At 30.1% G+C, this 1146683-nt stretch overlaps 16 protein-coding genes and 3 long non-coding RNA genes across 20 annotated transcripts; 12 read left to right on the forward strand and 7 right to left on the reverse strand.

Moving 5' to 3' along the window:
- Nucleotides 1–88227: 88227 nt before the first annotated feature.
- LOC129915838 (uncharacterized) lies at nt 88228–90855 on the reverse strand. Its single transcript, XM_055995530.1, has 4 exons — nt 88982–90855; nt 88799–88923; nt 88495–88730; nt 88228–88410 (listed from the first exon to the last, which is right to left on the reverse strand). The coding sequence occupies exons 1-4, from the start codon at nt 89184–89186 to the stop codon at nt 88386–88388; spliced, it is 591 nt and encodes a 196-aa protein (XP_055851505.1). The 5' UTR covers nt 89187–90855; the 3' UTR covers nt 88228–88385.
- Nucleotides 90856–95099: 4244 nt separating this feature from the next.
- Nucleotides 95100–100364, forward strand: LOC129914964 (uncharacterized). Its single transcript, XM_055994416.1, has one exon. The coding sequence runs from the start codon at nt 95100–95102 to the stop codon at nt 100362–100364; it is 5265 nt and encodes a 1754-aa protein (XP_055850391.1).
- A 41170-nt stretch (nt 100365–141534) lies between these two features.
- LOC129915835 (uncharacterized) lies at nt 141535–201565 on the forward strand. The gene is made up of 4 exons (XM_055995527.1): nt 141535–142002; nt 179167–179309; nt 189230–189374; nt 201144–201565. Exons 1-4 carry the CDS (start codon nt 141713–141715, stop codon nt 201385–201387), a joined length of 822 nt encoding a protein of 273 aa, XP_055851502.1. The 5' UTR covers nt 141535–141712; the 3' UTR covers nt 201388–201565.
- Nucleotides 201566–244685: 43120 nt separating this feature from the next.
- Nucleotides 244686–246020, forward strand: LOC129914965 (transcription factor Adf-1-like). The gene is made up of 3 exons (XM_055994417.1): nt 244686–244943; nt 245069–245219; nt 245315–246020. Exons 1-3 carry the CDS (start codon nt 244808–244810, stop codon nt 246018–246020), a joined length of 993 nt encoding a protein of 330 aa, XP_055850392.1. The 5' UTR covers nt 244686–244807.
- A 5842-nt stretch (nt 246021–251862) lies between these two features.
- On the reverse strand, nt 251863–252345 carry LOC129914966 (sulfotransferase 1C2A-like). The gene is made up of 2 exons (XM_055994419.1): nt 252268–252345; nt 251863–252198 (listed from the first exon to the last, which is right to left on the reverse strand). Exons 1-2 carry the CDS (start codon nt 252343–252345, stop codon nt 251863–251865), a joined length of 414 nt encoding a protein of 137 aa, XP_055850394.1.
- Nucleotides 252346–256486: 4141 nt separating this feature from the next.
- LOC129915834 (serine protease snake-like) lies at nt 256487–259954 on the forward strand. Its single transcript, XM_055995526.1, has 8 exons — nt 256487–256630; nt 256706–256723; nt 256807–256862; nt 258669–258778; nt 259109–259282; nt 259338–259420; nt 259487–259644; nt 259709–259954. Exons 1-8 carry the CDS (start codon nt 256552–256554, stop codon nt 259892–259894), a joined length of 864 nt encoding a protein of 287 aa, XP_055851501.1. The 5' UTR covers nt 256487–256551; the 3' UTR covers nt 259895–259954.
- Nucleotides 259955–262846: 2892 nt separating this feature from the next.
- Nucleotides 262847–263297, forward strand: LOC129915843 (uncharacterized). The gene is made up of 3 exons (XR_008772376.1): nt 262847–262982; nt 263059–263135; nt 263188–263297. It is a non-coding gene; the product is annotated as an uncharacterized LOC129915843 (long non-coding RNA).
- Nucleotides 263298–263441: 144 nt separating this feature from the next.
- On the forward strand, nt 263442–267371 carry LOC129915842 (uncharacterized). Its single transcript, XR_008772375.1, has 5 exons — nt 263442–263613; nt 266401–266571; nt 266624–266706; nt 266878–267035; nt 267110–267371. It is a non-coding gene; the product is annotated as an uncharacterized LOC129915842 (long non-coding RNA).
- A 2221-nt stretch (nt 267372–269592) lies between these two features.
- On the forward strand, nt 269593–275567 carry LOC129915833 (serine protease snake-like). The gene is made up of 7 exons (XM_055995524.1): nt 269593–269924; nt 270003–270055; nt 270134–270243; nt 274615–274779; nt 274839–274921; nt 274990–275147; nt 275223–275567. Exons 1-7 carry the CDS (start codon nt 269765–269767, stop codon nt 275451–275453), a joined length of 960 nt encoding a protein of 319 aa, XP_055851499.1. The 5' UTR covers nt 269593–269764; the 3' UTR covers nt 275454–275567.
- Nucleotides 275568–280980: 5413 nt separating this feature from the next.
- LOC129915839 (serine protease snake-like) lies at nt 280981–281861 on the forward strand. The gene is made up of 4 exons (XM_055995531.1): nt 280981–281125; nt 281200–281285; nt 281344–281501; nt 281584–281861. Exons 3-4 carry the CDS (start codon nt 281349–281351, stop codon nt 281839–281841), a joined length of 411 nt encoding a protein of 136 aa, XP_055851506.1. The 5' UTR covers nt 280981–281125; nt 281200–281285; nt 281344–281348; the 3' UTR covers nt 281842–281861.
- Nucleotides 281862–284965: 3104 nt separating this feature from the next.
- On the reverse strand, nt 284966–286427 carry LOC129915837 (uncharacterized). The gene has a single exon (XM_055995529.1). The coding sequence runs from the start codon at nt 285994–285996 to the stop codon at nt 285337–285339; it is 660 nt and encodes a 219-aa protein (XP_055851504.1). The 5' UTR covers nt 285997–286427; the 3' UTR covers nt 284966–285336.
- Nucleotides 286428–288319: 1892 nt separating this feature from the next.
- On the forward strand, nt 288320–288730 carry LOC129915840 (mitochondrial import receptor subunit TOM7 homolog). Its single transcript, XM_055995532.1, has 2 exons — nt 288320–288554; nt 288615–288730. The coding sequence occupies exons 1-2, from the start codon at nt 288455–288457 to the stop codon at nt 288677–288679; spliced, it is 165 nt and encodes a 54-aa protein (XP_055851507.1). The 5' UTR covers nt 288320–288454; the 3' UTR covers nt 288680–288730.
- Nucleotides 288731–294356: 5626 nt separating this feature from the next.
- On the reverse strand, nt 294357–298596 carry LOC129914967 (uncharacterized). Its single transcript, XM_055994420.1, has 4 exons — nt 298389–298596; nt 298175–298296; nt 295151–295282; nt 294357–295065 (listed from the first exon to the last, which is right to left on the reverse strand). Exons 1-4 carry the CDS (start codon nt 298422–298424, stop codon nt 294357–294359), a joined length of 999 nt encoding a protein of 332 aa, XP_055850395.1. The 5' UTR covers nt 298425–298596.
- A 118448-nt stretch (nt 298597–417044) lies between these two features.
- On the forward strand, nt 417045–922159 carry LOC129915547 (uncharacterized). The gene is made up of 18 exons (XM_055995150.1): nt 417045–418317; nt 532457–533364; nt 847083–847316; nt 848382–848659; nt 848793–848842; nt 850195–850301; nt 864008–864085; nt 869263–869319; nt 872475–872529; nt 874177–874334; nt 886614–886777; nt 891715–891796; nt 914333–914533; nt 914998–915190; nt 915453–915595; nt 915698–915936; nt 916061–916182; nt 921315–922159. The coding sequence occupies exons 2-18, from the start codon at nt 533008–533010 to the stop codon at nt 921755–921757; spliced, it is 2961 nt and encodes a 986-aa protein (XP_055851125.1). The 5' UTR covers nt 417045–418317; nt 532457–533007; the 3' UTR covers nt 921758–922159.
- A 6464-nt stretch (nt 922160–928623) lies between these two features.
- On the reverse strand, nt 928624–929845 carry LOC129917218 (uncharacterized). Its single transcript, XR_008772610.1, has 3 exons — nt 929757–929845; nt 929536–929634; nt 928624–929146 (listed from the first exon to the last, which is right to left on the reverse strand). It is a non-coding gene; the product is annotated as an uncharacterized LOC129917218 (long non-coding RNA).
- Nucleotides 929846–974626: 44781 nt separating this feature from the next.
- LOC129914321 (carcinine transporter) lies at nt 974627–998759 on the forward strand. The gene is made up of 11 exons (XM_055993512.1): nt 974627–974742; nt 981509–981917; nt 981982–982103; nt 987866–988028; nt 994023–994199; nt 994591–994740; nt 996879–997103; nt 997657–997784; nt 997916–998002; nt 998069–998403; nt 998479–998759. Exons 2-11 carry the CDS (start codon nt 981646–981648, stop codon nt 998566–998568), a joined length of 1749 nt encoding a protein of 582 aa, XP_055849487.1. The 5' UTR covers nt 974627–974742; nt 981509–981645; the 3' UTR covers nt 998569–998759.
- Nucleotides 998760–1029264: 30505 nt separating this feature from the next.
- LOC129915607 (beta-alanine transporter-like) lies at nt 1029265–1038497 on the forward strand. 2 transcript variants are annotated; one of them, XM_055995224.1, is made up of 10 exons: nt 1029265–1029621; nt 1029702–1029820; nt 1029883–1030045; nt 1030326–1030502; nt 1030578–1030727; nt 1030800–1031024; nt 1037410–1037537; nt 1037749–1037835; nt 1037912–1038246; nt 1038321–1038497. In XM_055995224.1, exons 1-10 carry the CDS (start codon nt 1029359–1029361, stop codon nt 1038414–1038416), a joined length of 1743 nt encoding a protein of 580 aa, XP_055851199.1. In that variant the 5' UTR covers nt 1029265–1029358; the 3' UTR covers nt 1038417–1038497. The 2 variants fall into 2 exon arrangements, with proteins under 2 accessions (XP_055851199.1, XP_055851200.1); XM_055995225.1 differs by having other exon boundaries at nt 1029504–1029643.
- On the reverse strand, nt 1034079–1035259 carry LOC129915608 (uncharacterized). The gene is made up of 3 exons (XM_055995227.1): nt 1034763–1035259; nt 1034442–1034703; nt 1034079–1034372 (listed from the first exon to the last, which is right to left on the reverse strand). Exons 1-3 carry the CDS (start codon nt 1034976–1034978, stop codon nt 1034146–1034148), a joined length of 705 nt encoding a protein of 234 aa, XP_055851202.1. The 5' UTR covers nt 1034979–1035259; the 3' UTR covers nt 1034079–1034145.
- A 27301-nt stretch (nt 1038498–1065798) lies between the features above and the next one.
- On the reverse strand, nt 1065799–1120564 carry LOC129915750 (uncharacterized). Its single transcript, XM_055995412.1, has 8 exons — nt 1120475–1120564; nt 1108457–1108974; nt 1071092–1071328; nt 1070807–1070984; nt 1070432–1070535; nt 1066182–1066253; nt 1066061–1066094; nt 1065799–1066018 (listed from the first exon to the last, which is right to left on the reverse strand). Exons 2-8 carry the CDS (start codon nt 1108829–1108831, stop codon nt 1065915–1065917), a joined length of 1104 nt encoding a protein of 367 aa, XP_055851387.1. The 5' UTR covers nt 1108832–1108974; nt 1120475–1120564; the 3' UTR covers nt 1065799–1065914.
- Nucleotides 1120565–1146683: the final 26119 nt, after the last annotated feature.

Consider the following 1146683-nt stretch of genomic DNA (forward strand, 5'->3'; position numbering starts at 1 on the left):
ATTTTCTTGCCGGAGGAACAACTTCAATCTGAACCACATAAAAAGTTTTTTTTTTCGCATTTAATTAATTTATAAATCACCTTTTTTTGTCGCAAGATCAAGCGGAAGCTTGTTTTTAATTGAAAATCATTCATCAAAATATGTACATATTTTTTACTCAAATCATCACTATGTACCAAAAAAGAAAGAAACTTGCTTAGAGAACCAATACTTAGATAGATAATATAAAAATTAAACCATGTTCACTATGGTGTATACGTACTTTTTTCAAGTTTTTAGATAATGTTTATTTTAATGTATTTTTAAAGTTTAAAACCCCGCACACTACAGACTTTCTGTCGGCCGATAGTTAAGTCTAGTTGGGCTCCTAGTGTGCGAACAAGCAGCCGACTAAATAGTCGGTTAGATAGAAACTATTTTAGTTTAAAGGCAATTGTATAGCTAAACAAACTTTTTGTTCGATCAAACAAACTTTTTGATCGGCCTATACTTAATTGTTGTAGTGTGCACACTTTCATACATTTGAATACTGATTAAGAGACCGACAAAACTATCGGCCGATAGAAAGTTTGTAGTGTGCGCGAACTCTTAAACATACACAAAAATATGTTCAAGATAAAGACGTAATATATAACAACAACAAGACAAAACCTAGAGGATCATAATTTTGAACTAAATTACACATTTCTTTATAGTGGAGTAACTAAAGCTCAAAAATTGGCAATATTAGAGAACCCGGCCGAACAGCTTAGATTTTGATGATCTTTTTTTTCAAACGTCCGTAATTAAAAATACTTTAAAGTCTATAGATTTAAAATTGCCGGTGTTGCCGTTTTGATTTTTTAAATTTTAAAGATTTTTGTGAACAAAAACAAATTTTTTTCAAAAATTTTTCTTAAATTTCATAAATTAATTGATGCCAAAAGATTGTCTTGGAAATTCAAGGAAAAAAAAATATATGGAAGTGAGGGACAATCTTAAATAGTTCAAGCGATAGATGCAATTTTCTTATTAATTGACTTCAAACACAAAAAAACAAAATATTTGAACACAACGGCAACACCTACAATATTCAAATATACATTTTTTAAAAGCTTGAAGCTTAGTCATATATGTAAAATTAAAATTAAGTTAATTGAATGAACGGCTTTTGAAAGAATGGTAATTGAACTCAGATTTTTGAAAAAAAAAAATTATTGAAAAAAATGTAACATGTCGTTTTTTAAACGTAATATAAAATGCATTTATTTTCAAATTTTTTTGGTCGCATTTATTATGATTTCAAATTATAAAAGGAAATGTCAATATGTATTACGGTGTATGAAAAAAATTAAAAAGTATTTCATTTTCGAAGAACTTTTTGAAGTTATACTTCTTATGGGAGGGTGAGTATGAAAATTTACTTTTTGACAATAATGTCAAAGGGATTATGATATGACGCGATCACCCTGGGTAGCAGGGCTGTCGTTTCACCTTTAGAATAGGCAGTACTTTAGTATTTAAAAATGTTCGCCGCAGTACGGCAAACATAAAACACACAACACGTTGCAAGTTACATGTTTCATGTGACAAGTTGCATGTGGCAAGTTGTATGTGGCAAGTTGCGTGTGGCAAGTTGCATGTGGCAAGCTGCATGTGGCAAGTTGCATGTGGCAAGTTGCATGTGGCAAGTTGCATGTGGCAAGCTGCATGTGGCAAGCTGCATGTGGCAAGTTGCATGTGGCAAGTTGCATGTGGTAATTTGCATGTGGCAAGTTGCAAGGGTTGCAAAAAGCTCACATTTCAGTTCAGCTCAAATTTGAGCTAGGTACCATAGCTTAGCTCATTTGAGCTGAGCTGAAAGTGAGCGCCCCAACTTCCAACGCCTATATCTCGGAATTTTGAAGAAAATGAAAAAAAAATTTTAGATGCCAAAAGGTAGCGGGGACTCTAACCTACATTTGGGTACAACTCCCATCCCTGTAGGTCCACGCGTTCTCAAACCGGGAGAATTTAAAAGTAAAAAAAAAAAATAGGCACGATTCTGAAAAAATAGGCAAGATGTGGCGGTTTAACATGGAAGGCGATTTTTAAAAAATCTGACAATGTGCAAAGCGTAGGCCCATGACACAAGCTATCATTTGGCATCACTCCCAAAAATTGCTCTCAAGCGGTTTAGCTTCCAGGAGCGTTCAAAGATTCAGGGATTTTTCGAAAAAAAAATTTTACCCCAACTTTCAAACGCGATTTTCTCGGAATTTTGAAAAAAATCGAAAAACAGAAAGAATTATCAAAATTGGTTCACTAAGTCCAAAGTTATGCGGTAACAAACATAAAAAAAAAAAAAAAAAAAAAAAAAAAAAATACAGACGAATTGAATACCTCCTCCTTTTTGGAAGTCGGTAAAAAATCTGACAATGTGCAAAGCGTAGGCCCATGGCACAAGCTATCATTTGGCATCACTCCCAAAAATTGCTCTCAAACGGTTTAGCTTCCAGGAGCGTTCAAAGATTCGGGGATTTTTCGAAAAAAAAATTTACCCCAACTTTCAAACGCGATTTTCTCGGAATTTTGAAAAAAGTCGAAAAACCGGATTGTACTGACATTTTTTTTATGATAAAAAAAGAAATATTTTACTAAAAAAATAGAAATATATTTACTATTAAAAAAACCAAGAGAAAAGATCACGAAAAATTATCTGTTTTATTTATAAAAATATCCATGTGTTAAAATAATTCCATTAATAACTAGAACCAAACAGATAACCTGAGAGTTTTCCTAAGGGAGGAAAACTTCGATGTGGGCATGATCCAAGAACCCTGGGTAAATGGCCTTCAAGTGAGAGGCCTCCGAGACAGCCAATATGACCTTTTTTGTAAGCCCGTCAGTTCGAACCAAGGTAAGCCAAGAACATGTATTTTAGCTAAAAAACACTTAAAAGCTTTTTTGTGTCCCAATTTTAGCACCTCTGATTTAACAGTTATTAAATTAGAGGGTTCAAATACCGACAGCTTACTTTTGGCCTCGGCGTACATGGCACATGACCAGCAGTCACCGCCGGATGAGGTACGCAGACTGACATCTGAAGCCAATACATCAAAGACTAGCCTACTCATTGGGTGTGACGCAAATGCGCGGCATACACTATGGGGTAGTTCAGAAATCAACGAACGAGGTGAGTCATTATTTGATTATATTATTGAAAATAACCTAATTATTTGCAATAGAGGTACTACTCCAACCTTCACTTTCCCGAGTTCGGGTAACTATGAAGGGTGGGAGGATGTACTGGATCTTACTCTCATAAATAATTGCTCCGATTTGCAGGTTGAAAATTGGAGAGTTTCGCCCTTAAAATCTTTTTCAGATCATAGTTGGATCCTCTTCCAACTTAATTTTGAAACCAAAATCCCAACCCCCTATAGAAATCCCAAAAGAATTGACTGGAAGAAATTCAGTCAAATTTTTAGCGCAAAGCTACGCAGCATACCTAATCTGAGTACAGATACGGTTGCGGATCTTGAGTCAAATGTTTTGACCTTTGAAAGATCGATGATTACTGCCTTCAAGGCTTCGTGCCCGGTAAGACATAGTAGCAAAACTTTTCCTCCTTGGTGGAATGAAGACTTGTCTAATTTAAAGAAAATGACTAGAACAATCTTCAACATCTGCCATAAACACAAATTCTATCAACCCTATAAGGACTGTTTAAGAGTCTATAAGCATACTATAGCATCATCCAAAAGAGAAAGCTGGGAGGAATACTGCCATTCCATTGAAGATATAAAGGACTCCGCCAGGCTTAGCAAAGTTCTATCGAGGGAACATACCAATCCCTCATTCCTTAAAAAGCCTGACGGATCCTGGACTATATCTCCAGCTGAGTCCCTGGAACTACTGATGACTACTCATTTTCCAGGGTGTGAAGACAATACCTCTGAAGTGAACATAAATCCCACTTTGCTGTCAGTTACGGCAGAACAAGTTAACTCCCTGATAACAAGAGAAAATATAGCCTGGGCTATTAGCACCTTCTCTCCATATAAGTCTCCAGGCCCTGATGGTATTCTGCCTATCATGCTACAAAAGCAGCAAGAGATAGCAGTTACGTGGCTTGAAAAAATCTTTAAAGGCTGCCTTCTTCTTAACCATGTGCCCAAGTCGTGGAGACAAGTAAGCGTGGTTTTCATTCCCAAAGTGGGAAAAAGAGGGCATGAATCCGCGAAGGATTTCCGGCCAATCAGTTTAACATCTTTTCTACTCAAAACCTTGGAGAGAATTCTTGAAACCCATATTAGAGAGATCTTTAAAAGATGTCCTTTGGAGAGTTCGCAGCATGCTTACATGAGGGGCAAATCTACGGAAACAGCCCTCCATGAAGTCGTTCGAACAATTGAGAACTCGATCCATTTTAAAGAATATACCCTAGCTACCTTCTTAGATGTAGAAGGAGCTTTTAACAATGTCCTAACCGAATCTATTCTCGAGGCCCTAGTGACTTTTGAAGTAGAAGACTACATCAGAAGTTGGATTATTTCAATGCTAAAAGAGAGAAGAATTCAAGCAAGTTTAGGAAATTCACACTGTTATAAATGTGTCAACAGGGGTACGCCTCAGGGCGGCGTTCTTTCCCCCCTTTTATGGCTCCTTGTTATGAACAATATCCTCGTGAAGCTTGAGAGAAGTGGAGTGAAGGCAGTGGCATATGCGGATGATCTGGTTGTACTTGTATCAGGAAAATTTTTACCCGTGATCAGTGAGATCACTGACACGGCTTTGAGAAGAGTTAGCAACTGGGCTACAAGCTGTGGCCTAGGAGTTAATCAAAGTAAAACGGAACTGATGCTTTTTACAACTAAAACCAAAATCCCTGCCTTCCCTCTACCTCAGCTTAACGGCCAAATCTTATCACTTTCTTCTAGCGCAAAATATTTAGGTGTAATTTTGGACACTAAACTGAGCTGGAAGCTAAATATAGAAGAGCGGGTTAAGAAAGCGAGCATTGCTTTCTATGCCTGCAGTAAAACCTTTGGGAAAAAATGGGGCCTTAAATCAAAAATGATTCTATGGACTTACACAGCGGTTGTAAGACCCATTCTTACCTACGGCGCCATTGTTTGGTGGCCTGCTCTAAGTAAAGCATACAACATCAACAAACTTAAGAAAATCCAGAGAACGGCAAGCGTAGGGACGACTGGAGCCCTCCGGTCGTGCCCCACTGAGGCTCTAAACGTTCTCTTGCACCTTTTACCCATAGACCTTCATGTCAAATACCAGGTGTCTTGTAGCGTATTAAGGCTAAAAGAAACCGGCTGTTGGAAGGTAAAACCTTTTGGTCATAGTGACATAACTAATTTAGTACCATCAGATATGTTTCTGACCCCTACCGACTATCACACTCCTACCTTGAACACTGTAAGGAATTGTAAGGTCAGCTTCCCGTTGAGGACAGACTGGGAAGATGGAATTGTGACGAGAGACTTCGACACTTGTATTTTCACTGATGGCTCAAAAATGGACTGTGGGGTCGGTGCGGGTGACTATCATGAATCCCTTAATATTTCAAAATCCTTTCGACTTCCAAATTTTGCAAGCGTGTTTCAAGCAGAATTACTCGCAATTAGGGAAGCTTGCAAAGTACTAAGAATAAATTTAAATCAAACCCAGAATGTAGCTATACTAACAGATAGTCAGGCAGCTATAAAAGCAATCTCTTCAGTCATGACATCATCCAAACTGGTTCAGCAGTGCAGAGAGCAACTCTCAATACTGAGCGAAAGCCTCACAATCACTCTAGTCTGGATCCCAGGACATAGTGGTTTTGAGGGCAACGAAAAGGCAGATGAACTGGCCAGGCAAGGATCGGCCCTTCATGAGTCGCTAGCAGAAGCAGTTAACATTCCAATAGGAGTCATGAAGGGCAATATCTTCTCAAACTATTTAAAAAAAACAAATAATAGGTGGCATAGTTTAGATAGCTGCGTCATATCTAGGAAAATATGGCCCACTTATAATAAATCCAAAACCAATGATTTAATCTCCAGACCCAGAAAAGATATTAGCAGAATCGTTGCGGTGTGTACAGGACATTGGCCGATAGGGGAACATGCAGCAAAGTTGGGTATACCACACAATACTTGCTGTCGCAGCTGTTTGGACCAGCAAGAAAAAGAAACGGTCTTCCATTTTCTATGCCAATGTCCGGCCCTCGCTAGATATAGAGCACTTTCTCTGGGGAGTGAATTCTTTAATGACATAGATAACATATCAGAATCAAAGATCAAAGACTTGATCTCGTTCTTCAACTCAACAAAGTGGATTTAGGAGTTCCTAAACACTTGTTTTTCCTCTTAAAATCAATCTAAATTCTATCTTCTAATAAATCCATCATAGGTTCCATGAGTTTTGGTATCAAAACGGCGCATTCTGCGCTAATTGGGTCATCAAGCTCGTTTGCTTTGACCGCCATCTCTACCTACCTACCTAGAACCAAACATCTTAAGCTATGGTGTTTTATAAAAGTTTAAAATATCTTCATATTTCATTATACTTTCCAAATAAAAATCAATGTATCCTCTCACCCATCACAGCTATAAGATCACTTTACCTTAGCTCACCCAACAGCTCAGATCAGCTCAACCATCAGCTCAGCTCACTTTCAGCTCAAATGAGCTGAGCTATGGTACATAGCTTAAAAGTGAGCTAGCTCAAAATTTAAGCTGAGCTGTGAGCTGAGCTCAGCTCACTTTTGAGCTTTGTAGCAACCCTGCAAGTTCCATATTACAACATAAGTAAATTTCACAGAATAAATTGAAAACTACATGGACGCAAGGAGGATGAAAGAATTAATTTATTGTTCACTTGATAAAAATGTAAAAAAACGAAGTGTGGATTAATTAATTTAATAATAGAAATTAAAAATATCAAATGAAATTCATTTACACATACTGAATGAGAAGTATAACTTCAGTCGCGTGTACATGTGTACTAGGGTGTCTGTTATTTTAATAAAAGTTTTGAAAAAAAATTTTTTTTTTTAAGTTCAATATCTAAACATAAAATTATTTTTTATTCATTTAATAACCCTTACTGTTGAAAGTTTAATAGCAACAATTTAAAGTCATTTTAAATTTTTCTAATACCATTTTTTTTTTAATTCTGGGTTTGAGGACCATTTTTTCAAAAAGTCTTGATTAAATTTAGTGGATTTAAATTCAAGAGATAAGAATGAGCTTCTGGCTTTTTAAAAATGTATTTTAAAATATTGTAGGTGTTGCCGTTGTTTTCAAAATATTTTTTTTGTGTTTGAGGTCAGAATGTTAGAAAATTGCATTTATCGCTTAAACGATGGAAGACTGTCCCTTACAGCCTTTTATATATTTTCCTTAAATTACCTAGAGAATCTTTTGCTATCATTTGTTTTATGAAAATAAAGCAAAAAAAAAAAAATGGTTTTGTTAAAAAAAATTAATTTTAATTTTAAAAAACAATACGGCAACAACGGCAATTTTTAATCTATAGACTTTAAAGTATTTTTAATTACCTACGTTTGAAAAAAAAATCGTCAAAATCAGAGCTGTTCGGCCGGGTTCCCTAATAATTTGCTTTAGTTACTCTACTTTCTATTAGAATAGAAATCGATTAAATAAATTTTTACATTCCCTGTAAATTTTTTTGATTTAATATTTGTTATGTCAAACTCTTTCGAATTATGCAACAACTACTGTTGAATATAGAAGCGTAAATTTGTACACAAAAATAGGGATTTATTTCCGTCTCTAAAAATAATTTATAAAGTTAGGACAACATAATGAAAAATCATGAACGAAATCAATTTTAACAAAAAAAAAAAAATAGACAGACGATTGGCATTATACACCATTGAAAAAAAAAGAGGCTTACTCTTTCATTTAACTAAAATCACGGTTTAAATATGAAAGTTATATAGGTGAAATTCACATAAAAGCAGAAAAAATAACTATAGATACAAAATCGGTGATTTTAATCTGATGGTTTGGTATCCCACGTAAGCCATACAAATGCACAACTTTAAATGCAAAACAATAAACCTTAAATCCATAAAGATGACAGAAAAGCTTTAACAGTTCCATATGTCATGAAAAAACAATATAATGATGGAAAATAGTTTTGAAAATGGAAAATAAATGAATTTAGAAGGCTCATTTTTGGATCGGTACCAATGTGTCACAAGGATCGGTTATGATATGGGCTGCAATTTCTTTATAAATTACAGACGTTGACTTTGAGTTTTTTCAAACTGATATTGATAGAAGCTAACCATAGCGTTTCCAATATGAGTGACCAAACATCAGCTGGATATGTCGATGAAAACCTTAAAATACTAGTAAAATAGTACATTCTGGAGAATTAGTGATAAACCTTTTCATTTTCTAAAGAGTTTTGAGTTTGTTTACACAGAAAAAATTAAATAGAAATATGTATGTATAACATCGACTACATATTTCGTGTAGAAAGCCTTACAATTTAGGGTTGTAATAAATTCCAATTATCCTTTTTCAGCCTCATTGAATATCAGTTATAAACGAGACAGGTTTTGGGTGTCCTCTGTCTCATGGAATCTATTTTTTTGTTTTATTGTTATTTTTCCAAGCGATTTGTATTTTTTTTTTCTACGAGTAGACAGCCACCACTTGTTGTTTACATTAAATAGAAAAGAACTATGTTGTGGTTATGGTGATGATTTGAAAAGGTTGCAGAACGAATGAATAAATTATATAAAAATTGTTTACAGAATAGTTACGGATTTAACGACTTTAATGTAAGGATATAGTTTATATTAGCCGCGTTTTATTGGTAACTCAGTACTTAGCTCAGTAAAATTTTACACGGGAAACAACAACAAGAGATTGCTAAATAAATAAAATAAATAAAAAAAAAATGAATATTTTTTTCTAAACTTATACATTTTTGATCCTCAACAATAAGGATGATTAATAAATAAATAAAATTAATCAATTGTTGTTGTTTACAGCATAAAATGTTTACACAGTAAAGTACTAAGTACCAATAAAACACGGCAATTATTTATGATATAAAATCTACGTTCTATTGAAATAATAGAAAAATAAAAAAAAAAGATACTTATTAACTATCGCAATAAATATTCAACTAATCCAGTATGTTTAAGAAGATAAAACTGAACATTATCCGCGTATACCTAGATGAATAGAAACGTCTGTAAATACCATTGACAAGTCATTAATATAAATTCAAAAACAGAATAATTCTCATAACAGATCCTTTTGGTATCCCTAAGTTCATTCTATTGCGACTAGATCTTTTTTGTTTTACTCAGGTAAACTTTTTAAAAATCAACAGTTCTCTGAATAAAAAAAAAAAAAATATTTTGAAAAATAAATTGAAACCTGACAATCCTTGCTTGCTGGTTTATTTTAAACAGGAATATAGTAGAGTAACTAAAGCAAATTATTAGGGAACCCGGCCGAACAGCTCTGATTTTGACAATTTTTTTTTTAAACGTAGGTAATTAAAAATACTTTAAAGTCTATAGATTAAAAATTGCCGGTGTTGCCGTATTGTTTTTTAAAATTAAAATTAATTTTTTTTTAACAAAACCATTTTTTTTGCTTAAATTTCATAAAACAAATGATAGCAAAAGATTCTCTAGGTAATTTAAGGAAAATATATAGAAGGCAGTAAGGGACAATCTTCCATCGTTTAAGCGATAAATGCAATTTTCTAACATTCTGACCTCAAACACAAAAAAAATATTTTGAAAACAACGGCAACACCTACAATATTTTAAAATACATTTTTAAAAAGCCAGAAGCTCATCCTTATCTCTTAAATTTAAATCCACTAAATTTAATCAAGACTTTTTGAAAAAATGGTCCTCAAACTCAGAATTAAAAAAAAAAATGTTATTAGAAAAATTTAAAATGACTTTTTTCCAAACTTTTTCTAATAAAATATGAATTTATTTAAAAAAAAAGTTTTTGGCCATCAATATTATCAGTTGAATTTCGAAGCAAAAAAGGTAAAATATATCACACTTTTGAAAAACAAAATGAAAAATTATTTCAATTTCAAGGGTTTTTTTTTTATTAAAACTGAATTTTTGCATTGAAATAATTAATTTTCTCAAAGACTGTGGTAAATAGGAACTTTAAATTTTTACTATTTAACTTTCAACAGTAAGGGTTATTAAATGAATAAAAAATAATTTTATGTTTAGATGTTGAACTTTTAAAAAAAAATAAGTTACATTTTTTTTCAAAACTTTTATTAAAAAAAGTTCTTCGAAAATGAAATACTTTTTAATTTTTTTCATAAACCGTAATACATACTGACATTTCCTTTTATAATTTAAAATCATAATAAATGCGGCCAAAAAAATTTGAAAATAAATGCATTTTATATTACGACCAAGTTTAAAAACGACATGTTAAAATTTTTTTAATAATATTTTTTTTCAAAAATCTGAGTTCAATTACCATTCTTTCAAAAGCCGTTCATTCAATTAACTTAATTTTAATTTTACATATATGACTAAGCTTCTAGCTTTTAAAAAATGTATATTTGAATATTGTAGGTGTTGCCGTTGTGTTCAAATATTTTTTTTTGTGTTTGAAGTCAATTAAGAAGAAAATTTCATCTATCGCTTGAACTATGGAAGATTGTCCCTCACTCCCATATATTTTTTTTCCTTGAATTTCCTAGACAATCTTTTGGCATCAATTAATTTATGAAATTTAAGAAAAATTTTTGAAAAAAATTTGTTTTTGTTCACAAAAATCTTCAATTAAATTTAAAAAATCAAAACGGCAACAGCGGCAATTTTTAATCTATAGACTTTAAAGTATTTTTAATTACTGACGTTTGAAAAAAAAGATCATCAAAATCTAAGCTGTTCGGCCGGGTTTGGAACAAAAAAAAAAAAAAAAAAAACAGATGACAATTTTCCCAAAAAATCTAGGCACCTCTTTAAACCTGACAATGACAACCCTTTGAATCTGTTGCCGGTAACCCTATTTTTTTAAATCTTTGCATCATTTTCATAAAAAAAAAACAGATGAATGCAGAATCGAGCGGTTCCATACTGTACTATATTTAATTTGAAAGAACTAAAGCTACGTTCGTTTTAAAATAACACAATTTTAATCCTTCATATACATCAAATAAAATACTTAAACCAGCATGAATTTCAAAATTGGCTATATCTCTAGTGGAATTATTTGCAATGATCATAATTTTACTGAATTATTTGCAAAAGAACAGCACTTCACTTCAAATTCAATGAAGCTAAAAAAAGGATAATGAGAATGAATTTTATCCCTGCCGTCATTTAACATTAGCCTTGAACTCAAAATGTTAAATACACATCATTATTCTGTTAAAGTAAATAGAACTCAAAACTCTTGAACAAATGATTATGTTTAGGTACCATTTATTCTGAAGAATGTGTACCTGTAAGTATTTTTAGAATTTCATCCATTATAACCAACTGATGCTTATGGCATGTATATTTGGCATCATAATTACACTGGTTTACAGCCAAAATGGACACTCAATTCCACTATTTCTTTCTTACGTACTTTGACCTCAGGAACTCGGAAATCACTTTAAAAAAGAATACGATGGATACGTTTTCGAGATATGATTTTTCAAAGTTTTTTGTCGTTTTTTTTTTCGAGCATACTTATTATTCGTGCTATATCTTGAGTAATAAACAACTAATGTGAACAGAAAAACCGGTTCTTGAAAGCTGATGAAATAAGCAACAAACACTAGAATAATTTTTTCGGGTCACTATAAAAGTTTAAGTGCATTGTATCAAAACACTTAAAAAAAATCGACTTTTTAAAGGAAATTTTTGCAAAAAAAGAGTTTCTTACTGACATAAAAAATATAAATCTTGCGAATCCTCATAGTTTTATATTTTTTATGTGTAGTGCACTTTCTGACAAAGATAACAATATAATTTTCTTTAATATCTATGGATAAGTTATAAAGGATATGATAATTTTTGTAACGATCAATATTTTCGACTTTTTTTTGTTATTTTTTTTTGTGTTTTCGTCTATAAATTGAAAAGGAAGCCGAATATGAAAACTTTTATTAAGTAATTTTTTGTAGATAATTAAATTTCCTATCGATGTGTATACTTTTTTAAAACTAAAATATTGTAAAAAACTAATGAAAAACTATTCGAAAAAGAGAAAAACATGACATTTTTCGTGTTTTTTAATAAATAGTCTATTCTATTTTTATCCTTTAAGCATTTATAGATATTGAACATGTGACGGAGAAAAGAAAATACTTTATCTTTCAACATAATGGTCACAAAAAAAAAAAATTGGATTAAATATGGACTTTTAAAATCTACTGTTTTTGGTCTCTTTAAGCCATTTTTCTTTAACACATGTTTTAAAAAATGTTGATTAGCAGTGGTTTTTTTGTATGCATTCGTTATTTAAAATTACTTCCTTATCATTATAACCATAAAACCACTTAATGCAAACATATTTGCAAAACTTAGAAAATATTAAAACGAATAGTAAATCTTTTTTCATTTGAAACATTTTATAAAATTAGAAAATAGTTTCGGGATTAAGGGATAAACGATATCATATGAGATTGTGTTTTAGAAAATAGAGTATAAATTGATAAACATAAAAACATACAAAACTCCTAATTACAACTTGTAAAATGTGTTAAAGAAAAATGGCTTTCTGTTCAGATTAGTTGTTGATTACTCAAGATAAAGCCCGAATACTAAGTATGCTAGAAAAAAAAACGACACAAAACTTTGAAAAATCATATCTCGAAAACCTATCCATAAATATTTTTTTAGATAAAATTTTCGAGTTTTAATTTTTTTTGTAAACTAGTGTTATGTGAGGCTTAAAAATAATAAGTATTATTAAGTATCTTAAGTATTGAGATAAACTGTAGCATGGATTTATTCTGAATTAAAGTTTCACCTTAATGCCAAGGCTGTAAAATGGGTCAAAATGTCAATAGAAAGTTTTGGGAATTTATATTTGTCCGCAAAGCATCAATGTTGCTTTCTCTCCTTTCGGAGGCCAACTTAATTTACGAATAGTTGTCGTTGCTTTTGCTAAGTGCCTTTACGCCATTGTGTTAAAAAGCATATTTAAATTTTGCACTTTAGGAAAGCATTCCATTCAATTAACTAAATTTTAAAAGTTGTGAGGATAAAAATGCCCATGATGAGTACTTAGTGTCTGTCTATTTTGCAGTACGAGTACTTCCATAATGTTTCAATTCACAAAATATTGTGAGTTTTGTTTTATTGTTATAGTATATCACTAGGATATATACATCATAATCTTTAACCTTATCCTTATCTAAAAGTCGTTAAATCTTTATCTTTTAAGATTCTTGAATTCCTTTTGAAAAATGTATTTCTTCATTCTATGTGACCTTTTTAAATCATCACCATAACCACAGCATATTTCTTTTTTATTTAATTTAAAATTTATATAACAAGTGGTAGCTATGTGCTCCTAGAAAAAGTTCCAAAAATTTTACAATCGCTTTAAGAAATAATAATAAAACAAAAAAAAAAAAGATCCCATGGGATAAGGGACACACAAAAACTGTCTCGTTTATAACTGAAATTCAATGAGGCTGAAAAGGGATAATGGGAATTTATTACATCTCTACAATGTAAGGGTAAGCTTTCTTTACAAACTATGTAGTCGATGTTGAACATATTTGTATTTAATCCTACTGTGTAAACAAACTCAAAACTCTTAAACAAATGAAAAGTTTTATCACTTATTCTGCAGGATGTACTTTGTTACTAGTATTTTAAATTTTTCATCGACATATCCAGCTGATGCTTATGATTTGGTATTTATCCTTTGAGAATTTTATGTTGGAATATTAATCACGTTTGAAAAAGTTTGCAATTAGTTTTGAAGTAAGAAACTATAAGTCAACTTCTGCATATACAATGAAATTGCTAAACACTTCATTATTGATTCTGGTGACAATCCAAAAGCTTAAGAAGAAAGTACTTGCATTCATTTGAACCTTGTAAATTAATTTATTTTCCATTTTCAAAACAATTTTCCTTCATATGTCATTTTCTATGCCATAATGGAATTGTAAAACCTTTTATGTCAACTAAATGTATGCAAGGTTTTTTGTTTTGCATTTAAATGTTTGCATTTTCATTAAAATAAACTCAATATAAGAACTTTAAAAAAAAGTACGTATACACCACAGTGAACATTTTTTTTACTTGCGATATAGGTACTATAGGGTAAGTTAAGGGTTCTTAAAAAAAATCGAACTCGAGATAACAATTTTATATGACATTAGGATGACGGAGAATGCCAAAAAAGTGGGTCCGGCCATTCTGTCTGTCTGTCTGTCTGTATATTCCTCGAACTACAGCGTAAACAAGTGAAGTGATTTTCTTCAAACTTAGTAGTTAGCAGTTTTTGGGGATTCCTTAGAGGGGAAATTGAAATTTTGTTTGACCAAAACTAACGGTACCTGCTATATAACAGAAATAGAAAAGTTAATTTTTTTCAAAAACGTCTCTAACGATTTTGATTTAAATTTTTGTGAATAGTATTACTCGTTTTTATGCGTAAATTAATTATTTCTTCAAAATGGCATACAAAACTTTTTTCTTGAAAAATGTTAGAAATTTTGTAGGTACATATAAAAAATTATTTAAAAAAAAACGACTCAAACGATTTTCGAAATTTTTTTTTCTGAAAAAACCTTTTTATACAATTAATAAAATGGCATCCTTTTTTTTTTGTAAAACATCATTTAAAACGGTTTTTAATTAATTATAAAAACAGATTTTATTTTTTGACGTGATAACGTCTTATAAATCGATGAACCATGATAGCCACCACAAAAAAGTGACGCCATTTGCTCCCGTTCCACTCTTGCACTTTCGCGAGATTAAAAATTAAAAATAAACTATTAGAGATACAAAAATCTTCTATAACTTATTTGAAAGATAATAACCTAAAGTTAAATACATTTGAAGGATTTTTAAAAATTCCTTCATTTAATAGGGTAAACAGGGGTAAAGCGGAAAGATGAAATTTGGGCTAAAATCTAAACGCGAAGTTGTAGAGAGCTGATTTGTTTTGCTTTAGATAGATGAGATTAATTTAAGAATAACTGCATTTAAGAAAAAATTCTTAAAAGATTTTTAAACTAAGCTATAACGTTTTGTTTGAACATTGTACACGTGTTAGGGCTATGACAAAATGATGATTTTGGGTAGGGAACATTTTTTTGACAATTCTAAAGATTCCAGGTGAAAGATGAGAGAAAAAAAAATTAGAGGTCTCATACGGATTTTTTTCCATTATCTACTTTGCGTTTCGAAATATGAATTTTAAAAAAACACCTTGTTTTTAAGGAATATTTGTGGGTAGTTTTTGATTTTTAGCTTTTTTTTTTTGGAGCGTTCAAAAAATTTAAAACTTATAGGTAATGTAGGTTTTGGCTTTATGCATACACGTGCAAAAAAAATTGGAATCGTTTAGTGAGTTTTGACTGAATAACGGAAGAAACAAGTTTTTTAAAAAACACGTTTTTTGACCGTTTTTCACTGATTCAACATGATAATGATAGACCATGACCACGACTAAATGTGTGCGAAGTTTCAATCATTTTCGTAAACACAATTTTGAGATAACGGTAAAATAAAATTTTAGAATTTAACAGGTTATAACTTTTGACCAAAAGCAGATAGAAATTTTATTCCAACCCAAAAATCACATGTCATATCTTAACATAATTTTAAAATTCGTATCTCTAGTTTTTCGTAACTTTGGTTTCGCGTAACTTTGACGCTAGTAACTCTGTCGCCCATTACTCTGGTATTCGCAACTTCGTCGGTTTCCCGTTTGAAATAAGTAAACGCTTCAATTGACTCATTTTAAACAAAAGAACTTTACCTGTTTTCTGACGACGTTGTCACGTAAAATCATCGTCCGTATACCGGCTTTACAGACAACCTCTTTTTTTACACTACTTATGAAATTTCTTGAAAATATCAAATTTTAAATAGTTTCTAATTTTCTTGAATAAAAAGCTTTAACATTAGAGTTACTTTTAGCATAAAATCAAGTACGTGCGACCCCAGTCGTGCATTTTATTTATTTTTGCTCAACAGAATTTGGTTATCTAAGCAATAAATAATAAAAAATATGACTTTAAATAAAAACCAACCGTGGGCCCACCACATTAAAAAAATAACGCTCTGGTGGCAAAAAAAGTTGATTATTAAATTAGTTGAAATAGAAAACAAAAAACATTTTCCCTGTGTTTCAGGGGACTGCACTAAAGTTGTTCCTCCGGCAAGAAATGAAAATTTCGCGCTGTGTGCGGTAAAGTTTATGTGGTGTTTTTTTTTTTATTTATTTTTAACCGGAGAAGCACGATTCCCAGTTGTGAACTTAACTTTTTTTAGTGAAATTAATAATATATTTCTTGTTCATAAATAAAAATTGTTAAATTATGTTACTTTCTAAAGATTCAAAAATAAAGAGATAAAGAGTTAGACTGTACCTATCTACTTGAAAGAATATAAAATTTATAAAATATAATAACAACCATGGGACACACAGAAACTGTATCTATTACAAATAAAATTAAACGAGCCTCAAGAGGGATAATGGCACTTTATTTTATGCATCCCTTCATTTTTAGGATTAGCCTTGTTTAAGTTTGTTTGAGTGAACAAACTCAAGACTTTTAAATAAATGATTATATTTATTATTTGTCCTGCAGGTTGTAGTAAGGTATGGTTTTCTTTATATTTGTATAGATTTGCATCAATTTTATTAACTGATGCTTATCAGCTGAGAAAATTGAAAACGAAAAAGGTGTATTTTTCGAATTTTAAATAATAAAAAAACATATAGGACAAGAGATACTTTTTTTATTTCATTATTTTCAAATATTTTAGTATTTATAAACATCAATAATTAGTAGAGTAACTAAAGAAAATTATTAGGGAACCCGGCCGAACAGCTCTGATTTTGACGATTTTTTTTTTCAAACGTAGGTAATTGAAAATACTTTAAAGTCTATAGATTAAAAATTGCCGGTGTTGCCGTATTGTTTTTTAAAATTAAAATTAATTTTTTTTTAACAAAACCATTTTTTTTTTCTTAAATTTCTGAATTTTTAATTTCTTAAATTTTTATCTTGGTTACAATTCTTTTTGACGTGATTACGTCTTATAAATCGATGAACCATGGCAGGAACCACAAAAAAGTGACGCCATTTTCTAACGTTAAACTCTCGCACTTTCGCAGTGCGGCAAAAAATTTCAATTCAAAATGAAAAATAAACTATTAGAGATACAAAAATCTTCTATAGCTTATTTGAAAGATAATAACCTAAAGCTTAATCCAAATGAAGGATTTTTAAAAATTCCGTCATTTAATAGGGTAAACAGGGGTAAAACGGAAAGATGAAATTTGGGCTGGGTATAATCTAAACGCAAAGTCGTAGAGAATTAATTTTTTTTGTTATAGATAGATGAGACTAATTTAAGAATAACTGCATTTAAGAAAAAATTCAAAAAAAATTTGAAACTAAGCTATAACGTTTTGTTTGAACGTTGTACACGTGTTGGGGCTATGACAAAATGATGATTTTGGGTAAAGGAAATTTGTTTTGACAATTCTAAAGATGCCAGGTGAAAGATGAGGAAAACAAAAATTAGGAGTCTAATACGGATTTTTTTCCAACACTCTGCGTTTCGAAATATGAATTTTTGAAAAACACCTTATTTTTTAGGGGTATTTTCGGGTAATTTTTGATTTTTAGTTTTTTTTGGAGCTTATAGGACATGTAGGTTTTGGCTTAATGCATACGTGTGCAAAAAATTGAAGTTATTGATTGATTTTTGACTGAATGTTACCTTTCATTTGGTATATCACACATAACGGTAGATTTACTACAAGCTACACAATGTTAAATTAAGAAACTTGCGAAAAACCTTAAAACACCAGTGGAGATCTGTTGATAAATGAACGGCCACCAGTGTGGGAAGTACCGTAATCTCAATCTGGAATTTCGACATGGTTGACTTTAAAAAACTCTTACTCCTCTTGTAGGCATCTCAGGAATATGATTGAAGCGTCATATGTAAAGGTGAAACAATGAGCTTTCACGTGGTATAATTTTTTTTATAGGTTGTCATTGAAAAAAATTGATAAAATAGCGTGAGGACATAAAAATAAATGTTTTGTTTTGCTTTTTTTATGAAATTTGATCGAGTTCAAAAAATTCTAGCTCTTTTTGTAGATGTCTCATAGACCTGATCGATATATATGTTTTGAGCTAAGACAACTGGTGTTTTGAGTGTTTTCGTAAGTTTCTTGATTTAACATTGTGTAGCTTGTAGTTAGTCTACCGTTCCGTGTGATTTATTAAATGAAAGGTAATTGTATCAGAATGCTTAGTAAAGTTTAATCAAATTTCTTTGTGCTCTAAATCAAAAGTTATAACCTGTTGAATTCCAACATTTTATTTTACCGTTATCTCAAAATTGTGTTTTTAAAAATGTTTGAAATTTCGCACGCATATAGTCCTATAGTATTCTATCAACCCTTCATATACTTTATTTCTCTATCTGTTTAAGAAAAAAAGATAAAAATAAAAAACGATGAAAATCGGTTAAAAACGCTCAAAAAACCTGTTTTTTAAACTTATTTTTCCTGTTATTCAGTGAAAAATCATTTTAGAACTTCAATTTTGCACATGTATGCGAATAGCCCAGGCCTACATGTCCTATAAATTCGAGATTTGTTTAAAGCAAAAAAAAAAGCTAAAAATAAAAAACTACCCAAAAATACCCCTAAAAAATAGGTGTTTTTCAAAAATCATATTTCGAAGTGCAGTGTATTTAAAAAAAATCCGTATTAGACACCCAATTTTTTTTCCCCCATCTTTCATCTGACATCTTTAGAATTGTCAAAAAATATTTCCCCTTTCCATAATCATCATTTTGTCATAGCCCTAACACGTGTGCAACGTTTAAACAAAACGTTATAGCTTAGTTTCAAATTTTTTTAGAATTTTTTCTTAAATGCAGTTATTCTTAAATTAGTCTCATCTATCTATAACAAAAAAAATTAATTCTCTACGACTTTGCGTTTAGATTATACCTAGCCCAAATCTCATCTTTCCGTTTTACCCCTGTTTACCCTATTAAATGACGGAATTTTTAAAAATCCTTCATTTGGATTGAGCTTTAGGTTATTATCTTTCAAATAAGCTATAGAAGATTTTTATGTCTCTAATAGTTTATTTTTAATTCTGAATTTAAATTTTTTGCCGCACTGCGAAAGTGCGAGAGTGTAACGTTAGAAAATGGCGTCACTTTTTTGTGGTGGCTGCCATGGTTCATCGATTTATAAGACGTTATCACGTCAAAAGGAAAAAAAAATAAAAATAAAAATTTAACAGAAAATCCTTGTTTTATACAAAAATATTAAATTTTAATAAATCTTGTATTGAATTTAGTAATGTAATACAATGAAAGTATTAAATTTTAATAAAATTTCGTAGAAACTACCCCAACATTTTTAGCAGTTGTTCATCTTCTTCAACAATAATTCCTTCACAGCTCTCCTTCCTTAACATCTTCCATAATATTGTTTGATTTGTTTCAACTCCTCTCACTAATTTACCATTGATATCCACATCACTCACGACATTTACTTCCTCATTTCATTCTTCGATTTTCTGTCTGTCTGATCATCTTCAACTTTTCCTACTTTTATTTTAACAAAATCATTGCCTTCACTTCTAATAACAGGAACTTCAACAACATCATCACTAGCATGCATTTCCTACGACAACTCTTTCTCTTACGTTTTTATTTATCTGCTCATCTCTTTCAAATTCACAGTCCTAAAATACATTTGAAAGCAGCTGAGTAAGGAATTTAAGTAGTGTATATATTTTCTTTTCAAACTTTGATCCCAAAACTAGCTGTGACGACATAATCTACTTCAACTTTTCAACCAAACAAAACTCAAACTTGAGCAAGTACCTACCAACTAAAAGTTGACAACATTGAAAAGTGTATATCTAAATTTGACTACAGTTTGTATCCCATGTCAGAATGGTTGGTATATCCTTTATTATTTAAGAAAACTTTTGTACGTCTGTCACTTCGGTTGCTTGGTATTACCTTTGTCTATTCTTTTTAACTTTTCAAACTTTTCAATGCTTTCATTTGTATTTCCATTTATTTAGAAGAGTTCTTTTTTAATCCCTCTACACAAAAAAAAAAGGAAAACAAAATTGAGATTACAAATATTGACTATTGCCAAATTAATTTCCTGTGATTCCTATTCTTTTTAAGGTTTAATTTTATATGTGTTTTGTGTTAAATATCTTATTGCTTCTAATCAGTACTGTATTGATACCTTTCAAATTAAAAAATTTATTGATTTCAGTAAAACCTTTAACAAGTTGTCACATCTTTTGCCAAATTCTTTGTAAGATTGATTAAGTCTCATTTAATTGATATATCTTACTCTGAATTGGTTGCGATTAAAATAAGTAAAATATCAATTCTGAAATTCCACAAGGTAGCCATTTAGGTCCTATCCTTTTTATTTTGTTTATTAACGACTCACTATCTGTATTAAAACACTCCAACTGTCTCATTTACACCGACGATGTGACCATTTTCAAAATTGTTTCAAATACTCTTGACCTAACTATTAAAAACAGATCCATGTTCTCCTTTGTTGGAATTAAGTCTCGAACAAAAAGCACTGAAATAAAAAGCCACCATGGTTTAAAATTTGGTTGGAAATTTTTCATTTAATGAGCATTTTTAATGCGGTTTGCAAACTCGTCAAGAAAAGCAAACAAAATTTAATCGATTACAATAATTTAAAACTAAATCTTATAGATCTTGGTGCTTTTTACAAATCTGTGCTTTTAGTGAGTCTTAAGTACTTCTGTATATTTTCAACTTCTTCAATTGAAATGGTTAAAATAGTTTGAAGTAATTTAAAATGTTAGCACAAAGTAATGGAGAACAAAGAAGTAAAAGTCTCCACTAAAAGTTATCCTTGTGCGGAAAATATTTGGATTTGCTATAAAACCTAATAATGTGGTCGTCTTAAACTCAAAAACTGGTAAAATTAAATGTGGGTACCCACAACCTCCTCAATTCCTCATTCATGTGGAAAATAAAAAAGAAAATACCCGTTAAAGTAGAAAATTTAATTTTAAGTGTAGTCGGTTTTCCATGCCAACAATATTTTCCTTTTCTAGTCAAAAAATGCTCCTCTTTAAATGGTATTGTATCTGAGAACGGTGCTACATTAAAGCTTCTGTCTGCTTCAGAAGGTTACGTTTAGCATAGCGCAGACAAGAAATTTATTTAAGAGAAATTAAAAAAAGGAAAAATTCAAAAACTGTTGTAAAATGAATGAAATAAAAAAAAAAAAATTGTTTGATTGCCAAATTAATATCAAAGTCATTATTGTATTTTTACAAGGAAATTGTATCTTCTGGCATTGGTATATATCTTGAAATGGGATTTACGAGGAATTTAAGGATTCAGAATTTTTCCCACGAGTTAATTACCATTATCCCAAATTAAACAAATAAAAATCAAATTTTAAACAGGAAATTTTTCAAAAGAAATTTGAGTTTTAAGGAAAAGTTGAAAAAGGTACATTGTACTGGTAATTTATGGGAAAAGTTATAAGGACTTTGTATTTTTCAGGATAAAAAGTATTAAAAATTAATGTTTTTTTTTTGTGTTCTCTTGAAATCAGTAATTTATGTAAAACACCTCTTAGCCATTATTTTCATTAATGCCATGACTTTGGTTGTTGTTAAGGGACTTGTAATAAATAATCCTTCGGTTTAAAACGCGGCCCACACCGTTGTTTTATGGCTAAACATTTTCACCGCGTTTTGATAGATAATCCAATTATTCCGCTGTATAACAAAAATTTTGACTTAAAAATGGGTTTTTACAGCTGGTACAAATTACGTTCGGTATGCGGTTGAGCTTTACATTCATGCCTTCAAACTATCTCCATACAAACTGTCCTATATTAGTGTGACAAATTGGTGTGTTATTGGAAATGTTAACCAATGTTAACCAATCAGAACTACAAATATCAATTCATAACCTCAAAAATTGCTACATTTAGAAGGGTTTATGGTTTGAGAATTAAACCTACAAAACAAAAATATAAAATAAACACGTGTAAACACATGCAAATCCATTTTTATATTCTACCACTAATTAATTTTGTTCACATATATGTATTTTGACATCTTTTCATATTTTGTCTGATTGTGTGACGACACTGCTGAAAGCCTTTAAACAGCTTAATTGGGGCTGGCTTACTTTCTAAGGGAATGTAAGCTGGCATAAATTTTGAAAAAAAAACTTTCTCTCTTTGTTTTTGACGTGATAACATCTTATAAGCCGAAGAATACTGGCTTCAAGCACGAAAAAGTCTGACTCATGCTGACGTTCCAAATTTCCGTTAGCAGTTTGGTATTAGTACCTACATTGTAATATCATTTTAACTGATTAATTTATAATCAACGTTCAGTTAAAACTGTTAAAGATACAAAAAATCTAGATACTATAATTGGAAGGTTATATCCTAAACGCAAATACTAAGAAATGATTAAATCAATCATTAAATAGGGAAAATAGTTGTGAAATGGCATGATACAAAAAATTATTTTCTAAACGTTTAATCGTAAATAGTTGAATTTTTTAAACGACTGGTAAAATAAAAAAACATGTCAGAAAAGTTAAAATGGAAACGGTTTTTTAAAGCAATGCAAGTGGAGAACCTTTGACAAAGTGCATATTATTGGTAAAAATTTGTTTTTTTTTAGTTTCTTTTTTTTTTATGAAAAATTCTAGTTCTTTTTGTAGATGTTATGGAGACATGATTTGTAAAATCTAATATAATAGTAGGTTTTTATGGAAAAATATTGGCAAAATATTTTGCGAAGAAACAGAAAAGTTATTTTTTTCATTTTTTCATGAAAAATTTAGTGACTTCAAAAAATCATTTGTATACATTTTACAGAACAAAAGACATGAAAATGAATTTATTCACTAGAAAATAATATTATGGTTTAAGATGGTATAATTTTTTTGTAAACTTTTTTATATAAACAAAATAATAAAAGAAAAAAAAAAGTTATTATTATCGATTTTTTTGTAAAATTTTTCAAATTTTTCTACAAAACTTACAGATATGAACAAAGTTTTAATCATAAGTTCAAATATCATACTATGAAATGTCGTTATTATTATTATACAAAAAAGATAACAACAAAAATGTATATTTTCAATTAACTACTTTGTACTACCTATACAAAAAAAAGAACAATATTATTTTTTTTTGAAAAATTTCTTCGAATTTATTTCATATTTCCAAAAAAAGTTGATGAATGTTAAAATTTTTTCAAAACAAATTTTGGGTAGTTTATATGTTTAAGAGTCAAAATCATGGAGGTGGGAAATTTCGATGACCGAATTCTTAAAAAAATCAACTTTGTTTTATGATAAAAATTTCATGCTCAAATGTTCGCTTTAGCCATTATTTGTCGGTTCATGAACGGTCAGAGCACAAAAATGTATATTTTTCAATTTACCGTAAAACTCCAAAAATTAGTACCAGAAAAACGTTCCTCGAAATGGTGGTGATCTCTTCAAAACGGCTTTAGGGGTCTAGAAATAGAATCAATGTGAACGATATGTTATTATTTTATGATAGTATGTCTTAAATAAACCAAATATAACTTTATTTCTAGGGGCAGAGACCGATTTCTACAAAAAAAATGCTTTTATGCACTTCCGAAACACTTAGGCCATAAGTAGGGGAAGGTGGCCTAAAATGGCCCCCCTATAAGGAAAATGTCCCATATCTCGAAAAAAAGTAACAATCAAACTTAAATGCTATATATACTTTTCAAAGTTTAATATATTACTCTCACATTTTTTTGCTTTGCGAGTTAAAAAAATTCCAAAAAGTATTTAATTTTTTTAATTTTCAAGACGTCTACAAATTTCACTGATCAAATTTATCCGGGTAAAATGGCACACTGTCCAAAAATACGTGATTTTAAATAAAAAATCGAGTCAAAGGGCTCCTTTTCCATTTTCTTGGAACAAGCGTTGCTTAATCCCCCCAGATCTTTCTACGAGTCATTTAAAACCCTGTTCATGTTGCTTGCTCGTCTCCTTACTGTAGTTTTTGCAATTTCGAAAGTTTGGGATGCTTTTTTCCAGATTTTGGGCGGAATCAAAGACTTTCCTCAGTTCAGGACTTCCTCTCTGTAGATCTTTTATATTAAGCAACCATTTTTAGTATATAAAAATGAAAATGTGAAAGTAAGTATAAAATGGGATGTGAGAGTAGGTATGCCATTTTACCCGAGTACTAAGTAGGCCATTTTGCCCATTTTGTGTTTTTTGAATTTTAACTTTATACTGAAATATCTAAAATAGTTTAAAGCCAACTTATTTCAAAAAATTAATAAGAAATACTTCATGCATACATACATTAACTTCTTTTCCCAAAATACAATGTTTTTTATACTTTAACTTACTCTCATACTTTTTGTACATTGTCCAACATTTTGAACCGTATGTGAGTGCTGGACGCACAACTGCGGTGTAGAGCCTTCCTTTCAGCTTAGGGGGCATTTTTCGATCACAGAAGATAGCAGAATTTTCCCGCCACTTCATCCACCCTACGCTTACGCGATGATTGATATCGTCATCACAAGTACCTTCGTTATTTATCATAGACCCCAGATATTTAAACTTTTCACACTTGGGAAGCACTACACCATTCAAATAAATGTCAGGAATAGGCCTGTGTGGATCAGAAAATGATGACTTGAAGTTGCTAAAATTTCGTATATGTCGATTTCTCCAGATAAACTAAAGAATTGCGTTCATAAAACTTTTTATTTATGTTCGATTCTACGATTTCTAGCAAGGGTGCCATTTTAGGCCACTTTCCCCTAATTTTCTCTTTTGTTTTTTTTTTTTGGTAACTTTTTTGATAAAATTGTATATTACAGCTATACTTAAATAGGATACCGAGTAAAAATACCCAAAAAATGCCAAATTATGAGTGTAAGACTACATTATTTATTCAGATTTAAGAGCGTTCCCGGAAATTACGTTTCCGGAAATTACGTTTTGACCTTAATTTATATTTATTTTTTATGTCATAAAGTAAAAAGAAATATTTTTGAGATTATATTGTAGTGGCCTCGATTTTCGATCATAATTTCACCAAAAAAATTAAATTTCAATCTAAACATACCCCAAAACAAGCGCACAGTGGGGCAGAAATGGTGGTTTCGTGATTATTAATTATCACAAGTCAACAACGTTCTTGGTGCCGAGACTAGGATATACTTTTCTAAAGGTTTTTGGTGTGCTGAACCCGAATCTGAAGTCAAAAACATTCTATCAGCTCCCGTTTTTGAAATATTACCGTTAGAATTACCGTTATGCTTTTAATACAATTTATTACGGTTTCTGTAAGAACTATATTCCTTCTTTCAAGAATTTTTTAAATCTTTTCGATATCTTTTTTATTGTTCGAGATATCGTCAGTTTTATGGCTTATTATAATGTATCACAATTTCATCTCCTTTTTTGATAAATTAAGCTAAACACACCTATGTACTTCATTTTAAGATATCTCGCACAATAAAAAAGATATTGCAAAGATTTAAACGGGTCTTGAAAGAATAAAATAGTTCTTATCGAAACCGTTATGATTTATATTTTAAAAAAATTCTTCAACTTAAAGGCTTAACTACATACACCACTTTTTGAAAAAGTACAAAAGTGAAATTATTTTTTTTCTGGCTATCGCAATTTTTTTGTAAGAAAAAGAATACAAATTGTTTTTTAGACCAAAAAATAAGCTTTCTGCATCATTTGTTTTAATTTTCCATCCCGAAAAACTATACCTACAAAAATGTGTTTGAAAATTTTCACTTCTGTACTTTTTCTAAAACGCGAACTGCTAGGATATTTTTGATTTCGGATTCGAGTTCAGCACACCGGAAACCTTCAGAAGTTTTAAGGCATTTATTTCAGTTTGGTTTTTTTTATAATCTTTCTGTTTTATAGTTTTTTTTTTAAATACTTACTTTGAGAAATATTTCAAAATATCAAAAGATTACTCTTAAAAATGTAAATAAATGTAATGTAAACAAAATTTCAAATACCATTGTATCTTTTTATTTTCACATATATTCAATAAGCAAAAAAAGTTATGTAATTTGTAAACTCTTATAAATAGCAACATAAAATTTAGCAGGGGTTATACTATGTTTTCATTTCGAATACTTAAACAAAAGAATTAATTCGTATTTAAACATTTTTAAACGGTTTTTTGTTTCACAAATATTGCTAAATGATGTTTACAAAACCAACTTCGTGACTTAATCATTATTGCAATCAGAGACTATGCAAAAAGAGACTATGGACTGTTTTTCATAAATAAAAGCAATTTTTTTTGTTTAAATGACGCATATAAAATTCAAAAATAACTTAATCTCTTTTAAAACAATAACAAAAGTAAGAAAAAGTGGCTACCATTAATTTTTACGAAATAGAAATTATTTTTAAAATTTTTTTTTTCACTTTAATACCTTCAAAGCCGATTTCAAAAATTAAAAAAAAATATTTCAGGCAAACATTTAGCAAAGGTGTTTATACGGGCTAATAGAGTTTTTACTGATCAAGATTTCTCCATTTTTAGACCTGCTAAATATTTGCCTAAAAACTAAAAAACGATTTTTTAAGAATTCATTATTTTCTGATTCAATTTTTTAATAAAAGAATTTTTTTTTTTATTTTTTTTAAAGAAGAATATTAATTTACATACCTTCGTCTATGCGAGACATTTTTATTTTATTTTTTTTTCCCAAAAACTTTTGATTTTAAACAAAAAACAAAAGAACACCTTTTTTATCACTTATTAAAAACTGAACTTTTGCTCTTTAACACTCAACTTCAACCGCATGACTAATAATAAATTAAAGACTTTGAACAAAACAAATATGCCCATCTTATTAGTTTTACTGTTAAAAATAGAACACGTGATCTTTTTTCCCCAAAGCTTTAGTTTAAAAAATAACCTTTATATCACATCACTCTATGGGGCTGCCCCACTGTGAAGCGTTCCCTGAATGACGGTTAATTGATGTACGCTACTTAAAAATGAAACTAAAACTAGCTTGTAACATACATTTTATATATCCATACAAATGGGAAACCGACGAAGTTACGAATACCAGAGTTACGGGCGACAGAGTTACGGCCGTCAAAGTTACGTGAAACCGAAGTTACGAAAAACTAGAGTTACGAATTCTAAAGTTATGTTAAGCTATGAAATGTGATTTTTAGGTTGGCAACAATTGCGAGGAACGATATGGAATTATGTAAACTAGCCGACCCAGCCCTCGAAATTCGAGTGCCAATTTCTTTATTTTTTTTTTTATTTGCAACAATTTTGAACACAATAATACCAAAATAGTTTCTTTATTTTTTATAGTATTTGTTGTTGTTTTCTTACGATTAACTACACTTTTTACACAGGAATATATAATAGCTGTGTTTTTTTGTTTATCTATACAGATTTTGTGCAAAAAAACGACATCGAGATTTTTGAAATCCATGCAAACATTTGGCACCACTGTACATATACTTTGGCAGCTGTCTGTCAAAAATGTTGCTTTTGTTTTTTTTTATTTTAACTCCGAAGTGGGAAGGCCATTACATCCATGTTGGATGCAACATGCAAACAAAAATTTTCATATGGCCATGGCATCCATGTTGGATTCAAAAAAAAATTTTTTTCACAAAAAACCAAAAATTATCTGTATATTCTTAGCTACATTTTAAGACCATGACCATTAACATTAGTTGCGTCGTTCTTGTGTTATAAGCGTTTGAAGGTAGCCATATTGAATTTTTTTTCGATTTTTTAAAAATCAAATGTGAAAACTTTTTTATTTTTATTTCTAATTTTTCGAAAAAACTTTGGTAATTTTATATACATATCTGTTCAACAATCTTATCAGGATCCATTTAAGACTTTTATCCGAAAAGTGCATTGCGTATATCTCGAGATATTAACATTTCAATGCAACCATGTCAAACAAATTTTTGATTATTTTTTTCTATGAGAGTTTTTTTCAAACCTCGTTGTTGAACACAACAATTAAACTACCTTGGCACTACTGTTTTTATCGAGAGAAAGTAAAATCTGGATAATTATCTGGATTTTTCAAAAATCTATACAGATAAAGTTTTTGTTGTTCTTAACACGTAAATTGTTTTGATTTCAAAAATCTCGACGTCGTTTTTTTGCACAAAATCTATATAGATAAACAAAAAAACACACCTAATATACCTACTTTTTGATATATTTTAAGCCTGATTTAGATATTGTTGAACTACGTTTTAACTACGCTCAACTACGTAAAAAAAGTATCGAAAAAGAAAATGCAAAGTGTAATCTCCTTAAGGGCATTGTGTTTGCACCTTGCATTTCAATTCAATTCAACCTGTTTCATGTTCCATTCGTTCAAATTCCATCCGTCAATCATTCACCTCCACCAACTTCACTCAAATTTGTCATTCACACCATTTTTTTTTTTTTTTTTTCATTTAGCTTGTAGGAACATGAAAACAGACCGAGTTCTTTTTGCGATTGTGTATGTGTCCTTTGACAACAATTTTAACACGTACGTCAATCTGAAATCAAAACAACTTCTGCAAAATAAAACCAGAGATTCCTTTGATCAATAATTTTGTTTATTTTCTTCGGTAATATAAATTCAATTAAATCAAAATCAATAGGAAATTGCAGATATTATTAAGATCTGAGTGAAGATGAAGTAGAAAGTTAATTATTTTGGCCGTATGCTGTCGTTTTACAGAGACAAAATATCCTGAAGACAATCACGGGAAGAAAAGTCACAGTAATTTGACTTTTTCACAATATCTATGCCAGGAAAAAATATATTTTGATCGCAAATGGTTTTTTTTTTATTTATTTTATATTTTTCCACAATAAAAAAACGATATTCAATTAGAATTTACTCTTTATTTGAAGTTGGTGTTCTCAAATTAACAATACGAAGAAAACTTTCAGCTTGACGTTTGAGAATTGTCAAATCTTCCAGGAAAATTTTAATGAATGCGTTCAGACACTTAATAATGTTTAAAGATATGTTCACATTTATTAAAGGTGCGTTCAGGTGTAGATCTTCATAATATACAGTAGTAAAAAGGTAATCCGTGGTACTATGTGGTGATAAGCGACATTTTTTAATCAAACAAATCAATTCTTAAGGCATTACCACGACAACTGCGTCGCACAACAACGTTTTTTTTATGTTAAAACCATAACTACAATGACCTAAAAAGTGAAAAAGTGGGAAATTTACAAAATTAAATTTTTTTTTATTTCTTTCTAGCAATATTTGTTTTTTTTTTTAATTTTTGGAAAAAACTACCAAACGTTTTTTTTTTGAAACCAAAAAATAAGCTTTTTGCATCATTATTTTTTATTTTGTCGTCGTAAAAACTGTCATAAAATGAGTTTGAATCTATCACTTTTTGCAAAAAGTTGCCGTTGTAGTTATACTTTTAAAGCCTTGAGGCTTAACTACAATGACCTAAAAAGTGAAAAAGTGGGAAATTTACAAAAGTTAAAAAAAATTTATTTCTTTTCAAGCTCCATTTGTTTTTGGAAAAAACTACAAAAATTGTTTTTCAAACCAAAAAATAAGCTTTCTGCATCATTATTTTTAATTTTTTGGTCGAAAAAACTATCACAAAATGAGTTTGAAAATGTTGACTTATTGACTTTTTGCATTAAGTGGCTTTTAACTACATTGGCTCAAAAAGTGAAAAAGTACAAAAGTGACAATTTTCAAACGCATTTTTGTATGGTTCTTCGGGCTAGAAAATTAAAACAAAAAATGCGAAAACCATATTTTTTTTGTATAAAAACAATTTGTTAAAGGCATAACTACAATGGCCTAAAAAGTGAAAAAGTGGGAAATTTACAAAATTAAAAAATTTGTATTTCTTTCTAGCGCTATTTTTTTTTAGAAAAAAACCACAAAAATTGTTTTTTTAAACCAAAAAATAAGCTTTCTGCATCAATATTTTTAATTTTGTGATGGGAAAAACTGTCACAAAATGAGTTTGAAAATGTTCACTTTTTGACTTTTTGCAAAAAGTGGCCGTTGTAGGTATACCTTAACTCTTTTTTACAAAATCCCAGGTCAGAACTTTTATATTTTTTTGTGTAGCTGCCCTACTAACAATTTTGCTTCTATAATGCTTTAAAGAAGCAACAATTGCATCTGTAAAGCTTTATAGAACCAAAATTGTTTGTTGGGTGTGTAATCATTCTGTGAGGCGCGTACTATTACACGATGCCTCTTGAGTCAAGGACTCAAATTTGACATTTATCTTTTGAATTAAAATTTGTTGTTGTTGTATTGCACCAAGAAGCAAAAAGAAATGTGAGGGAATGTTGAAAAAAGAAAAAGTGGAAAAAGAAACATCAAAAAAGAGTCTCGGACTCACGACCCACGACTCTCCGGTCGGATAATTTTTTCTTTCATCTTTTTTCTCTTTTGCACTCATTATGTTTAAAAAGAGTCGCGCCTCTTGAGGCTTCATGTAATTGCTGACAAATTCTTATGTTCTTTCAAGAGAGAAAAGGAAGAAAATAGATTTCATTGGTATCAAAAGTGCTTACAAAAGTAATAGACTTGATTTTAATAGAATTCGATTTTAACAAAAAAATTCATGGTAATAAAACAAACATCTTACTTTCTAAACTTAGATAACTAAAACAATGAAAGTTAACCATAGTTTACGTGCGATCTTAAAACAACGCACCAATGTGAACCCACCTTAATGTTTTTTGATTTTCGCTGAATGCTTTCATTCATTCATTCAGTCATGAATGACATTTCATTCCAGTCGATTGGAAATTTTCCAATAGAATTCCAGTTGTTTTTGTTTTTTTATATTTTTTATCGAATTTTAATTTGTTTAATTTCGTTATTTCGGTTAATAAAAAGTAAAAAAAAATGTGATTCTGCACATCTACGCGTCATTCTCTTTCGTTCCGTGTATAATTTATGCCCCTTCGGTTTTTGGGGGCCCGGTAATTTGTACCACAAAAACTATGCTCGCCGTTTTATTATATGATACAAACAAGAGATTAACATTTTTCTCATTGGTCAGAACTAAATGAGTAAATCTTGTAAAATTTTGATTGGATAGCTATAGATATACATATATAATCCAGTTAAATAAGGGTTTAACCTCGGAATGAATGTTAGTAGAAATTTTTTTTGCTCAATATCTTCCTTTTGCCATTCTATAACATATCTCAAAAGTCTAGAAAAATCTCATGTCCGCTTGTCGCGATTTCAAGGTCATATCGCGAAATGGAGATTTTCAAAATTAGCAAAAATAGGCTATGGTAGTATATACACATATGATACATGATTTCAAGGTATTTTTTAATGCTGATTCCAAAAAATCTAAAATCAAGACAATATGACGTCTCTGGAAAAAGTTATACCTGTTTTTCATCTGTCAACTCATATTATTATAACAGTTGCAAACTTACTGCCGAAAAACCCTTAAAAGTTATGGTAGATGAACCAAATTTTGCATGAAGATTTTAGAATCCATCATTATTAAAAATCAAAACAATCCCTTACAAAAAATATATATACCTACGATATAATGGTATTTTTTGATGGAGGGGCAAATTTTAGGATATGCACTAAAGAAGATTCTTGTTCATCTTAGGAATAAGTGCAAATAGGCTAATTTTTTCATTTTAATCTTTGTTTGGATATTCTTTAACTACCCTCAAAAATCTAAAAAAATCTCATGTCCGCAAGTCCTAATTTTCTTGGTTTGAAAATAAGGTAAAGATTTTAAAAAATTAATAAGAAAAGTTTAAATTTATATATGTATACCAACATAAGCGACATGATTTAAAGGTATTTTTTAACACTAATTCCAACAAAACTCACAAACAAGTCAATATGACCATCCCTGAAAAGTAATGCACCTTATTCATGTTGATCTGACACAAATATCTGAAGTGTAGTTTTCCAATTTTTGTAAATCTGCACCTTATTTTCAAACCAAGAAAATTAGGACTTGCGGACATGAGATTTTTTTAGATTTTTGAGGGTAGTTAAAGAATATCCAAACAAAGATTAAAATGAAAAAATTAGCCTATTTGCACTTATTCCTAAGATGAACAAGAATCTTCTTTAGTGCATATCCTAAAATTTGCCCCTCCATCAAAAAATACCATTATATCGTAGGTATATATATTTTTTGTAAGGGATTGTTTTGATTTTTAATAATGATGGATTCTAAAATCTTCATGCAAAATTTGGTTCATCTACCATAACTTTTAAGGGTTTTTCGGCAGTAAGTTTGCAACTGTTATAATAATATGAGTTGACAGATGAAAAACAGGTATAACTTTTTCCAGAGACGTCATATTGTCTTGATTTTAGATTTTTTGGAATCAGCATTAAAAAATACCTTGAAATCATGTATCATATGTGTATATACTACCATAGCCTATTTTTGCTAATTTTGAAAATCTCCATTTCGCGATATGACCTTGAAATCGCGACAAGCGGACATGAGATTTTTCTAGACTTTTGAGATATGTTATAGAATGGCAAAAGGAAGATATTGAGCAAAAAAAATTTCTACTAACATTCATTCCGAGATTTACCCCTTTTTTCTCCTTATTTTACTGTATTAATATGGTTTTGTTTTTGTGAGAAGATCGCAAAAACTTTGAAATAGAAATAAAAACATAATATGTATACTTATGTAAGTTTGGGGGATATAATTGAATTTAACTTCTTATTTGTCCAACTAATATTGCAAATACGTATTTTTTTCTATTAATTAATATATTTATTCATAGCTTATTTTTTTAATACCCACTTTGTTATTATTTATATCAAAAAGCACCCCTTTTTTTACAGACATTATTTTGGTGTGGTGGGGTGGGGTTTTTGTTTGATTTTTAACTTATCCTGTGTCAAATAAATAAACAAGGAATGGAGTTGTTTTTTGCATAAAAAGATTAAACCACACCCATTTTCGTTAAAATCTATTAAAATAATCAATGAGAATCGATATTCTCTTATTTATGTTTCCATAATTCCATATCGTTCCTCGCAATTGTTGCCAGCCCAAAAATCACATGTCATAGCTTAACATAACTTTAGAATTCGTAACTCTAGTTTTTCTTAACTTCGGTTTCGCGTAACTTTGACGGCCGTAACTCTGTCGCGCGTAACTCTGTTATTCGTAACTCCGTTACCATTTCCATACAAATTGGTGTGGAATGATAAATCTATATAAAGTAAACTTTAAAAACTGCTTGCAGTAACCATTTTTAGATTATTATTAAAATGTTGATAATTTAAGAAATGTTGGTATATGCGTCATTTTTCTTGGGACAACTTTTATTAATATAGTATAAAAAATAACAAATCTTAAATTTTGTGTAAGAGATGTACTAATTTATAAAGAGTATTGTATATATATTATGTAGTGTTAAGAAAAGAAATACTCAAAAATAATTAGATTTTATGTGATTTTAAGGCATTTGACTTTCAGTTTTTGAGTTATGGACATGTCCGGGAACACTTTTTTTTTTTGGTATATTAGATGCAATAAAAAAGAAATGGAAACTTTTCAAACCCAAACAAATATATTCTTAGATGCGTGCCTACTATTTTAATTGGTAAATGAAAAAAAAAAGCTTTAAAAAATAATGTGATTTTGTTAAAAAAAAAATGCCTGGACATCAAATTTTCCACCTCTACATTACTAAAAAACGTCGCCACGAGTATTTTGCTAAAAACAGAAGCACTCTCAATGTTTTTGTTTTTATTTTATTTTTCATATTTCCTCTAATAAATAAACCCATGGAAATAGATACTACCTTTAATTTTACATTTCTAACTAAATTGGAAATGGTAGCAACCAGAAATTGTTTTGATTGCTATTAAAAATCTCAAAATAGAAACTAAACTTTTAATATGCGTATACATGAGTTTGTTGTAAACAGGACAACAGCACAGGATGGCTAAGTAAGGCTTGTTTTCACTAATTAATAGTCAAATAAACAAAAAAAAAAACAATTATAATGCTGAAAACAGTACATTTATAGAATTTTGTTTTCAATTTATAATAGTCCAAGCGGCGACCGTCGAGTTACTTAGCTCATAAGGTTAGAGGTTAAAATTAGTGTCAAATGAAAGATAAATTGATACTGAAAATAAAAAAATAGGGTTGCCACTTCTAAAATGGGAACTTCCATGTGGCAACCCTATTTGAAAGGAAAAATTGTCACATAACTAATACATTCATATCTTTGTTGTTTGGCCAGATAAAAACAAATTTGAAAAGCCAAACGAAAGCCAAAATAGTACAAAAAAAATAATAAAATAATATAAAGGACGTGACCCTACAAATGTGGCAACCCCATCCAAATGAAAACAACACTGACAAAAATCTTCTTTGAACAAAACAGTATAACTTTTTATGCACTAGAAAGCTAAACTAAACACCATATTTTAGATAATACTCTCTTCTATCTAAAAAATGTCGGGTGCCACCCCGCAAATGTAGACAAGTACTCGGCAACCCTACTCAAATGCTAAAAAACGCAGAAACCACTTGTTTTTTGGCCAAAGTGTATAATATTTGATAGAGTTAAAGGCTATAAAATACATCATGTATAGCTTAGACTCTCTTCTATCTAAAAATGTCGGGTGCCACCCCGCAAATGCAGACAAGTGCTCGGCAACCCTACTCAAATGCTAAAAAACCCAAAAATCACTTGTTTTTTGGCCAAAGTGTATAATATTTGATAGAGTTAAAGGCTATAAAATACATCATGTTTAGCTAAGACTCTCTTCTATCTAAAAAATGTCGGGTGCCACCCCGCAAATGTAGACAAGTACTCGGCAACCCTACTCAAATGCTAAAAAACCCAAAAATCACTTGTTTTTTGGCCAACGTGTATAATATTTGATAGAGTTAAAGGCTACAAAATACATCCTGTATAGCTTAGACTCTCTTCTATCTAAAAAATGTCGGGTGCCACCTCGCAAATGCAGACAAGTACTCGGCAACCCTACTCAAATGCTAAAAAACCCAAAAATCACTTGTTTTTTGGCCAAAGTGTATAATATTTGATAGAGTTAAAGGCTATAAAATACATCATGTTTAGCTAAGACTCTCTTCTATCTAAAAAATGTCGGGTGCCACCCCGCAAATGTAGACAAGTACTCGGCAACCCTACTCAAATGCTAAAAAACCCAAAAATCACTTGTTTTTTGGCCAAAGTGTATAATATTTGATAGAGTTAAAGGCTACAAAATACATCCTGTATAGCTTTGACTCTCTTCTATCTAAAAATGTCGGGTGCCACCCCGCAAATGCAGACAAGTGCTCGGCAACCCTACTCAAATGCTAAAAAACCCAAAAATCACTTGTTTTTTGGCCAAAGTGTATAATATTTGATAGAGTTAAAGGCTATAAAATACATCATGTTTAGCTAAGACTCTCTTCTATCTAAAAAATGTCGGGTGCCACCTCGCAAATGCAGACAAGTACTCGGCAACCCTACTCAAATGCTAAAAAACCCAAAAATCACTTGTTTTTTGGCCAAAGTGTATAATATTTGATAGAGTTAAAGGCTATAAAATACATCATGTTTAGCTAAGACTCTCTTCTATCTAAAAAATGTCAGGTGCCACCCCGCAAATGTAGACAAGTACTCGGCAACCCTACTCAAATGCTAAAAAACCCAAAAATCACTTGTTTTTTGGCCAAAGTGTATAATATTTGATAGAGTTAAAGGCTGTAAAATACATCCTGTTTAGCTTAGACTCTCTTCTATCTAAAAAATGTCGGGTGCCACCTCGCAAATGCAGACAAGTACTCGGCAACCCTACTCAAATGCTAAAAAACCCAAAAATCACTTGTTTTTTGGCCAAAGTGTATAATATTTGATAGAGTTAAAGGCTATAAAATACATCATGTATAGCTTAGACTCTCTTCTATCTAAAAATGTCGGGTGCCACCCCGCAAATGCAGACAAGTGCTCGGCAACCCTACTCAAATGCTAAAAAACCCAAAAATCACTTGTTTTTTGGCCAAAGTGTATAATATTTGATAGAGTTAAAGGCTGTAAAATACATCCTGTATAGCTTAGACTCTCTTCTATCTAAAACATGTCGGGTGCCACCTCGCAAATGCAGACAAGTACTCGGCAACCCTATCCAAATGCTAAAAAACGCAAAAATCACTTGTTTTTTGGCCAAAGTGTATAATATTGATAAAGGAATGCAAATCTAATCCCTGCTTATAAACTATTTTTTTCTTATTTTGATCACTTGAAGAACATATAACAATATTATCACCATATTTTTTTAACAATTTGTACTGTAAGTTGGTAGCTAAGTAATAATTAAAATCACTTTTTGTGAAGGAAGAATCGATTTCAAGAAGTGAAGATTTGTATTTTAAGTACAGATCTTGTAAATAGAATATTTTGTTCTCAATAAAAATATTTTGTTCAATAAAATATGTGAGTGAATCAAATGCCTCTTTATGGATGAGACGTAATGCATGCCACTTGGTTGATGATATTTTTTTTTCTATTTTTTTGTTATATTTGTTTTTTAACAAAGCCTTACAAGAGTGGTGATACAAGAAACTGTCACAGTTTCTCAATCTATCTATTAAATCGGAATCACCAACTAATTCCGCATACTGTTTTGTAGCTTCAATAACGTCTTTTGATGAGCATATTGATGTCGCAGAGTAATAGCTATTTTTTTTATATGTTTTACCACAAAAAATACATGGCTTTCTGGATTTTACCTGTGATTTCAGTACTGAACATTTTGTATTTTCATCATTGCACACATTTCTCACATCCAAGGCTAATGAAGATGGGGAAGACGCTCCTTCGACCTGTAAACGAAATTCATATTATACAATTGAATATTTGGAGAAATTTTAAATATTTTATGTGGAGTCTTATATAAAACAATATAACATACCTCATTCGTTGGAAGCGTACTATGACAGGAAGTGCTGAAATTTATTTCGTCATCATGTGACCCCAGATTCCGTGAACTGCAAGAGCTTTTCAAATCCTAGTCGGTAAAATATTATTTAACACAATTAGATTAACCAGAAATCCAAAAATTTTGATTAAAAAATAAACCTTACATGTTGGTGAATCACTGTAAATTTTTTAAAGCACTTTCTGTGATATCCAAGTTCTGAGAACTCTTTTGGAAGGCTAATATCCGAATATTTAAAGTTTTTTGATTTTCGAATTTTTAATATTAAAACACATTTCTCAAATTTAATCTTATCAAAATCGCGTGCATTATGTTTTTCACCACACAAGAAACATGGAAACATTTTCAAATTGATTTTTTGAATAATAACGAAAAATAATCACGGATATATTAATACTATTAGACCAGTGCCGATGCCTTCAAAAACATTAAAAAGTACAAAAAAATCATAGTAGGATGAAACCCATTGGAAAAGGAGGGGAATATGATAAGAATGAAAGGAAAAATAAATTACGGGCGAGCCGAGTTCGGGAAGTGGGTGGGTTGAATTTTTAATGGTAAAAAATGGTATATCTTGATTTCCGGCAAAACTACAAATCTTATAGAATAAAGTTGTATGGCAAAGTTGTAGGTAATAAAAAGATCTACAACTTTTGTATCCACATTTTTTTCACATAACCTCAAAATTTATGTGAAAAATTAAAAAAACCGAGTTTTTGGTTTTTTATTTTTATCTTTTTCAAAAACAAAAATTTTTCTACGAAATTTGGTGAAAACTTACCTTATTATGTTCCAAATACACAGTAATTTATTTGATTTAAAATATTAATTTGTTCACCTTATTTTGACTTAATACCAAAAAAACACCCTAATTTTCAATCGAAAAATCACGTGTCAAAATATCAGCTTTTTTTCAAAAAGTCGGTGGGCATTTCGTTCGTTAAAATGTTTTTTTTCTGATGGTGTAAAAAAAATTTTACATTAGTATACTATAGAACATGTTTTAGTAAAATTCAAAAAATGAAAAAAGCTTGAATTCGAAAAAAAATTTTATCATTGTTTACAATTTTGGCCTATTTATTCAAATTTACACTTTAATTACTCAAAAAACGTAAGATTAATCAATGTTACATGAAATCTTATGTTTTTTGAGTAATTAAAGTGTAAATTTGAATAAATAGGCCAAAATTGTAAAGAATGATAAAAATTTTTTTTGAATTCAAGCTTTTTTCATTTTTTCAATTTTACTAGAACATGTTCTATAGTATACTAATGTAAATTTTTTTTACACCATCAGAAAAAAGACATTTTAACGAACGAAATGCCCACCGACTTTTTGAAAAAAGCTGATATTTTGACACGTGAATTTTCGATTGAAAATTAGGGTGTTTTTTTGGTATTAAGTCAAAATAAGGTGAACAAATTAATATTTTAAATCAAATAAATTACAGTGTATTCGAGACATAACAAGGTAAGTTTTCACCAAATTTCGTAGAAAATTTTTTGTTTTTGAAAAAGATAAAAATAAAAAACCAAAAACTCGGTTTTTTGAATTTTTCACATAAATTTTGAGGTTATGTGAAAAAATTGTTGATACAAAAGTTGTAGATCTTTTTATTACCTACAACTTTGCCATACAACTTTTTTCTATAGGATTTGTAGTTTTTCCGGAAATCGAGATATACCATTTTTTACCATTAAAAACTCAACCCACCCGCTTCCCGAACTCGGCTCACCCGTAATTTATTTTTCCTTTAATTTTCATTATATTCACCTCCTTTTCCAATGGGTTTCATTCTACTATGATTTTTTTTGGTTTCAAAAATTATCGACCCTGTCTATATGTGAATTCTTAAAATTTATTTAAAACAAAATGCACACTTATAATTTTTAATACAATAAACAACTTGATTAGTTGCTTAGTTTTTTTTTTTTTATTTTATTAAGTGACTGCATTTTAAAAGCAAAGTAACTTTTTTTAAAATTAAATCAATCTACCGAACATTTAGCGGATCAAAGAGAATACAACCGAAATTTTTTAGATAGAAGAGAGTCTAAGCTATACATGATGTATTTTATAGCCTTTAACTCTATCAAATATTATACACTTTGGCCAAAAAACAAGTGATTTTTGGGTTTTTTAGCATTTGAGTAGGGTTGCCGAGTACTTGTCTGCATTTGCGAGGTGGCACCCGACATTTTTTAGATAGAAGAGAGTCTAAGCTAAACAGGATGTATTTTACAGCCTTTAACTCTATCAAATATTATACACTTTGGCCAAAAAACAAGTGATTTTTGGGTTTTTTAGCATTTGAGTAGGGTTGCCGAGTACTTGTCTACATTTGCGGGGTGGCACCTGACATTTTTTAGATAGAAGAGAGTCTTAGCTAAACATGATGTATTTTATAGCCTTTAACTCTATCAAATATTATACACTTTGGCCAAAAAACAAGTGATTTTTGGGTTTTTTAGCATTTGAGTAGGGTTGCCGAGTACTTGTCTGCATTTGCGAGGTGGCACCCGACATTTTTTAGATAGAAGAGAGTCTAAGCTAAACAGGATGTATTTTACAGCCTTTACCTCTATCAAATATTATACACTTTGGCCAAAAAACAAGTGATTTTTGGGTTTTTTAGCATTTGAGTAGGGTTGCCGAGTACTTGTCTACATTTGCGGGGTGGCACCTGACATTTTTTAGATAGAAGAGAGTCTTAGCTAAACATGATGTATTTTATAGCCTTTACCTCTATCAAATATTATACACTTTGGCCAAAAAACAAGTGATTTTTGGGTTTTTTAGCATTTGAGTAGGGTTGCCGAGTACTTGTCTGCATTTGCGAGGTGGCACCCGACATTTTTTAGATAGAAGAGAGTCTAAGCTAAACAGGATGTATTTTACAGCCTTTACCTCTATCAAATATTATACACTTTGGCCAAAAAACAAGTGATTTTTGGGTTTTTTAGCATTTGAGTAGGGTTGCCGAGTACTTGTCTACATTTGCGGGGTGGCACCTGACATTTTTTAGATAGAAGAGAGTCTTAGCTAAACATGATGTATTTTATAGCCTTTAACTCTATCAAATATTATACACTTTGGCCAAAAAACAAGTGATTTTTGGGTTTTTTAGCATTTGAGTAGGGTTGCCGAGTACTTGTCTGCACTTGCGAGGTGGCACCCGACATTTTTTAGATAGAAGAGAGTATTATCTAAAATATGGCGTATAGTTTAACTTTCTAGTGCATAAAAAGTTATACTGTTTTGTTCAAAGAAGATTTTTGTCAGTGTTGTATTCATTTGAATGGGGTTGCCACATTTGTAGGGTTACGTTCTTTATATTATTTTATTATTTTTTTTTAATATTTTGACTTTCGTTTGGCATTTAAAAAAAAACTTTTATCTGGCCAAATAACAAAGATATGAATGTATTAGTTATGTGACAATTTTTCCTTTCAAATAGGGTTGCCACATGGAAGTTCCCATTTTAGAAGTGGCAACCCTATTTTTTTATTTTCAGTATCAACTTATCTTTCATTTGACACCAATTTTAACCTCTAACCTTATGAGCTAAGTAACTCGACGGTCGCCTCTCCGACTAGTCCAAGCGGCGACCGTCGAGTTACTTAGCTCATAAGGTTAGAGGTTAAAATTAGTGTCAAATGAAAGATAAATTGATACTGAAAATAAAAAAATAGGGTTGCCACTTCTAAAATGGGAACTTCCATGTGGCAACCCTATTTGAAAGGAAAAATTGTCACATAACTAATACATTCATATCTTTGTTGTTTGGCCAGATAAAAACAAATTTGAAAAGCCAAACGAAAGCCAAAATAGTACAAAAAAAATAATAAAATAATATAAAGGACGTGACCCTACAAATGTGGCAACCCCATCCAAATGAAAACAACACTGACAAAAATCTTCTTTGAACAAAACAGTATAACTTTTTATGCACTAGAAAGCTAAACTAAACACCATATTTTAGATAATACTCTCTTCTATCTAAAAAATGTCGGGTGCCACCCCGCAAATGTAGACAAGTACTCGGCAACCCTACTCAAATGCTAAAAAACGCAGAAACCACTTGTTTTTTGGCCAAAGTGTATAATATTTGATAGAGTTAAAGGCTATAAAATACATCATGTATAGCTTAGACTCTCTTCTATCTAAAAATGTCGGGTGCCACCCCGCAAATGCAGACAAGTGCTCGGCAACCCTACTCAAATGCTAAAAAACCCAAAAATCACTTGTTTTTTGGCCAAAGTGTATAATATTTGATAGAGTTAAAGGCTATAAAATACATCATGTTTAGCTAAGACTCTCTTCTATCTAAAAAATGTCGGGTGCCACCCCGCAAATGTAGACAAGTACTCGGCAACCCTACTCAAATGCTAAAAAACCCAAAAATCACTTGTTTTTTGGCCAACGTGTATAATATTTGATAGAGTTAAAGGCTACAAAATACATCCTGTATAGCTTAGACTCTCTTCTATCTAAAAAATGTCGGGTGCCACCTCGCAAATGCAGACAAGTACTCGGCAACCCTACTCAAATGCTAAAAAACCCAAAAATCACTTGTTTTTTGGCCAAAGTGTATAATATTTGATAGAGTTAAAGGCTATAAAATACATCATGTTTAGCTAAGACTCTCTTCTATCTAAAAAATGTCGGGTGCCACCCCGCAAATGTAGACAAGTACTCGGCAACCCTACTCAAATGCTAAAAAACCCAAAAATCACTTGTTTTTTGGCCAAAGTGTATAATATTTGATAGAGTTAAAGGCTACAAAATACATCCTGTATAGCTTTGACTCTCTTCTATCTAAAAATGTCGGGTGCCACCCCGCAAATGCAGACAAGTGCTCGGCAACCCTACTCAAATGCTAAAAAACCCAAAAATCACTTGTTTTTTGGCCAAAGTGTATAATATTTGATAGAGTTAAAGGCTATAAAATACATCATGTTTAGCTAAGACTCTCTTCTATCTAAAAAATGTCGGGTGCCACCTCGCAAATGCAGACAAGTACTCGGCAACCCTACTCAAATGCTAAAAAACCCAAAAATCACTTGTTTTTTGGCCAAAGTGTATAATATTTGATAGAGTTAAAGGCTATAAAATACATCATGTTTAGCTAAGACTCTCTTCTATCTAAAAAATGTCAGGTGCCACCCCGCAAATGTAGACAAGTACTCGGCAACCCTACTCAAATGCTAAAAAACCCAAAAATCACTTGTTTTTTGGCCAAAGTGTATAATATTTGATAGAGTTAAAGGCTGTAAAATACATCCTGTTTAGCTTAGACTCTCTTCTATCTAAAAAATGTCGGGTGCCACCTCGCAAATGCAGACAAGTACTCGGCAACCCTACTCAAATGCTAAAAAACCCAAAAATCACTTGTTTTTTGGCCAAAGTGTATAATATTTGATAGAGTTAAAGGCTATAAAATACATCATGTATAGCTTAGACTCTCTTCTATCTAAAAATGTCGGGTGCCACCCCGCAAATGCAGACAAGTGCTCGGCAACCCTACTCAAATGCTAAAAAACCCAAAAATCACTTGTTTTTTGGCCAAAGTGTATAATATTTGATAGAGTTAAAGGCTGTAAAATACATCCTGTATAGCTTAGACTCTCTTCTATCTAAAACATGTCGGGTGCCACCTCGCAAATGCAGACAAGTACTCGGCAACCCTATCCAAATGCTAAAAAACGCAAAAATCACTTGTTTTTTGGCCAAAGTGTATAATATTGATAAAGGAATGCAAATCTAATCCCTGCTTATAAACTATTTTTTTCTTATTTTGATCACTTGAAGAACATATAACAATATTATCACCATATTTTTTTAACAATTTGTACTGTAAGTTGGTAGCTAAGTAATAATTAAAATCACTTTTTGTGAAGGAAGAATCGATTTCAAGAAGTGAAGATTTGTATTTTAAGTACAGATCTTGTAAATAGAATATTTTGTTCTCAATAAAAATATTTTGTTCAATAAAATATGTGAGTGAATCAAATGCCTCTTTATGGATGAGACGTAATGCATGCCACTTGGTTGATGATATTTTTTTTTCTATTTTTTTGTTATATTTGTTTTTTAACAAAGCCTTACAAGAGTGGTGATACAAGAAACTGTCACAGTTTCTCAATCTATCTATTAAATCGGAATCACCAACTAATTCCGCATACTGTTTTGTAGCTTCAATAACGTCTTTTGATGAGCATATTGATGTCGCAGAGTAATAGCTATTTTTTTTATATGTTTTACCACAAAAAATACATGGCTTTCTGGATTTTACCTGTGATTTCAGTACTGAACATTTTGTATTTTCATCATTGCACACATTTCTCACATCCAAGGCTAATGAAGATGGGGAAGACGCTCCTTCGACCTGTAAACGAAATTCATATTATACAATTGAATATTTGGAGAAATTTTAAATATTTTATGTGGAGTCTTATATAAAACAATATAACATACCTCATTCGTTGGAAGCGTACTATGACAGGAAGTGCTGAAATTTATTTCGTCATCATGTGACCCCAGATTCCGTGAACTGCAAGAGCTTTTCAAATCCTAGTCGGTAAAATATTATTTAACACAATTAGATTAACCAGAAATCCAAAAATTTTGATTAAAAAATAAACCTTACATGTTGGTGAATCACTGTAAATTTTTTAAAGCACTTTCTGTGATATCCAAGTTCTGAGAACTCTTTTGGAAGGCTAATATCCGAATATTTAAAGTTTTTTGATTTTCGAATTTTTAATATTAAAACACATTTCTCAAATTTAATCTTATCAAAATCGCGTGCATTATGTTTTTCACCACACAAGAAACATGGAAACATTTTCAAATTGATTTTTTGAATAATAACGAAAAATAATCACGGATATATTAATACTATTAGACCAGTGCCGATGCCTTCAAAAACATTAAAAAGTACAAAAAAATCATAGTAGGATGAAACCCATTGGAAAAGGAGGGGAATATGATAAGAATGAAAGGAAAAATAAATTACGGGCGAGCCGAGTTCGGGAAGTGGGTGGGTTGAATTTTTAATGGTAAAAAATGGTATATCTTGATTTCCGGCAAAACTACAAATCTTATAGAATAAAGTTGTATGGCAAAGTTGTAGGTAATAAAAAGATCTACAACTTTTGTATCCACATTTTTTTCACATAACCTCAAAATTTATGTGAAAAATTAAAAAAACCGAGTTTTTGGTTTTTTATTTTTATCTTTTTCAAAAACAAAAATTTTTCTACGAAATTTGGTGAAAACTTACCTTATTATGTTCCAAATACACAGTAATTTATTTGATTTAAAATATTAATTTGTTCACCTTATTTTGACTTAATACCAAAAAAACACCCTAATTTTCAATCGAAAAATCACGTGTCAAAATATCAGCTTTTTTTCAAAAAGTCGGTGGGCATTTCGTTCGTTAAAATGTTTTTTTTCTGATGGTGTAAAAAAAATTTTACATTAGTATACTATAGAACATGTTTTAGTAAAATTCAAAAAATGAAAAAAGCTTGAATTCGAAAAAAAATTTTATCATTGTTTACAATTTTGGCCTATTTATTCAAATTTACACTTTAATTACTCAAAAAACTTAAGATTAATCAATGTTACATGAAATCTTATGTTTTTTGAGTAATTAAAGTGTAAATTTGAATAAATAGGCCAAAATTGTAAAGAATGATAAAAATTTTTTTTGAATTCAAGCTTTTTTCATTTTTTCAATTTTACTAGAACATGTTCTATAGTATACTAATGTAAATTTTTTTTACACCATCAGAAAAAAGACATTTTAACGAACGAAATGCCCACCGACTTTTTGAAAAAAGCTGATATTTTGACACGTGAATTTTCGATTGAAAATTAGGGTGTTTTTTTGGTATTAAGTCAAAATAAGGTGAACAAATTAATATTTTAAATCAAATAAATTACAGTGTATTCGAGACATAACAAGGTAAGTTTTCACCAAATTTCGTAGAAAATTTTTTGTTTTTGAAAAAGATAAAAATAAAAAACCAAAAACTCGGTTTTTTGAATTTTTCACATAAATTTTGAGGTTATGTGAAAAAATTGTTGATACAAAAGTTGTAGATCTTTTTATTACCTACAACTTTGCCATACAACTTTTTTCTATAGGATTTGTAGTTTTTCCGGAAATCGAGATATACCATTTTTTACCATTAAAAACTCAACCCACCCGCTTCCCGAACTCGGCTCACCCGTAATTTATTTTTCCTTTAATTTTCATTATATTCACCTCCTTTTCCAATGGGTTTCATTCTACTATGATTTTTTTTGGTTTCAAAAATTATCGACCCTGTCTATATGTGAATTCTTAAAATTTATTTAAAACAAAATGCACACTTATAATTTTTAATACAATAAACAACTTGATTAGTTGCTTAGTTTTTTTTTTTTTATTTTATTAAGTGACTGCATTTTAAAAGCAAAGTAACTTTTTTTAAAATTAAATCAATCTACCGAACATTTAGCGGATCAAAGAGAATACAACCGAAATTTTTTAGATAGAAGAGAGTCTAAGCTATACATGATGTATTTTATAGCCTTTAACTCTATCAAATATTATACACTTTGGCCAAAAAACAAGTGATTTTTGGGTTTTTTAGCATTTGAGTAGGGTTGCCGAGTACTTGTCTGCATTTGCGAGGTGGCACCCGACATTTTTTAGATAGAAGAGAGTCTAAGCTAAACAGGATGTATTTTACAGCCTTTAACTCTATCAAATATTATACACTTTGGCCAAAAAACAAGTGATTTTTGGGTTTTTTAGCATTTGAGTAGGGTTGCCGAGTACTTGTCTACATTTGCGGGGTGGCACCTGACATTTTTTAGATAGAAGAGAGTCTTAGCTAAACATGATGTATTTTATAGCCTTTAACTCTATCAAATATTATACACTTTGGCCAAAAAACAAGTGATTTTTGGGTTTTTTAGCATTTGAGTAGGGTTGCCGAGTACTTGTCTGCATTTGCGAGGTGGCACCCGACATTTTTTAGATAGAAGAGAGTCTAAGCTAAACAGGATGTATTTTACAGCCTTTACCTCTATCAAATATTATACACTTTGGCCAAAAAACAAGTGATTTTTGGGTTTTTTAGCATTTGAGTAGGGTTGCCGAGTACTTGTCTACATTTGCGGGGTGGCACCTGACATTTTTTAGATAGAAGAGAGTCTTAGCTAAACATGATGTATTTTATAGCCTTTAACTCTATCAAATATTATACACTTTGGCCAAAAAACAAGTGATTTTTGGGTTTTTTTAGCATTTGAGTAGGGTTGCCGAGTACTTGTCTGCATTTGCGAGGTGGCACCCGACATTTTTTAGATAGAAGAGAGTCTAAGCTAAACAGGATGTATTTTACAGCCTTTACCTCTATCAAATATTATACACTTTGGCCAAAAAACAAGTGATTTTTGGGTTTTTTAGCATTTGAGTAGGGTTGCCGAGTACTTGTCTACATTTGCGGGGTGGCACCTGACATTTTTTAGATAGAAGAGAGTCTTAGCTAAACATGATGTATTTTATAGCCTTTAACTCTATCAAATATTATACACTTTGGCCAAAAAACAAGTGATTTTTGGGTTTTTTAGCATTTGAGTAGGGTTGCCGAGTACTTGTCTGCACTTGCGAGGTGGCACCCGACATTTTTTAGATAGAAGAGAGTATTATCTAAAATATGGCGTATAGTTTAACTTTCTAGTGCATAAAAAGTTATACTGTTTTGTTCAAAGAAGATTTTTGTCAGTGTTGTATTCATTTGAATGGGGTTGCCACATTTGTAGGGTTACGTTCTTTATATTATTTTATTATTTTTTTTTAATATTTTGACTTTCGTTTGGCATTTAAAAAAAAAACTTTTATCTGGCCAAATAACAAAGATATGAATGTATTAGTTATGTGACAATTTTTCCTTTCAAATAGGGTTGCCACATGGAAGTTCCCATTTTAGAAGTGGCAACCCTATTTTTTTATTTTCAGTATCAACTTATCTTTCATTTGACACCAATTTTAACCTCTAACCTTATGAGCTAAGTAACTCGACGGTCGCCTCTCCGACTATAAGTGGAAAAAAGCATTTGAAGTTGTTTTCCATTTAATTTTGATTGGTTTTTATTTATACACATTCAATTAAACAGAAATACAAAAAGCGAATAAGGATGGAAATTCAAAATGAGGCAAGAGCTTAGTGTAACTTCAATAAATGAAATTTTATATTTTTTGCCCTGAATTTATCATGAAATATTTTGTAACTTTCCATTTCTGATGAATTTTGCATTCGTAGAGAGTTGTTTTGATCTCGGTTTTAATTATGTTGAGTAACAGGAACTGAAAAAACATAGAATAAACTTGGCGGCCTACTATTAAATTATAATTAAATTAATAGAAAATATAATGTTGTATGTTGTCGAAGTTGGGTAAATGATGAAAAATTTTTGAACTTTGACAGCTTATAAATTCTAGGTGGTTTAACCGAGTTACATGTTTTATACATTGTTGAAAAGGTATATTTATCTCCTATCAGAAACTGTAAAAAACCCCTAACTCCAGATTTTGGGGGTGTTAGGGACTTTTTAAATACCGTTTCGTAATCAGTGCGACCAGCTTTACAAAACGTGATAAGTCTCCGCCATTTTGAGTGTTACACCGTGTTATTAAAATTGCTTTAATTTTGAAAATTTAAGTGAATGTTTAAAAATTATAAAAAGGATATGTGGAGTAGCAGAAGTTGCATTTTAAGTGAAAAATGTGTGAATAGAAATAATGTGTTATGCCCCTACCCCTATATTTTGGAGGAATTTAGAAAGTTTATAACATTTTAACTCTTCCGAGTATTGAATTTCTCCATATCTACCAATAATAACAACACATGATGGAGGATGACAGTGGCGTATTGAGGGGGGGATCAGGGGGCTTAAGCCCCCCCAAGCCTCCAAAATCATGTTACTATTTAGCTGATTTCGTTATAATCTACATGATTAACTGAAACTTCTTCGTAAATCGTAGAGATTTAGAGGCAGCTCAAATGATCGAGCCCCCTCCAAATTCTAAAATGGTTGTTTGTGTTTGTTTGAGTAAGTGCCTTAGTTGACGTTGAGGTTTGGGATTTTCAGGATTTTAGTCCAATTCAGAATTCTTCAAATAATTTGTTTGTTGTTTTTACGTCGAATTACATCACCGTTAAATTTTGCAAAGCTTCTTATGCAATCACTTCGTATTTTATTGTCTTGAGTATGTTACTTTTTTTCAAAAATAATATTTTTCTCAAAGGTATTGAAAATACAAATTTTTTATATCTCAATATCTTAGTGGTCAACATAACTAATGGTTTATTTAAGCAAATTCCAGTTTGTGCTTCTGATTTGTATTAAAAAAGGAACATATTATTAATTATTATCTAATTCATTTTTCTTTGAAAATTTGCAATAATATCGCCCATGTTCTGCATTTCACTTACATATTTCATATGTCTCGCAAAATGTGACTTATTTTTCTTATTTTTTCTTTTAAATTCTGCTTTTTTCCAATAAAGTTGCCAATAAAATTGTATCCATGTTTAAAGTAGCAGTAATTTAACTTTAGAAACAAAATAAAAATGGATGATCCTTAAGTTTTGACAGTTCGAAGCATTTTCGAAGTTTTCGAAATCGATCGAAGATCAATTTCACGTGAAATTAAAAAGTGATGCCAGTTCACTTTCGGTCGAATTGCGGAAAAAATGGGCATTTATACCCAAAAAAATTGATGAGTATAGCTCAAAAACTAGACGTGATAGGAATAAATCTGTAAACAGTTTTGAATTCAGCACATGAAAAAGTTCAAACGAAAAAGTGTTTTTTTTTTTAAAGATTACTAAACACCTTGCTGTTTGTGTAAAATGTTTGGGATACAAGAACTTGGAAAAATAGCAACTTTGAATGTGAAAGGAGCCAGTAGTACGAAGTTGTCATGAGCAGTAAAATGCTACTATACGACTTTCAGTACCGCAGCACAGCGCTTTTCTCTCGATCAAATATGAATAAAAAAAGAGACAAATTTGTAGTAGGGGAGAGTGGGGCTAAATGTAACAGGGGTAAGAATTAACAGCTAAAAAAAGCGATGTTCCTTTCAATATTAAGAAACGCGTAAAGGAGAAAAATGCTCAATTTTTGCATATCTACCGGCACATTTTCTTCAGATGAAGATTAGACGACAGGGTGAGAAGTTACACTAGTGGTGCCTAAAAAATGCATGTTTGTAACATTTTTTTTAAATTTTATTTTTGGTCTACCTCTTTACCCGAAAAAGATAGAGTGCTAAGTGTTTTTTTGTTATATGCAATTGTGTTTTGGCTCAAATTGCGTGTATACTGTATATGTTATGTCTATATCAGTTTCGCTTTTTTTTTAAATTGATTTTATGTGCCAAATTTCATGCTGGGGCTAGTTGTAACATTTATCCTGGGGAAAGTGGTACCATGTAAAAACCTACCTATACTGAAAAATTGTTTACCTAATATAATTAACAACCCTGAATATGAATGCTTGTAATTGAATTTGTATTTATTTTGAAATTGGAAACACATTTTTGAACCACCACTTGAATTCATAAAGCTTATAAAACAATTTATGAATTCGAATAACTTTTATTTAAGACTACTGTCAAATTTTCTCTGGAAATCTTGGATTTGCTCCACTTTTTACAAATTTGCACCAAAATTTCATGACTGAGGTTTGTTTTTATTGTTATTAATTAAAAATAAATAAATATAAACAAATAAAGGTATTTTTCTCTTATTTTTAGTTTTTGGTACAACCTACCCCGGTATGTGTTACACTTTGCCCCGTATGTGGGGTAAGTTGAAACAACACGATTTTTTTTTTTTGGAAGCTTTATTTTTCAACATTACCGTTATGTTTTGCTAAATTTTTATGATGGATCTTGGAGCTAAAACATGGGTCTTTAATTTAAAAAAGGTCTGGTTGACCCACTTTCAAATTTGTAGGAGAACCATCGATTTTAGAAAAAAGTGTTACATTTGGCCCCACTCTCCCCTACATTTACCTTATCAAAAATTTTTGAAACATTTTTTCAGCCCCCGGACCCCAAATTTTTTTCTGGAGGATGATTGGAATAGGTAATTGTAAATCCACAAGGACTCTGAACTTTATAAGCTTGTACCGCCACTTATTTATTTGATTTAAGAAACTTGTACGTTTTTTAAGACATATTTTATTATGGATTCAAGAGTTATTTTTAGTAATTTGGCTTTTCACAATATACAACATAAGTAAACATTCTTTGGTGACTTGCCCTTAATAGAAAAAGTGAATATTAATTGTATTTTCTTGTTTTCTCACTAACTAAACACAACATGTTCGACCGTCGACCCTTTGTAAGGCAATCCTCTGTTTTGGGTTTCAATTTATTAGACTCTTTATATTTTTTCCTCTATAAATATCCTCTTTCTATAAAATACAAGTCAAAGCAATTACCATAACTTTTACACAACCTACATGTATTAATAGAATAACAAATTTATTTGCTTTCCTTTTTATTTTTGGTTCGAAAAACAAGAACACTAAACAATGTTTAGTTGTTCAAACAAATAAATTTCTAATATACCCTTTTTAGTTGCATACGCCTAAATCTAGTCAATTTATTTTGTAAATTTTAGGTTTTTTGTTTACTTGCGAACATAGTTGAAGCAGAAAAAAATATTTACTTTGTGATTTTGCATATTGATTATGTTTTTGTCATCTCTCTGATGATGCCCCCTCATTCAAGAATACAAGTTATGAATACATAATGCATTTTACTGCTACATGTACTCGTGCATTTCCTTGGCCCTTGAAAAGTAATTTTGATTGCATACAACAATTTTTATTCAGGATATAGAATTTGCAAACAAAAAAAAAAAAAATCGAATTGGTAGAAAAAATAGATAAGATAATATGCTAGGGACCCAAATTCCAGTGGTTTTTCTCTTCATCTCTACAAGCTGAAATGAGAGGAAAATTACATAGTCTTTTTAATGGTGTAGTTCATTTTAAATTTATACCTTCTCTATAGTTTTGATGTAACAGAGTTTGGGGAAATACTGAAAAATTGAACAAGGGTCCTCGGATGTTGTAATGCCAATATTTTAATGCCTTTAGCATTAACTACAAATTAATCTCATTTAAAAATAAAATGCACGACTGGGTCGCACTTACATGCTCTTGTGTTAAAAACTGTTTAAAATAGTAAAGATTTTTAAAAATTAAGTTAAGATTATTTTAAATTTTATTGTATAAGCAATTTAATTATAACTTTCATACCAAACATTTTCTTACTTTTACAATTTTTTTTTTGTTTTTGGAAAATCGTTAGAGCCGTTTTTATAAAAATTGTTTTTTTTTTATATTTAAAAATTATGATAAAAAAAGGAAATAATAAAAATGTTTTTTTCAGAAAATCGATTTAAAAAAAAATTAATTTGGTTAAATACAAAAATAAATAATAAATAAATTGATGAACAATAGCAGCATCCACAAAAAAGTGACGCCATTTTCTCCCGTTGCACTTGAAATTTTTAGCAGTGCGGCAAAAATTTCAATTCAAAATTAAAAAAAAAAAACTATTAGAGATACAAAAATTTTCTATAGCTTATTTGAAAGATATTAACATAAAATTGAATACAAATGAAGGATTTTTACAAATTCCGTCATTTAATAAAATTGAAAAAAAGTGGCTATTTTCTAAAAGCGGCGTTGTAGAAAGTTGATTTATTTTAATTGATAGATAAATTTATTGTAAGGCTGACAAAAGTATTGACAAAATTCTAGAAAATTTAAAAACTAAGTTATAAATGTTTTTTTTTTTTAAACTAAAACATGAAGTAGACCTTTGACAAAGTAGTGATTATTTTTAGGGGATTTTTTTTTTGACAATTTTAAAAACTTCATTCGAAAGATAATAAAAAAAAAATTTAGGGGTCTATTACGGATTTTGAAATATGAATTTTTGAAAAACACCAACTTTTTTGTGGGGTATTTTTTTTATTTTTTTTTTTAATTTTTCGTAGCGTTAAAAAAATCTCAAACTTATAGAACATGCATGCATGCGCAATTTTAAAATGATTTTTGACTTCATCAATTTTGTAGTCATAATTTAAAGATAACGGTAAAATAATATTCTATTTTTCAACACGTTATTTCTTTTGATCGGATTTACTACAAGCTATACAATGTTAAATTAAAAAAAAACTTCAGAAATACCTCAAAGCACCTGTGGAGATCTGTTGTCATGACCAGCCACCAGTGTGGGAAGAACCGTATTCTCAGTTTGAAATTTCGACATGGTTGGCTTTAAAAAATTCTAACTTTTTTTGTAGGCATCATTAAAATATGATTGAAGCGTCATATGAAAGGTAAAATAATAAGTTTTTTTATAATATAAAATTTAATTTAGGTTGTTAAAGAAAAAAATTAATTTAATGTCGTGAGAAGATAAAAAAAATTGATATTTTCGCTTTTTTTGTTTAATGAAAACTGATTGGGTTCAAAAAATTCTAGCTATTTTGGTAGAAGTCGCACAGACATGGGCGGTATAAATATTTTAAGCTGAAATAATAGGCTTTCAGATGGTATAAAATTTATTATAAAAAAATGGATATACAAAAAAAATGGTTTTTGGGTGATGAGAAACTGAATTTTTTTCACTTTTTTCATATGATATGATTGTTTTTAATAAATTATTTTACTACTTTTTGCGCATTATAAAAATTTAAAAATGGTTTCATTTTTTGAAGAAATATTTGGCTTTTTAATGGTTTAATTTTTTTTTGTAAACTTCGCCTTGTTGGAAACAATTTTTTATGTCAAAATTATCGTTGGGATCCTTGACGCCTGGAGAAGCTTGTTGGTTGAGACTTGAGCTTGAGACCCAAATCAACAAAAGTGCACCGCACAGTGGTGCCTTTTGTATTTTTTGGCGTCAAAAATCATTACATTTTAATATTTTCAGTGTACCTACTAGATTTCGTGAAATGGACGTGCAAATGATTTTTGACGTCAAAAAACACGTGCACCGCTTCATGAGGTTGGTTGGCCTTTGTACATGTGCGTCGGAGTTTCTCATATATAGTGTTTATGAAGTAGTTCGACCTAGCTGAAACTTAAGACACTACCTTTGATTCCACCACTATCTTCAACTGTTAAGTCCTGCTAGTGCTTTGGTAGAAATATAATGAAGGTTGAACAAATAGCATAACCTAATCCTTTTCCATCTATGACCCCGTTTTTTAATTCCTCTGCAGGGTGACAGGTTGCACATGTGCTTGTCCATTATAATGATAATTTTATCTGTTAGCCTAAATAACCTATCATCAAGCAACTTTCATTTCTCATTCATTATGAACATTCACAGGGTTGGGCTTAAAAGGCAAATCTTTCTGTACTTGACAGCCCTCTAGCACTTTTATTTCCTGAAATACCATTGTGACCAAAAGCGAACACAGTGTAATTTTATACTGTTAACTTATAAAACTTTGCTAATGCAAATGGAACTCAGAAGTTTCATATTTAATTAAATATGAGAGAAAATGAAAATACCTAGCAAACTTGTTGCAATGAATTCGAGGAAAATAGATTTCAACCTCTTTTATAACAGTTGGTGGACAATATTGCAAAATAAAAGGAGATGATGTTATTTTTGCATGGTAAATGAAATATTGATTTTGGAAACTCGATATTCCCAAAAAATGTATTTTTTCTTGTTAAGAGATAAACTGAACTAGTACACATGAACCAGGTACATGGACCAGGAAGCATATAAAGTTACTTCCGAGTTTCTACTAACTGAAACTTTGAACCAATTGAATAATCGGAAAGTAATTTACAAATTTTTTTATGGATTGAAATTGAGGAAAAACAAAAGTTAGACAATTATCGTACTTAAATAGAAGGGATTTCCTAGAAAGATTGGAGAGCGTTTTTTCAACCTTACGCTTTCGCTTCGGAATCTTTTCATTAGTCATCTTCATTCGAATTCAAAAGCATCTATAGTTTGAGAATTTTAGAAAAAATAACATCTTTCTTCTTTGAAGTTGTCTTCTATACAATGTGTGTTAGATTTTCAGAAAATTCAGCAAGCAACTTGAATGATGTTGCTATCTATTTTTACTATTGGCCCGATGGCCACCCCTTAGTTTGGTTCCACATCAGGCATGGAAAAGTCAATACAATTGTATCGATTTCGATACAATTTGTCTAAATTCGATACAATTTTTTAATCTGTGTCTTAAAAATTCTTTTGCAATCTATAGGCTATTGATTATGTAGTTTAGAAAGGAACTAAGACGTTCACGAGTTTTTATTGCAGGAATCGTTCAATGGGTTATAAAAGAAGATAAAACCGCGGAGTGCTATTAAATGAGAGGGTGGAAACTGAAGATAGGGGTGCAAAAGCCCCCTTTTTGGTTTTTTCAATATACCTCGTAAACCAAGCAAAATTTTGATATATTGTCTATACAACTTTTTGTAGAGAATTAAATTTCCAATTGGAATAATGTTTTTTAAAAATTGAAAAAAAAATTTCCATACCAAAATAGTCGAAACAATCATAAAAAAAATATCAAAAAAATCGATTTTTTGAGTTTTTTTGCTTTTTTAGTTGTACATTTTTTTTGGGTTGAGATAGACATAAACATTGTTCTAAAGAAAAAAATAAGATTAAATTTCCTTCAAAATGCTGTACTCAATAAATTTTTTCATTGAAAATTGACCGAAGTATGGCCATTTTAATCTATCTTTTTTTCGTATTTTTAGTTTTACTTAAGTAAAACAGAAACATTTGAGGGGAAAGTACGATTACTTAAGCACCAAGAACTGATAATGAGATTTTGTAGAGGGGTTAAATACAATCATTGTTTACTATTGGAGGGAGGGTCAATGTCCCCCCGTTTTGGAGGGAGGGGCAATTTTCTAAAAAAAATACTTAAAATTAAAAAAAATTATTAAAAAACAACGGCAACACTTACAGTTTTGATTGATACTTTTTTCAAAAGCTAGAATTATAATCTTAATATTAATTTTAAAATGAAGTTATTTTAATCAATTCTTTTTGAAATACCCGATTTCAAAGTCAAAACTTGTAAAAAAAATGTTTAAAAAGCACATTGAGTACAATTTTCACAAAGACTGTGGACTTCAATACGACAAAGTAAACTGCCTTAATTGATTTCTTATCAAATCATGAAAATCATAATGTTCCTATGCCTTCTACTTTTTGAGAAAATTGAAAAATAGACAAAATACTTTCTTTATCGGAATCACTCGTTTATTTCAAAAAGAATTGATTAAAATAACTTAATTTTAAAATTAATATTAAGATTATAATTCTAGCTTTTGGAAAAAGTATCAATCAAAACTGTAAGTGTTGCCGTTGTTTTTTAATAATTTTTTTTAATTTTAAGTATTTTTTTTAGAAAATTGCCCCTCCCTCCAAAACGGGGGGACATTGACCCTCCCTCCCATAGTAAACAATGATTGTATTTAACCCCTCTACAAAGTCTCATTATCAGTTCTTGGTGCTTAAGTAATGTACTTTCCCCTCAAATGTTTCTGTTTTACTTAAGTAAAACTAAAAATGCGAAAAAAGATATATTAAAATGGCCATACTTCGGTCAATTTTCAATGAAAAAATTTTGTGAGTACAGCATTTTGAAGGAAATTTAATCTTCTTTTTTTCTTTGGAGCAATGTTTATGTCTATCTCAACCCAAAAAAAAATGTACAACTAAAAAAGCAAAAAAACTCAAAAAATCGATTTTTTTGATATTTTTTTTATGATTGTTTCGACTATTTTGGTATGGAAATTTTTTTTTCAATTTTTAAAAAACATTATTCCAATTGGAAATTTAATTCTCTACAAAAAGTTGTATAGACAATATATCAAAATTTTGCTTGGTTTACGAGGTATATTGAAAAAACCAAAAAGGGGGCTTTTGCACCCCTATCTTCAGTTTCCACCCTCTCATTTAATAGCACTCCGCGGTTTTATCTTCTTTTATAACCCATTGAACGATTCCTGCAATAAAAACCCGTGAACGTCTTAGTTCCTTATTACCCTGTTTTTTTCGACATAATCAATAGCCTACTAATATTTAAAAGAAAAGAAGAAATCGAAAGTATTTAAAACGAAAGATCTTTTTATTTAAGTTTTAATTTAGTTTCAGTTTTTTTTTAACCAAAATAAATGTTACAGTTCGAGTATAGTGACTTGTTTTTTTTTTTTTTAATATTAATAAAACTGATTGTAAACATTTTTTTTACATTCATCAGTAAATATTGAAAATGCTGTTCAAATTAGAGACTAATAAAGTCGAAATGCAAAACACTGAATTCACTCTGTTATATAAAAAAAAAACCGAAGCATCCAGCACCTCTGATAATAATGAAAGACCAAAATGAATGGGCAAGAAGCGACAAAGAGAAAGCAAACGTTTTTGCTAATTACCTAGAGGAAACGTTCAAACCATTCAATGGGTGAAAGTATAAATATGAATATAACGTCAAGTGAAAGCAAACAAAGAAATTAAGAAGCTAAAGTCAAAAAAAGCACCAGGATACGACTTAATTACTGCATAAATTCTTAAAATGCTCCCAGAGAAAGGTTAAATAAACCTCCTATATATAATGAATGCCACTCTAAGGTTAGAATATATATTTCAAACCAATGGAAAGTCCCAGAAGTAATAATGGTATTGAAACCTGGAAAACCATCTCACGAAAAGAAATCGTACAGGCCCATTTCACTTCTTCCTGTAGTGTCGAAGGTCTTTGAGAGAATATTTCTTCAGCGTCTTCAGCCAATAATAGAAGAAAGAGGTCTTATACCTGAACACCAGTTTGGTTTTAGAAGAAGAACTCGACGATTGATCAAGTGCATAGAATAACCGATGTCATTGAGAAAGCTCTTGAAGAATGTGTCTCAAGCTTTTGATAAAGTATGGCCTGAGGGTCTCAAATTCAAATTAAGACAAGTCCTACCTGAAGGACTCTTTACCATTCTTAGAGAATATCGCGTTAGACACGGAAATGATTACTCAGACTTTAGGGAAATAGTGGATGGGGTACCACAAGGTAGTGTTTTAGATCCCATTCTGTACCTTCTATTCACACGCGATATACCTCAAACTGAAAACACAATTGTAGCAACTTTTGCTGACGATACCGCAATACTTGCAGTAGGCAAAACAATTAACGAATCGACAAGTAAATTGCAAAATGCTCTTAATAATGTCAATGAATGGACCCAAACATGGCGAATAGCGCTTAACGAATTTAAGTCAGTCCACGTGGACTTTAAGTATAAGAAAATAAATAGACTACCTGTTATTATTAATACTACTCAGGTCCCATTTGCAAATGAGGCAAAATATCTCGGGATGACTCTCGACGCGAAATTAAAATGGAAACCGCATGTTAAAAATAAATGTGATCAGTTAAATATGAAATTAAGAGGAATGCACTGGTTGCTCGGACAACATTATTTTACATGCAAGTACTTAAGCCTGTCTGGACATATGGTATTAAACTCTGGGGTTGAACGCGCGATACAAATTTAAATAGATTACAAACTTGTGAAAATAAATTATTAAGATCATTTGTAAATGCGCCGTGGTATATAAGAAACGAAGATCTTCACAGGGATCTTGGAATTCCCACGGTTCTTCGCGAAGAAATAAAAACTTTTGCCCGAAAGCATAGAAAACGGTTAGTCGAACATACTAATAGAACAATACTAGAAATTCTCGACGACACAAACTTAGTACGACGTGTGCGAAGGACTAAACCTTCCGATTTGGTACAGTGAAATTTTTCAATTTAATTCCTTTATATTTCAAAATATCGGCATTGATTAATATAAATTTAAATGTTTATAGAATTTATTTGTTTAATTTCCTATAAAGTACTTATTTTTTGATAACAAAATTTGGACCATTTTTTTAATGATTTAATTTAAAAAAAAAATGTTATTTAGCTATTTCTAAATATCATTAGTAGGAACTTTCACCAGAAAGTTACCTACAACACGTAACTTAACTTCGAGAAAGATAAATTGCTAGATAGATAAGCTCCATCTGAACTTAGTTGCAATCGGGAGGAGGAGGTGGTTTTAGTGGTTAAGAGTCCCACATATCTATGAGCACGCGTTTTCCGGTCCTCATAGAATCTTTTGAAGATTTCAACACCTACCCACGGACAAAAAAAAAAAAAAAAAAAACTCTGTTATAAATTCAGAAAAGAAAATGAAAACAATTTTCAAGGTACAGCATTAAGTCCGAAGACCTGCAAACTTTTATATGGAAAAGGCATATTAGTGTAGATTAAATTTCATGAAAATCAGAGAAAACACGTTATTCTTTAGGTATGTATTTTCATAGAGTTTTGGTATTTATCGAATATTTAAGTTTGTAAAACTAATTTTAAGTTCAAAACGTAGCCATTACCTGAAAACCAAAATTGCACTTTTGGTCCCCACGATTTTGCATTTTTTTTTTAAATTTTTTAATACTTGTAGTCTTTTGTGAATATGTACTTTTTTCCATATTTATTCATACCGAAATTAAATAAAAATTTCTCTGTATACGCAAATAAAACATTTTGATTAAATTTTATATTAATTTCTCGTGTGAAAAATATATTTCAATACAATTGTATCCATTTCAGTACAATCCAAATTAAATTTTTCTGTACAATTTAAAAATGTAATTTTCCATCCCGGTCTCACACATTATGAAGACTTTTTAATGAGGATTTTTAACTCCATGAAGAAATATTTTTCACTCCCTGAAGTTCCTATACATCCTTTTAGTAAAATAGCTGTTGATCTGTAGTCGCATCGTTGATAATGCATACTATCAAGGGGCACGGTAGTGCCCAGCCAAGTTCTCTAGCAACTTTGGCACTACACCCTTATTTACAGGAAACAACTCAGGCCATTTTCGACCCCCCTCTAACTTCCACACCAAAGATGCTAGAATATTCAAACTCGCTACATTTATTGAGCTTGTCAAAACCAAACTCCTCACAAAATTTAAGCCTTTTACGATGAGTAGTTTCTGAGATATAGGGCTTCAAAAATCGCAAAAACCGTAACTGACTGACTGACTGACTCACTCACTCACTCACTCACTCACTGACAGATCATCAAAATTATGGAGAACCTCCCGTTAACGTAGAAACTTGAAATTTTACACGGTGATAGGGCTTGTGGTGTACACAAAGGGAAAAATTTGAGATTTTCAATTCAGGGGGCGTGGCATCCGCCCATTTCCGCTGAATTATCATCAAATATTATAGAGCACTTCTGATTATCGTAGAATCTTGAAATTTGGTAGAATGGTAGAGCTGGTAGTTTGTACAAGGGAAAAAATTTAAAATTTGAGAATTTCAGCCAGGGGGCGTGGCATCCGCCCATTTCCGCTGAATTTTCATAAAATATTATAGGTAGAGCACTTCTGATTATCGTAGAATCTTGAAATTTGGTGGAATGGTAGAACTGGTAGTTTATACAAAGAAAAAATTTTAAAATTTGAGAATTTCAGCCAGGGGGCGTGGTAACCGCCCATTTCCGCTGAATTATCATTAAATATTATAGAGCACTTCTGATTATTGTAGAATCTTGAAATTTGGTAGAACGGTAGAGCTGGTAGTTTATAAAAAGGAACAAATTTAAAATTTGAGAATTTCAGCCAGGGGGCGTGGCATCCGCCCATTTCCGCTGAATTTTCATAAAATATTATAGAGCACTTCTGATTATCGTAGAATCTTGAAATTTGGTGGAATGGTAGAACTGGTAGTTTATACAAAGAAAAAATTTTAAAATTTGAGAATTTCAGCCAGGGGGCGTGGTAACCGCCCATTTCCGCTGAATTATCATTAAATATTATAGAGCACTTCTGATTATTGTAGAATCTTGAAATTTGGTAGAACGGTAGAGCTGGTAGTTTATAAAAAGGAAAAAATTTAAAATTTGAGAATTTCAGCCAGGGGGCGTGGCAACCGCCCATTTCCGCTGAATTTTCATCATCTTCAATTCTACAGCCATACCTTGCAAAAAGTAGTGAAATCACAACAAAAACATTACTGTTAAAAAAAGAGCCAAGTTCTCCTATGTTGAAATTATGCTGGCACAAAAAGTACTGAGATGTAAAAGTGTACCAAGTTCTAAAGTTTGGGTTCAAATTCGTATCAATAAAATTTTGATTGTTTCCTTGGCAATTTTTGAAATAACTTTAAAAATCGGTAATGAAAAGAAAAATTGTCAAGAGAACAATCAAAATTTTATTGATACGAATTTGAACCCAAACTTTAGAACTTGGTACACTTTTACATCTCAGTACTTTTTGTGCCAGCATAATTTCAACATAGGAGAACTTGGCTCTTTTTTTAACAGTAATGTTTTTGTTGTGATAGAGAATTTCTTGAATGTTTTTGTTGATGTACTAACTCTGAAAAAAAAACTTCGAAACAATAATTTCTCGCACCCCTTCGAAGTCAATTTCGTCAATAGCATACACAACTATTTGTTAGTAGGTACACAGTTTTTTTTTTTTTTAAAGTGCAACTTTTTGCTAATTAATTATAATTATTACTTTATAGCTCACATTTTTTTTTTATAAAATAAAAATATTTAATATGGTATTATAACAACAATTAAAACTTAAATAAAATATTTAATTTTCAAAAAACCTGAAAACAAAAATCAAATTTACGTACAAACCCTAAACATTGAACTGTTATCAGCACCCTCTTGCGATTGAGATGGATGGCGCGCCACTTCAAATTTGACAACGTTAATGTTATATATAGATATGTCATATGTGGAACAAATTTAGCGGATGGCCTGACCGAATGTCGAAAAAAATATTTTTTGGATCACTCTACCGACCAGCTGATTCGGTCGTGTTCTATTTTTTTTTTTTCGAAAATGCTATTTTTTACGCCTGGGTTTCCTCGGGACTTGGATCTTCTAATTTAAACAAGCTTTCGTACTCCGGTTTTATGTTACTTTGTCTCAACTGCCGTTCATTTACTCTCATATTTTCGGTGCAACAATACCTTTAAATTTGGACTTAATTTTTCGTTCTTTCTTGCAGATTCTATAATACTCCTACACTTTAATTTTTTGTTCTGTGGCAAAACCTACTTAAAGTTTGGGAAGCATAGTCATCAAGCAAAAATTCTCTCTTAAATTGTTGGTCAAGTGATGTTAACTTGTATGAAAAAGTTATTATAAGCCGGTTCTGTTTTGGTGTTTGGGGGCTACAAATCCGGATTACTTTCATTGGTAGTTTTTGTTATGTTTGAAATAAATATTCTAATTGGTGTTGAGGTAAGCAAATTGTTCAAAAAGTCCTTTTTTAGAAGGATTAAAATGTAATTTGCAAATTAAAAAGCAAACTTTTAATCCAAAAATTATAGAGGAAGGTTATATAAACAAATGTATAATTTATTTGCATACAAATTTAAAGTGTTATATTAAATTAACCTCATGCTGATTAAAAATAAAATAATAATGTTTATCATATTGAAATCCGTATTCAAGGTTTATCTTTGTTCCAAAATTTCCTCCTACAATCCAAACTATAAGAAAACATTAAGAAGAGATATTTTGTTTTAAAATAAAGTTATTTTTAAATTTGTATGTTAAAGATCTTAAATTTCTATTGTGAACTCAATACAAACCGATGACCCAGTCAAGAATTTAACTCTGAAAGTGATATAGGGATTTTCTAAGACAGACAAATTCTAAGGAAAACTATTTATTATCAGATGCCGGAAGAATAAATGTTTACCAAATAGTATTGAATTATCACATTAAATTGGAATTATATGCCATTTCGGTTGAATTCACAATTATCTATTACTTTAGGGTGAACACGTTTATTGATTGATTTGCTAGGAGAGTTGTAGTTAAGGGTATTGGTATTGTTAAACAAAGTTAAGCCCTTTAAGGATTATTTTTTTTTTTTTGTTATTCTATTGGGGGGAGTTTATTCATACCAAAAGATGTACTCGTACAATGTATACACAAAAATAAAAAAAAAAAAAAAAAAATTGTCTAGGTAACTGTTGCTGTTGTTTTACCAGAGAAGGAGTTCGAATCGAAACCCTAGTAAATAAAATTCAATTGTGCAAAAGAAAATAATATTTGTTGTTAGCATAGATTGTCTTTGTTTTTTTTTTCATAGAAACAAAATTCTACTGAACTGAAAAACAATAATATTGTAAAACAGACAATCACTTTTCAAGCTGAATATAAATAGCCAACAGAGTTTTTGTTTCTATAATACATACATTTATCTATTTATCTGTATAATGTCCTTCCTTTTGTGTATCTTATTGTAATTAGAAAAAAAAAGCAATATTAGTATCCTTTAGGGTATATATACAAAACTGTTGAATCATTTAAACGAAGACCTATAAACTACTTGTTAACAAAGAAGATAAGGATTTTGAACTTTGGTCATTAATTTCGAATTTTTGTTAATTAAGTTCCGGTTCAAAGTAGCGTTAAAGGATGTGAACAAAGAAAGTTTAATGGACGGTCGTCAGGGCATAATTATGAGATATCATAATTAACTTGCAAACATATTCGGTATTTTTATGCACCTATGCATACATATGTATATGACAGCAACAAACTTTTAATTAATTTAGCTTCTCTTTGGTGAAAGAGCTGAGAGAAAGTTTTTGACGTGATAACGTCTTATAAATCGATGAACCATGGCAGCATCGACGAAAAAGTGACTCCATTTTCTCCCGTTCCACTTGAAATTTTTCGCAGTGCGGCAAAAATTTCAATTAAAAATAAACTATTAGAGATACAAAAATCTTCTATATCTTATTTGGAAGATAATAACCTAGAGTTGAATACATTTGAATGATTTAAAAAAAAAAAAATTCCGTCATTTAATAGGGTAAATAGGGATAAAACAAAATTGCAAAAAAGAAGCTATTTTCTAAATGCGACGCTGTAGAAAGTTGAATTTTTTTTTTTAATCCATAGATAAATTTATTGTAAGGCTTACAATATTATTGAAAAAATTCTAAAACATTTCAAAACCAAGTTATAAATGGTTTCTTAGAAACTAAAATATGAGGTAGACTTTTGAGGTAGGTTTTTTTTGACAATTTGAAGAAAAGTCATTCGAAAGATAATAAGAAAGAAAGTCAGGGTCTGATACGGGTTTTCTTTTAAGTCTCTGATTTTTCGTAGTGTTAAAGAAATTTCAAAATTATAGAACATAAAAGTCTATGAGCGTTTGCATGCATGCGCAAAATTTGGTATTTTAAAATGATTTTTGACCGAATAATGGGAAAAATATTTTTTTTTGTCCCAAGTTTTTTGACCGTTTTTAGCCGTTTTTTATTTTTGTCTTTTTTTTAACGGCAAAATAAAGTTCTATTTTTCAACGCGTTCCTCTTTTCATCTAGAGTGGATACAAATTTTATTTAACTTTATTGAGCAAGCTGATAGTATTACCATTCATTTGATATATCACACATGACGGTAAATTTACTAAAAGCTGAACAATGTTAAATTAAAAAAAACTTCAGAAATGGTAGGCTTTAAAAAATTCTAACTTCTTTTGTAGACATCGTAGAAATATGATTGAAGCCTCATATGAAAAGTGAAATAATAAGCTTTCTTCTGATTTAAAATTTGTGATAGAAAACCTTAGATGGATTGTTTCGAAAGCAATTAAGTAACTATCGAACTCAATTTGGAAAAAATCAGGATCAATTGTTAAAAGCCGTTTTTAAACAAAAGCAAACATTTGTTCCATCACAACTTCTTAACTACTAGTCATAAATTGACAAAAAATATATCGTTGGAAGTGTCGACACCCACTGGTTATAGCTTATGTGACATCATATACATATTTACTTAGCACCGTATACTGTTCATTCTTTGCCAAAAATGAAGAAGAAAATTTTACAAAAAATTGGAAATTCAATATAACGGTAACATAACCATCAACAATAGCTTGGTTGTTAAATAATGATTTTTTTGGTTGACAATCCTATTTTAACATAAACAGCTTATAAACATACAAATATGTTGTAAGCACTTCTTATTTCTTCTGATTTTTGGAAAAAAAAAAACAAAATCCAAAATCAATGAACGAAAAATGTTACCTCAAAGATAAAATGTGGAGGTTGCGATGTTGTTTATTTTTATATTGGCCAGACAAAATGAAGCAATAAGTTTTGTTTATGTGAAAATTCAAACCACATCAAATACAATAGACTAGACTCCGTGGTTTTTTTACGTCTTACCCACAAGTCGCAACCATTTCAATGTGAATTTAAAAGATATTTAATTATTAAAAAAAACGTCACAAAGAACCGCACCAACTAATCTATGAATTTGTAATGATTATGGCAAAATAATATCTCCTTTGTCTAGTCTTGTCTATTTTAAATAATAATGAGGGTTATTCATAAACACAGTTTAAGCTTCTTTTAGGAAAAAATTGCATTTCATCCTATTTGAATTACATTGGATAAAATATACCGCCAGGTATAAAGTGAATACTCCCCATTGTTAAAAACGGATTTTCATAGGTACTTTTAGGTTTTGTGTTTTTACTTTCCCTATTAAAATATAATTTCTATAATTTTATGTAAAGTATATCCCACAAGGTCATTTGATTTCAATAAATGTCATTTGTGGTTTTATGGTGGAATATCAGTTTTCAAACAAAATCGATAAAAAAACTGTGATTTTTTTCTCCATCCATCCATTGAATTTAATAGGATCAGTTTTTGTATACTTACCTACTATCCCACGTAAAATATTTATATTAATTTAATTTAATTGGTAAAGTTAGAAAAATTGCAACATTTTATAACTTATATTTTAATAATTAATTTTTAAAATTAAATCCTTCTCATATTTTTTACATATTATATTATGGACTTACATATGTACCTATATGGACTACTCGACTGACTCTTTATTGAATGAAATTAAATTATTCTTATTAACTGAATGTCCATTAGTTAGCTTTAAATATTTTATGTAACTATTCATTAGTTTGGTCCGCGTTTTTTTTTTTTTTTTTGTTACAAAACTACTTTTCTGTTTTGCTCAACCACATAAAGAATAAATCGCTTTTCTTCCTCATTCTAAGAGCTTTTTGAATAATTATACTCCTCTTTTACCGTTTTGTAAATTTTGAACGTGATTTTTTTTTTATCTTTATAAATCATTATCTCCGTGCCAAATTTTGGAAGATAGATGTTGTCTTAAATTTTAAAGATTTTCAACGTTCTCTTTGAGGCAAAGGCTAATCAAGATACCTGCTTTGACAATATTATTAGAGAGTTGCCTTATAGACCATATACATATAATATTATACATATAATAAATTGCCCGCTCAAAAAGAGTGGTGGGTGTAAAAAAGCGTGTTTTTTTATGATTTCTTTTAAAAGTAGGCCTCCTAAGGAAAAAAGTTAAATACAAAAGTTGTAGATGCCTACCTATAAAAATATCTACAACTTTTAAATTAGAACTACACTGAAACCCAAAGACAAAAAAAGTATAAAAAGTAAACAAAAATACAAAAAACAAAAAAAAAAAAAAAAATGTATTGATGTGACATTTAAAAATATAAATAGTTTGAAAAATTAGAAACTTTTTTGAACTTTTTTCACTTTGTGTTTCTACGTTTTGTTTTTACGTATCCTCAAAAATAATGATAAAAATGAAAAACTACGATTTGTTGCTTTTTTTATTTTTATCTTTTACAAAAACTAGCTGACCCGGCGGACTTCATTCCGCCATTTTTTGTATTTATTTTTAATTTTCGACTAATTAGTTAACATTTTAAATGAAAAAGGGAATCAAAACTTGAAAAGTTCGTAAAATCAGTTTAAAAATATTCACTTTTAAACTTTTAGCAAAAGTGGCTTATGAAAAATATGGCCTATGTTAAAAACGGCCAAAAAACTTGGGACAAAAAAACTTGTTTTTCCCGTTATTCGGTCAAAAATCATTTTAAAATTTAAAAATTTGTAAATGCTTGCGCTTATAAGCTTGAGATTTTTTGGAGGCTTATAAAAATTACAAAAAAAATTAAAAACTACTCAAAAATGTCCCTTAAAAATTAGTTGTTTTTCAAAAATTCAAATATCAAAATCCAGGGCCTTTGAAAAAAATCCGTATAAGACGCCTAAATTTTTTTCTTAGTATCTTTTCAATCGTGTAACTCAAGTTTCCGTAAAAAATTTTCCCTACCTTAAATAAGCCTTTTGTCGAAGTTCTACCACATGTTTTCACTGCACAAAAACCTTCACAACTTAGTTTTGAATTTTTTTAGAATTTTTGCAATACCTTTTTCAACCTTACAATAAATTTATCTATCAATTATAAAAAAAATTCAACTCTTTACAACTTACCGTTTAGAAAATAGACTCTATTTTCAACGTCGTGTTACCCCTATTTAACCTATAAAATCATTAATTTTTTAGTCTAAAACCTTCTACTCTTATTCCCCTTTGATTTAAAAAAAATAAGCAAAATAAATTAGCGAACGTACAAAAAACCAAACTTTAATATATATAAAAAGCAAAAAAAAAAACATGTAATTTTATTTTCTCACGCTTAAAATGTGTTATCAAATGAAAGGTAATATTATCAGGATGCTCAATAAAGATAAATAAAATTTTTATAAGCTCCAGATCAAAAGATGTAATATGTTGAAAAATAGAGTTTTATTTTACCGTTATTTCAAATTTATCATTACAAAATTAATTGAAACTTTGTACAAATATAGTCTTGCCCATTATCTATCTACACTGTAAATTTTATTCATTTATCTATTGAAGAAAAAAAGATAAAAATAAAAAACTGTTAAAAACGGACAAAAAACTTGGGACAAAAAAAAATTGTTTTTTTTTTCAAAATATAGGGCCTATGAAAAAAATCCGTTTTAGGCAACTAATTTTTTTTTTTTTTAATATCTTTTTCATGGTGTAACTCAAATTTCTGTTCAAAATTTGCGTACCTCTAATTAGTCTTTTGTCGAAGGTCTATGACTGCAAAAAAACCTTCACAACTTGGTTTTGAAATTTTTTTGAATTTTTTCAATATCTTTTTTAACTATTGAATAAATTTGTCTATCATTTAAAAAAAAGTCAACTCTTTACGACTTACCGTTTAGAAAATAGCCTCTTTTTTCAATGTCGTGTTACCCCTATTTACCCTATAAAATCTTAAATTTTTTTTTGCCTTAAACCTTCTCCTCTTATGCCTCTTTAATTTAAAAAAAAATTAAGAAAATAAGTCAGCAGGTGTGGCCGGTTAGCGAACGTACACAAAACCAAACTTTAATATATGTATATAATAGATTATTGGATTTTAACAAAACTTGGTTAAAACAAAACTTTTTTATGTTCTTAACTATTTTTTCAGCAAAATATGAATTTTTGTATTTTTGACGAATTCAATTTTAAAGAATAGACTTTTTCGAATTAAAAAAAGTTACCGAAAAAATAATTTAATTTTTGAAAAGTTTGGCATGCCGTGTTTTAGTTTAAATTTTAAACCTATTATTTAAGAATATGTACAAAATCTTTACTTTCATTTAAGGAGGAATTCGAAAAAATAAAAAATAAAACAAAAAACACATTTTTAAGGTAGATTTTTTTGTAAATGATAGTAATAGGTATTTGTCGGCCAGATTTTACTATTGAAACACAATATATTTATTTTAACATTATAAATTTGAAACTAGTATCAGAATTGTTCTTACGTTCATAGTTTTTGACATTTCGAAATTTGAACCTCCAAAAACACTATTTTTGTAATGTTTTGGGTAAGGAAACAATTTAAGAATTTATCAATTTATCAATTTATCAATTTATCAATTTAAGAAACATGACCATTTTTACTTGCGATATAGGTATCTACTACAGCGCAAGTTAAGGATTCGTAAAAATATCGAACTCGAGATAACAATCAGACATGACATAACGATGATTGAGAATGCGAAAAAATTTGATCCCGCAATTCTCTCTGTCTGTATGTCGGTCTGTCAGCCCAAACTTCTGGAGCGATTTTCTGCAAACTTTGTGGTTATGAGTTTAATAAGAATCCCTAGAGGCGAAATTGAAATTTTATTTTTGAAACCAAAAATAACGGTAGGTACTTAACATACGACTAAAACTGAAAAGATGGATTTTCTCAAGAACGGCGGCGCTTGCGATGTTGATTACAAAATAATACATTTTGGAATATAAGGTCCTACTTTTGAGAAAGAAAAAACAATTAACTATACCTTATAACCGTTTTCTTGGTTTCTGACTTTCTTTTAAACCACTTTACCAATTTAACAAAAAATCAATTTTGGATATTTAAAAATACATAAATAACAAATTATTTTTTTGAAGAAATATTTTTTAATAATGGATTAATGAAATTACTTAAAATTTTTTTTTAAAAATGTGAACAAATAACGGTCACCAGAAAATTTATCGAAAACAATTAATCGAATTACAATTCATCGAACACAATTGATCGAAAAAACAATTCACCGAACAACAATTCGTCGAATAACAATTCATCCAATAACAATACATCGAATGGAAATTTATCGAATACAATTGATCGAAAAAACAATTCACCGAACAACAATTCCTCGAATGACAATTCGTCGAATAACAATTCATCGAACAACAATTTATCGAATGACAATTCATCGAATGACAAATTCATCGAATAAATTATTAAAAATCATAGGTTCCCACCACAATGTCGTGCCATATCTTTTTGTAAAGCTAGTAACTTTTACTCTAATTTTGCATTTAAATAAAACCGTTTTATTGAATCTTTTTTCCAATTTTTTTTTTTTTCAAACACAAAATTTTGAGAAAAAACATTAAAACAAAAATTTCAAACTAATTTTTTTCAAAATTTTATGTAATTATAAGCTAATTTTGTTTTTAAAGGTAAATTTTAACATTTGTTTTTAAGGAAACAAAGAAAACCTGATGCAAAAATGTCTTGTCGTTTCCGAAAAATTAACTAAAAAAAAAAAAAACAACTTTTTTCTAAGAAATTTATTTGTTTTACGTGTTTGATTTAGTGTTCATTTCCTTTTATTTACGATAAGTTTTGATGCATTTTCCGAAAATTCTTCGAATGAAAATTCTTCGAAAGACAATTCCTCGAATGACAATTCGTCGAATAAATTATTAAAAATCATTGTTTGCCACCACAATGACGTGCCATACCTTTTTGTAAAGCTATTAACTTTCTCTTTTAATATGCATTTAAATAAAAATGTTTTAGGTAATTTAAAAAAAAATTTCAAAATATTTCTAAGTCCTAAATGTGAAAAATTGTTCTAAGTCCTGAAAAAAAATTTCTTAGTCCAAAAATATGAAAAAAATTTCTATTTCATATTTCACGACTTAATAAAATTTTTCACATATTAGGACTTAGAATAATTTTTTATATTTTGGACTTAGAATATTTTTTTTATATTTTGGACTTAGAAATACAGTAGTTCCTCGATAATGTGAACTAATTAAAACAAGGCGTTTTCGGATTTTAGAGGGATTCACATTACTGGGACTTTTTTCTATTCTCATTAAACCGATTTAAACAATATTTATAAACAATGAATGTAACACACAATATTTTTTTGAAGCTCGGTTTAAGCATTTTTTGAAAAAAAAATTTAAAAGTAATTACGAGTACCTATACGAGTACCTACACTCCATTTCAAAAACGTCTATATTTCTTAAGATTTAAGTTGACCAATAACAGTTGCTCATTATTCAAAATTATATAAAAAAAATTGGTGCACGAACAAGAAAAACACAAGCTTTTACAAAAGAAATTCACATTACAGAGTCTAAAATTTTTCAAAGTTCACATTATAGAGATGACAATGAAAATTTTTGGCGATTCACATTTTAGAGAAATTCGTATTATCGGTAATGCACATTATCGAGGGACTACTGTATTTTCAAAAATTTTAGTTTGAAAAAAAAAAATTCTTAAAACATTTTTATTTAAATGCAAAATAAAAGCAAAAGTTTTTTGTTTTCGACGAATTTTCCGCAACTCCAAATAACTTCTTCAAAACGACGAATTAATTATTTTTTGAAAAACTTTCGAAAATTGTGTATACATTACTTATATTTATATTATTTCATTTTACATAATTTTTTTTTGAAAAACGCAGCCAAAAATTTTTCAAAAAAAAAATTCTTAAAATTCTTCGTTTTATAAGAATTTTAAATGGAATACTTTAGTTTGAGATTGAAGGCGTTTAAAAAGTTATTTTCGTAATTTTAAAATCAATATATCAATAGAATTAAATTAAAATTATTTTCTTATGAAGTTTATAAAAAGCTTTAACAATCTAAGCCAAACTTACTATAAGATCAAGGTTAAAAGGATATTTCTAATATAAGGTATTGCAATTTCTTCAATTCAAAAATAGATTTCGATTAAATTTGTATAGTAATTCTTTAAAACCGCGTTTTTAATTTAAAAAATAAATCGGATAACAAAGATATGGCGTTGCCGTTTTTACTTAAGATTGACATAAAAAAAATATTCATTCAATTTTTAGTTCGAATTTTTCTTTTAATAACTTAATCCCAAAAGCTTTGGTTTCCAATAGTTATCTAAGTCTTCCAAACATTTTTCCATCCCAATGCGCCACAAGAATATATTTTCTTTTAAAAGTTTCTCTTATACTGGAATTGAATTATGGCCCTTGCTTTTTGTCACACATGTTATCGACAAAACGTGTAATCGATTAAAGTACCTATAGTTCAGGTGCGCTTCAGCAAAACAAATTTAAATTTTGATTTAAAATTCAACCTTTAGTTTTCTCTCTGCCATTATTAGTGTCATAGTCATGTCATGATTTTTCTCTTATTATTTTTTTTTTGTAAAAAAATTCCTTTTAGTAGGAAGGTGCCTCTTTTTTTTTTCTGCCTACGCTACGTGCAAAAAAAAGTTGAACTGAAAGTTATTAAATTGCTGGAGGTGCTTTTTACATTTCGTTTCAAATAAAATCCAGGTTTATGGTTTATTCAACCTGAAGGGATAAAGAGATGGAATTTAACAGTTAACACTCTATAATGAAACATCTGTGTGTAGGTAGAAAATATAAAAAGGTTGCTCGTGTCGGCTTAAAGAATTTTATATGATTATTTTGGATATATAATACCCCAATGTACACCTTTAGGGGTGGACAGAAAAAAAAACTGACCAACTGGTGATGGTCAATTTGTGAGAATTTAAACATAATTCTCCAATCGCACAACATCAAGGTTATAAAATTTGCCATTTGAATGCACGCAAAAAGCTTGTCTGGTCAGTAAAATTTTAGTAACATGGTTTCAAAATGATGATGGCGTTAAGTTTTATATTTGTTAAAAGGTTTCATGGTTATATACTTGACACGTATAGCCTTGAGCTCACTTTTAGCGAAATTGTGTTTTTTAAGTGTTGCAATATTGTGGCAACTTGTTCGGATTTTAAACTCAAACTGTTAAAATATTTTGTTGATTTTTGAGTTTATTGACGTCTGGTAACCCTTTTGGAGCCGAATTTTCATTGTTGACTCCTCGAGTCTACTTTTAAACCTAATGGATATGAAGTTCACATTTAAACTGATATAAATATCATGAATTATTAAATTTTACACAAATTCTAAAATCTAAACTATCTTCTTTAAACATAAAATACCATATCCTGCTTTTTGTATAAATTTTACATTTTAATCCTTCCATAATTCCAATTTTAATTAACTTTCCTGCCTCTAGGCTAAGGACTCCATACATGAAATGTACCTATATTGTAAACAACCCTTCAATTTTTAGCATGATAAAAGCTTTTGCTTTTAATGAAATCAGATTTTGTAGGATCACATGAACAATAGCTTATGGAGTTATGTTGAAAGTATAAATCCTTCTCATTGCAAAATCCTAAAAATCATTAGAATTTTCTTTATAAAAACAATTTAAAAAAGATTACTCAATTCCTTACACATTCTTGATAAATTTCATAATCTTCCTATATAAGTTGGAAACAAAAGATGCTATTCAATTGCTTTCTACATAACATCAAAGAATTTTACCCATCACCTGGATTTTGGTTTCATCAGATTTATTTTGTTTTTTAAGAAGCTTTTTTTCATAATATTTTTTTTTTTCGTAAAATTAACCAAGTATTAAATTGCATGATGAAATGCAATTTTGCAAGAAATTCAAAATGAAAGAAGATTGATATGGATTGAAACCATATCGAAAAAGTACTATTTCCTACTAAAACAAAACACCCTTTCAATCAAAATAGTTTTATGAACTCTTTAGATTCTTGGTTACTATTCAAAATGTACTGTTATTATGAAATTTCACTAGGGAACCATTTTTGTTATAAATTTTTGTCAATAAACGTCTTTTAATTTCCACTCCACATATTGAAAAAAACACCCTTTTTTCTAAAGATGCTTATTTGAAGTCTTTATTTTTGCTGCTAATTTTATTTATTTATTTATTTATTTATTTAATATCAATTAGAGTTTACAATCTCAAATAGACTAACGAAATTTTTGAAGTGAAAACTTCTTTAGTATCGTAGTGATTTGAAACAAGATGAAACGAAAACGCGACACGACTTCAACTTGTTATAACTTTTTTGTTTTAATAGATAGATAAATGAAATTTGTACCGTAGATAGGTAATTAAATAAATTATAATTGTACAAAATTTCAATTAATTTCATATTCAAAATTCGGAGATAACGGTAAAAAGATGTTCTTTTCCAACACACGTTATATCTTTTGATATAGTGCACATGCAAATTTGGTTTAACTTAAATACGCATGCTGATAACATAACCTTTCATTTGATATATCACACATAACGTTACGTGCTCTACAAGTTACACAATTTTAAATTGAAATCTCAGTCTGGAAATTCGACATGGTTGACTTAAAAAAATTCTAACTTCTCTTGTAGACATCTTTGAAATAAGATTTATACATCATTATACAAGGTGAAACAATAAGCTTTCACATGGTATAAAATTTTTTACAAGTTGTCAAACAAAAAATTTATTTAATAGCATGAGAACATAAAAATTAATGTTTTTTTTGCTTTTTGGATGAAATTTTATCGAGTTTAAAAAATTCTAGCTCTTTTTGTAGATGTCTCATAGACTTGATCGATATATATATTTTGAGCTAAGACAATAAGCTTTCAGATGGTGTAAATTTGTATAGGTTGTTAGGGAAAAAAATGGATTTAATAGTGTGAGAAGATAAAAATACGTGTTTTTTCGCTTTTTTTGATGGAAATTGATCAAGTTCAAAAATTTCTAGCTCTTTTTGTAGATGTCTCATACACCTGATTGATATATATATTTTTAGCTAAGACAATAAGCTTTCAGATGATATAAAATTTATTTAGGTTGTCATAAAAAAAACATGGATTTGAAGGTGATAGAATAAAAATAGGTAGATTTTTTCTATTTTTTTTTGCAAGAAAAATGATTTTTTAAGGTTTCACTTCTACCACGTGTGAATTGCACACATGATTTTTTTTTTAAAATTATACATAGAATCATTATAAAATTAAAGCTACACAAAAAAATAAAATTATATATTTACATTATTTAATTAGTTAAAAAATACAAATTTAACATATTTTTGAATGAGTTTCTACTCAAATGGAAATTAAAATCTATATTATTTGACACAATATTAATCTCCCTAACACTGCGAGTCATAGGTTCATTAAACGCATAATTTACTCTATGAACGTTTTCGCGGAATAAGGTTCGAATTCTTAGTTCTCTAGAAGGAGCGTAAAGATCTATCAGCGATAACAAATAAGGACAATCAATATGATATGATAAAATATCACTGACAAAATTTATAGCAAACATCTTACGGCGGTTTTCTAATGTCTGTATACCAATAAGCTGACATCTAACGTTATACGAAGGCATTTCAATGTTCCAGCCTAGTTTGTGTACTACAAATCTTGTAAATTTTTTTTGGACATTTTCTATTCTTGTAATATGAACATTGTAATGAGGATTCCACACTACGCAGCAATATTCCAGGACCGATCTAACATACGAAACATAAAGGGCTTTTAGAGTGTATGGGTCCCTAAGACCAAACGAATTACGAAAAATAAAACCCAACATAGAGTTGGCTTTGTTCACCATGAATTCTGTGTGAAGTACAAAGTTTAGCTTGTAATCAAAAATTACTCCAAGGTCTTTTTTAATAGAAACTCTTTCAAGGACATGATTATGCATATTGTAATCGTAAACGATAGGTAACAAACGACGAGTAAACGAAACACATTGACATTTGGATATGTTTAGGGCTAATTGGTTTATATTGCACCAGTTGATAAGATTTTTAACATCATTTTGGAGAAGCGTACAGTCTGTTAAATTTTTTACACGTCTAAAAAATTTTAAATCGTCCGCAAACATAAGACACGTTGAGTTAGTAAGGACATCAGGAAGGTCATTTATAAAAATAAGGAACAGCATTGGACCTAAATGACTCCCTTGTGGAACGCCGGAAGTTACAGAAAAGGGATGAGAGATAATCGAATCAATTGAAACCATCTGGCTGCGTCCTGTAAGATAAGCTGTCAGCCATTGAAGCATGTTGGAATGAAAACCTATGTTCTCTAATTTTTGTAATAAAATTTTATGATGCACCCTATCAAACGCCTTTGCAAAATCGGTGTAGATAACGTCCACTTGGTAACCCTTTTCTAATGAATTGAGAATACAATTCGTGAAAATGGTTAGGTTAGTGGAAGTTGATCTACCGGATACAAAGCCGTGTTGGTACGGGGATATCGTTTCTTTCAATATAAAATTCAATTTATCGCAAACAATTTTCTCAAATAATTTAGGAATTGAGGACAATTTACTTATGGGTCTGTAGTTTGTGATTTCCTGTTTTGGACCACATTTGTGAATAGGAGTAACGAAGGACGTTTTCCATTCTGGCAAAAATACACCATACTTTAACGAACTATTAAAGACAAAACACAAAACTCTAGATAGAGCGACGGAACATTTTTGAAGTTATACTTCTTATGGGAGGGTGGGTATGAAAATTTACTTTTTGACAAGAATGTCAAAGGGATTATGACGCGATCACCCTGGGTAGCAGGGCTGTCGTTTCACCTTTAGAGTAGGCAGTACTTTAGTATTTAAAAATGCAGTACGCCGCAGTACGGCAAACATAAAACACACAACACGTTGCAAGTAACATGTTTCATGTGGCAAGTTGCCTGTGGCAAGTTGCATGTGGCAAGTTACATGTGGCAAGTTGCATGTGGCAAGTTGCATGTGGTAATTTCCATGTGGCAAGTTGCCAGGGTTGCAAAAAGCTCACTTTTCAGCTCAGCTCACAGCTCAGCTCAAATTTGAGCTAGGTACCATAGCTTAGCTCATTTGAGCTGAGCTGAAAGTGAGCGCCCCAACTTCCAACGCCTATATCTCGGAATTTTGAATAAAATGAAAAAAAAATTTTTTGATGCCAAAAGGTAGCGGGGACTCTAACCTACATTTGGATACAACTCTCATCCCTGTAGGTCCACGCGTTCTCAAACCGGGAGAACTTAAAAGTAAAAAAAAATAGGCACGATTCTGAAAAAATAGGCATGATGTGGCGGTTTAACATGGAAGGCCATTTTTTAAAAATCTGAAAATGTGCAAAGCGTAGGCCCATGACAAAAGCTATCATTTGGCATCACTCCCAAAAATTGCTCTCAAGCGGTTTAGCTTTCAGGAGCGTTCAAAGATTCGGGGATTTTTCGAAAAAAAATTTTACCCCAACTTTCAAACGCGATTTTCTCGGAATTTTGAAAAAAATCGAAAAACCGGATTATACCACTATCGGCTAGCTGAGAATATAAGCTTTCATATGGCACCACTCCCCTGTCTCTAGATCAAAGCGTTCAGCTCCCAGAAGTTTTTTCGCGCCCCCAACTTCCAACGCCTATATCGCGGAATTTTGAAGAAAATGAAGATAAAATTTTTGATGCCAAAAGGTAGCGGGGACTCTAGCCTACATTTGGGTTCAACTCCCATCCCTGTACCCCAACTTTCAAACGTGATTTTCTCGGAATTTTGAAAAAAATCGAAAAACCGGATTGTACCGGAATTTTTTTTTATGATAAAAAAAGAAATATACCTATTACTAAAAAAATAGAAATATATTTACTATTAAAAAAACCAAGAGAAAAGATCACGAAAAATTATCTGTCTTATTTATAAAAATATCCATGTGTTAAAATAATTCCATTAATAACTAGAACCAAACATCTTAAGCTATGGTGTTTTATAAAAGTTTAAAATATCTTCATATTTCATTATTAGCTCAGGGAAATTAGTCAAAATATGGGCATGAAATCGCATTTTTCGCGGGACAAAATTTTTTTCATGAAATGTGTTCGGGTGGTTGTCCTTATCATAAAAGTCAATTTGTTGGGATAATTGGAGGTTGGGAACAGCCGCCATCTTGGAAAAGAGATTGGTATCGTTTTTATTGAATAGCTCCATTGTTATTCATTTTAACAAAAAATGACAAAGGTAAGACTTATTAACAATAAAATTATCTAAAAAATGATATACAAAACAATTCCGTGAGTTGATTAAATAAAATTTTATAGTTGGTCAAAGTGCGGGTTTGTATCGCAAGGTTGGGACAAAATGACATTTTTTCATATATCTGACGAACTTTCGATTTGTTTGGATAATTCTTCAAGAATGAATTGTAGAACTTATAATTACCTATAAAATGAGCCCACAATCGTTATTGTCACCATCGTATTGTAGAAGTAATCTAACTCCGAAACTCTCCATGTAAAAGTCAAAAGTAAGAAAAAAGCTGTTTTTTTGCTAGTAGGCCGAGAAAATTTTGGGAGTAGAGGTATAACCAAAATATAAGTACGCAGTTTTGCAGCCATACGCGTGTTAATGTCGATTTCGAAGGTCTGACAACTCTAATTTTGTGCTTTATACGGTTTTTGGGGGGTTAAATAACGTAAGTTTTCCAGATAATGTGAATGGGCTAAATGTATACTATTTGAAATTATAAATATACAAGCTGATGCTCTATTATTTTTCCTAAATCTGAACACCCCAATCTTGATGATGTGACCAATAGAACTATATACAAGCCGTTTATACGATTATGTTTTAGAAGCTTTTTTTGTTTAGATTTTTGTTTGTTTATTTGAATTGAAAAGCCTGATATGGTTAGTTAAAAAAGCTTATATCGTGAGTTCTATTAACCCCATAGCTATATACTTTCCAAATAAAAATCAATGTATCCTCTCACCCATCACAGCTCAGCTCAGCTTACTTTACCTTAGCTCACCCAACAGCTCAGCTCAACCATCAGCTCAGCTCAAATGAGCTGAGCTATGGTACATAGCTCAAAAGTGAGCTAGCTCAAAATTTGAGCTGAGCTGCGAGCTGAGCTCAGCTCACTTTTGAGCTTTATAGCAACCCTGCAAATTGCCTATTGCTACTACTAGTGCTGAATCATAAAATTACCATATCGCACATTTTATGCGCAATTCATTTACTTTCGTTAAGCATATACCGTACGTTCTGAACCGCACAACATGAGTAAATTTCACAGAATAAATTGAAAACTACATGGACGCAAGGAGGATGAAAGAATTAATTTATTGTTCACTTGATAAAAATGTAAAAAAACGAACTGTGGATTAATTAATTAAATAATAGATGTTAAAAATATCAAATGAAATTCATTTACATATACTGAATGAGAAGTATAACTTCAGTCGCGTGTACATGTGTACACACACTCTTTTTTTCAAAACAATAGGTGGAATTTCATCCGGACCAGAATTAATGTCTTCAGTTAGACCACATAGATCTAATTCCACATCCGATATGGTAACACTTAAATTACCTATGTTTAGACTATTTAGGGACTGGCAGAAAGAGGTGTTTGTGACATTACTAGAATCGATATAATTTGACTTAAAAAACTTAGCAAAGGCATCGCAAATTGATGGTAGACTTGTTAAAGTCGAACCTAAATATTGCATACTTTTAGGGAATCCATTTGATTTTTTTTTTATTTTTAATGAAACTCCAAAAACATTTACTATTGACTCTTAACTTGGATTCCATAGAGTAAATATAGTTTTTATATAAAAATTTATTTAGAACATTGAAATTCTTTTCTAATTCATCATAAATACTGCGCAAATTGGCATCAGAAGAACACTTTCGTAAACATTTGTATGCTTTATTCTTTTTATTGTTTAAATTAATTAATCGACCGTTATACCAAGGAGGCTTAGAAGCATTTTTCAATTTAGTTTTAGGAACGAATAGATCGATAGCCGTCTTAAGAGAACTAAGAAAATTGTTGTGAAAATTTGATAATTCACAAGATTGGATAAAAGTTGAAGGCAGTGCTAGATTATTATTGATATAACTCGCAATGTTACTGAAATTAGCTTTGGAGAAATTATATCTATATTGAAAAGGCATTTTTGGTTTGAAAAAGTTTAGTATTTTAAATTCAAAAATCAAAGCAATGTGATGTAAAGTGTTTGGAAATATTGGAAAAATAGAATTATTTACGAACAAATTTAAGTCTTTGTCTGCAAACAATAAATCGAGTGTTCTATTTAAACTATTTTTACAATTGTTCATTTGAATCAAATTAACAGTTAAAAGCGAATCAATAAATAAAGAATCACACTCATTATTTACATTAAAAGGAACTAGAAAACCTTCATCAGAGTCAAATACCCAATTTAAATTCGGCAAGTTAAAATCACCTACTAAAATGACATGCTGATTATTATTAAGCTTAGAAATATAATAAATACAGTTATTTATATGTTCTTTATACAAATCTATATGGCTCTTTGGCGGAATATAACTTACTATTAGAAAAATATCTTTTTTACAATTTAATGATTCCTTGATAATAATTTGATCAATGTCAAAAGATGAATTATTTGATGTTGGCAATGCTAATTCGGTACAGGCATATAAAAAGCGCACAGCAAGCAGCACCCCTCCTCCTCTTTCTAGTCCAGTGGATACAGAACATCTGTCTTTACGAAACACAGAGTATTGATGACTATTAAACATCTCTGCATTGTTGTGATTCTTGGTTAGCCATGTCTCGGTAAAAGCCATAGAGGAAGGAAGGGGGGTACGAGTCGGCTCTCTAGGTATTCCTTCCTCTATGATGACGATGGTGACGGTGGTGGTGATGGCTGAGACGGTGGCGATGGCGGTGGCGGCGGCGACGATAATAGCGGTGGTGTTGAAGGTGTGTATGAAGTAGCAGAAAGAGTCGATCTTAAGAATGGTGTGATGGGAGATAGCGATGATGACGAAGATAATGAAGGTGATAATGATGCCGACGATCATAGAGGAAGGAATACCTAGAGAGCCGACTCGTACCCCCCTTACCTAAAACACCCGCAAATTTAATTTCAGATAATCTCTCTTATTTTTCTCTTGTTTTCCTATCTGTGAATACGTGTGAAAAGTACAATTCGTTTAATACCTTCCTTTCACCAGTAGATGTCCTCACAAATTTTGAATTTAAACATGATTTTGGTTTGTACATGAACTTGAATAGCTCAAATAGCTCACTCCAGACACCCACCTTTCAATAAATTTGTACAGAAATAAAAAAAAAAGGTTCGTGTTTTGAATTTATTATATTATTTTTTTATGAATTTATTTCCTACTGAGCACTTAAATTGTTTTTAATTGTTTTGAGCTCAACTCCACAGTTGAATGTGTTGGTGCCATTTAAAATGCACGGGAAAACTACCACATATAAGCACTGTGGAGTTTTTTCTCTCATTGCAGCTTGTAGGGTGGAAGAGAAAAACCAACCGAAGTCGCGTCTCTAGGTATTCCTTCCTCTATGCCGACGATGGTGAAGTTGGTGTTTGGCAAATTATGGCTGATGTAAGAGACTCGGAGGCTCGGGTTGTATGGTTTGCGTTTTCTCTTTCCTGTCCAGAGTTAAAAAATATTTAACTTGAACATGAATGGGCCAGAGCGAAGAGTCCATGACTGTTGATAAATGTTCATGTGACACACTCAATTTAAATGTAACGAATTTAAGTTCAGAAACATTTGCATCCTTTTTTAATAACATAAAACATTTAAATGAATCTGTAGGAATGTTTGTTTTTGAAGATATGAATTTAACAATGTCATCGGGAGTAGTTGTGTTAGCAAAACGAGATAGATGAAGCCATTTTATTTTTGGTATAGCACTTAAATCTGTTGACGTATCGGTGCCAATAATTTTCATTTCTCTTTTCTTTTTTGGGGGGTTTTTTTTTTTACTCACAACAACAAACTCGGCGGTTTTAGAATCATTTTTATTTGAAGGTCCGGGATTATTATTATTTAATGAAGGGTCATTGATTGAGATAAATTCCATTTCTGAATTTTCAGTTAAATTGTTATTGACACCAGGCATATCACTATTTTCGCGATTTAAATCATTGCTATTGTCGATTTGACTTGGTGAAGAGTCAGACATGATTTTTTTCGCTAATTTGCGAGGTGGGGAATTCAACTGAGACACTTTAAAGGAAGAGAACTCTCTTTTGAGATCATTTAAACTCTCGGAAAGGTCATTAAAACTGTTAATAAACTGTTAAAGATTAATACTTTGACAAGAATTGCATTTCCAGAATAATCTTTTTTCGGCAATTATACCAAAATCGTTGTCACTTATATCGACACAATTTTTATGAAAAAAACGACCTCAGAAATATTCGCATTGTACGTATTTAACTTCTTTGGATCGTTTTATACTTTGGTCGCACTTAGCGCAAACTTTAGACATGGTGAAGATTAAATCAACCGACCTTGAGAGAAGTTAGTCTAAGACTAACTACTATATATCAAGTTATGCATTCGTACAAAAAAAAAAGTTGAGATAACATTTTTCCATGACATTACGATGGTAGACAATGCCAAAAAAGTGGGTCCCGGAAGTCCGTCTGTCTGTCTGTCTGTCTGTCTGTCTGTATAAGGAGCTACAGCCTAAACGGATGGACCGATTAATGTCAAACTTGGTATGTAGCGTTATTTGGCGACTCTCCAGAGGGGTTTTTGGAATTAATTTTTTTGGACCAAAAATAACGGTACTTGTCATATACTGATTTTAGTAAAATTGAAATATCTCAAAAACGGCTCCAACGATTTTGTTTAAAAAATTCAAATATTAGTTTTAAGCTGAGGTCTATATTTCAATGAAAATTTTTTTTTTCGAAAATCGTTATTAACGGTACCTGCCATAGAACCGTTTTTTTTCAAATTCGAATATCTCCGAAACTTCTTATTCGATTTCAACGAAACTTTTTGTGAAGAAGCATTTATATGATTTAAATATAAACCAAAAATTAAATTTCCAAAAAAATAATTTTTGGATTTTTAAAAAAATTTTGAACATTTTTTTTTGAAAAATCAAATTTTCGAAAACGGGACATTGAATTTTTTTGAAATTTTGTTTTTAGATGTTGATTAGTGATGTCTACAAAATGGCATTACAATTTTATTTTAAAACTTTTTTTCCAAAAAATTATTTATAAAAAATTGTTTTTTTAAAAAACGGCTCTAACGATTTTGAAAATTTTTTTTCTAAAAATGCACGTTAATATATCAATCAAAACTGCATACTTGTTTTGAAGGGCAATTTAATTTCTGATTTTATTTTATTTTTTTTTTTTTAACGAATTTTATTTTTTTTTTCCAAATTTCTATATAAAAAGTCTTAAAAATGTAAGCAACTTTAACTCCAAGAGCAAGTTCGTGCGACCCAGTCGTGCATTTTATTTTTTTAAATATTAGTCGAATTTCTTACAGTTTTAACTATTTGGCCTTACATTAGGTTTAAAATTATAGTTGAAATATTTAATGTATGTAAATAGCCAAAAATTCTAAAAAAAAGTACGACGAATATTAAAGAAAAATATTTAATGCACACATTTTCCATTGAATTTTTTTTAATGCAGACATTTTTTATTTGCATTTTTTTATTGCAATAAAACTTTTTTTTTAATGAAAAAATATTTTTTTTTGCCATTAAATATTTTTTTTTAATGCAAATATTTTTCAGTTGTAATATGTTTATTTTTTAATTTCAAATGCATTTTTTTAATTGATATTTTTACTTAGCTATTGCATTTAGTTGTACGCTGTACTAACTGTAAGAAGTTAGAAGGTGAAGGCAGTGAAATTTGTAAATCTTAAAATCAAGTCCCTTATTAAGTTTTAGAATATTAATTTGTATTTTTTCCTCTGAGTTATCACTTAAACCACTTAATTCCTTAGACGGGAAACATACAACTTTTAACGTTATACTTTTTCTTTTTAAAGGTCTTACCTATGATTGTTCCATAGTTTAGAGTCAAACCTCGGTTTTTTACCTATTTGACCCATTTTTTGCAAAAATTAAATTCTTAAAAGTTGTTCCTTAAAATATTCCAAATGCTTGAACAACTTAAATAATAATAATTAGTATTTTGCTTTTTAAGCTTTTATATATTTTTTACCTTTAAAAAAATTGTTCTAATAGATAATTGCTCCAAAAAAATTGAGTTCATAAAATTTTTATTTTTCGAAACTTTTTTCCTTGTTTTTTTTTTTTTTTTGCAAAATATTATTTTAAATTCGATTACAATCATACAAATGTACTGTATGTTGAGAGATATTTAGTTTTTTTTTACAATTAAGAGTGCTAATTGAAAATTCACTTTGAAAGTTCATGGTCATGTTTTTACTTTTTAAGAAAAATTCAAAAATTGTTCAAAGTGAAAATTAATTTAAAAAAAAATTGCTCTAATAAAAACCGAGAACTTGAGATTTAAACTAAAAAAAAACAATTTAGGCTACTTCTGTCCCACATTTTCCCCTGTTTTGGACATTTTAAAAATAAGAACAAGTTGATTCTTTTATTCTCTATAACGTATTAAAATCTTATCTATTTCGAGCATTTAACAATCCCCAAAAATTGCATAGCAAAATTATACCGCCTTACCATAAATTCGCTTATCAAAAATGCAAAAAAATATTTTATATCATACAAACAAAATTGTTCTCAATTCTCATCATAAAATAGTTCAAAATTTAGTTTTTAAAAATTCAGAAATAAAATACATAAAAATTTTGACGATGCAAAATTAGAACAATGCGGTACAAATATGGAACAATCTGGAGTAACTTTATAAAAATAACAATTTCAAATACCCAAATTCAAATTATGTACCAATTTTTTTTTTGTTTTTTTTATAATTTTTGAAAGCTTATGTGTGTAAATAAAAAATACTTACAAAAAAGTGCTATAATTCGAATTTATCAGTACCGCACCTCCGAACCTCATTGGTTTAAATATGTATTTAATATAGTTTGATGGATCCAGATTACCTATAATTATATTTTATTAAAATGCAATTTCAAATTAGCTAACCTGCTTCAAGGAAATCCTTATTCATATTTTATAAACTTAAGGTAGTCCTGCTGTTCTTACTTGTATAATAGTATAATAAAATCGTTTGCAATGTTAAGATAAAATAACGTAATCGGATTTATGTGTACAAGAGTAAAAACAAAAAAAAAAAAAAAAATGCATCTTATGTTTGTTTCTTGAATTCACAACATTATGGTAATTTAATAACTTTTTCCATAGAGAGCTGCACGAGTGTTGTGGGAGCATAAAAGCATTAGGTATTCTTATTGGAAATATGAAGATTGAGTGGCAGAACAAAACAATCTAATTAAGAGTCCTTATGCATTCTTGATATAAATTCCAAAATCTTATTATGAATTGGTTTGAAAGAAAGAGAAATGCAATTGCCTTCTTCACAAAACCAAAAGATGCAATATGAAAGTTTTTTTTTTTTTTCATGTTTCTAGATGCACAAGGACATTTTAGATGAATCTGATTTATTGCACGTGTCTGCACCGAGGATATTTTTCAAATTTCTCATTTGTCATGTCATGGTCTGACAAAACAAAAAAATCAATCTCGAGATAACAATCAGACATGACATTACAATGATAGAAAATGCACAAAAAGAAAGTTCAACAATTTCATCAATCAACACAGGAAGTCTTAATACAGGACAGAAAGAATTTGTTTCATCAGCATGTGATTTGCAATTGAATGATTTTTTATACAAAGACTAAAGAAAAATTCCTGGCACACAACTACACTACTCTAACAATAGCATTTTTCGAGGAAACTAACTTGGAGGCAGAGTTGTAAAAGGATGTGCAACAAAAGACCCTTAGCTATAAATACCTTTTATGAATATTTTTCCTACTTGAATTGGGAAATTTTGTCCGATACTCAGACAGTGAAATGTAAATATGTATTACTTCAAAGGACCTTTTAATTGTAATTCCAGAGTTTCTGTGTACTAAGTGAATTTTTTTGTGTAAGGCTTATTGCATTTTTTTTGTTGTATAAGTACCTTTATCGGGTCTGAAACTCGTGTACATCCTGGCATTTTATTTTAATTTTAACCCCAAAGGCATAATTTCCATTTTGAAAGAAACAAGACAGTTTTATTGAATAATAAAGTGTGTGAACAAAAGTTTCATGATCTACCGTAAGGATTCGGAGAAAAGGCACAATCTTATGTATATCGAATTGCTTGTTAAAAAGTAATTCGAAGCAAAACGAGGATGCTTGAGGTACTTTTCCCAACCATCAATTACTTAGATTGTCTTGTTGGAAAAAAAGTACATTTTATTGAAAAATGTTACCAGTGTGTGTGTGTAAAAAGCTATTAACAGTTTTTGAGTTTTTTTTTTGTGGTTTTTCAGTTCCATAAGCTTCACAATATTAGATTACTTTCTGGTTCATGATTTTAACCAAAACTTAAACCACTTTAATAAGCGGAAAGTACTTTACCTTCATACCAAACTTTCTTCTTTCTTAGAAGGTATTTCTGGTTTCTTGGAAAAAAAGGGGCTAGAGAAGTTTTGAATAATCTTCTTACAAGTAAAATACCCTGGGGATCTTTTAAACATCTCTAAATTATGAACGATGATGATAGTAGCTGTTATGAATGAGAGGATACAAATGTTCCTTAATTAAGTTATCTTCCGAACAAATGCTTGAGGATTAAGAAAAAAACCGAAATTCATTATCAAGTAACTTTATGGAAAAAAAAAGATATGATTTATTGTTATTTGTCTGACTTTTAGATTAAGATGATGAAATACTTTAACACAGGTTGATGAGACATTTATTAATGACAAAAAGGACTTCCCAAAGTTAAAAATTCCTTATATACGCTTTTAGCGTTTGTTTGCAAATTGGAATTTGAGGATTATTATTGTCATAAGCTAAATGAGATTGCACAGAATAAAAAAAAAAAAAAACAAAGAATTTAATGGTTCAGTGGCTTTATGGAAGTTTTATTTTGGTTCTTCTTCCTACGTAATGTCTGCAATTTTTGTTGGATTTTGCTACTTAATTTTCAGTATAATTTAAAAGTTATGCAACAACGTAAAACAACACAAGGTTGGGCGTCGTAATTTGTTTTTTTTTTGGACGAAAAAGAAAACATGTTCTTTTGTTTGTCTTTAGCAGTTGTTTTTGTTTTAATTCTATATATGTTTAAGGGATAATAACACTTTGTATAGACACAGAATAGGCAAATGTGAAAATTTTTAATGATGTGAAATTTTGTAAATGGCGGCGTAGTTCAGGATGATCGCAAAATCCTTCGGGCGACCAACTAACTCCTGCAGTTTTAAATGATTGGGCTGGAATTTTGTGTGGAGCTTAACAATACTATTCTCCAGTGAAGTACGTAGGATTTTTTTGGAATATTAAAATTTAACGATTTTATGGTCTTTTTTTCACCGTATTTTTTTTTTTTTTTTGGAATAAAATATTTTTTTGAAACTAATGCCATTTCTTTAAAAATCAATATTTCAAAAAATCCTACGTCTAGGAAATTACACAAAAATCATCTGTACCAAGTTTAATTGGAAACATTTTTTTACTTTGCTTAAAAATTTTGAGATGAACTTAATATCATTGTGTGGCCGACACGCACAGACCGACCGACACGATGCACGGACGGTATGATGAACTTTTTTGGACTTGAGACTTGAAAATGATGTTACATTCAGCATCATCGTATAGTGTTTGCGCAAAGAAGAATTACTCTGGTGTACACTCAGAGAAAAAATCCCATAAAATCAATAGGAAAACTATTGCTCCAATAGTTTTCTACTATTAAATTTGGTCAATGGGATTTGTACTATTATTTCAATGGTTTTCATACCATTATGTTTAGGCGATGTAAAATAATAGGTTCATACTATAAATTCAATGGTATATCCTTTAAAAGATTTCGAAATAAGAAATAAGAAATTTCGAAATTCGAAGTTTAAATAATTTCGAACACACACCTTAATGGTTTAATACTATTGAAACAAGAGTATGATACTATTGATATAATGGTATAAGACTATTAATTCAATGGTGGTATACTATTAATTGTATAGTACTTTACTATTAATTTAATAGTATCTTACCATTAATTTAATGGTGTAATACTATTCATTTTATTGTACTGTACTATTAATTTAATAGTATCTTACTATTAATTTAATGGTAGTATACTATTAATTAAATGGCAGTATACTATTAATTTAATAGTACTGTACTATTAATTTAATAGTACTGTACTATTAATATTATACTATCTTACCATTAATTTGTAATACTATTCATTGGATAGTACTGTACTACTGATTTAACAGTATCGTACCATTAATTTAAGGTAGTGTACTATTGAACTTTTATTAATATTCACTTAGCTTACCAGATGCCGAACTTATCCACAAATTGTTCAAAAAGAAACCTTATTAAATATGTAAACAGCAAAATTTGCAATTTTTTAAATTTCTTTTATTATAATTATATAACCATAACATTTTCTTAAATAATACTTTTAAATGTTAATTCATTTAATTAAATAAATATTATTTTATTAGTCTCAACACTTTTAAGATACTTGAATAAGATTAATTCAAATTACATAATTCAATTAAGTAGATTAAATTTTTTTCAGTCTAAAAACTTTTAAGTTATTTGGTAAGAAATGGATATGAATTGGTGGACTGTCGAAATACGTTATAGAGTGCCAAGACATTTGTTTTTTGTTTTACATTTTTAACTCTTTAAATTATGATAACAGCTTACACGAGCTTAAAAAAAGGAACTTAACAAATGAGGATAGAAAAAATTGAAATGGGCAAGGAAGCAGTAAGTCTTAAACAATGTTAATAAAAACAATTTAGTGTTGTTTTAAGCTATAAATAAGATTACTAATGTTCGCGTTAGTTGGCCCACAAAAATTGTAGAAAAAACTTTCAATAAATAAATAAAAGTTTTTGCCCTCTTTCGGATAATTGAAATTCATAACATGAAAAAGTTTGAATATAGAATCTAAACATTTAAGAAAACTATCAAATTTATAATAGATATCGTCATAAAAAGTGTAAAAATATTCCAAATCTGCTTATATTTACCTATGATTATAATAATTGGCTGAAGCGTAAGACTTCTGGACATGTATTTTTGCTTTAAACTCTCAATTTTAAATTTCGAATCTGCAACTGATGAGCTCATTAGGAAGCTTAATTCCTGGGCGTCTTTTATAGTTGGCTTCCATTTACTTTTTTTAGCATTTTGTTTGCCAACTGTAACCACAGATGGTTTCATAATTTGGTGAATAAGTGACGAGATTAAGAAGTCTCGAGAATCTGAAGAAAAGAAAAAAAGAAAATAATTTAAAAATGGTTATATATTTTTAATTGCTTTTAAAAACCGGCAAAATATAATTTTTACAGAAAAAATTATTATATACATATATTATTATATACCATGATCAGTCCCATGAACCTTTCTCCTTCACTTGTTTTTTTTTATAACGGGAACGATTTGTTTTATGAATGAAGGCGAGTTTGAAAAGTTGCGATTGATTGTTTGGTTTCAGGATATTATAGTCGATTTCAACCTGGAAGTATGTATTTTGGAAATAAAAATTTAATGTTAATATTTATTCAGATTTCCAAGTGAAATTATATGAATGATAACTTACAAGTGTATGTCCGAGTGATGCTTTTCTTCATCATAAAAGTTAAGTATGCTTTGACCCCTCTCTGTCTGGCTTAACAATTCTTTCAATGTGTTGTTGTCGAAAAAGATCGAATCATTTTCAAAAGATCGATGTGAAGATGAGGGTGAACTTATATTACTATGTACTGAACTGGAATTCGGTTCTAAGTAATTTGACTCAATCCAGTTCTTGCATGCCTCAGAAATATTTTTCGGTGGCTAATTAAAAAAAAAAAAAAATTAAGCTTCAAATCAAGTTATCATTCAAATATATTGTAGGTACATACATTCTTTCTCCAGAAATTCAAATGAAACTTAAATTTTGCCCTTGTGCCTAAGAGAGGAGCTGGAAATAACTCGTTTATTTCCGATTCAGTTGCAACCAAAAGGCTCTCCAAGTCGAAACCATTGTCTTCAATGCATGTGAAATGAGTTTATTTTTAAAAATTTGGGAATAGTTTTGAAGGTACCTGCCACACGCTTAAACACAATTTCGTCGAATCCAAATTTTTCGCAAATTAATTCCTTAAGTTCATTTTGCTCGCTTGCGTTGTTTTGCATTCCAAGAGATGATGCATCGAGAATAATGCTGCCCTCCACATGTATGGTTTGTTCATTTTCTAATTCGCATTCATTTTCCATAAGCAATAAATTGCCAAGTGCACAGGGATCCATAGCTTTTTATAAATAATAATAGAAAAGGGTTTTCAATCGAACACTTTCTTTTATACTAGCGGAAAAATGAAGAATTTTTTCATGTTTTTCATGTGGCTTTTTATCCGTCAATAATGGTCCTTAACAAATTTTTATAAAAAATCCTTAAAATTTGAGATCTTAAGATGGAAAAAAAATTGAGACAACTTGTGAACCCCCAATTTCAATGATTTTTTTATTTAGCTCACTACTATGCTCTGATCAATCTATAAAATTAAAAATGTCTGCACGCACGGACAATAATGAAACGAATGTGGAGAATTCCAACAGTAAAAAAAAAAAATATTACACATTTTAATCGGTTACCATTGAAGTTAATGATATATACTATTATATGTCTGAAGTTTTAATGATTTAACTTTAAGGTTAATGGTATATACTATTAAAATTGTTCACTAATGGTATTCGTACCATGAAAATATAACGGGACTCTGGCGGCGTCTGATATTATAGCATTTTAGATTATTGAAAAATTATTAGCAAAAAACATTGAAAAACCTTTTATTTTAAGACAATTTAAAGTAAGGAATACTACCTTACTTATTTTTGATTGAAATATGTAGTATACGTAGTTAAAATTTATATCACTTTTTTTTATTTAGCTCACTACTATGCTCTGATAAATTCTATAAGTTTTTGAAAAGGTCTGCACTCACGGACATTAACGAAACGAATGTGGAGAATTTCAAGAATTTTTAAAAAAATATTCCACATTTTAATCGGATACCATTGAAGTTGATGGTATATACTATTATAAGTCTGAAGTTTTAATGGTTTAACTTTAAGGTTAATGGTATATACTATTAAAATTGTTCACTAATGGTATTCATACCATGAAAATATAACGGGACTCTGGCGGCGTCTGATATTATAGCATTTTAGATTATTGAAAAATTATTAGCAAAAAACATTGCAAAATCTTTTATTTTAAGAAAATTTGAAATATTTTCGATTGAAATATGTATTACGTAGTTAAAATTTGTATCCCTTTTTTTGTATTTAGCTCACTAATATTTTACTTACCTTCCATTACTTACCTACGCAATTTGAGAAAAATTGTAATTTCATTAACATGAACTCCGACAATTAAAAACTCAATGCTTAAGCCCGTCAGCAAAGATAAATTGCGATTAATTTTCGAAAATATACTATTTTTTTATTAATTTTATATTTCATATTGATTGTATATATATGTATTACTTTTACTTGCTCTACCTATAGAAGTTATAGTCATAGAGCAAGTATTGCAACTGCAGTTTTTGAGATTTTATTTTCCGGAACTCTGCGATGAAATATATAGGCCCTTCGTTGACCTACATATGTCTTTTTCTTTTCAAAGGCAAATGAAACGGCTTGGAGGATTTAGTTGAGATTTAGTACAGGTGAAATTTTTGATAAGGTCTAGGATTTCTTTCTTAAATGTTCTCGAATTTAAGGGTCACCATACATCAAAAATGTTTTCTCAAAAACTGCTAAACGATTTGGATGAAATCCTGTGGGTGTTCTTAACTCTTTCAAATACACCTTGTTAAAAAAAATTTGATCAGAATCCGTCAGGTCGTTTTTGAGAAGAAAATGATCTGTTAAACTTCATGTGAACGTAATTCACCCACAAGCTTAGAAGCTTGAATCCGTCATGATGGAGACATTTCACAGTCATTCACCAAATTGCAACAGGTATGCGCGACCTTTCCGGCTTAGGTACTTAAATTGTGCCGACCAAGCGAATCTTATTCATCTTAACTTTATCTTTAATTCCTCATTCAAAATTTTAGTGGGCGCGATGACGGGAATTTCTTGTTTGGAATAATAAATATTAATAAAGGAAAATTATTAGAAAATGAAAATTCTTTCACTCGAAGGAATTTTGGATAATGAAAGCAAGTACGGGTTACAGAGTCGTGCATTTCCTTATTTACTTATAATTAAATCAAATGCTATTCCTAACTCGCTTATAACTTTGTTAATGATTGAAATATACATATATACATATAAAGTAATCTACTGTTAGTTACAGTAGTTTGTCGCCTTAATATCTCTTTTTCTTAAAAAAAATCTTCATATAAGTATAATTTTACTTCTATACATGATTTTTATTAATGTATAAACTCTGTCGTGTTACATTACATTCCTGGCAATCCTGAGATATTGGCAATTCTTTTTATTAGATTAATAATAATTCATAACATAATCAACAACGTGAATAATCCTATTAAATTTGTGTAGCTATGTTTAAATATTCAATATTAATAATATTTTTGAACTATAAATTTTAGTCTAAAATATTTATGAAACACTCAATATGACAATACTAAAATAAGAATGTATGTTTACGATCGAAGCCAATGGTACTGTACTATTAGTATATACGATTAAAACCAATAATACTTATCTTATTAAATCATGAAATATCTAATATAATCCACCATCAAAAAATACTTTTCGAAGTTCGAAAGAGTTAAAAGTACTGTACTATTAAAACTGTAGTATATACGATTAAAACGAATGGTACTTGTCTTATTAAATCATAAAAAATCTAACAGGATCCACCATTAAAAATTACTTTTCGAAGTTCGACAGAGTTAAAAGTACAGTACTATTAAAACTATAGTATATACGATTAAAACCAATGGTATTTGTCTTATTAAAACGAAAATTATCTAATGGGATACACCATTACAAATTATTTTTCGAATTCCAAGACAGTTAATAGTACGATACTATTAATACAATAGTAAATACCATAAGTTTAAATAGTATTTACTATTAAATCAATAGTTTTTGTCCTATAAATAATAATAGTTTCAAAACTATTAATACAATGGTACAAAATTATTGAAATACTATTAAAAAGAGTCTTTTTTCATTAATGGTAGTCCCATTACCGACTTATGGGATTTTTTTCTCTGAGTGTAGCCCAAATTGTTTACATTTTTTTATATTTTAAAAAGGATCACACTTTTGCTTTTATTTATTTATTTGGTCCAGAAAAGTAAAGAATACAAATTATTTTCGCTATTTTATTTATTTAGTCAAAATAACTTTGAAGACGACGTAAACATTTGTGGTGCACCGAATTTTTCATTCAAAATTAAATGGTGCGACCGTGGTGCAGTCGTAGAGTGGCGGAGGTGCACCGAATTTTGCATTCAAAATGAAATGATGTGGACGTGGTGCAGCGATAGTGCGGCGCGGTCAAAAAGTGGTGCGGACGTGGTGCAGCGGTTGGTGCGGCGGAATTCCATTTTTACTCCGGCAAATAATTTTATTTTTTATTTTTCTCCAAACTTGTATGTTGAAATTTTAAAAACATTGTTATCCTTTAAAAAGTTTTGTCTGTAAATTTTGAATAAAATCGATTCAGTCTTTAACGAAATATGTATACGCAAATAACCAACATTTTAGTAAAAAAAAAAAAGAAAAAAAAACTGCAATGCCATATCTCAACTCTCCGAATTAAAAAAGAAATAAAAACTTAGTAAATCAAATTTAATCGAAATCCTTAGAGCCGTTTTTGAGAAAATTGTAATAAGTTCTAAGCAAGATAATAAAAAACAACAAAACTAAAAAAAAAAAGAAAACCAAACTACCTACAAAAAAAAGTAGTCTGTATCAAATTTCAAGCAAATCAAAGTATTGACCTTGAACCGCAAAATAGTATAGAGCGTAAACATATTTATAAATAATTTTTTTTCTGAGCGTTGTAGTTTACCTCTAATTTTAATTAATTACTATATATGTTCACCTTTGTGGTTTCATTTACACAATATCTATTTGCAAAACAAAATGGCAGAATCAATGATGAAGAAAGACTAGACCATCAAAGCCAAAGGAAGACAAATAAATTACTAAACAAAAAATAAGAATCTCATTTGTCTATTTTTAGCAACAACTTTTCATTCACATTCAAACTATGTAGTTACCTAAAAAGTAATCGACACTCATAACAAAATAAAGAATAAAAAAAAAACAATCCATCTTTTGCTTGGAAAACCAAACATTTACTTGGGTTTCAAAAAAAATCCTCTTTTTTTAAATAAACAAAAGTTTCTTTATCTTTTTTTTTTTTTTTGTTTATGTGTACTTTCGTCAATAGAAAAACTCCCTTAAGTAAAAACACATTTCTAAGAAAGACGCCTTAAAGGACTTAAGTTTGTTTTACCCCCATCTTTGGTTGCAAACCAATCGATAAATTTATTATTCAGATGCTTAGAATAATTGTGAGTTCAACTGAAAAATGATTTTATTGAAATAAATTCTCATACCTAGATCAAAATTATCTAGAAAAAAATTCTGCTATCTCGAAAATCGGATTATAGGTACTCTTCAAAAAGTTTTTTGATATCACTTTTAGGTTTCTTCAAATCCTATCACAGAATGTTATTTTTTGAGATATTCTAATCTCAGAATATGTCACTTTTTTCATTTTGTTTTCTTTCTAAGAAATCCTACTTTAAGTTAAGAAATGGTCAGGTATGAGAGGGTTGTTCGAAAAACACACTCAAAAAAAAAAATATAGAAACCACATGTCCTTTCCATTATAGTCAAAAAGTCTATAAGAGAAAAAATCACATATGTAGCTCTCACGGTAAATCTAATCCTAAGAATTTTTTGACCGTAAATTCGTATGTAGGAGTTTCTAAAGCATATCGGTCAACAAAATTGAGTATGCTGTTGTCATGCTTGTGTTGTAGCAGTGTCCAATGCTACATTTCTTCTGGTCTGTTAGATTTATCTTTGGAGTAGATTATGTAAAAAAAAAAATGATATGGCAGAAAAAAAGATGTCCTCTGGCAATAGACTACAACAACACAAATCTATCCTAATACAGTGTTAAAAATTCTGTAGCAGTTTTTAATACAACCTATCAAAACAAAAATTTTATTAGTTTTTAATATTGCGATTTTATTACACAGTTTTTAAATATTTTTTTTTTTTTTATTAATTTCAAATACAAAAAATTAAAATGTATTAGTTTCAAATACAAACTATTAAAATGTATTCAAAAATATTGTTCTGTACTAAACAACCTAAATCTAACTTGCCTTAAAAATCATTCATTCAAATTTATCAAAATTATCAATTATAATTTTTATTCACAATTACCAAACATTACAAATCATACACTATGAATTCTTCTTAAAATTTAACTCAAATCAAAACTGTAACTTATTTTTTTGCTAACTTGAAATCTAATGTAAAACTCTTGTTTGTATTTGAAAGCACAGTAACTTAATTTTCGCTCTTCTTTTTGTGCGTATATTCGTTGCACCTGCAAGCATAAAATATTTCAAAGCATCTTCCCTTTTGAAGCGAACCACCAAACAGAGCAGACCTTTCTTGGAGCTGGTAACAATTATCGAATTAAATAAACATTTATATTACATATGAACTTATTATCGTTGCCTTTACATTCTGTGCATTTTGTATGGGAAGATTTTCTGCTCGGGCTTCGCTGTGAATCATCATCAATAAAATTACAGTCCACTATTCCTAAACATCAGAATGATCCTTCTAAGCCGAATTAAGTGAACAATTTCTTAATTTAAAGACAATCGTGTTTCTGAAATTCGTGAAATTAAAACTATAAAAAGTGTTAAAGACTACGTCGAATTACATATATATGTATGGATGAAATGATGTGATGTTTTTTATATATATGTAATCCGTAGCTCTATAATACTTGGTAGTGCTATTACATATATTTATTTAATTTTTTTTTGTGCTGTACCTACGATTTATCGAACATTGAATCAATAACGGTACAGTTTAATTAAAACTGTTTTGCACACGTTTCTGCATTAACATACGAACTCATACGAACATATTAATTTTTTTTGTTTGGTTTTAATCGAAAATTGAATTATAACTGCGATGGCAAGTGCATTAAAAGTTAAGTGCGGTAATGCAAAAGGGCGCTTAACTCGGGCGGCAGCATTTGCAGAAGCGATTGATGAATCTATAACAATCGAAATGCTTGAGATTCGGTTAAATAAACTCGAGACCACATGGTCTGAATATTCATCTCTTCATAACGAAATTCTTGAAAAAGCTGAAGATGAAGAAGTTAGTGAATTAGAATCTGAATTTTCGGAATACGAATTAAAATATTTTGTTTCAAATGCCGAGCTCGTTAAAGCCATTCGCGATAGGGAAAAAACTTCCACCAAACCAGTGGAAGTTCTTGATAATTCTTCTGCGTTTAATCGCTTAGCTGAGCAACAATCAGCCTTTCTCGAAAAAATTAATTCGTCTTCGCCATCGTCAAATAATTCCAATACTTCTAAATTTCCGACAATCGTTGTGCCACCATTCAGTGGATGTTATAAAGATTGGCCTTCGTTCAGGGACATATATCTGGGTTCAGTCGACACTAAGGTGAATCTTAGTCCGACCCATAAATTTCATTACTTGAAATCCTATCTGCGTGATGACGCAGCCAATCTTATAAAACATTTGAAAATAAATGACGCAAATTATTCGGAAGCTTGGGATCGCTTAGAAAGACGGTACGATCGAAGCCAATTGATAGTTCAATCTTTTATTGAAACTTTTTTGTCACTTCCTACTGCAAATAACTCTAATGTTCAAACTTTAAGAAAAATTTCTGACGGTGCCGATGAAGTTGTGCGTGGTCTTAGTGCGTTGGATAAGACAGGTCGTGACCCTTGGCTCATTTATTTATTGTTAAACAAACTTGATTCGGACACCAAGCAAGCTTGGGCAGAGAATATCGGTTCTCGGGAAGACGTTACTATAGTCGAATTACTAGACTTTTTAGAACTACGGTGCAATGCCTTTGAGGCTTGTCAATCACTTTCCAGTCGGTCGGGTTCATCGCGTACAAAGCAATCAAACAATATTCGAGCTCATCTTGCTGGGCCTTCAGACTCAATTTCGAAATCCAAATGCCCAATGTGTCAAGACAATCATGTCCTTACTCAGTGTACAAAATTCGTCGCGTTAGACATTGACTCTCGTCGAAGTTTTGCGAAGACAAACTCGCTTTGTTTTAATTGTCTTAAAGCTGGACATTCATCGCAAAAATGTTTTTCTACTTTTCGCTGTCGGGTGTGTAGATCACGCCACCATTCGTTGGTGCATCCTGATGATGCAGCAAATACAAATCAAGTTTCGTTAACGGGTTCTTCTAACCAAACTCAATCTTCGTCATCAACCTCCGCTCAATCCAACACCACCGAATCGCTCGTTAGTAATCATTCGCTTGATGTTAGTCGTCCTAAGAAAACTCTTTTACCAACTATCTTGGCTAGAATTCAAGACAATCAAGGAAATCTGATAGACTGTCGTGTTCTTTTAGATTCCGGGTCACAGTCTACATTCATTGTTGAATCTTTCGCTCAAAGACTCGGTTATCATCGTAAGCATTCAAGAATTCCTATCCTCGGTCTATCGTCGACTGAAGTTGGATATACAAAGGGCCTCATCTCACTAAATCTTCGTTCTCGTGTCAATTCTTCTCACTTATTCGTTGATGCCTTTATACTCGATAAATTAACTTCAAACTTACCAACCAAATTGATAGATGTTTCCTCCTGGTCTCATATTCAAAACCTCGACCTTGCTGATCCTACTTTCAATGTCGCCGCCCCAATCGATGTTCTTCTCGGTGGTGACAAACTTTGGAGCATTCTCAAAGATGGACAAATTCGAGGTCCCAATGGATGCCCAATCGCACAACGCACTTCGTTTGGATGGGTCATAACCGGACAATTTTTTGAACCAGAGGAATCGAACCATTTTATCTCATTTCACTCTTTACTCGATTTAAGTAATTTGATGCAACGTTTCTGGGAAGTTGAGGAGGTTTTCCCAGCAAACAGTTCTATCGTTTTCGACCAGGCCGAAGAACATTTTCAACTGACTTTCTCTGGATCTCCTGACAGGAAGTATGTTGTTCACCTTCCTTTTAAAACTCCAAATCCATCTTTCAAAAATACTCTTTCGCTCGCTGTTTCTCGCCTATTCGCAATGGAACGTCGGTTCGCTCAAAATTCGAAACTGAGAGACTTGTATTCTGATTTCATGCGGGAATATATCGGCTTAGGCCACATGATTCGAATTCCTCGTGACGAAATTAAGTGTTCTAACGGTAGATGTTTTTATCTACCACACCACGCGGTGCTAAAACCAGACAGTTCGTCTACTAAATTGCGTGTCGTTTTTGATGGCTCTGCCAAAGACTCCACTGGTAACTCGTTGAACAATGCATTGTTGATAGGCCCTCCTATTCAACGGGACTTAATAGGTGTTTGCTTGCGGTTTCGACAACATCCCTTCGTTTTTACTGCCGACGTCGTAAAAATGTTCCGTCAAATCTGGGTAGATGACTCCGATTGCGATTACCAACGCATTGTTTGGCGCGACTCTCCCTCAAAGGAAATCGAACATTTTCGGTTACGCACTGTAACATATGGTACAGCTTCCGCTCCGTTTTTGTCAGTTCGGGTTCTGAAGCAGCTTGCTGAGGACTATAAATCAGAATTCCCGAATGCAGCGCGTGTTCTACTGGAAGACGTATACGTGGATGACGTTATGACGGGAGCAAAGTCACCCAAAGACCTTATCGAATTGAAATCCGAATTAGTCACTCTTCTTTCCATGGCCAACCTTGAGCTGCGGAAATGGAGCTCCAATTGTTGGCCACTCCTAGCTTCTCTTCCTAAAGAGCAATGTGAATACTCTTTTTACGACACTGAACGTTCAAATTCGTATATTAAGGTGCTTGGAATGCATTGGAATCCATCAAACGATGAATATTCCTTTCGCATCTCGAAGTCTCTTCCAACCATTTCATTGACAAGGCGTTCGCTGTTGTCTGAAGTATCACGAATATTCGATCCGTTAGGACTGTTGGCACCCTCAGTTGTACTTTTCAAAATGCTCTTTCAGGAACTCTGGTCCTCGAAGTTAAAGTTGGGATGGGACGACCCGTTGCCTCCAGAGTTAGCTGATCGTTGGGATAAATATCGGAAGGAAATCTGGTTTTTTGAGCAAGTCCAAATACCTAGAAACTTGTTTACCTCTTCCTTCGATGACATTGAACTGCATGGCTTCTGCGATGCATCCACGCTCGCTTATGGTGCCGTCCTGTACACTCGCTGTAAAGTTGCTGAAGGAAAGTACAACATAACAATTGTCGCTGCCAAGACCAAAGTTGCTCCGTTAAAACCGGTGTCCATTCCACGTCTAGAGCTGTGTGGGGCCTTGCTGCTGACTCGCTTGTTAAGTCTTGTTAAATCGTCGTTTTCGTACAAATTCACAAACATAGTGGCTTGGTGCGATTCCGAGATCGTTTTACACTGGCTATCATCTCCTCCTCGTCGCTGGGTTACTTTCGTTGCCAACAGAACCGCTGCTATACTGGAAGTTACACCAAGAAGTTGCTGGCGCCATATTTCATCAGAGTCAAATCCAGCAGATTGTGCGTCGCGCGGTGTTATTCCGTCTAATCTCCCGAACCATCCCCTTTGGTGGACTGGCCCATCATGGTTGTGTCTGGAGGAAAATGCATGGCCTGAACAAAAATTCGTGACCTTACAACAAGAAAACAACGATATATTACTCGAGCAAAGACTATCTCCGCTCCAAGTGCTTCAAACCTCAGCGGAAAATTTTGATGTCATCGATCACATAATCAGCAAGACCTCGTCGTGGTTTCGAATGCAAAGAATACTCGCGTACGTCATTCGCTTTATATTCAATTATCTGTGTGAAAAATCTAAACCTAAACGTCAGCGTCGTACCTCGTATCTAACTCTTAAAGAAATTCATGTCGCCAAAACAACCATAATTAAATCGGTCCAACTAACATCATTCAGTGAAGATATTCGTACCCTAACACTCAAAAAAGAATTGCCCCTGAAATCCAAACTGCTCAAATATTCCCCATTTCTCGATAATAAAGGTCTGCTTAGAGTAGGAGGAAGAATTAAAAATGCCAATATATCTTTTAACATTAAACATCCTTATATTCTTCCAATTAATGACTTTTCTCATCTTATTATAGAAGATATTCATAAGAAAAACTTACATCCTGGAGTCTCCGCAACGTTCGCAATCGTTAGACAGCAGTACTGGATCCTGGGTTCTCGAAATCTCACCAGAAAGATTGTTTTCAAGTGCACTACATGCTTTAAATTGCGAAAAACAACTTCTTCGCAGCTAATGGGTGACTTACCATCGCAACGCGTATCACAAAGCCGTCCTTTTTCACACACTGGGTGTGACTATGCTGGGCCGCTTTGCATAAAGCTGTCCAGAGGTCGAAATCCAAAAACTTCAAAGGCATATATCTGTCTATTTGTGTGTATGGCTACGAAGGCTATACATTTGGAGCTAGTGAGTGATTTGACCTCTGACGCATTTCTCGCAGCTTTTCGTCGATTCGTTTCCCGGCGTGGACTTTGTTCGAATGTGTATTCGGATAATGGAACCAACTTCCAAGGTGCACGTCGGTGCTTGAACGAGATGCACAAGTTAGTCATATCAGAAGCATACAACGAGGCTGTTGCAACATCACTTGCGAAGGACAATGTAACCTGGAACTTTATCCCTCCATCGTCCCCTCACTTTGGTGGATTGTGGGAGGCTGGAGTAAAGTCGGTAAAGTGTCATTTGCGACGAGTAATTGGAGCATCCATCCTTACATTTGAAGAAATGTATACGGTGCTCACTCAAATTGAAGCTATCTTAAATTCTCGTCCTCTTTGTGTGATTTCAGATAATGACTTAAATCCATTAACACCCGCTCACTTTCTTATAGGTGAACCATTTACTGCTGTTCCAGAGCCAACAACGCTGTCCACGCCTTTGAATCGCTTGTCGCACTGGAACCATCTACAAAATATGGTACAAGGCTTCTGGAAACGGTGGCATGTGGAATATATCACCACCCTACAAGAACGATCGAAATGGAAGACGGCAACTCCGAATCTCAAACCAGGGGACCTGGTAATAATTAAAGAACCAAACCTTCCGCCAACTAAGTGGCTTCTTGGCAAAATCGAAGCAGCAACCCAAGGGACTGATGGCCGAGTACGAGTTGCTACTGTAAAGACGAACAGTGGAACATTTGTTCGTCCAATTACCAAACTTGCCCTACTACCCATATCCTGAAACTCGTTCCAGGGGGGCCGGGATGTTCTGTACTAAACAACCTAAATCTAACTTGCCTTAAAAATCATTCATTCAAATTTATCAAAATTATCAATTATAATTTTTATTCACAATTACCAAACATTACAAATCATACACTATGAATTCTTCTTAAAATTTAACTCAAATCAAAACTGTAACTTATTTTTTTGCTAACTTGAAATCTAATGTAAAACTCTTGTTTGTATTTGAAAGCACAGTAACTTAATTTTCGCTCTTCTTTTTGTGCGTATATTCGTTGCACCTGCAAGCATAAAATATTTCAAAGCATCTTCCCTTTTGAAGCGAACCACCAAACAGAGCAGACCTTTCTTGGAGCTGGTAACAATTATCGAATTAAATAAACATTTATATTACATATGAACTTATTATCGTTGCCTTTACATTCTGTGCATTTTGTATGGGAAGATTTTCTGCTCGGGCTTCGCTGTGAATCATCATCAATAAAATTACAGTCCACTATTCCTAAACAAATATTGAAATATAAAAAAAATTTGAATTAAAAACTAATTCCTTTGCAAGTAAATTATAACTTTATCTGGTTAAGAATTGAAATTAAATAATCGTCTTTTTTTTTTTTAATACCGAAAATCAAATTTTAATCAAACTGTATCAAAAACGTAAACGAAAATGGAAGCCATTTCATTTAGGGTTATCGCTACCAGAAAAAGTACCTATATAAAATATTTTGGTTCAGAAAAATGCAATAGGTAACATTTTTTCTGATAGAAAATAAACAATTAAAAATGTGAATTTGCACTATTTTGAAGGTGCTTTGAAAATTTTTATCTCTCGATCAACTGGTATTAAGAAATTTATTTTCTTATATTCTTATAGGAAATTGAACGCTCTACAAAAAAGGTCTTGCAAATTTCTTTCGTAAACATCACCGTTCAAAAGTTTTTAAAGCTTGAATTTTGACTATTTTATGGAAAACTTCGGTTTTCCTTAGGAATTTTATAACTCGTAAAAAAAAAAAAATTTTAAGAACTCCGCCATTATTTTATTTGTAGGAAATTAACTGCTCTACAAAAATGATCTTGTGTAATTTGTCGATTAAATTAAGCGTGATAAAGATATTCGTCGTCAAACTTCAATGCACGCAAATTTTAACAGTTTTTCATTAATAATTCGGAAAATTTTAATTGAGTCTATGTTTTTGGGGGAAATGTATACAAATTTGAGTTTCTGTCGTAAAAGTGAATATTGTAAAGAAGTTTTTTGTTCGTTTATAAATATAATAGGTATTTACTAACTTAAAATCCCGGTGGTGATATTTTTATTTTTTAAGTGTGTGTTATATTATAAATAAATTTCAAATACAGTTTTATTTATTATTCATTAATCTATAGTGGATAAGGATATTCGTTTCATTGGTGTACCTATGCAAACAATTTTAGAACGTAAGTTACAAACAATTAAAGAAGTTATGAGTGTTAAAGTTTTCAATTAAACAAAGTGCTTAAATATCGGTTGAACAAGTTATTGAATTGTGGAAAAAAAAAATCAGATTCCAACTACTAAAGCTCGAAATGCAGTCAAAAAGCTAATCCGTTATCATTCTCTTTGGTTGAAATTGCAAAAAAGCTTAAAAAAAAACATCATTACAAAACCTACATGAAAAGAGATTTCAAACTCAACTTGAGGAACTATTTGACATTTTAAATAAAAAGTCTTTTAATGGCCTTGATGACAATATTAAAAAATTGTACTTAAATCAAAAGCATTCTACACGAATAGAAGTTCTTTCTAATGAATCTAACTTATCTATCAATGTGATGGAATTAAACGAAAGCAGTATAAGTGTCTAGTACATTAAAATTACAAAATGTTTGTTGTTTATCCTTAATTATTTGAAATCGAGATAAAAATAAAAGAGGTTGTCTGTAAAGCCGGTTTACGAACGATGATTTTACATGATAACGTGTCGTCGTCAGAAAACAGGTTGTGTGCTTTTGTTTAAAATAAGTCAATTGAAGAGTTTACTTATTTCAAACAATCGTAATTTACAAGAAAACGCTAAAAAAAAATTCCTTTTTTATTTTCTCATTATATTAATTTTTTTATTTTAAAAGCTTACAAAAAAAATTATGCAATTTAAAAGCCAAGTATTACTTCTTAAGAATAAAACCATTTTTAAGTTTTTACAATGCGCAAAAAGTATAAAAATAATTTATTGAAAACAATCATTTTCATCAAAAAAAAGCAAAAAAACACATGAATTTTTATTTTCTCACGTCATTAATTCCATTTTTTTCCCTAACAACCTATAAAAAATTTTATACCATCTGAAAGCTTATTGTCTTAGCTCAAAATATATATATCGATCATGTTTTATGTTCTCACGCTTTGGAATCAATTTTTTTGTTTGAAAACCTATACCATGTGAAAGTTTATTATTTCACCTTTCATATGACCTATCAATCTCATTTCAAAGATGCCTACAAGAGAAGTTAGAATTTTTTAAAGTCAACTATGTCGAATTTCCAGATTGAGATTACGGTACTTCCGACACTGGTGGTGGTGGCTGTTCGGGGGGCAACAGATCTCCACTGGTGTTTTGAGGTTTTTCGCAAGTTTCTTGATTTAACATTGTGTAACTTGTAGTTAGTCTACCGTTATGTGTGATGTACCAAATGAAAGGTAATTGTATCAGGATGCTCATTAAAGTTTAATAAAATTTCTATCTGCTCTTGGTCAAAAGTTATAACCTGTTGAATTCTAAAATTTTATTTTACCGTTATCTCAAAATTGTGTTCACGAAAACGGTTGAAACTTCGCACATATTTATTCGTGGTCATGGTCTATCATTACTTCATATACTTTATTCCCGTATCTATTAAAGAAAAAAAGATAAAAATAAAAAACCATGAAAATCGGTTAAAAACGGTCAAAAAACGTGTTTTTAAAAACTTGTTTCTTCGGTTATTCAGTCAAAACTCACTAAACGATTCCAGTTTTTTGCACATGTATGCATAAGACCTACATTACCTATAAGTTTGAAATTTTTTGAACGCTAAAAAAAAAGCTAAAAGTCAAAAATTACCCAAACTTACCCCTAAAAAACCAGGTGTTATTCAAAAATTCATATTTCAAAACGCAGTGTTGGAAAAAAATCCGTATTAGATCCCTAATTTTTTTTCCTCATCTTTCAAGTGGCATCTTTAGAATTGTCAAAAAATAATTTCCTTTACCCAAAATCATCATTTCGTTATAGCCCCAACACGTGTACAACGTTCAAACAAAACGTTATAGCTTAGTTTCAAAATTAACTCTCTACAACCTCGCGATTAGATTTTAGCCCAAATTTCATCTTTCCGTTTTACCCCTTTTTACCCTATTTTTAAAAATCTTTCAAATATATTCAACTTTAGGTTATTATCTTTCAAATAAGCTCTAGAAGATTTTTGTATCCCTAATAGTTTATTTTTAATTTTGAATTTAAATTTTTTGCCGCACTGCGAAAGTGCGAGAGTGTAACGTTAGAAAATGGCGTCACTTTTTTGTGGTGGCTGCCATGGTTCATCGATTTATAAGACGTTATCACGTCAAAAAAAAAATATCTTTATCTTCTTTAATAAAATAGATATTCTTTTTCTAGATTTGAATAAACCGTCCTTCAGTCATGCAATTGATCCAAGTGAAGACTCTGAATCATCCTCTACATTTACATTAAGTGAAGTTTATAATTTAGGATATGACCTAGAGTATGAACCTGAACCTGAAATATCAACAAAACGATCAAAAATAAATGTACTAACTCCTGCAGTCATTTCTGCACTTGACAGAGCTAATGTCAGCAGTAGAAATGCAATGTTCATAATTCCTCCAATCCTATCAGCTGTTGGTATTAAAATGCAGATTTTTAAATAATAAGGAAAACCCGATTGGTTTTTAATAAGGTTTCCTTCTTGGATGAAAACCATAGAGAAATCTTATTGTTTTTGTTCTATTTTATGTAATCTATTTTTCTCTGTGTGATGAGTAATCACTTTCAGAAATGTTTTGTTTTATTTTAAAGAATTAAGAAAGAAAATACATAAAACGATAAAAAAATAATAAAAAAAGAAAGAAACATAATTATTACAATAAACTGAATTTTTTAATTTAGGAAAACGTCCATACAAAAAAATTTAATACAAAAAAAAAAATTAAATTTCAATAAATTTTGTATTAGACTTAAAAATGTAATTCATTCAGACCCGTTTGCTGAATCGAAACTTAAGCATTTAAGATCTACATAAATCCTAATGTGACAGTTTACGCAGAGGAAAAAGTAGAGAATAAGAGTTTATGTTCTACATACATAAATTATTGAAGTTTCGATTCAGCAAATGAACCTCAAAGTATTAATTTAAATAAAATTTTGTTGTTGCCTCATAAATGCAGGGGCGGATCCAGGATTTTTTTCTGGGGGGGGGGGGGGCACAAGGGACGGATTGGCAAAAAAAACAGCAATAACAGTTAGAAATAAAGTGAAGTATCATACGACTGACTAGCAAACAGAACATTTTAACGACCCACAGTGGTCTAAAACCTGGCCCAAAAATATTTAGGCACATTTCCCACATCAAATAGGTACCAAATGACCAAAAAGTTATTCGGAAGGAAAAATTTTCATTTTCTTGTTACAGTAAAAGCCACTTAAGTGCTTACCCACTCACCCCTGGATTAGGCGGGAGAAAACAAATATAAAAAATCAGAAAATACACGTACAATCCTGTGCTATATTAAAGTTAATAATCTATTCTTTATTTTATTTTTTGACTTAAGTTGTTTCATCAAATAGTTTTTGAGAAATTAAGTTTTAAAGATGAAATTTTGAAAAAAAAAAAAAATGTTTACGTTTTTTAATTGATTTTGTATAAAATTTTGCAATATTATGGACATAATTATACCATTAGTTAATGACCTAGTAGTTTTTAGTCAAATACTAAAGACTTCATTCTAATAAATATTAAAGTTCCTAAGAATAACAAAAAAACTGAATCATACTTTTTTGCCGGGAAACCCAGTTTTGTTTTTTTTTTATTTGCATTAACCTTCTGTAACCCAAGGTCGTAAATTTAAAAATTAATAAGTCAATCGATTGGCCTTTATCTTTAATAAAACACGTATATTTTTTAAAAATTCAATTAAGTCATTATTTACTTAGTTATTTCGATATTTAGGGAGTAAAAAAAAAGTTTAAATATACTATTTTTATATAAAAATGCAAAAATTCAAGCAAAAAACTATCTAATATTAATTTTTAGGCAATTTCCTAAAATCCAAAAATAAAACCCCGTGGGTTTACTAATAAAAACTATTTTTTTTCTGAATTTCTTAGTTTTCACACAAATTAGCTTATTTTCAAAAAAAGCCCAACTTTCAACATTAACTGTCAATTAAAAACTATTGGTGCTATTTATTAGAAATTTGAAGTACTATTTCGATAAAGCAAAACTTCAAGATTATATTAGAAGCTTCAAAAGAAAAAAAAAATAGTTTGTAGAGCTTTTATGCAATCTTTTTCGGTTTGTTACAGAAATGTCACATGCGGCTACAAGGGCTTAAATTGTTTTATATCTCAAGAATATTGTGTTCAAATTGTAGGTCTCTTGGAGCCAAATTGACCAAGTTATGAGTATTTTAATACTTCGCTTTTCTTTTGAAATTTGGAGCACTATTTTTTTTTTTACATATTTTTAAAGGTATCCCTGGAGAAATTTTCTCAACAAAATAATATTTATAAAAATCTATAAGTAAGGGTCGCTTTTGAGGAGTTTTTTTCAAGGGGTCTTTATTTTCGGGGTGCAAGCTTATGCAAACTTCTGAAATGTAAGTTTGTTTTACATACCCTGCAGTTCTATAATATAAAGTTTATGCAATGTTGTGGCGTGTTCCGCTATTTTAAAAACACTAATGTAAAAAAAAACAACGAGAAAAGTGCAAATTTTTTAACCCCTCCGTATGAAAAAATAGAGTTGCATATACAATAATTTTTTTTTTAGAATATCATTCAATGTCCTTCGATGTCCATATCAAAATTTTTCACCAAAATCACTTTGAAAATTCACTTTTTTTTAAAATCGAAAAAAAATTCGTGTGCACCCAACAAATAGCCGTTTATTTATTTGTGAGGTGGAATTTTTCATGGGAAAGGGATGCAACAAACAATAAAATTCGCATTTTCAGCCAGAAATAGACAAGAGTTTCACTCAATTTCTTTCTGTTATTATTCATATATTTTAAAAACTCTTAAAGTTTGATTTCCTTTAAGTATGAACTTTAAGTTCTGGGGGGGGGGGGGGCACGTGCCCCCGTGCCCCCCCCCCATGCATAAATGTAACCCAAATTTTCGTAGAATCTACACTACACCAACATTTTTAACCGTGTAGCAATGGATAACATTCAGGTTAAAATCGCAAAGGTGGTAAAAAAAAAGCCAAAATGTCCTTTTTCAAAATAAGTCCTCTAGAAAACAAATGTGCCCTGTTGAAATAAAAAAATTATAAAAACTTATGTTTTCTTTAATACAAAAAAAAAAAAATATTATCAGCAAAAGTATACTGCACCTATTTTCTAATCTCTTGCTGTACAAAATATCGACGAAATCAATCAATTTCATTGCTCATCGTCATTAGTCAATATTTCAAGAACAATCATAATAAAAGATGTACAATGCACAAATGAATTTTTCAGTTCAGCGAAGAATATCGGAAACTCATTGGCCAATAATTCAAAGAACCTCGATATACGAAATTGAAGTAAAAGTTTTTCTATAGAAATGAAAAGCCATCTCTATACTTAGTTTTTGAATAGAATTCACCGGAGCAACCTCTTTGACACTTTTACGGAACCCCACGCCACGGTTTGATGTCACATACACTCATCCTAAATGAGTTTTGATGCCTCCTGCTGGTTTACAAAGTTTCAAAACATTTCTTCAGGGCACCACCACACACACAAAATTTGATGCACATATCCTAACCATGAACTTTGCTTAATTAAGTTCTATACCCTCTTTCAAATCTAATCCCTGAATTTCGTATTGGAATTTTTTTTGTTTTTATTTCTGAATATCGAGGCTGTAGTGATGGAAATCATAAAATCGATGTTTCTATGGAAAATAGTGGTCAGTTTTTAAAGAGTTTTTTCTTTTTTTTTTTTTTTTATTTAAACTTTATTATTTCCAAGGATGTATGGTGGCATCATACATAAAAAAGTTTGATTGAATTTTAGTCATGAAGGGACGCAAGGTGTAATTTTATATCAGGAAATAAACTAGATAGTTAACTACTGTATTTCCGGTATTTGTTGTGGGGAGATAATTTTATAAGGAATTTTTTTTTATTAGTTATTATGGCTACGAATTAATACTCGAGGTATTTCCTAGTTTTTATATTTTAAGGGCGATATTTTGTAAAAGGACGATGTTTCTTTTTATTTATTGACGATGCTTTAGTCATTACATTTAAAATAATGTTCATATTACCTATGTACTTTTCTCCTATAACTCAAAAAGTGTAGAAGTGGGCAGTTTTATGTGATTTTTACAAAACCTTTTATAGTTTTTGTCCCAAAAACGTGTGGTTTGACCGCAATTTTGAAAATTTGGGTTTTTGTGATTTTCTCGGCTCTTGTTTATAGAAGAATGAATTTTGTGTCCTGTTTTGTAAAAATTCGTATTCTGGTATTTTTTTTAATTAATTAGTTTTTTTTTTGTACCTTTTAGTATAAAAAGTTATTGACAAAAAAATGTAAATTTTCATAGATAGTCGTTAATACAAAATTTGTTCTCGGTTTAGGTTCATCTGAGCAAAAAAGTTCTAACAATAGCTTTTGCACAACTCTTAATTTCCTATATTTTGGTACCTATATTAAGTTTCTTTTTACTCCCAAAACTGTTCTAGTATTTATAACTAGACGAATTTAGTATGTTGGAGCATTACAATGATAACACTGGTCAACAAAATAATCCTTTTTTTTTCGTCCCAAGAACCATAATATACTGTTCTGAAGGTTTTACGAGGTGCCGAAATTGAATTTGGAGCCAGAAAAATTTAATTGACCTCTGTTTTTGAAATCTTGCCGCTAGGACCATCTTCCAAAATTTTACATTTTTTCGTTAATAACTTTTTAAGCAGGAATGTTATAAAAAATTAGAAAATGAGTTTTTCTTTAAAACAAGACAAAGAAAAAAATGCATTCATAAAAAGCATTTTTTTAAATGAAGGCCAAACCACACGTTTTTGGGGAAAAACAAATTTATTTTTGTATGTTTGTCTCAATATGTGCCTTTTTATACAGGGTGTCCCACAGTCACCGCCCCAAACGAAAACCATGGATTCCTGAGGTCATTTTAAGTCGAAAAACTTATGAGGTAATTTTCTCGTTTTCGTCCCGTTTTCGAGTTACCACGGTTTTTATGATTTTTGTTCTCTTTTCCCTTATCTAGCTTTATCTTTGCCAAACTACGTTTGATTTGAAAAATTTTTTTTACAACCAATCAAGAATTTATTACAGTTTTAGTTTGTGTCAAAACTTTTTTTTCTGCGGACAACCGTTTCTCCACAATTTTGCATCAAACACAATTTTCTTCGTTTTTTAAGTTGTTTTTTACACTTTCATATCATTTAAGTCAAAAAAATACGTTAATGAGTATTAGTTTTTTGTGCTTTTTATTAAAGCCCAGTTTATTTTCATAAAAAAAAATAAGTTTTATTTCATAAAAAAGGCTACTGAAATTAATTAAAAAAAATAAACAAACTGAGTGAATTAAAAAAAAAAAATAATTTTTATTTAAATGAATTAAAAACTTTTTCTGAGCTATTGTGGTTAAGAAAAGAACAAATAAATAAAGCTCAGAAAAAGTTTTAATTCATTTAAATAAATTTTGTATTTAAAAATTATTTTTTTTTTAATTCACTCAGTTTGTTTATTTTTTTTAATTAATTTCAGTAGCCTTTTTTATGAAATAAAACTTATTTTTTTTTATGAAAATAAACTGGGCTTTAATAAAAAGCACAAAAAACTAATACTCATTAACGTATTTTTTTGACTTAAATGATATGAAAGTGTAAAAAACAACTTAAAAAACGAAGAAAATTGTGTTTGATGCAAAATTGTGGAGAAACGGTTGTCCGCAGAAAAAAAAGTTTTGACACAAACTAAAACTGTAATAAATTCTTGATTGGTTGTAAAAAAAATTTTTCAAATCAAACGTAGTTTGGCAAAGATAAAGCCAGATAAGGGAAAAGAGAACAAAAATCATAAAAACCGTGGTAACTCGAAAACGGGACGAAAACGAGAAAATTACCTCTTAAGTTTTTCGACTTAAAATGACCTCAGGAATCCATGGTTTTCGTTTGGGGCGGTGACTGTGGGACACCCTGTATATGAAATATCAAATTTAAATCCTTTCAAATGATTCCCTAACTCAGTGTCAATAATTTTGAAAAAAAATTTTAGCAGCATAAGGGTGGTGGAAAATGTCAAAAGTAGACAGAAAAGTAGTACCGAAAAAAGTTGAATACGAAAGTTATACATAATAAACCTCAAAATATAACCTCAAAAATATTGAGAAAAATGCACAAACACGACATTTTGGGTTTTTATTTTTATCGTATACATAAATTGTTGGATTTTAACAAAACCTGGTCAAAATGTACTTTGTTATATATATATTTGTCAAACTAGACTAAAATAAGGGGGTGAGGTTACATTAATTCCCAGCAAGCTGAAATTTGGTAGGATTGTTGGAAACACCATCATAAATTAAATCTAAAAAGTCCTCATTGATCCGAGACCTGGAAAAAAATTTACTTGGGGTCAAAATTCACAAAAGCTGGTTTTCAGCTTGCTGGGAATTAATGTAACCTTGGATGTCTAAATTGACCGGATCAATTTTAAATAATTTTTTAGAAAAATATTTTAGAAACAGTTTAATTTGCAAAAAATAGAGTATTTACAATCAAAAAAGTTACGGAAAAAATTTTTGATTTTTTTAAAGTTTGGAATGCAGTTATTTAAATTAAAACCTCTTATTTAAGACTATGTAGAAGAACTATAATCATAGAAAAAAATTGAAAAAAAAAACAAACACAAAAAAACTATCTTTAAGATCGAATTTTTAAGTAAATGAAAGTAATGAAAGTAAAGAAAGTAATGGCGAGAAATATTTTTTTTTCTTGAAACCAAATTATTCTTTTCTATAATGGCCTTTGATCTTATAAATTTGAATCTTGCAATTGAATGGTTCTAATGTGCCAAGTTTTTGAGATATCAATCTCAAGTAGCACAAAAGTCTAAAATACACCAAAATATTTGGTGTATTTTTTGCAGTTTCGTGATATACATTTTGAATATAAAAAATACACCATTTTCTCATATATAATAAACTCCGGTGGTAAAAAAAATATACCGATTTTTGGTTTATAAATGGCGCTAGTGGTATATTAAATGATCTGGTTTTTGATGAAAATTATCCCTTTGAAATTGAAAAATACACAATAAATCTAGGGATAAAATACACCATTTAAATTATTCTGATTTAAAATTTTAACCCAAAATTTATTTATTACTTCAATCAAACAGTTTGATGAATTCTAATTCACACCATTTCTTATGAAATAAATGAAAATTAATTTTTATTCACTTTCTTAATATTGCCATAAGAAACTAATGGTTAAATATTAAATTTTAGAAGAGTTCTTTTATAATAAAATATACCGAATCAAAAAAACCAAGAATGCGGGATAATAAGGTCGATAAATATACTATTATAGTAAAATAATTAATCGCTGTCTTCTTTTTTTAAATGGCGGCCATTGAAAAATATGTCGTCTCCCACTTATGAATTCTGGTGAATTTTATGTCCACAGGGTGTACTTCCTACACCAAAGAGAGTGTACAAAATATACCGTTTTGGTTGATTTCAGAATCGAATAATTTTATGCACCATTAATGGTATATTATAAAAACAACTGAATATCGATGTATTTTTTGCACGGAATCTTAAAATAATGTTGAAATTTTTTACAGAAAGACAGTGGTATAATTTTTATACCAATAATTTTGAGAAATACACCAAAGTTTTTCAATTTCCTCAATTTTACACCAAAATTAATGAATTTACACCAATTTATACACCAGTGTGCTACTTGAGAAAGTGAACTTCCAAAAACACTATTTTTGTGATGTCTTGGCATGGTAATATCTCAAAAACGTGATATGATAGAATTTTTCTGATTTGAGCTCAGCACATAAAAATAACCCTATTCGGCTAATAATTTGTTCAACTTTTGCCCTCTGAAAACCGGATTGGTACTGGTCTAAATATAATATTTCTTCAGCTTTGGATTTTTCTTTTTTATATCACAGAGTCCACAATAGTATAATGTTTTTAATGGTAATCCATACTAATAACAACAATTGTGAGCAATAAAATCGAAATAAGCTTCTTTGGAAATATAAAGCTTCCATATTATCGTCCATTGAGATCCAAAGTAGTTTATCTCAAATGAACAAAAAAAAAAAAAAAAAAAAAATAGTGCTATTGTATTACCAAAAGAAGATGATCCTAAGCTAATGGCACACGCGGTGAGGGTGGTGGATTTTTTATTGGTGTTATGTGACTTTACTTAAACCAGATTTGTTTCATGGGGATACATTATTTAATGTTTGTTTCATGTGACATTTCCTATGTGTATTAAGCTTTTGATAGCTAACCTTTAGATATTTTATGAATTTATATTTTTAAATTAAGCAAGTTGTTGTGTCAGTGATATAATATTTCACCTGGGGTAGTTTTACCTTGACGTGTGTTGTAATTAAGTCCCTTACTTATTTAACTTAAAAAAAATTCTACAATTATTTGAGTTTGTTAAATTTGACTCTTTGGGAAAATATATGTATATAATTTAATATTAGATTCAATAAGCTATTTACCCAACTAATTGCTAGGGTCACTGTGGTGTATGCGTAACTTTTTTTTTATTAATTAAATTAGATGACTAGACACGATAATTATGGGTCTGTCGATATACACACATACGAGCAGGGTTGTAAAAATATCAATCACAACAAAAATTATCGATTTTTAAAGTTATTTCAAAAATTGCCAAGTAAACAATCAAAATTTTATTGATACGAATTTGAACCCAAACTTTAGAACTTGGTACACTTTTACATCTCAGTACTTTTTGTGCCAGCATAATTTCAATATAAGAGAACTTGGCTCTTTTTTTAACAGTAATGTTTTTGTTGTGATTTCACTACTTTTTGCAAGGTATGGCTGTAGAATATAAAATCTCTATATTTGATGAAAATTCAGTGAAAATGGGTGGTTGCCACGCCCCCTGCCTGAAATTCTCAAACTTTAAATTTTTTCCTTTGTGTAAACTACCAGCTCCACCATTCTACCAAATTTCAAGATTCTACGACAATCAGAAGTGCTCTATAATATTTGATGAAAATTCAGCGGGAATGCCGGTTGCCACGCCCCCTGGCTGAAATTCTCAAATTTAAAATTTTTTCCTTTGTATAAACTACCAGCTCTACCATTCTACCAAATTTCAAGATTCTACGACAATCAAAAGTGCTCTATAATAATTTATGAAAACTCAGCGGAAATGGGCGGTTGCCACGCCCCCTGGCTGAAATTCTCAAGTTTTAAATTTTTTCCTTTGTATGAACTACCAGCTCTACTATTCTACCAAATTTCAAGATTCTAGACAATCAGAAGTGCTCTATAATAATTTATGAAAATTCAGCGGAAATGGGCGGTTGCCACGCCCCCTGGCTGAAATTCTCAAATTTTAAATTTTTTCCTTTGTATAAACTACCAACTCTACCATTCTACCAAATTTCAAGATTCTAAGATAATCAGAAGTGCTCTATAATATTTTATGTAAATTAAGCGGAAATGGGCGGTTGCCACGCCCCCTGGCTGAAATTCTCAAATTTTAAATTTTTTCCTTTGTATAAACTACCAGCTCTACCATTCTATAAAATTTCAAGATTCTACGACAATCAAAAGTGCTCTATAATAATTTATGAAAATTCAGCAGAAATGGGCGGTTGCCACGCCCCCTGAATTGAAAATCTCAAATTTTGATTTTTTCCTTTGTATACACCACAAGTCCTATCACCGTGTAAAATTTCAAGTTTCTACGATATCGGGAAGTTCTCCATAATTTTGATGATCTGTCAGTGAGTCAGTGAGTCAGTGAGACATTTACGGTTTTTGCGATTTTTGAAGCTATATATCTCAGAAACTACTCATCGTAGGAGGCTGAAATTTTGTGAGGAGTTTGGTTTTTACGAGCTCAACAAATGTAGTGAGTTTGAAATTTCTAGCATCTTTGGTGTGGAAGTTAGAGTGGGGTCGAAAATGGCCTGAGTTGTTTCCTGTAAATAAGGGTGTAGTGCCAAAGTTGCTAGAGAACTTGGCTGGGCACTACCGTGCCCCTTGATTTAAAAAAAATGCATTTAAAATTTAAAAAAAAAAAATATTTATTGCAAATAAAAAAAATTTGCATCGAAAATAAAATTTTTATTACAAATAAAAATATTTTCCACTGTAAAAGAAAATTGTATAGCAAATAAAAAATGTTGTGCATTGAAAAACAAACTCAATGTAGAGATGTGCATGAAATATTTTTTTTAATACTCTTCGAATTTCTTACAAATTTCACTTTTTGACCATACATAAACTTTTTCAAATTTGTATGAAATTCGACGAGTATTAAACAAAAAATATTGAATGCACACATTTTGCATTGAATTTTTTTTTTCAATGCAGAATATTTTTTTGAAAATTTCTAATAGAGAGCAAATGCATGAAATGCATGAGTATAATAAATTGTATGTTTGGAAAAAACTAGTGTTAAAATTTTGTATTTATTTAATTTTAATAAAAAGATATACCTTTATTTCAATTTTGCATTTTTTTTATTCATTCAATAAATTCACACTTGTTTTTTTTTTTTTTATTAAATTGATTAAATATGTGATATATGCAAACACTGATCGATCGATTGATGACGAATGACTTTTTATTCCCCTGAAAAACTTTGCATTTCCAAAGCCTTGGGGATCAATTTTACATTTCAATACGTAATCCCAGCCAAACATCGAGACAAAAGACTAAACATTAAAGTAATTTCTTAGGGGGATTATCAAAAACACATGATGCAGTGTTAGATTGATTGATTGTCGATTTGTTCAATACCTAAAGCAACAATTTGCTATATTGGAAATAACAGTACCTATTACTGTGTGTATATACAATACACAAAGGATACATTCATCAGCTTTTATGACCGACCTTTCAGAAAAATCCAGGAAGTTTTTCCCCTTTTTTTTTATTATCAAAGTCAAAGTTAAAATTGAAGAAAATAAAATTAAAAAAAAGGTAGCTTTTTATAACTTATATATGAAAGAACATTTTTCAGGAAGTTGTTTTTGAATAAGATTGATTGTAAACTATTGAAAAGTCCTTCTTTAGAATAGGAAAACCTATAGAAAAGATAGATAAGCGACAGAATTTTATCAAATTCTGTAGGTAGGTTCAAGGTATAACTTCTGTATTGTGTGTGCCAGTAGGAATATATTATTGAAAATCTTTTTTCAACTTGACTCTATGCATACAACCTTGTCTTTTCCAAGTAATTATAAGGATCAGTTCTAAGGAAATGACACTACGAAGGCAAAAATCGATTTTGAAAGGTAAATCAGCATTTTAAAAATTGAATAACCATATGTATTCTTAGAAATAAAGCCCTTACTGTAAAACATTCTTTTGAATATCATGTTGTTCAAAATCATTATCTAAAGGTATTGACACACAAGGTGGTTATGTATATTTAAGTATTTATATAAAGGTATCTCAGGTTAATTTTGAATGGTATTGATTTCTTGCCGGAAGGTATGGTTCAATACTAAAAGGGAATTATTGAACAATATACAAAGGCATACGTAAGTTAATGTGATTGTAAAGAAAAAGGTCTACAAACAACAATACTTGTGTTCGATTGCGATGTAAAGTTTATTATTACTAAGAAATTGGATCCATTTACGATAGAGAAATTAAGGAACATTCAAAGTTATGTTAACTAGAATTTTTTTTTTTTTTTTCAAAACGGGGGATACATTTTTTGATTGGGTATGAATCAACTTAATTTTTAAGGACCAAATTCGTTTGTTGAATTGACGTAAGTTAATAACAGTGATGTTAATGATAAATGGTCCCTCGAAAAGAGACAAATGCGTTTTTAAGACGTATTGAATAATTTCCAATAAAATGTGAATAAATATTTTCAAAAATTTCTCAACAACGTTGATTGACATTTATTTCTACTGGGTCACTTGGAAAAAATGATTAAGAAATTCAGAATAGAATGGAATACCCCAATCAAAGTGGTCTCGGGTAGTATCAGTGAAATCCAGAATCATCAATACTGCATCCAGAAAGGATTGTGAATCAAGAAGAGAGGCAAATACAAAACCTTAGAACGACCCCGAAAAAAAGGCTATCATGAATGCCAAGGGTCTATTTAGTCCAGTCGGGATGTACAAAAAATTAAGCTGATGTGGAAAAAAAATTAGATCGTGCAATTTTTTTTCATATGACGGTAGAGGGGTTCACTGAGAGCTTAAAACCAGTTTTTTTTTTCGGGAAAATCGACCTTCAGCCAAAGCCGCCATCTTGGATTTAAGGAAAAACAAGTTTTAGTGAATAACTCGGCCATTTTTGATTTTTGACAAAAATAATAAAGATAAAACTTGTAGAAAATTTTTTTTTCTATAACTTTTATCTTAATCATTTTTTCTATATGACCCATATTTTTCGAGTTAATTTGAAAAAAACTATAACCCTTACTCAGCTTAAACGTTATACCCTCTTTGAGTATAGATTTTAAGATCAACGCAATATGGAAGTGTTTTTATATGTCTACCCCTATGAAAAAAAACTGCACGATCTAATTTTTTCCATTTGAAATGTTTAATTCAACTGGGCTAGCTAATCGCCTTCTTGCAAAAAAATCATAAACATCAAATTGATGGTCATTATTTATTAACTATTATTCATCGATATCAAGGCCGTGTTTTAAAGTGCCTATAAAAGGCGCGCCTTTTAGTCAAGTTGGATAGTGATTAAATGATTTAAGATTAAGGTCGAAAACATTTTCTGTGCTTGGGGATTGAAATACTAAAGGGAAAGAAGAAGACATTTTTGGCGCATTAGTTGGTAATCACAATAGATATCGAGTTCTTAATAATTGAGTTCTACATAAGGGAACAACCAGGGGCGTACACTCCCTTGGGGCAAGCGGGGTGGTGCCCCGGGGCCCCCGACCGACCCTAGGGCCCCCACTGGAGACAATGCAGAGAAGGAAACTGTTAGCATAATTGAGTAAATTGAGGGAGACAAATTATGTCATTCAGTGTAATGTATAATGCATGTGGAGCCACACAATTTTAAAAAAAGTTAAACCAGGGGCCCAAAAAAAAAAAAAATAAACTGCTTTTTTAAAAGAAAAATTATAATTTTATCTTAGGGTCCCAAAAAATATTACTTGAAAAATCTTTGCCACCACAAATAATACATTAGGGGCCCCAAAAAAGCAAAAAAATATTATTTGAGGATCTTCAAAAGTGGTTCAAAACAATCAAATGGAAAATTAAATATAAATTCAGGGGCCCCAACATAAATACATCAGGGCCCAAAATAAAAACATTACGTTATTGGTGGCATTCCGAATATTACTTCAGAACAGAGGCCCCAATACCTATTAATTCTTGGGTCCAAAAAAATTATATTATATTTTAGGGGCCTCTAAGCACTTAGTTTTGAGGCTCTAAAAATAATTTTTCAGGGGCCCCAAAATAAAAAAATTATTATGTCTGATGATGGATAATAAAATATGTATTTATTACTTCAGAAAAGAGACCCCAAGAACTAATTCTAAGCTAAACAAATTTTTATTTTAGGGGTTTGTAAATATTTAATTTTGGGGGCCCCTAGTACAAGTGTTTTGGGGGCCCCTAGTACAAGTGTTTACTACTTTTATGAAAGACATTTTAAGTAAGTATAGCAAAGTGCATTACGAACATATTAAAACATTAAAATAAACCTAAAAATAAATAAGCCATACAAAAAAAAAAACGTATGGCGTATACGTAATTTTGTTTGTTACTAAGGGGCCCTCAAATATCAAAGGGGCCCCAAAATGTAGTCTTACCCCGGGGCCCCGGCGACTCAACGTACGCCACTGGGAACAACTCATGAGTCCTGGGCCCTATTTCATAAAACTACAAGACTAATAATTATTTGTGAATTTACTTGTAGCTTGTAAATTATCAGCAAATTTCTGTTTCATAAAGACTAATAACTACAAGTATCGTAGACTTGTAGCTACAAGTAAAATTTACAAGTGCGGCGAATATTTCTGTTTCATAAAAGTACCTATCTGAAAATTTTTTATTTGCGATAGACTTGTAACTACAAGCGATTTTTCTACAAGAGAAGAAAGACTTGTAAAAAAAAGTATGGTGTCTAACGTCGGGTCTTTTGGGCTTTGAATGTATTTCATACAAATAATGTTATATCACTTAAATAGAATTAAAATGTTAAAGCATTATAATCAAGAGTTCACAGCAATTTTTGGGTGTCATTGATAGAAAGAAATGTACTTGTTTTGTTGTTCCTTAATGAAGCGCTAATGTACTTTATTTGGTAGTTAAAGTTCAATAACAATTCAGTCTTTTTATTTGTTGTGATACCAAAAGTAGTTGGCAGTTGGCACTACAATTAATATATTTTTTTTCTAATTGTCAAAAAGACTTGACTTTGAAATCTTTATGTATTTATCTTTCTGCAATATTCACTCAAAATAGAAGCTTTCGATTGTAGGTATTTGCGGTTTAAAGGATAAAACAACTTGAACTTAACTTTTTAAAAGGTAAAGTAAGAAGGATTCAACGTTTTTATTGAATCTCAATAAATTAAAAATACTGCACTTGGATTCCTATATGCCCCCACTAAAGAGACTGCAACGCTTGCAGATCTCATGCATACAATTCAAAGATCCTTCCAAAAATACCAATAATTTTACAAAAATTATAGTGGCCTCTTAGTTTATTTTAATGTTTCGTAACTTCTAACATCCTTTCTTTTTATTTTTCTTATATTCCCTCTAAAACGCATACATCCCATATAAAATTGAGAGATATGGCATTGCAATTTTATTGATAATGCATTTATCGATTTTTATTAAATTTGGCGTACTACACTGAACCAAATTTCATCATTTTTAGTGTATATATTTTGGCAAAATTAGACAACAAAAAAATGGATTCTCAATTACTTAAAAATAATGCTTTGTTATTGCACTTGAATTTCCATATAACCTAAATATAGAGACTACAAGACTTGGACATCTGAAACATAAAATTTAAGATCTTTACAAAAACATAGTTTCATTAGTTTTTGAGTTACGTTGCACGGCGCACACTGGGGATTTTGCGGAAAAAAGTCCAAAATTTAAAGTTCCTCGGAGAATATTTCAATAGTTTTTCTAAATTCTAGAATAAAATCTGAATCAAAATCAGAAAGAATTACTAAAATCGGACTTGTAGTTTACTTTTTACAGCTTTGTAAAGGGACAAGTTGTTGAAAGTATAAAAAACGAAGTGAAAATACCCTCAAATTAAAGCTGTGTAATTTTTTTTAGCTTGAGCCGACTCATACACTTTTATTTTTCCGTAAAGAAGCCATCGTTTGTCTATTGTAAATCGAAGAAATTATTAATTTTAAAGATGTTAATTATTTTATATAATTATTTAAAGAAAAGAGAAAAAAATGGCTTGATTTTTTCATATTTTTGTATATATTATTTTAGCTACACTTACCTACAGTTAGAGACTATTAAAAACTTTTTCCTTATGAAATTCCCTTTCGATGAAGGCCAAATTTGGGTGCCACCAGGTGCCACTGCGTTTTTTATTGGCAATTGAAAACTTCATTTGGTCGCAAAAATCATTTTCTTAAAAATTACTTAAAATAACAAAAAAAAAAATATTAAAAATCAATGGTAAAACTTACAGTTATAAATGATACTTTTTTTAAAAGCCAAAATATTAGGCTTAATTTGAGCTTTTAAGTTAAGATCTTTAAGTGAATTGTTTTTAAAATAATCGATTTCAAAGTCAAAATTTTGAAAAAAAAAATAAAAAAAACATATCCAATACTATTTTTGACAAGGCTGGGGATTTGAATTCAATTTGAATGATAAAAAACACTGCCTTAATTAATTTATTACCAAACACTGAAAACCATATGTTTCTATGCCTTCTAGTTTTCGAGAAAATTGAAAAGTAAAAAATCTCCTTTTTGTCAGATTTTTGTTTTTTTGGCTGCAAGCTTGAAATTCTTATCCGAAAGACAAAAAGACAAATATAGAAAATAAAATTAATTCGTAACACATTTTTTTAACAAATCTATGTACTACAATAAAATTACATTTGATTTTTTGAACTTGGCTCAGAAAAATTAATTTTCGTTATATGTAACTGAAATGTATGTATATACCTATTGAAAACTATTCAAATTAAAAACGAGTGAAAAGGGATTATGCGTCTTATTATTATACATTTTATTAATATTGGGAATTTTAAGCATTTCATGCGAAGATCCAAGCAGAAATTGAAATTATAATTGAAAAATACAGATCATCTGACCCCTTCCTTTATTAAGAAGAATCAGAGTCATTTAATTGAGGAAAAAATGGCTCTCTTAAAAGAATAAACTTTTAAAAAATTTGTATAAAACATGAAAAAAGTGTTTTTTTTTTTTAAATAATTTTTAACTATAATTTGGGTTTTTTATTTTGCGTGGACGTGGACCTCGACAACAGTACCTACTATGAGTTATTCTTTTCTATTTAATGTATTTAAAATCGGTGAGGTGGTTCCAATAATACAAAAAAATTAAAAAAAAAAATGCTATAAGTAGGTACAAGTAAATTGAGAATCGGAATTCTTTATTACTTTCACAAATTTTTTTAAAAGGGCGTGGCAGTGGGCGGAAATGAATAATAATAATTTCTTACGACGAAAACTGTCATCCCTGAAAATTTCATCCAAATCTATTCAGTGGTTCAGTTTTTATTTAATTTTTTCCGCACTCCCATACAAATTTCCAAAGTGTGCGGCGCGGGAAAAATGCGTTTCGAGAAAATTGCGTTTAAGTTTTTCGTTACCTACTGCATTAGATTTGGAGGGCATGGGTATGAAGACTATCTAGGAACTTTTGATGATTCATATAACGCTAAGACCACTGAAAATAGTTTTTTAGATGGTAAAGAAATTTTTAAACAAAAAGTGCAAAAAGTACCCGAGAGATTTCCACCCCTTAACGCGGAAAAATAATGAAGATTAAGTTTGGTTTTTTATCCTTAAAGATTAATTTACTTATAGATAAATATTAAGTTCATTTACGAGTTTAAGCTTTTTTGAAGAGAGTTGCAATAGTTGTAATATTTAGTGCATCAATGTTTTAGTTCAAAGTAATTTCACATTTTGCAACTGTAATTCATCTTTAAAACTCTATTTCATTTCTTTTTTTTCAAGAACATAGATTTTTCTATAGTCTATTATTTAAACTAAATGTTAAGACCATAATCTACCGAAAACCAACCTTTAAAAATCAAGCTTTTAGCTTTTAAAGCCAATAATGTTCATTATATTTCTATTCACAAATATTCCTCATAATATTTCGTCTCTCGCTGCTGCTACAGAGGGTTCGAATATTTGTTTATTATTTGTTTATTTTTGTTACCCTAGTTACACTTGTAGTTTTTTTAGAAGCAAAATAGTTTGAATTCGCCAGACTACAAATAAATGAAAATTTTTATGAAACAGAAAACTACAACTCCATACTTTATTTGTGCTTGTAACTACAAGTCTACAAGTACAACACTAATAGTTTTATGAAATAGGGCCCTGGAAGCCTGGTACCTAGACACTATTCTCAAACGATAGAACAACCTACTATCAAACAAATAAATCGTGTGCTACCGCATTGAGGCACGCATCCAACATCTTCAAAGTGAATACTTTTCGGCAAGCAAGCGTTAGTTCTGAACATTTATGCTGATTGCGTCTCGTATTTTCTAAAACCTACAAGAAGTAACTCCATAATCGAAAAAAAAAAAAAATAATAGTTCGTATATTCCCCTTTATTCCATATCGTTTTTCCCCGATGACTGTGAGCCAGTTTCGTAGTGCTCCGGGAGTCCTTTTCTCATTCAAGGTTTTCGCCCATAAAAAGAGAGTGAACAAACATATACATTCAATTTTTTTTTAATTTTAAAAGCCTTAAAATTTTATCATTTCTATCTAAAGATCTAAAGTCCGCCCGACGAAGTCTTGCATTTATATTTAATGTAAATTTCTTCAAAGTTAAGTAATTTTTAACTTAATATCTTTCCAAGATTTGAAAGCCCTTCATATTTCTTTCGAATGCAAATCATGTCCTTTATATTACCTACTATATGTAATTACAATCAAACGCAAAACCATCTCTACCTGGATGAATATGTTTGTTTTTCCATTAAGTGGTTGTCAGAGGAGACTCAAAAACTCATTAAAATTCGTTCAAGAACTTCTCGAATGTGTGGTATAGTGTATAGAGTCGTTGTTGTGCAAAGTGAAAAGAAAATTCTTTCACATACAAAAAAAAAATAAAGAACAAAATTAAATAAAATTGCCTGTGTGTCAACATGCTGTAGGTTTTTTTAATGGATTGCTGAAATGCTGAAGCATATCTAATGACATTTTGATGAAATGCAGCGCTACAAAGGAAATTATGTTCTTGCAAAGAAAATTAAGTTTAAAAACTCAGAAATTAGAAAAAAGGTTGTTAGAAGTGTGATTCTAATTCGAAATGCATTGAGTTGCTTTTGAAACTTTTCTTAAATTAAAAACTGTTGCTAGGAAACTTAATTTAGACGTTGACTGTGTCATCTCATTCGGAAGGGATTTTCGGTATTCCATATATTTAATTGCATAACAACGTTCACGAAATGAATCATCATAATTCATATATGATACATGATTTTGAGATATGTCTTTAGGCAAAAAAAAAAGAAAAAACGAATCACAACAAAAACATTACTGTTAAAAAAGAGCCAAGTTCTATTATGTTGAAGTTATGCTAGCACAAAAAGTACTGAAAAGTTCTCTTGACAATTTTTCTTTAAATTACCGATTTTTAAAGCTATTTGAAAAATTGCCAAGTAAACAATCAACATTTTATGTATACAAATTTAAAGCCAAGCTTTAGAACTTGGTACACTTTTACATTTTAGTACTTTTTGTTCTAGCATAACTTCAACATAGGAGAACTTGGCTCCTTTTTTAACAGTAATGTTTTTGTTGTGATTTCACTACTTTTTGCAAGGTATTGCTCAGAGAAAATGGGCGGTTACCACGACCCTTGTCTAAAATTGTCAAGTTTTAAATTTTTTCTTTTGTATAAACTACCAGCTCTAACATTCTACCAAATTTCAAGGTTCTACGATAGTCAGAAGTGCTCTATAATATTTTATGAAAATTCAGCGGAAATGGGCGGATGCCACGCCCCCTGAATTGAAAACCTCAAGTTTTCGATTTTTTCCTTTGTATACACCACAAACCCTATCACCGTGTAAAATTTCAAGTTTCTACGATATCGGGAAGTTCTCCATAATTTTGATGATCTGTCAGTGAGTCAGTGAATCAGTGAGTCAGTTACGGTTTTTGCGATTTTTAAAGCCCTATATCTCAGAAACTACTCATTGTAGGAGGCTGAAATTTTGCGAGGTGTTTGGTTTTGACCAGCTCAACAAATGTAGCGAAATTTGAAATTTCTAGCATCCTTGGTGTGGAAGTTAGAGGGGGGTCGAAAATGGCCTGAGTTGTTTCCTGTAAATAAGGGTGAAGTGCCAAAGTTGCTAGAGAACTTGGCTGGGCACTACCGTGCCCCTTGATACCTACTATTTGAAAATAAATGAGAGGGTGATAAGATTTTGTATAAACATTTAAAATGGGATTTGGAATAAACATAATAACGTAAGTAAACTATATTGCTTTTGGGCTTCTGGACTCAGGAGAGTCCTTTGCATCACGCTTTTCTATCAGCATCTTCAATTTTCTGAGAATATCTATTTAAAGAGCTGGCAGCTGATTGCTTCATTTAGGTATATTATAATTTATAACTGATTCAAGAAGACCTGCAGTCAAACTTATAAAAAAAAAAAACAGTCGTGTTCCTGTTGGAGTGCAGTAATAAGGACAAATTTCCAAGAAAAGATACAGTAACGAAAAAGTTTTTTGTTTAAGAAATTATGGAACAAAACAAATTGTTAATAGGTACAACAATACATAGATCTTTCTTTCTTCCCAGATACAAAACAGTTTAAATCAATTGGGTTTAATTTTTGCATTCTATACTACTTTGGAAGAAGGCAAAATAGATATTATTGTGCTTCCTGGAAATTAAATTAAATGCAAGTCCTGTTTACACAGTACCTAGTTATTATATTTTTTTATTTTAAAAACAGAACAAAAAAAAGCTATGACTAAGTACCAATTTGTTTTGTTTTTGATTTGAGAAAAAAAAAACATATCTACATTCAAGCAGAAAAGGAGTGATGAGGAAAGTTAGAATTAACGGTTGTGATATAAAAAAGGGGCCGGGGTTGAAAAACCGTGGTTTTTACTATTTCTGACAAAAGTACCGAAAAGAACATATGTATTATAGTTTTGTATAGTTAAAAGATCTTCTGTTTTGGATTATTTCTTACATTAACTCAAGAATATTTTGAGAAAAAATTTCAAAAATTCATTTTTTTTTATATTTTTATCTCTTGCAAAAATAATTTTTTTTTTTTTTTTAATAAAAATTTTTAATTTTTCGAATAAGAAAAAAAATTAAAACATTTTGTATTTTAACGAACCTAGACCAAATACACAAGAATTTCAAAAAATACTGTATTTTCACCACAAAAACATATTAAAGCTTCGTTCAACGAACAATGGGATAGTTGTTTTTGATTAATTTTATTGCACTTATAAAGCACAGTGGTGCCTTAAGTGTTTTTGGCGCCAAAAATAATTTTCACCATTTTTATTTTCATAAAAAAATTGACTCTTTTGGAGTTGTCAACTATGTTTTAAAGTATCTAGATATTAAAAAAAAAAAAAAAGCATTAGAAAAATTAAAATGTTCAATCAACAAAATTTTTTTTTCTTCGTTGTACCATTAATATGCTTTTATGCAAGATTTTGTCTTCAAATTCGAAAAAAAAAAAACAAATCAATGACGTTTGAAATGAAATGTTTTTGAAATATGAGAACTTCAAGATAAGTTTTTATATTTGAAACGTGACGACATGAATTTTTTTATGTTCAAACTTTTGACTTTTGTACATAGGAAACATTGTTGATAGTAAACATTGTTGATAAATAAATTTATATTATATCGCACCCCCGGTGGAACAACGACGTAAGTGCAAATTTTGAATTTTCTGAGTTAAGTATGCCATAGTTCCAAGAAAAGGTATTTCCTTCCGATGAAACAAAGACCCAATTGAAAATGTTCTATTTGTATCCAGGGGGCAGAAATGTCTTTGGACCGTTACATTGTTTTCAAACGTGTTCAAAATGTTAAATCGCGTTTTCTGAAGAATCAACATTTTTGCACTTACGTCGTTGTACCACCGGAGGAGGTGCGATATGAACATTTTTGAAAAAAAAACGTGCTAATTTTTTTTTTTACTTTAAAAATCGTAGCTAACTCTTTCGAACCCAAGTTATGAAAATCAATATTAAAAAAATGTTTTTTCAGTATTATCGTGTCAAAAACATCATAACTAAGAAATATGAATAGGAGAATGTTATTTTCCAATATAATAAATAGCAAAGTTAATGTGTTACTCTCATGTTACATGTTAGTATCATGCATTGCCTATGACCACAAAAAATAAAATGCACGACTAGGTCGCACGAACTTGCTCTTAGAGTTCAAGTTGCTTAAGTTTTTAGGACTTTTTATATAGAAACTTGGGAAATGTAGGTATATAAAAAAAAGATCAAATAAAAAAAAATAAAATTCATTTTTCAAAAAAATAAAACAATATCTGAAATCAAATCGCCCCACAAAACAAGTACGCAGTTTTATTTGATATATTAAGGTGGATTTTTAGAAAAAAAATTTTTTAAATCGTTAGAGCCGTTTTTTAAAAAACTAATTTTTTTATAAATAATTTTTTGAAAAAAAAGTTTTAAAATAAAATTGGTATGCCATTTTGTAGAAATCACTAATCAGCATATATAAACAAAATTTCAAAAAAATCCAATGTCCCGTTTTCGAAAATTTGATTTTTCAAAAAAAAATTTCAAATTTTTTTTAAAAATCCAAAAATTATTTCTTTCAAAATTTTATTTTTGGCTTATATTTAAACTTTAAAGTATATAAATGCTTTTGTGTAAAAAATTTCGTTGAAATACAATAAGCAGTTTTACAGAAAATCCGATTTGAAAAAAGCGGTCCTATGGCAGGTACCGTTAATAATGATTTTCAAAAAAAATTTTTTTCTTCAAAAGATAGACCTTGTTTAAAAAATAAAATTTGAATTTTTTTTACAAAATCGTTGGAGCCGTTTTCGTGAAATTAAACTTTTCCGAAATTATTGTATGACAGGAACCGTTATTTTTGGTCCAAAAAAATTAATTCCAAAAACCCCTCTGGAGAGTCTCCAAAAACTGCTACATAGCAAGTTGGGAGTCAATCGGTCCATCCGTTTAGGCTCTAGTTCCTTATACAGACAGACAGACAGACAGACTGACAGACAGACGGACAGACGGACTTCCGGGACCCACTTCTTTTGGCATTCTCTATCATCGTAATGTCATGGAAAAATGTTATCTCAACTTTTTTTTTTTTGTACGAATGCATAACTTGATATATAGTACCTATATCGCAAGTAAAAAAGTCGGACAACTAAGAAAATAACTTTTTATGAAACAATAATGTATGCTACTTCTTCTAAGCCAAATAATAATTTTTATCGAAAAAACAATACCGAGCATGGCTAAAATTTAATATTTTAATTTAAAGTTTTAATAGTTCCTAAGGACAGAATTGAACGGAATTAAAATGGGACCACATTGCAGCAACCAGCTTTCCAATACAAAAATAATTATCAAAATTGGTTCACTCAGTCCAAAGTTATGAGGTAACAAACAAAAAATACAGACGAATTGAATACCTCCTTTCTTTTGGAAGTCGGTAAAAACAAAACACTTTCTGGATTAACCGTTTTTATATCTTTTTTCAAAATTTGCAAAAAAAAAATGTGATTTTCAGTCCCTTTTTCGATAAAAAAAAAATTAAATGTATGATATTTGACTAACTTTTTGTAATAATTACAGTAACAAGGTATTACTATCTTTCAATTAAGCCATCGAAACCTAAAAAAATATTTAATGGAATATTTTTTACGAATTTTTAAAAGTATGAGAGTAAACACGCTGGGTCCGAAAGGGTTAATCTTTTGGTATAATTTACATTTAAAATTTTAGTTACCTCGAATGTTTTTGACATACATATTTGAGCCATACGAATACAAAAAAAAAAAAAATCTAAATTTTTTTATAACTTCATCAAATTGCTTATTTCTATTATTTTTTACCTTTCCATTACAGAAATAGCAACAATTTTTTGTTTGCTATTGAATTTCTATTTATTATTTTATTGAATGTAGGTTATAAGCGTAAGTTTCATTTTATTTGATGTTATTTAATAAATAAGTGCATTGATAAACGGTTAGTGGGAGTAGGAGTGCAAATCCACATGAAAAAAAAAAAAATTCAAATTATTTTCAATCTGCATCGACAAAAAAAGAAATCATCCCAAAATAGCTTGAATTATTTGGTAAAATGGTTCATAATGGTCAATCATTTTACAACAAGTAATCCAGGTTTAAAAATAAATACGAAAAATATGAAAAGGTATAAATCACCTTTTCCCAAAATTTTATTGCGACTTAACAGAGCCATTACGCAGGGAATTGCAACTACGGTTCTTTTAAATGTCACCACCATCACCATTATCAAAGAAATTATTGACGTATATTGTTTGTCTTAGTCCTTACCACTCAAACAGACTTTTTAAGAGAAAACTACATGATACTAAGATGTTTGGACTTGTGGGTGGAATATAAAACACTTTGCTTTTCAAAAAAAATACTAAAGCTCCTTCTAATACTTTTGTTGAGACTCAAAGGTGCAATTTTGTAAAAGAGAGTCCTTTGGAATGGTCCAGATGTTATACGATTACATGTGTGTTCATGTGCCCAAAATGCCAGGCATTCAACCAGACTTTGAACACGGAGAAGGAATCTTGATGGTTTGGTGCAGAATTTAATATTATTTAATATTTATTTATTCGTATACCTAGTCTTACACAATAAGATAATTTATCTTTTAAATTAGTATAAGATTAATTAGTTAATAAATTGATGTATTAAAAAACATTACAAATTTAACAATTTAAATAAAAAATTATGAAAAGAGATGCAAATGCAGATAACATTATTAATTCATTATGTTGTATCATAGAAAAACTTTAAATTTAAATATGTTACTATTATTACAAAGAATTCATTGTTATAATACCTAAATATAAATTAAATCATATTATCAAAGTCGGTAAGGCAAAAAAGGTAAGAATTTCATCGTCAAAATGTCTCAAAATACTCTCTGAGTTTTATCCTGAAAAGGGAGGTACAGCCTATCATCCCAATAGATCGGGGAAGAGAGTTCCACAGACGTATAGCATTTACAAAAAATTGGCGTTCGGATACTAAGAAAATGTAACGGGTTGGCACAAGATTAAAAGATCTAAGAGAGCGCGTTTGATTGATCTTATTATAAAGGTACGGTGGCTGCTGTGATTGTATTACATTGTGAAGCAATGTCAAGGTTCTTAATTTGAAAAGGTTTTCTAATGTTATGCCGTAAATTGATTTAGAAAATTGAGAAATATGGTCATACTTCCTTAACCCATAAACATATCTTGCTACACTATTGTAAGCAACATTTAGCTTCCGTTTGTGTTCATAGTCACAATTGTTGAAAAGTTCGCAGCCATAAAGCATAATAGGGATAAGAAGAGTTTTTGCTAATACTAATCTTGCTTTTAATGGTGTAATTTTATGGTTAGTCCACAATAAACGAAGCCTTCCATAAACTTTCCCAATTGTTGATCTGATATGATCATTCCACGAAAGAGTTTTTGTAAAAATTATGCCTAAGTTTTTAGCTGAATCGACAAACTGAATTTCCTTATTATCTAGGTATATTTTAGGGTAGTAAGATGTATCAGCAGACTTTCTTGAAATGACCAAACATTTCGACTTAAGTGGGTTAACGCAAAGCCCATTTTTCTGGGACCAATTATGAACTCTGTCCAATTCCTCATTTACCTCAACTACTGCATTTTCAAGAAGACCAAGAGGAAAGCTTTTCCGTATCTGAACATCATCTGCGTACATATCTACGTCTGAATTCCGCAGGCACAAAGGTAAATCGTTTATGTACATAGAGAACAAAAGTGGGCCCAATATTGAGCCTTGTGGGACGCCACTCCTCAGCATGAGAAGTTCAGATACGGAGCCACTAGCCTCAACAGCCTGAGATCTGCAGTAAAGGTATGACTGAACTAACTTCGCAGAAGAAAAAGAGAAATTGAATTGATTTATCAGCTTGTTATATATGACGTTATGATTTACTGTGTCAAACGCCTTGGAAAAATCCAGAAGAATAAGAAAAGTTATGTTATCCTTTTCAACGGCTTGTATAATGTTTTCAACAACATTGATTAGAGTTGTGGTGCAGCTATGTTTGGGACGGAAACCAGATTGATTAATACATAACATGTTGTGGTTGTTTAAATATTTCTGTATCTGTGAATTCATTAACCTTTCCAGTACCTTTGAAAGAAATGGAAGGATGGCGATTGGTCTAAACTCGTTTTGATTTTTCGGAATTGGTATAATTTTAGCTTTTTTCCAGATAAAAGGAAAATCGCTCGACATAAAAATCGTGTTAAAGACATGCGTTATGTATTTAAGAACATATGGAAGAATGGCTTTCACAAAGACGGGATGGATTTCATCAAGTCCTACTGAGTTTGTTTTTATACTTATACAGTTCTCTAACACATCCGTTTCATCAACTGGTGTAAAGTTAAAACTGGGAGAGGAAAACATGTTGTTCTCGATCGGGGTACTGTTTGTTTCAGGAAAGACTTCTGGACCTAAATGAGAAGTAAACTGCCTGTTAAGCTCGTTGCAGTCGATAGCACCAGTTGTAATATTTTTTTGTTTTCCGATGCCAATATCCCGAAGATTTTTCCATAAATTATGTCTTGTTTGTGAGGGGTCTAGTCGAGGAGCAAAATAACGTCTCTTTGACTCACGTATCTCAGTTGTTACTTTATTTCTAAGCCTTTTAAAATCATTAAACAGCACACCCAGTCGAAAACGCTTCCAACTTTTATATGCTTGGTCACGGGCTTGTATTAAGTTCCTTATTCTATTATTAAACCAAGGTGTGTTTTTTGTTGTGAGATTTTTAGTAACAAGTGGAACGTGTAAGTCAAAGAGACTTTTAATATTACCTTGGATAAAATCCACCTGATCATCAACGGATGGCATACCATAAATCCGATACCATTCAATTCGCTTCAAATCTTCTTCCAGATTACTCATATTTATATGCTTAAAGTCACGGAAAGTTATAGATTTTTTTACTGCCAAAGGTTTACTTTGAAAAGTTAAACAAATTAGATCGTGACGAGAAAAACCAGGTATTGAAATTTGATCGAAATGGAGAGCTTTGTACAAATGACTGACGAAAAATACGTCAAGCAATGTACTACTATGATTGGTAAAATGCGTTGGTACAGGTGTATTTACCGGAAAAAGATTTAAAGTTTTCATGTTATTTGCAAATGACGAGTCTTCAAGCATATTGCTGTTGAAGTCACCAGCAACAATAATGTAGGGCGAAATGTAGGACAATTCATCCAAGACTCTTATAAGAAGAGAAGTGTCGATGTTTCGGTTTGGCCTATATACTGAACCTAGCAAAATTTTGTTTTGATTACATATTATTTCAATAAAAATAAAATCAATCTCACTCCCAAGTGGGGCTATGCGTATAAGTTTACAATTAAGTTCACTGCGAACGTAAATAGCAACTCCTCCACCAACTCTTCCAACCCTATCACACCTAAAAGGCTTATGAAAGCCGCTCAAAGAACAAAGATCATTGTTTTGGTTGCTTGATAACCACGTCTCTGAAACACAAATCACATCAACCATAGAACCTTCAAATAAAAACCTAAATTCATCAAGTTTAGGATATATGCTTTGTGCGTTTAAATGACAAATATGCAATCCAGTATGCCGACTACACATTACATTAACCATTGTACGTACTGTATGATTTGAACCTAAAACATCTGTTGAGTCTCTGTACTGTTGTTCGTTGAAATTAACCATTCTCAAAAATAAAGAATAGGAGATCCCAAATCAACCTCCTTTCATATAGAAAGTATAAACTGTAACACCCAGCCAGGAATAACAAAAATGCACAAGATGACGAATTTGACGATAAGCAGTATTTATAAAAGAAGAAAATTTGTAGAAAAAAAACAAACCGACTTTGAAATTGAAATGAAAAAAGAAAATAAAGAGAAAAGAAAGATAGCATAAATAAAAAATGTTTACGAAATAATACTATTGTAAAAAAAATGAAAATAAAAAAGTGGGGATGATCACGTTCTGTTGTCATCTGTAGGAGCATCATTTCTTGTAGTCTGTGACGTTGTGGCAAAAACGGCTAGGTCATCAGCTGTTTTGATTAACTTTGCATTATCATCTTTGGTTGCTTTTACATAGATGAAACCACGGAAAGTAAATGTTGATAACAGTTTATTCTCTCGTTTCAATTTAAGAGCGCTTTGAAGGAGAGCACGATTTTTTAGCGTTAGACACTCGTGGACATAAACAAAAGACCTGTTATTTGAGTTTTCATTCATGCCAAGATCTCGAAGGCAAAGCGGAGCTTTAGTTCTTTTTCGGTAGCTGGCGATCGATCTTAAAACTAAACTCTTATCATTCGGCGTGAAAAATTTAATTATGACTGGTGGTGCGTTCGAGTTTGTTTTTGTTTTAAGGCGGTAAATTGTTTTTATCATTGGCGGTTTAAGAGTTAAAGTGGCACAAAGCTGATTAAAGATGCATTGTAAATTTTCATTTACCATCGAAGGGACACCGTGTATGAGTGCGTCACACATTGTCTCCTTCAGTTGTTGTTTTTCATCGTTTGCCTCTATGTGAGCTTTTATTTCTTGTATCGCGTCGCCATGTTTTTGCAGTTGTTCTTTAAGTGATTTATTTTCGTCTTGTAATGTTTCGAACTCATTTTGTTTAGACTCTAACAATGTTACTCTTTTATTTATTCCATCAAGTGCGGTTTTTAACATTCCTACTTCGGTGTCGATTTTTTGCATGATTTTGTTTTCGGATTGAGTAATTTGTAATGCAATTTGTTCAAGTTTTCCTAGGACGGTGCTCTCATCATAAGAAACAGTACTGTTCAAGTTGGCCATCGTCGGTAATGATTGAGGCATTTGATTTTCTGAATGTATAAGTGGCTGATTGCGTGTGTGTATTAAAATTTTTTGAGACTGTTTTGACGTGGGAGATGGAGATTCAGCGAACTGTTCTCTGCTTCGTTTTGGAGGCATCAATTCTCTTAAATTGTTTATGTAGAGGTATGTATCTTGGGGGAAATTGGATTCAGCAAAGTGACACGTTTTTGCAATTAATGAAGGGGGCATTAATCAAATATATATACTTTGCCTTTTTTTTTTTGTATTATATTTTGGTTTTAACAAAAAACTGGCACAAAAAGCATTATAAAGTTCTTAAAATTTTAAACTGTTTATACATTGCAACTCATATTTGACTGTCAGTCCTTGGCGTGAAATTTAAAACTGCTTAAAACCAACCCGAAACTGCCACTCAGTAACACACGTCTGTTCAGTAACACATCACTTGATAATTTTTGAATTTTCATGTCAATGGAATGAAGTGGTACAACCTTTGACGATTAATTCTGAAATTGATACGTTTTCGTATTTGAACAAAATTCCAATTCCAGTGAATACCATGGACTTGAATTTTCCGTTGACTATAAGCATGTAAATTACGTATTTATGCATGACAAAGTTCTTATTTCTCTGATTGAACAAAACAAATGAAACCCAAAACATTCATTCGATCTCTGAGCGGAAACCAATTAAACCTTATCCCAGACAAAGGAGATTTGTTGAAAGTTTACCAAGAAATTGACAGTCTTCTTTGTGCAAAATCTTGAAATATTAAATAAAAATTCATTCAAAATATCATTTATGGTATTCATAACTGTATAAGGTTTATAATGTATGCGTATTTACGTACGTAACCAAGCTAATAATCTCATTACATATGGGACTTTATTTTGATTTTACAAAAGAACATGGTGTTAACTTTTACAAAGTAGGTACTTTGAAGGCTTTAAAATGATATTAAGCATTCCATTAAACATTTTTTAAAAGAAGTCTTCATTTCCGACGAGGCATTAAAAGAAAAGAAAAATATGATTAAGGCCGTGTGTGAATTGCGTTAAATAGTTAACACCATGTTAAATTTTTGTATGCGCACAGTCATAGACTACATGTTCTATAAGCTTGAGATTTTTTGAATGCTACAAAAAATTAAAAAAAAATAAAAACTCACCCAAAAATACCCCAAAATAAGTAGGTGTTTTTCAAAAATTCATATTTCGAAACGCAGAGACTTAAAAAAAATCCGTATCAGACCTTTAACTTTTTTTTTATTATCTTTCGAATGACGTTTTTCAAATTGTCAAAAAAAATTCCCTTAATCACTACTTTGTCAAAGGTCTACCTCATGTTTTAGTTTTAGAAAACCATTAATAGCTTGGTTTTGAAATTTTTTAGAATTTTTTCAATACCATTGTCAGTCTTACAATAAATTTATCTATTGATTAAAAAAAATTCAACTCTTTACATTGTCGCGTTTAGCCAATTTTTTGAAATTTTTTTTTACCCTTATTTACCCTATTAAAAGATAGAATTTTTTAAAATCCTTCATATGTATTTAACTTTAGGTTATTATCTTTCAAATAAGCTATAGAAGATTTTTGTATCTCTAATAGTTTATTTTTAATTTTGAATTGAAATTTTGGCCGCACTGCGAAACTGCGAGAGTGGAACGTTAGAAAATGGAGTCACTTTTTTGTGGTGGCTGCCATGGTTCATCGATTTATAAGACGTTATCACGTCAAAAAAAAAAAAAAAAACAAAACCATCTGCAAAAAAAAATTTAGCTCAAATTTAACCAGCCCCAGGCCAAAATTTTTTATTCACCTCAATAGTGTCAAAAATTTTACACGGTGTTATTTATTTAACGCAATTCACACACGGCCTAAACATTGTCTGTTCTCGGCTGGAAATTTAATAACGACTCAAAAGGATTTTTAAATTAGTATTAAATGAAATTCGAAGTTCAAGTTTATCGATGGAGACAAGACAATAATTATAATTGAATGCATGGTATAGGTTTGATGAAAAATCCATCGAGAAAAACTGCACGAATGGGTTGTACGAAATTGCTTCCTTAAGTCAAAATTTTGTAGGGTTGAAAAATAAATATTATAATTTGGCCAATATAAATAAAATTGTGGAGGTACCAATTAACTAAAATTTTCCAAAAAGATGGGGTTTAAAAAATAGCATTTTCATTCTGTTCCATAAACTTCTATAAAGACGATGTTTAAAAAACCACTTAACCTGAATTAGATGGCTTTTTTAACAAACACATTACTTGACCAATAGATATAGCAAATACCATTTTACAGATACTTAAAGCAAAATACTTTTAATAAAGTATGACTTTTCTTTTTTTAATATGCACCACCCCTAAGTATTAATAAAACATCAAGCTACAATGACAGGAGAGAGAAACGAAATTGATTTTTTAAAAGGTAAAAACTTAATTTACGTACTACCACAAAATGACTCAAAGCGGGATTGACATTGGCCTTTTTATAATGACATCAACCCCGCTACCAACATAATTAATTGCGATGCGGTCTTGAATGTGGTTTATAGCAAGGACTATCAGAGAGTTTATGCATTTGTAAAAATATAATCGATATGATACGTTTTTATCAATACTTAAAAAAAAAATGCCTTTAGAATGGTTCGGTGATTCGATTCATAATTTCGATAAAATAAACTGAGTTCTGAAAAATAAACAACTACGTAGTTTGAAGTACATTTTCATCGTGCTTGCACAAATTTTTTCTGTTTTTAATTTTTTTTTACCAGAAGCGTGGACGATCCTAACAATTTTGATTTAAACAAATAGGATTTGGCAAATAGGATTATAATTTCGAAATAAAAAAATGTATTTTTTAAAATTTATTTTCTTGCTATAGAATAATTTTCTTGCTTTCTGATCTTTTTCTTAACTTTTTTTGAATTTTTTGAAATATGTTAGTTTCAATTTTGTTGTTATGGAAACATAAATTTTTTTTAAAACATTTTTTTTAACAAAATAAAACTAATGGCATAGTTGGTTTGATTGGAATCGAAAAGAAATATTAAAAGAAATCTAAACAAATACCTAAAGTTTGGTATTAAAATTGCAAAAACATTTTGTTGAACAAAATATTTTGAATTTTTTTTTTTTTTGAAAATTTTTAGAGCTGCTTTTTTTAAATAGTTTTTTATAAATACAAATTTTCAAAGGTTTCAAAAAAAATTATGAATGCTGAAGAAATCATTTTTTGACATAATAATAAAAACCAAATTATAGATCAGTTTCCAATAAATTGATTTTCAAAAATTAACTTTGAAGTATTTTTAAAAAATTGAAAAATTTTAATTTTTGAAAAATTTCAATACTTCAGCTATTCGTTGAAATTAGTTTAGTCATTTAGGAGAAATTCAGAAATCATAATACATGATAAAAAAAATCATAGAAATATAATTTACTCAAAAAAGCTTCTAACAATTATTTTATAAAAATAAATTAATTTATTAGTTTAAAAAAAAAGGTCAGGTATCTTTTGGTGAAAACAGTTTTTTGTAATGATTTTTAATATTTCCGTTTTTTTTTATTTTATGAATTTCTACCAAACAACTCTTTCAATTTCAACGAAATATTGCATATAAAACGAGTATGTATTTGTATATTCCTTAAATATTAATCAAATATAAAAATTTTAAAAGTTTAATTTTTGACTTTAAAAAAAAATTTTAATTTTTTTTATAAAAATGCATACTTTTTTCTTAGATCAAATTCATTAAGAAGGATTTGTTTTCCTATTAAGAATGAATTTAATAAAAAAAAAATTTGTTTATATAAATACATTTACCAGTTTTGTTATAAAAAGTTTTTAGGTAAAATTTAAACAACTTGAATTCTAAGAAGAAATTTTCGCGCTCCAGTCGTGCATTTTCTTTTTCTTTTTATTATCACTTTAACCATCTCTGAGTCTGATGTCAGGAGCAGATGGTCTAACAAGAACTCACGTGATTTTCACTTTCTAATAGAACGGCAACTTGATATGTGGTAAATTCATATGTAGCCCCATTCCTCGAACTTTTTGCACAAATTATAAAGAAAAATTTCAAAATACACAAGGTGAACATTTTATTTCAGAAGTTTTCATGGATAATACCATTATACCTTTAAAATTCCTTTCAGATGTGGGCTTAAGTCTTCTTTTATGTGAGTTGAAAGAAACAAGGCATTTCCATCCATCACTTTTCTTTATTATCTTCACCAGGAAAAACTTTGTTTCTCTGAAATCGCAACAACAGTTAATGTATATGGAGCAAGCATAAAACTGAATGCAGAAGTATATAATAACAACAACTGTCTCTCTAACGGAGGAGGAGGATTTAGGATTAAGATGACTGCAACATTCTTCGTTCTTTCATTTTTATCTAAAAAGACAACACATTCCCTTTAAAAAGGACAATTTTTTTGTATCCCTATGAACTTTTGATTTTGTTATCTTTTTACTTTAGATGATAATATCAGATTTCAGCATCTAAGGCAAATTTTTTGCGGAGGGATCAAAAAATTTAAAAATCGTAATTAATTAAATTTTAATTTATTGCGGAAACCAAAAATTTAAGTTGGTTCTTTTTGAGTAATTGAATTTTTTACTCAAATGAGTCGGAATCAAGCGTTTTTTTATGTCAAGTTTGTTTATCTCATATAAATAAGAAAAAATTACATTTGTTCCATTTTGGTCGGCTCTTCCCATATAATTACCAAATTTGTTTAAATTAATTTAAATTATATGCCCAGTTTGAAAGAAAAAGTTCTTGATTTACTTATTAGAACTGCAATCCGACTCAACATTTTCATTTCGGTTTCAATGAAATAATAATTGTAAAATTCCAGTTTTTTAATTTCAAATGACAAAGAACGAACACTCAACAAAATACCATTTGGTTCAAATTTTTACAGAAGTGGCAGTCGAACACTGTGGCGTATGAGTAATTTATAATTAAAAATATAACTTTTATATTGAAATAAATAAATGTGCGACTGGGTCGCACGAACTTGCTCTTAGAATTCAAGTTGCTTAAATTTTTAAGACTATTTATATAAAAATTTGGGAAATGTAGGTATATAAAAACAAAACAAAACAAAAAAAAAAAATAAATGAATAAAAAACATAAAATTAGTTAAAAAAAAAAAAAATTAAACAACATTGCTTGAAGTCGATAAAATGAAGAAATCTTTAAGCTGGAATTAGTTGTGAAATTTTTTACAAAAAAAAAGATAAAGAATAGGATACAAAATAATTGAAAATAAAATGCACGACTGGGGTCGCACGTACTTGCTCTTTCAGTTCAAAGCACTTTTATGTTAGTCTACTTGTATGTTATAAGAGTTGCCTCTATATAAACTTTTAAGAAATTTGGTTTATGTAGAGGAAGAGCCGACATGGAAACTAAATTTTTGTTAAATAAATTTTTTTTTTTGTTATTTGACTTTTTTTTTAAACTAAAAATGCAGTTTTATTGCAATCAAAATTTTGTATGGGAGCTATACGTTCTAAGCGAGATATTAAAAAACAAAAAAAAAAAAGGCAACCTTGGAAATTACGAAAAAAACATCTATACCAAATTTCAAGAAAATCCGTTCACCCGTTTAGGCTGTATCTACTTGTATGGACGCACCGACACACAATGGGACCAAACGACCAAAACCATCTCAAAATTGGTTTTAACAAATGTGATCATTTCAAAAAAGTAATGATAATAGAAATGTGCGCAATTATTATAGCATACATTGTTTTTAATATATTTTGGATAAAAGTACTTAAAATGAGTCTTTTTCTTTCAATTTTTATTGTTTTTCGTCCTATTTTATTTAACAGTTTAAACTTAGTTTTCTCAGAAGTTTGTGAAGAAACCTTATAAGTGTTGTATATCAATAAAAAGGTCAGAATCTCTTCTTTATAAATCCGTTATTTGTTATTGAATATACCTTAAATTGATTGTTTAAAAAAAATAACAATTAATGGGAAGTAATTTGGCCAACTTTAATTTTCAATTGTAGATTTCTCCTTTGCCGACGACTGCCGATGTCGAGTTATGAATGAATTTAGAATCTGATATTACTCAAAATTAAGGAATAAAAATAAAATTTTGCGCATATTTGCGCCATTTTGATTAACGGTAAAAAATGTATAAAATAAAAATTTTCCAAAAATGTTTGAAAATATTTTTTTTTCTGTCATCTATAGGGTGTCTCAAAATTAATGATTCAAATGAAATATTCTGATAGGCTATTTAAAAAGCTCTTAAAATTTGGTAACTTGTCTATCCCAAATATTTACGGTTTTCGATTAAATGCACTTCTTGTGAAATTTCGAAAAATTCCTACTTTAAAACAGTATTTTGATAATTTATTCATTAATTTATTTTTGTTTTTTTACAAATCTGTCCCTAAAACAATAATTGACAATTAGGAACAATTGACAAATAAAAAAAAAATTATTTTGCTACAAATTAGTTTAAACCAAAGCCTATGTTTTTTATTGTTTTTTTTTTTTACTCTGAAAAACCTTGTTTTGTTGAATTCAAATTATAGTATCTTTCATCCTTACTTCAATTTCCGAATTTTTTATACTTTTTTTGAAAACTGTGATAACTAGGCAAGTTATAAAAATTATAAACCAGTTTCAAAATGTACAATTTATTTTTTAAGGTGTTGCTCTAAAAGAAAAGTAAGAAATTGAGTTTCATTAAAACTGCTAACTAATTTGTAGCGATATGGCGAACAAAATAAATAATGTTTTGATTAAAAATAATTGATTCATATTTACCAATGTCTTAGTGAACGTTTGTAAAAACAAAAATCACTTATGAACAGGGGAAGTAAAATACTGTTTCAAAGTAGGAATTTTTCGAAAGTTCACAAGAAGTGCATTTAATCGAAAATGGTAAGTATTTGAGATATGTATGTATTTTAAATTATTACTTTTGGGATCCCCTATAAAGGGAATTCCCAACAAGCTTGACATTCTGAACGGATTTCAAGTCCCATTTTATGCCGCAAATCAAAATCTGCAGATTTGATTTTATTTTATTTCATCCCATTTTTTCAAACTTTTATTTTTTTACGTTGTTTTAATTCTTATCTCAAGCTTTTGTTTTATTTAAAAAGTCTTCTTTATAAAATATAAATTATTTTCATATTCCATTTCGTTTTAATACATTTTCCTCTTTAACCCTTTTTTGTTGTTTGAGTTTTATAAAATACACAATAATTTTGATTTTATTTATTAAATTCTACCTACGATGAATTTTATATTATCTTTCATTCGTATGCTTTTTTTGAATTTATAATCTTTTAATTTTTGCTTTCTTATCAACATATTATATATATGATAACTTCACTTATATTTAACACAAATAACAACGACTTAAAATATAATTTTGTATATGAATCAAGCCATTAATTTTATTGACGAATTTGAGCTATTTTTCATAATTTCTGTTTTTGAAAATATTATAATAAATACATACATAATTTTTTTAGTTCTGATTTTTATTACATGTTGAAGCATATACATTGTAGTATATTTGTGCCAAATTTCAAAAAAAAATATTGAGAAACAAGAAAGTTATGGAATTTTGAGATGATTTACATCGTTTGGTCCCATAGTGCTACGCACAGACGCACCCACTTTTTTTAACTTCTCTATCATCATAATGTTAGTTTTGATTAAAACCTCGAATTTTTTTTTTGACACGAAACCAATACTTGCCCTATTGAGCAAGTAAAAAAATGGATTTTTTTTCTCCAATTACTTAATTTTTATTAAGGGGTTATATCTAGTTGTAAGTGCAAAAAAACCTTCTTTTTTGTGGATTTTTTGTGAAGAGGCATTTAATTATATAAACATAAAGAATACATATCCATATAGAAAATTTAATGTATTAAAATAATTCTATATGTATTTAAAAAAATATTGGGTTCCGTTATTTTTGTAGTAGATCTTCTAGACTACCTCCAAAAAAAAGGTGTCTGGCGGTGAGCAAGATATCTCTGATCCAAGTCACTTAAAATTAAAAAAACCAAAAGATTCATTTTCAGGATAGACGAATGCAGGTAATGAACGAAGGAACAATCAAAATTTTGATTTTTGACAAAATGGCGGCTTCCCAAAGAAAAAAATCGTTGTTTTTCACCAAAATTTACACTTTAAAGTGGCTTAAAAAATCGAATTATTGTCAAAAACCTTTTTCCTTCGTTCATTACCTGACAAAAGTATCTAAGAAAATTGTGTAAAAATTTCAAACCGATAACTCCAGCCGTTTCGGGCAAATTTTGCTCACCGCCAGACACCTTTTTTTTAGAGGTCGTCTAGAAGATCTACTACAAAAATAACGGTACCCAATATTTTTTTAAATACACAGCGAATTCTTTTAATATATTAAATTTGCTATATAGATATGTATTCTTTATGTTTATATAATTAAATGCCTCTTCACAAAAAATCCACAAAAAAGAAGGTTTTTTTTGCACTTACAACTAGATATAAACCCTTAAAAAATTTCAAATTTCGTTGAAATCGGTTAGGTCGTTAACTAGAAAGTCAAACATCAAGAAAACGAATTCGTCATAGGAACCGTTAATAAAGCTTCAAAAAAGCATCTTTTATGCCACATTGCATGTTTTTTTTTTATATCAAAATCGTTATCTTCGTATGTCAAGTACTGTTTATTTCGCTCTTAATAAAACATTTAATTTCTAGGGACTCATCAAAAAATCTTAACAACGAAATTAGTAGTAAATCGCTTCAGTAGATTTTGACATAAAAAGCTTCAGGAGCAAATACTTATGTGCGACCAAGTCGTGCATTTTATTTTTAATTGATGTTCAATTGCGAAAAATAACAAGTAAAACCATACATTTCCTACCACCTTTTTCTTTCGACTTCAAACAATGAAAACTGACTTGAAACTAAATAGGTATGCCAATCGAAACACGCAAACATCTATAACTTCTTTTTGAAATAAAGTTTCATAAACCCCCTCGATATGTCAACAAGTTAACCTTAAACTTGAAAACAAAGTAAATCATACAAGTTTGATTAATTTTTCACGAAAAGCACTTTACTTTCACTGTCGACAGTAATGTGTTTTGTTGCCACAACCAACGGGCTGTCAACAGTGATGCAGTAAATAAGTCATGTCTGTAGCTTTTTCGAAAAAAGCTTATTTATTCGAAATTCGTAAGGCAACTTTCCTCCATATTCAATATTGTAAACAAAACAACTCTCTTTTCGAAATTGTGTTTGAAAAAAAAAAAAAAACAAAGAGAAAAAGAATGTATCTTGCAACATTTAAGACAAAAGAACGGAAAATAAGCACGAGCATCCTTGTCAGGATATTGAATTGATAACAGCAATCCAGTTGCTCGTGATATTTCGTCCTGTTTGGATGTTTTAAAAAATTCTGTCCTTGTAAAATAAAGTCAAAACTTAACACAAAACCAAACCCACCGGTATTAACATGCTCTTTTGTGTCTTTTAAACCCAAAACAAGTTAAACCTTTATCTTCCAAAAATCTATACCATCTACCTTTGAGTATACCTTTACCGTTATGTCTCCTCTTAACCGACTAGTTCATGCAGTGATTATTTGTTCGATTGGCTTTCTAATGCCTTGTGCTGAATGTGAATATTTTATGTCCAATTTGACAACAACTCAGCAAAGTAGTAGCAGTAGCAGTGATAGTAGTGATAATGAATTCGATGTTACAACCGAAGTTAGATGCGGTGAAATACAAAAGATGACAGACGTTTGTTTCAAGGATTTACCACCCGAGTTAATGGAATTTTTGACGACGACGAAAATTGCAGTCAACAAGGATGAAATTGTCTCAAAGTGCACGTAAGGACAAATTTTGGTTTTGTTGTTGCGAAAATTACATTTAGAGTTGATGTTATTTGTGTGAAAAGCTGGATGGCAAAACTCTGAGTGCTGGTGCTTTTAAAAAGGTCCTTTTTGTTTGAAATGATTTTGGTTGACGAGAAAAGTGTATTCTTTGTTTTACGTTGAAATTGCTTGACTTAATTATTATTGCGAAGAATGTTGAAAGGATAATTAAACAAACAGCTTCTCGAAGGATTTCAATTAAAATAAAGTACTGGGTGCCTGTAGTATGTTTAGGTATGACCAAAGTGGATAAAACAAGCTAATGGCAAAGTTTGTATAGTTTCATTCAGACAAAATAGATGCAGTGTCTTTGGAAACTAATCATACAGCTATTTCTTTGATTCATCGTTAAAATTTAATTGAATCTTAGAAGATGATGTTGCTGGGTGGTATCATTTTCAAAAATTTTAGTAATTAAATTCACTTAATAGACTTGAGGAGGGAGCGATTTTCTGTCAATAAGAGACTGTAAACTTAAGAATTAATTATTTACTTAGTTCTATTTAAGTTAAAATATTACAACATGGTGGTGATGATACTCTGTCAATTTCTCTCAAAAGGTAGTGTCCTATGTGGTTTGTAGTAAAAGATAAACTTGAAGTGGATAAGCTTTTTAAATATAATCAATTTTTATTAATAAATCATAAAAATATGAAAATCTAAATAAAATTTCAAGAATAGTACGTATACGCCACAGTGAATACGATTTATTACCTTTTTTCATTGTTCGTATACAAATTTCCTTACATGGCTTAAAAATAGAACAATTAAATGGGATATCCAATCCATTCCTTAGAATACCTAATTGCAAAATAAATAAAATGCACAACTGGGGTCGCACGTACTTCCTCTTGCAGTTTAAAACACTTTTATGTTAGTTTACTTGTAGATTTTAAGATCTGCCTCTATATAAATTTAAAGAAATTTTTGTTGATGTTGGGGAAGAGCCGACATTTAGGGCAAAATTTTGTTAAATGAAAAAAAATATTTTTTATTTGACTTTTTTTTTCAAAATAATAAAAATGCAGTTTTATTGCGCTTTGAAAATTACGTTTGCAAAGTTTAATCAAAATCGTTAGAGCCGTTTTCGAGTTATTTGGTATAATTTGAAAAATTTGTAAAAAATTTTATGGGAGGTACACATTTTTTGACTTTTTTGCAACGTTTTATTGCAATAATAATAATAATAATAATAATTTTAACTATATGCCTGTAAGACCTAAAGTCTTTTAAATGCAACTGCACGGCACTAGTTAGAAGGAATAAAAAGATAGAATTTTTTTGTTTGTACAGTAAATTGAGAATAAGATGATTATTATCTCATATAGTCCCACGGGTGGCTTCCAAGCTGGGGGATTAAGAAAAGAATGCTGCCTGAGGTAGGGCTCGAACCCAACACCTTCAGGTAAGCAGTCAAGTACTACATCCACTGCACCATTGCCATCCGCAATTGCTTCGAATATTACGAGTGCAAAGTTTAATCAAAATCGTTGGAGCCGTTTTCGAGTTATTTGGTTTTGAATTGAAAAATTCGTATGGGAGGTACACTTTCTAAGCGAGATATAAAAAAAAAAAAAACAAACTTTCAGAATTCCATAAAAATCATCTGTACCAAATTTGAAGAAAATCCGTCCACCCGTTTAGGCTGTGGAAATGTGTACAGATGGACGCACAACCGCACAGACGCACGGACGGAAATGCGAGACCCACTTTTTCGGAGTTCTCCATCATCGTAATGTTGGTTTTGATTAAAACCTCAATTTTTTTTTTCGACACGAAACCAATACTTGCCCTATAGCTATAGAGCAAGTACCTAATAATTAACAGTCCGATGGGAGGGAATACTTGTCATATCATTTCCATAATAGTATTCATGGTCAAGTCAAGCAGACAATAAAATATATCCTTATGGTTTGGGGCTGTTTTTCGTAGTCACATGTTGATTCCTTGGTTCAAATCAACGAAAAATGCCAAAAACAAAAATTTACTTTAAACGTATCCATTGGAGAAAATCCACAATACACCCCAATAAAGGGCTAGAAAATTAAGTTTTTCAAACATTGAGCACCGATTTGAATTCTACCAAAAATGTGGATTTGCGTTAAAAATAAAATGAAAAACTGGGTTGCACGTACTTGCTCTAATGGCAAAAAAAATTAAAATTTTGTGTAAAAATAAGTATTTTTAAATTAATATTTTTTAATTACCTAATTTAAAAAAATTTAATATTACTAAAAACATAATATGAAATTTAGTATAAAAATAACAAAAACATCTTTTTGATGTTTTAACCTCTAGACTTAGTACCTATGCAATTTTATTTATTTTGTAACAAAGAATTTTTTAGAAAAAAAAAAACTGAAAATCAATAGAACCACTTTTTTAGATTTTTTTTTAAATGAAATTGTTTAGGTTCTATTATGCTATTAAAAAAAAATGTTAATTCACACATAAAAACAAAATTAAAAAACAATTCGCTAGTCCGTTTTCAAAAAAATAGATTTTTCAAAACAAAAAAAAAAACACTGATTTTTTGTTTAATCCAAAAAATGTTTTTTTTTAGTTTTAAAACGTTTTCTTAGTTCCGTGAATCTAGAAGTGAGACCAAAAAAATTTTAACCAAGCCACTTTTTCCGCATAATTGTCCCCCAAATTTTGTTTTGCCCACAGTTAAAAAAATTTAGAGCATATTCTTTTTTGTTAAACGCTCAAATTTAGAAATATGCGTTCAAAACCAATTGTAATCGTGTGTCCATCTCAAGTTTTTCTACAAAGTTAAGGAGATATTAAAAAAAAAAAACAATTTTATGCTAAAAAATTTAAAAGCCCTAAAATCTCTAAAAATTATTTCTTTTAGTGGCTTTAGGCTTCAATTCAAGATAGATACTTTTTCGGAATTCTCGAATGTATTGCCATGTCTGATTGTTATCTCAAGATCGATTTTTTTTGTTTTTTTTTCATATCATATCATCAATTAAAATGAGGGCAGAGTAGAAGAGATCACCAAGAAACTCGGAATGAGTGGACGAATATTATTCACGAAATATTTAAAACTTGTACAAAGTATCCCTAAGAGAGTTAATGGACTGGCTAATTTGAGTTTAAGTTCAGAAGAGTTAAGATTTTCTGTTGAATTTTCGTTTTTGTGCATTAAATTAATAATTTAAAAAATGAAATGCATGACTGGGACGCACTTCAAAAGTACCTCACAAGTTTTCTAGAATGGTCGTATAAATTCACGTAAATTAGCATGATAAAATACATAAAAATAGTTTGTCATATCGCCTAATTACTTGAACAAAAAATTTCTAGCTTTCTAGAAGTCCGGCTTTGCGTCTGTGCGTCCATCTGAACACATTTTCACACCCTAAACGGGTGGACGGATTTTCTTGAAATTGGTTACAGATGATTTTTATGAAATTTTGTATTTTTTTTTTTGGCTCTAACGATTTTAAATAAACTCTGCATTCAAATCAATTGCAATATAACTGCATTTATATTTTTTATCAGAAATGTCAAATAAAAAAAGAAAACTTTTGCAAGAGCGAGTACGTGCGACCCAGTCGTGCATTTTGTTATTATAGGTTTGGTATCCAAAAAGTCCTTTTCAGAGATTTTTTGGCTATCGAAAGCACAATTTTGTAAGGTAAGGTATAATTATTCAATGATAGAAACCTTAGGTGGAACAACATTCCAAATTGTGTGGCGGCAACAAAAACAATCTGGCCAACTTTAAATTAAAAACGCTCGAAAGAATTGTTATCTCTGAACAGACTGAACACAAATAAAGAGTATAAATTCGCTATGAAACTTCCTTATTCATTATTTATCTATTAAATATGGTGTTTAACCCTCCCCGAAATTTTTTTTCAGAAAATCAAATGATACCTATATTATAAGCATATACAAGTCTAATATGTGCAGCACTAAATGATTTGTTTTTGTATTTTAGTGATTTGATTACCTATATGAAAATCTCCCTTAAAATCACTACCAATTTTGCATCGTTGCAGAAGCTGTCGATGAAGTTTGTATAAAGGAAAACAAAAATTGTTTGGTCCATTACAAAGAGTTTTTATCTCTTTGACCATTTCCTTAAGCACTATGTTAACACCTTAAAATGCTCTTTTAAGAACCTTTTAAATACCACAAGTACTTATGCAGGGTTTTTTGGTGCCGAGACTAAACTATGCTTTTTCAAAGGGTTTCGGTGGCCGAACTCGAATCCAAAGACGGACTTTTTCGATCACATCTCGTTTTTGAAATATTACCCTTAAATCTATTTAACCCCTTGTAACCCAACATCGTAAATTTTAAAATTAATAATGTAAATTCATTATTTGCTTAGTTATTTCTAAATTTATGCAGTAAAAAAAAAAAGTTTAAATAATTTATTTTTGTATATAAATGCAAAAATTCAAACAAAAAGCTATCTAATATTTATTTTTAGGCGCATTCTTAAGATCCAAAAATAAAACCCCGTTAGTTTAGGCACGAAAAATATTTTTTCTGAATTTCGTAGTTTTTACATAAATTTGCTTGTTTTCCAAAAAAGCCGAACTTTCAACATTAACTGCCAATTAAAAACTATTGGTGCTATTTATTAGAAATATGGCGCATTATTTCGATAAAGCAATTCTTTAAGATTATGTAAGAAGCTTTAAAAGAATAAAAATATGTTTTTTACAGCTTTTGGGCGATCTTTTTCGGTTTGTTACAGAAATGTCACATGGGGCTACAAGGGGTTAAATCTTTCAGACATCTTTTCTACTGTCCGAGATATCTTCAGTTGCTTATTACCCACTTTTGTTCTATGTTAACCTTAAATCCAGTATGTAAGCGAAAATAAATGTATCGACTGTAGTTCTTCTCAATATTCTTGTTTTTTGATCCCCTTTAATAAAAAATAGTAGGGTGTTTTTAGGGTAGGGCATTTTTATATGGTGCGATTATACTTTTGCAAAGCACTGTATTTACAACATTTCGTTATTCTTTTATTTCAAATTATAAAATTAAACAATTTCAGTTTATTGTTAAATTTCAAAGTGAAGTATAACACTGGTCAACAAAATTAAACTTCCTTTTTGTTACAGAAACCAGGGTATACTCTTCTATAGGTTTGTTGTGTGCTGAGCTCGAAACCGAAGTCAGAAAAATTCGATCACATCACGTTTTTGAGATATTCCCGTTAGAAAATCGAAAATGCCGCTTTTTACCAGTTTTCAGGGTTATTTTTTAGCGTTTACTTATTTTTTTTTAAAATTGAATTTGTAACAGTTTCTAAAAGAATTAAGTTTTGTCTCTCTAAATCCGTTTAAATCTTTTAAATATCTATTTTCTTCCTCGAGAAATCATAACTTGAAATCAAAGTGTTTGGGGCATCTCATATTTATTTGCTTTTAATAGCAAATATCGAAAAGTTCTGTACCAATCGCTTTCAAATTTTGACACAATTTTTTTAGAAACTGTTACAAATTTAATTTAAAAAAAAAATAAGTAAACGCTAAAAAATAACTTTGAAAACTATTAAAAATCGGCATTTTCGATTTTCTAACGGGAATATCTCCAAAACGTGATGTGATAGAATTTTTCTGACTTCGGATTCGAACTCAGAATATAGAAAAGTATACCCTGGTTTCTGTAACAAAAACCTTGTTGACCAGTGTAATTAGCTCATGTCAAACAACTTGTATTATTTAAAATTTTGGTTTTTAAGTATTGCTAATTTCATTTAGAACTCAATAAATAGAATGTACCCGTCAATTTTCTGCTACAAAATTTCAGTGCAAGAAAAAGTCCATTTTTCAATGTTTTATATATTAAATTGTACGAAATAATTTTTTTTATAAAGCCTTAGAATGGTTAAAATTTGTTTCTTAAAAAAAATTTCTTTTTATATCAACCAACTTATCACTCTTTGTACCTACAAAACTAGAGATGCCGCTGAATATTCAGCCATTTTTAAATTCGTTTACCGTAAGCAGGGCTTTTTTAAACTTTTAACTACGAATTCCTCTCCTAAAAAATACTTAAAAAGGATATTGGCAAATTTTTCGCTTCTACACAGTTCAAATGACTATTTGATTTAGCGGGATTTAGAATCGACTGCAGTTACATATAGTTGATACAAAGTATTGTGATTTCTAAAAAAAAATTTGTTTGGTCTGAGCTAATACCCCCCCCCCCCCCCCCCCTCCCGAAATGAAATCCTAGCTACGGCTATGCCCACTGATGTAGACTAACGCCTCAAACAACGCGAATAGAATTCAACTAATGTTAACCTTCATGTTCATCTTTTTCATTAACATTAAACATTTTTTTTTTATTTTAATTTTTTTTCCATACGAACAAGTTTATATTAACATAAAACCACTTTAACCCGAATCAAAATATAAATTGATTTTTTTGAAAATAATATGTGCTGATTTGCTGAACCGCAGATGTTTCGCGGAAAATTACGCCACATGCTCATGTGGCTTTGGGTCGCGTCGGTGTGGTAGTGTTTTGGTTAGTAGTTTGGTAGTGATTTCATGGAATTGGGCAGTACGGCAGGAGCGAAATGGTTCAAGCCTTGTGGTGGTACTTCTGCCTTGTGTACGAGAACGATGTAGGTATCACGTTGCGGCTGTGGTTAGACGTGCAAGTAATTTTTGATTGTCTTTGCGGTTTTGGTTAAGAGAACAAGAAATATTAACAAAACAAAATCAAATCAAAATCTCAATCATTTTCTAAATTACTTACAAGCAAGCATCAAAAACATTTTTTGTTCTTATTCGAAATGAATAAATAATTATTGTAACTGTACACTGAGGGAAAAAACGTAACGTAAAATGTTCAACGTTGATTTAATGTTGAAAAAATTAACATGAAACTTCTTCAAAATAAAATTGAAACAACGTAAGAAATTTTTTTATTTTTGTTGGACTTCAGCTTTTGTTGCATTTTATCACAACTCAACAGTGAGATAGCAGGTTGGTTAAGCATTCGCCTAATAACCCAAGAGTTGTAGGTTCGATCCCCAGCGGGACCATTTTTTCTTTTTTTTTTTAAATAAATTGATGTTTTTTTTTTTAAGTTGAAACAACTTTGATTTAAAGATGTTTTATAACGATAAACCACTTTAAACTAACGATGTTCTACTTTGATTTTAAAATTTTCGTCTTCAACGCAAAATTATTCTGAAAAATAGTTGAATCAACGTGGTTTTCGTTGATTTTAAGTTGTTTTTTTTTCCCTCAGTGTATGTCTACAAAATATGAATAAGTTATTGTTATTGTTTTTTCTCATTGTTAATAATTCAAAAGGAAAACTCATTCTCACTCACTTGGTTACCTCCTTACCAAGAGAACAATTTTCGAATGGTTGTAGTCAAAAAGCTTCAAGCAGAAAATAATGAGAATGAAACAATAAAAATATGAGTAGGCGGTTTAACACAGGCATTTTTTTTAACAGGCTCTTTCAAATTCAAAAATCTGACAGGAATTGTTTTTCAAGGTTTTTCAATTACTGTGCCAATGTAAGTAGATTTAAGCTACAATGTGAACAGGCTAAATTTTCTCTCAAAATGACACACCGGAAAATATATACAAGGATTTTCCTAGGATTTTGAGTTCGGTATCATGAATGTGTATTTTCTTAATACTCCCTAATCAAATTTTTGTTATAATTTTTTGTACTCCCAAAAGTTGGTGTGAGGCATAATTATTCCACATGAATATTTTAGTATTCCCTTATCCCTTTAGGTATTTGTAATAAGTCCATCTTTTTTATATGACCTCGATTGATATAATCTTAAAACACATGTCCTTAATTGAAATTAATTAAAATTGTTTTTGTATAGACTTAAAGTCAATTATTAAGAAATATGTCATGTACAATAGCAAACTAATTATTCATTCTGAGAAGGAATGAGAAACGGTCCCGTGGGCTTTAATATCTCCATGATAATTAAATTTAAGCTTTTTTTTTTGTTGCTGGCACTTGAGATAATTTCACATCTATCGTCGTGCAATGGTTATGGGAATGTAATCCGATTACACTTATTGTCTAGCCGGTTGTTGTGTGTGGCATTTATCGAGGTTTTATCATAGGGAAATTGATGAATCAGAATACCTAACATATACTAAAGGGTCATTATATTATGTTATTTTAGCTTGATTTTTTTTTTGTAAAAACATTTTTATTGTTCTAATAACACTGGTCGGCAAAAAACTAAAAAAAGTCGGGAGCAAGAACTTTATAAGGTGATTTTGATTGACTTTAGTGTGCTGAATTCAAAACTGTTTCAGATTTTTTCTATCACGTCTAGTTTTTGAGCTATACTCATCACTATTTTCGCTATAAAGCTTCAAAAACTAATTTTTAATTGAGTTTTTTTTATGTTTAGTCAAAAATATATATTTTCCGTAATATGTTGCTCTTTATAAGTCCAAATCAGAAGACGAAAGATGGAATTTGATTCAAAAAACCATTCATTACTTTGAAAAAAATAATCAAGATTTTGAGATATCTATCATAAATTTCTTTTTTCAATATCTTTGAGAAAAAAAATTATTTTGAAAAAATATAAATACCTTTAGGACGTATTAATATGGCGTTTTGAGAGTGCATAAGTAGTTTTACAAAAAAAAAAAAAAACGGTGATGTAATTCGATGTCAAATGTACCCAAAAAAAATGCGTTTTTGACCTATTAATATTCAATTATTTCAAAAACATGACGTGCCAGTTTAATTTTGACTTCAGATTCGGACTCAGCACACAAAATTCTTGCTCTATATCCGTTGCAGACCAGTGTAATAGGTAACTTAGCAATGAAACAACGCAAGGCTTACCTCAATAAAAAAAATTGTCAATATGGAGAAACGTTAATATAAGTTACCGTCAAGTCTCAGAACAATAAGATATTTGGAGGGTTAATAAAAATGCTAGTAATGCAGTTTAAACAAAGAGATAAGGGGCAGTCTAATCTTTATGGCACATTTGTTTTTTAAAATTTTGTATCGAATGACACCCAAAAAAAAGCTTTGTTTGATTTAGAAGCGATGATGAAAGTTTTCTTTTTTCAATACAACAAATAACAAAAAATGGCACACCAATCATATTTGGCACTGTGTTTCATTTCTCACAAAAAAAAAAAAAACAAAAAAAAATCATGTGTACAATTCACACGGGCTAGAAGTGAAACCTTAAAAAATCATTTTTCTTGAAAAAAAAAAAAAATCGAAAAAGTCTAACTATTTTTTCTTCCATCACCTTTAAATCCATTTTTTTATATGACAACCTATAATAAATTTTATATCATATATAAATTCTATTTTTTATTCTCTTCCATCATGTCTGTTCGATATCTACACAAAGCTCTAAAATTTTTGAAGCCAATCAAATCAATTTTCATCCATAAGAGCAAGAAAATCAATCTTTTTTTCTCTTCTAACACCATTAAATCCATTTTTTTTTTGTATTACAACTTAATGTAAATTATATCATCTTAAAGCTTTTTATTTCACCTTTTATGTGACGCTTTAATCATATTTCTACGATGCCTACAAAAAAAAATGAGATTTTTTTAAAGCCAACCATGTCGAAATTTCAAACTGAGATTACGGTACTTCCTACACTGGTGGCTGGTAATCGGCTAAAGATCTCCACAGGTGTTTTAAGGTATTTTTCAAGTTTTTCAATTTAAGATTTTGTGACTACATCAAATCAAAGGTAATATTATCAGCATGAGTTCAAAAGTCAAATTAAATTTTTATGTGCTCCAAAAGATATAACGTGTTTAGAAAAAGAACATCTTTTCACCATTATCTCAGGACTTTGAACATGAAATTAATTGAAATTTTGTATAATTATAGTTTATTCTTTTACCTATCTACCGTATAAATCTCATCTAAATATCTATTAAAACAAAAAAGTTATAATCGATTGATTTTTCCTGTCGCTTTTTCGTTTCATCGTGTTTCAAATCACTACGATAATAAAGAAGTTTTCACTTCAAAAATTAAGAAATATAAATATCTAGAGTAAAAGGGTGTTTTTTTGAACTAACCCCAAAAAGTGTAAAATTTTTCTAATTTTTTGTTTAAGGACGATTATTTCGAATTTGATTTTTTGTACATCACTGTACATCAATTAATCGTCAATCCGGGAACGCTTGTTTTGTAATAACTATATTTATAATTCAAATTTTATTCTTTTGGTGATAATGATCAAAAATCGTTGTTTTGTAATCTCAAGAGTATTTCGTTTTACATTTAAAATAAAATAAAAAAAAATAAACAAAACAAAATTTAAAAAAATTAGTACTTTTCAGGACTCTGAACAAATATTATAGTTTTAGCAAGAATCCTGCGCAAGAATAACTGGAATATAAACACTTACCTATCACTTAAAAGCTGATTAAAATGCTAAAGTTTCTTACAAAATTCATAAAACAAAAAATTTAATAAGAAATGTAAAAATGGATTAAAAATTGTTTTTAAAACAACAACTAATTTTTAAATTAGTTTTTTTTTAAATAAAATACTTTAAATTTTGGTATATTACTCTGAAAAAATATTATTTGACACATTAAAACAGAATTCCTCCGAAATGCTTCTGAAAATTGACTTTTCAAAAAAAAAAATTTTATAAACTTTTTAAAAATCTAAACCCAGATGTTTTGAAAATTTTTAGACATTTTAATATTAGGGCGCTTCTTAAAAAAATTTTCGTTGAAATCGGCTTTTGAGAAAGTAAAAAATCAAGAAAACAGTTCTGTGGAGGTACCAAAAAAATTCTCTTATTTCAAAAGTAGGACAGTACAAGTATTTTTTAATCAAAGTCTTTGCAGCCGTTTTTGAGAAAAATGAGCTTTTCCAATTGAGATATATGGCTAGTACCGTCAGTTTTGTTCCGAAAAATAATTCCAATTTCCTTTCAAGGCAACTATTAAAAACTCTTAACTACCAAGTTTGAAGAAATCGCGTTATTTTTAAGACAATATTAATCAACACTTAAAAACGAAATCTCGAAAACATTCTCAACCCGTTTTCATAAAACTGATTTTAAAAAAAATTTAAATATTTAATAATAAATCCAAAAAAAATGTTTTTTAAAATGTTATAAGATTTTAATTAATATTATTAATTTTTTTTTGTTTCTTAGGGTACTCAAAGAGACAAATTCCTACAAATTTTGACAGTTCTCTCCAAGAAATTAATCGAGCCTTTGTTGTTAATATGTTTTCTATAATACAAAATATCTTTGTGTTATTTTCGATAAGAAAATCAAGTTTTCAAGTAATTGTAAAAAAAAAAAAAACATTTAATGGTGACCATTCATTTATGGGGTGGGCATGTTTTGACTGCCAAATCCAATTCATGGAATGTCTTTTCTTTACCAAAATAACAAAGCCACTTCCCTCGTCTTGTCTGTACTAATGAAAAGTCTTTGTGAGGGGTGAATTGTATATAAATTAATTTGTTTTGTTACGTTTTTTTTGCGTTAAATGCTTTTATTTGCATTTGACATTTACGCGTCTTTTATTCCCACCCAGAAAGCAGTTGAAATTTCTTTTCTTCTCAATGTATTTCTAAAAATAAAACACTTTAAAATATCAACAAATGTGTTATTGTGTGAGGATAATAAAACAAAGTAGGTACTTAAAATATATGTTTCTGTATGTAGGACAATAAACATATAAAAAAAAAAATAAAAGACGTAAGTGTAACCTTTAGGTCAGATTACCTTAATCCTGGGAAATTAACCTACATTTACTCTACGAATTTTCTACTTCTATGTTTTGATTTATTTGTTTTTGTTTTTTTAAGATTCTCCCTGTTTCTTCATGTAGAATTCAGGAGCGACATCACTTTTCATTTTTAAAGCTTCACAATAATGGAAAGTGTATTTTTTAAGGCTTTTAAATTTTAAATTGTGAGTAGATATAGGTATTGGACAATCTATGACAACTTGAAAATTGAAAGTGAATTGTACTTTTCTGTAAAGAGTGGAAATAATTGAATTTATAAGACTGTTTTTATTTAATTTCACTCAAATTAACATTAACAAGTGGACATTCAAACGTGAATAAGATGAAAGCAAATGCTTTTGAATTGGGGACGAGGTAGACATGAAGATCTCATACTGTTTTAATGCAAATGGGATGTTATGTAGAAATCAATAAATGGCTTTTCTAGGACAAGTATGTCTTTTTTGGGTTTGTTAAACCAAGCATGTTTTATTAAAACAAGTTGCATGAAAAATAAAAAAAAAAAAAACCAAAAAAGACATGCATGTCTTGACTAAACCCCTAGTCCTAGAAAAATGGTTTATACCTTTTTGAAAAGGTATCAAAAATTTTAACATTTAGTCTATATCTAAAAAAATGGCCTAATAAGTCAAGACATACCTAATTCAAATGAGAAAAAACTTTAACCCTCTTGAGACTTAAACTGAAAAAAAAAATAGGGGATTTTTTTTTTTATTATTTAGAAACTTTTTTTTTCACTTAGGAACTTGATTCAAAAATAACGTACTCCCTAATGTACATATATTATATCTACTTTTTTTTTAATGGAATGTGTCTAATCTTTTTTTTTAACGAATTCGAAAAAATTATCGATTTTGTTGATTTTTTATAGAATGTGAAATAATATAACTACTATAAACTGCGTCAAAACCTTCTTCATCTTCAATCAAATTTACCCTTTAAGAGTTTCATGATAAGAACAAATGTTTTCAACTCTTAACAATTTTAAATTTAAGATATTTCTTCAAACTCTTTAAAACAATATCATAAATAAATAACAATAAAAATAAAATGCACTACTGGGTCGCACGTACTTGCTCTTGTAGTTCACAGTATCTTTATCTTAAATATCTATTGGAAATTTAAGATTTTGTAGAAAAAAAAATCAAAAAAAAAAAAAAAATCAAAAGTTTAAAAATTAAATTAAAAATTTTTTTTTTTTTCAAAAATGTTTTTCAAAATATTTTTTTTTAACATTTTATACCTAATGATCTCTGTAAATTTTAAATAAAATAACTAATGCTTTGATAAAATATATGAACTTAAAAAATATGTCAATTTTCGAAAAACGGCAACGCCATATTTCCATTCTCCGCATTTTTTGAGAAAAACTAAAAACGCAGTTTTGTTGGAATAAATAAGAGTATTCCGCACACAAAATTTGATCAAAATCGTTAGAGCCGTTTTCGAGAAATTTGCAATACCTCGAAAACGTTATATGGGAGGTATCCGTTAAAATGGAGATATTAAAAAAATAAAAAAAACGTGTCTAGGGAATTACGTAAAAATCATCTGTACCAAGTTTCAAGCAAATCCATCCATCCGTTTAGGCCCTAGCTCGATGTACAGATGGACGCACAGACGCACACACGCACACACTCACACACGCACAGACGCACAGACCGACGGACGGCATGACGAAAACCACTTTTTTGATCTTCTCCATCATCGTAATGTTGGTTTTGATTAAAACCTCGATTTTTTTTTTCTACACGAAACCAATACTTGTCCTATACAGCAAGTAAAAATATCATAAATAAATAAATAACGATGTAAACTTGTAAGGATATTGAAATGAGAAAGAAAAACAGATAGCGTTCGGTTAGGAATTCCAAATTTGTGCAGTTCGTATTCGACTATAAAAAAAGAATCCCAGTTCTTGGCGGTACGACTAAAGCTTCACTTAAGAGTATAACAACGGGCATAACTTACTTTGCGGGTTCATTTCAGACAAGAGATTGTTAATGAACATGATAGGAGACAGAACGGACCCTTGGGGAACACCAACATTTATTTTTTGAACTTCAGGCTTAAAATCGTCAAAAACAACTTGAATTGAACGGTCAGAAAAATATAATCGCTAATTCACTAAAAAAGTAATACATCAACGCCAAGCTCGCAACAATATTAAAAGAGCTTAGTGCCAAACTTTGTCGAAAGCTTATGAATTATGGGACAACAATATTGCTTTCATCAAAACGATTCATTCTGTTTTTCTGTTAGATATGCCATCAAATTACCGACTGACCTGTTGGAACGAAAACTGCATTGACAGTCATTGAGAAGCTTTTTTTTAGATCAGGTCTTAAGGTCTTTTGGCGTTGTGTTATTCTCATCAACAAAATTGCAGATTCGCTTAATTGACTATATGTGCCGATGCCGACGATATCAGCTCACGCATTCATCACCCTGTCAAGAAAACAAATCGAGCTTTTGTAGGTACTGAAAAACTTGGTCCATGGTCATCCTAGCTGACTTTTTCGTATTCCCACACAGTTCTTTTGGAGTTTTTTTTTGACAGCGAGGGCAGTTTAAAAACCGCTGACATCACGAAATGGTCTGGTGTGCGTAGAAAAACACGATGATAAAAGTCAAATCTTTATGTGTATGTTTAGGTCGAAAATCCCTCTGGACGACAGCTTTTTCAATATTTTATTTTGAAAAACCGAAAGCATTTATTGAAATTTGGAAAAGTATATGATATTATTGACATTATGAAGTATTGATACAATTTTTTTGAATTAGAAAAAAAAAAAAAAACAAAATGGCGGCTCTACAGCTCTTTAAAGAATTTTATTTCCAATAAAATATATTTATACGCATTGCATGAACCTAAATTCAGTAAAAAAAAGAGGTTGTCTGTACGGACGACGATTTTACGTGATAACGTCATATAAAAACAGGCTGTGTGCTTTTGTTTGAAATGAGTCAATTAAAGCGTTTATTTATTTCAAACAATCATAATTTACAAGAAAAAGCTAAAAAAAAAAACCTTTTTTCTTTTCTCATTATATTAATTATTTTTAATTTTAAAAGCTTACAAAAAAAGCCAAATACTGCTTCTAAAGAATAAAACCATTTTTAAATTTTTACAATGTGAAAAAAATATTAAAATAATTTATTAAAAACAATCATTTCTTATGAAAAAAGTGAAAAAATCACTTCCATCACCCAAAAATCCATTTTTTCGATATAAGATCCTATAAAAAATTGTATGCCACCTGAAAGCTTATTACTTCAGCTCAAAATATGTATATCGATCATGTCTATTGGACATCTACAAAAAGAGTTAGAATTTTTAGAACACGATCAATTTTCATCAAAAAAAAGCAAAAAAAAGCATATCATTTTATTTTCTCACGCTATTGAATCAATTTTTTCAATGACAACCTATACAAAATATCATGTGAAAGCTCATTATATCACCTTTCAAATGACGTTTCAATCTTATTTCTGTGATGCCTAGACAAAAAGTTAGAATTTTTTAAAGCCAACCATGTCGACATTACAAACTGAGAATACGGTACTTCCCACACTGGTGGCTGGTCATGACAACAGATCTCCACAGGTGCTTTGAGGTATTTCTGAAGTTTTTTTTTAAATTTAACATTGTATAGCTTGTAGTAAATGAACCGTTATGTGTGATATATCAAATGAAAGTTAATATTATCAGCATGCCCAATAAAATTAAATCAAGTTTGTACTTGCTCTAAATCAAAAGATATAACCTGTTGAATAATAAAACTTTATTTTACCATTATCTCGAAATTGTGACAACAAAATTGATTAAAATTTTGCACAGATATAGTCCTATTTATTATCTATTTTACTATAAATATATTTCATTTATCTGTTAAAGAAAAAAAGATAAAAATAAAAAACGGTCAAAAAACTTGGGACAAAAAAATTGTTTTTCCCGTTATTCGGTCAAAAATCATTTTAAAATACCAAGTTTTTGCACATAAATGCGCACAGTCATACCTATAAGCTTGAGAAAAATTTAAAAAATTAAAAAATCACCCAAAAATACCCCAAAATAGGTGTTTTTCAAAAATTCATATTTCGAAACGCAGAGACTTAAAAAAAAATCCGTATTAGACCCTTTACTTTTTTTTTATTATCTTTCGAATGACTTTTTTCAAATTGTCAAAAAAAATTTCCCGTACCTATAATCACTACTTCCTCAAAGGTCTACTTCATGTTTTAGTTTTAGAAAATCATTTATTACTTGGTTTTGAAATTTTAAGATTTTTTGAAGTTATACTTCTTATGGGAGGGTGGGTATGAAAATTTACTTTTTGACAAGAATGTCAAAGGGATTATGACGCGATCACCCTGGGTAGCAGGGCTGTCGTTTCACCTTTAGAGTACGCAGTACTTAAGTATTTAAAAATGCAGTACGCCACAGTACGGCAAACATAAAACACACAACACGTTGCAAGTTACATATTTCATGTGGCAAGTTGCATGTGGCAAGTTGTATGTGGCAAGTTGCATGTGGCAAGTTGCATGTGGCAAGTTGTATGTCGCAAGTTGCATGTGGCAAGTTGCATGTGGCAAGTTGTATGTGGCAAGTTGCGTGTGGCAAGTTGCATGTGGCAAATTGCGTGTGGCAAGTTGCATGTTACATGTGGCAAGTTGCCAGGGTTGCAAAAAGCTAACATTTCAGCTCAGCTCACAGCTCAGCTCAAATTTGAGCTAGGTACCATAGCTTAGCTCATTTGAGCTGAGCTGAAAGTGAGCTGAGCTGAAAGTGAGCGCCCCAACTTCCAACGCCTATATCTCGGAATTTTGAAAAAAATGAAAAAAAATTTTTTGATGCCAAAAGGTAGCGGGGACTCTAACCTACATTTGGGTACAACTTCCATCCCTGTAGGTACACGCGTTCTCAAACCAGGAGAACTTAAAGGCAAAAAAAAAGTTAAGCCCGATTCTGAAAAAATAGGCATGATGTGGCGGTTTAACATGCAAAGCGATTTTTTAAAAATCTGACAATGTGCAAAGCGTAGGCCCATGACACAAGCTATCATTTGGCACCACTCCCAAAAATTGCTCTCAAGCGGTTTAGCTTCCAGGAGCGTTCAAAGATTCGGGGATTTTTCGAAAAAAAAATTTACCCCAACTTTCAAACACGATTTTCTCGGAATTTTGAAAAAAATCGAAAAACCGGATTATACCACTTTCGGGTAGCTGAGAATATAAGCTTTCATATGGCACCACTCCCCTGTCTCTAGATCAAAGCCTTCCAACGCCTATATCTCGGAATTTTGAAAAAAATGAAAAAAATTTTTTTGATGCCAAAAGGTAGCGGGGACTCTAACCTACATTTGGGTACAACTTCCATCCCTGTAGGTACACGCGTTCTCAAACCAGGAGAACTTAAAGGTAAAAAAAAAGTTAAGCCCGATTCTGAAAAAAAAGGCATGATGTGGCGGTTTAACATGGAAGGCGATTTTTTAAAAATCTGATAATGTGCAAAGCGTAGGCCCATGACACAAGCTATCATTTGGCACCACTCCCAAAAATTGCTCTCAAGCGGTTTAGCTTCCAGGAGCGTTCAAAGACTCGGGGATTTTTCGAAAAAAAAATTTACCCCAACTTTCAAACGCGATTTTCTCGGAATTTTGAAAAAAGTCGTAAAACCGGATTGTACCTGATTTTTTTTATGATTAAAAAAGAAATATTTATAGAAATATATTTACTATTAACCCTAGAAAGATAATCTACGTCTGTAAGACGTATGGCGTGTAAAGAACTGTTTTATCTAATTCAATTCAAATTTCTGGGTTTTTGTTAAATTGATTTGATTTATTATATCACTTCTTTAAAATAATCTAAGTAATGAGTTAAATAAATATGACAAAAAGTGTTAACATAAGACCAAAAATCTTTTTTAGAATCATACGTCTCTGAGACGTATATTATGATTATCTTTCTAGGGTTAAAAAAACCAAGAGAAAGATCACGAAAAATTATCTGTTTTATTTATAAAAATATCCATGTGTTAAAATAATTCCATTAATAACTAGAACCAAACATCTTGAGCTATGGTGTTTTATAAAAGTTTAAAATATCTTCATATTTCATTATACTTTCCAAATAAAAATCAATGTATCCTCTCACCCATAACAGATCAGCTCAGCTCACTTTACTTTAGCTCACCCAACAGCTCAGCTCAACCATCAGCTCAGCTGACTTGCAGCTCAGCTCAAATGAGCTGAGCTATGGTACATAGCTCAAAAGTCAGCTAGCTCAAAATTTGAGCTGAGCTGTGAGCTGAGCTCAGCTCACTTTTGAGCTTTGTAGCAACTCTGCAAGTTCCATATTGCTACTACTAGTGCTGAAGCACACACAATTCTCATAAAATAACCATATCGCACATTTTATGCTCAATTCATTTAGTTTCGTTAAGCGTATACCGTACGTTCTGAACCGCACAACATGTGTAAATTTCACAGAATAAATTGAAAACTACATGGACGCAAGGAGGATGAAAGAATTAATTTATTGTTCACTTGATAAAAATGTAAAAAAACGATGTGTGGATTAATTAATTTAATAATAGAAATTAAAAATATCAAATGAAATTCATTTACATATACTGAATGAGAAGTATAACTTCAGTCGCGTGTACATGTGTACACACACTCTTTTTTTTTTTTAAGTGACGCTATTTTCTAACGTTCCACTTGAAATTTTTAGCAGTGCGGCAAAAATTTCAATTCAAAATTAAAAATAAACTATTATAGATACTAAAATCTTCTATAGCTTATTTGAAAGATAATAACCTAAAGTTAAATACATTTGAAGGATTTCAAAAAATTAAATCTTTTAATTGGGTAAATAGGGGTAAAACAAAACTGCAAAAAATTTGTTATTTTCTAAACGCGACAATGTATAGAGTTGAATTTTTTTTTAATGGATAGATAAATTTATTGCAAGACTGATAATGGTATTGAAAAAAATTTTTTAAAAATTCAAAACTAAGTAATAAATCTTTGCCGCCGGGTACAAAGGGTTTAAGTCACAAAAATGAACTTTTCGGTTTTCGATGAAATAAGAATAATCTCTTTTTTCTCTTTTATTTGGTATAAGAAATATAAAGGACACTGGGCACTTTTGTATGGGACGTGGCCCATCGGTGTAACACATTGTGACAAACATCAAATGAAAGGTCTCGATGAGTGTATTGTTTTTTACAAGGTAGTTTCGCACACGACTTCAAAGTACAGAAAATCATATACTAACTCAAACATTTTTTGGTATTGCATTTCATAAATCCATAAAAACCGATAAATGCATTTTTTTTTTGAAAATTAGAGCAGTTGATGGATTAGTCCAACAAAACAAAGTTATTATAATGTTTTGGAATCAAGTCAATCGAGCATCTAGTCAAAATGTATGCTTTTCTGAGTTTTATTACATACATTTTTGAACATAAAATGCATCACTGCACTTTCCCTGCACGAGACACAGACTTTTGGCCATATAAAAAAAAAACAAACTAATCGAGACCTTTCATTTGAAGTATTTATCAATGTGTTACACAAATGAGCCACGTCCCATACAAAAGTGTTTTAAAAACCAAAAAATGCATTGCGTCATGGGTGAAAACTGGTGATGGAATAGCCCAATTGATCTCCCAACACAGTTATGTAATTTTTTTGAACCAAGTTAATCGAGTGTCTAGTCAAAATGTATACTTTTCTGAATTTTATTACATACATTTTTAGACATAAAATGCATCACTGCACTTTCTCTGCACGAGATACAGACTTGTGCCCATACAAAAAAATAGTACACTCATCGAGACCTTTCATTTGATGTATGTCTCAATGTGTTACACCAATGGGCCAAAATGCCCACTCTCCGTTAGAGCAACTCTTTTCTATAAAAATAAGACGATCAATGCTCAAAAATTCACCGATTAGCGCAACTTCGCATTTTCTGCCACTTTCATTTATGACTTAACCCCTTTGTACCCGGCGGCAAAGAAATGGTTTTCTAAAACTAAAACATGAGATAGACCTTTGACAAAGTAGTGATTATAGGTAAGAGAAATTTTTTTTGACAATTTGAAAAACGTCATTGAAAAGATAATAAAAAAAAATTAGGGGTCTAATACGGATTTTTTTTAAGTCTCTGCGTTTTGAAATATGAATTTTTGAAAAACAACTACTTATTTTGGGGAATTTTCGGGTGAGTTTTTATTTTTAAAATTTTTCGTAGTGTTCAAAAAATCTCAAACGTGCGCATACATGTACAAAAAATTGGTATTTTAAAATGAATTTTGACCGAATAACGGGATAAATAAGTTTTTTTGTTCCAAGTTTTTTGACAGTTTTTAACCGTTTTTTATCTTATATATCTTTTTTTCTTCAACACATAAATTAATGAAATTTATGTTGTAGATAGATAATAGGCGGGACTATATTTGTGCCAAATTTCAATCAATTTTGTATTCACAATTTTGAGATAATGGTAAAATAAAGTTCTATTTTTCAAACAGTTGTATCTTTTGATTTAGAGCAGATACAAATTTTAGCAGATACATTGATTTAACGTTATTGAGCATCCTGGTTATATTACCATTCATTTGATTTATCACACATAATTTTACATTCACTACAAGCTACACAATGTTAAATTAAAAAACTTGCGAAATACCTTAAAACACCTGTGGAGATCTGTTGATCATGAACATTGAACAGCCACAAGTGAGTGTGGGAAGTATAGTAATCTCACATGGTTGGCTTTAAAAAATTCTAATTTTTTTCTAGGCATCACAGAAATAAGATTGAAACGTCAAATGAAAGGTGAAATAATGAGCTTTCACATGACATAAAATTTTTTATAGGTTGCCATTGAAAAAAATTGATTCAATAGCGTGAGAAGATAAAATTATATGTTTTTTTGCCTTTTTTGATCAAAATTGATTGAGTTCAAAAAAATCTAGCTCTTTTTGTAGATGTCCAATAGACATGATCTATATATATATATTTTGAGCTAAAGCAATAAGCTTTTTCATAAGAAATTATTGTTTTTAATAAATTATTTTTATACTTTTTGCGCATTGTAAAAATTTAAAAATGGTTTTATTCTTTAGAAGAAATACTTGGCTTTTAAATGGCATAATTTTTTGTGTAAGCTTTAAAAATAAAAAAAAATAATATAATGAGAAAATAAAAAATGGTATTTTTTTAGCCTTTTCTTGTAAATTATGATTGTTTGAAATAAATAAACGCTTCCATTGACTCATTTTAAACAAAAGCACACAACCTGTTTTCTTACGACGTTATCACGTAAAATCATCGTCCGTAAACCGGCTTTACAGACAATCTCTTTTTTAAAGGTACATATGTATATGTTTTATTCTTATGACGAAATGTCTAATAGATAGTAGATAGATTTATACGTGTTTAATTTGGCATTTTTTTTTGTGTACATTTTGTGTGGACTAAAAAATGGTTCTCATAATTCACTCTCTGGGTCTTAGATTAAGTCGACTTTAAATACCAGTTAAACAGAAACACGTCTTATTAATATAAGGCATTTTACTTAACGTGTTATTAGAGATTGATTTTTTTAATGCCCATAAAATATACTGTACGGATGTCCGAAGTAGATTTTACGTAAGAGAACCTATTTTTTTTTTTATCTCTTACTGTACAAAATGTGGCTGTGATTCATTGCTCATCATGAAATATTCCAACAAAAAAACATACACAAAGTAGAAATGAATTTTTCAGCAAAGAATATCGTGTAGCCTCGTTGCCCAATTCATATAACCTGGATATGCAATACATACAAGCAAAAGTTTTTCTATGGAAACGGAAAGTCATCTCTTTGCTTAGTTTTATGAATAGAACAAGGAGGAACCTCTTTGAAGCTTCCACAGAACCCCCCGGATGGATGTTGTCATGTGACCACCTTTTTGCCAAACGCTGCTGGCTGGTTAACCACACACACTCATCCTAAATGAGTTTTTGGATGCCTCCTGCTGTTTTCAAAGTTTGAAAACATTCCTTCAGGGCACTAATGCCCATACAATATTTTGATACATTTCTAACCATGAACTTTTGCTTGATTAAGTTCTATTACCATTTCAAATCTAATACATACATTTTTGTATTGAAAAATTTTGTGGGTGATGAAAATCATACAAAATCGATATTTCTATGGAAAATAGTGGTCAGTTTTTTTAAGATATTTTTTTCTATTAAAACTTTTAAGTTTTCAAAGAATCCATTATGTAATCATCACACATAAAAAAGTTTGACTGGATTTTAGTATAACTTATTTCCGGTATGTGCTGTGGGGATTTCATTTTTAAAGGCATATAATATTTATATTTGCACATTATTCAACTAGGTTTTCGAGATGGACACCACGCAGCAGATGCAAAGAAGATTTACTTATTTCCTTAAGAACTTTGCTTTAAGGACAACATTTTGTAAAAGGATGGTATTGCCTTTTATTTCCATCATTGATGGTGATTGCGCGCGGTTAAATGTTGAAGTAGAATATTTATACTGCCCATAATCTCATAAAGGCAATAACTACAAAATTTTCGATTTTGATTTTTTTTGCATATTTGGAGTATAAGGACATTGTCTCTGATTTATTCTCATTTATTTTGTTAGCCTAGGTCTTTAAATAAATCAGAAAATTCCAAATAATTTTGAAATTTTTTTCATTTTTATATGCAAATTGCGGTATTGAATTTTGTGTTTTTTCCTCTATAACTCAGAAGTATGAAAAATGTAGTTAGGGCCTTTACGAGATTATGGGCAGTAATAGTCCTTCGCGAACATTTAAATGATTTTTTTTGATTGAAAAATTAAATTGTTTAGAGCAAAAGAAAACTCCTAACTTTTTAAGCATACTTTAAGCATTTATCTGCTGCTGCACGTGCTTACAACAAATGATTAAAAAATTGCGAAAAAAAGTAGCCAAAGCCATTACATGATACAACCAAACCCTTTCACAGAATAGAATTCCTTATTTTAATGATGATATGATGAGTAATGGAACGAAAGTGACCAGCAAAGAAAAATAATCGCAAAACAAACGCAGCAAAGAAAGAATATCGAGTTAACAGAAAAGAAAATACTGTGAGGATGAAAAAATGGTATAGTCCATTGTTATAAAGGCTTCTAGATTGCGAACCGATTCTGTCTATTCACTTTGACTTTGACAAATGCATTTTTAAATAAAACGCATAGCTGAGTCTTACGAACTTGATGAATTAAATTCGCTTATATGAACGGTTAATAATGATTTTTGAAAAAAAAAAAAAAAAAAAATCATCAAAAAATAGGCATTGTCGAAAAACTAGACTTGATTTTTTTTACAAAATCTTTAAAGAGGTTTTTGAGAAAACTTTCTTTTTATAAAATTAGTATATTACAGGTAGGTACCATTACTTTTAGTCTTAAAAATTATTAAATTTTGTCAGGATGGTAAGAATTAAATTATTATTATTAGATGTTTGTTTAGGTATCTCAAAAATAAAATGCACGACTGAGTCGCACGTATATAATGTACTTGGGTCTTATGATTAAACTTGCTTCGAATATTAAAGCTTTTTTCATAAAAGAATATATTTAATTTAATTTTATCACTCTGTTTTTATAAGAAATGTAAAAAACAGAATTAACAGTCGATTTTAAGATAACGAAAACACCTTTTTTCATGATTTTAATTAGGGATGTTGCGGATATTCGCATCCGCAAATGCGGAACATCCGCATCTAAAAATGCGGAACATCCGCATCTACAAATGCGGAACATCCGCATCTAAAAAAGTCTTAATTTTATAGACTGTTTTCACTAGAGCCCAAACTAGATAATTTCGCAAATTATCTCATTGCGAATTGTATAGGAAATTTTTAGAATTTGGAATTCGAACTGACCTTATTTGCGAAATTATCAAATTTGGGATGAAAACACTCTATTAATTTTTTGGGGTGCTGAATCCGAATCTCAGTCAGAAAATTGTTATTGGCCTCCGTTTTTGAAATATTACCGTTAGTAATAACGTCAAAAACGTCATTTTGGCTGTTTTCGAGGTTATGTTTTTATGTAAGGTAATTCATTAAGAATAAATTTGTAACGGTGTGCCTATAAGAACTGGTTTTATTCTTTCAAAAAATGTTTAAATCTTTCCAATTCCAACGGTAATATTTCAAAACCGGATGCCAATCAAATTTTTCTGACTTCAGATTCGGATTCAGCACCTCAAAAAATACTAGAAAAGTATATTTTGGTTCTTGTGGCAAAAAAAAAGTTAAATTTTGTTGACCATTGTTATTTTAATTCATTTATGTTAATTTTTTATATAAGATCTTAAACATCCGCATCCGCAACATCCTTAGTTTTAATCTTCAAATGAATTTTTTTATTAACTAATTTTTGTACATTTTTGAAAATTTGTTTATAAATGATATTGCCGATTCGAAGAAACGAATTTTGAAAGAAATACATTAACCAGTTTTAAAGAACTTGAGGTCATAATTTTTACTCTGGGAAGTCTTAATTCGTCATGAAGACCTTTTTGTTTCATAAAATCGCATTTTTAAATAAGAGTTTAGGTCATACTTCTTATTCTGTAAAGTCCTCATTCGTCATGAAGACTCTTTTGTTTTATAAATTCGCATTTTCAAAGGAGCCTTGAGGTCATACTTTTTTCTCCCTGAAGTCCTAATTCGTCATGAAGACCTTTTTGTTTCATAAACTCGCATTTTTAAAGAAGCCTTAAGGTCTTACTTCTTATTCTGTGAGGTCCTAATTCGCCATGAAGACCTTTTTTTCACTAACTCGCATTTTTAAGAAGCGTTTAGGTCATACTTCTTATTCTGTTAAGTCCGCATTCGTCATGAAGACCTTTTTGTTTCATAAAATCGAATTTTTAAAGAAGCCTTGAGGTCATACTTTTTACTCTGTCAAGTCTTTGTTTTATATATTCGCATTTTTAAAGAAGCCTTGAGGTCCTAATTTTTACTCTGCGAAGTCCTGATTCATCATGAAGACCTTTTTGTTTCATAAACTCGCATTTTTAAAGAAGAGTTTAGGTCATACTTCTTATTCTGTTAAGTCCGCATTCGTCATGAAGACTCTTTTGTTTTATAAATTCGCATTTTGAAAGGAGCCTTGAGGTCATACTTTTTTCTCCCTGAAGTCCTAATTCGTCATGAAGAACTTTTTGTTTCATAAACTCGCATTTTTAAAGAAGAGTTTAGGTCATACTTCTTATTCTGTTAAGTCCGCATTCGTCATGAAGACTTTTTTGTTTTATAAATTCGCATTTTTAAAGAAGCCTTGAAGTCATACTTTTAACTTTGTGAAGTCTTAACTCGTCATAAAGATTTTTTTGTTTTATATATTCGCATTTTTAAAGAAGCCTTGAGGTCATAATTTTTACTCTTTGAAGTCCTAATTCGTCAACAAGACCTTTTTGTTTTATAAACTCGCATTTTTAAAGAAGAGTTTAGGTCATACTTCTTATTCTGTGAAGTCCTCATTCGTCATGAAGACCTTTTTGTTTCATAAAATCGCATTTTTAAAGAAGAGTTTAGGTCATACTTCTTATTCTGTAAAGTCCTCATTCGTCATGAAGACTCTTTTGTTTTATAAATTCGCATTTTGAAAGGAGCCTTGAGGTCATACTTTTTTCTCCCTGAAGTCCTAATTCGTCATGAAGAACTTTTTGTTTCATAAACTCGCATTTTTAAAGAAGAGTTTAGGTCATACTTCTTATTCTGTTAAGTCCGCATTCGTCATGAAGACTTTTTTGTTTTATAAATTCGCATTTTTAAAGAAGCCTTGAAGTCATACTTTTTACTCTGTCAAGTCTTTGTTTTATATATTCGCATTTTTAAAGAAGCCTTGAGGTCCTAATTTTTACTCTGTGAAGTCCTGATTCATCATGAAGACCTTTTTGTTTCATAAAATCGCATTTTTAAATAAGCCTTGAGGTCATAATTTTTACTCTTTGAAGTCCTAATTCGTCATGAAGACCTTTTTGTTTCATAAACTCGCATTTTTAAAGAAGTTTAGGTCATACTTCTTATTCTGTTAAGTCCGCATTCGTCATGAAGACTCTTTTGTTTTATAAATTCGCATTTTGAAAGGAGCCTTGAGGTCATACTTTTTTAATCTGTGAAGTCCTAATTCGTCATGAAGACCTTTTTGTTTCATAAAATCGCATTTTTAAATAAGCCTTGAGGTCATAATTTTTACTCTTTGAAGTCCTAATTCGTCATGAAGACCTTTTCGTTTCATAAACTCGCATTTTTAAAGAAGAGTTTAGGTCATACTTCTTATTCTGTTAAGTCCGCATTCGTCATGAAGACTTTTTTGTTTTATAAATTCGCATTTTTAAAGAAGCCTTGAAGTCATACTTTTTACTCTGTCAAGTCTTTGTTTTATATATTCGCATTTTTAAAGAAGCCTTGAGGTCCTAATTTTTACTCTGTGAAGTCCTGATTCATCATGAAGACCTTTTTGTTTCATAAAATCGCATTTTTAAATAAGCCTTGAGGTCATAATTTTTACTCTTTGAAGTCCTAATTCGTCATGAAGACCTTTTTGTTTCATAAACTCGCATTTTTAAAGAAGTTTAGGTCATACTTCTTATTCTGTTAAGTCCGCATTCGTCATGAAGACTCTTTTGTTTTATAAATTCGCATTTTGAAAGGAGCCTTGAGGTCATACTTTTTTAATCTGTGAAGTCCTAATTCGTCATGAAGACCTTTTTGTTTCATAAAATCGCATTTTTAAATAAGCCTTGAGGTCATAATTTTTACTCTTTGAAGTCCTAATTCGTCATGAAGACCTTTTCGTTTCATAAACTCGCATTTTTAAAGAAGAGTTTAGGTCATACTTCTTATTCTGTTAAGTCCGCATTCGTCATGAAGACTTTTTTGTTTTATAAATTCGCATTTTTAAAGAAGCCTTGAAGTCATACTTTTTACTCTGTCAAGTCTTTGTTTTATATATTCGCATTTTTAAAGAAGCCTTGAGGTCCTAATTTTTACTCTGTGAAGTCCTGATTCATCATGAAGACCTTTTTGTTTCATAAAATCGCATTTTTAAATAAGCCTTGAGGTCATAATTTTTACTCTTTGAAGTCCTAATTCGTCATGAAGACCTTTTTGTTTCATAAACTCGCATTTTTAAAGAAGCCTTGCGGTCATACTTTTTATAAAAAAATTTAAAATATTTTTTAATAACTCAAATTTGACTTTTCGAAAATTTGTCTACATTTTTAAATTGAAGGTAGATGCTATATATTTTTTTTTCAAAAATTTTCATTGAAATTGGTCAAGTGGCTTACAAAAATTCAAAAATCGAGAAAACGGTTTAGACCAGGGTCGATAATTTTTGAAACCAAAAAAAATCATAGTAGAATGAAACCCATTGGAAAAGGAGGTGAATATGATGAAAATTAAAGGAAAAATAAATTACGGGCGAGCCGAGTTCGGGAAGTGGGTGGGTTGAGTTTTTAATGGTAAAAAATGGTATATCTCGATTTCCGGCAAAACTACAAATCCTATAGAAAAAAGTTGTATCGCAAAGTTGTAGGTAATAAAAAGATCTACAACTTTTGTATCAACAATTTTTCACATAACCTCAAAATTTATGTAAAAAATTCAAAAAACCGAGTTTTTGTTTTTTTATTTTTATCTTTTTCAAAAACAAAATTTTTTTTACGAAATTTGGTGAAAACCTACCTTATTATGTCTCAAATACACTGTAATTTATTTGATTTAAAATATTAATTTGTTCACCTTATTTTGACTTAATACCAAAAAAACACCCTAATTTTCAATCGAAAATTCACGTGTCAAAATATCAGCTTTTTTCAAAAAGTCGGTGGGCATTTCGTTCGTTAAAATGTCTATTTTCTGATGGTGTAAAAAAAATTTTACATTAGAATACTATAGAACATGTTCTAGTAAAATTCAAAAAATGAAAAAAGCTTGAATTCGAAAAATTTTTTTTATCATTGTTTACAATTTTGGCCTATTTATTCAAAATTACACTTTAATTACTCAAAAAACGTAAGATTAATCAATGTTACATGAAATCTTACGTTTTTTGAGTAATTAAAGTGTAATTTTGAATAAATAGGCCAAAATTGTAAACAATGATAAAAAAAATTTTTCGAATTCAAGCTTTTTTCATTTTTTGAATTTTACTAGAACATGTTCTATAGTATTCTAATGTAAAATTTTTTTTACACCATTAGAAAATAGACATTTTAACGAACGAAATGCCCACCGACTTTTTGAAAAAAGCTGATATTTTGACACGTGAATTTTCGATTGAAAATTAGGGTGTTTTTTTGGTATTAAGTCAAAATAAGGTGAACAAATTAATATTTTAAATCAAATAAATTACAGTGTATTTGAGACATAATAAGGTAGGTTTTCACCAAATTTCGTAAAAAAAATTTTGTTTTTGAAAAAGATAAAAATAAAAAAACAAAAACTCGGTTTTTTGAATTTTTCACATAAATTTTGAGGTTATGTGAAAAAATTGTTGATACAAAAGTTGTAGATCTATTTATAACCTACAACTTTGCGATACAACTTTTTCCTATAGGATTTGTAGTTTTGCCGGAAATCGAGATATACCACTTTTTACCATTAAAAACTCAACCCACCCACTTCCCGAACTCGGCTCGCCCGTAATTTATTTTTCCATTCATTCTTATCATATTCCCCTCCTTTTCCAATGGGTTTCATCCTACTATGATTTTTTTGTACTTTTTAATGTTTTTGAAGGCATCGGCACTGGTCTAGTTCTATGGTTCAAAAGTAGGAATTTATATATAGGTAGAGTTCGAGTTTTTTTAGTGTGCCAAAAAATAATTGCTTAAGAATGTTTGAAAATTTAAATTTATAAATTCTTAGATATACATACTAAAACTACAAGAATCTAAATAGCGTATTTAGTTTTGGTAAAAAGAACAAAAGACTTGACGAAAAACAAAAAAGTTATCCACTTTAAAGGGAATGTGTGATCCACCTTTTATGAAAGTGAAAGAAACAGAATAATGCAGACCTCTAAATACATTTTCCTCCTCCGTTATAGACATTTACTCGTATCTATAGCTTATCTACTGATATACATCCACATAAACTATTTTTTGCGATAGAAGGTGAGGTAGTTTAATAAAAAAAAAAAAATGCGTTGCTACTTCCTTCATAGCCACTTAAATAACAATATAAGCCACATCTAAAGGAATTTTATAGTAAAAGGTTGAAAGTTTTTCTATGGAATATTTTGAGATAAAGTTTGCACCTCGTGGACTTTGAAATGTATTTTTTTGCCACTAATGCCACATCAAGTTTGAGGAATGCAGATAAATATTTTTCACATCTAAAGTTTTCATTCTATTTGAGTGTAAAAATGCTGCGAGTATGATAACAGGAAAAAAACAATATGGTAGGGAAGAGTACTAGCTTAAAGTAACACTTTTTTGCTTTAACCGATGCTGCTTCTTTCGGAAATAAATCGTAAAAACTTTTTCAAATTGAAAAGTCATGTTTCACTTACAAAATCCATTAAAAGCAATCAACAAAACATGTGAGGAATATTGTCAAAATAGTAAATTATTCAAAATGGCGACTTATCAAATATAAGTAAGACATAACGCTTCATCTTAAAAAAATAAAAAAAAATATATTTCTGTATCAGAAGCGAACTACATTTTTAAATACTTCAACTTCAAGCACATCAAGTTGACAGACTCTCTAATTACGTTTTTTTAATACATTTTTTTCATTTTGAAATCAATTTTATAGTGGAGTAACTAAAGCTCAAAAAATGGCAATATTAGGGAACCCGGCCGAACAGCTTAGATTTTGATGATCTTTTTTTCCAAACGTAGGTAATTAAAAATACTTTAAAGTCTATCGATTAAAAATTGCCGGTGTTGGCGTTTTGATTTTTTAAATTTAATTGAAGATTTTTGTGAACATCGTTCAAGCGATAGATGCTATTTTCTTATTAATTGACTTCAAACACAAACAAAAATATTTGAACACAACGGCAACACCTACAATATTAAAATATACATTTTTAAAAAGCTAGAAGCTTAGTCATATTTGTAAAATTAAAATTAAGTTAATTGAATGAAGGGCTTTTGAAAGAATGGTAATTGAACTTAGATTTAAAAAAAAAAAAAAAATTATTGACAAAATTTTAACATGTCGTTTTTAAAACTTTTTTCGTATTATAAAATGCGTTTATTTTCAAATTTTTTGGCAACATTTATTATGATTTGAAATTATAAAAGGAAATGTCAAAATGTATTACGGTTTATGAAAAAAAATTAAAAAGTATTTCATTTTCGATGAAATTTTTAGAAGTTTCGATGATATTGAAGTAATTTTTATACTTTTTTTTTCAAAACTGAAATATATATTACCTTTTCCTCTTCAAAATTCAACTGATAATATTTAAGGCCAAAAAATTTTTTTTAAATCAATTCATATTTTACTACGAAAAAGTTTAAAAAAAGCCATTTAAAATTTTTTTATAACGTTTCTTTATTCCAAAATTTTGAGTTGAGGACTATTCTTTCAAAAACTCTTGATTAAATTTAGTGGATTTAAATTTTACAGAGAGAAATGAGATTCTGGCTTTTGAAAAACGTGTCTGGAAATATTGTAGGTGCTGCCGTTGTGTTCAAAATATTTTTTTGTGTTTGAAGTCAGTTTGTGAGAAAATTGCATTTATCGCTTAAACGATGGAAGATTGAATTAATTTTAATTTAAAAAAACAATACTGCAACACCGGCAATTTTTAATCTATAGACTTTAAAGTATTTTTAATTACCTACCTTTGAAAAAAAAAATCGTCAAAATCAGAGCTGTTCGGTCGGGTTCCCTAATAATTTGCTTTAGTTACTCTACTTTTAGTGATATACTTGCGCTACGAGGTACTTTTTATGAAAATCCAATGAGAATTGACTGACAAAATTTAATTGGCGAGCGAGATGATTATGACGTCACAGCAGAATTGTCAAAAAACTAATTGTTTTCTGTTTATCATGGCTGGGAGCTTATATCCAATCTCCTACTCCTCAACTCTGAGTTAGTTTGAGTGACGATGAAGAAATATGAAAAACTTTCTTTAATCTTGACGATTACTCGCAGTATTTTAACTCACAACTACACAAGCACCTTACTGTCAGCGCAAGATGAGTGTCAAGTCGAGAATGTTATAACTTTTAGGTATTTTCGAAATTGAAAAAAAGGACTTCAAGGGAAAAGTTTACTGACGAAGAAGAAGTGAAGGATTTGATAAAATATATTTTAGATTATTTGATAACACTTCTTGTTTAGTAAGACTTAAGGAAGAGTTGAGAAATAAAAATACGCTTCAACACTTTTGTTGTGGGAACTTTTTAACCACTATTTGTACTTGTAAGGTCTGGGGACCAGCTTGCATCAATTAGAAATAGTTTCTTGAACTTATTTAACTTGGGAATTTCTGCTATAAAATTAAGTTTGGTATGAAATTAACAATATTGTGTTTTTTTTTTTGTATTAAAAAAGTTTTGGGAGATTTTATAGTGGCATACAATTTAATTTTCTTCAATAAATTTCAATATGTAAAAATGCTATATATACTTAAATCAGTCAGGTTCAGCCTGAATTTAAAAAATAACGATTTTCAAAACATGATAATCGATATATCGCAAGTGGAGACAGATAGTGTTATAACTCAAAAAGTGTCGACTTTGAAATCGCAGCTGAAAAGCAGAAGTTTCGTTAGAAGTCTTAGTTATTTAAAACCATCAAGTCTGAGTGTTTTTTCGCGTCTTTTCTTTATTTTCAGTTCAGTTTTAAGTTTAGTTAATTTATTGATATACATAATTATAATTACACTGGTCGGCAAAAAACTAAAAAAAGTCGGGAGCAAGAACTTTATAAGGTGATTTTGATTGACTTTAGTGTGCTGAATTCAAAACTGTTTACAGATTTTTTCTATCACGTCTAGTTTTTGAGCTTACTCATCACTATTTTCGATATAAAGCTTCAAAAAATAATTTTTAATAGAGTTTTTTTTATGTTTAGTCATATATGTTGCTCTTTATAAGTCCAAATCAGAAGACGCAACATGGAATTTGATTCAAAAAATCATTCATTACTTTGAAAAAAATAGTCAAGATTTTGAGATATCTATCATTAATTTCTTTTTTCAATATCTTTGAGAAAAAAAATTATTTTGAAAAAATATAAATACCTTTACGACGTGTTAATATTGCGTTTTGAGATTGCATAAGTAGTTTTACAAAAAAAAATTAACGGTGATGTAATTCGATGTCAAATGTACCCAAAAAAACGCGTTTTTGACCTATTAATATTCAATTATTTCAAAAACGTGACGTGCCAGTGAAATTTTGACTTCAGATTCGGACTCATCACACAAAATTTCTCTCGAAAAGTAAGTTTGGTTCTTGCTCTATATCCGTTGCCGACCACTGTTATTAGTATAATTATTTTTTAACGAAAATCTGCAACAACTATGAAAATTTTCAAAAATTTATGTAGTGACTGAATTATATAGAAAATTATAAAAAAGAAATTTATGAAATTCTTTCATTCGTTGTTGTGGTGTTAGAAAACGGTAGCTGACGAAATTAAAAATATACTGAACGACAAAAATGTAATATTTTATGAACTATTTGGGATAGAATTTTTAGTGTAGAAATTTCAAAATTGCCTTTTGAAATTTCCAAACTTTCTATCCTATTACGCCAAAAATCCTTTTTTTTTTAAATGTTGCCTGTAAATTTTCAGCAGAGATATTAACATGATTGTATCAGGTATTTTTTTTATCCTAAAAAGTCAAATATTTCGCAACAGAAGATATCCTTAAATTAGGTATACTTCGGTGTTATTAAGAAAATTGCAAGAGGGTAATAATTCAAACTAAAATTGAAAACTTTTGGTATTTTCTGTCTGTGGCTGTGTGTGTGTGTATGTGTCTGTCTCTAGCTCTTAACAGTACTTTCCATATGAGCAAAATGAAAAATCTTGATTTTCTCAAAAAACAGCTCTAATGATTTTGATAAAAAAATACATATGCGGCAAGTAAGATCGTATTTTTTACATTAATAAAATATTTTTTAGATCGTCATTGACGGTACTTATACTATAAAACCGTTTTCATCATTTCTGAATTTCTCACAAACGACTTAACCCAACGAATGAACGAAATTTTTTTTTACAAAAACATCACTATATTAAAAAAAAAATATTTTCCGGTTAAAAGAAAAAGATTCAAATTTTTTTCTCGAAAAATCAATTTTTGGAAATTTTTCAATTGATTAGTGGAGTAACTAAAGCTCAAAAATTGGCAATATTAGGGAACCCGGCCGAACAGCTTAGATTTTGATGATCTTTTTTTTCAAACGTCGGTAATTAAAAATACTTTAAAGTCTATAGATTAAAAATTGCCGGTGTTGCCGTTTTGATTTTTTAAATTTAATTGAATATTTTTGTGAACAAAAACAAATTTTTTTTCAAAAATTTTTCTTAAATTTCATAAATTAATCGATGCCAAAAGATTGTCTAGGAAATTCAAGGAAAAAATATATATGGGAGTGAGGGATAGATGCAATTTTCTTATTAATTGACTTCAAACACAAAAAAAAATATTTGAACACAGCGGCAACACCTACAATATTCAAATATACATTTTTTAAAAGCTAGAAGCTTAGTCATGTATGTAAAATTAAAATTAAGTTAATTGAATCCTTAAATTACCTAGAGAATCTTTTGCTATCATTTCTGTTATAAAATTCAAGCAAAAAAAAAGGGTTTTGTTAAAAAAAAATTAATTTTAATTTTAAAAAACAATACGGCAACACCTGCAATTTTTAATCTATAGACTTTAAAATATTATTAATTACCTACGTTTGAAAAAAAAAATCGTCAAAATCAGAGCTGTTCGGCCGGGTTCCCTAATAATTTGCTTTAGTTACTCTACTAGATATTGTGTTTTTAATGGCTTACGAAATATTTTTTGAAAATTTTAATACAAAAAAAACTATTTGAATAATGAACAATAACGATGACTCTAACTTATTGATTTAATTTTAATAAATTAAAAATAAAAATAAAAATAAAAAACACCATTTAATTTGAGTCAACTAAATTTATTTATTTGTATGCATTTCGACCGATGTATCGGCCATCATCAGCAACACGACTTTGTAATATAGTTGTCACTTACATAAACAGAAAGCTTTAAAGAAAATAATTACATAAATTATACATGAAAGTTAAAGCAGTAAAGATATACATAATTGATTTTAAAAACAAAACATTAGACTAAATAGATCGACTATATTAAGCTTTTACAGAGTGAAGAGAAAACAATTTAACAACAATTAAACAAATATGACTCTATATTTCCATTGTCTGCATTCAGTGAGTTGTTGTCTTTTTGTATGTAAAAGCTTTCGATGGCGTCAAGCTTTCTACCATCTGCGACGCTTGCTAAAAGACGAACATCATTCAAAGTGATTGGCAAATGTTGTTCGTGTAATGCATGTGCTGCAATTGCCGATTTCTTTGAATCGTTGTTTTTAATGTAGTTCTGGTGCATGGTATAAAAAGACAAGGTATGATCATTAGAGCCGCCATCTTACAAAATGGGGTAATAAGGTTTTGACGTCTGGCATTTGGCAAAGTCAAAAGCAACAACAATTTCCAAGACAAATTTGTTTACAACAACAATTTCAATGGGCTGGGCTGTCAAAACACTAAGTAGCCATCTTTTTTTCTTTCATTTGACAGTTCTCGATACTGAGTTTTTTCTAATGATCATACCTTCTTTTTTTATACCATGGTTCTGGTGGTCTTTGAACCTAGTTGCCACTGATCTCTTAGTTTGGCCGTAGTACTTTCGTCCACACTTGCATTTAATTTCATAAACTCCAGATTTTTCCAAGTTGTCTTTCTTGTCTTTCACACTTGTCAGTTTGTTTTTAAGTTTGAATTTGTTAGAAAAAACGAAACACATTTTGTTGCGGTGGAAGACTGTTTTAAGACCATTTGTGATGTCTGGAGCGAAGGTCATGGACACTCGACTGAAATCAGCTGGTTGTGTTGATTTTTTCCTTGTGTAAAAGGTTGAGAGTTGTTGTTTATTATATTTGTTTGAATGTTGACGTATTATATTTTCAATTAGAGATGATCCATATCCATTAATGTATGCTGTGTTTGTTAGTTTACCATTATCTAACAAATATTATAAACAAGAATACACACATATATTAAACACAGCATACATTAATGGATATGGATCATCTCTAATTGAAAATATAATACATCAACATTCAAACAAATATAATAAACAACAACTCTCAACCTTTTACACAAGGAAAAAATCAACACAACCAGCTGATTTCAGTCGAGTGTCCATGACCTTCGCTCCAGACATCACAAATGGTCTTAAAACAGTCTTCCACCGCAACAAAATGTGTTTCGTTTTTTCTAACAAATTCAAACTTAAAAACAAACTGACAAGTGTGAAAGACAAGAAAGACAACTTGGAAAAATCTGGAGTTTATGAAATTAAATGCAAGTGTGGACGAAAGTACTACGGCCAAACTAAGAGATCCGATCAGTGGCAACTAGGTTCAAAGACCACCAGAACTACATTAAAAACAACGATTCAAAGAAATCGGCAATTGCAGCACATGCATTACACGAACAACATTTGCCAATCACTTTGAATGATGTTCGTCTTTTAGCAAGCGTCGCAGATGGTAGAAAGCTTGACGCCATCGAAAGCTTTTACATACAAAAAGACAACAACTCACTGAATGCAGACAATGGAAATATAGAGTCATATTTGTTTAATTGTTGTTAAATTGTTTTCTCTTCACTCTGTAAAAGCTTAATATAGTCGATCTATTTAGTCTAATGTTTTGTTTTTAAAATCAATTATGTATATCTTTACTGCTTTAACTTTCATGTATAATTTATGTAATTATTTTCTTTAAAGCTTTCTGTTTATGTAAGTGACAACTATATTACAAAGTCGTGTTGCTGATGATGGCCGATACATCGGTCGAAATGCATACAAATAAATAAATTTAGTTGACTCAAATTAAATGGTGTTTTTTATTTTTATTTTTATTTTTAATTTATTAAAATTGAATCAACAAAAAAAACTATTTAAAAAATATTCAAAACTATTTGAAGGGATTCTTTTGTAACCTTAAACCAAATTTTTATATACATTTTTAAGATTAGGTATTATTTTTAAATTTCTTAAACAAATTTTGTATAAGTTTTTAGAAAGCTTTAATATTGCAATCAACTTTTATCAACTTTCAGAGCAAGTACGTGCGACCTAGTCGTGAATTTTATTTTCATCGTAACTTTTAAATAATTTTAGTTTACATTTTTCAATCGAAGTACCTACAGTGTAATTTTAAGAACAATTATTTCTCAAGACTTCATATTAATTTTCCGTAAAACAATTCAAAACTGAAATTAATAAGCATATCTTATGTCTATATTATCAATACTACTGAAATTTTTTTGTTTCAGGATTTCACTTCACTTGAGAGGGATCCAAAGGATCGCATCGGTCAGAAAATGCAGAGGTTCCATTCAGCGGACATGCTTCCTTCTGACCATATTCGGCAGATGAGTTGGTATCGCTGCTCCTTTTTATTTTTCCAGATTCCACCGTAATTCTATCTTTCTTAATCACTGACGACTTTATGAAACTGGGTATGAGATACAGATAGTAGTAGATCTGAGTTTCATTGCCGATTATGATTTAAGTGATAATATTCCGGCATCCGGCTTTGTTTAATGAATATAGTATAGTATTCAACACTATAGCACATACCAAGTCAAGTTCTAGCTCTGTAATCCAATCTCCCATGGTGCTACAAAAATTAAAAAAAAAAAAAACATTGGGAAGGAAGTTTAAAGTGAATCGACCCATGAGATTAGATTTTCGCTATTTCTATGCAGACACATATAATATTGCAAGTCAGACTTTTTTCCCCATTCTCAATTATATTGTATATTCCATTTTTGATTGGTATCGGAGATTCGATATTTCTTTCTTCGCTCTAGGACATGAATTTTATTCTTATTTTATAATCTTTTTTAGAAATCAAATATATATATTTTTTTAACTGCCAACAATAGCTTTTGTGTGGGGAAAGTCGATACACAGAATATTTCTAATATAAAAATTGACATTGCGTATCCAATGAATTGCAAATCAAATAAAAAAAAAAAAGTTTATAAAACGAACATTTTTTCTATTTACAGAGTTTTTAAAAGAGGAATGGTATGCTTTGATCGTTATACGGAGCGATGTCTTTCCAAGAAAAATAATTTCTATTTACAAAATAATGTTGCTGGCGCAAGGAAATTTCTTAAGAAATTTTGTGACGATAGAAAATTTCAAACAGGTAAGCTCATAAATTAAATTTAACTTAATGCATTGTCATTAGAATTTAATTAAAAGGATAAAACCACAATATCCATACTTAATAAAAAAAAAATAATAAAAAGTAAGGTTGTGGTGTTATTTTTCGGAGAAAAGTATCCTTTTAAATACAAAAAAAAAAAAAGGGAAAAACAGTTGAGTTTTAGCATGTCGGAAATCGGAAAAGGGAAAGAAGATTTATGTTAAATATGAACTTGACGGAATTTCTTTTGGTAGGTACGTATTTCTGGTTGTTAAAATTGAAGGCAAAAAAGAGCATGCGATTAAAGAAAGATTATCTGTTTTAAACATGGCACTGTGATACTTCCTTCCAGGGAAATCCGTGAGATTAACTGCAGCAAACCGTGATACTTACCATAGAAACCTGTGATACTTACATGGGCAACCCTTGACATTTAAAAGGAAACCTCTGTTACTTAGCAGAAAAACCCTTAATATTTCCAGTATTACCCATGTCTTAATATGTACAATGGAAACCTGTGATACTTAACAGTAGAACTACTGACACCTTACGGGACAATTCGTGATATTTAACACGGCAGCATGTGATACTTGCAAGAGAAATTCGTAATGGCACTTACTGTTGCCATCTGTGAAGTTACCAAGTCAAGTTTTTATAATTATCAGCGATTACGCATGATCCTTTCTCGTGATACTTAACAAAGCAACCCGTGATTTTTACCAGAAAAACCCATTACATATTACTTGGGCAAATGTGATACGTTACAATGAAACTTCTCATATTCACCAGGGAAATTCGCTAAAAGCTGTGATATTTACCAGGGAAATCCATGATACTTAAAAAGGTAGCCTCTAAAACTTTTCACAATAACCTATAATACTTCCCATGGCAATTTTTGTAATTACTAGAGAAACCTGTGATACGTACCTACCAAGAAAAATGCAGGCATTAAACAGGTTAACTCGTGATAATTACCAAGAAATCCTGTGATACTTGTCAGAAAATTCCGTGATGCTTACCAAGACGACCTATTATACTTACTAAAGCAAGCTGTGATACTCACCAGTTTAACCCATGATACTTTCTTCGCCACCCGTGATACAAGCCAAGACAACCTTTGATCTTTATCAAAAAAAAAAAAAAACACATAAGATCTTACCAGGGCAACCTGTGATAGTTTTCAATGTAACCCCTGATACTCCTCAGGGAAACCAGCTTAAAGCTGTGATATTTACAAGGGAAATCCGTGATACTTTAAAAGGTAGCCTCTAATACATCCCATGGCAATCTTTATGCTTACTAGAGTCACTGTGATAAGTACCAAGTAAAATGCCGACAGTGATAATTAACAAAACAATCTGTGATACTTGTCAGAAAACTCCGTGATACTTACCAAGGCGACCTGTTATACTTAATAAAGCAAGCTGTGATACTAACCAGTCTAACCCATGATACTTTCGTGGCCACCCGTGATACTATCCAAGACAACCTGTGCTGTGATCCTTAGCAAAAAAGAAACACAAGATCTTACCGGGGCAACCTGTGATACTTTCCCATTTAACCTCTGATACTTTTCATTGTAACGTCTAATACACCGCAGGGAAACCTGCTGTAAGGTGTGATATTTACTAGGGAAATCTGTGATATTTACTGCAAAATGCGGAAAAAAGATGCTCACTTTCTTCAGCAACGGGACCATCTATTCCCAAGATTTAAAATGCATAATATTGAAGAATAACATGTTGGCTTCAATCGACACGTGCTGAGTTTTTTTGTTTGTTTTTTTTTTGTTCATTTTATTTTTCGAAATATTTTCTTTCAATCCATGAAACCAGAACAAAGATCAAATGTCGTAACTTTGAACTTGACATGATTTTATTGGAATTAAACTTCGTAAAATTGATTAACCTCATCTCTCTAAATCTATCAGGGTACTCGTGTATAGAAAATAAGTGAAACCACTGCCAGAGAAATATGATACCTTTTTTGACTAGCTGAGTGCATGCATTAAAAAAAAAATGCAAGAATTATACTTTCAAACAAAGAATTCAGAAACGATGATGATGTTCGAAATTTAATAGTTCACCTAAAATGAATGCCTTAGAACAAGATTCACTGCCTATTGGTTGTATAGAGACAGGGGCGGACTGGCCCACCGGGCAACCGGGAATTTTCCCGGTAGGCCCTCGGGCAAGAAGAAAATTTTTAAAAGCACTTGAAATTCTATTTTGTAAAAGAAAACTTTCTCATAAAATGCTCGGTTGTTAGTCAATATAAACATATTGTGGCCTCCTATAAATCTTTCGAGGTGCACAGAATTATTTTTGTGGCCCTTTTATTAAATGTAGGCCCCCTATAGATCTTTGAAGGCCCACCGAATTTTGTTTGTTGCCCTTTAGTCAATGTAGGCCCTCTTTCGATCTTTCAAGGTTCACAGAATTATGCTTGTGGCCCTTTTAGTAAATGTAGGCCCTCTATAGATCTTTGAAGGCCCACCGAATTTTGTTTGTTGCCCTTTCATTAAATGTAGACCCCCTATAGATCTTTGAAGGCCCACCGAATTTTGTTTGTTGCCCTTTCATTAAATGTAGGCTCCCTATAGATCTTTGAAGGCCCACCGAATATTGTTTGTGGCCCTTTAGTCAATGTAGGCCTTCTTTCGATCTTTCAAGGTTCACATAATTATGATTGTGGGCCTTTTAGTAAATGTAGGCCCCCTATAAATCTTTGAAGGCCCACCGAATTTTGTTTGTGGCCCTTTATTCAATGTAGGACCTCTTTCGATCTTTCAAGGTTCACAGAATTATGCTTGTGGCCGTTTTAGTAAATGTAGGCTCCCTATAGATCTTTGAAGGCCCACCGAATATTGTTTGTGGCCCTTTAGTCAATGTAGGCCTTCTTTCGATCTTTCAAGGTTCACATAATTATGATTGTGGGCCTTTTAGTAAATGTAGGCCCCCTATAGATCTTTGAAGGCCCACCGAATTTTGTTTGTTGCCCTTTAGTCAATGTAGGCCCTCTTTCGATCTTTCAAGGTTCACAGAATTATGCTTGTGGCCCTTTTAGTAAATGTAGGCCCTCTATAGATCTTTGAAGGCCCACCGAATTTTGTTTGTTGCCCTTTCATTAAATGTAGACCCCCTATAGATCTTTGAAGGCCCACCGAATTTTGTTTGTGGCCCTTTAGTCAATGTAGGCCTCCTATGGATCTTTTACAATAATAATTTGCCTTAGATACTCCACTTTAAAGTTCCTATCGATATGCATCCTTTTGAAATTTTTTTAATTAAAATATTGTTAAAAACTTATAGTTTCGTTAATAACTGTAATTGCTGCCGTTGTTTTTTAATAATTTTTTTTTATTTAAAGTATTTTTTTAGAAAATTGCCGTTCCCGCCTAAAAGGGGGCAGATAGACCCTCCCCCCTTTCCATAATAAACATTCACTGTATTAAGCGGCCCACAGACAAGACACTTTTGGAGGAAATTTAATCTCTTTTTTAGAGCAATATTTATGTCTTACTCAGCCCAAAAAAGAGATACGATCAAAATAACAAAAAAAAAATAAAAAAATTGAAATTTTTGATTTTCTTTAGTGTTTTTTTCGACTGTTTAGATACGCAAATTTTTTCCTGAATTTAAAAAAAAATATAATTCTTATAGGAAAAAAACATTATTCTTATAGGAAATTTAATTCTCTACAAAAAAGTTTTCAATGCGATACATAAAAATTTTGCTTTGTTTGCGAGATATATCGAGAACTTCAAAAATGGGGCTTTTGCACCCCTATCTTCAATTTTCACCCTCTCATTTAATAGCACTCCGCGGTTTTATGTTTAGAAAATAGTTTCGGGATTTAGGATAAACAATATCATATGAAATCATTTTTTTATAAAATAATGCTTTAAATTGATAAAAATATGCTACTTGTATTTGATGATGAGGATTCGAAAGATTTTGATTTTTTCTTTTAGTAAGAAATTTTTTTGTCAAAAATTTACTTTAAAAATCTTTTTATACATTGCTCTTAAGCATCTGGAGTGACACAAAAAATATTTTAGTGTTTGTTGCTTATTTATTCAGCTATCAGGGCCGGTTTTTCTGTTCAGATTGGTCGTTTATTACTCAAGATATTGCCCGAATGGGTACTAACTATGCTGAGAAAACACAACGACAAAAAACTGAGAAATTATGTCTCGAAAACGTATCCATCGTAATTTTTTGTAAAGTAATTTCCGAGACCCTTAGGTCAAAGCACGTAGGAAAATAAAATGCACGACTGGGTCGCACTTACTTGCTCTTGTAGTTAAAAGTATCTTTATTAGGGTGGGTCAAAAAAATCGAAATTTTTTTTTTTGATTTAGTACTCCGAAAAATCGATTGCTAGACCCCTCTAGAATATACACACCAAATATGAGCTCTTTATATTAATGGGAAGGTCCTCCGCTTTGCAATTTTCCATTTTTACATCAAGCTTCTACAAAAAAAAATATTTTTTTTATTAATTGACTTTTTAGCAAATTTCTTTTCATATTCTTGTAGGAAATTGAAAGCTCTACAAAAAAGACCATATACACTTTTTTCGTTTATCTAACCGTTGAATAGATATTTGAGGTCCAAAAATCGAGAAAATCTTTAAAAATTCGTTTTTTGTTCTTAATTTTGTAACAAATTGAAAAATTATAATGATCAAACGCGCAAGACATATTCTTGTTGGAAATTGATTGTTCCACAAAAAAGGTCTTATTAACTTTTTTCATTAATCTAACCATTCTAAAGATATTCGAGGTCAAAGTTAAAAAAAAATATAAAAACATTTTATATTTTTAAAAAATTTCTAATTCACTGAAACTTCATTATTTTCAAATTAGCAAGATATATTCTTGTAGGGGCTTAAACGTTCTACAAAAAATTCCTTGGAATGAAATTGATTGCTTTAACCGTTTAGAAGATGTTCGTATCCAAACCAATGCTCACTGATTTCAATAGTTTTCTTATGACCCGTATGCATTGCGATTTGTATACGAATATCTTCTAAACGGTTATAGCAATCAATTTCATTCCAAGGAATTTTTTGTAGAACGTTTAAGCCCCTACAAGAATATATCTTGCTAATTTGAAAATAATGAAGTTTCAGTGAATTAGAAATTTTTTAAAAATATAAAATGTTTTTATATTTTTTTTTAACTTTGACCTCGAATATCTTTAGAATGGTTAGATTAATGAAAAAAGTTAATAAGACCTTTTTTGTGGAACAATCAATTTCCAACAAGAATATGTCTTGCGCGTTTGATCATTATAATTTTTCAATTTGTTACAAAATTAAGAACAAAAAACGAATTTTTAAAGATTTTCTCGATTTTTGGACCTCAAATATCTATTCAACGGTTAGATAAACGAAAAAAGTGTATATGGTCTTTTTTGTAGAGCGTTCAATTTCCTACAAGAATATGAAAAGAAATTTGCTAAAAAGTCAATTAATAAAAAAATTATTTTTTTTTTGTAGAAGCTTGATGTAAAAATGGAAAATTGCAAAGCGGAGGACCTTCCCATTAATATAAAGAGCTCATATTTGGTGTGTATATTCTAGAGGGGTCTAGCAATCGATTTTTCGGAGTACCAAATCAAAAAAAAAAATTTCGATTTTTTTGACCCACCCTAATCTTTATCTTAAATATCTATTGGATATTTAAGATTTTGTTAAGTTCCGAGAAAAAAAAATTTAAAAAAATATAAAGTTAAAAAATTAAATTTAAAATACCTATAAACTTTTTTTAAATTTTGTTTTGCATTTTACACTTTAAAATGATAAGAAATATCTGTCTGTAGATTTTGATTTAAATTGGCTTATGCTTTTATGAAATATAGAAACCTAAAAAATATGACAATTTTTGCAAAAACGACAACGCCATATATCCGTTTTCCGAATTTTTTGAGAAAAACTAAAAATGCAGTTTAGTTAGAATCCAAAAGACTATTACGTACACAAAATTTCGAGAGCCATTTTCGAGAAAAATTCAATACCTCCAAAACGGTATATTGAAAAAAAAAACGGGTCTTTGGAACTAGGTAAAAATCATCTGTACCAAGTTTCAAGGAAATCCATCTACCATCTATCCGTTTACGCCCTAGCTCATAGGATAGACCGACGACGGACGGCATGACGAAACCCACTTTTTTGATCTTCTCCATTATGGTAATGTTGGTTTTGATTAAAACCTCAATTTTTTCTACACGAAACCAACACTTGCCCTATAGTAAAGTAAAAATAGTGGGATTGAGTGTCCATTCTGGTTGTAAACCAGTTCAATTAGAAGTGTTATAGTTTCAAAAGTTTGTGAAATATATTAAATAAAATACACTACTGGGGTCCCACGCACTTGCTCTTATGGTAAAAGTAACTCTGATGTTAAAGAACTTTACTGAACAAAATTAGGGAAAATTAAAATTTGATATTTTTAAGGAATTCTATAAGTAGTCAAAATAAATAAAATCTGTTTTTGTAATTAATTAAACACCGTTTTAAATGATCTTTTACACAAAACTAAGTACCTATGCTATCTGATATCTTCCATGAAAAGGATCTTTCAGAAAAAAATTTCGAAAATCGTTAAAGCCGTTTTGTAAAAAAATAATTTTTTAAAATTTTTCTAACATTTTTCAAAAAATATAGTTGGTATGCCATTTATTAGAAATAAAAAAAAGAAATTTCCATAAAATTTATCAACCCGTTTTCAAAAAATCGATTTTTCAAAAGACAGGTAGGTACCGTTAGTTTTGGCCCTAAAAAAAATTTCAATTTGTCCTCCAGGGAATCATCCAAAACTATTAACTACCAAGTTTGAAAAAAATCGCTCCATTAGTTTAGGCTATAACTCGCGGTACTTACAGACGGACAGACAGACCAGAATAGCGTGACCCACTTTTTTAGCATACTCTATCATCTTAATGTCATGTCTGATTGTTATTTCAAGTCCTATTATTTTTTCGAATCCTTAACTTGCCCTATAGTACCAATATCGCAAGTAAAAATGTCAATTTGTCCCCACCTTTGGAGACAAACTGGGACCAGTTATAAAATTGAATTTATTATAGCCACGGAATTCGTTAGAACATCATTTTTTAGATAATTTTATTGTGAATAAGACTGTTAAAATGAGTAAAAATGGAGCTATTAAATATAAATGGTACCAACCTCTTTTCCAAGATGGCGGCTGCTTTCGACATCCTACCATCCCAAAAACTTGACTTTTATGATAAGGACATTCACCCAAATACATTCCACGAAAAAAAATTTAGTCCTGCGAAAAATGCGATTTGATTTACTAATTTGCCTGGGCTATAGTATCATTCTAGAACGTTGTGTTGAGATCAAATAATAATAATAATAACATTCTACATTAGTCAAACAAATTAAGATAAAGATTTTTTCGATTTATATTTGTACATATTCTTGGAAGAGGTGGACATTTATGAAAAGTGACATTCGATATATTGATATATAAAGACCTTATATTAGATATATAAAGAATACATATTTTCTTTTGACTAAACTGAAAGTAACACCCACTTAACGTTTTAAAATGAATGTTATATAACTTAGCCCTGTACATTTTTTTTATTTTCAATCACTCAAATAAATTGATCCGCCTGTTCACAGATTATAGATCAATAAACGTGAAAAAACTTAAACAGTTTCTGCATATCAACTTTTCTTTTTAAAAATTTTAAAAGTGAATTATGTATTTGTGGCCCTTTTCCTTAAAGTCCCGGGAGGCCCTTTGACCCCCAGTCCGCCCCTGTATAGAGAAAGCAAATGGCTAGAGCTTATGGGGCATATGGACATGGACAACCACGCACTGCACGTGTTGAAAAAAGAGTGGGATACAATCATATTTGACCGGTTTGGATGTATGTGGGCATGTATGTTCCCCCATAACTTCTAAAATTGTAATCACAATTTGAAAAAGAAGGTATCGTTGAAAGGGTCCTGATTACCCGCTGGCTAAAGGCTATATTAAAATTTCTAATATGGCGTCCTCTAGAGTCCAATAGTCATGAACTCAAAATTTTGTTTTCAATTTCACAGTGGATGTGCATTTATCAAATTATATCCCCTAACCAATTTCAACCAAAAAACAATAAGTTCAAAAACGAAAACAATTATTATTTGTATCTATTCATCTCCATACGTACTACACATAAATATTCGAAAAACATCACGGGAAAAGTTTCATATTTGTATTTCAAATTTGAAATACTCTTGTCCCACAGTAAACTTATTTATTTCAAGTAAAACATAAACAGAGAACAATGATGCTTTCAGTGAATACAATCAATATGGATTTAGAAAGCCTTCTAATGTTTGGTCATGTTCACGTATTCACATTATAGCTTACATTATTCAGACTTTTGTGGGTAGATTAATAAAATTATGACAATGACGATACAGTACTCGAGCGTATGAATATCCGGTAGAAATATTTTTTCCTTGTAAAATTTATCATGTAAATAAAATACACGACTAGTACGAACTTAATTTTAGAGTTCTAGTTGCTTAAATTTTTGAAACTTTTTATAAAAAAATTTGGAAAAAAAATGTGTACGAGAAAAATAAAATGCACGACTGGGTCGCACGAACTTGCTCTTAGAGTCCAAGTTCCTAAAATTTTTAAGACTTTTTATATAGAAATTTGGGAAATGTAGTTACTTACATATATAAAAAAAAACATAAAATTCTGAAATTAAATTTCTCTCCAAAACAAGTATGCAGTTTTATTTGATATAGTAAGACGGATTTTTAGAAAAAAAATTTTCAAAATCGTTATATCCGTTTAAAAAAAAAAAACAAATTTTTTGGAAAAAAAGTTTTAAAATAAAATTGGTATGGCATTTTGTAAAAATCACTAATCAATATCTTAAACCAGAATTTCAAAAAAATTCAGTGTGCCGGTTTTGAAAATTTGATTTTTCAAAAAAAAACTCCAATTTTTTTTTTAAATCCAAAAATTTTTTTTTTTTATAATTTTATTTGTGATTTATATTAAAATTATATGAATGCTTTTGTATAAAAAATCAGTTGAAATTAAGTAAGAAGTTTGCCTGAAAATAAGATTTGAAAAAAAAAGACGGTTCTATGGCAAGTACCGTTAGTAATGATATTCAAGAAAAATTGTTTCCATCATAAGGAAGACCTAGCCAAAAAAATAATATTTGGATTTTTTTTAACAAAATCTTTGGAGCCGTTTTCGAGAAATTAAATTTTTCCCAAATTTTTATATGACAGGTACCGTTATTTTTTATCCGAAAAAATTAATTCCTAAAATCCCTCTGGCGGGTCTATAAAAAATGCTACATACCAAGTCTTAAGTCAATCAGTCCATCCGTTTAGACTGAAGTTCCTTATACAGCCAGACAAACGGACTTCCGGGACCTACTTTTTTTGCATTCTCTATCATCGTAATATCATGGAAAATTGTTATCTCAACTTTTTTTCTGTACGAATGCATAACTTGTTAAATGTATAGTACCTGTATCGCAAGTAAAAATTAAGTTAACGTAAAAAGTAAAAAAAAAATGTGATATAAATTTGAGCTCCACAAAAAAATTTACAATTCAATTCCTTTTATTAACTTGCTTTAAAAAAAATTCAAAATCGTTTCAAAAATCAAATAAAGTGTGCATGCCATTTTGAAGTAATCATTTATTAACATCTAAGACCAAAATTAAAAAAAAAAAAAAATCCAATCAATTTTGTCCTTAAATTGTTAAAACTAGTAAAAATTTTTAATGTTAAAAGTAGAAATTTCACCTGCATTATGTAGTTTGTATTGTACTTATATTTATAGAAAAATAAATGTATGTCGTCAAAAATTTACAAAGCTTTATCAATCAATCAATCCTTTTCTTATTTTATTTCAGAATATAACCGACACAAAGAGTGCTTTTCTCATATTCAAGAAGACTGGAAAAAATGTACAAAAGATTTTCAAAAAATTCTCACCGACGAATTACACGAACGAAGCCATCCAAAGAACATGACTAACAAATTTATGCAATTTTGCTGGTGAGAATTTATTTATACTGAGAGAAATTTTGAGTTCAAAATATGTTTTTTTTTTTTTGTTTAAGCCCTGATTTTTCAATCTTAATATTATAAAAAAAACTTTTATTCGTACCTTAACTGGGGTTTATCTGGCTTTCGTATTTTGAATGAATGAATGAATGAATGTGTTGTGGGGGAAAGTTGCACTGCGACCTTAAAGGTCTATTGTGCCCCCAAATTTGGCTGCAATTAACTACTTACAGTACAGTCTCCAGTTTGATACTTTTTAGGTATTTGATTAACTGGAGTATTTCTATCGACGGTAGATCTTTACTTGTTACCTGGTGCTGGCCCAGGTATCTGTGTCGATTGTGCATTAGTGCTTCACAGTTGCCCAGTATGTGTTCTGGCGTCTCTTCATTATTGTTGCAGAATCTACAGGTGGCACTGTCTGCCAGGCCAATGTTGTTGAGGTGTTTTCTCAGCTTGCAGTGGCCTGTAAGGATCCCTGTTACTATTCTCAGGTTGTTTCTACTCAGGTTAATGCAGGTTTTAAATCTTTTTTGGTTGTAATTCCCAAGTAGTGATTTCGCCTGTCTGAGTTTAGGAGTCTCTTTCCAAATTTTAGTTCGTTTGGCCTCCTCATCGGTTTTTATCATTTGTTTGATCGTGCTGTCTCCAATTCCGCAATATGGTTCTGGGCCCATAAGAGGTGCGGTTGCACCTGCTTTTGCTAAGGAGTCTGCTACTTCGTTCCCTTGTACTCCAACATGTCCGGGAACCCAGTACAGTGTTATTTTATTTGCCTTGCCAAGCTCGTTCAGCTTCTTCACACATTCCCATACGAGTTTGGAGTTGATGGCGTATGAGTTTATAGCTTTAAGTGCGGCCTGGCTATCAGACATGATGGCAATGTTTTGGTTTTTGTATTTTCTTTCGAGATTACGTTCTGCGCATTTATCTATAGCGTTGATTTCCGCTTGAAAAATGCTAGGAAACTGTCCCATTGGAATGGAAATTTTGGTTCTAGGCCCAAATATTCCTGCTCCAGTTCCATCAGCTGTTCTCGATCCATCAGTGTACCACTTGATGGCGTTTGCATTGAAAGTGTAGTTCGTGGATTCACTTACCCACTTTGCCTTGCTACTAAACTGTGTTTGAAAGTTTTTCTCAAAGTTGTATTTCTTGATCATGCAATCTCTTGGGATGTCAAGGAGGTTTTTAACTGTGGTGTTCGATATTGAGTCCCTTTCTTTGAGACCAATACTCTTGCCCGTACCAGTTCCCTCTTTTGCAAATCTCAAGATTGTTCCGTTAGCAGTACTACTTATTACTTCATGGAGTGGTGTTAAGTGGAGGATGACTTCCATTGCTGCTGTAGGGCAAGTTCTCATTGAGCCAGTAATGCATAAGCAGGCCAATCTTTGAACTTTGTTTAATGTCTTTTTAGTTGTAACTAGTTCGGTTCTTTTGTGCCAAACAACCGCACCGTAGGTGATAATGGGTCTCACCATCATGGTATACATCCACCTTAGGATATTTGGTTTGCACCCCCATGATTTATTTGCCAGTCTTCGGCATATCATAAGGGCTTTTGTGGCTTTCCCGACTGTTATTTCTAAGTGTTTATTCCAGAGGAGTTTACTGTCTAGTGTGATACCTAGATATTTTACCTCTCTCTTTAGTTCAATGACCTTACCAGCTAGCTGGATAGGTCTGATATGAGGCAAAAGCCGTTTCCTTGTGAATGGTACAATTGTAGTTTTTGCTGGGTTGATATTTAGCCCCACCGTTAAACACCATTTACTTGTAGCTGAAAGTCCTCTTTGGATGATATCGCAAAGGGTCTCCTCGAACTTCCCGTAGGCGGTTATTACAATATCGTCAGCAAAACCAAGACATCGAATACCCAGGGATGTAAGATGTTCCAGTAATTCATCCACTACAAGGCTCCACAGCAAGGGTGATAAAACCCCTCCCTGTGGACATCCTCTTGTTGTGATGATTTTCTGTGTTGTTACACCTGTAGTTGCCTCTGCCGTTCTTGTGCTCAACATTTTCTCTATCCATTTTGTAATGGTGGCCGGAACACACTTTCTTACAAGAGCCTTAGATACTGATTCATGAGAGGTGTTATCGAAGGCCCCCTCTATATCTAGGAAGGCGCATAGTGCAGTTTCTTTAACATTTAATGCTTTTTGTACGGTGTTCGTTAGTTCGTATAGAGCAGTTTCTGTTGACTTACCTGCCCTGTAGGCATGTTGGCGATTATTCAGAGGCATTTTTATGAGTACTTCTGATCTTATGAAGTTGTCAATTAATTTTTCCAATGTCTTCAGTAGGAAAGATGTTAAGCTTATTGGCCTGAATGACTTTGGATGGGTTGTATCCTTCTTTCCTATTTTGGGAATGAAAATTACTTTAGCTCTTCTCCACAGACTTGGTATATACCCAAGTGCTACGCTGCTTCGCAGAATGCTAATTAGCTGTGGCATTAATTCTTCTTTCCCTTTTTGTAGAAGTGCGGGAAAGATGCCATCCACTCCGGGTGACTTGAAGGGTTGAAAGGTATTTATTGCCCATTCAATCCTATTTCCTGAACAGATAGTTGAAGCTATCTTCCAGTCTTCACGATTAGGCATAGGAGGTATTCTCTCTATTTGGAGGCCTATCAGTGGAGAGCTTCCCGGAAAATGAGTGTTTAGTAACAGTGTTGACTTTTGCTCTTCGTTTTCAGTAAAACTGCCGTCCGGTTTACGCAGAGCTAGCGATTTTATAGTTTTTTCTTTTGCTAGTGCTTTATGCAGTCTTGCTGCAGCAGGAGTAGAGGAGATACTCTCACAGAAGGTCCTAAAACTGTTTCTTTTGACTCTTCTTATTTCTTTGCTGTAGTTAGTCAGTTCTGTCCTGTACTGATTCCACTCTCCGGTTCTTTTCGCCTCATTAAAGAGTTTTCTTACACTGGATCTTAGTTTTGACAGATTTTTGTTCCACCAAGGTGCATCTTTCTGTCTTTTCATGGGCTTTATAGGGCAACTGAGTTCGAACGCCTCATTTATTGCCCCACTGACCTCATTAACTATTTGCTCCAACTCATAGTGACTTGTTGTCGTTCTAGCTGGACCAATTTGTTCAAGGTTGCTCTTTAGAGCAGTTTTGTAGATATTCCAGTTCGTTTTTCTTGAATTTCTTCCAGAGGTATTCTCTGTTTGAAGGCCTTCAAGGTTAAACGTTATTATTCTATGATCAGACAGTGAGGGTTCGTTGGAAACTTTCCAATCCCTTATTAAGCTGCTTACATTCGGGGTTCCGAATGTCAAGTCTAACACTTCGTTTCTAGTTCTAGTTACAAAAGTTGGGGTATTCCCTACATTGAATGTATCTAGATTTTTTTCGATAATAAAATTTAAAAGGTACTCACCCCTTTGATTAATATCGGAACTACCCCACGTAGTATGGTGAGCGTTGGCGTCGCATCCAACCAACAACGGTAGTTTTTTATTGTTGCAGTAGTCAACCAGCTTCTGTACTTCAGCAGGCGGTATGTCGTCATCATCACCCGCAAAGTATGCTGCAGCTACAACCATCGTGCAGGGATTGTCCTCGATGTATATCTGGGCTTGTATTGGAACAAGGTCCCGCGTCATAAATTCTGAAAGACATATAAAATTTATATTATTTCTGATCATTATGCATGTTCTGGGCGAGGTGCTTCTCGTGTCCCATATTAAATTGGAGTCCTTACTTGTTAGGCCCCTTACTTGACCCCCGTTAATCCAGGGTTCTTGGATCAGCACTAACCCCAGGTTATCCGCCGTGAATTTCCTTGCTATGACAGCCGAAGCCGCTTTAGCATGGTGGACGTATTTTAATTTCCGAGAATTTATTTTTTCTTTATCATTTAAATATTATATAAAAATTACCTTTTGTTTCTTTATTCTAAAAAAAGAAAAAAGAAATCAAATTTACCCAAAATACTTTGACTATCAAAAGGGGAAGAAAATCCTTTGGTGCACGTGTCTCCATCAATGTTACCCAACCAACCTTTTATACCAAAGCCCAGGAATTTTGGGTTTAGTGCTTCACAATGCCAATCATTGTTATCTATTAAACTATGAAAATGTTAAATTTTTAAGATGTCATGAATTATTTTGTTCTTCTATTAAAAATATGCAATTATATATGATAAAGACGCGTAGCTAATACATATTAAAATCCTATTCCTCTCATTATGAGATTTCATTGGACTCGAGAGGACTCTTGGTCTGTTCAAGTATGAACTTTCTTCATTATTATTTGATGAAAAAGAAACGTAAGTAGATATTAACTTTGACATTTTTTTCTTGGAATGTTCTACTGGAGATAAATAAAATCCTTTGAACTGAATAGGATTTTATGGTGTTTTTCATTTTCTTCTTCTTATGTTAACACCCATTCAAGGTGTTATGACTTTTATATTACACACATGAGTGAGGATTAAAGGAAAAAATCTTTTCAAGCATTATTTGCCGTAAGGTCTTTACTAACATTTTGTACCAAATTTATTATTTTTGAAGTAAACTCCATAGTAGATACCTACTCGTATAAGCAATTCTGATTTAATTCCATATAAAATTATAGATACAAGAGAAAGAGATTTTCTGTTTTGTACATGTTTGGTTGCATTTTAAGGTACGAATATTCAAAAGCATGGTTAAATTTCTTTCTGAAACTATGACTACCATCTAAATATAAAAATTTCATGTCTGGATGGGAAGTTAAGTTCCAACAAAAGACCAAAAGTTGAACGAATTAATTTCCAGGAGAAGTCGAGAAGTTAAGAACCCAGCAACAGCAATGAAAACTCTGTACGACGTTACCTTTGGTAGTCAAAAGTAAACACAAATATCAGGGAAAATTCAAAACAGAACAACACAAAAAGCTAAAGCCAAAAAAAATTATGTCAATTTTGTTAAAAGTCGGGTCATTTCATTTACCAAAGACCGCAGGTTTTGAATGCAAAAAGGACAAAATCCTACAGCATTCGTTAGGTCTGCCTTGTCTTAAACTTTGTCCTAATATTAGAAGATATTGGATAAAACACAACATCCAAACAACTGAAGCAGATTTAGATTGTTGCTAAGCATGTCGAAAGGTCAAAATGCATCAATAACCTTTGAAAAGAAGGACTTACACTCCCCTTCAACTGAATAAGCACACAAATTTTCAAAGGTATTTTGTCCATTTTTTCCTAAGATTGATCTTTCATGTAACATTTGATGATGTTTACAGTTAGCTTACGATGTTGAGAAACCAAATCAGAAAGAATAATTCTCAAAGTACCGCTATTTTTTTTCGTGTTCTCTTACAAAGCGACCCATATGGAAAAATGCAGTTTTTTTTTGCGTCAACTGAATAGACACACGGTCTTTCAAGGTCAATATCTTCGTTGTTTATGAGAGTTTTGAGGTGTTTGGCATACCAAATCAAAGGTTGAAATGTTCTCAGTGCGATTTTATCATTTAATTAAAATTAAAAAAAAAAGTAGTAGATTAAAAGCTTTGAATACTGTCGACAGAGCTAAAATTAATTTGTTAACGGAACAAGTACTGACCGGGTCTGCTATAGCTACCAAAATTGATCGGAGTTTTAGTGTGTTGCCTATTCGTACCTCAAAAATAAAAGTTCGTACAGGAAAAATATGAATTAAGGTAAAAAACGGCAAAAATAGCAGTTAATCGACGAGAAATTTTGAGATCTGCCTCCAATTCATTTGACTCTGGGGCAAAAATCAAACAAAAAGCTGGTGTTTCTGCAAGTGTTTCAACACTCCGCAGAGTAATTAACAGCACGGATCATTTTAACACATTAAAAGTCCAAAAGAAACCAACTTTAAACAAGCAACAAAAAGGTATTCGTTAAGAATTTTCTAGACTCCAAATGAGCTGGAAAAATGAGTGACGCAAAGTGGTTTTTTTCATTTGAAAAAGTTCAAATTTGATGAAATCATAATTGAAGTCATCGGGGCCATCAAAATTGACCTTTTTCAAATGAAAAAATCCACTTTGCGTCACTCATTTTTCCAGCTCATTTGGAGTCTAGAAAATTCTTAACGAATACCTTTTTGTTGCTTGTTTAAAGTTGGTTTCTTTTGGACTTTTAATGTGTTAAAATGATCCGTGCTGTTAATTACTCTGCGGAGTGTTGAAACACTTGCAGAAACACCAGCTTTTTGTTTGATTTTTGCCCCAGAGTCAAATGAATTGGAGGCAGATCTCAAAATTTCTCGTCGATTAACTGCTATTTTTGCCGTTTTTTACCTTAATTCATATTTTTCCTGTACGAACTTTTATTTTTGAGGTACGAATAGGCAACACACTAAAACTCCGATCAATTTTGGTAGCTATAGCAGACCCGGTCAGTACTTGTTCCGTTAACAAATTAATTTTAGCTCTGTCGACAGTATTCAAAGCTTTTAATCTACTACTTTTTTTTTTAATTTTAATTAAATGATAAAATCGCACTGAGAACATTTCAACCTTTGATTTGGTATGCCAAACACCTCAAAACTCTCATAAACAACGAAGATATTGACCTTGAAAGACCGTGTGTCTATTCAGTTGACGCAAAAAAAAACTGCATTTTTCCATATGGGTCGCTTTGTAAGAGAACACGAAAAAAAATAGCGGTACTTTGAGAATTATTCTTTCTGATTTGGTTTCTCAACATCGTAAGCTAACTGTTAACATCATCAAATGTTACATGAAAGATCAATCTTAGGAAAAAATGGACAAAATACCTTTGAAAATTTGTGTGCTTATTCAGTTGAAGGGGAGTGTATTTAACATCAAACGTTTGTGAAATGGTTCATGTCAATCTCAAAGAGCCGATGGAATATAAATAATTTTTAATATTTAAAGATGATTACTCGTAAACAAGTATCTACACAAATTTGACATTTATCATTTTATTAGTGTTTAAAATAATTTCAATGTTTTTTTAAATGCTTTTAATTGAGAGCAAAGACAGCAAGGAATGTAGCAGAGTAAAACTAACAAATCATCAATTAAAGCATCATTTAACTGAATCCTTTCACAAACTTGTTGAATATTTAATTTTGATTCTATTAATTTTTGTCTCGTGTCAACAGCAACAGCAAATTAAATTACGACGAATAGCTACAATTATAACAGAAAAGTGTGAGAATTGGCAATCAACTCTTCGGTCATTATTTGTTTATGTATCCATGTTTCAGTAAACGCAATTAATGATGTTTTTTGATAGCCAAATACACAGAAAAAAAATAAAATGCTAAAAACAAATGAAGAGTCCAGGGGAAAAACAGCATAATTCCATTCCAACTCATTTCGAAAAAAAAACGCATTTTAAAATTTTGTTCTCTATACAACTCAGTACTAAAAGCACAAATTTTATTTATTTTTTCAGTAAGGCTTAAATTTTTGTTTTATAAAATTAAGGATCCCATTAGATAGTGCATAGTAAATAAATTTTTGGACATGTGCCGTTTTTCCCCTGGACCCTTCAAATGGAATTTATTTTTAAATTAAGCGGATTACTGCATGATTTTTTGCCAAGAAAATTGCCGTCTTAAAATTTGCGGACACATCTTCTAGATTTCTCGCACCTTAACAAATTAAATTAATCTTTTAGTTTTGTTAAATTTTTTAATTTAATTTAAATCAATTCATTCGTAACACACACACTCAAATTTTTTTTAAAGAAAACAAAAATCTTTCTAAAATGAAATGAATTTCACTTTGATTTTAACAGAATTTAAACGGATTCCATTTATATTTTTATAAGAAATCTTATTATTTTAAAAAGTTAAATTTAAGAAGAGCATCATCACTGTGAGCCTGAACAAGTTTAAGGTTGACCTAAAATGACGACAAAAACTAAAGATGAGGCTTTGTTCCTGAAGGCCTCAGCAATAATAATCCGTTTTTACCAAAATCGGATTAGCTTCCTTAGACTTAATTATAGTTTTTTAAATCAAGTTATTTTAATCAGTTGTTTTCGAAATAATCGATTTCAAAGTCAACAATTGTGAAAAAGAAGTTTAAAAAAAAAAATACATTGAATACTATTTTTGTGAAGACTTTGGGTTTCATTACGGGATAAATTGATAAAAGAAACTACCTCAATATATTCCTTATTAAATACTGAAAACCATATGTTTCTGTGCCTTCTAGTTTTTGAGAAAATTGAATTAGTAATAAAAATTAGTTTTTGTCGTCATTTTAGGTCAACCTTAAACTTGTTCAGGCTCACTGTGTGTATAGAAACAAGCACAGTTACAAATATTATAGAAATGGAAAATTTTGTTGCTATGGAGGAATTTGATACGAAGTGGGCGATCGTATAAATTGCCAAAGGACTCATATCCAAGCTATGAAAAAGCAGTTAAAAAAATCATTGAGAGCAGCGATAGGGTTGCCAACTTTTTTAAGAAGGAATAGAGTATATTTGATTTCAGAGATGAAAAAAAAGAGTACATATGAAAAAAGAAGAGTACCATTTATTTAAGGTCTTGAAAATGTATTTTTTTTAACTTCTTGCAGTATATAACAATATTTTTGTTATTTTTTAAATATGTGTATAACTCTAAACGTTCAAATTCAAAATTCATATAAATTAAGAGCTCATTTTTGATCAATTTCAATGAAGCCCTATTCCTCTTATCTCATCACTTCATATTCATGACCCAAAATACTCTCTCAGTGAATGCTGAAGTTGCAAGAACAGATAGTATATAGCTCACAATTTTTGCAGTTAACAATATAATTCATCGAAATAAAAAGAAATAAGAAGCTTAACCCCTTGTAACCCAACATCGTAAATTTTAAAATTAATAATGTAAATCGAAAGGGCTTTAGCTATAATAAAACACGTATTTTTTAAAAATTCAATAAATTTATTATTTGCTTAGTTATTTCGAAATTTACGCAGTAAAAAAAAAAGTTTAAATAATTTAATTTTGTATATAAATGCAAAAATTCAAACAAAAAGCTATCTAATATTTATTTTTAGGCGCATTCCTAAGATCCAAAAATAAAACCCCGTTAGTTTATGCACGAAAGTTATTTTTTCTGAATTTCGTAGTTTTTACATAAATTAGCTTGTTTTCCAAAAAAGCCGAACTTTCAACATTAACTGCCAATTAAAAACTATTGGTGCTATTTATTAGAAATATGGCGCATTATTTCGATAAAGCAATTCTTGAAGATTATGTAAGAAGCTTTAAAAGAATAAAAATATGTTTTTTACAGCTTTTGGGCGATCTTTTTCGGTTTGTTACAGAAATGTCACATGGGGCTACAAGGGGTTAACTCAAACATAAATACCTTGATTTTTTACAAGAAATAATCTAATGTTTTGAGGTCTTAAACAAAACAAAGTAAAATAGAGAACAAAATTAGAATTTAAAAAAAATTAAGCTAATATTTCTGAAAAAGTAAAAAAATCCTTTTTAAAAATTTTTCTTTAATTAATATTTAAAACGTTTTTTTGTAAAAAAAAAATCAAGGTATTAATATTCTATACATTTTTTTATTTCGATGAATTATATTGATAACAGCAAAAGTTACACCAGTTCAAACATTGGAAAATCAAGAAAAATAGCATCAGTTGCGATTAATTTTTTTTCTATTAAAAAAAAAAAAAACAAAGTTTAAGTTTTTGAAAAATCCTTTGATTCAATTTAATTACAAACTAGAATTTAAAAAAAAATTTAATTTTAAGTCCGACTAAGAAACAAACAAAACAAGCAGGTCATACTAAAACAACGACCAAAATTATAGTGTTTTGTAATCTCTAAATTACAATTGTTCAAATTTAGAAATTATAAGGTCGAATATTTTAAGCCTCGTTTTCCTTTTCATTCAATTATCTTTAGAAATATAAAAATTATCCACCAATTTGTAAATGTTAAGATGTTTATGTGGCGGTACACTTAGCCTTAAGTAAAAAAAAAGAGTATTTTGGCGTACTCTATCAGAGTTATAGACTATAGAGTACACATACGTGAAATAGAGTACAATACTCTTTTTTAGAGTACGGTTGGCAACCCTAAGCAGCGATGAAAAACTAATTAGATTTTTTAAAAGAAAATAACACATGTACAGAAACAGAATTACAATGAAGGACACAGACAATAAAAACCAAGTGGATTTTTAAATAAATTGACAACAAGAATGAAGGGGAAAAAGGATATATGAAATGGATGTGAAAAGTACCTTTTTAAATGGTTCTATTGATGAAGATGATTCGAAAGTACTAAGTTTTTTTAATTTAATTTTAATCAATGTACGGTCTAGACAAATCACTTATATGTACATTGGAACGAAAAATTTAATAATTTTTAAATTTTTATTTTTCTTCGTTTTTTTTTTAAGATGAAAATTCATATGTATTAAAATGAATTGAATGAATTTTAACAGAATTTAAGCGGATTCCACTTATTTTAAGCGGAAATCGTACTGTTTTATTATAGTGGAATTCAAAGTGGCCATCATCTTATTTTAATGTTTCATTTTTGTCTTTGTATAGGAAGGATTTAAAATTATATAGGGATATTGACCGCCCGTTCTATTTACAAATATACTTGGATTTTGACAAAACTCGGTGAAAAATTATATATATTTATGCACCTATTTCATTTACTTTAATTTTTCTTTTTCAGCAAAATATTAGTCTTTTGTTTCTTGAAGAATTTAATTTGCAAAAAAAAATAACCTTTCTTTTCAATCAAAAAAGTTACAGAACAAATTTTTATGATTGAAAAATTTTTTTAAGACTATGTAGAAAAACTACACTTTTATTTTTCATTCATTCGTTTTCATTCTGTATTTTCTTGAAATTGATATTTTTCTTTCTAAAAAAAAACATAGTGTTTTTGGAATATTAATTTAAATCCTATTCAAAACCAAAACTGTACTAAAAACGGAAAATATGCATTTTCGGATATTAACTAACCTCCTATCCAAAACCAAAATTGTGAAACCAAAAAAAATTAATAGAATTTTAACAACGAAATTTCAGAATAATAACGATCATTATGGAAATGTCCTTATGGCGTAAAATCATAATTATGGCCTTATTACCTTGTTTCTGTTTGTTGGTTGTTTATTATGTTCGGTTTAGCTATAAACCTGGCGCATTCGAGTTATAGTTTTATTTCAGTTCCTAGAATATTATGTTCAATATAAATATCTTTTGGCCTTTTAATATGGTTTCATGTTTGATATTTTTGTTTCTACATAATAGGAGAATGATTTTCATTAGCTGTTTTATATGTGATTTATCCTTCGATTTACTTATTGTTAAATCAACGTTGTTTCTGTTTAATTTTAAAATTCCCATGAAAACCTTTTTTGTTAATATTTAATTTTGACCGCCATTTCAAGGTTTTTAGAGTTAAATGTGAGTCAGTTAGTAGTATAGGGTTGTGTATAAGGCAACCAAGGCCTTGACATAAAAAAATTATCTAGCTCTCAATAAACACATTCTAAGCCATTTTGACATAAAACCACTATATTGTTAGTATTGCCGTAGCTTTTTTTATTATCAATTTTCTATTTAAAGGCAATTTTTTTTAGAAAATTTTTCCACCCACTTTAGCCTCAACCCAATATGCATTAAATATCATAATTTCTATACTATGACATTTTTTATTCTTCCATTTAAATATAAAAATTCATCTCATAATTATTTGTAGAAAATAGTACAATATTAATATTTTCATTATTCTTATGAATTTTCCTTTTCTTTTCTTTTTTAAATTTCTTACAGTGCTCGACATGCTTATGAGAATTGCATCTACAACAGTGCACGTTTTAAATGCTACAAGAATTCGGCAAAATTCGCTAGGGATACAGCAAAAATGCTTTCGGAGGAGAAACTTTTTACAAATTGCAGAAAATTTGAAAATTTACTATGTGCAGCTGTTGGACAGCATGGAAATCGATATGTACTTTTTCTTATGGTTGCTTCTCTGGTAGCAGTAATTTGGCGAAGTGATATACATTATAATTAATTAACATAATTAAGAAATTAAAAAAAAAAAATATAAATATAAACTTTTTACAATAATTAATTTAAGAAAGAAAGAAAATAAGGAAAATATAAATTTATTGTTGGATACAAATACTTTTTTTATGTGATAGTTAAAGTAAAGAATTGGTTTTCAATTAAAAGATAAAATTGAATAAATGTTTGTTTAAAACACACACACAAAATTATTGTGTTCATGGATTTTATTTTTTTAAAGAACAAATTTGAGGTTAATTTATTTATGGTAGAGTGACTCGCAAGGAACTGACAAATTTGACAGATGGTGCAAGTCGGTAGCTTACATAATTTAAAGAAGTCTGGAACTTCAGGTAAGTTTTTGACAACTTGTTCCTTCAAACCCAGTCAATGAATGCAAAAAAAACTGAGCGGACTAAGCGTTATAGTGAAAATCACATTTACATAGATAGCAGAGCATAGTGAAATTCAAAGCAACGAATGTATAGTTGAACTAACCAGGTAAGGTTCAGCCCTTCATATCTCCAAGACGGAAAGTGTCGATATTCTCATGTGAGTCATGAACGGCAAAATATATGAATAGCTACTATGAAGTTTGACAAACTGCATAATATCAAGGAAGATGTAGCCCAACCACAAATATAGATAATGTATAAGGAACTCTCGACTGAAAAGGTAAAGTATCTTAAGTCGACTTAAGATGTTTCGCGTTTTTACTTGCGATATAGGTACTATAGGGCAAGTTTAGGATTCGTAAAAAAAATCGAACTCGAGATAACAATTTTACATGACATTACGATGATGGAGAATGCCAAAAAAGTGGGTCCGGCAATTCTGTCTGTCTGTCCGTCTGTCTGTCTGTCTGTCTGTCTGTCTGTCTGTCTGTCTGTCTGTCTGTCTGTCTGTCTGTCTGTCTGTCTGTATGTACCTCGAGCTACAGCCTAAACTATTTGAGCGATTTTGTTCAAACTTGGTAGTTAACAGTTTTGGGTGATTCCCTAGAGGACAAATTGAAATTTTTTTGTACCTGTCATATAACGGAAATAGAAAAGTTAATTTATTTCAAAAACGGCTCTAACGATTTTGATTAAAATTTTTGAGTATAGTATTAGACATAAGAGCCAACTTTCGAAATAAAAAAAATATTTTTTTTACCGTTATTAACGGTACATGTCATAGAACGGTTTCTTTGATTTATGAATATCTCGTTCAAGACCAACCCGATTTCAACTAAAATTTTTATACAAAAGCATTTAGGTAAAGGTAATATTAAAATCTTAGAAAATTTTCAAAAAACTCATTTTTGGATTTTTAAAAAATATTTCAAAATTTTTTTTTGAAAAATCAATTTTTTGAAAACGGGTTTATGAAAAATTTTGAAAATTCGTTTTTATGCGTAAATAAATTATTTATTCAAAATGGCATACCAACTGTTTTTTTGAAAAATGTTAGAAAATTTTTATATATAAAAAATTATTTTTTTACAAAACGGCTCTAACGATTTTCGAAATTTTTTTTCTAAAAATTCCTTTTTATACAAGAAGTAAACTGGCATACTTGGTTTTTTGTGAAAGATCATTTAAAACGGTATTTAATTAATTATAAAAACAGATTTTTTTTTTAATTTCTTAATTTTTCTTAATTTTCTTGAATAAAAAGCTTTAACATTAGAGTAACTTTAAGCATAAGAGCAAGTACGTGCGACCCCAGTCGTGCATTTTATTTTTGTTGAACCTCAGTGCCATCCTAATGGCCTACAATTCTGTCTTATTGGCATCTTTCTATCTCACCCTTTTGCTTTTTTATGCACAAAAACAATTTAATTTTATGTTAAAAAAAAAAACACATATTAAAAACCTTAAGTAGACTTAAGATTATATTGGGTTAAGACTTTTTTTTTATTATTGTGAAATTTTAAATAATCTTATGTTGACTTAAGATATTTTCGTCCGTGCAAGCAGAAACAAAAACTCATCCTTAAGTTGACGTAAGATAAAAAGTGTGAAAAGGCAAATCATCTTATGTCAACTTAAGATTTTGGAAATTAGATAATATAAAATACAATTTATAGAAAACCCAAACTATCTGAAGTCATATTTTTCCTTATAACGGGAAAAAATATTAAAAAATATCTCTTGAAATAAATTTAATAAAAAAGATCATAAAATTTGACATCTAAATGTTTTATACAGTTAAATCTACACTTGAAAGAATTTTTCGGAGGCAGCTTTGAAGTGTTTTTTTTAGAGATGCCGGAACATTCGGCCACTATTCGGTATTCGGCCTATTTTTCTGGTATTCGGTATTCGGCCGAATAGTTTAACTATTCGGCCGAATACCGAATACCAAATGGAGAAGAAAAAAGACATAAAAACAAATAAAAACAAAAAATATTTTGAAAAAAGAAAAATCTGATAAAATAATTTTTCAATTTTCTCATAAACTAGAAGACATAGAAACATATAGTTTTCACTGTTCGATAAGGAATCAATTGAGGCAGTTTTGTGTGTAAACATTTTTTTTATTAAAATTCACAGTCTGGACAAAAATAGTATTAAATGAGTTTTTAAAATTTTGTTTTCGCCTATTTTTAACTTTGAAATCGATTATTTCAAAAACAATTGGTTATGTTATATTGATTTAAAAATTAGAATCAAATGTACAATTTTTCCTTTCGGAAATGGTATCATTTAGTACTGTAAGTGTTGCCGTTGTTTTTTAATAATTTTTTTTTATTTTGATAATTTTTTTTTAGAAAACTGCCCCTCCCACCTAAACGGGGGGAGATAGACCCCCCTCCCAAAGAAAAAAATGTTTGTACTGAGCTCCTCTATAAAAACCCGTTATCAAATCCTGGCGCCAAGGTTATCCTACTACGTGCCGAAACAACATTTTTGTTCTATACCTAAAAGTTCGAATTTCTGTATCTGGGTTGAAATCGAAAAATTTTTTTTTCTAAGCCAATTTTGGAGTGATTTTCATAAAAAATACCTCGATTGATTGGGAAATAGATATAGTTTATGAATATATTTTTTAAATAGCATGTTGTTTTGAAAACATATACTTTAAACTGATGCCGAAGTTGGGCAAATGACGAAAAAAATGGAATTTTTGAACTTTGACAGCTTATAAATTCTAAGTGGTTTAACCGAGTTACATGTTTTATACATTGTTGAAAAGGTATATTTATCTTCTATCAGAAACTGTAACAAAATCGAAAATGGGTAAAAAATTGTCGAAGCTAGAATTTTTTCAATGGGTGAAGGTCCAAAAAACCGTTTTTTGCCCGTAACTTCAGATTTTGGGGGTGTTAGGTGATTTTCAAATACCGTTTCGTATTCAGTGCGACTAGCTCTACAAAAAATGATAGGTCTCCGCCCGCGTATATTTTGAGTGTTACACCGTGTTATTATACCAAAATGTGTGTTTTATTAAAAAAATTTAATTTTAGCACTTAAAATCTACTAAAGGCAAGTTGTGGTGTTGTGAAAACTATTTGTTCCGCATTTGTTGGTAGTAAACGATTACGTTTATCTTCGTAGACTATTCCTAATTCAAAAAATAGTCTTTCACTGTAAACACTTGTCCCTGCAGAAGAAAGGTAGACTTTAGCAATTGAGGAGGTGATTTCTGAAACCAGCTATCTGACCTGAAGGTAGTTTTAAGTAAAATGCCAAAAACCTTTACTTCGTAATACAGAAGATATAGAGCAAAATAATCTTCTACAAATTTATTCTTTACGAAATTTTAATAAAATTAAAGTTTTCAAAATAAATATATCTCAAGTCTTTATATTGAAAATTCCTTGTTAAAAAGTCGGTATATCTGCTTTTGGAAGTACGAGTATAATTGCGTTATGTCTTCTTTTGGAAGTAAAACTATTAAAAAAATCTTCTTTTTCAGGTAAAATCACGATTTTTTTAAACAAAATTTGTAAATAAACCTTTATCAATATCAGTATTTTAGTTTATAACAAGAAACAAAAATACATTTTTATAAATGAAATTGAATTAAAATGCGTTTCTGGATCGCACGTACTTGCTCTTGTAATTTGTAGTGTCTATTTTGGTTATTTGAATAGCTCTATATTTCATTTTTCTAAATGATAAGAAATAACAGTCTGTAAATTTTGAAAAAAAAATTGGTACGAAATAAGCTAAAAAATAAGTCAATTTTCGCAAATAACCACAAGCATTATCCAAATTTTTGAGAAAAACTAAAAACACAGATTCTTAATATTATTTACTAAAACATTAAGTACACAAAATTTAATTAAAATCGTTAGACCGTTAAGGTCCTAGCACGCTGTACAGATGGACGAACGGAACTAAGTGATGACGAAAACCAGTTTTGTAACTCCTCCATCATCGTAATGAGGCATTTTATCATACGTCAAATTGATATTTTTTTTTACTGAAGAGGCATTATTGGAAAGAACATTTTGTGTAGGCCATTTTGGAAAAAATATTTGGTGTTCAATAGGCTGTTTTGGAAATAAAGTCGTTTTTTGACATTGAATAACTATCTCTGTGTGCTGCTAAGAAAATTATTTTTGATTGAATCAGACGCGCTTTAAAAAGACCTAAAAAATGACATGCATATCTCATTTTCCAATTTTTTTCCGATAGCTGGAAATCAGCTCCTCAAATGTTGTTAAAATATGAAATTTTGTAGTATTTGTTGACCACCACTTGTATGGATCCGCCGTTCGATCTTGGCGAACAGTCCTCATATATAATTCGATTTTAGATTTCTACCTTTGCAGTACTAGGTAGTGTGTTCAGACATTTATCTTAAAAGTAGTTCAGTTATTCAGTTATTCATCGTTACAATACGATGTTGTTGGGAATTTTTTAAGCTACATCTATTCTTGAAACAAATTATAAAATTTTTGAAACTACCAACGTTTTTTTCTGAGTGTCCTTGGCCGAATATTCGGTATTCGGCCGAGGAGCCTGGCAGAATATTCGGTATTCGGCCAAACCAATGTTCGCGGCATCTCTAGTTTTTTTACTCTACTGAAAAATCATCAAAATTGACATAAGATACTTTACCTTTTCAGTCGAGAACGAATGTCTAAATCAAGCGTAATAGATATAAATACAGGGAACAATTCGATAGGTTGGCTTATAAAAACCGGCCCTCTTCAATATGTTATATCATGGTTCTTAACTATTTTAAGCGCGAATTTTCGCGTTCCAACTTCTTATTTCAAAACAAATGAGCATATTAGAACGCATTCCAATTATAACTACATTCATTGTTAAGACATTTAAAAAATTTAAAAAAAAAGTGCGTATACACCGTAGTGAATTGAGAAGAAATTTAATAAGATTGATGTCCCAAAAAATTTAAATTTCTTTCTCGAGTAAAAAAATCACAACCTCCACAATGTCTAACTAATTTTGATGAATTAAATAGAACAATAAAACTGTTTATAAAAAAAAATTTCAAAACACAAAATGTATAGCTTAAAACGGTCTCCGAACTCTAAAAAACGGTGAAAAAATGTTGTACTTTGAGATTCAGCCCATAAAATCTACACAAAATTTGGTGCTTGAGCATTATTAAAAAAATATTTTCAAAAAGAACAAGTACTCCTCTGTTTAGAACTGTTAAAAAAATCTGAAATTTACCGAAAAATAGCTAAGGAAAAAATCGTTGAAATCTGAAAACATTGAAAAACGGGTTTTTGACCATAACTTCAAATTTTGAGGGTCTACGAAAAATTTCAAGTGCCGAAATCTGATGTACTCAGTAATACCTACAACCTCTGCTAGGTTAAATTCAAAGTAATTGACATGATTTTTATTTTGTAACACAGTGTAACTTAAGCCTATTACGCAGCTGAAGCGAAACGAAACATTTTGAAGTCTCCAAAGTCAACAGCGAACATGTTAACAGAAAAATACCATCGGGTATTATAGCAAAGGAAAAATAATAAAAATACAAATAAAAAAAAAATCAAGAAAAAAAACATCAGAAAATAAGTTTAAAAGCAAAAACAAAACAAAATTTAATTTCGTTCAAGATTTCGTCAGCGAAATATTGTATGGAAAGTTTCGTTTCGCTTCAGCTGCGTACTAGGCTCCTCGAAATTAGGCCCCAGGAAATAAGGCTCCAATAAAAAAATAAAATAAGGCCCCAAAAAATACACACAAAACAACAACAACGAAATTTCTCAAATTTTGGGGGCCTTGTTTCATTTTGTTTTTGGGGCATAGTTTCATTACGAAATAAGGCCCCCATGAAAATAACATATAGTAAATAACAGAATAGCTGAAAAAATCGCCCCATTTTTTCAGCTATTCTGTTATTTAATAATGCTTTTCAATGTTAAGATCGTGCTGCAAACTAATGCCTTTCCATGTTAAGACCGTGTAGTAAACCATCAGGGAGTAACAGAATAGCTTCAAGAAATCGCGCGATTTCTTGCAGCTATTCTGTTACTCCCTGATGGTTTGCAGTACTATGTTTACATTGGAAAGCATTAGAAAGTAATAGAATAGCTGAAAAATCGCGCGATTTTTTCAACTATTATGTTTCTTTCTAATGCTTTTCAATTTAAACATCGTGCTGCACTGCAAACTAATGCCTTTCAATGTAAAGATCGTGCAGAAAACCATCAGGGATCATTGAAAAAAGCATTAATAAGTAACAGAATAACCGATAAAAAAAAAACACAACAACAGTTTGAAACATCATTGAGGAACAATTTTAAAAGTTCCGTCCATAAAGATGGTTCTATTGGTTTGGGGTGATATTTCATTACCAAAAATAAATTAATTATGAAAAAGAAAAATTGGGGTTCAAAACAAGTTGGGGCCTTATTTCATTATTTCTTTTGGAGCCTTATTTCCTGGGGCCTAATTTCGCAGAGCCGCGTACTAGGCTTCAAGTCGAGACTCTCAAAATCATTTTTCTGTGGAGTTAACAGTCAGAAAGCACCATTGCACTCAAAGCCGACGATAAATTTAATTTAAGTACTTTTTACTTTATTTTTCCTTTTATTGTTTTAAAATTGAAATTTTCTAATTTTGTAAAAAAAAAAAAAAAACAAAATTGCCTAGAATGTTAAAAGTTCATAAAGGAACAATGTAAATTTAATTTAAAAAGTTATTTCAAAAGTTATTGCATTGAAAAAAAAAATTGTGTCTTAAATTGCAAAAACAAAACATTTGAAAAGGTTTTGACCTCCAGGCGAAGTATGCTATTTCATTTCTAACATACCAAAGAATTTTTAGAATTTGAAACTTTTTTAATATTTTTTTATATAGGTACAATTTTATATACAAATTTTCAAACATTTTCAAAAAAAAAAAAAAAAAACAAAAAAGTTGGAATACCATTCTTCAGAAATTATTATTCCTCAGATTAAAACAAAGTTTCAGAAAAAATTCATTGGACTGCTTAGAAATAATTGATTTTTCAAAAAAAAAATTTGGAAACATTTAAAAATGTAGGTACAAAAATATTTTTTTGAAAATTTTTCAAAACTTAACTTTTTCAGCTAGTCAACAAATCTCTTGGTTGAAATAGATACAATAGCTTAGGAGAAAGTAAGGAATCAAGAAAACGGTTCAATGACGGTTTACTAAATGGTTTAAAAAATATTTTTTTTTAATTCAATCAATTGTTATATTGGTCCTAAAAATAAAATTTCAACTTTATACTTCCAAAACTCATAAGAACCAAATTCGAACCAAATTGCTTCATTGGTTTAAGCTGTAGCTCGAGATAAAGACAGACAGTAGGGTAAAGTAGATAATTATATTTATGTTATGAACAGATGATTTTGTAATTTTGTGGTAACCAATTCGATTTCGTCTTTCACCACAAGACCCAGATTATCTGCATTTGATTCTAACCATCTTTATAGTGGATGTGTTTGTAGGATATATTTTTAATTTATGAACATATTTGCAGGTGTGGTTTAATTTGAATTGCTCTTAATTTCATGGCTTGAGCCATTTTTTTAAGTATTTATTTACTTTTACATACCTTAAATCCAAAAAAAAAAAAAAAAAACAAATTTTAAAATAATAGGTGTCTCTAGTTTTGTGTAGGCTGGCATACATATTTGTTTTGTCTATTTCAACTCATGGATGGCATCATACAAACAACAATCACGCCGGAAACATCGTGGCTCTTTAAAGTGTATACAATGAAATAACAATATTAATTTTGCTCATTTTATTTGTTTAATTTTTTGTCTCTCTTTTATAATTTATCCTATACGTTTCACAATTATTTGCTCAATTACAACGATGACCATGAAAACTGAAATAAAAATTTTATTTCATTTGATTTTGCTAATAATGAATATTAAAATATAATAAATCAATGAAATTGGTTTTATATACAAATTTTGTTCAAATATTGACCCCCCCCCCCATAATCATATTAAAAAAATAATATTTATCCCCAAGGTCACAGTTTTAAAAATAATTATTTGATTAAATTGTAATTTACTGCACACTATATTCTTTTTTATTTAATATTTGTTCATTTTCATGTCGATAAATTCAATTATAAGTCAGCAAAAGTTTCAAACGAAAAAAAAAAACAATCTGAATTAAAAAAAACAATCATGTTACAAAAAAATCATGCAAAAAAAATTAAGGCTGATGGCTAGAATAAAATATATTGTGAAATAATAAAAAAAAAAAAATGCACAGCCAAGTTGCACGTTCTCCAATCAATAAAAATTTGTTAAAAATCCAAGCAACTTGTTATGCCAGAACAACATCGAAAAACAATAGCACAAAAAGTAAAAAGAAGGTTCTAAATTTTTTTTTATTGAAAATCTAGCAGCTAAAAACATAACTAAACTAAACTAAAGCTAATTGGAAATACTGCCAGTGTGGCAAGTAATTCAACAACTTTAATTTTAAGTTTTTCTTTGTAAATGAGGAAAACGGAAATGATTTGAGATTTGTACTCCAAGATTTAAAAAGATTTCTCTATATTCTTAGCAAGGTAGCTTATTTTTTCACTACAAAAGGACAAATTTTACCGAAACCCATGTTTAACTCAAGTAGACAAAAGGAATCCGTAAACACCTAAAAATATTTTTGTTCAAAGAGTGTTTTCTTTTTATTGGTTGTGTTATATATATGAGAATATGAGAAAGGTTTGATAAAATATATTTTTAAAATGGTGTAAGGGTTCTATTTTTAAGAATGTCATGGTTAAAAGTGTGTCAATGGTTAAAAATTGACAATTCTAAAGATGCCAGGTGAAAGATGAAGGAAAAAAACATAAGGTGTCTGATACGGATTTTTTTCCAACACTCTGCGTTTCGAAATATGAATTTTTGAAAAACACCTTGTTTTTTAGGGGTATTTTTTTGTAATTTTTGATTTTTAGCTTTTTTTGGAGCGTTAAAAAAAATATCAAACTTATAGGACATGTAGGCATAGATGTGCAAAAACTTGGAATCGTTTAGTGAGTTTTGAAGGAAAAACGGAAGAAACAAGTTTAAAAAAAACACGTTTTTTGACAGTTTTTAACCGATTTTCAACGTTTTTTAGTTTTATCTTTTTTTCTTTAATAGATACAGGAATAAAATATATAAAGTAATGATAGACCATAACCACGACTGAATGTGTGCGAAGTTTCAATCATTTTCGTAAACACAATTTTGAGATAACAGTAAAATAAAATTTTAGAATTCAACAGGTTATAACTTTTGACCAAGAGCAGATAGAAATTTTATTAACATCCTAATTTTTTTATGAGCATTCTAATACAACTACCTTTCATTTGGTAAGTCACACATAACGGTAGACTAACTAAAAGCTACACAATGTTAAATCAAGAAACTTGCGAAAAACCTCAAAACACCAGTGGAGAAGTACCATAATCTCAGTCTGGAAATTCCACATGGTTGACTTTAAAAAATTCTAACTTCTCTTGTAGGCATCTTTGAAATGAGATTGATACGTCATATGAAAGGTGAAATAATAAGTTTTCACACGGTATATATTTTTTATAGGTTGTCAAACAAAAAAATTGATTCCATAGCCTGAGAACATAAAAATAAATGTTTTTTTTGCTTTTTTTAATTAAATTTGATCGAGTTCAAAAAATTCTAGCTTTTTTTGTAGATGTCTCATAGACCTGATCGATATATATATTTTGAGCTTTCAGATGGTATAAAATTTTTTACAGGTTGTTAGGGAAAAAAATGGAATTAATGACGTGAGAAGATAAAAATTCACGTTTTTTTTTTTGCTTCTTTTGATGAAAATGATTGTTTTCAATAAATTATTTTTATACTTTTTGCGCATTGTAAAAATTTAAAAATGGTTTTATTCTTAAGAAGAAATACTTGGCTTCTAAATTGCATAATTTTTTTTGTAAGCTTTTAAAATAATGATTGTTTGAAAAAAGTAAACGCTTCAATTGACTCATTTTAAACAAAAGCACACAACCTGTTTTCTGACGACGTTATCACGTAAAATCATCGTCCGTAAACCGGCTTTACAGACAACCTCTTTTTAATGTTTACTTTTAAACATAGTTGGCAAACATATTTATAACCTAAAATGTACTCATAAAAAAATCCATGACATAGCGAAAAAGTTTTTCAAACTCGAGATAACAATTTTACATGACATTCCGATGATGGAGAATGCCAAAATAGTGGGTCTGGCAATTCTGTCTGGTTGTACCTGCCATATAACTAAAATAAAAGAGTTAATTTTTTCAAAAACTGCTGTAACGATTTTGATTAAATTTTATGTGCCTGAGAGCCAACTTTTGAAATAAAAAAAAATTTTTTTTATCGTTATTAACGGTACCTGCTATAGAACAGTTTTTCAACGAAAATTTTTATGCAAACGGGATTATGTAAAGGTAATATTAAAATTTTAGAAAATTTTCTAAAAACACATTTTTGGATTTTTAAAAAATATTTCAATATTTTTTGAAAAATCAATTTTTTGAAAAGAAAGATTTTGAAACTTCGTTTTTATGTATAAATTAATAATTTCTTTAAAATGGCATACCAACTTTTTTTTTGAAAAATGTTAGAAAATTTTTTTATATATAACAAATTAATTTAAAAAAAAACGGCTCTAAAGATTTTCAAATTTTTTTTCTTAAAATTCTTTATTATTCAAGAAATAAAATGGCATACTTGTTTTTGTCTTGGAAACGGTCGTTAGTCAATTTTAAAAACGGATTTTTTTTTTTTTTCACTACTTATAAAATTTCATAAAAATATCAAATTTTAAATTTTCAGTAGGTAATTTTGTTCAATAAAAAGCTTTAACATTATTAGTAACTTTAACCATAAGAGCAAGTACGTGCGACCCCAGTCGTGTAATTTATTTAAACTGATTTTTAGCAATAATTCCTTATATGACCTTAGGAAACGTCGACAGGCTGCTGGACTGCACACACAGTGAATCTTTATAAAGGCACTATACTTTAACCACAAAAGGCGGTGGGTTATTTGCATGTACGTATTTAGATGCTAGCTATAAACAAATTAATATTTTCATATGTATAGGCACACTAAAATAACTTCATTTGCTTATAGACCCTAAACAAGGTAATTTCCGTTCCAATTTGGTTAACCAAACCAATATTACTTGACCAGTCATTACGTATCTGTCATTTTACTAATAACAGGATCATAATTTCCTGTACATAAAATGACATTGAACGAAAGCAATTATTGTTTCCATTAAAATTTATACCTGATGCATCTCACGTATAAATCTATTTACCTCAAATGAAAGATATAAAATTCAAATTTAAATAAACAGTTTTATCCGCAGTAAATCATTCTGAAAGGATGCCACATGCACAGCACAGTTATGAAGATACATATCTATGTTATACCTAATTATAGACACATTATTATTTATCTGTGGATTTATTATCCTTTGAAGTCATACATGCATTTCAATTAATATAGTATTGATATTGACCCTGGTTAAACATGCGGAAACACTCATGATTTTTGAATCAATTTTGGAACGTAAATATCGCCCATTCCCACACCTCTTTTAAAAATTTATTCGAATCGAGTCATAAAAAAATATGGGTTTCCATTCTAAGGAAACCAGGGTCATTGAATTTTATCAAACTCAAAGGCAAAACAAAAAAAATACAAACTTGATTTAAGTATTTCAAATATTGATTGAAATTTATTCCGAATAAATTTATTTACAATTAAAAACTCCAATGTGAGATAGAAAACAGACCAAATAATTTATTTGCTCTAAATTTACCACAAAAAGGTATTTAAGGGGAAAAATCAATTTCCTAAATTCTGCATAAATAAAGAGTAGTTATAAGTACATTTTACACATGAATTTACAATAAATCTATAATATACCTTCAGACATAAATAAATTATATGTGTTGTATATGTATATTCTACTATATATGTATAAACCAATGTGTGGTTCAGACGATTTTAAGTATTTCAACACAAATATGGATTCCTGGAAATATGTACATTTCAATGTTTTTCTGTCTATATTTCAGGAAGGTCTTTATTTAATTTCAATAAAGTTAGAATAAATGATTAAATATTTGTAATTCAAGCAAATATTTTTTTTCGATTTATTCTAATTAATTTTTAAAAGCATTAGTCTGTTTTTTTTTTTTTTTTCTAATAATGTTTTGCAAATTATTAATAGTGGAGTAACTAAAGCAAATTATTAGGGAACCCGCGGCCGAACAGCTCTGATTTTGATGATCTTTTTTTCAAACATCGGTGATTAAAAATACTTTAAAGTCTATAGGTTAAAAATTGCCGATGTTGCCGTATTGTTTTTCAATATTAAAATTAAATTCTGTTTGAACAAAACCATTTTTTTTTGCTTAAATTTCATAAAATAAATGATACCAAAAAATCTCTAGACAATTTAAGGAAAAAAATACATATGGAAGTAAAAGACAATCTTTCATCGTTTAAGCGATAAATGCAATTTTCTCACAAACTTACTTCAAACACAGAAAAAAATATTTTGAACACAACTGCAACACCTACAATACTAAAAACTACATTTTAAAAAAGCCAGAAGCTCATACCTATCTATAAAAGTTGAATCCACAAAATTTATTGAATAGTTTTTGAAAAAATGGTCCTTAAACTTAGAATTTTGAAAAAAAATGTTATTAAAAAAATTTAAATGAATTTTCTTCAAACTTTTTCGTAGTAAAATATGAATTTATTTTTAAAAATATTTTGGCCATGAAACAATTAATTAAATTAATAAAAAGGTAATATGTATGATAGTTTTGAAAAAAAAAATTAAAAATTACTCCAATTTCATTGGATTTTTCGATAAAAACTGAATTTTAGCATTGAAATAATTGATTTAATCAAAGACATTGGCAAATAAGAATTTTAAACTTTTGCTATTTTACTTTCAACAAAAAGGGCTATTCAATGAAGAAAAAATAACTTTATATTTAAATGTTGAACTTAAAAAAAAAAAATTAGTTAATTTTTTTTTTCAAAAATTCTATTAAAAAAAGTTCTTCGAAAATGAAATACTTTTTAATTTTGTTCATAAATTGTAATACATATTGACATTTTTGTTATAATTTCAAATGATATTAAAAAATGTGGCCTAAAAAATTTGGTAAAATTGCTTCTACATGAGAAAATTCTGAGCCTTCGAAAGCGATTTAGAGCTGTTAAAAATTTAAATTCTATGTACAATGTACATTTTACATAAAACCTTATGTGACAGTTCATGCAGAGAAATGTAATTAAAGAAGCCTTATTAAATTGGCCTAAAAAGTGAAAAACTACAAAAGTCAAAAATTTTCAAACTAATATTAAATTGAATATTATTCATCAAGTCCACAAAACATAAAAATTATGAATTTATTTTCATTATTTTAGTTTTCTCTATTATTGGAAATTAATATTGTTTATTTAGCCCTGATTTTTCAATCGTCAGTTAGACTATCAGAAGAATAAATGTCAATATAAAAAAAACTTTTATACCTGAGAATAAGCTCTATCTGAGGTTTATCTGACTATTGAAAAATTGGCCCTTAGTTTTATAAAATTTAGTCTATAGCTGAAATTATAATGTTCATTGAAAAAAAAGGAAAAAAAAGTACGTATAGTATACGTACCCTATTAGGGTGTCCCTTATTTTTTCAACTTGTTTTTTTTTTTGAACGCATACCCCCTAAATTTGTGCTCTTTGATGTTATGAACGTAACAAAAAAAATGGCGTCATTTGAAGTTCATTTGATGGACGCGACTTTCAATCAAAGCTTACAGTTTCAATGCATATGGAAATTTCGTTTTTTATTTATTTTTTGCATAGATAGATCGCATTTTTTGATTTTTATATGGAGTTTTTGTTTTTTTTTTTAACGCTTACCCTCTCATTTTCGTTTGTTGCTTAAGGTAACTCATGCACAAAAACAAAAAAAAAATAATTATATGAAAAAATTAATGTATTCGGTTTAAGATCTTTCGAAAGCTCATAGAGTTTTACAAGTTTTTTCACGCAATTGGGAACCGCTCTTGTTGGTATTCTTGCTTTTTCCCAAAATATTAAGCACTCACGAATAACGAGATTTGCACTTTCACTTAATGTTAGATTAACTTCGCGAATATTATAGAACAACACTTTTAGCACTTGACGTTTTGAAGGCAGTTTAGCACCTGTAATTTGATGGTGAATATTTAAAACCAATGAAACATTTTTTTGTTCACTTCTTTGCAACGGCATATTTAAACAAATTAAAAAAATACAAAATGCGATCTTTCAATGAAAAAAACAACACTTTTTTCCATAAGAATTGGAGTTGTAAGCTTTGGTAGAAAGTCGCGTCCATTAACTAAACTTCGAATGACGCCATTTTTTTTTTAACGGTCATTCATAAAATTACAGAGAACAGATTTAGGGGGTATGCGTTCAAATTAAAAAAAAAAAACAAAAACTCCATATAAAAATCAAAAAATGTGATCTATCTATGCAAAAAATAAATAAAAAACGAAATTTCCATATGCATTGAAACTGTAAGCTTTGATTGAAAGTCGCGTCCATCAAATGAACTTCAAATGACGCCATTTTTTTTTGTAACGTTCATAACATCAAAGAGAACAAATTTAGGGGGTATGCGTTCAAAAAAAAACAAGTTGAAAAAATAAGGGACACCCTAACGTATACGCCCAAGTGAACACATTTTTATAATGTACCTTAAACTCTTAGCTACTAATTTTTTAGATTTAAAATACACTTTACAATTTATTGTTTCCCTCATAAGCCATACTACTGGTTTAAAATTTATTAATTATTTCTTTAAACACTTATAATGGGGTGAAATCCATAACTTTACGTTTATTTACTATCAACTATCGACTATCGCGTAAGACAATTCCACTCCTATTGATTTTTTATTATTTTTGGAATGGTTTAGATGTTTAAAATTTAGTTTTAGAAGATATTCGTATCCAAATCGCAATGTATACGGGTCATAAGAAAACTATTGAAATCAATGGGCGTTTATCTTGTTAATTTGAAAATAATGAAGTTTCAGTGAATTGGAAAGTTTTTAAAAGTAAAAATTGTTTTTATAATTTTATAAATGCGCGTTTGATTATTATAATTATTCAATTTGTTACAAAATTAAGAACAAAAAACGAATTTTTAAAGATTTTCTCGATTTTTTTACCTCAAATATCTACTAAACGGTTAGATAATTGAAAAAAGTGTATAACACCTCTTTTGTATAGCGTTCAATTTTCTACAAGAATATGTAATAAAATTTGCTAAAAAGTCAATTAATAAAAAAATGATTTTTTTTTTAGTAGAAGCTTGATGTAAAAATGGACAATTGCGAAGCGGAGGACCTTCCCATTAATATAAAAGAGCTCATATTAGGTGTGTATATTGTAGAGGTGTCTAGCAATCGATTTTTCGGAGTACAAAAACGAAAAAACGAATTTCTTTTTTGACCCACCCTAATGTAGAATAATGTCAATAACATTGCTAGGGCAATCTACTTTTATCAATTTTACTTCAATAACTGCAAGTTATGGTCCATGTTAATCTTACTTAGAACTTGTCTTTAATATGCTATACTATAAGAGTTGGAGTATATGTTACTTTTAATTTTTTCCAACATAACTTTTTCGGAAATAAAAAAATTAAAAAACACAGGTTTTACGCCGATGTAACTCAGAAAGTATAGCTCGCATGAGGAAATGAGATATGGAAGAAAGTCGTTTCCGAGATATTGAGAGTAATGCGATTTTTAAAATAGCGGATGTCCCACAGAACAAAAAATTACGTAAACTGCGATGTATACTGAAAATAAATCCCTCTTAAAAACTGCATCAATTCCTAGGTGAAGTTTCTTTTTTTGTTATGTGCATTTTGTTTATAGGGTCTTATTGTGGTTTTTGGGGTGTTTCGTTGATTTTAGTGCTACGGAAAGCTTCAAAATCCTCATCCCTTCTTCATAGCTCGATACCAAAAGCTTTTTCTAGAAAAGATTAAATCAGTAGTTTGCGATTAGTTTAAATAGATTTGCTAAAAGTTTAAATAGTTTGCTTTAGTTAAATTATATTTGCTTTTGGGTTTAATTGATTTGCTTTTAGTTTAATTATATTTGCTAAAAGGTGAATTATATTTGTGAAAAGGTTAAATAATTTGTGTTTAGTTTAAATAAAAGTGCGAATGGTATATTTCTCAGAAAAAAAAAAATACATTTCATTTGACGTCAATATTGGATACTTTATGTGTTTTTTTTTTTGTATTCAGTATTTGGAATATATGCCACCATGTTAATTTGCCAATTGTAAAAAAATAAAAAAAAATTTAATGATATTCTTCAGAATACCTTTCGTGCTTTACTTTGAACATTAGTCAATTTTTTTACCACTATGCCCAAAAAAAGTAATATCTGTCCCTACAGTCACGCCCAAAAAGTTAAAATTAAAAAAAAGTCATTTAAATAAGCGCTTATGTTATATATGGTCCAATTTCACGGAGGTGGAAAATTTGTGCTCCAGGCATTTTTTTAAATAAAAAAAAAAAAAAAAATTATATTAAATCATTTACCGGTTTAACTAATTTGTATGCATTTAGAAATGTATAATGACCATCGATTATTTACACTTCCATTTCAAAATTTTGTTGGAAATACCCAACAAAAAATTCCCTAAAAATTTGAGCCCGTAAAATTAAGATTTAGCACTCGTCATCCGCGTTTGAAGATTTCTTACAAAATAGGTACACGTGGATCAAAGCTGGGTTTTATGGTTTTTCTAATAGTTCCTATGGCTATAACTGAACGAAATTGAAATGGGACCAGCCTTCCAATACAAAAAGAGTTATCAAAATTGGTTCACTCAGTCCAAAGTTATGAGGTAACAAACATAAAAAAACAAAAAATACAGGCGAATTGAATACCTCCTCCTTTTTGGAAGTCGGTAAAAAGGACAGAATTGAACGATCTATAAAAGGATTACTGTAACTTCCACCAGTAAGACAGGACAGGTTACGAAAGCTATTTTTGACGTGATAACGTCTTATAAATCGATGAACCATGGCAGCCACCACAAAAAAGTGACGCCATTTTCTCCCGTTCCACTCTCGCACTTTATTAAAAATAAACTATTATAGATACAAAAAATAAACTATTATAGATACAAAAATCTTCTATAGCTTATTTGAAAGATAATAACCTAAAGCTTAATACAAATGAAGGATTTTTAAAAATTCCGTCATTTAATAGGGTAAACAGGAGTAAAACGGAAAGATGAAATTTGGGCTAAAATCTAAACGCGAAGTCATAGAGAATTCATTTTTTTTTTGCTATAGATAGATTAGATTAATTTAAGAATAACTGCATTTAAGAAAAAATTCTAAAAAATTTTGAAACTAAGCTATAACGTTTTGTTTGAACGTTGTACACGTGTTGGGGCTATGACAAAATGATGATTTTGGGTAAAGGAAATTTTTTTTGACCATTCTAAAGATGCCAGGTGAAATATGGGGGAAAAAAAATTAGGTGTGGATTTTTTTCCAACACTCTGCGTTTCGAAATATGAATTTTTGAAAAACACCTTGTTTTTTGGGCTTATTTTTGGGTAATTTTTGATTTTAAGTTTTTTTTTCAGCGTTCAAAAAATCTCAAACTTATAGGACATGTAGCCTTATGTATACATGTGCAAAAAATTGGAATCGTTTAGTTAGTTTTGACTGTATAACGGATGAAACAAGTTCTTAAAAAAACACGTTTTTTGACCGTTTTTAACCGATTTTCATCGTGTTTTGTTTTTATCTTTTTTTCTTTATAGAAAATTTTAGAATTCAACAGGTTATAACTTTTGACCAAGAGCAGATAGAAATTTTATTAAACTTTTATGAGCATCCTGATACAATTACCTTTCATTTGGTATATCACACATAATGGTAGACTAACTACAAGCTACACAATGTTAAATCAAGAAACTTGCGTAAAACCTCAACACACCAGTGGAGATCTGTTGCCCCCCGAACAGCCACCAGTGTGTGTACCGTAATCTCAGTCTGGAAATTCGACATGGTTGACTTTTAAAAATTCTAACTTCTCTTGTAGGCATCTTTGAAATGAGATTGATACGTCATATGAAAGGTGAAATAATAAGCTTTCACATGGTATATATTTTTTTTATAGGTTGTCAAACAAAAAAATCGATTCCATAGCCTGAGAACATTAAAATAAATGTTTTTTTTTTTAATTTTTTTAATGAAATTTGATCGAGTTCAAAAAATTCTAACTCTTTTTGTAGATGTCTCATAGACCTGATCGATATATATATTTTGAGCTAAGACAATAAGCTTTCAGATGGTATAAAATTTTATAGGTTGTTAGGAAAAAAATGGAATTAATGACGTGAGAAGATAAAAATTCATGTTTTTTTTGCTTCTTTTGATGAAAATGATTGTTTTCAATAAATTATTATTTGTATACCTTTTGCGCATTGTAAAAATGGTTTTATTCTTAAGAAGAAATACTTGGCTTTTAAATTGCATAATTTTTTTTGTAAGCTTTTAAAATAAAAAAGATTATTATAATGAGAAAATAAAAAAGGTATTTTTTTTAGCTTTTTCTTGTAAATTATGATTGTTTGTAAACTCTTCAATTGACTAATTTTAAACAAAAGCACACAACCTGTTTTCTGACGATGTTATCACGTAAAATCATCGTCCGTAAACCGGCTTGTCTTTTTCGGTTTTATTTCGGTGTTATTTCAGAGATGATTTATTCTACATTTAAATTGTTTCTGACCCAGTTGTAGAACATTCAATTTCCTACTAAAAAAAAATTTTTGAATTAAATCACGGTTATTGATATTTATCGAGATAATAAGTTTAGTTCGCCAATATTTATATTTGAAGTCGATGGACAGATGAAAGATACGTTTCGACTTGAATAATATTTAACAAAAAACATCAACCTTATTAATCTTAATTAAAGAGTTAATTAAGATTAAAATTTAAAAATTAATTTCCACCATCACGTATTTTTTCTTTACCGCTGACGCTAATAATCTTAGAAATAATTATGAGATACTGGGAAAAGAAAAAATGATAATTTTTCTTGCGGTGTTAAATTCCAACGATCCCTAGGAATTAAAAAAAAAAAAAAAACTTGGTTTATTAAAGTCAGCGTCGTCTATTTATTCTAGCGAACCGACAGTGATTATTATTTAATGCAATGATGGTATATACTTTCTTGCTTCTAACGTACACATCCTTCTGCTTGCGCAGATAAATCAGCATAAATTAATGAGATTGCAAATTTTATTGGTTTCTCTTTCACGTTTTCATAGATGCTTTTACACTGCACCATCTACGTGATATTGTGGCTTGATAATTTTCATGATGCTACACAAAAAAAAAAAACAACAATATAAAAAATGTTCAGTTTTGTCGTAGATATTTGCTCCTTGAAGAATTAATGTCCTTATCGGGTTACCTTAACAAATGATGCAATGAACCAACATCGACTACATCGAGCTTCAAATTCTCAGAGTTGATTTTACTGGAGTGAATTTTAAGAAATTTCTATAAAGTTCTTAGAATTAAAAACACAACAAAAGGTACTTCGATTGTTATTTTCCCAGAAATGTGTTATTTTAGTTTGGTAATTTTGTTTTTGTTTTTTTTTTTTTTGGATCCTTAACCTACCCTTGCTGGATGGGTAAATTGCATTATTCCAAGTAAAACAAAAGCTATCATGCAAAAGAGGAGTGCTTTTTCCTCTGTTTTCTATAGTGAATGAGTAAATTAACAAGCTCATGCTTTGAAGTTAAATTAAAATACGTTTGCGGGTGTAAAATAGAGTGAAGGTTTTAGTATTGTGCTAGAAAATCTAATAATTGTTATTGTTTGCATTTCACCATGTCATTTATTTAGTTGAGTTTTCTTTTTCGTTTGTAATTACATTTTCAACAGCTGGTGTGTTGTATTTTCTATTAAATGAAAAAACTTGATACTGTGGAATTTAAGAACTATTTAATTTAGCAGAAAATAAAACTATGGTATTTTTGTATTTTTGAATCCTTATTAAGTGTGACTTAAAAAAAAGTAAATTAGTTCACGAGAAATGTTTCTTTGTCAAATGTAACTGATTGAAGTATTAAACGAATAGCATAATAAATGCTAATTACGTTCCGTAAGTAGGTTGAATCAATTATATTAGTTGTACGTAAACTTGTTGAGAAAACTCTAAATTTAAATAAAGACATAAAACAAATGCAACCTGCCATCATAATCACTGTGGTTGTGATTTATTTTGTATTGTAAGTTTCTGGTAAAAAAAAAAAATCACTCCAGTTTAAAGGGTAAAATCCATATTTTTATTAATATAATGTTGTAGAGTACACCAAATAGCTGGCTTTGGGTCAAATGAGACTCCGTGATCATTTTGCTCAGTAACACGAGTAATTGTCCGGTCAAAAAAGACATTCAACTCAGAAATAATTCGCAAAGAGCTGAAAATTGGTACAGAGCATTTAAATGTCGATTAAAGTAAAATGTCAAAAGTTCCATGTGTGCATAAAACGTTATTCAAGTTTAAATGTCAAAAATGTAAGTTTTTCATATATAACTTTGAAACAGGAGAAGCTATAAAATAAAATGCACGACTGAGTCGCACGAACTTACTTTTAGAGTTAAAGTTGCTTAAATTTTTAAGACTTTTTATATAGAAATTTGGGAAAAAAAAAAATAAAATTCATTTAAAAAAAAAAATAAAATAAAATCTGAAATTAAATTGCCCTCCAAAACAAGTATGCATTTTTGATTGATATATAAGATGCATTTTTAGAAAAAAAATTTATAAAATCGTTAGAGCCGTTTTTATAAATAATTTTTTGGAAAAAAAAGTTTTAAAATAAAATTGGTATGCCATTCTGTAGAAATCACTAATCAACATCTAAAAACGAAATTTCAAAAAAATTCGAAAATTTAATTTTTTCAAAAAAAAATTTTCAAAATTTATTTAAAAATCCAAAAATTATTTTTTTCAAAATTTTATTTTTAGCTTATATTTAAATTATATATGTAAATGCTTCTTCACAAAAAGTTTCGTTGAAATCGAATAAGAAGTTTCGGAGATAATTGGATTTGAAAAAAAAAAACGGTTCTATGACAGGTACCGTTAATAATGATTTTCAAAAAAAAATTGTTTCATTGAAAGATAGACCTTAGCTTTAAACTAACATTTGAATTTTTTAAACAAAATCGTTAAAGCCGTTTTCGAGATATTTCAATTTTACTAAAATCGGTATATGTATGACAAGTACCGTTATTTTTGGTCCGAAAAAATTAATTCCAAAAACCCCTCTGGAGAGTCGCCAAATAACGCTACATACCAAGTTTGACATTAATCGGTCCATCCGCTTAGGCTGTAGCTCCTTATACAGACAGACTGACAGACAGACAGACGGACTTCCGGGACCCACTTCTTTGCCATTGTCTACCATCGCAATGTCATGGAAAAATGTTATCTCAACTTTTTTTTGTACGAATGCATAACTTGATATATAATAGTACCTATATTGCAAGTAAAAAAGTATATGGATGACTTGTATGTTTTGTAATTCCCTAAAAAAATTATATGAACGTGGTTTTAAAATTTGTGTCAAATGTCGAAAATATCGGTTTTTTGTTTATTAATCTTAAACGATGAGTCCTACAGAAAAGTTGTTTTTGAAAAACTGGTAGATAATGCGCTCCTTTATACATTTTGTTAAGGTAGGTAATCTTTCAAAAAGAAAAAAAAATTTTTTTTGTATTTGGTCAAATTTTCAAAATTGTAAATGTTTGTACCTAGCTTCTAAAATATGAGTTTTTTTTGGAATTTTTTACCTAGAAGCCAGATTTTGTATGAAAAATGTTTTCGCTTTTTTTCCAAAAAAAAAAAAAACTAGCGCTATATCCGGGATCCAATAAAATTATGAGTTTTAATTATTTTATTTTAATTTAGTTATATGATTGTAATTTAAATTATTATTAAATTGGTGTTTTATTCAATGTTTCATAGCTAGAACATTGACTAGACAGTATGAAAAGTTTTTTACTTTCTCTGTTTTATTTTCAGGATGTTGGCTTTCTGTATTTTAGGTTTTCCGGATTTTGGATTTTCAGGATTTTGAATTTTTCGGGATTTTGGTTTTTGGGATTTTTGTATTTTTGAGATTCTGGTTTTTCATGATTTTCGGGATTCTGAATTTTCTGCGGATCAACAATTTTGGAATTTTATCCGTTTCCCCTTTTATGAAGGGTTGGAGGCCAAATTCCAAAAATCGAAATCCCGAAAATCCAAAACACTGAAAATCCAAAATTCGGAAAACACGAAATCCAAAATCTCGAAATCCCATAAGTCCCTTATTACAAAATCCCGAATGGGATCTTCTGACAGAAATATGAAATACAAAAATGATATAGCCTTTTGTAGTTGATTTATAAAAATCTTTACTACTGTTGGGGGGAAAACCTTTTTCCACACCAGGCTGACTTTTAGTCAATTATTTCTGGTCTCCTTTTATTACTTGGTATAAGCTAAATGGATGTGAGATGATTGTTGAAATTAATAAATTGATGTACCTATGTTGTATAAGTGTAGGACTCACACTCTTGCGTCAAAAAACATACCTAAAGTCATCATCTGCCGCATTATTCAATTTGAATCACGTCAACTTTAAATCTTTCGTCCTTGACTATAAGAAAAGTAAGAAAAAAAAAGCAGATTTAACAAAACATTACATCAATGTAAAATCAACCCACAATTGATATATGTTGTATAGTATAGGTAACGTTTACACATAAACCGTCAAAAACAGATTAAACCAAAAGCCAATCCGCAAATATATAATTCTCAATCAAACATAACATGCCTTTTTTTGTATTTGAAATAAATCAACATCAACTTCAAGTCACGTGCCAAGTTTATCCTCTTTCAAAAGGATCATCTCGTTTTTTTAACGACAGCGAAATAATATATTAAAACAAGAAAAATATATTTCAACAAAAGGAAATAAAAGCGAAAATTGTAGAAATGAAGAAAAGCAGTATCAGTTATCCTTATCAGACTTTAAGAAAAAAAGATATACGAAATACAATACAACAAAACGTTTTGGTATCATGGTATCCTTGAACCAGGTGAGCCATTTTCTCTAAAGACTTTATACCTACTCAATAGGTCAAGTATTGGTGTCAAAAAAAGTTTCAAACCAAAATTATAACATTAGATACGATGATGGAGAAGTCCAGAAAATTGATTTTCATCAAGACGTCCGGTCCGTGCGTCAGTACGTCGATTTTTAAATGATGCAAAAGCTAAAACTGATAGATGAACTTTCCTAAAATTTGTTACGATATATCTTTTAAAAACGTAAACCTCTTATTTAACAGATTTTAGCTATTGTAATTTTCTTAAAAACGGCTCCAACGATTTTAATTAAATTTGGTATACGTTACTAAAGGAGCAAGTACGTTCGACGACGGTTCGACCCAGACGTGCATTTTTTTTTTTTTTTTCTTAAAATCCATTTTCTAATAGGTATGCAATTTTCCTTGAAGCTTGAATGGAAGAAGAAATTTGAAAACATTTAAAGTAAAATGCATGAGTGGTTTGGTATGCTATTATCTACTTGCGTACCAAAGTAATTGTAAGGTATATGAAGAATTTAGAGTTGATAGGATTCTGGTCGATGTTCCTTCATGAGAGAGTAGAGACGATATGTAAATTAGGTATATGAAAGCATAATATTCAATATTGTTAGGTTTAGAAAATGCTGGAGAAATTTAGTGGTCTTCCAGTACTTAGACAAGATAATCTGCTTAATTTTCTTTTCTTTTTGTTCATTTGATATCCACCTATACTAAGGGAAAAAATAAATTGAAGTTGAAACATCGTTGTTTCAAAGATGAACTACTTTGATTTATGTGACTTTAAGATACGAAACCATCAAAAATTAATCTTTTTTCCACGTTGATTTTAAAATGTTCATCTTCAACGCAAAATCATTCCGAATAAAAGTTATAATTCCCCCCCCCCCCCGAAATTTTTTTTCAGAAAATCAAAAGATATATATACCTATATTATAAACAAATATAAGTCTAATATGTGCAGCACTAAATGGTTTGTTTTTGTATTTTAGTGATTTGATTACCTATCTGAAAATATCCCTTAAAGTCTCTACCAATTTTGTATCGTTAAAGAAGTCGATGAAGTTTTATAATGGAAAACAAAATTTTTTTGTACCATTACAAATTTTGGTAAGGGATTTTTCAAAAAACGAGTTTTTGTCTCTTTGACCATTTCCTTAAGCACCATGCTAACATCTTAAAATGCTCTTTAAAGAACCCTTTAAATACCACAAGTATTTATGCAAGGTTTTTGGTGCCCAGACTAAACTATACTTTTTCAAAGGGTTTCGGTGTGCCGAACTCGAATCCAAAGGCAGACATTAGTGTCCGACCGAAGGTCGATTTTCAGCCGAAGCCTAAGCCGAATTATTAGGCTGAAAGAAAATGTTCGGCCGAAGCCGAAGCCTTAGGTTGAAAAAAAGTCAAGAATTCTACTCCAAAATTCAAAATTTGAAATTTTGTTGGGCGGCTACTATGATGGCACACATTTGTTTTGAAATTTTTGAATACCTACCGAAGAGAAAATTGCAATCTTTTCTTAGATATTCAAAAATTTCAAAATTTGAAATTTTTTCCAGTGCCTAGTACGATGCTCGATATAATAAACAGAACCTTCGGCTTCGGCCAAAACTTCGGCCTAAAATAGCCGAAGCCGAACGTTTGGCCGAATGTTGTTTTTTGAGCGAATTCGGCCGAAGCCCAAGGCTGAATCCGAAGCTTCGGTCGGACACTAACAGACATACTCGACCACATCTCGTTTTTGAAATATTACCGTTAAATCTATTTAAATCTTTCCGACATCTTTTCTACTGTCCGAGATATCTTCAGCTGCTTGTTACCCACTTTTGTTCTATGTTAAGCTTAAATCCAGTATATAAGCGAAAATTAATGTATCCATTTATTCAGTATTGTAGTACCTACCTATGTACAACATTTAATAACGAAGAAAAATAACAAAAATAATAAAAAATTATTAAAATTATTTTTATTTTAAGTAGGCGAAAAGCTTTATAAATTTGGAATTGAGGTCACTTGAACTTTAAAATTGTATGTACAACATTTCGTTATTTTTTTGTTTCAAATACCTAATAAAATTGAACAATTTCAGTTTATTGTTAAATTTCAAAGTGAATTATAATTAGCTCATGCCAAACAACTTGGATTATTTAAAATTTTTGTTTTTAAGTACTGCCAATTTAATTTAGAACTCAATACATAAAATGTTTTATATATAAAATTGTGCGAAATAATTTTTTGTATAAAGCCTAAGAATGGTTAAAATTTGTTTCTTCACAAAAATTTTCTTGCTCGCTAACGTTCGCAATTTATATCAACCAACTTATTCGCTCTTCAACTTATTCGCTCTTTGTACCAATTTAAACTAGACATGCCGCTGAATATTCGGCCATTTTTCAATTCGTTTACGGTAAGCAGAACTATTTTAAACTTTTAACTACGAATACTTGAAAAGGATATTGACAAGTTTTTCGCTTTGACACAGTTCTAATGACCATTTGCTTTAGCACTATTAAGAATCGACTGCAGTTACATATAGTTGATACAAAGTATACCAAAAAAAATTTTTTTGGTCTGAAACTGAAACTTTGTAAAGAATAATTTGGCTTTAACCTGAAAAACAACACAGAAAATACTATTAAAGTTCAACAAATTCCTCTAATTAATATAAAGCACTTAACTTCAGATCAGGGATGTTGCGAATATTCGCATCCGCAAATGCGGAACTTCCGTATCCGCCTCCGCATCCGCAATAATCAATGCAGATTTTCATGCGGATGCAAAAAAGATGCGACAAGAAATAAGTTGGGTGGAGCCAACGAATGGCGCGTACTAGTGGGAGTCACACCGAGTAATACGTCACTGTTACTGATTTTTTAGGCAAAACACAGAAAAAATGCTAAAGTCTTAAATATAGTCCGTTTTCACAAGAGCCTTAAGTCGAATTTCAAATTGTATAGGAAATTTTTAGAATTTGGAACTCGAACTGACCTAATTTGCGAAATTATAAAATTTGGGGTGAAAACAGGCTATTAATAAAGATCTTTCTTTCCGGACAAAAAAAAATTGCCAGTAAAGAACTTAACGACAATTTCTACCTACTGGGGCTTAATTAACCATTATTAGAAATTTCTATTACGCCGCACCACCACCGCTGCACCACGAAATGGTGCGGACGTAGTGCGGCGAAATAAAACAAAACGTCCCCCTGAAAATGATTTGAACGCAAAAATATAAAAAGGTAATATTTGTGCGCATTTCACTGAAAAGGGAAAAAAACACAATTTTTGTTGTTTTTGTTGTTGTTGTTGTTGTTGAATAAAACTCTGAAAAGAATGATTTTTTATTGAGTGTTATTCACCAAAAATCATAAATGGTAAAAATACACCTTTTCAAAAATGTTCAGATGAGTTCAAAACTTAAATATGTGGTTGAATTTTGGACTAAAGTGCAATGGAAATACAATAAAAATGGCAAAAATGCAATTTTTTCAAATATGTATGTTCAGAACAGTTCAAAATTTAAATCTGTGGTTAAATTTTGAAAAGTGCAATGGTAATGCATTAAAAATGGAAAAAGTGCAATTTTTTTCAAATTTGTTCAAAATATGAAGTTCAAAACTTAAATCTGTGGTTTTTCAAAAATATTCAGAACAGTTCAAAATATAAATCCGTCTACGAAAGCTTTTTCGAACACTGATAGTAAATTCTTTTTGACTCCTTTCTAAGACTTTTTTCCATTTAAAGAGAAAGTTTAAGAGAAGCAAAAGAATTGGCCTTTAACTATATATATAATTATGAAACCACCATTGCAATTCCCACCCAACTGATTAAAGCTGTTTGAGAAGTCATGTTCCGGTATAAAATATGCCGTGGTACAAAACTTGTCAAAAACAAAAATCAGACTTTAAAGAGAACAAAAACTACGTTTCCACTTGGTTTATCCTTTTTATGTCCATCTCCATGTCCAATGTGGTAGCACAACCAAAATAAAGAAGGATTTTTAAAGATATAATAGAAAACTGCAAGAATCCACTTATTTAAATTAACAAATAAAAATGTGTATGTCACCTGTCATGTCATATCATCTGCAGTATAAAAGTCCATTAAAATGCTCCTTTAATAAGAATGCTATTATATAATTTTCTATAGACTGCAAACTGCAATGCAAGTGAAGTGTATATCTATTATATATATTAAAGTTTTGTTTTTTTGTACGTTCGCTAACTGGCCACACCGACTGACTTATTTTCTTAATTTTTTTTTTAAATCAAAGAGGCATAAGAGGAGAAGGTTTAAGGCAAAACTAAATTTAAGATTTTGTAGGGTAAATAGGGGTAACAAGACATTGAAAAAAGAGGCTATTTTTTAAACGGTAAGTCGTAAAGAGTTAACTTTTTTTTTAAATGATAGACAAATTTATTGAATAGTTAAAAAAGGTATTGAAAAAATTCAAAAAAATTTCAAAACCAAGTTGTGAAGGTTTTTTTGCAGTCATAGACCTTCGACAAAAGACTTATTACAGGTAAGCAAAATTTTGTACAGAAATTTGAGTTACACCATGAGAAAGATATTTAAAAAAAAATTAGGGGTTTAAAACGGATTTTTTTCATAGGCCCTGTATTTTTAAATAAAAATTTTTGAAAACAACCCAATTTTTAGGGACATTTTTGAGTAGTCTTCTATTTTTTTGGAATTTTTTAAAGTCTGCAAAAAATCTCAAACTAATAGAAAATATAGGTTTTAGTTATGCGCATGCCTAAGTATTTTGCATAGGCCACTTTTGCTAAAAGTTCAAAAGTTAACATTATTAAACTCATTTTATGAACTTTTCAAGTTTTGATCCTCTTTCTCATTTGAAAATTAACTAATTACAGAGTCGAAAATTAAAAAATAAATACAAGAAATGGCGGAACGAAGTCCGCCGGGTCAGCTAGTAATTTATAATTTTGATGAATATTTATTGTTCCATATTAATTAATATTAAATATTTATAGGAGCAAAAGAATTATAATAAACTGTGTGGGATTTTAAAATGTTCATTATCAATCATTCATTACGGTCAGTCTATGGGAAAAAATCTGAAAAGAAAGTTGACGTCAGTTTAGTTTTCTTAGGGCCAGTTGTACAAACGTGGTTCAGCCTCGGATCAGGAATTTAACTCGCCGATTTCGGTGGATTAGCAGTGGATCAACTTTGGTTCAAGGATGGATTTAGCTATTTCAACCTATATGGACCTACAACTAGTGCCAAAAATCAATTTTGCCACCGAATTCAGAAGATAAAAGTTGCTGAACCACGGATTAAATATTTGTACAACTGGCCCTTAATGCTTGCTCTTGTGGAGCGTTTGCCATTTTTAAAAAGGCTTTATCCTTAACGACTGCACAGAAAATTAGCTGAGACCTTTCTCATTGTAAATATAATTATTTTATTATTATCGACAGCTGTTTGTTGTCTTTTTTTTTAATACATGTAAACTCCTACTGCACTTAAGGATGCCGCTATGTACATCAAAAAGACAATTAAATTCTTCCTACCTACACCTTTTGTTGTTCAAAAGCAACACGCAAGGACATTAAATATGTACGCAACTCACAGGCAAAATATAATGAACTCCAAATATACATAGCGAAGGTTCAGATCAGAGAGTCTATTTTTAGGTTTCCGATGAATACACTGGTCAACAAAATTTAACTTTTTTTTGCCACAAGAACCAAAATATACTTTTCTAGTAGTTTTTGGGGTGCTTAATCTGAATCTGAAGTCAGAAAAATTTTATTGGCCTCCGTTTTTGAAATATAACCTTTGTATAATGCTAAAAATCGTCATTCTGGCTGTTCTATTTTTATGTGGGGTAATTCATTATAAACAAATTTGTAACGGTGATTATAAGAATATTTTTCTTTTAAAAACTGTTTAAATTTCCTTGATATCTCTTTTACTGCTCGAGAAATCTTAAGTTTCAGTTAATAAGCCAAAGAGAATCTAAACTTAATCTAAAGTTTAAGTCACTGGTCACAATCAGAAAAATTCTATTAGCCTCCATTCTTGAAATATTACCTTTATAAAAAAAAACTGTTTTTGCATTTTATAACGGTAATATTTCAAGAACGAAGGCTAATAGAATTTTTCTGATTGTGATTATGAAAATTTGTTTTTTGACAAGAATGTCAAAGAGATTATGACGCGATCGATATCTTCGAGACAATTGGGCAGCAGGGCTGTCGTTTCACCTTTAGAGTTGGTAGTACTTTAGTATTTAAAAATGCAGTACGCCGCAGTACGGTAAAAAAAGACACACAACACTTGGCAAGTTGCATGTTGCATGTCGCAAGTTGCATGTGGCATTAGGGCTGTAAAAGTAGCGACAAAATGAGTACCAGCATGTACAGTAGCGAGCAAAAAAAATGCAAACAATAAAAACATTTGCATTTTTTCGCTCGTCTAAAAACGCATATTAAGGTAGACTTTTGACCAAATAATGTATTTGGAGTAAAATATTGAACAAATTGACTCTGTTTAATGAAAATAAAACAGTTTCAATATGCCAAATTTGGTAACTTAGTTCTTGTTCAAAACTCTTTAAAAATTTTTCGTTTGCATTTTTTTTGCTCGCTACTGTATACGTTACTTTTGATTCTAGTACCCGCATCAATAATATCGTTACTCGTTACTTTCGTATGTTTCGCATTTTTCGCATATTTCGTATGTTTCATGTGTTTCGCATGTTTCGTTACTTTCGCATGCTTCGTGTGTTTCGTACATTTCGTATATTTCATGTATTTGATACGTTTCGTATGTTTCGTATTTGAAGTATGTTTCGTACATTGGTATAAGGGTGTAAATTTTTTTTTTTTTGAAAAAAAACCAAAAACAATTTTTATAATCTATGTATTATTTGCTGTATTTTCATGTAATAAGAGTTTAAAAATATCAATATTGAATTTTTTACGTTTTATATTTAATCAAACGTGGAAACTTTTTTCATTTTTTTCCAAATTTTTCGAAAAAAAACTTTGGTAATTTTTTGTTTATATTCGTTCAGTAATCTTATCACAATTCTTTAGAGACCTTTATTTCAAAAGTAAAACGCGCAGATCTCGAAATATTAACACTTCAATACAACCATGTCGAAAAATTTTTCATATATTTTTTCTATTGAGAGTGATTTTCAAACCTCGTTTACTCTGCTTTTTTTTGTGTTGAAAATTTTGCACCGAAAATAAACTAATTTTTTGAAAAACCAAAAAACTTTTGTACATTCTTAAGCTAAATGTGCCCTTAATAATGAAAAAGGACTAAGTCACTCCTAAAAATGGCATCAAATCTAGCCTAAAAATAATTATTATTTAAGGGGTATAGTTTATTTGAAAGCGAAACTGCAGTTAATGAACTTCTTTTTTGCTCCTCTAGTGATTTCATAAAAGAAATATAATTAAATCGTTATAAGAAAATTGTTATTTAAGTTTTTCTTCAAACAATGCAAAAAGTGACTTAGTCCATTTTCATAATCATGGCCACAAATATCAATACCATTAACACCAAGGCCATAAACAGATTGGTTGCGTCGTGGATAAACATATTTCGGCCAAATAGTGAAAATACAAAAACGTCTCTTTTGATATTTCTGTATAAATTATCGATAACACAATGATTATTGAACCTTGGCACTACTGTTTTAATCGAGACAAATGTAAACTCCAGATAATTATATGCAGTTAGCATTCTGACTATGGTTACGATACCGACACGAGATGCGAAATGCGACAAATTGAGTGTATCACTTCATTTCGTATCTCTTACATCGAATTTAGTATTGAAACTGAAATCGCGTCGTTACTCGTATGTTTCGTATCTCGTACGTTTCGTATGTTTCGTTAATTCAGTACCCAGTAACGAAACATACGAGTAACGATACTGTTTAGAAAGTAACGTTTCGTTACTCGTTACTTAAGTGAATACCAGCATTTTAGTAACGAATACATACGATTTGCTAAAGCTCTATGTGGCATGTGGCATGTGGCAAGAACCATAAGGCATAAATAGTGTGGCATATGGCAAGTTGCACGAGGCATGTTCCATTCAGTATGCAAAATGTGGCAAGTTGTATGTGGCAAGTAGCATGTGGCAAGTTGCATATGGCAAGTTGCAAGTGGCAAGTTGCACGTGGCAAGTTGCATGTGGCTAGTTGCATGTGGCAAGTTGGATGTCCCAAAATGCATGTGGCAAGTTGCATTTGGTAAGTTGCATGTGGCAAGTTGCATATGGCAAGTTGCATGTGGCAAGTTGCATTTGGCAAGTTGCATGTGGCAAGTTGCATGTGGCAAGTTGCGACAATACTCATAAATAAAAGGAAAAGAAATCAACATAGACTAAAACTAAACTTGTGTTGATATAAAGGAAATCAATCGTAGATAAAATTTAATTTTTTTTTCTCAAAAATTTAGCCCCGGAAATTGGTAAGAAGATCCTTAATTTCCAATTATAAAGATTTTTTCATGCATATCATATCATATCATATGCTGAAATATCAAATGAAATTCAATTAATATACTGAGTGAGAAGTATAACTTCAGTCGCGTGTACATATTGTGTACACAACACACACTCTTTTTTTTGTAGGTATATTTTGTATTGTACCTCTATGATTTTGTGAATCGAATCGTATATAAATTTATTTATCAACTAAAAAATTTTTATTCTCTTAACATTTTCTATTTTCTTGACACTTTTCTGTTAATTAAAATCGATAGGAAATATAAATTGTGCTTAACTATTAAAAAAAAAGAGGTTGTCTGTAAAGCCGGTTTACGGACGATGATTTTAAGTGATAACGTCGTCAGAAAACAGGTTGTGTGCTTTTGTTTAAAATGAGTCAATTGAAGCGTTTACTTATTTCAAACAATCATAATTTACAAGAAAAAGCTAAAAAAAATACCTTTTTTATTTTCTCATTATATTAATTTTTTTATTTTAAAAGCTTACAAAAAAAATTATGCAATTTAAAAGCCAAGTATTTCTTCTTAAGAATAAAACCATTTTTAAATTTTTACAATGAGCAAAAAGTATAAAAATAATTTATTGAAAACAATCATTTTCATCAAAAGAAGCAAAAAAAAAACATGAATTTTTATCTTCTCATGTCATTAATTCCATTTTTTTTCCCTAACACACTGTAAAAAATTTTATACCATCTGAAAGCTTATTGTCTTAGCTCAAAATATATATATCGATCAGGTCTATAAGACATCTACAAAAAAACTAGAATTTTTTGAACTCAATCAAATTTCATTAAAAATAGCAAAAAAAAACATTTATTTTTATGTTCTCAGGCTATGGAATCAATTTTTTTGTTTGACAACCTATAAACAATTTTTTAACCATGTGAAAGCTTACTATTTCACCTTTCATATGACGTATCAATCTCATTTCAAAGATGCCTACAAGAGAGGTTAGAATTTTTTAAAGTCAACCATGTCGAATTTCCAGACTGAGATTACTGTACTTCCCACACTACACTGGTGGCTGGTGTTTTGAGGTTTTTCGCAAGTTTCTTGATTTAACATTGTGTAGCTTGTAGTTAGTCTACCGTTATGTGTGATATACCAAATGAAAAGTAATTGTATCAGGATGCTCATAAAGGTTTAATAAAATTTCTATCTGCTCTTAGTCAAAAGTTATAACCTGTTGAATTCTAAAATTTTATTTTACCGTTATCTCAAAATTGTGTTTACGAAAATGAAACTTCGCACACATATAGTCGTAGTCATGGTCTATCATTACTCCATCTACTTTATTCCTGTATCTATTAAAGAAAAAAAGATAAAAATAAAAAACAATGAAAATCGGTTAAAAACGGTCAAAAAACGTGTGTTTCAAAAACTTGTTTCTTCCCTTATTCAGTCAAAACTCACTAAACGATTTGCACATGTATGCATAAGGCCAAAACCTACATGTCCTGTAAGTTTGAGATTTTTTGAACGCTGAAAAAAAAAGCTTAAAATCAAAAATTATCCAAAAATACCCCCAAAAAACAAGGTCTTTTTCAAAAATTCATATTTCGAAACGCAGAGTGTTGGAAAAAAATCCGTATTAGACGCCTAATTTTTTTTTTTCTCATCTTTCACCTCGCACCTTTAGAATTGTCAAAATTTCCCTACCAAAAATCATCATTTTGTCATAGCCCCAACACGTGTTTAACAATCAAACAAAACGTTATAGCTTAGTTTCAATTTTTTTTAGAATTTTTTCTTAAATGCGGTTTCTTTTAAATGATATCTAGCATAGAATTAATGGTTAATACCTTTTTTAATTATTCGAAAATACATACATACCTACATATATTATATTTTTTAATGGACAACAATTGAACCGTCAACACAGACACACGATATTTTTTATATTTTTATGACTGAAATAGCTACATGTGCTAACTGCACAGGTAAATTTAAAAAAAAGGTAGATTAAACAAAAATAGCTAAAAGAAATTGAATCACCATAGAACGGAATAAATCCATGTGACATGTGAGATGTGAGTGACAAAACTGATTGACAAAAACGAAATAGCTATCTGACATATTTTTCTTATTTTTTTTAACATTATTTTCCAGATGATAGGCAGGTAGATATATACATTAGGGCGTTCGTTATTTTTGAATCAAGTTCCTAAGTAGAAAAACTGTTTCTAAAAAATAATAAAAAAAAAAAAATCCTCTAATTTTTTCAGATTTTTATTTTGACACTAGATGGCGCCCCAAGAGGGTTAAAGTTTTTTATCATTTGAAATAGATATGTGTTGACTTATGAGGACATTTTTTTTTAGATATAGACTTCAATCAAAATGTTTTGATGAGGTGCTTATCTACAACGTTTTCAAAAAGGTACAAACCTTTTTTCTAGGACCGCGGTTTTAGTCGGGGCATGCATGGTTTTTTAGGTTTATCAAAGCAAGCATGTTTTATTAAAACAAGCAAATGAAATAGCATGAAAATTAAAATACAATCCAACAAAAACTTACATGTCCTGACTAAACCCCTGGTCCTAGAAAAATGGTTTATAAAAAACGTTTTGAAAACGTTGTTTAATGTAGATAAGATCCTCATCAAAACATTTTGATTAAAGACTATATCTAAAAAAAAATGGCCTCATAAGTCATATTTCAAATGATAAAAAACTTTAACCCTCTTAGGGCGACATCTAGTGTCAAAAAAAAATCTGAAAAATTGAGGATTTTTTTTATTATTTAGAAACAGTTTTTCCACTTAGGAACTTGATTCTCGAAAAAAAAAAAACCTAAATAACGAACGCCCTAATAGGACATAGGTGAAATATAAAAATCATATGAATTTGAGGAGAGAGAGCTTAATATATTTTATTTTCATCTGCTACCTATCAGTTTAAAAATCGTTGCCTTTATTACATTCTAAACAAGTCATTTTTAAAAATCCTGATTAAATTCTAACTTTAAATGAAAAAAAAGTAGAGCTTTAAATCATAACAAAAAATAAAAAAAAAAAGTAGTAGGTAGTGCAGGTAAAATAAGCATACAAAAATTGTTATCCTCGTGAAACTTGGCAAAAGCTTTATTTTGCAATAGGGTATGGATCAAACAAGAATTTTTGAATAGTTTTGCGTGAAAGGGTGTTTTTTTATCGTGGGTGATAGAGGGGATGGATAAAGAGGCGAAAAGTTTTGCAATATACCTTATCATTATGTTACATGTTTTAAAGCAATGTTTGCATTCTGAATCTAATTACACCAAAATCAAGTCAATAGATACAATAACTCTAATAAGAGTTATTGGCGAAGTCCATATGTTAAAAAAAAAACCTGATAGGTACACTGATAAAATTTTGGATTTGAGTTTTAGCAAATAAAATTAAAGTTGAAGGGTGTTTTTTTTTTTACGTGATAACGTAAAAAATGACGCCATTTTCTAACGTTCCACTTGAAATTTTTAGCAGTGCGGCAAAAATTTCAATTAAAAATTAAAAATAAACTATTAGAAATACAAAAATCTCTTCTATTAGTCCGGTCAATTTAGACATTCGAGGTTACATTAATTCCCAGCAAGCTGAAAATTGGTAGGATTGTTGTTAACACCATCATAAATTAAATCTAAAAAGTCCTCATCGATCCGAGGTCTGGAAAAAAATTTACGGGGGGTCAAAGGTCACAAGAACTGGTTTTTCACGATTTTCAGCAAAACGGTAAGTCTTATCAAAAAATTTTCAACGCAAGAATTGTAGACCAGATTATTATATATAAAAAGTGTCATGACACTTTTTTTCCTAAGACCCACCGTTTCTTAGGTATAACTATTCAAAAAGTTGAAGTTGATTTGTAATCGTCATAATCTGGCCTATTCTGAAAAAAACTCCTAACTGAAAAGTTCCTGAAATTTTATTATTTTTTGAGCTTGATTTTTTTTCTTCAATGGTTAAGAATACGGGGAAAGCAAAAAAAAATGGAAATTTTCGCCATTTTTTCCGATTGGGGCCCTTCTCCCGAAACCATTTCCCTAGGAATTTTTGTTTAGATTATGTCTGAATATATACAGGGTGTGCAATAGAAAATGGACAACCCTAAAACGGCTGATAGCTACACTTATGACTGTTCTAAAAAGAGATAGAAAAAAGTTCTATCGCAACCAGTTCATAAAATATTGGCTTTTTTTCGTTCAGTGTATTTTAAATTTTATCATCTTATGTTTTCGTTCACTACAACCACGAATGTATGAATTTTACTTATTTCTTTTTTTTATCATTTTCTACAATAATTGTATGAGTACATAAAAGCTTTAAAAACTGCAAAACTATTGCACATTTTTGTAAAAAAAATTTTGAAATCTGTTTTTTGATGCAAAATGTAAAAAAAGTATTTTATGAAAAATTTTAAACACCTGTGGTATAAAATAAATCTATAGAAACCTAAGTGGCCAACTTTCTTAAAAATATTCCCCTTAGACGAGAATATTTTTAAGAAAGTTGGCCACATAGGTTTCTATAGATTTATTTTATACCACAGGTGTTTAAAATTTTTCATAAAATACTTTTTTTACATTTTGCATCAAAAAACAGATTTCAAAATTTTTTTTACAAAAATGTGCAATAGTTTTGCAGTTTTTAAAGCTTTTATGTACTCATACAATTATTGTAGAAAATGATAAAAAAAAGAAATAAGTAAAATTCATACATTCGTGGTTGTAGTGAACGAAAACATAAGATGATAAAATTTAAAATACACTGAACGAAAAAAAGCCAATATTTTATGAACTGGTTGCGATAGAACTTTTTTCTATCTCTTTTTAGAACAGTCATAAGTGTAGCTATCAGCCGTTTTAGGGTTGTCCATTTTCTATTGCACACCCTGTATATATTCAGACATAATCTAAACAAAAATTCCTAGGGAAATGGTTTCGGGAGAAGGGCCCCAATCGGAAAAAATGGCGAAAATTTCCAATAAAATTCAATTCTTTCTTTTTATGCATTTTCTACAACACCTACAACAACTTCTATAAGGCCTTATTATAACATCCTACGCAACTAATCCGGTTTGTGCATTAGATAAACCCTCTGCAGGAAGACCTCCGTAAGGCCATTTTAAACTGTTTGTCGCAAGCTATTAGCATGTGGATTACCTGTGAAGGAAAGTCCTATGCAATTTCGCTAAAATGCGCCAAAACGATTTGCATAAGACCTGTCCTTCTTGTTATGAAAGCCAAAAAATACCTTGCATTGACTTTTATGAAAGCTAAATTGTTATGAAGCAATAAGTTTTCAGGGCCCTATTTCATAAAACTATTAGTGTTGTACTTGTAGACTTGTAGTTGCAAGCACAAATAAAGTATGGAGTTGTAATTTTCTGTTTATTTACTATCTTTCCTGTACTTAGACTATAGTTTTCAGATCAATAACTTTCGACTCATACATCGCATGACTTTCAAAAATATACCAAATTATTGGAAATTTGATGGTCTATAACTTTTACTGTTTAAAAAATTATGTAACTAATACTGGGAATGATATAATCTTAAAAAACAGAAAAAAAAACAACTTAAAACAACATAACCTCAAAACTATTGCACGCTGAGAAAATAATGTATTACAAAGAAAAAGATAATAAAATTTTCAATAACTTTGGTCTGACAACCATTTCTATAGGACCCATAGTTTTGGAGATATAGAGATATTCGCGTTATCCAACATGGCGGATTTCGCCAGAGGGGTGGCGCACAGTGCGGCGACTAGTGGAAAAAAATCAAAAAAAAAAATTGCCAAAAATGTGGAGCAAGTATACCAAATTCAAGGTAATTAGTCTGAGTGAATGAATCAACAGTTAATTTATAATAAAGTTCAATCTTCTGTCGTCAGAGATGCTCAGAAGATCAATAAAAAAAAAAAAATAATGAGAGTAAGATTTTTAGTTAACGGTCAAAAGAGCATTTGTTGAAGAAAAAAAGAAGATATGATATTTTTTTGCTAGATTCATATTCAGGAGAGAAAATATAATTATTCTAACTGCATTATTTTTTTTTGCATGTAAATTTATATTTTTTTTGAGAGTCCAAATCAAAGCTTCTTTGTGCGTGTTAAGTACTAACTTCGATAAGCTATATATTTTTGGAGGGGTCCGATGGGAAAAAAGTGTTTTTATTTAAAGAAAGTAAACAATTATACCTTTTAAAAAAAGTAAGTTTTTTTTGCAGAAGCCTGCTCTTTCTCTTGCAACAAGTGTTTTTTTACGAGTATTTTTTACATAATGTGTTCCGCTAGGGAGCTTTTTGATGCTTGTTTTTCCAACCCAACAGCCCGATTGCGTGGTGTTTTGCAGTTAATGAAGTCAAAACTAAATATGCAATCAAATTTAGAGCCTGAAAATCAAGAAATCTTAGCAAAACACTTGTTTTTTTATTTTTTCCCGAATTCCCATACATACAAGTTCCTGCATTGAATAATGTATACAAAAGTAGGCGTGGCAGGGGGCGAATAGGGTCGACACTATTTTGTATTTTTGAACTCGCCTAGATAATCAAATTTTTCTTCAATTGTATTCAAATTGTGCAAGCCGTTTTCTAGATATAAATATGCACACTCAGGAGTGGGCGTGGCAGGGGGCGTGGAAATTTCGATAAAGTTTGTAAAACGTGTTGTAATAACATTTAAAAACAATTTTTTTTCCAAACTCAACTTATTTTCAAAAATTTGATTTTTTTCCAACATCTCCATACAATCGACGCACTGTGTGGCGTCCCGAAAACCAGGACTTAAGCTTTTCTAATACCCCTCTTTCAGATTTGAAAAATTCAGCCGTCCTTTATTTCGTTCCACAAAATGCCTGTTTTTTTACTTACTTTCCTGTACTATTAACAATTTCTCAGTGTGCTTCAATAGTTTATAACTTAAAAAACAAAAATATTATGCTAAAAACAAAAATTAGTGCTTTGATCCACCCATTGGTATACGCAAACTGGATTTACATTTTGATGCTCAAATATGAAATCTGTGTTACGATCATGATAATCCGCAACAGTCCACCATATCAATAGCGGCTCCCACCTCCCAATAGGAGAAGTGTTCGCAATGGAATGTAAGCTACACCACAGTCGCCATATGATACAGATAATTTCAGGAGAGAGTTTAAAGCTGAAACACAATCACGCTTTGCCGTCGATTTTGACAACTGCCAAAAGTTCAACCATACGAAATCTGTATAACCTCCCACAATGACGCTTTTCTTACGTACGCTTCTTTGACAAACGTAAGGAAACGTAAGAAAGCGAGCAAAAGTTCAACCAGACTGAACTTTTGCTCGCTTTCTGACATTTATCAGACATAGTTACAGTCACCCACATTATTATTGCGCCAAATGTGAATAAAAAAAAATAAATTATTGCAAAACTAGGTGTCTTTTTTAATTTCTCTATATAGATTTTGCACAAAAAAACGACATAGAAATATTTTTAATCAAAATAATATACGTATTAGAAAAAAAAATAATTTAATGATGTTGTAGACTGAGTTTTATTGTTAAAAACAATTTATTTTGATTAGTTTTGTTTTTATAACTATAGGATTAAAGAATAAACAAATTTCTATGCATTTTTTAAACACATTAATATCCTTTTTCATTTTTCCACAATTAAATCAAGATAAAGACTTGGCACCATAATTTTGTGAGTGACTGTGTTTTTTTTTTATTTGACAGCACATTTTATGTTTCAATCAGTGCAGCTGAAGTCAAAGTGACAGAAGCGCGCTTTGAGGATTTCTCAACCTGCTTTAAAGAGTATTCAATATTATTCCGAGTAGATACCTGATAGTAAAAATAGAATATATATTTTTGTAGGAAATTCACAATCTAGAGTTTCATAGAGACCCATGTTTTTCCTATCGTTTTTTAAATTTCAGAAGTATAGTCTTTAATGGATTTTGAATAGTTTTGTTGAAAGTTGAAGAATATAACAAAGAAAATTATTTGCCCTATTTCCAAAAAAACACCCTTTCGCGTTAAATTTTTTAGATACTGCTTAGATTCCTGATCCCAGTAGTAGTGAAACATTTTTACAATCTTTTATCATGGTATCATTTTTGTCATTCTGATTTTTCCCTCTATCCGAGTAAAAATGGAACTCCGCCGCACGACGGCTTCACAACGTCCCACAGTGGGGCAGCCCCATAGAGTGATGTGATATAAAGGTTATTTTTTAAACTAAAGCTGTGGGGAAAAAAGATCACGTGTTCTATATTTATCAGTAAAACTGATAAGATGAGCATATTTGTTTTGTTCAGAGTCTTTAATTTATTATTAGTCATGAGGTTGAAGTTGAGTGTTAAAGAGCAAAAGTTCAATTTTTAATAAGTGATAAAAAAGGTGTTCTTTTGTTTTTTGTTTAAAATCAAAAGTTTTTGGAAAAAAAAAAATAAAATAAAAATGTTTCGCATAGACGAAGGTATGTAAATTACTATTCTTCTTTAAAAAAAAAATAAAAAAAAAATTTCTTACATTAAAAAATTGAATCAGAAAATAATGAATTCTTAAAAAATCGTTTTTTAGTTTTTTCTCAAAATCTTCTGTTTAGGCAAATATTTAGCAGGTCTAAAAATGGAGAAATCATGATCAGTAAAAACTCTATAACACCTTTGCTAAATGTTTGCCCATAAAATTTTTTTTTAATTTTTGAAATCGGCTTTGAAGAAATTAAAGTGAAAAAAAAAATTTAAAAAATAATTTCTATTTCGTAAAAATTAATGGTAGCCACTTTTTCTTACTTTTGTTATTGTTTTAAAAGAAATTTAGTTATTTTTGAATTTTATATGCGTCATTTAAACAAAAAAAATTGCTTTTATTTATGAGAAACAGTCCATAGTCTCTTTTTGCATAGTCTCTGATTGCAATAATGATTAAGTCACGAAGTTGGTTTCGTAAACATCATTTAGCAATATTTGTGAAACAAAAAACCGTTTAAAAATGTTAAAATACGAATTATTTCTTTTGTTTAAGTATTCGAAGTGAAAACATAGTATAACCCCTGCTAAATTTTATTTTGCTATTTATAGGAGTTTACAAATTACATAACTTTTTTTTGCTTATTGAATATATGTGAAAATAAAAAGATACAATGGTATTTGAAATTTTGTTTACATTACATTTATTTACATTTTTAAGAGTACCTAATCTTTTGATATTTTGAAATATTCCTCAAAGTAAGTATTTAAAAAAAAAAACTATAAAACAGAAAGATTATAAAAAAAACAAACTGAAATAAATGCCTTAAAACTTCTGAAGGTTTCCGGTGTGCTGAACTCGAATCCGAAGTCAAAAATATCCTAGCAGTTCTCGTTTTAGAAATATTTTTGTTAGAAAATGCAAAAAAACGTTTTTTTACTACTTTTGGTGTTATGCCTTAATTTGAAGAATTTTTTAAAAATATAAATCATAACGGTTTCTATAAGAACTATTTTATTCTTTCAAGACCCGTTTAAATCTTTGCAATATCTTTTTTATTGTGCGAGATATCTTAAAATGAAGTACATAAGTGTGTTTAGCTTAATTTATCAAAAAAGGAGATGAAAATGTGATACATTATAATAAGCCATAAAACTGACGATATCTCGAACAATAAAAAAGATATCGAAAAGATTTAAAAAATTCTTGAAAGAAGGAAAATAGTTCTTACAGAAACCGTAATAAATTGTATTAAAAAAAGCATAACCTCAAAAGTAGTAATTTTTGCAACTTCTAACGGTAATATTTCAAAAACGGGAGCTGATAGAATGTTTTTGACTTCAGATTCGGGTTCAGCACACCAAAAACCTTTAGAAAAGTATATCTTAGTCTCGGCACCAAGAACGTTGTTACTTAACGTTGATAATTAATATCACGAAACCACCATTTCTGCCCCACTGTGCGTCCGCACCATTTTAAAAATTTCTAAACCACCGCACCACGACTGCATCACGTCCGCACTATTTCATTTTGTATGAAAAATTAATATGGCCTGTTCTCTTTCACTACTATTTGTTTCCTTCTAAAATGTTATGACAGAAAAGAAGGAGAGTGATGAAAAACTAATATTTAAATTCTAATACAAACTTGAACTTAACTCCTTTTCAATCTCTATTTGCATTCTTAAAAACAAAACTAATTCCTCACCCACAGGTAACTTCTTAAATTTTTTTATTATTCACTTGTAAATAAAAAAATATATATATCTGAGAAGTAACACTTAATTAACCTAAAACAAGATTACGGCAACACTCCATCACCATGCATTTCATATATATCTATCTTTGTTTCTCACACGCAACAACCAACAGCTGTCACTGCAGTCAAAGTACCAACAAAGTATGAACAAACCACGGTTGCCACTCGCATAAAAAATTTCCTACCAAAGTTTCCAAAAAAACCTACCAATTCAAAGAAAAACCTACCCAACGAAAATTTTCGATTTTAAGAGAATAAATTCTTGTTTAAAAAAATAAAATGCACGACTGGGTCGCACGAACTTGCTCTTGGAGTTAAAGTTGCTTAAATTTTTAAGACTTTCTATATAGAAATTTGGAAAATAAAATAAAATTCGTTTAAAAAAATAAAATAAAATCTGAAATTAAATTGCCCTCCAAAACAAGTATGCAGTTTTGATTGATATATAAACGTGCATTTTTAAAAAAACAATTTTTTATAAATAATTTTTTGGAAAAAAACTTTTAAAATAAAATTGTAATGCCATTTTGTAGAAATCACTAATCAAGAATGTGAAGTTAGTGTCAACACAAAACAAGAAAATGGATGAGTTCAGACACCAACAATGAGGATACTGCGTTTACATACACTACTTAATATTATTACTCTCGGTTTAGATGGGCACATTTGTTTGGCACAAATATTTTGGGTAGATTTGACATAATTACAATTTTTTTTGTCAATTATTAAAAATAAAATTATTTTAGAGAAAGAACTTGGAAAAACCTACCAAATTGACTTCAAACCTACCAACCTACCCAAGGTAAAAAAACCTACCCAGTTTGGTAGGATCCTACCCACTCCGGCAACCGTGGAACAAACGACAACGACGACCGACGACGACGACCCAACTTGCTTCGTTCGTTCGTTCATCGCGTTCGTCCGTCCACAATCAACAACATAAAATTCAGTCATGCGCTGCGTTGTATTCGCGTCACAACGTTACGTCTATCTATCATAAAGAATTTTTATTGAACCATTTCGTGCGTTTCATTTTCTCACTTAAAAAAATAATCGAAAAATGGTCTTTGAAAGAGAATTGATTAGATTAGTGAAGCAGAAGAAATGTTTATTTCAAACAAAAGCTAGATCGGGGAGAGATAAGGAAGAACGCTTAAATGAATGGCAACGTGTAGCAAATGCGTTGCAAAAACCAGGTATTACTTTAGTTGACTACATTCATACAAACACATCTATCGACTATATTTCGTTCCGAATCTTATATGTATCTACAACAAGAATTGTGTGTTTTATTTTGTTGTTGTTGGTTTTTTGTTTTTAGTGGTTGAATGCAAACAGAGATGGCGAAGTTTACGAGACCGTTTCGTGAGAGAGAAAAAGAAAATAGATTTCGGTGACGCACCGCAAGATAGTGACCAACAATGGGAATACTATGAAATGATGAAATTTTTAATCCCCTCTGTGAAGCCCAGGTAACGTAATGTTTTTTTTTTTTTTGCTGTGTGCAAATAGGGTAGCATTTTGTATACATATTTGCTTTATGTTTTTTTTTTTATCTACCTAACAGAAAAAGTAGAATATCAAAAGTTCAAATAGAAGGCGCCAAAATATATTTGAATCAACAATTTAGTGGTAATTTTGCAAACATTAGCAATAGCCTTTATGATGATAGATCACCGTCAGTTGTCAATGCGAATCATTCATTTGATGAAATGTTCGATGATACAGAAACAACAACACTTCACGGATACAATGTTGAATCTCATCCGAATAATGAAACCGAAGAAGTGTCGATGGTGGACGATGAGGATTTTACAGACCAAAAACCATCATATGCTTTCAAACAAGAAGAAGACTTAAAAGATGATGAATTTGAAAGTTATAATAATTATCCAATGGTAAAAATATCCCAGTTAACTCCTTCTAGTCCAAATGAAAACCAAAGAATTTATTCAAAAACCTATGAAAATAGTGCATCTACTTCAAAACAATCAGAAGCAGTTACTACGACGATGACACCGGAAACGGCAACAACTTCTATTCCAGAGCCAACAGTTGCTTTTATGGAACTCATGAAAACAGTTACATCGGAAATCAATAAAGTTTTGGCTGAAGAGAAAGATGAAAATGATTTGTTTTTGGAGTGCATGGCAAAGAAAATGAATGAAAGGCTTAAAATTCATATGTATTACTGGTTGATATTTTTTTTAGGAAATTATAAATTTATTGAGAAGTGCACTAGTCAAGGCAAAATTAACGGTACCTTCTTGTGATGCTGCCAAAATGGAAAAGGTTGTTTTTCTAAACTAGTTAAAGAAAATAACGAAGAAAAAAAATAGTAAAAATTATTTTTAATAAAAAAAGAAAAGTTTAAAAAAAAATTATTCAATATTTGTATTTTTAATTAAATTTCCTATAATTTTAAATTCTCACAAAGATCCTTAAAATTCTGAGCAACTTTTACCTTAAAAGCAAGTTCGTACAACCCAGTCGTACATTCAAAATTTTTACTCATAAAAAGTAATAATAGGTACTTTCTTCTATAAATTCAAAAAAAAAAAAATTAAATATTTAGGTATAATGTCAACAGAATAAAATCTGAAAAAAAGTTGTGACGTGAGCTAAGTTTTAAAAATGGGTGTATTCTTAAAATAAAATCGAAAAAGTCATTGTTTAGTAAGAAATTAAATTGCATAATTTTGGCTTGGAGATCAAAAAAACAAGTTTTTATTATTATTCTTTATTAAAAATTTCTAATAAAATTATATATAAAACCGAAAAGAGAACTTGTTTATTGTAATCGGGTTGGGTTCGGTATCCCGATTTTCATAATCCTGTTTTTTTAAATTGCTGCCACTAATATCCGGATTTTTTTTTAATACTGTTGTTTTTTTTTAAACCCCGCTTTAAAAATCAAGTTTTTTATAATCCCTTTTACTAAACTCCCCTTTTTATAACCCCGCTTTTGGAATCAGCACCAGGTGTTTTATTTTAAAAATCACCGCGAGACCCACTTTTTCAGACTTCTCTATCATCGTAATGTTGGTTTTGATTAAAATCCAAATTTTTTTTCCACACGAAACCAATCCTTGCCCTATAGAGCAGGTAAAAAGAGTAAGCGGTTATCTATTCACAGATTTATGTCAGCTCTTCTCTCTACTATATGTAGTTTTCATACACATTTTTTTACAATTTTGACTACTTGACCTTACATTAGCTTTATTAAAAAAAATATTTACCTACCAAATTTTCCATTGAATTTTTTTTTCAATGCATTTTTTTTTTTAATTTTTTTTAAGATTTAAAACAGAAGACGCTTTAAATCAAATGGGAAATCTAACGGCATCATTGGAATTCTAGGAGTCAAAACTTCTTCGTTTTTGAATTTTCAACAGCAGTTTTAAATCTTTAAAAATATGTGGTATTGATTTAGAGAATCCCGTTCTTTCTCAATCCACAACATATTGATGAAAAAATCTACGACATAACAAAACAGCAACGGTAAATACACTATACTATACTCACTTTGCTTTAAGCGATTCTCGGAAATCACTTTTACCTCGGTAAAATCCTTTGATTAAAACTATAAGTTCTTTCAAAGTCGCACTTCAAAAGAAAACAGTTTTTATTTTGAAACTCTGTCTTAGTCAATATTTTTACTACTTACCACGATAAGTTCTTTGAATATTGTTGAAAAATATTTATTTTACTCAAAATCAGGCTTGAAACGATAATCATTATTTTGAAAGCCTGTCTTAATAAATTTGCTTACAAATTAAGCTTAGTTAAAATTTTTAAAAAGCGAGAGTGTTTTGTCTGTCGTACAAATTGACAGCTATGTAAAGATGGTAGAAAAAGTATAATTTTTTTTCATACAAACCATCTTCTTTTTAATACCATTTAAACAAAATAAAAATTACCAAAATCGGAGCAGCCAAACGCGAGTTTATCGGCCACACACATTTAACGAACTCTCTTTTATATATAAGAGATATTTTTTAATTCTTTGGAGAAAAATGAAAAGTTAGATTTTATAGTTTCGGATCAATGAAATCGTATTGTATGTACCTACATAATTTAAATGATAATTAAATGACAACCAGAATCCAAGAAATGTAAATATATCTAAAAAAAGATGTTTTAATAATTATATATAGTTCACAATTTACTCTAAAAAAAAGTTAAAGCCTAAGTTATAAGATTGAAAAATAAAATTGTGGGCAACATATCCATTGCTGCAAAAAAAATTAAAATTATACATTCATTCGTGTTGAAAGTCAACACGATTTCTCTAAGAAAAGTTATTGCCGATTAAAAACAAAGGGTGCTTGTTTTTTGACCTCAGCAGATAAAATACCGAAACCCATGTAAAAAATATGTCTCACAGATGAAACTCGGGATGATATTTTTAGATAACGCAAGGACAAAGGTTTCAAAAAGTTCTTAAAAATATTGTTGGTGAAAGGGTGTTTTTTTTTTATGGGTTGACTTATGTGTGAGAACGGTATCATAACAGCTGACTTAAAATGTATCAAGGGGGGAAATCCCTCTGGAAATTTTTATTTTTGCATTATATTTTTTTTGCCTTAAAAATTCATTTATCAACCGAAGAAACTATTTTCAGTGGTCTAAGCCTTAAATGAAACCTCAAAAGCCCCTAGGTAGTTTCAAAACCCATGCCTTCCGAACCTACCACAGTACGAAAACGAAAACTTTAAACGCTTTTTGCTCAAAACGCGTTTTGTTCCGCGCCGTGCAACGTAACTCAAAAACTAATGAAGCTATCGACTTGAAATAAATTGCAAATTACTCTTTAATTTATTGGCCATTGCATGAACCTAAAAGTTTAATAAAATTTTTACAATAAATATTTTTTTTAACAATTTTTTTATTAAAAAACATTGTGTTTTTTCGTTATTTTAGTCTCTTATTTTTATTTTACACTTTTTTTTACTAAATTTAGGCCATTCTTTTAAATTTGATGAAACTAAAATTTTAAAATCTGAAAAACAAAAATTTAAATTACAAGTGCATGAAGTCAATCAAATTATTAAACATGAAGAATTTGTTTGTAATTTTAAAACAGATAAAAAAGACTACAGTTATACTTATCATAACTTAATTGTTAATTCTTAAAATTAGATAAATATTATTTTGTTAAATAATCACTTTGTTTGTACTCAGTAATTTTTGCTTGTTTTTGATTCTTAATTAAAAATTAAAAATCAAAAATATAAAATTAAATTAAAATCAATCATATTCATAATATATAAATGTTGTAGCCGAAATAACAATTTGTATGTTATAACAAAATATATTATAATAGGTAATTTATTATTTTATTGTATATGTTAATAATATATTAAAAAACGCTTATTGTATTTAAATATTTTAGCCCTGAAGATGAGGTTACCTCGAAATATATTGGCAAATTAAAAAATAAAAATGGCGTTTTTATTGAAAATAAAAGGAAGTAATACAACCACAAAATATGTTATTCATATTGTTTTTTTTTTTATTTGAAATTTAAAGAACTGATATTTGACCTTACATCAGGTACATTTGACTATTTTTATTAAATTGATTTTTATTCCTAGAAGTTTGTCTTGCATCACTTAACTTCATACTGTTCATAATGAGGATTTCAAGAAAATAGGACAAGAAAAATTGCTTGCCAGTTGCCACTCTTCACATTTATGAAGAGCGTAATTGTGTGGATTAGAATCAAAACCCATTTTATCCACTTTCAGAGATTTCGAGTAAATCGAGAAAAACAAAATTAGAAAATCAAAAAATGTATGGATTTTGCTATTTTTTACATATATTAAAGTCTGATATCTTGGCCATAAAATAGAATTTGGGATTCAAACTTGGCCCACGTATGCATTAGAATAATAAGAACAAAACCTCATACCTAAGTCATTTTTTTTGAAAAGTGGATATAATGGGTTTTGATTTTGATCCACACAATTACGAACAAAATCATTTTAATGATGTATAAGTATAACGTCTCATGCAAAATTCTCTGAGAAAAAAAGTGCTAAAGTAGAAAAATAAGTAGAAGTGGATAAAAATAATATCAACGATAAAGATTGCTTTTGATTTGAATTACTGGAGTTATTCATAATCCGATACACAGGTTCACTCACGATTAAAATAAAATGCACGACTGGGTCGCACGAACTTGCTCTTAGGGTTCAAATTGCTAGAATTTTTAGGATTTTTTATATACAAATTTAGTTGTAATTATTGTATATAAAAACAAACATATTTTAAAATACACAAAAATTGATTTTCAAAGGAATAAAAAAACATCTGAAATAAAATTGCCATCCAAAACAAAATATGTAATTTTATTTTTACTAAGATTCATTTTTAGAAAAAAAAAATGTCAAAATCGCCATTGTTTTATAATGCTATAATTATTTTAACTATATGCCTTTAAGACCTAAGGTCTTTTAAATGCATACTGCACGGCACTAGTTAGAAGGAACAGAAAGAAAGATAGGAAAGAATTTTTTTCTTGGTACAGTGAATTGAGAATAATATGATTATTATCTCATATAATCCCACGGGTGGCTTCCAAGCTGGGGTGATAAAGAAAAGAATGCTGCCTGAGGTGGGGTTCGAAACCACACCTTCAGATTAGCGGTCAAGCACTACATCCACTGCGACATTGCACATTGCCAACCGCTACAGTAAAACCCGGATAAGTGCCTCTCGCTTAAGTGCCTAACCCGCATAAGTACCTTTGTTTTCTTAGAACCAAAATTTTAAGCATTTTTTCACATAAAATTGATCTTTTAAGTACCTTTCGCTTAACTACCTTCCCCGCTTAATTGCCTGGCTTTTCAAATTTTATAATTGAATTTACTTGCAAAAAATTCTTTTAAGTACACATTTGAAACAAATTTGAACTGTAAGAAAAACTTCGTTTCCTAAACCGCTTTAAAATTCTAAAATTCTACCATAGGTAGAAATTAGTTAGTTAGCTATTTTAAACATTCAAAGTAATTTTGTTTTGTGAAGATTATGTTTTTAGTAATCAAACATGTTCTTTTTATTATTAAATAAATATAGAGATAACTGCCTATGAGCACTTAAGCGGGTTCTTGTAAGTACCTTACCCGCTTTAGTGCCTATCAAAATGGGGCATTTAAGGTGAGGTACTTATCCGGGTTTTACTGTATTTATAAATATTTTTTTGGAAAAAAAGTTTTAAAATAAAATTAATATGCCATTTTGTAGAAATCAATAATCAACATGTAAAACCAAAATTTCAAAAAAAATTCAACGCCCGGTTTTGGAAAATTTGATTTTTCAAAAAAAAAATTTCAGATTTTTTTTTAAATCCAAAATTATTTTTTTCAAAATTTTATTTTTGGCTCTTAATAAAATTATATAAATGATTTTTTAACAAAAAATTTCGTTGAAATCGAATTGGTAGTTTCGGATAAAATCGGATTTAAAAAAAAAAACCGTTCTATGGCAGGTACCGTTAAAAAATGATTTTATAAAAAAAAACTTTTTTTCATTAAAAGATAGACTTTTTCTTAAAATTTTCATTTGAATTTTTTTAACTAAATCGTTGGAGCCGTTTTTGAGAAATTTAAACTTTACTAAAATCGGTATGTGACAAGTACCGTCATTTTTAGTCCAAAAACACACAAACACAGTTTTATAAGCGCCATCTAGCGTGGGGCGCCATCTAGCGTTAAAACAAAAATCTGTCAAAATGAAGGGATTTTTTTTTTAAATTTAGAAATAGATTTTCCACTTAAGAACTTTTTAAATTTGATTTATTTATTTATAAAGATAAAAATATTCTTTTTAGCACGTATTTAAAGTAAAATAATATTATTACGAATAAAATATCTCTTCAGAAGTAACTCCGTAGATTTCCAACTCTATCTATTACGCCTTTTCTAACAAAATTCGAACTAAGGATAAAAAATTAAAATGTAAAGGATAGTATAGTAAGTAATAAATTTGAAATAAGTAATCTTACTCAAGTTTTCCAGATGGATCATAGTAATTGATGAACTGTTTTATTTCGCTTACATGGTTGCACATATAATTAGCTAGAAAAATAAATGTGAAATAATATCGATTCTATTAAGCAAACATATCTTTCATCTTTTCAAATGACAACTGATCGAGAAGCTTCATCATTTGCTTTTCATCAACATTTCTCTCTAAAAATATGCTCATTCCCAAAATTACTAATCTTAAATCTTTCTTCATACGCTCAAAACTTGTAAAGAAAATATAAGGCTCATTTCTTATCTGCCAAAATTCAAGTGATTGTGGTCCAAAAGGAGCATTACGTATTTTATTATCATTCGCCAAATTCACAAATTCTTCTTTTGTACCTCTAAATACACCGAGATTACAAAGATGATAGTAGTAGGACAATATTGCATCCTTAGGGTTCCTTGTAACAAAAATGATCTTAAAAAAAAAAAAAACGAATGTTTTAGGATCAACTAATAATAACTAATTGGTAAAAAATCTTCATACTTTTGGTTTTACTGTCCATAATCCTTTAGGGAGCATATGAATTGGAAGGTGTGATTTTATGATTCGAGAAGATGGCATTTTATCAACTACATCAATTGAATTTGGCGAGTTTGGTAAAACTGTAGAAAGTCTAAATACATTTTTTTAAGAAAGTCGAACCAATCAAAAGTAGTTACAAATAAACTTACTCCAAAAATGGAACACGAACTTCTTGTTCAATTTTTTAAGCTGTTTCATAATCGAAATTATTTTGTAATAACCACACTAATTCCAGCATCCATGTTATTCCAAATATCATCTTTTTGAACTTCCAAGTCTTGAATTTGTTGCAGGTATTTTTTAGAAAAATTTTGTAAAATTGCAAATCTCTTACTGCAATCAAAATTGATTGGAAGATATTCAGTGTTTTTTGAAAACACTTTCATAACTTCCATTCCTTCTACAGGTACAAAGTTAAAACTTTCAGACATTTTTTTTTTGTACAAAATAGAAGGTAAATGTGCAAAAAAATCTGCAACTTGTTGGTAGGTTAAAAAAAAGTCAAATATTTTTAGCAAAGAAAGTAGTAGAGTTAAAGAAAACAAAACAAAAAGAAATATAGGTAGGTAGGTACAGCAAATATTGAACATAATTGTTTCTAGTCTTAGGATATTGGGAACAGTGGTATTAGCTCAGTAACATTGTTGATTTTGTGTGCAGAGAAAAATGTCTTGTGTCTTGAAGACTTGTTCATAATTTCATCCAATGAATACCCAAGCTATAATAGCTATAACCGATCAACGAAATTGGTCAATGAGTTGGCTCTCTAACGTAAAAATGATGTCAGAAACATAGCCTTATTTAGGGGGAGGGGGAGTTTATGGATTTAAAATTCACTCCCACTTTGAGCAATCTTAAACTTTATTTTTCAAATCTAGGGGAGAGTGGGGCACATTTGAACACAGCTTATAAAATTTTATGTCGTTTTCGATTGGAAGCGTCACATAACTTTCAACCGCACTAACTTATACTAACATACATGATTCATCATACCAGAAGCCACTTATTTAATATTAAAAGTGTTTCTAATTTTATTTTTACGCGCGATAAAGGTACTATCAAGTTATGCATTCGTACGAAAAAAAAGTTTAGATAACAATTTTCCGATGGACCATTGACATCAAACTTGGTATGTAGCATTGTTTGGAATTAATTTAAAAATTAATTTTCTTGGACCAAAAATAACGATTGCTGTCATATAAAAATTTCGGAAATTTCTCGAAAACGGCTCCAACGATTTTGTTAAAAAAAAACACGTAGTTTTTTAGCAAGGTCTAACTTATGATAAAAAGTTTTTTTTTTCGGAAATCATTATTAACGGTACCTGCTATAGAACCGTTTATAACGAATTTTGTTTTTTATACAGAAGCACTTATTTAATTTTAGGAATTCAAAATAAAATTAAAAAAAAAAAAATTTTTGGGATTTTTAAAAAAATTTTGAAAATTTTTTTTTTCAAATCTGATTTTCTGCCTAACTACTAATTCAATTCCAACGATTTTTTTTATACAGAAACACTTATTTAATTTAAATAGACATTCAAAATAAAATTAAAAAAAAATTATTTTGGGATTTAAAAAAAATATTTTGAAATTTTTTGTTTTTTTATCAAATTTTCGAAAACGGGATATTGATTTTTTTTTTCAAATTTTAGTTTTAGATGTTGACTAGTGATTTCTACAAAATTTTATACCAATTTTATTCTAAAATTCTTTTTCCAAAAAATTATATATACAAAATTAGTTTTTTTTAAAAACAGCTGAAAATTTTTTTTTCTAAAAATGCATCTTAATATATCAAATAAAACAATTTGATTTCAGATGTTGTTTTATTGCTTTGAAAAACGAATTTTATGTTTTTTTTTAGGGATTTTTTTTTATATATACATACATATCCCAAAGTTTTATATAAAAAGTCTTAAAAATTTAAGCAACTTGAACTATAACAGCAAGTTCGTGCAACCTAATCGTGCATTTTATATTTTGAATGGTTAAACAATTTATTTTACTTTGTTGGGTATTCTTTGAGAAATCTTTTGTCGTGTGCGTTTTTTTCAACAGCGAGTGCAGGGGCGTACACTCCCTTGGGGCAAGCGGGGCGGTGCCCCGGGGCCCCCGACCCAAAGGCCCCAAAATAAAAAAAATTATGTCTGATGATGGAAAATAAAATAATATTATGTATTTATTACTTCAGAACAGAGGCCCCAAGAACTATCAATTCTTAGCTAAAAAATTTTTATTTTAGGGGTCTCTAAGTATTTAATTTTGGGGGCCCCTAGTACAAGTGTTTACTACTTTTATGAGAGATATTTGAAGTGAGTATAGCAAAGTGCATTACGAACATATTAAAACATTAAAATAAACCTAAAAATAAATAAGCCATACAAAAAAAAACGTATGGCGTATACGTAATTTTTTTTTGTAACTAAGGGGCCCCAAAATTTAGTCTCACCCCGGGGCCCCGGCGACTCAACGTACGCCACTGAGCGAGTGTCTATATTACAAGTTAAATTTACTGGCTTATAAATACATCTTGAAAATGCCCATTAATTGGGCTTAAATATACATATTATCCTTAATTGTATTATTTGAATTCAATATACATACATATGTATTCATTGTATCTTCCATTGTTTTACAGAATTGTACCATTTCGAAAATATTATTTTGCTTTTTTTATTTCAAGCAGACATAAGTAGCTCAGAGACAAATTTCTAGGAACTAGCTACCTTCACGAACCAAAAAAAGTAAATTAACAATGTAGATTAAATATAATGTAAATAACAGAATATGGAAGGATGAGAATTAAGTTGAAAAGATAAATTAAATATTTTTTTTTTCTTTAATGAAAAACAATTCTCGAAAACTCTTTAAAGTTTTAACAAATTCTTTTCGCAGAATGTAGGTATCCTAAGGGCAACTTTTAAGAGTTTATTTCGTAAAAAATCATTTCATTAATAAGTCATGGCATGTATACGGTTTACTCTATAGATGAACTCCAAAAATGTTCAACTTAATGTTTATTTTTCGAAGTAAAATTCAATTTAAAAATTTTTGATTTTTAAATTTAATATTCTTAAATCTTTCAATTTTAGTCAGAAATTCAATTAATTTTAAATCGTATTATTCTTCATGTATATATTTTTTAACTTTCATACACATTAACACTTTTATATTAATTTAAGAGGGATAAAAGAGTTTTTGCTAATGGTTTAAATTCAATATAAAGCTTTTAACGTTTTTAAAGATGAAACACAAACAAATTTCCAGGAAAGCAAACGATAAAACTCGATAAAAAAAAACACTTTCAAGCACATCATAGAAGTACTCATATGTGATGTTGGAAAAAAAAATAATGAAATCAATAGAGAGTAGTCCTATATACTTGAAAACATAATCAAGGTATAAATGAATTTTGAAGATGAGTTCCACTTAAGTTGTGGTCTCTTTGATAAAAATAAAAAGAATAGCTAGTTGGAAGTACTTTGTGTGAAATTAATGGATTTATAGTTTAATAATTATGTTTTGGTACAACAGCAATTTACCCATTAGTCCAGTAATTTTAGGCTTTATCTACGGAAAAATTCCTACTGGGCTCGATTTTGGTATAGACCTTCGTTACGGCGTTGAGAAGTTATAGAGGTCAAAAGGTCACGAAAATCAGTTTTTCGCATATATCTCGTGACCTGTTGCTCGGAGGTCAATAGGGGGTCAATTGTCTATAGAAAATCTGTTCGTCATAAAATTATCTACAAATATTGCCTTATGCATTTTTCTGTAAATCCAACCGTTTTCGTGACCTTTTGACCTTTATAACTTCTAACGCGGACGCGATATCAATGTCGATTTTTCACATCTTCATAACAACGCCGTAACAAAAGTCCATACCAAAATCGAGTCCAGTAGGAATTTTTCCGCAGATTGGGGTAAAAAAAATGCCTAAAATTACTGGGCTACATACTTAAACTAAAATAAGCGATGTAATGAATGTTTTCATAATTTTCATTTTATTCTCACTTTTATGAATTAATCAGTTAAGAATTCATGGGAATAAAATATCTATACTTTTCAAAACCTCTTAACAGGTTTTAATTTAATTTAGTCTGGGCGAATTGTATTTTCTCACCTAGTTAACAGTGTTACATGCAAGCTCTCAGCAGTTATTATTGTGCTTTTGTTCAATGCATTAACACCTTTTTTTTACTACGGCTTTGAGAGTGAGAGTGAGAAATCGCCAACGACAACGATGTCAATTGCATTTCAAGCTTTGTTATTTATAATATCAGTTGTTGTTATTGATGGTCAATTGATGAATTCAACTTCAGGTAAACATTACCAAAGTAACATAAAAGAAATGAAATATTATAAATTTTTTTTTAATTTTCATTAAATACACGTAGAAGAGCCTTACATTCCCAGTAAGTTTGTTTTGATTATCTTTTACAAGAAATCAAAGTTTATTATGTCGATATAGATCATTGAAATAACTTTCTGTCATTAGTTGTGCAGCATATTGCGGGGGGTGAAAAGACAGATTCTGGAGAGTTCTCATTTATGGTAAGTAAACGAAAAACTTCATTTTTACTTGCAACGAAAATAAATTAAGGGTAGGTACTTGCCATATAACCAAAATGGAAATAGCTTGTTTTTCTCAAAAACGGCTCTATTAAAATAACGTCCTTTTGCAAAACAAAATAAAATGCACGACTAGGTCGCACGAACTTGCTCTTAGATTTCAAGGTGCATAAATATTTAAGGCTTTTTATATCGAAATTTGCGAAATGTAGGTATATAACAACAAAAAACAAAATGAAAAAACATATAATTCCAAAATTTGATTAAAAAAAATAAATAAAAAAATTATTTTTTCCTAAATTTTATTTCTGATTTATATCAAAATTATATAAATGCTTTTGTATAAAAAATTTCGTTGAAATCGAATTTGTATTTTGGCAGCAAATCAGATTTAAAAAAAATCTTCTATGGCAGGTAACGTTAGTAGTGATTTCCGAAAAAAAAAAATTTCATCATAAGATAGACCTCTGCAAAGTCTTCAAAAAATGCTACATACCAAGTTTGGAGTCAATCGGTCCATCCATTTAGGCTGTAGCTCCTTATATAGACAGACAGACAGAGAGACAGATGTACTTCCGGGAACCACTTTTTTTGCATTCCCTATCATCTTAATATTATGGAAAATTGTTATCTCAACTTTTTTTTGGACAAATGCATAACTTGTATCGCAAGTAAAAATATTTTTTAAGCCGTTATCGAAAAATTTTGTAAAAAAAAAACTTTTAATGTTTAGATAAATTTTCAAAAACATTGTTTATAGAATTTTTAAAAATTTTTCAATTTAAAAAAAAAATTAAATCAGTTTTTGAAAACGGGTTGATAATTTTTTTTTTTTGAAAATTTTATTTAAAAACTGTTTCTAGGTACAATTTTTAAGAAAAAAAAATCTAAAAATTTTTGTTATACAAGAAATTAAAGGCATTTTCAGTTTGAAAATTAGAACTATTCAAAAGGGTGTTTTTGTTATTTATAATCAATTTTTAATGTAGAATAATAAAATGAAATTATAATTTTTATTTTATTAATGCTATATAAAACTTTGGACATTCTAAGCAACTTTTACCATATAGAGCAAGTATAAAGATTTGAAAAATCGACATTGATATCGTGCCGGGGCGTTAAAAGTTATAGAGGTTAAAAGGTCACGAAAATCAGTTTTTCGCATATATCTCGCGACGTGTTGCTCGTAGGTCATTTTCGTGACCTTTTGACCTCTATAACTTCTAACGCCGGCACGATATAAATGTCGATTTTTCACATCTTCATTACAACGTCATAACGAAGGTGTATATCAAAATTCAGCCCAATAGGAATTTTTCCGCAGATAAAACCTAAAATTACTGGGCTATAATTCGATTTCAACGAAAAAAACTTTCGAAAACGGGACATTGATTTTTTTTAATTTTGGTTTAAGAAATTGATTAGTGATTTTCACAAAAAGGCATACCAATTTTATTTTAACAGTTTTTTTTTTCCAAAAAATTATTTATAAAAAATTATTTTTTTTTTTAAACGGCTCTAACGATTTTGAATATTTTTCTAAAAATGTATGTTAATTCAATTTGATTTCAGATGTTGTTTTATTCCTTTGAAAAACGATTTTATGTGTTTTTTTTTTTTATTTATTTATTTAATTTTTTTTTTTTTTTGTACACGTAGGTACCTACCTACAATAATTTTATTACATTTACTACATTTCTATATAAAAAGTCCTTAAAATTCTAGCAACTAGCAGTCGTGCATTTTATTTTCTTAATATGAGTTCTATTCTTTAAATATCTATTCAAGGTCGCTTTAGGATGGATAAATGATTCTGGAGAGTTAAAATTTAATGGAGGTGGTGTGGTGATAGGTGCGAAAATGATTCTAACGGCTGCTCATACTGTTTATATCAATGGGTAAATATTATTCTATGATAAATATGGTAAAAGTAAAGGTGCGGTATTTTTGTGTTAAAAAAAATATTTTTTAAACTGTTATGAAGATACCCGCCATAACACCGTTATTTCTGAATTTCTCGTTAAGAATAAAGCCGTGTTCAAAGTAATTTTAAATACGAAGCATTTTAGTAACTCAAATATTAAATTTTACAAAATTTTCAAAACACCAATTTTTCGATATTGCATAATTAATACATAGGTACTTTTTTTGTTGTTGAAAAATCTAAGAAATTTATTAGAGTCCGGTACATTTAAAATGCTGCGGATTTCATTAAAATTTAATTTCAGTAAGCTTCCTGACACAGTTTATATCGGAGGAAGTCCACTATCCGAAGTTAATGATCCATACATGAGTGTGTTCTCAACATATACGGTCCAGAATGCAACACTTTTCCCAAAATATAATCCAAATTATCCGGCATACTATGATATAGCGATACTTGAAGTAACAGAAACAATATGGTGTGTAATATTATTGAAGTATTTCCTATGTGTTGATGACCATGTATCTTTATAGGTTTCCATCAATCTGCTTATGGAAAAGTCCAAATCTGCCTACCGATATAGTCACAGCCATTGGATATGGTCTAACAGAATTCGGTAAATCGAAAACTCTTCATAATATTGACACAAAAAAAAAAAAAGTATCATTTAAAATGTATGTAGCTGGATCGGGATCTGAAAAACTGTTAAAAGTCGACTTGACCGTATTTCCAGCTGATTTCTGTGAGCCTTTTTTCAAGAGGCAAAGGAAATTCATATGGGGCATATCAGAAGCTCACATCTGTGCTGGTGATGAAACTGGAATAAAAGACACATGTCAAGTTAATTGCAATTGAATTTAATTAAAAAAAAAAAAAATGCTTGATTTTTCGTTATTCATTAAAGGGTGACTCTGGTGGACCAATTATGATTAACCATAAAAATCAAATGTTTGCTGTCGGTATAACATCTTTAGGACAAGCTTGCTATGGATTTCCACCAGCAATTTATACAAAAATTTATTCATATATTGGTTGGATAACTCAGGTATTGGAGAGTCGAGGAGAAGCTTTGGATCAATGCGTTACTTAAGTTTCGATTATGAAATAAGAATATCTAAAACCAATTTTAGCAGGGTTGTAAGAATCATTGTATTATCCATTACAAATTTCTAAACAAATATTTTTTGCAAAGAAAAAAACTTTCCATTGAAAAAAAAAATATTGTAGCTGAAAAATATTTGCATTAAAAAAAAAAATTTTTATTGCAACTGAAAAATATTTGTATCGAAAAAAAAATATTTATTGTAACTAAAAATATTTTGCATTAAAAAAAAGTAAAATTTTTATTGTAAATAAAAATATTTTGCAATGAAAAGAAAATTTTATTGCAAATAAAAAATGTTCTGCATTGAAAAAAATTCAATGCAAAGTGTGTGCATTAAATATTTTTTTTTTAATATTCGTCGAATTTCCCACAATTTTGAATATTTGACTATACATTAGGTTTAATGTTATAGTTGAAATAGCTAATATATGGTCAAATAGTCAAAATTGTAAGAAATTCAACGAATATTAAAAAAGAAATAACTAATGCACACATTTTGAATTTATTTTTTTTTTTTTATAATGCAGAAAATTTTTTATTTGCAATAAAATTTTCTTTTTTATGCAAAATACTTTTATTTCCAAAAAAAATTTTATTTTCAATGCAAGATATTTTTAGTTGCAATAAATATTTTTTTCAAGTGAAAACTTCTTTAGTATCGTAGTGATTTGAAACAAGATGAAACGAAAAAGCGACATGAAAAATCAATTGATCATAACTTTTTTGTTTTAATAGATAGCTAATTTATACAGTAGATAGGTAAATTAAATTATAATTGTGCAAAATTTCAATAAATTTCATACTAAAAATTCTGAGATAATGGTGAAAAGATGTTCTTTTTCTAAACACGTTATATCGTCGGCACAAAGCCAAAACCGCGAATCTGCATTTTTGGACATTTTCACTTTAATACGTCATTTAACTTGTTATCGGTCCCTCTATCCACTGCATCGACCCCAATCATCCATCTGTTGCCTAAAAGCCTAAAATATCAATTTCCGTAGCACGAGTTCCCATAAGATTGCATGCATTTCCAAAACTTTGAAGCCGTTTTTCTCAAAACTACAATTTTGCAGATTCGTGGTTTTGGCGTTGTGCCCACGATATCTTTTGATCTATAGCACATAACAAATTTATTTAACTTTAATACGCATGCTAATAATATTACCTTTCATTTGATATATCATAATGGTACGTGCTCTACAAGTAGTTATATAATCTTTAATTGCAAAACTTGAAAAATACCTACCTCAAAACACCTGTGAAGATCTAAGACCTAACCTAACCGTAATCTCAGTTTGAAAATTCGACGTGGTTGGCTTTAAAAAATTCTTACTTTTTTTTTGTAGGCATGGTAGAAATATGATTGAAGCGTCATATAAAAGGTGAAATAATAATGATATAAAATTTATTATAGTTTGTCATTTAAAAAATGGATTTAATGGCGTTAGAAGAGAAAAGAGATTGATTGTTTTGCTTTTTTTATGAAAACTAATTGAATTAAAGAAATTCTAGCTCTTTTTGTAGATGTTGTATAGACATGGTCGATATATGTAAATATTTTGAGCTGAAACAATAAGCTTTCAGATGGTTAAAGGTTTCACTTCAACCATGTTTGAATTGCACACATGATTTTTTTTTCAATGCAAATATTTTTCAGTTGCAATAAAAACATTTTTTCGTTGCAAATATTTTTTTTTATTTGCAATAATTTTTTTTTTTATTTCAAATGCATTTTTTTGTAATTGATATTTTTACAACCCTGAGTATTTATTAATATTTTTGAAAAGAAAAGTAAATAAATAAATTATTCAAAATTACAAAAATAAACTTCAAATGTATTTGACCCTGAGATGAAGTGTTATTTAATTTTTTTGTATAATTTCATTTAATTTTATTTTAAAATTTAATATTCTATTAATCCATGCAGTAGAGAAGTTTAACATTAAATTGATTTTTTGTTTGTTTTTGGAACAAGCTGAAAATAAATCATATCTAAATAAATTTCATGATATCAGTCTGGGGAAACATGAAAAATTTTGTTAAAATTTTTAATCGAATACTTTTTCTGTAAAAAAAGCTACATATGTTTTGTTTTTTAACAGTTGTGATAAAAGTAACATTTTTAATGATGTTTTCTATTTTAGATATTGTATTTGTTTCTTTTTTTGAACATAAATGATTTATAGATATTTTTAATGAAGTTTTTTTTTTTGTTTATAATTAAATTAAGTCCAGGTCTAGGATTCAAAATAATTTCGTGGATTTAACCTGTAATAGATTTGAAGCATTTAAAATGAAAAGGGATTAAGTGAGATTTAACATTTTCCGCATTTTTACTTTCTCTATAGGGCAAGTATTGGTTTCGTGTCTAAAAAAAACTCGAGGTTTGAATCAAAATTACGATAATGGAGATAGAAAAAAAAATAGTTTTCATCACGACTTCTCTCATGACAAAACTCAATGTTTAAATCAATTAGGATGAGAGTTGTACAGAAATAACTTTGTGTTTTTAAACTGCTTGAGTACATTGACAACTTTTTAAATGCATATTGATGAAGCATAGTCTTAATTATAAACTTGCTTCGGAATTTCAAATCAAAAGTTAAAAGTGTAAACAAACATATGGAATTCGTATTTAAAATTCCTAAAACAATTCCTCAAGTTGTTCCAAAAGATGCAGGTATCTTTGAAGTTTAAAAGTTCATACAGTGAATTTTCGCTGACAAAATACCGGTCCAGACTCCAGAGTCGAAATCTGAACAGGTTCATATTATTATGAATAGAATATTAAACAAAATCTTTGAGTCGAATTATTAAAAATAGTCATACAATTATTAAAAAACAGTCATCAAATTAGTATATCGTTGGATTTCACTAAAGTTTAAATACTCTTTTATCATGAGTTGCAAATCATTATTATTTGTTCTAATTCGATTTCAAGTTTTGTTGTTAACATTGTTTGGTAGTGATTGTCAAATATTAAACACAACTTCAGAAGTTAATAATACTTCACAAAGTTCATTTCCTAAATGTATCTGGATGCCAAACAATACAACACCTGGACTCGAAGGTAAGTTCAGGAGGATTCTTTGAATTTTATGAGGAAAAGTTTTAATTGAACTTATTTGGTTATTTTTTGTCTTAAGAAGACTATGAGGGTGATGATGATCAATATTATATCATTGGTGGAACAGAATCATATCTTGGAGAGTTTCCATTTATGGTAAAGTTATTTTGAAATAGAGAAAAAATGTTAAATTGGTTCTTTGTTTAAGGCTGCTCTAGGATGGATAAATGATACAGGAGGATTGAGTTTTCATGGAGGTGGAATGGTGATAAGTCCGAGAATGATCTTAACCGCTGCTCATTGTGTTTACAAAGATGGGTAAATATATGAAAATTTACTTTTATATAAAAAGTCTAGTTTTTTTGGACGAAACAGAAATTTGTAGGGTTTTTGAGCTATTAAATTTTCCGCTAAATTAAAGTAAGCAGACAAAATTACAAATTTGTAGCTTTTCAAATTCAGTCGAAAATAGTAAAATTATTATTTTTTATAGGTATGTCAAAAATTGAAGCAAACTAAATGCTAATTTGTTGCGCTCCTCCTGAAATTTATTATTTCAAGTCTAAAAAGCGGTTAACTCAGGCCAATGGAGACATTTTGAAAGAATAACTTATTTTTTCTTTTGCTAGTAATTGTAAGTTTTGAAAATAAAATTTTTAATGCAAACCCTAATTTTGTAGCTCAAAAATGTTTTAAAATATTAAAAAAAATTTTTTTGCAGTATGAGTACGGTGACCATCCGTCCCGGTTTACCCGGGACTGTCCCGTATTTCTATAGCTTGTCCCGGGTTTTTATTTAAGAAACCCGGGACGTATAAGTGTCCCGTATTTTGTAATTTGTACCGTGATTGTCCCGTATTTGCACATTCTCTGATTTTTGTATTCAATACTTTAAATACTTTGTACGGAAAACAAGAAAACAGTGGTTGGGAATTAAATTTTTTCTAATTTTTCGGATAAAGCAATAAACCTAGTACGCTGCTGAAGCAAAACGAACATTTTTCTAAGTGTAGTCAAAAAAACTGTTCCTGCAAGAAAAATTGCGTCGACAAATAAATGGGATCGGCAAACGATTGAAAACTCTCCATATTTTCTAGCACAGGTAAGAATCTCGTTACCTTGGCTGCGTATAGACCAGGGTCGATAATTTTTGAAACCAAAAAAAATCATAGTAGAATGAAACCCATTGGAAAAGGAGGTGAATATGATGAAAATTAAAGGAAAAATAAATTACGGGCGAGCCGAGTTCGGGAAGTGGGTGGGTTGAGTTTTTAATGGTAAAAAATGGTATATCTCGATTTCCGGCAAAACTACAAATCCTATAGAAAAAAGTTGTATGGCAAAGTTGTGGGTAATAAAAAGATCTACAACTTTTGTATCAACAATTTTTTCACATAACCTCAAAATTTATGTGAAAAATTCAAAAAACCGAGTTTTTGGTTTTTTATTTTTATCTTTTTCAAAAACAAAAATTTTTCTACGAAATTTGGTGAAAACTTACCTTATTATGTTCCAAGTACACTCTAATTTATTTGATTTAAAATATTAATTTGTTCACCTTATTTTGACTTTATACCAAAAAAACACCCTAATTTTCAATCGAAAATTCACGTGTCAAAATATCGTTCGTTAAAATGTTTTTTTTCTGATGGTGTAAAAAAAATTTTACATTAGTATACTATAGACCATGTTCTAGTAAAATTCAAAAAATGAAAAAAGCTTGAATTCGAAAAAAAATTTTTATCATTGTTTACAATTTTGGCCTATTTATTCAAATTTACACTTTAATTACTCAAAAAACGTAAGATTAATCAATGTTACATGAAATCTTACGTTTTTTGAGTAATTAAAGTGTAAATTTGAATAAATAGGCCAAAATTGTAAACAATGATAAAAAATTTTTTTCGAATTCAAGCTTTTTTCATTTTTTGAATTTTACTAGAACATGGTCTATAGTATACTAATGTAAATTTTTTTTTACACCATCAGAAAATAGACATTTTAACGAACGAAATGCCCACCGACTTTTTGAAAAAAGCTGATATTTTGACACGTGAATTTTCGATTGAAAATTAGGGTGCTTTTTTGGTATAAAGTCAAAATAAGGTGAACAAATTAATATTTTAAATCAAATAAATTACAGTGTACTTGGAACATAATAAGGTAAGTTTTCACCAAATTTCTTAGAAAAATTTTTGTTTTTGAAAAAGATAAAAATAAAAAACCAAAAACTCGGTTTTTTTAATTTTTCACATAAATTTTGAGGTTATGTGAAAAAATTGTTGATACAAAAGTTGTAGATCTTTTTATTACCTACAACTTTGCCATACAACTTTTTTCTATAGGATTTGTAGTTTTGCAGGAAATCGAGATATACCATTTTTTACCATTAAAAACTCAACCCACCCACTTCCCGAACTCGGCTCGCCCGTAATTTATTTTTCCTTTCATTCTTATCATATTCCCCTACTTTTCCAATGGGTTTCATCCTACTATGATTTTTTTGTACTTTTTAATGTTTTTGAAGGCATGGGCACTGGTCTATATTGTGCAACGAAAAGTAAAATTTTCGTTCACGATTTCATTGTGCTGGTTTTGTATGAAAATTTCGTTTCGCCTTTAGACTAGGCTTTAGTTTTTTTTTTTAATGTTCTTCAATTATTTAGTTCCAGCTGCTGTTTGTCAGGTTTCTACACCAGTTAAAATGTTTTCGAATAAAGAACAACATAGGGAAGAGTTAAGAACCCAGATAAGTTTAAAACTTTTAAGGACATGTTAAAAGTTTTGTTAAAGATCATACAATTTCAAAATCATTTGAAATAAAATTAAAATGTAAAAAAACAGCTCTCCCGATTTTGATTAAAAAAATATTTCTTAGAAGTTACCTATTAACAGACATTGTGATAAAACCATTTTCTTGATTTCTGATTTCATAAACTTCTTAAATAATTTCAACAAAAACGCTCCCATAAAAACGTTTAGGAAATCTTGATAGCAAAATAAGGAAAAATTATGAAAACTCACTTTAAAAAATTTAATTTTTTTTTTTTGAAAAATCAATATTTTCAAAACGATTCAATGAATTTTGTATCTGTCCCGGGTTTCGCTTCCAGAAATATGGTCCCCGTAAGTATGAGGTTTAGTCTTATTAATCTACTAAATCGAGGTTTTAAATTTCTGCAAACATTTTTTTTTTTTCTAATTTCGCATTTTCTTGAATTTTGAAAGCTGACTTTTGAGTGAATTACAAAATTTAGGGTTTGCATCAAAAATTTTGTTCTCAAAAGGTCCCATTACTGACAAAATAAAAAAAAAATATTCTAATGGGATGAAAACGTTCTGCTAGATGTGATGAAATTTTTTTACGGTTCCTTTATTATGTGATATTTATGATATATGTAATTTTTTTTTGCAATTTCAGAAAAGTTCCGGATATTATTTTTCTAGGAGGAAATCCTCTTTATGAAGCTTCATTTTCATTTTTGAATGTATTTTCTAATTACAAAGTAGTGAATGTGACGATTTTTCCGAAATACAGTTCGAAACTGGCATATGACGACATTGCAATATTCGAAATAAACGAACCTACATGGTGAATATTTTAACTGTAACTAACTGAATGGTTTTGTAAAAAGCTATTTTAGGTATCCACCTGTATGCTTATGGAGATGCAAACAATTTAAAGGCAAAGGTGCCACAGCCATTGGATATGGTCTAACAGAATTTGGTAATAGCAAAATCCAATTTATAAATTTAATTTTCTTTGGCCCAATTTATTTAACTCCATTTAAAAAAGGATATTTTGTAACTTGTATGGTTTTTGAAAGTTTCTTAATTTTTAAATGGAGCTTTAAATAAACCGGAGATATAAAAAATTAACGAACATTAAATTTTGTAGCTGGAGTTGGCTCCGAGCAGCTTTTAAAAGTCAACTTGACAATATTTTCATCTGAATACTGTGGCCCGTTTTTCAAGCGACAAAGAAAATTCAAGTTAGGACTTTCAGATGCTCATATTTGTGCTGGTGATAAAGATGGGAAAAAAGACACATGTCAGGTTGGTTCAAGTGCAATCTAATAATAAACTATGAATACTATTTTATTACTTCTAATTTAAATTCATATTTTAAGGGTGACTCTGGTGGTCCACTTCTTATTAAACAAAAGAATCAAATATTTGCAATCGGACTAACATCTTCCGGGCAAGCTTGTTCTGGACTCCCACCGGCGATTTATACAAAAATTCAACCGTACATAGAATGGATATCGAACGTGCTCGAGGAACGAGGAGAGTCCTTGCTAGACTGTGGGTGTGATACAAAGCATGAAGTCACAGAATGTTAAACATAAAATTAAAGATTAAATTGATTTTTTTATTAATTAGGAGCAACAAGCTGATGATAATTTCATTTCTTATTAATTCTCATGATATTTTTATATCTGTCTGGACAGACATGGAAACTTTTCTTACAATTTTTAATGTAATAATTTTTCTTCATAAAAAGCTGGTGTTGGTACTGATGCCGAAAATAATATTTTTTAATGGATAATTTCTGTTTTTAGATTCTTCACCAAAAATATATATATTTTTAATGATGTTTTTGTGTTTTTTATAATTATTTATTTATAGGGATTCCTAATAATTATGTAGATTAAGGCAATAATTAATTTAAAGTAGAAGGGATGAAACGACATTTGTCATTTCGTCGGCTTAGAGTGTAAACCTGCTGACTGCTAGCCCCACTGAAAAATTATTTAAAAAAATTATTAAAAATAAAAAAAGCTTTCAAATCATATCAAAATCTTTTTCATTTAGCAATGATTTTTCAATCGTCAACTATCAGAAGAATAAATGTCAATAAAAAAAAACTTTTCTTCCTAGGAATTAATTATCTGACTATTGAAAAATTGACCCTTAGTAGAATGGAATTTAAATTGCTTAAAAATAAAATTTAAAGTATGTTGGGATCGGGTCAAAATTCTGGCATCAAAATTCTGCTTTTTTAGCGAAAATTCTGTTTTTCGAAATTCTGTTTTTCAAAATTCTGCTTTTTAAAATTCTGCTTTTCAAAATTCTGCCAGAATTATATTTGAACAAACAAATTCTGACAATTCTGTTTTTTTTTTTTTTTTTATAGCATATGCACTGGCTAAAGAAAAATACACCTCATTAATGTAATTAAACATTGGTACTTTCCTAATTTTTTTTTTTTATTTAAGTGAAGCAAATAGTTTTTGAATTCCATACCTATACTGACTTTCTTTCAAATAAAATATGTAAACTAATTGGAACCGATGTTGTTTGATACAAAATATTCCTTTTCTTATTCAAATTTTTGAATATTCATCTTTATTTTTGATAAATTAATACATTTTTAATTATTTTCGGAAATGTTTTATATTAAAAACCTATTCTTAATATTTTGAAATTTATTCATTTATAAAACAAAAATTAATACGCATTTAAAAAAATGACAAATTTTCAAAGAGATGATTTTACAGAACTCTGCAATAAATTAAAAAAGGGTTTGGAAAATGTTAACAAGCGCGCGCTTTTAATTTATTGCAGAATTTTGAAAAGCAGAATTATGAAAAGCAGAATTTTGAAAAACAGAATTTTGAAAAAAGAATTTTGACCCCAACCCCACCCTAATGTATACAGAAAAAAAAAATAAAAAACTTTTTTGAGAGGCTTTTGGCTAATAAAAACTTAAATAATTTACGTTAAACAATCAACCTTTGTTTTTTATCTGTTGCATTCACCCTATCGAACCCGAGCTATGAAAATCAATATTAAAAAATGTTTTTTCTGTATTATCGTGTCAAAAACATCCCAACTAAGAAATATGAATAGCAAAAGGTTATGTTCCAAAATAATAAATAGCAAAACAAATGTGTTATTCTCATGTTACATGTAAGTAACATACACTGCCTACATATGACCCCCAAAAAAAGTCGGACAACTGAGAAAATAACTGTTTAAAAAACAATAATGTATGTTACTTCTTCTAAGCCAAAAAGCAAAACACTTTCTGGATTAACATTTTTTATATCTTTTTTTTTCAAAATTATGACCATATATAAAAAAAATATGGATTTCATTCCCTTTTTCGTTAAAAAACTAAATTAAAAGTATAATATTTGACTAACCTTTTGTACTAATCCAGTAACTAAGTATTATTATCTTTCAATTAAGCCATCGAAACCTAAAAAATTATTTGATGGAATATTTTTTACGAATTTTTAAAGATATGGTACACGAGAGTAAAGCTGGTACCGAAAGGGTTAAAGTTAATTTAGAACCCATTGCTCAGGTTTACTTTTAAAAAACGGCTCTTAGTTACTAAAACAACTTTTTTTAAATTGATTTGAGCTCCAAATGAAAAACGTTTGGAATTCAAACGTAACTTTCAAGTGATCTTCCTTTTCTTAGTTTAGATAAACTTTTGACAGCTTTGTTAACTCTGGAACCTACCATGTGTATCTTCAAAACCAAAGCGATCAATTTCTGACTATTTAAGTTGTCATTTAAATTACTCTTAAAAGTAACAGCTTAAAGCAAATTTTGAAAAGACTGTGCATATAGTTTCAGTATGAGATCATTACTGAAAAGATTCAGCTTCATACAGCGAATCTTCTCTGACAAAATACCGGTTCAAAGTTTAACTCTGAACAGGTTCTTATTATGAATAGAAGAATAAACAAAAATCTTTGAATCAAATTATTAAAAACAGTCATCAAATTGTTATCGTTGGATTCACTAAAGTTTAAGTACTCTTCTCTATCATGAGTTGCAAATCATTATTATTTGTGATAATTCGATTTCAAGTTTTGTTATTAACATTATTTTGTGGTGATTGTCAAACATTAAACACAACTTCAATATTTAATATTTCACATAGTTCATTGTACCCGATATCTTTGAACAATGATTATCAATCTCAAGGTAAGTACAGGAAGATTGTGTGAAATTAATGAGGAAAAGTTATAATTGAACTTATTTTATTTAAAAAAAAAAAAAAAGTATTTTATATCACCGGAGGAAAACCATCATACTATAGAGAGTTTCCATTTATGGTAAAATTGCTTTGAATTAAAGACAAATTTGTTTTCAAAACAAAGTGTTTTTTTTTTTTGTTTATTTAAAATTATAAGGCTGCTCTAGGATGGTTCAACGATACCGGAGGGTTAAATTATCATGGAGGTGGAATGGTGATAAGTCCGAGAATGATCTTAACCGCTGCGCATTGTGTTTACAAAAATGGGTAAATATAAAAATATCTACGTTATATTACAATGGATCAGATTTCAACACTGAAAGTGTTCTACAACTAGCTAGTTTGTAGATGAATTCAATTTCAATCATTAAAGTTTTACGCCAGGCAAGTTCTCAATCAGGGAAGCAGGGCCGGATTTAAGGGAGGGCAGCCGGAGCTACAGCTCAGGGCCCCCACAAAATAGGGGCCCCCACAATAGCAAACAAAAATCATATTCCAACTAGAAGATAAACACCGCGCATAAAAACCGCAAATAAAAAATAGTGCTTCACATTTTTGCTCAATGGGTGCAATTTTTGATTATTTTTTATTTGCGGATTGAGGATTTAATCCCCACTCTACAAATTTGACAGTTTTCATATTTTAGGCCAGTAGTAAGGTTATCTTAAACTGAGGTGAATTTGTGCCAGATTTTATTATATTTCGCAACACATTCTTTTCCCTTAAAGCCTGAACTACATCAAAACACAAATTGAAAAAAGTACAAAAAAGTTAACAAGATGCTGTTTCTTGTTCCCCCTAGTAACAAATTTGTATATCTCTTTCTCATTTTTTAAAAGTAGTCGAATCAAAAAGCTTGAACATAATCAAGCTTTCAATTTTCAAAAAGTTTTTAAAACTAATACATTCAAATAATATTTTATATCCTTTCCGTAAGGTAGCTCTTCGTTCACATAGTTCCTGTCATTTTGCGAAAAAAAAGATCTTTTGACAAACAATTTAAATTTCAAAAACAGTCGATTCCCTCTAAGTCGTACTTCCTTTAGGTCGAATTTTTCTCTAACTCGAACTTTTTCACCATTTTTTATGAAACTGCCTGCAGCAAAAAGATTAAATAGATTCCTTTTACTCGAAAATACGTCTATCTCGACAAAATTTTCGTGTCCTGTGAAAATTCGACTTAGAGAGTCGACTGTAATTTGTTCACTTTTACAGATTTGTTTTTTATTTGAAATTTCAAAACTTTAAAATTTCAAAGATCTTTTTTAGTTAATTTTTTGTCAGGTAAATATTTGTGATTTTTATATTATGAGCTTTGTTTACTTTTTGTACTTTTTTGACTTTGTGTTTTGATGTAGTTCAGGCTTAACATACCTACTTTAAGAAAACACTTAGTATTTTCAAAGAATTTGCAGTTAAAAAAATGATGCTACTATGTCAAAAATGCCCACTCTGATTAACCTGGAAACCTTAAAAGCAGAAACACAATAACGCTTTGCCAGACGCGTCATCGCGTTACGTTGAGAAATCCTCAAAGCGCGCTTCTGTCACTTTGACTTCGAACAGCTGATTGAAACATAAAATCTGCTGTCAAATAAAAAAAAAACACAGTCACTCACAAAATTATTGGGCCAAGTCTTTATCTTGATTTAATTGTGGAAATATGTAAAAGGATATTAATGTGTTTAAAAAATGCATAGAAATTTGTTTATTCTTTAATCCTACAGTTATAAAAACAAAAGCAATCAAAATAAATTGTTTTTTACCTGTAACCTGTAGCCTACAACATCATTAAATTATTTTTGTTTTTAATAAGTAAATTGTTTTGAGTTATAAAAACAAAAGCAATCAAAATAAATTGTTTTTTACCTGTAACCTGTAGCCTACAACATCATTAAATTATTTTTGTTTTTAATAAGTAAATTGTTTTGATTTAAAATATCTCGATGTCGTTTTTATGTGCAACATAAACATAAATTAAAAAACACACCTAGTTTTGCAATAATTTATTTTTTTTTATTCACATTCGGCGCAATAATTATGTGGGTGAGTGTAACTATGTCTGATAAATGTCAGAAAGCGAGGAAAAGTTCAGTCCGGTTGAACTTTTGTTAGCTTTCTTACGTTTCCTTACGTTTGTCAAAAAAAAGCGTACGTAGGAAAACCGTCATTGTGGGAGGTTACACAGATTTCGTATGGTTGAACTTTTGGCAGTTGTCAAAATCGACGGCAAAGCTTGATTGTGTTTCTGCTTTAAAACTGTGGAAAATACAACAGTATTCGTACTTGCACAAAGTAAACCCAAAAACTTACGGCTTTCTAAAAATAAGTTTATTTTAAGTAAAGAAAAAGGATTTACTTTATGGAAACTATAATATGGGTCTCTGATATAAAGGGTCTTACGCTATAAGGTAAGGAAAGTTTAAGGGTTGATTCTTGGGTTTCTTTGAAAAAAACTGTTCTACAGTATAACCCTCTATCTGCAAAGTTGATACCACTTAGCGATGATTTAATAAAACGGTTAATTTGGTATGCCTTAACTCATGCGTAAATTGAAATATTTTTGTTAATACTAATAGTAGAAACTTGGTAAAAATCTTTATTTATACACTAAGGGAAAAAACAACTTAAAATCAACGAAAACCACATAGATTCAACTATTTTTCGGAATGATTTGCGTTGAAGACGATAAAAATCAAAGTAGAACATCGTTAGTTTAAAGTGGTTTGCAATTATAAAATATCCTTAAATAAAAACTGTTTCAACTTTAAAATATTCATCAATTTAAATAAAAAAAAATCTAAAAATTCTCAGCCACAAGGTGAATGCTTTACCAACGTGCTATCTCACTATTGGAAATTAGGGTGATAAAATATAAGAAAAACTAAAGTCCGAAAAATTTAAAAATTTTCTTACGTTGTTTCAATTTTAATTTAAATATATATATTTTATGTAACTTGGAAAAACCTGCACTCGGTGCTATCTTAGAAAATAAGTTTTTTTTGCTTTTAAGCCTCATAAGGCTTATAGAAAAACATTGGTTTTTGTTGTTCAAGATAATTCTAATTTAACATGTAGTTACACGTTTTACAGTACCCCATTTTACAGTAGTTTTCTTCGATTCCATGTAAATTATTAAAAAAAAAAACGGGATTATTAAAAATATTTATTTTATCTGGTACCTACCTACATAAAACTAGTGGAGAGGGGCCCCACCTTTTGTTGCCCAGGGGCCCCCATACCTTAAAATCCGGCCCTGCAAGGAAGAGAAGGGAAGGCTAAAATTTACGCAAACTTAGTAGGTACCACAATTTTGTTGAGCAAATCGCTTTGTCAGTGTTGTAAATCTGTGATAAAAACATCTTTTTTCATGAAACCAATACTTAACCTTTAGAACAAGTAGGTACACAAACGTAATCTATAGTGCAACAGCAAGGTATTTTGTCTTGATTAAAATTATAGGCTCTGAATATGATTTTGAAATTCAAAAAGTGCAACTTTTGGGTATTGCGTTAGTACAATATTCCTAGGCCAATTTTACAACTCTTTTATCTTAAATTCCAAACTGAAGCTTAAACTATCTACTCTTGTGAATATTTAACTGTTTGTTATTTTTAAAGTAATTATTATAATGATGAAAAGAGAATCATGAAGAGAAGGTGGAATTTCTCTACCAAAATACCGGTTAAGAGTTCAAGTTCGATTAATGTTAACAAATTATATTGGATTTTTTACATTTTGTGCTTTATGGTTGTGTAGATACGAGTATAATCAAAAAGTTTGTATCGATTTTTTTAAGAACTTGGATATCAGTCTTCAGTCATTATATTGATATTGTTAGATCCACAAGGGTTTCTGTATTTCTATCATGATGTTTAAATCATTATTATCGATGTTGTTGATTGTATTTCAAGTTATTCTCTTAATATCGTTTGGAGTTGAATGTAATACGATTAATTCTAGTACAGCTTCAGGTACATATACATTTCACAGTTCAAAAAAAGCATCTTAGATGAAAATAATTTTAAAACTCAAACTTCAATGTATCATAACTTTATTTAGGGATGCTTTTTGAAAACACAGACCATGAAGGTGAGTCCTGGAAGATTGCGTGAAGATTTACTTTAATGACATTTTCAATTAATAGTCTTACCCGCTATCGCGGGAGGAACACAAACATTTATTGGGGAATTCCCATACATGGTAGGTTTAGAAATAAATCTGATTTTTTTTTTTTCTTAAGAAAATTAACCTTTTCTACTAATTTTAAATGCAAGGCTGCCTTAGGATGGTTAGACGATTCTAAAAAATTGACTTTTCATGGAGGTGGAATGGTGATAAGTCCGAAAATGATCTTAACAGCTGCTCATTGTGTTTTCAAAAATGGGTAATTATTCGAGCCTTTTAACAAATTTTATTTTTAGAAAGACGTAAGAATGTGAGTTTGTTTATCTGTTCCATCATAACGTCGGAAAAACTTATCATAATTTCGCAAATAAGTTATTGTTGGAAAGATTGGTTAGGTACTTGCAGAAAATATAAATGGGACAGACAAATATTGATTGTTAATTTAGATATTTTATTGTGATAGTCACACCTAACATCTTCATAGCTTTTAATAACAGTTTCTTATTTTAGCAAACTTCCCGACTCTGTTTTTATTGGAGGAGACCCACTTTCAAAAGTTACAGCAACCAATTTTTTTTCGATTTATGGAGTAGTAAATGTGACAGTTTTCCCAGAATACACTTCAAGTCTAGCATATGACGATATTGCAATATTGGAATTAAACGAACGCACATGGTAAATATTTCTACTTTCAACTGAAGCCTTAACTTCATATTATACCATATTTGATACAGGTATCCACCTGTTTGTTTATGGAACTGTGAAGATCTCAATACCGCCGATGCCACGGCTATTGGATATGGTCTAACAGAATTTGGTATACAAAAAATCCTTATCTAAATTTTTTTTTTCTTAAAATATTTCAATTTTGAAAATTTTTTTTAGCTGGAATGGGATCCGAAGAGTTATTAAAAGTTAATTTGACCATATTTTCGCCTGAATACTGTGAACCATTTTTTAAACGACAAAGAAAATTCAAATTAGGACTTTCAGATGCTCATATTTGTGCTGGTGATAAAGATGGAGTAAAAGACACGTGTCAGGTTGGTTAGGAGGCAATTTAATAGTAAACTGGAAATAACTTAATATTCTTTTTGTTTGGTATTCATTATTTTCAGGGTGACTCTGGTGGACCTCTTATTATTCAACAAAACGGTCAAAATTTTGCTATCGGAATAACATCTTCCGGACAAGCCTGTTCTGGATTTCCGCCAGCGATTTATACGAGAATCCAACCATACATAGAATGGATAACTAGTGTGCTTGAAGAACGAGGGGAGTCCTTAGTAGACTGTCCTTGTCCCATAAAGGATCAAAATATTAGGCATGACAGAAATAAAAATGATTAAATTTTTTAGTAGTTTGGATACAGTTTTTATACTATATTTATTAGGGTGGACCAAAAAAATCGAAATTCTTTTTTTTTTTTTATTTTGTTCTCCGAAAAATCGATTGCTAGACACCTCTAGAATATATACAACAAATTTGAGCTCTTTAAATTAATGGGAAGGTTCTCCGCTTCGCAATTTTCCAATTGTACATCAAGCTTCTACTGAAAAAAAAATCATTTATTTATAAATCGACTTTTTTGAAAATTTCTTTACATATTTGAGGTCAAAAAGTCGAGAAAATCTTTAAAAATTCGTTTTTTCTTCTTAATTTTGTAACACATTGAAAAATTATATTAGGTAATCAAACGCGCAAGACATATTCTTGCTCCACAAAAAAGGTCTTATTAATCTAACTATTCGAAAGATATTCGAGGTCGCAGTTAAAAAGAATTATAAAAACATTTTTTACTTTTCAAAATTTTCTAATTTACTGAAAATTCATTATTATCAAGTAGGTATCTACTTTAAAAATTTGTATGTCAAATGTCAGGAAGGTGTTTATTTTTACTTTTGATTTGATGCCAGCAAAATTCCTTATCTCAAACCAACACACCAAAATACAAGACTACAATTAAAAAGGGCTGCACCACATAGTGGTGCCTTTCATATTTTATGGTGTAAAAAATCATTTGAACAGTCTTAACGAAAATACGAGAAAGCTACCAAATTTTTTTTATTCAAAATGGCGCACAGTGTGTCGAGCCCATACAAAAGTTTATCATAAATACTTGCAGCTAAGTTTTTGGAGTTTTAATATCTTTTTTTGTGTTTTTATGGCAGGAATAGAAAAAAAAATTACAAATTAACAAATTAAACAACCTATTACTTTTTTTTTAGTATAATTTATGATATTAACATTATTGAAGAAGCCACTTGTGAGCAAAATTAATTTTTTTTTTTTATATATAAACAAAAATATACTTTTCGTAAGGTTTTTGGTATGCTGAACTCGAATCCTAACTCAGAAAAATTCTATCATATCACGTTTTTGAAATATTCCCGTTAGAAAATCTGAAATGTCGTTTTTTAACAGTTTTTGAGGTTATGTTCTTGAACGTGGTGATTTATTTTAAATAAATTTGTGACAGTTTCTAAAAGAACTAAATGTTTTCTTTTAAAGCCCGTTTAAATCTTTTCAATATCTTTTTTCTACCTTGAGAAATCTTAAGTTGAAGTCAACTTGTTTTGTTTATCTTCTCTATACAAAAAAATCGTATGTTTATTTGCGTTTCATAGCAAATCTCGAGTAGTTTTTTGTCAATCGCTTTCAAATTTTGAAATAACGTTTTATTTGCATTTTCGTAAATTCTTATATCGGCGAGGTTGGTAAATACGCTATAATACACAGTAGAGCGTGGCCGGGTCAAGTAATTATATTAAAAATCTAGTATGCAGAAAAATATAATTTTTTTCTTGTTGAAAACAATATTTAAAATATTTTTAATTACATAAACAGCTTTTTGTTACTTGTGTATGGCTAAAAATTATTAAAAACATCGATTTTTTCATTTTTGTGATCCCCTTGAAGATGTTTCTCAAAAAATGAATTATTTTGAGTACTTGACTCGTAGCACATAAATGTGAATATCTCTGGTAATCGCAAACAGAAGCAGACCAAACTTTGCCAATATTAAGTATAGGCCTATGGCAAAATAATATAAAAAAATTATCGATATGATTTAATAAGTATTTTTTTAAATTAAGTTTAAAAATTAATTTTTTTTTTTTTTGGCCATTTATCAAAGAAATTTTAATAACTCATATATAATTTTATAAATTTAATTTTTTTTTGTTATACGTTTTACAACAACACTCAAATAAACAAAATAACATTAACAAAATTTTTCAAACAATTACCAAACGTGAAATATATACTCTCAAAGATTCCCATAAATTCCTCAAAATATTTTCGATTTCCGAGGTACTCATGTTTCGGAGCTTATTTTGAATACATAACCTGGGTTATTTTGTAAGATAAATATGTTTTCATATGAGTTGACACTTCTAAATTATATTTTAATAGCAAAAATATTAATTTTTAACAAAAAAAAAAGTGATTTATCATAAGGGGACGACACACTGTGTGGCGGCTTTAAAATTAAGTCCTATGCGTTTAAGGTAGAAATTTAGCTTAATTAATCTAAAAAAAAAGCTGTTTTCTGATGAAAATTGATAGGGAAGTATAGTCAAAATTTCTGATAAAATTAAAAAATCCAATGAATAACTTAAAAACGGCTCTTGTTTTTAAATTGTTGAGACTCTGTTTTAAAATGTTGAGAGTTTTTTGAAGTGAAAACTTCTTTAGTATCGTAGTGATTTGAAACAAGATGAAACGAAAACGCGACACGACTTCAATTTGTTATAACTTTTTTGTTTTAATAGATAGATGAATGAAATTTGTACTGTAGATAGGTAATTAAATAAATTATAATTGTGCAAAATTTCAATTAATTTCATATTCAAAATTCGGAGATAATGGTAAAAAGATGTTCTTTTCCAACACACGTTATATCTTTTGATCTAGTGCACATACAAATTTGATTTAACTTTAATACGGATGCTAATAACATAACCTTTTATTTGATATATCACACATAACGATCCGTGCTCTACAAGTTACACAATCTTAAATTGAAAAAAATTTAAAAATACTTCAAAACACGTGTGGAGATCTGTTGGCGATGACCAGCTACCAGTGTCGGCAGTACCGTAATCTCAGTCTGGAAATTCGACATGGTTGACTTTAAAAAATTCTAACTTCTGTTGTAGACATCTTTGAAATAAGATTTATACATAATTATACAAGGTGAAACAATAAGCTTTCACATGGTATAAAATTTTTTATAGGTTTTCAAACAAAAAAATTGATTTAATAGCATGAGAACATAAAAATAAATGTTTTTTTTTGGTTTTTGGATGAAATTTCATCGAGTTTAAAAAATTCTAGCTCTTGTCTTTTTGTAGATGTCTCATATACCTGATCGAAATATATATTTTGAGCTAAGACAATAAGCTTTCAGATGGTGTAAAAATTTGTATAGGTTGTTAGGGAAAAAAAATGGATTTAATAGTGTGAGAAGATAAAAATACGTGTTTTTTCACTTTTTTTGATGGAAATTGATCGAGTTAAAAAAATTCTAGCTCTTTTTGTATATGTCTCATAGACCTGATTGATATATATATATTTTGAGCTCTTACAATAAGCTTTCAGATGGTATAACATTTTTTATAGGTTGTTGGGGAAAAAATGCATTTAATAGCGTGAGAAGATAAAATTACATGTTTTTTCGCTTTTTTTGATGAAAATGATTGTTTTCAATAAATTATTTATATACTTTTCATGCATTGTAAAAATTTAAGTATGGCTTAATTCTTTAGAAAACTTTGTAAGCTTTTTAATGGTCTATTTTTTTCAATAAAAATGATTTTTTAAGGTTTCACTTCTACCACGTGTGCATTGCACACATGATTTTTTTTTTTTTATTAAATACGAACAGTCATAAGGTCTATCTTTAAAAAATCGTTATTAACGGTACCTGCCATAAAACCACTTTTTCAAATCTGCCAAACCGCTTATTGTATTTCAACGAAATTTTTTATACAAAAGTACTTGAATATAATTTAGTCCAGTAATTTTAGGTTTTAACTTTCTTTCGTAACTTTGAACAAATTTATGTAGTTTGAATGACTACGTTATAATATAGTCCGAAAACGGTTGGATTTACAGAAAAATGCATAAGGCAATATTTGTAGATAATTTTATGACGAACAGATTTTTCATAGACCAGTATTGACATGAAATTTTTTGGAAATTTTGATTTTAGATGTTGATTAGTGATTTCTACAAAATGGCATACTAATTTTATTTTTCCAAAAAAATATTCATAAAAAATTACTTTTTAAAAAACCGCCCAACGATTTTGAAAATTTTTTCTAAAAATCCATCTCATATATCAAATAAAACTGCATACTTGTTTTGGAGGCCAATTTGATTTCAGATGTTGTTTTATTACCTTTAAAAACGAATTTTATGTTTAATTTTTTTTTTTTATATAATATACTACCTATCAACATTTCCCAAATTTGTATATAAAAAGTCTTAAACATTTAAGCAAGTTGAACTAATAATGCAAGTTCGTGCGACCCAGTCGTGCATTTTATTTTTAAAATGGTAGGTATACCTTTTATTTTTCTTTCTTTGAAAAATGTAAGAAATATTTTATGGGTAGGTGTATATTATTTTATTATATATTTGTTGTTTCTTATACCTAGTTCCTTTTTATACAAGAAATCAAATGCCGTAATTCGTTTTGTGGTCAAAATCATTTCGAACGATGTTAAACATTTCTTTTGAAATTATATTTCTCTGAAAAGCTTTAACATAAGAGCTATTTTTATCATAAGAGCAAGTACGTAAGACCTGAGTTGTGAGGTTTAATACTGAAACATAATATCTATAAACTTAAATTCGAAATTGAATCTTACTTGCTATGAATATTTAACTGCTCAGATATTAATACTAGTTAATTTGAAGTCATAAGTCTATGGTCACATTCAGCATGAGATCGTTAGAAAGAAAGATAGCTTCTTAAAAGGGGAACTCCTCTGCCAAAATACCGGTTAAAAGTTTAAATCTAAACAGGTTAAACAAATTATATTGGAATTATTTTCTAATTTTGTCTTTAAGTTAGTGTTTATCAACAAAACAAAATTAGCATTGAATTTATGTAGATATCACTGTTTAGTCATCCAATAGCTATTGTTCCATGCACTTCGACTTGATTGCTTCTATCATGAGTTACAAATCATTATTATCGCTGTTGATTAGATTTCAAATTCTTGCATTAATATTTTTTGATGTTGAATGCAACAATCTTTTTGATACAAATTCAAGTAGGTACTTAAAAATTACGAAGCATCTAAAAAGAAATTAATTCTTAGACCTTTTATGTTTCATAACTTTTTATAGAGAAAGGGGGACTTTTTGGAGATACAGACAATGATGGTAAGTCCAGGAATATTAATTTTTATTTTGATAAAACTTCTGTTGAATAACAGCAATACCCGGCGGTGGTATCGTGGGAGGGACGAGAACACGAATAGGAGAATTCACTTTTATGGTAGTTTATAGAATTTTTCCTACAAACTGTAATTATTTCTGCTAATTTACAATATCTACAAGGCTACTTTAGGATGGTTGGATGATTCTAAAAAATTGACCTTTCATGCAGGTGGAATGATAATAAGTCCGAAAATGATTCTAACCGCTGCCCATTGTGTATACAAAAATGGGTATGTGAATATCAAAAACTTTAATCAAAATACCGACTAACAAATGACTCAAAATACAATAGATACCGATAGGACGAGACCCATACAAATTTGTCCAATTTTGTTTAAGTTCCATTTTTGTTCCATTTTGATAGTCACAACTAATAATTTCTTTGATTTACAATTTTTAAGACGATTCCTCATTTCAGCAAACTACCAGACATTGTTTCTGTAGGAGGTACCTCTTTGTCAGGAATACTTCATATTCATGGGGTAGAGAATGTGACAATTTTCCCACAATACAATCCAAGGTTAGCATATGACGACATTGCAATATTGGAATTAGACCGAAATGTAAGGTAAATATTTCATATTTGAACTGAATTCTTGTGTTAAAAGATATGGTACCTACTTTATGTAAAACTTTGCAAAGTTATCCACCTGTTTGCCTATGGAACTGTAGCGAAGATCTTAATACCACCGATGCTACGGCAATTGGATATGGCCTAACAGAATTTGGTATAAACTAAATGAAATGATTTGAAATTTTACATTTGTGAAAATAAAAATCGTGTAGCTGGAATGGGATCGGAGCATCTGTTAAAAGTCAACTTGACCATATTTCCATCTGAATATTGTGCACCTTTTTTCAAACGACAAAGAAAATTCAAATCAGGACTTACAGATTCTCAAATCTGTGCTGGTGATAGAGATGGAAATAAAGACACATGTCAGGTTGGTATGAAGATGAAGACAATTCGATAGTTAACTGAGAATATGATTATAATTCTATTTGTTGTGTTTTCATTTTATTCAGGGTGACTCTGGTGGACCACTTCTTACTAAACATAACGGTCGAAATTTTGCTATCGGCGTAACATCTTCCGGGCAAGCCTGTTCCGGATTTCCACCAGCAATTTATACAAAAATTCAGCCATACTTAGGATGGATAAGAAAAGTGCTTGACGGACGAGGAGAGTCCTTACTAGAATGTGATTGCGACTTAAAGGATCAAAATTTTGCTGAGGGTGGACTTCTTGCAATGGCAATAGAAAAAATATTGGGATGGAAATGAAGAAATCAAATAAATTTCGATATCAGAATAAAACAAAAATATACTAAAAGGTACCTATACTCTTACAAGAAAAGTTTGTATAGAAATCAATTTTTTTTTTTTTTTTTTCGAAAAATTGAATTTTTTAACAATCATGTGGTTACATTTTTATAAGTAATAAATAACTTTCTTGAAGACTATATGAGTTCTTTAAATAAACGATATAGATTTTACTTGGTGCAGGTTTTCCCAAATATCATAATATCTAAAAGTTTTCTGGCAAACTTGTGAACTACATTTTTGTTCATAATTGTTTTCTTCATAAGAATAAATTTATAAAACACTATGTTTATAACACATTTATCGAAGAAAATCGGCCCCAAAGTCAAAAATTAGCATGGGTAAGAAAAATATAATTCCATTTAAAAATTAATATCTGAGCAATAAAAAAAGATAATAACATTTCTTAAAGAATAGCATTTCTCCTAAAAATCAAGGCATTAATGAAGTTTTTATCATAAGTATTAACGGAGTTATTAACATTCACATGAGTAAAGGCATTCCAAAGTAAGCGTTTTCTTAAATCATCGCTAAATGGTATCAACTTTGCAGATAGAGAGTTACTGTGGAACAATTTTTTTCTTAGAATATACCCAAGAATCATTCCTTAAAATCTTCTTATCTTCTTATCTCCCGGGACACCCTGTATAGAGAATATTTTCTTATACTCATATAATGTTGTTTTTTTTTATTAACAAACGTTTTCGAGAATTCTTCTCAGGTTTAAGCAAATTATAAATATTATTTTAAATTTACATAAAAATCAATTTATACAAATTTCTTAAATTTAAAAAAATTAAAGTAATTTTTTAAAAATATCAAATAAGAATGTATGAATTTTAATTTGGTTAATACAATTGTGCAAAATTTGTCTATTTGTAATTGTAGTATTAGAAAAATAAAATTTTGCAATGTGAATACCTACCCCTAATTTTTTCGACCTTCGTTCAGCAATTACAAAAATCCTAGCGTTGTCAATTTTAACTGAGAAAAAAAAATTTAAAAGATTACCAATGCCCTACCTGGTTATACCGTTGCCCTACCTTAAATTCAACTCTGGCTACGGGCCTGAACTAAACAAAAAGTCACAAAAATATGAATAAATTAATTTATTAGGTATATCAGACCTTAAAAAGCTTGTTACGCAAATTGTCTGAAAAAAGACCAAAGATTTAAATAAGTTGATTTATTGTCAACAGAAAACTTGTACCTTGGACTATAAATTAAAAAAAAAATACATAATTAAATGATATATAAAGAATATTTTCTTATACGCATATAATGTTGTTTATTTATTAACAAACGTTTTCGAGAATTCTACTCATCTTCAGTTTTAAGCAAATTATAAACATTATTTTAAATTTAAATTCATCTAAAAATCAATTTATTAAAATTTCTTAAAATTAAAAATTTAAAAAAAAAAAATATCAGAACATTATAAATCTATCCATTCTAAACAAATAAGCTAGCGCTAGCAGGTTTTCGGTTATTAAAACAAATAAATAACCCAAAATTCTTAAATGCATACAAAGAAATATAAAGATTTATCGTACAAATAATATAAATAAAAACAAATTATTTGCATTTTTGAAACCATTAACAACTAAAGACCTATTTGAGACAAAATTCTAAAACGCGCATCTATTCATTAATCTTATTTTGCAGGGGCGAACGCAGAAAAAAATTTCGGGGGGGTTTACAAAAATTAGTTTTCTATTTTTTGTATCAGACTAATGTCAGAAAAACTATTTGCGCATGTATTTTACTTTGAATTTATGAACACTTTTTCTGATTTGCGTCATTTGTGAAAATTTTTAAGTTGCAATTCAGCCTCTTCTCCAAAATTAACAATATTATTATCTTAATTCCATTCTTTAAGAAAAAAAAACTTTTTTTTAAACATTTCTGTCAATATTTACAAACTTATTATATTCAAGAAATTCACGGCTATTTTTGTTATTTTGACTTAAACTTTGAATTTCCAATTAATATTGTGACAGAATTGAGAAACAAAGAAAAGCTGTATCATCTTTTACGTCATGTTCCTTCTTTCATTAAGTTTAAATTCATTGCGCATGAGAATTTTTTCATTTGCACATTTGCGCTGCAAATATTTGCGTTTTACATTTATGAACACCTGACATTTGTCATTTGCATTAATGAAAGCTTTGCATTCGTCAGACTTGCGCAACCATGCATTTATGAAAGCGCCCTTAATCTTCATTATTTTTCAGCGTTATGGGTCGGAAATCCCTCGGGAACTTTTTGCACTTTTTGTTTAAAAAATTCTTTACCATCTAAAAAAATATTTTCAATGGTCTTAGCGTTTTATGAAGCATCAAAAGTTCCTAGATAGTCTTCAAATCCATGCTCTCCAAATCTAATGCAGTAGGTAATGAAAAATTCAAACGCATTTTTGTCGAAACGCATTTTTTCCGCGCCGTGCAACGTAACTCAAAAACTAATGAAACTATCGAAATTTAGTTCAAATTATTCGTTAATTCATTGCATTTATAAAATTAGATATTGGTATTTTTTGGAAAGATCTTTAAATTGTATGTGTCAGATGCCCAAAAGTCTTGTAGTCTCCATAGTTAGGTTACATGGAAATGTGCATTGTTCTTAAGTAATTTTGGCAAAAAACTAAAAATTAATGGCACCAAGATGAATCCTTCCTACCGATAATGCTTGATCATTTAACTTATATAACCTTATCTATAAAGCAAATTCAAAGAGCAAATGACCCAAAATTAGATTCCATATTTTTCTTTATTAGTCTTTCTTCTCTTATAAGAAATTGGCTTGTAGTTACAAGTCTACAATACTTGCAGTTATTAGCCTATTCGAATTCCTTATGAAACAGAAAGCTGATAATTTACAAGCTACAAGTAAATTCACAAATAATTATTAGTCTTGTACATAGTTTTATGAAATAGGGGCCTGATTTTTGGCTTACAGGTTTTTATTGGAGTGGTTCACAAATATGTTTTGTGAACCTTTTCCGTGCGTTTGGTTCGTTATAAGGGGTCAAAGGTAAAAAAAAGAGAAAAAAAGTGGATTCAAATTTTGAAAAATAATATATACATACAATCAACATTGTAACTTTCAATTAAATTATAATTACATTTATTTATAACACTAATTTATTACAAAGACTACTTATACATCAATTTAAAAAAAACTAATTACTTATAAATTATTATAATTAATTTAAAATCTATTAAAAAAAACTATGTTACCTAAAATTAAATGTTGCTATCGAAGTTTTTGAGCTTCTAAGCCAAATTAAGTTTATAAAATTACCGAGTTGTTAAGAGAAAGAAGAAACCTCAGCGAGGTTTCTTCTTCCTCTTAGCATATTTTTCATTTTCCAGCTAAATTATCAAGAATTCTAGAAAATCAGTCTTTAAAAAAAATTTAAATCTCTCCTTTTCTACATTTTATGTTTCCCTAGATTCATTTATTCTTAATATAACGTTTAATCAAATCTAATGGTCTCATAGACTTGCCACTGTGCGGTTCGACCACAAGAACTGGTTCGATTCTTTCACCGACGGCTTTTCTTTTGCCATTCAATAATTTTGAATTTGACTTAACGTCTGACAAACATCTAGAAATTCTAGATTTTTGAGGCATTACTGTTTTAATAACTGGCTTAGAATCTTGAGTCTTCCATGAATTCTTTATAACTTTCGATTCCAATACAAAAACTGGAGGCGGAACAATTTGTTCTTGTTTAACAACAATCAAAGGTTTCTCTTTGATTTCGGTTTTTATTGGATGATCCATGAATATGGCAGAGAAATCAAATGGATCTGTTGGATCTTTTTCAACTTTTGTGTGACATTTGAGTATTTCCGATTTGGCGGGTACTTCATTGATTTGTTGTAAGCTTTGCTCAAAGAATTCATCCAAAAAGACTGAGTTTTCTGATGGTTTGGAATTGGTTAAATCAGTTATTATAGATTTTCGTAGATAAGGAAACATACATTGGGAACTTTCACATTTGATAATTTGTTCATCTAAATTGATGTAGAAAGGTTTTAGATAGTTTGTTAAGCCAAATTGTAGGCAATCTTCGCACAAAGATCCAATTTGATGAACTGACGATGACATTTTTGGGAAATTTGCTGCGAAGGAAAGGGTTAATTGAATAGTTTTTTGTTTAAATATTTTATTTCTTACTTCATTTATAAATATAGACAATTTTTTCTAAGAATTTTAATTTATAAAGAGATTAAAAATAAATAATTGTTAAAATAAATAATATTTTTTTCTATTTATTTATGAAAAAAAAAATTGTGTTCTAAAAACACAAAATGTCAAGGACACGTCTAGTTGACAACTTGTACTAAATGGGCAGCATTCAGCAAATTTATTTGACGCAGCAGATTTTTAAGGCACTTAACACACTTAAAAATTTCTAATTGATTTTTTTTAAGGAACTACTTTCACTGAATAGCAAGAATTGTGCCATTTAATTTTTCGCCGTATAGGGTAGAGTTGCCTATTTTCGATCGTCTCCAGTTTCCGGTCACTTTTCGGAAAATCGTTATAACTAAGGATTTCGTAGGGTTTATTCCAAAATGGATAAACTACGCACACAATTAGGTTTTTTTAAACAATTTTTAACCATTTTCCGAAAATTTATTATTTTCAATAAATAATTTTTTCAAATGACATTTTATTAATTAAAACAAACTGCCGGTTTACTATGTTACAGAGATAGGTCTCCGTTTTTGACACAATGCAAATTTAAAATAATATTGAAACTCGGAAGGTTACCTTTATCCCAACTAAAGCCTTAACTACATTGGCTCAAAAAGTGAAAAAGTACAAAAGTGAAAATTTTCAAACGCATTTTTGTATGGCTTTTCGGGCTAGAAAATTAAGCGATGATGCATAAAGCTTATTTTTTAGTTAAAAAATCAATTTATAAACTCTTTCTTAACAAAAACTTGCGCTAGCGAGAAAAAAAATATTTTCACTTTTGTACTTTTTCAAAAATAGGTGAATGTAGTTAAGCCTTAACACAACAGCTTTTGTAAATTGAAGTTCTAACTTGTTTGCTTCTTCCTATACCTAATACATTGTAACGCCATATGTATGGATAGGGGTCGCTGCCTTCGTTTTTCAGTCTGAGTCCAGTTCCGAAGCTGTAAATACACACGCTTGTTGATGACAGGCATCAAATGAAAATAAAATGGAGGCATGCACTCATCGAAAAACTTAAAGAAACTAGAGCCCTCTATAAAAGCTTCACGGAACTAAGAGCACAAGCACTCTATTATATCCTCTAAGACAACATCTAATAAATAATGTTAAAAAAAAACTTCCGCAGAAAGCTTGTTTTTCGGATGAGCTTGGTTAATGAATTTATAGAAGCTTTACAGAAATTACCAAGTTTTGTATTTGATTTTTGGTTTTGATATTGAATAATCTAGCTCGGACACTTTTTGGTTTTGACATTGAATAATTTAGGTCGGACATTTTTTTGTTTTGACATTTCTGTTTTTTGAACTAATTAAGTTTTTGATTTCATTAGAATTAACTAGGATGGCCGAGTGGGTAGAGTCAGAGTGGTGGACTATCAACAAGCAGATACGAAGTTCGATTCCTGGGTGTGGTAAAAAAAAAATACTTTTGAAATTATTATTAATAGATATACCTACCAAAAACTAATGGAATGTTATATATAATTTCAGATTAGAAGATAAAATTTGTGATTTAAAACCAATGAAAAAAGAAAATTGTTTTTAGTTTTTGTAGTTGTTTTTTTTTTTTTTTTTAATTTCGATAAGACATGTATTAAAGAGCTATACAAGCCTTTCCGAAGCTAGGTGTGAAATTTAAAAGCTTTGGTAGAGCTTCGGTAAAGCTTCGTTTAAGTTTCTTATAGACCTTCTAAGAACATTCTTATAAAGGGTCAAACGCCTCGGGCTCAACCTGAAAACTTGGCAGCACTGTATATTGAATGTTCGGAAAACAGCCAGAAACAACAAAAATTTAGGGCCAGTTGTACATATATTATAATATAACATTTGTAAATTGCTCAGCCACGACTGCATTATTTGTTGTCCAGTTAAGACCGGTTGTAATAAAAAACAGACCTAATAGCCCTGTTTCATTGGAGGTGGTAGTTTACTCGTGAGTAGAAGTCTAGTACAACAACTACACATTCCTATCTCCTCAAGTAGAAGATAATGTGTTAATTCTAGTACTAGATCTACTCATGAGTAAACTACCACTACCACCTCCAATGGAACGGGACTAATGACTACATAAAATGAAAGGAATGTAAAATTTTCACTTTCAGATAGGTGTAATCTGTGCCTTAATCGAGATGGTAACAACATTCTTCCTGAACGGTGTCATTTATTTCAACTACAACCAACTTCATGTTAGTACTAAATCTTCTGTCATTCTATTTCCATTTCGTTTCTAGTATATCAACTGTCACTTTTATCAAAAATAATTTTTCAGACGTCAAATCACAACTCGTGTTTTGGAGTAGAAAATTTATATTTCGTTAATTTCTTGTATTTAAGAAGAAATAATTTGCATTTCTTGAATAATGGGTCTTTCGCCAGGAGCTAAGGAACGTTTAGAATCTGTTTTCGATGTCACCAAAACAGTATTCCATTGGGGATTCATTCCAATGGTTCTCTATTTAGGTAAGAATTTTGTGGAAGCAGTCATAGATAAGAAAACTTTACCTATTTTTTTCATTTAAGGTTTCCGAAAAGGAGCTGAACCTGGCATGCCCCCGCTTTCAATTTTAAGTCTTCTCTGGCAGTAAACTTAAAATTATCTTTAGTGTTAAACAAAAATAAATCCTACAAAAATGTTATGAGATTTTGTTTTTTTCTCTTTTTGTATTCTTCGCGGTCTTCTGTGTTGTGCTAACTTTGATTAGAATAATCAATATTTTGAAGGAAACTGAATGAATCAGTTTGAAGGATATTATTGAAAAGATTAAGAGTCTAATATTGAATAACTTTCTTAAGAAATTTTTAAAAATCCTTATATTGTGATGCAATATAAGTTTCCTGTTTGAAATTCTTATCCAGCTTTAAGATTTTGGAAAATTGTAGCAATCCATAAGTGGTATTTTAAAGATATGTTTACTTAATGTTAATTGGTTTTCTTGGCTTTTTACTGATTGATAATCAGGTTTCTATATAACATTTTTTATTGAAATTTTTCAAATTCATTAACCTTGTAAATGAATTCATAAAACCGAATAAAGTGAACAACTTCACTAATTTGCTCAGAACTTATTGTAGTTAAGACTCAATCCAATCAGCATAAATACACAAATCAGGTGTATACACAAAAGCTTTTTAAAATTAAATTGTTTAGAATTTGGCCTTCTGAAACCTAGTGTTACATTTGCTAGTTCGCATTCGGAACGGTTGCCTCTGTTTAGAAATTGTGTTTCCGGTGAAATTTTTAAAAAATTAACTTGTCCAATTATCGTAATATCACAATTCACAACTTATTAGTAAATAAACTAATTAGTACCTACATAAATACTAATTTTCTATAAGTGGGGCAGTCAATTTAATAGCCTGTTTAATGAGATAATTTCATAAATTAGGTCAGTTTAAATTTCAAATTAAATTTTTCTCTATACGATTTGACATTCGAAATGATATAATTTGCGAAACTAACTCATTTGGGCTCTAGTGAAAATAGGTGGTAATGCCTTTCTTTTGAATTTGAGAATACTTAATGTAGGTAGTAAAAAACTTACAAGTTAAGTTCAACAATGATCAAATTCATTAAAATAAGGGTAATTTCGTTACAAATCATAATTTCTGGATACACAAATTGTGAATTTAAACAAAATTCTGATTTCCTTATGGAGTGAAATGGATTTTGTAACTATTGACATTGCACAACCGAACTGGGGTACTATTAAGTTATTAAGGTTCTACAGGGTGGCTGATGAATATTGCTACATTAAGAAACTTAAACAGCATACCGGTCAAAATCATGAAGGTGGGAATTTCGAGGACAGAATTTTTAAAAAATCAACTTTGTTTTATGAGAAAAATTTCATGATCAAATGTTCGCTGTAGCCATAAGTTGTCGGCTCAAAAATGTTTATTTTTCAATTTACCGCAAATCACCAAAATTAGTACCTACTAGAAAACGCACATATAGGATATCCTATTAATTTTTATGAAAAGTCCTTTTACTTTATGTCACAGTATCATGATAAATTTCTCAAATGAGACAGGAGTGATCTTATTTTCAAGGTATGGAAAAAAATGTTTGTTGGAAGTTTTGGGGAGAGATTTGCTGAAGGCTGTCTGTCAACCCGCGAATCTTTTTGAGAAGAGTCATACATTTTTATTGAGTAAAATCAGCTTTACAACACGTACGGAGTTATTGAGCTCTCCTAGACATACGTTAAGTACCCAAAGATACTTGGCTGATATCCTCGAACAGCATGCGCTTCCAATTACCTCTAGATTTTGTCCACAGTTTAGTCTGATGCAAGATAATGCATGCTAGAGTGATTTGAGAATATCTTCAAAATCTAAATATGCCAACTTTGGATTTACCACACAGAAGTTTGGATTTAAATTCAATAGAAGACGTCTACGAAGTGTCGCAGAAATGCATTCGCGACCGAAGTCCACCTCCAAGCAATCTTGATCAACTGAAAACTGCAGTGAAAGAAGAGTTACAACAAAACCTTCAAAAGCTAATTCGTGGAATGAACAGAAGACTCCAAGTTATCATATGCGCACTAGAGAAGACAATACCAAGTATTGCATAAAATTATTGGAAAGAACTGTCACCTGCTTCCATTTAAAAAAAAAATTTTTCTTAAACAACAAAAATTATTTTAAAATCAGTTTTCAGACCTTGTATCCATAAAATTGGTTCATCTTTTTTTTGGTTGATAATACTTTTGCAGTTTAGCATTTTATCGACTTGCTAAACAATAAGTAAACACAAAAAAATACACCAAAGAATTTTAAAGCCATTTGAAATAAGATGATGGGCTATATCTAAAGAAGAAAAAAGTGTGCGTTAATTTTGAGCAGAAGTTTAGTATCAATGTGAATGATGTATCATTATATTAAGGCATTAGGTCTTTAATAAATCAAATATAACTTTATTTCTTGCTTCAGAAACCAATTTCTACAAAAAAATGCTTTTCATGCATGTCCGAAATACTTAATATTATTTATGTCACAAAGTAAAAAAGGATGTCACAAGATAAAATTTGAATCTAAAAATATACCCCAAAAACAAGCGATCCCGGAATGACGGTTAATTGATGTATGGCACTTATAAATGAAACTAAAATTAACTTTTGACATACATTTAATATATTTATCCATAAAAATAGGTGTGAATTGATAATAAAATGAAAACCATGGATTTCTGAGGTCATTTTAAGTCGAAAAACTTAAGAGGTAATTTTCTCGTTTTCGCCCCGTTTTGGAGTTACCACGGTTTTTATGATTTTTTCTCTTTTGTCCTTTAACTGGCCTTATCTTTACCAAACTACGTTTGATTTGAAAGATTTTTTTTGCAACCAATCTAGAATTTATTGCAATTTAAGTTTGTCTCAAAACTTTTTTTTCTGCGGACAACCATTTCTCCACAATTTTGCATCAAACACAACTTTCTTCGTTTTTTAAGTTGTTTTTTTACACTTTCATATCATTTAAGTCAAAAAAACACGTTAATGAGTATTAATTTTTTGTTCTTTTTATTAAACCCCAGTTTATTTTCATATGAACATGTACGGGAAGGCTTTTTTTTGGGTATAGATACTTGATGATGTAAAAAGAAATAAAAGCTTTTCTAACGGAAACGTATATGTTCATAGATGCATGGCTATATTATTTTAATTGGTGAATGCGAAAAAATCTTTAATTAAATGTTGTTTTGATTTAAAAAAAAATGCCTGGATATCAAATTTTCCATCTTCATGATTTTGACAAATACAGATCATACATATGCACTCTATGCAGTGGTGCATACGAAAATAGCAGTGATTACACAATTTATTTTAATTAAAAGGTAAATATTTTTAGGGTAGGTACCTATTGCTTTGCAAAAAAATTAATTTTTGGTTTTTGCTAGGTATAGGTGGTACTTCACTTATCACTGTCTTGCATAAGGCATTTACTGACGAAAAATCAAAAATGCTAAAGAAAAAAATCAAAAACTCTACTTATTTACAGCTTCGATTAAGTGGGCATAATCTAGCATAAAATATAATTGAGCACAGTTTTGACCTCGTGCACATTTTGAAGGATTTTCTGGCAACATTTGAGCTACTCGAAATGTTTATGGGGTTTATTCTGCTTTTATTATTGAGTGTTAAAAGGAAACAAATTCAAATTCTTGGGCAGATAATTTTGCTATCGACACAGTTGAAGTTTCCCCTGTGGCTGTGGGCCCTCGACTGGTAACTTTTTTCTTTGAAAACTTAGAAATTAAATTGATTATTTAAAACAATTATTATCAGACAAGTTCCAAGTAGTTTATATTGAAACTTATTCAGACTGAAATTTTAAAATTTTGTTTTCATTTTTCAACTAGAAAATTCTTGAAAATAACATACGAATTGCCATTAAAAAAAAAAAAACTAACATAATTTTTAACATAAATTTAACAGACTGCGGTTTTATGAATCTTTAATTCAGCACTATAGACCTTTTCCTGCACCATATACAGGCTTTATGGACACAAAAAAATATCTACAATCATCAAAACCTTTGCAGTGATATACACATCAGGCCACTATTTATGTTACACGGATATGGGACGAAACTCAACATTCTCCTTTGCATGTATTTCATTTCAAAAAAAATCGGAAAATTGAAAAATATTATTTTAGCCAATTGATTCACTGTGGCGTATGTGTAACATTTTTCACGCTTAGACATCTAAGATCTTTATGAGTATTTGATTTTGAAACTAGAACAATTATTGGTTTTGCCTTAGTAAGTTTTCCATTGAAAACTTATGGATAAGATTAAACAAAATACTGTCAGCCTAAATGTAATTTCAACTTAGCAATACATACAATACAAAAAAATTATATTCATTTATTATCGATCATCATGAAAAGTTGTAATCCTAAAGTTTTTTTTAAAGCCTTGAATATTTTTAACTACTATTTTCCTGTATTTTTATCTGCTAAAAACATTTCATTTTTATTATATAGATGTATAAAAAAACACACTTTTGTATTCAAACTTCTCTGACCAACAGAAAAAAACATCTTCAAGAAATGTAGTCACCTTCTTAAGAAAATCTTCACCCTCCAATAAAATATAACGACGCACTCTATCTATACCACGCTGTGATGTTGTGGTAATGTGTGCGGTCGTGAATTTATTAAAAGTTTTTGTTTCTCGATTTGATTTGTCGCATGACTTTTATTGCCATTGCATTTTGCTTTGCCAAAAATGTATTTTCTGCAATTTTTGTTTTTGCCCACTTATTTAACGATGGACGTTCCTAGACGTCTCTTGTTTTTTTGTTTTTATTTGAATTTCTAACCATTATAGTCTCCTTAACGATCGACAATTTGAATTTTTTTTCCATTTCATCGACTGTTGCGAACTAACTTCTATAGCTATCTATTATCCGACTGAGTTAAGTTTAAGTTTTTTCTGTTTTTGTTTTAAGGATATGAACCATGTCTTGACTTCTCCATAAGAGGGTGTAGACTTTAGTCGCCAAATCTTTTATCATTTTGTCTTTATTTTTTTCTTTATTTCTGGTGCTTGAAAAAGGAGTTTACTAAAGGAATTCATTTGTGAAATTTTAATGTGGTCAATGTGCTTATAGCATCAAGGACATTATTTTGAAAATCATGTGAAGAAGTAAGTTATGGAGTTCATGTTGTCTAAGTTCACGTGAATATAACAATAAAATTCTTTCGTATTATTTGGACCAAAACGCAAAACTCCAAATAACTTATCTTCAAAGGGATACATTTTCGAGCCCAAAATAAATTTCTATTTTTGTCAATCTTATAGTTAATCATTAAAGCTAACTTCGCACAAATTATTAAAGAAAAACACTAAGAAGCTTTGACACAAAATGCTTTTTGCACCTAATCTTACATGCCCCAGAAAGATACTCAAGAGATTTATGCCAAAACACCGACGACATTGACAAGAATTTTGCTTAGGTAAAATTAATATTTAATCAATAATTAAGAAAAGTGTCAACTTTTCTTAGAGATTGAGAACATCTAACTTCTTGAAACACATTTTATTAAGCCCTGATTTTTCAATCGTCAGTTAGACTATCAGAAGAACAAATGTCGATATAAAAAAAACTTTTATTCCTAGGAATAAGCTCTAACTGAGGTTTATCTGACTGTTGAAAAATTGGCACTAAAACAAACAAATAAATTAAGTAGCAAGGAACCCATACACACACACATTTTGGTCCTTAATTCTGTGAAGTTTCTATAGCATATAAAGTCAATTTATTCTTGTGTAGTAAGGGTCCATTGTCTCTGAATAGTAATTACTACTTGGTGAATTGGAACCGGAAGAGAACGAAGATTGTGATGATGAGGATGATGGTGATGATGGAGAGGGTAAGGGTAGACGTTGATAATGACGGTATGGGTAATGGTATCGGTCCTGATAATTATTAGCAGCCAGTGTCAATGTTCGATTTACATAAGCTGGATAGTATTCTGGTTCGGGGTCAGGTCTGTTGCTATATTCAATTTTCGTATTGCTGCCACTGCCGCCGCCTCCATTAAATGGTGTTTGGTTGTCTACATTGGTCGAGGCATCAGGATAGGGTTCACCTCGATTCAAATTTTGCTGCACAGGCTGAGGCAAAACATGTGAAATGGAATTTTGTTGCTCTCTGGAATTCATTTCCGCTAATTTACTGTTCCTGGTTCGGGCGACTCCGGCTGTCATTACCATGACTGTTGGATTCATCGTGTCCATGTGTTCTTTCAGACATCCTTGGAGAATGTTAAGGAAAAATAGAAATGAGAGTAGGGTTAGGGCTGTAATGGTCGATGATCCACCGGTTTTTCCAGATTTTCCTGTTGTATAAACTGGTTCAATGGTTTCGGCTACTGGTACATGATGTCCCGTTGGGGGATGGTAGTCATAACCTGCTGGTGCGCCGCCCCCATGACCACCACTAGAAACACCCACATGACCACTTTAGAAGAAGGTTATGAAATAAAAATTAAATAAAAAAAAAAAAAACAATTTATTATTGAGTATTAAATGATTTTGTAACATACCCATAACCGGATGTATGATGGTAGCCATGTTGGCCTCCTCCATAAGCTCCACTTGCACTTGTGCCAGTACCAACGTGTTTTATAATATGAGTGACAGATGGAACAGCGTGAATTGATCCTCGATTACCATAGCTGAAATAGAGAGTTAATAATTTTAAATAAATGGTAGCATTTGATAAAAATCACTCATTGAGATTTATTTGACTATGGAAGGTTATTATTATAAAAGTATAAAATTTTGTAACAAATAAGAAAATTCTTAATTCAATGAATTTTGGGACATGCAAGTTGTTATAGAGTGGATTTAAGGTAGAAGTAAATACGCATACTAAAACTCAAGTTCGTGCCTCAACTCTTTCGTTTCATAAGCAAATCACTAAAATTGAATTAATTGCAGTTTAAAATATCTTATTTTAATGTGCAGAACTAAATAAAAAAAGCTATTTACAAGAAAAAGATAGACTAAAATGGTTCCTTAAGGTAAGTAGGAAGTACATATACTACGAAATGTACTAAAAAACAATATTTTTTTTAGAGATCAATAGAATACGTTGATTTGATTCAAAATTAGTTGTGGTTCAAATATTGAAAGATCATATAAAAAACCTGTAGTCTGATAAGAGATACTAATGTTAGGAATAATTGATCTGACCAAAGCTTAAATAATGTGAGTTAAATTTCCGAAAAAAAAAAAAAAAAAAAAAAAAAAAAAAATCGGAAGACGGCAGAATGTTGTGAGCAGTTTTGTGTTTTTGAAAAATAGATAGAATATGTCTGCATACTTAAAAGTTTGATTATTTGGCTCAGCTTTTTTGCAAAATTACGTCAACACATTTATATGCAATTTTTAAATAATGTTGCGTACTAAAAATTTTCATAAGTGTTTTAATTTCCTTGTAAAAATAAATAGTAATCTGATTTTTTGCACAAGAAAATTTAACACTAATTTATGAAAATTTTTTGTTGCAACATTATTTAAACATTGCATTTAAAGGCGTTAACGAAATTTGCAAAAAATTGGTTGAGCCGTTTTTGAGAAATCTAGAAAAAAGTGTAATAAACGTAAATGGTACTAAAAAAATGAATTTTCTTTTCTACTTTTTTTTTGTGATTCAAGAATATAACAGTTTTTAATAATATCTTGCAACGAAATATTACTAAGAATAAGTTTTAGTATAATTGTGCAAAATTAGAACAATAAAGGAGATACATATATTGGAATAATCCAAATATCAGACGCAAAGTACAAGAATTTCACTTTGATACAGGATGAGTAAGGGATATACCTACATAGATAAAAATCTGTAAGAAATAAAAGAATTTTTTTTTTTTTTGTGACGATTGAGCGGATATCTTCATTAATTTTATGTTGAGGACCACTCTAGTGTTTTATGCTAAAAAAAGGTACACAACTTTGGAATTAATTTATTTGGACCAAAAAAACTGTACCTGTGATGTACTTATTTCGGAAAAGTTCAATTTTCTCAAAAACGGCTATAAAGATTTTGTTAAAAAATTTAAATGTTAGTTTTTAGACAAGATTTATCTTCTGATGAAAAAATTTTTTTTCGAAAATAATTATTTACGGTGTCTGCTATATAACCGTTTTTGTTTTTTTCTAATCTGATTTTCTGCCAAACAAGTAATTTTAATTCAACGAAATTATTTATACAAAAGCATTTGTATAATTTTATTATAAAACAGAAATAAAATTTTGAAAAAGTTATTTTGGAATAAACAAGTTTTCAAATCTTCGAAAACGGGACATTGTTTTTTTTTTTTTATTTTGGTTTTAGATGTTGATTTGTGGTTTCTACAAAATGGCATACCAATTTTGTTTTAAAACTTTTTTTTCAAAAAATTGTCTATAACGATTTTGAATTTTTTTTTCTAAAAATGCATCTTGATAAAACAAATCATGTAGTTTGATTTGTTTTATTAAGATGCGGATGCGGGATGTTGCGGATGTGGATTTTTGAAAGTTAACATCTGCAGATGCGGATGCAGATATTTATGATCTTATATAAAAATGTATATAAATGAATTAAAATAATGATACAGTTATAAATAACATTTTTATTATTTGTGTTTAGTGAGAGAAATTAAAAAGAGGTGCATTGGACTTAGTAAAAAGTAATACTGCCACCTTCTCTGCATCAAGTCGTTTACACAGAAGTTGGTTAATTAAGGCCGCGATACTAAATAACTGTTCCCTAGGAAAACTGCTTTTTGGAGTGGGTAGAAATTAAAGACTTCACTAGCACTGGCCCTTTTTTTCGGAAAGAAAAATCTCTATTAATAGCCCGTTTTCACAACAAATTTGATAATTTCGCAAATTAGGTCAGTTCGAATTCCAAATGCTAAAATTTGAAATTCGAAATGAGATAATTTGCGAAATTATCTAATTTGGGTTTTAGTGAAAACGGGCTATCAAATTAAGACTTTTGCATTTTTTCTGTGTTTTGCCTAAAAAAATCAGTCACCCAACTTCTTTCTTGTCGCATCCGCATCCGCGCGAAAATCCGCATTGATTATTATGGATGCGGAGACGGATGTCCCAATTCATGTGGATGTTCCGCATTTGCGGGTGCGGATGCGAATATTCGCAACATCTCTACTACATACTTGTTTTGGAGCTCAATTGACGATTTTTTTGTTTTTTTTTTGTTTTCATATAAATTTTTTAAATTTCTAATTCTCTAACATTTTAACAACTTTAACCCTAAGAGCAAGTTTGTGCGACTATTTTGTTGCACGGATAAGTATTTGATGAAAATTAAAAAAAAATATTAGTTTTAGAGCTTTGAATGTTCAAAATTGTTGTATGTCGTATTTCTATCGAAACAAACACACTAAACAATAAAATACCCTATACGTTCAATTAATTCATCATTTCCTTATCATAGTTAAAAAAATCATAGGAACAATCTTTACCTTTAATCGAATTTAGGTATGTAGCTATATTGTATAATCCCACGCTTATAATACAAAAATCAAGACTGAAAACAAAACAATTGCACTTACTGCGGACTCAAATAGAGATGATGTCCATACGGTGACTGATGATGACTTATTCCACCCGAAATCATTTCCGTCACAGATGGTTGATACTTTTGAAAGCTTGTTCCGTGATTGCCTGTTTTTATCTAATTTACAATGAAATTCTTTAGATTATACACAAAATTCCATCCGTCAAAACTATAGTCACAATATATAGCTCTTATAATATCCTGCTCACCAATCGAATAGCCTGAAGGACTTCAGAAAGTTTCATTATACGTTAACCCTATATATTCACACTACTAAAACACCATCCAGTTATACTCCTTCTCACTTTTCACACTAATAAATGCACCACATTTAAACCGCTAATTGCTCTATGTCCCGAAAATATACGTAGTACAATGTTAAGCGTTGCAGCTGAAACCAAGCAAATTTGACATAACGCTAGCTGACACTAACTGAGACTGACTGCCTAATGCATTTTCATGTTAACAGCGAGATGACAACTTGTGGTTGTGAATTTTGTGATGCGATGCACGGCGCGTATCTGTTTTTGCCGGTTAACACAAAATTGGGAACAAACTTTTGCACACCTGGATGGGCAAAAGAGTCACTAGCGTATACTCTGTGACGATGCATGGCATTGGCGCATCAAGCGCCCGCTGCCACACATTCTAGGAATTCATCAAACAACAATGACTTTGGATTATTGCGTCACCAGAGCGAGTAATTGTATGAATTAACACACATGTCAGTGTGAACAGATGAATATCAAAAATTTTGTTAAGGGAGTTTAGATGATGTTCAGTTAGATTTAGATTCCCATCGACACTTGACACTGCTGATAACATTCAGGTAATTTATCTTTTAAAGAGAAATTGGGTTTGTATACTTTGAGTCCTCTGACAAATGGATTGTCATGTTATCTGTCATCAAACTTTAAGCTTTCAAATAGTGTATTCATCAAGAACAAAGTTTAAGAAGAGTGAAAATCTGACAGAATAGCCAAAACTGTGATGTAATCAAAGAAACAAAAACTCACTTATTCGTCTGTTTAAATTTTTTAAATTAATATGTTATTGGTGGCTTAGTTTTGAGGTAGCGGGATTTTTCATCCTACATAGTATATCAAGATGTTTCTTTGTGTAGATAGTCCATATTATTTATTTAATTGATTATGTACTTGTATAATAAATTTCAAAACAGTTTTGGATTTAATTTATTGTCGTCTTTAAATTGCTTTGTCTAAGTTTTGTTTTCGTAGATTCGGGAAAATCTAGAAAACAGAAAACCCAAAATCCAGAAACTGAAAATTTAAAACTTCGAAACCCAATATAAAAAAATTAAAAATTCGCAAAATCATGGAAAACCTAAATCTCAAAAACCACAGATTCCGACGAATAAAATAGACTTTATCATTTTTTCTGTTTCAATTTTATTAACACGATTTATTGGGTATTCGTAATCTTGGTTTTCCAAATTGCTAGTTTTTCAGATTTTGGGTAATCGTAAATTCAGATTTTTGTGTCTTGTGTTTTCAAGCTTGTGAATTTTCAGGATTATGGGTTTTCTAGTTTCCGCGTTTCCAGAATTTTGGTTTAAAAGTAATATGTAAGTGGATGTTGGAATCTTAAAATTCCAGGATGCAGGATTTGAGAATTTTAGGTTTTCTGAAATCAGGGTTTTGTATCATTGGTTTCAGAGCTATGGTTTTCTAGAATAGAGGATTTTCTTGATTTTAACTTCTTTTTATACTCTCTTTAGATACTTACTTTTGGTTTAACGTGATTTTAAGTTTTCTGGACTTTGGGATTTATGGATTTAAGATTTGGGTTTTTCGATTTCGGGCTTAGTTTCATTTCACATTATTTAAATGCACTGAAAAATATCAGTTAAATCATTCAGCTTTTGGTGGGAGTTGTTTAAATAATTGATACAAATTAAGCTTTCTCATGATGATTATATGTATTTCGGAGCTTAAATCATCATATTGAAAAAGTTTAGAATTTTTCGTTTGACTTTCAGTTAAATGGTGTTAACGTGTCATGTGTCGACAAAATTGCTGCGTAAAATGGGTTACGTTGTCATAGATAGATTTCAGTTGATTTTATAAAGCAAATTAATATTGCACGAAACACCTTAAAATCGGTTAAATATTGACATTCTTACAGAGAGTGTGAATCTTGGACATCGAATTAACAATGTTCGATCATTGCAACGGTAGGGTATTTTTTATAAAAATTCGTTTAAACAAAAGTAGTTATACTGGTGAAATGTAAATACAAAAATTCAACACATCAATATTTTAATACATTGATTTTTTTTGAAAATCAATTTTTGAAAAACTGGACATTGATTATTTGTGCAAACTTAAGTTGTTGCTGCTGATTATTGCCAATACTATTTTCATTTTAATTTTTGTATTAAAAAAGTAATTTAAGAAAATATTTTTTAAACTCCAACGAACAAGATTTTGATTTTTGTTTCCTTAAATACATCTTAATAATAAAAGTCAAGTTCTTAATTTTTTTAAATTTTAAGTTAAAACTTATTTTTAAAGTTGATATTGTTTTTTTTTTTTTTTAAATGATTTTTTTTGTACATTAACGTTTAGGTACCAAATTTTAATTAAAAAAGTTTTAAGAATGTAAGCAACTTCAGCCATGATTGGTTTATAGCTTTTTAAAAATGGAAGGTCCAGAATACATCGGTTTCTTTTAAAACTGTGCAAGATTACAGACACAGAAGTGTAAAAGTGATGAATTTTACGGATCTTACTTGGGATTATTATTTTAGAAATTAAGGCTTTTCTTGATTTCTAATTTTCTGGAGTTGGTTCAAATTTTTCCAGATTTTTTGAAAGCACAGATATAGTCCTGTCTATTACCTATCTACAATATAAATTTCATTTATTTATCTGTTGAAGAAAAAAAGATAAAAATAAAAAACGGTTAAAAAAAATAAAAAAAGCTTGGGACAAAAAAACTAGTTTTTCCCGTTTTTCGGTCAAAAACCATTTTGAAATACCAATTTTTTGCTACAAAAAATCAAAAAAAAAAAAAATAAAAACTCACCCAAAAATACCCCAAAATAAGTAGGTGTTTTTCGAAAATTCATATTTCGAAACGAAGTGACTTAAAAAAAATCCGTATCAGACCCTTAACTTTTTTTTTATTATCTTTCGATTGATGTTTTTCAAATTGTCAAAAAAAATTCCTCTACCTATAATCACTACTTTGTCAAAGGTCTACCTCATGTTTTAGTTTAAAAAAACCATTTATAGCTTGGTTTTGAAATTTTTTAGAATTTTTTCAATACCATTGTCAGTCTTGCCATAAATTTATCTATTGCTTTAAAAAAAAATTCAACTCTTTACATTGTCGCGTTTAAAAAATAGCCAATTTTTTGAAATTTTGTTTTAATCTATTAAAATATGGAATTTTTTAAAATCCTTCAAATGTATTTAACTTTGGGTTATTACCTTTCAAATAAGCTATAAGATGTTTGTATCTCTAATAGTTTATTTTTATTTTTTGAATTGAAATTTTTGCCGCACTGATAAAAATTTCAAGTGGAACGTTAGAAAATGGGGTCACTTTTTCGTGGTGGCTGCCATGGTCCATCGATTTATAAGACGTTATCACGTCAAAAACTGCTTGACAAAAATGGTTGGGTAATCCAAATCAACCAAAAAGAGCATGTACTTTATCAAAGAATCATACCCAATCAATCAGATTTGCATTTGATATGACTTACCAGACCAAAACCATCCACCTACATTTCTGAATTTGGATATAGCGAATAGAGTAAAGGTAAACAAAAGTCCCCCGAAAGCCCTAAAAGAACCTCAGCATTTGTTCTCTTGTAACCGCAAACATTTACGCAAATTCACTCCCTAAGCTCGCAATACCTTTTAACCCACCATTAACTTAGAAGCGAACCTCTTTTGAAAAGACTTTTCGACATCATGCAAGAACTAATTTAAAATTTCCAAAAGGACATCAAACTGTTTCGTATCATTCTTTATAACTGCCCTTCCTTTTGCTGTCTGGTCACTTGAATAGTCTAGAAAGGAGGATACAAAATGCGTATTTGGACGCACCAAATACACTCCGCTTCAACTGAATAAGCACACAAATTTTCAAAGGTATTTTTTCCATTTTTTCCTAAGATTAAGCTTTCATGTATTATTTGATGATGTTTACAGTTAGTCTGCGATGTTGAGAAACCAAATCAGAAAGAATAATTCTCAAAGTACCGCTATTTTTTTTCGTGTTCTCTTACAAAGCGTCCCATATGGAAAAATGCAGTTTTTTTTTGCGTCAACTGAATAGACACACGGTCTTTCAAGGTCAATATCTTCGTTGTTTATGAGAGTTTTGAGGTGTTTGGCATACCAAATCAAAGGTTGAAATGTTCTCAGTGAGATTTTGTCATTTAATTCAAATTAAAAAAAAAGTAGTAGATTAAAAGCTTTGAATACTGTCGACAGAGCTAAAATTAATTTGTTAACGGAACAAGTACTGACCGGGTCTGCTATAGCTACCAAAATTGATCGGAGTTTTAGTGTGTTGCCTATTCGTACCTCAAAAATGAAAGTTCGTACAGCAAAAATATGAATTAAGGTAAAAAACGGCAAAAATAGCAGTTAATCGACGAGAAATTTTGAGATCTGCCTCCAATTCATTTGACTCTGGGGCAAAAATCAAACAAAAAGCTGGTGTTTCTGCAAGTGTTTCAACACTCCGCAGAGTAATTAACAGCACGGATCATTTTAACCCATTAAAAGTCCAAAAGAAACCAACTTTAAACAAGCAACAAAAAGGTATTCGTTTAAAATTTTCTAGACTCCATATGAGCTGGAAAAATGAGTGACTCAAAGTGGTTTTTTTCGTTTGAAAAAGGTCAATTTTGATGGATTCATAATTGAAGTCATCGGGGCCATCAAAATTGACCTTTTTCAAACGAAAAAAAACACTTTGAGTCACTCATTTTTCCAGCTCATATGGAGTCTAGAAAATTCTAAACGAATACCTTTTTGTTGCTTGTTTAAAGTTGGTTTTTTTCGGACTTTTAATGGGTTAAAATGATCCGTGCTGTTAATTACTCTGCGGAGTGTTGAAACACTTGCAGAAACACCAGCTTTTTTTTTATTTTTGCCCCAGAGTCAAATGAATTGGAGGCAGATCTCAAAATTTCTCGTCGATTAACTGCTATTTTTGCCGTTTTTTACCTTAATTCATATTTTTGCTGTACGAACTTTTATTTTTGAGGTACGAATAGGCAACACACTAAAACTCCGATCAATTTTGGTAGCTATAGCAGACCCGGTCAGTACTTGTTCCGTTAACAAATTAATTTTAGCTCTGTCGACAGTATTCAAAGCTTTTAATCTACTACTTTTTTTTTAATTTGAATTAAATGACAAAATCTCACTGAGAACATTTCAACCTTTGATTTGGTATGCCAAACACCTCAAAACTCTCATAAACAACGAAGATATTGACCTTGAAAGACCGTGTGTCTATTCAGTTGACGCAAAAAAAAACTGCATTTTTCCATATGGGACGCTTTGTAAGAGAACACGAAAAAAAATAGCGGTACTTTGAGAATTATTCTTTCTGATTTGGTTTCTCAACATCGCAGGCTAACTGTAAACATCATCAAAAAATACATGAAAGCTCAATCTTAGGAAAAAATGGACAAAATACCTTTGAAAATTTGTGTGCTTATTCAGTTGAAGCGGAGTGTAGAAATCCTTTTTTGTAACCTATTTGACTAGGTATTCCAAATGTGCGGTTGTCCTCAAGCTAGCACTTGAATTCATTTCCTGTCCCAATTTTAAATGCTAAAAGTCCCCATCCTTACCTTAGAATGTACAGAAAAGGCAGAGAATTGATTCAATGTGTCCTCACTCTTATCCTTTGCATGCGCTTTTAGCACCCCATTCCAAGTTCATTCGAAACACTAAACAAACAATACACCTGGTATATGAAACACATCCTGAACTATTCTATCTTGTTCAACGTTCAAACTGGCCAAGAGTCAAACAACATTAACTTAACGTCCATCCTGAAGAACACTCTTTTTGGTAATCTACACCACTTCCAAAAGCGATATGTTGCGTTAAACGTATAAGGGTAGGAAAAATGCCTCTATTTTTAGGTGATGTTCACGTTGATATCGGTGTCTTCGTCAGTTCTACTGCGTCTGATATAATAGAGGTCGTGGTTTTGATGCTGCTGTATAGTCTAGTTGTCGTTTATGTGGACAATTTTCTAGTTAGAAAGACGAAATTGTGTATTCTTGTAGGCTTAGTGACCGAGCACTTTCAAAAGGAATTCCAAAAGAACACACTTGATACGGAAAAGTCTACATCTGATTGATGAAATTTTCGGCCAAGTGTGTAAAGGTATGTTGCTTATAGGATGTCAGTTCATTGCAAATATAGATACAAAAGAATGAAATTCGAAAAGGTGACATTGGATTCTCATGAAATGCACATGCACCACGAACTTGCATGTCAAGGAGAATAATTAAAAATTCCTGGTTTGAGATGAATTGTATAGGAAAGTAAATTGGCTGGGGGTTTTATGACTATTAGATAATGGTTTTTTCTTGATAATCTTATCAGTTTAATTGATTTTCTTTGAAAAATGTATAACCTTTATTGTTTAAGACCTTACCTACTTTCATTACCGAATCTGCATTTGCGGTATTATGAAATTCATGCAGCAGTAAAAACAAAACCAATTTTCAATCATATCATGTTTGATGCTCAAATCCTTTTCAAATAGGTATTTTTAAATAGTTCAAAAACGGAAAACCGACAAAGTAATGAATACCAGAGTTATGTGCGTCAAAGTTATGAAAAATCGATGTTATGAAAAACCAGAGCTATTAATACCAAAGCTATGGAACGTGGTGTTTGGGTTGGTAACCATTGAGAGGAACGAAATACGAGGTGATACGAGGATTGGGTTGAGACTAAATAAAAAAAATCGTATAGGACGGGGATGTCTATTTCCTTCCGTTTTGCCGCGAGGGGAATTTTTCTGAAAAAATGACTGAATTTCGAAAAAAAAATTTGGAAATCAACGGTTACACTTACAATTACATGCTGCACCTTTTTGTTAAGCAAAAAATGTTCGTCTTTTATTAGACTAGTTTTTGAAAAAAATTAATTTTCAAAATAAAAATGTTAAAACAAAAATTGAAAAAAAATTTCGAAGTAATTTATTTCAAAATTTTATAAAAATAAGTACTTATTTAGTTATCAAAAATCAATGCTTTTATTTGTTTTTAAACAAAAACAGAAAACCGAATCCAAAAATCATTAACACTGGAAAAAGGTTTTGCCCGTGGCCTGGCTAGTGAATAAAGAAGAAGAAGATTGGTTTTATAATACAAATTCTATATACCTACTACAAAAATCAGTAAAGTAGAAGAATAATCACTATATTTAATTGGACTTGTTAAATTATTGATTTAATATAGCTTTTTATGGCCTTTAGTCCAAACAAAAATTTTCTTCTACATATATTCTTAGCCAGTTTTAATGATTAAAATCTTAATCTTGCTGGATATAGTTCACATTAGGTTTTTGTTTAAAAATCTATGTAAGTTGAGCTGAATATAAACAAAATTTACGTATTGACAAATGACAAGGTGTCTCACGATAAGTCAACTGATGATTTGGACTAAAGGCCATAAAAAGCTTTATTGGATCCAAAAATGTGTGGTCGCTGTCGAAAAAAAAAACAAAACTCCTTTTTTTTCAGGAAAGTCCCTTATTTTTTGTTTTTTGTGACTAAACTTGTTAGTAGATTCATAGACATTAGAGCCATAAGGCCCATTTTTAATGAAAAACAATAAAAAATATGAAATAAAAGAATTGATGATTTATATTTTGGTAAGAAGAAGAAATTTGTTACGATTTTCAAAAAAAAAAGTTACTCATACACCACAGTACCCCCATTTTAAAATGTTACCTAACTAATAATACAGTTATTTCTTTTGCTATAACTTTAACTTATAAAACGATATTGGCTAACCACGTAACTTATTTTTATTGAAATTACTTTGAAAACAACACAGATCAAATATATTGAAAATCGCATAGGTCGTTTTTGAGAATATATTAAAACATATTTCAAAACAGTTATATAAAACGTACTCGATCTAAAGACTAATTAAGAAAATTAAAATTGAAAATCTGCATAGAGTGTCCGACAGTCACCTTCAAAGGCAAAACATATAATGGGTTCCTGTTGTAATTTTGCAGTTTCCATTCATATAAAAAATGAAAAATTCCGATTTTTGAAAAACTAAAATTCTTAGAAAAGAAATAGATTACAAATCAAGCCTGCAAGTGCAATAAACCTTTGAATAACACAAAATTTCTAAAATCAGTCATATCTTGGCAAAGTTTGATTAAAAAAAAAAATTAAAAACTCATCATATTTAAAAATTATAAAAAAAAATTTTTGTTAATTTTTTTCTCTTTTTCAAAAATCAAAAAGAACGAGGGAAGGCACTTTCTGCTTGTATGACCTACATATAAACCTTCAAAGATAACAGATCTTTTTTAAGTCTTATTTAGTTATGTCCTAAATAAAGAAAAACGTATCAAATACAGAAATAGAAATAAAACCAATTGAACCAAATGTGTAACTTTTAACTTATTTTAACATTTATTTTGTAAGATTTACCGTTATTAAGTTATCACAAAAAATAATCTTTGAGATTTTGACCCAAGATGAAAAGTTTAACACACCTCCATCAAGTTCAAAAAAACTTTTTTAATATCAACATGCGTATGGCAAAAAGTAGACATGAATTTCTAACCCACAACACTTCTTTTAAGTGTAAAATTATGATATAGGTAGTATAAAAAGGTTAATTTTCATGGATTTTATATTTGAGTTCCATTAGCTTTTTCGAAGATTAAAGTATCACGTTTGGAGCCATATGCCTAGTATGAAATAAAAAAAAAAACTTCCACAAAAAAACATTTATATGAACTGTGCTCTCGTTCAACAAATTCAAACAAAATGCAAAAGCCTTGTAAACAGTATTCTCACCTCAAATGAACAAATGTTTGAATGTTTTATTTAATTACTAATTTTCCCCAGGCCCTGCCAACTTACACTCGTATAGTGAATTTATGTATTATAGTGTAAAACAGCCTTATTCGCTTTCGACTCAACATATTGTGTCATAATCAATTCAATCTGGTTCTGCAGGCATATATAACACCTATGCTAGGCAAAGCCATAGTGAAAAAGCTATGTATTATTTAATTATTTTTCTTTCTCATCCCCCCCCCCCTTCATCATTCAGTCACCCAACATCCTTAATATCCTGAATCCTGGATAATATGTAGTTAACGCCATCACCTGCGCGTAACATGCTTCAGGACTTTCATCTGAATTTTCCAAATCGAAAATAATTCGGGTAACTCTTCGCTTCGTTTGCCTCCTTCGCCCCTTCTTCATGTTTTTTTTTTTTTTTTTTTTTGGGTGGAAATAGGTATATTTTTGTGAGTAAAAGAGGATTTTGCTGCGACACGATGATGAAGATAATTCGTTTTTGGGTTTCGTGCGAGTTTCTTTTCCTCGTTTTTATTTTTTTTTTGTTTCTTTACCGTAAGACAGATGCCACAGTAGAACAACTTTTATATTATCTCTAACGGTACAATAGAATTGTTGGAGAGGAAGCAAACAGTAAAGAAGCGTGTGCTATTCCGTGTGTGACTATTACAAAAGGATTCATCTGTACGTGAGAGGAAATGCAAAGGACTTTTCTTCTTCTTTTTCTTCTTATTTTCTATCTATCAAAGCCCCACTTTTCTATCTTATATTTTGTATGTTGTTACGTTTCTTTGCCAAAAACTCATCACACAACAAAATAAAGAGGGAAAACAAAATAATATAAACGCAAAATTGTTTATCCTAAAAATTGTGTCTAGTTTTGTCACGAGTTGGTGGCATCAGAGAAAAGGAAGAACATGATAACTTCGACGACAACATAGACAGATTGTATAAGTATATAGTAAAACTGACATGACGGTGACAACGGCAACGACCGACAACAACGCTACCAGTGACTATACCACCTTCAACGTAACAAGGCATCAAAGTGTAAAAGCAGCCTAAAAATAACAACCTTGCAATGACGGTTATCTGGTTACGAATTGTCAAGTTGTGCCATACCTTCAATAAAAGTTCACACTCGCAACTCTCATGGTATTTTGTGAACTCGATATTGAATTTATTTTCATCGTCAGTGGAGTAAGGAAGGATTCACAATTGCTCACAGAACAGAATATTACACATCTCACTCTGTATAGCTAACACGTCATATTGTATGCTAGAGTTGCCATGGGCATTTCAGAATCCATATTTAATATGACGAGTTTTCATTAATCATAGTTTCTTCCGAACAAATTGTACAAATCATTCAACTCAAAAAATTCCTGCTTAGCTAATTATACGATAAATCATCCTGAAAAGCCCATTCGAGACAATTAAAAGGTAACTTTTCATCAAGAAAAAAAGAAAAAAAAATATAACTAACAAAAAGTCTTAAACTTCTAGTCTAACATTGTAATGACATCTTCATGATGATATGTGTTGTGATATGTTTGATTGATCCTGGATCATTCATCAGTACTAATAGCCTAAAGCGAATTGAATTTAAATTTTAACCATTTCGATTTTTCAGGGCTACATATTCTTGGCGGAAATGCACTAGGTCTCCAGGGTATCACTTTCATAATTGAGTGAATGTACTCATCCTTTCCGACATAGCAATTATAGTGGGTCTTTCACGTTTGCTCATGCAAGTCCCCGTCTCCATATTCAGATGTGTAAATAAAAGTCGGTTGCCTGAGTTTTCCGGCCATTTATTCAAGAATGCATTACATAATTCCAATTTTTCGGTAGGATCGCTAATAAAAACCTCAAGACCTAGTGATTAAAAGCCTTCGAAAAGAACCTGCAATTTTCTGATCTAACTATTGTTAAAAAAAGCGACATTTTTGGTATCTTCAATTCATTGAAGAAGGAACTAACTTTGCAAAAAAACCAGGACGGTATACATAGGTTAAATTTGAACTCCGATATGTGTTGCACTAACTATCAGGATGTCCGAAGAACGATACATATCAAAAATTTAATTTAAAAATAAAATTAAATTAGGAAATGGTAACATAGTTACGAATAACAGAGTTACGCGCGACAGAGTTACGGCCGTCAAAATTATGCGAAACCGAAGTTACGAAAAACTAGAGTTACGAATTCTAAAGTTATGTTAAGCTATGACATGTGATTTTTGGGTTGGCAACAATTGCGAAGAACGATATGGAATTATGGAAACATAAATATGAGAATATCGATACGTAGGTGCAATATTAGTTGGACAAATAAGAAGTTAATTTCAATTATGTCCCCCAAACTTACATAAGTATACTTATGTTTTTTTTTTTTTTCTATTTCAACGTTTTTGCTATCTTCTCACAAAAACAAAACCATATATCTTTACCTATCCAATCAAAATTTTACAAGATTAAATAACACCCATTTTCACTTTACTCATTTAGTTCTGACCAATGAGAACAATGTTAATCTCTTGTTTGTATTTCCATAATTCCATAATTTATCACCCTTATTTCCAACAGTCAGATAGCACATTGGTAAAGCATTCGCCTAGTGACCCAAGAGTTGTAGGTCCGATCCCTCAGTGGCTGCCAATGTTTTTTTTTTTTTTTTAATTGAAACAACTTTGATTTTAAGATGTTTTATAAAACAATTTAAACTAAAGATGTTCTACCTTGATCTTAAAATGTTCGTCTTCAACGCAAAATCATTCCGAATAATCATTTTTAGCAAAAAAACAGAACCGACTTCCATGGCTCAAAACTGGGTTTTATGATTTTTAAAATAGTTCCTATGGCTAAATGAAGATTAAATTGAAATGGGACCACAATGCAGCCACCAGCTTTCCAATACAAAAAGATTTATCAAAATTTGTTCACTCAGTCCAAAGTTATGCGGTAACAAACATAAAAAAAAAAAAAAAAAAAAAAATACAGACGAATTGAATACCTCCTCCTTTTTGGAAGTCGGTAAAAAAGAGTTGAATCGACTAGGTTTTCGTTGATTTTAATTTGTTTTTTCCCTCAGTGTATTAGCCACTGTGGCGTATACGTAACATTATTTGTAGAGAAAAACTTCAAAAGTAAATAGATTGAATAATTACAAATAAAAGTGACACCGCAGATTAATCATGCGCAAACGGTACCGTAAGAAGGATAAACTACATTATAGGGTTGCGCCTCAACTAATGATTTTTTAATACGCATTCAAAATCTAATCTATTTAATACACAAACCTCATCGGGTGCAACGACATAAAAAGCGTCCGATTTGCTTGTATTTGTAATTATTAAATGGTAAATGTAAGTTTCGTATCACTATCTACATCTTAGAGACAGAATCTCCGTTTCAAGGACCAAACCGTTGTAAATGGCAGTACTTTGTTTGGAGAATCGAATGCAAGTATCATGAAGGTTGAAAAGCTACCGCATCTTGTCTCAGGAAGGACGTTTCACGGGTTGAAAAAAAAAACCAAATTCAAAACGAGCAATTCAAGTCAACAAGACTTGTTGGCAACACCGGAAGCAATACGTCAGTTTTTGAATAAAACCAAATGCTTATGCATTCTACTTAACTTTTTCTTAGGGAAAATTTTTATTGGTGCGATGTGAACGTTTTATTGCCTTAGCAATGAGATGAGTACATACAGCATAGCTGTTTGCATATGAGTTGGATGATTTTTGATGCTAGAAAGTACACGGTGAAAATTTCAATGAAAAACTATAGTAAGCCTTCCGGTGGGTTTCTGAGATATGAGTGGATATGAAATTTCCAAAAACGAGACCCATGTACTGTAAATCTCCCAGAAAAAACATTTTAAGAACTGTCTTATAGAGATTCTAAGAACTCAATATTAGATATAGTTTACCAAGGAAAAGTACAAAAAAGCTTGATATCTCTTCTGAATTCATAAATGAAATCGATTGTTTTAACCAAAATCTGCTTAATTCATTTATGTTCCGGCAAATGTTGGAAACCAAAAAAAATTTGTTGAGTGCACAAAATACGCCATTTCGATTTAGAAAGCAGCTCTTCTCTCCTTTGATAGAATAGTGTGTAGGCCCATTAGTTTGAATAGAGATGATAGACTGTGATGAATAGTTTATAGTCATCGAAGCAGTAAGTATATACGAACTATACCAAGAGTGCCTCTTAAGCTTTGCACGCAGTTCAGTTGAATGGTTTTTGGTTTGTGATGTTATAAAAAAATAAAATTTACCATTTTCTTCGAATGGAAATTGAAGGAAATTTCAAATTGGGTATAGAGGAGTTCAGTTCTCAGATTGACAGACTTATGCGACTTGCGACGGCGGAGGTTAGTTTTTCAATTATTTCCTTTTGAAAAACGAATATATGAGATTCACAACCCATATGGGAAATTGTGTATACCCGAAGAACCTAGTCTTGTATAAAGAATATGTTAGGATAGGTATAGTAGGTATATATCAAATAAAAAATTGAATTGAATTTGAAAATGGTTTCCGGTTTATTTTATTGCAAGTGTGGATTTGAATTTTGACGTTGCGTATGTAATAATTTAAAGGATTAAATTTAATTTTATGACGAGGTAGATTTATATCAACAGTATGACAATGATGAAAAACTTTAATGAAAGTTCTAATGAATAATTAAAATATAATAATGCTTGACGTTAATAAGAAAATATAGGCACAAATAAAAAAAAAAATTTTTCCAACTAAGACAATTTCTTAAGCAGTTTTGATACCACAACAAAAACTTAAAAAAAGATTGTTTTTTTAGAACAAATCGCTGGAAATCACTAGACAATTTTGGGAGCGGGTCAAAATTCAGGTTTTCAAAATTCTGCTTAACTAACGGATATTCTATTTTTCAAAATTCTGTTTTTTTTTTCTATTCTTTCTTTCAAAATTCTGCTTTTTAAGATTCTATTTTTCAAAATTCTTCCAGCATATATTTGAAAAAAAAAAAAAAATCTGATAATTCAGTTTTTTATATAGCATATGAGCTTACTAACAAGGGCGTATACAGGTTTACTTCTTGGGAGGGGTCACGCTGAAATTTTTTTTTACTAAAGTATAGACTTGAAAATGTGCTTGTTAAATTACAAATATTTAATTTTGTTCGTTTCGTATTTTGAAACGAACAGTATCGGAGAATTACTAAACAAAAAAAGGTATGTGGTTCGTTTGCTTTATTTTAGCTTTAGCCTTGAGCCCAATTTCTTAGACCATCCTGTTCTAAAAATTAAACTGTATACTTCGATTTTCCGCTAGCCCAAAATCATGTTTAAAGATACATACTATGAAAATCTTCTTTATTAAATAAATGTGGTAACTTTTTAGTTGAAAGTCTTCCTAAGGCAAACGAATCACAAAGTTAAAAAAATAGCATTTCGAAAAAAAAATATTTTTTTAAATCTTATGCAAATTTTATTAGACTAGGGGGATAACATTTTTTATAATATCTTAAAATTCAATGCAGTTTGCATAACACCCAACTACAACCGACCCATGTTAAATATAATTTCCGATTTAAAAAACTATCTTTGGCGTAAAACATAATGCTAGTTTAAAGGTACCTATAGAAATTTTGGTAATTTTAAACGGTAATATTATTTTGAACAAAATGCTTTATATTACCTACTTATTTAGGATTTTACAAAATATGGGTCTGATTTCGTCAGCCTTCGGGTTACAAAATAACACACATTCAGTTATATTTATTAGATTTTCTTAAATTGGTTCTTAAAGATTAATTTTAATATTCTAAGCTTGCTGGAAAAATGTATTTAATTTGGCTGTACTCAAGGTTACTTAAATTCTTACCTATAATCGGTTTAGCATTGATGATTAACAAATCGATAGTTGTTTCAAAAGATATAGTACAAAATACTATTATATTTTTTAAGCAAACAAAATTCACAAATTCTTGGCTTTTTAAATAATTAAATAAGGAAGCGATTTCTTTTTGTGAATGTATTTGTGTCCAAGTGACCGATGAAAAACAAAAAATATACAAAACTTCATAGTAGGAACAAAACAACGTATATAACATTTGTTTGTTTTGTTCACTAAAAATGATTTATATTTCACAAATAAACAAAAATTGGCTCTGGTTCTTCATTTCTCTACACCGAAAAAAAAAAACCAATATCAATTTAACATTTTTTAAATATCAAATTAACATTTTTTAAATATCAGCCAAAAATGCTCTATAAAATGTGTTTTATTTTATTATCATTTTTTCATATCAAATTCTCATTCCAAATTATTGAAAAATATTAAATAAAAAATTCTTTATGTGTACTAATTTAAAAGCGCTTTGTGTTTTTTCGAAGTAAAATGTATGATTTACTGAGAAAATTTGATCGGCACTACGATTTTACTTCACATAGTTTGGGAGAAAATAACAAAACAATTATATCACCTATAATAGAAATAAAATGCACGACTGGGGTCGCACGAACTTGCTCTTAGAGTTAAAGTTGCTTAAATTTTTAAGAATTTTTATATAAAAATTTGGAAAAAAAAATAAAATTCGTTTTTTAAAAAAAATAAAATAATATCTGAAATTAAATTGCCCTCCAAAACAAGTATGCAGTTTTGATTGATATATTAACATTCATTTTTAGAAAAAAATTTTTCAAAATCGTTAGAGCCGTTTTTTAAAAAACTAATTTTTTATAAATAATTTTTTGGAAAAAAAGTTTAAAAATAAAATTGGTATGCCATTTTGTAGAAATCACTAATCAACATCTAAAAACAAAATTTCAAAAAAATTAAATATCCCGTTTTCGAAAATTTGATTTTTCAAAAAAAAATTTTCAAAATTTTTTTAAAAATCCAAAAATTATTTTTTTCAAAATTTTATTTTTGGCTTATATTTAAATTATATAAATGCTTCTTCACAAAAAGTTTCGTTGAAATCTAATAAGCAGTTTTTTAGATAATCGGATTTGAAAAAAACGGTTCTATGGCAGGTACCGTTAATAATGATTTTCAAAAAAAAATTTTTTCATTAGAAGATAGACCTTAACTTTAAACTAACATTTGAATTTTTTAAACAAAATCGTTAGAGCCGTTTTTGAGATATTTCAATTTTACTAAAATCGGTATATGACAAGTACCGTTATTTTTGGTCCAAAAAAATTAATTCCAAAAACCCCTCTGGAGAGTCGCCAAATAACGCTGCATACCAGGTTTGACATCAATCGGTCCATCCGTTTAGGCTGTAGCTCCTTATACAGACAGACAGACAGACTGACAGACAGACAGACAGACAGACAGACAGACGGACTTCCGGGACCCACTTTTTTGGCATTGTTTACCATCGTAATGTCATGGAAAAATGTTATCTCAACTTTTTTTTTTTTTACGAATGCATAACTTGATATATAGTACCTATATCGCAAGTAAAAATAATATTACCATTATTTTGTAAAGAATATTCCCTTTCAGTAATGTTTTGAAAAAAGAAAGAAAATTCTTAAAATAATAAAAATAATAAAAATGAAAAGGAAAGAAATAGGTTTCATTATATTAAACTAAAACGTAAAATCTAGTCAACATTGATATTTTAATTGTCAAAGTGAAATTTTCACTATCCACTTAAACTTAAAAAAATGTCAAAATGATATTTTAATTGTCAAAGTGAAATTTTCACTATCCCACCTGAAATTAAAAAATGTCAAAATGATATGATAAAATATCAAAATTGATATTTTAATTGTTGGACGACTTTTGTCACTGAAAAATGTTAATTTGATAGCTGTTATTATCAAATTTTTTTTTCGGTGTACAAAATTTTATTTTGGTTTGACGTTTTGTATTTGACAAAATTGAAGTGTTTGTGAAAATGTGTGTAAATACGTCTCGATATAAAAAGGATCGGTTCTTCGGGAAAAAAGTAGCGAATTTATTTTCATTGGAATTCATTTAACGAAAAAGTAGCGACTGCAAGTCGACTACAGATCGAATTTTTGGTTATTTAGAATTCGACGTATAATATTTTTTCTTTTGCACTATCAAGAACGTATTTTTTTCTAGGTGCCAAAGAAGAAAAACATTAATCGTACTGGCAAGCCACATGACCCCGTGACCCCCCCCCCCCCCTTGTATACGCCGTTGCTTACTAAACGAAAATACAATGTAATTCAACTTGAATTTTTTAAAACTTACATGTATAAGTAAATACATACAAAATATTACTTCAATTTTTTTAATACCTATTGGTGTTTTTTTGTAGATTCAAAACATTTTTAATTATTATTTTACCAAAAACTTTATCATTAAAGACTTCTTTTCTTAATATTTTCAAATACACTTAGGAGCAAAAAAATGGAATCAAACTGGGTTTTTTAAAAACGGTAATTGATCAGGATGTAGTTGACACACATGAATGTTAATGGTACCATTGAAAAGCTTGAAATAAAAGCTTTAAGTAAATGAACTTAAAAATCTGTTCACTTTATAAAGATCCAATCAACATAAATGAATCATGTTAGGAAAAAAGACTGAAATTGAAACAGAGTGTACCTCCTCTGGAAAATTTAACATTAAAAAAATGAAGTGCAATTTATTGACAGATAACGCTAATACTATCGTAAGGAAAAAAAGACTGCAATTTGAAACAGACTGTATCTGGAAAATTAACTTTAAAAAAAAAATTAAGTGCAATTTATTGGAAGATAGCGCTAATACTATCGTATGCATTTTTATATTTTCCCCAACAATTCAAAGTAAGAAATTCAAGCTTTAAAATGAGACCATGAGACTTTAAAGAAAAAATATTTTACCATTGGAATTTTTGTTTTTAATATAAGAATTTATTTGATTCCGTTTTTTTGCTCCTAAGTGTACTTATATTGATTTATCAAACAAAAATTGAAAATCAAAAAATTAACAAAATACATAAGTAATTATACGTAAAAAATACGTTGGGGAACTGTATGAGTTTTTTGAGGAATAACAATTCCCCATTTAAAATTTAAAATAATTTTTAATTAAATTTTTGCTACATAATCTGAAGAATTTAATAAAGAATTTAAATAATTTTTAATTTTAATTTTTTCTATATAATCTGAAGATGGGAATTGTTAATCCCGAAAACGTTAATTGTTTAAAATAAATTTGTATGAGTATGAGAAGTTTATCTTTCTTCTTCTTCTTCTTCTTCTTCTTCTTCTTCTTCTTCTTCTTCTTCTTCTTCTTCTTCTTCTTCTTCTTCTACTTCTTCTTCTTCTTCTTCTTCTTCTTCTTCTTCTTCTTCTTCTTCTTCTTCTTCTTCTTTTTAAAACAAAAAAAAAGTTAAAAAAAAAAAATAAATAGCTACATAAATTAAAAAAAAAAAACAAAATAAACACATAATAAACAAAAATCACAAATTTTCCAACTCTTGAACATTGTGTTTCAGTGTTGTAGTGAACTTTTAACAATATTTTGATTGATAAACGAAGTTTTCTTCTTGTTTTCTTTGAAAGGTTGATTCCAAGCCAATAATGGTGTTACGGGGTGTATGCGTGCTTTTTTTTTTAATTATTCCCACGCCTCTTTCCCCCCAGATACCGCACGCGCTGGGGTCCATTTTCACCGAGTACGAAGTCATTTGCGGATGATTATCGTATCGGCACTGTTTAGTGTTTTTTGAAGGTAAAAACAAATTAAAAAGAACTAAATAAGTAAAGAGAATGGTGATACGAATATCAAAGGAAGGTTCATGTTTCATGTTTAATTTTCAGAAAGTGTCAAAATTTTAAAACAAAAATGTTTTAATAGTCAAGAGTGTTGATAAAAAAATAATTCAATATACATATGTACATACAATTAGGTATAAAGACATTAAATGAGACAAGAATCAGTAAACATTGAACATAAATACAAAAAAAAAGTTTATGAGCGTGGTACACTGGTTTTTAGTATGATACTTTATTTATTTTTTTCACAAAAAAAAAAAACTCTTGCACTTGAAGTTGTTGGTAGTAGATTTATCAATCAAAAAATGAGATACAAGAAATATAAAGTAGGAAAATGAAGTTTAAAATTGATCATAAGTTTGATTATTTCGAAAAAAATGAGAATATAAAAATGGATTGATCCTAGAAATTAACCTCAAGCTTAGAACTCTACAGGTTACAGCTGGAAAGGTGTCCCAGAGGTTAGTTTTTGGTTTTTTTTTCGCTTATTGATTAAGATTCTTCATTTTTATAGCTCCACAAGATCTAGTGATGTGCACTTCGACTCTCTGGACAATATGTTTTTTTGAATAATGTTAAATCACGTCCAATCAATGTTTCTTCTGGCGTTACCCAAGGAAGCAACACAGGTCCTCTTCTATATTGTAAAATTTATTAGTGATATTTCTTCGCATATTGAGCTCTCTACTAAAATTTTGTTTAAAAATTAAAGAAAAGACAGAGATCTTGGGTTTTAATTATATTAAAAACAAAGGTTTGATCTTCATATTGACATTGTAGCTTAACTGAATTCTATTTTGGGTTTCATAACGAGGCAAACAAATTAACCGATCTATATAGCCCCAAGTCAATTTTCTTCCTTCCTATAAAAAATGAAAAATTCAAATAGGAATGGTGTTTTCGAGGAAGTATGATACTTTATTTATTCTTTTTTGAAAGAATTTCTCTGAAGTTTAACTTTTTACAAAATATTTAAAATATACCATGGTTCTAGTCTTCCTGTCCGACAGCCACAAGAACATTGTGTCTATAAGAAATATTATAGAAAAATGCCGTTGGTTTTCCTTAAAGTCTTTACATATTTTCCAAAAATAGACTTTTAATTAAGATAAACTCAAATGAACCTTTTCCCTTCATATAGTTTCGCATGTTGTTGTGTTATGATAAAATTAACAACAGTTCTTACTTAAACAAATCCACCCACCCACCCTTTTCCCTTTTATTTTTTTGGTCGTTTATTCAATATAAATGTACCTACATATATGAGTTAATTAACAGGTTTAAACAACAATACCCAATAAGAACTCCCGTTACGTGACCATTGGATTCAATTCGTACATAATCAAAGTGCTCCCCCAACTCCAAACCAAAATATAAACCTCCCCTCTCCCTTCATCATCAAAACTTCGAAGCATTTAACCCCAGTTTTACTTTTAATTGTGATTACAATTAAAACGAGTCATAGCAAGTATGAAGACAAAGGATACACTATACACAACACAAACACACTCACATAAAATATACCTATGTACGAGTATAGTGGAAAAAAAAAATCCAATACCTTTTTTCCGTACACGAGGAGAAGTCTTAATTCGTTTATTTTAGTTTTTTTTTTTTCTTCAGCTTTTTGCAAAACTGGAGTTTATCTTGATATAAATTCAAACGTGACTAGAATGTGTAAGTCCCCATTCTATCTGTCTAATCAGAGAGAGACCCCCACATGTCAGCCAAGTCACCCTTTTCTCGTCGTCGTCGGTCGTCCATGTTTGTTTTCTAGCTGTGCCTTAGCTTCTAAACTTCTAATGCACTCGTGCTCGGTCATTGCTTTAATACTTTAAGGGAGTGCCATCATAGAAGGAGCATCGCTGCTATCGTCCTTGAAACAAACCCAAGCAAATAAGACCTCAACAAAGGGAAGCGTTTTCCTTTTTTTTTTACTCCTGTTTTCATGTTTGCATTGTTGTTGTTGTTATTGCTGCAAAAAAAAAAGTTGCTCCACAAACACACATGATGAGGGAATGGTTTTTCAATTTTCCATAAAAAAGGATACCAAATGTCCTTACGCTCTTCTGAGTGTTGATATTTTCTTCTTCAAATTTTTTTTTTTATTTTGTAATGCGTGAGCCATGTCGACGCGTTGAATCCTCAAAAATGTGAGGAGGATAGAAAATTTCTTACTCATGCGATGGCAATTTGTGGGAGCTTTACTTATTTTGGTTGTTATTATTTTTTTTTTTTTTTTTTGGTATTGCCTTGTTGAGCGAGGATGACAGAAAAGGAAAATTAAAATTCTTAACATGTTACCATTTTTCTGTTCTCGTATTGTTGTAGAAAAAACCAAGAGAAAAGGATATACACAAAGGCACAACCAGAAACCCAGTTAAGCGTACTGAAATAAGTGCTGAATAGCTGAATGGGTTATACTCTTGCTTTGGGGAGCACGCATCTAAATAAAAGGGATGACAGGAATGGCTGTTAAAATAAATAATATAATAATATTTCTGCTTTGGTTGGAAATATGCAAATTGTTTCGCAATAAAAAAGGGTTTGTCATGGGGAATCGGGATATGTTCTTTTGCACACTGTTTTGGCGTTTTCAGATATATCTTTTGCTGCTTGCATATGCTGATAACTATAAGGTTTGAAACATAAATTACATTTTCGCTAGGTTTTAAGTAATAAATGATTTGAACTTACATGTCAAAATGAAAGAAATATTAAGCAAGCAAGATTCAAAGACTGCGAAGCTTTCGTGAAAAACAACACATGCTGAATAGCTGAATATAATTTCCTATACCTAGGCTTTTATTCCTAGAATAGGCTTTTATACAAGTAAATTGCAGAGCACAGTAATCAGACTGAATCAAGAGACGTTGTTTTGAAATATAAGCAGAATTTTTGGAAGTTTCCAATAGGTATACGAAGGGCGATGGGTTTAAGGTGCAAAACAGACTTCATAAAGGATAAGACTTTACGAAATAAAAAGTATTTTTCTTGACCTGAAAGAGTCACATCCTTCATTATAAAGACTTTATGTAGGATGTTTAAGGTTAACTTTGAGGTGCTAAAAGAAAAACTCTTTATAATGTCTATGAACTTGAGGAAGTTTAAAGCGTTACTTTGAGGAGCAAAAAAAAACTTCATGGAGAATGAGACTTCACGAAGAAGATGTATAAGAACTTCAGAAAGTTCAGAGCTTTACTTTGAGGAGCAAAAAGACTTCATTGCGGAGGAGACTTCATGAAATTAAAAGCCTTCATGATGTATATGAACGTTAGTTTCAGGCTTTACTTTAAAGAGCAAAAAGACTTCATAGAGGATTCAACTTGAAGTTAAAAATCGGGATCGGGTCAAAATTCTGGCTTCAAAATTCTGCTTTTCAAAATTCTGTTTTTTAACGAAAATTCTGTTTTTCAAAATTCTGCTTTTTTTCTATTCTGCTTTCCAAAATTCTGCTTTTTAAAATTCTGCTTTTCAAAATTCTGCTAGCATTATACTTGAACAAAAAAATTCTGCCAATTCTGTTTTTTTTTTTTATAGCATATGCGCTGACTAAAGAAAAATACACCTCATCAATGTAATTCAACATTGGTACTTTCCTAAATTTTTTTGTTTAAGTGTCGCAAATATTTTTCTAAAATGCATAGACTTACTTTCTTTCAAATAAAATCTATAACTTATTGGAACCGATGTTGTTTGATACAAGATATTCCTTTTCTTATTAAAATTTTTGAATATTCATCTTTATTTGACAAATTAAAAAAATTTAAATTATTTTCGGAAATGTTTAGTATTAAAAACCTTTTCTTAATATTTTCAAATTTATTCATTTATGAAACAAAAAATAATATACATTCAAAGAATGACAAATTATTCAAAGTAAGTAATCAAATAAGCAGATAATTTTTCAAGAAGATGATTTTACAGAATTTTGCAAAAAATTAAAAAAGGGTTTGGAAAATGTTAAAAAGCGTGCGCTTTTTAACATTTTTCAAACCCTTTTTTAATTTTTTGCAGAATTTTGAAAAACAGAATTATGAAAAGCAGAATTTTGAAAAACAGAATTTTGAAAAACAGAATTTTGAAAAGCAGAATTTTGAAAGCAGAATTTTGTAAAGCAGAATTTTGAAAGCAGAATTTTGACAAAAGAATTTTGACCCCGGCAGAATTTTGACCCCAACCCTTAAAAATCTTCTTAACCTCCATAAACTTCAGGAAGTTCAAAGGCTTTGAGGAGTAAAAAAACTTCATGGAGGATGAATGAACGAAATTAAAAACCTTCATAATGTTTAAGAACTTTAGGAAATACAAAACGTTACTTTGATGAGCACGAAATTAAAAGTCTTTATGATGTATATACACTTTTGCAAGTTTAAAGTGTTACTTTGAGTTGGGTAATAAATACTTTATGGAGAATATAAGACTTCAGCAAATTAATAGTATTTCATAAAGTCTAAGAACTTCAGGAAATTCAAAGCGTTTCTTTGGTGGGCAAAAAGACTTCATGTCAGATGAGACTTCACGAAATTAAAAGTTTTCATAATGTCTATGAACTTGAGGAAGTTCAAAGCGTTACTTTGAGGAGCAAAAAAACTTCATGGAGAATGAGACTTCACGAAATTAAAAACCTTCATAATGAATAAGAACTTCAGAAAGTTCAGAGCGTTACTTTGATTAGCAAAAAGACTTCATTGCGGGGGAGACTTCATGAAATTAAAAGCCTTCAGGCGTTACTTTAAAGAGCAAAAATACTTCATAGAGGATTCAACTTGAAGTTAAAAATCTTCATAACCTCTATGAACTTCAGGAAGTTTAAAGCGTTACTTTGAGGAGCAAAAAGGCTTCATTGAGGATGTGACTTCACGTTATTTTAAATCTTCATGATGTATAAGAACTTCAAGAAGTCTAAAGCGTCACATTGAGTAACAAAAAGACTTCATGGATTATGTGACTTCAGGAAATTAAAAGTCTTTATGATGTATGTGAACTTCAGGAAGTTAAAAGCTACAATTTGAAGACCAAAAATGCTTAATGGGGGATGATACTTCAGGAAACAAAAAGTCTTCATGCATTATGCAGCTCCTTTACCCTTAAGCATTTGATGTTTTTAAAAAATTTCAATACGTCCAAGTCAAATATTTTCGAAAAGAAAAAAAAAATACTTACTCAATTTGTAGCTCATCAATTTTGTATACATCTCGCCCAAATGACATCATGCTGTCATCATAAGAAACCATCAGGTCAATGATCTGTCCAAAAAAATAAAATAGTATTTTTTTTATGTGTATATATTTCTCCGCCAAATGATCTATGTGTATTTTATTTTCTCTTTTCCAATTTATCCTTAAGAAATACAAAAACAAACAAAATAGAAAAAAATACACAAGAACAGATCTCAAAGCTCTATATACCCTCATTAATCACTTGCATAAAACTGCTGCCAGTTTTGCAAACCGAAATCACTTTTAGTGCTTCTTGCTGTATTGCCAGTTTTGGATTGCAAAAGTGATTATCCTTAAACCGTTTGCAAAAAAAATTTTGTTTTTTTTTTTTTTGTATTCACCACCACCATTCTCTCTAACCACACTTATTCATTTAAGCAGGAAAAAGCTAATCCTTAGTTCCAGTTACTCACATTCCCAAAAAGCTAAACACGAAAAAATTAACAAAAAAAAAAAAAAAAAAAATACAGAAAAAAAAATGAACCAAGTTAACTAACAGAAAGAAAAGCATATTCTAACGAGAATGTGAATGCACCCTAAAGATGCACTTGAATTTTTATTTGTTTACTTCTCGTTTAAATTGAAGCTTTATACAGCTTCAGTTTTTTTTTACTTGTTTTGTTGTCATTGGGTGCGATGCTGGCAATGGCAAGCTGGTGTAAAGGCAGTAGCGGCCCAAAATGAATCTGAATGCAAGAAATTTCGAAGGATTTACGAAGGTAGATACTCATTTTTTTTCCAGCAGGATATTCATTAGGAAAGGGACCTACAATTTTTAGGCTCTTTCCCTTATCCCTACTATAAATTTTCATTGCATCAACAGCGAATAAAAACGAATGAAAAAAAAAACACACAAAAATACCCTGATGACGTTGCTGGTGCTGATTTTGATCCTTTGGGGGTACTCCAGGATAACACGATGATGGTATTCGAGAAAAAAAACACCTGCTTCAAGAATGCATACATTTTCGTTCGCATTCAACCCCCAAATGATTAGTGGAGTTTTTTTGCACACGAAGATACGACGAAGAGTGGTGGCAAGATGGCAGCTTCATCTGTTGACGATGTTGAACTAACACATACCTACAAACACACTCACACCCACATACATTTCTATCTATAAAAAACATGCATCGTTTCGAGTTGCTCCTTGTCTAATTAGAGCGCGCACTAAAGTTTCGCTGGGATTTGGCCTGTTTGCTTGGGTAAGAGGTCTCTTCCTTGTGATCCGTTAATTAAAAGTCATCGCCAAAGAAGCGAACAAAAAATTCTACCAAGGAAAAGGGATTTAATTTTTTTTTGTTGTTGTTAATTTTTTTTTTTTTTGTATATTTTTTGTCTTAAATCGAGCCTTGTCACCCTGTCATTTTTATCTTTGAAACTCAAGCCCATAGTGTACCTATATAGACTCTCCTTTCTTGTTGTTCAAAGTTGATTTCAAGCTCATTTTATCTGGGATGGGTCCCAACACAGTACCTATTCGTCATATACACATTTCGGTGCATAAATTATTCCAGCGGAAAAAAAATTAGATACAAAGGGAAAAACCCTAACCTTTTGGATAATGAAGGATCCACGAAGGTAGTATACCTACACGTAACGTCGTCGTTTGTAGCCCCCCGTGCATATACTAACACTCAAACCTTGAGTCATTGAATTGCCAAAAATAAACTAAACAAAAAAATTGTATGATTAAAAAATGCTTTGCAAAACTACACTTAGGTTGACAAAAACACATACAAAAAAAAAAAAAAATTGGATGAAAACGCTTTTTCAAAGGGACCCAAATGTAGGAATGTGCACACTATAAGGACCCCACGCCATTCTTTATGCTTTGATATACGAACATGAAAACAAAAAAAACAAAATTTTTTTTTAAGTGCTGATTTTTTGTTTTTGCCTGCTTTATATTTTATTTCTCCTATTTTCTTCATTGTTTATCATTCATCCTTGAAAAAATGAAAAAAAAAAAAAGAAAAAAAGTCCCCAAAAGCTCAAGTGGAAAATGCATCTTGTATACCTACGTGCGCGGGACAATCACCCCTGGGGAGAGTGTAAAAAGGATGTCGTCGTTGAAGCGCTCGGCCCCTTCCTTCATAACTAAAGTAATGAATTCTCGTCGGTTTTTGGTTTATTTAAGAGACATTTCTTTTATTAAGAAAGAAAATTAAAAAAAAAGAAATAAAAGAAAAAAATTGCAAAAAAAAAATTCATATATGAATATAGTATGTGTGCACCTTTATCCTTTTCTTTTGTTAATGACAGCACATATGGATGCAAGGAGCACTTTTGTTTTAAGACATTTTCAGATATGGATGGTAGTTATATATATAGTAGTAAATGCTTGAGAGCATTTTTATTTTACACTCATAATAGATTTATTTTAATTTTTTTTTTTGTTTTTTGCATACAAACATTCATATTATTCATATATGTATGAGTAAGATAAATGTACTATATGAAAATTTTGTATAAGGTTACTTCCTTTCATCCTCCCTCAGAAAAACAGAAAACAATACGGCAAAGAAAGTTACTTTGACCTCAATTTTTACACTGAAAGAAAATTAATGGAAACAATAAGTGTGTTCCTACTGTTAAACAGGGTGTCCCAAAAGTTAACGTCAAAACGAAAACGGTAGATAAGGTAGGTGGTGACAGTTATTAGAAAAATAATACAAAAAATCGCAGCCATAGGTATATTTTGTGAGCATTAGAAAAAAAAATCGAAAAAATGGTCACTTTGTGACGGTTTTTCATGTGCCGTGACTACAAATCTTAATTTTTCTCATTTTTTTTTTTCTTTTGCTACGGAACTTTGAATAACCCTGCTACCAAATGCATTCAAAAATTTTAACTCACCTGCATCAGTTTTAATGCAAATATTAATTTTTTGCCCAACTAAGTACTAAAAAATTTTACATGACTCTAATTAAATGAACCGTAGTGTAAAAAAAATACACTACGATCGATGATGTGTTCAATTTTCTTTTAAAAATGGTATAACATTGAGAATATTCCATATATAGCCGAGATAAAATTTATTTTCTTAAGAAATCCGACTTTTTTATTAGGTAGTTTTTCCATATTATTTAAGTTTTTGTATTCTGAAAGGTTCTAAAAGGGAGCATTACTACTCCTCAACAAAATTCCTTCAAAGATGAAGAAAATAAATGCATAAAACCTTTTTATAGGTTTTTATAGGTTTTTTCAACTGTCTAAAAAATGAAAATGTTTTAAATTGGAGAAAAGATAGAAAAAGTTTGGAAACCTAAGAAAATAAAGTTTTTTTCTCCTTTTTTTGTTTTGGAAATAACAAAAAAATTAATAACCAAAAAACAACTACAAATAACAAAAAAAAAAAAATCAACTTGAATATCTTTGGACTTTCGTCACCACTGTAATAATGTACCTTCCGATTTTCGTATTAAGACTTATTTTGATTGATAGTTCTGTAGCTGTTTGAAATTTTATCGACTTTTTATTAAACAAGGAAACACAACAACATTTTGCTCTGATCTTTTGCAAAACTCTTTATATTGTAATTTTTAACTAAAAATATCACCCTTCAACCAATTTTTTTTTAAACTCATCAAATTCATAGGTATTTCATTAAATGTTATTAAGTTATTATTAATATCATCTCCATCAGTTCTAAATGTATGAATTTCGCAACGAAAAATGAAAATCTGTCCCACTATGCAGCTATTCAATTTTTTAAATCCGTTACAAATATAACTTAACATTATTTCATGAACTGAATTCTAAAACTTTGGACACTTCGAAAATAAAAAAAAAGAAAAAAAATTAAATTTCGTCAAATGGCCAGTGTTGTGCCGGTTTTTTACAGGTTTTTTTTTTTTTTACATTAAAATAAGTGTGAATTAATTTATTTAGTCGACCTTTCAAATATTAATGGACTTGCACCAAATTTAAGTTTTGGGCAATTTGGGTTGATGAAACACGGGCAAATTTAATAACCCTAAATCTAATTTGGAAAGGTTAAAAAAACATCACATTTTTCAATTAGTCCACTTTTTTGCAAATTTCTTCAAAATGCGATACATAATTTGCGAAATTATCTCATTTGGCCTCTAGAAAAAACAGACAATTAAGGACTTTGGAAAATTTTTTAATTAATTATGATTTATAAATGTTTATTAGAATTCAATGCCGCAAAATTAAGTGTTTTATACAAAATATTATGTAGAGGAAGTAAGGGTCAAGACCGCCCCTTTAGTGTTTAACCGTCGTAAAAACCAATAAAAACATCTTTTTATTAAAATAAAGTGTTTATTCATTAATATTAAAGTTTTTTGTAGGAAAACTCATCATTAAAAAAAAAAAAATAAAAAATACTGAACAAAAGATAATACGACAGATCTAACTGATGAAAAGATAATGCGTTTTGAAAAAAACATCTAACAAAAAACGGTCTTGCCTCCACATAGGGGTAAGACCGCCATATCAACTTCTGTTGATAATAAAACCGTTTCTATTTCTATCTTAAAATATGGAATTTTTTTTGCAATAAAACACAAACGTATGATATTTTTTCATCGGTTCCCAACTTTTTTTTAAAAAAAAAGAAAAAGTTAAAACTTTTAAATATTTAATCAAAAAAAGGACAAATTTCATTTCACCCAAAACATGACGATTTGATGAAAAATCACAATATTTGCTATAACTTTTCGGGATTTAAACCAAAATTGCTCATACTTACAGACATAATCGATCTTACCAGAAGCCATTTATTTTATATCAAAAGTTCTGCCAATTTAGTTTTTTTTTTCATACAACAAAAAAGTCTTGCCCCAATAGGCGGTCTTGCCCCCACTTATACTACTTCGAATGGCAATCTGTCAAAATGAATTCGTTTTTTAAGTTTTGTTCACCGTTTTATACTATTTTGTTCGTTTTTTTTTTTTTTACATTTTGTACACCTTATTTACCATTTTTTACGGTTTCTTACACAAAAATGTAAAAAACAGTTTGGAAGTTAAAATTGCCTTGTTGTTTAAAATTGAAGAAAATAATTTTTATATCAATCAAAACTTTCAAAATTCGGCATGAAAAAAGGAAATATTTTAAGAATTCGACAGAATTCCACGGCTTGCACTTCATGCACTTAGTTTTTCTTCACTTGAACAAAATGGATTTCAAAGAACGGTGATGTGCAGAAATTATAACTTTTATAAAGTTACTCTGAGCTTTTTGCACCTCAACCTTTGGCTTGTCAATCGGTTTTAATTCTTTAGCTTATAGCAGGCCAAGCCTTCTAGATCCCAAAATTGTGCAGTATAACTTGGTTAAACTGTTAAACAACGTAATAAATTATAAAACGGGACCTCGTTAATTGACTTCCTACTCGGTTAATGTCTGGACTCTTTGTCCACGCAATTATCTGTGATTTATTCTACAATCATCCATCATCGTTTTGTTAATATTGATTAAAAGCTACAATGCAGTTTTTTTTTTACAGAAAACCAATACCTGCCCTAAAGTGCAAACTTTACAAAAGGGGAGAAAAACAATTATCTAATTATACTGCTTAATGAATGTAACAATACACACCAACATTCAATTCAAAATAAATCCAATTGTTAGCCCTAAAAATAAATGCCTGATAAAGTTTTTGAAAAAAAAAAAAAAAACATCCCCAACATAAAATTTATTCACGTGTCAACGAGCAACAACAAACGAGCACAAATGATGCATTCATTTATTGCCTGAACGGATATGAATGATTAAAATAATTTCTAAGGATATCCTCTGAGAATGGAAAAAAAGAATAAAATCAAGATACACATTCATACATTTATGCAAAAAAAAAAGATATAAAACCTCTTATCTAAAATCTATGCTATTCGCACTAATTTGTTAAACACCAAAGGAAGAACATAATTTAGGTTAATTTTCATCAAGAAGAATAAATTTAAATTTATTCATCAAATTGATTCAACAGAAAGGTATAAATTAAGCTTGAGTCTTTAAGTCGTCAATGTTCCACCGACTACAACCCCTAGTAAAAGTATCAAAATTGTCTTCTTTCAAAAAAATAAAAAAACCTATTCCCTCTTCAAGTTTACGTGTTTTTTTTATTGCAAAAAACTATTTTAAAATCTACAAAACTTTGTAGATAGTTTGATTTCTAGCCTTGAGCGACATACCAACACTTAAAGAATGTGTGCCCGAATTTAGGATAAGATACAGGAGCAGCACCTAGAGTTTGGATTTATTTTTCATCTTCATTTGAGTGCAATAAATAAAAGAAACTGAAGCAGGAGAACAACTTAAATCCTAAGCTAGTCTTTGAAATAACAGAAAATGCAGAAGGAACATCCACAAAGATGGTAGATATAGAGATACTCCTAGAAGCTGGACTTGTTCCATTTTCCTGTTGAGTCAAAAAGAAAAAAAAAAAAAAAAGTAGAACGAGGTAGGAAGTGTGAGCCTTATCAACACTTTACTATCCCAGGATTTGGAAAGAAGTGAAGGAACTTAAAGAAAAGTACGCGAAAGATCGAAATATAAAAAAAAAAAAATAAAATAAAAAATAAATAAAAGAAGAAAAACGTTAAATAGAACGAAGCAAAACGGGGCTAAGAGGAGAGAAAAGTGTATGAACATGATTTGAAGTTGAAGTTGTAGTATTTTTCCTTTGAAAACGTATCTCTGCACGAAATGAAAGGAGATTTTTTCCACTATTCGTGTTTTTGGTTTGGAAAATCTTCTTTTCGTTTTATTTATTAGTAAGTTTGAAGTACTATAGCTGGCACTTTTGGCGTGCCGGTGCCGATCCTGGTAACGGTGTTGATGGTGGTTGTGATGTTGATGCGGATGGTGATGGTGATGCCGGCAAACCAATCGAGAACAAGTGAAGTAGTACGAGTATACGAGTTTATACAACTACTACTCTCTGACACTTGAATGGATAAAGGAAAAAGGATGTCGTCTTATCGGACGAGATGTATACTTTCTATACATGAAAAGTTTAGCCATCATGTGTGTGTGTGTGTCGGTATTCTAGTGTGTGTTTGTATATTTTTATAGTTTTGTTTGAATGAATATTTTCCAACTGCATCTTCCATGCAATCTGTAGTACGTGACTTGAGTTGAAAATAGTTTAGTCATGTTGAAGTTTTTTCTTCTCATTTTATTTGATCGTTTTTTTTTTTCTTTTTACATTTTTCAATTCAAAGATGTGGTTTTCTTTTACAATTTCGATATGGAAGTAAAAATTAAGGAATTTTTTTGGAATTATATAATATTTGTTTGATAAGAAAAAATTGAAATGAAATAAATGTGTGCATAGATGAGGTTCGTACTCGTGGGATTTCGCAATGAAGTTGAAAGCACTTTTGAAAAAGACAAAATTTGATTAAAATTTCTTTAACGAATTCATATTTGATCTAACTTTTATTTTCTTGAAGTTAGAGCTAAAACTGATAAGTTTTTTGCTTCCAAATAAATTAATAATATAATTATAAGCTTACTAGCTAATCCCCACCCGCTTCGCTGAGTGCACTTTTGAAAAAATTGAACCTGTTTGAAAATAATTTAAAACCGAAAAAAAAAAAATAATTTGTTTATTGTAGTGAACATTAACCAATTTATTGTAATACTTTTTGATATAGGTACAACATTTCTTGCATAACGAAAAAGTTAAAGTTCTGGGGTGGTTTCGCTGCTCTTCAAACTTGAAACAGCATTTTCAGGTGTTAAATATACATTCTCCAAATGCACTGTTAAATGAAGAACCGCTGGATAAATTTCATGTATTTGAAACGGAACAATTCGCAAACTGCTTCGTTACTGCTTATGTAGCGTCTCATTTGATACATAGTGATTTTATCATTCGTTTCAACAGATTCTATTTGATAGACTTCACAGATTCTTTTTGATAGACTTCACAGAATTACAATACTCGAATTTATGTGGGCTTTAAATGCTTCCGATAATATTGGTGAATATGGCACAATCCACCGATTGCCAACTTCAATACAGTGCTGCCATTTCAAAATTAAAAAAAACATGATAAAAAACATGATTTCAGTTCAAAAAACATGATTTATAAAAAAAAGCAAAATTTGAAAGAAAATGAACAACCACATCGTGACTAGGGGGGAATAAAACAAATTATTTCGAGTTCATTTTAGAAAATAGTATAAAGTATCAGAGGTATAACTACACAGGGTACTTTTTGCAAAAATTCTTAAAGTGAAAATTATCAAACTCATTTTATGATGGAGAATTCTTAGATCTTGGCTTCAAAACGTTTATAGTTTTTTTTCGGGAAAAATTGCCCTTTGAAGGAAAAAATAATTATTTGCTTTTGTAATTTACCCACTTTTTATTTAAAAGGTGGCCAAAAATGGCGGGAATAAAACTTGAAAGCATAAATCAGTTTATAATTGGACTCATTTAAGGTTAATTTCATATATAAATACTGGTATTGAATGACTTATTGGGCCCTATCGTGAATCTCGAGGGGAATTTTGTTTCCCTCGGAATATTTTTTTTTTTTCGGAAAAATCCAGGGAGCAAAAAATCGTAATAAATGATGTCTAAATTCCCCTGGAAAATTGATTGCCGATACCAACAAATTCCGAGAGAAACTTTTTATGATCATTTTCGCTCCCATATTTAAAACATGGGAAACATTTCGAGGGAAATTTTTATTCATGATAATCCCCATTAAAAATAACAGTTCATCTAGTGAAAAAGATTGTTGGTTTACAAAAATATTATAAAGATTTTTCTCTTGGATTAAAAAGAAACATGATTTTGGACACGAAAACATTAAAACATGATTTTAGTTCAAAAAACATGAAAATTATGCTAAATCATGATTTCTGGCAGCCCTGCTTCAATATTCACATTTTTCACTTTCACGATCATTGATTTTCCATTGTCTTCAGGAGAACGACTACTACTACGACTGAATCAAAGCACTTGGATAACGTGTCGAACATTTCCCACCAACCATACATGGGGAATTACTTAGTCTAAGGGCCCACAACAAATTTTGGGAGTGATAACCAAAATGTGAGTATGCAGATTTATAGCCTTATGCGTTCTAATAACGAAATCAAAAGTCTGGCATCATCTATATTATCTGCAACAATTTTATTCACCAGCCAAATCAAAATGCGGGCACTCTACTGAGTACATCTAGCATTGTACTAACGAAGAAAAAATAATAAAATTTATAAAAATTATTTTTATTTTAAGTGGAGCGATTGAATATAATTCAATTTTAAAGTTCAAGTGACCTCAACTCCAAAGCGTTTCGGCCAGTTACGACATAAGACGCCTTATTTTGGTCGATGTTTACCGACACTTTATAAAACTCGCAGCATGAATAGGTATAATGTAAGGGTACAACAGATCTAACTGATGAGCCCACTGTCGTACCTGGGCGAAACGCTTTAGAGTTGAGGTCACTTGAACTTTAAAATTGAATCCAGCATTGTACTTTCCCAAATGATAAAATCCATTAATGATTTTAACTTTATCTTAAACAAACGCGTTATTATATCATGCCTATCAGCCAGCGATTGTCCATCAGGCAACAAAAGGTCTTTAATTTCTATCCATTTCGAGTTGCATGTAAAAGTAATGAACAAATCTGGACTATGGTAACGACGAACATATGACATAGCATCTTGTGTGAGATACCTTTTTTAAAGCCATGAATGTTCGTATTAAACCCCTCTACAAAAAAAGAAAATCCATTCTTGGGACTTAAGTTATTGTATTCTCCCCTCAAATGTTTCTTTATTACTTGACTAAAACTAAAAACGCGAAAAAAGTTAGGTTCAAATAGCCATATTTCGGTTAATTTTCAATAAAAAAATTAATTGAGTCCAGCATATTGAAGTAAATTTAATCTCCTTTTATTGTTTAAAACATTGCTTATGATTTTCCCAACCCAAAACAAAATTACACCCAAAAAAGCAAAAAAAAAAAAAAAAACTCAAAAAATCGAAAATTTTGATTTTTTGTTATGTTTGTTTCGACTGTTTTGGTATGAATATTTTTTTTTTTTCAATTTTTGAAATACATTATTCCGATAGTAAATTTAATTCTCTTCAAAATGTCAAAATAGCACTCCGCTTTTATCTTCTTTTATAACCCAATAAACGATTCCTGCAAAAAAAACCTGTTGAAAGTCTTAATTCCATATTGCTATGTTTTAAAAAACATAATAAATGGCATATTTCCCATACAAATAAGAGTAGGGGTGTTAAAAAAATGGACCACAAAATTGACCGGCAAGATCCGCATTATTTATCTTTAAACTCTAATCCATTAATCCTCATATTTTGCATATATTCATGCATATGACGTGGACCGCGAATGTATGAAGAAGGCAAAATAGTTAGTTGGATAATATCATTAACATTACCATCCGGATTAATGGCATCACGAAGATGAATTTAGGTACTCCTTAGATCTGAGCTTCTTTTGAATAAAACAAATAAAATTTAATCCACAGCATATTGATGAAAATATCTCCGACACAACAAAATCTGATTAAGTTAATTTCTGCCAACCATTGTACGTAAATGTTGAAAATTATTTGTTTTACTAATAAATTATTTTGAAAGTCTGTCTTAATTAATTTGTTTACAAATTAAGCTTAGTTAAAATTTTTAAAAAGTGAGAGTGTTTCTTTACTCGTACAAATTGACAACTATGTAAAGATGGGAGAAAAGGTAATACTTTTTTTTACACAAACCATCTACATAATAATACCTTAAAAAAAAAAAATTACCAAAATCGGACCAGCCAAACGCGAGTTTATCGGCCACACACACTTAACGAACTCTATTTTATATATAAGATATCTCTTGCAAGACAAAATAGAATAATTTAATTTCGGTGTCATACAAAATAAATAATGAGTATGGCTTAATAATAAGAACTAGCCGACCCAGCCCTCGAAATTCGAGTGCCAATTTCTTTATTTTTTTTTTTATTTGCAACAATTTTGAACACAATAATACCAAAATAGTTTCTTTATTTTTTATAGTATTTGTTGTTGTTTTCTTACGATCAACTACACTTTTTACACAGGAATATATAATATAGGTACCTACTTTTTGATATATTTTAAGCCTGATTTAGATATTGTTGAACTACGTTTTAACTACGCTCAACTACGTAAAAAAAGTATCGAAAAAGAAAATGCAAAGTGTAATCTCCTTAAGGGCATTGTGTTTGCACCTTGCATTTCAATTCAATTCAACCTGTTTCATGTTCCATTCGTTCAAATTCCATCCGTCAATCATTCAACCTCCACCAACTTCACTCAAATTTGTCATTCACACCATTTTTTTTTCATTTAGCTTGTAGGAACATGAAAACAGACCGAGTTCTTTTTGCGATTGTGTGTGTGTCCTTTGACAACAATTTTAACACGTACGTCAATCTGAAATCAAAAAAAACTTCTGCAAAATAGAACCAGAGATTCCTTTGATCAATAATTTTGTTTATTTTCTTCGGTAATATAAATTCAATTAAATCAAAATCAATAGGAAATTGCAGATATTATTAAGATCTGAGTGAAGATGAAGTAGAAAGTTAATTATTTTGGCCGTATGCTGTCGTTTTACAGAGACAAAATATCCTGAAGACAATCACGGGAAGAAAAGTTATAGTAATTTGACTTTTTCACAATAACTATGCCAGGAAAAAATATATTTTGATCGCAAATGGTTTTCTTTTTATTTATTTTATATTTTTCCGCAATAAAAAAACGATATTCAATTAGAATTTACTCTTTATTTGAAGTTGGTGTTCTCAAATTAATACAATACAATACGAAGAAAACTTTCAGCTTGACGTTTGAGAAATGTCAAGTCTTCCAGGAAAATTTTAATGAATGCGTTCAGACACTTAATAATGATTAAAGATATGTTCACATTTATTAAAGGTATGTTCAGGTGTAGATCTTCATAATATACAGTAGTAAAAAGGTAATCCGTGGTACTATGTGGTGAGAAGCGACATTTTTTAATCAAACAAATCAATTCTTAAGGCATTACCACGACAACTGCGTAGCACAACAACGTTTTTTTTTATTTTTTTATGTTAAAACCATAACTAAAATGACCTAAAAAGTGAAAAAGTGCTAAATTTACAAAATTAAATTTTTTTTTATTTCTTTCTAGCAATATTTGTTTTTTACTTGCTCAATAGGGCAAGTATTGGTTTCGTGTAAAAAAAAATTCGAGGTTTTAATCAAAACTAACATTACGATGATGGAGAAGTCCGAAAAAGTGGTTTTCGTCATGACGTCCGTCGGTCTGTGCGTCGGTGCGTCGGTGCGTCGGTGCGTCGGTGCGTCGGTGCGTCGGTGCGTCGGTGCGTCGTCACAAAAAGCTGTACATGAAGCTGCAGCCTAAACGGGTTGAGGGATTTTCTTGAAATTTGGTACAGATGATTTTTTTGTAATTTCCAAGGTTGGTTTTTTTTTGTTTTTTAATATCTCGCTTTAAACGTATACCTCCCATACAAAGTTTTGGAGTTATTGCAACTTTCTCGAAAACGGCTCTAACGATTTTGATTAAATTTAACATACGTAATGCTGTTTTTAGTTCTAACATAACTGCGTTTTTAGTTTTTCTCAAAAAATGCGGATAGTGAAAATATGACATTAACTCTTTTTTAAATCGCGGATGTCGGCTCTTCCCGTACATCTTAATGGAGTTATTGCAATTTTCTCGTAAATGACTCTAACGATTTCGATTAAATTTTACACAAGTAATGTTATACGTAAATCTAACGTAACTGCATTTTAGTTTTTCTCAAAAAATACGGATAATGGAAATATGACTTTACATTTTTTTTAATCTTTGATGTCGGCTCTTCCCGTACACCGTTAATGAGTTATTACAATTTTCTAGACTAAATTTGACATACATAATGCTTTAAGTGATTTTAATATATGTAGCTAATTGCATTTTTTGTTTTTGTCAAAAAAAACACGAGTAACAAAAATATGGCGTAAGAAAAACCAAAAAAAAAATAATTTCGTATTTTTGTATTTCTTATGAAATTCCTTAAAAAAATCAAATTTTAACTAATTCAAAATTATTTTTTTCTAAATCTTTGACATAAAAGCTACTTTTATCATAAGAGCAAGTACGTGCGGCCCCAGTCGTGCATTTTATTTTTTTTAATTTTTGGAAAAAACTACCAAACATTTTTTTTGAAACCAAAAAATAAGCTTTTTGCATCATTATTTTTTATTTTGTCGTCGTAAAAACTGTCATAAAATGAGTTTGAATCTATCACTTTTTGACTTTTTGCAAAAAGTTGCCGTTGTAGTTATACTTTTAAAGCCTTGAGGCTTAACTACAATGACCTAAAAAGTGAAAAAGTGGGAAATTTACAAAAGTAAAAAAAAATTATTTCTTTTCAAGCTCCATTTGTTTTTGGAAAAAACTACAAAAATTGTTTTTCAAACCAAAAAATAAGCTTTCTGCATCATTATTTTTAATTTTTTGGTCGAAAAAACTATCACAAAATGAGTTTGAAAATGTTGACTTATTGACTTTTTGCATTAAGTGGCTTTTAACTACATTGGCTCAAAAAGTGAAAAAGTACAAAAGTGAAAATTTTCAAACGCATTTTTGTATGGTTAGAAAATTAACGGGCTAGAAAATTAACAAAAAATGCGGAAACCATATTTTTTTTGTATAAAAACAATTTGTTAAATGGGCTAAAAAGTGAAAAAGTGGGAAATTTACAGAAGTAAAAAATTTTTATTTCTTTCTACCGCTATTTTTTTTTTAGAAAAAAACTACAAAAATTGTTTTTTTAAACCAAAAAATAAGCTTTCTGCATCAATATTTTTAATTTTGTGATGGGAAAAACTGTCACAAAATGAGTTTGAAAATGTTCACTTTTTGACTTTTTGCAAAAAGTGGCCGTTGTAGTTATACCTTAACTCTTTTTTACAAAATTTTCAAATTCATTTTTTGACAGTTTTTCTTACCTTAAAATCAAAAATAATGATGCAAAAAGCTTATTTTTTGCTTTAATAAACAAAAACAAATAGCGCTAGAAAGAAATAAAAAAAATTTAATTTTGTAAATTTCCCTTTTTTTTCACTTTTTAGGTTATTGTAGATAAGGAACAAAAAAGACGTTTTTGTTAGTTTTCCCTGAACCTCATAAGAAAAACGCTTTGCCATGCGGCGATAAAATATTCGTGCCTTTTATGCAAAAATGTAAACGTCTAAAAGTGAAAACTTGGTAAAATGGTAAAGGAACTGTCAAAGTCAGCTATTACATGAAGCCTCAAGAGGCTTGACTCTTTCTTCGAAATTTCTTTTGATAACACACCCACAAAAAAAAAAAAGTTCTGACCTGGGGTTGCGACTAAGTTTTTCATATAGTTTTTGGGTCGCTGAAACCGAATCTGGAGTCCGTTTTGCCCCATCACGTCAGGTTTTCGAGATAACCTAAAAAAATGTCACGAAAACAAAAAATTTTTTCACTGATCTGGATATGCGAATATGTAAATCATATAATTTTTGGATCACTGAATCCAGATTCGAAGTCAATTTTGCCCTATCACGTCAGGTTTCTGAGATATCCTCAAAAAATGTCAAAACCAAAAAAACTAAATTTCTTATTTGGGGTTGCGTCTAAGTTTTTCATATAGTTTTTGGGTTGCTTAAACCGAATTCGAACTCTATTTTTCCGTATCATGTCAGGTTTTTGAGATATCCTCAAAAAATGTCAGATAAGAACTTTTTTTTTGAGTTTAGACATTTTTGAGGATATTTCAAAAACCTGACGTGATACGCCAAAATAGACTTCGGATTCGGTTTCAGCGACCCAAAAACTATATGAAAAATTTAGTCGCAACCCCAGGTAAAAACTTTTGTTTTTTTGGGTTTGACATTTTTTTGAGGATATCCCAGAAACCTGACGTGAAAGGGCGAAATTGACTTCGAATCTGGATTCAGTGATCCAAAAACTATATGATTAACATATTCGCACATCCAGATCAGAGAAACAAATTTTTTGTTTTCGTGACATTTTATGAGGTTATCTCGAAAACCTGACGTGATGGAGCAAAACGGAATTCGGATTCGGTTTCAGCGACCCAAAAACTATATGAAAAATCTAGTCGCAATCCCAGGTCAGAACTTTTATATTTTTTTGTGTGGCTGCCCTACTAACAATTTTGCTTCTATAATGCTTTAAAGAAGCAACAATTGCATCTGTAAAGCTTTATAGAACCAAAATTGTTTCATTCTGTGAGGCGCGTACTATTACACGATGCCTCTTGAGTCAAGGACTCAAATTTGACATTTATCTTTTGAATTAAAATTTGTTGTTGTTGTATTGCACCAAGAAGCAAAAAGAAATGTGAGGGAATGTTGAAAAAAGAAAAAGTGGAAAAAGAAACGTCAAAAAAGAGTCTCGGACTCACGACCCACGACTCTCCGGTGGGATAATTTTTTCTTTCATCTTTTTTCTCTTTTGCACTCATTATGTTTAAAAAGAGTCGCGCCTCTTGAGGCTTCATGTAATTGCTGACAAATTCTTATGTTCTTTCAAGAGAGAAAAGGACGAAAATAGATTTCATTGGTATCAAAAGTGTTTACAAAAGTAATAGACTTGATTTTAATAGAATTCGATTTTAACAAAAAAATTCATGGTAATAAAACAAACATCTTACTTTCTAAACTTAGATAACTAAAACAATGAAAGTTAACCATAGTTTACGTGCGATCTTAAAACAACGCACCAATGTGAACCCACCTTAATGTTTTTTGATTTTCGCTGAATGCTTTCATTCATTCATTCAGTCATGAATGACATTTCATTCCAGTCGATTGGAAATTTTCCAATAGAATTCCAGTTGTTTTTGTTTTGTTTTTTTTTTTATTTTGTATCGAATTTTAATTTGTTTAATTTCGTTATTTCGGTTAATAAAAAGTAAAAAAAATGTGATTCTGCACATCTACGCGTCATTCTCTTTCGTATCGTGTATAATTTATGCCCCTTCGGTTTTTGGGGGCCCGGTAATTTGTACCACAAAAACTATGCTCGCCGTTTAATTATATGATGATGTGTGTGGCATTTAAGAATGGCATGCAAGTTAACTGTGGAACTAAAGTGTGAGAAAAAACGAGCATGTTATAGCTCGTGTTAAAATTGAAACCACTGATTTTAACATGAAATAAGAATTTTTTGCTAGCTACAACAACATTCTCAAATAATGATGTCGTTGAAACAAAAGAGCTGATTAGCGAACTTTATTATTTTATTTTATTTAAAATAGCCCAACAAATTGGAACAGTAAAAAACTTGATTTTCTCATATGATTTACGAAATTTTGAGGCCAACTTCTTTGAATAGGATAGTCTCCAAGTAAACAAAAGTTGCGCAGATCATGCAGTTAATTGTAGATCAACCCTTTCGAACAACACCAATGAACTAGTACAAACCATTTAATAATATTAATATTTAAATACACATAATTCTGAATTTAATAGCATGCCTATTAAAGGGATTTTGTTGATTTTGTTAATTTTGTTTTATAATAATAAATCATACAAATTAAAAAAAAATGTTTTTTTTTTCAAGGTAAAAGTCTGACTTTAAAAATTGTATATTTCCAAGTATTATACCATATAGCTGAGTTTTAAAATTTGTTTGGTTCTATTCAACAAGGACACTCCTTTTTATCTCTAAAAACTAAAATAAATCTTTGGCAATGAACTTTCTTCATCTTAAAAAGAAAAATGCAAATTCGCTCACGTCCATCATACCAAACAATGTGCGGCCTAATCAAACACAGATAAAACCGTCGTCGGTCGTCCGGGTCCCGGCTTCAAATTCTTAACAAGACCAAAGCAAACGGGTCAAACAATGCAACACAATACATCATAAGAATTCTTGCTATACCGCCGAAAAAATGCTTGATTATTTAATGTGGCTCCTTAAGAGTTGATACACTCCGAGTCAGTTAATTAGTATTTGATTCGAAAATCTTCTGTCCCTAAATAGGTTAGTCTTCGAAATGAACTTCCTTGTTTTTCAGCAGTTCTTTTGTTTTGTTTAAAGAACAACTTCTAAGAATATCAGAATTAAACAAAAATACTTTCTGCAAAACAAAATCTAACATCAATCAAGAACTTCGTAGTGTAGAAGTCCAAACATGAAAATGAACCTTGAGTACAATGTATATCTCCACAAAGGATATAGCCAGATAGCAGCAGTGATGTCTCATAAACGAGAGAGACCCACTCGACCAACAAAAAGTGCAAACATTATTTTGTAGCATAATTAACTGTATTCCAGAGGGTTGCTGTTGCCTAATTTCTTCGTTTGGCTGGACCATTTTTGTTCCTTTTACCTTATTTTGGTCCTTCGTCCTGTAGCGTAGCTGCCTGATGCTGCCACTGCCACTGCCGCCGCCGTTAGTCGTCGTTATCCATTTAGGAAATTCTCTTCTTCATCATCATCGTTTAACTGTGTAAATCGACAATGTTTACTTGTTATAGTTCATCCTTAAACCAAAGAAAGAAAAACTCTCAAAAGAATCCAGACAATGAATGTGGAAAAAAAAAGAGAAGCTAGAAATATATACAAAGAAAGAGAGATGGCGACAACAAAAAAGAAAAATTATAAAAAAAGTCTTCTTTGAAATAAGCTATTTTTCTTATCCTTGCTAAGAGGCTGATGTTGAAATCTTTTTTATTTACTGACCCTCACCATTTAGTGCATAAAGCACAAAGGATACTGGCTTTAGGTTCACAGTGACGAAGACTTGCAAGCATAGAATAAGGAGCAAAGCAAGCACACAGGCACATACAATAATATACAAAAGAGGCCTTGCCTTGCCTCTTTTCCCGTCTAAACAATGTCTCATAACTTTAAGGAAGAAATTATTCAAGATGCATGGGAACCCGAAAAAGAAATTAAATATGGTTCTTTAATTTAATTTTTTTTTTAATTGTATGCTTTTTAACATGCACAGCACAGTTATTTATTATTATTTATAAATTACACGGTGTAACACTCAAAAAATACGCGGGCGGAGACCTATCAGGTTTTGTAGAGCTAGTCGCACTGAATACGAAACGGTATTTAAAAATCCCCTAACACCCCCAAAATCTGGAGTTACGGGCAAAAAAACGGTTTTTTGGACCTTCGCCCATTGAAAAAATTCTAGCTTCGACAATTTTTTACCCATTTTCGATTTTTTTACAGTTTCTGATAGAAGATAAATATACCTTTTTAACAATGTATAAAACATGTAACTCGGTTAAACCACTTAGAATTTATAAGATGTCAAAGTTCAAAAATTCAATTTTTTTTGTCATTTGCCCAACTTCGGCATCAATTTAAAGTATATGTTTTCAAAACAACATGCTATTTAAAAAATATATTCTAAAACTATATCTATTTTCCAATTGATCGAAGTATTTTTTATGAAAATCACTTCAATATTGGCTTAGAAAAAAAAAATTTTCGATTTCAACCCAGATACAGAAATTCGAACTTTTAGGTATAGAACAAAAATGTTGTTTCGGCACGTAGTAGGATAAGTTGGGCGCCAGGATTTGATGAAGGGTTTTTGTAGAGGAGCTGAATACAAACATTTTTTTTCTTTGGGAGGGGGGTCTATCTCCCCCCGTTTAGGTGGGAGGGGCATTTTTCTAAAAAAAATTATCAAAATAAAAAAAAATTATTAAAAAACAACGGCAACACTTACAGTAATAAATGATACCATTTCCAAAAGGCAAAATTGTGCATTTGATTCTAATTTTTAAATCAATATAATATTACCAATAGTTTTTGAAATAATCGATTTCAAAGTTAAAAATAGGGGAACAAATTTTTTTTAAAACTCATTTTATACTATTTTTGTCCAGACTGCGAATTTTAGTAAATAAATTACTTAGACAGAAAACTGCCTCAATTGATTCCTTATCGAACCGTGAAAACTATATGTTTCTATGTCTTCTAGTTTTTGGGAAAATTGAAAAATTATTTTATCAGATTTTTCTTTTTTCAAAATATTTTTTGTTTTTATTTTTTTTTATTTTTCAATTTTCTCAAAAACTAGAAGACATAGAAACATATAGTTTTCACTGTTCGATAAGGAATTAATTGAGGCAATTTTCTGTCTAAGTAACTTATTTACTAAAATTCACAGTCTGGACAAAAATAGTATAAAATGAGTTTTAAAAAAAATTTGTTCCCCTATTTTTAACTTTGAAATCGATTATTTCAAAAACTATTGGTAATATTATATTGATTTAAAAATTAGAATCAAATGCACAATTTTGCCTTTTGGAAATGGTATCATTTATTACTGTAAGTGTTGCCGTTGTTTTTTAATAATTTTTTTTTATTTTGATAATTTTTTTTAGAAAAATGCCCCTCCCACCTAAACGGGGGGAGATAGACCCCCCTCCCAAAGAAAAAAAATGTTTGTATTCAGCTCCTCTACAAAAACCCTTCATCAAATCCTGGCGCCCAACTTATCCTACTACGTGCCGAAACAACATTTTTGTTCTATACCTAAAAGTTCGAATTTCTGTATCTGGGTTGAAATCGAAAATTTTTTTTTTCTAAGCCAATATTGAAGTGATTTTCATAAAAAATACTTCGATCAATTGGGAAATAGATATAGTTTTAGAATATATTTTTTAAATAGCATGTTGTTTTGAAAACATATACTTTAAATTGATGCCGAAGTTGGGCAAATGACAAAAAAAATTGAATTTTTGAACTTTGACATCTTATAAATTCTAAGTGGTTTAACCGAGTTACATGTTTTATACATTGTTAAAAAGGTATATTTATCTTCTATCAGAAACTGTAAAAAAATCGAAAATGGGTAAAAAATTGTCGAAGCTAGAATTTTTTCAATGGGCGAAGGTCCAAAAAACCGTTTTTTGCCCGTAACTCCAGATTTTGGGGGTGTTAGGGGATTTTTAAATACCGTTTCGTATTCAGTGCGACTAGCTCTACAAAACCTGATAGGTCTCCGCCCGCGTATATTTTAAAACCTCATTTTTGTAACACCGTGTTATTGACCCTCTTTAGAATCAAACGCACTGATTCGTATCAATTAAAACCCTTTCCTCATAACCCTTTCCATGTTCCTTACTTTGGCAATCAAAAATATGAATCACAATAATTGTAGTGAAAACCAAAAGTTTGTAGCTCGCATGGTTTTCGAGTTATTAAAATTTCGCAAAAATTAGTCTGAAGTTAGCGGACAAAATCTGAAATGATTAAAAACAAAAGGTTTGGCTGACCTCCAAATTTGTAGCTTTTTAAATGCTTTTCAATTCTACAAACTTGTAGCCTCAACAGTTTTTTTGTTACTAAAAATTTCGTTTAAAAAGACTGAAGTTAGCGGACGAAAATAGGAAAATTATTATTTCTTTCTATACTCAAAACTGTAGCTAATTGAATGCAAATTTGTTGCGCAAAAATAGCTCCTCTCAGTCATTATATATTTCAATTTGAAGTTTAAAAGTTGCACTTCCCATTCGCTGTACCAATGCACAAAAGTTTAAAGTTTTTTTTTTTTTACCAGTAATTGTAACTTTTCAAAACACAATTTTTTGATGCAAACCCGAAGTTTGTAGGTCCAACATTTTTTTAAAATATTCAAGGTTTTGCTAATAAAAATAAACTCAAAAACGACCTTTCAAAATACAAAGAAATGCGAATTTCAAAAAAAAAAAAAATTTCAGAAGTTTGAGGTAACTTAGAGTCAGATGAAATTCGAAAACTTCAATTTTGTAGCCCGACTAGTTTTCTTGTTATTCAATATTCTGCTAAAAAAAGACTCATCGTCATAACGGTCAAAATTTTCAAAAAAGTAGCATTTTTTGATTTTTTTCTTTTCTCGAAATTGTGGCTTTGCAAGACAGAATTTTTTCCGCAGAAATTAATTTTGTAGCTCTTCTCAGTCATTCTATATTTCAATTTGATGTTTAAAAAGTGCACTTCCGGTTCGCTGCACAAATGCACTAAAGTTTAAAAACAAGTGCACAAAATGCACAAAAGGATATTAGATTATTGGGCCTGCGATAAATTTTTTGTAATATTTTTTTAAAGTTTTTCTACAGAAAACAAAATGTTACGCATACGCCATAGTTACCATATAATCCAATACAGAATAAGTTTAAAAGATAAAAAAGGGAAGTTATTAACTACACAAAACAGTTATGTTTTAATTTAAAAAATACCTATATTTTAAAAATTTAGGTTTTAGATAGAAAAAAAAAATTCTTTAAAAGTTCTATAAAATTTTCTTCTAGGTATCACTCAGGGCTTAGAAAATGAAAATATGAAATAAAAGGACCATAGCAGTAACTATGAGTAATTTAAAAATATATTTTAAAAGATATAAATATCTTTTAAATTAATGAACATATTACAAAACTAGTGATTTTTTACACTTAAAAATATTAATTTTGCCTAAGATTTCTTTGGGGAAACCTTGTTTATACTCAAGTATATTTTTATATAAAAAAGTGGTTGTCTATAAAGCCGGTTAACGGACAATGATTTTACGTGATAATGTCGTAAGAAAACAGGTTGTGTGCTTTTAAAATGAGTCAATTGAAGCGTTTATTTATTTCAAACAATCATAATTAACAAGAAAAAGCTAAAAAAAATTACCTTTTATCTATTCTCATTATATTAATTTTTTTATTTTAAAAGCTTACAAAAAAAAAAAATTATACCATTAAAAAGCCAAATATTTCTTCTAAATAATAAAACCATTTTTATATTTTTACAATGCGCAAAAAGTATTAAAATAATTTATTAAAAACAATCACTTCTTATGAAAAAAGTGAAAAAATCATTTCCATCACCCAAAAATTCAATTTTTTGATATAACAACCTATAATAAATTTTATACCACCTGAAAGCTTATTGCTTTAGCTTAAAATATTTATATCGATTATGTCTATTAGGATCAATTTTGATCAAAAAAAGCAAAAAAGAACATATAATTTTATGTTCTCACGCTATTGAATCAATTTTTTTTAAGACAACCTATACAAAGTTTTATACCATGTAAAAGCTTATAGTTTCACCTTTCATATATGACGTTTCAATCTTATTTCTGCGATGCCTAGAAAAAAAGTAAGAATTTTTTAAAACCAACCATGTCGAAATTCCAAACTGAGATTACGGTACTTCCCACACTGGTGGCTGTTCATGATCAACAGATCTCCACACGTGTTTTGAGGTATTTGGCAAGTTTTTTTTAATTTAACATTGTGTAGCTGGTAACATCATCAGGATGCTCAATAAAGTTAAATAAAATTTGTATTTGCTTTAGATCAAAAGATAGAACCTGTTGAATAATAAAACATTATTTGACCGTTATCTCAAAATTGTGACTACAAAATTGATTGAAATTTTGCACAGATATAGTCCTGTCTATTATCTACAATATAAATTTCATTTATTTATCTGTTGAAGAAAAAAAATAATAAAAATAAAAAACGGTTAAAAACGGTCAAAAAACTTGGAACAAAAAAACTTATTTTTCCCGTTATTCAGTCAAAAACCATTTTAAAATACCAATTTTTTGCACAGTCATAGACAACATGTTCTATAAGCTTAAGATTTTTTGAATGCTAAAAAAAATTTAAAAAAAAATAAAAACTCAACCAAAAATATCCCAAAATAAGTAGGTGTTTTTTTTTTTTAAATTCATATTTCGAAACGCAGAGACTTAAAAAAAATCCGTATCAGACCCCTAACTGCTTTTTTTTATTATCTTTTGAATGATGTTTTTCAAATTGTCAAAAAAATTCCCCTACTTTGTCAAAGGTCTACCTCATGTTTTAGTTTTAGAAAACCATAAATAGCTTGGTTTTGAAATTTTTTAGAATTTTTTCAATACCATTGTCAATTCATCTATTGATTTAAAAAAAAATCAAGTCTTTACATTGTCGCGTTTAGAAAATAGCCAATTTTTTGAAATTTTGTTTTACCCCTATTTACCCTATTAAAAGATAGAATTTTTTAAAATTCTTCAAAAGTATTTAACTTTGTTGTTTTTATTTTGAATTTTGAAATTTGAATTGAAATTTTTGCCGCTAGACAATGGCGTCACTTTTTTGTGGTGGCTGCCATGGTTCATCGATTTATAAGACGTTATCACGTGAAAAAAATATAAATATGTATTATAACACTTCATTATAATTTTTTTTAAATAAGTCATCAATTGTTAAAGTATAATGTTGCAGCATTAAAAAAATATCTATTGAATGCCTTATGACTCCCATACAAAAATGTTCATTGTCTTTTAAAACTTTTTTATAGTGCTGTAATTTCTTAACGTTGCGTGATACAAGAGACTTTTAAAAGACAACTTGATGAAAAATAAGCTCAGCTCCAATAAGTTTGTAGAACTTTTTTTTCTCTAAAACTTAGAGTATTTAAGACAAAACTGGCCTTAGAACTCATATAATGGCATTGTAATCAATTCAGCTACAATTTGTCACATTTTTATGAAAAATAAAATTAAAGAAGTACTAATATATAATGTAAATTAAAAATTGTTTTTTTTTTTTAACAAAACGTACTTTCAGATGAAAATGCTGGCAAATATCAACATTCAGGAACTTACATCACTTTTCTTCCATTTAATTACTTAACATGACCTATTTCCCTTTGGCCATCATCATCGTAAAATCATATGATAACGAAATGATAATAAAACAACCATTAAACATTAAAGTCCAAGAAAAATATTCTTTTTCTTTGTTTAAGACCATCAGCACGAGTATATCTACCATGCCACACCAGAACGATGGAATGTGGCATCATCAATACCAACACCCAAACACTCGTGTCGGAGGCAACAAAATCAGCAAGAGCAGCAGCAACACTCTAGACGTAGATTGCTCACAATAAATTAACTCGAATAAATCATTCAGTTCTCGGTGGAGTTAAAGGACAGCAGTGGGAGTGTAACGAAAACTCCTAATCAGCAGTTAATTTTTATCTTTAATTAAGAGCACGTCCATCTGTCGTCCTCATCGTTGGTTGGCGTCGTCGTCGTTGTGTTCGTCTTCTTTTTGGTCTTTGTAAACTTTCTTCCGTTCCGTTCGTCCTTGTGTTCTTCTCATTGCCAAGATTGTTTCTTATATGCTACTATTTCTGGCAAAAACAAACTTTTACACACACATACACATAAAGTTCACTGCCGAACACCAGAAGCCGATTGGAATTGTTGCGCGCTGCATTTCAAGGAACCGAAACATGTTCCTGGGAATTGGAGAGAGGAACACAACACAGCTATTATAAGAAACCCAAAGGATACTCCACCAATTCAGCCATGAATTGCAAACGTTCGTTTTTCGTCGGTAACTTATAGTACGTTGTAAATTGCCATTTTTGTGGGTCTGGATCTGAGCATGGGGATGGTGGTGTTGGCTCCTTGAAAAAAAAAAAGATCTCCTCTGTAACAAGAAAGCTTGTGTGGCTATAAATATCTCCTTAGCACTACACAGCACAGACGGACGTCCTTCATGAATCTTAAAATGTGTGATTTTGTTTTTGTTTGTTGTTGTTGTACTTTTATTAGTTATATATAAATTTGTTTTCTTATTTGAGTTATTTCTTCGTTACAATAGTTTATTTACAAAGTTTAGAAGAAATTTAAGTTTAGGTACCACTTAGTTTTCGGTGCAATTGCTGAAAATGCAGAAGGAATTTAAAAATAAAACAAAAAAAGGACAATAAAGTTTCATTACAAGTCGATTTGTTTGGGTATTTTTAACAGGAAATGTGACTTAGAAATATTTTCTATTAATAGGTCATTATAATTTCAAGGAGTAAATATTGAAGCTACTCATGGACTTGCTTTAAACCGGCTCATACAAAAGCTAAGCACAAAATAATCATTTTTATCAAAAAACAAAACCGACTTTCATGGGTTAAAACTGGAATTAATGGTTTTCTTATAAATTTTATAGTCAGAACTGTAGAAATTTAAAGAACACTGCAGCCACCAGCTTTCGAAAAAAAAAAAAATTATCAAAATTGGTTCACTCACAAAAAAAAAAGAAAATTGATAATCTAGTCCTTTTTGGAAGTCGGTAAGAAATGCAGTTGTATATTACCTTCTCGTTCAGCATTCTATCCAAAGAGTGTCATGATTTCATCTGTAGGTACTCCTTTTGGACAGGTGTCATTTTTGTTTTCGTCCGTCCGTCCGTCCTTTTGTCGTTTCGATCTATGGCCTAAACGAATAAATAGGTTTGCTTGAAATTTTGTACAGATGGCTTTGATTTTCAAGACCTCTTGATTGTTTTTGTTTTTGAAGTGATAACGTCTTATAAATCGATGAACCATGGCAGCCACCACAAAAAAGTGACGCCATTTTCTAGCGTCACACTCTCGCACTTTCGCAGTGCGGCAAAAAAATTAAATTCAAAATTAAAAATAAACTATCAGAGATACAAAAATCTCCTAAAGCTTATTTGAAAGATAATAATCTAAAGCCTAATCCAAATGAAGGATTTTTAAAAATTCCGTCATTTAATAGGGTAAACAGGGGTAAAACCGAAAGATGAAATTTGGGCTAAAATCTAAACGCGTGGTGGTAGAGAAATGATTTTTTTGTTATAGATAGAGGAGACTGATTTAAGGATAACTGCATTTAAGAAAAAATTCTGAAACTCCACTATAACCTTTTGTTTGAACGTTGATCAGGTGTTGTGGGTATGACAAAATGATGATTATGGGTAGGGGAAATTTTTTTTGACAATTCTAAAGGTGCCAAGTAAAAGATGAAAGAAAAAAAATTAGGTGTCTTATACGGATTTTTTTCCAACACTCTGCGTTTCGAAATATGAATTTTTGAAAAATACCTTTTTTAGGGGTATTTTTGGGTAGTTTTTGATTATAAGCTTTTCTCAAACTTATAGAACATGTAGGTTTTGCCGTTATGCATATATGTACAAAAACTTGGAATCGTTTATTGAGTTTTGACTGAATAACAGAAGAAACAAGTTTTTAAAAAACATGTTTTTTAACCGTTTTTAACCGATTTTCATCGTTTTTTATTTTTATCTTTTTTTATTTAATAGATACAGAAATAAAATATATGAAGTAACGATAGACCATGACTACGACTATATGTGTGAGAAGTTTTAATCATTTTCGTAAACACAATTTTGAGATAACGGTAAAATAAAATTTTAGAATTCAACAGGTTATAACTTTTGACCAAGAGCAGATAGAAATTGTATTAAACTTTTATGAGCATCCTGATACCTTTCATTTGGTATATCAAACATAACGGTAGACTAACTACAAGCTACACAATGTTAAATCAAGAAACTTGTGAAAAACCTCCAAACACCAAAGCAGATCTGTTGCCCCATGAACACATGAACAGTCACCAGTGTAGGAAGACCGTAATCTCAGTCTGGAAATTCGATATGGTTGACTTTAAAAAATTCTAACTTTTCTTGTAGGCATCACAAAAATAAGATTGAACCGTCATGTAAAAGGTGAAATAATAAGCTTTCACATGATATAAAATTTAATATAGGTTGTCATTGAAAAAAATTAATTCTATATCATGAGAACATAAAAATAAATGTTTTTTATGCTTTTTTTGATGAAAATACATGGAGTTCAAAAAATTCTAGCTCTTTTTGTAGATGTCTCATAGACCTGATATATGTATATATATTTTGATCTAAGACAATAAGCTTTCAGAAAAATTTTTATAGTTTGTCATTGAAAAAAATTGATTCAATAGCGTGCGAAGATAAAATTATAGGTTTTCTTTGCTTTTTTGATGAAAATGATTGTTTTCAATAAATTAATTTTATACTTTTTGCGCATTGTAAAAATTTAAAAATGGTTTTATTCTTAAGAAGAAATACTTGCCTTTTAGATTGCATAATTTTTTTTGTAAGCTTTTAAAGTAAAAAAATTAATATAATGAGAAAATAAAAAAGGTATTTTTTTTAGCTTTTTCTTGTAAATTATGATTGTTTGAAATAAGTAATTTTACGACGTTATCTGAAAAATGTCAGGTATTGGAAATATTATGGCGCTGTCGTTTTTTTTTTGTTGCAAAAATTCAAATATTTTTTGGTTAAATCGTTCATACATATGTTGTTTTTGGTCTCAGAACTAATTTTATTAAAAAAATTTGAAGCAATTTTTTTTTTAAGGTAAATATTTTTTTAAATTTAAAAGTTGCATAAAAAATAAAAAAAATGGTCAATTTATTTTTTGTATTTTTCTAAAAAATGTGAAAAATTAAATTATAGTAAGCTGAAGCTGCATATACATAAATGTAGGTTCTTTGAACTAGATCGTACGACTCAGTCGTATATTAAATTTTGCTGATTTTTTTTTGAAGCAGATTTCTTCGGCATTAGTAAAGTATTACTCAAACTGTTTATTACGCTATTTTTGACACAAAACATGGACTAAAGCAAAGTAGCGTTATTTTAAGTTCTGTAAATGACAGACGATGACGTTTGTTTATCCTATTTGGGATAGCAACTATAATGCAAGAAGAATACAGAACGAAGAATTGAGCGTTAAATCTTATAAAACCAAGTGAAAACAAATATATGCAATATAATTGCATTCCACTCAACCAAAATACATTAGATCACTATAAATTCAAAATATCGTAGAGGCGTTACTTTCGGTGTGATTATATGTAACAAATGATATTAATTCCATGACTAAGATTTTTCTCAACTTAAGCATTAGCGAAAATTTTATTCATATCTAAATTTGAGCGGTCACTTGAGTAGGAGTTAAATAGTTAAACCTTAATTTGAGAAGGTTCTTTTTGTCGCCAAAAAAATAAAAAAAAATGTTTAAAATTTACTTTGCCATATTTCAAAAGAGTGAAAAAAAGTGTAGTGTTTCCTCAAGTTTTGGATTATTAGTGCGAACTGAGGAATTCCTGGCATAAAAGTGCCTCCTAAGAGATAATTTTAGTTCAAGAGAAAACTAATTTCAAGAGAAAATAAAAATAATAATAATAAAAAAAAGTACTCATACACCGTAGTGAACAAAATACAACAATTTATTTAAATCAAACGAAAAGTGTTATTAAAAGGAAACAAACTGTCAGTTTATGTTTTGTTCATTCAATAAATGGAAAAAAGGTAATTAAGTATTTTCGGTAATAATATAAAATATTTGAGTTGAAAAAAATGTGTGTCCACTGTCCAGTGTTTTAGTAGATTTCTTATATATTTTGAATGTGTTTTTCTTATAGCTATTCATTTTAATGAGCAAAACTAAATAACTATAAGTATGTATTATCTTGCAAAATATAAATATAAAGAAACTTATGACAATACTTATAATTATCAAACAAAAAGCTTCCAAAGAAAAAAAAAGAAATCAAAATAACCACACAGCATTTATAATTCATATTTAATTCTGTGTGATTTCTTTCACTTAATGCTAACACTTTTAATCCAACTGAAAAACTAGCATAAAACATAACATTACCTCGAAGGATTATGCCCCATCAAAAGCTCACTTAAGAGAAGATGAGCTTCTTTCTTGGGATGCCATTCTCTAGTTTCACCTCAAAATGGCATATAGTCTACTCTATTTGTGTGTTTATTTTCCAAGAAATTACGGTAATGGTGGCAAATGCGGTAGATACAAGGACTTTAATGTTGAGCTCTTGCTTTTGTTTATATATTATAATAATGTGATGATTGTAGTTGTTGTTGTTTTTTTTTTTTTTTTTTCTAAAGACTGTCAAAATGTAAACAAAATGTATATAGCTAAGTTCAAAATCTACTTAATAGTACCTACACAAGATGGATAAAATATTGTTACCTAACTTTTGCATTAAGGTCGCGAAAAATAATCCACACTCTGTGGTGTCCGTATATCAGAATAAGTGTGCAAACATACACGAGATGCAGAACATGAAAGTGGAAAAGTTCACCATTCTACTGGTGATGCTTTGTCCGATGGTTGATTCTTAACTGAAGAAAACCTCTTTTCTCTCGGTCATTTCAATATTAGATAGAGAGAGAAAGCTGCAAAGCTACTGCAGGATAAGAGTGTGTTAGAAAAATTCTATCTGCAACCTTTAATTAGTTTTAAACAAATTAACATAAATTTTCGTTAGGTTCTTAATGTGCGATATGAGGTGATGGTGTTTGTAGTTTCCATTATCGCAAATTATATGGGAAAACTATATGCAAACAGATTTCGGGCGAGAAAAGTTGTGTTGAAAATGGAAACAAAATTATCCTATAGGTTAAATTTGATCAGGTTTGGTTTTTAGATTTTGGTAGATGATTAAAATTCTAAAAAAGATGGTTTTAATTTTTACATATTGTTTGCTTTTGTTTGCAGGTTTCTAACTAAACGAAAATAATCCAGCATTCACCATAAGATGCATTTATTTTGAAATTTTTCTAACCTTTAACGGCCGCATGGATGCTCAGTTCTTGCAGATTTGTTTTAATTCTTTCCCCAAATCTCTTCCGGTGAAAATTCTTCTTCTCCGCTGAATACCTCCAAAAGAATTTAACTTTGGATTTCAATTAATAGTTTAGCACTATGGAAGTACATATAAACTCAATTGATTGAAACTTGTTCCAAAAATATAATCACTCAATCTAAAAATAATTTCGATGAAATTTAGGTTAAATGAAAAATTGAAAATCGTTAGATCAAATTTAGGATCCGTAAAAAAATCGATCTCGAGATAACAATCAGACATGACCTTACCGTGATGGAGAATTGCAAAAAAAAGTAGGTCCCGCAATTCTGTCTCTATGTACCTCGAGCAGCAGCCTAAACTAATAGAATGATTTTTATCAAACTTGGTAGTTATCAGTTTTCGGTGTTTTACTAGAGAGTTAATTTAAATTTTTCTTAAGACCAAAACTAAGGGTACCTGCCTCATAACGGAAAAAGAAATTTTAATATTTTTCAAAAACGGCTCCAACAATTTTGACTAAAATAAGACCCAATTTAAAAAAAAAAATATTTAACGGTACTTTCCATGAAACAGTTTTTTTTTTGGTTTCTGAATATCTCGTACACGAACAACTCGATATCAACTGAAATTTTTATACAAAAGCTTTAAAGTAACGGTAATATTAAAATTTTGGAATTTTTAAAAAATATTTTAAGATTTTTTTTAGTCAATTTTTTGAAGACTGTTAAGTAAAATATTTCGGTTTTATGTTTTAATTAATTTATTTTTGAAGTTATACTTCTTATGGGAGGGTGGGTATGAAAATTTACTTTTTGACAAGAATGTCAAAGGGATTATGACGCGATTACCCTGGGTAGCAGGGCTGTCGTTTCACCTTTAGAGTAGGCAGTACTTTAGTATTTAAAAATGGAGTACGCCGCAGTACGGCAAACATAAAACACACAACACGTTGCAAGTTACATGTTTCATGTGGCAAGTTGCATGTGGCAAGTTGCATGTGGCAAGTTGCATGTGGCAAGTTGCATGTGGCAAGTTGCATGTGGCAAGTTGTATGTGGCAAGTTGCGTTTGGCAAGTTGCATGTGGCAAGCAGCATGTGGCAAGTTGCGTGTGGCAAGTTGCATTTCAGCTGAGCTGAAAGTGAGCTGAGCTGAAAGTGAGCGCCCCCAACTTCCAACGCCTATATCTCGGAATTTTGAAGAAAATATAAAAAAAATGTTTTGATGCCAAAAGGTAGCGGGGACTCTAACCTACATTTGGGTACAACTCCCATCCCTGTAGGTGCACGCGTTTTCAAACCGGGAGAACTTAAAAGTAAAAAAAAAAATAGGCACGATTCTGAAAAAATAGGCATGATGTGGCGGGTTAACATGGAAGGCGATTTTTTAAAAATCTGACAATGTGCAAAGCGTAGGCCCATGACACAAGCTATCATTTGGCATCACTCCCAAAAATTGCTCCCAAGCGGTTTAGCTTCCAGGAGCGTTCAAAGATTGGGGGAATTTTTCGAAAAAAAATTGTACCCCAACTTTCAAACGCGATTTTCTCGGAATTTTGAAAAAACTCGAAAAACCGGATTATACCACTATCGAGTAGCTAAGAATATAAGCTATCATATGGAACCACTCCCATGTCTCTAGGTGAAAGCGTTCAGCTCCCAGAAGCTTTTTCGCGCCCCCAACTTCCAACGCCTATATCACGGAATTTTGAAGAAAATGAAAATAAAATTTTTGATGCCAAAAGGTAGCGGGGACTTTAACCTACATTTGGGTACAACTAACATCCCTGTAGGTCCACGGGTTCTCAAACCGCGAGAACTTAAAGGAAAAAAAAAATTGGCACGATTCTGAAAAAAAAAGGCATGATGTGGCGGTTTAACATGGAAGGCGATTTTTTAAAAATCTGACAATGTGCAAAGCGTAGGCCCATGACACAAGCTATCATTTGGCATCACTCCCAAAAATTGCTCTCAAGCGGTTTAGCTTCCAGAAGCGTTCAAAGATTGGGGGATTTTTCGAAAAAAAATTTTACCCCAACTTTCAAACGCGATTTTCTCGAAATTTTGAAAAAAAATCGAAAAACCGGATTATACCACTATCGGGTAGCTGAGAATATAAGCTTTCATATGGCACCACTCCCCTGTTTCTAGATCAAAGCGTTCCAACGCCTATATCGCAGAATTTTGAAGAAAATGAAAATAAAATTTTTGATGCCAAAAGGTAGCGGGGACTTTAACCTACATTTGGGTACAACTAACATCCCTGTAGGTCCACGCGTTCTCAAACCGGGAGAACTTAAAAGTAAAAAAAAAAATAGGCACGATTCTGAAAAAAAAGGCATGATGTGGCGGTTTAACATGGAAGGCGATTTTTTAAAAATCTGACAATGTGCAAAGCGTAGGCCCATGACACAAGCTATCGTTTGGCATCACTCCCAAAAATTGCTCTCAAGCGGTTAAGCTTCCAGGACTGCTCAAAGATTCGGGGATTTTTCGAAAAAAAAAATTTACCCCAACTTTCAAACGCGATTTTCTCGGAATTTTGAAAAAAAGTACAAAAACCGGATTGTACCGGAATGTGTTTTTATGATAAAAAAAGAAATGTTTTACAAAAAAAAAAAAATAGGAATATATTTACTATTAAAAAAACCAAGAAAAAAGATCACGAAAAATTATCTGTTTTATTTATAAAAATATCCATGTGCTAAAATAATTCCATTAATAACTAGAACCAAACATCTTAAGCTATGGTGTTTTATAAAAGTTTAAAATATCTTCATATTTCATTATACTTTCCAAATAAAAATCAATTGTATCCTCTCACCCATCACAGCTCAGCTCAGCTCACTTTACCTTAGCTCACCCAACAGCTCAGCTCAACCATCAGCTCGGCTCATAGGTACATAGCTCAAAAGTGAGCTAGCTCAAAATTTGAGCTGAGCTGAGCTCAGCTAACTTTTGAGCTTTGTAGCAACCCTGCAAGTTCCATATTGCTACTACTAGTGCTGAAGCAAACACAATTCTCATAAAATTACCACATCGCACATTTTATGCGCAATTCATTTACTTTCGTTAACCATATACCGTACGTTCTGAACAGCCTAACATGAGTAAATTTCACAGAATAAATTGAAAACTACATGGACGCAAGGAAGATGAAAGAATTAATTTATTGTTCACTTGATAAAAATGTAAAAAAACTAGGTGTGGATTAATTACTTAATAATAGAAATTAAAAATATCAAATGAAATTCATTTACATATACTGAATGAGAAGTATAACTTCAGTCGCGTGTACATGTGTACACACATTTTTTTCAAAATGGCGTAGGTACTAACTTTTTTTTTTATTTTTTTTCTTGTACCTATTCTTTACATAAATAAAATAAAATTGGTAAAATTTCTTTCCCCTTACTGCATATGAAACCAAATTTTGATCTTATTTTTTTAAATAAATTCATTTTTTTTTATTTTTTTTAATGAAGGGCGTTTTCGTTTTGAAACTACTGAAAGAACTCATGTAAAGCACTTTTTAATTTTTTTGCGGTAGAGGGTTAAAAATTGCTCTAACAATTTTCAATTTTTTTTTTTTATTCCTTTTCATACAAGAAATCAGATGGAATACTTCGTTTTCTGATCAAAATCATTTGAAACGGTGTTTTATTAGAGCTTTTACCATAAGAGCAAGTAGACAGATAGATAAATTCTTTATTTGTTTTTTTTTTTTCATCATAAGATTTTACAAATATAATTTCCTAAGAATAAGGACATGGCATTGACTGCCGTCTGCCTGAATTGACATTTCATAAGTGATACAAACAAAATATAAATTTAAAAGAAAATGTAAACTTATTTAAATAAAAATATAAGAATATTTTTTTTTTTAAGTAAGATATTATAAAAAAATTCCAATTTATAAAATAATACATTATTTGTTTTTTAAATTACTCAAAGATAAGTTTGGACAATTTCTACGTGATTTGAAACACAAAATTACAATTTATAAAAATAATACAATTTTAGAATACTAGGATTTACTCAAAGTAAAATTTTGACAATTTTTACGTGATTTGAAACACAATAGAAAAAAAAAAAATGATTTGCAACATAAAATGAGATAGTTTAAAACTACAATAAAAGGCTAAAAATTTATTTAACAGGTAAAACTGTTCCGGTAGTTAAGAGCGTGTTGGCAAAATTTAAATACGTTTAGCCAACCTAGTGCTTCATTATAAGGATATCGTAAAATTCTTGCATTGTTAAAACACTTTTCCGAAAGTATAACCGACGAATTTCTTGTAAAATTGGGTAAATAGCTAAAAAGTGGTATAGATATCTTCGATTTCTCTTTTGTTACTCAGATCACATAGCTGCGGCAAATCACTTCGGTGTGGTAGGTATAAAGTTTAAGTTTAAAACTTCGACTCTGGCCTTAAAATAAATAAAAAATGCAAGTACGTACGACACAGTCGTGCAATTGATTTTATATATGTACATTTTTTTTCAAAAAATAATTGGTATGCCATTAAAAAGGCAATATTAAAATGTCAAAAATTAAAAAAAAAAAAAAAAAATCATGTGTGCAATTCACACGTGGTAGAAGTGAAACCTTAAGAAATCATTTTTACCTACCTATTTTTATTCTATCACCTTCGAATCCATGTTTTTTATACGACAACCTATATAAAATTTATATCATCTGAAAGCTTTTTGTCTTAGCTCAAAACATATATATCGATCAGGTCTATGAGACATCTACAAAAAAAACTAGAATTTTTTAAACTCGATCAATTTCCATAAAAAAAAGCTAAAAAAACACGTATTTTTATCTTCTCACGCTATTAAATGCATTATTTCCCTAAAAACCTATACAAAATTTAATACCATCTGAAAGCTTATTGTTTTAGCTCAAAATACATATATATCGATCCGACCTATGAGACATCTACAAAAAGAGCTAGAATTTTTTAAACTCGATGAAATTTCATAAAAAAAAGCAAAAAAAATTATTTTTATGTTCTCATTCTATTAAATCAATTTTTTTGTTTGACAACCTATAAAAAATTTTATACCATGTGAAAGCTTATTGTTTCACCTTGTATAATGATGCATAAATCTTATTTCAAAGATGTCTACAAGAGAAGTTAGAATTTTTTAAAGTCAACCATGTCGAATTTCCAGACTGAGATTACGGTACTTCCTACACTGGTAGCTGGTCATCGCCAACAGATTTCCACAGGTGTTTTGAGGTATTTTTAATTTTTTTTTCAATTTAAGATTGTGTAACTTGTAGAGCACGTAACGTTATGTGTGATATATCAATCAAATTTGTATGTGCACTAGATCAAAAGATATAACGTGTGTTGGAAAAGAACATCTTTTTACCGTTATCTCCGAATTTTGAATATAAAATTAATTGAAATTTTGTAAAATTATAATTTATTTAATTACCTATCTACAGTACAAATTTCATTCATCTATCTATTAAAACAAAAAAGTTATAACTAGTTGAAGTCGTGTCGCGTTTTCGTTTCATCTTGTTTCAAATCACTACGATACTAAAGAAGTTTTCACTTGAAAAAATTTAATTTTAAACATTACTGAATAAGTCAAGAACTTAACACGTACTTTTCATAAGGATATAATTCAGTAAAATATATTATTTTATGGAACCTATATTTATAAATCAAGCTCCCTACTAAAACCATCTACGAAGGCAGCATATAAGTAGGTACTTACTTGCCCTAGTCTTATTGAAACTGTAAACTAAAAAAAAACTGCCCTTCTAACGATATTCTTCATACTTGATATTAAATTTAGTGTTTTATTAGATGGACATAAAAAACTGTATAGTGTTCTCATATATTTTCTCTTATGTGTAGATACAACCTAGAAAAAAAAACATGATATATTTAAGAGAGTGGAAAACCTTTAAAAAATAGTCACACGAATATATCCACTATAATGTCCTCGTGATGACACCAAACCTCCAGAGAGTTTCGGAAGTCGGCACATTGCATTTTCATTTTCCCATAACAGCGCACCACGTATAATGGCAATAATTTCCTTTGATATATAAATTCAGTTCTTCTGTGCTGCTGATGCTCTCTGATGCTGATCCATTCTGATCCGGCATCCTTTCTCATTCGGCCTCATCCTGATTTACGCAAAGTGCTATAATCTGGGGAAAAGGAAGAATTAAACGATGCGTTGCTATTCATATAGGTACACTCCATAACACACTTGTGTATGAAATTTCGGTATATCGTAGTGTGAGTGTGAAAAAATAAAATCTGGATACAAAAATATATCCAAACCAAAAACAGAATACTTAATGTGACACATATCGTGCATGCACTCCCAAAAGGCCATCTCTCCAATATGCCTTGCCTATCCTATACACAAATGGTATCTATAGGGTTGGGGAGTTGCAAAAGTTGCAAGGTCCTTCTCTCTCTAAGTAGTATTAAATCCTCTGAACTTTTTACCAATTTCCACCCTCTTGGACTTGACACGCAATTAACTTCAGGTGCGATCATCGCAAATACGATTGCGACCGAGATTTTTATTTTGTTGACCTGAAAGAGGAAACTTGTCTTTCTTTTTTTTCTGTTCTGTTGTTGCCTTGTCATCTGACACCCGCAATGCGTATGTTGTCTTTCCTTTGGTCGACTTCTTTAAACCAATTTGTGTGTTCATTTTTCAATTAAAAGAAAAAAAAAAAAAAAGATTTTTGCCGAAACGCAAAGTGAATACGCAGGTTTTTTTTTTAATTTTTTGCTCGTGAAAAAGTCCTCATGCTGTGTGCTATATGCATGTATTTACTCCTTAAAGCTAAATTTACATAATCAATCGTAGTGACAACAGCCGACGACATATTGCAGCGTTGCCATTATCAGAATAAATTATTATTTTTGTACTGGGGGGTTATTCCGTAATTTTTAAAATGATAAATGATAAAGTGGATAATTGTTTCACAGTTTGAGAACCTTCGAAAACATTTGAAATCATGCCTAAGCAGCCTAAGTCCCAAAAGTAATGGATCAAACAAAAACAAAAATTTCAATACAATATTAAAAAATAAACTATTAGATATACTTCTATAGCTTATTTAAAAGATAATAACCTTAAGTTAAATACATTCTAAGGATTTTTAAAAATTCCATCTTTTAATAGGGTAGATAGGGGTAAAACAAAATTTCAAAAAATTGGCTATTTTCTAAACGCGACAATGTAAAGAGTTGAATTTTTTTTTAAATCAATAGATAAATTTATTGCAAGACTGGCAATGGTATTGAAAAAATTCTAAAAAATTTCAAAACCAAGCTATTTATGGTTTTCTAAAACTAAAACATGAGGTACGCCTTTGACAAAGTAGTTATTATAGATAGGGGAATTTTTTTTTGACAATTTGAAAACGTCATTCAAAAGATAATAAAAAAAAAGTTACTGGTCTGATACGGATTTTTTTTTTAAGTCTCTGCGTTTCGAAATATGAATTTTTGAAAAACACCTACTTATTTTGGGGTATTTTTGGTTGAGTTTTTATTTTTTTTAAATTTTTTGTAGTATTCAAGCTTATAGAACATGTAGTATACCTATGACTGTAATACTGCATACATGTGCTAAGAATTGATATTTCAAAATGGTTTTTGACCGAATAACGGGAAAAACAAGCTTTTTTGCCCCCAAGTTTTTTGACCGTTTTTAACCGTTTTTATCTTTTTTTCTTCAACAGATAAATAAATGAAATTTATATTGTAGATAGATAATAGACAGGACTATATCTGTTTTTGTAGTCACAATTTTGAGATAACCGTAAAATAAAGTTTTATTATTCAACAGGATCTATCTTTTGATCTAAAGCAAATACAAATTTTATTTAACTTTATTGAGCATCTTGTTGATGTTACCTTTCCTTTGGTATATCAAACATAACTGTACATTCACTACAAGCTACACAATGTTGAATTAAAAAAACTTGCGAAATACCTCAAAATACGTGCGGAGATCTGTTGATCAGGAACAGCCACCAGTGTGGGAAGTACCGTAATCTCAGTTTGGAATTTCGACATGGTTGGCTTTAAAAAATTCTAACTTTTTTTCTAGGCATCGCAGGAATAAGATTGAAACGTCATATGAAAGGTGAAATTATAAGCTTTTACTTGATATAAAATAGGTTTATAGGTTGTCTAAAAAAAATTGATTCAATAGCGTGAGAACATAAAATTATATGTTTTTTTTTTTTACTTTTTTTGATGAAAATTGATCGAGTTTAAAAAATTCTACCTCTTTTTGTAGAGGCATCTACAAAAAGAGCTAGACATGATCGATATATATATTTTGAGCTGAAGCAATAAGCTTTCAGGTGGTATAAAATTTATTATAGGTTGTTGTATAAAAAAAAATGAATTTTTAGGTGATGGAAATGATTTTTTCACTTTTTTCATAAGAAATGATTGTTTTTAATAAATTATTTTAATACTTTTTGCGCATTGTAAAAATTTAAAAATGGTTTTATTATTTAGAAGAAATATTTAGCTTTTTAATGGTATAATTTTTTTTTTGTAAGCTTTTACAATAAAAAAAATTATATAATGAGAAAAGAAAAAAGGTAATTTTTTTTTAGCTTTTTCTTGTAAATTATGATTGTTTGAAATAAATAAACGCTTCAATTGACTCATTTTAAAAGCACACAACCTGTTTTCTTACGACGTTATTACGTAAAATCATCGTCCGTAAACCGGCTTTACAGACAACCTCTTTTTTTTTCTTAAAGTGGTAGAAAATTGCGTATACATTTTCAAAGTTTAACGTTAAACGGTCACTGTGGCGTATGAGTAATATTTTTTTAAACACATTATTTGCGTTTTATTTATGGGTTAGCTTTAAAATAAGTAAAGAATGGAGTGTCGATGATTTTATTTTGTGTTAAAACATGGAGTGCTACCTATTAAAGGACTTTGTTCCATCCATTCAGTATTTATTTACAGTCCGTAATCGTAAATCATTGTTTGATTGTAGTTTCTTCACTTGATGAGAACAATGGTAATTTTGAATAAGCAACAAGGTGGTACTATTGTCTAAGATTAACCTACTTTTAACTGCATTTTCTAGTATCGTTGACACAAGGCCATAACCGTAAATCTGCATTTTTGGACATTTTCACTTTAATATGTCATTTAACTTGTTATCGGTCCCTCTATTCACTGAGTCGAATCGAATCATCAATCTGTTGCCAACAAATCTAAAATATAAATTTCCGATGCACGAGTTTCCATAAGATTGCATGAGTTTCCAAAACTTTAAAGCAGTTTTTCTCAAAACTACAATTTTGCAGATACGTGGTGTAAGTAAATATTATTGGGAATTGCTTAGAACTGCTATAGACAAGATATTTATATTAAATTTTTAATTAGATAAATTTTCTGAAAAATAAAATTAGTGACATCTTGCTTAGATATTAAGTTTGTGCAATTGCAGTAAATTGGCAACGCTATGGTGCATGCAGTCAGAGCAACGAACTCCTGTTGGGACATGTGGCTTTGCATAAATATAACAGAAAAACCATTTCATGGATCTTTCGTCCTTTTAAATGTAAAATTCTGCTCATTTTTGTCGGAATGCTATTTTGTACATCACGCTATATCACATATATACTTCTATAAATGTATATTTATGTGCCTGGGACCGTGGGAACAACTTTTTTCACGGTAAGTGCATCCCTACGTGGCATTAAGCTGCCAAGCTTGGTAAAAAAAATATATATATCTATATATGGTGGAGAGGGTCTTTTTTTTAGTTTTTCAGTTGACAGAAGTTGAAACTTGTGGAAGGCCTTGTTGCTGTTTAAAAAGAAAAGAAGGATGTACGAATACATTCAAAAATGAGTTCAGTCACACATTTGGCACTGCTTAATGCAAAACTTTCAAATGTTTTAACGTACCTTACGTTTGTATGTAGGTAAGGGTACACAATACACACGTACGACACTCATTTATGCATAAATATATAATTTAGAACATTTATAAATACATGGAAACAGTGTAGTTATAACTGAAGAACTTAATGAGTTTTGTTTTGGAAATTTCCAACTTACTGCGAAAAGCTGTTGTAAAAGTGTGGCACTTTTGGGCGCTGCTTTTATATATCTATAGGATACAGATATAAAGAATGGTATTTTCGAAATAACACTTAAAGATGTGTGAAACTTTTTCCCAAACTCGTTGTATGAAGTGGAGGTAATTAAAAATGTATACATGTATAATATTACATTTTGTTTTCAGCATGAGTTAACGTCTTGAGATTTTGGGATGATGACTTATGTATGGATTTGAGATGTGGTATACACAAATTTGGCAGTTTATTTTCTTGCAGGAACCTTTGTTAGAAAAATAAAAAAAATTAAAAATTGTTATATTAAGTGAAGTAGGCACTGACACTCAATAGTCACAACTTAGAAAATGCTATCTGAACAAATATTTTTTAATTTCTGATCCTTATTTGAAAGGACTAATAAGAGGAAGATTTTATTCAATTATTTAGTATAAATGTTTATTTTATTTCGATTTGGGCCAAAGTTATAATTTCCATTATTTGCACGTTATATCCACGTACACTGTGGCGTATACGTGTTATATTTTAAGTTTTCATTTTTACCATGTATTGAAGTCATAAGACTGAATATAAAAATAAATTACAAAACAATAGGAAATTTAAATACCATTTATTTCAAAGTTCAAAATCCCCAAATTCGCCCATTTTTTTTTTAAAGCTGCGATTGCAAGAGTAGGGAAGAAAATTTACCTGCATACAATCTGGCCATACAACAAAGTATTTCAGATATTTTTTTTAATGCTGAATATAAATATAAATAATTATAATCCTTTTTATGAAAATATAAATATTTTTTGAGAGAACAGTTACTAAAGGACAAGTTTAGGATTCGTAAAAAGAAATGTAACTCGGGATTACAATAAGACATGACATTACGACGATGGAGAATGTCAAAGAAATGGGTCCCGCCATTCTGTCTGTTTCTCTGTATGTCTCTATCTCGGGATGCAGCCTATAGCACTGATGCGATTTGCTTCAAATTTGGTCGTTAAGAGTTTTTAGAAATTCAATAGAGGTACAAGTCATTTTTCTCAAAAATGGATCTAATTATTATGATTTAAAAAATACTTGCAAATCAAGTCCTGCATTCGAAATAAAAAAAAATTGCTACCGTTATTAACGGTACCTGCCATAGAACCGTTTTCTTGATTTCTGACCTATCCTTAAACTACCTTGCTGATTTCAGCAAAAAAATTTATACAGACGCGTATTTGTAGCCGTAGTACTAAAATGTCTAAGAAAATTTAAAATGTTCAGTTTTGGAATTCAAAAAAAAATTTCAAAATTTTATAATTTTTTTTTTTTTTTGAAATTTAATTTTCTGTGTCGAATAACATTTTCTTCTGAATAGCATACCAATTTTTTCTTGAATTTTTTTTTTTTTTTTTTGATATTGATAATAAAAAAAAAAAACAAATAAAAAACTATCAAAAATTCTACAAGAAACTAAATGGCATACCCAGTTTTTTATAAACAATTATTTTGAACTTAAAAATAGCATATTTCTTGATACTATTTAAAAGATTAACTGCTTCGTCTTCTTATTTCATTTCGATTGTTCTATTTTTGTCATGAAATTAAATCTAAAACAAAAATATTTTTTTTTTTTTTTTGGCTACAATTATAATTATTACCCCTCTCTTTTTACTTGCGATATAGGTACTATATATCAAGTTATGCATTCGTACAAAAAAAAAAAGTTGAGATAACATTTTTCCATGACATTACGATGGTAGAGAATGCGAAAAAAGTGGGTCCCGGAAGTCCGTCTGTCCGTCAGTCTGTCAGTCTGTATAAGGAGCTACAGCCTGAACGGATGGACCGATTGACTTCAAACTTGGTATGTAGAGGCTCTACAGAGGGGTTTTTGGAATTAATTTTTTTGGTCCAAAAATAAGGGTACCTGTCATACAAAAATTTCGGAAAAGTTTAATTTCACGAAAACGGCTCCAACGTATTTGTTAAAAAAATTCAAATGTTAGTCTTTAAACGAGGTCTATCTTGTGAAGAAAAATTTTTTTTTTGAAAATCAATATTAACGGTACCTGCAATAGGACCACTTTTTTCAAACCGGATTTTCTGCAAAACTGGTTATTGTATTTTTTTGAAATTTTGTTTTTAGATGTTGATTAGTGATTTCTACAAAATGGCATACCAATTTTATTTTACAACTTTTTTTTTCAAAAAATTATTTATAAAAAATTAGTTTTTTAAAAAACGGCTCTAAGGATTTTGAAAATTTTTTTTTTAAAATGCACCTTAATATATCAAATAAAACTGAGTTTTTGTTTTGTGGGGCGATTTGATTTCAGATATTGTTTTATTTTTTTGAAAAATGAATTTTTTTTTTAATTTGTTTTTTTTTTTTTTTTTTTTTTGTTATATACCTACATTTCCTAAGTTTCTGTATAAAAAGTCTTAAAAACTTAAGCAACTTGAACTCTAAGAGCAAGTTCGTGCGACCCAGTCGTGCATTTTATTTTCTATTGAATCCAGAGGAATAAATCATTTTAAGACTCAGTTTTAATTTTTTTTTTATTTTTTTGGTCTTCTTGATTTCTCACTAAAACGAGATTCCAATCAAGATTTTTATAAATTTAAATTAAACACTCTTTTTAAGTTTTGAGAGGGGATTGCAATTTTAAGAAACTTCCTCCAAGGTGTTAGCACAGAAATTCAAAAATAGAAAAAAAAAATCAACCAAATAATTTAAAAGTTAGAGATGAACCCGTGCACTCTTTCACCTCGTTATATGAACTTCATAAATACATATTATACCTATATATCCAGTTGAAAAGTGCATTCTGTCACCTTCTTTTGTCCTTCAATCCTTCTAGGCAAACAGCCCATTTACCTATGTGCCATCATCACCATCATCATCAAAACTAAAACAAAATTCTCTATACATATATGTAAACATATGGCATATATATGGATTTAGTATAAACACCAGGTAGTATATAGAAAATGCCTTAACATATGTGAAATTTCCTATCAGTTCGATCTAAGGATGTCAGTCAGTTGAGGCAGAAACCATCATACCTAGGTTCATATGTGTCATCCATTCATGCAACCATATTTGCATTTACCAGTAATCGCTTTGCTCCATCGATGAAATGGAAGGATAATGGAGAGTCCTCGCCTCCTTGCTCCTGGGTCTATAGGTGACGAGAATAACGACGAAAATATGAATTCCTTTCATATAATAGTATACCAGGCCATACGACTGACAACGACGACTGACTCTATATATCAGGAGGACAAGAGAAATCTCAAAGACACACAGTTGAAGAGCTTTTGATGACTTCCACTAGATAATACGACTGAGTGACACCTTCAAAACTTGGATAGTGCTCCTATCGTGGAAGTAAGATAGAACTCCTCAAAACTTATCGTTGCATATTTTACGCCATCATATACCGCCCGTTTCTCTCTCTTTCCTGAAACTAAAACTAAACACGCTCTACTGTCATATCAATATTATGAATCCTTGTTCCTTGCCTAACAGCAGAGCAGAGGTGTGCTACTGCTGCTGCTGCTGCTGCTGCTGCTGGCGTTGGTGATGATGTCAATTATAATATATGGGGCGTGCAAAATGACGCGATCTTATCTGCGAATTCTATGGTAGATTCCAATTTTATTGCTCCTTGGATAGTTGGATAAGCGCTGCAAAGCGAGTGCTGCTTCTGCTTACCTACATACCTACTATATTCGAATGGTGGACAAGGAAGTCTTAGAGAATAGTCCGCATGCAAAGACATTATTTGTAAGGATTTCTTCCATTTTTCCGTTTCGTTTTGTGTGTCCTGACCTGAATATAATATTTATGAGGTGAGCCTCCTCGAGCTAAGAAATTGGCTTTTTTTTTCTACCTACTTTCTTTTCTATTTTTGTCTTCACATTGGTGCATTGGCGGCGGCGCGGCGGTAAGAGAATTGGAGGAATGCTTTCTATGACATTCTGTATGGTAAAATAGAAAGGTGATTCCTTATTCTTATGTTTTTTTTTTTTGTTTTTATTCATTTCTTTCTGTGCACTTTTGCAATTCTGCGATTTCAAATAAAGATTAGGACAAGGATTTGAGGTGGACTAAGGGAATAAATTACGAGATAGTTTTTCATTTTGATCTTGTGTGCTAGCTATATGAGTGGTGTTGGAGTAAATTTTCTTTCAAGTCGAACAAGGGGACAATGTTCTTTCTTAAGACAAGAGTAGCTAGGTTCCATTTTTTTAAGCTTAAAAGTAGAAAAATAATCGTTTGGAAAAGTATACCAAGTAGACAGGAAGTTTGTTAGTGATGCTTGCGATGCGTTTTGACCATAATGGGTCAGAGTTTATAAGATCTAAGTCAAAATGATAACATTCAATGTCGCACTTCCATGTTCTAGTGCGTAGAAGCATTGAATAACTATATATAGAAGTGACACCGGAAAAAACGTCCGCTATGTTTGAGGGGTGGAGCCACAATCGTTTGAGGGGTGGCGCCACAATCGTTTTAGGATTGTGTATTCGATGGCCGAAAAATCCCTGAAAAGGACTTTTGGTTACTAAGTAACCACATTTACAATATTATTTATATTTGGTGTATTTGTATTAGTTTTGTTTTGTGCTAGTAGTGTGTTTGTTTATTTTTGTTTCTGTAATATTGAAATTGAATTTATTTTAAATTTTTGTATTATTTTGAATTGAATATTTATTTTTGAATGTTTGATTCTTATGTATGTTTGGAAGGATTTTGTTTTTTGTTTTTATTAACGAAAAGAAGAAGATTTTCTTCAGTTATAGAAGTGTTTATTTAATTTTGATTAGGGTGCTTTTTGTAATAATATCTAGGCCAAAGTTGTAGTTCACATTGTTTGAATGTTTTCCACATGCACTGTGGCATATACTTACTATTTTCTTAAACCGCATAATGCAAGAGTAGGTAGGGATCAAGTTCATACAATATGGCCATATTTCACATTATTTTAAAGTATTTTAATACAATACGAAACAACCTCGTTTATTTGCTTAAACTGATTTATGTTTGCGAACAAGGACTCTGGATATACGGCTTTGTTCAAATTTGCAACTGCAAATAAAAATTAAAAGTTTTTATAAAATATTAAATTTTGAAAAAAAAAATCTTTTCGTACCATTTTTGTATACTTTTCTTTATTTTTAATTAAAACATTTTTGTTATCTAAAATTTAAACGATATTTATAAATAAAATGTTAAAATAAACTCAAAAGGTAAAAGGGCATATTTTGATCGCAAATGCAAGAAAATGTGGTTTTGGGATAGTTCCAATGATTTTTCTATTTCACCATTTGAAATAAAATACATATTTGGTTCTAAGATTCTAAAACTAGAAGAATGTAGCTTTTACATGCTTTTTATTTTGTCATGATATAGTCAAGCTATGCATTCGTACAAAAAAAAAGTTGAGATAACAATCAGACATGGGATTACTATAGCCCTGTTCCACTGGAGGTGGTAGTCTGCTAATAGTAGATTTTTTGTTTAATCTAGTACTATCATCTACCTACTCATGCTCTTCTTCCCGAGTGGATACGATTTGTATTGAATTCGTTGAAAGTGCGTTCCATTGAAAATCGCTAGTTAACCATTAGTAGTACTTTGCCACCTCCCAAAGGAACAGCTAAATGGATCTACCGAGTAACATCAAACTTGGTATGTAGCATTTTTTTGCAGAATCTCCATAGGGGTTTTTAGAACTAATTTTTTTTTATCAAAAATAACGATACCTGTCATAAACCAATTTAGGAAATGTTTAATTTTCTCGAAAACGGTACCAGTGATTTTGTTTAAAAAAATTATATAATAGTTTTTGGGCAATCATGGACATTTCTTAAAATTATTATTAACCTACCGTAGAACCGTGCCAAACTACCAATTTAATTTCAACGAATTTTTTATACAAAAGCATTTATATAGTTTAGATATAAAACAGAAAGAAAATTTGGGAAAATAATAGTTTTTGGATTAGTAATTTCTACAAAATTGCATACCAATTTTATTTTTGAGTTTTTTTTTTTTAATTTATAAGGTTCCAACGATTTTGAAATTTTTTTTTTCTAAAAATCTATCTTAGTAGAAAAAATCAAATCGAATTGGTACTTGTTTTGGAGCTATCACGAATTTTCCTTTGTTCCTTAAACTTTTTGGGCTAGTGTATAAAAACAACTCAGGTTAAAAGCTAATGCTCGGTTAAATTTTATGGTTATGAAACTCAAGTATTAAATTTAGCCGAGCTTTAGCCTTTAATCTGAGTATTAAATTGTTTATATTGGTTGAGAGAAATATGTATAATTCAGTTAAATATTTAAGTGAACCTTTAATTTGATTACACTGGTCTGCAAAATTTAACTATTTTTTTCTCCTTCAAATAACTTTTTGATATTATGAAAGATTAGATTTTCTTAAATCTAAATCTGGTTTCAGAAAAATTCTATCAGGTACCATTTTTGTAAAAATGATTTTTGAAAAATGTGGGTAGTTTCTAAAAAATCATCCTTTTAGATTCATTTGAACTTGTATAAAATTAAAACTACTTGTCGCATTGAGCTCAAATTTGAAGTACTTATTCCTCATAATATGGCAGGACAAAAATTAAAAAATTACGATTTTTCAAAAAAGTAGTCACAAAAAAGTTTCTTTATAAGGGTGAAAATATTTTTTTTTTCGGAAATGTGAATACAATATTCGAATTCCTCGGAATATTCTACATTAATTTCATGCTTGATTCTCTATAAAATATTGTGACCGAAAAAAGTTCTAGCGACATGAAAAAGCATAAACCAAATTCGCACCCGTGTGCCTATCACGTCAAAAAAAAAGAGGTGTGCCTACAGAGGGATATGTAAAGAAAACCATAATAAAATACATTAAACAAAATTTTTACGTGTTTTGTAATTTTATATATACTATTTTTCTAATTATAAATATCTTATTCACTAAACCGCCTTGTAATGCTTTTTTTTCTCCTAGAAACAAAAGTATACTTGTCTTATAGTATTTGATGTGATGAGTTAGAATCCGAAGTCAAAAAAAATTCTATCACGTCAGGATTCTGAGATATTCGCATTAAAGTATTTTGAAAATCTCAAAAAAAACTACTATATCTTAAAAATCAGTTGTATAGATCTCGCCAAACTAACTAATTTAAGGTGTGCGTCTAATCATGTGAACCGAAAAAAGCTGCCCTTTTTCTTACATCAAGGACAAGAAGGACTAAAAAGTACCGTTAACTTCCACTCACCCACTAATTCTTTTTGTTTTTCTATTAAGAACTAAATAACCATTCTAATAAATACAATTTTTTTGGTTATTCTTGCACACACACAAAAAAAAATGAAATTTATGTAAACGAAAATTGGTGCGTCTAACCAAGTGAACCGCACTGTACATATAAGCGTGGTCGAATGTTCGGTATTCGACCGAATCATTATTTGCAGCATCTCTAGTTGGTGCCGTTAAAAAATTTCAAATTTCCCTCCTTGGAATCAAAAATAAACAAAAAGTTTGAGCCAAAACGACTTATTGGTTTGAGCTCTTACCTCATTTAAATTATTACATTAAGTTTTTCTTAACGTTTTTCTTTTTTTCTTTAAGGGCCATTAGCTGAAACGAACCTTAAATAATTCATGTTGAACATAAATTTTAAGGCTCTATTTTGACTTCGGCGTAAACTGTCACATAAGGATTTATGTTGTAATTAAATGCTTAAGTTTCGATTCAGCAAAAAAAGACTCTAATTGTTACGCATTTCATAATATTCCAAAACAAAATATAATATAAAAAAAATAGCAATCTCTGTGGGGATACGAACTCAGAAAGCAAAATTAAACAGCAATCACCTTGTCACCTACGCTAATAGGACTATTGAAACAAGGGTAACTTTCATGCCCTATAAGCTATAACGTGCCTAGGATATACAACAATAATATTTAATTTTGTTCAAATTCTCGTCGTTAATACAAAATTTCTTGTTTTTAGTTTCGAGTTACTATGGATACATTTATAATGTCAACTAACTTTTCAATATTTTTGTTTGATATTTGTGTAATTTTGTATGTATGAGTAAAATTTCCTTATTTTATTTTTTCATTTATAGGATGTCGATGTGTCGATACGATTTATTTTTGTTTGATATTTGTTTTATGTTTTATGTGTGAGTAAAATTTCCTTATTTTTTTTTCTACTATAGGATGTCGATGTGTCGATACAATTTATTTTTATTTGATATTTGTTTTGTTACGTTTGTATTTGTGAAATTTCCTTTTTTAAAAACAAATTTTTGGAAAAATAATTTTCTAAGACAAGCCCCATTCTCTCTGGGGATTTTTTAGTACATCTGATTGCCGAAAAAAATAAAATTCTGTAGCGCTAGAAACTATCGGTGTCACTTCTATATATAATTATTCAATGGTAGAAGTCTTTTGATTTATTCTTTTATAAAGAGCTTTGGGTCTTACCATTGAATAATTATATATAGAAGTGACACCGATAGTTTCTAGCGCTACAGAATTTTATTTTTTTCGGCAATCAGATGTACTAAAAAATCCCCAGAGAGAATGGGGCTTGTCTTAGAAAATTATTTTTCCAAAAATTTGTTTTTAAAAAAGGAAATTTCACAAATACAAACGTAACAAAACAAATATCAAATAAAAATAAATTGTATCAACACGTCGACATCCTATAGTAGAAAAAAAAATAAGGAAATTTTACTCACACATAAAACATAAAACAAATATCAAACAAAAATAAATCGTATCGACACATCGACATCCTATAAATGAAAAAATAAAATAAGGAAATTTTACTCATACATACAAAATTACACAAATATCAAACAAAAATATTGAAAAGTTAGTTGACATTATAAATGTATCCATAGTAACTCGAAACTAAAAACAAGAAATTTTGTATTAACGACGAGAATTTGAACAAAATTAAATATTATTGTTGTATATCCTAGGCACGTTATAGCTTATAGGGCATGAAAGTTACCCTTGTTTCAATAGTCCTATTAGCGTAGGTGACAAGGTGATTGCTGTTTAATTTTGCTTTCTGAGTTCGTATCCCCACAGAGATTGCTATTTTTTTTATATTATATTTTGTTTTGGAATATTATGAAATGCGTAACAATTAGAGTCTTTTTTTGCTGAATCGAAACTTAAGCATTTAATTACAACATAAATCCTTATGTGACAGTTTACGCCGAAGTCAAAATAGAGCCTTAAAATTTATGTTCAACATGAATTATTTAAGGTTCGTTTCAGCTAATGGCCCTTAAAGAAAAAAAGAAAAACGTTAAGAAAAACTTAATGTAATAATTTAAATGAGGTAAGAGCTCAAACCAATAAGTCGTTTTGGCTCAAACTTTTTGTTTATTTTTGATTCCAAGGAGGGAAATTTGAAATTTTTTAACGGCACCAACTAGAGATGCTGCAAATAATGATTCGGTCGAATACCGAACATTCGACCACGCTTATATGTACAGTGCGGTTCACTTGGTTAGACGCACCAATTTTCGTTTACATAAATTTCATTTTTTTTTGTGTGTGTGCAAGAATAACCAAAAAAATTGTATTTATTAGAATGGTTATTTAGTTCTTAATAGAAAAACAAAAAGAATTAGTGGGTGAGTGGAAGTTAACGGTACTTTTTAGTCCTTCTTGTCCTTGATGTAAGAAAAAGGGCAGCTTTTTTCGGTTCACATGATTAGACGCACACCTTAAATTAGTTAGTTTGGCGAGATCTATACAACTGATTTTTAAGATATAGTAGTTTTTTTTGAGATTTTCAAAATACTTTAATGCGAATATCTCAGAATCCTGACGTGATAGAATTTTTTTTGACTTCGGATTCTAACTCATCACATCAAATACTATAAGACAAGTATACTTTTGTTTCTAGGAGAAAAAAAAGCATTACAAGGCGGTTTAGTGAATAAGATATTTATAATTAGAAAAATAGTATATATAAAATTACAAAACACGTAAAAATTTTGTTTAATGTATTTTATTATGGTTTTCTTTACATATCCCTCTGTAGGCACACCTCTTTTTTTTTGACGTGATAGGCACACGGGTGCGAATTTGGTTTATGCTTTTTCATGTCGCTAGAACTTTTTTCGGTCACAATATTTTATAGAGAATCAAGCATGAAATTAATGTAGAATATTCCGAGGAATTCGAATATTGTATTCACATTTCCGAAAAAAAAAATATTTTCACCCTTATAAAGAAACTTTTTTGTGACTACTTTTTTGAAAAATCGTAATTTTTTAATTTTTGTCCTGCCATATTATGAGGAATAAGTACTTCAAATTTGAGCTCAATGCGACAAGTAGTTTTAATTTTATACAAGTTCAAATGAATCTAAAAGGATGATTTTTTAGAAACTACCCACATTTTTCAAAAATCATTTTTACAAAAATGGTACCTGATAGAATTTTTCTGAAACCAGATTTAGATTTAAGAAAATCTAATCTTTCATAATATCAAAAAGTTATTTGAAGGAGAAAAAAATAGTTAAATTTTGCAGACCAGTGTAATCAAATTAAAGGTTCACTTAAATATTTAACTGAATTATACATATTTCTCTCAACCAATATAAACAATTTAATACTCAGATTAAAGGCTAAAGCTCGGCTAAATTTAATACTTGAGTTTCATAACCATAAAATTTAACCGAGCATTAGCTTTTAACCTGAGTTGTTTTTATACACTAGCCCAAAAAGTTTAAGGAACAAAGGAAAATTCGTGATAGCTCCAAAACAAGTACCAATTCGATTTGATTTTTTCTACTAAGATAGATTTTTAGAAAAAAAAAATTTCAAAATCGTTGGAACCTTATAAATTAAAAAAAAAAAACTCAAAAATAAAATTGGTATGCAATTTTGTAGAAATTACTAATCCAAAAACTATTATTTTCCCAAATTTTCTTTCTGTTTTATATCTAAACTATATAAATGCTTTTGTATAAAAAATTCGTTGAAATTAAATTGGTAGTTTGGCACGGTTCTACGGTAGGTTAATAATAATTTTAAGAAATGTCCATGATTGCCCAAAAACTATTATATAATTTTTTTAAACAAAATCACTGGTACCGTTTTCGAGAAAATTAAACATTTCCTAAATTGGTTTATGACAGGTATCGTTATTTTTGATAAAAAAAAATTAGTTCTAAAAACCCCTATGGAGATTCTGCAAAAAAATGCTACATACCAAGTTTGATGTTACTCGGTAGATCCATTTAGCTGTTCCTTTGGGAGGTGGCAAAGTACTACTAATGGTTAACTAGCGATTTTCAATGGAACGCACTTTCAACGAATTCAATACAAATCGTATCCACTCGGGAAGAAGAGGATGAGTAGGTAGATGATAGTACTAGATTAAACAAAAAATCTACTATTAGCAGACTACCACCTCCAGTGGAACAGGGCTATAGTAATCCCATGTCTGATTGTTATCTCAACTTTTTTTTTGTACGAATGCATAGCTTGACTATATCATGACAAAATAAAAAGCATGTAAAAGCTCACGGGTCGTTTGAACGCGACACTACTCGAAGTGTCTTGCACCCCATATGTTTTGATGCAGAAATGTTCCTTGGGGTCTAAATAGTAAGAAAAAAGCTTTTTTGAAATTTTCTATCGAGCTATTCGTTTTTTATGAGCTTAATAAGTTATGAAAAAACGTACTTTTACGTACTTTTTCACACGTTTTTGTTAATAACTCTGTTAATAATAATGGTAGAAACTCAAATAATGGCTCTATTTTTAGAAGAAATATGCCTCTTTTTAACGGCATTTCAATCAAATTAGTGGCATTTTTAGATCTTCAGATATTCGAATCTAAGTCCGTTCATTTTTTCTGCCCAATTCGATTTCACTAATCAAAAAGTTTTTTTTTTATAGAAGTCAGGGTATACTTTTCTAATGGTTTTTTGTATGTTGAACTCGAATCCGAAGTCAAAAAAATTCCATCACATTAAGTTTTTGAGATATTACCGTTAGAAAATCAAAAATACCTTTTTTAACAGTTTTTAGGGTTATGTCATCTTGCGTGATAATTTTTTATAATTACATTTGTAGCGGTTTCTTAAAGAACTAAGTTTCCTCTTTTAAAATCCGTTTAAATTATTTCGATATCGCTTTTCTTCTCAGAGAAATCCTAAAATCAATTCAACATGTTTGGTGAATATTCTCTATGAAAAAAAAATCTTATGTTCGTTTGGGTTTCATGGCAAATCGCAAAAAAATTTTGCATTCCTTTAAGTTTTTTGGTAAGTTTATGGGTAAGAAAACTTTTGACTAACCAAAAAACTTAAAGGAATGCAAAATTTTTTTGCGATTTGCCATGAAACCCAAACGAACATAAGATTTTTTTTTCATAGAGAATATTCACCAAACATGTTGAATTGATTTTAGGATTTCTCTGAGAAGAAAAGCGATATCGAAATAATTTAAACGGATTTTAAAAGAGGAAACTTAGTTATTTAAGAAACCGCTACAAATGTAATTATAAAAAATTATCACGCAAGATGACATAACCCCAAAAACTGTTAAAAAAGGTATTTTTGATTTTCTAACGGTAATATCTCAAAAACTTAATGTGATGGAATTTTTTTGACTTTGGATTCGAGTTCAGCATACAAAGAACCATTAGAAAAGTATACCCTGACTTCTATAAAAAAAAAACTTTTTGATTAGTGAAATCGAATTGGGCAGAAAAAATGAACGGACTTAGATTCGAATATCTGAAGATCTAAAAATGCCACTAATTTGATTGAAATGCCGTTAAAAAGAGACATATTTCTTCTAAAAATAGAGCCATTATTTGAGTTTCTACCATTATTATTAACAGAGTTATTAACAAAAACGTATGAAAAAGTACGTAAAAGTACGTTTTTTCATAACTTATTAAGCTCATAAAAAACGAATAGCTCGATAGAAAATTTTAAAAAAGCTTTTTTCTTACTATTTAGACCCCAAGGAACATTTCTGCATCAAAACATATGGAGTGCAAGACACTTCGCGTAGTGTCGCGTTCAAACGACCCGTGAGCTACATTCTTCTAGTTTTAGAATCTTAGAACCAAATATGTATTTTATTTCAAATGGTGAAATAGAAAAATCATTGGAACTATCCCAAAACCACATTTTCTTGCATTTGCGATCAAAATATGCCCTTTTACCTTTTGAGTTTATTTTAACATTTTATTTATAAATATCGTTTAAATTTTAGATAACAAAAATGTTTTAATTAAAAATAAAGAAAAGTATACAAAAATGGTACGAAAAGATTTTTTTTTTCAAAATTTAATATTTTATAAAAACTTTTAATTTTTATTTGCAGTTGCAAATTTGAACAAAGCCGTATATCCAGAGTCCTTGTTCGCAAACATAAATCAGTTTAAGCAAATAAACGAGGTTGTTTCGTATTGTATTAAAATACTTTAAAATAATGTGAAATATGGCCATATTGTATGAACTTGATCCCTACCTACTCTTGCATTATGCGGTTTAAGAAAATAGTAAGTATATGCCACAGTGCATGTGGAAAACATTCAAACAATGTGAACTACAACTTTGGCCTAGATATTATTACAAAAAGCACCCTAATCAAAATTAAATAAACACTTCTATAACTGAAGAAAATCTTCTTCTTTTCGTTAATAAAAACAAAAAACAAAATCCTTCCAAACATACATAAGAATCAAACATTCAAAAATAAATATTCAATTCAAAATAATACAAAAATTTAAAATAAATTCAATTTCAATATTACAGAAACAAAAATAAACAAACACACTACTAGCACAAAACAAAACTAATACAAATACACCAAATATAAATAATATTGTAAATGTGGTTACTTAGTAACCAAAAGTCCTTTTCAGGGATTTTTCGGCCATCGAATACACAATCCTAAAACGATTGTGGCGCCACCCCTCAAACGATTGTGGCTCCACCCCTCAAACATAGCGGACGTTTTTTCCGGTGTCACTTCTTACTTTGTCATGTTACGTATGAAATCAGACAAATTTAAAGTTTGGCCTTAAGAAATTGAAAAAGTTTTACAAATTTTTCTTTTTCATCTATAACGGTTTTAAAGGAATTTATGGCGACTTCAGAAACGGTAATAACTTGAAAACAACAAAACTTCGTGAAAGCGTTTTCGAGTCAGAATTATCTAATTAACTCATGGTTTTTATCAATATGGATGGCACTTGAATATATAAAAATTAATATAAGCAACTTGGAAGCAATGTAAACAAATAGTACCATTATACTGGTTCACAAAATTACACTTTTTTTTTTTTGCCGAAACAAAAATATACTTTTCTGAAAGTTTTCGGTGAGCTGAATTCGAATCCGAAGTCAAAACAAAAATTTATTAGCTGCCATTTTTGAAATACTTCGGACCTTTTTCTTTTGTATAGGAAAATTGTTTGAACATATTATCTTTCAAGACCTGTTTAAATCTTTCCAATATCTTTTTTACTGCCTGAGAACAGTTCTTATAGAAACCGTGACTAAATATGCTCAAACAATTTTTCCTTAAATAAAAGAATAAGGTCCGAAATACTCAAAAAAACGGGAGCTGATTTGTTTTTTCTGACTTCAGATTCGAGTTCAGCACACCGAAAACCTTCAGAAAAGTATATTTTTTTGGCAAGAAAACCCTTGTAAACTAGTGTTATATCTTCATTACCCAGGCTTAACTTCACTTAAAAACTTTTCAATTTTATAAATTAAAAAAAAAAATTTTGACGGTTTCTAAACCTTTTTTTTGCTCATAATAATTTCTGAATTTTAGCTATTTTTTTGTATACAAAAAATAATAAAAATTTAAATACTCTTATTTGATCATTAAAAATTCTAAGTTAATTGAAGAAAATAAATGGATCTTTCACTATTAGCATGCTATTCTAAAGAAATTATTATGCGACACATCAAAACAAAATTTTAAAAAAATTATCAAGAAGTGTTTTCAAAAACTTGATTTTGCAAATAATCCAGTCAAATAAGGATTTAACCTCGGAATGAATGTTAGTAGAAATTTTTTTTGCTCAATATCTTCCTTTTTCCATTCTATAACATAACTCAAAAGTCTAGAAAAATCTCATGTCCGCTTGTCGCGATTTCAAGGTCAAATCGCGAAATGGAGATTTTCAAAATTAGCAAAAATAGGCTATGGTATTATATACACATATGATACATGATTTCAAGGTATTTTTTAATGCTGATTCCAAAAAATTTAAAATCAAGGCAATCTGACGTCTCTGAAAAAAGTTATACCTGTTTTTCATCTTTCAACCCATATTATTATAACAGTTGCTAACTTACTACCGAAAAACCCTTAAAAGTAATTGTAGCGGAATAATATTTTGCATGAGGGTTTTCATATCCATTATCATTAAGAATCAAAACAATGCAATGCAAAAAAACATTTATATCTATGACAAAATGGTATTTTTTGAAAAAAAGGGGAAATTTTGGGATATGCACTAAAAAACATCCTGGTACAATCTTGGAATTAGTGCTAATAGGCTAATTTTTTTGTTTCTATCTTTGTTTGGATATTCTATAACTTATGTCAAAAATCTAAAAAAATCTCATGACCGCAAGTTCTTATTTTCCAGGTTAAACTAAGTTAGGTGCAGATTTAAAAAAAATAATAAGAACATTTTAGATTCTTATATGTATACCAACATAACCCATATCATTTCAAGGTATTTTTTAACGCTGATTCCAACAAACCCCACAAACAAATCAATATGATCATCCCTGAAAAGTAATGTACCTTATTCATGTTGATCTGACACAAATATCTGAAGAGTAGTTTTTCAATTTTTTCAGATCTGCACCTTATCTTCAAACCAAGAAAATTAGGACTTGCGGACATGAGATTTTTTTAGATTTTTGAGGGTAGTTAAAGAATATCCAAACAAAAATTAAAATGAAAAAATTAGCCTATTAGCACTTATTCCTAAGATGAACAAGAATCTTCTTTAGTGCATATCCTAAAATTTGCCCCTCCATCAAAAAATACCATTATTTTCGTAGGTATATATATTTTTTTAATGGATTGTTTTGATTTTTAATAATGATGGATTCTAAAATCTTCATAGAATCAGCATTAAAAAATACCTTGAAATCATGTATCATATGTATATAATACCATAGCCTATTTTTGCTAATTTTGAAAATCTCCATTTCGCGATTTGACCTTGAAATCGCGACAAGCGGACATGAGATTTTTCTAGACTTTTGAGATATGTTATAGAATGGTAAAAGGAAGATATTGAGCAAAAAAATGTCTACTAACATTCATTCCGAGATTTACCCCTTTTTTCTCCTTATTTTACTGTATTAAAAAAAAAAAAGAAGAAATTTACAACACTCAAACGCTTCAGTATAAAAATTTTCGTTGAAATCGCTTAAGTCGTTTATGAAAAAGTCAGAAATCAAGAAAACGGTTCTTTGGTAGGCACCGAAAATAACAGATTAAAATATATTTTTTTGTACCTATTTCAAAGGTAGGGCTTTATTTGACACAGTACATCTATGTTTTTTAATAAAAATCGTTACAACCGTTTTTGAGAAAAACAATGTTCTGAATTTAAGTCATATGACAAGTACCTACCTATACCTACCGTTGACTTTCCCTCTAGAGAATAACCCAAAACTTTAAACTAATAAGTTTGAAGCAAAACGCTTCAGTTGTTTGGGCTATAGTCCAAACAGCCCAGTATTTGTCTAAAATATTTTGTTCTCACCATCAGATGCATTATTTCAGAACCAAATGAAATAATTTAGTAGTTATTTAAAATACAATCAGGTTGTATTATGAAGCATTTATCCCTAAAATCGTTTCTGCTATCTTCCTACACAGTTATAAGCATATCAAGTTGATTCAGGTCTTACATCATTTTTGGCCAACCCTTTATGTGTCTTCATCCCAAACACATAGCCTCAATAAATTAAAATCTATGCAAAATTTGAAATAATAATTCCAATATGCTGCTTTTCCCACTATGACTAATTCCTATCCACCATGATAATTCCTAAAACTGCAATGAAACAAATTAACCACTCTGCATGAGTTTATTGGTGGCTTCTTTAACCGAATTCCAAAAAATCCAAAAGCCTTTAAATCAACATCCCAAATGAGATTTTGTCCACCATAATAAAAATCATTGCAATCATAAAATAAATAAATCTCGGTCACATATGGTGAGGCTAAATATATTTTAGAAACCGGAAATCCCCCCCAAAAAAAAAAACGTACATATAGATGCCATATTGCCAGCTGTCAGTAAAAATACAAAAATATTATATATAATTATTGCTGGCAGAAGATTTTTATGACTCTTGGGGGGCCTATATTTGACCACTAATCATCAATGTATGTAGAGAGAGCGAAAGTTCGAGAGAACTAGAAATAATCACACACAAAGCAAAGACCACAAATCATAAACAATAAATACCACCACTAGGTGTCACCTCAAACATCCTACACACATTTTGGCATCCGACTGTGACCATATCCGTGCCACGTATTCACAAATATACTTTTAAGCCCACATACATGCGTACACACACACACATTTTTATAGAAATTAAAATACGATGCAATATAATTCGCACAGCAGCGGCGAGAGTCCTTCGGACAGAGGACATCGTGTTGATAACATTATTCGCGGCGAATGCTTTCACCCGCAATGACCCGCTGACGCGGTGACCTGACAGAGAAGATAACATGAGATGGAAATTTTGTTTTCAACCCGGACACTCCAATTCTTTTTGGGATGAAATAGGTCAGTGGTGTGGAATATGGTCATAAAAATGTCAGAAGGGTAGAAATAGTTGGAGCTCGTGTAATGTAATGTCCGGGAGAATAAAAAGCCTTTGGACTGCGTTACATGATTGGAGTGGATTCTTAATTTTATAAGGTTTGATATCTTATGTTAACAAATAAAATAAAATGCACGACTGGGTCAAACAAACTTCCTCCTAGAGTTCAAGTTGCTTAAATTTTTAAAACTTTTTATATAACAAAGGAGATGGGGCAAAATTATATGGGACCTGGGCCATGAGCGTACATTAATGAGACTAGTCTCAAAATGAAGCTGGAGGTTAGTATATTCAATCTATGATTTTTTTTTTCAAATCGTAAGTCAGGGTCTTGAGATGCAAGGCTCCAAAGTTCGTTCTAATAACCCTTACTTGTCCCTTTTACATGCAAATATCATGAGAGCTACAAGAGAAATATCGATGTCAAATGAAAGGTTTTTAAGTACCATGTAGTTAAAGACTAACCTTTTAAACAATATAAAATATATATTACACAAAACGAAGAAAAAAAATCGATTCATGTTCTAAATTAATGGCATTTATTTTCAAATTAAATATGCTTGCGATCGACACGTACGCATGTGTAGTTATAAAACTGTTTTAATTTTGTAGAATGCGATTAGAACCCGTTTAGAAGCTTGTTTATCTGACCAAATTATGTCATGTGGGGAAAACCAATCGGTTAATACACATTTCAAAAAACTTTGTAGATCACTTATAGAAAAGGAACGAATAAGATGTTGTTATTGTAAAGAACAATTTTATTTGAACATTGGTTTATTGTATTTAATAACATTTTAATTAATTTCAAAGAACTTATCAGTTTATTATACATAGTTTCAAAAAGCTCCAAGAAATATATTTTAAACTAAAACTGGGACAAGAGTGGATTTATCGAAAATCTTCTTTAGTATGTATTTTGTAATCTAGTTTATGTAAACAAGTGAGTGTAGCCCAGAGTTCATCACAAGTAATTATAGTTTTTGTGTCTCTCTAACATAATTTGGTCAAATAAACAAGCTTCTAATCCGCATTCTAAAAAATTCAAACAGTTTTATAACTATACCTGCGTGTTAATTGCAATCATATTTAAATTGAAAATAAATAAATATTTTGAACAAAAATCGATTTTTTTAAATAACATTTTACTTTTCTTTATTTGTTCGCCGTTTCTTTGTTTTGTGTAATATGTATTTTATATTGTTTAAAAGGCATTAAAACAACCTTTCATTTGACATTAAAAACATCAATATACCACTTGTAGTTCTCATGATATTTGCATATAAAAGGGATAAGTAAGGGTTATCAGAACGAACTTTGGAGCCCTGTATCTCAAGACAATGACTTACGATTTGAAAAAAAAAATCATAGATTGAATATACTAACCTTCAGCTTCATTTTGAGACTAGTCTCATTAATGTACGCTCATGGCCCAAAAACGCCCCATCTCCTTTATCTATTGACTAAAAAAAATTCAATTCTTTATATTGTCGCGTTTAGAAAATAGCCAATTTTTTTAAATTTTGTTTTACCCCTATTTACCCTATTAAAAGATGGAATTCTTTAAAATCCTTCAAATGTATTTAACTTTAAGTAATTATCTTCCAAATAAGCTTTAGAAGAGTTTTTGTGTCTCTAATAGTTTATTTTTAATTTTGAATTGAAATTTTTGCTGCATTGCGAAAGTGCGAGAGTGGAAAGTGAGAAAATGGCGTCACTTTTTTGTGGTGGCTGCCATGGTTTATCGATTTATAAGACGTTATCACGTCAAAAAATTTCATTAAATTGGTCGTGTCGCTTAGAAGAAAGACATCTATCATCAAAACGGTTCCAATGCAAGTACCTTCCATTAATAACGGTCAAAAAAATATTTTTTTTATTTCAAAAGTACGACTTTATTACATTTGTTTTTTTTTTTTTTTATCAAAATAGTTAGAACCATTTATAAGAAAATCAACCTTTTCCATTTTGGTCATATGACAAGTACCGTTAATTGTAGTGCAAAAAGCAAAATTTCAATTTCCCTCAAGGGAATCAACAAAAATCTCTATCATTTTTTAGATTTTTGACATAAGATATAGAATATCCAAACAAAGATAGAAACAAAAAAATTAGCCTATTAGCACTAATTCCAAGATTGTACCAGGATGTTTTTTAGTGCATATCCCAAAATTTCCCCTTTTTTTCAAAAAATACCAATTTTTCATAGATATGAATGTTTTTTGCATTGCATTTTTTTTTTTATTCCTAATAATAATGGATATGAAAACCTTCATGCAAAATTTGGTTCCTCTACCATAACTTTTAAGGGTTTTTTGGTAGTAAGTTTGCAACTGTTATAAAATAATAATATGGGTTGACAGATGAAAAACTGGTATAACTTTTTTCAGAGACTTCAGATTGTCTTGATTTTAGATTTTTTGGCATCAGCATTAAAAAATACCTTGAAGACATGTATCATGTGTTGTGTATATAATACCATTGTCTATTATTGCTAATTTTGAAAATCTCCTTTCGCGCTTTGACGTTGAAAATCGCGACTCGCGGACATAAGATTTTTCTAGACTTTTGAGGTATGTTATAGAATTCCAAAACGAAGATATTGAGCACAAAAAGATTTTTATTAGCATTCATTCCGAGATTTACCCCTTTTTTCACCTTATTTTACTGTATTACTATAATTTTCAAGAAGTAGTATTCCGGAATTCATCACTTAACTTCACAAGTTGAAAATGGACATAAAAACTAAAAAAAAAAAAAAAAACGATTTAAAAAAACATTTCTTCAAACAAAACAAATAAATGAGGTAACAAAACCAAATGCAACAACTTGTTACCTGAGTCAGCATGACACCTAACAAGATCATTAAATATGAAGGCTATATCACATGACACTCCATAAAAAGAATTAATTCAAAATTCCATATATGCAAATCAAATTTGTTTTTCGTTGTCTTCAAAAAAATATAATAGATACCACCAGCATAATGACCACTGGCGATCTTCATTCATCGCTATTAATTTTGTCATTGTACTAAAAAAAAAAAGATCTTAGCAGAAGTCATCTTCCAAAACAGCATGATGCATCTCATAGACAACATTTGAATGGTGTTGTTGTACCTACTTCAACTTCGAACTCAAGGGGGACTTTTAACGATCTCCAAAAAATGTCATAGAGACAAAAATGGTCTACCACTGAACTGAAACTATATTGACACCAACAACGCCACACTCTCTTTCCACACACCTTTTGTCAAAAGCTATTCAATTTCATTAGGAAAAGTTGTTCCCCTCTCAAAAACATGATTTACAGTCGAATTTACTGTGACAATTATCGTTATTGTTATGCTTTATGTAATCCGTTATAAATATGCAGCCCAATGTAGCGCCCAGCAGCGGTTGTGACCTGTAGCATTGTAGATAAAGCAAGACCAAACTGGAGAGTGTGCCTCTGGGGTCTGGGGGGCTTGAACTTCTTTAATTATAAATCACTTGACAGTAGACAGACGACAACACCCAGCAACTATAAACATTATTGTCAATGAATTTTTGAGAATTTTATGTGGCGCGTGTTTTTTTTATTTTTTTCTTCTTTGGGGCGTTGAGTGTTTAAATTTTCAATCTGGGACCCTTGGAATGTTCTCATCAAAGAGATAGATCTAATAATAATAAAAATTGTTCGTCTGGTGATGGATGGTCCGATGACAAGTGCAACTTGTTTTCTAATTTTGGCTAAATTTTGAATGAACAAACTGCTGCTCTTGTCCAATTAAGTGCCAGTTTTTTCTTTCCATCTGTACATCAGCATCTGGAAGTGTCTACTTTATAGGGCTTTGTGATCATATACACAAATTGAATAGGTATGTTGGAAGATGAATGTGGTATTAAGATGTAATCTCCAGACATCGCATGCAATCTCAAATCCAAAGGAATGCTCGAAATTTGTGTCGACGATTAGGTTGTGCTATTTCTGTTCGAACAACTTATAAGCAATTTATTTCGTGTGCATTGTGCATCGGTTTTTGGGGACCTTTGGTACAATTTTTTTGAATTTTTCAAAGTCTATTTTTGGATTTTTTTTTTTTTTTGATAATTGTATTGCTGGCATTTAATAGAATGGTATTGCTTAAATTGTACTATAGCTGTTTTGAAAGACATTTTGGATGAAAAATTAATTTCATTGCTTTGGATGCAAGATGAAAATTACGAACGTGGCTTCTCCAATATAGTATGCCCCTGACGTTCGAACTCAATACAGTGCATATTCTGAGATTTGTTCGTCGAAAAAAAATAAGATTTCTTTATGTCTTTTGTAAGCTTCCTTTTCATAAGTTCTTCAATAAGTCTTTTCTATCAGTTGACAATTGAATCGGAAAAGATTTGCTGTAGACCTTAACAAAAATGCCAACAATGAACCGAAGAAAATATGATTCGAAAACACTTTACTTCCTTAAAAATAACAAGAAAAGCCTTACTTTCGGTCTTTAAGAAGCTTTCGTTTTTCGATAGCTGTAGCTGCATCAAGAAAACTTATAGGAAAAATCTATAAAAACGAACATACAAAATATGGCTTTAATATATATTTACTAAAATCGATTTGTATTTAATTTTTGTTTTTGCCACTCCATTTTGTAGTTATTATTCAACACCTTAAACCAACAATATTTTTTTTTAATCCAAAGAAATGGTATTTTTGAAATTTAAAAAATACTCTTTTCATCAAAAATAAAACATTTTATAAAAAAATACACATGCAATTTTTTTTTTTGCAAAACCGTCCAAAATTTCATACTCGGGCTAATATTTGACTTTTAGGTCAATGTTTTTCAAAAACAGGTATTAAACATGGTGTTTTATTAGATTATATCTGACGAAACACGAAAACAATAATACCTAAATGAGAATGTCTCTCTTAAGTTTGCCAAAAAACCCATGTATTTTAAGATACTTGGGAAAACCTGCACCATAGGTTAAATTTTAATAAGTGTTTTTGTTTTTTTTTTTCGTTGCAAATAATTCAAAAGGCAGAGGCTATTTTGTTGTTGGGAGAAATGAACTTGATCATGTGTGATTTTTATTGGATGAGCTGAATTCAAAACTGTCTTTTTTAAGCAATATGAGTTTCGTTTCTGGATTACTGAATCAGCAAATCTATATTATTGCAAAAATGTATTCCTGCTAAATACATATATGTATATCAACCCTAGAGGGTTGATGACCTTTCTAGCAACCATTTTATTCAACTAATACTTCTACAAATATGTATTTTTGCAGAAGGTATATGGATATCAATTTTAGTAAGACTTGTGTGAATTTGGCAACCCTATGGCTTCGAACTACGATTTCTGTCGATTTTTCAAAAGAGATATTTCTATCATTATTTTTTTGTTTTTTTTTCTTAAATTTAATATTCGTCTGATGGCAACCCTTTTTACTTCAACCTACTGCGTTTGTTAGTCAATTATTTTCAAATATTTTCTTGGGCTTACAAATACAGTCTTAGAAATATGTATGTCCTACAAAACATGATGTACCTATTAATAAATCAAATATGTACTACATTTTCCTAAAATCGATTTCAGTACATATATTTAAATACCTGAACATAAATTTGTCAATAATTGATGATACCATTTTAAGCTTACACGAATTTAATTAACTTCTCAAAATCCAAAAAAAAAATACACTTTAATTTTACCACAACAATAACTTATACCACAATGACATTGATTGACAAAGGTTTTATAAAATTCTGTCACACTTGTCATTAAGATGCGCGCCCACTGACTTTTGATAATCTTTTTAAAAAGAAAAATGCAATTACCTTATCCGGCCTACGTCATATCATTGCAAAAAATTAATCAATTGCCGTTGTCACAATTTTTAATCATCAATATTAATTTTCCACGCAAAAAAAAAAAATTCATTCCTTTTCCTTTAGATGATGATGTTGGGATAATGCACAGGAGGAAGTGGAAGAGAGCAAGACTCATCATTCTCAGTCAGTATTGTTTTTTTGTTTTTCTTTTTGAACAAGACAACAAATAAACAGAAGACAAAAAAAGCCAGAAAATTGAATTCTCCGTAACAGTTCCATTGTGCTGCATAAAACTTCATACAATAAACCAAACCAACTGAATGCTGAACCCCCACACTGTGCAATGCATGTCAACTATATAGTCTCCCTTGTGGCAGAGAGTCCATATATGCAGTCGAAAAATCCTCCTGATGGTCAAACCCACTAAGGTAATTTATCTTTCGTTCAGAGGACAGTCAGTGTGTGTGAGAATTGAACAACGAAAAAATAAAATAAAAAAATACATTTTCTTAAAAAATAAAAAAAAAAGGATGGACACACAGATCTATAACATCCTTGCAGTTGTACGAAGCCGCCGGAAGTTGTTTCATCACAGGAACAACAAAAAAATTCCACTTTTTAAGTTGCAGCATTCCATATGTCGCTTTTTGAAATCATAAATGTTCTATTGTTGAACAGAAATCGATCCTTCAATCCTGGAAAAAGCTTTTTTCTGCCTGTTGTGTCCTTTAATTTGTATTTTTTTTTAATTTGTCAGTTAATTTATTTGCATCCTTTCGGATTGGAATTTAATTTAAAATGTCCTTTTCTCAAATTAATTCCTCGTTAAATAGGATCTTAGATTCTGGGTGATTCTAACTCTATACTCTTTTAAGCTTAATCTCTCATTTCGAATGAAGGACATCTGAAGGCATAACGACTTTGCAGTTTCAATTTCACGGTTTTGGTTTTTCTCATTGCTAAATATCAGGGCTGGCTTGTAAGCAATATAATAAAAGTAATCGGGGCCATTTTTCTATTCATTCAGATGAAGGATCCTTCGAAAAGTTTCACATCCTTATATGATACTGAATTCAAGATTATGGCTAAATGTAACACTAACATGGCGAAGAGCAGAATTCTGAAATTTTTACTTGCTACCTGAAGTCAAAATTACTTATGTGATTCGTCCCTGGGTGAAAATGTCAAGTTTTTCACGTCAGCCCTTCTTTGTAACCCATTTTCTGACATGGAAATTTAAAAAAATAGAGAACAAAAAACTAGAACGTTCCACCATAAGTTTGAGTAATGACTTAGGTACTTTTACCATAAAAGCCAGCATCAACGGAACATGTACTCCAGCCCAGGTCACACAATTGACCAACAAAGCACTATTCGGATGGTGCAGGAATAAAAAAAAAACTGTATTTTGCTAGAAGAGTGGGATGTCAGCAATCTGGTGGAAAATCCGGCGTAGGTTTTATACAAAAAAAAAAAGCTCTCAAAATAGAAATTGTTATCCGTGATTATTTATTTGTCCCGCAATTTCGTATTTTTTCTTTTTGAATATGTTATAGCAATGATTTATTACCTTACAACGCGACAAATGAATTAACGCCTGAAATTGGTTAAGGTGCATGATATGCATTTACATTGTTAACGAATAAAAAAAAAGATACAAAAATATAGCTTCCCATAAACAGATTTACATATATTAAGCATTAGTCCCAAATTAGTGGAGAAAAGGGAGATTTTAGAGGGTGAAACTGTAGTAAGACTTGTATCCGTATTGAAACTACATATTTTAACAACAAAAAATACAATAGAAATGCAACAATTATGAATTTCACGGCGTTAAAATACAAAAAAATAGTATCTTTCTGAAATATGTGAAATGCTATTGAAAGAATTAAAATTTTTATTTTTGCATCATTAAAACACTATTTCTTTATATATATATATTTTTTTTTTTAATCTTTCTGCCCTTAGACGAATACAAGTGATGCGATCGTTACTCTCCGTCCAAAAGATATTTCGTTGTAATTAATTTCAGACTAAGTAATATTTAATATTTTGTATCTTTTCGATATGAGTTTTTGTTGCAAGTTTTCCTTTCCTCATTCTAGACTCGACTAAGGCATAATATAAAAACACTTAGTTTAACCCTTTCGGTACCAGCGTTACTCTCATGTAACATATCTTTAAAAATTTGTAAAAAATATTCCATCAAATAATTTTTTAGGTTTCGATGGCTTAATTGAAAGATAATAATGCCTAGTTACTGGATTAGTACAAAAAGTTAGTCAAATATTATACTTTTAATTTTTGTTTTATCGAAAAGGGACTGAAATCCATATTTCTTTTTTCGGCAGTCAGATGTACAAAGATCCATCACGTTTTTTTAGGGGTTTGCCTCACTGATAAAAAATTGTAGATATACAAATTTCACTACACCCCCAAAATCTGGACACAGGAAATTTCTTGTTTTCTCAATCTTCATCCGATTTAAGTTGTTTTACCTGTTTTTTTTTTTTTTTTTCTTAGTCGGTTCTTAACTGATTCCTATAAATCGTACCTACTAGGTCTCAAAAAGATTATTTTTAAAAAATTTTCACCAATAATATCGTTTTATCGCTCTTTCTACTTGTAAATAACTTCACCGATTTCTGTGTGGAAGCCTTAATATGAAATTAAAATTTTTTGTAAAAAAAAAAAAACATTTTTGGGTATGGATCTATGAATTTTTTGGAAATTTTGTATGTTGTGTATATAAAAACTTGTTGAGAATACCATATCAATCTTCTTTTTTTTTTTTGGAAAAATGTATGAAACTTTTGAAAATTGAAGAATTTAGAATTATCTAAATTTGTTCTTTAAAGAAAAATTTTCAAAAAGTTCAATTTTTATAGCTTTAATTAATTTCGGAGCAATGCAAGGATATACAAATATACATAGTACCTAAATGATTCATGTCTTAAAATCACATTTTGAAATAAAATAGAATTTTTTAAGAGTAGTCGTCATGGTCTTATCTAAATCCACTCTTTCATATGCAGTTTAAAAAAATCCAACAAATAAATATACGAAAAAGAGCACGTATACGCCACAGTGCATGCGAGCAACGTGCAAATAATATGAAATAGAACTTTGGCCTAGGTGCCAACAAACCCAAATTGTAATTAAATAACACAACTTGCACTTATGTAATGAAAATAATCTTTCTTCCTTTGTAGGTCGTATTAATAAGAGATCGTTTTGAAGAGATCACCACCAGTTCGGGGAACGTTTTTCAATTACTAGTTTTGTGGCGGTAAATTGAATTATGCTGTGCCCGTTTTTAAATAATAGCTTTAGCGACCATTTGAGCATGAAATTTTTATCATAAAACAAAGTCCTCTAAATTTTCAAAAACCATGATATTGAGTTTTGACTCATAAATCAAAAATAAAAATGTATTTCGATTTTTGAAAAAACTGATTAATTGTTTTTTTTTATTAATCATATTTAAAAAAAAATAAAATGCACGACTGGGTCGCACGAACTTGCTCTTAGAGTTAAAGTTGCTTAAATTGTTAAGACTTTTTATATAGAAATTTAGAAAAAAAATAAAATTCGTTTTTTAAAAAAATTAAATAAAATCTGAAATCAAATTGCCCTCCAAAACAAGTATGCAGTTTTGATTGATATATTAACATGCATTTTTAGAAAAAAAAATTTCAAAATCGTTAGAGCCGTTTTTTAAAAAACTAATTTTTTATAAAAAATTTTTTAGAAAAAAAGTTCTAAAATAAAATTGGTATGCCATTTTGTAGAAATCTTTAATCAACATCTAAAAACAAAATTTCAAAAAAATTCAATGTCCCGTTTTCGAAAATTTGATTTTTCAAAAAAAAATTTTCAAAATTTTTTTAAAAATCCAAAAATTATTTTTTTCAAAATTTTATTTTTGGCTTATATTTAAATTATATAAATGCTTTTTCACAAAAAGTTTCGTTGAAATCGAATAAGCGGTTTCGGAGATAATAATTTGAAAAAAACGGTTCTATGGCAGGTACCGTTAATAATGATTTTCCAAAAAAAAATTTTTCATTAAAAGGTAGACCTTAACTTAAAACTAACGTTTGAATTTTTTAAACAAAATCGTTGGAGCCGTTTTCGAGATATTTCAATTTTACTAAAATCGGTATATGACAAGTACCGTTAATTTTGGTCCAAAAAAATTAATTCCAAAAACCCCTCTGGAGAGTCGCCAAATAACGCTACATACCAAGTTTGACATTAATCGGTCCATCCGTTTAGGCTGTAGGTCCTTATACAGACAGACAGACAGACAGACAGACAGACGGACTTCCGGGACCCACTTTTTTGGCATTCTCTACCATCGTAATGTCATGGAAAAATGTTATCTCAACTTTTTTTTTTTGTACGAATGCATAACTTGATATATAGTACCTATATCGCAAGTAAAAAACAGGATATTGAAAGATCAATTAAAAAAAAAAAAAATATTTATAAAAAATTGGTTCGTTTTTTAATGGCTCTAACGATTTTTATTGTAAAATAGGAATCTTACTATTTTAAAAATCAAATTGCATACTATTTTCGGAGTTTAAATTCATTTATGTATTGTTTTTTTTTTTTTTTTAATTGTTTTATGATTTTTTATATATTTTTTTTTTTGTCATAATTCATATATAAAATTTGACCAAAATTGCAAGACTGACAATGGTATTGAAAAAATTCTAAACAAATTCAAAACCAAGCTATTAATGGTTTTCATTTTCATAAGAAATGATTGTTTTTAATAGATTATTTTAATACTTTTTGCGCATTGTAAAAATTTAAAAATGGTTTTATTATTTAGAAGAAATATTTGGCTTTTTAATGGTATAATTTTTGTTGTAAGCTTTTAAAATAAAAAAATTAGCTTTTTCTTGTAAATTATGATTGTTCGAAATAAATAAACGCTCCAATTGACTCATTTTAAAAGCACACAACCATTTTTCCTATGACGTTATCACGTAAAATCATCGTCCGTAAACCGACTTTACAGACAACCTCTTTTTTTACGAAAACATTTTAGTAACTTAGTCTTAAAGCAAAGAAATTTTTTTTTTTGATTTAAAAAAAGGTTCAAACTATTTTTATTTAAAAAATGAAACTGAAACTTTTTTTTATGTGTCGATATTAATATTTCCTTTTTTTCAAAATTTTTCGAAATTTTTAAGTATATAAAAAAAACCAACTTTAAAAAATGGCTTGAAGATTTTCGAAATTTGTTTCTACAAATTCTTTGTTACATTACATTAAATTATATGGTATACTTCGTCTGGAGGTCAAAACCATTTAAAGATATCGTGGGCACTAAGCCAAAACCACGAATCTGCAAAGTTGTAAAACTTAAATGGTTTCAAAGTCTTGGGATATCATGCCAACTCATGTAAACTCGTGTAACGAACATTCATTTTTTAGGCTGCTAGGCAAAAGATGGAGGATCGGGGTCGACGCAGTGAATTTAGGGACCGATAACAAGTTAAATAACGTGAAAGTGAAAATGTCCAAAAATGCAGATTCGCGATTTCGGCCTTGTGCTGAGGATATGTTCTTCTAACTTTAAACCAAATTTTATTTAAATTTTTTATGTTTTTTATTTTTAAATTTTTAAAAAATTCTTTTACTTTTTACATAAGAGCAAGTACGTTCGAACCAGTCGTGCATTTTATTTTTATCAAAATTGCCAGAGATATCTGTGAGAAAAACAAAATTTTTCATGTTGGTCATGTAGCAAGTACCTACAGTTAGTTTTGCTGCTAAGAAAATAATTTCAATTTCCCCTCTATTGAATTGCCCAAAACTCTCAATTCTCATCTATAGGTACTAAATTTGAAGCAAATCTACTCAGTGGTTTGGGCTGTAGCTTGCGATAGGGAACAGATCGATTTTTAAGTACAATTCTCATTGCTTGGCAGTGTTTTGGTGAGACCGTAAACTCCGGAAGTCAAAAAAACTCAAACTCCTTTAAATTTTCCAAAATGTCCATCTACACTACTTCCCTTCCTGGCACGTTTTACATTTTTGCAATCCAATAGTTGTTCCAAGTTAATTTGTTAATTTAGATTTACCTATACTTTTGTTTTGTACCCCAGATAACCAAGTTTATTTTCTGCGGACAAAGTTCCAAATCAGGTCAATTAGGTCAAATTATAAAATGCATTATCTCTTAAAAACTTGTATATGTTTCCATATATTTTGTTATTGACTGCAAGTGGCATGCATTTACCGCTACTCTGTACGCCTATTCAATATCAATAAATTCAACTTATAACAATCTATAACGTTCACAAACCACTATCATTATCGCATTTAACGTCACGCCAAGGCTTTCAAAGAGTCATGTTTTGTGTCAGGTCAGAAGGACAACTCTGGACACATTGCCTTCCATTACCAATATACACTAGCTAGAAAAGCTAGTAGGTATAAATAGAGGTACCTTGTGTGTGCGTGAGAGTGCATGTGCTCATTTCAAAAGCAATTCCAAATCAATAGAGATGCAAACAGGAAATGACAACACGACGAAAACAAAACCTAATTACTTTAAACACTAATATTGTTTAGATGGTTCTCTGGTACCTCTATATACCTTCTATCTCATTCTCTCTCTCAAGGACTCTAGAGTACTTGTTATGGTAATCCTTGAAAATCATGTCCTTAATCCCCATACAACATGGAATACTGTCAGAATGTTTATTACTCCATTCCCGCACAAAACAAAAACACAATACGACCGACTGACGACGACCGACGACGATAGCAGGGATAAGGGATTTCATATATTGGAATGGGAATGGGCCAGAGTCAAAATGGAGAAGCAGCACTCTCTCTCGGCAATCTCATTCATATTATAGAGAAGGAGGACCTCGTCCTCAATATCTATCTACACTCTCGTATACTCGTAGGTATATTCTCGCTATAGTCCTTTCAACCGAAAACTGTAGCGGTTGTATGGGATGCAATGCGGTACGGTACAGTGTGATTGTTATGTATAACATGCTTTTAACACGCCAACACAATGAAGTGAAATTACAACGAAATGTTGTCATAGTTTGCCATTGCCCCTCCATTTGCAGAGAGATGGCCCTGTTTTCTTCATTTACCATTTCTCTGCTCCACCACCACCAACCTCGACATCGACATTAAAACAACAACAAAACATCAGAAAAAATAACCCAAACCTAACCGAAATCTCTGTAAAGGACATTCACCTAACTCCTGTGTGGTTGAATTAAATTTTACAACTCTCGCTAGAATATAAATTCTCCACAATATGACACACGCAGCGACCTCTGGCACAATTAACAAGGAAACATCATCATCATAACCGTAAAATGGAATAATTTTTACCATGACATTGTTATTTTCTCGAAGCGGCTTTATGGCGAGGGAGACTAGAGGGCGAGAAGGGATTCAATTGGGACACTGGAAAAGGGGGATTGGGAAGTGTGAGGTCGAGGAGGATAATATGAATAAAGAACTGAGAGGAACAGGTGTACAAAGCGAGTGCACTTGAAGGGCTTTAGCCAAATTTGCCTGGCAAAATGTGCTCCAACTTTGTTTTTTTTTTTGTCATTTTATTCCATTTTTCCAAAAAAAAAAGATGGTAAAAAAAGCTCGAAGGTAGTAGTCTAACCAATTCAGAAATTAAGGATTGCAAGAAGAGTGTCCTTGCTGGTGTATTAGGGCAGTACTTCTTGCTCATGGTCATGGTTTTTTTTTTTTGGAGGAATAGCCCATTGGTGGCTAACCACTCGGTGTGTCCTTTTTTTTCTTTCGTTTTTTTTTAGTTTTTTTTTTTTTGTTTGAAATTTATTTCCATCTTAAGCTGCAACGTCTGTGAAATACACAGGTGCTGGGAGCATCAGAAATGTAGATAAATTCGGCTTATCGTTTTAACGGACCGTTGTGCAATTTGCAAGGACACTACACAAAGATGATGATGATGATGCTCTGTAGTGAGTGTGGCATCTCTCTTCTCTCAGGGGTACTTAACGTCAAGATACAGTTTTATACTTTTTGAATATAAACGAAATTTCGGTAACTATATAGAATAAATCTTTTGATTTGAATGGTATTTTTGGTTTAAACAAAAAAGTTGGTTTCATTTTCTTCTAAGAAACCGCTTTATGGTGGGAATGAAATCAGCCTGGGAAACATTAGAAACTTGAAGTGAGTTTCAAGATCCTAGAAGAGGTGATTGAAGAGTACTTGAAAACTTTTTTTTTATGTAAATTAAAAAAAAAATGGTTGTAAGCAATGAATTTTTTCATAGGTCTTTAACATAGGCACCTAAAAATTGTGGGAAGTCACTTGCCTTTTTTTGTAAACCCGAATTTCGTCCCGAGTAAAAATGAAAATCTGCCGCACCACCGCTGCACCACGTCCGCACCATTTCATTAAATAAAATAAAAAAATGAAAAAGAATATGCAAAAATTCGCACCGCATTTTGAATCAAAAATTTGGTGGGCCAACGCCGCACCGCGTCTGCACCATGATCAAAAATTCTATTCTCGTACTTATACAAATGTTTAAGTCGTAGTTTATTTTTTAATTTTCAATAATCCAAAATTATGTATCATGGTGCAGCGAATTTTTCATAGAAAATGAAATGGTGCAGACTTGGTGCAGTCTTATTGCAGTAGTGGTGCTGCTGTGATACACCGAATTTTTCAAAATGAAATGGTGCAGACGTGGTGCAGTCGTATTGCAGTCGTGGTGCTTCTGTGATACATCGAATTTTTCATTCAAAATTAAATGGAGCCCCAATTTTTCCAATCTTTCTAAACCAGTAAAGAAATGTAAGTTAAGATTCAATAAACTTGTTAAAGACAGGACCTTGTCAATACATGGTCGGATTTTATCAGCATTCACAGAAGACTAAGCAAACACTCTACCGCAGCCAATAGTTAGTAGTCCCTCTGAATACATTTGGTAATCAAGTATTACTCAGCATCATTAAAATATAACTAATACCCGGTTTGGAAGCTATAGACTTCTATCAAAAGTTCCCGTGTTTTATTATTCTTATTCACCCCCTTCAGGAATATCTAAACGATTAAGAATAAAATAGGTTAAAAGATTTAAAATCCATAAACTCACACTTGAGAAGATTTCTCTCCAGTTTTATGCTCTTCCAACCTATTTAAGACCTCTCTGCAATTAGTTGTGAAAAAAATGAAATTCTCACAATCATCAATGACAGACAAGCCCCAAGCCCATAATTGAACCAATTAAAACTCCTAAGGTTCTTTTGTTTGCTAAAAATAGTTCACAAACTAAAGTGCAAAGGAATGGTCTATCAGGAAATGAATTCCACTTAAAGAATTTTTGCCATCTTGGTGCAATTAAAAGTTCCTTCAAAAACAAAGAAAAAACTAAAATCTATGCCAACTATTTGTAGCCCCGTCAGGTCTATCTTCCTTTCACTATACCTCCAGTCGAATAGGTAAAACTAAACCTCATTTAATTTTCCCTTTAAAACAAAAGTCCTACTGGTCTACAATTGCAAACACTTTCTAAGACTGGGGCAGTGTGTATACAGGACATAGGACATTCATATTAAGTATACAAAACTGTTAGAGGAGTAGGTATAGGCTTGCTTACCGCTTTTGGCTCGCTGCTTCTGCTCACCTAAGGGGTTGCGATTTATTGTCTTAATGTCCTGCAGCCAGCAACAGGATGTGGTGCATACATATATACAATAACAATAACAATAACAATTAGCGCTGGCTGGTAACACGCAACCATTGTCCGACGTTGTGCAATTAGCATAATGTCCTCGAACAACTATATTTTTGGTAGCCTAAACCCTAAACCATGATTTCGGAAGCAGCCATACCACCAGGACACGATACGACGACGGGGACGATGTTATCCATTTAATGTCCTCTCGTATAACGAAAACAACGCATCCCTTAAGGCGACTTCATTTGCAGTGAAAATATTTGAAGAACCAAAAATGGAGCTTTTGTGTGTAGAAATGGGAAAAGTGGAAAAGTTAGGGGAATAATACACTTGCGGGTAGGTAGAGAGTGTACACTCATAATGACTTGACACCATCAAAACTCAGACACTCTCTTGTTGGAGTTGAATTACAATTAAGGATAATTTGACGGTTTTATTTTGTTTTTTTTTTTTCTTGAATTTAATTTTGGTGGGAACACATATGGGAATCTATAGTTATTCATGACTAAGGAAGGACACACAATTCACAGGAGAAGATCATTAGTTGCAACTGCCATGAATTTTGGGAATGAATGACTGTCACTTAAGATAAAGGGATTCTAGTGGCAAAGTCGGTCGGTGGTTTCTGCGGGCATTTCGGTTGAGAGAGAGTGATGGTGGGTGGGTGATTAAATTTAATCACTTCTGGTCGGACATCGAAAGGGATGACCCTTTTCCGGTATAGGATTTAGTTTGTGAGCCATCACGTATGCGGGTTATGTTTTGTGTACCTATCTCTATATAAAGTGAATGCAGAAAAAGAGAACAATTATAATTGATGAGTAGTGCAATTTTGTATATTGAAAGATAAGATAAGACATTCGGACGCACTTTATGACTGATGATAAATTTTGATCGCTTATCCGCAAATTCATTATCTGTTGTCTTGATATTAGGGTCGTGGGAAACCGCAGGAGATGATAAAATGCAAAAATAGTTTGTTTTTTTTTAAGAAATGTTAGAGTTTGGAAAATATTCACTACTAACAATTTTGCTTCTATAATGCTTTACAGAAGCAACAATTGCATCTGTAAAGCTTTATAGAACCAAAATTGTTTGTCGATTATTAGGATATTTTTCTAGATATTTGGGGCACCTTGTAGAATTTTTGCTTGGTCGCAGAGCCTCTTGCTTGGGTGATTAAATCCCATTTCTATAGAGGATTGTCAGCTTCTTCATATAAGTCTTCGATCTCGTGAACCATATTGGGAGCTATAGTAGGTGGATGATGGGCCTAATACGTTACTTGCAAAGTTAATAAAATGCACGACTGGGTCGCACGTACTTGCTCTTGTAGTTCACAGTATCTTTATCTTAAATATCTATTGGAAATTTAAGATTTTGTAGAAAAAAAATCAAAAAAAAATCAAAAGTTTAAAAATTAAATTAAAAATTTTTTTTTTTTCAAAAATGTTTCTAAAAATATTTTTTTTTAACATTTTATACTTAATGATCTCTGTAAATTTTAAATAAAATAACTAATGCTTTGATGAAATATATGAACTTAAAAAATATGTCAATTTTTGAAAAACGGCAACGCCATATTTCCGTTCTCCGCATTTTTTGAGAAAAACTAAAAACGCAGTTTTGTTAGAATCAATAAGAGTATTCCGCACATTTGATCGAAATCGTTAGAGCCGTTTTCGAGAAATTTGCAATACCTCGAAAAAGTTATATGGGAGGTATGCGTTAAAATGAAGATATTAAAAAAATAAAAAAAAACGGGTCTAGGGAATTACGTAAAAATCATCTGTACCAAGTTTCAAGCAAATCCATCCATCCGTTTAGGCCCTAGCTCGATGTACAGATGGACGTACAGACGCACAGACCGACGGACGGCACACATAGGAGTATTTGCAGTAAAAACCTGGTCATAAGTCGATTTTCTGAAAATCAAAATTGACACCAAAAAGTTTGGCAAAGTGGGTGCAAAATAAACCTGTGTCAATATGCTGCACTCATTTTTTTTGTTTTTCGATCGTGTTTTGTTAAAAAATGAGTTCAAAGTTAACTGTTACATCTACCTCATTTTTATTTGAATTCGAAGTATTTTGTCAAGTGTTATTCTATATGCGATATCGAAGTGTTGTGATAGAAATCTAAAAAAATTTAAATGGAGAATTCTTCTTCAGTTATTTATTAACGATATTAATAAAGTTTTGAAAATGTTAGATGGTTTTTTCTATTTTAATTTGGGCTTAGAACTAGTATCTAAAAACTTGATATTTTTGGTAAGTTATTATTTGAATTTTAATGATTTTGTTTTAGTATACCCCGTTATTCTGCGATGAATTAAAACTTATGAGTTAGTTTATATATTCTTTAACACAATGCAACAAAAATTGGGTGCTCTTAGGTGCTCTTTAGAGAATCGAGGGTCAATTAGTTTTTCACTTTCTGATAGAAAATACTCCTTACTTTATGCAACGTTTTTTATTTTTAAATTAAATTTACTGATGTTATTTATTTTGGGTGATCTTAATTAAGGTTGGGGAATAGAGAAAAGAAACTGAGAATTGCGTATTAGGGATGAGGAAAAAAATTTGAGAAAAATAATGTCGACAGGCGGAGTACAGGCCATTAATCAATTTTTTTAGTTTTTGGTAAAAAAATTAAAATAACAAAAACTATGTTTATATTGTATTTTTTTGTAAGAATACTCATTTCAAACAGAAATAATAACAAAAACCACAAAAAATAATTATGGCCAGGTTTTTGATGGCAATACTCCTATGTGCGGCATGACGAAAACCACTTTTTTGATCTTCTCCATAATCGTAATGTTGGTTCTGATTAAAACCTCGATTTTTTTTTCTACACGAAACCAATACTTGCCCTATAGAGCAAGTAAAAATTAGTCTTCAAGCTAAGCCCGTTCCTTTCTGAATCAATGGATAGATGGATCCCAAGCAGCGTTGCCAACCCATACACTCAAAATTATGCCTCACTTGAAAAAAAATTATGCCTTTTCAAATAAATTATGCCTCAATTTAGATTTCTGTTTAATTAATTAACTTATATATAGGCTACTTATTTGTCACGAAACTATAACTTATTTTCTTCGAAAGGAATTTTTCAAGGAAACTAATACATTACTTTACACAACAGGAAAAAAATTAGCGACCAGTTTTTTTCACCAATAAGAAATAATAGAATATTTGCAAGAGTTTTAGACCTTTTTTAAGCAACAAAATCGCTTTTTGCATATTCTTTTCAAGTAAAATTGATAAGTGTGCACACAATTCTTCGAAAAATTAAACACTACCAAGAGTTAAATGGTAAAAACGAATTCTGTAAATAAAATTTCGAACAACTTTTATTTAAAATACATATGTATATGTAGTATATTAATTTTAAGTTTTTTTTTTATCAAAATATTCAAAAAATTATAAGAAACTTTTAAAACATAAATCAAAAAAATCAAAAGTGGAATGAAAAAATTATGCCTTTTTCACAAAAAATAAGCCTCAATGCCTACGCTAATAAAATTATGCCTAAAAGGCATAATTATGCCTCAGTTGGCATCGCTGATCCCAAGTAACAATTTGGCTTGCATAAAAGGTCCAATTTTTTTTATATTCGACAAGCTATTGTTTGTATAGGTTTAGTTTATGGCTTGATTACGCAAGTCAACAATTTTAGAAAGAAAGGAGGTCTCCTTAAAACTTCATGGAGGTGTTTAGATTAAGCCTTGTAAATTTTAGTTAAAACCCATTTCCGGCTAACGTTGCGTTTTCGCAACGTCATGTTTGAAGACTTCTGGAACCTAAGTTATTATAATTTAAAATAAACTAAAAATAAGTTTTGAAAGATAGTTCAGTTATCTAATCGACCTTTTTTTGGATTTTTTTGTGAACAAATTTTTTCGTGCTTTTATAGGAGCTCTTGAAAAATTTGAGGTAGAATTTTTGAATGCAATTTGTTATTTTGTTTTCAACAATTTTTTAATACTCAGTGTATTTATATCTATAGTTCATTTCTTCATAAAAATATTCAAATAAAACGAATTTTTGATAAGGTCCATTTTCGGCAAGCGTTGCAAAAAAGCAACGTGAATTTTCCGGAAAACCAGAAGCTTTTCCAATTTTTTTTTTCGAATTTCTTCTAATTAGATCAAAAACAATAAGTGTGTAAAATTTCAAGTTTCTAAGTCAACTGGAACTTGTAGCCGCCGGAAATCGGTTAAAGAAGGCTTTTATAAGAACCTTTTGAACCGTTTTAAGGAAGCCTAGTATTTTCAAGTGACAGAAGGCCCTCTATAAGACCTATTCCAAGAGGTTCTTTTAAGTATGCAATGTTTTTATCTTTTAAGTATGCAATTTTTTTTCTTAAAAGTGTGCAACTTTTCTAGTGCACTCGAAAAAAAAAAACATTGCATTTCAATGTTCGAGCATGGTCTACTTGTAGAGTTCTGCGCTGGTATGCGGAGGTACGTGGGATCGATTCCTGGCCGGGCCATATGGAAATTAAAAAAATGTGTTCTTTTTCGATCAATTTTCGATCCGATTGAGGAAATTCGGTAATGTTCGCCAAAATTTTTTGCATAAGACCTATCCTTCATCTTACACAAGTTAAAAAATAGTTTGCATTGAACCTTATACAAGTTAAATTGTTACTTATGATATGGTATGGCTTTGACCGAAACTCCGGTGTCCGGTATGACGGTGAATGTCAGCTGCACTTCATGAGGAGGGTCGTCGTCATTTTTGAGCTGCCATATCGTGTTGATGATTTGATTATCATCATAGTGATTTCAGTGATATCTTTTGAGTACTTCGAGGAATTGTAAATCACCCTCTTCAAATTATAGGGCTCCCATCTTAGACGTTGCCATCTTCAAAATCAACTAAACACGACATAATATGTGAATTGTGAAGAGTTAATACTGTAGACCTTGGAAAGAAGAGCCAGGCTCGTTTCAAACTTCTACAGGACATTGGGTGATATGCATAAAAAATAGTAAATGCTTTTACTAGAGAATTTTCAAGTATATACTATTTTTCATATGCATAAAAATCAAGTAAATTCTGAAAATTAAGTATTTACTATCATTCATAGTAACTACTTTTTTGGATGAACTTTTTCAGTAAATACTTTATTCCATATGCATAAAAACTAGTAAGTACTTTTTTTCTTTAGGAATTACTAGATTTTTTCAAGGTTACAAAATACCAACTTGTAAAATTGATAGTATATACTTTTTTGTTTTAAAACCGCAATTATGAAGCCATGAAACTTATGAATAGAAGTCTTGAGTCATATTTTGACGCAATCTTTTCATGGTTTGTCTTTATAATGGATGGTTGTTAATATTTGTCGAAATGGCAGAATTTTTATGTATCAATTACCAAAAAGTTTAGAATGATCGATTATCGGGCTCAGAGTTAAATTAAAAAAAACTTTATTAATAAGTCATTATTGTAAATGAATAGTAATTTTTTTTCAATAAGTTTTTATTTTAAGTAATGTCAAGTTTCAAAACTATTGAGATAATTTCAACTCTGAATTATATTTGAATTGCCAACAGTAGATTAACTTTACTAGCCATGAATAATATATTTTAAGGAATTCGCAATGAAAAAAAAATGCAAAACTGTGTCGCACGTACTTGCTCTTATGTCAAAAGTTGCTTAAAATACTAAAGCTTTTTACAAATTCATAAAAGATTATTTTAAAAAAATATAAAAAAAAACTTTAAAATAATATAAAATTTGGTTTAAAGTTAAATAACGTTTTTTTTTTTTTTTTAATGCATCACAAAGAATTGGAAATCTAGCCGTTTTTTCAAAAAGAAGTTTTTTTTCATATAAAAATGTTCACAAAATTTTTTAAAAATAAAAATGGTATTCCATTAAAAAGAAGATATATTAATTGATAAATAAAAATAAAGTTTCAATAAAATCATTGAGTCGTTTTCAAAATAGATTTTTTATACAAAATTTCGATCTTTTTTTAATCCAAAAATGATTTTATTGAAAATTTTGTTTTATTTTAATATGAAGGCCACTAAAACGTTTTTGTTCATATTTTTTTATTGAAATTGGTTGTGTCGTTTACTAGAAAACGGTTCTATGGGAAATACCGTTAATTACGGTCCATATTTTCAATATTAAATTTTTTAAAGAAAATCGTTAGAGCCATCATGTAATATCTGATTGTTATCTCAAGTTCAATTTTTGTATGCTGCTGTTAAGTTCACTTTTGACTCACAAAAAAAGCACGAACAGATGTTCACATCACAAACTCAAATTTAAGAAACAGTAAAAATTTGTATTGGATTACACGGTAAAACTTTCAGAACAATTTATTTGTAAGCCCTAGTACGCTGCTAAAGCTAAACGAAAATTTGTCTAGGTCTCCAAAGTCAAAAAACTCTTTTTTAGCAAGTAAAATGACCTGGACAATTAAATGCTAGTGACAAATGATTTTAATTTTTCCAAATGTGCGGGCATAGCTAAGAATTTCGTTGGCTAAGCTGAAAGTAATTTTTCGTTCAATTTAGTTGTGCTTTTTTTTTGTAAGAAAATTTTCGTATCGCTTCAGCAGCATACGTACCAGGCTTAAATTCGAAACGAATAGTAATCATCTAAAAAAAAAGTATTAACTATCATTTTTGGGTGAATTCTAGTATTTACTTGGATGAATTTAGTATCTACTTAAAGTATTTGCCTGCTAGCAGGTACTTTTTTTTATGCATACGAAATTAAGTCAATACTATGAATTTTACCTTTTACTAGAATTTATAGTATTTACTTTCACCTTTTACTTTAAGTAAGTACTACTTTTTTATGCATATCACCCATTGTCTCATATGAGATCATGCCCCTACTAACAATTTTGATTCTATGAAGCTTTTCATAAGCTTGTAAAAGGCATTATAGAAGCAAAATTGTTTGTTTGAGGGGCCCAGGATGGAATTTTGATGGTTGTTCATTTTTGCTGTTACTTGTTTTGTCAGCAACCTTGACGAACTATCAAAATCATAACTCATATCATTGATAACAATTACTTTTTAAATTGATCTTTATCACAACCAAGATAATATGGTTCACACATGATTTTCTTAATGACACAAGAACTTCGATTAAATTCAAGTAATCTGACATTTGATCAAGAAAAAGAAATACACTGAAAGTCATGAAAACATTAATTTAATTCACACCCAGAGAGTTACACATTGTATTTATTTATTTTTTTATGCGAAAAACGAATTTCTTTTGTTGTTTTTGTTGTTGTTATTAGAATTAAAATGATAACTAGAAGCAAAGAACGACTACAAGAGTTATACCATCCCGCTACCGGCCGTCATACCATTCCCGGATAATCCGATTACATCCGTTCGCACAAGAAAGGATTTTCGACATTTGCAAATGTTTGTCTATTAATTTTCTTTTACAGAAAAGATATAAAATAAAGAAAATAAATACAAATACAAAAAAAAAAAAAAATACACACGTATAAAAGAATCAGAATCAAGAAACAGGCTAACGAAAATAGCAATAAAATACATGATGATGAAAAGGAAAGCGGGTAATAACAAATCTCTACGTGAAATGCTTGAAGATTTGCAATTATCCTTTGGATAGCTAAAGCTCTCTCTTCTTGCTTCGTTGTTTTTCGTATTTTATTTTTGTTCGTCCTTTTTTTTTTTGTGTTTGGTTGGAATGAGGAGAGTGTTAAACGAAACACTAATCCTTTCATTGAGTTTATGTTGATGGTGTGCCATGTATTATGATGCTATCTCTGATGGCTAACAAGTAATTATTTTTTGTTCTATATACCATTTTTGCCTCCTTAAAAAAGCAGCAAGAAGCAATTAAAAAGGAATCATTTTAAATATCCTGTTAAGGGATAGAATTAAACGAGACGATTGTTTAATTATTTTAAATTAATTAACAGAAATTAGCAATTATACAGGTAAACTGGTGATTTATTTTTTTGAATATATTTGCTTATTTTGCCTATTTAAAATTATCTACGGGTTGAATCTAGACTAAAAATTAAATCCTTTTACCGTAAGAGGTGGAAAGATCAAGAATTTGATTTATTAATGCACGGTTAAAAATTCTAGAGTATTTTTTAATACAGCTCTTTAATTAAAGCAATTTTCAATAAAAAAAATATTAGAAATATTAAATATTAAAATTATTTTTAATCTTTTTTGTATTAAATTTCAATATTTAAGTATTAAGTTTACTATGTACTTGTAATACAAAAAATATTAGAAAATAACCTCCGTGGGTTAAATTCTAATCTTGTGTTTAATTTTAATACCGCTGTATTAGATTTTAATATTTTTGTATTACATTTTAATTGTAATTGTATTAAAATATAATACAAATTTATTAAAAACTAATATAAAAAGTATTAAATTGTAATACAAGAATTTTAAATTCTAATCAATCGACAGAAGCAGCCATTTTAAAAAAGAAAAAAAAAATCCATTGTTAGAAATAGGTACCTTTAAGAAAAATTATATCAAAAATGCCACATTTTGTGAAACCCATAAAATAGAAACAATAATTTCACTATTATTATATTATTTATGGTTAATATTAATTTTCAGTAATGATTTTTAGAAAAAGAATATACGTTTAGAATTGAAATATTTTTGTACTATCTTTTCATAAAATTCTTATTAGAAATTAATATAAAAATTAAATTTTAATAGGCAATACTTGAAATTTAATACATTTGGTATTAAATTCTAATATAAACTGTGTTAGGTATATTTTAATACAACTATATTAAATTTTAATACTTTGTATTCACTAAAAAATTTTAATATTTTTCATGTACCTATTAAATTTTAATACATTTCTGGTGTAGATCTATATGTAATCCAAAAAGTATTAAAAAATACTCCAGAATTTTTAACTGGTGTAGTCATTTAAATCAGGACTTTTTAACCCATGAACACACACTTTTTACTTCCTGAAGTTCTCATTCATTATGAAGACTATTGAATGAGGAATTTTCACTTCATGAAGAAACATTTTTGACACCCTGAAGTTCTCATTCATTATGAATACTTTTTAATGAGGACTTTTTACTTCATGAAGACACACTTTTGACACCCTGAAGTTCTCATTCATTATGAAGACTTTTCAATGAGGATTTTTTACTTCATGAAGACGCAATTTTTACTCCCTGAAGTTCTCATTCATTATGAAAACTTTTGAGTGAGGAATTTTCACTTCATGAAGAAACATTTTTGACACCCTGAAGTTCTCATTCTTTATGAAGACTTTTGAATGAGGAATTTTCACTTCATGAAGAAACATTTTTGACACCCTGAAGTTCTTATTCATTATGAAGACTTTTCAATTCATTATGAAGACTTTTGAATGAGGAATTTTCACTTCATGAAGAAACATTTTTAACTCCCTGAAGTTCCCATACATTATGAAGTCTTTTCAATGAGGACTTTTTACTTCATGAAGTCACAATTTATACTCCCTGAAGTTCTCATTCATTATGAAGGCTTTTGAATGAGGAATTTTCACTTCATGAAGAAACATTTTTGACACCCTGAAGTTCTCATTCATTATGAAGACTTTTGAATGAGGAATTTTCACTTCATGAAGAAACATTTTTAACTCTCTGAAGTTCCCATACATTATGAAGACTTTTTAATGAGGACTTTTTACTTCATGAAGACACACTTTTGACACCCTGAAGTTCTCATTCATTATGAAGACTTTTCAATGAGGACTTTTTACTTCATGAAGACACAATTTTTACTCCCTGAAGTTCTCATTCATTATGAAGACTTTTTAATGAGGACTTTTTACTTCATGAAGACACACTTTTGACACCCTGAAGTTCTCATTCATTATGAAGACTTTTCAATGAGGACTTTTTACTTCATGAAGACACAATTTTTACTCCCTGAAGTTCTCATTCATTATGAAGACTTTTGAATGAGGAATTTTCACTTCATGAAGAAACATTTTTAACTCTCTGAAGTTCCCATACATTATGAAGACTTTTTAATGAGGACTTTTTACTTCATGAAGACACACTTTTGACACCCTGAAGTTCTCATTCATTATGAAGACTTTTCAATGAGGACTTTTTACTTCATGAAGACACAATTTTTACTCCCTGAAGTTCTCATTCATTATGAAGACTTTTGAATGAGGAATTTTCACTTCATGAAGAAACATTTTTAACTCTCTGTAGTTCCCATACATTATGAAGACTTTTTAATGAGGACTTTTTACTTCATGAAGACACACTTTTGACACCCTGAAGTTCTCATTCATTATGAAGACTTTTGAATGAGGAATTTTCACTTCATGAAGAAACATTTTTAACTCTCTGAAGTTCCCATACATTATGAAGACTTTTTAATGAGGACTTTTTACTTCATGAAGACACACTTTTGACACCCTGAAGTTCTCATTCATTATGAAGACTTTTCAATGAGGACTTTTTACTTCATGAAGACACAATTTTTACTCCCTGAAGTTCTCATTCATTATGAAGACTTTTGAATGAGGAATTTTCACTTCATGAAGAAACATTTTTAACTCTCTGAAGTTCCCATACATTATGAAGACTTTTTAATGAGGACTTTTTACTTCATGAAGACACACTTTTGACACCCTGAAGTTCTCATTCATTATGAAGACTTTTCAATGAGGACTTTTTACTTCATGAAGACACAATTTTTACTCCCTGAAGTTCTCATTCATTATGAAGACTTTTGAATGAGGAATTTTCACTTCATGAAGAAACATTTTTAACTCTCTGAAGTTCCCATACATTATGAAGACTTTTTAATGAGGACTTTTTACTTCATGAAGACACACTTTTGACACCCTGAAGTTGTCATTCATTATGAAGACTTTTTAATGAGGACTTTTTACTTCATGAAGTCACAATTTATACTCCCTGAAGTTCTCATTCATTATGAAGGCTTTTGAATGAGGAATTTTCACTTCATGAAGAAACATTTTTAACTCTCTGAAGTTCCCATACATTATGAAGACTTTTTAATGAGGACTTTTTACTTCATGAAGACACACTTTTGACACCCTGAAGTTCTCATTCATTATGAAGACTTTTCAATGAGGACTTTTTACTTCATGAAGTCACAATTTATACTCCCTGAAGTTCTCATTCATTATGAAGGCTTTTGAATGAGGAATTTTCACTTCATGAAGAAACATTTTTGACACCCTGAAGTTCTCATTCATTACGAAGACTTTTGAATGAGGAATTTTCACTTCATGAAGAAACATTTTTAACTTTCTGAAGTTCCCATACATTATGAAGACTTTTTACTTCATGAAGACACACTTTTGACACCCTGAAGTTCTCATTCATTATGAAGACTTTTCAATGAGGACTTTTTACTTCATGAAGTCACAATTTATACTCCCTGAAGTTCTCATTCATTATGATGGCTTTTGAATGAGGAAATTTCACTTCATGAGGAAACATTTTTGACACCCTGAAGTTCTCATTCATTATGAAGACTTTTGAATGAGGAATTTTCACTTCATGAAGAAACATTTTTGACACCCTGAAGTTCTCATTCATTATGAAGACTTTTGAATGAGGAATTTTCACTTCATGAAGAAACATTTTTGACACCCTGAAGTTCTCATTCATTATGAAGATTTTTCAATTTATTATGAAGACTTTTGAATGAGGAATTCTCACTTCATGAAGAAACATTTTTAACTCCCTGAAGTTCCCATACATTATGAAGACTTTTTAATGAGGACTTTTTACTTCATGAAGACACAATTTTTACTCCCTGAAGTTCTCATTCATTATGAAGACTTTTGAATGAGGAATTTTCACTTCATGAAGAAACATTTTTAACTCTCTGTAGTTCCCATACATTATGAAGACTTTTTAATGAGGACTTTTTACTTCATGAAGACACACTTTTGACACCCTGAAGTTCTCATTCATTATGAAGACTTTTGAATGAGGAATTTTCACTTCATGAAGAAACATTTTTAACTCTCTGAAGTTCCCATACATTATGAAGACTTTTTAATGAGGACTTTTTACTTCATGAAGACACACTTTTGACACCCTGAAGTTCTCATTCATTATGAAGACTTTTCAATGAGGACTTTTTACTTCATGAAGACACAATTTTTACTCCCTGAAGTTCTCATTCATTATGAAGACTTTTGAATGAGGAATTTTCACTTCATGAAGAAACATTTTTAACTCTCTGAAGTTCCCATACATTATGAAGACTTTTTAATGAGGACTTTTTACTTCATGAAGACACACTTTTGACACCCTGAAGTTCTCATTCATTATGAAGACTTTTCAATGAGGACTTTTTACTTCATGAAGACACAATTTTTACTCCCTGAAGTTCTCATTCATTATGAAGACTTTTGAATGAGGAATTTTCACTTCATGAAAAAACATTTTTAACTCTCTGAAGTTCCCATACATTATGAAGACTTTTTAATGAGGACTTTTTACTTCATGAAGACACACTTTTGACACCCTGAAGTTCTCATTCATTATGAAGACTTTTCAATGAGGACTTTTTACTTCATGAAGACACAATTTTTACTCCCTGAAGTTCTCATTCATTATGAAGACTTTTGAATGAGGAATTTTCACTTCATGAAGAAACATTTTTAACTCTCTGTAGTTCCCATACATTATGAAGACTTTTTAATGAGGACTTTTTACTTCATGAAGACACACTTTTGACACCCTGAAGTTCTCATTCATTATGAAGACTTTTCAATGAGGACTTTTTACTTCATGAAGACACAATTTTTACTCCCTGAAGTTCTCATTCATTATGAAGACTTTTGAATGAGGAATTTTCACTTCATGAAGAAACATTTTTAACTCTCTGAAGTTCCCATACATTATGAAGACTTTTTAATGAGGACTTTTTACTTCATGAAGACACACTTTTGACACCCTGAAGTTCTCATTCATTATGAAGACTTTTCAATGAGGACTTTTTACTTCATGAAGACACAATTTTTACTCCCTGAAGTTCTCATTCATTATGAAGACTTTTGAATGAGGAATTTTCACTTCATGAAGAAACATTTTTAACTCTCTGTAGTTCCCATACATTATGAAGACTTTTTAATGAGGACTTTTTACTTCATGAAGACACACTTTTGACACCCTGAAGTTCTCATTCATTATGAAGACTTTTCAATGAGGAATTTTCACTTCATGAAGAAACATTTTTAACTCTCTGAAGTTCCCATACATTATGAAGACTTTTTAATGAGGACTTTTTACTTCATGAAGACACACTTTTGACACCCTGAAGTTCTCATTCATTATGAAGACTTTTCAATGAGGACTTTTTACTTCATGAAGACACAATTTTTACTCCCTGAAGTTCTCATTCATTATGAAGGCTTTTGAATGAGGAATTTTCACTTCATGAAGAAACATTTTTGACACCCTGAAGTTCTCATTCATTATGAAGACTTTTGAATGAGGAATTTTCACTTCATGAAGAAACATTTTTAACTCTCTGAAGTTCCCATACATTATGAAGACTTTTTAATGAGGACTTTTTACTTCATGAAGACACACTTTTGACACCCTGAAGTTCTCATTCATTATGAAGACTTTTCAATGAGGACTTTTTACTTCATGAAGACACAATTTTTACTCCCTGAAGTTCTCATTCATTATGAAGGCTTTTGAATGAGGAATTTTCACTTCATGAAGAAACATTTTTGACACCCTGAAGTTCTCATTCATTATGAAGACTTTTTAATGAGGACTTTTTACTTCATGAAGACACACTTTTGATACCCTGAAGTTCTCATTCATTATGAAGACTTTTCAATGAGGACTTTTTACTTCATGAAGACACAATTTTTACTCCCTGAAGTTCTCATTCATTATGAAGACTTTTGAATGAGGAATTTTCACTTCATGAAGAAACATTTTTAACTCTCTGTAGTTCCCATACATTATGAAGACTTTTTAATGAGGACTTTTTACTTCATGAAGACACACTTTTGACACCCTGAAGTTCTCATTCATTATGAAGACTTTTCAATGAGGAATTTTCACTTCATGAAGAAACATTTTTAACTCTCTGAAGTTCCCATACATTATGAAGACTTTTTAATGAGGACTTTTTACTTCATGAAGACACACTTTTGACACCCTGAAGTTCTCATTCATTATGAAGACTTTTCAATGAGGACTTTTTACTTCATGAAGACACAATTTTTACTCCCTGAAGTTCTCATTCATTATGAAGACTTTTGAATGAGGAATTTTCACTTCATGAAGAAACATTTTTAACTCTCTGGAGTTCCCATACATTATGAAGACTTTTTAATGAGGACTTTTTACTTCATGAAGACACAATTTTTACTCCCTGAAGTTCTGATTCATTATGAAGACTTTTGAATGAGGAATTTTCACTTCATGAAGAAACATTTTTGACACCCTGAAGTTCTCATTCATTATGAAGACTTTTGAATGAGGAATTTTCACTTAATGAAGAAACATTTTTGACACCCTGAAGTTCTGATTCATTATGAAGACTTTTTAATGAGGAATTTTCACTTCATGAAGAAACATTTTTAACTCCCTGAAGTTCCCATACATTATGAAGACTTTTTAATGAGGACTTTTTACTTCATGAAGACACACTTTTGACTCCCTGAAGTTCTCATTCATTATGAAGACTTTTGAATGAGGAATTTTCACTTCATGAAGAAACATTTTTAACTCCCTGAAGTTCCCATACATTATGAAGACTTTTCAATGAGGACTTTTTACTTCATGAAGTCACAATTTATACTCCCTGAAGTTCTCATTCATTATGAAGGCTTTTGAATGAGGAATTTTCACTTCATGAAGAAACATTTTTGACACCCTGAAGTTCTCATTCATTATGAAGACTTTTGAATGAGGAATTTTCACTTCATGAAGAAACATTTTTAACTCTCTGAAGTTCCCATACATTATGAAGACTTTTTAATGAGGACTTTTTACTTCATGAAGACACACTTTTGACACCCTGAAGTTCTCATTCATTATGAAGACTTTTCAATGAGGACTTATTACTTCATGAAGACACAATTTTTACTCCCTGAAGTTCTCATTCATTATGAAGACTTTTGAATGAGGAATTTTCACTTCATGAAGAAACATTTTTAACTCTCTGTAGTTCCCATACATTATGAAGACTTTTTAATGAGGACTTTTTACTTCATGAAGACATATAATAAATAAAACAGATTTCCAGCATGAAAAAAGAAATTTTAGCATTTGAATCGATAGATTATCCACCTACGGTAGTTGATTTACTATTTTCATGCAAAAACACATAAATAAAGAGTGAAATTCAGATACTCCAAACTTTGTTGTCGATTTTCTCGAAACATTTTTTTGAAACATAGAACATTATAGTTTTGAGGCAGCGATACATTATGAAGACTTTTTAATGAGGACTTTTTACTTCATGAAGACACACTTTTGACTCCCTGAAGTTCTCATTCATTATGAAGACTGTTGAATAAGGACATTTTACACCATTAAGGCACATTTTTCACTCCCTGAAGTTCTCATTCATTATGAAGACTTTTGAATGAGGACTTTTTACTTCATGAAGAAACATTTTTGACACCCTGAAGTTCCCATACATTATGAAGACTTTTTAATGAGGACTTTTTACTTCATGAAGACACAATTTTTACTCCCTGAAGTTCTCATTCATTACGAAGACTTTTTAATGAGGTCTTTCTACTTCATGAAGACACATTTTTCACTTTTTTCTGAAGTTCTTATACATTATGAAGACTGTTAATGACTCCATGAAGGCACACTTAACACTTTTCTAGAAAATGAAACGATTCGTTAAAAAAAAATATTTTATTTTTAATCCAAAAATATGTAGAAAATCATTTTGTACCTACTTTTTAAATTAATTATACGTAAAAAAAATACGTTCAGGAACTGTATGAGATTCAGTGCAAAAGACAGAAAAATAAAGAAGTTTACCTTGTTTTTTTTTGTTTCCTCCAATATTCAATGTTCAACAAACAACAAAAATATTTGTTGACGGACCTGCTTGCAAAAGTCACATTTGACATTTTAAAGGTATACCTAAACTAATTTACCACAAAAGAGAATATTTTCCTAGAAAACGAGTCTCGAAATATGCCTGGAAGTGGAACGGAATTACACAGCTACTGCGACTGCACTGCACACAATTTTACGCACATTCTCATCAGATATCACACAATTCTCATTCACTTACATGGGAAATGGAAACTGGACATACCAACTCTTATAATTCCAGTTTCCAAGTTTGTTACATTTCAAGGCAGTGTTGCCGTTATGCGACTTTAGTCGCATTTTGACCCCTTTTTTTGCCCCATGCGACCGTGAGACGACCTTTTGAAAAAGTGGTTATTTTGACCCTTTTTTAAAAATCTTGCGACTTTTTTGACCCCAACTCATCTCTAGAAAAAATGTGTGAAAAAAAAAATCTATTTCCATTGAAATAATATTGTTTCAATTCCAGAATTCAACTCGACTTTTTAATTCTGCATGAAAATCTTGCAATTCCTTCTAAGTTGTGAATCGTGAATGTATTACACTGGTTTACAAGGGTTTTGTTGCCGAAACAAAAATACACTTCTCTGAAGGTTTTTGGTGTGCTGAACTCGAATCCGAAGTCAGAAAGAACTAATCAGCTCCCGTTTTTGAGATATTACCATTAGAAAATGCAAAAATACGTTTTTTTTTAATTCTTCGCACCTTCTTCTTTTGTGTAAAGAAAATTGTTTGAGTATATTTAGTAACGGTTTCTATAAGAACTGTTTTCCATCTTTCGACACCTGTTTAAATCTTTTCAATATCTTTTATATTGCCCGAGATATCTCAAACTGAAGTAAGTGGGTTTGGCTTCATATATCATATAGAAGATAATGACGTTATAAAATTTATAAAAATACCAATCAACTTAGGATATCTCGGGCAGTAAAAAAGATATCGGAAAGATTTAAACATATTTTAAAAGGCTGTATATAGTACTTATGAAAACCGTTACTAAATATGCTCAAAAAATTTTCCTTATATAAAAGAATAAGGTCCGAAGTACTGCAATTTCTAACGGTAATATTTCAAAAACGGGATTAATTTTTTTAATGTTTAATTTTTTTTGACTTCAGATTCGAGTTCATCACACCGAAAACCTTCAGAAAAGTATATTTTTGTTTCGGTAACAAAAAAAAGTTTAATTTTGTTAACCAGTGTTATGTAAGTAATTTCACCACTCTCCACTCTGTATCCGTTTAACAAAACTCTGCAATTATGTCTGTGTTTGTATGTGTTCGACTGAGGTGAAAATTTCTCCGTTATTTTACTGTTTCATTTGCTGTTGCTAGGGATGAAGGGCCCGACCCATAGAATCCGTTGCGTCCGTTGCGTCGAAGTTTTAAAATAAAATACACACGTTCTTATGGGAAGCGACCCATAAGCGACGGATCGGACGGAGACGGACTTCCCATAAGAACGTGTGTATTTTATCGAGCTGTCAGTCAAAAACTTCGTTAATCGTTTTCTTTTAAGGCATGTGCACATGTTCTGTTACTGGATATAGATGTTGAAAAACATTTATCGCCAGTGATAAAGTTAAAGAACAGGGACCCGTTAGTGATAAAAAATTTTCAAAAATAAAAAAAAACTCTTGCAGAGCATACATTTTTTACAGACGTTTTGTATGGGAGCTGAAATTTAGCTCGATCTGGGTACAAGGCTTAAATCAATGTTAAGTTGTTTGAAAAATAGTGAAAACATATTTCAGATTAAATATCTAGCCGCGGGTAAATTTTTAACATTTATATGGATGTGAATACAAATTTATCTTTGGTGAAATTTATACATATGTCAGAATTGGGATTAATTTTACGAGGCTAAAATTTTTTTTTAATCCAAAACAAAAGAATTAATGCTGTTACAAACACTTATAAATCTTAACAATTTACTCCGGAAACACGTTCTTCTGTGAATTTCATTTTTGATAATCTACCATTCACTAACAATTTATATTAGGCGTGTTTTTTTTTCTTTATCTATATAGATTTTGAAAAAAAAAACGACATCGATATATTTGAAATCAAAACAATTTACGTGTTAAAAGCAGCAGATTTTTGAAAAATCCAGATAATTATCCAGTTTTAACTTTCTCTCGATAAAAACAGCAGTGCCAAGGTACTTTATTTGTTGTGTTATAGGTACTTTATACAGAAATATATAAAAATATTAACAACAAAAAAAGCGGAGAAAATGGGGTTTGAAAACGCTCTCATCGAAAAAATAAGCGAAATTTTGTTTGACATGATTGCATTGAAATGGCAATATTTCGAGATATACGCAATGCTCTTTTCATATAAAAGTCTTAAATGGATTCTGATAAGATATTTGAACAAATATATACATAAAATTACCAAAGTTTTTTTTCGAAAAATTAGAAATAAAAATAAAAAAGTTTCCACGTTCGATTTTTAAAAAATCGAAAAAAAATTCATTATGGCTACCTTCAAACGCTTATAACACAAGAACGGCGCAACTAATGTTAATGGTCATGGTCTTAACCCTAGAATGCATATATACATATTTGTATACTTATTTCAATCTTTTGTTAAAATAGGACATACATTTTAGTATAAGTTAAATAAGAGACATTAGTTCACATTAGTAGAGTAACTAAAGCAAATTATTAGGGAACCCGGCCGAACAGCTCTGATTTTGACGATTTTTATTTTCAAACGTAGGTAATTAAAAATACTTTAAAGTCTATAGATTAAAAATTGCCGGTGTTGCCGTATTGTTTTTTAAAATTAAAATTAATTTTTTTTTAACAAAACCATTTTTTTTGCTTAAATTTCATAAAACAAATGATAGCAAAAGATTCTCTAGGTAATTTAAGGAAAATATATAAGAGGCAGTAAGGGACAATCTTCCATCGTTTAAGCGATAAATGCAATTTTCTAACATTCTGACCTCAAACACAAAAAAAATATTTTGAAAACAACGGCAACACCTACAATATTTTAAAATACATTTTTAAAAAGCCAGAAGCTCATTCTTATCTCTTAAATTTAAATCCACTAAATTTAATCAAGACTTTTTGAAAAAATGGTCCTCAAACTCAGAATTTAAAAAAAAAAATGTTATTAGAAAAATTTAAAATGACTTTTTTCCAAACTTTTTCTAATAAAATATGAATTTATTTAAAAAAAACTTTTGGCCATAAATATTATCAGTTGAATTTGGAAGCAAAAAAGGTAAAATATATCACACTTTTGAAAAAAAAAATGAAAAATTACTTCAATTTCAATGGTTTTTTTTATTAAAACTGAATTTTTGCATTGAAATAATTAATTTTCTCAAAGACTGTGGTAAATAGGAACTTTAAATTTTTGCTATTTAACTTTCAACAGTAAGGGTTATTAAATGAATAAAAAATAATTTTATGTTTAGATGTTGAACTTTAAAAAAAAAATAAGTTACATTTTTTTTTCAAAACTTTTATTAAAAAAAGTTCTTCGAAAATGAAATACTTTTTAATTTTTTTCATAAACCGTAATACATATTGACATTTCTTTTTATAATTTGAAATCATAATAAATGCGGCCAAAAAAATTTGAAAATAAATGCATTTTATATTACGACCAAGTTTAAAAAACGACATGTTAACATTTTTTCAAAAAAATTTTTTTTTCAAAAATCTGAGTTCAATTACCATTCTTTCAAATCCGTTCATTCAATTAACTTAATTTTAATTTTACAAATATGACTAAGCTTCTAGCTTTTAAAAAATGTATATTTGAATATTGTAGGTGTTGCCGTTGTGTTCAAATATTTTTTTTTGTGTTTGAAGTCAATTAATAAGAAAATTGCATCTATCGCTTGAACTATGGAAGATTGTCCCTCACTCCCATATATTTTTTTTCCTTGAATTTCCTAGACAATCTTCTGGCATCAATTAATTTATGAAATTTAAGAAAAATTTTTGAAAAAAATTTGTTTTTGTTCACAAAAATCTTCAATTAAATTTAAAAAATCAAAACGGCAACACCGGCAATTTTTAATCTATAGACTTTAAAGTATTTTTAATTACCGACGTTTGAAAAAAAAGATCATCAAAATCTAAGCTGTTCGGCCGGGTTCCCTAATATTGCCAATTTTTGAGCTTTAGTTACTCCACTACATATTACGTATTGAAAAGGTTAAATACATTTTTGTTTTGTTTTATTTGATTTTTTTTTAAGTTTTAAAAATAGATTTTATTAAATAATTAATTTTTTGGGTTTCATATATTTTCGATTAATTTTTTTCATAGGTAAGTATACATATGTAATATGTAAATTATTATAATACAAATGTAAATATTCCACTAGTATTAAATGAAAATATTTTTTTTTTAAGTTGTTATGTTTCAATAAATAAATAAAAAAACTTGAATTGATATTTTCGATTTCAATTTATATGGATTTGGTTTGATTTTGATTCATACACAAAAAAATTTGGAAATGCGACTATTTTTTTCTCGTGACCCCTTTTTTTGCTTTTTTTGCGACCAGCCTAAATTTCCCAGCGGCAACACTGTTTCAAGGTTACGCACCTAAGTGAATCTCTTAATTTCTCTTTATCCAAATCATATGATATTGGAACAAAAAATTCCAAAATCCTTTTGACTATTTTGTTTGTCTGTTTGTTTTTTTTTTTTTTTCTATTGTGAAATTGAAAATCTTATTGAGAATTTTTGACTCATTTCTTTTTAATTTTCGAAGTGCTTTTTGTTTGATAATAATTTTACCTTTAAAATGATATAAACGAGAAATGTCAATAAATTACCTTCAAAGACCCTACCGAAACCTAACTAGTTCAGAAACGTGATATTTTATTAAGAAGTACATGTTTAAAAAACTGGCGCCCGAGCAAAAACCATCAATTTTAATTCCAAAGAAGAAAACTCCAAAGTAATAACGTAATATGGAAAGTTAGACACTATAATTATATAAAAATTACATTTAAATTTGTATATATGGTAACCCCATCAGCAAAACATCAACCACCATGTCTCTTAAGATTAAAGAGTTCGTAATCAACGAAACCAATTTCTCAACTCATCTCTCTTTTCAACCAGTTTCTTACTGGAAATGGAATTTGCTGTTGTTGGAAATTTTGATATTAAACAACCAACAACAGTAGACAACCTGGAACCGGCATTCTTATTTGAATATTTTGTGTTGGAAAAAAATGGAATAAGTTAGAAAGAGTCTAATTGAGAGAGAGAGAGTAACATAAAGATGAGCAAATTGAAGAGATGAGCAATGATGAGATTAAAACGAACAATTCCGCAGCATCCAGATACAACTAAGATAAAAAGATGCTTCATTAAAATATCGATCTTAATAAAAATTAAGCAACAAGAAACCTTAACTTAAAGTACAGTGGTGTAAACACCACAGAATTAAATGACAAAAAAAAAGTAAAATGAAAAAATGTTTATCATGGAAGTGGATGCTGAATACTCTACCTGCTGGCTGATTTATTCCATAATCCAATCAAATAAAAACTGGAATTTGGAATCAAATGGGAAAATGCGAGAAAACAACAAATACAACTAGAAAGAGAATATAAATCCAATCCACTGTAAAAGCAAGTACAACAAAACTCACTGGATGGATTTTTATAGTTTTTTATTGAATGGACGGTGGAATGGAAACACAAATGTTGGTGGTGTGTCTGGCTCTGGTGTGTGTTTTTGGCTTTAGGTTTTGCAGTCGCGCATTTACCGTATTTCCAGTTGTGATAGTGCGACACGGACTGGAATGTATTTGCTCTCAACAACTGGTAGCCGCCTTGGACAAAAAACAGTTCGGTTGATGTCTTTGAATGAGTGAGGTCACGATTTCTGGTGTTTGTAATATCACAGAATAAAGAATTATAATTGTGTGATATTCGTTCCCCCGGTGAATTTGTCAACGGTGAAAAGATAGAGATTAGAAAATCTTCGTTTTCATAAAAAGTCCTTAATTCTTAAATTTGTTTAAGACAAAAAACAAGGATTTCGTCCTTAAAATTTTGTTTTGTGTTCAAAACCTTTTTCACTGAGAAAAGAATTCTCACATAAAAAAAGTATGTTTGGGTGAAACGAAAAAGAAAAATGTGCGCTACTACAGTTATTGTTAAATCCTGCAAAGGATTCTTTAACTTCCACAATACATTCCAGGAATTACACCTGTGAAACGGAATTTGCCAATACAAAAAAAAAAGAAGTAAAAAAAACCAAATTAAATTCGGGGCGTTCGCAAAGTGTGTCTGTTTGCTTGCAAAAAAAAAATATATAAAATAAAAAGAAAAAGCAAAATAAAAAAAAGAGAGAATTTCACAAAAGGAAAGTGAATGAAATAATCCTTTTTTTTCGGGGGTTTCCTTTTGTTTTCTGTTGATTTCTGTTTTTTTTTAGAGAATCCCTTTTTTTCCTATATTTTTTTTTCGTTTGCGGTATTTCTCTCTGTACGTATACCTATGTGTCGTTTTTTTGAGTGAAAGTGCAGAAAAAAAATACATACAAAAAAGGAGGGAGGATAGAAGAGGAAAAAATCCTTTTTGTTGTTGTTGTTATTCTTCGATTCTACGATTTTGTTCTTGTTGTGTCTCGTGAAAAATAAGGAAACAAGCAAATCCTTGGTGTAAATAAAAAAGCAAAATAAAAAAAAATAATACAAAAAAAAGAAAAATTTTGTGGAAATAAAAAATTGATCCTTGTTCGTCCTTTTTTTGTGAAAGAGTTTAACCAATACACTTATGCGGTATATATACAATAATATTGAAGGATTAGGTACCTTATTCCTCTCCGTCCGTCAAAGCTTAATTATCCACCAAAACTAAGGATTCACCATTTGCCATTAGATTGACATCGAAGTGTTTGAAACAAGAGAAACAAACGCCCTTTTGAATCTTTGTGTGGAATATTGCATTTTCATCGACACTAACTCGTCGTTTTGTCACAACAAAATAGCGACAAGTTTGTTTGTGAGGAGAGCAAAATAACACAAGTGAGTATTATTGCCACCCTCTTTTTTCTAAACTTTACGTTCTATCATTTTACTTGTTGTGTATCATTTTTGTTTCCTTACCACCACACCCCGTCTGTCTGTGTCTTCTTCTGCATCATCTCTGTTTTATTGATGGAAATTTCAGGAGATAAATCAAAGATGTGGACAAAAACAGAAAAACGCACAACATCAGTGCGAATAAGTTAAAAACAAATAAAGAAAAAAAAAAAAGTAGATACAAGCATCTCACAGCAACAAAAACACGAAGATTTTGAAGAGAAAGACGTGTAGAGTAGAGTAGAAGTTGGATTTTAAAGTATTTTATTAAGGTGCAGGCTATAGAAGACTGAAGAGTGTAGATTGTTGGATGTTTGGTTCGTTTTTTCCATTCCAAATGAAGTTAGGTATTATTCCTCTTGAAGTCATCTTTTGGTTGTTAGACAACACAAAAAAGAGTTGCAGAAAAATCTTCTTCTTCTACAATTGTGTGGTGGACCGGTTAGACTAGATGCAAGAGATGGATGCATCAACTATTACCTACTCCAACTACACTGTATACAAGTTGCATATAAAGGTCATTGTATAGTTAGGTACCTACTACCTACGTTTGGAGTAGATATTTTATTTGTTTAGATTGAAAAAAAAAACTTATTGAATTCGCATATTGACGTTGCTATACTATAACTAAAAGGTACCTTTAAAATAGGTAAATAGGTAAATAAATGTAGAGATTGGGAACAAAATTTGACTTTTTCTCTTATATTTCTTTTTTTTAACAGGGTCCTTAGTCCTGAGTTCTATCGACTGTTAAAAAAATAGGGATACAAATAGTAGAAAGTTGTCATGAAAACTCAATCCGAAAGTCACTTTCTGTTCAAAAGGTGACAATTTTCGTTTTCTCGATTTCTGAATCATTTAGAAAGCGAACCTTTTGTTCTAAAATTTATAGACACTGTATATTGAGTCTTAAAATTTACTTCGATCTGTGATTAAGAATAAGGATGGATTAAAGAAAACAAGCACATAATAATCATTTTCATCAAAAAAAAAAAAAAAAAAAACAAAACCGTCTTTCATGGATCAAAACTGGGTTTTATGGTTTTGCTCCTAGTTTCTATAGCCATAACTGGACGAAATTGTAATGGGACCACCTTTCCAATACAAAATTGGTTCACTTAGTCCAAAGTTATGAGGCAACCAACTTAAAATAAAATAAAATGCACGACTGGGTCGCACGAACTTGCTCTTAGAGTTAAAGTTGCTTAAATTAAATAAGACTTTTTATATAGAAATTTTGAAACAAAATAAAATTCGTTTAAAAAAAAAATAATATAAAATCTGAAATTAAATTGCCCTCCAAAACAAGTATGCAGTTTTGATTGATATATTAACATGAATTTTTAGAAAAAAAATTTTCAAAATCGTTAGAGCCGTTTTTTAAAAAACTGATTTTTTATAAATAATAATTAATTGGAAAAAAAGTTTTAAAATAAAATTGGTATGCCATTTTGTAGAAATCACTAATCAACATCTAAAAACAAAATTTCAAAAAAAATTCAATGTCCCGTTTTCGAAAATTTGATTTTTCAAAAAAAAAATTTTTCAAAATTTTTTTAAAAAGCCAAAAATTATTTTTTTGGAAATTTTATTTTTGGTTTATATTATTATTTATATAAAAATATATTATAAAAGTGCTTCTTCACAAAAAGTTTCGATTAAATCGAATAAGCAGTTTCGGAGATAATCGGATTTGAAAAAAAACGGTTCTATGGCAGGTACTGTTAATAATGATTTTCAAAAAAAATGTTTTCATTGAAAGATAGATCTTAGCTTAAAACTTACATTTGAAATTTTTAAACAAAATAGTTGGAGCCGTTTTCGAGATATTTCAATTTTACTAAAATCGGTATATGACAAGTACCGTTATTTTTGGTCCAAAAAAATTAATTCCAAAAACCCCTCTGGAGAGTCGCCAAATAACGCTACATACCAAGTTTGACATTAATCGGTCCATGCGTATAGGCTGTAGCTCCTTATACAGACAGACAGACAGACGGATTTCCGGGACCCATTTTTTTGGCATTGTCTACCATCGTAATGTCATGGAAAAATGTTATCTCAACTTTTTTTTTTGTACGAATGCATAACTTGATATATAGTACCTATATCGCAAGTAAAAATTCATACGAATTGAATACCTCCTCCTTTTGGGAAGTCGGTAAAAAGTGATCCTATAACAATTTTACTCACTCTTAGGCCCAATTTATTCACTCTCCATTATTTTTAAAGGCTCCATTAAAAATTATAAAACTGTCAAATCGCATACAAATTTTAAAATTTCCCTTTTTTAATGGCGACTTTAAATTTAATGGAGTGTGAATAAATTGGACCTTAATGAATTTTTTGAGGAAGTTATTTGATCAAATCTTCCCAAAAGACTTACCCCCCTATTCATAAACTTTGTATAACTTTATATATCTGTTTAAATTTGGAAAATGTCTATCAAACTTATACACAAGAGTAGAATATCTTAACCGCGAATAATGTAATATTTATTTTTTATTAAATAAAGCATTATTTCCAACTATGTATTTGAAAATAGTTAAACAGTGTCTAAGTAGACAAAAATCTAATGAATACGACTGTGAATATCTTGATAGATTTTAATCTTGGTTAATTTTTCGGGTATTTACTCAACTTTTCGACATCATTAAAAAACAAAAACTGGTTCAAACAATGTTTTCAGTAGCATTCAAGTATTGAAATTTCGGATCCCTTTATATTAATTCATAAAGGGATCATTTTTTTAAATAAATTAAAAAATTGTTTCTTTTTTTTTTTATTTGAATTTTTTTTTTTCATTTCACAATTAAATACGATTTTTTATTGCAAAAATATTTGATTTTTCAAATAAAAAATAATGCAACTATTTATTTTTATTTTTCAAAAAAACAAAAAGAAGTTTTTTTCTTCTTAAGTTTTTATACTTCCATAAAGCATGGCATTACCCTTGTGTATTAAAATGTTCGTTAAAATTTGTCTAGGTACATTACTCATGAATTACATAATGTAATGCATAGTGAAACATTGTATTTAAAAAAAAAAAAATTCAAATTTTTGTATTATTCAATAATGTCTAACATTTTAGAAAGAGTTTTTGGGTTCTCGCAAATAAATACTTAAGCCAAGCACTGCTATTTTTATCCTAAAAATAATATTCCGGCAAACTTCCTGGAGATTGTAGTTTCGTCAAGAAATTTTTGATGCCGGATTTGAAGTAAATCAAATTACTCGTTACTACTTTTATATCGAGTAAAATAATACCTTACATCTACCTATGGTTAGAAATTTTTTTTTTTAAATTGTAGTTCGAAAAAAAGAAACTAAAAGTGAAAGCATAAAAATGCATGTAAATTAAAATGAAACCATTGATAAAGCATCTCATAATCCTAAAAAAAAACAAAAAAATTAAAATATCTTCCTCAGGAAGTTATATGGATGCTATTTCATAACGAGAACACCATAGGTATTATAAAATAAAATTAGTTTTTTTTTTTCTTCAGTCTGAAATGTTTTTACCTTCAAGTTAAAAAGTTAACATTATCTATTTCACCAATCTTGTATTCTCTTCGTGGAAATTTAATGGATTAATTTTCTTTTTGAAAAATAAACCTTTTATCTAATAATAACTCACATCGACGAAAAGAAATATTATTCAAAAATAAATGTTTTTTTTTTTAAATTTGTAATAAAATATCATAGACAAATCCTACAAGCAAACAAAAACTGTATGAGATAAATTGAATACAGTAAAAGATTGTCAAATTACAAATTATGTATAATTCTCTTTAAGTTTTTTTTTAAATAAAAATATACCTACATATTTCCAATATTTTTACAATTACCTTAACTTAGGGTTGCCAGATATATTTTGACGAAACTAGTAATCGAGATGCAAAATTCCGGACTTTCCCGGACAAATAAGGACAAAAAAAAAGAGTACAAAACTAGGACAAAAAAAAATGCATAATTTTATAAAAAAAAAACGAATTATCCTATTAAAATTTAACTAAAAATCACATTTTTAACCCTTGTTCCCGTAGCATTTTTTTCTTATTTTTTCACAAATAAAAAAATAAATAAAAAACTGTGAGACAAAGTTTGGCCTTCTCGGCATAGTATTATAATAAACATTTGAGCTATAATACTACAAAAGTTGCAAAGCAATTCCAGTTAAAAAAATTTTAAAATTCCATTGAAAACCAATTGCGCAAAATTTTAAACGATTTAGTTAAATGCAAATAAAATTTTTAGTAAGTTACTAAGTAAAGAAATGGTCTTTTTGACTTAGCAACTTACTAAAGTGGCTTTAGATTTTCCTTAATCGTTTAAAATTTTGCCATATTGTATATTTTTGAGTTTTGATTATATTGGAACAGAATACAAAACAGAATTGAGCAGATAATAAACAAAAATAAAAACGCCTCGCTTTTAATGAACTCGATTCGTTTTTTGAATAATAAGGGCCAATTTTTCAATAGTCGGATAAACCTCAGAGCTTATTCCTAGGAATAAAAGTTTTTTTTTTATATTGACATGTATTGTTATGATAGTCTAACTGAAGATTGAAAAATTAGGGCTAAATGAATTAAGAGTAGCATACAAGTAGTGAGATACTTAAAGGCTAGAAAAGAGTACAATCCCGGACAATTGATAGGAACTATCCCGGACGTCCCCCACACAGCTAAAAAAGAGTACATGTCCGGGAAAACCCGGACGGCTGGCAACCCTATTAACTTAATTAATTTTTTCTGTGTGAAACCAACACTAATAATAATAAATAATAATTAATAAATATTTATTGTAGCAAATTTTCCACATATTGACATTAATATTGATAGATTTAACATCTTTAACTAGAAATTTTAAATTCAATTTTTTAAAAATAACTTTAACTAGAAATTTTAAATTCAATAATTTTGGTAAAATAAAAATTTAACTTCGTGTTATCATTTAAACTGGTTATGTTGCTGGGTTTTGTGGTTAATAGAAAGGAATATTTAGTTTGATATTGATTGTTTTCAAACAACTTTAAATATTGGCACCTAATAAAAAGAAAAACTCAAATTCAGGAAATTCTACTCTGTACATGGAAATGCTCTACTACACTAGCCGTATTCGTATTTCTTGTTGTGCTCGACATTTTCTACGATAATACTGTGGTATTATATATTTTCCATGAAAATTTCGTTTAATTGGATCAGGTGTTAAAAAATACCTCGAATTAATTTAACATATGGGTTAAATTGTTTCATTTATTAGAATTTTTAACACGAAGTTCATGATTGACTTCCTAAGCAACCTTACTGCATGTATGTAAATGATTTTCTCCAATAAAAGTTTTCCTTTTTTTACTAAATCTTAAAGTAGAATTTTCAAAACAAAATGTTATAGCAAGTAAGTAACTTTCAATATTAGATACTGTTTTATAACACCTATTCTAAATTTTAAAATACTTAATTATATTTTTTTTTTATGCTAATGATAGAACTGAAAATTGACCCTTGGTGTATCTGATGCTGTAAATACTCAAAATCCATTTTTAAATACCCAGTATTTAATTTTTTTTTTTTTTGAAGTGAAAACTTCTTTAGTATCGTAGTGATTTGAAACAAGATGAAACGAAAACGTGACACGACTTCAACTTGTTATAACTTTTTTATTTTAAAAGATAGATGAATGAAATTTGTACTGTAGATAGGTAATTAAATAAGTTATAATTGTACAAAAATTCAATTAATTTCATATTCAAAATTCGGAGATAACGGTAAAAAGATGTTCTTTTCCAACACACGTTATATCTTTTGATCTAGTGCACATACAAATTTGGTTTAACTTTAATACGCATGCTGATAACATAACCCTTTATTTCACATATCACACATAACGTTATGTGCTCTACAAGTTACACAATCTTAAATTGAAAAAAATTTAAAAATACCTCAAAACACCTGTGGAGATCTGTTGGCGATGACCAGCTACCAGTGTAGGAAGTACCGTAATCTCAGTCTGGAAATTCGACATGGTTGACTTTAAAAAATTTTAACTTCTCTTGTAGACATCTTTGAAATAAGATTTATACATTATTATACAAGGTGAAACAATAAGCTTTCACATGGTATAAATTTTTGTATAGGTTGTCAAACAAAAAAATTGATTTAATAGCATGAGAACATAAAAATAAATGTTTTTTTTTGCTTTTTAGATGAAATTTCATCGAGTTTAAAAAATTCTAGCTCTTTTTGTAGATGTCTCATACACCTGATCGATATATATATTTTGAGCTAAGACAATAAGCTTACAGATGGTGTAAAAATTTGTATAGGTTGTTAGGGAAAAAAATGGATTTAATAGCGTGAGAAGATAAAAATACGTGTTTTTTCGCTTTTTTTTATGAAAATTGATCGAGTTCAAAAAATTCTAGCTCTTTTTGTAGATGTCTCATAGACATGATCGACATAAATGTATATAAGCTAAGACAATAAGCTTTCAGATGATATAAAATTTATATAGGTTGTCGTATAAAAAACATGGATTTGAAGGTGATAGAATAAAAATAGGTAGATTTTTTCTATATTCTATATATTTCCAAGAAAAATGATTTTTTAAGGTTTCACTTCTACCACGTGTGAATTGTACACATGATTTTTTTTTTGAAAGAAAGTATAGCAAAAAAAGATCTTCTTATTTTTAAGAAACTAAGATAATGGAGGGATAAAATTACCTCATTATCAAGAAATTGTTAAATCTTAGGTCTTAATCTTGTAAGCGTAAAAAACACTTCTTCTGCTACAGGTCGTTACATCATATTCTTCAACTCCCACTATAAAAAGTGCCTGCTTATACAAGAGTGCTTCCACTACACAACAGTTGTTTTTCACTGGTTTTCATTCTATTTGCTTTCTTTTTGAAATCCAAAACGTGCCTAGTGTTCAAGTTCATTAATAAAAAAAGAAACAAAAAAATTCATAATACATCAAAGAAAAACCTCAACTCAATTGAGCATTGACATTCATTTCTAAAAATGTCATCCAGTTATACAATATTTACTTAAAACATGTTAAATTGCTTATGATGATGATACCAGACAGGTGCCTCTGCTTACTTCAGAAAAGTACCTTCCTAGATAAATAAGGTCCCTATCTTCCACTACCTAAACCAAACTTGCAACTTAAAAAAATGCCTAAAGCAACTATTGCACCTTCAAACAGAAAACAACTGCAGATATAAGTAAAATAAGGTTCAGTGAATCTCTTCATTCAAAACTGTTATCTTGTATCTCATTTCATCACATCAACTACTCGCTTTGGTATGCAAAAATGTCTGCAAATTTGTTTGTGTTAGTTTTTCATCTTTTTCCTGTTTTGCTTTATTTTTTTTTTTTTATCAAAATTAAAAATAAGCATGATGTGTGTTTGCAATTATCTTATTGTTATCCAAAAAAAGATAACGTTTCTATAGAATTTGCAAATGTCTTGTATGAAAAAACAGTTGGAATTCTACCCTCAGGGATCTCTTACTATCTCTCCGACGACATCGTTGTGTCGGTCGGGTTTTGGTTTGTTCTCTTCGTTTCGTCATCATCATCATATAATAGTGGTTCGTCCTCGTCATGCACCTGAAATTACGCCAGAAACATCAATAGCGTTGCATATAAATGTAGGTAGACGTACATAAATATCCTTGCGTCTCTTAACTGCAAATGCGATGCAAGTAGGTACCTACGTACACAACTTGAACGATGAATTGAGTGCGTGTCGTCGTCATCGTCTGAGACTCAATGGAATTTCTTGTGTGCCGCCTCGCCTGCTATTTAGGTATGTGTACGTATTTGTACGTATGAATGTATTGCATCTTGTGTTGAAAGTTGCAAGGATAAAACAGGAACAACAGCTCATGCCAGAATATAATCTTCATCATTATGCACACACACAGGTAGTTTACAGGGTTGTATTTGAGATGCATTCGAAAAAAAACATAAGGGCCTGTGCATCAGAGAGATAATTTTGTTTTGAAACAAAAAGGAAGTTTGTTGTAATGCAAGGGTTGGTAGAACTTTTTAAAAATATCAAGACATTTTTTTGATGAAAAAAACCAAAACCTTAGCAAATATTTGAGGATGTTTAACCGTTTTTCATTTTCTCAGATTTAAAAAAATATATATATAAATATAGACCTTCCGTTAAGTGCTTTCCTATTTCGACCACCAATATTAACGTAATAATACAATAGGTTAAACGCAATATTTAAATCCATTGAATTATAGCTGATCAAATCGAAAATTTAAAATCTAGATCTTTGTGCAGATAATCCTTTTTTAGTAAAAAGATATTTTTAAATGGCCTTTTATTGCTTTATATGTAATGACCATAAAAATTCAACTAGTTAATAATATTAACTCAAGAAAATAATAATTTCTAAAAAAAATGTTACGCATACACCACAGTGACCATCGGAGTTTCCAATTATTTAATACTTAAATTAAAGGCAAAACACGTGTATTTTAATGTATCTTTAGCTGAAATTCAAAACATGAAAAATTTACGGGAAAAACGGCTTAAGTCGAGTTTTTGTGAAAATTAAGATAATGAAAAAAACTCTCAAAAAAAACGTACGCATTGCTACGTGATGATAATGAACCAACTTTTTTGAAAATCAATAGTTGCATCATTTCTAAAAACGTTTTAGAAAGTCTTTCGCCTTTTAATACCTTAAGTAATATGGGGAGTGAAATTTGAATTTGCATGTGTTCTCGAAATTGAACCAAGCAAAAAAATGTAGTACCTATATTTTTTTTTTACAAAATTGACTTTAGTTGGATGGATATAAATAGTAGGAACAATTTTTTTGTACAAAGCTTTTATATGCAAAAGGCTTCTATAAGGCTTATATAACTTTATCATCAATTTTTCTTAATTAAAAAAAAGTAAGCTCTAATACAAACAAAATACGTTAATATTTGAAAATAATACAAAAGTAAATCTTTGAATATGAAAAAAAATATACATTTTAATTCATCATTATTCATTCAAAAAAAAAAAAAAAAAAAAAAAAAATAAGAAAATAAGGCGTCACAGGGTGAAAGAAAAAAATGTCTCTCAAGTTAGCAGAGCAAGGTCAGCAGAACATATGTTGTGTTATTGGATCTTTTAGTGCTTATTAAGTGCTAATTAAGTGCCCCAAAATTAAATTAAGTGCTCCACTACTTTTGGAGAAAATTAATGTTCTGCTAACTTGATTTAAAGTTAGCAGAGCAATTACCCGAAAATGCCCTAAACTGCTCGTAGAAAAATCGGGTTTGGTATAATATTTAGGTGCTAATTAAGTGCTCTACGAATCCCAAAAAAAATTTCCAAAAAAATTTTTTTTTCCAAAAATAATTTTTTTTCTGTGATTTTCGAAAATTTTTTTTTTTTTTTTTCAAACTCTCTCAAATAATTAAGTGCTTAACTAATATAAGTTAAGTACCCCATTTTCCGAAGAATTTTCCGAGATTTTTCATTAAAAAAAAATATTTTCATTTTCCATACAAATTCATGTTCTGCTAACTTGAATTTTGATTTTTTCAAAAAATTCCACTTTTTTCGACAAAATTCGAATTGAATAATTAAGTGCTCGACTAATTTGAATTAAGTGCTCCATTTTCCGAAGAATTTTCCGAGATTTTTCATTAAAAAAAAATATTTTAATTTTTCATACAAATTCGTGTTCTGCTAACTTGAATTTTGATTTTTTCAAAAAATTCCACTTTTTTCGACAAAATTCGAATTGAATAATTAAGTGCTCGACTAATTTGAATTAAGTGCTCCATTTTCCGAAGAATTTTCCGAGATTTTTCATTAAAAAAAAATATTTTAATTTTTCATACAAATTCGTGTTCTGCTAACTTGAATTTTGATTTTCTCAAAAAATAAATTTTTTTTTGACAAAATTCAAATGGAGTAATTAAGTGCTCGACTAATTTGAATTAAGTACCCCATTTTCCGAAAAATTTTCCGAGATTTTTCATTAAAAAAAAAATATTTTAATTTTTCATACAAATTCGTGTTCTGCTAACTTGAATTTTGATTTTCTCAAAAAATAAATTTTTTTTGACAAAATTCAAATGAAGTAATTAAGTGCTCGACTAATTTGAATTAAGTACCCCATTTTCGAAAGAATTTTCCGAGATTTTTCATTAAAAAAAAATATTTTCATTTTCCATACAAATTCGTGTTCTGCTAACTTGAATTTATTTTTTGAGAAAATCAAAATTCAAGTTAGCAGAACACGAATTTGTATGAAAAATTAAAATATTTTTTTTTAATGAAAAATCTCGGAAAATTCTTCGGAAAATGGGGTACTTAACTTATATTAGTTAAGCACTTAATTATTTGAGAGAGTTTGAAAAAAAAAAAATTTTTTTCGAAAATCACAGAAAAAAAATTATTTTTGGAAAAAAAATTTTTTTTGGGATTCGTAGAGCACTTAATTAGCACCTAAATATTATACCAAACCCGATTTTTCTACGAGCAGTTTAGGGCATTTTCGGGTAATTGCTCTGCTAACTTTAAATCAAGTTAGCAGAACATTAATTTTCTCCAAAAGTAGTGGAGCACTTAATTTAATTTTGGGGCACTTAATTAGCACTTAATAAGCACTAAAAGATCCAATAACAAAACATATGTTCTGCTGACCTTGCTCTGCTAACTTGAGAAACATAAGAAAAAAAGTCGACGACTCAATTAAATCTACATTTTGTTCTTCTGTGACATCATATCTTACAAACTTAATTAACGCAGTAACCGTAGTGATTTGATGCAAAATTACTTGTTCTTCAATTTTCCCTTTAAGGTTTAAGGTATAACCCTTTTTATCACAACAACGTATATTTTCTTGCCTTGAATAAATATAAAACATTTTTGTTAGGTAATATTTTTATTTTTTAGTCATTTTTTTTTTTTTTTTTTTGACATTAAGAAATCAAAATAAAAAGTGTTAAATGCTGTTTTCAAGTACAAAAATGCGAAAATTCAAACAACAAACTATTAAATATTTACTTTTACTCAATTTCTGGAAGCCCAAAAAGAAAACCTTGTAAATTAAGAGCGAAAAAATATATTTTCCGAGTTTCAGGGAACATTTTTGTAGAAAACCAAACTTTAAAAATGAACTCTCAATGAAATATGTACATATGTACTTGTAACGCTTTTTCTGTGAAATATTTTGTAGTACTTCGATAAAATAGTACATATTTAAAAATTCAATTATTAAAGACAAAAGAAATTTTCAATCTTCGCATGTTTTCTTGTTGGATCTTTTTTGGTTTGTTACAGAAATGTCACATTGTAAAATAAAGGGATAAGATTAGGGTATTCAATTCGTCTGTATTTTTTTTATGTTTGTTACCTCATAACTTTGGACTGAGTGAACCAATTTTGATAATTCTTTTTGTATTGGATAGCTGTTGGCTGCAGTGTTTTCATTTCAATTTCGTTCACTTTTTGCCATAAGAACTATTTTAAAAACCATAAAACCCAGTTTTGATCCATGGAAGTCGGTTTTGTTTTTTTGCTAAAAATGATTATGTACCTAATTGTTTTAGCAGGGAGCTACATACTTTTGGAACACAAAAAATATTTTTCGAACTGTTTTTAACATTTTATAGAACTATTTTGTTGACTTTTAACTTTCCCGTAAAAAAAATTTATCAACTGCAACGAAAATTTTTGTATCAAAACGTATTAGTATCCTTTTTTTAAATTAAGAAAACTTAAAAAAAAATAATTTTTTAAAATAATTTCAAACTTTTTTGAAAATATCAATATTATCTGTGTTTTATTTTCCTCGTGATCCGGATCAGATCATTGTTTTTATTAGCTTTACAACAAAATCAAATCAGGAAATCAAATTTACTTACTCTCTTTGGTGGTTTAAAGAATTTAGAAGCGTATTTTCGTTATTTTAGAAACAAGTTTTTATATTTTTTTTATATTTCTCATGAAATTAATACCTACTTAAGATAAACTAAAATTTTTGTAATGAATATTTACATAAACAGCTTGAGTTTAAAACCAAGTACTTTTTTGAGCCAAATTAAAAAATAAATTAAGTTATACAACACAAGAAAAATAATTCGTGTGGAACACAATAAAAACACATTTTTTAACACTATATTAACTTATTTTTAAAAATTGAGTCTTGAAAAGGATTTTAAAGTTGTTAAAATAAAAAAAAAAACTAAATTTTAAAATTTCATTAAAATTATGAAATTTGTATATTAAAAAGGTTGCTTATTATTATCAAATGACCTAAAAAATAATTTAAAGCATTTTGCGCTCGATACGTTTGATCAATTCGCTTAAGTTTTTTACAGAGGTTTGTGTAGAGGTTTTCTTAAGACGTTAAGTAGGTAGTGCAGCTCGACAAAGAGAATAATCGATTTATTATTCCCGATTTGTACTGATTTACAAATCATTTTTTTTTTCTATTTTGCATTTTTTATAATAATTTATTTGAAGAATTATTGTTAAATATAACTGATCAAAAAACTAATAAAATCCATGCATTTGTCGCAGCAATGTGAAAAAAACTTAAGATTACCTATACAGTTAAAATAATTTATTAAATTAATAGGCTTTTTTTGCACTTTCTTACCAATAACTTCCTAGTAACTCTAGATTTGATAAAAACTATTACCATTTTGCAATCCCCTTTGGACGCGCATATTTTTAAAAAAGTTGGCCACCTACATTCCTATAGATTTTTTTTACCACAGGTGTTTAAAATTTTTCATAAAATATTTTTTTTTTAAATTTTGCATCGAAAAACGAATTTCAATTATTTTTTCAAAGAAAAAATGCAACAGCTATAAAAATTTTTAAGTACTTATGGTTTTAGTCAACTATTGTAGAAAATTATAAAAAGAAAAGAAATTTTAAAAAATTCATTCATTCGTGGTTGTGGTGAAAATATCTCAAATTTTTTGGGACAAAGTTTTTAGGATACATTTTTTACTAAATATTTTGTTAGTCATCAGCCCTTAGACATTATTAGTTGCATAAATTTTTAAAATATGGTATAATTTTAACATCGTGGAGGTCCCTAGAAATTATTTCCATTTTATTTCTCTTTGTATAACCATCTTAGGGTAGAACAATAGAATCTGATCAATTACAATTGCTTAAAATAAAAAATACTACACACGGAGCCTCATTTTTAACTCCTTTCAATACAACCCTGTAATGTCGGCATATTCTTATAAAAATAAAATGCTATAAATTTACTCTTATATTTCCAAAAAGGTGGTGGCTGCATTGTGTGTATCCTGTTTGGTATGTTTGTTTGGAATTTCGCTTCCAAATGACCGCTCATGTCAAAACAAAGTTTATGTATATTCTATGTGAAATTGTGCAAAGAAGGAAACTGCAACAAAAGAGTTTTTGATATAAAAAAATTAACAAAACAAAAAACAAAAAATAAACCAAAAACACCGTAATAATTTAGAACTGCGAATGAAAATTAAAAATAAAAACGAAAAAATATAACCATACAAAAAAATTTGTTTTACATTTTACTAAATCCATCTCAGGGGGTTCTTCCTCCCCTGCTTCACTTCTTTATTCCTTGTCTCTGTGTTTTAAATTTTTTTTTTTGAAAGTCTCACACACTTTTCAGTTATTCTTTTGGCAAAAAAACAAAAACATAAAAACAGCTCAGCTGCTGGAAAAAAATCCTTCAACCGCAAAACACAAAACATGTGTCCATGGAGCCGTTGCAGTGCAGTGCAGTGCATCCTGCCTGGTTCTCGGTTTTGTTCTTACATCAGCATCAGACTCTCTTTGGCAATGTGTACAAAAATAACGACGATGTTTGTCGTCCGTCGTCGTTGTCGGAATGGTTGCTTGAACCGCGCGAGCGACGACATTGATGTGGTTAAGGTGCATTGTGCTGATTCCAATGCCGATGACGCGCGCTTCCTTTTTTTTCGTCGTTGTTGTTGTTGTTACTTCTGTAAATATACTGTTTCTCTTCTCATTCTCTTACCATATAGGTATCCGGCAAGAATCCAAATCTAAATCCCAAACGTAGCTGGCTGTTGGGTTTATGTTTTTGTTTCTTTTTTTTTTCAAGATTCGGTTGGTTTGGCAGCGTCAACCGCAGCGTGGCGGTCCTTTCGTCCGGTTACACCCTAAAACAAGTCACAGTGAGCTCCAGTTCCAGTTGCATTTTCGCAACTAACATGCCCAAAAGGAGCAGTAAAGGATAGGGGCAGGGGGTATATAGAGAAAAGCCAAACGACACGACAAGTATCTACTTCAAAAAAATCCAAAGTCACTTGCAGAAAGAGTTATCCTTGCCCTTTTTGGTATTCTGGTTATTCGGTTGGTTTCGCATGTCCTACCATTGCATTAGCAACCATCTTCCTTTTAACTCAACCTATGGGCTGGAGATTGAGAGCGGTAGTAGGTAGTATAGCAGAGCAGTGTCGTTTGCGTCGTTTGTTAATATACAAACGTGTGTACGTATATTTTATTTTTGTTACACTATACACGTGCATTGCGAACGTAATAGCAGGTTTTGGGTTGTTGATCTTCATATACAAAAATGCAATCTTCTTCTTCTTCCTATTCCTTTTTTGTTTGTTCCTTTTCCCACACACCAGAAAGTCAGTCGTCTTTTAGTTGTTTTTTTTTTTTTTTGTAGAGTTGTTGTCGTCGTAGTCGTTTGGTGAAATCGTGTTCACTGATTTCATCAAGTGGCAACAGAAGCAACATCACAAAGTGGTGGTGAATGCAATCTAATCAGGGTTACCACGTATTTGTTTTTAACAAAAAATTTTAATTAAAAAAAATATATACTTAAGCTGAAAATCAAAAAAACATTGTTAACTACCTAAGAAATACATAAATAAACCTTATTTTACAATTATAATTTTTTTTATTTACTTTAAACCACAATTTCCAATTTATAGCTCATAGAAAGAAAAAAGTTTCTGTGCAGCGGTAGCATACTTTGTTTCAATTTTCATAATTTTAGCTTTAGCGGTCACTGTGGCGTATGTGGAACTTTTTATTAAAATTCAAATCTTTTCCTTACTTCTACATTTTATGTTCACAGTTTAAAATACAATATCTTTTTGTTTTGCCGCAGTAGCAAACTATCACAACATTTTTTTAAGAATCTTGACAACAACACCAGTTTGATTTAAAAAAATTTCTATGGAGTTTGCTATTAACAGTATAAGTCCATTTTTTCGAAAATGAGTTAAGTATGCAGAACTATTTAAAAAAAAAATCTATTTTCTTTAAGTCTTAACAGCATTACTCTAAGTATACTAGTTCCAAAGGTATTCAATGGCCCTAACCACACTTAACTCCTTTTTCTTAAATTATGTTTGATCATAATGGCATAACTCTAACTTGTGCTGCTTTGACCAACAAAAATTCTGAAACTTTTAAATATGTAAGTGTTTGGTCAAAACAACACAACTCAGTTCCTTTGCTTTTTTGATCAATGACGGAAATGACGGGAAATATTTTAATCGATTGATTAAAAAAAAAAACAAAAGTTAATAGCGGTATGTCCGAAAAATTAAAATTCTTGAAAAAAAAAACTAATTCTAATATTGGCACTAAGGACACAACTCGAAATAATCTTAATCTTGTTTGGTCAAAACAACATATCTCACTAAAAACATAATAAATACTCTTAAAATTAAATGTTGTTACCTTATTTGTGTAAATGTTATTATTAAAAAAAAAAAAAAATTGGATCCCAATATATTTGTATTTTTTCTAATTTTAAAATGCATTTATCTCAAAACGACAATTTTGGACTTATGTTGTTAATACCAAATTCCATAGATTTGAGGTCGCAGTTCTGGTTTCATGGAGCTATTTCATAGCTAGGGTCATAATGTGGCTCGTTATTAAACAAAAATGGCGTTCAAATGTAATTCTGCTTTATTCAGTAAGAGGAACAAATAAAAAAGACTAAAAGAGATATTGAAACAAAAGTAAAAGTGATATTTTTTAAGATTAAATATTTTAGAAAAAATAAATTCATGTTAGGAGATCATGGGTTTTAATTTAATAATCAAATATATTCTTTTTTATTGGAATATATTTTGCAGTCACTTAATTTATTTATGATAATTTGATAAAAAATATTTCTTTTCAAAAATGTAGAACAATTTTTTTTTCCAAATTTTTGAAGTGAAAACTTCTTTAGTATCGTAGTGATTTGAAACAAGATGAAACGAAAACGCGACACGACTTCAACTTGTTATAACTTTCTTGTTTTAATAGATAAATGAATGAAATTTGTACTGTAGATAGGTAATTAAATAAATTATGATTGTACAAAATTTCAATTGATTTCATATTAAAAATTTTTAGATAACGGTACAAAGATGTCTTTTTTCTACACACGTTATATCTTTTGATCTAATGCACATACTAATTTGACTTAACTTTAATACGCATGCTGATAACGTAACCTTTTATTTGAAATATCACACATAACGGTACGTGCTCTACAAGTTACACAATATTAAATTGAAAAAAATTGAAAAATACCTCAAAATACCTGTGGAGATCTGTTGCCGATGACCAGCCACCAGTACCGTAATCTCAGTTTCAAATTTCGACATAGTTGCCTTTAAAAAATTCTTACTTTTTTTGTAGAAGAGAAAAGAGATTGATGGTTTTGCTTTTTTTATGAGAACTAATTGGGTTAAAAAAATTCTAGCTCGTTTTGTAGATGTTGTATAGACATGGTCGATATAAATATTTTGAGCTGAAACAATAAGCTTTCAGATGGTATAAAATTTATTGTAGGTTGTCATATAAGAAAAGTGATGGAATATTTCTTCGATTTTTTTTTTTGCAAGAAAAATGATTTTTAAGGTTTCACTTCAACCACATGTGAATTGCACACATGATTTTTTTTTTTAAATAACCTCATTTGTAATTTTAGTTTTTTTGATGTGTGTGTGCATTTAGATATGATAATTTAAAAAACTTATAACAGCTTTTTGAAATTTAATAATGTACAAAATAAGGGTCTTGCAAGTTGCTTGTTGTTCTGATTTCCTAAAAATCTTCTCAAATGGAATTGAGAAGATAATGGTTTTCAATTTTAAAGTTCAAGTGACCTCAACTCCAAAGCGTTTCGCCCACTTAAAAAAAAAAAATAATTTTTTACTATTTTTTCTTTGTTATTTGATAATGTTTTTCCATAGAAATTTAAATTTAATTTTTCTGTTTTCTCGGAAAAAGGAGCTTCCGATTGCATTCACAATTCTTTGCCTTAAAAAAAAATTATTAAACATAAATTATGTTCACAGAAATTAGTTAATAACTTTTTCTGAACAGCGCAGTTAAGTATCACTTCCACGTATAGAGGCTTTCTAGTTTCTATGTTAAGGAAAAATATGAATTTTAGTTTAAATTTGAAAATTAATACCTTTTTTATGTATTTATTTCATTCAATTTGTTAAGTGAATTGTATATTAAAGTTTTCTAGTACGGGGAGAGTCGTTTTTTTAATTGTTTTTTCGTTGTTAATACGAATTTGTAAACAATTTTTAAAACAGTCTTTTTGACTTCTAACATGACAAGATCTGTTCTTAAAGTCTTTGTCTATGTCCCACAGTATTATATTTTTAATGCGAAAACCGAATCTTAAAAATTTTTATTATTTATTATCTTTTTTAAAATCACCAGTTCTTACTTAAAACGGGCCATTTATAATCTTGTATTAAAAATTGATTTTAAGATTTTTATTTTGAAATTTTTGGAACTGTTTTTACATAATACAAACGTACATAATTTTTTTTTCATTTTTCTACAGATTTATTTTATAGGTAATTTCAATAAATAATGTACAGCACCTGCATTTTTTTTTTTTTTTTTTTAATTTTTTATAAAATGAAAGTAGCAAAAGAATTCTTATCTTTGTCAACTTGGCAACCCTTAAATCGAACAAAAATCCCAATCCCAAGATCCATTAAAAGAATGAGAAGAACAAAAGAAACCAGCTACACGGTGCTGCTGCTGAGCTGATGGCTCTGCTTCTGGCTGTGGAGATGCTGTGTGATGCGAAGAGGAACTGTTTATTTTTTTCTAAGTAGTTTTGCACTACTTCTTATCAGATTTGTCGCACTGTATAAATCTGGCTGTGCTGTGAGCTTCAGCTGTGATGCTGGCTTGGTTTGTCTCTTCTTGGTTTCTTCTTCTTCTCTTCAGATTTGATGGGGTACTTGCATCTGCACGATTCTCCATTCTCCTTAAGTTTTGTCTTTGATTTTTTTCTTCTTTGCCGCTGTCGCGTTGCGTCGCGCCATGCTGCCGTGGTTTGTTGTCCGCTTCCCTCCTTTTCTATCAATCCACTTGTCTGTCCTCCTCATTGTGTGTCAAACAAAAAAAATACAAAAAAAAAGACTAAAGTGGAATGCAATTGCTTTGATAGCAAGAACGTGTGGTATTTTCATAAAATTTATACTTAAAGTGTTTTTTTTTTTTGCTTTTTTTGATTTTTTTCTTTTGTTTAGTTTTAAGTAAAATAATATGAAGGTACTTATTAAAACAAAAAAAATACTATCCGATAAATTGATCTTTCGTTTATTTTCAAATATTCGAAAATGATTTTTATTTCGTTCGATAACTTTGTGATTTTTAGCCATTCAAATTTTGATGTACGAAATTCATATATTAAAAACCGATTAACCCCCACTTCCCAAGTGTCTATAACAAAAAACAAAAATCTGACTATTAAAAATTAATTAATCGCAATATTACCTATAACGGAAGAAATTTTTTGTTTCCCATTATCAAGACCTTATGAATGAATTTTGGTTAATCGAAATTAAGTAACTAAAAGAGCTCCTGAGGCTTAAATTAAAAAAAAACCTCTTAACTCGTTATTCAAATAATATAACAACTCTCATGTCTCAGACTAAACAAAGGTAAGTAGACAAAAAAAAAAAACCCACTAAATACTTCCTTTCCTTTGGCATCGGCATTTTGTATGCCTCAAGATGACTATGACTACGTCTTCAGATATCACAACAAACAAAATGTTAACCTCACGATTTTGTAATTAATTTTTACAAGTTTTACTAGAAAAAAAAAAAAAAAAATATCCAAAAACAAAAACAACAGAACTATTTCATATGTTATGTTGTTTATAAAGTAACTTTGTATCGAATAACAACATATTGTTGTGAAACAACAAACAACTACAAAGATAGAATGCAGTAAGTTTACTTGTAGAAAATATATCATGTTTAGATAAACTGACACACAAAACGAAAACATGAAAATAAACTTCTTTATTGAGTGGATCTTTAAGAAACAATTGATAGCTGTTTGAAATAATCTCTTTAAAGCAATGAATAAGAACATGCTTAGTAATCGATTAAGAACAGAGCTTTTTGTTTAAGTTTAGTGAGAACATGCGATTGGTAGTTGTAACCGGATGAGATCACTGGAAGAATAATTTGAGAGGAATAATTTATTTTACTTATTAACTTTCTCCAGCTGTAGTTTGATGTCTGAAACCATTAAATTAGCCACAATTTGAGGTGATTTGATAGAAAATTAAAAAAAAAACTTGCAAAATACCTTTAAACAAAAATTTCGACATAGCTGGCTTTAAAAAAATTGTTACTTTTTTTTGTAGGCTTCGCAGAAATATGATTGAAGCTTCATATAAAAGGTGAAATAATAAGATTTCAGATGATATAAAATTTTTTATGGGTTGTCATTAAAAAAATGGATTTAATATTATTAAAAAAGAAAATAGATTTATTTTTTTTATTTTTTTGATAAAAACTGATTGGGTTAAAAAAAATTCTAGCCCTTTTTGTAGATATTGTATAGCTATCAAATGATATAACATTTATTTTTCATGAAAAATGATTTATTTGAATAAATTATTTTTATACTTTTTGCGCATTGTAAAAATTTAAGTAGGTATGGATTTAGTCTTTAGGAAAATTTGAAACTTTTTAATGGTGTATTTTTTTCAAGAAAAATGATTTTTTAAGGTTTCACTTCTACCACGTGTGAATTCCACACATGTTTTTTTTTTTCTAAAAATTCTTTACTGTTCAAAAAATCGAATGGCATACTTCGTTTAGAGAAAAAATATTAAAAACAGTTTTAAAATTATTAGGAAAACATAAACTAATTATTATGATGTTCTCTTAAAAATCTAAAAGCTTTAAAATTAGACATACCTTTTTTTACCAGCTCCAACCAGTCGTGTATTTAATTTTTTTGGTTCCAAGAAATAATGGCAAATTAAATTTTATGAATTTGGATTTGTGAAGCTCAAAAATCATATTGGTTTCTTTTAAGCAGCTTAAGTTTTTGAAATATTTAATTTTTCACATTTCGACATATGTTAAATATTAGACCGGAGCGACATTGTATGGGAAAAAAATAAAATTGAAAAATAAAAAACATATCTATCCCCCGCAAAAGTTGAATTGGGTATAAAAAAGTATTAAAAGATTTTTTTTTTAATTTTTAAATAAACGCTAGGAGTCGCGCATCCGTATTGAAATTTAAAAAAAAAGAACAAAAAGGCTTATAAAACACATACATATTTTGCATTTTTTGATTTTTTAATTAATGGATTTATTCTTCTTTAAAAAGCCCCCATTGATTTATTTATTCCTCATTGCAATTGAAACTTTAAAAAATATGAATAAAAAACAAACGATAAATCAGGGCTTACAGGATAAATAACATTTTTTTTTACTTTTTTTAGCTTAAAACTTTCTTTAAATTTATTTTTTCAATTAAGTTCCTTAATTTATTTAATATGTATGTATGTATACTCATTTTTCGTATCAACCCTGCACCAAAATAAAAAAAAATACAAATACTAGAAAACATACATTTTTGCATTGCAATGCGCCACCAAAAGCGGTGGGAAAAAAATTTAAAAAAAAATCATTTAATTAGTTTTAGGACTATATGCAATTTTTGCGGGGCTATAATTTTGAATTTCCAAAAAATTAAATTTCGCTCCGGCCTTTGTTCATACTAATTTTTAAGTTTTTTCTTACTTTTAACGGTTTTTTTTTTAATTATATTAATGTATTCATGAAAGTATTTGGGCTCAATAAGCCTAAAATTAATTTAATTCCTTTGATATATTTTCATAATTTGGAGATAGTTTCATTCTATTTATTTTTTCGTTTTTCTTATTACATACGTTTTTAAAATTTTAATGATAATTTCAGTATCAAAAATACTGTATTTTGGTTCAGTTTAAGTAAAAAAAAAAACATTTTTTTGTTTTAATTTTCTATGGATTTTTGTGCATGAATTATTTAAAAACTACAGCTGCTACAGAAAAACGAATGCTTTTTTTTCGAAATCAGCACCCTCCATTTAGTCACAATTTATGAAAAATTATAAAAAAAACTATTTAAATAAATTAAAACATGCCTTTTTTTGTTATTTATTTTCATATTTAAATAAAATACTTAAAATTAAAAATAAAAACCTTTGAGACCGAAATTAAAATAAAAAACATTGACAAAATAGTTTCTGTCTTTTTTGTTCATTTTTGCATTGAAATCATTTTATTATTAGTTTCGGTTTTGAATATAAAAGTTTCCATTTTATTTTAATTGATTTTATTTATTTGATCTTTTGCCATCGCGCAAAAAAAAATAAATTCTTTACATATGTATTAATTAAATTTTTTTCCTCAAAAAGAGTCATTTTTTTCGAAGGAAATCAGACACAAAACATAATTATTCATAAACTAAATTTGTCTGCATACACTCCAATATTATGAAAAATGCTTTTTTTGCCAAAAATATTTACTTGTAGGCATCGTAGAAATATTATTGATGCGTCATATAAAAGGTGAAATAATTAGCTTTCAGATGACATAAAATTTATTATAGAATGTCAATTTAAAAAAACTATTTAAATGGTGTTGGAAGAAAAAAAATATTTTTTTTGCTTTTTTCATTAGCTCAGGGAAATTAGTCAAAATATAGGCATGAAATCGCATTTTTCGCGGGACAAAATTTTTTTCATGGAATGTGTTCGGGTGGTTGTCCTTATCATAAAAGTCAATTTGTTGGGAAAATTGGAGTTTGGCAACAGCCGCCATCTTGGAAAAGAGATTGGTATCGTTTTTATTGAATAGCTCCATTGTTATTCATTTAAACAAAAATTGACAAAGGTAAGACTTAATAACAATAAAATTATCTAAAAAATGATATACAAAACAATTCCGTGAGTTGATTACATAAAATTTTATAGTTGGTCAAAGTGCGGGTTTGTATCGCAAGGTTGGGGCAAAATGATATTTGTTCATATATCTGACAAACTTTTGATTTGTTTGGATAATTCTTCAAGAATGAATTATAGTACTTATAACTATCTATAAAATGAGCCCACAATCGTTATTGTAACCATCGTATTGTAGAAGTAATCTAACTCCGAAACTCTCCATGTACTAGTCAAAAGTAAGAAAAAAGCTAGTTTTTTTGCTAATAATCCGAGCACATTTTGGGAGTAGAGGTATAACAAAAATATAAGTACGCAGTTTTGCAGCCATGCGCGTCTTAATATCGATTTCAAAGCTCTGACAACTCCAATTTTGTGCTTTGTACGGTTTTCTGGGGGTTAAATAACGTACGTTTTCCAGTTAATGTGAATGGGCTAAATTTATACTATTTTAAATTTTAAATATAAAAGCTGATGCTCTTTCATTTTTCCTAAATCTAGACACCCCAATCTTGAGTATGTGACCAATAAAACTCATGATATAAGCCAGTTATAAGATAATGTTTTAGAGACTTTTTGTTTAGATTTTTGTTTGTTTATTTGAATTGAAAAACCTGATATGGTAAGTTAAAAAAGCTTATATCGTGAGTTTTATTAACCCCATCGCCGAGATTGAGGTGTCTAGATTTAGGGAAAATGATAGAGTATCAGCTTTTATATTTAAAATTTCAAATAGTATAAATTTAGCCCATTCACATTAACTGGAAAACGTACGTTATTTAACCCCCAGAAAACCGTACAAAGCACAAAATTGGAGTTGTCAGAGCTTTGAAATCGATATTAAGACGCGCATGGCTGCAAAACTGCGTACTTATATTTTTGTTATACCTCTACTCCCAAAATGTGCTCGGCCTATTAGCAAAAAAACTAGCTTTTTTCTTACTTTTGACTAGTACATGGAGAGTTTCGGAGTTAGATTACTTCTACAATACGATGGTTACAATAACGATTGTGGGCTCATTTTATAGATAATTATAAGTACTATAATTCATTCTTGAAGAATTATCCAAACAAATCAAAAGTTTGTCAGATATATGAACAAATATCATTTTGCCCCAACCTTGCGATACAAACCCGCACTTTGACCAACTATAAAATTTTATGTAATCAACTCACGGAATTGTTTTGTATATCATTTTTTAGATAATTTTATTGTTATTAAGTCTTACCTTTGTCAATTTTTGTTTAAATGAATAACAATGGAGATATTCAATAAAAACGATACCAATCTCTTTTCCAAGATGGCGGCTGTTCCCAACCTCCAATTTTCCCAACAAATTGACTTTTATGATAAGGACAACCACCCGAACACATTCCATGAAAAAAATTTTGTCCCGCGAAAAATGCGATTTAATTTACTAATTTCCCTGGGCTACATGAAAAATGATTGTTTTGAATAAATTTTTTTTATACTTTTTCCGCAAATTTAAGTAGGTAGGTACCTATATCTTTATTCTTTAGTAAAATTTGTAAGCTTTTTGGTGGTGTAATTTTTTTTTAAGAAAAATTATTTTTTAAGGTTTCACTTCTACCACGTCTGAATTGCACACATGATTTTTTTTTTCTTTTTATTTGAAAAGTTTTGTTACTTATTGAATCCATACTATCGATTCAAACTTTTTTCGATAATTGTTGTTAAATTTAATTTTAGTTAGTACACCACAAAAAATGCATATCAGTTTAAAAACAAATTTTTTCGGCAAGTTTTCTTATGTTCTAAAACTATCTACGAACCAATAATCATAGATTTTCCTATTTAGTTTTTTTTTTTATAATTACCTGTAAAAACTATATTTGCTAGGTATAATCATGGTAACCACCCTCCATTGAAATATTCTTAATCAGCTTAAATACCCCATAGGCTTTGTTTTCTAACATTTAAGTCGCTTGAATTGTATTTTTTGTTTGTTGCCGACAAAAAGCTCTTATCTTTGTCACTGAATAAATTAACTGCAACAATATTATTCTTTTTGTTAAAGACTAATAAAAAAAAATCGTATCGCTTATATTTAAAAAAAAAAGCAGGTGGATTCATCATCCCGTTCATTATTTAAACGGATGCATTTATCTAATAATAATATACAAAAAAATTAAAATCCAGCTCACATAATATCGAGGGATGGAAGGAATAGAATTTTTTCGGGTTTAACAAAACAAAAAAAAATAAAAATAGAAGCCAACAGAGCGGCGGCGATAGAATAGAAAATAGATAAGCTCACTTTTCCTGTCTTCTTTTTCTTGACTTTATCGGTATTTCATTCAACAAAAACGACGACAGATGAAAAAAAACCAAAAGAAAAAAAAACCTAAAAATGTTTATTCAAGACTCTCTTCTAAATTTTAATTCAATTTAAGAACAAAAAAAAAAAAAAAACAGGGTGAATTTTTGTGTTTTAACCCTCCCTTTTTCGTGTCTTTCAGAAAACTTTTACTATGCACGTTCAAATATCCTTGTATGGTTTTTTTTTTTTTCTTATTTCTAATTATATTCTAAGCTCATCGTCTTTTCTAAGGAATTTAATTAGAATATGCGATGTAAATATTAAAAGTTTGAGAAAGTATTGAGTTTTATTCAATATGGCGTCGAAGACGCACAGTCCCAGTGGCAGCGGTTTTGGTTTGATTAACGGAATTGATATTATACTACTTGTCGAAGGCAAATATAATATATAATTTTACGAATTCAACGAGTTGGAAAATTTATTTCCATCCTTTTAATTAGTTAAATTGCAAAATTGATTAATTACTTTTGAGTCATTTGGGATTGAAATTTTGTGTTAAAAACGTTACACATTACCCTGCCCCATTTGTCAAATCCAGCTGTATTTTTGCTAATACTGGCCAAAATAATATTCTAAGATTTTGTCTTTAAGTTGTCAAACGTAAAATAGGTAAAAATATATATGTATTGAAAAAAAAAAAAAAAATAATAATAATAGGTAAATATTGTTTGTACATTCAGAATCCACAAAATCCAAAATCCAGAAAACCCAAAATCCCGATAACGCGGAATCCCGAATGGAATTCCGAAATCCCGTAAAAATTATATCGAAAAATTTACTTGTTCTCTTTAATTTTTTTGATTTTGGCGTTTTTGGATTTTGGGTTTTCGGGATTCTGGGTTTTCTAGATTCTCGGTTTTCTGGATTCTGGATTTTCTGGGTTCAAAATTTCGGGATTGTGTCCGTCTAAAAAAAAATAAATACGATAAATCCTTTAAAAATTGTAGAAAATATCGACTTTTGTTCCGTGTGTAAATTTAAAGCCTTAAATACATGTTTTTTTTTTAAAGAAAGGCATGAGGATTTTTGTCAATAAAATATCCTAAAAATTAAGCTCAAAATTGTCAATGTAAGAAGATAGACTTCCAAGATATTCGCTTCCAAGCATTGTCAGTACTGTCAAAATTTAAATTATTTGTTTTGATGATTACACTGCTGCTGAAACTCCTACATGTTATATAAGTCGTTGAAAACATTACATAAATAGGATAATTTTTGATAATATAAAGAAAAATCATTAAAAAAATGAATTATGTTGTTAAGGTAAATTCAATTAAGGTAAGTTCAATTTTTTTTAAAGAAATGCTAACCGATCTTTTAGGCATTAAATTTTCCTACAATTTAAGCTCAAGATTTGAACTGTAAGTAAGCTGACTTCCAAGATATTGTTTTTCATACATTGGACATTTTTTTTTCGAAATTTTTAATTTTTTGTTCTAAACGTCTTCTTGCCTCAAAGTGCTTCTCCTACAACTTTGTACAGAGTCAAATTTTATTCTTTTAAAATTAAAATTACCAAAAAATTTAAACAACTTTGTTTGGTCATTAAAAACTTCTTATTCCAAATCGACAAGTTATCTGGACCGATTCTATCGATGATTTTATTAACATACCAAGTTATTTTGATCTGTCAAAAGATCTATTCATTAAAAAACCTTCTCCAATATTATTCTATAGAATATGGCTATCGAATTATTTCCATATCATTTCTATGATTTCCAATTAAAATTTTCATCTGACATTTATTCGATAGAATTTGTTATGCATATAAGCCAAAAATTCAAAAAAAAAAAAAAAATCTTGATAAAAACAAATCTCCATTCACATAAACAAGATTGCACCTCCCTTTTCTTCAACATAATTGGACTTGAAGATGACTATCTGCTAAAATTTACTCACACAATAAATCTTAAATGAAAAATTTGAATAAATCAGATTCACCATCTATATAGAAAAGCTAGTCATCCAAAAAAACCAGTCGCAGTCTCCCCTCAAAAACCCTTTAATTCTTCTAAAGGCTTTATGCACGCCCAGCATTTGATTTATAAGATAGGATTTTCAAAGTTCGTGTGTAGAGTGTCTTTTCTATACAAACCCTCTCTACGATATGACACACACAAAATAGTTATCACATTTATAAGCAAGTATAGATGGCTTTCGACCCGTATCAGGTTAAGTCCGTAGAAAAAAAAAAATACACAACCTTACCCAACATTTGGCATCCGATATTTTCTTATTCTCAAATCTGATGATCATCTTGTATAGGTGCACCCCTTTTTTTGTAAGTTTTTTTTTCTTATCTTTCTTTCCCATTCTTACTGGCTTCAAAGCCTTTTAGAAGACAATATTTAATAAGGAAATCTCGATGTCTTGAGATTAGGTTCAAAACAATAATTATATTATTCATATCACGCCTTCTAAAATATTGAGGGTGTCTCCTGTCTCCACCGCAAATAAGATGTTGCTGCTGGGCTGACACACCATGGGAGGTCAATGAAATTAATTTGTATATCTGAAAACATGTTTGCATATCTCCCACTGTGCAAACTGTAAGATATTTTTAGTTAAGACATTCTTGATTTTAATTTTTTTGTTGTTGTTGTCAGCTTGATATGCAAATTTTCAATACCAGTTAGGCTGCTGGATGATGATTATTTTTATGGGAAGCCCATTTATTAAAATTGGCAGTTCATTACGTTTTTATTTATTATTTACCTTTAAGTTTTTGAAAATTTACCATATTTGGAAAGCAATATCATGGAAGCCTGTTTTCTCATGGCGACAATCTTGAGCTTTAATACTAGGAAATTTTGTTCACTAAAAAATCGCTATGCTTTTCTTTTCAAAAAATTGTTTTTAAAGGCTTCAATGTACAAAATACGAAAAATCGATTTCTTCCACATTTTGTTAGTTTTTTTTTTTTTTTTAATTTTATCAAAAATTATCTTCTGTCTTAAACGACCAATTGAACAAAATGTAGTAGAAAAATTTAGCGGCAAAGAAACTTTCATAGCAAAATTTGGTATTTTGAAAAATTGACAATGTTTGTAAACCAATGTTGTGGAAGCCTGTTTATTTACAGTGACAATCATGGTCTTAAATTCTAGAAAATTTTATTGACTAATAGGCCGCAGTGCATTTATAAAACAAAAATATTTTAAGGATTAATTAATTAACATTTTAATCGATCTTTTTTATAAATTAAAAACTATCCTCTTTAAAATCATCAACGATCAATTGAACATGTGTAGGAATATTTTGCATGAAACTTTCAGAGCAAAAATTTAAATTTTGAAAAATTGAAAATGTTTGGAAACCAATGCCTTTTAAGCCTGTTCAACCACAGTGACAATCTTGGTCTTAAATTCTAGGACATTTTATTCACTTAAAGATAGTTATGCATTTCTTTTAAAAAGCTATTAAAGCTATTAAAGCTATTAAATGTAAACATTCAAGAAATGTTGATTTTGTTTTACATTTTATATAGATTTTCAAGGTCTTCAACAATCAATTGAACATATCAAGGATAAGCATTTTGTGGAAAGGAAGGCTTAAGAACAAAATTTTGAATTTGAAATTGACAATGTCTGGAAACCAATATCTTGGAAGCCTGTTTACTCACAGTGACAATTTTAAACTTTTACTAGCTGAAGTGTATTAGAGGCCTTTGTAGACACACAACAAAAGGGGCTTCTTCGTATCTAGAACGCATTTGAAGCTTTCTTTCTTAAGGAATTTGGATCATTTTACAAAAGTATGTTTTTACCTATTTCGCAAAAATTAAAACAAAACTTAAACCTTTAATCTTTGGAAATAAAATCGAACAAAGTATACACCATATCTGCAGAAAATCTCCAATTAATTGTAGCATCTGTTGCAACATTGTTCTGAACAACCCACATTCCCATGCATAAAGACCATATTACACAAATCCTTATGCGAGTATAGGGTATCTATAAGTATATCAGCTTCATTTAAATGGTCAACCATTGAGCGTATTAGAGAACATAGCAAGAGTGTGTCATGACCAAATGACCATCCATGCATTTCCATCTGCTTTTCCTCCTTCTCCATTTTCCAGTTACATCGAGAACAAGCCGCAAAAAAGCCCAACACACGCTTCAATTTTGGCATGTTTCTATCTTCCACTCCTATAAGGTTTTCCCTTTTATTGTCTCACTCTCTCTCTTTCTCTGACAAACTTCATGCATATTATGTATCTAAAAACTCCCATTTCATGTATATTCATAGAAGTAGATATCAGACATATTTGAATGTGGACATCTTCATGTCCAATTAAGTTCCCAAAAGCATATATTTTCATATATACATAGGTATGTCTTCATATACAAGAAATGATGGACACGTATGGCATTTATGTGTTTCCTTTTTGCCGCATAAAGTTCTTGTTAAATTGGTTAACTTGGTTACCAGTATGAGACACGTCATATTATAAAGGATGTAAGGACACAAAACAGATTTTCATAATCCTTGGACATAATCCAAAAATTTTGAATGAATAAGATATATAGACAGGGAAACACACATGGTTAAATATTTGAGGAAGGACATACGCACAACAGCATTCAGTAACAAGGCAAAGTTCAATGTTAGAAAATGAAAAAAAAAAAAAAATACTACTTACTTTCAAAATAAATAAATAACACAGTTTAAAGCTAAGAAAAAAAATTTTTAAGGAAGATTTTTATATAATATGATGTTTGGGTAATTATGATAACCTAACCTAACCTAACCTAACCTAACCTAACCTAACCTAACCTAACCTAACCTAACCTAACCTAACCTAACCTAACCTAACCTAACCTAACCTAACCTAACCTAACCTAACCTAACCTAACCTAACCTAACCTAACCTAACCTAACCTAACCTAACCTAACCTAACCTAACCTAACCTAACCTAACCTAACCTAACCTAACCTAACCTAACCTAACCTAACCTAACCTAACCTAACCTAACCTAACCTAACCTAACCTAACCTAACCTAACCTAACCTAACCTAACCTAACCTAACCTAACCTAACCTAACCTAACCTAACCTCACCTAACCTAACCTAACCTAACCTAACCTAACCTAACCTAACCTAACCTAACCTAACCTAACCTAACCTAACCTAACCTAACCTAACCTAACCTAACCTAACCTAACCTAACCTAACCTAACCTAACCTAACCTAACCTAACCTAACCTAACCTAACCTAACCTAACCTAACCTAACCTAACCTAACCTAACCTAACCTAACCTAACCTAACCTAACCTAACCTAACCTAACCTAACCTAACCTAACCTAACCTAACCTAACCTAACCTAACCTAACCTAACCTAACCTAACCTAACCTAACCTAACCTAACCTAACCTAACCTAACCTAACCTAACCTAACCTAACCTAACCTAACCTAACCTAACCTAACCTAACCTAACCTAACCTAACCTAACCTAACCTAACCTAACCTAACCTAACCTAACCTAACCTAACCTAACCTAACCTAACCTAACCTAACCTAACCTAACCTAACCTAACCTAACCTAACCTAATCTTGGGGAAAACCGAAAAATTCAGTAATCTATTTTAGATCTTATAGATCTGCTATGTAGATACAAACAATTTTGCTTCTATAAAACCTTACTCAAGCAAAAGTAGCATCTGTAAAGCTTTATAGAAGTAAAATGGACCACGACTTTTTTAACCTTCACCTCCCCATCCCCCTATTTCATTATTTTTAAGCTACAGTCTTGTTTCTTAAACCTTATTCTTTTGTTAAATTAAAGAGAATATTATTTAAGGCATACAGACAAGGACCTACTGGACCTGTATTCTCTCCTACCTGTAAATACTTTTATATAGCTCTTGGTCTATCTTAATCTTTTTCTTTAACACGGTTTGGTCGGTCGGTCGGTCGTCATCATCATCGCATCGTTTTGGTCTTGCTACCGTTTGTTGTCAGCATCAACAGTAAAAGGTTTCATAATAATAATCATCATTGCCATCATCGTCATCATCATAAAAAACCATTATAACCATCTTAAGTATCCCAGAAGTAGACTCAAGCTATGTGTGCAATGCAGCATGCACACCGCGCACTATCATAGTAAAAAAAAATGTTACCAGCGACCAGCAATCGCATATAAGATACAATCTTTCCTTCTCTCGCCTACTATACAATATACCAAACTTCTTGTAACTTAAGCAGAATATGCATCTAATGACGATTTTATTCTTCCTTCTATGTGCTTTGCACTTCCAGTCAGTGTAGCTCAAACACTTCTTCTTGATGATGGTGCCAGTTAAAGAACGAAAAAAAAAAGGAACAAGACGAAAAAAAGATAGAGAATCCGCAGGAGATTCACAATATCTACCTCTAGTCCGTTCGTTCGGACTGTGTGTGAATTCCAAGCTAACTCTACCGTAGAAACTCATCCAGCATCTCAAAGCTATCAAGAGATCAACGACATCAACAGCAGAGCTACCATCACAACCACACACGGCAAAGGTACTCTAGTACATGTGTAATTGCAGGAAATCCAAACCGAAGAAGAGGGTTTAAGGATATGTGTTTGTAGTGTGTACGAAGGAATATAAGGTGGCTAGTCGAATGAACGCCAGGCCAAGAGAGAGAAGTATCATCATCATCAGCAGCATCAACCAAAGCCCCCTGCTATGGTGGAACCATTTCGGAAGAAGGCGCACAGTGCATTGGCAATTGAATAGGTAGCCCATAAGAACGTCTTCAAGACAGGCATCAGACATTCAAGATGAAGGTAGCTATTACGAAGGTATAGGTATATAGATAAGAAAATGCTTAAAAAACCAACCAAGAACAAAGACAGCAAAAAAAAAATGTATGCTTTTCACCTGGTTATGGAGGAATTGCAGCAATTACCATTACCAGGCCACATTAAGGCAGTTTAAAGGAATATTCCAGCTTTCTCTGTCTTTGGCTAAGCTGGAGCTGAACTAATCCATGGAACGATCAAAACACTGACTATGCGACGCGACTACGACCGAAGACGGTAACCAAGACAATGATGATGATGATGACGACGACGACGAGACCATAGATGGCGTCGTCATTTTATAACAAAAAAGTGTTCATTGTTCTGCTATATCCGGTTGTGTGTGTTGCAAAGGGACAGTGGCGTCCATCACAGAATGAACAATAAAAATGAGTAGGTCTGGCTCTGCTCCTGGGATTCTTTACAAAAGATTGTGCAAGTTTTCTTCTTCTTGTGGTTTATTTAAAAAATTAAACTCTCATGATACACATCGAAATTGAAATGATTGACATCGAGCTATTTGTGTGCTTGACCATTCTCTATTGACGCCTTGCGATGAGCTGTTAAGAGGGTATTTTTTTTTGTATAAAGTCGAAGTCTGTGTTGTCTGTCATTTGAGATGGCCACTTGATAATGAGAAAAATAAACTTACAGACATTGGTTTAGTGTGTGGATTGGATTTCATATTTATTTTTGATGTTTTTTTTTTCTTTCTTTCATTTATTTGATGTTTTCATCAATTTACGAGATTTGTTAAATATTATTTCTATTTGGAGACAAACAAACAGACATTGAAGCAAATAAAAAGATATGAAGATGTTGTTATAGTGAAATATTAGAAAATGTGTTTAAGGAAGTGTTTTGTAATATTATGTGTCATGAGAAACGTTACCACGTATCATTTCTATAAGAGTAAGGATTTCTAAACAAAAAGTTTAAGTTTCCGACAAATCTCTAATATGAAAAATAATAAAAAAAACAGTTAAGGGTCTGATACGGATTTTTTTTCAAGTCTCTGCGTTTCGAAATATGAATTTTTGAAAAACATCTATTTTTAGGGAGTTTTTATTTTTTTAAATTTTTTGTAGCATTCAAAAAATCTCAAGCTTATAGAACATGTAGTATATGACTGTGCGCATACATGTGCAAAAAATTGGTATTTCAAAATGGTTTTTGACCGAATAACGGGAAAAACAAGTTTTTTTGTCCCAAGTTTTTTGACCTTTTTTAACCGTTTTTTATTTTTATCTTTTTTTCTTTAACAGATAATCTAAAATAATTTATATTATAGATAGAAAATAGACAGACTATATCTGTGCAAAATTTCAATCAATTTTGTAGTCACAATTTTGAGATAACGGTAATATAAAGTTTTCTTATTCAACAGGTTCTATCTTTTGATCTAAAGCAAATAGGAATTTTATTTAACTTTATTGAGCATTCTCATGATGTTGCCTTTCATTTGGTAAGTCACACATAACTGTACATTCACTTCAAGGTACACAATGTTAAGTTAAAAAAAAACTTGCGAAATACCTCAAAACAACTGTGGAGATCTGTTGATCATGAACAGCCAGTGGGAAGTACCGTAATCTCAGTTTGGAATTTTGACTTGGTTGGCTTTAAAAAATTCTAACTTTTTTTCTAGGCATCGCAGATATAAAATTGAAACATCATATGAAAGGTGAAATTATAAGCTTTTACATGATATAAAATTTTGTATAGGTTGTCTAAAAAAAATTGATTCAATAGCGTGAGAACATAAAATTATATGTTTTTTTGCTTTTTTTGATGAAAATTGATCGAGTTCAAAAAATTCTACCTCTTTTTGTAGAGGCTAAAAAAATTAATATAATGAGAAAAGAAAAAAGGTAATTTTTTTTTAGCTTTTTCTTTTAAATTATGATTGTTTGAAAATAAATAAGAGTTTCAACTGAATCATTTTAAAAGCACACAACCTTACGACGTTATCACGTAAAATCATAGTGAGTAAACCGGCTTTACAGACAACCTCTTTTTTTTTCAAAAATTCAAACTTCTGTCGTTTGAACACCTCTAATTACACATACTTAAATTCGTCCTTTGTCCACCCTTTGTTTAGGAGATATTTATACTAACTTAATTAAAATAAATAAATACTTGTACTGAAAATTCCTAATAAAAGTTACGCATACACCACAGTGTACACTGAGTGAAAAAACAACCTAAAATCAATGAAAATCACGTTGATTCAACTATTTTTCGGATTTCTTAGAAAAAAACTGTTTAGATTTTTTTTTTTTAATTTCTCGAAAACTACATTTTCGCATTCGGGTTTCTGTTTTTGATTAAAATCTAATAGCAGGATTGAGTTGTTTGCAAAAAATTGAACAACAAAACCCTCAAAATAGACTGAAATTGTTGTTTTAAAATGCTTATAGTTTGGGTTCAATATTCAAGATTGATATTCAAGATTAAGGTCTCGGCCATTTCATTTGCATTTTTAGGACATTTTCACACTTATTATCCAGTTTATCTCGTTAAAGAATCAATATTTTTTTCTTGAAACTTCTGTGCAATATCTGTATGTAAGACTTATTTACATCAAAAAAATAACAAATTCATTTTTGGCTGCGTAACGTCCACGTTCCATACAAACTTGCCCATTATCCTTTGATAAGAAATTTTAAGTTTCTTATCGTATTATAAAAAATTATAAAACATTAAAAATAAGTAGATATTATTTTAATTCATACTAGCATTTTATTCGAAATATTTTTCTTAAAGTCCTGAAGAAGAGTGTAACCACACGTGAAACGGTGACGTCACTTGTTAAAAAAGTCATCTCCACAGTCCACACATTTGCAATAAAAAACTTTTTAAAGAAACAGAAAAAAAAATATAAATAAACTTGCACAAAACTCGTTTATAAGCCTTTATGCGGTCAAAAAAGGATTCACCAAAAGAAGATAAAGAAAAAACATGACGGTAAAAACTTAAGTGCGCTACAATGTGAGAATTTACCTCCTGTTCCTTTTTTTCTCATTTTTTTTTTAATGCCCAATTCAGCTTGACCACTTTCAGGCAGAAAGTGGATTTTAATTTCGATTAAAATTGGGCAATTGGAATGCACTAATTGAAGTAGGGAGTTCCAAAAAAGTTTTTGAAGTTATACTTCTTATGGGAGGGTGGGTATGAAAATTTACTTTTTGACAAGAATGTCAAAGGGATTATGACGCGATCACCCTGGGTAGCAGGGCTGTCGTTTCACCTTTAGAGTACGCAGTACTTTAGTATTTAAAAATGCAGTACGCCACAGTACGGCAAACATAAAACACACAACACGTAGCAAGTTACATGTTTCATGTGGCAAGTTGCATGTGGCAAGTTGTATGTGGCAAGTTGCATGTGGCAAGTTGCATGTGGCAAGTTGTATGTGGCAAGTTGCGTGTGGCAAGTTGCCAGGGTTGCAAAAAGCTAACATTTCAGCTCAGCTCACAGCTCAGCTCAAATTTGAGCTAGGTACCATAGCTTAGCTCATTTGAGCTGAGCTGAAAGTGAGCTGAGCTGAAAGTGAGCGCCCCAACTTCCAACGCCTATATCTCGGAATTTTGAAAAAAAATGAAAAAAAAATTTTTGATGCCAAAAGGTAGCGGGGACTCTAACCTACATTTGGGTACAACTTCCATCCCTGTAGGTACACGCGTTCTCAAACCAGGAGAACTTAAAGGTAAAAAAAAAGTTAAGCCCGATTCTGAAAAAATAGGCATGATGTGGCGGTTTAACATGCAAAGCGATTTTTTAAAAATCTGACAATGTGCAAAGCGTAGGCCCATGACACAAGCTATCATTTGGCATCACTCCCAAAAATTGCTCTCAAGCGGCTTAGCTTCCAGGAGCGTTCAAAGATTCGGGGATTTTTCGAAAAAAAAAATTTACCCCAACTTTCAAACACGATTTTCTCGGAATTTTGAAAAAAATCGAAAAACCGGATTATACCACTTTCGGGTAGCTGAGAATATAAGCTTTCATATGGCACCACTCCCCTGTCTCTAGATCAAAGCCTTCCAACGCCTATATCTCGGAATTTTGAAAAAAATGAAAAAAATTTTTTGATGCCAAAAGGTAGCGGGGACTCTAACCTACATTTGGGTACAACTTCCATCCCTGTAGGTACACGCGTTCTCAAACCAGGAGAACTTAAAGGTAAAAAAAAAGTTAAGCCCGATTCTGAAAAAATAGGCATGATGTGGCGGTTTAACATGCAAAGCGATTTTTTAAAAATCTGACAATGTGCAAAGCGTAGGCCCATGACACAAGCTATCATTTGGCATCACTCCCAAAAATTGCTCTCAAGCGGCTTAGCTTCCAGGAGCGTTCAAAGATTCGGGGATTTTTCGAAAAAAAAAATTTACCCCAACTTTCAAACACGATTTTCTCGGAATTTTGAAAAAAAATCGAAAAACTGGATTATACCACTTTCGGGTAGCTGAGAATATAAGCTTTCATATGGCACCACTCCCCTGTCTCTAGATCAAAGCCTTCCAACGCCTATATCTCGGAATTTTGAAAAAAATGAAAAAAATTTTTTGATGCCAAAAGGTAGCGGGGACTCTAACCTACATTTGGGTACAACTTCCATCCCTGTAGGTACACGCGTTCTCAAACCAGGAGAACTTAAAGGTAAAAAAAAAGTTAAGCCCGATTCTGAAAAAAAAGGCATGATGTGGCGGTTTAACATGCAAAGCGATTTTTTAAAAATCTGACAATGTGCAAAGCGTAGGCCCATGACACAAGCTATCATTTGGCACCACTCCCAAAAATTGCTCTCAAGCGGTTTAGCTTCCAGGAGCGTTCAAAGATTCGGGGATTTTTCGAAAAAAAAATTTACCCCAACTTTCAAACGCGATTTTCTCGGAATTTTGAAAAAAGTCATAAAACCGGATTGTACCTGATTTTTTTTATGACTAAAAAAGAAATATTTTACTAAAAAAATAGAAATATATTTACTATTAACCCTAGAAAGATAATCTACGTCTGTAAGACGTATGGCGTGTAAAGAACTGTTTTATTTAATTCAATTCAAATTTCTGGGTTTTTGTTAAATTGATTTCATTTATTATATCACTTCTTTAAAATAATCTAAGTAATGAGTTAAATAAATATGACAAAAAGTGTTAACATAAGACCAAAAATCTTTTTTAGAATCATACGTCTCTGAGACGTATATTATGATTATCTTTCTAGGGTTAAAAAAACCAAGAGAAAGATCACGAAAAATTATCTGTTTTATTTATAAAAATATCCATGTGTTAAAATAATTCCATTAATAACTAGAACCAAACATCTTGAGCTATGGTGTTTTATAAAAGTTTAAAATATCTTCATATTTCATTATACTTTCCAAATAAAAATCAATGTATCCTCTCACCCATCACAGCTCAGCTCAGCTCACTTTACTTTAGCTCACCCAACAGCTCAGCTCAACCATCAGCTCAGCTGACTTTCAGCTCAGCTCAAATGAGCTGAGCTATGGTACATAGCTCAAAAGTCAGCTAGCTCAAAATTTGAGCTGAGCTGTGAGCTGAGCTCAGCTCACTTTTGAGCTTTTTAGCAACTCTGCAAGTTCCATATTGCTACTACTAGTGCTGAAGCACACACAATTCTCATAAAATAACCATATCGCACATTTTATGCGCAATTCATTTACTTTCGTTAACCATATACCGTACGTTCTGAACCGCACAACATGAGTAAATTTCACAGAATAAATTGAAAACTACATGGACGCAAGGAGGATGAAAGAATTAATTTATTGTTCACTTGATAAAAATGTAAAAAAACGAAGTGTGGAATAATTAATTTAATAATAGAAATTAAAAATATCAAATGAAATTCATTTACATATACTGAATGAGAAGTATAACTTCAGTCGCGTGTACATGTGTACACACACTCTTTTTTTTTTTCAGAAAAAAGTAACAACAAAAAAAAAAAAAAAACAACCCTAAAGTGAACGATAAAATTAATTGCAAAACAAAAATAAAAACGAAACAAAATAAAAATACAAAAACAAAAAACCTCCAGGACTCGTGTTCTGACTAAAAGTGAGCAGTTATATTGTGAGAGAGGGTAAAGTTCCAACTTTAATTGTGGCAGCCAAACTATAATAAATTGCAAAGTGAATAGTTACGTTTTATGTTTTTTAAAATGGATACATGGAGATTGAGTATATTATATTCAGGTATATAGAACAAAACTAAAATAGAAAACAGTTTGTTAGTGTTGTTAATTATATTTTTTTTTTCTGTATTTGTATATTTTTAAATTGTATACTTTTTTGGCATTCATACACAACCACATAATGATGCAACAGATGCAAATTGTTTTGGGATTAGATTTAGAATTTTATTTATTTTTTTTTTTTACTTTTAATGATTTTAATTGAGAGCAATATTTCAAAAATAAATATTTGATTGGTTTTTGTTCTTTTCAATGTTTTATTTTTTGGCGTTCAAAGAATTCTTTTGGGAATTTTTGATGATTTTAATTAAAACAAAATTTAATTTTATATGGTTCAGTTGGTTGTAAAATGAGATGCAAAGGAACTTTTTTTCAAATAGTAGATAGTGAAGTAACTAAAGCTCAAAAATTGGCAATATTAGGGAACCCGGCCGAACAGCTTAGATTTTGATGATCTTTTTTTTCAAACGTTGGTAATTAAAAATATACTTTAAAGTCTATAGATTAAAAATTGCCGGTGTTGCCGTTTTGATTTTTTAAATTTAATTGAAGATTTTTGTGAACAAAAACAAATTTTTTTCAAAAATTTTTCTTAAATTTCATAAATTAATTGATGCCAAAAGATTGTCTAGGAAATTCAAGGAAAAAAAATATATGGGAGTGACGGACAATCTTCCATAGTTCAAGCGATAGATGCAATTTTCTTATTAATTGACTTCAAAAACAAAAAAAAATATTTGAACACTACGGCAACACCTACAATATTCAAATATACATTTTTTAAAAGCTAGAAGCTTAGTCATATATGTAAAATTAAAATTAAGTTAATTGAATGAACGGCTTTTGAAAGAATGGTAATTGAACTCAGATTTTTGAAAAAAAAAATTATTGAAAAAATTTTAACATGTCGTTTTTTAAACTTGGTCGTAACATAAAATGCATTTATTTTCAAATTTTTTTGGCCGCATTTATTATGATTTCAAATTATAAAAGGAAATGTCAATATGTATTACGGTTTATGAACAAAATTAAAAAGTATTTCATTTTCGAAGAACTTTTTTTAATAAGAGTTTTGAAAAAAAATGTAACTTATTTTTTTTTTTTAATTCAACACCTAAAAATAAAATTATTTTTTATTCATTTAATAACCCTTACTGTTGAAAGTTAAATAGCAAAAATTTAAAGTTCCTATTTACCACAGCCTTTGAGAAAATTAATTTTCAATGCAAAAATTCAGTTTTAATAAAAAAAAAACATTGAAATTGAAGTAATTTTTCATTTTTTTTTTTTTTTTTAAAGTCTGATATATTTTACCTTTTTTGCTTCGAAATTCAACTGATAATATTCATGGCCAAAAATAAATTCATATTTTATTAGAAAAAGTTTTGAAAAAAGTCATTTAAAATTTTTCTAATAACATTTTTTTTTTTAATTCTGAGTTTGAGGACCATTTTTTCAAAAAGTCTTGATTAAATTTAGTGGAATTAAATTTAAGATATAAGAATGAGCTTCTGGCTTTTTAAAAATGTATTTTAAAATATTGTAGGTGTTGCCGTTGTTTTCAAAATATTTTTTTTATGTTTGAGATCAGAATGTTAGAAAATTGCATTTATCGCTTAAACGATGGAAGATTTTCACTTACTGCCTTTTATATATATTTTCCTTAAATTACCTAGAGAATCTTTTGCTATCATTTGTTTTATGAAATTTAAGCAAAAAAAATGGTTTTGTTAAAAAAAAATTTAATTTTATATTTAAAAAACAATACGGCAACATCGGCAATTTTTAATCTTTAATACTTTAAAGTATTTTTAATTACCTACGTTTGAAAAAAAAATCGTCAAAATCAGAGCTGTTCTGCCGGGTTCCCTAATAATTTGCTTTAGTTACTCTACTAATATCCTGAAAAATTTTATAAATTTGCTAAAATGAAGAACTTTATACTATAAAAGATTTAACTAGGTTACTTTTTAAACTATAAGTCAGTAATTTACTGACAGTTTAACAATCAGCATTTTTAAAGAAACACAGTTGCACATCAACTTTTTCCAGTGTTTCTACAGAAAAATGGAAAGTTTTCTAATAGAATATCTTACATTTTTTGATACTCCTATAACTGGAAAAATATTTGACAATAATATGCACGTTACTTTTTGAGAGTTGCTCTCAACTTTTCTAACGAGCCGAGTCCGAGAAGTGAAGATTAATAAAACATTTTGATTTTGTATCTGTAGGTACACCCAGAGAAAAAACGCATAGTAATTTTTAATCCGTTCTACATTGAATCAATGGTGAAAAATATATTCATTAATTTTCTAAAAAGTCGTCCTATGCTTAACTTACAGTTTGTCACATCAATTTTTATAAGTGAGATGGCACAGTGGTAAAGCACAAGCTTGTCAACCCAGGTATAGCTGGTTCGATCCCCAGCGGATGCCAGTTTTACTTTTTTTATTTTTTTAATGTGTGAACAACTTTGATTTAATGTGTGAACAACTTTGATTTAATGTGTGAACAACTTTGATTTAAAGTGTGCTACTTTGATTCAATCATTTTCCACTTTAGGCTAAAAATGTAGTGATTTTCCATTGATTCAAAGTGGTTTAGATTGATTTTACGTTGTTTTTTGGCTCAGTGTAGTAAATGGAGTCCCGCAAGGTTCAATTCTAGCATCGTTATTGTTGCAATTTGTTGAAATTAGGCTTTTATTTCGTATTAACCAAGGTCACCTCCATAGAGATTTTGATATACATATTTTAGTGATTACCTACTTAAATTTCTATCACATCTCTACTTAGCCTCATAATCAAAACTATCTCTTCCAAAACTGCAATTAACGTGAATAATGTGAAAACTGATTCTCAAGGTCTCTTTAAATATTCAACTCCATCAGAAAACTAACCTAATATTTGGCGTTTTCATTTGATCATTATTGTTTTCTTCTTCTTCATACTTTATCCTTTTAATTTTGTCTACAAAAGCACATATACGTTCAGCATCTTCTTCTTAATTATAAAGATAAAACTACTGAGCTCATCAGTATTATATGTGACATATGAACATACATTAAATACATATATCATTTAAATTCGCATGCTCCCAGTCATATGATTACAATTCACAGACACGAAATAAGCATCACATTACGTCACAAGAAGAACTTTATATTAAATCCTCTTTTATGTAGGTATATACCAATCCCCCTCCTCTCCTATTATACTGCATTAATGCTATATATCTCAAGAGAACCATATTTGGCGAATATTTTATGTTTTGTCAACTTGGTTCGTCTTTTTACCGTTTTTAATTTGCTTAATTAAAATTTAGAAAGTCAAATGAGCATTATAAGCATTTTAATTACTATTCTCTTCTCTCTAACTACTATACTCGAGATGGTAGGAGTGTGTGTCTGAGTTTTTAATTATGGTGCAGTAGTTAGAAGGATACCCATGACACACATAGAAAAGTGCGGCTTCATTCTAGACACACTCATCGTGTAAACACATCCAAACATTCATTGTTGGAGACAGAGAAATAGAGAAGGGGGAAACCCAAAAGGCAGGATTAAGTCGAACGAACTCGTTCTTACTCAAAAAACTACAACTCAACGGCATTTTTTTTTTAACTAACGTTTTTAAAATTTCTAACGGTGATGGGTGGCCATTTTGGAAAATAAGAGGAATATTTAATTATTTTAGACAAATCAGGTCCTCTTCCTGTTAAAAAAACCACTGTTGGTTTCTGACCTAATGTGTAAAAAATTTTTAGCAGACAATGAGCTTTCACAAATTTCGTTCTTGAAACGACTTTTTTAGCGATGTTTTAGTTTCCCCTTAGGAAAATTGCCTAGCTATTCTACTCAGATGTGAAAACAGCAGTTTTATAATGTTTACCAGAATTGTCCAAAAATTTGACTTTTACGTAAAACAATGTCAAAAAGGATAGCAATTATTCTAATTTTAGTTTCATTGAAACTTGAACGTGTACTATCCACATGACCTTATATAGTCTTTCAGTTTATCTGCACTCAAGTTCATGATTCTCTATCTCAATTAAACATTGTTGAGAAAATCTCAACTATATAATTTGTTATCTATTAACAGATTTACATACTAAGCTGAATAGTTGTGGGAATTATTTAAATATCTACAGACACCGATTCATAAACGAAAGCTATTTAGGCACTTTATGCTTGTGCATAAGTGAACAACTTATATTTCTATGCATGCAACCAGCTTTGTATGTTGGATATTTTTAAATGCAAATATCTGACGATGCACATAGGAGTATTTTGATCAAAAACCTGGACAAAATAATTTTTTGAAGTAAAACAATTTTTTATTGCTAGAAATTATTATTTATGTAATGAAAGGCGGTTTTATGTAAATAAATTGAAAAACTTTAAAAACGCTTGTGATAAGAAAAACTAAAAAAAAAAATTGTATGGAATTTCATACACCCAAAATGTGAAAAATTATAATATCTAATATAATAGAGCTTCTAGAAGGAACCATTGTGATTTTTAGGCTAAGTGAATCCAAAATGCATTAATTTCAATAAAAAAAATTGTTTGGAAAATGTTAACAACCAGGAAGAAAAACAAGTAGGGCGTATGAGTGATTTTTACTAAAAGTGAAAATTTCATTCGCAAAATATTTTGTTAATCGCAAAAATTCGCACCCAAATTTTTGATATTAAATTAAAAGAATAGTCAAAGTTATCATAAATCTATGTATCGGAGCAGAATAGTAGGGTATACTATAACAAAGCAATTAGACTTTAAAAAAAGCAATAAAAATATCTATAATGTGGCAGACTCTTTTCCCACTGTCATTTAATTGAACAAAAAACATTTAATATTTCCATAACTACTCTTTAATTACTATTCAATACCTGAAATTGTATTTTTCATTTGAAAATTTTATGTTTAAAAGCACACTCGCTCACAACCAATCTCCTAACAATACCTACTCACCAAATCACCATAAATTACAAAAAAAAAAACCAGAATATAAACACCTGTTTTTGGACTTGTTTTGTCACACACTTTACCACAAAAAAAAGAAGTGCATCATATGAGCCTATGTATATTTACCATCCACTTTGTAAAAAATTTAATTTAAAATTTTGATTTTTAAAAAATCGACTTTTGTCCAGCTTTTCGACCAGCATACTCCTATGTGCGATGATGAGATGGAATTTTGCCTGGGTGAAGAGATCTAAGTATCTCTTCACGTCTTCAACTCAGGTAAAATTCCACCAAAAGAACACTTATTCACAAAATTGTAAATGAATATTCTGTGAAAATCAAAATTTAAATATGAGTTTAACTACCAGGTGCATTTCACATTGCATGATTATAGCTCATTCTTTATATATTACTTATATAGTGATAAACAAAGCATGTTTTTAATTTTTAAAGAAAGGAACTCGGAAGCAGTGTAAGTTTTAAAATGAAAAAAAAAAAAAAAAATTTGCATCACAAAAAAAAAAAAATTCAATACAAAAGGGTGCATTACATATTTTTTCCATACCATAATATCGGCTAAATCGTTCGGGTAGCCTGTCATTTTTTTTTTTATTTTCTCGTAAACGATTGAGCCGATTTCAACGAAAATTTTTATAACGAGGTGTTTAAATAACACTAATATTAAAATTTTTAATTATTTTCAAAAAACACATTTTTGGATTTGGAAGAATAGAATTTCTTTTGAAAAATCAATTATTTGAAATCGGGTTTATGTTTTTTTTTTTTTTTATTTCGTTTTTTAAATGTTAGTCAATATTTTCTTAATAAATGAATGCTAACTTTTTCTTTGAAATATGCCATATTTAAAAAAAAAATATTTTTTTTGTACCGACCTCCAAAAAGGAGGAGTTATTCAATTCGTCTGTTTTTTTTTTTTTTTCGTTTTTGTTTTTGTTACCAACTTTGGACTGAGTGAACCAATTTTGATAATTCTTTCGCTGGTGGCTGCAATGTGGTCCCATTTCAATTTCGTTCAGTTATAGCCATAGGAACTATTAGAAAAACCATAAAACCCAGTTTTAGCCATGGAAGTCGGTTTAGTTTTTTGATAAAAATGATTATTTAAGAAACGGCTCTTATGATTAATTTTTTTTTCTGATAATTCTTTTTTATACAAAAACTCCTAAAAAGTGTTTTAAATTTTCAAAAGAATCGGTGCTGTAGTTTTGAAGTTTTGAGAGCAATGATTTTTAAAACGTGAGATTTGGGGGAAAGGTTTTGAACACAGATATACAACGTTCATAAGTGAAGATAAAAATACTCATAACTTCGTCAGCTTTGCTCGAATTAAATAAACATGTTGAAACAATATTCTTAAGTACATATTATGCGAAAAAAATTGAAAAATGGAAAAAATAAAAAAATGATACCTTAACCTCCCCCATCAACTAAAGTAATTATAAGACAAAATTTTATTTTTTTTTTATATTTTTCTTGAAATTCTTAAATTAAAAAATGTAAATATTCAAAGTTTTAAGCAATTCTTATTGTTTCATTTTGTTTCCTTAGAAATTAAATCAGTCATTTAAAAGAAAGTTAAAAAAAAAATAAAATGTATGACCACGAATTTTCTCTTCAAAGTTGCTTCTAAAAAAAAAAAAAAAATTTCATTTGTTTTTCAAAAATAATTTTTTTTTTAAATACGTGCGTAACCTATCAAATATAATTTACTAAAATCTATTATCAATTTAAAACTAATATTTTTTTTCTTTTCTTTCATTCTAGGTAAGTGAAGAACGATACCTTCAAAATATCTTTTATTAAAGAAAAAAAATATGTAGGTAAGTTTTTTTATATAAAAAATATTGAAGATTTAATTAGTTGACAAAAACAATCACAATTTTGCTGTTGGGTGCAGTATACTTTAAAATAATTTTAGGAATATAAAAAGTTTCCGAAAGATGCCCCTAAAAATAAGTATAAAATATGGGCTTTACAGTAGCAAATTGACGAAAATATAGAATTTTTCGTCAAAAAATACCGAAAGTATTTATAGATACAAAGTATAGAAAATAATTAAAAATTGTCCGTAAAAAAACTGGAACTACATTGTGTATGGTCAAAATTTAACAAGAATTGATAAAAAAAAAAAATCTAGCTACTAAAAACATCGAATATAAAAAGAAAATATTAAGTAACATGTTAGGTCACTGATCCTCAAAATTGAGTGTGAAAACAAACATTTAATTTCAACACTCGTTAACCTACCAGGTAGTTCTACAGTATTTGCTTAACACAAGGTAGCGTGCTCGACTTGCCAGTGCAATCAAATAAAGTCAATAGTGATTATTTCAACTCACCACAGGTAGATTTGTACAAATTGTTAAATAAATACAATCAGTTTGACATTTTTACACTATATCTTAGGAGCCCCTTCTTAGAGGTCATAAATAAATCATAAATTTTATTGTGTCAACAAAATTTAAAATAAAATTATATGTTAGGTATCCACCATCAAATAAAAAAAAATATTCCACGTTGGGCGCCATTTTTAGATTACTCTATTTACACTCGTATAAGTTAACAATTTCCTAATTATCTTCCACTAATTGGTATATTTTCGCCTTGTTAATTCTAAAACGCTCCTTCATAAAAAAAACACAAAGCTGACATAAACAAACGGTTTTTGTATTTAACAGTTTGAAATAATAATATATCAACAGTCAACAACCCAGGTACAGCACAACTGTTATATCTGATCGATTTTTGTTTTTTTGTGGAACCCAAAAATAAATCCTCACTCATCTGATCAAAGTAACACGCCCAATGAGTGTCAGTAATGTGTACACAATGTCCTATGCACACACATGCAATACCTTTACACTTTACTATATTTTTCCATTCCAACAAACCCCTAACTACCTCTATATCGCTCCTCGAGAGAATAGAGGTGAAAATCTGATTGATAAAAAAAAAAAAACATAATATCTAATGTCAACACGCAACGATAAAGGGCTACAAAACACGATGATATAACAACTAATTCGATATAAGGAAAAAAAATATATCGTTTTGTGTGTTGTATAATGAAAACGAACGAAAAAAATTGGTCTACAAAACAATAACAACAATAAGTCCTATTGAAGGTTTTACTGTCTAATTTTCTCTCTCCCTATATAAAGTTTTTATACAATCTCTTTCGTCCCTATTCAATAGGTGAATATTTATATATATAAAGAAAAACATACACACACAATATTATTTAACGGGGCATGGAAAATAGGGTCATGTTTGCCTATCCGATGGAAAAATAAAATAAATCCACCGAGTAATGGCGCTGCTGTCGATTTCAATGTTGCTAAAGCTGATGCCGCCACCACCGACCGACTACTACAACGGACATTAACTATGACTATAATGCCGAACTGAACGCCCAAACCGACCAGCAGCACAGAGTTAAAGGTTATCACATCCATTTTATCCGAGTGGGTTGCGATCGATTGTATACGAGCTTCTGGCTATCGTCGTCGTCGGCGTTGTAGTCATCGTCGCTGCCGGCCGCCTAACTAGCTGAGAGGAGACCCCAGATGGAACAATGACGCCCATTATACGGCAATTAATTGTGACTTTTTCGAACTCGGGTGTATTGCGGGTGTCACATTCTGAAGAGAATTATTTGAATTGGGTCCCTCTTTCAATATGTTGATGATTATGATGATGCCCTCTCTACTATAACAACTGGATTGTGCGGAAGAGTTGATTCAGAAAAGTCGGTAAAATTGTACCCTAAAGGCTTTATAAATTTCATCACACTTACTCAGTTGTTGTTGGTGATTAAAATTATTAAAAAAGAATTGTTTTGTTCAATAGACCTTCAAGGAAGAAGAGATGATAAGAGAAGATGTGGGAGAGAAGACTTTTCCAACCCAAAAAGGTTTTATTCACAAGTGGTGAGTAGTTCTTGAAAGAACCCTATAGCCGTAAAGGGAAACAGTGGTTTCAGTAAGTTCAAAGGTAATAATCGGCCTTATTGTTTAAGAAGAGATAGAAAATAGTGCTTTTTAATGTATGTTCCCTTATAACTTCTAAACGACTTATAATCATTTGCTATATGAGGTATCGTTCGAAGCATCTTGCTTGTCCGCTGGTTATAGGTTATGAAAAATTCTCTAATATGGCGCCCTCTAGAGGTTAAAATCAATAAACTGTGAAAATTGTGCTTGTAATGTATAGCAATTCTACAAACACCTTATCAAATTTCAACTCCAAAATAATTTAAACACAAAATGAGTTAAAAAACTGAAAAACGATTCAATTATGAGGTTTGCCTCTAGATGGCGCCATAGTAGAGAATGTTTTGTAGCCTATATTAAGCGCACAAACAAGATGAATCCAATGATACCCTATTTGCCGCATTTTGTTTTAGTAGTTTAGGAATTATGAGGGAACAAACAAAGTCATATTCATAAAAATCGGATTATATAACACTTTGTTCCCTCATAACTTTTAAACGACTTATCATCATTTGACAAATGAGGTATTGTTTGAAGCATCTTGCTTGTCCGCTGGTTATAGGTTGTAAAATATTATCTAATATAGCGCACTCTAGAATAATAAACTGAAAATTGTGTTTGTAATGTATAGCGTATGTAGATGTATAATGTATAACACCACCAAATTTTAACTCCAAAATAATTTAAACAAAAAATGGCTCAAAAAATTGAAATTTGGTTCATTTACGACGTTAGCATCTAGGGGGCGCTAAATTCAAAAAATTGTTGTTGCCTATAATCAGAAGACAAATAAGATGCTTTCAACGATACCCCATTTGTTGAATTTTGTTTAAGTAGTTAAGGAATTATGATGGAACAAACATAGTCACATTCATACAAATCGGTTAAATACCACTCATTCCATTCCATATTTAAACAATAAGGCTGAATGCTAAAATCTGGGGAACTTTCACTTTCTAAAAGCTCAATAGAACAAAATATTATAATTCGGAACTGACAGAACCATTATAGAACCCACAAAATGTCTACCCTGCATGTTCCTAATGTTGACCGTGGCAACCCTATTGGATGAAATATTTTCATTCGATGAAATAAATATTATCCAGGCAATTATCATTGACCCTTTTAATTGAACCTCACACTGAATTTTTACACTAAATCATATAAAAACTGTCAAGACAAATTTCTGATGTCGGTCGGGGAGTTAGAAAAAAATTTGCACAAAACACGAAGTTTGTTGATCCCTTCTTTTCCGTGAAACTTTTTTTTGTTCTTTATTTTCTATGAGAAAAACTCCTTACTCTCTCTTATACTTAACTCTTAGTTTTTAGTATAATGGTAATTGAATTCCTTTTCTTATGTCACCACAAAAACCTCCAACCGCAGAATGAATGGAAAATACTTAACCGCTTAGTCACGCAACGCAACTCTGACGCACTAATATTCAAATGAATATGCATGCATCATGCAGAGTGTATAGACTATAGAGACAATCTAGAAAACACAAAGGCTAAGGAATTTCTCACGCAAAGTTGTGTGTTGGTTGTTTACGTAATGTTTGTTGTAATGTTATATCTCTCTTGAATAGAGTCACAAACACACAATAGCCCACTGTCACTTTGAGGAATGGTAATTAATATAAATGCCGCTTGCTTCAACCTGTCCCCCCCTTTTTTCTACGAAATTCAACCCTTTAAGCGATATAGAATATGGTTTGGTTATTAGTCAAAGCGATTAAAGTGTTATCTATATAATTTTTAGTCAGTTTGACAGGCGATTTGACACAAGACAAATACATTTAGGAAAGATATAGTGTCAGTGGCATTGTGTCACAGAGGTTGTCATTTAAAAAGGAGTGTGAGTATCGTCTGTTTTTTTATTTTTTTTTATTTTTAGGAAATCAATTCTAAGCACTTTTAAATAAAATGCATTATTAGTTACGAAAGGCGATGTATTTAATAGGTTTTTTTTTTGTATGAAAGTGAGTATGTATGTTCCCCCATAACTTCTAAACTACTTATCATAATTTGACAAATGTGGTATTGTCGGAGACATCTTGCTTGATTGTTAGTTATAGGCTATGCAAATTTTCTTATATGACTTCCTTGATATTAGTTTTTGTTTGTTTAAAATATGAAAGGGCTATAATTTGATAAGATATTTGCAGGGGAGTTGTACATTAAAAATTAAATTTTTAGTTAACTACTAAAGCCTCTAGATGGCGCCATATAAGCAGATTTAACATATCCTATAACCAGCGGGCAAGGAAAACGCTTCTAACGATACCTCATTTATCAAACTATAGTAAGTAGTTAAAAAGTTAAGAGAGAACAAACAAGTAAAAAAAAATAAAACAACATAAAAAAAAGTGCCACTTATCTTTAAATTTTGTATGTAATACAAATTTTACTGCGATAAATTTTCTTACTATAAGAAGGTGTTTTTGACTTTTGGAATAACTTTTGAGACTTTCAACTTCTTGTGATATCAATTTCGTCTGGAAAATTTTATCTTCGAACTGAAAAATTGCTCACCAACTCCAACCCATTTTGCTCAAGATAAAATATTTGTATCTTTTTCAATTTTCTATTTTGTTTTTTTTTTTTTTCTTGTTTTGTTATTTTCTTTTAAGTCCACCCACTTGATTTTAAAATCAGTTTACACAGCTCACATACCTGAAATACCAAATGCCAAACAAAATACATCCCTTTGAAAGTTGCGAGCTATTGTGTGGCGGCATATGTCTCATACGGTGACGGGTGAAATACAGTGGGGCAACATACAAACAAATTTGGACAAAAAACAAATTTTTTTTCTATACTAACCTTTAAAATATTTTTAAATATTAATATGAGACCTCAGAAGGAAAATGGATGACAAGTTTGAAAGACTTTGAAAAATCCCTCTTTTTTGTTAAAATAAAGTAATTTTTACAAGATTTTAATGTTAATATGGTCCCATTTGTAAATAGATGGCACATTCACCGTCATTGTAATATTAAGCAGACCAACTTGTTAATTTAAAGTTTCATTTTTGTCAAAAATTTTACACATTGCGGACCACTGTAAAATGACTGAGACGTATTGTCTTTTTTTTTTGTAACTTGTAAATAAATCCCCAACCCTCTATAGGTACTCAGTTTGACATTACCCTACCATACCACCACCGAGTTTCAAGAGAGAGAAAAAAAGGTGTGTCTGTGACTGTGTGTTCTGTCAACGACTATTGTCATTGTGTGTCGATGTCGACCATGTGCATTGTTGAACACCTGGCTGGCAGAACGGAATTACATCACCTAAAGTGGCCACTTGACAGTAAATTTGAAACCAGTGTCTCTCTGTTCTCGTTTCTATATGCTCCTCTCTCTTTGCTTACGCTGCTGAGGTTGAGTTTGATGGTGGGTTGAGGTTTTTGAGTTTGGGTTTTGGGGGGCTTTGATGGGGGTAGCTCTTGCCTTTTTCGCATGTTATAAAATATTTGCTAGGGCTGAAATTGCTAGAGAGAAGATATTGCACTCTGGGGCGTTGCCGTTTAACGCTCTTAACTTTCAGTCAAGTTCGTCGTCATCGTCGGTAGATAGGTTAAGGTGGGGTAGGTAGGTATTGAAGGTTTATGCCCCTGATGGTGTCCTTTTTCGCAAAGTGCAGTTACAAAAAAAAAAAGAAAGAGTAAACACTTGTCGATATAAACTATTTGCACGAGTTTGTACCTATTTTTGTTATATTTTTTGTTAAACTCTTTATACCACTTGACGACGAGGTTTTCAAGTGCAGACTGCCACATCATCATCATCAACAGGATATACGCACTTTTTTGTTTTTTATTTAAAATTGTTGGTTGGTAATCGTGATTGTTCTTCCAGCTGTGCATTAAATGCATTTGGCTAAAAAGGGTTATTTATATAAAATAATTTTATTTGAATTTTTTTTTTAAATTAATTAAATATAAAGTCTAGATTTTGTCAAGGAGGTTTAAGTGTGTGTACATACTTTATTTTTGTTATTTAATTAGTAATTGAAAACATAAAATGGTAAAGACAGTACCTATATAAATAAAAAAGTTTTTTGTAGTAAGAGATTTGACATTCATGTTTTAAAGGGGAGTGAACTATATTTAAACAAAATAATAAAGGTATATACCTTATTTCGAGGAAACCCTAATAGCTATAAGCCCCTTAAAGTTTCGATCGTTACCTACACTAAAAATTAACATTTCCTTACTATATTTTCCAGTACACAATCGTGACTTTATTTATGTTTTTGTTCCTATTCAATTTTTTTCCCACAGCTTAATCCTCACGAATTCTTATACCTACATAATTGCTAAGTGGGCGAGAATTATAGCTTTAATTTAAATTGGAAAAGAACTTTTCTTATGCACCCACTCATTTTATATAAACTTATCATGAATACAGAAGTCGGAACAAAAGACAATTATTTTAACATCGACATGGAAATTAGGTTTTTCGATTTGGTGTGTTAGCACCTGTGTAGAACCACATGTCACCTGATTGAATCTTTAAATTTATTAAGCAACCATTCCGATTAGACACAAAAGAATAAAATCTTTTATTCTTTTGAACCAAATTTAACATAAAATCCCACCTACTGTATTTTCCACAATGAAATTAAGCAATGAAAAATCACACAACATTATTTTATTTCATTCGATTTTAAAACATGTAACACCTTTATTTTATTTATGGGAAAAATTTGAAAATCCAGGACCCCATTAAAAAAAAATTTAAAAAACTGCGTTACTTTACTAGGAATTTATGTTTGTTTTAGGGTCTCTAATTTTGCAATTTTAAACTATAGTAAGAAAAGTTAAATCACAGTACAATAACATTAGTATCAATTATATCTATTACATATATATATTAAAGTTTGGTTTTGTGTACGTTCGCTAACCGGCCACACAGACTGACTCATTTTCTTAATTTTTTTTTTGGAAATCAAAGAGGCATAAGAGGAGAAGGTTTAAGGCAAAAAAAATTCAAGATTTTATAGGGTAAATAGGGGTAACACGACATTGAAAAAAGAGGCTATTTTCTAAACGGTAAGTCGTAAAGAGTTGACTTTTTTTTTAAATGATAGACAAATTTATTCAATAGTTAAAAAAGGTATTGAAAAAATTCAAAAAAATTTCAAAACCAAGTTGTGAGGGTTTTTTTGCAGTCATAGACCTTCGACAAAAGACTAATTAGAGGTACGCAAAATTTTGCACAGAAATTTGAGTTACACCATAAGAAAGATATTAAAAAAAAAAAATTAGGGGTCTAAAACGGATTTTTTTCATAGGCCCTGTATTTTGAAATAAAAATTTTTGAAAAACAACCTAATTTTTAGGGACATTTTTGAGTAGTCTTTTATTTTTTTTTTTGGAATTTTTAAAATTCTGCAAAAAATCTCAAATTTATAGGAAATATAGGTTTTAATCATGCGCATGCATGTACAAACTTTTGAATTTTTAAATCGATTTTTGACCGAATAACGGGAAAAACAATTTTTTTTTGTCCCAAGTTTTTTGGCCGTTTTTAACAGTTTTTTATTTTTATCTTTTTTTTCAATAGATAAATGAATGAAATTTACAGTGTAGATAGATAATAGGCAAGACTATATTTGTACAAAGTTTCAATTAATTTTGTAATGACAAATTTGAAATATCGGTAAAATAAAACTCTATTTTTCAACACGTTACATCTTTTGATCTGGAGCTTACAAAAATTTGATTTATCTTTGTTGAGCATCCTGATAATATTACCTTTCATTTGATACATCACACATAACGCTACATTATTTACAAGCTTTACAATGGTAAATTAAAAAACTTAAAAAACGTTTTTAACATAGGCCACTTTTTTTTTTAATTTTAAAAGTGAATATTTTTAAATTAATTGGACGAACTTTTCATGTTTTGATTTCCTTTTTGTATTGGGAATTATGACAAATTACAAAGTCGAAAATAGAAATAAATACAAGAAATGGCGGAACGAAGTCCGCCGGGTCAGCTAGTATTCTTATAAGTTTATATCACCAAAAATTAACTTACAAATTTCAACTTTTCTAAAAGCGAAGGAAAAATAATAACACATTTAGTTCATATTACAGTAAGAAGGTAAATTAGGGTGTTTGAATCTTAACTAGTAACGCAGTGGTAATATTGGTACCTAGTGTTGTTATCTACAAAAAAATTTGTACTTTCATGAAATTCACAATACTAGATTAAAAAACATGTGCTCAATGTTTTGGTTATGTTAGGTGACTTGGCATAAAAATGTAACGCTATTGTTTATATTGTTATAAATGAATAACAGTATGTATTTACAGTAACACTCCTTAATAAGCTGAATTCAATTATATAATTTCTATGAAATTTTCAGATTTTAATAACTAAAAAATATATCTAAAACAATTTATTATTTATGGTAACGCAATGGAAGAGTAACGCAGTTGTTAATATCTAATTATAATTATAGTAAATATGAAAAAAAAAAAAAAAAATTGCAAAAATATTGTCACTATCAAAACAACAATACAAATTTGTAAATACTTATCTCTCATATGCTTTAACTCCCCGGTAACGCAATATAAACACTTGCGCCATTTTTAGCTAATTTGAAGCTACCCATTCATCTAGCTGACTCCCCCTGAATAATGGCTATATCTTTTCAAAATGTTAAGCATGTCGACATTTATTAAAAATACCTAGGTACACCTACAATAACTTTTAGTTTTTTTTTTCACATGAGGGTAGTTAAGATTTTGTTCCTTACCACACGGAGAAAAAGATGATCTAAAAAAGCTGATTTCTGAATGGTTTTATGCCAAATGACATAATTTAAGATAAAAATCTTGTCATAAAAATAAGAAGATTTTCATCTTAAATTAAGTGGATTTTTGCTTAATTTAAGGCGGAAAAACATGCAGAAATCCGCTTATTTTTATATGGTGCAATTTATTTTAATTAATTTAAAAAAAAAATTCTAAAAATTCTTTTTACACCAACTACATTAGTATAAAATTAAAAATCTTACGATTACATAAAATTATTTTTCTTGTTATTGGTCTTAAGAATTGTGATATTTTTACAAAAAAAAAAAAAAAAATATTTATGCTGATTCTTGTATTGAAAAACTTTAAATCCAGTCCTGTTCATCAAATTATGGATGGTTTTGGACAGAGCCAGTTCAAATATTTGCAAATGTAGTGCATTTTTCTTAAAGTCTTATGGAATATCAATTTTAATATATCATTTTCTCAGAGTTTACACAATGATTCACAATAAAACCAGCCCTATAACATTGAAAAGGTTTCGAATAAAGACCAGCATTACAAAAATATCAATTGCAGGACTCATAACCATTCATTTTTTTATTCCACTTCATATCCTTTTTTGTTAGCAAAAAAATTGTCATTGATGTTATATTATAAGAAAAATTGGTTCACTTGAAAAGGTATAAGGTAAGCAGCACTAAGCATTATAGAGTGCGCTTGCAGAAAATTCCAATTGTAAATATAGAACAAAATCGTTGTCGTTGCGCTGCATCTCCTTAACCTATAAATTTAAAAAATCTAGAACGTTAAGGAGAGAACGCATTGCGGAGTGAGTGAGTTTTATATATCATCTTCATCTATATAAGGTAAAGAATGTCATTTCGTTTGAGAACTTTTTTTTTTTACCGACTTCCAAAAAGGAGGAGGTATTCAATTCGTCTGTATTTTTTTTTTTTTTTTTTTATGTTTGTTACCGCATAACTTTGGACTGAGTGAACCAATTTTGATAATTCTTTTTGTATTGGATAGCTGGTGGCTGCAGTGTGGTCCCATTTCAATTTCGTTCACTTTTTGCCATAGGAACTATTTTAAAAACCATAAAACCTAGTTTTGATCCATGGAAGTCGGTTTTGTTTTTTTGCTAAAAATGATTATTTTAATTTTTTATTTATTTTTATTTTTTGTAGGTAGGTATCCATAAACCTCGATTTCTTTTTCAAGTTTTTTTTTCTGCGTCGTTGGTCGTGTCAACTGTCATCGTCATCACAAACACAAATATACATTAAAAGGCACACTTAAAGGATGAAACCAATGGAAATATGCAAAAAAAAAAAAAAAAAAATGTCAAGCAAATAATCACAACGATTTGTGACAGACCTTTATTTCTATTTTCATTTCAATTCGTTGGTTTTTTTTTTAAATTTTTTTTTTGAAATAAAATAATGTCATGGGCGTATAGTGGTGGTGGTGATAGTTGGTGTGATATACATCAACTACCTTTCAGTTTTTTTTTCATATTTTTTTTGCTTTAGTTTTTCATAGTTGAAACTATTTTTAACCTTTCACCTGACTTTTGAAGGAGACACTTATTTCGTGCCGTATCCGGATGGGATGCACTGGTAGGTACCATCAGTACCAGAGTATCTATAAATATAAGTAGGATAGATGGATGCAAAACGAAAAAAAAAGAACCTAATTATTGTGAGATTTTAAAATGTCAAATAGTCATTTCCCTCGTCCTCGTATCATTTATTATTATGATTCCGTTATAAATGGAGGAGTACAGCGAGTACCGAGTACACCGTCATCATATCAGTTCAGGCAGGAGCAAAAGCAGCATCATAATATTTTTCCCCATTGATTCGAAGGTATGCGGCAAATTGAGTACTTGTTTAGTGGAAACGGAATTGTGAGGCAAAAATGTGCGACTGAATAACATGGAGTCATCATCATCATCGTGATGGATAATCCTTTTTTTTTTCTTTTTTTATTTATACTACGACACTGACATAGTTTATGCCAAGTTACCAACACCACTAAAAATGTTTAGTTGGATTGATGTTGACTATGATGGAGATACATATTTTTTTTTTGTATTTATCATCATAGCATCACAACATCATCATTATCATCATCATTTTCATCATCATTATCATCATTATCAGTTCAAGCAACAGCACAATTCCAGAATGAAAGTTTTGAAGTGCCACTGAGAGAGGAGAATGCTCCCGGCATCAATCAATCACCTTTGACATAGTTTTCCAACTCAAGTTGAAAAAGAGTTTATTTTTTTTCTGTTTTAAGTTTTTTTTTTCATTTATTTAAAGGAAGGTGTAAGTGCGGTTTGTTTTCAAAATTAAAGAATTGAATTTTTTAGTGAATGAAGTTTTTTAAAGATAAGCAAAAACTTTATTTTTCAATGGAAGCATTTTGTGAATGAAAATTAAGTTTGTATTTTTGAAGTATCTATGTTGTTGTATTTAAGTTTTCTTCTATTAATTCAGTCGAAAAATAGGACGTGTTTGTAGAAAAATGTCCTGCTTCTTCTTTTTACATTCTTTTGGTAAACTTTTCATAAGCGGGATGTCATTTGCAAAAAGATTCTCATCGTAGAGCTTTGGTACTTCATTCAGGTAAATAGAAAAGAGTAATGGACCCTACATTGAGCCTTGCGCCAGTCCGTTAGATAAAAGCAATACATTTGAAAATTTAGGATGTTCTGATTTATTGTGTCAAATGCCTTGGAGTAGTCAAGGAAAGCTAAATAAGAAAACTTTTAAGCATCTAATGTTTTTGTCCTCCGTTCTACAATGTCAAAGGCCTAAGTGAAAGCTAGACTGCTTTGAGGTTAGAAAACCTTTTTAGGAGAAATCCAACAAGTTGCTTGTGCATCATTTTTCCAAAAACAAAAGAAAATTATATTATTAAAATTGTTGATTAACAATAAAAATAGATAGTTTTCAATAAATTTTCTTTTTTCCCTTTTAGGCATTGTAAAAATTTAAATATGGTTTCAATCTTTAGAAAAGATATTAAACTTTTTAATGGTATAATTTTTTTGTTAGCTTTTCATATAAAAAAAAAAAAATTCATGTGTGCAATTAACACGTGGTAGAAGTGAAACCTTCAAAATTATTTTTCTTGCATAAAATAAAAATCGAAAAAATTTACCTTTTTTATTCTATCACCTTTAAATCCATATCTTTTATATGACAATCTTATAAATTAAAAAAATAATAAATTTTAAATCATCTGAAAGCTTATTATTTCACCTTTTATTTGGCTTTTCAATCATATTTCTACCATGCCTACAAAAAAGTAAGAATTTTTTAAAGTCAACCATCTCGAAATTTAAAACTGAGATTACGGTACTTCCTACACTGGTGGCTGGTCATCGGCAACAGATCTTCACAGGTGTTTTGAGGTATTTTTCAATTTTTTCACTTTAAGATTGTGTAACTTGTAGAGTACGTACCGGTATGTGTGATATATCAAATAAAAGGTTATGTTATCAGCATGCGTATTAAAGTTAAATCAAATTTATATGTGCACTAGATCAAAAGATATAACGTGTGTAAGAAAAGTACATCTTTTTACCGTTATCTGAGAATTTTGAATATGAAATAAATTGAAACTTTGTACAATTATAATTTATTTAATTACCTATCTACAGTACAAATTTCATTCATCTATCTATTAAAACAAAAAAGTTTTATGATATAATGAGAAAAGAAACAAAATATTTTGAAGTCAAAACTTCTTTAGTATCGTAGTGATTTGAAACAAGATGAAACGAAAACGCGACACGACTTCAACTTGTTATAACTTTTTTGTTTTAATAGATAGATGAATGAAATTTGTACTGTAGATAGGTAATTAAATAAATTATAATTGTACAAAATTTCAATTAATTTCATATTCAAAATTCTGAGATAACGGTAAAAAGATGTTCTTTTCCAATACACGTTATATCTTTTGATCTAGTGCTTATACAAATTTGATTTAACTTTAGTACGCATGCCGATAACATAACCTTTTATTTGATATATCACACATAACGTTACGTGCTCTACAAGTTACACAATCTTAAATTGAAAAAAATTTAAAAATACCTCAAAACACCTGTGGAGATCTGTTGGCGATGACCAGCTACCAGTGTAGGAAGTACCGTAATCTCAGTCTGGAAATTCGACATGGTTGACTTTAAAAAATTCTAACTTCTCTTGTAGACATCTTTAAAGTAAGATTTATACATCATTATACAAGGTGAAACAATAGGCTTTCACATGGTATAAAATTTGTTATAGGTTGTCAAACAAAAAAATTGATTTAATAGCATGAGAACATAAAAATAAATGTTTTTTTTTGCTTTTTGGATGACATTTCATCGAGTTTAAAAAATTCTAGCTCTTTTTGTAGATGTCTCATGGACCTGATCGATATATATATTTTGAGCTAAGACAACAAGTTTTCAGATGATATAAAATTTATATAGGTTGTATATATAATTTATATAGGTTGTATATATAATAAACATATAAAAAACATGGATTTGAAGGTGATAGAATAAAAATAGGTAGATTTTTTCTATTTTATTTGTTTTTTGCAAGAAAAATGATTTTTTAGGGTTTCACTTCTACCACGTGTGAATTGCACACATGATTTTTTTTTTTTTTAGCTTTTTCTTGTAAATTATGATTCTATTCAACATGTTAGTTAAAAGATTTATTATCTTACAAATTTTTTTAACAACAAAGTTGACAAAAAAATAATTTTTAAATAATTTTTTTTTTTAACAAAAGCACAAAATCAGTTTTCTTATGACCTTTTCACGTAAAATTATCGTTCGTAAACCGACTTTCAAGACAACTATTTTTTTTTATGAGAATATTTTATTATTTCAAACATTTTAAAGCGAGATTTTGGGTTTAAGGTTTTATACTGATTTTATTTGAATTTCACTTGTCTGAAAAATGTATCTTTTTTTTTCTCCTTCAAATAATTTTTTGAAATTATAAAAGATTTGATTTTCCTGAATCTAAATCTTTAAGAAAAAATTCTAGCACGTACCATTTTTTTTTTTATGATTTTTTAAAAATATGAGTAGATTTTAGATAATAACCCTCTTAGATTCGGTTGACCTTTTACAAAAATAAAACTATTATTCATATTAAGCTTAAATTTGGAGTACTTATTTCTCATAACATGATCTGTCATAGATACTAGATACTAGATAATAATTGACAAAAACAGCAAAAATATCGAAATGCTGCAGTTTTTAGTAAATCCCACATGAAAAAAAAAAAACACCTTAATTAAGGAAAATGTAAAATATCAACGCCCATTATATTTAAAAAGTCAAATATGTAAAGAGTTCTATAATAAAATACATTAAACAAAATTTTTCTATTTAGAAATATCTTATTTGTAATAAACCATTCGATAAACTGCCTTGCAAAGCTGCAGATTTGTTTCTCCTAGAAACAACAGCTGTGTACATTTCTTATAGTTTTTGATGTGCTGAGTTAGAATCCGAAGTAAAAAAAATCTAACATGCCAGGATTTTGAGTTATTCGCATTTTTTATTTTTTTTTTTAGAAAATCTCAAAAAAAAAAAACTATTATATCTCAAAAACCAGAGCTGACCGAAATTTGTTGAGTTCGGATTCAAAATCAGCACACTAAAAACCATTAGAAAAGTATACTTTTGTTCTAGAGAGAATTTTTAGAGATCAGTTTTTATATGGTTAGTGATAAGGTAAATAATTCAAATTCGTAACTTTGCCTCTAGAGTGAGTCATATTCAATTTAAAGCAACGTCATGTAGCCTTAAACCAGCGTAGAAGCATTAAACTTCCAACGATACCTTAATTGTGGAATTGCGACAAGTAGTTTAGAAGCTATGATGGCACAGATGAACACGAATATATAGGTAACTGTCAAAACTATAACCCTCCTATTGGCTTTGCTGTATAATATTCAAATCACTCAACAAATCCCAAATGCCTGCTAGGAGCAAACTATGTACCTATAAGATTTCAAATTTAAAACTTACATGGTCAGGGTCACTGTGGTGTATGCGTAACATTTTTGTTTTCGTTAGTTCAAAGTAGAACATATCCTTTTTTGATGAAAAATTATAGATTTTATTAATGATTTTTTTTTTCAATAAATTCCCGTTAGACAAAAATACAAATTAAAAATCCAAGTAGGAAGCTATATAAATTTTAATTCTTAATGAGTTCTTCAAAACACTGATTGCATGAAAATAGTTTCTCATGCTTAAAAGACTAATCAATTTACCTAAATTTTCAACTCAAAGTAACAGAATATATAATCATTTTCCAATTACATATCTACAGTTCCCTAAACATATTCATATCATTAGCTATAACACTTGAACCTCTTTATATTCCCGTCAAACGGGTGCATTACTTGATGTTCACACAACATATAACCGAGACCCTGACATTAAGCCAAGATAGTTTTCACGCCCTTATTTCCAATCAACTATCATTAACTCCTACTCATTCATATGAGTGTCCTCATGTGTCTCACCTTAACCACACACATACAAACACACACAACCCTCATTCACCTAATTCACAAAACTGTCTCTCCACCTCCTACACACACACTATTTATTACTTATTCATACAAAATAATATGGCGCTGTAATATCTAATGAACACTCTCTGCCACTACCACTTTCACGTCATGATCACTTTGTCAGTTAGATTATTACAACCAAAAACAATGACGAAAAAAAAGAAAATTTTGTTTGTGTTTGTTGTTTTTTTTTTTCTGGATGCGTCTTCTTGAGGAGAGTAATCAAAAATTCACGACATCTTTAAGTTCGTGATCCATGAATAGGTACCTTTCTATACAAAAAAAAAAAAAACTAGAAAACTCAAAATATTTTCTTCAAGATGAGTAGACAAAAATGAGAGGGTCTTGAAGAGGGGGAATACTAAAATATGATGGAACAACATCGGTTTATCTCTAAAGATATAATTGATGCATGTCTTGTCTATCGCTCCTCTTCAATCTTAGAGATATTATGGGTCTTGTAAAAGCATAAATATACTAACCGAGACAAACACACACAATAAATGGAGTGTACTTCATACGTTATAGTGTCAGTGTCAGATACTTTTTTGATGGAGAGGTTTCACGATTTATTTTTTCTTCAATAAACCATCGACTTTTCTAGTGGAGTGGAAGCAAAGGAACCGCTTATAAATGACGATAAGAGAATGTTTTTGATATGAAACTTGTTTTTCTTTTACAGGGTGGATCAAAAATATAAATTAGTAGGAAGTTTGTCGATTTTCTTAATGTTGTCATTGATTGGAAATAACTTAGAGTATTGAGATGCCAATTTAATGTTTAATGTCTTATGTTGAAATGTTAAGTTCTATATTGAATTTAGATATATGTTTCTTAGAAAATTGTCCGACACTGAGTTAGTTTTGGCAATTTAGTACAAATATATTGATTTTGTATTTACTTAACTTGCGTAAGTCTTACAATTTCCTTTACCAAGGCTATTTGATTGAAACTCAAACTAACCTTATTACTGATCCCTTCTCCTTCTTTTTACCGACTTCCAAAAAGGAGGAGGTATTCAATTCGTCTGTATTTTTTTTTTTTTTTTTACGTTTGTTACCGCATAACTTTGTACTGAGTGAACCAATTTTCATAATTCTTTTTGAATAGGATAGCTGGTGGCTCTCTATACAAAATTTTACCAACTTCAAGACATTATTTGAAATTTGACAGGTCAAACTGTCTCTAACCACTTCAAAAAGTACACTTGTTAAAATTTTGTGAATTTTGTTTTTTGCAAAAAAAAAAGTATAGGGTAAAACTATACAATACGCCCCAGTTTACAAAACGCCCCACCAGTCTCGTACACACACAGGTGTTGTTAGACAAACAAAACGAAAACTTTTCAAACTAATTTAAGTTGATCGTCAATTGTGTTGTTGAGTTGTAGTAATCTGTGTGCCCTGAAAAGAAAAAAACTGCAAAACAAAAATTTGGGACCAAAACATATTGCGGAGAGCGCAGACAAAATTTAATTTTTTCAAAAAGTATAAAGACCATATCAAATTGATATATTTATTTAGAAAGTTCAAAAATTGGGCTTCTTAGTCCTTTTTTGGCAATTCCTTGAAATCAGTTTGGATTGTTATATTTTTGCATGCGCGTATTGCACTTCGAAATTTACAAAACGCCCCAGTACAGTAAGTGTAATACGCCCCAGTAAATTATGAAGTTAAATACTCATTAACATTTTTTTTTATTTTCTATATGCTCAAGAATTGCATTAAATTACAAAAAGACGACACTGCAGCCATTATGGTCAAAAACGAAAATTATTACAGGACCGTTTTTAAAGAAGTTTAGTTTTCAGCGCATATCTTGCCATATGGCGTTGCACCATTTTTTTTACCATGTATACATACCAGATTGCAACATTTGCGGCCGCAAAGCATCTCAAAATTCTATATTCCAAAATCAATTAATTTAATTTTTCTAATTTAGTAAATTTGTGCCTACTTTTTCCTTAGGGGCGTTTTGTCACTGGTGTGGGGCGTTTTACCCAGCAAATGAGTTACAAAACGCCCCACTTGAACTTTTTTTAAACTATTTATATATAATATATGCTAACATATTTTAGTACATATGAATATGCCAAAAGTTAGAAAAAAGACTATACTTTTTATATTTACCAAAAAAACTATTAATTTCCTTTATTTTTTTTGTTTTATTGAAGATTCAAAAAAAGTGGGGCGTATTGTATAGTTTTACAAAAACTTTGTATTTTGGAAAAAGAAGTTAATATCTGTATGCATCTTTTATTTCTTAATAATTTACTGTAATAACTTGGCTAAAAACGATTTTAGATTTTTCGGTATAAAAATTAAATTAAAAAAAAACCAAAATGGGCAAAATGGCCTACTTAGTACTCGGGTAAAATGGCATACTTACTTTCGCATGCTTTTTTATACTGATAGTGAAAATAGTTGCTAAACATAAACGATCTACAGAGAGGAAGTCCTGAACTGAGGAAAGTCCTTGATTCCGTCCATCCAAAACATTCGAAGTTCCAAAAACTAGAGTAAGGAGACGAGAAACTAACGTGAAAAGGGTTTTGAATGGCTCGCAGAAAGATTTGAGGGGATTAAGCACCACTTGTTCCAAGAAAATGGAAAAGGAGCCCTTTGACTGGATTTTTCAATTAAAATCACGTACTTTTGGACAGTGTGCCATTTTACCCGGGTAAGTTTGATCAGTGAAATTTGTAGACGTCTTGAAAATTAAAAAATTTAAATACTTTTTGGAATTTTTTCAACTCGCAAAGCAAAAAAATGTGAGAGTAATATATTAAACTTTGAAAAGTATATAGCATTTAAGTTTGAATGTTACCTTTTTTCGAGATAAGGGACATTTTCCTTGGGGGGGACCATTTGAGGCCATCTTTCCCTACCTCTGCTGGCAAGTCCCTCAAGCCCTCCCTCCACTTTGAATACATATGCATTCTTGAAATTCTTCTTTCCTCACCTTGAGAATCCCGATTATAGAAATCTTTCAGACCTACACTTTAAAGCTTTTCTAGTTATCTTCGGGGTTCCTTCAGGTAGTAACTTAGGTCCTCTTCTTTTCACCTTTGATATTAATGATAGTAAGATATTTCCATATCTCACTATAAGCAAGGACGAAAATACCAAGTTCTTCAACACCGTTTCGGCAGCTCATGACTCTGCTCTTATATTTAATTAGACCTAGACCATTTCTAGATTTTGGTGTGTAAAAAATGGCGTGGAAATGTGGTATGTTACCAATACCAAGATACCAAGCTTAAGTTTTAACGTCAACTCTTTCGATTTCAATCTAAGTACTTCTTCCCTCAAAATCCATCTTCTGGAGTTTTTCTCTTATTGCAACAAATTCTTAACTTTAAGTGTCTTAATTTTATGTTAGTTTCTAGGTTATATTTTTAGCTTGTATCAAGCAGAATAAATGGGAGTTTTGCCTTAAGAAAGCTAAAAATTTAATTTACAGAAGCTTTTAGAAGCTGTAACAAATAAAGTCTATACTTTATATCAATTCCTCTTAAGAGGCATAATTTTTACGAATTCTACTCATATTATAAAGAATTCATCAGCAGCAACTCTGAATGGTTAACATTATTTAATCAATTTAATATAATTCCACCAAAGAGGAATGTTCTAACAAAAGCAACTTGAGGCACTCAATTTAATCAAATTCAAAAAGAAATAAAAACACTGTAAACCATAACCTTTAATGTCTTTAAGTTTTCAATCAATAAATTGAAGCCATTCATATTCAAAAGTAAAAAAAAAAAAAAATTTCCCACCCTTCAAGGTCAAATAAATACAACTCACGCAATGCTGATCCGTCCTCATTTAATCAAATCCTTTTTCGCCAAAAACCAACTTAATTACTGTCGTTCTGTTTTAATCGTTTTGTGGCTAATCGATTTTTCAAAACAAAAAACACAACAAAAAATAAATTAGAACACTCCTAGGCTGTGTCAATCCTCGTTCCACTGAAAAAACAGAACAAAAACGTAACCAACCTACCCTTAAAACTTAATACTTTTGTTTTAAGCAAAAATCCAATTAAAATGACCCACTAACAAAATCTGTGCGTTTTTTTTTTTTTCGTTTAAACCTTCTCAATTGCCATGTCCTAGAGAGATCTCTCCACGTTCTCTTAACTCAATCTTGAAATCTTGAAAACTCGCGAGCAATCTTTCACACTTCTGAAACATAAATCATCCTGTTTCAACCCGTGCGTCACATAATTGCCCAAACGCCTAAGAACCTTTTCTTTTTTTATTCCGCAGAGGAAAACTTAGAAAAAATCAGGAGAAGAAAAACAAAAAAAAAAAACCTCCTCACTTCTTCTCTCTAATCCTTAATCGTATAAGAAGAGAAACCAAAGTGTTTTCTATTCCTTAAAAAAAAACCCCGTTGAAACTTTTGTTGGATTTTCCATTTCATCGCCGCCGCCAACTCATAAATCTCAGCAATAAATCATCGTGAATTGAAGGCAAAATCTTTTTTGTTTTATTTTATTTTTTAACGCAATGATGATGACGACGACGATGACTATGAACGCCCGCGCGCCGAAGGACTTTTTCAGTGAAAACATCCATCATAGGGTTTGACGAAAAAAAATATGTACGTATAACATAGGCTTGTGATTTTTATATATGAAAAAATGTAAGGGTTTTCTTTTTTTTGTATCGAGTTTAGATGAATGGAAATACATTCTTACATAATAATATTACCTCTCTTGTTCGTTGTGTTTGAGTGTGTGTGCCAATTAAATGCCATAAATGGGAATCATGTTAAGCCAGTGAGCATGACAAATAAATCGCATGTCCTTTTTTCAGGAGGGCTGGAATTACGTACTATTGTGGGGCCCTGTGGAATGGTTATAGGAATACATAATATTTGGGAACAGTAAAGGTTTAATTTTTAATACTTTAAAGATTATGGTATTTTCTCACTGTTTCCTTACAATTTTGTTCATTTTATTCAACTAAAACAACAATTTCGATAAAATTTGAAAAATGTAAAACTCATGGGTTGTATGCAGTTTCTATATAGCTTCTATAAAGTTTCTGATAAGGTTCCTCCAACGATTTTGTTAAAAAAAAAATTCTAGCATAAGTTTTGAATGAAGGTCTATCTTTTAATGAAAATAATTTTTTTTTAAATCATTTTTAAGGGTACCTCCCATAGAACCATTTTTTCTAAATCCGATTTACTCCGAAACTACTTATTCGAATACAACGAAACTTAAAAAACGAAAAATCAAATTTTTGAAAATGGGATATTGAATTTTTTTTTTAATTTTGGTGTTAGATGTTGATTAGTGATTTTTACAAAAGGCTCACCAATTTTATTTTAAAACTTTTTTTTTAAACAAAATCATTTATAAAAAATTAGATTTTTAAAAAACGGCTCTAACGATTTTGAAAAATTTTTTTTTCTCAAAATTGCATACTTGTATTGGAGGGCAATTCAATTTCAGATGCTGTTTTATTATTTTGATGTTTTTTTTTTTTAATTTATTTTTTATATAACTACAATAATAACATTTACTAAATTTCTATATAAAAAGTCCTAAAAATCTAAGCAACTTCAACCCTAAGAGCAAGTTCGTGCGACCCAGTAGTGCATTTTATTTTTTTCGCTTTAGAAATATATATATTAAAGTTTGGTTTTGTGTACGTTCGCTAACCGGACACACCGGCTGACTTATTTTCTTAATTTTTTTTAAATCAAAGAGGCATAAGAGGAGAAGGTTTAAGGCAAAAAAAAAAATTAAGATTTTATAGTGTAAAAAGGGGTAACACGACATTGAAAAAAGAGGCTATTTTCTAAACGGTAAGTCGTAAAGAATTGACTTTTTTTTTAAATGATAGACAAATTTATTCAATAGTTAAAAAAGGTATTGAAAAAATTCAAAAAATTTCAAAACCAAGTTGTGAAGGTTTTTTTGCAGTCTTAGACCTTCCACAAAAGACTAGTTAGAGGTACGCACAATTTTGCACAGAAATTTGAATTACACCATGAGAAAGATATTTAAAAAAAAAATTAGGGGTCTAAAACGGATTTTTTTCATAGACCCTGTTTTTTTAAATAAAAGTTCTTGAAAAACAACCTAATTTTTAGGGACATTTTTGAGTAGTCTTTTATTTTTTTGGAATTTTTTAAAATCTGCAAAAAATCTCAAACTTATATGTAGGAAATATAAGCTTTAACCATGAGCATGCATGTACAAACAATTGAATTTTTAAAATTATTTTTGACCGAATAACTTGAAAAACAAGTTTTTTTGACCCAAGTTTTTTGCCGTTTTTAACATAGGCAAAGGCTTTAATTTTGTATAATTATTACCTTTCGACCTAAATACTTGTAGAAATTTTAGCTAGATTTTTGAAAAGTCTTACTTTTCTTCAAATTCTGTTTTCTATAGAGCTTCTTAAATGTTTATTTTTTTTTAAGCTAACGAAGATAAAATTTGATTCAATTTCCCTGAGAAATGCTTACGTCTTTTTTTAATTTCGATACAATTTTCTCTAAAAAAAAACTTAAACATCTTCTAAATTCGTCTTCTAATTTCGCCAGAACTGCGCTCTCAACATTTTTGAACCAATCTAAACAAAATTGGGGAATTCAAGGCCCAAATCTATTTAAAATAATTTCAAAAATAGCTATGTGTTTCTAGCCAAAAAACTGTTTCACATATTTTTTTTTTTTGTTTCGAAAATTTAAAAATGATTTCTAATACTCTTGCCAATTATTTTGAAAGTTGTACGTGATCTTGCAGTTAGTGGTTATCTTTTGGTTTCAATACAGTGGATAGTCTTTGAATTTTGAATTTCTTTGAAAAAAACGAAGTGACTAAAATTATTATCTTTCAAGATCACAAGCGGCATATTAAAACATCGATACCTCTAAATTTGTATCCAGTATTTTCGAAGTATTTCAGAAGCTTTATACAAGTTTGAATAAAAAAAATTGTTTATATCCTTTTTTTTGTCATAGCCAAGTTCCCTCATTAAAAAAAAAAATAAATTTTTTTATTAACTGAGGCCCCCTGAAATGACGAGCCCATATGCAAATGTTACTTTCTCGTTAGCTTAAACTGAGTATTTTTCAGTTCGATATTTCCATATAGATTGCTGCAGTAGCCAAAAAAAAAAAAAAAAAACAATAATGAAATGGTTCTGTTTCATGGCCAATCCCTCGAATAAAACTCGCTTAAGCGTTTAATAAATTCGTATCACCCCTCGAATTTCCTTGAAAACTACACACATTTAGGTACAATTCAATCCGCACGATTTGAATGCCATGTTGAATTGGAAAATTAACTTTATTGATATAGAAAGATTCAGATTTTTTAGAAATGAGGGTTTGACTACAAATAATACCAGACAAAAAAAAATGACCAAACAGAAAAGATTTCGTGCTTTTACGCCTTTTTCTATAACAAAAACGTGTCAAAAATCTATTTTCGAAAACTTTAGCTTTGCATAAAGAGACAATGATCACCGCAAACTAGGACTCTAAAGGACTCGCTCTCCCATCAAACACCAAACACACACACACACAAACACACATTTAAACAAAACCACAGACACATTGGAGCGCACTCAAAACAGCATTTGTCGTGTCAATATTTGCAGTGCAAAGAACAAACTGCATTTTGTCAGCACTTCTTTTATTTCAGTTCAGAGAGAGAGAGAGTTCAGTTTAGAGAGCCATATAAATTCGTAAAAACCTATAAGCCGCCACTAACACCACCCTCTTATCCCCTATCGTCCTTCCATCCGTCTCTGTCCGTCTGTTCGTCGACCAATTCCGATTTGTCCTAGTTTTATAGTCCATTTATATGTGCTTGACTATTTTCTGTGTGAGGGGTGTGTTGTGTTGTTGCCCTGTGCAGTGGCAACCCTCATTTTTATGCAGTTGTTTAGTTTTTATGGGGTGTTAATGTATTTGTTTGCATTCGAAACAATTTTATTTGTATTGGGAAAAGTTAAACAATGTGTTTAGGATTTAGGAAGCAAAAAGAAATAAACATTTTTTTTTTATAAAACAAGGAACCATATTCTAACTGAACTCATATCCTTTTTTTCAAAAAAAAAAAAAAAAAAACATCAAAAAAAGTATTATATGTCCGCTTCGGGGCAAAGTGGTAGGATACCGAAACAACAAAGGAACAATATTCTTTCCATTTATTTTTGATATTGTTGTTTTTGTTTTTATTATTTCCTGAGCATATTCGGTGGCTGTTTTTGGCGTTTAAATAAATAGGAAAACTTTTATATTTTTTTATACCATCATCGCACCAATAGAATTTAGTTTTATTATTGTTTTTTTCGTTCTCGTTTTTGTTCATCAAAGTGAACTTTCATTTTAGAAACTAAATAACACCGAAGGGTGCAGAATATTTTACAATTTTTTGTCATCAAATTTAACTGGTTTTCAAATAATTCTATTTGAAACAAATTAAAATTTTTGAACATTTTAATGGAAAGTTTGTCGATATTTTTTTTTGTCGTCGTTTTTTTCGTTGGATTTGAATGTGAAAGTTTTATTTATAGGTATCCAAAAAATAAAAGGTTTAGCAATAAAAGAGTTTCTAAAAATGTATTAGAAGTGTTTTTTTTTTACCAAATTTGAATGTGAATGGTTTTGTAAAAGAATTAATAGGAAGGTAAATGTTTTTTTTTTTTTTTCGATTGAACTTTTGGTGAAATGTACAAAATAAACCATCTAGTCTAATGCAATTTGCAGTTGTCCGTGAATATGTTTTAACTGACTTATGTATTTGAATATGTAAGTTAGAGTTGCCTATTTGCGGCCGTCTCCAGTTTCCGGTCACCTTGCGGAAAATCATTATAACTAGTGATTTCGTAGGGTTTATTCCAAGTTTTTTCTTTTATGCTGTTCTACCATATAAGAGCACAGTATAAGAGCAAAAATGTATAATAAACCCTACGAAATCACTAGTTATACTACTAGATTTTCCGCAAGGTGGCCGGAAACTGGAGACAGCCGCAAATAGGCAACTCTACCCTATACAGAAAAGGTTTTATGGCATTTCCGGAAAAAAAAATCAACAACGACACTATATATTGTCCTTCAATTTGTATCAAAGCGTCGGAATATGTCAAAAAACTGTACCTGCACTTTATTTTCTAAGGGGATATGGTATCCCCTTGCAAACAAAAAATGAGGTGAAAATTACGCAGATGTTGTAGAATATTGAGTTAAAAAAAATCAAAAACCGTCTTGAAATTCCTCCAACACCAGATGTTTTAATTGAGCTTGGAAGATGTAGCCTGCACACTGATTCTGGCACATATTTTATTTCGTTCTGTTATCTACCAATCCTAAAAAAAAACTTGTAAAAAAAAAATTATGAAATAAATTACAACCTTTAAGAAATAAAATGCAAGACTGGGTCACATACCTACATATACTAGCTTTTATGAAAAACTTTGCTTAGAAAATAAAAATTTTTTATATACAAAATTATTAACAGAAATTAATTTATTTAGCTTTATAAGCAATTTAGTAATAATAAAAAATAAATAATCATGTGTGCAATTCACACGTGGTTGAAGTGAAACCTTAAAAATAATTTAAAAAAAATCGAAAAAATATAACTCTTTTTTATTCCATCACTTTTTTTATATGACAACCTACAATAAATTTTATAACATCTGAAAGTATATTGTTTAAGCTCAAAATGAAAATATTTATATCGACCATGTCTATACAACATCTACAAAAAGAGTTAGAATTTTTTTAATCCAATTAGTTTTCATAAAAAAAGCAAAGCAATCAAGCTCTTTTCTATTCTAACGCCATTAAATTCATTTTTTAACAGACAACCTATTATAAATTTTATATCATTATTATTTCACCTTTTATATGACGCTTCAATCATATTTCTAGTAGAAATATGAAATTTTCTACCATGCCTACAAAAAAAGTAAGAATTTTTTAAAGCCAACCATGTCGAAATTTCAAACTGAGATTACGTTACTTCCTCTGCTGCTGGCTGTCTACAAATCTTCACAGGTGTTTTGAGGTATTTTTCAAGTTTTTCAATTAAAGATTATATAACTTGTAGAGCACGTACCGTTATGTGTGATATATTAAATGAAAGGTAATATTATCAGCATGCGTATTAAAGTTAAATATGTGCTTTAGATCAAAAGATATAACGTGTTTAGAAAAAGAACATCTTTTCACCGTTATCTCAGAATTTTAAATATGAAATTAATTGAAATTTTTCACAATCATAATTTATTTAATTACCTATCTAGTGTATAAATTTCATTCATCTATCTAATAAAACAAAAAAGTTATGACCAATTGATTTTTCGTGTCGCTTTTTCGTTTCATCTTGTTTCAAATCACTACGATACTAAAGAAGTTTTCACTTCAAAAATAACATACCTACATTTTTTGTTAAAATTGCAAAATCCGTATCCGGATCACCAAAATATTGTGTTGTTATCCAAACCAAACTGCATACCTGTAGTTAGTATAATGTTTCAGTTCGATACAAAAATTGGAAGTGATTCAAAATTGAGTTCTAAGTTCCACGATTTTATTACATTACTGTTTGTTTGTTCCATGCGAAACCAATTAAAGCGTATTAGTATTTAAATCAAATACAAACATTTTAAAGAGTTTCCCCACATCATCAACAGTTGGCAAAAATGTTTGTTAACCGATTGCCTTTTTTTACTTGCGATATAGGTACTATATATCAAGTTATGCATTCGTACAAAAAAAAAAGTTGAGATAACATTTTTCCATGACATTACGATGGTAGACAATGCCAAAAAAGTGGGTCCCGGAAGTCCGTCTGTCTGTCTGTCTGTCTGTCTGTCTGTCTGTCTGTCTGTCTGTCTGTCTGTTAGTCTGTCAGTCTGTCAGTCTGTCAGTCTGTCAGTCTGTCAGTCTGTCAGTCTGTCAGTCTGTCAGTCTGTCAGTCTGTCAGTCTGTCAGTCTGTCAGTCTGTCAGTCTGTCAGTCTGTCAGTCTGTCAGTCTGTCAGTCTGTCAGTCTGTCAGTCTGTCAGTCTGTCAGTCTGTCAGTCTGTCAGTCTGTCAGTCTGTCAGTCTGTCAGTCTGTCAGTCTGTCAGTCTGTCAGTCTGTCAGTCTGTCAGTCTGTCAGTCTGTCAGTCTGTCAGTCTGTCAGTCTGTCAGTCTGTCAGTCTGTCAGTCTGTCAGTCTGTCAGTCTGTCAGTCTGTCAGTCTGTCAGTCTGTCAGTCTGTCAGTCTGTCAGTCTGTCAGTCTGTCAGTCTGTCAGTCTGTCAGTCTGTCAGTCTGTCAGTCTGTCAGTCTGTCAGTCTGTCAGTCTGTCAGTCTGTCAGTCTGTCAGTCTGTCAGTCTGTCAGTCTGTCAGTCTGTCAGTCTGTCAGTCTGTCAGTCTGTCAGTCTGTCAGTCTGTCAGTCTGTCAGTCTGTCAGTCTGTCAGTCTGTCAGTCTGTCAGTCTGTCAGTCTGTCAGTCTGTCAGTCTGTCAGTCTGTCAGTCTGTCAGTCTGTCTGTCTGTCTGTCTGTATAAGGTGCTACAGCCTAAACGGATGGACCGATTGATGTCAAACCTGGTATGCAGCGTTATTTGGCGACTCTCCAGAGGGGTTTTTGGAATTAATTTTTTTGGACCAAAAATAACGGTACTTGTCATATACCGATTTCAGTAAAATTGAAATATCTCGAAAACGGCTCCAACGATTTTGTTTAAAAAATTCAAGATTTTATTTTATTTTTTTTTTTAAAACGAATTTTATTTTTTTTTCCAAATTTCTATATAAAAAGTCTTAAAAATTTAAACAACTTTAACTCTAAGAGCAAGTTCGTGCGACCCCAGTCGTGCATTTTATTTTTAATTGTCTTATGTAATTAATCCTCTTAACTATTAGCTCGCATCATTTCATTCCAAGAAATTGTTCAATTTACTCAAATTTAATTGTTCATCGAACAAAACATGCTCATCAACATAAAAAAAAAAAACAAATATAAAAACTGGTGCGACTGTGAATCCTCCTCTTAATATTGTTTTTTCCTCTTTCCCTTACCATATGGGTTGAAGATTGTTTTTTTTTTTTTCAATGTCACAATAGTTATCCTTATTAAGGTTCGGAGAACGACAGCAGCTGTAACCGAACCGGTATCAAATTTCGAATCAGAATCCTGTTAGGTAAAAATAAGTTCAGGTGCGGATTCACATTAAGGGTGAGGGAACAAAGTGCGTTAATATTACTTCATTTTTTTTTGTTTTATTTTAATTTTTCAACCATTCAAGTTAGAACAACATGTGCATTATGATAATTTTGTTTTGATTCGACAGGAAAATAAAAACAAGACCAAATTAATAGAAATTAAAAAAAAAAATTTTAAAAAAATAAAAGAAAAAGAATTTTTTCCCCTTCTCATCTACGGAAGCAGACCCGCTCCTGCAAAATCAACCAATGTCCTTGTTATTCCATTAGGATATTTTAAGGGTTTACTTATGTCTCGTAGGAGTAGGTATCTTTGTTCTTTTTTTTGGTATTGAAACCAGTTTTTTTTATAGTGCCAGATGATTGCACCTAGCGATGGGCAAATACCCGGTATATACCATTTGTGGGTTTATACCCTGGGTATATACCGGGTATTTACCAAAACGACGGTAAATACGGGTATTTACTTATAATTGCTACAAATTCGATTGTTTGTCATCAGGGCCCTGTTTGAGAGCTACTACATCAACTACATCAGCTAAATTAACTACATCAGCAACCTCAAAAGCCAATAGTTGAGTCCGATTGAAATTCTTATGGTTTAAATAGTGCAAATGTTCAAAAAAATGCTTCCGGAAGTCCAACAGGCCGCCGCAATTAATGTTTAAAGTCATTGATGTAAACAACGTAGTAAGCTCTGAAATAGGCCCGAGATATTATAATAAACATGACAGGGGCACACTTGTTCGGTCTTCTTGATTGAGGTTATTTTGTTGTGTTAAATTTTTTTCTTTTGTCTAAAAACTTGGAAAAAATCTTTCCAAACCACAGTATGGATGAGATATCGAATTTTGAACGGGCAAGGATCTTTTTGTCTTTACCCATGAATAAATCAGCATCCGCTGATTGCACAAGAAAATTAAGGAGTGTTTTGAAATCTTCAATAAATTTCAAACAAAAATCTAGTGGGTTTTTGAAAAAAAATATTTTTTTTTTTTTAATCAAGAAAAAACGTACTTTTTGTTACTATTGGGATAATCAGTATCTAACTTATCTAAAATGATTAGATCAAAAAGCATATTTTGGTTGTGTGTAGTTTTATTAATAAGTTTGAACAAAGCGCTTTCTGTTTTTTTTTAAACTAACTATTTGAAATAAATTAACAAAATAATTTTATAGTTTTTAAAGAGTGATAAAAGCGTTGTTTTTAAAACTATATAATTTTACTTTTTATTTTTATCATTATTGAAAGTAAGCAAAATTCGACTTCGGTTGTATATGTATAAGCCTCCAAGATTTTTTCCATTTAATTGATTTGGAATGTTTCAATGTTTCTAAGCTTCCGTTTGTTACAATAAGTTGCAGGCTAAAATTGATTTGGGGTGTTTCGACTCACCCACGCCCTCCCCTGACCACCAAAATATTGTGTTGACGTCTGAACTACATTTATATGTGTACAAAGTTTCAGCTTGATATCTGATATGATAATCGGAAGTCGGTCAAAATTAACTTCTTCGATTTTATTACATTGCTAGTTAGTTTGTTTGTTACAAGTGAAGCTAATAAGAGCTTATTAAAAATACAAATATTGATTGAAAACGTTCTAAAGGGCATGCCATGTTTCATTTTCGCCTGTAAATCGTAAATACCCTCATTTTAGGTATATACCCGCCATTTGGGTATTTACCCGGTATAAACCCGGTAAATACCCATTTATAAATACCCACCCGATTGGTATATACCCGAGGCACATCACTAATTGCACCAGAGTAGAACTATGTAACAATATTAATGTCATTGGAAAAAATATCAAATGGACTAAAATTCTTTGAAATAACTATTTATAAGTTATGTAGTAGAATAAAAAAGTGCTAATTCTTAGGAAATAAATAGAATTAGAATAATTTTAAGCAAATTTGACTTCAAAAAGTGGTAATTTATCTTTTAGAAAATTATTTTATTTGTCTGTTGACCTTTTTCTCTTTATTCTTTTTCAACTAAACTGGATTTGAAAAATTAAAAAAATTGCTATAAAAATAAAGTTTTATATTTTTATATTTTTTTTTAAAATTTTTTGTCATGACAAACAAAATTTAAATTAAATAAATCGCAAATATATAATATTCAATAGTTGTTATTTTTATTTTTCCATTTAAATATGCATAAATGGACCTTGGAATAATAAAAAAAAAAACACATATGTAAAAACCATACAAATCTATTTAATTTCGAAATCATAACAATTGTTTTTTTTTTTTTCTCTTTTTCAGGTAAGTGAAATCAGATGAAAGCATTTTAAATAAAATAATGTTATTAAATCATAAATACCAAATTGTAATAATCTATTTATGGGATGTTGTTTTAACTGAAAAAAAAAAGAAAGGAGGTGAGTATGTTTATTGGATATTTACTACTATGCAGCTTATATACGTACAATAATGTACTTGTACATTATGGTGCTTCTTATATGGTCGAAAAAATCTTTTTCTCGATTTCTTAATGGGACACCCCTGTATTATGTTCTACCATATAAGCATAGTATATAGTATTTTTTCTGATTTTAATATTATAATTTAGAGGTCGCTACCATTCACTAAAGATTTAAGTAAAAAAAAAAATCAATTTCAACCAAATTTTTTTTTGTTACAATACAAAGTACACTTAAGACCCGATTTTTCAATCTTCTAATAAACAGTCAGTTAACTGTCTGTCGAATAAAGATATTAGGCACATAAACAAGCAGAAAAAATCATTGAATTTTTAAATTATAAGAAAGATCACTCAGTTAGCTATTCTACAGAATAACACAAAAAAAAAAAAATGTCAAATTCAAAAATATTCAAAATTAAACTTCATTTTTATTCCGCTGTATTTTTATCAAAATTTCTTTCAAAACAGTTAAATATTTAATATAAAGTACTTAATTCTGATTAAAAATTTTAAAATTTTCTGAGAAAAAAAAAATTTGGTGTATTTTTCAAAACTTTGAATTGTGGTAGCGACCCCTAGAATGTTTTTAAACTGGACCAAATTTTACCCGTTGTGTCCCATTAAAATTTCGAAAATTGATTTTTAAGAAGCACCCTATTGTAGGTACATAATGTATATTATGTTGATAAACATAGGCATTTTACGGGCATTTGCAATGCTATTCTTTTTCATTAATACAAAACATTTTTGTTTTTAATAAAATTTTTATTTTTGATGCATTTTTTTTTTCATTTGCAGTAAAATGTATTTTTTTATGCAAAATGCTTTGCGTTGCAATAAATATTTTTTTGTTTGTAGGTACAAACATTATTACATAATATTATTTTTAATTGATATTTTTACAACCCTGGTTCAAGTGGTTCAAAAGTTCAGACAAAATTCCTTTGGGATTTTGCCCCATCAATTACGAACTTACGACAAACTTAGGTTAGGAGGGCCAAAATTCATAATGCTTCTGAATTTTCATTTTTTCTCAAATATTTGTACAAAACAAAAAAGACAACACTATAAAATCAGCTTAAATTTTAGAGAATTTATTTTAGTTTAAAAAAAAAATAATACGTGACAATCTCCAGATGTGTTGAAAAAACTCTTCATACAATTTAAAAAAAAAATTAATTTAGGCATAAAATAATTTTAATTTTATAGTTACAATTATTCTTAAAAAAAATTGCTCACTTTCTCATTGTTTTCAAATAAATATTTCTTAAGAAACTTTAACCCACGCATCCTTTGAAATTAAGGACTTTTTTCCCGCTTTTTTTCTTAACTTTTGCCGTCAAATTTCGCAGTCACTTTCACTTCTCACGTCGTATTTTTCATTTTCTCTTATTTGGCTCTCATGTGATACACAGGACACAACTTTCCAATCGAAACTGTGACATTATTAAAACAAACAAAAAAACATGACACCTTTCAATCTAGCAAACTATCCAATAAACTTATGTGATTTATTACTTCCTTTTTCTTTAGTATAATTCAGATAGGAATCGATCTATCAGTTCTTTAAAACACATTCATGTTCAATATTTAGCAATAAAAATCTCTCAATCTAAATTAATATTTAATGCAAATTAAAAACTCCAAAGTCTATTAAACTTGTACCTATATTAACCTTTAATACAAAATTCATCTTGAAATTGGATATCCAGTTGAAAATATCCTATTCTATGAAAAGTCAATATAAATTAAAGAACATGATAGAACTTGAGCATTTCATAGTTGTTTTCTAAGAATTTTTGTGGGTCAAAATAATTTAAATGCTAATTACCAGCATCACTTCAATTTCAATGGGAAACACTGCGGATCGATTGATTGAAAAAAAAAAATAAATAAAAATCATTGGCAAAAGTAGGTTTTGAAAAATAAAAAAAAAATTCCCCGATAATATTTATGAAAAAACCCTCGAAGCTGCATTAACAAGTTAAAAAAAAAAGAATCCAAATTTGAGGTGTGATGTCTCGAAATACTTACAATATTTTAGTTTAGCATCCGATAAGAATACCCAATTAACAGAACAGCTTCTGTAAATTGAAGTCTCGCATGTACTACTTTTTATACAGCTTGTATTGAGATTGCTTCAGAATTAAGCTGCTTATAGAAGTTAGAACTTGTTTAACAACTTCTAATAATTTGTTTTAATACTTTTAAAGAAACTTAACCGAAGAAAATTTGTTTGTCGGAAAAGCTTGGTTAGTGAATGTATAGAAGCTTCATGACTCAAAATCAAATCAAAACCAATTGAAAAAGAACATTTCTTTTTTGTGTTTGTAGTTGTTTTTTTTAACTTTTGTCAAATTTCAAAGCTTTGGTAGAGCTTCGGTAAAGCTTCGTTTAAGCTTCTTATAGACCTTATGGGAACATTCTTAAAAAGGGTCAAAACTTGTATAACGTTCTCCTTTTTTCATGACCAACAACCTTACTAAAGTTTAAAAGAAGCTAAAATGTAGCTTCTGTAATACCTTTAACAAAGCTGAAATAATAGTTGGGTAGAAAGATGATCAAGGTCTTACTGACACGGCTGATACTAATCAAAACTTTTTTCCGAAGTCAGCTTATGTTTTTAAACAACGTAATTTTAGGGTATGAAAAACCATACAATTTCAATAATGTGACCCGGAGTGTATAAAAAAAAAAACGTAAATAAATCAACATCGATTTGTAGTAGATATTTGGATTTTCTGGTTCATTTGAAATTTGAGGAATCAATGAAATTGATGAACCAATCTCTCTCACAAGTGTACCCACTTTAAATCTTCGGTTTTGATTTTCCCTCGAAACATTCTACATCCGGCTTAGAAATCCTCTCTTAGCCATCAACTTGAAAATCCATTTGAATGGAAAACTCATTAAAAGTAATGAATTCAAAATACAATTAATTACTTTTGCCAGCTTATAAAAGGAAGCTGTTCATCATTCAAATACTTATAACCTTCTATAAGCTCTTTATTAAAGTTCCCAATAGTAGTAGTAAATATAGTAATTCGTCTTTGTTTAACTTAACTTGATGCAGCGTTTATTCCCAAACCACACTACTACAAATCGAAATGGTTTATAGTTCGATGTTGTAATAGAAAATTGCATCACCATAAACAAAGATTTCATGAAATTTATGCCACATGAATTGATTTATCTGTCATGATTGATTAATTGGTTGCGGGATACCGGATACCTTATACCTGCCTGAGAGAGAGAGAGTAGTATTATTGAAATTTAAACCAAGCAGACAAATGCGCTATAAGGACCATTAGAATCTAATAGAATACAATTTCGTCTACAAATTTGATGAGGTTTTATGGAATGAGGTTATGTATTTTGAAGGTATGCGATGGTTTATATGAATGTGAGTAGTGGTATGATGGTGACCCTTTAGTTTTGATTGAGTGACATTGTGCTTTGGATAAGACATCATAATAATTCTACCTATATAAAATCATCTTAATTTGGATTGACTCTGATTTTGATGGATTTAAACTAAATAGTTAAATTTCAAATTGCAACATGTGACCTAAGACCACTTGATAAGATTAATTTTACTGTGATATAATAGGTACATTTATAATAATATATAGCTGCTGTATGGAAGCAATGTTGATTAGATTTTGGAGCTAATGTCCTAGCTGATTACCTTGAATTAAATTATTTGAATTTTGAAAGGATTGAAAGGTGTGAAACCAACAAAATAAGTGATGGTGTGCCTCAGGGTTCTGTACTGCTTCTGATCCTTTTTTTTTATAAATTATTTCCTTTCTGGAACTTCTTTTGCAATAAATTATTTCCTGCTGATGGTTCATTCATATTTGTTTCTTTTTATTCACAACCATGTTTTTCGGATGTAGAACTACAAAACATAATAATTACTTCTTTCAAGTTCTAAGGTTGAAAGAACTATCCAATAATTGTCATAGAATTTTTGAATAAACCGTCTTTTTGTTGTTTTTCAGCATTCGAACAGGGTTGCCAAGTAATTGCTTGCATTTAAGAGATAACAACTAAATTTTGTTTAGATAAAAAAGGGTCTGACGTGTATTTTAGCCTTTGACTCTACCATTTTGGCTGAAAAATAAGTGTTATTGGAATTTTTTTTCCATTTGAGTTAGATTGCCAAGTACTTCAATAAATGACTTTATTTAAGATCAGATCGGAAGCACTGTTTCTTAGGGTGTAAAAAGGATTTGAGGAAATACGACCTTTTCAAAGAACTAATGAGGTCCTGGTGTACGATTCCTATCATTCTTTATAAAGAGTCTATGGATATTCTTTGACTGAAACGAGTTCTACAAATCAAGGACTTATTTTACTGAGACTCGCTTCTTTATATCGAACACCTATACACAACGTCACAGTTAAACCCGAGTAAAAATGGAATTCCGCAGCACCACCGCTGCACCACGTTCGCAGCACTTTTTGACTATTATCAGCAAATTCTATTGCGCCGCACCACCGCTGCACCACGTCCGAACCATGATCAATAATTTGATACCACCGCTGCACCACTTCCGCGCCATTTTTAAAATGTCTTAACCGCCGCACCACGAGTGCACCACGTCCGCACCATTTCATTTTGAATGAAAAAAATTCTATTCTCCTACCTATACAAATGTTTAAGTCGCCTTCAAATTTATTTTGAATTAAGTAACAAAATGCCAGTACGTACAAAAATGACTTGCTGGTCGAGTGGTTAAAGCGTTGTAGTATACAGGTAAAATAGTACATAAAATCAAGAAATAAAAAAAAATTGTTACGCTCATGAAACTTGGCAAAAAGTTTGCTTTTGGGATAAGAACCAAGGACAAAAAAAGTCTATAAAAAAAAGTTGGGTGGAAGGGTGTTTTTTCAAGGACAAGAGGGAGGGGGTGAAGGTCAAAAATATAGTAACTGAAAGAAATTGTTTGTCGAATATCATCATATGACACATGTTTTCAAGGTATTTTTTGATATTGAATCTAATGACATAAAATTAAAATCAAAACGATTGCTCTAAGAAAAGTTATTGCCGATTAAAAACAAGGGTGCTTGTTTTTTGACTTCAACAGGCAAAATATAACCAAAACCCATGTAAAAAACATGCTACACTAATAAAATTCGGGATGAAGGTTTTAGATAAAGCAGGGACAAAGGATTCATAAAGTTCTCAAAACTATTTTTGGTGAAAGGGTGTTTTTTTGATAGGTTAAGTTGTGTGTGAGAAAGGTATCATAACCGCTAACTTTAATTTTATTAATTTTAAAAACTTGGTGAAAAAGTTTTAGTTGTTATAAGAATTAAGAATCTATAAAAAGTACAAAATTATCTTAAGTGAAAGAGTGTTTTTTTTTTCAAGAAACGATGAAATTCGCAATTAGTACCACAAAAACTAGGAAAAGATTGTTACACATATGAAAATTGGTAAAAATGTTTTATTTATAACAAAAACCAAGAACTCAAAAAGTCTATACAAATATTTTAGGTTAAAGGGTGTTTTTTTTTGGGAAAATAAGGAAAATCCGCTATAAGTCCAATAAAAATCAATGGTATAAAAATTCAATAAATATGTTCTCTTTCTCATGGGGATTACGAATAAAAGAAATCTAAGAATTTTTTTCATGTGAAAGGGTGTTTTTTTTTAGGTGTAGAAAAAATATGGGTATATTTGGAAAAGTGTGCAATACTATGAAATTCAGGAATTATGTTACTTTTGAGATAAGAAACAAGAATCTAAAGGGTCTATAAAAATATCATGGTTAATAGGGTGTTTTTTTTTTTTTAGTGAAAACAAAAATGATGGGTCACCCTAATGAAATTTTTTAAAAACATTGAATTTGGGATAGAAAGCAAGAATAAAGAGTTTTCATAAAAAAAAAATTAGGTCAAAGGGTGTTTTTTTCGAAGAGACAGTAAAAGCTGTAAATTGGTCCCAAAAAGCAAATGATTTATTTTACATAATTTTGGTTTTGATGACAAATTAAACGTTTTTACTTAAGTTCTTAAACGTTCTACACGTTCACCGTGTGCTCAATTGAAAACAGCTGCTACAGAAATAACTCAGAGTTGCCTTAGAAATAAAAGAAAAAGTCCAAGATTCATGCTTTAAGTTGTTAGCACAAAAATATTACACTCTATGCTTTTAAACTGTTTATTATCTTCTTCATCCACAAACATAAAGAATTTCTATTTCATCTTGAAATTTCTGAAAATTTTCTCAATTAGACAAACCAATGGAATTTCAAAAGCCCATCCACTTAATGTCATTTCCAAACTATAGTACTCTCTGCAAAAACATATACGAAACCAATAAACTTCATCTTCAATTTCTAAAACTTTTTCTATTCTTCTTCGAATAGATTTCTCATTGTCAACAGAAATTTCAAGTTTCAATCTGGAAATGAAATTTCGAAACTTGGAAGATTGTCAATGAACAGAGAGTAGACGAAAACAAAAACAAAAAAAGATTGTAATTGTTTTTCTTTATTCTGTCTCTCTCAATCACCAAATATATTCTTCTTCGATTTCCAATATTTTATCCACTTTATCAATCATTTGGTCACTACTGTCACTGTCATTGTCTCTGTGTGATGTTTGCCGCCATCACCAAACACAGCCGCATAGCCGCAAAGCAGCATCACTATTATACTGGCTCTTCCACCTCCTCCATCTCCTCTCCATTTAGATAAACAAAATAACAACCCATTCAAATATCAATTAACTAATACGACATATTCCCCCCCCCAAAAAAAAAGCCCAAAATGGGAGACCAATTTTCCACTTAACAACATTTTATTATTCGAATTTGATTCTAACTCTCCTAACCCAAGAGCCCCATTATGATGAGGATGACAATGACAATGATGATGATAGTGATTCTGATGACTATGACGATGATGATGATGATGATGATGATGATGATAAACATAAATAATTGAAGTGTGTTCAGATAGCCGACCACAATAAATGATTGGCCTGTGGTTGGTCTGGAGTTTTGTCTGCGGCCAAAAAAAGTGGTGAAATGGTTAAATGCGGGTGACAGAAATGATGGTGATAGTGATGCTACCATACGACTATTATAGTGGAATGTGAAATCAAAATTTCATGTCAAAATCATTAAATATTATTGAAATAAAAGCTCTTCAAATAGGTTTTCTATCGAACTCTCGCTCGGGTGTCCGGCATTTGCTATATTCACAAATTAATGTCCCTCTAATATTCAAATAGAAAATTGACATTGACAGCTCAACGAGATATATATCGACAATAACAACATCAACGATAATAAAGAAGATAATTTCTAACACACGAACACGAACAAAATCACACAAATATTATAACAGAACTTCTTGCTAGGAGGGATGAAAAGGGGTGAAAAAGCAATAAAAATGTCCATTTCAATACTTTTTCAATTCAAATCAATTTCGATTGATTTGTTTGCGGTTACACTGGGAGAAATATTTTACTTTGTATAAAAAGTGAACGCCTATCAAAAATTTTTCTGGCAGACAGAAAGGCAGAATTGTTAGACCCATATTCTTCATGTTGGTATTCATCACTTATTGCAGCCTCTAGACCAGCTGAATAGAATTATGAAGAATATGAGAGAATTTCACCTAAGCGTGCTACGCGATGAGATCAGTGACTTTAAAAATTAAACTGAAGAAGCTGCTTAAAGAACCACAAAATTTTCGTTTGTTCATCATTAACAAAAAAAAATGAAAAACAACTCTTTTTTTATAGGACGTCTGAAAATTGAAAAATCGTCTCAAATGCTGCTAAACGTAAGGTTTTTGTCCATTTCTTGAGGTGAATTGCCATTTAAATTTTTAAAAATAAGTAATTTTTGGGGGATTTTAGAAAAAAAAAAAATATTTTTTGTATGAAAGTTGCCAGGTATACCTACAAAATTTGTTCTTTGAATATATAACCTAAACGAAGGGTAGATAAACCATGTTTTTGGTGTGAAGGAAGTTCTCGAGGTGGTTAAACGATTGCCATTGGTTTTAAACGTATATCCCAAAATTTTGGACGATTTTTCATTTTTCAGACTTCCATTGAAAAAAAAAAATAAAATGCACGACTGGGTCGCACGTACTTGCTCTTGTAGTTCACAGTATCTTTATCTTAAATATCTAGAAAAAAAAATAAAAAAAAAAAAATCGAAAGTTTAAAAATTAAATTTAGACAAAAAATTTCTTTTAAATGTTTTTAAAAATATTTTTTTTTTTTTACATTTTATACTTCAAAATGATGTCTGTTAATTTTTAATAAAATTGACTTATGCTTTGATGTCCATTTTTGAAAAACGGCAACGCAAAATTTCCGTTCTCCGCATTTTTTGAGAAAAACTAAAAACTCAGTTTTGTTAGAATCAATAAGAGTATTACTTACACGAAATTTAAACGAAATCGTTAGAGCCGTTTTCGAAAAAATTGCAATACCTCGAAAACGTTATAAGGGAGATATGCGTTAAAATGGAGATATTAAAAAAATAAAAAAAAAAAAACGGTTTTTGAGAATTACGTAAAAATCATTTGTACCAAGTTTCAAGCAAATCCATCCATCCGTTTAGGAACTAGCTCGATGTACAGATAGACGCACAGACCGACGGACGGCATGACGAAAACCACTTTCTTGATCTTCTCCATCATCGTAGTGTTGGTTTTGATTAAAACGTCAAATTTTTTTTTCTCTAAAATTTCATTGAAGGATTGACACTGGACAAACATTCAAGTAAGACAAACTAATAGACTAATTTGGTTAAAAAAATCTTAAATGAGCTCTCAGTTGTTCCCGAATTGTTCCAAAATGTTCCAAAATTGTTTTAAACATTTTTCAAAAATGGGAGTTTTTGAAAAAAAAAAAACGTTTCTGACCTCCTCTTTTTTTAAACTGAATTGTTAAAGGTTATAACATATGTTTCCAAATTTTTAGTTACTCCCGAGTACCTACCCTGCTGTCAAGGGCTAAAAATGTTTAATTTCCTTAGCTCGTAGACAGAATTTGCTACTTGAAATTATATAATGTTTTATCCTGTCATTCACTGAAGGCTGATAGAATTTTTTAAATTCTGGGCTAGCAATCAATAGATAGAACTTGGGCCTAACGTATTTTGAGGAGAAAAAAAAAGTTATCAACCAATGTTTAAAAGAACTGCTACCCCACGTTTTGGGTAACCTAGGCCAAAAGTGATTATCTTTAACGTGCTTTGTCTTGGGCGACAGCTATCGGAATATTTCAATGATTTCTAATTTTGACGTTAAGTTTCAAAGAATCTTAACCTTTCTTGTTCAAAATTTATAACGTCTTTATCATTGGACGATGACATTATCACATTCCTGCTACGGAAGAAATAAAGAACACGATTTAAAAGTCTAATAGAAGAAGTGTCAAGCCAAATAAACAATTAAGCTTCTATAAGGCTTTCTACATTAGCTTCTGTAAGGCTTTATAAAGCAAAATATTTTTTTTTTTTTTTTTTTTAAATAGAAGCTATGACAGGAGCTTATCTTGATTGCTTTTTTGTGAAAAGGTTTCACTACTAGTTTATCAAATTTAAGCAAACAGGTAGTATGAACTTAAAACAGCAAATTTGCCATAGGAAACTTTCTAGCGATTTTTTAACAGAAACCATTTTTTTTTTTCGTTCAGTGTAGCATTTTTCTCAATTTCTATACTATGGTCGACCCTTTCCGCAACACACTCTATCAACTAACTCTTCGATTAGAAATTGATTGAGCTTGGACATCAAATTGACTATGAAGTAAAGTTGGCCTCTCTACAACATTTCATTATTGGGAAGAGTGAGGTTATTAAAAGTTTTGTATGTTTAGTTTGACAGCTTTGAAGAGGGCGTTGTTGCTGGTTGGAGGTCATTAGTAACTTTCTCTTTTTTATATAGACACAAATTGGAAATGACTAAATAAATGTACCAGCCCAACATGACGCCTTCCAAAACCCCATTATTCTTACTAAAACTACTATATAACAACAATCAATGCCACGTGACCAATATATGTAGGTGTAATGGAATGTATATAAAATGCTCTTTTCTCTCAAGATAAATATTTAAGAGAGATAGAAGGGTGTGAGAGTGGGGTCCTTATAAAACCCGAATTAGCACTCCTTAGAGGGACGCGCAAAAAAGAATCCTTCAGAAATGATTCAGCAAGATCTAATAAAACAGGGAACGAAAAAAAATGTAATAAATAATGCTCCAATTTCAAATGAACGAAAAAAGGGAAAAGAGAGAGAGAAAAGGGGAGCACAGTCGAAATAATAAAAAGGAGATAAAGTGCAGAAACGCCAGATCCACCAGATTACTTCCAATTGAGTTGGGCGGGAGCGAATTGGTTGAATTTAAGAAAAAAACGACGAAAAAAAAGTTAAAAAAAAACAAGCGGAATCTGAAGACACTTAAAAAGAACAGAAAGACAGCTGTCGCAGTTGATTAATTGCCTCGAACTCAGTATTTTCTTCCGATTTCTTTTTTTGGGTAGAAAAAAAAAATGTTTTATTTTTTTTACTTATACTTGCGATGCATCAAGTCAAGATGTGTCTCTTTAGGAGACAATTCAAGGCGGAGGTGATCAACTTTCTGAGCAAGTGAAAAAATGTTTTCAGTTTTTTTTCGTGTTTTTTTTTTTTTTTTTTGTTTTATATTGAATGAGTGCCGCCTGTTAATGTAGACAGATGTAAGTGAATGAATTGGAAAAGGAGGAAAGGTGATTGATTTATGAGATTTGCAAATAATTTAATTGTTTTGTTTTATATACCGACGAACGACGACGATTCTCTTGGTTCGTTGGAGAGAAAGGAAATTCTTTTTACTTTAGTTATTTTTTTTTTTTTTTGTGTAGAAAATGAAAATGAAAAAAATCGTTGGCTTAAAATTAAGTGCGATTAGATAAATTGATAAGAAATGAATCTTGGAAAACAATATTTCAATTCGAAGTTTAGTTTGACTTTGAAATGGAATGCAGTAGGAACGGAACAGGAGGCGATTGACTGTTTGAATTGAGTAGACAGACGTTTTTTGAAATAAATGGGTTTTTGCTTATTGAAATGCATTCATCGAAGGAATTGAAATTAGATGATTCTTGATAGATTCAGTTTTATAATGGCAGTACTGGATAGCTTTTTTTTCCTATTAGAATTCAAGAAATTAATGCAAATGATTTAAAGGATCTTCTTTAGCAGTGATATTCTGATTTGTTTTTAATTGATTTTGAAAGCCCATTTGAATTGAAAGAATCTGAGGTAATCGTCCTTGAATTTGCGAACTCAATAAGACTTAAAGGTTCTTAGAAACATATGTAAGTAATTTTATATTCTAATTTTTTTGTGACATAGTGGCAATCATAATTGGCTGACAATATTAAAATTTTTTAAAAAATACGACTTTGCAATTATCGGTTTGTCCTGTGAATTTGATCTAATATTTGAATGAAACTAGAAAAGGGGAGGATACGATGTTAATTTTTGGAACACATATAGGATATGCCAAGGAGTAACAGGAACATTCACAAAATGCATAGGTACCTTAATCTTAAGCTCCGCGAAGCCAGCACTGCCACCTCAAAAATATACGTTTGTCCACCCTTCAAAAAAATTGTGAAGCAATTTTTTTTTTGGAACTAAGCACTCAAATTTTAGTGTGTCCAATGTCCACCTCGAGTTCTTTTTTTTTACCAAAAATCCTTATTTTTCCAACCACGCACTGTCTAGGAAATATTTAAAAAAAAAAAAAATTGCAACGAAAAATTCATAAGCCCTCAAAATTCACCAAACAATTTTTTTTGTCAAACATTTTAGCACTTAAGTATACTATCTTTAAAAAAAAAACTTAAAAAAAAAAATATTTGCTATAAGATTGTCTCATCTAACTATAAAAAAGTTATTATAAAAAAGTTACGCATACACCACAGGGACTTTCTGAGTTTTCTCTTATTTAGTCACTGACTGAATAGTAAAACCACCTGACTTTTGACGTGATAACGTCTTATAAACCGATGAACCATGGTAGCCACCACAAAAAAGTGACGCCATTTTCTCCCGTTCCACTCTCGCGGCAAAAATTTCAATTCAAAATTAAAAATAAACTAGGTATTAGAGATACAAAAATCTTCTATAGCTTATTTGAAAGATAATAACCTAAAGCTTAATCCAAATGAAGGGTTTTTAAAAATTCCGTCATTTAATAGGGTAAACAGGGGTAAAACGGAAAGATAAAATTTGAGCTAAAATCTAAACGCGAAATTGTAGAGAGTTGATTTTTTTTGCTATAGATAGATGAAACTAATTTAAGAATAACTGCATTTAAGAAAACATTCTAAAAAAATTTGAAACTAAGCTATAACGTTTTGTTTGAACGTTGTACACGTGTTGGGGCTATGACGAAATGATGATTTTGGGTAGGGAAATTGTTTTTTGACAATTCTAAAGGTGCCAGGTAAAAGATGAGGAAAAAAAATTAGGTGTCTAATACGGATTTTTTTCCAATACTCTGCGTTTCGAAATATGAATTTTTGAAAAACAATTTGTTTTTTAGGGGTATTTTTGGGTAGTTTTTGTTCAAAAAATCTCAAACTAATAGGACATGTAGGTTTTGGCCTTATGCATACATGTGCAAAATTGGAATCGTTTAGTGAGTTTTGACTGAAGAAACAAGTTTTTAAAAAACACGTTTTTTGACCGTTTTTAACCGATTTTCATCGTTTTTTATTTTTATCTTTTTTTTTTTAATAGATACAGGAATAAAATAAATGGAGTAATGATAGACCATGACCACGACTAAATGTGTGCGAATCATTTTCGTAAACAAAATTTTGAGATAACGGTAAAATAAAATTTTAGAATTCAACAGGTTATAACTTTTGACCAAGAGCAGATAGAAATTTTATTAAACTTTTATGAGCATCCTGATACAATTACCTTTCATTTGGTGTATCACACATAGCTGTAGACTAACTACACAATGTTAAATCAAGAAACTTGCGAAAAACTTCAAAACACCAGTGAAGATCTGTTGCCCCCCGAACAGCCACCAGTGTGGGAAGTATTGTAATCTCAGTCTGGAAATTCGACATGGTTGACTTTAAAAAATTCTAACTTCTCTTGAAATGAGATTGATACGTCACTTTGAAATAATAAGCTTTCACATGGTATAAATTTTTTTATAGGTTGTCAAACAAAAAAAATTGATTCCATAGCGTGAGAACATAAAAATAAATGTTTTTTTTTGCTTTTTTTTAATGAAATTTGATCAAGTTAAAAAAAAATCGAGCTCTTTTTGTAGATATCTCATAGACCTGATCGATATATATATTTTGAGCTAAGACAATAAGCTTTCAGATGGTATAAAATTTTGTATAGGTTGTTAGGGAAAAAAATGCAATTAATGACGTGAGAAGATAAAAATTCATGTTTTCTTTGCTTTTTTTGATGAAAATGATTGTTTTCAATAACTAATTTTTATACTTTTTGCGCATTGTAAAAATTTAAAAATGGTTTTATTCTTAAGAAGAAATACTTGACTTTTAAATTGCATAATTTTTTTTGTAAGCTTTTAAAATAAAAAAAATAATATAATGAAAAAAAAAAGGTATTTTTTTTAGCTTTTTCTTTTAAATTATGATTGTTTGAAATAAGTTAACGCTTCAATTGACTCATTTTAAACAAAAGCACACAACCTGTTGTCTAACGCCATTATCACGTAAAATCAACGTCCGTAAGCCGGCTTTACAGACAACCTCTTTTTTCAAGAAAATTTATGTTGTCTAATTTATTATTATTTTTTTTTGAAAAAAATGAAATGTTTCCAGGAAAAAATCTAGTATTTCAATCAAGGGATATCTAATCACTTGAAAATGTTTTGAGTACTTAACATTTTTCATAGCAACAAAATACAAAATACCTTCAATTGTTCAATTTCTCAAGTTCTATTCATCTGTATTCCTTGATCGGGGTCAACTTACACAACCTCCATTTTAACCACATTATGAAACTTCTTTCGTATATCCCCTTAAGTTGTAAACCACAAAATGCGCTTACTTAGCCAATAACAAAAGAAAAAAAAACACATTTTGTTTTTAAGCATTGAAAACCAGATAGAAACGCAAATACCAATGTGTACCGAAAACACCGAATTACCAGAAATTACTTTGCTTGAGTTGATTAACTCACTCGGTGCAATGGCGGCGGAGTTGGCTTCCTGCCGGCTACACATTACACCCGTATCGAAGCCATGTTAATCCAAGGTGAAGCTTAATAAACTTTAAACAAAAAATACAATAACAAAAAATAATGTAGGTAATACATGAAGTTTTACAAGACAGGAAAAAAAAAACGTGTCTGTGTCTTCTTGTGGTCAGGAGAGGCAACAAAAACCGCAAATCAACCGAACAATTGTTGCACCGCTTGGGGTCGTTCATATTAAACTTTTTTTTATTTTTTTTTTTTACTAGTTCCCTCATTCAAGACACATACACTGATACTGAAACAGTTGGAAGTGAAAAAAAAAAAAAGAAATGAAGTCAATTCACCATCGGGCATTTAGGCAAATGTATCTGCAACAAAAGTGCCCAAAATGACAGTAAAAAAGTTGTTTCTTTTTCCTGACCAACTAAATGTGTTCGTCTACGGGAGCAGTAGTATAATGGTTGGCGATAGAGGGGACCGATGGCAACTCTACAGTACAGTTAAATGGTTAAATAAATTGAAATAGGTGGTACGAATTTAAGGCCTCTGGAGCAACCAATTGTAAACAATTTATTGCCTATGACCACCTGCTGTGTTAACGAGGTTTGTTTAAATACAAAAAATAGTAGGGGGATTGTTAACTGGTTGTTAGAATAGAAGGGAACCCAGAACAGTGCTATTTGTTCGTCTTTGCTACTTGAGTTGATTTTATTTTACAAGATAGAGTTGTGAAATTACAAAGTGATAGGTTTGACACGACCCTATACAGATCACTTTTTCAACCTAAATCAAGGTCTTATTGAGGTAATTAGATTGTTGGAGCAGATCTTGAAATAATATATAGTCCCTACCAATGAACCAACTAAATTTAAGAGCGATAATTCGATATGATTCAAAATTAAGAATATTTATGTACGTCTAATGAAAATATAAGAATTGCATCAAACTTGCTACTGACAGTTCTGGGGCAGTATTTTAATGCCAGTACATGGACTTTGAGCAATTTCAAAAGGACATAGAGGAGGTTTGGCCTTTCGGCTTGGAATGAAAAATATTTCAATTAGGTACTAATCAGTCGATATTTTTACGGTTTTCTCCAGGAGAAAGATTTATACTCAGAGAAAAAATAGTGAACCAAAAGCGGAGCCCTGTGGTACCCCACTATATTTTAATATTTCGAAATTATTTTTCCCAGCAACAACTAATAAACATTTTTTCGGAGAGATTCTGATAATTTTTTTGTACACTTAAATGCCTAAACTATACACTTAACTTTATATAAAACGCTCTTCTATCTAAAGAATACGAACAGGTATTTGGCAACCCTACTCAAATGCTTGAAAACACCTAAAACACTTATTTTTAATAAAAATTTATAATTTTTGAAGGCTTAACTAGATATTAGATTTTAAATAAAGCATTCTTTTATTATAGTGGTGTTAGTAGTTAGTCAAGAGCTAAAAAACCCTAAAATAACTTGTTTTACAACCAAAATGTATGATGTTTGATAGATTTGTAGTTTGAAATATGTAGATATAAGCCTTACATGAGGCCCTTTCTTATTTAAAAAAAAGAGTGTGTGTACACATGTACACGCGACTGAAGTTATACTTCTCATTCAGTATATGTTAATGAATTTCATTTGATATTTTTAATTTCTATTATGAAGTAATTAATCCACACTTAGTTTTTTTACATTTTTATCAAGTGAACAATAAATTAATTCTTTCATCCTCCTTGAGTCCATGTAGTTTTCAATTTATTCTGTGAAATTTACTCATGTTGTGCGGTTCAGAACGTACGGTATATGGTTAACGAAAGTAAATGAATTGCGCATAAAATGTGCGATATGGTAATTTTATGAGAATTGTGTGTGCTTCAGCACTAGTAGTAGCAGTATGGAACTTGCAGGGTTGCTACAAAGCTCAAAAGTTAGCTGAGCTCAGTTCACAGATGTTTGGTTCTTGTTATTAGTGGAATTATTTTAACACATGGATATTTTTATAAATAAAACAGATAATTTTTCGTGATCTTTTTTCTTGGTTTTTTTAATAGTAAATATGTTTCTATTTTTTTAGTAAAATATTTCTTTTTTTATCATAAAAAAAAATTCCGGTACAATCCGGTTTTTCGACTTTTTTTAAAATTCCGAGAAAATCGCCTTTGAAAGTTGGGGTAAAATTTTTTTTCGAAAAATCCCCGAATCTTTGAACGCTCCTAGAAGCTAAACCACTTGAGATCAATTTTTGGGAGTGATGCCAAATGATATCTTGTGTCATGGGCCTATGCTTTGCACATTATCAGATTTTTAAAAAATCGCCTTCCATGTTAAACCGCCACATCATGCCTATTTTATCAGAATCGTGCCTAATTTTTTTTACTTTTAAGTTCTCCCGGTTTGAGAACGCGTGGACCTACAGGGATGAGAGTTGTACCCAAATGTAGGTTAGAGTCCCCGCTACCTTTTGGCATCAAAACATTTTTTTTTTCATTTTCTTCAAAATTCCGCGATATAGGCGTTCGAACGCTTTGATCTAGAGACAGGGGAGTGGTGCCATATAAAAGCTTATGTTCTCAGCTACCCGATAGTGGTATAATCCGGTTTTTCGACTTTTTTTAAAATTCCGAGAAAATCGCCTTTGAAAGTTGGGGTAAAATTTTTTTTCGAAAAATCCCCGAATCTTTGAACGCTCCTAGAAGCTAAACCGCTTGAGAGCAATTTTTGGGAGTGATGCCAAATGATAGCTTGTGTCATGGGCCTACGCTTTGCACCTTGTCAGATTTTTCAAAAATCGCCTTCCATGTTAAACCGCCACATCATGCCTATTTTTTCAGAATCGTGCCTATTTTTTTTTTACTTTTAAGTTCTCCCGGTTTGAGAACGCGTAGACCTACAGGGATGAGAGTTGTACCCAAATGTAGGTTAGAGTCTCCGCTACAGTTTGGCATCAAAATTTTTTTTTCATTTTCTTCAAAATTCCGAGATATAGGCGTCGGAATTTGGGGGCGCTCACTTTCAGCTCAGCTCACTTTCAGCTCAGCTCAAATGAGCTGAGCTATGGTACCTAGATCAAAAGTGAGCTAGCTCAAATTTGAGCTGAGCTGAAATGTGAGCTTTTTGCAACCCTGGCAACTTGCCACATGCGAATTACGAAATGCAACTTGTCACATGCAACTTGCCACACGCAACTTGCCACATGCAACTTACCACACGCAACTTGCCACATGCAGCTTGCCACATGCAACTTGCCACACGCAACTTGCCACATGCAACTTGCCACATACAACTTGCCACATACAACTTGCCACATGCAACTTGCCACATAAAACATGGAACTTGCAACGTGTTGTGTGTTTTATGTTTGCCGTACTGCGGCGTACTGCATTTTTAAATACTAAAGTACTGCCTACTCTAAAGGTGAAACGACAGCCCTGCTACCCAGTGTGATCGCGTCATAATCCCTTTGACATTCTTGTCAAAAAGTAAATTTTCATACTCACCCTCCCATAAGAAGTATAACTTCAAAAATGTTTATTTCAATCTCTTAAATATAAGCAAGTACCTGCCGCCCTGCTTTAAAGCTAAAAACTATTCATTTTTCGGTCAAAGTGTGATTGTCTGGGGGACAAATCAGAATTAATACCTGATGCCGCTTGTCCTGCTGCTGATGAGTCACACTTGTCTTTTGTTAATTTGTGTTTTTTGTTGATTTGTTTTCTCTTGTGTTTGTTTCTTTTCTTTTTTCAATAAAAGAACTTTTAATTGTTATATGTTGATTTTGTAAATTTTATTTAACTTTTCTTTATATTTGTTTTAAGTTATAATTTTTACAATTTGGGTTTTTTACTTTTTTGGTAATGGCGAACTTGTGCCTGAGAGTGAAAGAATGCGAATGAACAAAATGAATGTCAGTAATGACTGAATAAAATGGCGGAAAAAAAAAGGAGGAAGGGCAGCCAACTGCCCGCCACAAAAAACACGACGAAACAATATTTGGTGATGCCAAATATTATTTCGTCGGGGATTTTGTTTAAGGGTACGTTAACATTACTGCCCCCCCTTGGCGTAAGTCGCCAAAGAAATTTTAAAGCATTCAATTCTTAAAAAATTATGATGATTATGGTTTGAGAAAAAAAAAAATTTTTAAATGAAATTTGTTGACGGCGTGAGGCACCCAAAAAAACAAATTTGAAAAAAAAGAGTATTAATAAAGCTTTTGTAATCTTTCAAACATATTGATTGGCATATTATAATATAAATAATTTTAATGATACAAAATATAGTGTTGTTATTGAGAGGGCAAAACACAAAGTTTTACGACTGTTAGACTTATGTCGCCGTATTGGGTTTAGAGCGTCGCCACCCTCACTCTTCCGTCAGGGCCGGGGTGTACATTTACAACACGCCCAAGGCGCCATTCAGTGGAAGGAAGATTTTCGGTTTATACAAAAAACTAGGTCATTTGACTTGAAATCTTTTGATGGGATTGATACTAATGTCTCTGATGAAGTTCTTTAAGATACTCGTCTTTCCATCGACGAGAGAATTGTTGTTGGAGGCATTTCACTTTTTCCCGTCGGTTAATATACGACAAATCGACAAATTCCAAATTTCTTTCAGGGAACATTCTCAGCGTACGCCCACAAATAAATGACCTGGAGCCAAAGCCAAGATATCAGAGGAATTATTTAACATGGATGAAAGTTGACGCGAGTTTAAACAAGCTTCAATACGAGCTAAAATTGTAGAAAATTCTTCAAATGTTAATCGTGCACTGGTCCCTAATCTTCTGAGGTGTTTCTTACAATTTTGCATTTCTTGAGGAGTAATATCGAGTGAAATGTATCGAGTGTCTGACCTTTTTGAAAATTTTTAGAAAAAACGGAATATGTAGCAAATGAAAAAACGCATAGCGCGAGTTAAAGATGAAAAGCGATCAAGAATCTTCTGAACGTTCTTGAAACCCAAGGAAACAACGGTTTTTTCTATTGTCCGAGGTCTTCGACAAGGGGAAGGGGGTAGATAGTAGAAATTACTGGCAAAGCCAAGAGGGACCATTCCGTTAAAAAATATTACGCCTCAAATCTGAAGCGGTTAAACCCCGAGTGGCTAAATCAGTGATGTTTGCAATGTTTTCTAAAATTTTGCTAGTGCGGTTTGCAATAAAAGTTTTCCAAATACAGGGTGGTTTCTTAAGCCAAGCTAATACGATGGACGAATCGGTCCATAAAAAGGTCTGGTATGCGTGGACAGAGAAACTTGAAACGTAAATTTTTACAATTTTGGAAAGAGAAGTGTCCCACACAACTCAAGGCGTGGCAATCATATTTGATGGGTGAATCCCTTGATTTTGCACAAACCAAGTGAGAAGAGAAAGTTCCGGTAGACTGACGAACGCTTATGTATGAAGTGGTGGCATGTGCCTTTTCTGAGGAGTCACAGAAATCATAAAATTTGACTTATTAAACGTGGGATCGGCCAGCTGAAGGCCTTCAAAAATATTATTATCTTGAGAGGTTGTTAGTTAGTATTTTAAGAGCAATGGCTTGAGCTGAAATAGTGACTTGAGGGGGATATGCAGAAGTGATTGAAAAAAAAACAAAATTTCTTGTGATGGAGAGATTTTCACTGATTCCAGAAATAGTTGTGTTTTTGTCGATATATGGTACATTCAGACGTTTTGAAAAGCTGCCGAAATGCCAAAAAAAACAATTTTTTTTTTTTTTTTTTTTTATAGGTCACCATGAAATTTTTATATGTTGCGAAGAAGCAGATATTTGAGAATTTTATATAGCTTGTGATTGAGAAGTGGACTGTAGATTTAAATTTTGATTTTGAACTGGAGAGGGATTATTTTCAAGGAGCAAAAGTGTATGTATGTGTATGTAAAAAAACTAAGCAATTATTGCACATCTTCTTTTCTCGAACTATTTCGATTCGGAATTGGATTGGTAATGCCGAAAATTTAGGACACTCATAAATTGCCAGTTCTGCCGACCAAATTTTTACACTTAGTTCCTCCCGCCCTCGCAAGAAAAGTATAAAAGACTTTCTGAAAATTGTTTTTCTTGGTGACTTGGAAATTTTGTGATAATGGTTTTGAAGAAGTGGTGTCTGAAATAGATTCTAACGTCTGGAATCGTGAATTTAAGAACTTTCCTAACTTTTCCCAAGTTGGTACCTTTGTTGGATCTTCTAAAGATTGTTTCCAAAGAGAAAGTGTTGTTTTAATTTAATTAATATCAACATCAATACGAGTGTTTTCATATTTGGAGTGGGTTGAAAACTTAGATAAGTTCTAAAGAAAGAAAAATTTTAAAAGATAGTTGAGAGCGCGAAGCTTGAAAAGTTAAGAGCGAGTGAGTGAAAACGTGAATAGACTTCGGCGTTTTCAGAATTGGTTTGAAAAAAATTCCAAAAACCAATTCAAACAAAATAATTTTTTAAAGTATAATTAAGAAACGCAAGGGTTCTCAAAAGAACTTTGAAAAGAGAGAGAATGAGTGAAAACGTGAATAGATTTCTGCGTTTCCAGAATTAGTTTGGAAAAAAAATTCCAAAAACCAATTCAAAAAAAATAATTTTTCAAAGTATAATTGAGAAACGCAAGATTTCTCAAAAGTGAAGAGCGAATGAGTGAAAACGTGAATAGACTTCTGCGTTTTCAGAATTAGTTTGGAAAAAAATCCAAAAAAACACAAAATAATTTTTCAAAGTATAATTGAGAAAAGCAAGGGTTCTCAAAAGAACTTTGAAGAGAGAGAAAATGAGTGAAAACGAGAATAGATTTCTGCATTTTCAGAATTAATTTGAAAAAACTTTCAAAAAATAATTCAAACAAAAGAATTTTTCAAAGTCTGATTGAGAAAAGCGGGGGTTCTCAAAAGAACCTTGAAAATTGAGAGCGACTGGGTGAAAACGTGGATAATAAGTTTTGCGTTTTCAGAATTAATTTGAAAAAACTTTCAAAAAATAATTCAAACAAAAGAATTTTTCAAAGTCTAATTGAGAAAAGCGAGGGTTCTCAAGAGAACCCTGAAAATTGAGAGCGACTGGATGAAAACGTTAATAAGTTTTTGCGTTTTCAGAATTATTTTGAAAAAACTTTCAAAAAATAATTCAAACAAAAGAATTTTTCAAAGTCTAATTGAGAAAAGCGGGGGTTCTCAAAAGAACCTTGAAAATTGAGAGCGACTGGGTGAAAACGTGGATAATAAGTTTTGCGTTTTCAGAATTAATTTGAAAAAACTTTCAAAAAATAATTCAAACAAAAGAATTTTTCAAAGTCTAATTGAGAAAAGCGAGGGTTCTCAAAAGAACCTTGAAAATTGAGAGCGACTGGGTGAAAACGTTAATAAGTTTTGCGTTTTCAGAATTAATTTGAAAAAACTTTCAAAAAATAATTCAAACAAAAGAATTTTTCAAAGTCTAATTGAGAAAAGCGAGGGTTCTCAAAAGAACCTTGAAAATTGAGAGCGACTGGGTGAAAACGTTAATAAGTTTGCGTTTTCAGAATTAATTTGAAAAAAACTTTCAAAAAATAATTCAAACAAAAGAATTTTTCAAAGTCTAATTGAGAAAAGCGAGGGTTCTCAAAAGAACCTTGAAAATTGAGAGCGACTGGGTGAAAACGTTAATAAGTTTTGCGTTTTCAGAATTAATTTGAAAAAACTTTCAAAAAATAATTCAAACAAAAGAATTTTTCAAAGTCTAATTGAGAAAAGCGAGGGTTCTCAAAAGAACCTTGAAAATTGAGAGCGACTGGGTGAAAACGTTAATAAGTTTGCGTTTTCAGAATTAATTTGAAAAAACTTTCAAAAAATAATTGAAACAAAAGAATTTTTCAAAGTCTAATTGAGAAAAGCGAGGGTTCTCAAAAGAACCTTGAAAATTGAGAGCGACTGGGTGAAAACGTTAATAAGTTTTGCGTTTTCAGAATTAATTTGAAAAAACTTTCAAAAAATAATTCAAACAAAAGAATTTTTCAAAGTCTAATTGAGAAAAGCGGGGGTTCTCAAAAGAACCTTGAAAATTGAGAGCGACTGGGTGAAAACGTTAATAAGTTTGCGTTTTCAGAATTAATTTGAAAAAACTTTCAAAAAATAATTCAAACAAAAGAATTTTTCAAAGTCTGATTGAGAAAAGCGAGGGTTCTCAAAAGAACCTTGAAAATTGAGAGCGACTGGGTGAAAACGTTAATAAGTTTTGCGTTTTCAGAATTAATTTGAAAAAAAACTTTCAAAAAATAATTCAAACAAAAGAATTTTTCAAAGTCTAATTGAGAAAAGCGAGGGTTCTCAAAAGAACCTTGAAAATTGAGAGCGACTGGGTGAAAACGTTAATAAGTTTTGCGTTTTCAGAATTAATTTGAAAAAACTTTCAAAAAATAATTCAAACAAAAGAATTTTTCAAAGTCTGATTGAGAAAAGCGAGGGTTCTCAAAAGAACCTTGAAAATTGAGAGCGACTGGGTGAAAACGTTAATAAGTTTTGCGTTTTCAGAATTAATTTGAAAAAACTTTCAAAAAATAATTCAAACAAAAGAATTTTTCAAAGTCTAATTGAGAAAAGCGGGGGTTCTCAAAAGAACCTTGAAAATTAAGAGCGACTGGGTGAAAACGTTAATAAGTTTTGCGTTTTCAGAATTAATTTGAAAAAAAACTTTCAAAAAATAATTCAAACAAAAGAATTTTTCAAAGTCTGATTGAGAAAAGCGAGGGTTCTCAAAAGAACCTTGAAAAGCGAGAGCGACTGGGTGAAAACGTTAATAAGTTTTTGCGTTTTCAGAATTAATTTGAAAAAACTTTCAAAAAATAATTCAAACAAAAGAATTTTTCAAAGTCTAATTGAGAAAAGCGAGGGGTTCTTAAAAGAACCTTAAAAATTGAGAGTGACTGGGGTGAAAACATGATAAATGTCGGAGTTATTTTGAGAAAAAAAATATTTGAAAAGTTTAAAGAAATGCACAAGTTCAAGATTAAAAAAAAAAACTTTTCAAAAAGATATCAAATATATTTAAATTCGCCAATATAATTTATCGCAAATTTGTTGTTTAATGTTGATTTATTTATTTTTTCTTTTCGAAAAATAAACGAAAAATTGCAAAATATTCAAAGAATATTATTAAAGAAATTTTGAAATAATTTAAGAGTTCACAAAAGAACCTTGAATATTTCATGCGAATGTGTAAACTCAGGATATTTTTTTATAAAAAAAAGGCGTTGAAAAAATCTTAAGAGAATTTAGGGACCAGCACAAAGAAAATATAATATGAAAAAAAACTGTACCGAAAATGAATAACAGTTCATATAAAAAACTGTAAATTAAAAATGAAAATGAATAACAGTTCAAATAAAAAACTGTGAATTAAAAATCACGCTATAAATGCCAACACCAAATTTTTTACCGTTGTTGGGAGCACGAGCAGCGCAAAGAAACTTTGAGTTTGGTTCTCAAAAGAACCTTGAAAAAAAAAATGAAATGACTTTTTGAAAACGTTTTGCGTTTTTTTTTTTTTTTTTTGTCCAGTTAAATAACCTAGTGTGACTGGAGAAAATCTCAACAAACGAGAACGCGATGCAAAAAAAGAAAGAGAAAGAATGTGACGCCACTTTTCCCGTAGAAAAAAAATTAAACGTTTTATCTATATGTATATAAATTTATGTACATATATGTATATGTATGTAAGCGCCAATCAATATATCAAAAAAAAATGACAAAAACTTTACTTACTCTGTACATATATTTTTGTAATGAATTTTTAGGTTGCTTCTGATGATTCTTCTTCTTCTTGTCGATCTTGATTGTGATGTTTCCTTGGCTCCTCTGTATAACTCCGACACCAATCGATGCAATGGTGTACCTTATTTTTTGTTTTTAAATTGTTCTCAAAAGAACCGATGATTGTTGCAATGCACAAAAATTGCAGCCACGTACAATTGCTTTGTACGTAAATGTGGTTGCTGATGTGTCTTGATGCACAAGCACACAAACCACACACGTGGGAAAATTCTGGTGGTGACTGTGGTGATGGCGACTGCAGCGGCGGCGAACGTGGTTGTTTCACCAATTCAATTTGTATCCCTGGCTCGCTAGGACCAATGATTGTCTGGGGGACAAATCAGAATTAATACCTGATGCCGCTTGTCCTGCTGCTGATGAGTCACACTTGTCTTTTGTTAATTTGTGTTTTTTGTTGATTTGTTTTCTCTTGTGTTTGTTTCTTTTCTTTTTTCAATAAAAGAACTTTTAATTGTTATATGTTGATTTTGTAAATTTTATTTAACTTTTCTTTATATTTGTTTTAAGTTATAATTTTTACAATTTGGGTTTTTTACTTTTTTGGTAATGGCGAACTTGTGCCTGAGAGTGAAAGAATGCGAATGAACAAAATGAATGTCAGTAATGACTGAATAAAATGGCGGAAAAAAAAAGGAGGAAGGGCAGCCAACTGCCCGCCACAAAAAACACGACGAAACAATATTTGGTGATGCCAAATATTATTTCGTCGGGGATTTTGTTTAAGGGTACGTTAACAAAGTGTATGATATAGGATAGAGTTGAAGACACCAAAACAAGAGGTTGTTTTTCCAATAAAAATAACGATGATTACTTTATTTTGAAAAAGAAAAAAAATGTTTCCATGTGTCTTCTGCCATTAATTTTAATTTGGTTAATTAACTTTTGTAAAATATAAATGTATCTCGAACGAATCTTTTTTTCTTTTATTTGATCTTATTTTCCAAAGCAAATCCATGTGAAAACCTATTTTTCGCAATTTCCTTCTCATTTCCGTTTTAGGAAAATACCTTTTTCCGTTAATGCTGACATAAGAAAAACAAAAAAATAAGAATTTAAATTATGATAAATGTCCAGTTGTACATCATGAAGCCCTTTATAGCTGTCATTTAGAAGGAAAACACTCCAACTCATGTGAAAAGGGTCATATTTATATCTGTACCTTTTTTTTATCATGAATTTTTATCATATACATATACCTAAACCTAGTTAACAATATACTTCTTTATTTTGTTTAGTTGTTTTTGAAAATAAAGAATATTCAAGTGACTTGGAGTGTATACTTTGTGTTTATTCACCTCGTTTCCCTTTTAGGTCTTCCTGTATCTCTTTTTTTTTGTTTTATTTATTTCTTTTTTTGTTTCTCACTTTTTCTTTCAGACAGTACTTATTTTGACACTTGGCACTCCAAGATGTGTAATGTCTTGAAGACGCGATTAAGATTTATGCGAGTATCTTGCTCCTTAATCTTTTTAACAACATTCGTATGCCATTTGCATGTCTGTTAAGCCACTTGATTACCCTCATTATGGAACATGGCTTTGGAATGAAAAAAATATTTATTTCCTTTTTTTTTTTTATTGTTTATGTGTGCGTTTTTTTTTCTTGTTTAAGTGCGAGTACTTATGGATACATTCTACCCCTTTGATAAAAGTATCTTATCTCTTTTTTTTTGCCTTTTCCTTTTGGTTATGGGTTGAAAATGATGCCTCTATAAATCTACGTCCACTTGAAAAAAAAATATAAATATTCTGCCCCAACTTTGGACTTCATCATGGTCGATTTGGTGCATAAATTGTTCGAATAGTGTCACCACACAAATAACTTACAAGACTTCTCTGCATTGCGAGGGTGTCGTCGGCAATTTATCCGGAGTTTTACAAAAAAAAAAAAAAAACGAAAATGGCATTTGCCATTTAAAGTTCATTTTGTTTTCTTTTGTTTCTTATTTTTTTTCCTTTTTATGGACAATGATTGTGATATATGTATATTTCGATTTATTTTTATTATAATATCTTCCCTCTGTCTATAAAGTTGATATAGGAATATATAAATAAAAGTATCTATTATATTGCAAAAATATTTGATTGATGATCCCGCATAAGATTGAGATACTTTTTTTGAGAGAGAGAGAGAAGAGTCGATTAAAGTGTTGTAGATACAACGCCGCATATCGAACAACTTTCCACTCTTCATAATAATATAACGGAATGATTGATTGGAATGTCAAGATATAGCAAACCAAATGAAAAAAAAAATTGTAAAATAATGATATTGCATGTATGAGTCGTACGTTCTTGCTCATGATACATACTTTGGTTTCATTGTCTTACAAATAACGAATAATTTACAATTAACAATTTACGAGTTTACAAACTAAAATTTTAAAAATTTACAAAACTTAGGCCCATTTGCTCATACGGATCATAAATTTGAATCATAGCTAGGTCGAACATAGTCTTTATGTTTTACTTAGTTTATTCTAAGTTGTTAAAAAATATTTATGTTTAACCTAGCAATGTTTTTCTTTCATGCGAGAAATCGCTGAGAACTTCAGATTTGAATGTCAAATCGATACAAACGTCAGTTAATTTAAATTTATTTTGAGAAATTAAGCTGAAATTTTTCAACAATTTTGTTATTTTGTGGCTTTGCATTTGAAAAAATTAGTTAAATACAGTAAAAGTGGCAAAAAATGTGTGTTTGAATTAATAAAAAAAAATATTCATGTGATGAAGTTTTTTTACAAATGTGTTTGTGTGTCACAATTAAAGGGACAGAAAATTGACAAATACTTCTTTAAACATTTATGCGACGAATTATACCATGGTTAACATTTATAAAAGTGAGTTTACCATTCCTAAATTAATAACTGATGTTAATTTTATAAATAAAATCGTTTTTAAGGGATGTTATGGCTTTTTTCTCAATAAAAATTTCTTATGTAGAACCTTAAATCCTTATGTTCTACTATTTCTTGCCCCTAAGTTATGTTAAACTTAGACGAATTTATGACACGAATTGAAGTTCGTGCAAACGATTATGTAGAACTTATGGGTTTATGTTTCACATAAAGATTTAAGATCCGTTTCAGCAAATGGGCCTTACTAATTTACAAATGAACAAATTTATGAATTTACGAATTTAAAAATTTACAAACTTACTTATTTACGAATTTACAAAAATTTATGAATTTACGATTTTTCAAATTTACGAATTTGCAACAAATTCACCAGTTTACAAATATATGAATATTAGAATTTACTTTACGGATTTAAAAATTTATGGATTTACGAATTTACGATTTTACAAATTTACAAATTTACAAATTTACAAATTTACGAATTAAGGAATTTATGAATGATTTAATGAATTTATGAATTTATGAATTTACAAATTTACAAAATTACAAAATTACGAATTTATGAATTTACAAATTTACAATTTTTCAAATTTACGAATTTAAAAAAAAATTACCAGTTTACAAATTTATGAATATTAGAATTTACAAATTTACGAATTTACAAATTTACAATTTTACGATTTTACAAATTTACAAAAAATTTATTAGTTTACAAATTTGTGAACATTAGAATTTACAAATTCAAGAATTTACAAATTTACGAATTTACAAAATTACAAATTTACAAATTTACGGATTTACGATTTTACAAATTTCCTAATTTACTAATTAACGAATTAATGAATTAACGAACTGACAAATTTACAAAATTACGTATTTACAAATTTACAAATTTACAAATTTACAATTTTGCGAGTTTACGAATTAACGAAGTTATAAATTTACTAATATACAAATTAACAAAATTACGAATTTACAATTTTGCTAATTTACGAATTAAAAAAGTTATGAATTTACAAATTTAGGATTTCACAAATTTATGAATATACAAATTTACAATTTTGCGAATTTACGAATTTACAAATTTACGATTTTAAAAATTTACGAAGTTACGAATTTACAAATTTATGAAATAAAAATCTTACAATTTTGCGAATGCACGAATTAATGAAGTTATGAATTTACAAATTTACGAATTCACGAATTTACGAATTTACAATTTTACGAATTTTTTGAATTAACGAAGTTATGAATTTACAAATTTACAAACTCACAACTTAACGAGTTTACACATTTTCAATTTTGCGAATTAACGAAGTTATGAATTTAGATATTTACGAATTCGAGAATTTACAAATGAACGAATTTAAGAATCTGCGAACTTACGCATTCACAAATTTTAAATTTTACGAATTTACCAAGTTACGAATTTTCAAATTATTGAATTTGGAAGTCTTTATCATTTATAACTAACAACTTATCAATTATCAATAATGTCTCTAAATAAATGCTCTCAAAATATCAATTTATTTTAGAATCCAAAACCGGACCTTTAAGAAAATGATTACATTTTACCCAAATGGCAAACAATAAGAAAAGCGTGTTGAATATTAATAAGATGTTCGATATTCCATCGAAGCTATATCTACTCCAGTTATGGATATTATCAAGTTCAATTGACAGCTAGTTGATTTATGTTCTTAAAAAAAGAACAAAATAAAAGGAGTATACGCACATCATCTCAAGTATGCTACACTCGTTTTCATCTACTTTTGCACTTAATTGATTTCGAAATCTATTTTCATCAAAAGATAGTTCTCCTTAGTGTTTTTTTTTTTTAATTCGATTGCGCGGCAGCGGCTTCATTGGAAATGATTAACTTTTGTAATTGATTGGATTGATGGGCATAAAATTTATACACAAAGTATTGATGTGCACTAACATTCACCACACAGATTCATTTAGTTAGCTCCCGCATGAAAATATTAGTCAGAGAGAGAGAGATACAATTTTTAAATGAACACGCATTTCAATTGATGAAGTCCCTGCGGGAGCTCTTAAGTTAGTTAAGTTTTTTTAGATCTCATTGAGGCTATAGAAGAGTCATGTTGGATGTTTATTTTTTTATCTAGTCTTTTCTATTCAAATTGCGATGAAGGCTTTTCAAGGCGATTAAGTTCTAAGCCACGCATTTTCTTCTTTTTTATACATTTTTTGTAAGGGTGCGTGTTTGAATTAAGATTAAATGGCTGACTTAGGCGGATTTCATTTGGAATTAAGAAATGCAATTAAAGTTTGTTTTTTTCTTCTTTTATTTAATTCATTGGCTTCGGTTGATTATGCTTTGAGCCTATTCATATGAGTTAACTCATATTGCCTTCGTTTTTTTACGCACTCACTCTGTGTGAGGGTATAGAAGTAGCATGATAATTTGAATTAATTTGTGTTTGAATTGACTTGCACAATCTTTTGAAGACGTTTTTGGTTTCTTAAATTGGTTTTGATTTAGAGCTGAGATTTTATTTTGTATGGGGGTTTCATTTGTGGGTAGAGTTTAAATGATGGGTGAAATTAAATGAGAGCCAGAGATGATGACGCAAAGTCATATAAGAAGATGATCAGATCATATTACAATTTGTTTATATTTGGAAGCAATAAATTTTATGTTTCATTGAACTAGATCTATCGGATTGAATGGATTATTTATATCGGTTTGGAAATTTATTTACCAATTAGGGATAGATATAAAAGTAGTAAAGGGTTACATCATAAGGAAAGTTTTTTTTAGGAAGAAGATTGTCAGTGAATAGTTCAACTTTTTCCGAATGATTTTTATCTTTAACTTGTCTTCTCTCAAGTTTGGAGTGCCCCAACTTGTTAACAGTAAAATAAAATGTAATTTGTGTACCCAGTTTCTATGTTAGTGAGCAAATATGTTCCCCTATAACTACGGTGACCATATTTCTGGAAGCGAAACCCGGGACAAATACAAAATTCGTTGGATCATTTCCAAAATATTGATTTTTCAAATAATGAGTTTTCATAATTTTTCCTTATTTTGATATCAAGGTTTCCTAAACGATTTTATTGGAGCGTTTTTGTTGAAATCATTTAAGAAAATGATTTTATAATAATATCTGTTAGTAACTTCTAAAAAATTATTTTTTTAATCAAAATCGGGAGACCTGTTTTCTAAAATTTAAATTTTATTTTAAATGAATTTGAAATTGTATGATCTTTAACACAACTTTTAACATGTCCTTAAAAGTTTTGAAACTTATCTGGGTTCTTTACTCTTTCATTCGAAAACATTTTTCCTGGTGTAGCAACCTGCGAACAGAAGCTGGAACTAAATAATTGACGAACATTTCAAAAAAAAATTAAGCCTAGTCTAGAGGAAACACGAAAATTTTCATACAAAACCAGCACAATGAAATCGTAAAAGAAAATTTTGCTTTTCGTTGCACAATACGCAGCTTAGGCAACGAAATTCTTAGCTGTGCTAGAATATATGGTTAGTTTTCAATCGTTTGTCACTCCCATTTATTTGTCCAGGCAATTTTTCTTGCAGCAAAAATTTTTTGAATTTGGAGACTAAGAAAATTTTTGGTTTTGCTTCAGCAGCGTACTAGGCTTAATGCTTTATCCGAAAAATTAGAAAAATTTTTATTTCCAAACACTGTTTTCTTTTATTCCGTACAAAGTATTTAAAATATTGAATACAAAAATCAGAGAATCTGCAAATACGGGACAGTCACGGGACAAATTACAAAATACGGGACACTTATACGTGCCGGGTTTTCTAAATAAAAATCCGGGACACGCTGTAGAAATACGGGACAGTCCAGGGTAAACCGGGATGGATGGTCACCGTACCTATAACTTCTAAACTAGTTATCATAATTTGACAAATGACGAATATTGTTAAGTTTAAATAGTTTTCTGATTTTTTTTGCAAAGAAATTAATAGACTTATGAAAATTTTTAGTATGCAACATCATTTAAACATTATATATATACGTGTGGACGAAATTTGCTAAAAATTCTTTTAGTCGTTTTTTAAAAATTAAAAAAAAAAGTATTAACTAAGAAGATTCAAGAATATATTTTTAATAATATTTGGAATGCAATATTACTTAAGAAAATGTTTAATATAATTGTGCAAAATTAGAACAAAATAAAGCAAATGGTAGAGGAGATATATCGGAATAATTAAAAAATCAGAGGCAAAGTCCAAGTACAAGAATTTCACTTTGATAGAGGGCGAGTAAGGAGAGCTCCGTTAAGCCAGAACTGCAACCTCAAAATGTTTTAACTTAATTTGTCTAAAGTCCACCTTTTGTACATGTTGGACCACCCGAAATTTTTGCTTTTCCACCTTTTAAAGGAAGTCTGAAGCAGGGTTCGGACTTTAGTTTCAAAATTTCGAAGCAAATTTGAAAAAAAAGTGAAGTAGATCCCAAATTTCGGAAGCAGATTTCAAAATTAAACTTTCAGAACATTTATTTACAAAAATTTATTCTAAAAAAATTATTTTTCAACAAAATTATTTTTCTTTACTTTTTTTATTATGATCTTTTCCAAAAAACCTTTCTCATCTCGTTGTTGTAATGGTGCTTTGGGGTAAAACGGTTAATACAGCATAATCTAACAAATTTTTGATCAGGAATTCTCCAAAATCAGTCAAATATACTTTGATAAACTTTATTTATATCTTGAATCCAAAGAATAATTGACCTCCATTCATCATTTGAGATTTCAGTTGAGCTTTATTTCTCAATGCCTCGACCAGATTTAAAATTGAAGTTAAATCCCTTTCTCTAAATTTATTATTTGAAAAATATTTTTCAATCAAGAAATAGAAGTAGATCCTGAAAAAGAGAAGTAGGGAAGTAGATTTTATTTTTTTCCCAAAATCGAAGTAAATCTACTTCGATCGAAGTAAAGTCCGAACCCTGGTCTGAAGAATTAAAAATTGTCTAAAATGCTCAAATTTTGATATAGACGTATAAGTATAACTAATTGCCATTCTTTGTTCACCTCGAGTTCTACATATATACATACCAAATATTTTTATTTTAATACCCTCCGTATATTAAAAAAAAAAAAAAAACAAATTTTGCACAAATTTTACCTTGAAATACCGCTAACATTGTGGTGTATGCGTAACTTTTGTTTGGAATTTTCAGTACAAAATTAATTTTTTGAATATTTCCTATAAGCCTACATAAGTACATATGTTGGACAAACGATGATTTTTGGTTTGTATACTTTTCTCGAGGTGGACAAACGATAGACATTTGATTTAAAAAAAATAATTTTTGGGGATTTTAGAAAAAAAAAAATATGATATTTTGTATAAGAATTGCTTTACAAAACTATTTTTTTAATATCGCCTGAACGTAGAGTGAACAAGTGAGTGATTTTAATTTTTTTTTTGAAAAATGGATTTTTTCGAAAAAGGGACACTGATTTTTTTCTTAATTTGGTCTTATGTGATGATTAATAATTGCTACAAAATGGCTTGTCAACTTTATTTTAAAAATAAGGTTTTAAAAAAAAACGACTATATAACGATTTTGAATTTTTTTTTTAAATACTTCTTTCTTAAAAATTGTATTTATTTAAATTCCTTATTTCAAAAATTATTCATTTCAAAATTAAAAGATCGAATCATTATTTTTGTTACTTAAAAACTGCTAAAAACAAGCTTTTTTGAGCTATCATATACAACCCATTTTGCCACTTAATTCATCATAAATAACAATTTTTTTCTTCATGTTTTTGTTTTTATAAATATTCATCGTGGTTATTGGTGCTTTCATTCAATATTTATTTATTTTTGTTTGGAATTTTTATTTGTTTTTTTTTTTTGTGCTTTTTGATGAGAGAGATTTTATTCATTTAAGGAGAATCGAGATTCTCTCATGTCTTTTATTTTTTTGGTTGAAAATTAATTAGATTAGGTATGTGTTGACAAAACAAAGGTGTAAGCTGGGTATGTTTAAATTTAAATATTTTATTATATTATTTTCGGAATGATGGTGATTATTATCTATGAGTTTGTCATACATAAATTAAATTGAATAATGTGAGATAGATATTTATCGACAATGTTAAGTCATTTGTCATGCGTTTTCATGTTTTAATTTTCATAATTCCTGTTTAATAATATGTTAACTATAAATAAATACTTTGATCAGTATTAATGGGACCTTTTAAGATGACAAAAAAATGTCATTTAACCAAAATTTAGTTGTTAATTTGATTTTGATAAAATTAACATTTTATTTTAAAGCTATGAAACATAATCATTTATGATTTGGTTTCAAGAAGATTCATAATAATTTGACTTTTTTTTTTGGAAAATACGTATCGGTCAATGTCGTGACAGTAAAAGTGATTTGTTTTCGAATTTTCCCTTAAATATTGTACATATCTTTTCATTTAAAATCAATTGATTTCAATTAAGCAATTTTGCGAAAAAATTGTCCTTAGTATTTGATCTTTTTTGACCCAGAAATGTTTCTGCAAAAGTTTGATGATATCTGAAATGGTTTGAAAAAGTGTTACCCACAATTTTTTCGATTTATTTTTTCTTAGAACCAGAATTAATGCCCAACTAGGTTAATGTTACTAATTTTTCTGTGTCCAGCTGTCTGTGGTTATCACTTAAAATTAGAAAACTTTAGTTGGGTGTGATTTGTCAACTGGAACGTTCTTTAATTATATACAAATTTGAAACACTAAAATAGTAATAACTAATAAATAACACAAATAGTGACACTCAAGACGCTCTCGTAACAGTCTACAGCAGAGTTCATACGAAAAAACTATTGAATTTATTTTTCATTAATAAAAATAAATATTCTGAGTAAATAAATCTTTAAAAAACCACAAAGGAAACATTAAAATTAAACCCACATATAAATTTACTTTGCCACACACATTCAAAACTTCTTATTCTTACAAAATAATAAATATAAATAAAACATCACGTTCCCATATTAAATCATTTTAATTCCCCATGAGCATCAGGGTTTTAAGATAGATGTTCAGATAGATAGATACCTTTTCCTTCTATTTTCAAAGAGGGCTTCCTATAGCTTAAAGGAATTTTTTTTGTTCATTTCCTATTAGTTTCTCTTTTTTTTTTTTGTATTAATTTTACTTGAAGTATGTTGACCCACTCTAGACAAGCTAATCACTTGGAGACTACCAATGACGACATCATTTGTTTTCTTCTATATTTTTTTGAAAGATTCTTTTTGATGATAAATGTATCCATTAGGATCAAGTCATGAATAAGTGAATGCAGGTGGAAGAAAAAAAAAAAAAACATTTTCATATCTTTTAGGCCTGCAGACTTTGGTGTGACTTGCTTCAGGGGAAAGTTGAGTACTTCGATTAAGAGATCAATATCTGAATTTTCTTGAGTAAAAATAAAAGTATATTCATCGATTTAAGGTTTTATTTTTTTTTGTTCTGTGGTAAAGTAAAAGTATGGGTTTTCTAATTAGGATGACAGAAGCGATGGTTTAAAGATTAATAGTTATTTGATGAATCAGATTTTAGTGGTTTGGGGAAATAATTATTTTTTAAAGTAGCACGATAAGTTACATTTTAAAAAAGAAAATCGATTTATTTTCTTGCTTTTTGGGCCTAGACATATTCGATAAAGGAAACTATTGAATTAATGACAATAACAATAAATGGTTCATTTTATCTACCTAAATCTATTAGATCTTGAATTTCTCTTGGTTAGGTGTTGAACTTAATTTTTTTTTTGTGTGTAAAATATTCATTGGAAGGCTATTTCGACCAGGGTAATGAGATACTTATGGGTCAAAATCATGGAGGTGGGAAATTTCGATGAATGAATTCTTAAAAAATCAACTTTGTTTTATGGTAAAAATTTCATGCTCAAATGTTCGCTTTAGCCATAATTTGTCGGTTCATGAATTTTTAATTTACCGCAAAACCCCAATAATTAGTACTAGAAAAACCCCAAAACCCAAAACCTCGCAAAACCCCAAAAATTAGTACTAGAAAAACGTTCCTGGAAATGGTGGTGATCTCTTTAAAACGACTTTAGGGGTCTAAAAAATAGTATCAATGTGAATGATATATTATAATAATATATGTATATTTATAATAATTATGAAACTAAAAGAGTAGGTCTTAAATAAATCAAATATAACTTTATTTCTTAGGCCATAAGTAAACTCGATGAAATTTCATTCAAAAAGCAAAAAAAAAACATTTATTTTTATGTTCTCATGCTTTTAAATCAATTTTTTTTTGTTTGACAACCTATACAAAATTTTTGTACCATGTGAAAGCTTATTGTTTCACCTTGTATAATGATGCATAAATCTTACTTCAAAGATGTCTACAAGAGAAGTTAGAATTTTTTAAAGTCAACCATGTCGAATTTCCAGACTGAGATTACGGTACTTAATACACTGGTAGCTTGTCATCGCCAACAGATCTCCACAGGTGTTTTGAGGTATTTTTAAATTTTTTTCAATTTAAGATTGTGTAACTTGTAGAGCACGTAACGTTATGTGTGATATATCAAATAAAAGTTTATGTTATCCAGCATGCGTATTAAAGTTAAATCAAATTTGTATGTGCACTAGATATAACGTGTGTTGGAAAAGAACATCTTTTTACCGTTATCTCCGAATTTTGAATATGAAATTATTTGAAATTTTGTACAATTATAATTTATTTAATTACCTATCTACAGTACAAATTTCATTCATCTATCTATTAAAACAAAAAAGTTGAAGTCGTGTCGCGTTTTCGTTTCATCTTGTTTCAAATCACTACGATACTAAAGAGGTTTTCACTTCAAAAATAAAATTTCAATCTAACTATACCCCAAAACAAACGTTAACAGAATGACGGTTAATTGATGTACGCTGCTTAAAAATGAAACTAAAACTAGCTTCTTACATACATTTTATATATTTATCCATAAAAATAAGCGTGGAATGATAAATCTGTATAAAAGCAACTTTAAAAACTGCTTGCAGCACAATTTGTAAGTTAGAAGATTAAAATATTGATACATTGAGAAATGTTGGTTTTATGCGTCATTTTTCTTGGGACAACTTTTATTAATGTATACAAAATAACATAATAAATGAAGTGAAAACTTCTTTAGTATCGTAGTGATTTGAAACAAGATGAAACGAAAACGCGACACGACTTCAACTTGTTATAACTTTTTTGTTTTAATAGATAGATAAATGAAATTTGTACTGTAGATAGGTAATTAAATAAATTATAATTGTACAAAATTTCAATTAATTTCATATTCAAAATTTGGAGATAACGGTAAAAAGATGTTCTTTTCCAACACACGTTATATCTTTTGATCTAGTACACATACAAATTTGATTTAACTTTGATACGCATGCTGATAACATAACCTTTTATTTGATATATCATACATAACGTTACGTGCTCTACAAGTTACACAATCTTAAATTGAAAAAAAAAATTAAAAAATACCTCAAAACACCTGTGGAGATCTGTTGGCAATGACTAGCTACCAGTGTAGGAAGTACCGTAATCTCAGTCTGGAAATTCGACATGGTTGACTTTAAAAAATTCTAACTTCTCTTGTAGACATCTTTGAAATAAGATTTATACATCATTACAAAAGGTGAAACAATAAGCTTTCACATGGTATAAAATTTTTTATAGGTGATCAAAAAAAAAAATTGATTTAATAACATGAGAACATAAAAATAAATGTTTTTTTTTTGCTTTTTGGATGAAATTTCATCGAGTTTAAAAAATTCTAGCTCTTTTTGTAGATGTCTCATACACCTGATCGATATATATATTTTGAGCTAAGACAATAAGCTTTCAGATGGTGTAAAAATTTGTATAGGTTGTTCGGGGAAAAAATGGATTTAATAGCGTGAGAATATAAAAATACATGTTTTTTCGCTTTTTTTGTGGAAATTGATCGAGTTCAAAAATTCTAGCTCTTTTTGTAGATGTCTTGTAGACTTGATCGATATATATATATTTTGAGCTAAGACAATAAGCTTTCAGATGATATAAAATTTATCTAGGTTGTCTTATAAAAAACATGGATTTGAAGGTGATAGAATAAAAATAGGTAGATTTTTTCAATTTTTTTTTTGCAAGAAATATTTTTTAAGGTTTCACTTCTACCACGTGTGACTTGCACACATGATTTTTTTTTTTTTGTTTTTAAGTCATTTGAGTATCAGTTTTTGAGTTATGGACATGTCCGGGAACGCTGTTTTTGGGTATATAATATGCAATAAAAAAGAAATTTAAACTTTTCTAACCGAAACAAATATATTCGTAGATGCGTGCCTACTATTTTAATTGGTAAATGAGAAAAAAAACTTTAATAAATGTTATCTTGATTTTTAAAAAATGCCTGGACATCAAATTTTCCACCTCCCTTATACATAAAAATTTCAAATCTAAAATGATACATTTGGATGAAATAAGTTGAGAAATATTGTCAAAAAACGAATACGGTCCTAATCACAATAATATACATATATTATATACATACGTAGTTGCTTACATCCTAGTTTGTGCAATGAAGTTGAAAATGCGAAATAGGATATAAAAATCACCTTTCAGATACCTATTGTAAAATTTTGTAAAATTGTTTTACGAAAAGTTCTATACTATAAGTTTCAAATTTGTAGATTGACGATTTCGTCTTGATTTGTACACTACTACCCCAAGGTTATAGTCTTAATCGAATTTAAAGTTTTTTACACGATTTTACAAGATTTTTAAATTTTCACTTAAGGTAAAGAAACTATTAATTTTTATTTCCATGAACTCGAGGTAGAAAAACGATTGCAATTAGTTTCAAAGGTCGATCTTTAGATTTGAGCGTTTTGAATTTTCGTATTTCTGGAAAAACAGTCTGGAGAAAAATAGTATAAAATGAGTTTTAAACATTTTTTTTTGCGCCTATTTTTAAATTTGAAATCGATTATTTCAAAAACTATTGATTATAATATATTGATTTAAAAATTTGAATTAAATGTAAGCGTTGTCGTTGTTTTTTAATAATTTTTTTTTGTTTTGATAATTTTTTTTAGAAAACTGCCCCTCTCACCTAAACGGGGGGAGATAGACCCCCCTTCCAAAGAAAAAAATGTTTGTATTGAACTTCTCTACAAAAACCCGTTATCAAATCCTAGCGCCCAAGTTATCCTACTGCACGCCAAATAAAACGTTTTTGTTCTATACCTAAAAGTTTGAATTTCTGAATCTGGGTTGAAATCGTAAAATTTTTTTTCAAAGCCAATTTTAAACTGATTTTCATAAAAAAATACCTCGTTTGATTTGGAAATAAATATTGTTTTAGAATATATTTTTAAAACAGCATGTTGTTGTGAAAATATATACTTTAATTTGATGTCGAAGTTGGGTAAATAACGAAAAAAATGGAATTTTTGAACTTTGACAGCCTATAAATTCTAGGTGGTTTAACCGAGTTACATGTCTAATAAAATCTCATGTCCACAAGTCGCGATTTTCAAGGTCAAACCGAAGATGATAATAATGAAAACCCTATATCTTGTTATTTATTCACGATCTACAGATTTTGCTCGATGTTCAGCTTCTTAATTGTCGCAATAATTGTAGTGTTTCAAAAATCTCGAATATTTAAAATTTCGCTAAAAAGGACACTACTTTATTTTGTGAAGAGATACTGAATATTCTCTAACTATAGAGACTAGACAAATCAGCAGATGTGCCTTAGAGTTCGGATTTAAAAAAAATCTCGATTTTAAACAAAGTGAAATGTTTTGGAAATAAAATTTTCTTTTGTTGACGATATTTCTATTTGAAATACATATGTTTTTGTGGTTCGAAAAAAAATTCTAATTCTAATTATTTATCGACCCGTAAACGCAAAGTTTGTCTTATTCAATTTAATTCTGAATCCATAAATTTACCCCTTAATTAAATTTTGTATAGGAATTAAAACCAAACAAATTCGAAATCAAGTTGTTGTCGAAATTAAATTGATGGCGCTATTGAAATAATCGATTTAAATTGTTTATTATCACAATTTGAATATATTTTTTATTTTGATTGAAAATACATAATTGCTTTGATTTCAAATGATGGCATCTTAAAATTTATGCAGGCACAATTAAAGGTATATACTCCCATATAAGAAAAAAAAAAATAAAGGAATTTTTGTAACTGGTTATGGTTAAAAGAGGGAACAAAATAATAAAAAAAAATTAAGGAATCAAAACAAACTGAACTCACTTTGAATTCAGATCTCATGACGACAACGTCTCACTGTCACATTTCAGATTAATATACTCCAAGTTTTTTTTTTTTTTTTAATTTTATTATTTTACATTTTGTCCTTCATTGAAGTGATTTAGTATTTCCTCTTTCATACCTTTTTGTCAAAAATACCTAGGTACAGTACAAAAAAAAGTAATAAATCAAACTGTACTAGACAAGATTCTTTCTGAATGTACGAGCTCTGTGAAGATAAAATATCTGCAAGATCTTTTTTTTAATGATTTTTCTTTTCATTTGCTTCTTTTTACAGATTTATCCATCCAACAAGAAAAAACAACAACACTAAAACAGTCCCACCAACAAAAGAACAAAACAACAAAATTCTGAAGACTCAAGTTGATCGTGAAATAGTTCATCTGAAAGATCGATCGTGTATAGAAGAAGAACGAAACTATAATAATCGACCATCAATCAATCTATCTTAAACGCCTCAAACCGCGAATTTCACCGATTCAAAGAAGAAAAGATACATTCTTTTGTAGAACGATCCCCGTGCGTTCGATCGTGTCGTGTCGTCGCGTTGCCGTATAAATCGTCGTGATTTTTCTATATTCTTTTTTTTGTATTCTCTTACAAATATTTCCTTCAAGTTGCGAGAAAATAATTCACAAAATCCTATGTTTAATTCAAAGAAAAGCCATTCTGCGCCATCTATCCTCTGACACGCGTATCTCATCTAAAATCCATCGATCGGTAGCCATATTGATTATAACCATAGTCAATTTTTAGTTTTTTTTTTTTTTATTGAAAGCGGTTCGTCGCCGCTAATAAATAAATTCGGATTAACCCACCATCCACAGAATGGCCGTTAGTAATATCGTTTGCGAGTGGTTACGTGCCCTCGGATTGGCCCAATATGCGGAGAGTTTTCTCGATAACGGTTATGATGATTTGGAGATTTGCAAACAAGTCGGTGATCCCGATTTGGATGCGATCGGTGTCGAAAATACTTCACATCGTCATAAATTGCTAAAAAGTATAAGGCAATTGCGGGAAAAAGGTGCGGCAAGTGTGTATTTTATGTTGAACGATCCGAATTCGTTGTCTGGGAGTACGGAGATACTTTGTGAAACACCACCCAATGAATTGGAACTGATCCTGAGGGAGCAGCTGGAAACGGATGCGATACGATTGACATCCCATCCATATTCAACACCGGTAAGTGATAAGATGCTTGGCCATCAAATATATGTATCTTTAAGATATTTTTGTATCTTTTTTGACAAATTTGCATTTATCTTGTTGTGTAAATGAATGAGATAGGTACACCCGCATTTTTTTTGATGTTGGGATGTGGGATTTATAAGAATCAAAAAAGGACGAAGTTGAACAAAAGGAAATTTAGAGATATTCAACACACAAGACTTTTTGTTTATTTGTAGATATCTGTTTTTGTGTGTGTGTGTGTTAGGGTGTATTGACTGTACGTGTCCCATCTTAATGACTTGGATGTGAAAAAGTGTGTGAGGATACAAAAAAATTGTAGCCTTTTTTTAGCGAAGACACAACAACACAACCCAAAACCTAACCACATTTGCATATTTAATGAACTTTATTTCAATTCAATTTCCGCGTTGTGCGCTTTTTCTTTTGAATTTCTTCGTTGGGCTTAACTCATTTTGTATATATTATTTTTGGTAAGAGTTGTTGCTATGTATAATATGCCCCCTTGTCCCACTTATATAGTCCTTTGTTTAATTTAAGACCTTTTCGCACGCTTGTGTTAAGATACAAGAAGATGTCGTGCAGAAGTTTTTTTTTATTTTTTTGTGGACCACATTTGGGAGGCGGTGGCGATTGCTTTTAAGTTGAATAAAAAAAAGGAGCTTAAAACTGTATTTAGATGAAAGATTTAAATATTTTATTTTATTCAAATGGTTTTTTATTTAAGGTCAAAAGAAAACAGAAGTTGTTTAGGTTTGTCTGTTTATTAGGTACCTCTCTTATTTGTACAGTCTGAAGTGTTGAATAAAATTTTACCAAGTTGAAAGAGCTTACCTACATTAAAAAAAATAAAAACGGTTTTTTAGGAAAATTAGATTTTTGTTGTTGATATTTTTTTAATGTTTTTCGGTTTTATTAATTCAGGCCTTTATTCAAACCAAACATATATGCGATATTTATTGCAAGGATTACGTTTTTTTTAACTTTGGGCAAACAACTCGTTAAAAATGACAAAATTAATATCTGAGCAACTGAAAACGAAATCAACATTTTTTAAACTCAGTTCTAAAAATAAAGACCTTTACCAAGTTTTGATCATTAATATTAACCCAGAAATCATCATTAACATGAGTAAATGCATACGAAAGTAAGCATTTTCTTAAATCATTGCTAATAATGGTATAAGCTTTGAGGATAGAGCATTTCAGTTGCTGTCCAATGGATAGATCTGAAGATACAAGCTTTTAAATTTGATATGATACCGTCCTCCTCAGGTCAAAAGCATGAATGTAAAGAATTGAAAACTTGGGTAAGATAAGTTTTCAAAACTTATTGCTGTCGTAAATTGTGACCCTATTCAACATTTACCGATTAGTACAGGAAAGAGATAGGCTTTTTCCTGGAAAAGGAAATATAGGAAGTCTGATTTTTTTTCAAATCTGAATAAAATTTTACCAAAAAATTTTGGAACTAAACTTGTCTTATTCGTTTGTCCACCGTTTTTCCATGTTTGTCCATGTTTGTCCACCCAAAATTTTCGTTCGTCGTTTGTTTATACTACGTTTATAAGATATGCAAAAAACAAAATTTGTACTGAAAAATTCAAAGTCCCATAAAATCATCAAAAATTACACGGTGTTACAAAAATGAGGTTTCAAAATATACGCGGGCGGAGACCTATCAGGTTTTGTAGAGCTAGTCGCACTGATTACGAAACGGTATTTGAAAATCCCCTAACACCCCCAAAATCTGGAGTTACGGCCAAAAAACGGTTTTTTTTACCTTCACCCATTGAAAAAATTCTAGCTTTAACAATTTTTTACCCATTTTCGATTTTTTTACAGTTTCTGATAGGATGAGAAAATTGTAAAATTATTTTATGAGATTTTTCTTTTTTCAAAATATTTTTTGTTTTTATTTGTTTTTATTTTTCAATTTTCTCATAAACTAGAAGACATAGAAACATATAGTTTTCACTGTTCGATAAGGAATCAATTGAGGCAGTTTTCTGTGTGAGTAGTTTTTTTTACTAAAATTCACAGTCTGGACAGAAATAGTTTTAAATTTTTTTTCGCCTATTTTTAACTTTGAAATCGATTATTTCAAAAACTATTGGTTATATTATATTGATTTAAAAATTAGAATCAAATGTACAATTTTTCCTTTCGGAAATGGTATCATTTATTACTATAAGTGTTGCCGTTGTTTTTTAATAATTTTTTTTTATTTTGATAATTTTTTTTTTTAGAAAAATGCCCCTCCCACCTAAACGGGGGGAGATAGACACCCCTCCCAAAGAAAAAAATGTTTGTATTGAGCTCCTCTACAAAAACCCGTTATCAAATCCTGGAAATTTTTAATTTTTCTGTAAAAACATTTTTATCAATGTTTTTTTGTTTTTTCAAAAATGTAATCAAATTTCAAATGTTTTTGTTGTGGATAGTGAAAGTCAAAAGGATGGTTTTTTGTTTGATAACTTATAATGCAGTCTAAATAAATGTAGAAGAGTCAACAAATAGTACCTTTAAGCTTAATGAATAGCCTTTCAAAAAATAATACATATTTTATAAAAAAAAAATGTTCCCATAAAAAAATAAGAACAAAAAATTGGAAAATTTTGGTTTTGGGATAGTTTGTAATGATTTTTCACAATTTGAAATAAAATATGTATTTCAAAACAAGAAAAATTAAGCTTTCCCATGCTTTTTATTTTGTCATGATAGGATTATTTTTCACTAAGAAACAGCTGATCAAAAATCACTTAAAAAAAATTACGAATTTCGTTTGTTCCTATAGTTTTTTAGTTTATAAAAATAGTTCAAGTTTGAATAAGATTTAGTTGTAAAATGTTTGGAAAATTTTTTTTTTTTCGGGACTTTATGTTACTAAATTTTTCAGTACAAATTTTGTTTTTTAAATATCCCCTAATTTTAGGGTGGACAAACGATGAGTTTGTGACAGGAATGTGAATTTAAAAAAAAAAATAATTTTTGAGGATTTTAGGGACTTTGAAATTTTCATTAGGTACACTGTGGTGTATGCGTATTTTTTTAAGGGAATTTTGAAAATCTGTTTTTTTTTTTTAATAGCTCCTAATTGAAGTGGACAAAAATTATTATTGGTATGTATCCATTGCTCTTGATGGGCAAATAATGGTCGTTTGGATTTTTGAAAAAAAAAAAAAAAATATATATTTTTTGGGGATTTTAGAAAAAAAAACGATATTTTGTAAGAAAGTTGCTATAAAAAAAATTCTTTTTGTAGATTTAAAGGGGATTTCTCACAGTTCTGGCTTCACGGAGATAAATTTGTTTAATAATCCAAATATAATTTTTTCAAAAGTGTAAAAAGATTCGTTGAAATTGAATTATTCATTTGGGAGAAATTCTATGGCAGGTACCGTTAATAATGATTAATCCCTTAGCACGTTTGCATATGTCTCATTTTTTAATGAATTCTCAAATAGTGTATAGTGAACTTTCGAGTCATTAAATCTTTCCCATACTCCTTGAAAAAAAAAACTAGGTAGAGTCAAAAGTCACGAACACATCATCAGCGAGATTGACTTTTTTTTTTCTCTGTCTTATAATTAAGTAATTATCCCCAGTTTTGTATTTTTCTCTCATAAGCCGGATGTAATCTCGATCCCGGAAGGCTTATTCATATATAATTTCAAAATCTACAACACCCACTCATCACCGAGTTCTCTAATTCATATACATATATACTCTCACATACAAAAGTTCATCTAATTCACATGTCCTCAAAAAAATATCCCTTCTAACAAAAAAAAAAAAAAAAAAAAAAATCGAGAAAAAAACAGTAAACTTATACCTACTTATCAAGTCGCCCACAAAACTTCTATAGAATAGAGTGTTGGGTTATTTTTCTTATGGCTTTTGTTAGCCAGCTATAGCTAACATTTCATTCATTCTTTTGTTTGATTTTGCATGTTTGCCCAATTATCTTAATTTTTCTTCTGCTTTTTCTTCTTCTTTTTCTTCTTGATGCAATATGGCACGTTTGTGTAAATAATGCAAATCTCCAAATGCCGCCCACCATCACTATAATATCCACTTGCATCATCATCATCATCATCAGCAGAAGGCCCATGAGTCTGCCTTCAAATCACTCAAAGGAATAAAAAAAAAAACAGAAAAAAAACCTCTGCCATTATTAGTTTGACACATTGAACAAATGCGAGCATGAATGTATCTTTGTCGTGTGATGGAGCTCGTAGGTAGCTCCAAATGCCTGATGGAACATGGTCTGATGTATTCCTCAGATTATATACATCTTCTTTTTCTACGTCGTCGTCTTTAATTAGAAAATAATTACCCTTTGCGAGAATGATGATGATAAAGTTGGCAGTGGTGGTATTGACGAAGACAAAAGCCTCTCAGATCGCGCTCTGGGAAAGCAAAAAAAAAAGGAAGCCTCGCGCTGATCTGACAATCTGCTCTTGTGTGCACTCTGCCGTTGTGTGATGGTATCTTCCGATTGTCCCGCAGACTATGCGCCAACCAACTAACTTACCATTAACCAACCAGCAGAACAACAACCTGCCAGCTTGTTTGACAGTCGTCGTCATTAGCAGACGTGATTTGATTTAAGTCCCCACAAAGACCCACACGCCCACCACGTAGAAAAGTCTTCGTTGTCGTCGTCGTCGTATGTCGTCGTGCTGGAGCTGGAGTTTTGTGCCTTGGCACCGTTGTCATTGTCGCTGTCGCACGTTTTAATTTCAAGCTGTCATCGTTCGTCTTGGCGAACGAACTTCGAGGAGCTCTATACCTAGCTGAATAGCTGATAGCTGCAGCAGGCACCTCAAATAAAGGATGCAACTCGCTTAAATGCCCGCGACACGATGCCCCCATATATTTATATGTGCTGGCTGACTGTGTGTGAGTCTTCTTCCATCAGAGACGTTTTGTGATGGAGTTTTTTTCGGTTTTTCCATTTCTTTTATTTTATTTCTCTTCTTCAACTTCAGTGTTGCATTAATTTATTTTCAGAAATATTTTACTCCTACTCGTTGTGTCGTCGTTGGTTTGGTGGGTTTTTAATATGTGCAACGCTGCAGCGAGCGCGTTGGGTGCCAGGAAGCGAAACTATTCATTTGGATATGGGGTTAAGAGGTTGTCAGACCCCCTCCCCCCTATTTCCCTTCTTCTTCTGTGCATGATATCACTCTCTCTATGCACCAATACCTACCACCTTCTTTCATATGTGTGTGTTGGAATTTGGAATTAATTTGGTACATTTTGTCAAGGATCAAATTTCGAAGCCTTTAATTAGAGAGAAAGAAGGAGAGGAGCCATCGACCTATGTGTGTGCTATAGCTGTTGTAGAAAAAAGGTAGGAGAAGAAGAGCTTATATAGCTATTGAGAATAGTGCCACGGAATTTGATGCAATTAAATACCTACCTCTTTTCTGAAGTAGGAGCAGCTCATTAGTCAAGTGTGTGAAATATTCAAATAAAATGACACTTTATAGTTGGAGGTCCTTGCTCTAGAAAACTATCCATAAGAATATACCGACTCAAAAGAGGGTTTGAATAGATCTTCGTTCTAAGGCCCATCAGGAAATATAACATTTTTGCAATTAGTTAAGTGTACAAAAAAAAAACAAAAATTTATGTTGAATCTTTTATTTTGACAAAATAAATTAGATGACACGTTGAGCTTATTCAATATAAATAGACTCATGTAGGTGGTTAAGTATTTATTTACACCCACAAACAAGTGTCTGTGTATGTTTAATTAAATTTCCTGATTGGACAAGCTAATGATTCGCTAATTCACTTATTCACAAACAAACAAAACTAATAAATTATTTAGAAACAATTAAAATCGAAAATTAGATTTAAATCTAACACAGAATTTTTAAGTGGATACAATTTGCGCATTATTTATTAATATGTGCAATTGTGTTTAATTTGGCGGAATTTGATTTTGTTTTATTTTTGTTTTTTACTTGCGATATAGGTACTATATATCAAGTTACCTATGCATTCGTACAAAAAAAAAGTTGAGATAACATTTTTCCATGACATTACGATGATAGAGAATGCCAAAAAAGTGGGTCCCGGAAGTCCGTCTGTCAGTCCGTATAAGAAGCTACAGCCTAAACGGATGGACAGATTAATTTCAAACTTGGTATGTAGCGTTATTTGGCGACTCTACAGAGGGATTTTTGGAATTAATTTTTTTGGACCAAAAATAACGGTAAAAATAACGGCATATAACGATTTTAGTAAAATTGAAATATCTCGAAAACGGCTCCAACGATTTTGTTTAAAAAATTCAAAAGTAAGTTGTAAGTTAAGGTCTATCTTCAAATGATAAAATTTTTTTTTGAAAATCATTATTAACGGTACCTGTCATAGAACCGTTTTTTTTTCAAATCCAATTATCTCCGGAACTGCTTATTCGATTTCAACAAAACTTTTTGTGAAGAAGCATTTATATAATTTAAATAAAATAAAATTTCAAAAAAAATAATTTTTGGATTTAAAAAAAAAAATTTGAAATTTTCGAAAACGGGAAATTGAATTTTTTTGAAATTTTGTTTTTTAGATGTTGATTAGTGATTTCTACAAAATGGCATCCCAATTTTATTTAAAAACTTTTTTCCAAAAAAATTATTTATAAAAAATTAGTTTTTTAAAAAACGGCTCTAACGATTTTGAAATTTTTTTTTGTAAAAATGCATCTTAATATATCAATCAAAACTACACACTTGCTTTGGAGAGCAATTTGATTTCAGATTTTATTTTATTTAGAGCCAATTTTTCAATCTTCTAATAAACAGTCAGTTAACTGTTCGACGAATAAAGTTATTAGGCTCATAAACAATCAGATAAAAATATTGAATTTTTCAATCAAGAATAATTTATTCTACAGAATAACGAAAAAAAATTGTCAAATTCAAAAATATTTAAAATTAAACGTCATTTTTATACATGATTGTTTTTGTTTTCTTGTTTTCCACTGTATTTTTTTCAAAATTCTTTCAAAACAGCTTTGACAACTGACACAATATTTTTATTGAGATTATTCCTTAGAATAATTTTATTCGTCTCTGAAAGAAGCAGATATATTTATTCTTAGGAATAAGCTATATCTGCCTGTTGAAAAATTGATTTTTTCTCTATCCTTAGGAATAAGTACTAACTGACTGTTTAACTGACTATTGAAAAATTGGCCCTTATTCAATTTAATAAATAATTTAAGTAGCTTTACTCAGTAATAACGAAGAAAAAAATAACAAAAATAATAAAAAATTATTAAAATTATTTTTATTTTAAGTGGAGTGATTGAATATAATTCAATATAAGTTCAAGTGACCTCAACTCCAAAAATTTTTATAAAGCGTTTCGCTTGAATATAATTGAATTATATTCAATCACTCCACTTAAAATAAAAATAATTTTAATAATTTTTTTTTTATTATTTTTGTTATTTTTTTCTTCGTTATTATATAAGCCTGACCACTTGCATACATTTTCTAAGTGTCTGAATTTAAACAAATTCCCTTAGAATATTATAATTCACAGTATATTCATGCTGTGAGTTTTATATAGTGTCGGTAAACATCGACCAAAATAAGGCGTCTTAGTAAGGGTACGACAGATCTAACTGATGAGCCCACTGTCGTACCTGGGCGAAACGCTTTATAAAATTTTTGGAGTTGAGGTCACTTGAACTTATATTGAATTTACTCAGTAATAGTTTTTGAAATAGGAGCGACACAGATTCATAGGAAATAAGTCGTAATATTACTCCTTCATCTGATATGCAGTTCCTCACACCTTTACGTCAGTCAGCCCTCTTAAAAAGGGCACAGGCAGTGTTGCCAATAGTGCAGATTTATCTGCATTTTGCAGATTTTTAACCTATTCCCAGACTTTTGAGAACCATAAATCTGCAGTGAAGATTTAATCTGCAGCTGAAACTTACCGTTTTAAAGACGCAAAAGGATTAAATTCCAAAAACTCCAGTAAAATGTCAATTAAATTAAGGCCAAAAACGAACTAAAACATCATTTATTTTGCCAAAAACAACAATTTCGCCTATTATTTGAGTTAAGTTTTCAAATCAGGTGGAGTTTTTTCATAACGTTCTATTTTTTCTTGAATTCTTGATTTTATTATCTTAAATGCAAATTATAAGAAAACTCAGAGCATTTTTGCTTTTATATTGGAAAAAGTCCAAGAATACAATAAAGCAACACTTCTAGGAGAATTTCAGTTTCAATTTCAGCGCGGAAAATCACTTTCGAAATTAATTTTTTATTTGAAATCAGTTCGCAAATTTTTTTCAAATCGAGTCTCGCAAATTTTAAGAAATCTGCATTGCAGATTTTTTTTCGTCGTTTTTGCAGATTTTTCGAAATGATTTCATGGCAACACTGGGCACAGGGCTTCCAATACTTAACTCCATTAATTGTTTTCGGTACATTTTTACATGCCTGGATTCGTCGTATAATATTGACTATCAATTCCTGCCGCCTGGGTCAGAAAACTCTTAAATAGATTCTTCTTAGAAACTGATTCCGGTATGTTTGAAGCTTATTCGTGATAAAGGATATGATTTTTCACGTGTTAGATTCTTAAATATACCCTTATAACAAAGTAGTCTTTGATTAGATTTAAATATCAATTATTAGAAAGCAGTTTTTCTCTACCCAAAGGTTGTGTTAATGTCTTTTGGTTTAGCTCAATTCATCCTAAACTTGAGTTTTTCTTAAAAGCAGCTAAAATTTTTGTTATGAACACGCCCCAATATTTTTTAGAAATTAAAAATTTTCTGCTTTTTCTAGTGGTTGCTAAAATTATTTACTTGAACAGATATTTTAGTTCCAATTCTTCCCAAATTGTTTTTAAAATCTACTGAATGCTTCCATGTCTGGTCATTAAGTTTGTGCATCAGAAATTACTTATCAGGAAAAAAAGAAAAATAATATTGGTGAAATTATGCAGCCTTGTCTGATCCCATATTTGATTCAAATAAAAATCTTTCTTTCTTTAAGGTGACATTTGCATGCATCGTGCGTTGTCAGACTGCTCGTCCAAATAAAATGTAAACCAAATTAATTATTTTTTGTTGAAATTTATAAACCCCATTTTGCACTCAAAAAGCCTGCAACCAAAATCATCACCGGAAATTCATCTCCAATTTGAATTACTTAAGATCTCTATTCTTTAGAAGCTTAATGATGATTTATCTTATTTTAACTCACTTTTCTAGTCTTATTCTAATTTTTTCAAAACTGACTATATCGAAGTGTGTGCTGAAATAGTGAGATGGGCTGTCACGCCTTCGAAATGCCCCGATAGAGATTTTTTGTTGGGAAACAAAAAAATTCCAAATTTTTTGAGGTTTTTCAAGTAACTGCATTTCCCTAAAAAATGGTCGCACAGGAATTTTTAAAAGAAGGATTTTAAAATTCTAATGCCATAGTTTTGAGATTTTATGATGAAAACATTTTTCGAGCAACATGTTCATTCATCCTTATGGAATAACGACAAAATGAAATTGGTCCAGTTTTTTTTTTTTTTTTTGTTTTACTGACTTGGGAAATTTTTTTCTCTTTAACCATCAATATCTCAGCAACCGCCAAATTCACAAAAAATTTAAGAGAGTTTTTTAAATTTTTTTATAAATTTCCCACAAAAATCAGGCACGGTTTTTAGGAGAAAGTTTTTGTTTATTTTTGGCATCAATTTAAATAAATTGCACGACTGGGGTCGCACGTACTTGCTCTTAGGGTAAAAGTTACTATAATGTTAAAGCTTTTCATTGAACAAAATAAGGGAAAATTTGATATTTACACGGAATTTCATAATTGGTACAAAAAAAATAAAATCTTTTTTAAAAACAATTAAATACCTACCGTTTTAAATGATCTTTTACAAAAAACTAAGTATGCAATTTTATTTCTTGTATAAAAAGGAATTTTTGGAAAAAAATTTTCGAAAATCGTTAGAGCCGTTTTTTAAAAAAATTATTTTTTATATATAAAAAATTTCTAACATTTTTCAAAAAAAAATTTGGTATGCCATTTTGAAGAAATAATTAATTTACACAGAAAAACGGATTTTCAAAATTTTTTATCAACCCGTTTCCAAAAAATTGATTTAAAAAAAAAAATTTTTGAAATATTTTTTAAAAATTCAAAAATGTTTTTTTTTCTTTACAAAAATTTTGGTCGAAATATGTTTTGTCGTTTACGAGAAATTCATAAATCAAAAAAGCCGTTCTATGGCAGGTACCGTTAATTACGGTTAAAAAAATATTTTTTTTACTTCCGAAGGAAGCTTTTATGTGCTTTACTACACACAAAAATTTTAATCAAAATCGTTAGAGCCGTTTTTGAAAAAAATTTACTTTTTTATTTCCGTTATATAACAGGTACCGTTAGTTTTGGTCCTAAAAACAAAATTTCAATTTGTCCTCTAGGGAATCACCCAAAACTGTTAACTACCAAGTTTGAAAAAAATCGCTCCGTTAGTTTAGACTGTAGCTCCAGGTACACACAGACAGACAGACAGACAGACAGACAGACGGACAGACAGACAGACAGAATTGTCGGACCCACTTTTTTGGCATTCTCCATCATCGTAATGTCATGTAAAATTGTTATCTCGAGCTCGATTTTTTTTACGAATCCTAAACTTGCCCTATAGTACCTATATCGCAAGTAAAAATGATGTGCCTTTTACAGTTTTATGTGCCGTTTTATTCAATCGAATTTTTGCATACAAATTAAAGGATTAAGATTTTGATTTTAAATGATCATAATATTTAGCAAAATAAAAAATGCATTTTTATTGATAAAAATGTTTTAGTTTATGGGAAAACATAAAATAAAAATTAAAGAATTTTTTTTTTTTTTCAAAAATATTGGAATTTTTGTTTAAATGATGATCCGATGATTGAAAAGCTTAAATACATTCAAAACTGTTTTTGCCATAGGAGCATTGACTTATTTTATTTCTTATGAACACTGATCTAGAGTGTGCCTCTATTGACTTAAAAAAAAAAGGATTTAGGATCATGTTTTTAGCTGGAAAAATCTAATTTATTGACAATAAAAGATATTCAGAATCAATTCGCTATCACTGTTGCCTACCCAATTTAAGACTTCTTTGGATAACAATAAAAAAAAATTTTGCAGGTCAGTGCTAACAACTGAACCTCGTTTCTTAAATTTAGACATTCGAAGTCGCAGTTTTGCTTATTTTCTAGGGAAAAAAAGATTTAAAAAGACTGTTTTAATTTTCTTGGAGGCTCCTTTTTCTGAGTCCATTTATAAAATGTTGCTACTATAAAACTTTAAAGTTTAAAGCTCTAAAAAATTATGCTTCAAACGAAAATTAGATCAGATAGACTTTAATTTAGAAGACTGAAAAGTTAGGCGACACAAAATGTCTTAGGTACTTTCGATATCAACAAAATTTTCTTTCCGTGACTCGAATGTGTAAATTAAAATTGTATAATTCACTTTTTTTTTCCAATTAAACCTAAAAAAAACTATCTCAATATCTACCATCACCTTTTTTTATTCCCATTGGGGAGTTTTATTTTTACAACTCTTGAAATTAATTCCCAATCGAAATGTTTTATTTTATAATTTAGAAAGTTAAACCGGATTAAGTACACAAAAATAAACATAGTTTTTCAATTTACCATTGGCACAGCTGCTGCTGTTGTAATGAGAAAAAAAAAAAAAAGCAAAAATATCTCAACCATCCTGGCGATAATCTGAAATTGCACGCGCCCAAAATTCCTTCCATCTCACAGTCATAGTCGTCGAAGTTTATAAGACAGAACCTACACAAAACTTATAGCAATCTGCTTGCACTGCACACAGAGTGTGGATTGGTTTTAAGCCGGTTTAAGATTTCATCTCAAAGATACACCTCAACACGAAATGGCTAAAAATGTCATATTTTTTTGGCTTTCACTGCAAAGGTATATACAGAGGAACCGCACAAAAACCGCAATTGCTAAGAAACTGAAAAAAAAGGAAAAAAAAAAAATAATAATAACACAAAAACCTCCACCAGCACCAGCTGACCTGAAAGTGGAAAACCAACCGATTAAACAGCCACAGCAAAATGTAACTGCTACAAGCGGATACTATATTATCTGTCAGAGTCGTGACCATGGGGCATAATCTTTGTCTCTCTTAAAAAAAAAAAAAAAACAAAAAAATAAGAAAAACGAAACGAAACGAAACAAATCCCGCGAGCCAGGTGTATTTGGGTTCGGGTGTCCATTAATAAAAAAGACTCTAATGTGGCATGTGGAACGCAGTGGGTTCACCCCAGCGCACAATAATCATAATTTTCGCCAATTTTTTTGGCTTACAATATTTACGGTTATACGCCTTAGCGAATTGCTTAATTTTTTGAAAGCTGAATCTTACTTGTGGGAAAAGAAGAAGTTCAAGGACCTCTTTAAAGGAGACGAAGAAAAAGAAGAAGAATTACAGATTTGTGGCAAGAGTGACAGGTAGCATCAACAAATGTATATTCTCTTGTGTGTTCTTTGATGCAACTTAATGGCGGCACCTTTAAAAGAGGCTCAAATGATACTAATCCGAAAGTGAAGAAGAAGAATCCGTAGTCCTTTCGGCTTTTTTTTTCTGATTCATTGTCATCTCAACCGAAAATAACCATTAAAAGGCATGTCAACGCAGCATTTTAACCACAAAGAAGCTGAGCTATACAACACACTCGTATATTGAACAATAAATGGACATGAAAGAAGCCAGAAGCAGAGAAGGGCAAATATAATATAATGAAACGATACCTCCCGATATACATAGGTCTCCTTAAATGGTAGACATGACCACTGTCCACCATGATAAGTTTATCTCCAATTTACGGCACCAAAAACCATCCAACGACGACGATGAGGACAGACACGACAAAACATATACGAATTGTATAAGACATAAATGAATAAACGAGCCTTGTAAGAGTGTAAGTCGCCATCGCCATTGCTGTCGCAATCATCATCCAACTGACCAACTATATGGCTGCTGGTGGTAGGACTCCTCCAATAAATATACAATCTACAAAACTACAACGATGACAAAATGACAAACTCAACCTCGGACTGACTGTTGCTGGAACTATGTGTAAAATAAAAAAAATATAAAGAAACAAAAATAGAAGAGGGGAGGCAGGACCGGATTTATATATTTTGAGACTCATCGTCATCAGTCCAATAGTTAAGATTTTCAATCTGTTAGGAGCTAAAGGCTCAACAAATCCAGAGCAATTTGGTCGAGAGGGTGTTTTTTTAAGAGAAGTTGAAACCTTCAATTTTTCTTTCTTTAAATAAAAGATCCTTTCATCCAAAAAGAATTACGGATTTCTTTCATTTACATAATGTAACGTTATTATTATTACGAATTTTTGAAAAAATTAAAGGATCACGTTTTTTGCTTTTTTTTAAATGACTTTTTTTTAAATTTAATTAAAAGGAGATCAGTAGAATCAAGGAATACAGCTGCGGAAACGCGTTAAAAATGATTGGGCGATGGTTTCTTGAATTTCCTTAACTAGTATTAAAAAAAAATTTTACAAAAAAATTTTTTTTTTTATTTTTTTTTTTTTTTTATTTTTTTTTTAAACAAGTTAAGGAAATTCAAGAAACCATCGCCCAATCATTTTTAACGCGTTTCCGCAGCTGTATTCCTTGATTCTACTGATCTCCTTTTAATTAAATTTAAAAAAAAAGTCATTTAAAAAAAAGCAAAAAACGTGATCCTTTAATTTTTTCAAAAATTCGATCGAGTGAAACAAAAAAACGGCTGGCTGGATTAATTTGATTTTTTGTAGGGTTTTTGTGGACATATTGAACTGTAAAACGCACACTTAACATTAGTGGTTTCCTCAATATTTTCGATCTAGCGCTCGATTTTCCAAAAAACCACCAGAAGCCCTTTTTTTGTTGCATTTTCAAATTCATGTGAAAATAAGAAAAATTTTTTTTTTTGGAAAAGCAATGGCTAGCCGTTAAGGAGAATTCATTCAAGTTCTTGAAACCCACCTTTAACTTTCTGTGCGATCATTGGTTGCTGAGATATCGATAATCAAACACAAAAGGATCTTTTTCCATTTGAAGACCGATTCTCGGCGAGAAGTGGACGTATCGAGGTGTTCAAAAAACCGAATTAAAGCTAAATGAACAAAGTATCCGATCCTTATAGTGGTTAAGTTAAAAAAAATTTTTTCCACGCCCGTAGACCAAAAAAAAAACTAAAAAAATTTTGAAAATTTTTTTGTTGCTGGTTTTTCTACGATTACTCAAAAACCGCAGAGGTTAAAAACTTTTAAAGTTCTAATCCAAAAACTAGACACTTGGAGCTACAATTTCCTTCTTTATCGATTTCTTGTACGACCATTTCTTTCGAAGTTACGGCCTGTTGAAATTTGCCCAAAAATTTGGAATTTTTTTTTGATCCCTTAATTTTTTCCAGTAGTGTACTAAGGCAGTACGTTTGTTGTAGGTTTCTGTCTATAATAGTTCCCATCATTCCCACAAAAAAAAACACCCTTTTACGATGATAGGTTAATTTTGCTTTAAATTGCTTAATTTCGCTGAAGAAAAAATAGGTATGTGTTAATGATTTCCAATATTGTAACTTTTCTCTTAGTCTTGTCCCCAAATAAAACCCAGAAAATCGATTTTGATAAAATCTCATTGTGAAGGGAAAATCGGGTAAGTGCAGATTTTTAAGTCCAAATTCTTTTTGAAAGAAAGTAAATAACTTCAAACACAAATGTTCTTAGGGTAGCAAGCTTCTGATTTCTATTCTTGATTCTACCTAGTTTATTTTATGTTAAAATATATTGTGAATTATAAAAACCAAAAGATAAAATTGAATAACAAAATAAAAAAAAAAAAAAAAAACTAATCGAAAATGCACTTTTTATATTGAAGTTTGGTAAATTGAGTGTAGGCTTATAAAAAAAAATTAAAAAACAAATGGAATTCGTTTTTAAAGGAATTAAACAACATCTGAAATCAAATTGAGGTCCAAAACAAGAATGCAATGAAATAAAATTTTTTTTTAACAATTGTTTAGTTTTATTAGGGGTTGAAAAAAGGTATTACATAGAAATTTTTATTTTTATACATTTATATACATTTTTAGAAACATAAACCATATATGGGTTAGCATGCAGCAAAGCGATTTCCAGCAAAAAATTAATAACCCATATATGGTTTTGTATGCATTCAAGGTATTTTTTTAAAGTATTATTTTATTACATTGGACTTTCCTTATTCGTGGAATTCATTCAAACACACTTTCATTTATCATTGTTGCAGAAGAACACCTTCCATTTTCTGCACATTGTGTACGTCTTCAATCCGCAAATTTGACATATTGACGTTTTTGTTTGCCATTCAGAGATATGGTCGATGTTTTCAGTTCGCACTGAATTCAACTGCTTTTGCCCTTGGTTGTTGTGAGTGAATTGGAGTTTCGGGATTAGATGGGGCTGGACTTCCATGACTTGTATATAACTTCCTCAGCTTTGTTTTGTTCCATCTCTGCTCTGATCACCTGCCAAAGTTGAAAGGCATCCTCTCTTTCGTGACATTGTAGGTTTTACAGATTTGCATAAGTGCTCGGAGATGGCTTGTTTGATGTTAATAAGGGCCAGAATCTGAAGCTTGATCGTCATCACTTCGAAAGCCATCATCAGTTTTAGCATTTACACACTTATTTTTTCCATAGAAAGTCTTCGAATTTATTTTACAAAAAAAAAAAAAAAATCCCACAAAAATCAGTAATGTAAGTAGCCAACGCATGATAACCCATATATGGTGTTTTGGAAAAAACAACAAAAAAGACAAAAATTATTATTAAAACAAAAACCAAACTTTGTAAACATATAAAAGTATAATAAATACATACAAAACTTATTTTTAATTGGATGCAACTTACTAATTTATTATAAAAAACACTTGAAAAGTACACACTTTTATTCACTGATTTGCACTTTACACATGCTCTTGAAACAATGAGTTTATTTCCGAATCACAACTCTCTTACTGATAATAAAAACCGGTTAATTATAAAAAAATAGACATCATTTTATTATAGTTTTTTCTTTTTGACATTTGCTCTAATATAACGGGAATAAATCGATATGAAATCGATAAACCATATATGGGTTAGTATGCGGTAGAGGGTTAAAATAAAATTGGTATGCCATTGTCCAATGTCCCGTTTTTAAATATTATAAGCTTTTACAAATTCGGTATATGACAGGTAGGTACCGTTATTTTTGGTAAAAAAAAAACTAATTATAAAAACCCTTCTGGAGAGTAGCTCTTAAATCAATTTTCCCTCCAAAACAAGTATGCAGTTTTGATTGATATGTTAAGATGCATTTTTAGAAAAAAAATTCTCAAAATCGTTAGAGCCGTTTTTTAAAAAACTAATTTTTTTATAAATAATTTTTTGGAAAAGATGTTTTAAAATAAAATTGGTATGCCATTTTGTAGAAATCACTAATCAACATCTAAAAACAAAATTTCAAAAAAATTCAATGTCCCGTTTTCAAAAATTTGATTTTTCAAAAAAAAAATTTCACAATTTTTTTAAAAATCCAAAAATTATTTTTTTGGAAATTTGTTTTTTTGTTTTATATTTAAATTGTATAAATATTTCCTCACAAAAAGTTTCGTTGAAATCGAATATGCAATTTCGGAGATAATCGGATTTGAAAAAAAAAAACGGTTCTATAGCAGTCACCGTTAATAATGAGTTTCAAAAAAAAAAATTTCATTAGAAGATAGACCTTAGCTTAAAACTCACATTTGAATTAAAAAAAAATCGTTGGAGCCGTTTTCGAGATATTTCAATTTTACTAAAATCGGTATATGACAAGTACCGTTATTTTTGGTCCAAAAAAATTAATTCCAAAAACCCCTATGGTGAGTCCCTAAATAACGCTACATACCAAGTTTGTCTTTAATCGGTCCATTCGTTTAGGCTGTAGCTCCTTATATAGACAGACAGACGGACTTCCGGGACCCACTTTTTTGGCATTCTCTAACATCGTAATGTCATGGAAAAATGTTATCTCAACTTTTTTTTTTTTTTACGAATACATAAATTGATATATTACCTATATCGCAAGTAAAAATGTATCGGGCCCCTTCAAGGAGATTCTTTTTTGGATCATAAACTAATCCAGCACCGATTTGTACCAATGATGCTATCGTCAAAGTATATGTCGCCATCTCTTCTCTTTGTCGCCTTTTTCCGTGGTCATCATAGAGCCCATCGTGAACTATTCGTGGTCTTTGGTCGTCGTCGTCGTCGCTTGATCTTTGTATCCTTTTGGCCAGTTGATTAAATGTGAATTGATGGTCGGGGAGCAGACAGAACAGCCCAAAAGCCGGTATTCAAGACATTTCATCCAGGCACCACAATGAATTCAATTCTTTTTTTTTTTTCTTCTCTCTTGTTGCTATATAAAATATACGGATATGTCTTTTTTTTTATTGGACATTTTGTGGTTGTTTGGAGAATTATAGTTTGGGTTATGTGATATTGAAGGAATTTTTTTTTATTTTTGACAAGGAAAAACAGTCGACCGCCAAGCTCATAGCTTCGGACATTCATTCGAATGTTGAACAAAGAAACTGTGTTTGTTTATATTTCTTATGACTTTTCGTGACCATGTTGTTCAGAGAGAGACCATGGTGATGGTTTAATATTTCATCTTGAAGCCTATATATTTGACACAATTTTCCAGAATAAAGGCGCAAATATTTTGAAAGTTATTTTTTGGTTAGAAATAAAAAAAATTAGCAGTATTATGTGAAATGAGGACTTGCGGGATTAAATGTTATTTACTTGAGACGAAATTAAGAGTATTGTCAAGGTTTAAAGGATTTTGAGAATTAATACAATTTTGTAAGGTGGAAAATAGTAGTTATTGTTAAAGTTTTGAGATGAATTTTCTAAGAATCCTGGAGAAAAATCAGATAAAAAACAAAACTGGAAACTAGGGGAACGGATCCTTAAAAAAAGGATTCACCTGCTTTTTTTCCTGTTTTTTGTTCCTCAGACTCCCCGACTATTTGGACTACATTTTAAGCTTGACACGACTTCTATTAAAGTCTTCTTTTCAAATCATGTCGTAAAGTGAAAAATTACCTTCCTTTACTCTTTACGAATCTAAAAAAAACTCAACTGATTCACAAGATTTCTTTTGTTCTTATTTCTGGAACGCCTTATATTTATTTCCTAAGTATGTGACACACTCCCTGACAACTGTCAAGCTGTTATTCAAATTGTTTTTTTTTTTTATTTTTTTTTATTTAGATCCAAGATCTGCCGTATTAAACGAAGGTAACTGTCCGAACAGAAACGCCTTTTGCACAGTGGGGTCGTCTGTTTTTTTATAAAAAAAAATGTAAATCGCCAAGAGTTATTTTAAGAAAAATGTGCATTTAAAAAAAAATATTTATTGCAACTAAAAAATATTTGCATTAAAAAATAAATTTTTATTGCAACTCAAAAATATTTGCTTTAAAAAAAAAATTAAAAAATAAAAATTTAATGCAAATGAAAAAAATTCGCATTGAAAAAAAAATATTTATTGCAACTGAAAAATATTTGCACTAAAAAATAAATTTTTATTGCAACTGAAAAATATTTGCATTGAAAAAATAATATTTATTGCAAATAAATATATTTTGCATTGAAAGAAAAAAATTATTGCGAATCAAAAATTTTCTACATTGAAAAAAAAAAAATCCAAAATTTAATTTTTTTTTTTCATTTGCAATAAAAAATTTTTTTTAATGCAAATATTTTTCATTTGCAATGAATTTTTTTTCCATGCAATTTTTTTTCATTTGCAATAATTTTTTTTTATTTTCAATGCAAATTTTTTTCGTTTGCAATAAATTTTTATTTTTTTATTTTTTTTTTTTTCAATGCAAATATTTTTCAGTTGCAATACAAATTTATTTTTAATGCAAATATTTTTCATTTGCAATGAATTTTTTATTTTTATTTTTTTTTTTTATTTGCAATAAATATTTTTTTTTAATGCAAATATTTTTCATTTGCAATGAATTTTTTTTCCATGCAATTTTTTTTCATTTGCAATAAATTTTGTTTTATTTTCAATGCAAATTTTTTTCGTTTGCAATAAATTTTTATTTTTTATTTTTTTTTTTTTCAATGCAAATATTTTTCAGTTGCAATAAAAATTTACTTTTAATGCAAATATTTTTCAGTTGCAATAATTTTTTTTTCAATGCAGTTTTTTTTTACAAGCAATAAATATTTTTTTTTATAATTTCAAGTGCATTTTTTTAAATTCATATTTTTACAACGCTGGTCCAAATATAGTTTGAAAATTGTCTTTATAAAAAAAAACTAAAAAAAAAATTAAGAGTATGCTACCCCACTGTCCCACATTTGAGCTCATATTTTCAAACAAGATGTATGTTTGGCCCATTTATAAAATAGGTACCAGCCCGTCGCCTTCTTTTGCTGCCTCCTTCCTTCTCCACCTTACCTCTTCTATACTTCATCTCAAAACAAAGTCACGAATGAATAAATAGCCACAAAGTAGGTAGTGGAGCTTGGACGTGATTCATTTTGTAATTTGAATCCCACATTTTGTTGAGGGTATCTCTCGTGTGTGGGCAGCAGTGGCAGCAAGCGCAGGATAAGCGTCTGTATATACCTATCTAGACTCGCAAACAGCTAAGGCTAGAGGATTTAATTGCAAACCAAGTATCTGCGTTGATATATACATAAAGGCGTACGCAAAAAAACAAAAACAAAAAAAAAAGAAAGGCGAAAAAAAAATCTATCTGGAAGATACTCTTTAAAGGATGTGTGCTATTTATCTCTGTCCATATGAGGACACACAACTTGCCCCAGCAACAACCAAGTACTCCGTTTTCAGATAGGTTACATAAATTTCACAGAGATATACAACAAAACACACTCCAGCAATCTAAATCTTTTTTAGCTTTTGCTCACAACGGCCATATACACAGCGGGTGGACGTAGTTGGTCTTAAAATTTATTTTCCAAAGCTATTTGACTCTCGATTCCCATCTAGTAAAAGGAGGTTCGTGTGCTGCTGCTACGCATGCTTTTAACCACTTCGTCATTTATACCGGGGATTGTGTTGAATTTTTAATAAACTCACATAAATTGCTTAACTGTGATTGAGTGGAAAGTGAATATTTTTTAGCTAGGTTGTAGGTCTCTGTGTGGGAGGTTTTAAAAAAATTGACATTGGTCTAATGCATCTAGATGCAGTTGAATTGTATAGCTTGTACCTGATGCTTTTTTGTATATAAATAAAAGTGTGAGCACAATAACTTCTTGTCAAAGCTATTTATCCGGCTTTGAGTAGGTGAGGTATCTCTAATTTGATGTGATTTGTTGGACAGTCACAGAAGAAACATTAACTCAATTGAAAACAGGAAAGTATGTGATTTTTTTTTTTTGCTAAAGAAATTATTCATGAAATTAACATCATTTGATTTGAAAATAAAAGAGTTGAGGTTAAAACTTAAGTTCTTCCATTCAAAATTTTATTGTTATCCTTTCTTTTTATTTTTTTTTTTATAGAAATTTTAAAATAATTGTAAACATAAATTTTATAATCTTATAATGTGGATATTAAAATACTTTTAAGTTTAAACGAAATTACAAAAAATTGTAAAATTTTTAAAATGAATTTGGCTTAATTTAATGTTGACCACTGTAAAGTACACCGTACACTTTTAGTGATCCATGTGACAATTATGAGTCAATTTTTTTAAGTATGTATGATGGCTCGGTTAAAATTTTACATTTTCTTAGTAAATAACAAATAAATTTAATTTTTTTTTTACGAAAATTTTAATATTTGAATACTTTGGCTTCTGTACGGTTTTTTTTTTCAAAAACGACAAAACAGATTTCGACAAAAATTTTAATACAGAAACGTTAAAATAATCACTATAAAAATTTTTTCTAATTTTTTCGAAAAACACATTTTTATTTTGCAAAATCAATTTTTTGCAAACGGGTCGATGAATTTTATCGAAATTTCGTTTTTATATGTTGAATAATATTTTCTTAAAAATGGCATACCTACCAGCTTTTGTTTTGAAAAATGATACTAAATTTTTATATCTATATAAAAAATTATTTTTTTTTAAAAACGGCTCTAACGATTTTCGAAATTTTTTAATCTAAAATTCCTTTTTATGCAAGAAATCAAATGTAATACTTGGTTTTGTATGATGAATCATTATGATGAATCATAAAACAGTGTTTAATTAATTATGAAGAAAGATTATATTTTGCTTACACTACCTACTTAAAAAATTAAATATCAAATTTTAAATTTTTCCTAATTTTGTTCAGTAAAAATCTTTTACATTACAGTTATTTTTACCATACCCAATCGTGAATGATATTTTTTTAAATCTTTTAATTTTTGTAAGTATACATATAAAAAGAAAAATTTTAAAAGCGGTTCTAAAAATTTACATAAAGAAAATTCTGAAAGGTAAAAAACACTTTAAAAAGTGTTATTTTAAAAACAACTTGTTATACTTTTTTTTATATAATTTAATTCCCCAAAAGTATCCCTACAAATACATATTCCTGAATTATGATCTCAATCTCTGAAGATATCCATATAAAATTTTCAATTTTAAAGATAAAAATGTTTACTATAACAGATCATTACAGAAACGCCATCCATAGCGTCATTAAACATAGCTCGTTAAAATTTCAAAATACAAAAAAAAAAAAATAAACGAAAAGAAGGAAAAAAACTATAAAACATTAAACCAATTCAAGGCGAAAAATAACCTCAATTAAAATGTTTAAAATAATATCTGGCGCCTATTCGTGCGTTCAACGTCGTCGTCCGTCGTGGTCGGTCAATATAAATGTGTATATGATGCGGGTAATCAAAAATCCTTAAATTGTTTGTTTAATGATAATTTTATTGATTCACACAGCATCAGTATCCATTTGAATATAGATTTTCCAATGGTGGTGGAAAGAAGGAAAAAAATTGTTTTTCATTGTTCATAGACTATTAATCAGTGGAATTAAATTTTTGTTTTTATGATTGTTCGTTTTATCGTCGATTAAATTTATTTATGAAGTCAATTTTGTGTCTTTATGTGAATACGATCAAACTGGGACAGTTGGACCATACTACTTCTAACTTACAGTTGAACCGTTTTTGAAAGTGTTTAGGTAATAGATTTAAAAAGATACCATCGTGATGTCTTAAATATTAAAATATTTTTTTTTTTAAATTCCTAACTGGGTCAGTAAAAATCTTTAAAACTGAATTTAGAGTCAAAATAACCATAAAAGGTCATGAAAAACTATAAAACTTGTTTTATCTTCAGGAGTTATACAATTTTTTAACTTAAAAGTTTTAAAAACTTACTTTGCAGAAATTTATAACTTCCAAAGAACTGCTTTTTAAATCCCAAAGTGTTAAAGGTATACCTAAATAACCACATGAATATACCTTACTTACTTCCTTTTGTGCTTGTCCTTTTTTGCATTTTCCTGGAATTCCATTTTAATAACTTCTAACTTTAACCCTCTTTTGATTTTGTCAAAAAGATAAACCCAACATGTAATCACCAAAGACCATTTTACAAAATTAAAATGTCAACTCCATTTTATGTTTAACTGAGTACACATTTTTATATTGGAGAAGGGTTTCTTTGTAATCTTTGTTTCAGAGTTCAAAAGGACACAATTTAAGGAGGAAAATATACCAAAAAAACAATGTTTACGAAGTTTAGTTAAGTATCTTTTTTTTATCAAAAACAATTTATACGCAATTTGGTTTAAGAAAAAATGTTCACCCGGGCGCCACTTTTTGTCAAATGCACGTTCAATACTTCCTTGCTTTAATGCTGAATAACTTTTTTGGAACATGTAAGCTCTACATACGCTTACAGAAGTTCAAAGAACACAACATTTTGAATTTCGAAACGTTTTCATTTATTTAAACAGTGATATTGGTTTCAGCTAGAAATAAAACTTGCATAAAACCCCAAAATTTCTGTCAACTTAAAATGAAATGGTCAAGCTTTTGGTTAAAGGTTTTTTTTTGTTTATACTTTTAAAATATATTCGCGTTCCATATGTGCTCGTTTCCACATGATTTTCTGCGGGCTATAGATTGATATTAAAAGCTGCAGAAATTTCAATCCTCTCTCAAATATTCAAAATTCCTCGATGAATAATTTTAATTCGTATATTTTTTTCAACTTTTGTTGTTGAAAGGTTGTTTTTTTTTAAATATTTTTTTTTGTATTTACTTCATAGCTCGTTAAAAATCGCAACGAATTCATTTGGAATCGATTGAAAATTCCTTGATTTTTTTTTTTTTTGTTTGATGTTGTGTGTGTCAGTTGGCGATTGCGATAAAACGTCAATAAGCCACCACCACACAGCCACAGAGCAATGCCATCATAGTTAAACAATATTTATCGGAGCAATAAAAACACAAAACAAATGCTCGCCAATCCTTTTTGTGGCTCACTTAGTCACTTCTGGAGAAGCCCTTTGGTTAGCGTATGTCCGCTGTCGTCCGCGCCGAGCTATGACCAAAAACAAGATACGTGCAGTCATTAAAGTATCTTTTTAATGGGCCTCCCATTTCAGATAGGCTCTTCACCGAAAATGTGAACGTGTTGGGGTTTTTTTGTGTTTTTGTTGGTGCTAGTGCACAAATGTCAACAAAAAACTAAAAAAATAAAATAAATAAAAATAAGAGTCAATCCTCCTCCTCCCATGCGGATGCTGATGGTAATGGTGCAGAGTAGAGTTCTTAAGTGCTATCCATGGATATAATCGGTGGCGTTTTGGTGTCTTAATTTCTTTCAACTCAAAGTTTTTTTATTCGTTTTTTGCAAGTTTTTTTTAATGGTTTGTTGATTCCCAAAAGTTGCATTCACTTTTCATACTAAATATTGCAATTAAGAGATTTTTTTATAGCTCGCATTTATTTCTTCACAGATTCTCGTTTTTTTGTTATTTTTGTTCATCTGAATTAAACATGGACACAAATTACTGCAATTAAGGAGATAACAAAATCATAACAATTTTGTGGTGAATAAATTTAAGTTTCTTATACGCAGAGTGGAGTCGTGAAAGGAGTTACTTGAATGTTTTTTTTTAGCCTTAAGGAAACTTAAACAAAAAAGAACCAAAACAGTGAAGGAGGAGAAGTATAAGAAGTAAAAGGGGAAGAAAAAAAAATATACGAAATAATTTGAATAAAATTTTAGCCGCTTTTATTGCTTTTTGGTGAAGTGGTTTAGCGTTAATTAGAGCTCTTGTTTCCTTCTATAAGTTTCTAAGCTATAAGTAAGCCTTATTTTATTTTTTTTTTGTTTCGTTATTTTTTTCATGATTAAGGATTTTTTTTTTAATAAAAAAAATAATTTAACAGATTTTAAACGGTAATTAAAGTTTTTTCCTTTTTTAAAGTTAATATCTGCGAAGGTCGTGTAAAATTGTTTTTTTTTTTTAATTCTTTGCAAATTAAGTTTTTTGTTAGGTTGAATATAATTCTTCACAAATGTCGAGATCATGAGACATTGCTAAAATTGAACCACAATAAAGCAAGCTTAATCTTTGAAGTAGTTCATTCAAACGCCATGAAAAGAACAAGGAGCGGTTTCAAGAACGAAAAAAGACTTAAGTTTTTTCAGTTTTTTCTAATAAACCCATTCTTGACATAAGAATTAAATCAACTGGGTCGCACGTACTTGCTCTTTTGGTAAGAGTTGCTAGGGATATTGAAGCTTTTTATGAAAAAAAAAAATTTAGAAAAAATTCAATGAAACAGAAAAAATATAAAAAAAAAAACTAATATAAAAACAACAAAAATATGTTTTTAAAAAGTGATGGCCCCTAAAGTAAGGATGACACTTAGATTCTTGTATAAATAAGAATTTTTAGAAAAAATTGAAAATCGTTATGATAAAAGAATACCTACAAAAAAAATTAAAATAGTTTTTATAAATACAAATTTTTCAGAAAAAAAAATTTCATTGTCATTAAAAGCCAAATATAGGTAATTTGATTCTAAGTAAAAAAAAAAATTGCATTGGTCCATTTTTAGAAAATTTAGTAGTAAAAAAATTAAATTTTTTTCTAAACCAGAATTTCGCGAAAATCACACCCGTTACATCTTATTTGAGGATATTCTCAGACAGCACAGTTAAATATAAAAGTTTTCAAAAATGTAAAATTTTGGAAAAAAAAATGTTTTCATACCATTTCTGGATATTTTTCCTTTTTTTTTTTGAAAACTTTAATTTTCCCTAACATTTTAACGGTATTTATCAATTAAATGTTCAAATAAACTCAAAAGAATTTGATTTCGTTCATAAAAAAGTGATTAGAAGTAAGTCATTTACAGCTGCAAAAATGTGGTGTTTTATTTCATCTCAAAAGTTCAAGCCCTCACAACAGAAAAACTGTTGGATGAATAAGTCTAAAACTTTGCAGATTTGTTTCAGTTATATTAGGCTTCAATAATTAAGCCTTATCACCCATAGTTATAAAATAGGGGCACATTTTCTAAAAATGTAACTTTTTTTTAACAAAGTAACATTAATTTCTTTGTAGAGAATTAAATTAATGTATCCTTAAATTTGCTGTAAGGTGATCCGTTGTTGAGATATTGATAGTCAAAGTCAATAGTGTTTTTTTTTGTTTGATGACTGATGCTGCAGTCTAAAAAAAATCGTTAAAGTTTGAAACAAAAAGAATCTTGAAGCTAAATAAATAGCCATTCTAAAAATAAATTATCATTTTATCACAAAAATTTTTTCCACTTTTTTGAGAGAAAAGTAATAACAAAAAAAAAAAAAAAAAAAATTCTAAAATTTTGGTATTTGAACAATTCCAATGATTTAGCTATTTTACCACTAGAAATAAAATATTTAGTTTTAAAATCCTAAAACTAGGGGAATGTAGCTTTCACATGCTTTTTGTTTTGTCATGAAATACATTTTATCGAAAATCACTAAAAAAATCAGAACTTTTTTTTGTTGCCTTAATATTTTGGGCTTATTCGAAACAAACTGTGTACCTACTAGATTTTAATTGATGTAATTCTTCTGTGATAATTTGAATCAGGATATTGTTTGCATTTTTAACCTTGCCGAATTGAAGTATGTATTTAAAATAAAATTACTTCCCTTATAGAAATTTTTTATGGACTCTACAATAATGACTAGCACAAGGATTTTGAAAAAAATGAGTCACATGTTCTTGTACCCTTCATCTTGAAATAAGTATTATTCCATAAATTCTTCTTTTATGTTTCTCAAGAATTTTCATTTGTCTTCATTACTCAGAGTTTTAAGTCTGATGATCTAAAAAAAATAAAAATTGCACGCAACCTGATACCAATTTATCTCAATCGCTTGACATAAATATTGCTATTATTTCTCCTGAACTTACAACACAAACAATAACAAAAAAACATCTTGATTAAAGATGACAAAAAACCCGTACCAAATTCATGTCCAGCTATATTTCACCTGCATTAACTGAATTCCACAAAGGAAGAGAAGGAGCTTGCACCTGCATATTATGACGATGACCATTAAAGATGGCCACCGCGATGTGGCAAAAAAAAAAAAACAATATCAACCACAGTAATAAAACTGACTGTCATGGTTCTTGCAGAAAATATCGTCTTTAACAGCTTTAAAGGTTTATATTTACGACAATCTTCTTATAGCAGAATCAAACGGAGACTCTCCTTGATTTATTAATCACCCACCATTACCGCCGCACCAGCAGGCCGCGACTGATGCGCCATCGGCCGGTTAATTATTTATTTTAAGAGTTTGTTTGCAAAATGAAAAGCAATTCTGGCTAAAATAACATTAAACGATAAAAACCAAAGAAAAAAATAAAAAACAAAACAAGAAAAATCAAGGAGACTTAAGGTGACAGGATCACATTAAATCGTAACACAGCTGGTGAGGACCATTTACAATTTGTTTGGAATAATTTTTCTTCATCTCTTTCTACTTTTTTCAAAAAATTCCAATTATTGTATAATTTATTGGACATTAAGGCGTTTTAGATATTTTCAACTTGTGCTTAAAGCACAAAAAGGATAAAAATGTTCAACCTCTTGAAATTCTAGTAAAATTCAAATTTAATTTAGAATTTTTTCTTGAACATATTTGTTTGTTGTTTTCTTTCGAATAATTTAACATCTTTATTGATTAAAAAAAAAAACAAAAAAAAAACAATAACAATTATCCCTTCATAGATTGTCCAATTTACTTTTTTCAAAACAAAACAACAAAACGAACACAAACAAAAAAAAAAAAAACGAAAGTTCAAACAAATAAAATATTACACCTGCATCATTGTACTTCATCAATCTCCTGCAGCACTCGTCTTCTTAGAAACTTCTTCGATCGTAACATCATATCCACGAGCTATATTGAGCTATACGAATTGTAGATACCTTTCCACAACGATGCAACGATTCTCTCATTTCCTTCTGTACAAAAGTACAACTCCACTTAATAATCATGGATATTTATTTGTTCTTCTATTATTTGTTTTCATTGCATTCCAATTTTAGTTTTTTTTTTTCGTTTTCAGTTTTGTTTTTGTTGTTGTTTGCACAGATATAAGGAAAAATAATATAAACTTGTCCATCCGTATAGTTTATCCTTGGGTTGTTTCATTTTCAGAATAACCATCTAAATTCTATTAAGTGTACAGTGCTGTGGAGATAATTTATTTTATTTACGATCTTGTTGAAAATTTTTTTGAATCATAGATTTTGTGTTGTTAATAAATTTAGAAAATCTTTTAAAAAAGAAACACATTTAACTTAAATATAAAGAATCAGGTTCAGTAAAGAATGCGAAAAAAGTGGGTCCATAAATTCTATCTCTCTGTCTTTATCTCGAGCTTCAGCCGAAACCACAAAAGCTACTTAGTTCAAACTTGCTAGTTAGGTATGTGATTCGACAGATATTGAACTATATTGAAATTTAAATTTTACGATAAAAAATAAAGGAAGTTACTTGTCATATGACCAATATGGAAAAAGTTTTTTTCTTCTCAAAAATGCCACAAACGGTTTTGATTTAAAAAAATACATGTCAAATAAGGTAATACATATTTTTAAATTGAAAAACATATTTTTTGAATTGGTAATTGTCATAAAAACGCATTCTTGATTTTTGACTTTAAATATAAATGACTCAACCGATTTTAACGAAACGTTTTGGTTGGATTAAAACTTAAAATAAAAAAAAAATTAAAGAAAAAAGCACATAGAAATCTGATATACAGAATGTGACATAGAATCTATTTTTTTTTTTATATGATGTTTAACGAATTACATTATTTTTTGTTTTAATAAAAGCTATACTTGTTTTTTTTTTTAATATTATTATGTAAACTAAAATTTTTTTTTATTTTTATTTAATTTCATTTCACTTTGTATAAAAGTTATTAAAATATATTTCATTTAATATTGAATTTTTACACTTTTTTGATATTTTTTAATATTGTTTGTTCTTTTCACAAAATGACTTTCAAATAAAATACACAAAAACAAAGTTTCAAAAAATTCATTGATAAAAAAACGGATCTTTCAAAAAGAAAAACATAAAAATAAAGTTTAAAAAAATTAATTAATCAGTTTCCAAAAACTTGATTTAAAAAAAAAAAAATTGCATTTTTAGTTCTCACTAGTCAAATAATAAAAAAATAATAATTCAACAAAAATTTGTAATCCATGTCACTTCTTGCTGTATATTAACCTTTCGTTATTCATAACAGCTGTTTTTTATGATAAATATATGACAAGTAGAAGTAGGTACCTTTAATTTTGGTTGTAAATATAAAATTTCAATTTCGTCCTATGGAATCTTTCAAAACTCTGAACCACCAGGTTTGAGTTTTTTTTTACTAGTCCTGAACATGCCTACATATTACATTATATCGAAAATATAAATCAGTTAGATATTTTGAAATAATATATAGACACCCCTGTTCTGATTTGCACTCCGAATTGAATTCGTTACCGAAATTGACTTTCGCACAGATTTCGAAACAGTGTTCTTAATTTCTTACGAATTTGACTTTTAGTGGTAACAGCATTAAAGCCAAATTTTTGTTAAAATTCAGCTGTTAGTAAAATTGAATGTTAAATTGATGACAAATAGAAATTTAAAAATTATACTATTTTATATTTATTTATTTTATTTTTGTTTTGCGAGCATTTTTTATCGTTTTAAATAACTTTTTAATTTTTATAAACAAAAACTGTATATGATTGTTTATTTCTGAACAAAAGTTTTGTGTTGCCTTTTTCCATTCGCCAACATTTGGACACGTTTCATTTTAACTTGCGTTTTAGTCGAAATACCATGCAATGTACATAAATGCATCCAAATTCTTTTGCTAAATCGTGGTAGGTATTCCTTAATAAAATTAACAAGACATGTAAATTGTGAAATATTTGTGTTTGTTCTCCTTAATAACAACAAACAAAAAAAAAATAGTTTTTACAAATATATTTATGAACAATTTTAGAATTGCAATTTCAAATTCGGCCAACAAAATCGAAACGAAATGAAGACGTCAACAAATAAAGTTCTTTCAAAATGGATAGTTTTTTTAGAACACAATAATTCGCAAGATTTTTGAAAACGTTATCAAATTTGGAACACTTCTGTTTTAAAAACGAAAGTATTGCTTTCGTTTACGAATATCAGTAACCACATTTTTGAAGAAGGCATAATTTAATTGGAGCCAGAATATTAACTCTCATTTTAAATCACGAAAAATGTCACTTAAAATGTTTACAATTTTTATCTTGAATTTTTTAAGCAAATGTTCCGTGTCACAAGACCAGTTTTATAAAAAAAAATTCACTTAGTATGTCTCCGTTGCTCATTAGAAATTGTATTTTTACTTGCTCTATAGGGCAAGTATTGGTTTCGTGTAGAAAAAAAAAAATCGAGGTTTTAATCAAAACCAACATTACGATGATGGAGAAGATCAAAAAAGTGGTTTTCGTCATGCCGTCCGTCGGTCTGTGCGTGTGTGCGTCTGTGCGTCTGTGCGTCTGTGCGTCCATCTGTACATCGAGCTAGGGCCTAAACGGGTGGATGGATTTGCTTGAAACTTGGTACAGATGATTTTTACGTAATTCCCGAGGTCCGTTTTTTTTTATTTTTTTAATATCTCCAATTTAACGCATATCTCTCATATAACGTTTTCGAGGTATTTCAAATTTCTCGAAAACGGCTCTAACGATTTCGTTTAAATTTGGTGTGCGCAGTACTCTTATTGATTCCAACAAAACTGCGTTTTTAGTTTTTCTCAAAAAATGTCAAGAGCGGAAATATGGCGTTGCCGTTTTTCAAAAATTGACATGTTTTTTAAGTCCATATATTTCATCAAAGCATAAGTCAATTTTTTCAAAATTTACAGACATCATAGGTATTAGAGTGTAAAATGTAAAAAAAAATTTAAAAAAAAAGTTTTTCAAAAAATTTTTAAAAAATTGAATTTTTTTAACTTTCGATTTTTTTTTTGTTTTTATTTTTTTTTTTCTTCACAAAATCTTAAATTTCCAATAGATATTTAAGATAAAGATGCTTTGAACTACAAGAGCAAGTACGTGCGACCCAGTCGTGCATTTTATTTTCTTGTAATTTTAAGAGTTTTTTATGCCATAAAATATATATAAAAAAATTCTTCGATTTTACCATTTTTTTTTAACAATATTTGCCTTCCATCTAGAAAAACAAACGATCCCTTATAAAAATCAAAATAAAAAACTAATTTGATCTCTAGTTAAAACCTTCCCAACGCAATTGAAACTGCATTTAGTGAACAATAATAGTACTGACTTTTCTTTTTCTCCAAAATTTTCGCAGACTTCTTATATTCTTACTATATTACAAAATTGTCTGTTTTTTCTTATAATGAAAGATTTATTTCTTTTACCTTTTTTTTTAAGAAATCACTAGAAAAAGTAATATTGGTAACCAATTAGTCAAAATAAGAAAATTTAAAAATGCATAGAAAAAAATATTCACAGCAGTGTAATTTTTTTTATGAAGAAACAAATAAATTACTTGCTGACTGTTACAACAGCATCAATAGCAGCATCAGTTGTTTGTCGATTTTATAAAATAAGCGCATCCAAATAGAAGATATGTACTTAGATGTCTACTGGTGGAGATAGTATGAAAACGTTATATAGTACCTATGGTACATTATTGTCTGTATGTATGAAATGAAAAACGCTGATTGAACAAAAATTCTATGAAAAAGTCCTGATTAAGAAATATAATTCTTGTTTTTTTTTTTTTTTTGGTTTGAATTGTGTAGCTCAGCAATTTTGTGAATTGAAATCACAAGAAAACTTAGTTTTCTTCATTACAAAATTTATAAGTTTTTTCATATTTCTAGGAAATCACAAAAAAAAAAAAAACCCTAAAACTTTTTCAATAGTTAAGAAGAGAAAGATATTTTATGAAGTCGGTTTGGTTCCTTCTGTCTGTCGATACGCGATGTCCTTAAGAATGAAGGACATTTGAATTCACGATTTTGTGCTTTTGTCCTATTGTTAATTTCTTTGAATATTTGTTTCTATCAGAAATCATCATCAGGATTCTTCATCATCTTTGCAAATCTGATATTAATCAAAAATGAAGAAGAAGAAGAAAAAATGTCGTTTTTTATACATTTTTCTTCCTCTCTTCCTTTCTTCATTAAATGTGAAACTCGAACTGATGAAACGTGACCATCAGAATACCTCCTACCTACTACCTTACAGAGTCTTGAGATTCAAGAAACAATAATTTCTACGTCGTAATACTTTGTTTTGGTTGCAAGTGAAACGTGATGGTATTAAAGATTATATTCATAGTCATATTTTTTTTAATTTTTAATTTTTTACGATTTCATTACTTCACGACTACGCGATGGCGACAATGATGATGAAGAGGACGGATGAACGACCATAGACATGACATTTATGATGGAAGATAAATTTACTTTTAATCGGAATTTTCATACTGGGTGGGCGGAGGAGATATTTTACTTGAATTTGTTCGAATTCAACTTAATAATGATGAATGAGTTCTCTCTTTGAAGAGTGAGTGAAGAATTTAATCTTTTCTACCTACGCGAAGTAATTTTTAATGAGGAGCTAACTTCAAGTGTCACAACATTGGAGGCGCACGTGCTTTATATATGGAATGACTGATGATGCTTGAAACAAATTGTGTTTTTTTTTTGTTATTGTCAATGTTTTGTCATTAATGTTATCGTTAAGTTGCTATTTAAATTTGCTTGACAAATAATTTATTATCTTCAAAAAGATTTGAAAAAAAAAACAAAAAATATTCATGATGAATTCTAAATTTCTGCAACAATACGTTTTTTTTTATATTAGAGCTATTTAAATGTTACTATTTTTAGCAGATTTTCATGAAGTTTGATGCATCCATTAACTAAAGTCAGTTCCTTATTGCGTGAAGCCCATTAGCAACAGTTAGAAGCCTGTTAGATCATCATCTTTCAGTAACTAAAGTATTGGATGATTTTTCAGAGCCCTTCTAACCTGACTGACCAAATTTTGTTATTTCCAAAATTGATTTTAAATGATTCAGTGCTACCAAATTAGTGTATCTACCAATTTTCATAAATATCGGTCAAGTGGTTTTGAAAATTGCTGAAATATTGGTTGTTAAGAAAATTCGTGCTAATTTTTACAATTTCACGGAAATTTTAAAGAAATCGTAAAATGTAACATCAACCTTTTGTTGGAGACTTTTTTAATTTCCAGTTTAGCAGAACGAAAGTAATTTTTTTCATGCAAAATTGCTGAAAGTTGATAATTTCAAATTTTTCAATTTTCCAAAAATAAAATTTGTGATAAATTTATAAATAGTTTTTTTGCTTTATACTTATTTTCTGAATTTATTGGTTTATTGAATAACTTCGATTTATAGGCATCAACTCCAGGCAATCAATAACTATAATTGTCAAATTTAATTCAAATTAGAAATGAAAATCCTAACAATAGTCAACAATAATCTATATCAGCGTGCATAATTCGACTACTAAAAATGGCAAATCATTTCATTATTCATTGATTCACACATCAAAATACCAATGGAATGTATTTTATTTGGACATTTCCCAAATATAAGTTATTATCTTCAATAAAAAAAAAGTATATGCCTGCATCATTCAATACAATATATCGGTAGTTTTTCATCGATACAATGGATAAGTAAAATGATAAAAAAAAATTTAAACTAATTTAGCTTCCTGCAGCATCATCATCATCATCGAGTCGTACTGAGTTAAAATGTGCAAATCGATTTAGTATTTTTTTGTATTTATTGTATTTGTCTGCATTAAAAATTCTAATCGATTCATAAATAAAATTTAAAATTATCTCTTTATTTAGAATTAATCATGCCAGTTTAGTGAATTTATTGAAAAAAATAAAAACGTTTTGGCAGCAAAATATTTACTAGCAAATAAATTTATATATTTTTTTTTACGGACAGTATGGTTTTGTCAGAATAATAATAAAGCTAAAAAAAAATAATAGATAACAATATTGAAATGAACCACGAAATTAATTTCAAATTTGATGATAAAAAAAATATAATTTTCAATTAGCATTGCCATTTGTTTCGATTATTGTTATTTGTTCATCAATATTACTTTTTTTTGGTTTAAATTAAACTAGAAAACTGAGTGAATTATTTAAATTTGCAGGTGTGTGTTTTTTTTTTGTTTTTTTTGCTGGTTCAGATGTTTTGCAACTGATTAATCTTATTTATTGGAATAGCTAATTCGAATTGAATCAATTTTCAATTTAAAATTATTGTATCACGCCATATTATATACCTATATACATAATAGTATTAAAAAAAAGTCATTTAAATTTACTAAACTCTTAAATCTAAAAAAATTAGACACAAATTGAATAGATGTTTTTTTTTATTTTTGTTCAACACGAAAGGTGAACTTTCTATTTAAGGTCAGCAATTTTTGAAAGCATATCAAACTGAACAATATTAAATTTTTGAAAATTCGTTAAATACACCAAATTTTTTGCGCTATAAAAGTTGATTGGTTAGCAAGGTCTTTAATATCTTTTAATATATGTAACTCCCTCCTCCCCCCCCCCCCCAACAGTGGAGGGATTGCATGATAAAAACATCACATCTTATCTCCGGTATTAAGATAAATTAGAAAACTTTTTTCATCAAATGATTTTTTTACGTTAACATCTGCTTCGTTTAAACAAAAGAGCTGAGCAGCGAACTTTATTTTTTTTCAAAACTGTTTTATTTCTTTATTACTTAAATATGCAGAATTATGCTAGCAATTTTTAACTTTTTCGTTTATTTATCGTTGTTTTTGTGCGTAAGAGGAACATTTTTATGCAGGTCGATGAAAAACAAATCAGTGGACAAATTTTGATTTTCACCAAAAAAATTGAGTTCTCTTCTTTGAAAACTACTATTATTTCCAAAAACCGATATAAACCTTCATTCGAATGAAAATATATTTTATATTTTTTCTAGCTCTAAAGTACTCATAGTACCTATTTCGAAAAATAGATTATTTTGGAAAAAGATAACTTTAAATTTTATTAAAAAGAATTGACAAAAAAAAAAAAAACGTAAAATCAAATATTCTGTAAAAAGCATGTTTTAACTCTTGAATTAATAACGTTAACAACGATATCTGTATAATAGATGTTTTTGTTTTCGAGTATGCAACGCAATTTATTTATTGGGAATTGAATTTTTTTTTAGCTTTAATTCTTTAAACATTTTTAAGTGGTTTTGTTGGAAATTTACTTGCAAATATGAAGATAGTTGAGTCCTTTTTTTTCAATTCAATTTGTCAATATTAACCTTTGATTCAGGTACATGTTTCGGATTTTTACTTGCGATCAAGTTGCTATTGGGCTCTGTTAGTCCGTTTGTATACCTGTATGTCTGTTTTTTGTCAGTCAGTTAGTATATCTGTCTTTTTAAGAGCTTTAGCCGAAACCGATACAGTTCTTACTTTGTGTGTAATAGGTTTTGGAGATTGTTGAAGGGAATGTATGGAACGTTAACGTTACCTGCCTTAGGCATTATCACTTTTAGAAAAGTATTATTTTCTAAAATACGGCCCCAAAAATTTCAAGTGATGATGATTGTTATTTTTTTTTTAATTTCTGAATTTTTTGGAAAAAAATTAAATTTTTTGTTTGAAAAATCTTATTTTCGAAAATGGGGAATTGAATTCTTTTGGAATTTTGGTTTAAGGTGTTGTTAGTAGAGTAACTAAAGCAAATTATTAGGGAACCCGGCCGAACAGCTCTGATTTTGACGATTTTTTTTTTTCAAACGTAGGTAATTAAAAATACTTTAAAGTCTATAGATTAAAAATTACCGGTGTTGTCGTATTGTTTTTTAAAATTAAAATTATTTTTTTTTTAACAAAACCATTTTTTTTGCTTAAATTTCATAAAACAAATGATAGTAAAAGATTCTCTAGGTAATTTAAGGAAAATATATAAAAGGCAGTAAGGGACAATCTTCCATCGTTTAAGCGATAAATGCAATTTTCTAACATTCTTGACCTCAAACCCAAAAAAATTATTTTGAAAACAACGGCAACACCTAAAATATTTTAAAATACATTTTTAAAAAGCCAGAAGCTCATTCTTATCTCTTAAATTTAAATCCACTAAATTTAATCAAGACTTTTTGAAAAAATGGTCCTCAAACTCAGAATTAAAAAAAAAAATGTTATTAGAAAAATTTTAAATGACTTTTTTCAAAACTTTTTCTAATAAAATATGAATTTATTTAAAAAAAATTTTTGGCCATAAATATTATCAGTTGAATTTCGAAGCAAAAAAGGTAAAACATATCACATTTTTGAAAAAAAAAAAATAAAAATTATTTTAATTTCAATGGTTTTTTTTTATTAAAACTGAATTTTTGCATTGAAATAAATTAATTTTCTCAATGACTGTGGTAAATAGGAACTTTAAATTTTTGCTATTTAACTTTCAACAGTAAGGGTTATTAAATGAATAAAAAATAATTTTATGTTTAGATGTTGAACTTTAAAAAAAAAATGAGTTACATTTTTTTTTTTAAACTTTTATTAAAAAAAGTTCTTCAAAATGAAATACTTTTTAATTTTTTTCATAAACCGTAATACATATTGACATTTCCTTTTATAATTTGAAATCATAATAAATGCGGCCAAAAAAATTTGAAAATAAATGCATTTTATATTACGACCAAATTTAAAAAACTACATGTTAAAATTTTTTCGATAATTTTTTTTTTCAAAAATCTGAGTTCAATTACCATTCTTTCAAAAGCCGTTCATTCAATTAACTTAATTTTAATTTTACGTATATGACTAAGCTTCTAGCTTTTAAAAAATGTATATTTGAATATTGTAGGTGTTGCCGTTGTGTTCAAATATTTTTTTTTGTGTTTGAAGTCAATTAATAAGAAAATTGCATCTATCGCTTGAACTATGGAAGATTGTCCCTCACTCCCATATATTTTTTTTCCTTGAATTTCCTAGACAATATTTTGGCATCAATTAATTTATGAAATTTAAGAAAAATTTAAAAAAAAATTTGTTTTTGTTCACAAAAATCTTCAATTAAATTTAAAAAATCAACACGGCAACACCGGCAATTTTTAATCTATAGACTTTAAAGTATTTTTAATTACCGACGTCTGAAAAAAAAGATCATCAAAATCTAAGCTGTTCGGCCGAGTTCCCTAATATTGCCAATTTTTGAGCTTTAGTTACTCCACTATGTACAAATGTACATATATCAATTAATTGCGTAAAAACCATATTCCTTTTTTATAAAAAAAAATCAAAACATTATTAATACATAGATGGTTATTTTTCTTAACTATTCTTACAATTTTGAATTTTTTTTTATAAAAATACGTGTTAGTAAAAGAAATCCTTTTTAATTTTTATTTACCTCATATACATTAGTATGTCCCTTATATTACTAAAAATATATTATATTCCTAAAGTTTAAAGTCTCCATAATTGTATTTCCCCATGTTGAATTAATTTTCATTATTTCCATTATTACAAACTATCGATAGTTACAGGTAGTTTTAAAAGACTAAAAAAAAAAACACATTAAAAAAAAAAGCTTGAAAAAAAAAAATCGTCAGTATTATGAACACAACGAAATTGGCTAATGTATTTAAATGTAAATATTTTTTTTCGTCCAAACCTTTTACAGTTTACGTTAATATAAAATATTTTAAAGAAATTATGCTTCTTCAATGTTTTCTTTAAACTTTGAGAGACCAAAAACGACATCTGCCAGATACTGATTTTTGTGACTTGGTAATTTTAACAAAATATGTATGTAAACAAAAAAAATGATATTGATATGTCGCTATATGTCCAAAAACTACCTTTATTTGGTACTTAATTTATTTTCAATTCTTCACTATATTAAAAGGTTTAATAAACTGTAGAAAATGCATTTTTTTGCACCGAGTAAGAAATGTGATCCTCGTAGATTTGACACTGTTTATGCGGCTAAGAAGCATCACATTTTTCTTCACATTCATTAACCTGTTAAAATGCTGAACTATTTGCAACATTACTCTCGTCAACTCCGATCTTAAAAGACTTTCCTGGATTCCCAAGAATCAGTTATTACACCGGTTTCTGAAAGTTTTTTTTTTTTTTTGTCTGAAAACTTAAAGGACGTTTTTATGCCAGCAGTATTTTTAAAGTAATTTTTACAATCCAGGAGCATATATGATAATGACCCAGGTCAGAAAATCAGTTTTTAATTTAAATTGTACCCTTGGAAGTTTAAGCAATATAAATTGTCATTGTTACAGCACATTTCAACTATTGCAAAACAAAATCATGAATGAAATGAAAATCATTTTTGTATTAAAGTTTTTAATTACGCTTGACCTTAATTATCCTTTATTCCCGCAACTGACCTTTTCACTTGCTTCTTTTCACTAACGAACTTAAAGTTTTACTTCTTTTTACAGTCTGAATATTAAAAAGTGTCCTGATAACCCATCCTTATTTTTTTTTTTGCCACGTACATCACCCCTACTTTTCCCCCTATTAAAATACTCTCAAATTATCAACTCAAAGTCGTATATTTACATTTTTAATTAAATATCAACGTTATCCAATATACTCGTATATATAACTACTCCTTATATCATCCTCAACCTGTTTTAAGTGTAAGTAAAGTATATTTACCCTATTTTACTACTTCGTTTAACGATTTCCCTTTAACTGGCACACTGAAAAAAAAAAAAATAATAATAATAAACGTTCACATAGTTTCCGCGTTTCTTTTTTTTTCATTATTTTTCTTTCTTTTTTTTTAATTACCAATGTGAACGTGAAAGCTATCTCATCATTTCCTTTTAATTATATCGTTCACTGTCCAGGTCCACATATTGAAGGACATAGTACATACATTGCCCACCTTCACCTCATTGAAGAGAGAGAAACCGGAAAAAAAGAAGGGGCACTCAGAGAGAATATATAACTGTAATTGCATTGAATATTGATTAAATTGAAAACGGAGAAAGGACAATGCATATTAATACAATCAAATTATCGCATCTCATTAAGGTAAAAAAAAAAACCTTGATATCCTTTTGCGATGTGCTATGTGTGTCCTTTTGGCATTCCTTCCTTTTTAACCCGCGGCGGTGAAAACCACATTTGTATTGAACCCAACATTCGAACTGGCATAATTAAACACCTTCTTCTCATGGTTTTATACATTTGCCAGAGCAAACCACCACCACAATCACCACCATCATCATCCTTTTAACTATGCTATAGCAACTTTTAGTTCATATTGCAAAATCCTGAAGCCCAATGTTTCGCTTATGGCATTACGTTACGACTTTACTCGCGCATCGCGGTCTTCTAAAGCCTTTCGTCCTTATTTGCTTTTTCAGTTGAACAAAACAAAATACAAAAAAAAAAAAAGGATTCATGACGCCTTCAAAATACAGCAGCTCTGTGCACAATGAGCCTCAGCGCAACATATGCGATGTACAAAAGCGAGGTGAGAGTGGGTGTGTGTGTGTGCAATTACAATAATTATTCCCATTATCCTTTTTGATGGCGAACTTCACACCTGTCCGCGTGGTAAAAGTGGAATAACACACAATTCTGCTTGTTCAGCTCATTGTGCTCCATATATCCACATCCAGCCTACAACAGTGGGGGTGTCCTGGTTCACTATTTTACCTATTTATGGTTGAGGTCCTTATAAAACCTTAGTCCACTATACACACATACACACACATCACAACAACAACAACAAAGCTGGAGTGTGAAATTAACGCGTTCATTGTTCGCGGATTCATTATTTCCATTTGCTGTTGCCGACTATAAACGTTGTTGCTCTGCTTTTTGCTGAAGGGGGTACCAACACCCCCCTCTTTCAAAGCGACACAAAACATTGATGTGGTGTTTTGTTGTAGCTCTCTATTTGCGCCCTCTATATCGTAAAGGATTCTCTGGAATAGGTTTTGGTGAGGTGAGAGAGTGAGAGGCGGGTTGGTTAGCGGCTTCCAGCGCTTCGGCATTTTCTCTTAGGGTACAACTAGTTTGTAGGATGAATATGGAAAATGTCGAGGCATTAAAATCCACTGCAGCGCAGCGGTGCGATAAATATTTCAACGACCCTTTTTAATTATTATCGATGTGTGTGATGTTGTTCCAGCCATCAGCGTTCTACTCTACTATGGAACCCGGATGGATATTTGTGCGATTTGTTGTTTTTGTTTGTTTTCTTTTTGAATGCTGATTGGCGATTCGAGATGTTTTGTGTAGCATGCGGGACAACAACGAATGCGTTAAATTGAAACTGTCAAATACTATTGTGATGTTGTGAGGCGCGAGCGAAACGAATTTCAAGTAGAGCTTGAATGCGTGAAAGTGTGATTTGATAGTGTGCGTGTGTGTAATTGCGTAAGGAAAGTGGGTAAAAAGTTTCTATTCTTCTTCAAGAACAAAATGTGTTAGAAACTAGAAAGAATGTTAATAAGAAAAGTGTAAATTGTTATTTTCTTGAATGCAGTCATTTCTTGAGAATTCTTAGAATTTTCAAGTAGATTCTTAGAACTTTAATGAGTGGTTATAGAGCCCTTGGCAGAATGAGCAGTTTAAGGATGGTAAAAAGGTGGGATTATTTGGTTTATTGTAGAAAATTAAAAATTAAATTGTTTTTCTACAGAAAAAAATGTTACGCATACGCCACAGTGAACGGCAAATTGTTCGATTTAACACTAATATTTTCTGGGTAGCTTCTTCTTGTGCCGGTTTTTTGTCAACGAGTTTTTTACAGGGTTTTTTTTACATATAAAAAACTCGATTCAAAATTACATGTAAAAAGATCACTGATGTAAAAAATGGAAAAAAATGAAATTTCTTTAGAAAGCTAAAACAAAAAGTGAAATGATTTAATTTGTTTATGTTTTTGAACGATGCTTAGTTATTTAATCTTATTAAATTCATCAGAATAAAAAAATGTAAAATAAATACATTTAAATTTTGGACAATTTGGGCTGATGAAACGGGCAAATTTAATAACCTTAAAGCTAATTCGAAAAGGTTACCGCGTTTTATTTCAGCCGTGGTCCAAAAAGCATCATATTTTTCAATAAGTCCACTATTTTGTTTAAAATTATGACATTCTTTAATGCTCTCTTCTGACAAATTTCTTAGCAAAAAATTAAAGTTATTTGGTAATTTGACAAAATTTTGGTGTAGAAAAATGGATACAAAAAATATAAAAGTTTGCCAAAAAATTTGTATTGGACTGGATTAGCACAAAATTCAACTCTTCGAAGTTTATTGTTTGTGAACTGGAACCTCATTTGGGCTCTAGAAAAAAACAGACCATTAATGACTTTGGAACTATAATGATATAAAAAAGTTTATTAGAATTCAATGATGTAAAATGAAGTATTATGTACTTCCAATAGCAACCTGTCAAAATGAGTGCGTTTTTTTTAAAGTTTTTTTTAGCATTTTTTACAGTTTTTACCATTTTACACCATTTTTTACATTTTTACACGTTATTTACCATTTTTTACACAAAAAATTAAAAAAAAAAGTTTTTTCTACACGAAATCGCCCATCAGTTATATACTTTATTTAAGGTATTGTCTTAACTAAAATATTGGTCATCACAATTTATTAGCACTCCAAATTAGTAACTTTTCCAATAGATTGCGATTTAAAAAAAAAAAAAAATATTTTGTCAAATCGATTTAACGCCACTATTTGTATTCATTTCAATAATTTGTAGGTAAATTTTGACCTCGTTGCGTCATTTACTAATTTTTATTTTGAATATATACAACCTCCAAAAATAATTTTTACAACTGAAAAAGGTCTTTATCGGAGTAATTTTGCACAATGCACATTGAACAATTCAAAAGTCACCTCCAACAATTTACCAAACCAAACAAAAAACACAAAACGCGCAAAAAAAGAGCTAAAATTTTAGAATGCAATAAGCCAAATGGGATATAATTTTTTATTCTGGGTTCCCAAGGTCTTTTTTTGAAGGACTAAAAATGTATATTTTATATGCATGCAAAGGACCTACACACATACTCAAACTACATTCAAATATTGAACAAATGTCACCAAAACGTATGCATATATCTGTGCTTGCATAGAATTTATATACCTATTGTCGAAAAAAGTTCTCATTGATGTTGTGTGATGTGCGGAAAAAAAAAAGATTTGTTGAAAAATTTCATAAAAAGGACATTCGTCCTTGTTACTAAATTTTGCGTCGTTCAAGCGTTCTGCATTGATATTTCATCTTGTTTATTTTTTTGTTCAGTCAAAAAAAAATTTAATATTCATTAAACTATAAAACATACATGAAAGTCCTTCATACTATACCTAACATGCAATTTCATATACAATTGGCTATAGTTCGTTCCTACACAAAAAAGGATTTTACGTACGAGTATGTTGGTATACATATTACTTATGAGAATTGAAAATCATATTTGTTAGAATTTATATGGAATTTCCTGTTTTGTTTCGTTTTTTTCACATTTTTTTTTTTTATTTTGTTTGATATATTGATGAGATGGATGCGTTTTATTGATTCTTTTTTGTATTGCAGTCACAGTAATTTGTATTTATATATAGAAAATAGAAAAAGGGATGTATGAATTTTTTTTTGTCATGAATCAGTAGTTGAATTTGTGCTCGTATTTTTAAAGACCTTAAATATTGTATTGTTTGAAATTCATTTTCAAAGTTTTAAAATTTAATTTGTTGATGTATTCGATTCTGATTATTAATTGGCAAAAGCCAAAAAGACTTTGTCGTTTTTAGTTAAATTTGTAAAATATTTAATATTATTTTCAGAATTCAGATTTTTGAAAATATTGAAGTTGAACTTTGTATATGTTTTTTAATGGAAATTCCAATAAAAACAGTTTAATAAAATTTTATTATAGTGTTTCTGTTTATATTAGTATTAAACTTAACTATTCAAAATAATTTTACAAAAAAAAAAAATATTCTTTCTAAAGAGTGACTTATTAAAATTTTGAATTGTTACTTAGTTTTTAGCAAAATTATAAATTTAATATAGTTTAATTGTGATTTTTTCCAATTCATCAAAAAATTACTACCAAATAGCATGCCAACTTTATTTATAATTTTGTATTTTTTTTTTTTTTCAAAAAAAAAAAAAAAAATTTAATATGCTTTTTTTAAAACTGCTCAAATAATTTCTTATTAAGAAATCAAACAGAACATGACTGCTTTGCCTTTCTCTATCTCCAATGAAAAATGTTTTAATTTTTAAATTAAACGCCGCGCTGGCTATTTGCATCAAAATTGTGGAAAAAGTGGAAAAAGTTTATGAATTAAAAATATCAAAAAAAAAAACGGTTTTGAAACTCTCTAAGTTGTTTGGATTTGGATTTATTTGAAAATCTCTAAAAGATCAAAAATTAAATTGATCCTTTAACTATTCTTATAGTGAGTCAAAAGTTTTTAAAATTTAAATAAATTGTTTATTACGTGCAAATCGTGAAATAAGATGCCTTGTTATATTTGCGATAACCGTGGCGTGGAGGTGGAAAAAAATTAGTTCTAGTCATTTTTAAAAATCAACAAAACATTAAATTAAAGTTTATTTCTTATTTAACGATTAAAGTAATTATTTTTTTGGTGGAAATTATTAACTTTTTAATGATTCATCAAAAAGGCTAGATTTAATAATTTTCTTGTAGAAAATTTAACGTTTTATAAATTTAATTTAATTTTTAAAATGTATAGCCCAGGAAAAATAGGTTTTTTCAAGGAAAAACTTTGTATGACTATTTTTTGTAAAATAACCTCAGCTACAATTTTGTAGAACATCATTTTTTTTTTCTAAAACCTACCGTTTTTAAGATAAAAAAATGTTGTGACCTTTTACCCCTTACAATGGGACTAGCGGGCAGAGGAAACTTCAGGACTTTTCACAGATTGTAAGCCATTCTAACACCAAGCTGTATACCAAAAATCAGCCTGTTACAAATTTTCCTTTCTTTGACAATTTTTCGTCTATTCTTACTATTTCAATTGTTTCCAATTTTTTGACGAAATTATTGGTTTTTCAAAAAAAAAAATTGGCCAACTTTTCAATTTTTTTGTATTCTATGTTGTTTTCTGGTTTCACAGAACCTTTTATTTAACTGTCATATTAGAATTTTTCAATAAATTCGAATTATTTATTTTTCAACTAAAAATTACAGTATTTTAATTGATTTTTCGCGTCGACTTTTTTTAAAATTTTATAAAAGCATTTTTGTAGACTTTGAACAAAAAAAAATAATTTTTTTTTTTTGAATCAGTCTAATAATCTCCAAAATATTTCGTTTTAAACTGTCTGATAAAAAAAAAAAACAATGAAGTAATATATAATTGCAATTCGGTTAAAAGACATAATTCTGTCTATTTTTTGGTAATTTTAGTCAGAATCCTATACAAATATAGTTTAAATGTAAACTTTTATCAAAAAAAAAAACTTTCTTCCTCACAGAAAATACTCCTCGAAAAACGAAATAAAGTCATATTTTGTTATTAAAGACCTTCTACCTTAATTGGAACTTATGCAAATCACCTTGTTTAATTAAAGCTTACCTTTACCTTTTAATTAAACTGAAATACATTACCTCCTTTATACACCGAAAGAGTTCTTATAATATTTATCATCAAAAAGACATTCCTTCCCTTTCATTAAAAAAAGACCCTTTATATTGATTGGAAAACATTTCAAAGTAAATTTTTTTCTGGGTCAACTTTTCAGAGAATATACAATTCAACAGAAAAAAAATACAATTTTTATCCAGTCAGTCAGTCGGTGGTGTTTTTTTTTTTTTTTAAGTGTAGTTACTTATTCTTATTTATAAGACACTCCAAATGGTGACAAATGGGACAAAGTGCATCCATTTGCACCATCAAGCAGAAACAACTTCTGTTCTGATCCCTTTTGCTATATGGCTCTTTTGTAGGTAGCAGCTTTTCTTTTCAAAACCAAAACTTATACATGTGTGTGTCTGTTTGTTACATTATAATGACTTGACTTGGTTTGACTTGACTGACTATCTTCCAAACCATTAATGTATCCCTAAAGCTCTCTCTCTTGGATAAGGATTATTCTGCTCTAGTTTGCTTACTCCTTTTTTTTTGTTAATGCAGAATTTTATTTTTATTTTTATGTATTTTTTTTAAAGGAAAATTGCAAAAAAAAAGTTAAAATGTTATCCATGTGTGAAGGGTTATGGACAAAATGATGTCTTGTTCCCTTAAGGATTTTTTTTGTATTTTTTTTTTTTTTATTATTCTTTGGGTTTTTTCTGTATGACTCGTATATGTTTACTGTTATCATTATATAAAACGAATGAGGATATTCATGGGGGATAAGATAAAGCTTGAAAAGTTTTTTTAAAATAGTTATGGGGTAACTACTTACTTGGGGACCCCATAGTGTCATTTGAGTAATGTTGTTAAGGAATTTTTCACCCTTTACCGAGGTTTTATGAAAAATGTTTAATTATGATCAGAAGCACTTTATTAAAACCTCATTGTCTTAGGGGAGTGTTTTTATGAAATAAATAAAAAAAAAGTGATAACATAAAAAAAAAGCATTAGCTTTGATTTGTACTAAATTTTGTACTAAAAAGTTTTTTTTTTTACTGCAAATGGTGCAAATTCGCTATTCAAAATTTAAGATAATATTAACATAAATAAATTATACAAATTTATTTGATCTGAACTTCACGAATGTGGAACCTGTGCTAAAACTAACTAAATAGTATCGATAATAATAAAAATAATTCGATTAAGATACATCTTTTTGGTGCTATGTTTTCTTTAGGAGCTTCTTTCTTAAACGCACTTTAAGAATGTTGTATTCTTTACTTGATTGGATCCACTTAAGGATCCTATTGATTTATTTAATATAACTTAAGAGCTTTAGACATGTTTTTTTTTCAGTGCCATGTTTTTTTTTAAGTTTAAATTTTATTTAAAATAAATATTTGAATATTCGTAATTTAATCACCATTATAATTCAACGCTTGTTTTCAAAGCTTTAACATCAATTTTGTATTTGTTTGTTTAAAAAAATTCACACGATTTTTGATGCATAAACTTTTTTATGCAAATTAACTGAATTTTTTTATATTCATCTAATTTATTTATAGATGCAAGTGAAAATAACAAAAATCAGACCACACACACAAAAAAGCCTAGTTTTTTTATGACCGAAACTAGCCACACAATGCTGCCAATGGATCCAATTATGGGTTCAGTAAATTTTATTTTTATTTTTTAATTTTTTTTTAACTCCATTCTAATGTGGCTGTTTAGTAGAGTTTTATTGGTCATTTATTGGTGTTTTGGAATATGTTGGTCGCCACTAGTTTTTTATTGTTAACTTTTTTTTTATTCTTTTGGTTGTAACGTTATTTGCATTATTTAAATAAATTGAAATAAATTATCAATAATAAAAAAATGAGTTCTTTTAATTCCACATTAGTGGAATGCATCTTGAAAGTGATGTTTTTTATTGGTTTAAATGTTGTTTTTTTTTGTCATTTTTCCTATAAAGAAAAGAAGATCTCAGACAGGAGATTAAATTTAATTAGAATCAAAAAAGACAGTTTTGTGGTGGTTTTGAATAATCAAGATTATGTCGGAGATAATAATGAAGAAGAGGTGAAGAATTGAAACAAATAAAATACACACTTAAAAAATACATTTTTTAATTGATTTCATTGATAAGGGCTTTTGGTTTCTCGTAATGCGTTAGTTTTGTACTAGAATATAGAGAAAATTAAATATAGGAAACAGCGATCTGATTCCAGCAGTTGTTTTTTTGCTTTACGCTTTGAATACAGATTTGTTAAAAAAGCAAGATAAGATTATACCATATTTATTTAAGTTTTTTTTTATGGAGAGAATCAATATTTTTATTTTTAACCCTCTACTGCATGAATAAATATTAGCAGACGAAAAAATTAAGAAATGCTTTACGTGAGTTCTTTGGGTTGTTTCAAAAAAATTTGTTTAAATTAATTTGTTTAAAAAATTTGTTTATAAGCCAAATTTGGCTTCGTATGCATTAAGAGGTAAGAAATTTTACTAATTTTATTTATTTAGATTATTTAAAGAATACAATTAAAAATATCAAAAGTTAAATATTTATCATTTAAAAACAAAATAAAGTAAAATATATACATTGCATTACAAAAGGTTAAGAACACTGGTCTGCAAAATTTAACTTTTTTTTCTCCTTCAAATAATTCTTTGATATTATGAAAGATTAGACTTTCCTGAATCTTAATCTGGTTTCAGAAAAATTCTATCAGGTACCATTTTTGTAAAAATGATTTTTGAAAAATGTGGGTAGTTTCTAAAAAATCAACCTTTTAGATTTATTTGAACTCGTGCAAAATTAAAACTATTTGTAGCATTGAGCTCAAATTTGGAGTACTTATTCCTCGTAGTATGGCCTATCGATTGACATCAAATATGTCCTTTTACATTAATGTTTACTCATATTTTAAAATACTGATTTATAAAAAAAGCAGAAATATCGAAATCCTTTACTTTTTAGTAAATCCAACATGAACAAAAACACCTTCATTAAGGAAAATGTAAAATATCACCGCCCATTATATTTAAAAAGTCAAATATGTGAAGAAAACCATAATAAAATACATTAAACAAAATTTTTACGTGTTTTGTAATTTTATATACTATTTATATATTTAGAAATATCTTATTTGTAATAAACCATTCGATAAACTGCCCTGTAAAGCTTCAGATTTGTTTTTCCTAGAAACAAAAGTATACTTTCCTTATAGTTTTTGATGTGCTGAGTTAGAATCCGAAGTCAAAAAAATTCTATCACGTGAGGATTTTAAGATATTCGCATTAAAGTATCACAAAATCAAGTTTTTTCTTAGAAAATCTCAATAAAAACTACTATATCTCACAAACCAGAGCTGACCAAAATTTTTTGAGTTCGGATTCAAAATCAGCACACTAAAGTCCATTAGAAAAGTATATTTTTGTTCTAAGGAGAAAGACATATTAATTTTTAGAGATTAGTTTTTTTTTTATGATAAGACATGCCAAACCTACTAAACTTATGTACTTAAATTAAGATATCTCGGAGAAGAAAAGAGATATTGAGAAGATTGAAATTGAATTTGAAAGAAAAAAATAAGTTCTTTTATAAACGGTAACAATTTTAATTGAAAAATATTACATTATGCCAAAATATTTCTTCGAAAACAGCAAAAAAATGGGTTTTTGAGATTTTCTAACGGAAATATCTAAAAAACGTGACGTGCTAGATCAATTCTGACTTCAGATTCGGAATCAGCATTTATTTAAAGAAGGATTTCCTTGCAGACCAGTGGAATTAATTCAAATTTGGCTCATTTTAAGACATGGAACCGAGAAAAGCAATTTTTTTTGTCCGTTATAATATTTTTTTCTTTTTCACATTCTTTCCACTATCGAAGTAAGTCTTGCTCCAACATTTTCACCCACTCCCACTCCCCACTAAAAAGTAATAAAATGATTGAAAAATATTATAGGCGAGCCCCCCTCCCCCTAAAATGTTTGTGGTTACGCCACTGGAAATGGGGTTAACATGAGAAAAATGTCTCTAAAAGCGAAGGGGCTCCATTTCTGAAGTAAAACTTAGCTTCCAAGCAAAATAACAATGTAGGTAAAGAAACAAAATTTTCTAACAAAAAAATTTAACAAATTGTGTAGATTTACAACCCCTTAATGCATACGAAGCCAAATATGGCTTCCGTACTTTTTGCCCTCCCAAGACCAGGCCAATAATTATTTTTCAATAAAAATTGGTTAATGGTATACACAATTAGACAATCGATCAAAAATAAATTTTTAATTCCACTTTACTTTCCAAACAAACACAGGAATTAATACTTAAAGTATGGATATATTCTACACTTTCGATTTCAATGCACACGACTGATCGACTCACCTGTGATCATAAAATACACCTTTATTTTGTGTCGGACACACAAAAAAACTATCTCTATGGTTTCTCAGAAACACAAAGAAGAGGATTGTATTGAATCTTTACCATTTTTTTTTTGTGACAGAGAAGAGAAAAGTGCATACAAACAGACAAAACCATATTTGGCTTCGTATGCAGTACAGGGTTAAGACACAGCGGAATTTAATAAAAAATCGAAAAATATTCTCTTTCTTGTTCAGTAACAAGTAGCTTATCATGTTTTAATTTAGTCATTAATTGAAGAATTTAAGCGCTACATAACAAAAAAAAGCCTTGAAGTATAAGTTGAAGGATCTTTTACAATTTCTAGAATTTGGACTAGGAGTCTCTCCCGAGGGTTTTTAAAAATTTAATTTTAATTTTGGCTTAAAAGAAATCATCAAATTTGATGAAATTTCAATTTAAGAATTATAATTTAAGTTAAGCAAGATTAAGAAAAATTTACAAAATCAAAAAATGAATATTTTGGAGCTGTTAAAATGGTTATGACTTTTTTATAACATTTTTTGTTGAAAACTGACTAAAATTATTTATTTTTTTTTTAGTTTTCAATGCAAACAATTTGTTAGTTAGTGAGTTTTAAATATCAAGATTTTTTTTTTTCCGCCAATCTGACTGTCTATCTGCCTGTATGGACCTCGATCTACAGCTCTAACCGTTAAAGCGATTTTTTTCAAACTTTTCTACTGTTTTGAGTGATTTCCAAGAAAAGAAATTGATTTTTCTTCGGGACCAAAACTTAAAGACCTGTCACAAAACTAAAATAAAAAGATAAACTTACCTATTTAAAAAAAATTGATTTTGATTAAAATTTTTGTGTGTGATGTAAAAAATAAGTAGTAGGTACCTATAAGAAATATTTTTTCAAACCGATATATTTCTTGAGTCTAAAATTTCTCGTAACCTATTAAGTTGATTTCAAAGAAATTTTACATAGATTGAATCGATGAGGTAAAGAGTAGGTGAAGACATTTTACATATCGTCGCTGTTAAAGAAAAACGGCATGGGTCAAAAATCCCGTTTTTTGAATTATTAATGCCAATATACTAGAAACAATACATTCTTAATTTCTGTAAACTAAGTATAAATTTAAAGGACTTGCATCCTATCACACAGCTGATTCTTTTTCTTCATTTTATAAAAATAATATGGAAAGTGGAAAAACCGGGAAATTTAATACAACTTTTCTAAAGAATTCAGATTTTTTACTTATGCCGGTTTTCTTTAACAGCGACGATATATTGAATCGATTAGTTAACCGTTTTAATAAAATATTAAATAATTTTAAAAAAAATTAATTTTTGAATTTTGAAAAGTTAAAAATAAAATTAAATTATTTTAATCTCATGTTAAAGAATTTTTTATGAACCTTTTGGCATAGGTATCAGCTTTTTAATTTTTTTGAAAATTTTAAAAAATTAAAAAAGAATTATCCAAAAGCAGATTCATTGTCATATTAGCAGACATTAAAAATTTGTGTTGGTCAGAGAGTGAAAGTATCAAGTATTTAAACATTTTAAACATTTCATATGTTATTCCCGACTCCTTTAAGTGACTTTTACAAATAAAATAGGCGAACAAATACTCTTAAATTTTAACCTATATCTTTCTTGGAAGTCACTCTAAGGAGTCAGACCTAAGAAATTTTTTTCGTTTTATTTGAAAAGGTTACCAAAAAAAAACATCATAATCATCACTTGGGTCACCTCACCTAAAAATACTTCCACAACTTAAAAATTACTTCTAAATTTTTTTCTATTTTTAAAGCAATTTCTCAAAAACTTGTTTAACAAATTTTATTTTTTTTTTCTCTTTCTAGGTAAGTCTGCTCGATACTTTTGTCACATTTTCTAAAAAAAAAATTAAGTAAGTAATATCCCACTTCTGACCTAAAAAATGAATAATTCCCAAGAATCGATTTCTATAGCTAATGTATAAAATATTTGCTACATCATTGTAAAACAATCCTAAATCGATTGGTTTTAAGTATGACAAAAAAAAAGAGATTCTTTAAAAAAAAAACAACTCAAATCAAATGGTCATTTGTTGTAACCTTTCAATATTTGTGTAGTTTTATATGGTTCAACACAATCCAAAAAAAAAAGGTCAAAATGATTTTTTTCCTCCGATAAAAAAAAAAATTTACATAAAAATATCCTTAGCATTAAAATAGGATATTTTCTACAGGATTATAAAGGAATTAGAGAGGACAGTCAACCTGTGCATGTAAATATGTATAATTTTTTTTTCTAGGAAATTATGCATAAATTTGAAAAAAAAAATACTTATTTTGGAAATCATACTACACACTCTCTTAAAATAGAAGGAAACCACTCACCCACCATCCTCCCAAATATCCCTTAATCTACCTCATTGTTAGGAAACAGCTATTTAAATAGCGATTTTTTATCACTTAAACTTCTCAAAATGTCACACTTGTCACAGGATATATACCTTTTTTTTCTGATTTAAGTTGAAAAACAGTTTGAAGAGAATTGCTTGGAAAGTTTAAAAAAAAAAGGATAGGAATACCAAACCCCCTTTGCGTACAAATTGAAAGGTGTTATGGTTGTGTCTTGTGCACCATCATCAGAGAGTGAAATATCCCACAAAATTGGAATCCATTCTATGCTTCATTAATTCTGGGAAGATTCAGTTTTATGTTTTCTTTTTTTTTTTTTCCCTCAGCTGGTGCGCTGCTGTTGCTTCTGATGTTTTTTTTCCTTCTTCATTTCATTGCAATTTTTTTTCTCTCTCTTTCACTCTATCGATTCTTTTTTATTTATACGCCGCAGAAAAAATTCACAGAAAAAAAAAAATGAAACAATGAATTGAAGAAGAAAATTCTCATCACCCATCGAAAAGAGAGAAGGTAACAAGCCTTGGTGTGTACTTGTGTAGCGCATGAAATTGTAAAGTAACATCCTAGAGGCTATACGATGGGAAATCAATTATATCCTTGTTCGGGTTGAGTCTATACCATTCTACCGACTATCAACTCTCTATCGTTCATCGTCGTTGCTAGAAAATATTCCAATTCTTTGTCTATATTTTCTGTCTAAGCTTTAAGCCATAGTCTCCTTCGTATACAGCTCTAGAAAGAAGAGGTAAAACTGAGAAGTATAAATTTCTGAATGAGAATGGATATATGTCGATAACGATGAGCCATGCTGTGCTTGGTCTATTCCAAAGCAATCCTCCTCTGCTCTGGCCCTAACTGTGTGTAGTAGTAGCTTTGGATCGGATCGGTGTGTGCAGTGGTGACGATAAAAAACTGGAAGGATAATAATGGCTCCTATTTTCCCCTATTTTCTAGACTTTTTTGTTGTTGTTGCTGTTGCTGGGGATATTGGATCCATTTTCCTGCTGCGTAACATGCAATTCGAATCATCATCATCGTCGTCGTCGTCTACGGTCGTTGTCGTCATTGTAGTCGGAGTTGAGTTGAATCGAGTGAAGTTGTATGCGGATGGTTTTGTTTCTTGCAATGCCGAGTTTTCTAGTGCATTTTAGGATTTTCTTTCCTCTATGGGTTTTTTTGTATAAATTTTTTGTTTTGGTATTGTGACTTGGTGCACAGTTCGTGTCCTGGAAAGCATGGGTTTTGCTGTCGATATTTTTGTTGGCATGATTGTTCTTGAATAGGAAGGTATTTTGTTGTTGTTGTTGTTAGATCCTTTTTATTTGTTTTGTCTACTTGATGTAGATATGTTAGGGGACAACAAAACACAATAACAACAACAAAAAAAAATAGGAAACTATAGGAATTCTTGTCTTTGACATGCATGAGGATTTTTTTTTCCTGAAACATGACAAGATGTTGTGTGTTGTGTATGAGGATGAGGATTGATTGCGTTCGTTTGTTGCAATTTGTGTTGGGATTTGATAATTTGCATGCAGACTTTTCTTTAGGTTTTGAGATTTTATGGGTGTTTTTTTTTTTTCAAAGATATGATTTTTTATTTGTTTAAACTGATAGGTACTAATAATTAAAAGTGGGAATTGAATATGGTAAATTTCGATCAATAACGGGATAGTTTCAATAATTTTCTAGAAACTACAATTTATAACAGTTCTATTGCTTGAAAATATAGGTATTTGAAGTCCTAACAGTCTTTTTTTATGAGCATTTTTGATTTTATTAGTCTGGGAAGTCATGTTCATCTATTTTTTAGATGTTTATTAAGTGCTTTCTTCGTTGTAAAGTCTCATAAAAATAGTAATTTTCAAATCTGGAAATCATTTTATATATTTCAAAAATATTGTAATGAACTTGGGGAAACACAAAATAGGTAATTTTTTTTTCTAAATACATTTTTAAAATCAGTTTGACATTAATAATTTAGGATATAAACTGGCTATACCTACTTGGTATCGGACGTTCTAAAGTATCTTTATACCTATTTAACAACAAAATTCTTAGGATGTTAATTTCAGTTTCAATTTATGGATTAACCTATTATAACAATCTCTTCAGTACCTTCATTTTCTGAGAAATTTATGTTTACTTTGAGTACAAGTTACAACTTTTTTGACGTGATAACGTCTTATAAATCGATGAACCAAACTTATAGAACATGTAGGTTTTGGCCTTATGCATACATGTGCAAAAACTTGGAATCGTTTAGTGAGTTTTAACTGAATAACGGAAGAAACAAGTTTTTAAAAAACACATTTTTTGACCGTTTTTAACCGATTTTCATCGTTTTTTATTTTTACCTTGTTTTTCTTTAATAGATAGAGGAATATTATATATAGAGTAATGATAGACTATGACTACGACTATATGTGTGAGAAGTTTCAATCATTTTCGTAAACACAATTTTGAGATAACGGTAAAATAAAATTTTAGAATTTAACAGGTTATAACTTTTGACCAAGGGCAGATAGAAATTTTATTAAACTTTAATGAGCATCCTGATACAATTACCTTTCATTTGGTATATCACACATAACGCTAGACTAACTACAAGCCACACAATGTTAAATCAAGAAACTTGCGAAAAACATGAAACCACCAGTGGAGATCTGTTGCCCCCCGAACAGCCACCAGTGTGGGAAGTACCGTAATCTCAGTTTGGAATTTCGACATGGTTGACTTTAAAAAAATCTAACTTCTCTTGTAGGCATCTTTGAAATGAGATTGATACGTCATATGAAAGGTGAAATAATCAGCTTTCACATGGTATATATTTTTTATAGGTTGTCAAACAAAAAAATCGATTCCATAGCGTGAGAACATAAAAATAAATGTTTTTTTTTTTGCTTTTTTTTAAGAAATTTGATCGAATTCAAAAAATTCATCGTCCGTAAACCGGCTTTACAGACAACCTCTTTTTTCAAATTTAATCGTTTTTAATTCGGCTTGGTTAATAATGAAACTGTGAATTATTGATAATTTTCTTTTAACACTGCCAAAACAATTAGGATAACACTTAACATATTATCAGGAATTTTAAATGAGGTATTGAGTTAATAGGTTTATCATCAATTTGCTCATCAACGCTTTGGAATTGAAAAGTTTCAATCTTTGAATGGCAAACTATTGTTTCTGTTTGTTTTTGAAATTTTCAAAGATTACTTTAAATTCAAATTCTACTGCCATTTTTAAGAATCAATGTTTCAGAAAAACCGCATCTCAGAAAGTATATTTAGTACTAACTAGCTTCCATCCTTAACTCACTTCGTACTTTTGTATATCAATAAAACTAAATAAGTACATACATAGATTTAAAAAACTGTTGATAGAGCCACTTGTTTGGCGACTGCAACATCTCCCATGAAAATCAATGAAGAAACGTGAGTAAGACTGAAATATTGATGAAAACAAAAAGTTACTAGATTCAAAAAGGTTCAATACTCAATGAAAAGTTTTAATTTAAAAGTCTCGAATCATAAAATCTTAAAGGTTCATTTGAATCTTCAATTTTTCCTTTACTCTCATTTGAACATTTCTGGGAAGGAGCATGCTGATTAGATGTCAAGATAACTAAACCTATTTCGTTTTTCTTTTATCCAATTCCTACTTTTTTCGGAATTTCAGTTGTTTTTTTTTGTACCAAATTTAGCTTAGATCTTCATACAATTCAACCTTAACACATACAACTAACCGTGTGGGCTTCACATTCTTATTGGACTTCATCAGTGAAGTGTAGCATGACCAGGAACAAAAAAAAAAAAAAAAAAACACAACAAATCGATTTTCGTTTCAACGCTTTTAATTCCATTTTAGCCCAGAACAACCAGCACAGCCGCCGAAGGCCAAAATACAATGATGGTTTTGACTAAAGGTTTTTCGGGGGCTCATCCTCCTCTAGCTATTGTACTCTCGTTTGTAGGTTCTCTTTCATTTTTTTTTTGTTTCTTTCTATTTCATTGTAGATTTGGAATCGAGAGTATATTCACTTTCTCTATGGTGGGTGGCATTGTTGTTTCCTGCCATTGGCCTAAAGACTTGGAAAGGACCGTGAAATTGCATTGTGAAATCGAATCAGTCCAAACGACGGAAATTCGATTTTCATCGTCGTCGTCGTCATCGTTGTTGGCGTCGTCAGCATCGTTTTTGTTGTTGTTTTTTGTGTTATCCTCTGTCCGGCTAAAGGACATAGACTCGGATCACGATGTAGAGCGGCGCGAGAATTCCCAAAATGAAAATCCCCATATCTAATATAGTGATGGTTACCATCGCAAGGAATAGCTTCACAGGACACATCACACACTGAATTTTCCCCAACGTTGCACAAGAACATCGGACTTTTTGCTACTAACTCGCTTTCGTCCTTTAGTACTAACCAACCAACTCCCACTCTCTATCATATACCGCATAGTTAAACTCCCATAGGGAATATTCGGGAAGTAACGTTACAACACTGTGTTGTATACAGAGGATGCCACATCAGCAACAGACAAATTAATGGCTATGTAGGTAGGTATGAGTCCTGTCTATATTAGAAAAACCCAGTCAGAGTAATAGAACAAAAAAATTAGGACCAAAAAAGGACACAGCTAAAAAAAAATCAAATCATCCAAAATGTATCCTCTCCACCTATATCAGAATATTGGTATCGGCTAGAGTCTAAATGAAGGTCCTTGATCATCACAGAATGCAGGCAATGCGAGAATCGTTGGTGTGGTGATTTACTGCTTTATGCCGACATATCCAATCTGAATCCAATTGGCAGCCAACTGTCTGACAAACAGACAATCACCTCCTCCTTGTAGCCATATAGCTGAAATTCGCATTGTTACGGATACTCCTGCTGATACAAAAGCGATAAATCGCTGAGAGGTGTCTGTCTAATTACAAAATTCAGCTCTGACCACGTGGAAAATTTCAATGATGTTTCGCAATCGCCACATGGTTTTTTTTTCTCTTCGTTTTGTTTGGTATTATTCTGAATTTGCTGGAAAAGATAAAAAGTAGATGATAAAATGGGAAAATGGCTTGGGTTGATGGGTTGGTATTGGTAAGTTGGTAAAAAAGGGGATTTTTTTTTTTTTTGGAAAATTCATATCAGTGGCGTTAATTGCCTTTGATACTGGCTTTAATCTGAATGAAAACCAATGAATCAATATTTGACAGTTCTAGGGCTTACAGATTTTTTGTAAGTAAGACTAACTTATTAAAGTCGAAGGAACCTTTTCAAAAATTCATTAATTAATATGTAATAAATAATGTTTAAGCTCCAAAGCAATGAGTTATTTTATATTTTTATACAGTTTTCAAGCTGAATGAAGAGTTTTCTAGAAAAAAAAAAGAAAAAAGAAAAAATTTTGTTAATGGTTAATGGAGTCGAAGTATTTGAAATTTCTAGATAACGATTTATATCGTATTCAACAGTGACGCGTTTGCTGTTGACCGCTTAGTTAACGAAGAACGTATGGAGTATTGATATTTTTTCGCAAAATCCAAATTGCAAATCTGGGAAAACCGCATTTCCGTAATACTTAATCTAAAGTTGGAGACACTTTCTGATCCAGTATACGTTTAAAATTCAAAGATAGTTTTTTGCCAAATGAGCCTTATCCATGGCCAACAGTAAATCAGAGTCGTAAATCCTTAAAACTTCGTTTTGAACCACATTGGTGAGACTGGATTGGGGTTGTTTTTCCGGTATTTTGTTCGAATACCATTGAATTTTTTTTTCCCATGACAGTATCATCCAACTATTGTTTTTCTTTTTTAATATCAACTGATTTCGCTGAAAAAGCTTTTTTTTTACTATTTAGACCCCAAGGAACATTTCTGCGCATCAAAAAAATCTGGAGTGCAAGAAACTTCGAGTAGTGTCCCGTTCAAACGACCCGTGTGATCTTTTGCTCAACAGGAGCGTTGCCTTTCATGTTCACTTTAATAAAATTTAAAAAATCCTTCAAAACATTTCTCAACATTATCAACTTAATTACAAATTTGTAAACTTTCTCTTTAATTTAAGTTGTCAATTAAAATTGTGTAAACACATAAGCTTTGTGACTTTATAACTCTCAAAAAAAAAAATCTTTTTTCTCCTACCAAACTTAAATTTAAATGACAACTTTCTAACAACACGTTCAGCATACATAATTCTAATTCTAACCTAAAAACAATACAAAAAAAAAAAAAAAAAAACCCAAAAACCAAAGCTTAATCTAGAAAGTTTTCATTCATTTAGTTGGAAAATAAAACAAAACATTTCAATTCCAATTCGAATCGTTTTTCCTTAATGAACTTCACAGAAAGCATTCTTAATTTTTCCAATTAAGTTATTCATCGAGTCCCATCACACACACAACTTCTTCTCTATACAACACACACTTCAACAAACCCCAAAAATTAACTTTTTCCTTTAACCTTAACAAAAATAGAAGAAAAAAAAAAAAATTGTGACGCACATAGAAATCGAACTAAAAAGACCAGAACAATGGCAGGAGGACCAACAAAATACCAAAAAAAAAAAAAGGACAAGAACAAAGAACAATCTCTAATTAAGTACTACACCCGCTCGCTGATGATGATTTTCTTCGATGTGCATAGATGAAGGAGGTAAGAACCGAAGAAATACGCCAACCAACCCTTTCGTTTCCGGGTCACGAAACGACGACATTTTCACCATTTCAACAATATTATGCCATGCAATGGAGGGGGATATTAGAAATCCTTTTTCCTCCTGACTTTCAAAAAAACGAGGAGACTTTTCTGTATATTCTCTGCCTCCATCATCATCAACAGAATTCAAATTCAAGCTTCGAACTTGGAATCGGAATTGGACGCATGTGAATAGTTTCATTAGAGTTAAATGCCCCTTATCGTCCTTCAACATACCAACCAGACACAACCAGAACAGCAGCGCCATCCTCGTCGACGGTAAAAGGTGTGTTTTTTATTTTTGCAAAAAAAAAACTTTCTCGAGAGTACTTGAGCAAGGACAACTATTCAGACAGCAACCAGTTGGAAGTATACCTCTGAGCCCTCGCATAGTCCTGAGTCCTGACTATGAAAGATAGAGGAAGAGTCGCTATTGCAGTTGTTTGCTGCTCTGGTTACCCACACGCTATGTGAGTGCCTCAAACTCAAAACCTCCTCTTCCTCTATTAGTTTGCACGAAATTTATCCTCGTTGTTGTGCACGAAAGGTTGTTCTTGTTGTTGTATTCCTTTTCATATATACCTCCTTTAACGTTAAGCAGAAGTGTTTTAGAAGTTTTTCCATCACAGTTCAGTACTATACTGTGTAGTGTTGAGATAATTAGGTGGGGTGTGGTCATAAGTTTGAAAAAATCGTACGTTCCCACTTTTTCGATGGAATCCCTATAATTCTCCACACATGCCACTGTTGAACAAAAAAAAAAACTATACTATACATCGTCTGAAGTCTGACCAAAAAGGACGACTAAATGGCGCACGTCAAAAGTTGAAAACAAGTGTAATTGAAAATTGAAATGAATTGAAAAATTATATGTTTACGTGTTAAGAAAGGGACGAGTTGGTAATTGAGCAGGAAACCAAGAGCATAAGGGTGCGAGTTTGTACCTTGTTTTTTTTTTCGTTTTTGTGTGTTCCCCATCAACTTCTCTCTGCCCCTAATGGATGGTTTTTTTTTTTTTGCCTGAAATAATCATCATAAATTCGACGTTTTATGTGAAAGGTATCAAAATCGATCCTTTTTTTTTTTCTTTGTGTGTGTGAATGTGTATTTTCACGGGGAGTTCCGTATCTAATTACAAAGGGAACAAAAAATAATAATAAATCATTTGGAAAATCTGATAGACTTGAGAATGTTTAATTTTGCACGCGGTTCAATTTTGCATGAAGATGAAAAAAAAAAAAAAAATTAAAAAGGAAGAAGGGCGATTTTTTATTGCAAATTGAATGGCAACCGGAAGGAAAAGGGACGAAATGAAGGTAGAAATTCGAACATCCGGAAGAATTTGAATTTTGTTTGTGTTTTTTTTGTTTTTTTTTTTTTTGTTATGTTAGAAACTTTAATGAAAAGAAGGGAAATGAGTGTTAAATTAAGGTAACTCATACAAACTTTTATCAAGAAGGTTGAGCAAGGGTGACCGTAATCAAGAGGAAATTTCTTACAATCAATTAATTTATACCAAATCTTTCAAAATTAAATATATTTGAAGAATTTTTTTACAACAGTACTGGGTGTGAATTATAAATTTGAAATGAAAAAATGTTATCAATTATGTTTTTTTTTATTTTGTAACAGCTCCGAAATTAAAGATCAATTCTACAATATTTTTATACAAATATGCTCAAAAATGCGGTTTTGGGTACTTTTGACGTCGAATTTCATCACCCACTGAAGCTGTAAATGAAGCAATTGCTTACACTCATGGCCAAAATTACTGCTGATGCATTGAAAATAATTTATTTATACTGGCTGTGGATTTTTTTCTATTCGAATTTTTGAGCCTTTTTAATTTTTTTTTTTTTTTATAATTCACACTCTGTTATGACAAGAAACATTTATATTAAGAATTTAAACTGAGTCTTTCACGATGACCGTAACGGCAACCTCATGAAGGAGCTAGCAGCTAGGTCTTGTGGTTTACAACTCTTAATCATGCTTGAGTACTTGTAATTTTTTCACAGTAATAGAAAGGTTCCACAATTTAGCTACGAGTACGACCTGCGAGTTCGAATGGGTAAACAGAGATACACTTTTTATGACAATGATTCTCTTGGAGGATTTGACATGAGGCCCACTAATCAAAATTTTAAAAGGAGAAAAAATAACGCCTAGGACAGGGATGGCGAACCTTTTTAGAGCATCGTGCCATTTAAAAAAAAATATTTATTTGAGGTGCCTTCGGCGTGCCATACAGGTTTTGATATAGTTTTTTTTGTGACCACTCGAATCAAAAATATTTAATTTTAAACTACGCAGCGTTTTATTTGTAAACACACCTATTAATTTAAATTTGAAAATAACAGATTATGATTGTAGTTCGTTTTAATAAAAAAAAAAAACAACATTTCAGATTAAAGGTATAACTAAATGGCCACTTTTAGCAAAAAGTGGGAGATTTACAAAATTATTATCTATTATATATATTAAAGTTTGGAACGTACACAAAACGTTCGCTAACAGGCCACACCGACTGACTTATTTTCTTAATTTTTTTTTTTAATCAAAGAGGCATAAGAGGAGAAGGTTTAAGGCAAAAAAAATTTAAGATTTTATAGGGTGAAAAGGGGTAACACGATATTGAAAAAAGAGGCTATTTTCTAAACGGTAAGTCGTAAAGAGTTGACTTTTTTTAAAATGATAGACAAATTTATTCAATAGTTAAAAAAGTTATTGAAAAAATTCAAAAAAATTTCAAAACCAAGTTGTGAAGGTTTTTTTGCAGTCATAGACCTTCGACAAAAGACTAATTAGAGGTACGCAAAATTTTACACAGAAATTTGAGTTACACCATGAGAAAGATATAAAAAAAAAAAAATTAGGGGTCTAAAACGGTTTTTTTTCATAGGCCCTGTATTTTGAAATAACATTTTTTGAAAAACAAACCTAATTTTTAAGGACATTTTTGAGTAGTCTTTTATTTTTTTGGAATTTTTAAAAGTCTGCAAAAAATCTCAAACTTATAAGAAATAAAGGTTTTAATTATGCGCATGCATGTACAAACTTTTGAGTTTTTAAAATGATTTTTGACCGAATAACGGGAAAAACAATTTATTGTTGTCCCAAGTTTTTTGTCCATTTTTAACAGTTTTTTATTTTTATCTTTTTTTCTTCAATAGATAAATGCATGAAATTTACAGTGTAGATAGATAATGGGCAAGACTATATTTGTACAAAGTTTTAATTAATTTTGTAATGACGAATTTGAAATAACGGTAAAATAAAACTCTATTTTTCAACACGTTACATCTTTTGATCTTATAAAAATTTGATTTATCTTAATTGAGCATCCTGATAATATTACCTTTCATTTGATATATCACACATAACGCTACATTCACTACAAGCTTCACAATGGTAAATTAAAAAACTTCAGAAATACCGTTTTTAACATAGGCCACTTTTTTTTTTAATTTTAAAAGTGAATATTTTTAAATTAATTGGACGAACTTTTCAAGTTTTGATTTCCTTTTTTTATTGGAAATTATGACTCATTACAAAGTCGAAATAGAAATAAATACAAGAAATGGCGGAACGAAGTCCGCCGGGTCAGCTAGTTTCTTTATACTTTATAGCGCTATTTGTTTTTGAAAAAAACTATAAAAATTGTTTTTGGAACCAAAAAATAAGCTTTCTGCATCATTGTTTCAAATTTTACGTTCGGAAAAACTGAGTTTGAAAAAAATTTATTTGAAATTTTTCAATTTTTAGATGCACCTACCTCAACAAAATAAAACAAAGAAACAAAAAATAACTGTTGTGAACTCGATGCCAAGTTGTTTATATTAGGGCTACGTTTCGTCACTTTAAGCAAAATGCAGGCTGAACTGAAAGAAAAAGTTGGAATCACCTGACAATCTGCTTCTAAGCGAATCTTTAATGTTATTCATTTGGACAAATTATGACTCACATGCGTAAGTAGGTGAAAATACTGTCAAGATCTCCAACTTTTTCCAATTTCATGTTTCCATTAATTTGGAATTGGAATTGTTCGTCGTATTACCCTCCACCCTCTCTAGTTCTATTGATTCCAACTCTTTCCTTGTTTCGACTAATTTTTGAGTCGATATCGAACAAGATTGAAATTCGTTCAGCTACATTTCAATTTCTTCAATTTCCAGTAAGATTTAGACATGTTAAGTTTATCAAAGGATGTCGTATCAGGGTCCAGTAGACCTAGCATTTCCCATAATTCCTTAATTTGTGAAAATCTAATTACCTACCGATAAAAAACTGTTCAGTTAATTTTACATCGTCTAGTTTTTCATGTAAATTCAATCCGTTCTTCAGAACGTGTGTATCGTCTTCTGAGAAGAAAAGATTTTTATAGTTTTACAAAATCTCAAGAAAAATTTTACTAGAAAAATCGTTGAATGTCGCTCAAATGGCAATTGGATTATTTAATTGGTAGCGTGCCGGAAATATTTAATTGCGTGCCATTGGTTCGCCATCCCTGGCCTAGGATAACATTATTTCTTGTAGGTATATTTAATCAGAATGTAGTTAAATCTACCAGATTTGAAGTTATCCCTGCGTTATTTTCTCTCTTAAGAATTAAAACACCTCCAAAGAATTCCTAGATTCTGATTTTTTTTTCTACTCCCTGAGAAATTTTGGGCGTTTTATCGGCTTTGGAAATACTTCATATATCCATTTTGTTCCTTAAATATGTACAACCTCAGTATTTTTCCTGTTTCAAATAAAAATTTCAAGTTCTTCCAGCTACTAGCACTGCTAAAAGAGTTTGCGTAGTGGTATACAAACGATTGTGGCTGATTTCTGATTTTTTTATACCAATCTTCTTACTTCTACTTTTTTACCAGATTTCTTATTTATGAGCAAATCTGTATCCTTTTGACACATAATCACTGTTTTTCAATTATAGTAACCTTACACTGAACCAAATTCGGTAGTCATATTGATGAAAAAGCAAGTAAATTTGAAGAAAGGGTGATCAATATACGGTCAACACCTCCTATCCGTCACTTAGACGAATATATTCTTAGATTCAAGAAGTTCCGTCATTTTGAAGAAATGAATAAAATTTTTCGTAGCGGAGTAAAATCTACAAAACTTTGTCAAATTGACTAATATTCATCATTGTTTCATGAAATTTTGTGAATAATAGTTCTTCAATTAAACAAATAATTCTTCATTTTAACTTACCCATTTCTTTATAATAAATAAACTTTCTTCCAATTGACGGATCAAACTTTTTAAGTTGATGAAATTTATTCATTTGAACGTTTTTATTTCTTTTAATTGAAGAAAAGTTGTTATTTTAACCTGCTTGTTTCTTCATTTTCATCTTCAATAAAGGGCATTCTATTCTTCAAATTAATGATTTTTTTAACGCTAATTCGATTTCAAGCAGAAAATATTTTTCTTTAAATAAATTTATTTTCTGTAAATAATTTTACTGAAAGAAAATAAAAAAATTGTATTATTTATGTATATCAATATTTAAAAGGTATCCTAAAAATGTAAGTTAGTATAGCCCCAAAATGTAAATAACCAAAACAAACAAACAAATAGCTTTTTTTAAATACAAGAATATGTTTTTATTTTATTCTCTTGTGTGTGTACTTATAGGTATGTATTAATTACTGAACTTAAGATTTATTTAACTTATTTATTAGTGAGTTTACTTTTGGATGGTTCTTATCATAATTCATAACTAGTCTCAATTTTATAAAAAAAAGTTTTGAATAAAGGCCCAAACCAAACTTGAACCAGTAGGGTATTCCAAATTAAATAAATTAAAAATTTTGAAACACAGATCGATTGCCAAAATAATTGAATTTTGTTTGAACTTTATACCATCGAAAAATACAACAATGTCCTTAGGATCCAAAATTGTTCCAGTAACAATAACCAGTGGTTGAATGTTTTTTTTTTCTTTTTGTCTCCGGAGAATCTCTTCGTCGCATGCCGCTACACTTGATCCAACTAAAAGAAAGCTAGCTTGGGAGTCCCGAATAGAAAAACGAGAAATGGCCTTCTGTGATCCACTGCCAGTGATGAGTTTAGCTGTTGGTATAAGAAGGCTGTGAATTAAATAAAAAATGCCACAGGCACGTCCATCTGGAAAAAAAAATAAAAGAAAAAATATATAACTATGTTTGTTGGGTCGAAAAAATTCGAAAATTGATTAATTTAAGCTTTTATGTTAAACTACTCAGTAATTACAAGTAAACTTACTTTCGGATAAATTTTGTCCGTTATTCATCATTTCGCTTAAGGTGTGGCGACTAGTTGGGTCCTTTATTTCGTCTTCAAAAATTGGTATAATTTTTACAGAAAAATTATCATATTTTAATAATAAACTCTCAGCTTTCGGATATAGGTGTTTGAAATCCATATTGATCTGAAAAAACATATAAATGCATTATTAACAGTCATGCTCATAAACGTATTTTGGAGACTACAATGCTTAAGGTTACAATGCCTCGAAACGCGAAAATATTATATTGTTTCTTGTTTTAGCTCTTAAAATTACAAATTAAATAAACTTACCAATTTAAAACCCATCGGGTTCTTATATTGCTTCCATTTGCCTAAGATATCCACTGTCGATTCAGCTTTTGTGATCTCAACTAGTCTAAGGTTTTTTGAAGCATCCCAATGCATTTCCATTTCTGCCCAAGTACAATTGTCTCTTATAATTTCTTCAATGTGCTCGGAAACATCGGCTTCTGGTTCATCTAAATTGGAAAAATTCAGAAAAAATTCTGTTATGAATATAATCTGTCTTACCAAGGTTAAAAATTCGTTTGTCCGGAGGTCCTGGAGAACAAGCTGAGTAAGACCTTTTTTTGTAAAATACCACTTTTCTTGAGAAGTCGTGTAGAGTTAAAATATTTATCATAGATCTTCCCCTGTGGCTTTTTACCGCTTTGTTTGGTATAATAATACCCCTAAAAAAAAGTTTGAAGTATATATTAAAACATTTATAGCCAAAAGTGTATATTTAATGGTTTTCTTACCAAATACTCCGTCTTAAAAATGTTCACAATTTTGTCTGATATTTGCTTGCTTAAGAATCATTGAGATGTTATAAAATTTTCAATTACATAAATCAAAAATAGCTTTTTTTTCATGCATACAAGGATTATATTTGTTTGTTTTTCTTCTGTTGAATTCATATTATCATTTAAATAGGATTTATTCAAATACTTACATGTTTATTTAGGGCCAATTTTTCAATAGTCAGTTAAACAGTCAGTTAGTACTTATTCCTAAGGATAGAGAAAAAATCAATTTTTCAACAGGCAGATATAGCTTATTCCTAAGAATAAATCTATCTGCTTCTTTCAGAGACGAATAAAATTATTCTAAGGAATAATCTTAATAAAAATATTGTGTCAGTTGTCAAAGCTGTTTTGAAAGAATTTTGAAAAAAAAATACAGTGGAAAACAAGAAAACAAAAACAATCATGAATAAAAATGACGTTTAATTTCAAATATTTTTGAATTTGACAATTTTTTTTTGTTATTCTGTAGAATAAATTATTCTTGATTGAAAAATTCAATGTTTTTATCTGATTGTTTATGAGCCTAATAACTTTATTCGTCGAACAGTTAACTGACTGTTTATTAGAAGATTGAAAAATTGGCTCTTAAGGTATTAACTTCCAAAAGTTTTGTATTTTTATCCGTATTTAATTATGTATATTAATTTTAAATTTTCCAAGACGCGATCAAACTTTTCGGCACCACTTCACTTACAAAAATAAAACTTATCACTTAATTAACAGTTACCGGCAAAATATTGAACAAACTTCTTCAAATTGAATAATTTCTTCAAACTGAAGAAAACGTTTTCCTCTATTTGAAAAACTTTCTTCAATTTGAAGAAAATGGAACGAAGAATAGGAATAATTATGAAAATTCTTCGGTTTGAAGAAAATTTCATCAATTTGAATAAAACACATTCCGGGATTTGAATAAATTTATTCAATTTGAAAAAATATCTTTGCAAAATCCGTTAGTTTGCAGGAATTATTTGGTTTGTAAAGCATTTATATTTGTAGGCATATAAGTTATTGTTAACATATTGAAGAATATTCTTCAAGTTGATAAATTTTGTCAGTCTACGATTTCGGATTGTCAAAATGAAAAAAAATTGTTCGGTTGAATAAAATACTAAATCTTTTAGCAGTTGAAGAAATTTTTGTGATTTTTAATATTTAATATTCATTATTACGAAAAATTTCATGAAATATTGTCGATTTGAATAAATTATTCTTCAAAAGTTAACAAAATATTTCCGTCAATATGACCTACCTGATTTGGTTCAGTGTAGTTGAGATCAGATCAATTTGAAGATCCAATCTGTCAATTAGTCAGTCAATTTATCTTAACTGAAAAAAATCAAGCAGACTGTGCGGTCCTTTACTCAAATGAGCGAAACATGAGACAATCGTCAAAGAAAATCAGATTTCTAAGAAAAAATTCAAGTGACATAAGGAAAGGACCAAAACCGGTACGTGTAATTGGGTTCCTAGTATCCCTCTTTTAAACACTTCATAAATCAGTTAAAATCTTGGAAAAATAAATTAACGATTTGAAGATTGTGAATAAGTCAGAAGAAGTAATAAATTTCACCACCTGGACCTGGATTTTTATGATTTTTTTCTTCTCTTCAAATGAGAAAGAGAAGAGTAGAAAGAAAAAAAACTAATTTGACAGATGCCAACACACTGATGACACTAAATTAAAGTATCCTGACAGTTGGTGTTTTTTTCATTTTGAAATGACGAATATTAGAGATTCACTTCGATTTCATTTCCTCAATTTTATTTTATTTCATTTTTTTTAACAAAAATACTCAAATGACACAGAAAGAAAAGTGTATATTTGTCACGTAAGTGTTAATCCATAAAAACAGAAAAAATTCAACGAAAATGAAATGAAATGTTGTCGTGTTTGTCGACAAATTGCGCTGGCGATTCGCATTGCTGCAGCACAACAACATTTGGTTCGCAACATAAACTTTCAAATTCATTTGTTTTTGTTTTTTTTTTTTTTTTACATTCGAAATCACTTTTATTTTGGTTTTCATTTCCAAAAACAAATCGTTCTTCGTTTTCGATTCAACTTTATCTTTATTGTTTTATACACCTCACCGCCATCAGCCGAAAAGTACCGTGTCCCGATTACTTTAGAGACGAAAGGAAGAACGTGTATCTTTGTATGTGTTTGTGTAGGTTAGGAAGGTAGGACAAGAGGATGAGTTTTTTTGTTTCATTTATTTTCGCCTTTTGGATTATTGTTGGGACGTGGGAATTTATTTATTGCCCTTTTTGGAAAAGTGTCCTGCAGGATAAATTTTGTCGCAAAGAAAATCGCGAGATGTTACATTATAGTATAGCGGAAACGGAAGTATGAGTTGTTAATATGTATTCGTATTGCTTAGAGTGTATGAGAAAATGAAATGAAAATAGCAGATTGCAAGTTTGTAAGATTTATCTTTTATTCCCTTTGGGGTAAGTTATGGTTTCGGATTTTAGAGGGGATAAGAATGAGAGTTTATCACATTTCTTATTCTTCAATTTGAAGATGGAAGGTAAATTGGAAATAAAAATTGATGTCAAGAAAAGTTTAATTTTAAGATTTTGTTGTTTTTGTTCGTGTAACATTTTGTTGTTCTTTTAATTGGGCATTCGATTGATTGTAAAAGAAATAAGTTTTGTTTTTTTGTACGTGCTTTCAAAAACTGGGACAATGGAAACTCAAAAATTTATTGCAAATAAGAAATGAAAAATATAAGAGAATTTTGATTTCAAAGTTTTTATCACGTTTTATATTGCCTGAAAATTGAAACTGTAAACTTAAAACTGAAACAGATATAATAAAAAAATTTAAGAGCCAAACTTTTATATATTAGTTTAAACGAAAGAAATATTTTTCTAACAGAAGTTTTGGTACTGCTATTTATTTGTTGGATATGAACGTTTTTTTAAGATGGCCGGAGATATTTTAAAGCTTTCGAATTAATGGGTTCACTTTTATAGTCTAAAATTGAGTGACATGGAATAAACTTCAGTCAGGAAAATATCTTTTTTTGACAAATTTTCTTGAAATGATCGGTGCAAAAAACAGTTAAAAAATCTACACAATTTCTTTCCCCGAAAAAGAAAACTTTTATTTGGCATATTATCATTCACTCTAAAAAAAAAAACACCCTTTCACTTAAAGGCTCACTTTATTTTTGGTTCATAGTACTATGACAAAGAAAATGAAGTTTGGTACACTGAAAGATATTAGTATGAAGAATACGAAAAAGCTGCCAACTTTTTAGAGCTATTATTATAATAAACAAAAATTTTGACAGATTTCCAGCAACTTAAAAAATAAAATTGCCTTTATATTGTGGCCAAATATGTTTTAAAACAAAGATTAATAGAAACAGTAAAAAAGTAATAATAAAAAATTTTATTTTTCAACAAAACATAATAGGTCTATTTAATGAAAAAAATCTAGAACAGAACAGGCCAGAGCAGCGCAAGTTTTTAAATACTGTCAGAACAAGAAATAAAATAAAAAATGTTCAACTTCGTAAATTGACAGTTGCAAAATTTTAAATTGAAAAATTATTTCTTGAAATTTCTTGAAATAATTTTTCACACTTTTAATATTCCCATAATTTTTTTTTGTTATTAATCAAAAATTCTTAAGAAATTCAAATTCAAATTAAAATATTTTAAATTTTCTCTTATTTTTATCACAATTTATCAAACACATGACAATTTACACCTTTCACTCACTTGCTCTACCCCAAAAGTAGGAGCAGAAAAACTTGAACTTGTTTGTGCTGAACAACTTCGTGAAACAAAAAATGACAGATTGTAGAACAAGTTGGGCGAATTTTTTTTCATAAAACACAAAAACTTGTACTTTTCGGATCTTTTCTGTTCTTTTCTGGGCGGATCAGATTCATTAAACAGGCCTAATTATTAATTTCCTTTGAAGTACAAAACTTTTTCTTATAGATTTTGAATTTTGATATTCTTTATTCGAAGGCGAGGTCAAAAAATGTTTTTGAATTTTTATTTTTAAGCAAGTTTGACAACAATTTAACGTCAAAATAGTAATATTGTTGCTTGTTAAAGAAATCTCATAATGATACCTAGCCCATAAAGTGTGTTCAACAATTTAGAACAGACTTATTTTCAAAATTTTCAATATTGTTCATTAATCCAATTTTGAACACATTTTTGTTTTTAATACAAAAAAAAAACAATTCTATGTTTTTCGTTCCTACTAATATCCTTCAGTATACCAAATTTCGTAGAAAAATGATCATGAAAATAATTTTGGACTATAAAAAGCAAGTACAGCAACAAATTATCAACTTCGATTTAAAATATGATGCACTTCGAACGAATACTTCCAAAAGCAACTGAAAGAAAGTTCAAGTCATAAATTCAAAAAAAAATAATACGATTATAATTTACTTTCAACTGAAATGGAACTTTAATAATTGACATTTTGCCAAAGTAAATTTACTCAATTTAATAAAATTTTATTCAAATAAATTTTTAAATCAACTTTGAATCATTTTCTATATAGCCACAGTTATTTTTTTAAATTAATATTTCAATTTTCCAAGACCTACAATCTAGACGAGAAGTCAAAAAACAAAAAAATTCATTTGAACTTTTATTCCCTTTAACTTTTCATGATGTCACAATTCGGCCAAATTGTTAAAATAATTTTCAAAACTCATACAATCCAACCAAGTAATTTTACAAAAAAAAACAAAAAAAAAAACTATAAAATAATCGAGAAATTCTAACCAAACACAAATTTCCAAAAACTTTTCATAAATCCTAAAGCTCTGTTGTGGAACAATGTTTATCCTTCACTATCACATCTCTTTTTCTCTGTTGTATAGAGAAGCTGTGGATGCTCTCGAAGTTCTATAAAATTCCAACAACTCGAACATAAACACTGTCCTCATTTTCTCTATAAAGGATAACATTTCAAAAAGTTTATGTTTTTTCATCTGTGTGTGGGTATTTGCAATTCCCAAAACTTTATAATTACTTCTTCTATGTTTTTTTTGAATTACCGCAATGTTCGTAGTATAGTTGTTGCAATATTGTGTATAGAATAGAGATGTAAATGAAGTCACAAAGTGAAGATAGATATACCATCAGGCAAATGCACCAGGTTGAGGTTGATTCTGGGTGGAATAAAACACCCTGCTTTAATGTTAACATGAATTCATTTTTACTTCCCTGATGATTGCACTTTGAAAAACCAAACCCAGCATCAGCAGTCAGCAACAGCATCAAACATCACCATCACCTTCAACAGCAGCTTGTTCCTCATTTGGGTTCGTTCGCATTAAAATAAAAATTGAAAAAAAAAAAAAGTGTAACACAAAATTCAACGTAACTCAGTTGTTAAGGTGCATTTACAGTAGATCTCGATTAATTTGTGCACAGATTTAAAGCTTGGAGAAAATGTGAAATTTAACAAAAAATGTCTTAAGACTGGTTAGAAAATTTTGTCTGGGGGTGTTAAATTTCTTGGTTAACTAAATTACTATTTTAATAGCTTTTAAGCTAGAAACGATTTTCTTAAAGGATTGCATAGAGCTTCTTTAAAAATTTAAAAACAAGAACTTAAAAACTTTTTTGTTTAAAGATCTTATAAATAAAATCAGAATCAGGTATATCGTGTTTAAGTGTATGCTTCTTAACAAAGCTTTAATTTTTTTTAAGAGCTACTCAACAATCATTGAAGCCATAAAGCAGCTATAAATATGTTAAAGAAGTTTTTGTAAAGTCCTTGCTTCGTTCAACTTCTTTAAGCGAAGTTTGGTAAAACTTTCTGAATGCCAGTTCAAAAACACTTTAAAGAATCTCTTAACGAAGCTATAACTTCCATTAAAGCATAACTTCTAAAGGAAGCTTTTTAGAAGCCTTATACAAGATATAAGAATTGAAATTTTTCCTTTTCATATCGAAGGTATTTTGGTGGGATATTAAAAACAAAATTTTGGCTGAGCTTATTTTTTAGTAGTTTTTCTTCGTAACTTAAAGAAGTCTTATACAAGCTTTAGTAGATAAGACTTTAGTTCAGTATCAGATCACAAACTTATGTTGAACCCGAAAATCATATAATTGGAAAGTACTGTTTTACATTGCAAATCCTAAAACATACATATGTCATCTGATAATTTCTTCCAGAATATAAAGAACACTTTCTAGAGAAATGCAAACCAAGGAGAGAGCTGGTGTAGAGTTTTAAGGTGCAGTAAAGAGTAAAAACTTCATTTTTGAATGAAGTGATACATTTGAACTAGAAACTTCATTCGAATTGTGTAGTGTAGCACAGGGTGAATAAGAGTGTTGGAAAATTAAAAAAAAAAAAACTGTTATAAGTTAAATCACAAAATTTCCCTGGAGAAATTTCGAGACGAATATAAAAACAAAACAATAAAAGCACTTTTGCTAATACGTTTGTTTTCTATTAATTCCTGTGGGCTTTGAGGGTTAAGTATTGCTTCGAGGTTCGAGCAGTTTTACCGAAGGTTATGATAATTATTTTATTTAAAATGAAAAAATGTAGATATGTATGTAGGTTAGGGTGGGTCAAAAAAATTGAAATTCTTTTTTTTTTTGATTTGGTACTCCGAAAAATCGATTGCTAGACACCTCTAGAATATACACATCAAATATGAGCTCTTAATATTATTGGGAAGGTTCCTCCGCTTCGCAATTTTCCATTTTTACATCAAGCTTCTTCTAAAAAAAAATAATTTTTTTTAAATCTACTTTTTAGCAAATCTATTTACATTATTCTTGTAGGAAATTGAACGCTCTACAAAAAAGGCCTTAAACACATTTTTCGTTTATCTAATTGTTTAATAGATATTTGAGGTCCAAAAATCAAGAAAATCGTTAAGAGTTCGTTTTTTGTTCTTAATTTTGTAGCAAATTGAAAAATTATAATAATCAAACGCGCACCACAATAATGTAGGTATAAAGAATTGAAAATTCCCAACTAAAAATTTTGCTTCTATAACTTTTTAAATAAGCTTTATAGAAGTAAAAATGCTAGTTGGAATATTTTTTCAACTAAATTGCCAAAAGTCTTTAAACTTTAAACCGTTTTAAAGTTTCCGAAATTCTTCTTCCATGATTGTTTGGCTTCAAATAATGAGATAGTAAATTCATTTCAAAGGAAAATACAACTATCCAACAATATTCTCTCACATAATTCATATAATTTGATATATCCTTTCCACTATATAAAAATGTCAGTTAATTGAAACATTATACTTATCGATTGAAGTTTCTTTCTTCCTTCTCTCTCAAATTGAAATTATTTTTTCCCTTAAGTATTTTCTATGCAAAATGTGCATTAGAATTAATTTTCATTGTAACAGATGTCTAATGCGGTAGATGGCGGTGATTCTGTGGCAAAAGGACTTTGCAACAACTGTGTAATGTTATTCCATTATTATTTCTCGAACTGATTCGAAATTCTATATATTATATGTTTATTGGTAAATGTGTACGTGAGAATATAGTGACCACAAAAAAGAGGGTGGTAGTATAGTTTGGATGACAAAAGTACGATTAAGAGAATGGTGTGTGTATAATATTAAAATCTCGTATATCTAAGTCGGGGATGTGTTACATTATAAGAGGGTTATAATTATGAAAGTATACCATTACCAATGTGGTTCTACATTAAATTTTCTAATTGAGTTATTTTTGTCACAAAAATGAAGATAAGACAAACTTAATTGATTTTTATTTGTGCAACTGTTAAGGATTTTGAATTTTTTTATTGGTATTGAATTTTGAATATGGACTAGTTTATGGGGTTTTATGGCATAATGCAAGCTTAGAACAAATATCTAAGAGGATGGTGATTCCTCACAACTAACTTACTATAATCCTGGTTACTATGTTAGTAGAAAGAAATACATATATTGGAAGACAAGAAAAATTATATATTTTTTTTACGAATATTATGTATAGATTTTTACCCATAGTCGAAAATCTTATCTGAAAAAATATTTATAAATAACACTCTGCTACAAAATAAAAAAAAAAAAATACACCCGAGAAATAACATAGTGTAGGCTGTTCGTATGGTTGAATAATGCATAAAAATATTTTTGTTATATTTTTGGAACCCTCCATTTTTTTTTTTATTTACAAAAAACCATTTTTACAGACCTTACGATGTAATCTATCAATATTTCAGTCATTTTTCTAACAACTCTCAATATGTTATATGTTTTTGGAAAGAGGATTTCCAGACCTTTTGAATGATGTATATAAGTCTATTGTTTAAACAAATTAAGTGTAGGTTTTTATCCCACAAATCTTGAAAAAGTGATTTTTTCCCCAATTTTTTCAACTTTACCCAATTTTTTTTGCAAAATAAAACAAACAAAAAAATAAAGTAAGGTTATATTCTGAAAGAATATATATTTAGGCACAAATTGGCGTATTTTTTTATTGAATTTGACCAAAACTGCGGAATCTATGCTATTTTTTCGTAAATAGAAAATGTGGCTTTTCATGATGTGAATTGCAAGGTGCACAATAGGGTGTTCATTATTTTAAAATAATAAGAATTTCTATGCTCCTAGGATCTTATATGGTTGGAAATAAACTAAAAAAAATATTTTCCAAGTTTCAAGTCTCTAACTTAATTTTAACCTGTGCCGGCAAGCTGTTGAAGTTTCTTATGGGAATAACATGGGGTTTCTTGGACCTTGTTCGATCAATTTTAAATTCCAGCCAAACCATTCGTTCAAAAAATTTAAAACTTTACAGACTCAAATTTAATAAGTGTAGCTATCATGTGAAAATTTTTAAGATTTTTAATTGTTATAATTTTAGAGATTTAGCTTGGTAAAAAAAGTCATTTTTTCAGACTTTTTCAAAAATCGCTTTTTACCCGTTTAATGTCAAAAAATTAAAAAACATACATTTTTAAACACAAATAAGCGTAGTATTTATATTTAAAATTTATATTCAATTCAAAGTTATATAATTAATTAGTTTTTTGTTTATTTACTACAGTACTTTTTCTTAAATCGGGAACACGTTTTTTGAATATCGATGTGACTTGAAGAATGAATACAAAACTAATTTTTTATATAACTATGAATTGAATTTGCATTTTAAATATACATGCTATGCTTATTTGTGAATGAAAATGTATGTTTTTTAAATTTTTGGCATTAAACGTGTAAAAAGCGATTTTTGAAAAAGTCTGAAAAAATGACTTTTTTTACCAAGCTAAATCTCTAAAATTATAACAATTAAAAATCTGAAAAATTTTCACATGATAGCTACACTTATTAAATTTGAGTCTGTAAAGTTTTAAATTTTTTGAACGAATGGTTTGGCTGGAATTTAAAATTGATCGAACAAGGTCCAAGAAACCCCATGTTATTCCCATAAGAAACTTCAACCGCTTGCCGGCACAGGTTAAAATTAAGTTAGAGACTTGAAACTTGGAAAATATTTTTTTTAGTTTATTTCCAACCATATAAGATCCTAGGAGCATAGAAATTCTTATTATTTTAAAATAATGAACACCCTATTGTGCACCTTGCAATTCACATCATGAAAAGCCACATTTTCTATTTACGAAAAAATAGCATAGATTCCGCAGTTTTGGTCAAATTCAATAAAAAAATACGCCAATTTGTGCCTAAATATATATTCTTTCAGAATATAACCTTACTTTATTTTTTTGTTTGTTTTATTTTGCAAAAAAAATTGGGTAAAGTTGAAAAAATTGGGGAAAAAATCACTTTTTCAAGATTTGTGGGATAAAAACCTACACTTAATTTGTTTAAACAATAGACTTATATACATCATTCAAAAGGTCTGGAAATCCTCTTTCCAAAAACATATAACATATTGAGAGTTGTTAGAAAAATGACTGAAATATTGATAGATTACATCGTAAGGTCTGTAAAAATGGTTTTTTGTAAATAAAAAAAAATGGAGGGTTCCAAAAATATAACAAATATATTTTTATGCATTATTCGACCATACGAACAGCCTACACTATGTTATTTCTCGGGTGTATTTTCAGTGTCGCACCGTGTAATTGATTTTTTAAATATAATTTTTTTAGCGTAATTATTTTTTTTTGAACGAAGTTTTTGACCAAAATATGTTTTACTCCAAGTGTTGAACGGCGACACTTGCCTTGATTTTCGTTGGATTTTAGTTTCCACAGTACGCAAGAAATTGGATGCACAGTTTTTAATATAAATGTTTTATTTTAGTTTTTAAGTTTTTAATAATAATTTTAAGTTTTAGTTTTAATAATTTAGTTCAAACAAAATACTTTTAAGTTTAAGTTAGTTTAAGATTTTAATAGTTTTTGAAGAAAAGCGAATGGAGACCAGATTGTGTGCTCGAATGAAAAAGAATGAATAAAGAATGACAGCTTTGAGTGAAGTTGGTGGTGGTTGAATGATTGAATGAAGTAATTTGAATGAATGGAACTTGAAACTGGTTGAATTGAATTGAATAATGCAAGGTGCAAACACAATGTCATTAAGACGATTACACTTTGCAGTTTCGTTTTCGCTACTTTTTTTACGTAGTTCAGCGTAGTTAAAACGTAGTTAGAACGTAGTTCAACATTACCGCCCGCCTTGCAATATTATTTGCAATTGTAAAGAGAAGAAAGTTCACAATTCGATCACAACAACCACCAAATTCGTACATTCAATAAAGTTAAAATCAATTTATAGTATTATATGTTTTAATTCATAGTTTTGATTTGAAATTAACTTATAACATTACAAAAATATTAGGTTTAATATATCCAAATTGAACAATTCAATTTGTGTTTTGTTTTTGAAGATATTGATTTGAGTTTTTACATATTATTTTTTACTTAGCAAAAGAAAATAGATTATACAAGATATATTTTAGTGCAGTTCATTGGGAAAAAATTCCATTAAGTGATAAAATTCATTAATCAGTGTTTTATACGTATATAAAAAATAATAAAAATTCAAAGTTAAGTGTTTTAATTTTGTTTTTGTTTGTAATCAGTCCGAAGGCAAAATACACAGTTTGACGACAGAACGAGTAACAACCCCTTTTTGGGTTTTAACATCAACAACGCGTACTCTATCATCGGGACCACGGTAGACCTTTAAGACTCTACCAAGCCGCCACTCATTCGGTGGAAGCTGCTCATTTCTCAAAACGACTAGATCATTCACTGCGATATCCCTTTGAGGATATTTCCATTTATAGCGATTCATGAGCCCTTTTAAATACTCTTCCTTCCAACGCAAACTGAATTTATGATGAATAACTTTGAGAGTGTTCCATCTTCGCATAAAGGAAATGTTCTTTTGAGATTCACAAGGCTCAGGGGGACTAAGTAGAGGACCACCCCGTAAAAAGTGCCCTGGAGTTAATGGAAGTAGGTCTTCAGGATTATCAGACATTCGAGTTAAAGGTCTAGAGTTGAGGCATGCCTCGATTCGAGTAAGTAGGGTCGAAAATTCTTCGAAGGTATATTTTGCGTTGCCTGCTATTTTTTTGAAGTGAGTTTTGAAACTTTTCACCCCTGCCTCCCACAAACCACCCATGTGTGGGGAGCCAGGAGGAATAAATTTCCAAGTGATTTTTGAAAAATTGGGTGCTGAGTCAGCAGGATAACTTTGAACAGCTTTCTGCAGATCTGAAATGAGCAACTTAGATGCCCCTACAAAATTTGTTCCGTTATCGGAAAACACTGTTGCCGGCAGTCCACGACGAGAAACAAAGCGTGTAAAAGCGGCCAAGAATGCAGCAGCGGATAAATCGCTGACTGCTTCCAAGTGAATACCCTTTGTGGCAAAGCAGACAAAGAGACATGCGTAGCCCTTTTCTAGACGACATTTTCTTCCGTAGAAGTTTTGAATTGTGAAGGGACCAGCAAAGTCAATGCCAGTGTTGGTAAATGGTAAGCTTAAAACTGTTCTTTCTGCCGGTAAGGCACCCATAAATTGAGCCTGGACAGATTTTTTGTATAAAACACAAGGTTTACACTTTCGAATAAAGTTTTTGATCAGGTTTGATAGTTTGGGTATCCAATACTCGGAACGCACCAAACGGGTCATCAATTGGATTTCACCATGTAACGACAATTGATGAATATAAGATAAAATAAGATGTGACAAATAAGATTTATAGGGAACAATGATAGGAAATTTTTCATTGTATGATAAAGTTGAGCATGCAAGTCTACCTTGAGAACGTATTACCTGGTTGGAGTCAAGAAACGGGCTAAGTGATAAAATTTTACTTTTTGAGTGTACTTTTGTTCCTTGAACGAGGGCAAAATATTCACCTCCAAAATACTGTTTTTGAGTTAATTGGATAATTTTTGTTTTTGTAGACTTGATCTCTTCATGAGAAAGGGATATCGTATGATATTCGGTTCTATTTGGAACTTTACGAGCTGCTTCACGAAAACGAAATACATAGCTCATTACACGGAGCGCTCTATGCCATGAAGAAAATCTGTTTAAAATTTTGTTTTCGAATTCGATTTTTTGCAGTGCAACATTAACGTGTTTTGAAATTGATTTAAGTTCAAGGATTGATTCATCTGGAGGATCATGTTCCTTAAGTGAGGGCCAGTTTAATTTTGGTTCTTGTAACCAATTAGGTCCGGTCCACCATAATTGATTTGATTTAAGTTCTCCAGGGGAGATACCACGACTCGCCAAATCGGCGGGATTATCAGCAGAGGGAACATGACTCCATTGAACATCAGGAACGTTAGTTATAATTTCTGAAGTTCGATTAGCAACAAACGTTTTCCAAGTACTTGGTGGTTTGCTAAGCCACGCAAGAACAATTGTGGAATCAGTCCACAAATGAATAGGGATATTGTTTAAAAAATCAAATTGATTGAGTAATATTCGAATCATACGTGACAGAAGATATGCACCTTGGAGTTCAAGGCGTGGAAAAGAAAGTGTGTTAACAGGCGCAACTTTAGATTTGGCCCATAATAAATGAGATGTAACTAACGAAGAATCATGGCGGACCCGAACATAAACAGTGGCCGCATAAGCCTTTTCGGAGGCATCCGAGAAACCGTGGAGTTGCATTTTTTTCCAAGGGGAATAATCCACCCAACGAGGAATAGTGATTTTTTCTATTTCCGAGAAATCGGATATAAAAGATTTCCATTTTTGATGGGTGAGAGGCTTAAGATTTTGCTTCCACTCAGTTCCATCTTTCCAAATTTGTTGCATAATTATCTTCGCAGTTACAACAACGGGTGCAAGCCAGCCTGCAGGATCATACAATCTTGAGATGGCCGATAATACATCGCGTTTGGTGGTAGAAACCACGGATAAACTTTGTGGGTTGGTTGAAAAAGAAAAAGTGTCAGTGGAGGCGTTCCATTGAACACCAAGTGTTTTTGTTGAACTGTCATCTTCGATAGTTAAGAAATCTTTGTTTAAAAGATCTTCCCTGGGAATGTGATTTAATAATTCAGAATCGTTAGCTGCCCACTTTCTTAAATTAAATCCAGCGGATCGCAGAGCCGTTATAAGTTCCGTTTGTGCTTTACGTGCTGATAAAATATCGTGAGCACCAGAAAGGACATCGTCCACGTAAAACTCCTTTTTAAGAATTTTTGAAGCCAAAGGGAAACTGGTTTCAACATCGGATGATAATTCATGAAGAGTGCGTATTGCGAGATATGGAGCGCAATTTACTCCGAAGGTAACAGTGTTTAAATTATAATCGACGACTTTTTGATCACCATTGGGACGGAATAAAATCCGTTGATATTGTGCATGGTCAGGATGAATACCAATTTGGCGGTACATTTTCTCAATATCACCGTTGAAAACGTATCTATAGAAACGCCAGTTAAGAAGGAGCAACGTAATGTCACTTTGAAGAACGGGGCCTGGATACAAAAGATCGTTTAGGCTGTTGCCATTGGAGGATGAGCAAGATGCGTTAAAAACGACCCTCAGTTTTGTAGTGGTACTTTGGGGCTTTAAAACAGCATGGTGTGGCATATAAAAAGATTGAACACAACCATCGTTCCACAACTCGTAAGGTGGCGTGGATGACATATGACCTAATTAAATATACTCAGAAAGGACTCTATCGTATTCTGTTTTAACAGTGGGCTTAGACATTAAACTTTTTTCGTTTCGAAGATATTGTTTCATTGCATTGAAACGTGAAGTGCCCAACTGCGGTTCCTCCGTAGGATTCTTAAAGGGTAATTTAACAATATATCTTCCAGTTGCATCTCGAAAAGTTGTACTTCGATATAAATCTTCACAGTATTGGTCGGATGGAGAAAGTAGGTAAATTTGAGGTAATTCCTCGATTTTCCAAAATCTTTCAATACAATGACTTGGTGGAGGCTCGTCACTATACGAGACAAAAGTTGAAAAATTTGAAATGGTGGGAATATCGTCATAAGGACCGAGTAAAACCCATCCAAAAACTGTGTTTTGTGCTAATAAAGAATTTAAAACATTTTTCTTCACCCCTTCCAAAACTATATCTGGATAAAGATCTGCTCCGATGAGCATATCAATACTTGAACTCTGGTAAAAGAAAGGATCTGCCAACGGAAAGTTAAAATTACAGTGGGTTTGATCAAGATCCATTGATACTGCTGGAAGATTACTAGTGAGTTTTTTTCAAAACTAATGCTCGAGTCTCTATTTCAAAATTATTTAAGTTAGACTTAAGAGTAAAATTGCAAAGTTTTGAAGAGGAAGCAGTAACAGTTGAACCCATACCACATATATTGGCTTGAGTACTTTCAGTGGGAAGACCTATGAGCTTTTGGAATTTTTCTGACAGGAATGAAACTTCAGAGCCTTGGTCAATAAGGGCTCTAAGATCAAATTCTGAACCTTGATGTTTAATCTTCACTAAAGCTGTTGCCAATAAAACTTGGCGATAAGACTTAGTAAACATGACGTTATGATTGGTGATCTGAGTGGACTGTATAGTTGAATTATTACTTTGTGGTGGCGGAATGCCCGAAGATGAAGGTGAATCAGAATATAAAGCTGAACTAGGAAGTGAAGATGAATTAGGAAGTGAAGATGAACCATGAAGTGAAGAAGAACCGTGAAGTGAAGAAGAATTGTGAAGTGAAGAAGAACCGTGAAGTGAAGATGAAGAAGTCGAACTGTTTTGTGAGTTACCAATATAGGATGGAACCTTTTTTTCAAAATGAAGTAATAGTCCAAGCGGCGACCGTCGAGTTACTTAGCTCATAAGGTTAGAGGTTAAAATTAGTGTCAAATGAAAGATAAATTGATACTGAAAATAAAAAAATAGGGTTGCCACTTCTAAAATGGGAACTTCCATGTGGCAACCCTATTTGAAAGGAAAAATTGTCACATAACTAATACATTCATATCTTTGTTGTTTGGCCAGATAAAAACAAATTTGAAAAGCCAAACGAAAGCCAAAATAGTACAAAAAAAATAATAAAATAATATAAAGGACGTGACCCTACAAATGTGGCAACCCCATCCAAATGAAAACAACACTGACAAAAATCTTCTTTGAACAAAACAGTATAACTTTTTATGCACTAGAAAGCTAAACTAAACACCATATTTTAGATAATACTCTCTTCTATCTAAAAAATGTCGGGTGCTACCCCGCAAATGTAGACAAGTACTCGGCAACCCTACTCAAATGCTAAAAAACGCAGAAACCACTTGTTTTTTGGCCAAAGTGTATAATATTTGATAGAGTTAAAGGCTATAAAATACATCATGTATAGCTTAGACTCTCTTCTATCTAAAAATGTCGGGTGCCACCCCGCAAATGCAGACAAGTACTCGGCAACCCTACTCAAATGCTAAAAAACCCAAAAATCACTTGTTTTTTGGCCAAAGTGTATAATATTTGATAGAGTTAAAGGCTATAAAATACATCATGTTTAGCTAAGACTCTCTTCTATCTAAAAAATGTCGGGTGCCACCCCGCAAATGTAGACAAGTACTCGGCAACCCTACTCAAATGCTAAAAAACCCAAAAATCACTTGTTTTTTGGCCAACGTGTATAATATTTGATAGAGTTAAAGGCTACAAAATACATCCTGTATAGCTTAGACTCTCTTCTATCTAAAAAATGTCGGGTGCCACCTCGCAAATGCAGACAAGTACTCGGCAACCCTACTCAAATGCTAAAAAACCCAAAAATCACTTGTTTTTTGGCCAAAGTGTATAATATTTGATAGAGTTAAAGGCTATAAAATACATCATGTTTAGCTAAGACTCTCTTCTATCTAAAAAATGTCGGGTGCCAACCCGCAAATGTAGACAAGTACTCGGCAACCCTACTCAAATGCTAAAAAACCCAAAAATCACTTGTTTTTTGGCCAACGTGTATAATATTTGATAGAGTTAAAGGCTACAAAATACATCCTGTATAGCTTAGACTCTCTTCTATCTAAAAATGTCGGGTGCCACCCCGCAAATGCAGACAAGTGCTCGGCAACCCTACTCAAATGCTAAAAAACCCAAAAATCACTTGTTTTTTGGCCAACGTGTATAATATTTGATAGAGTTAAAGGCTACAAAATACATCCTGTATAGCTTAGACTCTCTTCTATCTAAAATATGTCGGATGCCACCCCGCAAATGTAGACAAGTACTCGGCAACTCTACTCAAATGCTAAAAAACCCAAAAATCACTTGTTTTTTGGCCAACATGTATAATAATTGATAGAGTTAAAGGCTACAAAATACATCGTGTATAGCTTAGACTCTCTTCTATCTAAAAAATGTCGGGTGCCACCTCGCAAATGCAGACAAGTACTCGGCAACCCTACTCAAATGCTAAAAAACCCAAAAATCACTTGTTTTTTGGCCAAAGTGTATAATATTTGATAGAGTTAAAGGCTATAAAATACATCATGTTTAGCTAAGACTCTCTTCTATCTAAAAAATGTCAGGTGCCACCCCGCAAATGTAGACAAGTACTCGGCAACCCTACTCAAATGCTAAAAAACCCAAAAATCACTTGTTTTTTGGCCAAAGTGTATAATATTTGATAGAGTTAAAGGCTGTAAAATACATCCTGTTTAGCTTAGACTCTCTTCTATCTAAAAAATGTCGGGTGCCACCTCGCAAATGCAGACAAGTACTCGGCAACCCTACTCAAATGCTAAAAAACCCAAAAATCACTTGTTTTTTGGCCAAAGTGTATAATATTTGATAGAGTTAAAGGCTATAAAATACATCATGTATAGCTTAGACTCTCTTCTATCTAAAAATGTCGGGTGCCACCCCGCAAATGCAGACAAGTGCTCGGCAACCCTACTCAAATGCTAAAAAACCCAAAAATCACTTGTTTTTTGGCCAAAGTGTATAATATTTGATAGAGTTAAAGGCTACAAAATACATCCTGTATAGCTTAGACTCTCTTCTATCTAAAAAATGTCGGGTGCCACCTCGCAAATGCAGACAAGTACTCGGCAACCCTACTCAAATGCTAAAAAAAACCAAAAATCACTTGTTTTTTGGCCAAAGTGTATAATATTTGATAGAGTTAAAGGCTATAAAATACATCATGTATAGCTTAGACTCTCTTCTATCTAAAAAATGTCGGGTGCCACCCCGCAAATGCAGACAAGTACTCGGCAACCCTACTCAAATGCTAAAAAACCCAAAAATCACTTGTTTTTTGGCCAACATGTATAATATTTGATAGAGTTAAAGGCTACAAAATACATCGTGTATAGCTTAGACTCTCTTCTATCTAAAAAATGTCGGGTGCCACCTCGCAAATGCAGACAAGTACTCGGCAACCCTACTCAAATGCTAAAAAACCCAAAAATCACTTGTTTTTTGGCCAAAGTGTATAATATTTGATAGAGTTAAAGGCTATAAAATACATCATGTATAGCTTAGACTCTCTTCTATCTAAAAATGTCGGGTGCCACCCCGCAAATGCAGACAAGTGCTCGGCAACCCTACTCAAATGCTAAAAAACCCAAAAATCACTTGTTTTTTGGCCAAAGTGTATAATATTTGATAGAGTTAAAGGCTACAAAATACATCCTGTATAGCTTAGACTCTCTTCTATCTAAAAAATGTCGGGTTCCACCTCGCAAATGCAGACAAGTACTCGGCAACCCTACTCAAATGCTAAAAAACCCAAAAATCACTTGTTTTTTGGCCAAAGTGTATAATATTTGATAGAGTTAAAGGCTATAAAATACATCATGTATAGCTTAGACTCTCTTCTATCTAAAAATGTCGGGTGCCACCCCGCAAATGCAGACAAGTGCTCGGCAACCCTACTCAAATGCTAAAAAACCCAAAAATCACTTGTTTTTTGGCCAAAGTGTATAATATTTGACAGAGTTAAAGGCTATAAAATACATCCTGTATAGCTTAGACTCTCTTCTATCTAAAAAATGTCGGGTGCCACCCCGCAAATGTAGACAAGTACTCGGCAACCCTACTCAAATGCTAAAAAACCCAAAAATCACTTGTTTTTTGGCCAAAGTGTATAATATTTGATAGAGTTAAAGGCTGTAAAATACATCATGTTTAGCTTAGACTCTCTTCTATCTAAAAAATGTCGGGTGCTACCCCGCAAATGCAGACAAGTACTCGGCAACCCTACTCAAATGCTAAAAAACCCAAAAATCACTTGTTTTTTGGCCAAAGTGTATAATATTGTATAATATTGATAAAGGAATGCAAATCTAATCCCTGCTTATAAACTATTTTTTTCTTATTTTGATCACTTGAAGAACATATAACAATATTATCACCATATTTTTTTAACAATTTGTACTGTAAGTTGGTAGCTAAGTAATAATTAAAATCACTTTTTGTGAAGGAAGAATCGATTTCAAGAAGTGAAGATTTGTATTTTAAGTACAGATCTTGTAAATAGAATATTTTGTTCTCAATAAAAATATTTTGTTCAATAAAATATGTGAGTGAATCAAATGCCTCTTTATGGATGAGACGTAATGCATGCCACTTGGTTGATGATATTTTTTTTTTCTATTTTTTTGTTATATTTGTTTTTTAACAAAGCCTTACAAGAGTGGTGATACAAGAAACTGTCACAGTTTCTCAATCTATCTATTAAATCGGAATCACCAACTAATTCCGCATACTGTTTTGTAGCTTCAATAACGTCTTTTGATGAGCATATTGATGTCGCAGAGTAATAGCTATTTTTTTTATATGTTTTACCACAAAAAATACATGGCTTTCTGGATTTTACCTGTGATTTCAGTACTGAACATTTTGTATTTTCATCATTGCACACATTTCTCACATCCAAGGCTAATGAAGATGGGGAAGACGCTCCTTCGACCTGTAAACGAAATTCATATTATACAATTGAATATTTGGAGAAATTTTAAATATTTTATGTGGAGTCTTATATAAAACAATATAACATACCTCATTCGTTGGAAGCGTACTATGACAGGAAGTGCTGAAATTTATTTCGTCATCATGTGACCCCAGATTCCGTGAACTGCAAGAGCTTTTCAAATCCTAGTCGGTAAAATATTATTTAACACAATTAGATTAACCAGAAATCCAAAAATTTTGATTAAAAAATAAACCTTACATGTTGGTGAATCACTGTAAATTTTTTAAAGCACTTTCTGTGATATCCAAGTTCTGAGAACTCTTTTGGAAGGCTAATATCCGAATATTTAAAGTTTTTTGATTTTCGAATTTTTAATATTAAAACACATTTCTCAAATTTAATCTTATCAAAATCGCGTGCATTATGTTTTTCACCACACAAGAAACATGGAAACATTTTCAAATTGATTTTTTGAATAATAACGAAAAATAATCACGGATATATTAATACTATTAGACCAGTGCCGATGCCTTCAAAAACATTAAAAAGTACAAAAAAATCATAGTAGGATGAAACCCATTGGAAAAGGAGGGGAATATGATAAGAATGAAAGGAAAAATAAATTACGGGCGAGCCGAGTTCGGGAAGTGGGTGGGTTGAATTTTTAATGGTAAAAAATGGTATATCTTGATTTCCGGCAAAACTACAAATCTTATAGAATAAAGTTGTATGGCAAAATTGTAGGTAATAAAAAGATCTACAACTTTTGTATCAACATTTTTTTCACATAACCTCAAAATTTATGTGAAAAATTAAAAAAACCGAGTTTTTGGTTTTTTATTTTTATCTTTTTCAAAAACAAAAATTTTTCTACGAAATTTGGTGAAAACTTACCTTATTATGTTCCAAATACACAGTAATTTATTTGATTTAAAATATTAATTTGTTCACCTTATTTTGACTTAATACCAAAAAAACACCCTAATTTTCAATCGAAAAATCACGTGTCAAAATATCAGCTTTTTTTCAAAAAGTCGGTGGGCATTTCGTTCGTTAAAATGTTTTTTTTCTGATGGTGTAAAAAAAATTTTACATTAGTATACTATAGAACATGTTTTAGTAAAATTCAAAAAATGAAAAAAGCTTGAATTCGAAAAAAAAATTTTATCATTGTTTACAATTTTGGCCTATTTATTCAAATTTACACTTTAATTACTCAAAAAACGTAAGATTAATCAATGTTACATGAAATCTTATGTTTTTTGAGTAATTAAAGTGTAAATTTGAATAAATAGGCCAAAATTGTAAAGAATGATAAAAATTTTTTTTGAATTCAAGCTTTTTTCATTTTTTCAATTTTACTAGAACATGTTCTATAGTATACTAATGTAAATTTTTTTTACACCATCAGAAAATAGACATTTTAACGAACGAAATGCCCACCGACTTTTTGAAAAAAGCTGATATTTTGACACGTGAATTTTCGATTGAAAATTAGGGTGTTTTTTTGGTATTAAGTCAAAATAAGGTGAACAAATTAATATTTTAAATCAAATAAATTACAGTGTATTCGAGACATAACAAGGTAAGTTTTCACCAAATTTCGTAGAAAATTTTTTGTTTTTGAAAAAGATAAAAATAAAAAACCAAAAACTCGGTTTTTTGAATTTTTCACATAAATTTTGAGGTTATGTGAAAAAATTGTTGATACAAAAGTTGTAGATCTTTTTATTACCTACAACTTTGCCATACAACTTTTTTCTATAGGATTTGTAGTTTTTCCGGAAATCGAGATATACCATTTTTTACCATTAAAAACTCAACCCACCCGCTTCCCGAACTCGGCTCACCCGTAATTTATTTTTCCTTTAATTTTCATTATATTCACCTCCTTTTCCAATGGGTTTCATTCTACTATGATTTTTTTTGGTTTCAAAAATTATCGACCCTGGTCTATATGTGAATTCTTAAAATTTATTTAAAACAAAATGCACACTTATAATTTTTAATACAATAAACAACTTGATTAGTTGCTTAGTTTTTTTTTTTTTTATTTTATTAAGTGACTGCATTTTAAAAGCAAAGTAACTTTTTTTAAAATTAAATCAATCTACCGAACATTTAGCGGATCAAAGAGAATACAACCGAAATTTTTTAGATAGAAGAGAGTCTAAGCTATACATGATGTATTTTATAGCCTTTAACTCTATCAAATATTATACACTTTGGCCAAAAAACCAAGTGATTTTTGGGTTTTTTAGCATTTGATTAGGGTTGCCGAGTACTTGTCTGCATTTGCGAGGTGGCACCCGACATTTTTTAGATAGAAGAGAGTCTTAGCTAAACATGATGTATTTTATAGCCTTTAACTCTATCAAATATTATACACTTTGGCCAAAAAACAAGTGATTTTTGGGTTTTTTAGCATTTGAGTAGGGTTGCCGAGTACTTGTCTGCATTTGCGAGGTGGCACCCGACATTTTTTAGATAGAAGAGAGTCTAAGCTAAACAGGATGTATTTTACAGCCTTTAACTCTATCAAATATTATACACTTTGGCCAAAAAACAAGTGATTTTTGGGTTTTTTAGCATTTGAGTAGGGTTGCCGAGTACTTGTCTACATTTGCGGGTAGGCACCTGACATTTTTTAGATAGAAGAGAGTCTTAGCTAAACATGATGTATTTTATAGCCTTTAACTCTATCAAATATTATACACTTTGGCCAAAAAACAAGTGATTTTTGGGTTTTTTAGCATTTGAGTAGGGTTGCCGAGTACTTGTCTGCATTTGCGGGGTGGCACCCGACATTTTTTAGATAGAAGAGAGTCTAAGCTAAACATGATGTATTTTACAGCCTTTAACTCTATCCAATATTATACACGTTGGCCAAAAAACAAGTGATTTTTGCGTTTTTTAGCATTTGGATAGGGTTGCCGAGTACTTGTCTGCATTTGCGAGGTGGCACCCGACATGTTTTAGATAGAAGAGAGTCTAAGCTATACAGGATGTATTTTACAGCCTTTAACTCTATCAAATATTATACACTTTGGCCAAAAAACAAGTGATTTTTGGGTTTTTTAGCATTTGAGTAGGGTTGCCGAGCACTTGTCTGCATTTGCGGGGTGGCACCCGACATTTTTTAGATAGAAGAGAGTCTAAGCTATACATGATGTATTTTATAGCCTTTAACTCTATCAAATATTATACACTTTGGCCAAAAAACAAGTGATTTTTGGGTTTTTTAGCATTTGAGTAGGGTTGCCGAGTACTTGTCTACATTTGCGGGGTGGCACCTGACATTTTTTAGATAGAAGAGAGTCTTAGCTAAACATGATGTATTTTATAGCCTTTAACTCTATCAAATATTATACACTTTGGCCAAAAAACAAGTGATTTTTGGGTTTTTTAGCATTTGAGTAGGGTTGCCGAGTACTTGTCTGCATTTGCGGGGTGGCACCCGACATTTTTTAGATAGAAGAGAGTCTAAGCTAAACATGATGTATTTTACAGCCTTTAACTCTATCAAATATTATACACTTTGGCCAAAAAACAAGTGATTTTTGGGTTTTTTAGCATTTGAGTAGGGTTGCCGAGTACTTGTCTGCACTTGCGAGGTGGCACCCGACATTTTTTAGATAGAAGAGAGTATTATCTAAAATATGGCGTATAGTTTAACTTTCTAGTGCATAAAAAGTTATACTGTTTTGTTCAAAGAAGATTTTTGTCAGTGTTGTATTCATTTGAATGGGGTTGCCACATTTGTAGGGTTACGTTCTTTATATTATTTTATTATTTTTTTTTAATATTTTGACTTTCGTTTGGCATTTAAAAAAAAACTTTTATCTGGCCAAATAACAAAGATATGAATGTATTAGTTATGTGACAATTTTTCCTTTCAAATAGGGTTGCCACATGGAAGTTCCCATTTTAGAAGTGGCAACCCTATTTTTTTATTTTCAGTATCAACTTATCTTTCATTTGACACCAATTTTAACCTCTAACCTTATGAGCTAAGTAACTCGACGGTCGCCTCTCCGACTATAACGTATGATGTCTGCCTTTACATCGTTGGCAGGTGCTAGTGCTTTTGCATTGATTAAGATTATGATTCATCGCAAGACAGTTAAAACAAAATTTATGTTTGCGCACTGTTTGATGCCTGTCATCAACAGACATTTTTAAAAAGATTGGACAAGTGCGAAGTGGATGTTGTTCACTGCATACTTGACATGCAGGAACGACTTTCATATGAAAGTTTCTTATTGGTTTTGATTTAGTAACTTGTGACGTTACAGGTTTGGTACTTTGTGTTTTGTTATGAGAGTTAAGTTTCATCTCAGAAACACTCTCAAGAATGCGATACCGATTTGTTAAAAACGTATTCATAGTTTCCCATGAAGGAATTTCGGTTGGTCTGCTTAAAGATGTTTCCCATAGACTAAGTGTCGTATCTGGGAGTCGAGATGCACAAAGAAAAGTAATGATTGCATTCCACGCATCGGTTTGGATATCGTACGACTGTAGTGCGATCAAAGCATCGTTGATACTACTTTGCAAATTTTTAATATCCTTTGCGGATTCGAAAGAAATAGGTTTTAGATTTAAAAGAATCTGTATTTGATTGTTAACTAAAATTCGCTTATTCTCGTAATGCTCCTTTAGAGCATTCCACGCCAATTGAAAATTATTATCGGTTAAACCGAATTTATTAACGATATTAAAAGCTGCGTCCTTTGTTTTAGACCGTAGATGAAAAAGTTTTTGTACATCGCTAAGCTTTGAATGGTTTATATAAACAGCAGTGAACATTAGGGTGGGTCAAAAAAATCGAAAATTTTTTTTTTGATTTGGTACTCCGAAAAATCGATTGCTAGACCCCTCTAGAATATACACACCAAATATGAGCTCTTTATATTAATGGGAAGGTCCTCCGCTTTGCAATTTTTCATTTTTACATTAAGCTTCTACTAAAAAAAAAGAATTTTTTTATTAATTGACTTTTTAGCAAATTTCTTTTCATATTCTTGTAGGAAATTGAACGCTCTACAAAAAGGCCTTATACTCTTTTTTCGTTTATCTAACCGTTGAATAGATATTTGAGGGCCAAAAATCGAGAAAATCTTTAAAAATTCGTTTTTTGTTCTTTATTTTGTAACAAATTGAAAAATTATAATGATCAAACGCGCAAGACATATTCTTGTTGGAAATTGATTGCTCCACAAAAAAGGTCTTAATAACTTTTTTCATTAATCTAACCATTCTAAAGATATTCGAGGTCAAAGTTAAAAAAAAATAATAAAAACATTTTATATTTTTAAAAAAATTCTAATTCACTGAAACTTCATTATTTTCAAATTAGCAAGATATATTCTTGTAGGGGATTAAACGTTCTACAAAAAATTTCTTGGAATGAAATTGATTGCTTTAACCGTTTAGAAGATATTCGTATCCAAATCGCAATGCATACGGGTCATAAGAAAACTATTGAAATCAGTGAGCATTGGTTTGGATACGAATATCTTCTAAACGGTTAAAGCAACCAATTTCTTTCCAAGAAATTTTTTGTAGAACGTTTAATCCCCTACAAGAATATATCTTGCTAATTTGAAAATAATGAAGTTTCAGTGAATTAGAAATTTTTTAAAAATATAAAATGTTTTTATATTTTTTTTTAACTTTGACCTCGAATATCTTTAGAATGGTTAGATTAATGAAAAAAGTTATTAAGACCTTTTTTGTGGAGCAATCAATTTCCAACAAGAATATGTCTTGCGCGTTTGATCATTATAATTTTTCAATTTGTTACAAAATAAAGAACAAAAAACGAATTTTTAAAGATTTTCTCGATTTTTGGCCCTCAAATATCTATTCAACGGTTAGATAAACGAAAAAAGTGTATAAGGCCTTTTTTGTAGAGCGTTCAATTTCCTACAAGAATATGAAAAGAAATTTGCTAAAAAGTCAATTAATAAAAAAATTATTTTTTTTTTAGTGGAAGCTTGATGTAAAAATGGAAAATTGCAAAGCGGAGGACCTTCCCATTAATATAAAGAGCTCATATTTGGTGTGTATATTCTAGAGGGGTCTAGCAATCGATTTTTCGGAGTACCAATTAAAAAAAAAGAATTTCGATTTTTTTGACCCACCCTAGTGAACATATCCCTAAAAGAGGGCCATTCTAAATAATTCCCATGAAAATCTTGCGTATCGCAAGCAGGGACTTTTATGTTGTGGGAATGTTCACTGTTTGAAAGAGTACTTTGTACAACTGGATCAATAGAAACCTTAGGATTTGCATTAAGTGCTTTTACTAAATCCGCAATGTCACTTGAACATTGAAAGAACGTTGAAGAGGAACTTTGATGTTTTGCTTTAACTTCGCTTAGTGAATCTTTTAGATCTTCGTCTCCTCGTATGCATCGCGCATAGGCAAACTTAACGTCTTGCCATAAACCTTTTAATTCGCTTTGAAATGCTTCGAGCAACGAAACCGAATGAGCTGTGGCTGGTTTTGCCTTAAAGGCCGCATAAAATTCAACCAATTGATCGGATGCAAAAATTAAATCGTCCAGCAAACTCATTATGACGCTAATAACTGTGTATTTTTAACCCGTGTTTATAAAGATTGTCACCAAAAACAAAATGATTTAAAAAAATCGATAAGTACGATTTGCAAAAAGTGAGTTGTACGATATTGATACCAAATACGTATAAAAAAGTGAAAACGATTCAAAATATAATGTGAAAATAATAAATATAAAATTTATAATTCGAAAATATAGTTTTCTACAAAAGCACTAAAGTATATAATTGTATAAAATACCTTGTACATTAAAATTTTACGATGTTTGATGATATACAGGATACTGATGATCTTAAAGAAGATGATGATGACTTTGTAGATGATGATAATGACTTTAGAGGTGATGATTGATGACTTCGAAAACGATGAGTGGTGACTTTAAACACGATGAGTGGGGTGGTGATGATGGCGTGATAATAGCGTGATGATAGCGGTAACTGTAACGGTTTAGATGAGTCACAGTTAACTCCAACGATCATAAAATGTGCCACAATGCACAAACACGACGAAAAATAACGGAGATTGTAACGGTGATGAGTTACAGTTCACTTCGTTGTTCCAAAAAATGTGCCACAATGCACAATCACGATAAAAAATAACGGTGACTGTAACGGTACTGAATCACAGTTAACTCCGTTGATCAAAAAGTGTGCCACAATGCACAACTACGATGAAAAGTAGTGGTTTTGATGTACCACTTCGTAAACGACGATTAAATAATGTGCCACAACGCACAAATGATGAAATAATGAGCCACCACGCTCCACAACGATGTATATGAAGTGCCACAATGCACAACTATTGAAAATGATGCGCCACCACGCCCCACGACGATAAAAAAGGATGTGCCACAACTCAAAACGATGATTAGAAAGGCACCAAAATTCAAATAATGTGCCACAATGCACAACGACGATGATGAAAGAGCACCAGGACTCCAAATATGTGCCACAATGCACAACAACGATGATGATGAAGACGACCACGATGCTGACCACGATTTTTTGACGATTTTTTGCCAAAAAGTTTGCAAATCGTAGCGATATGGTGCGTCCAATATAAAAAACGCTCGATTGATTCCAAAAAAATCAAAAATTTTCTAGGATGGCTGAGTAATGTGTGGATTTCTTTCCGCACGTGGAATCCGGTTCGACTGGACCAAATGTTGAACGGCGACACTTGCCTTGATTTTCGTTGGATTTTAGTTTCCACAGTACGCAAGAAATTGGATGCACAGTTTTTAATATAAATGTTTTATTTTAGTTTTTAAGTTTTTAATAATAATTTTAAGTTTTAGTTTTAATAATTTAGTTCAAACAAAATACTTTTAAGTTTAAGTTAGTTTAAGATTTTAATAGTTTTTGAAGAAAAGCGAATGGAGACCAGATTGTGTGCTCGAATGAAAAAGAATGAATAAAGAATGACAGCTTTGAGTGAAGTTGGTGGTGGTTGAATGATTGAATGAAGTAATTTGAATGAATGGAACTTGAAACTGGTTGAATTGAATTGAATAATGCAAGGTGCAAACACAATGTCATTAAGACGATTACACTTTGCAGTTTCGTTTTCGCTACTTTTTTTACGTAGTTCAGCGTAGTTAAAACGTAGTTAGAACGTAGTTCAACACCAAGAATAATTAAATTTCAATGAAATTTCGTAAGAAAAACCATTTATATAGAGGTTTAATTTTAATAAAAAATTCAGCTTTGAAAAAATAATCTTTTTGGATTAAAAAAAAAAAAGTTTGAGTTTATATTTTTTTGAAATTTTTTTTTTTTTTAAAGAAGTTGGTTGATACATATTAACACAAAATATCATGGATAATTTTTTTTTTTTTGTATTATTATTTATGGAAGGGATTTTTGTGCAAAACAGATGCAGTTACCTATAGTTTTGGGAGATTCCCTAGAGGGGAAATTTCATTCTATTTTAGGATCCAAATTGACGGTATACTACCAAATAATCAAAATAGAAAATGTTGTTCTTTTTACCAAAAACGACTCTAAAGATTTTGATAAAAAAAAAAACATAGGTACATTTGTAGGTACTGGCACTGGGCAAATAAATGCTTCTTTTGAAATAGGTACATAAAATATCTAAATATTTTTTGAACCGTTATCAACGGTATCTGCCATAGAACTATTTACTTGATTTCTGATTTTCTCATTTACGACCTAACCAATTTCAATGAAACTTTTTGTGCAAAAATCTTTTAAACATGTTAAAATTAAGAAAAAAAATTCAAAACAAAATATTTTTGATTTAAAATAAAAAATTTAATTTTTCAATATTTTTAATTAATTTTAACAAGGAAATCTTTAAAACTTACGAGTGCGTGCAATCCAGTCGTGTATTTTATTTAAAAGCTGACTTGCCTTTTTTGGCAAAACTCTGGAACCTGGCAGCTCTCTGGTATTGTAACATTTGGTGCATTTATTGCTGGCCACGCAATCTTCAAAATAAAAAATAAAGCTCTGTACCTTTAAGTTCATGATTCCTGCCATCCCAATTTATATAACACCTTCGATAGGAATGAGAAAATATAAATCATAAGTTTCAGTTTCTATAAAGCTTCTATCAAGCTTTCTTTGGAACTAATCTTCTTATAGAGGAAATAACTTCTTTAACAGCTACTTTTAAGATAACTATTTTAAGAAGTCTTATAAAATTTCGATATGTTAGTTAGATGAAGGAGGGCCTTCGGAAAAACTTCTTAACAGATTTTATGTACTCGTTAAGACCTTATAAGCATTGTTAACGAAGCTTTTCAAAATATTAAGGCTTCTTTTAACATTTATAACTCACTACCATTAAAGTTTAAAACTACTGTCAATATTTTCTAAATTACCTATCTTCACACTTAAACACTCTCTTTTTGAATGTCAGCGAGGGGCAAATATCAATTACGGTATATAGATGAAAAATCATACCATTTTTTAAAAGTGCAAAACTTGAAATCTATAAACCAACATTTCATTTAACCTATTTTGTAAATCTCTGACATAATTGAACTATAACGAAGAATTAATTGAACTATGTTTCAGGAATTCACTTAAAAAACTCGTTATACGTTATTCCATCTGTTTTTAAATTAAAAAAGGAACTCAGAGACCACCCTTGATTAACCAGAAACTGAAATAGAACCAATCACTATTTACAAGTACTCCTAAACTCATTTTTATGTTAATATTATATAGTTTTTTTCGGTTAAAATTTTTATCGAATCAAACAAAAAACAAGAAAAAAATGTAAAATGCTTTTAACTTTCATTAGTTCACTTAGTGTCGTGCTACTCTACATTCGCTTAACCTATAGGCATTTTAATTAAAAAAACTTTCTAATCCATCGCAATTCGATTACTTAAATTTCAATTTATTTTAATCCCTAAACCCTCAGCAGCATCACCGCACAGTCAGTGGTGTGGTGGTATGATGGCTCTGTAAACGTATAATCCTATTCCATTGGTATAAAAATCTCTCTCTCAATTTAAACTCTTTCTAAAAACTTAATGGATCATGTTGGTTTTTTTGGGGAGCCCACTATAAATATTAGATACCTTGATAGTATATAGATAGAATCTAAAACCTTTGTACTAAATATGTAAATTGTAGTTTTTTATCCTATCTGGTTTTGTTGGCAGCTACAAATACATAATAAAATACCAACCACACAATATCGAACCACACAATATAAAACATAACCACAAAACTTCACCACACACGTATAGGATAGATACATACAAATAAAAACTATAAATTGTTGCATACTTTGTGTTGTATGTAATGCCCATGCATATTGCCATTATTCATTTTAAATCATCCTTACTCGTAAATAATAAAAAAATAAATAAAAAAAAAAAAAAAAAAATATGGCGATTTTTGTTGCTGATACCTATTTAATTTTCAATTATCCTGTCATGTACCGTTGTTATAATTTTTTTTTTTTTTTTTTCTGAAAGAAAGAGACAGAAAAATGACATATCTACACCATGTACAGATGTTATTTTTAATCTATTTTTCAGATCAAGTGATGAAATTTTATTGAGGTCATCCCGCAAAAAATGTCAACACTAAAAATGTACCTACAAAAAAAAAAAACAAAAATTTAACCAAAAAATAAAAGGATTTTTTTTTTGTATATTTTAAAAAAAAGGAAATACGTTGTCCGACAACAACCGACAGATGAACATTATATTTGTACAAATCATATAAAAGGATTTTTAAATTTACAAAATATCGAATTGGCGTGTATACTATGTTTGAACGCGCATTCGCTTATTCGAAAAACAGGACACGTTTTCTGACGGATGTTGTCAACTGTCATGTTTGGTATGCATATTGAGAGAAATGTTAATAATTTTTTTTTTTTGCTTTGTTTTCTTGTTGGCATTTAATTTTTTGTTGCATTTTTAACTGTTACTTCAACTATAAAATGCAGTAAATTGTTGCAACATTTATGTAATTGGCTTTTAATATGAGAATACTTGCATATAATGCTTTAAGGATTTGTATCCATATACGAGTATCAAGGTGCCAGCAGTGGATTTACTATATGAATTTGTAATGACTTGCTCATTTTAATCTCCTCAGTTAGCAACATTTATGTACCTAACTTTAAAAGAAAACTTTAAATTTTATAAAGTATCTTTAAAAAATATTACAAGATATTACGGAATACCTTACCTATCTCTATAAAGCTGTTAAGAAGCTATTAGAAAAATCTTGATGAAGTCTTAAGGAAATTCAATATGACTTCTTGATATATTTTTAATGTCTTTAAAAAAATTTGGTAAACAAGTTACATCCTCTATAAGACAATAGTTTCTGAACAAAAGCCTTATAGAAGCTTTATAGAAGCTGTTACATGTGATTAATGGTTCTTTAAAGCTGAGGTGATATCTTGATGAAACTTCCCGAAAGCCGAACTTCATGTCTGGGATCATGTTATTTTTTTAGCTTTTTTGAGTGTCAGCTCTTCCAAGAGCTTACTAAAATTTTTCAGTACCTCTCCTAGAATACAGTTGTTGTAGATGATGGCTAGGAAGATCTTTACTGTTTGTCTATTTGGAAGGACCTTTTTTATGATGAAATTAGAAATCCAATTCGGGTCCACCTGATTTCTTCAATTTCGACACGTTCATTATTTTGAAAAACTCTTCAGTTTCTCAGCTGTCACTGGATCATTTGCAGCATTGGCAGTAGGGTCCTTTAAATAAATGGGTCCAATTTCTCTAAGAACACAACTGGGTCTGCAGAAGGGCACGGTGTGAAATTACTTTCGAAATAGGCTGCGAAATGTGTATTATTGGAGTGTCATGTGTGCAATTAACACGTGGTAGAAGTGAAACCTCAAAAAATCATTTTTCTTGCAAAAAAATAAAATAGAACAAATCTACCTATTTTTATTCTATCACCTTCAAATCCATGTTTTTTATATGACAACCTATATAAATTTTATATCATTTAAAAGCTTATTGTCTTAGCTCAAAATATATATATCGATCAGGTCTATGAGACATCTACAAAAAGAGCTAGAATTTTTTGAATTCGATCAATTTCCATCAAAAAAAAAAGCGAAAAAACACGTATTTTTATCTTCTCACGCTATTAAATGCATTTTTTACCTGACAACCTATAAAAATTTTTACACCATCTGAAAGCTGATTGTCTTACCTAAAAATATATATATCGATCAAGTCTATGAGACATCTACAAAAAGAGCTAGAATTTTTTAAACTCGATGAAATTTCATCCAAAAACCAAGAAAAACCATTTATTTTTATGTTCTCATGCTATTAAATCAATTTTTTTGTTTGACAACATATAAAAAATTTTATACCATGTGAAAGCTTATTGTTTCACCTTGTATAATGATGCATAAATCTTATTTCAAAAATGTCTACAAGAGAAGTTAGAATTTTTTAAAGTCAACCATGTCGAATTTCCAAACTGAGATTACGGTACTTCCTACACTGGTAGCTGGTCATCGCCAACAGATCTCCACAGGTGTTTTGAGGTATTTTTAAATTTTTATCAATTTAAGATTATGTAACTTGTAGAGCACGTAACGTTATGTGTGATATATCAAATAAAAGGTTATGTTATCAGCATGCGTATTAAAGTTAAATCAAATTTGTATGTGCACTAGATCAAAAGATATAACGTGTGTTGGAAAAGAACATCTTTTTACCGTTATCTCCGAATTTTGAATATGAAATTAATTGAAATTTTGTACAATTAAAATTTATTACCAATTACCTATCTATAGTACAAATTTCATTCATCTATCTATTAAAACAAAAAAGGTTATAACAAGTTGAAGTCGTGTCGCGTTTTCGTTTCATCTTGTTTCAAATCACTACGATACTAAAGAAGTTATAACTTCAAAAAAACGAACCCATTATTTCGCAAAAAATCTAGATCATTTATCATTTCGTCATCATGCGCTCTGTAAAATATGAAAATCCTATAATTCTAACAAGTCGCATTAATTTGACGTGTATCGTCGTCGTCGTTGTCGGCGTTGCTTTCGTGCCGTTGCAATTAGAGAACTTTTGAAGAAAGCATTAGCACTTTCATCTACTTTCCATTAGTATATCAATCTACCTACTTCTTCAACTTTCCGCCTTTATATACGAGGCTTCATCCAAACATCTGCTTTTCAAACTTCCTTAACCCCCCATCCCCCTCCCTTACACCATTCTTCATCTATTTCATTTGCATGACACTCGCAACAGCCACCCAACCCAAACCTAAAGATATACATTTATGCAAGACAAGTCTGCCTTGTCAGACGAAGTGAGTGCACTTATGACATCCAACGTGCGTCATTCCCGTGCCTCTCTTGGTCTCACTTTCCTGTGAGCATATTCAGGCTGACATCTTGGTGGGTGGCTGTGCTGCCTCTGTTAAAAAATATTATTTTTCGTTTTTTTTTGTTGTATTTTTTATTCCTAAATGGAAAAGTTAAAATGACTTCTTGTGAAAATGTGCACACACTTTTCTCTCATTTTGAAATTTTCTTTTCTTGTTTGAAATTTTATTTTTTTTTTTGTGCGCTCTCTGTTCTGCTTTTATAATTTCCGAAGAATTGCAAGAAGCTGTTAAGGATGGAAATTGAAAGAGTTTTCCCCAGTTTTTCCAACTAAGTGAGGTTTTATTAGATTTTTCGCATTTTCTTTCCATTTTTTTTTTTTTTAATTCATTTGACTTTTTTTTTTTTTTTTGTATTTTTTTCGCTTTTTTTCTTCAACGAGAAGTAGGATCTTTAATGTCCTGCTGTGTTGCGTTTATGTGATATTTCTCTACTGTCTACTGTGCTGGTGTAATAATGTTAGCCGAGTCACATGACAGAACGCATGAGGCGTGATAGCTAATGAGATTTTATACCAAGGAACAGCAGAAAATGTTCGTCTTGTAGTTTTCAAGAGAGAGAGTAACAAAAAAAAAGGATGCTCAGAATTGGGGCGAATATCTTGCGGGTAAAATGGGTATATATGAATGTATCTAGATATTTTCTAGGAGTGTGGTGCGTGTGTTTAATGAAAGATACTTATGCATGGCAAGTGCAATAGTTAGTTACGATTGGCTGAACATTTACAACAGACGTTACTATACTTGTTTCTTGTTTCTATGATGACGAGAGAAGAAGATGTGCGGTACAGCGGAAATGTGGGGGGTTGAAGGGTGGAGTAGTATAAGGTGGCGGCATTCACGCTTTTACTTTTAACTTATTCACACGGAAATTACATTTTGCAGCTTTGAATTTTATGTTTTTAGTTTTTTTTTTTTTTTTTTACTATCGTTTCTTTCAATCTGCATATTCTGTGTGAGTCTTGTGAGAGAAATTCAATTACAAGATGATGGGAAGGAAGTAATTTTTATGATTTTTTTGTTTTCAGACTTAAGAACTGGGACACATTGAAAGTTTTTTATTTTTTTAATGAAATTAGTGTTCTTGTTCATAAGTATAACAGTTTTTCGAAATGAGGAAATAATACTTTGGAAGTTCTTTTGAACTAAAATCACGATTAAGAAAACGATACTTTGCCTTGAATAAAAATTGATAACAAGTTGAAGAATTTTGAGTAGATTTTGTTACCGCACCAAGATTGGTTTTTGAAATACAAGGACACTTCTAAGCCTCTAGACTACTCCTAGAGAAAGAATTTATGAGGTATCAAATGGTTTGATGATGTCATCGCATCATCGTTGTGTTACCTGTAACGCCCTAATAGACAACGGTGATAAGTTGCACTAGGTAACTAGGTTTATTTTTAAAAAAAGATACACACTAGTCTGCAACAGTCGAACTACGAACCATTAACCAATCCGATCTTGAGCTATTAAACCCACAGCGAAAACTAGTACTCCTAAGTCAATAACATCGAAAAGTCTCGTGACCAAAAAGTAGGTATCCGAAGATTTTATTAAAATCTAAACAATTTGTTGGGGGTTTTTTAACCCGGTACGCAAAATCTTCGAATCCTTGATCATAAGTAATGTACCTACACGGTTAACAATTTTGTCGTAGTTTTTAATACAACCTTTGGAATTAGGCCTTTTGCAAAATAAAAATTATTAGTTTTTAATATTGCGATTTTATTGCACAAATTTGTAATAATTTCTTTATTTATTTCAAATTTAAAAAATTAAAATGTATTAGTTTCAAATACAAAACATTAAACTGTACCAAATTAAGAGTATTGAAATATGATGTATAAGAAAATTTGAAATTAAAACTAACATTGCACCTAAATTATAACTTTATCTGGATAAGAATTGAAATAAAATACTCGTCTTTTTTCTTAATACAAGGATATTAAATTTTAGTCAAACTGTATTAAAAACGTAAACGAAAATGGAAGTTATTTTAAAAAAGAAATACATTTTGTTGTGCCTGGATTTAAAATTATCGCTACCTGAAAAAACTTATATTATACTAAAAAAAAAACTAAAAACTTATATACTACTAGCTGACCCGGCGGACTTCGTTCCGCCATTTTTTGTTTTTATTTTTAATTTTCGACTCTATAGTTAACATTTTAAATGAAAAAACTAATCAAAATTTGAAAAATTCGTTAAATGAGTTTAAAAATATTCACTTTTAAACTTTTAGCAAAAGTGGCCTATGTAAAATATGGCCTATGTTAAAAACGGCCAAAAAACTTGGAACAAAAAAACTTATTTTTCCCCGTTATTCTGTCAAAAATCATTTTAAAATTTAAAAATTTGTAAATGCTTGCGCATGACTAAAGCCTATATTTCCTATAAGCTTGAGATTTTTTGGAGGCTTATACAAATTAAAAAAAAAATTAAAAACTACTCAAAAATGTCCCTAAAAATTAGTTGTTTTTCAAAAATTCAAATTTCAAAATCCAGGGCCTATGAAATAAATCCGTATAAGACGCCTAAATTTTTTTCTTAGTATCTTTCCAATCGTGTAACTCAAGTTTCCGCAAGAAAATAGCCTCTATTTTCAATGTCGTGTTACCCCTATTTAACCTATTAAATCATTAATTTTTTAGCCGTTTTAGACCCCTAATTTTTTTTTAAATATCTTTCTCATGGTGTAACTCAAATGTCTGTGCAAAATTTTGCGTACCTCTAATTAGTCTTTTGTCGAAGGTCTATGACGGCAAAAAAACCTTCACAACTTGGTTTTGAATTTTTTTTTGAATTTTTTCAATACCTTTTTTAACTATTGAATAAATTTGTCTATCATTTACAAAAAAAGTGAACTCTTTACGAATTATCGTTTAGAAAATAGCCTCTTTTTTTAATGTCGTGTTACCCTATTTACCCTATAAAATCTTTAATTTTTTTTTGCCTTAAACCTTCTCCTCTTATGCCTCTTTGATTAAAAAAAAAATTAAGAAAATAAGTCAGTCGGTGTGGCCGGTTAGCGAACGTACACAAAACCAAACTTTAATATATATAATAGATTTTCGTTCAGAAAAATGCATTTGGTAACCTTTTTTCTGATAAAAAAAATCTGATTTTGCACCATTTTGAAGGCGCTTTGTGTTTTTTTCGAAGTAAAATGTATGAATTACTGACAAAATTTGATCGGTAATAAGATTTCACTTCAGATAGTACTTTGTGAAAAAAATAAAAGATTATGTATTTATGATGATTATATTTATGATGAGTAATAACTTTCAGAAATGTTTTGTTTCATTTTAAAAAAGTAAGAAAGAAAATACTTAAAATAATAAAAAATAATTAAAAAAAAAAAAGAAAGACATATCATTATAATAAACTGAAACTATAAATTCAAGAAAATTTGAAAATTTGTTTTTTTAATAAAAAAAAATTAAATTTCAATTAATTTTGTAGTAGAATTAAAATTGTAATTGTAATACATTCAAAGTATTTATTCAAATACAATTTTGGTGTTTCCTTATATGCAATCCAAATCTTCGTAGAATCTTCACCAACATTTTTAACCGTGTACAATTTGGACATTTATCAACTGGTCAACAAAAGTTGAACTGGTGTAATTGTTTGTTTATTTTGTTTGCTTCCTAGCTGCGGGTCACTGTGGCGTATGTGTAACTTTTTTATATTGGAATATCTTTAAATGGTTAGTACAAATTGTAAAAGTTGTAAAACATGGCAAGCAATTTTTTGTATTTATTAATTACACTTTTTAAAAACCTTTTTCATTTAAAAATACCTACCAACAAATAATTTTGATCACTTTTTTGGGTCAAATACCCCTATATGCGGCCAATATTTCCCCCAGCGCAACTTAAATCTCGTTATCATTTTTTTATCTTATTTTTTAAACTTAATACAGTCGACTCCCTCTAAGTCGAACTTAGAGGGAAATTCGAATTACAGGAATTTATTTAATATTTTTTCTTCAAAATTGTTCATTAGAAATGGTGAAAAAGTTCGATTTAGAGGGAAATTCGACTAAGAGGGAGTTCGACTTAGAAAGAGTCGACTGTATTTTCTATAAGTCGCTCCACCAAAAAAATTACCATTGATAGCAAAACAAAAAACTTGAAATTCATTATTTCGAGTGACTTCAAAATTTTAGTTAACCGATTGCTAGTCGGCAGCTACTATTATTTCTTATTTCATGATTTATGCTGAAATAAATCGTTCGTTATGGCTCAATTGTTGGAAATGGGTTCTGGCTAAATAAATAACTTTTCCGATAAACTTAATATTTCCCGTTGTCTTTTATTTTTTTAGATACATAATCGAAAAATTAGCCAGTAAAGGCGTAAAAAACCTTTGAAGTTGATTTGGTGTCTTGTTTACTATCTTACGATTTTTTCTTTAAGAAGGTGAATCAAGAAGAAAAAAATTAAGGTCGAATATCAAAATAATTTCCGGTACAAAAAGTTTTCAAGTTGAAGTAAGTAAAAAATAGGTCATGGTTCCATATAGAATTAAGTATTTTTTTTTACTTTGTTACACAAATTTCGATAATACTTTAAATATAAATTTTTATTTCTATGATGAATGATTGGGTACATATTTAAAATTCCCATCAAAATAAATAACCTTCTTTTCTAATTGAATCAAATTCATCTATGTTTATATTCACTCAATATGGATTTGTCCTTAATTACATCGCAAATCATGACGTTACCCCTGACATTTATTACCTACCATTCACTATTTTTTTCATCAACACTTTATAGCTTCTTCATCTTCTTCTCCACCTCTCGCATGTTAAAATTTACGTTCTTAATTACTCAGCATAAATGTTATTTCAAATTATTTTCGTTTAGAATAAGATTCCATTGGTTCTTACACAAAATTTCATTAACGATGTGATTTAACACAAAAAAAGAGGTTTAATTGTATACAAAAAAAAAAAAAAAAAAAAAAGTTAAAACTTCTTCTGCAGGCCTTGGCATCATTAACCTTCTGTTCAATTTATAAAAGCAAATTAATTCATAAATCTTCTTCTCCCTTCTACTTTAGAGGAGATCTTTTTTTCTTTCATTTTTTTAAAGTCTTCGAAAAAGTCTTCACCCTCCATGACTAAATAATAATAATTTCGCATTTCATTCGCAAGCAAGTGTACTAATTACTCGCCCTTTAGCCATAACCATTAAACTATTTCATTAAAGAATGAAAATTAGAGAATGCTAACTTCGCAACATCCGAACCAGCGCAATGCAAGCAAGCCAAGCAAGCTCCCTAAGAATGCTATTAACGCAATTAACCCCATATCTTTTGCACGAGTAACGTTTCTTCGACCAGGGCTCCCATTCTTTTATTTTCAAAAAAAAAGAAGAAAAATTGAAAAAAAAAAATTCCTTCATGATGGAGAAGTGTTTTAAAACAGAGAAACGAACAAAGTAAAATAATTATAATAATTCTACTGTCATCATAAATTCATTAAATTACAACCACCACTCTCGTCTGTCACTGAGGCATTTTGAATGTGGGAACTCTGTGGAAACTTATACACACTCCAACCGAAAAATAAAGTCATCCAGAAAATGATTTTTGCCGTGATAGAGTGTGTTGGAATTGGGGAACTACGGGGGGACAGAGCACACGTCAAAATTTAAAGAAAATTCCATCAACTTTAACGCGTTCGGGAAAGGGAAAAAATTGCACAACAAAAAATAAACCAGAAGAGACGCAGACAAACATTATAAAAATAGACACAAGAAAAAGAAGGGTGTGTATTCAGGATAGGTACATTATTATATAGATACGCGCAGACAGATAAGTTTTCTGGAACAAGTGTATTAATTCTGCTTTCCTTCCGACCGACACGACTGACTATACACAGATTGCGAGACACGAACACCTAATTTGGTGAGGCGGTAAAAAATAGAGTCTCATCAGCAGCGAGCCTGAGAGTATGTAGTGTGTAGGGTAGGGTATTGAAGAAAAATGTTCCCCTTTTATCGCATGGACTTATTAAAATGTTCTATAGCTGAAGCACTCACGGTTTTAATAAAGAAATATTGTTAAATGATTTAATCAAAGTGATAATTAAAAAAATGCTCTAGCGTGTGTGTTATTCACTTGGAGGACATTGGTGGGAATATGAAGAGAGTGAAACAGAAAACATAACAAAAAAAAAAAGAACTAAATTAAATGGCGAGGCTATGTTTGTTCTCCAAAAACTCTATTACCCTAAGTCCAATTAAGAAAAACCTTTTTAAAAATTATTTTGCATACACCTCCGAAGGTTACTACATTTGAAAATTAAAATTGTCATTTTGTTTGCAAATTCGAAACTAGGCGAGCGAAATTCAAGTCATGGGTAGGTAAAATAAACTATTAGAGATACAAAAATCTTCTATAGCTTATTTGAAAGATAATAACTTAAAGCTTAATCCAAATGAAGGATTTTAAAAAATTCCGTCATTTAATAGGGTAAACAGGGGTAAAACGGAAAGATGAAGTTTGGGCTAAAATCTAAACGCAAAGTCGTAGAGAATTGATTTTTTTTGCTATAGATAGATGAGGCTAATTTAAGAATAACTGCATTTAACCCTCTACTGCATGAATTAATATTAGCGGACGAAAAAATTAAAAAATGCTTTACATGGGTTCTTTGGGTTGTTTCAAAACGGTTTTCATTAAAAAAATTTTTTTTTAATTAATTTGTTTAAAAAATTTGTTTATAAGCCAAATTTGGCTTCGTATGCATTAAGGGGTAAGAAATGTTACTAATTTTATTTATTCCGATTATGTAAAGAATATAATTAAAAATATCAAAAGATAAATATTTATCATTTAAAAACAAAATAATGTAAAATAAATACATTGCATTACAAAAAGTTAAGAATTAATTCAAATTTGGCTCATTTTAAGCCATGGAACCGAGAAAAGAAATTTGTTTTTTCCGTTAAATATATTTTTTTCTGGTTCACATTCTTTTTACTGTCGAAGTAAGTCTTGCTCCAACATTTTCACCCACTCCCAGATCTTACAAAAGCTAAGAAGTAATAAAATTATTGAAAAATATTATAGGTGAGCCCCCCTTTCCCTGAAATTTGTGTGGTTACGCCGCCGGAAATGGGGTTAACATGTGAAAAATGTCTCTAAAAGCGAAGGGACTCCATTTATGAATAAAACATAGCTTCCAAGCAAAATAACAATGTAAAGGAACAAAATTTTCCAACAAAAAAGTTTTACATATAGTGTAGATTTACAACCCCTGAATGCATACGAAGCCAAATATGGCTTCCCTACTTTTTGCCCTCCCAAGACCAGGCCAATAACTTTTTTTCAATAAAAATTGGTTCATAGCATACACAATTAGACAATCGATCCTAAATAAATTTTTAATTCCACTTTACTTTCCAAAGAAACGCAGTAATTAACACTTAAAGTATGAATATATTCTACACTTTCGATTTCAATGCACCCGACTGATCGACTCACCTGTGATCATAAAATACACCTATATTTTGTGTCGGACACACGAAAAAACTATCTCTATGGGTTCTCAGAAACACAAAGAAGAGGATTGTATTGAATCTTTACCATTTTTTTGTGACAGAGAAGAGAAAAGTGCTTTCAAACTGACAAAACCATATTTGGCTTCGTATGCAGTAGAGGGTTAAGAAAAAATTCCAAAAAAATTTGAAACTAAGCTATAACGTTTTGTTTGAATGTTGTACACGTGTTGGGGCTATGACAAAATGATGTTTTTGGGTAAAGGAAATTTTTTTTTTGACAATTCTAAAGATGCCAGGTGAAAGATGAGGGAAAATAAAATTAGGGGCCCGATACGGATTTTTTTCCAACACTCTGCGTTTCGAAATATGAATTTTTGAAAAACACCTTGTTTTTTAGGGGTATTTTTGGGTAATTTTTGATTTTTAGCTGCTTTTTGGAGCGTCCAAAAACTTATCGGACATTTATTTTTTGGCCTTATGCATTCATGTGCAAAAACTTGGAAACGTTTAGTGAGTTTTGATAGAATAACGGAAGGAACAAGATTTAAAAAAAAACACTTTTTTTACCGATTTTCATCGTTTTTTATTTGTATCTTTTTTTCTTTAATAGATACAGGAATAAAGTATATGGAGTAATGATAGAGATAGACCATGACTACGACTATATGTGTGCGAAGTTTCAATCATTTTCGTTAACACAATTTTGAGATAACGGTAAAATAAAATTTAAGAATTCAAGAGGTTATAACTTTTGACCAAGAGCAGATAGAAATTTTATTAAACTTTTATGAGCATCCTGATACAATTATCTTTCATTTGGTATATCACACATAATGGTAGACTACCTACAAGCTACACAATGTTAAATCAAGAAACTTGCGAAAAACCTCAAAACACCAGTGGCGATCTGTTGATCATGAACAGCCAGTCTGGAAATTCGACATGGTTGACTTTAAAAAATTCTAACTTCTCTTGTAGGCATCTTTGAAATGAGATAGATACGTCATATGAAAGGTGAAATAATAAGCTTTCACATAGTATATATTTTTTATAGGTTGTCAAACAAAAAAATTGATTTCATACCCTGAGAACATAAAAATAAATGTTTTTTTTTGCTTTTTTTAGTGAAATTTGATCGAGTTCAAAAAATTCTAGCTCTTTTTGTAGATGTCTCATAGACCTGATTGATATATATATATTTTGAGCTAGGACAATAAGCTTTCAGATGGTATGAAATTTTTTATAGGTTGTTAGGGAAAAAAATGGAATTAATGACGTGAGAAGATAAAAATTCATGTTATTTTTGCTTTTTTTTTTGATGAAAAAGAATTTTTCTCGTTGAAGACTATAAAGTGTCTGAATTTTTTCACTTTGTAAATTAATCCCCAAAGAATTAATTTTTTCATTAATTCGGTGGTAGCATTGTGAATTCTTAAACAAATAGATATTTCTATAGAGACCAATAATTTAGTTGTTTCCAGTTTGTATGTCAGCTTAACACCTTTCTAGAAAAACGAACAATATAGATACACCCTCAGTCTTAAAAACAACAATAACCAACAATGCCAACTTAACACGTGCCCTGGCTACCTATTTCGAGAATATGTATATTTTATTTGACAGATGTCCTTTGCGTAGAAAAATAATTGACCAACACAGTCACCCCCATAGCATAAAATAAGCTAGATCTTCCTTCTTTTTTTTTTCTTCATTATTTGTCATAAGCGAAAATTAACTTAATGTAATTTGTCACATCTCGCACCAGCGACTTATTTCGTCCTTTTTGTTCTGAATTTGAGTTGCCAATCTGATACGACAGAACCAAAAAAAAAAAGTCGATAAAGTAGGTAGTTTAATTTCCTGGAAGAAAACCTTTTACTATAGATCTAGGTTTATGATGCATCTAGCAGAGATTTTCAATTTTTTTTTTCTTTCGAGCAGGATAAAGGCAAGGATACGCAGGGATGCATTTCATCCCTTGTTCATTTGATTTTATCCTCTGTAGTCTTTCTGCTGCTGTAGTTTGTAGAAGTTAAATCCTTTGGGAATAATATTGTTGTATCCCTCTCGATTGTCATTTTATTTTAAGAACCCCCTCTCGCATTTTCTTTTTATTTCAATCCTTGGTTGGGATTCATATCAAAATGTCCTGCCATCGAGATTAATAATCCTTGGGTTTGAAAAATGTTGTATATGCATGTCCTTTCTAAATCGCAGGGGATGAAAAGACAGCACAGCATCGTTGGGCTTTAAAGGTATAGAGGTACGTGATGCACGTGCGCGTTTAGCTAAACCCCGAAATTGGCAAAAAATATCCACCCCCCTGATAAAGGACATTTACTTACAACAACAACAAAAAAAAGTAATATGAAACATGAAGAACAAGAAGAAGTTAAATACGGAAAGAAAAAAAAAATTGAAATGACAAAGAAATCCTCTTTGGAATGCCACATAAAATCCAATTATTCCCTTCGTCCTGATTCGGTTATGCTCATTAACGATTTGATGTGGTTCACAGAAGGGTAACTCTTAACTATCACAATCCTATCTACCTTTTTTTTTTTTTTTGCTTTTGAACTTCTTCAATTCACTCAGGAATATTACACAATAATGTAAACCAACAACAACTACAATAACCGAAACAAACGAAAAAAAAAACTTTTAAAAGGATTTTTAAATTTAATTTCAAGTTCTAAACACAAGGACAACCATCGCATCGGTCCCAAACTAACTCTTGAAGGACTACTGTCTCTTGTGTTCGTGTATTCGTTACTGAAAACCTCAGGAGACAAAAAGTTACTCTTTTTTTTTTTTGCTAAGCGAAACCTAATTTCGTGATTGTGAGTTAGTGACAAGAGTGAAGTTGGTTATTACGTGATGTTGAATATATATATTTTTTTTTTGTTATCAACTACTTTATACTCAAATAGTCCTTTTTTTTCCATTGTAATTGTGAAATAACAAAAAAACAATGTTTAACTGCTTTTAAATGGAAGGATGTGGTGTCAATTCAATGGAAAAAGGACATTGGAATATATGGCTAAATGGTAGCAACTCGCGGTGGTAGTATAGTAGTTATAGTAGCACGTGATTGACATAATAAAGTCAATTATTATGGAAGCAGTTTATGTTGGACAAAAATAAAAAGGACAATTTTTCGTCCTTTGTTATGCGAGTTCATATTACACATCAAGATGATGAGCGATCCCATGAAAAATGATAACTGAAGGATTTTTTTTTTTTTTTTTTTTTCATGAGGGAGGATGTCGTCTGTTACAGAAAGGACAACATTCAAAATATGCTTTGGTTGAATTATTATGATGACGTCTTTTGGGGTTATTCTCAGAATATAAAAAATACAAAAAATTGATGGCATCATTAGAAATCATTTGAATATGAATTTTGTCGTTCTCATATGCCAGCAGCACGTAGGATTCTCGTATATTTTTTAAGGACATGTTGTTGAATATTTCTTTTTCGGGTAGAATTCTTTTGAAGTTTTGTGAAAAAAATAAAGATATTAGATTCAAAGGTAGATGAATGTGGTTTCTTCCTGTGATGTGCATATGAGCATAAAGATTGATATTTGATGAAGAAGGGAAATAACTGTTATTTCAGTTGAATTTTGTAGTTCGAAATCTTTTTGCAATATAAAAATTACGGTAGAATTTTTTTCTTAGAAATCATAGTTATCAGTGTTCATAGATAACTTGCCAGGATACAGAAAATTACTTGGAAATATAGATTATTGAAAGTGTGTCAGCATATACACTGAACTGATTTTTCGTAAAAGAAAACCACAGTTTTGTATTTTAGATCACAAGAGTTTTTGGTTCGTAAAAATTTAAGAGGAAGTCGGTAATTGAACGAAATTTTATCCGATCCTTCGGAGGTGGTTGAATCAACAATATTTCCACCATTTCTTGTTTTTCGAGAGAATTTGAAAACAATATTTGGTTGAAATATATATCCTTGTCGAGTCAGAAATTCTTTTAAGAACAAATAATAATGACTTTTTCATAGAATTCAAAAAGTTTGGAAAACAAATTAAAAAATGTCATAATCGATTTATTGCTTCTTTTTAAGTATTTCCCTAGTACCTGTATCATCCTAACTTGCACTAATAGTTCAAAGTATCGATAGTTTAAATATCTATTGGAAATGTTTGTTTGTTTAGTTTTGAGAAAAAAAATTAAAAAAAAAAATGTTTGTTAAAAAATTTAATTTTATAACTTTTTTTTCAAAATTTAAAAATTATTTTTTTTTTTTTTTAAATTTTACACTTCAAAATGATAAGAAATACCTTTTTGTAAATTTTGAATTAAATTGGCTTATTTTTTGATGAAATATACGAACCTTAAAAATATATTTCCGTTCTCCGGATTTTTGTTAGAATTAATAAAGACTATTAAGTACATCCAATTAAATCAAAATCGTTAGATCTGTTTTCGAGAAAATTGCAACACCTCGTAAATGTTATATGGGAGATATGCGTTAAAAGGAGTTATTAAAAAATAAATGGGTCTAGAGAATTACGTAAAAATTATTATCAGTAAAAAGTTTTAAGCAAATCCATCCATCCGTTTAGGCCCTAGCTCGATGTACAGATCTACGCACAGGGGAAACCGACAAAGTTATGAATACCAGAGTTATGCGTTATGAAAGACCGAAGTTACAAAAAAACCGAAGCTATGAAAAACCAGAGCTATGAACACCAAAGCTATAAAACGTGGTTTTTGGGTTGGCAACCATTGAGATGAAGGATATACGGGAGGAACGTACCAAAAAGCTAGAGCGTAGGTATAGGTTGAGTCAAGGCAAGAAAAATATTGTATGGGACGGGGGTGTCTATTCCCCACCGTTTAGCCGGGAGGGGGGATTTTCTAAAAAAATGACTTAATTTGGAAAAAAAAATTATTTAAAATCAAAGGTTACACCAAAAGTAACGTACTGTACGTTTTTGTAACTTCGGTCTTTCATAACTTCGGTTTTTCGTAACTTCGGTTTTGCGTAACTTTGACTCGCGTTACTCTGTCGCGCATAACTCTGGTATTCGTAACTCCGTTTCCAGTGTTATAATAAAATTAGTTTGTCTCGATATTAACTCAATCCCTTTTTTTCAAAAAGGCTTCAGAATCTAGGATTCAATTAGAGCCCTAGTGTGCTGGTTATTTTTAAATTTTATACAAAGAAAGTTCTTCTACCAATATGGTAATAGAAACATGCAGTGCACCATTAATTAATGTATTTTTACTAGAAATCTATTAAAGTTTATTTGAATTATTTCCCACACCTTTCATGGAGCAATTTTTCTTCGTTTTTCCAATAATAAACACAATCAACCACAAATTCCCATCAAGTTTGATCTATATAGTAGAGTAACTAAAGCAAATTATTAGGGAACCCGGCCGAACAGCTCTGATTTTGACGATTTTTTTTTCAAACGCAGGTAATTAAAAATACTTTAAAGTCTATAGATTACAAATTGCCGGTGTTGCCGTATTGTTTTTTTTAAATTAAAATTAATTTTTTTTTTTAAACCATTTTTTTTGCTTAAATTTCATAAAACAAATGATAGTAAAAGATTCTCTAGGTAATTTAAGGAAAATATATAAAAGGCAGTAAGGGACAATCTTCCATCGTTTAAGCGATAAATGCAATTTTCTAACATTCTGACCTCAAACACAAAAAAAATATTTTGAAAACAACGGCAACACCTAAAATATTTTAAAATACATTTTTAAAAAGCCAGAAGATCATTTTTATCTCTTAAATTTAAATCCACTAACTTTAATCAAGACTTTTTGAAAAAAAAAAACGACATGTTAAAATTTGTTCAATAATTTTTTTTTTTCAAAAATCTGAGTTCAATTACCATTCTTTCAAAAGCCGTTCATTCAATTAACTTAATTTTAATTTTACGTATATGACTAAGCTTCTAGCTTTTAAAAAATGTATATTTGAATATTGTAGGTGTTGCCGTTGTGTTCAAATATTTTTTTTTGTGTTTGAAGTCAATTAATAAGAAAATTGCATCTATCGCTTGAACTATGGAAGATTGTCCCTCACTCCCATATATTTTTTTTCCTTGAATTTCCTAGACAATCTTTTGGCATCAATCAATTTATGAAATTTAAGAAAAATTTTTGTAAAAAATTTGTTTTTGTTCACAAAAATCTTCAATTAAATTTAAAAAATCAAAACGGCAACACCGGCAATTTTTAATCTATAGACTTTAAAGTATTTTTAATTACCTACGTTTGAAAAAAAAAATCGTCAAAATCAGAGCTGTTCGGCCGGGTTCCCTAATATTGCCAATTTTTGAGCTTTAGTTACTCCACTAATATAACATTAAATGAATTATATGTCTGCCGTGATTGTCCCATAATTTCATTAAGTTTTTTTTTTTCCTTATTTACCCCTATCATCTTCATCATTATCCATATCCATCATTTAGCTCTCATGTCAAAACAACAACTGCAAACAAAGTGTCACTCTTGCATCGTGCGTTGTGTCGTTTTGTAGACAATATCCCTATAATGAAACTGATCACGATCATCATCATCATGTTTGTTCACACACAGTAGCGCCCCTATTTGCCTTTTCATATAGTAACTTGACAGTTCACACGAGAATGTCATTAATAGGATCAGCACTTATGAGCTATTTCTCTCAATTCCCTTTATTTTCTTCAAATCAACATGAAATTTCCAATGAATGTTTGTTGTATATCATTTTTCCATGTTGTTGTTAATTTCATTAATAAATTTTTCTGACACAAAGAAAAAAAAAACGAATCCAAAATCTATCTCTCTATCTCCTCCAACACTATATGCTAATTGCATTACCAATCAAAACTCAAAGCAACGCGTAAACAATTTTTCTTTTGACATCACAATTCACATTTTCACTGAATTGAAGCATCTTTTGTGTTAGAAAAGTGAATGTTTGTTTCTTTTTTTTTGTGTGTGTGTGTTTTTCTCTGTGTCATGTATCTCTCGTGTGTGAGCGGTGACTGGCATTTCTTATGAAAAAATGACAAATGACTGACAAATAAACAAAAATGCGCGCCACCGAAAAAAAAGAACATGGAACAAGCACGAGCACTTGCTCGAAAAATATCCCAAATGAAAAATCATCTGTCTCCGGTTTCTTTGTGTGGAACTCCTTTTTTCGGAATATTTTGAGATTTTTTTGTTTTGTAAAATGTTGTGATATCTTCACACAGTAAACACTCAGGGTTGTCATCAGACAAACTAATTCATCAGAGATATGAAGACTTTATGGTGTGAATTAGGGTTACCAAGGAAGAATATGTTAATATCACAAGACTTTGCACCCTTTTAATTGTTTCAAAAAATATATCCTGTTGCTTGTTCATTAAGTTATGAACGCTTTTATAGTCACACTAGCTGACCCGGCGAACTTCGTTCCGCCATTTTTTGTATTTATTTCCAGTTTTCGACTCTATAATTAGCTGTCATTTTCCAATAAAAATATGGAATCAAAACTTGAAAAGTTCGTGAAATGAGTTTATGGTACATTTTCTTCACTCGGAGTTGAATTTTTAATATAAAAATTCTCAAGTTTTGTTCAACTCCGAGTGAAGAAAATGGACCTAAAAATATTTAGCAACTTTTAGCAAAAAGTGGCCTATGTAAAATATGAACTACAATGTTGCATCACACAAAATTTCACAATGTAAAGTTATTAACTGTTTCAAAAGTTTTTTTTCCATAAATATTTCAATATTTCAATTTAAAAATTCAGCACAAATAAACCATAATAATAAACAAATAGACCATTTTACCAATACGACACTTTACAAATACAAATAAGCCTTACATGCTTTATTTTTCATAAAATTTTAAAATATTTAATTTTTTGAATATTATGTATATTAGACTGGGCCAAAAAAATAAAATATTTTTTTTTTTGAAAGTTACTTCGAAAATCTTGTTCAGGATGATGAAAAAAAAATTTGGTGAAAATTTGAGCCGTTAAAAAAAATTTTAAGAGGTCTATCATCGGTGTTTTTTATTTTTATACATGATATGATGTTTTACAACAGAACTGCTAGACGATCAAAGTAAAAAAAATTTCTGTTCATTTTTTCTTATATAAAATTAAATTTCCTACAAAAAAGATCTAATTGAAAATTTTTGTCAGACGAGCCGTTTTCGAGTAATTAAGCTTTTTAAATCGAAGTGTTTTTTCAATTTGACTGTTTCACTTTGGAATTTTGTGATGAGCAAATAAGTGAATAGAAAAATAAAACCACGACAGATTCTTATAGGAAATTTAATTCTCTACAAAAAAGGTCTCAAAGTAATTTTCCCTAAATTGAGTTCTGAAGAAGTTATTCACGATTTAAATTGAGAAAAAAATTAAAAAATCAATTTTCAATTTCAAAATTTTCTAATTCACTGAAAATTCAATATTTTCAAATTAACAAGATGTTTTCTTGTAGGGACTTAAACGTTCTATAAAAAGTTCTTTGGCAGAAAATTAATTGCTTTAACCGTTAAGAAGATATTCGTATCAAAACCAATGCCCACTGATTTCAATAGTTTTCTTATGACAAGTATGCATTGCGATTTGAATACGATTATCTTTTAAACGGTTAAAGCAATTAATTTGCTGCCAAGGAACTTTTTATAGAACGTTTAAGTCCCTACAAGAAAACATCTTGTTAATTTGAAAATATTGAATTTTCAGTGAATTAGAAAATTTTGAAATTGAAAATTGATTTTTTAATTTTTTTCTCAATTTAAATTGTGAATAACTTCTTCAGAACTCAATTTAGGGAAAATTACTTTGAGACCTTTTTTGTAGAGAATTAAATTTCCTATAAGAATCTGTCGTGGTTTTATTTTTCTATTCACTTATTTGCTCATCACAAAATTCCAAAGTGAAACAGTCAAATTGAAAAAACACTTCGATTTAAAAAGCTTAATTACTCGAAAACGGCTCGTCTGACGAAAATTTTCAATTAGATCTTTTTTGTAGAAAATTTAATTTTATATAAGAAAAAATGAACAGAAATTTTTTTTACTTTGATCGTCTAGCAGTTCTGTTGTAAAACATCATATCATGTATAAAAATAAAAAACACCGATGATAGACCTCTTAAAATTTTTTTTAACGGCTCAAATTTTCACCAAATTTTTTTTTCATCATCCTGAACAAGATTTTCGAAGTAACTTTCAAAAAAAAAAATATTTTATTTTTTTGGCCCAGTCTAATGTATATGTTAAATTACCTTTTTATTGTTCCCTAAATCTTAAAAATCCAGCATCAAGTATTAAAGAAACTGACAAATCAGGTAGATTGCAATATTTTAAGTTTTTCAGAAATTTTTTGAATCCATTCGCGTTTCTTGAAAAAAAGCGAACAAATATTACTATATTATATTGTTTAATTTTGTTTACCACTTTTTGGCATACAAATTTAAATTAGCTTATCTAATATTTAAGCTAATAAATGAGACTTTTGAAGTCAATAGAATTTTCAAAAAAAAAAAAAAAATCCGAACAAACTACCTTTTCTATTTTCTTTTATCATTATATCAATTTTTATTGATATGAAAAAGTTAGAAAAAAATCACACGCACAAAATTATCACATTGAAAAGCTTAAAAATTAATTGAAACCAATCATTTTCATCAAAAAAAAGCAAAAAAAATCATATATTTTTATTTTCTCACACCATTAAATCCATTTTTTTCTATGACAACCTATAATAAATTTTACATCATGTGAAAGCTTATTATTTCACCTTTCATATGACGTTTCAATTATATTTCTACAATGCTTAAAAAAAAATTAAGATTTTTTTAAAGCCAATCATGTCGAAATTTCAAACTGAGATTACGATACTTCCCACACTGGTGGCTGGTCATAATGATCAACAGATCTCCACAGGTGTTTTGAGGTATTTCTGAAGTTTTTTTAATTTGAAATTGTATAGCTTGTAGTGAATAGACCGTTATGTGTGGTCAAAAATCGTTTTAAAATTTCAATTGCCTGCACATGCATGTGCATGACCAAAACCTATATGTCCTATTAGATTGAGATCTATTGCAGGCTTTTAAAAATAAAAAAAATTAAAAACTACTCAAAAATGTCCCTAAAAATAAGTTGTTTTTCAAAAATTCGTATTTCAAAATACAGGACCTATGAAATAAGATGTCATAAACACTAACGATATCATACTCACAAAACCAAACATATTGTGTCATTCAATTTGATTGGTTGGAACCCCTATTCTCTCTAATTTTTTTTCAGGATTTTTAAATCGGTTTACCATTTACAATGGAAAAGTTTCAAATTCATTAATTAGGATTATTTTGATGTATAAACTGAATCAATTTGACTATAAAAAACACTCAAACCAATAAATAAATTACATTTCCCTTTAAAAAAATACATTTCTTTTAACTAACAATATTATTTTTTTTTTTTGTCTTTTTAGGTAAGCCTACAATTAAATGTCATTTAAATTCATATATTATATCTATATGATTTTTGTTTTTGTAAGTATACCCTAATCTACTTGTTTTTTTTTTTTAGTTAACAATATTCACTCCAACACCAAAGCTAATGTATAGATGATTAAAATTTATAATTGCACTACCACTTATTAATATGAATGTAAAACCCCGCTAATTATTCACTCATAAATCAAAAACATTAATTATATAGGTAATAATATGCTTGTTAGGTCCTCCATGCTTAACATGCTATTCAGCTATAGGTAGGATTTTTTTGTAGTCCTTTTTCTTCTATTTAGCATGTTGAAAATCAACATAAACAAAGGACAATGTCTTGTTTAATTGATGTTTGTCACGTTTTATTAAAAAAAAGGAAAAAGAAAACAAAACAAAAAAAGAACATTGACATTTTGCATTCATATTGTAAGAAAGAGACACTATGTATGTTTTTTGAATTTATAACTTGATATGACTTAATTAGGCCTATGTTAAAAACCCATCTGTTGAAAAGTTTGAAGAATCATTTTTATATTTTCAAAATTCAAAAGATATTTGGGTTCGACCATCGAAATATTTTTACAATTAATTAATTGTTTCTTATTACTGGGCAATATTTTCGAGAAGGAATTGTAAAAAAACAAAAAATTCATTATGGGCGGCGGGAGCAAAATACTGTTGGAATGTGGGGTGATTTTTCGAAATTTCACAAGAACTGCATTTAATCAAAAGCCGTAAGGATTAGGGATGAACAAGTTACCAAATTCTGAGAGCCTTTAAGTTGGCCAATCAGCATATTTTGTTTGATCTATTACTTTTGGGACACCCTGTATACCAAAAACCATCATATGGGTACCTTCTGTTTAAGAAATATAAAAAAAAATGATTGCTACTCACGGTGGTCTTGAAAACGCGGCAGGTTTTATAAAAATGGACCCCAAAAGTAATGATGCAGATTTGTTCGAAATGATCTCAGGATTCCAAATTTGTTAATTTCAAAGTCGTACATTATCCCTTTTTTGAGTTACAGGCATTTTACATGTATACACGTGGGAGGGCATTTGGGAAAAAAATTTAAACAAAAAACAAAAGCGCATTATAATGTCCTATACCTTTTTGAAAAGCTAAAATATACTCCTTGAATTTGATGATTATTTGAAGTTGATTGAGTGAATAGTTTTTGAGAAATTTAATTTTAAAGTTATTATTTAAGAAAAAAATATTTTTTTCTTTCAGTTTATTTTATTCAATTGTTTTTAATAAAGGGAAACATTTTTTTATACATATCAATGCTCTCATTGATTTTAAGACAAAAACAAAAAAACAGCATGTTCAAAAGTATCTTAGTTTTTGAGATTTAAGGAAAACTGTATCTTTTCTCCAAATTTTTTTTTTAGCTTTTTTTTAATTTTTCTTTCAAATAAAAAAAAAATAGCCTCAAATCAAATGGAAAAAAGGTCACTGTAACACGATGCTGATCAGGACGTCTTCTTTTTTTTGAATAAACGCGAAAAGTCAACATGGATTCATGAAAAATGGCTCTCACGATGAAAATCGAGAAAAGGTCTTGTGGTCCCTGAGGACCTTAGCTTTCCTGAAATCTATGTTATGTGGGATATTTTCTGTTATACGTAACAATTTAACTCTTACATTTCAAAAAAAGTCCTGAAATACTCAGAACGTAATAAAAATAACTTAAACAAATATAAAAATGAAAACAAAAATACAAAACTCTAAAAATGGCAAAAAAAAAAACATTAAAAACCATCAAAAATGAACAAAAAACCTCAAAAAAGGAGCAAAAATACCACTTCGTTCTTGGGGTTGATTCTGAGTTACACTAAGTGTGATTAGAACTCACAAATCTGTTCATAAAATAACCATTATACAATTTTTTCCTAAGGAACAAATAAAACAAATATAAAAGTGTCTATCTTTTTTCCCATTTTTGAAAAACTAGACTAGTTTTTTGCATCTATTTTTAAGGATTTGACTAAGAACTAAATAGAACATTCAATTTGGAAAAAAAAACTTGTACCTTGTAATTCAAATTTAAAAAAAAAAAAATAACTTAGGTAAATACAAAAAATATTTTTTTTTTTTAATATTGACTTTGAAATTAAATTTTTCAAAAAATATTTACTCAATCAACTTCAAATAATCATCAAATTCAAGGAGTATATTTAAGCTTTCCAAAAAGGTATAGGACATTATAATGCGCTTTTGTTTTTTGTTTAAATTTTTTTCCCAAATGCCCTCCCACGTGTATACATGTAAAATGCCTGTAACTCAAAAAAGAGATCAGGTACGATTTTGAAATTTACAAATTTGGAATTCTGAGATCATTTCGAACAAATCTGTATCATTACTTTTTGGATCCATTTTTATAAAACCTGCCGCGTTTTTAAGACCACCGTGTACTTTCATTCAAAAAAAGAATCTTTGATGGGAATATAATTTTTTTTTTTTAATAGAGGGTAGATAAATGATTATTTTTAATATGTATTAAGAACTCGAGGTAGAGAAACTAGAAACTGCAATTTGTTTTATACACCTATCTTAATTTTAGCGTTTTAAACAATTTTTTTTTCAGACTTTCTTTGGGTGGACAAACGAATAATTTGGGTGGACAACATGCAGACAAAATTTAAAAAAACGATTTAGGTTAGTTGATTTGAAAAATTTTGAGGTCAAAGTTCTGTCATCTCGAATGTTCACAAGTAGAGATGTGTTTTTGTTGACTTCACCAGAAGTATGGTGAAGGTATGCCTAGAGGCAGAAAGGACCAAAATTATCGGTTTCTGCCATATTAACCAAAATGGAGAAATTTGTTTTTCTAAATAACTGCTCAAACAATTTTGTTTTTCTTTTATGTATGTTATAGTCGTGATGTTTAAAAAAACATCGGTTTTTCGATTCTCAAGTGATCGAAAACTGATTTTTGAAAAAGTTTTAATGGGTCTTCTTATGGTGACTTTTTTTTTGCAGTTAAATGATCCCCTTTTTGCTGTTTGCCTCAGTACTATTTTAAAGGAACTTAAAGTTTATGAGAACTAGTGGAAATATATAGTATAACATTTATCTTCATCAAATCTAAAGCAGTTCATTTCGAAGGAATTCGTACATACAACACTTGATTTTGATTTTTTTGGCGTAAAGTCAATACTTAGCCTATTTGTGAGCAAACAAAAAGTTCATTATTCAAATGTGCGTAGGTATGTCACACCCGAAACATTGAAATGACCTTATTGTGTCAAATTGCACATAATAATCGTTTAATAATGCGTCTTCACTTAAGGCGTAACGTAGTTCCATTGTCGTCGTCGGTCGTCTCCTTTCATCTATGTCACAGCAATTAACTACTTAAAAAAAAATCAACAACCAAAAAAAAAAAACAAACATAAATAAATAAATCACTCCAATGTCGAAGGATATATCCATATCCATAGTAATCTACATACATCTACATAATATATGCCATTGTGTCACCCTATCTCCCTCACATCGATTTATTATACCAAATTCTTGGCAGGCGCCTCGAAATAGATTGGCATTTTCAAAAGCAGACGATGACACAGATGGGTAGACGTTGCTTTGCTGCTTCTACTCCGTACCACCGCCACCATCTAGAAAATATTGGGTTGTATCTCATGAACAGCTGAAGTTCCATTTTTAACCCAATTTTCGTTCGTCTTTGTCATATTCATGTATTCAAGTCTAAAAGGATCTACAACAATAAGAATGAAAACACACACACAAAAAAAAAAAGAACGAAAATAATAGACGAGAGTAAGTAATATGAACCGCGTGCCTTGAATATAATCGAAAAAAATAAAAGCTGTAGGTGGCATCAGCACCAGCGGCAGCCCAGAGGAGACTCCTTCCTACAATCTTCCTTCTTGCTACCTTGGTTTAGAAATAGGCAAAATGTCAAGAATTCTGTGCGAAGTGATTATATCAGCGGGATATTCATATTAAAGATTTCCTTATATTGATGGTTATAAATTGCTGCCATATTCATCTTTGAAATATTTTTTATTAAAATTCTCTTCACAGCAAGTTAAAGAAGGAAGAAGAATATTTTGTTTTTTGATTCTATTTTTCATTAATTCAGTGAATTAAAGCACAAAAAATACTTACAAATGTTTAAAGGAACTTAAAATGTCTACTTTTATAGAAAATTCTGGAAAATATGATTTTTCATTAAATTTAAGATAAATCATTGATTTAAAAATAATTTTTTTGTTTTTTATTTTACTCAGAACTAAAATTACCACCCAAAACCACCAAAACAACAAAAAAAAATTAAACTCAGACCAAAAATGCTGTGATAATTTTATACAGAAAATAAGTAACAAGCCTCATCCTTTTTTAATTAATTAATTGCATGGTTTATGGCGTAATTCATTAAAATCATTTCTTCATACTTACCCCTTTTGTCATCACAAATCATACGAGGACAGCATATTTTTTAATTTACCCTCAGTGACAACAAAAACAAATTTATTTAAAGACAACAACTTTAATGAGTTGGGAAAAAAATTGTGTATAAATTAAAATTAAAATATGCAATTTGTTCATGGTATTTAGTAATTACTCAGTCTTCCATTGTTTACATTGAAAGCCCTAAAGCAATTTACCAAATAAGTCGGAGAATTAGCAGTTTGGCATTTTTTTTCTTAATTATTATTTTTTGGAAATAAATAATAAATGAAACCTCAAAGTTTTTAGGATATTTCCCAAAATTGCAGTTTCAAAAGCAACTAAATATTTTCAATTTTTTTTTTTAAGTCGTTCAGGGAGGTAACTTTCAAAATTTTTCTACTCATCATGCTCCCAGTTCTATTTTTTCTATAATTTGTCCCCCAAAAGCACAGTGGTGCTTTTCATGCGAGTTGGCTTTAAATATTATTTGCATGGAACTTGTTTAGAAAAAACATTTTGGATATTATTAAGGAGTGGATTTTCAAAAAAAGATAAAAACACTTTTTATTATATGTATGTAAGAAAATCGAAAAAAAAAAAATGCAAATCACGGTTATATTGTAATATATTTTTATTTTGGTAACGCATGTGTTTTTCATACAAAATCAGCATCAGTCTTATGATATGAAGAGGAATTTCTCATTATGGCTTTGTATAGAATATGTTGCCAAAGTAATGAGTTTTCAACTGTATTTCAGTCCCAGTAAATTCTTATTTAACATAATAATAAGCAAGGAATAAAACCTACACTACTTGCGTTACCATGTGAAAACAAACTTTAAGTTACTGTAGTTAAATTTAATGTATCTACTTTATTTAGTTCAACTTGGTGTATTTTTCAAATAAATGGTAGCTATTGGTCAATTGAAATAAGATAAACAAATTAATAGCTTGAAAGTCACTGAAAAAGATGCGAGGGTTTATTGCGTTACCACTGAGTTACCGCATTTAAGAGATAAGTTAGACGAGATTTTCATTACCTATTATCATTCCTATACAGAGCTTTTATGCTGACAATTTTTCATTAATTAGAAATATACAACTGCGTTACTGCTTGACTCCGTTACCATAAAGAATAAATTGGTAACGCAGTTGTTTTAGTCGAAAAATTTAATTTAAGCTTTTGAACACTCCTCAAATTATATTACTGCACCCAACCCATCTAAAATCATTCATCCAACAGTCTTTCCTTTGTAGTACACGTAAATTAGTACATAAAATCAAGAAATAAAAAAAAAATTGTTACACTCATGAAACTTGGCAAAAAGTTTGCTTTTGGGATAAGAACCACGGACAAAAAAAGTCTATAAAAAAAGTTTTTGTGGAAGGGTGTTTTTTAGCGGACAAGAGGGAGGGGGTGAATGTTAAAAAGTATATACTGAAAAAAATTGTTAGTCGAATATAAAAATATGACACATGTTTTCAATGTATTTTTTGATGCTGAATCTAGTGACATAAAAATAAAGTCAATACGATTGCTCTAAGAAAAGTTATTGCCGATTAAAAATAAGGGTGCTTGTGTTTTGACTTCAACAGGTAAAATATAACCAAAATCCATGTAAAAAACATGCTACACTGATGAAATTCGGGATGAAGGTATATAAAACAGTGACAAAGGATTCATAAAGTTCTTAAAATTATTTTTGGTAAAAGGGTGTTTTTTTTTATGTGTGTGAGAAAGGTATCAAAACAGCTTACTTAAATTGTATTAATTTTTAAAACTTGGTGAAAAAGTTTTGGTTGGTATAAGAATTAAGAATCTATAAAAAGTAAAAAATTATCTTGAGTGAAAGGGTGTTTTTTTTTTTCAAGAAATGAATGAAAATTGGTAAAAATGTTTCTTTTATAACAGAAACCAAGAATCCAAAAAGTCTATACAAATATTTTTGGTTAAAGGGTTTTTTTTTTTTTAGAAAATAATGAAAATCTACGATAAGGCCAATAAAACCAATGATATAAAAGGTACCCTCACGAAATTCAACAAATATGTTCTCTTTCCCATAGGAATAACGAATAAAACAAATCTATAATTTTTTTTTCATGTGAAAGGGTGTTTTTTTTAGGTGTAGAGAAAATATGGGTATATTTTAAGAAGTGTGTAAAACTAGAGTAATATAAGTGGTACCCTATTGAAATTCAGCAAATATGTTACTTTTAAGATAAGAAACAAGAATCTAAAGTGTCTATAAAAATTTCACGGTTAAAAGGGTGTTTTTTTTTAGTGAAAACAAAAATGATAGATCACCCTAATGAAATTTGGTGAAAACGTTGAATTTGGGATAGAAAGCAAGAATAAAAAGTTTTTATAAAAAAAAATTAGGTGAAAGGGTGTTTTTTTCAAAGAGACAGTAAAATCTACAGCCCAAACGGATGGTCCAATATATTTTAAATATGGTATGTAACAGTTTTTGGATCTTGTAGAGAGGAGTTTTTGGAATAAATTTTGTTTGACCAAAAATAACGGTACGTGTCATATACCAATTTTGGAAAAGTATAATTTTCTCAAAAATGGCTCCTATGATTTTTATATAAAAAAAATCAAGTATTAGTTCTTAAACAAGTTCTCTATCTTTAAATGAAAAAAGTTTTTTTTTTCTTACATCCTTATCAACGGTACTTCCAATAGAACCGTTTTTTAAATTTCAAACTACCTATCTTCCAAATTACTATTTCAAATTTAACGAAATTTTGTATGCAAAAACATTTATATTGCCTAAATGTAAATAAAAATAAATTGCACGACTGGGGTCGCACGTACTTGCTCTTATGCTTAAAGTAACTATAATGTTAAAGCTATTTATTCAAGAAATTTAAAATTTGATATTTTGAAGAAATTTCATAAGTAGTATAAAAAAATTAAATCTGTTTTTATAATTAAATTTAAATTTTAAATTATCTTAAAAAAAATATGCCATTTTATTTCTTGTATAAAAAGGTATTTTTAGAAAAAAATTTCGAAAATTGTAGGAGCCGTTTTTTAAAAAAATAAATTTTTATATATAAAAATTTTTTAACATTTTTCAAAAAAAAAGTTGGTATGCCATTTTAAAGAAATAATTAATTTACACATAAAAACTAAATTTCAAAATTTTTCATTGATCCGTTTTCAAAAAATTGATTTTTCAAAAAAAAATTTTGAAATATTTTTTAAAAATCCAAAAATGCGTTTTTTGAAAATTTTCCAAAATTTTAATATTATCTTTACCTACACACTTTTGTGTAAAAATTTTCATTTAAATCGGGTTAATGTTGTACGAGATATTCAGAAACGAAAAAAACCGTTCTATGACAGGTACCGTTAATAACGGTACAAAAAATATTTTTTTTATTTAAAAAGTTGGCTCTTATGTGTAGTACTAAGCACAAAAATTTTAATCAAAATCGTTAGAGCCGTTTTTGAAAAAAATTAACTTTTCTATTTCCGTTATATGGCAGGTACCGTTAGTTTTGGTCATAAAAAAAAATTTTCAATTTCCCCTCTAGGGAATCACCAAAAACTGCTAACTACCAAGTTTGAAGAAAATCACTTCACTCGTTTAGGGTTCAGCTCCAGATAGAGACAGACACACAGACAGACAGACAGAATTGCCGGACCCACTTTTTTGGCATTCTCCATCATCGTAATGTCATGTAAAATTGTTATCTCAAGTTCGATTTTTTTTACGAATCCTAAACTTGCCCTATAGTTACGGTGACCATATTTCTGGAAGCCAAACCCGGGACGGATACAAAATTCGTTGGATCGCTTTGAAAATATTGATTTTTCAAAAAAAAATTTAAATTTTTTTTAAATGAGTTTTCATAATTTTTCCTTTTTTTGATATCAAGATTTCCTAAACGATTTTATGGGAGCGTTTTTGTTGAAATCGTTTAAGTCGTTTACGAAATCAGAAATCAAGAAAATGGTTTTTTAATAATGTCTGTTAATAACTTCTAAAAAAATATTTTTTTAATCAAAATCGGTAGAGCTGTTTTTTAACATTTTTATTTAAATGGTTTTGAAATTGTATGAACTTTAACACAACATGTCCTTAAAAGTTTTGAAACTTATCTGGGTTCTTTACTCTTCCATATGTTTTTCTTTATTCGAAAACATTTTTTCTGGTGTACCAATCTGACAAACAGAAGCTGGAACTAAATAATTGAGGAACATTTAAAAAACTAAAGCCTAGTCTAGAGGCAAAACGAAAATTTTCATACAAAACCAGCACAACGAAAATTTTGCTTTTCGTTGCACAGTACGCAGCTTAGGCAACGAAATTCTTACCTGTGCTAGATTTTATGAAGAGTTTTTAATCGTTTTTTTTTTTACTTTGGAGACTTAGAAAATTTTTCGTTTTGCTTCAGCAGCGTACTAGAAAAATTTTAATTTCCAACCACTGTTTTCTTGTTTTCCGTACAAAGTATTTAAAATATTGAATACAAAAATCAGAGAATGTGCAAATACGGGACAATCACGGGACAAATTACAAAATACGGGACACTTACACGTCCCGGGTTTCTTAAATAAAAACCCGGGACAAGCTGTAGAAATACGGGACAGTCCCGGGTAAACCGGGACGGATGGTCACCGTACCTATAGTACCTATATCGCAAGTAAAAATGACTTTTGGATCTGTAAAAACATTTGGAAATTTCTTTTTTGAAAAATCAAATTTTCGAAAAAGTTACATTGAATTTTTTTTAAATTTTTGTTTTAAGTCTTGATTAAAAGTTTCTACAAAATGGCATACCAAATTTATTTTTTTTCCAAAAAATTATTTATAAAAAATTGCTTCTTTAAAAAACGGCTCTAAAGATTTTGAAAAATTTTTTTTTCTAAAAACCCATCTTTATAAAAGAAATTAAACTGGATACTTTTTTTTGGGCTCAATTTCATTTAAAGAAGAACGAATTTTAAGTTTTTTGTATATATGTTAAAAGTTTTTTAGTTCTAAGAACAAGTTCGTGCGACCCAGTCCAGTCGTACATACATTTTTTTTTTTTTTTTTATACATAAAGCTGTTCATTATTTCATTCAACATTTAATATTTTAAGATGGTAATGGTTCAGTGACTTTTCACTTTTATTTCCCAAAAATAGGTTTCTTTTGCAATAAAAAATATAAAAACAAAAAAAGGAAGTAACTCTTTTTACAGCAATAAACTTAAAATTGTTATTAGATTTTTTTTATAACCTCATCTTAACCTTTTGCATTTTAAAAATACATACTTGCTTTAAATTCGAAGACAATTTATATGAATAAGGAAACAAATTTGACAACCCAACAAATTTATTTTCCCTAAGCCATAAAAAGAAAATAATCGAACAAAGGTCAAACCAACATCATGACTTAAGTGTACCTCGATGTTTGTTGTGTCATATAAAATATATCAAGGATCTATATAGAATGAAAGTTTCACTTTTATTGAAAAACATCAACATTGTACTTTTTTTTTAATACAAAGTTGTAAATTAAGATACAAAAACCTTCAACAAAACACAAAACAACAACAAAACCAGGACAAAAAAAAAGGATTCATCAAAGCATTTGAAGAAATTTTGTGTCGGAAACTTTTATTTTTTTGAGTGAGTTTTGAGTTTTCTTGTTATCCTGCGAAACAATTTTATTTCCTTTAAGTAAATTCTATTGGATGATGAAAAACTTGAGAAATAAATAAAAAAAAACGAAACATACTATCTAGCTACTTCCTTGGTGAATGTGTAATGAAAGAAAAGAAGAAAAAAATAAATTGAATTCTATTTCGAATAAATGTGAAGCACAAACAGCACCCTAGCTAGCTGCTGCTGCTGAGTGACTGTTTGTTACTCCATCACCATCATCCGCACTACAACCAATCATACATCCCAATCGACGACTATAAGGAGGCTCAAGAGGATGGTGTATAGGAAGGAGGTGGTATGGTGATGATATGCGAGTCCTTGAATTTAAAAAAAATTCCAGCTGTAAGAATCAATGAAGAAGTTTAATGCTGTTCTTCTTCGTCTTTGAGTCCATAAAATGTACATGAAAATAAATTGAAAAATTCCATCAAAGGGATACCATAGAACTTCCTCACAACCATCCCCTTTTTCCCCTCACTTCTACTGGGTTAACAATATTATCCGATCCCCAATTTTTTTCGGGGGGGGGGGGGGGACACATGGATGATGGAAAGATTTTTCTTACTAAAGTATCGGACGGATTCTTAGAAGAAATTGTTATTCGAGAAGATTTTTTCTTCTGTGTTGTGCTTGTAAGGATTTTTTGTTGTTGTTGTTTGTTTCTTAAGGATAAATTTTACAGCTTACGTAAGACACTTCAAAAAGTGTATCTTAGCAATAAACTGAACGAAAAGAATTTATTTTTTTTTTTTTACTTAGTTTCCATCATGATGGTTGTTGTTGTTTTTTTTTATTTTTGTGCGTTTTATGTGGCATGCAGGCTTCAATATTTTGGGGTTTGGCAAATATTTTATGAAGCACTAGATCTGTCTTTCTTCCTTTCGAATACAAAACAACAGAAAAATGTGCAAAAGCCTAAACGATTTGAGAAAGAAAAGAAGGATTCGAAAATCGGCAGTAGGATTTTTGTTTGTTTTAAATGTATCGAAGGGTTGTTTTGCTGAATTGCAAAGTGTATCCTTTTTCCTATGAGTATATGCTCTTATAAAGTGCTATAGGGGGAGGGGGGCGGAGGGGAGGCCTGTCGAAAATTATTATAGCGCAATGTGATCTGAAGCGTGATATGTGTGTGAAAGGATAATGAATGCCAAATTTATGAGATGATTTATAATGCAAAGAAATTGTTTGTAAATGGTAAAATTTTTGGAAAAGAAAAAAAAAAAAGAACAAAAAACCGTTAGAATATTCAAGATAAAAATTGTGGGTTTTTTCTTGGAAGCGCATCATCAGTATAATGGAAGTAAAGGATATAGGGTGGAATTCGGCTAAAAGCATGTGTGAATTTTCAATTGGAATTTTTTTGGGAAAGAAATTTTCGGAAGTCACTGTGGGATTTTATGATAATAAATTTTGTAAAAAAAAAGAGCAAAAACGAAAATAGGTACACAATGGGGGAATGGATTCATATAAATAAATAATTTTTTGTTATTCACATAATAAAAGAGGTTGTTTTATTTTTCTTTCAAAATTTTGGTTGAGAGGAGTAGATTATCGGGAGATATTATACTTTAAGAGTTTGTAGACTTAATCATGTAGTATTGTTTTGCGAAATCTGAAGAAATAGAGTATTTTACCGGCTTCTAAATATTTTATAAAGCAGAAAAAATAGGCATTTACAAAAAAAAAAAAAATGTTAACCTCATGAAATTTTTTTTGCAACAAGAATGAAGGATCAAAAGAGTCCATACAAAAATTTGAGTGGAAGTTTCTGAAAGTCAACAACAAAACAGTGAACAAAGTAGTGGTTTGTAAAATCGATCTACTTGATGACGTCATGAGAAACCAGGTTGTGAGCTGTCGCTGTCTCTCTTCGTTATTGTATTTTAATTTTTTTGTTAAAAACATTAATAGATAATAATAAAGAAGGTACATACAAATAATTTTTTGAAAACACATCGTTCATAAAAAAACCAAAATTAAAAAAAAAAAAGTTATAACCTTTTTTACATTGCACACCATTTTGCCAATATTTCAACATGATTTCGTACCTATCTACTATAAATTTTATACTTCCTGTTAACTTATTATTTTAGCTAGAAATATTTACCATAATAAGATCTTTATGGCATTTAGAAAAAGAGCTAAACATATTTTAATTCAATCAGTTTTCATAAAAAAACAACAAAAAATCCTTTGAAATTAAATTCCATTAAACTTTTGCTCATTTTTTTTATATGACAACCTACTATTACTTTTATATAATTAAAGGTTATTATTTATATGCCATAATCATGAATGTAAGATGTCTACAGAAAAAGAAAACGTTTTTTAAATCCGTCAAGTCGAAATATTTTGTGAAAATATTGCACTTTTTTAATTTAATATTGTGTGGTTTGTACATGTTTGATGCATCAAATTAAAGGTTATTATTATCTACTTGCAAAGTAAAGTTAAGTACAATTTTTAATTTAAGTCAAAAGATATTATACGTATTCAAAAAAGAACAAAAAAATAATTTGAGAAATCCAATGCACACGTAGGTACGTTGATCAATTTCAGCTATATCTTGTAAGTTTGAGATTTTTCACAAGCTTTCAAAAATTCCCAAAAATATTACTAAAAATACAGGTGGTTTTAACATAATCATTTTTATCAAAAAAACAAAACCGACTTCCATGGATCAAAACCATGGCTTTTATGGTTTTTCTAATTGTTCCTATGGCCATAACCACATTGCAGGCACCACCTTTCCAATACAAAAAGAATTATCAAAATTGGTTCACTTAGTCCAAAGTTATGAGGTAGCAAACATAAAAAAAAAAAAAAAAAATACAGACGAATTGAAAAATTTTTTCCAGCGATGTTAAATTAAAATTTTTGTTTGTGTTACGTATACGTACGGTGACCATCCGTCCCGGTTTACCCGGAACCGTCCTGTATTTCTATAGCTTGTCCTGGGTTTTTATTTAAGAAACCCGGGACGTATAAGTGTCCCGTATTTTGTAATTTGTCCCGTGATTGTCTCGTATTTCTACTTTCTCTGATTTTTGTATTCCAAATTTTAAATTCTTTTTTCGGAAAACAAGAAAACAGTGGTTGGTAAATAAAAGTTTTTTAATTTTTCGTATAAAACCATTAGTTTTTTAAACTTTTTCGTCAATTATTTAGTTTTAGCTTGTGTTTGTCAGGTTGAAAGCTACATCAGAAAAAGTTTTTTTTCGAATAATGAACAACATATGAAAGAGGAAAGAATCCGTTTAAGAGTTTTAAGGACATATTAAATGTTGAATTGGATATTACAAAATTTTAAAATCATTTAAGTAAAATAAAATTAAATTAAAAAAATATTTTTTAAGAAGTTATTAACAGTTCGTATTATAATTTATAAACCCGTTTTCTTGATTTCTGACTTCCTCGTAAATGACTAAAATGATTTCAACGCAAATGTTCCCCTAAAAAAATTGAAGAAATCTTGATATCAAAATTAGGAAAATTTATGAAAACTAATTTTATTAATTATTTTATTATTTTTTTTTGTTTTGAAAAACCAATGTTTTCAAAACAATCCAATGAATTTTTGTATCTGTTACGGGTTTTGCCCGTAGCAATATAGTCATCGTACGTATACGCCATAGAGCACTGAATTTTAGCCAATTTTGTTAAGGTACCTACCTACTTAATTTTTTCTAATATGAAAACTAAACTAAACATTTTTATCATATGAAATAGGTACATATGTATGTGTGGACTTATGAGGGCATTTTTTTAGATATAGACTGCAATCCAATTTTTTTGATGAGGTTCTTGTCTACATTAAACAACGTTTTCAAAAAGGTATAAACCATTTTTCTAGGACCAGGGGTTTAGTCAGGGCATACATGGTTTTTTAGGTTTATTAAAGCAAGCATATTTTACTAAAACAAGCATACGAAAAATAAAATACAACCCAAAAAAACATGCATGTCCTGACTAAACCCCTGGTCCTATAAAAAAGGTTTTTACCTTTTTGAAAACTTTGTTTAATGTAGACCTCATCCAAAAATTTTGACTGAAGTCTATGTATATCTTAAAAAAATGGCCTCATAAGTCAACACATACCTATTTCAAATGATAAAAAACTTTAACCCTCTTGGGGCGCCATCTAGTGTCAAAATAAAAATCTGAACGGATTAGAGGATTTTTTTTTTATTATTTAGAAACAGTTTTTCTACTTAGGAACTTGGTTCTCGAAAAAAACCTAAATAACGAACGCCCTAATGTACATATATCTGCCAGTGCATTTCTTTTCTGTTCTGTGCCACGTCCGTAAGTTCAAACATTATAGATAATCTAGCGTATGCAGAGCCAATGTTCTGAAGTACTTAAGTTTTTTTAGAAATCATGATCAAAATTGCAATTCTTTAAAATTCTTAATTTTCTCCTGATGAGAAAATTGTCTGAATCACTTCATACAGTTACCAGTGCAACGGAGACCTATCGCCATTTTTTCACCCTAAAAGCAAAATTTCTTTTTTAAGTCTAAATAAAATTTTGCAACATCAAATCGCAGTAAAGTACAAAACGACAAATTAATTCTGCTCGTGCAACACTCGTGCACTCTCCTAATGCACTAAAGCATCATATGATTCATCTTCACACGTTTTTCCCTCACACATCTACAAAACGATATAGAATAATATAACTATGTAACTGCTGCTATTCATAGAATGCAATCAAGCGAGTTAATATTTAACAATCATTTCGTTTCGATTTTTCTTCCAATAAAAATGTATAAAAAATATCCAATACCCAACCACTTTGCCCTCTATTTACTCCTATAAGACATATCCGATAGCGAAACCCACGAACGATGTAGATACACTATATTATATTCAATTCATGTGTGTATGATGCGGTATCATTAAGGACCTGTGCGAGTAAAGAACACATTTACCGAGTCATTTAACTTGGAATCGCTAAATATCGAAAAAGCAACACAATTTCAAAAAAATAAAAAAACAAAAAAAAAACTCATTCAAGAAATGGAAGAAAATTGAACAGCAGGAAAAAATGTGTGTATGCTTGAAGGCGATAGAAAAAAAGCGAGTAAATGGAAGTTCCGGGTTTATTTTCAATTTTAGTGTTTTTCCATTTTTTTTTTTTTTTTTTTTGCTAAAAACTCAAAATTGAAATGGTAAAAATCAATTACACTTTACTCCCGTTCGTGAAATGATTTTATTTATCCTAGGAAAATTGAAAATTTCTCAGTTCTCCTTACTCCTTCTCATTGAAACAGGGAAGGTATATCGAGGTACACCTCGAAAGTTGGTAATGTTGGTTGGGTGCAAACATATACCTTACCACCCTATATTTTTATTTAAGAAGGAACGGTGAAGGAAAAAAAAAACGTAACGAAGAACACCCGGCTGCAAATATAAATTGAAGATATCGAAGTTTACTTCGTGAAATTGTTGTTGTTGTTGTTGATATTATTGTTGAATAGTCCTGGTACGTACTCCTTACATCGACGGTGCATGTAAATTTGTGTCTTACTTACGTCTATTACCTACAACTCGTCGTCATATAAGCAAAAAAACGACGACGAAGCAAGTGGCTTTTCGATCGAAAATGAAGACACGTATGTTGTCGTTATCCTTCGACAAACAGAGCACAGCGCAGAGGAGCAACAAACATCAAATAGTAAAAAAGCGAGAGAGAAACTTTTAGAAACTTTCCGCTTCGTAGTCATAAAATCCTATTAAGACGGCAGAGGTAATAAAATTTTACAACTTTCAATTTTTATTTCAGCTGGCTTCCGTTTTTATTCCCGTGCGACGATACCAACGGTGGTGGTGGTAAGGTGGGTTATTTTTTCGTCCTTAAATGAATTTACCTTTTCTCAATTTCAATTCCCGTTGTGCTGCTATAGTGCGGGGTTAGCGCCGCCTGGTGTATCGTTTTGGCATACCTCGTAGATAGGTTCACAATTACAGAATATTACTTTGCGAGAAAGGAACTTATATTCACAAACTGAGAGGAAAACAATTACGGTTTCATAATAAGGTCCTCAAAATATATAAAATGTTATTTGACTTTCGCGTGACAGAAGAGTCAAAACCCTCATGTCACTGTGTGACTTTACACTTTTTTTTTTCTTCTATATCCTTATACAAGGACTCATTTTTGTAAAAATTGTCTTCGTTTGCATTTTTTGCCTCAGCGTGGAACAGTACCTACAACACAACTCTTCCTATTTATTGATTTAGGCAAAAAGAAAAAACTGCGAGTATAGTCTGTCTGTGTTGTAAATGTAAACTGCCACTTTTATCCTTCGGCACATGTTTTCGCTAAGAAAAATAAAGGACTTACGTTTTTATAGCTCTTATAGAAGAAGAAAAAAGTTCTTTCATTTTTTTGTTGAAGTAGCTGCTGTATATAGCGGTAACTCCTTGAAGTCAGACAGTGGCAAATGCACGTATTTGTCGCGCACACGGAAATCGCTCTCTTGATTCTTTATAATATTTTAAAGCAAAAAAGGATTTTGTTAATTTTTTTTTTTTGCTTTCTTGATTTTTTTTATTTTCTAGAATCTAGAAAAATATAAAAAGGAAGTATATTGCAAAGCAAGTTGCTTACTTCTTGCCAGAAGGAAGTTGAAAAATAAATTGGATGTTTACCTAAATATAAAAATATAATCTGTGTTGGAACCAGTAGCAACTACTGCAATAGAGTGCATGTTACCCAAATATAGTAATTGGAAAATTAAAGCTTGTCGATAGTTGTTATTAAGTAAAAATAAAGATGATTTTGAAGTTAAAAAAAAAAAATGAAGATCAGAGAATTTTCTAAAAATACAATATAAAATAGTCAGAAGGATTTTTTTAGGTCTAGGTACAATCAGGAAACAATATTAACCGGTCAAATCAAATGGTCAAAGAACTTTAGATGGTTTCACTATTCAGTCAGTGATTAAATTAGATGAAACTAAGAAAGTCACTCTGGTGTATGCGTAATTTTTCTGTATTGTACACCTTAAGGCTGAGTGGACCACGTACAAATCGGGTTATCGTTTATATATCGGTGCATAACTTTCACATTTTTTAAAGATAATTGAATAAAATAAATTATTATTTAGATAATAAACAAGGCTAAATATGGTTATCCCCACAATTTCCAAATTTGTGCACTTTTAATTAAGAGAGAACAAAACATTATAAAATTTTTGTTGTTTTAGAACGAATTGAAAGATATTGGTTTGTTTCTTAGTTAGACTAAAATTTTTATTTTTTTTATTTGTATTTTGAATTGAGATTGAATCAAACTACGAAGCAAAGCTATTTTGAAAAACTAAAAATTTGTTTTTTCATAGAAAAAAATTAATTGAAACTGAAGCTATTTTTCCATATCTTACAATGTTTGAACATGTGTAACATCTGCAATTATTAATAAAATTCATCGAAACAAAAAGAAATAAGTACATCAACTCAAATACTAACACATTTATTAGTTTAAGAAATATATATTAAGTTTTAAGATCTTAAACAAATTTTGTTGGTTTAATTTCTTTGGTTTTCAAGGTATAATTTTGATTTTTATTTTATTTAAAATCTTAGTTTATTGACTATGGAGTAAAGCTATATTTTGTTTGAAAATAATGTTTTGTAACCCTACAGTTGTTTTTAAGTAGTCCCAAAAACAATAAGCTGTACCTACTTAGAAACCAAAATTTTTAGATTTTTTGTTATTTGTTTTTTATTTTTCATAAAAATCATAAAAATTAAAAAAGAAAATGGCCTTGTTGATGCCGTTTTCATTTCGTATCTATGCAATTTAAAATTCCAATTTTTTGAAACATTTAACGGCTTTCGTAAAGTGCTACAATGTTTGCGATTTTTTTTTTTTTTTAGTTTTGAGGACTTGAATTTTAAGTGAAAATTTTGTATTTGAATATAAATGGTACCTATGTATAAAAAACTTAAAGGGAACCAATGATAGATTTTTGAAACAAAAGTGATATGTATTGAGGGATTTTAGAAAAAATGATGAAAGTTGCTATTAAAAAATTGTTTTTGACGTGATAACGTCTTATAAATCGATGAACCACAAAAAAATGACGCCATTTTCTAACGTTACACTCTCGCACTTTCGCAGTGAGGCAAAAAATTTCAGTTAAATATTAAAAATAAACTATTACAGATACAAAAATCTTCTATAGCTTATTTGAAAGATAATAACCTAAAGCTTAATCCAAATGAAGGATTTTTAAAAATTCCGTCGTTTAATAGGGTAAACAGGGGTAAAACGGAAAGATTAAATTTTGGCTAAAATCTAAACCCGAAATCGTAGATAATTGATTTTTTTGCTATAGATAGATGAGATTAATTTAAGAATAACTGCATTTAAAGAAAAATTCTAAAAAAAAATGAAACTAAGCTATAACGTTTTGTTTGAATGTTGTACACGTGTTGGGGCTATGACAAAATGATGATTTTGGGCAAAGCAAATTTTTTTTGACAATTCTAAAGATGCCAAATGAAAGATGAGGGAAAAAAATTAGGCATCTGATACGGATTTTTTTCCAACACTCTGCGTTCCGAAATATGAATTTTTGAAAAACACCTTGTTTTTTAGGGGTATTTTTGGGTAATTTTTGATTTTTAGCTCTTTTTTGAGCATTCAAAAAATCTCAAACTTATAGGACATGTTTTGGCCTTATGCATACATGTGCAAAAACTTGGAATCATTTAGTGAGTTTTGACTGAATAACGGAAGAAACAAGTTTTTAAAAAACTCGTTTTTTGACCGTTTTTAACCGATTTTCATCGTTTTTTATTTGTATCTTTTTTTCTTTGATAGATACAGGAATAAAGTGTATCGAGTAATGATAGACCATAACCACGACTATATGTGTGCGAAGTTTCAATCATTTTCGTAAACACAATTTTGAGAAAACGGTAAAATAAAATTATTGAATTCAACAAGTTATAACTTTTAACCAAGAGCTTTTGTTAAACTCTCATGAGCATCCTGATACAATTACCTTTCATTTGGTATATCACACATAATGGTAGACTAACTACAAGCTACACAATGTTAAATCAAGAAACTTGCAAAAAACCTCAAAACACCAGTGGAGATCTGTTGCGCCATGAACAGCCACCTGTGTGGGAAGTACCGGCATCTTTGAAATGAGATTGATAAGCCATATGAAAGGTGAAATAATAAGCTTTCACATGGTATATATTTTTTATAGGTTGTCAAACAAAAAAATTGATTCCATAGCTTTTTCCTTTTTTTAATGAAATTTGATCGAGTTCAAAAAATTCTAGCTCTTTTTGTAGATGTCTTATAGACCTGATCGATGTATATATTTTGAGCTAAGACAATAAGCTTTCATATGGTATACAAATTTTTATAGGTTTTAAGGGAAAAAATGGAATTAATGACATGAGAAGATAAAAATTCATGTTTTTTTTTGCTTTTTTTGATGAAAATAATTGTTTTAATAACAATGAATTATTTCTACACTTTTTGCGCATTGTAAAAATTTAAAAATGGTTTAATTCTTAAGAAGAAATACTTGGCTTTTAAATTGCATAATTTTTTTTTTTAAGCTTTTAAAATAAAAAAATTAATATAATGAGAAAATAAAAAAGGTTTTTTTTTTAGCTTTTTCTTGTAAATTATGATTGTTTGAAAAAAGTAAACGCTTCAATTGACTCATTTTAAACAAAAGCACACAACCTGTTTTCTGACGACGTTATCACGTAAAATCATCGTCCGTAAACCGGCTTTACAGACAACCTCTTTTTGAATATTACTTAATCGAAGGGTAGACAAACGATGACTTTTAGTATGTATAAAGAGGTGGATAAATGATTGCAATTGGTTTAATACATCAATCTCAAAATTTGAGCGCTTTAGATAATTTTGTACAACTTTCAGACTTCCTAAAAAATGAAAGAATTTTCTCTAAAAAATTTTTGAAGGGTGGACAAACGAAAATTTAGGGTGGAAAAACGAATTATTAGGTCGATTTGACCTTACGGAGCTTTATTTTGCGCCACAAAAAAAAAAAAAGACCACAAAAAGAAAGACAAAATACGCCAAACAAATTCTTCACGCATTAACAACAAATGTTCTTCGCTTGTGAACAGATCATGCCAGGGTTCCCAGGTTTTCAAAATAAAAATCCCCTTTTTTTAACACCAAAACGTTTATTTTTCCCCTTTTTCGTAAAAAAAATCCCCTTTTTTCCAGAAAAATGCAAATATTTATTTTTTTTTAAATTTTTTTATTTAAATCTTTTTTTAAACATATTAATTTTGTATTTAATTTATTCATAAAAATAAAAACTTTATAGTGGATATAAGTAAATAAAAAAAATTACAAAAATGAAGCTCAAAATACATATTTCATTTTCAAACTAAAAACAGTCAAAATAAAATTTATGAAGTATGGAACTACTTCATAAATTTTATTTTGAGGGTAAATCAAAAATTTCAGTGCTAATTTATTAAAAAATGGATATTATTTTCTATATTTAATGTATTTTTGTAAATCATAGAGTATTTATGCAGATTAAGGCAGGCTTTTTTAACAACGATGTCTTAAAAATGTATAAGTATTTTTTTTTACTTTTATTTTTTTACTGACGCGGCTGCTGGCTGAAAATTTCGTTTTTGAGGAGTGAATTAAAAAATGGAAGCACACTAGAGTAGAGCTATCAAATTACAAAATCCACTTAGCGTGGAATACGATAGTTTATTTCGAAATTAAGTTTTATTTAAATTGATTCCATTGTTCAAAGACTGTGTCTAACGTTTTTGTAAGTTTAAAGTTTTCCCCTTTTAGATATTTTTCCCCTTTTTTATCCCCGTCCTCTATTTTATCCCTTTCGTCTAAGAAAATCGGCAAAAATGGTGATTTTCCCCTCAACCTGGGAACCCTGGATCATGCACTAAGAGCTATAAGAGTCGTTATATTGAAAGGTTGTATAAGTTCATTTTTTCATGTTTCGAAACATTTAAAAGCTTGCGTTTTTATTGTTTATTGTTTGGGAATTCAGGTGAAGCATTTCATATTATTGACATATTATATTGAAAAAAAAAAAATACATTCAAATTTATTGAAATTCTAAAAGAAAGCTTAGGGGTTTTAACCCCCAAATAGACTTATACCACTTTCATTAATAATAAAAATTAAAAAAAAAAAACAAAGTCCATATATTTTTTTTATTAACATGGTTTTACTTCTTGAATTTTGTAAGTGTTAAAATTAAAAAAAAAATTAAAAATAATTTAGTTTCGTGAAAAGATTTATTTATTTTTTTTTAAAATAAAATAAAATTAAAATTAGACTTACTTAGATCAGCCTGAAAAATCATCCTTATCTTGCCTCTTGTGGTTTTCCATGTCCAAACACAAATATATCAAAAACCATACGCACAAGAGAGTAATGTGTCGTGCAAATCAACCTTGGTACTCAGTTTCCAATAAGACATGGCTTTTAAGTATAGCTTATTGATGGATTTATTTAAAATCGATTTGTGTCTTGTCTGTTATATTTTTAAATATTAAAACCGCTTCAAGTAGGTACCTACCTTAATAAAAACATCAGACAATTTTAAGACTCTTTCTTTTTTCCTCCATTTTTCATTCCCAATCAAATCGAAAAGCAAATTAATAAAACAAAACCAAAATCATATTTGTCTTTTGTACTAATTTAACTCCCCATAAAGGTAATCCGCTTTTGTAATGAATCAAAACTTGTCGTCTAATGAAAGATCCAAGAAAAAAACTCATTATTATCAAAAACCATCCACTATCTGTGTGTAACATTTTGTGCACGAAACAAGGTAAGAAATAACTCAAAAAACAACAAAAACAACAACAACAACCTGAAAAAAAAGCAACACCTGAAGCCGTATAAAATCCAAATCATTAGCTGGGTATAAAAGATTCTCCCCAAAAACCCGCGATAATAAATTAATCATACTTAGGAAAGATTGATCTTCGGCATACCGACAACCGCAAGACCTTCTCCCTAACCTCGAACTCACAGACACAAAGTTCAAGTCCATCTGTCAAATTTCTCACCATGTAAGACTCTTGCCAATATAATGAGCCTTAAAAAAAAAATCTTTGAGCCTTTAACACTTAAACAAATACAAAACACACATACAAACAAAACAAAAATAAAAACAAAATTCAATCGAAATAAAATATATAAGACGAAAAGATACAAATTGAAAATCAGATCCCATTTGGCAAATCACTCGTTTTATTGTCATTTTTTGTCTCTTTCTCTCTAAGCAACGACAATTTATCTCTTTTTTTTTTTCTTCGCATAAATTCCGTTTGATTTCTTATAAATTTTCATGTTATATGGAAATATTATTATTTTCCGGATCACAAAATACCCACAAACATTCAAACACACCGCAGACACTCGTGGTTTTTGTGGGGATAAGAAAAAAATAAAAAAAAACTTAGAAAAAAACCTTTTGTGTATAGGAGAGAGAAAAATGACAGAGAGAGAGAGGTAAGAATAAAAAGATAAATGAAGCCTCTCTCTAACCCCAAAGAAACCAAAAGACCATGACAGATTCATCCAATCCGAATGCTCTTCAAAATTTGTCATAATAAAATTTAAGCGGATTACTTATTTCATTGAAAACCTTTAGCTTTTCTTCTTTTAGATTGAAAACGAACAAAAAAAAAAGAAGAAACCTAAAGAAATGATAAAAGACGATAGAACCAAACAAGGACACCCTGAGACGACTTTAACCAGGGTATACAAGGTACAAGCAAGAAAAATAAGATATTGCAAGACGCCAAGGAAGACAAGGCGGATTAAAATTGAAAGCGATTGAGTGGTTTTGTACCAGGTAGATAGGAGATACCTTACTAGGAATATATTGTGTGTAAAGGTAAAGATAGCTTAGTGCTCAGCAATGTGTAAGTGCGTCAGTGGGTGGAATCAAAAATCGATATTCATTCATTCAGAAAAAGAATTGTATTAATTTCAGAGAATTTCTTAAAAAAATGTTGAAGCTGACACATAATCTGCAGAATCAAAAATAGGTAACGCGAATTAGTAGGACTTCGAATTATGCAAAGATAAAGAAACTAACATGAAGTTGTGGAAAAAATAGATCGCGAGAAGAATATGAACGATTTGAAAATCGGTTTGAAGAAAACTGAAAAATAACAAAAATCCTTCTTCTGACCATTTTGAGCGCAATATCTTCAAAGGAAGTAGGTATTATTTGGTATTTCCAAAGATAGATTCTATGAACTTATTACAAGAAGCCTATTCATGATACCCCAGGAAAATATTTCAAATTAGTCATAACACTGCAAGTTTTTTCAAACAAATTTTTGAGACAAGTGCTCTGTTGACTGTTTCCCCCTATTTCGGACCTGAGAAATCGATTGGCATCATTAGTTTTTTGATTTATCGGTACGTTTTTTAGTTTTTTCAATAACTTTAAGCATTTTGCCCGGTTTCATTCTGGACCTAAAGCTTAGCTGGAAAGTCAACTTAGAATACCGTGTAAAAAAGGTATATGTTTAGGTTATGTCGTTAGTCTATGCGTTCGAAAGCATCCAAAATCAAATCAAATTAGAACTCTTTTCAGATGAGCTCTTCTCCATTTCAAGTCATAATCTGCTCAAAAGCATGGATTGGAGTCAAAATCCCAAAAACTGAAATTTCGAAAAGCTAAACCTCCGAAATTCCAAAAAAAAAAAACCGAAATCGAGGAAACCCAAGATGCAGCAAAATTGTTTTTCATCTATAATTTTTTATAATTTTTCTGGTTTTCGAAATTCTGGGTTTTCTTGATTTTGGACTTTTTGGGATTATGGGCTTTTGAGATATTGGATTTTGTGGGTCTTGTGGGGTTTCTGGATTCAGGTTTTAGGGATTTTGTCTGTCTACCCATACTTACATAAATACTCGTAAGCGTCAAAATTTACTGCACTGAACCAAATCCTTACGTAAATACAACAAAAAAATTCGTTGAGCCAACGAAAATTTAATTAATTTTCAGCCGGTAAAAAATTTAATTGGCGCAACGAAATGGCTTTCATACGTTAATGAAGAACTTCATTAACTAACGAAAACTGTCGTATTTTAATGAAATTTTTCATAAAAATTTTTGATCGCGAATTAATGAATTTTTACATCACTTTACGAAAGTTTTCATCAATTAACGTAAAATTTAATAAAACACGGTGATATTTTTCGTTAGTCAATGTATTTTTTGATTAATTTATGAAAGTACTTTCGTAATCTAACGAATTTTTTCATTAATTTTATGAATATTTTAATAAAATTACGAAAAAATATTCGTTAGCTAACGAAACTTTTCATTGAATTTATAAATATTTTCATAAATCAACGTAATTTTTTTGTCAGCTTACGAAACCTTTCGTTGTATTAATTATCCTTTTAGAAGAATATACTTACTTTATTTTCATAAATCTATAATTTTTTCGTCCATTTTTCTTCCCTAAATTTTGGAATAAAAAACCTGAAATTCAAAAGAAGTGGAGCGGAGCGAAAATTTTTTACCATACAAAAAGAAAATTTTAATTTAAATTTTTAATCATCCTAAATTAAAAACATTGAATACAAAAATTAAATTAATTACATTAAAAACTTTAAACTCCTCTAAGGAAGGAGGTAAACGATTACTTTATACCGGCGATATGAAGAATTCTATCAGGGATTTGATGTCGATCACGAATGGCTTCATGATCGGCTTTTGAGGTGTTCCACGTATATAGGAAAACTTCATGGGAGTTTTATATGTAATTGTCCTTTAGAACCAGTCCCATGTATAAGGTGCATTCGGATGACATCTTTGGAATCTGAAATAAAACTTAAATAGAAAAACAAACAAAAAAGTTAGAATATTATAAGAGACAAAAATATTGTTTTTTTTTTATCAAATAATATAGGAAGCAATAATCGAATGATACTTACTATCTCATCGTTCATCCACTCTTCCACTCTTTTGAGAACGGTGACGAAAACGTTTTTTTCTTTTTGAAAGGGTGAAACATAATAAAAATTATTGGGAGTTAGGTAGTTTACAATTACACTGGTCGGCAAAAAACTAAAAAAAGTCGGGAGCAAGAACTTTATAAGGTGATTTTGATTGACTTTAGTGTGCTGAATTGAAAACTGTTTACAGATTTTTTGTATCACGTCTAGTTTTTGAGCTATACTCATCACTATTTTCGCTATAAAGCTTCAAAAACTAATTTTTAATAGAGTTTTTTTTTATGTTTAGTCAAAAATATATATTTTCCGTAATATGTTGCTCTTTATAAGTCCAAATCAGAAGACGCAAGATGGAATTTGATTAAAAAAACCATTCATTACTTTGAAAAAAATAATCAAGATTTTGAGATATCTATCATAAATTTCTTTTTTCAATATCTTTGAGAAAAAAAATAATTTTGAAAAAATATAAATACCTTTAGGACGTGTTGATATCTCGTTTTGAGATTGTATAAGTAGTTTTACAAAAAAAAAAAAATTAACGGTGATGTAATTCGATGTCAAATGTACCCAAAAACACGCGTTTTTGACCTATTAATATTCAATTATTTTAAAAACGTGACGTGCCAGTGAAATTTTGACTTCAGATTCGGACTCAGCACACAAAATTCCTCTCGAAAAGTAGGGTTGGTTCTTGCTCTATATCCGTTGCCGACCAGTGTTATTTATCTTACCTGTTTTTTTTTTCGAAAGACAACGATTATTTTCGTTAACTGATGTATTTTTTCATAAGCCGATGCAAAATTTCATTAGTCTATGAAGAATTTTCATAAGCCAATTATTTATATTCATAAACTGATGAAGATTTTCGTTAGTTAATGTTGAACTTCATAAGTTTATGATTTTTTTCGTTACTCAATTAAAATTGTGATCAAGTAAGGATCGAATTTATTTTTTTATTCTCTAAAATGAGTATGAAATTTTTCGTTAAGTGATGAATCTTTTCATTAAAATGGATTTTTCGACTCTTAAGGGGGAGAAAAAGTGTATGAAACGTTTTCATTAATTGATGAAGGTTTTCATATTACGAAAAATTACATATTTTCGTTGAGGCAACGAAAGTTCCGTTGGGCCAACGAAAATGTAGTGTATGAAACGATTTTCGTAATTTTACGAAATTTATTATTTTCAGTGTGGTATAAACGCAAATAATTTTTATTAAAATTGAGTGAAATCAATGAAAACTGTTCTATTGATTTTAGAATGACTGCATTTTTTAGTTGAATCAGTTAAAAACGCCATTAATTGTATTCACTGTACGTTATTATTTTTAGTATAGAGTGTTAGGTATATTATGAGGTCACATACAATAAATTCTATAACTCAATTTGTATATTTTGCTAGTTTTTTTTTTTTTATTAAATTTGCCTTTATGAGTATTAACTGACAAATATGGTCTATTTACTTATTGAGTAACATAGTTGAGGTCTTCTAATTAATTTTTCTCAATACTGTATTCAGATGTTTGAGTAAGCATTTGTTATCTTATCTTATGCCTGATTTCATAACTTTATTATTTGAGGCTACAAAAATCTCCTAAAGCTTATTTGAAAGATAATAACCTAAAGTTGAATACATTTGAAGGATTTTAAAAAATTCCATTATTTAATAGGGTAAACACGGGTAAAACGTAAAGATGAAATTTGGGCTAAAATCTAAACGCAACGTTGTAGAGAGTTGAATTTTTTTGCTATAGATAGACGAGACTAATATAAAAATAATTGCATTTAAGAAAAAATTTTAAAAAATTTTGGGGCTATGACAAAATGATGATTTTAGGTAAAGGAAATTTTTTTTTGACAATTCTAAAGATGCCAGGTGAAAGATGAGGGAAAAAAAAATTAGGAGTCTCATACGGATTTTTTTCCAACACTCTGCGTTTCGAAATATGAATTTTTGAAAATCACCTTGTATTTTTGGGTAGTTTTTGATTTTTAGTTTTTTTTTTGGAGCGTTCAAAAAATCTCAAACTTCAGTGAGTTTTGGCTGAATAACGGAAGAAACAAGTTTTATTAAAAAACACGTTTTTTTTTACCGTTTTTAACCGATTTTCATCGTTTTTTCTTTTTATTTTTGTTTTTTCTTTAATAGATACAGGAATAAAGTATATGGAGTTATGATAGACCATGACTACGACTAAATGTGTGCGAAGTTTCAATCATTTTCGTAAACACAATTTGGAGATAACGGTAAAATAAAATTTTAGAATTCAACAGGTTATAACTTTTGACCAAGAGCAGATAGAAATTTTATTAAACTTTTATAAGCATCCTGATACAATTACCTTTCATTTGGTATATCACACATAATGGTAGACTAACTACAAGCTACACAATGTTAAATCAAGAAACTTGCGAAAAACCCCAAAACACCAGTGGAGATCTGTTGCCCCCCGAACAGCCACCATTGTGGGAAGTACCGTAATCTCAGTCTGGAAATTCGACATGGTTGACTTTAAAAAATTATAACTTCTCTTGTAGGCATCTTTGAAATGAGATTGATACGTCATACGAAAGGTGAAATAATAAGCTTTCACATGGTATAAATTTTTTATAGATTCTCAAACAAAAAAATTGATTCCATAGCGTGAGAACATAAAAATAAATGTTTTTTTTTTTCCTTTTTTTAATGAAACTTGATCGAATTCAAAAAATTCTAGCTCTTTTTGTAGATTTCTCATACACCTGATCGATGAATATATTTTGAGCTAATTAAATTAGAAAATAAAATGGTATTCATTTTTTATAGGTTGTTAGGGAAAAAATGGAATTAATGACATGAGAAGATAAAAATTCATGTTTTCTTTGCTTTTTTTTGATGAAAATGATTGTTTTCAATAAATTATTTTTATACTTTTTGCGCATTGTAAAAATATAAAAATTGTTTTACTCTTAAGAAGAAATACTTGGCTTTTAAATTGCATAATTTTTTTTGTAAGCTTTTAAAATAAAAAAATTAATATAATGAGAAAATAAAAAGGTATTTTTTTAACTTTTTCTTGTAAATTATGATTGTTTGAAAAAAGTAAACGATTCAATTGACTCATTTTAAGCAAAAGCACACAACCTCTTTTCTGACGACGTTATCACGTAAAATCATCGTCCGTAAACCGGCTTTACAGACAACCTCTTTTTTTTATTTATCTTTATGACTCCTTTTTTCGCAGAAAATACTTTTGAATATTCCCTTTTATTTCTATTTTTCTTTTTTCGAGTTTTTGTCGTTAAAATAATTTCTTGTCATGGGAAAAGTATTTAAATATGATACATTTAAGAACTGCCGATGGTAAGAGGAAAAATACTATACAAATTTGTTTATACCTCAATTAACGTACCTCCTTTTTGTACTTTCTAAATAAAACTGTTATCTACATAAAATTAAACTTGAAAATTTTTGAATACCAAAATAATTCAAAATTAAAATTCAAGGGACTCAAAATTCTAATTTCTTTAAGCAAAAATTCTTCTGTTTCCAGTCCGTTATTTTTCTATTCAAATGTACTGTACACCATCATCTCATCTAACAAAAAGGCTAATCTATTCGCATGTACATTTGCCAACGAATGTTCAATTTGTCCTTCAAACCGTATAAAAAAGGGATTAACCTATACCTATCTTTATACCCAACAAAATACTTATATAAAACGATAAATAGCCTTGAAGGCGGTGATGGTGTAGCGGTGCGCACACATTGCCCACAACAACGCAATTGAACAAAAGAAAATTTAACGCATTACAATTCCTTTCAAGTTGATTTTAAAATCTAATTTCTGTTCTCGACGAGAATGCCGCAAATTGTAGGTATAAAAAAAAGCTCTTGAAATCGTGTCGGCGGCGGCGGCGGTAACGTTGATGGCGGTGGAATGCAAAAGAATACAACTTTCGAATTACGAACACGTAATGCCATTTCAATTCATTTCAAGTATAAGTCTCGTATTATTTTTCCTTGGTTTTTTTTTTCGCAAACCACCCCCAACCAACCATCACTACCACACTATTTTTTGGTCCGCCATTTTTTCACACTCCTCACTCCTTCACCATCATAGTCTCATCGTCGTCGTTATAAAGTGATTACTAATTTTCCTTCGCTTTTCAGACGAGCGGGCGCATAAAATCGTTCAAGGAGTCTCGGCGTCGTCGTCAACGACGGTTGGTGGCAATGAAGAAATAGTATGTAGTTAGAGGTCCTTTTTCTAAAAAAAGGAGGAAGGGAGAACAACTTTCTAGACTATAAGTATTGCAATTGCAAGTCTATTTATTTATTTTAGCGCCTTCAATTGTTTTTTTCTAGCTTTTTTTTTTTGTTGAAGAACAAAAGAGTCTGATAGAAAAGAGAAAAGATACACAAAATCGTCCTTGGACAGGTCCTTTTTTTCTCTTCCTCTACTTTTTTAATCATTATTTTTCATTCTCTATTGCGGTGGTAAGATTTAAATTAATTAATTAATTGCTAATAAAGTTGTTTTAGAGACGAAATTGGTTGCACGTTAAGTCCCTGGCCATCATTATTATATCCTTGAAGGACGTCTCTAATTTTCTTCTTCTCCTTCCTTCGGTTTTTTTTTTTTTTTTTTTTGTTAATTTCAAAGAAAAACAGGATGAAGCATAAATTTACCTTCCATACCACCATCACCATCACTGTGCTGCCACTCTTCTAAATTAGACCGCAAATGCAATTAGCTTTTAAAGAAAATCAAAACTTTTTCACTCTTCTAGCGGCCGGGGTGGACTTTGCTGGCGGAGGCTATGGTATTTTTCTATTTTCATTATCCTGAGTCCTTTAGGATTTTATATCTTCTGCTGCGTCTAATGAATAAAAATGTCCACGTATTACGAATAAATTTTTCTATTCCTTTTTTTTTTTGTTCAATTTTTTTTTTTTTTTGAATAACATCATTTCATCTTGGCACGTTTTTCTCTCTTAGCACACAGATTTCTTAGCGGTTTAGATCCGATTATAAGAGGCGAGAAGAAGAAAAATACGATAAAGCCAAGCAGAAATAGGTACTGTTAGAACGAGAGCCCGCAAAAAACAAAAAAAAAAATCTTAAAGGATAAAGAAATCCTTGTGGAAGAAAACAATAATCACGTTCTTTGCATAACGCGCTGCTCAACGTCCAAAACATCCCTCCCATTTTTTTTTTTCTTTTCTTCTCTTGGCTAAGAGAAAGAAAGTGTTAAAATTTATGCTTTTCAAATTTTTGTACCGCACCCAGCACAGAAAGCAGCGCAGCATTGGCATTATCATAGCGCGGTGTTGGCCGTGCTATTGCCACACGTCTTCGTGAATAATGAGACTTTTTTGGTTTTTGGGGTTTCAAGAAAAATTTTTCTACCGCGACTTGGCCGAAACCAACCAAATAACTGTTTGCCGTCCGCCTGTTTCCCTTTATCGCAAAAGCGTCACTGTTTCTGCTGACTGAATCCCAGGCTTCTGTGTTTTCCCCCATTGGATACACTCTATCCAACTCTTAAACTGTTGTCAGACAAATCGTTCGGGAATTTTTCTTCCTGCATTGCAGATATCATTGGTTTGTTGTAGTTGGGGTTTACCTATTTTATTTTATTTTTATATAAATTCGCTCCACTTCTTAAGTGGTTGCACCACAAAGACAGTTAAAAGATGCCAAAAGAATAAAAAAAAAAAAACAAGAAACAACCATTTTCTGGAGGAGTTCTCTCTAACTATTACCTGCAGAAAAGTAAGAGTCCTTTGGGGGGATCTATAAGTATATAAGCGAATCTAAAGAATTCATTCGGGGGGTTGTTGTAATTTTATTTGAGTATGATGAAGTTATGTACTCAAGTTTTGGGTTTGCAAGGAACTTTTAAGTTCTTCAGAAATTTATGATAAAGTATTTAACTATTATTGTGGTCGGTTTTTGTTATTTTTTTTTACTTTGAGGTTACAATCGGAAAACTATTACTTTTATTGACGGTTGTTTAACTTATTAAAGATTTTGTAACCTTTTCTTAGTGTCGTTACACTTTGAATTGTTAAAATAAAGATTTTTAATATGCCACTCAAAATACAAATGGCGAAATAAGAGTAAATGTAACAACAAATATAGAAACTCTATTTTTAAACTCGATTGATTGCAAAAATTAACAATCTTAAACAAGCTGCTGAATATTTAAAGAAGGGTCTGTGTTTAGTGTGAGTCGAGTTATATTCAATGACATTAATAACGGGACGAATTTAGACTTACTTTGAAAACCCGTGATACATTGTCGTACCAACCTGGGTTCAACCGTGATAGCTGGCGGGACAAATCGTGATACTAATTTGGAAACCCCAAGAAACTCATTTAATACTATTCGGTTCAACCGATGATACTTTTGACCGGGAAATCTGTACTTACTCCAGGAACTTATGGTACTTTTTGGGACAACCCATAATTTTTACCGGGCTAACAGTGACCCCTGCGAGTGATCCTACAGCGGAAACTGCTGATTCTAGTCACACAAAATTGTGGGACCTACAAGGAAAAGCCTTGATACCTACCCGAGGAAGTCATTACGTTTCCGAGGAAACACGTGTTATTTTTCAAAGCAATCTGGGATACTTACGGGCTCAACCTGTGATACTAATACTTGCTGGACAAATTGTAATACTTAACCGTTAAGCCTAAAATATAAAGATTGCAGATAGGTACATGGAAAACCTATTCAAATTACAAAAAAAAAATCATGTGTGCAATTCACACGTGTTAGAAGTGAAACCTTAAAAAATCATTTTTCTTGCAAAAAAAATCGAAAAAACCTACCTACCTTTTATATTCCAACAACCTATAACAAATTTTATATCACCTTTTATATGACGATTCAAAAATGTATGTATCTACCATGCCTACCAAAAAAGTAAGAATTTTTTAAAGCCAACCATGTCGAAATTTCAAAATGAGACTACGGTACTTTATTCACTGGTGGCTGATCTGATCATCATCGGCAACAGATCTCCACAGGTGATTTTAAGTATTTTTCAATTTTTTTTTTTCAATTTAAGATTGTGTAACTTGTAAAGCACGTACAGTTATGTGTGATATATTAAATAAAAGGTTATGTTATCAGCATGCGTATTAAAGTTAAATCAAATTTGTATGTGCACTAGATCAAAAGATATAACGTGTGTTGGAAAAGAACATCTTTTTACCGTTATCTTCGAATTTTGAATATGAAATTAATTAAAATTTTGTACAATTATAATTTAATTACCTATCTACAATATAAATTTCATTCATCTATCTATTAAAACAAAAAAGTTATAACAAGTTGTGTCGCGTTTTCGTTTCATCTTGTTTCAAATCACTACGATACTAAAGAAGTTTTCACTTCAAAAATTGTTGTTACTTTTTTTTTAGAAAACACTGGGCTTTAGTCAAAACAAGCAGTAAAATCTCAAGTGATGCGTGGCAACCCTCACCATCTTCTGAGAAAACCAGTATCAGTACCAGTGCTTCTCGGAAAAACTTACTGAACAGGGCAACCGTAATAGTTCCCTTTGCAAACTGTTATACTTGCAACTGCAAATTTTGTTTCTTAAGAAGATAACTCGTTAGTTTTAGAGTCACAAAACATTTTTTTCCTAGTTTGCTCTTTTCGAAAATTGAATTCTTAAAAATAGAACCGAAAACAAAGTTATTTCTGTTAAATCTGTTAAGCCAAACAAATAAGTAAAAATTTTAAATACAAAACATTTTTTGGAAAATTAGAAAAAAGTTCCCCCAAATTTTCCAATATTAAAATTAAAAACATTTTTTTTTGTTTTTGGCCCTTCTATATTAAGCTTAGAGGTACAGAAATTTGGTACATTGTAAGGAAAAAGCTTTTAAAACTCGAATCATCTTTTATACATTCGATTTTCGAAAACAGGTGAGCTAGATTAAAAACGGTTTCATAGCTGAAAATTTTTCCAAAGACAATTTGGAACATTCCGGAACAAATCAGGAACAATCTGGTACAACTCACAAAAACAATAATTTCAAAGAAGGGGGACTTCACACACTCGGTTCTTGTAAGCCAATTACAGCTCTGATAATTTCGATTCAACTGGAATCAAACCAAAAGTTTCCTTCGATTTCATGGTTTAAATCTTATTCAAGATAAAAAAAAATAAATAAATTTGTAATCGTAATTTCTGTTATTCCATCACTGAAGGAGGAAAAGTGACCGTTTTAAGTTACAATAATCTCGAATGTTTCACTCAGGAATTTTCTTAAAAAATTTGTATAAATTATTCAATGCAAGCTTTGGTATGTAGGTACATATTTAGGTATGTCAGTATGTGTGAAATTTTTTGCAAAATTCTATTCTATAACTGTCTGCTATCACCACCCTGTCAAGGCCAACACCCACATAGTTTGTTGAATGTCTTTTAAAAAGTTTAAGTGTGAGAAAAATTAAAAAACAAAAAAAAAAGGTTAAATCTTTCATCAAATTAACTTCAAAGAAGAGCAAATAAAAGACGGTGAGCAAAAAAAAAAACAAAATTATTATTAAAAAAGGATACACACAATCTTATACATTTAAACCAAATAAGGTTAAAAGTTTGTTATTTTATTTCTTTTTGGCCAAAAACAAAAGGTTAACACAAAAAAGTCGAAAATAGAATTTTGTACCTTTTTTTTGGTTAACTTCTAAAAAAGAAGAAAAACTTTTTATAATCATTTCTATTGTAATTGTGTCCTCCAGATATGAACTTAATTAAAGTCTTATAATTCACACTAAAAAAAACAACAAAAATAAGAAAAAAAGGTGCAAAAAAGTTCATTTTTTTTTCTCGAAGGGTAGTAAAAATTTAGCTACTTTATTGTTTCGAAATAAATGAGAAGCTGTAAAAAGTTTTTTTTTGTCTTGAAAGTTAGAAAAAAAAGGCTAAACCAGAGTGGGAAAAGTCTTATGTTGCATGTCTTGACTGGAAAAGTCTAAGGAAAACTCCCACATGTACCTGTTCATACCGACGAACTCAAAATTTACATAAAGTTTCAAACTTAACACGGTATAACTGCTCGCGAAAAGCCACCTGCGTTTATGGAAGGAGACTCTGTAAATTATCATAACAGATTAACCCAAATATAGAGCTTAGGATGAGGTCCTTTTTGCCAAAGGTGTTTTTTTGAAATTTACTTAAACAAATGTTATATTTTTGTCGTTTGTATTTTGGATTGAAAAATTTTAATTAAAGTTCTTTTGATGCGATTTTTTCAATCGCCTCCTCTTGTTTTAAATCTTTTAATCAGACAAAAGAATCTCAAATAAATTACTTCCAATCAATAAAATGAAAAATCATAAATACTTTTGTCCAAGTCATACAAAAAAATTCTCATATTTTTTCTTTCAATAAAAGAAACCCACCAACGTCGAACAAAAACAATCATTAAACATGATTTGAAACAATTTAACAAAAGACTTCGAATCAAAGATTTATTTATTGGCAACAATAAATTAAAAAAACCCAAGTTTAAAAATGTGTTATTTCTCAGAACAACTTTTGTGGTCCAATCAATCAGCAGAAAACAAATAAATAAAATCCAACAATTTGTCAGATTTATGCATAAATTTTCAAAGAAATTCCTTTACGATGAGATACTTCAATCGAAAAGGTAAAAACATAAATATCTTGGGATTTGTTTTGAAATATTTGAAATATTTCAGGTGACCAATTTACAGTTATTATTGTTGTTATTGTTTAGGAGTAATCTTGCATTTCTATGATGAAAAACAAAAAGCCTCTTCAAGTTTTTGAGACAAAATACTGTTTGTATATTTTGGTTCAGCTTAGTTCAGTTCATTTAATTCAAATGAAGAAAACACTTCTCGATAAATAATAATAAATTCGTATATACAGAAACGCCTTTTTGTGGTGTTTTAATTTTGTTATCATAACTATAAAACAACATAGAGAAGAAGAAGGATATGCAAATTATACTCAATTTTCTCTTTTTCTTTCATCTTCCCTCTCTTTCTCGAATATAATCATTCAGATTCGCATTCATGAATATTGTTTTGTAAACATCAACAGAAGGCGGATTATGAAAATATCAAGGAAAATTTATGCAAAAAGAAGAAATTCCTACTCCATAGAAATCCTCAGGTTTATAATGTTCGAATGAAAATTGATGGATTCCTCTTGGTCTTAAGCTTTCAAATAGAAGAACACATTTTCCAAATAAACAGAGTTATCGAATTTGAAGACAAATGACAAATTAACAGTGGGCCAGTTGATGGGCAAAAAAAAATCTTAAGACTTTTTTTGGCAATGCGATAACCCATATTGCGTTAGATCATATTTTATACCAATCATCATCAAAAAATAAATTGTAGTTTGGAGTGTTTAGCCCAACTTTCCATTATAAAATGGCACTTAGGAGGATTAAATTATACTTAAACATCGATAAAAAATGGATATCATATAAAATGCAAGAATTTTGCAAGTTTATACCAATCAGATTGAACACTATAAAACTTCAAAACTCAAAACTTGTAAACTTTGCTTTGCCGGTTTATAAAACTGCTTTGGCTACTTATTAAAATTTGAAAAAAAAAGAAACATTGTACGCACTGATTGGTATAAAACACAATTGTTTTCAGCAAAATAAATATTTTTTTATTCTTATATTCTTATATTCTATTTTTTGTCATGTTGTAGTACAGAATTTAATAGAAAGTTCAAAAATACTCTGTAAATAGCTTTTTTATTTTATTTGCTGAAAAAATATATTTCGTCCCTAGACAACAGGGAGCAGATAATGATGCAAAAATTGTTAATTCATTGATAAAAAATCACTTTTTAACTATGAAAAGAGTCTTCACAAAAATCTTGAATGCGTATGGCCCTACTTTATACCAATTATTTTAAAAATTAATCAGAAATTAGAGTGCTTAGCCCTACTATCTGCTATAAATGACATTTAGGATAATGCAATTATCATTGAACATCGAATTCAAAATAGAAATCATATCAAACGCGAGAATTCTGAAAGTTTATACCAGTCAGATGGATGACGATAAGACTCAAAAACTTCCATACTTTTCTTTAGCATTTAATAAAATTGTTATGTCTGTTTATTGCATTAAAAAAGAATATAGATTTGTATGTATATATTGTATAGTGATAGCCATTTTAAGAACGATTGTATTCATTGACTTTGAGTTCCTAATTGGTATAAAAAAACAATTGTTTTCAGTAAAATAAACACTTTTGGAACAATTTCTATTGTTTTGTCATGAAAAATAACAGAATTTAAAAGAAAGTTTAAAAATATGTTGTCAATACGTTTTTTAATTTATTTTCTGATTGGTATAAACTGGTCTAAAATACATAATTTTAGTATAAAAAACACAATTCATACTTAATGCCGTTAGATATGTACATCTTATTAGATGATTTTGATTACTTATGTCAAAATTGGCATTTTTGGAAACCATTCAACCCCACTGTACAATAACCAAAAGCTGGTACGACAAGACCAAAAAACCAAGAGAAGGCATTTTCCAAAAGTAACAATAAAATATAAAGAAAATAAAAGACAAAGCTCTACTAATGCATCCACTTTGTATTTTACTTTCTCTAGAGGATTGTTACTTTGTTTTTGATTTTTTTTTTCTCTTCTTTTTATATTTTCGAAAATCCGGTGCGTGTATGTGAATGAACATCGCAAATACATCTTCATTGCTTTTATCATTGAATCTATGATGGCACAGATGTGATTTAAATCTTTTGTCTCGTAAGGCTTTTTCATGTCATCGTTTTTTTTTTTTTAAATTTTTGTGAGTAATGAACAATAAACTTTTTCTGGTTAAGAAAAGTTTTGAATTATTATAAAGTTCTTATTGGTTTTGATAATAAAAAAAAACTTAAAGGGAGTAAAAAATAAATTATTTTCTCTTGTATTTGACTGAAAGAACTATGAATGGGGTTAAAATTTATTTAAACTCTACAAAAAGTTTGACAGTCATTCGAAATAAAATTTGGGTGGGAATGAGAATTTTTTTTTGTGAAAATTGTAATCTAATTTGCTTACATGTTTTTACGTACATAAGGGACTCATAAAATAGATACATACATAAGTATGAATTCGGGTACACAAAAACACTGTTTACTTGATGACTCTATTCTTATTGCTTTATAGGCATATTTCAGCGCGTTTTTGATTATTATAATTTATAAGGTTTTCGTTTGATTTATAAAACTGATTTATGTATATTTAATAAAGGTAACACATTAAGCTATTTATTAATTTCAAAAAAGTACAAGTCACCACTAAATATTTTGATATTTCGATGTGCCTCGCTTAAAAAAATCACCTTTGGAGAACTAAATACCTAATATGTATAATTTTTTTTTTAACATAGAAAAAGATTTTTGATATACATTTATAGACAAGAGAAATACCTTTCATTTGATACCAGTATTATTTTTGTACGTCCATTATTACGCATTCTACGATTAATTGTTTGAAAAAATAGCTGAAATTTTGATTTTGAAATCCGAAACTTCAAACTCAAATATCTCCAAAACCTCAACAACGATTTTAAAAATATTTTACCAACGTAATGTGCTTATTGTCACCTTTTATTTGATACCAATTTCATTAGTGAACACACTGGGACCAAAAATGGGCCATCTCCTTTGATGTGCTCAAGTTTTTGCAAATATAAAAAAATATAAAAAATCTAAATTTAAATTTTTGTTATTTTTTCTCCACTGCCAAATTCCTCTTCACAACAATCTTCAATAACCTTTACTTGGTTTACAGCCTCATAAATCAACATATTCTTCAACCAAATCATTCCAAATCATGTCCGATGGATTAGAAATTTAAATTAAACAAAACTTCTGGTGCATTTAAAAACAAAATAACAAGAAAATTTAAGGATATTTGCTTATTTTAATTAATAATATACAGAAACCCTCCGACATTCTTAAGGGTCACATTCTATTTACCTCATCTGGCAGACCTTATGTTACTTTTCCATTTGGTCATAATATGAATACCGACATACTACTTAAAGCTCATACCATTTCCATCATCAACAGAAGAATTATAATATACCAATTCCAGTTTGCATTAGATTTACCCAGGAAATTACCTCTCAAAAGAGAAAGAGACATATACAACAGAGATCTTTTCCTTTCGGGTTAAATGCGTTCATCCGGTTTGGTCTCGGGATTGGGCATTAACTAATAATCCCTTAAGGTACAAAATTTCAATTTGAATATTATTTCAACTTCCTTTAGCATGAGAATTAATTTAAACTTGAATAAACCCTCTGTTTTTAGTCGCATTTAAGGGTATTCACTTCTAAACTTCTACATATACACAAATATGCACAAATATCATTTGTCCCTCTCCCCTACTCACGATAAAATTAAACTTTTCATATATGTATGTGAATTTTAAGATCGATTTTGTGGGTTAGTTTGGGGGTAAACCCTCAAAGGATTTATACCTTTGACCCTGCGGCTGATATTCGTATATTTCCATCACACACACAAACACACAAACAAACAGGAGTGCATATAGAGACGTTTTAAGTGTGTCATGTTACGTGGCTCGAGAAAATAAAAAATGACATTATATAGACCCAAATATTCCACCGCACAAAACATCAATTAAATTCTTTATTCTGTGTGAGTGTGTGTGTGTTCTTGATTTAACTCTGTTTGCTTGCGAATTAAATGTAAATTTTTGCGATACCAATACACTGGCTTTGTCCTACTGAAAAGTATTACACTTTGGTAGTGGAAAATTGGAGTTTTTTAAATTCGCTTATTTTTCGCTGCAGAAATATATGCTTCCTACCAAAAAAATTTGTTGGCTTACATTCGACCTTATGTCATTTGCTGTTACACAACTTGAACCTTGCCTCTTTTTCATGAGGATTAAGCTTTTTAAAATGGGGTCATCGTTTTAAGGATTTTTTTTTTCATTGCAAATTTAATGTTTTGGGGTGGACTGGTTTGGATTTTGCTTGCGGGATATTGATTCAATAAATTCAACAGGGGTCGGATATATTATTTTATGAATTTAAAAATATCTGTGGAGAACACTAAATTAATTAAAGAGAGGGCAAAAAAAATGTCTCCAGCAGATTTTGTGTATAAACGATAGTCCTGAACATTGTGCTATGCAGGTACAAGTAAATTTTCGCCATAAGTATTGGAAGTAAAAAAAATGTTTTCATGCTCTTTTTTACAGAATTGAATAACGGTACCTGTCATATACCAATTTCGGAAAAGTTTAATTTTCTCAAAAACTGTTCTTACGATTTTTATAAAAAATTCAAGTATTAGTTCTTAGACAAGGTCTATCTTTTCATGGAAAAAGTTTTTTTTTTCAAAAATCGTTATAAACGGTACCTCTCGTAGAACCGTTTTTTTTTAATCATATTTTCTCCCAAACGATTTGCTTAATTTCAACGAAATTTTTTAAACAGAAGCATACATATATCTAAATCAAAAATTAAATTTTGAAAAAAAATAATTTTTGGATTTTTAAAAAAATTTTGAAAATTTTTTTTTGTAAAATCTAATTTTCTAAAAGTAGACATTGAATTTTTTTGAAATTTTGGTTTTAAGTGGTTGATTAATAGTTTTCACTAAATGGCATAGGTTTCAACTTTATTTTGGAACATTTTTATCAAAAAAATCATTTATAAAAAATTAGTTCTTTTAAAAAACGGCTCTAACGATCTAAACATTTTTTTTTTCTAAAAATGCAACTTTATAAAAGAAATCAAAGTGCATACTTTTTTTGAAGCTCGATTTATTTAAAGATTTGTTTTTTTTTTTCAATTAAAGAACGAATTTTATGTTTTTTTTTTTATTTTCATATAAATTTACCAAAGGAGAATGGGCAATTTTGTATGGAACTTGGACGTTCCGCGGCCAAGAACGATTTTGTTATTTTTTGATGTAGGTAAGTCTTACATACATTGTGCAGAAGTTTTATCCTTCTAACGTTCTTCACAAACCGATAAAATGCATTTTTGCATTTAAAAGTTAATGCAAATTGTCTCAATGTTTAAAATTGAACGTGTATTTTAAGTGCAAGATATGATAATCTGTCATTTTCCTTGAGCCTGAAGACCTTTATCTTGGATATCCAACCAATAGAACCCAAAATATTGGCTTTTTAAAACATCAATTTTGAGTCTATTTTAAGACTTTTTTCTCAATTTTTTATTTGTTTTTACCTTTTGAAAACTCAAAAACAAAATCTTGAAGTGGTTGGCTTAAAAAGCTTATATTTTAAGTTCCATTGGTCGGATATTCAAGATTGAGGTTTTAAATCATAGAAAAAATGACATAAAATCATATTTCATAATTTAATTATAATAGTAATTCAATTTGCCCTTCGCATTTTGCTCGATGCATTAACAACGAAATACAACGAAACGGCCATAGTAAAAATTTTTCCTACGTTATAGTTCTTTCATTTGATACCAATTTCATTACTGGCCGCCAAACGTCCAATATGCCCATTCTCCTTTGTTTAAATAAGTCTTAAAAATTTTAGCAAGAGCAAGTTCGCGCGACCCAGTCGTGCATTTTATTTGTTATTATTTTTTCTTAACAATGAGAGATACTAGAAATCTTCCAGTCACAATTTTAAGTAAAATTAGTTTAAAACCTACTGTTTTTAAGATAATTTCATTTTTCATATTTACCTTAAAACTTTCTATGCTTCTTTATTTTTAAAGATACAAACGCCATTTTTTCCAACCCTATGTAGTTATTTCAATTAATACAGTAAAATAAGGAGAAAAAAGGGGTAAATCTCGGAATGAATGTTAGTAGAATTTTTTTTTGCTCAATATCTTCCTTTTGCCATTCTATAACATATCTCAAAAGTCTAGAAAAATCTCATGTCCGCTTGTCGCGATTTCAAGGTCAAATCGCGAAATGGAGATTTTCAAAATTAGCAAAAATAGGCTATGGTATTATATACACATATGATACATGATTTCAAGGTATTTTTTAATGCTGATTCCAAAAAATCTAAAATCTAGACAATCTGACGTCTCTGGAAAAAGTTATACCTGTTTTTCATCTGTCAACTCATATTATTGTAACAGTTGCAAACTTACTGCCGAAAAACCCTTAAAAGTTATGGTAGATGAACCAAATTTTGCATGAAGATTTTAGAATCCATCATTATTAAAAATCAAAACAATCCATTACAAAAAATATATATACCTACGAAATAATGGTATTTTTTGATGGAGGGGCAAATTTTAGGATATGCACTAAAGATGATTCTTGTTCATCTTAGGAATAAGTGCTAATAGGCTAATTTTTTCATTTTAATCTTTTTTTGGATGTTCTTTAACTACCCTCAAAAATCTAAAAAAATCTCATGTCCGCAAGTCCTAATTTTCTTGGTTCGAAAATAAGGTGCAGATTTTAAAAAATTAATAAGAGAAGTTTAAATTTTTATATGTATACCAACATAAGCGACATGATTTAAAGGTATTTTTTAACACTTCTTCCAACAAAACTCACAAACAAGTCAACCTGACCATCCATGAAAAGTAATGCACCTTATTCATGTTGATCTGACACAAATATCTGAAGGGAGTTTTTCAATTTTTTTAAAATCTGCACCTTATTTTCAAACCAAGAAAATTAGGACTTGCGGACATGAGATTTTTTAGATTTTTGAGGGTAGTTAAAGAACATCCAAAAAAAGATTAAAATGAAAAAATTAGCCTATTAGCACTTATTCCTTAGATGAACAAGAATCTTCTTTAGTGCATATTCTAAAATTTGCCCCTCCATCAAAAAATACCATTATTTCGTAGGTATATATATTTTTTGTAATGGATTATTTTGATTTTTAATAATGATGGATTCTAAAATCTTCATGCAAAATTTGGTTCATCTACCATAACTTTTAAGGGTTTTTCGGCAGTAAGTTTGCAACTGTTATAATAATATGAGTTGACAGATGAAAAGCAGGTATAACTTTTTCCAGAGACGTCAGATTGTCTTGATTTTAGATTTTTTGGAATCAGCATTAAAAAATACCTTGAAATCATGTATCATATGTGTATATAATACCATAGCCTATTTTTGCTAATTTTGAAAATCTCCATTTCGCGATTTGACCTTGAAATCGCGACAAGCGGACATGAGATTTTTCTAGACTTTTGAGATATGTTATAGAATGGCAAAAGGAAGATATTGAGCAAAAAAAATTTCTACTAACATTCATTCCGAGGTTAAACCCTTATTTGACTGGATTAAATAACTTCTTCCGAAATATTGCATGAAATCGATACCCTTCAAATTATAAAAAACACGATTATATAGCTTTTTTCTACATTTTTCTTCAGTCCATTGACATTAAATATGCCAAAAATACTACAGCTATCTAAAATTGAAATCAAACAAGCTCATTTAGTTTAGTTGTATTTTGAAATTAAAGCTTTATCCATTAAATACCATTTTCATCGTTCATTACCCTGTTCAAAGTACCTTCTGGTAAAAAGTAAAAAAAAAAAAAAATACAAGAAACAAAAAACATTTAAAATTGAATTAGATACACATACATTTGTTTTCATTAAATTAATGGAGAGTAAAAAAATCCCACTTATATTAATTTACCTTTTTTTCTGTTTCATTACTTTTAATGTGTTTTAAACCAAAGAAAAAGAAGACAAAAATCTTCCTGAGAGTCCTTTAATATTCTTCTATAAAACGTCAGGTGTAAGCAAATTACTTACTTATCTTATCGTGCTTTAGTTTTTCTTTTTTCTATGTTGAAACAGTTTTTATTCAGATATATCTGACAATGTGAAAGGAAATTAAAAAAAAAGAACTTGAATTTGGGTATACATGGTGTATACGCACTATTTATTCGTATTTTTTGTTTCTATTTTTAATTTATTCAGACTATAAGTGCTTCCTTGTAGGATTATTATTGAGTCTCTTTCCACGCAGAGATTTTGTATTCGACACTGTGCTCTCTCTATCTCTATTTAAAAAAAAAAAAGATACGAAAAAAACCCACAGAGTTTCGTCTAGGAACGTGTGATGCTAAATTTACATAACACGTATCATTTCGTGTTGTTATTTTTTTTTCTTCTTTTTTTCGTCTGATGGGATTACTTACCTGTGAATGTACGTACCTTCCTGAAAAACATCCTTAGTTTGGAAGCATTTTCAAAATTCATGTTTATACCAATTCCAGACAGATCCACATACACATAAACATAAACAAAATAAAAAAAGGAACACAAATTTTTGTTCATGTTTTTTATTTTTTTTTTGTATGTTTTCATCAGAATTGGTGAATTTATGACTGCTAGACTCTCTCTAATCCAATATTCTGAAGTCTAAGTACTTTTCCATAAAATATCCTCTGCCTTTTTCTTTTTCTTGTATGTCTAGCTTGTATATTTCGTGTTTTTATTTGTTTTTGTTTTTGTTTTCTTTATTTATATGAGCTTGATGGAAAGAGGATAATGGACAAATTTTAATCGCAGGTGTATCAGAAGGATGTTGTTATCATTTTTTGGTTTTGTTTTTGAAAATTGATACATTCAAGTGAATGATGGTGGTATACCTACTTGTTTAGGTACATCAAAGAATTATTTTAAAAAATGAAAGATTTTATCTTGACTATTTATTTTAGATTTTTAAAAAATTAATTTAAAACAAAATAAGTAAATCCTTGTTAACAATTTTTTACTAATTTGATATTTTTTCTTGTTTCTTTTCAGGTAAGTCAAATTACAAAAAAAAAAACAACAAATGCTTTAAAAACAGTGGAAAAAGCAAAAAGTAAAAAATTGCACATAATTTTGCATTTCATTTTTCCTGGTTCACAGTAAGTATTTCCCCAAAAAAAATTGTCAAGATTACATCCTGGAGATATGGGGGTTTCCTTTTGACCCCACAGACTATTTAATCAAGTTTTTTTTTTTCAAAAAGCCAGGTTGTCATAACATAAAAGTTTCCATTAAGACCCTATAAACCATTCCATCGAGTTTTTTCTTCAAGAAGCCAGATTGTCCCTGCGAGTTTCGATTGGATTTCTCTCTTAATTGCATCTCGGGAACATAACAGTGCCCATTAGGTCCCCACAGACTATTCCATCGAGTTTTTTCTTAAAGAAGCCAGATTCTCTCTGCGAGTCCCGTTCAAATTTCTCGCCAGATTGCTTTAGGAAAACATAAGGGTTTCCATTAGGACCCCACAAACTATTTCATCGAGTTTTTCTTCAAGAAGACAGGTTATCCCTGCGAGTTTCGATCGGATTTCTTTCCAAATTTCGTCTCGGGAAATTCAATTTCATTGAGTTTATCTTCTAGAAAGCCAGGTTATCCCTGCAAGTTCTGATCGAATTTCTCTCAGGAACAGAAGGGCTTCCATTAGGACCCCATAAAATATTCCATCGAGTTTTATTTTTCAAGAAGCTACTAGGTTCTCCTGTGAGTTCCGATCGGATTTTTGTCTAGATTGCGTCCTGAGGACATAAGGATTTTCATTAGGACCCCACAGATTATTTCATCTAATTGTTTTTCGAGAAACTAAGTTATCCTCGTGAGTTCCGATCAAATTTTTCTCAAAATTACGTCCTATGGACATAAGGGTTTCCATTAGGACCCCACAGAGTTTTAGGCATTCTAACAAAAAATTAAAAAAAAACATCAAAAACTGCATAAACACTTTTTATCAGTATTTTATTTTTAAATCAACAAGAAAAAATAAAATTAATCATTTTTATCAAAAAAAAACACCGACTCCCATGGCTAAAACTGGGTTTTATGGTTTTTCTAATAGTTCCTATGGCCAAAACTAAACGAAATTAAAATGGGACCACATGGCAGCCACCAGCTTTCCATTACAAAAAGAATTATCAAAATTGGTTCACTCAGTCCAAAGTTATGAGGTAACAAACACAAAAAAAAAAAAATTCAGTCGAATTGAATACCTCCTCCTTTTTGAAAGTCGGTAAAAAAAAACTCCAAAAGAATTTTGTCGAAAATGAATATTAAGGTTTCCTTACAACATCAAAACCAATGTCTCCAGCATCTGCGTAGTCTTGGTACAATATTGCACCAGCAGCATCACAAATTTCATGAGCAGCCTCAATTGCTGGTCCTACAGCTTCACCTACAATACTTCGGATACCAACAATAGCAGCTCTTTCAGCAAGTGCTAATTCTTCAAAAGTTGATACTCTACCATATTCAATTTCAACAACAGAAGGAACAAGTTTCTCTGATCCTAATTCTCCCAATAATTCACTAGCAGCAACCAATGCTAGAAATCCTGGAGCTGATGAAGAGAATATTTCATTTTCAGCTGCTTTGATACCCTTTCTAACTGCATCAACAGCAGATTCAGGGTTTTTCTCAGCTAACTTCACGGCCTTTGAAATTTCCTTCTTTGCAACGGAAATGGCATGAGAAGATTTCAAAATTGATGATAAAAGTCCTTGATGAATAATCTTGGCAGCATCTATTGAAACTTTGTTAGTTAAATATTTCAACACTGAAACCAAGCCTTTATCAAGTCTAGCAATGGCTTTCAAAGCTTCAGAATCGTCGGTAGAAACTTGTGTTTTTAAACTATCTAAAATTCTTGACACTTTATTATTGGATTTAGATGATTTATCAGAAGCAGCCGATACCATACTCTCTACAGCATCTTGAGCGGCTTCCATTAAATCCACATAGAGTGTCGCTAAACCAGCTGAAACCGTTTTTTTAGCAGCTTTGAATGCCTCTTCGGCTGCATCTCAACCAGCTGATATTCCAAGTGTTGTAATTTCATCAGCTATTTCATCAACTTCTAATATCGCTGATCCAGCCTTTTGGATAGCAATTATAGATTTTGTTAATCCTTCAATACCTGCACCACCTGAAAGTGCTAAGGCATTACCTTGTGCGTTATTATTTGGAACTCCAGCTACAAATATTAAGTCTCTATCAGCTCCAAGTTCTGATTTTATAGTTTGAAATGCACCATCTTTATCATTAGCTTTTAACTGATTCGAAGACTTATCAATTGCACTATTAGCTTTACGTCCAAAAGCAGCTACAAGTCTTACTGCTTTTAATACACCTTCAATAGCTTTTTCTAAACCTAACTGTAGAGATCCAGAAAGTTTGAATTGTAATCCTATATTTGCAATATCTTCATGGGCAGCTTTAGCAAATAAACTGTCTTTGTCTTGACCAATTTGAATAATTACTTCTTGCAATTTTTGAAAATTTGGATCTGTAGCAATTTTTTTGGCTTGCGTTACTTCACTTAAATCTGACGATATGCTTAGTGGATTTGCTTGTACTGATTGTATAGCCAAAATGAAGAGCACACCCGTTAGAACCGACAACTTCATTTTAAAGATCACGATATCACTAAGCTTGGGAAGAAAAAGAAACCCAGAGCCACTTTGTCTCCTGATACAGAACTGACAAAGCTTGTTTAACACTACAGTTTCTTATAGGAAACTTTTTTATGAATCAGAGGTTCCGCATTTGACATAATGTTTGATGTTTTGACTTTTTGACTAATGTGATATTTATCACAAACAACGCAGTTAGCGGTTAAGTAAACACTGCGTTTGTATTTGTTCAACATCAAAAACCAAATTTCTGACATCTTTGTTTGATGATAAATCATTAACAATAAACAAAGATATTATTTGTTTAATGACTTCTATCATTCAAATATTGAAGCAGTACTATGTGCGTTAAGAAATTACTTGGGGATTGATCTAAATTAAGTTGGCATTGGGTCAATTTATAAGGTTCAGTAACAGGGTGTTTAGTAAAGTGGAACACAGAATGACGATAACATCTTAGGGCACTATAGGAATTTCTAAATCTTCCCCGAACGTAGTGTGAGGTCCACAAAAGTTGCTATATTTTCTATTTAAATCGTTTATTTCAGAAACAGCATAGGTATATGAGCACTAACTTTTCAGGAGCACCAAAAAACTGTTTTTTTATGTTAAAACTCCATAAAACTTCAAATCAAAAGTATGCCGAGTTATAATCTAGCTGAAGCCGCATTTAAAAACCTTAAAAATACAAACTTTTTTCAAGTCTTAGCGGGTTTTTAAGCCTTTAAAGTCGCTGGACTTATGTCGTTTCTGAAATAAACGATTTTTTGTTGGTAAAACTTTTGTTTTTATCTAGCTATAACTTTTGAACCCTGCTTCTGATTTTAATGAATAAAATATCAGTAGATATACCTTTACCTTTTTATTGATGATTTAAAGGCTTCCGTCTCATGATGGCTGCTAAAATAATTTAAAACTGGTAAAATGTCATATATTCAATAGTTAAACACGCTGCCACAGCGATGAAATCTGGCTATAACTTTTGGACCCTGAGTTCAATTTTAATAAATTTAATAGATATACAATAGTCGGAAAAAATATTTTGACAAAATGAACATTTTTCTAACTAATGAGAATAATCTGTAACAGTTAAACATAAAATAAGGAAGTTGATGGTTATTTAATAAGTATTTTATACATCTCATGATGGTCAATGTCAGTCATATAGTTGGTATTATGCTTCGAGGCTGCATTTTTTGTATAAGAAGTACTAATTTTTGAGCGAAAAAAGTATCTTGACAAACGTTCTTTTTCAACGTTGGTATGGTAAGGTTATGCATTTTACATGTTTCAAGCACGTATAAAACTGACAGACTTATTAAGGTTCCGATTTGTAAAAAATTGGGCAAAACAGTGTCAAGATTGCTGCCAAAATAATTTAAAACTGGTAACTGGTAAAAAGTTATGTATTTAACAGTCAAAAATGTTGTCACCGAGTGAAATCTTTCCATATATTTTGAACCCTTTCCTTTCAGTTTTCGTATTTTGGGGGGGTCTGACATACTTAATTTTTTTCCAGAAGATGAATAACTATACATATATGATAAATTTCAAAAAAAAAAAAATTTGGGGAAAAATGGACTTATGCTGTTTCTGAAATAAACGATTCATTTTCAAAAAGATGACCCCAATCTTTCTGAAAATTATAGAAGAATTTCCATACTCAACTCGCTCCGAACAATAGGTACCTACTTGTTAAAATTCTATATATAGAAGACTTCACATAGATTACATGGATTGAAGAAAAGACTTTTCTTAGCATTTTTGAAGCTGCATTTTTTGGAGTGATCAGCATAGCATTGATCAAATACTTCAACTCTAGATAAATACATAAGTTCGATGACCTTGAAATTAAGCCAATCTTTTAATGTATTGATCGCAACAGCATCCACAGTAGTCGGTTTTCACATAAAATACGTCCTAAAGTATGCAAAGAAAAAAAAAAAACTTAATTGTGATAAAGCAAAGGAATAAAGGTAGCCCTCAACAAAAATATATATGGACACTTAGAATGAGGTTAAGAGACATATATTTGAGACCAAGAAAATAAAACAAACAAAACCCCTTCTCAAGGGAAGCATTTCTCACAACAAAAAAAGTCTTTGCCCTTAAATAGCCCTCAGGGAGTCTACCGCACAAAAGTTTCTTCTACCCTCTTGAACAAAAAAAAAAAGTTAAATAAAAGACGATCCATACAAACGAGTTAAGTGTCTCAACACAAATCAAATCCACAAAATACACATATAAACACAAATCCATATCCTCAACACTTTCGGGTAAAAATATGTTCATTCTGAGTCCTAAAGAAAGCAAAAAAAGATTTATGTTTAGGGTAAAAAAACTTTTGACTAGTGAGACCAAAGTCGTTCTCTCTAAGCGACGACACGACACAAAAAACGACAAAATTTCTCACCTGTGTCATATTTCATTTGAAATTAGCTCCTATACACTACACACATTTTTGTTGTTGTTGTTGGTCCTAATATATTTGTATTCACCTCACCATTATCAATAATTTTTTTTTCTTGACTGAATTAGGGCCATGGCAGAAAGACGCATGTAAAAGCTAAAGGCATCAAAATATTGATGGAGTACCTCTAACCCAATATGTTGTAGCTAGGTTTCGTGGGGTTCTCCATTATTTTTTTAGGTCGAAATATATGGGAGTTTTTGAAGTATAGCACAAACATCCTCATTAGATTCTTATATGAGTATAAAAAAAAGGTGGTGAAAGTGAGAGAGCAAGAGTGAGAGAGGCCACAAATATAATGGCCCAATTGTGAACATAAGTGGCAATTGTAAATCATTTTTCGCCGGGAGGCTGAGTAGAGGGTGAGTTTGGCCTAAATTTTTGAACACTCCCAAACAGTTAAATGGTTTTTGGGATTTGTATGAAAATGTGTGTTTGAGATTTATTTTTTTTGTTTTTGTTTCTTTTAGAAAAGTAGGATTATGAGTATGAGGTTGTTATATTTTAGGTTTTTGTTGTTGTTGTTGGACGATCTACTGAAAAAAATTGAAATATGATTTTGGTAATAAATTCAAATAATATAGCCGTTGAAACTCTTGGTAAGAAAGTTTATTTGACTTTATCAAATTTACATAAAGAAAAGGAAAATAGACCAGCAGATGGCCGTTTTCAGTAAAATATGACATGATACATTTTTGTGTTTTGTTTTTGAAAATGAATTTTAGGAGAATTTTGATCTCATTTCCTTGTTTCATACTTTTAGGAGCTTGATTTTTAAGTAGTCTGGTTTGAGTTTTAAAACCACTTTTATTTTAACTATTTTTATTTTTTAGTCTCTTGATAATTTATTTCAATAGTCCATGACATTCAAAAACAAAACAAAAATAGTTCATGAATTTTGCCTCTAGAGAATCCTTTAATCAATTTTATGCAACTTCCTAAAGCTTATAATATGTAAATAAGCAAGATGCTTTCAACAAAACATTATTTGTCAAATTATGATAAGTATTTTAGAAGCTATGATGCCGCAGATGAACAAAGAAAAGCTGTAGTTAATTGAGTAGACATTTTAAAAATAATGTCGTTTCCTATTTTTGACTACTGAAGGCTTCTAACTTCACTTAACAATGTTAGAAATTTACGAGATTAAATTTATATGATTAAGTGTCCTCATGTTAGTTTGTGTACTAGATTTCATAAAAATCGATCAAGCTGTTTACAAAATTGCTGAAATATTGGTTGTATTTGATTGAGATTAGTCAATTTGTGTTTATTTCAATCGTTTAACGATGTTTTTCGACTTCTAACAATACTTAATCCCTCTTTAATGACATACAACTTAATATGTATTTCAAAGTACCTTGAAATTGACAAGTACACCAAATATCATTGTTTTCAGACAAGCGGTTCCGAAAATTGCTGAAATATCAGTCAAGTTTTAAGGAATGCTTTTGTCTACTTAACGTAAACCTCAAAAACTTTACAAACAAATGGACCGATTTTAATGAAATTTTTAAGAAATTCTTCTTCATTGGCTACCGAAAGAAGCTCGTAAGAACAACAATTTGTGACGTATTGGAAGATTTTTCAAATCACTTCAAACAATACTGAACAATTTTTGTCCTTTAAAAAATTCAGTTTAAACGACTTTGCAATCCCAAGATAGTGTGTCTACCAAATTTTATAAAAATAGCTCAAGTGGTTTCCAAAATTGCTGAAATATTGGTTTTAGTTTAATAAAGTATAATTTTGTTTCATGAAATTTTTCAAGAAAAATCGTGTCCTTCGTAAATTTTTCACTAATTCTCATACTAATCCGAAATATTATGACAATTAAGTCCTTAATATCCTTTTTTCATTTCCTTCTATCAATTTTGTTTATTTTTTTATTGCAACAAAAAGGATATTGAAATAAATCCATTGAACCATAATATTTATCCTCAACCATCATCATAAATCTATGATTTGAATGATAAAATGATTTTCATCATCTTATTGGCCTATCCAAGGATAATTCAACTTTTTCGACATTGCTATTACAATAAGTCAGTAAACCATCGAAAAAAAATAAACAAAGTTATAGAAGTTGACTATAAAAAAAAAAAAAAAAAAACAAATACAACCATTGTACCATTAAGTTCCATTAATACAAATCACAATCATATTGTCGGCTTCTCCGACAAAATGGCCTATATGCTTGAATAAATAATTTACGATCTACAATATTCGTTTGTCGCAACAGTAAAATTCTCATCAGAACACACAAAAAAATAAAAGCAACAACAATAAAATCAAGACAAAAACAAAAAAATATATAAAACTTGGCTCCTGCCAAACAAAAAAAAAAAAAAAAAACAAAAATATTAACTTGTCATTTTGCTTCATTCGGCTTTCATAGAGCTCATGAATATTTGATTTTTACGTTGTCATCCTTATGCTTCGAGAGAGTCGGCAGCGAGTATAACACAGGTACTCGTGCAGCAACCGGAAGGATTATACCTTCCATAACTGGTATATATTTTTATAATAACACAAGTTCCCATATATACCAACAAGGTGGTTGTTTTTGGATTATTATATCCCGTTTTCTCTTCATATTTCCTACCTTGGTCACAAAAGTCATAATACATTCTTTCAAAATAGAATTGATTTATTTCTCTGTTTTAACACCCAAAATAACCTTTAGTCCTCGGTTGGAGAGATCGTTAAATATTATTCTTTTATTTTCGGTTCGTATACATCCTCTGCATCCTTGAACCAAACGACATGTGTGTGATAACATCACGACAGGAGCTCGCACTGCTGTGCTCTTCTGTTTTTTCTCTGTGCACAAGGACTGAGGAGGAGAAAAATCTGGAACAGCAGAAAAAATAATACCAATAACTTCCAATTTTCCGGCTTTAATAGTGTAATGGAGCCAAATAACAAGGACACTCTCTCAGCAGAATGAAATGCCTTTTGTTGTAGGTGGTTGTAGGTACACCAACCTCTCTGTTAGCTTCGTAAAAATTCAGTAGTAATATTGTCAAGGCAATGAATTTTTTGTGTGTTTTACTTTTACCAATAAAATTATTCAACATACTTTGATTACAAGTCGGATATTATAAGGACCTTAACAATTCAATAAAGTAAAAGTTAAGAGCATATACCGATAGTAGTTGTAGTAATAATATTCTCGTATAATAAAATGGCCATTCATTTCAGATGCAATGACTTTGGTTGTACTATTCGTTATGGTAACAAACTGTTGCGAGTCATATATATAGAAATAAAAGAGGACATACGTCTGAGGGGGTCCTTGCCAATTAGTTATTTTAGGAAGAATTTTATTAAAAGCATCTTGTTTAATGATGGCAACTTGCAAAACAGTTTTTTGACTTCTAACAGTACTTAATCTTTGTTTGGAGACATTTAACTAAGCTTAACTTCCTTAGCACCTTGAAATTGACAGGTACACAAAATTTCATGGATTTCTGACAGCTGGTTCTGGATATTGCTGAAATATCAGTGAAGTTTCACGGCATCATTTTGTTTATTTAACCGATTTTTATGAATATTTTGAAGAAATTCTTCGTTGAAACTAAAAGAAGATAATTTCCAGTTAGGTCATAGTAATTCAAATATTGTAAGATTTTTCAAAATACTTCTAACACCACTCAACAAATTTTGTCATTAATATAACTGAGTTCAAATATTTGAGGGCTTTCAAAATGATCTATATTTCAAGTTTTATAGGAATCGATTAAGTATTTTTCAAAATTGCTGAAATATTGGTTGAAGTTAATTAAGCATAGTACATGTTTGTGCCTATTTCAATAATTTGTTTCAAGAAATGTATCGAAAAATCAGCCCACTAATTGAAAGAAATTTAATAGCTACCGTAGTAAATCCAGAAGAATATCATTTGGTTCAAACGAAAGTATTGGTTGATTTTTCAGAAAGCTTCTAACATTACTTAAAAACGTTTATAGTTGATAAAATTGATTTTAAATGACTTAACACTCTCAAATCAATCGATCTGAAAAATTTCATTGAAATCTATCGAATGGTATTCAAAATTGCTGAAATGTTAGTTGTTGACAATCAAAGACACTAAATAAGGGACTCTCAGAAAAAATAAACAGTAGCACCTTAAGTTTCCATGAGGATAAACTATTATTAAGTGAACCCTATAAAGGTAATCGGCTAATCCGAAATTTTAAGACCTTAATAAAAGAAGAAGAAGAAGTATCACTTATCTCTTATCACTTTTAACTTATCACTAATCACTTATCACTTATCTCTTATCACTCATCACTTATCACTTATAACTCATCACTTATCATTTATCACTTATCACTCTTTACTTAGCAATAGCAAAGTGCAATATTTGTTTTCAAACGGTAGAAACTATTTAGAAACCGAACTTCACGTATGTTTATGGGGTATTTAGAACCTCTTATACGGGAGAGGGGCGAAGGGGAAGGGGGCATTATATAGATTATTTCGTCAATCCTAACAAAATAAAAGCCAATAAAATGTGTTTGTTTTCCTTCGTTCAAAGTCAATTTTTCGTAATAAACTTTGGCCAACATAATATTTTATCATAAACAAACCTGCAGCACAAGTTTATTTACCCCTGCCCAACCCAATCCCTATCAACAAAAAACAAAATATAAAACCTTTGGATAACATATAGTCACACAACACGATTTTTGCCATATACACGAGTACTGTTGTCAAAAAAAAAAAAACAATGTTCAAAATCTAAATATCATCATAATTCCAAGCCTTAAGGCATATTTTGCTGATGCCTAACAGCAAAAAGCATTTTTAGCCTTCACTTACGAATTATTATTCACGGAGGACGAACACGTAGCAATGAAATAAGCTAAATTCAGCCTTTATTCAACAACAACATAATCCCCTATGGCATTTTGCCCCTAAACTTTCCGCCTCCTTCCTACCAACGAGCAATCCTAAAAAAAAAAAAAAACCCCTAGAACCAAACCAACCAACACCAAACGCTAACGTCTGCATCATATCTTCCCATGAAGGTAATAAAAAAAAATAAAATAATGTATACGCAAGGACTTCGTCATAAAACGAGCATTTTTACGATTGCATACTCATAAAAATCCTATTTGCACTAAAAATGTAAAAATTAGCCCTGTTCACCGAGAGGGGGTATTTGTAGCGTTGGCAACCGTTGTTATTGCGCGGGGGGAGGCGATTTTGTTTCTTGTCTCTGTACACCTTCATTTTTAGCCTCCTTACTTACTTATGTACAATGTTCTTCGTCATTTTCGTTCTCTCTCGTCACAGCTTCACACAGTCCTGACTTAAATGAACTTTTATGGGCACTAACATTTTTAATAAGGCGGCCATGAAAAATGCCAGAAGGCAAATGCAACTATCGTGCAAATATCTTTCATGGTACATGAAAATTTACTCCTAGCTTGCCGGAGAGCTATGAGAAGGGGATGAGTTTTTTTTTTTTTCTGTTGAAGAGTCCTGGAGCTCAAGCATAGATTTGGGTACGGAACTGTGTACAACCTAGAGGCTACACATCACAACCAAAGTGCTGGACCCAAAAACCACCAAGATGTAAACAAAAAAAAAAGAGAGAGAGAGAAAGGGATTCTTTAGGCGTGCTTATATTTTGTTCCTTTTAGGCCAAGTGGCCTACCTGTTTTGTAGTTCCGGTTATGCCCTACAAGGATGAGTGGTTTATGTGTTTTTTGCTTGTTTTTTTTTTTATTTTACGGAGGAAAAATGAGGGGAGGGATAGAAACTTACATTATTTTGTGTAGAAAACTCAATGAGAGGAGATTTGGAAAATAAAAATTCTTATCCCATTGAGGGCTATGGATGTTTTTCTGAAGAAGGATCAAGTAAATAAATGGATGGTAGTTTATTTAACTAAACAAATAGCGTGCTCTAGGGCGAACATTATAATAGTTAAGTGGAGATGTGAAATTTTCGATAAAATTTGACATAGTTTTTTTGGGTAAATTCATTCAGGGGGGCTGAGTGGAGTTTTCAGCTTAATGCTTGAAGTTTTTCTGAAAAAAATTGTATACCTAGACATTTTTGATTTACTTACATGGTTTTCAATAAGAACACAAAATTTAATACACATAAGGTACATAATATTAAAATAGACCCCTTGTCCAGATAAAAAAACCTATAAGACTTAAGAAAAATAAAGGTGTCATGAAGTGAGAAGGCCTGAAAGATAGATGAGAATTCAGAAATTAAAAGTCTTCATAAAGCAGAGCTTAAAAACAGCGATGACACTTCAGAAAATAAAAAACCTTCATAAAATTAAGAGGTCTCAAAGAGGGATGAGACTTCATAAAATTAATAATCTTCATAAAGATAGGAGGTCTCAAAGAGCGATGAGACTTCAGAAAAGGAGGTCTCAAAAATCGTTGAGACTTAAGAAAATAAAATTCTTCATAGTAAGGAGGTCTTAAAGAGAGATGAGAATTCAGAAAATTAAAAGTCTTTATAAACTTTTAGGTCCGAAAAAGCTATGAGATTTCAGAAAGTTAAAAGTCTTTATAAAATTAAGAGGTCTCAAAGAGCGATAAAGCTTCAGGAAATTAAAAGTCTTCAAAAGCTAGGAAGTCTCAAAGATTGTTGAGACTTCAGAAAATAAAATCTTCAGAAATTACTTCAGAAACTTAAAAGTTTTTATAAAACAAGGAGGTCTCAAAAAGCGATTAGATTTCTGAAAATTAAAAGCCTTTATAAAACTAGGATTTTTCAAAGAGCGATGAGACATCAGCAATTTAAAAGTCTTCATAAAGCTAAGAGGTCTCAAAAATCGATGAGACTTCAGAAATTAAAAAAATCTTTACGAGCGATGAAACTTCAGAAATTTAAAAGTCTTTATAAAGCTAGGAGGTCTCAAAGAGCTATGAGACTTTAGAAAGTTAAAAGTCTTCATTAGACTAAAAGGTCTCAAAGAGCGATAAGAGTTCAGAAAATTCAGTTTTACTGAAGAGTAATGAGACCACAATATCAAAACTATTCTTTATTTTCATGTGTAATAAATAAAGTTATTAAGTCTTTGCCCGGGAGCCATTTTCTAAAAAGTTTTAATTTGATTAAAGAAAACATTCAAGGACCAAACTACCCTTAAAAATAAAAAAAAATCTTGCTTCAAATCAGCTCTCACAAGTGTGAAAGTCCTTTGTTTTTAAAACATCTTTTTAAATTAACTCATTTAAATTAGTTAATTTTCCTTGTTAAGAGTTTTAATTACGAAAAAAGAAGCTCAATCACCATTTTTCGTAAAATTAAAAATCTCTTTTAATCTTTTAATAAAATACGCCTTTGCAAATGCATATAATTCAGCGTCAATTTCTTTTTATTTTAAAAAATTACATTCAAAATGAGTTTTCTTTCTTTTTTTTTTTTTGTATATCATTCCCCAAGTACATATTAAAAAAATACCATCTTAATTCGTCAAATAAAAAGCCAAAATTAATTCTTAATTTTTTGTTTGCCACAAACGATTTCTACCAAAAAAGTATCTTCTTGAGAAAAATAATTAAGTCCTCATGTTGTTATTCGCTCTATTTTAATTAGAATAAAATCTTGAAAAACAAAATAAGAAGAATTCAAAAGATCACAACAAGAACAACAACAACGTGGTAAATGTAACACACTTTTCTTTTACAAAAGTTTGCACCCATAATAAGAGAGAACAAAATGAAAAAAGGAGGAGGGTCATTAAACTTCTTCAATTTCCATAACCATCAAAAACCTGCCTTTTCTCTCTACCACCCATCTTTCCTGCTTGCCTGCCTTCCATCCTACCTCTCTATATATGCCTCCAGCTTGATGGTTTTTACCATATAAGTGTAAATGTAAATTCGACAGCAGAACTTCCTGTTTCAATTAAATAATCAAACCCCTTTTATGCACAGCAGCCTCGCACAGTCGAGTATAACTCTACAACAACAACTCAAACCATTCATGTAATACGCCTCAATTTAATATTTGCACCATTTACACACAGACATTCTAATTACGGGGAAAATTAAATAAAAGTGAAAGCTTTTTAAGGATCCTTTATAGTCTTTTCTGTCTGTAATAGGAAATATATACGATGACTATACGATGAGGACGAAAGGATGAGGCAAGTGTGTGTGTTGTGTATGGTTGGTGTTGGACGTGTTTTGCAAGAAATGTAAAGAAAAAGAGTGGATGTGGGAATCTCTCTGAATACGATGTGAAATGTGATGTACTCCTGAACATCTGCAACACACATATAATTATTTTATTTTACAAGAATTTTTTTTTGTTTTTTAACTATAAAAACGGCAGTTTGTAGTATTAAACATATTTCACACGTATATAGTGGTAATGAGAAAATAGAGCATGAATGCTATAAAGGGTGTTTCGAATTTTGATAGGACCAAACTCAGACACATTTTGGGGTAGCTTATACGAAAATTTTGGTTGCATACTTGTGTGGTCCAAAAAATATTTTTTTCGATTTTCGGTCGGGCCACTCCCTAAATTTATTTCACTTATCTAACTATAACAATAACGTTGTGAAATTTCAATTTGTTATCTTAACCACAAGAGAGTGCTAGTAAGCAGTTCAATTTTTAGGATTTGTAGGTAATCTTGATTATTTTTTTGATAATTTTTTTTGAAAAGCAAGATTTTATTTAAATTTTACTCGTCTTTATAAACCATAAAAAAAAGTGAGCAATAATTAATAATAATAAATAATAAGCAAAATGTGCAAATAAAAAGTATGTGTACTTCCTGTTGACGAAATTAACTTGGAAGCGGCCACAGAAATTAATATTTCGATATTTTTTCAGAATACCTTAGTACAACGAACACAACTTTCAAGCTATTTTTTTTGTTTCGCAAACTATGTGAAGTGAAATCTTATTGCCGATCAAATTTTGTCAGAAATTCATATATTTTACTTCGCAAAAACACAAAGCACGTTCAAATTGGTAAAAAATTCACAATTTTAGTTTTTAATTTTGTATGCTAATGTATTTTCTTTGGATCAAAATAATTATACTTTTACAGATTTCAAGTTAACGGTAACAAGTTTTATTTCTTTTTTATAAGATAAAATTTAATTAAAACCCTTAAGATAAAAAAATAGTTGGCAATAGCATAAGACCAAAATAATCAATTTTATATGAACACTAGCTGACCCGGCGGACTTCGTTACGCCTCTTCGGCTATTTACTTCCAATTTCGGAGTGTGTCAAGCTTTTCCACAAAAATTCTTGTCACAATATCAAATATAGGTCTTTATAAATAAAAGAATGTGTTTTTTTGAGTTCTATTTCAAGATTGATCTTTGTAGGCCTAAAGTTTCTGTATTTAACGAATTTAGGCTATTCGTATGAGTTGGAAAACTAACTTTTTTGAACCCCTTGAAAACAACATAAGGCCAGGACTTGAAAAAATCGTTAAAAAAATTTTTTTTGAGTGGACCACGCTAACGATTTATGGTATGAAAATAGATGTTGGCCGATTCTTAGACTTGCCCGATGTACAAACAAAATTTCATAAAAAATCGTTAAAAAAATACATAAACAAAATTTTTGGTTTTACCACCCTAACAATTTAGTGGTATAAAATTAGATGTTGGCCGATTTTAGACCTACCCGATATACCTACAAAATTTCATAAAAATCATTTCAATAAAATATAGAAATTTTTTTGGTTGGACCACCCTAACCATTTTATGATATGAAAATTCATGTTGGTCAAATGGCCGATTCTCAGACATCCCGACATTTACAAAAATTTTCGAAAAGATCGTTCCAAGAAGATATAAAAAAATTTGGCTGGACCACCCTAACAATTTAGAGGTATGAAAAATAAATGTTGGCCTATTCTCAGACCTACCCGATATGTGTACAAAATTTCATAAAAATCAGTCCAACCGTTTCGGAGGAGTTTGGTAACAAACACTGCGACGAGAGATTTTTATATATTAGATAAATAAAAAAGATGTAAAAAAATTGTGCTAACTAACAAAACCCAAAAAAATATCATAAAAAAAAGGTCTAAAATGCACTTTAAGGTAGTGTTTGGTAGATTTCAAAACGCATTTGCGACCGGAAGTCCTTACTGAATTTGAACAATTTTTTTCTCTTCTTAATATTTAGCTCATATAAGAGTTGTCTAAAGCTATTATACTTACAAAAATAGGATGTTAGGGTGTTCCAAAAAGGAGGAGGTATTCAATTTTTTTTTTTTATGTTTGTTACCTCATAACTTTGGACTGAGTGAACCAATTTTGATAATTCTTTCTGTATTAGAAAGCTGGTGGCTGCAATGTGGTTCCATTTCAATTTCGTTCAGTTATAGCCATAGGAACTATTAGAAGAACCATAAAACCCAGTTTTGATCCATGAAAGTCGGTTTTGTTTTTTGATAAAAAAGATTATTTTTTTTTTTTGTAAAAATACCATACCGATGGTATGAGCAGAATTTTAACTATTTCTTAAAACCTTCTAAGTCTTCACCATTCGCAACTTTTCCGCGCTATCATAGGATTTGAAATTCGAAAAAAAAAAGTTTTTTCGCCCGACCTTTTTTTAAATGCCTATTGTAAGTGCAAATCTTTTCATATTCTTAAGAGGCTATCATCTTAAGCTCATATTTTTCGTTTTTAAGTAATGCATTGTGTTGTCTTGTGTTGTTATGAGAAGCTAGCGTTCTTTATGTTTTACGGTTTAATCCGGTGCTCCTTAGGGTAGCCACCTTGGTCCGCTGTTATTTGTACTATTTATTGACGATCTTCCGTCCGTCCTAGTTAATTATATGTTTCTTTTATAATCCTGATGATGTCAAAATTTCCGTACAGTTAACTATGTAGAACACAGTTTTTTTTTTTACATAAAGATCTTTAAAGATTCTGGGAAGAGTGGTGCAATGTTAATTGTTTAGTTTTAAGTATTAACAAGTGTAAAACAGAATATTATGATTGTTTACCTTTGCTATATCAGGAGTTTCATACCATTGATTTAGAAGCTGTTTTTTTTATAGTTATGCCATTTTTCTTATTAACTACAAGTATTATATTTAATGTCAAGAAAATAAAGTTGAATGTTAGAAAAACAGGACCAAATGATCAGCCCTGAGGTATTTCATCTATTTATTAACAAAGAAACACCCTGTTAAAAAAAAACTCATCATTGTCTTCAATTCAATATGGGGAGAAAAAAAAATACAGCAATGGAAATTTACCAAGTCATATCATACAATTACACCGCACATTCAACGGTATTCCCAGATAAATAATAAAATAAAATTAAGATCCCAAATGTGTGGGTTTGTAATTTTATTAAAATTTCACATATATGTACATATTCCCCCTCCTCTGCCAATACTGGATGTCTAAAATAAAACGTCAACATTAAATTGTAAGACACAAAAATACCGAGGTGATTTCCCTTTCAATTTCAATTTTAAACTTCAACCAGCACATCCTGGATGATGCTTGTAAATCGTAGTAGAAAATGCTTATATAGCTAAAAAAAAAAAAAGGATCCACAACAAAAAGAAAAGGGAGTAATGGAGACGGGTGACGTGCGTCATCATGCTAGAATTTAATCCTAAATTAAGGACAAGTGGTACGATTACGCGATATACATATTCATTGCGTGCACTTGTCACCGTGTGTGTATTTATATTAAATACCTATTATCCTTGTAAAAATCAAACAAAAAAAAAAAAAATAAGACGAGATGTGTAAAGAAAATCAGGAATGAGAAAAAAACTGAACGAATCCTGTCGGGCGTAGAATTTACTATCATCGTAAATTCCCCCCGCACAATGTGATGAAGGATGCCACTGCTGCTGCTGCTAACTTAAGTGTGAATATGTGTCCTTTTGTTTTTGTTCGATGTGTGTTGGAGTCAACGTTAGCTTTTCATATTTCACATTTCATCTGATGATGAATACTGAAGCGACTGCAAATGAAAAAGTAATTAACCATGTTTCCACGCCACTTTTCACTCCCAGAAGCTATAGCTGAAGCGGGGTTCAGGGAGGCCTAGAAGAGTCCTCTTTGTCGGAGATATTAGTTTTTTTTTTTCTATCAAAAGGATATATGAAAAAAAACCGCAGTTGAAGTAAATTAGAGGGTGAAATTGTGAGTCAGCGTAATGCTCATTCAGTCAGGTGCTTTTCCGCGGGTTAAAAGTGAAAAAAAAAAAAATCAGTAAAAGTGTGAACGGCGTAATTGACTCCCTATTGGCTCTGACAAACATATTCTGAACTTTTTCCATATTCGCGTTGTGCGAGTGTAGAATGAGTATATCTGATATATCAAGCAGATTACATTGTTAGAGGGGTTGTTGGTTTGTGATAATGTCTGTGTCGTACTGTATCCTACCGTAACGCGTTACATACACCTTCGCAATACCATAAATATTAGAATTTATGAGGAGGGGGTTGCTGCTGCTGCTGCTTTATGATTTCAATTTGCAGCTTTTTCAAAATTGATTATTGTTTTGTTTACATTAAGCACTCAGGAACGCAATCTGTCTATCCATTTGTGGTTTACACTTCAAATTGATACCACACCACACCGTACCACATCACAAAATATATTATAGGGGGGGTTGAAAGTTGCCCTTTGTGTATTACCTATTGATATGTGTGTATATTCTACTCTACCCTAGTGTATACGGTGTCGGATGTCACTTACACAGGTATTTTGTCATGTGTGTACTCACCTTAATTGATTGAAACATATGCACGATGACGACGACGTTATAGGAACGTTATAGGAGCTATATAGCTGAGGTTGTTTAGTATGAATAAATATTATTTTGTTTGGAGTTAGGGGATTTTGAAAAATATTTTGTGATTTATTTTTTTTTTTTTGTATTTCAATTATTTCGGTGAGATTTTATTTTGTCATGAAAGTGGGCTAAATGATTTTCCATTTCAAATTCAAAATGGTGGATTTTTTTTTGTTTAATATGTCTCAAGTGGCATTTTTATGACGTTGATATGCTGAAAAATTTTACTTTCTATAAAAGAACCTAATAATTCATTGGAAAGGAGAACAGATGAAAATGTCTCCTAAGTAAAGTATTGTACAGTGCCTCCTTGATAATTTGTCAAATTTAATAAATTTTGTTCTCCTTTAAATTGCCTTGAAGCAATATAATTTTAATGAATAAAATTATATTTTCAATCAACAGATTTTCAGATTTTAATAGATATTGTCCAATAAACATGTAGAACCTGCAAGGCACAGTTGTAGTTCTAGGTAATGTAACTTAATGGGTTAATAGCATGAGAAATAACTATAATTCAAAATAAATGTCAGAAAATAGAAAATACACTTGAAAACTCATACAATACTCATAAATGTTTAAGGATTATAAATAAAGGCATAAAATGATAAAATACCTTACGGGTATAATATCTGTTGGGTATAAAATCATATCAACATCAATTTTAAATGATTTTCAAAATGAAATAAAATTTACATTTATCTATGCATACCTAGGTTTCTTGGAAAAACGATGTTCATTTCTGAGAAATAGGAAATATTCAATATAAAATGGATTATGTACAGGAATTTGTTCATTTCTGTACTGTTGTTGTTAATTATGTGGAAGTGATACATGATGTTTTGAACTGGTTGAAAGTTTGGTAAAAAAATACTACTTCTCTTTTCCAAAATTCTCGGAGTAAAATGTTTGAAATTACATTTTCTACGAATTGTAAATTTGAAAAGAAAATCTATTGGTTTTCCGTCAACAATGGTTTATAATGATCAATCTTCAAGTGATCCGCAAACTATTGTGGATTGGTTTGGGGATTGCTTTCAAAATATTTATAATTCGTCAGATCTTGATATAGGCAACAATTTTGATGCAACTTCTCTTTCTCCTATAACTGATTGTTGTAGTTTTTATTGTAACAGGGAGGACGTGACTGTTGCGTTACGGGAGCTCGACGATTCAAAAAAACCTGATTTTCATGGAATATTTCCGATTGTTCTAAAACATTGTTTTGATTCTTTGTCTGTTCCCATTCAATCACTTTTTAATCAGTCGCTTTCTAGTGGAGTTTTTTTGGAAGAATGGAAAGTATCTTACATAACTCCAGTTTTTAAGTCTGGAGACAAAACAAAAATTGTAAATTATCGCCCGATAAGTAAACTCCCCATTCTTCCAAAGCTCCTGGACAAAATAATTAAAACAAAATTATATGGTATAATTAGCAGGAATATTTCTAATATTCAACATGGCTTCTTAAGCGGCCGTTCAACCACTACAAATTTGTCTTGCTTTTCAAATCAGTGTTTTAAAGCATTAGAAAAGCGTTCCCAAATGGATGTGGTTTACACGGACTTCGTGAAAGCTTTTAGCAGAGTAAATCACCTAATTTTAATTAAAAAATTAAAATCATATGGTTTTGATGGTACTCTGCTTAAGTGGTTTTGGTCTTATTTAATTGAAAGAAAACAAATTGTTAAAATAGGTGATCTGGTATCTAAAACGATTAAAGTACACTCTGGCGTTCCTGAGGGAAGTCATTTGGGCCCACCGCTTTTCAATTTATTTATTAATGATTTTCAACAAATTTTATCCTTTTCGGATGGTTTAATGTTTGCCGATGACATAAAAATTTTTAAAATAATAAAAAGTGTTAGTGATTGTTTGGAGTTACAGAAAGATATTGAAGTTTTTGAAAAATGGTGCATGCAAAATGACCTCCGTCTTAATTTTTCTAAGTGTTCTGTTATGTCTTACTGTCGTTTATCGAGTCCAATAATTTTTGATTATTTTTTAGGAGGGTCAAAATTGTCCAGAGTAAGCGAAATAAAAGACTTGGGCGTAGTTTTCGATGAAAAATTAACTTTTGAACCTTATGTTTCTTGTATTGTCTCAAAAGCTAGTTCTATGTTAGGGTTTCTTAAAAGAAATTCTTCAGACTTTAAGGACCCTTACACTCTTAAAGCTGTATTTTGTTCAATTGTTCGTCCTTTGCTTGAATATTGTTCTGTCATTTGGAGTCCCGATACAAAAAAACTCACAGAAAGAAAAGGTCCAGAAAAATTTCTTAAGGTTTGCTCTGAGGCAGTTTTCTTTTAACAGTAATACCGATCAGAATTATAAAAGCAGATGTCTTATGCTTGGAATACAGACCCTTGAATCAAGACGAAAGATGTATAATGTAATGTTTATTCGTGATATTCTTTGTAATGACATTGACTGCTCAGAATTACTCTCTTTAGTTCAAATATATGCTCCTAGTAGGCCAATGAGGATGAGACAGTTAATATTTGAAATTCCCCATTCAACCAATTATGGACAGCGTGAGCCAATTTCCCATTGCTGTAAACATTTTAATTTCTTTTATAATGAACTTGATCTTTGTATGTCTAGATATCAATTTAAATCTATTTTGATTAATTTGTTGCAAAATTCTGTTTAAAACAATTTTTGTTGAAAATTTGAATTAATATTTTATTCTTAAGCAAAATCTGTTGATTGTAATTTATCGTAGATTTGAATAAATAAATAAATAAATAAATAAATAGAACATCTTATTGGTTGATTAAAACAATTTATTATTTTGAAACTTATTGACCACATTCTTCATGTGAAACCAGCTATATTCCTTATTTTTAATGATTTTCTTCCAAAAACCCTTTAGGTGTCGCTTCGTAAAAGCTCAGTCCATTTTCAAACCCCTTTCTTATTTCTATACCTACCAAAGAAGCCAGACATTTTAAAAGTGCATTATTTGTTGGCTAAGTCTTAAAATAAGCTCCTCTAAAAATTTTAGCATAAGTAACTGACTGAGTAACTTACATGGCGCAAAGTCAAAAGTTCACAAGCCGAAAATTTATACTGAACTATTGGTCCATTTGGGTGGGTTATAAGTCCACAAATCATTTAAGGACTTAAAACCACATAAGTGGATCGAAAGTTTACAAAAATTCCTGTAGACTTTTGGCCCATCGGTTGCTAACTTATGGCCCACTTAGGACCAAAATTAGCAATGCTATTGAAGTATCATCTTTTTCTTTTTTATTGGATTTGATTTATTTGAATTCACAAAATTACATTACTGTTTATTTTGACTAATTAAGAATAAACACTTTGTTCTCTTTCGTATCAAAAACATAAATCTTAGTTAACTTTTTCATAAAGAAATAAGCGGGTTACTACTCAAAAAGTTATGGATTTGTATGCATTTCTCTAACTTCTATCTCATTTTCGGGAAAACTACAATTTGTTACTTAAGACCCTAATGCCTAACACCAAAGAATTATACTTGGAAAAAGTGAGGAACTTCCTTGAGAAACCATGATACCCACAACGGACCAATAAGTGGTCTAAATGTGTCAGTTGTTTTCCCGACAGCCATTTCTACCTATCCTAACCTATTTTCCACTTAAGTCTTAAGATGAGAAAAAGGTTCATCCAAAAACACTGGTCTGCAAGGAAATCCTCCTTTTAATTAAGCTATATTTTTCTAAAGGATTTTTGTGTGCTGATTTCGAAGTCAAAATTGACAAGTTTTTTAGATATTCCCGTTAGAAAATATCGATAACCCTTTTTTTTTTGCTGTTTTCGAAACAATATCTTGGCGTAATGTAAACTTTTTCAACTAAATGTGTCACGGTTTATAAAACAACTTGTTTTTTTTTCAAATTCAGTTTCAATCTTCTCAATTTTTTGGAATATATTATCATAAAGAAACTGATCATTAAAAATTCATATTTCTTTCTCTTAAGAACAAAAGTACCTATACTTTTTTTTGTATACATTTTAGTATGTTGATTTTGAATCCGAATTCAAAAAATTTCAAACAGCTATCGTTTTTGAGATATAATAGTTTTTTTTTTTTGAGATTTTCTAAAAAAAAAACTTGTTTTTGTGATTCTCTAACGCGTATATATCTCAAAATTCTAACTAGTACAGGTAAAATAGGCATTTAAAAGAAAAAAATTGTTGCACTCATGAAACTTGGCAAAAAGTTTGCTTTTGGGATAAGAACCAAGTACAAAAAAAGTCTATAAAAAAAGTTGGGTGGAAGGGTGTTTTTTCGCGGACAAGAGGGAGGGGGTGAAGGTCAAAAATATACTGAAAAAAATTGTTTGTCGAATATCATCATAATGACAAATGTTTTCAAGGTATTTTTTGATGCTGAATCGAATGACATAAAAATAAAGTCAATACGATTGCTCTAAGAGAAGTTATAGCCGATTGAAAACAAGGGTGCTTGTTTTTTGACTTCAACAGGTAATATAACCGAAACCCATAGGAAAAACATGCTACACTGATGAAATTCGGGATGAAGGTTTTAGATAAAGCAGGGACAAAGGATTCACAAAGTTCTTAAAATTATTTTTGGTGAAAGGTTGTTTTTTTTTATAGGTTAAGTTGTGTGTGAGAAAGGTATCAAAACAGCTTACTTAAATTTTATTAATTTTTAATATGTATATGTAAATGATGAAATTTTGAATTAATACCACAAAAACTAGGAAAAAATTGTTACACCAGTAAAATTTGGTAAATATGTTTCATTTATAACAGAAACCAAGAACCCAAAAAGTCTATACAAATATTTTAGGTTAAAGGGTGTTTTTTTTTTGGGAAATAGGGAAAAATCCGCGATAAGTCCGATAAAATCAATGGTATAAATGTTGCCCTTACGAAATTCATTAAATATGTTCTCTTTCCAATGGGGATTACGAATAATGTAAGTCTATAATTTTTTTATGTGAAAGGGTGTTTTTTTAGAAGTAAAGAAAATATGGGTATATTTGAAAAAGTGTGTAATACTAGAGTGATATTAGTGGTACCCTATTGAAATTTAGCAATTATGTTACTTTTAAGATAAGAAACAAGAATCTTAAGTGTCTATAAAAATATCATGGTTAACAGGGTGTTTTTTTGAGTGAAAAGAAAAATGATGGGTTACCCTAATTAAATTTGGTAAAAACATTGATTTTGGGATAGAAAGCAAGAAATAAAGAGTTTTCATAAAAAAATTTTGGTGAAAGGGTGTTTTTTTCGAAGAGACAGTAAAATCTGCAATTGGTCCCAAAAAGCCAATGATTTGCGTAAAATGTGTAAGAACTTATTTTGAATGTTTAATTTGTCATCAAAACCATAAATAAAACGAATCATTGGCTTTTTGGGACTAATTGCAGATTTTACAGTCTCCTCGAAAAAAACACCCTTTCACCAAAATTTAACCACTTTCAGTAAAAATTTAACGTTCCTAAAACTATGATCAATTTAACTTGAAGAGCATGTATGAGCAAAGTCGATCTTCACACTTCAGCCCAATAGAAAATCTTCGGGAAAAACTGCTTCTTTAACAACATTTTGTGTCCAAGTATGGATACTAACTAAACTTAACTTGGTGGAAAAAAAAAAAACCTTTTCATAAGACAAACACTTTGTTTTATATACGTCAGAATAAATGTAACCATTACCTTTTTAAAATCACATAAAAAACTTATACCCACATTAAATTCATATTTCAGTCAGCTATGAAAACTCAAATAATTCGTTGGTGCATAAAATAAAAAAGGGACACATAAAAATGCGCTCATCTTTTTAGCATCAAAATAAGGAGCAGGAGCATTATCAGCATTGTGCTTAATATGGTTATTCTGTTAAGCCAAAAATAAAAACAAAAATATCCAATTTTCATGTTGAAGCACCTGATGCGAGTACTGAATCAACTTTTCTACTACTCTTTTCCTCCCCCAACACTTGCCTTATACATATTCATTTTATTTCTTGGTAGGTTTATATCTCACCTTTTTTAACTCACAACCCTATTTCTTCATTTTCTATCTTCAACACAACCCAACGTGATGAGATTACATCCCATTGAAAGAATATAAAGCTTCCAGAAAGAAGGAAGAAGAATGAAAAAAAAAAATTATCACCCTAACCAGCATATTTTTTTTTTACCTGGAACTTCTTATAAAATACCACGAAGGATATCACAATTTCCCACAAACATTCACGCACATACTCCCTCTGGGATAGTCTACTCTAGACATAGCCCAACTTTCCTTCACAACAACAACAAAAAAAAAGGAAAGAAAAATATAAAAATTAAAAGAAGAAAAAAATTTCACACAACCAAGAAAAATATTTCTCATCAGGATCAGGAGCTAAAGGGTGTGAAAAAAATTATGACAAAAAATCGCGTAGGAAAAAAAAAATAGAAACTTTTTGCTCAGAAGAAAAAAAAATGATGAATTCCTGCGTTACTTGATATTTTTCTTTATTTTTTTTTGTTCATCTTAATTTTAACTTTTTCAACAAATTTTTAAATGGATTTTTGCAATACCTTGAGAGCATCAGCTGAAATAGGAGTCAACACAGAAAGTCCTTTGTAGAAAATTCTATATCCTACCACTCAATTAAAAGATAGGCAAGGCGTGAAAGTGTATCAATCTCGGTTTTATTTTAAAAGCAGAGCAGCGAGGAGGGGGATAAGATGAAAAGTTTTTGAACAAGTACAGCCGAAGAACAAAGAACGATGGAAACTTGTGAAACAAGAAACCACTTAAAAACTCTCGTGCGAAACATTCTTCAACTTGATGACGAGCATATCTTTTTTCTCCCTCTCCCTCTCTCTTTTTCTGAGATAGAAATAGAAATGATACAATAAAAATACTCTTCATAAGGATAAGAATCTTGAAGTAATATTAAACTGGTCGGTGTGTGGGTTATTTATTAGCACCGGTGTGATAACACCAAAGTAAGTACACTTTTTGTTTTATTTTCTATCTGGGGTCATAACTGATACACGAAAAACACCTTTCGTAGAAGAAAGAAAATATTTACGGATGATTTTTCTTATACTTGCATCATCCGCAAATAACAACCCTCATTTCGCTCTGATGAAAGGCAATAAAAAAGCATTTCCCAGTTTTAATTGCATCTTTCTAAAATTATATATCATATTGTCGCTCGGGGGGAGAAATTGTAGAAGGGGATGTGTTTGGGGGAGGTGAAATGGAGAAATAAATAAATATCTCACTCTCAATGTCAGTTTGATTAATGTAATTAAAAATACTCTACGCCTACTTTTCTCCCCCCCAATCGAAACATATTACATTAAAAAGGTCCTTCTTGAGTCAGGTTAATGGTGTTCATTAGAATGGTAAGGCTTTCGTGACTATTTCATTTAGGTATCTTCGGGAGCAAATTTGAATCGAAATTGTATTGCACTCCTTAGAGGCACTTACTCAAATAAGAGACCAGACCAACATCAATATTTTGCACCCCATTTCAGAGTTTTTGTAGAATTAGCAATTATTTGAGAAAGTAAAGGTCCCCATATTTTTCGCAGAGAAGTGTTACAATTTTATATCATTAGGCGTGTTTTTTTTTTTTCTTGGCAATACAGTAGGATTTCCCAAATATCAACATTTGAAACAGCTTTATAATTTACCCAACTTGATTAAGGAAAATAGAATCTTGTCTACTTTTCATCTACTTCCTGCATCTACAAATCTAAAGTTCAAGAACTTTTGAGAAATGCAAACGATCAGTGATAAGAAATTGAAATATTTTCGGGTCACTGTGACGTATACGTAACATTTTGTTCTATACAAAAAAGAACAATAAACAAAATTATACCTTTTTTTATTACTGTAAGTGTTGCCGTTGTTTTTTAATAATTTTTTTTTATTTTGATAATTTTTTTTAGAAAAATGCCCCTCCCACCTAAACGGGGGGAGATAAATTGATGCCGAAGTTGGGCAAATGACAAAAAAAATTGAATTTTTGAACTTTGACATCTTATAAATTCTAAGTGGTTTAACCGAGTTACATGTTTTATACATTGTTAAAAAGGTATATTTATCTTCTATCAGAAACTGTAAAAAAATCGAAAATGGGTAAAAAATTGTCGAAGCTAGAATTTTTTCAATGGGTGAAGGTCCAAAAAACCGTTTTTTGCCCGTAACTCCAGATTTTGGGGGTGTTAGGGGATTTTCAAATACCGTTTCGTATTCAGTGCGACTAGCTCTACAAAACCTGATAGGTCTCCGCCCGCGTATATTTTAAAACCTCATTTTTGTAACACCGTGTAATTTTTTTATGAATAAGGATTTATGCAAAGTTGTATAGTGTTTACATAAAACCTTATGCAGTGTATAAATATTCACCCATTTAGTGCAATTTAATTAAAAGTCTGACAATCTTTTAAACATTTTTCAAAAATCAAAAATTGGAATTCCATTCTAAGTCCTTTATATGTCAACAGTGTGTATTTTTAAATTAACGCCTTAATTACACTGGTCGGCATTCAATATAGAGCAAGAACCAAACCCTACTTTTCGAGAGGATTTTTGTGTGCTGAGTCCGATTCGGAAGTCAAAATTTTACTGGCACTTCACGTTTTTGAAATAATTGAATATTGACAGGTTAAAAACGCGTTTTTTTTGGGTACATTTGACATTGAATTACATCACAGTTAAATTTTTGTTTGCAAAACTACTGATGCAATCTCAAAACGTCATATTAACACGTCCTGAAAGTATTTATATTTTTTCAAAATTATTTTTTTTTCTCAAAGATATTGAAAAAAAGAAATTCTTGATTATTTTTTTCAAAGTAATGAATGGTTTTTTGAACCAAATTCCAGCTTGCGTCTTCTGATTTGGACTTATAAAGAGCAGCATATTACGGAAAAATATATATTTTTGACTAAACATCAAAAAGAACTCAATTGGAAATTAGTTTTTGAAGCTTAATAACAAAAATAGTGATGAGTATAGCTCAAAAACTAGACGTGATAGAAAAAATTTGTAAACAGTTTTGAATTCAGCAAACTAAAGTCAATTAAAATCACAATATAAAGTTCTTGCTCCCGACTTTTTTAAGTTTTTTGCCGACCAGTGTTATTATAAAACACTTTTTTTTTTTTTAAATTAATATTTTTATTATTTAGCCCTGATTTTTCAAAATAAAAAAAAAACTTTTATTCCTTAGAATAAGCTTTAATCTGGCTATTGAAAAATAGGCTCATATAGTCATACATATATATCGATATTTAGAGTTCAAAATATAAAGTGTTTATAGCTGTTTTCTGGTACAGAAATGTGAACATTTAAAGAACAAACTATTGAATTTATTTTTAGACATTTTTCAAAACTCCGTAAAGAAAACCGTGTATAAGTTAAGAGAGAAAAAATATGTTTTCGAATTTCTTACTTTTGTAGACATAGGTAATTTTTTTCAAGAAAACAAAAATTTCAAAATAAAATGTCAATAACATACTTATGTATAGAAATTTCTGTGTAACATCTATTTCGATGGAGTAGTATTTAAAAATTAAGTTATTAAAGTCAAAATCAATTTACCTACATACTTAGTTAGTTTTTTTTTTTAATATTTTTTGGTTTGCTACAGAAATGTTACATATTGATATAAAGGGTTAAGAAACTATTATTTGGACACATTCAAAACTATTTTCAAAAAACTTCATCAGTCAAAAATTTAATTTTTCAAAAATGAAATTTGAAATATGTATTTTAAAAAATCCAAAGTATTGTATTTCCAATTTTTTTTTGTTTTTATTTAATTTGACAATTACTTTATAGCCCAGGGTTGATAATTTTTGAAACCAAAAAAAAATCATAGTTGAATGAAACCCATTGGAAAAGGAGGTGAATATAATAAAAATAAAAGGAGAAATAAATTACAGGTATTTAATAGTAAAAAATGGCAAATCTCGTATTCCGGCAAAACTACAAGTATTATGGAAAAAAGTTGTATAGCAAAGTTGTAGGTAATGCAAAGATCCATAACTTTTGTATCAACAATTTTTTCACATTACCTCAAAATTTAGGTGAAAAATTAAAAAAAAACGAGTTTTTTTGGTTTTTTATTTTTATCTTTTTCAAAAAAAAAGTTTTTTTCTACGGAATTTGGTGACAACTTACCTTATTATTTCTCAAATACGCTGTCTTCTTCTTCTTCCTTTTTCTTGGCGCTGTTATGATCTCGATGTCGAGGGGATCATAACTATCCCACGTTACTGCTTCACACTAGTGATCCGCTTGTGGGGTTCGCCGGGTTGACCTCAGAAATCGGCGGCAAGCCTCCCGGTTTTGTATTGTTCCATTTCTAAGGCCAACTGAATGCTGGTGTTTTTGCATTTGCTTGTACCAGGAGTTTTTAGGCCTACCTTTCTTTTTATTTCGTGTTGGAACGTTGTATGATATTGCTTTTTTGACGGGGTTCTCAGGATCTCTCCTTTGAACATGGCAATACCAACTGAGTCGGTCGTGTTCAATTTTTTGGGAGATGGTGTTTTTAACATGAAGGCTTCCTCGGATCTTCGTACTTCTAATTCTATCAAGCTTTGTTACTCCTGCTGTCATACGAAGCATCTTCATCTCAGCTGCCGTTAACTTACTCTCATACTTTTTATACATTGTCCAACATTGTGAACCGTATGTGAGTGCTGGACGCACAACTGCGGTGTAGAGCCTTTCTTTCAGCTTAGGGGGCATTTTTCGATCACAGAAGATAGCAGAATTTTCCCGACACTTCATCCACCCTACGCTTACGCGATGATTGATATCGTCATCACAAGTACCTTCGTTATTTATCATAGACCCCAGATATTTAAACTTTTCACACTTGGGAAGCACTACACCATTCAAATAAATGTCAGGAATAGGCCTGTGTGGATCAGAAAATGGGCAGCATAGGTATTCTGTCTTTCTCGCGCTTATGCGGTACCCATTACCTTCTAGAACATCCACCCATACATCAAGTGCTCGTTGCAGGGATATCGGGTCTTCACTTATGATGGCTCCATCGTCAGCAAAGAATAACTGATGCACTTTTGGGTCCGTCACTTTGCCTTCAAGCAGGTAATCAAGAACGGTAATAAAGAGCAGAGGACTCAAGACGCTTCCCTGGTGTACACCTACTGTGATTTCGAATTCTTCGGTGACTCCAGCTGCACATCTTACTTTAGTTACTGCTCCATCATACATGTCCATAATTATCCGCACATAGGTTTCCGGAACTCCTCGTTGTCTGAGGGCCACCCATATCAGATCTCGTGGTTGTCGATCGAATGCTTTTTCAAAATCAACCAATACCACATGCAAATCCTCCAAGGAATCTCGATGTTTTTCCATAATGATTCTTATACTCTGGATTGCATCTGTGGTTGATTTACCCGCAACAAACCCGCACTGGTCATCAGATAGCCTTATTATTTTTCGCAGTCGGCTACCCAAGACTCGCTCAACGATCTTCATGGTGTGTGACATCAGCTTAATCGAACGGTAATTATCACAGCTTCGAGTATCACCCTTCCCTTTGTATATTGGAAGAAGGTAACTTTCCCTCCATTGATTAGGCATTCGATCACCTCGTATAAGCTTGGAAACAAGAACCATGAGCCATCTAGACCCGATGTCTCCCATCTTTTTCCAAAACTCTGAGGTTATTTCGTCTGGCCCAACAGCTTTTCCCTTTTTGGAGTATTTTACAGCCTCACTAACTTCTTCGACTGTGACATCGGATACTTCGCTTAAGTTAGGTGAAGCCATTGGAAAGTGTAGCCTTGGAAATTGTTCATTTCTCAAATACGCTGTAAAATAGTGAAACATTTTTTTATCATTATTTAAAATGTTGGCCTATTTATTAAAATTTACACTTTAATAACTGAAAACCCATAAGATTTCATGTTGCGTTTATAAATCGTATATTTTTTGAGTAATGGTCTATTAATGCTTCTGTAAAAAATTTCTCGTTGGAATCAGTTAAGGCTTTTATGAAAACGTCAAAATTCAACAAATTGGGTACCGTACCGTAAACAACAGATGAAAATATATAAAATATAACCTTTTTAGAGAAATTCTATAGATTATTTTTCATCGAAATCGATTAATAGTTTTTGAGAAAAACCAAAAAAAGTACCTCTACTTTCCCCTAATTTTGGCCACAATTTGACAATTTTTCAACTTTGTTTGTTTCGTTAATTTATAACACTAATTTTAATTTTTGCGAACTGAGTCCGACGAAATTTGAATTTGGCGTTAAATTTTAACAATTTCAGTACACAAAAACTGGTAACAAATCAGCACTACTTATTTTGTTTAAATCCAAAGAAAAATAAAATCAATGCCGATCTTATTTTTATTAACTTAAATTTTATTTGGAATGAAAACTTAAACAGAAAATTGTGTCAAAGTACACTCAAAATCTCTTGCAAAACTATTTTCATTTAAATAAAGTTTGAATAAACAAAACACACATCTTTGGGGGACCATCCAGAGAGAGAGATAACTAAAAGAGAGACCCAAACAATTTATTCAAAAAAAAAAAAAAAAAACTTCCTCCTCTCGAATAATAATTTCCCATCAAATCCCATTGCACACGCTCCAGATCGTTTTATTTCCGAGAGCTTCAAACACCAAACGTGCATTCAATCACTGCCTGATCCTATTTATTTCTACCCTAGAAAACAATTCACCCATTGAGAAATAAAAGCACAAAGTGAACCGCACATAAATATCCTTATGCAAGTTTAAAATTTCAACAAAAAAAAAAAAATAAAATAAAATACATATCCTAATCCCAGACCCGAGACCAGACGAAGAAAATTTGTGTCCTTGCAATAGTTTTGTTCAAGCAGCATGCATATTTATTTCCAAAGGATATTCTCTCTCTCTTGGCTTGGCTACATACATGCTTCCTTAAAAAAAAAAATGAAACAACAACAAAACATAAAGATTCCACATGGGCTTGGGTATATCTGCCGCATTCTTCTCAAGCCATCAGGGTGTTAAAAATACTTGCAATGGCTTACATGGTATGAAGAGGGTATATGTGCGGGTTCACAAACCATGTATCCTTTTTCATGTGATGGCAATTTAAATTGCTTTACATTTTTCACTTTGCGTTTCATTTCTTTTTATTTTTTCATGATGGCATGCATTTTATATGTGCAACGATTTTCAAGGAGTCAGCAGCACAAGCAGCACCAAGGACGTCCAAATTTTCGCCGAAATTTTATTTATTTTAAGTGCTGTTCCATAAAACAAAAAAAAAGGAAATAAAGGAACTTGTAAGTTTATGTGTGTGGTGGTTCTGTGTGGGCTATTAAATGACACTCTAAAGGATCTCTACTCTTTGTACCTTCACACACATACTGGTATACATTAAATGGCAAATTAATTTGTCCGTATCAGATGCTCCCCACTTGAAAATGTTAAAAGTTTCAGCACTTAACTGTCACAGCCTGAAATATCTTGTATCTGCGTCCCTATTTATTTTGATTTAATTTTTTTTTTGCTTTATTCAACATTTTATACATCCTTCTGATATGAAATATCGTTATCCTGTATCGTGACAAATTCACTTAACCTTTTCTGAGAGTATAAGCTAAATGGTTGACATTTTTTTTATGTAGCAGAACGATGATGGTCGTCGTCGTCCTTCGTCGATGGATAATGACAAAGTGGCCAAAAGTTATAGTATCCTTACAGTAAAATTTAAAAAGGAAAAAAAAAACCAAGGACGATGGAAAACTCGAACCTTTTTTAAAGTTTTTTTTTTTTTTTATTTTTTCTTATTTTCAAAGTCTTCCCCATCTCATAATCCTCAATTTTGTTTTCCCTTTCAAAGTCAAATTATACAAAAGGATGCTTCGATCTTTTGCCTCAAAGGAAGTCGCGAATTTTGATTTAAGTCACTTGTTTATTTTTATTTTTTTTTTTTTGAAAATTAAATTTTTTTCCAAACAGGACATTGATGTCCTTTTTTTTATTTGCTTTGGTATACGACCTGTGCGTTTGATTTAATGAGTTCATTTATATTCAATTTTTTTTTCTTGTTGTATCCTGTGTCCTGTGGGAGTTTGGGTGTTCTTTTTTTTTTAAGGAAAGGACGAAAATTGTAAAGTTGTTTTTTTTTGCAAATAAGGGAATTTGAACTTGTGTATTGGCATCTAGAAAGGCAAATATTTTCTGAGTTTTAAATTTGAAATAAAAACAAAGTGAGAGTGTTTAATTGAGTAATATCATTTTTTTTTTTTTGTAAATATGGTGATTCCATCGAACAGGAGATAGACAAACTTCTGCTTTTATCCATAAAGTTGAGAGTAAAAATTGAGCAAGAACTTTTCACTTGAATGTTAAATTAAACTTTTTTTGTTATAGAAAATAAAGTAAAATTGAATTTTCGATTTTGATTTCGTTTGAGGTTTTCTTTGGAAATATGCTGATTTTTGTTCTAAACGAAGTATCCCGATAAATTTTAAAGGCATTCGATAATCCACAAAAAAAAAATAAATAAAAATAAAATCAATTGAAAAAAACTAACAAATTTTTTTGTATTTTCTTTTACTTTCAGGTAAGTTGACAATTTATTGAGATTAATGGTTGAAGTTCGGTAAGTTGTAAAAAAATATATGCCCACTTTGAAATTCCACAATTCAGTGAGTGATTTTTTTTTTTGTAGTAAAATTAAAAATAAATTTGAAATACACATTTTTGGATTTTCGATAAAAAAGGTCAAAATTTAATTTTTCATCATCATTTCAATTCTGGGGTGACCTTATATTTTAATTTTAAAGAAGTAACGCAGAAACTCTTGTAATCAAAAAAAAAAAAAAAAAACAAAAAAAAAAACACCCCGTTAAGACCTATGGAAGAAAACTAACAAGAAAGAGGCAGCGTGAAGTTGGCACCCCAAAATGCTATTTTTTTTTTAAACCTGCCTGATTCGATTGGCCAACTTTTTTTTTCGCTAGCCTACCCTTAGTTCTTAAGTTATAATAGCATTAGTTTAATTTGCACCTAAAAATACACAAAAAATACTTTTTTAAGCTGTGGTTTGTTTGATGTAAAAAAAAAATACTCCATTTTAGAACCAAACAAAATTTTTTTATCTGTGAAAATACCGTTAGTTTAAAACCCTGATACGTTTGCCGATAGATTTAAAAGCCAAGTATTTCTTCTTAAGAATAAAACCATTTTTAAATTTTTACAATGCGCAAAAAGTATAAAAATAATTTATTGAAAACAATCATTTTCATCAAAAAAGCAACAAAAAAAAACATGAATTTTTATCTTCTCACGTCATTAATTCCATTTTTTTCCCTAACAACCTATACAAATTTGTATACTATCTGAAAGCTTATTGTCTTAGGTCAGGTCTATGAGACATCTACAAAAAGAGCTAGAATTTTTTGAACTCGATCAAATTTCATTAAAAAAAGCAAAAAAAAGCATTTGTTTTTATGTTCTCACGCTATGGAATCAATTTTTTGTTTGACAACCTAGATATACAAAATTTTATACCTTAATTGCTTATTATTTCAATTTTCATATGACGTATCAATCTCATTTCAAAGATGCCTACAAGAGAAGTTAGAATTTTTTAAAGTCAACCATGTCGAATTTCCAGATTGATATTACGGTACTTTCCACACTGGTGGCTGTTCGGGAGGCAACAGATCTCCACTGGTGTTTTGAGGTTTTTCGCAAGTTTCTTGATTTAACATTGTATAGCTTGTAGTAAGTCTACCGTTATGTGTGATATACCAAATGAAAGATAATTGTATCAGGATGCTCATTAAAGTTTAATAAAATTTCGATCTGCTCTTGGTCAAAAGTTATAACCTGTTGAATTCTAAAAATTTATTTTACCGTTATCTTAAAATTGTGTTTACGAAAGTGATTGAAACATCGCACACATTTAGTCGTGGTCATGGTCTATCATTACCTACTCCATATACTTTATTCCTGTATCTATTAAAGAAAAAAAGATACAAATAAAAAACGATGAAAATCGGTTAAAAACGGTCAAAAAACGTGTGTTTTAAAAACTTGTCTTTATGTTATTCAGTCAAAACTCACTAAACGATTCCAATTTTTTGCACATGTATGCATTTTGAAGGCTCCGAAAAAAAAAACCAAAAATCAAAAACTACCCAAAAATACCCCTAAAAAACAAGGTGTTTTTCAAAAATTCATATTTCGAAACGCAGAGTGTTGAAAAAAATCCGTATCAGACGCCTAATTTTTTTTCTCTCATCTTTCACTTGTCACCTTTAGAATTGTCAAAAAAAAATTTCCCTACCAAAAATCATCATTTTGTCATAGCCCCAAAACGTGTTTAACGCTCATACAAAACGTTATAGCTAAGTTTCAAAAATTTTTTTAAAATTTTTTCTTAAATGCAGTCATTCTTAAATTAATCTCATCTATCTATAGCAAAAAACATCTCTCTACAACTTCGCGTTTAGATTTTAGCCCAAATTTCATCTTAACGTTTTACCCCTGTTTACCCTATTAAATGACGGGAATTTTTAAAAATCCTTCATTTGGTTTAAGCTTTATGTTTACACTAAAAAAAAATAATTTTGAATTTAAAGAAATTGTTAATTTAAAACAAATTTGTTTGTCAACATTTTTGAACTAATTTTGGGCTAGTGAAAAAAAAGTTGGGGTATCCTATCCTGGACAAGCCTTGAGCAATCGAACAAGACAGGTAAAATTAGCGTTTGGGGGTGCCAACTTCACATTGCCCATGAAAGAAACAAATTTAAAATCTGGTGGGTCTATGTATTTCAACCAGATTTTTTGAATTTTTGTATGCCTTACAAAAACTAAGTTTTATGGAAGATCTCAAAATATTTACTCTTTCCTTGGATGAACTTATTATTGATGAACTATATATTGAGCTGAGGGAAAAAAAGAAAGTCTTATTTTTTTGAAAAGTGATTTATTTAAAAAAAAACCAATGACGTTCAATAAAACACAATTTTAAGTTACGTAAGTTGACTTTAATTTTTAATTAAAATTTGTTCCAAATTGATCGTATTTAAAAGAAAGATTTTCGATCAATATCATAAACATCGTAACTCTTTCTATAATCAGTGTGAAACAAAACGATATTACTTTTGTTAAGTTCTACCAAATCTAGAAAATAGTACTGGTCCTTTCCCTTTGTTAAAATTTTTCAAAATAATGGCATAGTATTATACTTTCTATGAGCAGGTAATACTCATTCTCGGAGTTTTTAGAACAAGTTATAAATTACATTGCACCCTTAGCCTTACACAATCATCATTTCCCCATCTCTAAATGATTTCATCCCATCTCATTGCCATATAGGTAGCATCCCACCAAACCTACCTACCTACCCACCTAACAAACTAAGCTCCATTGTCTGCCTATCTGTCTATAATATTTCTAGCGTTTTAAGTCCGGGCGTGTTACCCTATTACTATGTGTACTTCCTTGCACTCTATACTCTCTTCCTTAAAACTCCAGGTTAAGTGGGAATGCCAAGGCATAAAAACGAAAAACTCCAGGTTGTAGCTAGTTGCTCTGTGATGCTGTTTGGTGCTGGTTCCTGAGGGTGGTCGATGATGGGGGGAGTGGGTTGATGATGGCACAACATGCTGAAGTGAAGTAACGTTTGCTATTCTTTCGAGGCGTTGATGGAACTTGTGTTTTTAGCCCTCTCATTTATTCATGATGGGGCAGTCATATACTTTTTTTGAGAAGAAAAATAAGAGAATGAGGAGACTGTGTATATGGAAGGCTCTACAGTGTAAAATAGTTACATTTTTGTTCCATGGCTTTTATGTGTTTTTGGGGGAGAAAAAACAGGGAAGTATGAAAGATAGGACTATAACTGCCTACCTTCCAACTGAATATTTGAACGGCTAAGAGTTTGTAGTTAGGAATGAGAAAAGGTGAAAGAGAGAGAGAGATATTAAGAGGTAGAAAGAGTAAGAACGAGTGCTATACCATTTGTAAAATTTTTGATAACTCAAACGGAATGAAAGGCAACAAGAGACAATCACGTCGTATAAACCTAAACCTACCTACCTACTAACACTACACAAAAAAACACACACACACACATTTATAATATTCCTAGTGCATATGGAATAAAATATGAATATGAATATAAGCGTTGTTACCGAGCTTTATTTTTGTCGTGCTAGATTTTTGAGCGCAATTTTAACGAGAGTGCATATACACAAAAGAATAATGAACACAGGTGGAATTCAACAAAAATGTGCTCTAAAGAAACAAAGAGGACGTGAATAGGACAAAAAAACAAAAACAAAAAAATAAAAATAAAAAAATATATAAAAGAATAAGAATTCAGTAGAGATTTGTTTTGTTTTCATCAACATTGTTTTTTATTTTTTGTTTATTTTCTCTGAAGGTTCAATGATCTCGAAGTTTATACCGGTTCTTAAAGATCTCACTTGTCGTATTGACATTTTTAATTCTACTAATGAACTTAGGGTTTAAGCTTTAACATTGTGGAATAATATACGTTGTAGTCAGAATTGGTTTAATGGGGTGAGACTAGACAATAGAGTGTTAGAATCTCTATTAACTTCATCTCGGCAAAGGATACGCAAGAGGTAAATACCTTCATTCTCTTCAAACATATGACTTTATGGAACAAAAACAAAATTTTCAAAATTTTAACAAAATTACATATCGTCATTGTTTTAGAAAACCGGAATAACTCAAAAATCTTGTTTTTTAAATTTATTAATGCCAATATACGGGAAACAATACATTCTTAATTTATGTAAACTCAGTATAATTTTAAAGGATTTGCATCCTATCACACAGCTGATTGTTTTTCTTCAATTTATGAAAATAGTATGAAAAATTGACAAACTTGGACATTTAAGATTTTTGAGTGACATAATATGTCAGTTTTCTAAAACAGCGACGATATATCAAAAGTTTGCCTAGGAGGAAAAACTAAATCTGATAAAAGTAAGGGACAATAATTTTTAATCATTTAAGGTATAGGAACAATTTTCGCAGAAATTTACATTAAACATTAAAAAAAATAACGGCAGCACTAACTTGGTTCAAAATAAAATTTAAAATAATTTTTTTTAAATATAAATTTTGTTTTAAAACAAACATTTTAAAATAGGTGAAGTAGGTATGCGATTTTATAGCTATTAACCAAAAAACAAAATTCAAAAATTTAGATTTAAAAAAATTGGCAGATAGGTACCGTTAATAAATCATTAAAAAACAGACCTTTCCTTAAAACTAACATTTAAATTTAAAAAAAAAGTAATTAAAGCCTTTTTAAGAGAAAATTACACTTTTCCAATGATAGTTACCGTCATTTTGGATCCAAACAATTATTTCCAAAATCCTTCTAGAGATTCTCCAAAAATCACTGCATGTTAGCTTTGATGTAAATCAGTGCATCCGTTTAGGCTTTAGCTCCTTATACAACCACACACAGACGGACTTGCGGGACCCCCTTTTTTGAATTATTCGTCATAGCAATGTCAAATGTCTTTTTGAATCTCAATTTGTTTTTACGAAAAGATAAAATTAATTCGAGGTATCAATCAGATGATAGAGAATGCCAAACAAAGTGGTAGGTACCCGCAATACTTTGTGTCTATTTATCTTTATAAATCTTGAGCTAGACTTAACTTTGAAATAAACAGTTTTAGAAGAGATATGGAATTTTTTTTAGGAATCAATATAACGAACATAGAAAAGATAATGTTTCGGTTTTTAAGTGTTAATTATTATACTGTGCTTTTTTTTGGAAAATAGGGTCGAACAAATTCGCTCTCAAAGGTCATATGGTTTGAACTCTAAGTCTTTTTATTAACAAATTTGATAAATGTAAATGAAACGAAAAAATATAAATTAAAGAACGAAAAAATATAAAATTCATTTTTTGAGGAAGAATTTTTTAAAATACTTCTTAAATGAATCTGAACTCCTGAATAAATTAATTTGTTTTAGTAAAATTAAAAAAAAAAATTAAAAAAAAATGTTTTTCCGTTTCGAAATTATAATTTACCAATTTTTTAGAACAATACCTAAAAAACTCTCAAAATAAGACTTGGGTTTTGAAAAGAAAAAAAAAAAAAAAGAGTGTGTGTACACATGTACACGCGACTGAAGTTATACTTCTCATTCAGTTTTATGTAAATGAATTTCATTTGATATTTTTAATTTTTATTATTAAGTAATTAATCCCCACTTATTTTTTTTACATTTTTATCAAGTGAACAATAAATTAATTCTTTCATCCTCCTTGCGTCCATGTAGTTTTCAATTTATTCTGTGAAATTTACACATGTTGTGCGGTTCAGAACGTACGGTATACGCTTAACGACTTTTTTCAAAATTCCGAGAAAATCGGTTTTGAAAGTTGGGGTACATTTTTTTTTCGAAAAATCCCAGAATCTTTAAACGCTCCTGAAAGCTAAATCGCTTTAGAGCAATTTTTGATAGTGATGCCAAATGATAGCTTGTGTCATGGGCCTACGCTTTGCACATTATCAGATTTTTAAAAAATCGCCTTCCATGTTAAACCACCACATCATGCCTTTTTTTTCAGAATCGCGCCTATTTTTTTTACTTTTAAGTTCTCCCGGTTTGAGAACGCGTGGACCTACAGGAATGGGAGTTGTACCCAAATGTAGGTTAGAGTCCCCGCTATCTTTTGGCATCAAAAATTTTATTCATTTTCTTCAAAATTCCACGATATAGGCGTTGGAAGTTGGGGGCGCGAAAAAACTTCTGGGAGCTGAACGCTTTGATCTAGAGACAGTGGAGTGGTGCCATATGAAAGCTTATATTCTCAGCTAGCCGATAGTGGTATAATCCGGTTTTTCGATTTTTTTCAAAATTCCGAGAAAATCGCGTTTGAAAGTTGGGGTAAAATCTTTTTTCGAAAAATCCCCGAATCTTTGAACGCTCCTGGAAGCTAAACCGCTTGAGAGCAATTTTTGGGAGTGATGCCAAATGATAGCTTGTGTCATGGGCCTACGCTTTGCACATTGTCAGATTTTTAAAAAATCGCCTTCCATGTTAAACCGCCACATCATGCCTATTTTTTCAGAATCGTGCCTATTTTTTTTTTACTTTTAAGTTCTCCCGGTTTGAGAACGCCTGGACCTACAGGGATGGGAATTGTACCCAAATGTAGGTTAAAGTCCCTTTTGGCATCAAAAAATTTTATTTTCATTTTCTTCAAAATTCCGCGATATAGTCGTTGGAACGCTTTGATCTAGAGACAAGGGAGTGGTGCCATATGAAAGCTTATATTCTCAGCTAGCCGATAGTGGTATAATCCGGTTTTTCGATTTTTATCAAAATTCCGAGAAAATCGCGTTTGAAAGTTGGGGTAAAATCTTTTTTCGAAAAATCCCCGAATCTTTGAACGCTCCTGGAAATTAAACCGCTTGAGAGCAATTTTTGGGAGTGATGCCAAATGATAGCTTGTGTCATGGGCCTACGCTTTGCACATTATCAGATTTTTAAAAAATCGCCTTCCATGTTAAACCGCCACATCATGCCTATTTTTTCAGAATCGTGCCTATTTTTTTTTTACTTTTAAGTTCTCCCGGTTTGAGAACGCGTAGACCTACAGGAATGAGAGTTGTACCCAAATGTAGGTTAGAGTCCCCGCTACCTTTTGGCATCAAAAAAATTTTTTTCATTTTTTTCAAAATTCCGAGATATAGGCGTTGGAAGTTGGGGCGCTCACTTTCAGCTCAGCTCACTTTCAGCTCAGCTCAAATGAGCTAAGCTATGGTACCTAGCTCAAATTTGAGCTGAGCTGAAATGTGAGCTTTTTGCAACTCTGGCAACTTGCCACATGGAAATTACCACATGCAACTTGCCACATGCAACTTGCCACATGTAACTTGCCACACGCAACTTGCCACAAGCAACTTGCCACATGCAACTTGCTACACGCAACTTGCCACATACAACTTGCCACATACGACTTGCCACATGCAACTTGCCACATGAAACATGTAACTTGCAACGTGTTGTGTGTTTTATGTTTGCCGTACTGCGGCGTACTACATTTTTAAATACTAAAGTACTGCCTACTCTAAAGGTGAAACGACAGCCCTGCTACCCAGGGTGATCGCGTCATAATCCCTTTGACATTCTTGTCAAAAAGTAAATTTTCATACCCACCCTCCCATAAGAAGTATAACTTCAATAAACTTTTCTAATATCCTTATATACCAGGTATCGTTTGTTTTTTTTTTTTGTTAATCCCAAAAACTCATCTGGAGAGTCTCAAAAAATATCACCTGCCGATACCAAGGTTCTTATACAGGAAGAATTTGTAGGTATATGTTTCTAATGTTATCTCAAGTTCAAATTTATTCTAGGAATTCATGATTTTTTATGTACCTATCACCTTTATTTCAATCGCGTTCCAATCGACCTTTTTATTTATATTTGAATTTTGTTCGTCAGAACTTTCACTATACAAATATTTAACAGCTTAAATAGTAGTGTAACTAAAGCAAATTATTAGGAAACCCGGCCGAACAGCTCTGATTTTGACGATTTTTTTTTTTTTTTTCAAAACGTAGGTAATTAAAAATACTTTAAAGTCTATAGATAAAAAATTGCCAATGTTGCCGTATTTTTTTTTTTAAATTAAAATTTCACTTTTTTTTAACAAAACCATTTTTTTTGCTAAAATTTCATAAAACAAATAATAGCAAAAGATTCTCTAGGTAATTTAAGGAAAAAAAAAAAGAGTGTGTGTACACATGTACACGCGACTGAAGTTATACTTCTCATTCAGTATATGTAAATGAATTTCATTAGATATTTTTAATTTCTATTATGAAGTAATTAATCCACACTTAGTTTTTTTACATTTTTATCAAGTGGACAATAAATTAATTCTTTCATCCTCCTTGCGTCCATGTAGTTTTCAATTTATTCTGTGAAATTTACTCATGTTGTGCGGTTCAGAACGTACGGTATATGGTTAACGAAAGTAAATGAATTGCGCATAAAATGTGCGATATGGTATTTTGGAAGCTAAACCGCTTGAGAGCAATTTTTGGGAGTGGTGCCAAATGATAGCTTGTGTCATAGGCCTACGCTTTGCACATTATCAGATTTTTAAAAAATCGCCTTCCATGTTAAACTGCCACATCATGCCTTTTTTTTCAGAATCGTGCCTATTTTTTTTTTACTTTTAAGTTCTCCCGGTTTGAGAACGCTTGGACCTACAGGGATGGGAGTTGTACCCAAATGTAGGTTAGAGTCCCCGCTACCTTTTGGCATCAAAAATTGTATTTGCATTTTCTTCAAAATTCCGCGATATAGGCGTTGGAAGTTGGGGGCGCGAAAAAACTTCTGGGAGCTGAACGCTTTGATCTAGAGACAGGGGAGTGGTGCCATATGAAAGCTTATATTCTCAGCTACCCGATAGTGGTATAATCCGGTTTTTCGATTTTTTCAAAATTCCGAGAAAATCGCGTTTGAAAGTAAGGGCAAAATTTTTTTTCGAAAAATCCCCGAATCTTTGAACGCTCCTGGAAGCTAAACCGTTTGAGAGCAATTTTTGAGAGTGATGCCAAATGATAGCTTGTGTAATGGGCCTACGCTTTGCACATTGTCAGATTTTTAAAAAATCGCCTTCCATGTTAAACCGCCACTTCATGCCTATTTTTATCAGAATCGTGCCTAATTTTTTTTTTACTTTTAAGTTCTCCCGGTTTGAGAACGCGTGGACCTACAGGGATGGGAGTTGTACCTAAATGTAGGTTAGAGTCCCCGCTTCCTTTTTGCATCAAAAACATTTTTTTCATTTTCTTCAAAATTCCGCGATATATGCGTTCGAACGCTTTAATCTAGAGACAGGGGAGTGGTGCCATATGAAAGCTTATATTCTCAGCTACCCGATAGTGGTATAATCCGGCTTTTCGATTTTTTTTTTAAATTCCGAAAAAATCGCCTTTGAAAGTTGGGGTAAAATTTTTTTTTGAAAAATCCCCGAATCTTTGAACACTCCTGGAAGCTAAACCGTTTGAGAGCAATTTTTGGGAGTGATGGCAAATGATAGCTTGTGTCATGGGCCTACGCTTTGCACATTGTCAGATTTTTAAAAAATCGCCTTCCATGTTAAACCGCCACATCATGCCTATTTTTTCAAAATCGAGCCTATTTTTTTTTACTTTCAAGTTCTCCCGGTTTGAGAACGCGTGGACCTACAGGGATGAGAGTTGTACCCAAATGTAGGTTAGAGTCCCCGCTACCTTTTGGCATCAATTTTTTTTTTTAAAATGAGCTGAGCTATGGTACCTAGCTCAAAAGTGAGCTAGCTCAAATTTGAGCTGAGCTGAAATGTGAGCTTTTTGCAACCCTGGCAACTTGCCACATGGAAATTACCACATGCCACTTGTCACATGCAACTTCCCACATGAAACATGTAACTTGCAACGTGTTGTGTGTTTTATGTTTGCCGTACTGTGGCGTACTGCATTTTTAAATACTAAAGTACTGCCTACTCTAAAGGTGAAACGACAGCCCTGCTACCCAGGGTGATCGCGTCATAATCCCTTTGACATTCTTGTCAAAAAGTAAATTTTCACCCTCCCATAAGAAGTATAACTTCAAAAATAAGGAGTAAGGGACAATCTTCCATCGTTTAAGCGATAAATGCAATTTTCTAACATTCTGACCTCAAACGCAAAAAATATATTTTGAAAACAACGGCAACACCTACAATATTTTAAAATACATTTTTAAAAAGCCAGAAGCTCATTCTTATCTCTTAAATTTAAATAAACTAAATTTAATTAAGAATTAAAAAAAAAAAATTAAAAATGACTTTTTCCAAACTTTTTCTACTAAAATATGAATTTATTAAAAAAAAAAAAATTTGGCCATAAATATTATCAGTTGAATTTCGAAGCAGAAAAGGTAATATATTATATATCACACTTTTGAAAAAAAAAAATTAAAAATTACTTCAATTTCATTGGATTTTTGCATTGAAATAATTAATTTTCTCAAAGACTTTGGTAAATGAGAACTTTAAATTTTTGCTATTTAACTTTCAACAGTACCTAAGGGTTATTAAATGAATAAAAAATAATTTTATGTTTAGATGTTACATTTTGTTTCCAAACTTTTATTAATAAAAGTACTTTTTAATTTTTTTCATAAACCGTAATACATATTGACATTTCCTTTTATAATTTCAAATCATAATAAATGCGGCCAAAAAAAATTGAAAATAAATGCATTTTATATTACGAAAAAATTTAAAAAACGACATGTTAAAATTTTGTCAATAATTTTTTTTTTTTTTTCAAAAATCTGAGTTCAATTACCATTCTTTCAAAAGCCCTTCATTCAATTAACTTAATTTCAATTTTACAAATATGACTAAGCTTCTAGCTTTGTCATATTTAAATATTGTAGGTGTTGCCGTTGTGTTCAAATATTTTTTTTTTGTGTTTGAAGTCAATTATTAAGAAAATTGCATCTATCGCTTGAAGATAGAAATAGAAGACTGTCCCTCACTCCTATATATTTTTTTTCCTTGAATTTCCTAGACAATCTTTTGGCATCAATTAATTTATGAAATTGTAACGTGAGCCAGTTGTATGTTGAGAAAAAAAAAAAAAAAAGCATTTCATTCTTAAACCTAACTTTAAACCTAACATGCAATCAACAAACTACCACTACTTTAATAAAAATATAATAATAAATAATAATAATAAAATTAATAAAATCATCTTAAAATAAAATCTAAACTACAATCTATCTACCATTCATACATAGTGGGAGGGAGGAGGTGATCATACACCACCCCCTCAACCTCGATTCATATTTTTGGATCCATATTCCATCTTCCACTTGTGGGTGCATATCATCCACAATATTTTTTTGGAGTGTATCTTGTACATCCCATAATGCATACAAGATATATCCCCCAGATAGTGGAAAAGCAGTGCTGGATAGTTCGCACTACAACAGGTAGTGGCGAATCAAATTTGCAAATTTGCCTTTGTTGTTTTTATCTCCATCTATCTGGGGCACTAAGTCTTTCGTTATTCCATTTATGTATTCATTATCATTCTCTTATATAATATAGTAAATCTAAAAGAAAAAAAAAAGGTCATTAAAAAAGAAAATAAAAAAGAAATAAATACCAAAAATAAAACTTACCAATTATGCCATCCATTCGCCACCACGTTTAGTTTTGTTTTCATAATTTACATAAAATAGTTTGACAATTCTTAATAACACTCTATCTGTCTCTTTCTTAAAGGAGAGAAAAGAGTACAGATAGAAATTATGTAATTTAAGTCGGCCATTTCTTTTTGCGGCGAATTCAAAAAGAAAGGAAAGTACCAAAGGATGTAGTAGAATTATTTATAGGAAGTTAAGATCGTAGCCGGAAATACGAATTCTAGTGTCGGTTACACTTTGAAAACAGGGAAAGAAGTAGTAAAAGCAATAAATAGTATTTTAGAATGTTTTAGGATTATAAGATGCAATATTTATACTGTGATACTAGTTTATAAGATAGGAATATACTTATAATCTGTGATATTAGTCATAAGGCAACCAAATATAGTACAAACAGTACAATAGTAGTGAATACTTGTTATATGTATAAGGGTAATACGTTACCCATATTAGGCTTGTAAGTACAAAAGAGTGAAGAGTACGAATGTTAATACCAGTAACTATGTCCAGCTACCCTACGGTTAAAGCTTATGTATCTCATAAAACAAAGAATTTTAGAAGTATATTGGGGGTCTTTGTTTAAGGGTTTAGACAAAGGGTAGTCATATGACCAAGAAATCTCAGTCAGATCAGTGTGGATCTTGTCGCAGAATTTTTGATTAGCAGTTGAAGAAAGTTTCACGAAGTTTTAAACCAATTTAGATTTTTTTTATTTTTAAAATAAAATCAAAGTTAAGACTGAAAAAGTGAAAAATTACAACAAATAATAAAATAAAAAAAATTCTAAGAGACAAATAAACTTAAAATTACAAGAAAAGTGAATTAAGTGAGATTTCGTTAATAAAGCTGCAAAGCCCCATTAAGCAGTAAAGGATTTCTTTTTAAGATTCAAAAAAAAATAAGCAGAGGTACTCATTTGTAGTCCTGGGGCTACGAAATTCAAGGTGGACACAAAGGTGCCTCTGCCCCCTTTTTTATCAAGACCATAGATGTCCTGTATGAAGGTTGTCTGACAAAAGGAAAAGGAAGCCATTCAGTACAGGAATCCATGTCAAACGAGGGATCTTATAGATTATTAAATCTAGACGGGGACATTAGGATCTAAAAGGAGCTAGAAGCTGCGAAAGTTTAAACAAATAAAACGAAGAAAGAAAGAAATAAGTGACTAAAGAAAGAACTAAAGAGAACAAAAAAAAAATAGAAAGAAGTGAATTAAAGATATATATATAAATTTGAATACAAAAAAAAAAAAAAGAATATCAAAGAAAGGTTCAAAAATTAAAGTAAAATTAGATTTTTTTAGTAAAGTAATTTTAAAAGTAATTTTAAAAATATAGAAAAGAAAAAGAGTGAAAAGCTTATCTGCATTTGAAATACAAGTATTAGTATCGGTAAGAACAAAAAAAAAAAATAAATTCAGTGATTTTAAAACGACGTTCCTGATACGTGCTGCCGGCAGGACTTCGAGGGACGTGTAAAAACGTGAGTAAACCAAAGATTTACATATATATACATATATATATATTTGTCTGGGACGACAAAGAATTCCCCAGATCCAACCTAAAATTACATATATATATATACTTATTATTAAGTGCAGATTTTTTGCTTCTATAACTATATTAAATTTTGATAATTTTTTTTTCTTTAAATTGAATTTTTATGATTTTTATGAATATACTGATGAAACATCAAATATTAAAAATTTTTGAACTTTCAAACAAATGAAAATCTTTCATTGCTACCAGAATTTGGTGGTTATATTTTAATGATTTTAACAGCAGGATGATTTGCTAAAATTCGAAGCATTTGGTGTGTGAAGGGTCTTTGTCAGACCACCTAAAAGGAATGGACTAGAACGAGAACATGACATAAGATATATTTTTTTAGCTGGTAAGCAATATAGGGGCTATCTTCCACAACATGGGCCAAGGAAGATAGCGAAGGATATGTTTTCGAACATATGGGAGGGATGGCCAAGCGGATGCCAACAACACCGGGCAAACCTTCATGGTTCCAGCGAACCATTATCTTGGGGAGACGATGGATATAGGTGTTAGAATATTTTTATCTTGATAAACAGATAAAAATATATTTAGATTAGGTTAGGATAGCTTGTATTAAGGGGGGTTAATTTTACTAATATATTCTATTGGTAATTTCATATTTTAAAATTAATTTTATAGTTAGTTATAAGATATAGTTTATCTAAATTCAAGATAGATATTATTTTCTTTCATCATTTATCCATCCTTTCGTCAAGGTAATGGCATAGGCAATGTGCAGTATGTTCCTTTTTATTTATTTCTTTTCTCCTATCGTCCGAACAAAGTCCGTCTGATTAAAATTATAGATCTTTAGTTTTCTCCTTCTTCTTTTTAAATTTTTTTTATATACAATCGGCATGATTTTTTTGAGAGTGAGCCTAGAGTGTGAGTAAAGGACAAGAACCACCCCGTCCGACGAGCCTTAGCCGTGCCCGAGACAAGCATGCCGCCGTCCTTTAACGAAGCACAATATCGCCCCTATGGCCAAAACCTAGCTCATTTCAATGGCGCCCAACGATTTTTTTTTAAATCATTTCTCGAGACTAATTGCTACTTCAAGGGGACGATTTTCTTCGGAAAGTCGTCACCTTGGACTTTCAATAGCCTCTTCAAAACTTTTAAAATTTTACTTTTCTATCTTTACTATAAAACATACTCACAGCCGTACATACTCCTGCTTCTTCTCATTAATTTAAAAATTTCTGCCCAAAACTTATAGGTCCTTAGAACCAGTGTTTCCGTGAGGAAATTGGAAGATTGATATGGAAGCAGGAGTGGGACGATTTTGAAAGGCCATATGCATCGCGCTGTCCTTTGAATTAAAGGCACAGTCCAGATTCTAGTGAGGCGTGAGCTTTGGTCTTGAAACATCGTCCGTGTTGATGCTTAGCTGGAAGTTCAGGCCAGCCTTCTATCAGTTTTTTTCAAACGTTGCAAGTAGTGGCAAGAAGGAAAGGTTATGTATCAACACTCGCTGGGATCAAGGGGGTTCCAGCTAATAACATGACAGACTTGACTGACAGGACATACAGACATTTTCCTTTTTTAGAATGGATACCTGACACAGGGACTTCACACACCACCGCATCAACGAAAGAATCTTCCTTAAATAGAAAAAAAAAAAAACAAATACATAAATAATCCATTAAACAAATAAGAACAAAGAAAAAAAAGTATATTTGCTTATATTATTCTTTAATAAATTCAAAATTTTGTTTTATCGTACAAATACATTTTTTTAATACATTTTTTTTTATACATTTTTTTTTATATTTCTTTACAACACGTTTTTTTTTATTTTTGATATTTTTTTTAGTTCTTTCTTATCAGATTTTATTTTTATTTTGTTTTTTTTTTTATTATTTTTATACACATTTTTCATTACACTGAAAGAAATTTTCTACACAATTTTTTTTTGGTTTTCATTTAAGAATTTTTTTTGTTTTGCAAATTGAAGTATACTTAAAGCAAAATAAGTGAAAATAATATTTTTTTTAGTTAGTAATATTGGTTGAATTCCATTTTTTTTTTTTTTTTTTGTTATTATTTTTTTTACTTTTTATATTTTTTTTTTATACCATTTTTTAATGTGAATTTACAAGTAAATATTATTAATTTTATTGAATAAAATTTACTAATATTATTAGTACACTCTTTTAAATTTCTTAACTAGTTAGTTTTTTTTCAAAAAAAAAAACTAAGTCTAGTATAAAAGAAGATCTGAATTCTTAGTAAAGAGGAATACTTGAATTTTTTTATCTTTTTAAATACATTTTTTTTTTAATTTAACAATTTTTTTAGATATATTTAAGATAATTTTTTTTTATTTCTGAATTTTAGCTTGAATTTTTTTTATATAATTTCTTTATTATTCTCTTTGATTTTTTTTATAAATCATTGCTGAGTAAAATTTTTGTTTGATTAAATTTTTTTACGTTTGATACTAATTCAAACAGTTTATAAAAAGTGGAATTCAAATATTAAAGGATTATTCGAAATATGGCAGGTAGAAATACAGGTGCTGTATCTAGGAATGGTTTACCAAGTCCTTTTGTGAGATTTCCTCTCAGGACTCTTACGGAGGAGATGGAGGATAGGACATCTACAGCTGGGAGCAGTCCTAGTGCAATGTCCACTTTGAATGGCGAAGCTCTAAGTAGGTCATTGGGTGAAAATCCGCCTATGCTATATGGGTCAGATAGACCCAGTGGCATTTCAAGTAGGGGAAGTATTCGAAGTGAATCAAATAGGGAATTTGCTTTTCATCGAGCAACTATAGAAGAGATCGATGAAGAGAATAGCCTAGACGGCGTAGATGATGATAACGACATCATAAATCAGATTCGAATTTTACAGATCGAGGACAGAAATGTCCGTGCTGAGATGGAAGAGAGAAATTCACATCGCGAAAAATCTCGTGAATCATTAGATTCTAATCTTGGGTCAGGGAAAAGAGCTTCTGAGAAGATTGAAAAGAAAAGTCAACTCTATGAATCCGAAGCTGACTACATTAAAAAAATAGCAGAAGAAAGTATCTCAAATAAAATAGAATCGGCGATATCAGTGGCAGTGAGGGAATGTAATGATCGGACACTTAATATGTTTCACGATGGTATGACAAAAATGTTTACAAATGTGGAAAATAAGTTTAAAGAAATAAACAAAAAAATAAGTGAACTTGAAAACACTTCCACTTTTATAAAAGATAATGTTCCTTCTCTGTCTAAACAATCTAATAATACTTTTACGTTCAATTCAAGTGTTAAAAATCCGATAGTTCCTCCCACTGCTAACCTATCTTTAAATACAAAACCACCAATAAGTGGAGGTAACCAAACTAATTGTAGGGATACAGAAAACTTTAGAGATACACGAAAATTAGATGTACACAAATGGGATGTAAAGTTTGATGGGTCATCAAAATCTGTGTCTGTTGAAAGCTTCATTTTTAGAGTTGAATTCATGAAAAAGAATCATAACTTAAGCAACAAAGAATTACTTAAAAATTTTCATTATTTGTTGTCAGGTACTGCTCGGACATGGTACTGGCAGTATCTAGAGGAAAATTATTTAGCAAATACAATCCTCAACTACGAGGATTTGAAATCGGAACTTTTAAATCAGTTTAAGAATAAAAGAAAAGATCCTGAAATCCTTCGACAAATTATGGATAGGAAGCAACTTCAACATGAAAGCTTCGATGAATTTTATAGTGATATTAGGGGTCTCTTTTTGCAAATGCGAAATCGCCCTAATGAACAGGATTTGCTAGGGATTTTAATGCCAAACATTAAGGATAGGGTAGCAAATCTAATTTTTAGCTCTAACATAAGTACGATTCGTGATTTAAGGGAAGAATGTAGACGTGCTGAAATTCACTTAGCAACTAGAGAGAAGTTTAGAAAAAATGTTAGCGAAGTAGATTATAAAAAAACAATTTTACAAGAAGATGAAGGGACAGGTGAAGAAAGCTTCTTTAATGGCGAAGAAGAAGAATACGATATTGCTGCTATTCAACAAAATAGATTGAATACGAATTTTAATAAAAGAGGTTCAGGTCCACCTAAACAATCCGAAAGGGAAAAACCACATTTTAGTGGAAATGACCGCAAGAAAGAGGAAGGGAATTGTAATGCAAATTGTCCTTCAAGTTTCCATACAATGACATGCTTCAGTTGTGGACAGGGAAACATATCATTTAAATGTGCATCTTGTATGGGAAAAGTACAAGTCGGAAGTGCATCCGGGAGTCCACTTCCGACGAAAATGCAATCTCCTGCGAACCCGAGTCAAACGGAAAAATAAATATATTAAGAAGAATAACCAATGAAAATGAAATTGAACCAAAACCTGAAATACTACCTGTAAAATCGCTTCACCAACGGCTTCTTGATTATCAAGAAGCTAGAAAACGTATCTTTGGTGAGGAGATAGAACAGGTAACAAAAAAATCTAAAAATTATAAGAAGATTGAAAAATTAAGGGAGAAGTGTGCAATATTGAGGTTACATAAAAAGAGAATCGAATCATCGATTATAACAAATACAGACGACAATAGACCATATACAAAAGTACATATTGATGGAGAAGAGATGCTCGGTCTTTTAGACAGCGGAGCATCTGTTAGTTGTTTAGGGATTTGTGCAATAGATTTCTTAAGAAATCATAATATAGAAATCATAAAAATGAACATTGGGATAAAAACAGCTGATGGTAAAAATCAACAGATCTTAGGTAGATTCAAAACTAAAGTCTCCTGGGGAAATAAAACTGAAGAATTAGATATTTATGTCGTGCCAGGTCTTCAGCAAAAGTTATACTTGGGAGTAGACTTTTGGAGAGCTTTCAAGGTAGCTCCGAATATTGTGAGTGCTCTAGACATTCCATCACCGATGGTAGGACCGGATACTGATCCTGTACGGGATCTTTCACCAACACAAATTGGAGATCTAGAGCGGGTCAAGCAGCTGTTTCCTTCGTTTGCAGTGTTGGGATTGGGGAAAACTCATCTCGAAGAACACGTAATAGAAATGGAAGATGATATACCCATAAAACAGCGGCATTACCCAATCTCACCTGTGATACAGAAGTTGATGTACGCGGAACTTGACCGGATGCTCGAACTCGGAGTCATAGAAGTAAGCAATAGTGCATATAGTTCTCCAGTTGTGCTGGTGAGAAAACCTGGGAAGAACAGACTTTGCTTAGATTCACGTAAAGTGAACGCGGCTACAAAAAAGTTTGCATATCCGCTACCACATATCGAAGGTATTATAAGCCGCCTGCAAGATACACATTTTATATCCAGCATTGACTTAAAGGATGCTTTCTGGCAGATTCCACTGGAGGCCAAGTCAAGGGAGAAGACAGCTTTCACAGTCCCTGGACGACCATTGTACCAGTTTACGGTTATGCCGTTTGGACTGTGCAATGCCGCTCAGAGAATGTGCAAGCTGATGGACAAAGTCATTCCCGGTCATATGAGGGAGAATGTCTTTGTTTATCTGGATGACCTTTTGATCTGTTCACCAGACTTTGAATCTCACATTAAAGCACTAGAGGAGGTAGCAAAATGTTTGCGTGACGCTGGTCTCACTATTAACGTGGAGAAAAGCAAATTCTGCTTCAAGGAGATTAAGTACCTTGGTTATTTCATCGGTGATGGATGTCTTAGAACTGATCCGGACAAAGTCTCAGCGGTGAAAGACTTCCCAATTCCAAAGACTTCCAAGCAGCTCCGTCGGTTCCTGGGAATGACAGGCTGGTATAGAAGGTTCATACCAAATTTTGCGACCATTTCAGCTCCAATGACCGATTGTCTTAAGCAAGGCAAAGCTTTCTTCATGACAGACGAAGCGGTCAAGGCCTTCGAGGAGCTGAAAAACAAGTTGGTAACTGCGCCAATTTTAATAAACCCGGACTTCTCGAAACACTTTTACATTCAGTGTGATGCATCGACTTCAGGTGTAGGGAGTGTTCTTTTCCAGAAAGATGCTGAGGAGAACGAACGACCCATAGCATTCATCTCTCAAAAACTGAATTCCGCCCAAAGGAATTACACAGTGACTGAACTTGAATGCTATGCGGCCGTTCTGTCGGTAAAGAAGTTCAGGGCATATATTGAGCGATTACCATTCACAATAATCACGGATCATGCTAGTTTGAAATGGTTAATGACCCAAAAGGATCTGTCTGGAAGATTGGCCAGATGGAGTTTCAAACTGCAGGGTTTCGTTTTTAAAATCGAACACCGAAAAGGGGTTCTCAATGTAGTCCCTGATACTCTCTCACGAATCCATATGGAAGAGCTCAATCCCGAAATAGAAATGCAGGAAGTTGATCTCAGTTCTCCATATTTCTGTTCTCAGGAGTATGAGGAGCTGAAGAAGACAGTGGCGGAAAACAAAGAAAGATTGCCTGATGTATGTGTTTCGGAAGGTTTCGTTTACAAACGGACAGACATAAGAACCGGTGACGAGCTTCAAGAAGACAGAGCCTGGAAACTCTGGGTTCCGAAGGAGTTGCATGGAAACCTTTTGGAGGCGGCTCATAATTCACCAGCTGCAGGACATGGAGGAATCCATAAGACCTTGGCAAAACTGCGACAAAAATATTTTTGGCCAAACATGACCACCGACGTGCGGGAACACGTAAGTTCATGCGAAATTTGTAAGTGCAATAAACCTCTAACTGTGATATCACGACCTCCAATGGGTAACCAAGTCGTGACTGAAAAACCTTTTCAAAGGTTATACATAGATTTTTTAGGACCGTATCCTAAGACAAAATCAGGAAATACTCATATATTCATTTGTTTAGACCACTTTAGTAAATTCGTGTTTCTAAAACCCATAAGAAAAGCTACTTCAGCAACCATAGTGCAATATTTAGAAGAGAGTATATTCCATATTTTCGGTGTACCAGAGTACATACATTCGGACAATGGAAAACAGTTTGTATCTGAACTGTTTTCCAGCTTTCTCAAAAGATATGGGGTTAAACACATCAAAACTGCATTTTATTCGCCTCAAGCGAATGCATCCGAACGAGTAAATCGTTCAGTTTTAGCAAAAATAAGATCCTATTTGGAAACCGATCAAAGAAACTGGGATATGCATGCAAGCAGTGCAGCATTTTCTTTACGAAGCGTAATCCATGATTCCATTTCATTTGAACCATACTACGCGGTTTTCGGTTCACAAATGGTACAGCAAGGAGGATCTTATGAACTTTTGCGAAAACTAAACGCGTTAAAAGATGGCAATATAGCTATAAGCAACACTAACGATAAACTAGAATTAATAAGAAAAAAGATTTTTGAAAATTTAAAGCTAGCACATGAAAAAACCACAAAAACCTATAACACACGAAGTAGGGACATAAAATACCAAGTAGGTCAAATTGTGTATAGGAGAAACTTCAAGCAAAGTAGTTTAGCAGACCACTACAATGCGAAATTGGGACCAAAATTTCTGAAGTCCATTGTTTTAAAAACAATTGGGAATTCTCTATATGAACTAGGTAATCTCAGAGGAGAAAAAGTAGGAACGTTCCATGCTAAGGATCTTCATACTTAAATCTTCAAAAATCCTGACAATCTGTACTGCTAAGTCAAACCTATGTGATTAATTTTTGTGATATACTATTCACTCTGACAAACCTACTTCTGTCAAAACCTTTACTTTTGGAAAAACCTACTTCTGTGATTAAACTGTGATATAAAACCGTGATAAACTTCTGTGATATTTTTAGTTTTTAAGAGAAAGATTTATTTAGTATTTATTTAGTATCAGAGATTTATATTTTTATTTATTTACTTATTTATCGTAACATAGTTTTATTTTTTTTATTTTCCTTTAACTTTAATGTGCAATATAGTTTTAAGGGCATTATTTTATTGATATGCAAAAGAATCTGTGATACTAAGAAAATTTTAAATACATCTTTCATCTGTGATATCCACGTAACGTCCCTTTTATGTAAACTTTAACGTTCGGACTAACGTCCTACACAAAAAAAAAAAAAAAAAAAAAAAAAAAAAAAAAAAAAAAAAAAAAAAATCTCGAAACACAGTATAAGCACAATCATGTATCTTAATAAAAGCCCGGCTGTAACAGTAGAGCATTAGTTCAGGGCGGGGCTCTTGCCACACGTTTGACGAGAAATAATTTGTTGAAAATCACATACCTATACATACAACCAGCACCACTCCTTTTTACGACGCTTTTGACCTCACGACCACTCAGCCAAAATCGTCGAGCTTGTAACGTGAGCCAGTTGTATGTTGAGAAAAAAAAAAAAAAAAAGCATTTCATTCTTAAACCTAACTTTAAACCTAACATGCAATCAACAAACTACCACTACTTTAATAAAAATATAATAATAAATAATAATAATAAAATTAATAAAATCATCTTAAAATAAAATCTAAACTACAATCTATCTACCATTCATACATAGTGGGAGGGAGGAGGTGATCATACACCACCCCCTCAACCTCGATTCATATTTTTGGATCCATATTCCATCTTCCACTTGTGGGTGCATATCATCCACAATATTTTTTTGGAGTGTATCTTGTACATCCCATAATGCATACAAGATATATCCCCCAGATAGTGGAAAAGCAGTGCTGGATAGTTCGCACTACAACAGGTAGTGGCGAATCAAATTTGCAAATTTGCCTTTGTTGTTTTTATCTCCATCTATCTGGGGCACTAAGTCTTTCGTTATTCCATTTATGTATTCATTATCATTCTCTTATATAATATAGTAAATCTAAAAGAAAAAAAAAAGGTCATTAAAAAAGAAAATAAAAAAGAAATAAATACCAAAAATAAAACTTACCAATTATGCCATCCATTCGCCACCACGTTTAGTTTTGTTTTCATAATTTACATAAAATAGTTTGACAATTCTTAATAACACTCTATCTGTCTCTTTCTTAAAGGAGAGAAAAGAGTACAGATAGAAATTATGTAATTTAAGTCGGCCATTTCTTTTTGCGGCGAATTCAAAAAGAAAGGAAAGTACCAAAGGATGTAGTAGAATTATTTATAGGAAGTTAAGATCGTAGCCGGAAATACGAATTCTAGTGTCGGTTACACTTTGAAAACAGGGAAAGAAGTAGTAAAAGCAATAAATAGTATTTTAGAATGTTTTAGGATTATAAGATGCAATATTTATACTGTGATACTAGTTTATAAGATAGGAATATACTTATAATCTGTGATATTAGTCATAAGGCAACCAAATATAGTACAAACAGTACAATAGTAGTGAATACTTGTTATATGTATAAGGGTAATACGTTACCCATATTAGGCTTGTAAGTACAAAAGAGTGAAGAGTACGAATGTTAATACCAGTAACTATGTCCAGCTACCCTACGGTTAAAGCTTATGTATCTCATAAAACAAAGAATTTTAGAAGTATATTGGGGGTCTTTGTTTAAGGGTTTAGACAAAGGGTAGTCATATGACCAAGAAATCTCAGTCAGATCAGTGTGGATCTTGTCGCAGAATTTTTGATTAGCAGTTGAAGAAAGTTTCACGAAGTTTTAAACCAATTTAGATTTTTTTTATTTTTAAAATAAAATCAAAGTTAAGACTGAAAAAGTGAAAAATTACAACAAATAATAAAATAAAAAAAATTCTAAGAGACAAATAAACTTAAAATTACAAGAAAAGTGAATTAAGTGAGATTTCGTTAATAAAGCTGCAAAGCCCCATTAAGCAGTAAAGGATTTCTTTTTAAGATTCAAAAAAAAATAAGCAGAGGTACTCATTTGTAGTCCTGGGGCTACGAAATTCAAGGTGGACACAAAGGTGCCTCTGCCCCCTTTTTTATCAAGACCATAGATGTCCTGTATGAAGGTTGTCTGACAAAAGGAAAAGGAAGCCATTCAGTACAGGAATCCATGTCAAACGAGGGATCTTATAGATTATTAAATCTAGACGGGGACATTAGGATCTAAAAGGAGCTAGAAGCTGCGAAAGTTTAAACAAATAAAACGAAGAAAGAAAGAAATAAGTGACTAAAGAAAGAACTAAAGAGAACAAAAAAAAAATAGAAAGAAGTGAATTAAAGATATATATATAAATTTGAATACAAAAAAAAAAAAAAGAATATCAAAGAAAGGTTCAAAAATTAAAGTAAAATTAGATTTTTTTAGTAAAGTAATTTTAAAAGTAATTTTAAAAATATAGAAAAGAAAAAGAGTGAAAAGCTTATCTGCATTTGAAATACAAGTATTAGTATCGGTAAGAACAAAAAAAAAAATAAATTCAGTGATTTTAAAACGACGTTCCTGATACGTGCTGCCGGCAGGACTTCGAGGGACGTGTAAAAACGTGAGTAAACCAAAGATTTACATATATATACATATATATATATTTGTCTGGGACGACAAAGAATTCCCCAGATCCAACCTAAAATTACATATATATATATACTTATTATTAAGTGCAGATTTTTTGCTTCTATAACTATATTAAATTTTGATAATTTTTTTTTCTTTAAATTGAATTTTTATGATTTTTATGAATATACTGATGAAACATCAAATATTAAAAATTTTTGAACTTTCAAACAAATGAAAATCTTTCATTGCTACCAGAATTTGGTGGTTATATTTTAATGATTTTAACAGCAGGATGATTTGCTAAAATTCGAAGCATTTGGTGTGTGAAGGGTCTTTGTCAGACCACCTAAAAGGAATGGACTAGAACGAGAACATGACATAAGATATATTTTTTTAGCTGGTAAGCAATATAGGGGCTATCTTCCACAACATGGGCCAAGGAAGATAGCGAAGGATATGTTTTCGAACATATGGGAGGGATGGCCAAGCGGATGCCAACAACACCGGGCAAACCTTCATGGTTCCAGCGAACCATTATCTTGGGGAGACGATGGATATAGGTGTTAGAATATTTTTATCTTGATAAACAGATAAAAATATATTTAGATTAGGTTAGGATAGCTTGTATTAAGGGGGGTTAATTTTACTAATATATTCTATTGGTAATTTCATATTTTAAAATTAATTTTATAGTTAGTTATAAGATATAGTTTATCTAAATTCAAGATAGATATTATTTTCTTTCATCATTTATCCATCCTTTCGTCAAGGTAATGGCATAGGCAATGTGCAGTATGTTCCTTTTTATTTATTTCTTTTCTCCTATCGTCCGAACAAAGTCCGTCTGATTAAAATTATAGATCTTTAGTTTTCTCCTTCTTCTTTTTAAATTTTTTTTATATACAATCGGCATGATTTTTTTGAGAGTGAGCCTAGAGTGTGAGTAAAGGACAAGAACCACCCCGTCCGACGAGCCTTAGCCGTGCCCGAGACAAGCATGCCGCCGTCCTTTAACGAAGCACAATATCGCCCCTATGGCCAAAACCTAGCTCATTTCAAAATTTAAGAAAAATTTTTGAAAAAAATTTTTTTTTTGTTCACAAAAATCTTCAATTAAATTTAAAAAATCAAAACGGCAACACCGGCAATTTTTAATCTATAGACTTTAAAGTATTTTTAATTATCGACGGACGTTTAAAAAAAAAGAACATCAAAATCTAAGTTGTTCGGCCGGGTTCCCGCTTTAGTTACTCCACTAAAATGTTATGTAAAAACTGAATTTTTAGGGCCAAATTGATGATATTCCTTAAATGGTTTTACGAACACAATTTCGATGGTGTCAGAAGTGGGTTAGTTTTCTTATTTAATTATAAGGTTGCATTCTTATTGAAAGTGGCATTAGACCATTGGTTTGTAAAGATTCCAAATATACTTTTTTTAAAGTAGGTACATAATATACACTATGAATACTGTAAGCTTTGGGTAAAATATAACACAAGTGATATTTCCAATTACCTATTTCGTGTTGTAATTTTTAAGCTTCACTATAATGTATCAAACCATTAAGGTATCCATATTGTAGTTGAAGATTTAAATTTTTATTTCAACCAATAGCTTCATAAACTTCTAAGGAGTTGTTGTCTTCTTATTTATAACTACCTATAACAATATTCATACAATAGTTAGGAAAATTGATAAGTTCATTTAGGTTAAATGATGTTTTCTAAATATAAATATTTTATGTTCAAGTTTGTACTGTCTAGGATAAATAATTCATTAAGTTTCCAACAATTTGGGTACTTGACCTAAATAGTAATTGATCTGTTATTTCAAATATATGCAAGCAATGTATTTAATTATATTATGTTATATATACTTGTAAATACCCAAATGTATCTACTTATCAATTGTGAGAAATAGTATGTGGATACAATATATTCAATTGAGATTTTGAGACAGAAATCTTCTGGGATTTCAATATTGATTTAACAATACCTAAATGAATAGGTGCTTTACTACCTACAAATGTCTGTAAATAAGAGTTTGTTTGCTAAATAATAAATTATCCCACATGCATAGATTGTAAATACATGACTGAATTATCACAGCACTGACTGCATACTTTTAGGCGAATTTTTTGATTCAATATGAAATAAGAACTCTAAAGGACATAATCATTACCATTATACAAACTACAGCCCTGAAACCATAATAATCTAATAGTACATTTATCCCCATCACACCTTTATCCGCCTAAAAGCACAAAGTAATGGTATAGTTAAAAAGTTACCCCAGTACAGCACTTTGACTCTTGATTATGTACCTAAAATACATAGGCCTTCCCTTGATGGTGTTAAAGTTTTTTGTTTTTTTCTATGTCGTTTGACGATGTCTAAACATGAAGATATGAAAATTCTAAATAATGTACCAGAAACTCTCTTAAATGATGACAAAAGGGGAGTGAGGCAAAGAAGAAGACTACACGCATAAAGCCTATAAAGGTAAAAAAAAGTAACACCAAACTCCAGAGAACCACTCAGCTAATAAATTTCCTTTTGAAATTTGAAAAGTTTCCAAAAAACAGAGATATTTATAATGTTGCACACAGAGAAAAAGGAAATATAGAATAGGTACAAGTTTTTGTTGTGCCATATCCTTTGCTTCATCATCTAGAGCCGTGCCAGGAGCTAGCATCTCATCGGACGTAAGAGGACAGACTTTAAGTAAACATCCACCAGACGTTGGATTAAAATTTGTTTTACCTCTGCACCTTTTCTATGTTTATTGTTGAATCGGGGGAAGAGACAACTCTAAGAGTGTCGGGTCGGCGGTGTGGACTGTGGAGAGGAATGAAAAATGGGTGGTTTATGTTTAAATGAACACAACGACAATGTTATAACAAAAACAACAAGAACAAGAACAAGAGGCACACACATAATAAGAACAAGAGAGTGTGCGGTTGTGTTCGAATGTGGTTGCATAAATTAAGGTCATTACCTAACAAAGAGAAAGGAGTTGCCATCATAGAGAGATAGAGTTTAGGGAACAAAAATACAAAAAAAAAAAAAAAAAAGACATAAGTCCTGGTTTAGCCCAAAGACAAACCCCAAAAACATACATAAAGCTGCTACCTTACCTTACCTACATAAACATATATAGAACTTTTGACAGAATTTAAATAATGTAATTTATAAAACGCAAATTGTGGTTGAAAATTTCTGTGTAATTTGTTTTCACACACAGCAAACATATAGAAAAAGAGTAGGTATAAGAAGAGTTTGTTTTTGTAAGGTTTATTTGAATTGACAATTTGGAAAGTGGATTTTAAGCTTTGACTTTTCGAGGACTAACTTGAACCTTTCATTTATTTTCTTTTTGTATTTTCAGATTTTTCTAAAAGAGATTTATTTGACTTCTGAACTTTTCTTGTTCTGTTTTGTTATCTAGATAAAATTGTTTTATTCTTTTCGACATAAAACCCATGTCAAACAATCACCTATAACTACTACAATCTTTTTAAAAAACTTTTCTTATTATTTGATTTTGATTTTATTAAATGTTGAATGAAAGGGTTATTCACCTTTTCTTTGTCGATAGGACCAGAGAGATATTAAAAATCAATGTTCATTGGATAGGAAACACCAATAATGTCTGGACTATAGAAGTATAACCTTCGTCAGATGTTTATTGAACTGTTATGATTGCGATATTTTTGTCTGTCTAGTATTTATGTATCAGAGAATTATAAAGAGTGCTTATGTTTATATGAATGATCCTGGTCAGAGGCTATAGAATAGGATTTAGTGGAGGAAGTTTTTACTTACATAAGTAAATTGGAAATAAATAAGCTGAATGTCTGGAAGGTGAAAAGGTGGAAAACTTCGACAACTGGAAGTACCAAAGTTGTTTGAAGCTATAAGCCAGCAATAATTTTTTCATTCCCACATCTCATGTATTGTTATCATATTTATGATTTTTATGCATATGACCCACTGTATGGGAAAAAAATACAAAATATACTGTATTTTTATAATCTATTTACACCTTATTATGACTTCACTTGAGTCGATACACATTTGTTTAAATTTAATTTTACAAAAAACACTACATTTAACGCAAAACGATATAAACAAACACGTAACTAACCTGAATGCATTTCAGAGCGTATGCACTCCATCATCAGCAATCGCGACTAAGCTTAGTTGAGTTGCAAAAACATTGAAAGCGGTACTTTTCTCTTTTCTTTTAATTTTGTCTTTGGCACATTAGATTAAGTAGGCAAGACTGAATATTGCCGTTGTCTAAATTTAGTGCATTTGTGTCTTTTTGTATGTAAAACGATTCAAATGCATCCAATCGTCTGTGGTCATTTACTTGTTTGAGTAGGGTTAAATTTTCGATGTTTATGTTGTTATGTTCATCATTTAAAATGTGTGACGCAATCGCAGATTTTTGTGGCTGATTGAGACGGACACAATTCATATGTTCTTTAAATCTTGTCTCTATGCTTCGTTTTGTTTGGCCATAATATTTACGTTTGCAATCACCGCATTCAATCATGTAAATCCCTGACTTACTCAATGTTGTTGTTTTGTCTTTTGTAGAACCAAGTAAATTCACTAATTTTTTGTCATTTTTATAGACCACATCCATTTCATGGTTATTAAAAACTTGTTTTAATTTATTTGTTATGGAAGGTTCAAAGGGCAACGCTACTCTTTTATTTTTATTTTTAACTACTTGTGAGAAAAAGGTTGTCATGTTGAAGTTTTTCACTTTTCGCGTATGTTTATAGATTAGTTTATCAATCATTTGTTCACTGAAACCATTTACACACGCAGTTGTTTTTATATACTCGTATTCTTTTTTATAATTGGAGATTGAAAGGGGTAAACGGCATAATCTATGAACCATAGAGTGATACGCGGCTAACTTATGTTGTAATGGGCAAAAAGAATCACTAGTAATAGTTCTCATAGTGCTTGTTGGCTTGTGAAATACACCAAATTCAACTTTATCATTTTTATATTGCACTTCTAAATCGAGAAACGCGATTTTTCTTTCCACTTCAACTTCATAAGTGAAATTTATTGTTTTAAATTGGTTATTTAAAATTTCCAACGTTTTTTCTATATCGTCTTTATGCACTACGGAAAACACATCATCAACGTAGCGATGCCAAACTCGCGGAAGAAGGTTTCTTTCTTTTAAACTAATTTCAAAAGCCGATATGAAAAGTTCAGATATAAGAGGGCTGAGCGGGTTACCCATATTTGTGCCAAACTCTACACTAAATATTTTTTGCCGGAATTGAAAAAAGTTTTGCTTCATGCAAAGTTTTGCTGTTTCAAAATAAACTTCTTTTTTCTCACTTTCGATTTCAATTTTATTTAAATATTTTTTAAATTCATCTAACGCGATGTTCACCGGGATATTAGGAAATAATGATGACACGTCAAAGCTAACCATTATTTCCTCTTTTTGCAACACTAAATCTTTGATTTTATCCACAAACTCAAATGAGTTTTTTACTGACAAGCTTTCCAATTTCGGTAATTTTTTCACTTCATTAACTAACCATTTAGCCAATTCATAAGTTGGAGCATTAATGTTGGAGACGATTGGACGCATCTTTTTTCCTTGTTTATGTGTTTTTGGTAGCGCATACAATTTAGGCAAACTTGGGTTCGAAACAATCAATGATCTACTTAAACGAATACTAAAAACACTTCGAATTTTTTGTCGTAAGGAATCAACTTCTCTTATCATTCCTTTAATTGGATTTTTTTGTATTTCTTTATACCCGCACTCGGAGATCAATTGAAAAACACGTTGTTCATAATCTATTTTATCTAAAATGACAACTTGATTACTTTTATCCGCTTTAATATAAACTACATCTTTTTTTCTTAATTTTTCCACCGTTTGCTTTTGTAATTTTGCTGTTTCCGATTTTTGGATTGAGTTGACATTAGCATTTATTACACTGGAAGCAGTACGGCGAATATCATTTTGAGTTGACGGCACTTTATACTTTAATATTGTTTCAATATCAACAACCACGTCTAAAATTTCACTTTTGTATGGAGTTGGTGTAAATTTTAGGCCTTTATTTAACAAATTCAACTCTTCGTCACTAAAATTCTCGTTGGATTCGTTGACAATGAAATCTTGAATGAATTTTGGTTCTGATTTAACGCACAGAGTTTTTTCAATTAAATGATTTAGTTTTTTATTTAACGTGTATTTTTTCCTTTGAGTTTGTGGATAAAATCAAAGATTTAGTGTTGCAAAAAGAGGAAATAATGGTTAGCTTTGACGTGTCATCATTATTTCCTAATATCCCGGTGAACATCGCGTTAGATGAATTTAAAAAATATTTAAATAAAATTGAAATCGAAAGTGAGAAAAAAGAAGTTTATTTTGAAACAGCAAAACTTTGCATGAAGCAAAACTTTTTTCAATTCCGGCAAAAAATATTTAGTGTAGAGTTTGGCACAAATATGGGTAACCCGCTCAGCCCTCTTATATCTGAACTTTTCATATCGGCTTTTGAAATTAGTTTAAAAGAAAGAAACCTTCTTCCGCGAGTTTGGCATCGCTACGTTGATGATGTGTTTTCCGTAGTGCATAAAGACGATATAGAAAAAACGTTGGAAATTTTAAATAACCAATTTAAAACAATAAATTTCACTTATGAAGTTGAAGTGGAAAGAAAAATCGCGTTTCTCGATTTAGAAGTGCAATATAAAAATGATAAAGTTGAATTTGGTGTATTTCACAAGCCAACAAGCACTATGAGAACTATTACTAGTGATTCTTTTTGCCCATTACAACATAAGTTAGCCGCGTATCACTCTATGGTTCATAGATTATGCCGTTTACCCCTTTCAATCTCCAATTATAAAAAAGAATACGAGTATATAAAAACAACTGCGTGTGTAAATGGTTTCAGTGAACAAATGATTGATAAACTAATCTATAAACATACGCGAAAAGTGAAAAACTTCAACATGACAACCTTTTTCTCACAAGTAGTTAAAAATAAAAATAAAAGAGTAGCGTTGCCCTTTGAACCTTCCATAACAAATAAATTAAAACAAGTTTTTAATAACCATGAAATGGATGTGGTCTATAAAAATGACAAAAAATTAGTGAATTTACTTGGTTCTACAAAAGACAAAACAACAACATTGAGTAAGTCAGGGATTTACATGATTGAATGCGGTGATTGCAAACGTAAATATTATGGCCAAACAAAACGAAGCATAGAGACAAGATTTAAAGAACATATGAATTGTGTCCGTCTCAATCAGCCACAAAAATCTGCGATTGCGTCACACATTTTAAATGATGAACATAACAACATAAACATCGAAAATTTAACCCTACTCAAACAAGTAAATGACCACAGACGATTGGATGCATTTGAATCGTTTTACATACAAAAAGACACAAATGCACTAAATTTAGACAACGGCAATATTCAGTCTTGCCTACTTAATCTAATGTGCCAAAGACAAAATTAAAAGAAAAGAGAAAAGTACCGCTTTCAATGTTTTTGCAACTCAACTAAGCTTAGTCGCGATTGCTGATGATGGAGTGCATACGCTCTGAAATGCATTCAGGTTAGTTACGTGTTTGTTTATATCGTTTTGCGTTAAATGTAGTGTTTTTTGTAAAATTAAATTTAAACAAATGTGTATCGACTCAAGTGAAGTCATAATAAGGTGTAAATAGATTATAAAAATACAATTTATTGGACTTCATGCCGTTCAACGTCGAACCGTTACAAAATATACCCCTCGCAAAAGTTGCATTGGGTCCAAAAAAGGATAAAAAGTTTTTTGTTTTATATGTATATTTAAAATGATCGCTAGGGGTCGCAATCACGCATTCGCATTGAAATAAAAATAAAGAACAAAATGGGCATTTAAAAAAAAAAAATATTTTTTATTAACTGATGCATTAATTATACCTCAATTTAAACCTGAACAAATAAGCCTGGAAAAAAAAAAACTGTAGATCAGAACTTACGGAGTAAAAACATTTTTTAAGTTTAAAACTTTAGTTTTACTTAATTTTTTTTTATTTAGTTCCTTAATTTATTTCTTATAATCCTTTTTAGTATCAACTCTATACTGAAAAAAAAAATTAAAACAAAAATAAATACAATTGGTACAATGCGCCACCCTTAGCAATGGGAAAAAATAAAAAAAAAATTATTAAATTAGTTTTAGGACCACATGCAACTTTTGCGGGGAGTAGAATTTTGAATTTCTAGAAAATTAAATTTCCTTCCTGCTGCCCAGATCATACCTATATTTTGTAAATAAAATTAGATTCATGTATTAGGTATTGAGAGTGGTGAGAAAATGCAATAAAATGGAGTGAGGGAATCAGTAAAAAAGATAAAAAGTAAAACAAAGTTTCTTGAGCGTCACATTAGAATAATGTTAAAATCGTATTTTTAATGCTTTATGGAAAAGCTGACAACAGGTTGAGAAGCGATGAGTTAGACAATGGTCAGTTTAATGTGACCTTTTCTAGTGCCGTGAAATAACGCCACCAGTGGGGTGAGTCCCACTTGAGTGCGACATAAGCTCCAAATTAAATGTGGGGCTTATGTCAAATTCAGGTTGAACAAATAAAAATAATATAAAATAATCTCCGATGGATTTGACAAAGGTAGTTACATGATTGGACTTATGTCCCACCTTATTGGCACATAAGCCCATCCAATATTGTATCCAAGCAGTGGCGCAGCATGCACCCAGCCCTCCAAACATATTTCACTATTTTAATACTGGATATTATTGTTGTATTTATGTGTATACCAAGCAACAAAGATATGTTTGTGTTACAACTTGGCAAACGCGAAGCGGAAAATAAAAATTCGCCCATCATGCGAAATTGGATGCATTCAAAGTTTCTTTTACATTTAAGGAATCTGGAATGAAAAGTGAATAAAATATAACAAAAGCTATTGTAGGTAATTTATTGTTTTATATTTTTCGAAAAGTTTGGGACTTCTGTCCCAGTTTAATAAAAAATATATGTTGCTTATGTACCACTCATGTAGGATATAATTCTTAACTTATATGTCGGCCCCATGGAAAATAAGTCCCATAAATAAAATGTGGGTGTTATGTCTCTGGGCTTTATGTCCCTGCGCCACGTTATGTAACCACGAAGATAACACTGTGGTTACATAAATTAAAACCTACACTCTAGAAGGACTTTGAATTTAAGTGGTTTTCAGAAATTTAATTCACATCTTAAACATTTCCTATAATGAGTTTAAGCATCGATTTCACTGTACAGAAGGTTTCTCTTTACCGGTACTAAACTTGGAGTAGTTGATATATTGTTAATCTATAATGGGCTAAATGGAGATGTTTGGCTGATGATAAAATTATATGGAGGATAGGGTGGGTCAAAAAATGGAAATTCGTTTTTTTGATTTTGTACTTCGAAAACTCGATTGCTAGACACCTCTAGAATATACTCACCAAATATGAGCTCTTTATCTTAATGGGAAGGTCCTCCGCTTTTCAATTTTCCATTTTTACATCAAGCTTCTACAAAAAACAAAAATAATTTTTTTATTAATTGACTTTTTAGCCAATTTTTTTACATATTCTTGTAGAATATTGAACGCTCCACAAAAAAGGTTAAATACACTTTTTTGAATTATCTAACCGTTTAGTAGATAGTTGAGGTCCAAAAATCGAGAAAATCTTTAAAAATTCGTTTTTTGTTATTAATTTTGTAACAAATTGAAAAATTATAATAATCAAACGCGCATGACATATTCTTGTAGGAAACAGATTGTTCCACAAGAAAGGTCTTAATAATTTTTTTCAATAATCTAACCATTCTAAAGATATTCGAGGTCAAAGTTAAAAAAAAATATGAACACATTTTTTATTTTTAAAAATTTTCTAATTCACTGAAAATTCAATATTTTCAAATTAGCAAGATGGTTTCTTGTAGGGACTTAAACGTTCTATAAAAAGTTCCTTGGCAGCAAATTAATTGCTTTAACCGTTTAGAAGATAATCGTATTCAAATCGCAATGCATACTTGTCATAAGAAAACTATTGAAATCAGTGGGCATTGGTTTGGATACGAATATCTTCTTAACGGTTAAAGCAATTAATTTGCTGCCAAGGAACTTTTTATAGAACGTTTAAGTCCCTACAAGAAAACATCTTGCTAATTTGAAAATATTGAATTTTCAGTGAATTAGAAAATTTTGAAAAGTAAAAAATGTTTTCATATTTTTTTTTAACTTTGACCTCGAATATCTTTAGAATCTTTAGATTATTGAAAAAAATTATTTTGACCTTTTTTGTGGAGCAATCTGTTTCCTACAAGAATATGTCATGCGCGTTTGATTATTATAATTTTTCAATTTGTTACAAAATTAAGAACAAAAAACGAATTTTTAAAGATTTTCTCGATTTTTGGACCTCGAATATCTACTAAACGGTTAGATAAACGAAAAAAGAGTATAGAGTCTTTTTTGTAGAGCGTTCAATTTCCTACAAGAATAAGCAAAGAAATTTGCAAAAAAGTCGATTTATAAAAAAAAATAATTTTTTTTTGTAGAAGCTTGATGCAAAAATGGAAAATTTAAAAGCGGAGGACCTTCCCATTAATAATAAAGAGCTCATATTTGGTGTGTATATTCTAGAGGTGTCTAGCAATCGATTTTTCGGAGTACCAAATCAAAAAAAAAAATTCGATTTTTTTGACCCACCCTAATGGAGGATGATATTATTTGCATATTGCATGTTCCGAAACGGTAATGAGATTCATATGAATAAAATTCCATCACTCTGGCAGATTTAGAGGTTGCGAGGACGAACTTCCCAGGTAGAAAAATAACGCCAAAGATAACATTACTTCTGATATATTCAATCATAATATAGTTAAATATACTATAAATAAAGTTAGAGTAAAGTTATTAATACATTATTTTCTCTCTATGCGGGGGACTTTAATTTTTCACTTCAAAGCGAGTCCGTTCTCTAAAAAAATAACTAAAATTGTACGTACAGGATGTCGGTGTTGAATGTTTTCATACATAGAAGACAGAAGGAGAATTGCTTTTTTATACCATCAAATGAATTGAAAATAAAAATACAAGACAAGCAAAAAAAAAAATCAATGTAATCCTCTTTTCTGCTCAATAAATATTATCTTTTCTTCCAAAATCAAATCACCTGAAAATTTAAAACCTAACGTCCTTAAAAATTCTTTTCAAATAGGTATACCTACATACTTTTGTCACAAAAGTTATTCAAAGAGCTTTTTATTTCTCAAATCAAAATTAAAACACAAAGTTGAAAAAGAAGAAAAATATCAAAGAAACAACTTACCTATCATCTTGAAATTCCAAAGTTTAATCGAATCTTTAATCTTTCTGCATCCGTATCCTTTCAATGGCGGACCTTAAGGAACAAAAAAATTAAAACAAAAATTCTCTGATAGTTTTAAAAACATCAAAAACGACTTTCTTATCTTTCCTCTTTTTTGAACTTATCTATAGTTAAATAAAATAAAAAAAAAAAACTAAACACAACGCAAACTTAAAACAAAATGGCATCCCAATCGGAAACGCATCTTTCAAAGAAAGTAACTTCTTTTTCTACAAGAAGAAAGTTTTTTTACGAAAAAAATCAAGCAAAAAACCATCTCAGACAGACACTGATACACAAAAAAAATGCATCCCGACACAGAGATAAAGCTACACAAAGATATAAGTAGTAGTCAGTCAGGTGGGTTAGAAAAAAAAGATACAAAAATATACCAATCTTGTACCGGCCGGCGGCGGCGGCAGCGAATGTAAGAAACGAAAAAAAAAAAGTCCATAACCCTACAACGTACAATGGCGCACCGGAAAGAAAATCGATAAACCGTTAAGCACTCTTCCTTTTTTTTTATTTCATCTTGAAAGATGCCGAATACATCCTTGCTTGTGTCCTTCTGTTTGAGTGTACGGATATGTATTTTTTGTGTTTGTATTTGTTTGGTGGGTGAGTCTTTTCTGTCTAGAATTGCATATAGAAGGTACACTTCAAACGAGAGATGGCTATTGAAGGTCTATTCGAACGTGATATGCATATCATAATACACATGTACAGAGTACAGATTCATAAGTCTTAAGGGTAATATAACAGCCCCCAACACATATCTATGAATGTGTAGGTATATCCTTGAAAAATTCACTCTAAGGTATCCCCCTTTAACACTGAAAACGATTCATTAATATTTTATAGAAAAAACAACAACAACAACAAAAAAAAAAAAGAGAAAAATAAAAACAAAAAGGATACAAAAAAAAAAAACAGCAAAAAGCTTAAAATTTCCTCAAACCTTGGAAAAGTAGGTATATTTTACTGTGTGGCGTTTATCCTTTGGACTTTCTTTCTTTTATCCATTCACCATCCGCACTTTGAACCACCCAGCCATCCACGCACTTTGGGGGGCGAAATAAAAAGACGACAGAATAAAAATGGAATTCTGTGTGAAAGTTGTAAGAAAGAACAAGGACTAAATTTAATAATGTATCGGAATGGATTGTAGAGAGAGAAAGGGAGAGGGTATAGTCTTTTGTTTTGGAGACTTGACTGTTCAGTGCACGTTCCATTAAAAAATATAAACTTACATAAATATTCTTTAAGGAAACCAAACCAAAATATAAAAAAAGGACTCTTCACTGAGATGCCAACAGGACAAACAAAAAAGTAATTTCTGTTTTTTCTTTTTTTTTCTTCCTTCTTCCTTGCTCTTGATTTTTTTTTTCTTCTTTATTTTTGTTAATGTTAAAGCAGTTTTATGACTGCGCGCGAAAATAAAGGTGAAAGTGAGAAAAGCTTAAGTATCCGCAGTCAGTATACAACAAGAAAAAGCAAAGAAAAAAAAATAAAAACTCTTAAGAGGATGTATCCTTTCATTTCTTTCTTTTTTTTATACTCTTGTTACTTGGGTTTTATTTTAATTCAGGATCCTTATTAACAATTCTTAAAGAAAAAAGAAAAAAAAAATACTTAACAATGTTGACAATTTGCCAAACAAAAGAACAGAGACTAAAAATTCAACAAAACAACCAAAAATTCTAGAGAGTATAAGAGGAAATTTGTTTGTGCAATGTATAGGTAGTTGTTTGTTGAATGTTGTGTAACAGCTTTACATAATTGATTAGAGAGTGTAAAACCGAAGGATTTACATTCATGGAATATCTCTACTTATTTTTTTTTTTTTTTATAATTGACTTCTTAGAATTGTTTCCATTGTGTACCTTCTAAGAAGAAGATCAAGAGTATTTTGTTATTAACGTTATCTAAGGTAGGTAGTACTTAGTTTATTAGGTAACAGATAATTTTATGGAGGGAAATAAGCTCATTAAAGAGAACTTTTAATTAACAAACATTTATCTTTAATCAGAATAGTGATTTTTCATGAAAGTTTACAAGATAACTATAGAATTTGTTTAAAAAATCGAATACAAAAGCATTTTTTACTCAAAAGAAAACTAAAGATTTTGATTGAAAATTTTGTGTGTGATTAGTTTAGCAGACAGACCTTTACTTTGTATATATACCTTTAAAAATTAATATTTAAAATTTTTTTTACATGTCTGATTCTCTTGTATTCGACGAAAAAAACGAAGGTGTCGATTTTCAAAAAAAAAAATTGTTCATGTACGTTTTAAAAAATGCGCTAATAAGTTTTTGAATAAAAAGAAAATGAAATTGATATTAACTTTGGACTTATTAAACTAAGCGACTTCAAAAAAATTTACTGCTTTTAATTAAATGTTTGTTATCTCAGATCTTGACGATTTTTTTTTTATTGAAAGCTAGTAGTCCTATTTTCAGTTTTCATAATTTAAAATAAATCAAATTAAATTAACAAAAAAAAAATTTAAAAAAATGGTATGCTTTTTTGTAGTAATTAAAAAAAAATCAAAATCCCTTTTTCACAAACTTGATTTTTCAAAATAATACATGGTTAAAAATTCTGTCATAGTTTTTAATAGGTACAACCTTTGGAATTAGAACTTTTTCAAAACAAAAATTATTAGTTTTTAATATTGCGATTTTATTACACAGATTTTTCATAATTTTTTTATTAATTTCAAAAACAAAAAATTAAAATGTATTAGTTTCAAATACAAAACATTAAAATGTAATCAAAACTATTGAAATAATTGAATTAAAAACTAATTAATTTGCACCTTTTACACCTACATAAATTATAACTTTATCTGTTTAAGAATTAAAATTAAATAATTTTTTTAAACATGAAAATCAAATTTTAATCAAACTGTATTAAAAACGTAAACGAAAATGAAATCCATACCTATTAAAAAAGAAATAATTTTTTTGTGCCTCGATTTAGGGTTATAGCAAACTGAAAAAGTATCTATGTATATAAAACTACACTGGTCAACAAAATTGAACTTTTTTTTTGCCACAAGAACCAAGATATACTTTTCTATAGGTTTTTGATATGCTGAACTCGAATCTGAAGTCAAAAAAATTTGATTGGCCTCCGTTTTTGAGATATTACCGTTATAAAATGTTAAAAAACGTCATTTTGGCTGTTTTCTAGCTTCTGTTTTTATGTGGGGTAATTCATTATAAACAAATTTGTACCGGTGATTATAAGAACAGACATTCTTCTTTCAGAAACTGTTTAAATTTTCCCGTTATCTCTTTTATTGCTCGAGATATCTTAAGTTTCAGTTAGTAAGCCAAAGAGAAACTAAATTTAATCTTAAGTTTAAGTCCCTGGTCATAAAATTTTTGCCACTAAAACCAAAACATACTTTTCTAGAGGTTTTTGGGTCGCTAAACTCGAATCCGCAATCAAAAAATTCTATTAACTTCCGTTCTTGAAATATAACCGTTATAAAAAAAAAACCATTTTTTTGCATTTTATAACTATAATACTTCAAGACTGGAGGCCAATAGAATTTTTCTGATTGCAGATTCGAGTTCAGCAACTCAAAAACCTTTAGAAAAGTATATTTTGGTTCTTGTGTTGAAAAAAGTTTTGTTATTTAATTTGTTTGGCCAGTGCTATTTCTGATTCAAAGACCACTCCTTAAATTTTAAATATCTCGGGCAGTAAAAGAGATATCGGAAAGATTTAAACATTTTTTGGAAGAATAAAACCAGTTCTTATAGGTACCGTTACAAATTTTTTCATAATGAATTACCCCACATAAAAACATAACATCGAAAACAGCCAAAATGACGTTTTTCGGCATTTTCTAACGGTAATATTTCAAGACTGGAGGCTAATAGAATTTTTCTGATTGCAGATTCGAGTTCAGCATATCAAAAACATATAGAAAATTATATTTTGGTTCTTGTGGCAAAAACCTTGTTGACCAGTGCTATTATGGTTCAGAAAAATGCTATTATTAACCTGATAGAAAATAAAAAATAAAATGTATGAATTTCTGACAAAATTTGATCGGCAACAAGAATTCACTTCAAATATCACTATTATTATATTTTATGATAAGATTACTTTCAGAAATGTTTTGTTTCATTTTAAAGAAGTAATAAAGAAATAACTTACAATAATAACAAATAATTAAAACGAAAAAGAAAGAAATATCATAATAATAAACTGAAACTTTAAATTCAGGAAAACGTCCTTGCTTATTAATACAAAACATAGACTTAAAAATGTAAGACATTCAGGGCCATTTGCAGAAACGAAACTTAAATAATTTAAGTTGAACATAAGCTCTTATTCTCTACTTTTTCCTCTGCTTAATCTGTCACATAAGAATTTATGTAGAACATAAATGCTTAAGATTCGATTCAGCAAACGGCTCTCAAAGTATTAATTTAAATAAAATTTTGGTGTTGCATCATATGAAACCGAAATTTTCGTAGTAAAGGAAAGTGGCCTAAAATGGCACCCCAAGGTAAAATGGTCCCCTTGATAGAAATCGTAGAATCGAACATAATTAGAAAGTTTTATGAACGCGATTCTTTAGTTAACCGTGCCAAACCGACATATATATGAAATTTTAGCAAATTCAAGCCATTATTTCACATTTGACAGCTCAAACTGTCTCTAACCACCTTAAAAAGTACACTCGTTAAAATTTTGTGAATTTTGTTTTTGCAAAAAAAAGTATAAAAAACATTGTATTTTGGAACAAAAAGTTAATATAGGGTAACTTCGGGCATTATGGCGCACCGGGCATTATGGCGCACCTCTCAACTACCATACTTCCAATACTCACTTTTAAATAAAACCAATGCAGAAACTTTGGCCTTCGTCGAATACTAGCCTTGTGACGATCGCAGGTCAGTGCTATTATTTTTGTGCCAAACAAAAAAGAAAACAAAAAAAAAATACCGGTTCTGGGTTCCAATATAATAAATCTTTGTTTTTGTTTGTGTGTATCTCGGTAAGTATACAGTGCACGTGTTTGTTGTAAAGAGTGAAACGCAGAGTACAGTTTTGGTTTGCTTATATCACTTGTTATATTTTAACTGAAGTAAGAATTGTGTTTAGTTTTTGGAGTTTTGTGAATATGTGTATATTTTGCAATATGGCGCAGATGCAATAAGGGCATTATGGCGCTATATTATACCCGACTGCGCCATAATGCCCTTATGTAAAACTAATTTCAAAAGTAACTCTGCATTTTTTTAAATTTGAAAATAACCTCAATTTAACGTTAATTTTATGAAACTTATTAACAATTATATTTCAGAAATGCTGAATATACGTAAAAAAAGTAAAGGGTTCCGAAGTAAATGGTGTTCGCCATATTGCCCGTACATAGGGCAATATGGTTTTTTTTGGACTATTTTTAAATTAATTTATTTTTTGTTAAAGAGCTTGAATTTTTATTCTTAAATAATTTATTTATGTTACGTTTTTATGAAATTTAATTAAAAAAAATGATTGAAGTAAAAATTGTAGTCCGTAGTAAAGATATTTGAGTTTGTGCTTAGGTATGCCATAATGCCCTAATTTACCCTATGTATGCATGAAGGATTTCTTAATAATTTACTGTAATAAGTTGGCTTAGAACGATTTTAGATTTTTCGGTATAAAACTTAAATTTAAAAAAACCCAAAATGGGCAAAATGGCCTACTTAGTACTCTAGTAAAATGGAATACTTATTTCACATTTTCATTTTTTGATAGAGAAAATGGTTGCTAGACATAAACGATCTACAGAGAGGAAGTCCTGGACTCACAAAAGTCCTTGATTCCGTCCAAAATCTGGATAAAAGCATCCAAAACACTCGAAGTTCCAAAAACTGCAGTAAGGAGACGAGAAACCAACGTGAATAGGGTTTTGAATGACTCGCAGAAAGATTTGGGGGGGATTAACCAGAACCACCACTTGTTCCAAGAAAATGGAAAAAGAGCCCTTTCATTTTTTTAAAATCACGTATGTTTGGACAGTGTGCCATTTTACCCGGGTAAATTTGTACGTTTTGGAACTTTTTTACCTCGAAAAGCAAAAAAGTGTGAGAGTAATATATTAAACTTTGAAAAGTATATAGCATTTAAGTTTGAATGTTATACTTTTTCTTCGAGATATGGGACATTTCCCTTAGGGGGGTTATTTTAGGCCACCTTCCTCTATCTACACCAAAATTTCAAAATTTAATTTTTGATTTACTATACCTATTAAAATTCTATAAATGCATCATTGAAATTAAACTATAGTTATTTGGAAATAACTCAGAATTAAAAAAAGGAAAAGGTTCCATGACAGCCCGACAAACAATTTTGGTTCTATAAAGCCTTACAGATGCAATTGTTGCTTCTGTAAAGGATTATAGAAGCAAAATTGTTAGTAGGGAGGTACCTTCCGGTTGTAATAATAAAATAGGTATACTAGAAAAACTGTTATATTTGATCCTTAAAACTTAATTCCAAAAACCCCACATGCAATCACTTACCACTTACTGCATTACTACATACCAAGTGTGAAAAGGATTGAACCATCTGTTTGATCTGTAACTCCTTATACAGACTGACATACAGTTTTATTGTTATTCGAGAAAATCGTTGTAAAATTACTGTCTTCTCAATGATTAACGTAATCGACTTAAAATTAATTTAAAAACTTGAAAAATATTAAAAACTGTAAAAAATTTATTGAAAAAATACATCATTTTGTGATGAGTAAAGAATCGTACTTTTTTTGTAATAATATTTTTTAAATATCAATTTTTCAAAGATTTTGTAGAAAATCTCATTGTTTTGTGAACAATTTTTATTTTAAATTTAAATGAAAAAATTTATTTTTTACATAAGCGGCTGCATTTGTAGCAGCTGCCGCTATGACCAACAATAGTGCTGGAAATTTCCGCTAAGAATTTTGAAGATTCTAGTCGCTCCGGAGTCACTGTGGTGTATGTGTAATATTTTTTTCTCTGAAAAACTTTAATGGGTAAAAAAAACGTTTTGGACTACTGACCTTTAAAAATAAATATTTGCTCTTTTCAAACTTGTACAAAAATGTTTATTAATAATATTATGTCAGCACGAGATCACAATGAAAACTGAGCGCAGAAAGTACTTAGGCGCTAAATCTATTTTCGTAGCTAAAAGTTGCGTCTGCTAAATGAAACAACAAAATATAAAATATTTATGAAACTATTCGCACCATTTACCAATGTTTTCACAGCCTCTTTATTGACTACTTTTTATTTAAGCGTCTACAAAAACTATTTAATATCCACTTAGCATTATTTATATTTAATAACACCAACTATAAAAAAATTAAATAATCACCTACTTATTACATTAAGTAATTTTCTCTTTCTATTTTCTTTCTACTTTCAGGTAAGCCCTCTTAAGTCGATGCTCGTAATTAAATTAACGACTAAAAATATCCTTTATTTTGTGTGTGCTCTCTCTCTATGAAAAAAATATATAAATACAAAAAATAAAAACACAAAAAGGAACAAGAAAAGAAAACAGAAAACTCTTTAAAAAAATCTAAGAAAAAAAGACATGTTCCAACACAAGGATTTCGGTAAGAAGCAAAAAATTAATTTTTCGTATTTTCCATTTTTGGGGGTATTTTTTTAATTCAAAAAAACTTATTGATTTTTTTTCTCTTCTGTTTGTCTTGTGTTTTTGGCAAGAAAATAGAATCAAAGCAACAACAAGAACAACAAGAAAAAAAATTGACAAAAGAATATGGCAAAACTTTTTAATTAAAATTTCAAATTGATTCCGGACGGTTACCTCAATATTATTCCCTGTGTAAGCATGAACACTTTAACACACCTCCATTCTCCTCCCCTTCTCTGTTGTGTCTTCTTGTTTAAATAAAAAAACACTCTCTTACACATAAAAGTTGCTATATAGTCGTAGTCGGACCTATATTATACAGACAAATACAAAAAGTAGCTCCGTTCCGGCTCCTCTAGGACCAAAGATGACGACAAAAGTTAGAACAAAGAACGCCTTGCTACTTTACTCTCCTCTATAACTCTCAAGGAATCTTCATTAAAAATTGACGCATGATACACTTTAATATTTTTATTTTTTTTGTCCTTTTTAGTCCTTTGTTCAGGAGTTTGTGTTTAGGTATGTGATTGAGTGTGTTTATGTGTGTGTGTATGTCATAGTCTCTGATGTGAAACTGGTGTATTGCAATTTGCACACAGGTAGAAAGGTATCTTGGTCCGAAAATTTCTCAAAACGTTCCAGCACCGCCGCCGTTACCTTTAGTGAAACAGAGAAACAATAAAGCAAAGAAAAAGAGAAGGAATTTAATTGCTTTTTCCACCAGCGTTTCTTGTCGAGCCGAATCCCGACCGGGGGTGTCCTTGTCGTCGTATAGTCTCGTTGTCGTTCTATTTGTTAGTTGTCGGGCTGCAAGCAAAAGAAATATGAATTTCATCCTTCAAAATCCTGATGAAAATCTTCTCCTCTTGAAAAGGTAGACTAATTTTTCGTGAAGAAGAAACGACACGGTGACGCTCTCAAACCCCCAATACGCTCATAAAATCATTTCAAGTTATGCGCTATGAAAGTTTGAAAAGTTTATCCAAGTAATTGATGCAAGCAAAAGTTTCTCAGGAAAGAAGAAGAACGAAAGTATACACCGACGACGAGTTGCATGATGATGAATTATTGTCCTTGCCATTTTACTTGTGAAGGATTTCTTTATGTATGTGAGCTGTTGAGGTGAGGTATAAGATAGGTAGATTTTTCAAGTCGGAAATATTGGGAAGCAAGGACATTCCTGTGGGGGTTTTTGTTTTAATCTAAAATTGAGGAGGGGTGTCTTGTGGAAAAGTTTGTGATTTATATCAATTTACATCTGTGCTGCTGCTGCTACTTCTACTGCGTGTCCTGCAATCAGTTCTGCCCCAAGTTATTTGCTTTCAATTAAGTTGCGTTATATTCTTCTTCGAACTAGTTCATGCTTTCATATTAATTGTAGGGAATTTTTCTGCAGCTGACGAAAGACACAGACAGAATATTTGTTATTTTTTCATACAAAAATTGATAATTGCCTAATTCTTGGCAAGGAAATTTTATATAATTTTTGTGAAATTGTAATTCTAGGGAAGAAAACAATAACTTTAATAACTTTTATATAGATTTTTTCAACTTTCAAAAGTATTTAGTTTATCAAGGATTTTATCATCAAAAAATAATCTTTTGGGGGAAAAGTTTATTTGAAGCTATTAAAACAAAAGATTTATAGAAATTGTATTTTTATAGTGAATTGTCCCTTGTGTATTTTATATTCACCCTTTTCACCCTCTACTGCACAGGCTCACACTTATGCACAAAATAATATCTTGGTTCATAAAATTTTGCGTAAAATTTCTCACATTGTAATTTTATCAGTAATAAATTGTTTTACATAAATGCAGAGATCCTTTGATTTTGAAAGTAAGACCCATATATGAGTGTCTAGACGATATAAGTTGCTGTATAAGAATCCTTTTTTTTTATCTTTTCTTTTACTATATTAAAGGGGAGAAACATGTAATACTTACATTTTTATAAAAGGGTTGTTCGTGTATTTTTTTTTTTTTTGATATTTCTCCCTTCTTAACTTCAAAGAAAAAAAAAATTATTGGTTTAATTTTCCTTTATCGGCTCACATATTAAATTTCATGGGTTGTGAAATAAATCGAGCAGCAAAAATTAAAATAAAATGCACCAATAGGTCGCATTGAAACTGATTTTTTTTTAAATTTGTGTAGATATAGTTTTCCTCAAAAATAATTTTTTTTACTAAACAAAACATGGGGGTTGTTTTAAATTTGCCGTTTGAAAAATATTCGTTTTATTTTTGTAAACCTGACTGAAAAGGTTTAAATTATTTTTTTGTTAGGTAAAGGAAAAAAAAAACATACGTCACTTAACAACTACATATTTCGGTAACCTTAACTTCTATGTCTTTCATGAGTCGTTAGTTCCAAAAAAAAGTTTCAGATCGTACCTCCTATCCTCTACTAATTCTCGAACAAAATTGTAAAGAACTAAAATATTATGGATGTTTTATTTAATTTTATAAGAAGCATAGGACATATTTAGGTATATCCAATTATTTAATATCAGATAAAGGGTTATTTCATTATATTTAGAATAATGTGCAATTCAAGGTTCAGCTTTAGAAAAGTAACCGATTTAATCTGGTGTAAACAAAAATCTCGAATGAATATAAGAAACAAAACTGTTTCCCAACACTTATGCATAAAATTATTATTATATTATTGTACGAAACAAAAGTTTAAAGAATTCCAGTTTTATTTTTTTTGCCAAATTGTAGCTTTTGAAAACATGATTTTTAAGTTTACGTTTTTAAGCACAATCTTGAATATTTTAAAAACGGTTTGAGCTACAATTATTGACAAAAAAATTAAAAATAGAATTTTTTAAACTTTTGTTTCGTACAGCGAACCAGAAGTGCAATTTCTAGAAAAGAAAAGAAATTGAATATCTTTTTTGAAAGTTTTGACCGTTACATATGAAATTGAGACCTATTTTACCGGAATATTGAATAACAAGAAAACTATTCGATCTACTTAATCAAGGTTTTCGGGTTTCATCTTATCCTCTGACTTCAAATTTCTGCAAAAAAAATGATTTCGCAATTTTTTGGATTGTGAAAGCTTACTTTTGAGTTTACGTTTTTAAACAAAATCTTGAATATTTTTAAAATGGTTTGAGCTACATTAAAAATCTTGATATCAAAAGCTACAATTAATGGCAAAATAAAAAACGTAAAAGGGACTGCCCTGATCGAACCGGAAGTGCACTTCTGAAACTTTAAGTTGCACAACAAATAAGCATTTAATTAGCTACACTTTTTGGCATACAAAAATAATAATTTTCCAATTTTCGTCCACTTACTTCAATCTTATTTAAGAGGAATTTTGAATTTCAAAAAAACTGTTGAGGCTACAAAAATCAAGTTTATAGAATTGAAAAGCATTTAAAAAAACAAATTTGGAGGTCAACTAAACTTATTGTTTTTGAACATTTCAGATTTTGTCCGCTAACTTCAGACTTATTTTAGCGGAAAATTTAATAATTTAAAAACTATGCTACAAATTTTTGGTTTGCTCAACAAATTACCATTTAATTAGCTACAATTAATAAGATTTATTTCTTTTATTCCGACACAAAGTGTCCGCTAAAGCATTATAAGGAAAGTTGAAAATTGACTTCAGACTTGGGCACAAGAATTTGAAAAATTACACTAAAAAAAAATATTTTCAATTCGAGCTTTAAAGCAAGAAAGAAGTTCAAAAGGTACATAAATAACAAAGAAAAAATCTGTATCTTTTTCCTTCTTTTAAAGATTTTTCCATTACTCTCACCAATTAAATTCGAAAATATTTGAAATAACAAATCTACCGAAAATATCCACCCTTAATGTCTCTTGTACTTTTTTTTTTAAATCAAACTTAATGCTGTGATGGCAAAGCAAATATCCATGAGATACAAAAAAAAAAAAAATAAAAATAAAGAAAAAATCCTTGAAACAAGAGAAAAAATAGCTGTGTGTATGTATAAGTGGAATTCCTTTATATTTTTGGACTCAAAGTAAAGTATGCTAAATTAAACTTCCACCTCAACTCACTGGACAGACATATAGACAGAAATACCATGTGCTTATTTTTAACCACTGAGTATACCTTCCTTCACATTTTACCAAAAGAAAAAAAAAATGAAAGAAAAATGTATTCCCTGTCCTCTGGTGTGCATGTGTATTTATATATGTTTGTATAGGTATGAAGACATTTTTCACATTTTGACCTTTAAAATAGGGAATTTCCTCCCTCTTTTACTCAATCTCTTTTTTGTGTCTCTTCTGGGGTATAAAGCCTAAAAAGCGATTTATTCAACCACCACATTCTATCCCCCCTCCTTTTCGTTTCATCTCATTTTACCCAGACAACCGTTCTTGCCGCATATATATAACACGAGTTGATAGAAGGTATGGCGATGAGCTTAAGCTTACGTTTATACTATATATACCAAAAGCCAAACGAACCAAGTGTCAGCTGGGGAGATTTAAACAACGAGCGAAAACAAAAGAACAAAATATCAACAACAACAAAATAACAAAAGAGGACATGAAATCCCCCCAAAAATAAAAAAAAAAATAGGATACAAAAATATTTGAAATATCCTAGCATTTCTCCTGTGGAAAGGATATGGCAAACATTTGATGGCCGGAATTTTTACAAAGCCTATCATGTGAATGTGAAACTTTCTTTTTTCTTTATAAAAACACATACCTCCCACATAACATAGACAGAGACAATCCTCTTCTACCACCACCTTGTCTCCTATTTTGAAGTTTTTTTTGTTTGTTTTTTTTTTTTTTTTATTGTGCATCAGTACAAAAGGATACTACGAGTTCAGAGTCCTTTGTGATCCTGCCAAAGAAAAAAAAAAAGCAATGAAAAAATAAAAAAAAATATGCCAAAGGCTATAACCTAACATATTTATCATTAACCTTAATCTCGTCTTTGAATCAAAAGCAGTGATGGCAATTTTTTTTTTTTTCGAAAAATAAAATTATTTTGGTTTGCTGTAAATAAATTAAATACTTTTAGATAAATAAAACGGAATTAGTAAAGTGGCTTAAGACTAAAAAAAAAAAAAAAACTTGTCGGCGTTTGGCGAACATATTCAAAGAAGCATTTAACTGTGGAAGCTTGCACCTGTTGATTTGTTTTCATAAAATAAATTCAATTTTCATCTTCGTCCTTATGAGAAAGAATGGAAAATTTTGCCTTGAAAAGAAATCTTTATTGCTATCTATTCATAAAGAATCCGATATACCACTTCTCTTACAGTCTACCATTCTCCTAGGAACTATTTTTAAGGTGCAAAAGAACTAGAACACAAAATGAATTTCCTCATGATTCATTTTTCAATACAAAAACGTAGATTCAAGGACGATATCAGAAAACGAAATTTCTCCTCTTCCATCAATGGATGATGATTTGGTTATGCAAAAGTAGTGTATTTATAGCAATTTCAAATTTATATTTAACAAAAAAAAAAAAAAAAAAAAAACTATTGAATCACAAGATTGAAATTCTATTCCTTTACAAATTGGAAAAAATGCAGGGATGGCATTTTCAATTATTAAAAGAAAATCGAAAAATAATATTTTCATAATATTTGTCTTCTTTTTTTTTGCCTCAAGGGATAAAAAAAGTAGTTTCAATTACGAATGCAAAATAATGTTGACGAGATTTGTTCATCGTCTGAATAGTAAGTGGAATAAAAATACAGCACATTTGCTATTTTATAATTTTACCTACTTTTTAACTATACCTAGATACAAACTGAATTTCTTTAAGCTCTTCAATATTACACTATTTAACAAAATTAAACTTTTTTTTTGTTGCCGAAACAAAAATATACTTTTCTGAAGGTTTTCGGTGTGCTGAACTCGAATCTGAAGTCAAAAAAAATTAATCAGCTCCCGTTTTTGAAATATTACCGTTAGAAAATGCAGTACTTCGGACCTTATTCTTTTATATAAGGAAAATTTTTTGAGAATATTTAGTAACGGTTTTCATACGTACTATTTACCACCTTTTTAAATCTGTTTAAATCTTTCTAAAATCTTTTTTACTGCCCGAGATATCCTAAGTTGTTTGGTATTTTCATAAATTTTATAAAGTCATTATCTTCTTTATGATATATGAAGCCAAACCCACTTACTTCAGTTTGAGATATCTCGGGCAATATAAAAGATAATGAAAAGATTTAAACAGGTGTCGAAAGATGGAAAACAGTTCTTATAGAAACCGTTACTAAATATGCTCAAACAATTTTCTTTATACAAAAGAATAAGGTCCGAAGAATTCAAAAAAACGTATTTTTGCATTTTCTAACGGTAATATCTCAAAAACGGGAGCTGATTAGTTGTTTCTGACTTCGGATTCGGGTTCAGCACACCAAAAACCTTCAGAAAAATATATTTTTGTTTCGGCAACAAAACCCTTGTAAACCAGTGTTATCATTAACGACTTTTAATAAAGTTTTCAACGTCTATGGGTTTGAAAAAGTACCTACCCCAAGCTATGTCACGGTATTAAGCTCTGTTAGAGCAAATGTCCTTAAAGGTCTTTTCAATCAGTTCTTTCGATTTTTCAACGTAACATTTCAAGCGCTTTGTACTTATAAAACTCAAAGTTCATTTTTATACATCTTCGGTAGATAACTTCAGTATTTGGAGAACGCTTTCAAGATGTTGAATGATGGCTGATTTCCATTGATCCCCAATGCACAAAAAGAGTTCTAAGATTTTTGCTGTATACTCCGTTAATGCTAAAGTTTTCTATTAACTCTATTAATTTGAAATGTTGAACGTTATCATCTTGTACCTTCAGTGCGGGAGGTACCGTATTCTCAGTTTGAAATGCAGACATGGTTGGCTTTAAAAAATTCTAACTTTTTTTCTAGGCATCGCAGAAATAAGATTGAAACGTCATATGAAAGGTGGAATTATAAGCTCTTACATGATATAAATTTTTTTATAGGTTGTCTAAAAAAAATTCATTCAATAGCGTGAGAACATAAAATTATATTTTTTTTTTTTGCTTTATTTGATGAAAATTGATCGAGTTAAAAAAATTCTAGCTCTTTTTGTAGATGATTAATAGACATGATCGATATATATGTATATTTTGAGCTGAAGCAATTAAGGTGGTATAAAATTTATAATAGGTTGTTATATCAAAAAAATGAATTTTTGGGTGATGGAAATGATTTTTTCACTGTTTTCATAAGAATTGATTGTTTTTAATAAATAATTTTAATACTTTTTGCGCATTGTAAAAATTTAAAAATGGTTTTATTATTTAGAAGAAATATTTGGCTTTTTAATGGTATAATTTTTTTTGTAAGCTTTTAAAATAAAAAAATTTTTCTTGTAAATTATGATTGTTTGAAATAAATAAACGCTTCAATTGACTCATTTTAAAAGCACACAACCCGTTTTCTTACGACGTTATCACGTAAAATCATCGCCCGTAAACCGGCTTTACAAACAACCTCTTTTTTTTAAGAATCTTCCAGCAGATTTGCTATCTTCTTTTGCTGACCATTTTTGTACAAAAAAATCCTTGTTTAGTCGTATTTAAATAATTTATAATCCAATTTCTGATTCTTTTATTTTGTATATTAAATCCACTTCAAAAGTTTTCTATAATTCATGAAAAAAAATACAAAATAAAATTTATTCAGTTTTTTTTTGTTTTTATTTTAACCGAATTTAATAGATGAAGTTTCAAATTTAGGGTAAAAAAGTTTAATTTACCCAGAAGCCCAGAAGATATAAACCAAAAAAAAAAATCAAATTTTTTCAATACAATAATCTCAACATTTTACATTAAAAACTTCTGCATTCACTCATTCACTGCATCTGTAGTGCAAAAAAAAAAATAGAAAATTGTTCTACATCCACTTCAAATGTAAGCATTTCACACACACAAGACCGAAGTTCTATTTACCCACTTTTTCCATATCGCACTCGCATATAATACCGTTTCTGGCCAATTCATACTTTTCATTTTTTTCTAGGTAATACAAATATGAAGTGTTCGTATATAGATATCTCACTAACATAAATCCTTTCAACCAAAAAACTAAAACAGACTATATTCCTACCTTATGCCTTCTGCATTCCTGCTGCAACTATCATTCACAAAAAAACACCGTTTCATATCATTAAAAACCATAAAAATATCCTTGGCATAGATAAACTCAATCTGGGAAAGCGTTTAGAGGTTTTTTGTTTTTTTTTCAGTTTTTGTTGTTGCTATCCTTTCGTGCTGTCAAATTTTACATTTGAAAGAGAAAATAAAAAACAAAAGTTACATAAGGTTTCTCCTACTATTTATGATTTTAAACGAGCACAAAAACAGTTCTATTTTTTAAAAGGAGGTATTTTGATACCATATCTGCGGTAAAGGTACATCATCACTATTCTACATTTAAGTGCAACTACTTTTATTTGGATCAAGAAGCCAAGATAAAAGACTCTTACAATAATAGGAAGGTGGAGTTTTGGTGCATTGGGAAAAAACTTATGTTAAACACAAAAAATTATTTGAAGTACCTCTGTGAGAACTGGGAACCTGTAATTTATTATTGAAAACAAAAATTTTATTTAGTTGTATTAGTGGAGTAACTAAAGCAAATTATTAGGGAACCCGGCTGAACAGCTCTGATTTTGCCGATTTTTTTTTTCCAAACGTAGGTAATTAAAAATACTTTAAAGTCTATAGATTACAAACTGCCCATGTTGCCATCTTTTAAAATTAAAATTGAATTTTTGAAGTTATACTTCTTATGGGAGGGTGAGTATGAAAATTTACTTTTTGACAAGAATGTCAAAGGGATTATGACGCGATCACCCTGGGTAGCAGGGCTGTCGTTTCACCTTTAGAGTAGGCAGTACTTTAGTATTTAAAAATGTTCGCCGCAGTACGGCAAACATAAAACACACAACACGTTGCAAGTTACATGTTTCATGTGGCAAGTTGCATGTGGCAAGTTGCATGTGGCAAGCTGCATGTGGCAAGTTGCATGTGGCAAGTTGCATGTGGCAAGTTGCATGTGGCAAGTTGCACGTGGTAATTTCCATGTGGCAAGTTGCAAGGGTTGCAAAAAGCTCACATTTCAGCTCAGCTCAAATTTGAGCTAGGTACCATAGCTTAGCTCATTTGAGCTGAGCTGAAAGTGAGCGCCCCAACTTCCAACGCCTATATCTCGGAATTTTGAAGAAAATGAAAAAAATTTTTTAGATGCCAAAAGGTAGCGGGGACTCTAACCTACATTTGGGTACAACTCCCATCCCTGTAGGTCCACGCGTTCTCAAAACGGGAGAATTTAAAAGTAAAAAAAAAATAGGCACGACTCTGAAAAAATAGGCATGATGTGGCGGTTTAACATGGAAGGCGATTTTTTAAAAATCTGACAATGTGCAAAGCGTAGGCCCATGACACAAGCTATCATTTGGCATCACTCCCAAAAATTGCTCTCAAGCGGTTTAGCTTCCAGGAGCGTTCAAAGATTCAGGGATTTTTCGAAAAAAAATTTTACCCCAACTTTCAAACGCGATTTTCTCGGAATTTTGAAAAAAATCGAAAAACCGGATTGTACCGAAATTTTTTTTATGATAAAAAAAGAAATATTTTACTAAAAAAATAGAAATATATTTACTATTAAAAAAACCAAGAGAAAAGATCACGAAAAATTATCTGTTTTATTTATAAAAATATCCATGTGTTAAAATAATTCCATTAATAACTAGAACCAAACATCTTAAGCTATGGTGTTTTATAAAAGTTTAAAATATCTTCATATTTCATTATACTTTCCAAATAAAAATCAATGTATCCTCTCACCCATCACAGCTATAAGATCACTTTACCTTAGCTCACCCAACAGCTCAGCTCAGCTCAACCATCAGCTCAGCTCACTTTCAGCTCAAATGAGCTGAGCTATGGTACATAGCTCAAAAGTGAGCTAGCTCAAAATTTAAGCTGAGCTGTGAGCTGAGCTCAGCTCACTTTTGAGCTTTGTAGCAACCCTGCAAGTTCCATATTATAACATAAGTAAATTTCACAGAATAAATTGAAAACTACATGGACGCAAGGAGGATGAAAGAATTAATTTATTGTTCACTTGATAAAAATGTAAAAAAACGAAGTGTGGATTAATTAATTTAATAATAGAAATTAAAAATATCAAATGAAATTCATTTACATATACTGAATGAGAAGTATAACTTCAGTCGCGTGTACATGTGTACACACACTCTTTTTTTTTTAACAAAACCATTTTTTTGCTTGAATTTTATTAAACAAATGATAGCAAAAGATTCTCTAGGTAATTTAAGGAAAAAAATATAATTGAGTAAGGGACAATCTTCCATAGTTTAAGCGATAAATGCAATTTTCTCACAATCTGACCTTAAACACAAACAAAATATTTTGAAAACAACGGCAACACCTAAAATATTTTAAAATACATTTTTGAAAAGCCAGAAGCCCATTCTTATCTCTTAAATTTAAATCCACTAAATTTAATTAAGAGTTTTTGAAAAAAAGGTCCTCAAACTCAGAATTTAAAAAACTAATTTTTTATAAATAATTTTTTGGAAAAAAAGTTTTAAAATAAAATTGGTATGCTATTTTGTAGATATCACTAATCAACACCTGAAAACGAAATTTCAAAAAAAATTCAATTTTCCGTTTTCGAAAATTTTATTTTTCAAAAAAAAATTTTCATATTTTTTTTTTTAATCCAAAAATTATTTTTTTCGAAATTTTATTTTTGGCCGTTATTAAGTCTATATAAATGCTTCTTTACAAAAAGTTTCATTAGAATAGAATGAGCAGTTTCGGAGAAAATCGGATTTAAAAAAAACCGGTTCTATGACAGGTACCGTTAATAATGATTTTCAAAAAAAAATTGTTTCATTAGAAGATAGACATTGTCTTAAAACTTATAATTGAATTTTTTAAACAAAATCATTGGAGCCGTTTTTGAGCAATTTCAACTTTACTAAAATCGGTATATGACAAGTACCGTTATTTTTGGTCCAAAAAAATTAATTCCAAAAACCCCATGGAAAAATGTTATCTGAACTTTTTTTCGTACGAATGCGTAACTTGATATATTATAGTACCTATGTATATCGCAAGTTAAAAATGTTATTAAAAAAATTCAAAATGACTTTTTTCCAAACTTTTTCTAATAAAATATGAATTTATTTAAAAAAAAAATGTTTGGCCATAAATATTATCAGTTGAATTCTGAAGCAGAAAAGGTAATATATATCACACTTTTGAAAAAAAAATTAAAAATTAGTTCAATTTCAATGGGTTTTTTTTTTGATAAAAACAAAATTTTTGGCTTGATTTTCTCAAAAATTTTGGCAAATAAGAACTTTATTATTTTATTTTTTACATATTTCAAAATCGTACCTGTTCTCTAAATTTTTTTTTTAAATAAATGTAAATATTTTGGTATAGTAAATTATGAGAAAGTCGAAATAAGGAAAAAATATTTTGAGAGAAATCGTTAGAAAAGCAGTTTTCATTCAAAGATACATCTTTTTCGAAAAGCATTTTTTTGTATTTGTTTTTTATTCAAAGTATAGCAATTGTGGTATCAAGCAAAAAGTATTGTATAGAAACTTGATAAGTCCATTTTTTGTTTTTTTTCGCACTAACATAGTAATGAATGAATGTACTCCGAATATAGGTATCAAATGCAATTTATTTATTTTTGGAAGAAGAATATTTACACATTTGAATTCGTTTTTCATGGCGGCCCATAAAATAAGCCATTTTCAAAGTTCCATCGATGTCTTCATGAAAGAAATCTTCTTTTTTCAAAATAGTTTATAAGCGAAGAATGTTTATTAAATTTTGAAATATCTTCACCTACTGGCAGTTGAGCAAAAGTTCATTTTTTCCGAATCAATCTTAAATTATATTTAAAAAAAAAAAACAAGAAAAATAAAAATTAAATTGTAATTTTTGGAAATCGATTTTTTAACCAGCTTTCAAAAAAGGAGGATGTTCAAAAATCGACTGTACCTTTTTTTCTTTCATGTTATTACTTAAGAATTTTACATACAATATACAATTCTGTCCCCAACTGTACAAATGTTAAAAGAAAGGTATTACCAAAATTTTTTGGTAAAAATCATTTTGTGGGAATTATTTCGACTTGAAATACTATTTCTTCGTTATTAATACGAGTATATTCCACTATATTCACTTAACTCACCGCAATAGAGTTCAAACTTTTCTTTGTTTCTTTAAAGTTTTTTAATGAAAAAAAAAATCTTAAAAATCTTCAAGCCAATGCGGTTTTCTTGAAAACCACATCACACACACAAAGAACGATAATTCAATGGAGCTTAACGAAATATGTATACAACATGTGACAGATGATGTAACAACATGCGAGTATGTATACTAAGTACTTAATCCTTCCACTAAGACCCTTTTGTAATCAGAATTCCATGATAATAAGGATCTCTCACACCATAAACGACAAAATAAAAAAAAAATAGAAGAAAACCCTAAGTCAAATAAATTGAGAATATAGACCCTTAACTAAGCTGGAATATTTAATGTAATAATTTAGTATATTTTGGAAAAGGTACTTTTAGCCTAATATCCATGTATACGCATTACCTCCCTATAATATTTTGTGTTGTTGTATTGAGTCTTTTGTCATTAAGTATGCATGAAACGCAACACACTTCACACTACCATCCATAAAATACTAATACGAATGAAGGTAAAGTACATACACTTAATACTCAAACATGGCCAAGAAGTGTTAAAATTTAAATTAAGTTTTGAAACGAGAGGAATAAATCAGGACTTTATGACGTGTGACAAGTTATTTTGCATAAATTTTCAAAGTCCGTTCGTCCTCTCAGTACCAAGAGTGTGCAATTTTACATCATGGCACAAATCAGAAAGACGACCGACGACGACGCAACACTCTCTGACAGCTAATCCTTTTCTGATTTGCATATTCATTAAAGTCGTACAACAAAAACTGCGTTAAAAAACTCACTCACACTCTTCATTAAAACGGTAGGTACAAACCCAAAACAAATATAAACAAATAAAAAACTCACCCAATAATAATCTCTTTAAAATCCGTAAATATAAAATAAAAATGGCGGAGCGATGGAATAAAAAAAAGCGATATGAAAAAAATCCTTATATTGCATTTGAATCACTTCTACACTCCAACTTAAATATTTTTTAAAGCTGAAAAGGACCTTATGGTACTTTTACTTTTATTTTATAGTACCTACACTTTATCAACTGTGTATAGCTACTCACAAGGACGTTATATATACCTAAAAGATTTATACAAACAAACTTAAGCCACTGCAATCAGTTTTAAAAAATCTTGTAAATTAGCTTATCTCACGGTGATGTCTTCCGTATCCGTTTTTTTTTTTTCTCTGTTCAAATGGAGATTGTTTGTCTTTTCTGATGTGACAGAAGCAATCAACCTCAGATATAGCAAAAAAAACTGAAGGGTAAACAAAAGGAAGAGAAGATACAACAACAACAATGAAAAATAGAATAATAAAAAAGGGGTGCGTTCTGCAGATTTACCACAAAAGCCTTCAGGGAATTTCCCTCTTTGATTGGGGATAAATGTTTCTATTTCAGTTGCGTTTTATTCGAGGATATAGAATGGAGTAAAATGGCAGGACATGGTCGTATAGACTTGCTCTACTGGAAAGCAATGGGGGGAATAGACTTGCAAAAAATCAAGTGGTTGTTGGTATGTTGCATGGCAAATATATGAAAATTGTATCAGCAAATTTCTAACACTACATTAAACATTTTTAAATAAAGCAAACATTGTCATTCATTTTATTTAGAATTCAACTTGTAAGCTAGCTTTTTTGCTTGACATCTTGGCTAAAGTTGAAGCTCTTTAAAGCCTTAGGTACTTATTTCCTTTGCACTGCGCTATAATTAAAAAAAAAGCAGTAAATTTAAAGGCAAGATAACTATTGATCACACCTTCTTCAACACGTCCAAAAGTGGATCCTGTTAGTTCTGTTTATCTGACAGTGTATACTACCCAAACAAAATTTCTCCAAAAATTGTAGTAATTAAGGGTTTTGGGCGGAAAATTATAGATAACTGGAATATAAAATAGCTGCTCTAACAATTTTGATGTAAATAAAATGTACGACTTGGAAGCACGTACTTGCTCTAGTAATTCATAGCATTTAATCTCAAATAACTATTGAAAACTAAAGTTTTTGGTTAAGTTGAAAAAAAAAAAATCGAAAGTAAAAAAATTAAATTTTTTCAATTTTTTTTCAATAATAAGAAATATCTACATAGATACAATTGGCTTGTTCTTTGTAGAAATGTAGATACTATATTAACTAAAAAATATGTAAATTTTGGCAAAAAAACGGCAAAGCTATATTTACGTTTTTTGTTAGAATCACTAAGACTATTACGTACTTCTAATTTAATCAAAATTGTTAGACCGCGACAGACGCACGCAGAGGCCAAATTTATGAATGAAATTATTTTATGGTATCAAACTGTTGTAAAATGTATAAAAAGCACATATAGATATGTGTTTATACAATGTTTTAATGCAAATATTTTTTTGAAATGAATTCCTTCAAATTTGAAGATTGAATTGTTGCCATGACATCACCTCGTAATAAACATATCACTTGAACCTGATCCTACAAAAAAACAAAAATTAAAAATGAAACAGATATTTAAAAAGCACATATTTTTTTAAGCCAAAGCCCTAATCTATTCGAGAAGCGAGATTTCTAAAAAGCGCAAATATGCGCAGCTTTTTATTGATATTCCCACAAGAACACATGATGTACTAACAAATAAGACTAATTTCGAAGACATAAATTGATCTGATCATAAATAGAACTTTAGAAGAAAAAAAAGAAAAACTAATTTTTTTCTCCAAAACTACACTCAACTTTCAAAAATTCACCAAAATGTTATTTAATCACACAGAATTATAATTTTGCATAAATATTGTTAACAAACCTGTGGGGGCTACATCCATTTAAAAAAAAATTGTAAAAATTAAAGCACTACTAAAAATTTGACTTGAACACTTGTTTGTTTTTTCGATATAACTGCAGCTGATAAAATCACTTTGCACAATGACAAGTTCAAACGAATGAAGTGGCCAACTTACAAACAGTATTATCAAAATTATCACATTTTTGCATAGTTTGGGTATATATCTGCAGAGTTCAGCTATTCTTTTTTTGATCATCTCCATTTTTTTTTTTAATTTCTGCCAAGAATTTATGCATTTGGCCCCTGTGTGAGGCGGCATGAAGAAATCCACTTTTTTATTTTCTCCATCATCGTAAGATTAAAACCTAGAAATTTGTATTGACACGAAACCAATATTAACCCTCTGTCGGCACACGGGTGCGAATTATGCAGGACAAAAATAAAATAATTACAAATTTTCAGAAAAGTGGTCACAAAAAAGTCTCTTTATAAGGATGAAAATGTTTTTTTTTTTGTCGGAATTGTGAATACAATATTCGAATTCCTCGGAATATTCTACATCAATTTCATACTTGATTCTCCATAAAATATTGTGACCGAAAAAAGTTCTAGCGACATGAAAAAGTATATACCAAATTCGCACCTGTGTGCCTATCACGTCACAAAAAAGAGGTGTTAGTTGCATGTAAAACATCAGTTAACTGTGTGTCTTGACAATAGTCAATATTAACTCAAATTTTCTTGAAAAAGAGTTCTACGGCTTAACACTGGCGTTTTATTAAAAAACACGTCCCTGTCGCAGTTCTCAAAAAAGTTTAAAAGATTTCATAGTTGAACTTAGATAGAACGAAAGATATCACAAGTTGAATTCATATTATAGTTGTGAATTCATGTTTTCACTTTAATAGAAATAATTTTGCTAAACACACAATTTTTTATATTATTTAAGTGAAGGATTAAAAGAAATTACAAACAAAATAAAGTTTGCTGCTCAGCTCTTTTGTTTGAAGACATTTATGGATGTTAATTATCTATTTTCAAGTTTTCGTCTTTGAACCAGCAATAAGTCGACCTTACCTCATCGAGTACCACTGTAAGATTGTTTTGTGTGGAACATGTGATCGCAATAGGAAAAAAGTGATATGCTTGCCACCGAATATCACGACATTGTTGTTTTTAATTAATAAAAAATCAATTTTTCGGAATTTTGTGTTTGAAAATTTATTATGCAATAACTTTTCATTATGAGATATTGACAAGAATGTAAGGCAGTTGAACAAGTTTTTAACACGAAGATTTTTCTAAAAGTGGTTTTGAATTTTATTTTATAAAAAAAAAACAAATTTTCCTCACATGATTTTTTTTCACAAATCCAATATGTGCCCCAACTAGTAGATATAGAATAAAAGATGCGTCAATTATGTGTACTTTTTCTCTTTCTCCTTCTTTTCTGGTTATACCTACATAGTTTTTTTTTAAGAGCAAATCTTTTCTTCTTTTTGTTTTTTTTTTTTTTCTAAATAAGCTCTTGAATCGAATCCTCTTTGTATAGTCCTTCATCCCTTTGTTAGAAATGGGGAGAAATATTTTTATAAAGGTAGGTATAAAAATATAAAGCACCTGCATTATCCAAGAATCTATAGGATGTGCTTTTATGAAAACAAAACAAAAAAAATAATAATATGGAGGTATAATATTAAAAGCCAAAGGCATGGATCTAATAGAAAAATAGTTAAGAGATGGATTTAACCGTGTAATGGAAGTAACTTTATCAATGTTAATGGAATTTTTTTTTTTTTTCAAATATTGAAGTAAAATAGAAGCATCGTTGTCTTTCTCACAAATAACTGTATGGTTGAATAGATCGTTGACGAAAATAATTTAAGGTTCTAATAGATAATATCATCTTTAAAGAAATTCGAATTTTTAGCATCGATCTTATTATATTTAAATATCAAAAGTCTGCGCATTAAAGTGAACACTTCCTGTTCTATTGTGATAATTTTTAAAGGAACAAAATTGGCGCCCGGGCTAAATCTTGTATAGAATTAAATACAATTTTTTTCTTGGAGTTAATTTTTTATCCACTTTTTTAAATTATTTTGGCTAAAATACTAAACAATATTGTCTAATGGTTATTTTTCTTGATTTGAAAAATTACAAAGTTTATCCAAAATTTTTTTTTTTGGAAAAACAGCTATGAAGGCATTGTAAGTTCATTCAGCCCTTCGTTTCTTTTTTTTTGTAATTTAAGAGATTTGTAGGTACTTTCTAAGAAAAACTTTGATTACAGATAAAAGTATGAGCATGACGATGATACAAATCTAGTCAACCCTTTTGTTTTCTTCAAGTTTCTCTGTGTGCAAAATACACATATCTCCTGAGTGTTTTCTCCAAAAAAAACTCACATAAAAGGACTTAAAACCCCCCAAAAAAAAAAAAACATTTTGCAACAATTTGAGAGTTGGTTTTTCTTCGTATTTTGGCGTAAAGACATAGCAACCAAAAAAAAAAAAAAAATCATCATTGTCTTTGTTGTTTGTTTCTTTGAAAAAAAAAAAAAATAGAAAAACCAAATGAAAGAACATAACAAAAGCAAATAAAAATAAAGTGATTCATCCAACTATAACAGAAGATACGTGGCAGTACAATTTACGCGAATCCTTTTAGTCTTTAGAGAGGACATTTTTTTTTTTGTGTTGCCATTGCCACTATGATCATTACAAAGTATTATATCCTTTACAACTGGGATATTATTGTTTTTCTGTTTGTTTGTTGACTATTTATTATATGGTTCATAACAGTGCAATGTATTTGTATGTTTTGAGATAGAAAAAAAAAACATTTTACTTACATGTAAGTTTAAAAATAAGTCCTTTGAAAGAAAATGTATGTGTATGTGTATGATTTTGAGGTTTTTTTTTTGTTACTTTCGTTTGATGTTGAAAATGGATCCCCAAATAAACAAGAAAATGGAATCTTTTCTCTTTTGGGAAAACATTTTTTTGTGTGGAAAAACAATGATGAAACTAATTTTCTATTGAAAGAAATCTTGTAACCCTTTCGACTTAAGAAACATAATGTACCTACAACAACTGTAACGTACATTATATTATATGTGTTTGGTCTTATAATACAAGGCTTTAAACATTTAAGGTTCATATTATTATTTGTCTATCCTAAAAATAACATAGTTAAAGAAAAAAATTAAGCTGGTCTAAATTTTCGGATTTATAAGAACAGATTCCTTAAAGTATGCAACAAATTTTCGTAGTGCATAACTCAAAGAAAACTCAACAAATAAATTGTTTGCAGGAAAAATACCTGATTGAAAATAAATCTTTTTTTTTATTCAATCAAGTTATGAGTTGATTTTCCATAAATTTTCGCACAAAAATATGCAAGGAAGAAATTCAAATGTGAAAGCCTCAAAAAGTTTTGTTATTTTATATTAAACTCTGAGGAATATTTGATAAAATCCAAATATCAAATCAAACTTTTTTCGATTTTATTACGAGTTTATTCCAAAAGGATTAATTCTTTGCAAATTTTTTGTTGGAATCGATTCAATCGATATGTGGGCAATGTGTTGTTGTAAATGAAATGGAAAAGTATGGATATGCATAAACAATGAACTGATAAAATGGTGTTCAACAAAACAAAAAGTAAGAAATCCTTTTTTGGCAAACAATACAATAAAACAAAAAAAAAAAAATGTATTAAAAACCACATAACATTGACTCATCTCATATTCAGGACATGTGTGCAAGTCCATGGAACTTAATTAAGAAGTCCGTAACTTACAACCGGATTACAATCAACGAAATAAATTCGTCTCGTCCTTTATATATGTAAAAATGTATATTGTACAGACAGACACCCGCACTTTTTAACACATGTGTAGTAACTATAAAACAAAAACATGTTATATTTACTTTCAACGTTATGTGTCTTTTGGTTCCATATAGGAATATATAAATTTGAAAGTCAAAGTTTGTTATTATTTGCATTCGGTTCTCAGTTATACACTTCATACAAAAAAAGGTCCTGGCAACATACAGAGTAGTTGTTTCAGCAACATCGTCCCTCTTTTTGTGTGGTGAAAAGTTCCAACTGAATATTTAATTGCGATAAGGGCTTTTGGCAATTTTTGGCAAAACTGGAACGAAGCAAAAAGGTGTACATGTGAATATTATGACTTGAGGGCAATTTTCAAATAATTCTCAACGTTAAATCGTTTTTTATTTTTTTTTTTTATAAAATATTTACATATGTATTTATCAGGAGAAAATGGTAGTTTCAGGTGTTGTTGAGTAAAATTGTTATGCTGACAGTCCTTCGAGCTATACATTTATACCAGTATAAGGATTTGAATTGAACCGAAAAAGCTTTGGTCAAAGTTATGAATGAAATTATTATCACACTGTTGCAGATGCCCTCACTCAATAAACAGTCAGATTGAAATGAAAGTTATGGTTAGTAAATAAATGGCTTTATCAATATTTTGCCTAAAGGTAAGTATATTCATTTTAAGGTAGTAAGAATGAAATTCGAAAAAGGGTTATAGTGAATATTTGGTGAGGACTACAAGGGTACTACTATCTCTAATGGTTGTCAATAAGATTTAAGTTAAATGTAGTCTTAACCGGTTTCAAACTAAGGCCTACTCTGATGTGATGACATTTTCAAAATGATATTAGCCAAATTTTTTCCTCCCGTTGTTGTTTTTAGTAGTATGGCAAAATATCCTAGATCGCTTGGTGAGTAAAAAAGCATGTTTCAACCAGGGCTAGTGCAAAATTACAATTTTTTAATTATAGTTGTTAGTTAGTTGTGGGCTTATGAAATTTTTCATGTATGTGTTAACGAAGAGTTTCGCAGAGGACACCTTTTCATATTTGACTCAAGATGATCCAATAATTTGAAATTAAATAAGTGAGCCTGCTATTTCGCAAGCATTTATTTATTTCGCAAATTTTCATTTGTTCATTTATTTCAATCGCGACTGTATCCCTTTATCAAATTTGCTTCGCGTCTTAGTTGGCTTACTTTTCACATGTGTAGCAATTTGTTTCTGTTAAATTAACTTTACTAGATGTTAAGTTGCAAAAAACTCACGACATTTCGCATTTTTATTTTTAAACTCGCAATGCGAACCAAATTAGAAATGACGGAATGAAATAATTATGTGAAATGATAATTTAGCAAAGTGTAAGCAAAGCAAAATAAAAACTTGCCAAGTAAATTACTACCGACAACAAGGTTTTGCAAAAAGGAATTGCGAAATATTTTTAAGCAAATAAATGATTTCAAAAACTACAAGTAGTTAAATTTATCAGTAGATTCGCAGCGTGCGTCGAAGCAATTATGTATGATTCCTGTAGAATCAAATGTCTGCGTCATGCGTACAAAAATCGCATGTGTGCACCAGGCCTTAATAGTTACCTGAAAACTGTTTTGACATAAAAAGTATCAGTGAGGTCTTTGCCAACCCTGACGGAAAAAAACCCCTTGTCACCCTGGATTGGTAAAATGTTGATCTGTGACCGGTACAAGTCACTTAAGGTTTTGGAATTTTTTTTCCAAGTTTTGTTAAAAAATCCATCTTTTTCTTGCGCTCAACTTTTAATAAAATAATTACTGATTAATTTTATATATCAGTCAATACATGGAGAAAATTTTTCTTAAAATATGCAGAATAAATCCTCCCGTTCCAGTACCTTTATGTACCAACGCAAATAGAAAACAAAAAATCAAATTTAACGCTTTGCCGCAGCTCACTTCCGCCTGATTACCCGCTTCGACAACTTTATGGTTCTTTCATTTTTGAACTGCCCATCGGTATATATTTTCCATTTAACTCGCCCCCAATACATATATTTTTATATTCTCTTGGCGCAAATTAAATGCGGCTCAATGTTGAATAAAATACAAAAAAAAAAAAAAACAGTACGCCTTTTATACGAGTAGAGAAATGATGGTGATGGTACCCTCTTATAAAATATATATCTCCCTGGTACTTTCACCCAACTCAGCTATATTTACTGGGCTCAACGTTGGTCAAGTCTTTTTGTGTATATACAATCGTCAATAGTCGCCTTTTTACTCTTATGTTGCGTGATAAATGCGTTTCGTTCTCTCAAAGTTGGAAAAAAAGTAACAACAACAAAAAACCTCTTTACTTTTTATATGCTCTCCTTTGTGCCTTACCAAGCCCCTTTTGGTCAATGCGCTCGAAATCACCGCCAAGGGATTTCCAACTTCAATAACCAATATTCTCGAAGGGATGTTTGGTTTTCTGTGTGGTAGTCGTAGTGCGTTGGTAAGAGAAAATACAAACAATTTCAGCAAAAAAAAGGTCCTGACCAAGTGCGATGTCCTTATAAGTTCATGACTCACACCCTTCATCTTATATACTCTCTGCTGATGATGGTAATGATGATCGCTATCCCTATATGGGTGATGAAGAAGTTTTCCCAATCTTGGTTTAGTGTCGAAATGACCTTTCGGGTATTTGTCATTCGCACATATGACAGCAGTCATACACATAAAAGAATATTGAAAATATCCTTCTGCGAAATAAGGACTATATAAGAAAGATGCAAAGGAAGAAAGAATTCGGAGGGGGTGACGAACTGGAAGAAATTATGAATTAACTCAATCAGAAAAATCGCCATTGAAAAAGGAAATATTTGTCTTCTTTTGTCAAGAATAGAGCCCTTCTTTATGTTTTCTTTTGCGAAAAAAATGAGATCTTATCATCTCTCTGGCATTTGTCACTCCCTTTTATATAGGATGTATAAAGGACACAATCTTTTCTATTTTTTTTGGGAGGCTAAACATACTCGTACTTATTTGACTGTTTATTAGGAAACCATTTTTGGGGAACCGGAGGAAGAGGGTTCGTTCTTTTCTTTTAATTGATTTACTGTTTTTCTTTCTTTTTTACTTAGACTTTTATGGACATCGTCCTGTGTTGGTCATATACACGTCAGGGAATAAATCACGTTTCGGTGAGTCAGGATATCGTCGCATAAACTTAATGTGATGTCCGGCTTTTGTAGATTGTTGTTGTAATTTGTCATCACTCTGTGCGAGTCGAGTTTGTTCTTGGGAGGAATTCTGCAAACCTTGCAAATAATTTATATGTTTAATGAGCATGTCCTGTGTGTGTTACTGGTCGATATGTGCCGTCATAATGGTCTCAAACTTATAGCTAGACATTTATCTTCTCAGTAAACTTTGTGTGTATATTCGTCTCGAGGAATCTCATTAGCATTTAGGGTTTACTTGGTTTCGCTTTTAGCTGTGTTTGATGATGTTAACCAAGCGTTACTTACCGCCATCATCATATACCTAGCTAGCAATGACGGGGACACCAACGACGACAACGGTCTTTCGAAACGAGACATATACAGACGCTAATTGACTGGCATGGCAAAGGAAAACTTTTGACCGATTGCGGTTCATGGATGTTCTTGAAGGATATAATTAAGTTCGATTTCCTTGTCCTATTAACAGTAGTTAACTGCTGTGTGCAAATTCTAGGTATGCAATGCAAAGTTTACTTTCAAGAACATTATTTGCTTAGGCAAGCTGGAACTGGAATCATTTTGATATGTGATGAGGTCAGAGAAAAGGCATATAATTCAGACGTATCGTGTAGGTTAATGTGTGTGCTAATGAAAGGTGTAGATGTGAAACCATTTGACTCATTAGTGGTGTTAAATGTAGGGTTTATAAAGACCAACAAACAAGTGTTAACAGAATAAAGTGATTGATATGTTTCCTTTTAGTAAGGGTTAATGATTTGTGAAGAATTTTTTTTTTTCTAGTAAGAGGTTGAAATTATTATCGCTGTTTTCGTGTCATTTAAGGTCACTGTTTGTTATGACGGTAAAATATTTAGCTTAATAATTTTGGACAGTTTTTGACAGATTTGACATAGTTTGGTTATTAATTTTTGTTTGTAATGCTGATGTCGAACAATGATCATTCAAGTGACTTATAGTAGGGGAGCCCGAGATGCTAAATTTGCAGTTACTCGAGCGCCATGGGGACCTATTGGATTGCGAAGATTAGGTTCTAAAACGAAAAAAAGTATGTGGAAGTTTTCCATTTAAGTGGGGATAAGAGCTTATAAACACGTTAAGAAAATGTAAAAAAAAACTGCCACATTGAAATACTCGAGCGCGTCAGATATTAATAGGGTATACTCGCATTGACTTTGTGATAACCGATAAATATTAATCTGACGATAAGACAGTGGTGGGTGGCTACAAAAAGCGGTAGAAAAAATTTTAAAAAAAAGTTATTCGAGCGTGTCAGATTTTGAGAGGGTACGTTCAGTGAACTCCTAATAGTGTTCAATTTGAATAACTGACGATTTGGACGTGGCCTACACTTATAAATCATTTTTGAAAATGTAAAAAAATATTGTTAACTTAAGTTACTCGAGCGCGTCAGATTTTTCTACTGTAGGTTCAGCTCGATGTCGGAGTCACCCTAAATGATAATCTGACAATTATGTTAAGGTGTATTGCTAATCTGACAATTTAAAAAAAAATTAGACAGTTTTTGGATAAAACAATATTTTTCGTTTCTTCTGGTTATTACCTACTGGATGTAATACAAAATTTACATTATATACATATTATATACAAAGGTCAATCAATAATAATTTAATATTCATAATAACTGGATTCGTCTTCCAGGTTAGTTTCCACTTGTTCAACTTTGTCGTCATCTCGTGTTTCTGTAAGCAAAAATGGTTATGATACTTACTTGATAATCTTTCTTTCGTATTATATTATATTATTAAAAAGTAAACGTACCTAAAGTCATAAGTTTTGCTCGTCTGGTCTTTAACGAAAGAAAAAATACCCCAAATCTAAGAACATTACGTAATGACCAGACGATCAGAGCTTCTATATTTATTAAAGATGGGGCTTTTGCTATAAAGTTAAGAATGTCACGTTATACCTCGATACAAAAATTTGAGTGTTGGACCGGACTGGATATTCTCCGATAGTAAATTCCACATAAAACGTCTTTTGGGGCTTGACACGTTATTTCTTATCCAATTTAATGAATTCTTTAGATTTTTTTAAGTCAATCCGTATCCACATAATAAGTGTAAGTAAATAAGACAAAAAAAAATAAGATATTTCGACAAAAACGTTAAAAACTCAGCAACACGAACCAAAAAATTGTATTTTTTTTAACTGTACGTTCATGCTTTATCGATAATTTTGGCTATATTGCCCCATGAAAACCGTCAGATTATATGTTTTTCGTGTTCCTGATAAAATTCCCTTCAGAATAAAAAAAAAGTTAATCGCGCTCGAGTATTTCGAGGTGACGTTTTTTTTTTACAACTTTGTGCCTCTCCCATTTTCTTATGCCACGCTCAAATTGTCAGATTATTGAAATATACACTTTTCTAGATGTACTTAACCTACCGTTTCTTAATCTGACGCGCTCGAGTTTTTCCGAGGATCGATTTTTTTTTACTAATCTGACGGGCTGCCCACAACGCAGACCACTATATCAAGCTTTTATATTTGGTAGGAGTACATTACTGAGTACAAGCTTTCTCCCCATATGATTTTCTGACGCGCTCGAGTAACGCGCGAAATCCCTTCCTGGGCTCCTCTACTATTATGTTTTCGTGTAAGTTTAATGCTCACTTTGCCTTTGTTTACGCTGACTGAAGAGAATATTGGCAAAACAAAAATGAAGAAGTAATTTTTTTTTTTTTTGACGCAGGGTAGAAATTATATTCCAAAAAACCTTACAACCGAGGGTTTAATTTCGTCCTTTTTAGATCTTCTTCTCTGCAAGCCAGCAGGAATGCATAGCGGTTTTTCTGATCCCCGACTGGTTAACTTTCCCCGTCTTCTGTGATCGGTTCCAAAGGTTTTTAATAGCCTTACGCGAATTGACTTAAATAAGGACATATTGTACAATTGAAGCATTTTTGTAGCACAAGTAAATGTTTCTATTTGTTCCTCCAGCGAAATTTTCGTTATCTGTGATTCGTTGCTTATTCTTCGTATGCCATAAAAATGTGGAAGTAATGCATACAAGGTATTCACAAAGAAGTTATCCCTAGTGAAATCAATTGACCCTATCGACAAATCTGTGTAAAAAATAATTCCATTACCGTCACTAACTTTTTTCAACATGCAATTTTACAGCCATCAAAAAGAATTCTTGTCAATTTAGTACCTACATTTATCTCAGCCAAACAAATATTTTGTGCTAGTTTCTAGTAAATATAAAATGAAACGATGATTTTACGTGATAACGTCGTAAGAAAACAGGTTGTGTGATTTTAAAATGAGTCAATTGAAGCGTTTATTTATTTCAAACAATCATAATTTACAAGAAAAAGCTAAAAAAATACCTTTTTTCTTTTCTCATTATATTAGTTTTTTTTATTTTAAAAGCTTACAAAAAAAATTAAATTATATATATTATTTCTTGTAAATAATAAAACCATTTTAAAATTTTTACAATGCGCAAAAAGTATAAAAATAATTTATTGAAAACAATAATTTTCATCATAAAAAAAAAAAAAAAAAACATGAATTTTTATCTTCTCACGTCATTAATTCCATTTTTTTCCCCTAACAACCTTTAAAAAATTTTATACCATTTGAAAGCTTATTGTCTTAGCTCAAAAAAATATACATCGATCAGGTCTATGAGACATCTCTACAAAAAGAGCTACAATTTTTTGAACTCGATCAAAAAGTTATAACCTGTTGAATTTTAAAATTTTATTTTACCGTTATCTAAAAATTGTGTTTTCGAAAATGAGTGAAACTTCGCACACATATAGTCATAGTCATGGTCTATTACTCCATATACTTTATTCCTGTATCTATTAAAGAAAAAAAAAGATAAAAATAAAAAACGATGAAAATCGGTGAAAAACGGTCAAAAAACGTGTTTTTTAACAATTTGTTTCTTCCGTTATTCAGTCAAAACTCACTAAACGATTCCAAGTTTTTGCACAAGTATGCATAAAGTAAAAACTTACATGTCCTACATGTTTGATTTTTTGAACGCTCAAAAAAAAAGCTAAAAATCTGAAATTACCCAAAAATACCCCTAAAAACAAGGTGTTTTTCAAAAATTCATATTTCGAAATGCAGAGTGTTGGAAAAAAATCCGTATCAGACTCCTAATTTTTTTCCCTCATCTTTCACCTGGCATCTTTAGAATTGTCAAAAAAAATTTCCTTTACCCAAAATCATCATTTTGTCATAGCCCCAACACGTGTACAACATTCAAACAAAACGTTATAGCTTAGTTTTAAAATTTCTTAGAATTTTTTCTTAAATGCAGTTATTCTTAAATTAATCTCATCTATCTAAAGCAAAAAAAATCAATTCTCTACGACTTCGCGTTTAGATTTTACCCCAAATTTCATCTTTCCGTTTTACCCCTGTTTACCCTATTAAATGACGGAATTTTTAAAAATTCTCATTTGGATTAAGCTTTAGGTTATTATCTTTCAAATAAGCTATAGAAGATTTTTGTATCTCTAATAGTTTATTTTTAATTTTTAATTGATTTTAATTTTTTGCCGCACTGCGAAAATGGCGTCACTTGTTTGTGGTGGCTGCCATGGTTCATCGATTTATAAGACGTTATCACGTCAAAAAAAAAAATTAAAAAATCTTACATTCACCATCCCAAATCCCTATTGTGAATGAGTCACGCACAGCTGATATAAAAAAAAAAAAAAAACAGAAATAATATACACTACACCTAATTATTCTGCCTTTTTTTCTGTTTTATAATTCACATTGTGTTTATCCCAAAAACTAAATAATTTGAAGTTAGGATTACAAGAAAATTCGAAACGTCCCATTCCTCTTGTATTTCAGTTTTTTTTTTTGCTAGAATTACTGCCTTATTATTTAGTTTGAAAGAAGTTTTAATGATAATAGTGGGTTTGGTATCCTTGCCCATTCCCGATTATCCTTTTTTAAAATTAGTTTGCTGTCGAATTCTTCTATTCAATTTTTTTCCTGCGAGGTCTTAAGCTATTTATGTTATACCTACTCCTACTTAGGGAAACCAATTTCCATCAATAATAATTATCAGCATCCTTTCAGTAGCCAACCTTGATATCTATTTTTTTTTTTTTTTGAAAACCTACGTTCAGTGGCGTACGTTGAGTCGCCGGGGCCCCGGGGTAAGACTAAATTTTGGGGGCCCCTTTGATATTTGGGGCCCCTTAGTTACAAAAAAAAATTACGTATACGCCATACGTTTTTTTTTTTTTGTATGGCTTATTTATTTTTAGGTTTATTTTAATGTTTTAATATGTTCGTAATGCACTTTGCTATACTTACTTAAAATGTCTCTCATAAAAGTAGTAAACACTTGTACTAGGGGCCCCCAAAATTAAATATTTAGAGACCCCTAAAATAAAAAATTTTTAGCTAAGAATTGATAGTTCTTGGGGCCTCTAAATACATATTTTATTTTCCATCATCACACATTATTTTTTTTTATTTTGGGGTCCCTGAAAAATTATTTTTAGAGCCTCAAAATTAAGTGCTTAGAGGCCCCTAAAATATAATAAATTTTTTTTGGAGCCAAGAATTAATTGGTATTGGGGCCTCTGCATTGTCTCCAGTGGGGGCCCTGGGGTCGGTCGGGGGCCCCGGGGCACCGCCCCGCTTGCCCCAAGGGAGTGTACGCCCCTGCCTACGTTAAAACTTTAAATTCAAGATTCAAAAGGTCGAAAACAGTTAAATACCTAAAAACTTAACACTACCTTTCATTACCTATACCATACCAAAGAAACCATTTTCTATTGGATCTTCTATAGAGAATAATTATTAGGTATACCCTTTTTGAGCTTTCTAAATTGCTTTCAGAATGTCAAATTGTGTTAAAGGTTACAAGTTCAAGCCAATCAACGAGAGAGAGAACCTTTTGTGTGTTAGTTCGTTTCATTTCATTCCTTTATACCTTTATACCTACTCAAAAACATAACGATTATAAAATTTATAAAGAGAAAAATATAGGAACTTAAAAGGCACTCAGTTGTTGTTTTCCATGATAAAGGCCAAAAATAATACATATATAAATTCATTATTTCAAAAAAAGGACTTCCAACAAAGTCCTCTATTAAAGGTGCTTCTTTCTTTCTTTTTATACTTTAGGTACCCATTGTTTGGAGTCATAGTCATCTGAGAGAAAACAATTTCAATTTCAAAAACTCGGACCTTTTTTTTTGTTGTTGTTTTTTTAGAAGATAGGTATCTAACTATAGTATTTAAGTTGATGCTGTGCAGCCATCAGGGATATAAAATGTATACCAAAAAAGCTACTAGTACTGGGCTCCCACTCGAAACAAAGAAAGAAGCTGCTATGATTTTTTTTGTTTTTGTTTTTTTTTTTCTCTTTAATTTAAGCTCAACACACAAAAGACAAAGAAAAGAGATTAATGTTCAAACAAAGGAAAGTATATGAAGGAGTTACCCTTATAATCCATTTCTAGTCCTCCTTCTTCACTCTGAATCTCGCCTTCTTATTCCAATCTCCACATCAGTATAAATTTCCATATTTCTAGGTCACGTCTGTTTATCTGTCTGACGACTGACTGTCTACTTCTTTGCGAAGCTTTTTTGCCTCTCTTTCTTTTTCTATCTCTTTCGCACTCTTTCGGTATTTTTCTTTAACCGGGGGAGTTCGTTGTTCCCAGAATTCATCCAGCCAGGATGTTGTACGAGATATTCTTCGATTTTCCTTGTGTTTTTTTTTCCTTATTTCGGTTCGTGTTGTTTTTCTCTCTGTGGAATTGTGTATCCTATGTAGGAGAAGAAACAGAGAAAATTCTTGGACTCGTGCCAAGTGTAAAAAAAATGGGGTGAATGTTCTTCCTTGTTTTAAAGTTTTTTTTTGTTACCAGAAACAACTTCAAGTTAAAATTTATTTTTCAAAAAACTGAAATACAACCAAAAGAAATATTCACCACCACAACATTCAAAAAAGTGTGAGACGAAGCGCCCTTATTTTATTTTTGGGTAAGAAACTCAAATATTTTGTGCTGAATTTGTTGGATTTTCATATCAAAACGAGAGAGAGAGAAGGAAGGTATGAAATGGTAAAATTGGTGACAGGATTCGAATTAAGGCAAAAAGGAAAGTTTGTTAATATGATTTAAAATGGAGATGACAGCTCCGAGATAGAGTTGTTCATGTTCATTATATGGGTTGATTTTGAAGAATTGCTATAGGGTTGTTTCGTTTGTATGCCTATAAACTTGGAATGTTGATCACTGTCGCCAACAAACACAAAAACTGATTGAGAATTGTTTTGATCGCCTGTCGCGGCGAGTGCCAGATGTGTCGGAGAGATATAAAATTTTTGCTTTGAGGTTTTTTCGGTTTTGTCATGGGTCTTCTATAGAAGAGGACCTATTTTCTTGTCATTGTGCCAGAAAAACCTCAAAATGGCATATAACCACCATCAACCACCCACCACCATCATTACTACTGTTTCAAAATCCCCGTTTTACAGTTTTACAACAATAAAATTTCAAAAAGGATATATTCTTCCTTGGTCTTTTTGTTTAAAATTTTGATGATGATGGTGCGATGCCAGAAAAAGGAAGGGTGCAACAGTATATACACAGAAACTTTATAGGGTTTTTTTTTTTTTTGTATATAGTTATGATGTTTATCAACCCGTATTTATTTTATGATTACTGTTATGCGTTTTTAAGTTGTGTTTTGTCATGGAAAATCAAGCAAACCCAAGCAAGAACACTGGGAATAACAAAAATATCTCTCTAAATAAAGATAACACCAAGTCCTTATCCTTTTTTGGGTCGGAGACGACTTTTGTTTTTTTTTTTTTCAAGAATATTTTAGAATTTTCAAATCCTTTACTATTTATGGTTGTTTTTCGTGATAGCGTGTATATAGAACAAAATTGGGGGGAAATAGAATTGTGTTTATCTTGGTGACAATCGAGTTTTTTTTTTTGTAGCTTTGATTTAAGAAGACAGCAGATTATACTTTAAACAAACGAAGCCAAAAAGATTTTTTTTTGGTTTTGATTAGATAAGTAGTCAAAGATTTTTGTAAAAGCCTGTTAATGATGGTTTTGAAGAAAAAGAATTGGGTTAAGAATTTATTTATTTTGTCTTTTTATTTTGAATTTTCGATATTTTGAGCTTTTTTCTTGAAGTAGAATTATCAGTTGTAGAAAATACTAACTTAGTAGTCAATAAAAAAAAAAAAACTTTAGAAAACTGATGGTAGTTCAGTCTTATGAGTTGTCTAATTGAAACCTTATACAAATCTGAAAAATAAACAAGTCTAAGAATATTTCGAAAACTCGACCTGTAAAAAAAATGTTTGAAATATAGGAAGGAAATGAATTATTCCAAATTTGTTAGATATTGCTTAGATTTAAGTTCAAAATAGTAGATGCGAAATAATTTGTTCCAAAATAAAAAAAAAAAAAAAATAGAAGAAAACCTTATTATAATCAACTGATTGTTCAATAGAGTTCACCTTGAAGTTGCGTTCAGTGGTGCATTACATGAAACGAACATCAATGAAATTTAGTATAACAAAGCACTTCAGTAAACTGACTGAAATTGTAGCTAGAATCAAAAAATTTAATAGGAATAAGCATTTAATAAGAAAGAACTGGAACGTTTGGAAAACATAGGAAATAGTGAACATCTTCGGAAAGGACTTAACAACGGTTCTACCGTTATCAATTTCAGTGTGTTATTACTTTTTTAAGAATAGTTTATTTGTTCATATCCAATAAATCCGTCATTAAGAAACATGATTCAATAAAAAATTGGACTATGTTTTAAAGTTATCCGTGAGGTAGAATAAATTTACGAAATGTGGAAAATATATTTCGAAAAAATGTCCTGAACCTAAAAATAACCAACAGACAAATGGAGTGCAGGCAAAAATCCTTATTGAGGCCAATATACTTCAGCAATGCGGTTTCCAGATTAAAAAAAAAAAAAAATACCAGCGGAATTGATTGTTTGCAAACTAAAGCCAACCATTTTAAAGTTATAGGTATCTTTGTCAAACTAAGGCTTAATTTTTTGCACACTATGCAGTGGCAAATTATACGCAAAGCAATAATCAAATTTACAGATCACTTTAATTTTTAACTAAATTCTACATTAGGGTGGGTCAAAAAAAATCGAAATTCTTTTTTTTTTGATTTGGTACTCCGAAAAATCGATTGCTAGATACACACCAAATATGAGCTCTTTATATTAATGGGAAGGTCCTCCGCTTTGCAATTTTCCATTTTTACATCGAGCTTCTACTAAAAAAAATAATTTTTTTATTTATTGACTTTGTAGCAAATTTCTTCTCATATTCTTGTAGGAAATTGAACGCTCTACAAAAAATTATTTGGCATCAAATTGATTGCTTTAACCGTTTAGAAGATATTCGTATCCAAATCGCAATGCATACGGGTCATAAGAAAACTATTGAACAGTGAGCATTGGTTTGGATACGAATATCTTCTAAACGGTTAAAGCAATCAATTTGATTCCAAGGAATTTTTTGTAGAACGTTTAAGCCGCTAGAAGAATATATCTTGCTAATTTGAAAATAATGAAGTTTTAGTGAATTGGAAAATTTTTAAAAATATAAAATGTTTTTAAAATTAAATTAATGAAAAAAGTTTATAGAACCTTTTTTGTGGAACAATCAATTTCCAACAAGAATATGTCCTGCGCGTTTGATTATTATAATTTTTCAATTTGTTACAAAATTAAGAACAAAAAACGAATTTTTAAGGATTTTCTCGATTTTTGGACCTCAAATATCTATTCAACGGTTAGATCAAAGAAAAAAGTGTTTAAGGCCTTTTTTGTAGAGCGTTCAATTTCCTACAAAAATATGAGAAGAAATTTGCTATAAAGTCAATAAATAAAAAAAATATTTTTTTTAGTAGAAGCTTGATGTAAAAATATAAAATTGCAAAGCGGAGGATTTTCCCATTAATATAAAGAGCTCATATTTGGTGTGTATCTAGCAATCGATTTTTCGGAGTACCAAATCAAAAAAAAGAATTTCGATTTTTTTGACCCACCCTATTCTACATATCGTCGCTGTTTTAGAAAACCGGCATGACTCAAAAATTCTGATTTTTGAGTTAATGACAGTATACTAGATACAATACATTCTAATTTCTGTAAACTCAGTATAAATTTAAAAGATTTGCTGATTCTTTTTCTCAAATTTATGAAAATAGTATATGGAAAATTGACAAACTTGGAAATTTTAAACAGCTTTTCTGAAGAATTAAGATTTTTGAATTATGCCAGTTTTCCAAAACAGCGACGATAAATCACCATACCAATAACCAATTTTATAGTCATTTTAAAGGCTAACGTTTGGTTAAATTTTATAGCTGAACTTTTCCAACTATAAATCTTTACTTGTTACGGATTCAATAAATTTGAAGTTATATGTATAACTTCAAATTTTTGAGACAAACTTAAACTGTAATAAACGCTTGATTGGTTGTAAAAAAAAAATCTTTCGAATCTGACTTAGTTTGACAAAGATAAAGCCAGTTAAAGGAAAAGAGAGCAAAAATCATAAAAACCGTCATAACTCGAAAACGGGACGAAAACGAAAAAATTACCACTTAAGTTTTTCGACTTAAAATTACGTCAGGAATCAATGGTTTTCATTTGGGGCGGTGACTGTGGGACTCCCTGTATATTGAGTTAAGAAATTGAATTTGGATTTTTTTTTTGCCACAAGAATTGCTCGTCCACTGAATCAATTGTGACTTTTTGTGTATTAAAATTTATAGTAGGCATAAATTCGTAATCTTTATTAAAAGTTTCAAATAGCCTGTTTCCAACCTGATACTTTAAATAAGGCAGGAATTCGCTTTCTCCCAGACTTACGACAAAATATAGGCAAGTATGTCACCTTCTAGACATTCCGACTAAAATTCGTTCACTTGTACGCAAAGACCATAGAAAACTTTGTAAAATTGGGCAACACATCATCACCACAGCATTTGTTGTCGAAGAGGTCATCCAACTTCTAACATTCTTAACAACATAATATACTGGCAATGATTTTGTTTTTCATACCCTCTTTAGTATTTTATTATTTCGAAAACAGATATGAAGACGAAATTTCTATAACAATTTTTTTGTGAATCATTATGCACTTTCATAATCTTTTATCCATAGGTCAAGTTATTTTTTTTTGATGAGTTGAAATCGAAATAAAAGGTAAATAAACTGAGGTCACTATATCAATGAGAGTTTATTGGCAGCTTTATGCAAAACTACTTACAAAATGCAATTTTTCATTCACCTATTAAAAAGCTATAGGTAGGTAGGTGAATTACGTTTGCATGAGTACAGAGTTGAACAAAAATCCTTTTCAGCCTTTAACAGTTTCGCTTTTATCTGCATCCTTGCATCGTTCGGTACCTTTTTATTTAAAAACTCAAAATGAGTAAAAAAAACCTTCTGCTTTTTTGGTTATTTTTTTTTTTTTTTCTGACTCAATTTTAGGTTATTATACCAAAACAAGGCAGCTACTTGAAAAAAGTAATTAGCTAGAGCTTTAAAAAATATGCAATTATGTACACACAGAGGCCATACTCACACATATACAATGAATAACTTTCTCCCTATTTACACAAGCAACAGAGAGAGTAAAAAAAAAAAATAGCTATTGTAAACATGAACAAATATAAATTCAAGCCGTGCAAATTACACAACTCTTTCGAAGTTTTTCCTTAATGGTTCAGAAAAAAATTACAAAAAAAAAAAAAAAAATTGCAAAAAAAAAAATCATTCCAGAAAACGAGATGAATTCATTGCACCCATGTTCTCATTTGGGTTGGTTTGTGCAGCAGTAGCATCAGCAACATTCAATGCCTATACTATACACACTTATATCTATCTTTATACAAATGCCGTAGGTACCGCAATATTTCAACACATTTTCCACATCCCATTTTCTCCATTTTTGCATCCTGCAACATACACACAATTCAAAAACGAGCAACCGGCACACAATCCCTGAATCTCCTCCGCTCTGAAATGTGCAGCGGAAACGATAACACTTCGCCACTGACCCCGTTGAAGGTCGTCTTTGTATTTATTCAACCTTCTGCATTAAAAAAATGAGAAAAAACAAAAAAAAAAAAAATGGAAGGAAACACAGAATCATCATCATCAGCCAAGCACCAAAGTAAAGGGTTCAGAAATGTTCTTCATCAACGAAGGCGGGTTGTCCGTCTTTTTATGTTCGTCGTTTTTTTTTTTATTCCTTATCGTTTCATTTTTTTTTTTATTATGATTGACAGAGAAGACCCGGAACGAATGAAAAAAAAAAAAAAATGGAAATAAAAATCAAGACCGGAACAGAAGGGTTCCTCGGTTTATAGCGAGTTGCTTTTTTCTGTGATGTTAATAAAACATTCTCCTATCGGTCATTGATTTTGTATTGAAAATTCTAGGAATGGGAGAGAGTGGGCTTTTTTTCCTTTCTGGACTCTTGGTTGACCATAGAGAAGAAGCTTTGTAGTATAGATTCCTTCTCTATTTGTGGTGGTTGAATAGGAGTAGTTTTAGAAATGAAACGAAGGTTAATATCCTTTACTCTTCTTTTAATAATTGAAAAAAGAAGATTGAAAGCTAAACTTTTACATCAATCACTCACTTTACTGCGCTTAAGGGAAGGATGTGTTGAAACTCGTTGTGGATTGTATGCTTTGACCTGTGTCAGCACATACGAGTTCATTGTGATGTATACTATACTACCTAGAAGCTAACCAAGGAGCAATCCTGATTGCTTTGAGAAGAATTAACAAACTATTTCTATTTCCTTCCGTATTACAAAGTAACCTATCTTTTTAAAGCCTATGAGTTTTTAAGGTGGAGAAGATCAATCTCCTTTGCAATGGTATTGGTTGTAATTGTCGTTTTCGCATTCCATTACTTGATTGCTTCATATGAAGCTAACAGTTGAGGGTGGGTTTCGGTATTAACTAACAAGTTATTCCAGCTGGTTCAGTCGCTAGGTGGCTGCCTCTAGTAACGCATATGAAGTTGATTGAGGTTCTTTGTACGTCAAACCCAGGATAAGAAATTCTTTCGCAATTTCTACCACTTTCGAAGTTGATGTTTATCAGAGAAAAAAATTCTGGAATCATACATACATATTTCTTCAACGATCACTTAGAGGAATTTTCTGATATTAAGCTGAAGCCTTCACAATACTTACATAGGCTCTATTGGCCTGAACTTTGAAACTCAGAAGCAGTAAGTAGCACGAAAAATCTTTAGGTGCTAGAAAAATCATATAGCCACTTCGAAAAAAATTTATGCAAAAGTAAATTTCTGGTGAAGTTAGGTGAGAATCTTTGAACGCAGCGTGTATTTCGAGGCGTTGTCATTTACAGACAACATGACACGACCTACCTTGGTTCATCCAATTACGTTGATATTATCTGTACATTCTGTTGGATATTTGCGGACTTTATAAAGCAGCTTCATGACAATAGACTTCTCTGATCAAGTCCTCTGTTAATTTCGGAAGTTTTTGTATGATTTACTTCCGTTTTAAAAAAAATTGAGCATTTTTATTCTTTGAAAGTTTGTACCTATCAGTTTTGTTTTGTATATCGGTGTTAAAGTCTCGGGCGTTCAACAAATAGGTACTGCTTATTTTCAAGGAATTTGTAATATTTAGGGTACTTTGTCTGTTCATGAACGGGCAGACCACAAAAATGTATATTTTCAATTTACCGCAAAAACCCCAAAAAATTAGTACGTTCCTCGAAATGATGGTGTTCTCTTCAAAACGACTTTAGAGGTCTTGAAATAGTATTAATGTGCATGATGTATCATTATATTAAAAAAAAGTAGGTCTTAAATAAAAAAAATATAAATTTATTTCTTGGTTCAGAGACCAAATTTATTCGAACATTTTCGAATTACTTAGGCCATAAGTAAATTTTTCTTTTGTTTTTTGGTAACTTTTTTGATAAAAGTATTATTATTACAGCCATACTGATAGGATACTGATTAAAAATACACAAAAAATGCAAGATTATGTGTTTTGATCTTAATTAATTTTTATTTTTTATGTCACAAAGTAAAACAAAATATTTTTGAGATAATATTGGGTGTTTTCAAAAACGTCGGAAATCTGCGTCAGTCCAATCGTCTTTCTGCTTTGCTGCATTAATGAACACACCAATTCTGCAGAATGTTTGCAAACCTGCGATGGTACAATTTTCAGCAGTCACTGAGTGTTCATAAACGTCAGAAAAAAAAAATATAAAAAAAATACCACAGAATGAGTTTTGTTTAAGCAAAAAAATATTTCTTTTTCAGTTCCCGAAAATATTGTTTTTAATAACACGAAAAATTTGTAAACTGTGTTACATTAGGGTGGCTACAAAAAATACTTTCTTCTAAAAAAAAAAATAATAAAAACACCGAGTAGTTCACATTTAAAACAAATTATCAATGGAAAAATATTTTTAATTAGGGTGTTCAAGAAAGTTTTTGTATGCGTTTGAAAAAAAAAATGATTTTTAGTGCACAGAAAGTTTGTTAAGTGCGTTTTTGCTATAGTAATATTAAATTCATGCCGAATTAATTAAATTGAATTTGGTTGAACTCCAAGCGTAAATGTTAAATATACCATTTTTCTGAGCCCCCTAATTCGAAAATACCTACCCCAATTTTACATTATATTTCATAAACCATGTTTTACAAACTTTCTCTGCAGTGAAAAATAATTTTTGTAATTAATTAAAAAAAAAAAAGTTTGAACCACCCTAATGGAAATTTTTTTTTCGATAATTTGGTCAAAACAATATCCACGTTGATTTTTTTGGAATTCTTCAAGCAACTGTAGAAGATAACATTTTTTAGAGCCACCCTAATACGAAAAAAATTTAATATAAACTCATTATCTCAAAAAACACGATTTCGAAATTTTCTGTGTCATTTAAATTTAAATTTTTCGAAAAATGAAAAAAGAAACATTTTTTTTGCACCACCCTTTTCATTTTTTTTAACAATATTTAAATTTCTCAAGTAGCACAAAATTCTAAAATACACCAAAATATTTGGAGTATTTTTTGCACTTTCGTGATATGCATTTTGAATATAAAAAATATACCATTTTCTCGTATATAATAAACTCCGCTGGTTAAAAAATTAAACCGATTTTGGTATATAAATAGAGCTAGTGGTTTAAAAAATGAACTGGTTTTTGGTGAAAAATTAATCCTTTGAAATTGAAAAATACACAATAAATCTATGGATAAAATACACCATTTAAATTATTCTGATTTATAATTTGAACCAAAGTTTATTTTTTAACCTTAAATAGTTTGATGAATTAAAATGTACACTATTTCTTATGAAATAAATGAAAATACCTAAATTATTCTCTATCACAATACAATTAACTAATGATTAAATATGAATTTGAGTGCCTAATTTAAGAACGAAACAAATTCCATCTACTGATTTTAGATACTACCCCGTCTAAAAATCGAGCGCCTCAAAAATTTCAATGAATTAATGATTTTTTTTTTCGATTTTAAAAATTAGTTTTTCAAAAATAATAATTTTTTTGTTGTTTTAACATTTTTTTAGAAGCGTTCTCTTATTATAATATAAACGAATCGAAAAAAAGTAAGAATGCGGGATAATTAGGCCGATATAGTACTATTATAGTAAAATAATTAATCGCTGTCTTCATTATTTAAATGGCGGCCATGGAAAAATATGACGTCTCCCACTTATGCAGTCTGGTGAATTTTATGTCCACAGGGTGTACTTCCTACACCAAAGAGAGTGTACAAAATATACCATTTCGGTTCATTTGAGAATCGAATAATTTTATGCACCAAAAATGGTGTATTATAAAAACAATTGAATATCGGCGTATTTTTTGAACGGAATCTTAAACAAAATGTTGAAATTTTGCACAGAAAAGATGATGGTATAATTTTTATACCATCTTTTTTGATAAATACACCATTTTATTCAAATTTCTCAATTTTACACCAAAATTAATGAATTTACACCAATTTATACACCAGTGTGCTACTTGAGTTATTAACAAAAAAAAAAAATCGAATCAAGAGTCAAATAAATTTCTTCTTGAGTTCTGCAGCAATAAAATTTTGGCTGCGCAATCTGCCCGATGTTGACTACATACTGACGTTTATGAACAGCAGAACTGCAGTTGGACTAAGTTAGTCCGATCGCAGATCTGACTTTATGAACACGACTAACGCAGGCCTAAGGTAGGCAGACGTTTATGAAAACACGTAGTGGCCTCGATTTTTGATCATAACATCTCAAAAAAAAAAAAAAACAAATTTTAGCCTAAATATGGGGTATTTACAGGCGTTCCCGGAATGACGGTTAATTGATGTACGCTACTTAAAAATCAAACTAAAACAAGCTTATAACACACATTTAATATATTTATCCACAAAAATAGGTGTGGAATGATAAATCTATATAATATCAACTTTAAAAACTGCTTGCAGCACCATTTGTATGTTAGATGATTAAAATATTGACACTATGCTTCATTTTTCTTGGGACAACTTTTATTAATGTAAAAAATAAAAGAGTATAATAGTTTGTTTTTAGCCTTTTGTGAGGAAATGGTTAAAAAATATCAATCACAACCTTTCAATTTCGTTTGATTAAAAATCTTTATCCCGAAAATAGTTATGTTGTTTATGATTAAATCACATAATTCTTTAAGATGATTAAACAATTACGTTAAAATTTCAATTTCATTTAAAACTCAATAAATTAGAGGTCCTTAAGGTTTTTGAAAAAAAAATTTTTTTTTAATAAAAGATCCCAACTGCTTTTACTCACTTTATTGTCAGTGACAATTTCTCACTCTAATCAATTTAAATCTTTTCATTTTGTTTTTTTGTGTTTGCATTAAAAATTTACACAAAATGTGTCCTTGGCATATCCATAAAAACCAATTGAATGCGAAATTGGCAATTTAACCAATTGATAGAAATTCAATTCCCCATTTTCCATTCATCTATATCTCATATCTCTTTTCCTATACTATTACTAAATACTCACACATACAACATATATAGCTACAACCATAAAATCCAAATTAAATTTTGCCGATATTTAGATCCTTTTGCCTCCATTGAGGATTTAAACGAGAAACCAACTTTACGATAGTATATCCTATTATATTACAATACACATGCCGCGCCGCTGCTGACTGCCACTACCGCCGCCCATATTTTCGAACATACTGCGTCGCACCCAAAATTCCGCCACAAAATTTAGCAAATTACTACAATTCTGCTAAAATGAACAAAGCCCACACAAAAAATTGGAGGAAAAAAAAACTAAAACAGAAAAGAGATGAAAAAAAAAAATATTGTACAAAATGTGTGAGGATAATGCATGGATGTGTGACACTTGTGCCGTCATGTGCGTAAGTCCATTCATGTAAAATTAATTTCCAAACACTGTACCACACATTGTGGTCACGTTGTCTGATAATAGCTTTTGGAAACTATGGAAGAAGAAAATTATAGCACAAGCCCCAGCACTAATCTCATTTCCGGGACATGTTCTTGTTCTATATGTGTGTGTGTGTGTCCGTTGTCCATCCATTGGGACACACAGGACGACTGGACACAGGACAATCTGATTTTGTATACATTTATATATATATAGAAATTCATATGAAGGCATATGTGGGCATGTTATGTGTGGGTGTTGGTATTTGTGTGTCAATGCAAAAGGATTCTCTGGCAAGGATGCCGGCATTTATTTGAATTGGAATTTATTATTGTCCAAAACGAAAATCAAATTGATTAACAATGGAGGACCCGCAGAAGTACACAAAACGCTTCTTGTTCCCAATCGAGGTCCTATCTGGACTATCATCTGGGTTCTATCGAACAGGACTTTAGTCCTATGTCGAACCAACTCCTCCAAACAAAAGGGTTTGGGTTTTGTACTCTAATCATTCGACAAATTCTATGTCGTCAATTGAAAGGATATCAACAATATTGATTCAAATTTATATATATGTTAGTGTGTGTATGTGTGTAAGCGTGTATCAGAACAGAGATATAAACAAATTCATGTTCCAAAAACAGGATCTTCTATTCTATCTATATTCCTAGATATTATACGAACGTGTGGCTATATTCGGATTTGTTTGATCATTCAATGTAGAGAGAACGCATGTAACACTCAAGGGGCATTGCAGTGTGTATATTATGATTTTGTCACATAAACTATGCATTCAATTTGTTTTGGTCCTCTTGTTCCTTGCTCCTAGCTCTTGTTTCCTTGCGCATATCACCAGAGCAATGTTAGACTGAATTTCCCACTTGATTCTACTGGGGTTTTGTTAGTGTTTTTTTTTTAGTTAGTTTGTTCTCCATAAAGAAATTGAAAACACATATATTTTGTGTCCTTGCTTTTCTGTATTTGAATTTGGCAAAATCCTTTTTGCAAAATTCATGTTTTGAATGTTAATTTTAGATTTTCGAAAATGTTCATCTTCAATATATGTATATGAAATGAGAGAGTTGAAGAAGATGGTACAAGGAATACGTATCTTGATATACTATATGCATGATGATATGAATATCCTTTCGGGCTTTATTTACCCTATAAAGGACTATAGAAGAGGCTTTGTAGTGTAAATAGAACAGGTCTATTAAGATGTTCTTATAGTGAGGTGTTAATTTGTAGTGTAACATTTTGTCAGGCAATTTGTTTATTTGTCTTCTTCATAAGCAATTTTAGTAATAAAATATCCTTCATATTGAGATGTGGTGAAAAAAAAGATTTTCAGAAGCAGAAAACCATACAAAATTAATTGTCTTTAATTTGTTTGTATTTTTTCAAAATAATTATCTAATTGAGTTGCAGGGTGTGTTTTTAGGTCTGGTACTTTTTGACTTTTTTTTATTTTCGATTAAAAATCAAAATTGTTCAAAATGGAAAAAAAAATTAAACAGGCAAAATTTGAAGACATAAAGACTTCATTTACATCACCGATCTAAAAAAATGATTAGGAATATCTCATTCCTTTTTCGAAGTACTTTTTGTGGACAAAATAGGTCAAAGTTCCTTAAAAAAAATAGAATTAAATATCGGTTTTCCTCACTTTTTTTTCGAAAATTAGAAAAAAACAAAATAGTTTATCATATTCCTCTAAATTCTTTCCATTAATTGTGTCCCTGCTCTACTAGCTTACATGTTTTTTTTTTTTTCGTAAAGGTAATATTTGACGGGTGCTGATCATTTTTTTCTGACTTCGGATTCGAGTTCAGCACTCCAAATACCTTTGTAAAAGTATTGGCAACAAAAAAAAAAAGATTAATTTTGTAAACCAGTGTAATAAATCTGTTGTTTTCGACTTAAAGTTCAAATTGTTAAGCATTAAATTCAGGAAAATGGAAAACTAATCAACGATTGCCAGATTGGTACTTTCAAAAAATTATCTTGAGATTTTTTCTTCTTGGGGGTGTTTTCTAGCTAAATGAGATATGGAGATGCATTCTCTTAATTTATTTAGTGTTACGTCTACCTTGTCAATGTCCATTTAAAATGACACGTAGTAAATTAAGGTATAGATTTCGGCGAACTCTGCCAAGGCGAACAAGCTTATCCCCCAACCTTTCATTTTCTCTTTCTCATTTACAAATATTGGATATTTTCGAGTATACTTAACCAACTTGTGAAAATCAAAATAAAAGGCCTGTTCACTTATCTTACCAATGGATACATTAATATAGCATTTACCCTGCAAAGTTCACTATAAGGTTTAGCACTTTATACATAGATGACATAATAATTTCGACTGATAGCTACTTTATCTCACCTGACTTTACAAGTTGTATAACAAAACAATTTTTTTTAAACCAAAGAAAATTAAAAAAAAAAAGTTACGCATACGCCACAGTGGCCGTTACATTTAAAATTTTTGAAATTCTTTAATTCATTATAATAATATACGAATTAATACTTCTTCCTAATCTGTCCAGCACGCGGTTTTATTTTCGATCTTTATTCAAAGAGATTAACACTCCTTAGGTTTAAGTGAGTCGATTTGATTTCTGTAGTGAAAATAAGAAAAGTATAGTAGTCTGCAAAATTGCAATATCAGGAGTATTCTTACTCAAAAAACGAGTTAAAATCTCCTTAATATCCTCAAAAGTTTCGAAAAAAAAAACTCATTGACTCGGTTAAAAAAAATATTTTTCAAAAACAAAAACAAAGTTTTTTCGAGAATTTGTTTTTTTTTTTTTTTTTTTTTTGAAAATTTTACTGATTTTTTTATTTGAAGGTAAGATGCAAATATTAGTTGAATTTCGTTGAAAGGTATACCTACAAGTAGGTTAAAAAAAAAAAAACGGTTCTTTTACAGATTGGGACCGTTTGTAACTGTTCGAAATAATAAAGTCTTCTAAAATGTCAAAAATTGCGAAGTCATACTCTACAGCTTTCATTCCTCACTAACGTTATAACAATAGTAAATAGAAATTCCCTTAAACGTCATCAATAACAAAATCTTATACAAACACAAAATTATTGTGAATACATTCATAACCTCATCTCAACGCACATTAAAATAACATCCTTATTAAAATACTTAAATCAAAAAGCAAACAAAAACAATTCTTTTTCAAAGAAGTAAAATTGATGTTCCATAACAATTTGCGTTATTTGTCATTTAGTGAGATTTTAATCCATTAAAATTGTCCCCAATTTGATAGAAGTAGAGAACTATAAAGTGAAAGATAAAATAAAATATGTTCTAACTTTTTAAGTGCTCCATATAACCAAAAGTGTCCTAGAAAGAAAAACATCTACATCGTCCTTTTTGACGATGAAAAAAAAAACATAACTTTGTTCAAGAAAGAACAACTGAACTATATTCAAGATAGATAAAATATTTTGATTTCTAGAAAGACGATGAAGAAGATATATACACATTTGAGGCCACCAAACCATCATCAAACGATATCGTCTCTATAATAATTTGTTCGGTTATGCTTTTTGTCATCATCGTCATCATCATCATCATCATCATCATCATCATCACATCATGAAAATCACAGAAAAAACAACGAAAAAGAAAATGTTTTTTTTTATCTTCTCTCTCCTCCAACAACCCCTTCTTATAGAAATCATAAAAACACTCAAATCTTCTTCTTCTTGTTCTCTTATCACTCTAACCAAAAAAAACCCCTTCCTCCTTTCATTGAACAAAGGACTTTCCCGAAGAGGAATAATAAAATTTCATCATCAGATTTGTTCATCTTTCAAGAATTCGTCGAACCATAAAAAGCTAATAACAAATATTGTCAGATGAGAATAGATGAGGAATGGGAGGGGGTTGAAGTTGAATTTTTGGGGGGAATGGAGATGGCTATAATGGAATGAAATGCCCCACATCTCTTCTCTCTTAGCCATAAGAACAATAACTCTACCGAAAAATTGAAAGCCAAAGCATAAGGCAAGCCAACAGAAATAATCAAAAAAAAAAACCTCACGAAAAGAAGTGTGCACAAAGGATAAGATAATTGATTGAATTCTTAAGCCTCAGGACTCATCATATCTGGGCAAGAAGGATGAGAAGAAAAAAATTGCCTCCTAGCCAATACTTTCTATCTCTCTCTAACTTTCATATAATAGTTTGCAACTATTATTTTTATAACCTTATAACTCGGAACTAAACCTATAACATGACTTACACCACATCATAGTCGCCCTCTGTTTTTTTTTTTTATTCGGGGGGAATCAAACTTTTCATGGGGGTGGTAAAGTTGACAGAGAGCACTACTTTTACCTATACAACATGAAGAAAAAGATTTATAATATTAGGGGGCGGAATTTATCACAACAAAAACAAGTTATTGACTTTATTAGCGGGATGACACAATATTTATTCGGATTATTGTTGTTTCCGTTGTATTTCCGTTTTTGGATGGGCTTAAATGACATAAGAAGCCATTAGGAATAGACTTCGACATTCTACTATTGGCGCTTAGAGATATATAAATTTGGGGCGATATATGTTTTGCAGAGATTTACTTAAGTTTTCCTGCCATTTATTTATTATATCCTTTAAGGGCATGAGAATATGGGATTTTATGTGTATTATACAACAGACAGAAAAAGTACCAGTACCAGTACTGTGGCGGAACAAAATAAAAACACATAATTCCAGACAGCTAGAGTGTGGGCGATGACATGTTAAAAGTTGTAGTGATTCCACTTTTGTAGGAAAGTTCAAATTTTATTTAACCCTCTGTAGGCATACCTCTTTTTTGCGAATTTGGTTTAAACATTTTCATGTCGTTAGAACTTTTTTCGGTCTCACTTTTTTATAGAGAATCATATATGAAATTGATGTAGAATATTTCATGGAATTTGAATATTGTATTCACAATTCAAAAAAATGTATTTTCACCTTTATAAAGACACTTTTTTGTGACCACTTTTAATAATTTTTGTCCTGCCAAATTCGCACCCGTGTTCCGACAGAGGGTTAAGTAAACTCAGCAATATTTTAATGGAAAAGGGAAGAAAATTCTGAGATTCTGAATTTTTGAATTAAACCAAATTTAATTTTTTTAATAATTTATCTAGTTTTTTTGGAGATTCAAAATCTGAAACTTCAAATATAGCATTCATTTTCAAGAACACTGGTCTGCAAAATGTATCTTTTTTTTCTCCTTCAAATAATTTTATATTAATGAAAGATTAGACTTTCCTAAACCTAAATCTGGTTTCAAAAGCATTCTAGCACGTACCATTTTTTTAAAAATGATTTTAGAAAAATATGAGTAGTTAATAGAAAATAACCCTTTTATAGATTCGGTTGACCTATTAAAATAAAATGCACGACTGGGTCGCACGTATATGCTCTTGTTGTTCAAAGTATCTTTATCTTAAATATCTTGGAAATTAAAGATTTTGTTTAGTGTCGAGAAAAAAAACTTAAAAAAAAAAATCGAAAGTTAAAAAAAATCCAAAATTAAAAAAAAAAATTTTCAAAAATAATTTTTTAATTTTTTTTTTTACATTTTACACTTCAAAATGATGTCTTAATATTTTGAATGAAATTGACTTGTGCTTTGATCAAATATATGAACTTAAAAATATTTAAATTTTTGAAAAACGGCAACGCCATATTTCCGTTCTCCGGATTTTTTGCGAAAAACTAAAAACGCAGTTTTGTTAGAATCAATAAGAGTATAACGTTTTCGAGAAAATGGCAATATTGAAAAACTAAAAAAACGGACCTAGGGTATTACGTAAAAATCATGTGTACCAAGTTTCAATTAAATCCATCCATCCGTTTAGGCCCTAGCTCGATGTACAGATGGACACACAGACGCACACACGCACAGACGCACAGACCGAGGGACGGCATGACGAAAACCACTTTTTTGATCTTCTCCATCATCGTAATGTTGGTTTTGATTAAAACCTCGAATTTTTTTTTCTACACGAAACCAATACTTGCCCTATAGAGCAAGTAAAAATAAAACTAATATTCGGATTGAGCTTAAATGGAGGACCTATTTCTTATTGCATGATCTATAAAATGACACCAAATTTGTATTTATTAATTAAAGTTTACACACACCGAAAAAAAAAGCCAATATCAATTTAACATTTTTTAAATATCAAATTAACATTTTTTAAATATCAGCCAAAAATGCTCTATAAAATGTGTTTTATGATATTTAAAATGTTAAAACAACATTTTTACTATCAGGATGATATTTAAATGTCACATTTTGGAAATATTTTTTGATATTTTATTATCATTTTTTCATATCAATTTCTCATTCCAAATTATTGAAAAATATTAAATAAAAAATTCTTAATGTGCACTAATTTAAAGGCGCTTTGTGTTTTTTCGAAGTAAAATGTATGATTTACTGAGAAAATTTGATCGGCACTAAGATTTTACTTCACATAGTTTGGGAGAAAATAACAAAACAATTATATCACCTATAATAGCAAAAATAATATTACCATTATTTTGTAAAGAATATTCCCTATCAGTAATGTTTTGAAAAAAGAAAGAAATTCTTAAAACAATAAAAATAATAAAAATGAAAAGGAAAGAAATAGGTTTCATTATAATAAACTAAAACGTAAAATCTAGTCAACATTGATATTTTAATTGTCAAAGTGAAATTTTCACTATCCACTTAAACTTAAAAAAATGTCAAAATGATATTTTAATTGTCAAAGAGAAATTTTCACTATCCCACCTGAAATTAAAAAATGTCAAAATGATATGATAAAATATTAAAATTGATATTTTAATTGTTGGACGACTTTTGTCACTGAAAAATGTTAATTTGATAGCTGTTATTATCAAATTTTTTTTTTCGGTGCACATTTTAAGATACTAATTGACAAAAATAGCAAAAATATTGAAATCCTGCAGTTTTTAGTAAATTCCACATGAACAAAAACACCTTTATTAAGGAAAATTTAAACCTCAACGCCCGTTATAATAAAAAGTCAAATATGTAAAGTAAACTTTGATAAAAAAAATTAAAAAAAATGTATACGTGTTTTATAATTTTATATACTATTTTTTCTATTTAGAAATAACTTATCTGTGATAAACCATTCGATACACTGCACAGTGGGTCCCGCCATAGGTCAAAAATAAAAAAGTAAATGTCAATTTTTTAAAATCCAATGATTAAACAACGTTCTACAATCTCCCATCGAACCAAAACCAAAAAAAAAAATTGACGGTTACCCTTTTTTTCATTTCTTAATAGCCATTCAAAGTCAGTATATAAAAAAGGTACAGTTTTTTTATCGCTGCAGTTATAAGGTGTGAACTTGCGATAGTGATAGCGGGTGTTAAAAATTGTGAACAGTATTAAATTGTTATGGATATTTAACGAGAAGGTTAATACTTTCTAAAAACATAAATTATATTGTTAAATAACATTAAGGCTAATTGTAATGGGGCTCGTTAACGAAGCAATTTTAACCATTTTTATTTAGCTCAATTTTCATTAAATTAGAGGTTTAGTTGGTTTGCCTTCGAGTGCCCTCTACAATTTAAGTTCTCAAATGAAGAATACCGTTCTACCTTTCGAAATAATAGCGCCGTTTTTTCCCGTTTTTTCCCCTTTTCGAGTAATACGAGTTTAAATGACGATACACGGAGAAAAAAAAATTACAACGTAAAACTAAAAAAAATCCTTTTTGGCACTATTATTTTTATAAAAGACTGAACTAGAGGGTAGGGTAAAGTGCTCGACTGACAGGCAGGTCCATTTCCGGCATTAACCATTTTTTTTTTATATTTTCAAAAAAAAAAATTTGTTTACCTTTTTTTATTTTTCTTGATAATAACCAAAATTTTAAAAAACTGACTTGATGCATTTTTTTGCAATAATAAATCATATAAAATGATAATACAGGTGTTTCATTAAAAAAAAAATGGTCATTATATTTTTGACCGCACTTTGTATGGGAGGTGACCCACTGTGCACTGCCTTCTAAATCTTAAAATTTGTTTCTCCTAGAAAAAAAAGTATACTTTTCTTACGGATGTGTTGTCAAAAAGAATCTAGCACGTCAGGATTTTGAGATATACGCGTTAGAAAATTACAAAATCAAGTTTTTGGTTAGAAAATCTCAAAAAAACTACTATATCTCAAAAACCTACATAACTTACTTCGAATAAGAAAAGAGATATTGAGGAGATTGAAACTGAATTTGAATGAAGAAAAAAAATAAGTTCTTTATAAACCGTGACAAGTTTAGTTGAAAAAGTTTACATTACGCTAAAATATTGCTTCGAAAACAGCAAAAAAATGTGTTTTCGAGATTTTCTAACATGAATATCCTAAAAACGTGACGTGCTAGGCAAAATTTGACTTCGAATTCGGAATCAACATACAAAAATCCTTTAGAAAAGTATAGTTTCATTAAAAGGAAGATTACCTTGCAGACCAGCTTGAGCTAAAAACTAATTGTCTAACCTAAAGAGTTTTTGAAATATTGGATTACAAAGTTAGTTTTACTTTCATTTATGATTTCTTAGGAATAACGTTTCTAAAAGAAGGGGGGGAAGAAAAACGCAAACTAAAGCGTGATTTGTTTTACTTGACTTCCGTTTTTTTGGTATCTTGAGTTCTGATAAACATAGACAAAGACATTTTGGCATGGAATATATAATTCGTTTTCAATGTAGCTAAATTTCCTACAGAGTGAACTTAAAATCAGATGTGTAAACCCAGCAGTTGTCGAAAAATAGCCTAGCAAAGTTGGAATTTTTTTTTAACTCTGATTTATTTTAGTAACGCTTTGTTTTTTTTTAGAAATAAAGCCGCTTCTTTCAAATAGAAAAGGACGAGAGAACTTTCACCAGATCCTGCACAATTCTATTTTGAAATTATGAGAGAAAACAATACTGTCGTGATTTCGTACTTTATTTTATTTTTATTTTTGAATTTGAGTGTCCAGAGATAAATTTTTATATATGAATATACCATTTGTTTTGTAGGTAACATGATTTTCTAGAGTTTGATAATGGAATCAGCTACGTTACACTAAAAGTTTCTTAAATACAGCCACACAAAGTTTTTTTTTTTAATAAAAACTGTGATACAACATTTGCTTGTAGCCAGTCAGCATCTACTTAGTCTTTTTTTAGTTTTAGAATTGTTCTTGTTCTGTTTATATTTTTTATTTTTTTTTTTTTTAAGATTTTTGCCTCTAGAGGGCGCCATATTCGGTTTGAAGTAAATTCATATAGCCATTAACCAGCGGGCAAACAAGAAAATTTTAAAGATATCTCATTTGTCAAATTGCTACAAGTAGTTTAGGAGGTATGATGCCTAAGATGAACATTCTAACATACCAATCAAACCAAAATCTTTAAAATATTTAAGTAAGATAGTCTAAGCTTGTAAAAAAATTTACAAAGTGGCATCACTGATGACATCGACAATAGTGCATCATCTCTTCTATCCATTTGCTGGGGCCCCCCATCAACCATCGCATCGTCAGTTGATGCGTGACCGGATGGGAGTCAGGAATTTTAATTTTGATTAAAACAGGAATTCAGTTTTTATTCGTCTGCCTGCTGCCTCGTTCGTCGTTATTTTTAGCAAAATAACAATTTTCCCGTTATTCTTGTTTGTTTTTTCGTTGTTTATTTTTTTGTTGACTCCAAGTTTGGCAACATCAAAGTCAGAAGTCATTTTTACTTTTTTTTTTCATTTCTTTTTTGATTATTTTTTGGCGCCACATTCACCTATGTAACGAAAATTTTTACTCCTGTTGGAATAATTCCAGGACATTTTCATGAAATACAAAAAAAATACAAAAAAAAAGAAAATATAGCTGATTTAAACAGTCGAAAAGGATATAAAATATAAAAATGACTCCCGCCCGCCATTATGGTGCCGCATTGGTCATCCGTGTTTTTACTGCAACCCTGACTTTCATTTTAAGGACCTTTTTCTATACAAATGTGATATACATTTTATAGGGATGAGATATTTGTTTGGCCCCAATGAACTTGAATGTGCTAATATACCACATTTGAAGCAATATGTAGTTCCATCTCCTTTTGTATTTTTTTGTTTGTTGAAGTTGTCAGTAGGAGTAGCGAGTGGATATGTCAAACGAGTGTTTTTGGCCTTTCTATGTTTTCAAGTTTTTTATGTCAAGTTCTACTTTATTTTTGTATTTTTTGTGAACAATGTTGACTTGTTCCGGTCTAGCTGACTATTAGAAAAAAAAAAAACTAGGAGTTTGGGTGTTGATCAGACATTGCTCATTTTTGTGGTTTTTTACAGTTAGATTTTTCTATGCATTTTTTTTTTGTTTTATTTTAGTTTTTTTGTGTTGTTGTATATTATTTTGTACATTAACCAAATAACATTGTGAAGAGGTTTTTTGTGTCTATATTCCAATTATGATACACAAAAAAAATTTACTAAATTGAAGAGTATTTGAATGAATATTTTAGTCACTGAGGTTTGAAATAGGCAAACAAAAATTGAAAAGTGGACATGAGTTTTGTTTAAATTTGCATAAGTATGATTAAATGTAAATTTCAATGGGTTTTTGAAAAACAGCTGAAGTTGAAAATAGAAATGTCTAATTAAAATTACTTGAATTGAGTAGGTAGACATATTTTTTTGCAATGACTGTTTTGGTAGTTAGGTATCGAATAACAAAATTGTAATGTTAAAATTTAATTTCTGCAAAAAAAATATTTGCTTTTAATTATGGAGCCTTTTGAAATTATGAATTAGAAACTTCGTTTCTATTCTCTTCCGTCGTCATTAAAACTTTAGTTATTATGAATATTAAAGTAGTTTGATCGACGAATTTAAAGTCAAACCCGAGCAGAAGATGGGTCTTTTCGTTTATTTAATGAAAAAAAAACAAGAAAATTGCAATTTTAATTTATACTTGTAGATATTATTTTAAAAAAGCTTATTTTTTGTTTAGAATTTAATAAAACCAAACCAATGACAACTCCTTAATTTTATGTTTATGAAAACCAAGAATCAAACGAGTTTTTTCAAAATGTCATGGCTGAATATGTTTTTTTTTTTGTAGACACGAAATTTATAGTTCTTACTGAATTCAAGAAATATCTCAACATAAATCCTTATTCATAGTCATCACTGAAATCGAAATTTTTCTCAATTGGAAGGACACGTTTTTACTTTAGAAATTTAGAGCGGAGTTCATAGTCGTTATTCTATTAGAGATTTTTCTCAACTTAAGCATTTGCTGAAGGAAAAATAGATCATTTTCTTGAGTAGAAAATCGATCGATTTGAGGGTCACTGGGGTGTATACGTAACATTTTTATTCTTAAAGAAATTATTTTAAGTTTCTATCATGCATCAATTATTCCAAAATGAGGATTGATGTCTCTTTAAGACAAACATAAATATGTAGGTATGGCTTGAAAGGGCACCTGTGAAAAATAGCAATTATGAGTTGTATTTCTCAAAAAAACCAATGCCAAAAGTGAAAAAAGAACAAAATTTTAATACAAAAAAAAAAAAAAACATAAAAGTAAATGTTTTGGATATAGCCATATCGATAAATTAAAAAAAAACAACGAATTATTTTAGGGTCTCCAAAAAGCAGACTGTTTCTTAAAAAAAAATAAAATTTAGAAAAAAAAAATAAATAATGAAGAAAATAAACTTCATGCTCAGGCACTTGTTGTTTTATCAAAAAATAAAAAAAATAAAATAAGATGGTTCAATTGATGCATTGTATCGCAATATACACTAAAAAAAAAATCAGTCTTCGAGTGCATTTTGTAGTCAAAAGGCATCAAGTTAACCGTTTCGAACTTAAAGCAATTTAAACTATTTCAATGAAAATTTTTATATGTTTTATTAAATATTAATTTAAAAACTAAGACAAAAATTAGAACAAATTACACCGGCACACAAAAAAAAAGTGTCATGTACCAGAAACCAGACCTATCTTTCTATATGTTTTTTGGCACATTGAATCCGAATTTCAAGTCCGTTTGGCCCTGTCACCCTCCAGTTTTGAGCTGTGACTGCATTTTGTTTGAATTTGTATGACTTTTTTTGGAGTTTTTTGCATTTTTCTCAGAACTGAAGGGTGTTCGGGCAAAACGGACTTGAAATTCGAATTCAGCGGGTCCAAAAACATATAGAAAGATAGGTCTGGTTCCTGGTACATGAAACTTTTTTTTTTGTGTGCCAGGGATGAAAGCGACATGTCGCGGCAGTGCCAGCACACCAAAAAAAAAGTTTTATGTACCAGGAACCAAACCTATCTTTCTATATGTTTTTGGGCACGCTGAATCCGAATTTCAAGTCCGTTTTGCCGGGTCACCCTCCAGTTTTGAGAAAAATTTAAAAAAGACCCCAAAAAAAGCAAAAAAAACTTCCTTTTTTTTAGTTTTTTGCATTTTACTCCAAACTGGAGGGTGACAGGGCCAAACGGACTTGAAATTCGGATTCAGCGTGCCCAAAAACATACAAAAAGATAGGTCTGGTTCCTGGTACATGACACTTTTTTTATTTTGTGTGCCGGTGTTATTAATTTTAGGTTTTTCAAAAATATCAATCTTGAATTTTTTATAGTTGAGTTTTTATTTTTGAAAAATGAATTTTTTGAAAACTTGAAATTTTGTTTAGGTGTAAAATTTCTTCAGAACGGCAATTTTTTCATAATGTTAAATTGAAGATCAATAAAAACCCCTGAAGAAGTTGTGAATAGCGACGAAACGTTGGGTAAAAGATGAAATAAAGTTTTTTTTTTATTTGCATTTAAAATCAATTGACCAAAATAGCCTGCATTACCAAATATAAATCTACAAATATTCATTAAAAATTGGTCACCTGTTTTTTTTTTTTTTTTTTAAGTTTGTTACCTCATAACTTTGGACTGAGTGAACAAATTTTGATAATTCTTTTTGTATTGGAAAGCTGGTGGCTACAATGTGGTCCCATTTCAATTTCGTTCTGTTATGGCCATAGGAACTATAAGAAAAACCATAAAAACCATGGAAGTCGGTTTTGTTTTTTGATAAAAAAGATTATCTCGTTATTAAAAAACCGAACATTAGTATTTTGTTAACATTTCTTAAGTAGTTAATGATGATAATTATTTTATCAATGCTATTCAAAGCTTTAGCATTTTAAGCAAATTTTTCTATAAGATCAATTAGATAAGTGCGACTAACACATGCTTTTTTATATAACTCATGTACGTATCACATTTTTTGAAATTTGGTAGGACAAATTTCTCAACAAAAAACTTCCTGTACTCAGAATTTTATTAAATTAATGTATTTTTCATTTTTACTTGCTATATAGGTACGGTGACCATCCGTCCCGGTTTACCCGGGACTGTCCCGTATTTCTACAGCTTGTCCCGGGTTTTTATTTAAGAAACCCGGGACGTATAAGTGTCCCGTATTTTGTAATTTGTCCCGTGATTGTCCCGTATTTGCATATTCTCTGATTTTTGTATTCAATATTTTAAATACTTTGTACGGAAAACAAGAAAACAGTGGTTGGAAATTAAAATTTTTCTAGTACGCTGTTTAAGCAAAACGAAACATTTTTTAAGTCTCCAAAGTAAAAAACCGATTAAAAACTCTCCATATATTCTTGCACAGGTAAGAATTTCGTTGCCTAAGCAAAATTTTCGTTTACGATTTCGTTGTGCTGGTTTTGTATGAAAATTTTCGTTTTTCCTCTAAACTAGGCTTTAGTTTTTTTTAAATGTTCGTCAATTATTTAGTTCCAGCTTCTGTTTGTCAGGTTGCTACACCAGGAAAAATGTTTTCGAATAAAGAACAACATATGGAAGAGTAAAGAACCCAGATAAGTTTCAAAACTTTTAAGGACATGTTAAAAATTGTGTTAAGGTTCTTACAATTTCAAAACCATTTAAATAAAAATGTTAAAAAACAGCTCTCCCGAATTTGATTAAAAAAATATTTTTTTAGAAGTTATTAACAGACAATATTAAAAAACCATTTTCTTGATTTCAGATTTCGTAAACGAATTAAATGATTTCAACAAAAACGCTGCAATAAAATCGTTTAGGAAATCTTAATATCAAAAAAAGGAAGAATTATGAAAACTCATTTAAGAAAATTTTTAATTTTTTTTTTAAATCAATATTTTCAAAACGATCCAACGAATTTTTTATCCGTCCCGGGTTTGGCTTCCAGAAATATGGTCACCGTATATATAGGGCAAGTATTGGTTTCGTGTCGAAAAAAAAAATTGAGGTTTTAATCAAAACCAACATTACGATGATGGAGAATTCCAAAAAAGTGGGTCTCGCAATTCCGTCCGTGCGTCTGTACGTCTGTGCTTCTGTGCGGTTGTGCGTCCATCTGTACACATTTCCACAGCCTAAACCGGTGGATGGATTTTCTTCAAATTTGGTACAGATGATTTTTATGGAATTCTGAAAGTTGGTTTTTTTTTTGTTTTTTTTATATCTCGTTTAGAACGTATACCTCCCATACAAAAAAATACGATATTACGAATTTCTCGAAAACGGCTCTAACGATTTTGATTAAACTTTGTATACGTAATATTTAAAGCAGTGGCAATAAAGCTGCATTTTTATTTTTTCTCAAAAAAGTCAAATAACAAAAAAAATTTTTTTTCATTTAACATAATTTTGCCCTAAATGTTGGCTCTTCCCCAATATCAATTTTTTTTTAAATTAAGATCCAGCTTTTAAAATCTACAAGTAGACTAACATAAAAGTGCTTTGAGCTGCAAGAGCAAGTACGTGCGACCCCAGCCGTGCATTTTATTTTTTCTTGCACTATTTTGAACTACCAATAAAATAGCACCCATCTTTATGAAAAAATATATGGAAATCCAGTTTTTCGTAATCACTTTTCATTTCAGACTAACAAAACACAGTTCAATTGAGAGACAATAACTTGTCACGAGTTTCTTTGGCTTTCCAAACAAAAATACATGCGTTCTGTTTAAAAATTTCGTGTTGCCTTGCGGCGCCAACTGCAGCCTTTATCCTTTCAACCACACCTAACGGCGGCAATTTGAAATTTAGAATCTTTGATGTGGAATGTCTAAAAAGAACTACCTTCATTTGTGCATGTGTGTGTTAGTGTTCCATTCATCATATATTTTTTTTTGGCAAAATAAAAAAAAAAAAACAAAAAATTCGAACCGGAAGGTGACAGGCATAAGAAAAAGGATTTCGTTTTTCAGATTAAATAAATTTTTCAACTCGTGGTCATATGAAATATACTCAACTTTGCTGACATCATATGTCATTGCGGGTTTGAATTAATTTCGACTCTTGTGCCTTATTCACATTCCCTCTCTCATTTCAAGTCTCACTTGTTATATTTGTGCGTATAGGTATTTCTACCTCTCTACGTCTGGGATATATTGTCGTCAACTGCCAAAAATTCCGACGTCGTTGTTGGAGCTTAGTTTTGGGTCTTTTACTGAGGGAAAATTAAAATTGAATCATTTATGAGGATGAATACAGTGAAAAGGGTGCGAGTGTGTGGGGATTAAGGGCTGTGTTCAGACACCCAAAAGAACACGCCGCTGCCACCATTAAACCCCAAACCGCTGCGATGAAAGGAGAACCATCCGTTCTACCCCACTTTGAATAACTTTAAGGTACCTACTCTAATACCGAAGGCTTTGTCCGTGTATGCATGATGAGATTTAACTCCGGAAATTGTTTTAATCCGGTTTTCTCATATATACACATATGGAATATATTTGTATGTGTAGAAGTGTATGAATGAGGAATGTTAATCTAATGCTCTACTGAAGCAGAGTGTTACACATTGTGTGTGTAAGTGTGTTTGTATGCGTGCGTGGTTAAACCTTATGGTGCCGATGACGACGACGATGCTGAAACTGCTGGTGCCATACTGTGCGCCGCACTTACATCGAAAGTTAGATGAAAATTTTCGGGGGAGACTCTGACTAGTCTTTTGTTTTACATTCATCCATTTACTTATATGGGTTGAATCTGGATTCGGGATTGAACAAAAGGATGAAGGATGAATATAAGGGCTTTTTTGGGAAGTATGTAGAATGGTGGAGTTGGGGGAAAAGGATATAAAACAGCAAACATAATGATGCCGCACACATCTTGCAAATAGACATCCCATATTAAACTACTTGGAAATTCACTGACTTTTTGGGCCAAGCAAGCACAGCACAACATAGAGTCTCCCTATACAACATTCGTTGTGTGTTGATTGGGAAATGTTATCTGCTTGATTGCATTTAACCAGAGTGTGCTATGGCGCGTATGTAATTTGAATTACTTACACACATATGTAGAAACATATTTTCAAATTCTCTTCTATAGTGAAAAGGATTTTCAAAAATCAATAGTTGAAAAGAGATGTGTTTCGAAATGTTTAATTTTCGAAACAATAAGTTATCAGTTGGTATATACTCAAGGACACAATATTTGGCCTCATTTATAATATTTAAAGTTAAGTAAAGATAGAATGTTAAGTAGAATGACGAAATTCTGAATCCAATTTTTTTTTTTTTTTAAGTTAGGATAACAATTTTCCATGAGATTACAATGATAGACAATGCCAAAAAAGTGTGTCCCGGAAATCCGTCTCTCTGTCTATATTCTAATGAAAAATTATTTTTTTTGAAAATCATTATATACACTGGTTTACAAAGGTTTTGTTGCACTAACAAAAATATACTTTTCTGAATGTTTTCGGTGTGCTGAGGTCGAATCCGAAGTCAGAAACAACTAATCAGCTCCCGTTTTTGAGAAATTACCGTTAGAAAATGCAAAAAAACGTTTGTTTTTCTTAGTTCTTCGGACCTTATTCTTTTGTATAAGGAAAATTGTTTGAGCATATTTAGTAACAATTTCTATAAGAACTGTTTTTCATCTTTCAATATCTGTTTAAATCTTTTCAATATCTTTTGCATTGCCTAAGATATCTTAAAATGAAGTAAGTGGGTTTGGCTTCATATCTCATTAAGGAGATAATGACGTTATAAAATTTATAAAAATACCAAACAACTGAGGATATCTCGGCCAGTAAAAAAGATATCGGAAAGAGTTAAACAGGTTTAAAAATGTGGGAAATATTCCTTATGAAAACCGTTACTAAATATGCTCAAACAATTTTCCTTATAGGTATAAAAGAATAAGATCCGAAGTACTGCATTTTTTAACGGTAATATTTCAAAAACTTTTTTTTGACTTCGGATTCGAGTTCAGCACACGGAAAACCTTTAGAAAAGTATATTTTTGTTTCGGCAACAAAAAAAAAGTTTAATTTTGTTAACCAGTGTTATTAATGGTAGCTTCCATAGAACCATTTTTTTTTTTCTTTAAACCGATTTCCTCCGAAACTACTTATTCGATTTTAAGGAAATTTTTTGTAAAAAAAAAAAACATTTATATAACTTTAATACATATAAGCCAAAAATAAAATTTTTAAAAAATAAATTTTTGGAATTTTACAAAAAAAGTCAAATTTTCGAAAACATTTTTTTTTTTTTTTATTTTGGTTTTAGATGTGGATTTGTAATTTCTTTAAAATGGCATTCAAATTTTATACAAATTCAATCCTAAGTCACGAAAATAGGAATTATTCAAATTTTATATTTGATTTTTTTTTTTTTTTTCAAAAAATGATTTATAAAAATTATTTTTTTTTTTTTTTCAAAAAACAACTTTAACGATTTTGAAAATTCTTCTTAATAAAAGAAATAAAATTTTATACTTCTTTTGGGGCTCAATTGGATTTAAGATGTTGTCTCTTTTTTTGAAAAACGGATTTTAAGTTTTTTCAAATAAATTTTCCAAGTTTTTATAAAAATGCTCTTAAGCAAGTTCGTGCGACCCGTTGTGCGTTTTATTTTCTAAGCCAACTTCATTATATTCAATTGATTAACTTCATTTACCATAACACCATCTTGCCGAACCTATAACGTAGCATATATGGTGGTCTTTATCACTTTTAAACTAATTTCTAGGTATTTCAAAACATCCTTCAAGCTTTAATCATTTCCTACTTATAGAATATCGTTTTACACATTTCTATTTTTTTTCTTCATTGTTTAATGAACTTAAGCTTTATCAAGCTGATTAACGTCTGTCGACCGTAATTAGTTTTGAAAATATTCACTGAACAGATTAATAATTAAAAATTAGTAATTAAAAAAAAAAACACACAACATAAAATATATTATTAAATTTTCCCTTTTTTTTCTATATAGACCATAGTTGAGTGATGGTGTCGTTTAAGTGAACATCTGGGTCGATAGTATAGGGTAAAGCACCACACCAACCACCGATACCATGCCATCGAACCACAACAAAGCGAATTAAATGGCCAACAACACACAAGGCATTCATCGTTCATATCATGGAAAATATATAAGTTAGCTTGGATAGGTACAAGCTGGCTGATGAAGAACGAAGCTATAGGAAGGAAAGGTCTATAATAAAAATCAAAGCTTTGATGATTTTTCAACGGAAGACCGTTCTCGGATTTCGTCTTTTGTGCTCGCTTATACCAACCAGTTAGCCTTTTGTTGGATAGGTTTAAATACCTGGATATTGTGATATGCTGTGTTTTTGTGTAAACTTTGGTGGTTTGGTGAGGGACGACGACGCGACGAGTCGACTCTTCAACTTGAACCTTTCTGCCACTTTAAATTAAGTCCACTCGATTTGATTGAATTATGTTGTATAATTCTTGGATGGTTGGCGGTGGTGGTGGCGCTCGGCATGCTTTGTAGTTTTTTGTTTGTCTGTTGTCACGTGGATTTAAATAGAAATCTATAGAAAGGAGGGGTTTCTTATTTCTTTTGATGTACTTATAGGCACTTTTGAACTTATTAAATAAATAAACCAAATGAAAGGGTGAGTAAAAGAAGTGATAGGAGAGCTTAAAATGGTATTCTCTTTAAAGGTTATTTTTCTTTTGTTTTGGAGAACTATTAAACTTTCCTTTTTTATAATCCGATTCTACAAAAAGCCTTTATGAAGATACTTAAGTGCTTTGTTTAAAAGGAACTTAAACACACAAACAAAAAGAAATACTTTGTTGACAAAACTTACACCGCCATTTAAGTTCTTTGAAATGATTATTACCTAGAAATCAAAAGGTCCTCGAAAAGATAAGCATTTTTGAAGGTCATTTCATACTGCCAATAATTATGAAAAATAACCAATTTTACCTATACCGAGAAAATATGTTTTTGAAGTCATAGTATGGACAGGACATGGAGACATAGTAGCCTTGGTACCAAAATTTCCTAGTATATTTATTTAGAAGAAAAGTAGGCGAAGATTAAAATATGCGACATTTTCTGGAAAATTAGTTTGATCTTTTTCGCTTTAAAAACACTGAAGTGGATTCTGAGCACTCATATAAGAAATAAATTCCCAGTAATGTTTTATTAAGGTCAAATATATGGAAACTAGAATTTTAAATACGATCCACTTTCTAGAATTTACCTACTCTTGCCAACTTTTAGTGAAAAATTATAATTGAAACCCTTTTTGATAGCTTTGCGAGGGAAATTTCTCATGCACAGGTTTTAATTTTAAACTTAATGTCAACTATGTAAGTTATAAAAAAAAAAAATGCTCCTTTTTATCACCAAAACATATTCAACCCTATCCCAGAGATTCACGTTGAGAATTTACCAATGTTTTTTTCGCCGAAATTATAAGAGAAATTGTGATTTTCCCAAGGGAACTTACATTTTACGCTAATCTAGTTTCTTGTTTGCCACCAAAAATCAGGTTAAACAAGAGCTGTCGATTATCTCGCATATTACTTGAAAAAAAGTTCAAAATACGATTAATATCTTATATATAAAAATGAGTTCGTTAAGCGTGTGTGGCCGATAAACTCGCGTTTGGCTGGTCCGATTTTGGTAATTTTTTGTTTGTTTGAAAGGTATTAATATGTAGATGGTTTGTATCAAAAAAAATAATACCTTTTCTCCCACTTTCACATAGCTGTCAATTTGTACGAGTGAAAAAACACTCTTGCTTTTTAAAAAGTTTAACTAAGCTTTATTTGTAAAAAAATATATTTAGACAGGCTTTCAAAATAATTACACTGGCTTACAAGGGTTTTGTTGCCGAAACAAAAATATACTTTTCTGAAGGTTTTCGGTATGCTGAGCTCGAATCCGAAGTCAAAAAGAACCAATCAGCTCCCTTTTTTGAGATATTACCGTTAGAAAATGCAAAAAAAACGTTTTTTTGAGTTCTCCGGATATTATTCTTATGTATAAGAAAAAGTGTTTGAGCATACATATATAGTAACGGTTTCTATAAGAACTGTTTTTCATCTTTCGATACCTGTTTAAATCTTTTCAATATTTTTTGTATTGCCCGAGATATCTTAAACTGAAGTCAGTGGGTTTGGCTTCATATATCATAAAGAAGATAATGACGTTATAAAATTTATAAAAATGCCAAACAACTGAGGATATCTCGGGCAAAAAAAAGATATGGGAAAGATTTAAACAGATTTAAAAAGGTGGTAAATAGTTCTTATGAAAACCGTTACTAAATATGCTTAAACAATTTTCCATATATAAAAGAATAAAGTCCGAAGTGCTGTATTTTTTAACGGTAATATTTCAAAAACGGAAGCTGATTAATTTTTTTTGACTTCGGATTCGAATTCAGCACACCGAAAACCTTCAGAAAAGTATATTTTTGTTTCGGCAACAAAAAAAAAGTTTAATTTTGTTAACCAGTGTTATTATTGTTTGTTTATAGTCTGTCTGTGATGCCTGTCAACGTTTGAATTTGCTTGAAGCGGACACTCATTGGGACTCAACGCTTCCTGGCGCATTTGTTTTGTCTTCGCCACATTATATTTTTTTCAGTAATATAATCACATCTAATCCTCCAAATCCACTCGAACTTTAGCATAATTTCCGTGATTAGGATTAGATACACCGAATGCGCCGTGTGACATTAAATCCACATTTGGATTACACAAATGAAAAAATGTATATGCGAATAAAGCATTGGCACAATTAGGATTGGTTGCTCCAAATCGTGAAGAGCAAGATGTTTTTGATCAAGAAATACTACGCGGAAGGCAATACAATTGCGTTGAATTAAGAATATTTGATTCAATATAAGTTCAAGTGACCTCAACTCCAAAAATTTTTATACAGGGTGTCCCAAAAGTAATGGATCAAACGAAATATGCTGATAGGCCAACTTTAGGGCTCTCAGAATTTGGTAACTTGTTCATCCCAAATCCTTACGGTTTTCGATTTAATGCAGTTTTTGTGGAATTTCGAAAAATCCCGACTTTGCAACAGTATTTTGCCTCCTCCGCTCATAATTGATTTTTGTTTTTTACAATTCTTTCACTAAAACATTGCTTAACGATAAGAAATAATTCATTAATCAAAATATTTTTTATTTCATATGCCATTTTGCTGCAAATAAATTAACAGTTCCATGTTTTATAAAAACTCAATTTCTTACTTTTATTTCAGAGCAACATCCTGAAAAAAATTTGTATGGTGTAACAATGGTTTATTATTTTGAAAACTTGCCTTGTTATTGCAGTTTTCAAAAATGCATAAAAGTTTCCAAAGTTGTAATTAGAACAAAAGATATTACAATTTTAATGCAAAAAACAGAGGTTTTCAGAGCAAAATAACAAACAAAAATCGGGGCTTTTATTCAAAAAGAAATAAACAAACAACAGTCGAGAAAATTTTGTTTATTTTTCTTTGTTATGTTTCTCTAAAAAGCCCTGTTTTGTTGCTTTTAAATTGTAATATCTTTTGTTCTAATTACAACTTTGGAAACTTTTATGCATTTTTGAAAACTGCAATAACACGGCAAGTTTTCAAAATAATAAACCATTGTTACACCATACAAATTTTTTTCAGGATGTTGCTCTGAAATAAAAGTAAGAAATTGAGTTTTTATAAAACATGGAACTGTTAATTTATTTGCAGCAAAATGGCATATGAAATAAAAAATATTTTGATTAATGAATTATTTCTTATCGTTAAGCAATGTTTTAGTGAAAGAATTGTAAAAAACAAAAATCAATTATGAGCGGAGGAGGCAAAATACTGTTGCAAAGTCGGGATTTTTCGAAATTCCACAAAAACTGCATTAAATCGAAAACCGTAAGGATTTGGGATGAACAAGTTACCAAATTCTGAGAGCCCTAAAGTTGGCCTATCAGCATATTTCGTTTGATCCATTACTTTTGGGACACCCTGTATAGTGTCGGTAAACATCGACCAAAATAAGGCGTCTTAGTAAGGGTACGTCGTACCTGGGCGAAACGCTTTATAAAATTTTTGGAGTTGAGGTCACTTGAACTTATATTGAATTATATTCAATCACTCCACTTAAAATTAAAATAATTTTAATAATTTTTTATTATTTTTGTTATTTTTTTCTTCGTTATTAAGAATATTTGTGCAAACCAATTCCCGAAGTATGACACTATTATGCAAGGTGAAAAACATAAAACATGAAAATAAAATAGCATTGGCTCTGGAAATTGCAGCCATGTTATTAGATGGTGGCCGTACAGCACACTCGGTTCTTAAATTGCCTTTGAATATGCAGGTTAATGAAACACCTACAGTACCTTGCCATATTATTAGGGCCAATCGAACAAAATACAATTTTTTGGTCCATGTTGCTGAATTTTCAAAGTTTTTGTCGAAATATCTTGAATTTTATTTGTCCCATTTACTTGCACATATCATGTAGATACGGATTGACTTAAAAAAAGTCAAAGAATTCATACTTTTTGATACAAAATAACGTACAATAGGGGATAAGCTCTAAAAGACGTTTCCTATGGAATTCACGCCCGGATAATTACCAGACCGGTCCAATACTTAATTTTTTTGTACCGAGGAATAACGTGACATGCTTAACTTTAATGGCAAGGATCGCATTTTGCATAAACATAGAAGCTCTGATCGTCTGGATAGTACGTAATTTTCTAAGATTTGGAGTAGTTTTTTTGTTTTCGTATAAGACCAGGCAAGTACGTTAATCAAATAAAAAAACATCCTCTGATCATTATTGGCTGTGCTGCTATTTCAGAAAAAGGATGAGGTTCTTTTTATATTGTGGAAAACGCCAGACCAAAACAAAAGGAGCTTGGGAACGTTTTGATTCTACGATTTCAGAATAGGCTCTAGACTCGAAGCATCTATATCTATGCAAGACTGGGTCCTTACCATAAAGTTAAGAATGTCACGTTATTCCTCGATATACAAATTCAAGTATTGGACCGGTCTGATAATTCTCCCGGCATGAATTCCATAGGAAACGTCTTTTGGAGCTTATCCCTTATGTACGTTATTTTGTATCAAAAAGTATGAATTCTTTGACTTTTTTTTAAGGCAATCCGTATCTACATGATAAGGGCAGGTAAATGGGATAAAAAAAATTAAAGACATTTCGACAAAAACTTTAAAAATTCAGCAGCATGAACCAAAAAATTGTATTTTTGTCGCTTGGGCCTAATAATATGGCAAGGCTTTTTGATACATTATAGTCCTGGTATATCCAATGAATTCAAAAACTCCGTTTGGTAATTTGATACATTGCTTTCATTTGTGATAAGGTCAACCGATTTGTAGGCAAAACATTGTGCATTTATATAGTTTAAAATTGTTGCGTTGATTTCAGAAACATTTTTATTTGTACCAGCCATTATTGAACGTTCACTCAGCCAAGTATGATTTTTGTAATTTGTCTTTATACTTGGAAATACATTTTGAATCAATTCATTTTTTGAATTTACATTGAAAAAATTGTTTTGAAGTGTAATTCGGCCTTCCGAATCAAGTGCCGCTATTCCATCAACAATGTCCAATAACTGCATAAATTACAATAAATTGGTTAATGTTCATTACAATAAACCAGTTTTTTTTCGGTTTAAATGTATTTTCAAACAGGTTCTATTTTTTTAAAAAGTACATTCAGCGAAGCGGGTGGGGGTTAGCTAGTCCTTCAATACAAATTTCCCATGAAAATTTTTTTACAGGTTTTACACCCAGTAACCTTTGGAGTATTTCAATTTTTTTTTTGGAAAATTAAAATTCACACATTCTCAAAAGAAAAAGAAAAAAACACTAAATTTTTTGAATTGTAAATGTACCGAAAATGCTTAGTTTCGTATGCTGTTGAGCGTAGGTTTAATAAATGTGAATCATTGGATTGATGAGACGGGTAAATTAAATAGCCTTTTGGGTCTGGATAGGTTTCCGTATTTCATTTCTGTCGTGATTCAAAAAATATCATCTTTCTTCAAAGAGTGGACTTTTTTGCCTAAAAGTATGCCAATCTGCAATCTTTGTCTCAAAAAAGTTCTTTGAAGGAAGTTAAATTTATTAAATACTTTTGTCAGAATCTCGCTTAAATACTCATTTAGTGTCACGTTAAGTTTTTTACCGTTTTTACCGTTTTTGACCTTTTTTATATTTTATTTACCATTTATTACACACAAAAATTGAGGTCGGACTCTGTGTTAGATATTTACTGACTAGATTTCAAAACCACAGCGCATCAAGTTTTTGTTTTGTTTTTAAAACCTGTTAATAAAAAGATTTGTCTAGGTATGGATATTTCTTATTCAAACGTGCTGTTCGTATTGCTTATGAAAAAGGAAAATCAAATTGAAGTTATTTTATTTGGCTCAAAAGACACACCGAAAAAAAAAAAACAATTTAAATTTGAGAACGGTTTATTTCGACACTAAAAAAAAGCAGACAATTTATATGGGATCGCAGGAATCCAAAAATTTGTTGATATTAAAAAAAATTTAAGAAGGTTTGATATTTTTATGCCTTCGATGGTAGGTAGTTTTGATTTTTGGTACTGTTGTTTTTTATTTTGGCCCAATGAACGTAATCCAGTCACTGGCTACTTTCACACATCAAAAAGGAAAATCGTTCCAAAAATTCGTTGCATTTTGTCTATTTATATTGACACCAATGCAAACTGAAAATGTCTCCATCAAGGTTGAGCTCGATTTATCATTTTTAATCAATGATGTATTAAATTAAAAAAAAAAAGTGTTGATTCAAATTTTCTTAAAAATGGCTTACCAATTTTTTTTTAATGTTAAAACATTTTTATACAAAAAAAAAACCGCTCTAACGATTTTCAAAAATGTTCTCTCTTAAAATTCATTTATTTCATTTATATAAGAAATCAAATGGCATAATTCGTTGTGATATAAAAATCATTTAAAATGGTGTGAGAGTAGTGTAAAAATAAATTTTATATTTTTTACAAACTTCCTTAAAAACTCGAATCATACTTATTCCGTAATTTTTTTTTTAATAAAATGCCTTAACAATTTAGAGCTCATTTTACCATAAGAGCAAATATACATGCGACCCAGTCGTACACAGCACACACAGAAGACTTGCTTGAAAATGTAAACACTAGGGGTTTTATGAAATTTAAAAGAAAAAAAAAATGCCAAAGTTTTGTACAAGTTTTGTACAGTTTTGTACAACCAAAGATGAGTTTTGTACAAGCTTACAACGAAAGTTATAGCCAGTTGAAAGTACCGGGCTGGAGAAACGTTTCCCCAGCCCGGACATTTCTCAAAATAAAAAAAAATAAAAAAAAAAGAATGCACAAGTTTTGTACAAGTTATGTACAGTTTTGTACAACCAAATTCGAGTTTTGTACAAGCTCACAACGAAAGTTATAGCCAATTGAAAGTACCGGGCTGGGGAAACGTTTCCTCAGCCCGGACATTTTTTTAAATTGTATTAAAATTAAAAAAAAAAATTCTAAAATTATCTACGAGTTTTGTACAGTTTTGTACAGCAAAAATCGAGTTTTGTACAGGCTTAGTTAAATAATTAGAGCTAATTTAAGTTTACACTGGGTACATACGTACCAAGCCAGCTATATCCAAAACTTACAAAACTTAAGTGCAAATTCCATCAAAGAGTTATGTACAGTATTGTACAGATAAAATGGTACATCTAATTTAATTGCTGATACCAATATTAATTAAATTGATTCGTTCTAAATTAATAACAAAAATCTACATTGTGTGTCCTTTAAACCTAATTAGAATATTACATACAGATTTCCCAAAAGTATACTACTAATTTTCACTTATGAACTTATGAATAAATCTCCCAAAGGTATGCAACGCACTATTTCAAAAAGTTTCCCAAAATTTGCAAGAGTTTCTAAATCGGAAATATGTTACTTCCAAAGGTATGCAAGTTATTTAAAATCTATGAAGTAGGAAGTAGCACTTGTAGTCGAAAAACTTGTACAAAACTTTGGCATACTTTTTTTTTTAAATTTGCGATAGGTCCGGGCCGGGGAAATGGACGTACATTTAGTCGATGTAAAAATGAAAAAATTACAGTAATTAGAAAAACACCCACATAAACAATTTTCAAAGACACTTAAATAGAATTTAAATAATATTGCTGTAAAAATTGATTTAATACACTATTGTCTCCTTTTCTCCTCATTTCTTCCCACCAAAATCATATCGTTGATTAAATTTTTCCCTACCCCCCCCCCCCCCCAAAAAAAAAAAAAATCTCCCCCATATTTTATCAACAAAGACAACCCCAGCCCAAATAGGGACTTTGTTATTGGTCATAGTGTTGGTTATTGCATTCCATCTGTTTAATTGCCTGTTTTATTGTTCATTTATTCTAAGCAATTAATTTCGCCCTTTTTACTGTCTGTTATGCCTTTCTCTATAAGGATCCCCAACTTGTTTGTATTTAATATTATACCCATCCAAAAGGGAGTTCCAACTCTGGATATTCTGGATGTGCTTGGTCCTTATATGTATACATATAAAAAATTCCACCCCAACCATTATAATGATGGCCTCCAAAGTACACTTGACAACCGCACATAATCACAGTTTTAATAAACACTTTTGTAACACATGCACGCAGTTTTCAAAAGAGGATCACAGAAACCTGAACTCTGATCCTTATACATATTTGAAAGAGGGACTTTTTTTTTGGTTCAGCATCATATTAATGTGTCATTGTCTGTAGACCGAAAGGAAAATATACACAAAGATACTAGAGAGTACATATGGAGGCAATGTGATACCTATGTCCCCAAAAAAAAAAAAAAAATCATCTGACTTTATATCGTCAGGAAGGATATATACACACCAAACAACACCCACTCACACCAACACACACACTCATCAGCAAAATGGTATAATTATATCGTTTGTCTGCCATCATCGTTGTCGTTCTTCGGTATAATGCCCTCTTTTGGGTTCAAATAACTTCAACTTATAATAGGTAGAAATTCTATATACCCCAACTTCTATGCTGTTGGGGAAGGAAGTTCATAATTTCGTTTCCAAACTCCAGCTCACATATTTGTTAAAAGAGAGATACTTTGACTTCTACTTTTCGCATTCAGAGAATTTAAATGGCTATGATGCAATTTCCGGTATCATCTCTCTGCCGCATTAGCAGAATATACGCACTCTCTCTTGTCGTTGGTTAAATAGAATTTTCATTGTTTTTTATTTTATTTGTTTTTGTTTCTTTTTTTAATTTTTAGAACTATGAAAAGTCATTCGACGACGTTGATGATGACAAATATTCCTTCAGCAGCATCATACTTTGCTTGATGATGGTTACCCCAAAGGCACCATGTTAGTACCTATACTCTTTATATCTTTTTGAGATAATTAGCATAATGTATAGACAAGAAGTTTTAATGTGAAGCATACTTTTGTGCTGAAATTCATTTTGATATATAAATAATATGCAAAATTCAATTGGCCATGTTTTAGAGTTTGTAGATGATATTATGATGGATGGCTTTTTTTTTAACTGTTTGTTGTGTGATAGGGGGATTTTTTAATTTGTGTTAATTTGAAAAGCTCGAGAGGATTGAAAATTCCTACATTGAAAAGAGAGTGTTTTAAGCCAAATTGTCAAGTTTTATTTTTTTTTTGTTAACAATTAGAATTGTTTGGGGAATATTTTGTTTCACATTTTGTATATTGTAGAAATTTAATTGTTAATAATGTTGGCAACGGATATGGCAAATAACTGTTGTTCACAAAAATTCAGTTTGTGACTTATGATGAGCAAGTTGAGCAAAATGAGTTTATTATTGTTTGGTGAGTAAGGGTAGGAACTTTGTGTTTTAGTATAAAATAAAGTTAGGTTTTTGTCAAAGACAATACATTAATGTTATTGTTAGTGGATGGGAATGGGAAACAGGATGCAATTATGGAAATTATACAATGTTTTTGTTAATAATTCAAGAGAGATTTAATTTTTAACGTTTGTTTTTTCTTCTAAATGAAAGAGAATTTATTATTTTCTTAGTAAAATTTTATTCAAGGGTTCCAATTTTTTTTGAAGGAGGATGTTGTTGGATTTACTAATGGGAATTTCAAGTGGTTCTAATGGATTGTATACCAAGAATATCGCTTGTTGATGGACTATAAGGTTTATTGTTTACATTATTCTCAGCTTGTGATATGTGCACACTATTATTCCATTTCCATATTCTATTTTTCTGTTTCGTTTCAAAAATATAAAAAGAAGATTTTTATAACGTGTTTTAAGTATGATCTATTTCTGAAATGAAGTATATACTCAGAAAGTAAGGGTTTAAAGGATTTTATGGAACGGTATTCCATAGCAGATTTTGGAAGTGGAGGTGTAGCTATAATGTGCCAACGGAGTTTTATATAGCTTTGTGTTCTGAAGTTTTATTTCGCGATTTTTGCAATGGATAGTGACCAATATACAAGTTTTTTTTGAGAGTTTTCAATTCAAAGAAACAAATAAAAAACTAGAAAATAGTCTTCAAAATACAGCTGCTTTAAAAAGTTAACGCTTATAGTATTACATTATAAAGAATTCCGGAATATAAATTCACTTTATTATTTTGCATTTCAAAAACTGACAAAATTTCATTTTTAAGACATACCTTAACACCAAAACTTGATTATCAAAACTTTGTTTTTCGAAATTCTAAAAATGACAAAAGAAAATTGGATTTGATGATGGAAAAAAGTGCGCACTTTTTTCATTATTAATTTTTTTCTTTTATAATTAAAGAATTTTGGAATAGATAATTTTGATAGCCTAATTTTGGTATTTAATAGTATGTTTTAAACTTATGCAATTTTATTGGGTTTTATTGAAAAAAATATTGGAACTTATATTGTAGCTTTATAAATGTTAAATATCATAAAAGAACAATTTTGTTATTTATTGAAAGAAATTTTAAAAGAAAATTTAAAAAATTGTTTTTAAAATTACAAAAGTCATTATCAAATACTTGTAAAGTGAATATTTAAAATCAAACTTTCAAACAATTAATCAAACAAACATTTAAAAGAAAAGTAATTGAAACTATTAATGAAAAAGTAAAAAGTTTCAAAAAAATTAATCGTTTTTTTGTTTTTTTTTTAACATAATTTTTTTTAATCCAAAAATACATATGTACAATGTACATTAGGGTGGCTCAAAAAAATCGAAATTCGTTTTTTTGATTTGGTACATCGAAAACTCGATTGCTAGACACCTCTAGAATATACTCACCAAATATGAGCTCTTTATCTTAATGGGAAGGTCCTCCGCTTTTCAATTTTCCATTTTTACATTAAGCTTCTACTAAAAAAAAATATTTTTTTTATTAATTAAATTTTTAGCCAATTTTTTTACATATTCTTGTAGAAAATTGAACGCTTTACAAAAAAGGTTAAGTACACTTTTTTGAATTATCTAACCGTTTAGTAGATATTTGAGGTCCAAAAATCGAGAAAATCTTTAAAAATTCGTTTTTTGTTCTTAATTTTGTAACAAATTGAAAAATTATAATAATCAAACGCGCATGACATATTATTGTAGGAAACAAATTGCTCCACAAAAAAGGTCTTAATAACGTTTTTTTTTACAAGATTTACAAGTTGAATGAAAAACATTTTTTGATGAAAATTTAGCGGTTTAAGACTTGTTTTTTTGTAGCATTATATTTATACAACAAAAAGTCTGTGAAAGTGATTCATCCTTTAAAAAGTAAGTTTTCTTACGACCAATAGAAATCGAGATATTTGACAAAAATTGAAATCTAATGGTGCCACCAAAAGGCGAATTTTACAAGTACCAGAAAAAAGGGCTTTTGTTTTCCACAAATTTTTGCCACCCATTTGATGTTACTAATCGAAAATCCCAAAATCACTACCTACTTATACATTTTATGTATGAATAAACCAATACGTTTTTTGTTCACCATAATATTTTAAGGATTTTTACCAAATTTCAAGCGAAAACATTTAAGACAGTTTAGTTGTACAAAATAAAAAAAATAAAAAAAAAATTAATTGTTTTTGTCCAATAGAATTTTTCTAAAGTGATTTATCAAAACTTCTGTTGCCTTATACGATTTAAATTTCAAAAGTTTTGAAAACTAAAGTAGGTACTTAATTTTCAAAAACTTCGAGCGAATTTTAGAAAATTTTTAATTCGAAACACGTGATGTGCATTTTGGAAAATTTTTTTCTTCCAAACACAAATTTTAATTTTTCAAAATTGCTTTTGAATTTAAATTGATAAAAATGGTTTTTGAGCATTTAATTAAAAACCTTCGGATGATTGACGCGTATTTCATTTTTAAAACGTAATAATGTAATTTTCAAAAATTTCATCAAATTTTGTATTTTTGGGTCTTAAGTCGGTAATGGATGGTCAAAAGCCCGAGATAGTTTTATGTGATTTTTTGAACCACATTAATAGGTTGTAAGCCATACCCAAGTGGATTAGTAGTCCACTTTACATTTCTGTCTAAATACACTTAGAATGATTTTACTCATCAATTAAAAAAAAAAAAAATAAATCACTAAATAGTTGATTATAAGTAGGTTTTGTTTAAAGGCAAAAAAGAATGTATTAAAAAAATTACCGAATTTCTTGTGTTGGAAAGTGAATAAACATTTTAAAGAAGTTTACCAATATGCCCTTTTTTGTTTTTATATTTTGTAAACTATACGAGTATTTTGGTGTATCTAAATGTGTGTGCTTGAATTTGTCTTCATTTCTTCTGAATGTTCTTCACTCTCTAAATGTAAATATTGATTATTTTTGTTTCTTGTATTTTATACTTCTCCTCGATGTGTGCAATTTTGTGTGTTTTTATTTTCTCAATTATAATTTTTTTGACGCATGTTCATCATATTTAAATATTTTGTATACATTTTTTTTATGGAAACTTTAATCTTCTCATGACAGTCCCTAAATGATATATATGTATTTTTAATCTCCAAATGTTGATGTGTGTAATCAATTGTTAAACAAAAAACAACATACTCACAATATTGTCTAGTCACTTCTGCTCGTCACACAAAATTTATAATTAAAAAAAAAAAAAACTTAAATCGTCAGTAAAAAATCAATCTTCAAAATAAGGAACAAAAGCAAACAAAAAATAAAAATAAATATAAATCTGCCAACATTTAAAAAACAACCTACGGGCACAATCGTATTTGAAAAAAAAAAATTCTTAAAAGAAAATTACACCTTATACCTACCTAAAAACCTGCCTGCTTGCCTACATAAAAACACACACCATGTTTGGCGCATAAAAATAATATAACAAAACATTTACATTGCCCACCTAACAATTTGCGATATCTACCACACATTCATATTACGTACGTGTATGAGGAAAATTTGAGTTTCATTACCAACAACAAAACCCGCCAGGACTTTGATTAATGCTAACATATACATACGAGCAAATAAACAGCATTCACTTACTCATTTATTCACATTTTTTTTTTTTTACTTTTTTTTTCTCATCGACAACGACGACGATAACATGCGTTTTTATGGGTCTCACAGGCGAAACAAGCAAACGGAGAAAATGAAAAGTTTTGTGGCTGCCAAATTATCCTTGAGGGCATTGTATATGTGAGTGTGTTTGTTTGTGTGTGTGTATAAAAATGTATAAAAAGTTACGCAAGTAACGAAAAATAACCCACAAAAATAAACATGTATAAAAATAAAATAACCCTCTACCTCCATCGTGTTATCCTCGAATTGAGAATGTTTTTTTTTTTTTTTGGGTATAACATATGAGTAAACCATTCCACAATACCCAATTCACCCACATACGAATGAGCAAAACCAACTGAAATCCAATCTCGATCCTGGTACTGGTACCTCTTTACCGCAGAATGAAAAAAAAAAAAAACAACAACTTCCATTTTATTGTGTGTTGCTGCAATTTATTCTTCTACATGAGGATTGACGAAATCTTGATCCTTTAAACAAGGAATTGTATGAATTTCACCAAAACGGTTGATATGCTAACCACTTCCATATTTTGGATAGGTACACCAACAAAATTTCGAAATTTGGAATTCCTGCTAAAACAGCAAAGCAATTGATACAGAATTTTGAAGTTCCATGGTTCCAGTTCTCAGATAGTTTACCAGAAATTCCAAAACGTGAGAAATTTTGTACTCATACAAAATGCGAAATTTACTATGTACGAAGATTTAGATCACCTTAAAGCATTTACTTTCAATTAAAAGGAGTTTTGTAAGCTTTTTTTTCATACTTTAAATGTTCAAAACTGCATTTTATGATGGCACACATTTTTTCTCCTCAAACTGTAGTGGGAAAATTAAGGAAAACCTTAAGTCATATGACTTATAATTTTTTTGATTTTCATGCTGATTTCGAAATCGAAATTCTTACAAAGTTTATAATCGTAATGGTAAAATTTCTCTTCGTATTTGTATTCAATAGCCTCAGCTTAAAAAAAAAATATATGCTTCGCAAAATGCGCATCGGAAAAAAAATTATTAGAACGTTTTTTGTTCTGGTCGTCTAGCCATCTACGCACAAAAACTCTCGAAATTCTTGAATAAATTTTTGGTTGATTAAGAAATTGCTGAAGTGACCATAAGGTGTTCATTGTAAAGGATTGAAATTTTTACTTTTCTTAAAAAAAATCCAAAAACATGCAAAATAGTTTCAGTTAAAGTAGACTACATATCTATCTATTCCCGAAAATGACGTTTTGATCGATCATAAACTTTTTTTTTTCTTAAAGTGCAAAAGGAAATATTTGTGACATTTGAACATAATATTAAACAAAATTAACCAAAACAAACGTTCCCGGAATGACAGTTTATTGATGTACACTATACTACCTATAAATGAAATTGAAAGATTGAAACTCACTTATGACATAAATTTAATATATTTATCAATAAAAAAAGTATGCAATGATAACTTTATACATTTTCAACTGCTTCCAGCGTGATTTGTACGTTACATTATTAAAATATTGAGACTTTAAGACGTTTTTGTACAATGCGTTATATATCTTCGGACATTTTTTATAAGGAATATTGTGTAGTTGTGTTAGGAAATACTTTTTTTTGAATTGATGAAAGTTTTTCCGAGAAAGATTTTATGTTTACAATCCCAAAAAATTAAAAGAAAAAAAACGTGATTTTTGTAATGATGATATTTAAAAGAATGTATCACAACAAAAACATTACTGTTAAAAAAAGAGCCAAGTTCTCCTATGTTGAAATTATGCTAGCACAAAAAGTACTGAAATGTAAAAGTGTACAAAGTTCTAAAGCTTGGCTTTAAATTTAATAAATAAAATTTTGGTTGTTCCCTTTGCAATTTAACTTTAAATTACCGATTTTTAAAGCTATTTGAAAAATTGCCAAGTAAACAACCAAAATTTTATTTATACAAATTTAAAGCCAAGCTTTAGAACTTGGTACACTTTTACATTTCAGTACTTTTTGTGCTAGCATAATTTCAACATAGGAGAACTTGGCTCTTTTTTTAACAGTAATGTTTTTGTTATGATTTCACTTCTTTTTGCAAGGTTTTGCTGTGGAAATTAAAATCTCTATAATTGATGAAAATTCAGATAAAATAGGCGGTTACCACGCCCCTTGTCTAAAATTCTCAAATTTTAAATTTTTTCCTTTGTATAAACTACCAGCTCTACCATTCTACTAAATTTCAAGATTCTACGATAATCAGAAGTGCTCTAAAATATTTGATGTAAATTAAGCGAAAATGGGCGGTTACCACGCCCCCCTGGTTGAAATTCTCAGGTTTTAAATTTTTTCCTTAATATAAACTACCAGCTCTACCATTCTACTAAATTTCAAGATTCTACGATAGTCAGAAGTGCTTTATAATAATTGATGAAAATTCGGCGAAAATGGGCGGTTACCACGCCCCCTGAATTGAAAATCTCAAATTTTCGATTTTTTCCTTTGTATACACCACAAGTCCTATCACCATGTAAAATTTCAAGTTTCTACGATAGCGGGAAGTTCTCAATAATTTTGATGATCTGTCAGTAAGTCAGTGAGCCAGTGAGTCAATGAGTCAGTTACGGTTTTCGCGATTTTTGAAGTCCTATATCTCAGAAACTACTCATCGTAAGAAGCTGAAATTTTGTGAGGAATTTGGGTTCGGCCAGCTCAATAAATGTAGCGAGTTTGAAATTTCTGGCATATTTGGTGTGGAAGTTAGAGGGGGGTCGAAAATGGCCTGAGTTGTTTTCTGTAAATAAGGGTGTAGTGCCAAAGTTGCTAGAGAACTTGGCTGGGCACTACCGTGCCCCTTGATCTTAGTGAAAAATGACTATATAATGATAAAACAAAAGTGAAAGTGAAAGGTTACTACATTCTTCTAGTGTCACGATTTTAGTACACAATATTTTTACTTGCGATATAGGTACTATAGGTAAGTTTAGGCAATTCTGTCTGTCTGTCTGTACCTCGAGCTTCAAACTTGGTAGTAAATAGTTTTGAGTTATTCCATTGAGGACAAATTGAAAATTTTTTAACGGTACCTGTCATATAACGGAAATAGAAAAGTTAAGTTATTTCAAGAACGGCTAAAAATTTTATGTTAAGTGTTACACATAAGAGCCTTTTTTTAAATAAAAAGAAATTTTATGTACCGTTACTAACGGTACCTGCCATAGAACGGTTTTTTTGTTTTATGAATTTCTCGTAAAAGTAAACGACAGAGCTGGTTTCAACAAAATTTTTTTACAGAAATGTTAAAATAAACCTTTTACAAAAATTTTATAAAATTTTCAAAAAACACATTTTAAAATTTAAACGACATATGTAATAACTTTTTTTAATAAACATATACATATAAAAAATTATTTTTTTTTTAAACGATTTTCGAATTTTTTTTTCTAAAATCTCTCTTATATACAAGAAAACATATGGCATACTTGGTTTTGTGTAACATATCATATAAAATAGTGTTTAATTAATTATAAAAACATATTTTGTTCAATAAAGAGCTTTTATATTAGAGTTTCTTTTACCATAAAAGCAAGTCGTGCATTTTTTTTGGAAATGGCGTAATTGCGCAATCACTAAAATTATACTAAAACAAAATCAAAACTTAAATTCTGTTTTTGTTTTTATTTTTCTTCAATCTACTTTGTAAGAATGTTTTTCTTACACACAGAGAAAAATATGACCCGCTAAAAACTAACAGATTGCCATATTATTTTACCTTCCATACATTTCATAAGGAAATCTTATTAAAATCAACGATTAATAAGGTTTTTTTAAGGAGATTTCTTATTATTTTTATAGAGAAAATCTTATTAAAATTTTACTGAAAAGTTGATTTTTTTTGCAAACTTAGCACTAGAACAAAAATCGCGATCAATATTTTCATGGCAGGTTGGTTCAGGTGGTAAGGTGGGCGACTAAAGATTTGAAGTCTCCAGTTCGATTCCCAGCCTGGTCACCGTTTTTTTTTATTTTTTTGCAGATTTTAAAACAATAAGAAAAACCCGATAGTTTTAATAAGGTTTCCTTCTTGGATGAAAACCATAGAGAAATCTTATTGTATTTGTTCTATTTTATGTGGTCTATTTTTCTCTGTGCATTTAGTCTTTTTACATATTTTCAAAAAATGTACCGCGTTTTTTATTTTTAAATGTGGACGTTAAGGTTAAAATATGTAAGATAAATGAAATGCATCTGCAAACTTATAAAAAGCTATTTATTAAATATTTTCTCTGTTTTGGGATCAAACTTTTGAGCTTAAATAATACATCAGATATCTATTTCCAATTGTAAATGAGGTACTTCAAATTACTTTAACATGTGCAAAATCATATTCTGTTGATTTTATTTTAGATATATCAAAGAAAATTAAAAATGTTTTCAGAGAAAGCTAAATTTTGATAAAAGAAACCATTTTTATATATTTTTTATTTTTTGAAAATTTCTTTATTTATCTTTGCTTTATCTTTACATAATTTTTTAATTTTATTAATCTTATGAACCAATTTAATTCGTTTGTTCATGTTTGTTCGCCTAAAATTTTCGTTTGCACAATTTTTGTATAGGAAGTATAAAAAAAACATTTTAAACGCTTAAATTAACAGATAGATTAATAAAAATCAACTGCAATCGTTCGACCGCTTCGGGTTTTTTCCATACACACAAGAAAATTCTTTTAGAAAGTACCAAGAAAATTTTTTTTAGCAATTTTCATAAAGAGTAGGTACTTATCTATCATTCCTTCTAAATCCTTATAAAATTTGAAAAATATGTCCGTCCACCCTACGATTAGGAAATTGAAAAAAAAAGAGGTTGTCTGTAAAGCTGGTTTACGGACGATGATTTTTCGTGATAACGTCGTAAGAAAATAGGTTGTGTGCTTTTAAAATGAGTCAATTGAAGGGTCAAACAATCATAATTTACAAAAAAAAGCTAAAAAAAAATTAGCTTTTTTCTTTGCTCATTATATAAATTTTTTTATTTTAAAAGCTTAGAAAAAAAATTATATCATTAAAAAGCCAAATATTTCTTCTAAATAATAAAACCATATTTTAATTTTTACAATGCGCAAAAAGTATTAAAATAATTTATTAAAAACAATCATTTCTTATGAAAAAAGTAAAAAAATCATTTCCATCACCCAAAAATTCATTTTTTTTGATATAACAACATGAAATTAATTTTATTTATTATGTAAAAAAGTTAGAATTTTTTAAAGCCAACCATGTCGAAATTCCAAACTGAGATTACGGTACTTCAGACACTGGTGGCTATTCGGAGGGCAACAGATCTCCACAGGTGTTTTGAGGTATTTCGCAAGTTTTTTAATTTAACATTGTGTAGCTTGTAGTGAATGTACAGTTGTGTGATATACCAAATGAAAGGTAACATGATCAAGATGCTCAATAAGTTAAATCAAATTTGTATTCGCTTTAGATCAAAAGATAGAACCTGTTGAATAATAAAACTTTATTTTACCGTTATCTCAAAATTGTGACTATATATAGTTCTGTCTATTATCTATCTACACTTTTCACTTTTGTATCTTTTAAAGAAAAAAAGACAAAAATAAAAAACGGTTAAAAAAGGTCAAAAAACTTGGGACAAAAAAACTAGTTTTTCCCGTTATTCGGTCAAAAACCATTTTGAAATACCAATTTTTTGCACATGTATGCGCACAGTCATAGACTACATGTTCTATAAGCTAAAAACTCACCCAAAAATACTCCGAAATAAGTAGGTATTTTTCAAAAATTCATATTTCGAAACTCAGAGACTTAAAAAAAAAATCCGTATCAGACCCCTAACTTTTTTTTTATTATCTTTCGAATGACGTTTTTCAAATTGTCAAAAAAAAATTACCCTACTTATAATCACTACTTTGTCAAAGGTCTACCTCATGTTTTAGTTTTAGAAAACCATTTATAGCTTGGTTTGGAAATTTTTTTAGAATTTTTTCAATACCATTGTCTTGCAATAAATGTATCTATTGATTAAAAAAAAAATTCAACTCTTTACATTGTCGCGTTTAGAAAATAGACAATTTTTTGCAGTTTTGTTTTACCCTTATTTACCCTATTAAAAGATGGAATTTTTTAAAATCCTTCAATTGTATTTAACATCAGGTTATTATCTTTCAAATAAGCTATAGAAGATTTTTGTATGTCTAATAGTTTATTTTTAATTTTGAGTTGAAATTTTTGCCGAACTGCGAAAGTGCGAAAGTGTAACGTTAGAAAATGGCGTCACTTTTTTGTTGTGGCTGCCATGGTTCATCGATTTATAAGACGTTATCACGTCAAAAATTAATTGATTCATTTAAAAGTTACTAAAATCCCCGAAAATATTTTCTTTTGGAAATATGTATTTACCTTAGCTGCTTTATGAATATCAGAACTAACACCACTAATATTTGTTTTTTATATTTTTTGCAAAAAATTGATACATTTTAGATTATTGAGACTTTGATTTTTAGACGTATTTTATGTTAGGTAATAATTTCAAAAATAAATTCAGGTTTACACCTGGAATTTGAGTATATTGACATTGTACGATTTTCTTAAAAAAAATTTCCACAAGTGGTGCCTTTAGTATTATACTATGCCTAAAATATCCAAATTACGAATTTTTGCATTATTTGTTTGTGGTTCAATTTTCGATGAAATAGCCCAATATGAGTTTTAAGTGTTTTTTTTTCTGCGAAATTAACATTCAATTTTAAATCAAAATATTTTGTTATTTAATTTTTTATTTCAAATCTATTAAGAGCCTGAATTGTTGGCCATAAATTTTTGGCTAACTCTGACTGAAAAAAAAACTTCGGATTTGAACCTTTCAGTTTCAAAGCCGCCCAATGGCGATCAATAAATTAATACCTACAAGCATGACCTAAATCCTCAAAACAAAATTGACAAATTTTTAAAATAATTTAAAACTATTTTTTTTGAAGTGCGTTAAAAATAATAAAAACATTGTTGTGATGCAATCCTATAGCTCCTGTTTAAAATTTCAATTTGTCCTGTTAATATGATTTCCTTTTGTTTGACTCATTTGAAGTGAAAATGACGCGCTTTGCTGGTGAAATTTTATCCACTAACACTTGTTTCGTTTCAATTTCCAACATCGATTCAAACGTACATCTAGTAAGGTACTTGAGTTCTTAAATGTTGTTATTTTATTTTTATCACAGCATTTGACGTTTTATATATCCAAGGGTTAGGTATATCACCACAATAGCAAGAACCTAAGTCGTACCTACCAAAAATACGATGTTTAAAAAGAAAATCTTTATTTTATTGCCACCGTAAATTTAAACGCAATCACCTAATCGACCAATATTACACAATAACTTAATTTCGTTTTTATATCCTATTTTTCCCTTTTATATCCGTGCCGCTATTAAGGCTATTTTTTGTACTGTTTTCTCTCGAGAGGGCACACACACACAATTGAGATAAATTTCCCCATGCTCCCATTTGAACATCCCCAAAAGAACACATTGTGGAACGTAATTTTTGGTGTCTTTTTATCCACAGGATGGGCAACGAGGACATTTAGAAGGTCTAGCATCGGTGTATTGTGAACTTCTAATGGCTCCCTTTGGTGATATATTGAGTGCTTTAGAAAATGCCAGGCAAGCAGCATGGGCGGAACGAAGTCCACAAAATCCAGCGGGAATGGGTACAACGCGAGGTCACCGCGGTCATTCCAGTCAAGGTGGTCTGCCAAATAGTCATAGTCAGCCAATTTATGTGCCAGGAAAATATTCGGTATGTATTTAAACTAACTTAAAACCAAAAAAAAAAAACAAGAATAGATTTTTCATAACAAAAGATAAGAAGAAAATAAAGTCCTTTTTCTGCATGTCCTTGGAAGACCTCTAAATAGTTTTATGATCACAACACATTTGTTAAGAACCCTTTTTTGTTCAAAATGACGTTAAATTGCCTGTGTTCCTCTTTTATACCCAATTTTTTTTTTAACAAAAAAAAAATAAAAAAGGTGGAGCAAAGATTGAACCTCTTGTAAAAGTACTCCCAAGGTGTTAATCCTTTGCTTTGTGAGTCCTGACAGAAAACAACAACAACAATAAAAAATAAAATACAAAAAAAAAAATTTCCACAAAATACAAAAACACACAAAAACAGAAAACACCTCAAAACAATTGCCATTTAGCGAAGCCTCACCACTTCCGTTCGCCAAAACGAAAAATCCTTAAAGTTGTTTACTCCCAAGTGGCTCTGGAAATATCCTTTTAACCTTTGGTGTTCTTCCAAAGAAGAAAACGACTTCTTCTTCACTCTTCTCAGTAGAAATGAAGAAGAAGAAAAAAAGAAATAAAAAAGTTTAAACCCAACTCCTTCTCAAGTTTTATCCTTTTTTTTAATTTTTTTTTTTTCATTTGTAGGTAAAGTAGTTTGTTTATACAAATTTATCCTTTTTTTTCGGCTCAATTTCTTATTTTGCACCTTTTCATCTTCTCTCCTGACTTGTTTTTTTTTTCGGTCATCAGGGAAGACTTTTTAAGCTGGAGCATGTTTATTCCTTGTTTTTTGTATTTGTTTATATACTTTTCTGCAGGATCTGAATTCTGGGTCCTTTTTCCTATGGCGTTTAGTAGCGTTGGTTGTGCATGTTTTGTTATTTATCGTTTTTGTATAATTTCTTGCATGTCCTTTTTGTAGGCAGGGAATATGATGGTGGTGGTTATTTTTGTTTATATAAATACACAACATACACAAAAGATTTCGAGGGGAGAGGGTGGGTTAATTAAAATTTTGTGAAAATTAATTTTTCTTTGTTTTTTCAAACTTTTGACGTCCGGCATTGTGCAGCCTTCAAGTTGTCTGTCGGACAAGGAGGAAGACGAAATTTATGGTTTTGGCTATGGAGTGTTTGCGCCCCGTGTGGCCCGAGGTGCATTGCAACTTCAACAGCAAATGATACAGCAGCAACAACAGCAACAGCAGCAACAACAACAACAACAACAACAACTTTTACCATTAGTGCCACAATCACAACAACAACAACAGCTACAGTCCGGACAACAACAATTACAATCCGGACAACAGCAACTGCCTAACTCAGCGAATTTAAATTTAGTCCAACAAAGGTGAGAGAAAGATGATGAAATTTATACATATTTTCACTTTTTATTTTTGTTTTCATGTAGAAAATATAATTGCTTAATTGCAAAACTTTTTTTGTGTTTTTGATTTGTTTTTCATCTCTTTTTTCATTTGCAGTTGCTTGAGTCCCAGGTCAGCGTATTTTTATGAATTTCCTCCAACAACAGGTAAGGATATACAAAATAATGATTATTTTTTTAAAGGAGATAGGGTAAAAGCGGGTGAGATGGCATACCTTTTTTATTTTTGTCATATTTTTCAAAGTAAACCACATTTCATATTTCTAACAATGCAAAAATGTTCTATATTCAATATCCAACGTATTATTTGTTTTACAGAATTTTATATTTTAAATTTATATTTTTAAATTAATATAGAAAAAAAGTTAAAAAAAAAACCAACTCCCTCTATAGGGTGGGTGAGATGGCGCATGAGTTTGTTTTAGGTATCTATTGCCAAATTCATTGAACAAATGGTTGAACGATGTGAAGGAGTCAAGCACCAATGCATGCTGTATAATAGATTGCAACTAGTCCTCTTTTTAATAAAATTTGAACTTGGCTGAATTACTTAAAAAAAATATTTTGAGGGTGATATGGCACATGCTAAAACTATACTCAATTAAAAAATTCTAAAATTCTAGTAGGGAATGCGCCATTTCACCCGCAAAAAACTGAGCCATCTCACCTTTTTGCGCATAACTCATATTCGTAAGCACCCATAAAAAGCAGATAGAACTAGAGCTCAGATTTCACACGCAATGCATAACTTATACTCTCTTGTATGTATTGGTGTATCAAGGGCATCTAAGATCCCAACGACTCACAAAATATCGGAACAAAAAAAAAAAGGGCGAAAAAAAAATTCGAAAAAAATTATCACATGATTTGCTTTGAAATTTTTTTTAATTTTTTGTATCACAGATAAAGAAACGATTACTGGCTACTTCGATTTAAAATATTTAAAGAAAGCTAAAAATATTTTTCGTACATTTTTAGAGCAATAAATGTAAAAGATATTTAAAGTGTGCCATTTCCCCCGCCGCGCCATATCACCCGCTTTTACCCTATAAGCAAATTATTAAAACAATTAACGTAGAAATAGAACAGCAGCAAATGTATAACAGTTATAACAGTTAACATATCTTTAAATTACTACATTTTAAGCTTTATACATACCTACAATTATGATTGCTTTAAGAAAATTTCACGGTGGGATCCCCAGATTCTCATAAACTGTTATAAAATACCTCTTAGAAGCAAACAAAGTGTTATAAATTAGAACAGTTAATTGAAAATATTGTAACTAAAATATTTTAAACACAAAACCACCTGACAAGGACCTTTTACCAAATAAAAAATATTTAAAATTTTTTTCGAATTTGAGAACGAAAATCTGTTATAACTTATAACTGTTATACATTTGTAAATACGCCTTGTTAAAAATATAAAACAAAAATATGATTTGTTAAGTAAAACCGATACATGTTTCCTATATTTTTATCTAATGACTATTTCAGAAGGACGAGAAACAAAAAAGCGAACAACACTTGCTCGGCTTTTAAAAGGACTTAAGACTGTAAATAGAAGAGATCGAAATAACCACCAAACAGCTGCTCAAGTAAGGGTAAGTTACTTTTTATAGAATTAAAAAAAATATATATATGAAAAAATGTGCTATATAACAACTAATTAATAACAAATAAACCGGAAAGTTTAAAAAAATTATTTTGAGGACAAAATTGACCTCTATTGTAAAAAAAAATTATTTTCAAGTTACCTATTCAGTAAAAAAAAATAATCTGGGGGAAGTTCACAAACAAATAATAACGTTTACAAAACATTATTTGCCAAATCAGTTCAGGGGAAATAACCAAAGAGAATGGAACAACGTTTTTTCCTTATTTCATCATTGGACTAGAAATAACGTCTGTTTATATCAAAATTTGTTACCAATTCACAGAAAATTGAGGCCAACGAATCTACTACATATCATTTTTCATTTTAAATTCATTTTTATTATTCATCAACTTAAAACTATCTTAAAGCTAGACAAAAATTCATAAAAACTATCCTACTTATCAATTACTTACAACTAACTTACTGGCCCTATACGAGCACTTTAAGTTATACTTCATTTTTCTTAATTCTTATGCCTTTCGGCCTTATAACTATTTTAATACTAATATTTTAATGGTTTTTATTTTTCACCAAAAAATAATTAAAAAAAAAAAAAACTTGGTATCATATCATTTTTTTTTTTTATTTTAAAACTTACAAACTAATTAGAACTACTTAAAACTACTTAAACTACTTAAAACTACTAAAAAAAAACTAGAACAGCCACAGCAAGCAATTTTTTATTTTTTTTTGTATTTTTTGTATTTTTTTTTACATACATATACACAATGCATTTGGACATGAAACCGGTAGTAAAACTTTCGAGGTTTCTCAAATTTTGTCAAGTTCTTATTGCAAAGGTTATATTAATATAAAACTTGGTCTCAAAAGTCGGTTTAAGATTGAAATTCAAAACCTTCAGGCAACTATAGGGTGTTATAGGAAAAATGTGCATGTGCAGCAAAGAGCGTGTACGTTGGGTTGAGACAAGAAAAAACTCTCACTCACCCTTTAGAAAAAAACAATTAAAAAAAATTAATTTCAAACTTTAATATGAAATTCTTTAAAAAAAACGTGGGAAATTTGAAATGTTGTCATTTTTACAAGAGTGATACAAGAAAAATTAAAGAACAATTTTCAGAAGAATAAGCTCAGCTAAAAATTTGTGGAACGTATTTTTGTTTTGTCTAAGACCTACGGTTTTTATGAGAGATTTTTTTGTGAACTTTGACCTCCTATAACGGGCATAGTAAAAGGTGGATATATCAAGACTTATTATGGATGGAAAACCCCCTCAAAAAAAACATTAATCTTTAATGTAGGTATGTTTACTGAAATAGAAGCTATGTGGGGCCCATTTCACAGCTTACTTCTTGAGTATCATCATCGTAAACGACTTTAAACATTGATTGGTAGATATGGTCTTTTGAACTTCTCGAAGGGCAAAAGATTCGATGGCTGTCTTCCTTGCTTTCTCCCATTTAGATCCTAATTAACTCATAACCACAGTCTAGATGCTTAGTGAAAATTTAATATTTTTTTTAACCTTCTTTGATAATAAATATCATGGTCCTAACCATGGACCACAAATAGCTGGTTATCGACCACGAATAAAAGATATAACACCCTAATGTAACGAAAAATTTCGGTTCATATCCAATCCAGGGACTCGAAAATTGAAAAATATTAAAGTAGTAGGGCTCATGATTTTACCTGGGGTAATAACTTTTCACAAAGTATTATTTAACCGGTCACAAAAGCCAGGTTTTATCGCAAACTGATTTGTAAACAATCAATTACCAAATAAAAAAAACAGTGCATGGTGGCCAGAAAAGGATAAAAAAATGTTTAAATGAATCAGCAGAACTAAGAACGACTCCTTTCATGACAAAGAAAAAAACTTTACGAAAACACTAGTAAATGACTCTGACAAATCAGGAAGTATGAATATTGCTATTTTTAGGACGAATTCTGCGCAGTCAATATGAATTAACAAAGGTTTTTGCTAATATAGAAAACAACACCGAATTAATACGACCATAAATGTACCTAAGCAACTAAGACCATTGCCAAACCGGGTTTTCAGAGGGCAAACCCGGATTGAAAAAAGTATAAGCACCATTATTGTGGTGGGAAAATTTAATACAGATGGTATATATGAAAGGGTACACAAACAAATAGGGGGAAAGGGGGTGAGTTGGCAGAAAAGTGGGATGGATGTCAAAAATTGTGGTTTTGTACGATTTCTTCAAAAGTAGACCTCCTATCGAAGAAAACTTATATCAAAAGCTTTAGATCATAAAAAGTTCTACAACTTTTACTCAAACCATGTTTTTATGTAGGTACCTTATAGTACCTACAGGTAAAATAGTGCATAAAATCAAAAAAAGAGTGTGTGTACACATGTACACGCGACTGAAGTTATACTTCTCATTCAGTATATGTAAATGAATTTCATTTGATATTTTTAACTTCTATTATTAAATTAATTAATCCACAATTCGTTTTTTTACATTTTTATCAAGTGAACAATAAATTAATTCTTTCATCCTCCTTGCGTCCATGTAGTTTTCAATTTATTCTGAGAAATTTACTCATGTTGTGCGGTTCAGAACTTACGGTATATGGTTAACGAAAGTAAATGAATTGCTCATAAAATGTGCGATATGGTAATTTTATGAGAATTGTGTGTGCTTCAGCAATAGTAGTAGCAATATGGAACTTGCAGGGTTGCTACAAAGCTCAAAAGTTAGCTGAGCTCAGCTCACAGCTCATGGTTGAGCTGAGCTGTCGGTGAGCTGAGCTGAGCTGAGCTGTTGGGTGAGCTAAGGTAAAGTGAGCTGAACTGAGCTGTGATGGGTAAGAGGATACATTGATTTTTATTTGGAAAGTATAATGAAATATTAAGATATTTTAAACTTTTATAAAACACCATAGCTTAAGATGTTTGGTTCTAGTTATTAATGGAATTATTTTAACACATGGATATTTTTATAAATAAGACAGATTTTCGTGATCTTTTCTCTTGGTTTTTTTAATATTAAATATATTTCTCTTTTTTTTAGTAAAAAATTTTTTTTTTTTTTTTTTTTTTTTTTGTTTTTTTTTTTTTTTTTTTAACGGGAGGAAATCTTCAAAAGACACTTGGCAGTATTCGACACCAAGTAGTGTGGGACTCTTAACCACTAAAACCACCTCTTTATCAGGACCAATCTTGAGAGATCGACATCAGATTTTTCTTTCTTAACTTTGTAAAATCACTTTGGGGGAAGTTTAAACTTTTAATACTTTCCCATGTTTTTTTAGACCATAAGCTCATGAGGCTTGGTTCTTCTTAATCTCCGAACATGGTTTCTTGTATTCAAGACGGACACCATTTCAGAATTGGTATGACTTTGCAGTCTCTGATTATGCGATACAGCGTATTTTTTAACAACTTCTGTAACCGTTTCTATTTGTAGGTCACGATGTAGATCGCTATTTCTTATGTACCAAGGTACATTTACTATTCCACGAAGTACTTTGTTTTGGAATTTTTGGATGATTTCGGTATTTGTTTTCTTTGTACAGCCCCATAATTGGATACCATAGGTCCAAACAGGCTTTAGTACAGCATTATTTTGTTTTGGGTTGATAAATCAGAGTTGTTACCAAGTAACCAGTACATTTTTCTATATTTCAAGTTTAGTTCTTCTCTTTTCTTTTTGATGTGCTCTTTCCACTTTAGCTTTGCATCCAAAGTCATTCCAAGGTATTTGGCCGTATTGGCGTAAGGTACAGCTTGATTATTAATGAATATTGGAATATTGTTTATCTTTTTATTTGTAAAGTTTATATGTGAAGATTTTAATTCAATATAAGTTCAAGTGACCTCAACTCCTAAAATTTATAAAGCGTTTCGCCCAGGTACGACAGTGGGCTCATCAGTTAGATCTGTCGTACCCTTACTAAGACGCCTTAAAATAAGAATAATTTTAATAATTTTTTATTATTTTTGTTATTTTTTTCTTCGTTATTGTGAAGATTTTGTTTCATTAAGTTTGATACGCCATTTTTCGGTCCAATCTCTGACTGTGTCGACGGCATATTGCATCTTTACTGCTCCCCTAGAGACACATTTGTCGGGTACCAAAATTGCGGTATCATCTGCAAAAGTAGCCATTATGGTGTGATTCCCAACTGGGATATCCCTTGTGTATAGTAAATACAGGGTAGGACCTAGGACACTTCCTTGTGGTACACCGGCTTCTATTTTCTTCAATTCCGAATATTCTTGATCGTACCTTACTCTAAACAATCGGTCTGAGATGTACGATTTTAATATTTCATAGTACTGTCTGGGAAGATCCCTTTGCAGTTTGTACTCAAGTCCCTCATGCCAAACCTTGTCAAAGGCTTGAGCAACATCTAAGAAAATAGCTGAACATACTTGTTTTTCTTCTAATGCTTTTTCTATTACATCCGTTATTCTATGAACTTGGTCTATCGTGGAATGTTTATTTCTAAAGCCAAACTGATGATTTTTGATTAACCTTCTTTCTTCTATAGTTTTGCTAAGTCTCTTCAGAAGCAGTTTTTCAAAAACTTTTGCCATAATTGGTATAAGCGATATTGGTGTGTAAGACGTCACTTCTGTAGGTGGCTTACCTTGCTTGGGTATGACAATAACTTCAGCAATTTTCCAATGGTGTGGGACATACCGTTGCTTAAGGCATGCATTTATTATAAAAAAAAATTCCGGTACAATCCGGTTTTTCGATTTTTTTTTTACTTTTAAGTTCTCCCGGTTTGAGAACGCGTGGACCTACAGGGATGGGAGTTGTACCCCAATGTAGGTTAGAGTCCCCGCTACCTTTTGGCATCAAAAATTTTATTTTCATTTTTTCAAAATTCCGCGATATAGGCGTTGGAAGTTGGGGGCGCGAAAAAACTTCTGGGAGCTGAACGCTATGATCTAGAGACAGGGGAGTGGTGCCATATGAAAGGTTATATTCTCAGCTACCCGATAGTGGTATAATCCGGTTTTTCAATTTTTTTCAAAATTCCGAGAAAATCGCGTTTGAAAGTTGGGGTAAAATTTTTTTTCGAAAAATCCCCGAATCTTTGAACGCTCCTGGAAGCTAAACCGCTTGAGAGCAATTTTTGGGAGTGATGCCAAATGATAGCTTTTGTCATGGGCCTACGCTTTGCACATTTTCAGATTTTTAAAAAATCGCCTTCCATGTTAAACCGCCACATCATGCCTATTTTTTCAGAATCGTGCCCATTTTTTTTTTACTTTTAAGTTCTCCCGGTTTGAGAACGCGTGGACCTACAGGGATGGGAGTTGTACCCAAATGTAGGTTAGAGTCCCCGCTACCTTTTGGCATCAAAAATTTTATTTTCATTTTTTCAAAATTCCGCGATATAGGCGTTGGAAGTTGGGGGCGCGAAAGAACTTCTGGGAGCTGAACGCTTTGATCTAGAGACAGGGGAGTGGTGCCATATGAAAGGTTATATTCTCAGCTACCCGATAGTGGTATAATCCGGTTTTTCGATTTTTTTCAAAATTCCGAGAAAATCGCGTTTGAAAGTTGGGGTAAAATTTTTTTTCGAAAAATCCCCGAATCTTTGAACGCTCCTGGAAGCTAAACCGCTTGAGAGCAATTTTTGGGAGTGATGCCAAATGATAGCTTTTGTCATGGGCCTTCGCTTTGCACATTTTCAGATTTTTAAAAAATCGCCTTCCATGTTAAACCGCCACATCATGGTTATTTTTTCAGAATCGTGCCTATTTTTTTTTTACTTTTAAGTTCTCCCGGTTTGAGAACGCGTGGACCTACAGGGATGAGAGTTGTACCCAAATGTAGGTTAGAGTCCCCGCTACCTTTTGGCATCAAACATTTTTTTTTCATTTTCTTCAAAATTCCGAGATATAGGCGTTGGAAGTTGGGGGCGCTCACTTTCAGCTCAGCTCAAATGAGCTGAGCTATGGTACCTAGCTCAAAGTTGAGCTGAGCTGTGAGCTGAGCTGAAATGTGAGCTTTTTGCAACCCTGGCAACTTGCCACATGTAACTTGCCACATACAACTTGCCACACGCAACTTGCCACAGGCAACTTGCCACATACAACTTGCCACACGCAACTTGCCACAGGCAACTTGCCACAGGCAACTTGCCACATACAACTTGCCACACGCAACTTGCCACATGCAACTTGCCACATACAACTTGCCACATGCAACTTGCCACATGAAACATGTTACTTGCAACGTGTTGTGTGTTTTATGTTTGCCGTACTGTGGCGTACTGCATTTTTAAATACTAAAGTACTGCCTACTCTAAAGGTGAAACGACAGCCCTGCTACCCAGGGTGATCGCGTCATAATCCCTTTGACATTCTTGTCAAAAAGTAAATTTTCATACCCACCCTCCCATAAGAAGTATAACTTCAAAAATTGTTCCACTCATGAAACTTGGCAAAAAGTTTGCTTTTGGGATAAGAACCAAGTACAAAAAAAGTCTATAAAAAAAAGTTGGGTGGAAGGGTGTTTTTTTCGCGGACAAGAGGGAGGGGTTGAAGGTCAAAAATATACCTACTGAAAAAAATTGTTTGTTGAATATCATCATATGACACATGTTTTGAAGGTATTTTTTGATGCTGAATCTAATGACATAAAAATAAAGTCAATACGATTGCTCTAAGAAAAGTTATTTCCGATTAAAAACCAGGTAAAATATAACCGAAACCCATGTGAAAAACATGCTACACTGACAAAATTTGAAATGAAGGTTTAAGATAAAACAGGGACAAAGGATTCATAAAGTTTTTAAAAATATTTAGGGTGAAAGGGTGTTTTTTTGATAGGTTAAGTTGTTTGTGAGAAAGGTATCATAACAGCTAACTTAAATTTTATTAATTTTTAAAACTTGGCGAAATAGTTTTGGTTGGTATAAGAATTAAGAATCTATAAAAAGTAAAAAATTATTTTGAGTGAAAGGGTTTTTTTTTCAAGAAATGATGAAATAGTACATAAAATCAATAACCCCCTCCCTCTTGTCCGCGAAAAAACACCCTTCCACCCAACTTTTTTTTATAGACTTTTTCTGTACTTGGTTCTTCTCCCAAAAGCAAACTTTTTGCCAAGTTTCATGAGTGGAACAATTTTTTTATTTTTATAAATGCCTATTTTACCTGTAGGTACTATTAGCACACAAATATTGAGAAAAATGCAAAAAAAACGATTCTTTGGTTTTTTATTTTTATCTTTTTAAAAATTGGTTGGGTTTTAACAAAACCTGGTCAAAAAATATTATATTGTTTTTCTACCTATTTTAAATGTTTTGAGAAAAATATTAATTTTTTTTATTTTTGACGAATTTAATTGGAAAAAATAGCATATTTTTCAATAAAAAAGTTTTCGAAAAGTTTGGAATGCCATTATTAAGATTAAAACCTTTTATTGAAGACTATGTAGGAAAACTATTCTTTTACTTAAAAAAAATATTGAGAAAAATTGAAAAAAAAAAACATTTTTAAGATCGATTTTCAGTTAATGACAGTAAAATTAGCGGGAAATATCTATTCAATTTGTTTATGGGCAATATATTTTTCCCCTTTCATATACAATTTATCCTAATTTTTCCCACCACATTTCCACGGTTCCAACTGGTAACTCTGGTATGTAGTCAGTAATAACTCTGGCAGATGGTCACGTTTGGGAAGTATGTTTTTCTAGTTAATCATAGATAAAATCCCGCACTGTTAATTCAAATTTCTAGTCGTTAGGAGTTTCGAAGAAAATTTGATTATTTTAATATTTACCTCAAGGGTACTAGTCCCAGGCACCTTCTTATCTCCTATTCTTCTTAAAACCATTCACCACAAAACCCTTGAACTTTAAAAACAAAAGTTAATCCTTCTTCAGAACACGACTCATTCTTTGAACAGTTTTTGAGCTTTAAGGACTTATACTTTTCTACCACTTCAGTAACTTTTCAACAAAAATCTGAATCGATACTTAAGAAATCCTTTTTTTTTTAATTTTACAAAGGATTTACTCGTAACTCATTATATTGTACATATATGTTTTATGTGTCCTTTTCATAATACCTATATCCTCCGCACCCATTCATGATGAGTTTTTTTAATGCAGAAAAAGAGATTACAAAAAGTTTCTCCCCGACTTAATTTTGCTTCAACAGTTTTAATCAAAGGATCACTTATATGGTCGCCTTCGTCCTTTCCTTCGCATCTTCCAGTTGCATCATCACATTTGAGAGGAGTGTATAGAAAATCCTTTCGCCGCCACCTCTCTCTGATGGGTAAACATTTAATTAACTCTGAATTTCATAAACACTTAAAAAGTCCACATATTTTGCCATTTGCACTCCTTTCGACTAACACACACACATTCTTCTCACACATGTACCCACAAATTCATCCATATACTGCATTTATTGCATAGCGCACAACTTCACAGGATCAACATATGAAAGTTTGATGTCATCAATTTCTTATCTAAAGAAAATAGAAACTAGAAAGTTTGCTACCATTTAGGGATAGATATGTGCGCCCCATTGCTCTTGCAACGCATATATTCACAGGACCACGTTGATCCTTTGCAAGAGAAACACTACAATTTGGCTACTTTATTCTTTCCTTATGTGCGGAATCTCTCTCCTTTTCGGCAGCATCCTCTTTTCTTATCCTGCAGGATTAAATTTAAATAATTTCAACTCAAAAATGGAGAATGTTGCGTTCTTCCAAGGACGAGGACGACGACGTTTATTACTATTCTATACTAAAATGTGTGTAAGCGTGTGTGTGTGTTTGTTGTATGCTGTGCTGTGTTATCTTATCCCCCAAATGGGACAAACAACAACAAAGACGAGTGCAGAATTTTGCAAGAAACTTTTGAGAAAGTCATTTGCATGCGAAACAAATGTGTATATGTTTAGTGTCTGTGTGTTTTCTATGATAATACCCCCTTCTGGAACCCCCTCATGCTGTTTCGACATCGTCGTCATATAAGATACTTTATGAATGTATTAAGAAAAGTTTTAAAAGGCTCCACCGGCACTTTGTTGTCCCGGTTTTTGAAATTTCCAAGACCACATTGCTGCACATTCAACTTTGTCGCTCCTTCCCAAAAACCGGGATCCCTAAACCTATAGTTGTTTGGGAAAATTATTGTTACCATAAGGATTCAAGCTATACCTAAGGATGAGTTGCTTAATGCTTATGCTTTAGTGCATTCTGTTAACCCTATACACAGTGGCTATAGAAGAGAGAAGGAAGAAGAATGAAAAAAAATTAATGATGGCGCTCGTATCAACTAACCCAAAGGATGTTATGCATACGTTAGGGTGTACCTTATATGACCTTAGAAAGCCTGGGAGTTATGGTTTTTTTCATCGTTGTCTGCCTGCTGCGCGCGTTGTCTTTTGAGCGATGACGATGCCATGGGTTTATTTTTTCTAATATACAAGCGCTCAGTTGATCTGCGTTTGTTGCAGGAATATATTTTAGAAATTTTTAGTATCTTGGAGGTATAATATGCTTTGGTGGTTCTTGCGTCTTTTGGATATCCTCTAGAGAAAGAAATAGAAGTTGGAAATAAAGATAAATTTATTATCCTCCGTTGAGCTGTGGATTTTATAAATTATACCAAAAGAGACAATTTTGTGTAGGTATAGGTAGGTACTTTTGAGGATTTTTTTGGCGCCGCCACAAGACATCGTTAGAATTATCCATGAATCATGCAATTCTTTTAAATTTTTTTGATGCATTTTGTTTTTTTTTTTTATGATTCAACAGAAAAAAATCATATTTTTTTAATGAAATAATTCGGTAAATTTTGATGTAGTCATGCAGTGTTGAAGAAAATCATTTATTTTTTAATGCATTTGTTTTCCATTACAAATTTAAAAAAAAATTGCATTAATTTCAACTACTGGAGAAAAAAATGCAGTTTATTGGAAATGAAAAATATTTGCATTGCAAAATAAAATTTGTATTCCAAATAAAAATATTTTACAGTAAAAAATATAAATGTTGTTGCAAGTAAAAAATCCTCTGCATTAAAAAAAAAATACAGCATCTACAAAATGTGTGCATTACATGTTTTTTTTTTTAATATTCGTCGAGTTTTTTACAATTTGGCTAATTGATCATATGTATATTAGCTATTCCAACTATAGGTAATATTAAACCAAATGAGGGCCAACTAGTCAAAACTGTAAACAATTCCACGAATATTTACAAAAGAAAAAATATTAAATACACACATTTCGTATTGTATTTTTTTTTAATGCAGAAAATTTTGTATTTGCAATAATTTTTTTTTAATGCAAAGTATTTTTTATTGCAATAAATATTTTTTTTTTTAAAGCGAAATGCATTTTTGTACTATTTTTATTGCAATAAATATTCTTACAACTTGCTACTGCATTCAATATTTCTTCTATCCAGGCCTAATAGAAAAAAATGCGTGTACGAACAAGAAAATGATGCAAGTTTTTTCAAATTATTTTTTTCAAAATTTTCGAACTTCATCAATTTTTATAGATGACAGTAAAAATTTTTGGTGATGAACATTTTAGAGAAATTCAGTAAATCACACTATCGAGTATCGATTTATATAGTTTTAATATTAATTAAATTAAATTATGTAATAAAAAATAAATTAAAATTTTTTTTTTTTTTAAGAATTTTTTTTTATATTTTGAAACAAACATTTTTACTTGCGATATATGTAGGTACTATAGGGCAAGTTTAGGATTCGTAAAAAAAATCGAACTCGAGATAACAATTTTACATGACATTACGATGATGGAGAATGCCAAAAAAGTGGGTCCGGCAATTCTGTCTGTCTGTCTGTCTGTCTGTGTGTCTGTCTCTATCTGGAGCTGCAGCCTAAACGAGTGAAGTGATTTTCTTCAAACTTGGTAGTTAGCAGTTTTTGATGATTCCCTAGAGGGGAAATTGAAATTTTTTTTTTATGACCAAAACTAACGGTACCTGCCATATAACGGAAATAGAAAAGGTAATTTTTTTCAAAAACGGCTCTAACGATTTTGATTAAAATTTTTGTGTGTAGTACTACACATAAGGGCCAACTTTTTAAATAAAAAAAATATTTTTTGTACCGTTATTAACGGTACCTGTCATAGAACGGTTTTTTTCGTTTCTGAATATCTCGTACAAAATTAACCCGATTTAAATGAAAATTTTTATACAAAAGTGTGTAAGTAAAAATAATATTAAAATTTTAGAAAATTTTCAAAAAACGCATTTTTGGTTTTTTAAAAAATATTTCAAATTTTTTTTTTGAAAAATCAATTTTTTGAAAACGGATCAATGAAAAATTTTGAAATTTAGTTTTTATATGTAAATTAATGATTTCTTCAAAATGGCATACCAACTTGTTTTTTGAAAAATGTTAAAAAAATTTTATATATAAAAAATTATTTTTTTTAAAAAACGGCTCCTACAATTTTCAACATTTTTTTTCTAAAAATACCTTTTTATACGAGAAATTAAATGGCATATTTGTTTTTTTTTAAGATATTTTAAAACGGAGTTTTATTAATTATAAAAACAGATTTAATTTTTTTATACTACTTATGAAATTTCTTTAAAATATCAAATTTTAAATTTCTTGAATAAAAAGCTTTAACATTATAGTTACTTTAAGCATAAGAGCAAGTACGTGCGACCCCAGTCGTGCAATTTATTTTTTTTTGAATTGAGTCATTTTTTTTTCGAAAGTGGTATAAGTTTACTTTTGGAAAAAAAAATTAGTTAACCCTTTCGGACCCAGCGTTACTCTCATGTAACATTTTTTTTTTAAATTCGTAAAAAAATATTAAATTAAACAATTTTTTAGGTTTTGATGGATTAATTGAAAGATAATAATGCCTTGTTACTGGATTATTACAAAAAGTTAGTTTAATATCATACCTTTAATTTTTTTTCTATAGAAAAAGGGACTGAAATTCACATTTTTTTTTTTAAATATGGTCATAATTTTGAAAAAAAGATATAAAAAATGTTAATGCAGAAAGTGTTTTGTTTTTTTGCTTAGAAGAAGTAACATACATTATAGTTTCATAAAAAGTTATTTTCTCAGTTCTCCGACTTTTGTTGGTGGTCATATGCAGGGCATGTTACTTACATTAAACATGAGAATAACACATTAGTTTTGCTATTTATTATTTTGGAAAATAACTTTTTGCTATTCATATTTCTTAGTTGTGATGTTTTTGACCCGATAATACCGAAAAAACATTTTTTAGTATTGATTTTTATACCTTGGGTCCGAAAGGGTTAATAGTTAGTTAAGAAAGATAGTCGAACAAACCATGATGTATTACCTACTATTTATTTTTGTTTTAGGTATTAAATAGAAAAAATCAATTCCTAATAAACTTGATTATTTGATTATTCATAAAAATAAGTTGTTATTAATTTACTTCTACTTTTAACACTTAAAAAATCCAAATATAGTAAAACAATTTCTATAGAAAATATGGACTTAAGTTTTTTTTTTTAATTTTTTTATAATTTTCATTTTTAATGATATTGGTATAAGTCGATTTAGTAGTAAACCTCTACCTTTTTTTAAGAATTTTGATAAATTTAATTGCATTTTAAGACTTGACATTTTCATAATTTAAAATGCATCATCACTTGAATTCTGTAACATTTAGCTATATTTTTAAAAACCTACAAATGCAAAACCTTAAATATCTCGAAACATGAAAAAATGGACTTATACCACTTTCAAATATAACGGCTCATTATTATTATTTTTTTTTTTTTTAATTCAAATTTTCGACTACTTTTATATTGATTAATGACAGTAACAAAAATTTTTCAGAAACTCTATAAATCATTCCCGACTAAATGAAGGTTGTCCATTCCGAATACAAATTTTCATATTATCTCTTTACCTAATTTTTAAATTTTATTCATATGTAGGTACATCCAAATTCACACAAATTCATAAAATTTTTTTTAATAAACATTTTTTTTTTGTTTGTAGTTTTTATACAAAGTTTTTTTAATACTTTTTGAATTTGAATATTTTTTTTTATAGGAGAATCTTAATAATACAAATAACATTGCATACTTTTTGGAGTTAAAAAGTTGTTTTTTTTTTTTGCTTCTGGAAAATGAATTTTATGTTTTTATAAAAAGTTAAAGTAACTTGAACTTTAAAGACAAGTTTGTGTTACCAAGATCATGGCGGATAAGATGCAGCTACCCTAGCGAATTGTTTTTCATAAAATTTTGGCGTGAAGCTATATTATAAATTTTCGTAATAAGGTAAGATCGTATGCTACAGCAACTAGTAATGTGCTTGTCGAAAAGTGTAGTTACAAAAAAAAAATTCGCGGAGTTCTAGTTAAATTGTAAAGGTATATTCAACTAAAGCTTTTGAATAGCAAGCTTAGGGTAGCAACATTAAGAATTTCCTTCACCCCAAAAATATGCATTTTTTTCTTCAAAATATGTAATAATTCAAAACATAGCCAATATCAACAAATCTGCAATACCAACTTCTATCGAAATTTTTATGTTTCCAAAATGATTCGTAATTTTTTTTTTTTGTCAAAATTACATATAAACTAAATTTTCAAAAATGGCACATTTTTCCAAAATTTTTGGTTTGAAGTTAAAAAAAACATATACCTAAATAAAATTTCAATTTTTTTAATATTTTCCAGGCGGCCAATGAACGACTGAGACACTTCCAGACAATGAACGGAGGACCCCATCAAAGTTTCGAAGAGACAATCCATAGGGTGAGTTTAAAATGCTTTCATTTTGTTTTCCTTTTAATTTTGTTCTTCTTTTTTGTTTTTAATTGCTTGTACTATACGAGTATTATGATGCGACTTCCCTTCCGATTTTCTCATCTTTCCTGTTTTTCTTTTTTGTCACATTTTCTGTTTTTTTTTTTTAAATGTTCATCGTCCTCCCACAATTTGTTTCTTTATTTTTTGTTTTTATATTGAAACATCCTTTTCTATATGCAGTCACCTGATCGTTTTAATGTTGTCCTCCTTGTTTGACATTTTGTGTATATCCTGTATGAGAAAGTGTTGAAACCTGGTAAATATTTGATGTTGTTAAAGTGTAAGGATACAAAGTATAGATAGGTATATAAAATTCTACTCAACCAAAGGACTCTCTGTATGCAGCAAGTATAACGACTCTCTGTCTATATAGAGTATATGACTGACACTGTGAAGAAGGACAACGACAACGTCTTCAATTTCAAGAGCAAGGGCGGTGAATTCATTTAAAATCACCTGCGCCTACATCACACAATAAGGATGTGCAGTCTGGCATGCAAGAGGATGTTTACTCCTTCGTTGGCAGTGTTTACACAATTTAAACGAAAATAAGTACTGGTTCCTTGGTTGAGTTTTTATACTTTTTTTTTTTCCTACTATATTGAGCGAAGGTACGAAAAGCATATAAAATCATTACAGCCGCCCGCCTAAGGCGGTGATGGGTGCATCACCACCATCAGGCAGGTAGGTGGTATATGTATATGGACACGAATTTTGAAACAAAAGCGGCAATGAACTTTTAAACGTTTAGTTTCCGTCTGAAAGGACTCTATGCCATATATTATGCTTCAACACGATGTGCAACACCATTCCACACAATATCATCATCATCTGTACTTTTGAATACCTTTAGCAAGGATGTGTACCTACTTGCAGATCGATTGTGTTGAAAGTTGAGAGTTTTTGAGAAGTTTGCATACATTTCAACAAATTTTCAAGTTGCGTTCAATGATGGTATTGGGAATAGGAAGATCTACAAAATACTTTTATATGTATGTCTCGTCGTCGTCGGTCCTTGAACGACAAGGATAATTCAATTCAAATAGTATGTGAACACTTCACATTCACATGTTGTATGGATCCTTTGTAGTTGCAAACATGGTTGCCATCTAAATTCGAAAGAAATAATTTTTTCGTATTTAAATTGCACACAAAATTAAGTCGAAAACGGAACTGAAAGTAGCCATTTTCCAATTTTTTTTTTGCACTTAACATCAACGTTAACAAAATTTTATCCAAGTTTTGTCAGATATTAAAGATCCCCACTCAAAGGGTAACCATGTTCAATGGATTTCAACAAAATTTTGCAATGGTATTAATATGCACTTCAAAATTAAACCACATACACACACCCTATTGATTTATTTCCATGATTTTTAAATTAATTTTCATTAATTTCAACAATGTGGTTCCGCTATCACCTGAATTGTGAATGTGATTGACATTAGTCTACTCTTATTTTTTTTGGCTTTAATGGAATTTCAATTTAGGAATATTGTGTCTGTCAGTCATTACACATTTTTAAAATGGAATGTTAATGGCAGCATGATGAACACTTCATCAAATTTGAAAAAGCAAAAAAATAAAAAAAAAAAATCAATTCAAATGATGATTTCCCAATTATTGGAATTTAATATCAAGATGTAAATGTGAGTACTTATTCGTTAAGTATTTATTGATATAGATGAAGTATCTAATGGATTAATTTATGAAGAATTTTGGAGGAAGTGAAGTCAATTTGCTGACTGATTTGAATATGCTGTTAATGGAATAGTGTGAGTTTATTTGATTCTATAGTATATTTCAATTCCAAAGCATTTGATTGCTTAGAAAGTAATTTGCAAATGACAAAATCATTTGACTGAAAATAATAATTTCTGATATTTCGAAGAAATATAAATGTCACTATGTCAGCAGTATAAACATTTTCAAAATAAAAGGGATAAAACATAATCCAGTTACTAGTTTTGGAATACGGATAATGTCTGTTTGTTTTTTTACGTAACTGAAATGCAAGTTATAAGAAATAAATTTTTAAATGTATTATTTAGTACCTATAGGTAGTCAAATTAAGTTTTGACAGCAAAAAAAAAACAAAAAATTAAAAGGACTTTCTGTGCATTTTATTGTTCTTTGAAGTTTCTTGAAGGTATAAGATAACACATATTCTTAATCCAATATTCAAGCTTCTCCCCTTTCCCCTTCAGTTTTTAACTCTTCCTATAGATCATAGAGAAAAAGTTTCAGAATAAAAAATATTTACCTTAACATTTCCTATCATAGGTTTGATGCTCTGTAATTACTTATTTAGCAAATAGAAGGCGTCAAATTTTCTGAAATTCGATTAACTTAAGTGTCAATACTAAATATTTACCCTTTTTTACTCTTTTTGAAATACATAATTCCAATTTATGTTTGTTGCAGATTAAAGGTCTAGGGAAATAATTTTGTTTTTTTAGGACTAAAAATAACGGAAGGTACCTACCAAAACAAAGAAAAAATAATTTTTCTTCAAAACGACTGGAATGATTTCAATTATAAAAAATTAGTGTATTTTGGTATATAGGACCTGCTTTCAATATGAAAGTTACATTTTTTGAACCGTTATTAATGTTACCTGCCACTGATTTTTTTATTTTTAAATTTTTTCAAAAACGACTTAAGGGGTTATATCTAGTTGTAAGTGCAAAAAAACCTTCTTTTTTGTGGATTTTTTGTGAAGAGGCATTTAATTATATAAACATAAAGAATACATATCCATATAGCAAATTTAATGTATTAAAAGAATTCGCTGTGTATTTAAAAAAATATTGGGTTCCGTTATTTTTGTAGTAGATCTCCTAGGGGACCTCCAAAAAAAAGGTGTCTGGCGGTGAGCAAGATATCTCTGAAAATCACTTAAAATTTAAAAAACCAAAAGATTCATTTTCAGGATAGACGAATGCAGGTAATGAACGAAGGAATATGCAAAATTTTGATTTTTGAAAATGGCGGCTTTCCAAAGAAAAAAATCATTGTTTTCCACGAAAATTTACACTTTAAAGTGGCTTAAAAAATCGAATTATTGCCAAAAACCTTTTTCCTTCGGTCATTACCTGACAAAAGTATCTAAAAAAATTGTGTTAAAATTTCAAGCCGATTACTCCAGCCGTTTCGGAGAAATTTTGCTCACTGCCAGACACCTTTTTTTGGAGGTCCCCTAGGAGATCTACTACAAAAATAACGGAACCCAATATTTTTTTAAATACACAGCGAATTCTTTTAATACATTAAATTTGCTATATGGATATGTATTCTTTATGTTTATATAATTAAATGCCTCTTCACAAAAAATCCACAAAGGAAGGTTTTTTTTGCACTTACAACTAGATATAACCCCTTAACTGGTTTCAAAAAATGTTTTTTTTTTTTTATAGAATATTTAAGTATAGTCTTGATGTAGGGAATAGGAACTTTTCAATTTTTTTGTCTTAAAATTTTTCGTCATTTAATAAATTAAATTGCATATATCTGGTAGATATGGAGGTTAAAACCATTTGAAATAAAATGCACGACTGGGGTCGCAGGTACTTGCTCTTATGCTTAAAGTTACTCTAATGTTAAAGCTTTTTATTCAAGAAAATTAAGAAAATTTAAAATTTGATATTTTCTAGAAATTAAAAAAAATAAAATCTGTTTTTATACTTAATTAAATACCGTTTAAGATGATCTTTCACAAAAAACGAAGTATGCCAGTTTACTTCTTGTATAAAAAGGAATTTTTAGAAAAAAAATTCGAAAATCGTTAGAGCCGTTTAAAAAAAAAATTTGTATTTATAAAAATTTTCTATCATTTTTCAAAAAAAATTTTGGTATGTCATTTTGAATAAATAATTTAGTTACGCATAAAAACGAAATTTCAAAATTTTTCATAAACCCGTTTTCAAAAAATTGATTTAAAAAAAAAATTTTTTGAAATATTTTTTAAAAATCCAAAAATGAGTTGTTTGAAAATTTTCTAAAATGTAAATATTACCTTTACGCTTTTGTATAAAAATTTTTGTTGAAATCGGGGTGTTCTTGAACGAGATATTCATAAATTTAAAAAACCGTTTTATGACAGGTACCGTTAATAACGGTAAAAAAAATAATTTTTATATTTCAAAAGTTGGCTCTTATGTGCAATACTTTATTCAAAAATTTCAATCAAAATCGTTAGAGCCGTTTTTGAAAAAAAATAACTCTTCTATTTCCGTTATTTTGGTCCTAAAAAAAATTTCAATCTTTAGGGCCATTTGCTGAATCGAAACTTAAATTATTTAAAAACGGGTCTAAATATTGTAAGCAATTATTTCATAAAAGCAAGGACGTTCGGCTTAGTCATAAATTGCATGTACTTGCTCTTTTGGCAAAAGTTCTTTTCTTTGAAATGTTAAAGGGCTCTCAGAATTTTGTAACTAGCTCGTCTCATTTTTGAAAAAAAAAAAAAAAATCGGAGGCGAGTTATTTTAATTTAAAATTCTTTATTTAAACCCCAATGTTTTATTGAATAATTGTATTTTTCGACACCAAAATTAATTCAATCATTCGTTTTGAAAAGATGGTTTTTTTTTTGTAAAATTTAAATAAAATTTTTTCAGAAAAAAATCTTTTTCACATGGGTCATGAACCTTCATAGATTTTTGAGATAAAATTATTTTACACTAGACGATTTAGCAAAATTACAAACAATTTGGCGATTTTGCACGAAATTAATTATACTAATGTAGGTTCTACCAACATCCTCAGTCCAGTAACAACATTTTGTTACGTAGAACCAATTTTTCGTCTTGTAGGTGATTATTTCACTAAGTACACATATTTATTTTTTTTTTGTTGTTTGTTGTTGTTTTTAGTTGTTTAATGTTACTCCATTTAAATAACGTTTCGTCAATTAATTTGATTCAGTGCAGAGAGTATTTTGTCCAAACTAGTTTTTCAAACTCTAACAAAAACGCTTAGTTTTTTTACATTATGCATTTTGATTTAACGATTTTTTTTTTTTTCGGATTTATTTGATCACTAGTAAAACTAGTGTTGATTTAGAAAAATCAAAGAAAATTAGCTTGATAATTAAAAATCGTTTTTTTCTTTTATAATTTCAGTTAAAAGTACAAGAAGCCATGCGAAAAAAGGAAAAATTTCAAAGAGAGCACGAAGAGGTAAGTCAAGTTTTTAATAAGAGCAAAAAATAAAGCTCATCACACTCATCACACTTCTAAATACAAAAAAAAAAACTATCAAAGAACTCATAAGAGGGTAAAGCAGCTCTCTTATGAATCCTATCACCTGAAAAAGCATAACTAAAACGAGATACAAAAAATAATTAAACAAAAAAAAAAAAAATAACTCCCGTCACTAAGTTCTATTTGTTCTGCCTAAATTCCCCAAAGAAGAAAATAAAAAAAAAAAAAAACACATTATCATCGTCATCTAACTTCCTTATTGCATTCTACATCTACTACAAAAACTATGTGGGTACATCCAGAAAATAAGAGTGTTCCCCAAAAGACTCTTTGTGAATGCAAATGCAAAAAACAGAGACACACTCCACGAAATGACAAGGCAGAGCCAGAGAGACTCCTAAAACCCTAGATAAAGTCTAACAAACCTAGAAGTTGTTGTTAAACCAACTGAAATTTTTCGTCCTAAATTCCGCTGTTTTTTTTTTTTTTTTGTTCCTCTTATAGAAAAAAACGTCCCGTCCCATAAAAATTTAAGTTTTTTTTTTGTCGTATGAATAACGTTTTTAGTTGTTTTTTTTGTTTTTGCACTCTGCCTCTCAATGGGTAATGGTGAGTTCTTTTATTTAATTGTTTGGTTGCACCATCATGACAACGTTGAAATCTCGTTGGAATCTTTAAGTATATGACAGCGGCGGGTGAATGTCCGACAAAGTTGAGTCAAAAGTAAAATAAAAAAAAAAAATATGAGCATGACAAATCTTCATAGAAGAATGCATAATGAGAAGGAGTTTTAATTTTTGTGGGTTCTTTATAGAATCTTGAAGAGATACTTTGATGAAACCATGAAAGACTTTCACGAATTTTTTTTTTTTTGGTTGGAAAAAATTTAAAGGTTTTTTTTTAGCTACATTTTTTATTCCAAGTTCCATCTTAGGAAAAAGAAGTTGAAATCAAGAATTGAGGGCCATATCCGCTTAAAATAAGGTGATTCCACTTAAACTCAGTTAAATTTAATGCACGGAGAAAACAGAATTAAGCGGATCGCACCTTAATTTAAGCGGATTTCTGCATGGTTTTTTGCTTAGATGACTTAGGTGACACTTTTTCTCCGTGTTGTATTCAGAAATTGCACATTTCCTAATGTCATAAAAGTTTATAACAAAGTCGCGTTTTTGGAACTTGACTAGTTGAAATTTGAAAAATATTTGGAGATGTGACTTTTTCGAAATTATTACGTGTTCAATTTAAACAAAAATTTGGTTACATCTGTAAATTATATCAATATCGTTTAAGCTCAAATGAGGACCTAGCATTAAAAGGGATGCAGCTCAATTTTGTACCGACTTCAAAAAAGCAGGAGGTATTCAATTCGAATTTTTTTTTATGTTTGTAACTTTCTTACTTTGGACTGAGTGAACTAATTTTGATAGTTATTTTTGTATTGGAAAGCTGGTGCCTGCGATGTGGTTCTATTTCAATTTCGTTAAGAGATAAAAATCATAAAACACAGTTTTGACCCATGGAAGTTTTTTTTTTTTTTTTTTTTTTTTATAAAAATGATTATTATTTTAATTAAGATAGGTAGATACAAACTTTTATAATTTGTAATTATTACTAATAATTCTTATCTTACTAAAACTTAATTTAAAAAAATGCATATTTTTACATTTTTTTTAAGCAAGTTTTAGTAAGAAATAAAATATTAGTAATGTTTGCGACTTTTGGTTTAGATCTGCATCCCTTTTGATGCAATTTTCTCAATTGCTTTACGAATAATAATCTTCCCTTGTTGAAGATTTACGGAGGTAACCAAAATTTTTGAAGTGAAGTTAAAATTTACGTTAACATGGTCTTTTTTCGCTGACGTTGAACTTTCATTTGCATTTTCTCTACAAAACCCAGTCTAGTGGCAATAACTCTTGGGGAATTAGTTCACCAATTTTAGGACAAGAACTATAATTTTATTATGAAATTGAGTAGGTATATATATCTACCTATATCTCAGACCGACAATTTTTTGGACGTTTTTAAGGTTGAAGACGAAACAAGAAGTTGTTTACTTTCTAGTTTACCTACCCTGATAAAAAAAAAAAACTTTAGACCGAAAAACACTTATTCTTAATTTTTGCAAAAATAGTTAATCAAAATTAAAGGAGTTTATAATTATTATTAAACACTGCCAGAGCTGTTTTTTTTCTGAAAACCTTAGAGAAAAACAAAAAACAATTATCCTATACCCATCCATTTAAATAGTTCCTTTACAGGACCGAATATATTAGCCAAAGAATTTTTTTTTACAAAATATTCTCGTGTTCGTTTTTTTTTTCTGCTTATCGTCCAAGACTTGGCACAATTAAGCGGGACCGATAGTATTAGTTTTTTTTTTAAGCAAGCAATAAATTTTTGAGTAAAAATAATTTTCTAATCGATTTGAAAAAAAATTTTAACGCGTCTTTTAATTTTTTACATCAAACAAAAAAATATTACACATACGCCACAGTGACCAACTGTCGGTTATATTTTCTTTTATTTGATACCTTATTTCTTACAATATAAACAACAAAAAATACATAGCCTATTAAAAAAAAACAATCTCCTCGTGGTTCACTGTGGTGTATGTGTAATTTGTTTGTTATAAATAAATGGATAAAAGTAAGTCTTAAATTTTTAATTTTGCCGCAGATGTAGAAAGTAAATTTCGTATAGATGAAAATTCCAGTTACTAACATTATCTTCTTTCGGTGATGAATTTTATATTTCTTGAAAAAAAAAAAAAACACTTTATTCCCCCATGTTTCCTTTATGTATTTTTATATAATTTACATTTAAATACAGAATTTCTCTCACCATCTCAAAAATCTCAAAATTACTTCAGTACAATTCTACTTACATTATTCCCTTTCTCCAAAAAAAAAGGAACAACTCCATGCAAAGTTATAATAAAAATTTTTAAACAATTATCCTTAAATAAACGTCACTTCTCTTCCTTTTCAAGCTTATTATAAAATTTTCATAATAATTTCCCTTTAACAAAAAAAAAAAAAAAAAAACACTGTTAATGTATGTTTTTAAAGAAAAGAATTACACAACTTATAAGTTTCTTCTTGTTATTTTTTTTTTTTTTGTTACAGATTCTCCGAGACATACGGCAAGGACTATTGCAAATGAGTCGAGAGGGTAGAATAGGTAAGTTTTCAAGTTTGTAACAGAACACATTATAGTAGATCTCAAAAACCCGACTCTCATATCAAGACTACCCTTCCTCCAAAACTGGCTGACTGCTGCTTAACAAGTTTTGCATTCGAAATTTTGTTTAACTCAGCATACGGTGCATGCACATATACAAGGAATAATATAATTTTCTACAAAAATACCTACAAACATTATATTACACTCTGGATCAGTTTATTGATGATAAATTTTTTAAACTTTTTTTAAAAATTTTTACAGAAATCACCTTCGAATATTGTTTAGTTATAGAATTTTCCTATCGTATTACATAATTTCATGGGAAAAATAATACTAATATTCACTTAAGGTTAAAAATTTCTAAAAACATGGTTTTATTATAATATCGCATTAAGCATCGTTTCTCAATGATATTCCTAAAGAAGAAGAAAAAGAACTTCAGAAAATATGGACGTTATCAAAATATTTTTTAATATTTTTCAATTTGAAAACTAACAGAAATAAAACAAATAGACAATTTTTTTCGCCAATATCTAAGGAACGGTAACTTCTACAGATATGTTTTAAAAATCAAATTAAAGGTTTTGAAATTCTCTACAAAAATGGTTAAGAGACATTTTTTCGTCGGAGCAACCATTTACTAGATAAATAAGTTTACATCAACTGAACAATTTTTTTTTTTTTTTTTTTTTTTTTTTGAGTTTAAGACAATCATCTGATCCAGAGTGTGTACTTATTGCTTTCATACAAAAAGTAAAAAAAGACAAATTTTATTTTCTATATGCGAAGCAATTTGAAACTTCAGAAAAGTTTCATCGCGTATGCAAAAGAAAAATCAAGAAAAAAAAAAAGTTTCCTTTATTTTTTTTTTTGAATTTTGCATATCTTAGCCACTAACTTGCCAAGTTGACAAAATGCCAGTAACATTCCTTCTCTTGGGCTATATGCTCTGTTCATTCTCTTTTTATCCTGTGTGTTTGTCTAGAAATAAAAAATATCCAAAAAAAATAACCAAACAAAACAGAGAGGAGCACAAAAAAAAAAACGAATGAAAAATTTGAATGTCAATATCATATTCGGATGAATGTAATTTCGTGGCAAAGTTGAAAGTTTCCGGTGCTGACTTACAACAAGGATCCACAAATACCCAAACCTATTACCGCTCTTCTTGTTCACCCTCCCCAAAATTTCGTCCTTTTTGTTGAGATTTCTTGTAAAAATTTACAAAAAAATAAAAAAAAAAACAAAATCACAATGAAAATTCATTGATTTCGTTTTGTGAATGAACAAGGATAAACATGAGTTGTGTATGAGGGAACTTTCAGGACAAATGACAACGAACAAAAATGAAAAAAAAAAAAATGAAGAAATATTGTGCATACAAGACTAAGAAGAACCACGACACAAAAAATCAACATGACAGAAACATGACTGCGGGAAATAAAGAGTAGTCGTCGTTGAGTCGAGTATAAAGCCACGACATGGAATTGGAATGGCTTAGCTTTAGCCATGGCAAGGATTCGCATCATATCGTCGTCGTAGGTTGTCGGTCTTCGTGTATATCATAATCGTGACGTTCTTTCGTTGGGTTAAAGGAAAAAAATTTATATATAATAAAAACATATTTTATTTCTTCTTTTTCAGATGACACGTACATGTACGACGATGCGGTCCGTGGGGCCGCCTACGGCATGGGTGGCATCCACCATCAGGGACATTGGTACGATGAACCACCATACGAAAGTGATCCGGATGATTTTCTCATGTCTGGAATCAACTGCGGTCCTGCGGCTACAATTCAGGTAATCAACAGGAGGGTGTTTTTTTCTTATTTATTTTGGGTTATATTTTTATTTATTTATATATTTTCTTATTCTGATGAAATGTTGGGTGGTAATCCCTAAGGATTTTTTTTTGGGTGACTTTAAAAAAAATAAAATAAAAATTCGAAGAAAAAAATTGATGGTTTAGCTGGGGTTTTTGGTTTGACTGATTAGGGTATTTGAACTTTTTGAACTTTGAGCTAGATGAGGGTATAAAATATTTTTTTAGCACTTCAAGTGATGAAGTAAATTATCTTAAGAAGTGAAAAAGGTTTATTAGTGTACCAACCTAATACATAATTCATTTTCATAAATCAATCAATTAAATTTCCACTTGATGGGATTTCCTTTTTCGGTAATAGATTCTATTGAGTTTTAGATCCTGTCATCACAAGGGTTTTTTTTAAGGTTGCTTAGATTGTTTTTTGATAGTAGATTTTACCGAAGACTTTTAATCTATTCTTGGTGGATGGAGATCTTGTAATAATAGGACTATTTTTTTCCAAACAATCTCCAAACATTATTTTTTTTTTTCTGGTTGTATCAGACTGATTTTTCAGTTTCTCAGTTAAATTGGGTGTGAATTATAATGAACCAAGTGTAAATGGCAAAAGCATAGCGCAGCACTCGAAATTTCTGAATATTACAATGAGAAAGAAAGATAAAACAGTGTAAAGCATTCCACATTTTTTTGTCTCTAATATTTTCTGCCTTTCATATTTTTCTTTCCCATATAGTTTTAATATATAAAGCAAAATTAAGAGTTTTGAAAAAAATTTATTTTGTATTTAAAATAAAATACATGACTAGATAGGTACCTAATTGCTCGTGTAGTTCGAACTCAGAATATTAAAAAAAAGTTAATTAAAAAAATTCTATCTGTCTTTTTTTTCCAAATTCTTTCGCAATGAAATAAATATATCTTTTATAAATTGTTATCAACAATAATTATTAGTTGACTTCAGAAGAGAAAAAGGTCTTTTTTTAAGTAAAAAATTTGAAAAAAAGACAGCAACAATTTTTTTGATTAATTTTTTTTTTTGAGGACTATTTTTGCATTTTAATTTTAAATATAGAAATAAACTTCTGCCTTTTTAAAAATGTATATCTAAATATTGTATGTGTTGGAGTTTTGTTGTAATATTTTTTTTTTTGCAGTCAATTTGTGAGAAAATTTCTTCTACCGCTAAAACGATGAAAAATGGTCCCTCTCTCTCATAAAACTTTTTTTTCAAATAATCTAGACAATCTTCTTATATATCATTTAATTTCTGAAATTCAAACAATTTTTTAATACAATAACAATGTAAGAAAAAATTGAACGATTTAAAAAAAAAGTCAAATAAATTCCTCGAAAATACTTATATTGTCACTTGTAGTAAATAACGTGTGAGCAGAATTAAAATCAATATAAACATTGTTTTTTGGATGAGAAATGACATTAGTTCGAAGTCGTACCGGTAAATCAAAAAACGAAAGATGCCAATGGATTTCTCGGGTCTGAAATAGGGGGAAACTTTCAATGGTGCAAATGTCTTAAAATATTTTTTGAAAAAAACTTGCACAGTGTTGCTATAAAAAGAATCAAAAAAAAATAAAGTTAAACATTTTTCTTTTTAAATATGAAATAATTTTCTGTAGTACCTACTAATATTATCGGTTCAGCAAATAAAAAAAAAACCTTGGAAATTACAAAAAAAAATCATATCGTTGCTTTCAAGGCAAAGTGGCATAAGTCGGAATTTGCTAATTTTCAGGAGAGACATTTAATTTTTTTTTGACTCATTAAAAAATTGATTTTCGTTGTCAATAAAAAACAAAACCCAAAAATTATATACCTGAAAAATTGATTTTTTTTGCTATGAGATGGTATACTACATTTTATAGAAAACGCAATATTAAAAAAAAAAAATAGTTTGGATTTATGCCGTTTTTCGAAAAAATGGAACTATTTTCGAAAATTTTTTTTTCTGACTCTATGGAAAAAGTACGGTTTTGCACGTTATTAAAAGACAAAACTAAAAATATAAAAATATTATATTATTTTAGGTCAATTTTATTTATTTAATAACGAAAAAGATACAAAAAAATGCGCTTTTTCTAGCATATACGGAAAACATAAACTAAAACTTATTTAAATTCATCTTTTTAACTCAGTTACAGAATCGGACTTACGAACAGTATAATACGACAAAAAAGCCGAAATGATAAAAAAAATTCTTACCGGGTTGCTCTTTTACTATGTGATATTTTCTAAGTTGTGCCGTTTTCTTCGAAAACACAAAACCAATCCTATCTACGATAACGGTATAACTAAAGAAATGCCATTAATGTACATATATACAAAATGACAGGGATATTTGTGAAAATTGACATCGACACTTTTTCATAATAGTGGGAACTAGAAGAAGTAGAAAAGCACTGATTACACAGAAAATCAGTGTGCTAGACTCAAAAATGACAAATTTCGACTTATGCCACTTTGCCTTCAAAATGTCAATCAAATGCGTTCAGCTGCTTTGGGCTGTGATTCACAGACAAAACCACAGACAAACCGCCGAACAGACCGAAGGACAGTATGACGGAGACCACTTTTTTTGACTGCCCCGCCCATAATCGTAATGTTGGTTTTGATTATAACCTCAAACTGAAAAAAAAAAATATTTTTTGTTTGAAAATAAATTTTTTGAAGTTTTATTTCATACTAACTTTATAAAAAAAAAAAAACAATTTCCATGTCAAAATTATTGAGTCAAATTTTTCAAACTGTTACACACCAGAACTGACTAGAAACGAATTGACTGCTACCGAATTAAACTACTACAGAAAGTTAAAAACCAGTCACTTTTGCCAACAAAAACTCGTCTTAAATAAAAAAAGAAAAATAGCACCAACGAACTTATGTTAACTACTGGACAATTGGTTTTCAATAATGACCTTTCTGTCAAGGTACAGGAAAACAGAACTCCAACTTAATCCAACTTAAATACTTAAATTTTTTTCGGCAATCGCTTCGGGCATTGACAGAAAAAAAAAACTATTTCCTTAAATCCATTTCAAATTGCTCTCAAACTAAAAATGTCATTTTCTCCATTTATTTATCTTTCAACAGATGGTCGCATCTAATCAATGCATTGTTCAAAATGTTTCCCAATACCTCTCTCTACCTGACATTTCTACTCTAGGACAAACTTTTTGCTCTAAATTTTCAAACGAGCAAGCAAAAAAAAAGCATCATACATTATGTTCAATCACCAAAGGGTCACGGCAAATCGAACAAAAAACCAAAGAAAAAACTCTATGTACTCTCGAATTAGTTAAATTGACGATGTTCGTTAGGTCATCATTACATGTCATCTATTCTAATAGCACACACATGTTCGGTTAACCAATTTCTCCTCTCCCTCTCGAACAAGACGAAGACGAAAAAATCCAAATATTTTCTACAAAAATCGATAGAAGGAATTGCCAATATAAACGGAAGTAGAGAGGGCAAATATACAAAAAAAAAAAAAATTAGAAAAAAAAAACTTTTTCAACTCTGCAAATCAATGTGTTTGGATATATAAATAGAACCTTTCTCTCACACTTTTTATATTCACCTGGTGTAGTATGCCCATTCACCTATATGTCGATGTAATAGTCTGAATTTACGTTTAGTGCCGACGAAAACCAACTTTGATAAAAGCAAAAAAAAAAAAAAAACAAGAAAAAGTTTATTCAGTCGAAGAAGTTGTGAAAGTCGTTTGATTGCCTTGAAAAGTTTCATAGGATATACCAACTACATATTCTAACATGCCTTTAAAGGAGCGGATTTGTAAGAAGGGCCCTTATCAGTAGAATCAAGAAAATATCATGACTTATCCTTATTTAATTTTAAGAAAAACTTTAGAAATCAGAGATCTGTAAAAAAGTTCATTCAATTTCTAATTCAAGTCAATTAAATCGCAGTAAGTTTTGACTGCAATCTTATGCTGTGATGAATATTGCTTTGTCAAATAAACATTTTGAGGTTTTCATAAAAAAAAATCTGAATGCAGTCACTTAGTTTTTTTGTGACTTCTTGAATTGCAGTCAGTTCACTTTACTTTTGATTTGACTGTAAGTTTATGATCTTGTCAATTACTTTAAGTTCCAACACCAAAAAAACAGTCAACTATTAATACTAATATTGTGAATGCAGCCAATTGGTGATTGAGCGCCTTAAATGCAGTCCTTTTTTTTATAAATTTTTGACTGCAATTTTATGGTGTGTTTAGTAATTTTAACTGCCAATGGCAGGACAACAGTGTTAGTATTTGAACACAATATTCTAAATGCGGTGAAGTACATAGTAGTTTTTTTTTTCAGTTCAACTGCAGCCAGTTATTCACCCCTATTATTGAATTCGACGAATGGGAAAAAGTGACAATGTTCAATAATTTGCGAATATTTCGCTATTAGTGAATTCGACAAAAGAAAGATGAACGGATGTCGGTAACTGGCTCTGCACGACCGACATTCTGTTCAACTTCCTGATATAGGAAGATTAATATGTATATTAATCATTTCAGTTCCGGTCAATCGACTTACTTTTTTACCAGCAAGTTGATGATGTGATAAATTACTTTACTAGCAAGCTGCTGTTAATACTAATATTGTGAATGCGGTGCAGGGTCAAAAGTCCACAGGCCAAAAGTCCATAATGGACTATTGGCTCACTAGTGTGGGTCATAGCTCCATAAATCAATTATGGACTTACAACCCACCCAAGTGGGTCAAAAGTTCACACAAAATTCCTGTGGACTTTTGGCCCTTCGATTAAAAATGTATAACCAATTAGGAAAGCAAAAATTCATAATGCGGCTGAGTTCTCATATTCTAATTTTCTTCGCAATATCTCTCCAAAACATTTATAAATAAATTGCACGACTGGGGTCGCACGTACTTGCTCTTATGCTTAAAGTAACTATAATGTTAAAGCTTTTCATTCAAGAAATTTAAAATTTGATATTTTGAAGAAATTTCATAAGTAGTACCTATAAAAAAATTAAATCTGTTTTTATAATTAATTAAACTCTGTTTTAAATTATCTTAAAAAAAATAAAAAATATGCCATTTTATTTCTTGTATAAAAAGGTATTTTTAGAAAAAAAATTTCGAAAATTGTAGTAGCCGTTTTTTAAAAAAATAATTTTTTATATATAAAAATTTTTAACATTTTTCAAAAAAAAAGTTGGTATGCCATTTTGAAGAAATAATTAATTTACACATAAAAACTAAATTTCAAAATTTTTCATTGATTCGTTTTCAAAAAATTGATTTTTCAAAAAAAAATTTTGAAATATTTTTAAAAAAAACCAAAAATGCGTTTTTTGTAAATTTTCTAAAATTTTAATATTATCTTTACTTACACACTTTTGTATAAAAATTTTCATTTAAATCGGGTTAATGTTGTACGAGATATTCAGAAACGAAAAAAACCGTTCTATGACAGGTACCGTTAATAACGGTACAAAAAATATTTTTTTTATTTAAAAAGTTGGCTATTATGTGTAGTAATACACACAAAAATTTTAGTCAAAATCGTTAGAGCCGTTTTTGAAAAAAATAAACTTTTCTATTTCCGTTATATGACAGGTACCGTTAGTTTTGGTCATAAAAAAAAATTTCAATTTCCCCTCTAGGGAATCACCAAAAACTGCTAACCACCAAGTTTGAAGAAAATCACTTCACTCGTTTAGGCTGCAGCTCCAGATAGAGACAGACACACAGACAGACAGACAGACAGACAGACAGACAGACAGACAGAATTGCCGGACCCACTTTTTTGGCATTCTCCATCATCGTAATGTCATGTAAAATTGTTATCTCGAGTTCGATTTTTTTTACGAATCCTAAACTTGCCCTATAGTACCTATATCGCAAGTAAAAAAAGTGATCAAATTTCTTTTAAATTCGAGTGAATTTTAGAAAATTACTTCAATAAGTATTCAAAACCTGAACAATCGTCAATTTTCGAAAGTTTCTTCATTAAATGTTCAATTGGTGTCATGAAATTAGTCCAAGTGAAATAAGACCAACTTTCAAACTTGGTTTTACTTCAATAATTTTCAACATTTATACTTTTATTCAAAAGCTTTTTAAAACATTTGAATAAACATTGAATACATTAAATGAAAAAATCCCGTTCTGGCAATTGTGTGATAATACCGCACACCAAAGATATTTATGTTATATCTCGGTAAACGCGAATCGGAACAAAATTTGATCACATGAGAATCTATTTAAATTGCACAAGCCAAACGCGAAGCGGAAAAAAATTTTGCCCACCTCAAAATTGATTCTCCCGTGGGCAAAATTTTTTTCCGCTTCGCGTTTGGCTTGTGCAATTTAAATAGATTCTCATGTGAGCAAATTTTTTTCCGCTTCGTTTTCCGCCAATTAATTTTGATTTATTTGTTTTTAATCTCCATGTGATAATTAATTAGCCCGCTTTGTTTGCGAGATAGTTCCCCAAATAAGTGGCGATTATCACTATGAGACTCCAAACTAATCGTCTTTTGAACAAAATTTTGTTCTTCTTTGCTTTCTGCGAGTTTTCGAAAATTACTTCAATAAGCTTTACAAACAAAACTCGAGTCAGTTAAGAAAAAAAACTTAAAATTTTCAAAAAAAAAATTATAAAAAAAACTAAAAAATCAATTTACAAAAATTGTTGAAAAAAATTAGCGTTCATTCTTTACAAATTAATATTCCTTAAGCACCTTCCACATCTTTTTCGACATTATGAAGTTCTGGCTCACTTTTTTGTGGGTTTCTGACACCCTTGGGTGGGTTGAAAGTCCATAATTGATTTGTGGACTTATAACCCACCCAAGTGAGTCAGTAGTCCATTATGGACTTTTGGCCCGTGGACTTATGACCCTGCACCTGTGAATGCAGCCAATGACCTAAACCGCAGTCAGTTTTTATAAATTTTTGACTGCAAGTTGATAGTCTCTTTTGTAATTTTAACTGCAAGTTCCAAATCAACAAATTTTAAATCATCAGCTGCAGTCACATGACTTTAGTTTTGACTGCAAGTTTATGATATGATCAATTTATTATTTTTACTATCAACACCAAATCACAGCCACCAGTTAATACTAATATTCTGAATGCAGTCATTTTGGAAACATAGTGAATTCACTCAAATTCGAATTTGACTGCAGTAACTACAGTAATTGACTGCAGTTACTGCATTATGAAAGGAAATGGTAACGGAGTTATGAATACCAGAGTTATGCGCGACAGAGTAACGCGCGTCAAAGTTACGCAAAACCGAAATTACGAATAACCGAAGTTATGAAAGACCGAAGTTACGAATAACCAAAGTTATGAAAACCCAGAGTTATTAACAACAAAGCTACGAAACGTGGTTTTTGGGTTGGCAACCATTGAGAGGAACGATATACAGGAGGAACGTACCAAAAAGCTAAAGCATATATGTAGGTTGAGTCAAGGCAAGAAAAAAATTGTGTATGACGGGGTGTCTATTTCCCTCCGTTTAGCCGCGAGGGGGAATTTTCTAAAAAAAAATGACTTAGGTAATTTGGAAAAAATTATTTAAAATTTTTTTTTTGACTTGCTGAACCCGAATCTGAGGTCAGTTTTGCCCAAACACACTCAAAATTTTGAGAAAATTTCAAAAAATCAAGAAAATTTCTCGAGTAAAAAAATCATAACTTCCACAATTTCTGACTAATTTAGATGAACAAAAACTTATTTGATTATGAAGAAATAGAACAAATGTAGCTTAAAACGGTCTCCCAATTCTTAAAAAACGTAGAAAAATGTTGTAATTTGAGATTCAGTCCATAAAATCTACACCCAGTTTGGTGTTTGAGCAAATTAAAAAAATAACAAGTAGGTACTCCTCTGTTTAAAAAAAAGAGTAAAAAATCGTTGAAATGTGAAAACATTGAAAAACGGTTTTTTGACGATAACTTGAAATTTTGATTACACTGGTCAACAAAATTTAACTTTTTTTTTGCCACAAGAACCCAAATATACTTTTCTAGTAGTTTTTGGGGTGCTGAATCCGAATCTGAAGTCAGAAAAATTTGATTGGCCTTCGTTTTTGAAATATTACCGTTAAAAATGTCAAAAAACGTAATTTTGGCTGTTTTCGAGGTTCTGTTTTTATGTGGGGTAATTCATTATAAACAAATTTGTAATGGTTATTATAAGAACAGATATTCTTCTTTCAAAAACTGTTTAAATTTTCCCCATATCTCTTTTATTGCTCGAGATATCTTTAGCTTCATTTAATAAGTCAAAGAGAAACTAAACTTAATCTAAAGTTTAAGTCACTGGTCACAGAATTTTTGCCACAAGAACCAAAATATACTTTTCTGAAGGCTTTTGAGTTGCTGAACTCAAATCCGCAATCGGAAAAATTCTATTAGCCTCCGTTCTTGAAATATAGCCGTTATAAAAAAAACCCTTTTTTTGCACTTTATAACGGTAATATTTTAAGAACGAAGGCTAATAGAATTTTTCTGATTGTGGATTCGAGTTCGGCAACCCAAAAACCTTCAGAAAAGTATATTTTGATTCTTGTGGCAAAAAAAGTGTAATTTGGTTGGCCAGTGTTGTTTCTGAATCAAAGACCGCTAATTAAATTTTAAATATCTCGGGCAATAAAAGAGATATCGGAAAGATTTAAACATTTTTTGAATGAATAAAACTAGCTCTTATTGGCACCGTTACAAATTTATTCACAATTAATTACTCCACATAAAAACATAACCTCGAAAACAGCCAAAATTACGTTTTTTGACATTTTCTAACGGTAATATTTCAAAAACGAAGGCCAATCAAATTTTTCTGACTTCAGATTCGGATTCAGCACCCCGAAAACTACTAGAAAAGTATATTTTGGTTCTTGTGGCAAAAACCTTGTTGACCAGTGTTATCTATGAAAAATTTCAAGTGCCGAAATATGATGTACTCACTAATACCTACAACCGCTGGTCGGTCATTTCCAAAATAATTAACATGATTTTTAGTTTGTAACACAGTGAATTAATCCTAGTCAATAGCTTCTTGTATCTCTCACATAATCCGCTCCTGTACTATTTCTCAGACATTTCAAGGTTTCTAGTAGACATATAGGCACTAACTTCCTACTTTTTCCTTGCAACTTGACTTTTATAGAAAAGAAATCAAATCAAAGGTGAAGTACCTACCCGGAAAAAAGTTTTCCAAATCAACTTCCTACGAGAAAAATGAAAATCATGAGCGACTTTGGTTAACATTCCTCGTCTATATGTATAAGTAGATAGAGTCAAGTCCAAGTAGTTGAACTTCCTGCCATGAAAAGTAGGATTTATGAAGCAAACAAATCGGATGAATTTCCTACTCACTCAGTGGTAAATATACCAACAAAAAAAAAAATGAAGAAAAAAAAAATCAAAAATCATTTCGACTTTTTTTTTTTTTGCCTGACTCCAAAAATACTATCGTCTTCTAGTTCGACTTAAAGGGACGAAAGTTTGCGGTTTATTTGTTGATTCCTAAGAGCATTATGTATATTTTTTTTTCTTTCGTTCCTGTGTGCAATCCTAAGTTCGATGCTTTATCCATAAATTTGAGAATATGAAGTTTATACCCTTTCTACTGATAGTTAAAAGAAATATATGGGTTTAGGCTGTGGTGGTGGTTGATTTTTTGTGAAGCAGGGGAAGGATGTTATTGAAGTGGGTGGTGGTGTTAGAGTAGACATTTGACTGTCGGAATTGATTATAAGTAAAAGGGGGTATATAGTCAAAAGAAAAACCATCATCTCAAAGGATATTCTTTTTTTTTTTTTTCGTCTTGCCAAATATAAACTGATTTATTCAGTGAGGGATAAAATATCACCGGAAAGAAGGAATATTTTCGCATTTTATCACTTTATATCCGGGTTCAAGATGTCATTTTGGTTGTTTTTTTTATTTGTTGAAGAGATATACTTACTCCTTATTTTGGCTTAAATGGTTGGCACTTTAATGTTCCATTTGTGTAAATGTGGTGTCACCGATATTTAGTTTTTTTAGGGGAGTATATGATGGGGTAAATTGTATTTATTCATGTTTAATGCGACAGATGCGATTTATTTGCTGTCAAAAATAAAGGAAAAAAGGATTTCGGTCTTACATTAAAATGGTTAGAAGTTTATTAGAGATGTGACAAACAGAGAAATTTTTCAATGACAGGGAAAAAGTTTGATCAAAATATATTTACCTTGAAATTTTGAACATTTTATAAACATTTTATATCACTGCTTCGGAAGATAGAGGACGGCAAAGTTCCCGAAATTCGTTACATTTTAAGTTTAGCATTAAAAATCTTACCAAAGCATCAAAACTTAAATTAAAATCATTTAAAAAAAAGTAAAATGGGATTTATGGGTATCTAATAAGGAAAAGGCTGAAAATTTATAATTTGATTACATCTTTAATCAGCATTATTTTTAATTTTACGTAGAATTTAAACAGCTGTTGTGAGTTTCTGCCAGCCCGAAGGGAATTTACATTTCCCACTACACTAGTTTCTTGTTCACCACCAAAATTTTAGTTGAGAATAAGCTTTCGACTAAATCGCATAATACCTTCAAAATACAGAACTCATAATAAAGGCATAGTAAAATTCAATTTTTCGACTTAAAAAACGGGAATTTTTCCGATCCCTTCATCTTCTGAATCAGTCAAACCTTTGAAATAAAATGCTCAAAATTTAAGTGTGAATAATTTTTTGCTTTCACACCTCTAATTTGGCAATAACCCTTAAAAGTGTTCCTAAGTCAATTTCCGCTAGTTTTTCTTAAAAAGCAATTAAAGCATTCAATTTTTACTTGCGATATATGTAGATACTATATATCAAGTTATGCATTCGTACAAAAAAAAAAGTTGAGATAACATTTTTCCATGACATTACGATGGTAGATAATGCCAAAAAAGTGGGTCCCGGAAGTCCGTCCGTCTGTCTGTCTGTCTGTATAAGGAGCTACAGCCTAAACGGATGGACCGATTAATGTCAAAAGTGGTATGTAGCGTTATTTGGCGACTCTCCAGAGGGGTTTTTCGAATTAATTTTTTTATACTGATTTTAGTAAAATTGAAATATCTCAAAAACGACTCCAACGATTTTGTTTAAAAAATTCAAATGTTAGTTTTAAGCTAAGGTCTATATTTCAATGAAAAAAAAAATTTGAAAATCATTATTAACGGAACCTGCCATAGAACCGTTTTTTTTTCAAATTCGAATATATCCGAAACTTCTTATGCGATTTTAACGAAACTTTTTGTGAAGAAGAATTTATATAATTTAAATATAAACCAAAAATAAAATTTTCAAAAAAATAATTTTTGAATTTTTAAAAAAAATTTGAAAATTTTTTTTTGAAAAATCAAATTTTCGAAAACGGGACATTGAATTTTTTTGAAATTTTGTTTTTAGATGTTGATTAATGATTTCTACAAAATGGCATTACAATTTTATTTTAAAACTTTTTTCCAAAAAATTATTTATAAAAAATTGTTTTTTTAAAAAAACGGCTCTAACGATTTTGAAAAATTTTTTTTTTAAATGCACGTTAATACATCAATCAAAACTGCATACTTGTTTTAGAGGGCAATTTAATTTCAGATTTTATTTTATTATTTTTTAAAACGAATTTTAATTTTTTTTCCAAATTTCTATATAAAAAGTCGTATTTTGTATTTTGAATTGTTTGGTCTATATCAAAAGATCAAGATTTGGGTAAGAAATACTATTTTATTCAATCATCGAAAATACACCTTTAATCTTGTTAACTACAAACATATCAAAGTGAAGAAAAAAACACGTATACGCCACAGTGAACAAAAGTATCTTTTTTTAATTCCATTGTTCATTGGCTCGCAAAATTAATATTTTTCAGAATTAGTTTGTTTTCATAAAATTGTTTCGTAACCAAATCACGGTATCCAGAATCATTTCATTTCCGTGTTATGTATGTGTTTATTATAAAAATATTAATCCTCGAGAACATTGTTAGTTATGACTTTAGCTTTATTTCTATACAGTTTTTCCATTTGACTTTAGCTTTATTTCTATACAGTTTTTCCATTGCAAATAACTTTTTTCTCTTCATTTTGGTTTTTGTTATGGTTTTATTTTTATTTCAACATTTTCTGATTATGTATACTCGTATACTTTCTCCTAAACTCATTTATAATATATTTTTTTTTTTCATTTTTTTTCTATCCTCAGGGTGGTCGTGTACGTTTCACATCGAATCGTGAAAGCACAGGAGTAATTTCATTAAGATCAGCCGGCGATATATCCTTACCACAAAGAGGTCCACCCAGACGAGGTCTTATCGTGCCACAACAGCCACCTAATCCGCCAACAATAATACCCCTAACGCATGCCAGGTAAGTGAGAAGAGCCTTTACACTCAGCCAGAAGCCAGAGCACATTGGTATATTGGCTTGAGTGCGAGTAAAGTCGTTTTCTTTGTGCCATTTTTCATATTTTTTTTTTCTTTCATTATATAATCAGTGAAGAGAGGAGTGAAAGGATATTCGTTATTTATTTTTTATATTTTTTTTTGCTGTTTTTTTTTTTATCCTTTCGTCTTCAATTTTTCAAATAGTTGTTGGTATAAGACTAAACTCATTCTTTGGTGGTGAAAATGCTTTCAATATAACCTTCGTAATAAATAATCCTTCGAAAATTTATCTACCTTAGGGATTGTTATGAGAAAACAGAGAAACAAAGTTTTTTTTTTTTTTTCTTGAAGCTCAAAAAGGGATGTAGTATAGAAGATAGTGTGTGTCGAGAGGGGTGGTTGATAAACTCTGTTATACGATTGGCTCTTAATAGATCAAGCTAAAGTGAAGTTTTTATGTCTGCGTTTGAAAAGTGGATGAAAGAGTATAACAATGAGATGAATTTCTTTGGCAGCAGCCATCCAGCATCAATTGATGATTGAGCTTTTTGACCCTTATTAAGGAAAGACGATACACACAATACCATATAGAATCCAGCTTATATAACCTTTTTTGGTCAATAAATACCAAAGAGTCAAGTGTTTGGGATGATTTTGTTTGCTTTATTTTTTAAAATATTTTTTTATTGTTGTTGAGGATAATCTTAGTTTTTGACAGAGAAGCTATAAAAAGATGAGAATAAAAGAGTTGAAAGAGGTAATTGGCTTTGGGATTAAAATGAAAAAACCTCAATAGAAATTTTAAACTAAGTTTACCAGCTTATTTTGCTAAATGGTTAAATGTTAACTGGATTTTATATTTAAGTAGTGAAACTCATAAAATTGAAATTCGTTAATCAAAATCGTAAAATTTTTTATATTTTTTTTTTGTGAATAATGAATGACTATTTACAGATAGATTTAAAGATGCCGCGAATAGTAATTCAGACCCAATACCAAAAATTAGGCAAAATATAATCTAGAGTGAATAAATTCGACCTTTTTTTATCAGAAGAAACAAGGGCACAAATCGATTGGGCCAGTTTTCGCAAAAAAAACGGCAATTTCTGTTTAAATGGAAAAAATAAAAACGAAATTTTGTTGGAATCACTTAGAACATTACCTAACCAAATTTCATCGATATTGTTAGAACCGTTTTCAAAAAAACATAAATCGAAAAAATGTGATTAAGTAAAAAGAAAGTTAAAAAGAAATTATTAATTCTTGTTCTAAAAATTTTAGGATAAAAATTATATTTTTTTTTTAGATAAAGTCTTTCAAAATTTTTTCCTTCAAATGTCAAAATTTATCGATAAATTTACTAAAACTCTTCGAAGTACAACATTGGACTTATCCAATTGTTCGAAATATGTGCCTATATCAAAATTATATTAAACTCAATAAATGTCAAGTAAAATTTCGTTAAGTTCCAAACTTCTTTAAAATACAAGAACACAAGATTCAATATTTTTTTAATTTATCTTTTATATGTATATTAAAATTTGAATGATTTTTACTTAAAATAACTTTTGTGTATTTAAAAGCGAGGCCAAGAAGTACATTTTTTATAAGGGCCTTCAAATAGACTTGAAATACTGTTTTAACGGGTTTAAGAGAATAGAAATCTGTTTTTTTTTCAAAGCGTTTAAAGTTTACCTTTTGTGTGTTTATATGCATCAGAGATTAAAATCCTCTTGGAACACTTTTTATTAAAAAACAAAAACATATTAAATTTACTATTGTAATCAAACAACATTTCTAAATAACTAGCACTAAACAAATTGTAGATGTGCTTAAATCAAGGAGTTGGAAAGTTTGAGGCAAAACAACATTAAATTAAAGATTCTTTCTCATTATTACAATCCATCTAGAAATGTATAGGTACGTTTTGGTGACAAAAGTTATCATTTCTATTAAATTCCATTTTTTATACCCAAAAAGCTTTCCCGGGACACTTTTATAACTAAAAAATTGAAATTCAAATGCCTTAAAGTCAAGAGGTTTTTTTTTAAGTTGATGTTTTTTTAGATTTATCTAAAGTTTTTTTGTGGAAATATTAATTAAAAGTAAGTTTTAGATTCTTTATAATTAGCAGACATCAATTAACTATAATTTCGGGAACGCTTGTTTTGGGATGAACTTTATATAATTGTTTAATATTATTAAAATATAATCCAAAATATTTCGTTTTTCAGTGTGAGAAAAAAAAAAAATAAAAAACAATTATTATATTCAAAACATAATTTACGGGAAAGTTATTTCCGGGAACGCTTTAGGACTCTGAAAACATGACGTAGTATAACCGACATTATTCTGCCCAAATAGAATGTAAAATTTTGTCAAAAAAAAAAACCAAAAACCAAAAAACTAAATATTAATCTCGTATGACCTACGGATTTCTGACACTCCAAAGAAGGATTTATATTTTAAGATATCGGTCCTTGAACAACAAAATCAAGGGGCACGATAGTGCCCAGCCAAGTTCTCTAGCAACTTTGGCACTACGCCCTTATTTACAGGAAACAACTCAGGCCATTTTCGACCCCCCTCTAACTTCCACACCAAATATGCCAGAAATTTCAAACTCGCTACATTTGTTGTGTTGAGCTGGCCGAACCCAAATTCCTCACGAAATTTCAGGTTCTTTCGATGAGTAGTTTCTGAGATATAGGACTTCAAAAATCGCGAAAACCGTAACTGACTCATTGACTCACTGACAGAAATTTTACATGGTGATAGGACTTGTGGTGTATAACAAAGGAAAAAATCGAAAATTTGAGATTTTCAATTCAGGGGGCGTGGTAACCGCCCATTTCCGCCGAATTTTCATCAATTATTATAGAGCACTTCTGACTATCGCAGAATCCTGAAATTTGGTTGAATGGTAGAGCTGGTAGTTTATGTTAAGGAAAAAATTTAAAACCTGAGAATTTCAACCAGGGGGCGTGGCAACCGCCCATTTCCGCTGAATTTTCAGCAAATATTATAGAGCACTTTTGATTATCGTAGAATCTTGAAATTTGGTAGAATGGTAAAGTTATAAAGAAAAAAATTTTTAATTTGAGAATTTTCGTCAGGGGGCGTGGTAACCGCCCATTTTCGCTTAATTTACATCAAATATTTTAGAGCACTTCTGATTTTATAGTAGAATCTTGAAATTTGATAGAATGGTAAAGCTATAAAGAAAAAAATTTTAAATTTGAGAATTTTGGTCAGGGGGCGTGGTAACCGCCCATTTTCGCTTAATTTACATCAAATATTTTAGAGCACTTCTGATTTTATAGTAGAATCTTGAAATTTGATAGAATGGTAAAGCTATAAAGAAAAAAATTTTAAATTTGAGAATTTTGGTCAGGGGGCGTGGTAACCGCCCATTTTCGCTTAATTTACATCAAATATTTTAGAGCACTTCTGATTTTATAGTAGAATCTTGAAATTTGATAGAATGGTACAGCTATAAAGAAAAAAATTTTAAATTTCAAAATTTTCGCCAGGGGGCGTGGTAACCGCCCATTTTCGCTTAATTTACATCAAATATTTTACAGCACTTCTGATTATCGTAGAATCTTGAAATTTGGTAAAATGGTATTTCTGGTAGTTATTACAAAAGAAAAAAATTAAAATTTGAGAATTTTAGACAAGAAGCGTGGTAACCGCCCATTTTCTCTGAATTTTCATCAATTATAGAGATTTTAATTTCTACAGCAAAACCTTGCAAAAAGAAGTGAAATCACAACAAAAACATTACTGTTAAAAAAAGAGCCAAGTTCTCCTTTTTGTGCTAGCATAATTTCAACATAGGAGAACTTGGCACTTTTTTTAACATCAGTAATGTTTTTGTTATGATTAAGTATTATTTCATTAGTCCTAGGACCATTATTTAAAAAAATGCATCATTCAAATTGATATTATTTCTAGATCCCAACATTCTTTTTGGAAATATATCATACATTTTCGCGGAACGTTTGTCTAGTAATATTTTTGATGTTTGCCGGTAAATTGAAGAATAAACTCATAACTTTTTATCATAATACAAAGTTGAATTTTTAATAATTTCTACTTCCACCTCCATGATCTTCGCCGATAGCTGTAGATTGAGTAGAAAAGGCCTATGACATAACTTGGCAATAATCCAATTTAAAAATATAATCCACCTCTAAAAATGTATGAACTAATAAGTCCATTATGGTGGAAGGAAATAATTTGTAGGGAATTTTCTATTTCAAAATTTATTAACTTAAGTTATTTATTATTTAGTTATAAGGAAATTCTTACAAATTCAGCTTAATTTTCCATGTTTTCGGTCAAAAAATTTTTTCTTAGAACCAATTACTTAATACATTTCCTTAAAGTTAAGTCATCTATCTAACTCATGAATAAAAAAATAAAGAGAAACTTTTAAACAGTTTTTTTTTTTTGGCTCTCAGGTGTTCACATTCACTTATTTGTAACATAAGTTTGTATACCTACCAATTGAATATTCGTTAGTGTTTCATTTTATCTCAAAATAAAACTTGCCAAAAAACAAAAAAAAAATGAACTTAAAATCCACTTATCCTTATGGACACTTTTATAGCCACTATAGATGTCATTTGGTATATCAAAAAATTTTATATTACCACCTGGTCTTCTCATTTTAGTTGATGAAAAAACTTTTATATAATTCTTTTCCTTAAAGCCAGAAGAGACACGGTACGAGTATGATAGGGTATTTTTAAAATCGAAACAATGTCATAACAACTATACAAAATATTATAAATGACTTTATTTTAAAAAACCTCCTTTTTCCTCCTCTCTCTCACTCTTTTATAATTTCTCGAAAACTTTGTATTTAAAAATTCATTTTGTAATAAAATTCAAATTTCTATCTAAATTTTCCAGATCACATGACCGAGAAAGCGGTGACTATGCTGGATCAATTTCGGATCTGCAAAGTGTTACTTCCCGGCTAAGTGCGGTTTCGGTAAGTACCTTCTTCTTGATGTAAGGAGGCCAGAAACACAAAAAAGTTTGTTTTCTGCTGTTGTTTTGGTTATTTGTTTGACTTTTGCCATAAAAATCAACAATTTATTGCTGCCAAGAGTTTTGATTTGTCCTATCGATGGGTTTTTACACAAATCAGGTTATATTTGTCCTTGTACCCCTTTTTTTATCCTTTTTGTGCTTGGATTTCAAACAAAAAAAAAAACCCTACTCAAAAAATAACCCAACACACGACATCGTATAATATGTCCTTTGATAACAAATAAAGTAGAAAAGTTAAATATATGTAAAGAAGGGGAGGGGTGGTTGTATAACAGAACAGAATTCTCAATGTTTGCGCTTTATTACACTGATAAAGGACATTCGAATTGGAATTGGTGTATAGTGGTGGCGTGTGGCGTATTGTATAGTTGTGTTCCTCCCCTAATTGCGGGCTCAACTCAACTCAACTCAACTCAGCTCAAAGCTCTATCTATCAGACTATGTGTGTTGGTGGTGCTCCTTTTGGGCGCAAATCAAACTCCCATTCAATGATACAGAGAGACATTTTATCGAGGACGACATTTGACGCTTTTATGGTAGTAATAGAAGCACAAAGTAGTAGGGGAAGTGAAGTGTGTCCGGACCTAGAGCTGGCTGAATGGTGGTGGTATGAGGTGACAGGATTAGGATCCATCCTTTTTTGTATGTCTTTTTGTTATCCATTCAAAATGTCGGAGGAAATGTTACATGCTTATGCTTCACAGGTCGGAAGGACGACAAACAAAAAAATACAAAACGATAGGACATGAGTGTGTAGTTCTTATTGTTTTTATGTTGAAAACAATTTGATGGAGCTTTGCGCCAGGAACCGTTTTTTTTTCATGTTTTGTCGTTTTTGTTCTGTATATTTGCTTTTTATTTGGTTGTTTTGTCGAGAATTTGTTCTTGTTTGCGGATAGGATTACGTGCAACCTGCAATGAAGTTAAGGTTTTTATGGGATTTTGTTTTTATTTCGTTATTTCTCCTTATATGAAAACACAACTGGGGCACAACACAAGTTTGTTCAACACAAAAAAATACTATAAAAATATAAAATTTGATGGCAATGCAAATAGGAAAATATTATTTTATTGAGGTACAATCTCTCTCTGTAGTACTTTGGTGCTAGGCGCGCATCAGACCGCGAATTTTATAATAATAATTGTTGTTGAACATGGGATGGTGGATCGTGATGATGATTTTGATGATGTTGACATAGTTTCGACACTAAATGTGCTACCTACCAAAAAATTGAATTGCTGTTGTTTTCAAGGAGAGAGGATATAGATTGTGTGTAACGATATTAACACAAACTTGAAACTAAAGTAGGTTACTTGAACTTAATATGACAATTCAAAACTACTTATCAGTTAGCAATAAAAACGATATTATGATTGCCAAGGTTTGTAAATGAACATTTCGGTAACAATAGAAGTTGTCTTTTTTTTTTTTGTATTCTTTTCATAGAGGACTTCATATTCTTTTGTGTGGAATGTAATTGGTCTATAATACACAGATTTTTGTATGAGATTTGTGAAATTAGACAAAACCTCACGAGGAAGGGAAACTTGTCGAAATCTTGGATATAATATTTTGACCCTATTGTATTGTTTTGGTCACAGTGGCGGATCTAGGGGGGGGGGGGGGGTCGTGGGGGTCATGACACCCCCCTCCCCCCCAAAACCTCAGATGAAAAACAGAAAATTATAAGGCAAAAAGGTGGAAACGAGCTTTTAAACCATAAGAAGGGTTTCTTTATTGTTATGACTATGCTTTAGGAAATGATTCATAGGCATATTAGCAAGAAGTCGTTTTTAGTTGTAAATATAATGAGGCCATGAAAAAAAATTTTTGTTTTCCTACAAATTTTTTTTCTGGTTTAAGAAGATATACGCTTTTCTTTGTAACAAACCTGTGTTGAGGAAATTTATTTCATCCTAAACATACTGCAAAGTCATACCAATTCTGAAATGGTGTCCGTCTTGAATACAAGAAACCATGTTCGGAGGTTAAAAAGAACCAAGCCTCATGAGCTTATGGTCTAAAAAAAACATGGGAAAGTATTAAAAGTTTAAACTTCCCCCAGAATGATTTTTCAAAGTTAAGAAAGAAAAATTTGATGTCGATCTCTCAAGATTGGTCCTGATAAAGAGGTGGTTTTAGTGGTTAAGAGTCCCACACTACTTGGTGTCGAAGTGTCTTTTGCCAAGTGTCTTTTGAAGATTTCCTCCCGCCAAAAAAAAAAAAAAAAAAAATCCTAAACATACCTATGTATTTTTTAATTTGTACATTTTTTTTCTTTTTAAAGCTAACTTTTGCTTTCAGAGATCACATTTCTTAAAATGCGTATTAAACATATAATTATACTATTTTTACTCGGTACTTTTTTATAGATAAAAATATTTATGGTTTGATGTTTCCGCAAAAAAATAATGACACCGAAAACATCGCTCTTGGAAACATCGATGTAATCGAAACTTCAAATTTTTTTTTTTTAAGTGAAGGTAAGGCAAGTTCTACTCAAAAAGGCAAAAGGCAAGTTCTACTCAAAACACGAATGTAGAAGAAAAACATTTCTGAATTATTTTCGTACATTTAGTACAGTTGAACCATAAATTAACGTACCTTCCACGTAAGAATTTTGTAAAAATATAGGTAATTTTCCGGTCCCTGCGATTTTGATAAAAACATTCAACTGCAATCGAAATGTAAAATGTAGTAAGGTCAACTTTGATTCAATTTTGAAAAAAAAAAAAAAAAAAAAATACATTTGAAAATGATGGCCTTCAACGAAAAATCATTCCGAAAAAAAGTTAAATCAAAGTGGTTTCTGTTTATTTTAACTAGGTTCAAGATTCACACAGTGTAGAACGGTTATTAACTTCTAAATTTGTTTAAAATGACAACCTCAATCATTTCAACAGATTTAAAAAAAAAGCTTTGATTGTATTAATTAAAAATTAAATATAGAAAAATAAATTTATTTTTTACGTGACCTTTCTTTATTTAGATAATGAATGTGATCTTCTTCGTTGGCTACAGGTCGTATTTTGATTTTACTTTTTCTTTTCTGTCGACTTTTCGATTGTGCTTACAATCTTCCTCAGGACTCTAAGAAAAAATGTTCTAAAAATTGCTTATATGTATATTTAAATTTTATACTTATCTTTATCCTAATGGCTTTCTTATAGTTCTGGCTGTTTAAATAATTTAGTAATAATTTGTTGTTTAAATAATTTAAAATTCAAAAAAAAAAAAATATTTCTTGAAAAAGACGTTTATACCTAGTAGAGTAACTAAAGCAAATTATTAGGGAACCCGGCCGAACAGCTCTGATTTTGACGATTTTTTTTTCAAACGTAGGTAATTAAAAATACTTTAAAGTCTATAGATTTAAAATTGCCGGTGTTGCCGTATTGTTTTTTAAAATTAAAATTAATTTTTTTTTAACTAAACCATTTTTTTTCTTAAATTTCATAAAACAAATGATAGCAAAAGATTCTCTAGCTAATTTAAGGAAAATATATAAAAGGCAGCAAAGGACAATCTTCCATCGTTTAAGCGATAAATGCAATTTTCTAACATTCTGACCTCAAACACAAAAAAAATATTTTGAAAACAACGGCAACACCTACAATATTTTAAAATACATTTTTAAAAAGCCAGAAGCTCATTCATATCTCTTTAATTTAAATCCACTAAATTTAATCAAGACTTTTTGAAAAAATGGTCCTCAAACTCAGAATTAAAAAAAAAATGTTATTAGAAAAATTTAAAATGACTTTTTTCCAAACTTTTTCTAATAAAATATGAATTTATTTAAAAAAAATTTTTGGCCATAAGTATTATCAGTTCAATTTCGAAGCAAAAAAGGTAAAATATATCACACTTTTGAAAAAAAAAATGGAAAATTACTTCAATTTCAAGGGTTTTTTTTTATTAAAACTGAATGTTTGCATTGAAATAATTAATTTTCTCAAAGACTGTGGTAAATAGGAACTTTAAATTTTTGCTCTTTAACTTTCAACAGTAAGGGTTATTAAATGAATAAAAAATAATTTTATGTTTAGATGTTGAACTTTAAAAAAAAAATAAGTTACATTTTTTTTCAAAACTTTTATTAAAAAAAGTTCTTCGAAAATGAAATACTTTTTAATTTTTTTCATAAACCGTAATACATATTGACATTTCCTTTTATAATTTGAAATCATAATAAATGCGGCCAAAAAAATTTGAAAATAAATGCATTTTATATTACGACCAAGTTTATAAAACGACATGTTAAAATTTTTTAAATAATTTTTTTTTTTCAAAAATCTGAGTTCAATTACCATTCTTTCAAAAGCCGTTCATTCAATTAACTTAATTTTAATTTTACATATATGACTAAGCTTCTAGCTTTTAAAAAATGTTTATTTGAATATTGTAGGTGTTGCCGTTGTGTTCAAATATTTTTTTTTGTGTTTGAAGTCAATTAATAAGAAAATTGCATCTATCGCTTGAACTATGGAAGATTGTCCCTCACTCCCATATATTTTTTTTCCTTGAATTTCCTAGACAATCTTTTGGCATCAATCAATTTATGAAATTTAAGAAAAATTTTTGAAAAAAATTTGTTTTTGTTCACAAAAATCTTCAATTAAATTTAAAAAATCAAAACGGCAACACCGGCAATTTTTAATCTATAGACTTTAAAGTATTTTTAATTACCGACGTTTGAAAAAAAAGATCATCAAAATCTAAGCTGTTCGGCCGGGTTCCCTAATATTGCCAATTTTTGAGCTTTAGTTACTCCACTATTATAATCATTGAAATTTCAAAATATAAAAACTTTTTTATTTGAAAAAAAATTCAAAAAATTTTTCTTATTAAATTTTACTTTAAGAATTTAAGTTGACTTTAAAATTCAATTTAGAAATTCCTTCTAACAAACTGACTACTATTAACAGTATTCTCTGTATCTAAAACATGTAGCATTTCTAATACCATTCTTTTACTATAATGCTTTTCTGTTTGTAAAATATCTACATTGTTATAATCTTGTCTATTAAAATATTAAATTTTTGGCATTAAACGTGTAAAAAGCGATTTTTGAAAAAGTCTGAAAGTCTTTTTTTACCAAGCTAAATCTCTAAAATTATAACAATTAAAAATCTGAAAAATTTTCACATGATAGCTACACTTATTAAATTTGAGTCTGTAAAGTTTTAAATTTTTTGAACGAATGGTTTGGCTGGAATTTAAAATTGATGGAACAAGGTCCAAGAAACCCCATGTTATTCCCATAAGAAACTTCAACCGCTTGGCGGCACAAATTAGAATTAAGGGGGGGTTTCCATAGCATTTTAATTCAAGACGGTTGACTAATTGTTGTATAACTTTTGCAGTTTATAAGATAATCTTATGAAACGTACTTTTTTGAAAAGGTAATAAACGTACAAATATTTTTGCATCATTTAAATTTTAGAAACATTTCTTGTGCGATTTTTATAAGGGTCGAAAATGATTTTTTTCCTGCAAATTTAGATTGAATCAGAATTTTGGTTGGGGCACCGTTGTTTATAAACTTTTTATTTATTTTTTTTTTGTTTTATAATGATCAAATGTGTTTTCATGCAGTACGCGAAACAGATTTTTTTTTTTTTTTTTTTTATTAGAAAAAAAGCTTCGTTAATTTGTTGTAATTTCATGTTTTTTTACTCACTCTTCTTAGAATAACTTTACCGTTTATTAGTGTTTTTAGATGAAACAAAAAGAAAACAATAAAGGGAAATTAGGAGAATCCAATAAAATTTCTAAAATTTAATTTGAAGTTAGTTTGAACGGTTAATTTGAAGGAAAGGTGTCAAAATGCACTTTTTTAGCATTTTGGTCGTGGGGCAAAGCGTGATTATTTTTTAAAATGTTTTTGTATTTTTTAATGAGAAGTTAATAAAGTTGTTCATGCAACCCGTTTGCCAAAAAAAAAATTTTTTTTTTATTTACACACTAAAAATTTGATTTTAATAAACCAATATTTGCATTCTGTTTTTGAGGAAGGGGCAGTCAAAGCATCCACAATTTATTTTTATTATTTTTTTTCATTATATTTCAAATCAGTTTCAAAAAAAAAATATATATTTTTGCTCACAGTATTTTTAATATAAATTGTTGAAAAAGTGTCTATTTTAGCTTTTTTACTTTGAAAATTCCATTGATCACGCACACATGCAAATTTAGTTCAAAAGAATGCCACGCATAAGCTGGCGCTGATGAACTCTTTTTTTCTGTTCTTTTCGATTTATTGAAAAAAAAACTTGCTCTTGCACTCTCATTTTCTCGTTATATTTTGTTTTTGTTTTTTGTGTTTACATAATATGTACTTTTTTTTTTTGTTTCCTATTTCCTCACTCAGGCAGGCAGAAATCATTCATGAAATTATGAAGATGCTGCAGAGAGTAGGTAGATAGTAGATATTTTTTGCAAGATCATTATCTTTTGTTTTCAAAAAGGGTTGTTTTGTTCTTGTTGACTCTTGGGTTTTTTCTAACAATTCATTTCGTGTTTATAATATCGCACCCGCGGTTGCGAGTTGACACTTTTGGGGTTTTTTTTTTTTGGTGTCAGCGAAATTCTTTGCATTGTGTAATATTCACATCGCTCGTGCGGGGATATAGGTAAAGGATTAGATATGTGGTATGCATTTGTTTGTGTGTAAAAATGTGTATTGACATTTGACATGTGCTTGTGCACAATGATTGATTTCTATATTTAGGTTGATTTCTGGGTTGTATCGTTTATTATACTACACTCGCGCGTGCGTGCGGGGTTATATAATATAAATATATCGTTTTGTTTTTCATAGTCTTTGTTTATATGTTGCGGATTCGGTTTTTTTTTGTAGGTTTGTAGGTATAATAGTTATATTTTCGCGGGGGAATGTGTAAAGGGTTATATAAGTGTATTTGTGGTTAGAATGCACCTGATGGTATTTATAGAAATAGTTTTGAATAGGTGAAGATGCTCAGTATGTTTCCTTAGCAAAAACAAAGTTTTTAAAATTACACCTACTGAGGAAACAAGCAAAAAAGTAGCTAATGCCTATCTGAATTTATAAATAAAATATCAGTTTGAAAAAATAGATCATTTTTTTTTTCAAAGTGTTGAGCTTGAAAATTATTTTTGAAAACTTCCCTAAACTTTGATAGTTGAAAAATTAATTTCAAGGTTTAAAAAAAAGTAACTTATAAGTTACACTGGTCAACAAGCTTTTTGCCACAAGAACCAAAATATACTTTTCTATATGTTTTTGATATGCTGAACTCGAATCTGAAGTCAGAAAATGTTTATTGGCCTCCGTTTTTGAAATATTACCGTTAGAAAATACCGAAAAACGTCATTTTGGCTGTTTTCGAGGTTATGTTTTCTATGTGGGGTAGTTCCTTATGAAAAAATTTGTAACGGTTCCTATAAGAACTGGTTTTATTCTTTCAAAAAATGTTTAAATCTTTCCGATATCTTTTTTACTTCCCGAGATATTTAAAATTTAAGGAGTGGTCTTTGACTCAGAAATAGCACTGGCCAAACAAATTAAACTTTTTTTGCCACAAGAACCAAAATATACTTTTTTAAAGGTTTTTGAGTTGCTGAACTCGAATGCGCAATCAGAAAAATGCTATTGGCAACAAATTTGTTTATAATGAATTACCCCACATAAAAACAGAAGCTAGAAAAGAGCCAAAATGACGTTTTTCAGCATTTTATATCTCAAAAACGGAGGCCAATCAAATTTTTTTTGACTTCAGATTCGAGTTCAGCATATCAAAAACCTATAGAAAAGTATATCTTGGTTCTTGTGGCAAAAAAAAAGTTCAATTTTGTTGACCAGTGTTATTAATGCTGCCTTATTTTTGTTTCCTAATAATGTAGGTATAGGTAAATAAAAAACAAAATCGATTCAACTGAGTTCATTGCATTGGTGACTCTAAAAAAATCTTTATTAAAAAGGTGTTGAAAGTAAATTGGATTGATATCGAGTCCATCCTCAAACAACATATAGATAAGAACCTAAACATTCTATATATTGTAAGTAAATACATTTCCATGTCAGCCGGCACGCGCGTGTGCGAGATAAAAAATTGCTCAACGAAGAACAACTGAAAAGTGAGCAAGAACCTGAAAACCAATCCTTCTGCGCATCTACTCATATTTTTATACAAACTACACAAAGGATACTGTCAAGTATATTATATCAATGCACCCATATAACACATCCTCTACCTGCTTCTCCACTGAACAACTATAATTATTATTATAATGCAAAAAATTTCTCTGATACACAAAAAACTCAAATGCCATCCACAACAGCAACATGGAAACAAGTTTTCATTTCAAAAATAAATAGGTATACACTCCAGAAATCTTTCATGAAAATATTGAATTTCAAACCAGTTTTCGTCCACAAACACCATATCCATATAAAGATCTATGTAGTATACCTACATCCATTTGCATGTCACCCCGCACGCGTGAGTGCGATGGCGATCTCACAAAGAGACAATGAATGAAAACCATAACCAACATCCTGAGAGTAAAAAACCAGAGAATTCGATGGCGAGAGAGCGAAACACATTCACTAATACACACAAATGCTTTTACATGAGATTTGACTTTGCTGAAAAAGGGAACCCAGTCTTAAGTTAGAGACTTGAAACTTGGGGAATATTTTTTTTAGTTTATTTCCAACCATATAAGATCCTAGGAGCATAGAAATTCTTATTATTTTAAAATAACGAACACCCTATTGTGCACCTTGCAATTCACATCATGAAAAGCCACATTTTCTATTTACGAAAAAATAGCATAGATTCCGCAGTTTTGGTCAAATTCAATAAAAAAAATACGCCAATTTGTGCCTAAATGTATATTCTTTCAGAATATAACCTTATTTTATTTTTTTGTTTGTTTTATTTTGCGAAAAAAATTGAGTAAAGTTGAAAAAATTGGGAAAAAAATCACTTTTTCAAGATTTGTGGGATAAAAACCTACACTTAATTTGTTTAAACAATAGACTTCTATACATCATTCAAAAGGTCTGGAAATCCTCTTTCCAAAAACATATAACATATTGAGAGTTGTTAGAAAAATGACTGACATATTGATAGATTACATCGTAAGGTCTGTAAAAATGGTTTTTTGTAAATAAAAAAAAAATGGAGGGTTCCAAAAATATAACAAAAATATTTGTATGCATTATTCGACCATACAAACAGCCTGCACTATGTCATTTCTCGGGTGTATTTTTTTTTTTTTATTTTGTAGCACAGTGTAATATATATACTCTGAAGATAAAAGTTTAAACGGCTCCCAGAGCATGGTAAATGTTTGACAGCTGAAAATTTGTTTCTAAAAAAATGTATTGTCAAAAATTTAGCTTAATTTAAGCTCCGAAACAAAATCCGAAAATACATTTGATCTAAGAATTTGGATAGAATTTTGAATGTTAGCTAAAATTTAGCATATATTTTGAGCACTTGACCATTTTTTTGATTATTTTGGAAGTAAGTTTTTTTTAATCCTGTTTAATCATAAGGAATAGGTCCTATAACTGGTAAATGCCGACTTTGTATGCCAAATCGAAATAGTTACAACTTTTTTTTTTTTTTTTTTTTGAAGTGAAAACTTCTTTAGTATCCTAGTGATTTGAAACAAGATGAAACGAAAACGTGACACGAACATTCAACTTGTTATAACTTTTTTGTGATATTAGATAGATAAATGAAATTTGTACTGTAGATAGGTAATTAAATAAATTATAATTGTACAATATTTCAATTAATTTCATATTCAAAATTCTGAGATAACGGTAAAAAGATCTTCTTTTTCTAAACACGTTATATCTTTTGATCTAGTGCACATATAAATTTTATTTAACTTTAGTACGCATGCTGAATACCTCAAAACACCTGTGGCGATCTGTTGCCGATGACCAGCCACCAGTGTATTAAGTACGAATCCGTAACAAAAGTGTGAAAACGAAAAGTATTCACGACTTTTAGTATTAGGTAGGAAAGTATGAACAGATAAAAGTATTCAAGGAAAAAAGTATGCGCGACAAAAGTTCGAAAAATGGAAAACTATTATTTTGACTGGGTTTTGATCTGGCAATAGTTACAAAGAGAAATGAGAATTTGCGAAAACAAATGTGGCGATGGACAATTCTGATTGGTCAAGAAAGAATAAATAGACGAACTTATTGTTAGATAGGGCTGGGGTCTCAGAAAAAAGAGAGTATACAGAAATATTTATTCATAATGATAGGAGGTCTAACTTTAATTTTCAGTCTAGCAGCTGCGATGAGCGAGGCAAGGTTAAGAGTGAGAATAAATAGACGAATTTATTGTTAGATAGGGCTGGGCGCTGGGGTCTCAGAAAAAAGAGAGTATAGTATACAGAAATATTTATTCATAAGGATAGGAGGTCTAAATTTAATTTTCAGTCTCGCAGCTGCGATGAGCGAGGCAAGGTTAAGAGTGCGCTCGATTTTTTTTTATCCGTAACAAAAGTGTGAAAACAAAAAGTATTCTCGACTTTTAGTATTAGGTAGGAAAGTATGAACAGATAAAAGTATTCAAGGAAAAAAGTATGCGCGACAAAAGTTCGAAAAATGGAAAATTATTATTTTGACTGGGTTTTGTAAGAGTGAGAATAAATAGACGAATTTATTGTTAGATAGGGCTGGGCGCTGGGGTCTCAGAAAAAAAGAGAGTATAGTATACAGAAATATTTATTCATAAGGGTAGGAGGTCTAAATTTAATTTTCAGTCTCGCAGCTGCGATGAGCGAGGCAAGGTTAAGAGTGCGCTCGATTTTTTTTTTATCCGTAACAAAAGTGTGAAAACAAAAAGTATTCTCGACTTTTAGTATTAGGTAGGAAAGTATGAACAGATAAAAGTATTCAAGGAAAAAAGTATGCGCGACAAAAGTTCGAAAAATGGAAAATTATTATTTTGACTGGGTTTTGTAAGAGTGAGAATAAATAGACGAATTTATTGTTAGATAGGGCTGGACGCTGGGGTCTCAGAAAAAAAGAGAGTATAGTATACAGAAATATTTATTCATAAGGGTAGGAGGTCTAAATTTAATTTTCAGTCTCGCAGCTGCGATGAGCGAGGCAAGGTTAAGAGTGCGCTCGATTTTTTTTTTATCCGTAACAAAAGTGTGAAAACAAAAAGTATTCTCGACTTTTAGTATTAGGTAGGAAAGTATGAACAGATAAAAGTATTCAAGGAAAAAAGTATGCGCGACAAAAGTTCGAAAAATGGAAAATTATTATTTTGACTGGGTTTTGTAAGAGTGAGAATAAATAGACGAATTTATTGTTAGATAGGGCTGGGCGCTGGGGTCTCAGAAAAAAAGAGAGTATAGTATACAGAAATATTTATTCATAAGGGTAGGAGGTCTAAATTTAATTTTCAGTCTCGCAGCTGCGATGAGCGAGGCAAGGTTAAGAGTGCGCTCGATTTTTTTTTTATCCGTAACAAAAGTGTGAAAACAAAAAGTATTCTCGACTTTTAGTATTAGGTAGGAAAGTATGAACAGATAAAAGTATTCAAGGAAAAAAGTATGCGCGACAAAAGTTCGAAAAATGGAAAATTATTATTTTGACTGGGTTTTGTAAGAGTGAGAATAAATAGACGAATTTATTGTTAGATAGGGCTGGACGCTGGGGTCTCAGAAAAAAAGAGAGTATAGTATACAGAAATATTTATTCATAAGGGTAGGAGGTCTAAATTTAATTTTCAGTCTCGCAGCTGCGATGAGCGAGGCAAGGTTAAGAGTGCGCTCGATTTTTTTTTTATCCGTAACAAAAGTGTGAAAACAAAAAGTATTCTCGACTTTTAGTATTAGGTAGGAAAGTATGAACAGATAAAAGTATTCAAGGAAAAAAGTATGCGCGACAAAAGTTCGAAAAATGGAAAATTATTATTTTGACTGGGTTTTGTAAGAGTGAGAATAAATAGACGAATTTATTGTTAGATAGGGCTGGACGCTGGGGTCTCAGAAAAAAAGAGAGTATAGTATACAGAAATATTTATTCATAAGGGTAGGAGGTCTAAATTTAATTTTCAGTCTCGCAGCTGCGATGAGCGAGGCAAGGTAGAGTGAGAATAAATAGACGAATTTATTGTTAGATAGGGCTGGGGTCTCAGAAAAAAAGAGAGTATACAGAAATATTTATTCGTAAGGATAGGAGGTCTAAATTTAATTTTCAGCCTCGCAGCTGCGATGAGCGAGTGCGGAGTGTTGGAGTGCGCGAGATTATTAGTCCTTTGAAATGTTGCAAAATTTTGACCGAACCTTGCATTTTAGGTAGGACAAGATTTTTTTGTTTTGATGTGTAGAGTAGGTTAATGGGAGTATACAATCTAGTTTTCGGGGCTGAAAACCCCGTTTAAACTGTTTTTTAATAATATCTTGCGAACTGTTAGTCCCACAAAAAAATGTTTAAGATGGTTTTTGTAGATAATTTAGTTTTCAACAATTTTGATTAAGGTACTTTTTTCTGTAAAATTGGAAATAAGAAAGTTGTACTTGAAAATAGATGTACATTTTCAAGAAAAAATACTTTGAAGGGCCACAACTTTTTTTCTACAACTTTTATTGGAAAAATTCTTATGACAATTTTTAAAGATCATTTAATTTCCAATAATTTGATGTGCTCATTTTGCAGATTTCGTTTACATTAAGGTGCTGCAATGGTTCTAAAAAAGGTAACAATTTATTTTGGTACTTTTATAACATATATTTTATTTTTTTTACTTCAATAGGAATGATTTCGAAGGAATATGTAAGCTGGGTCAAAGCAGGAAGAAAATCGTATAGTATAGGGGATTTCAGGTCTTGGGGGAATAGGGCAATTTTCAAAAAAATATTTTACTTTTGAAAAAAAAGAAATTGTTTAAAACCAACGATTATTTTATTTTTAACGATAATTCTATTTTTAATTAAACCTGTTTTATAAAATAGTTAATGAAAAAAAAATTTCAAAATCAAGACTTTGAAGAAAAATTACGAAAAAAATATTTCGAACTAATTTTGTTCGAACGATTAACCTTGAATTAATCAAAACCATAATAAATAACAAATGTCTTGTGCACACATTAAATTCAATCTTTATCTGAGTTGAAATTTCACGAAAATATCTTATAAAGGATATTCTGTACGAATGAAACACAGTATTTAAATCCTTCAACTTTAACCATTTTTCCCCCACTAAAAATGAGTTTAGATAAATACTTTGGAGCAATAAAATCTCAGTTTTTTAAATGAAAACAACACAAAATATGTAAGCAAGCAGTTGATAATAATGAAAAGAATTTTAAACCATGTTTTCTGATCCTTAAGGTTCAAGAAAATTTTTTCTTCCATTTAAATATCCTTATCCAGTCACAAAAAAAAAACAAAAAATAATGGGGTTTCTTAGTAGTTTCTTAATAGATTTTTTTCTTTTAATTTCTCGAAAATGACAAAACTCTTTTGCATTTGGTTTTTTGTTTTTGTTTGAAAACACATAACAGCATTGAACTTGGAAAACTAAATTATCACTTAATTACATAACAAAACAAAATTAGTTCGAAATATTTTTTTTCTTCAAAGTCTTGATTTTGAAAATTTTTTTTTCATTAACTATTTTATAAAACAGGTTTAATTAAAAATAGAATTATCGTTAAAAATAAAATAATCGTTGGTTTTAAACAATTTCTTTTTTTTCAAAAGTAAAATATTTTTTTGAAAATTGCCCTATTCCCCCAAGACCTGAAATCCCCTATACTATACGATTTTCTTCCTGCTTTGACCCAGCTTACATATTCCTTCGAAATCATTCCTATTGAAGTAAAAAAAATAAAATATATGTTATAAAGTACCAAAATAAATTGTTACCTTTTTTAGAACCATTGCAGCACCTTAATGTAAACGAAATCTGCAAAATGAGCACATCAAATTATTGGAAATTAAATGATCTTTAAAAATTGTCATAAGAATTTTTCCAATAAAAGTTGTAGAAAAAAAGTTGTGGCCCTTCAAAGTATTTTTTCTTGAAAATGTACATCTATTTTCAAGTACAACTTTCTTATTTCCAATTTTACAGAAAAAAGTACCTTAATCAAAATTGTTGAAAACTAAATTATCTACAAAAACCATCTTAAACATTTTTTTGTGGGACTAACAGTTCGCAAGATATTATTAAAAAACAGTTTAAACGGGGTTTTCAGCCCCGAAAACTAGATTGTATACTCCCATTAACCTACTCTACACATCAAAACAAAAAAATCTTGTCCTACCTAAAATGCAAGGTTCGGTCAAAATTTTGCAACATTTCAAAGGACTAATAATCTCGCGCACTCCAACACTCCGCACTCGCTCATCGCAGCTGCGAGGCTGAAAATTAAATTTAGACCTCCTATCCTTACGAATAAATATTTCTGTATACTCTCTTTTTTTCTGAGACCCCAGCCCTATCTAACAATAAATTCGTCTATTTATTCTCACTCTACCTTGCCTCGCTCATCGCAGCTGCGAGACTGAAAATTAAATTTAGACCTCCTACCCTTATGAATAAATATTTCTGTATACTATACTCTCTTTTTTTCTGAGACCCCAGCGTCCAGCCCTATCTAACAATAAATTCGTCTATTTATTCTCACTCTTACAAAACCCAGTCAAAATAATAATTTTCCATTTTTCGAACTTTTGTCGCGCATACTTTTTTCCTTGAATACTTTTATCTGTTCATACTTTCCTACCTAATACTAAAAGTCGAGAATACTTTTTGTTTTCACACTTTTGTTACGGATAAAAAAAAAATCGAGCGCACTCTTAACCTTGCCTCGCTCATCGCAGCTGCGAGACTGAAAATTAAATTTAGACCTCCTACCCTTATGAATAAATATTTCTGTATACTATACTCTCTTTTTTTCTGAGACCCCAGCGCCCAGCCCTATCTAACAATAAATTCGTCTATTTATTCTCACTCTTACAAAACCCAGTCAAAATAATAATTTTCCATTTTTCGAACTTTTGTCGCGCATACTTTTTTCCTTGAATACTTTTATCTGTTCATACTTTCCTACCTAATACTAAAAGTCGAGAATACTTTTTGTTTTCACACTTTTGTTACGGATAAAAAAAAATCGAGCGCACTCTTAACCTTGCCTCGCTCATCGCAGCTGCGAGACTGAAAATTAAATTTAGACCTCCTATCCTTATGAATAAATATTTCTGTATACTATACTCTCTTTTTTCTGAGACCCCAGCGCCCAGCCCTATCTAACAATAAATTCGTCTATTTATTCTCACTCTTAACCTTGCCTCGCTCATCGCAGCTGCTAGACTGAAAATTAAAGTTAGACCTCCTATCATTATGAATAAATATTTCTGTATACTCTCTTTTTTCTGAGACCCCAGCCCTATCTAACAATAAGTTCGTCTATTTATTCTTTCTTGACCAATCAGAATTGTCCATCGCCACATTTGTTTTCGCAAATTCTCATTTCTCTTTGTAACTATTGCCAGATCAAAACCCAGTCAAAATAATAGTTTTCCATTTTTCGAACTTTTGTCGCGCATACTTTTTTCCTTGAATACTTTTATCTGTTCATACTTTCCTACCTAATACTAAAAGTCGTGAATACTTTTCGTTTTCACACTTTTGACGGGTTCCCTAAAAATATGATTGAAACGTCATATAAAAGGTGAAATAATAATGATATACAATTTATTATAGGTCGTCATTTAAAAATGGATAGAAGAGAAAACTAATTGGGTTAAAAAAATTCTAGCTCTTTTTGTAGATGTTGTATAGACATGGCCATTATAAATATTTTGAGCTGAAACAATAAGCTTTCAGATGGTATAAAGTTTATTGTAGGTTGTCATATAAAAAAAGTAATGGAATAAAAAAAAGTTACATTTTTTCGATTTTTGTATTGCAAGAAAATTGATTTTTAAGGTTTCACTTCCACCACGTGTGAATTGCATATATGATTTTTTTTTTAAACAACGATTTACATAATTGTACTATTGCAGACAGCGTTAATTTTGGGCCTTGATATAATTTTTAGATCAGTTTAAAATTTTATTTTTGGCTTGAATGAGAAAAATTCTGTACCCTTTACATAATTCAACTTGCAAAATATTAGACAATTTCCACAAATAACCGAAATTTTTGTGCAACTTTTTTCTATTAAACTTTATTTCTGACTTGTAGGTCTTTTCTCGATTCATTGAAGATATCTATTTCAAATTTTAAAAACTACAACTCAATATATGTTATTTGAACACAATTCCAATTCAATTTAAACAAATAGAATCTAAGATCAATTTCAATACCCGATAGTTGGCCACTTTTAGATATTTTTTACATTTTCACTTTTACATGACTAATACAAAATTTATCTTCGGGTGATTGCATTTTCTAGTATCTATTTCGATGTAGTTTTGCAGAAATGTTATCGGAATATACTTTTGTTAGACGCTTACAAAATAAATAGTAATAATATCCTTCAGAAGATTGCATTTTTTTTTTTTTTCTGAAACAATACACATTGTTTCAGATATGAATATTCCCTTGTAACTGCATTTCATGACAGATGAAGATATGATAAACACTCTGTATCGTTCGCTTTGGTAAAAAAATATTAAAATCCTTACAACTTAGTCAGAATTAGTTTCCATCAGTGATTTTGGAGAAACTTTCGAAAAAAGTATCACTCCGTGAAACTCTTTAAAATCTTTGAAGAACTTATTAGGAAGAACATTGGAGAACCTTTAGAATAAGTTTTGGGAATACATGCGTTTAAAAAAAAGTACCTACTGAGAAACAAAAATGTTTGGATAAACTTTTTGAGGAACATTAGGAGGAACATTCTGAGAAACTCTTGAGGAAAGGCTTCGAAGAATTATTGGGCAAATCTGTTTAAATGAATCATAGCTTGGAAACATTTTTAATAATAATAAATCGTAGAAATCTTTGAGCAATGAAACTGAATGTTTTAAAAACGTTCGAAGAAAGAAATCCACACAAAAATGCTTCGGTAAACCTTTAGAAAAAGTTTTGGAAAATGAAGTTTCAGTACTGTACAGAAACGTTCATGAAAAACTTTGAAGACATTTTGGGGCAACTTCAGAAACCCTTAAGAAAACATTAGGTAAAGTGTTTGGAGGAATCTTTTCCCAAAGAATGTGTCAATGAAGGCTCAGAAGAGCACTAGGAGAAACTTTTAACATACCTTTCGGAGGAAATTAAGAAGCCACTTCCAAAGGAATATTTAAAGAAGCTCTTAAAAAATGTATGTTCAAATCATTTATTGTTCCAAGTTAGGGCTCTTAGACTTTATTACACATAAAATTAGAACATAAATTTCAAACACAATTTATCGTTTCAGAGTGTTCAGAAAGTACACTCCTACAACAATACATTTTTGGAATGAAAATATTTAAAAAAGGAAAATAAATGTGTACAAAAAAATAAAAACGCATACAGAAATCTGTACGTGAGAAAAATTTCTGACATTTTTCTTGTCGACTTGTTCAATTTTCTTATCATATTTTTGTTTTCTTCTTTTTTTTCTTTGTTGTTGTTACATTTTTCCATCAAAACGATGATCGATTTCTTGCGGTTGAGTTGAGAACGCGTATTATTTGTGAGTCTTGTTTGTTATTTATTTTTTCCTAAGAAAAAAAAAAAAACTTTTTTTGTTGTTAGACGTGTGATGACTCAAATCGTCTCCGTCGCTCATTTATTCGCATTTACTCTGATGGCAGCGGCAGCAACAATTTTGAACTTTTTGACTATAATAAAATAACATATATGAGGTTTGATGTGTGTGATAGTGATGGTGGCAATGATGATGGCAGCAGGATGTTTTATTCTGCCACATCGTTTGCCTCTCTGCGAGAGTTGGCTGTTGAAATGAAACGAAGATATCTTTCGCTTACACACTTTGTGTTGTGTATTACTCAAAAATGATTTCGATTTTCTGACTGCGGGATTTGGTTGGAGATGGTTTTGATGCTTCTGTGGTTTTGGGGGTCTGATGATGTTTTTTTTTTTCTTACAAATATGTGTACTATGGGACTTATAACCATAACCAAAACTTCCATCCATACAAATGCGAAAAGCTGCCGCAACAATGTGAAAAGGAAAATTACATTTTATACATTTATGATGATGGATGGTTGGTGATTTATTGTGTCAGAATTTGTTGCTATTATGATGTGCTTTTTTTTGGATTTTTGTTTTTAATGGAATTCCAGAGAGACAGAACAAAATATGCGGGTAAAAGTTGATTTTTTCTTTCTTTTTTTTCTGTCGGTGATGTTAAAAATAATAGCTCTGTCTACCTCTAGGGATGAAGTTATTAGTATAGCTATAAGTTGTTGGATTGGGCCTATATAATGTTGGTTCCAAATAAATTATTTAGTGACTGTCTTTAAAGGAAAGTTTTAAGCAATTCGATACTTTTTGGTTTCTTTGAAATTATTGAACATCTGACTTTTGAAAGAAACAACTTTTTTCCTCATTTGCCATAAAAATAGAATTGAATACAAACATACAAAATTTTAAAATCAAGATTTGTTAAATATATTCTTCTTTTTCCCGAAATTTAAATTATTTTGCATTAGTTTCTCTAAAATAAGTATGACCTTCTTAAAAGGCATAACAGCCGATTCGATTATTTTTATAAGAATATAAAATGTTAGATGCATGTATGTATTCGAAAAGATCAGTTCATAAAACAAAAAATATTTTTGGATTAATACGTTGTTTTTTTTCCTTTTTTTTCGGTTTTTTGAAAACTAAAATTTAAACTAAATTTTAATTTTTTTTTAAATTTCTCATAAAATTGAATTAAATATATATTCTCTAATGAATTTTTATATAAAAATATTTAATTAGGCTGATGGCATTTTTGTTAAAGCCTTTATAATTATCTATTATTTATTATTTTACATTGCACTTAATATCATTTATAAATAAATAAGTTTTAATATTTTTAGTAACTTTTTCCATAAGAGCAAGTACACGGGACCCAGTCTCATTCAACATAAAAATATTTATATAATATAAAAGTCATCGTGCTAATAAATAATAAGAGATTAAAGTTGATTTAAATTCTAAAACAATTTTAAAACATCATAAAAGAATAATTTTCAATGTATGTTAAAAAATAATATAAAATTTGTTTATCCTTTAATTACAATAAAATCTCGTTAAGTGGTTTTGTCTTTCAATGAAGTATACCAAATAATTTCTTGGTTAGCAAAAAATTAAAAAAAAAAAATTAAAATCGTAACAACCAAATAATTTCTTGGTTAGCAAAAAATTTAAAAAGAGTTTGATTTTTTTTAAAACCTTTTCCTGAAGGGCATCTCATGCAAAATCAAAAAAGAGACATTCACAGTTTAAGACATTGCTCAAAATCAAAATTTTCTTCATATCTCATTTCATTCTTATTTGCTTGAAAAATTCCAGTTACATTCTGGTTTGTCGTTTTGCCATTGCAAGTCATTATTATTATTAGTTTTATTTATTAATTTTTTTTTATTAAAAAAAGTCAAAAAAGTGTCATTTTTTATTACAGAAGTAACAATTTTTGTATAACATTTTTCAAAGCAAACAAGCGGTCACTGTGGCGTATGTGTAACATTTTTTTCTGTTATTTAACTATGAACGATGTTGAATTAGTTTACCTATAGGAACCATTCAATGACCATTATTGAAATTTTTAACTACTAAGTCAAAAAGTTGAACATGAAATCAAATAGAACTTCAATGTATGGAGCGAATTAAAATTTGCTTTTTCGTAATGGAATAGTTAACCAAGAGTTACTTGTTTATGAAATTGTCGTTTTAATAGAATTTTGATTCATTTTTGTGTTTTATTTGTGTTTTTTACGATGTTAAAAAAAAAAATAACTGCTGAAAATTATTTAATATGTAAACTTGCCGTAGAGTAACTAAAGCAAATTATTAGGGAACCCAGCCGAACAGCTCTGATTTTGATGATTTTTTTTTTTCAAACGTAGGTAATTAAAAATACTTTAAAGTCTATAGATTAAAAATTTCCGATGTTGCCGTATTGTTTTTTAAAATTAAAATTAAATTTTTTTTGAACAAAACAATTTTTTTTGCTTAAATTTCATAAAACAAATGATAGCAAAACATTCTCTAGGTAATTTAAGGAAAAAAAGTATAAAAGAGTAAGGGACAATCTTCCATCGTTAAAGCGATAAATGCAATTTTCTCACAATCTGACTTCAAACACAAAAAAAATATTTTGAAAACAACGGCAACACTTAAAATATTTTAAAATACATTTTTAAAAAGCCTGAAGCTCATTCTTATCTCTTAAATTTAAATCCACTAAATTTAATGAAGAGTTTTTGAAAAAATGGTCCTCAAACTCACAATTTAAAAAAAAATGTTTAAAAAAAAAATTTTAAATGACTTTTTTCCAAACTTTTTGTAATAAAATATGAATTTATTTAAAAAAAATTTTTGGCCATAAATATTATCAGTTGAATTCCGAAGAGGAAAAGGTAACATATATTACAGTTTAAAAAAAAAAAATAAAAAAATTCTTCAATTTCAATGGGTTTTTTGATAAAAACTGAATTTTTGCATTAAAATAATTGATTTTCTCAAAGACTTTGGTAAATAAGAACTTTAAATTTTTGCTATTTAGCTTTCAACAGTAAGGGTTATTAAATTAATAAAAAATAATTTTATATTTAGAAGTTGAACTTAAAAAAAAAATAAGTTATGTAAATTTTTTTCCAAAACATCTATTCAAAAAGTTCTTCGAAAATTAATTACTTTTTAATTTTTTTCATAAACCATAATACATATTGACATTTCTTTTTATAATTTCAAATCATAATAAATGTGGCCAAAAAAATTGAAAAAAAAATGCATTTTATATTACGAAAAAGTTTTAAAAACGACATGTTAAAATTTTTTCAATAATTTTTTTTTTTTCAAAAATCTGAGTTGAGTTACCATTCTTTCAAAAGCCCTTAATTCAATTAACTTAATTTTAATTTTACAAATATGACTAAACTTCTAGCTTTTTAAAAATGTACATTTAAATATTGTAGGTGTTGCCGTTGTGTTCAAATATTTTTTTTTGTGTTTGAAGTCAATTAATAAGAAAATTGCATCTATCGCTTGAACCATGGTAGATTGTCCCTCACTCCCATATATTTTTTTCCTTGAATTTCCTAGACAATCTTTTGGCATCAATTAATTTATGAAATTTAAGAAAAATTTTTGAAAAAAAAATTTTTTTTTCACAAAAATCTTCAATAAAATTTAAAAAATCAAAACGGCAACATCGGCAATTTGTAATCTATAGACTTTAATGAATTTTTAATTACCGCTAAATGTATTTCAAAACTTGATGCAGCTCGACGCCTTTCTAAGTCACTGTGCGATTCTAATGAATGTATATTTTAGCATTTTTAAATAACGATTTTAGCATTTTAAATTTAATTTATTTGTTCTTAGAAAAACCTTCTAGTTTAGACGTTTTTTCTAAACTGGAGGTTTTTTTATTTGCCTTAAAATTCATTTCTTTTTTACTTAAAAGTTTTAATATTCCATACTGTTAATTAATATTGGAAAAAAAAACTTTTTCTTGTTGCACTAAACGAATTTCCATTTAAGAGATTAAAAGTGTCTGTAGACAGATTTTTTTCGTCCAAAAAATCAGCGTACAAACGAATTCATAATATTTTTTTGCTATTTAACCAAAAAATTGAAAAGTAATATTTTCTAAACCAACAAGATTATCCCAAAGAGCCCAGACATGCAAATCAGGACTAAAAAAAAATTCAAATTCCAATTGAAAGCAAACATCCCGCACCCAACACGTCTATAACAACTATAAAAGTGTTGTGCTAAACTTTCAATAGTATTAAAGCAACAGAGTTAAAAAAAAAAAAAATAGAAAAAAAAATCCAACAAACCCTGGTTAGCATGTCTGCAATAAATAATCCATAAAATTCAATTTCATATCGACACTATGTGTATATGAAGGTGTGTAGATTTAGATTATATTGGGAAAGCTATAGGATATACCAATCCTCACCTAATCGCTTTCAATACAAGCAACAAAAAAAAAACATACGGGGAATTTCAACTCTTTTATGTTCTCATGAACGCAAAAAAGGATTTCAATTCACCAGGATTTTTGTCCCTCTTAATTCCTATACCTATCAAAACAGAAAATTTTTACGGAAAATCCTGAAAGAAAACAAAAGTAGGTACAGTGTAATCAAAAGGACTTCCTGTGTTTCCTGTGTGATTGCCCAACCAACTTTTATACCTACAGGTCCTTCTTTTTGTTCTCCCTTTAATCTGGTAGTCATATACAAACTCTGTTATCCTTTATTCACATTTGGACTTTTTGAACTGATTTTATCCTCTTATTCTTGTTGTATACTTTTTAGATTGGAACAAACAATTGCACCGCACGATATCGGACTTTAAGTGGTGGAATTGGTGAGTCGCCATCTTTGTCACCGAGTCCTTCTTCCGATTACGAGGATATAGCTGCTACTCGTGGCTTGGCACTTAGTTTGGCAGCAAAGAGCAAAAAGAATGGCAATCACAAAGGAACGACTATTAGCCAGAAGGCGACCGTACATCATGTAAGTTCATTATCCTTTTTAGTTTGAGGTTCCACCAAGCTCTCTCTCTCTCTCTTGCTCTCTCGTTTTTTGTCCTTCATGTGGTTCTTCTTTGCTTGGTGCGGTGATGTCTTTTGTGAAAAAAAAGGGACGATCAAATTATTCTACTTACACAGGCACACACCACCCAAGGGAATGAAACACAGAAGACGAAAAAGGACACACAAAAAAAACTTTAATTTGTGCTGTTATGACTTTGAAAACTTAGTTATAATGCCAAAATCAAAAAAAAAAAAAAAAGAGAGTAAAAACCCTTTTATAATGTTTAAGAAGAGCATAGAGAGACTCTAGAGCGGGTGCCACAGGATTACAAAACTTTTAATGATTTAATAAACTTTTTTTCTTTTTCATCTTCTCATCCACTTTTTTTTTTTATTCATTTTCTTGTTTTTTTTTTTTGTGTGTCATTGTGTGATAATATAAAGTCCAACGAAATGCGAAGTTCACCAAAGGAAATTGGCGTATTTAATGAGAACGGAAGGAATTTCGTTGCCACAAAGGATACCTCAAGGGATTTCAGCAATTCCCAGGATAATACAGACCGAGGAAGTATGAGTGATCAGGCATTTGCTTGTTCGGCTAGTTCTGTAGAGAGTTTACCCAGTGCATCCGGTTCAAGTAAGTTTTTTCTCTCTTCTCTCTCTTTTTTTTATTAAAATACACAAAAAAAAAAACGGAGAAAACTTAAATTTATTTTGTATTAAACGAAAGGAAAAAAGGACAATATTGCTGTCCTGATGGCTTCTCATTATGTTTTAAGCTACTTTGGGGAGTAATTTCCCTTTCTTTTGTTTTCGTTTTTTTTTTTTTTTTTTGGTTTTCCCTGAAGGAGATTTTTTTATTAAAAGACTTTTACTTATCCTTCTTTTCTATCACACAGGCACTCAAGCTTTAGTTCGTCCTGGTAGTCCACATAGTTCGATATCCACCGAAGATCGAACATCATTAGTGCCGATTTGCAAAGCCAAAGCTCTTGTCGATAGTTTGCCAAATCCTTACGATAAGGAAGCACTTAAATTTAAGGTAAGTTCGTTCGTTTCTGTTTGTGCATATAAAAATAGTCCTTTTTTTCATTTTTTGTTGGAATTAATAAGAGGCTTTTTAACTTTTTTAACTTTTTAACAGAAAGGTGACATTATTGATGTACTTTCAATGAATGCATCTGGGATATGGAGAGGACGTTGTCACGGACGTATTGGACATTTTAAATTCATTAATGTCGAAGTAATGCCAGAAAATAGGATAAAAAATTTAAATAACAAAAGTTTAAGCCGCCTGACAAATACCAATGGACCCAATTCCGTTGAGGATTTATTGTTTCGCATTGGATTGAAGGAGTATACTTCGGTGTTTGTTTTAAATGGGTAAGTTGGTGAGGGAATATAATTTTATAAGTAGATGGGGGTTGGTGGGGAAGGTTGAATAAATGAGAATTTTGTAATTTATATTTAATGGGATTCATTTTATTTTCTTGTAATTTTTTTTTAGATATGAAGACTTGGAGCTATTTAAAGAGCTTGAACCTGCCGATTTGGATTATTTGGGAATTGTTATACAGGATCATAGAGCGAAGCTGTTAACGGCTGTGCAGTTGTTGCATGACATTGAATGTAAGTTTAAAAGTCATCCTGTAAAAAATAAAATGCACGACTGGGGTCGCACGTACTTGCTCTTATGCTTAAAGTTACTCTAATGTTAAAGCTTTTTATTCACGAAAATTAAGAAAATTTGATATTTTCAAGAAATTAAAAAAAAATAAAATCTGTTTTTATAATTAATTAAATACCGTTTAAGATGATCTTTCACAAAAAACGAAGTATGCCAGTTTACTTCTTGTATAAAAAGGAATTTTTAGAAAAAAAATTTCGAAAATCGTTAGAGCCGTTTTTTAAAAAAATAATTTTTTATATATAAAAATTTTCTATCATTTTTCAAAAAAAAAGGTTGGTATGCCATTTTGATGAAATAATTTATTTACGTATAAAAACGAAATTTCATAATTTTTCATAAGCCCGTTTTCAAAAAATTGATTTTTCAAAAAAAAATTTTGAAATATTTTTTAAAAATCCAAAAATGAGTTTTTTGAAAATTTTCTAAAATTTTAATATTACCTTTACTTAAACGCTTTTGTATAAAAATTTTCTTTGAAATCGGGGTATTCTTGAACGAGATATTCATAAATTAAAAAAAACCGTTCTATGACAGGTACCGTTAATAACGGTAAAAAAAATAATTTTTTTATTTCGAAAGCTGGCTCTTATGTGCAATACTACACTCAAAAATTTTAATCAAAATCGTTAGAGCCGTTTTTGAAAAAAATTAACTTTTCTATTTCCGTTATATGACAGGTACCGTTAGTTTTGGTCCTAAAAAAAAATTTCAATTTGTCCTCTAGGGAATCACCCAAAACTGTTAACTACCAAGTTTGAACAAAATCACTCGAACAGTTTAGGCTGTAGCTCGAGGTACATACAGACAGACAGACAGACAGACAGGCAGACAGACAGACGGACAGAATTGCCGGACCCACTTTTTTGGCACTCTCCATCATCGTAATGTCATGTAAAATTATTATCTCGAGTTCGATTTTTTTTACGAATCCTAAACTTGCCCTATAGTACCTATATCGCAAGTAAAAAAGTTAAACTTAATTCAGACATTGAGGTTGTGGTATTGATTAAGTCCTCAGGCAAGGTGAGAGAATATTGCTCCAATACTGCAAGTTCAACTGAAACGGTAAGAATATTGTTACAAAAGGTGTTAAAGAGCAATAAAAACTACATTGAGTAGCTTTTGGAAATGCACAACCAACTAAATAATTGATAAATAAATTAAGGGTGTTAGGCTTGCAAGACTTTTTTACAACGAAATACGTTAGCTTCATCACTGATTTAAAATATTATTAGTTGTTCCCAAAAAAAGTTCAGAAAGTAGGTACATTTTAGATTTTCTGAACTACTTCCATCCGAGTTATGGACCTTTCATGTCACAAACATATGTACTGTACATACCTAGTTGATGTTCGAGTAGTTTGATGAGTCGGTGACGCTGATGCACAATTGGTTGAAAATTCGAAGGTTTATTTTTTCTAATCAGAAGAGAAGGTCTCTGCTTCCAATTCAGCAGAATTGGGATTGTAAGGGTTCAGTCCAAGACTTCTTTAGTTTCTTGAGAAAGGGTATGACTATACTTTAAAGCATTTACCTACCTATAGACCAAAAAAACAGCAAAAATCAATTTTTCGTTTGATTGATTGCAAATTATGCTGGATACCAAAATATTTAAAACCTTTGTTCGATTAGAAATTGTATCTGAGACTAAGTTGTTTGGAATTCACTCCCAATGAGAGCATAACATTCAAATACATTTTCACTGCTTCAACAGCTTTTAAGCCAACATTTCGCCAGGAACAACTGAAAAATAACGTTAGCGACTATCATTAAAATATTGTCAACATTAAAAATCGCCATTAAATTTAAAACCTTCATATGAAAAATAAAGATTTCAAGGAAAAAAGCAAACAAAAACAATCTGTGATCAAAACGAGCAATACATTTACTAACCAATAAAATCGTGCTGACCAGTTTATAAATTCCTTCTTCTTTTAAGTAAAGTATTAAATATAAATTAAATTCGTCTTAAAATTAAACATTGTATGTACTCATCTTTAGTATTTTTATTTTATTTTTTTTTAGGCATGATTCATTTATGGTTTTAAGCTTGCATAGTTCTTTTACAAACACACTTCAAATCTTGGAAAAAATAGGAACACGGATAAAAATTCCGTCGTAGTTTGTAAGGCAATCTCTGTAAAAAGTCCTTTTTCAATATCGTAACAATTAGGTTTGCAAATTTCGATTTTATTACTAATAGTCTATTGAATAAACCCTTTTGTATACTTCAGCTAAAAATGCTGGCCGGTTTTTAGTTTTTTTTTTTGTATTTAACTCGAAAACCAAGCCTAACTTGGAAATGGTTTAAGGACACTTTTCATAACAAACTAAATTTTCTACCAAGTTAAGGTGTTTAAGAAATTTTTCAAATTATTTTAGACTAAAATTCTAAGCTAAAATCAATGAAAAAAACGTAAAAAAATGAGGATTTTTTTTTACTAAATCGGGGAGCTTTTGGTGTATGATCCCGGTGCGTCCAAGTTTTTAGGTACTAATAAAATCAAGTATGCATTTTTTGTCAAGAAACGACAGAAATGTACCTTTTCAAAAATACGCACTTTTTCTTCATTTTCGACTTTTTTTAGTTGAAAGCAAGTTTTTAAAATTCAACAAAAAACGTTATAATTGGTAACTTTTAGACTTAGACTTACTCAAGTTAAGATTTTTCTCAACTCCAGTAAGTTGAGAAATATTTCAAGCAGTCGCTCAAGGGAATTGAAAATAGGGCTGTCACTTGAGTAAAGAAAAATCTTGTCTTGAGGAAAATTTTTTCTCAAACTCGCAAATTTGACTGATTTGAATTAAATGTCATAAAAAATAAACATTTTTTTAATAATTCAACTTCGGTTTGATTTGTCGCGATTAAACAATATTTAGAAATAAATAAACTCAAACAAATATTCGCGATTCATTTATTTTATTATAAAATAAATACAAAAAAACAAACTCTCGCAATGACACTTGCGTTTAAATGTCAATTGACTGAAAAAAACTTAAGCGTTTCCTCAAGTAAAAAAGCCTCCTCAGAGGTTCACTTGAGAAAAATTTCGACTCCAGTGAAGACTATGAATAAGGATTCGCTTGAGCGAGTGCTTAAGATATTTCTCAACTTGAGTGACGACTATGAATTCCGCTCTTAGAGTAAACAGACTTCGAGGGATTGATTTAATATACCTAAACTAAGTATGACAAACAAAAAAAATTTTATGCATCCTTATGGCCTTTTGTGCAATTTTGTGTATGAGTACTTTTATAAATACGGCTCGAATGGGTGGACCCACATACAGCCATTATAGACTTGGTCTATTGCAAAGAAGAACATTTAATACGAACTCTTTAAATATTTTCAAATACTAGTTCTTGTCAAATCAACGACCAACGACAAGTTTCTCTTGAAAAAACGAAAAAAAAAACCAAATGATTTTTCAACAAAATTGTTTGGCAAGTGTGAGTAATAACTGCAATGTACAAATTTTTTGAGATGTTGTTAAGATAGACACCAGTAGCTTCAAACCAAGTTTGCAGTTTTGAAAGAACGTCGCTGATACCTCGGTGATTCGACCTTTTTTTAGTTTTTAGCTTTCTAAATGTAATGGTACATATACAGACGATAAAATTTGGTATAATTTGAGCGTTACTACAGCTATGTAAGTCCAAAACTTCTTGAAATAAATCACTTCAAAAGTTGAATAATTTCCTCACAAAGTAGATTAGGCAAAATTATATGGGACTTGGACCAAAGGTCTACAGCCATGAGAGTGGTGTCAAATCAAACTTGAAGGCTCCTGCATATAAATTGGGATTCTTTTTGAAAGTCGTATTAGTGGATATACAGATATTACCGTGTGAAGTTGATATTAAGAATGCATTTCCCAGGCGAAGCCTAACACCTATGTTTGATTATTTGGTATCAAATCTTTCCCTTTTTGTGGAAAGTTGTTTTCTCTGCATTCTTATGAAAACACGTCTTAAGTCACGCCGTGATACTATACTGCACTCATCCAAATTTTGAAAAACTAAATAGATATCGGTTGAAAAAAAATCAAAATAAACAGAAACCTAACTTTTCTGAATGAATTGAGCAGCTACCTAAAAGTATGCAATCTAATAAAGACAATGGTACATCATTTTTCACCTTTAAAGTATGCAACACAAGAATGTAGTGGTTATTCTTTTTTAATGAATTTTAAGCCGTAGTCATTTGGTAGTTAGAAAGATATGAGCAGTTATTTTGCCATTTCTTTGAAAAAATAAAATTAAAAACTCAAAATCTGATAGGTTCGTTAAGCAAAAAAAAAAAGTATTAGGTGCGTTCCACCAAGTGAAATCTCTGAGCGCTACGAGATTTTTTAAGTAAGACAAAAAATCTCAGCTGAGCGCTCACTTTTTTTTCTGAGATTTCTGAGACGAAAATTTTTTGGATTCAATTTCTTAGTCTTCTTTCTCTTTCTTTAATTTTTTTTTTTTTTGTTATTGTTTTGACTTTTGTTTTTTGGTGGTGTGCAGTTATAAAAGTGCTTAAAACATGAAAAATTTAATGAAAGTATTAAGAAAATGATATTATTTTGAGCTAGCTTTACGAAATAACTTATTTTGAAATAATTTTGTATCACAATTTAATATTTGAAAAAAAGTTGCAATTGTGTGAAGTTGCAGTTTAAGAGTTGGATTTGAAAAAAAAATTGGATTCATGTGAGAAACTTGTCCCACAAAATTATTTTACTCTCTTTCAAAATGACATTGAGCCCTCAGAGATTTTTTCTTGGTGGGACGCACCTATTTAAATTTGAACATTTTTTCCTCAAGCACCTATAAAGACTTCGAAATAAAAACTGATAAGCAGTTAGTAGGAGTTATGATTAATGATTGTTTATGTTTATAATAATTCTTGAGCATTAAATTCGCTTTTAGGCAAATAATCTGGCAATTAAAAGCCGCACACTGAAACCGTATTTTTAAAATCCTAAAAATATTTTCTTTCTAAAATTATTTAAGCTTTATAAATCCTTAAAAATTCAATTTTTTACAATTTTTTAAAATTATTTTCTTATTCTCATTATTTCTTCCAGGCTCCGATGGTGATATAGCCGGCTCTAGTTCCGAAAATGACGAAGCCCGACTCAACAACATCAACAAAAAACACGGTTCTTCACCATTTGGTCGCAGACACTTCCCACGTGATTCGGGTTGCTACGAAGGCTCCCCGGTGCCATCATCCCAAACACCCACCCAAACAATAACATCCACCGATGACTCAAATAGCTTAGACGACGTTGTAACAAAATGTTCAACAGAAATTCTCAAACGTGTCGAAAGTGCACGTCGCCAAAAGGAAGCCAGCTCTGGGGGACCTCTAAAAGGTCTCTCCCGTGTCGGTAAGAAAGGTCTCCTCGGCGGTAGTTTAATGGGCGATGAAACTCTAACTCGCGGCGGAGGCTTGAGTGAAAAATCAAGTGACTCGGGCGTGAGTAGTAGCTCCTTATCATCGAATCCACTGAAGAACAACTCTTAACATTTGCCGCAAGTCCTTGCGCAAGAGTTGGCAGCTGCAGCTGCCAATTGCAATACACTGCCACAGATGTCTGTATCGTCAATGGCAATGGTTATGCCCTCTTGCGGCGGCAGCGTAACAAATAATTTAAATCTTAATCGTAACTTGGTCATACTTCGAAATCATTTGCGCAAAAATACGATCTCATCGAATCAATTTAATGGTGTGGATGCAGACGACGACGATGATGGTGATCATGTGCATCTTCATCCGCATTCGGCGGATCAATAGCCCCTTGAAGATATGATTAGTTCGAATAGACCTCGTTTCTTGATACGTTTTGAGATTGTTCTTAATTCGTTATTTTGTCGTTCATTTTATACTCCGCTCAAGTGAAAGTTAATAATTGTAAAATTTAAATCAAAACAATTATAAAATTAAAGAAAGGATCTTAGAAGAAGGAAGAAAACTAAATATGACAAATCTTTTTTCAACAAAGATAAATAATTATAAAAATAAAAAAATAGTTATAGATATTTAAAAAAATTAACAAAAAAAAACATAAATAAAAAAATGATGCTGTGATTCGTTGAAAGATTAAGTTCAAATGTACAGTGTAAAGATTGAGTCCTTCTCAGGTGATGGGAAAATAAATTAAATTGAAGAAAATTAAAAATGTGAGAATAATGGTGTAAATATTTAAAAAGAAAAGGAAATATAAAAAAAATTATGAACTATTAAAGAATGAAGCAATAGCAATTATTGACACTGTCAAAGCACAATTAAAAGGTGGAGTGACCAGGAGCCGTAATAGTAGATAGTTAGGAGTGCAGAAAAAAATGTTATTTTGAAATCTTTTTTCTATGGCAAGCTATTTTTATTTTTTTTTTTTTATTTTTGATTTGGTACCTAATATAATTAAGTGTGTTATTATATAATTAATGAATTAATTACCTATACTTCATTTATTTGAAGAATTTACCTTATACTATGTAAAAAACAGGCTGTAAACTTATATAAAACTACCTTCATGGATTTATGTTATTTTATTTTGTTTTCATTTACTTTTTGTTTTGTTGCAAAATCATTTTTTTTAAATAATTTAGAATTATTTTTCAGTTTGTTTAATTTTTTGTATATTTTTTTTTTTTAGTTTTATGAAATTAAGTTTCCTGCATAAAATAATAAGATACAAATACTTGACGGAACGGATATTTTGTTTTATTTATGTTCACGCAATTTTTTGTTTCCTCAAACTCACAATAAGTTGAAAACGATCCGTTAAATTTTACATTTCCATTTAAATAAGATTTCTCTATGGTTTTCATCCAAAAAGGAATCCTTATTAAAACAATCGGGTTTTCCTTATTGTTTAAAAATCTGCACTTGTGGGGTTTTGAAAAGAAAAAAACAAAACGACGACCAGGCCGGGAATCGAACTGGAGACTATAAATCATTAGTCGCCCACTTTACCATCTGAACCAATCTGCTACGAAAATATTGATCGCGATTTTCGTTCTAGTGCCAAGTTGCAAAAAAATATTAAGTTTTTACTCAAATTTGAATAACATTTTCTCTATAAAAATAATAAGAAATCCGTAAAACAATATGGCAATCTGTTAATTTTTTGGTGGTCATATTTTTGTCTGTGTAGTACCTTTTGACTGATAATAATATTTTTTTCTAACCTTCAGTAGTTTTTCATTAAATTCCTTAGATTTTTTAAAAATAATTTCAATAAAACTGCTTTCTACGACTGATATCTTGAAAATATCAGTTATTTCAATGCAAAGGCACATAACAATTTCGATTTTCAGAACAAATAAGAGAATGGTTATTAATCGACCATGAACTATATGTACCTATTTAATTTATACCTCCAAGTACCCGAATATGTAACTTCCAGCCTACATTCTCTGGTTGGACAGTTAATGTAGAAAATGAAAGTAATTTATTTGTTTTTGTTAATTTATGTTATTTTGAGGTCAACATTAATTTCAATGACTTGTACAGGTAACATGGTATGAATTCTGACTTTTGACCAATTTTCAGAAATGCACAGCCATGCGCTAATCTAATAAAATACATATTTAGCGAAACTAAGGTCGGGCGATGGTGATCGAACGTAGACTTTCTTCCATCTTGAATGTTCCTCGGACAACTGTTCTAACATATAAGAGAACAGCATAAGAGCAAAATTTTGGAATAAACCCTACGAAATCCCTAGTCATAACGATTTTGTGAAAGGTGGCCGGAAACTGAAGACGGCCGAAAATAGGCAACTCTACCCTATACGGCGATACTAATCTACAGCTAGGGCAAGTGTACAAGGCTACGAGGTATTTTGTGTCATTTTTCTTACTAAAAAAAAAATCATTTTTTTATTGATTGACTTTTTAGCAAATTTCTTTCAGTGAACTGGTAAAATTTTCAAAAGTAAAAAATGTTTTTATAATTTATTTTAACTTTCACCTCGAATATCTTTAGAATGGTTAGATTAATGAAAAAAGTTAATAAGACTTTTTTTGGAAAGCGATCTGTTTCCTACAAGAATATGTCCTGCGCGTTTGACTGTTATAATTTTTCAATTTGTTACAAAATTAAAAACGAATTTTAAAAGATTTTCTCGATTTTTGGACCTCAAATATCTACTAAACGGTGTATACGGCCTTTTTTGGAGAGCGTTTTTTATTCTACAAGAATATGTAAAGAAATTTGCTAAAAAGTCAATTAATAAAAAAATTATTTTTTTTTAGTAGAAGCTTGATGTAAAATTGGAAAATTGCGAAGCAGAGGACCTTCCCATTAATATAAAGAGCTCATATTTGGTGTGTTTATTCTAGAGGTGTCTAGAAATCGATTTTTCGGAGTACAAAATGGAAGAAACGAATTTCGATTTTTTTTGACCCACCCTAATGAGTAGGTATATTGATATATTGTAAAACTTGACATTCGCTGGCAAAATGAAGATATGCATTATGCATATAGCAATATTATTTCTGGAACATATATCCTTAATGACGATTTCAAAGAAGAAACCTGAACTATAAAAAAAATTCTTGACGTTTTCGTACAAACGACATACGAAATAGGAGTGCCTACTCCTATTTTTTGAATCAAGCCGAAAAATATCCAATATAGTGAACCACCAAATTTTACTCAGACTATGAAAACCTCGATGCTCGTTTGCTTTTTTTCGAGTAATTAGTGTATTCAAGAAGTAGTTTTGAAGAATTAATTTGAAAAAAAAAAAAATTCAAAGATTTATCAACGTAGTTTTTGGACCAGCAAAACTTACAATTGGCTGAGTTCCATACTCCTTTAGTAAAAATAACAAGGAAACTGAACTTTATTTAACATATTTTAAAGAGTTTTCTGTTATTTGATGGTTTTGATATCAAGTTTAAACCTGGTTGTTAAGAGAGCAAACTGATATTTTTAGGACAGAAACTAACAAAATTACCAAAGCCAAAAAGTTGCTTTTAAAAAAACTCGAAAATGGCCTTAATTGTTTTGAACAGTTTTTCACCGTACTTGCATAGAATCTTTTTTTTAAGTCTATGTTTTTAAAAAAATCAGTTTTATTGAATAAACTAATGAATTAAAAAATTTTTATTTATAATTTTTTAATGGAATTCCAAATTTTAAGTGATTTTTCCTTAAAACCCTTTAAAATAAACGACGACTTTACCTGATTTTAACTTATTTTCCATAAAATTCTTTATTATACAAGGAATTAAATTTTAAAACAGTTTTATATTATTTTAAAATCATAATATTTTTCTGTACTTTTATTGATTCAAAATCATTTATTACTTACTTCTTCTACTTTGGGACCAAAGATACAAAATAAAAAAACAACAAACATCAACTTACATTTTATTTTCCATTTATATTTGTATTTTCAAATTTTTCTTTAATGACAGAAGACATGAAGGTGGTAACCCTACAAAACTGATTCCTATTTTTTAATATAAATACAATTTTTCACTGCCATATTAAACAACAATAATATAAAACAAAAAAAAAAAACTATAATTTATATGATTTTTTATTTTATTAAAATCTTTTTTTATAAACAAAAAAATAAAAACAAACAATTTGTTAACAGTCTTGCCGAAAACAATTTATTTCATATGTTTATAATGAAAAAAAAAAAAATGTGAATTCCGTCAAATAGTTAAAAACCTTTGTAAAATAAAAAAAAATCTTATAAGCAATATAAAATCAAGTAGGTACATAGAAATATAATAATATTTATATATATATTTTACTATATTATTTATTGTAAAATAATTATTGCTAATAAAATTGTAAATAAATTTTCATTTAACATATTTTCTTTTTATCATTTTCGCTTCAGTGTAAAAACATATTTGATATAGTTAAGCAATTTTGTAAATAAATAATAAAAATAATAAATATATCTTCATGCAGAAATCTATGAAAACTAATTTAAATATAAAAATAATATTATCTCAATAATGTTGTAGCTAGCTAAAAAAACAAATAAAAATAAAAAATATTAATTCTGTTTAAATTTAATAATGAAAAAAATAAATCTTTCTTATTAAAAAAAATAAAAAAGCATGCTAAATTCAATCAAATATAATATATATATATATAAATAGATATTTATGAATAAAATAATTAACAATTATTTAGGAATGTCATTCAAACCAGTGCATACATTTAGCTATTCATTTATTGTGAAACAAACAAAAAATTCAAAATTATCTTTCATGATCGAAATATAAAATACAAAAAAATAATAAATAAACGCTTTTTTAAAAAATAAGTAAAATAAATCTTATTCTAGGCTTACATAGTTAAAACAAAAACAAACAAACAAAAAAATAAATTATTAAATTATAAACTTATTTAATATATTTCTTAAAAATAAAATCACAAAAAATTACAAATCATAAATTAATAAAAATAAAACAAAAGCAAAAATATATACATTTAAGATGTATAACTTTATAACTTAATCGATTTTTAGAATATCAAATGATTATTATATTTTATTTTTTAAAACAAACCAACAAATTAAAAAAAAAAGAGAACAAATAATTTTTTTGAATATAAAAAAAAAAACATTGTTGTTATTAGTTTTTAACATTTTAAAATTTGTTTAGTGACTAAGAAATAATTTTATTTTTAATTTAAACTTTTCATTCAACTTTTGTAAATAAAATTTGTTTTAGTTATTTAATTTTACATGCATATATATTTTTTTGTTTGTTTTATTATTATTAGAGTAAGTAAATATGGTAGAATAATAAATTAAATAACAAAATGAAAAAAAACAAAAATGTTATGTGTAAATTTTTGGAACAATAAATTGTATCTTTGAAATAAAAATCTAATTAAAACAAAAAAAAAAAGACAAACAACGCCTGTAAGTATTTTAGTCGAATATGAATCAACCAACATCTTATAAATAATGAGAAAAGCATTTTTAAAAATTTAACAATAAACAAAAACACAAAAAACAAAAAACCAAACTGATTAATTGGATACGATGGAAGAAAAATTAATGGAAATAAAAACGAACATATCGATAAATAATATTAATGTGTTTTATTTTAATGATGTAAAGTTTCTTTTGGAAGTCGACGAAATCATTATCTAGAAAAGATAATGATTTTGAAGTATGCAAGAGTTTTGACCTTCTGTGATATCAGTGAGATAGGCTTCCACATCTCACATTCAAGACTATAAATGGAAAAGGTCAAAAATTGAAGTAAAATTTATTCTTCCTTATCCTTGAAATAGAATAAAAAAAAACAATGTATGACGGTCTCAAAAGCATATAATAATTCGTTATCATTGAACTTGGTGGCGGTAAGGTATTTTCATTTTTTAAATATCGTCATTTTTATTGAAATATGGTCCGTATACAAGAAGTGAATAATTCAGAGGATAATTGATATATTCAAAGATTTTCAACTTCCATTTAAGTAATTTTATATCTATGTGTATTGAATTGAATATTTCAACCGTCAAAGGTATTGAAAAAGTCTAAGGGTGAAATCCATAGTCGTCACTCAATTTTCTCAAGCAAACATGAAATGCTCAAATTTAGTTGAGGATTTCCTCATTTGGTATTCATAAGCTCAAATTAAGGAAAAGTCTGGGATTTTCTCGTAACTAGTACTTAGCTAAAATAGCCAAACGCAAAATCTAATATTATATTTAAAAAAATCTTCAATTTAGTAATGACTATAAATTCCGCTCTAAGAGCTTAAGAGAATAGTTTTATCACTGTTCGTTCCCTTATTTTTTTAAGATATTTATTCTCGCTTCTATTTTATTAAAAGAGTTATCGGAAGATGCATAATAATGAACAGCATACATCCCTGGATCAGCAGAATCTTCTAGTCATTATAAATCTTTTGAAAATCCTGGGATTTCCAAGCAAATGCGTTCAGAAGTTTAAATCTTAGGGGGTTATATCCAATTGTATTCTTCTTCCTTTACTTCGGCGCTGTTGATCTCTATGTCGAGAGGATCATAACTCTTCATCTTTCTCGCATTAGTGATCCGCCTGTGTGGTTCGAATTTTGTTTGCATATTTTACGAACAGACTAAAATCCGCTACACGGAGCTGCAGTAATCAAAAGCAAAAATCGAAAAGATTGTAAAAATAAAAGGCGATTTTACTTTTTTTCTCGAGAAATTTTATTTAATTTTAATCCCTCAACAAATAAATTTTTAGGATAATGCATTTTGCCGGAAAAAGGAGAATCTGGTTTTGAATGCAGCCCAGGGCTACCTTCGTAGATTTTCAAAAAGAGGATTTTGATGAAAAATAGGCCCCAATAAAAAATGTTAAAATAGAATAAGTTAAGTACGATAGTCACACGAAATCGCAACACAAACCTATTAACACACTTTCTTAAAATTAAAATTGTATTTACATAATAAGAAGAATACAAAAACATTACCTCTGCATAATTTTTTCAAGAAATTTATCAAAAGTAATCTTATTAAAATCAATACAGTACGAAACAACAGTAACGGATATTTTTTTTTACAATTGAGTCGTTACAATTGAAAGTGGTATACCTAAGTTACACTTTCCTTGATTTTCAAAAAAATGTCAATTTTTTTAATCAAACGTACATAATTTTAAAAAAGAGGAAAAAGAGGAACTAAAAAATCAAAAAGAGGGATTTTTTGACAATTTTTAAAAAGTGGAGAGAAAGTGGATTAGGTAAAAAAAAGATTAAAAACGCCTCTTTAGAGGCGCAAAGGTAGCCCTGATGCAGCCCTTTCTAAAGCATCACACTCTCAAAAAGTTGCCAGAAGTGTCATCACAATTTGTCATCGGTTTCTTTATGTTCTCTTTCATCACCACGTGGCTAGTTGTCAGTTAATTTGTTTCTTCTAGCCGCATTAGTCCAGCTGCAAAAATATTAAATAATATTGTCCGAAAATTTCACATTCGATTGTTTGGAGAAATTATTTACACGATCAGATACTGTTGTCAGATTTCTGTACTGAAAAAAAGACCACCTAAACTAAAGTGGATTTATCCATGGTTTTTAGCTAATGTGACTTCCGTCGTAAATTAAACAGAAATCCACTTAATTTAAAATGAACATCTTTTTATTATCATAAAAATAAGAAGGTTTTTCATCTTAAATTAAGTGGATTTCCGCCTAATTTAAGTCAACTTGGCTAAGAACCATTAAATTTAGGTGGTCTTTTTCTCTGTGTGACAATAATTTTCTGACTTGACGATTTTTTATTCAAAAATCAAAATTTTGACTATTCCATCAATCATTAGGTACCTGTATTCATCTGTGCGAAAATTTTATTTTTAGTCATTCCAATTTTATCTTTGTTCGTAAAATGTCAGCTTAGGAAAACTTCCCCACTCAATAATTTTGCTGAAAGAAGATACGACGGTCAATGTCTATTACTCTTTTTATTAAACATTATTTTGTTTTAATATTTTTTTTATATTCGTGCGATTAACTTCATAAAATAAAATATATTAAATTGAACTTACTTCACTCATTACCAATTTTAATGGGAATCATAGGTTCTATTTGAATAAATATTTAAACTTACTAAATCATATCCCGGCTACTTCAACCGATATTAAATAGTGACAGTTTATGTAGCATGATAGCTTTTAAATTATTATCAACATATTCAAACTCCTGCCATAGTAAGACTTTTTTTTCCATTTAAACAAAAAAAAAATATTTTGATAACCCAAAACTTAACGCCTCAATAAAAAGCCATTTGGACTCTGCTTAAATCCTCTCAACGTCATTTATAAAACTTTTCCAAATCGACTTCCGTATAAAATAGCTAGCTATTTATCCTTTTGCCAAAGTTACAAAGCAAAGCGAAATGATCGATTATGATGTGGAATCATCAATTGAATCCCCCCGAGCAGCCGGAAGTTTTTTGGGGGTTATCAGGGCTTTGGCATGCCAAAAACTTTAACACAAACAATGTGTGATACAAATACAATGTTATATGGTGAAAGGATAAAAAATCACTATACGAATCCTGGCACGGCGTAAACTTCCTAAATATTTTTGTGATTTATATTTTATGCAGTTTGGGGCTGGGGGGAGAGACAGACAGAATGAACAGTGGAACATCATTCTTTTATTTTGTTGTTGTTGTTGTTGCAGATTGGCCCTGATGTCTGTTCCAGCCCCCATCAATACCATCCCTTAGACATTTCCATCAGAGGAATTATGGGCAAAGTATCTCGTATCTATGTGTTATTTTGTCTGGCAGCTGATATATTACACCATATCATTGTAACAGTGAACTGCTGAAAATCCAACATCAAAATAAATCATAATAAATAACTAAAAAATTAAATTGATTACTTTACAGGTTGGAAGTTGGTTCTGATTTTGTTGTTATTGTTGTTCCCTTCTGTTACAAGCTATATTTTGGGAGGCTTTGCTTTGTTGTTGTTTTGAGTCAAATCGACTTACGCGTAAAGTTTTTGAGGATGTGTGTCCGTTATTCGTTTTTTTTTTTTTTTTTTTATGAAACAAAATTGATTTACTTGTGAACATAAATCACAACGTCAACAGATTATGTTCTATCGCAGCTCGTTTTGAAAAGTTAATCTGCTAAAGAGACTTTTATGGCAGCTTATGAAGTAAGGATGGGGTTGGAAATTGAGGGCTGATATGATGTATTTTGCCTTTGATAAATGATTAGCTTTATATTAGCAGAGAAGATGAATGAAATAAAAAGCAAATACATTTTATATATGAAGTATGTATGAATGTATACATGTATGCATAATGCCTATTTTTTAGATAACTGAGTTCCGTAAATAACTGTCGGCCTTCATTTTGGTTGAAGGCTTAATGTTGAAAAAGAAATAAGACATACAATAGTCTTTCCGGCATTATGTCATTAACGAATAGTTTGGGGCTGATAAAATTCAGTTTCAGGATTCGAGTTCAGGACACCTGTGAAAAAAATACCTAACTACCATAGTTTTTTTTTTACAAAATTAGTTTTGCTGACTAGACCTATAACAAATCTTTAGGTTTTTTAGAAAAAATGAGCAAGTTCGGTAACCGTTTTTTTTTTTTTGCTGAGATATATAATTTCTATTATTGAAAACTTGAAAACTGAACTGTTTCAACCGGAATCATCAACAAGTAATCATCATCATATGACATACAATATATTCTACACATAAAAACAATATTATAAATTTTAAGAATTTTTACATAAAAATAGTTGAAAGTTTATATTTGAAAAAAAAAGCGTGTGTAAAAATGTGCACGCGATTGAAATTATGCTTCACCACTCACAGGAATTCATTTAGTAGCATAACAAAACTGTTTTACTATTATGAGAACTAGATGGAGCTACTCGCTAGTCCCCTTGACACTTCTTTTGAAGATACCCTACGCTGCAAAAAAAGTAGGTACCTATAATTTCCAAAAGCTACAAGAACTGCAAATATGTTATTAATTCATTGAATATGCTGAAAGGGAAATATTTGAAAATTTTCATAAATGCAGCATCCCATCGTAATGGGTTAAAGACTTCCACTATCAAATTCTACTCATAAATTGTCGCTCGTAGGTACTTGCTTATATGCCTAAAGTAATTCTAATGTTAAAGCTTTTAATTCAAGAAAATTTGGGAAAATTTAAAATTTGATATTAAAATGATCTTTTACAAAAAAAAACAAGTATGCCAGTTTATTTCTTGTATAAAAGAAATTTTTAGAAAAAAATTTTTCAAAATCGTTAGAGCCATTTTTTTTTAAATAAAATTTTTTATATATAAAAATTTTCTAACATTTTTCAAAAAAAAAAGTTGGTATGCCATTTTGAAGAAAAAATGAATTTACACATAAAAACGAAATTTCAAAATTTTTCACAAACCCGTTTTCAAACAATTGATTTTTCAAAAAAAAAAAAATTCAAATATTTTTTAAAAATCCAAAAATGTGTTTTTTGAAAATTTTCTAAAATTTTAATATTACCTTTACTTGAACGCTTTTGTATGAAAATTTTCGTTGAAATCGGGTTGGTCTTGTACGAGATATTCATAGGTCAAAAAAACCGTTCTATGACAGGTACCGTTAATGACGGTACAAAAAATATTTTTTTTATTTCAAAAGTTGTATCTTATGTGTTGTACCATACACAAAAATTTTAATCAAAATAGTTAGAGCCGTTTTTTTTTTTAAATTTACTTTTCTCTTTCCGTTATATGGCAGGTACCGTTATATTTGGTCATATCACAAGTAAAAATGTCAATATTATAACTTACCAATTTATTTGAAAAAAAAAATTACGATTAACAGTGAGAGTCATTCCAACTATTTTACACTGTGTTCAAATATTTTTATTTTTTCAAATAATCTATATTAAAACATCCTAAAACTGACTGATTATGATTTTTAGACTATCGCTTAGTGTTATTTTATTGCAACTTTTGAAATAATTGTATCGTAAAGCAACGTCAAAATTGTATCCCAATTCACGGAAATAAATTTTACAAAATCAAATTTTATATTCAACACGCATATTGATGCCAAAAAAATTATCTCCGGTTAAATATTTAAACCAATTCAAACAAAGCTTATAAGTAAATGATTTTCAGTTAAATAACAAAACCGATTTGGCTTGAAATTATTAAAATGCTTAGTAAAAATTTCTGCTCATATAAAAAAGTTTTCTTTTCAAAAATGAATCTAACTATCTTAAATTCTTTTGAATTCAGATTCAAAAAAATAAAACCATAGCAATATAAAAAAAAAATCCACGGGAACATTCAAAAAGACTACTTCTAAGCGCTTCATAAAACTTAACTCATCTCAAATACTACTTTAATATTTCAAAACCAATCAGATATACGAAAACAGTCTAGTTTCACCATTTGATGTCGATAAATGCTGCATATCCTCAGGTGTCCAACGAACATTTTTGTACATTAAACTAAATTGTATTCATATTTTGTGTAGTTCTTCATTATTATCCATAGAAAATGCAGGTACAAATGGATGCATACAGCATCTTTCAATCCGTAAAGAATAACAATTATAAATATCAATTGGATTAAATCTTCATATTTTTGTCCATTCTTCTTGTCAACTAGTTTTTTGTTACCAAATAAATTATAGTTCCTTGATAAAAAAAAATCCACAGCAGCTACCTTTAAAAATCTGTCCGTTTAAATAATACAAACGATGTCGTCTAAAAATTCCCACACACAAACACAGTCTACACTCATTTCCAGCAGCATGTGTTACCATACCTCTCCACTATTATAGCCAGCATCTAGTATTACCAACTATAACTTTCTATCTTGCAAAGTCCATAATCATATATCACAGCAAGTCCAATGAAATAATTGCTTTCAAAGAACCACATCGAAAAGTTAGTTCAAGCTCTATAACACACACCATCGACTTTCGATGGCGGGCGACTTTGGTTGAACGGCTATTTTTGGTAGTGGTCTTCTATTTTATCCGAATGATTTCTACACTATGTGGCCATAAATCCCGGTGACACCCTGCAACAGCAGCATATAAAGAACACTCAAGCTGGTTTTTTTTTCCCGTTCAACCCCCTGGCCCGTCGTCGTCGTCGGACGCTCCTCTACACAGCTTATCAAAAAGGTCAAAGATGGGCCCGTCGCACTTGCAAGCGGAAGCCAAACTATATTACATTGAACAAAATAAATAAAAGTATCTATAAAACATTTCCCGAATTACATTCTATATACGTTTCGATTAACTTTCATATAATAGTTCCAACCCCTCCCAGATAAGGGAGTTTGCCCGCCCCAATCAGTACCAAACCACCAACAGCAACAACTTACAACCAAAAGTCTCGAAAAATCAAGAGCAATATAGAGATGAATCGGGTGAAGCGAAAACTTGTGTATTGCCGCAATGAAGCTAAAGAAAACTTTTGCGCCGTCTTCTAAAGTTTACTTGCGGACTTGGAGAGAGACTTGGTTGGGCGGCGGAAAAGAATATTATTATATGGAAGAATCTGCACTACATTTGGCTTAAGTATGATGGTTGTTGGTTACAAAAACTTAGTTCCTTGACATTGCTGCACGTTTTTGCTTTAGCAAAAGACCAAATATTGTTCGCAATACTTTTCCAATTTCTTTTTTCTATATCAAAAAGCATGAAAGAATAAAGGAGTCTCGGGAAAAAATATATACGAGCTAAAAGTTTTTCTTTCACTTCAATGCGATCTCATAAATTTTTATATGTGACGCAGAGTGGAAGCACTCGGATGGGACTTTATTTTCGAACTTAAAAAGGAGTAAGGGTTTGCTTTGGAAAAGAATTGCCAATTGATAGTAGAATTTCATCGGTTTAAGAAGAAATTATGATTTGTAGTCTGCATCACTTGTTGGTGGAAACACCTCCTTAAAGCAAAAACCTGCAAGTTTAAACACCTCTCAAAGATCAGAGATACTTGGTATTAAAATGACGATAGCAAAGCCCATAACTTTTCATACAACTGCAAAATACTGTATTTGGATTAAAATCATTGTGAAATTCCCCTTCAGCATTTAACTATTGGAAAAGAAAGTTTTGTTAGAAAAATTATTGCGTTGGCTTAGATTGAATTGAGAGGAGTATAGGGATGTTATTCGAGGATGCAATTTGGCGAGGAAAGTAAAATGTCGATCATATGGGTCGTATGTGTTGCTATTTCTGTTTTTATTTGTTCTCAGTTTGCAACTGTATATAAACGTATTGGGAATAGAGTTGCCAATTTTGTAGAATTTAAGTAGGCATAATGAACAGAAAAATACTCCCTAAGGTAAAGTAGGGATTTCTAAGACTGATTATACATTTTAAGATTTTACTTATTTGCAATTATTTATTCTTTTATTTCTTATAATTTCTTTTGTGGAAGGTTAAATTTAAAATTTTAGTAATAATTTTCGTTATTCAAGTCTTAAGAAAATATATTTGTAAAAAAAAGTTCTAATATTTTACGTTAACGCACCATTTCATCCAGTACCTATTATTTTATACTATTAGACTGTAAACAGTGGTTAAATGGTCAACCGAAATCAACTGGTCTTATTATTAAGTCAGCGAACAAAAATTGTTTTTTATTCCTGTTGGGTCACTTTTAGGGTCACTGTGGCGTATGTGGATTTTTTTCTGTGGAACACAGAGAAAAATAGACCACATAAAATAGAACAAAAGCAATAAGATTTCTCTATGGTTTTCATCCAAGAAGGAAACCTTATTAAAACAATCGGGTTTTTCTTATTGTTTTAAAATCTTCAAAAAAAAAAAAAACGATGACCAGGCTGGGAATCGAACTGGAGACTTCAAATCGTTAGTTGCCCACCTTACCACCTGAACCAACCTGCCATGAAAATATTGATTGCGATTTTTGTTCTAGTGCTAAGTTGCAAAAAAAAATCAACTTTTCAGTCAAATTTGAATAAGATTTTCTCTATAAAAATAATAAGAAATCTCCTTAAAAAAACCTTATTAATCGTTGATTTTAATAAGATTTCCTTATGAAATGTATGGAAGGTAAAACAATATGGCAATCTGTTAGTTTTTAGCGGGTCATATTTTTCTCTGTGAATAAATTTTAAGATTTAAAAATTTACTTTTCTCCAGGATATACAAAAAACGACGATGCTTTGTTTTTATAACATTTTAAGGGTATTCATAACCCCTTGACGTGCACGTTAATTATAAAAAAAGAAAACACAAATTTTGTATACGGAGTAGGTAAATTCAGTTAATCTTATGAAAAAAAAAAAAATGTATGCAGACTATAAAAAACGAACACTCAATTAAAAAGACATTAAAACATCCAGCTTAAATAGAAAGAGACGCACATAGAGGTGTTTGCATGATCTACGCGGCCAAAAGTCAAAATATCAAAGTTAACAAATACCTATCCGTTATTTTTGCGGTCCACAAGTTGGAGACACTCCAACAAACAACTGGCTGAAACCCCACTCTTCTCCAATTGCGAGAAACCAAACAAAAATTAGTCAAAACTCAATCATTGAAATTTTTTGTGACAAGACTGATTTGCGCGGTGTTGGGAAAGTGTTAGCTATTTATTAAAATTGCAGTGTTTAATTTTTTTTCTGATGAAAATAGCTATGTACACGGAAACTACAGGTATTTGACACTTCAAATACAATTTATTTAATGAAACTTGTTTTACCTTAATATTTTTTTGGTGATCGGTAAAAAGGGGCCAAAATAAATATTATTTTTTTAAGAATTTTATGTATGAAAAGAATTTTCTTTGTATATTCTCTTAGATCCCGCAAAAAATTTATCCTAAAAAAAATTATTTTCTAAACAAATTTTTTTTGAAACAAAAACAAACTGGTTTAAGTAATTTGCGTATTATAAAATAAAAAGAAATAGAAAATAATTTTGGCCGCATAGATTGTTGAAATACCATTTAGAAAAGCTTTTTTTTTTTCAAAATTGACTCTCATGATTTTATTAAATTTTATAAATTTAATTAATGTCGCAAATTAAGTTCTACTTTCGAAATAAAAAAAAATAGTTTAACCTTTTTTGATTTTTTTATACTTTATCGCTGATTTAAACCAAAATTTGTATAGATAATATAAGTAAACTGTAAAATTAAAATTATTTTTTTTCAAAATGAAGTATGTTTGCCAGTTGTTTTAAAGAGCTCTTAAATCATTCATAAAAATCGACAAAAATTGTAGAAGTTATGAATTTTAAAAAATCAAATTAGGTACTATTTTGACCACAAACAATACTCATACCTAAACAAAAAAAGTTATTGAGTTATTTCTACATTATCTTGAATTTTTAAGAAATATACACTTTCAGAAAATTACCAAAATAAATTATTTTGATGAATAATTTATTTTCGTTTGCTTTAAATCTTTAATTAAACATTGAAACCGAGTAATTTTTATTATATTTGTCAGAAAAATTAATATTAAGAAAAAAAAATACCTACCAGTTTTTAAGGTTATGCGCCAAAAAATAGAAAATTCATAAAAAACAAGTTATTATACCTTTAAACTTCCTAAAAATCAGGGGTCGAATTGCGGCATACGTTCGTTAACGAATGGTTGCTATGTGTCCCTATCGTTTTTTAATAATTAAATAGAGACAGAAATAGTCAAAACGTTAACGATTGATCGTAATCTTGTGCCGTAATTCGACCCCAGGTAAAGTACACTGAGCTCTTAAACACTTTAAAACTGGTATTATTTAAACCCCAGTGTTAAAATAATCAAAAACGTCTTTTTTTTCATTTTTCGAGCTTAATTTTTAGAAAAAAAAAACTCGCAATATTTAAAAACGCAACGAAGAAAAACAAAGTTTGTCTGGGTTCGACATAGTTCAAATTTATTAAAATTTCTTAAAGCATTCATAAAAGAATAATTTGAATTAAATTTTATCATCAACTAAATAAAAAAAAAGTATTAAAAACTGTTTTTTTTTTTTTAATACGAAAAACTTCTTATTTATTTATTTCGCTATATAATTTCGTTTATAAAAAAAATTAAAAAGTTAATAATGGAGGGGTTTTCTAAAAATAAATAATTTAGGCGGACAAAACACCAAATTTTAATTGATTCAAACGTAAAAATTAAACATGCTACTAAAATTAGATAGGGTTGGGGTCGAAATTCTGTATGTTGCAAAATTCTGTATTCAAAATACTGTATGCCAAAATACTGTATGTCAAAATTCTGTATGTGCAAAATGCTGTAGGAACAAAATTCTGAAAGTCAAAATTCTGTATAGCAAAATTCTGGTTGGTCAAAATACTGTATTTCAAAATTCTGTACATCAAAATTCTGTAAATCAAAATTCTGTAAAAATGCTGTAAAAAAATATCGTTTTGATAATGTAAAAAAGTGCGCGCGCACTTTTTTACATTATCAAAACGATATTTTTTTACAGCATTTTTACAGAATTTTGATATGCGCGCGCACTTTTTTACATTATCAAAACGATATTTTTTTACAGCATTTTTACAGAATTTTGATATACAGTATTTTGCCGTACAGAATTTTACAAAACAGAATTTTGCATGTCAGTATTTTGTTGATACAGTATTTTGACGTACAGAATTTTGTATTTACAGTATAATGACGTACAGAATTATGGTATTACAGTATTTTGACCCCACAGAATTTTGTCGTACAGAATTTTGACAAGCAGAATTATGACCCGCTCCCAATTAGATAGCTTACTTATGTAGCATTTTCTTATAGTTTTAAAATTGATTACCACACCAGGTGACTAACAGCAGCGCTCTAGAGTACAGAGTTTTCAGCCCAAAGATAAAATTAAATTTTATTTTAATTTAGCGACAGTGCTTAAGTAAGTACTTTTGTTTTTAAGTGGCTATAGAAAAAAGTTCTCATGGAATATTGATATAGAGATAAGAAACTGTCTACTAGATTTTGTATCTAAGTGTAATATTACTTTATAGATAAAAAAGTGATATGTTGAATCTAAACATAAATTAAACGTAAAAATAATTTTCTTTTTGTGTTGGTAAGGGGATAAGATATACTATTTCACATTATTTTGTGATAAAATCTGTAAAAAAAATTGCAACTAAGTGCAACTTCGACACATTTGCCCATTTTAAACGTTTTAGGTTTTTAAAATGCTTACCGTGTTTCATGCATAAATATTTTTAAGTTTTTTTTTAAAGATTCTTCTTCTTCTTGAATTACAAAACCTGATAGCTTATAATTTTTCCTAAATTTTAAAACCTTTATCTTGGCGATACCATTAACAAAACTCCATTTATTAGCGTTTTATCAAACCATTTGGGGTCATGCCTGAGACTTTTTGTTTGATCAAAAATTGGTTTTTTTGGAAGAAAAATGTTTTCATTGAAATTAACAGTTAAAATACTTAATTCTCAGTATTAATTACCTTGTCGATGAAGAAAATTCGAAAAAATAATTGTTTCCGCGTAGAACTGGCAAATACCCCTATGTGTGCCGTTCCGAAGAAAGTAAACCCACACATAACAACAAAACTTCAGGAAAATTCATAGACTCATTTTGAAAATATTGATTTTTCAAAAATAAACCATACAATTTTTTTTTTTTTATTCAAAAAAAAATTCTAAATTTTAAAATTATCTTCTTAAAAGTTTTAGTACAAAAAATGTCCGTTCTGTTTTAAATCAATATCGTTACAGCCGTTTCTGAGAAAAACAATTTACAGACAGACAGACATTTTTCTAGAAACATTTATTACTTTTGGCAACACTGATTCTTTGGTCAAGAATATAAAAATGTCTGTTGAATTGTTTTGTGTGTGACTGTGCACATGGGGGTGGTGCAATATGAAAGGTTACATTCTCAGCTACCCGATAGTGGTATAATGCGGTTTTTGGATTTTTTTCAAAATTCCGAGAAAATTGCGTTTGAAATTTGGGGTAAAATTTTTTTTCGAAAAATCCCCGAACCTTTGAACACTCCTCGAAGCTAAACCGTTTGAGAGAAATTTTTGGGAGTGATGCCAAATGATAGCTTGTGTCATGGGCCTACGCATTGCACATTGTCAGATTTTCAAAAAAATCATCTTCCATGGTAAACCGCTACAAGATGCTTATTTTTTCAGAATCGGGCTTATTTTTTTTTTTACTTTTAAGTTCTCGCGGTTTGAGAATGCGTGGACATATAGGGATGGGAGTTGTACCCAAATGTAGGTTAGCTACCCAGCTACCTTTGGGCATCAAAAATTTTTTTTTCATTTTTTTCAAAATTTCGAGATATAGCCCTTTGAAGTTGGGCGGGCGAAATTTTACAATAAAGTGACCCGGGCGTCATTTTATGATAAAATGACGCGGGCGTCATTTTATGATAAAGTGACGCCGGCGTCATTTTATGAGAAAGTGATGCGGGCGTCATTTTACAATAAAGTGACGCGGGCGTCATTTCATGAGAAAGTGACGCGGGCGTCATTTTACAATAAAGTGACGCGGGCGTCATTTTATGATAAAGTGACGCGGGCGTCATTTTATGAGAAAGTGACGCGGGCGTCATTTTATAATAAAGTGACGCGGGCGTCATTTTACAATAAAGTGACCCGGGCGTCATTTTATGATAAAATGACGCGGGCGTCATTTTATGATAAAGTGACGCCGGCGTCATTTTATGATAAAGTGACGCGGGCGTCATTTTATGATAAAGTGACGCGGGCGTCATTTTATGATAAAGTGACGCGGGCGTCATTTTACAATAAAGTGACGCGGGCGTCATTTTACAATAAAGTGACGCGGGCGTCATTTTATGATAAAGTGACGCGGGCGTCATTTTATGAGAAAGTGACGCGGGCGTCATTTTATAATAAAGTGACGCGGGCGTCATTTTACAATAAAGTGACCCGGGCGTCATTTTATGATAAAATGACGCGGGCGTCATTTTATGATAAAGTGACGCCGGCGTCATTTTATGAGAAAGTGATGCGGGCGTCATTTTACAATAAAGTGACGCGGGCGTCATTTCATGAGAAAGTGACGCGGGCGTCATTTTACAATAAAGTGACGCGGGCGTCATTTTACAATAAAGTGACACGGGCGTCATTTTATGATAAAGTGACGCGGGCGTCATTTTATGATAAGGTGACGCGGGCGTCATTTTACAATAAAGTGACGCGGGCGTCATTTTATGATAAAGTGACGTGGGCGTCATTTTATGATAAAGTGACGCAGGCGTCATTTTATGATAAAGTGACGCAGGCGTCATTTTATGATAAAGTGACGTGGGTGCATTTTATGAGAAAGTGACGCGGGCGTCATTTTACAATAAAGTGACGCGGGCGTCATTTTATGATAAAGTGACGCGGGCGTCATTTTATGATAAAGTGACGCGGGCGTCATTTTATGATAAAGTGACGCGGGCGTCATTTTATGAGAAAGTGACACGGGCGTCATTTTATAATAAAGTGACGCGGGCGTCATTTTACAATAAAGTGACCCGGGCGTCATTTTATGATAAAATGACGCGGGCGTCATTTTATGATAAAGTGACGCCGGCGTCATTTTATGAGAAAGTGACGCCCGCGTCATTTTATAATAAAGTGACCCGGGCGTCATTTTATGATAAAATGACGCGGCCTTCATTTTATGATAAAGTGACGCCGGCGTCACTTTATAATAAAGTGACGCGGGCGTCATTTTACAATAAAGTGACCCGGGCGTCATTTTATGATAAAATGACGCGGGCGTCATTTTATGATAAAGTGACGCGGGCGTCATTTTACAATAAAGTGACGCGGGCGTCATTTCATGAGAAAGTGACGCGGGCGTCATTTTACAATAAAGTGACGCGGGCGTCATTTTACAATAAAGTGACGCGGGCGTCATTTTACAATAAAGTGACGCGGGCGTCATTTTATGATAAAGTGACGTGGGCGTCATTTTATGAGAAAGTGACGCAGGCGTCATTTTATGATAAAGTGACGCAGGCGTCATTTTATGATAAAGTGACGTGGGTGCATTTTATGATAAAGTGACGCGGGCGTCATTTTATGATAAAGTGACGCGGGCGTCATTTCATGAGAAAGTGACGCGGGCGTCATTTTACAATAAAGTGACGCGGGCGTCATTTTACAATAAAGTGACGCGGGCGTCATTTTATGATAAGGTGACGCGGGCGTCATTTTACAATAAAGTGACGCGGGCGTCATTTTATGATAAAGTGACGTGGGCGTCATTTTATGATAAAGTGACGCAGGCGTAATTTTATGATAAAGTGACGCGGGCGTCATTTTATGATAAAGTGACGCGGGCGTCATTTTATGAGAAAGTGAAGCGGGCGTCATTTTATAATAAAGTGACGCGGGCGTCATTTTACAATAAAGTGACCCGGGCGTCATTTTATGATAAAATGACGCGGGCGTCATTTTATGATAAAGTGACGCCGGCGTCATTTTATGAGAAAGTGACGCGGGCGTCATTTTACAATAAAGTGACGCGGGCGTCATTTCATGAGAAAGTGACGCGGGCGTCATTTTACAATAAAGTGACGCGGGCGTCATTTTACAATAAAGTGACACGGGCGTCATTTTATGATAAAGTGACGCGGGCGTCATTTTATGATAAGGTGACGCGGGCGTCATTTTACAATAAAGTGACGCGGGCGTCATTTTATGATAAAGTGACGCAGGCGTCATTTTATGATAAAGTGACGTGGGTGCATTTTATGAGAAAGTGACGCGGGCGTCATTTTACAATAAAGTGACGTGGGCGTCATTTTATGATAAAGTGACGCGGGCGTCATTTTATGATAAAGTGACGCGGGCGTCATTTTATGAGAAAGTGACACGGGCGTCATTTTATAATAAAGTGACGCGGGCGTCATTTTACAATAAAGTGACCCGGGCGTCATTTTATGATAAAATGACGCGGGCGTCATTTTATGATAAAGTGACGCCGGCGTCATTTTATGAGAAAGTGACGCCCGCGTCATTTTATAATAAAGTGACCCGGGCGTCATTTTATGATAAAATGACGCGGCCTTCATTTTATGATAAAGTGACGCCGGCGTCACTTTATAATAAAGTGACGCGGGCGTCATTTTACAATAAAGTGACCCGGGCGTCATTTTATGATAAAATGACGCGGGCGTCATTTTATGATAAAGTGACGCGGGCGTCATTTTACAATAAAGTGACGCGGGCGTCATTTTACAATAAAGTGACGCGGGCGTCATTTTATGATAAAGTGACGTGGGCGTCATTTTATGAGAAAGTGACGCAGGCGTCATTTTATGATAAAGTGACGCAGGCGTCATTTTATGATAAAGTGACGTGGGTGCATTTTATGATAAAGTGACGCGGGCGTCATTTTACAATAAAGTGACGCGGGCGTCATTTTATGATAAAGTGACGTGGGCGTCATTTTACAATAAAGTGACGCGGGCGTCATTTTATGATAAAGTGACGTGGGCGTCATTTTATGAGAAGGTGACGCAGGCGTCATTTTATGATAAAGTGACGCAGGCGTCATTTTATGATAAAGTGACGTGGGTGCATTTTATGATAAAGTGACGCGGGCGTCATTTTACAATAAAGTGACGCGGGCGTCATTTTATGATAAAGTGACGCGGGCGTCATTTCATGAGAAAGTGACGCGGGCGTCATTTTACAATAAAGTGACGCGGGCGTCATTTTACAATAAAGTGACGCGGGCGTCATTTTATGATAAGGTGACGCGGGCGTCATTTTACAATAAAGTGACGCGGGCGTCATTTTATGATAAAGTGACGTGGGCGTCATTTTATGATAAAGTGACGCAGGCGTCATTTTATGATAAAGTGACGCAGGCATCATTTTACAATAAAGTGACGCGGGCGTCATTTTACAATAAAGTGACGCGGGCGTCATTTTACAATAAAGTGACGCGGGCGTCATTTTATGATAAAGTGACGTGGGCGTCATTTTACAATAAAGTGACGCGGGCATCATTTTATGATAAAGTGACGCAGGCGTCATTTTATGATAAAGTGACGTGGGTGCATTTTATGATAAAGTGACGCGGGCGTCATTTTACAATAAAGTGACGCGGGCGTCATTTTATGATAAAGTGACGCGGGCGTCATTTCATGAGAAAGTGACGCGGGCGTCATTTTACAATAAAGTGACGCGGGCGTCATTTTACAATAAAGTGACGCGGGCGTCATTTTATGATAAAGTGACGCAGGCGTCATTTTATGATAAAGTGACGTGGGTGCATTTTATGATAAAGTGACGCGGGCGTCATTTTACAATAAAGTGACGCGGGCGTCATTTTATGATAAAGTGACGCGGGCGTCATTTCATGAGAAAGTGACGCAGGCGTCATTTTATGATAAAGTGACGCGGGCGTCATTTTACAATAAAGTGACGTGGGCGTCATTTTATGATAAAGTGACGTGGGCGTCATTTTATGAGAAAGTGACGCAGGCGTCATTTTATGATAAAGTGACGCAGGCGTCATTTTATGATAAAGTGACGTGGGTGCATTTTATGATAAAGTGACGCGGGCGTCATTTTACAATAAAGTGACGCGGGCATCATTTTATGATAAAGTGACGCGGGCGTCATTTCATGAGAAAGTGACGCGGGCGTCATTTTACAATAAAGTGACGCGGGCGTCATTTTACAATAAAGTGACGCGGGCGTCATTTTATGATAAGGTGACGCGGGCGTCATTTTACAATAAAGTGACGCGGGCGTCATTTTATGATAAAGTGACGTGGGCGTCATTTTATGATAAAGTGACGCAGGCGTCATTTTATGATAAAGTGACGCAGGCATCATTTTACAATAAAGTGACGCGGGCGTCATTTTACAATAAAGTGACGCGGGCGTCATTTTACAATAAAGTGACGCGGGCGTCATTTTATGATAAAGTGACGTGGGCGTCATTTTATGAGAAAGTGACGCAGGCGTCATTTTATGATAAAGTGACGCAGGCGTCATTTTATGATAAAGTGACGTGGGTGCATTTTATGATAAAGTGACGCGGGAATCATTTTACAATAAAGTGACGCGGGCGTCATTTTATGATAAAGTGACGCGGGCGTCATTTCATGAGAAAGTGACGCGGGCGTCATTTTACAATAAAGTGACGCGGGCGTCATTTTACAATAAAGTGACGCGGGCGTCATTTTATGATAAGGTGACGCGGGCGTCATTTTACAATAAAGTGACGCGGGCGTCATTTTATGATAAAGTGACGTGGGCGTCATTTTATGATAAAGTGACGCAGGCGTCATTTTATGATAAAGTGACGTGGTTGCATTTTATGATAAAGTGACGCGGGCGTCATTTTACAATAAAGTGACGCGTTCGTCATTTGACAATAAAGTGACCCGGGCGTCATTTTATGATAAAATGACGCGGGCGTCATTTTACAATAAAGTGACCCAGGCGTCATTTTATGATAAAGTGACGCGGGCATCATTTTACAATAAAATGACCCGGGCGTCATTTTATGATAAAATGACGCGGGCGTCATTTTACAATAAAGTGACCCGGGCGTCATTTTACAATAAAGTGACGCGGGCGTCATTTTATGATAAAGTGACGCCGGCGTCATTTTATGAGAAAGTGACGCGGGCGTCATTTTATGATAAAGTGACGCGGGCGTCATTTTATGATAAGGTGACGCGGCATTTTACAATAAAGTGACCCGGGCGTCATTTTATGATAAAATGACGCGGGCGTCATTTTACAATAAAGTGACCCAGGCGTCATTTTACAATAAAATGACCCGGGCGTCATTTTATGATAAAATGACGCGGGCGTCATTTTACAATAAAGTGACCCGGGCGTCATTTTATGATAAAATGACGCCGGCGTCATTTTATGAGAAAGTGACGCGGGCGTCATTTTATGATAAAGTGACGCGGGCGTCATTTTATGATAAGGTGACGCGGCATTTTACAATAAAGTGACCCGGGCGTCATTTTATGATAAAGTGACGAGGGCATCATTTTACAATAAAATGACCAAGGCGTCATTTTATGATAAAGTGACGCGGGCGTAATTTTATGATAAGGTGACGCGGGCGTCATTTTACAATAAAGTGACGCGGGCGTCATTTTATGATAAAGTGACGCGGGCATCATTTTACAATAAAATGACCCGGGCGTCATTTTATGATAAAATGACGCGGGCGTCATTTTACAATAAAGTGACACAGGCGTCATTTTATGATAAGGTGACGCGGGCGTCAATTTACAATAAAGTGACGCGGGCGTCATTTTATGATAAAATGACGCCGGCGTCATTTTATGATAAAGTGACGCCGGCGTCATTTTATGAGAAAGTGATGCGGGCGTCATTTTATGATAAAGTGACGCCGGCGTCATTTTACAATAAAGTGACCCGGGCGTCATTTTATGATAAAATGACGCCGGCGTCATTTTATGAGAAAGTGACGCGGGCGTCATTTTATGATAAAGTGACGCGGGCGTCATTTTATGATAAGGTGACGCGGCATTTTACAATAAAGTGACCCGGGCGTCATTTTATGATAAAGTGACGAGGGCATCATTTTACAATAAAATGACCAAGGCGTCATTTTATGATAAAGTGACGCGGGCGTCATTTTATGATAAAATGACGCGGGCGTCATTTTATGATAAAGTGACACCGGCGTCATTTTATGAGAAAGTGATGCGGGCGTCATTTTATGATAAAGTGACGCCGGCGTCATTTTACAATAAAGTGACCCGGGCGTCATTTTATGATAAAGTGACGCGGGCGTCATTTTATGATAAAGTGACGCTTGCGTCATTTTATGATAAAGTGACGCGGGCGTCATTTTATGATAAAGTGACGCCGGCGTCATTTTACAATAAAGTGACCCAGGCATCATTTTATGATAAAATGACGCGGGCGTCATTTTATGATAAAGTGACGCCGGCGTCATTTTATGAGAAAGTGATGCGGGCGTCATTTTATGATAAAGTGACGCCGGCGTCATTTTACAATAAAGTGACCCGGGCGTCATTTTATGATAAAGTGACGCGGGCGTCATTTTATGATAAAGTGACGCGGGCGTCATTTTACAATAAAGTGACCCGGGCGTCATTTTATGATAAAATGACGCTGGCGTCATTTTATGAGAAAGTGACGCGGGCGTCATTTTATGATAAAATGACGCGGGCGTCATTTTATGAGAAAGTGACGCGGGCGTCATTTTATGATAAAATGACGCGGGCGTCATTTTATGATAAAATGACGCGGGCGTCATTTTACAATAAAGTGACGCGGGCGTCATTTTATGATAAAGTGACGCTGGCGGCATTTTACAATAAAGTGACCCGGGCGTCATTTTATGATAAAGTGACGAGGGCATCATTTTACAATAAAATGACCCAGGCGTCATTTTATGATAAGGTGACGCGGGCGTCATTTTACAATAAAGTGACGCCGGCGTCATTTTATGAGAAAGTGATGTGGGCGTCATTTTATGATAAAGTGACGCCGGCGTCATTTTACAATAAAGTGACCCGGGCGCCATTTTATGATAAAGTGACGTGGGCGTCATTTTATGATAAGGTGACGCGGCATTTTACAATAAAGTGACCCGGGCGTCATTTTATGAGAAAATGACGCGGGCGTCATTTTACAATAAAGTGACCCAGGCGTCATTTTATGATAAAGTGACGCGGGCATCATTTTACAATAAAGTGACCCGGGCGTCATTTTATGATAAAGTGACGAGGGCATCATTTTACAATAAAATGACCCAGGCGTCATTTTACAATAAAATGACCCGGGCGTCATTTTATGATAAAGTGACGCGGGCATCATTTTACAATAAAGTGACCCGGGCGTCATTTTATGATAAAATGACGCGGGCGTCATTTTACAATAAAGTGACCCAGGCGTCATTTTACAATAAAATGACCCGGGCGTCATTTTATGATAAAATGACGCGGGCGTCATTTTACAATAAAGTGACCCGGGCGTCATTTTATGATAAAATGACGCCGGCGTCATTTTATGAGAAAGTGACGCGGGCGTCATTTTACAATAAAGTGACCCAGGCGTCATTTTATGATAAAGTGACGCGGGCATCATTTTACAATAAAGTGACCCGGGCGTCATTTTATGATAAAATGACGCGTGCGTCATTTTACAATAAAGTGACCCAGGCGTCATTTTACAATAAAATGACCCGGGCGTCATTTTATGATAAAATGACGCGGGCGTCATTTTACAATAAAGTGACCCGGGCGTCATTTTATGATAAAATGACGCCGGCGTCATTTTATGAGAAAGTGACGCGGGCGTCATTTTATGATAAAGTGACGCGGGCGTCATTTTATGATAAGGTGACGCGGCATTTTACAATAAAGTGACCCGGGCGTCATTTTATGATAAAGTGACGAGGGCATCATTTTACAATAAAATGACCCAGGCGTCATTTTATGATAAAGTGACGCGGGCATCATTTTACAATAAAATGACCCGGGCGTCATTTTATGATAAAGTGACGCGGGCATCATTTTACAATACAAATAAAAACATTGCACAAAGTGGTCGGTAAAAAATTTAAAAATATTGTGTTTTCATTGCAAAAACATTTAGAGAAAGAGTACCTACTTGAGAAGATTCAGGTGGATGTAATGATGTGGAAAATAATACAAAATATGAAATCGAAGTGTACCAATGGAAATTCAATTTCTATTGAATTAATATTCCAATAAAATTTCTGGAAAATATTTTTTTAAAAGTTTGGCTCCTTTTTGTATATTAATTTTTTCAAAATCTTATCTATCTACCTCAAAAAAAAAAAATCAAATCAATGTTGCGGAAAAAACTTACCAAGGACACAACATAAAAGAACCACAAAGTCATGCATCCATTTTGGGTTAAACGTTACACGTATTTTCCACAGTTAACCCCTCCATATAACACACCATCTAGTTTCTAGTCCATAAGTTCCCTGTGTAGAAGTATACCTAACCTAGAATGAAAGAGCTCTTCCATCACTGTGAAGTTGGTTGGTTCTTTGGTTGGTTTTGGAACTACTATTTTGCACATAACGGACACGGAGATATGCAGATACACATACATTTACTCTATAACACCACAGACGCACCACCAAAGTCGACTATTTCGTACTTTGCATCCCAAAAAGATAGAAGCGCTTGCAAGTGCAGAGTATAGTAGAGTGAAACTCTCGTCTAAATTGGGGACATAGCACGTTCTGCTGGAAGCATTAGACACACACAGACAATAGGAATTGCTTTAGCGCGTTGAGGTTTATTAATGGTTTGCCCGGTTTGAGCCTTGATGTTCCTTATGGCACACTAAGGGTGTGTGATGGTCGTCGATCGCAGCAGCTTGCAAGTGATTCGATTTTATTTTTCCACATCGCTGATGTGTTTATGTGCGTTCGATTTGGTGTATGGCTTGAAGTATATATATGAAGCCCATCGAAGCCGCTTATCCATATCCTTGTAGCCATATGATTATATGATGGTGGTTGGGTGTACATTTTGACGAAACGAGAACCACAGTTTCCATTAATGGTTTTTGAAACTCAGTTTTGGTTTGGTGTTTAGAGTAAATCCTCGGAAAAGGAATTTGTAAGTTTGACATTCCAGCATCAGTTTTCTACTGAATTTTTCATTTTTTACAAGACTTTAATATGGGTAAGTGGTAAACGATTAGTAATAATATCGAAGTGGTTAGTGGGAAGCAGTAAGTTAAAATAACAAGTAGTAAGTGGTGAGTGGTAGGTAGACAGTGCCGGTTTAAGCACTACCGGCGCCCCTGGGCAAGATTGCAAGTGGCGCCTCTAAAAAAAAATTCGTCTAAAAACAATTTTTTAAAATCACGAAAAAAAGCAATAGCAGATTATGTCTTACCTCTCATATACTTGTTAATGCATTTATTAAAAATGTGCAGTGTATTAACTTAAAAAGGTTAACTTAAAAAAAAATTTATTATTCATGTCATTTAGGCTCAATTGACAAGACTACCTTTATCTCTGACTTTTTTGTTTAAACACATTTAGAGATTAGGTACAGTTGGTTTTATTTGAACAATATTTTTTCAAAAACTTTTTCAACTAGGTACATTAATGTCGTTTTCGATTGGAATCACTCAATGATTCACTCATTCTGAAATCCAATAAAAAACTTTGAATCGCTTCCACCCAATTCTAAAAGGAGATGGGGCAAAATTATATGGGACCTGGGCCATGAGCGTACATTAATGAGACTAGTCTTAAAATGAAACTGAAGGTTAGTTTATTCAATCTATGAATTTTTTTCAAATCGTAAGTCAGGGTCTTGAGATACAAGGCTCCAAAGTTCGTTCTGATAACCCTTACAACTCCCTTTTAAATGCAAATATGTATCATGAGAGCTACAAGAGGTATATTGATGTTTTTGATGTCAAATGAAAGGTTGTTAAGTACTATGTAGTTAAAGACTTTACAAAACGAAGAAAAAAAATCGTTCCAAGAAATATATTTTAAACTTAAACTGAGATAAGAGTGGATTTATCGAAAATCTTCTTTAGTATGTATTTTGTAATCTAGTTTATGTAAACAAGAGTGTAGCCCAGAGTTCTTCACAAGAAATTATAGTTTTTGTGTCTCTCTAACATAATTTGGTCAAATAAACAAGCTTCTAATCCGCATTCTAAAAAATTAAAACAGTTTTATAACTACACCTGTGTGTTGATTGTAAGCATATTTAAATTGAAAATAAATAAATATTTTGAACAAAAATCGATTTTTTTAAATAACATTTTACTTTTCTTTATTTGTTCACCGTTTCTTTGTTTTTGTGTAATATGTTTTTTATATTGTTTAAAAGGCACTAAAACAACCTTTCATTTGACATCAAAAACATCAATATACCACTTGTAGTTCTCATGATATTTGCATATAAAAGGGACAAGAGTTATCAGAACGAACTTTGGAGCCTTGTATCTCAAGACCCTGACTTACGATTTGAAAAAAAATTCATAGATTGAATATACTAACCTTCAGCTTCATTTTGAGACTAGTCTCATTAATGTACGCTCATGGCCCAAAAACGCCCCATCTCCTTTAATATCTGTATTTATAAGTATTTGGTTTGTTCGTTGTGAGCTCTAGGGCACTCTGGGTCGCTCCGAATTCGTTGTCAAGCGTTTTTTGTAGCTCCTTTTTCAACCAGAGTTATTTCCTCTGTGTTCGATGTTCGCTGATGAAACTAAAGCTCTGAGGTGTTCGATGTAAAATGAAAACCCGAGAAACTCTGATTTTTTTCACAGTTAATTGAAATGACTTAGAGTGCCCTGGAGGGGGGAACAACGAACAGACCTATTTTTTTATTCTCACACACAAACGTAGTTTTTACGAGAAATGGAGAAGCTGTCAGTTTTTGGCATTTCTGGATTTTGGGTTTTCGGGATTTTGGGATTGTGGGTTTTCGGGATTTTGTGTTTTTGGGTTTTCGGAATTTAGGGGTTTCTGGATTTAAGGATTGCTTTAGTCTTTCAAAAGAAATTGGGGCGCCTTGTTCTTCAAAGATGAACGAAGATTTTGGACAGCATTGGCTTCCCGGAAGCCAAATAAATTAACCCAAAATTGGGGGGCGCCTTCATTCTTCAAAAAGTTTAGGACAAACAATACGAGCGCCGTTGAAAATGTAAAATAGAAAAAAATTGGGGCGCCTTTGTGAATGTAAAAAAAATAAAACATCGATTGGAAAGACTTCGTTATTTATATAACTTTTGTAAAAGTTCGGGGCGCCTGCGGCGCCCCTCAATTCTTGCGCCCCTGGGCGACGGCACAGGCTGCCCCCCTCCTAAAACCGGCTCTGTAGGTAGATAAGTGATAAGTAAGTGATAAGTGATAAGTGACAAGTGACAAGAGATAAGTGATAAGTGAGAAGTGAGAAGTGGTAAGTGATATGTGATAGGTAAGTTATAAGTGAAAGTGAAAAGTGCTGAGAGTGATAACTTATAAGTGGTAAGTGATAATTGACAATAAGTGATAGACGATATGTGATAAGTCATAAATGATAAGTGATAACTGACAATAATTGATAAGTCATAAACTTTAAGTAATATGCGATAAGTGATAATTGAAAAGTATAAGGTGGTAAGAACTTATAAAAAATGGAAAGGTTAGATACACATTAAAAAAGGATTTTACAACTTTAACAGAAAAAAAATCTTTTAAAGAGAAACACTTGAAAACCGCTTTTAAAGATGAACGACCAAATTGAAATAAACACTACAAAGTTTCAGAAACTTTTTTCTCGGCTTTATGCTGAGACGAAGAGATGAAGAAAATCATAATCTTCTTCTGAGTAAAACCTCTAAATTTGTTTCCAAGAAATGGAATCAAGTTCATGTTAAATTTTCACTCCATTTAATTTTCGGAATGATATATACTTTCACAAATGCTTAACCAAGCAATTTTTGTATGTTGTGTTGCTTAGTGACCCATAAATCTTCATTTTTGCGTAATATTAAATTCAAAATCACACTTTAACTTCCCTAAATTTTAAACAAACATAACTTACAATGATACTCAATAATGACTTTATCTTACTGGTATAAGTTGTGTTGTTTTTGTTAATTTTTAAGAAGCAATTTCTGAATCAACAACTCAAATAAAATACCCCAAAGCCTGAAAAGTAACAACATGAGTATGAAAATACGAATAACCTTTGTACTCACTTATGTTCAAGAATTATGTTTTTTTTTTGTTGTTGTTGTTTTTCTTTTAAGTATAAAGATAAACAACTGATGAAGTGATGATTAGTAGATGTAGTTTAAAGAGAAGTGATTTTGCAAAACAGATACAGTGAGACTTATAAATTTGGCAGAACCTAAAACCATCATCTTAGAATTGAAATTAAAACAAATACAATTTCTAATAAATTTATGAATTCATATTTAGCAAATAAAATGCATATTAACACTTTAAAAACATATTTACAAAGAAATCATCTACCAATCTATGCATTTCGAATCAAATAGGTATTGATAGAATGCATAAAAAATCCTATTTTGAACAGCCGTGCAAAATTGAGATGATTAATAAATAAAATGCACGAATGTGTCCAATCAGTACCTACATATTCTTGTGTTTGCTAAAAATGTATGCAACAATTGAAATAAAGATTTTTAAAAACTAAATAAATTTTAAAATAACAAAAGCATAGTTTTTGATGTTTACCTACTTCCAAAGAATATTTTATAAGAAATATTAATTTTTAATTTTTTTATCATAAATATTTTCAAAAAATTTTTAAAACAATTTTGTATGCCAATCGGGTTGGGTTCTATAGCAAAATTCTGTATTTCAAAATTCCGTTAATCAAAATTCCTGTAGTGAAAAAAAATGCACATTTTTTTGTTGCCATTTGTAGGACTTTTTAATACCTACATAAAAAATTTTGAAACTCAGAATTTTGTACAGAATTAATTTAAAATCAGAACTATGGATTTATATTATTAAAAAAAAAACAAATTTTGAAATACAAAAATATAATTTTAGATAATGTTGGAACACAGAATTTCGTTGATAATTTTTTGATTCATGTTAAAAATTTTGGCTGAACAGAAGTTTGGGCGTACAGAATTTTGGAAAACAGATTAAAAATAATGACCATTTCTCATTCCTTTCTTAAAAAAATACCAAACAACACATAGAAATAACGTCTTAAAAAATAACTAGTTACTATTTTTCCTTAAAAAAAAATTAGAATTAAAAAAAAAAAAAATATTATATAAAATTTTCAAAAAAATAGTAAAGTTTCGTTAAAATCGTTCGTCTTTAATCAGACTTTCTAGTTAAGGATCCATATTTGAAATGAATTATATGGCAGATTATTTCAACTTCCTCTTTGCGGAAAATATTGCTTTAGTGTCAAAAAAAAAAAATAGATTTTATTCAAAACTAACATTATCTAAAAAAAGGTTTAGTTCATACTGTTCGTTGTGTCAGTCTGTGTATTTGGCTGTCCTATTCATCTGTCCATCTGTATACAGTTCCACCTCCTAAAGGGCGGATTTTCTTAAAATTTAGTAGGTACCTACAGATGATTGACTATTAGTCCAGTGCATTTATAATTGGACCCTGCAGCAGTTTGTACCACCCCCAAATTTGGTTTTTGCTCATTCGATAGAGAATTGGGTGAATATCATAACACGGATTTTTCGCACTCGTAAAATTCGCCTTTTGGCTGCCATCTTGGATTTTAGTTTTTATTAAATATCTCGACTTCTGTTCATCCTATAGGTAGAAGTTTGTTATTCAAAAAACGTAGACAATTAAATTTCGCGTCTTTTATGTAGAACATTTAGCCAAAAAATTAAAAAAAAAAACGAAAAAAAAAGAAAATTTTAATGTTTTGAGTACTTTTTATCAAAGTTGTGAAAAAACCTTCCGAAAAAAAATTTTTCAACTACACAAATTTTTTTGTATCACTATAAATACAAAAGTTATTAATATAGGACTTTTTTGTTAAAAAATACCCCCTTTTTACCAAATGAAGAGACTTAAAAATAAAAAAATTGCACGTCTTCATTTTATTCTTATAACTCTAGGCTATAAAATACTCAGTTATCATTTAAAATTCATGATTTGGTTGAACAAAAAATTAACAAAAAAGTTAAGATATAAAACAAAGACAAAAGTATTACTAAATTTTGTGTTCCTAGCCATTCAAAAAAAGTTTTATAGCAAAATGTAGAGAATTTTAACTGGAACAATTTTTTCTCGGAATGTTTTTTTCAAAATTTTGATAAAAAGTGCTCAAAACTTAGTTTTTTTTTACTTTTTTGGCTTGTTGCTATTTTGTATTATCAATTTTTACCTAGGATGACCAGAAGTCCAGATATTTAATAAATCCAAGATGGCGGCCAAAAGGTGAATTTCACGAGTGCGAAAAATCAGTGTTATGATTTTCACCCAATTCTCTATCGAATCAGGAAAAAAGTTTGGGGGTGGTACAAACTGCTGGGTCGCACATATATGAACATCATAAATGCACTGGACTGTTTTTTTTTTTAATACCTCTCTTAGAACGAATACCTCCTCTGTAGCGGAATCTTAAGATAAGCAATCTTAAAGTTGCTATAAAAGACTAAGTTATTCTTAGCTGTATTTTTTAATATTTTTCTTTTTTTAATTTTAAATCACTTTTAAGAAAATTTCATCTCCCGCCTATAATAGTTACAACATTTTCTGTCTTAAATTTTCACGCGATTGAAAATTTCCTCGAAATTTCAAAAATCGGACTGTAGTTGTTAATTTATTCCTTGTAAGCATCTTCAAACTTCAAGCTTTACGATTGTATTTTAAACAAAATAAATATTAAAATTTCTAATCTACTCATAAGTGGAAAATTATAAATTAAAACAAAAGAAATTATTAAAATTAAATAATTATCTCACTGAAGGATTTTCGAAAACAAAATTACTACCTGATTCTGATTGTCATTCTCAAATACCTACTTGTATAGCATTTCTATTGTCTTTTTTCGAACTCTTTGTTGTTTACTTTATGATAAACTGAAACTCACCCTATCACATTAATAAATAAACAACCTATATTGTATACTCTTGTTGTTTTACGAGCAGCGGCAGCGTTAGCGGTAGTATTTGTTACTTACTGTTACTATCTTTTAATCAAATTACATTTGATTAAAAAAAAAAAGAAAATAAAACAAAAAAAAAACTATACAAAGTTTCTTCCCATTTCGTCATAAAGTGTTGTCTCGTTGAAGTGTCAAATTTTCTAATTGAATTTCTTCCAGTTTCACTTCTCAAGACCTTGATGAAGGGGACAACAAGATGATCCCATCTCACAGAAATGAGATGAGAGTGTGAATAAGCGATCGCGGTGTACTTATAAAAATCATCGCCAAGTTGGCTGCTGCTGATGATGGCTGACCGATATGCGCGACATGCTCACTGTTGGATCTCTGATATGTGCAAATGGACTTATGATACCCATATACAATATAGGGGTTGAGAAATGGATGACGAATGGGGGCGAATTACCCTCAAGCGAACAAGTGGTTTAGCTTGCACAAGTATTCGTTTTCGTATGCTGCTCGAGAAGAGAAACAAACAGAATGTGCTACTCAAGTGGTTTCGCTAATAACGCTGGCGGACTGATGTGCTTAGCTTTTTGATTAGACTTCCTTTGTTTAGGGGTATTTCGTGCGAATGGACACAATCGCTGAAATATATCAGTTGGAACCGATTCGTGTGCCGGAATTATTGTTTTTTTTATGATATCGTGTGGTCATTGTAACGTACAATATTTTGATACAAAATTCGGGACTTTTGAAAAGTGATCGATCAATACTATTGTATAAGGATATTTTTGTATCCTTTTGATAAAAGACAATGGATTCGGTAAAATTATTCAGTGACTAACCCGAAGCAGAGAGTTCAATAAATCTTAAGATTGTACCAATTTTTGTTTTGATAGTGAAGCATTTCGGTAAGATCATTAAAAGATCAAGAAATAAGTCAAAACCAACTTAAAATAATCTTAACAAGTTATGTAAATATTGTCAAAAGTTGTTTATGTTTATCAAACTCTTTAGGTAACTACCCTCTCGTTGTTTTTTTTTTTTTATGATGTGTACTATCTTGATAATTATAAAATGCTTATAAAGACAATTAAATAATTAAAAAAAGCAATTCGCTTCTTTGCTTTCGGTCTACAGATAAATTATAAGATCTTATGACGGTGGACAATATGGTGATCTTGAAAATTGGAATTATAAACATTTTTTTTATTGTTTATTATGTAAGACAAAGATGGTTTTACATGAAATTTCAATTTTCAAAGAATTTACTGCTTTCCGACTAAGGAGTAGATAGTTCAATACAGAGCAATAAATTGTCGTTATGAAGGAATTTCAAAACAAAGTGTCTAGCATCTTCTGGGTGCATTTCAACTTAGGTAATTGAAATATAACACGTGGCAAATCGTCACAAACCAGAGAGGTTTCTTTTTTTCGTCAGTGGACATTGGTCCTCTAAGTGAAGGATACTTTTAGTCTTCTTAAAAATAAGAGTGTGTTCTTATTCAATTGTATTGATCAACCATTTACTGTGGTTTTTTGTCCTTTGAACTAAATGTGATTCTGTTTATTAGTTGTGTTTCGTCATCAATGTAATCCTTTGAATTGAATGCCTATACAAGTTACGAGATCATTCAACGCTTTGAGAAGGTTGGTGTTGCTTTTAATGTTGTAGATCGAACATCACTTGAACTATTTTTTTTTTTTTTTTTTTTTTCAAAGTAAACCAGCATGTCCTGATTCGATCTTAACAATGTTCATCCATTTTGGGCAAAAATGGTCTATTAGACTAATTCAAATTAATCTACATAAAGTATAATTTGGCAAAAAGTGGTTCAATTTGCATAAGATTAGAATTGACTCTTTGTTTATATTAACTTTTTTTTGCGCTGATATGAGTTTAAAGCTAACGAGACCCAATAAAATAGATCGTTGAAAAATATTCTCAACTCTTACATAAAAAAGCCGAATGAATTCTGCAGGTGAAGTTGAATACTTTTTTTGAAGTGAAAACTTCTTTAGTATGGTAGTGATTTGAAACAAGATGAAACGAAAACGCGACACGACTTCAACTTGTTATAACTTTTTTGTTTTAATAGATAGATGAATGAAATTTGTACTGTAGATAGGTAATTAAATAAATTATAATTGTACAAAATTTCAATTAATTTCATATTCAAAATTCGGAGATAACGGTAAAAAGATGTTCTTTTCCAACACACGTTATATCTTTTGATCTAGTGCACATACAAATTTGATTTAACTTTAATACGCATGCTGATAACATAACCATAAAATTTAAAATTGGCGATGGCCAGCTACCAGTGTAGGAAGTACCGGAATCTCAGTCTGGAAATTCGACATGGTTGACTTTAAAAAATTCTAACTTCTCTTGTAGACATCTTTGAGATAAGATTTATTCATCATTATACAAGGTGCAACAATAAGCTTTCACATGGTATAAAAGATTTTAAAGGTTGTCAAACAAAAAAAATTGAATTAATAGCATGAGAGCATAAAAATAAATGTTTTTTTTTTGCTTTTTTTTATGAAATTTCATCGAGTTTAAAAAATTCTAGCTCTTTTTGTAGATGTTGTATAGACTTGATCGATATATATATATTTTGAGCTAAGACAACAAGCTTACAGAAGGTGTAGGTTGTTATAGGTTGTTAGGGAAGAAAATGGATTTAATAGCGTGAGTAGATAAAAATACGTGTTTTTCGCTTTTCTTGATGGAAATTGATCGAGTTCAAAAAATTCTGGCTTTTTTTGTAGACGTCTCATAGACCTGATCGATATATATATATTTTGAGCTTAGACAATAAAATGTATATAGGTTGTCATATAAAAAACATGGATTTGAAGGTGATAGAATAAAAATAGGTAGATTTTTTCTATTTTTTTTTTTTTTTTTTGCAAGAAAAATAATTTTTTTAAGGTTTCACTTCTACCACGTGTGAATTGCACACATGATTTCTTTTTTTTTTTAACTGCACATCTTTGAAAGTCTCCTGAACAATCGATGTGGAATATTATGCAAATCCAATTACTATACAAATGAGTTATTTGTTAACAAGTAACTTGCACAAATACCTAACATTATATTTTTTTTGTGGCACTTCCTAAATGTATACTATTAATAAATATTTAGTCAAGCTCTAGTTTTATTTTATTTAGGCAATTTTATTAAAAAGTTCCGTGGAATTTTGGGCAAGAAAAATTAATTCATTTTCTCCCAGAAAACGTTAACGTCAAAACTAACTAACTAACTAAATGTCAAAATTCAAAACTAATCTTTTTGAACTTCCAAAAATAACTAAAAAGTAACATTTTTAAGTTCCTTGAATCTTTTGAGGAAAAAAGGCAGTTTTATGGAATTTCTTTTAATTGTTGCATGTGCAAAGTTTAAAAAGTCTTAAGAGCATTTTTCAAGTAAATTGAAGTAAATTAAAAAATTGTGTATAGGTGTTACACGAGATATAAACATATATAAAAAAGAAAAACATTTCAGAGGTCCATAAAAATTATCTGCACCAAATTAAAAAAATCATGTGTGCAATTCACACGTGGTAGAAGTGAAACCTTAAAAAATCATTTTTCTAGAAAAAAAATAAAAAAAATCTACCTATTTTTATTCTATCACCTTCAAATCCATGTTTGTTATATGACAACCTAGATAAATATCATCTGAAAGCTTATTGTCTTAGCTCAAAATATATATATCGATCAAGTCTATGAGACATCTACAAAAAGAGCTAGAATTTTTTAAACTCAATAAAATTTCATCCAAAAAGCAAAAAAAACATTTTTTTTTGTGTTCTCATGCTATTAAATCAATTTTTTTGTTTGACAACCTATACAAAATTTTATACCATGTGAAAGCTTATTGTTTCACCTTGTATAATGATGAATAAATCTTATCTCAAAGATGTCTACAAGAGAAGTTAACATTTTTTAAAGTCAACCATGTCGAATTTCTAGACTGAGATTACGGTACTTCCTACACTGGTAGTTGGTCATCGCCAACAGATCTCTACAGGTGTTTTGAGGTATTTTTAAATTTTTTTCAATTTAAGATTGTGTAATTTGTAGAGCACGTAACGTTATGTGTGATATATCAAATAAAAGATTATGTTATCAGCATGCGTATTAAAGTTAAACCAAATTTGTATTAAAACAAAAAAGTTATAACAAGTTGAAGTCGTGTCGCGTTTTCGTTTCATCTTGTTTCAAATCACTACGATACTAAAGAAGTTTTCACTTAAAAAAAAAAAAATTAGTTCACCCATTTAGGCAGTGGAAACGTGAACAGACCTATTATTGTCATGACGAAAACTGATTTTTGTATTTTATACAAATACAAAAATTAAAAAGTTTGTTTTTAAAAAAAATCCAAACTTATTTAAGAACGGGTAGATAAGCCAATAAAATAAGATATATGTTAAGGAACGGATAGAGAAGAATTTTTAAAGTATGTATTGTATATAGTTATTATTTCGATTAACAATTAGGATTTAAAGAATCAGTTTAGCTTCTTCATTCCTTGAATGGGGGCCGCTCTTATCTGCTCAATATGAATTTGAATCCTCTTAAAGGTCTTATACCTAGGAACCAAATATTAAAGTATGTCTGGAGTTAAAACAAAATAATTGATTTCGTTCAGAATTTCTTAATCTGAAAACCATAAAGTTCCATTGTGACTGTGTATTTCTCCCGATTTTCAAACCAAATAAATGTTCCTTTTTAGTAGATTTTGATATTCAAATCATAAAATCTGACAAACCTATAACACTTTTTTGCCCTATAAAGAACATCGATGCATAATTTGTTCAGTTATTTTGAAGACAATTTAATTGTAAGACTTCAAGAAAGAAACGATATGGTTTGAACGCTTTTAATAAATTTTGCGTTTCATCAAACGATAAATGCTGTGTATAAAACAATACTAAAAAACAAAGATCATAATGGTCAAAACAGACGAGCAGTTTTTCCCTGCAACAAAATAAAATAACACGGGCTCTTATGGAAGAAAAATCTGCATGCAGCGCAGAGCTGCATCATGTCTCTATTTCTAAATTCCATGCCAAGTTTCATCGCAGCCGCAACAAGAAACAACAAAAATACAAAATACTTGCTGTTTGGCAATACTGATATTGGCAGTTGACACAATCTATCATTCAAAAATTCAAATAACGTTCGTTTTGATTTTCTTAAAATGGAAGAACTAATTGAATTTGTAAAAAAAAAACACATAACCATCTTGTTTTGTTTCAAAAATTCAATTATTTCTTCTATTTTAACCGCTTATAATCCATTTGTATCGTTTTCTTACAAACAAAAAAAAAATAATAATAAATATCAAGGTTATACATTTTTTTTTTTTGACAGAAATCGGCATCAATAATTTAAAAAGAGATGCACATGTATTTTGGGTGCAGCGATGCGTGCAGATGTGCCGCACATCTGTTTTAGCCATAAGAAATGACGCTTTCTACTATTTCTCAGAAAAACAAAAAAAAAAAGCAAAATTGTGACTCCAATATAGCATTGTTTAAATATTTCGGTTTTCTTTGATAATTTTTTTTTATTTTTGACTTTTTCCTAAAGAAGTAGTTCGATTTAAACGATATTTTTGGTAAAAAAGATTTGAATTAAAAACAATATTCTCAATGCTTTTTATAAAAAAATATTTTTTTTTAAATTTTGTTTGGAGTGTTTCTATATAATTTATTTAAGAAAATGGCATTCTTAATCTATTTCTGTTTTCTTTTCGTCGATTTTGCTCTTATATCTAGTGAACGTTGATAAAAAAAATCCAGGTGTATACTTTTTTAGAGCTCAAGTTTTTTGGTTTTCTTTGTAATTATTTTTTTTTCGTAATTTACCTACATCAAGGTACAAAACTTGTTTAGGGCCAATGATTTTTTTAGATCGGTTCTTATTCTTCGTATAATAAAATTGAATGTAACAACCAAGCGTCAACATTGATAAGGATTCTAGAGCAAAATGTTTTTACCTTTGTTGAATGCAGCTTGTTTATCCTACTTTTGTCCTGGGTTGCAAAAGTTTTCTATGTATTTCAACTTCATATGATTAGTTTTGTGTTAAGAGAAAACTGCAATTGACTGTTACATTTTTGCTCAATAATAATAACACCATTAAAAACAATAGAAATTCAATTATTTAATAAATCATTTAAAATTAAATACACTTATGCATAATATGATGTCCTTTTGCAACTACCTATATGAATTTTGCAAGGACATTACTTCCATTCCATATACGATCTAAAATTTACAAAAGTTTCCACTTTAAATTAAAGTTTGCAAACCTAAAATAAATTACATAAAATTTTATTCACCTGCTTATTTAAAGGACTCTCCATCAGTGACCCAATTATTTAAGTGAATGCATTCACGTTTCAGTTTTCGGATATTCGTTTGTACCTATACCAATTCCGACTGTATAGTGTATTATAATATCTGCCTACTTAATGTATTTGTATGTGTGTGAGCTGTGTGAATCTGAATAGTTTATTCAATTAGTCTTGGTTCAGTTTTAATAAAATTTAATATAAAACCCATTTTCAAAGAGAGAAAACCCCTCTACTTTGCGGCAATTACATTATAAAAAGCTAAAGCAATGCTATTTGCACCTATACCTACCGTCATCCACACCGGGACGAGGTGTACATAATTGAATAGGTCTTTCTATTTAAAATGCAAACAAAATGAGTTAAAAAAAAAAATTGTGAATTAACGCTAAAATGGTTCAAAAATTTTTGAATGCTGAGTTTTTTAATTTAATTTTTTTTTTTTTTTTGTTGATATTTTTGTGTTTTATTAACATCAAGCGAATTTATATACATGACACGGACAAGAGTGAGGGTGTCACTCTCTTGAAAATGTATTTAATATGTTTAAGTCAATTACCTACACGAGTAGATTCGTTAATTGGGTGATATTTATATGTGTGACAAAAAATTAGTTCAGATGATGTTGATATGCTGTGAAGTGCAATTGAATTTATATTCCGGAATACATATTCTAGCAAATTGACAACAAAGTGGATGCTGCGATTTTATATGATATGACACATAATGTGATAAATTTTGAATACCAAAAAAAAAAAAAAAAAGAATAATTCGGACGTCGAACTTGATATGCAAATTATGGCATGTTAAAATGAGTCAGTATGAGTGGGAGATAAATAGGAAAATCTGCAATATGTTCATACTATAACTATTCAACAAAAAACTGAGCTCTATGAGCCTCGTCAGATTTAAGGTTTTATTTTATCAAAATAAATGATATTTTTAACTTTATCCCTTTAAAGAAATTAGGTTAATAGAATGTCTTTAGTAATAGTTAGATCATAGATCCTTAAAAAACTGTTATGAAGTACATATTGCTAATAAAATAAAAGCTTAAATATTAAAAAATATTACGAGAATACATATTTGATAAGAAATTTCGAAGAAAAAACAACAAAAGAGTTTTCTGTGTTGGAAAACTTCACCAAAATTACACCAACAAACGGATTTCATGATAGTTTTTGTGGTATTCGAAACAAAAATATCATGGGAAAAGTCGTTTTTAATTTAAATTGATTCAAATAAAAAAACAGTACAAATGTACCTTCAAGATTTAATTTAAAGAGACCTCGAAAAAAAAAAACTTAAAACAAATTTATGTATAGAAGGCTAAGATTTTAGTTTCATAAACAAGAGTTTGTGTATTTTTTCGATAACAAAAATGTCACTCATAATTACTTTCATATTTTTGCTATTTTATAAAACCAAAAAAAAACTATTTTTTGAAAGTCTTGTTTTTGTTTGTTTGCTTGTTTAGAAAACATATGAAATCTAGAATAGCGAAGAAGGTGAAAGAAATTCAATTATGAGATTTAATCTGAATCGATTCACAATTTCACCTTCATAACAAGTTCAAAGTCTCCCAGAGTTCATATTTTGGATTTTTCCTAACCACTTTCCAAGTCCAAAAGTAGGAAAAGAGTAGATACATAAAAATTTAATATTAAAGCATTGTGGTCATGTCATACTATTTCAAGCTATTTTGAATATTATATCGAATGAGATGAAAAATATCTCAATACGACCACAATACAAAAATTATACAACTTTTTATAAAAAGATTAATGTAAATAATTTTAATAAAACAAGTAAAATAAAAGCGAAAAATTGATAAAAAAAATAATGGAAAGCTTATCAAAAATAAAACTGACGTGGTTTCATTTGTCTTACAGATAGAAAATCAAGTAAGTATCCTTATTTATTTATAATAAATGCAGCACCGTTGGTGAAAATTGAAACACGTAAGAACCGTTTTTAAAGAAAATAATTTTTTACACAGAGAAAATATTAACACATGTTGCCAAATAATTCACGTTAATTTAAGTGCCCCTTTAATTCTTTACATTAAAAAAAAAAAGATAAAAACTAACTAATTACAATTTGAGGTAACAGGTTTCAATACAAATTTCGGTGAAAAAACGTTTAAGTAATTCTAATATAATTTTTTTTTTATTTTAAAAACAATAAATTGTTATCTTTGGATTAAAAAAAAGCAAAATTATTTTTTTTTTTTTTGCTAAATCAATTTTATGAAAATGTTTGAAAATGGGTCAATGAATTTTGTTGAAATTTTTCGATTTAGGTATATTTGCTTTTAAATGGCATAATAATTTTTTTTTTTAAAGTTTTTATATACCAAAATAAAGGTATTTATTTCAAACAAAAGACACGGCTCTAATTATTTCAAACTTTTTGTTACAAGAAATCAAATGGATTGTTTGAAGCTCAAAAACTTCATGCCAAAAAAAATGATTTTTTTTTTTATTTTTGAAAAATCTAACTTTTGCTAACAGAAATTAGTTTTTTATATTTGGTTTTCGGTGTTTGTTAACAATTACTACAATGTGGCATATATCAACTTTATCTAATTTTTTTTTTTGCAAAAAATTATTTATAAAATTTATTTGTTGGTAAAACGGCTCTACCAATTTTGAATTTTTTTTTTAAATGCACCTTAACAAATGAAATCAGGTTGCATACTTTTTTGAAGCTAAAATTCACTTTAGGAATTTTGCATTTTTCTCATACACTGAAAACCATTGAAAACAATGAAAACATTTTGATTTAACTATTTTTCGGAATGGATTTTAAGTTGAAAGTGATAATTTTAAATTTTGTAAACTTAAATTTAAAAGAAAAATAGAAGGTCCCTGGATGATATTGATTTCAATCTGGTTAAAAGTAATTACCTAACCTTGGTGTAACTATCACCGATTGGTCTAGACAAAAAACGTCCTCTTCATCTTACAATTCATGTCGCATGTTGTAAATGTTTCTATAAAGAACTATAAAACAGCTGTATGTAACAATTTATTAAAATCATTAAAAGTGCAAATAAAACATTTGGCGTGACTTATAATAGTCCTCCGATTCTGGTTCGGAATAAACGGCATTTCTTAATATAACATAAAAAGAAAACCCAATAACAATTAAAAACATAGTCAATGAAGATATTAAAACTATCAAATTATAATGTTGATGTAAAATATTTAACAAGTAAGTCAGGACACGGTTTGACAATCTTTCATTTAATTTTTTAATGTCAGACGAAAGGGGTTCACAAGTTCCATTTTCTGATCTAGCAAATCCATTGTTGCACAAACAAACTTCTGGACGAAAACAATAACCATTTAGGCAGTTATCTTTACATTGCGGTTCACACTGGCCATTGAAGAAATCATATCCAGCTGCACAAGTACATCCTTCTCGTTTACACACTTTGCAAGTTTCTCCCGGACAACTTATACTACATTGGCTTTTACATTTTTCACTTATATTTTTAGACAGCTTATAGCACAAACAAATACTAATGTTGTGTCCTGAACAGATGCTCTTCTCATTTGAAGAATTGCTGTAACCTTTATCGCAGTCAAATTCCTCAGAATGTAAAGGATACAATGTCGGGTAATGCAATGCTAAATTCATTGCAATGAAATTGATGAAAATTAGTTTTGAAATCAAAATCATCGCGAAACAATGTGGATGTGGAATCAATAATTTGTGGAGAACAACTGCATTTAAATTCTTTTATTATTTAAGACAATACTGACACTGAGAGATGCTGAAATTTTGTTTATTAAGGTAATCGGAAAAAATGCATTTCGTTGAACTTTTAATTTGACTTTTTATTTTCATAAATAGCTGATAAAATTATTGACAAGCTCTCATTGTTTTCTTTCCATCGAAAGAGTGTTATCAGTTTGGAATTTCAGAAGACAAAAGAATGAAAGCTGTCTTGTATTTGATATCTTTTTCGATCCTCCTTTAACCTACATAACAAGATCCTCCTTTTTAATCACCTTTTTTGACGAAAATATACATTTTACTGACTTTGTAAGCAAGCTTAAATATTTCCTATAAATTTTAATCTTAATCTTCGAAAAGTTTGAATTTTTGAAATAAAATCTATTTACATCTTATCACGCCTCCTTGTATTTTATTATTGTTTATTATGTTTGACTTGATTGTAAGCAAAATATCATTTTAAACTGCTTTGAGTGACGTCAGTTTATCTAACAAATATTTAAACAACACATCCATCAACTTCAGCAAAGCTTCTACTTGTAGTTTACTATTATCTAATATTACCTCTAATATGTATCTACTATCATAAGGCACAGTTATCTATTAGTCTATATGAGTCAACACTTATAGCTTAACGGTCGTATCTTTATCATTTTGTACAATAATTGAAGAGATCGAAAACAAGACAGTTAAGAAAGCATCTATATCTACATCGGATGAAATGTTTTTCCGACATTGAGCGATAGCTTTATCGATGAGTAAAGAAATAGTAATTTTGAGATATTATAGTCTGGGAGGTTGGGTTTTAAAATGAATAGCTGTAACTTTTAACATTGATGGAAATTATTGATTTTTTACTTCAAAAGAAGATTTTTAAGTGCAGTTATTTTAGATTTGGAACCTTCCATATTGAAGGTGAAAAATAAAGTTTTCTTGATGATAACATTTTTTTTTTTATTTTAAAAAAATTTAAAATCGCTGAAGACTTTTTAATTTTTTTTTTTTTTTTCATTTTTCAAAAAAAAAAAATGATCAATCATTCAATAATTTTGGTACAGGCAAGTTTAAGGTTCGTTAAAATAACGAACTCGAGATAAGAATTTAATTACGATGATAAAGAATGCTAAAAAAGTAGGTTTTTTTAATTCTGTCTGTCTGTGTCCGTGTGTTTGTCTTTTTCTCAAGCTGCAGGCTAAGCTCTTATCAGTTCGGGATTTTGGTTGATTATCCAGGAGATATCTTTCCTGTACCTACTTTTGAAAAAAAAAAATATTTGTTGAACCATTTATTAACGGATCCTGCCATAGAACCGATTTATTTTTTTTTTCTGACTTTCTCATAAATGGCGATATTTGTTTGTACAAAAGCCTTGTTATAGCCAATGTAAAAATTAAGAAAAGCTTTTTTTTTAAAAAATCATTTTTTGATTAAAAAGAAAAATCAAATTTTTTTTTTGTAAGAAATAAAAAAGCATTATTGAATTTTTTTGAAGATTGGTTTTACTGTGTCGATTAGTATTTTATTTTTAATTGTTTTGACATTTCTATGAAAAACAAAAATTTAAGAAAAAAGGCTAGAACAATAATAGGCTATTGATTATGTCATTTAGAAAGGAACTAAGACGTTCACGGGTTTTTATTGCAGGAATTGTTCAACGGGTTATAAAAGAACATAAAACCGCAGAGTGCTATTAAATGAGAGGGTGGAAACTGAAGATAGGGGTGTAAAAGCCCTTTTTTTGATTTTTTCAATATATCTCGTAAACCGAGCAAAATTTTAGTATATTGCTCTTAAAACTTTTTGTAGTAAATTAAATTTCCTATTAGAATAATGTTTCTTAAAAATTGAAAAAAAAAATTTCCATACCAAAATAGTCGAAACAATCATAAAAAAAATATGAAAAAAATCGATTTTTTGAGTTTTTTTGCTTTTTTAGTTGTACATTTTTTTTGGGTTGAGATAGACATAAACATTGCTCCAAAGAAAAAAAGAAGATTAAATTTCCTTCAAAACCCTGTACTCACTAATTTTTTTCATTGAAAATTAACCGAAGTATGGCCATTTTAATTTATCTTTTTTTCGCATTTTTAGTTTTACTCAAGTAAAACAGAAACATTTGAGGGGAAAGTACGATAACTTAAGCACCAAGAACTGATAATGAGATTTTGTAGAGGGGTTAAATACAATCATTGTTTACTATGGGAGGGGGGGTCTATGTCGCCCCGTTTTGGCGGGAGGGGCAATTTTCTAAGAAAAATACTTAAAATAAAAAAAAATTATTAAAAAACAACGGCAACACTCACAGTTTTGATTGATACTTTTTTCAAAAGCTAGAATTATAAACTTAATATTAATTTTAAAATGAAGTTATTTTAATCAATTGTTTTTGAAACAAACGAGTGATTCCAATAATGAAAGTATTTTGTCTATTTTTCAATTTTCTCAAAAAGTAGAAGGCATAGGAACATTATGATTTTCATGATTTGATAAGAAATCAATTAAGGCAGTTTACTTTGTCGATCAATTTCGTATTGAAGTCCACAGTCTTTGTGAAAATTGTACTCAATGTGCTTTTTAAACTTTTTTTCACAAGTTTTGACTTTGAAATCGGGTATTTCAAAAACAATTGATTAAAATAACTTCATTTTAAAATTAATATTAAGTTTATAATTCTAGCTTTTGAAAAAAGTATCAATCAAAACTGTGAGTGTTGCCGTTGTTTTTTAATAATTTTTTTTTATTTTAAATATTTTTTTTAGAAAATTGCCCCTCCTTCCAAAACTGGGGGACATAGACCCCCCCTTACATAGTAAACAGTGATTGTATTTAACCCCTCTACAAAATCTCATTATCAGTTCTTGGTGCTTAAGTTATCGTACTTTCCCCTCAAATTTTTCTGTTTAACTTGAGTAAAACTAAAAATGCGAAAAAAAGATAAATTAAAATGGCCATACTTCGGTTAATTTTCAATGAAAAAAATTAGTTAGTACAGGGTTTTGAAGGAAATTTAATCTTCTTTTTTTCTTTGGAGCAATGTTTATGTCTATCTCAACCCAAAAAAAATGTACAACTAAAAAAGCAAAAAAACTCAAAAAATCGATTTTTTTGATATTTTTTTATGATTGTTTCGACTATTTTGGTATGGAAATTTTTTTTTTCAATTTTTAAAAAACATTATTCTAATAGGAAATTCAATTCTCTACAAAAAGTTTTGAGAGCAATATACTAAAATTTTGCTCGGTTTACGAGATATATTGAAAAAACCAAAAAGGGGGCTTTTACACCCCTATCTTCAGTTTCCACCCTCTCATTTAATAGCACTCTGCGGTTTTATGTTCTTTTATAACTCATTGAACGATTCCTGCAATAAAAACCCGTGAACGTCTTAGTTCCTTATTGCCCTGTTTTTTTTCGACATAATCAATAGCCTATAATTCTATAATTTTTATTTCCAAAATTCTCTGTTACATAAGAAATTTAATGGCTACTTGGTTTGGAATTCAATGCATTAGACAAATATTTTTTTTGTTTAATAAACCTTTTAAATAATTGCTAAATTTTTAATAAAATTAAATTAAAAACATTTTTTAATCAATGAATACTTCAAATCTTTAATATTTTTAGCATCTTTTTCTGTAAGAGCAAATACATAATGACAAAAAAATTTTGTTGGTTTGTTAAACAAATTTTATTTGGCACTTTGTATCCAAAAGCTTTATGCGTTTGTCTAAAAACAATCCTGTACGTATTCAATCCAGAAAAATTGGAAAACCCTATACCGCAAATTAATAACGATGAAAAATTCGTTTGCAATTATTCAGACAAAATCGATTTCTTTCCCAAAAACGATTACTTTGGTGCCAAAAACTGATAATGGTTTTTTTTAGAAGGGTTCCAAAAAATCATTTTTTACTATAGTGCGACGGAGGTCTTACTTCATTTAGGCGGGGGGAGCAATTTTCTAAAAATGTTTTAAAACACTTTAAAAAAGGTATTTTTCATAAAAACTATAAGTTCTGCCGTTGTTTCTAAATATTTTTTTGATTTTAAGTCATTTTTTTTTATTGCCCCTCTTGCCTAACGGGGGGAAATAAATCCCCCATAGAACCTCTTTAAAATAAACCATTATCTATCTAAATACAATACAAATACAATTTTAAGCCCACATTGTTATGGGAGGTGTTAAAAAACAAAACAGAAATCAAGACAAAATCAAATTTTTCGAAACAGATGTTATGATTACCTAAATTTTTTTTTCTCTTCTAAAAATGCATCTTTTTGGTACTCAAAAAATTTTTTTTCACTTCGAATAAAAATTGTCACTTTTTTATAAAAATTGTTTTATAATTACAGTTGAAACTCGATTATCCGGGATTCAATAAACAAAATTTATTTATTTAAACTCTATTATCCGTAATAAACTCTACTATCCGTAATATGAGAACAGGAAAGAAGAAAATTTAACTAAAAAATACAAAATCAGTACTCAAAAATAAAGAATATATTTTATATTTTTTTTTATGTAGAGAGTCTTATTTTCTTAAGCAGAATTATTCTGGAACAACATATCAGGATTTACTGCTAGTTGACCGCAACCGCATTCACATTAATTCAATCGAAGAAAAGCAAAGGGTAAAATCCCCTGTCACACAATAGGTGTGTTTTTTATTACCTCCGGGTTTAGCTAGACAAAAAAAACGCCTCGGGGCTTAGCCGGAAATCTTGGCAGCACTGCTTATTGAATGTTCTGAAATCAGCGGACACAAAGAAAATTTAGAGTTTTCATATTTATCGCTTTCGGGTATTCTTGTATTTTTCTTGTATGTTTTACAAAGAGATATACTAGAAAAACTATGTAGTTAAATAAATTTTGTCATTTCAAACGTCAGTATTCCCGTTTGTAAACCAATTCTAAACAATTTATGAAAAAACTAGGTTAGTACCACAGATTTAAAACTGTTCAAAAAGTTAACCCAGAATTATAATTGGAGGAAGCAGTCGGAAGCTTATGTCAAATCATACGTTTTTGTTGTTGTTTTCTTTGAATTTTTGATAAGCTTTCATCCGTCGAGTGCGGTTGGAAGCGCTGTTCCCCTCCGTTGAATCGGACGCTTCAGGCAATTATAGTTCTACCTTTAAGCCCAGGGATATCATCGGGCTTGACAACTAAGCCCAAAGGGCTAAGGTGTTGCTGCATTTAACATGTAAATTGCTTAGCCCTGACTGCGCTTTTTTTGTCCAGCTAAACCCGGAGGTAATAAAAAAAAACCTAAACATGCAACAATTTTTTAATTTTCCTTAAAGACCTCGTGATTTTTGTATGTATGTTCAAACAAAAATATGAATTGTTACTTTTATGAAATAATTTTTTAATTGTTTTCTGTTTTTTTTTTTTATTATTTTATAACTTAACTTAAAAACATATAAATTTTTTCTTGAAAAAAAAAGTTCTCCTATCCGGGATTTTCGATTATCCGTAATGGGCTCGGTCCCGACCATCACGGTTAATCGAGTTTCAACTGTACTTTATAAATATAAAAACTCTAACTTCATAATCAAGCACGTGCCTTTTTTTTTTAAAGTACCTATATAACCATAATTGTAAATTTGTTGTTAATTTTATTTGCAATATACATAACTCTTAATTTTATACAGATTTTTCTCTAGTCGAGTGTTGAAAATAACAACAATCTGTCAACAAGTTATCAATGACATCGAAATGACGGAGAAACTTGTGTCTAAACTTTAAAACATGATTTTGTTTGTCGATAATAAAAATGCACATCGTGTAAAGTGGGATGATTTATGTATGCCTAGTAGTTTACTTTGTTAAATATATTCTATTCTGTGGAAAGAAATGCATAGGGTTACCCAGCTTTACGGTTTCATTGAAATTTATCTGACTTCATTCATTTCTTCATCTTGACGGTAAACCATTGAAACCCCCCGTCCATCATTTTCCTTTTTCAAGTTGTTTTTAATTTAAAAAGATTGGGGTTTTCTACCTTTCGTGTGGTTTCCCAAACAAAATAATTACATATTTTATAATACATTTCTAAAAAAAATAAGATGATTCTTTTCTTTAAATCGAATTAGTTAATTTTTTTTAACTTCATCATCTTTTTTCTTTTTCAAATGCGGCCTTTATGTATTTTCTACTTTATTCATATATGAAATTGCTGGCACACTTATGACGTTAATACGCCTCTGCAGCAACTTGTCTTAATAAATTGTTCATTAATCATTCAATGAACCCTGCCCCCCTCACTGAACTAGTTGCAGAAGCAGAACTTTACTACCAGTTGCATTTTTCTTGAATTAACTTAAGCTTTTTTTAATAGTTGAATTAAATCGTAGTCGGTGTAGTCGTGTTATTAGTTCCATAGTAATTTTCATTGATAAATGTTATTAAAAACATTAGTTGACAGTAAACAAAAGTGCAACAAATAAAACATTAAATTTAATTTTTAAATAATTTTAGTTTCTAAATAAAGATTAACGAGGTACAAAAAAAAAACTCCTATAAAGAAATGAAAAAAATTTATTTGATATTTGACAGTGAGATATTGTGTATTGTTTACATCTGTAAATGGCAAGTAGATCAATTCACCTAAAACATTAAGATTCTGTGTGAAGTGTGACTATCGATATATCCAACTCACAAGGTAAGATATTTGAAAATTAAATTATTAGGCTGGTATTTTTAAAATAACGGACTGAAAGTGGCCACTTTGTTTGACGAATCCAAAAACTGGTGTTCAAATTTCGATTATTTTATTAATTTAATTTTTTTAATCCTATAAAAATCAAATTAAATCTTGACATGAAAATTTCACGTTAAATAGGGGAGAAAAACGAAGTAAAAAAAAAAAATATAAACAAAATTGGGGAAATTTTAAGTCTCGGATAAGAACCACCTTAATTAATATGTGTGTTCATATACATATGTTTGATCACAATTTCTAAACTAAAATCAAAAACGAAATTCAGACAACTTAACAATCAATGTCTAAAAAGTATAAAATAGGGAAATTTAATGTAATATTAATTCGATAACCGTGGACATATTTCGTCATAAATTTTATAAATTTCATTACCTCGCATTAAAAAAATACGAAATGGTAACGGAGTTACGAATAACAGAGTTACGCGCGACAGAGTTACGGCCGTCAAAGTTACGCGAAACCGAAGTTACGAAAAACTAGAGTTACGAATTCTAAAGTTATATTTAGCTATGACATGTGATTTTTGGGTTGGCAAAAATTGCGAGGAACGATATGGAATTATGGAAATACAAACAAGAGATTAACATTTTTCTCATTGGTCAGAACTAAATGAGTTAAGCGAAAATGGGTGTTATTTAATCTTGTAAAATTTTAATTGGATAGGTAAAGATATACAAAGTGGGTATTACAAAATACGCTATGAATAATTATATTAATTAATAGAAAAAAAAAATACGTAGGTGCAATATTAGTTGGACAAATAAGAAGTTAATTTCAATTATGTCCCCCAAACTTACATAAGTATACTCATGTTTTTTTTCTATTTCAACGTTTTTGCGATCTTCTCACAAAAACAAAACCATATATGTTTATATCTATCCAATCAAAATTTTACAATATTAAATAACACCCACTTTCGCTTAACTCATTTAGTTCTGACCAATGAGAAAAATGTTAATCTCTTGTTTGTATTTCCATAATTCCATATCGTTCCTCGCAATTGTTGCCAACCCAAAAATCACATGTCATAGCTTAACATAACTTTAGAATTCGTAACTCTAGATTTTCGTAACTTCGGTTTCGCGTAACTTTGACGCTCGTAACTCTGTCGCCCGTAACTCTGGTATTCGTAACTTCGTCGGTTTCCCAAAAAATACCTATGAGGTAATTTTTTCGTTTTTGCCTTATTCTCGAGTTATAACGGTTTTTATATTTTTAAGCTTTGTTTTCTTTAATAGCTCCACGTTGGCCAAAATTTAACTTTATTTAATTTAATTTTTTTTTTACATTTTTTTCCTGTTAATTAAATGGTCTTCCCGGGATTTCTTTTTAACATTTGTCGAATTTATATTCTTAAAAAACCAAAACAACAAAAAATTAAGTAAATTGAGCTTTACTTTACAAGTTAAATTTGTATAAAAATTATTTTTTTTAGCGACTATAGTTTTTTTACATTTAAAAAAAGAAAAGAAATATTTGTATCCATTTTTAATTTAAAACTTAAACTTTTTTTGGGTCTATCTTAATTTTTTTGTTTTTTTGTTTAAAAATTGAACTATTCATTTTTCGTATAAAAAAATTAAATAATTTAAATTCTTTCATAATCAGAAGAAAAAATATTACTTAATTAGGCATTTTCTGAATTAAATGATTTGAAAATAAAAAAAATTAGACAAACTTATCGGATCAAGTGAGAGCCTTTAATCAAGTTATATAAGATTGAAAAATGGATTGAGTTGTACTCATTAGATTTTAATGGAATTCCTGTAAGGAAATCCATAAGAGATTTAAATACATGTATATTAGTATTTTAAAAAATCTCTTTATTTTATAAAAATCCCCCTTATACCTACAACACTTTTATTTCATCATTTTCTTCTGCAATTATTAATCCTAAAAAAGTTGTTATTGCTTTTATAAATAAATCCACCTTCTGAAGTGGCTTTAAAGCCTAGCAAACATCCACCTCAAGTAGTGTTTTCAGCCTATTACCATATAATTTTGTATTATTTCGTCATTTTTTTTTTACAAAATTTTTATCAAATTTTCTGTACAATGTCCTCTCCTGATTAATTGTTCCTAAATGTGAATTTTTATTTGTAAGTATGTATAGTATTGATTTAATCTGGCTCAATAATTATAATTTGAAAAGGTTATAAAAGTCGTTATCAAAGCCAATTAAAACGGAATTTAATAAGAACCAAAAATATTAACTCTCTTTATATTATTATGATTACAAGCTCTATTTATCTATAAATTAATAAATAAAATTCTGGTCTAAAAGTCGTTGATTTTATTTTGTATATTTAGTTAAATTGTGCGGTTACCGCGAAGTGGGCACTGTTTTTGTATAATATAGTAATGAAGGACACCATTGGGAAAGATCGGGCGAAATTCGTTTGTGAAACAAAAAGATATCCGTAATACATTTTCTAATTTCTTTTAAAATAATTTTCTGAATGAAGAATAATATTGTTGTGAAATAAGGAATTCTTAATGAGTCATTTGTTAAGTTTTATGAATTAGAGTATAGATTTATCAATCTGAACTTAACGAAGGCTTTTTGTGGAGTAGTATTGTCTTATCTAAAACGTGTCTGGTAGGTAAGTGTTTTTGCAATATTGCGTATTTGATATTATTTTTAATATGATAAATTTATAAATACTATACAAGAAAAATAAGCTTTTACAAAAATAGTGTAACTTTTTGACGAAGGATCAAAAAATTGTATACAAAAATGAGTGAATGGTTGTTTTGTCACGTGAACGAGGAAGCAGTTGAATGTTAACACAAAAAAAAATCGTTTGTGGAATATAATCATATGAAAGTCGTTTTCGAGATATTTACTGATGCTGAATCTAATGACTCTAAGAATATTTATTACCAATTTAATGAAAGGTTGCTTGTTTTTTTTTTACTACCTATATCAGGCAAAATATTATTAAAACCCAGGTGACGCACTTGAATGCACAATGTCTACCGTTTGAGATTCAAAAACGGCTGTAACGAATATTTTTTAATCATTTTTTTTTTTTTTTTTGAAAATATGTAATTATGATCAGAAACTTATATAAAATATTTGAAAACAAAAAATCTATTAAAATTAAATAAATTGCATTTCCATACAAACATTGAGAAAATGTTACTTTCTTTTAATAAACAAATTCATTTCACAAAGTTCTTGTGTTGCGTCGTCTTCTTTTAAAATCATAGAACACTATCCACTTTCTTAACACATATTTCTTTGTCTATTTTTATGAATAGTCTTTAATAGATTTTCCATTCAAGATAGCAAGAATTCAAGACTTACTTTCTTCGTGCAAACTATATTTATTGTTAATGATTATTAAGTTTGTTTAAGATTTCGATTTTAATGCAAAAGAATCTATAAAAAAAAGTACAAAGGTGACTACCAACGCACGTAGACAAAGTTTATATCTTCAATTTTGATTAAGTTTTTCTTTGAATGAGTTTTTTGCCAAGCAGATTTGTAAAATATCAAAAGATTTCTGTTATTCTGTTGTAGAAAGCAAAAATAAGATACGAGTATCTATTTTATTGAGTGTTTTTGTTTTGACGAACAGATTAATAAATATATTTGAAACATGGTCATATTTATTTAAAGAAATTCTCTCAGTGATTATACTATACTGTCTTAGGTACATATGTTTGAAGTTGAGATCTGAAAGCTTATCTTGTGTCCTCTTGAAATACAAATCAAAAATACCAATTAAGTGTTAAAAATAAAAAAAAAGTAATGTACCTACTATATCTGTGAAATTATTTATTATTAATCACATTGTAACATTCAGCCTAAGGAGTGAAAGTTCAAAAATAATTATAGCATTCATGGCCAAACATTAAAACGAATATTTTGCTTTTTCGCTCTCAAATTACACTGGTCGGCAAAAAACAAAAAAAAGTCGGGAGCAAGAACTTTGTAAGGTGATTTTAATTGACTTTAGTGTGCTGAATTCAAAACTGTTTACAGATTTACTCTATCACGTCTAGTTTTTGAGCTACACTGGTCACTATTTTCGCTTTAAACTCCCAAAAACGAGTTTTCAATTAACTTCTTTTTGATGTTTAGTCAAAAATATATATTTTTCCGTAATATGTTGCTTTTTTTAAGTCTAAATCAGAAGACGCCAACTGGAATTTGGTTCAAAAAACCATTCATTACTTTGGAAAAAAACAAGCAAGATTTTGAGGTATTTATCATAAATTTCTTTTTTCAATATCTTCGAGAAAAAAAATAATTTTGAAAAAAATAAGTACCTTAACGACGTTTTAATATGGTGTTTCGAGATTGCATAAGTAGTTTTGCAAAAAAAAATTTCATAACGGTGATATAATTTGACGTCAAATGTACTCAAAAAAAAAAGCGTTTTTGACCTGTTAATATTCAAGTATTTCGAAAACGTGACTTCGGATTCGGACTCAGCACACAAAAATCCTTTAGAAAAGAAGGGGTTTGCTTCCTGCTCTATTTTCGTTGCCGACCAGTGTTATTGGAAAAGTTTTTTTTTCATTTTTCTGTAATATGTATACTCCAGTCAAGGCGTGGGAAAAAAGGGCCTAACCTTGCGCACAGAGGCACTGTCAGTTTTTATTTCATGGATCGATAGGGGTATATTTAAAAGGCTAAAACCCAATTTCTCACCACCTGATCATTCTTTTTAGCGGAGTTATTCACAAAAATGCAAAGCGTCAAATGACGCTTTGACTGGACTAATATTGAGCGTCCAATTTTTTAAAGAAATTTCTTTGTTTTGTTTCCAGCTAAAAACATTTTTTAAAGACATTTGTCAATTGGTTTAAGATGATTTTCCTGGTTAATAATAATTTAAAATATAATGCTCCCTTAACGAAGATAACGACTGCTAATTATAAGTATCTTATATATTTAAATATTTTACGATTCAATATAACCTTTAAAAAAAAAATGTTTCCATTAATATATCAATATTTTATGAGCGCAACAACATCATATGAACAATTGGTACCCACCTATCAATGAATGACCAAAATAATTAGTCATAAATCAAGCGGCGAGCGACATACCTTATCAAAATGTTTACAGGTCAATAAAATAATAATTACTTTATAGAGAGATAACTAAAATAAACCACCCGATCTTTGAATGGTTTGGAATTTTTTTGAATTACCTATACATTACACTGTCAAACATGAGATATATATACTCGTATGTAGATTAATAGTCTTAAAGGTTTATAAGTATGTATGTTTTTTCAAGTAGGTAAAATTGTTTACGTTCTTATGATTAAATTTTACATTGTTCCGCGGCCAGTTAAAAATCAAAAATATTGACTTTTACTTTTGTAAGGTGGTACAAATTTTATTTGGGTTATAAAAATTATGGAGATGACAATTAAGTTTCCTTCATAAGTTTTTTTTTTTTCAAAATAACTCTAGAAATCGTTCAATTTTTTTGTTACCAAAGCTATGTGCTGTGCAATCAAAAGAGTAATACAAAATAACATGCAGCTACAGCTGCCGATATGATCGTTAAAATAATAGTTTTTTTTTTTGTATAAAAATTTTCATAAGTAAAAAAGATCAATTTAGTTTAGGATTCATAAAAAACATCGAACTAGAGATAACAATCAAACATGGACCTAATTTTTTTTTGGTTTTTTTATGTTTTTTTCTCAGATTAGAAAAATTGTATACAAAGTTAGAACAAACTGCTTTTTGATGATGTTCACCGTTTAAAGCCTAAAATGCTGTTGATGAAAAACAAAAAACCCCATAAAAAAAAAATAGCACAACTGAATCGAAAACGATAAATTTCGTTCTACTTTCGTTCACTGTATACACCAGAGAAATTGAAAGGGGTTGGGGTCGAAATTCTGTATGTTGCAAAATGCTGTATGAGCAAAATTCTGAAAGTCAAAATTCTGTACAGCAAAATTCTGGTTGGTCAAAATACTGTATTTCAAAATTCTGTACATCAAAATTCTGTATTTCAAAATTAATGTTAAAGTTAATTAATGATAATGTAAAAAAGTGCGCGCGCACTTTTTTACATTTATCAAAAGGATTTTTGTTTACAGCATTTTTACAGAATTTTGAAATACAGATATATTTAAAAGAGGGTTTACTATGAATTTCTAAGAGATCAACTTAATAAGGAGGCAAGCTTCTAATGCTGATTAATCTAGATACTTTATTAGGAGCTACGGAAAAAAGAGAGAGAAAACAAAACTACACTTATTAAAAAAAAAAAACAATCTGAATTAAACCACGTTGCATACCTGAAACGGATTGAAAAAAAAATTAAATTTATTTGATTTTGAAATTTTTTTTGTAAAATGTATTTTGTATGTTTAAGAAGAGTTTGATTTGTGTTCCTAGAATTGATTTACTTTTTTACTTTAATAATTATGTTTGTATAAAATTACAACTTTACTGTCAATAATTATATTTAAAGCTACTATTTCGTGTTTTTTTATCAAAGGAAATTTCTTTAAAAATACTGTATTGAAAATACAGTATTTTGACGTACAGAATTTTGCAAAACAGAATTTTGCAAGTCAGTATTTTGTTCATACAGTATTTTGACGTACAGAATTTTGTATTTACAGTATAATGACGTACAGAATTATGGTCTTACAGTATTTTGACCCTACAGAATTTTGTCGTACAGAATTTTGACAAGCAGAATTATGACCCGCTCCCAATTGAAAGTTTTACTATATTATATTTATTTCGCACACATACATATCTCTCTAAAATTAAGTATTTTTAGCTAATTTTCAAAAAAGTAATCTACATTCTACAAACCAACTAAAAAAAAAAAATTGAAAATAAATTTGACCAAATCGAAATAAAATGGGTTGTTGTCAAAATTTTGCCGGGGTCAAAATTCTTTTGTCAAAATTCTGCTTTTCAAAATTCTGCTTTTCAAAATTCTGTTTTTCAAAATTCTGCTTTTCATAATTCTGCTTTTCAAAATTCTGCAAAAAAATAAAAAAGGGTTTGGAAAATGTTAAAAAGCGCGCGCTTTTAAACATTTTCCAAACCCTTTTTTAATTTTTTGCAGAATTCTGTAAAATCATCTTTTTGAAAAATTATCTGCTTATTTGATTACTTACCTACATAATTTGTCATTTTTTAAATGCGAATTAATTTTTGTTTTATAGATGAATAAATTTGAAAATATTAAGAAAAGGTTTTTAATATTAATACATTTCCGAAAATAACTAAAAATTTATTAATTTATCAAATAAAGATGAATATTCAAAAATTTGAATAAGAAAAGGAATATACAACATCGGTTCCAATTAGTATACATATTTTATTTGAAAGAAAGTCAGTATATGCATTTCAAAAAATTTTTGCGACACTTAAATAAAAAAATTTAGGAAAGTACCAAAGTTGAATTACATTAATGAGGTGTATTTTTCTTTAGCCAGCGCATATGATATAAAAAAAAAAAAAAACAGAATTAGCAGATTTTTTTTGTTCAAATATAATGCTGGCAGAATTTTGAAAAGCAGAATTTTAAAAAGCAGAATTTTGAAAAACAGAATAGAAAAAAAGCAGAATTTTGAAAAACAGAATTTTCGCTGAAAAAGCAGAATTTTGAAGCCAGAATTTTGACCCGATCCCAATAAAATTTTTAGATGTCAAATTGTTGATTTGCTATTTGCAGTTTACTTTTTGCGTAGGTAGAACCAAGCGTCGTGTTGGGGTCGAAATTCTGTATGTTGCAAAACTCTGTATTCAAAATGCTGTATGCCAAAATACTGTATGTCAAAATTCTGTATGTGCAAAATGCTGTAGGAACAAAATTCTGAAAGTCAAAATTCTGTATAGCAAAATTCTGGTTGGTCAAAATACTGTATTTCAAAATTCTGCACATCAAAATTCTGTAAATCAAAATTCTGTAAAAATGCTGTAAAAAAATATCGTTTTGATAATGTACATTATCAAAACGATATTTTTTTACAGCATTTTTACAGAATTTTGATATACAGTATTTTGCCGTACCTACAGAACTTTACAAAACAGAATTTTGCATGTCAGTATTTTGTTGATACAGTATTTTGACGTACAGAATTTTGTATTTACAGTATAATGACGTACAGAAATATGGTATTACAGTATTTTGACCCCACAGAATTTTGTCATACAGAATTTTGACAAGCAGAATTATGACCCGCTCCCCCAAGCGTCTATATAACAGTATTTTCTTAATTAGTTTTTCAAACAAAGACCTTGATCAAAAAAATTCAATGTGCTAACAATAAATGAGATTTTTTATCAGCGCCATTGTAAAAATCTTTACAATACAGCATTAAAATATTCCAAATATATCAATGACTCGTAGAGCAAAATCACCACCAATTCAAGATAAAACAAAAATTGTGTAAACTTTGTCCGCAAATTATATCAAAATTAAAGTTATAAAAATGTTTATGACATTTCTTTTTATTTTCTGAGAATAAAAAGTATAGGTACCTCATTTTTGTTAGGACTCAAATTTATGTTTAGCTAATGACTTTCTTTTTTTTTTACCAAAAATATTTTATTTTATTTTATTTTGTTGTTCCGAATGCTTTGTTGTTACTGATTTGATAACAATAAACAGTTTAAAGTAAGGGTATCGTTTGACATTGAAAATTCAAGTGCATCGTCTTAAAATAAATTAAGATCAAACATCTACTTTAAATAAAAATCTTGCAATTCATTTCCACTACATTCTCTCAAAAGTATCAACTCATTCAAATATAGTCTACCATATTATCAACAATCTTATCAGTGGATTTACTTTTATCTTTTCTGAGATTGCAATCAATCAATGTCTACAAACTAAATTAAATACAAATTTGTCAGCCCAACGCGCAATCCTCCAACTTGTTCATAGAGATTGTTATCATTATCAACTTTTGCTGACAATCATCAACAATCCAATAGCACCGTTCAGAAGTTCTATATGGAGATTGTTTTATTTGTCTACTTTTTCCATGATCACTGAATATTACAATTCAGTTTATAAGATTACATTTTTTTTAAAGGGTGTTCCGAAAATTCTCAAATAGAAACCAGCTTTCCAACCGAATCTTGTTCTTTGATAAAATAATATAAAAGATCTACATCTTTTTGTGGGGAAACCCTAAAAAATGATCACGTTTTCAGGAATTATGAGTCTCCTTAGGCTGGATTCCAGAACCACTGTTGTTTTATGAAACACCCTCTTTTATTTGCAATTTTAATGCTAAGTCTTTAATAATTGCAAATTAAATTGTAAACGAATTAAATATTTGTTGATAATAATATGATTACATGAGTTGTAATACAAATTGTTTACAATAATTATTATTTTAATCTTTTATCTTTTAGAAAACTCAAAGGCAATTCGATTCGAGTTTATTTGCCACCAGCTGCTCATAGACTGACGTGTTGCAAGAAGTGCAAATCTCAAAACGTGAACGGATAGTGCGGTGATCGAGTGCGCCATTTCAAACGACAGCTTTAAAATGAAAGATGAAAAAAGAAAAAGTTCCGGTTGCAATGTCACTACCACCGGAAATGAGGATCCATTTTGTAAGATTATGGATAAAGCCGGTTCCAGTGGACACTTTCAACGAATGTACAATGGTATATTCATTTTGGGATTATCCTGTTTCGGTGCAATGATTTATATGAATATTATTTTGGCTTTAAATGTGCCAGAACATTGGTGTAATGTGCCAGGACGAGAGAAAACAAATTTAACTTTAAATGAGTGGAGGGATCTGACATTACCAAGGTAAAAGTGCATTTTATTTTTCGTTTATGGATAAGAATTTTACAATATGTTTTATTTTTTGTAGAGAAATGGATAATAGAAAAGTGGAGACTTTTAGCAAATGTAAAATGTATGACAGAAATTTTACAGATATTAATGTGACTGATATTAGCAGCGATTTTGATGCATCGGGATTTGGAGTTAAAGGTGAGTTTAGTGTTGTGTAGTGTGATTGTGTACAGTTTTAAGACGACAAATCCTAGAGTTCATTAATAATATCGGGTATATTATGAAAAGAGAAAATTGTCAGATAGCTTTAAGGTTTAATGAATTGTTTTCATTCTATTTTCAGCCTGCATTTTTTTAAGGTTCTTAAAACTGTCTTTATTGTTCTATAGATGTTTTAAGAAACCCAACTTTTTAATTCTAAAATGTCTTGAACTGTAATTTGGTCTAAGTCATTTATTCAAGCGTTATCTCTTGACACCCGAGTCTCAACAGTCAGTTATTTCAGCCCTTATCTAGAAACCCAATTTTTTGAATATATATTTAAAATTGGTATTTTTGGAAGACTAGTAGCGAATTATGAATTATTCCGCTCTAAATGACAGTTCTAACTTTTAAAAGACGAAAAAAATGATTCCGGATTTAAAGCTTAAAGGCGGAATCGATAACAGAGATAAGGTCTGTTTAATGAAATAAAATGCACGACTGGGTCGCACGTACTTGATCTTGTAGTTCAAAGTATCTTTATTGAAGTTATACTTCTTATGGGAGGGTGGGTATGAAAATTTACTTTTTGACAAGAATGTCAAAGGGATTATGACGCGATCACCCTGGGTAGCAGAGCTGTCGTTTCACCTTTAGAGTAGGCAGTACTTTAGTATTTATAACTGCAGTACACCGCAGTACGGCAAACATAAAACACACAACACGTTGCAAGTTACATGTTTCATGTGGCAAGTTGCATGTGGCAAGTTGTATGTGGCAAGTTGCATGTGGCAAGTTGCATGTGGAAAGTTGCGTGTGGCAAGTTGCATGTGGCAAGTTGCATGTGGAAAGTTGCGTGTGGCAAGTTGCATGTGGCAAGTTACATGTGGCAAGTTGCATGTGGCAAGTTGCATGTGGTAATTTCAATGTGGCAAGTTGCCAGCTCACATTTCAGCTCAGCTCACAGCTCAGCTCAAATTAGAGCTAGCTCAAATTTTGAGCTAGCTCAATTTTGAGCTAGGTACCATAGCTCAGCTCAACTGAGCTGAGCTGAAAGTGAGCGCCCCCAACTTCCAACGCCTATATCTCGGAATGTTGAAGAAAATGAAAAAAAATTTGTTGATGCCAAAAGGTAGCGGGGACTCTAACCTGCATTTGGGTACAACTCTCATCCCTGTAGGTCCACGCGTTCTCAAACCGGGAGAACTTAAAAGTAAAAAAAAAAATAGACACGATTCTGAAAAAATAGGCATGATGTGGCGATTTAACATTTAAGGCGATTTTTTAAAAATCTGACAATGAGCAAAGCGTAGGCCCATGACACAAGCTATCATTTGGCATGACTCCCAAAAATTGCTCTCAAGCGGTTTAGCTTCCAGGAGCGTTCAAAGATTCGGGGATTTTTCAAAAAAAAATTTTACCCCAACTTTCAAACGCGATTTTCTCGGAATTTTGAAAAAAATCGAAAAACCGGATTATACCACTATCGGGTAGCTGAGAATATAAGCTTTCATATGGCACCACTCCCCTGTCTCTAGATCAAAGCGTTCCAACGCCTATATCGCGGAATTTTGAAGAAAATGAAAATAAAATTTTTGATGCCAAAATGTAGCGGGGACTCTAACCTACATTTCTGTACAACTCCCATCCCTGTAGGTCCACGCGTTCTCAAACCGGGAGAACTTAAAAGTAAACAAAAAAAATAGGCACGATTCTGAAAAAATAGGCATGATGTGGCGGTTTAACATGGTTTAACAGCAACCCTGCAAGTTCCATATTGCTACTACTAGTGCTGAAGCACACACTATTCTCATAAAATTACCATATCGCACATTTTATGCGCAATTCATTTACTTTCGTTAAGCATATACCGTACGTTCTGAACCGCACAACATGAGTAAATTTCACAGAATAAATTGAAAACTACGTGGACTCAAGGAGGATGAAAGAATTAATTTATTGTTCACTTGATAAAAATGTAAAAAAACGAAGTGTGGATTAATTAATTTAATAATAGAAATTAAAAATATCAAATGAAATTCATTTACCTACATATACTGAATGAGAAGTATAACTTCAGTCGCGTGTACATGTGTACACACACTCTTTTTTCTTAAATATCTATTGGAAATTTAAGATTTTGTGGAAAAAAAAAAATAAAAACAAAAAAAAAAAATCGAAAGTTAAAAAAATTCAATTTTTAAAATATTTTTTGAAAAACTTTTTTTTTTTGATTTTTTTTACATTTAACACTTCAATACCTATGATGTCTGTAAATTTTGAATAAAATTGACTTATGCTTTGATGAAATATATGAACTTAAAAAACATGTCAATTTTTGAAAAACGGCAACGCCATATTTCCGTTCTCTGCATTTTTTGAGAAAAACTAAAAACGCAGTTTTGTAAGAATCAATAAGTCTATTACGTATACCAAATTTAATCAAAATCGTTAGAGCCGTTTTCGAGAAAGTTGCAGTACCTCGAAAACGTTATATAGGAGATATGCGTTAAAAAGGAGATATTAAAAAAATAAAAAAAACCGTTACTAAATATTCTTAAACAATTTTCCTTATACAAAAGAATAAGGTCCGAAGAAATAAAAAAACACGTTTTTTTGCATTTTCTAACGGTAATATCTCAAAAACGGGAGCTGATTAGTTGTTTCTGACTTCGGATTCGAGTTCAACACACTGAAAACCTTCAGAAAAGTATATTTTTGTTGCGGCAACAAAACCCTTGTAAACCAGTGTTATCAATGCACTTGAAGTTTGTCAAAAGTTTTAATTAATAGAAGTGTATGTTGTGTTTCATAACAATAGTTATTATGGATGGGATTATTGTATGAAGTTTGCTGGTTTTAAAATTGACTATAGGCTATCATTTCCATTAAAAAAAAAAAAAACAAAAATCAAATTATTGTGATCAAACCAAATATTATGTGCGATTTAATCGCATGATTCACTACTTGAACATAATTTTTTTTTGGAGATTTTGGCTTGGAGATTTTTGCTATGGGGATTTACTCTTTGGAGATTTTAGTTTGGGGATTTTGGGTTTGGGGATTTTAGTTTAGAGATTATGTCTTGGGGAAAACGTCACCAACCCTTTAAAAACACCCGCATTTTAGGCCTGGCAATCCATAATGACATATTCTAGAAAATGCTCATTATTGTTTAAATAACTGATGGGGTAGTTTATCTACACTTAAAAATTGCATTTACTATCCAGGTTTTTTTTTTAATAAAATATTTGTCATTTTCAAATAACAACTGATTGTAAATATTTATTTAAGTGTTTCCCAAATACAAATATCAACGAAATTAGCTTAAAAGATAATTTTATTTTAGTACTGGAGCTCAATTGAAGTTTGTTGTTAATCTATAACATTTAAAAACGGAAGAAGATAAACTTTATTTAAATTAAGAACAATATAAAATAAAATACACAGAATAAAATGATAACACACAAATTACACAAGTTACTATAATTAAGGTTTATAAATAGTCAATATTAATAAAAATAGTCAATATTAAACACAATCCTTAAATAAAATTGATTGCGTAATGTCATAAAATGTAAAGTAAAAGGCTAACTTGATTTTGTAATAATGAAAACGTAATAATTTTTTCACTCTATTAAATGTTTTTGTAAATGATTGTTGATCATTTTAATACTTCCTAACGTAAATTTGTCCCAAATTAGGGCAAATATTAATAAATATATTTATTTGTTCCAAAACTATTTAAATTATCAACATTTGTATATTTAAGGATTTGGTATTGATAAAAAATAAATTCGAACTCGTTATTAATAAACACTTTGTGTAGTCTGAATTTCATTAAATATTTTGGGTAATTTTTAAGTGCAATATTTTTTAAGAGCTCTCTCTTGTCGATTTTAAACTTTGTTTACAACGATCATTTGTTTTTTGTCGTAAAGTTGGAAAAAAACAATTTGAATGCTTTTAACACCTGAAACACCTGAGATTTGCTATGAAAGGCCAAACGAACATAAGATTTTTTGCATAGAGAATATGCACCAAACATGTTGAATTCAACTTAGGATTTTTCAGAGAAAAAAAGAGATATTAAAAAGATTTAAAGAAGAAATTTAGTTCTTTAAGAAACCGCTACAAATGTAATTTTAAAAAATTATCACGCAAAAGGACATAACCTCAAAAACTGTTAAAAAAGGGTATTTTTGATTTTCTAACGTTAATATCTCAAAAACTTGATGTGATGGAATTTTTTTGACTTTGGATTCGAGTTCAGCATACAAAAAACCATTAGAAAAGTATACCTTGACTTCTATAGAAAAAAAACTTTTTGATTAGTGAAATCGAATAGGGCAGAAAAAATGAATGGACTTAGATTCGAATATCTGAAGATCTAAAAATGACACCAATTTGATTGAAACGCAATTAAAATGAATCATATTTTTTCTTAAAATAGAGCCATTATTTGAGTTTCTAACATTATTACTAACAGAGTTATTAATAAAAAAGTGAGTGAAAGTACGTAAAAGTACTTTTTTTCATAACAAATTAAGCTCGCAAAAAAAAACAAATAGCTCGATAGAAAATTTTTAAAAAAGCTTTTTTCTTACTATTTAGACCTCGAGGAACATTTCTGCATAAAAATTTGGAGTGCAAGACACTTCGATTAGTGTCGCGTGGTATTTTTAAACATCTTATTTATCTAAATATGCAAAAAACACAAATAACTAAAATCCACTCCTTACACCATTTATATTTTATCTATGCATAATAAACTTTTATTGAAGAAACAAACATATTAAATTGCTGACTTCAACAAAAAATTACAGAAAAAATCATTGCTCTTTCAGTAATAAAAAAAAGTTCTTTAATGAAACAATACCATTATTTTTTTTTTTACTTACCCAAAGTCAGTACCGCTAATCTAAGTTAAAGCGCTCATGCCACCTTTTGTTTTGTTGCAAATAAAAAAACAATTTCTTATTCATTTTTTTTTTTCTGGGCAATGTGGTTTGATCGTAAAACTTGCCTACATTTTAAGATAAAATCAAACTTTTATCCCCAGTTTTTTCCAATAATAAAAATAAAAATGTTTAAGCCCTAAATATCTGCTCCATTGAATTGTGTAAAATCCTGCATAAATTGGTTGCTATTTCTTTATTTTCTTAAAACTTCCTTATCCGTATATGCGCTCAAAGCGGCTAAAGGCTGCAGAACGAACCGTAATTATTACAACCGATTGCCATAAAATCTTACGACATTAATAATTTAATCGATTCAATTGTGTAACTCTGGTAACAGTTCAACCAAGTAGGACTTAACCTGTTGTAGAAAATAAGTCCTTAAAATATATAAATAGGAAAACAGTAGCAAAGAGAAAGATTGAAAATACAAAAAAAGGAAGAAAAACGAAAAGAACCAATAAAGAAAAACCTGAAAAGAAACTTATGGCCAGGCTTATCATTAAAAATCCGAATAAAATGGGAGAAATCAAAAAGGGAAATCCCTGAAGTTGATCGTCATCGTTATTCCAGTTGTTCTTCTGTAGACTTTGGTGGCGGTTCCGGTGGTGCCACCCATTCTCCTACTTTTGGCATTTACTTTTGTAGTCGACCCTAGTTGGCATCCTCTTGTAGGAGTACTCGTTCTTCTCTTTGGTTCTTTTATTTTATGTTTATTTGTGATTTCGTTTTTATTTCGTTTTACTATTTTTATTTTTTCTTATTTTATTTTTTTTTTTTTTTTGTTTGTATCCTTTGCAGAATGTCCTTATGGCTACAGTTACGATAAGACATGGTACGAGCGGACAATTCCGACACAAGAGAATTGGGTCTGTGACAAGGATCTGTACGTTACCAATACGTTTGTGGTTAGCCGAGTGACCGAAGTGATTGGTTCATTTGTCCTTGGCCAAATGGGTGACACGTAAGTGTGTTGCGGTTTTGGTATTTCTATCAAATTAGATATCCATTTTCCATTCCCATGTTGTTTTGGTTATATTTTTTTTTCTTTTTCTATTTTTTTTTTTTTATTATTTTTTATTTCTTATTCACATGCAATCAAATAAATTCAATTGGGCTTACATCCTTTTGGGATCTACTCAAGACTCATGTTCTCTATCATTTTCTATTGCGAATGTGAATTTTGTGAATTGGAATCAAGTTTGAGATGAAATGGTTTGTTTGTATGGATGTTTTATTAACATTCTCTTTCTGTAAGAGTGTAGGCTGTAGGGGCTTTTTTTTTTTTTGTTCAAATGATTATCTTTGGACAAAGTTTTGGACTTTTATGTAGTTTTCCGAGAAATAAACGTTATAGGTCTTAATATTGAAAATTCTTCATTTCCTGGAAGAGATACACATATGTGTTATATTAGGGTAGTCCTTTTTATTGCTTTTTCTTGGAATAATAAGTTGGGTATTCATGAGTTTGGATCTTGATTATGAAACTAATTTTAGCAGATATTTACTACATCATTTTAGTCTTCTTATTGTGGGGTTTTTTTATATTTGCGTGGTAGATTTAATTTTAATTTAAAAATAACTTGTGTAAGGGTTTATTGCAGGTCTAATAAAAAAAAAAAAAAAACAGCAGGACTACGTTTCATAAATGTTTTAATAAAAATAAATAGTCTTTTCAATTTTAAGAAAATGATACCTACAATTTTCCAAGTTTTTTGTCGAAAAAAAGCTACATACCTTGAATTTTTCAATTAGATGAAGGCAACACAAAGATATCTAAAATTGTGAAATATTGCGTTAGAAATCAAATAATTCAGACGATGCACAGTGGATCGACTAGTACAAAATTCCGGTCATGGGGTGATTTTTTTTTTATTAGTTTATTGTACGAAATTTTTTTTGGATTGCACAGATAATTGTCCCTTCTGTCATAATCCACAAGTTTTTTTTTTATCAAAAAGTTTTGGTTCCCAAGATACAGAGGGTCAAGTGGGGACTATTTCACAAGAAAAAAAATGATGGTTTTGTTAGTAATTTTCATACTCTTATATCTAGCTCATTTTTTAAGATATCTTCTCGAAGTAAATTTTTTCCATAAGATAATGATATCTAAAATATATTTTTAAGACAAAAATTACAAAATTATATTTCTAAATAATTCTAAAACCCGTTTTTCTATAACCCTTTTTAAAAATTTCACTTATTTTTGAAAAGGCTTTTAAAAAAATGCTTACATATGCAAGCTTTCTAAGTAGTCTAGAATGAAAGCTTAATATTTTTTTTGTAATATTTTTAAGCTTTTGGATCCGACCGAATCCGACCCCGTTGTTTGGAGCACCATCTTTGTAAATTTAACCCTTAAGGTAGTATTTTTTCTAATCTGCAAGGGGGAGGCTTGGTGTTATTTAACTAGCTAAAAGTAGCATGGGGTAGTTAAAAGCAAGAATGTAACTACTGGATGTAAATGTAAATCAGATTGATATAAAATTAAAGAAAGAATGAGTAAAAACAATTAATTTTTAAGTTTTTTGTTAGGAGTAAAGCACTTTCAGATCATTACGAACATATGAAATATTATATGTGCCCTTAATTATGAAAGTGGACTAAGTCACTCCTAAAAATGGCATCAAATCTAGCCTAAAAATAGTTATTATTTAAGGGGTAAAGTTTATTTGAACGCGAAATTGCAGTAAATAAACTTCCTTATTGCTCATCTAGTGATTTCATAAAAGAAATATAACTAAATCGTTATAAGAAAATTATTATGTAAGTTTTTCTTTAAACAATGCAAAAAGTGACTTAGTCCACTTTCATAATCCAGGGCACATATACATACATATGTATTTTTTAACAAAAACTTGATTATAAAGTAGCAATCTAACTTAAGTTTAATTTAAAAAAAAAATTTCAATTTATAAAGTCCAGTATCCTGCTGAAGCGAAACGAAAATTTTTATACAAAAACAGCACAAAGAAAAATTTTGTTATGCTTTTCGTTTCAGAGCACAACAGCTTGGCAAATGACATTCTTACCTGTACTTGAATACTTGGAGAGTTTTCAATAATTTTTCACTAATATTTCTGACTAGTATATTACAAGACTGTAGTAACTCAAAAAAAAAAAACAAAAATTCTCGCTGAATCAGCGAAAAACTGTTTATTTACAAACTGTTCAAAATTATGAAAAAATAATTTTTGTATCAAGTTTCTTTATATAATTTTGAGTTAACCAGTGCGATTTGTTCAGGTCAAATTTCTTGGTCCAAAAAAAATTTGCGTCTTTAAGTTTTTTTCTTCAAAATTATTTTCTAGTTTTAATTTATTGACTTTATTTAATTTTGACTTTCGCTATTGACTTTGTAGACTTAGAAACATTTTCGTTTCGCTTTAGCAGCGTACTAAGTAAGCTTAAAATAAGAAAAAAAAACAAATTGGTGGTTTCGAACTAAAATTTGCCTTACAAAAAAATTGATATTTTAATTATTTCTCGTTTCATTAAATAAAATGTATTTTTTTCGGTTGTTTGAAAAATTTAAACTTATGTAGGTTAGATTACTACTAATCCAGTTTTTATGTTTAAAAAATTGCTTTAAAAAATAGGTACATAATACAATTTCATTCATTTTTAATCTATTTTTTATTTTACCTTTTTGTTTTGCTTCTTTAATTCCATTAAAAACGCAATTTTTATTTTTATTGTATCGATATATTTCGAGGGCCTTTTTGCCTCATCATCAGGATCTAGTAATAAAAACATGCGTTTAATACTAAAATACATTAATAAATTTATAGTTATACCTACCAAAAATACTAACAATAAATTAATGATTTAATTCGTATCTCTTTTCTTATAAAAATTATACAAATTAAATTTTAACAGACATTTGTTTTGATATAAAAATTTTTTTAAAACATTAAACAAAGTTTATAGAAGTATTTAAAGTACAAAAATATCTTAAAATTTTTGAATTTAACTGTTTCTTAAATTGGCATCGACTATTAAATTGTAGTATGTATTTGTGTAATCACGTTTATCAATTTTATAATTACAAGCAATTTGTTCATTTTTTATAATTTGGTTTACCTCGTGTAGAAGCAAAACAAAAAGGTAAAATAAGAATTCTTAATATTTAATCCAGCAATACAAAAAAACGAAAAATATAAATCTATTTTTTATTCATAAGATTTTTTTTTGCAAGTTATCAGTATTTTAAAAGACTGTTAAACAAAGTAAACGCTTTTTTTAAATTAATAATTTTCTGTGTAGTAAAATAAGGATTTGGTAGTTTTTGTATGCTAACTGATATTTTAGGTAAAAAAAAATTAAAGAACTAAAAAGTTTTTGTAATTTTTTTACTGAATTCAATTCTGTGAATTTCAAGAAGCAATATAGCGAAAACCTTTTTAAAATCCGTTCATTAGATCAGAAGTTACAGCCCCATGACCACTTTTTCACAGTTTCGATCCACTGTGCGATGTTGTGGCAGAGAAAAAAGTATTCACCTCACTCTCACTGAGAATCTGTTCGGTAGTATGAAAACAACAAATTTTTTAGTGATGAGCTTTCAGATTGTAGTAAGCTGAAATACGAAAGAATTTCCAAAATATATTTCAAAAAAAGCAAAATATTTGATCAATTTTGTTCGTCACTGTAATAACAAAAAATATAATGAATGAAAGATTAATGGAATCCATTTTACAATATGGAATCAAATTCTCTAGATTTTTAAGACATTTAAAAAAAAATTAAATGTTTGGTATAAAAAGTTTCGAGGTTTTTTTTTATTATGTGGTAGTCAAACATTATTAAATTTATTATTTCTAAAGAAAGAGACAACCATATTGAATTGCATGGCTCTCATTCCTCATTTTTGTATAAGGTTATGTTGAGTCGGCTCCCGCCATTCGAAAAGTTCTTCTTAAAAATTAAAGTTCAATTTCTTAAAATTGAAGTTGCTCGAATATTATTTCTATAACTCTTTATTTTGTATATTGATTATACCAAACGTAGCAATGAACTGTAATTATGTTCTTTTTTGTTTTATTTGAGTTCTCTGTTCTGGTTGATACTTAATTTTTATTGTTGGATTTTCATACTCGTAATTAGAGCAACATGCCAATGTTGAAAAAATTATTTTTCCATACATTCAAACAAAATTTCAAGTAAATTCATTGATCCGTTAGAAAAAAAAAATTAGTTTAAATAGGTACCTACATAATTTTCTTTTAATATTTTAATTTTTTTTTTTCTCTTAAATTAAGGCTACAAAATTGTTTTAACACAGAAATTTTCTACGAAATCGGTTAAGTGGTTTAAGAGAAAGTCAAATATCAAGAAAACGGTTCTGTGGTTGGTACTAAAAACCTAAGCCATGGGTTTTCTGGTACCAACATATTTTTTGAAACAGTGAACCAGCTTTTCATTTCTGACTTTCTCGTAATTAAATCAAACGATTTTAACGAAAGGTCAAGTAAAAACAGGTCATTATTTTTGTTGCAATGTTTTTTTATTTTTTTTTTTTTTTTTTTCAAAACAATTTCTGTCTAATAGAAAATAGATTTTACAAAAAGAAATTTTTTTTTAGACATAACGGTTAAAAAAAAATAATAAAAAAAAAGACAAACAACTAACTTCTTTTGGAGGTGCAAACCATTTAAAAAATATTTTTTTCGTAATTTCTTATTAAATTTGGCCAGAGGATTATGACCGATGAAAATGTTCAAAAATTTGTGGTCAATGCTTTAACTAGAACGCTTATAACTAATTATAGTTTATTTTTTCTGTACAGTACAGTATTATTACGGTTGTATGAAACATTATGCCACTACTAATTTTTTTTTTTTTTTAAAGAGGCAAAGTCAAAAAAATTGATGATGATAGAGGAGACCACCATTTTTTCAATATTTCGTGTGTTTTCCTTTTGTTCCAAAAATTCCTTTATTCTTTTTTGAACACTGTTTTTACCTGAATGGATATTGTTCCGTGCTTGTAATGATTCAGATACTCACCACTAAGCTTTTCCAACAGTTGGTATCAGGTTTTCTGCAGCATTTCGCTAAGATTCCCCAAATAGAGTTATTTGTGGAATTCATCCCCGGAAAATTACCAAGCCTGTTTATTCTTTAATTTTTCTTACTTAGGAAGGACGTGACACTCTTATTAGAAAGCCATAATAATGATTACTGTAAAAAAAAAAAATAAAATCAAATTAGTTTTTAGCGTAGCAAATTTGTGAACATTTTCATCGGTCATAATCATGTGGCCACCTGCTGTAGGTATCTTAACTAAACATTTTTGTAAGATGTTAATTTAAGTTTTATACATAAAAAACTTTGGAGCACATCAAATTTTACAAAGAAAAAATTTTACAATAAGTTAAATTAACAATAAGAGCAAGAACGTGGAAATTTTAAAGAAGTTTAAAAGCAGAAATATTATAATCTTTGGTTGTTGTCTATCCTTAATTCGACCAAAATAAGGCGTCTTGGTAAGGGTACGACAGATCTAACTGATGAGCCCACTGTCGTAACTGGGCGAAACGCTTTATAAATTTTTGGAGTTGAGGTCACTTGAACTTATATTGAGCTAAAATACTTTCATATAATTTTTAAAAGTTTCTTGACTATAATTTTTCTTTTAATATTTGGGTAACGATGAAAATGTGAATTTGCATAATTTAACAGAAGAAAATGTTACGCATACTCCACCTTAAAACATAATTGTATCTTACTGTCAATGTTTTTATCGACTTTTAGTTAGGTAATAGCTTCATTTCGATCACATTGCCAAATGCTCCAACCATGCTAAAGACACCTTCCCTCTTTAAATGGTCTTTTCACATACATACTTTATGACCTATAGATATTATTTCGAACATAGCTATACCATTTATTTCATTTGTATGAATTTATATTTCTTCGAAATTCCTAATGTTTTTTATATTTATTTTATTTTCTAGATTCGGTCGCCGAGTCGTCTACTACATCAGCGTTATACTGGCTACAATTGGACGTTCATTTTCTATATTTTCTACCTCATCATTCACAATGTTCCTGATTACGTCTAGCCTGGTAGCACTTACTGTCAATAGTCTCTTCCAGTCACCTCTCATTGTCGGAATGGAAATCTCAGGCGAGTAAGTGTAACATACGTCGTCCCTTCTCAAAAAACAAAAAAAAAACGCATTCATTTTCTCTCACTGACCATAAAAAAATATAGGTATATAAAACAAACAAGAAAAAGAGAAATTTAAGACCCTCATGGGAGGCGGCGGATGAATAGATATTCCGCTTTTTCTAGCATTAAACCGCATATACCCATTTATCACCGAAAAAATAGCATTAAAGCGGAAACCATTCCATTCATGGGCCAAAATGCACCAACAAACGAGTTTAATCCTTCCATATTTTACTTCTATTTCCTTTCCTTCCGTTTTTCTTTCATACTCTTGTTTTTTTTTTTCTTTTTCTTCCATTTCTACTATACTGCTGCACAAACCACAAACAAAAATACAAAAAAAAACACAGAGACGATAGAACCAACATTGCAATGTATCAGAGCTTTGGATGGTCCATTGGGACCACATTGATGCCGTTGCTCTTCTGGTGGCTGCGAGACTGGGTTCCCTTCATGTGGCTAACAACTTTACCAACTGCATTGGTGCTCGTTTTTTACAAGTATGTATATTTTGTTGTTGTATATCTGTTCTGCTAGAATTTTGTTTCTCCGGTGCCGGTCGGTGGTGGCGCATCCTTCGTTTTTACGAATATTTCTTGTGGTCTTTACCTCAATTTTGCAGGTGAATTTCATCAGTTTGAAGTTGATGAAAAAAAAAAAAATGGTTTCGAAATTATACTATTCTGAGATCTGAGACAATCAAAGGAAAAACGATCCACACAGAATTAAAAAGAGAGATAATCGGATGGATGATCTTTGAAAAAGAGGACCAAAGGTCTTGAGTGTTATGTTACCAAAGTGTATTAATTTGAAAGGGACTTCATCCAAACCATTGCCAAAACAACAACAGTTTTCAATTTGAAGCATTTAAGCATTTTAAGGCTTATTTGAAAAAGAATAAAATCTTTAGGAGTTCCTTAGGGCAAATTGAAGACATGTTAGGTATTTTTTAACTAAAAGATTTGAAACTTTAATCAAGTTTTGAAAATGTATAAGGATTTTTATGGGTCTTAGAACTTTTAAGGAAAGAAGAATGCTTGAATTTTGTTTATTTAAAGGATTTAGAAACATTTAAGCCAGTTTAGAAAGAGAATAAAGGCCCTGGTTCTAAGACCTCAAGTAGAATGTACCAAATTTTGTAAGGTCCCCTAAATTGAAGAAATGAAGAATGAGTTCTTAAAACTTAATTAGCAGTATTGAAAGGATTTAAAAACCTTTAAGAAAGTTTTAAAAGAAAAAAAAAAATTAATAACGACTTGTAGAGGTCCTAAGGCCCCTAGAAACTAAATAATATTCTCAAGGTGATCCGAATTGAGGGAAAGAGGACTGAATGCTTGAAACTATTCTGTATTTATAGGATCTGGAAAGCTGTGAGACTTGAATGTACCAAAATTCTTGAGGTCTTCCAAAGACTTCCAAAGAAAAGAGGACTGAATGCTTGCATTTATTTTTATATATTAGATTTGGAAACCTTTAATAAGAACTTGTTGGAGTCCTAAGGTCCCTACAAGAGTGTATTAAAGTTTGTAAGATCTTCTGAATTTAACAAGATCTGAATGAATACTAAGCACATTTTGAAAAATAATAAAGAATTTTAGAGGTCCTTAAGCTTACTAAAAGAATGTTTTGAAATTTTCTGAATTGAAGAAAAAAAGAATGAATAAATGAAAATCAATTTTTTATTTAAAGAATTTGGAGCAACTATGCAAGTATTGAAGAAAAAAAATAAAGACTTGTAGGGGTCCCAAGGTCTCTAAGAAGAACTCACCAAAAGGCCATCTGAATTAAATAAACGAGGGAAGAATGCTTAAAACTATTTTTTGTTTGAAGAATTTGAAAACAAGTAAGTTTTGAAAAATTATGACGACTCTTAGGGGTCCTAAAGCCATTAGAAAAATGCACAACATTTGCAAGGGTTTCATAAATGAAGACAAGAAGAATGATTTTTTGAAGCTATTTTATATTCAATTAATTTTGGGAACCTTTAAGCAAGCTTTGAAAAATAATAAAATATTTTGGGGTCTTAAGCTCCTAAAAGAATGTGCAGAAATTTACAAAGCCTTCTGAATTAGAAAAAGGGAAAGAATGCTTGTACCTAGTTTTTATTTAATAAGCTTGAAACCCTTTAAGTAAGTTTGAAACACTTAAAACATTTTTAGGGGTCCTAAAAGCCTCTTAAAGAATGTGAAGAAATTGCTAGTAGAATAAATGCTTGAGAGTATTTTTTATTTAAAGGAGTTAAAAACATATTTAAAAAAAATAAACTTTAAGGGGTCTTAAAGCCTCTACAAGAATGCACCAAAAGTTTATAGGCCTTCTGAATTGAAGAAAATAGGAATGAATGCTTGAAAATATTTTTTTTATTTAAAGAGTTGATATATTTAAGCAAGTTTTAAAAAAGAATTAAGGCTTTGGGGTCCTAAGTCCCTAGAAGAATGTACCTACAAAAATTTGAAAGGTCTTCTAAATTGAAGAAGATCGAAATATATGCTTGAAACCATTTTGAACTTATTGCTTCAAAAATGAAAACTGGTGAAATTCAGCTATAATACCTACGTAGCTTGATTTGATTTTGTTGTATATCTTTTTTTTTTTTGTTTAACTTTATTTTTTCTCGTTACGTGTATGTGTACATTAGATATGTCATCGAATCACCGAGATGGTTGATTAGTAAGAGACGCTACGCCGAAGCTTTGGTGCAGTTCAAAACAATAGCCCACTTCAATGGCAGGACCTTCACAATTACCGAAAAGGAGTTAGCTGAGCTGTATGGCAATTTAGATGAGGAGAAGGTGTTTGGTGTGGCGTCCTTGTTCAGTGGCTGGCGGATAGCAAAAAACACAATGATCATGGGCTTCAGTTGGTACGTATACAAAAAAAAAAAACCTACAACCGAAAAGTCGATTGTAACATGGCAAAATTGTTCAACGGAATGGAAAAGGCTTAACTAAAGTTTTATGTTTCTTTATTTTTTTTTTTATATTTTCGTTTTTGTTTCGGTGCGGCCTTAATGTTTGTAGCCTTTTTTTTTGTTTTATATTTTTTTTTTCTTCTTGTTGGACCGTTTTTTTTTTTGCCTCGAATTTTCGTTTGTTCTAGGAATACCTTACTACACTGCTTCATAGCTAGCTATCATTGCGGCATACGCTTTGTCCTTGAAACAATTTTCCATGTCAGAGAGTTTAAGTTCTTCAAGTGCAATGAATTTTAACACTTATTCGTTTCAATTTTTTTTTTCGTATGGTACCTATTTTTATTTTTTTTTCCTTGTAAATATTTTTCATTGTTTCGGTTTTTATTATTTTAAGAAGAACAACAAAAAATATAAAAAGTCCTTTGGTCCTTTTTCGTGTATTTAATACTTTTTTTTTCTCTTCTTTTCATGGTTTTTATTTTTCTTTATTTTGGATGAGAAGGTGTGTGGTAGCTGTATCGTACTTTACTCTGGTACTTTTTAGCTCACGTATGGGTGGAAATCCTTTTTTGAATTTCTTACTACAAAGTGTTGTTGAAATTCCAGCTTATATTGTTGGAAAATATTTGGGTAAGTGAATGGGATTTAAAAATAATTTTATTATAAATTGCTGATAAATGATATTTATTGTTCTTTTAAGTTAAAAGAGTTTAAATTAATATTTTTAATTTATTATTTTTCTTTATTTTGATTTTTCATAGGTGACAAATATGGCCGCCGTTTAACCAACAGCATGTCCTTTTTAATATGTTTTGTTTCGTGTATTCCAGTTGTTATGTTTGCTCAAAGTAATTTTAACATTCTTTTAGCTTAAATTTCTTTCTAACAACAATTTTTTTTTTTTGTTTTTTCAGAGCCTCAATATGAACACATTACAACAATAATTGCCGCCTTCATCAAATTCCTAAATGCAGTAACATTTTTCTTAGTTAGTCTGCAAGCTATGGAAATCTATCCGACTTGTTTGCGTCAAACGGGAATAGCATTGGGTACAATTTTGTGTAACGCCATTGGTATATTAGCACCATATTTGGTACATTTGGGTACAAAATATGACATCCGGTATCCATATTTTATATTGGGTGCGATATTTTTAATTGGAGGATGTAGCGGATTGTTCCTTCCTGAAACGTTACACAATAAACTTCCGGATTCACTTGAAGAAGCCAAGTCTTTTGGAAAGAATCAGGTAACTACTAATATTGACTGAAATATTAAATTTTTTGATTTACTTATTTTTTTGTTTTTGTTTTTTTTTTTATAGAAATTCTTTAGCCTTCCTAAACCTCATCAACCTAATTCTGAAGAATTATCTGCGACAGAAAAACTCAATCAACCGAAATTTGTCCCATAAACACCTCATTACCAAATCAACGAAATTAGGACGAATTTATGTTTTGAAATTTTTTGTCATCCTTTATTTTTATTAGAAATTTAAATTTGTTAAAGAATAATTAAGGAGATATGAGTGTGTGATACATTTAAATGTTGAAGTGCTGTGTGTTTTTAGAAAATAAGTTTTAGTCTTAGTTTGCATCATTATTATTGTAATTTTTTTTTTTGTATTTCGTTCAGAGTCTTCAACTTAACTGACGGAAATTTAAAGCTTTTATAAAGCAAATCTTTTTTGTATGAAATAATAAAAAATTGTTTTCATTATAATTGCTTTACTTTTATCATTTTAATATAGAATTGAATTTTTTTGTATGACGAAAACTAACGGTACCATCCGTAGAACGGTTTTTTGGTTTCTGAATATCTCGTACAACATGAACCCGATTTTAACGAAATTTTTTGTATAAAGAAGCTTTTATGTAAAGGTAATATTAAAATTTTAGAAAATTTTCAAATAGCACATTTTTGGATTTTTAAAAAATATTTCAAATGTTTTTTTATTTGAAAAATCAATTTTTTGAAAACGAGTTAGTGAAAAATTTTGAAATTTCGTTTTTATATTTAAATTAATTATTTTTTCAAAATGGCATTTATTAATTTTTGAAAATTTTAAAAAATGTTTACCTATATCTAAATTAAAAAAAAAAAACGGCTCTAACGATTTTCGAATTTTTTTCTTAAAACTCTTTTTTATACAAGAATTTTAAATTTTCCCTAACTTTGGTCAATAAAAAGTACGTTTTTTATAGAATGCACTTTTAAAAGTAAAAAGTTAAAAGCTTAAAAACATTCCATAAATTGTGGGGTTTTTCGCCCACCACTCATAGCCCAGTGCATTTATAATTTGACCCAGCAGTTTGTACCACCCCCAAATTTTTTTTCTCATTCGATAGAGCATTACCCTGATTTTTCGCAATCGCGAAATTCACCTTTCGGCCGCCATCTTGGATTTTAATTTTTGTTGAATATCTCGATTTCTATTTATCCTGCATAAAAGTTGTATAAGTAGAAAACGTAGCCAGTTAAATTTCGCGTCTTTTATGTCAACAAAACTTTTTCGATATTCTGAATATTAAAAAAGATACAAGCCAATAAAGTAAAAAAAAAATGAAAAAAATGACAATTTTAGGCCCATTTGCTCATACTAGTCATAAATTCTAATATTAGCTAGGTCGAACATAACTCTTATGTTTTACTTAGTTTATTCTAAGTTGCTAAAAAATATTTATGTTCAACCCAGCAATGATTTACTTTCATGATATAAATTGCTGAGAACTTCAAATTCAAAAGTCAAATCAATAGAAACGTCAAATAATTAAAATTGATTTTGAGCAATTTAGAAATTAAAATAGAACAATATTGCTCAATTTTCAAGTTTGTGTCTTTATCTTGCTGAAGAAAAGTGTAAAAAAGTATATTTGAGCCAAAAACAATTGCTAATTGGTTAAACAAAAATTATTGGTGTGTGTGTGTAAATGTGCTGGTGTGTCAAAATTAGTCAAAGAAATATGACAGCAAAATAGTGAACCTCATACAAAAATTTGTGGTTTAAATTGTACCATCTGTGGATGGTTTAAGTTAATGAATGTAAGTTAATTTTTACTAAATTGATAATTCATGTCCTTTGTACTACCGACATCAATTTTCTAAGCGACATTCTTGCTTTTTTCATACAATAAAAGTGCTAAGGTAGAACATAACAGCTTGTGTTCTACTATTTCTTCCCCCTAAGTTATGTTCAACTTAGTGAGATCTAGGACGAAGTTTCAATTTCGTGCAAACCGATATGTGGAACATAGGGTTTTATGTTATACTTAAATACTTATGTATCGTATGAGCAAATGGGCCTTAAAGTTTTGAGCACTTTTTATCAAAATTATGAAAAAACGTTCCGAGAAAAGATTATTCACCTTAAAATTCCCTACAACTCTGCTATAAAACTTTTTTTTTGTGCGGCCGCACATTTTTCTCACGCAAGTGCGAAAAATCAGGGTAATGACAACTAGCCAATGCTCTATCGAATGAGCAAAACAAATTTGGGGGTGATACAAACTGCTGGTTCGCCCATATATGAACATCATAAATGCACTGAACTATCAGTTTGCACAGGTATTTAGTTATACTAGCCGACCCAGCCCTCGAAATTCGAGTGCCAATTTCTTTATTTTTTTTTTATTTGCAACAATTTTGAACACAATAATACCAAAATAGTTTCTTTATTTTTTATAGTATTTGTTGTTGTTTTCTTACGATTAACTACACTTTTTACACAGGAATATATAATATACCTACTTTTTTATATATTTTAAGCCTGATTTAGATATTGTCGAACTACGTTTTAACTACGCTCAACTACGTAAAAAAAGTATCGAAAAAGAAAATGCAAAGTGTAATCTCCTTAACCCTTAACTATAGTGGTGAAAATTTGTGGTGTTTTGAAATGATAAAATAAAATACAAAATTGAATTTTTTTATAAATTTTGTTTTTAAGCATCAAAAGATAACAATTTAAAAAAAAATAAAAAAATAAAAAAAAAAAAGAGAAAATTCATTTTCAACGGTTTTTATTAACTTTTTAAAAGTTGATGTGGGTCCCCTGGACCCACCACTATAGTTAAGGGTTAAGGGCATTGTGTTTGCACCTTGCATTTCAATTCAATTCAACCTGTTTCACGTTCCATTCGTTCAAATTCCATCCGTCAATCATTCAACCTCCACCCAACTTCACTCAAATTTGTCATTCACACCATTTTTTTTTTTCATTTAGCTTGTAGGAACATGAAAACAGACCGAGTTCTTTTTGCGATTGTGTATGTGTCCTTTGACAACAATTTTAACACGTACGTCAATCTGAAATCAAAACAACTTCTCCAAAATAAAACCAGAGATTCCTTTGATCAATAATTTTGTTTATTTTCTTCGGTAATATAAATTCAATTAAATCAAAATCAATAGGAAATTGCAGATATTATTAAGATCTGAGTGAAGATGAAGTAGAAAGTTAATTATTTTGGCCGTATGCTGTCGTTTTACAGAGACAAAATATCCTGAAGACAATCACGGGAAGAAAAGTCACAGTAATTTGACTTTTTCACAATAACTATGCCAGGAAAAAATATATTTTGAACGCAAATGGTTTTTTTTTATTTATTTTATATTTTTCCGCAATAAAAAAACGATATTCAATCAGAATTTACTCTTTATTTGAAGTTGGTGTTCTCAAATTAACAATACGAAGAAAACTTTCAGCTTGACGTTTGAGAAATGTCAAATCTTCCAGGAAAATTTTAATGAATGCGTTCAGATAATAATAATGATGAAATAATAATAATGATGAAATAATGATTAAAGATATGTTCACATTTATTAAAGGTATGTTCAGGTGTAGATCTTCATAATATACAGTTGTAGTAAAAAGGTAATCCGTGGTACTATGTGGTGAGAAGCGACATTTTTTAATCAATTAAATCAATTCTTAAGGCATTACCACGACAACTGCGTCGCACAACAACGTTTTTTTTATTTTTTTATGTTAAAACCATAACTACAATGACCTAAAAAGTGAAAAAGTGGGAAGTTTACAAAATTAAATTTTTTTTTATTTCTTTCTAGCAATATTTGTTTTTTTTTTTAATTTTTGGAAAAAACTACCAAACATTTTTTTTTAAACCAAAAAATAAGCTTTTTGCATCATTATTTTTTATTTTGTCGTCGTAAAAACTGTCATAAAATGAGTTTGAATCTATCACTTTTTGACTTTTTGCAAAAAGTTTCCGTTGTAGTTATACTTTTAAAGCCTTGAGGCTTAACTACAATGACCTAAAAAGTGAAAAAGTGGGAAATTTACAAAAGTAAAAAAAATTTATTTCTTTTCAAGCTCCATTTGTTTTTGGAAAAAACTACAAAAATTGTTTTTCAAACCAAAAAATAAGCTTTCTGCATCATTATTTTTAATTTTTGGTCGAAAAAACTATCACAAAATGAGTTTGAAAATGTTGACTTATTGACTTTTTGCATTAAGTGGCTTTTAACTACATTGGCTCAAAAAGTGAAAAAGTACAAAAGTGACAATTTTCAAACGCATTTTTGTATGGTTCTTCGGGCTAGAAAATTAAAACAAAAAATTCGAAAACCATATTTTTTTTGTATAAAAACAATTTGTTAAAGGCATAACTACAATGGCCTAAAAAGTGAAAAAGTGGGAAATTTACAAAATTAAAAAATTTTTATTTCTTTCTAGCGCTATTTTTTTTTAGAAAAAAACTACAAAAATTGTTTTTTTAAACCAAAAAATAAGCTTTCTGCATCAATATTTTTAATTTTGTGATGGGAAAAACTGTCACAAAATGAGTTTGAAAATGTTCACTTTTTGACTTTTTGCAAAAAGTGGCCGTTGTAGTTATACCTTAACTCTTTTTTACAAAATTTTCAAATTCATTTTTTGACAGTTTTTCTTACCTCAAAAATAATGATGCAAAAAGCTTATTTTTTGCTTTGATAAACAAAAACAAATAGCGCTAGAAAGAAATAAATAAAATTTAATTTTGTAAATTTCCTTTTTTTTTTCACTTTTTAGGTTATTGTAGATAAGGAACAAAAAAGACGTTTTTGTTAGTTTTCCCTGAACCTCATAAGAAAAACGCTTTGCCATGCGGCGATAAAATATTAGTGCCTTTTATGCAAAAATGTAAACGTCTAAAAGTGAAAACTTGGTAAAATGGTAAAGGAACTGTCAAAGTGAGCTATTACATGAAGCCTCAAGAGGCTTGACTCTTTTTTCGAAATTTCTTTTGATAACACACCCACAAAAAAAAAAAGTTCTGACCTGGGGTTGCGGTTAAGTTTTTCATATAGTTTTTGGATCACTGAATCCAGATTCGAAGTCAATTTTGCCCTATCACGTCAGGTTTCTGAGATATCCTCAAAAAATGTCAAAACCAAAAAAACTAAATTTCTTATTTGGGGTTGCGTCTAAGTTTTTCATATAGTTTTTGGGTTGCTTAAACCGAATTCGAACTCTATTTTTCCGTATCATGTGAGGTTTTTGAGATATCCTCAAAAAATGTCAGATAAGAACTTTTTTTTTGAGTTTAGACATTTTTTGAGGATATTTCAAAAACCTGACGTGATACGCCAAAATAGACTTTGGATTCGGTTTCAGCGACCCAAAAACTATATGAAAAATTTAGTCGCAACCCCAGGTAAAAACTTTTGTTTTTTTGGTTTTGACATTTTTTTGAGGATATCCCAGAAACCTGACGTGATAGGGCGAAATTGACTTCGAATCTGGATTCAGTGATCCAAAAACTATATGATTAACATATTCGCACATCCAGATCAGAGAAACAAATTTTTTGTTTTCGTGACATTTTATGAGGTTATCTCGAAAACCTGACGTAATGGAGCAAAACGGAATTCGGATTCGGTTTCAGCGACCCAAAAACTATATGAAAAATCTAGTCGCAATCCCAGGTCAGAACTTTTATATTTTTTTGTGTGGCTGCCCTACTAACAATTTTGCTTCTATAATGCTTTAAAGAAGCAACAATTGCATCTGTAAAGCTTTATAGAACCAAAATTGTTTGTCGGGTGTGTAATCATTCTGTGAGGCGCGTACTATTACACGATGCCTCTTGAGTCAAGGACTCAAATTTGACATTTATCTTTTGAATTAAAATTTGTTGTTGTTGTATTGCACCAAGAAGCAAAAAGAAATGTGAGGGAATGTTGAAAAAAGAAAAAGTGGAAAAAGAAACGTCAAAAAAGAGTCTCGGACTCACGACCCACGATCGGATATTTTTTTCTTTCTTCTTTTTTATCTTTTGCACTCATTATGTTTAAAAAGAGTCGCGCCTCTTGAGGCTTCATGTAATTGCTGACAAATTCTTATGTTCTTTCAAGAGAGAAAAGGACGAAAATAGATTTCATTGGTATCAAAAGTGTTTACAAAAGTAATAGACTTGATTTTAATAGAATTCGATTTTAACAAAAAAATTCATGGTAATAAAACAAACATCTTACTTTCTAAACTTAGATAACTAAAACAATGAAAGTTAACCATAGTTTACGTGCGATCTTAAAACAACTCACCAATGTGAACCCACCTTAATGTTTTTTGATTTTCGCTGAATGCTTTCATTCATTCATTCAGTCATGAATGACATTTCATTCCAGTCGATTGGAAATTTTCCAATAGAATTCCAGTTGTTTTTGTTTTTTTTTTATTTTGTATCGAATTTTAATTTGTTTAATTTCGTTATTTCGGTTAATAAAAAGTAAAAAAAATGTGATTCTGCACATCTACGCGTCATTCTCTTTCGTTCCGTGTATAATTTATGCCCCTTCGGTTTTTGGGGGCCCGGTAATTTGTACCACAAAAACTATGCTCGCCGTTTAATTATATGATGATGATAATGAAGTTTTTTTTATATAATACTCGTATCTGTAGTAATAGTGGGTGATAAGCATGAAAAATAGTAAATGCTTTTACTTGAAATACTGTAAAGTATGAACTTTTTCTACACATATTTTGTGCATATCAAAACTAGTTAGGTAATACTTATCTTGTTCAAATCTTTACTATTTGTATGCATACGGGCCAGCATCCCAATAAATAAAAGTATTTATTCTGCGACCTAAGCAAATTTTATGTCTTAGGTAACTGGTTACTACAAGCTGATTTATTGCGTATGATTTCTATCCTTCACGCCTTTAGATATTACCATTTTCTTGTTATTGTAAGTAGGGCCGGATCTACCATATGCGCAAGATGTGCAAATGCACAGGACGCAGAGCTGCAGGGGCGCAAACTCACAAAAAAACTATACATTCATATATTTTCCTTCTTTTTATATTAACCTGCTTTATTTTTTTTTTTTTTTTTGACGTTATTACGTCTTAAAAATCGATAAACCATGGCAGCCACCACAAAAAAGTGACGCCATTTTCTAACGTTACACTCTCGCACTTTCGCAGTGCGGCAAAAAATTTCAATTAAAAATAAACTATTAGAGATACAAAAATATTCTAGGTATAGCTTATTTGAAAGATAATAACCCAAAACTTAATTCAAATGAAGGATTTTTAAAAATTCCGTCATTTAATAGGGTAAACAGTGGTAAACGGAAAGATGAAATTTGGGCTAAAATCTGAACGCGAAGTGGTAGAGAATTGAATTGAATTGTTATAGATAGATGAGATTAATTTAAAAATAACTGCATTTACTAAACATTGTACTGTACACGTGTTGGGGCTATGACAAAATGATGATTTTGGGTAAAGGAAATCACAACAAAAACATTACTGTTAAAAAAAGAGCCAAGTTCTCCTAAGTTGAAATTATGCTGGCACAAAAAGTACTGAGATGTAAAAGTGTACCAAGTTCTAAAGTTTGGGTTCAAATTCGTATCAATAAAATTTTGATTGTTCTCTTGACAATTTTTCTTTTAATTACCGATTTTTAAAGTTATTTCAAAAATTGCCAAGTAAACAATCAAAATTTTATTGATACGAATTTGAACCCAAACTTTAGAACTTGGTACACTTTTACATCTCAATACTTTTTGTGCCAGCATAATTTCAACATAGGAGAACTTGGCTCTTTTTTTAACAGTAATGTTTTTGTTGTGATTTCACTACTTTTTGCGAGGTATGGCTGTAGAATTAAAAATCTCTATATTTGATGAAAATTCAGTGAAAATGGGCGGTTGACACGCCCCCTGGCTGAAATTCTCAAACTTTAAATTTTTTCCTTTGTATAAACTACTAGCTCTACCATTCCACTAAATTTCAAGATTCTACGATAATCAGAAGTGCTATATAATATTTGATCAAAATTCAGTGGAAATGGGCGGATGCCACGCCCCCTGAATTGAAAATCTCACATTTTCGATTTTTTCCTTTGTATACACCACAATTCCTATCACCACCGTGTAAAATTTCAAGTTTCTACGATATCGGGAAGTTCTTCATAATTTTGATGACCTGTCAGTGAGTGAGTAAGTGAGTGAGTGAGTCAGTCAGTTACGGTTTTTGCGATTTTTGAAGCCCTATATCTCAGAAACTACTCATCGTAGGAGGCTGAAATTTTGTGAGGTGTTTGGTTTTGACTAGCTCAACAAATGTAGCGAGTTTGAAATTCCTAGCATCTTTGGTGTGGAAGTTAGAGAGGTGTCGAAAATGGCCTGAGTTGTTTCCTGTAAATAAGGGTGTAGTGCCAAAGTTGCTAGAGAACTTGGCTGGGCACTACCGTGCCCTTGATTTATAAAGATTCCAGGTGAAAGATGAGGGGAAAAAAATTAGGCGTCTGATACTAATTTTTTTCCAACACTCTGCGTTTTATGAATTTTTGAAAACACCTTGTTTTTTAGGAGTATTTTTGGGTAATTTTTGATTTTTAGCTTATTTTTGGAGCGTTCAAAAAATCTCAAACGTATAGGACATGTAGGTTTTGGCTTTATGCATACATAGGCATTTGAATTGTTTAGTGAGTTTTGACTGAATAACGGAAGAAACAATTTTTTAAAAAACACGGTTTTCGACAGTTTTTAACCGATTTTCATCGTTTTTTATTTTTATCTTTTTTTCTTTAATAGATACAGGAATAAAGAATAAAATGATAGAGATAGACCATGACTACGACTATATGTGTGCGAAGTTTCAATCATTTTCGTAAACACAATTTTGAGATAACGGTAAAATAAAATTTTAGAATACAACAGGTTATAACTTTTGACCAAAAGCAGATAGAAATTTTATTAAATTTTATGGGCATCCTGATACAATTACCTTTCATTTGGTATATCACACATAACGGTAGACTAACTACAAGCTACACAATGTTAAATCAAGAAACTTGCGAAAAACCTCAAAACACCAGTGGAAATCTGTTGCCCCCCGAACAGCCACCAGTGTGGGAAGTACCGTAATCTCAATCTGGAAATTCGACATGATTGACTTTAAAAAATTCTTACTTCTCTTGTAGGCATCTTTGAAATGAGATTGATACGTCATATGAAAGGTGAAATAATAAGCTTTCACATAATATAAATAAATTTATAGGTTGTCAAACAAAAAAATTGATTCCATAGCCTGAGAACATAAAAATAAATGTTTTGTTTGCTTTTTTTAATGAAATTTGATCGAGTTCAAAAAATTCTAGCTCTTTTTGTAGATGTCTCATAGACCTGATCGATATATATATTTTGAGCTAAGACGGTTTTGAGCTTTCAGATGGTATACAATTTTTTAAAGGTTGTTAGGGAAAAAAATGGAATTAATGACGTGAGAAGATAAAAATTCATGTTTTTTTTGCTTTTTTGATGAAAATGATTGTTTTCAATAAATTATTTTTATACTTTTTGCGCATTGTAAAAATTTAAAAATGGTTTTATTCTTAAGAAGAAATACTTGGCTTTTAAATTGCATAATTTTTGTTTGTAAGCTTTTATAATAAAAAAATTAATATAATGAGAAAATAAAAAAAGGTATTTTTTTTAGCTTTTTCTTGTAAATTATGATTGTTTGAAAAAGTAAACGCTTCAATTGACTCATTTTAAACAAAAGCACACAACCAGTTTTCTGACGACGTTATCACGTAAAATCATCGTCCGTAAACCGGCTTTACAGACAACCTCTTTTTTTTAACATTTTTTTATTTTAGTTTAAATTCTTTATTATTTTTGTTATTGAGGACTAGGCCTACAGGGGATGCCTCATTAAAAAAAAAAAACCTAATTCAAAAGCCTACCTAATGGGTAACGTGGAAATGGCTTAAGAAACGAAGTAGGTATACTGAAAATAAAGGGTGCAAAAGCTCAATTTTGCACAGGGCGCTCGTTTGGGCTGGGCCGGCCCTGATTGTTAGCCAATCATATTACATACCATTAAATGTATTACACACCTAAAAGTTCCATTTACATGCAAAAAGAGAAAAAAGAATTGTATCTACTCGTTTTGCATACAAAAACGGCTTACCTTAAATATTATTAAAATCGTCACGATTCCGTATCAGTTTAAGTTTAAAAATCTATATATTCTAAAACCAGAATAAAATGATTTAGGTAAATAAATTAATTATGAATACATTTAATAATTTTGCGCTTTTACAATTATTGTGGTGCACAGATATTTTGTATTTTTGTAATAAAATCCAAACGTGTAACAACTACAGTCAACTCCGTGATTTTACCAAAGCCAAATAAACTTTCCAAATTGTTTTTTTTTTTTATTTGTTGTGGAAATGTTGAATATTTTTATCTTTTTTAAATACAAAATTCCTAAGGTCCCGTTTTTGTTTGTTTGTGTAACTCTCTCGTTGTAGTTACAATTAAATAATTCATTTGATAACCATTTAATTGATTTTACAAACCATACAAACAAATCACAAATTTTATCTCCCTAAATTCTTCCATTAAATTCGAATCAGTTGAGTGTCTGCTTATATAAGCTAGATGCATGTTGCACTTCTTATCGTATGTTCAGTTTCTGTAACTTTCGTGGTGCGGATTTCTTCTATAAAATTTTCTAAAATTGTTTTTAAAATTTTTCACTTGTTTTTTAATTTTTATAATAAAAGAATTTTTGAAAACTGCAACAGTAAAGCAAGTTTAAAAAATAATAAACCAGCATCAAACTAAAAAACATTTATAGTGTTGTTCTGAAATTCTTTCGAAATGAATTTGTGATAAAATGGTGAAATAAATTTAAAAAAAAGAATGTTTGAAATATTAACCAAACTGAAAGTGGAAGAATTGTTAAAGAAAACAAATAATTTCTTCAAGGTAGGAGTTTTCGAAATATGACAAAATCTAGATACATTTAATCCAAAAATTGTTATGATTCGAGGTAAAAAGAGGTTGTCTGCGAAGCCGTTTACGGACGATGATTTTACGTGATAAACGTCGTCAGAAAACTGGTTGTGTGCTTTTGTTTAGTATGAGTCAATTGAAGCGTTTACTTTTTCAAACAATCATAATTTAGAAGAAAAAGCTGAAAAAACACCTTTTTTATTTTCTCATTATATTGATTTTTTTTATTATAAAAGCTTACAAAAAAAATTATGCAATTTAAAAGCCAAGTATTTCTTCTTAAGAATAAAACCATTTTTAAATTTTTACAATGCGCAAAACGTATAAAAATAATTTATTGAAAACAATCATTTTCATCAAAAAAAGCAAAAAAAAACATGAATTTTTATCTTCTCACGTCATTAATTCCATTTTTTCCCTAACAACCTATAAAAAATTGTATACCATCTGAAAGCTTATTGTCTTAGCTCAAAATATATATATATATATAAGGTCTATGAGACATCTACACAAAGAGCTAGAGTTTTTTGAACTCGATCAAATTTCATTAAAAAAAGCAAAAACAAAAACATTTATTTTTATGTTGTCAGGCTATGGAATCAATTTTTTTGTTTGACAACCTTTAAAAATTTTATATTATGTGAAAGCTTATTATTTCACCTTTCATATGACGTATCAATCTCATTTCAAAGATGCCTACGAGAGAAGTTAGAATTTTTTAAAAACAATCATGTCGAATTTCCAGACTGAGATTACGGTACTTCCCACACTGGTGGCTGTTCGGAGGGCAACAGATTTCCACTGGTGTTTTGAGGTTTTTCGCAAGTTTCTTGATTTAACATTGTGTAGCTTGTAGTTAGTCTACCATTATGTGTGATATAAAATGAAAGGTAATTGTATCAGGATGCTCATAAAAGTTTAATCAAATTACTATCTGCTCTTGGTCAAAAGTTATAACCTGTTGAATTCTAAAATTTTATTTTACCGTTATCTCAAAATTGAAACTTCGCACACATATAGTCGTGGTCATAATCTATCATTACTCCACATACTTTATTCCTGTATCTATTAAAGAAAAAAAGATAAAAATAAAAAACCATGAAAATTGGTTAAAAACGGTCAATAAACGGGTTTTTTAAAAAACTTGTTTCTTCCGATAATTCAGTCGAAACTCACTAAACGATTCCAATTGCATGCATAAGGCAAAAACCTACATGTCCTATAAGTTTGAGATTTTTTGAAAGTTCCAAAAAAAAGCTAAAAATCAAAAACTATCCAAGAATACCAATAAAAAACAAGGTGTTTTTCAAAAATTCATATTTCGAAAAGCAGAGTGTTGGAAAAAAATCCGTATCAGACACTTGCCGCACTGCGAAAGTGCGAGACTGGAACGGGAGAAAATGGCGTCACTTTTTTTGTGGTGGCTGCCATGGTTCATCGATTAATAAGACGTTATCACGTCAAAAAGTTACTAATACTATATACGTCTTAACTTAAGAGGTATCGTACCAACTCCTTTATTTTGTTTTCAATTTGTCAAGCTAGATTTTAACAACCCTGATTTCACTACAATCATTTACTTTTGTTATCAAAAACAAAAAAAAAGTCTAGTTTTCCATTTAAAAATGACTGTGATATCACGACATGGTCAGTTTTGTTTTTGTCAGGGGCCACACACAATAATCGTTATCATAATCAGTTAACAACTTATTAAATACATTTAATGGTTTATTTGATTAAGAACTATCATTTTATCTATATCTTTTGTTCTTATTCGTAAAACAATACGAAATTATAATTCCTACGATATAGCAGAGGTCTAGAAATCACTAAATACATTTTGACTGATTAGTTTAATTGCAGATATTGTAGTGTATGTAGGCGCCGCTGTCGAATTTCAAATGCTCATCAACGGTTATAAAGTGAAATATTTTTATCCAAGATAATTGAAAGAAATAAAACAGAAATGCGGTGTAAAAATATATCGAATTAAATATCGAGAACGGTTCGACACATTGCATTTTTACATTGAGATTAATAGAGTAAAATTTCGTGTCTATAACTAAAAGTAAGTATTATTTACTTATCCGTGAAAATGTAAATCAAGTGATTTCTACTGTTCAAATTACACTTAGAAATGTTGCGATGATAAAATCATTTTGTGAAAAAAAAATTTATAAATCCATAAACTGACCATTTGCTTTATTACCGACTTCCAAAAAGGAGGAGGTATTCAATTTTATGTTTGTTACCTCATAACTTTTGACTGAGTGAACCAATTTTGATAATTCTTTTTGTATTGGAAAGCTGGTGGCTGCAATTTCAGTTCAGTTATAGCCATAGTAACTATTAGAAAAACCATAAAACCCAGTTTTGATCCATGGAAGTCGGTTTTGTTTTTTGATAAAAAAGATTATTAATACAAATGTATTTACATATGAAGGGTCCAGGGGAAAAATGGCACATGTTCACTTTTTGTCAAAAATAAACTACTGATTAGCTCTTGTAGTATTTACTGAGCACTATCTGATGGCATCCTAACTTTTATAAAATAAATTTAAGCCTTGCTGAAAAAATAAATAAATTGTGTGCTTTTAGTACTAAGTTGTATGGAAAACAACATTTTAAAATGCGTTTTTCTCGAAATAAGTTGGAATGGACTTGTGCTGTTTTTCCCCTGAACCCTTCATATATTCTTACTATCTCTCTGAACTCTAGAAATTTTCCTTGGAACCAACTTTAGTTTGATTCCAGTGATACGAGTACTTAAAAATGAACAAATAGAGCCCCTTTGAGGCTTAACCAATATTTGAATTTAGTTTACCAATTAAGATTGATGCCTTAGCCAAAAAAAAAAAAAAATTAAAAGAGCATACATACCTATTATCCACCAAAATGTTCCTCTATAAGATTTTTAAATCTACGGGTTAAAGTCTATATAGGAAAAGTACTGACTGTGGTACCCCAAAAAATGTCTACTTTTAAATATAGGTATGTTACTATATAAAATTAATTATTTTAATGTTAACATAATATCTACTGACACCTATCAAATTAATTACTCTTAATAAAAGAGATTAAAAACTTTAAATAATATTAATTTTGTTTAATGTGATAAGCTCATAACATTATAAGCAATGTTCATTTATCTACCAAAAATGTTAACATTGAAAGATAAAATGAGAAATCAATAATACACAGAGAAAAATAGACCACATAAAATAGAACAAAAACAATAAGATTTCTCTATGGTTTTCATCCAAGAAGGAAACCTTATTAAAACAATCGGGTTTTCCTTATTGTTTTAAAATCTGCAAAAAAAATAAAAAAAACGATGACCAGGCTGGGTATCGAACTGGAGACTTCAAATCATTAGTCGCCCACCTTACCACCTGAACCAACCTGGCATGAAAATACTGATCGCGATTTTTGTTCTAGTGCTAAGTTGCAAAAAAAATCAACTTTTCAGTCAAATTTTAATAAGATTTTCTCTATAAAAATAATAAGAAATCTCCTTAAAAAAATCTTATTAATCGTTGATTTTAATAAGATTTCCTTATGAAATGTATGGACGGTAAAACAATATGGCAATCTGTTAGTTTTTAGCGGGTCATATTTTTCTCTGTGTAAGAAATGATTACAAACACATTTTAGAATAATTGCACTGTGATAGTTCAAAAAACCGACAGAGGGCTCTTATGTCTACTAAAGATAATTCGAGTATGCTGAACACGATGGCCTTCTTAGTTTTTCTGGATTAGGTCAAATAAGAAAGATTTTTGCGTTTGAAATTTTGTTTGCACATACCAAAACTGAGGGTATAAAACACCATATAATTTCCAATTTTTGATTTTTTATCGATGAAAAATGATGGAAAATCTATTTTTTCGGAAGTATTATTCGTAAAAGAAGTTATTTGAAAAAAAAATCTGTCGAATAACTATTTAAATCATTATTTTTTGGCAAAAAAACGTCGATTTTTATTCAATTTTTCTTACATTTTTTAACTATAAAGGTACAAATGTATGCGAAAACTCAACATTTTTTGTACACACCTTGTATGTGTTAGTACTCTGGAATATTATACATATGTAGATGTAGATATTTAATTAAAAAATCAGGCATGGTATCAATATTTTTATTTAATTTTTGTTTAAGTTCAAAAAATCATTTTTCTTTCAATTTGTTTTAAAATTAAAACATATTTACTATTACTTCCATCTGCATTATATAAGCTTACATACACAACACATAATATATTTGTCACAGTCCCCGTTTAACTGAAGAAAATATTTAAAGATCAGAAACGTGTTTCAGATAAGCGGGTTTTTCTCTTAAGCTGGTTTTTATGCTACTTGAGCCCATGGGCGTTTTGTCCCCACTTCCCCTACGTATGTATTGCATTTAAACTTTTTGTAATTTTTTTATTTTATAAACTTAAAAATTTAAAAAAAACAGTGTTTTACTGCTACTTTTTCACTCTTAAGCTTAACCAATATTGTAGATAGGTAGGAACTGCCTATTCCTATTTGTAAACAAAGCCATATTCTATCCTGAAATACAACATCAAATCGTTGCCACCGAGTGCTGCATTTAAATTTAAGTAATACGAAAAATATTAGAAAAATTGAAGAAAAATCGACGTTTTTTTGCCATAAAATAATGATTTAAAATGTCATTCGGCAGATTTTTTTTCAAATAACTTCTTTTACGAATAATACTTGCGAAAAAATAGATTTTCCATCATTTTTCATCGATAAAAAATCAAAAATTGGAAAATATATGGTGTTTTATACCCTCAGTTTTGGCATGTGCAAACAAAATTTCAAACGCAAAAATCTTTCTTATTTGACCTAATCCAGAAAACTTAAGAACGCCATCGTGTTCAGCATACTCGAATTATCTTTAGTAGATATGAGAGCCCTCTGTCGGAAAAAAAAAGTTCCATTTTCGAACACAGTGTTGTCAATGTTAATCAATAAACATTTACAGTTTGTAAACAAATTTTTTTCTTTTTAATTAAATTTTTGTAAAAAAAATTCTATCGCAGTGCCAATGTAAATTTAATCAATTTTCACTTACAAACAAAAATAAAATGCACGACTTGCTCTAATAGTAAAATTACATAATGGGATATGGCACAGTGATTTTCTTTTAATTTATTTTAAAGAATAAATAATTACACTGGTCAACAAAATTTAACTTTTTTTTGCCACAAGAACCAAAATATACTTTTCTAGTAGTTTTTGGGGTGCTGAATCCGAATCTGAAGTCAGAAAAATTTTATTGGCCTCCGTAATATTACCGTAATAAAATGCTAAAAATCGTCATTTTGGCCGTTTTTGCAGTTCTGTTTTTATGTGGGGTAATTCATTATAAACAAATTTGTAACGGTGATTATAAGAACAGATATTTTTCTTTCAAAAACTTTCCTTAAAGCTAGTAATGTATTCTTTATTTTATTTTTTGACTCAAGTTTTTTCATTAAATAGTTTTCGTGAAATTATGTCTTAAAGATTAAATTTTGAAAAAAAAAAATTTTTCGTTTTTTAATTGATTTTGTATAAAATTTTGCAATATTATGGACATGGACATATTTATACCATTTTTTAATGACCCCGTAGTTTTTAGTCAAATACTAAAGATATCATTCTAATAAAAAATATTAAAGTTCCTAAGATTTAAAAAAAAAACTGAAACATAGGTACATAGGTACTTTTTTTTCTGGGAAACCCAGTTTTGTTGTTTATATTTGCAATAATTTTTTTTATATCTCAAGAATAATGTGTTCAAATTGTAGGTCTATTGGAGCCAAATTTACCAAGTTATGAGTATTTTAATAACTTCAAAACTACTGCACGCGATTCTTTTGAAATTTGGAACACTATTTCTTTCCATATTTTTAAAGGTATCCGTGGAGAAATTTTCTTAAAAACATAATATTTATAAAAATCTATAAGTAAAGGTCGCTTTTGAGGAGTTTTTATTTTCAAGGGGTCTTTTTTTTCGGGGGTGCAAACCTGGGCAAACTCATGAAATGCAAGATTGTTCTACATATCCAGCAGTTCAATAATATATAGGTTATGCAATGTTGTGACGTGTTGCGCTATTTTAAAAACACTATAATGTTAAAAAAAAACAACGAAAAAAGTGCAAATTTTTTAAGTGTGTACTTCAACCCCTCCGTATGAAAAATAGAGTTGCATGCATTTAAATTTTGTTTAGAATACCATTCATACCTTGATTGTCGATGTCCATATCAAAATTGTTCACCAAAATCACTTTGAAGTTTAAAAAACACTTAGAAAATTCACTTTTTTTTTTAAATCGAAAAAAATTCGTGTTTACCCAACAAATAGTCGTTTATTTATTTGTGGGGTGGAGCTTTTGATGGAAAAGGGATGCAACAAACAATAAAATTCGCATTTCCAGCCAGAAATAGACGAGAGTTTCAATCAAGTTCTTTCTATTATTATTCATATATCTTAACAACTCTTATCATTTGATTTGCTTTAAGTATGAACCAGTTCTGGGGGGGCACGTGCCCCCGTGCCCCCCCCCCCCCCCCCTGGATCCGCCGTTGATCTTGGGCTGTAAAAGAGATATCGGAAATATTTAAACATTTTTTGAAAGAATAAAACCAGTTGTTATAGGCACCGTTACAAATTAATTCATAATGAACTACCCCACATAAAAACATAGCCTCGAAAACAGCCAAAATGACGTTTTTTGACATTTTCTAACGGTAATATTTCAAAAACGTAGGTCAATAACAATTTTTTGACTTCAGATTCGAGTTCAGCACATCAAAAGCTACTAGAAAAATTGTTGGTTGTTGTGGAAAAAACTTTGTTGAATAGTGTTATTATTATATTTTGAATTTCAAAGCAAGTTTCTAAAAAATGTTAAAAAAGAGGTATGCTATTTAGTTTCTTATTTCGCAAATTATTTTTAGGAAATAAATTCGAAAATCGTTAGATCAGATTGATTTAAAAAAATTTAATATGTAAAAATTAGAAATCAGTTATCAATCAGTTTTTTATCTATCAAGACAGTTATCATCCAAATTACCTTCCAAGTAATTATTCGAAATTAATAAAATAAAATTGGTAAGAACCGATATTAATACTGTTCATAGGTGTAATTCTACTTCATTGGAGCATTTATTGTTGTGAACAATTATTCTAGATTTTCCCAAAGAAAAATTTCCAACAAACAGTTTTTGATGAAGGTATTATGAACTTACTAGAAGATTTGTAATTTCTTTTTTCATTTCCGTGCGCGCATTTTTTTAAGATGTAAGTCACAAATAAGTGTCTATTTCTACAACAATCCAAGTATTCTAAGACTCACGAACATTAAAAGTCACTCCAGCTTCTTCAGAAGCTTCAAACGATTTAATTAACAGGGAATCCCAAGTTCTATTTCGTGGTATCCCAATGGGACTTTTTGGTCTAATCGAGTCTTACGCTTAACCCACACAGCCACTTTTAATTTATGTATAACCTCAGTTACTTTGACACAACAAAGTATAAATCTTTATAGAAGCTATTAAGCATCAACCAAATCAAACAGATAATATCTTCTATTTTACAAAATATTCCCTTCCCTACCTCTACGAAATATAGATATTTTAACACCAGAAAACAATTTGCAAGAAAAATAAATCAATCACCTGCATTTTTTATAATATAAGTGCACGCGTTGATGTCATAATGCAGTAATTTAATTTTTTCTGTGTTCTTTTGTAAATTAGTTCGCAATAAAAATATCAATAATTCATACAAGCAGTCACAGTATCAATTCTATCTTATTGTTGATAACTTAACTTGAAGCTATCGATGCTATTGCACATAGTTGATATCTACTTAATTGTGCTTTTCATTTTCTTTGATACAAAAAAATAAACAAAAATACTTTTTTATTCTCAAAGCATACAAATATAAATAAATGACTGAAAGTGGCATTAAATGCAAATTTAGTTCTATAAAAATAATAAAGAGTGAAGTATTTTCTTTGTAATAATAATAATCGACACCTATTAGAATCAACATTAACCCTCTGTAGGCACACCTCTTTTTTGCGAATTTGGTTTATACTTTTTCATGTAACTAGAACTATTTTCGGTCTCACTATTTTATAGAGAATCATATATGAAATTGATGTAGAATATTCCGAGGAATTCGAATATTGTATTCACAATTCAAAAAAATGTATTTTCACCCTTATAAAGACACTTTTTTTGTGACCACTTTTAATTTTTGTCCTGCCAAATTCGCACCCGTGTGCCCACAGAGGGTTAAAGGACTAATATGTAATTTACCTAATTTAATTTTTTAATTTACTATCAAAACTATATAAACAAGTGTTTTTTTTTCAAATGCAATAAATATTTTATTTAAGTAATGCCTTTTTGCGATATGGGTTCTAGATTGTGTCTAGGTTTCCACAAAGAAATCGAATTCGAGATAAACAATCAGATATGATTGTAAGATAAGAGAGAATGCGACAAAATTTGGTCCCGCTTGTGCTTTATAATTGCTTGCATGTGTTTGTTAGCATGTTTAAGTGGCTTTGTTAATTCTCGAGATAGAGCATTAAATTGAATCGATTTTCTTAAAAATTGGTATTTCTGAAAATATGTGAAACAATTTTTATACTCTTGTAGTATATTGAATTCACAGAAAAAGTCAATTTTATAAAATGAATTTTCTATAATAAAAAAAAGTTCCACACCACAGTAATCCTCAAAGATCTCGGTAATTTAATCACTTAATTTAAACTGAAACAAGTCGACGACGCACAGAGGAGTATTCGACCCCAAAATCCGGTCATAAGTGAAAAAAATAAAAATCGCATTCGACCCGTTATTTTTTGCTTTTCGCATTCCTCAATACCCATGCTAACTAAAACCGGTTTCAAATAATAACTGTTGGCCCCCTAATTCCCAAAATCTTAGTCTAGATCTAGTCGATTTTATAAGCTCACGTCACAAAAGCTTATTTTATTTTCTAATCATTAACACTTCAGTCTGATTTTTTTATTGTGATTTGTGATAATTGTGAAAATTTTTTTATGTATGTCCAAGGTCAAGGTATATACTTTATGTTAATACAGAAATTTCCATATATTTCATTGAAAATATATATTAAAAATCGAGATGACAAGAGTGCATAGAAAAACGTGAAAATTAATGAAATTTTCGATAGAAAAAAAAGTGTTTTTGTTGTAATCTCGGGTACGATCGAGCAAAAAATTTTCTTAGGTATATAATTAACTGTACATCTTTGTCATCTCATGCACATAAAAAAAATTTCCACATATTTCCACTTTTTTTTTTTAATGGAGTTTTTTAGTCTCGAGGTATTTTTAGTAAAATTGGCTTTTGTTGCTTAAAAAACTACTTATTTTCAAATTTTTGTTTTCTTTAACCTGAAATATTAACAATATTTAAAAACTTCATGTAAAAATTAATAATATGAATTAAATAAAATTGAAAAAAAAAATTACTTAATTAAATTTTTTTTTTTTAACTAACCCGAAATTTTTTTTCAGTGTGACTTTTTAATACGTTATAGATTATAAAACAATACTTTAGGCCAATTCCAATAAGAAAAACATTAAAAATATTTTTGACCGGATTTTGAGGTCGAATACTCCTCTGTGCGACGGTTGAAGTACCATACCTGTTTTTAGCTATCGCAAAAAAATATCTTCAACAAATTAAACTATGTATATCGCGAATAATCGCTACTATATCTACCGTTGAGTGGGGCTTATACTTTTATCAAGGCTAAATACACGTGAATCAGTTAACTAATATCAAAATTCAAAAAAAGGGTAATAACCGACATTGAATTTTTATCGTCATCTTTATTTAGATCAGAAATGAATATTAAAAAAAAAAAAAAAAATCAGTGAATTCGTGTCTTGCAACACTAACTCTCACTCCCGCCGCAGTGCATCTGCGTCTTCGGTAATAGGCATGAATGTTCACAACAATTTTTAGCCCAGTCGAATTAAACATTTCAAATGGAAAAAATTAGATGGTGCAATTTTTTTTTATAGGACGTTAGAGGGAATCACTGAGAGCTGAGAAAAATATGGGTCATATAGAAAAATTTATTAGGATAAAAGTTATAGAAAATAAAATTTTCTACAAGTTTTACATATATCATTTTTGTCAAAAATCAAAAATGGCCGAGTTATTCACTAAAACGTGTTTTACCTTTAATCCAAGATGGCGGCCAAAGCACAAGGTCGATTTTCCCGAAAAACTGGTTTAAAAGCTCTCATTGATCCCCTCTACTGTCGTCCTATGAAAACAAATTGCACGATCTAAATTTTTCCATTTGAAATGTTTAATTCGACTGGGCTATATAGCTGAACATCAGAGGTACATCAACAACAACGAGAATTTGATGAATAAAAAAGAAGAAAGTCCAATAACTTCTAATTTATTTACTCTCGCTAAATAATTTTGTTTGTGTAATTTACATGTAATAATCTCAATGTTACTCTCTATTTTTAAATTTTGTTATTGCTTTTTTTTGTATTAATTGTATTAACTTATAACTTTTTAGTTGTTCACGCGTATTACGCTGATGATGGTAGGCCAATTGCCTGCCGAAATGCATTAGGTATTTGAAAAATCTGAATAAATTACAACTAAATTAAATTTTGTTTGTGTTTTTGTTTTTTATTTTTCTTCAATCTTTTTGCGGTCAATAAGGAAGAGACTTAAACAATTTTCAATATAATGGAGACCACAAATTTTGTTTTTTTTTTTTTTTTTTTAACAGATTAAATTGTTAATAAAAATTTCGTTTTGTTATTCAATGTTTTTAGTTACATTTTCTGTGGATTTTTTTATTTGTGTTAAGATTATTGATGTACTTTGTTTTTCAATTATTACATTCATTTTCTTAATAATTATTGTCAAGCTGTCTTCGTCTTTAACAGACCCAGTTTCGGAGTATTTGGAGAGTTTTTAATTGTATCATGAGAGGATCTCGTTTTTACCCCCTCATTACTTCCAGACATATTAATTATAATTAAAATATAATTAAAAAGCATGTTGCTTTGAAAACATATACTTTAAATTGATGCCGAAGTTGGGCAAATGACGAAAAAAAATGTAATTTTTGAACTTTGACAGCTTATAAATTCTAAGTGGTTTAACCATGTTATATGTTTAATACATTGTTGAAACTGTAAAAAAATCAAAAATGGGTAAAAAAATTTTTCAATGGGTGAAGGTCCAAAGATCCGTTTTTTGCCCGTAACTCCAGATTTTGGGGGTGTTAGGGGATTTTCAAATACCGTTTCGTAATCAGTGCGACTAGCTCTACAAAACCTGATAGATCTCCGCCCGCGTATAATTTGAAAGCTCATTTTTGTAACACCGTGTTATTTATTTGTGTGTGAGCTAACGTTAATTAAAGCTTTCTTTCACAGCACTCGAAAAAAAGAGAACCAAAAATCTGTCTTTTTATTTGATTTACACAGAAAATTTTTTGATTAAATTGATTCATATAGATAGATAAATAGTTCGGTTTGTTTTGACACAACTTGAATGAAAGGATGAAAGTGTTTATTAAATGAAAAAAAACTTGACTGAAATTGCCGCCAAAAGGAACACGTCTACTCTGTAACTATGATATACATAATACATTATAGGTATGTATATCATCGGTTTTTGAAATTATTATCTGTGTTCGTAGTTTTTGATTTTACGTTTTATTTTATTCTTCTTAAAGTACACAACCTATCACACAGTTTTATTGGTTTTCAAATATTGCATTCAAAAATGTATAATCAATAATTTTAATTTTTTAAAACTTGTATTCGAAATTACAAAAGATTTGTTTACAATATTTTTATTGAATTTTGTAAAATTATCCACCTTAAAAATTATATAAAAAAAATTGAAAACAAAAAATGTAAAGTATTTAATAATATTTATTATTAATTTTCAATTCTTCCTTTTTGATTCTTTTTTTATTTTAAATAATGTTTCAAGTAGGTATTATCAGAGGCGTATGTTGAGTTACCGGGGCCCAGGGGCAAGACTAATTCTTTGATACTTGGTGGGGCTCCTTTAATATAGAAAATAAGAACAAATAAAAAAAAGAGTGTGTGTACAGTGTACACACACACTGTACACATGTACACGCGACTGAAGTTATACTTCTCATTCAGTATATATAAATGAATTTCATTTGATATTTTTAATTTCTATTATTAAATTAATTAATCCACACTTCGTTTTTTTACATTTTTATCAAGTGAACAATAAATTAATTCTTTCATCCTCCTTGCGTCCATGTAGTTTTCAATTTAATCTGTGAAATTTACTCATGTTGTGCGGTTCAGAACGTACGGTATATGCTTAACGAAAGTAAACAAATTGCGCATAAAATATGCTATATGGTAATTTTATGAGGATTGTGTGTGCTTCAGCACTAGTAGTAGCAATATGCAACTTGCAGGGTTGCTACAAAGCTCAAAAGTGAGCTGAGCTCAGCTCGCAGCTCAGCTCAAATTTTGAGCTAGCTCACTTTTGAGCTATGTACCATAGCTCAGCTCATTTGAGCTAAGCTGAAAGTGAGCTGAGCTGATGGTTGAGCTGAGCTGTTGGGTGAGCTGAGCTGTCGGTGAGCTGAGCTGTTGGGTGAGCTAAGGTAAAGTGAGCTGAGCTGAGCTGAGCTGTGATGGGTGAGAGGATACATTGATTTTTATTTGGAAAGTATAATGAAATATGAAGATATTTTAAACTTTTATAAAACACCATAGCTTAAGTTGTTTGTTTCTAGTTATTAATGGAATTATTTTAACACATAGATATTTTTATAAATAAGACAGATAATTTTTCGTGATCTTTTCTCTTGGTGTTTTTGATAGTAAATATATTTCTATTTTTTTAGTAAAATATTTCTTTTTTTATCATAAAAAAAAAATTCCGGTACAATCCGGTTTTTCGACTTTTTTTAAAATTCCGAGAAAATCGCCTTTGAAAGTTGGAGTAAATTTTTTTTTTCGAAAAATCCCCGAATCTTTAAACGCTCCTTGAAGCTAAACCGCTTGAGAGATATTTTTGGCAGCGATGCCAAATGATAGCTTGTGTCATGGGCCTACGCTTTGCACATTGTCAGATTTTTAAAAAATCGCCTTCCATGTTAAACCGCCACATCGTGCCTATTTTTTCAGAATCGTGCCTATTTTTTTTTTACTTTTAAGCTCTCCCGGTTTGAGAACGCGTGGACCTACAGGGATGAGAGTTGTACCCAAATGTAGGTTAGAGTCCCCGCTACCTTTTGGCATCAAAAAAATTTTTTTCATTTTTTTTCAAAATTCCGAGATATAGGCGTTGGAACGCTTTGATCTAGAGACAGGGGATTGGTGCCATATGAAAGCTTATATTCTCAGCTACCCGATAGTGGTATAATCCTGTTTTTCGACTTTTTTTAAAATTCCGAGAAAATCGGTTTTGAAAGTTGGGGTAAATTTTTTTTTTCGAAAAATCCCCGAATCTTTAAACGCTCCTTGAAGCTAAACCGCTTGAGAGATATTTTTGGCAGCGATGCCAAATGATAGCTTGTGTCATGGGCCTACGCTTTGCACGTTGTCAGATTTTTAAAAAATCGCCTTCCATGTTAAACCGCCACATCATGCCTATTTTTTCAGAATCGTGCCTATTTTTTTTTTTACTTTTAAGTTCTCCCGGTTTGAGAACGCGTGGACCTACAGGGATGAGAGTTGTACCCAAATGTAGGTTAGAGTCCCCGCTACCTTTTGGCATCAAAAAAATTTTTTTCATTTTTTTCAAAATTCCGAGATATAGGCGTTGTAAGTTGGGGCGCTCACTTTCAGCTCAGCTCACTTTCAACTCAGCTCAAATGAGCTAAGCTATCACGGGTCGTTTGAACGCGACACTACTCGAAGTGTCTTGCACTCCATATGTTTTGATGCAGAAATGTTCCTTGGGGTCTAAATAGTAAGAAAAAAGCTTTTTTAAAATTTTCTATCGAGCTATTCGTTTTTTATGAGCTTAATAAGTTATGAAAAAACGTACTTTTACGTACTTTTTCACACGTTTTTGTTAATAACTCTGTTAATAATAATGGTAGAAACTCAAATAATGGCTCTATTTTTAGAAGAAATATGCCTCTTTTTAACGGCATTTCAATGAAATTAGTGGCATTTTTAGATCTTCAGATATTCGAATCTAAGTCCGTTCATTTTTTCTGCCCAATTCGATTTCACTAATCAAAAAGTTTTTTTTTATAGAAGTCAGGGTATACTTTTCTAATGGTTTTTCGTATGTTGAACTCGAATCCGAAGTCAAAAAAATTCCATCACATCAAGTTTTTGAGGTATTACCGTTAGAAAATCCAAAATACCCTTTTTTAACAGTTTTTGAGGTTATGTCATCTTGCGTGATAATTTTTTATAATTACATTTGTAGCGGTTTCTTAAAGAACTAAGTTTCTTCTTTTAAAATCCGTTTAAATCATTTCGATATCGCTTTTCTTCTCCGAGAAATCTTAAAATCAATTCAACATGTTTGGTGAATATTCTCTATGAAAAAAAATCTTATGTTCGTTTGGGTTTCATGGCAAATCGCTAAAAATTTTTGCATTCCTTTAAGTTTTTTGGTTAGTCAAAAATTTTCTTACCCATAAACTAACAAAAAAACTTAAAGGAATGCAAAAATTTTTAGCGATTTGCCATGAAACCCAAACGAACATAAGATTTTTTTTCATAGAGAATATTCACCAAACATGTTGAATTGATTTTAAGATTTCTCGGAGAAGAAAAGCGATATCGAAATGATTTAAACGGATTTTAAAAGAAGAAACTTAGTTCTTTAAGAAACCGCTACAAATGTAATTATAAAAAATTATCACGCAAGATGACATAACCTCAAAAACTGTTAAAAAAGGGTATTTTGGATTTTCTAACGGTAATACCTCAAAAACTTGATGTGATGGAATTTTTTTGACTTCGGATTCGAGTTCAACATACGAAAAACCATTAGAAAAGTATACCCTGACTTCTATAAAAAAAAACTTTTTGATTAGTGAAATCGAATTGGGCAGAAAAAATGAACGGACTTAGATTCGAATATCTGAAGATCTAAAAATGCCACTAATTTCATTGAAATGCCATTAAAAAGAGGCATATTTCTTCTAAAAATAGAGCCATTATTTGAGTTTCTACCATTATTATTAACAGAGTTATTAACAAAAACGTGTGAAAAAGTACGTAAAAGTACGTTTTTTCATAACTTATTAAGCTCATAAAAAACGAATAGCTCGATAGAAAATTTTAAAAAAGCTTTTTTCTTACTATTTAGACCCCAAGGAACATTTCTGCATCAAAACATATGGAGTGCAAGACACTTCGAGTAGTGTCGCGTTCAAACGACCCGTGCTATGGTACCTAGCTCAAATTTGAGCTGAGCTGTGAGCTGAGCTGAAATGTGAGCTTTTTGCAACCCTGGCAACTTGCCACATGGAAATTACCACATGCAACTTGCCACATGCAACTTGCCACATGTAACTTGCCACATGCAACTTGCCACACGCAACTTGCCACATGCAACTTGCCACACGCAACTTGCCACATACAACTTGCCACATGCAACTTGCCACAAGCAACTTGCCACATACGACTTGCCACATGCAACTTGCCACATGAAACATGTAACTTGCAACGTGTTGTGTGTTTTATGTTTTCCGTACTGCGGCGTACTGCATTTTTAAATACTAAAGTACTGCCTACTCTAAAAGTGAAACGACAGCCCTGCTACCCAGGGTGATCGCGTCATAATCCCTTTGACATTCTTGTCAAAAAGTAAATTTTCATACCCACCCTCCCATAAGAAGTATAACTTCAAAAAGAACGTATACACCCTACTTCGTTTTTGGGGCCCCTGATGTATCATTTATTGGTCCCTAAGATTGTTCAAATATCAATTTTTGGGGCCATAAAATAATATACATATAATTTTTCTTTCAAAAAATCGATTTATTTTTTTGGGGCCCCTGAGGTAGGTACTATTTTTTTTTTAGATGGAATAGTATGTGGCTAGCTACCAATTCATTATGCATTACACTGAATCTTTTTGCTTGTTACTTTTTTAATATGTTGCCTTCTCTGCATTGTCTCTAGACGGGGCCCTGGTGTGTCGGGGGCCCCGGGGCATCGCCCCGCTTGCCCCAATGGTGTGTACACCCCTGGGTATTATGTTTGTGAGGGATGATATCTGGTCCACAAATCGCATATATTTATTTATCTGAACACATTTATTCGGAAATAAAAGCTTTTAAAGTCGTAATAACAGTTTCTTCTACTCCAAAAATGGCCTTCCTTAGATATACTTTTATACATTATATTTATTTTTTACTTTTTAAAATTATTATTATTAGATATTGAAAACTGATTTTCATAATAAATTAATAAATGTTGTTATAAAATTGTAATAAGAATTAAAAATAAAACAAAAAAAAACATTAAAAACTATATATTAAAAATAATTAAATAAATAATATAAAATACTACACAAATATATTGTTTGCATTTTTTTGATGTAATTTTTCAGGTGAATAATTGTTAAACAAAATTCAATAAAAATATTGTAAGCAAATCTTTTGTAGTTCGAGAAAAATAAATTTAAACGCATAAAAACGGCAAAAATTTCAAATAAAAATTAAAAAAAATTAAAATTATTGGTTTATAACACACATTTTTGAATGCAATATTTGAAAATAATTAAAAACCAATAAAACTGCATTTAAAATTGTGTGATAGGTGGTGTACTTTAAGAAGAATAAAATAAAACGTAAAAGCAAAAACTACGAAAACAGCTAATAATTTCAAGAACCGAAATAAAATTTTAAAAAATTTTTAACGGGAAATTTTGAATGTGATCTCTTAAAGTAACTGTTTACCAACCAGAATTATGAAACATTTAAAAAAATATGATTTAACTCGAGAGGAAAAAAATTTTATGTAAGAGTTAAAAATTTCCCATACAAATTTGTATGGGAAAAGTATGACCCAAGAGGCACGAGTTAATAACCTCCTTAAAATTGTTTTTTTCTAAATTCCTCTTATTTAGGCCCTAAACTTTCCATCTAGGTTGTGTCTCCCCCGAAAACATCACTTTGGGAAATAACGGACACCCTAATGTACATACTATTCTGGTATACATTTAAAAACTGATTAATACATAACCCTCTGCTTTCCTAAGTCACATAAAAATAAAATGCACGATTGCTTAAATTTTTAAGACTTTTTATAAATAAAAATTTGGAAAAAAAAAATAAAATTCGTTTTTTTTTTTTTAAATAAAATAGAATCTGAAATCAAATTGCCCTCCCAAACAAGTATGCAGTTTTGATTGATATATTTAGATGCATTTTTAGACAAAAAATTTTCAAAATCGTTTGAGCCGTTTTTTAAAAAAACAAATTTTTTATAAATAATTTTTTGGAAAAAAAGTTTTAAAACAAAATTGGTATGCCATTTTGTAGAAATCACTTATCAACATCTAAAAACAAAATTTCAAAAAAATTCAATGTCCCGTTTTCGAAAATTTGATTTTTCAAACAAAAATTTTCAAAATTTTTTTAAAAATCCAAAAATTTTATTGGTTCCTATTTAAATTATATGAATGCTTCTCCACAAAAAGTTTCGTTAAAATCAAATAAGAAGTTTCGGAGATATTCGAATTTGAAAAAAAACGGTTCTATGGCAGGTACCGTTAATAATAATTTTCAAAGAAAAATTTTCATTCAAAGATAGACCTTAGCTTAAAATTAACATTTGAATTTTTTAAACAAAATCGTTGCAGCCGTTTTTGAGATATTTCAATTTTACTAAAATCGGTATATGACAAGTACCGTTATTTTAGGTCCAAAAAAATTATTTCTAAAAACCCCTCTGGAGAGTCGCCAAACAACGCTACATACCAAGTTTAACATCAATCTGTCCATCCGTTTAGGCTGTAGCTTCGTTTACAGACAGACAGACAGACAGACTGACAGACGGACTTCCGGGACCCACTTTTTTCTCATTCTCTACCATCGTAATGTCATGGAAAAATGTCATCTCAACTTTTTTTTTGGTACGAATACATAACTTGATATATAGTACCTATATCGCAAGTAAAAAGAATCAAATACTAAATAATTGGTTATGGTTCATTTCATAACTAATAAATTTCAATGATATAAACAAAAATGGACAGTAAAGATAAAAGATGGTTGGGTTGATTTGATAAAAGTACTGAAAAATATATTTTTTGCTATGCCATTTGAGATGATCTATCTATCTTATACAAAAATTAGTATTCCGACTAACTTGCTCTTACTCGATTTTTAAATTCGAGTTCAAGTATCACAAAAATAATTGAGTACTTACCAATCATTTTTATGTTACTAACTTACATATCAACAGGGCTACCTTTGCGCCTCTAAAGAGGCGTTTTTCCTCTTTTTTTTCACCCAATCCACTTTCCCTCCACTTTTTAAAAATTGTCAAAAAATCCCTCTTTTTGATATTTTAGTTCCTCTTTTTCCTCTTTTTTTAAAATTATGTACGTTTGATTAAAAAAATTGGCATACTTTTAAAAATCAAGGAAAATGTGACCTATACCACTTTCAATTATAACGACTCAATTGTAAAAAAATATACATACGTTACTGTTGTTTAGCGCTGATTTGATTTTAATAAGCTTATTTTTGATAAATTTTGTGTTCTTTTTTTAAGAAATTATGCACAAGCAATGTTTTTATAATATTCTGTTTTTAAAATTGTATGAACATATAATACAATTTTAATTTTAAGAAATTGTATTAAAAGGTTTGTGTTGCGGTTCGGAAAAGGCGCAAATGAGGTTATTCGTGTGACTGTCGTACTTAACTTATTCTTTTTTTACATTTTTTTATTGGGGCCTCTTTTTTTTAACAAAATCCTCTTTTTTGGCCTCTTTTTGAAAATCTACGAAGGTAGCCCTGCATATCAATAGCTGTTACTTATTTGTTCTTATCTAATAGTGAGAGTAAAAAAACGATAAGTCTCGTTGATCCTTCTTTTTATAATTTTTTTGGAATTTAAAGTACGTCAGTGTTATTATCAAGTAAATCAGTAAGAAATAAATCTTAAAGGAGAAACACTATATTTTGTTTTTGTATTCCTAACTCTTATAGGTACTATAAAATGTTGTCACTTGTATCAATAAAGACAAATTTAATTACTGCACTCTGGTACTTAGCAATGAACTTGCACTTCAAATCAAATCGTTCAATTCTGTCATTCTAATTCAATTGATAACTAATAAATCGAATAAATGGCATGAATGCGTTATCAATATTACTTATCAACTGGACCCAATTACAACAACAACTTATCAATCTTTCTTATTAAATATTGTCTGTCTATTGCGGCAAAAGTAAATAGGTACTGTAAGGAAATTTTTTGAGTGGACTGATGGAAAATAGTGAAGTTTATTCAGCCTTACAGAAAAGGTATAAAATTGTTAAAAGTTATTAAAAATGTGCGAGTAAAAAGAAAAGAGTATTAATTTAAACAAATCTTAGATTAGTTATTATTTTGATTAATTTTTATTTATAAACATTCACCATATGGAAATGATTGGAGACATGGCAACAATCTGATAGTGCAAAAGTGTGTATTGATAAAAAGTTGAAACAGTTTGTTAAAGCATGAAATCTTGAACACATTGAATTCCTTTGTTTGAAATTGAGAAAAAGCTTCAAAACATATCATTCTTCATTCAAACCTGTTTCAAAACTTTTAATTTTTCTTGTTTCAGAAGATTCATCACCGATAAATAGTTGCAGTTCCTTTAAAATAGATTCTAAAAATTTCAATACAAGACTGAAACAGATCAAAATACTAAACAGCTACAAGATGAAAAATGAAAACTATACAGACAGCAACAGTGAAGACTCGGATCCATTTACTAGAATTATGGATCAAGTTGGATCACATCCAAAGAATAAATTCCAAATGGTCTACAAATGGGTTTTCATTGTGGGATTATCTGCTTTTGGTTCATTAATTTACATGAATATATTTTTGGCATTGGATGAACCAGATCATTGGTGTAATGTACCAGGAAGAGAACAAACAAATTTAACATTGGATGAGTGGAGAGATTTAACATTGCCAAAGTAAACATAAAGATTTATAAATGTAAGAAATAAGATAGAAAGTGGAATTAAAAAACAAAGGCAATTATTTTGTTTTGCAGAGAATTGGATAATAGAAAAGTGGAGACTTTTAGTAGATGTAAGATGTATGATAGAAATTATACAGATGTAACGCTTATGTTAAGCAGTGGATTTAATGTTACTGATGCTGATGCAGTAGGTTTGTTAATGTCTCTTAAGTTGTTTTGATATTTGTTTAACTACTGTTTTTCTCTTTTGCAGAATGTGCATTTGACTTCAGTTATAATAAGACTTGGTACGGAAGTACGATAACGAGTCAGGAAAGTTGGGTTTGTGAGAAAGAACTCTACGTTACCAACACGTTTGTGATAAATCGAGTGGCTGAAGTTATGGGTGCGCTGGTTCTTGGACAAATGGGTGACACGTAAGTTGACATTTTTTTTTTCATCTAAATTTCCACATTGCTGTTTCCAAAAATGGAGAAAAATTATCAGATACTCGTTTTTAAAAACCAAGATTTTGAAAAATCATTGTAAAACAGTTCTGAACTAACAACTCTATAAAGCTTTACGGAAGCAAAATTGCTTGTTTTGTTAACAAGTTTGCTTCTATAAAGCTTTATAGAAGCTATAAAGTTCTCAATAAGGCCTTATAGAATCAAATTAATTAATTGTTGGGTTATTATAAATCATTTTTTATACAAGGTATGGCCGTCGTCCCGTCTATTACATCGGTGCTGTTCTCTCGACAATTGGAAGATGCCTATGTGCAATTACTACTTCATCATTTTCATTATTCCTGATAACATCGAGTTTAGCAGCATTGACTGTTAACAGTCTTTTTCAGTCACCTGTTGTTATTGCAATGGAAATTTCTGGAGAGTAAGTATTCCCTGATTAAGAAAAACTTGATCAATTTTTAATAATTACATTTATTTTTTTACTAAAAAAAAAAAGAGATGAAAGATCAAGTATTGCACTTTATCAAAGTTTTGGATGGTTCCTTGGGACAACTGCGATGCCTTTTGTATTCTGGTGGCTGCGAGATTGGATTCCATTTTTGTTAATAACAACGTTGCCAACTTTATTGGTGTTTTTGTTTTACAAGTTAGTATACTAATTTTTAATTGATTTATGTAAGAAGTCTATTTGACTGAATAACATTTTATTGTTCCACAGATACGCCATCGAGTCTCCAAGATGGCTGATTAGTAGACGACGATACGCCGATGCTTTGGTACAGTTCAAGACGATAGCCTTTTTAAATGGCAGAAGTATTACAACCACTGAAAAAGAATTAACTGATTTGTTTGGAAATTCAGAAGAAGAGAGCATGTATGGTGTGGCGTCGTTATTTAATAGCTGGCGTATAGCTAAGAACACAATAATCATGGGCTTTAGTTGGTAAGTATAAAAACCAAGAAACTAAACCTAGAAAAAGAATCGAAATCGGATTATTAAAAAAATAAGGCTTTGCAGTTATTAATGAAATCTACAAGAATTTTTTTTTTTATTTTCTTCTGATATCTAACTGACTTTCAAATTTAGAGCAAGAGCGTGCAATACCCAGTCATTTATAAATTTAAGAACCTGAAAAAACTTCAAGTAAAATTTAGAACAAATTAATGAATTAACGTCAAAAATAGTCTTATTTTCTATCCATATTCATCAAGTTAGTAATGTCCAACAAAAAATTCGGTTTCAAACAGTAATGGTTTTTTGTTCGCAGGAGTTTATCTTGATAGCTGGAACAGTTCTTTACGAAATTTTGTACACTTGTGTGGTTAATTTATTCATATTTCATAAATGTTTTAAAGTTTTGGTTTTCTCAACGTTGCAAAAATGGCAACAAATTACTTTTTACGGTTTGGCATAAAAAAAGCCCAATTTTAATAAAATTTCGACATTATCCTAGCAAAAAAAATATTAATAAACGAGATAGGGTAAGCGGAAGTACATTTGACACCGGGACACATTTGACTTTTCGGTATGATCGTGCCCTTAATAAAGAATAGTTTGGATAAAGAAAGAAGCTTAATTTGATTTAAAGAAATTTTGTGAAATTTTTCAGTCTTTCATTAACTTTTCGCGGAGTACCACGTGTTTTCGTGTTTTCTGTATTTCTGATCTAATTTTTGACCACCGGTATGTAGCGATTTCTGAACCTAATAAAAAAGTTTTTTTAATGGTGAATCAATATTTTGATAGCACTATGCTTAAAGTTTAGTAAATTAAAACCAACTTTTTAAAAAGAGAGTATTAGTTATTGAAAAAAAAAGAAAAACAGTTATGAGGCTCCTTCGGGGCACCTTTGACTTTTGCAATGTGAGCACAGTTTTACGTTGATTTTGGGGGAATATATATTAAACAAATTATTTAAAAATAAATCGACATCGATTAATCTTGATTAAGATTTAAATGGATGGATTTATTGAAATATTTTATGGTTTTTTGTTTTTTCTTCTTCTTTTTAGAAAATAAATTTTTTGATTTAGGTATATTTTTCGTTATATTGTTTAGTAGATTGTTTAAAACCAAAAATGTATTTTTTTTTTCTAATCAAACAATAGACGAGCAAGATCCGATGATAGTTTTTAAAACATAATGCACACGATGTGGGGTTTAATCCACCATTGTCAAATGTACCCCTTTTAAAGTCAAATGTGCCCCGGTCCCGGGGCACTTTTGACAAAATGACATTTTTTAGAAAACATTATTTTTTTAAATGTTGAAATGTTGTAAAACAAAAAAATTTACTCTTAGTATAATCTTGAATAGTCAATAAATCAAATAAAAAACAAAACGTTGGAAAACATCAACAGTTTTCGAAAATACAGACTTTTAAAAACTAAATGTCAAATGTACCCCCTTCTCCCCTATGGTGCTGTCATTTTACTTAATTATTTAAATGCAACGGATTTGCATAAAAACGACAAAAATATTGTAAGGAGCATATTGTACTGATCAACTAGATATTTTCCAAAACCCAAAAAATGCTTTCTGTGCATATAACTTTGCCAAAAAGAATGATCAGGGCCCTATTTCATAAAACTATTAGTCTAATAATTATTAGCGAATTTACTAATAATTATTAGTTTATTAACAAAAACGTGTTTCATAAAACTTTTTCCGCACTAATAAATTATTTCTCCAGCGCCAATAATATTAGTGGGAAATTATTACTGTAGGAAGATGAAATTTCATACCGACAATTTTATTATTAAATTTTTCTGCCGGACTAATAAATTAATATTTTATTTTTATTAGTCTACGAACGTAGGTAGAAATACTCTAATAAAAAAATATAATAGACAAAAACGGTCAATAGCTGAAAACGCTGTCAAAAAAATTGCAATAAATTAGTTTAAATTTAACATTTAAATGTTTTCTGATAGTGAAGACGAATGGGAGGAGTACCGTATTCGCTTTTTCAAGCCAAGAATCAATTTTGTGCTAAATAATACTATCGAATTTAATGAAAAATTTAATATTAAAAGTGATTCCATTGAATATTTGCTGCAAAAAATTGGTCCATATCTTGATACTCCAACTAGGCGGAATTTCGCTTTGTCACCTAAGCAAAGATTACTAACAGCACTTCATTGGCTAGGAAATGGAAGTCAATACCATAGAACAGCAGATATGCACGGCATTTCGAAAGCCACTGTTTGCCGTGTTATAAAGGAGGTTGTAAGGGTAATAAATGAACACGTTTTCCCACACGTTGTGCGATGGCCTAATGACATGAACACTGTTGTAAGAAGATTTTATTCTATAAATCAAATGCCTGCTGTTGTTGGATGTATTGACGGCACTCTTATAAAAATTGATGCGCCTAACAATCACGAAGACCGTTTTATTGACCGCCATGGAAATCATTCCATAAACTGTATGTTGGTGTGTGGGCCTGATCTTCGATTTTATTACTGCAGTGCTAAATGGCCCGGTAAAGTACACGATGCTCGTGTCTTACGAAATAGTATTCTCTATGAAAAAATGGAAAATGGTTGGCGCCCACATCCAAGATCAGTGCTTTTGTGTGATTCGGGCTACCCTCTTAAAGAATGGCTTATTACTCCTAAGTGTAATAATTTAGAAGATCTTGCCGTGCGCAATTTTAATAGGGCTCATAAACGAACAAGATGTTTAGTTGAAAATTCAATAGGTATGTATATAAGTATATCTTTAAGCTTTGAATAAAGGTCACTAACAATAATTAAAATATTCAATAGGTATATTAAAGGAAAAGTTTCCTTGCCTCAATCATTTGAGAGTACAGCCTATTTACGCCTGTAATATAATTAAAACATGCGTTTCAATTTGTAATTTGACCACAAACACACATGAACTCTTAAACCAACCCAGCAGTGACCAAAACTTTAATGAAGGTGAGCCAACGAACGAAATGCTAATACAACCATCAACATCCGGGATAATAAGACAACAAGAACTTGTAAATTCATTTAGATAATCAAATAAATTTATTAATTACAAAAGAGTTTCATATAAAATTATGTACGTTTATTTACACATTTTCTAAAGTTAATTCAAAAAGTTTTTGCAAATTATCTTGTTTTCCACATCCGTCAGAAACAAGCTTTTCGAGAAGTTGATTTTTAAGCTTCAAATTTTGTGTTTCTAGGTCTTTTTTTATATTGTCCTTCTTCAATCCCTCTATTTCGAGAAGTAGTTTTTTTTCTCGTAAACGGTAGATGTTCTCGTTGTCAAATTTCGGTTGCTTCCTTTTTGGTTCTGAAAGATGAAAAATAAGAGAAAATGAAACGTTTCACATATGTTTTCACATTTACATAATATGCCTACCTGTGCATGAGAACATTTGCCTGCGTGGTGTTCGATTTTCTTTTTGTTGCTGACTATCATCGTCTTCAACAGATTGCTCAACCACTGTTTCTACGTTTTCTGTTGGATTTTGCTTACTGACCTCCATTGACTCTGTCACCGGTAACCCAATCACGTCTGGTGCATCTTTGGATAAAATTTCCAAAACCTTTTGATCGACTTCAGTCAGTATGCATTTTTTTCCTCCCTCGGATCCGGTTCTTCTAGCGTTGTCAACTTTAAACTAAAATTAAATTTGAATTACATTTTGTACAATCATTTCTTTTCACTATTTTCCCTTACCATAGCTGACTTTTTAATGTTGGGCCAGAACGCATCCCTTATGTAGCCCCAAGGCTTGTCTTGAAACACACCACTCGCAACGGCTTCTTCGTGTATTTTTTTCCATGTTTCGCTTTTGTCTTGTTTGGTAATTTTATTTGAAAATGCACCAAACAGAACACTTTTATTTTTCAAAATTAAATCTAACAAATGCATTTTTAATTCTTTGGAACACATTTTTAATTTGAACTTTCAAAACGCGTCAGAAAAATCAACATTTATATTTATTTTCAAAACAAGTCAAAATAATTTTTAAAAATATTTATTATGGCATACAGTATTTTGTTTGGGAATTCTTTACTAATAATTTCTACACTAATAAAATATTTGTTTAGGTATGGGATATATTAGTAGAAAAAGATTTTTTTATGAAACTCAAATTTACTAGTCAAATATTTATTAGAACTAATATTTTTGAAATTATTAGTATTAGACTAATAGTTTTATGAAATAGGGCCCAGGTGGTGTAGCTTTTTGACATTTTTGATCAATGCATAAAAATATTTTTGTTATATTTTTGGAACCCTCCATTTTTTTTTATTTACAAAAAACCATTTTTACAGACTTTACGATGTAATCTATTAATATCTCAGTCATTTTTTTAACAATTCTCAATATTTTATATGAGAAAGAGGATTTCCAGACCTTTTGAATGATGTATATAAGTCTATTGTTTAAACAAATTAAGTGTTGGTTTTTATGCCATAAATCTTGAAAAGGTGATTTTTTTCTCAATTTTTTCAACTTTACCCCATTTTTTTTTTTGCAAAATAAAACAAACAAAAAAATAAAGTTAGGTTAACTAGAAAATATGGCATATCATGATGTGAACTGCAAGGTGCCCAATAGGCTGCTCGTTATTTTAAAATAATTAGAATTTGTGTGGCCCTATGATCTTATATGGTTGGAAATAAACTAAAAATAATATTCCCCAAGTTTCAAGTCTCTAACTTAATTGTAACCTATGCCGCCAAGCGGTTGAAGTTTCATATTTGAAAAACATGGGGTTTCTTGGACCTAGTTTGATCAATTTTATATTCCAGCCAAACCATTTGTTCAAAAAATTTAAAACTTTAAAGAGTCAAACTTTATAGGTGTAGCTATCATGTGAACATTTTTCAGATTTTAAATTGTTATATTTTTAGAGATTTAGCTTGGTAAAGAAAATCATTTTTTTTTCAGACTTTTTCAAAAATCGCTTTTAACACGTTTAATGCCAAAAAAATTAAAAAAAATACATTTTATTCACACATCAGCATAGTATTTATATTTTAAATTTATATTCAATTCATAGTTATATAATAAACTAGTTGTGTGTTCATTCTTCAACTTACATCGATATTCAAAAAACGTGTTCCCGATTTAAGAAAAAGTACTGTAGTAAACAAATAAAAAACTAGTTAATTATATAACTTTGAATAAATAATAATTATTTGTATGGAAATAAATGTTACGTATACACCCCCATTTGTATATACCTACCCGATTTGTCACTTCAATGATTTGCGTTTACCGCAGTGGAAAGAATTATTTTCTCGAATACTAAACTTCATTTTGATAAAAATACCTCATTCGCACTTTAAGCACTAGATACTGTTTATTCATCAATAAGTGAATCTTTTATTTCAGAAACGACAGAAACTTTTCAGAGGCTACAAAAAACTGTTTTTTACTTAAAATTCCACAACACTTTAAATTAATAGTATTCCGAGTTATAATCTAGCCTAAAATGCATTTAGAAACCTTTAAAATATAAACTTTTTTCTAGGTCTTAGCGGGTTTTTAAGCCTTTAATGTCGTTTCTGAAGTAAACGAATTTTTTTTGGTAAAACTTTTGTTTTTATTTAGCTATAGCTTTCAAACCCTGCTTTCGGTTTTAATAAATAAAATAGCAGTAAATAGAGTAAATCTTAAACTTTTTATAGATGTATAACTTAAAGGCTTGCGTGTCATGATATTTGCCAAAATAATTTAAAACTGGTAAAAAGTCATGTATTTAAAGTAAAAAATTGCCACCGCGTGAAATCTTTCCATACATTTTCAACCTTTCAGTTTTCGTATTTTGGGGGTCGGACATACCTAATTTTTTTTTTTCAGAAGAAGAAACAACTATACATTATTGTATAGATGAGAAATTTGTTTCTGAAATAAACGATTCAAGTGAGGTATGTATTTTAAGAATGAAGTTTCTGTATACTTCCGCGACTTCGTATTTATTACACCATCTTCCACAAAGTTCAAGAGGTTTTAGTCTTATTTAAAACTTATTCCATTTTCGTCGAGTTCAAGTCTCGTTTGAGTATAGTAAGAACATCGGAAACATGGAAGTCTTGTAATATCGGCAATCAATTCGTCTTTCCCTGTAGAAATACGGACAAGGCGATATAATTCCTTTATAGACTGAGTAGACTGAAAAATTGAAAAAGAAAAGAAGAAATAGGACCAAAAAATAATATTTTTCTTCGCTTTAAGCCAATACAAAATAATAAGTTTTTCTTTAATTTATACTTCCGATTTTAGGACATACTGTGTTTCAATATTTTTATTTTATTGCTTTTAATTTTTCGTATAAACTTTTTTTTATTTATTTTATTTATTATTGTTAAAGGTGTATTCTTGCATTATCATATTTTACACTGGTCTTAATCAGCTCACGAATGGGTGGTAATCCCTTCTTAAATTTTTCATTACAAAATTTCGTTGAAATTCCTGCTTGTATTCTTGGAAAATTTTTAGGTAAGTTAAATAATTTTTTTATATTTTTTACTCCATCTTATTTTGTATTTGTTAGATTTTTTTTTTACTTTTTAAAATTTGATAAAAAATTTAATTAAGATAACTAAATTAAACTTTATTGCATTTTTGAATGCATTAATCTCATAATAAACTTTTGATTAATTAGTTATTTAATAAATTAATTAAATATATTCCTAACTTTTTTTTAAAGGTGACAAATATGGTCGTCGTGTAACAAGCAGTATATCATATTTGGTTTGCTTCCTTTCCTGTATTCCAGTTATAATGTTCGCCCAAAGTAAGTTTTTTTTTTTTATTTCTTATTTTATTTTTTTTTTTGTATACAATTCACACTCACTCTTAAAATATTTTAGATACTGAATATGAAAATTTGATGACACTTATAGCCACATTTATTAAATTACTGACAGCTGTAGTATATTTTCTATTATCTCTCCAATCCATGGAGATCTATCCAACATGCTTGCGTCAAACGGGCATAGCTGTTGGTACAATTTTGTATAATGCCTTTGGTGTATTAGCTCCTTATGTGGTACATTTGGGTACAAAATTAGACATTCGATACCCATATTTTATATTGGGTGGATTATTTTTAATTGGAGGCGTAAGTGGGTTGTTTTTACCTGAAACATTGCATTATAAGCTGCCCGATACAATGGAAGAAGCTAAATCTTTTGGAAAAAATCAAGTATGTCTATTTTTAAGTTTTCATTTTATTAATAAATAATGTTTAATAATTTTTTTTTTAATTTTGTTTTTAAGAAATTCTTCAGCTTACCACGTCCACGTTATGAACTTCGTTTTGATGAAAGCTCCACCGCCAAAGAAAAACTCAACCAAACAAAATATGCTCCTTAATTAAAAATATCCAGAAAATAAAAACGAAATTATTTTTTTTTTTATTTAATTTTAATAAAATTATATTTATTATTTTTTTAATTTTGTATTAAAAAAAAAAGATGTTAGTTAATTTTAATGAAGAACAGGTGGACTTTTAAAAGTTCGTTAACTACCTTTCAAAAACCAAAAAAGAGTCATACAAAATATTTTTCAAAAACCCTAAAAGTATGCAGTGATTTCCTATGCAAAGAATTATAAATACAAATATGAATTATTTCGTTGCCTATTTTAAGACAAAAACTCTTTTTGGTGGTTATTTCTTTAATAAACAAATTAATATTATCAACTTTAAAAAACAAATCTGAATTTTCGTCAATAAGACTGTTTCCTGTAATTAAATCTTTCATTCAATTTTATTTATAAATTGATGATTTTTGATTTTAATAACGACACAATGTTGTATTCAGAGAACAAAAAAAGCAAAAGGATATAATAAATAATGCAGGAAACTATTTTACTTTAATTTCGTCCTTCGTGATGATGGTGCACTTTCTATGTTTCTGAGCTCACCAAAGTAAATAATTTATGACGAAGAAAGTATAGAATACACTCATATAGCATTTCCACTTGTTGTCCTTTTTATTTTATGTCTGTTCAGAGTACCATAGACCCGACCTCCCAAAAGCATCAAAGAGCGGGGATGTAAACAAAGCAGGAAGTATTCCTATCTCTCATTACAGTCTACAGTCTACAGTCTACACAGTAATAATAAAAAGAAACCCCTTAAAGGGATTCCCAAATAAGTTACTGTCTTATTTTGTTGTTGGGAGGAGAGGCGAACGAGATCAAAAGGCTCGCGTTTTGTATGCAATGGTAGATATTGTAGTAGATATATTCTCAAGACATTCCAAGGGTTGCTGCTATTCGTTTTCGTTGGTGCGTTTCCATTTGCGCATTAATGATGGAAAAAAAAAATTGTATTATTTTTTTTTTGTTTTTATATCTTTGTACCACGATAATTTAATTTAAATAAGAAAGAGGAAATGACTTTTTGATGCTGGGAATTCATTAAAGGAGTCTAGACGAGATGGAAACTTTACCTGATGTTGGATGCAAAATGAGTGTCAGGGTTGATATCTCTAGGGATCTAAAGTTGTTTCCTGTTTTTATCTTTTGAAAAGGGTACCTACTATAAGCAATTGTTAGTTGGAAATAAAAAAGAATTGCAATATGAACTGTGGGTAGGTTTTTTTGGGAAATTTTAATAATCACCTGGTAGGTATTTTGTTGTTTTAAATTACAAACTTGGAAATTTTTTTTGTCTTACTCTGAAAGTTGAATTCTTGAGATGGAAATCATGTTTCTTTGTATTTTAATGATATATATATATATATTATATTGGGAACCCCAAAAATTTTAGCAAATAGAAACAAATTTGGGTTAGGTAGGTACTTAGCTTACCCAATAAATAGTTTGTTTTGCTTTATAGAAAGATTTTGTCAAAAGTTCTCTGGACCCTAATAATTACCCATTGCTGGCAATCTAGAGCGTTTTAAGAATTTTTTTTTTAAATTGTATGCCCGTAGAATGCCCGTAAAGCTTTAAAAATTGATTGAAAACATTAAAAACTGACTAATATCTTCTGGAATGCAACGAACAATTTATTTTGAGTTTTTTAAACCCTTCAATATCATTGAAACAACGAAATTGGCGGTTATTAGGTCAAACGTAAATAAATGTTGTTAAAAATAAAATGCAAGACTGGGTCACACGAACTCGCATTTAGAGTTCAAGTTGCTTAAATTTTTTAGACTTTTCATATAGAAATTTGGGAAATGTATAGGTACCTACAAAAAAAAAACATAAAACTCGTTTTTTTAAAAAATAAATCAAAATCTGAAATCAAATCGCCCCACAAAACAAGTATGCAGTTTGATTAATATATTAAGATGCATTTTTAGTAAAAAAAATTCAAAATCGTTAGAGATGTTTTTTAAAAAACTAATTTTTTATAAATAATTTTTTTGAAAAAAAGTTTTAAAATAAAATTGGTATGCCATTTTGTAGAAATAACTAATCAACATTTAAAACCAAAATTTCAAAAAAAAAAATAAAATATCCCGTTTTCGAAAATTTGATTTTTCAAAAAAAAAATTTCAAAATTTTTTTAAAAAACCAAAAATTATTTTTTTCAAAATTTTATTTTTGGCTTATATTTGAATTATATAAGTATCTACTTCTTCACAAAAAGTTTCGTTGAGATGGAATAAGCCGTTTCGGAGAATATCGGATTTAAAAAAAAAAACGGTTCTATGGCAGGTACCGTTAATGATGATTTTCAAAAAAAAAATTTCATTGGAAGGTAGATCTTGTCTTAAAACCTACATTTGAATTTTTTAAACAAAATCGTTGGAGCCGTTTTTGAGCAATTTCAACTTAACTAAAATCGGTATATGACAAGTACCGTTGTTTTTTGGTCCAAAAAAATTAATTCCAAAAACACCTCTGGAGAGTCACCAAATAACGCTACATACCAAGTTTAATCGGTCCATCCGTTTAGGCTGTAGCTCCTTATACAGACAGACAGACAGACGGACTTCCGGTACCCACTTTTTTGGCATTCTCTACCATCGTAATATCATGGAAAAATGTTAACTCAACTTTTTTTTGTACGAATGGATAACTTGGTATATACAGTGCTGCTAAAAACATTCCGGATTTTTTTGTGATTTTCATCAATTGAAATGTTATAACACAAAACTGGTACAGAATCCGTAACAAAAGTGTGAAAACAAAAAGTATTCTCGACTTTTAGTATTAGGTAGGAAAGTATGAACAGATAAAAGTATTCAAGGAAAAAAGTATGCGCGACAAAAGTTCGAAAAATGGAAAACTATTATTTTGACTGGGTTTTGATCTGGCAATAGTTACAAAGAGAAATGAGAATTTGCGAAAATAAATGTGGCGATGGACAATTCTGATTGGTCAAGAAAGAATAAATAGACGAATTTATTGTTAGATAGGGCTGGGGTCTCAGAAAAAAAGAGAGTATACAGAAATATTTATTCATAAGGATAGGGTGTCTAAATTTAATTTTCAGTCTCGCAGCTGCGATGAGCGAGTGCGGAGTGTTGGAGTGCGCGAGATTATTAGTCCTTTGAAATGTTGCAAAATTTTGACCGAACCTTGCATTTTAGGTAGGACAAGATTTTTTTGTTTTGATGTGTAGAGTAGGTTAATGGGAGTATACAATCTAGTTTTCGGGGTTGAAAACCCCGTTTAAACTGTTTTTTAATAATATCTTGCGAACCGTTAGTCCCACAAAAAAATGTTTAAGATGGTTTTTGTAGATAATTTAGTTCTCTCCAATTTTGATTAAGGTACTTTTTTCTGTAAAATTGGAAATAAGAGAGTTATACTTGAAAATAGATATACATTTTCAAGAAAAAATACTTTGAAGGGCCACAACTTTTTTTCTACAACTTTTATTGAAAAAATTCCTATAACAATTATTAAAGATCATTTAATTTCCAACAATTTGATGTGCTCATTTTGCAGATTTCGTTTACATATAGGTGCTGCAATGGTTCTACAAAAAAAGGTAACAATTTATTTTGGTACTTTTATAACATATATTTTATTTTTTTTACTTCAATACGAATGATTTCGAAGGAATATGTAAGCTGGGTCAAAGCAGGAAGAAAATCGTATAGTATAGGGGATTTCAGGTACTGGGGGACCAGGGCAATTTTCTAAAAAATATTTTACTTTTGAAAAAAAAAAAATTGTTTAAAACCAACGATTACTTTATTTTTAACGATTATTCTATTTTTAATTAAACCTGTTTTATAAAATAGTGAATGAAAAAATAATTTTCAAAATCAAGACTTTGAAGAAAAATTACGAAAAAAATATTTCGAACTAATTTTGTTCAAAATGTTATGTAATTAAGTGATAATATAGTTTTCAAAGTTCAATGCTGTTATAATATGTTTTCAAACAAAAACAAAAAACCGAATGCAAAAGAGTTTTGTCATTTTCGAGAAATTAAAAGAAAAAATCTATTATAAAAGAAACCCCATTATTTTTTGTTTTTTTGTGACTGGATGTTCAAATGGAAGAAATAATTTTCTTGAAACTTAAGGATCAGAAAACATGGTTTAAAATTCTTTTCATTATTGTCAACTGCTTGCTTACATATTTTGTGTTGTTTTCATTTAAAAAACTGAGATTTAATTGCTCCAAAGTATTTATCTCAACTACTCATTTTTAGTGGGGGAAAAATGGTTAAAGTTGATGGATTTAAATACTGTGTTTCATTCGTACAGAATATCCTTTATAAGATATTTTCGTGAAATTTCAACTCAGATAAAGATTGAATTTAATGTGTGCATAAGACATTTTTTATTTATGATGGTTTTGATTAATTCAAGGTTAATCGTTCGAACAAAACTAGTTCGAAATATTTTTTTCGTAATTTTTCTTCAAAGTCTTGATTTTGAAAATTATTTTTTCATTCACTATTTTATAAAACAGGTTTAATTAAAAATAGAATAATCGTTAAAAATAATGTAATCGTTGGTTTTAAACAATTTTTTTTTTTCAAAAGTAAAATATTTTTTAGAAAATTGCCCTGGTCCCCCAGTACCTGAAATCCCCTATACTATACGATTTTCTTCCTGCTTTGACCCAGCTTACATATTCCTTCGAAATCATTCGTATTGAAGTAAAAAAAATAAAATATATGTTATAAAAGTACCAAAATAAATTGTTACCTTTTTTTGTAGAACCATTGCAGCACCTATATGTAAACGAAATCTGCAAAATGAGCACATCAAATTGTTGGAAATTAAATGATCTTTAATAATTGTTATAGGAATTTTTTCAATAAAAGTTGTAGAAAAAAAGTTGTGGCCCTTCAAAGTATTTTTTCTTGAAAATGTACATCTATTTTCAAGTATAACTCTCTTATTTCCAATTTTACAGAAAAAAGTCAAAATTGGAGAGAGCTAAATTATCTACAAAAACCATCTTAAACATTTTTTTGTGGGACTAACGGTTCGCAAGATATTATTAAAAAACAGTTTAAACGGGGTTTTCAACCCCGAAAACTAGATTGTATACTCCCATTAACCTACTCTACACATCAAAACAAAAAAATCTTGTCCTACCTAAAATGCAAGGTTCGGTCAAAATTTTGCAACATTTCAAAGGACTAATAATCTCGCGCACTCCAACACTCCGCACTCGCTCATCGCAGCTGCGAGACTGAAAATTAAATTTAGACCCCCTATCCTTATGAATAAATATTTCTGTATACTCTCTTTTTTTCTGAGACCCCAGCCCTATCTAACAATAAATTCGTCTATTTATTCTTTCTTGACCAATCAGAATTGTCCATCGCCACATTTGTTTTCGCAAATTCTCATTTCTCTTTGTAACTATTGCCAGATCAAAACCCAGTCAAAATAATAGTTTTCCATTTTTCGAACTTTTGTCGCGCATACTTTTTTCCTTGAATACTTTTATCTGTTCATACTTTCCTACCTAATACTAAAAGTCGTGAATACTTTTTGTTTTCACACTTTTGACGGGTTCCCATCTTTAATACATACAAAAAATTTAAAAATTGAAAAATGAAGTAGAGTCAGAATTTCAGCTGTGAAAAACTAACCGGATTTTTCAAGGATTTCGATTCCCGTTGTTGAGGTAACGGTTTTAAGCATCACTTCAATACAATTTTTGTTTGCAGTGACAAACAAAGTTGTTAGCTTTGTGAATTGTACCTATAAATTATTTAATGGAATAACGGAAAAAAAACGCATTATAGTCATCAAATTCGTTATTGAGTTGTAGAACATTTCCAAGCCGAAATAAAACAAAATATTATCCCTTTGGGATGTTGAAAATTGCAACGTCAAGTGAGTTTGATATCGTCAAAAAGTAAAAAAGCGAAAAATTAGTTAAAGTAGATCAATTGGGGGATGCCATCACAAAATATCCCTAAAAACTGATAGGCGAATAAAGAGTTTTTTGATAAAAAAATCCTTTTGCGGCTTCTAAAACGATTTGTGAGGAGCTTAATCTGCTTTCAACATCAAGTACAGTTAGAAAGGATTTGAGAGATTTGGTCTTTATGTCTTTCGGCTTGGAAAAAGACCATTTCTTTATACTAAGCATTGTCTAAAAAGGTAGGCAATGAAAGGATCTTAAGGAACACTTTAAATATGAAAATAAAAATACTTCATCATGGTTGTATTTCCAAAAAAACATCTGAGTTGCTCTATAACAAAACGCAAAAATATGCTTTTCAGTGATAAAAGCAATTTTAGCTTGTTTTATTCCGATTGTGAAATGTTTCAAACATGGACATGTTTGAAACCAAAAAAATATGCTCCCTATCGTGAAGCACAGCAGAGGATCAGTGATGGTTTGGGTTTTTTCAGCTGCAGGCTCTAGCCCGTTTCACAAAATCAACGGAATTATGGATCATTTCCAAAATAGAGAGATGTTGGAGTCGATAATGGCTCCATTAAAGGAGAAATAAATGCTTTTACGTCGCCTCTTTCTGCAAGTTATGATGCCAAAAATTCTTAAAAGCCCATTAAACAGAAGTTTGGGGCAGACAATACTCCTTGCTTAGAATAGCCGTAAAAACTAGCCGACTTGAACCCGATTAAAAATTTGTGGGCCATCTTTAAGTGTCGGGTAGAAAAGAAAAAGCCCATTTCAGCAACTAACGTACTTGTAGCTTTGAAAAATGACTGGGAGCATATTCCTAGTTCTATTTTATTTTATTTGGCCTAGTCCAAGTCTCGTTGGTGCTAAGCAGTCTTCAAAAAGAAAGGTTACTGAGCAAAATTTTAACTTTGAAAATTAACTTTAAAAAATCCGGTTAGTTTTTCACAGCTGAAATTTTGACTTTACTTCATTTTAAAATTTCTAAAATTTTTGTATGTATTAAAGATCATTTTTTTCTGTTGAAATTGCTTAACTAATATATTAACGACCTAGAAAAAATATTAAAACAATATTTTGTACCAGTTTTGTATTATAACATTTCAATTGATGAAAATCACAAAAAAATCCGGAATGTTTATAGCAGCACTGTAGTACCTATATCGTAAGTAAAAAAACAAATGTTAGTTTTAGACAAGGGTCAAAATTCTGCTTTTTGTTTTCAAAAGTCTGCTTTTCAAAATTCTACTTTTCATAATTCTGTTTTACAAAATTTTGGAAATTTTTTTAATTTTAAATTTTTTGGAGAATGTTGTAAAATCATCTCCTCGCTGCTTATTTGATTACTTACTCACTTTGTCAATTTTTGTATGTTCATTGTTTGTTTGATAGATCGAGAAATTAAAAAATATTATTCACCCCAGAATTTTGGTTTACGAAAGCAATACTTTCGTTTAAAAAAAAGCCTCTCACATTTCAATTCCTTTTTATTTCTTGCGAATTGTGGTGTTCTAAAATACTATGGAGTTGAGATAACTTTATTTTTTTTTACGCTTTCATTTCGTTTTGAATTTGGTTAACCATTTTTAAATCTGTTAGAAAATCAATTTTGATTATGAATTCAATTCGGAGCGAAAATTAGAACAGAGGTGAGGAAGAAAATGTTTTTAATGTAAAATATTTTCGAAAAATAATTAAAAATTTATAAATTTATCAAACTAAAGTGATTGTTCGAAAAATTGACTAAAAAAGGAATATTATTTTGTATCTTTCTTTTTAATTTGTAATAGTTTTCAACAACTTATAGATGTGAATTATAAGAAATTCCGTCTATACATTATAAAAAATATTTGCGACAGTTACACAATAAACAGTTAGGAAAGTATAGTAAAGTTAAAGACCATTAATGGATTAATGAGATGTATGTAAGCTAATGTATTATACGAAAAAAACAGAATAAGCAGAATTTTTTTGTTCAAAAATATGCTGGCAGAATTTTGAAAAGCACAATTTTAAAAAGAAGAATTTTAAAAGACAGAATAGAAAAAAAGCAGAATTTTTTTAAAAACAGAATTTTTAAGCCAGAATTTTGTACCGCTCCTTTTAAATCATTATATCAACGGTAACTGAAATACAACTTTTTTTTCAATTCTGAATTTTTATAAAATGGCTAGTTCAATTTGAACTAATATTATAATAAAGCAATTATTTAGTTATTTTTAATATAGGTACATACATAATAAATGTAGTTATATTATATTATTTTAATATAAATCCAAAATAAAATTTGAAAACAAAATTTTGGAATAAAAAAAAAAATTTTTCAAACATCAAATTTTCGAAAACGGATGCTTGAGTTTTTTAAAATTTAGGTTCAAGGTGTTGATCAATATGCACTTACATATATATCATAATAATTTCAAAAAATTGTTTATAGAATAATAGTTTAAGAAAAAAGGGTCCTAACAATTTTGATATTTTCTCTCTAAATATATTTCTTAATTGCAAAAATCGAGTTGCAAACTTTTTTGGAGTTTACCCTCTGTAGACGCACATTTTTTTTGTGACGTGATAGGCACACGGGTGCGAATTTGGTTTACACTTTTTCATGTCGCTAGAATTTTTTCGGTCACAATATTTTATAGAGAACCAAGTATGAAATTGATGTAGAATATTCCGAGGAATTGGAATATTGTATTCAAAATTCCGAAAAAAAAATATTTTCACCCTCATAAAGAGACATATTGCCATACGGTACAGTACCTAATTCTATACGAATATAATTTAGAATTTTAAATTTTCTAAATGATCAAATAAACAAAAACGTGGCAAAACCGGAGGACAATAATTTCTACCCTTTCTCTGTTATATTACCTACATATTCTTGCAATCAGTTACCAACAATAAATATCCCTTTATTATGTCTATTAAATTTTTCAACAAAATATTTCCCGCATAAACCCTAATAAAAATAAAAACCCTGATGAACGTTGTTAAAATATTCAAATAAAAAACCACAATAAATGTGCTCGTCATATAGATTTCCATTTCGACCACAACATTAAAGTAACCACATTTGGATTTAAAGGACAAGTAAAATGGTTATAAAATATTTTCTGTCACGAAAAATATATATTCAAGCATAACTTTTATGTAATGGGAATGGTGTAGCCCTATAATATATTGAGGAATTTTATATTAATGTACGGTAGAAGATGTTCTAGTATTCTATCAAGAATCTTTTCATCAAGGATACCCTTGAGTCAGAAACAAAAATTTATCAAATATTGTGGTATAGAATTTTCCTCGCTTAAAGATGAAAATTTTAGTCTCTTGAAGTTATTATTTTAACGAGAAAAATCATAGATCATAGTCGGAATATTTCAAAAAATTATTAAACTGGACTTAAAAATCTCTTTAAACCTACTTTAAGTCATATTGATATTTATAATCAATAAATTTTCAAAGAACAATTTTACAAATGTTTACTTATTTTTTTTTTTTTTTTCTTATTTTAATGGAAAATCAAATCCCATGGCAGTTTGGTTATCGACCCAAACAACAAAACCAAAAAACCAAAACTGAAACGGAACCGATATGCTTGCTATAGCAACAGCAAGCAAGCATGTTCACTTCATTAAACATATATCAAGCCATCTGTTAAGCAAATGAACCAAAATTCATTTTTTATTGAAATTCAAATTCGTCGGTCTACCGAACGCCATATATTCATCACTCTCTCTCTTCTCTCTTCTGAGCTTCTTCTTGGTTCTTCTTTCAGTTTTCAGTCATCATCATCCAGCCAAAGCCATATAGCCACATCCGAGACATAGAGAAAGAGAGAAGGACTCTATGATGAGATGTGGTCTTGTGTCGTTTTGCACCATTTTGTATGCTGAAATATGTATGGGGAATGGTATACCCTTGGTGTTCTTCTATAGGAGTCAGAAGCGGCACCTTCACTTTCCAGCACCATCATCATCATCATCATCATCATTGCATGGCACCATCACTTCGTCTATTATCGCCATTAGTAAATTGTTTGTTCTTCTTGTTCCGATTTGTTGCCCAAGACTGAACTATAGGTACATTCTATATGATGGTAGAGGTAGAGTCTATATAGGGTAGGGATACTCTAGAAAATTTTAACTCTTTGCTTTTGCTGTCGATCCTGATGAAAAATTCATCTCGAACCCTAATGAACCGTACAGCATACTGTATTGTATATGCATTTTGTGTGAGGTATGTTAAGTTTCCCACCATAATCCAATGCCAACCGGCACTGCTACCATATTGCCCCCCCCCCCCCCCAATAACATACTCTTATCCAAGTCGATATGGTATCCAATATCCATAGTTGTAAGTTAGACAAAATAAATCAGAATCGGCAACAATAGATGAATTTCACCAATAACAGAGAGGCTTGGAAGACAATTAAAATGATGGGAAGATTTACTGAATATAAAACGAATGGAATTAATACCTTTTCAGTGTACACATTTTTGAGTTGTTTCTGGGAATACAAAATTGGTTGAAAACTCTTTTGATTTTATCGAGACAAAAATTCTTCGGTGGATTTTTTGTCCCGATCTGCATTTGTGATTAGAGAAAAAGAGCAGAATAGGATGTTCAAGAACACTAACCTAGCTAAGAGCAACGGCGTATACAAGGGGGGGGGGTCACGGGGTCATGACCTCCCCAAGACCTCAAAACTTAAACAAGAATTTGGTAAGTTATACTTAATTAACATGATTTTCAAAATGTTTTTGATAAAATTAAACATTCAAATTCAATATCTGAAAACAGTTCTTAACCAGCAAATAAAAAAGAAGTCGTTTCTATAAAGCAATCTTAAAAGTTGTTCAATTTTAAACGTATCCTTAACACGTTGACCGCCATGTGACCCAACGGTGCCGGTGGGTCACGCAAAATTTTACCAGGAATTCACAGTCAGTTAATTTTTAAATGGATGTTTTTTCATACGGCTTGCCAGTACGATTAATGTTTTTCTTCTTTGGCACCTAGAAAAAAATAAGTTCTTGATAGTGCAAAAGAAGAAATATTAGATGTCGAATTCTAAATAACCAAAAATTCGATCTGCAGTCGACTTGCAATCGCTACTTTTTCCTTAAATAAATTTCAATGAAAATATTTTCCATTTTCACAAATACTACAATTTGTCAAATACAAAACGTGAAGAAATGAAGAACCAGAGCCAATTTTTGAGGTCAGTCAAGATAGCACCCACACCCCCAAATTTCCAAAATCTGAGTATGCAGTAATTTGTTGCTAATTTGTTGCTAATTAGTTGCTCTAATCTCGAATTTGTTGCTCCACTCCTTCCCCCTCAAAAGTGATAGAAAGGGTGTGGGTGCTATCTTGACGTCAAGATAGAACCCACACCCTTTCCATCAATTTTTAGGGGGAAGGAGTGGAGCAACAAATTCGAGATTAGAGCAACTAATTAGCAACAAATTAGCAACAAATAAGCAATAAATTACTGCATACTCAGATTTTGGAAATTTGGGGGTGTGGGTGCTATCTTGACGGACCTCAATTTTTGTTTATTTGTGAAATATAAATCATTTTTAGTGAACAAAACAAACAAATTATACGTTGTTTTGTTGCTTCTATGAAGTTTTGTATATTGTTTTGTTTTTCATCGGTCACTACCTTTTTTAATTATCTAAACAGCCAAGAATTTGTGAATTTTGTTTGCTTATAAAATATAATAGTATTTTTTACTTTATCTTTTGAAACAACTATCGATTTGTTAATCATCAATGCTAGACCGATTATAGGTAAGAATTTAAGTAACCTTGTCTACAGCCAAATTAAGTACATATTTCCAGCAAGCTAAGAATATTAAAATTAACCTTTAACAACCAATTTAAGAAAATTTAATAAATATAACTGAATGTGTGTTATTTTGTAACCCGAAAGCTGACGAAATCAGACCCATATTTTGTAAAATCCTATATAAGTAATATAAAGCATTTCGTTCAAAATAATATTACCGTTTAAAATTACTAAAATTTCTATAGGTACCTAACTTAAACTAGCATTAGTTTTATCAGAAATTATTTTAACATGGGTCGTTCGTAGTAGGGTGTTAAGCAAACTGCATTGAATTTTAATATATTATAAAAATTGTAGTCTAGTCTAATAAAGATTTAAAAAAATATTTTTTTTTCGAAATGCTATTTTTTTAACTTTGTGATTCGTTTGTCTTATGAAGACTTTCAACTAAAAAGTTACCACATTTATTTAATAAAAAAGATTTTCATAGTATGTAGGTATATTTAAAAAAGATTTTGGGCTAGCGGAAAATCGAAGTATACAGTTTAATTTTTAGAACAGGATAGTCTAAGCAATTGGGCTCAAGGCTAAGGCTAAACTAAAGCAAACGAATCACATACTTTTTTTGTTTAGTTATTCTCCCATACTGTTCGGATCTAAATGCGAAAAGAACAAATTTAAATATTATTTGTAATATGACTAGCACATTTTCAAGTCTATACTTTTGTACAAACATTTTTGTATTTTGTCAAAATATATGACAAAATAATGAAAATATAATGTCGTTTTTGATTGGCTCTCCGGAAGCGTCCGGAATCATTCAGGAGCCTTCTGAAAGCGTTTTATTCGCACGAATATGACAGGCAGAACGCTTCTCAGAAGATAAATTCTCTTCTCGATTTAAAATCGGAATTCACTCTAGAAGCACTAATACACGAATATTTAAAAGTCAAACTAATCACTCAATCAATATTTTTTTTTATTTTTTGAAATAAATTAATTTTTTTCCGAAATAAATTTTTGAATTAATTTTCAAACTGTCCTAGAATATTTTGGAAACCAACTTCCCTACTAATTTCTTCAACATTACCATTAAAAAATTTAAAACATTTCATTTGAAAGAAAAATATTCGACATTTGAAATTTAAAAGAAAAACACCTAAACACAAAAAAAAACAGAATTGAGTGGAAGCGATTTGACCTGTTCCATTCGATTTCAGAATGAGTGAATCCTTGAGTGAAACCAATCGAAAACGACATACATTTTTTAAAAGATACGTGTTTTATAATTAATTATTATTAAAAGCAAGTGCTTACAGTTGGTTAATTTTAAAATACAAGCTCTTAACATTATAAAGGGTTAAATGATTTTGAAATCAAAAACAACTAGCAATTATATTTAAAAAAAAAAAAACAAATCAATATACTCAAAGGAAACCCTCACATAAAATAGTTTTAGGTTATCCATAAATTCGTTTTTGAAAAAAAACTGATTTCACAAAAATTATTTTGGAAGAAGAAGAAAACGTAAACAAGAATTTGTTTTTGTTTTATGGACTTTATGAAATAAATTTAATCACAACAAAAACATTACTGTTAAAAAAGGAGCCAAGTTCTCCTATGTTTAAATTATGCTGGCACAAAAAGTACTGAGATGTAAAAGTGTACCAAGTTCTAAAGTTTGGGTTCAAATTCGTATCAATAAAATTTTGATTGTTCTCTTGGCAATTTTTCTTTTAATTGCCGATTTTTAAAGTTATTTCAAAAATTGCCAAGTAAACAATCAAAATTTTACTGATACGAATTTGAACCCAAACTTTAGAACTTGGTACACTTTTACATCTCAGTACTTTTTTAAGTTTGAAATTTCTAGCATCTTTGGTGTGGAAGTTAGAGGGGGGCCGAAAATGGCCTGAGTTGTTTCCTGTAAATAAGGGTGTAGTGCCAAAGTTGCTAAAGAACTTGGCTGGGCACTACCGTGCCCCTTGATTTGATGTTTTGTTTGACCTGTAGTCCAAAATAATGCGTTTCCATAAAACAAAAACAAATTCTTGTTTACGTTTTCTTCTTCTTCTTAATATCAGCCAGACCACAGCAATATTCTTTTTAGGTTCACGAATTTAATCAAATTCCCCTAAAATATTATAGTTTACAGTGAGTTTTCACTTTAAAATATATACAGTGCTGCTAAAAACATTCCGGATTTTTTTGTCATTTTCATCAAATAAAATTTTATAACACAAACCTGGAACAAAATATTGTTTTAATATTTTTTCTAGATCGTTTATATATCACTTAAGCAATTTCAACAAAAAATAATGATCTTTAACACATACAAAAAATTTAAAAATTAAAAAATGAAGTAAAGCCAGAATTTCAGCTGTGAAAAACTAACCGGATTTATTAATGTTAATGTTCAAAGTTAATATTTTGCTCAGAAACCCTTGTTTTCGAAAACTGCTTGGCACCAACGAGGCTTGGACTCGGCCAAATTATTTAAAATAGAACTAGGAATATCTTCCTAGTCATTTTTCAAAGCTGCAAGTACGTTAGTTGCTGAGGTGTGCTTTTTCTTCTCTACCTGTCACTTAAAGATTGCCCACAAATTTTCAATCGGGTTCGGTCGGATAAGTTGTTCCGGCTATTCCAAGCCAGGAGTATTGTCTACCCCGAACTGCTGTTTTACGAGCTTTTAAAAATTTTTGGCATCATAACTTGCAGGAAGAGCCAATGTAAAGGCACTTCTTTCTCCTTTTATGGAGCCATTATCGACTCCAACATCTCTCCATTCTGAAAATGATCCATAAATCCGTTGATTCTGTGTAACGGGGTAGAGCCTGTAGCTGAAAGAACCCCCAAACCATCACTGATCCTCTGCTGTGTTCACGGTAGGGAGCATATTTTTTTGGTTTTAAACATGTCCATGTTTGAGAGCCTGGCTGCCAATTTACAATCGGAATAGACCCAGTTAAAATTGCTTTTATCATTGAAAAACATATTTTTCCGTTTTGTTATCGAGCAATTGAGATGATTTTTTGTAAATAAAACCATGATGAAGTATTTTTATTTTAAAATTTAAAGATCCTTTAATTGCCAACTTTTTTAGACAATGCTTAGTATTAAAGAATGGCCTTTTTCCGAGTGGAGACAGATTAAGATAAAGTCTCTGAAAGCCTTCTTTACTGTACTTGATGTTGAAGGCAGATTAAGCTCCTCACAAATCGTTTAAGAAGCCGCAAAGGGATCTTATATCAAAAAATTTTTTATTCGCCTATCACTTTTTAAGGATATTTTGTTATGGCATCCACCCAAGTGATCTGCTTCAACTGATTTTTCTCTTTTTTACTTTTTGACGATATCATACTCACTTGACGTTGCAATTTACAACATTCCAAAGGGATAACATTATGTTTTATTTCGGCTTGAAAGTGTTCTACGAGTCAGTTACGAATTTTGCGACTATATTTTTTCCGTTATTCCATTAAGTAATTTATACAATTCACAAAGCTAACAACTTTGTTTGTCACTGCAAACAAAAATTTTACAGAAGTGACGCTTAAAACCGTTGCCTCAACAGCGAAAATTGAAATCCTTAAAAAATCCGGTTAGTTTTGCACAGACGAAATTCTGCCTTTCCTTCATTTTTCAATTTTTAAAATTTTTGAATGTATTAAAGAACATTAATTTGTGTTCAAATTCCTTGACTGATATATTAATGATCTAGAAAAAATATTAAAACAATATTTTGTTCCAGTTTTGTGTTATAAAATTTCAATTGATGAAAATTACAAAAAAATCCGGAATGTTTTTAGCAGCACTGTAAGTGTTGGTAATCATCAACTATAAATTTTGCGTATAAGAAGGGTACAACGGCATCTTACTGATGAGCCCAACTGTTGTGCCTGTAATATTAGTCAAAGTCGTTTTTTTTTTGTTAAGCAAACTCTTGCCTTATTATTTTGCAAACGGTGCAAGTATTGGCTATTAAAATAAAATATTATTGTAGTCCTATAAATTATCTACAATTAAAAAAAAAATTAGCTCTCTACCACCCACACGAGCCGAGAAATTATTTTTTTAAAAAAAGTCCAAATGACCAACGAAAAAACATAAGACAAATTCTCTTATACCAAGAAACAATGAAAACAACCCCTCTCACTGAGAACTAGTATTCGAATCATAAACAATTGAAATTTTTTTTAATTTTCTTACGGATTATTTCTTTCTTAAAATTATAATAACTCTGCTCCCGTGGGTCGTAGAAAGCTAATTTTTTTTTTGAATTGTAGATAATTCAAAGGACTACAAAAATATTTTATTTTCTTAGCCAATACTTGCACCGTTTGCAAAATAATAAGGCAAGAGTTTGCTAAACAAAAAAACGACTTTGACTTAATATTACTTATTTTTATTTGTTTCAACAAAAAGAAAATGTTGTAACAAACAATTCATTGCTTTATTTTTTGCCGTAGGACATTCTGAATTCGAGTTATTCCAAAAAAAAGATATTTTTGGGTGTTTTCGCACCGGTTTTGCATGCGTTCATTTATCAATTGCTTGGCATTTTTGGTGATAAAGAGCTCATTTTTTCTCTAAAATGCAGGACATAAACAGGGCTACAAAATAGGTTAGAAAAATGTCAATCATGATATAAGCTTTTTTCGAAATAATGACAAAAATGTGTTTTTTAACAACAAGAATTTGACTTTAAATGGCTGCCATTTTATATTTACTCACTCAAATACAATGAAATTACATACAACGATAGAAAATATTATAAGGAAGAGAATGTATGTTTATTTTTTGGTCTACAACAATCTGGAGCAAAGATATTAGCTTAGAAGTAAAATATCCAAAAAAATGCATTTTTGTGAATAACTCCGCTGAAAAGAATGATCAGGTGGTGAGAAATTGGGTTTAAGCCTTTTAAATATACCCCTATCAATCCATGAAATAAAAACTGACAGTGCCTCTCAGCGCAAGGTCAAATGACGCTTTGACTGGAGTACTGGGCGAAACGCAGTATTTTGGACTACAGGTCAAACAAAACATCAAATGCCTAATATGCGTTTTTTTTTTAATTTTGCAATAGTTAAATATTGAAGTTCTGTTCAAAATATTTTTTTCAAATCGATTACCTAAGTCGTTAAAGAGGAAGTGATAAATAAAAAAAAATGTTGTGAGAAAGGTCACATTATAAGTCAAAAAAAATATTTTTTCATTTAATTTTATTTTTAGTTTTTGAGAAAAATTTTACCTTTTATAAAAATAAAATTTTATTTTTAAGAGTATTTTGACTTTAGCTTAAGAGAAGATAGATATACATTTATTAAATAGACATTATTTGAACTACTTTTTTGTCTTAAATTCAAAATTGATATTTCTGAAATTTTTGTATGGTTTTTAAATTAATAGAGACAACTCAGCACTAAGTTATTTTTTGTATAAAAAAAGATATAGTAAGAGACCCATTTTTATGAAAAACACATTTTTTATTTAAAAAAAAAGTGGGTTATGCCACTTTCTCATAGCCTCAAATAAATGTAATCATTTGTTCTTGTATACAGTATGAAATGTTTTCTTAGCTAAGTTCCCTTAAATTATGACAAATATTCTTGAGATATTTTGCATTCAGTCAAAAAACTTTAAAATAATTAATATCCCTCCTGTTTTTTTTTTTTTTTTTTAATTCAGATTGTAATATTTTTTGGTCTTACTTCAACTTTGGAAGCTGGAATAATATGGTTAGTTCTTAAGATAATAAAACAGCGTCACACCATAACCATTTTTTCGGGGTCTTGCTCTCAAATAAAAGTAAGAAATTGAGTTTTTAAAAAACTTGGACTTGGAACTGTTAATTAGTTTGTAGAAAAATGGTATACATATGAAATAAAATTTTTTTAAAAGTGTCTTTTGAAGATTTCCTCCCGTCAAAAAAAAAAAAAAATTTATTAAGATGTTCTAATTACTAGGCAATGTTTTAGTTAATAATGGACGGAGGAAGGAAAATTGCAAGTAGGCATTTTTCTAAATTTCAAAAGAACTGAAGTTAATAAAAAACCGTAAGGATTTTTTATGAACAAGTTTAAAAATTCAGAGAGTCCTCTCGTTCGTTTAATTGATATCATGCATTACCTCAGCAATTTTTAAAGAAAATAAAAAGAATTTTAATATTAGCTTATTGGTCCAACTTTTCAGTCACGCTTATGGGAATATTAATTCACGAATCAATTAAATTAATTCCACTGATGACTTGAGGAATAACAATCATTTTCTCATTTTCAATTAAAAGGTTCCCTCAATCAATCATTAAATTTCTTTACTTAAATTTTTCGCTATCACTTATTTTTTTTTTTTATTTTTCTATCACTGTTACTGTTCATCTGGTGAAATTCATCCATTTCAAACCTTCCTATACCTACTTTCTTTTCTCTCAAAGAAGTTGGGTGATGGTCACCATTTTCTCCACAACAGAGAGTTCATCATGAATTGTAATAATAATGGTGGAAGGCAAAGAAAATGCATCAAACAACGAACAAAAAGTAAGAATCGTTAAGGAATGGGACGGGAACTTACGATCAAACGGAACTAAGTTGACCATATGGGGAAAGTAAAGTTTCAGCATAACAAAAATATCGACATATCTCATATTTGTTGAGTTGTAATTCCCTAACCTGACCGGCTGCTTGCCAATGAACCATGCATCCAGAGTGTTGAAGAAGGGGGTAGCTTCATTTTGTTCCAACGTATGACGACGATGATGACGGGTTCCGGAGAAGTCCGAAAAAAGGTACAACTCAATGGCAAACTGCATAACTAAAAGCAAGCTCTCAGTATTTCAGGACTACGATAAATAAAAATATCAAAAAAAAAAACAAAAAACAAGGATTCCTGACAGCTCACACCAGCTTGGTTGTATTATGATGACGTGGGACTCACACGAGTACTCCAACTGACTCCAATACACACACACACACACACACACAGACTCATGTTGTACAGCAGACCTTATGAATAACCCATATGAGTTCAATATTGATAGCTTCTCTTGGGGATATGATAGCCCCATAATAAATTCACCAGCCAGAGCGTATGGACTGACTAATAGGATTTGAAGAGCGTAAAATTGGTTCGATGTGAAACATGAAATATTTAGTTAATCCTTTCGAAAAACCATATCCGATCGATGGTTCAGTTCAGAGTTTTTTTTTTTTGTTTTTTTGCATTTTTATTTTCCTGTTTTTTTTTTGGAAGTTGGGGGAGATATTCCAGAAGATAATATCCGGGGTTTGGTGTTGTTTCTTACTTGGAACACTGGGCCCCAGTCTCGCAAAAGGTTCCGATGGGCTTATACTTACATAATGAAGCCCAACAAAGGAATCTCCATCATGGCAAACGGAATTAGTAAACATGAGTATTAACATTGTCGATTGATTTATGAAAGTTAATAAAAATATATGCGAGGTTCGTTATATTATTGGTGGGAGTAGCTATTAAGGAAGTCAACACCTGTGACTTGTTGAGAAAGACATATGTGGGAATTAATAAATTAATGAAGTTAATTTTGTCTGTATTCTTGAAATTGTTGAAGTTCAAGTTAATTCAACAAAATGTATTACTTTAGAGTTTAGAGTGCCTACCAATTGTTAAAGAAAATTTATTCAAAGTTGCTAGTACTTGAAATTATAAGGAATCACCGAATGCCTTCTTTCAACCTTTGCTTTCTGTAAAAGAAAAATTCATTCACAACTTAAAATATCTTCCACTTGAAATCAAAATTAGAGGAAATAAAAATTTTTAATGTGAAACTACTTCTTAAAAACTCAGTTTGAACTTCACGGTCACTAGGGTGTATGCGTAATTTTTTTTTTTTGTTGGTTACTTTGCTAATCAACTGAATAAGGTAGTTAACCTTAGTCTCGTATATTTTAACCAGTAGGTACAAGCACTTCAAACACACTTCTCTGTTTAACATTTGCTGAACATTTGTTATTGTTTTATTTTAAAAAGTTAAGTTTATATGAACACATTTCGCAAACAATTACAAAACTAGATTTCATCAACTAGTTACCAGGAAAACTCTGTGAGTTTTACACAAAAATTTCAAAAGCAATAATTAGAAAACGACATAAGTTAAATATTTTTTTAAGTTTTTCTGACCACAAAATTTAAAAAAATAATGCAGAAAGCTTATTTCTTGATGTCAAAAACATTTTTTGTAGTTATTTTTTTTTTTTTTTCAAATATAACTGGCCAAAATTAAAACAAGTCTTCCACATTTCACATACGAATTTCAACTTCGATCTTTCGACTCTGCATATAAACGGGCCATCTATAAAAACTTCAATTTCATGAACGACGACTGACCCCAAATCTACGAACATATCCCAATATGTCAAAAACTTATTCTAAAGCAAAACCAAAATAAAAAATCAAACTTTGAACAAATGCAAATGGATGTACAAATTGAAAATCAGGAAAAACCATTTTTAGCAATTTAATTTATTTTGTTTTATTTCTAACGTTTCAAAAAATGCGTAAAAACTACTCAAAAATAATCTTGAACGAAATTTGTTTTTTTGTTTGTTCTTTTATTATCTGACAGCTAGACAGCTGCGGATGGTCAACTGCGGATAAGTTTTTTTGGGAAATCGAATTTGGCTGCAGATAGCGATGCCAAAAAAACACGCCTAATAGGGGAAAGTGGCCTAAAATGGCACCCCAAGGTAAAATGGCCCCCTTGCTAGAAATCGTAGAATCGAAAATAATTACACAGAGAAAAATAGACCACATAAAATAGAACAAAAACAATAAGATTTCTCTATGGTTTTCATCCAAGAAGGAAACCTTATTAAAACAATCGGGTTTTCCTTATTGTTTTGAAATCTGAACAAAAATAAAAAAACGATGACCAGGCTGGGAATCGAACTGGAGACTTCAAATCATTAGTCGCCCACCTTACCACCTGAACCAACCTGCCATGAAAATATTGATCGCGATTTTTGTTCTACTGCTAAGTTAAAAAAAAAATCAACTTTTCAGTCAAATTTTAATAAGATTTTCTCTATAAAAATAATAAGAAATCTCCTTAAAAAAACCTTATTAATCGTTGATTTTAATAAGATTTCCTTATGAAATGTATGGACGGTAAAACAATATGGCAATCTGTTAGTTTTTAGCGGGTCATATTTTTCTCTGTGTAGAAAGTTTTATGAACGCGATTCTTTAGTTTATCTGGCAAAACCAACATATACGAAATTTCAGGAACTTCAAGCCATTATTTGAAATTTGACAGGTCAAACTATCTCTATCCACATCAAAAAGTACACTCGTTAAAATTTTGTGAAATTTTTTTTGCAAAAAAAAAGTATAAAAAACATTGTATTTTGGAAAAAGAAGTTAATGTGTGTACGCATGAAGTATTTCTTATTAATTAACTGAAATAAGTTGGTTTAAAACGATTTTAAATTTTTTGGTGTAAAAATTAAATTGAAAAAACTCAAAATGGGCAAAATGGCCTACTTAGTGCTCGGGTAAAATGGCATACCTATTTCACATGTCATTTTTAATTTTTTTTTTCACATTTTCATTTTTTTAAAGTGAAAATAGTTGCTATTTATGAACGATGTACAGAGAGGAAGTCCTGGACTGAGGAAAGCCCTTGATTCCGTCAAAAACCTAGAAAAAGGCTTGCAAAACACTCAAAGTTGCAAAAACTACAAAAAAGAGACGAGCAACCAACATGAACTGGGTTTTGAATGACTCGATGAAAGATCTGGAGGGATTAAGCACCACTTGTTCCAAGAAAATGGAAAAGAAGCCCTTTGATTCAATTTTGCATTTAAAATCACGTATGTTTGGACAGTGTGCTTTACCCGGGTAAATTTGATCAGTGAAATTTGTAGACGTCTTGAAAATTAAAGAAATTAAATACTTTTTGGAACTTTTTCAACTCGCAAATGAAAAAAATGTGAGAGTAATATATTAAACTTTGAAAAGTATATAGCATTTAAGTTTGAATGCTACTGTTTTTCGAGATATAGGACATTTTCCTTAGGGGGGCCATTTTAGGCCACCTTCCCCTATTGCTTTTGAAACTTTTTCCGAAAACTTAGGATATTGTTCATTGGTATAATTGTAATAAAAATCAGAACTACCGAGTTTGACCCTCGGTCTGATGTACCTATTAGGTTATCGTCCTACAAAGGAAATTATAATTTTTTAGAAAAATTGACCTTTCTTTTAAACTTCATGCTATAAACTTTTTTTTCAATTTTTTCAAAGGCAATTGTTATTTTAAAGTCTACCAAACAAGTACCTATTAGCTTCCAGTTATTATTATTATTTAAATAATGGTCAAACTTTTTTTTGATTTTCGTTATAAATTGATCAGGTGTAAAAAAAATTTAAAAAATAGGCATTATATGAAAAAATACGTTTTACTTGATGTAATTTAAATTTTATAGTTTTAGTTATTCTGTGGTTTTTAGAATAAATAATAAGTATTTTTTTTTTTTTTCAAATATTCGAAAAAGAAAATAATGTTACAACCCCTTGCATGCAAAACGGAACGGAAAACAAGTTAAATTTAAATGCAATGCTTTTTTTTAATGAAGGCCTTGAAGGAATTTACTTATATAATCTCATTTTTATTTGTAAATACTTTAATATAGCTACATAATTTATCTTAAATTATTTTTTATTTTTTATTTTTTTTTTCAAAGATGTTACCTATATAAATTTGATTTAAATTAACAATTTATTGCTTTAAATTTCATTTTGTATTGTTTTATTTATTTTCTTTGTTATTTATTTTGTTTAAATCAATTTTTGAAGATTTGAATTGAAATTTAATCGAAGAAATTGTAATAGATTAATATATTATTTAAATAATTTGACACAATTTTGCATTTTTATTTATTTTTTAAACCTTAAGTCTCATTGAAACTCTTCAGTTGAACAATATTTTACTAAATATTTAATATTTATTAAATTTTTAACTTCAATTCAAGTTTATTTTTACATATAACAATCAAAATTCATATAATATTAATATGTCAAAAATTCGAATACTATGAATGTGTTAATAACTTTTTTTTTAAATTATTTATTTATTTTTCTTTTTTCTGTTTTCAAAACACTACAGGTAACATATTGGCAGTGAAACTTTCCAATTTTTTTGTTTTTTATTCTATTGTTGTATATATCTATTAAAATTAACTTTTAAAACTATATGAATATAAATTTATATTTTAGTATATAAATGTGAATTTTTTGTGTATATTTTTGTTTTTGTATACATATTTTTTTATAAATTCGTTATGTTCAATTTTCTTAATAAATAATTTTAATATATAAATTACCTACAAATGTAAAATTGTAGATTTATACTTTATAATATATTTATCATTTCAAATTTTTTTTTTTGGTCTTAGTAAATTAGTTTTATTGCTTATAATTTTGGTATGACTTGAGTCATTTTTAAAAAAGCATTCAAAATTGATAATATTTTGGCAATTTTAGGACAATCATTTTTATTATTTTGTAAATAATAAAATTGCAATATTGTAATCATAGTTAACTAAATTATTCAATACATATATCGTTTTTACGTATTTTATTTTAAATTATAAGAAAGTGCACCAAAAGTTTTAAATGTGTAAAAACAAATATAATCAATGTTGGATTTTATCTTTTTGAATATTCATCGATGTCCTTTTTTTATTGCTCAGTTATTCAACAAGAAAAAAAAAACCTTTTTTGGGTTATTTACTTGGCAAAACACATTACTTTGTAATCTATCTTCTTATCGAAAGGATATATCAAAAAGAAAAAATAAGTATGCCGTATGCCACTTCTTGTATATTTATCTATATTCATAATCAACAAGATTTTCACACAAATTTAATTGTATAACCCAAAAAAGGATTTTCATCACTATCCTCCAGAAGTTACAGAAAAAAAATAGGAAGTGCGATAAAGGATGTTCCTATTTTTATGTTTCTATCTCTAATGGTTATGGGTGAACAATGAATTTCTTGCCTAAGATAATTCAAAAAGGTTGTTGTTTTGTTTTTCATTCTCGAAATGGTAGGTATTTTATACATAAATTTTACTTCACAATTTTCCTATAAAATGTTTGGGGGTTAAAATTTTATAAAATTATGTTTGCCCCAGTTTTAGTTTCGTTTGTGAATTACTATTACTGAGTATTAATTTCGGTTTTATACAAAATGGGAATATACATAAGGTATTCATTCATGCTTATGGGTAATATAAAGGTTGCAAACATTTAAGGGTGGTATTGTTTATTATCTGTACTAGATATTCAAAAGACTCAAATGCTTTGAGTAGGCATAGACCAAAGAAAATGTTTTTTTTTGAACTGACTTTAAGGTTTTATTTTGTAGAAGGCACTTTTTATAGAGTAGAAAAGAGGAAATAAATAATGATCTCATGAAACATTTTTAATTGCTTTCATTAAAGTTAAGGAATTCAAATAAATTTCGTATTTTGTTCTTTTTCCTGGCTTTTAATTTAAATTTCAAACTTAATTCTATATGGTTTGGAAATGGTAAGAAGTATTTGAATTATTGTGGTATTTTTAGAACTATTTTTTAGGTGTCAAGAGTGTCCTTTGAGAGAAATTTTTGCAAATTCTTTGTTTGTTCTGTATATAATTGTTATAATTGTATAATTTTACACTTCCTTGATGAGCAAGAATTACTATAATTTGTAATGCAAATCAAAGAGGGATGTAAGACACGTTAGCGCATTTATATAAAAATTCCTAAATTGAATGAAGATGACGATTGTCCCAGAAATTAATTCGAAAATATAGGAACCTGACGCAAAATTCAAATTGGATTTCATAACCGCTATTAATTAGCTAGAACCTGTTGTGACTAAAAAAATGTGAAATCGATTGTAACCTTAATTTGAATGCACATGTCAAAAAAACGAAGTTGCTGAAGCCTGGTAAAAAACGAACTACACCTTTTTTTTAGCATGGGTCATATAATGAAGAATTTACAGTGTTTCTAATGTACATTTAGTCGATGACGACTATTTTATGTACTCTTCATAAAGTAAGTATGTATATATGATTGACAAAATTTGGATTCGATCGAAATTCTAATTTTTGATAATTTTTTTTTTTTTTGCAAAAATAATCTAATTTTAGACAAAAATGTACGAGCTTTGAACATTTTAATACAGCTTTTTTTGTTAGAGTTTTTCTTTGATGCCAAAAAAGTGTCTGTCTGTGTGTACCTCGAGCAACCGCCTAAACTAATGGAACGATTTTCTTCAAACTTGGTAGTTCACAGTTTTGGGTGATTCTAGAGGACAAATTGAAATTTTTTTTTAGTACCAAAACTAACGGTACCACCTGTCATATAACGGAAATAGAAAAGTAAATTTTTTTCAAAAATGGCGCTAACGATTTTGATCAAAATTTTTTTGTGTGGTAAAACACATAAGAGCTTCCTTTGGAAATAAAACAAATTTATTGTACCGTTATTAACGGCACCTGCCATAGAACGGTTTTTTTTATTTATGAATTTCTCCGTAAACGACAAAAAAGATTTCGACCAACATTTTTATATAGAAACGTTTAACCCTTTCGAATCCAAGCTATGAAAATCAATATTAAAAAATGTTTTTTCGGTATTATCGGGTCAAAAATATCACAACTAAGAAATATGAATACCAAAAAATTATCTTCCAAAATAATAAATAGCAAAACTAATGTGTTATTCTCATGTTACATGTAAGTAATATGACCACCAAAAAAAGTGGGACAACTGAGAAAATAACTTTTTATGAAACTATAATGTATACTACTTCTTCTAAGCAAAAAACAAAACACTTTCTGCATTAGCATTTTTTATATCTTTTTTTTTCAAAATTATGACCATTATATAAAAAAAAATGTTTTGCAAAAAAAAAAAAATGTGAATTTCAGTCCCTTTTTCGATAAAAAAAATTAAAGATATGATATTTGATTAACTTTTTGTTATAAACCAGTAACTAGGCATTATTATCTTTCAATTAAGCCATGGAAAACCAACAAATTGTTTAATTTAATATATTTTACGAATTAAAAAAAAAAATGTTACATGAGAGTAACGCTAAAAAAAGGGTTAAACAATAATTATTTAAAAAAATTAAATTTTAAATTTTTAAATTTTTCAAAAAACACATTTTTGGATTTTTTAAAAATATTTCAATTTTTTTTTTTTTTTGAAAAATCAATTTTTTGGAAACGGGTTGGTGAAAAATTTTGAGATTCCGTTTTTATGGTCAATTAATTAATTCTTGGCGTACCAACTTTTTTTTTTTTTTGAACGCCATTTTTATATATAAAAAATATTTTTTTTAATCAGCTCTAACGATTTTCGAAATTTTTTTTCTAAAAATTAATTTTTAATACAAGAAATAAAATGGCATACCTAGTTTTTTGTTAAATGGCATACTTAGTTTTTTGTAAAATTTTTGTAAAAGATCATTTAAAACGGTATTTAAGTATTTATAAAAACATGTTTTATTTTTTTTTTGCACCACTTATGAAATTCCGTGAAAATGTAAAATTTTTAACTTTCCCTTATTTTGTTCAGAAAAAAGCTTTAACATTAGAGTAACTTTGACTATAAGAGCAAGTACGTGCGACCCGAGTCGTGCAATTTATTTAAAAAAAAAAGACTGGCTGAATTTTTAATAAAATTATGAAAGATGTTAAAATATTAATTTTAAATAAAAACACCATCGCCATTATTTCCCTTCAATAGCTGAATCCACTTTTTTTAAAACAAAAAGAAGAGTACCTAAATTATTGATAAGAAAAACCGTTAAAACTGAAGAGGAAGTAAAAATATCCACCTCCAAACACAAACATATTCCAAAAACCTACAAGTCAAATAAAAATGATTCCTCGTGTGTTGTGTAAATATTTGCCTCACAGGATCAAAGCCCCCCTCCAAATAACAAAACAATAAAAAATAAAACTGAGATAAAAAAAACAAAAACAGAATCCGTTCACACTATGATTACAAAATAACATTTAATATCCTTTTGTTAGCCTGCGTGTGGAATATATACCAAAAATCCTCGAAATGCAAAGGTTTTTGTTCGCGTTTGTTAAAATATAGCGAACGCGCGAAAAACTTTTACCCACGCGGAAAACATATCCATTTTAAGTTCATTGTCTCTGAGTTGAGTATTCATTTGGTTTTCACATTGTTTTCTATATAAAAGTGCGCAGTCTGTTTGATATTTTGTATAAACATTTTAGCTTTAAAAGCTATTCAGAAATTTTCAAAGCCTATTACACTGGACAGTTTTATTGTCCATCGTCGTGTCGAGGACGATATTGATGATGTTTCTGGAAAATTCTCCATAGAATTGATGATGGTCGTCCTTTTCGGTAGTGGGCTGATGGCCATTTAAATCTAATCTTGTTTTATGGTTGTTGTTATTTGAATCACATTTGGTTACAGTAGCCTTTTGTGTGGCTCTATATGAAAAAGACACAAAAATAAACTATTGAAGAGTTTAAAATTAAATATTCAAAATAGTAGATTTGTTTTATTTATAGAAGAGACAAACAAAATGATATTGGCAATACTCACTTTTTTTTTTTGGAAAAAATTGATTTTGATTTCGTCATAATTTTGTCACGATAAAATGATTTTTATTTGTTTTTGAAAAAGGATCCGATGACGCGCAGGATATATTTATCTGTGGTCGTTTTTAATACCTTTATGGATGTTTTGTGTAATTATTTAGAGGCATTTCTGTGACAATTGTCACTTCTTTAGGTCGTTGTTCGTGATGTTGGATGCCAGCACTGCTGCCGCATCCACCTCCACCTGCTCCACCGCCGCCGCCACCGCTTCCTTTTTCACCGCATTTTTTACGTGCAGCTTTCTGCGTTTTTAGCTAAGTTTTTTAGAAAACAAAAAAATATACAATTTTTAAAATCGATGTTAGTATTGATGTGAATTTTAAGATTTGGAATATATTTACACGGTGTATTGTCTCCTCGAAGTTCTGGTGTGGTTCCCTTTTAATTGTCCCACATTTCATTTTTTCCGTTGACTGAAAATAATGCAGAAACAAAATTAAAGTATAGAAGGTAGCAACAAATGGCATGAAATAATCATTAAAAACTTAAATATTGCAAAATTCTTGAAAGCCTACTTCATTTACATTGTAACTTCCCTTCATTAAAATCAAAACCCTTAAAACTACCCCCAAATCAAAAAATAAAATCTTCTTTCAAATAAAATTTTACTCTTCTGTCATTTTCTCCCTAAACCAACCTAAACGAAAAAAAAAAGACTCCACGATAGTATTAATCTCAAGAGATGAGAAAGCAACATTAATGTGGTCCGAAACTCTTAATGCAGAACATTTCCGCATTGGACCATATTATGTACAAATTGCAATTTTCACCCGGAGGACATGTTTGTTTTTATTTTTTTTTTGTTCTTGTTTTGTGTAACTAAAATAAAAGACTCAACAAATTGACCAAAGTCCTTTGGTGACATTTCTAAAGAAAACACAACAAAACACAAACACAAAAAACTCATTTCAACCAAGTGGACTTAAAAATGTTACCGCGTCGCGCCAAAGTAATAAGCAGTTAGCAGGTTAGCACTTCAAAACAAAAAAACCCTCTAAGAGGACATTACAAGAAAAAAATATAAAAATAAAAACACCCACACAAACAGACATATACACGAAATTATCCCCGAAATGTCAATTGCATAGGATTGCTGGTGTGTACACTACCTATCTACCGTCAAAGAGGATTCAAATCGAGAGGAAACAATTTTAATCTTTTATTTTTTTTAGCTTATTTTTTTTTGGCGAAAGAAATTTAAAAGAAATTTCACCTGACTGATTTTGAATATGTATGAAATGAGGAAAAGAATTTTTGTTCATTTGTGAAAGGTAGATTTCTCCAAACTTAAACAAAATTTTTGAAAATATGCTTTCGTAACAGGTAAAAATTGATGAAATGGTAACGGAGTTACGAATACAAGAGTTATGTGCGACAGAGTTACGCGCGTCAAAGTTTCGAAAAACCGAAGTTATGAAAGACCGAAGTTATTAAAGACCGAAGTTACGAAAAACCCAAGTTACGAAAAACCAGAGTTACGAACACCAAAGCTATGAAACGATGTTCTTTGGTTGCCAACCATTGAGATGAACGATATACTGGAAGAACGTACCAAAAAGCTATAGCGTCACGGTGGGCAGGAAGCATCGATAGGTATCACAAAAATGTCGACAAAAACTGCAAGTTGGGTTGTATTCGTTGATGATTATACGTCCAAAATCCGTTGGAATTGAAATCCTAGCTGCTCCTTTTCAAAAGTTATTCATATTTTTGTGTTTCTAATCGGGACAATGTGGAATAAAAATCTTGGGGAGAGTACGATAACTTAGGCGACAAGAATTGATAACTCTATTTTGTAGAGGAGTTTAATACAATAATTTTTTACTATGGGAGGGGGGGAGATGGCTCCCCCCGTTTAGGCGGGAGGGGCAATTTTCTAAAATATCAAGTTAAATACAAAAAAAAATTATCTAAAAACAACGGCAACACTTACAGTTATGAATGATACCTTTTTCAAAAGCCAGGATTGTACACTTGATTCTAATTTTTAAATAAAATTATTGCAATTAATTTTTCTCGAAATAATCAACTTCAAAGTCAAAATTTCTGAAAAAAGTTGAAAAAAACACATTAAATACAATTTTTACCAAGATTGTAAGTTTAAATATGAAATAAATCAATGAAGTAAACTGCCTCAATCAATTTCTTATCAGGATTCAAATTTCAAATGCTGCCCCCCTGCAACCCCCCAGCTTGGACACACTATAGGAATTTGGGGTGGGGTCAAGGTTGGGTATGTACAAAGTTTCTTTTGAATTCAAAAAAACTTTTAAGTTCTGAAGAAAATTTGTCTTCATCCAAACTCGCACCCACCACAAATCCTATAAAAGTGAGCTCAACCAGGGGGGTTGCAAAAACTAGAAAGCATAGAAGCATATAATTTTCAGAATTTGATTATAAATTAATTGAGGCAGTTTATTTCATTGATTTATTTCGCATTTAAATTCACATTCTTGGTAAAAATAGTACTTAAAGTGTTTTTTTTTTTTTCAACTTTTTTCCCAAATTTTGACTTTGAAGTTGATTATTTCGAGAACAATTAATTGCAATAATTTTATTTAAATATTAGAATCAAGTGTACAATCCTAGCTTTTGAAAAAGGTATCATTTATAACTGTAAGTGTTGCCGTTGTTTTTAGATAATTTTTTTTTGTATTTAACTTGATATTTTAGAAAATTGCCCCTCCCGCCTAAACGGGGGGAGATGGACCCCCCCTCCCATAGTAAAAAATTATTGTATTAAACTCCTCTACAAAATAGAGTTATCAATTCTTGTCGCCTAAGTTATCGTACTCTCCCCAAGATTTTTATTCCACATTGTCCCGATTAGAAACACAAAAATATGAATAACTTTTGAAAAGGAGCAGCTAGGATTTCAATTCCAACGGATTTTGGACGTATAATCATCAACGAATACAACCCAACTTGCAGTTTTTGTCGACATTTTTGTGATACCTATCGATGCTTCCTGCCCACCGTGGCGTATAGGTTGAGTCAAGGCAAGAAATATAACATATTTCATAGATTCTGTACAAATGATTCATCTCATTCTCAATGCGTTGGAGTTGTTAGAAAACAAGTTAAAGATGTACTATTATTTCGTCAATCGCTAAAAAATTTTAATACAAAATGTTTTTGGGTGCAGGAAATGCTTCAAATGCAACATAACAGACATTATTAATGGACATTTTTCATAATAGAAATTTTTTTGATTTCCAATTTTGTTTCGAACTTGGTAGTAAATAATTTTGGGTAATTTCCAAGAGGTAATAATAAAAGGTACTTTTTTCAAAAACGGCTCAAACGATTTTGATCAAAATTTTTGTGTGTAGTACTAAGCCAACTTTTGAAATAATATAAAAAAAATTTTGTACCGTTATTAACGGTAACTGCTATAGAACAGTTTTTTTTTTTATTTATGAATTTCTCGTAAATGACATAGCCGATTTCAACCAAAATTTTTATACAGAAACGTTAAACATTAAAATTCTTCAAAAAGTTAAAAAAAAATATTCGAATTTTTAATCAAATTTCAAATATTTTTTGAAGAATCAATTTTTCGAAAACGGGTTAGTCAATTTTACCAAAAGTTTGTTTTTATGTGTAGAATAATATTTTCTTAAATATGGTACCCCAATTTTTTTCCTAATACTAAAAAATGTTTATTTATAATTCAATGCGAAGATTCTTAAAACGCAAAAGTTTCTTCAAATTCAAAAACAAAAATTGCATAAACTTTGTATCCACACCAAAACCTATATTTTGACAAAGCAAGGGACGTAGGGAGCATAATAACATTATATGTTTTTTTAGCAAAACAAAAGAGCTGAGGTGCGAACTTTGTGTTGTTTATTTTTTTGTTATTCTTTTAATTGTTGAATCAAATAACTTATTTAAGTGCTATTTCAAGCACTAGGCAAGGTTCAAGTGAAAATTGGATAAGTTTAAAAACTTTAAAAAAATTTACATATGTAATAGAGGATATATGAAAAGTCCACCTTCCAGGTAAACAAGAAATCAAGCTATACTCTTCTTTAAAGCTTTTGGTAAAATTCACCAATTTCCAAAACCACTGACTTCAGAATTTTGACCACGTCGTCATCGTCGAAGTCGCATTCAAGATACATCTTTAAAAAAAATGTAATTTCTATTTAATGGGGAACGACAGCTGTGAACAAATGGAATTCCATACACCCTAACCAACCACCTCTAGATTCCAAACTCAATCCCAACTTTCATTGCGGTGCTAAGAAGCCAAATATATGTAAAAAAATGTCCTGATGACTTGGCATGAACAAAAAAAAAAGAAGAAATCGAAAAAAAAAACAAAAAAAAAGGTCCTATGCAGTGGATAAAAAAAAGGACATCATTATAATGATTCTGTTTGAAATTTTTATTGAAAGGACTTATGCGAGGGAGAAACAACAAAAAAAAAAAAACTAGATGAACTGAAGATAGAAGAAAAAATTCAAAAAATAAAAAAACAAAAAACAAATCGTCCTTCGCCCCAAGGACAACTTCAGATCCTGTCGTCTTTATTAATACGAAAAATATCTGAGCAGAAGAGGATAGCTCTCTCAATGTTACTTACTTTTAATTGCATTCCTTCCGTCTGATTGAGCTCATCGCCGCTCTGTCGTAGCCCATTGAGGAAACGGGCAAAAACTGTCCGTCTTTTGGCCTTGTTGCGTCCCTCTGGCGATGCGATACAATGCAATAGGATGATGATGGTCGTTACGGTTGGTGATGTAGGCATACGTATATACATTTTTATTTTGTTATAGTGGATGGTATGGTGGTGTTGTGTGGATGTGATGGTGTGGAATATTATCAAGACCGGGAGCAAGCAGCAGGCACAGACAGGAAGACAAACATTAAAGTGAACCTCTGTTTGGCATGGCGGTTCTTTTATTTCACTTTTAGCCCACCGCCGCACCGCCCCCCGCCAACCGATGTTTTTACTCACCTGTTGCCGAGAAGTCGTAGAAAAAGTTCGTCCTGTTGGTTGAGTAACTATGTTGCATGCCATTTAAATTGGCAGCGGATTTCGAGTCAATTGCACTGCGAGCCATTCGAGCAGCTAGATCGCTCTGGGCAAAGCTGTATATTTCGTTCTCTTCGCGATTCGAGAGACAACTGGAAGGCTATTTTCAGGCAAAAATGAAAAAAACAAAAAAAAAGGAATTGAAACTTTTGTCATGCCATCACTGTGAAATGGTGAAATCACTTTTGGCTTATTATCGTCTCTTACCAAATATTTTCCGGGAACATAAAGTGGTTGACTGTGACTGTTGGGCAGGTTTGCTTGATTACCAATGCCTCCACGATGTGGGCGGGTAGTTGTGAGACCAGCAGCAATTCGGACGTGTCGTTCTTTCCACTTTGATAAGCGGACTTTTTCGATGGCGTCCAGAATGTCTTCGTATGGCAGTGATATGTGTTTGGTGTAGTGTGACGCTAATCCTTCGAGGTATCCTCGTTTACCTTCCTGGAAAAAAAATTTCAAATCATTGCAGCAAATTTGTTTGGATGTTTTAAGTTTAATTTTTGTATGATAAAGTGGTTTCAAGAACAAAATTTGCTTAGAAAATTAATTTCGGAATTTTGTCAAGAAAGAATTTGTTTAGAAAAGGATTGTATTCATACCTATCACTTAAATCCTGAGGATTGAACCAGAAATAAAATTGAACAGGTAGTGTTTTATATAATGATTAAATAGCTTGGGTTTATAAATTCTTGTTATTTTTCTAAACACATTATTACTTTTGATCTAGAGCACATACAAATTTAATTTAACTTTAATGCGCCATTTTCTCCCGTTCCTCTCTCGCGGCAAAAATTTCAATTCAAAATTAAAATTAAACTATTAGAGATATAAAAATCTTCTATAGCTTATTTGAAAAATAATAACCTAAAGGTTAATCCAAATGAAGGATTTTTAAAAATTCCGTAATTTAATAGGGTAAACAGGGGTAATCCAGAAAGATGAAATTTGGGCTAAAATCTAAACGCAAAGCTGTAGAGATTTGATTTTTTTTCTATAGATAGATGAGATTAATTTAAGAATTACTGCATTTAAGAAAAAATTCGACAAAAATTTGGAACTAAGCTAAAACGTTTTTTTTGAACGTTGTACACGTGTTGGGGCTATGACAAAATAATAATTTTGGGTAGGTAAAGGAATTTTTTTTTGACAATTCTAAAGATGCCAGGTGAAAGATGAGGGAAAAAAATTAGGCGTCTGATACGGATTTTTTTCCGAAACTCTGCGTTTCGAAATATGAATTTTTGTAAAACATCTTGTGTTTTTGGGTAATTTTTGATTTTTAGCTTTTTTTGGATCGTTCAAAAATCTCAAACTTTATAGGACATATAGGTTTTTGCCTTATGTATAAATGTGCAAAAACTTGGAATCGTTTAGTGAGTTTTGACTGGATAACGGAAGAAACAAGTTTTTAAAACACACGTTTTTTGACCGTTTTTAACCAATTTTCATCGTTTTTTATTTTTATCTTTTTTTCTTTAATAGAAACAGGAATAAAGTATATGGAGTAATGATAGACGATGACTACGACTAAATGTGTGCGAAGTTTTAATCATTTTCGTAAACACAATTTTGAGATAACGGTAAAATAAAATTTTAGAATTCAACACAATTATTAAACCTTTATGAGCATCCTGATACAATTACCTTTCATTTGGTATATCACACATAACGGTAGACAAACTTCAAACTACACAATGTTAAATCAAGAAACTTGCGAAAAACCTCAAAACACCAGTGGAGATCTGTTGCCCCCCGAACAGCCACCAGTGTGGGAAGTACCGTAATCTGAGTCTGCAAATTCGACATGGTTGACTTTAAAAAATTCTAACTTCTCTTGTAGGCATCTTTGAAATGAGATTGATACGTCATATGAAAGGTGAAATATTAAGCTTTCACATTATATAGAAATTTTTATAGGTTGTCACACAAAAAAATTGATTTCATAGTCTCAGAACATAAAAATAAATGTTTTTTTTTTGCTTTTTTTAATGAAATTTAATCGAGTTCAAAAAATTCTAGGTCTTTTTGAAGTTATACTTCTTATGGGAGGGTGGGTATGAAAATTTACTTTTTGACAAGAATGTCAAAGGGATTATGACGCGATCACCCTGGGTAGCAGGGCTGTCGTTTCACCTTTATAGTAGGCAGTACTTTAGTATTTAAAAATGCAGTACGCCGCAGTACGGCAAACATAAAACACACAACACGTTGCAAGTTACATGGGTAATGTGGCAAGTTGCATGTGGCAAGTTGTATGTTTCAAGTTGCATGTGGCAAGATGCATGTGGCAAGTTGTATGTGGCAAGTTGCGTGTGGCAAGTTGCATGTGGCAAGCTGCATGTGGCAAGTTACATGTGGCAAGTTGCGTGTGGCAAGTTACATGTGGCAAGTTGCATGTGGCAAGTTGCATGTTGTAATTTCCATGTGGCAAGTTGCCAAAAGCTCACATTTTAGCTCAGCTCCCTAGGTACCATAGCTTAGCTCATTTGAGCTGAGCTGAAAGTGAGCGCCCCAACTTCCAACGCCTAAATCTCGGAATTTTGAAGAAAATGAAAAAAAAAATTTTTATGATGCCAAAAGGTAGCGGGGACTCTAACCTACATTTGAGTACAACTCTCATGCCTGTAGGTCCACGCGTTCTCAAACCGGAAGAACTTAAAAGTAAAAAAAAAATAGGCACGATTCTGAAAAAATAGGCATGATGTGGCGGTTTAACATGGAAGGCGATTTTTTTTTAAATCTGACAATGTGCAAAGCGTAGGCCCATGACATAAGCTATCATTTGGCATCACTCCCAAAAATTGCTCTTGAGAGCGGTTTAGCTTATAGGAGCGTTCAAAGATTCGGGGATTTTTCGAAAAAAAATTTTACCCCAACTTTCAAACGCGATTTTCTCGGAATTTTGAAAAAAATTGAAAAACCGGATTATACCACTATCGGGTAGCTGAGAATATAAGCTTTCATATGGCAACACTCCCCTGTCTCTAGATCAAAGCGTTCTAACGCCTATATCGCGGAATTTTGAAGAAAATGAAAATAAAATTTTTGATGCCAAAAGGTAGCGGGGACTCTAACCTACATTTGGGTACCACTCTCATCCCTGTAAGTCCACGCGTTCTCGAACCGGGAGAACTTAAAAGTAAAAAAAAAAAAAATAGGCGTGATTCTGAAAAATAGGCATGATGTGGCGGTTTAACATAGAAGGCGATTTTTTTAAAATCTGACAATGTGCAAAGCGTAGGCCCATGACACAAGCTATCATTTGGCATCACTCCCAAAAATTGCTCTCAAGCTGTTTAGCTTCCAGGAGCGTTCAAAGATTCGGGGATTTTTCGAAAAAAAAATTTACCCCAACTTTCAAACGCGATTTTCTCGGAATTTTGAAAAAAGTCGAAAAACCGGATTGTACCGGAATTTTTTTATATGATAAAAAATGAAATATTTTACTAAAACAATAGAAATATATTTCCTTTAAAAAAAACCAATTGAAAAGATCACGAAAAATTATCTGTTTTATTTATAAAAATATCCATGTGTTAAAATAATTAAATTAATAACTAGAACCAAACATCTTAAGCTATGGTGTATTATAAAAGTTTAAAATATCTTCATATTTCATTATACTTTCCAAATAAAAATCAATGTATCCTCTCACCCATCACAGCTCAGCTCAGCTCACTTTACCTTAGCTCACCCAACAGCTCAGCTCACCGACAGCTCAGCTCACCCAACAGCTCAGGTCAACCATCAGCTCAGCTCACTTTCAGCTCAGCTCAAATGAGCTGAGCAATGGTACATAGCTCAAAAGTGAGCTAGCTCAAAATTTGAGCTGGGCTGTGAACCGAGCTCAGCTAACTTTTGATCTTTGTAGCAACCCTGCAAGTTCCATATTGCTACTAGGTACTAGTGCTAAAGCACACTCAATTCTCATAAAATTACCATATCGCACATTTTATGCGCAATTCATTTACTTTCGTTAAGCATATACCGTACGTTCTGAACCGCACAACATGAGTAAATTTCACAGAATAAATTGAAAACTACATGGGCGCAAGGAGGATGAAAGAATTAATTTATTGTTCACTTGATAAAAATGTAAAAAACGAAGTGTGGATTAATTAATTTAATAATAGAAATTAAAAATATCAAATGAAATTCATTTACATATACTGAATGAGAAGTATAACTTCAGTCGCGTGTACATGTGTACACACACTCTTTTTTTTTTGTAGATGTCTTATTGATGGATATATGTATATATTTTGAGCTAAAACAATAAGCTTTCAGATGTTATAAAAATTTGTATAGGTTGTTATGGAAAAAAATCTAATTAATGACGTGAGAAGATAAAAATTCATGTTTTTTTTTTTTGATGAAAATGATTGTTTTCAATAAATTATTTTTATACTTGGCTTTTAAATTGCATAATTTTTTTTGTAAGCTTTTAAAATAAAAAAGTAAATATGAGAAAATAAAAAAGGTATTTGTTTTAGCTTTTTCTTGTAAATTGTTTGAAAAAGGTAAATGCTTCAATTGACTCATTTTAAACAAAAGCACACAACCTGTTTTCTGACGACGTTATCACGTAAAATCATCTTCCGTAAACCGGCCTTACAGATAACCTCTTTTTGTTTAGGTGTTACCTTAAAAAAATTGATTTATCAGTCCTTATTAGTAGGGTATATGTATGTAGACTAGGGTGTCCGTTATTTTCCAAATTGATGTTTTTGGGGGAGACACCCTTTACATCGAAAGTTTAGGTCCTATATAATGGGAATTGAGGAAAAAAAAGGAGGTCATTAACCCGTGCCTCTAGGGTCTTGCTTTCCTCATACAAATTTGTATTTAAAGTAAATCATATTTTTTGTTTAAATATTTGTTGATTATGGTAGGAAAATGATTCTTTTAAAAGAGCACATTCAAAATTTTGCGTTATAATATGTTTTTTATATTTTATTTCAATTTTTGAAATTATTAGCTGTTTTCGTAGTTTTTGCTTTTACATTTTATTTTATTTTTAATATTTTAACGAACTTTTTAACTTTTATTTGAAATTTTTAACAATTATTCACCTAAAAAATGACTTCAAAAAAATTGCAAACAATGTACACTAGGGTGCTTTTTTAACTCCTTCCCCCCAAAAATTTTAGTGACCCTTATGAAAACTAAGGAATGAAGTTTAACTTTAAAGGGTCGCTGTTTTATTTTTAGTTTCATAAGCATTTAAAATATAAACTTTCTTGTTTTCATTCAAACTTAGATTACACCAAATTATTTGAAATTCTTCAAAATATCACATAATTAGAAAGTTGGCTTTTCGAGCTTTAAAAATTGTTAATTTAATCATAACATTAATCCATATTATCAGGATATAAATTATGTTGTTAAGGCAGACTCGTAAAATCTGATATAATCCTCTCAGCGAACCAGATAATTATTTAAGCATAAAACCATGAAGGTCTCATAATCTACGTAGCATATTTTTTGTTTATTTTTTATTATTATCCAAGCACCACTAAAGTCCACATCCTCTAATATGATTTCCTAGAATTCCAGTTAAACTAACGTCAAAATGTTTATTCGTCTCAAGTTTCCTAACAAGATAATTAATCCTTCAACTTCGCATCAATGTTCCTTCATCCATCCCCCATCATCTTTTGGGGAAGTTCCCAGCCATAACTCTCAATTTCTCTCTCACTCTCTTATAAACTATGCACGCTATACGGACAAAAAGCAATTCCTATTGCTACATACTGTAGAATATGATGACTTACCCACATGGGAACTCAAAAACAGTACAGTCTGTATACTTTTATCCCTCAAATAATATTCAGCTTATATTATGCTGTGAGAACAAAAATCTCAATTACAATGCAAATGAGTGATGAACATCATTTCCCTGGTACAGAAACCTATACCGAATCCAAAACCTAAAGCAAAAATTCTTACTTTACTCCATTTTACTTGTATATGCTGGAATAGGATAGTCTCCAGTTAGGGAGGATTCCAGGATAAAGCTTAAGAAATAAATGCAAAGCTCTACAATATCCGGAGGTGCGTTGATAGGTTTGCATCAACAAGGAAAAAAAAAATCAAACATGAAGAAAAAAAAAAATAAAGATTTACCCAGCAATGTGTACTTTATGAAACACATTATTCAAGAGTAGTCGCTCGTATTCAGTTGGCAAGTGTGAAAAGCGATACTTTTCATACATTTACACACTCACACACATGCAGGAGCAAAACACACACGGATGTATTATGCTCACACGCCTCCCATACTTCCACAAAACTCCTCAATCTTCTTTTCTTATCACAGAATTGTGTGTATATTTGATGAAGGATTTGATGGAGGCATGTCTTTTATTCATCAAGAAAATTTCATCATCATCAATGTTCTCGAGTTACTCTTTATTTTCATACCTATACTTGATCTCAAGGGACGATGTATTGTTGCCACAAAAAAGAAATATATCCTTAGAAAAATAAATTGATGTGATTTTTGAGAGTTTTTGCTGCTGAAACACAATTTTGAAGAATTCTTTCTCCAAGCCGCTATCAGTCAATGAGACTTGGTACGCTTGGGAATGCTGAGGTGCTATTCGAAAACCCTGAGACCGCTTTCCCTAGAGTTTTCGAAATCGGGAACTTTTTAGTCAGGTGTTTTTTAACAATCAAAACAAGGGTATTGATTTTGTGCTTCAACCCGAGTAAAAATGGAAGTCCGCCGTACCACAGCTGCACCACGTCCACAGCACTTTTTGACCGCTTTACCACCGCTGTACCACATCCGCACAATTATCAGAAATTGCTATTGCGCCGCACCACCGCTGCACCACGTCCGCACCATGATCAAAAATTTCCAAACAGCCGTACCAACGCTGCACCACGTCTGCACCATTTTACAAATATTTAAACCGCTACACCACCGTTACACCACCGCTGCACCATGTCCGCAGCGTTTCATTTTGAAAAAATGAAAAAATATGAAAAGAATTTGCTGTACTACCGCCGCACCACGACTGCACCACGTCCGCACCATTTCATTTTGAATACAAAATTTGTTGCACGACCGCCGCACCATGACTGCACCACGTCCGCACCATTTAATATTGAATGAAAAAAATTAAATTCTAGTACTTATACAAAATGTTTAAGTAGTCTTCAAAGTTATTTTGACTTAAGTAAATAATTGCCAGTTCGTACAAACGTGACTTGGTGGTCGAGTAGTTAAAGCGTTGGAATTCTAATTGAAAGTGCTCTGGATACTCGGGTTCGAATCTCCTTCAGATCGGTAGTTTTTTTTTTATTTTTCAATAATCCAAACTATTGTATCATGGTGTACCGAATTTTTCATTCAAAATGAAATTGTGCGGCGGTGGTGCACCAGAATTTTCCGCCAAACGGTGCGGCGGTGGTGCGGCTGTGGTGCGACGCTCAAGATTTTTTTCTTTTTTTTTTTTCTTTAAAAATGTAATTTCATTTTTACTCGGGAAGCCATAGGCCCTAAAGATTATAGGAGCATAACGAGATGATACCTTGTTACCCTAAAAATGTATTTTAAGAAAGACTTTTTAAAGTTTCATGAGTTAAAACATACGACATAGTTAGAGACATCTTTTTTTTTTTGTTTTGGTTTTATTCTTTTGTGTCTTAAGTATCTTGTAGGTTGGCAGACCATACATAAGTAGGTGTATATAAAGGAATATGAACCTAATGAATGGCGGGGCCCTGTATGGATCGTGTCTCATGTGTGATGAATTCTTAACCATGTTTGAATGAAACTGACTGATAAGCACGTGCGTTTAGATATCCATCCTTATTCCTTACCTAATGCATCCTAGTCCATAGAATTTAGCAAAAGAATTCCGGTGAGACTAAATAATATGTATGTATATGTGTGTGATAAACGAAGTGTGACCATTGTGGGGAAAAAGAAAAATTTTGTGTACGTTAATCCCCAATGTGGAGAGTTAAATATTCCCATATGATGAAAATATTGATGAAAAGAAAAGTTCAAGTATTGAATACAATACAAAAGTAAATTAGGTAAGTCCTGTAAAATGGAGCTCAAACGCATGGGAATTTAATTTTAGAAATGAAATAACCTCACATACGAAATAATAAATATTTTCAAACAAAAGGCAAGAAACAAAGTTTTTGGTTCATAATTTAACAAGAAAGCAACTCATCGAATATAAATCTAAAGTTTGAATTTTTCGAATTCTTTTACCTATTTGTGAAGTAGTCTAAGGTGCAGGCTCTGGTCAAGGATTGCATTAAATTGTTGATGGAAGAAGTCAAAATTGAGGACAAATCCAAAATTAAATTATGGTGACCACACCACCTTTAGGCAGCGGGCGGCGCACTGTGGCCCATTTATGCAAAAGTGCTTGCAATACCTAATCATTTTTCGGGTTGTTCACTGGATTCACAATTGTTTATGACTGGAGTATTCGAAAAAATTAATCAATTTGGGTTATCGGTGTGCCTTAGAAAGCAGTCAAAAGTTGGTAATTTTTTATGACGAAATTAATTAATTTTTTTTTCTTAGCTTTGAATGTAAAAGCTAGGAAATGGGCTTCCAAACGCTTTTCATACTTATTTGTTAAATGCATCTACAAAAAGAGCTTGAATTTTTTGAACTCGATCAATTTTCATCAAAAAAAGCAAAAAAACATATAATTTTAAGTTCTCACGCTATTGAATCAATTTTTTTTAAACAACCTATACAAAATTTTATATCATGTAAAAGCTTATAATTTCACCTTTCATATGACATTTCAATCTTATTTCTGCGATGCCTAGAAAAAAAGTTAGAATTTTTTTAAAGCCAACCATGTCAAAATTCCAAACTGAGATTACGGTACTTCCCATACTGGTGGCTGTTCATGATCAACATGTTTTCAGGTATTTCGCAAGTTTTTTTAATTTAACATTGTGCTTGTAGTGAATGTACAGTTATAAGTTATATACCAAATGAAAAGTAACATCAGGATTCTCAATAAAATTAAATAAAATTTGTATTTGCTTTAGATCAAAAGATAGAACCTGTTGAATAATAAAACTTTATTTTACCGTTATATCAAAATTGTGACTAAAAAATTGATTGAAATTGAAACAGATATAGTCCTGTCTATTATCTATCTACAATATAAATTTCAATTATTTATCTGTTGAAGAAAAAAAAGATAAAATAAAAAACGGTTAAAAAAGGTAAAATAAACTTGGGACAAACAAAAATTGTTTTTCCCGTTATTCGGTCAAAAACCATTTTGAAATACCAATGTTTTGCAGATGTCTGCGCACAGTCATAGAATACAATGTTTTATAAGTTTGAGATTTGTTGAACGCTACAAAAAATTTAAAAAAATAAAAATTCACTCACTCAATTTTTGCCGCACTGCGAAAGTGCGAGAATGGAACGCTAGAAAATGGAGTTTTTTTTTGTGGTGGCTGCCATGGTTCATCGATTTATAAGACTTTAACACGTCAAAAATATATTAAATTTTTAATTGTTTAATTTAATGTTTTTTGAAACACCAATTTTTGCACACTTTTTCGACTTCAAATTGTATAGAAAAAAAAAAAACGGTTTAAAGAATTTAAAGAACATTAAACCAAACTAAACAGATTCAAAATTCTTATATATTTTTCTTAACATAAATAAAAAAAACTAGTGCTAGAGAGATTTGATTTGATGAAGTCAGTCATTTTTTTGTACGTGTAAAAATAAAATTTTGGAAAATACTACTTTGTTTTGTATGTGAAGAAAAAGAATACAAAAAATTATTTTTGTTGTTGAAGATAATTTCATGTAACATTGATTAATCTTACGTTTTTTGAGTAATTAAAGTGTAAATTTGAATAAATACGCCAAAATTGTAAACAATGATAAAATTTTTTTTCCGAATTCAAGCTTTTTTCATTTTTTGAATTTTACTAGAACATGTTCTATAGTATACTAATTTAAAATTTTGTTTACACCATCAGAAAATAGACATTTTAACGAACGAAATGCCCACCGACTTTTTGAAAAAAGCTGATATTTTGACACGTGAATTTTCGATTGAAAATTAGGGTGTTTTTTTTGGTATTAAGTCAAAATAAGGTGAACAAATTAATATTTTAAATCAAATAAATTACAGTGTATTTGGGACATAATAAGGTAAGTTTTCACCAAATTTCGTAGAAAAATTTTTGTTTTTGAAAAAGATAAAAATAAAAAACCAAAACCTCGGTTTTTTGAATTTTTCACATAAATTTTGAGGTTATGTGAAAAAATCGTTGATACAAGAGTTGTAGATCTTTTTATTACCTACAACTTGTCCATACAACTTTTTTCTATAGGATTTGTAGTTTTGCCGGAAATCGAGATATACTATTTTTTACCATTAAAAATTCAACCCACCCACTTCCCGAACTCGGCTCGCCCGTAATTTATTTTTCCTTTAATTTTCATCATATTCTTCTCCTTTTCCAATGGGTTTCATCCTACTATGATTTTTTTGTACTTTTTAATGTTTTTGAAGGCATCGGCACTGGTCTACATTTTGCAGCTTTTGCTTCGATTCCTATGAAAGCGCTAAAAGATGATGCTGAAAAGACTGATTCCTCGGTAGTTCTTACAGTTCAGATGGGCCCTTTCTGAAGGCGTGTTCACTGCTCGTTTTTTTTTTTTTGCTTATTAAGCATTGATCAAGTCATTTCCCCTAAGTCTACCTAGAACGACGAATCTGCATGTAAACAAAAACCAATCTAAGCTTAAAGCAATTGATCCTCGGATATTTTTCGATGCCGTATCTTATAGAAGACACACAATCTGACTTACATTTAAAAATAAATTAGTATTTTTTTCATTTTTTTACATGCAAATTTTAGACATTCGAAGCTATTTATTGTATATATTTGTATGTTAACAAAAATACAATTTATGGCTTCCAAATTATTATCAACTTACATATAATAATTTTATTGTACAGATTCTGGATAGTCCTAAATGTATAATAAATAGATACGCATTACGCAGAGATATACTTTTAAATTTGTTTAATATCTAAAGTCAAGCAACCAAGTGAATGTGTAATGTGCACACCCATACATGCATATTCTAACACTTTGAAAGCATTTAATTTTGCGATGATATGTTGCAAACCAATCTCACGATGACTGTCTGGGTTCCGAGACATGTCTGGAGTTTTAACTTTACTTAATTACCGGAAGATATTAATACTTGAGTTATAGTACAGGAAAGTTAGTAAAAAAACAGGCATATTGTGGAACGAAATACAGGACGGCTGAATTTTTCAAATCTGAAAGAAGGGTATTAGAAAAGCTTAAGTCCTGGTTTTCGGGACGGCAACCCCCTGGTGAAATCCGCCATTTTGAAAAACGCGAATCTATCTATATCTCTAAAACTATTGGTCCTAGAGAAATGGTTATCAGATCAAAGTTCTTGGAAATTTAATTATCTTTTTCTTTGTGATACATTATTTTTCAAAGCGGGCAATAGTTTTGAGGTTATGTTGTTTTTATTTTTTTTTCGGCTTTTTTTAAACTTTTTATTATTCCCGGTAATAGTTACATAATTTCTTAAACAGTTAGACCATCAAATTTCAAATAATTTGGTATATTTTTTAAAGTCATGCGATGTATGATTCGAAAGTTATTGATCTGAAAACTATAGTTTTAGTACGGGAAATTTAGTAAAAAACAGGCATTTTGTGGAACGAAATGTAGGAACTCTGTTTTTTTTTCAAATCTGAAAGAAGGGTATTAGAAAAGCTTAAGTCCTGGTTTTCGGGACGCCAACCCCCCGGCATTTTGAAAAACGCGAATCGGTCTGTATCTACTTAACTATTGGCTTGACTGAATAAGTTACTTAACCAAAGTTATAGGTAGTGTAAATATCTTTTCTTGTGCATTCACAGTTTTTCATCGAGAACAACACTTTTGAGGTTATGTCGTTTTATTTTTTATATTTTCGGTTTTTTTAATTTTTCTCAGTCCTTATGATAGTTACATAATTTTTTAGCATCATAAAAGTTGGATGTTTGACTTAAAACAAAATATTTATACCACATTATTGTAAGTTTTAACATTATTTTTTGTTCTTTAAATATTTAATTAATATTTAGGGGAAATTGTCCGACCCACCTTAATAATGGGAAACACACTCCCACTCATATCATATTTTTCTTGTCTATACATAACGTACACGATAAAGCCTTCTTTTCATACCTTATGGAAAAACATATTAGTATATTGTTTGAAGATATTGAGAGGGATTACTCTTTAAAGTTCGGTATCTTTGGTTTGAAAAGTCGTATAATCTTCAAAAGTATACCAAATTAATGGAAATTTGATGCTCTACAACTTTTGTGATAACAAAAAATTATGTAACTATCATAGTGACTAAGAAAAATTAAAAAAACCGAAAAAAATAAAAAAAAACGACATAACCTCAAAAGTGTTGTCCTCGCTGAAAAACAGTGAATGCACAAGAAAAGTTAATTATTTTAACTACAACTTTGGTTGAGTAACTTATTCGGTCAAGCCAGTAGTTAAGTAGATATAGACCAATTCGCGTTTTTCAAAATGGTGGATTTCGCCAGGGGGTTGGCGTCCCGAAAACCAGGACTTAAGCTTTTCTAATACCCTTCTCTCAGATTTGAAAAAATCAGCCGTCCTGTATTTCGTTCCACGAAAAAGTCTATCTTTCCTGTACTATTAACGTCGTCTCCACTGTTAGGGTTGTACGTGTAGTTCTGGTGTGCATCTTACGAAGTCAGCATTACCACAGCTTGTGCAGAAAAAAATTTAAGTTTAATTTTGATGATTACCATTGCCATTTCAAATTCACAAAACCTATTAACTTGAATTGATAACATAGCTAGCAAGGTAACTCGATTTAATATTTTTTGCAAAAAAAAAGTACGCATACGCCCGAGTGTTTTTTTTTTCAACTTTAAAATCATACTTTGTAAAGGATTTAACAGACAAAACAAAGTTAAATCAATATTTTCACAGTGGTTTTTAAAGTTTATGTACATAAACCAAATCAACATCAACAAAGGTCACATTTACACACCCCAACCTCTCAAAAAAAAAAAAAAAACTTCTGCATCTATGTATACCTACTCTTTTCGCGTTTATTCTTTGATAAAACAAAACGCACGTAAGCTGTATGCTAATATATTTTTTTTTTTCCACTTTCACCGTGAATAGGTGCATATATAGACAGATTATTACAGCTTTGGTGTATGCATTTTGCTATAAAAAAAATAGAAGAAAAAAAAACACAAAACCCAAACAAAAGCGGGATGCGTCAACATAGTAGACACACACTCAATTGTTAACGCGCTCTTTACAAAAGGATTTATAAATGTTTTATGTATGTTTTTGCCTGCACCTTTTTGCTTAAGCACTTGTACTTTTTTTTAAACTGAGAATGAATAAAAAAAAAATGCAAATAGGCTTAGTTTTGTGTTTGTGTTCAGAAAAAGGTGTAAAGTGCGTTTCAATGAATTGTATAGCAAGCTCGTGCTTTAAGCCTTTAAAATTAATCAATGAACTTTTTTGTAATAATGCAATGGACGTAAGGACGGATAATAAGTAACTGAAAACTTGTGTTTATAATAAAGAATCGCCAATTAAGGAACTATTCAATCTAAACCTGGGAAGACGTTAAGCTTATTTTGTTATTACATAAGTGTGATTTTGATGGCTTATCTAAAGCGGATATATATTTTCAACATCAAAGAAGCAATAGAAAATGCATTGGAGCATGTATAATAGGACATTTATTGAGTTAAAATTACTATTCAAAATTTAATTTATATCAATTGGCCATTTATATTATAGAGAGGTTCTTGGAAATGCAATCCAATTGCGGCGCGCCGGCCGTTAGACGTTATAGAGGTCAAAAGGTCACGAAAATCAGTTTTTCGCATATATCTCGCAACCTGTTGCTCGGAGGTCAATAGGGGTCTAGAAAAAATGTTCGTCATAAAATTTTCTACAATTTTCGTGACCTTTTGACCTCTATAACGTCTAACGCCGCGCCGGCACGATAACAATGTCGATTTTTCTTATGTTCATTACAAAGTCGTAACGAAGGTTTATACCAAAATTCAGCCCAATACGAATTTTTCCGCAGATTGGGTAAAAAATGCCCAAAATTACTGGGCTATTATAGGTATAATGAAAACTTTCTCTATAAATATAATATAATGATGTTGTTAGCCCCTAAAAGAACCCGGGTAAAAGTCCTATAAGAACTTTCTAATGTGTAAAATAGAAAGTAAATGTTTAAAAGTAAATGGACTCTTTTAGGTCTTCTCTCGCAAGTCGCAACCATTAAAATGTCCCTAGCCCAGTCGAAATAAACATTTCAAATGAAAAAAAAAAATTAAATAGTGAAATTTCTTTCATAGGATGGTAGAGGAGGTCACAGAGAGCTTAAGACGAGTTTTTCGTGAAAATCGAGCTTGAGCCAAAGCAGCCATCTTGGATTTCATTAAAAAACAAGTTTAAGTGAATAACTCGGCCATTTTTAATTTTTGATAAAAAAAGCGAAAAAACTTGTAGAAAATTTTATTTTCTACAACTTTTATTTACATACAATACTATTCCCTTACTTACAATAGTCGGAAAAAGTATTTTGACAAAATGAATATTTTTCGAACTGATGCGAATAATCTAGGGGCTTGTTAGCAAAGTTTTTGATGAAAGGATGGCATTTTTCAAAAGCAAACTTTTTTGAGTCAATCCGCGTTTTAAAGTGAATTCTTCAAAATGCGTCTATTTTTTTTTTTTTTAGTGCATTTTTCATTTTTTGTCCATTTGTGGTAAATTTTAAATAATATAATCAATCACTCCACTTAAAATAAAAATAATTTTAATAATTTTTTATTATTTTTGTTATTTTTTTCTTCGTTATAATATAATCATATTTTTGTGTTTTCATATTTGGTAATTTATAGTTTCCCGCAATAATTTCAGTTCTCCACAGATTTTTTTAACAGACCCACCAAAATAATGACTTGCAACAGAAGATGCACTAATTTCAATGTTTAGTTCCGCTGTTTTGCCCACTTTTTTACAAATCGGAGCCTTAACAAGTCTGTCAGTTTTATGCGTGCTTGAAACACGTAAAATGCATTACCTTACCTTGACAACATTGAAAAAGAACGTTTGTCAAAATACTTTTTTCCCTCAGAAATTAGCACTTTTTATACAAAAAAATGCAGCCTCGAAGCATAATACCAACTATATGACTGACATTGACCATCATGAGATTCACCATAATACAACTTCCTTATTTTATATTTAACCATATTACAGATTATTCGCATCAGTTAGAAAAATGTTCATTTTGTCAAAATACTTTTTCCGACTATTGTAGCTTAAACGTCTTAAACTTTATACCCTCTTTGAGTATAGATTTTAAGTTAAACGCAATATGGGGGAGTTTTTATATCATATTTATTAAAAATAAACGGTGTTCAGGAAAAAACAATTCGACTGTTAACAGTCAAATATTTCTTCAGTGCCATAGCAAGGAAATAAAAATAGCTACAATTTATCCTCTTTGAAGACTTGTAGCAACTATATAATTCGCAGTTGCTCTATGCAGCTCGGATTATATGGAGTCTCGATTTATTCGGGAAAATATGCGTCAAGACAAGGTGTAATGGTCATCTTCTGATGAGTCCAACCATTACATCGGGGCGAAACGCATATATGAACACTTTTATGCTGGTTTTTATATTTTTTATATTTTCATGATTTTAAATCATATTTATTAAAAAAAAAAAAAAAAAAAAAAAGTTTTTATATGTTTTTGAGGGTGAAAAATCTGGTTTTTGCGAATTCTTAAATTTTTTTAAACCAAAGGTAATATTTTAACATTAAATTGAACAAAAAAAAGAATTATACAGTTTTTAAATTTTTTGAAATAAAAAAAAAAATGAATCGGTTTATTAATTCCAGAGATATGACCAACTGCAGTTCATAACTTTTCTATCTTTTTTTTTATTATTATTATTAACAACACCAAAATATACTTTTCTATTAGTTTTTGGGGTGCTGATTCCGAATCTGAAGTCAGAAAAATTTGATTGGCCTTCGTTTTTTAAATATTACCGTTAAAAATGTCAAAAACGTAATTTTGGCTGTTTTCGAGGTTATGTTTTTATGTGGAGTAATTCAATATGAATAAAAAATAAAAACGGTGCCTATAAGAGCTAGTTTTATTCTTTCGAAAAATGTTTAAATCTTCCCGATATCTCTTTTATTGCCCGAGATATTTCAAATTTAAGTAGCAGTCTTTGAATCAGAAACAACACTGGCCAACCAAATTAAACTTTTTTTTGCCACAAGAATCAAAATATACTTTTCTGAAGGTTTTTGGGTTGCTGAACTCGAATCCACAGTCAGAAAAATTGTATTAGCCTTCGTTCTTGAAATATTACCGTTTTAAAATGCAAAAAAGGTTTTTTTTATAACGGTTATATTTCAAGAACGGATGCAAATAGAATTTTTCCGATTGCGGATTTGAGTTCACCAACTCGAAAACCTTTAGAAAAGTATATTTTGGTTCTTGTGGCAAAAATTCTGTGACCAGTGACTTAAACTTTAGATAAAGTTTAGTTTCTCTTTGGCTTATTAACTGAAACTTAAGATATCTCGAGCAATGAAAAAGATATCGGGAACATTTTAAACAGTTTTTGAAAGAAGAATATCTGTTCTTATAATAACCGTTACAAATTTGTTTATAATGAATTACCCCACATAAAAACAGAGCCTCGAAAACAGCCAAAATTACGTTTTTTAGCATTTTATAACGGTAATATTTCAAAAACGGAGGCCAATCAAATTTTTCTGACTTCAGATTCGGAATTAGCACCCCAAAAACTACTAGAAAAGTATATTTTGGTTCTTGTGGCAAAAAAAAAAGTTAAATTTTGTTGACCAGTGCAATTGGCCATATTATATTAAAAAAAATGTAAAAACTCTCTATACTTTTGTAAGATTTGTTTTCGTTTGAAAATTTTTTAATAAAATAAAACTATTTTTTTAAAGCGGCTCTAAATATTTAAAATTTTTATTTTATTTTATTTAAAAATGTTAGCAAAAATATATTGTTATACAAGAAATTAAATGGCATACTTCATTTGGAGGTCCAAATCAAACTTTGTGGAGAATTTTTGTTTTTTTGTGTTCATTTCATAATCTCCAAATTGAAACTATTTTTTATTGAGAGTGTTTTCAGAAGAAACTTAAAACCAAATTGCCTGCAAGTAAAAACTGCAAAGCACGAAACTAGGAATAATAGTCACACACAAAATTTAGTTTCGCCTTGATTGCAAAGTTTAAATAGAATACATTGTATTTAAAGCTTTTTAAGGGTCATTGTATCAAATTAATTCAAGTGGCACTATTAATTCTATGAAAACAAAAATCTCCAAAAAAATACAATTAACCCAGAAAAGCAAAAAAAAAAACACTTTTAAAACAAAACAAAAACTTCCCGAATCTTCTCCATGGCTAATAACACAAAGAGATATACTTTTATTCTCTTTATGTACGAATGTGAGAAAGAGAAAATTAAAAGAAAATAATGTACGGAACCATGCGAGACCAGGAGACCAGAAGACACTTAAAAAATAAAGTTGTTCCGTAGCCCCAGAGCTTTTGCACTAAATATCTTGCCCCACACACAAAACTGAATGCAACATTTGTATTATTCTAATACTACTGGCTTACTCATTTTATACCCAGGCTGCACCACTGACACAGTTTAATTTCAATTAAAAAGGAACAAAATTAGAAAAAAAAAGAGAAAAAAAAAAACATGAAGAAGAAAACATATTTGTGTGCTTATTTTTTTCTTAATCTACTCTCTTTAGAGCTGGAAGAAGTCTTTTTTTTCTTCTGTTTTTGTAATTCTAAATAGAGTGTGGTGTTATAGTGTATGGCAACCAAGTCCTATTTGGATGGAGTCTACCCCCAACTTCCGTCTCCGTCGTCCAGCGACTTCGTCGTCGTAGTCGTTTTCGACGTATTCGCTGCTACACAAACATTTCAGACTTCCTCTTTATTTACACACTGAGAGAGTATACAAACCTCCCCAATTCCAAAAAAAAAAAAATATAACGAAACCATACTGGCAACCTCTAGGCCATCGCTCACAATGAACACGAGGAGGTTTTACTCCATACCACGGGTGTTTGGTTGGGTCTAAGTTGATTTTTTTTTGCGTATATTTGTTGCCATTTTAGAGGGAAGAAGTATACTTTCCCGGTCCAAACCAAACCAAACCACTTTCCTAACCTATAGTGATGGCATAGTTGACTCTAATGTCTGCTGACTTTTGCATCAGGACAGGAGTCTTGTTTATGAGCCACCAGTACCAGCACACCAGTACCCAGTAACCAGTGTACCACATTGCAGTTTTCAGAAGCTAGTAGAAGCCGGCTTTGTTACCACCATCAACATCGTGCAAAGAGAAGTGCACATCCAAGGCGAACATCAGAGGTATTATCAACGTAAATATTTTCCACGATTCCGGGGGCATAGGCATAAATAAGTTCATTTAGGAGGCAGAGTAGTAACAGCGAGTAGTGTCCTGATGGCATACAAGGAACTCTCGTATACCTTCACGTCGTCGTCAGAGAGTAGTCCTTTTATGTGAGAAAGTTTGCAATATAGACAATATGCAGCGTAAGACTGTGTGTAAGTGTGTTAAAGGTATGCGTTTTGTAATGCATGGAATACTTACCTTTTAGGAAGTGTGTGCGGTTTCGGTCATAAAATATGTAGAAGCATTCGAGAGAGAGAGACACACAGAATAGATATGTTGCCATTTTTAGTGGTTAATGTCTGTGCTAAAAGGTATGTTGTATACCGGGGCTGCATTAAGGATTGTAATTAGTTTATCCGAATTTCGAAGGCATATCAGTATTATAGTAGATGGGAAGTAAAGTTCTATGTTTATGGAGGGAATGGATGGTGTAAGAGTTGTTTCTAAGGGATATGCTATAGCAATACAATGGAATGACCATCAGACTAATGAGAAGGAGCTCTTGAAAACAAGTTGTCATATAAAGTCAGTAAATAGAGTGAATACTTTTTGAAGTAGTTCAAGTAACCGCATCGTAATGAAAAGTGCTTTGGAATACTAAATGTATAACAAGAAAAGTCGGTGATAAATTCTTTTATGAAGTGAAAAATCATTCTAAAAATGTGTATGACAATCTGCTTAAATTAATTTTTTTTTTTTTTTTTGATTGAAAAAGTCGATTTATTCAACTTTACTTAAATTAATTTTAATTTACAAGTGACCTGGAGACCTGTGCTTAGAGCAGTGCCGGTTTAAGCACTACCGGCGCCCCTGGGCAAGATTGTAAGTGGCGCCTCTAAAAAAAAAATCATTTTAAAACAATTTTTTAAAATCACGAAAAAGGTACTTGTTAATGCAGTTTACCTTTATCTCTGACTTTTTTGTTTAAACACATTTAAACAGATGTAGAACCAGTAGGTAAAGTTGGGTTTATTTGAACAATATTTTTCAAAATCTTTTTCAACTACATAAATGTCGTTTTCGAATAGAATCTTTCAATATTTCATTCATTCTGAAATCAAATAAAAAAGGTTGAATCGCTTCCACTCAATTCTGTTTGTTGAAAAATCAAAAAAAAAAAATGTTTTTGTTTTTTCACTAGCAGAATTTGTTTGACGTTTAATAGTTTAATGTCGTTTTCAATTGGCTCTTCGGAAGCGTCCGGAATCATTCAGAAGCCTTCTGAAAGTCTTTTATTCGCACGAATATGACAGACAAAACGCTATTCAGGATAAAAGTCCTCTTCTTGAATTCAAAACAGAATTCACTCAAAACCACTAATATTGAAATAATACAACGTAAAACCAAATTTCCTAGTATAAAATTTCAGAATTGAGTGGAAGCGATTCAGACTGTTTTATTGGATTTAAGAATGAGTGAATCCTTGAGTGAAACCACTCGAAAACGACATAAGTATGAGTGATTTTGAGTGAATTCTGTTTTGAAATCTCTTCTGACAGGCGAGGCATTTTTGTGTGAATAAATAAATGCTTTCAGTAGGCTTCTTACTCTATTTTTTTATTCTCACACACAAACGTAGTTTTTATGAGAAATGGAAGAGCTGTCAATTTTTCAAGAGTTGGGAAATGATCTCGGGAGTATTTCTCGCGTTTAGTTTCAAATAAATGAAAATTGTGGACAGTAAGAATAATAAAACCGAAAGTTTTAGATTGCTTATGTTGCACCTACATATTTGTAACTAATGTAAATCTTCATCTATTTAATTCTTTAAAGTACAATATTTTACAAATAACCCATTTTAATTCTGTTTTGACACATAAATATATGACAGTACAGCTGAGCTGATTGATATCAATTTTTTTCGGTCCAGTTCTGTTTTTTTATTCATTACAGTCTGGATATCGTCGGTTTATTCTATTGCATATCCGAAAAAAATAAATAAACACACTCCATCTTTATATTACCAGCTATGATTAAGTGATTTAAATATAGGGGCACCTTTGCAAAAATTAAATTGGTTTGAGGAATATAAGGATTGCTTTAGTCTTTCAAGAGAAATTGGGGCACCTTTTTCTTCAAAGATGAACGAAGATCAACCCAAAATTGGGGGGCGCCTTCATTCTTCAAAATGTTTAGGCGCCTTTGTCAAAGTAAATATTATTAAAACATCTACTGGAAAGATTTCATTATTTATATAGACTTTTATAAAAGTTCGGGGCGCCTTCGGCGGCCCTCAATCCTTGCGCCCCTGGGCGACGGCCCAGGCTGCCCCCCCCCCCTAAAACCGGCCCTGCTTTTAAGTCTTAATGAAAATGAAAAAGGTTATATGGCCGAAGATAGCTTATAGCTCTTTTTAAACAAATTTTAAGTTCAATATATTTTAATGATGGGAGTTTTTGTTCTAATGAATATTAGCTCCTGGAATTTGATACCAAGCAACCACAGCTTTGACAAGTTTGGTTCGACTATATTAGATTAATAGTTCGTACACTGAAGGAAAAAACAACTCAAAAGTTAAAATCAACGAAAACCACGTTAATTCAACTATATTTCAACTTTGAAAAAAGCATACATTTAAATAAAAAAGAAAAAATTGGCAGCTATTAAGGATTGGTCCTCTAACTCTTGGGTCATCAGGCGAATAATTTGTCAACGTGTTATCTTTGGAAAGAAAAATGTTTTATGTTATTTTTTTCACATTAAAATTAACGTTGACTATAATAACATTCTGCTTGGCATTTTTTCCCTCAGTGTAATTACTCAATTTTCGCGAATTAGACTTCCCACATGTATTACCGCTTTCATGAATTTGAATTTGATTGTTAATTTTTACTTTTTAGTCCACGAAACGCGAGCTGATAGAAAATTTTGACTTCGCATTCGATCTTAGTACCTCAAAAATCTTCGAAAAGTTCATAAAACTAAATAAAACAAAACCCTTAATGTCCAGTGTTATTGACAAACATTTCTTTCGATTGGTTCTTTTTGCAATATTTTTAATTAAGTCAAAATGTGACATTAATCGCCCTGATTTTATTAAGCCTCTCCTTTCACACCTTATGCACTACATTGTCCATATTTTTAACACGAAAATCATGTCAATTACTTCTTCTATTCAGGGAAAAAGGTCGAAGATAATACCTATATGTCACCGAAAAAAACCAATATCAATTTAACATTTTTTAAATATAAAATTAACATTTTTTAAATATCAGCCAAAAATGCTCTATAATATGTGTTTGATGATATTTAAAAAGTTAAAACAATATTTTTATTATCAGGTTGATATTTAAATGTCACATTTTGGAAATTTTTTTTGATATTTTTTTATCATTTTCTCATATCAATTTCTCATTCCAAATTGTTGAAAAATATTAAAGAAAAAAATTCTTAATGTGTACTAATTTAAAGACGCTTTGTGTTTTTTCGAAGTAAAATGTATGATTTACTGAGAAAATTTGATCGGCAATAAGATTTTAATTCACATAGTTTGGGAGAAAATAACAAACAAGAAAACAATCATATCACCTATAAACTACAATAGACAAAATTATATCACCACTATTTTGTAAATAATATTCACTTTCAGTAATGTTTTGAAAAAAGAAAGAAAATACTTAAAATAATAAAAATAAAAACAAAGAAAAAGAAAGAAATAGGTTTCATTATAATAAACTAAAACGTAAAATCTAGTCAACATTTTTTTTTTTTTTTTTTGACGGGAGGAAATCTTCAAAAGACACTTGGCGTATTCGATACCAAGTAGTGTGGGACTCTTAACCACTAAAACCATCTAGTCAACATTGATATTTTAATTGTGTTAGTGTGGTCCAAAAAAAAAATATTTTTTTTCGATTTTCGGTCGGGCCACCCTCTAAATTTGTTCCACTTATTTATAACATTAACGTTGTGAAATTTCAATTCGCTATCTTAAGTGGTAGAGGGTGCTAGCAACAGTTCAATTTTTAGGTTTTGTAGGTTATCTTTTTTTTCATTTTTTTTAAATTTTATTTATGTTTTACTTGTCTTTAAAAAACATATAAATTCTTTTTTTTTCGAAAAAAAGTGAAAAATAATTAAAAATAATATATAATAAAAAATTTCTGTTGATTAAATTTACTTGGAAGTGCCCCAGAAATTATTACCTATTTCCATATTTTTTCAGAATAAGCACAAGAACCACAACTTTCAAGCAATTTTTAACTCAAAACCAAAAAAAAAAATTTTGTTTTACTTTTTTTCGAACAAAATAAAATTTGTCAACATCGATCAGCAACCCCTTCTATATAAGATAGGAGGCTGAAAATTCAAGAGTATGATACCAATAGTATGTGGGGGTGGCCCAACATTTATTTGAAAATTTTATTTTTCATCAACTCCACAGTCAGGCTTTTGACTATGTTACAGCTGTACCTACAACAGCAGTTTTGAAAGTCTCAAATGATACTTTTGTTGCTTTCCATTAAGATTCAAAATACAGGGAATATGGAAAAAATCCGTATTAGACGAAGGTCTATGACTGCAAAAAAAACCTTCACAACTTGGTTTTGAAATTTTTTTGAATTTTTTCAATACCTTTTTTAACTATACAATAAATTTGTATATCATTTTAAAAAAAAAGTCAACTCTTTACGACTTACCGTTTAGAAAATAGCTTCTTTTTTCAATGTCGTGTTACCCCTATTTACACAATAAAATCTTAAATTTTTTTTACCTTAAACCTTCTCCTCTTATGCCTCTTTGATTTAAACAAAAAATTAAGAAAATAAGTCAGCCGGTGTGGGCGGTTAGCGAACGTACACAAAACCAAACTTTAATATATACAGGGTGTCCCACAGTCACCGCCCCAAATGAAAACCATGGATTTCTGAGGTCATTTTAAGTCGAAAAACTTATGAGGTAATTTTCTCGTTTTCGTCCCGTTTTAATTCACTCAGTTTGTTTATTTTTTTTAATTACTTTGAGTAGACTTTTTTATGAAATAAAACTTATTTTTTTTATGAAAATAAACTAGGCTTTAATAAAAAGCACACAAAATTAATACTCATTAACGTGTTTTTTTTACTTAAATGATATGAAAGTGTAAAAAACAACTTAAAAAATGAAGAAAATTGTGTTTGATGCAAAATTGTGGAGAAACGGTTGTCCGCAGAAAAAAAAGTTTTGAGACAAACAAAAACTGTAATAAATTCTTGATTGGTTGTAAAAAAAAATCTTTCAAATCAAACGTAGTTTGGCAAAGATAAGTCCAGTTAAAGGACAAGAGAGCAAAAATCATAAAAACCGTGGTAACTCGAAAACGGGACGAAAACGAGAAAATTATCTCATAAGTTTTTCGACTTAAAATGACCTCAGGAATCCATGGTTTTCGTTTGGGGCGGTGACTGTGGGACACCCTGTATAATAGATAAAGTGCAAAATTAAATAATGTATCAAATTCCAGGCCCTCAGTGTTACAGAGTGGAAAGGTTTCTTGTTTCCCTTCATTACGTCAACTGTGTTATCTTATTTCGTTCCTTTAAGTTATTAAAAGGAAAATTTCGACATTTGAACAAATTTTACAAAATCTTTTTTTTTTCTATTTTCCTTGGTTTTGGGAAAAAACTACATATATGTACTTTTATTTCCATGAAAGTTTCATTTTAAAATGTCATATATATTGCTTCTGAGGATGTCCCTACAAAGTTTTCAGAATATTCGTAAGAAAAAAAAGAAAAGAAAAAAATATGTGTCACAAGCAGTGCACCTATTCCTACTACATGGACCTAAATTCCATCAAATTCGAAATTCTCTCTCTTTCAAAACTCAAATCGAGCTCATATATGAATGAAATGAATGCCAAAAACAATCTTTTGCAATAAACGTAAAAAGGACATTCAAGCTAAGGATGTATAAAATGATTCCTGAAATATGCTATCGTCCTATCACAAAATCGATACATTTGCGACTCTCAAGCGAAAGAAGTTGACCTGCAATATAAAAAAAAATTTGTCGCACAAAAAAAAAATGGAAAACAAAATAAAAATCTCCTCTTTGAGAGTTGAGAGAGCAAATAAATGGCTGCATTCCCAATTGACGAACTAGAACACGAACGCTAAAGGAATATAACAGCTCTAGGATACCCACTCGACTTGATTCACAGAACAGAGATGTTTATCACGTCTCAGCGAAGCTCGACCAGAGAACACTATCCGAGGACGAGATGTGAGTTATGTTGTTCGGTTCGGTTCGGTCTTTGGTGTGTTTGATGGCACGAACTCGCAACGGGTCTCTCTAAATTGCATTGGAAATTCACAAAAATTGTGTTGTTTTTTTTTTTTGTTTTATTTGAACTTTCCTTTGGTCGAATAGATCATGGGGACCTAGGGCAGAAGAAAACAAAATACACGACTTCTCCTGGCATACCTATGAATGTACTCACTTGGGAATATAAAAAAAAAAAACAGATAAACAAAGGCACTTGACAAGACCTGAACTGAAACTGAACGCGTTAGGCTCTTTTCGATGGCACACTGACTGAGCAAGGGATAGAGAAGGAAACAAGAAAAGATACAAATTCATTTAAATGAGAGTATCCAGTCGTTAAGGCATTTATAGGAGCATTCTTCGTGTGTTTTTTTTTCTGAACATCTCGAACACACACTCACTTGAAAGATTGGCAGTGGCCCTCCAGGACTAAATTGGAAAAATGTCCTGAACGCCAATGGCCATTGGGCAACACTTCGGTGTCCTAGTTAAGTGAAATGCCCATAAATTTTGACCTTCTTTTTGTTTTACCGCCAACGTTGTCGATGGTGTATTGTTTTTTTTTTTTTTTTTTTTTTTTTGGAATCGGAGGAGATAGCAAATAAAAAATTCGAATAACAAAAAAAAATTAAAATCAATGAATACCATCGCACACAACTACTTCGGCACTTCGACGCAAGTGAAAATGGAAAATGGCCTCCTACTGCATCCGGCAGGACTTATTTATATCAACTCTCTTGGGTAATTGTCAGAAAAACACAACAAGAGAATAAATTTTGTGATAAAACTGAAAATAATTGGGTGATTCGGTGGGTTTTGTTTGCGGATGTCCCCGGGTAGTTGTCGGTCGCGGTTACAGCTTTATATACCTACTCTCGCTTCTTGGCAATATCCCCAGGAGAGCTCTTATTCCAAATTATCAGTTCACTGTTGTTGTTTTTTTTTGTTTTATTTTTTTTTTAATTACAATACAATTATATGAAAGAGGAACGCTATCGCGGAAGCAATATTGTCGACACCAAAGTGCTTGTTATTTGTTCCCACAAACAAATGGATATTTAATTATTTGCAATTGTGCGGGATAATTAAGGATATGGCTTAGTGAATACACACATTGGACACATATAACATAAAAAGAAATAATGTAGGTCAAAGTTATTTACTGGCTAAGATAAATGCATGCGGGAATAATCAGTTTGATGTGAAGCTTGGGGCTTATTTGAAAGTTTTTATGCAAAATTTTTATAGTTGTAATATGTAAAGGTGTAAAAATTAATTAAGAATTTGTTCTGTGTGAGATATTACTTGTTTATATTCTTAATGGTAAAAAAAATAATATTTTTTTAAGCTATTTAACAGACAGAAACGCAAAATTCTGTTATAGATGTATTTAATTGAAAAACTAAGCTAAAAACTATTTCAGGCTTCAGTCCATCATATTGGTCAGAATCCAATTTTTCATCAAAAAGGACATGAATCCATTAAAAAAAAACCAATGAACTTTAAAAAAAAAAATTAATCGAAAATTAAAAAAAAAGATACGTATACGCCATAGTGAACTTTAACTTTTATTACAGGAAAGATAGACTTTTTCGTGGAACGAAATATTGGACGGCTGAATTTTTCAAATCTGAAAAAAGGGTATTAGAAAAACTTAAGTCCTGGTTTTCGGGACGCCACCCCCCTGGCGAAATCCGCCATTTTGGAAAACGCGAATCGCTCTATATCTCCAAAACTATTTGTCCTAGAGAAATGGTTATCAGACAAAAGTTCTTGGAAATTTAATAATCCTTTTCTTTGTCATACATTATTTTTCTGAGCGGGCAATAGTTTTGAGGTTATGTTGTTTTAATTTATTTTTTCTTCCTTTTTTTTAAGTTTTTATCATTCCCGCTAATAGTAACATAATTTTTTAAACAGCTAAAGTTATAGACCATCAAATTACCAATAATTTGGTATATTTTTGAAAGTCATGCGATTTATGAGTCGAAAGTTATTGATCTTAAAACTATAGTCTAAGTACAGGAAAGTTAGTAAATAATACTAACAGGCATTTTGTGAAACGAAATATAGGAAGGCTGATTTTTTCAAATCTGAAATAAGGGTATTAGAAAAGCTTAAGTCCTGGTTCTAGGGACGCCAACCTCCTAGCGAAATCCGCCATTTTGAAAAACGTGAATTGGTCTATAAGTATCTGCTACACTATTGACTTGACCGAATAAGTTACCAAATTTGAAGGTAATATAAATATCTTTTCTTGTGCATTCACTGTTTTTCAGCGAGGACAACACTTTTGAGGTTATTCTGTTTTATTTTTTATTTTTCGTTTTTTTTTTTTAATTTTTCTCAGTCTCTATGTTAGAAACATAATGTTTTAGAATCATAAAATTTGGATGTTTGACTTAAAACAAAATATGTGTACCACAATATTCTAAATTTTACCATTACCCACCTTAACAACTCTCTCTCATATCATATGTTTCTTGTTTTTACATTACGTAAACGATTTAGTCTTTTTTTCATATCTTATGCAAAAACATATTAGTATATTAATTCAAAATATTGAAAGGGATTGCTCTCAAAAATCCGTATCTTTGGTTTGAAAAGTCATATAATCTTCAAAAGTATACCAAATTGATGGAAATTTGATGTTCTACAACTTTAATCATGCTAAAATGTTTCATGTTTCTATCATAGAGACTGAGAAAAAAACGAAAAATAAAAAATAAAACAACACAACACAACCTCAAAAGTGTTGTCCTCGCTGAAAAACAGTGAATGCACAAGAAAAGATATTTATATTACCTACAACTTTAGTTACGTAACTTATTCGGTCAAGCCAATAGTTTATTAGATGTAGACCAATTCGCGTTTTTCAAAATGGCGGATTTTGCCATGGGGTTGGCGTCCCGAGAACCAGGACTTAAGCTTTTCTAATACATTTATTTCAGATTTGAAAAAATCAGCCTTCCTATATTTCGTTTCACAAAATGCCTGTTTTATTTACTAACTTTCCTGTACTTAGTCTATAGTTTTAAGATCAATAACTTTCGACTCATACATCGCATGACTTTCAAAAATATACCAAATTATTGGTAATTTGATGGTCTATAACTTTAACTGTTTAAAAAATTATGTTACTATTAGCGGGACTGATAAAAACTTAAAAAAACCGAAAAAAAATAAATTAAAACTACATAACCTCAAAACTATTTCCCGCTCAGAAAAATAATGTATGCCAAAGAAAAAGATTATTAAATTTCTAAGAACTTTGGTCTGATAACCATTTCTCTACGACAAATAGTTTTGGAGATATAGAGCGATTCGCGTTTTCCAAAATGGTGGATTTCGCCAGGGGGGTGGCGTCCCGAAAACCAGGACTTAAGCTTTTCTAATACCCTTCTTTCAGATTTGAAAAATTCAGCCGTCCTATATTTCGTTCCACAATATGCCTGTTTTTTTTACTAACTTTCCTGTACTATTTTTACATAGGTATCAAGTTTTTTGTCGTTGTTTTTTCGACTTTTTTTGTTACTTTTTGAGTTTTTGTCTATAACTTGAAAAGCAAGCCAAATTTTAAAATTTTTACCAAGCAATTTTTTGTAGATAATTAAATTTCCTATCGATATGCATCTTTTTAAGAAAACTTAAAATTGAAATATTGTAAAAAACTTAAGAAAAACTATTCATAAAAGAGAAAAAACAAAATTTTTGATGTTTTTACTAAATGGTCTATTTTTATCATTTGAGCATTAATAGATATTGAACATGTAAAGTACAAAAGAAAACAATAATGGTCAACATAATGGTCACAAAAATTGAAAACGGCAAAGTTTTTTTTTTTAAATATATATCAATTATAAATTTTTTTAAAACTGTAGGGGAGAGTGGCGGACAGTGAGACACCCTTTTTTTAAATTGGTATATCTTAGAATGTTTTCGAGATAGCTTAACGAAACTTTGAAGTTAGTTTAAGACATATTTTATCTTAATGTTGCAAAAAAACTTATAGTTAAAGAATGAATGAGGGCATCACATTGGACTAAAATGTAGAAAAAGTCAAAACGTCTCACTGTTTGAAAGGGGTGCGATCAGTGAGACATTCTTAGGTGAAAAAAAAAATAACGAAAACGTCAAATAATTAGGTAATTGACAAGTATATACTTAATTAATTTATGTTACTTTAACCCATTTATTCAAAAAAAAAAACAAAAAGCCAAAAAAAAAATGAAAGAAAAAACAATACGAAATCATTTTGAAGTCATGCTAAAATAATAGATTTTTTTAAAATCTATATGTCTCACTGTTTGCTTTTTAAAAAACCTATGTCTCACTGTTTGCTTTTTAATAATGTCTCACTGTTTACTTTTTGTCATTTTTCGGAAAAATATAAAATTACAAAAAACGAGAAGGAATTCTAATTCAATGATATTTTTTTATGAAAGAACATATAAATATAATACATATGTAAAAAAAGTTCTGTCCACTAACCAGATTTTTTTGTGTTATACACTCTTTTTATAACACTCCAAAAACTACTTTCACCTGATTTTGTGTGATATTTTACGGCGGGGGAAAATGGACAGCTTTAATTAAGTCGGGACAAAATTAAAAGACGCAGACGGGGAAATAAACGTTTTGACCCAAACTAGCGTTACTGTGCTTATTTTCAGAAAAGAGAAAAATGGATTGTCTCACTGTTTGCACCGTCTCACTGTCCGCCACTCTCCCCTACATATCGATAGGAATTTTAATTATCTACAAAAAATTACTTAAAAATTAAAAATTTTCAAATTTGGCTTGCTTTCAAGTTATAGACAAAAACTCAAAGAGTAACGGAAAAAGTCGAAAATATTGATCGTCACAAAAATGTTCATATTTTTATAATTTATCCATAGATTTTGCAGAAAATTATCTTTCTTTCCTTGCCAGAAAGTGTACTACACATGAAAAAAATTTAAATCAATGAGGATTCGAAAGATTTTGATTTTTTTTTTTTTTCAGTAAAAAATTTTTTTTTGCAGAAATTTCCTTTAAAAACTCGATTTTTTAAAAATGTTTTGATAAATTGCACTTAAAAATCTGGAGTGACCAAAAAAGTTGTTCTAGTGTTTGTTGTTTATTTACTCAGCTTTAGTCGTTTATTATTCAAAATATAGCCCGAATACTAAGTAGGCTGGAAAAAACAACGACAAAAAACTTGGAAACATCATTTCTCGAAAACGTATCCAACGTGTTCTAAAGTGATTTCCGAGTCCCTGAGGTCAAAGTACGTTAGAAACAAATAGTGTTATTGACTGTAAACCAGTTTAATCAAACTTCATTTCTGAGATTATTAGTACTCAAGTCAGTTTTTTTTATTTGTCAATAATACAATAAAACTCCGATACAATTAATAATGGAGACTTTATCATAGACCTACATTTTCGCAGAAAGTAAGCAATATGAATTTAATTACATGATATAACTAAATTATGCTAAAAAAAAAACTATAAAACTGTAAAAGAATACCATATAAAATAAATATAACCACCCTTCATCCCTTTCAACCACGTTTACCAACAAAAAACACTAAAATATATTACCTCGAAGACACTTAATCCGTCCATCTACAATAATTTATAGTGGCACTTCCACCCACACACAAAACACATCAAACCCTCCTCTATTCTCGAGAATTCTAAACTATAGTAGAGAATTCAAATAAACTGTTGCTTTATTGAATTACTTTCCACAGAGTGAAAATATGTACCATCGCCTGTCATTTCTTCGTAGCACACAAGATCATCGCATTTTGGCATCGTAACTCTTTCACAATAATTCCTTTTCTTCCTCACACACAATTTTGCTGGAAAGAATTCCACAAGTATTTGGGAAATTTTATGAAGCTTCCACTAATACTTTATATAGAACTGGGGTCTTGTCAAAGAGATTTATTTATTACCACACACATGCATAATAATACGCAACCCTTTTTGCATTATGAAAACGAACACACTCATACTATCACAGAGCTTGCATGAATGACGCAAGAAGACCAAATCCACCCAATCTTCTCAACGCCACCATCGCCACACTGATGGCAACATCCTTTATTAAGCAACCAAAACTTTAAGTATCAATGTTTAACTTTTTCGACAGCTATACAACAGTCAACCGGATCCGGATCTGAATTTGGGTTTTCTTTTGATGCAAGCGAACAAGGGTTTAATATACTCTCATGTGCCAGCAGGGAATCAACAACACAACAGAAGCAACTTTGTACCGAAAACACAAATTTTTAATTGAAATACCGAACATACCAAGTACATTCACTCAAACTCACACACACACTCATCTATTGGGGATAGACATTAACAGGGAATAAGTTCCTAAAGGAAATCAACGAAAATGAGGTCCAGGAGAATTCCTACAGTATCAACAGAAGGACATTAATGCGCGAAGTACATCGCTTATCACAAACAAAAAAAAAAAAACAATACTGGCGATAGTATGCAACCTTGTATGACTCCGTTTTGAACTTCCAATTTCTCTCTGAAGAGTCTTTCTTTTTTTTTATTTGATATCAGTGTTCATTCAGGACACGAAACTCTAATGAAAAACTTTCCCCCTTTTTATATAAATAATTCCGTGTACAGTAATTGTTTTGCTTGTAAAATTCCCTTTTTTAATCCACATCCTCCTTTCTCACCCATCTTCCGGTAAAGTGGTGAATTTTAATGGCTTAAGTAAAAGTTCAACCCGAAATACCAAACCAAACCTTCATTTTCTTAAATCATTTATTGGTGCAAGTGAGTGTTGAGGTGTGCAAGAAGCTAATGGCAGAAGTGAAAGTTTTTCCTTTTTTCCCAAAATTTTCCTCTCTCGCTTAAAATTGTATTTGCCAGGAATTGGGTTCTACTATCTCGGAAATGGCTTCGTCCTGTGTAAATTCTCAATCTTTCAAGTTATTTTCAATGAAAGTTGTTGTACCAGAGAGTTTTTCCAGGAGCAAAAGGTATGTACGATTGTGTCCATTCTGATCTCAGAAAATAGTTGTGGGGAATGAAAAAAAAAAAGGGAAGAAAGGATGTCTGTAGACATTCTCTTCCAGAGTCGATAAGGTGGTATATAACATACAACTATAAGATAAGACGTGTCCAACATTCCAAGTAGAACAAAATGTTTTATTGGGCAGAAAGTTGAAATGTTTATAGGATCCCTATACCATCTCTTTTTCTATATTTATATATGAGAGGAGAGTCTGTGTGTATGGCGGCCACTGGTCTCCTCGTCGTCCAAAACCATTTTTAAAGTTAATTAAGTTTAAGTGGTTTTCAAAAGTTTCTCATTAAAATGTTTTACTCATACACAAAGGTACACGAGTTAGATAGTACAGGAGAGTATTTGGTATAAAGACTGGGGATTGAGTCAGAAACAACAAAGAGAAAGTATTCGACTTTTGACGGTAGATGGCAGTGGCTGCTGGCGGAACCAAAGGTCTTATATTGTTATACGACGAAGAAGAATGTTTTGCGGATTGATGGGCATTTAAACTTGAAATTAAGTGCAGACTTTGTTTGTGTGTGTATGTGTGTGGTGTTGAGGTGGTGAAGTTTAGAAATAAATTAGTTTGTATAAGCCATTATCTGTTTTGTCACTTGACAGTTGTTTGGCCTTGATTGTTCTTTGGTCATAGCCGTATTTAGGGGGGGGGTTTTGGGGGTTTAACCCCCCCCGAAATTTTTTTCAGAAAATCAAAAGATATATTATAAACAAAACTAATATGTGCAGCACTAAATGTTTTGTTTTTGTATTTTAGTGATTTGATTACCTTAAAGTCTCTACCAACTTTGTATTGTTAAAGAAGCTGTCGATGAAGTTTTTATAAGGGAAAACAAAATTTTTTTTGGACCATTACAACGTTTGGTAAGGGATTTTTCGAAAACGAGTTTTTGCCTCTGACCATTTCCTTAAGCACCATGTTAACATCTTAAAATGCTCTTTATACTCTTTAAATACCACAAGTATTTATGCAAGGTTTTTGGTGCCGAGACTAAACTATACTTTTTCAAAGGGTTTCGGTGTGTCGAACTCGAATCCAAGAACAGACATATTCGATCACATCTCGTTTTTCAAATATTACCGTTAAATCTATTTAAATCTTTCCGACATCTTTTCTACTGTCCGAGATATCTCTCGCTTGTTAACCACTTTTGTTCTATGATAAGCTTAAATCCAGTATATAAGCGAAAATAAATGTATCCATTTATTCAGAGAGTGTAATACCTATGAACAACATTTAATAACGAGAAAAAAAAAAACAAAAGTAATAAAAAAATTATTAAAAATATTTTTATTTTAAGTGGGCGAAACGCTTTATAAATTTGGAGTTGAGGTCACTTGAACTTTAAAATTGTATGTACAACATTTCGTTATTTTTTTGTTTCAAATTATAAAATTAAACGACTTCAGTTTATTGTTAATTTTCAAAGTGAAGTATAATAAGCTCATGCCAAACAACTTGGATTATTTAAAGTTTTTGTTTTTAAGTACCTATTGCCAATTGAATTTAGAAATCAATAGATAAAATGTACCTATTAATTTTCTGTCCATTTTTTACTTGCTCTATAGGGCAAGTATTGGTTTCGTGTAGAAAAAAAATTCGAGGTTTTAATAATTTTTATCATTTAATCAAGGTTTTAAACATTACGATAATGGAGAAGATTAAAAAAGTGGTTTTCGTCATGCCGTCCGTCGGTCTGTGCGTCTGTGCGTCCATCTGTACATCGAGCTAGGGTCTAAACGGATGGATGGATGGATTTGCTTGAAACTTGGTACAGATGATTTTTACGTAATTCCCTAGACCATTTTTTAAAATTTTTTTAATATCTCCCTTTTAACGCATATCGCATATAACGTTTTCGAGGTATTGCAATTTTCTCGAAAACGGCTCTAACGATTTTGATTAAATTTGGTGTACTTCATACTCTTATTGATTCTAACAAAACTGCGTTTTGAGTTTCTCTCAAAAAATTCGGAGAACGGAAATATGGCGTTGCCGTTTTTCAAAAATTGACATATTTTTTAAGTTCATATATTTCCTTAACGAATAAGTCAATTTTATTCAAAACTTATAGACATAATTTGGAACAGTCGAATGTAAAAAAAAAAATTAAAAAAGTTTTTAAAAAAAAATTTAAAGAGTTTTTGAAAAAAAAATTTTAAATTTAAATTTTTAAACTTTACATTTTTTTGAAGTTTTTTTTTCTCGACACTAAACAAAAACTTAAATTCCAAATAGATATTTAAGATAACGATACTTTGAACTACAATGGCAAGTACGTGCGACCCAGTCGTGCATTTTATTTATATATAAAATTGTGCGAAATAATTTTTTTTATAAAGCCTAAGAATGGTTAAAATTTGTTTCTTCAACAAAATTTTCTTGCTCGCTAACGCTCACAATTTATGTCAACCAACTTATTCGCCCTTTTTTACCAATTTAAACAAGACATGCCGCTGAATATTCGCCCATTTTTAAATTGGTTTACAGTAAGCAGAGCTATTTTAAACTTTTATCTACGAATACTTAAAAAGGATTTAGGCAAGTTTTTCGCTTCGCCACAGTTCTAATGACAATTTGCTTTAGCGGGATTAAAAATCGACTGCAGTTACATACAGTTGATACAAAGTATTGTGATTTCTAAAAAAAATTGTTTGGTCTGAGCTAACCCCCCCCGAAATGAAATCCTAGCTACGGCTATGTCTTTGGTAGGAAATTAATTTTCGCAAAAAGTTGTTAGTTATGGAATTTAAGTAGGCAACAAAGTGTTTTTGGAAGATATTTGCAAGTTTGTTTTTTAGGTCAAATTGTTGTAAGAAATTTGTAAGGTTATGGTTTACCACAGCAAAACCTATTTGTCAATAGGTTCAATTAAGGAGAGCTCAACTGCGTTGTTCAGGAAATGATGGAGTGTTCTTTTTTTTTTTAAATATCCAAAAATTATTTATTTGGAATATTTTTTTTTTATTTTAACATTTCTTTGAGTTTTCTTTAACGTTTCTTTATAAAAATTTTCGTTGAAATCTGTGAAGTCATTTACGAGAAAGTTCGGTGTTTTTGAACTTCAGTAACTATTTTTATAATGATGTAATGATTTCATTAGGTTACCAATAAAACGTAAAAATAAATAACTAATTTTCATGAAAAAACAAAATAATTAACTATTTTTTTCTCACAATATTTTGTCAATGGTTTTACATGACATTCTATTATACATTTTATACCACGTGAAAGCTTATTATTTCAGCTAAAAATATTTTCCACAAATATGTCTTTGAAACATATACATAATCATTTTTATCAAAAAACTAAACCGACTTCTATGGATAAAACTGGGTTTTATGGTTTTTCTAATTGAATACCTCCTCCTTTTTGGAAGTCGGTAAAAAAGAGTTGAAATTTTTGAATGCAATCAGTTTTCATAAATAATCATTTTTAACAAAAAAACAAAACCGACTATTCCATGGATCAAAACTGGGCTTTATGGTTTTAAATTAGTTCTTATGGCTTAAAGTGAACGAAATTGAAATTTTTTTTGATTTACCGTCGCGTTTCGAAGTTATTCAACTTTAAAATATAAAAAGTAATTTTTTCTCATTTTTTTCCGATTTTTTGACGAAATTATTAGGTTTTTCAAAAAATTTGGCAAAATTTTCGAATATTTGTATTCTATACCTCTTGTGTTTTGGTTTCACAGATCCTTTTATATAACTCTCAAACCCCTAATACTATCATATTAGATATCTTCAATTAATTTTCAACTAAAAATTTTTCCGTCCGTTTTTTTTTTTTAATTTTATAAATGCAATTTTGTAGAGCGTTCAATTTTATACAAGAAAATGATTAAATCTAGCCTTTTTGATGAACCATTAAAAAGATAAAAAATTCTAAACACAAATACACAATCTTTCCCATACAAATCGTATGGGAAATAGAAATTTTTACAGTATTTTTTTTCGTCATTTCCAACAATATTTTCAACAATGCTTTGAACAAAAAAAAAATTTTCTTAGCCATAAACTAACCAAAAAACTTAAAGGAATGCAAAAATTTTTTGCGATTTGCCATGAAACCCAAACGAACATAAGATTTTTTTTCATAGAGAATATTCACCAAACATGTTGAATTGATTTTAGGATTTCTTGGAGAAGAAAAGCGATATCGAAATGATTTAAAGAAGAAACTTAGTTCTTTAAGAAACCGCTACAAATGTAATTATAAAAAATTATCACGCAAGATGACATAACCTCAAAAACTGTTAAAAAAAAGGCTATTTTTGATTTTCTAACGGTAGTATCTTAAAAACTTGATGTGATGGAATTTTTTTGACTTCAGATTCGAGTTCAACATATGAAAAACCATTAGAAAAGTATACCCTGACTTCTATAAAAAAAAATTTTTGATTAGTGAAATCGAATTGAGCAGAAAAAATGAACGGACTTAGATTCGAATATCTGAAGATCTAAAAATGCCACTAATTTGATTAAAATGCCGTTAAAAAGAAGCATATTTCTTCTAAAAATAAAGCCATTATTTGAGTTTCTACCATTATTATTAACAGAGTTATTAACAAAAGGGAGACGGACAGAATCCCGAAATCCAAAATCCAGAAAGACCAAAATCCAGAAAACCCTAAATCCCGAAAACCCCAAATCCCGAAAACCCAAAATCCCGAAAACCCAAAATCCCGAAATCCCAAAATCCCGAAAACCCAAAATCCCGAAAACCCAGAATCCCGAAAACCCCAAATCCCGAAAACCCCAAATCCCGAAAACCCAAAATCCAGAAAGGCCAAAATCCCGAAAAAAAAACAGAAAAAATAAAAAACTCTTTAAAACTGTGTTTTACTGAAATTTTAACTGAAACATAAAATTAAAACCAATTAAAAACAATTTAAACATACAATTATTACAAGTTAAATATTAAAACTAATAATTCTTTTGATTTTAGTTCAACGATTTTCCAACTTAACTCAATCATTACAAAGCATTGCTGAAAGCACAATAAGAACTTGAAATCATGTAAAAAGAGATATTAACGGAATCATAAACTTATATTGTTTTTTACGTATTAACACCTTAATTTTACACTTAGGATTGTTTTCGAAACCGAAATCCCGAAAAATTATATAAAATGAAAAATTTGCTCAAATTTTCGGGATTTTGGGTTTTCGGGATTTTGGGTTTTCGGGATTTGGGGTTTTCGGGATTTTGGGTTTTCGGGATTTCGGTTTTCGGGATTTTGTCACCAATCCTTAACAAAAACGTGTGAAAAAGTACGTAAAAGTACGTTTTTTCATAACTTATTAAGCTCATAAAAAACGAATAGCTCGATAGAAAATTTTAAAAAAGCTTTTTTCTTACTATTTAGACCCCAATGAACATTTCTACATTAAAACATATGGAGTGCAAGACACTTCGAGTAGTGTCGCGTTCAAACGACCCGTGATAACTCTTTTGGTTCTAATTTCTTATGACAATAAAAAGCAATTATTTGCAGAGAAGCTTCAGAAAAAGTGAAGGTTAAAAAGTTAAGTATTTTAAGGAATTTATTGTAAATTTGTGGAGACGAGTAAGAGCATTGTTCGAAACAATTATAAAATCAGTTAAATGTTGATAAAAATATTTAGTCTGTGGGGCATAAAATTCATAATGGACTAAAATAATTTATAATAATTGAAAACTTTACTTACCGGTGTCGAATATGGATGCGCTGTCAATCGTATACCATCGGCTTCTAAATGCCTTTTCATCACAGATTCAAGTTCCTTCGGTGTAGTCGGTGTATCACATTCTGATGCTAATATTTCATTGCTATTACTTAAAGCCTTTGGATCATTTATCATCACATAAACAATTGCTGCTCCTTTTTCTCGAAGATTACGAACACTCTTCAACAATTTACCACGATGTTGTCCATTTTCGACTCCAATTGCATCCAAATCAATTTCACCAATTTGTTTGCATATTTCCAATTCATCATAACCATTTTCCATAAAACTTTCGGCATATTGACCCAAACCGAGGGCTCGAAGCCATTCACAAACAATATTACTACGATATGCCATTATTACGTCGTCGTCGCCAATAGATTCTAATTGGTAGTATTGTTGTGTCCTTAACACTGTTAGTGTTGTTATGATGTAAAAGCTTCTTCATAGCATGATGCTGTAATGTGTGTGTGTGTTTGTGTTAATTACGTGGTAAATATCTAAACATAAGGGATAAGTATAAGCATGTTGTATTAAAAGAAAATCATCATAAGGTGAATTTCACCAATATTTTAGTTTTTTTGAACTTCGATACCTAAAACTTTTCGGCTATTTCTTTTAGAGAACAAGAAAAAGATCATAATCGATAGACATTTTGAAGCTATTTCAAGCTCAAAAACTTTGCTAAAGTAAAGGAGAATTTCTACGAGTAAAAGTAAGTATCATTGACTTTAAGCTTGAACTCCGAAAATGTGGTCCTAGAACTCGAAACTTCGAATATAAAGAAATCCCACCGAGTTAAGGAAAAGAATAATTTGAAAAAACTGGTCAAATTCACCCACGAAATTTCTACAAAAGACCAAAAAAGCCAAAAAACGTTAAGCTCTGTGATGACGTAAAGTGCCATTAGTCTCATAATTTATGTCCCAATCATTAACAGGATAATTATGCGGCTTTTAAGTGGCCTTTGTGCTACATGTTGCTTGTGCATTTAAATACAGTAGGTACCTTACCCACCGCCACCGCATATCGTCAGCATCTTCTCTCTCTTGTCGAAAAAGACCAAGACAACAGACGACGACAGATTTTGGCCATTGATTTACTTAACCCCAAGGAAATATGGCTAACCAAAAGCAATCTGTATAGCAAAGCAACAGCAGAGCAATACGCGCCGCGTTAAAGTCGCCCAAAGACAAAGTGGTTTATGCCAACGACGACGACTGTGTCACTAAATCAAATTTATATCCTTTTTGTATACGAATATGAATAACCCATGAGGCGACCACACGACTTGTAATAAAATCATCCCTTGGCTATGTTGTATAGGGTCATACATCAAGAGGATATTTATATACGAGATGAAATGGGGGGTAGTGGATATTCAGATAATGGGGCTTGAGCTTTGTGTAGAGTTCTATTTCTATCTATTGCCTTTGCCACACGACCGACCATAGAGTTTTCTTGGTCTCAGGCTATGAAAAGAAGAGAAGATAAATATCTTTGAATATCAAAAAGGACAAAGTCATTTTTTTTTTTTTTTTTTGTTCTTGTTTTTTTTTTATAACCATAGCAATCGAAATTGGCTTGATGATGGCGTCGAGAAGGGAATGGGAATATACTATATAGTTTATCTTTGTTGTGTACGTGAATTGCAATCACCTTTTGGGTTTGAAAGTTAAACGGAGACTGGCTACGCTGCAATTCACAAAGACTTAGGGCCATAAGGATGATAGTGATTTATGAAGACGATTAACCATGGGAAGTGTGGTGCACAGGATACAATAAATATACACACTAGGTTAATGCTCTTTGGGAGAAACAGAAGAAAAGTTTGTTCTAAGCTAAAATAGGTGACTATGACTACTTTGTGATTTCAAACAAAGAGAGAAGATTTTACTGTCAGTTCTGGTCAGTTTAACAAATATTCGATTTTTCATTTATTATGTTTCACACATAGTACTGACTGACACGCTCACTAACATGTTCATTTAAAAAAAAAAACCGTAGCCCATTAACAAATCTTCCTTTTATTGTTCTCATTTTTTGGAAGAAGTTACTCTTATTTGTAAAAAAAATATCCAATTTAATTAAAATAGAATACAAAAGTAACAAAAAAAAAAAAAAACACTAGCCTGATAAATTAAAGGTAGGTACAAAAATTTTTTTTTGATGATTTTCGAAAGGTTATTCCTTAGTTAAAAATGGCCGTGTAATAATGAAACGAAAATCATATAAAAGCTACATAATTTTTACTTGCGATATAGGTACTATATATGAGATAACATTTTTGCATGACATTACGCTGACAGAGAATGCCAAAAAAGTGGGTCCCGGATGTCCGTCTGTCTGTATAAGGAACTAGAGCCTAAATGGATGGACCGATTGACTCCAAACTTGCTATGTAGCAGTTTTTGGAGACTCTCCAGAGGGGTTTTTGGAATTAATTTTTTTGGACCAAAAATAACGGTACCTGTCATACAAAAATTTCGGAAAAGTTTAATTTCACGAAAACGGCTTCAACGATTTTGTTAAAAAAAATCAAATGTTAGTTTTTTAGACAAGGTCTATCTTTTGAAGAAAAAAGATTTGTTTGAAAATCATTATTAACGGTACCTGCCATAGGACCTTTTTTTCAAATCGGATTTTCTGCAAAACTGCTTATTGTATTTCAACGATTTTTTTTTATACAAAAGCATTTATATACTTTAAATGTATGTAGACCAAAAGTAAAATTTTGAAAAAAAATAATTTTTAAAAATACTTTGAATTTTTTTTTTTAAATCAAATTTTCGAAAACAGGACATTGAATTTTTTTGAAATTTTGTTTTTAGATTTTGATTAGTGATTTCTACAAAATGGCATACCAATTTTATTTTAAAACTTTTTTTTTTAATTATTTATAAAAAATTAGTTTTTTTAAAAACGGCTCTAACGATTTTGATTTTTTTTTTTTTTTTCTAAAAATGCACCTTAATATATCAATTAAAACTGCGTACTATAAAAAGTCTTAAAAAATTAAGCAACTTGAACTCTAAGAGCAAGTACGTTTATTAATCTGTTTTGTAACGTCACAATCTCTCAAAATATGGTGTAACGGATGAGAAGTTAAAAATTCTGTTCAGTCTGCTTCTAGTACAGGTAAAATAGTACATACAATCAAGAAATTAAAAAAAAAATTGTTCCACTCATGAAACTTGGCAAAAAGTTTGCTTTTGGGATAAGAACCAAGTACAAAAAAAAGTCTATAAAAAAAAGTTGGGTGGAAGGGTGTTTTTTCGTGGACAAGCGGGAGGGGGTGAAGGTCAAAAACATACTGAAAAAAATTGTTTGTCGAATATCATCATATGACACATGTTTTTAAGGTATTTTTTGATGCTGAATCCAATGACATAAAATATAACCGAAACCCATGTGAAAAACACGCTACACTAATAAAATTCGGGATGAATGTTTAAGATAAAGCAGGGACAAAGGATTCATTAAGTTCTTAAAATTATTTTTGGTGAAAGGGTGTTTTTTTTTAAAGGTTAAGTTGAGTGTGAGGAAGGTATCATAACAGCTGACTTAAATTTTATTAATTTTTAAAACTTGGTGTAAATGTTTTGGTTGGTATAAGAATTAAGAATCTATAAAGTGTACAAAATTATCTTGAGTGAAAGGGTGTTTTTTTTTTTTTAAGAAATGATAAAATTCGGAATTAGTACCACAAAAACTAGGAAAAAATTATTACACCAATGAAAATTGGTAAAAATGTTTCTATTATAACAGAAACCAAGAACCCAAACAGTCTATACAAATATTTTAGGTTAAAGGATGTTTTTTTTTTTTTTTGGGAAATAGGAAAAAATCCGCGATAAGTCCGATAAAATCAATGGTATAAATGGTACCCTTACGAAATTCATTAAATATGTTCTCTTTCCCATGGAAATTAGGAATAATGTAGGTACCTAAGTGTATAAATTTTTTTTATGTGAAAGGGTGTTTTTTTTTAGAAGTAAAGAAAATATTTGTATATTTGAAAAAGTGTGTATTACTAGAGTAATATTAGTGGTAGGTACCCTATTGAAATTTAGCAATTATGTTACTTTTAATTTGTTTATACGTCTGCAGTAACGGGTGTGAAATTGTATAAAAAACTTATTTAAAGAATATAATCAACAAAACATTTCAAATATTTTCAGAAATATGCTTAGGTACAATTAATATTGTATTGGGGTCAAAATCTGGGCAAACATCAGAATAATTAATTAAGCAAATTTTTTTTATTTTTTTACTATTTTTTGAAATTTGTGAATTGATCTACACACAAAAATTAAAAAATTTTAATATGAAATTATTAAAGCAAGAAGAGTAATTTCTAAAACATTCACTTTCAATTTTTTTCTTAATAGTAGGTAGTTAACTTGTGTGGAATTACCCTTTGTTAGAAATTTTTTCTTACATTTTAGATCAATTTATAAAAGCCTTGGTGGCTAAGTCTCTTATGTTTTTTTTTTTTTAGAAAATTTATCACTAATTTATAGCTATGGGTGATAAGAATATGATAATGCTTGATTTTTTAAGCTTATACAATAATGCTGACGAGTTCACGTGTCTATGTTTGCGTGCAGCGAAACTTTTCGACGTAAGTCGACTCGTGAGAACGTAAGCCTCAGGTGACTAAAGTGATATTCCCATAGAAGAATCCTAGTCGACTTAAGCCGAAGACAAATACTGTGCGACTTAAATTGACTCGTGAAAAGTCGGCTTAAGATCCCGCTATAGGACGACCTACTCTCATCGTTATTTCATTTTAAAATTTATATTTTCTTAAAAGGTAGGTACTTAAAAGTTCTAAAGAAACAGATTGCACATGGGTTGCCTAGCGACATCCTCTCAAGCATAGAGTTGTCATACTTTAAAGTTCATTTTTCATAAGTTTAAAAGGTGTTAAAATATTGTCAGAGAAAAATAAATTTAAAAACTTGAATACTAAGGATTTTTTTTTAATGAATAAACAGAGGCGAATTAAGAAAAAGGTCGAAAAGCTATTTTCCAAACAAATTGTGACAGAAACAAGATTGATATTGTAATCGATAGATTTGTTAATTATTATGAAAGTCACAGATGCAAACAAAATTTGTTAAAAATCTGTAACTCAATATTATGGATGTTTAAAAGTCAAAACCGTGAAGTTAGTTATCTGCCAAATTTTTGATATAATTTAGTGTTGGCTTCTACATTTCAATACACTGTTCAACAAAAAAAAATTGAGAACCTAAATAAAATAAATTGTACGACTTGGGTCGCACGTACTTGCTTTTATGGTAAAAGTTACTCTAAAATGTTAAAGCTTTTCATTGAACAAAATAAGGGAAATTTTAAAATTTTATATTTGCACGGAATTTCATAAGTGGTGAAAAAAAAAAATTAAATCTGTTTTTAATAAATAATTAAATACCGCTGTAAATGATCTTTTACAAAAAACTTAGTGTGCCATTTTATTTCTTGTATAAAAAGGAATTTTTAGAAAAAAAAAATTAAAAAATCGTAAGAGCCGTTTTTTAAAAAAAATAATTTTTTATATATAAAAATTTTCTAACTTTTTTCGAAAAATTGATTTTTCAAAAAAAAATATTTGAAATATTTTTTAAAAATTCAAAAAGATATTTTTAGAAAAAAATTTAGATTTTTTAAATAATTATCGTTGAAACGTTTCTGTATAAAAATTTTGGTCGAAATATATTTTGTCGTTTACGAGAAATTCATAAATAAAAAAAACCGTTCTATGGCAGGTACCGTTAATAATAAGCTTTTATGTGTTTCACTACACATAAAAATTTTAATCAAAATCGTTAAAGCCGTTTTTGAAGAAAATTAACTTTTCTATTTCCTTTATATCACAGGTACCGTCAGTTTTGGTCCTAAAAAAAAAATTTCAATTTGTCCTCTAGGGAATCACCCAAAACTGTTAACTACCAAGTTTGAAGAAAATAGCTCCAGTAGTTTAGGCTGTAGCTCGAGGTTCCTACAGACATACAGACAGAATTGCCGGACCCACTTTTTTGGCATTCTCCATCATTGTAATGTCATGTAAAATTGTTATCTCGACTTCGATTTTTTTTACGAATCCTAAACTTGCCCTATAGAACCTATATCGGAAGTAAAAAAGGCCTTATACGTTTTGTAGGCTGTATATAATAAATAGTATACGCCGTTATTAATAAATTTCTTAGGGTACCTCACCAATTTTTTTTTTTTCATTTTAGCATGTTTTTTTTTTTTGTAGACACTTTAATTTAATTGCTGAATTCTAAATGCTAAATTCATTTAATTTACATTTCCAAAAACAAAACACTTTCCCGTAAAATAATTATAGTCCAGTAATTTTAGGTTTTATCTGCGGAAAAATTCCTACTGGGCTCGATTTTGGTATAGACCTTCGTTACGGCGTTGTTATGAAGATGTGAAAAATCGACATTGATATCGCTTCCGCGTTAGAATTTATAGAGGTCAAAAGGTCACGAAAATGAGTTTTTCGCATATATCTCGTGACCTGTTGCTCGGAAGTCAATAGGGGTCAATGGGAAATCTGTTTGTCATAAAATTATCTACAAATATTGCCTTATGGATTTTTCTGTAAATCCAACCGATTTCGGACTATATTATAACGTAGTTATTCAAACTACAGAAATTTGTTCAAAGTTTCGATATGACTCTTACAAGTAGTCTAAGATTGATTTGGGGTGTTTTGACCCTTAAATGTTTTTACAGATTGGCGTAAGAAATGCCTAAAATTACTGGGCTATTATATATGTTGCATAGATTCTTCGTTTTCTGTCGCAATTTTTACCAATTTTCATTGGGGTATCTTTAAAAGTTTTAAGTACTAATTCTATCTTTCATTTCTTAGTACGTAACTATATCCTGGAAATAGGAACTCCCACTCCCACTAACTGCCTTGTTGTATTTCTAAAATAAAAGATACCGGTTGACTTGACATTTAATTGTCATTTTCAGCCCCAGCTTAAATAAAACTCGATGGTATATTTTTAAATAAATACCTTTTTACTAAAGGCTTATTATTTCCATACAACAATACTCTTTTCAATTATATTGAAAACGCACCACATCCAAAAGACAAGGCTGATGATAACCATGACAGCTTACCACAACATGCGAATTATAATAAAAGTCTGTGCTCAATCATAAAAGCTATTATCGTAACATCGTCTTATCAGCACATTCCATCATAATATCCTTCTGATGCGTGTGCACCATCAGTTCGAGTCCCCCTCGTCTCTATAAGCAAAAAACCTGCCAACATTTAAATTAACTTTATCTCCTCTACCTGCGACCTGCGGTAGTGCCTACCTACGATATACATCAGTCAAAATCAATTAATGTTCACTGGAACGAGCTTCAGATTGCTCCGTTCATTCATAGAGAACCAAGCAAGAGAGTTCGTTATTTTTTTTTGTGTGTTCATTATTCACTGTCACAACAACGTCTAGACTTCCAGTGCCCCAATATGATTTCAATTATATCATCCCTTCAACTTCGGCCTACCTACGCCGATTCTCACAGCAACATCAACCCCTGATGTGTCACGCAACGCGCATCCAAGCATAAACGCGGGCAAGGTGCGTGCAAATGCAGCACACACAGCGAGAAGCAGCACGAACAGCGAAGAGACCCAACACATATCCATCAGAGATTGCAAATATTGCAAAGCAAAAGCATCCTAAAAAGTGAATGAACGAAAGTATACGTTACGTCTCTTACGTTTCTACGTCTCTACGATATGATGACGAGGACGAAATGACGACTGACGAACGACCGACGACGCAACGCACACACAACATGCAATCTGAACTCTGCATCAAGTCTCAAGCGGTAAAGAGTCGGTCGGGTCGTGGGGGCCAAGGTTGCCACCACTTACTTCTCGAGGAATAAAGAAGCCCCAGCAAATTGTTTGTAATCCTTCTTTTTCTGTCTGCCACTGCCAGGGCTGTGACGAGAAGAGACGCTACGACAAACGACAGACGACACAGAAGGAAGGCTTGACAATGGCAATTGTGTGCTTCCTTCCCTTACATGCGATTGTAATCAACCCTTGATGGTCAAGTTGGCGAAGGATTTGGCCGGAGGACCTGCGAGGGAAATTTCTGCTGATCCATTCAACCACGAGAAGACACGGCCAGCTAGCAGCAGCAGCAGCAGCGTGGCGGTGTGGTGATAACGGCGAAGTGGCAGTGGCAGCAGCAGAAATCCGATACGGTGCGACGGTTGATACTCAGCAGACACGGTAGAGGGCGTTGTTGTTGTTGTTCTTGGTTGCACTCTTGCTGCACTACTTTCTTACCAAGGCGAGTGCGGTGGTTAGGGCAGGTGGGGAATGATGAAAATGGAAATAGAGACAATTGCAAGCCATGTAACCTGAGGCTTGCGGATTAATACCATGTTTCATTAAAGAGTGCTATCGTTGCACCAGAGAGTGAGAGAGGAGAGAGAATGGAGTGTAGGGGAGGGTGAAGTAGGTGGCTTGTGAAAGGATTACCCAAGAGATGTTTACAAAACATTGCACAAACATAAATAAGCCAAGTGCATGCGAGTATGTTCCACGGTTCAGTTGATTATTGGAAACAGCAGGCGGAACAAATGAATTGGTTTCTGGTCGGTGGATGGGTGGGTGGGGTCGGGGTGCCATATAATAGGGTGGTTCAATAGAACGGGTTGCTTCAACTTACTATACTTCACTGTTTTACTGTTGTACTTCTGTTGTGTATGTGTAATCCTTCCTGACCGACCGGAAATTAAAAATTGAACCATATAGTTGTGCTAGTCCTGGATGATGCCCGTAAAGCCATTAGTTAGTAGATATAGTTGGTAGCAGTACCGAGAGAGAGAGAACTGAGCTAATCTAGAGTGCATCAGGATAGATTCGAGTATAGTAAAAGAAGCACATAAATATAGATTCAACTCTTTTCAGGAATCAGGATCTCATATATAGGATGTGCACAATTTTCTTTGCTAGGATTTTATTATACGAGAGTAGGTTTCTTGCTTGCATATACTACAACGAACCGAACGCAGAGAGGATGTAATTGCTTTTTTACAAGAGGGATGTGGATTTGTATATGTTTTGGCAAAAGGAAATTGGCAAAGTTACGCAATAATTGAGTGAGGAAGTGCAAAACTTTTGTTTTTTTCTATTTTTTGTTTTATTTTTATATAGTATCGCATAATTTTAATTAAAAACAAAATTAAAAATAGAAGAAACACAAAAAAAACATGGGTTTTATTTGGGGTGAGAGCGGATGGGATTAATGTTTAATAGCTTTGTTCTGGTTTGATCACATTTGGATATTCATGTGGTGAACTTTTGTTTCTATATGAATAGTTGAAACATTTTTTGAACAAAAGAGAAAGTTTGACTATACTAAATTTGAAATTTTGGTTGATGGTAGATTGCCTTAAACTAAATTTAATAAAGACCGTTCAGGTATTTGTCAAGAGGTTCTAGGTGGCCCTATAAAATAAACATTGTGTGTATTTGAGGAAAATCAAAGCGTTTTCCTTTTTTTGGGACACAATAAATCAAACTTAAATTAATCGCGTTAACTTATGATGGTGCACTGTCTCCAAGTTTCTACGAAGAATGCATAAAAAACAATTGTGACATATTTCTAGAAAATCCTTCCATCACACAGTTGTACCGATTTGTAATGATATGGAATTATGGTTATGATTGTAGGTATAATATTAAAATTATATTATTTTAGAAATAAAAACTGAAAAAAACCAAAATACATTTATATATATAGGCAAACTGTGTATTGAATCTAGTAGTTCTGGTTTGGCAGTGTTGTCAATGGTTATAAATTAATGAACATTTTTGGATTGCGTAATATGTTGAAAAATACCTGAATTTTTCATTCTTTGTTTATTTTAGCCCTAACCGATTATTTTTTTACAAAAACAATGTAAGTTGGTCTTTAAGACTTTAATTTGAACCTAAAAAAGTCTGTGTTAGCTATTTTTTTTTTTTTTAAACATTGCTTCTCAAATACCATTACTTTTGAATAATTTTTTTAACTAAAAAAATTCAAAATTTGGTTTTTGTAGAAATTTGAAGTAACCTTAACTCAGATAAAAATCTAAGACCTCGTTGCTCGATTGCCTTTTTTATTTAAGATTTCGCTAAAATAAGACGAAAAATCTCATGTAACTGTTAAAACTTTCAAAATTTTAGGCCAGTGTAGAAATTTTGAAAAAAAAAACAATTTTTTTTTAAATTTTATTTTTTAAAGCTACAATAACATACTGGCAAAAACTTTTATGCATAGCCACAACGAACCAAAAGTGCCCTTTCAAAGCTTAAAACTGAATCCAAAATTATCCACGGGAGCAGTAAAATTTTGAGCAAGGTAAATTGAATAACTCAAAAACAATGTGAGCTTCAAATTTGCGCAACAAATTACCATTTAATTAGCTGAAATTGTGAAATTGTGAGATAATTATTTTAAAAGAATAGAAGGAACCTAAAATTTGCAACCGAGCCGAACGGATAATCATAAATTCCACAAAACATAAATAAAAATTATGAATTCATTTTCATTATTTTAGTTTTCTGTTTCCTTTCGGATACTAAGAGATGTACTTTTTTCATAACAATGATACTTTTGGATGCTTTGTCAATTCTTGACAAGAGTCAGTGCCATTGAAATAAAATGTACCTATGGGTTGCACGTACTTGTTTTGATAGGAAAAAACTTTTAGTATTAAAGCTTTTAATGAAAATTAATTCTATCAGTGAAAATATTATAAGAAAAATACTATTTTTTTTACTAAAAGGAATTTAAGAAAAAAATTAAAATCTTTTGAGCCATTTTTTGTTTTTTTTTTTTAATAATTTTTTATAGGTACGTAAAATGTTTTCTAAATTAAAAAAAAAAAAATTCGATGCCATTTTTAAGAAAATATTGATAAAACTAAATTTTGAAACAAAATGCATGCCCTTTTTGAAAAGATTGATTAAAAAATATCCATTCTGTTTCTTATACCTACTGTTATTTAAATTGATGATCTTAAAAAAAAAATTAACAGATATCTTGTATCTAACACTTTGCATAAACATTCATATTGCTCAGCAAAGACTAAAAAACAAAAAAAAAATGTTTAGTAAGACGGTCACTGTGGTGTATGCGTACTTTTTTCAAAGTTTTTTTTATGGAAGTAGTTATTTTTGTTTGACTAGTTGTTCTTCATGGATTGAATTTTTTTTTTTATAAAAAGGACAGTCATATTCATTGGTCAAAAAAATGTAAGAATCTGAATGAATGCTAATGGACAAAAAGATTTGTAAAGCAAAATAAAAAAGTATATAGAATGTTAAATCAAACTTTCATATTAATATCCCAAGTGAACTGTTTCACCGACGGGAAGATAATCTTTTTTCTACCAAAACAAAAACCTCTGAATATGTATTAAAACTCATTTAAATCGATACCGACATTTCATATTTACCATACCAACACACAACAAGGTATTATCAAAAAAAAAAAATACGTCTTTCCAGGTCACTTCACCCCCACCCACCACTTCACAAATAGACAAAACTATACCCATTACCCACCCTCTCTCTTATGTACCCCAAATTCACCAGTGACAACCGAAAATCTATGCCAACAGGTCATGTGTATCTAATATTTTCGCGTAAAACATAAATTAAACCGCTATTCGCCATTAATCAGAGAAACATCAAAACAAATACTTTAATCCAACATGCTTCCGGGCTTCGGACGAGTGTCCCGTCCCCTCTCTCTCTCAAAAACGTGCACATATAATGCCACTTAATGCCATGATTTACATCGATTTAGTTTTGCTTTATACTGTTTTTGTTTATATACCAACAAAAACACAACAACAAAACAATTATTTTATTATTATTCCCTTTGATTTATGATAATGTTGTACTCTTGGCTGTAAACCGGAAGAATATATACAGTAACTAGGTACCTATATAAAGTCGGCAGCGGTGGTAGGGTATTTATATGCAGGATTACGTATTTATTTCCATCATTTTTTGGTAACTCTCTGATTAACTGTGTTTTCGTTGACCAGACAGAGCCTTAGGCAGACATTTTCACTTTATTTTTTTATTGCATTCGAGATTTCATTAAAAAAAAAAACCGCGAATGATATTTGAATTTCACTTCCACTTCCGGTTTGTAAAGGGATTGAAAACTGACTTACACAAACGTTAAAAACCGTCACAAAAGTTCAAAAATCGAATTTTCCATCAAAATCAAATTGAAAATTACATAAAAAATAATAGAAAATATATTATTTTTTTTTTCTAAGAATTCCACCGAGATGCTATATAACGGTTAAGTCCGCGAGCAGCACACACTATTTTTATGGACTATTCCATCAAATCCTTGCGGTAGGACTGGCACTGGCATATAAATCAAAAAACTTGGAGACAACTTGATTGCACAGGTTGTGTGCACATTAAAAAGCCTCCAACGAAAATGCTTAAAAAAAGCACGCCAGCTATATTTATTTTACCCGAGCTCCGACGAGCGCTCCGAGAGCCATACACAAAACATATATGTACGACAACGGCAGCATACACAACAAGCATACACAAACACAACATGCATTTACACACAAACAAATAACAAAAAAAATAAAAAAAAACCCTAAGAACGAAGCAAAAAAAAAAAACATAAAAATGTGCAAAAATTATTTTGTAAAAAAAAAAATGTTGAAGAAAAAAAAATTAAGAAATCAGCCGGCGACTGACGACATGCAAAAACCGACACGGATACACAAACAAGCAGACAAACACCCCCATGAGCCATGAGCAGAGCAGAGCTGAGCCACCCCAACCCTGTTTATTGTCACATGCACTCGCATACACTCATAGAATGCACTTCACTGGCACTTCGCCCTACCACCCTCTCGTCCCGTCCATTCTCGTTGGATTATCCTGCTGCGTTTTGTGTTTTTTTTTTCTTTTTTTTTTTGCTTTTTCCTTATGCATTCGAGAGGTATTCGTGTATCTATGACAGAGTCTGTCTTGTCTGTCTTAAGCATCCGGCAAACTGTCTGTGGTGTAGTCATCGTTTTAGCTTAGGTCTCCTATATCACGGCGGTATAGATCCTTGGGATTGCCATCGTGAATAAGGCAGAGTTGGCATTGCATCCGGCCACATTACAGAGCTACAAAATGATAGAAGGACTAGAAGCCATCAGCAGCAACCAGGAATAGCAACATCAACCAACAAACATCGATAGCATCATCATCAACAACATCAACCATCATCATCGTTGTCAACATTCTCATCATCATCATCATCATCGTCTTCGTTCGTCATCATCAGTCTTTTTTTTAACACTAGAAGGAGAAGCCATTCCACACTCATTAACACGAAGGGGGTTGATATTTTGCACTTGTGTCTGTTTCGTACAGAGAGGTGTAGGCTGGTGTAGGCTGGTGAAGGCTTGGATAACAAATAAAAAAAAAATAAACAAAAAGTCACCAAAACACACGTTTCAAAAATAAAAATAAAATACATAAGAGTTCAGAATTAGAGTTGCCATTGCACCAGTTGCACCAGACTTTTTTTTGTGTTGCTTTGCACTCAGGAGCGAATGACTGAAACTTTATGGAATGGGTAATCGTGTGTTCGTTGCCATTGGCAGTATTGACACCTAGAAAAGTATTGATATAGCCTTTGGATTAGAATTTGTTGGAAAATTATTGTTTTCATATCAAAACAAACCTCGGTGATGGGAAAGTCTAAAAAGGAGTTTTCGTTAATAATACAGTCAAATAAGGTGAAAAAAGGGGTAAACCTCGGAATGAATGCTAATAGAAATTTTTTTTCTTCGTTTTGGCATTCTATAACATACCTAAAAAGTGACTTCGAGGTATTTTTTAGTGCTGATGCCAAAAAATATAAAATCAAGACAATCTGACGTCTCTGAAAAAAGTTGTACCTATTTTTCATCTGTCAACCCATATTATTATAACATTTTCTAACTTACTACCGAAAAACCCTTAAAAGTTATGGTAGCTGAACCAAATTTCGCATGAAGGTTATTATATCCATTATCATAAAGAATCAAAACAATGCAATGAAAAAAACATTTATATCTATGAAAAATTGGTATTTTTTGAGAAAATAGGAAATTTTGGGATATGCACTAAAAAACATCTTGTAACAATCTTGGAATTAGTGCTAATAGGCTAATTTTGTTGTTTCTATCTTTGTTTGGATATTCTATTAGCCTATTAGCACTAATTCCAAGATTGTTACAAGATGTTTTTTAGTGCATATCCCAAAATGTCTCCTTTTCTCAAAAAATACCAATTTTTCATAGATATGAATGTTTTTTTCATTGCATTGCTTTGATTCTTAATGATAATGGATATAATAACCTTCATGCAAAATTTGGTTCCTCTACCATAACTTTTAAGGCATGAGATTTTTCTAGACTTTTGAGGTATGTTATAGAATGCCAAAACGAAGGTATTGAGCAAAACAAATTTCTATTAGCATTCATTCCGAGGTGAAACCCTTATTTGACTGAATTATAACCCACATTTTCAAAAAAAAATTAAACTGAGTACACAGATCGAGCCGCAATAAAACAATTTATAAAAATACATTCCCATTAAATTATATTAATTAGAGTTAAAATTAGAGCCAAAAACTTTTGTCACTCTAGTGGAAGCCATTTTGGCTTCACAGACAAAATTGCCTAAGTTAATTATAACAAATGTATTTTCAGAATAAAAAAAAAATATCAGACCTTAGCCCAATAGTATAGCAAATACTGCTTACTAAAAAAAATTAAAAACTATGAATTAAATAATACTCTTTTATAACTATTAATATTAAAAGCCATTAAAAATGAAACCCTGAAAATATGATTTTCTTAAAACCCGTTTTTCTCAAAACGAAATTTTTGGGGTTAGGCCGTTTTGGCGCTGAGCGGAGCGCCTCAAATATCATCCTAATAATAAAAATATGGTTTTCATATTTTAATTATCATAAAACACATTTTATAGAGCATTTTTTGCTGATATTTAAAAAATGTTAAATTGATATTGGTTTTTTTTTTATGTAGCGGACAAAATTTAAAAATGATAAAAACAATAGGTTTGGCTGACCTAAAAATTTGTAACTTTTTAAATGCTTTTAAATTCCAGAAAATTGGTTTTTAAAGCCTCAACCTTCAACAGTTTTGTTATTCAATATTTCACTAAAATAAGACTGATATTAGCGGACGAAAATAGGAAAATTATTATTTTTATATGTCCAAGATTGTAGCTATATATAAATGCTAATTTGCTAAATAAATTAAATTTTGTAGCACCACCTAATCATTTTTTATTTCAACTAAAGAAACATTTTTGAAAAATTACTTTTTTAAGTTTTTTCTTTTGCCATTAATTGAAGCTTTCGAATACATTATTTTTGATACTAACCTTAATTGAATCGTTTATTTTCAAAACATGATAAGTCCACTTTTTTTCAAAATTCGTTTTTTTAAATAAATATGTTCTTGGGGGATAACCACGCCTCCCTTCAAAACATGAAGCATCTACTCAGTCTATATTCGATTTTACAGCTAAGCGAAAAAAATTTTTATTGTCAAAACATCATAAAAGTCCCGGACTTATCATCTTTTGAAAATAAACAGCAACTTTTTTATGAGTAATTGCTTACACATAGAGAAGCTGACTACTGACTCAAAATCTTAAGTTGAAAGCGTCTTTCAAGTAAAATAACTACTCGAAACATTATATTTTATTCCCAAATGCAATTGTTTGATAGACTGAGGCTTTAAAAAAATTGTATATTCATTTTAAAACTAATTTCACATTCGTTTATTTTCAAAGTATGATAAGTCCAAAATCGTTTTTATTTTTTATCTTTTAAAAAATCGGTCCAAAAAGTAAATACCTACCAAACGATATTCTGTAGCTAGGTAAAAGTTCTACAAAATATATTTTGTATACATTTTGCTACACTTAACAAAAGAAAATAGAAAGTTTTTTTCTTCTACTGAAAAATCTGAAATCATGGACTTATCATGTTTTGAAAATAAATGATTCAATTTTGAAGCTCAAAGCGTTTTTAAAATATTCAATTTTTTGTTTAAAAACGTAAGCTCAAAATCTAAAGCTTTCAAAATCCAAAAAAAATTGCGGAATTTGGAAAAAAATATTTTGCAGAAATTTGGAGTAACTAAGACTAAGACGAAACTCAAAAATCTAGATTTTGTAGCTCGATTAGTTTACTAGTTTGTTAACCCTTTCGAACCCAAGCTATGAAAATCAATATTAAAAAATGTTTTTTCGGTATTATCGGGTCAAATACATCACAACTAAGAATTATGAATAGCAAAAAGTTATTTTCCAAAATAATAAATAGCAAAACTAATGTATTTTTCTCATGTTACATGTAAGTAACATGCACTGCCTATGACCACCAAAAAAAGTCGGAGAACTGAGAAAATAACTTTTTATGAAACTATAATGTATGCTACTTCTTCTAAGCAAAAAAAAAACAAAACACTTTCTGTATTAACATTTTTTATATCTTTTTTTAAAAATTATGACCATATATAAAAAATTTTTTTTTGCAAAAACAAAAAATGTGAATTTCAGTCCCTTTCTCAATAAAAAAAATAAAAGGTATATGATATTTGATTAACTTTTTGTAATAATCCAGTAACTAGGCATTATTATCTTTCAATTAAGCCATCGTAACCTAAAAAATTGTTTAATTTAATATTTTTTACGAATTTTTAAAAAAATATTACGTGAGAGTAACGCTGGGTCCGAAAGGGTTAAGAGTAAATTTCATATGTAACGGTCAAAATTTTCAAAAAACTTGAATTTTTCCTTTTTTTTTTCTTTTCAAGAAATTATTGAATTTTTCTTTTTTTTTTCTTTTCTAGAAATTGTAGCTTTGCAAAAAATTTGTTAGCTCTCTCAGTCGTTTTCTATCTCAATTTGAAAACTTTAAAAACTGCACTTCCGGTTCGCTGTACGAATGCACAAAAGCTTAAAAAAATTCCATTTTTAAGTTTTTTTTTTTTTGAAAACAAGATTTTTGATGCAAACCCAAATTTTGTAACTCAAACCTTTCTTAAAATGTTCAAGATTTTGTTTGAAAACTAATATTTTTTTGTTTGCATTGAAAAGGTCTAATTTCAAAGATTGTCTTAAAAACTGGGACAGAATTTTTAACCGCGTTTTAGGTATTACTTAAACTAAATGTGAATCATAAGAAAATAAAGAGTACAATTTAATACAAAAATAACACGGTTCATTGTTGGGGCGCTACAGTTTTATAATTTTCATAGTCTGTGCGTTAAGTTGTAGAATTGAATTTAGTTATTTTAGTAAGTAGGTATAGGGTTTTTCTGGGTTTTTCTCAAAGATTATAGAATATGTAGGTATTCTATAATCTTTGGTTTTTCTTGTAAAAATCAAGATCGTTCGATAACAAAAGTGCTGTCGGCTCATCTCTAGTAACTAGTTAAATCGAATCGATTTATAAATATTAAATTTTAGCCTAAAGTTTGTAGAAAATAATATTTTTAATATATTCAAAAAAAATTCATTTTGGTATGACTTTCTTTTTTGTGTTAGTAAGTAAAACTTACTTTTTTCAAAGCAGTTTTCCAATATCTGAATGAAATTTAGCAGAAATGCATTTCATATCTGTGTGTATCTCTAAAGGTAAAAAATTTTTTTATTCTAAAAGTACGAGTATCATTCCTACACACCGATAAGGATATTGTTAAAAAAAAAAAAACTAATTCACTTAACCCCAGAAGACTAAGATTAAACACAACATAGCCATCCACAAACACAACCAAACAATATCTTGTGCAAAAACACAAAAAAGTAACCTGTGATTGGGGTGGTAAAAAAAAGTGAAACTTAAGGTACACATATTGTGCATTCATGATACATCACTTCCATTATAGAGACGGAAAAAAGTTAAGGGCAAAGGACGAACCACATCAGACGGGGCGAGGGTTGAGGAATCTAAGAGGCATCGAATTAAAAAAAAAAATAATAAAAATAAAAGAAAAGAAACAGCGACAACTTCTCAAGAGTGTCTCGGTTTCGGTTTATATGTTCATGACTGTCAGACAGGAATAAGGATAAACCTACAAGAAAAAAGGATAATAATAATTTCCAACCCTTCTTGCACATTTATGTTTTACTTCTTCTTCCTTTCCAGCAACATATTCTAAGGTTTATTTTTTTGTATTATTTTTCGTTCATTGCACAGGCATTTTGCATGTATGTAGGTGAAATTAGAGTTGTTTTGGTTTTGTTAATTTTTGACAGAGTTGCCATTGCAGAGAAAAAATAATTTTGTAAAAACGTGACCTTTTGTAAATTTTAAATTGTAAATTGTAAATTGTAAATTGTAAATTGTAAATTGTAAATTGTAAATTGTAAATTGTAAATTGTAAATTGTAAATTGTAAATTGTAAATTGTAAATTGTAAATTGTAAATTGTAAATTGTAAATTGTAAATTGTAAATTGTAAATTGTAACAACATAAGAAGAGTTCAAAAACAGGGAAACATTTGATGAACCGAACTTATCAACAACCTTATTGCTAATTCGTTTTATGTATCTCATTAATTGTGGTTAATTAAAAATGCATTTCATGTTTATCGAACTGTTTTATGTTTTCGTTTTAAAATATTTTAAAATTCCAATTTTTAATTTCCATTATAGAAGTTGAAATGAAATTTTTGAGTTCATATTTTTATGTCATGCGCCCAAAAGTCTGTCTTGACATCAAGCACTCTCAAGAATAATGGTTTATTCTTTTTTTATTTTTGTGTTCTTTCTTTTTTTGTACATTGTTGTTTACTGCTTGTTTCATCTTTAAGTGTCAAAAAAAAGAATAATTCGGCATATAAGTGCAAATGTGTGAAATGAATCACACAATACCATATTGGTGTGTTTTTTGTCAGGTTTGATTGTGAATGTGAGGTGCTTCACATTAAGAACAAGGAAGACCTACCGAAAAAATACATGTGTACTATGTGTTTGTTAATTCTTTTTTTATGTTTTTTATGTCTTCTACAAAAAGTGCAAAAAAATGTTTAATGCATATTTTTGTACTTAACAAAAGAGATGAAGACGAAATGTGTTAAAACATATAAGGGAAGATTTTTGTGAAAAATCATAAAAAAAATTGCTTAATTAATATGTGTGATGTAGGTGAATGGGGTAGGTGGTAGATTATGTTAAGTAGAAACGGCTTTTATGACAAAACACCCCAAATAAAATGACATGAATTGACATGTTATCAGTGAACATAATAACATGAGGTTAACAACACCTATGCCTTTGAATTTGAAAACGGTAATGTACAGTTATAGGGGTGAAGGTTTTTATTTTGTATTAACAGATTTCTTTGTTTAACTTTGTTTTTGTGGGAAAAATTTACGAAATATTAAACTAGCTTTTTCTTTGATTTAAAAATGTGATACAGGAACTTGTTAAGTGGATCTGCTTAATGACCCTTAACTGTACAGCAAATTTGAGTATAAAACTCACATATAAAATAGATATAACATTTTAAAAAAATTTTCTGTACTGGAAACATTTATTTTTCATATATTTTCAAAGTAAAAGTAAAGTTTTTTTTATGTTTGTTACCTCATAACTTTGGACTAAGTCAAACAAATTTAGTAATTCTTTTTGTATTGGAAATCTAGTACCTGCAGTGTGATCCCATTTCAATTTCGTCCAGTTATGGCTACAGAAAAACTATAACAAAAACCATAAATATTTATGATTATTGAGATTTATTTTTGATTGAGAATCTAAAAATTGAATTTAAAATCTTTTCTAATTTGAGATCTTTTATTGAGAATTTGGTAGGATATCTTTTTAGCAAAAATTTTTTGTAGAATACATTTTCCACAATTTATTTCTATGGCATATTCAAAAATAAAATCCAAAAAAGGCGTAGTATGAATTTTTAAACAAAAAATGCCGTTTAAATTACGTTATCGAAAAATTACAATTGTTGAGGATGACTTTTTTATACCATAAAATGCACGACTGGGTGTCATGAAGTTACTCTGAATAAAAAAATTCTTAGAAGAAAAATGAGATCCATACGAAATTTAATTTTGTTCATTAAGAAGAATTTTTAGAAAAATAAAGAAAAAACTTTTTTTTTCTTAATTTTTTTTCAAACTAAATTAAAAAAAAAAGAAGCAATATGCATTTTTAGAAAATTTGGTTCTGCAAAAAATATTACAATTACAATATCAATTTTTTTTTTATAGTCCAGAAAGCTATTTTCTTTTGCAAAGTTGTTAAATTTATACTAAAATTATGTAAATGTTTTTAGGAACTTTTTTTTGAGTTGAATAATAATTTTCAAATTTTTTTCAAAAATTTTAGAAAAATAATTCGAAGTGAAAAGTACAAAAAATAAAGCACGTCAAAAACAACGACGTCCCAGTCAAATTTTTACTTCGTATACGTTCTCAGCACATACAAATCATTTAGAAAAGTATGGCTTGGTTCCAGTTCTACTTTCGTTTCTGGCCAGTGTTGTTAGCTGCATGCGAATTACCACATAATCACAATTTGTTTTTTTATTTGCCTTGTTAAATTTGTATTTTTCTACATGCAAATTACTTATTCTGATCTTATTCACTAGAACTTACTTTGTAAATTTAGATTAATTAGAAAAAGTTATAAACTTTTTAATAAAACAGAACCTAAAAAGAAGGAAACCACAATTTGTTTTAATATTTTGTGTGTTTTACTTTTGTTGGCAATATTCTGTCTTGCAATCTTATATAAGCACTAAATTTTTTAACTAGTTCACTTTTGGTTCCACTAGGGTTTTCTGCAATTATTCCATCAAATAAGCTCATGCTTCATTTAAATCATGGTTGAAGAATTATAATTATTATCAGACCAATACTAAAATTTTTAATTTTTAAGACTTTACAGGAATAAAAGCCTCGAGTTTGGAGTCTCAAAAACCAATACAAAATAATTGAATCATAAAGTTTTCAAGATATTTTTTGCTTAGTTCATGTTAAAATCAATGCTTATGGCCAGGGACACTATGGCGTATACGCACTTTTTTTTGTAAATTTCTATTTACATGCATTTTTAGAAACAGAGCAAGAAACGATACGGCGTTCTGTTGAAACCAATTTTACTTTATTTACTATTATCAATATGTCTCTTATGTTATGATACTAAATCACTAAATACTTTAGAAAAAGAGGTTTCGGCCGGAAAAATCTGATTTCCGAAAGTTGATTTTCCACATATTGCCTCTCAAACACTAGGTATTGAATTTCATAAAATTGAGATCGAACAATGTTGAATCATAATATTCTTCTTTTATAGATCGGTATGTTGCTAATTTCCAAGAAAATCATTCACGGTTAGTCTAAATAAACCACAACAAAAAGACTTGACTTAAATTTCTTTCTTTCCGCTTACCTAAGCTCTACCCCGAAAAGGATTATTCTCGACCATTACCCTTGTCCGTTAGAAAAAACCACTTCAACTTTGAATTTTCCTTACTATCTTGCTCTCTTCGTAAAATGTCTTATTTTTTTAAGCCCCTTATATGGTTTTTGTTTTTTTAACATATTGAAGTGCATTTTCCCCGGCACTTTAAGTACTCCATATCACATTTTGTCTCCAGTTGAAAAGCCTATCATAGTTTATGCTATATATACCGTTAATCTCCAAACTGCAAAAAGCCTAAACGACATTGAGAATATAGTTTTCCCCCATTTTTTTGTGTTTAACGAAAAGTAACTGAGAGTAAAACTCCTCCAACTGTGGTGTCATTAATTATTGTTCTGAAAAAAAAAAAAAAAAATAGGGGAATGGGGTGTAAAACAAAAGCATCCTTTAAATGGCTTCCTCGACGAAGAAGAAGAAGAGCTTTTTGCTTTAAGCGCCTGTATTTTTTTATAATTCTTTTCATTTTTGGGGCAACTGTCAATTTTATTTTTTTTTTTTATATTTTTTTAGCTAACAATTTTGTGTGCATGCATGTGAGTGTGTCTGTGTGTTGAAATAAATGTCATTCAACTCCTGTCAATAGAAGAGTGTGAGTGGGTGAATAATGGTGGTAGATGGGGGTGACAAGTCTACACATATGAGCCTTTTTGTTTTTGTATCTTTTTTATTTCTGCATTCACTTGCAGCGTTGGCATGGCTGTAACAACGATGACGACAACGAAGACGTCGACAACGAGAACGCCACCACCAACGACGACATGAAATTACCACACGAGTATCAGCGGGAAGCTTAATTACTTCAGTGATTTTGGCTTTGCCTTTCTTCCTTTTTATACTTTTTTTTTTTGTTTCTTTTTTTGGTTTGGAGTATCTGTTTTGGCAACTTGACTTTTTAATGGGGGCGCGACAAGTATTGTTCAAGTCTATAAGCTTTGATATGCTAACAGACTTTCAATCTCTTTAAAAGTGAAGCTTTAAGAATATATGAGATTCTTTACTACTGTTGGGTTAGCAAAAAAGAGAAAAAAAAAAGTAGCAAAGCTCATTAACAATTGCCTAGAGGATTTGTATTTAAATCCTTCCAAGTAATGGATACGTCATATTTAGTTGTATGCATTTTATGTGTTTTTGTTGTTGAAATTCTTGAATAGAAATTTTTTGTTTGAATAGAGAATGTATAGTGCAGAACTTCCTGTAGGGCTTACACCAAACCCAGTCCCCTTAGATACTCGTTTCTTTTGTGTGTATGAGCCTGTTTTAGCTTCTGCAACCAAGATGGTAGAACAACAATGTCCTTTGGCTTAATAAAAACAACAAGATTCATTTTTTTTTTTTTTTTTCCTTTTTTGTTAACCACGACGAGCACACATGCATAAAATACGGAGTAGACAAAATTAAGATGGTTTTATCCTTACAAGCTATGTATGTCTTCCTCTCTCACCTTTCATAAGATGTAGGTAAGTTTTTCTTAAAGTGTGGTTTGAAGGAATAATTTCACACGTTCACTAAATGTGCTGACACCAAAAACTTGCGAATACTGCAGCTGCAGGTAAGAAAAGACAAAAAAACAAAAAAAAAGTTTTTGTAGTTAACATTAATTTAGAAAATATTACACAACGGCACGTACTGTCTTTATTGAGGTAAGATAAAGAGAGACAACAATAGAAAATCTGACTATTTAGGTCGGAAGCAGAGATAGAGCAAATTTAAATGAGATTTATCGGACTGAGAGAGTTTTAAGGAGAATTAAGTATGCCCGCGTAGACTGAATTTTATGTCATGATGAATTTATCGTGCTTAAAGTGAAAGAATCAATCTTTACAGTAAGAAAATAAGGAAGGCTTTATTTTACAAAATCATCATTTTTAAATGAGGACATAAGAACATATTTTTACTTATGAGAGTCCAGGAAAAAAAACAAGCTTATTTTCTTTTACAACCTAGATTTCTTCTTAGATAATTTTCCTGACCCGAAATTGAAAGGATGACATAGTTTCAATAGGTCATATAAAATTAAAATAAAAAATATAAATGGAAAAGGCACTTTTGTCGACATGACACCTCCGTCATGCGTCAGTGTAAACCTAAAATTATAAGACTTCTGAGGTAGTAAGCTATAGATTTTTCGTAAGTTTTTATATACCATCTAACAGTATTAATAATGTAGTGAAGGATATCCAGACGGAAAACAACAAAATACTCGGTAAATGCTAATTATTCGTTATCTGGCGAGCTTGCATTCTTCTGCGTCTATGGTGGCAAAGTCCGAGGTCTATAATAGTTGATAGACTCTTTTTTTAAGTAAAATTGAAGAAAAGAAAGATCTGTTTTTCGATCTTTTTTGGGGGGCGGTAGACCTGTGAAGGCTACGCCTTTTAGGTGGTAGACTACTATTATGTTTATCTCCTCTCAAACTATTAAGGGGTTATAACTAGTTATAATTTTGAAAAATATCAAATATTTTGCACCAAAGTGCATGTTCTCGGAAAATGCAAAAAGCTTGAATTCGAAATTTTTTTTATCATTATTTAAAATTTTGGACTATTTATTAAAATTTACACTTTAATTACTCAAAAACCGTAAGATGTTATGTTACGTTGATTAATGTTACGGTTTTTGAGTAATTTAAGTGTAAATTTTAATAAATAGTCCAAAATTTTAAATTATGATTAAAAAAAATTTCGAATTCAAGCTTTCTGCATTTTCCGAGAACATGCACTTTGGTGTACTAATGTAAATTTTTGTTTACACTATTAGAAAGTAGAGATTTTAATGAACAAAATGCCCACCGATTTTTTGAAAAAAATTGATATTTTGACACGTGAATTTTCGATTGAAAATTAGGATGTTTTTTTGGTATTAAGTAAAAATAAGGCTAAAAAATAAATATTTTAAATCAAATAAATTACTGTGTAGTTGGGACATAATAAGGTAAGTTTTCACCAAATTTCGTAGAAAAAAACATTTTTTTGAAACAGATAAAAATAAAAAACTAAAAACTCGGTTTTTTTAATTTTTCACATAAATTTTGAGGTTATGTGAAAAAATTGTAAAACATTAGTTGTAGATCTTTTTATTACCTACAACCTTGCGATACAACTTTTTTCCATAGGACTTGTAGTTTTGCCGGAAATAGAGATATACCATTTTTTACCATTAAAAACTCAACCCTGCCACTTCCCGAACTCGGCTCGCCCGTAATTTATTTTTCCCTTAATTTTGATCATATTTACCTCCTTTTCCAATGGGTTTCATCCTACTATGATTTTTTTTGGTTTCAAAAATTATCGACCCTGGGCTAAAGGAATAATTTGATTTTTTAAGCCACTTTAAAGTGAAAATTTTCTTGTTAAAAAATGATTTTTTTAGTTTGGGAAGCCGCCATTTTGTCAAAAATCAAAAATTTGAATATTCCTTCGTTCATTACCTGTATTCATCTATTCTAAAAATGAAATCTTTTGATTTTTCTTATTTTAAATAATTTGGATCAGAGATATCTTCCTCACCGCCATTAACCTTTTTGTGGAAGGCCTCTCTAGGAGATCTACTACAAAAATAACGGAACTCAATATTTTTGTAAATTGTTAGAGTATATTGAATTCATTATTATGTCCATTTATTGTATGTATTTATTTAATAAAAAGACTCTTCACAAAAATTTCACGAAAAAGTACGATTTTTCGCACTTACAACTAGATATAACCCCTTAAAAGGATTGGTGCGATTTTGTTTACTCAATGCTTGAATGTATTAAATAATCCATCACTTAAGAATAAAGTTTTTAAAAAATTTACTAAATTGTTTTCAAAAAATTAAAAAATCATCTTTTTTAATCGGTCTTATACCAATATTAATTTGTCTAAAATCTAGTTTACAAAAAAAAAGAAAGCAAGAAAATTTTTCTTAAACTCATGATTCTGTAAACTTCAAAATTAAATTTTTAAAATTCTGTATCACCGAAAAAAAAAACCAATAATCCAGTCAAATAAGGGTTTAACCTCGGAATGAATGTTAGTAGAAATTTTTTTTGCTCAATATCTTCCTTTTGCCATTCTATAACATATCTCAAAAGTCTAGAAAAATCTCATGTCCGCTTGTCGCGATTTCAAGGTCAAATCGCGAAATGGAGATTTTCAAAATTAGCAAAAATAGGCTATGGTATTATATACACATATGATACATGATTTCAAGGTATTTTTTAATGTTGATTCCAAAAATCTAAAATCAAGGCAATCTGACGTCTCTGAAAAAAGTTATACCTGTTTTTCATCTGTCAACCCATATTATTATAACAGTTGCTAACTTACTACCGAAAAACCCTTAAAAGTTATGGTAGCGGAACCAAATTTTGCATGAAGGTTTTAAGATACACTATCATTCAGAATCAAAACAATGCAATGCAAAAAACATTCACATCTATGACAAAATGGTATTTTTTGAGAAAAGGGGAAATTTTGGGATGTGCACTAAAAAACATCCAGGTACAATCTTGGAATTAGTGTTAATAGGCTAATTTTTTGGTTTCTATGTTTGTTTGGATATTCTATAATTTATGTCAAAAATCTAAAAAATCTCATGTCCGCAAGTTCTAATTTTCCAGGTTAAACTAAGTTAGGTGCAGATTTAAAAAAAATAATAAGAAAACTTTAGATTCTTATATGTATACCAACATAACCCATATCATTTCAAGGTATTTTTTAACGCTGATTCCAACAAAACCCACAAACAAATCAATATGACCATCCCTGAAAAGTAATGTACCTTATTCATGTTGATCTGACACAAATATCTGAAGAGTAGTTTTTCAATTTTTTCAAATCTGCACCTTATCTTCAAACCAAGAAAATTAGGACTTGCGGACATGAGATTTTTTTAGATTTTTGAGGGTAGTTAAAGAATATCCAAACAAAGATTAAAATGAAAAAATTAGCCTATTAGCACTTATTCCTAAGATGAACAAGAATCTTCTTTAGTGCATATCCTAAAATTTGCCCATACATCAAAAAATACCATTATTTCGCAGGTATATATATTTTTTGTAATGGATTGTTTTGATTTTTAATAATGATGGATTCTAAAATCTTCATGCAAAATTTGGTTCATCTACCATAACTTTTAAGGGTTTTTCGGCAGTAAGTTTGCAACTGTTATAATAATATGAGTTGACAGATGAAAAACAGGTATAACTTTTTTCAGAGACGTCAGATTGCCTTGATTTTAGATTTTTTGGAGTCAACATTAAAAAATACCTTGAAATCATGTATCATATGTGTATATAATACCATAGCCTATTTTTGCTAATTTTGAAAATCTCCATTTCGCGATTTGACCTCGAAATCGCGACAAGCGGACATGAGATTTTTCTAGACTTTTGAGATATGTTATAGAATGGCAAAAGGAAGATATTGAGCAAAAAAAATTTCTACTAACATTCATTCCGAGATTTACCCCTTTTTTCTCCTTATTTGACTGTATTACAATATCAATTTAACATTTTTTAAATATCAAATTAACATTTTTTAAATATCAGCAAAAAATGCTCTATTAAATGTGTTTAATGATAATTAAAATATCACAATAATATTTTTATTATCAGGATGATATTTAAATATCACATTTTTGAATTTTTTTTGATATTTTATTATCAATTTTTCATATCAATTTCTCATGCCAAATTATTGAAAAATATTGAATAAAAACTCTTAATGTGTACTAATTTAAAAGCGCTTTGTGTTTTTTCGAAGTAAAATGTATGATTCATTGATAAAATTTGATAGGCAATAAGATTTTGGAAGAAAATAACAAAAAAAATTATATCTCCTATCTATAATAGAAAAAATAATATCACCACTATTTTATAAAGAATATTCACTTTCAGTAATGTTTTGTTTGATTTGAAAGAAGAAAGAAAGAAAATACTTAAAAAAAGAAAAATAATAAAAAAGAAAATGAAAGAAATATCATCATAATAAACTAAAACGTAAAATCTAGTCAACATTGATATTTTAATTGTAAAAGTGAAATTTTCAATATCCACCTAAAATTAAAAAAATGTCAAAATGATATTTTTATTGTCAAAGTGAAATTTTCGCTCTCCACCTAAAATTAAAAAATGTCAAATTGATATGATAACACTGGTTTACAAGGGTTTTGTTGCCGAAACAAAAATATACTTTTATAAAGGTTTTCGGTGTGCTGAACTCGAATCCTAAGTCAGAAACAACTAATCAGCTGCAGTTTTTGAGATATTACCGTTAGAAAATTTTTTTTTTTTTTTTTTTTTTTTTTTTGACGGGAGGAAATCTTCAAAAGACACTTGGCAGTATTCGACACCAAGTAGTGTGGGACTCTTAACCACTAAAACCACCTCTTTATCAGGACCAATCTTGAGAGATCGACATCAGATTTTTCTTTCTTAACTTTGTAAAATCACTTTGGGGGAAGTTTAAACTTTTAATACTTTCCCATGTTTTTTTAGACCATAAGCTCATGAGGCTTGGTTCTTCTTAATCTCCGAACATGGTTTCTTGTATTCAAGACGGACACCATTTCAGAATTGGTATGACTTTGCAGTCTCTGATTATGCGATACAGCGTATTTTTTAACAACTTCTGTAACCGTTTCTATTTGTAGGTCACGATGTAGATCGCTATTTCTTATGTACCAAGGTGCATTAACTATTCCACGAAGGACTTTGTTTTGGAATTTTTGGATGATTTCGGTATTTGTTTTCTTTGTACAGCCCCATAATTGGATACCATAGGTCCAAACAGGCTTTAGTACTTGATTATACAGCATTATTTTGTTTTGGGTTGATAAATCAGAGTTGTTACCAAGTAACCAGTACATTTTTCTATATTTCAAGTTTAGTTCTTCTCTTTTCTTTTTGATGTGCTCTTTCCACTTTAGCTTTGCATCCAAAGTCATTCCAAGGTATTTGGCCGTATTGGCGTAAGGTACAGCTTGATTATTAATGAATATTGGAATATTGTTTATCTTTTTATAAACAATAAGAGACCGTTAGAAAATGCAAAAAAAAACGTTTTTTTGAGTTCTTTGGACCTTATTCTTTTGTATAAGGAAAATTATTAGAGCATATTTAGTAACGGTTTCTATAAGAAATCGAAATCGTATGCCGTAATTCGACCGCTGGATTTCATTATTTTGGATTCGAAAATTTGTTTAATATAAGATAGTAAAATTGTTTTGATAATGAAATAAGTGCGCACTTTTCTTATTACAAAATCAATTTTTTTTTTTCATTTATACATATATTTTTGGAATGCAGGATTTTGAAAATCAAAATAAAAGAGCTACAGAATTTTATGTTTGCAGAATTTTGAAGTACAGAATTCTTAATTTACAGAATTCTGAAGTAACGAAGAAAAAAATAACAAAAATAATAAAAAAATTATTAAAATTATTTTTATTTTAAGTGGAGTGATTGAATATAATTCAATATAAGTTCAAGTGACCTCAACTCCAAAAATTTATAAAGCGTTTCTTAGTAAGGGTACGACAGATCTAACTGATGAGCCCACTTTCGTACCTGGGCGAAACGCTTTATAAATTTTTGGAGTTGAGGTCACTTGAACTTATATTGAACAGAATTCTGAAGTACCTACAAAATAATAGAAAAGCAGAAAATAGAATTATATTCATACAGAAGCTATAAATTGGTAATATTTTAAATAAGAACTTCTTCTTCCGGAGCAATTTGACCTACTTTTTTTCGAAAACCTGCGGTTTACGGGATGTGTTATTTACGAATTATTTCTAGGAATGATTTCATGTCTTGAAATGTTTTTATTTGTTGTCTTATAATAACGGTAGATATCAACATGATCAAACTATACTAACTATCAGATATATAACGTAAACAGACAATTTTAAGACGGTTTAGGAAAAATGTTGATTTTGATTTTAAAAAACGATTATCGTTTCAGTATCAAATGCAATTATATACAGCGAACGTTTCGAAAACGCAAATGTAGTTTGAAAATTTTTATATATTTATGTAAAGTTTATAAATCCTGTTAAATCTAAAGGCTGCACTAGTACTCACATTAGCCCGTGTGGTTTCAAATTCGATTGCGTACATTCATAAAGGAGCTGAAGATGTATGAGCAAGTGTTAGAAAAATAGATTCATGATTCAAAGTTTGACCTTTTTTTGCATGTTAGGAAATGCTTAAAATTTTATTTCAAATATTTGTTGCCTGGACACCTTTACTATACATATTAACAACAGAAATTTGGTTCATTCCAAAAAGGGGGTAAAGTAAAAAAAAATCATGCAATTCACACGTGTTAGAAGTGAAACCTTAAAAAATCATTTTTCTTGCAAAGAAAATCGAAAAAACCTATACCTTTTTTATTCCAACAACCTATAACAAATTTTATATCACCTTTTATATGACGCTTCAACAATGTATGTATCTACCATGCCTACCAAAAAAGTAAGAATTTTTTAAAGCCAACCATGTCGAAATTTCAAAATGAGACTACGGTACTTTATTCACTGGTGGCTGATCTGATCATCATCGGCAACAGATCTCTGATCATCATCGGCAAACAGATCTCCATAGGTGATTTGAGGTATTTTTCAATTTTTTTCAATTTAAGATTGTGTAACTTGTAGAGCACGTACCGATATGTGTGATATATTAAATAAAAGGTTATGTTATCAGCATGCGTATTAAACTTAAATCAAATTTGTATGTGCACTAGATCAAAAGATATAACGTGTGTAGAAAAAGAACATTTTTTTACCGTTATCTCAGAATTTTGAATATGAAATTAAAAAACATAGAGACGTAAAGCGTCCATACGTTATTAAATAGAGACAGGAATACTCAAGACGTTAACGAATGATCGAAATCGTTTGCCATAATTCGACCCCTGGATTTCATTATTCTGGATTCGAAAATTTGTTTAATATAAGATAGATAAAATTGTTTTGATAATGAAATAAGTGCGCACTTTTCTTATTACAAAATTTTGAATATGAAATTAATTGAAATTTTGTACATTTATAATTTATTTAATTACCTATCTACAGTACAAATTTCATTCATCTATCTTTTGAAAAAAAAAAAACGTTATAACAAGTTGAATGTTCGTGTCGCGTTTTCGTTTCATCTTGTTTCAAATCACTACGATACTAAAGAAGTTTTCACTTCAAAAACTTAAAGGCTATTCAGTTTTAGTTATTTTGATGTCTAAAACATTGTATTTTATTTAATTCTGTGGCAAGACATGTCGTACATTGGACACCTCATGAAGGAGCAAGGACTATTGAGCAACTCTCTACTGTTCTTGTGTGTACCAAATTAATTTGCAAGAATGCTTAAACCTTTCCTAAAAATTGTTATTGCTGATATTGTGTCCCTTTCTTATAAAAATGCATCGCAGAAATGATGAAATTATTGAGGTCAGACAAAGAAATACACACAAATAGCAAGCATTTCTTTATCAAAACACGAGCCCAAATATAATAAAAATCTTTTCAAATTTAATCCTTTCATTTAAAGTTACACTGATAGAGGAAATTAAATCTTTTTTTTTTTTAATTTTTCTCTGTGCTGATTTCTTTTTTTCTTTTTCAAAACGGAAACGGGACAACTAATATTGCATTCCACCTACATCCTTTTTAATTGCAAAAGAATGCACACCGTAAGTACCTCTATTCAAATGAAGCATTATTAATACGGCCACTCAACTGAGTGGTGTATATCCTTTAGTCAAATCAAACTCAAACAACTATATATTTCTCCAAACCAGATGAAAGATAAAGCATGCTTGCAATTGCAGACACAGACATTACCTTACCTTTAACGGTACACATAATACTCTTAATAAAAATTGTCCCCTACAGTCTAGCCTTAACCATGAAATTGCTGCAATCCTATATAGACGCATTGTGTACTTAACGCACGTCGGCAAGATATTTCAAAGCAAAAAAACAAAAACAAAAAATGCGTGAACGCATTCCAACTCATACCTACCATTTCAAAAGCTTTGTTTATTTAGTCTACTACAACTGTACCTACAGAAGAAAAAAAAGGACTTCTCTCGTTGTCCTAACGCTTTAGCTTCTATTCGTACTTTTCTTATGACGGTGGCGGATATTTGTGGAGAAGGTTTAGCGACACGATGACGACGACAATGTGGCTCACTTAGGCAGGACTCTAATGAAAAGCATTTAGAGCGCATTTGGTTTGATGCCGCTAGTTGTGTTGTCATCAGCACTGTCATCAGAGAGATGCCTTTGGTAAGTGGCTTCAAAGGCCTAAGGCTGTTAAAAGTGTTGCCAGATGTGTAAAAAAAAATTTTGTTTTTTTTTTTATTTTATTTTTCTTCAATCTTTTTGCGGTCAATAAGGAAGAGACTTATGAATTTTCAATATAATCGAGACCACAAATTTTGTTCCTTTTAACAGATTAACTTGTTAATAAAAATTTCGTTTTGTCATTCAAAATAGGTTTTTTTCACAAATTTTGGAACTCTTGGTGTCCTAGATCATAAGTCGTTCATAATTCGTCTCTTTTATCAACTGAACTGAATCCATAACACTTTCTCAAAAAAAAAGGATGAAAAACTGTGTCATTTGCAAAATCAAAAAATTACAAAATCCTGTTCGACTTTTCGGATGAGTTACCCAACGATTAAGGACGTAAAAAGGACCTGGCAATCTTTTAAATCCGTTTTAAAGCTTATCCAATGAAATTCCTCTGCGTAGCATCATACAAACTTAACTGTTTTGTGTTTTCGTCGATCGTGAGAGTATACGTGTATGGCAATTACTTATATGAAGACACGGTTGGTAGATATAACAGACACCTTGTTGAAACAGTCCAAACCATTCAGACACGGACTTCCTGGGGCGGTTAGAAATAAAAAGAAACCAGCTCAAGCCTACAAACATTCTTATTTATTATAATATGTACCTACATCAGGCCCATTGAAATAAGTCTTCTCTGCCAGCAGCGGAGATATAAAAGAAAGGGAGCATGAGTCCTTATGCACTATATAGCATCCAAACCTCTCGCTTGGTACTCCGATTTGGGCACATCACAGCAGCAGCGTGTCTATTCAAAAAGATGATATGTGTAGCCATCCTGTTTGTCATCTACCAAAGGTGGTGTTGGTGTATGTGTTTGAATGCATGAGCTTTCTGTCACCTGCGAACTGCGAGAGAAGAAGTGGTCGTGTTTGCATTGTGGAGTCAACTTTAATTTTTTTTTTTTTTTCGTTTTTTAATTTTTCGTAAGAGAAGTCTTGTTGTCTATTCATATCATTGCTGAAACACTTTCTACAATTCATTCAGTTGAATGTAGTTGTTAAGGTGTTGGAAATTATTTTCTTTTTTATTTAGTGTGACAGAGTTTTATCGTGCAAGTAGATATTCTTGTTTAAAGTACTTCTAGATTTAATTTAATTTAATCACCAAACCACGTGACACAAAATCTATTCATAAAACATAAGAATAATATAGAAATGGTGTCCAAGCTGCTATAAAATGTACTTTATTGGTACATATTTCATTTCATATTAAATAAAACAAAAGTTGAAATTATTTCCTCAAAAAAAAAAAAAAAAAATGTTACGTATACGCCATACATCAATATTTTGTAAATAAGTTCATGATTTGAATAGGAGCTTTAATAAATGAAAATTTTTATCAATTTTATTTTATTTTTCAGCAGTTTTTTTTTAAGTTTTTTTTAGCTTTTAGTTTAATAAATGCCAAAGCTAATATAACACGGTGAACAGTAGCAGCCTCCACGAAAAAGTGAAATTTTTAGCAATGTGGCATAATTTTAAATTCAAAATTAAAAATAAATTATTAGAAATAAAAAAAACTTTCTATAGCTAATTTGAAAGGAAATAACCTAAAGGTGAATACTAACAAAGGATTTTTAAAAATTCAATCATTAAATAGGGTAAATAGGGGTAAAACTAAATTGCTATTTTCTAAACGCGACGTTGTAGAAAGTTGAATTTTTTTTAATCGATAGATAAATCTATTGTTAGGCTAACAAAGGTATTTAAAAAATTCTTAAAAATTCAAAATCAACTTATGAACGGTTTTTTAAAACTAAAACATGTGGTAGGCTTTTGACAAAGTGCTGATTTTTTTTTTGACAACTTAAATGTTTGACAACATTCAAAAGATAATGAAAAGAAAATTAGGGGTCTAATACAGATTTTTTTCTAAGTCTCTGCGTTTTGAAATATTTTGAAAAAAACCTACTTTTAACGGGTATTTTTAGGTTTTCTTTCTGTATTTTTCAATTTTTTTGAGCTTTCAAAAAATCTCAAATTTACATATACACTGAGGGAAAAAACAACTAAAAATCAACGAAAACCACGTTAATTCAACTATTTTTCGGAATGATTTTGCGTTGAAGACGAAAATTTTAAAATCAAAGTAGAACATCGTTAGTTTAAAGTTGTTTACCGTTATAAAACATCTTTAAATCAAAGTTGTTTCAACTTTAAAAAAAAAGCATAAATTTATTAAAAAAAAAAAAGAAAAAATGGGCAGCCACTGGGGATCGAACCTACAACACTTGGGTTACTAGGCGAATGCTTTATCAACTTGCTATCTCACTGTTGAAAATTAGAGTGATAAAATGCAGCAAAAGCGGAAGTCCAACAAAAAATAAAAAAAAATTCTTACTTTGTTTCAATTTTATTTTGAAGAAGTTTCATGCTAATTTTTTCAACATTAAATCAACGTTGAACATTTTATATTTTACGTTGCATTTTTTCCCACAGTGTAGGACATATAGGTATTGGCTATCTGCATGCATGTGCAAAAATTGAAATTTTGAAATGGTTTTTGACTGAATAACGGGAAAAACAAGTTTTTTTGTCCCGTTTTATCTTAAATTCAAAAACTTCAAAAATACCACAAAACACCTGTGGAGATCTATTGTCGATGACAGGCCACCATCTCAGTTTGAAATTTCGACATGGTTGGCTTTGAAAATTTCTAACTTTTTTATAGGCATCGTGCAGATATGATTGAAGCATCATATTAAAGCTGAAATAATAATAGCTCAGTTGATACAAAATTTACGGTGCAGGGTCATAAGTCCACGGGCCAAAAGTCCATAATGGACTACTGACTCACTTGGGTGGGTTATAAGTCCACAAATCAATTATGGACTTACAAACCACCCAAGGGTGTCAGAAACCCCCAAAAAAGTGAGCCACATGGAGATTAAAAACAAACAAATTCCAATTAATTGGCGGAAAGCGAAGCTGAAAAAAATTTGCTCACATGAGAATCTATTTAAATTGCACAAGCCAAACGCGAAGCGGAAAAATTTTGCCCATAGGGAGAATTCGCGCGAATTTTTATTTTCACACCTAAAAATTGATTCTCCCGTGGGCAAAATTTTTTTCCGCTTCGCGTTTGGCTTGTGCAATTTAAATAGATTCTCATGTGAGCAAATTTTTTTCCGGTTCGCGTTTATCGAGTTATAACATAAACATCTTTGGTGTGCGGTATAATCATACAATTACCAAAACGGGATTTTTTCATTTAATGTATTCAAATTTTTTTTTTAATGTTGTAAGAGGCTTTTGAATAGTTGTATATTTATAAATGTTGAAAATTGAAGTAAAACCAATTTTTGAAAGTTGGCCTTACCTATTTCACTTGGACTAATTTCATGACTCCAATTGAACATTTAATGAAGAAACTTTCGAAAATTGACGATTTTTCCAGTTTTGAATACTTATAAATGTTTTGGAGAGGTATTGCGAAGAAAATTAGAATATTAGAACTCAGCCGCATTATGAATTTTTGCTTTCCTAATATGGTAATAAATTTTTAATCGATTGGCCAAAAGTCCACAAAATTGATTTATGGAGCTATGACCCACACTAGTGAGCCAATAGTCCATTATGGACTTTTGGCCTGTGGACTTTCGACCCTGCACCAAAATTTACTATTGGTTGTCATATATATAAAAATCGACTTTAAGGTAATGGAAGAAAAAAATGTTTGATTTTCTTGCTTTTTTTGTGAAAATTGATTGGGTTCAAAAAATTCTAACTCTTTTTGTAGATGTCGTACAGACATGGTTGGTATGAATATTTTGAGCTGAAGCAACAGGCTATCAGATGGTATAAAATTTATAATAAGTTATCAAATAAAAAAATTGATTTTTGGGTGATGGAAGTGTTTTTTTTTTCACATTTACCATAAAAATGATTGTTTGCAATAAATTATTTTTATACCTTTTGCGCATTGTAAAAATTAAAGCATGGTTTTGTTCCTTAAAAGAAATATTTAGCTTTTTAATGGTATAATTTTTTTGTAACCTTTTCATAATGAGAAAAGAAAAAAAAGTACATATTTTTTTTAGCTTTTTTTTGAAAGTTATGATTGAATAAAAAAACAAAACATAGATACAGAGATAAATATGTAAAGTCTTAATCTTTAGCTTAAGTACTATTTATACTATGAGATGGTACTTATTTTTATTATTATCAAAAAGTTTTTAATAAGAAAGTTGACAAAAAATGATTTAAAATTTTATTGTTTTTTTTTTATCAAAAGTACACAACCTGTTTTCTAATGACGTTATCACGTTAAATTATCGTCCGTAAACCAACTTTACAGACAGCCACTTTTTTTAATGTCCTAAAAATAACAAAGAACAAAATTGCTAATTTGTGTTAAAATTTTCAATCAATTAAGATTTCGTCTATTTTAGTTATATTAGTTTATTTTGGAAAGTAAAATCTATAAATTACTGCATTAAAACAAAATAACCATAAAATCGAATCTACACAACTTAAGTATCTTTAAGCGTGCATATTACTTTTTACTTAATAAGGAAACATAATCAACTTCTGAAGATTATACTATCTTAAACACTATAAGTTGTGAACTTGTTTGGCCACCACTGAAACTAAGCAAAAAAAAAATAATAAAATAAGTCTTATGTCAAATTACTATAAATTGGATTTAACATAAATAATGAAGTTGCAATCATTTTGTATTCATTCAAATAAAAATATACTTCACAATAAAATCAAAAGTGGTTTGTTGTGTTTTGAATTTGAGGAAAAATAAACATAATCTAGATGCAAGTTAAAATCATAAAACTCTAAATTGCAATTCAATTTAAATTGAGTTAATTTGAATTGTTTATAGATTTTTGATGAAATTCATTTTAATTTTATTCAAACATATAAATAACAACAAGATTAGTGGACTTCATCACTTCAAATTCAATTGATTTATAAATAAAATCAGGGATTTGATTGATTTCTTGACCCGGCCGGCATGCAATTCGCTGAAAAATCCCTACAAATGCTATTCAAATTGTCAAAGCAATAAAGTATTGATTTCCAAAACACATTCACTTAAACAATTTTGTCATAATAAACCACCACCGAGTTATATTGACATCGGGTATTAAATAAATCATAGTATAACAATATCAACCGCATTATATCTACCCTAAATAACTATCGTAATTCGTAACATTCGCAATTTCACAAATACATATTTAAATTGAACAACAACAAAAAAAAATTAACCCCCCATTTCAATTGAAGCAATCACCAATCGAAATAAATTTATAATCCAAACTTAAAAGCAAAACAAAACAAAAAGAAAAACAATAATAATTAAAATTGCATTACCGCAAAATAAAGACCAATATCATAATACTCCCCCAATCACTACCGCACTAATACAGACAACCAACCAACCCCCAATAAATATACACGATGGCTATTCAAAGTCTGACAAAAAAAAAAAAAAAAACAAAAACAAATTGAAATCATCAAAACACTTTGCCACCCGGTCCGCCCCCCTTTAGCCATGATTGTATTAATATTTAACGTTGGAATTTTAAACTAATTACAGAGTTTGGCGCAAATGAATAAATTATCAATTTGCATACGCATAATCGTTTGGCCGGCTAGATGGGCTGTCAGTCTGTTTGTTTGGTCATTTAGAGTTTGGTGAATTTCACCAGGGCATCTGAATATATCGTTTTTGGTTTAAAATGTTGAAATAACTCAGTATGTTTTTGAATTTTCAATAAGAGGGGAACAAAATTGAGCTGTTTAAAAACTTTGTGTAGTGTCGTTTAAGAACAAACGCCAGTGCAAAATGGGTTTAAGAATAAACTAGTAACTATTTTACTAAGTTCGATTTAATGTTTCGATTGCTTAAAATGAGAAATGTAGCTGGCTTTTATGGTAAACCGGAAACTGAGAAAAATTTTGCAAATGTGTTTTAAGACGCTTTCAAAGAATGTCAGTAATAAATATTTGAATTTTTAGAGTTTTTTTAATTGGCAAACACTTTTTACTACCCTTGTTCTATTTTTTGTTTAATATATAAATATTATGTATAAATAAATTAACAAATAAATATATTTAACACAAAAGTGAATATACAAATATATAAATAAAAATAAAATAAATAAATAAATAAATAAATAAATAAATAAATAAATAAATAAATAAACAAATAAATAAATAAATAAATAAATAAATAAATAAATAAATAAATAAATAAATAAATAAATAAATAAATAAATAAATAAATAAATAAATAAATAAATAAATAAATAAATAAATAAATAAATAAATAAATAAATAAATAAATAAATAA

This window comes from Episyrphus balteatus, chromosome 3 (genome assembly GCF_945859705.1).
Source record: "Episyrphus balteatus chromosome 3, idEpiBalt1.1, whole genome shotgun sequence".
Lineage (NCBI taxonomy): Eukaryota > Metazoa > Arthropoda > Insecta > Diptera > Syrphidae > Episyrphus > Episyrphus balteatus.

Excerpts from the sequence above, each read along its gene's own strand:
- LOC129915838 (XM_055995530.1), bottom strand. The coding sequence starts at position 89,186 with ATGGATCCCTGTGCACTTGGCAATTTATTGCTTATGGAAAATGAATGC. Across the intron at positions 88,731-88,798 it reads TGAATTTCTGGAGAAAGAAT|CCACCGAAAAATATTTCTGA; the intron begins GTATGTACCTAC and ends TTTTTTAATTAG. Across the intron at positions 88,411-88,494 it reads CATCACTCGGACATACACTT|GTTGAAATCGACTATAATAT; the intron begins GTAAGTTATCAT and ends ACATACTTCCAG.
- LOC129914964 (XM_055994416.1), top strand. The coding sequence starts at position 95,100 with ATGGCAAGTGCATTAAAAGTTAAGTGCGGTAATGCAAAAGGGCGCTTA.
- LOC129915835 (XM_055995527.1), top strand. The coding sequence starts at position 141,713 with ATGTCTCCTCTTAACCGACTAGTTCATGCAGTGATTATTTGTTCGATT. Across the intron at positions 142,003-179,166 it reads GAAATTGTCTCAAAGTGCAC|AGTTTTTAAAAGAGGAATGG; the intron begins GTAAGGACAAAT and ends TTCTATTTACAG. Across the intron at positions 189,375-201,143 it reads AAATTTATGCAATTTTGCTG|TGCTCGACATGCTTATGAGA; the intron begins GTGAGAATTTAT and ends AATTTCTTACAG.
- LOC129914965 (XM_055994417.1), top strand. The coding sequence starts at position 244,808 with ATGGTCTTTGAAAGAGAATTGATTAGATTAGTGAAGCAGAAGAAATGT. Across the intron at positions 244,944-245,068 it reads AAATGCGTTGCAAAAACCAG|TGGTTGAATGCAAACAGAGA; the intron begins GTATTACTTTAG and ends TTTTGTTTTTAG. Across the intron at positions 245,220-245,314 it reads ATCCCCTCTGTGAAGCCCAG|AAAAAGTAGAATATCAAAAG; the intron begins GTAACGTAATGT and ends TCTACCTAACAG.
- LOC129914966 (XM_055994419.1), bottom strand. The coding sequence starts at position 252,345 with ATGCCATCTTCTCGAATCATAAAATCACACCTTCCAATTCATATGCTC. Across the intron at positions 252,199-252,267 it reads TATGGACAGTAAAACCAAAA|ATCATTTTTGTTACAAGGAA; the intron begins GTATGAAGATTT and ends TTTTTTTTTAAG.
- LOC129915834 (XM_055995526.1), top strand. The coding sequence starts at position 256,552 with ATGTCAATTGCATTTCAAGCTTTGTTATTTATAATATCAGTTGTTGTT. Across the intron at positions 256,863-258,668 it reads CTGGAGAGTTCTCATTTATG|GTCGCTTTAGGATGGATAAA; the intron begins GTAAGTAAACGA and ends TATCTATTCAAG. Across the intron at positions 259,283-259,337 it reads GAAGTAACAGAAACAATATG|GTTTCCATCAATCTGCTTAT; the intron begins GTGTGTAATATT and ends GTATCTTTATAG.
- LOC129915833 (XM_055995524.1), top strand. The coding sequence starts at position 269,765 with ATGAGTTGCAAATCATTATTATTTGTGATAATTCGATTTCAAGTTTTG. Across the intron at positions 269,925-270,002 it reads CAATGATTATCAATCTCAAG|TATTTTATATCACCGGAGGA; the intron begins GTAAGTACAGGA and ends AAAAAAAAAAAG. Across the intron at positions 274,780-274,838 it reads GAATTAAACGAACGCACATG|GTATCCACCTGTTTGTTTAT; the intron begins GTAAATATTTCT and ends TATTTGATACAG.
- LOC129915839 (XM_055995531.1), top strand. The coding sequence starts at position 281,349 with ATGGGATCGGAGCATCTGTTAAAAGTCAACTTGACCATATTTCCATCT. Across the intron at positions 281,502-281,583 it reads GAAATAAAGACACATGTCAG|GGTGACTCTGGTGGACCACT; the intron begins GTTGGTATGAAG and ends CATTTTATTCAG.
- LOC129915837 (XM_055995529.1), bottom strand. The coding sequence starts at position 285,996 with ATGTCATCGTCAGTTCATCAAATTGGATCTTTGTGCGAAGATTGCCTA.
- LOC129915840 (XM_055995532.1), top strand. The coding sequence starts at position 288,455 with ATGGGTCTTTCGCCAGGAGCTAAGGAACGTTTAGAATCTGTTTTCGAT. Across the intron at positions 288,555-288,614 it reads TCCAATGGTTCTCTATTTAG|GTTTCCGAAAAGGAGCTGAA; the intron begins GTAAGAATTTTG and ends TTTTCATTTAAG.
- LOC129914967 (XM_055994420.1), bottom strand. The coding sequence starts at position 298,424 with ATGAAACTTTCTGAAGTCCTTCAGGCTATTCGATTG. Across the intron at positions 298,297-298,388 it reads TCCTTCAGGCTATTCGATTG|ATAAAAACAGGCAATCACGG; the intron begins GTGAGCAGGATA and ends ATTGTAAATTAG. Across the intron at positions 295,066-295,150 it reads CATCATACATCCGGTTATGG|TGGTCATGTGGGTGTTTCTA; the intron begins GTATGTTACAAA and ends CTTCTTCTAAAG.
- LOC129915547 (XM_055995150.1), top strand. The coding sequence starts at position 533,008 with ATGGCCGTTAGTAATATCGTTTGCGAGTGGTTACGTGCCCTCGGATTG. Across the intron at positions 886,778-891,714 it reads ATACCCCTAACGCATGCCAG|ATCACATGACCGAGAAAGCG; the intron begins GTAAGTGAGAAG and ends TAAATTTTCCAG. Across the intron at positions 914,534-914,997 it reads AGAAGGCGACCGTACATCAT|TCCAACGAAATGCGAAGTTC; the intron begins GTAAGTTCATTA and ends GATAATATAAAG.
- LOC129914321 (XM_055993512.1), top strand. The coding sequence starts at position 981,646 with ATGAAAGATGAAAAAAGAAAAAGTTCCGGTTGCAATGTCACTACCACC. Across the intron at positions 997,785-997,915 it reads TATTGTTGGAAAATATTTGG|GTGACAAATATGGCCGCCGT; the intron begins GTAAGTGAATGG and ends GATTTTTCATAG. Across the intron at positions 998,404-998,478 it reads AGTCTTTTGGAAAGAATCAG|AAATTCTTTAGCCTTCCTAA; the intron begins GTAACTACTAAT and ends TTTTTTTTATAG.
- LOC129915607 (XM_055995224.1), top strand. The coding sequence starts at position 1,029,359 with ATGAAAAATGAAAACTATACAGACAGCAACAGTGAAGACTCGGATCCA. Across the intron at positions 1,029,622-1,029,701 it reads AGAGATTTAACATTGCCAAA|AGAATTGGATAATAGAAAAG; the intron begins GTAAACATAAAG and ends TTTGTTTTGCAG. Across the intron at positions 1,038,247-1,038,320 it reads AATCTTTTGGAAAAAATCAA|AAATTCTTCAGCTTACCACG; the intron begins GTATGTCTATTT and ends TTTGTTTTTAAG.
- LOC129915608 (XM_055995227.1), bottom strand. The coding sequence starts at position 1,034,978 with ATGTGTTCCAAAGAATTAAAAATGCATTTGTTAGATTTAATTTTGAAA. Across the intron at positions 1,034,704-1,034,762 it reads ACATTAAAAAGTCAGCTATG|TTTAAAGTTGACAACGCTAG; the intron begins GTAAGGGAAAAT and ends ATTTAATTTTAG. Across the intron at positions 1,034,373-1,034,441 it reads GCAAATGTTCTCATGCACAG|AACCAAAAAGGAAGCAACCG; the intron begins GTAGGCATATTA and ends TTCATCTTTCAG.
- LOC129915750 (XM_055995412.1), bottom strand. The coding sequence starts at position 1,108,831 with ATGGCATATCGTAGTAATATTGTTTGTGAATGGCTTCGAGCCCTCGGT. Across the intron at positions 1,070,985-1,071,091 it reads ATGTTCCCGGAAAATATTTG|CCTTCCAGTTGTCTCTCGAA; the intron begins GTAAGAGACGAT and ends GCCTGAAAATAG. Across the intron at positions 1,070,536-1,070,806 it reads CTACGACTTCTCGGCAACAG|AGGGACGCAACAAGGCCAAA; the intron begins GTGAGTAAAAAC and ends TCGCATCGCCAG.